This window comes from Canis lupus, chromosome 37 (assembly GCF_003254725.2).
Source record: "Canis lupus dingo isolate Sandy chromosome 37, ASM325472v2, whole genome shotgun sequence".
In the NCBI taxonomy this organism is placed as follows: Eukaryota; Metazoa; Chordata; class Mammalia; order Carnivora; family Canidae; genus Canis; species Canis lupus.
Genome location: NC_064279.1, coordinates 7,211,112 through 8,364,544, shown reverse-complemented (window position 1 = coordinate 8,364,544; position 1,153,433 = coordinate 7,211,112). Strand labels below are relative to the sequence as shown.

Here is a 1,153,433-nt window from a genome sequence, read left to right as displayed (position 1 = left end):
TTGTTTGAGTCAAGTGTGTATTTGTTGTACACTTGAAACTAATATGTTATATTTCCAATTATACCCCAGTTTAAAAAATAATAGGCTTCAAATTTAATACTTATTAAGTATTTTTTATGTTCCAGGCACTCTACTCAATACTAGTCAATTGGGGGATCAAAATATTTTAATGAGAATGGTGAATTTAAATTAAATATTGAAGGAAGAGTAAAGTTCACCAGATAGATAAAGAAGTGAATGGCATTTAGGAAAGGGTAATAGCAAACATAAAAGCTAAGGGGGAAAAATGTGCATTCAAAGACCTTCAAGTCGTCTAACAGAAGGAGAAGACAGACTGTACTGGTGGTTGGAAAAGTTAACCTGGGCTGGCTGATAGAAAACTTTATGTGCCATGCCAGTGGATGAGCCAATATTGAACCAAATGAACATAGATTTTATTTATGTTCAGAAGAGATCATTTTGACAGTTTTGAAGTATAAAAATGATGTTCATGGTTAGGTGATACGTCATGCAGGTATAGGGATAGCTCCCTCTGATAATAATCCAAATAAAATTTAATACAGAGCTATCAAAGCCAGTGGGAAAGAACAGAAGGCAGCTGATCTGAGATATATATTTAGTGCCTAATCTTTTCAAGTTTCAGGAAGAAAAGAGCCCAGGATTCCTCTCGTACTTCTGGAGCAAGTGATTGGACAATTTTAAGTCCTTCTGCATGAGGATGAAGACAAAGCTTTCAGGAGAAAGAGCCAGGTTTCAAACCTCTGGTTTGTCCAGGTAATGGCTAGTAAGATGCTGGGAACGTGTCTTCAGTGGTCTGGGCCAGGGATATTTTGGAGTTACCCTTCTCAATCTGAATTCCATGGAGGAATTAAATCATAAAAGAAAATTGTATGTGTGACCACTTTCTAAATTCTCCCAAGGATGGTACATAGCTGGCACTACTGCAAATACATAGGAGAAAAGTTAAGCATTACATAGAATGGACAATTAGGGCATTAAAGTTTCATTCTCTCTATGCACCCTTGCTGAGATGGGCTTACCCAAGGAAAAGAGTAAAGAGTCAAGAGCTGTGCCCTCCTATATTTTAGGGTCAAGGAAAGAAAATCATCCTCCCAAAAGAACCCAAGAACAGCCCTAAAAATGATTGAATATTTGAAATGTAGAGTTCACAAATGAATTTGTAGAAACCAGATAACGTTTTGAGAAAAATCAAGGTCAATGATGCCAAAATCTCAGGCTTACGGAATAAGATAGGGTTATGACAATAACAGTTATTGAGCAATCACTGAAAACCAGATGTAACATACTTAAGAATTGAAAGTTTGCTTTTTAGATTCAGGAACTGGAAAGTCATTAACAGCATCGCAAAGAACAATCAATAGAATGGCTGATTTAAAACAAATGTGAAATATTTAAAGCAGAAAGGAAAATATAGATAGATTTTGGTTCAAATATAGGAAAAAATTTTCTTCAATAGCAAATTTTTTTGGTAAGGCTTATGTCTGAAATCTCTCACCACTGAGTAATTTGATGTTTTCATTTTGGGGTGAGCTCTGACATTAAAAGTGATGTTACTTACAGAGAGACAAATCCCGCCCTCATGTAACATCTGCTCACCTCTAAGCATCACGAGGCTATGTGCTGAGACTTCCATATAGCCTTCTTATAAATATTCTGTGACTACCTCGTGTTTGCTTTGAGCCACTGTCTGTTCTAGTTGAACATCCCCAGACCCATCAACCAGTCATTTGGCCTATAACATGGTCTCCCTTACTCAGTGTTCTCCTTACACATCCATGCCCAAGCTCCATCGTTATTTAGCAAGTGTCCTTTGGGGGTTTGCACATAACAGAAGCAAAATCAAGGTGTAGAAGAAAAGGGCATAATATCACTTACTAAAAGTGAGCGATATTCTTTACCTCTTTACCTTTTTTGAGCTTATGAGAAAAAGAAAATGATGGGATAACTATAAGTCAGGAAAACAAAACTTTAATTCTTAAGAAGTATCACTAAATCAGCATTTATGGATAACTGCAATGCTTATCATGTGTCAGGTCTTCTGCTAGCCCCTTATCTGTATTACCTCATTTAACTATTAAAATAATTCCATGATGTACGTATTTTCCAAGAAATGGGGACAATGAGGCAGCAAGAAAATAAGTACCTTGCCCCAGGTTACACAATAGTAAATGACAGGCCTGGAATTTGAATCCAGGTCCACTGACTCATTCCAATGTCTTCTGTGTAATACATCTGAGGAAAATGAGGTCCTGAAGGTGACTTATTCTGGCTGGCATCCAGGCTCTCTGATTCATGGTCCAGTACTCTGTTATACCTACTGAGAGCGATTCTCATGAGGACACAAGGCAACCAGGAAATAAGAGATGATGGTTCTTTGAGTTTGCTCAACTCTTTTTTTAGGAGTGGATAGGTTTAACAGTATCTCTGAGAACAAGAAAATACTAAAATAGACGTGAATATCTGATGGAGTATTTGCAGATCTCTGAGGCAGACACACCTCTGAACAAAAGGCTGTGGTGAGGACCAGAAGTCCTACCTCATGCTGGGCTCATCTTCCCTGTAACAAAACTGTCCGCAGATATAAAGCTGAAAGAAAATGAAAGCCATGGGTCCCTGGGTGGCTCAGTGGTTGAGAGTCTCCCTTTGGCTCGGGTCATGATCCCAGGGTCCTGGGACTGAGTCCTGCATTAAGCTCCCCAGGGGGAGCCTGCTTCTCCCTCTGCCTATGTCTCTGCCTCTCTTTGTGGGTCTCATGTATATACATGAAAACGGAAGCCATGTCCCCATCCTCTCATAATCTATTGGTTTTCTTTTCTCTAAATACTTCCTACCATGGTCTGAATTATGCAAGTGTATGGATTTGTACAGTAGATTGTTACAGATTCCTGTATAAATGGATGGAAGTTATGGTCTCTCTCCCCAAAAGCACATGTGGAACCCGCCTCAAAGAAGGCCCCTGTACCCCAGGCAGTGCACAACAGAGAAAATGGGGAAGGAGCTGAATCTAAGCTAAAAGTGGAAAAAGATAAAGATCCTAAAAATTGACCAACTGTTTCAAATTGGACAGGACTACTAATCTATTTTAATGTAGATTTTTAAATGGATACTAAAAGTATTAATGTCAAGGACATTTACTGCAGTTACCTCATTGGTAAAATAAAGGTATGTTTTTACCTTAATATTTTGCTTTTCATTAAATGTGTGATAAATAACCAATGAGATGACAATAGAAATATAGCTTTGCTTCATGTTTTAGACTAAATCAAACCTACTCCATGAAATTATAAAATTTAAATTTTACCTAACTGCTGGGGTTAATCAGAAACTCCTCTAATGCATTAGATTTTAAAGATGGGCCATATGGACTTATGAATCAAATTTTCAAAACTTTATAACAAGATTTATTTGTGGATCTGTTGTAAATGGTTGAGGAATTCAAGTAGACCGAGCCTTGTGCATTTTCTAGTCAGAACACATCACACACAATCACATACATTCAACATGTTCCAGAACAAGTCTAAATGTGCTTGCTTCCTCTGAAAACGTGTATATTTTAAATGGATTATTTTACTGACACAGGAGGAATAACCTAGTCATCATGCCTAGAATTATGTCCAGCCGGGTTTCTGAATTTCATTTTGAAATAGGTCTGTGCATTGGAGGTAAACATACATAAAGAAAATAATTCAGCATGAAAAGGTAGACGAATATTATGCCTACATACCGAAGGCCTTTGAAAACAATCATGGCATTTACATATTAATAATTGTATGATAGTACCTTTTTACTTTGAATGGATGTATAGGTTAAGCTTTGTATTTACAAATCAGGGGACAAAAGGGGGGTTTTGACATAATATTATCTACCATAATAAATCTGTTTAACTCCCTTAGTTTGAAAAGGTCATCAAGCATACATAAATTTTTGGACGTGTGGTAAACAAATATTTCATGCATAGCTGATATGTACCTTTAAATATTGGGGGCTTTCTTCCATGATCTTATCAGTAGCAGCCACTGTATGAAAAAAAGTAACCAGATATACAGTGAAGTGAATGTGGTTCTTAAGTGGAGTGTGTTACTCCTTCCCACTCTACTGAATGAACTGTTAAAAGACCAAGAAGGCTGTCATAGAGATATCACAGGAAATAAAGAACTCCAAGCCAAGGGTGTGTCCAATGGGGTTGGCATGGAATGACAGACCGCCCTCCCCACATGGAAAATCTCGTCACCCATCTGAGATATCACATAACGGTGGCAGCGCTCCAGAGACAGAATGAGCTCCACCTGTTTGCAATGTGTTTAGCTATTAATATTTATGTAGTAATTCAAGGGAGTAAAAAATGACAAAATGAACCAAGTTGTATCACTGTTGGTGCTTTCAACCAAGATTGCTTAAAAAAAAAAAAAAAAAAAGTAACAGCATGAATCTGTCCTTCGCTGTGGGAAGAAATTGTGTGACATCCTCAGGATGCCAAGGATTGTTGAAGAGAAGGCAGTAGCCATGTCCTTGGCATGTCCAGAACATTTACTCTACCATTGACTTAATAAGAAAATTTTACTATTTGTAGTTGTGCTTCTGACTCATGTAAAAGCCATGTAAATCAGAAAAAGATGTTTTCAGAGCTCTGCTAATATTAGTGAGCCATATCATTAAACTTAGAAAAGGAAAGAATGGCACACAACTCTCATGTCTCATCTGAAACAAAAGAAATCAGAAAGATGGTTGTCCATGTGCATGTCCTTAAGGATATTAATGTAAGGCTGTGGCCATTCTCCACAACAGCAGCCTCCAAAGGTGTGCAATATTCCATGAAGATATTTTCTTGATGTTTATGGCCCTGTGATCTACTGGTTTAGCTAAACTTATTTGGCGTTTTGGACTCTACTGAATCTTAAGGAAATGAACTTCTTAAATATAGTGGTAAAGTGATGCATTCTTCTATTTATCCTGAAATGGCCTCTTTTGGGAATTGATACTGTGGTGCGTGGCATAGTGGCAAACCCGAAATTGGATCTAAGGACATCTAACCTCCAATTCTGATTCTGAGCAATAAGGTTGTTATGATGAAATAATCATGAGCATTGGGATCAGATTAATTTGAGTTCTAATCACAGATCCACTCTAAATTAACTATAGGATTTTACACTTGCATTGAACTTTCGAACCATGATTTATTATTTAAGTGGTGATGATAATATTATCTCACAGAATTGTGAGAATTAAGTATCACAGCACATGTAAAGCATCCAAAACATTTCTGAGTTTCTCTGCCACCATGTTCTGGGCTAGGACTGGTATGTTGCAGGACCAGAGAACACCTAAAACTTAATTTATTGATTCCCAGGGAGAACTTCCTCCATGAGATCCAGTAATGGTGAGCTGGAACCTAGGACAGAGCCTGACACAGAAGGTATTTATCTTGGTTGGTTTTTGTTTGTTGTTTTTAGTCAAAGAACCATTCCCAGCATTGAGTGTAGGGTTGTAGGGTTCAAACAAAGACCCTACTTTGGAATTTTTAACCCATCCTAGTAAAGCTGTGAAAGGAGATGCTTTAAGATAGGGCACTCCAGAGACCACAAAGAAAATTACTTTGGATCGAATCCCTTTGGGAGGCAAAGAATGGCATTGGCTTTGCTCTTGCATTTCTTACAGCTCACTTTGCTACAAATGAGCCCTAAATTACTCAAAGCATCTTTGTGATACATAATCCCAAGGACCCTTCTGATACCTATACTATGTGTTACAGCACAGAACTGCCAGGGTTCAAGAGTCATATTTACAGTAAGGATGAATGGTTACTTTCACAGTGGAGTTTAACACTTAAATCTTAGAATGGTTACATGTAAGGCTATTTTACCCTTTCCTTCAACACTGAAGATGTTAAGGACTGGGAGTAAATACTGTAGTAGGCTGAAAACTGGCTCTCCAAGGATGTCAGATTCTAGCCCCTGGAACGTTTAAACGTTACCTTACACGTCAAAGTCTTTGTTGTTATGATTAAATTAAGATACTTGAGATGGGAAGGTTATCCTGGATAATGAGGGTGGGCCCTAAAGGCTCTTACAAGTGTCCTTATAAGAGAAAGATGGACACACAGGGGAGATGGCAAAGTGAAGACAGATGGAGAGTAGAGTGATGCAACTGCAAACCAAGAAATGCCAGCAGACCTCAAAAGCTCAAAGAAGCAAGGAGCAAATTCTCCATAAGGGCTTCCAGAGGGAGGCCAATCCTGCCAATACCTCCATTTCGGGCTTATCTTGGAGGTCTGGCCTCCAGAACTGTAACAGGATAAATTTCTGTTGTTTGAAGCCACCAACAAATTTCTGTTGTTGGAAGCTGTGGTAATTTGGCACAGCAGTCACAAGTACTAGTATATCCTCTGGATTCTGCTCCATAACATTTTATTGAGCAGCTACTATCTGCCAGTCTCTGTGCTGGAACAGAGAAAGGGTTTAAGGTGACTATGGCTTTAACCAGTGCTGCAGGAATGTGTGAGGCTCAGGAACACTCTTTAGCTACCAAAAGCAAAGATTTACCATCTAAGCTTCTTCTGTCAACATGCCAAGCATTACATGGTCTTTCCTGATCCTTTCAGCCAATCCTGGTGCTCAGTTCTCCATCCCTTCTGCTCTGTCATGTTGTAAAACCCTTCAGTGGCCTTTCTTCTCAAGACCCACTACTGCTTGGACCCTACTTGTCTCTCCATCTTCACTGCTTATCATTTTATCCATTCCATTATACCCATTTGAGCCTTCCAGAATTTTCATTTCCTCCAATCTATCTCATTACTGAGCCTGCACAATTACCAGTTCTTCTTCTAGAAACGATCTTTTCTTTTCTCTCATTCCTGACTTCTAAGCTAGATTACATCTCCATACTGTGTGCTCCCATAAACACCCTGTGTATCCTCTATGATTATCTTTATTATTATAACTGCTGATCTAATACATTCTCCCCAGTGGACTCTGGACTCTGTGAAGACAGAGTGTGTGCCCATCTTGTGACTGCACACACTGTTATTATGTGTGTCTGGCTTTGCACAACAAGTGCAATAAATTTTTGTTGGTGAATGGTTGATTGAATGAGTGACTAGATGAGCAACCTGCCTCAGAGGCTGAAGCCCCAGCCTGCATGTTTATTTTCTTTTTAAAATTTGATTCAATTATTTCAAGTCGATATGGTTTTATCTTCACCTTGGGCACATAGGTCTGAGCCTAAAAAATATTTAATTGCTGCAATAAAGGCCCTGTTACCCATATTTAAATTCCATCAGCTCTATTTATTAAACTGGGTGTGAGATCTACAGCAAGTATACAGATAACCTTTGCTGACATGGCCCCGCCTACCAGTGAAGGGAGTCACTTGAGATTCTACATGAAATAAGATCTATGAAAAACACCTAAGATATATTTCCACTTGTTTCAGAGAACATTCCTGAGGTGGTGCCGTCCTTGTTCTACCTCCACTAGCTCTTTGGGGAGCTACACAGAGCTGCTGAAGTTACTTACATGACACTCCTGTGCCCTGCGTCTCAAAAGCTGGCTCATTATAGGAGTGGATGCCAATTCTGATAGTGATCAAAATTTGCTCTCATCAAATGCCAACTCTTTGGACCTTCTGGAATTAGTTAGTGACCATAGCTCATTTCTAGTGGAAAAGGCTGTATGCAACAGCCAGCTGTCTTATCAGGAAGGAAAATGATTTGTTTTTTCAAATTGGCTTTAAAAAGTGTATATGCTGCCAGACGGCCTCTGGGCATGTGTATGAAACATCGAAAGCAGACACAATACACACGAAAAAGAAATGAATTCCCAGAGCAGGCTCCCCAAGAAGTAGCCAAGTAGGCTCTACTGATGGAACGAAATGAGCCTTAGAAACATCACTCTTTTCTTCTATAAATGACTTTTCTCTGTGAAAGTGGAAATATATGGGGGTGGGTGGGTACACACTGGAATCATTCTATGAATTAAGTTAAAAAAAAATCGGTGCCACACCTAAACTGCTTTACTATCACTATCTAGACTGCTGTACTATTTTTAAGTCTGTTTGCTGTTTTCTGTTTCAGAAAAATATTATATCTCAGATACGCTATCATTTATGTAAAGATCCACAAAGATCCTGCAAGCGATCTTAAAATTTAGAGATGCTTATTAGCTTAACATTTAATTGTGGTAACTCTTTTTTAAAAGTCTTTAACTTGCTGGTTTCTTTATACAAATAAGTTCTTATTTACCTTCTTGCTCATGGGGGAATCTAGAATTCATTTAATGTTCTGATTAATGATCACAAACAATGCTTTTAAGATTTTTTTTTTTTAACCTGTGTATAATCAAGCCATCTAGTTACCAGTAACTGCAAATGTCACAGATTTCAATGGTCTCTTTGGGACTTTTAGTCTGTTTGCTTTTATAAAGAAGGTGATTTTATTTTTACATTAAGGAAGCATTAACATCATTAAATGGGCTCCCACTTTATGATAACTGCAAATGTCACATTGATCCAGAAAGATAAGAAAATGTGCTCATCTTTGGAACAAATATCCAAGGCAGGAGCATGCAACCCACACTATTTGCATTAAAAAACAAATTGTATAAATGCAGAAGATTGATGTACCATCTGTTCATGTCCTTCACTTTTCTGGCTCTTCTGTGTTGAGATATTTTTATGGAATAGTTACGTTTATTATTTTGAAAATGAGCCACAGGTTAAAGAAGTTTACGATGGGTAATATAACTCAAAGCTACTGGTTTACTGTATTCCAGGTATTAAAGCTTGCATTATGTGACATTTTATGCTATTAAAGGCGTCCCTCTACCACTTATGTAGTCTGATGTTCAGACCAAGATAAAATGTATACAAAACTATAAAGGATATTTAGGACCAAATCTAAAATATCTCACTAAAATGCCTCTTGGCAAGGAGAAGAAAAAAAATCCTTTAAAAATTAATGACTTCTAAAACCACTGGCAATAGGCATCAACTTGCTCTGTCACTCCTAAGGAAAACAAATGAGTAAAACAGAGTAAATAAATATCTCTTTGGGGGAAGTATTTGGGGGTTCCAATCTTCCAAGGCACTATTTTTTTCTTTCAATTTGTCATCTAAAAATCTCCTAGCAAATCTACCAAGAAATTTCATTTCCCTTTGCCTTTCCTTCCTTACTAACACCAATAATATTTACTTCTTTTTGAAGTTGAAAATGAATTTTCAGTCGAAGTTATCCTGTATAAAGTTTAATGTTCCACTGTGAGATTGTTACACTTTCTGTTAACTGGACAACCAGGACCAAAAAAAAAAAAAAAAAAAAGAAAAGAAAAGAAAAAAAAAAAAGCAATTGTGTACAATGAAATTTGCTATAGTAATCGCCCTCTGGTGGCAACTGCCTTAGACACCAGAGGCCACATTTTTTTTCTACAGTAGCTTTCCAAATCACACAAGCCTCCTTTTTTGCTGTGAAAATTCTACATTGTGTGATGTACATGGTTCGATACCATTTTATGCACAAAAGTGGTATTTATGCACATGAATATGAATGATTTACTAAGGTCGATGCCCCCTCAGAATCTACCTTTATGTTTTTGTCGTCCTTCATTTCTGATTAGAAAAGGAATGACAAAAAATAAATAAAAATAAAAATAAAAAGGAGATTTCTCGATTTCTGACCAGTTTTGAAGCAATAAAATAAAAAATCTCAAAGAATTTCGCAACGTGTACTCTCCTCATTATTCCAAAGGATGCTATCTGATTTCCTATACCCCCAACCAAAAGATTGCTGGAGTTGAAAAAAGATATGCTAACAATTATACAGATTCCTAGTTTATTCTTGTCCAATGAACCTTTGAAAGATCCAAATTGCAGTAACTTAACTGCACCATCAATAACAAACCTTCCTTAAGAAATTTAATTCTTAGCATGTGTAATTTTATTACGCTTTTCAAAAAATTCGCTATTTTGATTTTTTTCTTTTTGCAAGCAAAACAATGGAATATGGGAAAAAATAGAATATTATCTGCCGAGAAACTCAGTCATATCACTCAGCATGTCTGGGCTTGGGAGGACCAGGTATCCATGGAGGTCCTCTTTGATTCATCCAGAGTCTGAAGAATCAAAGAAAGCTCCTAAGTGAGGGAAGAGGATCGGATCAAAGGCAGCAACTATAGAGTCAAGAAAATTCACAGAATGGAAGAAGAGAAAAGAACGTGAACACAGAAAAAGGCACAGCAGAAGACTTTAAAATATAAAACAGCAAAAGCATAAACTTTCTTGCTAATTACCTTGGAAAAACAATTATGAGAGGTTCACAGAGTCAAATATACATTAAAGGAAGAGAAAGGAAATCAAACACCTGATTTCTTTCAATGTTAAAATTAAATCATTCTCTTAATTTTCATTTTTCTCAACTGCAGTTTTTTCTTAGAATTGTTCTCATTTCCCCCTAGACAATAATTTGGTCACCCAATGACTTCCAGACTACATGGATAAGGCTGGAGATCAGGTTGGAAATATGATACGGAAAACATTAGTAAAATAGAGTTTTCGCTTATTACAGAACATAAGTGACCTTCATATTGTATACAGAAGAATAAAATGCTGTAATATAATCTGCCATAGCATTTTATAAACATCTGAGAAAATTCCTATAAGTCCATATTTATTCATGAAAAAAAGGAGAAGCCATTCTTAGAAGAAGCAATGTTTAAAACAATTTTGTAATTGCTAATATTGGAAACATGCAGAAAATATATAGACTCCTATATACATATTTTTCCCATTTTGAAAATCTGAAAGAATATTTTTATTTGAAACCATAAACTGATCAATGAAAAAGGCTGGAAATGCCTATTTTGACTCATTTTTTCTTTTCTATTTGCAAAATTCCAAAATCAAAATTCACATTCCTTTTTCTGACTTAAATTTTGTTTATAAAATAATTCTAAATGCATTCTATCTGGATGCATCCACAGTGTCTAGTTCAGAATTCTTCATGCTCACATGAGAAGACACACAGGACTTCGGGGATCCATAACATAAAACGGATCTGGACACAGTTTTCTGAATATACAGGAGCACATAATAATCTTTTGCCTAACCATTCTCCAAATCACAGTTGTGCATTTTTATTTTATGTCAAACACACTAAAATCTCAGCTTATTGAACTTGCATTCTGTTCCTCTTTTTCTTTCAGAAAGTAGTATTTGGCTCTTTTCTCTCATGTTTTATTTAAAAATAATAGTATACAGCTGCAAAATATAGCTAGTATCCAGTATACAATTGAATATTATATCTTCCTTAGTTCACTCTTCTCTTAAATCATGTACATCTCTTTAAAAGCAAGATCACAGATCTACCTGTATGTGTTAAAAGACATAAAAGAGGATTCCTTTGGTTACTGCAATTTCCTAATAGTATATTTGACTGTATATTATTCTTTTCCACACTATTTTCAAAGAGTGGTTTACTGGGGATTTTTATGAACTATGATTTTCCTTGATTGGAAGGAACTAATCAGAGTATAATGAGTTTGCATTGTGAGTCCTAAAGTTACTTTGATCCACGTGACTATTGAAAGTTAACATAAAATGCAATTAAACTCTGGTAAAACTGTTGCCTGAGTCCCTTCTCAAAGCAAGGGAGAATGCCCTTGAATCCACTAGAAAACTCTTCCATTAAAACGATGTCATACATCTTTTTTTTCAGACAACTGTCCAGTTAAGTAGCTGGAGTTTATCAGCATAAAGTTCCAAAGAGGATGCTATACTGTGCCTTCAAAACAAACAAACAAACAAACAAACAAAAAGCTATCAACTCTTCCTGTTTTCTGTATTATTTCCTCAATGTCAGCTTCAGCTTTGTTGAGATAATGCCAGGATCTGGCCTTCGTTCGTTCCTCTTTCCTTCCTTTTTCTTTCTTTCTTTCTTTTTTAAAGGAAACTATTTTCATCAAGACACAGATCATGATAACTACTTTAAATACTAAAATCCAAAAATTTAAGTTTTTTTTCTGAGTGTAAATCTTACATATTGAAAGTATTTTTAAGCTTTTCCCTTGTTGCTTATGCCATGGAGAACGTTCACATATTTGATTTTTCAGAACAAGGAGGTGTGGGGAAGAAAATGAATGAATCGATATAATTGTAAGAATGCACTAAACATAAATAATAATAAGATGGGCAAATCTTTTATAATATATGTACCAGATTGTGGTAAGTTTGGCATTTTTCTTACCAGGAAGTTTTAATACATGTAGCTACGGGCAGTACGGTAAGTGAAAAATAAATAGCAAGCTATGTCTTTCCACACTCCATCTTGGGTTTACTCACCATCTAAGACAGGGTATTCTGATGTGAAGTGCCTTAAAAAAAAAAAAAAAAAAAAAAAAAAAAAGGATAGCTGTGCATTCTCTCAAGACAGAACACAGCACTGGGGCTTACCTAAACCTAAAGCAATTGGTTTCTCAGTAATAGGGTAAAACCCTTCTACAGGAAGGGACTGTGTATCAGGTCCTCTTTGGACTGGTCAAATTATTTTCTCCAACAACTAAGTGAAATGATTTGTTTTAATTGGCAACAAAAAACAGAGACTTGAGAAAGAAATTCACACACTGGCTACAAAATCATGTGTGTGTAGAAATGGTAGGGCACAAGTCAGCCAACTGCCTGTTCAGTTACAGGGCCATAAGCAACACCTTTGGATAAGAATTTTTTAGCTGAACTGACTGATTAGTTTAGCAGGATGTACAATAGAAGAAGTATCAATAGGGCTAAAGCATATATTTTCCTTTTCCTAGGGCAATAAGCTATGATGGAAACATATTCTAAAGTATTGTTTCCCTTTTAGTCTTTCCACGTTTTTAGCTAAAAACAAATTTACACAAAATTAAGCAAAATTAAGCCTTAAGACATGTGTGTTTTTCCGTACAGTGTGGTGGAGGAGAGAAAACAGATAGGTGGAGAAAAAAGCATGGATAGTAAAATAGGAAATTTTCAAGTACACATGCATATCACATTTATATAAATAAAGAGGCATAACTTTTCTTTGGCATGCGTATGATAAACGAGGCCATATTATTGTAAATACTAGCGATATAAAAGCTAATACTTTACAATATCTACGGTTAATTGTATTTACAGCATTCGTGAAGTAAAATAAATTCTTCGAAGGAACAAGATGAATTCTTTGGGGGGAAATAATGCTCAAGCTGGCATGAAATTGTTTCCTAAATGCTTTCCAATGAGATCTAGTTAAAATTTGTTTTCAATTTCTTACTGAACTTTTGTACTATTAGAGTAAAACCTTGCAATAACTTCCCTTGAGTTTGAGAAAAAAATAGAAATGTTGACTTTTAATGATCAAAAGAACTTTCAGAATGCAATCTTCTCATGTTGCTTGTAAGACATAGTTTGCTAAATTTGTATGTGGCTTTGCTCTCCTTGCACTGTTCCTCCACGTTGCTACTGCATACAAAGCCCTGGGCTCTGCTCCTTTTCATGCATTTCTCCTTTTGTAAGCACAGGGGGTACCTCCTCCTCCTAGTGATTAAGCACCAAAGTTATGCTCAGAATTATATAGAATATAAAATTAGATATTGTCCCTTCCCAGTGGGCTCACAGTATCTCCAAATTTGCTGTAAAATATGTCTACATATTGTATAACAGATGCACTTCAAGTGCTAAATGTCTGGAGATAAATCTATTATTGACTTCATCCTCTCAACCTTTCCAATTTCCTTTATCATTTGTCAGCTCTCTTTATGTACATGCCCAGGCAGATTGGTAATTGCAGAGCATGTCCTTTATTTTGTAAGGAGTGCCACAGTTCAACTGAACCATGACAGATTTTGGTCCTCTGCACTGGGACACTAATAATATTCTTGACCCTAATCCATGGGTGTGTGTCTCCCTACCCTTACAGCAACAGCAAATACTCAAGCATATCCTAAAAACCCTTTACATAATATCAGCATTTGTTCTATCTTGCTGAAAACTCAGGATTCTGTCCATTTTTAAATATTTTATAACTTGTCTTGAAAAATATTCCCTTTTCTTCTGGGCTGGAGAGACAGCTATTGAATTGACAGTGAAGATTCTGGAAAAGGCATGGGTGACTTTTTAGCTATGAGTTTTAACACGCACCACACCTGTGGTGGTCGACAGGTGTGTGTGTGTGTGTGTGTGTGTGTGTGTGTGTATGTGTGTGTGTGTGAATGTATCTTTACACTGGCCAGTTTATATTCTGTATTCTAATGCAGATGCCTAGCTGATGCATACAACTTATACATCTAAACACACAAAAGCATTGCTTTCTTGATACTTCTGTGCTATCATACTTTATTTGCATACTTTAATTACAGAACTACTGCTTTTGCAGACATCTAGGTGGACATCTTAATCTGTTGGAAAGCAGTTTTCTAATACTATAAATGTTAACATCCTATCATTCATTCTCCTGCTGACTTAAAATCTGTGGATCAATAGTGTCAGCTAAGGATTCCTTCAGACTTTGGAGTTGAAATGTGAGTTTTCAGCCTACCTCAATACAACTTTTACCATTTTTTAATAAAAGAACGCCTTTACTTTTCATCTTAAAAATAAAGCAAGAAAAAAAATATGAAATTAAAATATCCTCTTTCCCCCTCCCCTTTTTGTTTATTTCTGAGTCTTTTCTTCATTTCAAATGAGTTTTTAAACACATTTGGCAGTCAGTACCCCTAATCATTCAAAGAGTTGTGTGACAAGGGGGAGCTGGCCAGATACCATCAGTTCTTTTAAAATGTATTAGTCTTCAACCACCTGTCTTCTCCCTTAAAATTTAAATGGAAAAAAAGTATATATTTTGATGGGGGAAATCAGCTTAATGATTCTATAATGGCGCTTTGGGATACATACTTTAGCATATCTCATGACTTAAGACTTGTCAACATGATGGAAATGAGCTCATTTGTTCAAAGTTTGTCTTTTGGTAAAAATCATCCCTTTTACCACAATAGGCCTACATGGGGCAAATGAAATTGATCATCAAGAATGAATGCTTTCTTATTGCTGGCTTTGTCTTTTACGGCCCAATGTAAAGCCCTATTCTGGTTTCCATGTTAGCAGTCTGCCTCGGTCCCCAGCCAGGGTAAGGAGAGCAGAATCTCACCGTTGTCACACTGCTGCCAGTAATCTCTTCTGTGTTCATTGACTTTCCACCTCATAAAATACAGTTTGACCATGAAGACACCAGTACCTGGTGATCTATTTTATATATGCTCAGCCTGGCTACATTCTATCATGTAAATACATACTGCATCCATTGACCTAAGCATTTCAACTAAAAGGAGGTCAGTTGAATTCTGAGACCAGTTCTTTAAAATCCAGAGACCATCATATTCTGAAAGTCATGTGTAGCTTGCGTGGACATAGTAAATCTTGCCCAGGGTGATCAGAAGCAATATCATTTTCAGAGTACCGAGTTTCTCAAGAAACAAAAACATTTTTATATCCTGCTTTCCCAGCATTTCGTTAGGATTCCAAAATCTCAAAATTATTCTGGGGAAGAAAAACCGTTTCCTCCCCCAGAGATTTTGATACTTTCACTAGAGGTAGGAGAAAGGGTTCAGATAATAGAGTCAGGGTAGAAATAGCACTGTGCGATGTGACAGGGGAGGAAGAGCCCATATGCTGGGCCGGTCCTTTCCCAGGCTAGCATTCCAGGGAGGAGCACGAGGATGGAAATCAGAGAAGGGAGAAACACCACCACCAGCCTGAGACACAAGGTGCAATCTCTGGTTTGAGACATTTAAGGTGGATCAAAGTTGGAAAATACAGAAAAGAAAACATAATATTGATAGTCCTTAGTAAATTAATGGCTATATTTTGAAAAATCATGGCAATAACCCTGCAGCAGTCAGATTTCATTCACTTAATTAAAGTTTAAGCATCAGCAAGGTACTGGGTATTAGTGGGGAACTGGGTATTACAACCTAGGGATGAAATGGCGAATAAAAGCTGCACGTGATCTCTTACACAGCTTACAGACTTGTGAATAAGACAGGTATTAATCAGATACAGCTAGAACTGCAGGTTAAAATTCAAATACCATGCAGCAGAGATATATGGTGCTGTGAGGGCACATCATAAGCACCTGGCCCTGAATTGAGACTTGACATATAGGTAGAAGTTACATTATTATTCCATCAACATTAAAAGGGTCAAAATAAAATAATAAAGTGGACACAATAATAACAAAGCTAGCTTTAGGTTTTGCATAGCTGAGATAATTGTTAATTCATAACCTCATATGCTATTTAGATCTTACAATGTAAGGCTCGCAGGCAGTAGTTTTACTATATATCTATAAACTTCAGTTTTCAGTTGAAAATCTCAGATGTTTCCATTTGCATTTAGCTAAAAATTGGCAAGAAGATTATCATCTCTGATCCAATTTTTTTAATGGAAAACTAATTTTGATTTATGGAGTGGCAAAAATATAAACATTTTAGATAAATCTTTTGCCAATTTCTAGATAAAAAATGGTTTTAACTGTTAACTTTGGCCTTTTGAAGGATTATTTTTAACTGAACATGTCAATGTTTTTACCCTATAATGTTTTTCTATATAAAAATCACACAGTATTACCTTGTTCTGTTTCACAGTATGTAACCCTTTTATGAGACATTGGCACTTGTCTCCTCCTTAGTAATAGTCACTGTCTAATGAAGCCAGAGTCTCCATATCATTACCATCTTTTCAGGCAAATGTGTGATAGTTATTAGCACATTATGTTAAATATGGAAGCTCTTTTAAAATAAATTTAATATCTTCTGTGATTGCTTTTATAAAAAGAGAAACACTAGTGAAAACCACTCATGATGATCAGTATTAGCCTTAGTGATCCATTTGTTGTTGGTCTGGAGATAACGCAGTTAAAGAGATGAAATAAAAAGGAAGCTGATCAAGAAAAAAAAAATTCCGAGCAGTGTATTTATGGGAATATAATTATAAGCAAGTTAAGAACATCCTAGCCTTCTGAAGTTTCTGCAGGAGAACTAATTTGATTATTTCTAAATTGTGGCTTTTTAACTTTGGGATTATTTTTCCTTTTCAGAAGTTATTTTTACTAAGTAAATAGACATTAACACTGAAAATACTTCTCATTTTTAAAAAAATAAATTATCTGATACCTTTGCCTGACTCTTTCATAGCACTCTGGCCTTTCCCTTTCAAAGCATTTATCACAATTTATAATTATGGCCTTATTTATCTATGTGTTTTTTTTCTTAACTATGGGGAAATATTTTATAAGTGATATTCTATGACAGCTGACCCTTGTCATTTTTAGAATCAATCTAGTAAGCCTGTTTTAAATGATGTTAGTACTCTGCAGAAAAATGTTAGTAACTTTTGATTATTCTCAAGAATAATCCATTTCAGGTTTATTGCTCACATTAAATATGAGGGAGGATTTTTTAAGACCTCTGAAATTCTAGTTTTATATTTCACTTTTTCAAAATGTGATATACATATGTACACATACATACATATGTATGTACATATATACATACAATTATATATAATTTAAGAAATTAGAAATGTCTTAAAATATGTACATGCATTATATGTACATACACATATTTTCGTCTGTTATATATAGTTGTTTAAGATTATATATATGTCTGTATGTATATATAGCCATACAGTATATATAAATTTTAACAAATTAAAAATCTTAAATATTTTTTGATTTAAAATAGTCTTAAAATCACAAAGTTTGTCACAACTTTTTACAGCTTCATTACAATATAATTTATGTACAATAAAATCCAACAATTTTAATTGTATTTATTTCATTTTTTTATTCAAGAAATTTTTTACTATTGAAGTATGGTTGCCATACAATGTTATATTAGTTTCGGATATACAACATAGTGATTTGACAAATTAAGTGTACCTTTTTACACCTTGGACAAATAATGTGTTTGGTTTCTCATGACCACCACCACAATCAGGATATAGAACATTTCCATCACCCTCGGTTTTTGTTTTTTTGGGTTTTTTTTTTTTTTTTGCGCCCATTTGCCATCAACCCTCTCCTGCTTTCTATGACTGTAGTTTTAGCTTATATCTAGGATTTTGATTTTGTTGTCTTTTTTCTAGCAATCTATCTCCCCCCAAAGGCTGTAAACTCTCTGAGATAGAGGACTAGGTTAGTTCCACAAAAGACTGGATTTGAGAATTGAGAAGAATGCAGGCTGAGTCTTGTAGATTTCATGTAGATTACACTTTACTGCAGGGAGCTTACAAGGAACAAGGACAGGAGAGAACCTCAAGTTGGAGGAGTGTGAACCTCAGCAATCTCTTGCTCCATCATGAGACACATCCTAGTGCTTGTGATAACTAAGCTAAACGAGATGAAGGTGCTGCCCCATTGTACAAAGATCCTCATTAGCAGTTCTGTATTCCCTGCCACATCACCCTGAAATCACCCCCATATGTTTGCATCTAGCTTTCATATTTCGTGTATAACTTCATTCTGTGTTACATTATTCACAAGTCCACTAGCATCCACTAGCCTTCACGCGTGCAGAGATGCACTGCAAATGGCCCAAGACTGACTGGCTGCCCGGGCACTGATTATCTGCATCATGACTTGGCCCAGGAGGGACTGAGCAGTGCAGATCTATGATCTATCTCAGCCTGTTTGATTCATTGCCATGACTTCAGTGGCCAGCACAGATCCTATAACAGAATAGTTATTCAGTAGAGATCTGTTGAATGAGTAAATGTGAAGCTTCTGTTCGCTCAGCTATAATATAGATTTAAACACAATGTCCACCTCTTAGGTAAAAATATATGTAGAACACTTACCCTGATGCCTGGCCCATATTTGATAAACACAGATAAAATGTTTATTGCTATGATTACAAGACTAGTTCTACAAATTAGAAGTCTAGATTAATTATCCAGAGAATCCGAGAAGGATTTCTGTAACATGTGTTGTTCTAAATCTTTCTTACGCTCAGAGAACTCCGCTAATTGGCGGCAAGCATAACGCCCCTCAAGCCCAGTGTCAGGTACTGTGTCATGAAAGCCAAAGAGCCCCTAGATAATTCTCTTATGGACTTGACAATTAGAAAGAACATTAAGATTATCTAGTCCAACCCCTTAGTCACTCAGAGGAGAGATTAGTAGATTGCCCCAGGGAAGTTAACGGTAAGGTTGGATCCTTCCATTTCCATCCTCACTCTATGTTTCACTTTCTCCTATCAACTGGGGAGGCATAAAAGCCCCCTAAAATTGCAATATGATTTGTCATCTATTTTTTAATTAGGGGATTTATTTTAATTAGGTCCATTAAAGCAAGTCAATGCAGAGTACATAACATATAACTTCTGCAATGTATCAGCAGGCTCCTATTAGTTGGATCTACACTATTATCAAGTGTTAAGGGTCATCTGCTTCAAGAGAAAGAAAGGAGGAACTAAATTTTTATGCACAATTTCCTCACAAACTCAGATACAAAGGAAACAAAAAGAGAAAGGTGAAGGAGAAAGGAGATCCGGTATGAAATATTGAACTATTTTCTGGTTTCTTTCAGATAATTTTTATATGTGATGGTTTCAAATATTAAGAACAACTAGAATAAAATCACCAAACTTGTTATATAAATCAGTTGGAGTTCACACTCCTATTTCATCTTCAACATATGTCTATTGTAGTTTATTTTGGTGACTTTATTACTTTATTTTAGTGACATGGTTGCAATGGATAATGCTGATTCATAGCCAACTGAAGCAACCCTCTGTCCAGTAAGATCTATAAAGCATTCGGTTGAGATGATCCTGGTCAATTCAGTTAACCCAAAATTGCATTAATAATATACAGATAGCAAACTTTGACATATCAAAAAGAAACAGTCCCGTAGTTGAAGGAGGTCATGGGCATGGAAGATGGAAATTAAAAACATAATGTCCGTGTGAAAACAGCAACAAGGTTTAGAAATGAAATTGGCAAGTAAAAGCTCAGAAAGAGACACAATGTGAACACTGGAAGTCATATTTCTAGAACTGAACAGTGCTATGAACATGTGAGTGACAGACAGAAGGTAATTTTAACAAGGACAATAGCATTGGAAATATTACTTTCTGTTAAACTTTTTCATTGTAAAAATGAGACACGTGCCAGGTTAAAAAAATGTAAATAGATGAACTGCATATTGAAGAGTGTTTATCCACCACAATTCCTAATCCTACTTCCCAGAAACAGCCACTGGTGTTCTCTCAATCCTCTTTTATCTGCCTTCTGAATGTTCTCCAATGCCCATTGAGGGCACGTCACAGATGCTTGAGAAAATATTATAGTTTCAAAATGATGCCTGGGGAAGCAGACTGATTCCTGCAAGCCCTTTAAGGAAACCTATACATTTTTCACATTTCTAGGGCATCATTTCATAAACCTACACTAAAAATCATCCAAAATTGAACATATTGGAGGCAATCAGCCAAAAATCAAGACTACACCATGTTAAGCATTAAGAGCCAAGAAGAGTGACTGGATGTCATGTGCAGAGCTGTGAAAACCCAGCCCATCTTGACAAAAAATAGATTTACTGTATACCGTGTACTGTAAATGGCAGCATGCGGAGCGAGCAATCACATAAGCTAAAAGAAACTCTGTGACAAGCCACATCGCAAGCTCTGCAGGGCTGAGATGCAGATGAACTTTCTGGTTACTTCATCTCACAAACAGTCTTTTGGGTCTACTCTGCTGGAGCAACTAATTAAGGTGTACGGTTTTCAACTCCTGTCAGGTATTCTCAGAGCAAACGGGTCTGGACTAAGTGAAGTTGTTTAGCTAATTCATTTCAGGTTCTCTCTGAGCAGGTGGTGTGGCATATCCTGGTATGGGTCAGACACAAACGTACTTCACAATCCCAAGAAATAGCAGCATCAAAATAGAAGAAAAACGTTTTAGCATTTGATGGTGGAGACCTAGAACACCAGTACTGTTGGCACTTCCCTCTTTCATTTCCGAACGTGAAGAGAATTATTAACAGAAAGAAAACCTGGCTTTAGATCTCATACATTCTAATCCATAGCAAAAGGTAGTTGAGAAGTGATCCTGGGAGGTTTAGTGATTTTAGGCCATTTGTTCTTTGCATAAAACACCAAAAAGTTACCATCATTTAGTTATTTGCCTTTTGGATATCATAGATGTTTAGCACAAAGCCAAGAGCTCCTGACACTCCAGGATGTTAAGGACTCCCGAAATCAGTTGATGTACATTCCTTTTTCCCCATAACAAAAGATGCTTTTTAAATGGTATTTTCCACTTGAGAATTAAACAACACACGATAACTTTACATGTAATTACTACTATGGTGTGCTGTTGTCATGGGCTAGTGTCATCAATATACTTTGTAAATATTCCAAGTGTAATGTATTATATAATATTATTTAGATAGCAATTTATAATTAATCATATGAGCTATCAAATATTTTCAGTTACATTGTTATATATTTTATTCTATACTCTATATCATGCCATATGCATTAAACATGTTTTATGTTATGCCATGTATACATTTCATAATGTCGTTATAACAGTTGGTAATGTATCTATATAATTATAAGATAAAAACACTACATCTACTGCTTAAACCAATTGGATTCATGTTCACAGATTCTTCCTTAAAATTAAAGGCACTTAAGCAGTGTCAGAAAACTTGATAAGTTAATAACAATGACTTTCCAATTTAAATATTTAACTTGAAAGCTTCAAAATGTATGCGTCTACATGCGGGGGGCTCTTTTCACTAGCAGTTATGGAATATCCCGTGCAGAATTATACTTTGTATTTTAGTATGAACCAAGGCAATATTTTCAAGAAACTATAAGATTTTTTTCCAGTATATTTGTGTGATGACAAATAGAACGTCTTCAGGCACTGTTATAACTTTATTGGATGGCAGCCTTCAAGAGAAACAGTATTTATTGTGGAAGATGATTGCAGTTTCAATATCTGTTTTCTCTATTATTTAAAAAAAAACATATATTTAGCCGGGTACCATATACACTAACTTTAGTTCACTTGGAAATGCTCTTTTTTTCTTTATGATCTTTGTATTTAAAATAAATCCCAAACAAGCTCTAGTTCACTGGACATGCTGAGAATAATTATATATCTTCCTTTAACAATTAGGAAAAGTATACAATTACAAAGGTATGATCAATTATTTTTAAAAATATATAATGTACTGAAACTGTATAGGAAAAAACCACATTGGTCTTCATTTTATCTGTGAACCAAAATTGTTGGGATCCAGGGGTAGTTGGAGAGAAGAAACCTAACAAGAATTGGTTGCTGGGAAAAAATAGGTGTCCTAGTAGCTATATTATAATAAAACGTAAAGAAACTGACTAACACAGCATTTCTTAGTAACAAGGCAATGACACGGGAGATCATTCCATATTTAAAACCACAATGTAGAATGGATGGACTTTATTTCATCAAGAGATTAAAATTTGGAGGTTATACCAGCCAGCATGGTGACTATTGTTAATAAGACTGTATTGCATGTTTGAAAGTTGCTAAGAGAACAGATCTTAAAAGTCATCATTACAATAAAAGGAAATTTTTTAAACTATGTAAGGTGATAAATGATGACACTTATGTGGTGATCATTTCATAATATATTCAAATAGCAAATTACGCTGTACACCTGAAACTAATAGTGTTATATGTTAACTATACCTCACTTTTTGAAAAAGGTTAAAATTTAAACCTTTCTTTCTTAGCTCTGCCAACAGAAGCACTTAGAGGTAAGAAGCAAAGGGCTTCTCCACCTCCTACTACACAAGAGTATTTTCAAAGTTCATCAGAACTGTATCTTGAAGAACCACGGACATGGCATGTGCTTTGCAGAACACAGACGAACTATCACCATCGCTTTCCTATTTTAATCTATTTGGATGGGAACAAGAAATCTTTCTGTCCCACTGCCTCAAATGCCTTCAAAACAATTTATGTTTTTTTTTTTATGCTACCACTTTCTTTATAATTATGCTATGTAATGCGTATTGGACCAAATTAGCTATTTAGAGTTCAAATCTGTTACTATGCTAACACATTCTTTCATCCATTTCTTTCTTTCTTGAGTCAGGCCTCAGAGCAGTTTCTTTGGGGCAAAAGAATGTATCCTTCTATTTTTGTTTTTGTTTATAAAGACAGCCCTCTTTGTAAGAACTGCATCTGTCTCCCAAACTGTCATTCAGAAAACAAAGAAGCAAGAGTCTAAGCTGAATCCAATGCAGTTTGCAGTTTTAACACCTTCTTGGAAGAAGTCGAATAGTAGATAAGTTACCATTTCGTGGTTGTTCATGGTATGGACAGGAGGCAGGGGGCAGCTTTGAGAGGTCAAATCTTTCTAGTTTCCTCCGGCAAGAGCAACTCCAGATCACGTGGAGGGCCTTTACCTGCCCACCATTTTTTTTCCTCTCCTCAGAGTTTCTAGCATCCATGCTAACAAGTATTTCCTATCGCTAGTTTGGGCTCGCTCTGTCCACATTCCATCATTTTGTTTTGTTTTGTTTTGAATATGCCACCTAAGCACAACAAAATTGCAAAATTGTTTGCTTGAAAACCGGCAATGATACAAGGGCATGGATTTTTAATAGGCCCATGAACCCTCTGTGGTTCTTGAAAGCTTGGGACTATTACAATTCTCTTTGAAGTTTCTTATTATAAATCATCTTGTTTCTTTATAAATGCAGTTCAGCAATTCATATGTGGGTCCCTTCTAGTCCATGTTGTTTTCTGTACATCGTTCTCCAAATGTGACTCTTGAGTTAGCCTGATGCGGTAAATCTAAACCTACCCTTCCCAAGGAAGAGGCAAGTACAAACAGTGGTCGTATTCTCACTCTGTGCTATACACCGAGCTGGTAACTAACAGATCTTGATCTTGAATCCTTTAATATTCTCCACACCATAAGACATACAGATACCATCATCTCCATGACACATGTGTGGAGGCTAAGGTGCAGAGGTTGAATAATTTGTCCAAGGCCAGAGCTGTATGTGAAATCAAATTTGTCCTCTACCATGTTAGCTTCTGGTTTTTAATAAACAGATCAAAGTGTTCTTTTGGTTCCGCCATCTTGGTGAGAAAACTATATTGTTCACTGAAAGAAAAACAGTTGGTATTTATTTTGTATCACCGTGATATTGTGATTTGCAAGAAGAAATATATATTTGGTCTTTGTCCCCATTTCCAGAGTAGAGTTCCCAAGACCTTTGGATTTCCTCAGTCAGGTGAGCAATAAAGGAATAAAGGCGCCTTTTATTATGTTAATGAGGTGACTTTTGCACTGTCCCTAAGGATGGAGGCAGGCATGAGATTAGATGATTGGCATTTTCAATCTCACATCTCTGAAGAGACAAGGAATGGAGGATGAATCAGTCATCAATGACCAATTTAATCAATCAGGCCTGTGTAATGATGTCTCCATAAAAACCCAAAGGGACAAGGTTGGGAGAGTTGCCAAGTTGGTGACCATGTGGAGATGGGGGAGAGTGGCCCACTCAGAACATGGAAGCTCCTCACCCTTTCACCATACCTTGCCCTATAAATCTCTTCCATCTGGCTGCTCTGAGATATCTTTTTACAAAAAGTAAGAATCTAGTAAGTAAAATGTTTCTCTGAGTTCTGTGAGCTGCTTTAGCAAATTAATTGAAATCCGGGAGGGACTGTTAAAACCTCCAAACCTCCAATCTATGCCTGGTCGGTCAGAAGCACAGGTGACAGCCTAGAGTTGCGATCGGCACCTGAAGTAGAGAGAAGTCTTGTGGGATTGAGCCCTTGACCTCTGGAATCTGAGGCTCTCTCCAGGTAGAGAAGATCAGAATTGAGTGGACTGCAGGACACCCAGTTGATGTCAGACAACTGATGGCATGGGGAAAAACCTGCATGTTGGAAAGGGGTTCAGGGGCATAGTCGCTTTCCACCAAAGACTTTCAACTTGTTTAGTTTCTTTTTTCTTTTTTTTTTAAGATTTATATATTTATTCAAGAAACACATAGAAAGGCAGAGGGAAAGGCAGAGAGAGAGAAGCAGGCTCCATGCAAGAAGCTTGACCTGGGACTCGATCCTGGGTTTCCAGGATCATGCTCTGGGCTGAAGGCGGCGCTAAACCACTGAGCCACCCGGGCTGCCCTGTTTAGTTTCTTAAATTTTGTTAAATAGCAGCTATGCTCAAGTTTTTAACCATCATTCAATGGTAAATCATAGACGAGGCTACAAAGGAGCGTAACGGGAAGGAACTAATCTTGGCAGTCAAGATGACGTACACATTGCAAGGAAGTCACATTTCTATTCCTTCCCCAGCCATCTCTAATGAGGGAGATTTTAAACTTCCTCCCTACTCACTGCTGTGTTTCGAACCTCTCTTGTAGCCATTATTCCCTAGAGTTGAACCTCAGTCCTTTAAAAAGCATCCTGGCTAGTGTGGGCTAATTAAATGTGTGAAAAGTTCTTTACTCTGTTCTCAGGAGGATAATTTGCCCCTTAAAATAATTTTTGAGCGTGTGCCTTAGGATCTAAGTTTTCTAAGATACAGACAACTATGGAGTAATCTTAAACATAGTGTTTTATTATTTTAGTACAATTTAAAAAGTATGTTAATATAATTTGCTCTCATGAATTGTAATGAGAGCACTTCATTAGGTTTTAGATTTTTTTGTGTGTGTGTGGGGGGGTGGCTATGAGAATATAGAACAGACACTTCCCAAGGTTAAGTAAAAGGGATGAGGCACGCATAATGGAAAATGGGTATCCTAGTGCCTGGCATACCACAGATGTGGATAATATGTAATAAGTGGTTTTTAGAAAATGCTTTCAGAAAAATTTTAACACAATTTTCTGACGTGACTGTGTGACTGCATAGGATCTAGCATGGTTCTTGGTCCATAATAGACACTTCAGTAAGTGTTTATTGAATCAAAACAGGAAGGAAGGAAAGGAAGGAAAGGAAGGAAGGAATTTAACATTAAAAACTCAAAAAAAAAAAAAAACCTCAATGATTGCTGGGCTGGGGGGAATGGGGTAAATGTGAGAGGACATTAAGGAGGGCATGTGATGTAATGAGCACTGGGTACTATACAAGACTCATGAATCACTGAACTCTATCTGTGAAACCAATAATACATTATATGTTAATTAACTGAATTTAAATAAAGTTAAAAAACCCTCAATGGCATTGATTACTACACATTTTTAAATTAATAATCAACATTAGAAACACAATTTTCCTACTTTTCTAAGCTAAATTCACTTCTAAGGAAATTCCAGATAAGAGTTTTTGTTTCCACTGAGAGAGCTGCAGAAGAGTAATGCCGAAAAAATTTTTTTGACACTCAAAATCATCCCTCCGCTTTTTACTAAGGAGTTAAAGACCAGAGTTAAAGGAGAAAAGCAGTGAATCATTTCAATAAAATCCACAAATGTGTATTGAATGTCTAAAACTGGTGCTGCTCTGAAAGAGGCACAGATAAGTGGTACATAGTAGCTACCCACAAGGAGGTTGAAACTTGGAAGCTGAATTTAGTCAGTGACATGAAGAACAATCACAAAAAAGATGCATACAACTTTCCCAAAGAGAAGTGTAAATGTAATGTGTAGGCTGATCCAGACATAGAGTTCTGAGTGCAGGGCAGGAGAAACCCAGACTACAGGAAATGCACCGAGTGACCTCGACAAGCTGCTTTTCAGTCTCCGACTCTAGCACTGGAATATTAATATGTACCATACACTAATTTTCATGGACACATAAAGATGAATAAATGTGCATCAAAGCGGTCCGATCTCTTAAAACGTAAGCCATTACTCATCTCGAATATTAGCATAAATATGTAGCTCTTTTAAAGACGTTCCAGGCATTCGGTGAGTTTAAGTTCGGGTTGGAAAAGCTGTAGGTGTTTGTCAACAAATAACTGGAGGCGACGTATAAAAGAAATCAGACTCTTTCAAAATGTATTCCAAATGGTCCAAGTGATGTTTCTGATTATAAAATGACTTTTCTGCTGATAGACATTTCCTACTGTGTTTGTCAAATGGTAGGTTCATGGCTTAGTCAGGGACAAAGTTATTAAGGACATAAAACGCCATCTGGATGGAGCTAATAAACATAAAACATAACCTTCAGATACACTGCCGCAGTGGCCAGACTGTGCCAGGCCAGATTACCCTTTGTTTGTGTTTAAATCTGAGCCACGTTCTAAGCCTTCGACTGTGGTATCTTGAGGTGTTTCCCCTTGACTCCAGTGCGAAGGCTGCACGCGGCCAGCAGACTCCCTTCGTGCACCACAGCACGTGGGGACGCAGCGCCTCTCTGACTGAGGTGTCACCATGACTCTTCCCTATTTTCTTCAGAAATTTCCTAAGGCAGTAATTTTACTGACGTAGAAAGTTCGAACTCTAAAATTAGAGAGCAAAATAGGTCTCACACTATACCAACTTCTTTTTAGTGGAGCCCAAGGAAGGAAAACATTACAAAAAGGAAAATCTGACCATGAATGAATAAGTCCCTTGAAAAACGTCATCTCCAATCCAAAACACCACGCGAACAGTCACCTTCAGGGCCTAAGTTTGGTTGAAGTAGAAAAATCAATGCATTTCTATACACACTTGCAGGGATAGAATCATCTGATCTCTCTGGAGGCTAAGTCAAACGACTAAAATTTCCAAAGGCCTCTTTAAGTTATATAAACAGTTATTTGCAACTACATACGTGGTTTATTTCAGTGATTCGTGATCTACCGAGTTATTAGGCAACGGGGAACAGATTCTTGAATAACATTCCACAGAAAGATTTGCTCATAAAAGTCAGCAGGAGATACCCTGGTGCTCAGGTGGGGCACAATTGAGCCTCTGTCATTGGGATAAAGATGGTGATTATGGCCAACCCTGTGACATGAGGGAGTTTGGCCAACCCTGTGACATGCCGCCTGAGGCAGTTTCCCTTCAGGAAGGAAGGACTCGTTTCCCCAGCTGTTGGGAGTGTCCTCAGTAGACAGTCCTCGGCTGTCTGCATGCCCGCTCCTTGCTGGCACTTCCCACACTCAGTAGCTGGTCAGTTTGGAGGTAGAAAAGCCCAGCCCTCCTGCCACTACTTGGGTCAACTCTGAGCCACCATGACATCTTCAGAATGCCCCCTGAGAGTGGGTCTAGGTTTCCACAAAAGCCACACAGTCGTCCAACCCTCCACCGCCTCTCCCAGAGGTGTCAATCTCATGAGCGCTCCCCAGGAAGGCTCCCAAGCACTCGCCCCTACCTCAGGGCCCTCTTCCTAGGCAGACCTACCAACAACAACCATCTTCCCAGAGGATGGAAGGCCTGAACTGCGCCAGCTGGGCCGCCCTTCCCCAACTCCCTCGGCGCTCACCAAGTGAGAGATCTGTTGTCTCACCCTGCAGATGTGCCCCAGACGCTAGGCAGCACCGAAAGAGTTAAACAGATTTACTGACTAACAAGTAGGATTATTTTTAAAAGAAAAATCATAAAACACTATGAGCCATGCTATGCAAATTACCCTGAAAGCACTGGCAGTAAAGGCTGACTACTCAGCAGCAGCACTCCATACCCACAGGCCTCTGCAATTAGTCTAGCGTGGGGAAATTGCGGTGATAGACACGTTTCATTCTTCATTTCTGTGGAGCCTCAACGTTTGAAAATCTCCTCTCTTCCTAAGTAAGAGGCATTTCATTAGATCACAATGACAGCTATATAGGAAGAGTTTTAAAGCAAAAATGCAGATTACAAGTGGGAATGCTATGCAAAATGGTGATTAAATTAATTATGAGGTCTTTTTAAAATTTTCAAAGCCACATTATGTTAATATTCCCCAATAGATTAGGAATCTGAATGTTTTTCTTTCAAACTCTAACAGCATTAGGTAGGATTATGGTGGCATCTAATGCTATTTGGTTATTAATATTTTCCCTACACTCATTTATTCTAGTAATCCCGTCTTTTGTTGATTGACTGAAGTTGATTTACTCATGAAGACGTGCGTTTATGCTAATGAAAAACAAAGCTCTCTGGAAACATATTTGCCAGCCTACTGGGACCCCACCCTCTTCTGAAAGCAGTTTACCTTTTGACACCAGTCACGTGGGACTAGATACCAGGGCTGAGACTCTTGTCCTCTGTTGCGGATGTTGGTTCTTCTACTTGATTCCGCTTTGACTATAAGGACTCTGCCTTGAAAGACAGTTCTGAGCTAGAAGGTTCTTAAAGCTCTTTGGTGGGCCTTTAAAACACTTACCCAAATGGCCCTAACATGAGCAATACTGGACACAATACAATTCCTTTCTTTCCTATTTTGACGAGAGGATTTTATGTGTGGCTCAGAAACGAAGTCGTTGACTGCAAAATTTAATAACAGCATCTTTGTCTTCCTTTGACAATGAACAGCTCTCCTATTCCTGCTGAACCTTTCCCTCAGGATTTGGAAATGCTGGGCCGGTCCATCTCATGTTCTGCCAACTACCTCACATTTCCAGCTTCCCTTCCAGCTCTTCTCTTCCCTCCGTTCCCTCCCTCCACATGCCAGGCATTCTGTGGGAGGCCGCGGATTCAAAGATTAATAGCCTTTAATCTCTATCCTCAACATGAGGAGGGTCTTATCCTACAAGAACTACTCTTGCATTTCCAACCTCTTCCGTTTACATCGTAGTCCTCTAACAAAATGATTTATTCAGCATCTACGAGGTGCCACATTTTATTCCAAGGGCAAGGGTAAAATGGGGATAATGCTAGTATTTCCTTCTTAGTGTTATTAAATGATTAGATGAGTCAATATTTTAAAAGCCTCTATAACAGTGACTGGCACGATGTAGTATTAATGAAATAAAAAAAAATAGTGATAAGCACTATGAAGACAAATAAAGCCAGGGTAGGACACAGAGAGGGTGAGTGGGGAGCTGCAACATCACACACGGTCACCAGGGAAGACCCTGAAAGAACAGGGGACAAGGCTTGCAGACACCTCTAGGAGGAGTGTTCCAGAAAGAACAAGCAGGCGGTGCCAAGGCTTATCCAACAGAAGCATGCTCGGTATAGTCAGCAACAAACAAGAGCCCAGTGTGGTTTGCAAAAGCGAGAGAAGCACAGGGTCGTAGGAGGGGGCTGACCCCCTGGTGCCTCTGTTGTTACCTGACTTAAATTCCAAAACACATTTGAGTCATAATTATTTAATTTTTTAGGGACTGCTATCAGGCACATAGCCTACATTTTCTAAAGATTTCCCACAGTTCTTCCTTTGAACACACCAATATTACCGTCTTTGGATCCATCTCATTCCTGTTACTCAAGGGTTATCAGCAGTGCTTCTGTGATGAACATTTGTAAGAGTCTGGGGATATAATTTGTCTTGACGTCATGGCTTGAACTTGTTCAAAGTGAAGCGTAAGTGGGGAAGCATTCCCCCTCACCAGATGTACATCTCTCTTGGGGCCTGTCTTTCTATCTTATCTGTGGTGCTCTTTCCAGAGATTTCTCTCAGCACGAACAACTCCCTTGGGCAGTTAAGATACCCTGTCTGTCTTCCTCTTGTTCTGAAAAAAATCTCAGTTTAGGAGGGCTGAGGATCCTGCATGGCATTATTAGAACAGTTGCATGTAACTCTTCCATGTTTCTTTCTGATTTTATGCTTTTCCTTTTATCCTCATAAGAATTACTTAGATTTTGAGGTTAGTAGAAAACTTCCTGGGTAGCCTTTTTCCTTTTTTGTTTTCTTCTTTTCTTTACACTCAGATACCTTCTACTTTGCTCTCAAAGATCACAAGACATTGTATTGTCACAATATGCTTATTTAGGTTCTTCCAAACGTCCTGGCCCATTTGCCTTTGATAGGATATCAGGCATCAAGCTGGCGACTTAAATTATTAAAATGGACACACGGGGGCTTTGGTGAACTGCAGAACTTCTCATGGAAAGGGTACAGCTGCTCCTCTGTTCCAGCTGATCAGCTGACTGTTGTCACACATGGCTATTTTTCAGAGATGCTGAAAACCCAGAGTTTTTATGTGCAAGTTGTGTGAGTTTCCCAGGGCTGCATGGCTAAGTGACTTAAACCAGAACTATTTACCATCTCAAAGTTCTAGATGCTGCAAGTTTGAGATCAAGGTGTCAACAGTAATGGTTCCTTCCTAGGACCACAAGAAAGAATCTGAACGATGCCTCTCTCCTAGCTTCTAGCACTTTCCTGGCAAATGTGGCATCTCATGACTTGTAGAAAGTATTGACCCAATCTCTGCCTTCATCTTCATGTGGTATTCTCCATGTCTGCAGGCCTGTGCCCAAATTTCTGTTTTAATGACCCCAGTCCTACTGGATTAGGGGTCCACTCTATTCCAGGATGATCTCAACTTAACTACTTATATTTGCAACAATATCTGCACTTATTTCCATAATAACATCACATTCTTAGGTACGAGGATCAGGACCTCAACCTCTGCATTTTGGGAAGACACAATTCAACTACTTTTTTTTTTTTTTTTTTTTAAGATTTGATTTATTTATTCATGAGAGACACAGGCAGAGGGAGAAGCAGGCTCCATGCAGGGAGCCCGATGTGGGACTCCATCCTGGGACTCTGGGACCACAGCCTGAGCCGAAGGCAGCAGCTCAACCACCGAGCCACCCAGGCAACCCCGCAATTCAACTTCTAATGCCAAGTAACTGATTTTAAGATGTTAGCAATCATTTCATATTTTTTTGCAATTTTCGAAGATATTGGGGGGTTTTTTTAGAGCCGTTTTAGGTTCGCAGAAACATTAAGAGGAAAGTACAGAGATTTTCCATATACCTCTTGCCCTCATAGGTGCACAACCTCTCCTATTATGTACATCTCTGACCAGAGGTGATACTGTCACAAGTGCTGACCCTACATTAATACACCATAACCACCCAAGCCCACACTTTATGTTAGGGTTCACTCTTATTGTTGTACATTCTGAGTTTGGACATATGTATAATGACATGTATCCATCCTTATGGTATCATACATATGATACAGAGTCGTTTCACCATCTAACTTATTTTTAATCCTGAGGCAGTCCTTGTAAAACATACCTACAAGCCAAACCCAGTCTGTGGGTCACAGGTTTATAACCCTGCTTCAGTTCCTACCTCTGAGACCTCAGCTACGTCTGTCTTTGGTGGTGTGCAGTGCATTTCTGAAGCATAAGTTACTATTTTGACCAGATCTTGGGCTATTCACTTTTACAAATGATTGATAACATGGTTACCTGCCACCAAGTTTCTATAGCACCCGTTTCCCTTACTAGGCATGCCCTGATACTTAATATGTATTAATATTATGTATGGAGAAGCCCTCAAGGTTATTCATCACAGTGCAGGCTTTGGTGAGAGCCTTTCAGTACTGCAATCATTTAATTGTAATGGACAGTTTTTTTTGTGCTTACATTTTTTGAAAAGCGCTAGCAAATGAACCCAGATATTCCCAAATGGTGAATATTTAGTCAAACTTCATTCATATACATCTTATTCTGCATATTGCATTATAAATAATTAAGATGAAGATAAAACTATAAAATATTCAGGATGACTTTTGTTTACAAAATATCAATTTTTTTTAACTTCCCTGAATACAAAAATATGACTAGATGGTGTTTGTAAAGAGAGGAACCAGATAAAATTTCACTAGAAATTAGGGAATGTTGAACCAAATACTCTAGGACAAGAGATTAAAAAAATACTTAGATGTTGTTTTGAAAATCTGTCCTTTTAATGATTTGGGAAATGAAAGAAAGTTTTCAAAGTGGCTAATTATGTCTATTAAAAATGCATGAGGAGCTTTCTGTATTGCCTATAAAAATTCAGCTTGTAGATTTTCCCCAATTTTTATCTCTAGAGCAAATAAAACTATGAATAGGAAATTTACCTCACTCTCCCTTTCTTTTGGAAGTTTGTTCCATAGTTCTACAACAGAGTATGCTTTGCTTTTGATGAAAATTCAGATTATCTAAAATAAAACACTACATTCCTGCATTGTTTCAGGTCTTATATTTATGGAGGATGAATTGCTTGGTTGTATAGTATTTTTTTTTTAACCAGTTTTTGCTTTTACAGAACCAATAAGTCAAGCCCACTCTTTGTGAGGGTCACAATTATAACCAGCTCATAAGTTCTTTTATCAAAGTGGGTCTTCTCACACAGTTCAAGTTTATATACACAACTTCCTCACAAAGGTAAAACTAGTGTTAATTTTCACAAAGAGTTAAAGAAAGGGAAGTCTTTGGGAAAAAATCATGAGGAGAGAACTTTTTCTTTCTTTCTTTTTTGTTTGTTTTAATTTATTTATTCGTGAGAGACACACAGAAAGAGGCAGAGACACAGGCAGAGGGAGAAGCAGGCTCCCCACAGGGAGCCCGATGAGGGACTTAATCCCAGGACCCCCGGATCATGACCTGAGCCAAAGGCAGATGCCCAACCACTGAGGCACCCAGGCATCCTGAGAAACTTTTTCAATAATCTAAATGGATGGATAGGTCCTGAGGTAGCACACCTTCTTGTCAGGTATTCTGGCTATGAACACAGAGCTGATGTCCATAGTTTTATCAGCTGGCCTGCTGGAACCTGAGCCCTTTCGGTTCCTCTCTAAGCTCTGTGCTTTGTATTTGTACCGATCTGGAGGCTTATCTGCAAAGAGGAGACATTAACTCTGGCTTACTCATGAAGAAGAAAAAAGTTCACTAGCAGGATGTCAGGGAGCTTTCTGAATGAATAAGAGAGTTGGAGAACTGGGCTCAGGAAACTGGAGAGCCAAGGGAGACTGTGCAGTGAGAATCCACACCTGTGAGAGATCATTCACAATGTATACCACAGGAGCTAACAGGTTCAGATGACACAGTAGAAGTGCAGCCACAGAATGACTCACTAGTCAAGGGCCCTAGAAGTAGACCCCTCTGTCACACTACAGGTCCCTTAATCTCCCTGCCACACAGTAGCTAGTGGATTAGACAAGTTTAGGTCAAATTCATGCCCTTGCTTACAAAAAGCAAGAAAAACAATTGCTTTACTTTGGTTTCCAAAATGGAATGTGGACCTCTTCCTCCTACTGATTCTGGGAATTTTCTCAAAAAGGAAATGTATTTAATTCCTGGGTTGCCAAATTTGTTTAAATTCCACTAAGCTCCACCCCTTTGGCTCTCCAATATTCACATACATCCTCCTTAAAATCCTCCTTAAAAACATCATGCAACTTACCCCTTCTTACAATTGAAAAACATACTACCTCCTCTTCGAGGGAAGACAAATCAAAATTCCATCAGATGGTGCCTAAAGCTCAAACACAAGACTTTGGACAATGTCCATTTTTTCCCTAGTTTGGTCACAATTCTGAATGGATGTTCTGGTACCTGTGGGGTAAATTGTAGAGTTATCTATCGGTAACACTCTTGAAACTCAATAGTGAGAGATAGGAAGAGTGATGAGAAGAGAAAATGGTTAAAACATACATACAACAGAGCAAGGATGGACAGGCAGGTGAAAGCTATAGTAGTTCTTCAACAGCTTCTCATAGCAATAGCTGTAGTATTTATGACTTTCCTCCTCTATTAGCCATCCCATATTCCTCATACTTCAGCCAGTTAGTATTCTTGATGATTTTATTCGGGTTATCAAATACATCTATTGCCTTCCAGTGTTCTAAGGAGATTGACTGTTTTAACATCGCAGAGAAAAAAAATAGTCTTTTAAAGAGTTTCTGTCTGGAAGCCACCAACTTCAAAATTAAATAATTAAGAAGGGAATGAAAAAAAGGAATTCCTTTAGTACCAAAATCAAGATTGGTAGGCAACTGAGTGCCAGAATCAGTCACAGATTTCAACTAAATATGACATTAAAGCAGCTGGATTAAGGAGGGGAAAGGATCCGTATTTTGTTTTATAACATACTCAGTTTTGCTTCATCAACAGTTTACCTGGAAAAAGGGCAAGGAACCTCCTATTCCCAATGAATACCATCACCAGCATACTTTGGCTGTTATTCAGAGAGCTATGCTCTTACTAATTTTTTTTTTTAATTCCACAGATGTTTTGCTCTCAAACATGTGAAAAATTGGGCTATTAGTCCAGGATATCATTCTCACAGCTTTCCACTATTTTTTCCTATATTCTTTAAGAGACCAGAACTTCTGGTGTGATGGGAAATCAGAGTGGGGACAGCATAGAGGCAGGCCATCTGATGAGAGTTGTAGCCACAGGACATTTCTTTATATCAGGGGGAGGAGTCTTGGAGATCACACACTTTTAGAATTGTGATTTTTTTTATGTACTCTCCTGGTTCAAGGACTCAGGAGAACCAGACTGGGAGAGTAGGAGAGAGTCTCACCTCAATTATTCAGAATCATTAAAGAAATCCCTACAGAAACCCCAAAGATACACTAGGGTCAATGTACAGCAGCCTTCTCCCTAGATACAGAGCTGGTCATCTAAGTGGACAGCGAGAAGGGCAAGTTACACATTAAGGCACATCTGGCAGGGACACACCCTATTTGTAGATTCACAAAGAGAAAACAATTTGTTGTACAAAGAAGTATTGAGAATAGAACAAAGAACACATCATTCTAAAAACTCAGAGGATGAGTAGATGTTTGGAAAATAGGAAAATAGTTCATAGTGAGGCTCATTGATTCAACAAATATTTACTATGTGCCTAGTATATCCAGGCATTGGTGGTCTCTGGGAGATTCAATAAAAAATAAAAGACACACATAATACCTGCATCCATAAAGGTTTAGTTTAAGGGGAGATATGGCCCAATAAACAGGCATTTATAATATCATATAGTAAACTTTATAAAGGTGGAATTATAGGCTGCCTCAGAAACCCAGAGAACAGGAAATCCAAAAGGGGGAGATCTGATGACTTGGTCAGGGATGAGGTCCTAGGTAACATGGCCTGTAAACTGAAACCTAATGTGTTAGCAGGGGGTGATTTGGTAAATACAAAAGACTATAGATATCCCAGAGGATAATGATTGGATGGAGGAGAACAAGGAACCCCAGTAGTTCAGTCTGGCTGTACCACAGGCTACGTGGAGTGTGAGCAGACAGGGACAGAAGCTGGTCAAAGTGACCAGGCATGGCAAGGGGCGGCATGGTAGAGGGAAATAGGAACCAGAACACAAGGAGCCTCATGAGGCACATTAAGGAGGGAAGACTTTATCTTGAGGTCAATATAAAACCATTAATACTTGTTTAGGAGAGTAGCATGACACTTCATGGCTTTGAAATCATTTGCTATACAGTGTGAAGAACTATTTAGAAGCAGATAAGATGGAAACAAAGAGACCAAAGAAGAGGAAATTGTCATAATTAAAAAAAATAATAGCCTGAAATGGTGCTTAAAGAAAACACTAAAATAGAAGTGGATGGAATTTACTGACAATTAGGAGGTGCAAGCAAGAATATTTGGGGATTATATAACAAACTTGATGAGGAAGATGGATGAGTCATGGACAACCTGGGTTTTCCTGGCTTGGGTAACTTGACAGTGATGATGCGTCTACTCTGAGAGGAAACATACATAGATCTGATGAGTGGGGAGAGATGCCGAGTTGAATTTGTGATGTGCTGAATTTGAATTTTCTGTGAAATATTTGAGTGAAAATGTCCAACAGGTAGCTGGAGATATGACGCCGAAGCTCTAAAAAGATACCTGGGCAGAAGCCAGGTATCTTTGATTGCCATGATTGCCAACACACGGACAGTAAGTGAAGGCACTGTGCTGACAGGAGGCAGAAAGTGTGTAGAGCAAGAAGGGATGAAAGGAAGATGGAGATCTCCTCGGTTGCAAACATGGGAAGAAGCAAAGATGGGAGCAGATGTAAGTCAAGTTGCCCTTTGTAAGTTAGAAATTTGATTGGCTGGTATTGTCTGTGGGTATTGGGAGGCCAGGTCATCAACGGGAATGCACATCAAGGGGAATGCAGGAGAGAAATGAGCAGAGACCTGCGAGGCAGTTGTGTTTGGAACCCCAGGAATTTATAACCATTCCGGATGACAGAGCAAATGAAGTCTTCCTTTTCTCTCCCAGCCAGAATTCTCAGCAGCCCTGGTGTAGACTCCAGGGAATATAAAGGCAAGGACTGAGTGATGAAATGGGATGACAGAAATGATAATTGGTACAAGCCAATTTACAGAGGAAAGAACAAATGGAAGCAAGAATATACGTTTTAATAAATAAAAGGTATCCAGTCCTCTCCATTCTCCTTGGAAGACCCCCTCACAAGACAGACCACTTACTTAGATGGCAAGATAGATCATGACGATGTTGCATTTTGTTATTGTTATTTTTATTGTTTTAAAAACCTGAATTTAAAAAGATACAAGCATCCAGGAAGAAAACAAAAGCAAAGCAAAGCAAAACAAACAAACAAAAATGTTTATCTACAACATAAATAAAGTAAGGTTAGTTTCAGAGTCCTCTGTAACACTAAATGGAAGAAAACAGAATTTTGAGGGGGGGAAAGTGACCAAGGGAGTTATATTAAACATGTGTATTTATTTATTTAAAAAACAAAAACACTTAATTGCTCACAATATCCAGCTGAGGATATAAAAACCTTGAACAAACCATCCCCAAATAGAGCAGCTTCCTGTGCTCTCTCCATCTTGCAATTTGACAAGAATCATTCTACTTGTCTGTTCTTCTGCCCATGAATCTGGAGAGGTGATGAGATTTGCCAGGTTGCTTTTTTGGGGACACAATCTTTTCTTTATAAACATCTTTTATGTTCTGTAGGTTAGCAAAGGTCAGGATGACTTGTTCTAGTGCTGACTGATGGAATAATTTTCTAAATTGAACTGCTCTTTAGCTTCCTCCAAACTACCAAGTACCTTCCCCCAGCTATCGGCCATGCTGGGGAGGATCCCTTAATTCTCCTACTTTAATACGCTACCAGCAGTTCTTATGCAGAAGCATCTCAAATCATTTCTTAGTAGATATAAAATATTTGTGTCTGTAGTCTTCAGGAGAAGCCATTGGGAACAACATCCTCTGAATTCTTATGTGTTCATAACTCTGAATTTTATTGAAGGTGATTTGGGATATTACAGCTTTGGTTTGCCTTTTATTTTTATTTATTTATTTTTTATTTTTTTTTTTAGCAGCATAGAATGTTTTGTCACAAAATCTGAGGTCAATCTAACTTTCTTCCCCCTATATTTTTTTCTTTCCCTTGTCTTATTATCCAGATATCCACAGCCACCTCACTCCTTTGTTATTAAGATACAATAGTTATATTCGAATATTCCTTCTTGTTGATGATATTGGGTCAATTTTTTTCAAGTTGTCCTTTTAATAAGTAGGTTTGTTTTACCTCAGGAAATTTTCTTCATTGATAGTTTTTAGTATTTGTTCTATGCCATGGCTTTGCTTTTCTTCTTTGTGGATTATTTTTACAGTTGTGTTGGATTGCCCTTAGTTAGCTTGTCTCTCATTTTCTCCCTCAAATACTTGTCTCTACTTCTATTGGCTTTTTGTTTTTCTCCTTTTCAATCTCAATTTCCCTTGTACTTTATATATTGTTTATTTGTTCTCAATAGTTAAGTATTTTTGAAATGTTTAGGTTAAAAAATCCTCTCCAATACTTTCTAAAGGCAAATATTAAAAAATACATTCATAAAGAATACTATGTAATATTTTTGAATAAAGTAGCACAAATATAAATTGTACACCTAATACATTCACTAATCTGAGCACAAAGAAATAAAATGTTGGTATATCTAATCATTAAAAAATTAGAGAAGGAAAAAAAAAAAAAATTAGAGAAGGCACAATTACATAAAATTTGTCATAAGAGAGTTTACCATTGATATATATATTTGGAAATTCAGTATAGATGTGTATCTATAAAACTTAAAAATTTTTAGTAATAGAAATTTTCAAAACTGATTTAAAGAAAGCAGACATCTAAATAATAATTATAGAAATTTACCATTATCAAAAATTACTATTAAATACAATGTAACAATTCTAGGGATTTTTATAGGGAAATTATTTAAATTTTTTATACAAAGGATAATTTCTGTACTGTTTAAAAATTTCAAGAAGTTGCAAGTGTCTCAATTGACAAAGCCAGTATGATCCTGATTCTGAAACCAGGCAAGGAAAGCACACATGCAGAAAATACAGATCAATTTTATTTGTAACTAAAGAAACAAATTATTCTATATATACTATACTACAATATATAATATACATTAGAACATAATACTGGTATATTCTATACTAATTATCCTATACTAGCAAACCTTTTAAACATTTTGTCTTAATGTTTTTTTTCCAATTCCAAAAGTAATACAGAAGAACTAAAATAATTTAAAAAATGAATTTCTAGGCACTAGTATCCCAAAGCTTGTTAAGAGAATAATATACAAAAAGCAAGATTCATTCCAGTAATGTACAGGTGTTTCAATACTAGAAAATTAATTAGTTTCCAGGAGTTCTTCATTATCCCAGGATAATAGACACTGATCTTTAGAAGTCAATTCAGTTAAAACAGAAACCATACTTTCATAGTAAGTAGTTTTTAAAAATCAAAAGCTTATCAGGAATTTATCTAAAAACAAAAATAAATTTGTGAAATGTCTTTGCTTGTATCTAACAAAATATAGCTAATTGAAACTATGAGCTAATTTCTACAATAAAATAAAAATTATTCAAAAAGTAAGATTTTTTTTAGTATTTCTCCAATAAAATTATATGGTCACATTTTCATAATTATTATAATAGGTCCTCTGGCAAAAAAAAAAATTTAGAGGGCTCCATGCATTTTCCAAGGGTCTTTTCATCCACTGAGAGTCAAAGCATTCTCTCTTAAATGCACTTAATGTCATCAACCTTTTTGATGTTTCCTTCTTCACACACTGTACTGGTTTAAATCTCTGAGATTTAATGGATTGCATAATTGTATCAAAGCATTTGTGTATGATTCTAGCAATTGTTCAACATTTTTTCTTAATTTTATGAAATCATATATATGTTACAACATTTGCTATTTCACTGTACAATTGATTTGCATTGTCTGATGCTTACTGTCTAAAATCATTATAATAGATATTATAATGAGAGATGTTCATGAGAAAGGGACTAGATTTAAAAGTGTTCAGGTTGTTAGTGACTATTTTTAGATTCTGATGACATTTACATCCTTATGTAATCATATGAGCTATGGGGCTTAAGTAATAAATAGTATATCAATGAGACTACATATTTCCTCTCCCCTCCTCCCTCACACACATCATAAATCTTTATTTCACTGTGTGAAAGGGGGTAAATGGGAACAAGTATTTCTAAAGTTACAGAAATATGTATTCAGAAAACAAGCCAAACCTCATTAGAAAAAAAAAATCATGCAAACTAAAAACTGATAGATAATTCTTTAACAAGAGTTTTTAAGACCTCCAACTAACACTTAACTGGTTAATGGGCAAGTACTAGAGGCATTATAATTTTAAAAAATCAATCTAAGACAAAGTTGAGTTTTGGCACCACTTTATTTAACCTAGTTTTAGAATTTCTGATTAAATAAAAAAGTAGAAAAGAGAGTGAGGCAAATTCCTTGAAAATAGATGAAATCATTGGTATTTAAAAATGATATAACTGTACAATTAGAACAGCTAAAAGAATAAACTAAAATGTTATTGAGAAAATAAAGGAAATTTCTCTCCTGTATAGCAGCAAAACTCAGGTCCAAAAATACTGAGGAGTTACTCTATCTGGACTAGCAGGAAAATATAAAGTATTAGAGTATTTAGCTGAATAACCAACAGAGTTTATGTGAAGATAACTACATCTTTGATTGAAAGAAATAGACTTAAATAAGTACAGAAATAAAAAGTTACTGGAGAGGAAAAAATGAGATATTGTGAAGATGCTACTTTTCCTCAAATTAATTTATATAAGTAACGCAATCAATCATAATCCCTTTATGGGAAACCTCACAAAATAATTCTGATTTTCACCTGGAAAAATACACAGACAAAATTAACCAAGAAGAAGAAATGAAAAAGGCAAGTAATGAGGAGAACTTGAGTGATCAGAAATAAAAATATAACATCACCATAGTAAGAAATGCGGAGGTATTTATTTAAATCCTCAGGAAATGATGAGTCATGGGAATAGAATGGAAATTCTAGAAACAAGATGTTTACACACACTCATAGTATGAGATACCATGTAAATGAAAAACGTAACAGAAAAAAATCACTGAGGAAGTACTGAGTTAACAATAAATAACTCTGGGATGTTTGGGGTGAGCAAACTATTATTTTTAGAATCAGAGCTACCCAACGAGTAAATAAATTTGAATCCAATTCTGCTCTTTGGAGACTGAAATACCTAGAAGGACAATTTTGGAAGTCATTTATGGTTGAAATTGTAGGAAAGCAGGTGTGAAAGGAAACAAAGATAAGGAAATGGACTGGATGCACAACTTTGGGGGATTAACATATTTATGGGCAGAAAAAGAAAAAAGAGTCTGTTGAAGACACTGTATCCTCAAAGTCTACAAACCAAAAGGTATGGAGAAAGAGGCACCATAAAAACAATTTCAAAAATACCGAAGAGATGGAAGAAAACACTGGATTTGAGAATAGATAGGTCATCAGTGTTTTACAAAAGAGCAAACATCAGTTGACAGGAAGTAAAAGAGGAAATAAAGAATTGCATTCAGAGTTAGACTCTGTAAAATATCTGGCTGTGAAACAAAGAGGAGTGACAAAATATCCTTATAGGCATCTCCAATGTTTTAACCTTCATTTTGTTTTTAACCTTTCTATGCATTATTTTCAGGGGGCCGTTAAGTTTATTGATATTTAATTTACCTAGTAAAATTCACCAATTTTAGTTATACTGTTCTGAATTGGCAAATGTATACAGCCATGTGACCACCACCACAATTAAGATTACAGGACATTTTCATCACTCCAAAAAGCTCTCTCTTTTCTTTTTACAGGAAGTCTCCATCCCTACCCTGAAACTTTGGATCCACTGATCTGTTTTCTGTCCCAACAGCTTTGCTTTTTCCAGAGTATAATATAAATGAAAGCATATAATATACAGCCTTTTGAATCTGGCTTCTTTTATTTGGGATAAGACTTTTGAGATTCATCCATGTTTTACATGTACCTTTCTTATTGCTGAGTAGTATTCTGAGTATGATACAATTTCATTGCCATCAAGGCAATCCTCACAACTATTGAGGCAGATGTCAATATCTCCATTTCAGTGAAGAAGAACAGAGGATCTAAGGGGTTAATTAGCTTCCTGAAATCTAGGTCTCATGGGAGCTGGATCTGGGATCCATACCCTGGCTAATCTACCTCCAAAGCACAAGGATACCCTATACCTTAGATACCAAAAAAGAAAAAAATAAGGAGGAGGAATGATTGCAGGTCTAGGAGATGGAGTCAATAATTGTTACATTTCTATTAGCAATGTGTCTCATTGAAAATCAAGATAAAATGTTTTTGATAAAACAAACTTGTTCTTTTTAAAGTTTCACATATCCCCCACCCCACCTTTCATATATCTCAATGTTTTAAAAGATAATACAGGAATTTGGGGAACTCAGTCCACTTTGCACCCCTGGAACATTTTAAAGAGCTTGAAGCAAATTGAACTTCTGATTTGGATCTGTTCCTGGGGGACATTTGCCACAGCCACATGCTTCCATCAAATGTACAGTACATGATCAGAAGGATTCATACTATAGATAGAAAAAGGACAAACTGCATTTGAATCTGTTCATTTCTAAATTTAACGGTTCATTTTTGTGTTTATGTAGAGCAGCATCAAAGCTCTGCTTTGCCAATACTGTATTTTATTTAATTCTTAGATTTATACTAATTCATCCATTGCCTGACTTTCGAATATTTCATCTCCTTGCAGGAATGATTGTGTGTGTATTTAGAAAACAAGTTGATCAGAATTCCTGCTGCCTTTGATCCCACAGCAAGTTCCCCTCCTTTTTTTGAAGATAATAAAGACACCCTGCGAGGGCCACGGCTAGGGAATGTGTTTCACATCACAACACAGATGGCTTGTTTACACCATTTCCCCTTCTTGTAGAAATTTTTAGGGATGAATTCAAATTTTACTTCTCATTGCATTATGTGTCTTATAACTCCATTCTAGTCAAAACCTGGTATTGCCCTTGAAGTACAGTAAGAAACCATTCTGCTTTTGCTCCTTTTCACATAAGAAGATGCACAGGAATTGGAGCAGTTCCCCACCCCCAGCGCTTTGCCAGCTGTTAAACCATTCTTCAAATAATAATCCTAAAACTTCATGTTCACCTAGATGCTAATGAAGTGACAGCTAGAACATCTCTCTCGCATTTGGAGAATGTAACTCATTAATTGGTAAAGATTCAGGGTCACCCTTTTCTCTCTTTGCAAGCCAAACATTACCGATCAAGGCTAGAACAATGGTTCTCAGCCTTCATTCTAACTTAGGGTTAGCTGGAGAGCTTTTTAAAAAAAACAGTCACTCCTGGGTTCCAGCATCACAATTTCTCACTTAGTTGTTTGGCAGTGGGAGGGCTTGAGCATCAGAATTTATGTTTCCTCAGGAAATCTTAATAGCCTGGATTGAAAAACACTGGTCTAGAATTTTTAATCAAACATTCAATAGTATGCCAATAGAAGACTTTATCTGCTTCTTTTCCTCACCATCCTTATAAAATACGTACTTGCCATTTAAGGTTAGAGGAGTGCACGGATGTGGGGAGGTTTCCATAGTGATGAATATTTATGGAGAGAGTGGCAGCTCTCCTATCGCGCATCCAACAGGTTGGTGAGAGTGTTTCATAACCTTCTGTAGGAATACAATATATATCTAGCTCCTGGAGCAATTTTTATCCTGGTGTCTTATCCTGAAGGACATTCAGTAAGCTTTGTTCCCAAAAGTAATAAGAGACCGATTCTCTGATGCCAAAGGACCCACCAAGAAAATTACACATCCATTAGACACTCAAAGCCAGAGTATCTCAGTGTCAGCGTTACATACACCTCGGCTAGATGATTCCTTGTTGCGGAGGTCATTGTATGCATGTAGAATGTTTACAGCATCCCTAGCCCCTACCCACTAGATACCAGTAGTACTTTCCAGTTGTGAAAACAAAAATGTCTCCAGACATTGCTAAATACCCATGGAGGGTCAAAACTGCCCCAACTTGTAAAACACTGCCTTAAGCGTATAAATGCAACTTTAAATCAAAATGGAAATATTTTATCAGGTTTATTATCACTAGAGCATTGCTGTGTGCCCACATTGTTGTTATACTCATTTTTCTACTAGAAATGTGTTCCTAAAACTGTCCAAAATTGAGGAGCCTAGGTGGCTCAGTTGGTTGAGTGTCAGACTTTTGATTTTGGCTCAGGTCATGATCTTAGAGTCAAGAGATTGAGTCCCAGGTTGGGCTCTGTGCTCAATGGTGAGTCAGCTTGAGATTCCCTCCCTCTGCCTCTTCCCCTGTCGCTCACCGTCCCACATGCTGTCTATAATCAATCAATCGATCAGTCTTTAAAAATAAAAAAAAAACTGTGGCAAAATGTTGTCAAATTGGGCCATATAGTTTTATATCAATATTATTATCAACTTTTAAACATCTAACATGAAGGAGTCTCTGCTCTTATCATTGTTATACATAATGTAGTATCAGAGACAGGAAATGTAAGAAAAGTGTGAGGGACCTCCTTTTCAAAAGCTTTGGCCCTTGGTATCCTGGAGTTATCTACACACAAAGACTAAACTTGGCAGATTCACAGGAGATTCTATTGTTTCTATTCTCTTTCCTCTCTTTCATGTCACTTCAGTCTTTTATGATCGTGTCCTGTCATGAGGGTACAAATAACATTATAAAAAAGGTTCAAGAAATTAGTCCATTGCTATAATTTTATCTTTAACTTAGAGATCATCTATCTTGTGAACTCTTGATATTTTGCATTAGTCTACCAATAAGTAGTTAAAAACAATGGCTTAGCTGGAAAATTGGGCCGTCGTGCGTGGCATTAGTTGGGTCTTCACATCTTTTTGTCAGCACAAGTCAATCAATATGACAATTGTTGACATTTTATTAATCTTGTATCAACTAGGAAAATAGTAAGTCAAAATAATCTGCTACAGAGCAAATGGATTTAATAAAGAAAGAAGTATTTCAAAAATTTTAAGAATAGAAAACATATATGCCTTTCCAGTTTCTATCTGGCCTCCTAGAGTTAAGTAAGGAGTCCCAAATATTTCCCAATTCTAAATGAAGATCTCATTAACAAGTAAGTCTGATTGCCAAGTGAATGGTATATTCAGTAGTTTATACTAGCATTTAGTGAAGGAGACCATCATCAAGGAGCAGGGTAACTTCACAGAAGATATGGGAATTAATTCTGGTTTTTGCAGAAAAATTAAATCTAATACAAGTATAGCGAGATGAAGAGGACATGCAAATGGCAGCTGCAGGGTGGATAATGTTAAAGAGAAGAGAGGGGTGGAGGGAGGGAGGGAGGGAGGGAGGGAGGGACAGAACTTGGGCAAATCAGTGTTTTAGAGTAATCTTTGAAAAGACTAAACATATATAGATCCTATTAAAATGGGAAGGGAACAGTTACGTTAAACAAAGTTTTAAATGCAGACTAGAGACAAATACAAAATAATAGAAGAGTGATACTGAAAGCATTATAAGTACATAGGTCCAAAACAGCAACCAGTGTTCACGCATCATGGGATGAGACTAGGATTTGTGTGTGTGTGTGTGTGTGTGTGTGGTCACATAAGATACTGTTTTTATCTGAATGAGATAATTTCAGGATATGCTGTTATTCTCTTTCGCATAGTTAGCAGGAACACTGCTTGGGTTTCAGAATCCTACCAAAAATTCAACAGTGAGGAGCAATTTACACACACACACACACACACCTGAACTGGTCTCATTTTTCAATCTAAATTATAAGACATCTTTAATTGCCTAGTAGCATGCTGAATTCTCTTCAAATCCTGGATCAAAACAAGACAATGCAAAAAAATTGCACATACAAATTACATATAGCACTCATTCCCACTCATACATGAAAATAAATTACACATACACATATATATTCTGGTTTAATATACATACACACACTAAATATATTACTAGAAGGAAATGAAGCATTGTTATTTCAGAATATATGAATTATGAGTGCTGGGCATATGGTTATTTTCATTCTTTGTATATATCTGCATTTTTCAGCAACATTTATTATTTAATCAGAAAGCATATACCAAAAAAAAAAAAAACATGTAACAGTATTAATTGACATTTATTAAACACATTGTATGAGCCAGGCACTATGCTAAATACTTTACACAGCTTATCTCTTTAAATTCTCAAAACATCCCTGTGTGGTAAATCTTACATTATCCTCATAGTGCAGACGAGAAAAACGGAATAAGAAAGGTAAAAAACACCCAGGTCCTGCTGCTTTTAACTGGAAAAGCTAAAGTTGAATCTCCACCATTGTAACTCAAGAGCCTGCACTTTCAACCACAGAATGCATTGATTTCCTTAATAAAAATAAAAGGATGGAAATTTGAGAATATACAAAACCTCACAAGAATTTATAAATTCCTCTAAAAATTCTAATGTTCTCCCCATTTCTCTGTATTTATGCTTAATTTTATTTTCATTAAATCCAATGGGGATTTCATCTAGGGGTATATGGTTTCATCTTTTCTGTAAGTGGTTCTCCCCCCATTCTTGAGACAGCTAACCCCTAGGCAGAGTTTACAAAATGCTGTCCCTCTCTAACAGTCAAACCAATATGTGTTTTTAAAGAGTCTCTGTTTCTTTGATTCAAAGACAAGGTTAAGAAAGACTCTTCTATGTAGTGACTACATGCTCCTGAAGATATCAGTTATATATTAGTCTAAAACTCACTTTTATGAATTTCAGGAACAGAATTTAGCATGTAACTAACTCAAAACTAATAATAAAGCTAAAGCTATATATTTACTTGCAGACATCATATTTTAAGCAAAAGTACACTATTTTTTATTTTATAAAAATAACCTGAATGTTTTCTATTTCACTTCCAGTGTTTTCCCAAAGTGAAATCTGACTCATATTTTACATGTAGTAAGATTTCTGTGCAGTCTTTATTTAAACAATTAAAACACTATGGTGCAAGAAAGACTGTGTTCAGTGTAGTAGATACAGAAGCAACACATGTTATAGTTCCTATTCGATTTATTTATTACCAATCACAAGGGTATAACAAAAATTTTGAGGATCATGTGCCATCCACTAGACCATTTAATCAACCTCACTGAGGTTAAAATTAAATGTAATTTAAGATTATAGGACAGACTCTATATCTCTAATCCTTAACCACAAAGAATAATTTTTGAATTTCTGTACATATGATTCTGACTGCAAGATATAATTTGACATCAAGCAGATCTAAAATCAATATATACATATGCACATACACATATGTATGTAAATTTTCAGAAATAAAAAAACTAAAAACTAAAATTGTTTACAATTTTGACATTTGTATCTACTTTGAAACAAAACATCTGATAGATACTTTTTCTTATTCCTTTTTCTGACATGATACGCCTCTTGATAGATTTCACAAAAACAAATAGAATTCAGAACATGCGGGAAGTGAAAGGTTATGTAGGTTTTTAATATTCTCAGTATGATGAAAAGGTTAGCTCTGTTAATTTTCAAGTGCAGAATATATTATCTACTATGGCTTGTTTGATTTTAGCTGACAAATAGAAAACAGATTCAACTCTTGGCTTAGAGTAGATTATATTAATGGACAAGAACGTCTGTTGTCATTTTCCATATTTAGATAAATGACATTCATTGTACCATTATGACTGAAGCATATTCTTCTTGATTGCTGTTTAGCTTCTCATAAAACTACTTGAAGCTGTTTTGTCACTCAGTGAAAGTTTTTAACCCACAATCGATGTCTAAAGTCCCTTTCAACACTTCTATAGCTTTTAGTTTTGAGGGAAAAAGGCCAGGTTCATTAACTGTTTCAGTCAGTGGCATTTAGACATGTTCACTATGGCTCACAATAAGATGTTATTTCACTTTGTGACTCATCATAAACATATATTTGTGTGTATGTGAGGAAAACATATCTTGAAACAATTTTTGTAAAAACACCAATTACCCATAGAGACTGCAACTCTATTTCATCTCTACATTGTTATGTATTGTTGTGTTATGTTTCATTAAAAATAAAAAAGTTGGTTATGACCAATTTAATTGATTTTAAGGCCCATAATGGGTTGCCTCCATAATTTTAAAAATAACAAACATATTTCTTTAAAATAACCAGTTTTACAATCATCAGAGATAAGTTTTGTTAGCTATAAAACTTCTTGGAACATTTGAATCCGTATTGATCAAACACACTTTCATGATTGACTCAAACTTTACTTTTCATCTTTGTCTTGCTACCACTGATTGAGACAGCCATTGTGTATTTTTTTTTGCTACCTGATAAGAAAAATATATTATCAATGAAAATTTATAGATATATTAATGAGCATATTGATGTATTTCACACATTCATTCAGACAAAAAGGAAAAAATGGACTTTGAAAATTTAACATCATTATCTTCATTGTGAGTGACAAAGTATCCATGTTTTAAATTTTTTACATACATTAAAAAGTTGTTCTAGATATCAGATCCTGAGTTGGAGATCTGTTCCTCTAGATGACTCAGTTTCCCTATTCTCTTATCCCTGTATCTTTATTGAGACCTCCTCTGATTTAAAACAAACATCTATCCATCAAGATGCTTTCATTAGAGATTTGTTTCTGTTGATGAAATACACTTAATTCTCTCAGTTGGAAATTACTCATTCCTTACTTAGGACTACAATGCTACTATCAATTGTAATGGCATACTAGACATTAACAGCAACGTACCCCTAGGTAAGTTGCCATCTAGTAATCCCTAAACCCAAATTTAAAAAATGCATATCAAGGAGAATAATATTATTCAGTGGAAATGAGAAGGTAGGACGAGGAGGCATGAGGAAGAAAAGAGAATAAGAAAAGAGGAGAACATTGCCAGTACCTTGGATTTAATTTAAAATTGTACAGAATGGCTAGAGGACTGGTTAAAGGAATTAATTACCGACTATTGATCATCAAGGTCCAGCTCATACCGAGAAAAGGAGAGAGCTTTTGTTAAATAAGTGTAAGCCTCTCAAAATGAAATGTGTTCAAAGGTAGTTGTGCACTGATGATGCAAAGTCAAATAGATGGGTAGCTGAGAACAGCACTTGTGGCTATAGATAACCCCGTTTTAACCAGTAAGCTTAAGGTAAAAATGGAATCAGTCTCCCACCTGCCTCTGTGCTAATGTTTGCACTATGTCAAGAGTTTTAATATGTGAGAACTCCAAAAAAAAAAAAAGATAAAATATAAACCATGTCCTTAGACACTACCCCTACCTAGCATATACAGTCTATTTAGACCTTATTTATAGTTATTTTAATAAAATATATTACTAATCCACTTTAAATCCTCTCAATAAAATTTCAAATGATCTCTAACTTGTTATAAATGTCAAGAACAAAGTATCAATTTAACTTTATGCTTCTAGTTACCATAACCCACGTTCCCCACATTAATTGTTAATTTTGTGTGGATCTAATTTCTTAAAAGAGACAACAAGTCTTAAAATCAAAGATAAAATCTATTTCACTGATAGAATTTTGAAGTGAAACACATTCCCAAAGCCGAATATCTTATGTTCTAATTGTAAAATCAAAACCAAATGAACTGAACTTCACTCTCAGAACACATTCTTGGAGAACATCAGTTAGTATTTCTTTTATGCAGTCAAACCTTAGCTCTTTGTCATGTGGCCATGAAGATCTCACAACCATAAATCAAGAAATCCTTACGGCACAGGAACAAAGGCAGTCCCAAAAGCACCATGAATATTATCAGCAAGGAGTTTGGGGGGAAAACAAAGCCAGATCCAAAGCTACTGGTTTTCATTTAGAAGACAAGGCTATTCCATTGAACATCATCTTTCCAGTAAAATCCCAGCAGGATACATCCATTTGTAACTGTGACAACAGTTTCTATTTCCCACTTGAAAATTGTGAGGAAAAGGTTTATGATTAGGATGATTATTTATTCAGGTTATTTCTGCCACGAGACTGCGCTTAGGTCTCTACATGGTCTCTACAGTATGCCGTGTTCCTTGCTAAGAGAAAACCAAAATTACTTTATTAAGTGACCCTTGAAAATTTCCCCCAAATCCCCATTTGGTTTGGATTTCCCCTAATCTATTCTAGTATGATAATATAGCAGAAGAAAGCATATGGTCCTAATAGATATTCAGACCAGATGTTAGTTGTCTAATACATATCCTATTCCTGAATGGCTGAGCAGAGGAGTCTACAAGAGAAGATGGAGAAGTCGTTAAGTAGAGACTCTGTGCATTCCACTATTCTCACCAGTTTACAAAAGTTAAGAGTTCCAGATTGCAGTACCTCCGGTTCTGTCATTTTGAATTTCTGGTCAATGTTAACAGCATTAAACTTGTTGCATATACATATTGGGGGTGAGGAGGAGGAGACACACCTGAGATCAGATCCCAGGCACACATTGAAAGCAGGAGGCTGAGGACTGGGCTTACTGTTTATCCACACCCCTGTTGTCTGCAGCAAGAAACAAAAAAAAGCTCCTGAATGAGTTAAGTCTTTTCCCCATTCTGTACCCTAAAGTAGGGCATATCCCAGAGACTATTGGTCTTAACCACTGTCTTAGGAATAAAGAGCTTGGTACACATAAGAAGAACAATGTATATTAACAGAATAAATTAATAGACATAAATTCATGTTGGCATTTTTGGAGACCAGGGCTCTGAGTGCAACTGGACAGCTTAAGTTTGAGCAACGTAATTATAATTAAAATGTCTTCGTATTGGCATTCCTTTGAATAAGTAAAATCAGCCATAGACTGTTATCAAAGTGGTTGTATCTTCCTTGTTTTTTCAAGTGGTAATGCAGACTCTTACTAGAGAGAATAGAGTTTGATTTAACACACAAGATAACATTACAAGAGAAATATTTTTCCAAAGCCCATGCTAAGGCGCCTTTTAAAAACCAAGTCTCAGGAAGGTGATGTCTATATTGGTACCTATCATAGGAATGAGATAGCAAGACTTGATAACCAAGTATTAGATCTGTAGATCAGGAGTATAAATGATCTTTTCAGTTGTTGAGTACTACAAAAAAGCATGAGCATGAAATGAAACATTTTACACATGGGTAATTATGAAGAGAGACACAAATATGGTGCAAAATTGAAAGCCTTCTCTTTCCACATAGAGAAAAGACAACATTGCCCTTTATAGGCCAATTGGAAAGACTTTTTAATGAGAAGTATGGTTTGGAGGATAAATACTGTATGTTATTGTTTTAATCCTTAAAATCTGTTTTCACTAATTGATAATCGCTGGCAAGTAAGGGCTGTTAGTGATAAATATAGTTAACGATGCTTCCGTCTTCATTTGCAATGAAAATCTGCTTTAAAAAAAACAATTTTTAATCAACATGAGCTAGAGAGAGAGAATCGAGGTCATGCACTGCCTACAAATTGTGTACACAATTCTAAACCTGAAAACACTGGCATTTTCACGAGGGCTTACATGAGCCTTTCCTAAATGATGGCCTTTCCTCTAATCACAAAAAGGATTTGGGGCCTCATGTTTAACACCAATGTAAAAAAAAAAAAAAAAAAAAAAAAAGAACAAATCAAAGAAAAGTAGAACATACTAGTCCTCTGGGGTGTAATCAGCAGAAACTGACTGTGGTTTTATTGGAAGACTCTCTAGGGAGTCATAGCACTGATGGAAATAAGGAGGGCCCCGTTGAAAAAGTCAGCAAGCAAGGGGATTCTGCACGTCCAGAAAGGGAAACACCACTGTTCAGGAGCTGGAAGTAGCCAATCAGCACATGGCTGCTGGAATAAATGACCAAGGGCTCCCAGTTCTTGCATCTCTCCCATAAAAGTCCCCACAGAGAACTCAGAGCACCTGAGTTTGGGTTATCCTCTGGTTCTGATATTGTCAGAGGGTGGGAAGACAAAGGATCCGGCTCCCTTGGTAGGATGCCAGAATCTAGAATTCCTCTCTCACCAAAACTACATGGAGACAGATAACTTTCTGAGCAGCTACAGTGCCAGGAGGAAAGGCAATGGATGCCATTAAGGAAATACTAAACAGAGTCAAAACCAAATAAAGTATTTATAATCCAACATGATGTACCCTACATATGAAAGAAATGGATGTCCCTGGCAGCGCTTACACAGCCTCTACAGACCAAGAGAACCTAGAATGAGAAAGATGGGAGAGAAAAGAAAGGCCATGCACTGATTGCTTGCTCTAGAGAACACATTATGGTAGATGCAGTATACGCATTTACCCACTTGATGTTCATGGTTACCCAATTCCATGGGTTCCATGAACTTGCTCACTTTAGATACAAGGAAGCGGAAACATGGGTAAATTAAATGATTTACCCAAGGGCCACAGAGATATTGAAAGGAAAAAGTGAGGCTGAATTCAGATATCTCAGATAACTCAGATAATTCAGTACTTAACTCAACAGCCCATACTCCATACTAATACACCAAGCCTGTATGGCAGTCATGGCTCCGCCCTGTAGGAATTGCTACTTTATGCCAAGGCTGGGAGACATCAACTTTCTAAGGAGGGAAGTCTGGAGAGAAGAGTGAACAGCCGAGAGGGAACTTGTCAGGAATGGAGGGAGGGGTCAATTTTATCCTCCAGCTAGTCATGAAGGACTGCTCACTTTATGCTGAGGAGTCTGGGCTCTGTCCAATATTGGACAGGAGAGCAGGCAAGAATTTTTTACAAAGGAAATAAATGGTAAGGCTAAAAAAAAACAAAACAAAACAAAAAAACAACTCCTTGAGTCATGGCATTGTAGAGGAGGAGTTAGAGGATATTGGAAAGGTATTGCAACAATCTGAGCATTTAGGGCAACAGTGAACATGGATATGGAAAGTAGATAAAATGAGAAATTTAAATTGGTTTGTGGAGACTTGGTGACCAATTAATTTGGCTATATATGGGCAAGAAAGGGATGATTTTCCAGATTTCTGGTTTAGGTACCTGGATAAATGGTATAATCATTCCCTTGGACCAATAGTTTTCATCCTCTAGCATGCATTAGGATCATCTGGATGCCTGTCAAAACAGACTGTGAGACCCTACCCCAGGGTTTGTGGTACAGTAGGTCTATAATATGACCCTGCTGCATTTACAGCATGTTCCTTGATGCTGCTGATAGATCATTAAAAAACCTTTGAAGCAGGATCTACCTTTAACTTCCATATTATCGAAGAGAAAATAAGCACCTAAGAGATATTAAGTAATTTGCCAGACATCAAGTAAGTTTCAATCCAATGCCCGGCTGACATATAAATCCTATAGATACTGTCTCCCAATGTAAGAGAGATAAGAGATGTAAGAAAAACCAAATGGATTTTGGGTGAGAGGGAGAGGGAATAGATTAATGTGATAGGGAGAATGGAAAAGTAATGTATTTAATTTTCATTCTGTTTAATTTGAAATACTATATGAAATCTGCAGGTGTTTGGAAATATGGGCATACAGGAGGGGCAAGCTCAAAGGGAGAGAATTAAAGTTATTTCCGCATAAAGAGGAAATGGGAGTCTTTCATGTTCTGTCTCCCTTTCTGATATTTCCCACTCATTTTTTCTCCTTTCCCCTTCATTCCCGACTTGAGAGTAGTAAAGAAAATCACCTTGCCGGGACATTGTAAGAAACTGGAGTGGAAGCAAGGAAGATCTCATTTTTGAAGGGACAGTCAGACAGAGAAGTTCATGAAAGACACAGAAACAGATGTGAAGCCTGGGAAGTAGGATGTTCAGAAACCAGAGGGTCTGAAGACTGAAAGAGTTTCAAGATGACATGGTTAAGTCAACAGTGTCATATACAGTGCTGAGGATTAATGCATAACTGGACAGCCCTGCTCCTTACCTGTCCCTCCTCCGTGGGCAAGGATTGCAGCCATACCTGAATACATCAGAGAGTTTCTCTCCTCTTTACTCTCTGAACCAATCATTGTTAAGACCTCTGACACTCTCCATCTCATGATCTAAGGAGAAATACTCATGAAAGCATCTTTGGTATGAAAGATAATTAGAATTACTTTCAGGATTAGAAAAATGCATAGGGTTTTTTTTTTTAAACCTTTCAGACTGTTATGAAAAGTTTATATAAGCACTAGATTATCTACAACAATGGATCTCAAGGAATGGTTCTAGGACCGGCAGTATCAGCATCACCCAGAAATTTGCTAGAAAGGCAAATTTCTCAATTTTCAATCTGACTGAATGGTGAACTCTGAGGGTGGGCCCAGCAGTGTGTGTTTTAACAAATCCTCCAGATGATTCTGATGCTCCATAACACTTGACAACACTAATTTAGAACATTTGGAGTATTAGTTGGCAGTAAGTCAGATTGAGATGCTAAAGGCAGATCCTGAAAAGACTTCTCAAATGAATCCTTGAGAAGAAAAGTCAAAATCCCATCCCCATTCCTCTCCGACTGGGTATGAAATAATGACTTGTTATAGTGAGTAGAACTGAGAATGAATTCAAGAATATACTGTATGAAAAAAGACGAGCTTATTAATTTAGCACATTTTCATTGAAAACCTACTAACTGCCAAACACTAAGGAAACAGCTAAACAAGTGAGTCACTTTAGCTACTCAAAGACCTTATGATTGAGATAACACATCATCTTCCCCCAAGAACATCAGTGAACATCACACAATCATTCTACAGGAGAGAAAGGTCTAACTCTTTGCCATATGTCCTCTCTGGAAACCCAAGTCACGGTGTTTAGTAACTGAAAAGCGTTCTATTAAATTCAAAATTCTTCCATTTATTTACCCTCTAGATGTTACCGACTTCTTCCAAATTTACATTTTAGTTTCTCTTTTCATACACACACAGTTGCCTAAATGCATCTGCAAATAATGGTCTTTTATATCGTAATCTTGCCCATACCCATCTACTAGCTGTCCAGCCTTAAATAAAACAGTATTGTTACAAGCCAATTCCATCTTAAAGCTCAACTCTTCACACATTATTTGTTGTTTATTAGTCCATGCTTATATATACATTTCTGTGTATCCTTAAGCAATATACACTTTTGTTTTGTATGTTTTTCGATCTGAATAGTTGACATCATGATGTACTCGATAGCTTGCTTTTTCTTCCTCTTCGATATTATTTGCTGAGATTGAGGGTCATGATTCCTGAAATGCATTCATTTCTACCATCCATATTGGTAGAAATAGAGTTAGCTCCTTCATTTTTTACTGCTCTATAAGCTTTTGTATGATATTATCAAAATTCACTTACCTATTCTTTTGTTAACTGACATTTATTTCCATGATCTGCTATTAAAAACACTGCTTTGTACATGACCGTGCATTTCTTCTTTTGCATGGGGAGAGTTTCTCCAGGGTATACGCTAAGAGTGGAGTTGCTTAGTTGAGGGTGTTTCCATCTTTACAAGCTACTGCCCAATTTCTCTTCAAAGTGAATTTTTCAATTCCCACAAGCAGAATATAAGATTCTGTTGCTCCTCATCTTTATCCATATCTCGTATTGTCATGCATTTTAATATGGATGAATCTGATAAATGGGGAAGAGTTTCTTACTGTGCAATTAATTATATTTCTTTGATTCTAATGAAAGCAAGAATATTTTCATATTTTCTTTGGTTATTATTTCCTCTTGTGCAAGTTTATATCTTGTGATAATTTTTTATTGGCTTTATTTTCTTTCCTTCTTTCCTATTATTTCTAGGAGACTTCTATCTGTGATATGTAAAGTATCTTCCTTCAGTCTGTGGTTCATTTTTTCATTTTTTAATGTAATTTTTAAGTGCACAAAAGTGTTTAAATATTAATGGATTCAAATTTATTAATCTGTTAATTTATGGTTTGGGTTTTTTGAGTTTAAGAAATTGTACCCTGTGGATACAAATATATATTTTTTTCATAATTTGGTGTTTCCTTTTCACATTTTAGGTCTTTAACGCAGCTGGAATTTATATTTGCATATGGTGTGACAGAGAGGTAATTTTATTTTTTCCCATATATAACTAATTGTTCCAGAACCTTGGCAAATAGTTCATTTTTTCCCACTGACCTGCAATGCCATCTTTGCCTTACAGTGAGTTTCCAGGTATGTATGTACTTCTGGTTTCTCTAGTCTATTTGTCAATCCTTGTGCAAATATCTTACTGTCTGAATTACTATAGCTTTATAATAAATATTGCTATCCAATGTTATTACCTTCCTCTTTTTTCTAGTAATATTTTTTATATTTCTTGCTTGCTCTTCCATATACAGTTTATTTTATTATTTTTAAAAGATTTTATTTATTTATTCATGAGAGGCACAGAGAGAGAGAGAGACAGAGAGAGAGAGAGAGAGAGAGGCAGAGACACAGGCAGAAGGAGAAACAGGCTCCATGCAGGGAGCCCGACGTGGGACTCGATCCCCAGTCTCCAGGATCACACCCCAGGCTGAAGGTAGTGCTAAACCACTGAGCCACCGGGACTGTCCCCATATTCAGTTTAGAATTACAATTTAAACTGCATTGAATTTACAGATTAACTTGAGAGAGAATTAAATTTCTGCTTATGGTATAACTAAATTTTTTGCTTACTAAATTTAGTCTTTTCATTAAATTTTATATTTTTGCCTGAAAAAACTTCAGATTTCTAGGATCCTACAGTTTAAAAAATTACATATATACACACCCAGAGAAGTTTCAGATTTTTATTTAAATTCTAATTAGTTGACATACAGTGTAATATTAGCTTCAGGAGTAGAATTTAGTGATTCATCACTTATATATAACACTCAGTGCTCATCAAAAGTGCCCTCCTTAATACTCATCACCCATTAAGCCCATCCCCTGTCCACCTCCCCTCCATCAACCCTCAGCTTATTCTCTATAGCTAAGAGACTCTTTAATGGTTTTCCTCCCTTTTTTCTCCTTCTCTCCTATGTGCATCTGTTTTGTTTCTTAAATTCCATATATGAGTGAAATCATATGGTATTTGCTAGAACTGATGCACAAATTCAGTAGAGTCACAGGATACAAAATCAGCATACAGAAATCTGTTGCATTTCTATATACCAATGATGAAGCAGCAGAAAGAGAAATTGAGGAATCGTTCCCATTTATAATTGCACCAAGTCATAAGATATGTAAGAATAAAAAATTACATATTATATTAATATATAACAAAACATATACATTAAATGTTATATATTTAAATTACATTAACTTTAGCTTCTGGTGTAGAAGAATGCAATTAACTTTATACATTAAAAGCATTTGTAATAGTATTACTGAACTCTCTTGTTAATTCTAGCAATTTGTCAATAGAGCCTATTGGATTTTATCTAGCAACTTTAATTTCCAAAATCGATGCAAAACAAAATAGAACTTAAATGCCAAGCCCAGTGGAATTTTGCAAATTTCTTCTTCATCTGCCACTGTCATGTTTTTATTATTACTATTATTTTTAGAAAAGATGAGGCTTAAAATATCTAAAGTTGGCTGATCAACCAAAAATTTATCTTAATTCATTCCAGTTTTGATAAATGTTGTGTCAAATGCTTTAGTGGAATTGTAATATATATCATGTCTCTCTTCCTTTTTCGTCTGCATCATATCAAGAACAATTCTCAGACTTTAGTGACACAATTGTCTCTGTGGAACTTTCTACTATTCTTTATTTTACAGATTTAAGAATGTAATTCTTTTTCCATTTTTTATTGCAAGTAAGGCAGTGTAGTCACAATGAGGGAGGAGGGTATAGTATAAGAGGAATGAAGAGTATGTTTGGAGGTTTTTCAAATACTGTTGTGAGGTGGGAAAACAGCTGGAGAAAACATTTCAATACTGAAGTCTCTAAAAGTAGACTTAGTGGTACTTCCTTCTGCTTTTGGTGTGTCCAGAGCAAAATTTCCTCACCTCTACTACTGTATTCACCCACTACGTTACAGTTAGCTGTATGTATTCTTTGCTACCTCTAGATTGGAAGCTCTTCAACATCAAAACCATGGTTTTTAAAGCTTTGATTCCAAAATCTAATAAAACATCTCACACATACCCTGGGATCAATAAATTTTTAATGGCCACATCTGAAACCATAAAAATCCTAGAAGAGAGCACAGGCCGTAATCTCTCCGACATCAGCAGTTACAATAGTTTTCTAGATATGTCTCCTGAGGCAAGGGAAACAAAAGCAAAAATAAACAACTGGGACTATATCGAAATAAAAAAGATTCTGCACAGCAAAGGAAATGACCAACAAAACTAAAGGATAACTACTGAATGGGAGAAGATACTTGCAAATGATATATGTGATAAGGGATTAGTATCCACGATATATGAAGAACTTCTACAACTCAACACCAAAAAGCCCGCAAATAATCCAATTAAAAATGGGGAGAACACATGAACAGACATTCTTCCAAAGAAGACATACAGATGGTCAACAGACACATGAAAAAGATACTTTATGTCATCATCATCATCAGGAAAATGCAAATCAAAACCACAGTAAGATAACACCTCACATCTGTCAAAAAGGCTAAAATCAAAAACACAAGAAACAAGTCTTGGCAAGGATGAGGAGAAAAAGGAACCCTCCTGCCCTGTTGGTGGGAATGCAAGTTGGTGCAGCCACTATGGAAAATGTGGAAAATGGGATAAAGATTCCTCAAAACATTAAAAATAGAGGGATGCTTGAGTGTCTCAGTTGACTGTTTGACCCTTGGTTTCAGCTTGGGTCGTGATCTCAGGATGGTGAGATCGAGCCCCATGTTGGGCTCCACACTCAGTGGGGAGTCTGCTTGAGATTCTCTCCCCTTCCCTCTGCTCCTCTCCCCACTCATGTGCCCATGCTAAGAAAAAATAAATCTTATTAACAAAGTGAAAAATACAACTACTATATGGTCTACTAATTGCACTACTGGGTATTTACCAAAGAATACCAAAACACTAACTCAAAAGGATATATGGACCCCTATGTTTATTGCAGCATCATTTACAACAGCCAAATTGTGGAAAGAGCTCAAGGGTCCATCGATAGATGAATGGATAAAAAAGTGACATCTATATATGCATAAAATTGAATTATAGTCATAATGTAATATATAAAAGTATATTTTTATATGTATATATACATATATAATAAACGGTGGGGGGGGCATCTGGTGGCTCAGTTGGTTAAGTGTCTGCCTTTGGCTCAAGTCATGATCTCAGGGTTCTGGGATCCCCACATCACTGGGCTCCCTGCTCAGTAAGGAATATGCCTCTCCTCTCTCTCTCTCTCTCTGCCCCTTTCCCCACTCATGCTCTTGCTTTCTTGCTTATTCATTCACTCTCCCCCTCTCTCGAATAAATAAAGTCTTTTTTAAAAATGGTGTCTTCCATTCTTTCCTGGAAATGAGCATACTTTTCTCCCTGGGCTTTAGTATCTGTGTTTCTTACTGACCTATCTTCTCCTGCTTTACTCTTTCCTTCAGCTTATCTGATCTACTATTAAGAACATCTGTGGGACTTCTACTTTTAGTTACTTAATGATTTGGTCCTAGAATATCTGTTTGTTTCCTTTCTTATGGTAAAAGTTATTGGGTAAACTTCTTATCTTGATATTAGCTTTTAATATTTTAATTATGATTATTTTAATATTTATATTTAGCAACTCCAATCCAAATAGATTTCTAGTAATTGTTTTTTTTGTTTTGTTTTGGTTTTGGTTTTGTGGTTTTTTTGTTTTGTTTTGTTTTTGTTTTTTTGTCTATTCTTTCTCTTAGTCCCTGGTCATTAAATCTGGTCTTTTGGTATGCTTTAAATTTTTTTTTTTTTGGACTACAGGATATTTTGTATCAAAAATTATAGAGATTACTTAGGTGTCTAGAGATGTGATTTCCAACTTTTGCTTCTAACAGGAAGATCACTTTAATTCCAACTGGAGTTGAGCTTGGCTTTGAATTCATTTCAAAGTGAGGACTTGTCTATTTCAGGTTTTTTCTCACACCTCATGTATGGCCCTTTAGGGGTCTTAACTAAAAACCTTGGTGGGTTTTCAACTTCAGGGATTCTTTTTTCCCCCCACCACACTGAAAATGGTCAAAGTTCAGTTCAGCTTTTCAGCCTATTTGTTTTCTAATAAGCAAATACCTCAAAACTAAAAGCCAAGTTAAATGTGAATATCACCTCTCCGTCCTTTTCTTTTCCCTACCACCATCTTATCCCCTTTCAAGTTCTTAGTGGCTCATAATTTCTGCTTCAAAGAAATTTTTTCCAGTAGTCTCCACTGGGAGAGTTGTTCTGATACAATTTAGTGACTCATATCTGTCAACAAAAAACTAGGTTTTATTTTACCTTTTCATTTTTCTGGAAAGCATAAATATTATATTATACTCAAATACATTAGAGAAATCTCAAATGTTACAATATAGGAATAATATCTTCATGTATTATAATATTATCTGTTGAAAATGCACTGTATTTTCCAACCAAGAGTTTTATTTTATCAGGTTTAATAAATAGGAAATTAGTTAAAAGATGATAGCAATATTTTTCTCAATAATTAGGATCAATTTTATGCTGACAAATCCGATGATAGTACTAACCTATTACTATTACTTAAAATAAAATACTTAATATTTCCTGAGGTCTTGCTCTGTATTAGGAACTATGGAAGCTGCATGATCAATACTTAACTTAGTAAAAGCAACTATAAAATAAAGAGGTTTCTACTGAAATCATATCAGTGGTCAGTTAACCAGAACAAATTTCTCAGATCAATATGTTTCACACTCTTCAACTATTTTAGGAGTCAAATGGGTGAGAAAAGATACAACATTCCTTCCTGATTAGTACTTCCAGTCCTTTTCCCCAGTTTTTCAATCTGCACATTGTTAACATTCAGTAGCCTAACTCAGCCACTTTACATGTGGTGAAGAAGAATTGACCCTGCCTTATACATTCACTGCCTTACATGTCCTGAAACCTCAGAGTTAGAATTCCAGAGAGCATTTGTGTTTGGTGCAGCCATGTACAACCTGGCATAGTTCCCAGGGATCCTGGGCAAAAGTTCCAAGCTGAGCTAGAACAGCTTGAAATGAACTCACTCGCAGCTCATAAAGTGAATGGCTGGCTAGTCTACTTTGCCTGGGGGTCTGCTTTGTTGACAATGCAAGAGAAGGAAGATGTACAAGTGTTACGCAGATTCTGATTCAGAGACCAAGGCCTCCTGGACATTCATCCACCGGGAAGTGCATCAATTATCTGAATATCTTGACAACTCTTGGGTGAAGGTGGGAGTGGAGTGGGAATGCTTATCACTATCGCTTTTGCACCATTCTTTCCTTCTGCTTAGTCTTTTTTCTCCAAACATGTAAACACACCCACACATGCACACACATGGAAACTGGTGTCAGCTTTTGAAGCTATGATAAAATAAAGAAAACTGGCAATTAGACATTTTTCATATTCACTGGTTTATCTCCCCTTCTTTAAGACAGGAAGTTATAAACTAAACCCTTGCCCACTTTCTGGATCTTAAATAAATACAACAAAAATAAAATTATCTTCAACTCAAATCATCTCTTTCACTTGTTTCAGATAAGGTCAAGGTATTTATGGCTGTCACTCCAAAAGGAGCTCCCTTGACTTCTGGAAACCCAGCCCATCTTTCCTTTGAAAATGTTTGAGCATTAAAAAACAAGTCTAGGAAGCCTCTAACTCACCAATCTAATTTCTTTGGGAATTTCCCTAAACTCTTTGGGGTATTTTTGTGAATTATGTAATGTAATTAAAGTTTACGGGATTTCAGTAATCATTAGAACTACTTCAAATATTTCCCAATATTTTATAGAGAAACTTCTAAAAGTTCTTTTGAATGGTGAATAAAACATTCTGGATGGCAGCAAGACTAAATTACTCTGGGCAAGAACTATTAGTATATTAAAAATAAGCATTAGAGTTTGGGGAGGAAAATGCATAGGGTGTAACATTTTTCATGTGGCTACAATGAAGTAAGGGATTTGAAGGCAAAAACAAATCTGGCAAATTATAAGTTAGGGTAGTAATTCAAGGAAGTCATAAAAGAGAAGACTTTTATTGCACCATGGAGACAGTTTGGTGCTATTAGTGGATTAAAAAGCATGTGGGACTGTGAGACTGGAAAAGATGGAAGCTTGAAAGAGTTGGTGGGTTAAATATTAACAAAGAAAAGATGTTTACTGACAGATTCTGCAAACATACTCTAATAAATAAGATATTCCAAGCACTCAAAAATAGAACTGTGCAAAGCCACAAAAATCCTTGCCGTTGATCTTCCCACCAAACTTGGTCCCCTTTAGCAATGCATGGCTTCACTGCCACCAGAATTTTGTTTAAGTGTATGTCCTTTTGGAGAACATTGCCAAAATAGTCAAAAGCTAGTAAAAATAGTAAAAAAAAAAAAAAAAAAAAAAAAAAAAAAAAAGTAGACAACGATTTTGCACTTGTCTTTAAAAACTGGCTACAGTGCACTAAAAGCAGGGAAGTGTGGTGGAAATGTGTGAATGTGAGCTTCAAACAGACCTGAGCTTAAGTTCTCAAGTTGTACAATTTCGCCTCTCCGAGCCTCAGATTCCTGAGCTGTAGAATCAAGACCATCACACACACTTCACAAGGCTGCTTCTTGGGGCTTCTTAAAGTTTAATGTGCTTATCAGTCACCTTAGGAATCTGACTAAATGCAGATCTAATTCCATAAGTCCGGGGTAGGACCCTAGTTCTGAGTTTTTAGCCAGCTCCTGGGTGATGCCCCTGTGGCTGGTCCCAGGAGCACACTTTGAGTGTGAGGCTTTCAAAATCTCAAAGCAATTAGTGTACATTGAACTAAACTGTCACTTTATTAAAGTAACAACGCTTTGTTTTTTCCCCCCACATTATTTTTTTTCCAGAATATTTTACATCACTCTATTTGAGCCTACAAGAGCTCAGGGGGGGAAAAAAATGAGACTATTTCCAATCCTGGTGGAAGCCCTGACACATGATGATGAAGAGGTATATCCATGGTCTTAAGCAAGGGAGAGCCCATCGCTGGGCCTTCAATACACCTGACTAGCATTTCTTGATTTCTTCAACTTCCCAGCTGATTATGTAGGCTTCAATTTAATGAAGGAAAAGGAACCAAAAGCCTTGACCATCAATGAATTCCAAAAGAACTGAAGCCTGCTTAAAATATATAAAAGACCTTATTTTAGAAGAACCACATTTCTAGACATCAGAAAAAGCTAGGAAAAAGAATTTCAAGTCCTGCCCACCATATATAAAGAAACTCTTTAGAAGAACCCATTCAAGAAGAACGATAAAGTTAATAAACTTATGTGATGTTGAGGTTAGCAAGAAAAATCATTTGGAATCATCTTTTAAGAAAAGATAAGCTGCCCTAATAATGAGTGATCACTTTGCTGAGGTATAGTGAGTTTCCAATGGTTATAGCTCCTACTGTAAGGATTTTATCGGAAAAAAAGACTATCAGGTATTGCTTTTATAGCCATGGTCTAGCATCTTTTCATGAATTCTTTTTATCTTATTAGTTTCATTAACACATTTTAGTTCTAAGATTAAGCAGATGCTGCATCAAGTATCCTTTGTACTTTGTTTTATTTTATCTTTTTAAATTATTTTATTTTTAAATTTTTAAAAGATTCTACTTATTAATTTGAGTGAGAGAGCACATGAGCATAGGGGAGGGCAGAGGGAGAGGGAGAAGCAGACTCCCCACTGAATAGGGAGTCCTACGGGGCTTGATTCCAGGACCCTGGGACCAAGACCTGAGCCAAAGGCAGATGCTTACCCGACTGCCTGGCGCCACTCATTTTATCTTTTTTAGTGTACAGGTTTATAACTAATTAAGTACAATAAAAAGAAAGATTTGAAAATTAATTCTATTTGAATTTCGTATGGTTATTCAAATAAAATATGCTAATAGATATATTTGGTTTTCTCTGAGATGAAAATGAAATTATCAAGTATCCAGTGGTTTTCTGTAAAAGAATGAAGAGCTAAATATCCAGAACTCAGAGGTGGATGGAAAGAAGTATATGCTGGCAGAGATTGTGCTGATCCCCTAAAACCAGAAGCACTGCAATTTTTTTTTTGCAAAAATCAAACAAGATATAAACCCCAAAAGATTTTCTTTCATTGTAAGATTAAAAATAATAGCATTCTTTCCATCAAAAATTATAATCATTCTTCTAGGGGAAAACTGTGCCTTTGAAAACATCACTTTAAAAAATTAAGATTCATACCCTCTATTTTGTATTTCTTCTCAAAAGGTTGGTGAGGCAAGGGAAGATAGCAAACTATTTCTAGACACCGTCATCCTAACCATACCTGGGAAGAAAACAATGCTATAACTATAGTCATAGTATTTTGGTAAACCTGAAGAATCTGTAGGTCACATGGGCAGAAATAAGCTACCATCTGCTTCTACCAGCAGGTGGATGAGAAAACATACAGTCTTTTTCACTAATTACCTACAACAGCATCTAACTCCAAATATTTTGCATGTAGAGATTTCCGTTCTATGTTTATAAATACACATATATGACAAAGAAACACTTATTTTAAAGATCTTAATATCTTGTTTGTTAAGCAATTAGTATTTAGGAGAGGGGCTATGTTGACAGCTCTGCAAACAGAAGTTTCTGATTCATCTGCTAAAAAGGTACTCACATACCTTGGCAGGCTTCCTCACTCTGCTTTGTTTAATGGTTTACCCATATCCACATAGAGCCACCTTGTTTTTCCCAAACCACCTTGGATATCCATCCCAATAATTAATCTGTTGAACGTCAGGATTGAGAATATAATCTGTTCATCCCTCGAATCTTGGGAAATGTCAATGCAAAGCCATAAATTTTATTTTTCTCCTGGAGGCACCTGTGCTATTGAATCACATCAACAAATAATTATAAATAGGGCAAAAAATTCAATTGTTACGGTTTCCAGGAAAATAAAGATTCTCCAACATTATCCATGCAGTTGCTTCCAGATTTCTTTAGCATAACCATGCCTTACCTTAAGCAATGCTGTGTAACAGCAAATTCTACTAAAATCTAACTACTCTTCTTCCCGGGAAGAACTGGATTACATTTTACAGACTCCCTTGCAGTTAGACATGGCCACATGACTGAATTCCAACTAATAGAATATGAGCAGACATTACATTCGCTTTCAGGCCTCACCCACTAGAAACCTCCATGCATGCTCTTCCATGCTTTGCTCCTTTCCTGGCTGACCAGGATCATGGTAATCATGGTGGCTGTGAACATATATAGGCATGGAAAAAGCCAATCACTTGGCTGCTTAAAATACCAGACTTTTTACCCACTCAGAATTGAATGTTACCGAGAAATAAAATTCTACTCTTTCAGGGATATTATCCATTTGGGGACCTGATTGTCATAGCAGTTGGTGTTTTCCTATAAAATTCAGATAGAATTCCTGAAAATCGACCCATTGTATTTCTGACTAGTGTAATACTAACAATTAAACCAAGATACTGTCCATTTTCTTTTCAACATGTCACAAATCTCTATGGGATTTTCCAATAAGTTCATATTAATGATTTGTATCCATTCATTCCTTGACAAAAGAATATTATTGACACTACGAAATGGAATTTCTAGAGATGGGTTTACTGAAATGGAAGCAAAAAAGAAGAAAGTGATATATAGGTTGCAGAAATAGGGGAAACAGATTTAGCAGGTAAAAATAGAGGATTCCCAGTTAAATTTGAATTTCAGATAAATGAGGAAAAAATTTTTAATTAAGTATGTCCCACTTTACCACTTATAGCATTTTGGACAATTTATACTAAAAAAAAGTAGTCACGGTTTATCTAAAATTCAAATTTAACTGGGTGTTCTATATTTTACCTGGCAACTCTAATCAGGATGGATATAGTCAAAGCATAAATTATTGTCCGGAAAAATCAGGTTGAATCTGAAGGCACTAGAAAGGAATAAGGCGAAAGAAATTTTTAAAATAAACTTAAATGGTATGGAAGACAGAAGTAAAACTGTCAATAAATAGATAATAGAACAGTGAGAAGAAAACAATAATCAAAAGGGAGAAAATTTTGAATAAGTGATCATGGAAATATCACATAAAACCTAAAAGAGAGACTTCAGAAGACAAGGATCACAGATTAGTAAAGACATATTGTAACAAAATTGAAGATCAAAGAGAAAGGTATTCTAAGAGTTAAGACCTAATTTCGAGAGTAAATTCTAAAAGAAATTCTAAAAGGTCCTACAATGGGGAAAAAAAAAAAAGAAGAAGAAGAAGAAGAAGGATATCATACAATAATGATATCCAAATGAATGAAATGAATCAAATGAATTCAGACTTCCAAGACAATTAGACAAGACAGTTCAGCATAAGTCTTACGACTGATACAAAGCCATAGGATTCATCAGCAGAAAGACACCACCAGTTAGCGTGCCAGGCACTCAATTATTAGCAAGATATATCCTTCATGAAAGAATTCATTAATTTCTTTCACAAACATTTAGTAGAGTTTTACAAAATATCCTATTAATCTCTCTAAATGCTCAGAGTTTAGATGCAAAAGCTTTGCTTAAATCCCAGTATATTAAATGTATTACATGCCTCTAAACCAGTATTTCCTGCACACAGTTATACAGAATGCTGGTGTTCCACAGGCACTGGATAGGCTTGTTAAAGGGAAAAAAATTGAGAAATGACACATCTTCCTGGAGATTAACATTGCGTGTTGTATTTAAAGACCAAAAAGCCTAAAAAGAAATTAAACTTTGTTTAAATTAGCATTTCTTATTGAACACATGTGACCACAAAATTCACTTTTATCTGCCCTCCCCCCCCCCCCCCCCCCCGCAAATACCAAGTAGCATCTTTAAGGATCCCAATGATTCGGGGAGCCCAGTTTAAGAAAGTTATTGTTCTCATACAATTTTTTTTTTATCCCAAGTGTTTCACTTACTGAAGGGAGTATATCACGTTTGGCAGCTATGACATTTAACCAAATAAAGAAAGAAAGGGAAAGTACCACCTCTCTTCACATTGTCCATTTGTAAGCATTTCTCCTATTTTCTAGTCACTGGCTCTGCTTTTGCAGAAACAGCCACAAGGAAGAAAAGAAAAAAAAAAAACAAAAACCCACAGTGAAGCAACTAAAAGTTGGTGCTGAAATTTATGCCCACCCGTTCTTAACTGCAGAAGTATTAAAATTACTATGGTACACATGGGGACACATAGGCCCAGGATTTACTATCGCTGCAATCACCCCGGAGTCGCTGAGTACATTGCAAACACAACACCATAAAGGCGACTGCAATATGGGGACAGTGTGCCGGGAGACCGTTTCAGTAAATAAAGACTCCGTGGACTTTATGGCTTTGGGTAATACTTGTCACTTAATACAGTTTATAAAGATTTGCTTATTAAATTTTGTAGGGCAAAATAACACATCTCCCCTGCTCTCGCAGTGATGGTGACATAGGTTTCAAAGAGCCGCAGCTGCAGGCTTGCTGCCCCTCCCTCCCCAACCTGATTACAATACGTGTTGTTCCGAAATTTTCAATTCAGCCATAAACAATCTACTTTATCAACAACATGCTTTTGCACTTTTTGAAATGGTGCTCTGAGGCAGATAAATGAAAATAAGTATGGCAGCGTGCCAATAAAAATTCTGCAAACCGTGTCTTCTGTGGAGTACAGACGAAGGCGCACATTTTATTTATTTATTTACTGTTGATGCTAAATCCATTTCTATCCTTACAATAGCTGCTTTATTTTGTTGGCTGTTTGTTCTAATCTCAGCTGACACTTTTGGATAGTAATGGCTTACACGCTTTTAATTACAGCTTAAATCAAGAGTAAAAGAAGAGTGTTTTTGCTGCTGTTGTTGTTGTTTGGGGGCTGCTGCTTTTTTTTTTTTTTTTTTTTAAATCTGGCAATTTTTTGTTTTTCAATCACTATATATGTCCATAGGGTAAACGCAGGGTGGATTCTGAAGTTGAGGACATATTAAAAGTGCTACTTATTGCCCCAGACTCCAGCCCGTTTGAATGGACAGGGCCCCAGACTCTAAACTGAGATCTCTAATCTGTAAGACATTTGAATGTAAAGACAATTATTCATACATATAAATAGCTATATACATATATTCCTTTTCTCGTTTAACTTGGGTAGTTCTTTCAATAGTTTGCTTCGTAAGCTTTCCTCATGATTTTAGGATTCCTCCCAAACTTTGCTTTAAAAAGATCTGCTAAATGGAATAATAATGAAAAATACAAGGCATTATCTATGTTGTGAAAGAAAAGAGACTGTGAAATTGAATTTCTCAGCTTCATATTGGTTTGGATTATGAGAACTTCAAATTCCTGTTTAATTCTCTGTAAGTAAATTTTAAGTTTACGCACACTAATTAAAGATTTGCTATTTGCTATCAGTTTGGAAATACCCATTTACAAAGTACATTTGAACACCATGGGTTTTCAATTCTAAAAGGAAGCCCTTGGGGATCCCTTCTTAGTAATTAATAATTTTATTGAGTTTGGGGTCAAATAAAATATGTCCACAATCGGAGTCCTCCACAAACCTAACAAAATTTTATTCATTATTTTCAATTATAATTCATTTGACTTGTTTAATAAGCTAAGAAGAAAAATTGAAATTGAGACAGGTCATAAACGTTTAACGTTAAAAAATACATTTTCAATGGGCTGAATATACATGCTTGCAAACAATAACAAATAAATAGCAGCGAATTCTCTTTTATCTGTGTTTGTCGTGTATTACCTGCTATATGATGAATGTTCATCCCCCCAAAATTTATATGTTTAGCAATCTCAAATTTACTGGTCATTTATTTTTTGCTACAAATCCATCTTCAAAAATATTTATTTTGTGGCACAGCTAAATTTATTTGAAATAAAATATTGTGAAAAGCAGGCCTTTAACTTATATTCCCTGTCCCTGTCAACAAGAAATAAATATTCTTCTCACCATGGGGAATTTCTGGGAATTAAAATATTCTCGAGTATTGATTTAATGTCTGTGATAGTTTCACATTGTCTCTTTTGATATTTATTTTAAATTACAAGTTTAGAAATTATTATAAATTAAAGTATATAGATCCAGGGAATTATGTATTAATAAAGTTGATATATCAGCACATTTTACATTAGGACTCACAAATTAGGAAATAGAATCATAAAATACTCCTATGTGGAAAAGCGAATACCAGTGATGAATAATTCTAAGCAGCATATTCACGACATTTCAAAAATAAAGTAAATTTGGACACATTGCTGTGACATCTACACTCCCATCATACTTGGCTTCCAAATCAAAATTGGATTAGAGCCATTCCTCTTTGTACTTGAATACAAAGAGCAAATAAGAGAATTCTGGGAAAGTGCAAACAGAGAGCTGAATTTCTCAACCACACTGGGAGTAGAATTAAGGTTCATTTCCACCCACATACAAACACAACAAAAGGATTATTATCTAAGGGAAATACAATTTTTTTTATGGGTAACAAATGACAAAGTTATCTTTGGGCTGTTCCTCAGCCTCTCCTCATTACCTCTCACTCATTAAATTCATCTCATCCCCTGTCCTCACTACCCGTACCCACCTCTAAGGCATTCACCCAGAACTTCTGCATTTGGTTTGTGATTTTCCCTCCTTCCTGTCTTCTGCAACCACCATAGCTGATGATGTAACATACACCAGCCCAGGCAAAGGGTTCTGTAGGTTTTTTAGGATGTAGATGATAGGAATGGGCAGATAGAATGAGAATGTAAGATTGGCCACAACCCTCGGTGTACCCAAATCTAACTATGTAGCACTTCCCACCATTTCCTGAAAGTGCTCTGTTTCGTGATCCTATCTTTTTGCACACATGCTTCACTCTGGCAATCTTGAATGACCCTCCCCTAGACTCAGCTGGAGTAAAACTGTTGCTTTTTCAAGGCCCATGGGCCTGTTGCCTTCTCAGTAAAACCCTTCCATCTCCAGGAGGCAGAACAACTGCAGACCACACTGTTCTCTGATTATCTGTCTACACAGATAATTCCTCGGTCAGCTTCGAATACTTTGAGGACAGGAACCATAGTTTATTTGTCTTCCAGTGGCACGGTTTATTGAATGTTGTTGAATGAGTAAAAGAACAAAAAGTGACGATTCAGTTATAATTTGGCAACGATCTACTGAGCACACACACAAAACAAGACATTGTGCTGGGTCTGCGGGAGACAAGTTAAACAAGACATGGAATTACTCCTCTAGAGGTTCACAGGAAGGAGCTCCCTTCTGGAACACAGAGGCAGGACAGATTGTGACAAATTCTGGGACAAGTACCTAGACCCACTGTGCTTTATGTGCAGAATAATGCAAATGATTTCCTAATAGGCACTGAGAATACTACAAGCCACCTCATCATCATCACTGCGCCTTTACTGAGAACTTACACTGTGCTAAATACATTAAAATAACTTCTTTTAATCATCAGAAAAATGGTTTGAGGCAGGAAATATTACCCCAATTTTATAGACGAGGAGTCTAGAATTTATAGGAGTTAAATTGCTTGCCTACCCACTGACCATTACATACTCAAGATTTGAACACAGACTGTGAATCCCACACGCTCCTAATTTTTCTGAGGTCAAAGCACTTCATACAAAATACACTTTGCCTTAAATATACTTTGTGATGTACTTCTTAGCAGGAAACCTTTTGGCACAATTTTCAGCTGAATAACATTTAATCCCTAAGACTGACAACTCTGGGCAGAACAGGTTAATTGACAAATTCAATATGGCGACACCTCAACAGAAATGTTCATAGAACAAATGCATCCCCTCTTCTAGGGTTTGGCCACACTCTGTTTAAATAACTTAACCATGTGAACATCTGGTGTGTTTATTTAATCTCTCAGCATTTTAGCATCAGATTCTAAAATAAGGAATTATCAGTTCCTACTTCTTCAATTTTATGCTTTTCAACACTGAGAAATTAATGTGATACCCTGAAAAACGTATCCTACAAATACTCAAATGTGGCTGCTTTGCTAGAAGGAACAGCAGTGTTACTACTGTCACACACGTGCATATTTTTTCAAACTTTTAGAAAGGGGATGCCTGGGTGGCTCAGCAGTTGAGTGCCTGCCTCTGGCTCAGGGCATGATCCCGGGGTCCTGGGATCAAGTTCAGCATCGGGTTCCCCCTGCATGGAGCCTGCTTCTCCCTCTGCCTGTCTCATGAATAAATAAATAAAATCTTTAAAAAAAAAAATCTGGGAAAGCTAACACACAATTGCTTTTAAAGACAGGCACCTTTTGAGAAAGAAAACACGGCCATGTACAATTTAAGAGGGGACTGGGTTTCCTATTATATGTACGTGACAAGTATTACGTGAAGGATAAAAGACGTAGGTGAGCCAAACTCTAAGTTGAAGGGTGCATACAAGTGATGGGTGGCCTAGTGGAAAAGAGAGAAAGTTCACACAGGTGCAGTGTGACTTTGGTAGCATTGCCGAGGTCAGAGACGCTGAAGGAACTCTTCTGAGGAAGGACTAGCTCTGGGGCAAGAGTCACCTAGGGACACTTTGATCAACCCCTTGCCATGGGTTTGTTCTGCACTGGGGTTGAAGCCTCTCCCCTCTTGCTGTGCCTCCTGCGAGGCCCCATCACTCTTCCAGACACAGGAAGCCTGTTCTGGGAGGAAGGGCCGAGGAAGCCTGCACTTCGCAGCTTATAAATGAGCTTGCCGCCGAGCAGCTCTTTCATGCAAATGACACAGCGAGCGAGGCCCAGGAAGGCTGAGCGAGTGGAGCCTGGGAGGCCCGGTCCCGCCCGCACGTGGCACGCCCTCGGGCACTAGTCGGGCTTAAGCATTCATACCGAGGGGCTGCAAACCCCTGGGCAGAGACGTGCCGGATACACACTCGATATGGAAAATGTATGAGGAGAAAAAGATTAACTGACAAAAAGTTAATTAAAACTGCTCTGATTATGAGGTAGAATTTAACAATTACTTTAAAAAATGCGGCGTGACACAGTGCAGCGCTGCAGCTGAATTAATCATGAATGAGGAGAGCGAGGTTTAATTTTTGTGTTCATGAGGAAAACACTCAACAGATTTGACAATTAGAGCAGGGTAACAGCACTGCATGGCACGATGCGAGGCGGGTTTTCCCACTGGTTTTTTGGGAGGGAGCTAAGCAGATGTGCTCAAATATTTACAAATGCACAATATTCGCTTGCTCTTCAGCTGCCCGCCCTGCTGATCTCGCAAGCCTTCGCCTTCAATCTGGAGGCTTCTGTGGGAGCCCCGGGTGCTGCTTCTCCCAACTCAAGGAGCTGCTCAGCCAAGGTCCCTGCTGCCTCCAATCCTCACACTCCTTCAAGGAGCAAAGAGGCTATCGGGTGACACAAGGGACAGGGCCCTTTCAAAGACTCAGCTCCTAGGCTTCAGTTCGCCCCACAAAGTGGAGGACACATAGGCAGTCATCATGGGCGAGGCAGGGGCTGTGTTCAAATCACCCCCAACCACCCGGTCCTTTAGCCACTTCTCTCAGTGAGCATTTCCACAACCCCAAACCACCTCTTTTATGGGAACATCATACCTCGTCGCTGGGAGGTGACCTTCAAGGACTACGAAACACCTGCCAACAGGGGCCTCTGTGAATGCTTTGCTTCCTGAATTCCAGCCTTGGAGGCCTGGATATTTATGAACAAAAAGTCTCTCAGTTACTACTATTATGATTATTCCTGGCATGGCCTTTTTGTCTTTTTGCAAGTGCACTGAGAGATAATTGACATGCCATACAATTCACTCATTTAAAGTGAGTAATTCAAGAGTTCTTAGCATACCTCCAGCATTGTGCAACCATCATCCCAATCAACTTCAGAACATTTTTTATAACCTTCCCCCCAAAACCCATGCCTATCCTTTAGGCATCATCATCAATTCGCCTACCTTCTTCTCCCTCACCCCCTCCCAGGCCTGAGACATTCACTCATCTACCTTCAGCATCTATAGATTCACCTATTCTAGATATTTCACATGAATGGAATCATATAATATGTGGTCTTTTCTGTCCAGCCTCTTAGTATTATGTTACTAAGTTTCATCTGCTACCTTAGTCCATTTGGGCTGCTAAAAGAAATATAGACCGGGTAGCTTATACACTACAGAAATTTATTTCCCACAGTTCTGGAAACTAGAAGTCTGAGACTAGGGTACCAGCATGGCGGAGCAAGGGCCCTCTTCCAGGCTACCAACTTCTCTTTGTATTCTCACAGGACGGAAGGGGCTACGGAGCTCTGTGGGATCTCTTTTATAGAGCACTCTTTCCATTCATGAGGGCTCTACAGTCATGATTTGATCAGTTCACCAAAGCTGATTAAGACCCATCACCACCATTAAGACCATCACCTTTGGGGTTAGGATTTCCACATGGGAATTTGGGGGAGATCCAAACATTCATTTAGATTATAGCATCCATGTTATAGCATGGATCAGTACTTCATTCATTTTTATGGCAGAAAAATACTCCATTAAATGGGTATAATGCATTTTTATCCATTCATTCGTAATGGACATTGGGTTGTTTCCACCTTTTGACCATCATGAATAATGTTCCTATAAACATTCCGGCACAAGTTTTTGTTTGGAGGTGTTTTCATTTCACTTGGGTATATACCCAGGAATAGAACTGCTAATTCAAATGGTAATTCTTTGTAGCTTTGGAGGAATTGCCAGATCATTTGCCACAGTAGCTCTACCGCTTTCCTCTCCTACCAGCTGTGTATAAGGGGGTCTATTTCTCCACATCCTAACACTTGCTATTATATCTTTGTTTATTAAAGCCATCCTTAAAGATATGAAGTGCCATCTCACTGTGTCTTCAATTTACATTTTCCCGATGACTAATGATTTTGAGCAGCTTTTCTCCACTTTCTGGACATTTTTGTGTATCTTCTCTGGAGAAATGTCCACTCAGATGCCTTTCTAATTTTGCCATTCTTATTTGTAATTTGCTACATGCTTTTTCATTATTGACTTGTAAGAGTTCTTTAGATATTCTAGCTACAAGTTCTTTATCAGATATAGGACATGCAAATATTTTCTCCCATTCTTTTGGTTGTCTTTTTATTTCTTTGATTGTGTCTTTCAAAGCACAAAAGTTTTAATTTTGATGAAGCCCAATTTATCAATTTTTAAGTGGATTGCCTGTGCTTTTGATGCTATAGCTGAGAAACCATTGTTAAACTCAAGGTCACAAAGATTTACTCCTATGTTTTCTTCTAAGAGTTTTATAGTTTTAGTGCTTACAGCCATTTCTTTGACCATTTTTGCATTAATTTTTATATGTGGTGTGAAGTGGGGGATTCAACTTCATTCTTTTGTATGTGCCTCTCCAGTTGTCCCAGCAACATTTGTTGAAAGAGCATGGACGGGTAAAGAATTACAACTTCCTTAATTCTCATGCCTCCTCTAAATCAAGTCTTCATCACTTCATATCTGCCTTTTTGGGCTGGGGCAGGAACGACTCTCAGTGGTGTCCCAGTCATCAGTATGTGCCTATTCCTTTTTAACCTGCTTATCTCTGCCACATTCCACCAACCACATTCTTCCCACATGCCCTGTATCTCTCCAAGCTTTGGAGTCACAGAACTGACCATATTTTGAGCTGTCCCATTTATTAATTACATCAACTAGGGAAAGTTATTCTACTTTTCTAATTTTCATTTCTTTAACCGTTAAGGTAGTGATATTGAAGTGAAAACTATTCCGGATTCCCTCAAATTTCTTTCATGGATACCTGTCCTCCTCACTCCTTTGTCTTCTGCTTGAAAAAGCTTGCAACTAAAACTCTCCTTACAAGACTTCCCTTGAGCCAATGGGAACCATTCTGCCTGCCTAGTCAGAGAGCTGGAAATACCTAGGAGTCTACATCACCCCTAGATGAAAGGCAACCCCTACATTAAGTGTAGGAAAGCCTTTGCCTTGAAGGGGACGACCCCCAAGGTGTAATTTGCCTTCTAAAATGATCCTGAAGAATTGGGTTTGAGCTGGAACTTCACCTGAAGTTGCACCCAGCTTGGCTTTTCCCTTCCCTTGTCCTGCTTCCCACACTCTCTTGGTGGCTTCTCATTAAGTAAACAGTCCCTTAATGAAATGCTTGAACACAAATCCTCACCTCAAGGTCTTCTCTGGGGAACCTGGAAGAAGCCAGATACATACTGCTTGGATAGATACAACTGCTGCTTGGATAAATGAGATTTTGTATTCCGCATGCAAAAGAATAAAGCCAGGGCCCCATCTTACATTATACACAAAAATTAACTGAAAATAGATTAAAGACCTGTTAAAGTGAAAAATATTAAACTCTTAGAAGGAAATATGGCCCTATCACATATGATAATGTATAGATAATAGGAGGCTCTCAATGAATATCACTTATTGTTATGGTTGTCATTATGTTTTAAAATTTCTAAGGTTGGCTAGCAGACACATGAAGCTAATCTATGAGTATTTTGTATTTAATTTAAAAAAAGTTGTATTGCTTCATTGTGTATTTCCCTGTTTTACAAGGCTTTTTGTGAAGACTTTGAGACTGAAGTTTCATTCTGCCTCCATATTGTGCAATATTCTAAGATGAATCTAGTTTGAGATGGTGTTTTGATCACCTACTAAATAAATATGACCTGATGCTGATCCATTCATATACATTATGGCCTCATAATAAAATATATCTCAGAGGAGGATGATCTATAATCTCTCTGAATTAATGTATCTTCTCTTAGTTCAGACCAAGTGTCCCCATGGCCTGAAAGGAAAATTTTCATTGAAGGGAATACATTTGGCATTTAATTGGGGTTGTTTTATTTTCAATAAAGGAACAAAAAGATGTAATCCCATTAATTATCTTTAGGAAAACACAATTATTTGTGCATCATCAACAGCCTACGGGCTTCTCAGAATCAAAGATGAGTCTATTTCCTTGTTCAAAATCCCTTTCATAAATTCTACATAGATTATTTTTCTTTGTTTTGCATTCACTATAATGAGATTAGACTCAGTTTCTGCTCATCTTCTTTTAACAAACAAAGGTTGCGGAAGGGGAGGTGGGTGGGGGCTGGGGTAGCTGGGTGAGGGCACTTGATGGGATGAGCACTGAGTGTTATACTATATGTTGGCAAATTGAATTTAAGTTAGAAAAACTATTTCCAGCCTTATTGGGGTATAGTTAAAAAATAGAAATTGTATATATTTAGGGTGTACAACATGATTTAATGTAAGTATGTGCTACAGAGTGATTGCCACGATCATCATTAATTAACACAGCCATCATCTCACAGTTATTATTTGTGTGTATGTGGTGAGAACACTTAAAACTTACTCTGCATATTTCAAGTATCCAGTTCAAGTAATAACTACAGTAAACATGCTGTACATTAAATCCCCAGAACTTATTCATTTATACCTGAAAGTTTGTACTCCTTAAGACTTCCTGTTCATCTTTTTAAAAACAAGTATTTTTGCAAAAGAATCTATGTACTTTCATACTGTGCTATGGCAAAATATGTGTAGAATAGGTATTTGTGTTACACTGGAAATGTTTCATTAATAGCTAGTTATACTGTATGCACAGATTAGTGTTTAATAAAGATGTGCACAGAACTTATTTTGACATATCAGAAATAATGTGCAACTGTCTAATGACATGAATATTTCAGAGTTTCATGTACCGTATCATTTGATCATAGCTGTCTTTCAAGATATTTATTATTTATGCCATTTTACAGCTAAAAAGTTTAAGGCTCGGATAATTAAGTGACTGCTCTGTTGGAGATGAACAACCCACCAAATAGTTGGGCCCCACATTCCAAAGTGTGTTGTTTTTGCTAAAAAATTAAAAAATAGCTTCCCAGCTAAAGACTACATTTCCCAAGTTCCTATGCTTTCAGGTACGGATGTGCGACTAGGTCCTGCCAACAGACTGAGTAAAAGTGACAAGCGTCAGTTCCAGGCCAGGATTTTGAAGAAGTGGGTCTGCATTCTCCATTCTAGCATGGGAAAGTAGAGGACTCTACTATCCCTGCAGGAAGGAAAACCACCCACCAAGTAGGACCATCCATACTGAGTCAACTTCAGAATTCACACACATAATCATTAGATCAACCTGCTGAGGTTCTCAAACATCACTGCATATACAGGCACCAGGAGTAAGTTACAAATGCAGATTGTGATTCCAACTCAGAGAGGACAGTTCCATAGGTCACTTTGAATCGGTGCTCTGAGTGCTTCCATAATGCCATCATGTCACAGCAATGTATCTGAGGTGGACACGGCTCCTCTCGATGCCTTCCACACCCCACTCCCAGTAGACTGGAGGAATGGCTTGCCACTCTTCAGATCAAAGTCTCACACAGAGTAAGTTTTCAATATTTTAAAGGCTTTTTTTCTTTATGAATATACTCATCTATTATTTATTATATGATAAACAGAAACTGGGAGGCAAAAATATCCCCCAGGATTCACTCTTCAGGCTTCCACAGATTCAGACACCAAAAAGGGAACTTCTTATGCCTTTGATTTGGGTCATATGCCTAGGTGACTGTGGATTGCATTCTGAGGAGGAGAGGTAATTAAAGTGGAAATCTAGATACCTCTCTCAAAGGGAACATGGTCACTACCATTACCATTCTTTACTAGGAAACCAAAACTTCCCAGAAATCAATTTTGCTTCCCAATTATCATAGGTGAAATATAAGGAAAGGGGATTCATTTATTAGGGTTTAAATAAGCTTACATTGTCATTAAAAGAATAGTCCAAACATTGAAACACATTTAACACTATGATGAAATTAATATCTAATAATCTGTATTCATTATAGCAGGCTCAAAGAAACACCGAGAATACTGCTGTGATTCTGATTAGAACTTCAAAGAGATATCCAGAGTTGGCAAGTGAGTGGTTGGTGAAGCCAGAGATGTAGAGCACTGATAAAATGTTGCACAGGAATCCCAAAGTTTCAATGACTTAAAGGGAAAATCTTCAAATTGCCTCTTTCTCTGCCCAAGAACACCTAGAAATCTGGAGGAATATGCCAAGTATGTTGGTCATCATTAGTAGAGCCAGATGGATTTGTCTGTGGCTCTGATTAGGAAAGAAGTTCAACTTCAGGCTGTTGTCTCGATGTCCCATCAGTGGAACACGCCACACGTCCTCTGACACTCTGTCACCATTTCAGCACAGGGGATGCATCCTATGTTTCTTCCAAACTGTACGCACTTCCACTTTAATACTTGGGAAATTTTATTGAGAGTATGATGTTCTTCATTTACTGCATGACTACATCTATTATTTTTTATTTTATATTTTCAATTCTTAAACTCTAAATCTAGCTACATTCAAATGAATTGTTCCTCTTTTCCCAAGCATGTTCATTCTATGTTAGACATAAGATTTTTTTAAAGATTTATTTATTTATTCATGAGAGACAGAAAGAGAGAAAAAGAGAGATAGAGGCAGAGACACAGGCAGAGGGAGAAGCAGGCTCCATGCAGGGAGCCCGATGCAAGACTCAGTCCCGGATCCCGGGATCACGACGTGGACCAAAGGCAGGCGCCCAACCTCTGAGCCACCCAGGCGTCCCTAGACATAAGATTAAGTAACATATCATCACCATCAACATGCTTACACCTGCTCTTGTCACTATTTCCTGGGATTTAATTTTGATTGGTCCAAAGCACTATATGTGTGAATGCACGTGCAGATATGTGCACTTGGACTATGCTGTGTCAGGGCACAGTGTGTGTGCGCATGTGACTGCATGTGTGTTTGTGTACATGTATATGTGTGTTCTCAAGAAACTAAAGAAAATCACATATAGCAGATAAGGGTGTAAAATCAAATAGATGTTAAGACAAATATTTTAATATTGGATGCTAAATTTATGCAAAAACAATAAAGGTCCATTGATTTCATAGGCAGAAATTATTTCTTTAAAAGTAGTTTAAAGTAATTTTTGGTTTTAAGTTGATCATAAATTAACAAAGAGATTACATTAGTGATATTTTTTACCTTTATGATTGTAGTAAATATTCTCTTACATGAAAAGTTATGTCTTAAAGTTGATTGGTAGAGCCAGAGAATACATCTCTTTCCTTTGTCAGCATTTGCAGATCTTGCCCTGTTTTCATGGTCATTATCATTGCAATGAGTGTTATGTTGCAGGAAAAGATGGAAATGTTCTAAAAAACTTAGCTAGCTGTTCTCACATTTGATTTATTCTTTTTTTGTTATGATATTTAAGTTTTATAAATGCAACAGGTTGTTTTAGTAGTGTTGGGTAACAAATTTCTTGAAGATTTCCAGAAAACAAAAGTTCTATCAAAATGAGAAAAAACAACTAAGCAAAACTCCAAAACACTTTTCTTCAAGCACTAACATGAGCTGGCTTAGCAGTGTCTACAAAGTGCCAAACCAACCTGGTAGAAAGAAGAAAAAAAAAATCATTAACTTGTCTGGTTGCTTTGGCTACATATTGCTAGTTTCAGTTTTTCACTGAAATGTTTTGGCATTAGGGTGAAAAATATATAATGTAGATTGAAGAGCTTAAGAGCTTGCTTTTATTCGGTTACATGCATTTTCATAATATAATTTGAAGAATTAGATTTTTCAAAAATTTTGGTTAAAGACTACCTTAGTGGAAAAAAAGAATGGCATTTTCCTTTTAAATCAGCTATCTCCCTGACATATTGAGACATCATCTTTCTCTTGAAAACATGCTTAATAGTAAGATTTTTGTCCTTTTTCTTAAACATATGTTCTCTTTTCTAAATGAAATGTCTTGAGGACATCAAAAGAAAAGAGGAAATAGCTCAAAATTTGAATAATTATTGAGGAAAATAACTCCCAAAAAACTAATAGGCCTTTTTTAAGTTGACTTTGGGATCCTGAAAGGACCAATGGAAAAGAACATTTGAGTTACATCAGGCATTGTGCCATGATTTTACCATTTTACTAAATATGTAATAGCATTTTAAGATGAAAAAAAAAGTTTATGATAATTTATTTCAAATAGAGAAAATGGTCCATCTAAAAATATTGGAATCAGAAATTAAAATATTAGTTGTGATATTTTACAAATTCACATTTGTGAAGTATCACTCAAAATAGCACTCAATTATTATCACGTTACTTGTTATTAGGGTGCCGTATAGAAGTCCATATTGGTGGCTTCAACTAAGTAGGTGGTAATTTTTTTTTTATATTTGGTAAAAATCGTTTTGAAAAGACAATGAAATGTGGCTATTATTTTTGCTTTATGTGATAGGACAAATACATGACTACTTGTTTTTCCTTAATATGCACTAACCATTAATAATGAAATAATATCTATTCAAAAATTACAATTCAATGTTCCTTTTTGAATCCATCTTGAATGCTTCCAAAGATTCATGAATCAAGCAACATAATGTGATTATTTGCCATTTAGAATTTTAGTTCAACCCCTGGACAGATCATTTTCAATTCACCATCTTTTGTTTGTGTTGCAACATTCTGCATCTCTTGACACTTCTGCAGAATACCTGTTATAATGTTTGTCTCTTCACCTCTTTCATACCCTAGTGTTCACACCTCGAGGAATTATCATGTTACAAGTAAACAAATATGTTCTATCTACCAGTTTGCAAAAGTGGGCAAAACAAGTTTTTTTTACCACTACTCAACATACACTGTAAATACATCTCATGCATGCTTATTAAGTTTTAATTGAAACATTAAATCTGAGGCTAAATTACTATTGAATGGTATGGCCTCTGTTAATCCTTTCATATTTCGTTTGCCAAGCAAATCAACAATTGCTTTTTGTATATGAGAGGCATTAAAGGCTCAAAAATAAGTGACCTAGAGATCTTACCTGCCCAGAAAAAAAAAAAAAAAATAGTGGAAAGCAAACTGTTTTTCATCTGATTTTAAGAAGAATAGATACAAGATAATAAAAATATGTTTTCCCAAAGAGATGCCATCTTTGGAAGTGTGATATGCTTTTTTGGGGGGAAAGCTGAGAAATCTGCCCTGTAATCAGATTCCAGGTGTGGCAAAACCAGATGTGATTCTCTGCCTTTGTTAGTTTAGTATCTGATTCTGGTGAACTGATGAGATGCTCAGCTCACCAAGGCTGCCCATTGCTCACTTCCATAACTTCCACTTTAGTTTCTGAAGTCTATGCTTCCAGGAAAGACTCAATGATTCACAGGAACCTGATTCAGGCAATGATGACGATCAGATCAACTACCTGCAAAAATCTGTTTGGTGAAATAGAGCAATGAGATAAGCTGGAATATATTTACCAGTCTAAAAAAGAAATACAACTCTAAAAATATGTTCCCAGGTTTATTTAGAGAGAATATTTATTTCCATAGAGCCATAATCATGAGGTGTTGTGGTATCTGCAGCAAGCAACTTAATGTTATATTTCAACTTCTCAAGGTAGTGAGGAGGCAGTAAATTGTGTGGCTGGAAAACGTTACCATATAATGTCAGTGAATGTCATGAATTACACCCCTGCCTCCTGAGTTGGTTAACTTTCTTAATCATTATGTTAATCAAAGAAAAAGTACAAAAGTACAAAAGTACATGTGGATACCTTTTTAAAAAAAAAAAAACTAATGAACTAATGAATGAGTCATATGGCAAGTATTATGCTAGGTTGTAATTTACCATATATAAGATATAAAATTTGTATATAATAGGCTAGGCCTGCCAGATATAAATATATGTGTACATAAGAAAATACTTAAGAATAGTGTTAATTTTACAGAGGTACTGCTCATGAACATTGCAACAGATTAAAATCTGCATTTGAGGGTGTGTCTTTTCCTAAAACTAAATGGAGTTTTATCGGGGTTAAGTTTTTAAGTTACCTTAATCTTTCTCTCAGGGATAGGAAACCTTCTAAATTTTTTTTTTCAATTTTCAAGTGATGACATTGTTCTTTCTTCTGATGCTAGTATGTTTATATCCTTAGAAATTCATGGAAAATTGTGAGTGTGCACCTGTTAAAGATTTTGGTAGGATTTGAAATGTATTACGAGTATTCAGCAGATTGGATGTGGTGTAAAAAAGTTGTGTTTGGTGGTCTTATTAATCGCCACCTGTTTTCCTCAATAGCAGATTTAGAAGGACTTCAGTTTCTACTCAAGGACTGTTTTCTTAGAATAACTGGTAAGAAGATGTTGATGGGAAGGTACTAGGCAGTTAACATCTTATGTCTGTCAGCTAAAGAAAGAATTTAGAGAAAGGAGGGTTTCCTTGTCAGCCAGTGTCCTGCCAACTTAAATTATAATCCTCATCCCTGCCCCCAAAAATAACCTGAAGAATAAATAACTTCCCATAGGTGGTTACATGTCCTTGAAAAAAAATTTCATATTATTGAAAAATTATCATTAATTGATGTTATTTTAAACATGCTAATCATTCACTAGATCCTGTGGGAACAAATTTCCCATGAACACTAGCAATGAGCAGCACACAGGCTACCCACCATGGAAAATACCAATTCCCTTTAAACTCCCAGCACCCTTGCTACCACTAAAGCCACAGTAGGCTCCCAGCCAATTAAAACATGCTTCCAGTATGTGGTGAAGCATGACCAGACCCTCCCAACCACCACAGAAGGGTCCGCAAAACTGAGGGAGGTAGGAGGAAAGATAATTACCATCAATATGCTTCCCACATGGGAAAGTGTTAAACTTATCATTCCTCTCAGTGGTATGTTTGATGTAATACGTTCATTTTAGTACTTATTCTTATGTCTCAGGATGTTGTCTAGGAAAAGGTGTCTAGACAGAATGGAAAAGAGCCTTTTCAGTACACCTTGTAATGGTTGTAAAATGAGCAACGGAATCATAGATCTGGCCATTCTATGGTAGAAACTTTTAGAAGGATTTTTTTTTTTCTGTAGTAGGGTATTTTGAACTTTTCTGAAATAGTTCTCAATACAGGGAACATTCCCTGTGAAATCTGAGTCTCCCAAATCTTTTGGCAAATCCATCCTGGTTGTGCAAGACATTCTGAGAACTATACTGAAAAACAAAAACAATAACAACAAAACTGGCCCCGATTTTAAAGAAATTACAGGACTATTAGCTCTCCAAGACATAAGATTATGACCACTGGGTATGGTGAGGGTTGATTCAAATTATGACTACACTGACCAGAGCTACAATATTGTGCTTGGTATGTAACTATTCACTGTACACTTCTGGGTAGCAGGGCATGGTTGTTACAATAGTAAGAATGATAACTAACATTGATCGAAGACTTAACAGGCATTGTATTCAACGTGTCATATAGTTTATGTAATTTAATCATTCTTGCAAACCTTGTAAAGAGGTTAGCTCATGAGATAGAAGTGCAAATAAACATACAATTTGTGATCATTATAGGTCTACCAGTTACTGGGGATCTAGTAAATGTCAGGCATTAACATTTATTACTAGTGTCACATTTATATACTTGTTAGAAAGGTATCATCACCATGATTACAGTTCAGGAAATAAAGCTAAGAGATTATAAGTAATTTGCCTGAAGTCACACAGAAGATCTAGGATTCAAACTCACATTCTAATACCAAAGTCGGTGTTCTTTCCAAAGTACTATAGAAATTAAGTCTACTGTTTTCACAAGGATTCTCTGTTAGGGGTGCAACATGTCTGAAGTATTCAGGCCAAGGTGATACTCCCAGGCACTGAACTCTTCTCTCTGAATCAGCAAGCCTGGTTTTATTTCATGGCATATATTGCACAAGTTATAGTTCATAGCTTTAACTATTACCAAAAATTTTCTATGGCTTATAATAAGAACTCAGCTCAAATAAACTAAATATTGGATATTCTAGATAGCTTTCTTATGCCCCACTGGCAAATATGGATTCTTTTAAAGGAGGATTTTAAGCTAATAGGCCACAGACGGGGCCAGCTTTGACCTACAGTTGCATTGCATTCAGCTAGCAAAGTGTTTCAAAATATTGAGCCAATTTTTTAAAGCCGGGAGACTTCATATAAAAATCTGAATTTGAAACTCTTTAAAATATTCAGAAGGCTCCAACAACGTTGTGCCCCCATTATCACAGATCAGCACTTGGTGATCTCTGCTGTGTTTGCCACAATTTCCAGTATTTCCTGATGCCTCCTCTGTCCTGAAGCTGTAGGTTGCCTTTAAAAACACATAGTAGTATCCCTGCTTCCATGTCACCATCAGAAGTTATATAATAAAAAATGGAATTGGAGGACTATCTCTTCTGTGAGCCTAGAAGAGAATATACTTCTTTGTGAAAATGAAGAACATGACCACAAATTTTGCATAAAATGCTTGGTTCTCTTCCCTGGAGTCTTTTTTTTCTCTGTTCAGACAAAAGTTTGTCAATTTTGTTTATTTCCTCAAAAAACTGACTTAGTTTTTACTTTTATTGCTTTTCTATTCTCTGTTTCTGCTCTGACCCATACTATTCCCTTCATTCTGTTAACTTTGGGTTTACTTTGTTCTTCTCATACTTGGTTTCTTGAGGTATAAGCTTAGACTGTTTACTTGAGATTTTCTTCCTCTTTAATGTACGTGTTTGTAGGAAGTATAAACTTCCCTGTTAGTAGTGCTTTTGGTGTATCCTGTAAATTCTAGGAAATTGTGTTCCCACTTCTATTTCTCTTGAAAAATCTTATATATATATAATATGTAAATGTAATATATAAATGTAATTATTTTTATATATAAATGTAATTATATATATATATGTATATATATTATTGAAGTTTGATTTGCCATCAAAACTAAAAGACAGCCTACAGAATGGGAGAAGATATTTGCAAATGACCTATCAGATAAAAGGCTAGTATCCAAGATCTATAAAGAACTTATGAAACTCAAGAGCAAAGAAACAAACAATCCAATCATGAAATGGGCAAAATACATGAACAGAAATTTCACCAAAGAAGACCTACATATGGCCAACAAGCACATGAGAAAATGCTCTGCATCACTTGCCATCAGGGAAATACAAATCAAAACCACGATAAGATACCACCTCACACCAGTGAGAATGGGGAAAATCAACAAGACAGGAAAAATCTTAAAATTCCCTTTGATTTCAACCCAGTGACTCTTCAAGAGTTACTTAGTTTCTGCGAGTTTGTGAGTTTTCCCGCTTTTCTTATTCATTTCCAGTTTCATCCCATTTGGTTGGAAAAGATACTTGGTATGACTTTGATCTTCTTAAATTTGTTAGCACTTGTTTTGTGACCTAGCATGTGATCTCTCCTGGAGAATGTTCTGTATGCACTTGGGAATTTTTTTTTTTTTTTTTTTTGCTGTTTGGTGAAATATTCTCTATATATTTATTAGGTCCATATGATCTATAGTGTGTTCTAGTCCCATTTCTTTATTTTATATATGGATATTCCCTCCATTGTTGAAAGTGGGGAATTGAAGTCTCCTACTGCTTTAGTATTGCTGTCAATTTTTTCCTTTCAGATTTGTCAACATATGTCTCTTGCACTTAGCTGTTCTGCTGTTCTGATGTTGGGTGCACGTGTATTCATAATTGTTAAATCTTCCTGCTGAATGTACTGTTTTTTAAATCACATGTAATGATACTCTTTATCTCTTGTGTGTGGGGGTTGTTTTTGTTTTGTTTTTGTTTTTGTTTTTGTTTTGTTTTGTTTTACTTAAAATCTACTTTGGTATTAGATGGCCATTCCTGCTTTCTTTTGGTTTCTATATTCTGGAGTGTGTTTTTTATCCCTTCACTTCTAGTCTTTATGTGTCCTTGAAACTAGTGAATTTCTTGTAGACAACAAATAGTAAAATCTTGGTTTTTGTTATCCATTCAGCTACTCTGTCTTTACAGAGGAGTTTAGCCCATTTACATTTAAAATGCTTATTAAGAGAGAAGGATTGATTATTGCCATTTTGCTAACTCCTTTCTGTTTTTCTTGTGTTTATCTTGTTATTTTTCTTTCTTGCTGTCTTTCTTTGTATTTTGTTATTTTTGTATTGATAAGATTTGATTTCTTTTTTTCTTTTGTGTTTTTTCCTGGTTCCCAAGAGACTTCTCTTAAAGTTTTAGCAATCCATTTTAAGCCAAAACAACCAAACTTCACTTGCCTACAAGAACTCTACTTTTACCTCTCCTCCCCATCATATGCTATTAATGTCACAATTGGCATCATTTATTTTATATATCCATTAATGTAATTTAGTTATTGTTGCTTTTAATACTTTTAGGAATTGAAAGCAATTTATGTCCCCTCAACACCATTATAGTAACACAATATTGTTATTTCCCTTCCCTAACCTTTTTATTGGACTGTTCCCTACAAATGTTTAAGCTTATAACCCTTATTCAAAAACTATACTTTTCTGATCATACTTCCTGAAATCCTGAGAGGAGCTTCTGCAGCCAGGAGGATGGGCAGCTGAGAGGCAATAGCACTGAGGACTCTGCTAGCCCTCCATCCTAGCCATCCCCCCATCCTTTATCTATCCAAGAGGCGCTTCCTTTTGTCCCCCCTTCCTCATCTGTTTTGTGTGTATACTTGCAAACAACTTTTGCTTAAATACACAGTGACGTGCTGTTGGTTCGGAAAACAGCATGGAGGTTCCTCAAAAAGTAAAAATAGAGCTACCCTATGACCCAGCAATTGCACTACTAGGGATTTATCCCAAAGATACAAAAGTAGTGATCTGCAGGGGCCCCTCTACCCCAATGTTTGTAGCAGCAATGTCCACAATAGCCAAACTATGGAGTCGAGATGTCCACTGACAGATGAATGGATGAAGGTGGTACATAGATATACAATGGACTACTACTCAGCCATCAAAAAGATGAAATATTATCATTTGCAACAATATGGATGGAACTAGAGGATATTATGCTGAGTGAAATAAGTCAATCAGAGAAAGACGATTATCATATGATCTCACTCATATGTAGAATTTAAGAAACAAAACAGAGGACCATAGGAGAAGAGAGGGGAAAAACAAAACACGATGAAATCAGAGGGAAACAAACCATAAGAAGCTCTTAATCATAGGAAACAAACTGAGGGCCACTGGAGGGGAGGAGGATAGGGGGATGGAGTAACTGGGTGATACAATGTTGCTATGTCAAGTGGGTCTCAATAAAGCTGAAAAAAGAAAATATTAAAATGTTTTAAAATTTTTAAAATAAAAATAAAAAGAGGGTAACAGCAAAAAAACATACATGGTGTTGTAATTAAAATTAAGTTTGGGGGACACTCGGGTGGCTCAGCAGTTGACCTTCTGCCTTCGGCGTGATCCTGGGTCCAGGGATGGAGTCCCACACAGGGCTCCCTGCAAGGAGTCTGTTTCTCCCTCTGTCTATGTCTCTGCCTCTCTCTGTGTGTCTCTCATGAATAAATAAATTAAAACCTTCAAAAAGCATTAGGTTTGTAAACCTTTACAATAACAAATATTAAAACATCTATATGTACTCTATTCTGAAAAATATGACTAGTGTGAACCATGTCAGCACCCAAAATCCCAGAGTATTTAATCCCTTGAAGCACCATAAAGGAGGAGTTAGGATTAAGAAAACTGAAACAGAATTTGAAACAGAGCAGGAAGTACACCCAGAGAGCCCTTCTTCCACCCTCTCCATAGAGGATTACATCCATTCCGCTTCACATTATGTAAATGTCTACTAGCTGATGCCTCTCAAGTTTGGATCACAGCCTTCTTTGTCATTAGAAGCTTGAGGTGGTTAGGATGATGAGCTCTTGAGCAAGACCACACAGGTTGGACTCTCAGCTCCTCTATTTACTAGCTCTGTGCCTCTGTAAAGTTTTGTTAACCTGAGCCTCAATATCCTCATGGGATGAGGAGGATAACAGTAATCCCTACCTCATGGGGATATTTGAAAACTAATGAATTATTATATACAAAATGCTGAGAATAGTTGATAACATAGTAACTCCTCAATAAATATTAGCTATTACTATTTTTATTTTCTCTGGAATGGAATGGGGACACAGGGATTCTTCCAAAGATCGTAAATTTGTTCAAAATGGATCCCTTGGGGATCTCTGGGTGGTTCAGCGGTTTAGCCCCTGCCTTCTGCTCAGGGTGTGATCCTGGAGACCCAGGATCGAGTCCCACGTCAGGCTCCCTGCATGGAGCCTGCTTCTCCCTCTGCTTGTGTCTCTGCCTCTCTCTCTCTCTCTCTCTCTCTCTCTCATGAATAAATAAATAAAATCTTTAAAAATAAAATGGATCCCTTGACTCTACTGAAAGCCCGACCCTTCTTAGTCTCTTCTATCACAGTAAATAGTACTATTATCTAGAACCATGTTGGTCAGAATTCTGAGTACTAACCTACCACTTTCTCTAATCCTTCATATGTAAATAATCATTGTTGACGTTTTCATTAATTTCAAAATCTTTCATAAGTATAACTTTTCCTCTCCTTTATCCTTTCATCTCTCCCAGCCCTCGACACCATTATATTTCATTTGGTCTCCTGCTTAAGCCTTCTTACTACTTCCTAACTTTATCTCCTATAACTATCCCCTTCTCATTCTTGACTGCAAGAAACCTGGCCTCCCTCTAGTTTCATGAACAAAAGAAAGTCTTTCCTGCCTGTAACTTTCATATACACAATCCCCTCTGCTTCGGCTGGTTCCTTCTCATGTTCTAAGTGTTGACATAATGTCAAGTCTTCAAAGATTGATTTCATTACTACTTGATCCAAGGAGATCTCCCGCCCATAATTTCCTACTACTGTACTCTGACTGTATCCTTCATGATTTATAATTTGTAATCATACACAGCAATTACAGGATGGATGGATAGGAATAAATAAGTGAAGATATACACACACACACATAAACACACACACACACGCACATACAAAATATTCTTGATTCCTCATTTATCATTTGGTTTTCTTACTAGACTATAAGCACATGCAAAGGCTTGTTTTATTTTCACCAAAATATCTGCAGTGCCAATAGAAGACTTCAATGAATATTTGTGGAATAAATGTATGAATAAAAGGCTTCCCAGACTGGAACCATGAAAATGTTCGAAAAGGATAAAATGTTCAAAAAAAGTGAAAAATTGTAGGTGATCAGAAATAATTTCAAAACAACATTTTTATTGCCTATGGATCTACAGTGTCCTAAAGCAATGAGATTTATTGCTAAGAAAGCTTCATTGCTATTCACTGTTGACGATGTGAAGGGCACATCTGCCCCCCTACAAAATTTCTCATCATACCACCATGAGAGAATCAGTAAGCTAAAGGTCACATGGGTCAGACCAATGTAACAATTATTGAATTATCATAAGAAAACAGCTAAATTGAGCAAAATCTCAACTCTATAAGAGTATCAGTATAATTCATAAAGTAACTCTAGGATTATTCTGGCTGTTTATCCAAAATGACTAGCTAACTCAAGAGGGAATATAACTTTCACTTCAAGGTGAAGACATTACTTTGGTTTTATTTTTACTGACTGCTCAGAAGTATAATACCATCTCCTAGGGGCTAATAACCTCTAACACCAATACTAACACCTTCACCATCTACTACAATAGAGAGTCAATAAAAGATGTAAGGAGAGAGAAACGGATTATCTCTACGATGTGTTGTCATAACGTGACAACATACCATAATCTGAGAAGTAGCTATAAAAATTGCCGTCCTGGAGACTTTTTACCTCCTGATATAAGATTATTCGCTATCTAAAGGACCTGAGTGCTGTACCATTTCAAATAAGACTTCATTAGTAGGTCACTAACTCCAACCACTTGGATTGTCTCGCTGCTTTTAAAAGTCCATGCCTCCAAGCAGGGCATGAGAAGGACTATACTTGAGAGCTGCCTTGAATAAAAACAGAGCATTCCTCTCATCAATCCACCTTCTGAGTCTGAGTCGCATATAATCACTTCAATGAAAACTAAAGAACACCCTTCTGAGGAAAGCTATCACACACTTCCCCCACTCCATCCCTGGGCTTGTTCAGGCTACTTACAATTTTCTCTGGACACTTAGGCAACGCTCCTAAGTGAGTTTTAACTCGGAACACAGAATCCAAGGCTTCTCCAACTCATACTTTCTAAGAAGATACAATGTGATGTCAATGTTTTAGGGCATAATATAAAGGAAGTTTTCTCCTGAATGATTAAGGCCTGACAAGTGCCTCCTCTTAGCCCTGGCACCTTGTTCCTATATATGTTTGCTAGTTTAGCTGCACAAAGAAACACATTTTGGGGAGAAAAAAAAGATAAATAGATTTTGCCAGGTTGGCTTTGAACCTATCTTTCACACCACTGTGAAGTGCGCTGCCAGGATGTGCGATATGTAGTTAGAAGCAGCAGATGGAAAGGCATTTTTGAGGGGCTTTTTGATGGTTCTGAATCTATGCAGCATTTACACACCAAAGCATGCTTGTTCATCTGTTATATATTTAGGGATATTTAAACTGTGAACATTTGTCTTCCTTAAGGACTACAAAAGTATCTGGAGACTGACTGACTTACTAAATAGACATAGTAAATTGATCAATAACTACTTTGACATCCCTTGTTCCCCTGCCCCCTCACTCCCAACCAACTCCTGGCCCCCATTCTGTATTGCCTGGCAGTAGCCTTATGTGGGGCCGCAAGCATCCTATGTCATGGAAAAATGTCACAGCACCCAAAGAAAAATACCCTCCCCATATGCGTGTCTGTGTGTGTGTATATATGTGTGTGTATGTGTAGAGACAGAGAGACAGAGACAGAGACAGGGCACTTTTAAGAAGCCCTATTGAAAACGTGGGGCAATGGGATGATATTTAATGTTGCCTCTATTTCAGCAAAAGGTAGAAGTTTCCAGTCCAGCGCTTTCTGCTTAGAACTTTCCCTTAATATTTCTAAATATGATCATGGAGATGTGTGTCACCAAAACAAAATGTATATGAATGAGTAGCAGACTATTGATTTTTTTTTTTCTCCCCAGTTGCAGGGGCCTTACCCAGTAGAGACCAATGAAAATAAAACCAAACCCTTGAAATATGACCCTGGTGCCATGAACCGAATGTTTAGATCTCCCCAAAATTCTTATGTTGAAGCCCTAATCTCCAAGCTGATGGTAACGGGAGAGGAGGCCTTTAGGAGGTAATTAGGTTTAGGTGAAGTTAGGGAGATAGAGACTCAGGATGGAATTAGTATCCCTATAAGAGGAGGGCAGAGGGAGTTTGCTCTCCCTCCCCCACTCTGTGTGAAGACACAATGAGACAACCATCTGCATAATTGGAACCGGGCCTACACCGGACAACAAAGCTGCTGGACCTTGATCTTGTACTTCCTGGCATCCAGAACTGTGAGAAGTGAACTGGGTTAAGGTACTTGTTATAGCAGCCTGAGCTAAGACACCTGGGATAAACTGACAGCTGCACTTTACAGAGTGAGCACCCAAATGGGCCCTAAATCGCCAGTACCTAAATGGAGTGCCTGATATTCTCTAAAATAGCCTAGGATCAGCCTACAGCCTAGGTATGTAAGCCATTACATACGTTCCCACCCATTCCTAACCTTGGGTGCTTAAAACAGTCAATTTCAGAGGGAAACATCATAGCAACAGCAGGTAAGCAGCTACTTATGGTCAACAAAAGTAGTGCTGTGATAGGATATTGGGTAAGAAGATAAAGTCATTGACTGTAAATTGTTCTATGAATTTTTACACACAAAGATTAATTAAGAGCTTCCTAAAGTTTCCTTCGGCTCTTACTCAGGCCTTACTCTGTGCTCACCATTGTGTAAGTGCTATGGGGAATGTAAGAGAAAAGAAGGAAGGACAGCAGAGCTCTGAGAATAGGCACATCCAATGTCAGTGCAACACCAACAAATCAAACCAAAACCTTTTTTTTTTTTTTTTTGCAGAAAATAGTATCAATTTTTGACCTTCGAAGCAAAGTTTATTTTCTCACTACTTTGGATGTTGTTCAGGTTCCCCATAATCGATACTCAGAGAGAAAGGAATCAATAAATCTTAAAAATCAATTGTTTGGAACCCATGAGTCTTCCATATTATATACTTGGTCCATCTCAGAGAGTTGGGAACACTGACCATTGATCTCACAACCTAAACTCCCAAAACCCCTAACTTAATTTACATGGACGAAGCACTGAGTCCAGCAGAAGCGCCAGGAGAGCCGATCAATAGGTATCAATCAGTCTCAATCTCCCATACAGGACTGTTTGGAGGAGTCGTAAGCGAAACAATATTGCCTGGCACATATTAGGGGGCTCAATAAATGTTAATTTTGTCCTTTCTGCCCTTTCCCTTATAGTTAAACAAAACCAAAAACCATGACATTTTTAAAATGTGAAACTCTGATAAATTTGAAAGAACATTCTGTGGACCCAAGAATAAAAAAAATATCTTCTAACTAAAAATAATGTTTGTGAAACTGATTTGCATTTCAAATTTTGGCAGTACACCTATGAAGGGTGTCTCTGGCTCAGAATCCTGGCAAGAGGTGATGAGGACTTGAACTAAGGTGGTGGCAGGAGATTGGAGACAAACGGTTCTAAGAGGCAGAAGAGCAGAATTGTCAGGACGGGGGTGCTGCCGGCAGGCAACCTGGATTCCATCTCAGCCCAGCCCTTACTGCCTGTGCCATTCAAGCACTTGCCTTACTGTCTAATCTATGGCATCGAGGACAGACGTCTACCCCCACTTCCCCGAAGCGATACATGCAAAGCACTTCGTGTGGTTCCTGACACATTTCTGCAGAGGGTGGCTGTTATTAATACATGTCGTTCATGACTGTGAGCCATTCCCAATGACAGATCCATGTTCTGGTTAGTCCCCATTCGGTCCCTGATCACATTACAAACCCTCAATCAATGAAAAGAAATGTCCCCTCCACCTGGAGACAGGACTGTTCGTTCTGTAGAAAAAAGAATACAAATCAAAATCTTTCCTTGACCTAACAGAATGGTCACTTGGGACCTAAAAAATCTGGCATTTGGTGTTTGAGAACTGCTTCAACCAACAACATGGAATTCTAGTGTTCCAGGTATCGGCCAAAGAGCTCCGACTGAACTGAGTGCCATGCAATCCCTGCCAATGTCCAGGTACAAAAGTACATTTAAGGGCCGCCTTATATAATTATATGGAGTTAAATATATTAAATGGTCAGGGTGGTTCACTTGGTTAAGCACCTGCCTTCAGCTCAGGTCATGATCCCAGGGTCCTGAGATCGAGAGTTACATCGGGCTCCTTGCTCAGTGGGGAGTCTGCTTCTCTCTCTCTCTCCCTCCGCCAGTCCCCCTGCTTGTGCTTTCTCTGTCTCATATCAATAAATAAAATCTTAAAACAAACAAAAACCCCAAAATACATTTGAAAAACAGAGTCTAAAATAGAGTGGATCCACCTGTTCCCCTAAGAGTCCTAAGTGCAAGACTCTGATTCTTGATAAAAGCAGTGTCCTAGGCCCAGGTTAGTTAGCTTTCTATTCAAATATTTTGGGCTACATTCATTTTAAATTCAGAGTCAATAAAAGACTTATCTATGTGAAAGATATTTTGTATTGTCAGGAAAACCAGAGACATCACCCATTAAGTTCCTTACTTATCCATGTTGGAGACCTCACATAAGAATTTCTCTTAGGTATGCAAGTTAAGAAGAATCACTCCTAAAAAATAATAAATTTGGAGGTTTATTTTTTTGTTTGCAGTCAATAACTATACTATTTTGTTGTAGCTTCCATGGATATAATGATTAAATTCTGTGTTCAGTATAATGCAATCTATATTTAAAGTTGATAAAATTGGTGTGATTGTTTCCCACATTTTTCCACCATTGTTTTCCAGTCTTTATGGAAGGATGTCACTAGAGGACCCAGTAAAGAATTGGTACGTAATGGGTGGTCATCCTTTACCAATAAATTTTCATTCTCCCTCAGATATTTTTAACTGTTATACATGAGATTTTAGTAAAAGTTGTCTCAAAAAAATTTTAGGTAGAATATACATGGTTTAATCATTAAAATAACAAATCTCAACATACATAGTTCTGGTTGAAATATTAAATAAGCATCTATGGGATACCTATGGTGTGCTAAGACAAAACCATATGGTATTGACAATGACAAATAAAATATATTTAGTTCAGTACATAAATCAAAATATTGGAAACAGATTATATACTCCTTTGGCCCTCTAAAGGAAGTTTTACATTACTGAGTAATACATAATTATTTAAAGGAGAAGATTGGATTTAAAGAACCACCAGATAGCAACCAACTTAAAGAGATGGGAAAACTTTGGAAAGTGAACTACTTTAAACTAGTGATGTGAGTGTGAGTGCCTAGAAGGATAGAGAAACGTGTGCTCTCCTCTGGTCAGGAGGAAAATTTACAAGATCCTTCAGAAAGCCTAACAGGGTGCAGATCCTTTAAACTAGCACTCTTGCTTCGCAAAATTATCAGAAGAGAATAACTGAATCAGTGGCATGTATCAGTGATACAGATGATCACTTCTCAGCAGAATTAAATATAAGGAAAAACAAGACTTAGGAAAAGCTTTCCTATTCCTTTATTTTCTTCCCAGTACTTATTTTTTTTTTTAAGTTTTATTTACACAAACTTTATACCCAATGTGGGGCTGGAACTCACAACCCAGAGATCAAGAGCCACGTGCTTTGCCAACTGAGCCATCCAGGCACCTCCCCTGCCCCCCCCCATAAATTTTTAAATCTATTTTCACATTTATAAAATTAAGCCCTCTAGAGTCTGTTCTACTAAACTTTGTTTCCTCATTGTTAGTCATATATCCCAACACTACATACTGAATCTCTCTTATTCACAATGTTATCAATAAAACTTTAAACATTACATTTCTTTAAACAGCATATAGTTAGTTGAGTTTCATTCTCCATAGGTTTGCCTTCTATCCCAATGACAGTGCCAAATGGATTTTATTATTATAATTCCCTATTTTGAAATTTTTTGCTTATTCAACAAATATTTATTCCAGATTTATTTATAAGGGTCGATAATAGATATCTGAGCAAAAAGAGACAAGTGTTGTCTTTATGGGTTTACAGTTTAGTGGAGAGGATGGAGAATAATACAATCATCTCACAATTTATGAATTTATAATATATGAAGAGTACTTCATATATTATATGAAGTATATTCACTTCAAGAAGGGAAGGTTCAGAGTACCATGAAAGTATACATTAACCCTGGTATATGAGATGCTTCATTCCAATTAATATTTCCTTCCAGAATTTTCCTAACCAAATACATTCCACAAATATCAGATATATTTTCAAGTTGTTACATAAATTCCATCTGGATTTTGACCAAGGTTGAATTAAGTTTGTAGTTGACTTTAGGAAGGTTTTATACATTTATAATATTAAAAGTGTATAGCTAAGAACAAAGTGTGTTTTGATTTAACTGTATCTTTTTTGAAAAGCCCCTCAGTAAATTAAATTACAAGTTTTTGATAAAACTTGGCCACTTTTAAGCAAATTTCTTAACAGGCATTTAATTCTTTTTGCTGTAACTGCCAATGGAATCTGTTTCCATATCATTTTCTAAAGGCAATTATTGTCAAAAAAGGACTGATGTAGTTTTGTGGGTGTATTTGATGATGTACGACATTCCTGTAATATTCTGTGCTGTTAGAAGTTCTCGACGGCCACTGTTTTTTTTTTATTATTATTATTCTCTTGGTATTCCAAATAGATCATCAAATAATTTTTCATTCTGATAGTCATGCTGATTGATAGAATTTAATTTACTTTACTGGCTAGCTCTTTCTTAGCATTGTTACATAAAAATTTAGCAAGTATATTTGTCTTTTTTCTGACTTCAAATGCAATTCTTGTTACATTGATGTGCTTTATGCTGCTTGTTAACTTGCTATAAAGTTTATTGCTTTATCTTGTTAGAAAATATTTCTAGTATTTTTACTAGAAATTTTTACAGTATATTTTTTACTAATATACACATATTTTAAAATATATTAATAGCATCTGATCATGCTCGTTTTCTTTTTGTCCTAGAGATATGGTAACTTACATGAATAAATTTCCTGATATTGAGCTTGAATAAGCCAAATACTGTCTTTGATAATTTACTAAAGTGTTTGTGCCTTAAGAGAGTTTAATTCATACTTAGTTTCTTTTTTCTTATATTTTTTATTGATTTTTTTTCTGCTAATGGATTTCTGATATCAGAATGTTCTGACCTCATTATACACAAATTTCCATTTTCTTTTATTCTATTAAAGATGTTAATGGTTTAAAATTTTTCCATTTCTTATGGTTTTTGAAACAAGTTTTCCAAGAAACTCTGTAAGTGTACAAACTTTTATAAAGGGAAATTTCTTTGATAATCTTAACATCTTCTATGATTACTAATCTTTTCAGGGTACGTTTAAAATTTTAACAGTATTTACTGGTTCAATGTATTAATATTTGTCAAATTTTATTAAACGTGCACTTAAGATCACTTTTATTTAGTTTGTAATTAGTCTTCTCAGATTGAATTTGGAATATTTCTGTCTTCTTTCTTGTATTTGTTTATTATTATTTTATTACAAGAACCAACTCTTGGAATATTATCAATTTACTATTTGTTCTTATCTAATTTGTTACTATGCTTTTATTTTTTTCATAATTGCTTTTCCAGCTTTCTTTTGCTTGCTGCTTTTTTCCCAACTTCTCCAAATAGGCTCAGTTAATTTCTATTATTTTCCCCCTTGGCTTTTTACTTGATCATGTCTCCTTTTGGATTCTGCTTGACAATGAAAATCCTTTAGGTGTAGAACTTCCTTCTATGAATAATTTTGGTTACGTGTTATGATGTACTTTGACACAGAGTTCTAAATTACTTTTTATTTTTGAAATAATCTTTAACTGCAGGCAGCTCTGGTTGATTTCTGAATCCACACTTATATATAGGTATATATGTCTATATATTTGTATCTAATGTTTGTGTATAAAGGTGTATATATATATTTAATATTCAACTTGAGTGTTCTTATACATGTTATTAATTTCTAGCTTCATCTAATTGTGGCTAGACAATGTGGCCTATGTTAGAGTTTTCTGAGGTTTTCTATTTTTACAAATATTCTGTGGATGCTTGAAAATAATATTTCCAATTTATTGGTAATCCCAAATTCTTGGCCATTTATTGGCTGACCAGTTTGACAGAGTAAAAATTTTAAAAATGAATGCATTTTTCCCTCCAACAACTAACTCCTCTATATCTCTCTAAATTTATCCATTTCCAATTCTCCTTAAGGCTTCTTTTTAGACACATCGATTCTATCCTGACTTCCTTTACACCTCCTTACTTTTTCCTGCCTGGTTTTGCTTATGCTATTCCTTGATTCTGTTTTATCCAGGAAATATCTCTGCTGTTCCACAATAAACATTTTATTTAAAACATTCCTCCTTCTACCCTTTGCCTCCTAGCAGCCTTACTTAACTAACCCATTAACTCTCTTTTGCTGTACTCCCTGAGGACAAGGATAGCCAACACCATTGGTTGTCTACTCAACAGTTATTTGCCTGTAACTATTAACAGAACTCTACTTTTATTTATGATGAAAATATGCCCAGCTTCAAAGCAATTCAAAGTGAATGGGGTAACCTAAATATGGCACTTCTCTGACATACTTTTCCAGATTACCTTGCAGCTAGGAGTGCCCATGTGACTGATAAAATATTCAGATTTTTATGGGATGTTAGAAAACATTTGGAAGTCTGCCAGAGAGTATGGCTTCTGAGAAAGCTTTAGCTTGCTTAAAGAAATCTGTTATCTTTTCTAATGTCTTCCTGACTAGAAGGAGGGCATGAGGGTATGATGGTTTGTAACTATCAGTAAAATGTTGAGAAAACTACAGAAACACTGGCACTAGTCAATATTCTAACACTAGCAAGATCATAGACCAAACCTCCCTATATGAGAAATGTAAATCCCTATTTTAAAAAAATAGGCTATTTTATTATTTGCAGCCAAGTGCATCCCTAACTGATTCACTTCTGTGTTGCTTTTTAATTATCCTTCAATTTCTTGATGTTTCCTTAACTAAAAATTACTAATATGCAGGAAATTTTTTTCATAAATAAGCTATGGCCAGAAATCAGCACTTGTTGGCATTTAATTATGCAGTTAGTTGGCATAACTGATATTTATAAAGCACTTTCCAGGCACCATACAATCCTGTAGGTACTTTACATATGTTCATTATTTACTCTCCAAAACCACTTATGAGGCAGCTACTATTATTGTATTCCCATTCTCACAGATGAGGAAACTAAGACACAAGGTCACACATCTCAAAGTGGCAAAGCCAAGATACACAGTAAAGAAGTCTGGCCCCCAAACCTGTACTGTCAACAACCATACTACACTATCTCTTATTAAATGAGTGATTTCAATTTTCCAGTTTGGCAATGGCTTTTCACCTACATATATAACTGGCAAACATAGGTACATGCCCACTCCCACATACCCAGTACAACAACAACAAAAATTCTTTACTACACATGACAATCAGTTTAACAAATGGTCATTCCCCACCCCCCACCCCCCAGGAAGTCCCTGTTTTGATAGCTGTGGTCAATCATTGAGTCCCCTTTTCATTGAAAAGATTAATTTCAGCATTTCCCCTCAAAGGTTAGCTAAAACCAGAACTACCACAATTCTAACTACTAGATTGTTTCAAAATGAAGGCAGTCATTTTATATAAAATAAGATTTGACCTGAATCTTGACCCCTTATTGGACTGAAATCAAAACCTCAACTTTCCCAAAGCTTTGAAAATGAACTTTGGTTGGCTTCCTCTCTTTTGTTTTTATACACCTCTTCACTCTGGGTTTGTCCAGGCTAAAAAACTGAATGACCAAAATACCAGGGGGAAGATAGCTTCCAGGCCAGTAGAGTTAAGAATAATGGAAATCTAGAAAGAAAGTCTGGTTGTCTTTGTTTGTTTCTAGTGTCATTTCTAAATCACTCCTGTGTAGAGGATCAGATGTTTATATGTCCAATAATATATATTGTTCTTTTATTATAGAAAAACAAAATTCTAGACTATCTCACTAGCCAATTTATAGCAGATTGATTAAAGCAGAGTCCTTCCAAACATTCCATGCTTTGTGACTTTGGGCAAGGCTTTTACCCCTTCTAGCCATCCATAGTGAGATCAATAATGGTGCCTACAACTAGGGTTCACATGAATTTTCTAAGAGATGGTGCTTCCAGAGCATCATCATCATTATCATCATAGCAGAAGCTAATAGTTACATAGTTCTTATTGTGTGTCAGGCTCTATGCTACATGTTTTATGAGTATTAATTTGTCTAATCCTTATAATAATGCCTTGAGATAACTACTGTTGTCATTTTGAGAGAGGAGCAAATTGAGGCAGAGTGAGCAAATAACTTGCCCAAATTCACTAAATTCACTGTTTCTTTAAGTGAAGGAGTGGATTCAAACCAGGCAATCTGATCCCCATGCTCCGGCTTTTAACCATTATACTGTGCCATGCTTTTTTGAAAATAACGTATAAATAAGTCTTTAATTTAAATACCAGGTTAAATACAAATAATTTCTACATGAACAAGTGTTTACATAACAAAATATTTACCAAAAAATCCATAATACTGTTTTCTATTAATCTCATTATCTTGAGATAATTGTGCATTAATATACAGTTGTAAGAAAGAGAGAACCCATGTATCCTCTGCTTGGTTTAACTGAGAGGTAACATTTTACAAAACTCTGGTACAATATCAAAACTAGGATATTTATATTTAAATACTTTCTATAAAAGATTTACTTGAGAGAGAGAGTGCACATATGCAAGTGGGGGGTGAGGAGAGAACCTCAAGTGGACTTCCCATTGAGTGTGCGTCCTGACACAGGGCTTGATCCCATGACCCTGAGGTCATGACCTGAGCTGAAATCAAGAGTCAGATGTTCAACGAACTGAGCCATCCAAGTGCCCCTTTATTTATATCTAAGGTACAGAACTTTTCTATCATCACAAGGATCCTTCACACTGCCGTTTCATACCTATGCTCAATCTCCTCCCTCCCCTGCCTCCCTTAACTTCAAATCACTAATCCATTCTCCATCTCTAAATTTTGTCCTATGCAAATAACAATGTTTCCCAAAGTTGGCATAAATACTAAATAGCTCATTGTTTTTAGGATTCTGAACTTTCCTTGTGTTTGTTATGTCCTTAGAGCTGCCTACCAAATTTCCTTGATTCTAAGAGTGGGCACAAGTGTGAATGGTGAGAGAAGTGACAGTGTAAACAAGAAAACATAAGGAAAATATAAACGTCAATCTTCTTCCTACTTTTAACTACTAGTTTCAAGAATAGTTTTGTGATTTTTAAGTGTGAAATACCTTTTTAGAAAACTTCATTTTCTAAGATCTTACACTAATAAACATTCAATGTAATAATACCGTCGTATCTTCCTGCTTATACTGTCTTTCATGAAACCATGTAAAGATGGATAGGAAACCTAATTCAAAATAGAGTCAGGAAGCAATGAAGGGGGACTCTTAGTCATGTAACATCTTTTGCAGCTTACTTTACATACCCCAAGAAGAAGAATGATTTTCGTTTAGCCTGGCAACAACCCAGGCAATGAGAAACCACCACACCTCAGCCAATGAGAAGCTACAATCCCAAACCCTTGCTCTGCCTCCAATGGAATTTTGTTCAAAACAACCCCTCCCAATTTCCTCCTTTTCTCTATAAAAGATGCTCCCCTACTTTGTTCTTTGGACTTTATGATTCATCACAGTTTGCATGTCCTAAATTGAAATTCCTCTGCTATTACTGAATAAACTCATTTGCTACTTGATAACCTTTGTGGTTTAATTTTTAAGGTTGACACAAGGAAGCATAAAAGATTATCTGGAAATGTCAAAAAGAAGTTCATCTACCCATAATGAAAGGAACCTAGATTACTAAGGAATTCTGCACAAACTGATCAAGACTTCATGTAGAGTAGGAGCAACACCTGTAAAAAGGGCAGAAGTTATCTGTATTTATTTCTGGAATTTGGAGCCACGGGTGACTTATTTTTCTACACTTTCCTACCATTTGTAATACTCATATAATAAACATGCATTGCCTTTACAATAAAAAAATAGCACTTTTAAACAGAAATATGGTGAACTTCTTTTCCTTATTCTGCACCACAGGGGCTGTTTGAGAGAAGAAAATATGTAACTGGACGGTGTTTCTGCACCTAGGGATGTGTGTGTGTGTCTTTATCCTGATCTCTATGTATATTATATTCTGAAAAACTACTTTGCAAATATTTATTAGGAAAGAGTAGTGATTTTATTTACTTTCCTAAATTGGGATTACTCCTGGTTTTATCAATAGGCCAGTGAAAAAGTAATTATCCTGCATAGGAGAATGCTTGAAAGTTGTCTTATACTTTATACTTCTCAAAGACTTTAATGTGTTAAAATTTTACTAACATTGCATACACTATCTTACATATAAGGTAGAGTGTTGAAATTAGCAAAAAAATACTTGACAAGTAACTGTAATCACCCTGAATTTGTTTATATTCAATAATAAACTATCCTTACATTTTTCTAGTCTTTGTTCCTGTTTGAACAATTCAAGGTGGTATTTTATTTTTCCTTAAATCTCTTTTTTTTTTTTTTAAATTTAGATTTATGCTTTGAACTAGTTTGGTGAATGGTTAAAAAAAAAAAAGTAAATAGTAGTTTTTTTTCTTTCCTACCCTACCTTCTCCTCTATTTTCATCCTTGAAACATCTTTGCTCTTTGGAAAGATAGCTGTAATAACTCAGGTACAAAAAGCATTCCTAAAATGATCTAATCAACCAAACTCAGAGTTCCCAATTAGAGGCAAATATTGCAGGACTTAATGGAAAATAATAATAAGTAATAATAATAATAAAAGTCCTTAATAAATATCTGATTACTCTAGAGTGACTCATGCCTAAAGATCTTTGGGAACACCAAACAAACTTATTTATCAGGTAAGTACAAATGCTCCCAAAAATAGCATGCGATTCCATCATTCTGAATATCCTATTGATGGTTGATATCTCGTTGCCAGTCCTTTATGTACATGGCTCCTCCCACCTTTGGCAATAGCATTAGGAACATCTGTATAACGTTAAAATGTATAGTAAATGCTTCCTCTTCAAAGGCAGGTTTTGTTTTGTTTTGTTTTTTTTTAGGCCTAGATAACATGAAGGCAGTCATTTGACATGTATCTCACTGATTCTGTTTAAATCTGGAAGCTGGCATATGGCAAATTTGCTGAGTTATTAGCTCCCTGCTTTTTTGCCTTGATATTTTGATAATTTTTGTGGGTTCACAAAAAGAAAAAGTCACTTTTCTTTTACCTAAGATTTAGTTGCTAGCAAATAGATAATCAGTAACTCAAGTCTCACTAACTTCATAGGCACATTTGATTAAAGTTCATATAAGTAAGCCTTTCCCAATAAGCGCTCTGTGAAATGAGAGCATCCATGTGCTTGGGTTGACTTATGAGGCTCAGCAAACAGAGGTGAAATCAGGCCTCATTAAGGATTATCGAATACAATTTTAATGCTCGCTTAGAATTAGGTAATCATTCAGAACAAAAGAAACTTTCAGATTTATATAGTTCACAATCCTGGCAAATTGCACATTTGCTTAACCTTGCAACACCTCCAAAAGAATTTGGCTAAAAGTGCCGATGATCAGATTGCCAAGTGATCAAACTTGTTTGCTTCAGAGTCAAATGTTACACAAACTGCTCAAGGCGATCTAATGGCCCACATCTATCCCTCCACTAAAAACTCCTCCCGGTCCCTGGGCCTCAACTCATCATCCTGAGTCTGTGCATTCTGTAGCAAGATATCAGTGCTCCTCACCCCGCCCACAGGCAATTCAAAGTTCTGTTAAAGTTAACTCAGGAAACATGTAGAATATAAAAAAAGAGAAGCATCTGGGAGTGTGTAAGAGTGTGTTAGAGTGTGTGTGTGTGTGTGTGTGTGTGTGTGTGTGTGTGTGTGTGTTGGCATCCATTAAAATAGATCTACTCATCCAAAAGTACTCCCATTGTTAAGGGGACTGTGCGGATGAATTCCCATCTTTCTGTTTACTTGTTTAACTAACTATTAAGTGACATAATACTTGCCTGTTATGTAGCTATGTGTATTATGAGTGACATAATTATCATAATTCTCAGTTTTAAAAGCCCTCTGTCTGAGGCGTTTTTTTTTTTTTTTCCTTTGTGAAAATTAAAACAGTTACTTCGCTACATGCTCTATTGGGATGACTGACAATTGATGAAAACATACAAAGCTCCCACAAATAATTTTAATTTCCATCCAAAATAAAAATGTGTTAACTCCTCATGCCTATAACAAAAATATTTTCATTATGATACTGTTTACACAGATTTAATCAGTTGTGTCACTGGGGTACAGCAAAAACAGCAATGTGACCTGCTGAGACTTAGCACCAGATTGCGATTTACAATCAAGGCAGAAAGAGTCACTGAAGTGCATAGCTCTCGCCCCAATTACTAATTAATCAGACCCAAAGAGGTCTCCATAAAAGGTACAATATTCAGCTGTGCATCCCATAAATTTAAAGGGCTCTTCTATTTTTTTGAGGAGAAAAGGTGACCTAAGGAGGCAGATCATTACATGGTACCTGTCTTGTATACAAGCTCATTGAATCCATTCCACTGGGGCCTTACTTGTCTTTTTGCCACTCCCTTTTTAAATGTTCTGAATACAAAATTTCACACTATGGCAGCATCCCAGCATCATTAAAATGTCAGTATGCTGGTTTCTGTATAAAAACAAGTGACTGGCTTACTCTTTGAGTTTCTGTATCGGTAAAAGTTTTTTTGTTGTTGTTTTTCTTCCGTAGTTACTGTCTACAGAAAATGAAGGGGTATAATAGGTAAACATATTTTAAGAGTTTGTTGGGAATTACAAGGAAGAGCAATCAGTGTAATTCATTTCAGTTCAGCTTCTACCCAACTTCATCAAATGAAAAATATATTTGATCCCCTTTGTATGGGGCTCAGATAATAGAAGCCTTACAAAGTACTCAGCTTTGACAAAAAAAGATTCAACTGAGTGGCCTAAAAGAAAACATGCACTGCCGACTTGTTTATTCCAGTCATCTTTAAAATAATGAGTTTGATTCTCATTTTTCTTCCTTTCCTAGATACATCCTCTATAGAGAGCATTCCCTTTGAAGTAAACGGCAGCCTGGACCTAGAGGAGACCTGAAAAGAGGAAGGAACAAAATGAGAATCAGCCTCCTGATTTAAGATTCTTGATGTGCAGCCTGGCCAAATGAAAGCTAAAATGATTTGAGTCATGTTGCATTAACCACGCGTGGTTCTAAATGGACCACCCTAACACACCGCCTCAGACCTAAAGGAAGAAGTACTAGTGGCCCCGTACGTATGCAGGAACTAGCAACTGCAGAAATGGTAACCATTTTAGAAGGAAGTTTGATCATGCAGGCCATTGCTACTTTTGCTTGTAAGGGATTTTTGGAAACTGTGCCTAAACAGGGTGTCTTAAAGTAGATCAGGTTTTGCAGAGAAAAGGTGAAATGACTGGAGGTGTACATCCTTTCTTTAAAAAAAATAAATAAATAAAATAAAATAAAAAAGATTTGAAGGGGGGCAAAGGGAGAGAGAGAATCTCAAATCTCAAGCAGACTCTCTACTGACCTTAGTGTCCCACATGAAGCCCCAGCTGAAGACCCTGAGATCACGACCTGAGCCAAAACCAAGTCAGATGCTTAACCGATAGCACCACCCAGATGCCCCTGGAGTTGTACATTCTTAATCAAGGCTTTCCTTAGCACATAGAAATATGCCTATAATCCAATTACTTACAAAGTAGCCAAAGAAGTCTGAGCTGATTGATGTTTCTGTCTCATGACTTTCTCTCTTAAGTAAATGGAGGTGGGTGACGAGGACAGTGGTGATATTTCAACAATAATTATGTTCATATTAAGGATTTGCAATATGCTGAGCACTCTGTTTAGTACCTTCTGTACATTTTTACATTACCCCCCCGACAACTCCATAAAGCTTTATTACCCCAATTTTCAAGTGAGAAAGTTGAGGCAAGAGAGGCTAAACGCCTCACAGCTAGCATCTCCTCATGTCCATCCACTCCCACTCCAGAGTTAGGATAGAAAAGTGCTTAACTGCTTTTAACCTCTATGCTTTATTGTCATTGGAAAGTCATTTATAACATGATCATGTCACTATGGCTGTTTTTGAGAAGTTTGAGTCTTGCCTCAGAAACTGCTAAATAGCAGAGCCAGCTACCTAACTGGGACCTGTACAAGAGGAAAATGTGGCCCCGCCACCAGGAAGATAAACTTCCTCTCCATAGGCCTCTGTCCCAACCCACAGCAGATGGGAAACCCCCAGGGAATTCCTTTTTTGTGCTCAGCACCTAGATTAGAGTTAGGCAAGAGCCCCCCCCCCCCCCCCAATCAGGGCTTCTGCCAAACGAGCCATGGTGCTGCCAGTTCCAAGCCCAAAAGCCAAGATACTGTGGGGTACATGCCTGACCCTCCCGGTCTCTGTACTTAGGACCCCTGGGGGTGGAAGCAGAATGCAGGTTCCTCCATCCCACTCACACTTCCATGAAACCCATAGCCAACCCTAGGGAGGGTGTTGGAAGTTATGGGAGGTGATGGGAAGGAAGATCTAGCAGGGCCAAGGGCACTGGGGGCGGGCACAGGTAGCTAAGAACCACCTGGGGATAGGAGAGAGTTCGTAGAGGGGGTGGGGACTAGAGCTCCTCTGAGCCCCAGTGCATGCTCCATTGCCTTGTTAATGTCTTCTAAAATGCAAATCTCAACATTAAGTGGAGAATATCAACAAGGCAACCACAGAGCATTAAACAAGTGCTGAACTTTTGGAGCATGAGCTTTGTGCACTGGTCATAATCCCATGACCCGGCCTGGCTAAACAGTCATCCCAACTATCCATTAGGCTGCACGTGAATGAGTGAAGTTGTTCACCAAAAGAGGAAATTGACTTAATTTGCGTTCAACATACTATTTAATGACTTGTCTGGGGCAACATGACTGTGAATTATGCTTTCCATCTATCACTGCTGCTTCCTTACAAATTCCTTTCTGAGAACTTGAGTATTTTGTTCTGTGTCTTACTATTTCTTCTGTGTGGTATAGAAAAACCTGCCGAATGTTTCTTTCTGCTCCAGTGATTCATAATGATGATACTCTTGTGCATAAAGTGTGTTATAGTAAATAAAACATATTTACACATAATTCTGTGAGTGGGCTGGTATAAATGTTACTATCACTGTCTTCCAAGTGAGGATAAAAAGTTTCCAGAAGTCAGAGGACTTGCTCAAAGGTGGACAGAGTGAATGGCTAGGCTGAATGTAGACCCAGGCCTGTGAGTGCCAGGCTGCTGTCCCCCTTCACCGCGTGCCTCTCCTGGGATCAGAGGACACGTAGTGTGGAGGGGTGGGGTAGGCTTCGGCTTGAGGCGAAGCACATCCACAGGTACCTGCTGTGGGTTTGGTGCTTTTCACATGATCACACTGAGTCCTCACAGCCTCCACAATCTTTGAGCTAAATTTTAACTTCCAGTTTTTGCATAATCTCCCCTATGTCCTAAGATGGGGAAAACGAAGCTTGTCTGAAATAAGAGGGAATACAAACTAAGCCACGTAAAGTAGAATGCAGATCATGTATCTGTGACAGTGGACACACCACCTGTTTTGTGAAAAGTCCGAAAATGAAAATAACCCAACTGCCATCGTGTGAAACCACAGGTTTGGGGTTGAGATGCTCAATGGTACGTGCTTCCCCGCTATGGAACAGGAGGCTCTGTCCCTTGTTGTGTCCAGTTCTAGGAGTGAAATGGCTGCTGTTCAATAGGAAGGGAGCCCAGCTTCCATGGGGGCATGTTCAAATCGGTTTCTAAACACTGCCTTGGCATAGATGGACTAGAGGCAAAAACAGAAATGCAGCTCTCTCCACACCATCTATATTAAAACATTTTTGGCTATCAACCAGAATTTTTAATGAGTGAAAGAGAATTGTCTATCATTGTGAATGCATAAAACCACTCTGAAGCATTTTTCATAAAACAAATTACTGACATGCTTCGTTTCCTTTTGCTCTCCACAAAAGAAAGAGTTGGAAATGCTTCGAAACCTTGCTTACCACAGTAAGGCAACCTCTTTTAAATATGACTTGATAAAGTACAATCTTCAGCCAATTTTATGCACAGCTCTTTTTTTCCTATTAGATCTTTAAAGAATACTGAAATGAACTTCTAGTGGAGGAAAGCAGCTGGGTTTTGGAGGTAGGAGGGAGCAGAAGGCTCTATTCTGTACTCTTCCCAGCCCTGAGTGGTATCTCACCAACTCTCAAGGAATTGCCTGCAGCTTTAAAGGAAGCAGAGCACAGAATGGTGTCAAGCACAGTAGGTGTAAGTCATTGTCTTTCCCCTTCACACAATTTCTGTGCTCCTTGTCTTTGGTTTTACTAGAACATTATTTAAGATAACCTAAAAGATGCACTTCTCATACTCATTTTTTTATTCATGAGTTTTCCCAAGACCATTTATACTTCTCAAGATGTGGGTATGTATATATGTTCTAGTTGGATGTAGGCTACAGTTCTGAATATGGAACATAAACAAGTTTTGCTTCGCATCAGTTTGACAATTGATGTTGTTGGTCAGGTTGTTTGGTGTTGTGCCTAAGGTATAAACTGTAAGCCTAAGATTTTTAATATAAAAATAATGTATGTTATAATAGAAAACTACAGTATAGTGTTATCATTAAAAAGAACAAAAAAAAAAAGAACAGTAGTTTACTATTTTGAAAGATGAGCCATGCACTTAAGAGAGAATTTGATACTAATTCATATCTGTCAACTCTCCATGAAATCAAACACAAGGCTATTTCTAGCTCTTATTTTGTCAAATGCATGGCTATTCCCGTAATATCAGTGGGGGTAGGGTGGGGAGGGAGAGCCTTTAAACTCTTTCTACCCCTCAACAACATAACAGGGAACTGAAATGCACATCTGTAAATAAATGCATCATTAGATTCTCATCAATTTGTAAGCTTCGCTTGATGTATGGCTAAAATAATCCCTCAAGGAAAACTGAAGAAGTATTTGGTTCCAAGCACATGCCAAATAGATGAAGGGAGGGGGTTGGTGGGTGGGCACCAAATTATTTAAATGAAGAATTTTGCAGATGCTACAAATATCTTTTACAACAGTCCAGAATGAGGAACTATTTTAAGTACACTTTTACCAATATATTCATTAACAGTGGAGAGCTCTGGACATATTAAAGGAGCACAGTAAAACAACTAATGATGCACTTGAGCGGTAACAGGTTGTCATTAGACCAGCATCTGCTCTCATCAGAGTTAATTATTCAGTTGCTTTGTTTTCCAAGTAGGTGTCTGGTAAAATTTAGCAGAATCTTAATTAAAACACATTTTCAAACTCCTTGGATGCTCATCTCATCTAAAGAAATCAAGACAATTTCCACCATAAACATCAAGCTTCAGTTGAGCCATCAAATGGAAGAAGGAACTCAGCCAATGTAAGTTGCTAGGTATTAACTATTGGGATGCCCAGAGCATGAAGATAATGAAAACCTACTGTGAGAAACAATCTACTTTTTCCAAACCACTAACTAGTCATAGCACATAGTCAAGTAACAGGAATACCTGAGATACGTAATTCACCTTCACAATGCAATACAGGAATGAAGTAGATGAGCTTGAGACATCTGAAAGACACTGTAAGCTTCTGCAGTTAGCTTTGAACTCATTATTTAAGCATTAAAATATGGCATATATATCAACTTTAATATTTGTAATAAATTTTCCAAAAATTGAAATATTTTCCCAAATCACCACTGCTTATAATCAGCTACTTATATGGGAATGCCAACAAGTTAATCCAAATTAAAATTGTTGTGACTCTCAATACAAGCCCAACAAAATAAAAATTTTGAATAATGAGTCAAAAATTACCATCACCTTTAACTGATTACCCAAGTAGCTGGAAAGTACACCACTGAAGTGAGTGGAATAAAAGGCAAAGAAAACAAAAATAACCAGGAGGGTAAAGTCCAGAAATATGGCAGCAATTAGAGTGAAATCAGAGTGCTACCAGCACCTTCCCTAGATGGTGAAGATTGAGCCTTCACCCTGAATCCCCAGTATCCATAAAATGGAGCATCAATAATGGACATTCAACAAAGATTATTTGTATGAAAAAATTGATAAATATTGATTGCATTCTGCCATCCGAGTAAAGATAAAGTTACCATATCCTGTAAAATTTGAAACTAGCATTCTCAGAAAAAAAAAAAAAAAAAAAAACAAATAAACCAAATGCTGGCTATTTATTTTTACCTACTCTGGATGCCAGAATATGAACTCCCCAAATCAGATAGGGTCTGCTGGAACAGGTATCTATATATTGCAGTCCTCATGGGGGTTCCTTAAGTAATGAAGTCATGGAGTTATGAAGCTAACAATAAAGTTGTTAAAATGAATAAACTCAACCAGTAATAAAAATACATAGATTATCATCATCTAATGAACCATGAAGGACATACAGTGGTTTTGGCTTCTCCATTTCCTCCTCACCAAGGAACAGATGAGAACCCTAACCATTATGACTAAGGGACATTTTATGCTCCATTTATATCTTTGTGAAATTCTTTTTTAAAAAAAATATCTATTTATTTGAGAAAGAGAAAGCGGGGATGGGGCAGAAGGAAACAGAAAGGGAAAGAGAATCTCCAATAGACTCCCTGCTGTGCATGGAGGCCAATGCTCAACTGGATCCCAGACCCTGAGGTGGAACCAAGAGTCAGATGCTTAACTGACTGGGCTCCCCAGGCACCCCTCTTTGTGTAATTGTTATTGCTTTAATTCCATTTAATCCGATGATTCTCTCATGTTTGTTTTTTTTAATTCAGGGCCCATTTTATACTTTGATTTGGCACTTGCTCAGTCCAGTCTTTAGGAACTGAGTTATTCATGAAAGACCATCACTTTGTGCGCGAGAGTAGCAGAAGGGCAGCTACGTTCATGCCTCTCTCAAATGTTAGTATTTAGTGTATAGCTATGGTGGCTGTACTCTTCTTCTGCAGGAGATATACAGCAATAGAGTGAGATTTCAGGCTAAGCCCTCTGTAATAAATAGATCCCCAATAGTGAATTGGGGAAGACAAAATTTTCTTTCTCTTTCAAGCACCGGTCTGAAAGTATAAGGGAGGTTCCAAATAATGGCACAGCTCTGTTCCAGGAAGCCACTCAGGTCTCAGTCTGCCTTCATCTTGTTACACACACACACCCACAACCTCCTAAGGCATCGTTGTCATCAACTTGATGACTGTATTATGGTCACATCTCTATTCCAGCCCATGGTATGGAAGGACTAAAGGAAATGGGGTATACATGATTCCCTTTTTAGTAAGTAAATTAGTAGACCACATCATTTGAGTATAGACTACATCACTTGAATGTTATGTTCCATTGATAAGAACTCAGTCCCACTGACTGACCTAGCTGCAACAGAGGCCAGGAAATTTAGTCTACAGTAGGGCCGTCATATGCCCAGCTATGTTACATTTAAAAAAAAAAGGGGGGGGGGGAGGGCAGCCTGGGTGGCTCAGCAGTTTAGTGCTGCCTTTAGCCCAGGGAGTGATCCTGGAGACCCGGGATTGAGTCCCATGTCGGGCTCCCTGCATGGGGCCTGCTTCTCCCTCTGCCTGTGTCTCTGCTTCTCTCTCTCTCTCTCTGTCTCTCTTGAAAAAATAAAATTTTAAAAAAAGAAAAATTGATTTTGGTGGCCAACCAACAGATAAACATTAAAATTTGGTCACTGTAAAACTAGTTGCTACAAATCTCTAACAGCTGTCATTGTTTTAAAACAAAAATGGAAGCCTCCATACCACTCAGTTGCCCATGGGGGAGGCAAAGGTGAATGCCAAGAAAGCATGAGGCACTAAAGCCCATAAAACATGATCCTTGTCATAAAATAGTTTACAGTTTAGTGAACAATGAAGCAAATATATTTGGGTCATATAACACTCAACTTCTACTCACCAAATCAACAAAATGACACCTGGAAGAACCAAATTGAGAATAATAAAGACTTTCAGGGAAAAGAGGTGAAAAATAACACAGAAGCCCACCTAGAAGAAATGTTTTGAGCTGGGCTACAAATGAGGGAGCAGACATGGAAATATGGGGCTAGTGCGGGGAGACATCATGCGGGAAGGGAATAATGTCATCACAGTTGGACCCAACTGAGGAAACCTAAGAACCAGTGGTCAGGAATCATAGTGGGTGCAGGGGGGAGAAAAGGGTGAGATCCCACCTCAGCTTTAACCAGAGCAACTTGGAATTGATGTCCTTCATTTGAAATTTCTAAGAAATATTTCATTTGACTAAATGATTTACCTACCAAAAATATTCTATCAGGGATCCCTGGGTGGCGCAGCGGTTTAGCGCCTGCCTTTGGCCCGGGGCACAATCCTGGAGACCTGGGATCGAATCCCACGTCAGGCTCCCGGTGCATGGAGCCTGCTTCTCCCTCTGCCTGTGTCTCTGCCTCTCTCTCTCTCTCTTTGTGACTATCATAAATAAATAAAAATTTAAAAAAAAATTCTATCATTCAAGCATGAACTCAAAAGTATTTCTCTCATTCTCTCCAGACCGATATTATATTATTTCAGTCCAATGAAAGGAAGTAACACCAGGTGTGTTGAGGGGTTGGTGGGGAGGGGGTTGAATGCTAACCTGACTCTGCACCAGATGAGAACAAGATTGAACATAGAAGACTGAAGGGCAACACAATGAGACACCAGCATACTGGCCCCAGGCTGTCTTTTCATGGCTACCATTATCGCCTTTCATGTATCTCATACTCCTTACACAGCCTGTGATTTCTAGATCTCATGCCCATCTAGCGAGACAAATGGAAATTAAGGCACATATCCCAGGGAAAATATTTCACTTGTATAGTAATGCATAGCAATGTTCATATGGTCTGCTTTCACATACTTTGTCACAATCCTGCAAATCTTACCACTACAAATTAATTTGAATAAAACAGAGTCTAGAAAGTTGAATTAGACATAGCCCACAGTTCTTCCTTGAGTCAAGTTTGGGAGCCACTCGTGGCTAGTGGATACCTCATTATGGCACAGAAATTCTTAAGACAGGAAGAATCATACTTTGGGGGATGCCTGGGTGGCTCAATGGTGGAGAGTCTTCCTTTGGCTCAGGGCATGATCCCGGGATGCAGGATTGAGTCCTGCATCAGGCTCCCTGGAGGGAGCCTGCTTTTCTCTCTCTCTGCCTATGTCTCTGCTTCTCTCTGTGTGTGCCTCTCATGAATAAATTAAATAAAATCTTAAAAAAAAAAAGAATCATACTTTTTGCCTGAAGCCTTGTTCATCCCCAGTCCTATTGTGAACACGATCTTAGACCAGCTGAAGTTGTAAGTTATTCAAAAACCATTTCAATTTTAGACTCACACAAAGAATGTCAAATCTGGAGGCCAAGTTCATACTGTATCTCATGTAATTATAGTGTTGATATTTAGTTTTAAGAACATTTTCCATAATTTGTAGACTTTATTTTTTATACCATTCTTTTAGTGTGTTGGAGTTGTTATTGCACAAGAATTGATGCCTTTTAAAGAGCTCAGAGCTTTTTGCTTTCCACTGTAGATTTTTTTCCTTCCACCTGTCTTCCCTGCCCTCCTTCCCTTCCTCTCACAAATGTTGACTGAGCACTTAATATGTTCCAGATAGCCTGATACAGGCTAGGGCTGTAATGGGAATAAGACAGTCTCTGCTTGCATTATTACACTTCTAGTCTATTAGTAAAAACTGACACCCACAATTATTTCTATTTTTGTTCCGGGTGGTAGTGTATTCTCTGTATACAAGGATTTAAAAATCTTTCATCAATTTTTTTCATTTTCATTAGGGTTGGAGAAATTTCAAAGTTCTACCCAAAGAAACATTTTTTCTAAAAAAGTGCTTTTCATATCAATTCCAGCTCAGCAAAAACCCTTCTGAGATCAGGATTTGGAGGTATGCAACAGTCACCCATTTAGGCCCTGCCACAGCTTCTCTACCCCCTAAAGCACTCCAAGGCAAGGGCAATAGGAAGTTTATCTGGTAGACAATGAAATGACTGTTGGGCTCAATATTACAAATTTGAATTTTCCATTGCTCTGGGCATACAGTGTGCCTCTCTAAAAATGTCTGTGAACCTGTTATATTTTTATGAGTTAGCAAACTTGAAATCCAAGAACGGATAATAAAGCTTCACTTTAAACAAATGAAAAATAAAAGGAGAGGGGAAAGGAGAGGGGAAAGGAGAGAGGAAGAAGGAGAGAGAGGAGGGAGGAGTGCAGAACAAGGGAACTGAAAAACCCCACCACGACAGATGGCTCGTGCCATTTTGAATTTAGTCTCCCCAAGGAGCAAACCCTTGTAGAGGCTATTAAAGCTTCTGTTTGCATGAGAAAATGCTATTTCAATATTGATGGCTATATCTATGTGACCTCCATTGAAAACAATGTCATAGAGATTTACCCTTAATTCAGGAAGAATAAAACAATGAGGTTGGAAGAAGACGCTCACCCAGCGTCACATGCATCTTTGAGAACTGATTAAAGTGACAGCCGGGTAACAAAACCGCACCAGTCTATGCAAGATTTGCCTCTAGGAATAAAAATAAAATAGGCACATTACTCCTCAAAGACACATATTTTATTTAGTTGTTAAGAGTAGAGTGTTGGAATTTTTGAAGAACTGTTGCTATTTAATAGAGGTGAAAGTTTTAATGTGAATACTGCCTGTGTGAGCGTGTGTGTGCAAAGTTGGCGTGACACATTCTGCTCAAATTAGACTTCTAAATAACTAGTAACAGCTGTGGTGCTTAGAAATCGGTTTGATTTAAACGATGATGTCATGTGCTTATATAAGGAAAATAGGTGTAGTCATTGGAGGGGGGAGTACGTAACTCACTTTTATCTAAAAGAGATACTGTGCAGGTATCTTCACTTAGAGGCTATAAATATGCACACCTAAAACTATGTTTTTCAATATCCTCAAAATTGTTAGTTATCATGTACCATTCATATGTATGTCCATATAGATAGCAGGGATAAGAATAGACATATAAAAATTACTTCATGGCAGCAAGAAAAATTACCAAATGCAAAATTATGAGTCTTTAGTCACTGGTATTCCTGTATCTTGGTGAAGATCCCTAGTATATAAATGGCTTGGATCCTTTGACCATGGGAGGCAAAATAAGACCTCCAAAACCAGCCATGTTTGCACAATTTTTACTTTCTAAAGGTGCTGAAACTGTGGAAGCTGGCAAATAAAAATTATTTTAAGGAGCAATTAATTTGTTAATTATCTTTTCTATCTGTATTGTCTTTTCTATCTGTAAATACTGGCTAAAGATTCACAAAAGGGAGCATGTTGACCTAAAATTTAGAAAAATATGTAAGCAGCAGTGAATTATTTTCTAGCCAATCTCATTCTACTAATTTGAAAAAGTGATGTTATTTGGGTGGAGGAATGGGAGAAAATTTTCAAATTAAGGCTGGGATTCTTCTCTATTCCTGGAGGTCTGAAATAATAAGTCTAGATCTGATGGCTCTCTTCACACCCACAAAGATAGAAAGATGGCAGTAAGAAACACAATGTGCTTACCTTGATAAACTCTTATAAAAGACCAGGTATATTTATAAAAGCATCATTCATTTGTGTTAAAAGATTTCACTAATGTTCTTGGTTAAAGGAAAGCTCAAAGGAAATGAGTTATTTTTGTTTTGAAACTCAGAATACGGCTCTTTTCAATGTCTTCCCTTCCAAAGCCTTAAAAAAAAGGTTGGGGGGTGGGCAAGGGAGAGAATGAACAGATTCTCATTCAGAAACCTAGAAGACAAGTGTTCTTCCAAGGAAACCCACTGTGTTCATTCTTTGCACCCCTCATCTCTGAAACTGGGGGAGTGAGTCTGATGCTAACACACATTTTTTTTTTTTTTTTTTTAAGATCACCGGCACCTCTCATTTCAGCTATTAAGTATTTAAGGGCAAGTAGTTTGAGTCTCACTCTTCTGCTAATCTTGTGTGGGCTAAATTAAGACCAAATTCTCAAAATGGCTTGTCATCTTAAAGAAAGAGGGAAGAAGTGTTTTAAGAGGACACTTAGAGGAAGAAGTGTTTCCAGGAGAAGTTATGGTGATACAATATGGTAAGCAAAAAAATGTTTGCTATGTCCTACACTCGGCTGGAACATCTTCTGTATGGAGATATTTCACAAAGTGATTTCACAGGCAAATGGTTTAATGCATGGCCAGCCAATTTAGCCTTTATTTTAAATATATTCTTTATGCATATAGATATTTTGAGATTGTGCCTTCTGGAATGATTACTGAAACCACATTGAAAAGTCATTATGCAGAAACATGGGTGTACAAATAGTTCATAGCTTACGGGAACTATAAATAGAATTGACTGAATCTTGTTAAAGAGTTCATGTCCTGGTTATTTAAAAGAACTATTTTGGTGGCATTGATTAGTTATAACACTTTCATTTGCATATCACTAAAATAAATAAGAAAAACAATCACATTCAATTTTTGGAAAGGAATATGATGAAAAATACACTGAATCAGAAAATGAAATATGGTCTAATTCTGACAAAAGAACAAGTTTTTCTTCTCCATTGACCATAATTCTTTATTCTAAGGAGTATAAAGTAAGTACCTATAGTTTTTAGGCTAACATATTCTAGAGACCAAGAGTAATTGGGAAGTACAGAAATATCTAGTTGGATACCAAGAATTCCACTGTTAATTGTTTGGAATAAAGTAAATTATTATGCCATGAATCATTCTAATATTACGTGGCAATGTCAATATACATATGGTTATAGTACAAGGCTAGTCACTATCAGTGGGGTACAGAAAATACAATTTTGTTTTTTAGGGAAATTTATAAGTTTGATAATATTAAACAACATGCTAGTTTTGATAAACATCTAACATCCTCATCTTAAGAAATAGAGCTTTAAGTAGTAATATGCTCACTTTATTACCCCTCCTCCCAGGGAACCCTTAAGTGACCTAGAAAATCTCCATTTCAACATACCCACTTGGTTTTTCATATAATGTCTAATTCCTATTATTCTACAATTTAAGAGAAATGGACAACACTTTGATATATTTGGTAGACTACTAACAGACAATGAGAATAGTTTACATTGAAAACAGATACACTCATATGTAAATATGTGACATGTATGTACATATATTCTACTTCAGCATGTAAACAATCATAACATCCATCTTAAGTAAAAACTACCTTGTTTTTGAATTAATGTGAACAACCTTATCCCTGAATGAGAAGTTTAATTAGAAATTAAACTTTAATTCAGAAGCTATCAAGATGGTTTAGACTTGTATCTAGCAGCTGAGAATGGGAGTAAGATCCTTGGTCTCCAGAGAGTCCTTTCCCTGAACATACTCTCTTCTCTAGAACTCCGTCTCTCTGGCTGTGAACAAGGGTAATGGCAACCTAGTGAATTAGCCAAAAATAATCTTATTTTAAATACTTTAAACATACAAACCTTGTAAAAAGAAGGGTGATAGAGAAAATGTTTTTACAACATATTTCAATGAAACAGTCATTTGCCATGACGTATTTAAAAGAACACAAAAGATAGTATATTGGGCTTTTATCTAAAAAGGAAGGGAATTGTAAAAGCTTCAAAACTAGGGAAAAACACTCAATGCATTTCAAATTAAACTACTATGGTTTAGTTCAGATCTGCCTTATTAATCCATATTAATGGATATTAATCACTTCAATGCTTGTTTTCATAAATTAGAAGACTGGTTTTTCATAAAATGTACAATGAAGTTGGATCCAGATGAAGAAATAGAACAATTTAAAGAAAATACTAAGTGGAAATGATACTGCCTTATAGACTTGGACAAGTTTCTCACTTCTTTAACCAATAATACATCAGTTGATCAACAATTATGAATGCCTACTGTGTGTTCATAATTCTGATAAGCACAGAAGGAATACAATCCAGTTATTATTTGCTCATTTTGGTCACCTCACTTAAGAGAGAACCAGCAATCTATTTGCCTTTAGTGGGGCCAGTAATCATAACCTACTGTCGTCATTACATCGTCCCTGTGCAAACACCTGACTCAGGACAAGTGGAAAAGCAGTTCCTCTCCCATGGTCAAGTTGTGATATGGGAGGGTTGGGAGTTCGGTGGTCATGTTTCCTGCCAAATGAACTGGGAAACCAACACAGGACCCTAAGACCAAGAGAGTCCGGAAGGTATTCAGTATCCTGGCATCCATTAGTCGCAAGGGCCAATAGGATCCTTGCTATTCCCAGAGTTACATTCAATACTCCAGTGTCCTTCAAATAACTCTCTTCCCCCTAATACAGTTCAAGTTGTCTATTATTTTGTTTTCAAAACAATTATGATGAATACATCATTGAATCAGTTAACAGACATGCTTATTTGAGGCTTACCACTCCTGAAGACATTAAGAAGAATCCATAGTTTTAGGTACAGCACACAAAAGTGAAAGATGAAAATCATTCAAACTACTGTAATCCAGCACACATTAGTCAAGTAGCTAATATTTACTGTACCAGGAGATTGGGACAGAGGTGCCAAAGATCTATTCTTTGGATAAAGACTAAAAATTAGAATAAATAAATGGAGAAAAGAAAAACAAGACAATAAACCCCTGGGTCTATCAAAGGATAATAAACTGATTATAAACAGTTTCCACTATTTTTAGCTTTAACCTCCTCTTCGACACATTAGCTCCCTATATACACTGCCCCAGGGTATCACCAGTTAATAGCTGCCAACAAAAGAGTCAAGATGGTGGAAATTTTAGTTTTTCTTTTTTTCCTCCCCGCCCCTTCCAATAGCAAACACAGGACTAAAGCATGATTCTTTCAAGCTTTGATTTTTAAGATCTAGAAACCAGGAGCTTAATAAAAAGGAAAGCCTGGCCATAACCCAGGAAAGCCCAAGTGGCTTAGAGTCACCACATACCTGAAATAATAGTAGAGGGAGGTAGCCCTACACAGGATCTGAGGGTAGCCTAGAGAAGCATACTGGGGCTGGAAAAGCAGAAAACAATTCCTAAACAGCCCTAAGCACTCCCCTCTACAACCAGAAAGCATAAGGGGCAAAGTTTTGAAAAGGTTGAGAAAAGATGGCCAATAAGGTGGAAAAAAATGTGACCAGAGTGGTTTACATTGAAACCAGGATCCTGGCAGGGAATATGCACATCAAAAACAGATGACAGCACCAGGTGCCCACAGACCAGTGAGAAAGCAGGTCGGCAAGGACCCAAGGTCCACATTCAGACCAGAAGCCCTCCTACTCCCCTCCACTCACTTGCAGGATATGTAAACTCAATCCTCAACCCCCCAGACAGGAGGCCGGGGAGGGGGGGGGGAACCACTGGAAATCAAAACATTCATTGGGCTCTTGTGAAATTCTGGATTGATTACGTTTAAGTCAGATTGTGACTGAAATATCTCCTATATGCCTACTGATCTTGCCTATTCATTTTATCACGAGTAAGAGTGTAAAACTTTCTCTACTTGAAGTTCCATTAATTTTGCTTCAGATATTTTGAAGCTTCAATATAAAGTGTGTCAAAATTTAACTATTAGGTTTTAATGAGGAAACATGAAATCATTATGAAATGACGATCTTTGGTAACATTTTTTTTCTCTGAAATACCCTTTTTTTTATATTCATATAGCCTTTCCAGTTTCTTTAAATTAGTGTTAGTATGGCATACTTCTCCACCTTTATACTTTCAGTCTACTTGCATCTTATATTTAAGGTATGTTTCTTATGGTTGGCATATGGTTGGATCTTGCTTTTCTATCCAGTTTGAAAATCATTCTCTTTAAATTTGATGGTTTAAACCATCTATTTTATTGTGATTCTTGCTATAGTTTGGCTTAACAATATTGTTTTGCTATTTATTTTTTGTCTTATGTGCTATTTTGCTCTTTTTATTAGCCTTCTTTCGGGTTGACTATTTCTTTTTTTATATAAATTTATTTTTTATTGGTGTTCAATTTGCCAACATATAGAATCACACCCAGTGCTCATCCCATCAAGTGCCCCCCTCAGTGCTCCTCACCCAGTCATTCCCACCCCCCACCTATCTCCCCTTCCACCACCTCTAGTTCGTTTCCCAGAGTTAGGAGTCTTTATGTTCTGTCTCCCTTTCTGATATTTACCACTCATTTTTTTCCTCCTTTCCCCTTTATTCCCTTTCACTATTTTTTTATATATTCCCCAAATGAATGAGACCATATAATGTTTGTCCTTCTCTGATTGGTTTACTGTTTCTGATTCCATCTTATCTCCTTTGTTGGTATATTAACTTTATTTTGTTGTTTTATTGTTTTAATGGATACTTTATGGTTTATGGCATATATCTTTAACTTCTCATAGTCTACCTTTAAGTGATATTATTCGACTGCATACACTGTATAATAACTTTACAATAGGACGCTTTTATTCCTTCCCTGATATTTGTCACTGTATTTTATTCTTACAGGTTATAGAATCCACACGCATTGTCATTATTTTTAAATAGTTGTTTTAAAGATATTCAATTAAGAAAAAATTATATATTTAGCTTTTACTTTTTCCACTGCTCTTTATTCCCTTACATAGATCCATATTTCCAACTGGAATCATTCCCTCTGCCTGATGGGCTTCCTTTTTGTGAGAGTTTCCCAGCAAAAACCTTTATTTAATCTTTGTTATTGAAAGACACTTTTGCTGGGTACAAAATTCTAGCTTAATAGTTTTGTTTTTTTCACAGTAATTTAAACAGGTTGCCTCACTTTCTTCTCACTTGCAGTGTTTTTGACAAGAAGTAAGCCTCTATTCATCTTTGTCCTTCTGTATGGAATACATCTTTTTCCTCTGGCTTTTAAAAAATATTTTCTCTCTCTCACTGTTTTGAGCGATGTGGTTAACATTTGCCTTGCTATAGTTTTCATCATGTTTCTTGTTGCCTGGAGTTCATTGAGATGATTGGTTCTTCAAGGTTATAGTTTTCATCAAATTTAGAATCTTTAAGTCATTACTTTGTCAAATAACTTTTCTGTCACCTTCCCTCCAGTGCTGCAGGGACCTTACTTACATGCATATTGACATGTCTGAAATTGTTACATAGCTCATTGCTGCTACATTCATCTTTCAATAACTTTTAAATTATTGTTTTCCTATTTTTCACTTTTTAACTGTTTCTAATATTTATTCAAGTGGACTAATTTCTTCTGCTTTCTTATCCAATGTAATTTTCATCCCAGACATTGTACTTTTAATCTCTAAAAGTCTGATTTGCAACTTTTTGTCTTCCATGGCTCTATATAACTTTTTGAACTTGTGGAATATAATTATATGACTTCTAGTGTTCTTCTCTGCCAATTTTAACATCTGTATCAATTCTCGGTCTGTCTCAATGGACTGATTTTCTCCCCATTATGGGTGTTTTCCTACTTCTCTGACTTCCAGTTTTTGATTGGATGCCAGACATTATGAATTTTACCTGGTTAGGTGGTGGTTAGTTTTATATTTTTAAAAGTGCTCTTGAGCTTTGTTATGAAATACAGTTAAGGCACTCAGAAACAATTTGATCCTTTCTTGACTTTAAGATTTATTATGTAGGATCTGATACTTCCCAGTCAAGGGCTAATTATTTCCTACTACTGAGGCAAGATCCTCTATACCATATAAAATACTCCATGAATCATACAATTTTCCATTCTAGCTGATGGGAATGGGCACTATTTACTCTGTGTGAGTACCAATGTGTTGATAGTCTATTATTCTTATCCATTCTACCAGACATTCAGTGAACTCTTTATCTGGATCCCATGACCTCTAGTTCAGAAAGCTTATTCTTATTTCTTTGATACTTTTTCTTCTCCATTTTCTCATAACAGTGCCTACAATTCTAATTAGTTCCACATTAGATTTTCTGGACTAATTGTATGTATAAAATATATTTCTTACTCTGTGAATGTTGCTTTTTTATAGCATCCTATTCTTATTGAATGATGCAATGTCTACTCATTACCTCTCTGGGTATATTAAATACAAATTAAATTTTTGGTTTGGTCTATTTTCTTTAGTGTTCTGAACTCTGAATTGTTTGTTTCCTCTGTGTTACTATTCTCTATATATTTTGATCTTTGTCATTTATGTTTTATGATCTTAACTTACCACTCATATACTTGTTTTTTTTTGTTTGTCTTTTAGAGAGTGTGTGTGAGAGAGCAAGGGGGTAAGGGGAAGGAACAGAGGTAGAGGAAGAGAAAGAATCTCAAGCAGACTCCATGCCAAGCAAGCACCCAATGTGGGGCTTGATCTCATGCTCCTCACCATTCATATATTTTTTTTTATGATAGTCACAGAGAGAGAGAGGCAGAGACATAGGCAGAGGGAGAAGCAGGCTCCATGAACCGGGAGCCTAACGCGGGACTCAATCCCAGGTCTCCAGGATCGCGCCCTGGGCCAAAGGCAGGTGCCAAACCACTGCGCCACCCAGGGATCCCCACCATTCATATTTTAAAGATAAGAATCTAAATTACTGATGGAAAGCTCTAAGTACATACATAACATTTTCAGGCTTTAATGAGAGATTCCCAAATACCGATATTTGTAAACATTTTCTCTCTTACTGGTCAATTTCTCCAGCGAATATGTCAATCCCTTGTCTGGTGCTATACCTTGGCTGTCAGCATTTAGGGCTAGATTGGAAAAGGAGGCTGAATCTCAAGATTCAGGATTAATCTTCATAATTTCAATCTAGCACCTCACCTTAGCATCTATTGTGTTCAAGACTCTCAAGGTCAAAGTCCATTTCTCCATGGAACACATTCCTATCTTCTGCAGGGGCATGAGAATAAATATGAATGGTCTAAGAAGTCCTAATACAGATTGTCAATCATTTCTTGAGACTTTCTGGGGTCCTCCAATGCAAATTACCTTGTTTTTTATTGGCTTCTTTCACTAAGAATGTGATATATTGGTTTTCCCCATTCTGCATGTCTTTAAAATTTCCATCTTTCAAAATGTTGCTTACATATCTAGTCTTAAGTTGTTCTTTCTGTCTTTGGGTAATTATTACATTACTATAATATTAGTACAGTGTGGAGAGAGTAGGAATATATATATTTGAAATTAAAATTTGAATATATATATATTTGAAATTTTTCACTTCATGACTGATTATCACTTTAAAGTTAGAAACAAGGACTTTTCTTTTTTTTGCAAAAGCCCAATTACTAGAGAAAAGAGATAACATATACACATGGAATTCAGAAGAGTAAAAGAAACTAATGGATATCTGGCACACTCACATGTCCATGTGTGCACATATGATGGTGAGAGAAGAGATTAAAATTATGTTTGCGGTCCGTAGGTGGCTCAGTTGGTTAAGCATCTGACTCTTGATTTCAGCTCAGGTTATGATCTCAGGGTCCTGGAATCAAAGCCTTGTGTTGGCCTCCACACTCAACAGGGAGTCTACTTGTGAATTCTCTCCCTCTGCCCGTCCTCCAGCTCTCTATCCCGCTCAAATAAATAAATAAATCTTTAAAAAAAAAATCTGTTGGGCACCTGGGTGGTCAGTGGTTGAGCATCTACCTTTGACTCAGGTCATGATCCCGGGGTCCTAGGATAGAGTTCCATATCAGGCTCCCCACTGGGAGCCTTCTTATCTCTCTGCCTAGGTCTCTGCCTCTCTCTGTGTGTCTCTCTCATGAATAAATAAAATATTTTTAAAAATAAGTTAATGTTTTATTACAAAGGTTTATATTTGATTACACTTATACATTGTTTTCTCTGCTTTACTATATCGATTTAGGGCAATAATATTATAATGGAGCATGGTCTTCATTCATATTCCATGATTATATTGGAATTGAATTCTTCTTTGTCTTAGGAAGTAGCAAACACTCAAGCATGGCAGACAGCATCTTAAATTCCCCTAGTCACACAGATAAGTTCAGGAATGAGCATGCAATCCCAGTAGAGCCAATGAGATACCAGGCAATTTTTCCTGAGGTGTCCAGAAAGTCAATTGTCTCTTCCCAGGGGACTTGAGAGGACCCACATACTAGAGCCATCAAAGACATTGAAACACAAGAGGGTAAATATATACAAAATTGTGTCAATTTAAAAAGGAAACAAGCATCCATAGAGGGAAAGAAAAGCTAGGTCCTAAAGACTATTTGAATCCTGAAAACTATTTGAATCAGACTATTGAATCTGAGCATCACTGTCTCTGTATTATTTAGTTGTTTCCCAATAAGCCCCACTGGATTGGATTTTCTGTTACTAAAGGATCCTAATTAATACTTTTTAAGCTTCTCAAAACCAAAATGATTCCAAATGAAAAGGAAAGAAGGAAACTATTAAGAGAAGTATCACCAGGTTTCACAGTATTAAAAAAACACAGGTAAGAGAAATTTGAAACCAAATCAGAGTGCATATGGCAAGAACCATTTAAATGTTCTTAAAAGCAGGCCTCCTGATCTGGTTCAAGTAAATGGAAATACTGTAACAAGAAAACATTCGACCACTACAATAGTTCCTCAGGAATGACAGTGAGCATTGCTAATGTCTAGAAATGGGGGGAAGAGAATATTGCAGTATACAGTGTCAGTAAACTTGACATACATTTGGACAAAATTCTAGAACAAATTATTAAAAGACTGAAAATTTAGAATGGAAACTACCAATCACTTGAAGACAAAAACATCAGGAGAAACATCTTAGGTCAGATTAAACCTTAATTCTTTTACATTTTTCTTATGGACAAGATAGAGATATGAGAGCTGGAAAATAATTTTAGATAAACACTTACATGATTGAATAACATGGCCCAAGAAGAGCAGAACAAAAAATGCCAAAACAAAAATATCACTTATTAATTAGAGATGACTAGTGGCATACTTTAGGGTTCATATCCTAGTTCTTTTCATTAAAGAATTTTATTACTGCCTTAAATGAATATGTGGATGGCTTATTTTTTGAAATTCTTCAAATATAGAGAAAATATTATGGAGATGGAATTAGGGCTATAACAATGACTATTCCTGATTATTATGTTCCAAACCCTATACCAAGTGCTACCCATACATCAGCTCTGTAAATGCTCACACAAAAAATACTAAGTGCACAATATTATTGCTACTTTACAGATGAGAGGATCAAGGCTTTAACTGGATTTCATAATGTTTCAAAGCCATAAAATGTCAGAATTAGGATATAAACACAGGTATGACAACAAAAAATTTACCCCTAACCAAAAATTTGTGCTCCTCTTAAGTGGAGAGGAAGTATATAGACACAATAAAACATTTACACTTCAATCTAAAAAGATGAACACAAAAAAAATTAAAAGATGAACAATATAAATGTTAAAGGGGGGCTTGAAGTAGACAGTGATGAAAGGTAACAGTGTTTTAAAATGATTTCATGATTTTAGTTGACTTCAAGCTCAATAAAAATCAAGAGAATGACATAACTGCCAAAAAATTAATGCTACTCTGAATTGGCCAGAACACATTTACAGTATCATGTGTAATTTTTAAGTTGGTTTAAGAACCAATTTAATATTCTCAACACCTTCAAATTTATTTAACTAGAAACTCAGTCATGAGGAAAAGAGTTTTAAAGATTTATTTTAGAGAGAATGTGAGTGGGAGGAGGAGCAAAAGGAGAGAATCTTCAAGCAGACCCCCCACTGAGCATGGTGCTCTATCCCACAAACCATGAGATTACAACCTGAGCCCAAATGTAAAGTGGGATGCTCAACTGACTGAACCACTCAGGCACCCCAAGGAAAAGAGATTAAAGAAGAATTCATATGAGCTTATAGGAGAAAAATATAGGGTGGACACAGGTACATTCTCCAAATATGGGAAAGGCTATTAAGCAAAAGAGGGTTTAAAGTCATTCTACATTGCTCTAAAATTATGATTATAATATACTGATATCAGCTCAAGGAACTGCAGATGGAACTTATTTTAACCCAAATCTCTTATTTTATAGGGAGAAAATGAGGCTGCAGGAAATAAAGTGATCTGTCCACAGTGATAATAGATGCTTATTAAGTGTTGGTAAAGTCGGGATCCCTGGGTGGCGCAGCGGTTTGGCGCCTGCCTTTGGCCCAGGGCGCGATCCTGGAGACCCGGGATCGAATCCCACATCGGGCTCCCTGCATGGAGCCTGCTTCTCCCTCTGCCTATGTCTCTGCCTCTCTCTCTCTCTGTGTGACTATCATGAATAAATAAATAAAATCTTTAAAAAAAAAAAAGTGTTGGTAAAGTCTTATTAGTGATTATAGTCTCAGATTAAAGCTGAGATTAGAACTCATGCCTCAAAACCTCCAGTTGCAGAAGGGAGATTTCTGCTACGTTATACTGTTAAAGCAGTTACAACAGTATCTGTAGCTACAGCTACCACCTTTGAACTTTCTAGTTGATAGGGTCCATAGTTAAGAAAAAGTAACTTATTCGAAATCATTAATGAAAACTATGTTAATTGAAAGATTCTTATCCTTAAGTGGTAAATCACTAAATCCCATACTTATTTAATTGTTCCATTTTAAAAGGATAGAATTCCTACAGTGAATCTTAAGGGTTTCTCTGCTGATGATAGTGTACTTGGTATAAGAAAATACTACCCTTGAACCACTACATGGCAAAATCATTCTGCTTTTTGTCACCCCCCCCCCCAACCCCAGTACCTAAAGCTGTAGGACTGTCCTCCTTTTTCTGGCCACTTCTAGGAAGTCAGCCTTCTGATCTGCTCTTAGTGTGGGAGCAGGAGCAGCTGAAGGGGAAGCAGTGATGCCATGGCTCAGAACACACCCACTCAATTGCCTTCCTGCTTCTGAACATCAGCTGTTGAGCGGGGGAATGAAGCCAGAATTATCACCAGCTGTTTCTCAAGCTGTTTTGGCAGAGAGTCATAGAAGAATAGACTCCCCAGGCATATTCTTGAGTAATGTTAGTGGAATTGAAGATCTGTCTCCACAAACATACAGTACAGAGAAGAGATAAATGGGCTTGATCTCTTTATCTTCCAATCTTCATACCCAAAAGCTGTTTCAAGCCCTCCTTTCCAAGCTTACGATCTCTAATATCCGCAACAGTGACCAACACTTTCGTCATCCTACCAGCCATGCCTCCTTGAATTTTTGGTGCTATTAACCAAAACCAACTGGAATTTGGTTTCGACATGAGATACTATAAGAGAGAGCAAGAGTCAACACCATTGAAGTCAAACCGGCTGGATTTTTTTTTTCCTTTGTAGTTGTAATGTATTATACAGAAAATTGCTTTGAGTTTGACCAGAGAGAGGTTATCTCAAGCAGTAGGTGGTATGTCAAACTGCATAGTCATTTGCCAAACATGGCTGCATGTTTGTAGCTTGAAGAAAATCAGAGGACAGAACTGCAGTATAGCTGATGGCCTAGGTTTCTAATTATAGTCAACCAAAACAAGAACTTTTATTTATTATGATGTCCCAAGTATGTGCACCTCCACACACAATCATAGCCCTTCTGTGCTTCAGATTATTTTTATATAATTGGGAGTAATGTTCCCCAACATCATGATAATCTCCTAAGGAAATATATAAACATGATCATTGTTCACTGTATATAAATTCATATGAAAATATAAATCACATGGTCTTTTACAACAAAGAACACTTGGAAAGAAAAGCATGTTTAATGAAAGTTCATATAAAAAAGAAACTAGTCAAGAAAAATGCAAATGTACCAAAAGTTTATTGGGAAGTCAGAGCTAAGACAAATGTAACTCCTAAATTATTTTCCTTTGAGGGTTTTTCCAAAAGGATTCAAGATATCTCACATGTTTTAGTGCATGACTGTTTTCTTGCCAAATCTAACTTGAAATATTATATTCTAAATATACATGTCACATAATCATGAATATCCTTTCCCTTACTTGAATGAGTCCTGGCCAAACATTTTCCTGGCAGTTATTATGTCTATAAGAATGTACTAGGATATTATAGAGCTAGCCAAAAAATTAGTAGGCTAACTGCCATATAAGAATATGAAAATACTTATTTGGTCAATATTAACAGGCATTATGAAACAAATTTATAACAGACATTATTTGACATCTGCCTCTCAGAAGAACTTAAGAGGGAAAAGCTTTCATTTGGAAAAGTACCACTATCAAGTGCATTCACCTCGGTATTTTATTTAAGGAGGAAGAGGAAATTTAAACATGCAAAAATAAAGAGGAAAACTACATTCATCTACACTAGAAACAAATTAGGGTTTAATTAAACAAGAACACTTGCTTATCCCTATGCTCATTTATTTAAGAATATTGGCATTCCACATCTCCGTACTTTTATTTTAGCTGCCTTACAGGACAAGCTAGGACCTTCAGTGTCATGTTAAATAGGAGTGGTAAGAGCATGCGTCCTCACCTTGTTCCAAACAGTAGGGGGCAAAGCACTTAATCTGATTATGTATGATGTTTGTTGTAGATTTCTTTGTACATATCTTTTATCAGGTTGGGGGAAATTCTGTCCTATTCAAAGTTTACTCAGGTTTTTTTTTTTTTTCTTTTTAAATCATGAATGGATATTAACATTTTCACATGATTTTTCTGCTTCCGTTAAAATGATAGAGTTTTTCTCTTTTAGTCTATTAATATAGTGATTTATATGATTTTTGAATACTACATTCTTGTATTTTTAGGATAACCATACTTGGTTAGGGTGTGTTCTTTTCATATATTGTTAGATTTAATTATTTTGCATCTCTGTTCATGAGTGATGCTGTCCTGGAGTTTTTTGATTGGTTGTTTAGATGGTTGGTTTTAAAGATTTCATTTTCAGCGTTTTTTAAGTTTATCATATAATTGAGAGGAAGATAGAGATTTACCATATGACCTCTGCTCTCACACATGCACAGCCTTCCCCATTATCAACATCATTCATCAAGATCATCTTGTTTTGTTGTTTTAACCAAGGATGAAACTACACTGATGTATCATAATCACCCAAAGTCCAGTTTATCTAAGGATTCATTCTTGGTGTTGTACATCCAATAGGTTTGGACAAGTGAATAATGACAGAAAACCATCCCCCACTCCCTCTTGGCAACTACTGATCATTTTTATTGTCTTCATGATTTTACCTTTTCCAGAATGTTATATAGTTGGGGTCATACAGTATGTAGCATTCCCAAATTGGCTTCTTTCATTCAGTGACATGCATTTAAAGTTACTCCATGTATTTTCATGGTGGGATAGCTCATCTTTTTTAATGTGGAATAGTATTCCACGGTCTGAATGTGCCAGAATTTATTTATCCATTCACCTATTAAAGAACAAGCACAGCCTGTCCACATTTCAGAAATTATGAACAAAGCTGCTAACACATTTGTGTGCAGGCTTTTGTGTGGACCTGTTTTCAACTCTTTTGGATAAATACCAAGCAGTGTGATTGGTGGATCATATAGTAAGAGTGCTTATAAGAAATTCCCAAACTGTCTCCCAAAGTGGTCATACATACGCACTTTGCATTCCCACCAGCAAACAAAAGAGTTCCTATTGTTCCACATCCTCACCAGCATTTGGTGTTTGCAGTGCTCCAGATTTTGGCCACCCTGATAGATAATCGAGATAGTTATCTCAGTTTGCATTCCCTTGATGACATTTCACGTGGAACATCTTTAATAGGCTTCTTTGCCATTTGTATTTTTTTAAGATTATTTATTTATTTATTCATGAGAGACACACAGAGAAAGAGGCAGAGACATAGGCAGAGAGAGAAGCAGGCTCCATGCAGGGGGCCTGACGTGGGACTCCAGGACCACACCCTGGGCAGAAGGCAGGCGCCCAACTGCTGAGCCACTCAGGTGTCCCAACCATTTGTATATCTTTTCTGGTGAGATGTCTATTAAGATTTTTGACCCATATTTTCATCAGATTGTTTGTTTTCTTATTGTTGAGTTTTAAAAGCTCTTTTGGATATCTTGGATAACAGTTTTTTTATCAGATGTGTCTTTTGTAGATTTTTTTCTCTGTGGCTTCTCATTCTCTTGACATTGTCTTTCACAGAGCATAAGTTTTTAATTTGAAAGAAGTTGATTATTTCTTTCATTGACTTGTCTGGTGGTGTAACTATGAAAATATCACTATACCAAGTTCATCTAGGTTTTATCCTATTATCGTCTAGGAGTTTTATAGTGTTGCTTTTTACATATAGATCTGTGATCCATTTAAGTTGTTTTTTTTTTTTTGTGAAGTATGTAAAGTTTGTTTCTAAACTTATCTTTTTGCAGGGATATGCAGTTATTCCATAACCTTTTGCTGAAAAGACTATCTTTGCTCCATTCCATTGCTTTTGCTCATTTGTCAAAGATCAGTTGACTATATTTATGCAGGTCTATTTCTTGTTTCTCTATTCAGTTCCACTGCTTTTTCTGTCTATGCTTTTGCCAAGACCACATGGTCTTGATTATTACAGATTCATAGTAAGTGTTGGAGTCCTGTAGTATCGGCCCGCCAACACCTGTTTTTCCAACAATTGTTCTTCTTCAATATTGTTTTGACTATTCTAGGTCTTTTGCCTCTCCATATAACTTTCAGAAGTAATTTATTGTTATCCACAAAATAACTTCCTGGGATTTTGATAGGAATTGCATTGAATTGTATAGATCAAGTTGGAAAGAATGGGCATCTTGACAATATTGAGTCTTTCTACCCATTAACATGTATGTCTCCCCATTTAGTTTTTTTATTTTGTTCACCAGAGTTTTATAGTTTTCCTTATATAGATCTTGTACATACATTATTAAGTTTATATTCTAGCATTTCATTTTGGTGGGTATGCTAATGTAATGATGTTTTTAATTTCAAATTCTACTTGTTCATTGTTAGTATTTGAGAAGGTAATTGATTTTTATTAACCTTGTATCCTGCAATGTTGCTATAATTGCTTATTCTAGGGTTTTTGTTGATTCTTTCAGATTTTCTACATAAATCATATCATCTACTAACAAAGACATTTTAGTCTTCCTTCCCAATCTATAGGTCTTTTTTCTTTTCTTTTCTTTTCTTTTCTTGCCTTACTGTATTAGCAAGGACTTCCAGTATCCCTGCCTTTTACCTGCTCTTAATTGGCAAGTTTTAAGTTTCTCACCATTCAATGTAATATTAATTGTAGGTTTTTTATAGTCTTTATGAGGTGACAGTCTCTATTCCTAGTCTGCTGAGAGCTTTTATCATGAATGAATTTTCAATTTTGTCAAATGCTTCTTCTGCATCTACTAATATGATCCTGTGATTTTTCTATTTTAGAATTGATGTGACAGATTACATACATTGACTTTAGAATGTTGAACTAGGCTTGCATATTAGGATGAATTCAACTTGGTCATAGTGGGTAATTATGTCAATACTTTTCAATTCAATTTGCTAATATTCTGTTGAATATTTCTCACCTATGTTCATGAAAGACATTGGTATGTAGTTTTCTTATAATGCTTTTGTCTAATTTTAGTATTAGGCTAATGTTGACCTCATAGAATGAGATAACAAGAATCCCCTCTACTTTTAACCTCTGAATGAGACTATACAGAATTGATTTAATTTCTTCCTCAAATATTTGGTAGAATTCACCAGTGAACCCATTTGGGTTTAATCCTTTAATCATTTAGAAACTGTTTTTAGCCGAGTGCTGTACAAAGACAGACAGTAGGCTAGATTTGACCTGTGGGCTATAGTTTGCTGACCTCTGGTCTAGGCTAATTTTGCTCCACAACTCAGGCCATACTCTCTTCATGATATCCTGGGTAATAGGAGTTTTTTCCATTTTGACTGTGGCAAGCCATGTCTAACCTATCCTTTCTGGGTCTTTTCCTAGCCTCAAACAGTCCTTCACATGCATGTGGTAATCAATACTCAACTGAAGACTACACTCCAAAATCCCCCCGCCCCCCGACTGAACAGTTCTCTTCTCTCCAACACTTTGCCCAAAGTCTAGCCACCTTAGCCACTACAAATTGCATCTCTTGAACTTATAGGGATTACTGGGATCTTTGGGGTTCTTCTTCCTATCATTGTAGCACTACTCTTGCAGTGATCTGAGAAACTTGCAGCTTAACAGTTTCAGAGTTCCTCTCCTGAGTTGTCTTTTTTCCAATATCTAAATCCTTTTTATCTTATATTTTGTCTGGGGTTTTTTTAGTTGTTTAAGGCAGGAAGACAAATCACGTCCCTATTATTCCCTTCCTCAAAGATTCCTAGCAGTCTTTAAAATACTTAGCAGATTTCTCTGATAAGCAAGCCAAAATGCATAGGATCAAAAAGAAATAGAGAACATTTCCTGGTAGCTCTTTTTTATTTAAAGTTGTACTCTAGAAAAACAGATTCTTAGGGAGTATACTTAAGAATATAAATTTACAAAATAATCTCATCTAGCTACTCTTTATATATTTTTAAGTCACGCCTCAGGAACACTTCTAAATATATTTGCCCCCTAAAATAAAACTGGCAAAAAAAAAAGTCTTGAAAATCTAGCAGTCCAGAAGTATAGAACTTTTAAAAAATAAATTATTCTTAAAATTTCTAATAGCTCCTTGACACTTTGCTCAATCATTTAATTGGCCAATAAGACATTATCAACCTGATATTACACCAGTCTAAGCTTTATTCAAAGCTAAATGTGGTATCTATGAAAGTGTTGAGAAGTTATACCTAACCGTGAATGTGAAGCCAATTATCAAATAGTAATAACTATACTCATTTTCCTAAGAAAAATATTAGTTTTAATAATGATCTTTCCTGCAAATTTAAATGAGAAGTGGACATAACAAAGGTCTTTGAGTACATTAACATTTACAAGAAGCTTAAATGTCCAATTTCTAATGTTGAACAAGTTTTATAAATATAAGATACAAGAATATTTTAGTTACCAATTAAAAAGTATTTACATTATTTTAGACAATAAACTAAATTATTCTAGTTTTAATTATGTGCTTTTCCAAATATAAGCCCTTAATTGACCAAGCTATAGATGCTCTTGGTTTAAAATGCATGGTCTTTTATATGATGGATAGGCAGATAGATATGAATCTGCAATCCACCTTCAGTGGAACAGGCATTTAGAACAGTATTTATAAAAGCACTGAAAAATTGCAGACATTCTCCCATGATCTCCAAAATCTACTGCTCTCTGAATCAGGACATATGTATTTTAAGACTTCTGGTTAATGCTGCAGGTTACGGTAGTAGAAGAGAAACTGTGACACTGAAAACTGGTATTCATTTGCTCTAACACTTCAATCAGCTTAGAAAAGAAATCCAGCCCTTCCTGGTACTGGAAGAAAAACCCTATATGAAAGTGACTTAACACTTATCTATGCAGGATAAAGTTGAAAAAAAAACTCATCAAGTCATTTTTGCATTACAGAAGAGATGGTATTTGTCACATTAGGAAATATTTTTCTAAGTTGTCATCATTTCATAATAATTAAGCATTAAATACATTAACATGACAATAACTGAATTTTTTTTTAGGTTCAATCAAATTTGTTATGATATCTGGCTTCCAGGAAAAGAACTGTTTAGGCTTTTATCCTCTAATAAAAAGTCCTTTACATCTTTCATTATAATTGGGCTGTTTTAAGAGCACTGTCACTTGGCTAATTCCCTGTCACTTGCTGAGTTTAAAAGTGCCTCCAATGACACGCAGCTAATTTAACCTAAAATTCATTTTTAACCTCAAAATACCCTAGTCACGTTTCCCATCTGGAAATGATGATCAGATTTTTTTGGAGGGGAGGGGGGCATATTATAAAAGTACTCTGACTCATACTTGAGTCCATGACTTCAATGGGAAGCAAGTTGAATTTTCTAGAGAAACATATGCTCAAGCACCCCATTCACAGCATGCACCCTGGGGCCTAAATATGTTTTCTGGTTGATTGTAAGCAAAAGAAATGTTAAATATTATTGACGGTAATGGAGTAGTCAAGAATAACTTTTACCACAATGTTTTGCATTTTTTAAGATAATTCACTCTCCAATAATTATTGTAGGGTTAAAATAAAATCCCTTCTTTCACTTTTTTTTAAAACTCACCTGGTTTATGAGACCTCTGTGCATTAATTCAGATACTCTGGTGCTCTACCTTCTTATCCTACCCACCCCTGTGATGATTAGTTCTGTATCAGCTTGGACTTCTTTAACTTAGATCCAAGCTGACAGGACCTGATCAGGTGTTTCTTGCCTATCCCTAGGATTTCCCTGATGTCCTGGTGTGGAGTATCCATGGGAACCGGAAGTCCATGGAGCAACTTTTGACCAATAAAAGAGGAGAATCAAAGATTAAATTCTTCTTCTCTGAGAGAGGCACTGCATAAGCTTCCAGCTAATATATAATCAGTTCAACTATGAGATATTGCAATGTCTACATACTTGGCTTAAGGCAGGACGCAACAGAGCAGTATAGAAATTGAGTCTGAGAACATCCAATAGGTGTCGTGAATTCCACTGTTATATGGACGCTAGCATAAAAGTACTTTATCTTTACAATTCTCCTCCCCCTAGCTTTTTGTTTCCTAAGGGAATCAGTTTGATTTTTCTTTTCCTCAGGACTGTCCAAATAGATTTTTATTTTTCCAGGCTCTAATACCTTCTGACTAGAAAAATATTTGAAAAAAAGAAAAAAAAAAGAAAAAGAATTTGGAAAACATGTAATAGAAATGTCCCTGCATAACCCGGAGAACAATTCCAATTGACCAACTGTGTGAAGTTTTTCCCCATTTTCCCTAAAGGAACAATAATGCCCTCACTAGTGTTTATTTTTCAGGACCTCGGTTTCAGATATGTTAGATTTGGCAGGCTTTTGCCCAATCTGTCTTTATTCTTACAGAATAATAGTAAGGACTCAGTATAAGAAGCTATAATTGGAGGTTAGTGAGGTACAAGTGAAAACGCTCTCAGCAGGCTGCACTCAGATCCTACTAATAGGAATACATCACAGAAATCAGTCAAAATTCCCAGTTTATAAAGCAGTTTGCTACTTCTGAGCTGAAGAAAAGGTTTTAAGATATTCTCTATGCTATCTCCCAGAGTTCCTGGTATGGGCTGAATACGTCCGCCCCAAAATTCATAGGTTTAAGTCTCAAGCCCCAGTACCTCAGAATATACAAAGAATTCTTGCAACGCATTAAAAAAATCCAGCCCAATTTAAATATGAACATAGGACTTATTTAATTCTTATATTATAACAATCCTTGTGCTTCTGTAATGATATTATATGCACCTAGGGTGTGATGTCTTCATTATTCTTCTCTGTGCCCTGCAATATCTAATTGTCACTGGGCTCAGAGTAGTCACTTCATAAATGTTCATGGATAAGACAAAACTAAAACTCAAGCCTCGTGAATGAGCCATAAAACAGAATTTTACTCAGCAATAAAAAAGGAATGACCTAGCAAGCCATGCAAAGATATGGATGAATCTTAAATTTGTATTGATAATTAAAGAAGCCACGTACTCTAGTATTTTATAAATGCAAGAAATATATAGGATAAGCCTAGAGCATTTTATGGTGCCAGAAGTAAAGAAGTGTTTGAACACACACACACACACACACACACACACACACACACACTGATGAAAATATATCAAAGCAGCACAGAAGCCAGCTAAAAAAGTCCCCAAAGGGTCAAAGGTGAAACAATTTCATCACAAAAACAAATAAGTAGCATTTGAATTATAATCCAAAATATAAAATAAATATTCTTGGGCCCATACTGAAATAGTTGAATAAACCAAATAATGGGGGAAGATAGCACTATCATACAGAAGAATTCCAAAGGATTTATGGAGATATTTTACCCTCAAGGAGGTAGCCATAACTCCCCCTCCTTAAGCATTAACTACCTATAGTGACTTCCCTCCAAAGAATATAGTGTTTAGAATAAATGTACAGTAGAGAAACGTAACAAATACGACCTTCAGCCTGGTGATCAAGATTATCAACAATGAGAAGTCATATGTGTAGTATCTACTCTCAATATAACGTGAGGGGAATGGTACTTTGTTCCTGTGGTCTTCTTCTCCCAAAATCATAACCCCAGTCTAATCATGAGAAAAACATCAGACAAATCCTAGAGAGGAGCATTCTACAAAATCTCTGGCAATTTTTCTTCAAAAATGCCGTGATATTAAATCCAAGGAAAGTCTGAGAAACTGTCACAGACGAGAGAAGGCTAAGGAGACATGACTAAAGGAAATATGGTGTTCTGGATGGAATCCTGGAAACAAAAAGAAATATTAGATAAAAATTAAGGAAGCGAATAAAATATAGGTTTTAGTTAACATTAATGTATCAATATTGGTTCATTAATAGTGATAAATGTGCCATTCTAATGCAAGAGGTTAATAATAGAAGAAACTGGTTATGGCAGATATAGAAACTAACTTTGCAACTTTTTTGTAAGTATAAACCTATTCTAAAATTAAAAATCTATTTTAAAAATGAATAAACTAAAGCTTCATGCACCAATAGGGATGGATCCCACAAATATATATATTTTTAGATTGAGGGAGAGAGCACACACAGGCTCAAGCAGCGGGGGAGGGGCACAGGGAGAGAGAGAAAGAATCCCTCCATGCCCAGCTCAGAGCCCATGAGGGGCCTAATCTCACGACCTGAGTTGAAATCAAGAGTTGGTCGCTTAACCAACTGAACCACTCATGTCCCCCACCCCCCCCACAAATGTAATCTTGAATGAAAGAAATGAAAGAAATCAAAGAGAAAATAATGGATAATTTATGAAACTTTTTCTAAATTCTGAAAATGGATTTATATGTGATATATTAGGTATCAAGAAAATGATTACCTTTGAGAGGATGGAAAATAAACCTGAGGGCATGACAGCTAACTGTAAAGTACCAGTGATCCTCCGTAACCTGATCTGAATATTGGTTACACTGGCGTGTTCACTTTGTGTTAATTATTGAGCAGTACATTTGTGTATTGTTCACTTATAGGTGTACATACAACATATCAATAAAATATTTTAAAAAGTTAATTCTGTGCATGGTCTGGTATTTCCAGGATTCCCACGTATAATTATAACTTTTTAAAAGGAATGTGATTGCTGACTTTGAGAAAAAAAAGTTTTACATACCATTTAATATCTACTTAGCTCTTTCTACAACGTCCCATTTCAAAAGTGAAAGTTGTCTTTATAGTAATGGCCTCATTTTCGCAGGAAAGAACTCCAACTTGTCAGTCAGAAAAGACCAGTATAGGGTTCCTTACTTTCTTATGAGCATATGAAATTCTACATCTTCAATGTGATAAAAATTTCTGAAAATTCCACCCAGTAAATCAAACTATTGGATAAGATGCAAATCTGATTTCCAGTGACCAAATAGAAAGGCAGGTAATATTTGGCTAATGAAGAGCTATAGGAGCACTAGGTTTTCTTGTGTATTTCTAAGGTTCCCTGTAATTTACACCATTAGCTATCCTTGCTCTAGGAAAGTCACATAATGACTGGCAGGATTTTGAGATCTAGTCAAGAGGGTTATCTATAAATAAACAGAGTTAATTGTCTATATATTTAAAGTAAATTCTTTATGAACACTTGTGAGAAACATAACTAAAACCACTAATGGAAAACAGTGTGGGTTATTGGCAGAAAAAGCATACATGCTACTTGTATGTACATATTTCCCATGTTAACTAAGTGAATAAATCAGCAATGTTTCCTATTCTGGCAGGGGCGAAGAAAGGGAAGTTTTAGTGGCCAATACAAAGTTAAAAATAATCCTATCATATAGATACTTAACCTTTGCCTAGACTCTTTGATGTCAAGAAACATGTCATTTAAAAATGCCTCACTTTGCTGGCACGTCATCAATTGATGTCCAAGAAACAGATCCAATTATACTTTTTCACTGTTTATCATTTATCCTTCTTTCTGCCCAACCATTAACAAAGGAGTGGTTTACACTGTTTAGTCTCTCGTTAAGATGGGATGCAAGATCTAAAGCCCCAGGGCAAGTTCTCTCCAATGCACTCTGTTTAGCCCACTGGTGAAATTACAGTATGTGGTTTAAAAGAGTCTTTGAATGTTCATCTTTATTCAAATATATATAATCCTCAGGCAAAGGTGGTTTGGGAAAGTGCATTACAAAGAAAGTTCTCAACATTTTCACAAAGAAAAAAAAATCTTTAGAATTCGTTACTTTTAAGTTGAATTGTATTTGACTGGTTGCCTAATACTGCTAACTGTTTACTGATCAAAGAAGCAGAAAAAATGATTTAAGGTAATTTCTTATACAAGGAAAATGGATGGCAAATTAATAATTTAAGTAATTCTACTTCGACTGCAGATATATAGCCAACAAGATTGGGACTTAAAATTACACCGTAGGTCAGAAAATATTTTAATGTCATTTCCCATAATTTTGGTTACAAATAGCATATGGTTTGAAATCCTTCACCACAACCTTGCTGCTTAGATTCAAAAGAATACCAACATTTTGTTCCCTTCCCAACTAGTCATTAGAGTTCCTTCTTTAGACCTTAAAGGATCAAGTACACTAGAATTGCCCTTCACTGTAAAAATAAAACATTTATCCTTTTTATCTCCCAAAGAGAGGTGGACAATATAAAATTATTAAAAATAAGAGTCAGAATATTTCTTTGAAGTATTAACTGTTGCTTATAGACTTCACGAAAAACTTTAATTTGCTTTTAACATTAGTTGAATTAGATCATAACAGATCTCTCAATGAGTGTCCATTGAAAACAAAGCATGCCTCAAGTAATTTCTTCTTAGCAAAAGCAAAAGAATTGATATTCCGTTATAGATAGTCTTCCTTTTACAAAGCTTTGTGTACAAATTCTCACCGACACAGGCCTGCTACAGTATCTGCATGTTTGAAGGCAGGTCCATCCCTGTAGATTAAAGCAGTGTTTTCTAAATAGTGTTTTGCTGCAGATGAATCTCTTAAGGTATAAAAGTGAAATAAATTTAGGAAACACCACATATTATTTTGAGTTACTAAGGAATCAAAATGTACATTAACATAATATAGAATTTAAGACCTGGGGCAGCCCGGGTGGCACAGCGGTTTAGCACCGCCTGCAGCCCGGGGTGTGATCCTGGAGACCCTGGATCAAGTCCCACGTCGGGCTCCCTGCGTGGAGCCTGCTTCTCCCTCTGCCTCTCTCTCCCTCTCTCTGTGTGTGTGTGTCTCTCTCATAAATAAATAAAATCTTTAAAAAAAAAAAAGAATTTAAGGCCTATTTTAAAAGATCAGTCTTTTAAATTTTGTTTAAATCAGTGCTCTCCAAATTTAGAATGGAACCCATGTGAGTGTGTGGATGTGTGTTTCCATGTATGTGCATTTTTGCACATTTGGGTGAAACAATAACATTTTACGGAAATCAATGTTTCTGGAGGTGCACTAGGGAAGAGAGCAGAAAGGCATTAAACTCCAGAAAGCCACCTTTAAAATGCAGGAAGTAAACACCTGTTGAGGGCAAAAGAAACTCTGATTCAGGTTCTTGGAAAACTGGGAGCAAGCACTAAGACAATGGGCATGTGGTTTAGGCAGGAGGTTCAGTAAACTGTGAACTCTAGAAAGAGGTCAAAGAAGGGTTGCCAGAGTAAATGGTCAGCAAGTCGAGTCTTTCCCACTACTAACCTAACTACTTACACATAAGAGACACTCATACCTATCAGAAGTTAAGAATGAATATATTGCATTTTATTTTTTATTGAGGTATAATCAGTGTCCATTATGTGTACCCTGTACATTATGTGTACACTAATTGTACAGTGTACAACTAGTTCAGATGCACAAGAGGATTCAATATTTGTATGTATTACAAAATAATCACCACAATAAATCTAGCTAATATTTGATACCATGTATAAGATCTACTCACAGCAAATATCAAATACTCAGTATAGTATAAACTATGGTCATAAAAATGCAGTCACCATCCCATACATTACATCCCATGACTTCTTTTATAACTGAAAATTTGTGCCTTTTGATTCCTTTCACCCATTCCATCCACCTCTGATGACCACTAATCTGTCCTCTATATCTATGAGCTTTTTTTTTTTTTTAAAGAGTCAACAGGTGAGATCATACACTATTCACTCTTCTTTATCTGACTTATTTCCTCAAGGGCCATCCATTTTGTCATAAATGAAAAGATTTCAATCTTTTTCAAGATCTCAATCAGTTCCATTATATATATGTATACCACGTCTTCTTTACCCATTCGCCCATAGTTAGGTTGTTTCATATGTTGGTTACTGTAAACAATCCTATAATGAACACGGAGGTACATATATCTTAATGAGTTAGTGTTTTTGTTTTCTTTGAGTAAATACCCAGAAATAGCATTGCTGGATCATAGGGGAGCTCTATTTTTAACTTTTTGAGAAACCCCGAAAGTGTTTCCATAGTGGCCGCACTAATATACATTCCCAACAACAATACACAAGTGTTCCCTTTTCTCCATATCCTCACCAACATTTTATAGCTATTTTAATAGGTGTGAGGTGATACTTCATTATGGTTTTAATTTATATTTCCCTGATGATCAGTGCTGTTAAGCACCTTCTCATGTACCTATTGACCACCTGCATGTCTTTGGAAAAAGGTCTATCCAGATCGTCTGCCCATTTTTTAATCAAATTTCTTGGCTTTTTGCTATTGAGTTGTAGGAGTTCTTTATATATTTTAGACATTAACCTTTTATTAGATACAAGATTTACAAATATCTTTTCCCTTTTCATTTTGTTTATGACTTCCTTTGCTGTGCAGAAGCTTTTTAGTTTTGGAGTCTTGATTATTTTTGCTTTTGGTGTCGAATTCAAAAACTTATCACCAAGACTGATGTCGAGGAGCTTATCATCTTTGTTTTCATCTAGGAGTTTTATGGTTTTGGCTCTTATGTTCAAATCTCTAATCCATTTTGAATTAATTTTTGTATATGGTATAAGATAGTGGTTCAGTGTCATTCTTTTACATGTAGCTGTCCAGTTTTCCCAACACTATTTGGTGTAGAGACTCTCCTTTCCCCATTGTATTGGCTCCTTTGTCATAAATCAATTGACTATCTATAGGTTTATTTTGGGGCCCTCTATTAAATCTATATTTAATAGATTTATTTATGGCTATTTTTATGCCATACCACATCATTTTGATTACTGTAGCTTTATAATATAGTTTGAAATCAGGTTGTGGTGCATCCAGCTTTGTTCTTCCTCAAGATTGATTTGGATATTTAGGGTCTCTTGTGGTTCCATACAAACTCTAAGATTGTCTGTATTGTTTCGGAAAAAAAAAAAAAAAAAAAAAAAAAAGCTATTGGAATCTTGATAGGGATTGAAACTGTAGATTGATTTGGATAGTATGGACATTTTAACAAAATTAATTCTTCAAATCCATTAGCATGGAATCTCTTTCCATTTGTGTCTTCTTCAATTTCTTTCATCATTATCTTACAATTTTCAGTACAAAGGTCCTTCACCTTCTTGATTAATTTTATTCTTAGGTATTTTATTCATTTTGATGCAATTGTAAATGGGATTGTTTTGATTTCCTTTTTTAGTCATTGATGTATAGAAATGCAAGAGATTTCCATATGTTGATTTTGTATCCTATAACTTTATCAAATGCATTTATTAGTTTTATCAATTTTTTGGTGGAGTCTTTAGAGTTTTCCACATATAATATCATGTCGTCTGTAATAGTGACACTTGTACTCCTTCCTTTCCAGTTTGGATGGCTTTTATTTTTTTCTTGCCGAAGTGTTCTGAGTAGGATTCCTACTACTATGTTGAATAAAAGTGGCAAGAATGGACATTCCTTTTCCTTATCTCATAGGAATATTTTCAACTTTTTACTCATGTATGATATTAGCTGTGGGCTTATCCTATGTGGACTTTGTTGAGATATATTCCTTCTATCCACTTTGTTGATAATTTCTATAATAATGTTAAATGTTGTAAAATGTTTTTTTTTCTGCACCTATTGAAATGATCATATGATTTTTAGCTTTCATTTTTGTTTATGTGGCATAGCATATTGATTGATTTGAGGTTGTCAAACCATCCTTGTATCCCTGGTATAAATTCTGCTTAATCATGGTGCATGATTTTTTTAATGTTTTGTTGAATTACATTTACTAATATTTTAGTGAGGATTTTTGCATCTTTGTTCAATATGAATATTGGCCTGTAATTTTCTTTCCTTGTGGTTTCCAGGTCTGGTTTTAGTATCAGGGTAACACTGGTCTTTTAAAATGAGTTTAGATGCATTTCCCTCCTCTTCTATCTTGGAGGAGTTTAGGAAGGATTGGTATTCTTATTTAAATGTTTGGTAGAATTCACCAGTGGAGCCATCTGGTCCTGGACTTTTGTTTGTTGGGAGGTTTTTGATTACTGATTCAGTCTCCTTTATAGTAATCAGTCTGTTCAGATTTTCTATTTTTTCATGATTCAGTCTTAGAAGGTTGCATTTTTCTAGGAATTATCCATTTCTTCCCGGCTGTCCAATTTGGTGTATAATTGTTTGTAGTACTCTCTACGTATTTCTGTGGTATCAGTTATAATATCCCCTATTTCTGGATTTAATCTGAGTCTTTTCTTTCTTCTTTGCAAATCTAGCTTAAGGTTTGTCAATTTTATTTTTTTCAAAGAATTGTCTCTTAGTTTCAATAGTCTTTATTTCATTTATTTCTGCTCTAGTCTTTGTTATTTCTTTCTACTAATTTTGGGTCTCATTGAGGTGTAAGAAACTGTACATTTTAGATAAGGAAATCTTTCATTAAGATATTTTTAAAGATTGGAATTTGAAGTTATACCATTTGAAGCTCATAGTGCAAAGACACTACCTTGTGAAAGCTAAAGTTGATGAAAAAATTATTCAATACCAGATGTATAAGCAGCTTATAAATCTAGAAAGAGTAACCATAGTAAAGTCTATCTAGTTTTTCTGTTTCCCTTCCATTCTAGCAAACTCTAAATAGACAACATTTCCTAGTTGGGTGAAGATGTGTCTCTGAATTTTGATCAAATGAATGCAGATAGAAGTGACAGACTAATCGTAGGCTTGGCCTATAAATACCCTTCCACAGGATCATTCTCTTTACCTCTTTTATGGCTGGAGATCAAAGATTCAGCAGAAGCTTATGAGACTAAAGGATGGTAGCATAAGAAAATAAATGGAAATTGAGTCCCTGAATCAACATATGAAAAGCTGCTCCCAAAACATACATGTTGAACTGTGTGAACAGGAATAAGAAATAAACTCATAGATCTTAAACAACTGAGATTCGGCATTTGTTACAGCATTTAGATTACCCCAAAACATAGAATGCTCTCCCCAAAAAGAGATTAACCAATTGTATATAGTCCCTTCTGGTCTTTGGTAAGAACTGAGCCTTTGAAGTATTTATTACAATAAATATACAAAGCATGGTACTTTGAAAAGCACCCTCTAAATATGAAAGAAGATTTATCAATCATTAAAATGAGGTATCTCTTTAAATCTAAAATACCCAAAAATCATAAAACGACTGTTTATATAGCACCTGTCAGCAATCAGTTTAAAGTCATTGAATAATGTTAAAAGGGCCATATCATGTGGCTTGCTGTATTGCAGAGTATGAATGAGGAACACAGGAGAAACCTTTTGAAGTTCCATATTATACAGTTATAAAAATATGAACAATAGAGAGAGAAAGCTTTATGGAAGAATGGCAGCAGTAACAGGCAAATAGGAATAGCAGCTGGAGAGAACGCTAAACTTCTTGTAACGGGCACATAAGTCCTTCCGTCGCCTAGAAATAGGCCAGCATCAGGTAGATCCTGTTGCAGTGACCTGATGTCAGTGCTATTTTCCAGGAATCTAAGCCACATGGTTTCTATAACTTGTTTCCTAGGATTTAGCCTGGGTAGGACTGGGGAGAGTGTACTTGGCTGCTGTAGGCAAACTGTGGCTAAAAACAGATTTCCCACTTCTATAATAGTCAATAACTTCATATAATCAGGCAAGAGACAATTATGCCAACTTGGTTGGAATTAGTCTCTTTCTGCTCTATGCTCCAACAGAACTCAGATAACACTTCCATGCTAGTATTTATCACTTTGAGCATCCACGGTAGGTGCCACGAATAGATGGAAAGTTCCTGGTGGTCAATTAATCCCTATAACTCCTACATTAACATATTCTGACAGCATTTACAACTTCTTGCTTAAGGAAAATTGCTTTATGTGATTTCTGCAACTTGTGTGTTTCTTTAAAAATATGAATATATAAACCATCTTAAAATTTTTCTTGAAAGAATTACATCTCTTCAGTTCTCACAGAAGGTGACCTTCCAAGCAAGATTATGGCAGTTGCAAAAAACCAAACATTCAATTCTTGAAATGATACTTGGCAAGGCTGACTGTGTGCAAAGAAAAAATATATCTGGATACGTATTGTTCAAACAGCCCCTTTACAGAAAAGGTTCTTAAACTCCTGAAGGGCTCCAGGACCCCAGAGAAAACTAAAATAAGGCTGTTTGGCTCAAGAGATCAAATCCTGATGATATCCATATTATGAGCATTAGAGGAAATGGTAAAAGATGGCTTCAAATAATTTCAATAGTTGAAATGAGGACTCCTGCTCTTTCCAAGTATAGTAATATCTAACACCTCTTTTGCACTTCGTGGCTACAAAAGTTGCCAAGGGAGATTTTTTCAGTGCCATTATATCATGCTGTCTGCTTTGCAAAGAACTGGAATCATCAGTCTGATTCATCTCATGCCAGTTGCTGATGCTACAATCCCACAGAAAATGACTAAAATTTAACACATTTTTACACAAAGATTTACCACTGAGCAACATTCATCATCTCTTAAATGCATATTTTTTAGTCCTTTACAGAAAACAGTCCTCAGTATCTCACAATAAAGGCCAGGAAGAGAGTATTCTTTGCAATGTCCAAGTTTGTGGGATTTTGGCTAGGAGAGGAGAAGAAGGCTTTACACTAGGAGAGAAAATGAGGTGTAGCATTTTCATTTCATCACAAGTTAAATAGAAGAGGCTGTTTCCATTGGAAACTGTGACAAATGTTAACCTGAATTTCCTGTGTTACTTTTAAGTTGCTTGTAATTGGCTTTATATGCATACATATCTGAGGTGTAGACTATATTAGGCACAAATTATAAACTTGATCCAAATAGTATAGCTTGGGCATCTTTTTATAAAACTGAATCACTCTAAGATACAGGATCTGAAACTAAAATCAACCAATCTTTGATCTTTGATCTTTCATCAACGCAGTAACTAGAACATAGAAAATATGAAACTAAAACCAACTTTCTCTCAATGGAATTAAAAAAACTAGAAAGATGAGAACTAGGTTAGGAGGGAGGGGTATAACAGTACACAGATTCATTGTAATTTAGGTCCCATTTCACTTTACAAAATATTTTCCAACTGCTTTTACACATATGCTGCTCTCTTCCAATCAGCTGGTATTCATAATTCTTAATACTCCTTCTATACCCTGACCTCTAATAACTTTCCAGTTCTCTTACCTGTTTCATTCATCACTGCTCAATACAAAACTTAACTCTTTGAATATCCCAGTCTGGAGTGAACACATTTCTCTTTGAAATTTGAGAGACAATCTTGTCTTACTTTGGATAAAGTATTTGACTTCTTTCTAAAGAAATGAAGGGACTAAGACCAGCATTTCAGGATTGCATTAAGCAAAATCATTCAAGGAAAGGTATATGCATGCATACACCTCAGATATGTATGCATATAGAGCCATGATCTTAACAGGCATATAGCAGCTGCTCAGTAAATGCTAGATAACATAATTCTTATTTTTATCATCATTCTGATTAGTTCGGTAAGTATACTTTTGCACTTAAAAAATAAGGAAACCGGGAGATTCCCTTTACATATTTCTCTCTCTCATAGCTTTTCTTCACATGTAGATGCCCAGAAAATATCTACAAATTGAGAAATGGAATAATTCTGCCATTTTTTTCCATGGGTAGACATGGTCTATCTTTTTATCTTCATTTTCAATGTTAAATTTTAGACACTGGGTTTCTTTCAGTATTAGTTTTCTGGGGTTTTTATCTGCTCTTCAAAAAAAGACTGAAGATTGTCAGCAGCTTCAGCAGCTAACCACCGTCATTGCCAAGTGCAACAGGCACAAATGCTGCAGGCCTATAACCCAGCCTTCTATCCAGGCGGTTGCTATTTTACATATTCCAAATACAGTACCAATACATATTGGAAGCTACTGTGTTTATTCTGGCGTGTTTCCCTCATTATTCACATGCCCTTGCCACTCTTGACATCCTTAGTCACTGGAAGTCCTAAACTACAAAACTCCAAAACAATCTGTAGCTCAAGACTTTCCATTCCCTTGTAGTACATTTATGTTTTGGGTTTTTTTTTTTTTAAGATTTTATTTATTCACTTATGAGAGACAGAGAGGTACAGAGACACAGGCAGAGGGAGAAGCAGGCTCCATGCAGGGATCCTGACACAGGACTCAATTCCGGGACTCTAGAATCACACCCCAGGTCGAAGGCAGGCACTTAACTGCTGAACCACCCAGGGATCCCCCCTTGTAGTACATTTATGAAACAATAGTCCCACTATCCCATGCCATTCACTTGAGGACCTGTTACTTCTAGAGTTTCCTCACCTCTATAGAAGCAACAGTATATTTTCTAGTATTTTTCTATCATGATTTGAGCAGAGTTGTGAGTCAACATCAAACCTAGTGATTGTTCACCTTTCAATGGACATTTTCAGATATTTTACTCTTCAAATAATCACTCAAGCTTCTCTTTTTATCTATAAATTACAAAGTCTTTATAATTTTAATCAGTCTCAAATGTCAATTATTAACTCCTTTTTTATGTATAATCTTCCTCAAAAAATAACCATGTTGCTATTTACTATCTAATCACTGGATCAATATCCAATATCAAGAGATTCTTATGAAGAGCTAAAACTGGTGAGCAGGAGAGAGAGGAGGATTCTAGAGTCATGTCTTTGAGTAGGGGAGAAATTAGGGGACATACTGCACCAGTAGAGGACTGGCTTTACAAAGGAAGAGAGAAGGCAGCAGAGTAGAGCATAAGGAAAAGATGAGGATAGGAGGCTGGAGCTTGTGTAGTATTATGTAACTCTTGCACTAATCGCTGGTGTACCTATTAAATACAGAAACAACAAAGCAGTTGTGCATGACCAGATTGGCTTACATTAGCTGGCAACACTATCTAATTTATCTATTCAACTGTTAGGGTCAAAGTCATATGTATCACCACCCTACAGTCAAGGGCAATATTATATTTTTGCCAGGGCCCTTTGGGCAATCTTATCTTGTTGACTTCTCCCTGAAAATGCTCATTCACTCTTCGAGGTAGGACATCTCTCCCTTTAGAGCCCACTTTATACTCTGCTTACATAAAAATCTTGGTTTCTCCCACAAACTCTTTTTTTTTAAGGTCCTAAAAATTTTTTTTAAAAACACCTTTCTTCCTATTTTTTGATGTAAACTCCATGGATTTTACACAGAATGAGAGTTGCTAATTATTAAGTAACTCAAGTTCATGTAATTCACATAACCCTCTTTTCTACATCTGGAAACGCAAAAGGCAGTCGCTACACATTATGTTGATTATGGAATATAATATGCCAACTCCGCTTACAAATAAGGCTAACTCAGTCTCTTTATTCACACAAATAAATTTGAATCAAGTTTAGATTTCCAAATAATGAGAGATCTACAACTCAATATAGGATGAATTCAGTTTCACCTAATGAAGAGTGTGTGGTTTTAAATAAAACAAACCTGAATTTGAAGTTTAGTGCCATAATTTACTAAATTAGATGACTGAGCCTCAGGTACCTCATATATAAATAATATCCATCTCATAAGATTATTACAAAAGTCAAATGTAAGACATGCAGCATTCATCAGGGTACTTGACATGATCAATATGGCTACCATACACCAGCTCCTATAATATACTTCTCTGTTGGATTCTCATATAGTTATCTGCTTTCTCGGGGGTGGGGGGGGGAACAACTATATACCCAGCTGAAAACTGAAATAATTTCTACAACAAAGGGTGAAAAATTATTATGTAAACTTGTTCTCAGTTTTGCAATTGGGGAATCTCACTCACAGCAAGCCTAATTTACAACTTTGAGCCCCATGATGAAAGTGGTAAAATGTTCCAGGTCCATTTGGTCCACACCTGGAGGCATTCCTTATATGGCAGATACTGATAACTGAGTCTGGCTCCCTGTCTATGAAGACGGGTAATTCTGTTTTTTTGTTTGTTTGTTTGTTTGTTTTAGACTTTTTATTTTATTTATTTGAAACAGAGAGAGAGAGAGAGAGAGAGAGAGAGAGAGAGAATATAAGTGGGGGGAGAGAGGCAGGAGGAGAGGAAGAGCAAGAAGCAAATTCCCCTCTGAGCAGAGAGTCCAACATGGGGCTTAATCCCAGGAACCTGGGATCATGACCTGAGCCAAAGGCAAATGCTTAACTGAGCCACACAGGCACCCTCCCTGGGTTATTCTGAACTCTACTTCTTACCAGAGAGTTTCCTCAAAGGTGCTTATCCCCTGTCAAACCAGCACCATGAAGATGCATCAAGCTTGTTGAACAGAAGTGAAATCAGCTAAAATTCTGTGCAAATAACCTGGAAATCACCTACAACAAGTATGGTGGGAATAAAAATAATAGTACCATTTACTAAATTTTAAAGTCTTAGAAATATGCTCAAATCATTGGCATACTGCTCAACAATAAATGCAGCATGGTGCTGATGACACAATTCCTATTTCACCAAGGTTAACAGAGAAAATTTCTAAGCAAGAGAAGAACCATTAGTGATTCAATCAGAAGATTCTTGGGTTGTCTTACAATTTTCCTAACTGAAAATGAAACAAAGTTCTTTATGTGTCTTTCAATTCTGAATCTCAGTGTTCTTCTCGAACAGGAGTGGCTTGAACTTAAAGTTCTAGTTCTAGAGTTCAACGTCTTTATGAAATTCACATAATACGTCAAACTAAGTTTATAATATAACTGATGTCTTTTAACAGGCTATTATAAAATATACTGATCGTATATAGTTACATATATTCTTTACACCAAAACTTAACTTTCCCAATATCAATACATTATCAGAAGCTGGGGGCAGAAAACACTTGGACCAGCTATTCAACTCCATGGATAAAAAATATATCCCCTTAGCCCTGGCTCTAGACTAGAAAACTATTACTAAGAGAGATGTCTTTGTAAGGGTAGCAGGAAAGGAAAGAAGACAAACCCACACATAATTATAATACAATGCAATACATGTCACATCATATGCAGGTTTGAGGTCATAATCAACAGAAACAACAGGAAAGCTTTCTCCCTCAGGGGAGTTGCAATTTAAGACATGCCCTGAAACATGGACCCAAGAGGCTTCTTCATATTTTAACACAAATGTGGTGGTATACAAACAAGGCCTTGACTCTCAATTTGAATGAGTATCAAGGCTATAACATGGAGTCCATGACATACTAGGAATTTATCTACTCAAGATGTGATTTAGCCATGCTCATTGAACTTCATACAGGCCTTCAATTTTCAAAGGGGAGACATAAATAGCATTACTTATGGCATCTATTCTTAAGAAATTATAACAATGGGAGTTTTCTTGATAGACAGTTTTCTCTGCATGCTTGTTCATCTTAATGAACCCTCTGACAGATAAATGCCCTGTAAACCTTGTTGCTTTCAACTATAAATTCAGCACCAGCATTGATAATATGGATGGCAGTTGGGGGGAATTCTCAAACAGCTGTATTACGCTGGTCCTGCATGCACATGTAAGGCATGCAGCTGTTTCACTTTTTAAATTCCAGCTCTAATACAGCCCTCAAAAAAAGGCGGGCGGGAGGGAAGGAAAGAGAGTAGAAGGAAGGAAGAAAGGAAGGGAGGGCAAGAAAGAGGAAGGAATGAAGGTAGGAAAAGTAAAGAAAAACTGGATAGTTGGATGTTACTTCAAAAAAAAAAAAAAAACAAAAAAACAAACAAAAAACCAAAACAACAACAAAAAACTCCAGAGCTCAGAGGCAAAATACTTGAAGACAATGTACAATAAGGGCTATTTTTTTCCCCAAGTCTTATAAAAGCTGTTTTATGAAATTAAGCTGGAAATATTGTAAGTGGGAAATGACCACAGAATAAATAGGAACCTTTTAGAAAGAGAGCAAACATGTGTTATTTATTTTCCTAGTAAACAGAAGTGGCAGATTCAATCAGCAAGAAACATTGGATAGTTATGACCATTTTAATCATGTAAAAAATTCATAAGATTTGTTTATGGTGCATTAAACAGCATCTTCAGGTTACTATTAAGGAAAGTGAATAAATTCTATTTACCAATAGACTAGAGATAAGAAGGGGCTGGTGCTCTTATGTGGCTAGTAATGAAAAGGGACATAGAACATTTCAGCATCTCTGCTGTTACCTCCTTTTACTCTTTATAAACATATGGAAATAGTTATACCCAATTGCATAAAAAATATTTAAAACTATAAAACAGTTCCAAAGCATGTACCGTGCCATATTTCATGTGGAGAGAGACTGCCTTTAGTTCCGTTTTGAAAGGCCTAAAAAGTGCAAAGCAATAGTACTTTAAGTATTTATATCTACTTAGATTCTCTAATGTTTAAAGTCATGTTGAAAATGTTAATTTTAGATGTTAATTATAGAGCTGGAATAAAGCATTGGTTATAAAATAGCTAGCTGAGGTTAAATCCCTCCATAATGATCAGTTTTTTGGTACTCCCTGTTATTTAAAATACTACCAAAGAAATACATTACAAAAAATACACTAGCATGTGGCATATCTCTTTACTTGGAATTTTTATGAATGATATAACGGAGGAATAAAGGAAACCAAATATTAATCTGGTCCCAACTCTACTTTATTCCCTAACATATGACATGTACAACTTTACATTTTGCTTTTATAATCAAGGATGAAAAATAACATCCTAATACAAAGCAAAGATATCTAGTGTTTCTAGAAGGATTGAGCCTCAGCTTTACACAACTCTTAATTTTACTTCATTTTTTGCCTTGAAAATCATTATGGGTTCTTGAAAAGATTTGTATTTTTTTTTTTTTTACATGTCAAGAACTACAAAGATTTGGTGAAATGCTGAAGTTTTTTTTGTTTTTTTTTTGTTTTGTTTTGTTTTTTTGTTTTTTTGTTTTTTTGTTTTTTTTTTTTTTAAGAGAGATAAGTGTTCCCTCTAACCAGGAGCCAGTTTACTTCAGGAAGTCAACATACAGAATTCCACAATATGATATCTCCTTGGCAAAGCAGATTGAATACCCTGTTTAAGAATCCTGCACCCACTCTCTTCCCCAGGTATATGTGGTATGGTTGTCAAAGGAAGAGTTAGATTTCCTTTGGATATGTAGTAAAGAGATCAGTATCATAAATTCACAGGTACTTTATTCCTCGATGTGAAGAGAATGAATGATCCAGGTCATAATGAGAAGATGGTGCATTACTGATGCTTCTCTGTCTTTATGCACCAGGCCTGTTGTTTCTCTTTCAGCCTTTTCCTTCCTTTCTATCCCACGTCACCCATGGCACATGCACTTCTTAAACATCAAAAATACTCGCCTTTGTGTGGACTTTTAATCTACTTTCCCCTCATTTCCAAGCCACCAGAAAACTTTTACCCAGTTTTCAATACAACAGCTGATAACCTCATAAATGAAATTATTTTAAGGCAATCACAAACGAAAAAGATTGAATGTGACAGTCTTAAATAGATTTTTTTTTTAATTTTGTAGGCACTTAAATCTCAGTGCTTAATCTGAAAGTCACCTGCCACTCTACCTGCACAAAGCCCCACTCTGCTGATCAGAATACAGAAAATGCTATCAGTTATAAGGCATACATTTATTTTATAACCTCTGAGGAAGAAAAAAAATGCTGCTATTTAAACCATGACATGATGCCTTCAAGATAATCCTGTGCAACATGTGAATTGATAACATCAGCCTTTCATTGCTTTGAAATGATTTCATCCATTCCAAAGAATTTGGCAATCTATCCTACCTTCAGTTACAGTGCTTAGAGTGTGAGAATAATCTCTTTGCAAGTATTTCAGGAACAAAACATAACACATCTTTATCTACTTGTAGATATCTTTCTTTTTATGTCCATAAAACCCTTGGCTGTTAATTTAAAAGAAAATATAAAATTCTGATCATTTCTACAATACGTTATTAATACCAAACTTATTTTCCAACCAGCACTGTGCAGAGTTGGAAAGAAAGAGTGTTATTTATGCTTATAAGAGATTTAAAAGAAAAAAGGCATGAGTTTTCTTGAAACTACTGAAAGCTAAGATTGAAGGGCAACCAATTAACCCAAAATCTAAGAAAAGGCAGGGTGCCTGCAGGGAGTGTTAAGACATAAGCAATAGCTTACCTAGAACAGATACAATTGAACACCAGCAAAAAGGGGTCTCTTAGGTTGTTTGAAAAATTGGTGAAGGCCAAGTATAATCTGGAGAAAGTGTGAAGTCCTGGGAGATGAGAAAATTGAAGGATTTCACATTCTCTTTTATTTCTTTCCATGAACAAAGGACAATCACAAAAAAGACTGAAAGAAGTTTTAAGAAAGTGTTAATTATGGTACAGATCAACCATGCAAGAGCTGACACAGGACCCTACCTGTATCCTTCTATTGTGGATCAAAGCTTTTTTGTAAGAATCCTGTCCTCCCCACTATCCATATGGAGTAAAGTTTCCCCCTTTAAACTATGGAAGCAAGGGGAAAAAACAAAACAAAAACACCATCACCCCGATGACACACTGGTGAAAACCACTCGTATCTTGGGAAGGAGATGGCAACAAAAGAAATCCTACCCTGAGAGTGGAGGATTGCATGCAGGACCCAGAACGATAATCTGAGGAGGAGCATCAGTGAGGAGTCCACACTCCAGGAGCTAGGGACATGACACCATGGTGGTCTAGGAGTAAGGCTTAATGAGAACAAGAGAGAATGCCCACTACCACTCCCTACTGATAAGCTAACAAGCACCAAGTAACAAGTAAACTCAGAATATGGCTGAGTGAGGGATAGGGAAAAAGAAGAGCAAGGAAAGAAACATTGTGAGACACAGCACAGAGGAAGATCTAAAGTTAATATAGGAGCATTTGCTGAGGAAAAAACCCTCGGACAAACCAACCTAACACAGGGAATCATTCTAAGAATTTAAAGTTGGTGGTGCCCGAAGAGTAACCACCACAACAACAAACTTAAAACTAGGCCCAACTTCTAACTACATTAATTCAAATCCCTACATTATAGGTTTAGCAGAAGGAAAGACATGCTGATTTTCAGGCATAAGAACTACACAAGATGCCCAACTTTCAATAACAGAAATTGCAAGACATATAAAAGGGCAAAAAAAACAACACACTCCTTAGGGAGAAAAAAATAATCATTAAAACCAGACTCAGATATGACACAGATGGTGAAATTTTCAGAGAGGAAATTCAAAATAACTGTGTTGAATATGCTAAAGTCTCTAATGGAAGAGGTAGACAGCATGCAAGATCAGTGGGTAAATTCAGGGGAGAGATAGAAACCGTGAGAAAGAATCAACTACAAATGCTGAAAATTTAAAACAACAACAACAAAAAGAATGTCTTTACCATGGCTCATTAGACCTGACACAGCTAACAAAAGGATCAGTGGACATGAAGATAATTTGAAGATAGACCCATAGAAATTGCCCAAACCAAAACAAAAAAGAGTAGAAAAGTAAAAAACAGAAAACAAAACCCAAACCAAACAAAACCCATAGCATCCAAAAGCTGTAGAACATATCAATATGTCAATTTCTCTAACATACATATAATTTGAATCCCAGAAAAAGTAGAGAGGGAAAGAGAAAAAAAAAAAAACATGTCAAAAGTATTTTTTGAGTATATAATGGCCAAGAATTTTCCAATGTTAATGGCCAATAGCAAATCACAGATTGAAGAGCCTCAGAGAACACCAATAAGAGAAGTATAAACTAACTACATAAATATATTCACAATGTTGAAAATAAAAGACCAAGAGAAAATCCCAGAAGGCAATCAGAGTAAAATAAAATATTACAGTAAAAAAGTAATCTCACTAGAAATCATACAAAATAGAAGACAATTAGTGGCATTTTTAAATGTTTAAAAAAACTTTTAACCCAGAATTGAATACCAAACAAAATAGGTTTCCAAACAGAAGTAAAGATTCTCTCAGGTAGATAAGTACTGAGGAAACTCAGCACCAAAAGTAGTACTCTGTAAGAAATACAGAAAGATTTTTTCCTACAGAGAAAGAATATGGTACCTTGCGATTTATTTTATGTTTATAGCAAGTGCACAGTTAAAATGTATGACAAATAGCACAAAGAACAGGACAGAAAAAGTGAAAACACACTATATAAAGTTATTACACTCTACATGAAGTAGTGTAGTATTACATGAAGATAGACTTTGATCAATTAAATGTGTATATTGTAGACTCTAAGGCAACCACCAGTGTTTTAAAGAGATATAAATAGTAAGTCAATAGAAAAGATAAAATTAAGTCATAAAAATGCTCAATTAAACCAGAAAAGGTAAGAAAACATTGGAAAAGAAAAGGAAAGAATAAGGGAAAAAAAGAATATAGTTAGCAAGACATTTGGTTTGCTTTAATTATATCAATAATCAGATTAAATGTGAATGGTCTAAACTACAAGTTTATTTTTTTTTTTTAATTTTTTTTTTTTTATTTATTTATGATAGTCACACAGAGAGAGAGAGAGAGAGAGAGAGGCAGAGACATAGGCAGAGGGAGAAGCAGGCTCCATGCACCGGGAGCCCGACATGGGATTCGATCCCGGGTCTCCAGGATCACGCCCTGGGCCAAAGGCAGGCGCTAAACCGCTGCGCCACCCAGGGATCCCTAAACTACAAGTTTAAATACAGAGATTAAAGAAAAGTGCAAAATCCAATAATATACTGTCAAGAAACTCATTTTAACTATAAACACACAGATAGTTTAAATGTAAAAGAATACATACTTGTTATACAAATACTTATCCAATGAAAGCTGGAATAGCTATATTTGCATCAAATAAATTGAACTTCAGAACAAGAACTATTATTAGGGATACAGAAGGACAAATTACATAATGACCAAGTGGTCAATTCTCCAAGAAGACATTAAGAATCCTAAATGAGTACATAACTAACAATAGAGTTTCAAAATCTATGAAGTAAAAATTGAACTAAAAAAAGGCAGGCAAATCCACAATTAGAGTGGGACTTCAACAACCCTCTCTAACTGGTTGAACAGGAGAATCATAATTATACAGATGATTTGAACACTATAAGCCACTAAATTTGATTAACAATTATAAGACACTCCACATCAAAATACACATTCAAGGATACATGAAACAATGAGTAGGATAAACCATACCCTGAGTCATAAAACAAACTTTAACAAATGTAAAATAATAGAAATCATGCAGAGTATATTCTTGGATCAAAATGGAATTAGGAATCATTAAGAGAAAAAATGTTGGAAAATTCCCATTTATTTAGGGATTAAACTACACACTTTTAAATAATCACCCTGTTAAAAAAATGAGATGTCAAAGGCAATTCTAAAATACTTTAAACTGAATTAAAATAAAAATTTAACAAAAAAAACTCCTAGGTATACTTAAAGCATTTTAGGAGGAAAGTTGTAGGACAAAGTGCTTAGATTGGAAGAAAAGAAAGGTTACGAATCAGTATCTATTTTAAGAAACTAGAAAAAGAACAGATTAAATTCAAACCAAGAAATAAAGAAACAAAGGTAAAAGCCTAAATCAATGAAAGCAAAAACAGAAAAATAGGAGGAAAAATTCAGTAAAATCAAAAGCTGGTTCTTTGGAGGAAAAAAAAAAAAAGATGATCATTTTACCCCAGTTTCTGTACCTTGCTAAATATATACTAAGTTTTCATTTCAACATTAAATCACAGGATAATCTCCTGGAAGATATTTTAAATGGTGATTAAACACAATATACACAGTTTCAAAAGTGTACATAATCTCAATTGAAACAGAAATCAAGACAGATCCACAGATATTTCAAATCAAGTATCAGATAAGGGGGAACTTTTACATAACTATGCTCAATATATTTAAAAAATTAAAATCACATACAAAATAGATGAAAACAGGAAGAATTTTAACACTGAACCTCAAAACAATGAGATGGAAATTCTAGAACTGAATGATACAATATCTGAAATTCCGGGCTTGTTAGATGAGTTTAACATCAGACTAGGTACAACAGAAGACTGGTTGAGCAAACTTAAAGACAGGTAAATAGAAAATATCCAAAATAAGGACCCAGCGGGGTGGGACTTTTTAGAAGCATAGCATAAATAATACGTGGGACATAAACTCAACCTTTATTTATCCCATCCCATAAGGAAAAGAGAGAAAAAACAGGGAAGAAGCAATATTCATAGTAATAATGTAATATAAATTTCAGTGGTAATTACCTTTGCGGGTATTGACTGGAAAAGGACACAAGTGAGCTTCTGGGTGCAAAAAATATTCTATATCCTGACCCAATGGTGATTATGTAGGAGATACACATACACTCACACTTCATCAACCTTTAACGATTCATACGCCACTAGAGCACAAATGTTTGTATCCCCCTCCAAAAAAAAAATTATATATTAAAACCTAATTCTCAGTGCAGTGGTACCTGGAAGGGGGTAAAGTAACTGATCATGAGGGTAGATTCCTCATCAATAGGATTTGTGACCTTATAAAAGAGACCCCACTCATTTAAGCATCCTCATAGAAGACAGCCTGCACATCCCTTCTACCAGGTAAGGACCAAGCAAGCAAGCAAACGGCTGTCCACGAACCAGAAAGCAGGCTCTCGTCAGGCACTGCATCCACCAGCACCGTGATCTTAAACTTCCCAGGCTGTGAACTGCGAGAAATAAACTTGTGTTGTTCGTAAGCCACCTGCCTTAAAGTATTTTGTCATAGCAGCCCAACCTAAGACACGCTTACTAGAAATAAGTTGCATTTCAATGAGAAGCCTTTAAAATATATATAGTTAGGATCCTTATTTTGCCTCCAGTTTCTTCCAGCCAGGAGACCGAAACCACACCAGCTTTTGTGTGGAGATAATTTAATGTAAAGAATTGCTAACTAGGAATAAAATTCTTAAGTAGGTAAGTGAAAGAGTAAAAGCAGGACTCTAAAGCATCTCAAAAACAGCAATGCAGGAAACAGCTAGCAGCCCAGGGACCAGGGGATAAAAAACAAAAGGTCAGATTATTACAACAGAATCTCAGAGGAAGGGCACAGGGAGGGTGAAGGAAACCCAGACTCCCCTAAGGGGTTGCTGCTCAGCTGGGGCTGGTGACTCTACCTCGGGACACCAGGAAGCTGGTCCTCTCAGTGTTGACAACTGCAAACTGGATTTAGATGCTACTAAAGCATCTATCACAGCAGCCAGGGACTGATAGGAAGCCCACAGGAAGCTCACCAGGAACCAACAGGAAGGAGGCAGAAGTCCCTGCTCTCGCTTCGCAGGCTCCCTAATTTTCCCCTAGCACCCTCTATTGGCCAAGTCATCCAGGGGGCCTGTGACCAGGCTGAAATGTGAGGTGCAGAGGCCTGGCCCCCAGCATCATCAAGCTGAGCACAGAAGGCTGGCTGTGGAGCTGAGATAGTAACTTAGTAATAAGCACCACTTCAATCTTAATTAGAGTTGAGTGATAAGCGGTTTTTGTTTAGGGATAAGATTTTCCATTTTTTATACTCTTATGAAAAAAATGATAAAACAAGAATCGTGGTGGGGTGGGGGTCTATATTCAGTGGCTATGTGGTTATAAACACAAGAAATCTGAACTTTATTTCTTATCAGTCAACAAGACCAACCTTTTATAAAGGACAAGATAGAAGAACTTTTGGGTTTGGTTTGGTTTTTTATTTTTTTATTTTTATTTTTTTATTTATTTTTTTTTTTTTAAAGATTTTATTTATTTATTCATGATAGTCACAGAGAGAGAGAGAGGCAGAGACACAGGCAGAGGGAGAAGCAGGCTCCATGCACCGGGAGCCCGACGTGGGATTCGATCCCGGGTCTCCAGGATCGCGCCCCAGGCCAAAGGCAGGCGCCAAACCGCTGCGCCACCCAGGGATCCCTGGTTTGGTTTTTTATAGTAGAGATTTTTTTTTTTAATCTCCCTGATGTTCTTATTGATCTGACTCATGGTTTCATAGTCCTGTGTTCCCATTAAGCCTGAAGTACTTTACGGAAATGTGCTTTTGTTGGCTAGTCCTTAGCATCTACCACCGTACCTGGTAGGTCCTCAAGAAACATGACCAATACCTATTATGTTGTCTTCGTATATAACAGTAGAGTATTGCTTGAAAGGTTATCACTGCTGCTATTTCTTACCATTTAAAACTATTAGTGCATTAAGAAAATCTCTGGTTCAACGTTTTGACATGATATCAGTTTTTTCATACTGGACTATTACAGGCTTAGAGGTAAATGAATGTTCAAGGTGCACAGTTCAGAGATCATCTTGCTCAACCACACCCACATTTACTAATAAATAAGTTGAATTCCAGGAAGGCTCCATGACTTGCCTATCATCACATAATTTGAATTTGGGTTTGTCGTTTCCTATACCCCACCTACTCTCCTCTATTGTTTAACAATTTTGCAGCTGACACAGGTCTTTAAATATATCCCGAAAAGAAACAAGCAATTGACAATGGCTTAAAAAAAAAAAGTCTCCTATTTGAAATCCTAGATGGCATCTTAACACCTGCCACATAGTAATAACTTTATATTACCCTATTTTATACCTCACCTGTTATATAATAGCTGCTTATTGTGTGTCAAAAACTGTTTTAAGGACTTCGCATGTATCTCAAATAATTTTAATCATCATCAACCATCAGTAGGCATTCCAGTTTTACAGATGAAGAAAACAGAGAGAGATTAAGTCATTTGACCAAGGTCACACAGCTATTAAGCTATTGAAACCAAAATTCCAGCCCACACATTTTGCCTCTAGAGCCTGTGTTTTACTAAGACAACATATCAACTGTGACATATATCTCATTTTCTCCATTTTTTTATTCCTTCTGAAAACTAATTTAATTTCCAGTTCAACTCTTTATCTGTATGTCTCCTCTCTACTTGAAATCACTGAAACCTTTGAAATCAAAATTATGTAGTCTTTAATGAATCAGACACTTCACATAGTCTTGTAGGAAAAGCAGCCACCGAATCAATTACCTATTGCCACGATAACTATGTAACAAACAATTCTTAGAGTTAGTGGCTTCAAACCACCATTAATTATTTCTCATGAAATTATCACTCTGTAGAACAGTTCAGCTGATCAGGGTTGGGTTCAAATGATCACACCTATGCCCAGTCAACTGCTGGATGGACCGAGAGGCCTCAGCTAGGACACCTGTCATCTTTTCCACCCTCTCCCATTCCTCCAGTTGGCTAGTGCGGATGTTCCTCTGACAGTGACAAGAGTCCAAGTGAATAAGTGGAATGCACCAGCACTTTCAAATCTCTTCTTGGGCAATTTTTCTTTAAGTGGTCAAAGAAAGGTCAAGTCTCATATCAGTGTGGAGGGTCAAAGGACATGGCTGTAGGGAGATACAAAAAAATGGGGGCGGGATCCCTGGGTGGCGCAGCGGTTTAGCGCCTGCCTTTGGCCCAGGGCGCGATCCTGGAGACCCGGGATCGAATCCCACGTCAGGCTCCCGGTGCATGGAGCCTGCTTCTCCTTCTGCCTGTGTCTCTGCGCCTCTCTCTCTCTCTCTGTGTAACTATCATAAATAAATAAAAATTTAAAAAAAAAAATGGGGCAATTGAGTCAATCTACCACATATACATTTCTCATTTTGCCTGGGCTCCACCCTCAAATTTATCAAAAGAAATCCTTTATTTAGGTAACACGCAAGATGCTTCTATCTCAACGCATTCTTCTTTTCCCTTGAGGAATCTCGTAACTGAAGTGGTATATCCCTAAGGGAATTATCAAATGTCACCTCAGTAATGAAGATTAATGCCATATAAGGCTTGCTTTAATACATAAGCATCTAAAATTTTTTCTGCATATAGTAATATTTAACTGAACTTTATTTTATGATAAAGTAAATGAGCTAAGATAAATGAAAGGCAATGTCTGCAAATATTAATGTTAATTTGAATCATTGTGAATTAACACCTTCTGCAGAACAGTCTGCACATGGTGAGTTCATTTGGTTGGTGAATGGAGCTAATACAGATAGAATCATGTATTTAATTTCCATTTATTCTGCGCAATGGCCAAAGAGACACTACCTTATTCTTACTACCTTCTAATTACTAGCAGAATGGACAAACAAGTTTCAATTCATCAATTAGTGGATTATCTCACTCATGCAGGAAATATTTGATGAGCAGTTGTTATGTCCTTAGTTCTGGGCATACAAAGGAGAAGTAGTCCTGGTCTCTGTCCCTGTCCAGTCCCCCCTAAGGGAGAGAAGGAGACCCAGAGTGAATACTACAGATACCTTCTGTGGTCAGGTATATGTGAGAGTGGTGAGCTTCTGTGGTCAGGTATATGTGAGAGCAGTGAGCTCAAGCTGAGTCTCAGGTGGCAATCATTCGAGCACAGCCAATGGAGAGTCCAAGCAGTTCCTTGGATTAGATCAGGGTCAAAGGGCCTTGTTTTACATTAGCACTTTGGTTTACAGATGAAGTAGAACAATGGGAAGGCATGGAATTAGGTCAGATAGACACTTTCTTCAAATAGGTCCTGTGGCAAAGAGTTCTGTAAATGACCAAGTGCCATGGCAACGACCTGAAGCAAGTGCTAGAACACCTAGGACATGGAAGCAAAATGAACAAATACAAAACAATAGAAACAACAATAATAATGGTTGTGATGAATTGTTTCAAGTATTGTGACCCCTCTTCTCCGTGAATCTTAGGGCTTCAGTTTCCTTTTCCCTGTAAGAGCTAGCAAAAAATTCCGAAAAGCATGAGAAAGCACAGACATTAGGTATAAGGAAAAGTATTTGTAGGCTTTCTGTCCAAGGCTGCTTCCTATCCTGCAAGGCCTAGTGAGTCTTGGGTGTGTTTATTTTATTCTCATGATTGTGTCTTTTTAGAAAAGTAAATGATAAATAAATGGCTTAAGTTTTGTAGTAAAATCATTTGATACTCTAGAAGAAGAGGATGAGGAAGAGCAGTAGGAAAAGGAGAGGAAGAAAAAGTTGCCTCCATTCCTGAGGCCTAAATCTGTGTGTAGATGAGGATATAAGGTGCTAAAATATGTCACTAGAAATTTAAAGGTGGGGAAATTAGCCCCTGTCTTCAAATGCAAGAATAAGGTAAGAAAAATATCTATTAAAACAAGAATGTCGATAGAAAGGCCCTTCCAGTTTTAGGCAGATGATATATTTACTTGAGAGGATCTAAGTGGGGAAAAAGACTCTGAGAATGCATGGGTTTGAAATAGAAAAGTAGGAAGACACTCTAGAAAGTCCACCTAAGAAGAGGGGTTTAGCAACAAAGGAAATATGCTGTTTGGGGAGCCCAATCAAAAGTTTAGTAATTGGTAAGTTGTTTCCCCCAGAAGACAGCCCATGACATAGATAGATCCAAGGAGGCAGAGAGCCTCTTGTTGCTTCTCTTTGTATGCAAGCATGCTTCGGTGACAAATAGGACATCTAAAGCCATGGTGCAAGGAAGAAACTGGTCTTCCTTCTGTACTTGTCTAATACTAACAAATGTCAAATCTGTCTGGGAAAAAAAATCACTTTGAAAAAGAATTGCCCTGATGGAAAGCTCAAAAACCACATTAATCTTAGTATAAAATCATTTGGTCAGGTTATAATTTTTGAAATAGGGACTCATTATGAAAATGCTGATATCGTTTTCACCATAAAAACACTGATTATTCATAGTACCCATACTATTATCTATTTCTGTAACTATATTTGGAACTTTCATATTATGTTGAGATTAGTTATAGATTTCATCAAAGTGACACATCTGTATTTTGTTACTGTGAATTTTATGTGGCGCTGGATCACAGTAACAACTTATGTAAGAACAAGCTAAATATAAATCAGTTTATCAGAGGAAAAGAAGTCTAAAGATTTGAAATACCTCAATATCTTATCTTTTTTGAATCAGAAAACATGGGGTGACAATGGAAAGAATATCCAAAAGAAGAGGGTGATGGTTTCAATTACATGATGATTATATAATATTCCTAGATATTTTGAAACATACATTTTGGTTAATAGAACCATGTTGCATTTGTGTGTTGGGCTAATTGTAGAACTACTATTTGTGAGTGAAAAAAAAAATGTTTCCAATAAATTTTACCTGCCCATTTACCTTTGTTTCTCACGTTGCCCTTTGTATCAGATGTGTATTGCCAATTAGAAAGGAAATTTTGTTCACCTTTAAGTTATAGCTTCTTTTTGTGCCAATAAGATATGATCACAAAAAGAAACAAGTGTGGAATGTTAAATGATTCAAAGGCAGAGAGCCCAAAATTATTTAGGGCTTTTCATCTTCACCCACGAGGCCTGTGCCCATCCTGTGCTCCCTCACCTATGAACGTGCTAGCCTTGAGCTCTAGGCAATGTCCTTCCCATTCTGGAAGCAGCACTTTCACTGCTCCTGAGCCTAGAAATTACACACTGTGTTACAGGAAACTCTGAGAAGTGGTACAACCCCCCCAGTGACGAGGTAGGTCATGTATGCCCCCTTCTGCTTTGGTGTCATTCTAGGTACAAAGGATGTGGTGTCCCATTTCTTCCCCAGGCCCTGCCTGGGTAGGCAGAAATAGACTCCACCTGGTACCATATTCAACTTTTACTTTGGCTCAGTAGTCCCTGAGGTTTTAAAACTAAAGTAAAAACTTACTTCCTCTTCTCTCTCTGCATTCAGAGGCAATCAAGATTTTTTTTTTTTTTCTGGGCAGGGTTAAGAAAGAAATACCAAGAACAAAAGCACATTAGCTAGTACCTCAAAAATATCTTCTTGTGGTGGAGGTGGGGGGCACCTGGGAGTCTCAGTTGGTTAAGCATCTGACTTGTTTTCAGCTTAAATCACGGTCTGATGGGTTGTGGGATTGAGCCCCACATCTGGCTCCACATTCAGCGGGGAGTCTCCTTGAAGATTCTCTTCCTCTGCCCCTCCCCCACTCAAATCAGTCTTTAAAAATATTCTCTTGGGATCACAAATATTCAGATCGTGAATAAAAGAATATAGTCACTCTCCTTTATAGAATCACAATGCATGTTACAGGGGGCAATCATTCTGTTATTGTTTGCTCAATTCCTGCCTTGAAACTCTGCACTCAGTACCTTGATTCTACTATTGAACTTGTGCCAAAGTAAGTCCACAGTAAGCCCTAAGACACAGGGCTCACCTAAGCGTAAGGCCTCTCATGGTGTCAGTTGTTTGAGAGAACACAGTCTCAGGCCAGAGGAAGAGCCTGGGACATACAGCTTGAATCCTAAGAACAGAATATAGGATAAGGATGGGACACAGAATAAATGGAGTTCTCTGGTAGGCTTTGTTCCATTCCCAAAAATCTCAGGTGGCAGTGAATTTGAGGCAGTTAGCTGTAAAAGGCTAAGAAAACTACTTTGTAAGCAATTTATATGTTCCATATACTCTTCAAGTAGACTTTTTTGTACCTTTTAAGTATTTAAATAAAACCACCTGGGAGTCATGAGGTGCCTGTCTCCAAGGGAACAGATTTTGACTCTGTCTGGGCCATAACCTGCTTGCGAGGAGCAGCGTACCTCTTGAGACCAGTTCAGAGATGACTCTGGGTGAGAAACCCAAAGAACCCATGAGGTTCAAGTTTGCCTTTTCTCAACTAGAAATTCTCACTCCAAAGGCATATCCAAGAGCAGTACTCTTCAAAGCCAGGGCTCCTTTACCTTAATGTAAACACCATGAATGCATGCACACATACACACTGCACCTCCCAAACCACAAATTCTGTAACCTCTGTGGCCTAGCCCATACCCCACTGAAGACACAGCAGTCTATCACTAACACCAAAGTTGACTTGTTAAACTTCACCCTGATTGATATCTTTCCGATTTCCCATATATAAATTATGATTTATATAGAACATGCCTTTGAAATAACACAGGCACTATTCCCTCCATGACTGATGGAAAGTCCCTGCTACAGCGGCTTTAAGTTTTACATTAAGGGTGATTCTAATATCTAACAGATCTGTTGCAGGTCAGACATGGAGGATGTAACATTAAAGAAAACTTGGTTCCTACATTCAAGAAACTTAGAGTCTAATGGTAGAGACAGAAATATAAACAAGCCATTAGAACAAAATTTCCTAATTGATATTATGGGAATTAGCATGGATTAAGGAGCAAAGCAAGGCACCTTAAGACAAGACATTTAAGTTTGTTTGTGTGTATGTATGTGCTCAATTTAATTCTGATTATAAAATCTTTAGCATAAAATACCAAAAAAAAAATGCCACCAAGAATATCCTTGGAAATATTTTGTTCTGTTGTAGAAGCACCTATTTTTGAAAAAGAAATTTGACATATATATTTGATAATTTACTTTTCTCTTGAGACTATGCTTTTCAGAAATTTTATGTCCTCCAATATTATTATACAGGATGACTGGCAATGTAAGTAGCTTGCTTTCCATAATAACAGTAAGTAAATATATGGAGAACATACTATGTGCCTGGAAATTTTCTAAGTACTCTACATGTAATATATAAAATATTTCTAAATTAAACTAAACATAAAAACATTATGATAAAGATCATTTAATTTTTATTTTAATATTCTTATTTGACAGTAAATAAGGCAGAGAGCAATGATGTAAACTAGCCAAGGCTAGTAAATTCATAGCTAGTAATAATAGTAATACTGTGTGAGAAGTAAAAGCACAACTCAACTCAGAAGTCCATTTCCAAAGGCTATTGTTTTTAGTTATACCACATTGCTTCGCCAGCCTATTTTAAACACACACACACACACACACACCCTCTCTACACACTCACAGACTGTATGAGCACATATATGTGGCATAGAAAAAACAAAAAAACAAAACCTCATGGAAGTAGAACAGATTGATGGGTGCCAGAGGTGGGGAAATTGGTCAATGTTGTCAAAAGGTATAAACTTCCAGTTATAATATAGGTAACTCTTGGGGATGTACTATCCAGCTTGGTGACTGTAACTAATGATATTGTATTGTATATTTGAAAGCTGCTAAAAGAATAGATCTTCAAAGTTCTCATCACAAGAAAAAAATTTTTAACCATGAGACATGATAGATGTTAACTAAACATCGGGGCAACCATTTCACAATATATGCAATTACCAAACATTATGTTGTACACTTTAGATTATTTTAATGTTATATTTCAATGTTATCAGAAACAAACGGGAGTAAATTAAAAGCAGAACCAAACACACACTGCCTACAATACATATACTTTCAATATAAAAACACAGGGGTTAAAAATAAAAAGATAAGTAAAAATGTACTAAATGAACACTAATCAAAAGACTGGAGTGTCTAACATAATCAGAAATAAATATATTTCTGAGTAAAGAATATTAGCGATAAATAAGGTCAAGTTATAAAGATAAAGAATTCACTTAATCAAAGAAACATAATAATCATGCACCTAAAATCAGAGCTTCCAAATATTTGGAGAAAAAAATATAGAACTGAAAATACAATAAATAGACAAAGCCACAATTATAGTCATAGATCTTAAAACTCCTTTCTCAATAACTAAAAGAACATGTAGATAGAAAATTATTATTTGGATATGAAAGACGGAACACAATTACCAACTTGACCTAACTGATACATTTCTTATCAAGTGTATGTGAAACATTTATCAAGGTAGGCCATATTATGAGCATAAAAAAAGCCTCAGTAAATTTAAATTATTAAAGTCATACAAAGTATGTCCTCTAATCACAATGGGTATTAAAGAAAAAAAAAACAGTAACAGAAGATATCTAGAAAATCCTCAACAATTTGGAAACTAAGTAACGTATTTTTATATAACTCATAGGGCAATAAGAGATGAAAATTATAAAATATTTTAAACTAAGTGAAAATATATCAAAATTAGTGGGGAGCAGTGAAAGCAGTACTTAGGGAGAAATCTGTGACATTAAATATATCTATTCCTGCCTGGATAAAGTTGGAGGCCCCAAGGTCTTTTTATATCTCTAATAGCCAGTTGTCTTATCTTCCAAACTGCTAGCAATTTTGCTAGAACGTCTTTGTTAAAATCTTTGTGAGTTTTTTTTTTTTTATTTGATTCTTGTCAACTCCATGTATCAGAAGCTACACCCATGATTTTTCAGAGTCATATGGTCTTTGTATGGGCACTTGGGATGAATCAGACATTTGTAAGATCATTCCCTTGAACTTTCTAGGACCTCTTCTTGTCCTATGACAGATCTACTGGAAATCACCCTAATCTTTTTGAATATCTTAACAAAGGGTGTTTCAGCCACACTCTTGGTTTGGTTATGTCCTACTAGCTATGTCTTTCTGATAGTACCCTGGGTTTAGTCTTTAACCTCAGATTGTGTTACAATGCTCAATTGTGTTATATTGATCTGATAAGAAACAGTTTTATGTTTTAAACCTGAAATTTCTGGGTTATTTATATCCCCTCTGAAGTCTGCATGTAAACTGGCCAGTCCTTTCCCAAGCATTCATTCTTTCTCCTATTTTATCAAATTCAACTGGCAACAGCCAATGCCTACTTTCAGCATTCCCTCTAAAGTCTCCTCACCCGACTTTGCAGGTTTATTTCATGCATTGTTTTCATACCACAGGCAACAGTTTTATCAAATTACCACTATGAAACATGGGTTTCTATTTTTTCAAAACCTGTGTGAAAATTTCCCTACCATCCCATCATCTTGACCAAAAGCCAGTGCCATGTATTTCAAGGTTTTTATGGGAGTAGCCTATTTCTTGGTATCAGTTTCTGTATTAGCCCCCCTTTTTTTTTCTGCATGAAAGATCCAACAACTTAGTGGTATTTAGCAAGAGAATGTTCTTCTTCAGCTTGTGTCTGCTGGTGACTGAGCAGCTTGCTTGGAGAACAGACCTATGGGTTGACTTCAATGGTTCTGCTCTACATGTCTCATTCTGGCAGCCAGAATGGGAAGTCAATGTGTATTCAGAGAATGTTATTCTTATGGCTATGTCAGAAGAACAGGAAAGTAAGCCCAACTGCAAAAGCACAGGTCAGGCTTCTCATGTTGTATCCTAACATGTCAATGGTCAAAGCAAGTCACATTGCGAAGTCCAAATTCAAGGGATGAAGAACTGTATTACACCCACCAGTAGACCTAGACCAAAGTGATATATGATACTATGACAGAAGAGTAAATATTTAAGGCCAATAATTTAGTTGGTTATAATGAGAGTGGGAGAAGAGGAGTTTAAGAAAGAGGAGTAGAGAGGCAGGGGTTAGCTGGAGGAAGAAAGTGGGGACAGAAGAGGCAGGAGAGAAGAATGAAAGAGAAGAGAAGGGATGGGAAGGGAAGGGTGAGGACTGAACTTATATAGGCTTGTAGGCTGACAGGCTTTTAATAAAGGCCTCCGTTTCATGCCAGTTGTTTCTCTTGTCCCCTATATCTTGTCTGCTATATCTGACCCTTGAACCACTCTGGGGTTCTGATGAGCACCCAAGCTTCACTTCTCTACTGAAATCCTCTTCTGTATATATTTTGTATTTCATATATCAAGAGGTTTCCAAAGCCTTTCCTTATTCCACAATGTGTGTCGTAAGCTTATTCACTGTGGGTCTCCTCCTTGTCTGTACTATTCAACCAGGAAACACTAGGACACAGTTACACCTGAACCGATTCTTATAAAAGGACTAGAATTGATGGAGGAAAAGAACATTCTTGGAAGACAGACTGATAAGAGTCAGAGCATGAAATACTTTGAAAAACAACCAGTAGGAATTCAGATTTTAGTCTGCATGTAGGCAAGGCCATGGAGAGTGTCAAACAGTAAATAGGGTATTTGTACCATAAAATAATAATCCTGAAGATCTCCAATTGAACGTGGCACCCAAAACCCAGACATTTATCCTCGTTCCTTCTCCAAACCCTACCAAAAGTCATAAAACTGCTATGATTCCAGAAGATCAAAAGAATGGAAGAGGCAATGATAGAAGATGACAACTATATTATGAAAGAAGTTCAAATGGTGGCTAACTTAACAAAGCTGAAAAGGATTTAAGTGTCAAAGGAAGGGATCCCAGTGAGGGGAAAAATAGACCTGCATTATTAGAACCTGGAAAGGCCATGAAGAAGAGCAGCCAAGTACTTCTGGAAACAGAAGTTCTGCAAACAAAAACAAAAGGATTGGTTGAAACTTGGGAGATGGAGAACTTGAAACTCCGATCCCCGTTCACCATCCTAGTCAGCCTGGTGGAAAGCCCTCTTGCACCCAGGCAGAGCGGAAAATGCTGACACCCTGGGAAAAGGTAAACAGAACAACCTGTTTCTTGGGGACACAATAGAAGGCTGCAGGGAGGCAACACACTAAAATGAGTGGGATTAAATAAAATCTATTTTCTAAGCCCTAGCTTATATCTTCTAAGCATGAGTTTGAAGGGTTAGAGAACCCAAAGACTAATTAGAGAACACAAAAACTGAAAAAAGCTCAAGAAAAACATGTACTCAGCCCCAAATTTGGCAGAAGTCAAGTAAGATGACAATTTAAGAATGTCCTTGGAATGTGACAGTTAGAAAACCATTTGCACCTTAAAAATAAAAAAGGAAAAGATAAAGAAGCTGGGTTTTGGAGACAATATTTTAACCCTGAGGAATTTCTAATGCGTCATGTCTATCACTATGACTCATATGGGTTGCAAAAAAAATTTTGAGCGAGAAGGCATTCCTGGAATCCTCCCATCATATAACACAGATGACCACCCACTCTACATATGTAAAAGACAAGTCATGGCAGGAGCTCTAATGAGCCAAACTTTTTCAATTTAATCTTTAAATGATCCTGAAATTGATAGCCTAAAATTTAGGCCCTAAATCATCTAAAGATGCAGAAATTTATAGATAAAAGACCACCATGTTTGAATGGACTTAATGACCTCTGTTCTTAAAGAAAAGTGGCAGGAAATGTTCAGTCTGATTACTTAAACAGTTTTATAATAACATTATCGAGACTATGAACTTCTAAATCATGATATTAACCTAAAATGTAATGCGTAGAATGAAGTCTTCAGCCTTGCAGCCTTCTCAGTTACTGATAGAACAGAACTAAAGGCTTCAACTTTTTTTTTTTTTTTTTTTACAGAAACATCAATGCAGCTAGAGCATGTATACCATTCCTTGTCACTACGTCCCCTATATCCTCTGCTCCAACCCTGATGATCATTCTTATAACGTGCCATACATTTCTCATCTTCATGCCTCTCTCCTGAGAATGCCCTCCCCTCCTCTTTCTTTTTCACCTCCTCTACCTGGCCTACCTCTACTGCTTTTTAAATAGCAGTCCAAAGCCTCATCTGTGGAGATTTTGCTGGCCCTCTCCAGGCAGTTAGTAACTGTATTCTTTAAGTATCAAAGCACTTTATACAATACTTTCCTATGGCACTTTCAAATTGTTTTATGTGTACCTGTTGATAGACATGTCTCCCCACTACTATGAAATCAAAGGCCATATCACATACAGCTTTACAGTCTCAGGGGCCAGAAACCTTTCTGGAATACAGTGAGTTTTGGGTAAGTGTCAGATAAAAAGAGTAGAATTATTTGATTACTATTCTTACTCTCTCTGTGCTTCTTTTCCCCCACGACTCTGGTTTTTGTTTTTCATTTTTATAATTATCAATAAAAATACCTCATCAAACTTTAATTATGGAGCTTTACATTTTTTTCTGACTGTTGGCACGTCATTTACTAAATGAGGATCACTATGTCAAGCAGTTAGCCAGAAGTCTTGGATCAGAAACTTGAATACATCAAGTCAAGAAACCAAGCTCGAGTCTATGTGTAAAATTATTTTAATGACCCAGTATCCCTACATCTGCTTTTTCACTATTATTAGTTTGAGAGTTTAAAATAGACAGTACCACATCATTCTATATGGTATTATTATATATGCATGTGTAACCGAGGATTACTATTATCCAAAGAAAAATATATGGAATCTCTTTTGAGTATATGTTTTTAGAAAAGAGAAAAATTTTATCGAATATGGTATAATACAGTAGATAAAGGAAATGTAAGGAGGGGTGCTGGGTGGCTCAGTGGTTGAATGTCTGCCTTTAGCTCAGGTCATGATCCTAGGATCCTGGGATTGAGTCCTGCATTGGGCTCCCTGTAGGGAGCCTGCTTTTCCCTCTACCTGTGTCTCTGCCTCTCTATGTCTCTCATGAATATTTTTTTTTTAAAAAAAGGAAATGTAAGGGCAAAAAATTCACTTATTTCAAGATAAATTTGGTGTAGACGTCATTCATCAACTGCTATCTACCAGGAACTGCACTAAGCACTAGAAGCTCATCAGTAAGCAAGACAGACACGGTTGTCTGACCTCAAGGAACTTACAATTTAGTGGGGGAGATGATTACTTCAATACATAAATGAAAAACAGAAGTAAGCATAAGTTATAATTCCCAAAAAGGAAACAAAAAACCGGGACGATGCGTTCAAGGTTAAGAAGGGTGGATCGTTATTAAATAATGTGTCAGGGAAGATTTCTCTGGGGGGTTGACATTTAAACCAACACCTGAACAAGTCAATTCTGAGGTTTTGGGGTCAGTAATGAAAGAGTAGGAAAAGATCAGTCAGTCCATGTAGGGGGCTAAGCCTGTGATTATTCACGGGCTCTAGAAGTCAAAGTAGGTAAAATCTAGTGTCCAAGGAGAAGAGCATACTAAGATGAAACCCTGGAGGTAGGCAGATCATGTACGGTATCACTGGCCATAAGGAGTCTGGATTTTATTTCAGAGGAATAGGAAAATATTAAAGGGTTTTAAATGGTAAAGCGACAACATCTAATTGTCATTTTTAGAAGGTCACTCTGACTGACGTGTACAAAATAGAGTAGAAAAAGCAAAAGGGAAAGTTGGCTGCTTTTTGCTGTGCAGGTGTTCAGGTGAGAGGTAATCATGTTTGGGCTAGCAGGGTAGCGGCGGAGATGTAGATAGAAGCAGAGGGATTCAAGAATATAGTTTGAAAGGAAAATCAATGGCGCTTACTAATGGCTTAGAGGTGAAAGTGAAGTTAAAGCAAAAATCAAGCTCAAATGAGGAAAATGGAGGAAGACATTTTGGAGCGGGTGGCTGGGTTAAGATCAGGAGTATATATAGTTTGAGATGTCTGTGAAGTATCCACGTGGATGTGGGGAGGATATAGGAGTCTGGAGTTAAGGAGAATCTGGACTGAAAACAGAAATTTAGGAGGTGTGGGCATATGGCTGATATTTAAACTCATGAAAGGAATGAGCAGCCTAAAAGGATGTAAAGAGAGCAGACAAGCAAACCCAGTGGAGCTCCAAACATTTACTCACCAGTTGACCAAGGAAATGAAAAGAAAATATCAAGGAAATGAGACAAAGACCCACAGATTGCCGTGTTGGTGAAACGAAGAAAGGTTTCAATAGGGGAAGAGTAGTCAACTCTGTTGAATGCTGCTGAAAGGTTAAGTAAGATGAAGATACTTGACAACACGAAAGTTACTGTGACCTTGACAAGATCTGTTTTCAGTTGAGTTGGTAGAGGCATAAACCGTGTTCAACTGAAAAAGTAATGGGGCAGAGGGAGGGAGACAGCTGGTACAGAATCTCTGAGAAGCTTATGCTCAAGAAATGAGATAGTAGCTACACGGAGTGTGAGCGCCAAAGAAAATCTTTGATGGCTTCAGTGGGATTTGGGTGGGGCATCTTTCAGGAAGACAAATCCTAGAACATGTGTTTGAACACTAGTAGAAATAAATAATTCGCTATAGAGGGGGAAATGGTAGATGTGAGAGAGATACAGAAATAACTTAAGGAAATATTTCAAAAGGAAGGGGGGGGGGGGCATGTCCTCCAGGACAAGTGGAACGAAGTATCTGCCCTTGAAAGGTAGAGGTATACTTCCTCCATCTTAACAGCAAAAAAGAGAAGGTAGATGCAGCTGTAAGATTTGTAAATTTACTGTTAGGAGGATGGAATACTCTAATAAATTAGGCTTTTTTTCCCCCTTTTCATAAAGAGAATGGAGCTAGGTAAACATCTGACCATGTGGAAGTAGGGAAAGTTAAGGAAAGAGAAAAAGTATAAAAGTCCTCTTGGGATGTGGGGAAGAGACTAGGGTTGGGAAAAATGCTGAAGGTCTATGTGTTCTTGATCATGAGTTAAGAGTAAAACTTGTACCAGTAGTGTGAATTTTTTTTTTTCCCTCATCATTTTGCTGCTCAGATTCAGGCACAGAGAAATCAAAGGAGTGGGTTTGTACAAGCCTGGAGATTTTCCAGATGAATGTGGTGTGTTCAGAGATGGACCTGGAGTGATGGCAGAGCCGGGACTGGAGAGTGGTGACTGAGATCGTGAGGGATATGAGGCATGGTGAAGTCTCTCAGAGAAGAAAGAGGTCCTTGATTCTATCTCTTCGGTAAGAATCCAGAGAAATTCTAGAACATTCCTGTCCCTATGTCAGTTGTCAGAGCAGCTGCTGCTTTTGGTTACAGACAGAATAATGGCAGTTATGAGTCACATCCCTGGATGCCCTTGTATGGCAGCACATCGTTCTATATTTTATTACTCAAAATATACTGTCTTTCCATTTTGATTTACTTAGCTCAGTCTGAGGTTTTTTTTGTTTTGTTTTGTTTTTAAATAGAATCCTATCTATAATGTGTAGTGTATATTTGAATTTGCTGCGCATGGCCACGCTCCTCCTAGGCTTATGATTATAGTCAGCAGTGGGCTTGGCGACGCTTTTATACTATATGCACCATAGAGACTGTCCATTGAGGAATAGTCCTAGTGGAGAGTCTAGGTCTCTAACACATCTCCGTTTCCAGGGGCTGATCCACCGAAATGGAAGAGGATCTCAGAATTTGTCAACTTTATCCCACCTGGTGAAGTTTTCAATGGGAACAAAGATCTCTTTCTTCTATCATGGACAAACTCATGTCCCAACCATGTTCGGACCCCAATCCAAAGAATTCGAAACAGTAGCACTTGTATCCCCAAGAAGCCAAAAGGAAGCAGAAGGACCCAGCACACTGGCAGCGAGGAGCTTTCTATAACAGATCCTTGAGAAGAAAAGAGAAAAAGGCCTTTAGAGCATCATGCAGAACGACAACTATGTCAGGGCAGCCATGACATTAATATTTGGGGGTAACTAGTGGTTCTTCTACTGAACAAGAGGAACAGCTCATTCTCTCTGATGAGAATATTAGAATCAGGCTCAGAAGTAGACTCACTGACGAAAGAGAGAATTTAATGCCACCAAGCAAAACTTGTGCCACTCTCATTTTCCCAACTGTATATGCCCTCTTTGACAAATATGCCGTTCTTTTCTCAACAGCTCTCTGTTCAAATCGTATGCTAGCTCTTTATCAATGGAATAAATGAATTTCATGCTTCAAGGGGAAAAAAGGAAGCTGCAAGAAGAATTGAAATGTTTAAGAACTGCTTTTGAAAGGATTATATACATACTTACATGCACTCACTTTTAATGAGGAAATATAAAACGTGTTCTCCACTTGTTATTTCTCTGACATTAAGATCTCTCTCCTCCTGCCTTTTCCTCTCCCTCCTTCCCTCTCCCTCCCACCCTCTCCTCTCTGTCTCTCCCTCCACCACCACTCTCCGTTTTCAGCTAAAATGTCAGAATCTACATAACTAAAACATAACCACCGCATGCAATGATAAATGAGACCAAACAGCCCTGGTTTGAGGAATCTGGGGCAGGGCCATTGGTTGGCACCACCTTTGTTATACCAGAGACGGAACAAGGTATCAGCCCCATGAAGAGATGCCCTTGAGATTTCCAGGTGCACTGGAGCAGGAGAAGCTGCCACTGGGTGCGGGACGGCATGGTAGGAGAGAGGAGGGAAAGTAAACACGCCCCATGGCTTTCCCCCCTTGAGCTCTGACAGAGCTATGGGGAACCATTCTCTCCACCCAGTGCCCCAGATGCAAGGACTGGTGTGAGCCAAGGCACCCCACCCCCACCCCACCTCCCTCTGAGCTAGGTCTGGCTCCTCACCTTGCCTGCTTCCCAAGCCCTGCATACCCTGTCCCCAAGCCAGGCTCCCTCTGCCTGACAGCAGCTGGTCTGGCCCCAGGCTCTCCCAACCCAGGGGGCAGCTCCTTGGAGCAAAATGCACAAGAGCAGGCGAGCCAAAGAAAGTGATCGGTGTAATTATTGTCTGTTTGAATAGGTTTACTCCTTTTTTTGCTGAAAACCCAGACTGTGGGCTGTGTCATCAAGAGCCAAGGGATGCGGGTTGTTCATCCTGTCTTTAAGGCAGTAATGACGTGTCCCTCGCTAGGAAGCAAGGACGCAGTATGGATCAGGGGTGGGGGGAAGAAGCCGAGACTGGCAGGGATGCAAAGGAGACACACAGGCAGAGCTAGAGGAGAGGAGTGCAGAGAGAGGGAAATAAAACCACAACCAAGGAGGTGAATTCTTATCTCCAGACTCAAAAAAAAAAAAAAAAAAAAAAAAAAAAGCATTAAGACCTGAGGATATGTGTGGGCTCCCAGCCGCAGATTTTTCCGTGTTGGATTTGATTGTCACCCCTGGTGGCCTTGCCACCTCAGTGTCCCACCTGGTGGCCTGGCAGCCTGAAGATGTGCCCAGCCTGCTTCTGGGCCGGAGACAGGCCTAGATGACAGGGTTGCTTAAATGAGGCCATGGAGGAGTGATTACATGGTTCAATTCCTCTAACTTATTTTATTATTACTGTTGAAGGATAAATATAGAAAGGAGAGAAAAGCCACTGCAGACTTTGAAAAGAATGTCTAGCAATTTCTTTGTGGTATGTTTAGTCTCCTGCATTTACCCTTACTTTAAGTGCAATTAAACATCTGAAAATCTGATACAGAAAATAAAGGTAATGCTGAGATAAGACTTTTTTAAATTAAATTTTTACTCAAAATCTGCTGCCAATTTCCTCTATTTAAATCTTTCCTTTAAAATGTCCATTCACTAAAACCCACTCGAATTCATATTTATAATGTAGATATTAGTGTTCCCTCCCAAACTTGATAAATTATATATATATTCCAACATATCTTTATTTTTAATCTCTCCACACGCAATGGCCAACGTGTAGCATTAGGCGGATGTCCTTCTGACCGTCATAGTCATCTTCACAACTGGCTCCAAGATGGTGACTACAGAAATCAAGCAATAGCCTGTGTTTATTCTTGGAGGTGGTGACAATCAAATTGGCCATACAGAAATCCAGTTCAAGAACAGGGAACAAAGGTGGTCAGAGCCAGCATTCTAGGTGCTTATATACATTTCATCCGTATGCTCCACGTGCGTGCATTCTTTGTATTCATCGATTGCCTGCCCTGTGCCAGCATCCTGGTACATGCAGGTGTCCCAGGGTAGCTAAGACACCTAGCAGCAGCAGCGTCCTCTCCTCAGGGAGGACCAGCCTGGAGGTGGGTCTCGAGAGACAATGGCAATGTAGTAGCTGCAATAGGGCAGCCCAGGACGCTCTGGGAACACAGGCAGGACTCCTGACCTAGCGTGGGGCTCCACAAGTCTTGCAGAGCAAACAGCCTCTCTGATGACCCTGAGGAAGAGCAGGATTTAACCAGGGAAAGGGCGGATGGTGGGAGAAGTTCATTTTTGAGCCCAGAAACCAAAGCAGAGGAAAGAAAAAGCCCAAGTGATTGGGGCAAACAGGACCACATGATGAATGGGCACAGATGGAAGGGAGGTCAGGGAAAGGGAGTAGAAGCCAGCAATCACAAAGAGCTGAGCAAGTCATATTGAAATTTCATTTTATCCAAACACTGTCTTTATTATCACTGTATAATCAGTTTCTAAATAAAATTGGGGGGGGGGGGCACTTGATGGAAGGAGCACTGGGTGTTCTACTATATGTTGGCAAATCGAATTCCAATTAAAAAAATACAAAAAAAGTGTAATGACTGAAAAAACAATTTTAAACAAAATTGTAAAGTAGAAGTTTTTCTACTTTTTAAAGAAAAAATCAGACTCTATTAAGCTCTATTTTGCACAAAGCTTACAGCATATTTAGAATAAAAATAAAAGTTTTCAGAAATGGTGTTTATGCTTACTTATTTATGGGGTCCTTTCAATTATTAACCAAGTGAACAAAACTTGAGTTTATAAGTTCAGTTCTGAAATTCCAGCTGACTCTGAATTTTATAAAATCCTTCCCAAGCACCACTATCTCACTCCTCAACATGCAAATTATAAAATGTTTGGCATCAGATTTTTAATAAAAATCTAAAATATTTATAACAGTTGCTAATGATTAATGAAGATCTCTTCTAAAACCCATATGTGAATTATTCATATCATCCTTTATTTTTCTGATCTGTACCAGACTCTGTTCTATTTTCCTTTGATATAAAAATTAATTTCCAAATATTAAATATACGATGAAAATAATAAATTTAGGATAGCTGTTTTCTCTACTGCCACCTGTTATATATTGACAGCCATATGAATTTAAGACCTTAAAAAATGCATACTTCTGAACATTTCTGGAAATAAGTCTAATAAGACATTGTTTATGTTTGAATTAAAAAATCAAAAAACTGGGATAATGTAAGATAAAAATTAAAACTTCACAAGAGCATAACCTATATTACTTAAAAGCTAATGCCAATAAAACAACTATGCTATTTACAATTCCATATGGAATCAGATGAGGGAGCTGGTTAAGAAAACAGCTTGGTAATCAGCATAAATGACAGGACATTAGGAAGGATCTTAACAGTGCTGACATAGAATCATGCGGAATTCTACACAAAAGGTAAAAAGGAAAACGATCAGTTCCTGTAGGCCATCATAACTAAAGCATATCTATTTAGTAAAAATTTTCGAAATCAACTTGTCCTACAGCACACATGGAAGTATGTATATTGGCCTAACGCAAGTAAGGTCATCTGAGGGTTCAAAACTCCAACTTTCAGCAATAAATACAACACCAGCACCAAGAGAGATCTCAGTAGCGGTGCCTAAGAGAAATGCTCTTCTGATTCTCTTCATCAGCCTGGCTTTTTTTTTTTTATTATAATTTTCCAATTTCTTATTCTTAGAGAAATGAAAGGGGGAAAATAAGAACATATGTTCCTTCTTCTGTTACCTCATTTAATCACTTAATATTTACAACCAGCCGGGTAGTAGATGCAACCCCCTTCCCACAGATGAGAGGATGACTTGTCCATAGTCACACAGCAGGAAAAGGATTCAAAATAAGGACCATTCTTGACTGCATATAATTGCCCTCCCTCACAAGATATTGCTTACGTTCAAAAACTAGTAAATTACATTTTATTGGAAGTACTTTTTCTATAACCTTAGTCAAAATCTTGGGGTGATAACATCCTCACTCAGCTAGCTTTATCTGTCAAGAAATTAAAGCATGCCTAAAAGGATAAGTTATGTCTATAATATTTTCCTATGTTCCAAAGGTTATGGATACAAAATGTTTTAAATGGCCCTTGTACTAATGAGAACTAGATTGGGGTAAGTCCACAGAAAAGTCTAAAATCAGTGAAGTTTATATCAATAGAAGTTACTTTCTCTTTCACATAAGAAGTCTGAAAACTAGCAGCCTAATAATGCTTTATCAGGAACCCCGACTCCTATCTTTCTGCTTTCAATTATATTATCAAGATCACCTTATGGTCCAATATGGTTGCTGAAACTCCAGCCATCACATAAGTATTCAAGTCAGAATAAAAAAGAGAGATAAAAGGGTCAAAGACTGAGCACTCTCAGCTCAGACAGCTCCCTTGAATCAACCTTCCTAGAAGCCTCATAAATTACCTCCACTTATATGGTATCTTATTGGTCAGAACCTGGTCACGTGGACATCACTTAATGCAGGTGGTGGGAAACAGACTTTTTTCAGATGGCTATGTGTCCAGCTCAAAGTCAGAATCTGATGCTAAGAAGCAAAGAAAGAATTAATATTGAGGTAACCACACATCCTAGTGTCTACTATAACCTTTATGTGCAAAGATGTTATAATGGGAATTAGCACATATGCAATGTTAAGAAAAATAAGGAATAAATTAAGTATTTTCGTCTCTAGGATTAGATCTATACTTAAGCTGGCTTTCAAGATCCCTCACATCTTGATATTTTTAAACTGTACCTACACTACACGTCCCATGAATCTTGAGCTTCCTTTAGACCCAAACATCGCAAGGAAACATGTAGGCCCCTCTTCTTTCACTGACTCAGGAGTGATCACGTCATTTAATTTTGTACATCCCAATGCCTAGCACAGTGCCTCACATGTGGTGGTTACTTTGGGCTTCATGAATAATTGCACCTACCCTGGGCAAGGTCACATAGAACATGCAAGACAAAAGGTAAAAAAGACACCTCAGAAGCTTCGTCTGCCTCAAAGACGTAATAGATCTCAATCAGACATACAGGAGAGGGATAGTACCTCTACCCTGTTATGATGTCATTTGGATTCATTCTTTTAACAATTTATTAAGTATGTTTCTGGAGCAAAGCATAAGGCTGAGAGCTACAGAGACCACAGAGAAGATGAGACACTGACCTTGCTTCTGAGGGAGTTCATCATGAAGGAGGTGAGATGACATACACAGAAGTAAATACAGTTCTAGGGGCGCCTGGGGGGCTTATTAGGTTAAGTGCCTGCCTCGCCTCAGTCCATGATCTCAGGGTCTGGGATCAAGCCCTGCATTGGGCTCCCTGCTCAGTGGGGAGTCTGCTTCTCCCTCTCCCTCTGGCCCCCCACACCGCTCATGCTTAAATAAATAAAATCTTAGAAAATAAATATGCTTCTAGATATGGAATGAAAATAATGAGAGAATGTACAAAAAAAAAAAAGTGCTCTAGAACCCCAGAGCATTGGTAGCAGAATTCATACCTATGCTCACATAAATAAACACACACACACACACACACACCAGGAAAAACTAAGCTGTTCTAAATGGCTGAGTAAAAAGAGTTGGAATTCAAGCTTATTTGGCTTTTTCTTTTATGATTCATAAGCCCATATATGGAAGGTCTGAATAAGCAGCAGCAACCAAGTTAGCCATAATTGTGTTTTTATTAACTTGACCAGTTCGATGACTAATCCATCTCTAAATTGGATGGTTTTATAGGTACACATTTAGGTAATACTATGCCACATTAAAAACAGCTATTAAGTTGATTAAGACTGAACTCATTTTCAGGATCCATCGCAAACAATTTTCCATGCTTGATGTACAACTCAGAGAACCTGTGAAAGGGATTATAATGGGAGCAAAGATGGGGGTGGGGGGAGGCAGAGAAGTTAGTAGAACACCAAATGTGAGCCTGGCATATAGTGCTTCAGGCTTTAAGGCAAATACCACACTAGAATTTTACAACAGTCACAGGTCAAGGAAAAATACCCTCATAATAATATTCTTTAGCTAATCAGGTGCTCTTTAATGTAAAATGGGCTCACACGTAACAGGAGATATGGAGGCTTTGAGACAATACTTTAAAGAGCCACCAAAAACTGTTAAAAGTTTTCAAGGCTAGGTTTTATGAGGTTAGGAAAAAAAAAAAAAAAAAAGAGTGGGGGGAGGGCTCATTTTTGTCCCAAAAATAAAGATAGAACACAGCTGAAGGAGACCATCTCGAACAATTTTCAAATACATGAAAACAGGTTGACTACTTGATGAGGAATCATTCACAGGCCAAAGCGAGGCGTAAGTGCCTCCTGACGCACTGCCGTTCACCTTGCAGCCTGGCTCTGCACCACACGGAGCAAAGGCAACCCTTCATGTGTTTTCTGACTTTGTCCTCATCCCTGCAAAATCCAATGGTTTTTGCTTTTTTCAGTCCCGGTACTGCTTTGACTTTGCTGCTCTCTGGGCTTAAATTCCCTGAGTAGGTGAGCTGCAGTGGGCCCCTCACGCATTCCCCACCCTTCCATGGACACTGCTTCATCTCGGTCTTGATTGTTCCTCCCAGCCATTTCCTTTCACCTATTTTTACAGGATATTTACATCCTTTTCTTTTTTGCCATAAATCCTCTGTCTGGCTGCCCCCTTCCCGGCACCCCCAACCGATGGCTGCTTTTCTCTTTCTGTTGGGTTTCAGTGATCAGATCTAGGCTAGGACTTAAATATGCACTTATGCCCCTCAATTTTTGAATTCCCTATCTGAATTTTTAATTCTCTATGTAGGAAGGTCCATAACATTTCAGATTCGATGGGCCAGAAGCTGAATTCGTCCTTGTAGTTCCCCAACTTCCAATCCTGCTCTATTTTAAGTATGAGCTATCCCCCTACTATCACCCACGCTGGAAATATCAGACGTGCGCCTACTCTGAGGACCACACACCCTCTCAGTCTTCCTCTGCTCCGACTTAAAAAACCCAGCCCCTGATTATCCGGTTTAGGACCCCTTACCTAGTCTATCACAGCAGACTTTTATCCAGTTTTCTCATCTCCGGTTTTTCGCATAGTCTATAGACGGTCCCGTCCACCCCGCATACCCACTCCAGGTGAATACATGAAAATGCAGATTTTCTTAATTCATTTTCCAGAAGGTACTTTCTAAGGGTCTAGGGCACCTATAGGTCTAGGCTTGTTAAGGTGAGATTCTCAATGTCCTGATCTTGAATTCCCATATTTTTGCCCCACTTTATGTGTGGCAAGCAAACAAAACTTTAATTTCCAAAAGACCCTAGTATTTTTCACCTTGTCTACTTTTACCAACTATTTTGTCAGCCTGAAGTGCCATTTCCTCTTCTATCTCTCTTGAAATCATATTTAGAATAAAACTTTTCATAAACAAAACCCAAAATGCTTTATGGCCCACTTTGGCAAGAAAGAACATTTGGACAAAAATCACAATGAAAATATCCAAAATAGAAAATCTAAACTGAGACAAATCTAACATAAAAGATCAATGTTTTAAATGTAGTGAGTCGGTGGTAATAAAACATGAAAATCATCACTAATAATTTTTAGTTACTCAGGCTTAGGAGGACCTTTGAAACTGAGATGAGCAAGCCATGACATTCAGTTGTTCCAGGTGATTTCCCTGTTACTCTGTAGTATTTATGAAAGTCCTTTTCTATTGATTGATGTTACTATGGCCTTGGAAGTCATGAAAATTTAAGCAAAAAAATCCCATTTTGTCTGTGATTCAACAATGATCTCACAAGGAAATTCATCCATGGAAATACCATCCATTCGTTTATTTACTTGCCATGCACTGAAAAATAGTATTGTTTGAGACACATTTGTGAAAAAAATGCCTGGATTATTTAAAAAAAAAAAAAATAAGCTGATAAATGCTGTAAGAACTGTGTCATGGACATTTAAAAGAAAGGAAAAGATCACTTATTTAAGCTAACAGGCTCAGATTAGCACCACAGAAGAAATGACATTTGAAATAGACCCTGAAGAATGTAAAGCGTTTCGAACACATAGCAGATGACAAAGAGTAAGGCTGAAGAAATTCCCCAAATGAAATGAGAGTATTAGGATTGTTTGGACAGGGTGAGCATTCCAACTTAATGGTTGAAAGCAGCATGAAAAAGAAATGGGAAACAAATAAGATCAGTATTTTGATCAACCACGGAGGGCCTTGAATGTCAAGTTAACTAGAACTTGGACCATGGGTAGCTGGCTGGTGCACTCTTAAGTCTCTGACTCATTAGGATGCCTGGGTGGCTCAGCAGTTGAGTGTCTACCCTTGGCTCAGGTCGTGATCCTGGGATTGAGCATCGGGCTCCCTGTAGGGAGGCTGCTTCTCCCTCTGCCTATGTCTCAGCCTCTCTCTGTATCTCATGAATAAATAAATAAAATCGTTAAAAAAAAAAAAAAAAGTCTCTGACGCATGGTTTTAGCTCAAGGTCCTAAGATGAAACCTTGCCTGGGGCTCCCAGCTCAGCATGAGTCCCCCCCTTCCCTCGCTGCCCTCCCTCCTCCCCGCTCTGTCCCTGTGAGTCTTTGTGCAAGGGCCTCCTCTCTCCCTAAAATAAATATGTTTTTAAAAACAGAACTCAGACCAAGCTATTCCTCGTTCTGTCATCAAGGGTGGTGTATCAATGAGGTCTGAGCCTTAGGAGATCAGTCTGGCAGCATCAGAGAGGTTCAATTTTTGGGGTATAGGGAAGCACTAGCAGGAAAGAGTGTGTGAAGGAAAGGAAATAATGGGGGTGCCATATGAAATCTTCAGATCTTAGCATGGCTATGTTGATAAGGTAGCAAGTTAGAGACCAGAACAATTGTGAAGTCTCTAGTCTCAGCAAGAAGGGAGTGGGGCAGTAGGTAGCATCAGCAGAAATCACAAAAGGAGAGAGAGGATCAAGTAATGGAGAAAAATGCAAGGACTCTGCCTTGAGATGCTTTCCTTCTGGTGATACAAAACCGAGTTATTTGACCTACAGTGATCCTGCTAGCAGATCCCCAGATCATGTTCAAACTGGTTTCTTCCTACCACTAACTACCAGCAACTCTGTGTTCCCGCTGTCCCTCCTCTTGCCAGCTGCAGCATTTTTGTAGCATGACATCCCAGCGCTCCTAACAAACTCTCCTCCCTAACCCTCAAAACCTTGAATCGGACTAGAGGCTTCGAAAGGAAGGGGAAAATATCACTTCATTGACAGAGGGAATGGATCTTTTGGGGTCCACAAAGCGACTTTACCATTCAACCTAACCGTACCTCATCCCAAGGTTGTACATTATAGGTTCCCGAGCCAGGGAATGGGGGGGACAAGACCTAAACCTGCTAGCTGAGCCGGATCACCTAAAGCCTTGGAGCTGAAAGCAAGACATTTTCAAGCCTATTTTCAAGACCTGTGGACTCTGGGTGTGTGAGTGGCTCAGTCAGTTGAGCAGCTGCCTTGGGCTCAGGTCAGGTCAGGTCAGGTCAGGATCTCTGGGCCCGGGGATGGAGCCGCGGGAAGGCCGCCTGCCTCTCCCCCGGCTTGTGTGCTCTCACGTAAGTGAAATTAAAAAAAATAAAAAAATAAAACAAGATTAAAAAAATAAAACCTCTCAAATGTTTCTAGTTGTTTTGACTTTCTTACTGATAAACTTGGATCAACTACAAGTGTTATTTCTTAAACTAGTTTATACAGTTCCTCTTAAAAAAAAAAGATACAAAAATTCCTATTCTTACCATCAAATTTTGTCAATGACCTAATCGTGTCGAAAGACGGGTCGTAAGTCAGGGCCGGGCCCTCGGCCTCGTCCAGGGGCGCCGCCTTCCCCGGGGCCGCACACGGGCCGTGGGCTCCTTCGGGGGCGTCGGGGAGCCCCGGGGCCCTCGCGGCGCTGCAGGTGCGGCCCGGCCGAGCCCAGGGCACGAGGCCAGCGGAGGAGGTGCGGGGGGGGGGGGGGGGGGCAGGCGCGTGCGCGGCAGGGACCCGACGCCAGGGAGCCAGGGGTCCGGGTGTCGGCGCCACCAGGGGGCCCGGGCGAGGCCGGCTCTGCCCCGGGGGCGTCAGGCCCTCGAGCCCGCGTCCGCCTCGTCTCCAGCCCCCGCAGGACCCACGTCTCCAAACCCAGGCCGCCCCGAGTCCTCGGGGTCCCCGCCTCCGGGCCCTTCGGCGCCTGACACGCGGAGGAGCTGCCGCTGCCCCGCACGCGCCCCGTCCGCCGACGCGAGGCCCCGGGGCTGCACCTCCGCGTGCTCGAGCCCCGGGGGTGGGGGGTGGGGGAGGGAAGACGAGGTCTCGGCGCCCCGAGACGCAGAGGAGCTGCCGCTGCCCTGCACGCGCCCCGTCCGCCGACTCGAGGCTCCGGGGCTGCACCTCCGCGTGCTCCGGCCCCGGCCCGGGTGGTGGGAGGAGGGTAGGGGGGAGGGAAGAGGGGGTCTCGGCGCCCCAAGACGCGGAGGAGCTGCCGCTGCCCCTGCAGGCGCCCCGTCCGCCGACGCGAGGCCCCGGGGCTGCACCTCCGCGTGCTCGAGCCCCGGGGGTGGGGGGTGGGGGAGGGAAGACGAGGTCTCGGCGCCCCGAGACGCGGAGGAGCTGCCGCTGCCCCGCACGCGCCCCGTCCGCCGACGCGAGGCCCCGGGGCTGCACCTCCGTGTGCTCCGTGCTCGAGCCCCGGCCCCGGGGGGTGGAGGGGGCACTGCTCCCCGCGGTCAGCCGCCGACCCGGCCCGCTGGCCCCGCCGCGCCCCCGCTAGGCCCCCCGCTTTGGGGGCGTGGACTCGCAGGCCGTGCTGCCCGGTGACCAGTGCCCGCAGCGCCAGGCCGCCTTCGCCACGGCGAGGGGGGGGGGAAGGACCGCGCCAAGCCCCGCGCTCCTGCGGACAGTCCGCCAGTCAGGCCCACGGTGTGGGGGGCCCCACGGTGTGGGGGGCGCCAGCGACCAGGGGGCAGCACGCCCTCCATCAGCTCTCCCACCAAGGCACCCAGGGACACCCCGTGACTTCCTCATCCCAGTCCAGACCCAGCCCCCGACAAGAAGGGTCTGCACCCCAAGATCCAACTGGCCAGATTTTTGGCCCAAACCGAGGCCCTGGGGAAGGGGAAGCCGACAGAGGCGGCCCAGAAGGAGCTGCAGGCCGCGGGAAGGAGTGCGGAGGGCCTTGAGAAGCTGTTGCCACCACACAAGGCCTTTGAAGGACATCACCCAGCCAACTCTACTGGGTTCCCCAAGCTCACTGCCCTGCATTCCGGGAGCCTTGACTGCCATGTGCGAGCAGAAGATCTTCATTCCAGGGGTCACCTGGAACATCAACAGCTCTGACCAGTGGGGGGTGGAGCTGGGAAAGCAGCTGGACCAGCACACTGAGCCCGAGCTTGATGGCAGTGGCCCAGTCACCTGTCACCACTCCTCCACCAAGGGGCTAATCAACTCCATCCAGCGGGAGCGTGAGGCCAGAAGCCAGGAAACTCCTGCCCGCCGCAGTGCCTGTTGTGACTGGTCCTTCTGGAATCTCCTCACCAGCCTTTCCCAGAGCACCCCCTCTGCTTGCGGGCTTGGAGCACAAGCCCTTTGGGGGAAGCTGGTCTGGAATTGCCACCCCTGCCCATCCACATCCACGTACCCTCTGTTTTACCATTGGCTGAACTGTTTCAGTGCAGCTGATTTTTCTGACCACGTTCACTTTGTTCGTGTACCAGATAGGAAAATAAAGATGCCACAAAGGAGGGAAAAAAATAAAAAATAAATTAATTAATGCTGTTGACAACATACCTTGAAGTGATGGAAATATTTAATTTGGGATATTTCATTCCACTCAATATGTTTACTTTTAAATCTTTTTGGTTCTTGAACACCAGAAAGATGTTAAAATTCCTGGAGGTTTTGAATAGTTCATAACTAACATTAACATTTCATGAAACCAAATAAATGCAGTTTTGCAAATGATTCTAAAAACTTAATAACTTGGGAAGGCACCAGCTTATTATGCAATTAGCAGGCCAAAAACTTTCTCAACTAATAACTCTATAAGCCTGATTCAAAGATCAACTCCATTTTTCAGGAGAAACACAACTACATATGGCCTTCTGGACAAGTTTTCCTGTTTTAACTAGCCTTTCAGATTTCTGTGTTTTTTTGTGTGTTGAGTAAAAAATAGCCCAAGTACTAAAACCAAGGCAAAACTTGGCACAAAATTTAGCTGATATGATGAAGCTACTGTATCTTTAGTGCTGTCATCACCCACAATCAAGAACTCAGGTGTTGTTGCCAAAGATAAAACCAGAGTCTAGCTATTTGGTGACATTTCATAATTCAACCCTCCCAAATTGCCTATTTTTTTTCTTCCCTTCATTCACTCACTCAATGTTTGTTCACCATCTAGTGTCACAAAGCACTGAGAGGGAATACAGAAATAAACGGTCATGAACCTAAGGGCACATATTATCTTACTTTCTAGTAGTCTTGCAATACCAAATTATCAACCCAAGCAGAATAACTTTCTTTTTTTCCATAACTGAGAGCAAAGAAACCTTCAGGAAACTGAAGATAGGCCTGTACCAAAATTTTAAATAAACAAGTCTCCAGAGGCAATGGACATAAGAGCCTGAAATGTGATTAGAGAGACACTAAACACAAAATTGCAAAACTGCCAAGAAGTATTCTATTCTGGTTGACTTTCAAGAAAGCAACAAGGAAGCAAGCAGATCACCCAAGCAATAAATGCTAAGACAAAAACCACCTGTATATTGGCTACTTTATAGTTCACGAATTTCCTCTAATTTAATCTTCAGGTAATAGTACTTTGGGCAGTGCCTGTCGTTTTTTTTTTTTTTTTTTTTTTTTTAAGCAAATGATCATTTCTTTTCCTATAGTATCTTCTGTCTCCACAAACACTAAGTTAAAATGACAAGAAATGTTTTCTGATTTATTAGTAAACAACCGACCAGAAACATTAGCTTTTAGGAAAGATTAACAGCATTGCACTGTAGAAGCTGTCATGTTAATTTAAGGAAAAGCTATTAGAAATGTTCATTCTTTGTAACAGATCATTCAATAATCTTTGCCTAATGGATGGGAAGCTAGTATAAAACACCTTTAGAAATAAAGCAGAGTAATCAAGAGGTTGTGATGTTTTAGTCTAAAAACTTTAAAAACTACTTTAATATTGTAGCTAAATACTGAATGTAGGGTATTTAGTTGTGATTCTTTAATTTTATATAAAATATTTTTGTTCAAAAATCTTAAATCTGTATTGCATATGAAATCAAATATTTGATAAAACCATTTCTCACCTGATTTTTGCAGATGTACTTATTTTTTTCTGGAGACAGCTGCCTATCTGTATAAACAGATACTCTTCCTAAGTTCCAAAACAACAATCAAATAATAAGAATATGGGATTTTCTCCCGTAAATGTGAGAGTGATCATGTTTACTTTGGAAGTGGGAAAATAAGTCAATGATAAATAATTTTTTTTCAGTTACACAAGAAATTACAGACTTAAGAACTCTAAAATTTAAGTTATTGCTTTTCACCAAAAGTTACACTGCATATTCTAGAGACTAAATGTTTAATCCATCTACCCACTTCGATTTCAAGAGTTTTTCTTTCAAATCCTTGATAATATGTTCAAGCAAATTAACTTCTTCATTCTTGATAGCAATACCTAAGTTCATCCATCTCAGACATTAAATTTCTGAACTCCTGTTTAGAGATCAGGTTCATGTCCTTCTAAAAACCCAGGTCAATGCAATATTTCCATTCCAAATTTGTTCCTCTTATGATTACAAGGTTGAACAACATGTGAAATCTGAATCTATAAATGTTTCTATTACACCCACATTTGTTACATAAACAATGATGAATCAAAGTTGTACATATTTGTTTGGTTGATCTATTTTTATGAGCCTCTGAGACCAGAATCCCTATACTTTACCCAATTTGTTTTCATAGATACAAATCAAAATTCTTTCATTTGGAAAGAAATTAAAATATGCTAACTCATAACATATCAACTTTAACCTAGTTTAAAGATATTCAGGAAATTAATCAACATGAAAAAGGCAGCTTCCGGAATGTAGAAGTTGAATACAACCTATTGTAGACCGTTAATTGGAACACCACCAGCAACAACAACAACAACAACAAACAAAACGGTGTGTGTGGGTGTGGGGGGGGTGTTCTATAAATTAAATCTAGAAAACTAATCTGATATTATAAAATGGAACAGAATCCTGGGAGACTAAGTCATCTAGGACGTGTCTACCAGTGTATGAAATACACTTAGTACCAATGAGTTGGCGTGTGTGTGTGTGTGTAGCAGAACTATGTGCAAGGTAGGTCAAAGGCAGTTTTGCTGGTTTTCCCCAGCAGAAGTCTTCCAAGCTGAGCAAGACAAACCACACGGCACAAGAAAATAATTAGAACTTCTAATGTTCGTGTTTACTATTTATATAAAATGAAAAGGAAATAAAGTTTTTTAATATTCACATTTAGGTTGACACTAGTGCCCTTGTTTGGTCTCTTTTGGTGGGTAACATGTGCCACATAGTATTCACAACATTTGGAAGAATCAGAGTGGGTGGCAGAGGAACACACACTCATTTGTGAGCTCTCAGCAGACTCCAGTGGACTACAGTGCTTGAGTGCTCAATACAGTGGATTTACATATTTTATTATCAAATTTTAACTAAACTATTTCTCACAAAAAGAACAATGGCTTAAAAGATTATTACAAAGGGGGCCTATGTGGCTCAGTCAGTTAAGCATACAACTCTTGATTTCGGCTCAGGTCATGATCTCAGGGTTGTGAGATGGAGCCCAATGCTGGGTGTGGGGCCTTCTTAAGATTCTCTGTCCCTCTGCCTCTTAACACAAAGCAAGTAGAAACAAACAGCAGGAGAAAGACAGTGCTGCCATTTCTCTTCTTCCTGTGATGAGCTTGCCAGCCACATGTTGGGGAAAAGCAACTTCTGAGATGATGTACGGCCCAATTTTTGCCCTCTTCAAAAAGAGTATTTGAAATATAGATTTTTATCCACTATTGTGGATAATGAACCTCACCTTATGGGTATAGTTGGCCTTGTGATGTTGCCTCATGTAAGTAGTACCCTATTTTATACAATATTATTTTAAATTTGAATTTTTATTTTACATTTTGTTATAGTATTAAAATATTAGGTATGCTATTAAAATATGTATTAATTAAAGTAATATAACAACATATGTAGGGCGGAGGGTGGGGGTGACGGTGACGGGCACGGAGGGGAGCACTTGATGGGATGAGCACTGGGTGTTATGCTATATGTTGGCAAATTGAACTCCAATAAAAAAGTAAAAATAAAAATAAAATAATGAATTAAAAAACATATGTGATAGTAATGTAACAAAAACACATGCATTTATTGAATGCTTCTGCTCTAAATCTTTCTCCTGAAGTGGGTCCATGATCAACAGATGTCTGTGGCCCAACTATAAGATTAAATAAAACAGCTCATAGTTTACCTATTGAAATACATCATAGAAATCTCTACAAATCCGTACTTTTAAGAAAAGCAAACCAAAAGAAAGCAGAGAGAGGAGCAATGAGTACACTGCTGTTACCTGAGCTTCATTAAATTGGTCTATTGTTCTATTTAGACCAGAGTATTTATGTTCATGTTCAAGATGGTTATAATACAGTTGTGTAGTAAAGAAGGGAGGAAGGGATATGGGGAAAGAGGCAAGGAAAGGAGGGGTGGAGGAAGAAAATGCAGGCAGGAGGGAAGAAAGAATAACAGAATGAAAGACAGGATAGACGAGGAAAAAAAAAAAAAAAAAACATAACAAGCACCACCCCTGTAAGACAGGTGATTGTTCTTGCAACCACTGTCTCTCTAGGAAACTGGGAAATGCCTCTGGAGCAGTGGGATCAGAGCACTAGGGTCAGAGCACCGGGATGACTGGTGTTCTTGGGCCCTTCCTACTTATCCACCCCATCAGCCTTGCTAACCTATCACCTTCCACAGGAAAAGCTCTCTACTTCTAAGAGCTTATTTTCCCTTGTGCCACAGGAATGAGCTAATGGCCACAGTTTCCATTGCAAAGTAGATAGGAACAAAGTACAAAATGGTGAGTAATTTATAATAAGGGTAGATTAGGTCTTTAAATAGTAGAAACCTTCATGTGTAATCTTTTTCCAAACATAGAGCAAAGCTTCAGCACAAACTCTGCAAAGAAAAATGTTTTATTTGTTCATGAGAATGAATGAGAATGATTCTGTAGGCAACAATGTGATGAAGAGCAGCATCTGGGAGCGCTACAGATATCTGCCCAGTCAGAACAGGTTATAGTGAAAAATGTACAATATTTGATTTAATATAGGATGGACAATACTACCCATAATATGGGCATCAAGAAGTAATTTTTAAAATTTTCAAGACCTCACAACATGCCATAGACGATAGCTTTTTATCTCTATTTGGGTTCCCTTTGTTTCCACAAGGTTAGAACTGATGACCAATCATCTCCAGTATCATCTTTTACGTGGCCTCCCTGTCCTCGATTTCCTCGCTTCAACCTATTTTCATAACTATCACCATAATAACCTTCCTGAAGTGTTTTTATTCTAGGACTCTGTCCAAAATTCTCCAGTGGGTGCTTACTCCCTACTCAATTCTTCAGTCTGGAACTTAGCAACACATTCCCAACCTATCTTTCCAGGATTATTATACCTCGTTCCCCCATCATTTGACAAAGTGGTCCCCCATTCCCTTGGTTTAACTCAAACACTCCTCCATGCACTAAGTCCCTGCTCCTCCCAGCCATCCCCATGCTCCCTGCCTCTTGACTCATCCCAGTTCTTTGTCTTTATCAAGGTCCATGCTCTTGGCCCCATAAGGCATGAACTCCAAACAAGGGACATGATCTTGTTAAATAGCTGAATCTCCAGCCACTGGAATGCTTCCAAGCAGATCATAGGCTCAGGAAACAGCTGTGAAGGAACAAAGGAGGGAAGGAGGGAGGGAGGGAAAAAAGGAGGGAAAGGCATGCCTAGTATTATCAGTTACTTATTTCCCTCCTGACCTAATCAAAGATGAGACCAGTGCCTGCTACTCATCAGAGTTCCTACAGATCCTACATACTGATTTGTGTATGAAAATCATACTCTAAATTCTCAGTTGAATCAAATATTATAACCTTTCAATGCTTTAGAAAATTAAAGGGGCGGAAGGAAGGAATTGGCTTCAAAGAGCAGATTCCATTTTTAATAGCATATCCTTCCAAGTGATGTGCATGTAAGCGCTGGTCTGTAAGGCCCTGCTGGGAGGTGGGCACCATGGTCATTCTGACAGGGATTTTGTTCATCAGTTTATAGAGCCTCAGTTTTGACCTCACTCAGAAGGGACACAAAGTCCAGCAATGATATCATCCTACGATATCCTCAGTGAAGTGCAACTCTCTGTCCACTATGTCATCTGTCTTAGATTTGCTTAAACCAAAGACAACCCACCTGTTAGTCATTTATGAGGATAGCTCTCCCTTTTGCAAAAGGAAGGTTTTTAACCACCAATAGTCCTGATCTTATTAGAACCACTGGGTCTTTCTGCTATAATTACATATCTGAAAAGAAAGTATCATGCCATATTTTGTCACTTTAGCTCCAGTTTAAAGTGGATTATTTAACCTTTGTTAAAGAACTACTTAACTTCTATTTTGATACTTGGGAGCCCTAGTTAAAGGGAAAAATTACATTCTCAAGCCTATCTACCTACTATTAGTCTACGGTTTAATTATCATTAGGGATTAGCAATCAGTAAATAACTTTTTATTAACAGAAGCTAAAAAAACAGTAAGAAATTACTGTTTAATAATACTATAATAAATACCATGTTTCATAGCAATTTACTTTTAATTAAATTTAGTAATAAGTATTTTAGGCCAGTACAATTTTATTATCTTTATTATATTTTTTAAAAAGTATATACCCACACATAATTTGACCACAAGTGATTTCAGATATTATACTTTTTTTTAAAAAAATTATTTATTTATTCATGAGAGACACAGAGAAAGAGGCAGAGACACAGGCAGAGAGAGAAGCAGGCTCCCCTACAGGGAGCCTGACATGGGACTCGATCCGGGCACTCCAGGATCACACCTTGGGTGGAAGGCAGGTGCTCAACCGCTGAGCCACCCAGGCATCTCATGTGCTCCCTTTTTTAGATGGCTGTATTATTATCACAGAGGCTGCATATAGGATATCAGCATTATAGAGAAAGAAATGTCTCTTCAAGATTTGACTGCCTCAGTGGTCTGTATGCTTCATTTGTCCACACAACCTGATGAGGAAACAGTAAACCACAATTCCTCACAGCAGAATGAAATAGGGCTTACAGAGTGGGATTTCTCCCTACACAGACAATTCAGAATTCTGGTAAAAGCCAGTGTGAAGAGTTATGTGGCTGTCAAATAGCCCCTAAATTTTTACATTTGTAAGCAAAATCTTGCTCTTCTCAGGCTAAGCAAACACGCACCAAATTTACAGTTTTGCTTCTTAAAAACATCATCAACTCCTTTGTAGTTGGATCTTATTTTGCATACAGCATGATAAAAATAATTGTGTTTACAAGTTCCCTGAGATTCCTATTGGTAAATCATCAGAGTTACAGTAATATGAGAACTTTCCACTTTGTGTTTTTTCAGCATGTGTCTTTCTTCACAAGAAAGTTTCTTACCCCTAAGAAATAGCCTTCTGTTGCCATTCCATATTAATTTTATGAAACATAAAAAATACATTTCATGTGTCTCCTGAGAGCTTCTAGGTAAACAATGAAAATCAAAACAAAACCTTGGTAAAAATCACCAAATAAAAACTTACAACTGCTTAAAAGTCACATATATACTTCATGTGTTTTTTTATTAGAATGTCATAAATGGCTTCTAATTAGTGAATTTTATGGCAACCACCTACTAATTAACATCTGGCCCTTTGGGGAAAATAATATATATTACCTGAGCTCCTCAAACACTCCTTACCTGTGAGTTGGAGACCACATAAAGATTCAGTAATTCCGCAGTGTGTACAAATTAAAATTGTCCTGTACTAATGTTAATCTATCTTAGAGGTTTTTGTTTTTTTTTATCTTAGAGTCTTAAACATAAAGAGATTAAAGAAGCTCAAAGAGACTGAGTCAACATGAAGGCTGAAAGGCACATGGTAGAGGGCTGCAAATGTGCATTCAGAGGCCACATTTTTTGGTTTTGGAATGCTAGCTCCACAACATTTTTACCAAACTCACTTCTTAGTTTTCTTGCCCCAAAATGAGCACAATAGTAGCACTTATTGGCTACTGTGAAAGTTAAATGAATTAGCATTTATAAAGTACTTAGAATAGTACCTAGTAAATAATAAAGACTAGATAAACATTTACTTAAAATATTTTACTATGGATTCCATATGGTTCTGACTAAAAGACATTCTAGAAAAAACAAAACTATGTAGACAATAAGATCAGCAGTTGCCATCACTGGAGAGAAAGGAGAAGAATAAGAACAGAGAAGATATGAAGGGCAGTGAAAATACTGTGTAGAATATGTCTGATGGACATGTGTTATTATGCATTTGTCCAAACTCACAAAATGTATAATACAGACACTGAAAACCTAAGGTAACTACTTTAGGTGATTATAATGCTCCAACTTAGGTTCATTCTTGGTCTAAAAAAAGTTCTAGTGAGTGATGTTGATAGTGGAGGAGGTGGAGCATGTACGGAGGTGGAGAGTGTAAAAGAATCTCTGCATCTTCCTCTCAATTTTATTATGAGCCTAGAAAATACTCTTAAAATTGTCTTTTTAAAATAAAATTAAATAACTATGAATGACAAAATAAAGTGTGAACAACTGTGAGGAAAAAAAGACTAACATCTGACAAGATAACACTTCAATAAATGGTATGTGAAAGAAACATATGTAGGTAGAAGAAACAAATAAACCAATTAAAATAAGGGCAGAGGACCTGAACAGACATTTTCCCAAAGAAGACATACAGATGGCCAACAGACTCATGAAAAGATGTTCAAGATCATTCATCATCAGGGAAATGCAAATCAGAACCATAACGAGGTATCACCTCACAGCAGTCAGAATGGCTGATAGCAAAGGATAAGAAATAACAAGTGTTGGGGAGGTTGTGGAAAAAAGGAAATACCCATACCGTGTTGGTAGGAAGGTAAAATGGTGCAACCACTGTGGAAAACGGGATGAAATTTACTCAAAAAAATAAAAATAGAAATATTGTATGATCCATTAATTCCACTACTGGGTATTTGCCCAAAGAAAGCAAACACTAATTCAAAAAGATATATGCACCCTATGTTTTTTGCAGCATTATTTATAATAGCCAAGATATGGAAGCAACCCAAGCATCGATCAACAAATGAATAAAGATGTGGTGTGGTGTGTATATAGACTATTACTCAACCATAAAAAAAAAAAAAGAATGAGATCTTGCTATATTCAACATGTATGAACCTACAGGATATTATGTTAAATGAAACAAATCAGAGAAAGACAAATACCATAGGATTTCACTTATATGTGAAATCTGAAAAATGAAACAAATGAAAAAACAAGACTCTTAAACACCGAGAAGTAGTGGTTGCCAGAGGAAAGGTGTATGATTGAAACAGATAAAGGGGATAAGAGGTACAAATGTCCAGTTATAAGTCACAGAGATGAAAAGTATAGCATTGGAAATATAGTCAATAAAAATATACTTATGTAGAAGGGTAACATTTTCTCAAACTAATTCTTTTTTCTGTTACAGTTTTATTATCTTCTCAAGCCTCCACTCTGTTAGATACAGGGAAGATGAGGAAGTGGTAGTGAAGATACAAAACTTGCCCATTCATTGTGTCTCCCCATCTTTTCCAATTTAAGTTACCTGCTTCAGATGATCATTTTGGGTGAGTAAAGATTTATATGTTTTCTTTCACCTTCTGCTGCCCTCGTATCAAAAGAAAGCTGTCATGTGATCTCATGGCAATGGCCAAGGAAGAGCCAAGGCTACTGCCCACTGAGGTGTTTCCTCCCCTCCTGTGTCTATGCTAAAGGCCTTGACATCCTTGAATACTTGGTGATGTACCAGTACTCTTTGGCCTCTCAACATAAAGGCATCCACAGCTGTTAACTGCTGGTCCTGCCATTGCCTCTTCCTGACCCCTCATCACTGCCCTTGCCTAACGTCACTAGGGCATCACACAAATATATTTCAATCCCCTACAGACCACACACAGGATAAGAAGCTTGAACACCCTTAGTCCTACTCCTCCCTACGCAAGAGCTGTTCTAATTGTCTAAGTCACATTGCACATGGCACAGAGAAGAGTGCTTGAGAAACTGAACCATTAGCTCTGGTATTGTCTGATTTCCCCAGGTCTTTCTAAATGGTTCTACAGCTTTTTCCCCTTACTCAAAATTTAGTTTCAAGACAGGTGCAATGAGGATTTCATCATAGAATTTTCTTATCCTACCTGACCTTCCTCTCTTCTTCCCACATTCCCTTAAGGAGGGAAAAGATAGCATTTTTCCCCATTCCACTTTGTAGGGACTCCCTTGTGCCGTGTCCCCAAGTCTAGCTACCCCTAGTTTATAATAACCTTGAGGCTTATATTCGCCAGGCTCAGCTCTTGTTAGATAAGCAGAACACAACTAGAAACCAGAGATCACCAAGCTCAATACCTTTTTACCTATAAATTAACTTTTCTAAATGGAGATACCAAAATGCCTGGAAAAACAAACACAAATGTATTATTCTTTCATCACAAGTCTTTGCATCTACATAGTATTTCACAAGTTTTCAGACAACTTTCACATGTGGCATCTCATTTTAATGTGATAGCAGTGTAGTGATATAGGCAGAGTGGGGATTAATACTCCTTTTTTTTGTGAAACAAGAAACCAAAGATCAGGGAAGTCCAGATCAAAAGGCAAATAAATAAGAGATGGATCCAAAATTTGGGCCTTCTATATCACGCTTTAGTTCCCTTCAGTATCCCATGCTTCCAGCTGCTGCATCCAAGAGTCCCTTCCAGCTGCCCTCGACCTCAGGTTTGTGTAGGACACCAAATTGCAAATGGAGAAGAGGAAATCTTTGTCATCAGCAATTTAGAAGAGTCTATTTTTTCATTGCTAAAGTTTCTAAAATAACCATTTAAGCAACTCAAAATGAGTAGTTTCCTGCATGCCTACTTGTATACCCCTTAAATGTACAAATTAATCATTTATTTATAAAAGTGATCTAAAGAGCACCTGGGGCACACAGTGAAATCTGCTCATTTCAGAGCATACTCCAGAGAGACAGCATTCATGGGAAGACTCTTCCAGGAACAAAAGAACAGACAAATGCCATTTCCCTCCCCTGCCCCTCAGCATAAACACAGAGCCACCTGCAGGAGCCAGCATAGCACCTAAACTAGTTACCTAACTTGCTTACACTAAGCCTCACCCCACTGCACTCTGCTGGCAGTGCCCTTGCCTCAGACCCAGCACAGCAGGCCTCCTCTTCCTGATGTCCAACCCCCTGCCCACACCATCCTCTCCCAATGCAGGAATTTCACAGAGCCTTAGTTTTGGAGGTAGTGGTGATGGGTCTCATTTCACAAGCACACCAGATCACATCTAGTTAAAATGTACCACATTCAGGCCAGGGACCAAACACTACCCACAACAGGCAAAGAGAGGCTCTGCAGATGACTCGCTTAAAGAATAAAGTGGACAGGGCAAAACAGCAGAGCCCACAGAGCACACATTGGAGACACTCTTGGAAGCACCAGGCCCTGGAGAACAAGGGACACTGCATGGCAGGGCACCACAGAACCTCTTCTTCATAAGGCTATAACTCTCAATGATAAGACATATAGCTGACTTTCCTAACACAGAGCAACAGGCACAGAGACTTAGACAAAATGAGAACACAGAAATTTGTTCCAAATGAAAGAACTGGATAAAACCATGGCAAGAAATCTAAGCAAAATCGACACAAGTAACATGCCTGATGAACTATTTAAAGCAATGGTCATAAGGACACTCACTGGACTGGAGAAAAGAATAGAAAATATCAGCAAAACCATCAATACAGAGATGAAAAAAGAACCAATCAGAGATAATCAATGCAGTAAACAAGATTAGAAATACTCTCAATGCAATGAACAACAGTGTGGAAGAAGCAGAGGAACAAACTAATGACCTAGAAGACAGAATAATGGAACATAATCAAAGTGAATGACAGAGAGAAAAAAAAAGAATTATGCAAAATGAGAATTGACTTAGGGAATTCAGAGACTCCTCCAAACGTAATAATGTTCATATTATAGGAGTCCCAGAAGGAGGAGAGAAAGAGAAAAAGGAGCAGAAAATGTATTTGAAGAAATAATAGCTGCAGACTTTCCTAACCTGGGAAGAAAACAGATATATAGATCCATGGCACAAAGGACCCCCAACAAAATCAACAAAAGCAGATCCACACCAAGACATATTATAATTAAATTGGCAAAATGTAGTAATAAAGAAAAAATACTATAAGCAGCAAGACAAAAGAGGACATGTACAAGGGAAATCCCATAAAGCTAGGAAATTTGCAGCCAAGAATACTCTATCCAGCGAATCCATCATTCAGAATAGAGAGAATGTTTCTCAGACAAACGAAAACTAAAGGAGTTCAAGGCCACTAAACCAGTCCTGCAGGAAACATTAAAGGAATTAAATATTCCACTCTGAGTGGAAAAGACAGACCAAAAGTGACAGTATGAAGGTAAGAAACACAAAAGCAGTAAAATGCACATTCCTATAAAAAAATCAGTCAAGGAACTCACAAAATAAAAGGAGGTAAAAAATGACAACCCATACCTAAAACATAGGGAGGGGTGGAGTAAAGAAATAGGTTTAAACTTAAACAACTATATGAAGAAGAGATTATATATAAACCTAATGGTAACCATCAAAAGCCACTAATAAGTATGCAAAGAATAAAAAGAAATCCAAATACATCACTAAAGAAAATCAGCAAACCATGAAAAACAAGAATCAGAGAAAATCTTCAGAAATAATAAAATTACAATAAGAATATATCAATAATTACTTTGAATGTAAATGAACTAAATGCTCCATCAAAGCCATAGGGTGACAGAATGGATTAAACAGGAACACCCATCTACATACTGCCTCCAAGAGACTTATTTTAAATCTACAGGTATCTTTAGGTCTAAGTGAGGGTTTGGAAAAATAACTATCATGCAAATGGATATCAAAAGAAAGCCAGGGTAGTGATACTTATATTGGACAAAATAGACAAGAACAAAGACTGTAACAAGGGGGGGGGAGGGAGAACACTCTATCTTAATAAAGGAAACAATCCAATGGCAAGATATCACAATTTTAATATTTATGACCCCAAAATGGGAGCACCCAAATATAGGAGAGAGTTAACAACAAACATAAAAGATTTAATTGATATTAAACTAATATGGGATTTTAATACCCCCTTTACATCAATGGACAGATTATCTCAACAGAAAAGTCAACAAGAATGGCTTTGAATGACACACTGAAATAGGTGATTTAACAGATATTCAGAACATTCCATCCTATAACAGAATATACATTCCAGCGCACACTAAACACTCTCCAGAATATATCACATATTAGCCCACAAAACAAGTCTTACAAATTCAAGATCAAAGTCATTATTATGGATGTTTTCTGACCATCACACTATACAACTAGAAGTCAACCAAAAGAAAAAATCTGGGAAGACCACAAATACAGGGAGATTAAATAATAAGTTACTGAACAATGAATGGGTCAAGGAAGAAATCAAAGAGGAAATTTAAAAAATACATAGAGATAAACCAAAAATGAAAACCCAAAGGTCCAAAACCTTTGGGACTCAATAAAAGCAGTTCTAAGAGGAATGTTTATAGCAATACAGGCCTACCTCAGGAAGCAAGAAAAACCTCAAATAAATAACCTAATCTTATACTTAAAGGAGCTAGATAACAACAAAGACCCTAAAATCAGCAGAAGAAAGGAAATAAAGACTAGAGCAGAAATAAATTATACAGAAATTAAAAGAAATAGAACAGATCAATGAAACCAGGAGCTGGTCCTTTTGGTGAGGGGCGGAGTGAGGGGAGTATCAATAAAATTGATAAACTACTGGTAAAACTTAAGAAAAAAAGAGAAGGGACTCAAAGCCACAAATGAGAGATGAGAAGGAACACCACCACAGAAATACAAACAATTAAGAGAATATTATAAAAAACTACATGCCACCAAACTGGACAACCTAGAAGAAATAGGTGAATTCCTAGAAACATATAACCTACTAAAATTGAAACAGGAAGAAATAGAAAATCTAAACAGACCCATAACCAGCAAAGAAATTGAATCAACAATCAAACTCCTGACAAACAAAAGTCCGGGACTGGATGGCTTCACGGAGGATTTCTACCAAACATTAAAAAAGAGATAATACCTACTCTTTTCAAACTATTCCAAAAAATATCAAAGGAAAGAAAACTACCAAATTCATTCTATGAGGCAAGCATTACCTTGATACCATAACCAGATAAAGACACCATTAAAAAAATTACAGGACAATATCTCTGATAAACATAGACGCAAAAATTCTCAACAAAATACTTGCAAACCAAATCCAACAGGATGTTGAAAAACTCCTTTACCATGATCAAGTGGGATTCATTCGTGGGTTACAAGGGTGGTTCAATACTCCCATATCGATCAACGTGATACATCACATCAATAAAGGATAAGAACCATATGGTCATTTCAATAGGTGCAGGAAAAGCATTCGACAAAGTACATCTATTCATGGTAAAAAAAAAAAAAAAAGAAAAAAGAAAAACCTTCAACAAAGTGGCTCTAGAGGGAACATACCTTAACATAATAAATGCCATATATGAAAAACCCACAGCTAACAACCTTCAAGGGGAAAAACAGAGCTTTTCTCCAATAAGGAAGACAAGGATGCTCCCTCTCACCAGCTTTACTCAACACAGTACTGGAAGTCTAGACACAGCAGTCAGACAACACAGAGAAATACAAAACATCCAAATCAGTAAGGAAGAAGTGAAACTTTTCCTATCTGCAGATGAAAAGATACTATATATAGAAAACCCAAAAGATTCCACCATAAAACTGCTAGAACTGACACAGGAATTCAGTAAGGTTGCAGGATACAAAATCAACGTACAGAAATCTGTTGCATTTCTATACATGAGTAATGAAGTAGCAGAAAGAAAAATAAAGAAGACAATGCCATTTATAATTGCACTAAAAATAATAAGATACTTAAGGAATAAACCTAACCTAAGAGGTAGAAGACCTGCACTCTGAAAACTATAAAATAAATTAAAAAATTAAAAAGCAATTAAAGACAACACAAAGAAATTCAATGACATTTCATGCTCTTGGATTGGAAAAACAGCTATTGTTAAAATATCTATATTACCCAAAGCAATCTACACATTTAATGCAATCCCCATCAAGATACCAACAGCAATTTTTACAGAACTAGAACAAACAATTCTAAAATGTCTATGGAACCACTCAAGACCCTGAACAGCCAAAGCAATTTCGAAAAAGCAAAGCAAAGCTGGAGGCATCACAAATCTGGACTTCAAATTCTATTTATTACAAAGCTGTAGTGATCAAAACAGTATGGTACTGGCACAAAAATAAACACATAGTTCAATGAAGCAGAATAGAAAACCCAGGAACAAACCCATAATTATTGGTCAATTAATCTTTGACAAAGGAGGAAAGAATATCCAATGGGAAAAAAGAATGTTCCTTTAACAAATGGTTTTACGAAATTCTAGGTAAAACTCCTGAAGCAAGGGAAACAAAAGCAAAAATGTGGGCAGCCCCAGTGGTGCAGTGGTTTAGCACTGCCTGCAGCCCAGGGTGTGATCCTGGAGCCTCGGGATCAAGTCCCACATCGGGATCCCTGCATGGAGCCTGCTTCTCCCTCTGCCTCTGTCCCTGCCTCTCTCTCTGTGTTTCTCATGAATAAATAAATAAAATTTTAAAAAAAAATTTTAAAAAAAAGGCAAAAATGTATTGGCACTTCATCAAAATAAAAAGCTTCTGTACAGTAAAGGAAACAATCAATTAAACTAAAAGGCAACCTATGGAATGGGAGAAAATACTTGCATAGGACATATCCAACAAAAGGTTAGTATCCAAAATATGTGAAGAATGTATCAAGCTTAACAGCCAAATAACTAATAATCCAATTTAAAAATAGGCAGAAGATATGAAGAGACATTTCTCCAAAGACATACAGATGGCCAGCAGACACATGAAAAGATGTTCATCATCCCTTATCATCAGGGAAATGTAAATCAAAGCTACAATGAGACAGCATCTCACACCTGCCAGAATGGCTAATATCAACCACATAAGAAACAAGTGTTGGCGAGGATGTGGAGAAAGGAGAACCTTGCAGTGATGGTGGGAATGCAAACAGTTTGGAATTAACCACTGTGGAATACAGTATGGTTCCCCCAAGGAAGTTAAAAATAGAACTACCCTACAATTCACCAATGCACTACTATTTACAAAACAAAAAAACAAAACAAAACAAAACCAAAAACAACCAAAACACTAATTTGAAGGGATGCATGGCCATCTATGTTTATAGCAGCGTTATCAACAATAGCCAAATTATGGAAGCAGTCCAAGTGTCCATCAATAGATGAATAAGAAGTAGTGATGTATATACATTCAATGGATTATTATTCAGCCATAAGAGTGAAATCCTCCCATTTTCAACAACATGGATGGAATTAGAGAATACTAAGCAAAATAAATTAGACAAATATTATTTTAATCATATATGGAATTTAATAAAACAAGCAAAGGGAAAAAAAGAGAGGAAAACCAAGAAACAGACTCTTTAAGAGAACAAACTGATGGTTGGTTACCAGCAGGGAGGTAGTTGGGAGATGGGTGAAATAGGTGATGTGGATTAAGGAGGGCACTTGCTCTGATGAGCGCTGGGTGACGTATGAAATTGTCAAATCATTGTATCGTACCCCCGAAACTAACATAATACTGTATAGTGACTGGAATTTAAAAAAAAAAAACTAAACATAATATAAGGTTGTAGCCTCTTTAAGATTTTATTTATTCATGAGGGACACAGAGAGAGAGGCAGAGACACAGCAGAGGGAGAAAGCAGGTTCCCTAGGAGGAGCCCGATTTAAGACTTGATCCCAGGACCCCGGGATCATGACCTGAGCCAAAGGCGGAAGCTCAACCATTGAGCCACCCAGGTATCCACAGGTTGTACCCTTGTAATGAAAAGGAACACACAACCTTTTCAACTTTTGCAAAGACTCTCATAAAATCTCCTCTACAATATATAATTTTTAAAATACTCTAATTCACTTTTAACCTTTCCATACAGCCATGCATCTCCTCTTCACAATAGAAAATATCCATTTTATATTTATACTTTTTGAGTTTATACATTCCAAGTTTTCACAAAAATAATTTTAACCAGATATATTTTAAATGAAATATTTGTTCCTGGGACTACAAGCAGACCAACCCAGAAGAAACATGTGAAGGATCAAGTAGTTAAAACATACACAAGCCAATGAGATAAGAGCATTTCACAGGCAAAAGAAAAGAGAACCACACTGAGGGTACAGAGAAACAGACATTCAAGAGAAATCAGTGCCTCTCCACAAATGATGGAGGAAGAAAGGTTGCATGGTGGTGTTTGGTGTTTGCTCCAGGTAGAAAGGCCCAACTCCAGGAAATAACTGAAGCCTAGTTTAATGGAAAAGACAACTTTGAAGTTTTTGAACTTAAAGAGACCTCAGAGATTTGCAAGTTCAAGCCTTATTTTAAGTGTGACAAAATAAAATGTCCACACTTCCTGTATCAGGTTAATCCTTTCTGAGCAGACTCTGCAGCCAACAAGGGAGGAAAGTTTTATTTTCCCTTAACTCCATGCTCACACACAAGTGGGATGCGTTGCTGCCTCCAGGCCTGACTTACCTGGAGATACCACCTTTGATCTTTAAGAGCCACAACATAACCTGCCATGCTCTGCGTATGTCTCTTGCGATCCTCACTGCCTTTCCCCATGTCCTAGGTCACATGCTGGCCATTTGGCTGAGCCAAGAAGAATATTATTTTTTATTCCAGATCTCAAAATTCCTCCCTCCACCCAATAGCAGCTCAAGGATAGATGGGACACACCTATCTAGTAATTTTTATTTTCAAAAAGTGGTTCTTTTCATGGAGACCATTTTTCTGATTTCAGGAAATAAAAAGATCTTATTTGTAAAAATAGCCACCATTTTTTGCATTTTATAGTATAGGCACCCACCTTTCCTTTGAGACTACTGCCACCAACATGCGGTAGTTTTGTTTTTTTTTTTAAAGATTTGAGAGTGTGCACATGTGTGAGCACGCAAGGGGGAGGGGCAGGGGGGAGGGAACTTCCAGCAGACTCACTGCTGAGCACAGAGCCTGACTTGGAGCTGGATCTCACAACCCTGAGATCATGACCTGAGCCAAAAGCAAGAGTTGGATGCTTAACCAGATAAACGACTACATGGGGGTGCTGGGGTGGTTCAAGTATCTGTTACATAGACCCAATGTTCATTATATCACAAATGAAATAGATTTACTCCCACTAGATATAACCTCTCTGTGAGCTGTAGATGGCCTAGTACTTTCCTACTGCCCAAAAATGATAAATGATCATCTGAAGGTCACTGAGGATCTTGGATCAAAGAAGGCAGTTTAATTAAACTATTATGAAAAAGTTTACTCCTACAATATCACTGTAAAGGTCAAATAATATATCTGTTGACTGTTTTCTTATTGGCCATGCTGATTTTAAACTCCTCTCGGATGCATTCATTTGCATATATAAAATGTTTAATGATAATTGATAGTTTAGCCTGATTTAGGTGGTCTCTATTGAAACACTTCTATTAAATTTAATGTAATTTTCATGCACTGATAGATTACATTTCTTACAGTTTGCTAGTTTTTGCTCAGTATCACGTTTTGCTCTGAAAAATCTCAAGGCAACCCTTTGAGATTTTCACACTTAAAAAAACAGCACAGTGGTAGTCACTGTATATATTCTACTTAACAAGACCTGTTTATTCTGACCTCAGTTTTCTATTTCAGCTGTAAACAATATTGTTTAAGCAAAATAACCAATATATTGCAGGTGCATAAATTACAAAATTTAGTACCCTCCATAGAAGTATAATGGAACACTCATAACCACTAGAATCTATTCAGAAATATCAAACATCCTGTCCCCTTTCAGCAAGTGCTAACACACATCCCTGAGGTTGGGCAAAAGCTGCTGTGAGCCCTGTAGTTCGAAGACAAAGGTTGTAGCATAGAGCAGCTCAGCTGAACACCTGAGTGGCAGTTAGAAAATCTGGAAGCTAGGTCTTCCAAGATTCAGCCTTTTCTCCCCCCCTCCCCTCACAAATGAAACTGCATTCTCTCCCTGATAATTATTAGTTTTTTTGTAGTATACTTCATTGTATACATTTCACTTTTACAAAGAAAATTAGAACTATTTGGTATCATGTATCGTTTTCATAACCTAAAATAGCTACGAAGAGTGTTGAAAAAATAGCACAATTAATTTTGTGTGAATCACAAAAAGAAAATGGACTGCTGCAGATTGAAAGTTCATACAAAAAAATACACGTTAGATGTATCTCAGTTATTCAGGTAGCAGATCATGGGAAAATGTGCCAAGAGAAGTCCAATTTGCAAAAATGTCATGCAAAATTGAGGAAAGCCAAGTAGTGATCTTGAATAGGTCATTTATGTGAAAGTTTTGAGCTCATTTAAGGAGGAATATCATAGAAGTTACAAAAATTTACAAGAAAAAAATAAGGAAACCTCACTCGTACCCATTTATAAATTAGCCAGTACATATATTGGTTGTACCATATAGCAAATGGCAGTACTCTAAGTCACTATTTAATATCAAAATATTTGTACTAATACTATAGACATTTTATTGATAATATAATTTAGTTTCAAGAAAAAGCATTTCCAGCCTCACTTTATAGTTACTGGTTTTTGTCATAGTACGTAGAGATTCCGATGTACAGTTACTTGTATAATTTTAATCTGGTCACATACTCTGCTGGTTTGGAAAGTCTTTACATAGAGTGTGATTGTATATACTCTTGTTGCAAAAGACATTTTTCTGTTGTTATATTTCTTTCTCCTTATGCAGGTTATGGAAGTACAGAAAAAATACTTTCTAAGCTTTATTCTATTATAAACTTTCATTCTAGGAATGTCTTGGTATGTAAATGTTTCAGAGTTCAGATTTCTAATGCCAAAAAAATGATGTTACTCTAACAAAAACATTGGTATTTCAACACATAAAAGTATATACTGGAATAACCAAAAACTAATATTGACTCTATATATTTAAAAAACTAAGAAAAATTATCAAAAAATTATCAAATTCTCCCTTTTTATGGACATAAAAACTGTCCCCCTGTGTGTCCTTAAGCACAAAAGTTGCCTTAGTGAATATGCCTATGTGTGATTATACTTCTCCATCTAGGAAGATAGTATTGGTTCCTAGCATTGCTGGCGTTACAAACCACCCAACTATACCTAGAGCTGAGGTATCAAATTCACTGCTGCAACCTGACTGGTAGATGGGTTATTTCTTTCTTTTTTCTAAGTTTTATTCAGTTGCCAACATTTAAAAATTGTTAGATTTCACCTTAAAAAGTCCATCTTTTCCATGGAAATTTAAACTTCTAGTTTCTCTTAAAAACTCCATTCCTGGGATACCTGGATGCTCAGTGGTTGAGCATCTCCCTGCAGCTCAGAGTGTGATCCCGAGGTCCTGGGATCGAGTGCTGCATCAGGCTCCCTTCAAGGAGCCTGCTTCTCCCTCTGCCTGTGTCTCTGCTTCTTTCTCTCAGGAATGAATAAATAAAATCTTAAAAAAAAAAAAAAACCCTCCATTCCTACTTGGTAACAAAAAGCTGTCACCAGGACCCACTGAGAAAGAGCTTGTATTCCCCACGTGGCCATAGCTTGCACCCAACACAGTTGACTTGTTTAGATTAACTATCTGGGCCTGTAACGGCATTAGAGTTTACAAATCCTGAACTATAGATGTACTGGATACATCAATGCTGGGAGCCTAAGGGATGCAGAAGTCCAAATGTGTGGAGACTATTCAATCACTATTAATTTGCAGGATCTTGGGCACAGATCCAAAAAATTCAATGTTGAGGAGGAGGTGTTAGGATCTGTCTACATCATAACTCCTTGCTTCTTCCTGGATTTTAACCAGTGGAGAACATTAAGGCTCTCTTCCCAGCTTTGGAGCAACAACAGCAGGCATCTAGCAGCCTTCCAGTCATTCCAGATAGAAAAGAATTCTGTTCAAGGTCATCACTTTTGTGAGGTCATATTTCTATTCCACTCTTCTTTCTAAAAAATAATTTCCCCATAGGTGCTCTCAAAGTTTACAAAAATAGCACTATTTGTACAATATAAACACATAAGGAAAGATTGGAGCCCAAGTAGTTTACCAGAGAAATGACCATAGGTCTTAGTCCATTCAGTCTACTATAACAAAAATATCACACACTGGATGTCTTATAAGCAAACAACATTTATTTCTATAGTTCTTGAGACTGGAAAGTCCAAGATTATGGCATAGGCAAATGCCAGTGAAGGTCCACTTCCTGGTTCATGGACCTTATCTTTGTGCTGAGTCCTCACATTGTGCAAGGGTAAAGCTAGCTTTCTGGGGTCCCATTTACTAGGACTCTCATTCCAATTATGAGGGCTCTGGACTCATGAACTAGTTACCTCCCATGGGTCCCACCTCCTAATACCACTATATGAATTTGGGGTTACACATTCAGATCCTAGCACATTTCCTTCATTCTTACTATGCTGGTAACTAATTCCCCTTGACTTAATGTTATTTTATAAACTATATCTCTTGGAATTATTATTAAAACCTAGAAAGATAATCAGCTTCCTATATTTGACCTTACTCAAAAGAAGGAAGTCTTACCAGTAACCTACCTGACTTTCTCCACGATAACAACCATTTACCCACTATATCCTCTGGGGTAGTAGAAAATATAATCCCTAGGGTAAGGGAGTGATTCATTATAAGAATGAGTCAGAAATTATCCATTGGGGTCTGAGGTCCACAGAATGGGCAAGCACAAATAGTTAAGAGTTGGTCAGGAAATGCAATAAGAAACAATGGCCTACTTTTACCAGACCCTCTCTCTGGGACCCAGACCAACTACTCAGCATCCCTGGCTGTTGACCCTAAAGATCATGTGAGGAGAAAACAGACCTGAACTCAGTATTCCATCAACAAGGTTGTAAAGCAGAACCATTAGCCTCAAGCTAATAATGCTATTTTCTACCCCCTTAGACTTCTAGTGTGACTATCTGCTTGATAGCAACTCCACCACACTTTGGGCATCACATCAGCTTCCACATTTTGATATTTAGATGCTTTCTCAATTGATAGAAGATAGCTTTTGGTAAGAAAAAAAAGCTACTGAGGTAATTTTTACAAGATAGACAATAGATTTAAGATTTAAGGATCAACACATAGTTTACAGTCAGAACAAATTAGAAATACAACAATTATCCCAACTAAAGCATGAATGGAACCAAAACTGGGGGGGAGGGGGAAGTGTCTGAATTTTACTGAAGACAAACATTGCAGAGTTGTTTTCAAAATTTGATAAATCAAGTTTAATCCCCTCAGTGCTAGATAAAGAGACCATTTGGAATAATGATTTGTTCTAGAGTATGTGACTGACTCCAAAGCCTTTAAATATAACTGATCAATAATCTACCTCACTATAATTTATACCTGCTTCCTGTGCCCTATCAAAAAGCTGATAATTAAAATTAAAACACGGTCATAAATGAAAAGTATTGTGTTCTCTGGAGTCTATGTTCTAAAGCAGCAACTACTGGCAATAATGATTTCTGATTTTATGAGATTTAGTGAAAAAAATAAAAGAATCATACAGGCTTAAAGATACACCTATGTTCTACTTTTTATTTCGTTTAAAAGAAAAGGTCTTAAAATTAAGAAATAGAAACTCTTTTAAATACCAAGCTTACTTTCCAGAAGTTTGTACATGCTAAAGGCTTATTTAACTTTAAAAAGACAATTTGTATAACCATTAAAAAAAAAAAATCAGCTCATTTTGCTTTTACTTTTCTCAGAGGAAGCAAACAATGCAGCTCCAGACTTTTAAAATTCCTTTTAAAGTTTTACACTAAAGCCAGAAATAACACTGACGCAAAGAGAAACTCAAATAAAAGCATTCTAATATAAGAAAGCCATAGTGAATTTATAGAATTTATTTTTAACCAAATTTACTGCTAAACACATGCACAGAAAATTTTCGAATTCAAAATTTTTTTTTTGCAGGTGTGATTGTATGTCTGCAATTTCTTGGTTTTAAAAAATCTGTATTTGAAATGAATTAATCTTCTAATTAGCAAATTATACTCATGACAGGTGTCCTTCATTCCATGGATTTAACAGCTATGTAACTACCTCGCAGTAAGACCACTCTGTAATTGAAGTCCTTCCCTTGAAGTGTTAAAAATTCTCCTGAGTGACTCTAGGCATAACATGCAAAACAAAGTTCATTAGTCCATACACAGGAATCTAAACTTCTAAGAATTATGGAGTTTTATTGCTACTAATGAGGAAATGGAAGCACCCTTGTCCAAAATGGTGAACAATGTGCATCAGTCAAACAGACATGATATTATCCCAAATAAAGCATGAATGGAAGTCAAGTCAGGAGAATGCCAGAACAAGAATTCAGGTATCTGGACTCCCACCTAAAATGTTTATTGAACAATTTTCACTTCTTTTTCCGCAGAAGACTATAGGACTGGAACAGTGGACACACAGAGAGGGAGAGGCAAGTGAGCAAAGTGGTATTTTACATGATCTTATTTTAATGTGAGCTCCTGGCTGATTTAAAAACCCAGATTGACTTTGATATATTAATGCTATTATGCCAAAGTCTTTCAATCCAAAGACAATTTTAAAAGTTATACTCTAAAGAAAAAAATAAATTATAATTTTTTTTAAAAAGCAGTAATAACCCTGATGAACCTAATTAAAATTTAAAAAATAATGTTTTAAAAAGCAGTCTTAAGAACTATAAAGCTATGTATAACTAATGTGCCTTCCCCAAGTAATTCCCTGCATATGTAAACATGTACATCTAAAGCCAAAGCCCTGTGCAGCTGTAAAATAAGTCTAGGTTTATTCTTGTTTGTTTGCATGTTTTTCTGTCTCCATCTTTGTACACCATACCCCATGGACACAGCACAATCGTAGGCGGCATCAGATCAGCAGCCAGGTGAGATTGTTCTATAGCAGAAGGACTACAGATTTGGGGAAAAAAAACAGTTGCAGTTATTCCCCAGATATTATCTCTCTTTTTGAAGATAGGTCCTAAATTAGTATGTTTCTGATTAAAGCAGTTTTTTTTTTCTTTTTGGATCTCTCTTACTCTTTCAAAATATTTTCAAAGATTAGGAGCACATAACGTCTGCCACAGACAAGAACACCTTGGATTAGTACAGTTCCTTTCCGTTCCAGTAGGACTTCAACATATATTGACTGAGAAGACTATCTTGTTAAGCTATTACTTCAAAACCCTAAGGTGCAGTAGCTAGGTCTTAAAGAGTCTAAAGTTTTAAAAGATAAAATAATTGAAATCAATTTATTACAAGCAAGAACAAAAATGTCTACCAGTCAAGGTGGTAAAATAAAGGAAGCCTGAAAGACTTATGGTGTCCAACAATTGGTTCTCTCTGTACCATTTTGTATCACCCCTTTCCTCCTCCACTCTCATTTTCCCTATAACTCAGCTATTTATGACAAGTGAGTGGTTAAGTAGGAGAAAAATTCTCTGAAACATGAAAACAAACCTAATGGCAGGTTGTATTCAGTCAATAATTTGTCAACGCAGGGACACATAAACCAAAATGGCTTGAGAAAACTAACCCTATTTGTGACTAACTAGCATAGTTGATTCAACCAGAATGATCTAAGTGTTTCAGGCTCAGTATTTCACACCGTACCCCCTGGAATTTTACTTTACTGTTAAGTGTATTATGCTACAAAGATTTTTGTTTATGTTACATAAAATTCGTCATGGAAAAATACTAAAACACTTCTTCCCAGATGTATGCAGGTAATAAAATGATATTGTGCCGATTTTCCTTTAATGCCTACCATCTATCGTTCAGGTGTTACCAATCGATCATATTTCTCATTCCTACCTTTGGCGGATACTGCTGGCTACCTACCTAATGGCAATTTCCCTCATTCTTGTTAAATGGACCTTGATTTTCTTTAGGTATCAGACAGCCTTATCCTTCATAGTAGGGGGTGGGATGCCAATTAGTTTAAGCACATCAGGGTAATTCCATTCTCCTGGCCAAGGCCCATGTGGGTGTGGCTACATGACCCAACCACTGACCAATGAGTCAAATGGGAATCTCTCATTTAAAATTGCAAGGAATGATATTCCTCTCTTACATTGGGACACATGACAGAGACCCTGTCATGTATTTGGCAACATTGAGACACAAGAAGGAAATCACTGAATTTACCAGTCATGGAAGTGCCATCCACTTTACTTCCTGTTTTGTAAGATAATAAAATACCCTTTATGTGTTAGCCACATTTTAAGATGAGTTTGTTACTTGCAGCCTAGCTAACATGCTGCCCTTTAGAACAAGAGGAGAGCAAGCGGATCCCTCCTTGCTTTAGGTAGGAATTGGCAGCCTATAAATAACTTAATAAGGGGCACTGAGTACATGTGAGAATAGGTGAATGCTTTCACAAACAAAGAGCACAGCCATTTAAGAATCAAGCCACATCTTATTTAACCTAATTGAAACACTTTCAAAAGTCTGAAAATAAAGCTGTGCTTTGTCCATAGTTTTTTTTTTTTCCCCCAAATGTCCAGGCTATTTAATATGTAAATTTCAGAATCTCTTTTCTATCAAACATTGTCTGCAAAATAACAACAGTGTAAAGAGAACCTTCCTATTTTTCTAATCAGTTGATTTTGTAGGTGAGAACGTTTTCACCAATTTAAACCATACCTCAGGATTAAAATGCACAAAAGATTGAAACTCGCTTAAGGAATCTCACCACGTTCTCGTCTATTTGGAATAGAACTCACAGGTGTGCTTTGAAGTTTATAAACCATACCTCAGTACTTTTAAAATAACTTCTGGAAAATTTAAAAAGGAGAGAGTGTGAATCAGCCCATGCTCAGGAAGGTGGGCCATGTTCATCATATTTACTATTATGACATATTAGATTATTTTCTTTCAGTGCTCGAAAGGCACACGCTTTCCAAAAGAGAAATATAGTTCTTTATATTTGGTTCACATAATCCAGACCTGCAGTGTCAGTGCCTGAAACAAATTACTGTTTATATTAGAAACTTAGTTTAATAAATTAGGTCTGCTCTATGGACTGTCAAAGTCCTTATAGTCTGCAATTCATATATAACAGATGCCTTTTCCATGACTCTTAACTAGAAGTGGCCAACGTGATTGCTTCCTCCTTGCCATTACTCCATTTTGTAGGTTTAGTTATCTACTGCCCACAGAGAATTAAAAACAATTTAAAAGGGCATCTGGAATAAAGCACTCCAAGGGAAAAAAAATCTTTCCATATGCAATAACTTTCTGTTTGGGTCTGAGAATTATTCAATAATTGGCACTTGTTTAAATAGACCATTCAGGATCAGTTTGGTTTTCCAATTTCAGATTGAGTTACAGGACTCTTTTTTTTTTTTTTTTCCAAACTCACTTTTGCAAGTCCTAATTTCCAGCATATTTGTGGCACCACTGTGATTAACAGAGTAACTAATTCTTGTATAAGATACAAACACATTTTTCAAAAGTGTTGTGAATAATTCACTAATTTTTCCACAGATTGTTTATAAATTATGAATTTTAGCTTACTTGCCCTAGTTTAGAAAATATACCGGTAGAACAGAGGAGAGAAAAGCAGTAACTTTCGTTTATGAATTTATACAATTTAAATTTCATGAGAAACCTGGGTTCTTCCATCTTTTATGCTACCTTCCTCACTAGTGTCCCTTGAAGGGTTGGACCAAGAAACGTGCGCCTGCCACTTCTGGGATCCCCACCTCTTGCCTTGGTCTACGCTCAACACAGGAACAGTTGTGGCATAAAAAGTTAATAATGACGCACATGTATAAAATTAAGTAATAAGGCCATGGAAATTTACATCAACTCACATCAACACTTACAAATTCAGATCCACAAACACTTTCGCCGTCGGCTAGTTTTTCCCTTTTTTAAGCTCCACTTTGAATGCTAGAATGTGTTTCTTTGGAGTTGTTTGGTCAGCAAACTCCCAGTTCTAGAATTTCTATGCAAAGGATTAATCAAGCACATTGTATTAGCTCACATCTTGAGAACTTGATGGAGAAGGTACGCAGTGACCCCTTAACATTTATGTCACTCTGTTGACATCTCAATAAAGAAAATCATTCTTGGTATGAAATGAGATGATTTCCTTACACCACCACCACCACCAAAAATATCAAGCAAAATGTTTAAAACCTTGCAGGTTTAAAGCATTCTCAGTAGATGCTGCATTTGTGCTAAACATAAAGAAAGGTATTAGCCCGTTCGAACAATGAAATGCAGGTACACAGTCATCAATGCCTTCCTTACCAGCAACACAGTGATTTGTGAACATGTAATCTTTTTTTAAATCTCACTCTTGTTCTTCGATCTTTCAAATGATTATAGTTTTCCTGGAGTGAAAATAACTTAAACTTACTAGACTTTTTAATATCTTTACAGCCAAACTGCTACAATTCTCACTTTGCTAATCTGTAATTCTCACAGAAGAACTGGCAGCGTTACCCGGCCTTTAGCAAGGACCCTGAAGTGAAATCACTTAAAACTTCCTCTATTTTAATTTCAAATGATATACTCTGTATATAAACCACACAAATATGCTCTATCAAATACATTGACATGTACCTGCGATGTTAACATTTCTTCCTGATACCCTTGGGCTGTGGACAGTCGTACATCCTGGAAGGCTTGGCTGACTCCAGAACCAGTGCAGAGCTCAGATCTCAGGAGCCCTGTACCCTGATCTCACTCCTCTGAAGGCCCAGGCATTTTAGGTGATTTGACTGAGATACCACAGCTGAGCTGGGGCAGGGGTGGGATTTAAACCCTCATGGGTTACCTTAGCTTGTTTTTCAATCCTGGTTGCCCATCAGATCACCTGAGTTTTGCAGAAATAACATCTCAGACCTACTCTACATTCTCAGCTGATCTGGCGCGGCACCAAGGCTTGAGTATTTTTTCATCTCCTTGGTGACTCTGACACAGTCTAGATTTGGAACCACTGGACCATTGCTCTTTGTATCACAATTTTATATTTAAGAAAATCAGAATTATATTTCCAGATTTATCATCATCCTTTCACAGCCTCTTCTCTGAAAGCAGTTGACAAATGTATTTGAATATTCAGAGAATGAAGCTGAAATATGAAAAGTAAAAACTTCATTTCATAAGAACCCAACTGTACAGGACCCCTGAGGAACTAGATCATGGCTAGGCACTCGGGGTTAAATAGACACACTAATCACAAGAAAATATTAATATTTGCTTTTAGCAAGGAAAGTCAAGGGAGAGAAAATATCTAGAGGAAAAAATATCAAATTTCTCCTAGAAATCTAGATCTATAATAGAATGCAAAATATCAAATATAATAGCAAAATTAAACAACTTCTCCAAACTAATAGTGAATTCAGAAAACAGAGAAACCATTATCTTTCATACATAATAGCCTTGGTGACGTGTTGTCATTTTTTTGCCTAATAAAATTACATCTGCCTCACTTGTCACCACATTTTTTTTAATTTAGAATATCCTGTGTCAGTGAGAATTTTAGGAAACTAGACACTCTCATACTCTGCTGATGATAATGTTAAGTTGATACAACATTTTCCCTTGGAGGCTATGATGATTAATTTTATTCAACTTACTTGGGCCATGGGATGCCCAGATAAGTGACTCAACATTAATTGTGGGTGTGTGTCAGGAGGATGTTTCCAGAAGAGAGTAACATTTGAATTGGTGAACTGAGTATAGTAGATGGTCCTCCCCAGGCTGTGTGGACTTCATCCAGTCCATCGAGGGCCTGAATAGAACAAAAAGACCTGGGAAGTTTGCACTAATTTTCTATCTATCTATCTATCTATCTATCTATCTATCTATCTATCTATCATCTATCTCTATCTCTAACTTTCTCTCTGCCTGACTGTTGAACTAAAACATCAATCTTTCCTAGCTCCCAGAGCTCCTGGTTCTCAAGCCTTCAAACTAACTGAAATTAATCCTATGAGTAGCTCCCAGATTTTGTCTTGGGATTAGTGTTAGTTAATCCCAATTTACGAAGCATTTAGAACACTTGCTCCACTGCTCCCTGGGGAGAAAAGCATAAAGGCTCATGAGATCAACTAAGGGCCCACAGTAAGTTAAACTGGCTCTCAGGTCACAACAGAGGAGAAGGAGAATAAATGATATTGAGTTCCTACAATCAACTAGGCCCTGGACTAGGTATTTTTTCATCCGTCACCTTATTTACTCCCCTGTGCAGATTTATGAGATGCATATTATCCCAATTTCCCACTTTATAGGTGAAAACACTCAGGCTCAAAGCGTTTAAGCAATTTATAGCTAATGATCCAAACCGATGGCTTCAAGATTCATGCTGTTTCTCAGCTCCTCACTATCCTCCCCATTGCGACAGAAGACCTTGTGATGCCCAACTTCAACCAATAACTTGGAACTTCCTGTATCTTGAAGGCCAAATGGAGATTCAGATCAAAACATAATCAGAGCCCCTCATTGCGATGGCACCTAGGAGCCAGGAAAGACTAAAAGGAACAGCTGTGGGCAGCCCCAGACTTCTGAGAGCGCAGCGTCAGGTGTTCATCTTACCAGCCTCCTCGTGGGCAACGCAGCACATCATCAACCCCTCTGGGGTGGTTGGGATGAAGTCTTAGTGCAAATCGCTCCTTCTCACATCATTTGATCCATATCTGATACATGAAATTCTATAAACCCAAAGAACATTCAAGGAAAATCTGCCATCTCCACAATGTTTTTTTTTTTAATTTTTTTTTAATTTTTATTTATTTATGATAGTCACAGAGAGAGAGAGAGAGAGAGAGAGGCAGAGACACAGGCAGAGGGAGAAGCAGGCTCCATGCACCGGGAGCCCGATGTGGGATTCTTAATATTTTTTTTTTCAATTTTTATTTATCTATGATAGTCACAGAGAGAGAGAGAGAGAGAGAGGCAGAGACATAGGCCGAGGGAGAAGCAGGCTCCATGCACCGGGAGCCCAATGTGGGATTCGATCCCGGGTCTCCAGGATCGCGCCCTGGGCCAAAGGCAGGCGCCAAACCGCTGCGCCACCCAGGGATCCCCATCTCCACAATGTTAAATGAGGGCTCTGAAAAAGAACTGATGTTTCTGCATCATCTTGGTTCCAGATTTTCACCAAAAGCCAAATATAAGCAAACAAAAACACCAGTGCTCAGAATTTACCATCAGCCTACAAGAAAGTCCCTATTAATTAGACTGCCAATTAGCAACTCATGACATCTTTTATGTTTCTTAACATTTCCAGTATAGGTCTAAGAATTTAAATAAAAACGATTTCTCTTAAAAAATGTGATCCTTTCTCAGGGATCCTGGATGACTCAGTCAGTTAATCATTTTGGGTCAGGTTATGATCTCAAGGTCATGGGATCCAGCTCCCAGTCAGGCTCCACCCACCCCACCCCCTACCCACTCACACATATGCTCTCTCTAAACAAAGAAAAAAATGGTCCTTTCTGATTGTGTGTACTTAGTACAATCTAAATGCTGGTTTATTATATTCAAATATTAAACTGAGGTTAAAAAAGGATACACAGTGAAGCAAGAGTCCATATTATATTTTTAAATACAATTTCGGTTATATTTAATGCGTTATTCCATTTAGAATAGTCCAATAAATAACACTGGAGTATATCAATAGTGATTCAATTAAACTATTTAAAATCAATGACTACCGATAAAAAGGAAGTGTTTTATTCTTGCGTCTAATGTTCTACTTCACTGAAACAACAATTAGAAACCTCCTTAGAATTACCTTATTACCTTTTAAGAATGCAAAATATTTCATTATTCTGAAACCCAATACTGTATTATTTCTCAACAGAGCTTTGGAACAGGGAAGTCTTCCGTTGCCCAGGCTCAATTTCCAGAAAGGTAAAGAAAGGCCTTCCTCAATCTTGTCATAGGCAAAAATCTCCCCTCTAAACATCATTTCTAAAACAACCCTTCAAAGGACAAATATTGTAATTTCCCTGAAGTGCTCATATTGTGGAATAAATGGATCCCTTTCCATAATTTCTCACCTGACACTGCCTGGCTCCCTGTGAGACCATTCTGAAAGGAAAGGCATATTGTGGTACCACAATGAAACCTTAGGCTGAAGGAAGGAGGAGCTTTTCTTTGAACGGATGAGTTGAAGGTTGTAAACACACTTTCTTCATTTGACGTGGTAGCTTAGGACCAGACTCCAGATGCTTCATTTATTTTTTTCTTTTCTTTCTCTTAACGTTCCATTACTTTTTTTGTGTCACTGAGCATTAATCTTTTACACCCATATTTCTTTGTAGTGCTTTCAGCATCCTTCTTTCTTCAGTTTCTTTGGAATTCAAACTCATGTCAATAGGTTCAAGGGTATCCGGACACTCTACAATGATCCTGAGGACACTGACCTGACATAGCCTTGGAATGACACTCGTGAGAGAACTTGGGTGTGCTTTTCGTACAAATTAGGACAGAAGAGAACATGGTTTTCCTGTTGCTAAAATGTAAGGCGTCATTGGGCCATTACTTTCCACCTTCACTTATCACCAGCATTTTTCAAAATTTTCATTGTAGGTCCGCACATGTTCACAATGGTAAAAGTAAAATGTGTTCCTAACACAAACCTCAAATGGAAGCCTATAATCTTTGCAATAACTTATAGAAAATGAATCATGCTACTTTATTCATTTTTAGCTTTCTTTATGCTATAATCGCAAATACTCAAAAGACAGCTGGTAGAGATCGACTCCAAATGAGAAATTTATACTTTACATTTTAGTAAAAATAAGTTATTTTAAAACTTGGTCCCATGTTTCCTTGTACACCTAGGTGCATCCCTTGTTTGAATTTTCATTGGAACTCCTTGCTAAAAGAATACCAGCCTATGTAATGTTTTAATGAATTTAACCTTTTAACAATTTCTAAACAACATCTAACCTGGTTCCTTGGCTTGTATACCTACAGTAAAATGAAGAGCTTAATTATTTAGCTGCCATTTTCCCTTTTTACTTTAAAACACTGAAAATAAATAATTGGATATTTTTTGCTTTTCTCTTAGTTATATCTTTGAATTCCCTAAATTTTTAACTTATGCATAATCAAGCTCAACGTCATGTACTAGCCCCTTGAGGCTCTCATTCTCCAAGTGGAAGTGTGGCATAATTTTTGCTTGAAAAAAATGGATTAGGAGAAAAAAGGTCACAGAAAATATTAATATATGGTACATTGTCACCTTTGTATCTGCTGGGAGCAGGATCTCCATGGTTTATTACCATGTTCACTAATATTCAGCCATTATCATCTACCCTTAAAAAGAATTTTATATCTTTGGGGTCAACAAAAAAAAGTAAAAAAAAAATAATCATTATCGATATGTCTCTGAGGTTAAGGGAAATAAGGAATGCCCTGAGATTAAAGGAAATAGGTAATGCCACAAGACAAATAAGGAATTGAAACCAAAGATATACAGGATGAGTCACTTTCATTTACTTAGGCATGTCCCACCTCGGCCTAAAAAGCTTTATATGGCAAAAGGTCTGGATTTGCTCTGTTACACCACTATGACTACAGGAAGAAAAGGTAAGGAGGTTAGGGACAACTTGCTCTTTAATTCAAATCACTTAAAATGGTTTTTTGAGCATCTTTACAAAAGGCACTGTACTAGTAGAGTCTTAATAATTTCTCTCTCTCTGTGTCACTTTGTCTCTCACTCTCTCTCTCACACACACACACACACACACACACATACACACACATACACATATACACACAAAGATAAATGACTATTCTTGCTCCTATTTGGTCTGAAGTCCAAGAAATACATGTTAAAAAGTAATTGTATGTCAGTCCTACCCAGAAATGCCAAGACAAATCAAACAAGGTCTCAGTTTTAAGGAAATCATAGTGTAGAAGAAGGAGATGGGTGAGTGATCTCACTGTAGTTGTTCTGACATATTCTACTTGTTGGAATAAAAATAAGTATGTGAACAGCAATAACACAAGACTTCCCATGAGAGGTATAATGAGAATAATTAAGTAATGAGAAATAACCAAGTAAATCATCAGTGTGTCAGCTATGTGAAAATACTCTTCTAAGTTTCACATGGGTTATCCAATTGAACTCTGACAGCAATGCTTTCACCATTTTCAGGTAAGGAAACTAAGGCACAGAGAGGTTCAATAACCTCCCCCAAGGACTGTAAGGTGCAGAATTAGGATGTGATACAGGAATTCTATTCTCCAGAGCCTGTGTGTTTAACCATATACTCCTTCTCAAAATGCAAGGACGTTGATGAGAAGGAGAACTCATGACTGGAAGAGGTCACTGGTGATGGTTCTTGATGGAGGTGGCATATTTCACTCATTGAGCAAATATTTACTATCAGTTGATCACAAGACACTATGCTAGACACCAGGAATATGTTGGCAAATAAATAACAGAAATATATCAGATAGGCCAACTTGGTGGATGAGTAGGATTTCAATAAAAAGAGATGAAGCAGGGTAGGAATTAGGAATAAAAAGTCATTCCCCTGCGAAAATCACTGTATTTGCAAACGCACTAAAATTGAAAGAATTGAAGCCTCCACATTTAACTGCAGAAAATATATGAATTATTATTTAAATTCCATTTTATTTATTTTTTTAGTAGAGTTGACACACAATATTAGTTTCAGGCGTATAGCACAGTGGTTCAACAAGCTTATACATTGTGCTGTGCTCACCAAGGTAGCTACCATCTGTCCTAATACATTGCTATTATAATATCATTGACTGTATTCCTTATGCTGTGCCTTTTGTTCCCGTGACTTACTCATTCCAGAACTGTAAGCCAGTATTTCCCTCTCCCCTTTGCCCATTTCGCCTGCCCTCCACTCCCTCCCCTTTGGCAACCCTCAGTTTGTTCTCTGCATTTATGGGTCTGATTCTGTTTTTTGTTTATTCAATTTTTTCTTTAGATTCCATTTTAAGGGAAAGGAGGAGTGGGGAGGCAAAAGAAATGTTTGATCCTTGTGGTCAGTAACCTCTAAAATGACCCAAATAACCCCCACTTCCTGATATTTGTGACCTTGTGCAGCTCTATCCTTGAATATAGTAAGGGCTGAATGACTCATTACAGCAGAACTGAAAGGGTGTCACATGTGATATGAGGTTATAAAGACTATGGTTTCCATTTTGCATTCTCTCTCTCACGCTGTCCCGAGGCACTTGCAATGGGGGAAACCAGCTACCACATCACGACACAGAAACTGAGATAATAAATATTGGCTGTGTTAAGCTGCTATTATAGAATTATTTGTTTCTTAGCCATAAAGAACAATTAAGACACCCTTCCACAGAACTTGAGCCTCTTCCTACAATATTACACTTTGAACCACCCCCACAGAGATTTTCATCATAGAATCCTCTTTCATAAATGACCCTTACCAAGACGACAGGAAAGCACTGAGAAGAAGGAAAAGAGAGAGATAGGTAAGAAGGGAGGGAGAGACGGGGAATGAAAGTAATGGCAAAGGCAACTCTGAGCATATCCTCTGGCCCCAATAGAAGCTCCGAACTTAGACGTATGAGGTTGTGTATGCAGCCTGTCTGGATATGAGTGGCATCTAAGTTTTGTAGGTATGTACAGTGTTCTTGTTGTTTACATATCTATTATTTTCTGTTTTGTCATGCTTGCACATTGCATCGGGTGACAGCGTTGGCCCAATCAATTTGAAAGTGTGGCCATTTCCTTAGTCGACATTTATTCATTCACAACTGCTGCTTAATTGATCATTTGATTAATATTATCTGTGGCCCAGAAGTTCAATCAGAGCTACACCTTTTTTATAGACAATCAACACCGTGTAACAGCTGATGTAACCCAGCATGTATGTATGGGTAGTTAGAGTGGGCATTATTTTTTATTTGCTTTCAAACTGCAGAGTGGGCTCAACAATAGGCAATAAACAAGTCATTTTGTATGGCTTTTGTGGGACTTGAAAAGAATTTTGACTTAATGGAAACTGATGCTTTGTTGGAAGCCCTGCAAGGGAAGCAATAGAAGACCCACATGGTAAGTGGCCCAAACAGATCCTCACGAACAGTAGAGTCACATTTAACTCGAAAATTGGGTGTAAAGGTCAGCTTGTAGTGTAGAATTAATAGGTGGTGTCTCACTAAGGCTCTTCACCTCCTGCCTTGAGAAAACTTTCAAGGTTTCTACAGATAAAGAAAAGAACTCAAGGACCAGAGACACCTCAAATATGTAGATGACACTGTCATCTTTTGCTTAAGCTAAAGACCTTGAAGCAATGGTGAAAGAATGTAACAGAAGAGCAAAGAATCTGGATCATTATATAAAAGAAGCATATGCAAAATCACATCGAGTACATACATTCAAGAGGGAAAGCTGGCTGCAAAAAAATTAGGCATTGCAAAGAAGTGTTTGTTGAGGCCATATGGCACACATTGTTACAACCCAGAAAGGTTCAGAAAGCAGAATAGACCCTTGTTAGAGTCTCTGAGAAGCTGAAAATGAATAGCTTCCTACATTTAAAGAACTATCTACTAGAAAGAGAGATATGATACTAGCACACTCCTGGTTTTGGCAACTATAGCAAAAGCACACATATTTAACACTGAAAGAGAATAAAATTTGTGTAATAAAACAGGAAACACTTTGAGTATGGTACTGTGTGAAGAGACAAAAGAAAAACTGGTAGTAGCAGAACAAGGTAAATAATTATGGGGAAGAAAAAACCTGGTGTCCCTTGGAAATCTACATATTAGAGGAAAAGGATGAGCCTGTTACACACCCTGTGAACACCGTTCACCCTGTTCACCCGTGTGAACAGCCCTTCCCAGAAGGTTCAAAGAGACTAATTACATCCCTTCATGAATTCATATCTAAGTCTTTCTAAATTTATGTGGTTGAGAATCATCAAAGGACATACAACAAAGATGCAAAGTCTGATTCTCTTATCTCCTACCATGAGCCTAGACCATAGTTTTTCTTTAAACTGCTCCTGCCCTGGACCTGTATCAGTACTACCTCCTCCTTAGAATCAGAGGTATAACAAAAAAGAATATCAGATGCATTAGGTTCTTTGTCAACATGCATAGCAAAAGCTTCCCAGTGTCTTGAAAATACAGGATTTTTCTAGGATCTTTAAAAAAATACAAATTTCTCTTGAAGTCAAGTGAGTAAGCAGATATTGAGATAAATATCACCAAAATGAGGATTCCCTTCATACAACATCCATGAGTAAACACTGAGTATACTCTTTCATATGTTGAGCATTGTGCTAGGGTTCATGCTGAATGAACCAGAAAAGTCCCCTAGATAAGTGTTCAGTTCAGTGGGGAAGTGAGGGAAGATGGACAAATAAGTGATGACAAATTAAATAATTGCAATTATTCAAACAGACGTTAAGCAAGTGTGTAAGCTTCAGTGGCAGTGTATAACAAGTGTACCAAACTAATTGGAGGGTCAGGAAAGGTTTCTATTAGTGAATGCCTTCGAATAAGGCCTCAAGATTGAAGAAGAGATATTCAGGTGGCAAGAGAGAGAGAGTATGTGTTTTCATACATGCACTTACACACATGTCCATAAGGAAGCAGGGGACAGAAAGAGAACTTATTCTTGAAACCATCTGTGAAGATACAAAAAATCCTCAGTACTCAAGCAATGAGTATAGAAGATAGGAAGTGGTACAAAGTGAAACCAGAGAACGTGTGAAATCAGATCATGCAGGATCCTGTAGGTCAACATAAAGACTTTGGACTTTATTCTGACAACAATGGAAAGCCATAAAAGATGGCCAGCTGAAAATTTAGCTTCTCTTCCCTGAGAGAGATTACAGGACATAAATATTTGGTAAACCTCTAGCAATTCTCTGCATTTGACATAAAACTCTGGAGGATGGGATCCATATCAAATTCACCCCTGTATTTTACATTGTGCTTCCTGGGGGAATAAAGCAGAGCCAAAGTTAACCATAATGCAGCAAAACAAGCCATAGTTCCCTAAAAAGAAAATGGGTCGATGCTACTGGAAATCAGCTTTGGGAAAGGTCATTTGCAAAATGGAATCCATCTTAGTTTCCTTAAAGGAATGAGAATAGAAGTCTAGATACTGGCCTCCAAATCTATAAAACCTGTGAATGTTATCTTATATGGGAAAAGGGATTCTGCAAGTGTGATTAAATTAAGGCTCATGAGATAGACAGCTTATCCTAGATTGATCCTAAATGTAATCACATAGGTCATCGTAAGAGGGAGGCAAGAAGGTCAAAGGAGAAACAAGGCAAAAGTGATAGTAGAGGAAGGGGGAGGTAAAGGCACTATGATGCAATACCATGAACCATAGAACACAGGTAGCATCTGAAAGATGAAAAAAGCAAGGAAACAGATTCTCCCCCAGAGTCTCTGGAAAAAGCAAACTCTGCTGCCATCTTGAATTTAGCCCTGTAAGACTTATTTCAAATTTCTGACCTCCTGAACAGAATAAATCTGTGTTATTTTAAGCCACTGAATTTGTGGCAATGTATGATGGCAGCAATAAGGAACCAATACAATGGGTAGGATTCCAATATAATAGGTGGAAAAGGTACAATACCATGAAGGTGACTATATGCCCCAGATTTCCCAGGGAAGTGTCAGTTAACACCTACTCTCCCGGCTTATTTATTAACAGTAGCCCCTTTATCTCCTGCAAGTGCCCTGGTTTGGATTAGAAGTCTGTATAAACAAAGATACCGAGTCAGGTATTGGGAATAGCCAGCAGGACCAAAGGAACATTCACAGGGCAGGGAAGCAGCCTCTGCCTTCTATTCCAGGCCACATAAAACCCATCTTCTGAATAACCACAGCAACACCTGCGAAAGCCTCAAAATTACACACTGATTGATAACAATGTTTAAATATCTGCTCTTAAATAAGAGGACGGGGAAGAAGAGACTCCTAGGTAAAGACAAGACTAAAAGGCTCCAGACTCCCACAGTCAGAACCGTGCTACAGGGAGTTGCTCACTGGAGTCCATGGGATGGTGGGGAACAATCGTAAGATGCTCACAACCTGAAAAACGTGATACCAGTCAGATAACCAATTAGCACAGACGACCTATCCGAGGTTTTAAGACTGCTTAAAGGTGAAGATGTCGTGTTTTTTTAGAATTCTAAGAGGTAGATTTGAAATTTCTGGGGAAAAACTCCAGATTAAGTTTATGTTCCAGGGATCCTCAGCATTGCAAACCCAATCTAGTTTCATCCCATCCCTGTCTTTATGTACAAGACTTACTTTACCACAGCAGGCTGTCTGGCCTGTGCTCTTGAGCCCTGCTACTTTCACCTTAAGAAAATAACAGTGCCCAAGTTCCTTTCACTTAAAGTCAATCTTAAAGCCTACTGCTCTGTCAAAAGCTCACAGTTCTTTCTAGCAGACCTCCTCATCGTCCCCCACACAATGTCCGTATCCTTTGCATCACAGCCAATGTTCTCCTGCACGTGAAATACCTTCTGTCTTCTCTTTCACCTCATCCCACTCACCCTTCAAAGACAAGCTCATGAATCCTTTTATGACTACTCCACAGGCCTCTTGCTTCTCTGGCTGTCTGTTGCATCTATATCCAACTATTAAGCCATTTATTGTGTCAAGCACTGTGCTGGTCACTGGCACATACTGGTAAATTAAAAGATATAGTCTCTGCCTTTTGATAAATGGCCAAAAATCAAGACACAAATACGAATCACATATCATAATAAACGCTATGGGGGAAATGAATAGGAAGTCAAAGACAGAGAATACTTGGGGGTGGTGGGACATTGACTCAACCAGGGCAGTTACTGATGAGGTGACATTTAAGCTAACACCTTAGAGAAGCCGTCAGCCATGGAAAATCCATCAAGTACAGTGTTCACAGCTAGTAGAATGTCAAAGTTAGAAGGGGAAACTCTGATACAATTTAACTGCCTTAAGAGAAAACAAAGGAGAATTCCAAAACTCTGAACAACTTCCCCATGATTGCACAGCCTGAGGTTCCAGTCTGAAATCAGGCTCACACACCACCTTCTTTGTCTAATTGTCTCATGTGATTTTTGATAAGCAAAAAGGAAGAAGAAGAAGAAAGAAGAAGAAGCAGCAGCAGCAGCAGCAGCAGCCACCGCCGCCATGTTTTGCTTCTATGTTCTGGGCACTTCTGCAGCAGCACATATAATGGCGGGTTGGTGCTAAACAGTATTCTATAGAAAGTGCTGTGGCATCCACATTTCTGCACAACAGAGGAATTCTTGTTTTAGCTCAGATCCAACATAGATTCACTCTGCCCACCACTTGGAGCAGATCCTGATACCCTTTGTTCCAGAACATAAAGGCAGCTGACCAGGAAACAGAGGACACATACAGTACACAGGGGCCTGCTTTACCAGTCAATTCTGTATTTCTCCAGTAAGCTCACTCTCCATCTCTCCCCTATGACTATTTATGCTCTCCCATCAAATTTCATTTTAGGCCAAAACCAACAAGTTCCAGACTCCTCAAACTTCATGAGAAAATAGAAGCCCTCAGCTGGGAATTTCCCATCTTTCCAACCCCAAATCTTCCTGCATTTTCAATTTGCCGTCTTGTCTTCCTCCCCCTCTCTCAGTATCCCTCCAGGCCTCTTATAATTGATGATGTGACTTTCCTCTTGCTGAAGTCCAGAGCCTCAGCATTTGTTCTGGATCCCGTCCACATTCAAGTTCACACTGGTAACTAGCATTGTAACCAAGCTTTCACTTGCCTGTATTCACCTCCAGCATCCACGTGGCTTCTGTTTCTTTTTATAGCCAACCGTCTCAATCCTTATCATCATCATCTACACAATTTGTCTCAACTACTTTACTTCCTATTCTCTATTTTTTAATTTTACATTTATAAAACAACTTTTGATTCTATAAAATACAAAATTATTTTTAAAAAGCAAACAAAAGTGTAACAAGGTAAAAATCTGAAACTTCACCTCATTAGTGAGTTGGTCACCATTAACATTTTGGAAAACCCCATTTCAAGCTTCAATTCATATATCTGAGCCCAGTCATGACTATAACTTTACATACATGGCATCATATTCCATTGTGAACACCTTGTCTAAATGTAGTTTAAAGTTTTTCTTTTCTCTCCCACCCCTCCAAAATGACAGCACACCCCACCGTGGGAGTTAATACTAACCCAGTCCAAACCCTTCTTACAAGTCTTGCTGTTCATTTCATTGCTTGCAAAGATATGTGTATATATTAGACAGGTGTTTTAAATCTTTTTACCTCCACATAACAGTAGATGGTGAAGATTTCTCCAACTTAAATGACATATATCACATTCTTTTTTTTTAAAGAATTATTTATTTATTTTAGAAGGACAGAGGGGCAAAGGGAGAGTAAGAGAGAGAGACTCAAGCAGACTTCATGCTGAGCGCAGAGTCCAATATGGGGCTTGATCTCACAACCCTGAGATGAAACCAAGAGTCAGATGCTTAACTGACTGTACCACCTAGGCATCCACACACATTGATTCTTTTTAATGACTATATAATATCTTATTGTAAAAATATTGTAAAAAATATCTTATTGTAAACCTTTGTAGTGACAGGCATGGATTTTATTTCCAGTAGAGGGATAAGAGGCAGTTATTTTTTTCCTAAGGCCTCAAACACTGCTATAAACTAATTATCCTTGTACATATATCCTTACATATTGGGTCTTTACTCCTATGGAATAAATTTTCTTTTTTTTTTTTTTTTTTTGGAATAAATTTTCAAAAGTGGGAATGATTATCTGGAGGTTATGTATGTATATTTTTATTTTTAAAAGACATCGCCAAGGGCGCCTGAGTGGTTCAGTCAGTTATGCAGATGCTTTCAGCTGAAGGAATGATCCCAGGGTCCTGGGATGGAGCCCCACAGCAGGCTCCCCACTCAGGGGGAACCCTGCCTCTCCCTCCCCTTCTGCCCTTGCCCCATGCTTGTGCTCTCTCCCTCTCTCTCTAATTTGCTCTGTACTCTCTTAAATAAATAAATAAAATAGTTTATGAAAAAAGAAAATTATTTAGTAAGGCCCTTCTAAATGTCAGGCACTGCTTTATACTAAACACTAAGGATCCAGTAAGGAATAAAACCACCACCAACAAAAAATCCTCAGAGTTGGAGTACCTGGGTGGCTCAGACAGTTAAGTATCTGCCTTTGGCTTAGGTCATGATCCTGGGGTCCTGGGATTGAGCCCTACGTGGGGCATCCGGCTCAGCGAGGAGTTTGCTTCTCCCTCTGCCTCTGACCCTCCCACCTGCTCATGCTCTCACTTGCTGTCTCTCAAATGAACAAATTAAAAATCTCTTTTTAAAAAATCCCTGGTGCTTACATTCTAGTGGGAGAACACAGACCAAAAAAAAAAAAAAAAAATCAAAAGGCATAGTAGGATATGTAGTAATAACTCTGATAAAGAAAAACGACGCAAAAGAGGAAGATGGAATTTTAAGTTATGTTGTCAAAGTCAAACACCAAGAGGGTGACATTTGTGAAAAGACCTGAAGGAGATGAAGGAATATTCAAAGACATCAAAATATCTGCAGGAAGATATTTCCAGAAAGGGTGGCTTTGGGGAGCAAGGACAGAGTGATAGGAGATACATTTCAATAGGTTAAAAGGCACATAGTATATAGGGTGGCATAGCCACTGTAAAAAATTTAACTTCTTCTCTTGTTGCTATGAATACCATTGGAGGGTTTCATGTGAAGTTAAATAATCTAAATTAAATTTTAAAAGGATTATTCTTCCTGATTTCAAGCTATACTATAAAGCTACAGTCATCAAAACAGTATCACACTGGCATAAAAAAACAGACACATAAACCAATAAAATAGAATCAAGAGGCCAGAAATAAACCATATATGCATATATGGTCAACTAATATTTGACAAAGGAGCCAAGAATACTCAATGGAGAAGACAGCCTCTTCAACAAATGGTGCTGGGATAATTGGATATTATCATGTAAAGGAATGAAACCGGACCCATATCTATACCACTCACAAAAATCAACTCAAAATGGATTGAAAACTTTAAATGTAAGACCTGAAACTAAAAAAATAAAAAAATAAAAAAAAATAAATTAAAAAGACCTGAAACTATGAAACTCCTAAAAGAAAACATAAGAATAAATCTCCTTGGCATGACCCATGGTAATAATTTCTCGGATATGACACCAGGCAGAAAGCACAGGCAACACAATAAAAAATTAACAAGTGGGACTACCTCAAACTAAAAAGCTTCTGCAGAGTAAAAGAGACCATCAATAAGTGAAAAGAAAAACCTACTAGATGGGGGAAAAAATTCAAACCATATATCTTATAAAGTGTTAATATCCAAAATATACAAAGAACTCCTACAACTCAATAGCAAAATAATAATAGTAATAATAATAATAATAACTCAATTTAAAAATGGGCAAAGGACCAGAATAGATTTCCCCAAAGATATTTGTTTTTGTTTTTTTTGTTTTTTTTTTTTTGTTTTTTTTTTCCCCAAAGATATTTGTAAAGATACTCAGCACCACTAGTCATTAGGGAAATGCAAATTAAAACCACAATGACCAGAATGATATATTACCTCAGGCCTATTAGAATGGCTATTAGAAAACAACAAGAGCTAACAAATGCTGTCATGGATGTGGAAAAAGGAGAACTCTTGTGCATTTTTGGTGGTATTGTAAATTGATGCAGCTACTATGGAAAACAATATGGAAGATCCTCAAAAAATTAAAAATAGAACCAGCAAATTATCCAGCAATTCTATATCTGGGAATATATCCAAAGGAAACAAAAATACTAACTCAAAAAGATATATCTGTACACCCATGTTCATAGCAACATTATTTATAATAGCCTAGACATGAAAACAACCTAAGCATTCATCAATGGATGAATGGATAAGAAGTTGTAAGTGTACATATATAAAATGGAACATTATTCAGCCACAAAAAATTATGAAATCCTACCATTTATAACACCATGGATAAAACTTAGAGGCATTATGCTAAATGAAATAATTCAGGCAGAGAAAGGCAAATACTCTATGATCTGATCTCACTTATATCTAAAATATATATATATAAAAAGAAAAACCAAACTCATAGAAAAAGAGATCAGCCTTGTATTTACCAAAGATGGTGAAGAGGGGTGGAGGGGAAATTGGACAAAAGTGGTCAAAGGTACAAACTCTCAATGATAAGATAAATAAGTACTTTAGGAATATAATGTACAACATGATGACTATGGCTAACATTGCTGTATGATATATAGGAAAGTCGTGAAGAGAGTAAATGCAAAAAGTTCTCATGGCAAGGAGATACTTTTTCTTTTTTTTCCTTTTCTATTTCATATATATATATTTGAGAAGATATATATTTCATATATATATATATATTTGAGAAGATGAATGTTAGCTGAATCTATTGTGGTAATCATTTGACAATATATGTAAATCAAACCATCATGCTGTATAAACTTACACAGTGATGTATATTAATTATTTTTCAATAAGATGAGGGGGTCAGATTACTCTGCGTTAGAATAAGGGAAAGGACACAAAACAGGAGCCAGTTAGTTATAGAAGTAATAGGAGTGTATGGATCAATGACAAGTGCTTGGATTTTGTACAAATTGGGAAGATGGATCATCTAGGTTTACATTCAATTGCAGATGGGTTGTAATTGAAGACATCCCAGAATGACTCCAAGATTTTTGGCTTGAGCAACCAGAATGATAGTTACTAGAAATTGTGTTAGGGAAGTCTGTGGGTGGCGTAGATTGGGGAAGGGAGTGCTAAGAATCTGGTCAAAGCTGTATACATAAATTCCAGTTTTCATTAGCTACATGTTTTCCAATGTGATGAGATAAGGTGAAATCTAGACCATGAATATAGTTAGAGAACAAAAGAGAAAAAAAAAGAGAGAACAAAAGAGATCCAAAGAACTGCTAGTGAGGAGTAAGGAGAAAACAGAAGACTAGGGGTGCTCTACCTGGGAAAGTAGAGCCGCTTACATTGCTTCAATTACCATCAACATGCTAATGACAACCAACTTTCTCTCTCCAGCAAAGGTGTTTTTTTTTTTTTAATTTAAATTCAATTAGCCAACATAAAGTACATGCTTAGTTTCAGATGTAATGTTCGATGATTTATTAGTTGCATATAACCCCCAGGGCTAATCACACTGTGTGCCCTCCTTAATGCCCGTCACCTTTCTTCCAACAATCAGGATGCTCCCCTACATCTCCAACTCAACACCATGAGATATTGACAGCACTTTTATTGACCCCTTCACTCCCAGGTTTTCCTACTGTTTTGTGAGGATGATTCCCGACCATAATTAAGCTTGTAGCATTATCATATTTACCCAAGAAATGTCACCTATCCTTCACGATACATTCTTCGTGATCTACATTCTTAGGTACTCTCTAAGTTAAAGCATATATTCTGCCCAGTTCACACATTTCCTCTCATCTGTCCTCAGGGTCTCAGTTTTATTTATATGTTGTCCAACTAGAGCGTTTTTCTCAACTATTTTTCCGTGATGAGTACTCAGATCATCTTTTGTCTGAATTACTGATTTATATTTCACCCTAAAGAATCAGTGGTACCGTGCATGGTTTAGAAGGTTAGGGCTGCAGTACTAAGGTCCTCTGTATTGTTACAGCACAGATTATGCAATGAGCAAAACTAGATGCTTTGCAATACATTTACCATTCTTTATCCAAAGGATATTGAAGAGAGTCAGAACAGTAGAAATCCCAGCAGAAATATTGAAATTCTCTAAGACTGGAAGAGGTACAACTTTTGAGACCCCAAAACCCTTACCCTGGGAGCTGCAAAGCTAAGAGCAATTTTTATTTACATTCATAGACACATGCAAACACCAAAATCTGCAGCAACCCTGCACATGGCCTTGATTTCACTAATGAATAGATTGGTATCCCCTTTTCAGAGTTAGAGTTGGCAAACCAGTTAATTGTATATACCATGATCTAATCTATTATCCATCTGGCATTCATACAGTGCAGTGGTCTCCAAATCTTTATGAGCATGAGCCTGTACAAACATATGTGTGTGGGGGGGTAGCTGAAAAAAGTTTTTGCAAATAATACCTTTACTATAGAAAATGCTTTGTATATACTCTATTTCATTTCTTTCTTCAATTTACTGGTTGCTCTTCACTAAATTTACTATATTATTCCTTTATTATATTATGCACTTATGACAGCAACCCATGGTTTGAAAAATACCAATTTAGATGCCTTTTTGTATACTGGGGCAGAGTAAAATAGTAATAGATAAAATTCCTCAGAATTTATGATGCATAAGGAACTATGCTAAGTACTCTACATGGATTATCTCATCTAATCTTAAAATAACCACAAAGTTAATTATTACTAATTCCTCCAGGTTATGGAAGAGAACATGAATATCAGAATGGTCAGTTTGCCAAAGGTCATACAACATAGCCCTGTCGCTCTCAACACGATGCTGGCAACTGCTGTGCTCTATTATCTCCTACCTCACTCTCTGAAACACTGAATCAATATACTTTGAAAAATCACAATTCCAAGATGCATGACTACTAAGTGTCTCCTTTCCCATTCATGGAATGTCTCCACAGCCCTTCCAGCAATTACATCTCTCAGAAGGAGCAGCATGGTCTCCTGTGGAGCTCTAATTCAAGGTCTATGGTGCCTGTTCTAATTTTCTCCATGTACTGACTGGTGTCCTTTGTTTTCTTATATTCTCTGCTACCTCATGACTATCCTGAATTCTTATCTTTCTTCATGATCTTCGTGATTAAGTGCGTACTGCTAAATGGCTAATTCAGTATACTTGGTTTGCACTCCTGAGGGGAGAAATCTGATTAACTCTGTCCATTTTCTCATACCCAGCAATGCTTTGTGCTTATTCTTGCATCCACACATATATGTTCCTACCCCTATTTACAACTGTGACACTGTGCACATATACAATTCTCTACCTATTTTTCATTCTTCCTTGTAAGATTATAAACTCCTTGAGAGCATCAGGTGCATCTTTTTCACCATGGTACCACCTAATCTTGGTGAAATGTAGATATATAGAAGAGTGAATTGATCAAAAGGAGTGAGCTTGCCAATCAAGCAGCAGTGGGAAAGACAGAAGGGTAATGAAGTCATAGAAGAAGAAATCAGGAAGAGAGGAATCATAGAGAAGCTATATGGGTAAAGTTCAGCCCTTAATAACAGAAAAAGTAACCAGGAGGAGAGAATACAAGAAACCCTCGCCAAGGGAACCTTACACATGACCTTAACCTTCAGAAGGTTAAGAAGAAGAAATGAAAGATGGTGCCAAAGGGTTTTGCTTAAGCAATAGCATGGAAATGAAGAATGGATAACTGTATTTACCCCAATCTCAAACTGCTACAAACAAGAATAAGATGAATTCAATATGTTAAAAATATTTAGGGAGGCAGCATTGGTCAATTTGACCAGCACTTTTGTGTTAATTAAGTAATTTTCTGAGTCAAAATGTTCATACCCAAGGAGTCTGGTTTGAATCACAAAAATCTAGGAAGCTGAGGCTTGTTGGGCTCTAGGGGAGACAAAGGGTCAGAAGGTAAATCATGCCCCAGCTATTAACAAGGCAGCATTCACTCTCATGGACCAACATCAGGTCTTAAATCAACCAATTCTCAAGACATAAGAAACTTAAGGGAACAAAACAAAGTCTGGCTATTAAGTATCTTGTTTATGCATCCTTTCAAAGTCAAACAAATGTGAAGCCTCCTACCAAAAAGTTCATAATAATAAAAGGAAAACACATATTGTTGTTGCTATGAATTCTGACTAGTGTGAAAAAAATCAAATTAATTTTATGGAACAGAGTTTCAGATGATACGGAATGTAGCCTGATGTAATTCACTATATGTGTTTTTAAAATGATATTGCCAGATAGTATGATGTTCCATTGGTATAATATTAGATTAAATCTGGTATTTCCTTAGATCAATCACCTAGATATGTATAAATACCAAAAGCAAAGATTTAGGTGACATGTTAACTACTCATTTACTGCTAAAAATAAGTTGATTCCCTTTCCTTCCTTCCTACTTCCAAGTTTCTGCCTTCAAATTTTTCATGGGTTTCCTTAGAGAATAATTCAAGTACCTGAATGTTTCAGAAAGCTCTATTCAATGGGTTCCCAGTTCCTTGTTTGTTTTGCCTCTTGTCACATTTGCTTAAAAGGCAAATTCTGCCTTTTAATGGCTGTGTGTGTTTCCAAAGACAGTCTAGCCTTATGTTTGCTACATCACTGTATTTATGGCCACTTTGTGCTTCTGTTGACCAACTCCATGAATTTACATAAGCTCTCCTTATTTTTCCTCCTTCAGCTCCCTTTTATGAGCCCTTAAGCTTTAGGAAACCCACATTTCTTCTGTTGAAGCCATCAGATTTTTAGTGGTTTCCATCATATCACATGTTTAAAACAGCAAACTTTTAGCACTCGTGGTTGATCATTGGATCTTCCTTTAAATATCTTGGAGATTATATAGGAAGTGTCAGCTTGTAAATAATTTCTCTAGTAGATTATTGAATGTGATAGTATAATTATGTGAGGGCTTTTTTCTTATTTAATAAACTACCCAGACCAGGGATGCCTGGGTGGCTCAGTGGTTAAGCATCTGCCTTCAGCTCAGGTCATGATCCTGAGGTCCTCGGATAGAGTCCCACATCAGGATCCCTACAGGGATCCTGCTTATCCCTCTGCCTATGTTTCTGCCTCTTTCTCTGTGTCTCTCATGAATAAATAAATAAAAATCTAAAAAAAAAAAAAAAAACTACCCTGACCATATACTTTAACATAGATAATGCAAAAGAATGCTTACTGCTTTTAAGTAATAAATCTTAAAATGTCATGGTGTATAGATTTTATTTTCTTAAATTATTATTTTTCTTCTGGACCTTTTGATTGGCTACTACAAGTTGTATCTCATGCCACACATTCTCAGCATATGAAACTACAGGTTGAGAGGTTGACATTTTCTTCATAAATAGACCATTCTGTGCCTTCATTTTAAATTAAAATTTATCATTAAACATTTCAGATGGGAAAAAATTAGCTACTGCTTTCAGGCCATTTATCATATCACAACTATCAACAATACCAAAGGCTGCTGAAGACTCAGCAATGAAAGCTAAATTCAAGTCAGCAGTTTCAGATAAAAATTGGATAGCACTAGGCAATGTATGTTAATGAATAGAGGTGGATATTCCAAGCAGTAAGGTAAAAGCACAAAAACTACTCCAAATTAAGAGTGTGAAAAGGAAGGGTGCCTGGATGACTCAGTCAGTTAAGCGTCCTACTTTTGATTTCAGCTCAGGTCATGATCTTGTGGTCATGAGATTGGGCCCACACCTGGCTATATTTGGCTCCTTGCTCAGTGGGGAGTCTGTTGAGACTCCCTCCCTTGCCCCTCCCTCTGCTCTCCCTCTCTCAACTAAATAAATCTTTTTTTAAAAAATTAAAATAAATAAATACTATGAAAAAGGATCCATTCCCTATTATGACGAAAATAAAGATCAAGTATAAAAGAGAAATAAATGACCAGCCAGCACTTTCAAATACCCATTTGTTTGAAAGCGTCTATTAGGATATGGGAATCTGAAGGAGATCTATTCTCTATCAGCGCATACCATGTAATATCAAAAATACTTCCAGTGGACAGAAACATATTGGACATGCATTGCTTTTTTTTTTTTTTAAAGATTTTATTTATTTATTCATGAGAGACACAGAGAGAGAGAGAGAGGCAGAGACACAGGCAGAGGGAGAAGCAGGCTCCACGCAGGGAGCCTGATGTGGGACTCGATCCAGGGACTCCTGGATCACATCCTGGGCCGAAGGCAGGCACTAAACTGCTGCACCACCCAGGGATTCCCCATGGACATGCATTGCTAATTAGAGTTACATACAACTATGTAAAAAGTTCTAGGAAGTTATCAAAATGACCACAGTGGTTAAAATAGGTGGAATAAGCCTAAAACATCCCCATAGAAGAAGAGAACTTAGGAAAGAGTTTTCAATAAGTTAGTAGAAGTCAAAGAATGAGGAGGACCATGGAAATGGAACAGTTGCCATATGCAAGGATCTAGGAGGCAGGAGTTTGTGATCATGTTTGGGATGCCGCACACATTAGCTTGTTTACAACAATAAGAATTAGGAGATCTGATAGAAACTGTCTTCCCATGGAGTCATGTGGTTTGGAATCTCAGGACCAAAGGCAAGACCTGGCACAAATTGTCATGCAGTGAGGATATGTTTTATGGATAGATTCGTGAATGAGTGGATGGAAGCAAGAAAACTAACATTAGCAGACATGCCAGCCATAGTGCTAGGTACTTTCACCTACATGATCTGATTTTATCTTTAGGTATTATCCCATTTCTGAAGATGAGGAAACTGAGGCACAGAGAGGATAGTGTCAAAACCAAAGAGAATTTGGAAGATTGGGAAAACAAGGATTTGACTGTAGAGCTAATTCTTTGTTCTTTATTTTTATATGATGCTTTTAAATGTATCTTTAAATCTTAAATAAAAGAAAATTATTTCTGGTGATAAAAAAAAGGAAGGCTCCATAGGTGAAACACTGTCCCTTCTGAAGCATTTATTTTAGAGCTTAATGGGCCTCATCTCTACTTTCTTTCATCTGTAGATTGACTTATCTGTTGTCTATTGACTATGACCATCACTGACCTTCTGCTTGTTTATTTGCTTTGGAGTGGCCATTGTCCTGTGGTCACTGACCCAACTCATATGCAAATATTATAGAGAGTCTTTGAAGCATTTTCTTTGGAGGTGGTCAGCCAGCAAGGCCAACTGTATCATGTGTTATTTATCAAGGCAAAATTATATGGCTAGCAAAAAAACAGCACACAGACAAATTATAGAGAGATTCTTATATCTTTAGGCCAATACCCACAGTGCACTGTTTTCTTTCTGAAAAACAGGTATTTATTCACATCATATTATGCTGTGAAACAAGCAAAGAATCTGGAATTTATAAGCTAATTGACTGGAAATAATTACAGCCAATGAAGCAATGAAATCTATTTGTTTATTCTTTTCCATATGTAACCTGACCTACATGTTTAAAAATGTAAACTTGTTTTAGCATTTATTTGTAACTATGGCATTATTTATAGTTCTGTCAACTGACTTTTAGTGTTCTGTACCTTTATTTTTGCCAAGAGTATTGATAAATGAATTCTTACATGAAGACAAAAGACCTAGGGTACATATGTGTTGTTTCCCATTTACTCATCTCTAACATAACTAATACTTTTTAAAAAATATGATTACTCTACATTCACTGCCAGAACCTCTCATGATCAAATACACATAAACATAGATCTGTCAGCTGATGGAGATTAGGTAAAGTCAGTCATGCCCATTTTCTTATCATAATATGGCCAAGACAATGAAGACTGATAGATAGCTGTTACTTAGACAAACACTGTTACCAAGACTATAATGTTTCTTGCCTCTGAACAGGTCCAGTACAAAAAGTGGGAACAAAAATACTAAACTTTTAGGTATACTCTGACCCCTGAGAATGAGTCTGTGCAATGAAGTTATTTCTTCACTTTGTCCTGAAAAACAATCTAGCACTTCAAGAATCATTCCCAGGGGGCGACCCGGGTAGCTCTGCAGTTAAGAGCCGCCTTCAGACCAGAGCATGATCCTGGAGACCCGGGATCGAGTCCCACATTGGGCTCCCTGCATGGAGCCTGCTTCTCCCTCTGCCTGTGTCTCTCTCTGTCAATGTGTGTGTGTGTGTGTGTGTGTGTGTGTGTGTGTGTCTCATGAATAAATAAATAAAATCTTAAAAAAAAAAAAAAAAAGAATCATTCCCAGAGCCACAAAGAACTCTCCTCTACCCTGATTCCTACCCTTTGAGAGCTTGACACAATTCCTGCCCTCAAAGAGCTTATAGCTTTGTGAAGAAGAAAAACAATGGACATTTTTTTCCTACTTGGTTGTAGTAAGAACACTTAACATGAGATCTCCCTTCTTAAGAACAATTTAGGTGTACAATACAACATTATTAACTATAGGCACAATGTTGTACAGCAGATCTATAGAACTTACCATCTTGCACAACTAAAATTGTGTACCCTCTGATATTAATCATTGTTTCCCTTTCCACCAGGCCCTGGCAACCAGCATTCTACTCTGCTTCTATTGGTTTGACTGTTTTAGGTAAGTAAAATCATACAGTATTTGTCTTTCTGTGACTGACTTATCTATACTTAGCATAAGGTCCTCAGGATTCATCCATGTTGTCACGTATTGCAAGGTTCCCTTTTGTTTGTTTGTGTGTGTGTGTGTGTTTAGCTAGTATACCATTGAATGTATATACCATATTTCCTTTATCCATTCATCTTTTTATGGACATTTGGGTTGTTTTCACATCTTGGCTTTCATGAATAGTGCATAATAAACATGAAAGTGCTAGTATTTCTTCTGATTTCAATTTTTTTTTATGAATACCCAAAAGTTGGATTATTGAATCATATTGTATTTCTACTTTTAATTTTTTAAGGAGCCTTCATACTATTTACCTTAGGAGCTACACCATTTTACATTTCTTTTTTTTTTTTTTTAAGATTTATTTATTTATTTAAGGAGGTGGTGAGGGTGATAGAGAATCTCAAGCAGACTCTCTGCTGAGTGCAAAGTCTGATACGGGGCTTAATCTCACAACCCTGAGATCATGACCAGAGCTAAAATCAAGAGCTGGGTGCTCAACTGACTAAGCCACCCAGGTACCCCTCTATTTTTCATTTCAAACAGTGTACATGGGTTTTAATTCCCCCACATCCTCACCAACACTTACTTTCTTTTTAATTTTTAATAATAGCTGTCCTAAAAAGTATGAAGTGATAGCTCCTTATAGTTTTGATTTGCATTTCTTTGATGATTGGTGACATTGATAATATTTTTATATACCTCTTGACCATTTATATGTGTTCTTTGGAGAAATGTATATTTGAGTCCTTAGCCCAATTTTTTCCACTGAGTTATTTTTGCTATTGAGTTATAAGGGTTCCTTGTATATTTAGAAATTAACCCCTTATGAAATATAATTGCAAATACTTTCTCCCATTCTGTAGGCTGCCTTTTGACCTACTTGATTGTTTCCTTGCTGTGCATAAGTTACCTGCTTGACGTAGTCACATCTGTCTATTTTTGCTTTTGTTACCCATGTTTTTGGTATATCTGGAGACATCACACTTCCTGATTTCAAAACATATTACAAAGTTACAGTAATTAAAATGGTTTAGTAATGGCATAAAGATAAATGTATAGATCGCTGGGACAAAATAGAGAGCCCAGAAATAAATCCGCACATAAATTCACTCAGCTAATCTCCAACAAGGGCACCAAAAATATATAGTAGATAAAGGATAGTCTCTTCAGGAAATGGAGTTGGAGAAACTGGGTATCCACATGCAAAATGATGAAACCGGACCCTTATCTTACACCATACACACACACACACACACACACACACACACGGAAGTCAACTCAAAGAGGATTAGACTTGAACATGAGGCCTGACACTGTAAAATTCCTAGACAAAAAGGAAAGAAAAGCTTCATGACATTGGCTTTCACAATAATTTCATGGACAATAGGTAATTTTAACATAACATATTGTGCGATATGAGAGGTGCCACTTTTTCCCAAGTATCCTGTTTGGCATTCACTAATTTCCATGGTGGCTGGGGATATTCTGAGTATGTAAAACAAGTTGAACCACATTTACAGCAGGGGGTTTATACTTATCTGACAACCTGAAGGGAAGCAAAAATACTGAGCAGGGATAATACTGTCCTTGAGAAAGAATGTATCACACGGGCAAATGTCTGGAAGGGTGACTAGATCCTACCAACAAGTGTCACTGTTAGAGGGGAAGAATGACCGCAGGCCCACTATGGCTGGTACTAGAACCCATCCAGATGCAGCAAATTTGATAGGTGACCTTGGAAAGGAAACAATTCTGTCATCAAGTAAAGAACTCCATACATTTAGGAGTATATCAGGACCCAGTCAAGCCCCTTGTGGGCACCTGTCACTGAGGGTAACCCCACATGAACAAGAGTTCTCTGCTAACCATGATGGAGATTGCTTAAGCCAACCCAGATCCCTGTGGCACAGGGAAGGTAGCTTTGGTGGCAGTGGTAACTCAGCATGGTCAAGAAAAATTCTTCATACCACTTGAGATAAGCCCAGAGCAATAGACCATATCTCAAGTTTTCATTGTGAGACTATCCTAAAGAACTTCAATAACAGTAGCGGTTTAATCACATTAATGTTTTAGCACAATCATGCTGGCAGCTTTGAAAAACGACTTGAATGGGAGCACCTGGGTGGCTCAATCAGTTAAGCATCTGCCTTTGGCTCAGGTCATGATCCTGGGGTCCTGTGATGGAGCCCCTGAATTGGGCTCCCTGCTCAGGAGGGAGCCTGCTTCTTCTCCCTCTGCCCTTCTCCCTACTCATGCTCAAGCATGTTCTCTCTCTCTCTCTCTCTCTCTCAAATAGGTAAATAAAATATTTTTTTAAAGAAAAAAGAAAATGGACTGAAATGATTAAGGCATGAACACCCTAGCTTGGCCTGAACCAGGGTGTAGCACAATACTGCTCTTTGTATCTTGACCACAGATAACACAAACAGGTATGAGAGGGAGGGAAAAATGTTGGATGACCCAGCCAGGAAATGCAGAGAACAGTTAAGGGGTCTCAGTGAGCGGTCAAACCAATAAAAATTTTAAATGTTGGATTTTGGGGTGGGGTTGAGAAAGATAAAACAATGGTTCAGAAATTGGGTCATAAAGGAAAGGAGACTGCAATAACCACAGGTATTTGGAAATTCTTTCAAAAGATAAAAATTTCATGTTATATTTTAACCATCGAGCATCTCCCCTGGAAGGCAACAATTACAGTAGATGGATTATTGAAGAAATGATTTCAACACTTAGGCAATAGCTTCTGAAGAAAACATCCAGGTCAGTAACCCCTTGTTTGGCCCATAAAATAAAGATGAGCTAACCTAACACTACTCCTGGAAGGCCGAGGCCTTCACTTTGTGAACCACTCTTATCTATCTAAGTCCCATAAATTCTCCCATAAAGTAGTCCTTTCAAATGTATACGATGGGGTGGGAATCAAAGGAACATGCTTTGGGAAAGGATTTTTTGTGACTCATCTCTTTCCACAGGCCACGACTACTTTAGGCCCGCACCTATGATGATGAACTGTGCCACAGTACCAGATACTCAGAAGGTCTTAAACAGGCAAAGTTAACATGAGTTAAGGAGCTACTTCTTTAAAATTACAATGCCATACAGAGATTCGATGAGGTAGCACGGAGGACAAAAAGTTGAAAAGATAAAAAAGAGATGTATAGATTTCAGCATCATTCCAAATATGTATAAAATACAAACACCCTCCGCTTACACCTGGGAAAAACTTACTCAGTTTGCCACTACCCATTCAGGTCAAACATTCCAATACTCTGATATTTCTGCATCACATGAATCAGGGGAGGCATTCACCATATTAATTCTGGGAATATCCAAACAAAAATTACATCCTCGATCCTTCAAGAATTTCCTAGGATCTGGTTCCCTTTCCCTGCCCAATAGTCACAGAAACATTCCATGACCTGCCTTGCATCTGTTGTTTTAAAATAACTTCACAATAATGTATGATTTCTATTCTTATTTTGTTGAAACCACGGGCATTTGCCCAACCCGTAAACAAAAACAGCATTCTAGAAACCGCCAGACATCAAGTATGCAATTTTCTTCCCTAATACTTGGTCTAAAAGAAAGGCTACACTTGCACATTCACTGTAACCATTGTGCATGCTGTTCATACTCCGCCACCATCTAGTTAAATTCATTTTTAATGAGTCACATCATGGAGCACTGTATATTTTTGTTGCTAAATTTATTAACATATACTTATGGGCATACAGTTATACAGTTTTTCTTGCGGTATTTGTGTTTGGACTAATTTTTGCTAATTTCCTTTTGTTTTTCTAAAGAATATTTTTGTCTTTCTCAACCTCAAGAATTACCTTTGATGTGGTTATCAAAGAATTCAGAAGTTTAGGTATTCTAAGGCGTATATTCCTAATATGCAACACATACCCATACATACTGAAAATTTCCCTGGAAGATAATGAATCTGGCATGTAAATTTTACATTCAAAGGTTCCCCACTGGATTCCGTCCCTGGTATTAGCAATAGAGGGCAGCAATTATAATGAGTGTATTATGGCAATAAATTTCATACCTACATTCAAGATCTACAAGCTATCATAGTAAAACAAAGTGATCTATGTTGGTGATCGAGGAGAATAACACAGTAACGAAAATAACAATATGAGACAATAGAAATGAATATGGGCTTTGGAGTAAACAGACTTAGTGTGAATCCGAGTTTTACAGGAAGTGTTTTAACCTCTTAGAATCTGTTTCTTCTACTGGAAAATGGGAATAATAGTACCTACCTCTAAAAGCTGATAGGAAGCTCAGACAAAATATGCTTGAAAATTCTTAATTTTGGATACAGAGAGTCAATGAACATGAAATAAAATAGCAAGTCAAAAATTTTGTGTCAAAAAAAAAATTTTGTGTCATTCTGTAGAGCCTTGGCTATTTACATGCGAATCTAGCTGTGTATGTCAAGTTATACATATTATTTACTTATAAAGTCAGCTATACTAACACACACAAAAATCCACAATGAAGCAGAATTATGTGAAGACTTGAGTTAGATAAAGTGTAGAAAGATCTTATTTTCCTATTAAGGTCAGTTATATACATGCATCATTATTAAATAGGAAGTTGGTCATTTATTCAATGTCAAGAAAAGCCATTTAGCCACTGATGATTCACATTTTGCCTTGAGTAGTCTGGCAGGAAACTGGCATATCATTTATTGGCAAATTTGAACGGTATTAAATTGAACAGGTAAAAAATAGACTTGTGAATTAACCAAATTAAATTTGCAATACATGTTTCCGAATGGTGTGGACCAAGGAATGCTGATGTAATTTACAGAAAGTACAAGGATTCACAGCACAGGCATCTTTTACAAAATCAAACCTCTAGGGCATTCCAGAAGCCCCTCTTTCCCACCTCTTGGAAAACAGAGTGTCTATCTATCGGCTGCATGGCCTTGAGCCCCCAGTGTCCTCCCTTCATAGCCAGAAGTCATTGGCCCTTAGTCTTACAGACTAAGGCCCGTAGTCAGACAGATGAGAAGGTAAGGCAAAGTTCCATGGTCATCTATCTGGTAAATATATACTTATGTTCACTGCCCTTTTTAAACACTCCATTTGCGCTTCCAGTTCATGTACAAGGCCATTTTGATTTTGACCCACTTCTCTACTTTGGCTCTGACTATTTCCCAGGTCCAGACAATCTCTTCACCCTCTGATTCAACATTTTCGGCTTTCACTGATTTGGGTTGTAGTTTGAATTTCTAATTCTGCTTCCCCCTCCCCCACTCCCATTCCCTTTCATTCCGCTGGTGATGTAAAATCACCCATAGTGTATTCATTCCAGGTAGGCACACCTTAGGGAATCAACAGGGGCAAGGATTTATTCCAACATTATAATCACTGAACGGGAAAAGGGAATCCCTATTATGCTTTTAGGAATGAAATTATGCCATTCATCCAAGGGAATATGAGTTCTCAGAGAGGAACTGCTCGTGCTGCATGAACATTTTCAGAGGGATATTTTTTACTTTTGTGTGTTCAACATAACAACCAAAATACAATTTCATGGGAGGTAGGAAGAACCTGGAATTGCCTCTCTTAGATGTTGACTTTTTTAGTTTTTCCACAAATCCAAGTAAAATCAAAATATAACTAATTTAGAATACTAAACTAACTCCAAAGGCTTGACTGGATCCTTCAGCAAAATTAGACCTCCTGGGCACAGTCCCAAGAGACAAGCTGATGTCCTGATGTTTCAAAAACAGTAACAAAGAAAAATGAGGTTTCCAACCACCAGTCTTTTTTCCATTTTAAACAAACAAGTCTTGGAATACTGATTTTAACCATGGCAAACCCGTCCTCAGCACACAGTCTGGATATCACTGGAAGATACAGGCTCTGTCAGACTAGCACCTCTCCGTGTTTGGGATGAATGGTAGTTTTATTTCCAGAGTGCTCTGCATTTCTAAAGTTGCTTCTCCAACCTCCCAAAATGTGCATAGCTGGGAGCCTTCGAATCTCATTCATTGCAGTGTTCCTAGATGGAGACCAGATGAGATGCCCTTTCTGAAGCCAGCCACTGGCCTTAATAACCACTGCTATTCCTTTTTGGAAAAGTGCCAAAGGTCCAGGTTGGACCCATGGTATACAGCAAATGCTTACCTGTCTCCTACGGAGGACAACTTCTTTCCTCTCTTTCCTGACCCATATTACTCTGGGCATTCTTTTGTATCTGCCTCCTTCTCCCATGTAAATCCCAATGTAATGATCAAAAGAGATAAGCTATCTACTTCATGAGATTTTCTTCTCATCTCTTATGGGCCTGACATCCAACAAAACCCAGATTCATTTCACATTGGAGATCTTTCACATAATGGGGCTTCAAAGGAAGAGCAAGCAGAAAGGAGTTAACACGTTTCCTAAATGGCAGCAAAACAAAACAAAAAAACTATCATGTTGGAGTCAGAATATACCATAAGTCACATATCGCATACTTTTATAATTGTTCTCTAAAACCCAGAAAACAAAAACAGTCTGCAGCCCTTGGTAGCTAGAGTGGGGAGGAGCAGAAAATACTCTCCCTTCATAAAACAATTAATGGAACTAGAATGAAGATCAAGAAGACAGAAGCCCAGGGCTCTGGTGTGCCCCTTCGAACACGATGGATGCTCGCTACAGTGCAGGGAGCCACTTCTTGGACACTCCCCAACACTTGCCAAGCCATACATGCTCTACTGAAAAAACTGCAGTCAGGGCAAGAAGAAACAACTCTCTAAAGATAAATTCAAGCTCAACCTAAGAAATGTGGCATAATTCTACAGTGTCATGAAGGAGGAGGAGCCAAAAAGCACATCTGTCATGTAGCAGGCAAAGAATGGTATATATGGGCAAAAGGAAATGGTATAATAAGGCAGAAAGGCAGAGCCGAGAATAGTAACATAAAGGCACATAAAGTATATTTTCCTAAATGAATCTGAAAGGCACAGAATGCATGAACACTTGTTCTTAGATGGGAAAAGAGCTCTTCATTTTCTGAGTCCAGCTTTCAACAAATACTTAATACCACATGCTGGCTCTGTAAGACGTACAAAGCTCTGCCGATACAGTTGCTCGTGGCGCCAGGCAGAGGTAACTTTGATTTTAGCATCACTATTACATGCGTTTCACAGTGTGCTAATTTCACAGTTGACTTTACATGTTTCTAAATGATTCTCCACAACTAGGGAGGGCTCATGGAAAGAGAGCTACCTGTTTATGGACAAGTTTCCAACATCGTCCCTACCATATATACAACTTATAAATGCAAGGAGCAGTGGCTGCATTATCATCAGTCATAAATAAGCAGGTATTTCTAATCACTGGGTCATCGATTCCCCCCCTAAAAATCACACATATCCGTGTGTGTGTCAGTTCTCACAGCCAGTGTATGTTGTTAATACAGAGCACGAGAAATAGAAAGGGCCACATGTTTGATAGCATAATTCTCAATAAAGAAAGTGTTCAGATCTGGATAGCAACCATTTATATTTAATTATAAATAACATTGAAAAGTTTATTTCCAATAAAATGTCTTTTTGATTCTGTTAAAATCAATGATTCACAGGATGCCTATGTGCCATTCCTGATCAATTTATTGTTTCCTTTGCCATCACTGTTTAATTCTCAGATGTGTAGGATGTGATTAGATGGCTGGATGGCTGGATGGATGGATGGCTGGATGGATGGATGGGTGATTAACCATGATTAATTATACATCTTCCCCTTAACTTTTATTCCTCTGTCATCTGAAATATAGTCTCTACATCTTTTGGGAAACTTCATTTCTTAATTATTTTCTTCTCTTGCAATAATTTTCCAATGCTATATTTCTTTCACTTATCCCTAGCATATTCAGTGCATTCAGGATCCTCAGCGACTCGAGATGACACACAGAGCCCCCACTGCACCTTCCCCTATCAAAAGAAGATCCGGATTTAAAACTTCCCCACGCTACATACATTTCCTTTCTCTCAGCTCTTTTTAAATCTCATTAATAAGGATTAAAACTCTCTTTTTTTTTTCTCGGAAGTTGTCCCTGCCAAGGTCTCTGATTTTCCACTGCCAAGTTATCAAGCAATAGTGATCACTTAATCATTCAAAGAATTCTTGATGACTCTCTTTCCTAGAGAGCCAAGTCAGGAAAGCTCCTTTGTGCTGCCAGTCACTTAACGGTTGCTTCACCGTAGCTGAGCAATGTTAGTGGCAAGCCACAGTAGGCAAAAAAAAAAAAAAGAAAAGTTAAAAGCTCAGTGTCAAGAGAATGTTGTCAGAAAAGATCAGGTACCCTAATGGGCATGAGTGTGGGTCCTGAGCAACCACCAGCCAGAGTTTCTTACTCTGACTCAGTTGCCACTCAGAAGCCCTGTGACCCTAAGCAAGTTTCTTTGTGTCTCTGTGCCCTAATTTCCTCTGCAGATTTTCTTTTTTTCTCATTTTCTTTTCCTTTGTGTATGAATTATTATAGGTACCTTCAATTACTTAGTAACTTGCATATCTTCAGATGAACTCTCCAACCAAAAACTTCTTCCTGTAGTTATCCCCAAAATAGTCTCTTTCTCTTTATTTCAAAGTTATGTCTCAGATTCTGAATTCCCATCGACTTTGAAACCTTATTGCTCCAAACAACAGATGCTGAGAATTTTAATAATCTTCTCTGACACAAACATACAGTACTTTCTTCTATAAGTCCCATAGTCACCTTACGTGAAAGGGCAATCTTCCTTTCTGTGTTCACAAGGTCCATTTTCAGGAGAATCTAAAACCCTCACATTTCTTCAATGCTCCTAATCTGACCATCCTATTCTGTTCTAGTCCTCTCTCTTGTATTCTCTTGTATTCAAAGTTTCCTTTATCCTCTTTATTCAATTCACTCATATTAATCAAAATTTCACCTACACTTTCAGCTCCACACTTATTCATATCAGTGGGAGTGATATTTAACAGAATGATGGTGGATACAGAAATGACGTTCCTCAACTCACAGAGCTTGTATTTTGGCTGGGAAGGGCAGACAACAAATCAGGAAATATATAATACATAGGTGATAATACATGTTATAAGAAAATTAAGCAGGCCAGGGGACATTATATAGAGGTAACACTGTCTAGGTAACTTAGAGAGGGCCTTCCTGATAAGGTGATATTTGAGTAGATACTTGAATAAGGTAAAGGAATAAAAAATTTAAAAATCGGATCCAGTGTTGTTCTAGGTAACAGCCCAAGCAGGCATCAGCATCTTGAAAATCAGGAAAATTACTTCGATGAGCCTCAGTTTCCTTCTCTGTAAAATGATGATGATGACAATACATCATTTTCAGATTTTGTAAACATTTTTTGAAGAATGTCACACATCCCAATATTTATTGAATATTGATTACATGTTGAAACAACTGTATTTTGGATACACTATGTCTCAAGTATGTTTTACTTTACATCTTACCAAACTCATTTTATTTATGCCACTTTTTAAAGATTCTTTTAAAATTTTTAAGTAATCTCTCTATGCAGCGTGGGGCTGGAACTCACAAACCCTGAGATCAAGAGTGCCATGTTCCACCCACCCCCCAGCCAAGGGTCCCCTATTTATGCCACTTTTTCTCAACATGGTTGCTAGAGAATTTTTTTTTCTGGTGAAGAAGAATGTTTTTATTAGATTGTTGTAAACATTAAAAATAATGTTTAACAAAAGATTAGAAAAAGACCTGGTGGGATCCCTGGGTGGCGCAGCAGTTTAGCGCCTGCCTTTGGCCCAGGGCGTGATCCTGGAGACTCGGGATCGAATCCCACGTCGGGCTCCCAGTGCATGGAGCCTGCTTCTCCCTCTGCCTATGTCTCTGCCTCTCTCTCTCTCTCTCTCTCTCTCTCTCTGTGTGACTATCATAAATAAATAAAAATTAAAAAAAGAAAAAGAAAAAGAAAAAGAAAAAGACCTGGTGTGGGGACACCTGGGGAAACTCAGTTAAGGGTCAGACTCTTGATTTCGGCTCAGATCATCACCTCGGGGTCATAACATTGTCCTGCAACAGGCTCCATCTTCAGCAGGGAGGCTGCTTTCTGCTTTAGATTCTAGCCTTCTGCTCCTCCTCCACTCTTTCTTCCACATACACTTTCTTTCTCTCCCTCTCAAATAAATAATCTTAAAAAAAAAAGACCTGGTGCAATAAATGGCAGTTATTATTATCTTGCATAGCTATGTCCACTTGTTGAGTGTCAAAATTTAATACACACACGTAATACTTTCTGAAAACTGCCTAAAAAGCATTTCAGAGTTTATAGTAAATTATATCAAGCTGATAATACAGAGGGCAGCATAATACACTGAAAGGAATATAAGGTTGAGGAACAGACAAATCTCTGAATCCCAGGACCCTAATATCCTAGATCTGAGGTTTTGGGCAAGTTATCCAATCTTTCCAAGTTTCAATCTGTATAATGGGTTGTGTTAAGGATTACATAAACTGAAATATGAAAAAGGTCTAGCATAATCTCTGACCTAAATGAATGCTGATTTCCTTCTGCATAGCTCCTTCTGCACTTATGCAGGTAAAGTTGCACCATGTGGTCATATAATTTGATGCACAGAATTAAACATGTCACCTCTTGTAGGAGAAATGTGATCCCATGTGGTCACCATAATCTTGAGGTCATTGGGGTATGAAGGGCAGGCAAGGAGAACAGGAAAGGAAAGATAAGGGCTTGTAATCAATTACTTCACCAAATTCCCCAAAATTCTGTAGAAAAAAGAAGCCTTTTGCATAAATATTTCTGCTCAATAAACTTTGTCCAAATCAGGAGTGCTTTTTCATGTTACTAACAGCAGGAAAGTCCATCTTCATGGATATGACTTTCCTAAGCCCAATTACAAAGCCCCCTAAAAAAAGCCTCTTCCAAAGGACAAAAAAAAGTCCTAAAGTCTAATGCATTATTGCATCAGATATTTCTTAAAGGTAAAAATGAAAAGATGTTCAAAGTTAATTGAAGAGAATAACCAAAGATACCAACGCAAAATAAAGTGACATCACTTTGAAAAGTTCTTTTGAATCAGAAAGCAAGTTTTAAAACAGAAGAGACAGACTATAATTCAAATCCTGGTTGGATCCCAAATTTGGATGTTGATCCTTCCACAGGTGGTATATACTAAAATGGGTTCATTCATTCAGCACATTTTCCTGAGAGTCTATCACGTATCAAATATCTTTCTAGGCAGTGGGATGCCACAGAAGATATACTTTGAAAACACCTGCCCTTGAGGGCACCTGGGTGGCTCAGCGGTTGGGCGTCTGCCTTTGGCTCAGGGCATGATCCTGGGGTCCTGGGATCGAGTCCCACATTGGGCCCCCACAGGGAGCCTGCTTCTCCCTCTGTCTTTGTCTCTGCCTCTCTCTGTGTGTCTCTCATGAGTAAATAAAAAAAATCTTTAAAAAAAGAAAAGAAAGAAAAAAGAAAACACCTGCCCCTGGAAGGCACATACCGACGGGAGAAAACAATGACCAGTAAGCGAATCTCTGGTAGGCAAATGATTAAAAGAGGAGTGCTATAGAAACAAATAATAAAGGCAGAAAGTAGGAATAGAGAATGCGGTGTCCAGTAGGGTAGGGACGGTGGCCTATTTTAAATAAGGTGGGCAGGGAAGTCCTCCTCACTGTGAAAGTGATGTTAGGGGAAAGATCTTAGGGTCATAAAGGAGTGAGTCATAAAGCCCCCTGGGAGAAGAGCACTCCAGACAGAGAAAATCACAACTGAAGAGCCTCTGAAGACATAGAAGGATTAAGCAACTGCAAGGCTGTGTGTGTGGCTGACATGAAGCGAGCTCGGGAGGAGAGGAGAGGATGAGGCCAGGAGGTGTCTCAGGGGCCAGACCCAGTAACTGCTGGGCCATCCAGAGGTCTGTGGCTTTTAGTTTGAGATGGGGAGCCACCAGTTGGTTCTGAAGAAAGGACTGAAATGAGCTGACATTGAACTACAGCTATATTGATTGATGCAGGTGTGTACTGGAGAGGACAGAGGCAGGGAATGATGACAATGGCTTGGACTGTCATATAGCCTGGGGTTTTATACTGAGAAAACTCTCTTTTCTAAGACGGGAAGACTGTGATGAAGTGGGTTGGTTGGTTGGTTGGTTGGTTGGTTGGTTGTTTGGTTGGTTTGGGGTGGGGATGGGTAGAATGGAGATCAGTTTCAGAAGTCTACTAGACATCCAAGTAGCAACACGCGGGAGAGAAACCAGTTGAATATACATGTCAGAGTTCAGGGGAGTGGTCCTGACTAAAAGTAAATGTAAGATTTTTCAGAGTATAGATGACATTCCTGAGAGAAGATGCAATAAGCAGAGAGAGAGAGAGAGAGAGAGAGAGAGAATATAAATAAAGAAGAGGGGCCTGAGGACAGCCCCTCAGAGTTCAAGGAGATAACACACGACTATCAGAGGAATAGGAAAGGAGCTACTGGGGGGTTCAGAGGACAAGAGACAGTCTAGCTTCTAGAAGCTCCATGAAAGAAATATTTTAGGGAGTTGGGAGTGATCCCTGGTGGGGGGAAAATGTTGCCTCAAGGACTGATCATTGGGTGTAGCAACTCGGAGGTGACTGCAGAAGAGAGAGTCAGTGGAGCAAGTAGGGGGAAGGGACAACAGGAGGGCAGGAGCCAGGGATATCCAACAAGGACAACTCTCCGAGGGGTTCTGCTCTAAAAGAAAACTGAGAAAGGAGAGACCGCAGATTGGAAAAGTGGGGGTGAAGAGAGGGATTCTTTTCAAAGTAGGAGAAATTACAACACAGAGAAGAAGAGTCTGATGACAAGGAGGGAGAGGAGGCCACTGCTGGGATAGCAGCCAGAGCCTGGTGAAGTGAGGGGGTCTCCGTCCCAAGGGAAGGGGCCGGTCCCAGACAGCAGCCAGGAGAGTGGGGTCCTCAAGGGAGCTGCATTCCCCCTAGCAGGGAGCCAGGGAGGGCAGCAGAGGCCCAGAGGCAAGACAGAGCTTGGATGTGGACGGAAAGGAAGTCCCCAACACACCAGACTAGTAAATGCTACTGGTCCCGTGGAGAGGTGAGTATGGAAAGCCATAAAAAATAAAAATAAAAAAAAAATTAAAAAATTAAAAAAAAAACAAAGCAGCTGCACCAGCTGCTGCAGTGAACCAGGAAGGTAGAGGCACATGAGAGGCCCATGTCATTATGTACGGAAAGGGATCTTAGGATTGCCACACAAGTAGTGTGCTTGGGACGCCAGGCAAGTCAGGGAAGTGAAAGTGGAGGGAAGGCAGTGGAGAAGAGGCCACACACAATCTTCAATTCAATATTTCACTCCCATTAAAGATAAGCTGTTTATAAGCTTCAGTGTAGGGCACATAATTCTATGTAAAAACTCTGTGGTTCCTCTTCCCAAACATAAATCATGATCATTCCACACCCTGCTCCCTGGGAGTCCTTAAGGCAAAGAGACGAGACTTGAGGTATAGTCATAAAAATCTGGGTATTATAAAAATCTACCCTGAGCTCCAAGAAGAAAAGAATAACAAGAGGAGAGCTCTGAAAAGTACTTATTTACCCAGCTACGAGGCAGCCTTCTAAAATTTTATTCACATCCCCAGGAACCCAAATGCCCACCTTGATACCTCTGTGAGATTTCTTTTTTTACTCAATTATGGATATACGTGCTTTAAGGATGAGCTATGAAGTCTTTTTAGCCTAAATGCCTTGATAAAATAATGAATATTAAATATGTCTCAGAGCCACAAAAAAGGACTGAGCACAAGATCAAGTCTGCGGTAGCTGAGGAGTGCCCCCTACAGACTGACATGCGCCACGCCAGCAGATGACAAGGCAGGAGCAGAGCCGCAGAGTCTGCGGATTCTCAGGCGTCAGTGAGGGAAGGTAAGAAAGCTCGGCTGACAAAATGTGACTTTAAAGCCTAAGGAATACGCGGACACTAGGAATGCCTATTTTTACATATTTGTGAACAGCAAGGAATGAAAAACTTTTGCATGAATCCGACTGTCACTACCTATTGCCTACACCTAGAGAAAATGTAACCTCTTCGTAAAGACTGATTTATTATTCTCTGGTTCTTTTACATCAGTATTTGAATATACATGAAAATAATAGTGAAAAGAAACATTACGTTTTGCTGTGCAAAAGACAGTTGTATCTGGGATCAGAAATCATTTGATGTCAGTAGCATAAGAAGAAGATGGAACATTTGTGAAAAGGAAGTTCTGGTCTGAGGTTTATTCCTTTTCGTAAAGATGTCACAGAAAAGTGTTTATTCTCTGTACAGTCGGTCTTCGAATGTGAGTGATTTTCAAAATAAAAATCACAAGGAGACATGAAAGACATATCTCATGGTTATCAATATGTTTTAAAATGCTGTACAAATTTTAAAAACTCATGTCAAATATGTTACACTAATATTCAATTATTATACACTGTATAAAATATATTAAAATATTATTTGAGGTGCATAAAGTTTTATGGTACATCAACAAATCAAGGTTAATAAATTTCATATAGAATAATATATTCCAGTTTAAATTTCCATTTATAAGAAAAAGGAAAGACAAAATATATACCAAAAACCTCTGAAATTTTTTAATGGAAATGTTTCGAATACTAACGTAGGTGCAGTCTAAGTGTACCAGTGAATTTGATGTTTGTAACTATTAAATTAAACCCCAGAATTATACAAATGCTTAGCAAAAGACACAGCAATATTTATTGAAGTTAATGGCCATTTACATGATCTTTGAATAAATACAGATCTTTGGAAAACTGCATTTAACATCGTAAAATGTTCATTTAGACTCAGTTTCACATATATTCATGAGATATACATAAGTGTATGTAATTAAATTGATAAATTATACTTTAAGTGTTTTCATAAAGAATGTTTCTCACTCTCAGAAAGAGGCAATTAGGGTCACATGGCTTTAATACTTGTTTTTTCTTAGGAATTTAATAAAATTCAATCTAATATCCATATATCTTTGCTTCCTCTAAAATTATCAATAAAATTATATAATGATGAAATTTATAAAATATATTATTTTGTATATGTAATAAAAGCTTCCAATACCTAAAGAAAAACTGCTTGATATGTAAATCTACCTAAGTACTCTGGTGACTGACCTAACGATCACAATTGTCTCTTTCCACCCTATAATAATATATATGTGATGCATTCAGATGTTAAAACACTTGTGGAAGTGCTTGCTAAAAAATTTCAGTATGTAGCCCCACAAATGTACATTCAAATTAATCTGCTTTCGTATTTAATTATTCTTTTGAATCCATTCATCCACATATAGAATCCTTGCCAAAATGCAGTTTAAAACTAAAATGATATATTTGCAATATGAAATAATTAAAATATTTCAACACTGCAATGATTCTTCAGTTTTTAATTAAAAAAAAAAGGAGGGGTAAAAAGAAAGAAGGAAGGAAAGAAGGAATAAATCCCACTGACTGATTAAATAAATTAACATTTACAAAATAACATTTGTAAAATTAACAATTTCCAAAAGAAATTGAAATTAACAATCTCCAGAAATAGCACTGATCCAGAATGAAATTTTAATGTCCCTGGATAACAATTATAAATAAGAAACTAAAATGTACCCGAGCCTTAAATATTATATAATGTTGATTATACAGATTCAACTTGTGGAAATGTACCAAAGAGCAATTAAGACCATTTTAAATAAACTTTTATTCAGATTGAAAACATAACTGTAGGTTGTATATACACGCTTGGTATTTAGAAGATATCATAAATTCAGTCACTTCCTCATGCCCCAGAAAATTCGAACATTTTTTAGAAAGGCTATTGCTTTCATACTATTCCTACCATGAAAAATGCTACCTTTTTTGGCTAATACAAAGAAACCACAATTAACAGTGAAACCATAAATACTTTCTGTGTTAACCACAAATGGCCTTTCCCATAGAGAAATGGCTTACATGTGTTCTAAATGTGTTTGGTTTCATTTTGTATGGAAGGAGCTGTGGGTATGTTTTTATCTAAGAAAAGAACATGGCATGCACATGCACAGCTTTCTAAAATGAGAAACACTCATTGAATTTAATCGGAGTTTTGTCTGGGCCGGAAATTCAGAATTAAGCTCCATGGGTGATGATTTTGGATTCTCTGGACAGGACTTGAGGCTCTACTTGCCAAACTTTCTTGGACTTTCAGTGCAACACAAGGCAGGAGGACTTCTGCCTGTGTCATATTATCATATCTCGTGTAACTGTGGTTGATCTCACGAATGCATACTCTTCACACATTTCCACTTGATTATCAGTTCAGTTTGGGTCAGTCCCATACACCACTGTCAACTGCTCTGGTTCAGTCCTGTGCGTGTGCCTATCTGTGTGTAATTGTACCTAACTTCTTGAATATTTACTCATCATGTGAGCATTAAAAAGCCTATGGAAATCTACATGTGTTGATGTTAAAAATCATTTCTCTATTTGAATGGAACACGTGCTGGGTCATTTTTTGAAATGTCCACACTCTGAGAGTACATGGGAAAGAGGAAGGCCCTCTCACGATGCGATTTTTTTGCTCACTTCCATAACTGAATCTCCTTGGAAGGGTCTAAATGGAAATTGAATCAAATTTTGTTCTATGGATTTTCAGCACTCACAAATAAAATAAGGAAATCCAACTGAAAATTACAAATTGTTCAGAATATTCTTTACCCAATTGAATTTATACCTACAAAATAAATACATCTCAGTAAAAGAATTCTCCCCATACAGATTACCTTTGGAAAAGTTTTTGGAAAAAAAAATGATGCACCTAGTCCTCCATTGTAAGTTGATCTTAATTAATGCAATTTATTTAATTTCATACCTCATGGGACTATCGCAAAACATACAAAGGCAACCTTCCTATCATTTGTAAGCTTAAAACAATAAACTGAACATTGTGTTTTTTCATCCTGCTTACTTTCAATGTGCTAAGAGAATCACTAGTTTTCAAAGAAGGAAAGCTATAATCCTCAGGGCCCTATAAGTTCTCTCATAAAAAAAAAAAATAAGTTGAGTGTTCATTTCACCAAAACCAGCTGAAAAAGAAAAAATTCAGTTCAGAAAATTAATAAGCTCAATTGTTTACGTGTCACACAGAACTATTGATGGAGCTATCAGTTGATTGCTTTCTCTAATGTGTGAATTTGTGATTGATTTAAATATAATATCAATTACATAAAATATCAATTATTTAAAAAAAAAGGCAGATGATCTCTAATTCAAAATTAGGATTGTGTGTGGTGGACTGATTTCATTTTCAGGAGGATGAAGTTTAGGCAGGGAGCTTCTGTCAGGGTGGGGGTCTAGTGCCTAAAGGAACAGGCAATGAATTATCTACAACTGCAGGTCTTTATTTATCAGAGTCACTGTTTCCCCTCTATTTGGAACTCCATGGTATATTATAATAAAACTTGAAAACTCTTTTATTCTGCTTCCACCCATTATCTTTTTAAAAACTGGATTCAAATATATAAAGTCAAAAAAACCTATGTTAAGTCTTTGCTATCTTAAGAATTAAGCTTTTCTGTTTGTAAACAGGGCAGCTACTCCATATTTAAAATTTTATCAGCTGTATACTATTAGAAGGGCATGTGTCATGAGACGCATTATGATTTTAATTACAGTTAAAAACTTCAAGGTAATGAAAATAAAGTATTAACCTAATGAGAAAAATTGTAAACACTTTTGGTTAATCCTTAAAGTGTTTCTTAAAAAGAAATTTAAGACAATAAAAAAAGATTCCTAGAAATAATTTTAGTATATCATGGTGTTAAGAAGACAACTTTTAAAGTTGCTAATGAAAGAAATAACTAACTTGCTTTATTACATAATACTTCGTTTCACCATTTAAGTCAAAATAGCCTTTATAATGATGGCAAGGAGCAGGAAACAAAAAACAAAACCTGATTTTAAATATCTCCCTCAAAAAAAAAAAAAAATTATCTTGCGAAACAGAACAATTATTTTTCTCTTCAATATATTTCCGTCCTCAATACATTTCCATTTCTTATACCAGCAAAAGAAAACATGTAAGTGCAACACCTCTAATCAAGACTATTTTTACTATCACAAGAATGTTAAAACGATGGTATTTTATAAACAGCATCAATCTTATAATGACGTCATAAAAATATACTCCTCATCTTTTACATTCATTTATTTATGAAATGACTATGGGAAGTTCCCTTTCAAGATGATTCTCAAAATTCCCCCAAGGGTTGCCATTCCTTTTTCATATGCTGAAAATCCTCAGGAGGAACACATTGGGTTCTTTGTCCACCCGTAACTGTTGTTCCTTAAAGTGAGACTCATGAATTACGTTAGAATTAATCTCTAACACTTGGTTAAATGCAGATTGGAGTACCCGAGGTTGGGCCTGGAAATATGCATTTAACCATTCCTCCAGGGCTTCTGACACAGAAGTTGAAAATGCTCTAGAAAGGAAGCTCTGGGAGCACAGGGCCTTACTAACCCGTCCTCCCTCTTCACCTGGCCCAGCACCTACACTGAGCAGACACTGGTTTAAATGCATAAAACTGCACCACTGCCCTAATGTCTGAGAGCCACAGTAGTCCTTAGCTTCTGCCTGCAAAGGATGGGTCCCCTCTTTCTTAAATTCCTGCAGCACACACCATGAACCCAGTTCTTGGAATGCGTGCGGAGCCAGTGCTTTGCGTTATGTATTACTGAAGTGAACTGCCATCCCAACTAGATGAGAAATTCCTGAAGGAAGAGGTCTGGATTTGTTTTGTTTTGTTTTCTTCTTTTGCTCATTCAACATCCACTGTATGAATATTGAGCACTAAGTCCATGCCAAATACCATGTCTAGAACTGGACACAGAGCGAAAAATAAAACAGGTATATTCCCAGATATCTGGGAACTCCGTGATTCCTGGAGTGGATATCAGGAGGGATGACCTCAATACCGAGAGGGCAATTTAGACATTTTGATGGGTGTTTTTGTTAATGAGCATAGTGGTATCAGAACATCTACGGACTTTTACATTGACATATTATTTTATTACATGTTTTTCATTTACGGACTTTTACATTTACATATTATTTTATTACATATTTTTTATTTCATAAGTATTATAATTATGGCATTGCAGATTTTTGTAAATGATGTGTATAGGTAGGTATTATCTGTGATCTCCACTTGATGATTAAATTAACCATCACAAAATACATATTATCAAAAAAGGGCATAGGGTTAAAAATCAGTGACCTGGTGAACATTTTAACATTAACCTGAAGATTCTCTTAACATAAGCATAGTAATACTTCAAAGCATTCGCTGAATAAAAATGAATGACTTAATGAAATAAGCTTTATAATTTCATCAATGGCTTTCTGATTCTACTGTAAACTTCCCTTTAGTCAGTAAGAGTTTTCACATAATTTTCAGATACACGCATGGTTGGTCTGTAGTTAAATACTATTCTATATGACAGCAGATGACCAAAAGATTTAAAGTTACATCACTTATATTAGTTGGCTATGGTTAGCATCTACTCTATCACACTGAGGACATTCTGACCAACGAGGGGATTATCTTACTCTAAACGACTTTTTTTAAAAAATCGAACTGTCCTGGTACTGTAGCCATATCATCTAGCCTTAGCCCCATTCCAAAGGAAACAAAAACTTTGTTTAAAAAGTGAAATTTATCCTACAAATAGATACATCCTTGATCTTTTATTATACTTGAAAGACAAAGAAATAAAATTACTCCAAAGCTATTAAAAAACAGTAACAATCCAAGACTTCAGGAGCTCTCTTTCCTTCATCTGACTGCTAAGTCACAGGGACACTAAGTGAATTTTACCTTCTTCATATGGATTGTCATGACTGTGTAAAATCTTTAAACAATTATCCTATTCTAACTCAGATTGGTGATGAAGTGTACCTGATAGAGCTCTTTGTCTGCAAATTCGAGTACAGCAGGAGAAATCAACCTTTAGCATCAGGAAAAACTCTACCAGCAAATGAAGAGGAAAAAATGATGCCAAACGGTGTCAATTAAGTGATGGACTCGTAGGGTTCCAACAAGCTTTTCATCACCACGCTGTGTGAAGACCATCACTGTATAAGGAATGGCCCTGCTCACCCAAGCCACCCCCTCTAATCAAACCTGTCTCCCCACCTAATGAGCAGTAGCCACCAGGATGCTTATAATTTGGCTTGCCAGAGTAACTACAGATTTATAGGAAAGAGGTTAAAATAAACACAAATAATTTAAAATGCATTAAGTAAGAAATGACTCTTTTGACTAAACTATGTTGTAAATTTTATGAATATATTTTATAAATCTTATTTTATCCTTTCTGCAAGAAAAAGTGACATCAGTTTTGCTTAGCTCAGCAGTATGAACAGTCGTGTGAAACTAAAAACTTTTAAAAATAGTAAGTAGCTTTTAGGAAAGTTTCACTGAACGTAGAAGAAGTTGTACAAACTGTGTTTTTTTTTTTCTTAACACTATTGTTTCGAGAGTTTTTATTTCCTGGGCCACAATTAATTTAATTTATGCTTTAATATAATGATTCTTTCTATATAACCAGTACAAGCTGAAACAATAGATGTAACATATTAAGACATAGGTCTAGGACAGTCTGACATTTAGGCCATAAACATGTCCACGTGTGAAATACAGAATCATTTCCTTTAGAAGGATGATGTGGAATATAAGGCAAACTTCTATATTGTATCCAGTGGTGTCTAAGCCATGTCATACATAAAGTGTGCAAGATTCTGTAGGGTTGGATTGATTCTCACTCATTCCAATACCTTGTCCTATAGCTATTGTTTTGGTCTGATCCCCAGTATGAAACAGAGCTGCAATCCAGGAAAGGGAGAGATTACAGAGTGCTGCTGAGCAATTTAGTCTTTGTCAGAATGATGCAGAGAACTGGAAACTTTAGGAAGTCTATAAACTACAGTGAGCCCCACTTCAGCTCACTCCACCATCTGTCTGCTTCAGCCCAGGATTTCCAATCCCCTCCTCTCCTTCCTTCCCTAGGAGTTTAATGGGAAAAAGAGGGTTTACATATTTCCATGTGAGTTTCCCAAAAAGAGAAAATATAAGAACAAAGGAGAAAAAAAAAGAGGTAGGTCATTGGCCCTATTATACCACAGCTTAACTAACCTTGACCCCAGATGCAGAATCCCACTGCTTCAATTGGGGTCCAAGGACAAAAGATGGCCCGTCAAGGGTCTTTGGGTCCTTATCCATCACAGAACTGTGGTGAAAGGCAACTGTGGCCCTTGCACAGCAGCTGGGCATGGGGTGGGAGATGACCCAGGCTATGCTGCATGTGTTAAGATGAGCTATTTCACAAAGAAGTCCTCATTCCACAAAACACATGTATTCCTACAGAGGAAAAATGTAAAAAGGTGACCACCTTGTTAGGGGTCGAGCAAAAACATACCGGTTGTCACTGTCAGCTACAAAGTCGCTGAGGCTTCAAGCCCCACATCCCCTTTGCCTTTAACCTCACCCCCTGCCACTTTCTTCCTCATGGTCTCTAGTGGATACTTAGGATTCTTAACTCCAGTTTTCCTCGTTACATCAACTTAAATCATTTCTCAGGGAAGCGTCCTCCAGAAAAGGCTCCCTGGTCATAAACCTTGTGCTTCCTCTTTTATAACATTTGGTGCACCTGTATTTATTTATCATTCATCCTTCCTGATAGGCTGCAAGTTCCATGAGTGCAGAGACCACATTCATGTGGATCACCACGAGGCTTCCCGGGCCTATTCCTTGCGTGGCAAGATTTCTTTAATGAAATCTCAGTTGAAGGAATGAATAATAACAGCAATTGATGGCAAATATTTTCTGTCGTGGGGCTCTGTAATGAATCCTCCAAACAATGAATCATGGATGATATGGATGGACCATAACATTGCCCTAAAGACCAGATCTTACCAAGTTCTCTGGGTTCATCTTTCACCAGATGTCCCTTGCTCGCTACTGTCTTCCCACACTACTCTCTCAGTTCTCTGCAAGCACCATGGATTCCTTTACCACTGCAGTATTTTAGGGGGTTATTTCTTTTGTTTGAAATGTTGCCCCCACCTCCATTTTACATCTGTCCTATCTAGTCCTTCTCATGGTTGAATTTTGCATTTATTTCTATAACCTTTCAATTCTCCACGAGACTGTGTGTTCTATGAAACTTATGCTAACATATCCCAATGCCTCGCACAAAATAGGCACCTGATAAATCCTACTGCATGACTGGCTGAACAAACAAATAAATATATTTTACTGCAGGCAAAATAATCCAACTGAAACTACCATCTCCTTATCGGTATTTATTGCGATATTGTCTTTGGAACTGTAAATCCTTCTATTCCTTGTAAAGATGAAAGAAAGCTAAAAACGTGCTACCTCTTTCCTAATTGTTCTTCCCTGCCAAGCCAAGAATTTTCACAGGATATGCATCAGATTGACCGATTTCTGGATTTCTCTGAGAGTACGCCTTGCCTATGGGAAAGGTTTGTCCTTGCATCTGTGGCTTGGGCATTATAACCTTGAATTGTGGTCTGTCATGCTCAGTGGTCCTTGATATTGGTTCTTAGCAGATAGAAGCTAAATCACTGCTCCTTTTTAAAAAATGAGTCCTAAGGACTAGATCAAGACTATTTGGTTAAGAGCTGTGTCAGGCCACGGCATTCAAAATATCACAGCATGCAAAAATATCCAAACTTCTCACGTTGATGGGAGGCCCACTCTCCCTCTCTCTTATGCACGGCCTCATTGTTACCCACTGGGTGGTGGATGACTGGAATTGGTATTTTGATTTCTTGCCTCAAAATGGTAAGGCCTGACATCACCACTCATCAGAAATATCTAAAATTGATTTCTTAAAATGGAATGAAAGCGACTTTATGGATTACACAATGGAGGGCTAGACACTGAAGCAAACTCAGAACAAATAGATAAAAATTTACTTTGCTTGATCTCAGGAGCCCTCTGGGTGATCACCATTTGATGGTATGCAGCTTATTTGCTAGCATGCCTCTATTTTTGCTGCTTTAAACCACAGGTCATCTTAAAGTAGATATAATTAGTCGATCCAACAGCCTTTTTGCTGATCTGGGCCTGGTCGTGACGGACTACGTGGGAAGTTGACTTTGGTCACTAACCCATGCCATTCAAAACTGCTGATGTGCCAGATGCAGGTTTACTTATAGGCATATGTCAGAGGCACACTGCGTGCTCTGGCACCCAGACAGAAGGGTTTTAGATTTGTTGGCTCCCTAGCTTGCAATTTAAACCCTGGAACAAAAGTATTCTTCTGGGTAGTGTGGGTGCAGTGTTTGCAAGCTTTAAGTTGTTTAAGCCGAGTTGCCCCACAAGGCAATTACTGGCACCATTTCACTATCTTTCTGTCCTTTTGATGTGGTATTCATTTTGTTTGAGGCATTTGCCTAATTTAGGAGGTACCGTGATTCTGTTAGGATTACCCCCCAAACCCTCCTAGGTCTGGGGAATGGGTAGTCTCTGTGCAAACCACAGAGCCCGCTGCATAAACTGAAACACTAAGAGAGAGAGAAAATTGTACATCTAGAATAATAGAACCCGCATCTAGGAAGGAAAACTGACGTCTGCAGATTATAGAAGGGATCTTACCCCTTCCTGAGGTAGCGCACTTTGGCCTCCTTCTCTGGTGAGACTCATCAATAACTGTTTTGAACAACAACAGCAAAACAAAGCAAAAAAACACTCTGCTTTTACATTGGCAGTTGAAAAATATATCAGCAACTCTGCGCCCCTTACCATTGGAACTTCTAAAGATCTCATAACCTTGAGGAAACCTCTGCAAAGTGCGAACTCACAGGTCTTCCCCTGGAAAAGGGTATGCGGGTGGGTCTCAGGGCTGCATGAGCACAAGTAGAACGGAGGCCTGCAGAATGAGCCAACACGCCCCCGGCAACAGGTCGGTGCCTCAATTTTAAATTTTTTAAAATATTTATTTATTGATTCATGAGACACAGAGAGAGAGAGAGAGAGAGAGAGAGAGAGAATGAGAGGCAGAGACACAGGCAGAGAGAGAAGCAGGCTCCATGCAGGGAGCGGGACGTGGGACTCGATCCCAGGACTTAAGGATCACACCCTGAGCTGAAGGCAGATGCTTAACCACTGAGCCACCCAGGCATCCCTCCCTCACTTTTAAATTACATCAGGGTTGAGCCTTGGTGAAAACCTGAAGTCCTGTGGGCTTTTAAGCTAAATAACAAGGAGGCTTCAACATGAAAGTAGACATTACGGATGCTCTAAAGTAGAGTTGCATTCAAAGATCAGCAAAGGTCATTCCTTGTATGTGAATAAAGACAACCTTCTTTTGTTTTCTCTTTGCAATGAAACTTTATTTCTGGAAAGCAAAGTACGGACAGACTTTTAAAACAAGTTATAAGAAATGAACCCATTTTCCTGATCTATTTTAAAGCAATCCACTTTGCTCCATGAGATTTGTACTAGCATAAAACTTCAACTTATTAACCTAAATATTGTTAATATCCCAGTGATGAAAGTCAATATGAATATGTTAAACAATTGTACTCCCTTAAATTTGTGGCATGCATATTCATATTATTATTATTTATATCATTAATAACAATGGCCCAAAACATCCAAACTTGGCTTTTCTTTGCAAAATGATCTAATCCTTCTCACATCGTCAGTACTAATGCTATCGCTCAGAATAATCTCTTTAAAAAAAAATGGTGACTTTTTAAACAAACCTTTGCCTCAAAATATCTAGTTGCTACTAATATGAAATCAGGAAGCATGGAGTTAAAGGAGTTAGCTTTTTTTTTTTTCCTTAAATCTGAACAATTGGAATCAGCAGTTTGCATTATTTTAAAAATGAATGCTTAGAATCAGCAATTTTCTTGTTTTTTTTTTTTTTAAAGATCTTGAGGGTTTTTTTTATTTAAAGTGGAAAACTACATTAAGTGCAAGGCAGTCAACAAAGAAGCAGCCATAAAGCCTAAGTATTCCTAGAGTTATAAAATATGTCCATTGTGCCAATTCCACTGCCAACAATGAAGTTTTAAGCATTAATATGCCTTCATTGCAGTTTTAATGCCTTAATATTGACTCTATAGCTCTTTTGGGTAATTTTGCTTTCTCTGGTACTTGAAAGGTGATGATGTCAGCGTTCTTCGCACTGATTCATATGCAGGTTGATGAAGCTGAGTTATTTATTGAGTTCCATTATATTTTCTATAAACATTAGTTCTCAATAAACAGAGACATTTAGCCGAGGGTTTATTTATTAAATAGGTACTGTACAGATGGTTTTGCCACACATGATGTGCTGCAGAGGATATTACTCAGGAATAATCAGCTGTGTTATAGCTTGGCTAAATTAATAAGATGATAATGATGAAATTGATGCTTTTGAGCTAGGCTTGGTAAATGGTTTTTGCATAAACAAACTGATAAATTTGAGAAGCAATTACTTGCTTGTCAAAGATAAAAACACAACAGGGCCCATTTATAGTTAGGTCCTATTTATTTTTAAAGATTGTACCAGATTTTATGTTTAATACGCTGCAATTAAAAAATAATACTTAAATGAAGAAGAATAAAAAAAAAAACACTAACTTTCTGAGTTCTCCTTCAAATCTGAAGAAGCAGTGTTGCTTGATTAGACACCAAGCAAACTTTTTTGCTGCGTGTGAAGGGAGACTCTATCTGACCAAAAAAAAAAAAAAAAAAACAGGGTAATCTTCCACATACATTTTTTATCATATAAGCATGTTGCAGAAATAGTTGACTAACAACTCCCTCTACTCCAGTTCATCCCCTTCCCCAGACACAAAACACACGCTTAATAAAGGCCCTCAAAAAACTTTTTAATCTGGTTCCCATATAGCAAAGAAGATGTTTAACCTAGCTTACAGTGTTCTATAAATGGTACAGCGATCATCCATTCTCCTCACCCAAAGATTGTTCAAGTTGTACTTGGAGCCTGAACATGAGAAATACGTACCTATTGATGCAATTTACTAATATGATTTCATTACATAATGCTAACTTTTTGTACTGTAAAAGTCAGAAATGAAGTCCAAGGTCAAGGAAACATTAGCTTCCCTCCCTAACTTTAGCAGATTTTTTTTTAGGATTCTGATTAAATCACACCCTGAGGGGGCCACCTTTTAGACCCAAACATGAGCTGTATATCAAAAATATAGTTTACATCTGTTTGTATATGTGTGTATTTTAACCATGAAAGAAGACTACTAACCTACAGAGACCATTTCCATATATCTTGTAGTATCTTATAAAAAGCTATTTCATACTAAGAGACAGGTTTCATTTTTCTTCTTCCCATAAAGTTTATGATTATCAAAGATAAATTATAGCCTATTTTTACTATGTGGCATATTTACTGTATCTACAATGAACTAGTAGTCCTACAGGAAGAGAATCATATGCAAAAATAAATAAATATTTTAATTCTAAGTGTTGGGATCCCAAACTTTTGTAACTATAATACTTTTGTTTAAGTTAAGTGACAGGGGCAGACACCATTACTCTTCAAAAGTATAGGATGAGGTCATCAGCTGTGAGATGAAATCAGATACTTGTTTCATTAAAACAGCCACCTTCCTCATCTTTTTAAAAGAGTACTTTGGTGTCCTTCATTTTAAAAGTACCTTAGCTAAAAATAAATTAATGTGACTATTAAATGCAAACTAGTGTTAGAATGGGTATTTTGCATCTTATTGTTTGCATGAAATAAATGAGTTACAGCAAAATGCTATGTATGTGCATGGTAGAAATTCTATCGCCCTGGGCAACTCAAAATCAAGATATTTGTCTTCTCAAAAATTGCCACTAAAAACAAAAGTATAATGATCACAAACAAGAATCAGCAGGATTATTTTTAAAATACATAACAGATTCATATCACAGAATTCATCATATATTGGTCTGATATCAGAATATCTAATGATTTGTTATAAAACTTCAGTTGTGATTTCTTCCTCCTAGTTAATTAGAAGCAACTGCTCCCCAGGACTAATTACAACTTCATCAAAAAGAAAGGCGAGCACAAATATGTCTTAAGGGGATGCAAAAACTTTGAAGGTGAGGCCCCATAAACTGAATTAAGGGATGGAATTTAAAACCATTCTGTGAGCTCTGCTTTCTAGAGACTGTTGCAACGAGCATCAAGGAAACAAATCCAATGAGATTTTTACTGATGATAGCAAAGGCACGAAAGCATAACATATTGGGATACTTTAGATCATGAATCCTATTGATCAGCTGACAAATTGATTATTGTGAATAGAAATTCTATGTGGATCTGCACTACCGTATGCTTTACTGACAATATATTTTACTAAGTGCTTAGCAGAAACTTCTGCTGCTTGAAACTAATCTGAATTATCTAATGCAGCACTAATATGCACATGAACTCTGCACAAGCTATAATCTTGGTAGAATTTTGCCTTACAAGATATACCATTTGGCTTGTAATCGAAGATATTCTAAAGTACCTGTAAAATTAAAGAATGAATGAGGGCAATGGTCCATCTGTGTTTCTTGTTCTGCTATTAAAGATTGCAACATCTGAACTGATTTGCCCTGGTTTCAAATGTATATGGTCCTATGTCACAAACCTGTATATCTGGATTTCCCCTTTCCTTTGATAAATACTCTGCTCTGGTGTAGTCCTGACAACTAATACAAGACTTATCTGGTTCTGAGACTCAGAGGATTTGTAGATTTGCTATCTGTGTACTCGATAGTCTAATGTTCAAGATAAACAAGTATAATGTTGAACTAAGGAAAATAACATCGCTGCAAATGACAATATGAAAATTGTCATATTTCTGAAGTTGTTTCTAATCAACATTCAGGTGACAGACATTTTTTCTCATAAAATTCTGAAAGAAACTACCCTAGTCAAAATTTACATGCAGAGGAGAAAGCATTTTACTAGTCAAAAATCTTAACAAATAATTCTAGAATTTTAAAATTTTATTCAGTCTATGTACTTTATTACATATTTTTGTCAACATATACTAATTTATATTCACCATTTGCTACATTTAATAGTCCTATTTAAAACATCAGTAATTTATTCAAGTGAATAATCAAAATAAGAATCAAATTAAGCTCTCTTTTTTAGACATTTTGACAGTTATTTTTAGGTTTATGATTTAAAAATAGTACTTTAAACATTTTTTTGCGATGATTATATTTTGAAAAAAGCAAAACGCTTGGGAACATTTACTCAATTCTAATATATCTGAGTAAAACAGTTCTAATATATTTATTTGGGGTACCAAAATATAGTCATGATTTTTCATATTTATGAAATTCTCCCTTTTGTCGTATGCAATTTCAATGGTTAGGATAGTCAAAAATCATAGGCATTAAATTATTAATTCACATGAAATGAAGAACACTGGATTTAGCAGTGGTGAGACTATAAACTCTAACAGAGAACACAGAAATTTCCCTCTATAAACACACACTGGAGCAGGCTCTCAGTTACAAAGCTAAATTATACCGATTACAAAGCAATTGTGTAAGATGGTTTGCATGGATTGGAACACTAAGCAACCATTCAAAATGCGAGTGTGAGAATTTCAAAGGCACCAAATAGAATAGAATTACAAATTCCTACCACTCTGTCTCTTAAAATCTGTTTCTTTCATACTACTACTCACTTCACTCCTACATGTCAATATATGTCTCCAACAGGCTGAGAATGCATTCATTCATTCGCTCATTGTTTCTTTCTTGTATTTCCTTCCTGAGTACCTAATATGTGCCCCGCAGGGTACCAAGTGCAAGGATGCTAAAAGGAATCAAGCAAGGGCCCAGATCTCAAGGAGCTCAGAACAGTGGGGAAGACAGAACAGCAGAGTGTAAGAGACTTGTATTCCAATACAACGGAGTTAAGTATGTGATAGGGGAAAATACATCAACGGGTAGCCATTGAACCCATACGCCCAGCAATTTTATGCACATGAGAACGAAGTTATCGTAAATCCAGTGAGGAAACCAGGAGCACAAAGAGGTCTGCAGATGAGCTGATGAAAGAATAGAGTAGATACCCAACCAGATGTTCTTTCATCTCAGAACAGGTTCCCCGGGATACAGAAGAGAAAGGAGACCAAAAGTCCAGTTCTAAAACACAAAGGGATTTGAGAGTAGAAAGGAAGGTAAGAGAATGATGATGGACAAATAATTAACCTTTCTTTCAATATTGGAAATGTCTAGCTCTTCTGAAAATATTCTTCTTCTAGTAGCATTATTTTCTGCTTATATCTCCAAAGACTTCTTTATCTGAAGTGGGGGGATTTCTCATCATTTGTTGTTGGAAAGGAAACTCTTGAAGAGCAGAACAAACAATAATCTCTCCTCTCCCCTGACTTATTCCTCTGTTCTCTGCTGAGACTCCTAATAGGGGTGCTAATTAGTGCCAATTGTCATGATGTTTTGAGATGTAGACACCTGTCTTCTAATAACTGGACTGAGACCACTGACTCATTTCACACAGACCATCAAACAGACATCAACTAGTAATGGCCTATATTTACTACCAACCTGGGCTCAAGCCAAGGCCTTCTCCCACGTAACTGCGTTAGCATTCTTGATGACAAACAGCAAGTTCAATATGTGTTCACGCCCCTCCAATAAATAGACCAATGGCGGTCAGGCAGTAAGTGCCACTAGACAATCATGGCTCTCTCTAATTATCTATGTTACCTCCATATTTGAACTTTGTAGAGTCAGCCTCTCCTAAGCAAGTATTTTTAATACCCATTGAAGTGAAATGCAGATTAAGTTTCATGTACAATTTTTTAATATAGAAACTATATTTGCATATTCATGTCCCACCATAAGATGAGGAGGTAAAGAAGGCCTGCTCTGTGCTAAATTCCAAGAAGAAAAATAAACAGTATCAACATCAGGGATGCATGAATTCTATATAGAGTATTTTATAACCATCTGCATATTGTAGTTCTCTAAAATAATCTTTAAAGTAACTTTAAAGTACTTAAGTAGAAGTAGATTCTCCAATTCCCAAATATATATTCAGACTTTAAAGGGGGTTTATGTTTCTTCCTCAAATATAAATCAAAATTATCTAAAATACAAAAGAAAAAATGGTTTAGAGACAATGACAGAATTAAAAAAATTAATAGATAAAGTGCTAAAGAAGTATAGGTTAAGGAGAGATTATCTTTAGCTCCAGTTATAAGAAATAGGGTTGAAGAAGTAAATCAGGGTCAGTCGCTAGTCGTTAGAGGGCTAAAGGATTTGTTGGAAGGGGTGTGTTTCAGAGATACCAGTCTAACTCTGTAAAATATACATGTGGAAGAAAGCCTAAAGGCAAGAAGGGCAGTTAGAAGATAGCGACAATTGTCCAGCTAAAAGCTAGGGGGTACTTTAGAGAGATTGTTGGTTGAAAAGAAGAATTGGAAGACTGTAGATTTAGAAGTAATACAACCTGTTTTAATTGATTGTCAGAGGAAGCAAAGAGGGAACGATGATAAAGTTAACCCAAAGATGTGCGTGGGTACCTAGAAGACAATGAGTTAGTATGAAAAAAAAATTTTTTGTAAGACACGGGAGGCACAGATGAACTAAATGGAAATAATATCCATTTCAAAGGCCTGGAGGAACAAGCAAGTACACCTATATTTCCATCTACTTTGAGAGTCACCTGAGGAGGTGTAATAATGAAACACAGAAGGTGGATGAAAATTCAAGAGACTGCAGAGCTAGAAGAGAAACAGATACAGATCCTTAGAAATACAATCCGGTCCCTGCCCTCACAAGCACACTGTCTGGCCATGAAGAGAACTATGCATCTTTATAACAAAGCCAAAAGAGAGAGTTAGCATGAGGGATATGTTAGAAACACAACATTTAAATATATATGGACTTATTCTCTATAATATATATCTAACTACTTTTACAATCCTGGAATTTTGGGAATTCTGAGTCATGAAAGCTGAAGGCTCTCAAGTCACTGCAGAGCAGTGGCTCTCAAATGAAGACAGTTTTGTTCCCCAGGGGTATTTGGCAACATCAAGGGACATTTTGGTCATCACAACTGAAAGGTGCTACCGGCAGGTAGTGAGTAGAGGCCAAGGATGCTTAACAAACACCCCCCAAGGTACAGGACAGTGACCCACAACAAAGAATTATGGGTCCCAAAATATTGACAGTGGTGAGGATGAAAAACCCTGCTATCAAGTTACTCTGGCACTTTGATTAATTATATCTTAAGGTACTTGGCCAGTAATGTTCACCACTAAGATGAGCTAATATATGTGCCTGACTTTGATTACTTAAGACTGTCATTCAAGAAACAAAGAAGACACCAGAATTTCCTGGGGTTATTTCTACCATAAAGCAATATTTATGGCAACTTGGATAAGTACACGGTTTTAAGCATGTGTCTAAAATTTCAGGTATTTAAAATGTCCAACACTTCCTGGTGAATTGTGTCTTCTAAGTTTCTAATTTTCCAAAGTTATATTAACCAGTCCATTCTTCACAGTTCCAAACTATGAAAATGTTAAGATAACTGAGTAGATGACAGAAATCGACCATGGCTGACTCCATTGCTAACTTTCCTCTTTAATACCATATAACCTCTCCAGCACTTAAATTCCAGCACACACTGCCAACGTACTTTCTTATTTATGTCCATGGGGCTCTGGGAATACTTATCCTGCTTTTTTGCAGATTTTATTATGGCAATGCTGCTGTCATTGTGGAAGACAGCCTTCAACCAAGCCCTCTCACAATGAAGTCAGTCACCGAACTACTTCACATCTGTGATTTATTGCTTCCAAAGTGCTTCCATGACATCATCTCACTCTTTGTGACCGAATTGGGCTACCGTGTGGTACAAAGCTACTGAGGGCTGCAGTCAGCCTAAGAACCCCAGTTGTCTGATCCTTGGTCGACCCGGCCACATCGCCTACCTGTCAGATGACTCATTCACCTCACCAGTACCTCTTGCTCCTCTCTTCAAGCTCCATGCACACAGTCCATTGCTATGTCTCCATCCCACATTGCACCACTAGGATAGGCACACCAGAAGGTCTCTTTTTTTGAGAACGCTGTTAAGGCTGAAATAATAGACTGCTTCAATGGACAAGATTTTGATGACCATACTTCTTCTGGACAGACACTTTATTTAACCATTCAGATAAGGCTAAAAGGCCCTGTTTTAGCCCATCCACCCTTCATTCCCTGGCAGCACAAAACACAAAATTTTAAGGACAAAAGTCAGGTTGCTGGCTAAAATATTAAATGTGACTAAATTCTGTTTTCATACATGGATTTCTCTGTGGGATAGTCACGGAAGTGTTTGTGTATGAGAGAGTTATGCCGACATTGTCGATACTTGCTTCCACTGCTAATAAGGGAGCCCCTTGGCCATCATACTGCCCAGTTTCTTTCCCTCTGTACCCCCAGCAAAGCCCCCGTGACATGAGAGCAAAGTGACAGGCAGTGGAGTCGGTTGTCAACTTACAGCTCTGAAATGTAATGAGAGGTGACCAGACATTAGATGGGACCCCCTCTGAGTGACACATGGAGAAGCAGGAAATGTTATTCATAGCTGATTAGAACTCACGAAGAAAAAAATGTAAGTTAGAACCAGAGAAAGAACCTTAGAGTTCATTTGTTTTAATAAGCTCACTTCCAACTGAGATAACTGAACCCCAAAGAGAAGAATTTCAACAAATCTAAATCACATCCTTTGCAAATGTATTTTTTAAATGGTGAGAATATCTCCGGTTCATTCACCTCTAAAAAGGATTTTACTTTCTAAAGCACCAATTTCTCTGTTTTGTTTTCTGTTGTCATTTCCTCTCTCTCAGTATTCTACATTTCTTGTGACTCATCATTGAAGGGAATTATTCGTGTTCATTTAAGACTCAGTCTATCGCTTTCTTCCTACTGTTAAAGATGTGAGCCCTAGGACTACCTAAGTGTACCGCCCACTGCCATCACTTAATAAGGGAGAGATGCTGGACTAGAGACTGATGTTCCCTGGCCTCCATTTCCTCCTCTTTAACATGGTGATAAAGTTGTAGATATTTGGAGAGAATGAAATGAGACTCGGTGTGGGTATCTGTATGTGTGCACATGCACACACATACAAGACATACATGCTTAGCACTATGCTAGGCACATAGTGAATGCTCATAAATGTCAGCTATTATTCCTAAGAATAGTACTTTTCATTACCAAAATCCTGGCTATTCAATTAAATTCAATAAAGAAATATGTGTCACAAATCTAGCCACCTAATGGGTCACTGTGGCTTTGCTACAAGTAGAAGCAATACAAATATGATAGGTAGGATGGTAACTATTTATTGATTAGCCCTGGGTGCCAAGCATTGTGGTCGGAGCTTTTACTGCTTCATCCTATCTGCATCTTAAAACCATCCAACCCTGTTTTCCTTTTTTCAGTTGAGAAAACGTTACCAGGTCTGAGAGAGATGAAGTGACTTCCCCAAGATCACTTGGAGACAAGACATGAAATTGAAGGTGTCTGATGCCAAAACCCTCTGTGGCTAAACCACTTCTGTCATTTTTCTCCTCTAGAATGTGCCCAGCTTTAGAGAGTGCACAATACACAACAACAAAGTTGAAGCACCCCTCTGACCCAACTCTCCTCGCCCAATTCCCTGAGAATTGGACCTTTGGTATATACCACTGATTGGTTGCAGTATGTGTTCCACACACGCTGAATTTTAATTCCAGACTTTCATTACATGTCTACTGTTGCCATTGTATGTATCTTAATTTCTGTGCCATTTTACTAAAAATGATTCAAAACAAAAGCAGTCAAAGCTCATTAAAGGTACACTCAAGAAATGTTTTGTTTCTTTTTTAAGTTCACTAATTTTATGCTATTCAGATGAAAGAAAATTAAGAAATTTTCTCAGTGGCTCACTACTTTCAACAAAATTCTCTGTCACATTAGTAGATGCTGAATAATAATATTTATAGAAATAGCAATGCTCCAATAAATAATTTCTATTACTTTTCTTCTGGTTAGGAATATTGCGCGCGTGTGTGTGTGGGTGTGTGTGTGTGTGTGTGTGAGAGAGATATGTGTTTGCTTTTTATATAGCCTCTAAATAAAATTGGAGAGTATCCAATCCAGGAAGCTCTAATGTCAATCTTTATTTTACAAGCGCCAAAATGTATATCACAAGAAATTGTCATTCATCATGACACTTCACATGTACTGCATTGTTTTAATAGAAAAATCTAAAGTTTCATTATGTTAATGTTGAGCAATGAAAATAAAACATCATAAAAAAATAAGCACTTTTTGGTGATTGGCTATAGCAATTTTCTGTCAGCTTCAAGCACAATAAAAGCACACTGAAGGAAAATAGAGCAAATGATAGGAATCCAGCAGCACCAAAAAATGTTTTACTAGATCCCTAGAAATCTAGTGTTAGTGAGTGTCATCTCAAATAAAATACAACCTACCCAGTAAATTATGTGATAATTTAATTGTTCCAGAGAAGAATTTTTGGAGTCTTCCTATGTACCAATGCTAAAAGCAATCCATCCAAATGGCATCTCTCATTCAAAGTGATAGAGTGACTTGCTTAAAATTTAATAACTGATTTCGGTCAGGTTCAAAATACAGGAATACTACTCTAGACGAGTAAATGCAACACAGAAGCTCATCAATAACTTTGTTGATTTTTCTCTTTTGTAGGCAACACAAATATTGAATTGATATATACTAACAGGAGATCCATCTAGCACATAATCATTGTGCAGACAAAGGAAAAAAAAAATAGCCACCCATACAATACTGCTATAAATGAGCCTAAGTATTTTCTGTATCCAGATATGTATTTACTGGGCAATTAATTAAAAATGCCGATTGATAGAAGCAGGAAGTATAGAATTGGCTTGACATAAAATATGTTAATCTTAGGAAGTAAACTATTTCTTCTTAGGTGTCAAAACTTCCACATTTAGAAGACTTCATTCATATTTTTTCCTCGCTACATTTTTTTCTTAATACGCCTCTATTACAGCAATTCTCTTTGCAATGAAACAAAAATTTGTCCTGTAATGTAGTGTGCTCACCAAGACACAGTATATGTCAGATGATAAAACTATAATAAGCAATTAATAAATATTTATCAAATTGAATTACATTTAATACTTTCATATAAAAATCCCCTGGAGCCAACTGCTCTATAAATAGACTGCACACCCCTATAACGTACTAACGTGCATCTATTCATTTTCAAAACACTCAAAAGAGAGGACATACAGACTAGGGAGTGAGACAACACTTCTCATTTATCAACAGAATATTCAGTTAAGATTTATAAAACATTTTTTAGGAGATGATTAAAGATGTTTTAATTTGTCTTTCCTGGGTCAAACAAGTACATTATTCCTGAATACATCCCACTCTTTGATGAAAAATATCTTGGAATACTGGTCAATTTCACTGAATTTTGTTTATTTTGTGTCAAAGAGTTTAGATCTTGCCTGAACCCCTGACTTTGTGAAACTGTGATTTTCCTCTCCTATTCTAATTCCTTTATATCCTAGAACAGTAACCATCCGATCAAAGCAAAATCTGAAATGATTGCCCAAACTGGCTTCATAACACCTCTTTTGGTATATCTGGTTTTTGTTTTTCCTTTTGTCTATAGCTGACAAGTATTTTGCCAAAGACTCAAATAAATGTATACTTCTGGTTAGGGTTTATAGGTAATAGGGGTTCTGTAACATGTTCTGTATGTTTTATAATACACTGAATTGCAGGATAGCTGTATTTTCTCAGTCTTCTGAGACTATCTATGTTGCTACAAACTTCATTGCCTGAGTAATCCTGATTGGTTCTCTTACATTTATTTTATAGCAATGGGTACTTTCCACCTCCAAGAGGGCAAGCATTATCTATCAAATGACATGTAACCTCTTCTCAAGAGTTCAGGAAAGATAATGAGCGTCCACCTTACAAGAGTCCTAGGATTTCTTCTGGTTTTCTGGACCCCTGGATCTTTTCAGTCCCAATGCTCCTGCTCCCCTGATAGCAGAGGCAGTTCTGTGGCCACTCCTCTGGCACTGCCCACACCCTCCTCAGCTGCACCCTCTGCCTGAGTCCATGCAGGACTTTCTTTGTTCTGTTGTCTGCACCGACAACAGTCACCCGACTGTTTAGGAATAGTGCTAGACTGGAGCTGTGTGCACATAAGTGAAATACTGTTGAATAGTGCCTAAGGAGATAGAAGAACATTATTTTAAATTATCTCGATCATAAAATCCAAGTGAAGATTTGGCAATATAGCAGCAAAAAAAAAAAAAAAAAAAAATCTCAAAACCAGTTATTCCTTTTAAATAAAAACAAAAATGAGAAACAGTAACTATTAGAAATCCCACCTGGTGCTTTTCCTGTGTTAATGATGCTTCTTAAATTGCATGTGGGTAAATGGTAATTTTGTCTCACACCATTAAAAACTAATGGAACCCTTGATGATAAGAAATGCCATAGCTAGCTTGTTGGAAAACGTTTAATTAATAAAGTAATAAAATTATTGTAAACTAGTGCAGTTTCAGGGAGAATTCAATGGGATATAAAACAGATAAAACATTCTAGAGAGTTTGTATAGGAAATAAACATTACTATATAAAATACCATATAAAGTTAAAGGGGTTTGTGTGACATAGAATTAAAATTAGCTATTACACTAATAAAAAAGAATTATTCTTTCAGGGAAAAAAATGCTAGAGAACACAACTTATAAGAATCTATTTTTAATCATCCAAGAAAGTATCTCAATTACAAAAGAGGGAAGGTTATTGTATTATTCCATAAACTGGAACTCAGAATTTAGGCATTAGTATATATATACCAACCCAACCTTAAAATGATCAAACAATTGGTTATAATGAAAACAGTGTCATTCTCTTGCCTTTTTTTTTTAATGGAGGTTAATTCTTTAGATTACTGCTTAATACTTTTCCCAGTATACTTTACATTTTTGTCAGACCTTGGGATTTGCTCAAGAATCCCAAAGGAAAAAGATTCCAAAATTTCTTTTGTCATTCATTAAAGGGGAAAGCACAAAATAATGAATGTTCTTATGTCAGCCCAGCTTTAACTTGATTCTGTAATGTGGTGTTGATTCTTTTTTAATCCTCTTATCCTCCTTACTGTTATATTACTCAAAAACTAACACTATAGTTTATAAAGGACACAAATTTAATGTCCTAACAAACATTAGTAAAATCTGGGATCTTAGGTGAAGAAAAAAATGTCTCAATAAACAAATGGATTTTCAAACTTAAATTACCAGTTTCCCAGTGATAGTGGAAGTTGACGTTGTAATGATGCTTGTAGAAATAATACTGATGTTTAGGTATTTCCTAATTCAAGTTCTCATATATTCATTCATGCAAGCTTCGATGCATGCATTCTTTCATTATTTCCAAAAATATGATTAAGCAATTTCTGTGTTCCAGTTGTTGCTACTGGGAGGACACAGCAGTGAACAAGATAGATTGTCCCACCCTCATATGATCTGTATCCTAGTCTTTATTTCCATTTTATTGTAAAATTAAACAAATTTCTCCTTTTATTAGAGACCATGCCACAGTCTTTTCCAATAGCCTATGTTTTCTGTTAATAAACTCAATAATTATTTTTTAATTTTTCACTTGATCTTTTATCCCTAGTTTTTTTTGGTTTTAATAAAACTTATTCTTCTACTTATAATCTTGAGGGAAGGGGAGCCTCTCTTAGCAAATCTCCAAATCATAAGTTGTAAGAGAAAGTTTGACTTAAACATATGAAGAGCTTTTCATAGTCAATAAACAAATGGGAACATGAGAGAAAATTTAGCAAAGAACTTTAGCAAGTAATTTGTAAAAGGGAATATGTAAAAGAATGATTAACATCAGATAAGCCACACCATTAATGAGAAAAGATATCTGAGTTCAAGCAGTTGTAAGTTTTGTTTTCCTACTTCCTAAAGAAAAAAAAAAAATCAAAAGTTAATTACATCAAGGTGGGTAACAGTATGTGGAGAAAAGTACTCAATCGCCTTGAAGTGTTAACTTGAAAATATTTACCAAAATTTAAAATATAGGTAACCTTTGACACAATAGTTCTACTTCAGGAATTTATTCAAATGAAAGAATGGAAAAACTAATAAATATGTATTGGGATATTCGTAGCAACACAGTTAGATGAAAATTTAGGGAAAAAAACTAAGAAAATGAAATTATGCATCTATAAAACAATACAAAGGAGAGCTACTTACATATTTACATGGAAACATATTCTCACGATATCGGTGACTGAGAAAGGTAGATTACAAAAACTGTAATATGATAGCATCAAAAAATATGTGCATGTATTTCTGGAGGATACACCATAAACTTTGACCATTGTTTTTAGGGATGAAATTATGGTAGACCATATGGCATTTTTTATTTTTTTATTTTTTCTCTTTTGATTCTCTAATGTTTGCAGTGAACGTTTATGAAGTTTGCAAACACAAAGGTAAACATTTTCCCTTTAAAAAATGTAAAAGCCATTCTACTCTCAAAGATGCAAAGACAAATATAACTGTTTAGTTCAGTTCTCTGGATGCCAGAGTCAATAGGCTAGTGTCAAAAAAAGTAAAGTTCCTTGGCTTTCTGGTTGAGTTTGAAGTATTCACATTTCATAACTTATGAAAACTTTCAAATTTCTACGATCAAATATAATACCTGGAAAAAAGAAAGGGAATGCCTGACAGTTAATATTAACTGTACCCACTTTTCTGTAACATGAGGAGAAGTGTCCTTGAGAATCCAGAGTATTTTCATTTCAGAATTGCAGTGGCATTTGTATATGGTTAATCATGAGTCATAAAATATAAATGGAGGCCTAGGATTTTTTAATCTAGGTACTCAGCAGTACTAAAGGTGCCATAAATTTACACTTGTATGTGGGTATTTTTTATAAACTGTATTTTAAAAATTTTAGCTGGGCACTGTCTTCAGAAATTCTTGAATTCTTCCATATGTATAAATCAACTATTCAGGACACCACAAAGCACATCCTAGCCCCATCAGCTCTAGGAATTCACAATAGGAATCACTGAGAAGGCAGCATGACCATTCACAAGGCTTCTCCTTCATGTTACACCAAACTGGTGATGAAGCTCAAGTAATTCTATCTTATTGTCTCTCTCATCTTCCCTCCTATTTATCTACATTCATAATCTTAGCTCAGGACAGAATGTGTCACCTGGCTTTCTGGTCTCATGACCCCAGTCACACTTCTTCTGATTCAACGTTGGTATAACTAAAAGAGTGATTGCATTACATGACTCTTCTGCTCAGAACTCCTCTGTGAATTTCCAAAATTCTCCTAAAAATCCAACTTCCTTAGAACCAAGGCCTTCAAGAATCTGGATCATGCTTTTACCTCCCCAGCATTACCACTCACAAGCCTATCCATGTGCACCCTGAACTCCAGACATATGACAGGCTTGCTCTTCCTATAACGTGCCAGGCCTTCTATTGCTTGCTCATGCCTCTAAGTCCTTGCACATACATATTTTTCCCCTGCTTGGCAGTCTTCTTTTCCTTCTCTGTCACTCTCACTCTTCCTACTCATCCTCTAAGCTCATTCTTCTCACTCATGCCACTGTCTCCAGAAAGCATTTTTTTAACTGATACTCCACCAAAATGAATTCCAAAGCAATCCTGTAACCCAACATTCACAGTGAGACATCTTTCCCTTAGCATATGATAGTCTCATATGATGCTGATTTCTCTGTCTCTCTTATAAAACCGAGACCACCCTCCCCCTTAAAAGCAAGGATAGGTCTGGCATAGTTCTTGGAAATAGTAGACTCTGAAGAAATTTTTATAGATTGACTGAATAAGTGAATTATTGAGGTTCCTGCACCCAGAAAACCTATTCATTGCCAAATATTTTCAATGATAATGCAGAACTGAAAATCATCACATGCTTTTGCTGCCCATTTAATCAACCAGCCTTTGGAACTCTGGTTGACCAAAGTCATAAAAACAAGTCAAATGAGAAGCACATATATTCCTGGTGAGATCTGCAGGTTGAGTTTGGCACCAAAAGACCATAAGTATCCAAGTTAAACTCCAATTACATACAATGGTTTTGCTATCAATCCTGATGTATGGCTCTAAGTCCACATGTTGTTTAAGATAATGGTGTTTCTAGTGACAGTCATACAAAAATATGTCCTCAAAATAGGTTACTAGACTGGAGGGAATCTCTTTTCATTGCAAAATGTCTGGATCTGTGTACGATTTGAATAGTAACAGCAGCTTCATGGTGTGATGAAGTTAGTCAACACATGATAGAGCTGTGGATTTGAAGGAAATGATAGCAGCAGGCAGATGGACACATACGCCTGGCCAAAAAAAAAAAAAAAAAAAAAAAGCAAGAATAGAGGAGATTCTTCATGACAAAGATCAACCAAGAGGCAAAGGAAAATTCAAAGGGCATCTGCAAAATGGTGGCCAGGGCTCTGGGCTAGGAGTAGGGGGCATGTTTAGGTCTGGGCTCCAATCTATAAAGTGGACATTTCCTCTTGTAAACTGCCAGTTTCCAATGTTTATGTATAGATAAAGTCAGATAACTCTTTGAACAGCTCATTAAACATTATGAAGTACAATATATAGGAAAATGTTACCACTGAATTATAATACAATTGAAGAGATGATTGGAAGAGATTCCTGGTCACCTACAGATTTTCAATTTACACTGTCACCTGAAAACATGCTAAAGTCTTTCCCATCTCAAAAACAAACAAGGGCACCTGGATGAGTCAGTGGTTGAGCCTCTGCCTTTGGCTCAGGTTGTGATCCTGGGGTTCTGAGATTGAGCCCTACATCAGGCTCCTCTCAGGGAGCCTACTTCTTCCTCTGCCTATGCCTCTGTGTCTCTCATGAATCAATGAATAAAATATTTAAAAAGCAAATAAACAAAAAAAAAACTAATTTTTTATCCACATCTAGCTATTTTTAACTGCCTTCTTTCTCCTTTTCTTCAGAATCAAGCTCCTCAAGACAATAATACAAAGTTATTACCCATTGCATTGAGGCTTTGGATCCCTAGACTCTGGCAACAACCACTAAATGCCTTTTTGTCTTCCTGTGGTTATTTCTCTGTGGCTTTTGACTTTTGTTTACCCACTCCTCCTTGACATTCTTTCCTTTGTCTTCCATTTTCTCCAGGTTTTCCTCCCACATCTTTGACCATTCCTCCTTAATCCCCTTTACTAGCCCTCTTCTTCTGTTTAGTGCCCTATCCCAACTACACACACACACACACACACACACACACACATACACACACAGAGCCACCTATGAAAAGGGACTCCTTGTCTCATTCTCCCTACTGTTTTAGGGCAGATTATCTGAGGTGTTTGAACATAGTAAGAGGAGATTTTTACTTATGAAAATTTGGATATAGATTAATAATACAGAGAAAAATGTAAACACAGAAACTGTCCAAGAAGGTTGCAACAAGAGTATTGTTAGGGAGGGGAGGGTATAAAGGTGCCAAATTTCTATCTTCTATGCAAAGAAATTAGTAGATAATATTCAAAACTGAAAAATAAAAATTCTGTAATAGAAGTTGTGTTAAATATGGAAATAAACTCCAGGAAAAAAGAAAAGTCAGCTAGAAGAGTTGACAGTGCTCCTCTGAGGAGTGAGAACCATAGGAAGCCAGAATTTATGGGACAGAGGACTGCTGTCTCTCACAATACTCATTCTAATACCATTTGCCTTTTTAAACTTTGTACACATTCATGTAAAAGGTGACAGGGATACTATTCAAAAGCCACCAGTTTTCCCCGTATATAAAATCAGCATTTTGATGTAAACTTTACCTAAATGAAAAAAAGATAACTGGCACTATTCCAAACAGACCTCCAAGAATGAAGCAATAAAACTGGGGGAAAAGTGCTCACACGGCACTTGAAGGGGGAGACAAAGCGATAACTGCTGTCTGGAATGATAAAGAATTAACCACACACACCCTTGCCTATTAAGCACAAAGCTGTATTACGACAACCAATTCCTAGGTCTTCATCTGTTTGTGTTGAGCAACTACCGTGCTTGCCAATGGGAGTCTCCTAGGTAAAATTCTATCTGCCAATTCTTGTTTCTGATGTTAAATCCATCCTATTTGATTCTTAATTTAGATATTAGAATAAATACCACAGCCCTATCTTTTAGGTCACTTACGATATTTCTCTCAACACTTACACTGAATATCGAAAAATTCAAATACAAAATCCTTGACCGTATATCAAGGGTTTCATATTTATATGACATACATGTTTTATGTAAAATATATTAGGAAAGAAGTGAACACAGCACTCTCCACAGAGTCACATATATTCCATGTTGTAGGATATATATTGTGAAGCCCTAGTGAGGCATCTTATAGAAGCCTTTGGGGCTTTACAAGCATTATTGGATTCAGTCCCAATAATTGGTCTGATGTATCTTGTTTACAGGCATTCCTGATTAAAAAACATAGAAGAACTAGGTGGGTAGGGGAGGAGGGGTGCGGAAGGAACATTCATTAGCAATCTCAAACTAAAAGGTAGTCAGAATCCATAAACTATTGACCCAATAGACAGAAATTTCCCTCTGTTTTAAATCAATTAACATTTATACATAAGCCATTAAAAAGCCATCATGCTTATAAGCCATTACAGTGTGTACCTATTTTATTGATTAGCATGCAGTCAGTTATTAATTAATGACATCATCACTCTCAAACCTCTTAAAGGATTTAGGGCCTTAAAGAAACACACCACTAGCTAGACCCAACTACTCCACACTTAGCATGCTTTATAGCCTTGAGCGGAAAAGTATGTTTTTACAGATCTTTTGTCTATCCTTCTAATGCATCAGTCAGCCCACGATAATATCGCATAGTGCGTACTCCAAAATATCCCATCTCATTTTATAAGTCAGCCATATAAATATCCAGTGGTATAATAGTTCTAACATTATTTGTATGAGTGATAGCAGTATATTAACTTCTCAGGGCATATCCAGGATGAAGAGTACAGTAATCTACAATGTATGTACAACAACTGCCATCTAAAGCTCAACGCCTCTCTCATCGTACATATCCTCTTACTCTGTTCCTAAAGTACCTAACGAAGTGAGGCCTAAAGCTGTATGAAAACAAACTCTACAAACACTGTATCTCAAATGTGCTTCCCTTAATGCAATACAAACCAAATGATATTTTTTAAATCTCTTCTCCTCTTCATCATCATTTATAAGATGATTGTCTCTTTAGAAAATAAAGATGTCTTTAAAACTTTGAGAATGAAAATTTTAGATCAAAGTTCTGCTTAGATTCAAGAGAACTAGAATAAGACCCTAAGTCATACCGTCGAGCAGAATCACGGCTGTTAACTTAAACACCGCCGTCTGTTAAGGGACAACACACTGATGCAATGATAAAAGTCACATTAGGTGCACATTAGGGTCATAAAGTAAAAGCCACCCCCGGGAATCTAAAATCTTCTACAGAATGTTAACATCATCTTTCTATCTGAATCAGGTTAACCTCTGAAGAAGACAGACACACCACGAAATAACTGATTATTATTCACCCCATCCCCCATTACTCCTAATCATGAATAAGCTAGTTATTTGGTGTTCTCCATAAAACTGCTTAAATAATATAGAAATTTAATTAACATCTCTTCTTTTTTTCAATTGTATTTTGTGGTTTAAAGAAGCTTCCCAATAGAGTTTCATTAAATCAGCACAAGAATGAGACCAAACCACCTGAATTAAAATTCTTCATTTTCCCACTGTCTTCTCCTCTGGGGTCTTGGCAAATTATTCATCGTCCTCATTCAGAGTCATTGCAAAAAGAAGGTTGGACAAGTTTATGTTAATTAAGCCTGTTGAGGATGAAATAATGCCTGGCCACACTGAGTGTGCGGTATCATCTCCCTGTCTAACATTGTTACGGGCTCGCTGCTCAGGCTGGAAGATGGAAGGAAAGCACCCTTGTAAGATGATATTATTATTATTACCATCATCAGTATCATTATTTTGCCACAAAAGAGAGCTCTCTCATTAGGTTAGAGACCATCCTGAAATCACGATTACAACATGAGAGGGGAGGGCAGGAAACAGGTTAACTAAGGCCCTGGTGTCCGGGGCTTACAATAGAAATCAGGTGTATTTGCTTTTTATGGAAGATTTTGGTTCATGGAACAGTTTTTTTGGGTGATTTTTTTTAAACCACAACCAAGATAAGCTTATTTCTTCCATAAAGGAAGACATCTTTTTTTTTTTTTTAATAAAATTGGCAGTGAGGGTATGTGTAAGGCAAATTGTGACTGAGCCAATAATCTGTCATTCTTACCATCCAGAATGTTCACATGAAGATATAAACAGAAAAAGAAGCCACTTCATATGTAAAGAAAAAGGAAGATGCTTCCTCAAGATCTCAAAAGCTCGGATTCACACTCCTCATCCTCCCCGAGAAGAGTGAGGTGAGCAACAGAGCAGGTATGAAGGGGAAAAGAGGAAACAGTGACAGGGGTCAGTCCCCACGGGAGATTTGACAGCACAGACAGTAAAGTCTAAACAAGTACCTTTGGTGGGTTGGTAACGCTGCTGTCATTGTCTTCACGACAGAAAATCATAACATACTATGTGGTTAGGACACAGGTACAAATAGGGTTTTCTTTAGGAAGAATAACACAACCTCTAACCTCAGAGCCCTGAGATTATTAGTGGATCATTAATGGGCTCAGGGCCTCCCCTCTTTCTGTCCCTTGAATTCCCTGGGATTAAATGAGTGTCTCTCCATTTAAGGGAACATCCGTGGCAGTTGAAAGCCACCATTCAAGTGCTTTGGGTTCATCTCACTGTCTCAGATAATTATAGAAAGATTGAGTAATTTAAAAGAATACATTCACTGATCAAAAGAAAAAAAAAAGAAAAGAAAAAAGAAAACCACATATATATGTATACATGTACTAGCAATTTGGAATAGATCATTTTACTGGCACTTATCATAGATGTCACAGCCAGACAGTCCGTTTCTGTGGGTCCAGGAACCTATTCACTAAGGATCTTAGTTTACCTTGAAATAAAACAAAACAACAAGCACAGCTAGATTGGAGCTTACCTAGAAAAAATTATATCGGGTCTGTCACTATTCTGAGATCACAAGGAAAAGGGGACTTCAAAGGAGCAAAATGTGTTAAGCATCCATTGTGTGTCAAGTGAAGGGTAAATGATTTTCACATTGATCCCCCACCATAGCACCTCTGTTTGAGAGATGAGGATCCTGAGACCTAGGGAAAGCCAGTTTATAAGTGCTGAAGGCTGGAGCTGAACCCAGACCTTGCTGACGCTGAAGCAGTCTCCCTCACCACTCCACCAACCCCCCCTCTCCCCACCTCTTAACTGTATTTGGTTGAGGACACACCTGTAACAGTCATCACAGGATTCCTTACACCACCCAGAGCTTAGTACCCAGTTAAGAAATTGTGCAGCCAGGGCTCACATGTCTAGTGTTGTTGTCACTGTTAATCTTGCTTCAAAGCATGGGTCAGAATGTAGACAGATGTTGTGAACCATGACCTGCTACTCATCATCTAGCATAAGACTTCCCAGCATACAGTAAGTGTTTACTATTTATCAAGTGTTCTTGACAAATACAGAAAACAATAGCCCCCAGGAAATGGGTCACCTGTACATTGTAGTTTCTCACAACGGTAAAGAACTTTACTTTCTCACTAAGAATTTGGTAGAGTAAAAAAAAAAAAATCAGTCGATGTGAAATTGAAAGCAATTATTTATGCCTCTTCAAAAACCTCAAACCTGTAATTTAAAAAACAACAAAAATGGCAAAATTAAAATTGATAGCAGCATGAATTTTCATGTACACAAACACACCATATAGCCATGTGCGCTTTAAGGGAAATGTTCCCTGTCTTATGAAAGAGAGGCAACTTGTTATGATTTGTGCACACTTTCATGAAATACCAAAGAGGGGAAAAAACCTCCTGTCACTTGTCAGCTAGTTCAGTCCCTGCTGCTGTAGAGGTACCGTAACATATGCACGTCCCCTTCTGAAAATGTATCAGGAGGGGCTTGGGTAAACTCCTGTACAAGCATATCATATGCGCTAAAGCCAAAATGACTTAAATTCTATTCCCTGATGGATCTGCACATCAGATGCATAACTGATTAGTGACAACTGACACACAAACAGTGAAAATGTTCACTGTTAGGACGAACACACGATTCATGCAGGAGTGCCATCAGGATGGCATACTATGCTCTTTGTATGTACAGAAAGTATGTTCCTCTCCTAGGAGAAAATTCTCATCAAAGAACTTTGCCCTGTAAGTACTGCGCCCTCAAACTTACTTGGAGATACTTCTTCAAGAATGCTCATCGATGTAGTGTGTTCATCATTAAAAGGATAAACAACCTACTCTCCAGGTAAAAATAATTCATTCACAAATATTTCTTAAATGCTCACTCTGTACAGTGTATACTTCACTAAAGCATAAGTGACAAGGAAAAAATAAGCTGGTGGCACGCAGGACTTAAAATGTAAAGTGATCAGATTATGTGCACTACACAATAAACTGAACAAGTCACAAGGATTTTAAAGGCAGGACCTCCAAGGACGAGTTAAAGAGTTCAAGCATCAGAGAAAAAGATAATATTCATCCTAAATGCGAAAGACAGATCTACAAAATGCCAAATTCCTTGACTTGTTCATTTTTATCTGTCCTTCAGGAAAGTCACTGTGAGTATTTCACTAACATATGGAAAATTATGTCATAGCATTAAGAATAATAAAGAATTTAAGCCAAGCACGAAACAGACTTAGAACTAGTGTCTTCTTTCGGAAAAAGCAAAACTATGTTAGATGAGAGATTTCTCCAAGTCTCACGTTGGCAAAAACGGCGTGTACCCTTGGCCTTAACTTTCATTTGTTTTTGTTTGGTTTTTTTTTTTTTTTTTTTTTTGTTACTTTTCAGGAAGTTTTTCTCGCTCCGGACATGATTCATTTTGCGATGTCCTTTGCACACCTCTCAAGGTTTGTGGTACACAATGAGGAAAGCTGTGTGTAAGGTTTCTGAGAGTCAAAGGAAAACAATCCTAGATTACACCCACTCCCATATTTCTTATACTGAATAGTGTGTGTGTGTTGTTTAGTTTCTCTTCCCTAAAAGCCTCCCTTTTGACCCCTACCTACCCACACTAAAGATGTAGTTTCCAGCTCGTTGGAAGGAAGGCCTCCCTCCGATGTTATCTCTGCTCCTTCACATCACACTGGAAGAGGTCGATTAAAAAACACCTGAAGCCAGTCACCTAAAACCATCTTGGCCTCATCCCAAGGGCTGTGACAACAGGCCGCCTCCTGGAGACCTGAAACAGTACTGATATGGTACGAGCCCCTTGGGGCCACCTCCTCTGAGGGCAGTAGGTAGAGGGTGGCTGCGGGTGGGGAACATATGAACCTCTAAGTAGGGCACCTGCTGGCCAACTGGGCCCCTGTATCACTTTCCACACACATTCAAAAGCCCTTCTTGTTCCTTGCCCCTTATTCCCCTCTCACTTCAGGTAGCCCTGGCCCAGAGAGCTGCTGCAGAGGTGCCCCCTCTGGGCTGGCATCAGGCCTATCCCGCCTGGCGCCTCTGGCCCTGCAGAGCTGTGCAACCGGCGGCCGCGGCCCCCATGCCGAGACCACATTCCGACCTCCGTGTGGAAGTCAGCCACTCCAGAAGGCTCTGTTTCTAAAACTGTCCATCCCAGAAGAACTGCAGATAGATGAAGATGCATTTCATCAACCCAGTAAGAAACAAACACCAAAACAAAACTCTGGAGGATTCTGGATTCTCACTCGAAGAATCCCTTTCTTCGAGTGAGAACCCAAAATGCCAAAATTCTAGGCCTTTATAGTATCCATTCCTTGGGTTCTCTTTAACAAAGAGTTGCTTCTGCATTCTTCTTTTACAGAAGGAAAAATAAAGTCATGTCGATCTTATACAAATTAAAAAAAAGGACAACCTCTGAAGGCCACTTTTTGTTGCTGTAGCCATTGGCACCAACGTCCCTGGTATTTTTCTCCTAGCGCTCCTGTCCCATGTGTCCTTAGCACGTCTTCAGCCTTCTTGGTGCTATAACATATAATGAATGTTTTTAGTGTCTGCCTATGTTATTTGCCAGGGATAATTTACAGAAAACAAAGCCAACCTATAGGGAGCACAACATCCGAGGAATATTTCAAAATATGAGAGAGGAGCTGAAAGTTATTGCTATTTTTTTTAACTATATGGCCCCACATGCCAATTAATGGTTTCCCAGAACATTACCTCCTTACATGAGTTAGCTGCCTTTTGCACCAGGTCTTGGTGTTGGGGGTGGGGGGATAAAGAAACTGCGAAATATCAAGGAATAATATTATAAGCCAACCTGTTGCTATTTTGAACAAGAAAGCTCCTTATATTCTACTAAGTTAAACCCCAACTATGACATAATATTTGGGACAATAATGCACTAAGGAAGGCGCGTAAGGTTTAAATTCTGATCCACTCACTTCTGATAATTTTTATGATCCGAAGGAGTTCTCTCCCTAATATAAAGCCTATCTCCGACTACCTCCTAGTTCCGAAAGCCATTAAATTCTTGCAGATTGAAGGTAGAAAAAATAAATTGTGTGTATTTTAGAACCTGAATGATCTTCCTATAGCAATTTTAGAACAAACTATGAAGAATTCTGCAATTTTAATCTCCTCAGTAGCTTCCCATTACTAAACAAGCTGAACGCCACGGTACAAATGTAGACGTTACATGTCATCTTGATCTGCTGCTTTTTTCTTTCATTAAAGCTTTAATGCAGCAATTATGGCTACGTTGCCCTATAAAAAAAGGAAAAGGCAGTTTACTTTAAAAAGTGAAATTGCATAGCCTACTATTTAATTATACACAAATGTAAATGGCCTATTTTTCCATAACTGGTTATTACAGCACTGTTTTACTTTCTGAGTTTTGACAATCTCTAAAACCTACAAAGCTTCCTGCTATATAATTGTTTTGTTACATTATTGTTTTCATCTTATTTTTTCTTTTAATGTGAGTGCAGCGGGATAAATCTTGGTTTTAAGCCAGCCACTACTTCATCTACTTAAGCTTTTATAGATGAAGATTGCTGTAATTATCAGAATACCCGCTTATTTCTGAAGTATTATCCTGGCAACCTGCTGGCATTTACAACCAATTAACAAGCTTTGCCATTAGTTGCATAAGGGGTATCGCAGAGTAAACCCATTGTGTGCTAATTTTCTATTTTAGATAATCAGTTTGGCCATCCAGAATGGAAAGAAGAAGAAAAGGAAAGGTTTGACACTCAGTGGTAGACGTGTAAAAATTGCTGCGTGCCCCCGAGAGACAAAGGTATCCTGCAACTCAATGATGGCTTCGTTGCTGTCACTATTGGTTCTTAAGTATTTCCCTTTGTCTCTCTTGGAAAAGAAAAAAAGTGGGGATTCAGCAAAGTAATCATGTCCTGTCTCACAGGCTCTCTGTCTTTTAAAGCTGACTAGCTTCTCTTGCTGTCCTGCCCATAATTTGACCAAATTGTACAAGTGTTAAACACCTTTAAAAAAAGATAGAAAGAAATTGAGCATGAGTTCTTTGGTTTCTTTTTTTTTTTTTTTAAACAATTCCTTTCAACCTCTTTCCCCCTCTCCTCCCCGCCTTTTGCTATTAGGGTAAATTAATGCATGGGCTTCCTCCAACCGGGCTGCCTTAAAATTAGCCTGCAAGCTGGGCTTAGTTAAAGCCGTGCATTGCCGTTTTATTGCTCTGTTTAAACAGCCTCTGATATTAATATGTCCTGAAGTTAGGTCTCAAGCAAGAAAAGAAGCTGCAGTTCTATTCTGTCCTCAAAGCTCAGGCTTCACTCCAAGGGAGTGAATGGCACCACCAGCCTGAGAATGTCAGTGTGGGGCATGGGAGGCATCCTGGGCTTGTGTGCAAAAATAATCTGACCCCCTCGGTTTGGGGCGGTATTAATAATTATTTCATCTCAGTTCTCTCTGCTTCTATATGAAAAGTGCTCCTAATCAAAATGCTGCCTCCTCTCTCCTGCCTCCAGACTGATTCTTCATCAAATGCAACTCCAGTCTCTATTAAGAAAAGCACACTGACATTTTGAGAGTATTGACCAGCACCCATACCTGGCATTTGTAAAGCTCTTTGGTCACAGAGCTTCTTAAATCCCCATGTCTAACTGCATTTTAAAATCACAGCCCTTGGCACTTTCAACATGAGTTAGTAGGTTTTTCTGTTAGCCGTCAAACTGGTCTTTAGATCAGATCAGCATCCTCTTTGCTTTGCTCCTTCTCAAGGGACTTGGTTAGGACAGCAGAGCTGTAAAAAAGCCATCTTTAAGGACCTGGGGCTCCTTTACTGCCTTACACACACACAACCCCACAAATCCATGAGGAGACACTATCTCACACATCACACTGAAACTTCTAATAATTTCCTTTTGTCCAATAGTTTGGTCACAGATGCAGGTAATAAAAGTGTCTAGAGACAGAGCCATATTATCAAGGCATGACACCGCTATAATAAACTTTTCTATCTTCATAACCAAATTCGCAACTCATTATGGCATTATATTTGAACATATCTTTCCAGCAAATGAAGACATTATGCTTCTCACAAATACAGCTTATTGAAATCAGGAGGAGACACTCTTTTCAAGGTTCGTTATATTCTCATACTATTGTAAAATTCTTATGGAGAAATCCTAGCCAACTCTCTGCTTTTACAGCACAAGGACCTAAATGCTCGTGTTTTACACACAGAACTACCCACTCTCTCACGTTACTTAAAAGCTTAGAGAGGTAGAGAGGAGTCAAGAAAAAAATGCTGGCACTCCCTTTGTTGTTATGACTATTCTAGGCGACTATGTTGGTTAGCCTAATAAAATAAATTTATACAAAGTTAGCTATTATTATTGTATTTGTTTCCTAGTAAAGAAATTGCTGATTTCACAGTCTAGAGAGTTGCATTTTAACCTTGCTTGATCTGTTGGAGCTGTCATAAGGGGAGAGAAAGACAACAACCCTAAGATGCCTTTTTAGAAATGCTGACATTAGTAGGTTCTACAGGTGAATAAGATGAGCCTTTCCTAAGTCTTGCTCCTTTAACAAGAAAGAAGGCCACAGCTGTATTTTTTTTTTTTTTGCATCTTAGAGACATTTATTTATTTATTTTATGTGCCCTATTGGTAATCTTGCATCTCAGAAGTTCCAGAGCTAAAAAATAAGGTTTTCTCCCCAACAAATATTTGGGTGAGAATCATCTCTGTAGGACAAGTCTTTCTCCCATTTTTTCTAACTTTGTGATCTTGGTGAAGATACCTCTGTGAGCTCAGTTTTCTTATCTGTAAAATGTGAGAGTAACTACCTCAGGGTTGTAATAATTAAATGCAACACTGCATGTAAAATGCTTAACATAATGCAAAGCACCCAGTAATACAAATGCAACTTATTGTTATATAATTTTATCTGGCGTACTAAGGATTATGCTAATAACTACCAAGATTCATCAGAGCAGGAGTCCTTCCCACATAGAGTTTACATAACCAAGTAAAAAACACTAGGAGAAACCCAAGAGGAAGAATTTAAGAATATCTCACCACCTCCTAAAGGTAATACCTATGGCTTCGATTTTGTTTGTTATTCAGGGAAATCTTAGGCTAAAAAGATTGCAGCAGAAGAGAGCTAATCTCAGATATGACATGCCAGTAAGCACATGCAAAATGTTTTATACTCATCTGTTAATTTAAAAAAAAAAACTCCATTAAAGTGAATAAAATAAATACTATACGTGTCTATTACCAGTCAGTATTTGGCATCTTAATAATATACCATGGCTTGAAATCAGATAGAGTTTATCTTACACAAAGATTTAATTTTCAAAATGAGAGCCATTAGACTCAATAAAACGTGTTCCCCTCAAAGGAAGGAGGTTTATTTTCATTGCCCATAAACCCCAGGACAGCAAAGACAGTTCTGCTCATTGCTGCATCTCCAGGACTCAGGCAATGTTTTACAGGAGAATTATTTATTGAGAGGATGAGTGAAAGATCTTGTTTTCTGTTACAGTATTTCTATCAACCCTTGGTCTTTAAGGAAATATTAAGTCCATAACTATTAAGCACCTAGTGCTGTATTTAAACTAGAGATCTAAAAATACAAAGCAATTGAAATGGAAGGATTTTGCCTCAAAATAGTTTCTAAATAGTTTTGGAATCTCTTTCAAGTCCAAACGGTAAGGTTGCTAGGTTCAAGAACAATGTTATCCTTGCTGAAAACTACAACAGCATTTTCAGCCTGCAGTCGTATAAACAGCTAACTGAAACTTTCCATTTCACAAAGAACTCAACAAGACTGAACAAATACTTATCAAAACCCAAAAGTCTATTAAAGAATCCCAAATTGGCTTCTTTCAAGGAATTTACAATTTTGTACAATTATTAGGCCAGCCCTTGTTGATCTTAATAATCCCTCATAAAAGTCAGAGAAGAAAAAGTAGCATCTGCATCACAGTTTAAAATTATTAAACAAAGGAGAATTTGAAACTAGATATGAGTCAGTTTCCAAAATAAGTTGACAGCTTTTTAATTTTAGAATGGAACCAGAACATATCTTACAACTTGAAAACCTGTGTGACACATTTCCCTTGCTGTCAAGAGGTGGAATCGACTTCACCTCACAACAGGGTCCTCAAAGTTTTCCAAATTGCAGCCTTGAGATGTTGAGTGTTAAGTTTCAATTTATATTTCAGATGACTTTTCTCGGTGCTTTTTAATTGGCAGGAGCTCAGGAAACGTTCTTAGATCACAGAATTTCCTTTTACATTAACGAAAATGAATAAAACCTTGGAGATCATCTTCTATCAATTTGAAGTTCGTATTTTTCTATATGATGTTAAATTAAGTAATATCTTAGATCTAGCCACGGCAAACTTTTAGAATAAAATTACTGCAGTTTGGATTAAAGGTAGCAAAACTGAGTCTTATAAAATGTATCTTGCAAGATACCTGTAGCTCTTTTTTTTTTAATTTTTATTTATTTATGATAGTCAGAGAGAGAGAGAGAGAGAGAGAGAGAGAGGCAGAGACACAGGCAGAGGGAGAAGCAGGCTCCATGCACCAGGAGCCCGATGTGGGATTCGATCCCGGGTCTCCAGGATCGCGCCCTGGGCCAAAGACAGGCACTAAATCGCTGCGCCACCCAGGGATCCCAATACCTGTAGCTCTTAACAAAAAAGCAAGTGAAGATAATTACAGCATGTGTGTATTTCTAGCCCAATAACTAAGAATACAATTCGTTGTCAATTAAATACAATTCATTATCATTGTTTTTCAATGTTAACTAAGTTAAAACATATTTTAAAGGGAATGTTAGACCACAAAAGGATGTAAAGTTGTCTGCACTTCTCCTGAGTTCTTCATGTATTACTGCACAAAATCACAAGAAATTCTCGGTTCAGCTCAAATATCGCCACTACAGATTTTGTCTATGGTACAAAGAAAGCAAGTCTTTTCTGTCATTGTGACCAAATTTGTCATTGTCTTCATAACATATCCTTCTAAGTCGTGGAATGTCGTTTGTAACACATTTGAAAAAGCTCAAGAAGATATGAAAGTCTTTCTAAAATACCTATACATCCTTTTTCTCTAGAGTATAATAATTTCGAAAACACACTTAATTTCCTTTTTTGTTCTTTAAATTCATGGCTGAGAGCTTTTCACGTTGCAACCATACAGACACACACACACACCCCTCTTTATCACTTTTTAACAACTTTCCTCAAAAGCATTTTAAAACAGTCACATATGTAAGACTATGTTTTCAAGATATTGTGAAAGGAGCCTAAATCAGAACCAAAAAAATAAATAAAAGTGCAGAGTCTTGGGAATATGCTTTCCCATGTTACCACTTTTGAAAGGGAAAGGAATAAAGGTCAGGAAAAGCAGCTGCTCGGCACAACAATCTGGCAAGGAAGAGAAGTGTTGTTTATAATGACATAAAAACCATCCACACAGATGAAGAGTTCTGGGGTTGGAGAAGGGTAACTATCTGAAATGGTTGCTGAATGTGGTGTCAGAGTAGTACAGGAGAGGGCCTCTCTTCTTGATTCTCTGGTATATTAATAGCAGCCCAAGCTGTCCCATTACAGGGACTCATGCACTCCCATGCTGGGGAGGGAAGCTGGCAGGTCAAGGGTCATACTCTAATTCAGCAGCAAGGCCACCACATCTGCTCCAGTTCATCATCTTCCTGACCTTGGCCCACAGCCTCAGCCCCAGTCCTGCCTACAGACCCTCTTATTATCAATTTCACTGGAGGGCAGAAGGGGGAGAAGGAATCATAGATAGCTATGGGACAACCTAAAGCATAGGAACCTGAAGCCTACCCCTCTTTCTAGGCCAATATTCAAGTGTAAGAGAGCTCTAGGCCTTGGGTTCAAATCCTAACTTTGCCACTTTCTAGCTGTGTGACCTTAAGTAAGTTACATAAACTCTCTGTGTGCTTCTGGACTTCAGTTTCATGCTTTGTAAAATGGAGATGATGATAGCACCGACCTCGTAAACTTGTTTTGAGAATTAAATGAGTGCTAAGGCTCCCTGTGATATGCTTGGCGCAATGCCCAGTACATAATTGGTTCTCTGGAAGTATCAGCCATTATTATCATTATTGTAATATGAACAGTGTCTATCCCCTGACCACTGGCACCATCCCATCTTTCTTCCTGACGTTGACCCAAAGTACCAGAGACTGGCAAGATAAGTTTGTGACTATGAACACATAGGAACATTTAGATAGCTTTAGAGGGTGGAGTATAATTTTAGTTATTGGACCACTGCCAGTCCAAGAACTCTTTGGTTTTGCATAATGGATTAAGCAGGGATGAGAAGAGGGCCCCGGTGGCCAGGATGAGTGTGTAGGGCTGTAGACGTTCTAAGGGGAGCAGTCAGACAAATCTGACTTGGAATCCCTCCTCTACCACATAGGTACTATATAAATCTGTAACTTGGGCACCTTCAAGTGCCTTTGATTACCAAGGTTTGGTAATCTTTCAAAGCAACGGTCCCTTACCATTAAAGTGGAAATAATAATAATTATTATTATTAATAACTTGCTTGCAGGGTTGTGGGGAATTAGAAAGTTTTAGAGGTATTTTTTTGTTTTCCTTTTTTTTTTTTTTTTTTTTAGATTTTATTTATTCATAAGAAAGAGAGAGAGAGAGAGGCAGAGATACAGACAGAGGAAGAAGCAGGCCCTACTCAGGGAGCCCAACCTGGGACTCGATCCCAGGTCTCCAGGATCACACCCTGGGCGGAAGGCGGTGCTAAACTGCTGAGCCACCTGGGCTGCCTGAAAGTTTTAGAGTTTTAATCTCACACACAGAAATCACTCAATATGTAGTAGAATAATGATTAAGATTCAATAAAGAGTAGATTGTGGATGAGGGGGCCTGAGGGAGGCCTCTAATAATGATCTCCCAGAGATGTCCACGCTCTAATCCCTGGAACCTGTGAACATTACATTCCCCAGCAAAGGGGACTTTGCAGATATAGACGGTTAAAAACCTTAAAGTAGGGGAATTATCCTACCTTCCCTAAGGGAACCCAATCTAATCACATGAGCCCTTAAAAGCAGAAAAGTTTTTCCAGCTGGAAGCAGAAGAACGATGAGATAGAAGGGTAGAAATCCACGAGATTCCAAGCAGGAGAACCATTTGACTCACTGTTAGTGGCTCTGGGAAGTGGGGCCCACACTGCAGAGGAAGAGAAAGCTCCCTAGGAGCAGAAGGAAGACCCCAGGGGACAGCCAGCAAGGAAGTGAGAGCTTGAGTCTTAAAACCGCAAGGAACTGGATCAGCCAACACCTGAATGAGCTTGGAAGCAGATTCTTCCCAGAGCTTCCAATAAGAGTCAGCTAGCTGGTCAACATCTTGTTTTCAGCCTTGTGAAGCTGTGAGCAGATAGACCAGCCACACGTCAACCCAGACTGCTGCCCCAGAGAACTGCGAGATAATCAATTTGCGTACTTTTAAGAGCTAAGCACGTGGTAATCTGTTATGGCACTGAGAAGAAGATAATACAGAAATTATTAATGTAAATGGTTTTTACTACTAGGTTGTGATATTCTCAGTTGGAGTAAGAGCTGCTGGAAGATAGGGACGCTACCGACTAATAGCTAATGTTTTTGATCATTTACTCAGCGGGGCACAATGCCAAGTGCTTTACATGTGTTACCTCCTTTTATCTTCACAAAACTCATTACTTAGATGCTATTATAATTGCTATTTTATAAGTGAAGAGATAAAAAACTTAACCATGGGAAGACTTGACAATAAAGACTTGACAATAATCACAACACAGCAGAACCAGGATTCAAACTCAGGCAGTGCTTCTAGAGCACATGCTATGAATCACAATCTTACGCTTCCTTCAGCACAGCTCAGGGCTTGACATACAATCTACACTGATATTTTGTCAAGCAGTTGAACAAACTAATAAAAGAATACGAAGGAAAAGTTTCTCTCTTCTGACTGAACCAGACCTTTCATACTCTTCATAATTCTGGAACCTAAAGATTGAGCTATCCAAGGCAGTATTCAATTCTTTTACTAGAAGGCTAAGTTAGGCTATACTATGGTAACAAATAGCCCCACAATCTCAGGGGCTCAGCACTACCAAGGCGTATTACGCGTTTATGCAAAGTCTGTTCTGAGTTCAGGCAGCATGGAAGGCAGTTACTTGGGGAATCTGGGCTACTTCAATTTTGTGGCTCTGTCTTCTCATTAGGAGGTTCTAGGAATTGCTAAGGCGAAGAATTTCGCTGGAGACTTCATACCTACACTTCCAGGCCTCAGCCTGGAGGTGACATCACTTACACTCATAGCCCATTGGCCAGAACTAGTCACAGGTCACCCCTGATTGCAAGGAGCCTAGGACTTGTAGTTTTCCACATGCCAGGGAGGAGAGGAGAATCAGACGTTGATGAACACTAGGAATATTGACGAAAATCATTAAATCAGTCTCTATTGAAGAAATAGCTTGAATTATTAAAACAATAATACTGCCTGGGTGGTACAGTAAAGCGTCAGACTCAGGTTGTAATCTCAGCGTCATGAGATGGAGCCCCATGCGGCGCTCCACGCTCAGTGTGGAGTCTGCTTAAGAGTCTGTCCCTCTTCCTTTGCCCTTCCCACTACTGGTCTCTCTCTCTCTGTCTGTCTGTCTCTCTCTCCCCCCTCTCTCTCAAGCTCTCTCTCAAATAAATAAATAAATCTTTAAAAAAAATAATAATAATAGTTCCAACTTCCTATATCAATTGTCTCAAGAAACCCTGCTTCAGCCCAATCTATTCAACATCTTCCCTTTTGATCTGCACTCGATATCCTTCATGACAAAAGAAAAGTTACCTATTTTCATGTCGGAAAGGCTTTATCTCCTCCTTTGACTGCACATGGCCAAAAATGGAGTATCAATTTAGATAGTCTAGCTACCTTCCAAGGCTCTGAGGAGCTTTACCCAAGACTCTCAAATCACAGATCTGTCTTCACACTATCCCAAAACATGAGGACCTTCAAAATTCACGTGACCCAACATTAATCAGATATTTATCCATCCTCAGGAGCCAAGACAGTTCAAATATCAGAAAGAATACATTGAGATTTGGTTTCATTTTTTCTATTAAAAGCTTATCCCTGATTATGTCAAGGTTATAGAAAGTTCCTCATCCAACTCAAATAAGATTTTATAAGAATCTTCTTTAGACTTTTACACTTTTTTTCCCTAGGTTAATTAGTAAGAGTTTTGTTTGGATTAATGAAGATGTGTTTACTTTGGAGAGACTGGCCACATATCTTATTTTCATGAAAATGTGCAAAATAATATAATTTCACCTTTTTGGAAAATTTTTAACAAATAGACTTTGCCCCATGTCTTGACAATGCTCTGAACAAGACTTTGCTATTTATTTATTTAAATGTGCAGAAGGATGACTTTCAGAGCTTATTAAAAATGAAGTTTCCTAGTGACTCTCCCTCTCAAATGCCTCCTTCAATAGATGTTCTGTGCGGTACCAAAACCACATCTTCACAAGCAAGCCAAGTGATACCATATCAACCAGTACTACTCAAAGTGGTTAAAATATAAAGTGTTTGTTTTCAGTCTACAATGAAATGAGTAACTCAGGTCAGACCATAAATGGATGAACAGTTTTCTTCATCAATAAAATCTTGCTACCAAAAATTCCAAGATGTTCATTGAACTTACCAGTGTATTTGGTAAAGACAATTTACATTCTGGAGCAAGCTTCTTGTCTTAGGCAGACAACAGTTGACAGACCAGAACACTCACTCATCCACATTCCACACTCTGAGGAGTGATACTTGGAAAAAACCCAGCTCTAAGAATACTGAGATGAGGGTTAGAGTTCCAATCCCCTCCCTCTGGTAAGTCACTATAAAGTCAGACCCTTCAGAATAGAGATCCATAGGATGTTGTCCACCCTCATCCTAATTGTTGATTCCTATAATATACTAGAGTGTAGAACCACGGCTACAATTCCTCCTGGGTGTTCTGATATGGCCTCTGTACGTGTAGGCTTAAATAATTTTTTCTGGCACTCAGCTCAATTTCCAGATTTATTTATTTATCAATATTTTATGAATGACCATACTGTGCATAGTTATTTATTGGATAAAATAAGCTTCTAGTACAAAACACAAAACAGTTTCTACTTTCAATGGAATCAATTAAAATCAGAATGTTAATTAAATATAGTAAAACTTCAATTATCCCTGGTTATGGAGGTAATAGGTCAACTCTAATCCAAACCACCAGACAACATCACAGAATATGTACATTTTGACTTTGTAATCAATTTTAGCATATTTAGCATTAAATTACACCCACAGTTGAGAGAGGCCAGTCTTAAAGGCAGGATTCAAATTTATTGTGCAAGAGTATAACATCGAAGCCATGAAAAAAAAAAAGTGAATGGATCTAAATATGTTTCTTATCAACCCTTTCTTCATTGTAAAATTACAAACTTATTAAAGGTAACAGGGCAAAGGGCATGACTTAGTCATCTTCATATTTCTCACAGTAACTTAGACATAGTAGGGTTCAATGAATCAAATGAACAATGAATTTAATCAAACATAATAATTGTCTGTTATGTGTTTAAGAAAATTTTAGCTCATTTTTTCAGTTCAATCAATAACTGTTTATTGAATACCAACTATACACCAATTACTAAGATAGATGCAAAATCAACTAGGACAAAGTGCTTGCATTCCAATCTTTGAGACTGATAAACTAAACAAATAGTTACTATATCATACAGCAGTGCCAGAAAAGTAATGATAAAAGTGGCCAATATTTAAATGGTTACTTGGAACCAAGTAGAGATGAAGTATTTTTCCTATATCAACTTGCTATTTCTCAGAAGCACAAATGTACTCTTTCAATCTGGATTTTTGGATGCAAGCAACAGAAACCAAATGTAACTATTTCAGCAAAAAACAATCTACGGCAAGATGTTGTGGACCTCACAAAATGAACAAGAAACTGGAAGGTTGGCTATAGGGCAGGATCCGAGGATCCTCCAAAGGACCAAGAAAAAGCAAGCCGAAATCACAGCACCCAGCTCAGGTCTGGAATTGCTGGTCAGAATACCACCACCATTCCAGCAGCCTTGTTTGCCTCTGCTGCTGGTATGAAGGTCTCTAATCATGCCCCAGACCTTGTCATTTCCTCAAGACTTGATGTTCCCAAAGTGGGTGTCTAATTAGCCAAAATTGACAGTCATTCACCCCCTGGCAGAACTAGGAAGGAGGAAAAACAGAATTCAGTCCCTTGGATGAAAACTCAACGTCACCTCAGGACTACTTATACTATTCTCCTAGTGTAAGGAGGGGAAAGTGCTTAAAGAAATAATAAAGATTCTGGGGAGCCAAAAATTGGCAAATGTTAGAATCAATATAGATAAGACAAGCACTGTGTTTATTGTAAGGAAAGAAGGCAAAATCAAAGATGTTTTGAAATACATTAAGGTTAAGGATTTCCCAAATTTTGATCAATGTTTAAGAATTTGAATTCAGGGATCCCTGGGTGGCGCAGCGGTTTGGCGCCTGCCTTTGGCCCAGGGCGCGATCCTGGAGACCTGGGATCGAATCCCACATCAGGCTCCCGGTGCATGGAGCCTGCTTCTCCCTCTGCCTGTGTCTCTGCCTCTCTCTCTCTCTCTCTCTCTGTGACTATCATAAATAAATAAAAAAAAAAATTAAAAAAAAAAAAGAATTTGAATTCAACTGCTATATAAGGATACACCTGAATATTTCTTTCCACAGCCTGAACCACCCAAACTTTTAAAAACTGACTACTGATCTAGAAAGAATAAAGCCAGTTAAGTATCACTGAAGGAAATTTATTCATTCATTTAATGAAAATTCCTCCAGAGTTATTTTTGAGGTGGACATCTGTCTGTCACATGCAGAATGGCATATATCAGGGCAGACTTCTTTGGCCCTTCAGGCTCAAGAGTTTTTGTTTCTGTTTTTCAGGGTCAAGAGTTTAAAAGCAAATTTAATGGTAATATAACTTATGCCCTATATTCTTGGTCATAGTCATAATGCCTTGCATTTGTTTTTTTAATGCCTTGCATTTAAATAACATCTTTTATTTTAACTAAGGATATTTCACTGTCCCTAATACTCACCTACCCCTGTACCCTAAACAGAAAATTCTTTTCATTCCAGATAATTAAGTCACTTGTCTGAAGTAATACCAGCTATTCACAGTGGGAATTACCAGATCATCCATGCTTATTTTTCAAAGTCTAATTCTCATTCCAATGTTCCTCTCACTTTAATAAAGAGCTAGATGAAAATAATGGATAACCTAGGTTCCAGGATTTCCTCATTCAAATTTTATAGTATCTGAAAATACTGGATGACAAAGTGCAAAGTGACAGTGAGTCAAGCCTGGAAGTGTTTATAGAACTAATTTTCTCAGCGGTGACAGCAAGGCCTAGGTGGGGGGGAAGGAAAGACTAAACCACACCTATAAATGGCAGATGAATCAGGCTGTGGCTCCAGAGTCTTCTGTCTTGTTATCTTCACGCAGGATATAGACTACCACAACAAAAGCCATTAGCGGCCATCAACTTCCAGCTCTCCTACAGATGATTACATTGGGGTCATCTCTTTCACACAGAAAACCCTGCCTTGAGTGGAGGAAAAACATTTTTTGAGTTAAAGATCATCTTTCAAAACCAAGGGCCACCAGATTATTGGAAAGGTCAAAAAAGATAACATATGAAACTGCTTTGTAAACTGTAAGAGTATTCAGATGTGTGGTAGACTGGGGATAAGTACAGTACGATATGTGAAGGGCTAGATCACACATTTTTTAATAGGTAGCAAATAAATCCAGTGGCTCAAAAAAGATTGAAAATAGCCACTGTTGGGAAAAACGTTCAGCTTTGCTAACCGCTTTCCATGGCGAAGTGAATGCCCTCCACTTCCGTAATGCTCCTGCGGACGCTAGAATATTTTTGCAAACCATATACTGGAGACATCAGCGGGAAGAGGATTGGTATGTGGATTTGTTGAAGACATTGAGCGCTACCTTGTTCTGCGCTTATTCCTGACTTTGCCTCACTCTGACGAGTCACCCATGTTGGGTGTCTGCTGTCTTACTCTCTCATTTCCCCCATCAAAATCATAATAGGACAGAAAACACAACCCAATCACTAATTTTTCCTTCCCAGTGAAGTGTGAAATACTAAAAATGTTAAGGACTTTATCTCTCCCAAGAAAACAGATGCGCACATCAGTGAAATCACTGCAACTTCTATGTTCAAGGCATGGAGCAACAATGGCAGAACTTCAGGCATCAGACAAGTGAGGAAGAAAAAGATTGTATGACATTGAAGATCACCTGAGAAATCTGAAGTTAAACTCCCCTGGTTATCACCTGGTTGAAATAAATTGAGGCATAACGAAAGTAAATTCGAAGGACAACCTATTATTGTCAAAATCCAATTAGTGATGATCATCCGATCTGCAATAATCAGAAGCCAGCATGATACACTAGGTTCCTCAGAAAGGTAGGCTTTCTTTGCCCTCTGAGGCCACTCATCCTACAGTCAGTTGGATGTTGATTTTATCCCCTGGAGCTCACATCCCTGGCATGGGGGACTGAGAATCCAGTATCAGTTGAATCCTGGTTTCCTTTGATCTACCTCATGCTCTCTCAGAAGATACATCATTGACTGTAAAGTGATCAAAGGCAAAAGAAAGGTATGTACCAAAGCCTTGAAGGCTACCCCAACTTTCAGAATCCTTCCGACATCCTTGAGATTTGAGAACAAAAGACCATACTCACTTATACTAGTGAATTATTTGAAAAATGTTCAATGGAAAAGGCAAGTAAAATTTTATCCATTCAACAAATATGAATGAAACACCTACTATGTGTCACCAATACTGTTCTAGGTAAGTATTGTATCTAAAAGTAGACATGACCCAGGAAACAATATTAATTAATTTGAGTGGAAAATGTCCAAAGTACTTTTTAATGGAAACTGTAAGTAAAAATTGGGTAAGGTTTTGAAATAAATCAAAAGATCTGTAAATGTCCTGTTTAGCATATAGTTCCAGGTTCTCTTCCTTTCATTGTTTTTGAGCTACTTTTCATCTCTGTAAGTTGTAGAACATTAAGAATAATGCAAATTATTCTGGCCCACAGAAATAGAAATGGTAAGACCTCTAGAATGCAATTGATTATTGCCCTGTAAATGCTGACCAGTTTTGCATGTTTGTCAATTTGTATCAGTGTTCTTTATCTGCCTAACATGTGTGTGAATGCAAATCTGAATTCTCCTTTGAGCAGGTTATAGCATCTTACTGCTACTCTCATTAATTAAGGAATAAATAAAATCTTTAAACACACATGTTCATTGTGTGCTTATATGAAAATCACAATGATACATTTTTAAAAAATAGATCCCTTAATGGTTCACAATAAATACTAATTATGGGACCAATTACCTCAAAAGAGTATGTGTAGAAAAAAAAAACAGTAAATTAATTCTAAAGCTCTTCAAATGCAAAGCTTTAAATGCAGGGAAACTGTATCTTCTTGATACAATTGTGATATTTAAGGCACATTTGATAAGGCCTCCACATGCCCTCACATCACTGATCTCAGAGAAAGGAATAGAGCTGAGCTGTGGGTTAAAAAAAGAAAATGAAAAAGAAAGAAAGAAAAAGAAGAGAATATAAGATCCCCTCTGATTTTTTGCTTTAAAGAAGTAATAAACTGCATTGTTGTAACTCAGTGTAAGTGGCTTCGAGTAAGGCAATAGAGATGCGTGCCAGAAGCTACTCATATCGTTCTTTAAAATGGAAATTTACCGTCTGCTGCATCACATGGACAAAATACAGAACTATTTTTCACAGCTTGTTCACTGAACAGATTATTGTAGAAAAAAAAACTTTTACATTTTCTGCAGATTCCCAAATCTCAGTCAAAAAACTCTTGGCAATTTTTAGCAGTGAAACAGATTTCACTTTCAGATTGAGATACTCCATTTAGCAGTAGTCAGATGATCTTCCAAATAAATATAGACTCGTTTCACTCTTGATTTTATTTAAAAAAAAAAAAATGTTTTCATGAGGTGTCTTGGAGGAAACTTGCACTTATTTGGTTTTCCCAAGCTAAAGCAAAGAAAAACTCGAAGGTCTAAAAATCAGAGTTAAATAAAAAAAGGAATGTTAAACTAAAAATGTTATTACAAATAATGCATGTTCATCACACTATCAATAAATAAATAACCCCATAAAATTTTAGAATTAGTTGCTAACATGCTCCAGCCTTTTCTGCCCTAAATCTCAGCTCCCCAAAATATTACTAAACAGAAGTGCATGTGTTCGGTACAATATAACAGACAGCAATATGTTGAGATACTTCACACAAAGAGGTCTCTGGGCCACTTTTCTTTTTCTAGATTAGTTTATCACTTAGGTACAAGGCAACTGCACTTAGGATTTTATTTCCAGGACCATTTTTTCCCTTGCCTACCAGTGTTTACTGCCACAGAAAATAATGGATGTGTGAAATTTAATAAAAAGTTAAATCCATGAAGAAATACTAAAATGAGAATACCAATCTTCACATAATCCTATATCCAAAACCCAGTTCTACAGACTCTACTGCCTCCTCCCCAAAGTCCTATTCTAAATTTCCCCATGCTTTTTCTATCTATGAAAGGAAATTATATGATAAACAGGAATAAAACCAGCAATAGTGACTATGTCCTACTTTTAAATGTAGAAAAATGTACATGAATACCACAGGATGCCCATTGAATTTTGCAAAGTTTGTTGCTATTTTTAACAAGGTTTTATGGATTTGTTAAAAGTTCAGCTCAGTGACATTAAAGATCATCTCAGTCATAAGCAAAGCAACCTGAATCCAAAGCAGAAGCTTTACCAAGTAAAGAAAACAGGAACTAGCTCATGTTATTAAAACCATTTTATTATTCTTGTAATGACAAATTTACTAGTTGAAAAGGATTCACAGTATCCAATTCCAAAAGCCACATTTCTATAGTTAATTTGACATATGAGAATAGGTTAGTTTTTGAACCCACTATAAATCATTACAAAGTTTCAAAGAAAAAAAAAACTACATTTTTCACATCCAAATTATGATTATATAAGCATTTGGATAATGTAAAAGAACAAAATTATTCTTCTCATAAGGAGCCTTTAACAAAAAAAAATTAATATAAAATGTGTCAAAAACTGAATAAAGCTACTATGTCATGAGGTTAAAGTATTAAATTTTATAAAATTTCTTATGGTAAAAACTAAACTATTTGGTTCCAAGGAACCACTGTATGAGACAAGGGTTCTGTGCTTTTGGATTTAAGTGTTGGTTTAGTTTATGGGTCATTAATCGAGGAGTAGGGATGTAGAGCGAGAGAAAAAAACAAAAGCTTAATATTCAGACACTTTTCAACCTGAAAAAAATTATTTGAAATGCATCTAAAGACTCTTTTAAATTGTAATTTAAACATGTGGAAAATTACGATCTCATTTGCAAAACTTTTAGCACCCCCAAATAATATTTTTTTCTTGCCTTTCATAAAGTTAATCTAATTGCTGTGACTCCTTTTAAAATATTCAATAGAATAAAATATAGTCTGAACCTGAAACTAAAGAAAGTTTAGACAACTAAGGAGAGAGAATTAACCTGTAAAAGTGAAAAAAATTGAACACCAACCTCCCAGATGCATACAGCCAATCAGCAAACCCATTACACATGGATGGTAATGAGCCAGTGACTTGGGAACCAGGAAGGGACTAGAAGAGCTGCAGAAAAAGAGAGAGGGAAACAAAGGCACTGCTCCTAATTTTTTGTAACCATCATAAAGTTCAAGCAAATACAAAAAACGACATAAGAACTACATTTTGAAATATTTCTACATGACTCAGAAATTAACTCCAAATTCTTATCTTTTCTTATATTAAAGACAAGACAACAGGCCCAAAGTGGAGTCACTTATGCTAAGCCCCACATCACCACACAGTTTCGGCTCTCCTGGAAATGCACTCTTATCAAATCAGACAAGAATCGCCTGATTAGCATTATTTAGGTCACCTGCCTGATAAACCCCTTGCCATCCCCTCTAAAGAAAGTCACCTTGCAACTTGCAATAACCCGGAGCTTTTTTGCCTAATACAACACTCTTGTTCCAGCTTCCGGCTTCTGCCTATAAAATCTCTTGCCTTGTAAAGCTCTTCAGAGGTCCTTTCTATCTGCCAGATTGGTTGCTGCTCGATTCATGAATTGCTGAACAAAGCCAATAAGGTCTTTAAAATGTACTCAGTTGAATTTTGTTTTTAAACACTCATAACAACTATCTGTGAGTCTAATACATCAAGAAGAAACACTAACCTAAATAATAATAGTAATACTATAACAATATAGTATTTCCACCTAAAAATAAAGGATTTTTCCAGGTCCTATATTTAATTTTCAAGTTAGCATTCTAGTAGGAATGTATATTGACAATGACTACTAGCCCATGCTGTTGAAGCCCATTGCACAGTCCAGGAACCCAGACATGTGCACAGTACAAGGCCATCTTCCTTACTGGTTAGGTCCTTCCTGCCTTCCTGATTCAATTTTTGGGTATCACCCATGCATGGCATCTTTATCAGACATCTGAATCAAGAATTGATTCAATGGAGAATCTTTCAATGGTGAGTCAGCAAACACTGGACACTGAGGATTTTAGTACAAGCTCACTGCCTTGTAAGAAATCCTCCCCTGTGGAAAAGGTTTAAGCCAATTCTATCACAGCTAGATTTTAGGTAAAATAAACTACCTCAATGCTTGGTTGACAACCAAAGTTTTCTGGCAAATGAAGATAGTAACACACGCTAGTGGTAAGGTTCTATTCATGTCTAGCTGCCGGCCAGACACTGGTGGCCAATGAGGTAATACCACGGGTCTTAAGAGTCTAAAGTGCTGGGTATAGAAGTCAATTGGGATTTTCCTAAGGAGCTGGTGACTCCGAGACAGGATCACAACTATGAGATTGAAAAACCTTTCATTTAGTGGCTGTGGCTGATTTTTTTTTTTTTTAATGTTAAAAAAGACTAATGGCAAAGAGGGTTAAAGTTACTGCTAAGAGTGAAAGTGGTTCATCAAGTAATTTCTATCACACAGCCCTTTGCCCTGCTCACCTTTTACTTTCCTTACCACGTAACTTCCTTCTTACATTTTCACTTAGCCACTCCATGTATCTGCCATTTCCCTGACCTAACAAGTGGTGTGCACATTTTTTCAAACTCATTTTGAGCCATTTAAATTTTTTCATGGAAAAAAGTTATTTTCAAACTCATTGCCTCACCAATTTAATAATGTACATATATATTTTTAGTGGATACAAAATACAGTATTCAAGCGATGAAAACTCCCTTGATCCTAGATAGGATACCTGCAGTAAATCTTCCATGGAAAGATAGATAGTTCATGTTCCCCACTCTCTCACTTTTCTCTCTTTTCTTCTTGTGCTTTGGTCCTCTTTTGGTAGTAGGGAAGAGAAAAATATTTTACCTACTTTAGAACCTCTGTTGTTCAGTGAGAGAAGGCTTCTCAGCATTTATCTGCTTCTGTGGTAATACTTACACATTTCCTTCCAGCAATTCCATTGCTCCCAGCAGCCATTTTACTATTCATTTTATTCTTTACTCTCTGCATGACCTTTAATCGATTCTTTCATTTGTGCATGTCAAATACATTTTCTAACTTATTTTACAAAGCTGGGCATATAACAAAATAAGGTAGTATAGTATCAATCAACCAAAAAATATGAGCAGCATTTTTTAAATAAAAAGAACAATCAAATGGTATTTTCATTATAATTTCAAAAGTTATAAAATTATAAAGCCTGTTCAGACCCAAGAAATCACCTAACCCCAAATCTTCATTCTATATCTGAGGAAGCTAAGACATAGAGAGCTTGGTCAGACCTAGAACTAACTCATAGGACTCTGAAAATAGGTTCCATTACTCTATTAGACCCATGGCTTATTTTCACCTGTAACTTTATTATATCTCTTCTTAATAAATTACAAAGTAAATATTTACCACATTGCATCTGTGCTGACTACACTTTGTGAGGACTTCCTTATGAAATTCCTGACACCAAAAAGAAAAAGCATCTGAAATTATTATGCATTTGTTTTATGGCCCAACTGTTCATGAGGACAATACGATATATTGTCATCCACCGGTAAGAATATTTATAGTCACCCACACATCAGCCTCTTTTGGATGATAATTTACAAGAATTTGGGTGTAAATGTTTATTTATTCTGCTATTTAGATTTTCATTGTTTCTTCTTTCCAAAGACTTCTTTTTACATGAGTTTTTATCCCAGGAATGAATGTTGTGATTACCTTTCACCATTGACCCATCTAACTAAATCTCAATTCTTCTCCAGTGTGAAGCAGCCTCTTTTTTTTGAGCTATAAGCTTTGGTTAATTCACAGCCTCTGAAGAATCTGTTGAGCATTTGAGTGCCATTCCTTATTGGACCTTGCTCATAAGCAATGGTAGATTGTAAAAAAATATTTTACTAAGTAAATTAAAAAATATAACACATCCATCTGAAACTCTAGGGGAAAAAATAAAACTAAATGTCAATGGTATTGCCACATAAAGTTTACAGTAACATGAGCCTCTGAGTTCACAGGCAACCTGGGATTTTGGCAGAAATGCACTTGGAAGGGGGTCTTGGGTCATTCTACTCATATCAACTCTATCAAAATTAGCAGATCTAAAAGCACAGAATGTCTTGACAGCCCTGATTTTTTTTTATTAAAAGCTTCCCTTAACTCTCTGACTAGATGTACTATTCTCAACGGATCCTGGTGGCACCAATGGTTCAGATTCTATAACCTGGCCCTTTTAATTAACCTGTGCATTGAAACCATGTCTTGGCTGTGGAGACATAATTTGCATTGGCACCACCAGTGATGAAAAGAAAATTAATAACTAAGCTTTAGAGAAAATATTCTTTTTAACAGATTTAACTAATTTGTATGTAATTTGCTCTTAATTCCATTTAAAGAGTCAAAGGAAATCTCCATGCATACATACAAAAAAAAATTATGAACATGATAAAAGTAAGAAATTTGAACAGTGAATAATTATCCACTGACTATTAAATGTTTCTTTCTGTAATCTGTCAGACCCGGAGCCTTCACCCACAAATTCTTCCCTGGCCACAAAAGAAGCCTCAATAGTATGATAAAACATATTAAATGAAGTCTCTGTATCGAATAAACAAAAAATTCCATCTCCTTATTTGAGAAGTCTAGTTTATTAAATCATGAATATTTCTCATCTAGAGAAAAACTGAATATTTACACTCTGCACTACAATTTAACAATTTGGGTAAGAAAATATGTTTTCCATCTGTATTTGCCAGCAAATTCTGAGCTTCGATCTTATTATCTTTTCAAAAGCTAAGGCTCTGCTCTTTATTTTTCTCGCTATCCTATTCCATGACTCTTACCAAGCTAAACTTTTCCCTTTTAAAATACCTTTTCTGTTGTCTACTACCCAGGCTGCAGATGAAAAAAAAAAAATCCATGAATTTACAATGGTAAAGAATTCTATTTACCAAAGAGCAAGAAACAACTCATCTTGAATGCCTTGGGTTTTTTATAAATATACAGCACATTTTTATTTTACTTTTAGAAAAAAGAAAATAATATAGTATCTTCACATTCACATTATGCCATGCGACAAAAGTAATTCCTAACTTTCCCTTCTATTCAAACAAGTTTTCTATTAGAACTTCTTCCTGACTATTTAAACATGTTTAAACTAATGGTTTTCTGTAATTGGTCTTTTTTCTTTGGAAACATACCGTGCCATTGTCAGTTTTTAAAAAGAAGCAATTTTCTGACTTTTGAGATTGAGCAGGTCAAGGAAAAATTACTACTGTTGAAAACCTGTAATTAAATAGGAAAATGCAGCTGCATTTATGAGAAACTAAAATTAAGTTTATTCTATTAATTCCTGATTCTGAAATGCTATTTGAATTTTTGGTTAAGGTTACATTCAGAACCATGTCTTATCTAGCTACTATCCTTGCTGATTACTTTTAATAAGTAACATGTAGGAGTATAATAGTCGTATTCTTATGGAGAGATAATTCTGATCACTTTCTTTTCTTCCTTATCATTTTCAGAAGTACTCTTAAATGAACTAATATTCTCTACCAATTTGCAGTTATTTTTATTATAATTATTCTGAATAAATATGTTCCCCAAACGTTAAAACTGTATATTCAAGAGATACATGCTAAGCACTAATCTTTATAACCCTAAAAAAAGGCTAGTGTTTAGAAAATAAAATAATCTAAGCTTTCTTTTTTATTTATTTCCATTTTCATTATTTTTTTCTAAACGTGATATATACCATTTTATCACATTAAACAATACTCATAAAGAAGGGTTTACTAAGAAATCAAACTGATCGTTGAATTTATAAGATTACCAAACCCATTTCCTGATTACAGGTCCTGTATGAACAATTCGTCAAAGTAGGTTATATTTAAAGAGTTAAAATATTTTGTATAAACACAAGTCTAATAAACAAATACAACCATTTAGGACAATTTAAGAAGTCATAATATTTGTCACTGCTTAATTTTAATGGTGCGTTTTAACAAATCAAGATAAACACCCTTTAACCTCCCCTACAAAACTCTTGGATTGAAATCTGAATAACATTTACATAAAATTAGGTATAATGTGAAAGCTTTATTAAAGCAAGTGTATGATACTACAAAATTATTTATGTTCTAGAATAGTAGTAATCTCTATTTGAAAGCTAAAGCTGAATGTCAGAATAGACATGAATTTTGTTACATCCTTAATCATAAAGCTGATATTTTTATAAGGATATTTTTAAGTGGCACAGTAATATAAAAAAGAAATAGTACTTATTTAACTGCAAATATTTCTAAACCCTTAGGCTTTGAAACTTATTTCTACTTAGGGGGGAAAAAAAACTTTTTTTCTGGGAAAGAATGTTCTGGTTTTGTTTTTGCCTTTGTTTAGATTTGTTTTAAACACATCTTCAGCCAACGTGTGGATTTCTTCACTGTGGCTACAGACCTGTGTGATACTTTAAAACTGCAGTACAGTGGCGGGGAGACAGATACACACAAAATATATACTTTTCACTAACAACAGATTTATGGAAAGAAAAGTAATAGGAAGTGACAGAGGTATATGTTTTTTGTAGTATTGAAATACTACAATAAAACTTAGGGCTTTAATGAGCAAACTCCTCTTTCACATTCCCGTTCAGTCCTGTTACCTGTTTTGTTTGGTCATTTCTGTTCATTTGTTAATGTGCTAAGGCTCTTGGAATTCTATTTTCCAGATGCTTATATTCCACAGAGGAAGGGAAAACCGATCCATGAAGTTGCTATTTGCATAAAATGCAGAAGCATCTGTCACAGGCTCCTTCCTGGTTGAGTTTGGCATCTAGGGATCGTGCAGCTGCTCTGTCTCAGCATTAGGTTCCCAGGAAGGCAAAGAAAGTCCCCAGTGAGGACAGCGTCGAGGGGCAGGGTGAGAACCCGCTCGGATCACAATCGGCATATTGACAATTATATTTCTGATAGGATGATGACATAACTGGCCCTGTCACACGCATACACACACTCGTCACACAAACTAGCTCAGGTTCAGCCTGAGAACCATCGTAACTGACAACACTTCCCTGTAAATATGTTTCTTATCAAGGTCATGATGAATTAATCATAATCATGTTGCATTTCGTTAGGTAGCACAGAGGGTGGAAATTTTAAGGCAAGATTAGGGTTATTTACGGGGCTTGATTTTAACGGGGATTCTTGCTTTGGTTTGGTTTGGTTTTGTCTTGTTCTCTCTTACACCTAATTAAAATCCTGTGAGTGTGGATGTCTTTCTGCCCACTTCACATGCACACGGAAGATTGCTTCCGTTGATAAAGTAAATTGTAAAACCAGGATGGCTCAGATAAACTTTAAAGAAGTCCATTTCAGTTTCATTCTTTTGCACACTTACTCCTGCCTGACACGCAAACCAACAATTCTAAGTGTCAAGGCCGGTGACCAGAAATATCCTTAACCGGCTATAAAATGTCTGTTCCTGGGTCATTGCAGAAAACTAGATACGGTTTTCCATGCAGAGGAAGATAAACCGATTCAAAGCCAAAATTATTTGCAGTCTTTTCTACAGTACCTGGTAAATCTATCTCGGTGTCTGGGGTAGTATGCTACTTAGAAATAGTTTTTATTATTAGTTTAATTTTTCAGGGCCGAATGTTCACTATTCCCTGTTTCCTGCGGATAGAGTTAAAACAATCTGTCTGACAAGGTCTTTATGAGTCAATGGCACAGAGAAACAGGCATAGTAACCAGTTAACAAATTCAGACTTTGTAATAATAACAGTTCTTTATAACAAACTGGTATAATTGGACTAAAAGTTTCTCTGATGCAAGTTCATCAGTAAGCAGTAATCAGATAGGAGGCTTCTCTGAAACTTTTCTGATTCATAAATAATATAGTAGTTTACAAAGAGGAAGTTTGTGGGAAGCAGCAGTAAACAGTCTCGCAATCCATCTGTTATTATGGAATCCAGAAGAGCTGAATCAGGATCCACGTTGTTTATGATATAAAAGATGCTTGGGAAATGTTGCTGAAATAATTATTAACCAAAATGTCATGTTTTTATTTTGTAGAAGTCGGAGTCATATGGATTGCAATGAAATGTACCCACCTGTGTGAATAAATGTATGAAGTTTACCTGGATTGATTATTTAGTAGGATACCAAATGCAGTTTATAAAAAAAAAAAAAAAAAAAAAAAAAGGCCATTCCATGGCAGGATCTATCCTCATTCTTTAATTATTGGTTAATTTTTAAAGTTACTTTCCAATACGTTCTTTTTCAAGTGTTACGTGACTTCTAAGAGTGTGGCTTCAAAGTGCCATATAGAATGTGCTTAAATTCAGTCTTTGGCATGTGAAATTCAAATAGCCAAAGCCAGAACATCTTTCTACTCCCTAGTCTCCTGACCTTAACCTCACCCCATTTTTCCTCCTCACTATGTTCCCAACACACGCGCACACACACACACACACACTTAAGTGAAAGGAAAGGCTGAGTGTGAGAGTTCCACTCTCTTTGCCCTCCGAGGCACTGCAATTACTCCTCAATTCTAACTCGCTTGATACTTACGTAATTTTTCTCAATTTTGGAAAGAACAAAACCAAGAAACGTGTTAATGCGAGGGAAATTCAACAGTGAGGCAGGCTTCGTTTCAGATTTACTCTAAATGAGATCAAAGTGTCTGTTCTCGCACAGCTTTTTTGTTCCCAGCACGATGATGATCTACCCCACCGGAGTCAGGGAAGCCACCGCAGATGGAAGACGTGGTCATATACAACCAGAGCGGAGGGGTGTTTACATCCTACAACAAAGGCAACGCAAGCATTTCTATACTTGATACCTAAAAATGTAATACAATTCATCTGTCATCTTAATCAGCTAGAAATAGATTTTGCCCTTTTTGGAGAAAATGAACTAAAACCTAACCAAGAGAGAATAAGGGCAGTGGTGCGCATATTGATCTCCAACATCTACCCTGTTGCACCTTCCTCGTTTCAAATTACGTTGGAATATTTTGTTGTCCTTTACAGAAAAGCCGGAGAACAAAAACCTACACATAATCTTCCCCGAAGTACATGCTGCCGGCAGAACCATACAGAAACCAGCCTGACACATTTTGTTCCTGATCCGTTCCCCAGACCTAGGTGGCTCTTTTCCCTGCAAACGTTGACAATAGTGCCATCTCCTGGCCCCGCGAATACAGTGATTCCTGTGCTCTACTTGGGGCAAACTGTTGAAAGTTGGTTATTCGGATAATGGATCATCTTCAGCTAGGTTTTCCTACGCAGCCAAACGCTGCTCGAAGTGGGTTGTTGTATTCATTTAATGAATTATTTCCTCTTATCATTTGCTCACTTGAGAAATGTTTATTGACCTCCTAAGAGATCATAGTAAATGGAGGAGATTACTTTTAGTTATATGTATTGCAGATTTTTGTTTCTCTTATTACCTATTTTTAGTGATTATGTATGTACGTGTTTTACACACGATTTTACATCGGTAAGTGTACTGCTGTGCCTCCGTAACAAGTACTGGGACGACTTAAGACCTGTCTTTCCTTTTGATTGTGTAATAAATACACCTGGGCCAGTAGAAAACACTTTGATTGTCTCTAGCAGCCGAATTATTTTCATTCCCTTTTCCCACTTTCCCCTTATCTTTGATTTCTGATATTTTACCTTCACCTAGGCCTAACTCCTCACTTTATCCTCAGAACTGCTTCTCTGTACATAGCTCTCTCTGTGTCTTTGCCAATCGGTTTTATTTGATCTCCCCGGGACTGTAGGTGACATTTATGTGAAATTCATTTCGTGTTTTAATTCTCACTCTCCTTTTCTAGTGTTGCTTTATTCCTCACAATCTTTTCACGGCTCCTCATTTCAACCGCTGTTGTACTTTTCCCAACGCCGTCCGAATTAGTAAAATTTAACAATCGGTAAAACGTACGTGAACAGCTCTAATTGCTTTAAAAATCTCCATAGCCACAAAATGCTAGCTGCTGTTGATGAACGTTGGAAGCAAAGCTACATCTTTGCATGTACATTCGGCAATAGATAAATAGCCAAAATAGCAATGTCTCTTTCAACCTTTCAATATGTTCAGTAGAGCTAAACACCAAATGGAGTAATGGTAACAGGCAAGGAAAATTCTGTATCCTCATAATGATTTTAAAAACTACCCCGGAGAGAGGAATGGAAGGGCTTCGGACTCAGGGCTCAGCAGACAGACACTGGCTGACAAATCAGTGGGTGCCCGGCTGGGCAGAGGAGCCCAGGAAATGGCACAAGTGAATGCAAGGCTGTTTCAGGGACAGGAGGCCAGAGCACATGCAAATTTCCCAACCAAATGAGTTACACAAAAGACACTTGAGCTTTTCTTACACAGAAAAAAAAAAAAAATGTTTTTTTTTTTTTGGTTTTTTTTTTTTTTTTAAGTACTGAGCTTGTCAAATTTTAATCAGGGAGATAGATGAGCGACAGATGAGAAGTAGTAAATGATGAGAAAATCTAAGTGGGCAAAAAGAAGCAAGTGGGAGTGGAGAACAGGAGCTCACCCGGGGAAGCGGGGTGGGTGCCTGGGAGGAGGGAGCACAGGGAGGGGAGGGAAGGCACCCCCCCCTTGGAAACCCAGGCTGAGGCTCTATGCAACCCTGTGCTGGGAGAAAAGGCCCCCGGGCACCACGTGTTCAGGAGGCTCTGGGAATCCAGACCAAGATGCAGGGACAAATGTGACTTCAATGGCCAAGGAGTAATGCAAGATCCCGTGGGTGCCAGCGCTCAGCCGGGACACGTCCTGGAGGGCCTCCTGCTCCACAGCCAACGTGGGCCAGCTCTGCTCCCCAAACAATCCAGGACTTGGGTTGCGCATTATGGTCACCTGGGGAGCCACCTGAGGGGTCACCTGGGGAGCCACCTGGGGAGCCACTGGGGGTCACCTGGGGAGTCACCTGGGGAGCCACTGGGGGTCACCTGGGGAGTCACCTGGGAAGTCACCTGGGAGTCACCTGGGGGGTCACCAGGGGGTCACCTGGGGGGGACGTCCGGCTGCGTGCTGGCTAGCCACTTGCACAACCCACTGGGGTCCCACAGGCATTAGTGCGTGTCCCTGATCCGCAGGTGCTTCCCGTGTGTCCCAGGCCGTGGGAGCCCCTGAAGTGGGTCCCGCACCCCCGGGGGCCCGCTGCGGCCCTCCCCGCACCCTCGGGTGCCAACACAGCTCTGTCCAGTGAAAGTAACAAACACTGGCCCCGTGGTTTCCACCGACCCTCCCTCCAAGCGCTTCCCTCGCCGGCTCCGAGGGCAACACTGGCACTTCCCAATCCTCGCCGAGGAGGAGAGCTCGAGCAAACCCCTCGGCTCAGCGCCTGCCAAACAGCGCTCCAAAAATGTCAGCCTCTATTATTATCCATTTATTCATGAGTTAATTCCCTGCCAGCATAAAGGATTCTTTTAAAGGCTTTTGTAAAAGAAAAGTATCGAGAGCTTCATCCCAGTAGCCTGGAAAGGGGAAGTTCAAGAGACGAGTGCAAGAAGCAATCTCGTCTTAAAGGTTAGTGCAACGCGAAAGGGCCTTGGAAGGATGAGGTGTTGGTTGCAAACCCAAAGGCAGCTACACACCTTCTGGTTCGAGCCCACAGCCTCTGCTCAAAGAACGTGAGATTTAGGAAAATTGACAGACAATCCATCACCTGTTTGGAGAAACAGAAATGAGCTGCGAGGAAGGGAATGTTATTGCAAGTGGTGACCCTTGTGCCCCAGGCGGCCCCATCAGCCTGCACGAACCCAACCTGCCTGCTGCACGGGGATCCTAGAGAAAAGGCCCCCATCTGGAGAGTCCCCAGAAGTTGCCCTGGGAGGCCAGCCTCCCAAGCCACACTGGTTCACCCAGGAGCCCTCCTTCTGTCTGGGTCCCTGGGGCTAGAAATTCGAATTTGAATCAGAATAGCAAAGCACCTCCTGGAAAGACAGTCCCTGATTTCTGCCCCTGCCTGAGTTTTGGGCAGCCCGTGCAAGTTGCCCAGTTGCAAAGAACTGAGTTATTGCACCTGAAGGTAGGGGTGGGCACAGCAGCAGGAATGTCGGGGGGCACTGCCGGGGCAGAAGCAACTGCACCGTGCACCAGACGCCTGGGTATAATTGAGTTAAGTGTATTATCTTTAAGCCCGCAAAGTCTGAAAGGCAAATTAACCTAAGAGGCCCTCCGTGAGCATTATGGAAGGGTAAAAAGCAGATCGCGCTGGGTAGGAAGGGTTTCATCAAAGGCCAGGAAAGCTAGATGATTGGCCATTATGTGTAAATTGGAATCTGTTTTCACAATAATCAGCTTGTTAATTTTCCATGAAATTATTTCAAAGAAATTTTAGCATTTCCTGAACTCTCTTTATTTGCCTCCATCCTTTTCTTTCACCAGATGGACATAATGTCAATGTTTAAAAGGAAGTATTTATGCCTTTCTTTCAGCAGTTAATTGCTACCTGTCAGGCAGTTGAAGATTTCAGACAAGCCTGAGCAGAGTAAAATGTGTAGCCTTTCAAGGCAGAAATTCACTCATTCAACAAATGTGTATTAGGCATCTCGTGTGTGTGTAGGGCTCCACGGTAGTCTCTCCTAAAGCCGGTCAGTGGACACCCCAACAGAAGAAGACCATTACCCTCTTCTCCATATTAAACTAACACAAATAAGAAACCAAGTCGTTATGGGCTGAACTGTGTCCTCCCCAAATGTATAGGTTGAAGCCCTCGCCCCCAGGACATCAGGATGTGACTGTCTTGGGAGACAGGGTCTTTAAAGAGGTGGTGAGGTTAAAACGAGGCCGTTAGGTGGCCTTGGAGCCAGTCAGACTGACATCCTCCTTAGAAGAGGAAATGTGGACACACAAGGGGACCCCAGGGTTGTGTGCACACAAGGAAAGGCCATGTGGGGACACAGAGAGAAGGGCACACCTGCGAGCCAAGGCCGGAGGCCCCAGGGGAAACCCACCGTGCCCACAGCTTGACCTAGGACTTCTGGCCTCCAAAACGATGAGATAATACATTTTTGTTGTTTAGACTGCCCAGTCTGTGGCATTTTGGTGTGGCAGCCCCTGGCTAGATTATAACACAAGCCAAACATCTCCCTGGCAAAAATGCTTTCGTTCTCTTCCACGCCCATAACAAACTCCAGTTCTTTCAGGTTCCATTCCGTGTCCTCTTCCTTCCAGAAATCTCAGCCCTAAATTAGCCCCCGAATCCCTCAGACCAAGATGAACACTACTCTTTGCCTCTAACAAAGGAAACTGAATGTGTGTGTGTGTGTGTGTGTGTGTGTGTGTGTGTAGTAAATAGCCCATGGCCAAAAACTATTTCTTAATGAGTTACAGAGAAAGAAAAAAATGTTTGAAAAAAGTATGTGACAACTTGTTACATTCTCTTAATTTGCTCTAGAGTGAGTACAATAAAGTAAAACTTCATTATAACACAGAATATGATTTGTACAAAATACTACTACTACTTGCGCGTTGAAAGATTAGTTTGCCTGGATCCGGCACATGTGTCATATTTCTGGAAAGTCATTTGACACGAATCAGTCTAAAAAATAAAACAAGCAGGTGCATAATATATTACCCAGAATAAAATAAACATGGCTTCATTTTTAAGTGCCAGAGTTTATTTCGTCCATTAAATCTCCATCAGCTGCTGCCTGGCGTAGAGGCCTGGCGCCCTCTCGTGTTCACTTGGGACAGGTTTGCTCCTGGAACCTGAGCAAGCCCCCCACCACCACCCCCAGCATCTCTCCCAATCACCAAAAATTGCCAGAGAACAGCCAACAGAAATCAAGCTCCCCTTTGCCACATGAGTTGTTATCAGTCATGAAAATACTGAGCGGCTACAACAGACGGTTATGAAATTTCAAGTTTTAGATAAACCTTTCTGTAGCCGTGTGACTCCCTGCGTATCCGAGCTGTCTCCACTGTAGGTTATTAGAGACCAAGGGTTTTTGGCCTGCTTTTGTAGTCAGCAGGCATGCATACCGCTTCGTTGATCCTTCAAAATGTGACCTCTAACTCCGATTTTGTTTCTCCAAGAACCCTCTAAAAATGATTACTTTTACTCAGCTTTCCCTGAGAAATATTACACAAAATATTTTCGCGATTTAAGCCATAAGGCATGTTATCTGTAATGACTATATCTGTACAGTTTTGTTTAAGATGCCAATTGTTAATGTCGCGGTTACCATCCCCATCAAAAAGATGAATAAATACAAGCAAATTGCCAAAACATGACCTCATGCAGGCTGGTTTAATCTGTTGGTGATTACGGTACAAAAGGTCACGTTGCACATTAAAGTTAATTTCCCCAATTCAAATCTAATGGGCATCCACCTTGGTTAGTTCCTTGTTTTGTGTAGATACCATAAAATATGAATTGGCACCTATATTACATACCATATGAGCCTATCCTTATTTCTCATTACTAAAATCAAACAGCACACATCAAAATCTAACCACCCAATTTATATTGACACTGTACTCAGACATGGAACCATGTTCATCTAGGGCATGAGCTTCGTCCTCCTATAGGCATCATTAAATTCCCCAAGTGAAACTTAACTCCAAAGGCAAGAGGACGGGCAAACTAACAAGGGCTATTTCAGAAGCTTCTGGAAGATGCAAATACCCTGTAAGTCCTAAAAGACACCGGCAACCGTTGAGAACAAAGAGAAGCAATTTGAAGCTGATACCAGCAACAGCAGCTATGAGGCTGCGTGAGACCATCTGATATACAAACAGAAACAAGAGTTTTGATCAAACTGCCACACGAGCCGGGGACCTTGGTCAGATCTGGTCGTTTCTCTGAACCTCAGTATCCTTGCCAGCGAAATGGGGAGAACAAATTAAGAGTTGCTAACGATACAGCAAATAAGAAAGGGTACAAGTAAGAAGACACGATGGATTAATCCGTGCAGTTGAGATATTTAATACAGGCCTGGAAGCAACTGCGCTAATGTCCTCATTCTCGGGAACACGGCTATAGTTTTGCAGGCCTTGAGAGGAAGTCTGAGGTCAGAGGCGAGCGCAAAATTATCGAGACAGACGTAGGAAGTTCTGGTCCCGATTCTGGAGAACAACTCACCAGCACAAACAGCCCTAGGTCACTTCTTCACCCTCGTGAGGCACGCACACACACAGGCACACAGCCATGCACACGCATCCAAGCACACCCAGGCACACACATCCATGCACACACAGGCACACAGATCCCTGCACACCGAGGCACACAGGCCATGCACACACAGGCACACGTAGCCATGCGCACACACACATACAGGCACACACGCACATACATCCATGCACACACAGGCACACGTAGCCATGTGCACACACACATACAGGCACACACAGGCACATACACACATCCATGCACACACACAGGCACACACACAAAAGGCTCCCTACTCCTTGTAAGTCAAATACTGTAATATAGATCGTATCTTCACAGTATGCCTCCATTATTTTTTAAAATTGTCTTTTCAATGATTAAAAGAAACGTGTAAAGATTTCATTGAATAACTGTTTCCCTCCATCTTCCCTCCCTTTCTTTCCTCCATCCCTTCCGCCCAGATAGGAGTTTTGGCTGAGTATTTTAATCATTAGATTTTTCACCATCTGGATAAACAAGTAATAATGCAAATGAGCAATGCAGAGAATTGGAGGTGCCCTAAGGAGCCCTGAAACCCAAAAGAGTTGAATTCTTCAACTCTGCATCACTCAGAGAGCCTTCCCCATTGATGGAAAGAATTTCTCCATCTTTGGAGTCTCAGAAAACTTTGTTCTTGCCCTTATTAAAATTAGAGTCGGATTATATTTGCGCACATGTATGTTTGAGCAGGACCACAAGTTCCCTGAGGCCAGGAACTGTGTCTTAGGGTCTAGATAAATCATCGGGGTGGGGTGGAGGTGGTGGTGTCGAGAGGGTCCTAGCAGGAGAACCCAAAGTCCTGGCTAAGTGTGCTGTGTCCCTAACCCCTAAGGCAAGTTGAAACATGGCTCTGAACCCCGGATTCCTCCCCTGTAAAGTGGGCTAAATCTCTGTCCCTCAAGATGGTAGAGAAGATCAAACAATATGCATGAAAGCAAATTTTGAACTGTGCGGCACTAAAAAAATACCTTCATTTGACAAGTTTTAGGACAATAATAGGAGCCAAACACAGATATGTAAAATCTTGCAATTATATGAAGCACTAGAACTCCCCCTTTTATGGGGAACACAGAAAAAAGTGCAGCAGGTAGTCTATAACGGTGACTTTCATGTGTCAAGTTGGCTAGGCTCTGGTGTCCAGGTCTTTGGTCAAAGACCAGACTAGATGTTGCTGTGAAGATATTCTTTAGACGTGATTTACATTTAAATCACTAGACTTTGAGTCAAGCAGATTAGCTTCCAAAATGTGTATGGGCCACATCTAATCAGTTGAAGGCCTGAAAAGAACGGAAAGACAGGCCTCCTCCAGCAAATGAATTATGTGAATTCTGCAGCAAACAATCTTCAGCCTCGAACTGTAACACTGGCTCTCTTGGAACTCCAGCCTGCCAGCCCACCTTGCAGGTTTTGGACTTGTTGGGCTCCATAATCACATAAGCCAATTCATTAAAACAAATCTCTTTTACACATATTTACACATCCTATTGATTCTGTTTCCCTGGAAAACCCTAACTAATATGCACAGGCATATGTATTTTACACATACACTTGCATGGAGGTATGCAGTGTTTTCATATATACACATATATGTGTTATATATAGTATATGCTCTATATATGTGCATATGTTCTTATGCACGTAATTCTGAGAGAACCAGCCCTAAAATGCCCTTGGCAAGGCGACAAGACCTACTGTCCCAAGGAGGTAGGAGTTAGACAAGAAATAAGGGGTAGTATCCATCTCCGGGCCTGGATAAAACTGTGGCCTGGGATCATCTGATTCAGTGGCACTTGCACTCCCGCTCCTCACTGCAAGCTACAAAGTTAATGTGGCTCCTTCACCTGTCATTACACGCAAACTTGCCCGTCCTCTCTCTCTTCACTCTTCCTCTTTAGTCTCCAAGCCCCTTGCCTGACGTTCCGTCTCCCTGGCAGCCTGGTTCCCGTCCCCCTCTCTCTGCAGCCTCCCTGCCAATCCAAACACCCCCTCTGCAGAGGAACAGCATCAGTCACATCGCTGCTGCTTCCGACCCGCAGGTGGCCGTCATGGGCCTCCCCTTTGCCCTTCGCCACCGGCATTCTTTGGGCACAGGACCACTTGTATTTCCTCAACCACATCCTGTTGTCGTCCACTCCACACGTTCATGTACGGGGCTCCTTCTTGGGGTGGTCTTCTCCCCTTGTCTGCTCCGCATCTCTTGTCCACCAGTGCAACGTGCTCCCTCGGGGAGGCCCTCACTCCAAACCCTTTGCAGTGGCATTCATGACGGCCCCTTACTATAGCAATCAGCCCCATTTTTACTCACCTGCCTCCAAAGCACCTGGCCTCCCTGCCTGGCTCACGGTGTGCCCTCCCTGAGCAACCACCACTTAGAAGTGGACTTAATGCCTGGGATGCGAGCCCAAGCTGCTGCCCTGACTTACTGACCTAGGGCGAGACGTTTTGGGGATGAGGAAGGTTTCTGTACTCCTCTGGCTGGAGCCAAAGGAAAGATTTTTGAATCTGCCTTTGCGGGGAAGTCAGGAAGCCTGGAGCTAGTGATCTGGTGACTGGCTGGCTGGGACAAGGGCCCCATGGAGTGCGTCGGGCTGAAAAGAGATGAGGAATGCAGAAATGTGAACAAGGTACAAGAGGGCAGGGCAGTATGAATGAAGTGAGAAGGTTGATGAGAAGAGGATGATGAGCATGAGGTTAATAACGACAGCAGCAGAATAATAATGAGCAAGACTGAGGCAGAATGAACGCCGGCAGCTCAAGACTAGCAGGCAAAGACAGAAGAAGCAAATAGACCTGGAGAAATTTGTGCTGATAGGAAATGAAGTGACAACAAGTGGAGAAAAGGAGTGTGCTTTTTCCTAACCAGTAACTCGTTTTAAAATGGTAAAAGAATTTGCTATTGATTTTTATATTCATCTTAGAAAAACTACTTTGGGGGGGTGCCTGGACAGCTCAGTGGGCTAAGCATCTGCCTTGGGCTCAGGTCATGATCTGGTGTCCTGCTCTGGGCTCCCTGCTGAGCTTCTCCCTCTCCCTCTGCCCCTCCCCTGGCTCCCGCTCTCCTGCCCTGTCTATCCTGTGCTCTCTCTCTCTCTCAAATAAATAAATAAAATCTTAAAAAAGAAAGAAAGAAAGAAAGAAAGAGAGAGAGAGAGAGAGAGAGAGAAAGAAAGAAAGAAAGAAAGAAAGAAAGAAAGAAAGAAAGAAAGAAAGAAAGGGAGAAAGACTCCTTTGGAAATGATGATGAACCCTAAGATGATATAATATGATGTTTTCTTTGAAGTTTCCATGTTTTTTTTTTTTTTATGGTTGTCAACATAAATTACATTGTTTATTATAATTTTTCTTTTAAGACACACTCCTAGAACATGTTTCGGAATCCGGTTTTGAAAAAAATTAAATTATCTTAAATTAATATAAAGGAAGAAAGTAAGAATATTCAAGAAAATACCAAAAAGGAAATTAAATTCAACATTTTTCTACGTAACTTTAATGAACTCTAATAAAGGGATGATTTGTAAAATCAATAATCTCTCTCTTGCCTGTGGAATCAAATTGGTTCAAAAAAGAAACCAAACTTTTTACATTAAGAACAACTGGCATACTAAAATAATGACTTATAAGTACTAACATGTTCGCCTGAAACTTTAGACACCAGTGCGGAACTCTCAGGCCTGGAAACTCCACTCGGCCCCGGGAGGGAGCCACTGAAACACTGTGGGTTTGGCATCTCACATCAAGCCAATCCCTTTGCTATTTGAGTTCATTTATTTTTGGCAAAATGGAACTTCCTGTCTCTAAGAAGAAAGATTTTTAAAGTCTCATAAAAATTATTCCAAAGTTTTCTTGGACTTCAAAAGGGTCTTATGAAACATTTTTATTAGTTAAATTTATGGAATATGGTACATAAGGATTATATTTTCCTATATCTTAAATAAGTAACAATTAGGACTAAACCAATGGGATACAGAGTTTGGAGATGGTTGGCAAGGAAATCCCCAGGGACCACTTTACTGTGAGTTAAAGAAAAACACGTACTTTCCGAGGAGGGAATGTGTTCTCTCTCTAGGAACTCCAGAACTGGGATGTGGCCCCGAATTCTTCAAATTATCAAAGTCTAAAGTGTACTACCAGGGGAGGCATCCTTACACTAAGAGCCACCAGAACTTCTGAAGGTGAAAGCAAAAAATTCCTGTCTACTGGCCTTTTTGTTAACTAATGTGACCTGTAGCCAACACCTATTCTCATGGGAACTTGCCTTTTGGAGGCAAATAACTAAGATTCTCTGTGTAATGACTGTCATCAATTCTGTCCCAATACCAGGATGCAAAAAGAATCCCATAGCCCCTATTGCTGTCATTTTACTCAGTGGGCCACATCTTCAAGACATGGAGAGGTAGAAAGTTAGCTTCTCAATAAAGAGTGAGCACAAACAGGAAGAGCCAAGGTCTGGACAGAGAAGCCAAAGAAGTTTGTGGGCCACCCAAGCTCACAATGTGGGCAATCTCCAGGGTTGGAGAGAGACCACAGGATGCAGCTCAACACTTCCAGATGGCTAAGCAGGTTGATTATTAATTTTATATTTTGAATAGTAGGTGAGGTTGGACATCTTGGAAGGTAGTCTACCAAATTTATTTAACATAATAGATCTTTGTTAACCAAGCATTAATTATGTGATTTCCTGAAGTTGCCATATTGCTTAGAAAAGCAAAAGTCATCAAAACATTAAATATTCATTAATAATCTGACCACAAATAAGAATGTCCTCATTCTGTGACACCTGGGTGGCTCAGTGGGTGAGCGTCTTCAGCTAAGGGCATGATCCCAGGATCTGGGATCAAGTCCCACATCAGGCTCCCTGTGAGGAGCCTGCTTCTCCCTCTGCCTATGTCTCTGTCTCTCTCTTTCTGTGTCTCTCATGAATAAATAAATAAATCTTAAAAAAAAAAAAAAGTCCTCATTCCAACAGCCCTCCTGGCTGTGTCTATCCAGCATATAAGGTCAAGTCTTTATCCATGAGTTTTTCCCTACATAGTCTGCTTTTATAAATGGTAAACAATACAGTGCTAAAATACTGCAAATTGATTGCAAAGGGAAATGCAAGTTATGCAAAAGATGCAAGTCTTCATGGAGTCGGTGGAAGCCCACCATGGAGATCCACATGAATTGCATGAATTGCAGACAAAGCTATTCACTTTCTGCTGTGGAGGGTGCTGGACGGACAGCCAGCAAAGTGGGAGTGTCTAAGGTGACAGGGGTAATGGGGGGGGGGGGAGCCAATGTATGACCACAGTAGGTGGCTGAGACGGATAAAGGAAGGAAGGGAGAAAAAAAAAAGAAGGAAGGAAAAAAAGTCAGTTGATAGACTAAAGGGAAACACAAAGAATGTGTCAGGATCGTCCTGTGGGTATCAGAAAACAAGGATAATGCCATAAATAATAGGGACAGGGATCAAAGATAAAAAGATCCCACTTAAGAGGTACTCAGTGGAAACTTGTAGTAATTCAAATATGAAATAATTATAATACTAAATTAGAATTAAACAATAAAAATTGCTCTAGGTATTATGATTATACTGATTTGATCTATAAAAATTGCTAATGATATTATGATTATCATGATTTGATCTACAAAATTCAAAATCATCACAAGAAACATCCAAACAAGAAATATTTTATCAAATTCTCAAATAAGAACTATTTGATCAAATAGATCAAATAATAAGGTCTTATTTGATCAAATGATCAGATAAGAAAAATCTTTAAGTGCAAAAAGGAAGTTGTAATACAAAAGGATAAAAACAGGATTTATTAATTTCATGAAGTGTGCAATGTGTATGTGCATATATTCCTCCATGTATATCATTGTACACAGGTGTATACACTTGTATATATACAAGCATGCTGTTTGCTCTTCCATTAGTTTATAAATATATGTGTGCTCATGTGTGTGTTTGTGTGTGCGTAACATAGAATGTATGTTCTGGATGAGTAGGAAAGAAGAATGGAAAAAATAACTAGGAATGAGCTAAAACAGAAATAAAAGACACTCGACTCAGAACAGGAAGTGCTGATCAGCGTACTGGAGACCCACTCTTAACCACCTCTGACAGTCACACAATTTACCAACAGAAGCACCGCCCCAAGGTGATAAAAGAGAACAATGGTCCAAAGAGGAGGGCTCAGGAAGCAGAATGACCTCCTCAGCTCCTTTAGATAATCCACAGATTATCATAAAATACTAATAAAGAGCCACTTCTAATGAATCTAGGTCAGGGAACCATGTCAGGACAATGGTTGGTTCAATCATGTGAATGGTTAGTGCTTAACCTCCTTTGGATCTGGTCTATTTTTAATGGTTATCAATCTTTTAAAAATAATCTGATCTGTTAAAGTTGTGATTTTAATTATCTGTTTAGATTAAGCATACCATTATTAATCAATTGTTGAGGACATTTTATTTTTAAAATGTATTTTCTAAGTAGTAGGTGAACATTTTATATAATTGTTTACTTTTTATGATGCTAGTAGTTTGATGTTTGCGTAGGTAAAATTTTTAAATTACTACACAAAGTGACTTTGTATACCCTTCCACACTACAAGAGCCCTCTGATGGGCTTTCTGATGGAGAAGAATCTATCCATTTTTTGTTCATTCGAAAACAAAGATAGAGTTGCAATTTCTTCTTGCATGATATTAATTATAGCTTATTTTGATAAATTTAATTCCTTTCTTCAAGGTAAAGTCTTATGTAAATTAGCGTGACCTTCTTGTACATCAGAGTTTATGAGCAAATTAGCCTGGGATTCACATTCCCATTGATTCTATTTCCAAAACTTCCTAAATCAAGACTTTTTAGCATGATAAATAGATGACATAGGAAAGTTGGTTTCCTGTGTGTATGTTCCCTCCACACAGCTGTGGCCTTGGTTGTCTGTCCCAGAGTCCCTCCCACTTAGGCCAATGCTTTGGAAACGTGGGTCCTTGCCCTGGAATTTTTAAGGAGTTACTTACCTTTGCCTCTGTTTACAGAAAATAAATTGGCAACATTATCTCCTTGTTATTATTAGGATAAGATAAAAGAAGAAGGAAATTCCTTTTTAAATGTATAAAATGCTGGAAAGCATAAGGTATTTTAGAAGCCATAGTGATGGAGTTGGGGTAAGTAAGGGGGGAAAAGGATAAATAAAACTCCAAAGATAAAATAAGCATTTGGAAGGCCCTAAAGTGATGTGCTAAGTGACATTGGTGGGATAAACATCCTACACAGTGACTTATAACAACAGTAAAACAACAAAGCTTCAGATGAGAAGAGGAATCATGGAAGGAAGGTTCTTTTGTAAAAGAAGAGACTCCTGCTGCAAGGTCACACGGCTGGTGCTTCCTACCCCCCAGGCACGGTTGCAGGGTTGGTGCTCCATAAAAGTGCCAATGAGTGATTACAACAAGGTCAGGGGGTGGTTCCTGGCCCTACCTCCCTGCCCTAGTATCTGCCCTGTCCACCAGCTCCATGCATGGGATGTCCGATATGGGAAGTCCAGAAGCAGGCCTTATAAGATGTCATCATGCAACAGAGTGAGATAGTCTTTTCTCCTGGAATGCTCCCAAAGTTCCCTAAGGTAAGAAGAGCTGCATACACCACCCCAGATTCTTTCTGACAGGGTTACCACCCCGTCCTACCTTCTTCACCAAGGTTCCTTGCCTTTGGGGAGAGTCCAGTGGGTAAACTGGGAAATTCCCCCCCGATTTTTCCTGACTAGGTTTACATGAGTGCCCGTGGCCGGTCAGGACTGCCCTGTGCCTGCCCTCGCCTGGCCTTACACTGTTGCTTCCTCTCAGATTCACATACATCTCTGACCCTTATGTTCTAATCTGAACCTTAACCTTAAACCAAATTGTGCAGGAAATTCTTGACATTCAAGGAAGTTACCTCAATCTCTTCAATCATCCCAAGCACTCTACACCACCTTTTAGCAGTCTCGAAATCCATTAGGTGAAACCTTGTGGGAAGGATATTCAGTCACAGAGTATCACCACATGGAATCCTCATCCATTCCCATGAGGGAAAGGCATCTGTACAGGGTAAACACCTTGTGGTGGTTAGCTTTATGTTAACTTGACTGGGCTACAGGGTGCCCGGATACTTGGTCAAACATTATTTTGGGTGTGTCTACAAAAGTGTTTTTGGATGAGATTAATATCTGAATTGGTAGACTAACCAAAGCAAATTGTCCTCTTCCAACGAAGGCCTGCCCAGAACAGAAAAGGCTGACGACCTTCCCTCAAGTAGGGAGGAGCTCTGTCAACCTGACTGTTGAGCTGGGACACTGGGCTATTCCCGCAATTCAGATCAGAACTGAAAAATGGTCTCATCTTGGGTCTCATTCCTGCTGGTTTTTGGATTGTAACCTTTATCGTCAACTCTCCTGGCTCGGGCCTTCGAACTTGCACTGGAACTATACCACTGGCAGTCCTGGGTCTCCTGCTTGAGCCTATTACAACTGCTTGAGCCTATTCCTTTTTGTGTGTTTATTTATATAAACACATAAAATTATATATGAACTTATAAATGTGAAATATTCATACATATTTGTATGATATATATTATACATATATATGTATATGCCTGCCATTGGTTCTGTTTCTCTAGACAACGCTGGCTAACAAACCTAATCAGGAGGTTAACATTGGCCTCATTAGTAATAGCGCAGACACTTTGTGCCTTCAGATCTGAGGCAACGGGAAGGATGCAACGTCACCCATGTGATTGTTCTTGCAAAACCTGAGTTTCATCAAATGGAATTCTATAAGATGATAGAACCTTATCGGCCTGGGCACCTCAAAAATGGCAACGCTCTGAAAACAAAAGGCAAGGGACTTGGTGAAGGAGACTGAGGACACAAGAGAGCTAAATGCAAACATGAGCCTTGACTGGATGCTAAATTAGAAAAAAAGCTACAAAAAATACCATGGAAATAATTGGAGAAACTGTAAAGTAGACTATATACAGGATAATATTGCTGCATCACTGTTAGATTTGTTGGAGATGATGAAGTCACTCAGGGAAGAAGAGAGAAGAGATAAAGCAAATAAGGCAACAATTTAACAGCTGATGTCACCACGTATGAAACCAGATGAAAAGTGTCTGGGTTGTATTATTCTTTCAGAATTCTGTTTGAAATATTTCTTTAAGTACAATTTTGGGAAAATGCCTGTGCACACCATCACTGAAATACCCAGACATTCTGAGCCTCCTGATGTCTGCTGCGTGATGGACACAGCCCACCTATGGTATTCTTGCAAAAATGGAGGGAAAGGGGAAAAAACAGAACCTGAATATAATCAATCCTCTAGAGCTAACACGCATTCACAGGAATTATGATGCAGAATGGAAGGAGCCGTATGGTGCCACAAGGGGCCAAACAGAAATGCGGAGTGGAGAACATTCTTCAGGACACCTGACTTGGTTTTCATAGCTCATGGCAGGGGGTAGGGGAGAGGACTGTCCATACTAAAAAAGACTTAAAACACATAACAATGGTGGGATGCCTGGGTGGCTCAGTCAGTTAAGTCTCTGATTTCAGCTCAGGTCACGATCAGGGTCCTAGGATAGAGCCCTGTGGCAGGCTCCCCACTCCGTAAGGAGTCTGCTTGTCCCTCTGCCCCTCCCCCGCTCATTCTCGCTCTTTCTCAAATAAATCTTCTTTTAGAAAGACACATAACAATCGATTGTAATGATTGGGCCTTGTTTGAATCAAGACTTGAACAAAGCAACAGAAAACATACTTCTGAGTCCTTTGAGGAAATTCAACTATGGACTGAATTTTGGATGCTACTCAGGAATTATTGTTAATTGTCTTAGGTGTTGCAATGGCACTGTGGTACGAAAAAGTTCATATTTTTGAGGAATTCCTAATAACGTATTAAGAGTGGAATGTCTGAGATCTGTTTAAATCCCTCAAAAATAAAATTGGAAGAAGGAAGAGGAAGTAAACACAGCAGGATCTTGCTAAGTGAGTGATGCTAACGTTGGTAAACTGGCTGATAGATATTTGGGGTTCACTACAGGCTCTATATTTGTGCATGTTTGAAAATCTTCATGATAAAAATTGAATATGTTACATATTAAATGTGTATGCAACTAAATCCTTAATCAGCCTTTTTTTTTTCTTTTGCTTTATCAGAGTTTATCATTTTATCTTAAACAAGAACCACTAAAAAAGAAGTGCTGTTGGGGAACACTTAATGCCCTACATCCAGAAAAATGAAGTCATTTTCAAGAGATTAGGAGGAGGAGGGACTAGTGGTAATTCCCTGAAGCCAAGGTCTGTTTGAGGCTTGAAATGGGGAGCAGCTCAGTTACCAAAAAAAAAAAAAAAAAAAAAGGGCAGGGTGGGGGAGTTGGGGGGGAAATGACACAGCCATTGGCTCAAGGACAGGGGGTAAGTTATCGCTTCTCTTTTTCAAAGGTTGGTTAAATAAATCGCAAACACGAATCATAAATTTTAGATCATCTTAACTTTGGGGTACCCTTGGGGTATGTTTCTTAGCAGAACCGACTGATTTAAGTCAAGCTGAAGTTAACTACTGGCAGAAATGCAGCTGACTCCCTCCCCTCACCCATTTTTGAAATATGCTCCAATGAGTCCTCCCACAAAGACCTTAGAGGAAGAGCTTTATGATGTCTGTCTCGGCAGTGTAGGGACAAGTTTTCTCTAAGGTGCACGGGAACCAGCATCCCACGGGAAGTGCACCCAAATGAATTCTAGGTCCAACTCTCCTGCCAACCAGTCAGGTTACTTTCGGCAAATGGCTCACTCTCTACAACTCTCCCCAGACTTCTCTGTTGTTTGCGTTTGTTTTTAATAAAATGGGACAGTAGACGAATCCTCTCCTACTCAGACTCCAGAAGAGCTCTCTCCGGGGACCAGTCCTCTGCTCTGCTGCTCCATCATCCACACCCAGCACCCTGCACCCTTCTTAAACTTAGGAGTTCAATTTTTAATTTAACAAAAGGGGGAAAAAAAACAGACGCCACACAATAGGTTGAACTTAAATACAACTCCAGAGGCTTGTTGATCCGGAGAGGTTTTGACATTTGTCAATGATCTTTGATATTCGTCTATCTTTTTGCCCTTTCCAGGTTGAACGATGATCCACACCCAAGAGATGCTCAGCGCAGGGCGGCGTCTATCACATGCGGCCACGAGATGGCAGCACGACCCTGCCCCAGAGTCCACCGGAGCGCATCCCGGGCTCAGCCCAGCTGCTCTGTAAGGCCTGCACCTCCCGCAGTTGCAGCTGCCCTGGCAGGCTCTCCCCACCCCTCTTCCTGGGTCTCTAATTATCAGGAACCAGAGGAGCTTCATTATGGAGGGGAACAGAGCTGTTCTTTTGTTGCAACCGTTGGACATTGATTTTTTTTCCCCTTTGTTTGAATTCTTAAGGTTTTACTCATCGTGGATTCGGGGGCATCAATTTTGATTTTTTTTTTTTTTAAGATTACCACATTAAAGATATTATTTGTCTTGGTTACTGAGTGTTTTGGTGCCCAGGGTAAGTGCCTCCCTCTCCTCGCCTTAGGCCTGAAGAAAGAAGGCTTGTTTGAAGCAGCCTACAGAAAATTATCCTGCAGAGACCCCAGGAATACTTGGGGGGGGGAGGCACTGCAAGCATCAGTGCCCATCAGAGACCTCAACACACAGAGCAGGAGCTCAGTCATTTAAACGGGGCCTGAATGGACAAGGAAAAGGTACTCAAAACCCGAATGCTGAGGAGGAGATGAGCCAGTCCTTTGTTTACCTCTCTACTTGCTCTCTGCTCCCTGCTTCCCGGTCTGTCGCCTCCCCTTCCCCTGGAGCTCCATCCGCTCCACTGGGTACAACATTGCCAAGGGCCTCACATGCCCCCCTACCCCCCCCCCCCCCCCCGTTTTCCCATCTCCCTTCCATTCTCTCCCTGCTGCCTCTCACACAGAGCAGTTCCCCTTCCTTCTGAGTCCATCTGACTTTTGCTTACTGCCCCAGGAAGTCAGAAGATGGAGGGGGGAGGAAAGAGGGAAAGGGGAGAGATGCCAAGAGATGAAAGCTCAGAGCCCTGAGCCTGCAGGCTGAGTCTCCCACTTGGAGACCACCTGCCCCCCCCCCTCCACACACACACACACACGGGGCACAGGCTGTGACTGCACTTGGCGCAGCCCCTCGCATGGAGCAGTTGCACAGAAGCATCAGGTGGGAGGAATGATTACCTGTGCTAAGCAGCCACACGTGTTCTTACAAATAAAATGAAGTGATGTGGCCAATACCTTACAAGCGACTGTTTCAAAGGCTGAACCAAGAGAGCACGTCCTCTGATGCCTGATGCGTGGTCCTCTGATGCGGTAGCTAACCCCCTGGGTTCCTCTCCCCACCTCCCTGGGGCTTCAAAGGGCTCAACTCTTGAAAAGCATGAAGATCAAAGGGTAAAACAGATCCCAGACTCCCCTCGGGACTTTCCCTGAGGCCCAGTCAGTGTCAGGCCATGGGCACTGCGACCTTCTTCCTTCTTCCAAGGTCAGAGATCTTGGTCTGCGTTGTTGGCCAGTGCAACCTGTGCCTGGCACCTGTGTCTCCCCCTCCAGACTGACTCTGTGCACTTCCCAGGCTGCTCCCTGGCCTGGGGAAACTCCATCACCGTGACTCCCAAGCCCTCCACAGTCTAGCTGGGGGGTAGCCAGTGGACCTCTGTCATCAGCAGGAGGAGAGGTCCCTCTGCTCCCTTCCTGCACGGTTATCTGCATTGGCCTGTGTCTCCAGAAAGGTCATTTCTGCTCAAGGGCAGCACAGTCTACAGAGCCTCCTCCTCCCTCCACACCCAGAGTTGGTGCAGCTCTGCCGTTACTGGTGGACTCAGGCACCGGAGGCCCTGATGCACTGAGGTCCCACTTGTAGAATGTGCTTACACTCAGACCCTGGAATCCCCCACCCCCAGAAAGCCGAGTCAGCTTCCTGGGTCTGTGCGGGTCGTAGCCTCACCTGTGTCTCGGGGTGGGTGGGGGGGCTCTGAGTCTGTGCAACTGTGAACAGAGCCCCTGTGCATGGGCTGGGGGGGTGGGGCGGGGGTGTACGTGAGCTGGCAAAGGTGTTTGCTGCGGGCACAGAGCTGGAGGAAGGCCAAAGGGGGGGAGGAGGCCCTGGCTGGCTGTCCCTCACCGCATGTTCTGGCACTATGGTCGGTGACTCAGAAGAGGACAAGAACTCTACAGGCAGACTCCGCCTTCTGAGGCATTACCTGAGTACCCTATTCATTGAGGTAGGAAGACAGAGCAGATTTTACCCAACCGCATGTTCTCTTGAGTTATAACTGAAATATTGTGATCTGTGACACGCGGGCCTTTATCGGCACTTTTGCCTAAGGCACCTCAGTTGACAGGGGAGAACAGACCACCAGCTCCAGCTGTTGGGCTTGCGAAGCTCCCCGCGTACGGAAATTCTGTAAACCCCCCCTGGTATCTAAACTCTCTTTGAAGGATCTCAGTTGGAGGATCCCCGTTTTCTACCCATGCCCTGACTGATACATATCACAAAGACTTAACTCTATCTGACATATAAGCCCTCCCTTTTAAAGAAAAAGTTGACTTTGATTAAAGTGGATGGAAAAGGAAAGAAACAAACCTTCATACAAAACTCACCAAGGGGCAACTCAAAACAACTAAAACAGGGTGGGTAAGATCAAGGTAATACTCTTAGGAATACACGTTCCAGGAAGATATACAGGCATGCCCAGGACATGGGGGAGAGATGTCCAGCCCCAATAGGCCACTGCACTTGAGGGGTCATGGGGTCATGGACCACAGGGGCTAGATCTTTGCTCTTCTTTTCTAAAGACCATTAAAATCCGGTTTTGAAATGTTTGTGTAATAACATCCCAGAGATCCCATGAAAGTTCCAAAGGAACCATCCTCTTCCAAGTGTGATGATCCAGGAAGGATCCTTCTGAAGTATCCTGGGCTTTTCTGGTGATTTCTGCATACATGCCCTGGTTTATGACTATGCTTCCCTCAAGAACAGTCTAGGTAGTGCTTTCTCCTGGCTTTGTTCATGTATTCATTTAAAAATATTTATTGAAAGTTAATATGTGCCATTGCCTCTTTTTGGAGCTGGGGAAACAGCGTTGAGACAGATGGCAGTGTCCTCGCCCTTGTGCAGATTACGTGCTGGTGGGAGAGACAGAGAACATTTAGATAAACATTCATTTGTTCAACTACTATTTATTGAGTATCTTCAATGAGCCAGACACTGCCCAACATTCTAAGAATACAACCCGACAAGAACATACATGCACACACACTCTGCTCGAAGCAGCTTATACGCTAGCAAGGGAGATAAACAAGAAATAGGGTTAAAAAGTAAAGTATAAAGTACGTGACTTATACTGGGTCCCATCCAACTCGGAACAGAACCCGAAGCAAAAGCTTATGACTGACACTGTCCCTGAGAGTGAGACACACCTCAGGGGGAAGGAGAGAAGATGAGGCAGGCAGAGAAGGAGATGAGATTCAAGGGGATGCTTCACCAGCTGGCTGTAGCTTCACAAAAAGCACCGCCCATTCATTGGTCTCATGCAAAGCCTTATGATTTACTGCCTCGGAACGATTCATCAAAGAAAAAACTATGGCAGACCAAAAATAGCCACAACTTCTCTGACATTCCTCCACTGTGAGCTGGAATCTACATCCCTTCTCATGAATCCGGATGGGTCTGGGACTCTTTGACCAAGAGAACGTAGCAGAAGTTACAAGAACAAGTTTCTAGGCCCAGCGCTTAAGTGATGGGCAACTTCCACCTCCTGGCTCTTGGAATGCTTGCTCCTGGACGCCTGGCTGGGCTGCGGAACCTCAGGCCATCCCGTGGAGAGTCCCACGTGGAGAGGAACTGGGCCTCCCAGCCGAGAGCCGGCACCACCTGGCCAGCCATGTGAGCAACCAATCCTAACAGCGGATCCTCAAGGCCCAGGGGAGCAGAGACAGGTCGTTCCCAACAATCTCTGGCCAAATTACGAATTCAAGGGAAAAATAAATGACTGTTATTATTTTGAACCATTAAGATTGCATATTACTCAGCAATAGATAACCAGGACAGGAAGGGAGAAAAATTTAACCACGGGATCTTGTGACATATTACATGGAGTTTGGCTCATGAACCATCGAACCTCTTACAGGTTGTGCATTCCAGCCCCTCCAGGTGGCCACTAGAAAAGAAAGACCCAAGACAGAAGCCGGGGGTGGGGGGGTGAGGGGGGGGCGGGGGGGCTCTGCAGCATGTGAGCATTCCCCACCTGCCCCCCTGCAGCTCGCAGCCTCCGGGCCAGCCAAGGAAGCCAAGGAAGCTGGTACCTGCAGGAGTGCTGCACAATGTCCCACAAACTCTCAGTCCTCAGCAGCGGCTCAAATGCCAGAGGCACACTGGTGTGAGATGTGACACAAGGCTCCCTCAGGGCATGTCTAAGCAGGGCATGAGGGACCGGGAGCAGCTCCCTTCGGAAGCTCACCTGCCCCACTCAGTGACAGTACCTTGCTGTCCTGCCGAGATGGTAGCAGAGCACCATGAGTCTGTTCTCAGGCAAGACTGAGCCCCCTCCCCCCTCTGTGCGCCAGAATGTGGTGGTGCCAGGGGGTCTTCCTAGCGGGTCATCAGTACCACTGAGCAGAAAACCAGGGCCTGGTGGATACTGGAAGGTGCGCCAACGGGGTCTTAAAGACTATCTCCAAAGGGCTAAGTGTCAGAATTACCTAGGAATTATGAATATGTTAGAATAAGCTGCAAGGGGCCTGGGAATGTGAGGGCCAAGGAGATTTGCAGTCAGGCAAGATCCTCCAAGGGTCTGAACACTTGAACGAGTGCTCGAAAACAACAGGGAGCAGATCTGGGGCAAAGCATTGTAGACAGAACAGCACCAAGGTCTGGGGGCAAGAGCAGGGAGGTCAGCGGGAAGAAGGAGCCAAAGCCCAAGAATGGAGGAGGCTGGGAGGGAAGCCTGCTGGGCAGGACCCAAGGGCCATGGGAGGATGGACTGATCGTAGATGGAAGGAGAGGCATGAGGCCATGGCAGGAGTCCAGGCAACAGGCCGGGAGGACACGTGGGACTAGGGATTGCAGAAGTGGGCAGAGCTCAGACAGGCCTTGAAGGCAGGGCCGGTGGGATTTGCTGGGGGCACAGGTGTGGAGCGTGGGAGCAGGAGAGAAGACAGGACGCTCCAAAGATCTGGCCGAAACAGCCGAAAGGATGCAGAGGCCGTCATTGTAGTGGGAGAGTGTGCAAGACGAGCAGGGCAGACGTGGGGACAGTCAGGTGGTCGCTTAAATACGATCTGTTCAGGGGAGAAGTCACTAGAGCTATAATTTTTGGACTTGTCAGGACATAAATGGTCATTAAAGCCACAGAGCAGTAAGATGATTGCAGATAGTAAGTTCTATGAGGACCGGTCAACAGGGTCCTAGAACAGAAGGTACGTCGGAAGAGGGGCTGCCTAGGTAGGGCAGTCAGAGCTGAGATAGACAGAGGAGAGAGAGAGAGAGAGAGAGAGAGAGAGAGAGAGAGAGAGAAGCTGGGTCTTAAACAGGAACAATACACGCGCACAATCCCCTATGCAAAACTATTGGGGAAAGAAATGTTCCAAGAATAGAGTTTTTAGGCTTTCGGAATAGAATCCAGCGCAAACACCATATTGTGTTTGAATTCTCAGCGGGGTGTGGGCAGCACCTCATCATTTTATCAGTATTTCCACCGAAAACACTTATTTATCACACTAAGCAGGACAGATAAACACCAATGGTCTCCCGTCCATTCAGATCACATTTGCTGCTAAGTGAGTTTGTAAGAGACCTACATTTTTTTTCACCTGTCAATGCAAGGTACTTTTTTTAAGTGCTCACATACATTGATTTATTTACCCTTCACCTCAGCTCTAGGAGGCCGGTGTGAGGGAACAGGTACATATAGAGAGGTTGCCCGGGAACCTATAGCTCACCCAAGCTCCTAGGTCCACGCCACTAGCAAGTGCAAAGGTCCTGCAGCAGGACTAAGTACGGGGTGTGTGGGGAAGTGACTGGCCAGAGGTGGCCGATAAGCAGGAGGGGGTGTGGGATGTGGCAGGGGGCCCTGACTGAGATCCACCCCGTAGTGTCCCCACAGAGTCCTCTGCAGGGCTGAGAATCCCAAGTCCAGTACTGCTTCTTTTGACCATTCCTGCTTGGTTGCTTTCGAATGAATTAATCAGATTTATGTCCATAAATTCGTGCTGGCTGCCCCACAGGGGAGAGATGGGGGGATGTATAGTAGAAGCAGATGGACTGGTCACTCCTCCACTCCACTACGAGCCCCGTGTTCTAATCTCTGCAGCCCCAGGAAACCCAAAAGGCATCTTGAATGCTTTAAATTTAAGAGAGGCTAAGAAGGGAAAGGCAGATGTCTTCTCAGCCCCAGATTAGCCACATTTAATTAAAGAGCAAAATCAACCCAAAACTTCACTTGCCATCTACAGCTTGGTTCCATGTACACCTTCCCTGAGATAGTCCCTCACAGAGATGCTTTGGTATTTTTTTTCTTAACTTTATCCCATCACTGCCTTTATGCTGTTTTATGCCTTTTAGGTTTCTTGAGCCAATTTTTGCTACTACATTGCATGTCCCTCCCAAGCCTTGAGATCCGTCTCACTCCGTCATGCTAACTAGAACGGACAGTATGTATTCTCCACGTTGCCAAGCCACGCGGGGAGTCCTGCTGCCCCGTGCTACTCACGGCCTTTAGCACAATTTAGGAAGGCTCAGCCTGGCAAATTCATTCAAGGGCTCTCAGAAAGGAAATTCTGTTTGATATTTCATTGCCATGCAGAGCTGAGGTCATTAAAGATCTTCTGTGCAGTGCAGATCAAGGCACTCATAAGCCTGCATTTCACAACATTTATTTTCGCAGCGTCAGAAATACATCTCCCCAAACTACCGTCAACCACATGCTGCCTCATGTGGTATTGACCGCTCTCTCATTGCCTCAGATCTGCGCTGTCCCGTGCGGTGGCCAGGAACCCACATGGCCCCTGAGCACTTGAAACATGGCCAAGCTTCAAGTGAGATGTCCTATGAGTGCAAAATATACACCAATTTCAAAACACAGTACCAAAAAAAGCCCAAAAAACCCACACAACCAGAAACTAATGAATACAAAATAGCTCATTAATAATTTTTATATTGATCACATCCTACAATATAATATTTGCAGTAGATCACATTAACTGATATTTTTATTGAAATTAATATTTCTTTTTACTTTTAAATGTGGCTGCAAACCGTTAGAGGAGACAGAAAGGAGAGGAAGAAAAAAAAAAGAATGAAGAAGAAGAGAACAGGGAGGAGGGGACATAGAAGGAAAAACGAATTTCTGTCTTAACGCCATTATCTCTTTGGTCTGGTCTTGATTCTAGGTTTCCAGAGTTCAGTGGTATTTCTAACAGTGCAGTGAGATAGCATCTTCATAATCTCAGTCTATGGAGTCATTTTATCTTTGAAAAAAAGAAAGACGCTGTATGTGTCCTTTGATGAATCCTCTCAATTCAGTGCAGTAACCCCTCACCCCCACCCTGCCACGTCTCATTCAGACAGAGCCTGTCTCCTCATCCTAAATGTTTCTGGGATGGATGGGAGACCTCCTTGGCTACTCTTGGGATTTTTAAAACTTTATCCTAATCGGGGCAGGTAAAATGTCTCACCCACAGCCTCCACTTAGCTGCAGCATGGTTTATTTAAAAATAATAAGAGAAGAGGAGAGGGTTAATCATTCTCTTCTTGCAATGACTTGTGAATTTATAGAAAATGAAGAATGCACAAGATTTTTCTCCTCAGAATAAGTCTGTTTCTGAATATCATTAAAGGCAAGTTTATTTTCATTACTTGCTAAGTTTTATAATATGCCAAAATATTATTTTATATCTTTATACAACTGTGATATCAAGTTGGCCTCTGGTTAAACCGTTTAAATGGTAATACGTCATCTTTAATGGCACCCTTAGAAAGGAAAGGAGTTAAGTGAAGGATATTTTATAAAATATATAAAATTCTAATGGGTTGAAACTACCATTTGTAAATCAAGTGACTTATAAAGTTACCTTATGCCACACATTCAAATGAAATCTGCCCCTTCCGTTAAAATTCAGAATTGGCTTTATTAACAGAAGACAGCCTTGCAGGTCTGAAAGTAGATCTGGACAAAAGTGTCTCCCTGTCTCGACATTAGCTCTAAAGGGAGGCTTCATTGGGTTAGCATTCTTGAGTAATGTGGCTTCCAACTCTGCAACATCAAAAAGTAAATATTTACCTGATAATGTGCTTTAATTACTTCCTTCTCAGCTATGCAAAATGTCCTAGAGTTTATTACTTTTGCTTTCCAACTCTGGAGAGCCCTTGAAAAGTCATGATTTAGGACTTTAAATAATCATCAAATGCTAATAACGTTAAGCCACCAAGATAATGGTCTCTACTCTCCTGTTTCATCCACTCATTATACAGAATACAGTGGCTCAGCATTAGTCTTCTGCAATATATAGTAAGTGCTGTGCATTTTCTGGTTAGAATTCCCTTGCTAAGGCCTTAGAGCATGGACAGTACATATCCCATCAATCTTTTACTAAGTTCCAGGACTTGGTTAAGCCTCATGTCATAAATACTGATGCCTGGCATCTAAGTAGATAAGTAGATAAGTAGAGAATACTTCCGGAATATGAGAAGACATGTCTTTCATTCTCCTGCAGCCCAGGGCAGCAGAGCTCAGCATGACAATATGCCTCCCTGCCAGGGACTCCTGTATCTCAGGGCCTGCCTTCTTACTCAGAGCAGGGAAATAAAGCCACTGCCCACTGATGCCTATTAATGCAGTGTGTGTCCATGGAGAGAAAGGAATAAGAAGATGGAAAGGTTGGGATAGAGAACAGAGAAAACTCCAAGTAGCCAAAACTACCCTAGCTAGTGGCCACATGTGCTCTCTGGGGCCTGGCCCACTATAGAAACACACCACTAGAAAATGAATGCCTGTGTCCCCTAAAATTCGTATGTTGAAATCTAATCCCCAGGGTTATAGGATTTGGAAATGGGGCCTTTGGAAAGTGCTTGGATCTTGAGGGTGGAGCTCTCATGAGTGAAGATTAGGCACCCCAGAGAGATTCCTTCCTCCTCCCATCAAGTGAGGTCACAGTGAAAAGATAGTTGTCTATAGAAGAGGTGGGCTCTCACCAGAACCCCACCATTCTGACACCTTGATCTTTGGCTTCCCAGCCTCCAGAACTGTGAGAAATTAAATTCTGTTGCTTATAAGCAACCCAGTCTATAATATTCTGTTATAGCAGCCTAAGTGGATTAAGACATACACTAAATCTTGAAGAGGCTTGGTCTCACAAATATAAGTTCATCTATTGTTTGGACCTATTTCAGGCAAAGAATTGAATGATGAGAAGCCCTGCCATTTTCCATCCTTGGCAAAGACTGCTGATTGTCTCCTTGCTCCCCTTCCTGCCTTCTTCCTCAATCACAGAGCCCTGGACCAAGTACCCACAAATAGTGTCCCATCATCCCCTCTGTGATAGTTAGATACAACCATCTACTGTAGAACCAAACACAAAAGCTCAATCCATGAGTCTAAGTGCAGGCTGAGAGACTCTGAGACATCCTTGCAGATTAAATTTTCCTATTTCCAAAACTCTGATAAAAAGACCATGCATTAGTTGGGGCTTTCTAGAGAAACAGAACCTATAGGAGGTTTACAGAACCAATAGGATGGATGGATGGATAGATGGATAAGTAGCTAGGTTGGTAGACAGGTAAGTAGACAGACATTTTAAGGAATTGGCTCATGTGATCGTGGAAGCTAGCAAGTCCAAAATTGTGGGGTAGGCTGGCAAGCTGGAGACTCAGGGAAGAGTTGATACTGGAGCTCAAATCCTAAGACAGTCTATTAGTAGAACTCCCTCATTCCTGAGGAAGATCTTTTTTTGTCCTACAGTCTTCAGCTGATTCCACATTATGGAACTGCTTTATTCAAAGTAAAATCTGAATGAAGCAATTTGCTTTACTCAAAGTCTACGAACATAAATGTTCATCTCACCTAAAGAGTATATTCACAGAAACGTCTAGAATAATGTTTGACCAAACATTTGGGTACTGTGGCCCAGCCAAGCGGACACATAAAATTAACAACACAAACCAACAAACAAAAGTACTTGTGAAAAAGAAAATATGAAAAAAACTTAAAGCCCATTCCTGGATGCACACTGTCCATCAGTATCAGGAGCCATGTGAGGCCAATCAGGGGTTCGCTGCCCCCCCAGTGCCATCCAGCAAGGAACACCTCTCTTCTGTGATTGTCGACTGCTGTCCAGTCTTGTGTGTTTGTGTTGACTCTGCCCAGGCCCAGTGTGTGTGTGGGGAAAAAATGAGCCTCTGTTCTCACGTCACACAAATGTTAAAGCAATTAATTCAAAATGCATCATTCACCTAAGAGAAAAGCTAACAATACACAACTTTAAGAAAATATTATTCTTTTAACTATTAGTTAAAAACAAGAGAACTAAACAACATAATGTTTTGTACACATATACATTTGCACTAGAACTCTAAAGCAATGTATGGGAATAAATTTCAGACAGGGGTCAGCCCTCTAGAACATGGCAGGAAATACCATGGGGAGAGGTTCCCAAGGAACCTGAAGAACTTGCAAACCCTACCAGCAAGCATTTCTCCTCCTCAGATCTCTACATTTCAGCTCTGTGGGGTTCCTCCTTGAAGCTTCTAGGTTTTAACAATTCCAACTTCTCTCAGTTCTCCCAGCTACAGGAAGAAGAGAGTTATTTTCCTACTTTGCCTTCCTTATACTTCCTCCTAATTCAGTGAGAAATGCCCTCTGGAAATAATAAGCATATGTCACTACCGGAGTTGTCAGCAAGTGATATCTGCCTGCCTCATAGCCAGGCAGTGTACAGGGAAGTCTGCTGATCAGAACATGGCACCTACTTTCACAGAGACAAGTACCATCCTTCCCATTCAAGGGAGAAGTCTAGAAGGAAAACAGATCTTTGCAACCCCAGAGGAAACCTGTGCCAACTGCCTATACAAACCAACATGGATTTATACATATGCACACGTGCATTGATTTAAATAATGCGTGTGCATACCTAATATATTTCATGCCATATTATGAATGACATATATACACAAATACCTTTGCTTCAATACATTATATGAGATAAATATATATATATATATTTATCTCATAAATCTCATATATATATATATATATATATATATATATATATATATATAAGACTAGATCTTTGAAGAAAACCAATATCATAAAAGAGAAGGACAATGGTAAATTGTATTCTTGCTTGACATTATTTACTATCCCTTCTTGCAACAGGATCATATAACTCTCTTCATTTGACCCGTGAGTTGTAGTACCTTGTCTTAGTTCAGGCTGCTGTAACGAAGTACCACACATGGAATGGCTTTTTTTTTTTAATTTTTTTTTTTTTTAATTTATGATAGTCACACAGAGAGAGAGAGAGAGGCAGAGACATAGGCAGAGGGAGAAGCAGGCTCCATGCACCGGGAGCCCAACGTGGGATTCGATCCCGGGTCTCCAGGATCGCGCCCTGGGCCAAAGGCAGGCGCTGAACCGCTGCGCCACCCAGGGATCCCTGGAATGGCTTTTAAACAACAGAAATTTATTTCCCACAGTTCTGGAGGCTGGAAGTCTGAGATCGAGGGACCAGCATGGTCAAGTTCTGATGATGGTCCTCTTCTAGTCTACAGACTGCCCTCTCCTCCTTGTGACCTCACATGGCAGAGCGAGAAATCTGGTCCTTTCATTGCCTTATAATCCCATTAACAAGGGCTCCATCCTCATGACCTATTACTCCAAAGGCCCCACTCTCATGGTATCACAATGAGATTAGAATTCAACATGTGAATTTGGTAAGGGGACAGAACATTCAGTCTGTAACATGCCTCCTTTGGGACAAGCATACTTTCCATTCTAATGACAACCTATTTATCCTTACAACTGCTTTGGCGATAGCATGAGAGCAGATGGAATGCAGCCCACATTCAAGCAAAACTTCTAAGAGCCCATGTAGGTTTCCAACAGCCCTCTTGCTCCTTTCCTTCTCCACTCAAAAAAAAAAAAAAAAAAAAAAAAGGCATGGCCCATATTAAGTCCCCTCCTTCTGCCTCCTGGGATAAAGACGTGTAGGAGCAGGAGTTGAAACAGCAACATACAATATAAACAATTAAGATTGTTTTATAAACCATTAAGATTCATAGGCTCACTTGATACCACAGGAGAGCTGACAAATAAAAGCAGCATGATTAACAAACAAAAAGAAAACCTGGGAGGAACACGTTAGTAGCCTCAGAATATTTTGAGATGATACTGCATCTGTAAACAAGATTAGACTATCATAAAAATGAATAATTGAGGATTTAAAAAGAGTGTATAAAATTAAAATTTCATCTGAAATAAATTTAAAGGGTGGGCTGCATAATTGGCATCATGATCACCTGGGGATTTTGTTGAAAAGCAGACTCTGATTTGGCAGGCAGAAGATGGGGAGTGAGAAATTGCATTTCTAACAAATTCCGAAGGGATTCTGATGCTCCTGGGCCAACATTCATAAGTTGAGAACCACTATTCCAGATCCTTGCTATTCGAAGTGTGGGCCAAAGACGAGTAGCTTTATCACCCAGCAGCGTCAGAAGTGCCATGCTGATCCTCATATGGAATAGCAAGGATATATAAGACATCTCTCAAATTGTGGTCCCCATACCAGTAGCATCAGAGTTACCTGGGAATTTGTTAGAAATGCCATTTCGGCCCCCACACCAAAACTATTGAATCTAAACTCTAGGGATGGAATTTATTGATTTATTTTTTAATAAGTGTCCCAGGTGTTTCTGATGCACACAAATTTGAGGACCACTGATTTAGAAATGATAGTAATATCTCCCAGAACATATAACAGAAAAAAAAAACAAAAACAAACAAACAAACAAACAAAAAAACAGGAGGGAAAAAAAGGAGATAAGAAATTCTGAGGAAAAAAAAAAGGGGTAAAACAACAGATGTTAGATTGTCAAAAGAAGTCATAAAAGCTGAGAACAGATTCAGTGAAGGTGAGAAGGGAGAACTTTTTAGATCAAAAGACCCATTAAATGCCAAGCAGAATGAATAAAGGAAACCCACATCCAGATACTAGACTGTAAATGTGTAAAGAGAGAGTTCTAAAATCGTCCATATAGAAGACATTTTTGTTCGATAAATCCCAGACAATTCATTTCCTTTTTTCATTTACAAACTCTATAATTGATATTGGTGCTTTTAATGTCCTGCTCAAAATGAGCAATGTGGAATTAAAATGAGTAGAGATTAAATTCTCAATTTCCCTCCCATGTACCCTTCAAATTACTTCTAAAATCTATTTGGCAAATTATTTGGTATGTTCATATTTACTGGAGAGAACTGGAACAAAACATGCAGATTTCAGATAAAAGTTACAGATACTTATTTTTTGTTGTTCATGAGGCAAAAGTGCTTAAATTAAGTGGTATTTGAGTTTTGTTACCTTTTAAATGTATCAACTTGATTTTTTTTTAAAATAAAAGTGATTTTAATTACTGGCTATTAGAAAGCAGTCAATCTGGCTATAATCTGTTTAGCAGCTTTGAGTCCAGTAATATAAATATTAAACTATGTAATTAAGTTAATATTAAACACATGTATAATAAAAATTTTAAAAGATTTTAGATAATAAATTTACCTCTGAAAGATTTTATTTTGACAAATCAGGGAAACTGAACATATGTTTCATCAGTAGAGGGGAAAAGTTACAAATATATGAGGAACTTCCATGACCTTGCTGTGATTTAATTATCAACTCCCTGTTGAGCATTTCACAGGAGCCTACCAGGCTCTGAGGAAGCAACCGTAAAACTAGCCACTGCTTATACCCTGTGGAGCTTATATCCCACTGCTAAAAGCAGGCAGGAAACACGCAAAGGGGTGAAATCATTACAGTGCTGACGTGTGCTACAAAGGAAAAGAGCAAGGTGCTGGGGTTCTCCTTACAAAGGGTGCTAGGGACCCTTGCAGATACAGGACCCAAAGAATAATATAAACAGCCATCCATGCAAGGCAAGGGAGTAGGGAAGTCATGGTAGAGGGAAGAACAAACAGAAAAGTCCTCACAGATGGAAGGCTTTACAGTGTCCTAGAAGGCAAGGAGGAGCCACAGAATGAGGTTAGAAAAAATAAGCAGGGGCCAGATGTATTCAGGCCTGATGGCTGTGATAAAGACTCATGAAAAACCATGGAGCTTAAAGCAGGAAGTGATGTTATTTATTTTTTATTTTAAAAATATCACTTGCATACCTATTAGGATTATCATTCTTTTAAAAAAAATAACAAAATAACACATGTTGGCAAGGACGTGGAGAAATTGGAACCCTTGTGCAGTGCTAGAGCAGCTGCTGTGGAAAACAGTGCTTCCTCAAAACCTAAAAACAGAATTATCATATGACCCAGCAATTCTACTTCTGGGTATACAGTCAAAATAATTGAAAACAGGGACTCAAATAGCTCTTTGTGCACCAATGTTCACAGCAGCACTATTCACAAGAGCTAAAAAGTGGAAACAACCCATATGTCCATCAACCGATGAATGGCTAACCTGTGGTATACACATACAATGGAATAGTATTCAGCCTTAAAAAGGATGGTAATTCCATGTGCTACAACACAGATGACACCTGAAGACTTATGCTAAATGAAATAAACCAGACACAAAAGTCTGCTTCTAAGAGGGATCGAGAGTGGCCAAATTCAGAGACAGTGAATAGAATAGTGATTACCAAGGACTGGAAGGCAGGAGGAAAAGGAAATTGGTGTTTAATGGGTACAGAGCTTCAGTTTATGACCATGAAAAACTCTGGAGTTAGATGGTGGTGATGATTGCACGACAATGTGAATGTACTCAATGCCACTGAATTAATATACTTGAAAAGGGTTAAAATGAGTTTGGTGAGTTTTTGGTCATGTGTATTTTATAATTTTTAAAAATGCTAGAAATCTTAAAAAATACATATCACTGTTGCTGAAAAATGAACTCAAGTGGGACCATAATGGAACTGGAAAGGCCAACTGAAGACCGTAGCGGCAGCTGAGGTGAAAGACAGTGGCAGCTTGGGCTAGAGAGGGCAAGTCAGCCTTCCCACTGGTGACGCCATCTTAGTAACTGATTTTGTAACAATAGTATGAAACGAGTGTTTCCTACAGCCACAAGTATATTGAGTGAGGATACTTGCATTTCTAGTCCAAGCAGTTCCACTTTGAGTCAATTTAACTTTTTTTGAGCTACTGCTCCTCAGTGCTGTGGATGTGGATGCATGCCTGCACACTCTATGCAGAGAAGGAACACAGCACCACACTCGAAAAAGTGGGGAAAAATCTTCATCTCAGTCCACCTGTACTGTTAGCTCAGATTTCCAGCTGTTTTGATGTAAATGATACTTTAAAATCACAAAGTCATTGGATTAAAATACAGGCCACATCAATACTTTTTTATCATTTTTTCCTAGATTTAATAAATTTCATTGGTTTTTGGCTAATCATTGCTTCTGGGATTTCATTTCTTGGATTTTTTCCTCTTGCTATAACACATTGGTTAGCATTATTTTCAAAAGGGAATTTTTTTTTTTCAGTGTTTAACATTCCAAGAAATCACATGTCTGCAGGATGTGATTTTATTCTTACATTTAGCTGGGTATAGAATTCTGAGTTTTAAATTATTTTCCCCTGAATTTTGAAGATAATTAGTTAATTTTCTTCTTGCTTCTAGCATTATGTTGTTTGCAAGTACCCTGATATTTAGTCTGGAAATATATATTTTTTTAATTTAAATTCAAGTTAGTTAACATATAGTGTAGTATTAGTTTGGGGAGTAGAATTTAGTGATTCATCACTTACCTATAAACACCTAGTGCTCATCCTAATAAGTGCCTTCCTTAATACCCATCACCCATTTAGGCTCCTCCTCCCATCCACCTCCCCTCCAGCAACCCTTAGTTTGTCCTCTATATTTAAAAGTCTCTTATGGTTTTCCTCCCTCTCCATTTTCATATTATTTTATTTGTCCTTACCTTCCCCTATGTTCATCTGTTTTGTTTTTTAAGTTCCACATATGAGTGAAATGATATGTTTCTCTTTTTCTGACATTATGCTTAGCATAATACACTCTAGTTCTGTCCATGTCGTTGCAAATGACAAGATTTCAGTCTTTTTTTGATCACTGAGTAACATTCCATCACAGATATATGCCACTTCTTTATTCATTCATCAGTGAATGGACATCAGGGATCTTTCTGTAATTTGGCTATTGTTGATAATGCTGCTGTAAACACTGGGGTCCATGTGCTGCTCTGAATCAGTGTTTTTGTATCCTTTGGATAAATGCCTAGTAGTGCAATTGTTGGGTTGTAAGGTAGCTCTACTTTTAACTTTTTGAAGAACCTCCATACTGTTTTCCAGAGTGGCTACACCAGCTTACATTCCCACCAAAAGTAAGACAGTTCCCCTTTCTCTGCATCCTCACCAACATCTCTTATGTCCTGAGTAAATCTTAGCCATTTTGACAAGGGTGAGGTGGTATCTCATCCTGGTTTTGATTTGTATTTCCCTGATAATGACTGATGTTGAGCATCTTTTCATGTGTCTGTTAATCATCTGGATGTCTTCTATGGAAAAATGTCTATTCATATCTTCAGCCCGCTTCTTAACTGAATTATGAGGTTTTGGATGTTGAATTTCATAAGATCTTTATAGATTTAGGATACTAACTCTTTATCCAATATGTCATTTGTAATTGTCTTATCCCATTCCATTGGCTGCTCTTCAGTTTTGTTGATTGTTTCCTTCACTGTGCAGAAGCTTTTTTATCTTGATGAGGCCCCAATGGTTCATTTTTGCTTTTGTTTCCCTTGCCTCCAGAGACATGTCTAGTAAGAAGTTGCTACAGCTGATGTCAAAGAGGTTGCTACCTGCTTTCTCCTTTAGGATTTTCATGGATTCCTATCTTACATTTAGGTCTTTCATCCATTTTGAATTTATTTTTGTGTATGGTGTAAGAAAGCGGTCCAGTTTCAATCTTCTGCATGTCACTGTTCAGTTTTCCAAAACCATTTGTTGAAGAGACTGTCTTTTCTTCCCATTGGCTATTCTTTCCTGCTTTGTGGAAGATTAGTTGGCCATACAGTTGTGGGTCCATTTCTGGGTTCTCTATTCTGTTCCATTGATCTACATGTCTGTGTTTGTGCCAGTACCATACTGTCTTGATGATTATAGCTTTGTAATGCAGCTTAAAGTCCAGAATTGTGATGCCTCCCACTTTGCTTTTCTTCTTCAACATCACCTTGGCTATCTGGGGTGTTTTGTGGTTCCATACAAAATTTAGGACTGTTATTTCTAGCTCTGTGAAAAATGTTGGTGGTAGTTTAATCAGGATTGCATTGAATGTGCAGACTGCTTTAGGTAGTATAGACATTTTCACAATATTTGTTCTTCCAAATCCAAGAGCATGGAATGTTTTTCCATGCCTTTGTGTCTTCTTCAATTTCTTTCATGATTCTACAGTTTTCAGTGTACAGATCTTTTACCTCTTTGGTTAGGTTTATTGCTAGATATCTTATGATTTTTGGTGCTATTGTAAGTGGAATCAATTCCTTGAATTCTCCTTCTGTTGATTAATTATTAATGTACAGAAATGGGGCAGCCTGGGTGATTCAGCGGTTTGGCGCTGCCTTCCGCCCAGGGCGTGATCCTGGAGACCCGGGATCGAGTCCCACGTTGGGCTCCCTGCATGAAGCCTGCTTCTCCCTTTGCCTGTGTCTCTGCCCCCCACCCCTCTGTGTGTGTGTGTGTGTCTCTCATGAATAAATAAAATCTTAAAAAAAAAAAGAAATGCAAGAGATTTCTATACTTTCTATCTCTTGCATTTCTATACTTTGATTTTACATCCTGTGACTTTGCTGAATTCATGTACCAATTTAAGCATTTTTTTTTTTTTTTGGTGGAATCTTTCAGGTTTTCGACAGAGTATCATGTTGTCTGTGAAGAGCAAAAGTTTGACTTCTTCCTTGCTGATTTAGATGTCTTTTATTTCTTTTCATTGTCTGATTGCTAAGGCTAGAAATTCCAGTACTATGTTGAACAACAGTGGTGAGAAAGGACATCCTTGTTGTGTTCCTGCAGGCCCTATCAATTATAAGCTTTTACATAATGGATATTGGAAATAATCATGAAGACTGAGTTCTTTTTATTTCAGTAAATACTAATATTAACTGGTCTCTGAATTTTATCCAATAAATGTCTTACAACATAAGTGGATAGACTTATTCAACCTACGTAACATACATATATGGGAGAAAAGAGATTATGATCACTTAAAATATTATTTGTACAAAAGGTCTTTTCTCTATACAGAACATCTGGAAATATTCTAATCTATTTCCAGATATATTTCTTTTTACTCTTTTTTTTTTTTTTTTTTAAGAGAGAAGAAAAGGGAGGGGTAGAATGAGAGAAAGAAAGAATCTTAAGCAGGTTCTAGACCCAGCACAGATCCTAACACAGGGCTCAATCTCACAACCCTAAGATCATGATCAAAATCAAGAGTCAAAACCAAGAGTCAGATGCTTAAATGACTGATCCATTCAGGCACCCCAGATACATTTCTTTTTAAATTTTACGTTAAGTTCCGTTCATTTCTGCAACAGGAACAGTTATGGACATCTTGGAAGATATGAAAGCAGCTACCACACCTACACTCAGGTTTGCATTTCAAAGTGATATGTGACATATCAAAACAAAAATCTATAGAAGGATTTTTTTTCAAGAGCATGTTTGGCCATTATATGGTTTCATTCATTTGGGGAATATAAAAAATAGTGAAAGGGATTCAAGGGGAAAGGAGAGAAACTGGGAAATATCAGAGAGGGAGACAGAACAGGAGAGTATCCTAACTCTGGGAAACGAACAAGGGGTAGCGGAAGGGGTGGGCAGGGGTGACGGGGTGACTGGGTGATGGGCACTGAAGGAGACACTTGACAAGATGAGCACTGGGTATTATATTATACATTGGCAAATCAAACTCCAATAAAAAAATATACAAAAAAAAAAAAAAAAAGAATGTTTGACAGACTGAGGCCAAAGTGCAAAAATGCTAATTTTTGATACCTACAAGCAGTATCTGAATATCCTTTTCCTATCCTCATGACCTTTTTAAGGAGTGATGTCTTTGTTCTAAATGAAGCCTTGACTTAAGAACACTTTTTATCTTTCCTTTGCCTTTTCTCTCCTCCCTTTACAACTTGTGAAAACTTGGAACTGTATTACTTGGTGAAAATTTTCAGAATGTATTATTTAATTCTGTCTTCTCTAGAAGGAACATTAGAAAACAATTCCCACCAGCACATGAACAAATAGCTTCCATTTGTGAAACAATGCCCTTCTGGTTTTTAACTCTCTGACTTCCTGAAAGTTATTTCCAAGGAAACAAACTGTAAATGTGGCATGCTATTTGTTCGGATTGAATTGCTACTTCCTAATGAATCAATGTTCAGAAATTTTTACATCTTGCTCAGCAGCCAAAGTTCTGCAAACTGTCCACATAACAGCAGCAGAAAACAAGAAGACAAAGACAAAAAAGGTCCCACAAATCCTCTGTGGACCACTGCGTAACCTTGGACGATGCATGGGGAAAATCTTGCTTCTAATTGGAAGCATACACACACTTAATGCTTTTGCCAGCTGGGAAATTGAAGCTTTTCAAATCTGCACAGAAAAATGTACTACATGACTTTTCAGTAGAGGGGGTTTCAGAAACAGATTTTCACACGGCTACTCCTACATAGCAAATAGTGTGCTTGTTAAATTAATAGCTTTCAAGAGGTCTAAAATGAGAAACTAGAAGTAATGTTGTAAAGGTAACATTTTTTTTTCAAGGAAAAACGGTTTACTTCATTATAAACTTTGTAACATGAGAACCAGGAGTGGAATTTTTTTTTTCTTTTATTTACTTGGGTTTCCAAATTAAACCATATCATAGCTTTCAATTCTACTGACCTGACCCAATAAGTACACTACATACTAGTAGTTCATCTTCAAAGAGTTCCTACTTAAGGAACTGTGTTCTCAATGAATCAAAAGCAAAAGGTAGTTTAGTTTTAAATATATATACATATTTGAAAATTGCTTTATAAACTGTCTAATTTAGAAGACAAGGTAAGAGATAATTTTATATTAGTTTTAAAGCCAGTAAATTGTTATTTTACATTTTACTCTACAGTTCACTTTAGCATAGGCAAAGGCCAGCTGATGGAGACATCACAGTTTAAGAAAGCACTTTGCATTTTGGCATTGATGTCACCTTTAATAAGTGAGGCTAGCCATGTCAAAGCACAAATTAAATAGCCCTATAAATGTTCATAATTGTCTTTTATAGGTTTTCCAATGAAGAAAAAATAAGAATTACTATTTTGCTTTCATGAAAGCCATATACATGTTATACTCCAATGTTCCTCAAGCTTTTGTGTGTACGTGAATGCCACAGGGATCAAAACACAGATATGAATGCATTTGGGTCCACATAGAGCTTGAGAATCTGCATTTTTAACAATCTTTCAGGGCATCCTGCCCACCACGGTTTATTAACTGCTCTGCTTTGCTGTCTACACCATGTCCTTATTTTGACACAGAAGATACTCACCATCCACTGTTAAGTGAAGAAAGAAGATTTCTAACCAATATATATTGCATGGTTCCCTATTTGGGGGGGGAAAAAAGCTTTGCCTGCCAAGAAGATTAAAAAAAACCTGCTATTTAAAATCATAACTGGTCAGAGCTGTTTTTGCCCACCAGATGTGTGGCATGGTTCCTCTCCAGCTTAAAATTCCTGTTGTTTAGGAAAGATATCTTAGTAGGTCAGTTTGGAAACTGAGACTCTCCAGAAAAGGATCTGGAAAGAACCATTAAAACAGACAGAAAATTAATCTGCTCGCTCTAGGAAATTCACAGGACTGTCACAGGTGGAGGACTGGGTGAAGAGAGGCATTAGTTGAAAGACAGAGACTCCCCCAGCCCAGCAAACCAGCAGATGGCTTATACTCTCAGATAGAAGACATCTTCAGGATGAAGTAAAGGCTTTCCAAAAATGGAAATGTGTTAAGCATGTGCTTTTCTGTAGCATTTTCTAGCCTGTCCCTGCCCTGCCCTGGAAAGAAGAAGCATAGAATCAAGGATAAGGGGCTGTGTCCCATATCTGAGTCTACAGAATAAACTAGACACTAAGGAGATAGAGACAGCAGTGGAAGCAGGAAATTGAAGATGTGACCAAAAGAACTGTTTGCCCAACCCAAGAATCCCTAGAGAAACTGACAAAGATAAAAAGTTTTCCAATATAAAGGAGCAGGCCTGGTGTGAATTACATGTTAAATGTATAGGATAGAATGGTTCCCCCCAATTATAGGACTTGGGGCCATGTAAACAACCAGTATCTATACTATGCAGATAGAGAAAAGGTCTAGAAAAATACATACCAAAATGTTAACTATGTTTATTTTTGAGTGATTATGATTTTTTTTTTGCTTACCTGTATTTTCTAATTTAAAAACATTACTTCAGAATTGAAAAAAAAAATCATTTTCAAAATCACACACACACGTACACAATGACACCTCATTCCAGTATAAGTGATACTTAAGCTGAGACCTAAGGAGTGAATAAGCATGAGGCAGGTTAGGAGTAGAAGTGAGAGGGAAGGCTTTCCATATATTAAGGCCTGGGGATGGTGTGGCCAGAGTGGATGAGGAGAATGACCCAGGCTGAGACTCGACCTGCAGTTATAAGACAGAGCATGCCAGGCTTTGGAAGCCAGAGAAAGCAGTGTGCTTTTCTTCTGACTGCAATGACAAGTCATTGAAAGGTTTGAAGCAGGCAGTGACATGATCCGATTTATGTTTTAAAAATATCAGGGTAGGTAAGAGAATGGATGACAGTAAGAGAGCTGGACAAGTATGGAAGCTAGATGCCTTTTAAGATCTCTTTGTAGCCCCCCTAGGCAACATAGGACAGCAGTTTTGACTATAAGAATGGAGTTAAAGTTGATAAGTCTTAGAGACAGATGGTTTGAGGAATAGGGAATTATAAAATAAAACAAAAATAATAAAGTCTCTAGGTTTAGAGTTTGAGCAATTAAGTGGGTGGAGATGCCATTTTCTGAGTTGAACACTAGGGAAAAATGAGCTTTGGAAGAAAAAAAAAAAACAGCTTTAGATATTTTTTTTAAAGATTTATTTATTTATTTATTTATTTTAGAGAAAGAATGCAAGAGCCAAAGGTGAGGAGCATAGGGAGAGGGAGAAAGAGAATCCCAAGCAGACTCCCTGCTGAGTGGGGAGCCCAACACAGGACCCTGAGACCATGACCTGAGCTGAAATCAAGAGTCAGCTACTTAACGGACTAAGCCACCCAGTCACCCCTAGACATGTTACGTTTGAAGTGCCTGTACAATATCCAAAGAAAGATGATTAGTAGAAGGTTTGATAAATAAGACGTCATGGATGAACTGGGAGCTGTAGGTATCTAGGTAGGGAGAAATATATAACTCATCATCCAAACTAAGACACTTTCGAGACTAAAAGGGGATAAATTAAAAATTCTGCTGAGGATGCTAGAGAGGAGGGGGTTGGAGAGACGAGCAACATGGGTAAGGGGAGTGGGAGGTATAGGCTTCCATCCATATGGAATGAATAAGTCAGGGGAATAAAAGGCACAGCACAGGGAATATAGTCAATGATATTGTAATAGGTTGTATAGTGACAGATGGTAGCTACACTTGTGCTGAGCAGAGCATAACATATAAACTTGTCAAATCAGTATGGTATACATTTGAAACTAATGTAACACTGTGTATCAACTATACTTCAATTTAAACAATTTAAAAAAAAAAGAATTTTGCAGCAACAGTAGACATAAATGGGGCCACCCGTGGGAAATAATAGAGTGAGAAGAGAAAGAAACCTGAAACTGATCCTAATATATATCTTTAAGTAGTAAATGGAGGAAAAAGAACCAAAATACAGACAGAAAGAAGAAATCCAAGAGACTGGGGTGACATGGAAGCCAAAAGGAGAAAGAATTTTAATAAGGAGGGAATGCTCAACTGGGTCATATATATATAGCTAATCATAGCTCTAATGAGACTGCAGGGAAATGTCCACTGGATCTGGTAACATGAAAATCATTGATGACCTCAGCAAAAGTAGTTTGGGTGCAGAAGTCAAAAGAGATGGAGTTGAAGAGTAAGTACACATTGAAGAAGTAGACAGTGTATACACAACCCTTAAAAGCGTCTTGGCTGGAAAGGAGAACACAGATTTGCCAGCAGTTGCAAGAGAATGTGAGGTAAGGGTAGGAATCGGTGATTTTAGCGTAAGAAGCACTAGAGCTTGTTTGAGTAACAATGAGCATAAACCAGGAGAAATTCTTCCTTCTGATAGAATAGATCTACTAGAGTGTTCATAGTAGTATTGTTCATAGTAGGAATAATCTGGAAATAACCCAAATATCCATCCACAGGAGAAAAGATGAATATAGTATGATACAATCACAAATGGACTATCCCACAGCAGTAAAAATGAACGAAGTACCTCAACACAGAACAATATGTGTCGTCTTGACAATAAAAGTGCAAAGTAAGTCCCAAAAGTTACATCTATTATGATACTCTTATAAAATTAAAAATGTATTTTTGAGGATTCTAAACCGATGAAATAAAATTGTGCAAAATAGGGGGAAAAGGAAAAATGATGAACATGGTATATTGGATGATGGTCATCCTGGGTCAAGGAGGCAGAGTGATGGAAAGATGGAGTGAAACCTGGGGTGAAGACGAGGATTGTCACAGCCTCCCAGCTCGTATTTCAAGTGGTGGGTTTATAAATGTTTACTACTTTGTGAAAAAGAATAACTAGATACTTTAAAAAGCTATGAATAGATCTATGTTGGGCTTATGTCATGACTCATATTCATGTTTAATCTAGGTCTGTGTACCTGAGGTCCAGTGGCCAAGGTGGGCATATGGAGGAGGCTGATCTACGGATCCCACAGCCGCCTCCAATATAATGGTTGAAGCAGAAGAAGGGAAACTGTGGCAAAGACCACAGCAGAAGCTAAAGAGAAGTATTCTGTCTTTACAAACAAGGCAGTTCAAGGCATTTTCTATAGACAGCAGAGAGGCCGTGTCCTCTTCAATTCTGATATTGCCTCCATCCTCTCTTTCTGGGCATCAGAGAAAACTCAGTCCACCAGTATGAGCTTTGTGGGGAGTATTTTCCAAGTCTACTATTACTGTTTCAATTACAGCAGCCACTCAATGGTCTCAGGTATGGTAAAATGTTCTTGCTAGAGTAATTTTATCCACGATACTTCTATTGATATAAAGTAATATATTTACTGTCATTGTAACTTACTCCCATGATTCCTGATCAGTCCTTAATAGTGGATCTTCAAGAGCCTACTTGGCGATATTATAGAAACTACATTTTGCCCAATTGAATGCTGTATTTTCACTTCTCCCTGGATGGGCTACTTTATTAATTATTTTTAATGATTTCAGGCCATGTCTTTCATTTATCAAGATTGAATTGCATTTTAAGAACATCTCCTGAACAATGCGTAATTCCTTCCCAATTTTTTTATCATCTGCAGACTCATTCCATTACTTTCCCATTTCACTTCTGAATGCTTCAGAAACACGTAAGAGAAACTAAAACAGACACTCAACAGTAAGCAAGTCAGAACTCTGTTAAAGACAAAAGCAAATAGGGTAGGATGGCCTCAAATGACTCGTTTCTCACTGCTTGGTTAGCAGCTGCAACACAGGCTCGTAAGAAAATTCACAGTAGCTTGGGTTTTGTTCTTTCTTCACAACCACTCTGAAACACTCTTCAGGCTGTGGAGGGGAGGATTGCTGATTTCCTAGGGGTTATATTAGCCAAATGTTTGCCCTGGAAACAGATTTGGCCCCTTTCTCTCCCCTGGGAATTGTGCTTCTAAACAGAACTCAAGGCCATGTAATGCAAAGCTTTACTCAGCGTCAGCAGTGCTGTCACTGTTCAGACTACCTCATCGGACGACACAGCACTCTCAGAGTAACACAGGACAGCTGTCAGCCAGATTTTCAACCCTTCTTCTGGATTTTGACTGATTCAATGATTTGTTGATGTATTCATCTCTTCATTTATTTGATTATAGAGTCTAGTATGCATTTAGTCTATTATGAGATAAAGTCTAGAAAATCCAAGTTAGCTGGCTAAACCGTGCAGATCTCATGGTGGTGGCTCCCCGCCTCCCATATTTCATTGTTGCCTTCCTTCCTTGGAACAGAGAAGCAATGATCTTGCCAGCCAAGACTTGTGATTTGAAAGATCCAGTGTTTTGAAACTTAAAGTCTGAGCCTTAGAGGAAATGAAGCTCAGAGTTCCTGCCATAACAAAAGTTTGGAAGGAGACTAGAGAAAAGCCAGACCACCCTGCCTCCACAGAGAAAGTCTGTTCACACTCTGAGCAGGACTTTTAGATAGGGGGACAGTTTAGATGCTGTGGTCTGCCCCACCCTGGCTGAGTCCCCAACCGCAAACTACCTACATTATTCGGGGTAAACCTTTTTACCTGTCTCTACCTCAGTATCCTCAGTGGTGATCAGATGTGGTTACTAGCTAGTTGTAAAGTTCTGAAACAACATCAATTACAAAACCAGCACATGATGACACCCTTCAACTTTCTCTTTAGAAGCAAATTAATAATCACTTACTCAAGCAGTATTTATTGAGTGGCTACTTTGTGCTAGAGCTATGTATACATACTGTACTAAGTACTAGAAATAAAAAAAATAAAAAAAAAAATAAAAAATGCACAAATCTGCTACTTTCCTGACCTGAGATCACCCCACAACCAGGAGACAACATGCCTAAAGATGAAAAGTGTGTCCAGCTGGAGCTGGCAGGAAGAAAGAACAGAAGAAGCCCAGGCCATGTTGATTCCACTGAGTGGATGAAACAGTTCCTCTGAGCTTCCTGCCTCCAGCCTTCTGGTTATGTGAGACACTTTAAATGCTCTTTTTTTAAAGCCATGTTTGGTGGGTTTTTCTATTTTGGTAGTAGAAGGGATCCTAAATGATACATTCACCCGTTCCACCATTGGCTGCCCCAAGATCTGTTCTCGCGCTTAGCTTATCAGATACAAACCATACTCTGATGGTTTTCATAGATAGTATTATTGTTCCCCTAACATTTCTTACGACTCCAGGAGTACCAACCCCTTTCCACCTGCCTCTGCCCCAAATCTGTCCTCAGTGGGTTTTGGCAATCAGTTTGGAATCCTCAGTGCTAGTGCAACATCCGTCCTTTTGCCACCCCCAAGCCATTCTTGACTGATGAAAGAGCCTACTTTCAATAATTCTTTATCTAATTTCCTCAATATATTGAAACTATTTTCTTCACATTTTAAACCACAAAATAGAAGATGACATCGTCAATGTAACAAGGTTCACTTCACACAAAATTATTTTGTTAGTAAGTCTTTAAAGTTATAGCCTAGGGCAGGCCCAAATACAAACGTTATCAGAATATAGAACACAGAGCTGAAAATATTTGACAAGTGCATAATCTGTCTCAATGCTGAATGTATAATAAAACTAGAAAACATCAATAGACTTTGGCCAGAATGGGATTACTGCTTGGGATGGATTCCCTTATCTCACCTTGCTCTTCTCCAATCCACATTACAGACAAAATTCTCTTTTTTAAAATGCATATCTGGCCACCGCCCATATGAATGTGTAACTATAAATTCAAATAGACAGGAAATATCATGTTTCTTTAAATCAGCTTACATTTCATTCTGAGCCCACAGTCAGACATACTGTGAAGAAATTCAGTCTCAGTCATGAATGTGCCCCCCCCACCCCCCTTCTTTGGATCATGAGAAGACCTTGCAGGACTGAAGCTTCTTTGGTCTTCAGCTAACAAGGCTCACTGCTGAAATGCCCAGTGTCTGAGACTTCTTGTCCCTCAGAGTCTGTGGAAGTACAGTTCCTGTGCCCTGGGACCAGGCTGGGCGCCCCTATGCATAGCTAGCCTCTCCTGGAATATCTCCCATCTACTCATCATCAATACAGGTCCACAGTATCAACTCCCAGCAGAATCAGAAATACAGGTAAGGTCCTGCTACTTTCAGAACCCTCTAACTACAGGTCCTTCCAAGACTGGGATCTACTACTCCTACCTTGATACCCTTAGGCTCCCACACTCCACTCCCTACTCAACGACAAGTATTGTTTCTTCTGTGAGCTTCACTCTACAAACTAGAAATATGTCTCATAATTAAGTGGCTTCTCCTCTGCCCACCTTCCATCCCCACCCAAACTCTTGAGGCAAGAGGACACAAAGGGACGGGATACTAAAATTGAATGAAGTAAGGAGAAGTAAAGGAAGAGGGAAACAGTTTTAAAGCCAATTTTATCACTTAGCTGTATCACTCCTTTGTTTAAAACCCTGCAGTGATTTTTCATTGCTCTTAAGACAAAGCCCCACCTTCCCTGTCACCTCCCTCAACTGAACTGAGGCCCAAAGGGGGCTGACCTCATCTTGCCTCTCTAACCTTATGGTCATGGATAGTGTCAAATGCCCAGTGAGATTGTTCTCCCCAATTTTCATGAAATTGTAAGATTCCAAAGAACTAATTACCTCACATTCCGAGAGATTAGAGACTCAAAGGACTGCCCATTATTCTTTCAGCTTCCCTCTAGGCTGCCAGAAATTGCCATTACTGCCCATTAACACCACAATTAGCACAACCAAGTAATAAAACTGAGAAAAGGGAAAGGTTGTATTTTGGAGGAATTTAATGTGGGAAGACTACCCCTTTCTTACATTAACTCTGAGGGAAGTAAAGGAAATTATCTCCAAAGCTAAGAGAGGCCCAAGAAAATAACTCTCAAAGAATGGGGGTGCCTTCACACCCAAGCACTAATGACAGTCTCTTCTTTTGTCTGAAGGCTGTCTAGTCACTGAAGCTTGGAACCACTAATGCTGTTGAAACTGCCAATGGGGCACATTTTGTGGGAAACAAGAATCCACTAGTTTTCTGGAGGTAAGTGGTCCAGAAGAAACAGTCTCGCTAGTACTCAACTAAGCTGTCTCACTGCTGGTTCAGTAACACCCAATGGCAAGGAGTCATGGAGTATATAAAACAGGGTAGGGTTTAGAGAGTAGGGAAGAAGAGGCCAGAGAGACCCCAACCAAGATTTCCCATGGGTCATGCCCAAGAACCACAGGTTTAGACACACCTGTAGATGCTACTTACCCACAGATACATTCAATGGGCAGTCAGTATCAGAGGAGAGGCCAACTAGTCATCAAGCAAACACATCTGTCTCTGCCCATCTTTTTCCCTCTCCCAACCAGACAAAAAGCATGGGGATGATGAGGAGAGGGAGGGATGTGAGAGCCAACCATGCCTGCCCTCCAGTCCTTATGACTCAAGTCACTGCCTGGTTTGTATCTCTAGTCACATCTCCCCCTGACTCTGGACTTTCTTGTTTCTTCTACTTTCAAGGACCCTTGTGATTTTATTGGACCCATCTCGATAATCCAAATTAAGCTCCTCCCATTCTGACACCAATTCCAATGCATGTGTGTGTGTTTCTGCACTACCAAGAAATTCTCTTGACACCAGTGGTTGTCCTACAATTCATCTCAGTGCTGATACTATCTACCTGGAGATAACAGCAGATCCCACAAGTTAAGGGCTCAGTCACACACAAGACTGCCTTTCCCTACCCCTGACCTTCAGATGCCAATCTCAAGTTCAATTTGTCACTGTGCTTCTGACCAACTGGCTATAAATCAGAGCCTCAAATTGATGTGGGAAACAAAGGCAAAAGAAAAATTAAACGTCCCTTCTACTTAAAGCCTATTGACAAGTCCTCGAAACAGGCAGAGTGACATTCCTCTAAGAATTCAGCTGCCTCATGTTAACACTTTGCTAAGGACATTTGACAAAATTATCCTTACCCCCAGGAGCCTATAAGTCTTCTTTAACATATAGAAATTCCTTTCTAAGGAAACTTTCCTTATCTCTACCCCGCAAGATACATGTTAGCAATCATCCTCTCAGCATACGGCCCACTGATACACCTCTGAAGGGTCTCATGACTGAGTTTTTACTATACAGTAATAAATGACCTTTTCCAATAGCTAACCCCATCAGGATCCTGGAAACCTTGTTTCCAAAATACCTTGGAGGCTTGTGCTCTTCCTAACCCTTTCCAACTTGAAAGAATATAATCAGTCACTTGTCACAACCCCAGTGCAGCTCTTTCTGCCTGTGGATCCTGTCCATGGCTTTAATAAAACCACCTTTTTGCACCAAAGATGTCTCAAGAACTCTTTCCTGGCCATCAGCTCTGAACCCCAACATTTTTCTACATCATGATGACCCCTTCCTCGGGTTCCATTAATTTGCTAGAGTGACTCGCAATACTCAGAGAAACATTATACTTACTAGATGACCACTTATTCTAAAAAGATTTAACTTGGAAACTGCCAGAGAGTGGAGATGCATGGTGCAAAGTATGTGGGAAGCGATGTGGAGCATCCATGGCCTCTCTCAGTGCACCACTCTTCCAGTTTCTCTATATATATGTTCACCAACCTGGAAGTTCCCCAAAACACTGCCCTTTTTCCGGTTTCATTACTCAGGGATGATTGATGAAATCATTGGCCAAGGGCAAGTGATTCAACCTTTAGTCCCTCTCCCATCCCTGGGGGTCAGTGGGCAGGACTGAAAGTCCCAGATCTCTGATCACGGGTTTTTTCCCCTAGCAACCAGCCTCCACCCTCAGGTGCATTCCAAAAGTCACTCATTAACATAAACTTAGGTGTGGCTGAAAGGGGTTTGTGATGAATATCAAGACACTTTTTATCATTCTTATCACATAGGAAATTCCAAGAGTTTTAAGCTTTGTGCCAGAAACTGGGACAAAGACCAAATATATAGTTCTGATCACAGTTTCACTACTTTCTATCTGAAGGTCAGCTAACCAACAAATGGAATTCTATCTGCAACCTTAATTCTCCTTTGCCATGTAATGTAATGTGTTCTGGAGATAGGTATGTGGTCATTTTGGGGGGTCATCATCTTGCCAACCAAAGTATTTGTATGAGGGTTCTCCAGAGAAACAGGACCAATAAGATGTTTATATATACATAAAAATGTAGAAACGTTTCGGTAATCTTTATCAGCCCCTTATGTCTAGCTATTCCCATTTAACTTGAGATGGGATAGCCACAAAGCAGGCACTCTGGAACAGCCAGTGTTTTATCCATATTGTTTCTAACTGTAACAACTTACCTTTTAAAGCTTTCTTAAGAAGTCCTTTTCCTATGCAGTTTCATAATAATACCTAATATTTATTGACTGTATATTATGTGGTGGGTATTGTTCTGTTTTACGTATATTAACTCAACTGCAAGGCCACTAAATCTATTATTTTTCTCATGCTGAAGAGGAGAAAACAGATACATAGAGATGGGTGACTTGCCCAAAGTCATCTAATTGAGCAAGTGACCACAGCTGGACAGATGGCAAAGTAGGGATCCAAACACAGTGGCCTCCATTGCCCTGCTCTTAAGGACTAGTTTAAAGCATCCAAGCAGGGAAGGTACCTGTGACTACCCTAACTACTGTATTTCACCACAGTCAGTGTAGAGCTATAAAACAGACTGCTAAAATCAACCCATATAGTAGGGGTATCTACTAAATACCTTCTGATGAGCCGCAGCCTCAATTCAGCCACACAGTCCTCATCACTCCTTCATCCTTTTACTTCTCTCCTATTCAGGCATCTATGTTCCCTGACCTGTGACAGCAATGGGATTTGCAAGCTCAGCATCAACTTTTATAAAGGCCATAACTGCCTTTATCTTGTGCATAGCCATCTCTCAGTACTTAAGACAGCAATTGGCACATAGTTAATACCTGGCCATCAACACAGAATCTGGTAAGGAGCAATCTGAGGCTCAAAGAAATTATAGTCGCTCAGAGTCACAAAGTCCAGAAGGGGGCAGACTTAGTCTCTCTGGTCCTCACACCAGAAAGCCAGTGCTTTGCTCACTACAACATAATGTATATAGATGGTGCTTCGTTGCACATGTCTATAGAGTCCATCAGTTCTTTCAAATAAAGCCTTAATGCATAAATAATGATTTTTTTAAAAGTTTGGCTCAAGAGAATAACTCATATTTTAACATAATAAATCAAACTTCACAAAATATATCACTGCAATATGTGGCACTTGGGGGCAGGACAACTCTGTATAGTTCTTTTCCCTAGAAATTTGTTCTCATAGAAGCCTTCTTGGATAATTTAAAATCCTGAGCAATCTCAATCATAAATGGAGTTTTGCAGAATAAAGCTAAGGAGACCTCTACCTATGAGCTTTCAAAGATTGGAAGTCTACAGACACTCCCCTCAACCCCCCTCCATGTATACACTTTCCTGAGAGAATTGACCTGTGACATAAAGGGATGCAAAATAAATCAAGCTGCAAACCAGACCACTAGCAGTTTGCTGACCTCAATTATGATTTCCTAGACAAGAAAGTATGACAGTGCTACTCAGCTATTAAACAACCTCTGACTTATAAATGTTATTGTTCCGGTCTAATAGGCCATCCATGGAGACAGGATGAGAAAGGAACAATAGTGAAGTTAATGGGAACTCAACACATTCATCAGTAAATCACACAAGAGCTTATAGCAAAATAAGGGACCATGAAGTCATCAAAATGGATGTAATACACATATAAAACTATATACACTAACAAGGGCCAGTAGTGTTTCCCAAAAGCATTTAAAATAATACACACAACAGATTTACACTCTTCTAATCATTATTGAATCCATTAAGGCCTCTGCGTTAACGTTTAAGATTCGGGCAGGCAAGTGCAAAGATCTATTCATCTTGCAGTGGCCCAAGACAAGCCCCATATATAAGTTCCCTTGCTCATTAGAACTGCCACCTACCAACCTGGAACGGTCCGCCTCTTCCTGAGTCTCTCCTCACCTTCCATGTACGGAGGCCAGTTGTGAATTTCATCCAGGATCTCCCAAGGTTTCAAGCCAATGTGAGACATAAAGAAGGAGACCAGGATGTTGTTGATCAGGAGCTGCTATACCAGCCCTGAGTTTCCTAACTCCAGACCTCTTATTTCTGAGAGAAAGACCTTACTTTGTTTAAACTACTATTATTCCTCAATCACTATAGCTGAAACATATCCTAATTAATAAACTCCATTGGACCATGCGTTTTTAGTATCAAGATCATATGTGAAGTTTGAATATTTAACTTTGTTATTTTTAAGCAGTTCACTTTATTTTACTGGCTGAAATTTCACCAGAAATATTAGGCTAATAAATTGATGAGACTCATCTGATCAAAGAACAGAATAACCAATGCATGCAGGACAGGCATCAAGTTTCTTCCTTGTCCCAACACTGACTTCTGACCTGAAGCCAGAAATCCAACAGCCAGTTTGTGAGCAGACCCTCTGTCAGCAGATGAATCTGCCTACAAGTTGAGACTCTGCAATTTACTAATTTCCACTTATAAAACTTGGAATTTACCATGATGTAGCACTGTTAACAATTTCTTAAATACACACCTTTTGGAGTGTAGTCAGCTTTCCTAAAGTCAATTTACTCAAAATGTTCATCACTGGGAAAAGTCTATTTAAAACTTGAAACTGGGTCAGTTAACATAGAAAAGATCCCACACTCTGATTTTGGCTAATGGCCTTCACCAGATGTTGCTTAGTGGGTTTATCCTCTGTATCTTCTATGAGTTGAAAGTTTAGATTCCTAATTCAATAACCTAACATTAGGTAGTGTCAGGTTTGAATTTTTGACATGTATACCCCACAACTGGTGCCATGTATTTTCCCCTACATCATATCAGGAGCAAATTATTACCTGGTGTTTTCACTTTTAGGGATGCTAGATTGATCAGAGCATTCAATATTTCCCATCAACATTTTATCTAATAGCTTCTTGCAACTGTTGATGACTGTTACCTGCATCAGTTATTTCATTAGAGATTGCAAAATGGTAGTTTTTTTTCCAATTCTATTATTCTTTCTGCATTTATTAGCTGAAATTCTAATTCTTGAATTAGATGAATTCAAACTAAATGCAAATTATGTGATGCCTGATGCCCCCAATTTACCTTTCCCTCATCCACCAATACCATTTGATTACCCTAAAAATAGTTTATACCAGAAAGCCAACATGAATACTTAATTCTTTTCCTTTAATTATCAATTTTCAGAGTAATGAGCTGTACCCTGGCTCCACTTGGTCTTAGTCAACCTACAAGACTCCAAGTATGCCATATTCATCATTGTACTGACCATGAATATTAATAAGCATGCAGCCACTGAACTCACTGCTCTCTAAAAAACCTGTTTCCTGATTCTATTAAGCTTCTCTTTATGTTGGAGGAGCATGCTAGAGGAAAACAAAGTAAAATAACTAAGTCATAACCAGTCTTAGTTAATGTTGTGAAACAGATGCCTCCCTGCTTCTCTGCTCAGCACACCACTTGATCATCCTCCTGAATTTTAAGCTCCTTTAAAACACCACTTGATGGACAGCACCAAGAGCAAACCCTAATGTAAATTATGAACTTGGGGGTGATAATGGTTTGTGAATGTTAGTTCATCAATTATAGCAAATGCACCACTCTGGAAGCCATGTATCATAGAAGAGGCAGGGAGTATATGGGAAATCTTAGTATGTTCTGCTCAATATTTCTGTGAACATAAAACTGATAAAAAAAAATAAATAAATTCTATCCAAATAAATCAAAAGCACCACTTGGCTGCCAGAGCTGTCTGTACCATCACCCCTTTTAAACCTGCTTCATTATGTGATGCCTGATGCCCCCAATTTACTCCTCTTCACAAATGGGTACAAATTCTCATAATATCCACTTCCTTCTTTCAATTGTCAACCTCATATAAGTTAACGCACAATGGGGTTTTAGAATGGAGTACTGAAGAAACACGATGCTATCACCTTAAAAGTATTCTAAATAGGGAACATGGTTGGTGCTGACCAGGATGAAATATTTCCAAAGTCCTTTGTTATTACACTTTCACCTCACATTGTAATTATAACTTGTCTTTGTTTTGCCCTCAACTAGATTATGAGCTTCTCAAGGGTAGGATTTATCTTATTCATCTTTGTATCTTCTAGCACCTAGCTGGTTCCTGATCCATAGTGGGTGCTCAGTAAATATTCTGAATGAGAAGAATAAATGAAATATTTCCACATAATGAAAGCAAATGCTGTGTATTATATACATACATACACCAGAGTTCGGGATGGGAAATAAGAAAGGAGCATCTACCTTTGATACCTCAGTCACAGCAAGTGTAGGCGTTGAAGAAGAAAAGAGCAGAAATGGAATGGTACCTCCAAGTGTCTGCACCTGTTTACTAACTGAGCAGATGAATTATATCTATCAAAAGAAGATGGTATTTAGTACCATATGTGCATTTATTTAAAGAAAAATGTCTTCACATCAGCTAGCATGCTAATCATTGAACACATTTGTAAAAATCCAAAGTAATGATATACCATTTCCTTACCTTTATTATTTCTCCCAATCCTATAAGACAGCAACCAAAAGAGGTGTGAGAAAATTAATCATACTAAGTCTTAGCATTTGATTTCCTTTTTTCCTGTACTACCTTTACCAAAACATTTTGAACCTAATCCATTTTCATATTTCCCCTGAACAGGAAGATATTTTTTGGAGATTTTTAATTTAAGAGATACCTAATATTTTTTGCCAAATCTCCTTTCATCAAAGTAGAGGTACACTGTGTAATGTTCACTTTCAATGACAGAGAAATATAGCCAATAGTGCCTAAATGAAGTTTATTGCAATTTCTAGATGTTTGAATTAGTATTGTGCTCAATACTTCATTTTTAATTGAGGTTGAATTCAAACTAAATGCAAACTTTTGTTGAATATACTAATCCATACAAACCTACGCATTCAATTTAGCACCCAAGAAAGTATGACAGGTATAAGATCATACTAAAGAGATTGTTACTGTTACGCTTAACTGTGCAGGAATGCTGCTTCGCCTTGTGTGTGTGTACACTTAGATCTGTAAAAAATAATCTTTAATGTCACTTTGAGTTGAAAACAAGTATTTTTATCTGACCATGCCCTAATAATACAAATATACAATATTCCAAATATTATTTAATCTCCTACAGCTCAGTTTTATACAACAAATATTTGTGGATCTTAACTTTCAGATCTGAGTAACTTATTTCTTCCCACTATACTTCCAATTCACTAGTGAATCACCCTACAGCAGCCTTCACTGCAAGCTATAGAAACAAAATACAGTCTGTTCCCCTCAGCAGTTTTTCCCTTCTGTCTGTGGTACCAGGGGGTACCAGAGCTCTGTCTTAGCATCTACCAGACTAAGATTTGCCTCCTTTCTCCAGACCAGACCTTTTCTGTATATTTTTTTCTTTATTTCATCAGAGTAAAGCAAAAATTGCAAGTAATCATGAAAAAGATCAAAAGATTACACTTTCCCTTTAATCCGTATCTAATCCAATGCCAAGTAATGTTTTTTTTTTTTTTTTTTAATGTTATTAGAAAATTTAAAATTGGGCAGCTCAGGTGGCTCAGTGGTTTAGCACCGCCTTCAGCCTAGGGTTTGATCCCGGGGACCCCGGATCGAGTCCCATGTCAGGTTCCCTGCATGGAGCCTGCTTCCCCCTTTGCCTGTGTCTCTGCCTCTCTCTGTGTGTCTCTCTCATGAATAAATAAATAAAATCTTTAAAAAAAAAAAAGAAAATTTAAAATTACTGTGGCTGACATTATATGTCTGTTGATTATCTCTGGCTGACTGCATTATATCTCTGTTGGACAGTATTGATGTAGACTGACTCTACCCAGAATCTTGAACTTTAGCACTTATCAATTAATTTGGGGGAACATAGGGCAAAAGAACTGCCTACAACTCGTAGCTGAGCCTACATGAATACAAACCTTCCTGGGCAATATTCCATGTAAGGAGATGGGAGTTGTTCTCACCTCTTTTTATTACTTTTCATGAAAAAGAAACTATGACCCCATTATGACAGCCTATCATTCAGTTACATCAGCTTGGGCATAGAGAGGTGGAACAGGCTTCTTTAGAAGCAAAAAAAAAGCAAATGAGTATCCTCAACAAGGAGGAAGGTTCTGTAGGAATTCTGCCAAAGTCACATCTGTTCCTCCTTGACACAGGTCTAATCTGTGGCCAGAGAAGGATAGACCAGCTCTCTAGTCAGTCAATGGCACCCATTTCTATTAGAAGCAAAAATGGTTACATAATGATGCTAAAAAAAAAAACCCAAAAAACAACAACAACAACAACAACAACAACAACAACAAAAAACCACACAGGCCTCCATCAAAAGGGATTTTTTCTAAGTGTCTTCCATAAAAGACTCCTTGACTTCTCAGACCAAAGAAGCTAACACTATATCATCTATGCACTGGGCTCTAAATATTTTGGTGAAGAGAACACAGTGCATCCTTTTTCAGAGGTTTCCAAAAATAGCTAATTATCAAGATTACCTGGGAGAGCTTTACAAAAATCACAAATCCCCTCAGTAAAGATCTCTAGGAATGAATTAATATGAACCAATGGCCAGAACCTGAATGGTAGTCACCTTTCATTCTGGGCAAAGAAAAATTCTTAAGAGAATAAAATGAGAAGCCAGTTCTGTCTCGTGATTCTCTGGTAAGTTCTTTGTTTATATGCTGTGGAGGGAAAGAAGGGTGGGATGAAACATTGTGCTAAGAACTAAAATTAGGACATATGTTGCGGAAGATATACACTACAGAATGATTCATGGATTGTACTCAGCAAGCCTGTAGTATATAATATATCCAAACAGTATTAATTGCCAGATATACTTAGACATAAAGTCCATGTGTTGTTCTCACAGTGTTTTAAAAACACACTAGTGCACATTATAAGTCTTAAAATCAATGCTTGGGGATATAATATATCTGGGAGACATCAGAAATTTGTCAAACAAAGGGCAGAAAACTGGAATACATGGTAGACTATGTCTTTACCCACTAGCTGTCTTCTTCTCACTGTGAAAATGTCCCTCTCTGATCCATGTGATATGGAAAGAAGTATCAATTACAGAGCCTTTTCTGACAGTTAGCCACAAGAGTAAGTGACACAAGTCCTGCCAATCTTGATCTTCCAAACTGTAGTTGGCTCAAGGACAAGATCAAATCTGCAGTAGAGTCAACTGTTGACTTGTTTCTCTTCTCTCTGGCACTGTGACCTGAGAAAATCTTGAAGCCTAGAGCTCTTCCACAAATGTTTACTCTTTCCCAGTTAAACACCAGCCATAGATTGGTATGATTGGCCTGAGCCCTAGCTTCAGAGATGGACCCAAAGGGGCATAAGTGTAACCTGATCATTCTGGCCACAATGACTGATCCCAGCAGAACGTGCAGGACTTCTCTTCGACAGCTGAGGGCTCCTCTTATCCTGAAGAGTAGGATCTACCTATGTGATACTTAAAGCTGCTGTGACCATTTCACTACTAGCAAGAGAATGTAGTGGAGGTGAAGGAGGATAGAGCCAAACAAAATAGAGACATGGTGATAGAGCCATGATCAAGTCTGACTCAAGCTCTATCAACCTCCAAAATGTAACACTTGGTTTTGTAAACCATGTAAGTACTTTGTTATTTAAGTCAGTTTAATTATATTTTCTATTACTTGCTACTCAAAACTGACAAAGAGTTTGGTATTAAAAATGAAATACGGGATCCCTGGGTGGCGCAGCGGTTTGGCGCCTGCCTTTGGCCCAGGGCGCGGTCCTGGAGACCCGGGATCAAATCCCACGTCGGGCTCCCGGTGCATGGAGCCTGCTTCTCCCTCTGCCTATGTCTCTGCCTCTCTCTCTCTCTCTCTCTGTGACTATCATAAATAAATAAAAAAAAAAAAATTAAAAAAAAAATGAAATACATAAAAAGTAGATTTGACTAAGGAAGAGGGCCAGCAGAGGGCAGCGTGGAGCCCAATGTTCCAGCATGGAGGTCCGTGATCCTTAACTAAAGGCAAAGTGTCAACTGCCTTTTATGGCCTTAATTGCACAGTGGTTTTCCTCACAGTAGAGAACCTTTCCCCTGTACCCACATCTCTATCAAAAGTAGAAAAATAGGGGCGCCTGGGTGGCTCAGTGGCTGAGCATCTGCTTTTGGCTCAGGGAGTGATGCCGGAGTCCTGGGATCCAGTTCCCCATCCGGATCCCTGTAGGGAGCCTGCTTCTCCCTCTGCCTACGTCTCTGCCTCTCTATGTCTTGCATGAATAAATAAATAAAATCTTTGTTTTTAAAGCAGCAAAATAGAAGATAGAAGACAGTACTGCTGGTTTTAAGAAAGAGAGAGGGGGATCTCTGGGCTTGGTTTATTCATACACATTATGGTCTGATCTCTATAGGCATTTGAGTTTACAAAGCCTGGAGCAGCTCTACATGGGACCGCAGGTGGGGTGTTTGTGTGTGGAGGAGGACAGAGGTCAAGGAGGGGTAGAGAGTTGAACTACATTGTCCCTGATGTCCTAGAATTCTATAACTTAAAAATACACTATACTTCATAGCTCTCATTGTTTCCTTAGACTACATTTATTCCTTTTAGTCAATGAAGGCATGTCTAAAATTAGGAGGCTAGTATAACCAAGAGGCTATCATCATATCACATGAGTTTTAAAATTATTGTTAATAATATTTAACTGTTTCAAATATTCTCATTCTTGAACTTATATGGGTGCTACCAAAATAACTCATGCCACTTAGGATTCCAAATGATTTTCATTTATTACAATAACCCTGAACATTACTGTGTCAAAGTCACAAGAGTCATCAGGATTTTTATTAAAATGTTTTCAAATATAAGACCAACAAAGAAAACTGCATAAAATCTAGCTGACATCTGTTACTATAGAGTTTTTGCAAGATGGGAGAAAGCAAAGAGCAAGGAAATGTAGTTACTTGTATGTTTAACATCATAAACTTGAGGAACAGAGTACTAAGAAAAAGTCACTTAATTGTGTACTTCCTCCAAAAAAATAATTTTTAAAAAGTGATGTAATCAACTATAAAACAATACACCAGAGGTAAAACAATTAGGGTTCTGTGTTGGAGTTGTGGGACTCTACAACCCTGTGACTCAGCTCTCTAACAGACTGCATTTCCAATACTTCTTACCTCCTGAGTCAGGACCAGCCTGAACCAATATTTTCTTAAGTGATCACCATCAAAATCATACCAGGCAAAACTCCGTGTGATTTTATGTGAAAGACAGTCTAAGATGGAACTGATATAAATTGATGCCTTCTCTTTGGTTGAAAAGAGTAAAGAGTGAGTAACGGTATGACCATAAAGAGGAGAGAGGGTCTTTTCCAAAGCTGAGCACAGCTCTGCATGATGAGTAGGAAGTGGGGAGCACAGCGGCAAGGAGTGGGACTCCCTAGCCTGAATCCATCTCCACCACTCACTACCTAGGAAACCCTGTACAAGTTACTTACCCTTGCTGACTCTCCTTTTTTCCCCATGTAAAATAGAGCTGGTAACAGCATCCCATGAAGTTGTAGAGATTACATGGGCTAATCAAGTTAGAACAGCATCTAGCACGTAATAGTTCTGCGTATATATTACTATGTCCCTAACATCTAAATGTTGACATTTTTCAAGACGCCTGGTGATATCAAGTTATATTATGGGTTTCTATAATTTGTTATATGTGGGTAATGCTGATCACTTTCTTAGAATTGGTTAACTTCTCCTGCTGACCTGGATTTTTGTTAGAAGATGGATAGAAGTGATTCCCTCGGCTATTTCTCTGCACCATTTCTTAAATGTCAGTTTCTGAAAATGTCTGAACAATGCCTGAATTTTACAGTTCCATGTATTAATTATTTTTGTTAAATGCCTTTCTTATTAAACACATCAGCATAAGACACAATATAGTGCCTAATGGCCACATTGCCCTTTTGATTTATGACAAAACTCTCCTCAAGATGGTATAAGGCGATACTTCTTCAGGCATAGGGATTTTCCTGTGCAAACAGGATGTATGTCAAGGCTAAAAATTGGGTTACTGTGCAAATAGGGGAAAAGCAATGAGCACATTACTTATAAGCCTATTTTTAGTTCCACTGCCTTCCACACTGCTGCCAGAGTGATATCAGAAACACAGATGGGATTGTGTTATTCTACTGCTTAATAGTCTTCAAATGGCTCCTCACTGCCTAGAAAATATCCAAATTCCTTAAAAGCCCAAGGCTCTAAACAGTCTGGTCCCAATCTTCCCCTATAACCTCATCTCTACTCATTCCCTCCTCTACAGCCATGTTCTGACTTCTGAATACACCATGTACTTGCTTTTTTCTATCCTTTTACTTATGTGGCTCCCACAATTGCAATGCCTTCCTTATCTGGCATATCATAATCTGCCAAGCTAAACTAATATGCTATCTATGTTATGCTTCATAGTTATTTCATCTCTTGCTGGCTCCAGGCAGAATTAATCATTTCCCTCTCCGACTTTGTAAAGGACTCATTTCAAGTACTAGGTTGGAGATACAATGTGAGGTCAAAACAGACATCCTCCCTGCCCCTCTTGGAACATGCAGTCTTATGGAAAGTATTAATAATATTTCACAAATATAAGTTAAACTATGATAAGAGGAAATGGTCCTATAAGATCATTTAGGCAACTTAAAAAAAAAGAGAGGCTTTCCTGAAAAATCTGAATAGCAGTACACTACATGAAGAGAGGCAGAAAGGGTAATAAAATCATATGAAAGTCTCCATAAGCAGGAAAGATCATCAAAGTGCAAGAGCTGGAAGGTCAGGGTGGTAGAAATGGAAAGATCATTAAGAAGCCTACAGTTGATTGACCCTAGAGAATAACATAATAGTTTTTCTTTTCAACCCTTAACATACATTTATTCTAATTAATCCTTTTGTCTCTAGAAAAAGATAATATGAGATGGCAAGAAAATTCAATACAGAATTTGTCAGATTTTCAATATCCTCTTACCACTAATTCTTAGTAAGATGGTGAAACATTCTCTGAAGACTACTTACTGCATTCACAAATAATTTCTTTATTCTTGGGGCATCTGGATGGCTCAGTCGGTTAAGCATCTGACTCTTGATTTCGGCTCAGGTCATGATCTCAGGGTCATGAGATCGAGTCCCACATTGGGCTCTGCGCTCAGTGGGAGAGTCTGCTTAAGATTCTCTCTTTCCCTTTCCCTCTGCACCTCCCCCCACCTCTCTCTCTAAAATAAAAAATAAATAAATCTTTAAAAAAAATTTCTCTGTTCTTTGTAATTCCTTATATACTGCCCCTGACTGTTCATGACTTAACAAAAGCTGTGCTCAGCACCAGAGGCTCTCATTGCTCAGAAAATAAAGTAACAGCTTGTTTTCACTGGCAGGAGTAATTCAACACCCTTTTGCCAACAGCCACCACAAGTATTACCCCTGACACGTGTATCCTATATATCTGTAGAGGACAAATAAGCTAGAGAAAATTAACTGCCCCAAGTTTACTCCACGTTGCATTCTTCACAAGATTTCTAGTACTGTTGGTCATAGAAAATCAAGTATATTGCTCTGAAAGTAAATTCTTAAAAAAAAAAAAAAATCCTGGAGAGATTGATTTGCCAGAGACTTCTCACAAGAACAATAAGGAGGATAGCCAACTCTCGGGGTTCATTACAAAAACAAGGGTTTTTCTGAATCATAGTTTGAGGGTACTTTGTGATTATTTCTTTTAGGAAAGACATATCTGAATCCTATGTGCATTACAAATACAGTTAGAAAAGGCAGGGATTTGATATTTATTCCACTTACTCATTCAACAGATTTTTATCAAGTATTTACCCTGGCTTCATCTCTATGACAATTACAGTCAGAAATGTTATGTATTTGTGATCTATGTATTTTATTTCCTTAACTCAGACAACTGAAGAACCACAGAAGACAAAGATTATTTTCTATAAGACCTGCTTATCAGTTTTATTTACTTGATCTTCAAATGCATACATATCAAATATTAATTTCCATTTTGTGATTGAGAACACTAGCATTCTATAATTAATTTTAGTGATGATCCCAGAAATAATAGCTGGATCAATAGAAATTGTAAAGATGAGTCCAGAATCAAAGCCCTTCATCACTTTTGATAGAATCAGAACAAAATTTTCCATTCTGTTTACATGAAGTAGGTTATAGAGTAAAGCAAAATGTAAGTGGTCCCTCTCAATTCTAAAATTAGGTTTTTTTGTGTCTTTACTTAATGCTTTTGTTGGAGCTAGAGCTTCTCTCTAACCATTCAGGACAAGAAGTCTCAAAGCTTAAATCTTGAGGGCAGGGGGGAGATGGAGTCATGCCAGACAGTGCCGTGTCCAATATTTGCTGGCAACTCTGCTTATTACTACAAAAGGAGCCATCACCTGTTTGCTCACAAGCAGACAGGCCTCAACTAGACACAAATGCATTGTTACAACGTCTCCTACTAAGGTCAACACCATGTTCTCTCTGTTCTTTTTAAAGGGAACCTTATAGGACTGTTGCCTGGATACCAAGACTCCAACTTGTATTGCAATAGTTCATACTTCTGTCTCCATCTGTCAGGTATTTAAGTCTTTACAATATCAAACACTCAACCTAGAATTTATAATCATAGGGAAACTAAATTCCCTCCAAATAGAAGCAAGAGAGATGGTGGTTTCTTTTTTTCCCCCCACTAAATCACAGTTTTACAAATAGTTGTCTTTGTGATTTGAGGCAACACAAATTCCTCAGTATTTTATTTTCAACCAAGGGTTACCCTGCTTCTTGTGTTTGTGTGTGTTTAGATTAACTTTTCGAAAATAGCGCATTTGCAAAAAGAAAAAAATTTCTTTTAAAAACCAGATCCTTAAGAACTTTAAAATTCTTATGGATAGAAGATGTAAAGAAACTGAAAACTGACATTTAAAATCTACAAAAATATTTCATCTTACAAGATATAGTAACTTATTCTCTTCTGAGACGTGCTAATTTCTTTGTTCTTACAACTGAATGACCACACTTACCCATACAAATAAAGAACAAAATGAATCCACTCTCTTTGGGGGACAAGTCTGAAGCCCCATAAACCCTTATGCTGGCATTAATGAACGAGCAACTAGCAGTTGGATTTCTGCTATAAGCTGGATGGGGTCTCTGCAGATACTGTTGTTTTGTTGGGCAGCCAAAGGAGCTGAGAAAAATGTTTTCCTTTGAAATTTAGTGTGCAGTCTGCCTAAAAATTGCCCTTGGTTTATGTGAGGAAGTTGTATTCTTGTTTGGGCAGAAACTCTTAGACAAGATGAGGAGGTAAAACCAAGAAACCTGGGAAGAGGCTTCTTCAAGTCAACTTGGAAAAAGGATGCAAAAGAAACTGGACAGAACCTGATGACTCTCAAGCAGGAACAGGCTATTAATGTTATCCTTGTGCTATTTCATATGAGACAACCCAGACTTTGAGTGATACACCAATTTCAGAGCATTATGTTCTGAGATAATTAACTTATTGAGGCCAGAGTATGAGGCCACAATCATATTCCTGCAAGTATGGTTGGGCATTTCCTTGAAGGCAGTGGATTTCCCACTATCAATCACTTGAGAAAAAGTAGTTCCAGAAGCAAGAGAGGAAACTCTTGGACTTTGGTGGGGGCAAAAATTTCTTACCCATTCCTTGCCTCTTGGCTATTTGTAATAAACCTATAAGTAAAAGATAAATTCTGTTGTTTTCCTGGTAATAGGAATCAAGCCATTACCAACTACGTGGAAACAGGCTGGGGAAAAACCATATTTATACTAAAGCTAAGCTTGTGAGTCCTGGTAAGACTTCCTAGTAGAAGAAGTCTGGATCTATGTAATCTGAAAGTCATCCCACCCAGTTAGCATTTGTACATGTTTTTGTCTGTCTAAACTGCCTTTTGATTATATCCAAACATAGTAAAACCTAGTTAAAGGTTACAGCCTGATGGATGACTTCCAGAATGGTAGAGTAAGAACCTCCTGAAAATCTGCTATTCTCTAAACACAATGAGAACACTGGCAAAAATTATCAAAACTTATTCAGAACTCTGGAAATTAACTAAAGACTTGCAACGATCCAAGGAGTTTTATTCAAGAAAAATGGCTGAATCTCAGAATGAACTGTGGGTTTTGTGGCACTTTGACTTGCATTAATCCTGTCTGCCTCTTGCCAGCTCTATGATATCCTTGAAAAACCATAGCCTAGGCTGTTGGTTGTTGGTATTTACAACAGCTGTAAGCACCAACAGCCTAGCAGCCACTGGCAGGAGGAGACCGTACTTGAACCTCCTCAATAGCCTCATTCTCCAGAAAACTGTCAGGATTTGACTTATCTGGAAGCACGGAAAAGCTTCATCTTCAAGGCTGGTCTTGTTTGGCCTATGAGAGAGGCTCTATCCCTAAGGTACTTGATAAAACATCACAGCTTCCCAGGCAGCATGTCCAGTTTGGAAGAACAAGAAGATGACCACAAGACTTGAAAGGAAAAATTAGGGAATGAAATATCCACAGCAAGCTCTGAAAAACTATATATTTCTGGGATTCTAGAAGGTCATATCCGCACTCAGGAGCTATGTGCATGCCCAGGAAAGGCTTGAGAAGACCCTAATCTTTCAATCTGACATACTTTGAGGCTATTCACAAGCAGGAAGTAAAGGTTAGGACAGAGTTGTAAACTGCCTACTGAAGTACTGACTTTATGCCCCAATGCACATTCAGAGTTCCTCAGCAAAGGCTGACTTTCTGTCTCAAGGAACTTAAATCTCTGTCTCCTCCTTAGCTGACCACTAAGAAAATCAACCAGAGATTTCAGTGGCTGCAAATGATCAAGAATACAGACCACAGAATTAACCTAAGAAAGTAACTAAACAAGCAAACAGTAATAACAAAAGGAAAGGGTGACAATCTGATTTTTAGGGTCACGTTATATTAAGTGCTCCATTTTCCACAAAAAAAAAAAATTTATAAAACAGGCATTAACACACATAAACTCACACACACACACACACACACACACACACACACTTCAGGAAATTATAGCCCACATACAGGAAAACCAAGTCAATAAAAGCTGTCCCTGATAAGATTCAGGCATTGGGCTTACTAGACAAACACTTTAAATCTCCTATTATAAATATTTTTTTAAAAACTAAAGGAAACCGTGTTTAAAATACGAAAGGAAAGTATGAGAACAATAGAGAATAAAGAATAAGGAAAAATCAAGTAAAAATTCTGGGGTTGAAAGGGTGATAGCTAAAATGAAAAATTCGGTAGAGAGCCTCAACAGCACATTTGAAGTGACAGAAGAAGGAATCTGAAAATTTTAAGTCAGGTTAAATAAGATTATTCAACCTGATGGACAGAAATGAAAAAGGATAAAGAAAAATAGAGCTTCAGAGATCTATGGGTCATTATCAAATATATCAATGTCTGCATAATGAGAGCCCAGAAAGAGAAAAGGAGAATACTTGGAGAAATAATAGTCCAAAAGTGCCCAAATTTGATGAACACTATCAATATCCACATCTAAGATGCTTAACAAACCCAAGTAGAATTAAATTAAAAGATATCCAAAAAAATAAAAAAGTAAAAAAATAAAAATTTAAAAAAAGGTGGGGGGGGATCCCTGGGTGGCTCAGAGGTTTAGTGCCTGCCTTCAGCCCAGTGCATGATTCTGGAGTCCTGGGATCGAGTCCCACGTCGGGCTCCCTGCATGGAGCCTGCTTCTCCCTCTGCCTATGTCTCTGCCTCTCCCTCCCTCTCTCTCTCTCTCTCATGAATAAATAAAATCTTAAAAAAAAAAGATATCCTATGCACATTATACTCAAACTCCCCAAAAAACAAAGAGAATCCTGAAAGTAGCAAGAGAAAAGTGATTCCTTCCTTATATACAAAGATGCTCAACGAGATTAAGAGCTGACTTCTGGTCAAAAGCCATTGAGGCCAGAAAGAAATGAGGTGACATTCAAAGTGCTGAAAGAAAAAGACCTGTCCACCTTCACAACTATTCTTCAAAAGGAAGGAGAAATTTTAAGACATTCTCAGATAAACAAAAAATGAGAGAATAATTGCCAGCCAACTCATGGCCAATAACAACCCACCTTAGATTATTTATACATCATGGCCTAATGGTTGCCTTTATGTTTCCATCATTGCTCTTTTTATTTTAGACTTGAAACACGTGTATCTGTCTTTTATTCCAGACTAAAAATTGTGCTATAGCCCTGAACTTGTTTAGAATATATTTATACATCAATGGGAATTGATATATACTTATTAAACTTTAATGTAAGCAAGTATCAGATTTAAAAGTACGCTTTCTCCTATTTTGAATTAAAATGTGAATGTAACTCTGAGTCTAGAAGCATGCCAATAACATAATTTATCCTTTCCCTAAATTTTGTATCTAGGAGGTAAGAATCAAGAGGTGGAAAAGGGGACTAACTATAACCGCTTTCTAAAATTCACAACAAATTTTAGTTAACTCCTAACAGTCGGTTAGGCTAATGCACTTCAAAAAAAAAATGTTCATTATTTGAGAACTTTGAGTACAGACTCTGCTCATCTTTAACAAAGATGCTTTAAAAAAAAAAAAAAACCCAAGCACCATGTTCACCTGTGCATCTGAATGTGCCCAGCCTCAGTCCCATCATCTTTGACCATTGTTTTCAGATCAACTCATCTCCTACTCCTTGACTCCATGCCAGAAAATTCGTTGGACATGCTGTGGTCTTTTTAACTCAGTGGCTCCACTAACATAATCAGATTCGTCATCTTTTAAGACCAAAATATCCCTTCCTATATAAATTCTTTTCTGATATCCTGGGTAAATTGGTCACTTCCTCCTCCGCAGTTCCACTTCCACTTTTATTTTGTGTAAGAACTTACCACATTAGACAATAATTATCTGCTGCATGGATGCTACCATTAGACTCTGATCTCCTCCAGAAACAACACCTCTCATGGATCTCTGTATCCTTGACCCTCAACACAGTAACCAGGAGGGGCTCAGTGAGGATTGGCTCAATGAATTATTTGAATAGGTAACTAATGAATTATAGGTATAAAAGCCTATAATGGAATAATTGGGGGTCCTTACCCTAACAGTTTCTAATACCAGCTACTTGCTAATAATGTGCTTTTTGATAATCCATCAATGTAAAAATCCCCTGCTCATTCATGACTACTATTCGTACAGAGGGGATGTGAGTAGTCAGTGCTCACATCTAGGACACTTTACCTATGTTTTGCTTATTTGAATAAACATATGAAGCAGTACCCTTGAGAGACAATCAATGCTAACCTCAGCAACTTGACCGCTCATGTCAATCAATGCCCGATCAGTACCCTCACAAGTATTACAAATGGGCCCAGGTATGTCCGACTTTGAGGATGAATGCAGGTCTCCCAGGGAATGAGGTACACATGCTCAAGTACCTCTAAGCACCTGAATTAATCATCTAATGATTCTAAACACATATACTCTATTACATTGCACAACACTTGGCATATGGTAGACGTTTGACGTGTGCTATGTTAATTAAATACAGTGGTCTTGACTTAAACAATATAATTATCTCCTGCACCCTTCTCTACATTTTCCATTTCTATCCCTAATCAAAGGCGGGTTCTCTCTTTCAGCACATCTTTTCAGCAAGGAAATAAATTATTTTTCAGAATTATTTTCTATAGTTATTCCTCTTGAGATTAGTTCAGTTTGCATTGCCAGTACTCGATGCCTCAAATAGAAATCCTCTTAGTTTCCCATTTAGGAATTTGCACTGAAATAGGAACGAGTTTAATCTGATCCCACAGAAATAGTATCTTTTCATTGGGCTCACAGCCATTGTGAGCTCTCTTGAATTCACTCTCAAGATTTTGCTAAATGAGTTTTCTGCAAGACAATCATAAAACTGATTGTCTCCCAATTTTTCTCCAACTTTTTTCTTTTCTAAAATCATTAGTATTTATTTTTCCACAGTCAACTATCATTTACATTTCTCTCCCTGAGATGGACTCCTTGGCCTAAGGATCTGTCACAGATCCACACATATTATCTTCTCTTGGCCCACATTTAAATACTATGGAGTCACCTTTTTGTCTATGGCCAAGTAGAATTCAGCATAATCAAGAAATTGGAAAAAGAAGTGCTTCTTTACATTCCTGTTAATGATAGGTCATTTGGAAATAATTACACCTGATAGATGAGAAAAAATTCTAAACATATTTCTCTATGCGAAATCTTATATGAAGTCATGTGTGTAGAGTATCAGGTTTTCCATGTGTGGGGGTTTTAAGAATATTTTATTTATTTATTTGACAGAGAGCACAAACAGGATGAGTCACAGGCAGAGGGAGAGGGAGAAGCAGGCTCCCACCAAGCAGGGAGCCAGATGCAAGACTCAATCCCAGGATCCTGGGATCAGGATCCGAGCCAAAGGCAGACACATAACTGACTGAGCCAGAATATCAGTTTTTAAAGTATTAGTTTGGACTGCTATAACAAAATACTACAAATTGAGTGCCTTAAAAAACACATTTCTTAGAGTTCTGGAGGCTGGGAAGTCCAAGATCAAGGCACCAGCAGATTCAGTTACAGAGGAGAGCCCTGTTCCTGACTGTCTGCTCACTGTGTTCTCACATGACATAGAGGGAGGGAGAGCAAGCCCTCTGGTTTCTCTTCTTATAAGAACACTAAACTGGGGCACCTTGGTAGCTTAGTCAGTTAAGCATCTGCCTTCAGCTCAGGTCGTGGTCCCAGGGTCCTAGGATCAAATCCTGAGTCAGCTGCCTGACCCACAGGGAGTCTGCTTCTCCCTCTGCCCATGCTCTCTTCTCCATCACATAAGCACTCTCTCTTAAATAAATAAAACCTTTATAAAGAAAACAAACCCAGGGAACTAATCATATCATAAAGGCTCTGCCCTCATGATCTATCTAAGCCTAAATATCTTCAAAAGGTTCTAGCTTCAAATACTGTTACATGGAGATTAGAGCTTCAAGACATGAACCTTGAGGGTATAAGGTATATAACTCCACCCATAGATTAACATAATCTTACAAAAAAAGAGTAAGTTAAAAAAAAAATAAAATAAAATAAAAAAGAGTAAGTTACAGTTCAAACTCAGCCAACTCATTCTTCCTTTATAGTGAATATCTTTATAAATCTCATTAAAATTTTGATCAAAATTTCTGAAATTGTAATTTTTTTAAAAAATTGCTAATATGACTAGTGACATTTGAGGAATGCATTTTATTGTAACTAATTCCCTTAGGCATTTTATAATTCATGGGGCTTTTCAGATATCACTGTTGAAAAATTTATAAGAATGGTTGAAATTAAAAGACTAACAATACAAAATAAAACGAAGACACAGAATAACTGGAATTCTTGTATATTGCTGGTGATATACTGAAATTGGTACTCATTTATATCATTTATAAGCGTAAACTGGGAAATGCTAGAAAGTCCATCAACAGTAGAATAGATTAAAAAATTGTGGTGTAATCATACAATAGAATACTGCATAGCAAGAAAGAGATATTAGAACTGATATCTAATAAATGAATCTTACAGACATAACCAATGAGCAAAAGTAGCTAGACAAAGGAGTATCAATTTTACTTATATGAATTTCAAAAACCGATGAAAACAATCACTGCTGATAAACATGAGAATAGTAGTCATCTTTGAGTGGGAAGAAGCATTGAGGGACTCTTCTGGGGCTAGATGTGCTCCATATCTTGATCTAGGTTTTGGTTACAGAAATATGTTATTAAAATTCCTCAGGTATATACTTAAGATACATGTACTTTATGGTATACATATCATTCTTTAATAAATATTTAAAATAATTTTAAAAGAGGATCTAAAAGTATAATTAACCTGACACACATTATACTCATTAAATGCCTAAATAATGGTGAGCCATGTGTTCCTCAAAAGTTATTCACTACTTTGTCATCAACTTCTCCAAAAGATCCCCTTATGAAATTCCATACACACTGAAGCCCAATTATGACCTCAAGGCTCTCTGGGAGCCTTCATCTAACTATGGCAACAAGGTATTTTTCTTATAAAATTAGATTTTCACTTTGCCACTCAGCTTCAAAAATAAGTAACCCACTGAATAGCAATCTATACATAAAGTCTGTGTCCATATACAACTTAGATCATCCAAAATAGGGTGTTTGAGAGTAAAAAGAAATATCGTTAATAATTACTCAGGGACAACATTCTCAAACTAAGATTGTCTCGGATAAACTAGATGTATGGTCACATTTTGTACAAGTGGTAAAACTATAAAGAAAAGCAAGGAAAACATTAACCCAAATTTCAGGACTGTGATTAACTTGGACAAAAGTAAGGTTGCCATGAGGAAGAAACACAGGGATCTTGGAAGTTTCTCTCTCAATATACATATACAATAAACAGATATGTATAGAGATAGAGATATACACACACACATATATGTACATGTGTGTTGATCTACTCCTTTTAAAACTACATACATGCATTTATATACTCTCTATGCATAAAAATTCATAATACATTTTTTAAGTTATGATTAAAAGTAATCATAAAACCCAGAATTAAGGTAACAAGCATAGGTATAGTATTGGCTTATGCTTATCATTATGGTAAAAAGTTCAAGTCACTGATTGGTCTTTGGTTATACCTATTTTTTTTTTTATAAGAAATAGGATTTATCAGTAGGCATGAATAAGCAGGGGGTAGTGTTAAGGTTCTCATGAGTCCAGCAACTGCCATTTGTCTAGGAGGCCATGATTAGGGATGTATTTGGGATGAGTCACTTTTCAGCTACCCTGTCTTCAAATTCATCAACATTATACTTAGTAAAGGCTTACTTCTCAGTGATGTCATTTTCTAGTGACCAGGGAACTTGAACTTGGTCCTGTATAGGGCCTCAACTACATATTCCTTGTTCTGCAGCTTAATATGGATGGACATAATGACTTGGTCAATATGGATGCTGGCCACTGTACCATAGGGCTTTCTGAAGGCACCCCACATACCTCTTTGTAGCCCATCAGTTCCAGCACAACATCTTGATATGGATGACGTAGAAGGGGTGGAGCCGAACTTGGATGTGAAAGCCATATTTACCATAACTTTTCACCGTGTACTTGTTGACACAGACAAAGGAAGCCTCCAGGGCTTCAAAAGAGAGCTGCTGATATTCACCTGACACCACATGGCCATGGTGTGGGCAATCATTCACTTCTGCCTTCTTCCATCCCAGGTTAAAGATGTAGCTCTTGGCATCAGGGACAGCTCTGCAGAAGGGGGACTTTGGATATGATTTGTTCTTACAATATTGGTAACACTAGACATGGTAACACATCTGTGGGGGCCCAAAGGGAGAGAAGAGGTTATATCCACATTTTTTGTAATGTCTTTGTTTGGGAAGGAATTCTTTTACACAAAACCACCAGTTATTTGGGCTATAATTTTATTTAAAAAAAAAAAACAAGTTTTAAATATTAAAGCAGGAGTAGTTCTTTGGGTATAAATATAAAGAAGCTTCAGTTTACAAACTACAGATACGTCATAGCACAGAGAGTCAGCTAACATTGGAAAATAGGATGTTGATTTTTCTCTTTCTCTTCGTTCTCTTTTCCTTGAAGATATCGGCATGGCCAGAGGCCAAAGATGTGACAGGATCAAGGAGGTAGCAATGTAGTTGGGATATTGATTTTATATAAGTAGTTGAGCAAGTAAATACATATATTGATCATAATAGGAGTCAGGCTCTCAATGAAATACAAGGCAATGTTAGCTGCTAGGGTAGAAAGAGCTCCTATTTTGGAGAATAGGAAAGCAAGCACACTGGGAGGTACAAATGTGACACAGTGTTCAGGGGCCATTTGAGGTTTATATTGGTTTCTTATTGCTGCTTTAACAAATTACCAATTACTTGGTAGCTTAGGACAACACAAATTTATTATCTTAAATGCTAGAAGTCAGAACTCTGAAATGGAGTTCACTGGGCTAAAATCAAGGTATCACCAAGGCCACACTCCTTCTGGAAGCTATAGGAGAAAATCTATTTCCTTGCATTTTTCGGCTTCTAGAGGTTGCCTACATTCTTTGATCATGATTCCCTTCCCCCACCTTCAAAGCCAGTAGTGTAGCATCAAATCTCTCTCTCTCTCTCTGACCTCTGTTTCCATTGTCACACCTCCTACTCGGCTTCTGCCTTGGTCATCACATCACCTTCTGTGAATCTGCTTTGAGACATGAGCATCTTAGGTGAGGAGGATTATTCAATCACACGCTAGGACTCTGACGTGAGAGCAATCGAAAAAAATTGTACTTTTCTACAGCTGCTAGGGGGGAAGCTGTAGGACTTGGTTTCACCAGGACTATACGCTATCAACCCTGGAGGGAGAAAGGGAAAGAAGGTAATTGTAGTGATGGATCTTAGAATCTTAAGTTGGATGGGAAAGGAAGAGAAGACCCGGGAGAGGGAAGATTGTTAATGAGATAAGGTCAATGGGCTAAAGGCCTCATGAGGTCAAAGAACTGCTGAAAGGGATGCCTACAATTGACTAGTGAATGCAAGGAGTAAAGGGATCCCTGGGTGGCGCAGCGGTTTGGCGCCTGCCTTTGGCCCAGGGCGCGATCCTGGAGACCCGGGATCGAATCCCACATCGGGCTCCCGGTGCATGGAGCCTGCTTCTCCCTCTGCCTGTGTCTCTGCGCCTCTCTCTCTGTGACTATCATAAATAAAAAAAAAAAAAAAAAGATTTCAGCAGTGTTCTTTCATGATGTGGATGAAGTCACACCATGAATGTGGTGTTAAGGTGTAACCACAGGAAAGGACAGCTGAGGTGAGACAAAAGAACATTTACTGGATGCAAGGGCATCACTTCCAATTATTCTAGGAAAGCTGTAAAAAGGAAACTCATTGAACCAAAGGGGTAAAGGTGACATCTGTCAACAAATGCAGCCCCATGGGACCAGGGTAAAAAAAATTTTTTTTTCCTAACAAGCTTATTTTTCTAATCTTGCAGATTTGGCTTATTAGCAAAGCTAAAAAAAAAAAAAATCAGGTATTAGAAAATTAAAATTTTTCTGTGCTAAACCTTTTCATGAATTTCTATTAATCTGAGTTGGTGTAATGAGCTAAATTGTGTCCCCCAAAATTTATTTGTTGGAGCCCTAACCTCCACTACCTCTAAATGTGACTATATTTGGAGATTGTGCCTTTACAGAAGTGATTAAGTTAATGTAAGGCAGATAGACTGGGTTTTAATTCCATCTAACTGGTGTCCTTATAAGAGGAGGAAATTTGAACACCCCAAAAGAGAAGACCACGGAAGCACTATGCACAGAGAAAAGACCATGTAAGGACACAGTGAGTAGGCAAGCATTCATCTGCAAGTTGAGGAGAGAGGCTGCAGGAAACTCCAAACCTGACACCTCAGTTGTGGACCTCACAGGTTCCACAACTGTGAGGAAAATTCCTGTTGCTAAGCCATTTAGTCTGTGGTATTTTGTTATGGCAGCCCTAGCAAACTAATGTACCTAGTTTGTTTTAGAGATTATGATTTAGAAACTGCTCCTAATTTTAACACTACTTTAGGAAGTTTTTTTCTATCTGGAAGTTTTTTCCTTTTTAGGGTCTCAGGATTCATTCTATCTTCATCTTGAATTCTCTGAATCTTAATGAAGAGAGCACAGAGAAGTATTCATGTGACGGGAGGAGAGGTAGGTGGTGGCCTATTAACCATTGGCCACCAGACTTTGCTTCAATCTGCATGGATGCAGGCGTGGTACGCGGAGACTATGTTGTGAAATGCTCATCGGCAAGAACACACACCAAGTCTTTTCCATAGTCTGTGTCTGGAAAAGTTTGAGTGCAAGCTGGCAGTAATTTAAGAGCAATCTAGGAGTCCAAGTTCTTTCCTGCTTTCCTCTACCACATGTCTTCCTTGTGGCAACTGATTTTCCATTGGCAGGCAGACAGAAGTTTTGTCATATCTGAGTTAAGGTGTTCCTGCTAAAATATCCAAGAAAACAGCCAGGATAGAAGAGGAGGTTGTACAGGCCTAAGCAGCAAAAAGTGAAACATATAAATTAAATGTTCTATAAAAGATGACTTGACAAGATGACCCACATTGTACTACAAAGACATTAAGAGGCAATTTAATCTATTTGGAAATATTACAACAGGAACATAATGTCGTGTCATTATGTAGTTCAACTTTTGCTTCTCAGCTACCATGACATTAATTTGTGGATACCTTTCTACTCTCTCTGACCTTGAAGTATTTATAGAAACCACCAAACTTTTGGCCACCGAGAAACTTGTGAAGTTCCCATAGGGGGGAGAAAAGAGTAGAAATTGGTCAGTAAACACAAGGTGAGAGTCTCTGTGTTATTTCCCATGCCACCAATCTGACTCATCATTGGCAGCAGAAATCTTTTGTAAGGATCTTCCCCTGGTGCAGTTAAAGCAGGCCACCTGCAGGGTTCACTGTGACAACCTTGAGCACAACATCTGAAGCACCTGTCAGATAGCACACTCCATCTTTATAGAACCCCATGAGGCCTTCCCACTGTTCCCTCAGCTGATGCACCAGGTGCAGGGAAGATCTTATTTTCCAGAACATGTCTGGATGTTCCATTTGATGCCCAATAGGCTGGGTATAAATAGTAGCCCGCCACAAATGCTTTCCATTGCCAAAAATACATGGCAAGAGAAATGCCTCTGTTTGAATGCTTACAGCACAAAGGGATACAGGTATTTAAAAAAAAAAAAAAGATTTATTTCTTCATGAGCAAGAGGAAGAGAGTGAGCAAACAGAGGGGAGAGAGAGAATCATGAAGCAGATTCTGTACTAAGTATGGAGCCCGACACAGGGGCTCAATCCAAGGACCCTAAGATCATGACCTGAGCTGAAATCAAGAGTCAGCCTCTTACCTGACTGTGCCACCCAGGTGCCCTGTGTGCATGTATTTTTAAACAAACAACAGAGTTTTTTTTAAATTTTTATTTATTTATGATAGTCACACAGAGAGAGAGAGAGAGGCGGAGACATAGGCAGAGAGAGAAGCAGACTCCATGCACCAGGAGCCCGATGTGGGATTCGATCCCGGGTCTCCAGGATCGCGCCCTGGGCCAAAGGCAGGCGCTAAACCGCTGCGCCACCCAGGGATCCCAACAAACAACAGAGTTAAAGGCATAATTATCACTCTTGCCTCCTTCACATTAGAGTCTCCTGCACTACAAGAGAACAACCAATCTTAACATATTGCATAAAATCATAGAACCCAAGCCCTTCATTTTACAAATGAAGTCCAAAGACAGTTCAATGTCTCATGGAAGGTCACAATAATTTCTTAGTATTTGATCAAACATACTTGCTAGAAGTTTACAGGCCCCATGTCCCACAAGTTCTGATTCAGTGAGCCTGTGTAAATTTACATTTTATGTGTAAAATCTACATTTTAACAAGCATCGCTGGTAATTCTATGCAGATGAGACATGCTGGGATTACTAAAGCCAAGTCTCAGTCATTGGCCTCTCCAGTGGCAGCAAACTACCTGTGGCTTCAATAGCCCAAAGATCTCTGATTACGTATAGCTTCACAATAACATTCTTGTTTAAATCCTAAATCTTTGCAAGTCTTGTTGGGCCATGCTGTAGCATGGCTCACAGCCAACTAAAAATTTGTAATTATTTATTCAGAAAGCAGTAAAGAGATATGAATAAGAAATATTTTATTTATAAAAGTATGAAATCAGAGATAAAATAGTAAAATCAGTAGCACTTGGAACACTGGACTAGCTATTAAAGCAAATGCCTTTTAAACAGACTAACTTGGAGTTGAAAAATGTTTCCCCTTCTTTCTCCAAATTCCCATATTTGACCAGTGTCAGCTGATCAGCATAAGAAGGGACAACATGTCAGGGAGAGGCAGAGGCTGCTGGTATGGGACAATGGAAGTACACCAACCAGGAGACAGGAGATGTGGCTATTGACTTCAGCTGTCCTACTAGGTAAATCAGGGTTTGATTTATTCTTTTGTTGACCGTCCAGACCAAGATTTGGCAAATATTTTCTGTAAAAGGTCAGATAGTAGGTATTTTAGGCTTTGCAGCCCATGATCTCTGTCACAACTATTCAACACAACTGTGGTAGTGAGAAAGCAGCCACACACAATAAGTAAATCAGTGACACAGCTATGTTTCTATAAAACTTTTTACAAAAACAGGAAGAGTGAAATGGAGCCCAAAGGCTGTGGTTTGCTAACCTGAGATCTGGACTTAACATGATAGATGAAATGTTAACATATATCAAATTTAAAGGCATATAATACACTGTAGCCATCACATTGTAAAGAACACACACACACACACACACACACACACACACACACACACACAAATTGAGGAAATATCCTTGCAGTATTCTACAACTATAACCCAAGTCAGCAAAAAGTCTCTTATCTCTTTGATGAACCAATGAAGCTCTAAAATACATCAAAGCTATTTCACTTCCATCTTATTTGTCAACATAAATAAAAATATCAACAAACATCTATGCTGGAACCACTCTTCTTAAAAATAGATATATCTATTCTGAATCAGTGTGTCTCTAGGTTTTTTTGTGTGTGTCAGAAAACTGTTGAAAATTGGCAGACATAGTCACTTAGGTTTTTCTTGTTTTCTTTCTCTTATTTTTAAACATTAGAATTCATAACACTTACTCTAGTACTTATTTTGCTAATTTACTCTACAAATTAGGATGCTTTGAGCAAGAAATAACAGAAAACTTCATTCAACCTGTCTTTATAAGTAAGACAGTCTTGACTTGCGTGAGTAGAAGTGTCGAAGATGAGATTTCAGAGTTGACATTGTGACTCTGACTCCCTGTTATTCTCTGCTGTGTGTGGCTTTCTCTGTAGCTTGCATCTCAACTGAGAAGTCATTTGAAGCCTTTAGTGAAGAGTTGCTCAAAAAGTTTCCAACTTGAATAATTGAAAATAGTTTCAGATATTTAACTGTTAAGGTGTTAATCACAGCAAGCAAAAAATGTGGAAACAAACTCAATGTTTAACAATGTTGCAGAAATTATGGCATTGAAACATTACAAATACATTTGACAAGTCATAAAATATTGAGCAGAGGAAAAAGTATCTTGTAATAGAGTATTTTAGTGTCAAACAATAAAACAAAGATTACAGAGCTTAAAAAGAAAAAAATAAAAAACCAAGTTATGTCTATAATCTTAACCATGTGAGGGATCCTAAAGTAGTAAAGAAATCACTGAGCAGTGTGCTGATTGAGGAGAGTGAGGTGTTTTAAATGCTAAAAAAAAAATAATAAGTTTTCACAATACATATACTAATTTAGCATTGAAAATTAGTTCTCTGGATAGGATGGAACAACTCTGCTGCCTGTAAAGAGTTGGCAACAATAAGCACCACAGCTCACTGATCAGTGTCTTCAATTAGTTCCAGTAAGGGTCAAAAGTCATAGGCTTTAATCAACTTCAAACAGAACCAGTTGTGATGAAATACAGCATTCAATTCTGATACCTCCTAGATGAATGTAAATTTTCTTTTTATATTACTATCAGCCTGCATCCATCAGCATCCAGCCAGGTGCACAAGAACCACACTAGCGTGTAAAATGGTGGGGATTTAAATCAGAGAACTGGATATGCAGGAGATGAAAGAGCTGAGAAATCACAGGACGATGAGATGACAGATTAGCAAGAGCAGGAAGCCACTATCCAGACCCTATACTAGAAGGACAAAGGGAAAAGTGGTGATAGTACAGCCCAAAGGCCAATGTCAGTTGATAGAAACTAGGACATTAACAGCCCTGTCACACGGAAACTGGAGGAGCTGTTGCTTCAAGGCACAGAGAGGGAGATAAAAACCCCAGCTTCCCCTTTCTTCCTGCCTCCAAACTCATGAAGGGCTTCTCATTTGCTAAACCCCAATGATAGCCAGATGATGTGGTAATGGGGGAAAACAGGGAGTACTGTCTACAGTGGTCATCCCATCCTTTATATAAAGAAAGAAATTAGTTGAGGCCTGGTACAAAGAACTTGTCAATAATTACGTGTGCAAATGTTCCTTTATAAAGATGCTTCTAGCAGGCCATTTTTTTCTAGATTATAATTGTTTCATTTTTTCCTACTTAATTGTATTTTCTGATTTTCTTTCAATAAATATGTACCATGGAAGTTATTCTGAGACTAAAAGTTATTTTTAAGAATTATGTGTTAAAAATGGAAATAATTATTTCAAATATTTAGCCAACAAATCACTATTGCTTTCATAAAAACCTTCAATATTGTTACTTATGCCCATGTTGTCTGGAAGGCATGTATGTGTAATCCATCATACGAAATAAAGTCAGATTCTTCAGAGTAGAATATTTATAAGGATAAACAAGTCTTTTTGCTATTATTAGCTCCCTCTCATAAATAATTTATAGTTTAAATAGTTTAATTCTCATAAAACATAAATATATTGTGTTAACAACTGACTTCTTACTCTTAGCAGGCTCCCATGTCCTCCAGGGGTAAGAAAGAGAAAGTAAAAGAGTCGTTAAAGGGAAGAAAATCTCATTCTACCACAGTTCTAATGGTTAAAATACTTTATCTGTGAGAGTAGACTTGCAGGATTATTATGAGGTTGGCAGTAAGCAAGTGACAGAAAGATGCTGGTAGACAAAGGTTCCTTTAATGTACTAAAAGAAGACACCATATTGCACAGCAGAACAGAGATGAGGGGTTACACAGCATGTCCAAGCTTCCAAATGCCCATGAGGACCCCCATGATACTAGAGGCAGAAGGGAAGACAGGAAAGATACTGGTAGACTCTTTATGGGAGCTTTTGCCACTCCCAGCATTTTTATAATTGCATAGCCCTGCCTACCACCTGCAGATGCCAGCCACCTGTTTGCCTGTCCAGGAGACATAAAAAACTACTAAAACCCAAAACACACTCCCAAATGCCTCTTGAGAGGCTAAGAAACTAAATGAACTTAAAGTAAATTTTCCTGGAATCCAACTCCCTGGTACCATGTACATCAATCTTTGCTGCCATTAAAATTACCGGATGAGTGTGTTTAATAACCGATACGAGAGCCTCATGCCTGGAAATTGTGTGTGAATCGGTCTCACGTAGACCTGGAGCATCCACAGTCCTACCTACTTGTTAACTGAGGCCAGAGTTGAATATCACAATCCAGAGAGAACCAGGAATTATTTCTGAAAGTGCTTCTTAATATTTATATATATGGAAGGCTTCTGGAAGAAATGGCACAGCAGGAGGGTCCTAAGCTTACCTTGCGCCACAGATACTAGATAACACCCACATCAGTGTAAAGAACCCAGAAAACAACCCCAAGACTGGCAGACCAGACTCTCCACAGCTAGACTTAGAAAAGGGGCCACAGTAAAGAGGGCAGGAAGGGCAGAAATATACTGGGGAACCAAATGGACCTGTAGGACTATCTATAGGAAGGAAGGATGCCATGAGCATGGAGAGGGGAAAGAGATACCCCAGGCATCCCAGACATGGAGAGCCTGCAGGGGGAAGATAAATCTCCATAACATTTAGCTTTGAAAACCAGTGGAGGTGAATTTCACAAGTTCTTATAATCAATGGAGTTTAATACCTGGAACTCAAAATCAGCAGGCTCAGGTCTGGGAGAGCAGAGAGGGTGAGAGGAAACTGAGTCTCTGCTCTTAAAAAGACAGCACAAAAAACAACCCCATGGAGATACAGCAAAGGAGCAGTACTTTGAAAAAATGCCCGGGGTATACAAGAGGAGAATGTGTTCACTAATCTCAGAGCATGTGCTAGAGGGTCAAGGATCTTTGAGAGCCTTCTCCAGGAAAAAAATTTGCTGGAAATTGCCATTTCTCTCCACCCCCACCATCAGCCTAGACACATAGACACTGTGGGAACTCATCAAATAACAACACTCCACCTAAATTGCCAACACCACTCACCCTGCCCTGTGTACTTCTGCAGGTCTGCCCCCTCCAAACTGGCATGTCTTGGTCCCATCTGGAGCTGATCCAAAGTGGTGCCATCAGTCTGGCAGAGTGCAAGCAGCTTTGAAAGGGGCCAGCACTACCCTAAAGTAACTCCTACAGTGGGGAGAGGGGAAGATAATCACACACACACCAGTCCGACTAAGGCCCTACCAGTGGGTTGGGGGTAGACTCATGGTCTGACTGCAGGCTGCACCCACCAACAAAAGTTTCTTAGGGCACAACACAGGAAAAATTCCCTCCAGTTTAATGCTACTACATCTCAGGCAAATGCCTAGTCTAACTCAACTCGAACCCAAGACTAGCCCACCAACAACACAGAGACCCAATGCTCCCCACAACAGGTAAAAAGAAAGCCATTGCAGACAACAGGACTGAAGGCAAAAGCAGCTCAGCCACAACAGTAGGGTGCATGCAACACACACAAGAGACATTCCGGAAGCACCAGATTCTAGGGAACAGGGGACACTTCCACTGCTGTGGAAGACATAGCAAACATTCCTAACATATAGAAACAGACAGTTAGACAAAATGAAGAAACAGAGGAACATGTCCCAAATAAAGGAATAGGACAAAATCATAGCAAGAGAACTAAACAAAATGGAGATAAGTAATATGCCTGATAGAGAATTTATTTATTTATTTATTTATTTATTTATTTTTTCTGATAGAGAATTTAAAGTAAAGGTTATAAAGATACTCACTGGACTTGAGAAAAGAGTGTAGAACCTCAGTGAGACCCTCAACAAAGGGAAGACATAAAAGAATCAATCAGAGATGAATAACTTAATAACTAAAATAAAACATACACTAGATGGATGGGAGGAGGTAGAAAGGTGGAAAGTAGAAAGACCATATGTTCATCTCATCCCACAGATACAACTAGTAACCCTCACATCAGCATAGGTGATGTGAAAAGACTGCCAGAACAGGTGACCCAGAAAAGACTGCCAGAACAGATCCCACAACTAAAGATAGAGAAGAGAGTGCACCAAAGAAGTAAGGGGGAAGATACAGTTTGGAAGTGAAACAGACCATGGGCATTCACAGTGGAGAGAGAGCCAACGGTGCAGAGAAGGAAGAAAAATGGACTATGACACTGGGGGGACTATATAGAAAAGATGAATCCCCATAATATCTGGATTTGAAAACAAGAGGGGCCAAATCTCATGAGTTCTTACAACCAGTGGGAATTAAAGAATTGAATTTTTTTTAAATTGGTGGGTTCTGCTCTGGGAGAGCTGAGATGGTGTTAAGAAGTGGAGTTCTCACTCTTAAAGAGACCTCATGTCAAAAAGCCAGCAGAGATACAGCATGGAAGCAACAGTTTGAAAAATGTCTAGGGCAGATGGAAGGGAGAGTTACTTACTCATCTCAGAGCATGACCCAAAGAAACAGGGATCATGAGGAGACCCCTCCAGGAACAAAGGAGCTGGTGGGCACCATTTTCCTTCCCCATCCCCCAGCATAAACACACAGCCACCTGCGGGAACCAGCACAGTGCAAACATTCACTACTTAACTTGCTTAAGTTAAGCAAGTGCTGGCCCAGCACTTCAGCAGATCCACCCTTCCCAATCACACTTACCTCAGTTCTGGCGCCACAAGTCCCTCCCCCAGAAGACCAGCACAAGCCCCACCAACACTTCATCTCATGTTGTTTTATAGGATCCCCATTCTGGCAACACAATCTTTATTTCCCAAGCAGACCATTTGAAGGATTTCAAAATGTGCTTCACCTGGCTGGGGACCAAACACTGCCCACAACAGGCAAAGAGAACCACTGAAGACAACTGGATTGGAAAAAAGAGAAAGTGTCCAGGACTCAATAGCAGGGCACAGGCAACACAAATAGGAGACACTCCCTGAAGCCCTGAAGCACCAGGTCCTGGGAGATAAGGGACACTGAACTGCAGGGCACTACAGGACCTCTTCTTCATAAAGCCATTACATTCAAGAGCAGTCAACATAGCTGACTTTCCTAACACAAAGAAACAGAGAGATAAACAAAGTGGAGAGAGAGAGGAATATTTCCCAAATAAAGGAAGAGAACAAAACCACAGCAAAAGACCTAAGTGAAACAGACATAAGTAACATGCCAAATAGAGAATTTTAAAGTAATGATCGTAAGATACTCAGTGGACTTGGGAAAAGAGTGGAGGACATCAGTGAGACCATTACAAAGAGATAAAAAATAACTTGTGGGCAGCTGGGGTGGCTCAGCAGTTTAGCGCTGCCTTCAGCCCAAGGTGTGATCCTGGAGACCCGGGATTGAGTCCCACATCAGGCTCCCTGAATGGAGCCTGCTTCTCCCTCTGCCTGTGTCTCTGCCTCTCTCTCTGTCTCTCATGAATAAATAAAATCTAAAAAAAAAAAAAAAAAAAACCTAGTGATGAAGAATAAAATTGATGAAATTAAAAATACACTTGATGGAATGGCAGAGGAAGCAGAGGAACTAATTAATGACCTAGAAAACAGAATAATGGAAAGTAATGAAGTTGAGCAAATGAGAGAAAAAGGAATTATACAAAATGAGAAGAGACTTAGAGAACTCAGTGACCCCATCAAGCATAATAACATTGGTATTATAGGGATCTCAGAAGAAGAGAGAGAAAAGGGGACCAAAAATTTATTGAAGGAGTAATTCCTGAAAAATTCCTCAATCTGGGGAAGGAAACACAAATCTAGGTTCAGGAGGCACAGGTCTCCTCCAACAAAATCAACCCAAGGAGGACCATGACAAGACATACAATAGTTAAAATGGCAAAAAATAGTGATAAAACAAATTTGTTTTAAAGAAGCAGAAGACTGTTATATACAAGGAAAACCCTGTAAGGCTATCAGTGGATTTTTCAGGAGAAGTTTTGCAAGTCAGAAGAAAATGGCATGATATATTCAAAGTGCTAAGTGGGAAAAATCTGCAGCCAACAATATTCTATCCAATAAGACTATCATTCAGAATAGAAGGGCAGATACAGAATTTCTCAGACAAAAACTAAAGGACTTCATGATCACTAAACCAGCCCTACAAAAATTATTAAAAGGAACTCTTTAAGTGGAGAGACTATAAGTAAGTATAAAAAGTTAGAAGCACAAAAGTAGTAAAAATAAATATATCTGTGAAAATCTATCAAGTGATTCACAAATAAAAAGATGTGAAATATGATACCATATCCTAAAATGGGGAGGGGAAAGAATAAAGAAAGGGTTCCCATTAAAGCAATCATCAACTTAATATTGACTGCTATATACAAAAGGTGTTATATAAAAACCAAATGGTAAGCACAGATCAAAAACCAGTAATAGAAATGCAAGGAATAAAGAGAAAGGAATATATCACTAAAGAAAGCCAACAAACCATGAAAGAGAACATGAGAAAAAAGATCAGAGAAAAACCAGAAAAACAACTACAAAACAAGTAACAAAATGGCAATAAATACATATCTATCAATAGATGAGGGATATCTGGGTGGCTCAGTGGTTGAGCATCTGCCTTTGGCTCAGGTCATGATCCCTGGGTCCTGGGATCAAGTTCCACAACAGACTCCTCACAGGGAGCCTGCTTCTTCCTCTGCCTGTGTCTCTGCCTCTCTCTCTGTGTGTCTCTCATAAATAAATAAAATATTTTAAAAAATAGATTAACATAGATACAAAAATATTTGTATACTCAGCAAAATTTAGCAAGCTGAATCCAGCAAGACCTTAAAAATAATCATTCTCAATAATCAAGTATGATTTATTTCTGGGATGCAAAGATGGTTCAATATTTCAAATCAATCAACATGATACATCAATGAGAGAAAGGATAAAACCATACGATCATTTCAATGAATGTAGAAAAAGCATTTGACAAAGTACAACATCCACTCATGATAAAAAAAAAAAACCCTCATTATAGTAGGTTTAGAGAAAACATAACTGAACATAATTAAGGCCGTATGTGAAAAACCCATAGGTAACATCATACTCAAAGGTGAAAAATGGAGCTTTTCCCCTAAGATCAGGAACAAAACAAGGATCTCCACTTTTACTCAATATAGTACAAGACGTCCTAGCCACAGCAATTAGACAAGAAAAAGAAATAAAAGGCATCCAAATTGGTAAGGAAGAAGGAAAACTTCCACTATTTGCAAATGATATGATACTATATACAGAAAACCCTAAAGACTCCGTCAAAAAAAAACTACTAGGACTGATAGAATTCGGTAATGTTATAGGATACAAAGTCAATACATGGAAATCTGTTGCATTTCTATAAACTAATAATGAAGTACCAGAAAGAGAAATTGGGGTGCCTGGGTGGCTCAGTCAGTTAAGTGTCCAACTCTTGGTTTTTGCTCAGGTCATGATCTCAGGGTCCTGGGATCGACCCCTTACACAGAGCTTTGTGCCCAATGGGGAGTCTGCTTATATCTCACTCTCTCTCTGCCCCTCCCCACCAACACACACACAGTCTCTTTCTAAAATAAATAAATAAACCTTTAAGAAAAGAATAAAGAGAAATTAAGAAAACAATCCTATTTACAATTGTACCAAAAGAATTAAATACCTAAGAATTAACTTCACCAAGGAGCTGAAAGACCTCTACTCTGAAAACTGTAAAACACTGATGAAGGAATAAGTGAAGATGACCCAAATAGATATTCCATGCTCATGAATTATAAGAACAAATATTGATAAAACGTCCATACTTCCCAAAGCAATCTTCAGATTTAATTCAATCCCTGTCAAAATACAGAACTAAAACACATAATCCTAAAATTTGTATGGAACCACAAAAGACCCAGAATAGCCAAACCAATCTTGAAAAAGGGCAAAACTATAGATATCATAATCCTAGACTTCAAGTTGTAGTATAAAACTATAGTTACTAAAAAAGAATGGCACAAAAAAAGATACAGATCAATAGAACAGAGAGCCTAGAAATAAACCCATAAGTATATATGCAATTAATCTTCAACAAAGGAGTCAATTTACAATGAGAAAAAGTCTCTTCACCAAATGGTGTAAGAAAAACTGGACAATGACATGCAAAACAATGAAACTGGCTCACTTTCTTTCACCATACACAAATATAGACTCAAAATGGATTAAAGACCTAAATGTAAGATCTAAAATCATAAAAATCCTGGAAGAGAGAACATGCAATAATTTCTCTGACATTGGCTATAACAACATTTTTCTAGATAGGTCTCCTGAGGCAAGAGAAACAAGCAAAAATAAACCAGTGGGACTACATCAAAATAAGACGCTTCTGCACAGCAAAGGAAACAATAAACCAAATTACAGGGCAACCTACTAAATGGGAGAACATATTTGCAAATGACATATCTGATGAAGATTACTATTCATAAAATATATGAAGAACTTATACAACTCAACCCCCAAAACCCCCAAATCAGCCAGTTAAAAAATAGGCAGAAGACACAAACAGACATTTCTTCAAAGACAACACATATATTGCCAACAGACGCAGGAAAAGATGCTCAACATAATTCATCATCAGGGAAGTGCAAATCAAAACTACAGTGAGATACTACCTCACATTTATCAGAATAGTTAGAATCAAAACACAAGAATCAACAAGTGTTGGCAAAGATATGGAGGAAAAGGATCAATCACACACTGTTGGTAGGAATGCAAAGTATTAGCCACTGTGGAAAACGGTATGAAGTTTCCTCAAAAAATTAAAAATAGAATTATCATATGCTCCAGTAGTTCCACTACTGGGTATTTACCCAAAGAAAATGAAAACACTTTGAAAAGATGTATGCACACTTATATTTACAATATAGGCCGGATTATTTACGATAGCCAAGACACGGAAGCAACCCAAGTGTCTGTGGATAAATGATTGGATAAAAAGAAGTGGTGTGTATATATATTTATAATGGAATATTACTCCGCCACAATTTTAAAGAATGAAATCTTGTCATTTACAACAACATTGATGCATCTAAAGAGTATAATGCTAAATTAAGGAAGTCAGAGAAAGACAAATAGCAAATATGAGATTTCACTCATGTGTAATTTAAGAAAGAAAACAAATAAAGAAAAAAAGACACAAAAAAACCCACAGATTTTTAAGTACAAAGAACTAATGGCTACCAGAGGGGAGTTGGGTAGGGGGATGAGTGTAATAGGTGTAAAGGATTAAGAGTATCAAGATGAGCACTGAGTAATGTATAGAATTGATAAATTACTATATTGTACACCTGAAACTAATATAACACTGTGGGTTAACTATGCTGAAATTATAATTTAATTTACACACACACAAACCAAGTGTGAAGTGAATATCCTGGGTTCTCTGCCTCTCTTCAAAACAAAGACTAATAGGAATTTTCTAGTTGTTAACTTTAGACACCTTAAAATGGCTGTTTTGTTTAACAATAATTCCTACTCAAAAGGTGGACTAAAGGAAGCCAGGTGTACTTGGCCTGCTGGGGGGCAGCAGTGTAAGACTTTTTCTTCCACACAGGAAGAGAGTGGGGTTCAAGAAGAGTAAACCGTTTACCCACTTCTCCACAGGGGTTTTGCCCTTATTTTAGTTTTGTTAATTTTTAGTTACATGTCCATATTACAATTTAGGCACACACACATACACACTACACAGATAAATCTTGGTCTTAGCCCAAGTCCCGCTGTACACAATGGCCCTTCACTACATTACTTTCTTCATTTTCATGATGGACAAACTGAGAAGGGTGGTCACTTTGGTGTTCAGCTTAGAGCTCTCTTCTCTCAAAAGAGTCCCAGTTCCCTCATAAGTCATTTAAAGCCCTCGATTTCCTCTTTCAAATACATTTCACACTGTTACAATACCCGGGTGTTACCCATTAGATGCAAGTCTTCTGAGAGCAGATGCTACACTCTCTTGTTGACCTCAGTGCCAGGTACCAGACTGCATTTTAGAGGGGTAATGGCCTTGCTTTCATTTGGCTCATGTGGCTGCCATTTTTTGCATGAATGGAGTCAGATATCCTAGTTTCTCTGTTACAGAAACACCTCCCACCTTAAGAAACACGATAGGAACATGCGCTCCTTCAAATCCATGATGCTGCTGTGTCATTCATGATAACACCTTCACAGGTGACTTGGAAGTTTGGGTTGGGTCTAATAATTTTTTAGAAAAACCCTAAAGATAACTAAGACTTACGAATGTAGCCCAAATTATTGAATTATTGTGTCAGAAAGAATACCAAGATTTTTATTCTAAAAAAAAAAAAAAAGTGAAGGGAAGTGTGTTGAGAAGTGAGCAGAGGCATCAGAGGCAAATTGAAGGGGAGCCCGCTGGCTGGGACAAAGGAGAATTTTTAGATGATTACAGGCAGTTTTGGCTGGAATTTATGCACTTACTGGTTTGAAAGTCCTTGGAAGAAAATCAGTAGTCTGTTATTACTAAAAAAATAAAACTACAAGATGTGAGCCAACAGCACAAAGTACTAATTGTGAATACCTAGCAATGTCTAATTTTTCAGTTGAGAATTATGTGGAAGAAGATGTCTAGTGGAATGTGTATTTTCAGAATTTCATACTTTTTTTTAATGTCCTCACTTTTCCTCAAGTACATTTAAGCCATTGTTTTAAAGGAAAGGATTTTCTTGTTAAAATATGTTTCTCCCCAGCTTCCATATCAACATTACATACCCTTGAATACATGAATATTTGGCTCTTATTTTCTTCCTCTCTCTTTTTTTTTAATTCTAGAAAGAAAACTATATTGGTTTTCTTTAGACACAGTGTCTCTGCTAGGTGAACTGTCATTAAAAAACATTTTCTCTTTCACATGAAAATATAGACCAAAAAGATCCTATAAAATCTCTAACAACTGTAGAGTTTTCTTTTTCTCTTTGCCTTCTTCCTCTTTTGAACCCGGATGTTATTACCAATACCTCCATCTGCCTTGCAAAAATGAAGATCTGGTACATTCACTCCTCTCCTAGGTATTTGGCAAATCTCAGACGGCTGCCCTTTTCCACACAAGACATCTTGTGTGCTCTCTGCATCCCCCACAGGCAAGATGAGCATGTACTTGGGTTTTCCCACTCCCCTACTCCCTATATCACAAACTGATCTTCCTCTTTGACTTTCCTGGTAGTGGAAGAGGCAAAGAAGGCTCCTTTCTACAAGCTCATTTCTTTCTTCAGAAAGAAAGGCAATGTCCACAGAGCAGTGTCTCCTTGGTGACAGGAGAGACAGGCAATGCAGAGGTGCTGTTGAAAATAAGTGCTAGAGAACAAAAAATAAATTCGAGCACCCGGGCAACCAGGAGGCAGGTCAGTGGACTGTGGGCCAAGCTGAATTAGGAACTTGAGAATTAGAGGAGATAGTACTCTATCTCCTTGAACATACTGCTGGGCTTGGTCTCAACAGTCAACATCTGCACAGCAAATGGAGTCTGTGCCAGTTTATTATCAGCTCTGACCCCTGTTTAAAGAAAAAGACTGAGGTTTCCTGCCTGGTCTGGGAATTATGTACCCATGAACCCCAGATCACGTCTCAGCTGCCTGACACCCATTATAGTGGAATGACATTTTTAGGAATTAACTGAGGTTTGTCCTCCCTTGTTTAAAAAATCACACAAAAGCCTTTAAGCAAATGAGTCATGAGAATATATAAAAATTTTACTCAGTCTTGTTTCTAGAGGAAAGTCCTAGAACAGACTAACTCAAAGATTCACTAAGGAATTTATTGGAAAAGAAAATGGCTAGATCAATGTTTCTCAAGCTTTAACACTACAGACATTTTGGGCTGGCGATTCTTCATTTGGGGGGCTGTCCTGTGCATTACAGGATATTTGGCAGTATCCTGGGCTCTACACGCTAGATGCTAGTAGCAACCCCCACTCACCTCACCTGGTTGTGACAACGAAAAATGTTCTCAGACATTGCCAACTGTTCCCTAGGAGGCAAAATTGCCTCTGGCTGAAAAGCAGAGGGTTACATTATCATTGGTTGGCTCAAATCAGAAAGAAAATAATGGTTGGTAAAGCTTATTAAATTCTTAACAGCTATCAGCTGGGTATGTAGGTGACTGGGTTCCCAGAATAAGTTTCAATCCCATTAAAATTCCTCAGGAAATGGCTTAACCATTTTATCAGGAATGTTATTTTTTTCTTTCTGTGAACTACATCACACAGAAGCTCTGTCCCAGATCAGATGTGGGACAACCTCCATGACACACTTTTTTATATTCATTATCCTCTCCCCAAGCACTTAGGCAAACACAATGACAGTTTTTCATATGTGCTGCTCTTGAGGGGAGAGAGATGCAGCATGGGGAAAAAATTCAGGTAGTCTAATTTTAAATATTATCAAATGCCTAGCAGGAGCAATCTTGCTAGGAGGGGTAAGTTAAAATAGAAAAACCAGATCTGTTGTAAGAAGCAGATCTTTTAAAAGACCAAAAAGGTGTTGAGCACAAATTTTGAGAAGCTGGAGCCGAGTAGAAAAAAAAAATGCAAAATACAGTTTTTACACACAGGAAAAAAAGATTTCAGAATACAGAGAAAGAATCAGATACAGGCAGTTCTATTCCTGATCCTAACCAGAGTTAAAACACAGATACTGGAGAGAGGGCAATGCATCAAGAGAAGCACCTGGATTTCCCAGAGCAATGAGGACAGGTATAAACAGGTAGAGGAACTAAGAAAGTTACCCATGCCACTCAAAACCCAACTGGTCTCCATCTGCCCCTTCACCCCAGGACCATGGGATTGGCAAGCACTGAGAAGAGAACTGAGTGTCAGCAGCCAATTTATGGAGAGGAAGATAGCACTGAACAAGAGACCTAGAAGAGAACTAGAGGACTGACTGCTCAAATCAAGGTTTAAATGAGAGTCGCATTTGAATCTTAGGAGAACCTATAACCCCACCAAGAGCGTGGATTGGCTCTGTCCACGGGCCATCCAGAACAATGAGTGGGTTATAACAGCAGCGGGACACCAATAGTAGATATAGCAAGAGCAGAGGTGCCAGAGGGAAGAAAGGGGGGAAGGCAACAGTTCTCAGGAAGTACAAGGTTGTCGTATTTTAAATGTTTCATGATAAAAACAAAAGAGAGCCCTGAACTCTCTAGGCAAACTATACTGACTTCTTGTCCTTCCTTCCTGAGAAACTCAAGAAACTATATCTCATTTAAATGCTAGCAAAAAAAAAAAAAGGCAATTCAATTTCTTATAAAGTTACTATATGCAGAAAGTGATGTAAGAGCAGAATAATACTGTAACAAACAATAAAGGCATTCAGAAATACACAAATATAAATATATTTATGACATTCTAAAGCATTAAAAGAATTTAAGACAATTATAGAAGCTATAAAAGAACAGCATCATAATCATAATCAGTTTTTCAAATCTTAAAAATGATATGCTTGGGCAAAAGAGAAGTGATAAAAGAAAAATGAGAACTACTAGTAATGAAACGTGTCAGAAATTAAGACATACACAAGCGCAAATAATAATGGCATATAAAACATAGAGTAGAAGAAGAAAATTTTAAGAACCACAAAGAAAGGCTGCCTGGGTGGCTCAGTCGGTTAAGAGGCCAACTCTTAACTTCAGGTCCGGTCGTAATCTCAGGGTCCTGGGATCAAGCCCCGCAGTAGAGCTCCTCATTCAGCAGGGAGTCTGCTTGTGTATTCTTTCCCTGACTCTGCCCCTTCCCCAGCTTGTGCTCGTGCATGCATGTTTTCTCTCTCAAATAAATAAATAAATCCTTAAAAAAAAGAAAAAGGGAAAAGGAGAAAAAAAAAATTTTTAAATATTTGACAGAAAGGGGCATAGAAGAAAGGCAAGGAAACTTCAGCATATACACAACAAGAGTCACCAAGAGATCTGCAATTAAATGAAAGTTTCCTGAAATAGAAGAAAAATTGAATCTACATAATTAGAGGGCATTTTGCATACCTGAAAAAGATTAAACCAGGCAGTTGATATCAAAACATTGTCTAGTAAAACTAGTGAACATCTGAAAAAGAAAAGGGAGGGTGTTTAGACAAACAGACCAAGTCACTTAGAAGGGAAGAGAAAATCAGTTTGACATTATAGTTTACAATAGCAATAGTTTATGCCAGGAGAAAACTGAGTAAAATATCAAAATTGCTCAAGAAAATGTGAGCCATTAGGTCATGATCTCAGAGTCATAGAGTCAAGCCCTCTGCGCTCAGCAGGGAGTCTGCTTGAGTTGTTTTCTCTCTCCCTCTCCTCCTCCCCCCACTCACATACACACAGTCTTTCTCTCTAAAATAAATAAATCTTTAAAAAAGAGAAAAAGTGAGCCATGTAATTTATATCCAAACTGACCTTGAAGTATAAAGCCCACAGAAAATCTTTTGTGAGCATGTAATAACAGAATGAATATTATTCCCATCAGCACTTCCTGAAAACTCTTCTGGAAAATGAGGTCTTCTAGAATCCAGAGTGGCACTAGCAAAATGTTGTTGAACATTAATATATATTCTCCTGTAGAACTGATTTTAGTTTAATTTTTATATGATAATATCATAAATTGCTACTTCATTAAGTTCTTTCACTTATAGTAGCTTTCCCATTTATTCTTTTGGGCTATCCAGATATGCAATCATGTCATCTGCAAATAGAGATAATTTTATTTCTTATACCTCTAATTACTTTGTCATGTCCAAATTCATTGTCTACCACCTTCAACATAGCGTGGATAGGTTTGCCTTGCTTGTCATTTTAGCAGTAAATCCTTTCATGCTTGCCCATCGAGTAAAACTAGCTTTAGGTGGGGGTGTCTTACCTCGTTTGAAAGGTATCTACCATTTTCTCTTTTATTGAACTATGGTTGAATTTTGTCAAATTTTCCTTTGGAATGGATATGATTTTTCTTCTTATTTCTAGTAAAATGATGATGAAATAAGTTGATTTTCTAATGCGGAGCTTTTACATTGCAGGAAAACAACTTCATTTGGTCATACCGTTTTATTAATGGACTAATAAATTAATAGTTTATTTAGAATATTTTAATTTGATCATCATAATAAGACTGACCATTTTTATTTTTGGTGCAAATTCTGTCTATTGATATACAATGTTACATTAATTTCAAGTATACAAAAGTTTGTTGGGTTTTGGGACCAATCTACTTTATAGAAAGAATTTGGAAGATTTGTTTTTAAACCATGCTCTGGAATCGTTTAAATACTATCAGGATAAACTGATCTTTAAAGTTTTAGTAAATTCCCATGTTAAGCCGTCTGGGCTTTTTCATGGAGTGCTCTTTGATTTTTCTATTTCATCTCTGTTAGCTGTTCTATTTACGTATTCCACATCTACTGGAAAATTGTATTACACCAGAAAATTATGCATTTTATTTATTTGCAGAAAATTGTTCAAAGCAGTCCTTTATAATTTTTAAAGCTTTCTTTTTCTGAACCTCTATCCTGTGACTTCCAATTCTACGTATTCAAGTTTCCTCTATAATTTCTTTGTTAGTCTGGCCAAAGGTTTATCAATTTCGCTGATTTTTTTCTCAAAGAACCACTTTTGGACTTCTTTTTATTTTATATTCTAATTCACTAGTTTCTGTTTCTATCCTTAATAATTTCTTCCTTCTGCTTTTTTCTTTGTAATTCTTTCTCTAGATTTCTGTGTAAGAGTATAATCTACTTTCATTTAATGACTTCTCTTATCCTGTTCTGATATACTAATGCTATGGAACCACATTCGGTAGATCTAACCTGATATAGCAACTAAAGAATATTACACTCATGAGGGAGGGGTTGAATTGAGTACTATACTATTATGCAGCCAAGGAAATAAATGAGTTAAATTTATATGTGTTGCCTGGTAGAAATTTCTATAAAGATTTGTTTAGTGAGGAAAGCAAGGTATATAAAAGACTATGCAGTTTTTTCTAAAACAATTACTAGCCTTTAAATAATTACTCAAATGTGATTACATGTCAATGAAAAAGGACTAGAGGAATAAGACATTAATTATTTGGAGGGTGGAAGGAGAGCATTTGAAGATAAGAATGCATACAGAAAAAATGCTTTTAAAAATGCAAAGAAAAATAACATGATTGCATTTAAGATAAATCGTAAACATGTGAAAATATAAAGAAAAGCACAGAAAGATGGTCACTACTGTGTTAAGTCCTGATACCTCAAAATGGTGTGATTTTAGGTGTTTTCAATTTTCTTTGTGTTCATTCTATTTTAAGAAAATAATAGCAAAATATCTTTGTGATATGAGGGAAGCCTCTCACACACTCACCCTGGTTGATCCTCATTTACACTAATACATATTTCTCTATTTTTTATAATCTGTCTTATTTTCCTATAGATTAAAAATCTCTCAAAGAGAAGCTGATTTTCCACTTGACCTGATGAGGGCTAATAGCTTTGCAGCAAGTGGTGAAAGTGATGTTTTTCCTTTCTGTCAGGAAAACCACAAAGATTTAGGAAGTGATTCAACAATGATATTTATTTTTTAAAGTGAATATTGTATAGGAATGAATAATCCTTCCATTAATCTCAAAAATGCTTAGAAAAGTATTAGAGTTCCCTGAAAACCGGAATTCCACAATTTTAGAACAGTATGGTAAGCTGCAAAAGATTCGGAGGTGCATCAGAAAGATCACTGAGAGATGTGAAAAATAAAATTTATGGGGCAAAATTAGAAGACAGCATTGTTCAGCAAAGTAGCTTAAGAGAAACTGCATAATCACTTTTGCATCTATAAAAGCCCCTTACACAGAACAAGGAGGCCAGCTGGTTCCAATCTCCATTAATGATGTAACCAAAGTTGGGGAGGGGGCGGTTATTGCAGCAGATGAGACTCAAGCTAACTACAAAGACCCCAGTGGCAAGATTTGTCAAACAGGGGATGAGTTACTAAGAGGGGTTGTGGGATTGCTTTTCCCTTCTCCTAAGGGGCATTTCCCTCATCTGTCTGGAATGGTTTAAATGCAATCCAGCCTCGAGAGAGGTGAACGCCTTCATGACTTACAGGCTGCTCTTGTGCTGGATGTCAAAGACAAATTCGAACAAGGGTAAATTTAGAGCTAAAACAATTACATTCCCTTCCATCACTCTCCACCCCAGTGTCCAATAATGGAATATTTACTGTAAAAGTTTATGAGGCAGCATGGCAAAGATTGGCTCCAGCAGGCAATTTAACAGAGAATGGACCATGGAACAGCATAAACCTGGCTCCACTACACAGGATTTCAAAAAAGAAATTTCACTGTGTCCTATAAACCTAACTAAAATGTTTTTGCTGGTTTCCTAAACAATTTGTTTTACTTTGGACCATTCTATTGATATAGGATCTTAAAAGCAGCTGTAGAGCAGAGTCTTTTTGCAAGATGATGGTCTTATTTTGCAATCATATTTCATAAGTAGTTGCTTGCTTTTATCATCTGTGTTCTGATTATTCTTTAAGTAACAATGAAGAGATCAAAGATCATCCCATTGCAATATGGGATAAGGATCAAGGATTCTCCACAAAGTAATGTGGAAAAACGTCAAAATCACGCTAAGAAATTTGTGAAGAGACCTAAAATATCTTCGAAATAGCCAGTTTAAAAAAAAAAAAAAAAAAAAAAAAAAGAAATAGCCAGTTTTTAATGGATCTGAATTTCTTAATCATCCTCAAATATTTTTTAAAAAATTTTAATTGTGGTAAAAACCACATAAAATTTACCATCTGAATCATCACTTTTAAGTGTACAGTCCAGTAGTATTAAGTTTACTCACATTGTTGTGCAACGGAGCTCTAGAGCTTTGTCATGTCTGCAAAGCAAACTCTATTTCCGTTAAACAAATGTTCCCAATTTCTCCCTTCCCCCCCAATCCCTGGCAATCGCCATTCTTTGTTTCTGTGTGTTTGACTCCTTTAGATACTTCACATACGTGGAATCATATAGTGTTTGCCCTTCTGTGACTGGCTCATTTCACTCAGCATAATGTCCCCAAGAGTCACCCATGTAGTAGCTCCTGGCAGGAGCTCTATCTTCTTTTCCCACCGAGCAATACTCCACTGAAGGTGCAAGCCACACTTTGTAAACCATTTATCTGTATATGGGCATATGGACATGGATCCTAGTGTTTTTAAATGTAACACAAAGTGTTTTAAGGAATATGTCCGGTATTATGCTGTTGCCATTCAGCTCCAAACCCACCCTTTTACCCTGTTTCAGGCAAATGGGACTGTGACTGTAAATCCACTTTCTGCTTTGCCCATGAACTCCATTAGGCTCTGTCAATGGGGCGGGGGGGGCCCACTAGATGGAGCGTGATGGACTGGAGAAGGGGGTAAGAACTTGCTCGGTCCTGACCCTTAGGACTTTGGTACACTTGCAGTCCCAGGGTCACCCCAGCAACACTGTTCGCCTGGCCAAGCAGTTCCTTCCAGCGTGGACCCAGCAGCCCCAGACAGCTGGTGGTGCTTCCAACCCCCACAGGGCCAGCCTCATCACCCCTCCTCAGGGACACCAGCACCAGCGATGGCTGAGCACCAATCTTCCAGCCACCTGAGTCACACCTCTGCTCGCCCCTTCAGTCATTGCAACCTGGGGACCCCAGCTCGGGCTTCGGAAGCCTGGTGGCTGCTTCCTGCAGTGGCTCCCTCGGAGATGCGTCAGCATTCTCTTCGTGCCTGGTCACCTACACAGTTTGCACCTTCATACCTACTTAACAAGTCCCTAGACTAGAGACTCTGCACTCTGTTCAAGTAGTCGGTCAGGTCTCTACCTGCTGACTGTACCTGAACTGATATAGAAATCATGCAACAAATAAATGCCAGCTGAAATTCAAGCATGGGCACGGCCAAGTGATTGAGCAAATCTATTTAGTCGTTCCTAAAATCAGAACATAGATTACAGTACGATGTGGTAAGCTATGTTGAAAGGAAATGCAGTTTGGTGTGGGTGGGTAAAGGCAGGCCCACTTAACCCCGAGAGGAAGCTATCCAGTGGCGCTCCTGCACCCTGCTCCCTTCTCTGGGTGCTTCTCCATGGCCATCCACAAAGCTAAAAAAACTAAAATGCATGTGTGCTCTATCTCCTTTACATTCTGAGGCTCTCAAAGGAGCAAAAGGGGGATCAAAGCCACCGACTGGGCAGCCCAGTTGGGTAAGCATCCGACTCTTGTTTTGGGCTCAGGTCATGACCTCAGAGATATGAGATCAAGACCATGTGGGGCTCCATGCTCAGTGGGGAATCTGCTTGAGGATCCTCTCCTCTCCATTTGCCCCTCCGCCCACTCATCCCCTTTCTCTAAAATAAATCTTTAAACAAATGAAAAAAGGAGCAACAAGGGAAATCTTTCACTCTGTAACTCCTCCAGCACTGCCTAGGGCCTAGACTGAGGGAACTTAGTTATTGGTAGTCTCCGATCTAGGCCTCTGTTTGCCACAAAATTCATTCACGTGGGCGATATATATGAGCTGCCATAGGGATGAATCCATAGGTGTTCTTCAGAATAATAATTAACATTTCCTGCACGAGGACTATGTGCCAGGCATTGTCCTGATTGCTTCTTATCCATTAACTCCAATTCTTCAACAATGTTCTTATTATTGTGGCCACCATTTGGGGGATGATCAAAGACAGGAGGCTCATAGAGAGTGAAGGAGTTTGCCCAGCGTCCTACACGTAGGATCTAAGTTTTGTCTAATCCAGGGCCTGTGGTGCTCTACTGCCCCACGCTACAGCCCATTTTTATGAAAGCAAATAGAATTTCACCACCAAAGTGTTCCTACCAATTTATCTTCTATTATGCTATTTCAGACATACTTAAATAAAGATCTCGTTTGCCCTTATATATGAGGTTCTTCCTTGAAAGTAAAAACTATTCATATTTGATAGCATGTATAATGTAGTTATTTATACATTAAACTTTTGCTAGACGAAACTATTCTGGCAGTAATACTCTGGCAGCACTCTGTTTAAAGACAGTGTGCACACATACTAGAACCATGTGATCCCACCTCTAGGGATAGATCCCAGAGAAGATATCACATCTCATAATCCAAAATAAGTTTCATTGCAGTTAACATAGTTGAAGAAAGCAAGCAATCTCAGTGCCCATACTAAGGGAGCAGATAGGTAACATGTAGTGGATGTATATCCTTTTTATGCTAGAAATCAAGAAAGAAAGAAAAACGAAGAAAGGAATCAAGAAAGAAAAGAAATCACATTCCCAGGCCCCCTTGCAGCTAGTACTCTGGATCTAGTACTTTCATGACATTTGCATGGCAGCAGGGAGCCAGAGCTTGGGACTCTGCTGCTTCCCCTGGTCCTGCCCACAGTGTCCTAAAGATGCCTGTTTCTGCGGCCAGACCTTCCTGACCCCACCGGCCTCCTGGTCGTGGTGGGGAACCTTGATTTTTGGCACCAGCAGCTCTATAGCTCTGTAGTTTCTTGTTGGCCTTTGCACCATTAAAACAATTCTTTGAGGCTCAGTTTTTAACCTTCTTAGCAATTCTACCAACTGTTTATTAACCTGTAATAAATCCACTTACACTTAAACTAAATAGAAAAATTTCTATTCCTTGTCATCATCAAAAACGCCACATCATTGTCCACCTTGAGAAGAATGCCTTGGATATAGCTTGTCAGGAGCTACAAAGAGCGATCTACATTTCCATCGTGGAATAAACAGTTTGGGGCAAGGTTTTTTTGGCTTCCCCCCCCCCTTCTTTTGCTTAAAATACAACTTTAGCGTCTAACACATTTCACGGTCAGTAAAGTGGTGTTAAAAATAAAGCTTCTTAAAAAATAAACACACACTATCTCCTTTGAGCTATATATACAAAATGTTTAGAAATATAACCTATCTACAGCACGAGGCACAAATATGACTTTATTTACACCAATAGACTTTGTGCAAGACTTGCAGGCACCTCAAGGAAAACCTTGAATCATGTCTGTTTATTCTGTTTTATTTTACACAGTCCAAGCTAAAATTGAATACATTTTGTTTGTCTAGTTTTACTTTAGCTTATGTAAAACTAACAGTGGAATTTCAGGAATCTTCAAGAAGCTTCTCAGATTCCTCTCCAGCAAAACCAACAGCCATACGGCTCTATGGGATCTATGCTGTGTTCCTATTCCTACAGGCATTTTCGGCAGTCCCTTTCCAGACAAACAGCAATATTCGACATCTATGCAAGGAGGGAGCAGCATTTAAAGCTAGCTTTACAAAGAGAGCACATTATTTTATAGCAACAACACATTCCATTCACCAGGACTAGAGAAGCAGGGACTAGTGAAGAGAACCAAGAAGCTGGAGGTGGGAAGGCCCCCCAGGATGGCTGCAGTGAGCCCCTGAGCAACGCACCTGCTGCCCAGGGGCCCCAACACCTGTAGCAGGCCTAGACTTTGGGCTAGGCTTCTCTCACCTCTATTAATGTGGTGGGTTTGGAGAGCACTTGGGGGAAAATATTCTGTCCTTATTTGCCAAACTGAAAAGGGAAAACTCAATTCTAGAAAGAAAAAAAAAATGATAACATAGAATCCTAACAGCATTGCTTCTATAATTTGTTTTAAATCTTAAATGCTGAATTTGAGAATAAAAACCTGTAGTGCCCACAACACTACTCAGTAGTGCTGAGACCTTGGTCAAGTCACTGGTTTATATTATTTTACTAAGGAGATCATTGCTTTCTGTCCTAATCCCAGGACTGGGGCTAGGGTGACATAAAATATTATACGTGAAATCTCCTTAAGAACTGGAGAAGAGGGCAGCCCTGGTGTCTCAGCAGTTTGGTGCCGCCTTCGGCCCGGGATGTGATCCTGGAGGCCCAGGATCGAGTCCCACATCAGGCTCCCTGCATGGAGCCTGCTTCTCCCTCTGCCTGTGTCTCTGCCTCTGTGTGTGTGTGTGTCTCTCATGAATAAATAAATAAATAATTAAAAAAAAAAAAAGAACTGGAGAAGAATCACAATTGTCAGGTGTTAACATAGCAATGTTATGTTCTTGTCATCCATGTGATGACTGCCACGTTCCGAAAACAGCATCTGCTCCAAAAACTGTTGCTAACAGACACTGATCATACTTTCTTTAGTAAATATTTATAAGTCATAAGTATTTGTTGAGTGACCATATGTATGAAGTACGGCATGCTCCACAGGAGGGGGGCTGATTGAAGTCACAAGGCAAATGCACGGCACGGTACTGCACGGAGCCAGAAGGAAAAAGAACAGATGCTTCTTTGCTTCATCATCTGCATTTCTCACTCAAAATATAGCAACCAAACTGTAATCACTTTTGAAATCCCTTGCAGGTGTTTTACTTGGCTCCTCTGCTCTAGCTCCAATGACTTTCCATACTCTGGAATCTGTGGTAATGGCTGATGATAATATGTGGTGACAGTAATTAAATTATGAAAGAGGGGAAAATGTGTGTCATAGCTGTTCTCAATGACCACTAAACATAAATCTTGTATCTACTGTGATATTAGAGACATCTAGTAATGGATGCTGTGGTAATACCCAATGTCCTAACGGACTAATTGATGTTTTTCCAAAGTCATTACACTGACTTGATGCATCTGGGTTAGTATGTACACAGTCCTCTAATGCATATAAATAGCAATTGCTGAGCCTGTGAACAGCTTTAAAACATGAAAGAATGGAGAAACAATTTCATAAGATAGATCAAGCATTTTCTGTCTTTTTTAAATATTTTATTTATTTATTCATGAGAGACACAAAGAAAGAGGCAGAGATGTAGGCAGAGGGAGAAGCAGGCTCCCGGTGGGGATCCCAATGCAGGACTCGATCTCAGGACCCCAGGATCACGCCCTGAGCTGGAGGCAGATGCTCAACCACTGAGCCACCCAGGTGCCCTATATTTTCTCTTTTCCTTCCTGTTTTTCTAGGATACTGACAGAAGATTCTCAAATGACACTGAAATATGAACTTGGTTGTTTATTTTATGCTCATTAGAAATCACTCCTCAAATGCAGTTAATTAGAATGCTATTTACATGTGTAATACACAGGGTCGTATTTGGTTTTTCTTCTAAATCTGAAACAAACTCTAAGGATTCTTGAAATCATTTCTGGGTTAATACTTTATAAAATATTTCTTAAGACTTCACTATCCCAAAGCAAATAATATTAGAAAGGAGAAATCCTGCCAAATTTAGAATCTTTTTATTTTGATGTAGACAGTCCGACTGTCTACGAAGTGTCCTCCTAAGGGTTATATGAAACACATGCTGTTTCACTAGTCCAAAAACCTTTTCCTAATATATTTACCAACCTTAGGAAAAAATAGGAAACTATTTTTTTAAAAAAACTTCTCTCCAATCATAGTGTATTCCTGAGCCCCAATCCAGACCTGCTAAAATCAGCAAGGGGAAAGGGGGTGCAGAGACAGGCAACAAGCTGGGTTTTAACAAATCTGTCAGCGATTCTGATGCAGTGTGATTCTCAAACTCTCACCAGCCAGGAATTTGCACTTTTCAAAAGAATTATTTGAAAGAGTGTGCGTGTGTGTGTGTGCGTGCATGCGAGCAAGTAGGAGGAGAAGCGGAGGCACAGAATCTCCAGACTGTCCTGGACGGGGACCAGACGCGGGGCTCCACCGGGGGTGCCCAACCAGGGGGCTCCACATGGGGGCTGGTCCCACCACCCTGAGACCAGGACCTGAGCCAAAATCAAGGGTCTGAGGCTTAACCAACCGAGCCATGCAGGTGCCCCAGGAATTTGCACGTTTAAGTTCCCAAGTGATGCTGACACTTTTGGGCTGGGTTTTGTTGTTGTTGTTGTTTTGTTTTTTGTTCTTTTTTTTGTGTGTGGTTTTTTGTTTGTTTTTTTGCTCTACAGTATTTTTAAAATCCTATTATCACTCTTAGAGTCTGACAAGCTAAACAGACTTTCCCACATAATATGACTAAATTGATCAGTCACCACATAATCTCTTATGGATTTTCTCTCTTTCACCCAGGTAGTATGTAGCCAATAGCTAGGAGTATATTAGCGCTTCATCTACCACAGGAAAGCTCCCAATTAGCATTTCGGTAGTGTTTTTCCCAGATAGCTGGCCCTTGAAACCTCTCATAGATGTTCTGCTGCCTTTGGTGTTGCTTTATGCACATTCCCCCTATCAAGCTACCTCAGGCTCCATTTGGCTTCACCACTTTCTGTGGGTTGTAGACATGGAGAGAGATAAAACTTGGTTCCACGATGGCTCCAGCCTTGTAGCACAAAACTTATTAAATGCCAAGCAAGTAATTTTATAGAATAATTCCATAAGCAAAGTTGAGAGCAAGGTTGCCACTTTGCAGATTTCCAGGAGAGAACTACTCACATTACAGCAGAAGGGTGGTGCCTGAAGGTGTGCCCTGTGTACTGCTTACATGCCCTTAACAATAACCCTGGTTGAGAATTAGACGATGATATTATCACCACTTCCACACATACATTCGTACTTTATTTTATTCCTGACTTTTAGTTGCAGGGCCTAAAATTAACCATCTTCCCCTCTGTTCAAAGAAGAGAACTCTTATGGCATGTAATGACTTCATGTAATATAGAATAATAATTCCTATAATTGAGTAGCTAATACCTTTTGGGATGCCTTTCCAGCTATGGTCTTCTCTCTAAACTGCCTTCTTACCCAAGGGACTGGACTACTACTGCCATATATCCATAGTATAAGATATAAAAGCTCTTGGCACAATTAGATCATAGGTGACACTTGACAAGAAAGAGACTGGACTGGCTGGCTCATGGCCAATAAGAATCTTTGCCTGAATTTGAACTAAAAGGATATGGAGACTAAGGTTATTAGGAACTGAATAATATCAACATAAAACATGAGCAATAAAGTTCAATGAAGCTCTAAATTTCCTGAAATTGGCTGGGTTCCCACTCTTCATGAATTATAGCAGCTTTCATTGATTCTATAAAGTACTCTATTGTCCTTTGGTACTAGACTTACTCCACTTTCCTCACATCTTCCCTGCCTTCTCTTACCTGACCCTGGCTCCAGGAACTTACCAAGACACAGTGCGTCACTCTGGTTGTCTTGGTGTCTGGCATCCACTGGAGTTGGCCAGCGGAGGCACTTGCAGATCATCAAAGGGTAGAGAGAAGAGAAGCCAGAGTATTTCTTCCCTACTCTCTATGATTTGGTGCCTTCTGCTGCTAGCCACATGCCTCCCCAACTATAATTCCTACTAGGCAATCCCTCCCTTAAGATTTCAACTCTAAAAAAAAAAAAAAAGAAGAAGATTTCAACTCTCAGCAGGTTCTAGTAACACTATTTTCTCCCTTCTGCCTTTAGCCCTAGAGATGATACTAGTTTCCCACTGTTACTTGTATCTGGTTATCTCACCATCCCTTGCTTATTTCTTTAACTCTTCCCATACCTCTCTAAGCATTCCTTTCATTTGAGCCATCTGGATGAATTCTATTTCCTGCTAGAATCCTGAAACTTTCTAATAAATCTTCCTATTACTAGCAATAGTAGTATTTGCTTAAATAAGTTATGATTGGACCATGGTGCTTGCAGACAAACATGACCAAAATATGCTACCCTTTGCAGAGGGATTCAAAATTCCAAGAGATGATACCATTTCAAGTAAACATGGTAGATTTATCTCTTTTCTTTCCAAAATTCCATCGAATAGCAGAATAAAACATTCAAAGTGGACCAATCCACAAAATAAGGGAGAAAGTAACAATGAACTAGAGATGACAGTGGGGTTTAAAAGATAGTAAACAAATGGAGGGATGACCAAATTAACACAACATATCCAACCAGTTTAGTAGAGGGGAATACTAAGAGGCAAACTGATCCCCCAGTCCACACCCCTGAAAAGCTAAGGACTTCGAGTACCAGGAAAGGGGTGGGAGAAGAGACTTGACCCTAACCAGAGGGACTAGTTGAAAGTCAGTATATATGGAGTTACTGAAACTCCAGATCTCATTCCTCACTCACCAGGAGATTTTGCTCTTAAGTCATGTAACCAAAAACCATGAAAGATGGATATACAAAGTGTGGAAATCGAGAGGATTTTGAGGGGAATCTGAGTAAGAGACCCACTCCTTTATACACGTTAGGTCTTTCAGTTATTCTACTTGGAGAGTTCTAGCGGGCAGGAGGGATTGGAGAATTCTCCTCTGAGAAAATGACCTACACAGAAAGAAGATTCTAAATATTTCCCCAAGGAAAGAGCAAGTCTATTCAAACTTTTAATTACCAACTCTAGAAGCTAGAAGACAAGGAAACAATGCCAAAAGCCTGAGGGGAAATTATTTTAAACTTAAGATTCTATACTTAGCCAAATTATCAATAACAAAATAAAAATATCCTCAGACATGCAAAAACTTCTGTAAATTAGTTTCAATGCACTTCTTACAGAGGAACTCCCAGGAAGCTGTGCAGCAAATCAAATGAATATGGAAGAGGAAAAATATGACATCCAGTATATAAAAGAATTAAACACAGTTAATCAGAAGAGATCATTCTAAATGATGATGAAGGAAATCCCAAGATAACTATGCAACAAGCCCTAAGAGCATCCACTATAGAATGGAAGAGAAGAGAGGAGGGCTCTGGAGGGAGAAAGCAGGTGGCAGGAGAGTGGGAGAGAGAGAGAAATGAAAGCTTTTATTTTAATTGACCATTTGGAAATTTGTGTTGACAGGAGCTAACAGATCTACTTAAATTGGGGGGCTAACTAGTAATAGGTATGTTTTGAAAACTAAGCAAATGAAAAAAGTTGAAGCAGTTAAGTCCAGGAAAAGCAAAGAGTTATGAAAAACATAACAGTTCAGTATCTGACTAGCAGGGACTAATATTAAATAGCCAAAATAATTCAAATAAATACTGGCTAATGAATAATTAATTGTGCTGTAACTACATTGTGATGATACATAAAAAAACTAGAAGTTACACTTACATAAAAGCTAAATTCTTGTCTACTAGAATTCCACAAATGGTATCTAGAATTAACCACCAAAAGAAGTGGCAATTTAAGCATTTCATTTAAAAATGAAGAAGTAATAGCTAAGAACAGCAATAACTAAGAACATTCAGAGTGGTTTCTTCATCAGGGAGTAGGACCAGGAGTGTGCGTGCCTAAATAAGACCCAGAATGGCTTCTGGGGAAGGTAGTAATAATAAGTAATTTTCTCATTGATTTCAAACTTATTTTTAGTTCTAATCTATTCCTCTTTATTTCAAACCTATCTTTAAAAATCTATGGATTTTAAAAACATGTTTATCTGATTCAGACAAAGGGAAGAGAAGGGAAGATAGGAAGGGAAGCAAACTAAAAAATCTCAGAGCCTTAATCAGTATTTTTCAAACTATATCTTATGGAGCTCCAGGTGTAGATAGAGGTGTTTTAGGCCTTCTAATTCTCTCAGGCACCAAAGTACCTCTCTTCTCATTTGTTTTACACACTAGAGTCCTATGCAGGTTCATCTCAAGACACTTCATCTGTTAAAATATAAACAAAAATAAATAAATAAACAAACAACAGAATGGATAAAATGGAAACCAAAAGTAATGATTTAACCTAACAAAATACAATAGTGAAATGAAATAAAAATATAAAATACATTTGGAAAGTACAACCTTAAAATAATAACAGTAATAAATTCCTAATCATAGAATATCACATATCCAAAATAGGCTAGTACAGTGGTAATTTGAAGGTGAAAGGTGATTTTTGTTGTTGTTCCTTTAAATCAACCTACACTGGCAATACACAAAGCAAGCTCTCTAACAGACAAGTTGTAATTCTTTTCAGAAAGGAAAACATTCCCTTCCACCTTTGTCCTTGATTTATATCCACCAAATCTTATTGAGGCATTTATAAATGAAGATCTTTTGATTCCAAGTGGCATAAGTTCGATTCAAATTAGTTTAAGGGGGAATAAAATAGAAAGTATTGACCTATATAACTGAACAACTCAAGAGTAGATTTGTTGGATGGATCCAGGACCTCAAATACCAGGTTTCAGTTAACAAGTCTTATATTCTCTCTGTCTCTCAGCTCTGCTTCTTCTGTATTAACCTTGTGCCAAGGCAAGTCTTCCACTCATGACATGGAGTTCCAAGCTTATATCCGACAGCCTCTGTTATCCTCTTAAAAAAAAAAAAAGAGCCACTCTTTTCCAGGAATTCCACAAAATTTACAGATTTGGTTCTGAATGAGCCAGCTTAAATTGTGTACCTTTCTATAAATCAAAGCTCTCTAGATACATATAAAACACCGTAAATGGAGAATAAAAATAGAGGACTGAATAAATTCTGTTAGATCTATTACTATTTAATACCATTATAACTGGTATTAGGATGCTGGCCACCATGACAACATTCAGGTTTTGCCCCCACACCAAGCAGTTCTCAATTCAATTCTGATACTATCTACCTATTGATATCATTAGATCCCACAGGTTAAGGGCTCAATCCCATAAAACTGCCTCTCAATACTTCAGATGCCAATCACAAGTCCAGGCTGTCACCCGTGCTTCTGACCAACTTGCTGTAGATTGGAAGTCAATGATCCCCCTCCTTGGGCTCAATTAATTCACAGAAACAGCTCATAGAACTGAGAGAAGGATGGGAGTAGGGTGAAATTTCCAACCCTTCAATCACTGTGGTAGGTTCTCCTGGCAACCAGCACCCATCCTAGGTATAGTTCAAAAGTCGCCTCATTAACCTAACAAAAGACACCTTCATTTGTCACATCACATGGGAAATTCCAATTCCCAATTCCTAAAATCCAAATTTAGGAGTTCTATGCCAGGAACAAAGACAAAAAATAAATATGTATTTTTTTTATCGTAAGTCACCATCTCACAGTTTTTTGAAAGTATTTTCTATGTGTTCACTGCTTTTATCTCTAGAAAGAGCTCACTAATCTGTCTTCACTGCTTCTGCCTTATAATCTCCCAACCATTCTGCTACCTACTGAAATATAGTTTCCACTCCTAACACCTCTTGCCAAGGGGTTGATTATGCTCCTTAATCCATACCTTATACTTTAGAAAATCCTTTGACACTGATGACCATTTCCTCCTAGAAATTTATATATGTATTTTTTACAGGTGCGAAATAGAAGGGTTTTTTTGTTTTGTTTTTTTAGAAATGCTCTTTTACACTTAGATTTCATAATACTACACTCCAACCTCTCTAGCTTTCCTTTTCAGTTTCTCATATGCGTTCTCTTTGTTTTCTAGGTTAATATTTTTCAACATTTTATCCCTCTGCCCATTCCACATATTTTACATTGGCAATCTCTTCTGCATCCATTATTTTAAATGCTAAATTTTAGCTAAATGACTGTGTATCTTCCACCCCATCTTTCTGAAATTCAGAAACCTTGCTAGAGACTACAGATGTTCAACAATATCTATATTCTCCTGTTCTTTATGAACAGTGAGCTAGGATGTAATTTTTAACCACATTTACAGTTCAAACCGATTATGTGGTAGGTTCTAGGCAGCAAGAATGAGAGGAAGTGATATTTTCCACTTGTAGGGCTAGCCTATAAGCTCCCCCGCCCCCCACACCCGCCCACATGCAATACTCATTCTGTCAGGTGAATGAAAGAATGTCAGGCATCTGGAAGAAAGTCCTAGATGAAAAGTCTAAATTATTTTACAGAGCAGATTTCGTTCCACCACTGCAATTCACATTGTACTTTTAAGTGAGAGAGAAATAAACTTTCTTTTGCTTAAACTACTAAGGGGTTGCCTGTGTCAACAGCTAATATTATTTACCTTAATACAGACACACGCACCTAACTGGTTCTGTAGCTTTGTCAAACCCAATCAGATACAAAGCAAGCTAATCATCTTCTTTCCCTCCCCCTCGCCTCCTAAACTTCTCCTCCAGCTCTGATCTCTCTGTGACTATCTCATCCACTTAATTAAAAGGGATTAAAAATTCAGTTCAAAGGGAACTCTGCCAATGTTGAGTCCATTCTATCCTGTATTGAGCAGAGCCAATCATCAAGTGATCTCTGGAATCAAACCAATTTTTCTCTATGCCAGCTGCTACCACTCCAGGCTAGATTACTACCACAGTCTCTTAATTGCTTTTCTTACTTGTATTCTTGCTTTTCTTCATTCTCCACAATACAACCAGACTGATCTTTGAAAAATGCAAATATAGCCATTACTCTTTCAATATTCTGAGGATAAAACCCAAATTCCTTAACATGGCTTAAGAGGCCATATATTATCTGTTTCTTGCATCTCTCTCTAAGCCCATCCTGTGTCATACTCCATCCTCTACCATACCAAGCATCTTTCTGTTCCTTGAACAAATTATAGACTCTGCACTTCCATTACTGTCTTCTACTAGTGAGCTCAGTGATGGCACTGCCACCATCTAATTTTTATGCTGCTGTATTTCCAGACCATTTGGTGTACGTTAGCACTCAATATTTGTTGAATGTCTGACAGACTAAGTTTGACCATAGACAATATCTACGTGAATATCCTAAATAAAGACTGACATCCAAGTTCTCAGTCACATTAATATGCATAAATAAGAACCCCCAAAACAACAGTACTTTTGAAATAGTAATCAAGTAGTTAGGATAAAAGGTAGGTAGATATAAGAAGGAGACTTGTAAAGAGAATGGCTTAAGGAACAAAAACATTTATTTCCCTCTTATAACAGTCCTGATGTGGGTTGTCCAGATTGTTAGGGCGGTTCTCCATGTGGACCTCAAGATCCCAAATCCTTCTGCTCATACTTATCTTCTCTACTCTTGGGGATAGTGTCACTATCACATGGTCAAAATTGGATCACCATGGGTTCAAGCCAGTGGGAAAAGAAGAGAACATGAAAGAGAAGGAAACATATGGGAGAAAAGAATATACAGGATGTATCAGTCAGGATTCCAACAGAAAAAAATAGAACCAAGTGAATAAATACATATTAAGAGATTTATTGCAAGGGATTGGCTTATGTGATTATGGCTTGGCAAGTTCAAAATCCATAGAGCAGGCTCTCTGGAAGGGCAGGCTGGATATTCTCAGGCAGAAATTGAAGCTTCAGTTCCCAGATAGAATTTCTTCTTCCTCAGGACAATATCAATTCTGCTCTTAAAGCCTTTCAACTGATTGGATCCCATCTTGACGATAGTCTCTTTAAAGTCAACTCAGATATTAATCACATCTACAAAATACCTTTACAGCAACACCTAGATTTGTGTTGTATTGAATAAGTATGGATGATAGTTTAGCCCAGTTGACCCACAGAACTGACCATCACAGAGAAGAGGGGAACATAGAGAAGGGACAAAGAACACCTAGAGGAGTATTGCCCACTGCCTTGAGTTCTAGGTGAAGTGACCATTTACTCCCAGTCACATTCCATTATTACACCTTAGTCACATGGGTACACCTAACTGTAAGAAAGTCTGAGAAATGTGGTCCAACCATGTGCTCAAGTCAAAAAGACAGTTTGGTGGCCAGTAGGCTCCACCTCAGCAATGAAAATTTTGAGAAAATAGATCTCAATTATTTGGCTCTACATGTTTGTTCTTTGTGCTACAGAACTGAGAGTACATTTTGCTCTTTCCAAAAGAATTCTTACTAATACCTAAACACCTGAAGACACTGTTAGTCCAGACCCGCTTATGTATACAACAGACAACACAAGGTTATCTCCTTGGCATTGGTTGCCCAGCCACAATTTTTACAGTAATGATAGGAGCTTTGTGATCCAACTTTGGTAATTACTTCTGCAAATTTCCTTCATCTATAGCCCTGCTAAATTCACTGCATCAGTATAATATCATTGACATTCTACACCTACTTAGAGTGAATTATTAAGAACCTGTGATTCTAGCAGTGAATTAAGAGGGAATAATACACTGAAATATTTTGGCTATCTACACCAGGGAGATCTGGTCATGGAAGGGCAAGTTTCCTTCCTTTGCTATGTGTCCTAGGGTGTGACGACTCTGGGACTGGAGATGGGACAAATACCTCAGCTCTCTTGGCAGCTTTATTTCATTTTACTCATTCCCTCCTTTTCATATCTGTAGAAATGCTTCTATAACAACCTGTCTCCTAGCACCTTTCCGTTTGTTTCCTCCTTATTCTCTCTCTCCCTAAAATCTAACTAGTAAACAAGTAAGGAAGAAATAGAGACAGACTCGAGCAGCATTGCTTTGCCCTCCTTCCAGTTTTGATTTCCCCACATGCAGCATTCCCGCCAATGAAAAGGCTAAAGTGATACTATATTCATGAGATACCCTATCAGTACATTCCTACTGCCACAGGGACCTAAAACATTATGTGTGGCCAGGCACTGTAGTTACTATTCTATGTCCCGCTGCAAAAATGAGGTGAAGGTAATGAGGAATTCAAATAAGATATGATGCCTGTTCTTCAAAAATAGCAGTTAAGTAACATCATAGGTGAGAGAACAACACAATTAGGGCCCATCCTTTACTGAAAGACCCTTTGGGCTTTTATGAACATGCTTTCCTCCTCCCCTCTAGGCCTGTGTAAAAGTTTCTGACATTATTATTAAAGCAAGTTGGGAAGAAGGAAGGTTGGAATGAGGCTAGATTAGAAAGAGTTAATAAAACTAAGTCATCTATTCTATAAGAAGAATAAAGAGCTATCACCACCATTCTGAGGCATAATGTTAAGTTCTACATAGTCCCTGAGAGTTTAAGCCTTCATGAATTGCTTGCCTTCTGAGTCAGGTACCTGTGCTAAGCACTTCATGTTTCTGAGTAGATTTACTTTTCTAATAAACAAATTCTGTGAGGTTAAGTGTGCATAGCTCAAATTTTCAAATAAGGAAATCAATGTTCAGAGACGTCAACATATCAGACTACAAATAAGAGGCAGAGACATTACTCTCTGTGCTTTTTCTATCACATACACAAAAGATATTGAGTTATCTTTTTATGGAAGTTATTCTTCTTATGGAACAATCCAGAGTAGGTTTAAAAATTATGTGTACTTGGTAAGGATGTGAGAAATAAAAATGAATTATTAAAGATTTTAATTAAGAGACTACAGAATATATTTTCTAAAGATGACAAAACTACTTGGATAAAATAAGTTGAGGGCTAGACTGGGGAATAAGAATGGGTACAAGGACAAAGAAAAGGAGGGAAGAACAAGAACCAGAAGTTCCAGTTCATCCTTGGCTGCTAAAAAGTTTGTCTGAAGTTAGTCATAAGTAGAGTCAAAAATAAATTCCAAAAAAATTCCAATACCTCAGAATTAGTGGGACTTAAGTTATAATAATATTAGATTTCTTTAGAGACCCAAGATATTAAAAATGAAATTTTATTTGCCTATGGTATTTTTGCTCCCTCATGATAAGTATGCCCTTTAAATAGTTATTACAAAATAATGTAGTTATCACTTTCTAAATGATTTCAGTCTATATTCTAGTTGTGCTTCAAGACTTAGCTCATGCAGTAGTTCATCCACAGACAATTCCCGAAGCACCAAACTTCGTTTCTACCTCTATCAACATACCTTTTACACTATAATAGAATTCCTTTTATATATATGTGGGTAGTATCTAACATGGTGGCTGATCATAATAGATACTAAATAATAGTCTGTGCTAAAAAGAAAGGGGGGAAAGGAGAGGAGGGAGAGGAGAATAAAGTAAAAGAGAGAAATAAAGAATACTGATGAGTTTCCTTGAAGATAGAGGCATAGCTAAACACCAGAAAATTTTTTTTTTGCTCACAATGTACTCACAGTCATGGAGAATAACACCATCATCATCAATGATAGCATTAATTGAGTGCCTACTATGTACCATACCCTTCTGTCTATATAGCTACTATTACTCTTCTCATTTTAATAGATTTTTTAAAAAAGATTTTTATTTATTTATTCATGAGAAACACAGAGAGAGAAAGAGGCACAGACGAGGCAGAGGGACAAGCAGGCTCCATGCGGGGAGCCCAACGTGAGACTTGATCCCGGGTCCCCAGGATCACGCCCTGGGCCGAAGGTGGTGCTAAACCACTGAGCCACCCAGGATGCCCCTCATTTTAATAGATTAACACACTTAGAAACTAAGCAACAAGACTGAAGTCACAGTAAATCTTGAATCCATCATTTAAACCTTAGCAATGCAAGTTTAGATTCCATACTCATAACCAGAACTCTCTGCTGCCTTCCCAATAAACAGGTAACTGCATGTTTCGTGTCAAAAGAGAACTCTGCTCCAAATGCCAAAGGATGAGAGAGGAAAGAGTATTAGAAGAAGATGTATTCTGGGCTGGTGGGAGAAGTGAGGGTGCTTATCTGGGGGCTGTGGAGCAGGCTGAGGAAGGTGTTTAGAGATGAGGTTATGTTTGGACTTCATCTTGAATGATGGGAAGGGATTCCAAATCTGTTTGATTGGAGATGCTGAAGAAGACAAGCCCGGGATAAAAGAAAAATCTGCCCCATGCTGTAGATATCCAAAAGGGCATGGCATATTCTCCATGCAGAAGATAGCAAGTATGGGGAGGGAGGTGGAGGGATGTTGATAGAGAGCAGGGCTAGAGAATTTTGATGTGTCAAATGGATTGTGAAAAATATTTTTATCTTATTTTCACTCTACATTTAACAATCAACAACTATTTATTGAACACCTGCTACAAGCCGACACGTAGCAGTAAATAGAGACAGAAACATTTAATGAAGTTCACATCCTAGTGGAAGCTGACGATAAACTTATATAAGGTGGCATATAATGACAAGAAGGAAAATAAGCCAGGATAAGGGACACAAAGTGAGGGATAGGTGCTATCTGAGCTAGGGTAGTAAGGAAAAGCCTTGGTGATAGGGCATTTGAATAGAGATTTACATGGGGGAAGCCTTTATCTTACAAACGGAGAAAGTTGATGAGGAATTTCAAGCAGGGGTATGATTTGATCAGATTTCCCTTTCTGAAAGCCAAATTAGGCTGATGGCTTGGTGCAGAGAAAATTAAGGCTAATGAGAGGAAGGCCACATAAAAAGCTACTACAATAATCCAAATAAGAAAGTATGATACACTCAACTATAGCAGCAGCATCGGGCGTGTGATTTTAAAATAAGAATAAGTTCTGAGGGGAACCTAGAATGCTGAGGAATTCTCTTTCTAGTAACTTGGACCAGAGGCAACTGTAGATGTGCTAAAAGGCAGAGGATATTGGGAAAGCTGACAGAGAGAAAAGCCAAGAGTTATTTATTGCTCAGACTGTAGCATCAATGGAAACAGACATGAATGACTGAAGGAGAATCTCAATCATTCCCTCACTTCTGAAAGCAGGCACTACAAGAAAGGCAGAAGAAAACCTGGAAGTAGTCTTGGCTTGCAACACTGTAGTGCAATGTCCCAACTGTCATGGAAAGAAATGAAAGATAAAGGATTCTTTATCTTGAAGGCAGAAGCTTTGCCTCCTAATATCTTCCCACTCACACACACATTAATCTTCCCATGCTCAATCCCCCAAGAGTGTGTACCCACCACTAGGGTCACTGGTCCTGCAAAGTAGCAAAGATAGCCAAGGACTGAAACCCTGCAGTGGGGAAGAGGGTAGAGGTGAAGGTGAGAGGCAGACAGGAGAAAGAGACAGGAGCTGGTTTCATCAGCCCTACCATGAGACTAAAAAAACTAAAGGTAAACAATCCGTAAAGACAGCAAACACCAAAGCCCACCATTGAGATGGGTCACAGGGTGCTTTAAGACAATTAGGACAATACTCAGCCTGGAGGCTGAGGATGGCATGAATTCTCAATGTTTCTCCTTCCCTAAAATTTACAGGGTCGTAGGTGGGATTTTTGAAGAAAATGTGAGGATGAAACCAGGTAAATAGGTAATGGACGTGCCACAAGGTATTCATGATTGCACGTTTTTTAGAATGAGGACAAATTTAAATGATTTTTAAAACATTCTAACATTTTTATAACATTATATTTTAGGGTCTATTTCATAAACAGATGTAAAATTTACAAAAACAATACCACCAGGGATAGAGGATAAATGGAATTTCACTATTGTGCTAACATTTTACTTGGAATCATACAATGCTAAATCTAAGCAAACTTAATAAGTTAATGTGCCCATGATCATCCCCAGGAAAACTACTAAAAAGTAATATAAGGAGATGCAACTAAAAAGTCTATGAAGACAGAATAATAAAACATAATTGACTCCAAAGAAGTTAGGGAAAGGAGAAAGAGAAAACCAAAACCACATAGTACCACTAAGAACACATTGCAAATAGGTGAATCAAACCCAACTCTATAAATAGTGACATTAAAAGTAAGGGGACTAAACATTCTGTGTAAAAGGCAGAGATTGTCAGATGGATAAACAGGTACGACCCAACCACTTGGAGGTCTCAAGAGTCTGCCTGTTATACAAAGACAGAGCTACGTGGAATGTAAAAGGAGCTGCATAATAAGCAAACACTAAGCATAAGAAACATGATGTTACCTAAATATCAAAGTTGACTTAAAGAGTATAGCACAAATAGGAAATCTATCAGAATCATAAAATGGTTAATTTATATATATATATATAAAATTCATATATACATGTATATGTGTATATATAGATATATATATAGATATATATCCTAAATGGCTATGAATCTAATTATAGAAATATAAGATAATTTTTTTAAAATATTTTATTTATTCATGAGAGACACACAGAGAGAGAGGGGCAGCGACACAGGCAGAGTGAAAAGCAGGCTCCATGCAGGGAGCCCGACGTGGGACTTGATCCCGGGTCTCCAGGATCACACCCTGGGCTGCAGGCAGCGCTAAACCGCTGCGCCGCTGGGGCTGCCCAAGATACATTTTAAAAAACATGGCAGATTCAATGCACACTTATAAATGGAAATATTAATACTCTGTTCAGTAATGAATAGAGAACCTAGAAAAAATATCAATGGTGATATATAGATATAAAAGATATAGTGATATATAGTGATACAGAATGGAACATCCAATCATATAACAATATATTTATACAACATTAAGCCTAATAATTATAAAATTCATGTTCAAGTGTACATTGTATGGACTCTACAGTGGACCATAACATGAGTCAAAACATAGTTCAAAGGTATCCTGTCTGCCTAGATAGGTCCATGAACTCACATTAGTCAACCAAACTGAGCCAAAATGGCAAGTGTCCCAGATGTCAGTAAAACATGCACAATCCTCAGAATAAAAGATGAACTCAGTGAAGATTTAAGAGCTTACCAAACTAGCACACGTTTCTAGGGGCCCAGGGGTACGGCACACACTAGAACAACTCCTTCACAGTAAAGAGCACCTTTCGTTGGCCCACAGAGTAGGAGCTAAGTTCACAAGTAAGCCCAATGAGCTTACCAAATCAGTGTTTCTAGGGCCTGTGTATTGCATCCATCCCAACTGTTTTGACTACTTCTCTCAGGTACCCTTGTGGCAGCACTGAGGTGCCCAATGGCATGGGCTCCGAGGCTGCATCAGTTAAGTGGCCAGTTGCCATCAACAGAACCTTACACTAAGTCCCCAGTATGACACCATCCTTTAAGGGATGGTCGCTTGATTGCTTTGGAAGGGACAGTGATTGATCTTGATTGGAATCTACAACAAAGCTACAACAAATTGGATAACCTAGATGAAATGGATAAATTCATGGAAACACACTATTTTCCAAGACCAAATCATGAAGAAATAGCAAATACGAATAGATCAATTTCTAGTAAGGAGATTGAATCTGTAACCCAAACCACCCAACAAACAAAAGTCCAAGAGCAGATGGTTTCACGGGTAAATTCCACCAAACATTGAAATAAGATATAATCTTTGTCCTTCTAAAACTATTCCAAAAAATTGAAGAGGAGGGAACACTTCCAAACCCATTTTCTGAGACTAACATTACCCTAATAAATGATTACATGATGGATTTAAAATCTATTCCAGAATCCTACGGATGACCTTCCCGTGTCAAATTCTGCCTCCACTAGTAACTAATGGCTGTGTTACTCTGGATAAGGCTCTTGCCTTCTCAGTGCCTTGGTTTTCCCATAAATAAAATGGGTATAATAGTACCTACCCCATAGGATCTGTATGGGGTTAAACTAAATAGTAAGCACTATAGGTACTTATCTAGGCTGCTGACCAACCAGGGCCCATGACACCGCAAGGTCGTCAGGAAAGGGAGGATTTGACCTAACCTCCTGCCACTCCACCTGGGCACCTGGATGCTAGGGTGACGGTGCAGCCTTGCCACCCTCCAATTGCTCCGGCACATGGTGATGCAGGGGGTAGCACGTGAGTCAATGAGGCTGGACACCAGGGACTTGGGGGCGCCTGCAGCGATGCACCAAGTCAGGCTATGAGTAGAGAACTGCGGGGGATGGGGTCCCAGCATGCAAGGCCCCAGGACAGACAATGCAGAGCATGACTGCGGTGGGCCTGCATGGGCCAGGGTCCCCACAATCCCTGCCACTTAGAGAGCAGAGCGCACCCCACTCCACCCGCACTGGGACTGTCCCACGCCTCCCCTGGGTGGCTCTGGGGAGCTGTGTGCAGCCTGGCCCCGACCTGTGGTGGGAGCAGCACATGCTGACCCCAGCAGCCGCAGGCAAGAGATGGAGGGGGGCAGGCAGGCCCAACGGGGTGGCGGCTCCTCGTGCAGCTGCCACCACTCCTCATGCCACCACTGCCACTCTTCATGCCACCACTTACTCCTCGTGTGGCCCCAACTTTATATAACATTCGAAACTGTGCTTTCCAAATATTTTTGTCATGATCCTTCTGCATCTGAAGGATGCAGACTTCTTCCTTCTGAAGTCTCCTTACCTCAAGAATTCGTAGTTTGCTGATAGCTTTATATGAAAGCAATCTACCGGGAGCTACCACACAGCACACTACAAGCACATGAGGCAGACATAACTTTTTATGTGTGTCATAAGGTGCAAAGAATGAGGACAGGGGTTAAACTCTTGGTTTCTGGTTGAGACGTGGTTTGTAACTCAGTCCTGTTTTCCAGTGTCCCTGCCACAAAGAGTTCAGTAAGTGCTTGTCAACTAGGAAGCAGTGTTTGGGTCTCTAGTGGCCACTTGGCAGCTGGCCCATTTGGGGACTAGAGTTACCTTCAGTCTGCCACTCACCGTTGACTCTGAAAAGGAATCAGAGCAGGGCAGAAAGGAAGGGAAGCTGGCTGCTTGCCAGACTCAAGATGTGGGGACATGAGGAGTCTTCCAAGTTTCTCCTCCAGCTATTCAGCCCAGGTTCTCCAAAAGGGAAAGACGGTCCCTGCCACCAGTAGGTGACTAATCGTCTACATGCTCAATATCCACTTATTTCTGCTCCACAAGGGGCAAGTATGATGTTAGAGGGAATGAGAGCAAGAGAACAAGAATGAGAAATAGCTACGTAGCTTTCCACCTACTGACCTTCCCCAAGTGGGACTGTGAATCCATTGTTCCCTTGGCCACTTGGTGCCCACGTGCCTCCCATGATATGAACATCTTGCTGAGCTATTCTATTCAAACATGCAGAGTTTGTTTTGTTTTTATTTTTTGGTACAGTAAGTCGTCTAAACACAGACACTTGACCTGGTTCTCAGTTATGGAACCACGTCGTTGAGCCTGTAAGAGATGGTATGTTGATCCCCACCATGGTATTTTCCCAAGGGATTTTCAAAGGTTATTTGACATTTCATGATTTTCACCTCATATACTGGGCTTAGTATCTAATTCTAGATCTCTAATAACAAGAAGCTGTTCCTGATGAACTGAGAGAAAGCAACTCTTTCCAGCCAGGAGTAGTTGTTGCCATTTTGAATAACAAGTAGATTTCCCAACTCAGTAATATGATCAAAGGCACAGGTATGAAGACAAGGTTCGCAGACAAGTGTTTTGCTCTGAACAAGCCATACGTAGCCAAGACTTCTAAACTGTGAATAAATAGGTTTATGTCTTTCTCCAATGATTAAGTTTTATAAAATTTCTTCTATTTCATAAACTATTTCCTTCTTACAGTCTTCTGGGTATCCCTTATTCTAGTTCCTAGACTAATTTCCTCTTACCCTACACTCATGGTCTGGAATTTTTGTCTATGCTGTTCCCTCAGAATGGAGAGTCCTTCCTCCTATCTTTTACAATCATAGAAATCACATTCTTCCTTCAATAATAGTCTCTCCCATAAATGTCTTTCTTAATCTAGCCACCATGTACACTTGTATGGTTGTCTAGTTAAAACTCGGGATGTAGTCAATGTATTAGTGCATGAGATAACAGGGAAAGGCCTTTGAACTACATGTAAAGTGCTCTAAAATTGTTACATAACTTTTTCTACTTTGCATTTTAATTACTTGTCTTCTTTCTTATATTAGTTTCCTATTGCTTAGCCATCAAGCTTCAGATGACTCCAGCCAAAGTGGTCATCTCGCTGTAACCACATGAAAGATCTTAAACAAGAACCACTCGGCTGAATCCCATCAACCGGAACCTTGAGAGATAATAAATTTTAAAACACTAACTTTTCCAGGGCTTTTTGTTAAGCAGCAACAGAAAAATAGAACACAGCCAAAAGCATTCCAAATGATACAAAGATCTAGAAGCTATGAATAAATTTCTTTGTACACAGGTGTCTTCTGGGGGGAATAAAAGGAGGATGCTGCCAAAGTTTGAGACACAAACAGGAAGCAGAGGATGGCAAGAAATTGGAACCAGGGATGATTTGGCATCATTTAAGAATCTGGGAGAGCGGCACCTGTGTGGCCCAACATCTGAAGGTCTGCCTTTGGCTCAGGTCATGATCCTGGGGTCCTGGGATCGAGTCCAACATTAGGCTCCCTGCAGGAGCCTGCTTCTCCCTCTGCTTCTCTCTGTGTGTTTCTCATGAATAAATAACATTTTTAAAAAGAATCTGGGAGATTTAATAGTCCCCAGAAAAAGTCATTGAACCATTTATTACACACACCACAAATAATAAGAAACTAAGCAGAGGACAATAAATAAGTGAATGAATAGGACATAACAGAACTGGGACTTGGTAGTTTATGGTGGTTGTCATCATTGCTGTCGTTCCCTCTGTTACCCAACACTGCTGTGTTGTGCCTGGCCTATTGTTATCCCTCAAGTCCTGCAATCTGAGCACACGGAGGCACTGCCTCCCACAGCTCTCTCTTCAACAGCAGGCTTGGCCACAGTGACCCTCACTGCTGCCCTCAACGTGTAGCATCCAGGGCCACAGCCATTGTCCAGCCATCCCTTACGAGACCCCTGCATGCAAGTTGGGCATAGTGCTACCACTTGGAATCCTCAGGCCACATTTTCTCCCTATTCTCTGAGAGTGACTTTCTGTATCTTGGGTCTCTCCACGCTAACCATCAAACTCATCTTTCTCTAGAGAAATCCAGGCTAATCCATCTCAATGATACAGAAACCCTTAAACTAGCTTGTTTTGGTTTTAAAATATTTTATTTTTAAGAAATCTCTATACCCTATGTGGGGCTCAAACTTACAACCTCAATATCAATAGTTGTATGCCCTACTGACTGAACTAGCCAGGCGCCCCAACCCTTAGACTATTTATTCCAACCAGCAAATGAAGTCAAGGTGGGGACAAGCACCAGAGGGGCTCAGGCTCTAGGAGCCCCCTCAAGGTTGGTCTCTCCTTCCTGGGATGGGTGATGAGAAGTGAAAAGAGTCCACAGGAAGGAGAAAAACAGCTTTTCTTTTTCTAATAGTTCTCATGTTATTTGAGAGATATTGCACATGTTGTCTGAGAAAGCAGAATTTGGTATTCTAGTCCATGGGGAAAAAATCATTCTGAATTCTTGCAGTACATATAAATTGTTTCCTAACGAAAATGATGAAAGGATATATAAGAGGAAAGAAATGAAGGTAAAAAGTTCACAGAGAAGATTTTCCTAATTTATAGCCTAGCCTTCTCTTGAAATGAACAGTATTTCAGTTCATATCAAGATAATTAATAGACCTGAAAAAGCAGTATTCCTAAAAAAGGTGATACTTAAAGGGCCTGTTGCATTAAAAAGCAAAATATACTACACAGCATAAAATTGTCCTGTGTGTCCATGTCATAAATTCAGTCTTTCCAAAAGGGTAAAACCATCTTAAGGTTCAGCACTTCAGGTATTAAACACAATCAGCTAAACATGAAAGTCGGTTTTGATATTGATAGATTAACATGCCAATTTGAAGTAGTAACATTTAACAAAACCTGGAAGCAGTTTTAAAAGGGCCATTTCCAGAGGTATCATCATTCAACCACAGTTTCTTGCAATAGAGAGCAAAGTAACATGAAGTTCTAACTCCTTGGTCTCTCTCAAAGGCAACAGCCCCATGGGAAGCCATTGCAGCTGGCACCAGAAGAGTGGATGCCTGGTCGGGCACTGCAAGACACTGACCCAGACACTCCTTTCCTCATCCCTACTTAGGGGATAAAATCACTCATACTGCCTGCCTCTCAGGGGCTCAAATGGGAAGTATGTGAGAAACGTGTGCAATCCCTTTTCAAAACCCTATACAATTGCTAATTACCATTTTTATTATGTTGTCTAGGAGAGCCTTATAGTAGTTGAGATATTGTCCTGGAAGAGGATAGAAGGGACTGTGCTCCAAGAATTCAGGATGCTCAAGGTTACAACGTGTGTGTGTGTGTGTGTGTGTGTGTGTGTGTGCACGTGGGTGTGCACGTATGTGTCAACCGTGTCACAAAAGGACAATAAGTAGGAAAGCAATGTTTTCATGAATACACAAAGAAATACTTGTTTGGGCACAATTCTTCCCCAGGTAAGCTCAAGTCCCTTTAACTTTCTTAGTATTTTAATTCTTCACTATGAAAATTTTCAAACGTAATGCAAAAGTAGAAATATGTAATGAACTTCCGTGTACCCATCAGATGGAATCCCAAAGATCAACACTCTTGTTTACTAAGGACTGAACTGCATCTCCCCCAAATTCACATGTTGAAGCCCTAACCTCCTATACCTCAGTGTATGTTTGAGACTCGGCCTTCAAAGAGGCAGTTAAGTTAAATTAAGGTCGTTAAGGTGAGCCCTAACCCAATCTAAAGGTGTCCTTATAGGAAGAAGAGATCAGGACACAGCAGAGACCAGGGCTACCCTCACGTAGACAAAAGCCACGTAAGGACATACAGAACGGATGGCCACCTGCAAACCAAGGAGAGAGGCCTCGGGAGAAACCAAACCTCCCAGCATTTTGGTATTGGATTCCTAGCCTCTACAGCCATGAGAAAATATATTTCTATTGTTTAATCCACTGTATTTAGTCTGATACTTTGTTATGACAGCCATAGCAGAGCACCCTGCTGTTCTTGTTTCCTCCATCCCTCCACCTTTTTCCTAGAGTTCTTGTGTAAATTTGTCACAATTACAACATTGCTCTTTAGCTAATGGGTACCCTGTGCAATCCTGAAAGAGCAGTTAAAGACATGTTCCAGGACACTTACGGTCATCCTGGGCCACAAAACAGCCAGTGTCTATTACCGAAGGACCTGAGGTTGGTACCCAGAGAAGGAGGGAAACGTGGTCACTTGTGTTCATTTAAGGGGACAAGGCCCAGGGTACCTCCCTCATAGACCAGAGAGAGTACCACCATATTTTCTACTTTAAATTATGCCTCTTTATGGTGTAAACCAGTTTTTTGCAAGATTTATTGCTGCATTTTTGGAGACATATTGTTATAGAGTCAGAGCATCCATGATCTACTCTATGTGGAAATTATGAAAATATTAACCCAAAGTAGAAGGTAGAGCCTTACATCCTAATAAAAATGAAATCTACTCAAAGTAAGAATCTACTCACCTTACAGGGCTGTCAGCAACAGCATGTACCTATGTCACCCCTGAATAGAAATATAGCCCGGCAGCCATGCCACAGAGATAAAAGTCAACATCACAGCTACGGCAAAAGGCCAAGTGGGAAAGTTATAAACTGCAGGAGGGCTGGCACTTGCCAAACTCAACTAGACATGTGTTCCCATAGAATGTGGGCCAGAGGCTATTTCCACAAGTCCTTTCAATTCCACATCTAAGGGTATGGAAGGATTCAAGACTTGCTAGTTGAGCAAAGTTGCAGGCTCTATTCATCTATTTCCTCATCTCCAACTTGAACTTCTGGCCAGTATGAAATAACAGATTAAATTTATTTTCATGCATGAAACAACTATAAAAAATAAACAAAATACATGAAACAAATCCTCCCATTACATTACACATCAGGCAACAAAGAATAATGACCTCTGGGACACAGGAAATAAAAGACATGGGCCATATAAATATCTAACTTTACTCCTTGGAAAAATTTCCAGACTATGATGGGAGGAAAAGTCCAAGCAAAACACAGTGATCTCCTTGAGTTAAGGATATAGAATTAATCTATGAGGACCCCATATTGCTTATGTTTATAGGACAGAGTACTAGACAGGTGATAGCCACACAGAGAGAGAACCCCAGAATTTGCAGAGGAATCCCACAACTGTTCAGTTGATGACTAACGAGCACATGCATTTGAGGGAACTACCTAAATCTGGCAAGGGTCAGATGAGGGGCGTGGGGAGTGGCAGATATGCAAATGATTGGTGGGAACAGTGTCCAGAGATCACACAGAATCAAGAACAGTGTCTGCTCCCAACAGACAAAGTAGAAAACCTCATAATTCATGGAGCATTTCTTAGAGAACTAAGTTTCTTGCCTAAAGTAGCAGGGAAAATATAATCCCTGACTAAATGCTCTAACAAAGCTTAAAAGCAAGGCACAAAACATCAAAGGGTTTTTAAGCAACTGCATTGAAAAATATTGCAGAATAAATATTGCATAATATTTAAAGGAATACAAAGTGTCTGGCACCCACTAAGATAATACGCAGTATCTGGCATCCAATAAAAAATTGCCAAGCATATAAAGCACCAAAAAACTACAACCATAGGAAGAAAAACCAAAACGAGCTCATACATTATATGGATGATAAATAGCAGATAAGGACAGTAAAACAATAGCATTGTATTATTTTATTATTGTTACTGTACCATAACTATTATTAGAATTGTATTCTATATATCCAGTAAATTAGAAGAAAGGTTAAACATGTTAAGACATGGAAGATGTAAAGATGACTGAATCTGAATATTTAAGAGGTGTCTGAGATGAAAAACACACTGATGGCATTAACATCAGGTTAGTCACCATAAGGCAAAAATTACTGAACAGGGAGATATAGCAATATAAACTACCCAAAATGAAATACTGAGAGAAAAAAAAAGACCCCAGGGATCCCTGGGTGGCACAGCGGTTTAGCGCCTGCCTTTGGCCCAGGGCGTGATCCTGGAGACCCGGGGTCGGATCCCACGTTGGGCTCCCGGTGCATGGAGCCTGCTTCTCCCTCTGCCTGTGTCTCTGCCTCTCTCTCTCTCTCTCTCTCTCTCTCTGTGTGACTATCATAAATAAAAAAATAAAATCAATAAAAAAAAGACCCCCCAAAAATGAGCAGAGCATCCATGAACTGTGGGGCAACTTCAAGGAGCTAGATATATGGATAATTAGTATTCTAAAAGGGCAGAAAGACACAGAAAATATTTTAAAACATAATGATCAAATTTTTTCCACATTTCATGAAAACTATAACTCGACAGATCAAGAAGCTCAACAAATTTCAAGCAAAAGAAAGATGAAAAGGGGTGTTTGGGTGGTTAGCCTTTAGGTAAAGCATCCAATTCTTGATTTCGGCTCAGCTCATGACCTCTGGGTTGTGAAAAAAAAAAAAAAAAAAGAAAAGAAAAGAAAAAGAAAAAAAGAAAAGGAAAGGAAAAGAGGAAAAGAAACATGAAGAAAATTTAACAAGGCACATCATAATCAAATTCTCAGAACCAGTGGTAAATAAAAATATTAAAAGCACACATAATTTAAAAGATATGTAAGGAGAAACAAAGAGAGTCATAGTATATTTCTTGTGGGAAACAATATAAGTTAGAAAACAGTAAAGCAATGTTTCCAAAGTACTAATAGAATAAAGGGTGTGGAGAAGGACCTGGAATTCTTTACCCAGTGAAAATATCTTTCAAAAATGAAGGTGAATAACACCAATGCTATGCAATTTCTTCAAGAAAATAATTCATATTCTGAGGCAGCATTGCCAAACTAGATGAAGATAGTACAAAAAAAAGACAACTATAAGTCATTCTGCCTCATGAACATAGATGCCAAAATCCTCAATAAAATACTAGCTAATTAAATCCAGCAATATGTAGAAAGAATAATACGTCACAACTGAGGGGTGTATCTCAGAAATGCATGGTTGGTTCAACATCACAAAAATTAATGTAAGCCATTGTACTAACTGAATAAAAAGAAAAATCACATGATGATACAAATTGAGGGGTGCCTGGGTGGCTCAGTCAGTTAGATATCTGCCTTTGGCTCAGGTCATGATCCCAGTGTCCTGGGATGGAGCCCCATATCAGGCTCTCTGCTTAGCGGGAGCCTCCTTCTCCCTCTCCCTTTGCACCTCCTCCTGCTTGTGTGCTTGGTTACACACACACACTCTCTTTCTGTCATAAATAAGATCTTAAAAAAAAAAAATACCAGTTGATTCAGAAAATGCATTTGAAAAATCCAACATGCATTCATGATTAAAACAACAAAAAATTCCACAAACTAGGAATAAAAAGGAACTTCCTTAATCTAACAAAAGTCATCTACCAAAGAAACCTACAGCCAACATAACTCTTAATGCTCAAACCCTCAGTGCTTTCTAAGAAGAGGAACAAGGCACACATGTCTGTTAGCTACTCCTTTCCAGCATCATACTGGGCAACCTAGGCAATGCAATAAGGCATGAAAAAGAAATCCCTATTTGTGGTTAACATAATTGTTATGGCACAGACAATCCCTAGGAAGGTACAACAAAGCTCCTAGAACAAGCGCATCAAGGTCACAGGATACAAAATCAATATACAAAAAAAAAAAAAAAAATCATACTTCTATACATTAGCAATGAAATGGAAAATTCAAAAAAATGTTTTACTTACATTAGCTCCAAAAAAATGAAACACTTAAGTATAAATCTAACAAATTATGTGTAGCATATGTGGGAAACTATTAAAATGCCACTGAAATAAATCAACGATAACCTAAATAAATATGAAACACATCTTCATAGATTGTGAGAGTCAACATAGTTAAGATGTCAAATCTTCCCAAGCTGATTGATGTATTAAATGTAATTCCAACCAAAATCCCCGAAGTTTTTTTTCAGATGCAGGCAAACCAATTCTAAAATGCATGTTGGAAGACAAAGCCATTGTCACAGCCAAAGTCATCTTGATAAGCAACAAAGTTGGAGGACTCACACTACCCAATTTTAAACACTGAAGATTAGGAACAACCAGAACTCTTGTATATTCCTAGTGAGATTGCAAAAATAAATGAGCCTTTCTTGAAAAGAGTTTGGCAGATTTTTAAAAGTTAAACATACACTTTCCATATGATCCATCAGTCTCACTTTTACGTATTTAGCCTAGAGCAAGAGTTCTGTGTTTTTGTAAATAAAGCTTTATTGGAATGCAGCCATTCATTCATGTAAATAATGGCTTTTCTCATACTTCAATGGCAGAAATGAGGAATTGCAACAGAGATTAAACGTCCAGAAAGGCCTAAATTATCTGTCCTCTTATAGATAAAGTTTGCTGATCTCTTCCTGGAGAAACCAACACAAATGCAACACAAAAACCTGCACGCAAATGTTCATAGCAGCTTTATTTATACTTGAAAAAACAAACAAACAAAAACCTGGAAACTCAAATGTCTGTCAGTGTGAATGGATAAACAAACTATGGTAAATCCACACAATAAAATTTTACTCTGCAGTACAAAGGAATGCATGACTGGCACAGGCAACGACATCAATGGATTTCAAAATAATTATGCTGAAACAATTATTTCATGGGTGGGTATCTATCTGGTCAAACACTTTAAATGTGTAGTTTGTTGTATGCCAATTATATCTCCATAAAGCTATAAAGAGCCCAGACCCACCTTAGTACAACACCCATACTTAACCACTGCTCTAGCTCCCCTGTGGAGACCAGGAGGTACAGCATGCAAAGCCCCAACAACTGATCTCAGGCTATAAACAGCCTGCAGTCCTTTCATCTCCAAGGCTCTAACCTGGAGGGTAGGTCTCCCGAGGAAGACAAAAGCTGCCTCTTCACAGCACTCCTCTAGCAGAAGTCGGAGCCAGAGCCACAGGCCTCCCTGTGAACGGGCCTACAGTGTTTGCCCTCATCTGGGGTCAGCTGCCCCATCCACCCTGGCTGCCCCAACCTGGCCTGGGTAGAGCTTCTCAGAAGTCAAAGAGACACCTGGGCACCTCTCCTTCTGAAACTTCGAGGAACCAGAAGAGCGTAGACTTATTTAAAATAGTGTCCATCATGGGTTGGAGTCTTGGGAAGCAGGTGCTGAGATAACACCTGTGAAAGGTAAGGGGGAAGAGGCAAGACTGGGTATGTTGGGGGGGTGCGGGGGGGGGATCAAATGTGACAGAGGCAGACTTGGAGGAGTGCTCTGGAGTGTCCTTTCCCCAGAGACGTCTCGAGTCAAGTCCAGATGGTTGGCGATTTGTGCTTCTGCCGGGCTCACTCATTAGCTGCTGTGTGATCAGGAAAGGGTGTGACAGCGGCTGACACTCTACAACTGCAGCTAACCCTGCATGAGCTGATGGCTGCATGCTGCCGTCCTGTCCACAGCTGATCCTCTTAGAGTGGGTATGGCTTAATATAGTTATATATCTAATTTTTAAAATTATTTTTAAAATCAGGATGCAAAATATAAATGTAGTCTCTTCTGCCCTTTGGCTAGGCAGGAAACTCCAGACTTGGGAAAAGAAATTGGGTCCTAGAATTACAGACAGATCAATGTCACTAAGTTCTCTTGTTTTTCCACACACTGGCCAAGGTTTCCAAGCTTTGTCACCTTGTACAAGAGGATGGTGGGTGGCAGGTTTAAGAGCTAGCTAAAAATTAAAAAGTAAAACCACATACCTATTAGGAGGAAACTGCATATTGTATTCAGACTGAGAAAGCAGCGAACTACACATTAATTATGTGTATGCTCGACCAGTTGTAGGTGCAACGCAGTAAAAAAAAAAAAAACTGGAAGAAGATAATGAGGCAGCCAGCAGGGGCTGAGAATCCTATTTATGGTGCTGTGAGCTTAAAATGAGTGTCTGCAGGAGCAGCAGGAGTGTGATTAACAATAGGAGAATTTCAGGGAACAGTTGTGGCGGTAGCAAGAGTCTGCCAAATATCAATAGCAAAATGTTAGTATGCTACTGAATCAAGAAAAGAAACAAGTAATTATGAGTTGGTATTTCTCAAAAGTGAACTGTCAGGAGTAGGCTTTTATTAATCAAGTGATAATGTTTTGCTGCTGAGTGATCCTGTTTATCGAGTGGAGAAATAATGAATCAGAATTCACAGAATGTTTGAAATTCTGGTCTATGACAATAAAATGCATTGCTTTTAATGATGAAGGAACACTTCTAGAATTTCCATGGAAATTAAGTCAGGGACAAGTCTAAATAGGACTCGCACTAGAATAAATGGTAAAATAAGCAAAACTAGGCCTCTGGTACCGCTTCTCTCAGTTGTTCATGTCTTTCACAGCCTCACACAGGGCCTTGGGGCCCCAGCAGCTAACGCCCCTCTTCCTCTGTTGGGCCCACTCTTCACCTAGTCTACCTCTGGTCGGCTCCCACACACCAACTGTTTTCCAACACACCGGCTGTGTGGTTTTTATCCTTGACCACCTTGGAGAGTGCATGGCAGAGAGCCACAGCGTCCCTTTCCTAATCTCTGTGAAGCAAATTAACCCTACTGTAAATTATCCTTCCAGAAGCATATGGATTTGAAAAAGGATTCCAGGACAGTCCCCAGGATGTTTGTGGGGGAAACATTTTTAAGACCGTTTAGGAATCTGCCAGGGATTCTTAAGTCACATGGTGCAGGAGTGCCCCCTCCACCGAGGAATCAGGCCAGCCTCACGATTTATAAGGTTCATACACACATTAAGACCCTACTATCTACTGTCGTCCTGAGGACAGTATTTTTTTTCCCCATGACTTGTTTCCTTTATCCCTTTATTGTCCAATTCTCTCTAAACACATAGACGAGGCAACTGTGATATAATGGAAAGAACAAGAAATGCTGGATCTCAGTTCTGACTTGGACAAGTTACTTAACCCTGTTTGAATCTGTAACAGTGAGAAGATCTACTTCATAGGGCAGCTGTGGAGAACTGTTTGATGTTCGGTACATGGTAGGCTCTCAAAGTTAGGGGTTTTCTGTCGTTAACCTATAGTGTAATATTATCTTCAGGTGTACAATATAGTGATTCAACACTTCTATACAACACCAGGTGCTCATCACAACAGGTGCACTCCATTACCCCCATCACCTATTTCACCCATGCCCCCCCCCACACACACACACACACACCTCCCCTCTGGTAAACATCAGTCCATTCTCTATAATGAAGAGTGTTTCTTGGTTTGTCTTTTTCTTTTTTTCTCCTTTGCTCATCTGTTTCTTAAATTCATATATGAGTGAAATTATATGGCATTTGTCTTTCTCTGGCTGACTTATTTCACTTGGCATTATACCCTCTAGTTCCATCCTTGTTGTAAATGGCAAGATTCTATTTTTTATGGCTGAATAATACTCCACTGTATATATATTACACTACATATTCATTTATCAATCAATGGACACTTGGGCTTCTTCTATATCTTGGCTATTGTAAATAATACCTAGGGGTGCATGTATCCCTTTGAATTGTTTTTGCATTTTGGGGGGGGCTAGTAGTGTAAATCATTGGATTGTAGGTAGTTCTATTTTTAACTTTCTGAGGAACCTCCACACTGCTTTTCCCAGTGGCTGTACCAGTTTTCATTCCCACCAACAGTGTAGGAGAGGGTTTTTTTCTCCCACATCACCAACCCTTTATGTTTCCTGTGGTTTTTCTTTATTTTAGTCATTCTGACTGGTAGAAGGTAGTACTGCATTGTAATTTTGATTCGCATTTCCCTGATGATGAGTGATGTTGAGCATCTGCTCATATGTCTCAGTTTCTTTCCTTCGTCAGAGAGCCCTGAACGGAGACCAAGATTGCCATGTGTCCTCCTTTGTGTGCCAGCCTATCAATAGCAACCAAATCTTGCTATCCCCATAGAAAGAATGCCCAAATATTGAGTACAAAGGAAAAAGGACGCTTGTTCCCACCCACTAAAGGCCACCTAAGGAAAAGTGTCAGATTTGGAACCAGAAGATCTGGATACAAAATCTGATTTCACCTCATGCAAGCTTCATGATGTTGGATGTTCAAGTGCATTCCTGCACATCTGGGTCTTCATATACAAAAGGAGGCTAATACCATGGTTCTCTCTATTCCAGGGGGACCTAATAAAGATCAAATATAAATAAAAGGACTTTGAAACAAGAAATTTTACAATGTGACATCACAGTTCCAGAAATCCCTTTAGTAGCATAACAGAAAGTTATTAACTGAACTTCAAGAGGATAACTAAGAAATACTGTCACAAAAATCAACAGCTGGATTTTTAGCTCCTTTCCTCCAGATATAAAATTCAACCTGGCTTCAGATACCACCATCTAAAGGTTGAGTTTATTCTCTTTGTTTTAAATTAAAGAAGGCAAATAAGTTTTTCTTTTAATTGCATTTCAGATATGAAAATATCATATATTGAATGAATTACTGGGTTTAGGGAATTCATACAGACATGTAGCACCTTACAGCATAGAACACGTCTTAAACCAGCCAAAATACTTTTGGATGAAGAAATCTGAACTTCTATAGCCATACCACTCAAACTAAGTTTTGCTCCAGAAGGAAATCCATACCAAATTAATAGAACCACTGTATGCACTATTGTGACAGTACTATCATTCCAATAACTGGGTCACATGGTACTCCCCAAGAACAAATTCTTGAAGAACAGTCAGAATGGGAGACTATATGAAAATAGGGTGTGTGAACATGTAATGAAGCTCCCTGAGGCTCCCAGAAATAACTGAGTGAGGTTTCCAAAGTGGGACTACAGATCCTATGTCAACCGATAGGACAGGAGGCAGAAAGATATGGGCTGTTTTACTTATAGTGGTCTCCATTTGTATCCACAAGCTGAGGAGCCTGGAGAAACATTCTGACCTCTACAGACATTGCAACAGACTAGAGTACAAAGAAAGTACCCCCACCAGTTATAGTCAACCTTCAAAGTGCCCCCACCTTGCATATCCAACAGTTAGAAAGTGTTTTGAGGTTATTCAACAGAAAATTTCCAAAATAAATTGGGCCAGATCCTTTCACTATACTTTCCTGAGCTTATTTTAATTAGGAAGAAAATATAATCACTACCAACTCTGAAACCTGATATGGTAATTAAATAACATTAATGGAAAAGCCTGTACAATGTGACCTAACGCCATTATCTTAAGCTATTTCATTTGGTTTAGTCTCCTCTCTAACAAGGAGGCCATTATAGGCAAATAGGAATACATGTACAGGTGAATAGGCTCAGCAAAGGCTGTAAGGCGTCGTCCAAGCACAAAGATATAAAGCGATAGGAAGGTGGAGAGAAATACCTGGAACCATGGTACATATAGATAGATTAGGGTATTTTCTTAACTGTGAGTGACTTGAAATTAATGAGAAAGTCACAGGTACATAAAAGCAATCTATATTTGCTTAATTTCTAGATAACCATATAAAAGAATAACTTCTCTAAAAGAAGTTGCATTGAGCTATTTTTTTTTCCTTTCTGAAACTTTAAAAGCAAATTTTTAGAGCATTAGACCCAGACACAATTGATCTATATCTGAGGTTTACCAGACCATCAATGGAAAGCCCCCTGAAACATTGCTTCAGTTAGTTATCTAACCTTAGTTGCCAATTGTGAAGTTATGCCTTGTTGAGTTTGTCTCTATACTATCAACCCTGTGGATGACTCTGTGCTTCCAAACAACCCCGGCAATTTCACCTTCTCCGCCTCCATTACCTTCCAGCAAAAACTCGTCCCCAGGAACAGCTCTTCTTCCTGGGGACAGTAACTGATTTCTTCCCACCTACCAACACCTGTGAGTTGTTCTTATATTCTGGGGGAACAAGGGCTATCATGTCTCCATGTGGTCCGTCCTTTGGAGAAGGAAACTCCTGCAACTGTTAAGCTCAAACCCTTGGGGTGGTTCTCTTTGCCTAGTCAAAACCTTTGCCCATTTCCTTTGTTTATTATTTCTTTTCTGCTTAAAACCCTTGTCATTAACTGACAACTGGTATCCCCATAAGCCTTTGTAGCTCCTCTGGCAGGAGACAAACTTACTTCACACTCCAGGTGGTCAACTCCTACAACCAGTAAGCCCACAGCTTTTTATCAATGCACCCAAAGCGTGTAGACATTATGCCTACAAAAAAACAAATATCCAGTGAACTCCTACTGAACCAACTTGAACAAACAGAAAGACAAGCCTTCCTATACTATTACACATAAATGACTAATTGTCTTGAGAGACAAAAAGGATTTCCATAACTCCTGTTTCTTACTTAGAATCCCCCAGAAGTTCTCCTAGAAACCTTCCTCAGGACCTGCCTGTGTTTTGTCAGGGCTCCCAGAAAACCTGCCTCTTGGACACCTGTTCCCACCTGCTCCTACCGTTCTGTGCCAATCTTCTCCCAACACATATGGGCACCGTTTTTCTCACTAAGAAGGACTAGTGCCTCCAGGTGTCAGTTGCTGAGTATAACGATTGAATAACGTCTCCCAGTATTCATGGCTACCCATAACCTCAGAATGTGAGCTTATTTGGCAATAGGGTCTTCACAGATATAATTTGTTAAGAATTGTGAGGCGAAATCATCCCAGATTTATGGTGGGCCCTAAACCCAGTGACTGGTGCCACATAAGTATAGAGGTAAAGTGATGCAGCTACAAGCCAAGAATGCCAGAGATTGTTAGAAGCCTTGATTTCAAAGTTCCAGCCTCCAGAACTACAAGAGAATAAATTTCTGTTGTCTTAAGCCACCCAATTTGTAGTATTTTGTTACAGCCTCCTTGGGACACTAATATATGAAAGACAGTCAACCTAAACAGGCCCAAACCTGCCCTTCACATTATGCCACTGTTCTGAAATGAAACAATTCTTTATCAAATAAAATGCTAATGACCTCTAAGGTGATTAGCTTAGTCAGTCTTGGTCACACATTGAAATCATGTAGAAATCTTTTTACAGGTGAGTTTTATGCTAAACTAGCCTCTGGGGGTGGGAGAGGCATCGATTTTTTTTTTTTTTTTGCATCGATTATTTTTTAAGGCTCTCTTCTGTGCACCTTTCATATTTGTTTCCATTTCACAAGCTAAGGAATAGAATCTTTTAATGGATTATATCTAGTGATGTCTCCACTAATTTGCTTCCCTCATGTCACATCATAGAAAATGTGATAAAATAATGGGGATCCACAGAAGAAGTCATGCCCCAGTGACCCTTGCCATTATCCCTTATAGCACAGGCACTCAGTGAAAAAGACACCACCGATGATGGTTTTCATCTCCAACACGAATTTTACAGTCAAGATGGCTGAAAATAAACCCTTCCATTTCGAAGCTTACATATGCAGAGTAGTTCTTTATTATACTACGATGTCCATGTTGTTGTTGATGTGTGTGTGAGCATATGTGTGTAGGTTTGTGTATTCCATTTACAGTTATTCCATTCCATTTACAGTTTAACTTATTTTCTTTCTCCCTTCCTTTTGTGTCTCTTCTGCCTCGCTATACAAAAACCTCCAATCACAAATACTTCCTTAGTGAAGAGGCATTGTTTGCCTTCCCATCTCAAGTATATGCAACAAAGTCATCTCAGTAGTCATACTGCAGCACAATGCATCCAAAAATAAATATTAATAAAGAAGATGGCTTTCAATCTCAAATATAGAGCAAACCTTCTTAAAGAAAAAAGCTAGTAGTGTCCTTGGTGATAGAGTTGCCTGTTGCCATGGAAATGAGTACAGAAATTCTATGACGTTTCCCAGGGCCACAGGAGCTAAGTGGAAAGCAAGCCTTTTAGACACCAACCTCATTTTCATAGATTTACCTGGTAAAACTCTGGGTAAGGGAAAACTCAAGATGTAAAGAATACAGCAGTACTCCATTATGTGGCTCAGAAGTTAGTGTTAGTTTTAGCTGGTACACAAACTGCAGAAAAGCAAAATGAGAGAAAACAACAGATCACCTAAATTTTAATACCATTAAATTCTGAAGTATAAGGCAGCAGGTAACAAGAACTCTCAAGATGCCAGGAGACCCATTCATTTGGGGAATATAAAAAATAGTAAAGGGAATAAAGGGGAAAGGAGAAAAAATGTGTGGGAAATATCAGAAAAGGAGACAGATCATGAGAGACTCCTAACTCTGGGAAACGAACTAGGGGTGGTGGAAGGGGAGGTGGGCGGGGGGTGGGGGTGACTGGGTGACGGGCACTGAGGTGGGCATTAGACGGGATGAGCACTGGGTGTTATTCTATATGTTGGCAAATTGAACACCAATAAAAATAAATTTATAAAAAAAAAGATGCCAGGAGACCTCTCATTTGCATGTCACTATGCCACAGAGAAGTAGCATTAAACTTTGTGGTTCACATGATCATAGTACCTATAATTCCCAGAGTAGTGACATCATTGCCGACCTGCATGGGCATTTTGTCCTAATTTGGACTTCAAATAAGCTCCCAAGGACTTAGCTGACTGGTCCTGCTGCAATAGAAACCAAAGCCATTGTGACTCATCTTGTCTCTATTCTTTACCATGAAACCATGTTCCTAGGTCAAGAGGAAAGCCTGCTCCATAGCCCATGGTGGCTGTGCAAGAGATCATCAAAGGATAGCCTTGTTTGTAAGACCGGGCTATCGCTGGCCAACTCCCCCTACCCCGTCACCAGCCTGCACTTCTTAGGAAAGCTCATCCTTTCCAGATATCATGTAGAAACAGCCCAAACTCCCAATCTTCAACCATTTTTGACCTGTAAAGATGACAAAAGCTCTTATGGTCAACCTGATATATTATTATTCTATAAGCCTCTACTTAGAACGCAGATATTAAATACTTTGCTATAAAGAATATGACATGGTTTCGGATTTATTTAAGTAAGTATGGCTGGAGGGGTGCCCGAGTGGCTTAGTCAGTTAAGCATCTGACTTTGGCTCAGGTCATGATCTCTGGGCCCTGGGATGGAGTTTACATTCATCTCCAGGCTCACCAGGGAGTCTGTTGTCCCTCGGCTCCTCCCTCCTATTCATGCTTTCCGTCTCTCCCTCTCTCCCTCTCAAATAAATAAAAAAGATCTTTCAAAAATTAGATAAATAAATATGTATAGATAGAACTATACCTCCTAGCTGTGCTGGATCTAATGTGTGTAAACTATGGTCTCCCGGAGAACTCACTTCCCCCCTTGAGCTACAGAGAGGCCTTCCTTTACTTACTGGGCTAGAGGAACAAGGCCAGGCAAGGGCGGCTCTGAGAAGGGTGGCAAGTGTCTTCTTTCAAGGCATCGTCCTCGGGTCAGGTCTTTGAACAGATCCTGGAAAGGGAGGGCAGCTTTCTTCCACCCTATACCAAGAGGAAGAAGCTACGGCTGCTGGCCCAGAGTTCAGAAGGATCTGGAGTTTCAAGTTTCTTTGAACCCATCCACCCATCTGTTCCCATGCCAAGTGGTCCTTATCAGGGCCCTCATGTTTGTATAGGAAACCTGGCCCACCTGCTCATTCAGTCTCCGCCCTCCTGTGGAGGCGTGATTTTCAACTCAGTCTTCTCTGTGGTCTCATGAGCAGAAAATCTCTTTAAGTGCTGCTGTGAAGGACCTTTGACTGTTATGGTTCACTCTGAGTAGACAATGGCTAAACTGAGCCTGTTGTTTTTGTTCTTGAAGATTTCCCCAGCCAGTGCCATAATCCATTTGCTAATACCCCATACCATTCAGGTGCTAACTATTTTACTAACAACTACTTCACTTCCCATCTGTATCCCATCCTAATCTACAGCAAATGACTCTTTTTTACTATGATCCTTCAGCATGCCGCAGGTTATCGTGAGGAATCCTCCACTTACCACCAGCAATAGATACTTGTTGCTATTTGGCTAGTAGTGATTGTTCTAGAATAACATCGTGAAGGTCCACTCTGTAGACCTAATCCCTGATACCAACTAGCTTATTCTGGGTTCCCTGCAAATCAGTGACTGAGACAGGACTTGTGTGTAGGTAGTTTCTTTAGAAGCAGATTCCAGGGAAGAGAAGTGAACCACCAGGAAGAAAAAGTTCTTTGCATATATTTTTATTGTTGCTTTATCAAACTATTTATTACCTTATTTATCTCTGTTTTCCCTTTTTGACTATAAACTCTCCGAGAATAGCTTTACCCATAATTTTTACCATTTTTTATTCAGAATGTGCCTTTTAATTGATGTTATACAATTGTCAAATTGACAGGATTTTGTTTATTTCTAAGCAGTACATAGAATAGTGGTGCGTCTTACAATTTATGGTGCCTGAGATCAGTGAAATGCGGTGCCCAGTAGGACAATATAGGTGTTCAATAATGCACTCAATAAATGTACCTACTACATAATAGATATTCAAAATAGTATTGAATCAGATTTTTGTTTGGTTCAGAGCCATGAATTTTTTTCTACTAATGAATTACCTTTCTCTGCTTTACATGAAAGCTTTCGTATTCACTCTGTCACACTTTTTGCCCAAGTTATCTGGAAGCCCAGAGCTAACTCTTACAGCCAATTAAAGTAAATTAGCTTCCTAACATTCACTAATGTTCACATTATTCCAATGTACCAAGTCCAAAAACAAGAGAAAGGAGATTATATTATTTTGATTAAATAAACATGAAAAACACCATCTACTCTTATTATAGAAGGAACAGCCTACTGTATTGAACTCGGGTCATAAAAGATCAGTCTTCTCTTCACAGAGATAGGCTATACAGAAACAGAAGAGGGTTTGAGAAGTTTAGTTTTAAAATGCAGAATTATTGGGCCTTAAAGAAGATCTCGGGGAAGATAAAAGAATTCCAGTATGAATCCTTTAGAAGCATTCAAAGATTTTCCTGAAGCAAAGTATACATGATCTTTCCTATGCAATTTCTGTTAATTAATTTATTATGTCGTACCAGTTGCCTTATAACCTTCATGAAACAGATATTTATAAGCTCTTTTCTATGTGCCAGACATTGTGCTAGAAGCCAGGCATATAGCGGTAAGACAGGTAAGGTCCATGTCCTACAGTGTTTATGTTTTCCTTAGAGAAGGCTGATAATAACAAAGAAATCAGCAAATAAACACAATGCTCAAAAAGTATAAATAGTGGGACACATGGGTGGCTCAGTGGGATAAGTGTCCGACTCCTGATTTCTGCTCAGGTCACAATCTGAGAGTCATGAGATGGAGCCCTGCATCAGAGCATCAGTGCCACACTGAGTATGGAGCCTGCTTAAGATTCTCTCCCTCCCTCTCACTCTGCCCCTCCCCCTCACTTGCATGCACTCTCTTCTCTCTCAAATAAAAAAAATATATATTCATATGCATGTATATAAACAGTGATGAGCCAGAGAATATTTGGGGACACTACTTCAGATTGTGTGGTCAGAGAAGGTGACATTTGAGTCCAAAATAACATGAAAAACACCAACCAGCCACTGGAAGAAAAATCCAGTGCAATAAGCTTTGTGGATTGGACGTAGAAATATACTGGCAGAGGAGTGGGCAGGAGATAAGGCAGGGTCTTAGCTCAGGCTACTAGAACAAATGCCATATAATGGGTGGCTTAGACCATGGGCAATTACTTGTCCCAGGTCTGGAGGCTGGGAAGTCCACAATCAAGGTTCCAGCCAGTTTGGTTCCTAGTGAGGACCCTCTTCCTAGTCTGCAGGTGTCTTCCTGCTGTGTTTTCACATGGTGGAGAAGAGTGAGCTCTAGTCTCTTTCTCTTCTAAAAAAAACAGTCCTAAAAAGAATAAAATAAAATATAAACAAATAAATAAAAACACAGTCCTGTCATGGGGGCTCTACCCTCATGATCTCATCTGAGCCTACTTAGCTCCCAAGGACTCACCTCCTCGTACTATCGCACTGGGCATCAGGGCTTCAACACATGACTTTGGAGGGGGCACAAACAGGGACACAGTCCATCAGAGCCAGTGGGGAGGCAGGGTCAGACCTTACAGATCATGAGGGTCACGCCTGTGAGTTTGGATTCAAAGCACAATCAGAATCTGTTTGAGGGTTTTAAACAGACATGAAGCACAATTAAATCAATTATATATATAATAATCTGTATATCATATATGTATGTCATATATATGTAGACACAAATGCATGTATACACATGCACACATGCAGGCATACACATACGTGTATTTTTTTTTTCATGAATTCTGACTACTGCAGAGAAAAAGAGACTAAAGTGTCTAGTTGGGAGCTATTTCAATAATCCTGGCAAGGCAATGGTGGATGGTAGGTGATAGAGGTAAAAGGAAGCAGGAAGATTCAGATTTTTGGATGGAGCTGGTGAGAGGAGTTGGTGATAGACTGGATAGAAGGGTGTGGGGGAAAGCATGGAATGGCGATGGCTCTCTGGGATTTGGGGCAACACGCTGGGGAGGCAGCGATGCCGTCCAGAATGAGCCAAAAGAATGAAGAAAGAACAGGTGATAAGAGGGGGTGGGAGTTGAGAAATCAAAACTTTCTTATGTGATAATTTGACTCTAAACCTCTCCTAGTCATCAAGGCAGAAAATAACTGCAGGCTTGTTTATACCTATAGAAGGAAATGAAGCATTATTCTGTACATTACAGCAGAGATGCATTGCCATTTTATAATTCCTTGCACATACCTTGAGGAAAGAACCTAATCTATTTGTCACTGACTGAAAAATGAGCTCATAATCCATAAAGTGTTATTCTATCTCTGTAATATATATTTTCACGATTATTTAGAAACTGTTCAAGAAAGAATTAATGAACAAGATTTTCTTTACTCAGAAATTTATTTGAAATCGCACAGGTGTCAAAATGTTCTCTACTTAAAAATTAGGGTAAAATCTACACCGTTAACAAATGAACAAACATAGAAACTGATTTAAAAGGCATATTCTTTTACAATTTGATTTTTTAAAGAGTAGACTTATAATTCCTTAAATTGTCACGTCGAATTCCTCCTCGTGACTAAATTGAATTGCTAGGAAAGAGAAATTAGTTGATAGTAAAGAAATCCATTGTGACATTTCAACTAAAAATAAAAAAAGGAAAAGCAAATCCTCCTAACCTGGCAACTGCTAAAATGCACAGTTTCAATGTGTGAAAGCCCTTTGTTTCACAATGAAGGGTGGTCTGCTGTCTGGCCCATGGAGCGGGCTCCAAGACACGGCTTCTCTGCAAAATAGAAGAATTAACCAGTTAGAAATATGAATGGTGAAAGAGCCAAATCAAATGAAAATAGTACAAGGGGAAAAGTGGATTTGACTTGGTGGAGGAGCAAGCCCAGAGTATTAGATGATTTATTTTTGTGTGATGCCCGTGAGTGAGATTTTTAAAAATTTTCCAAAAAGCTTAGTATTTCTCTTACATGAGAGGCTAATTGAAAATCTGAGCTCAGGAGGGCATTGATGAACAGATCATGGAAACACAGGAAAACATCCATTCCAGGGGGTGGTGGGAAAGCAGCGGGAAGACTGTGCAGAGAGAGAGACCTTTTCCCCTGTGTCCCCCCGTTGCTCCACCGGAAGGAATAAAGGTCCTCACAGGTACTGTGCCCTGCAACTTGCCCCACATATGATGACAAGGAGGCTAGAATATTGCAAACCCAATGTATTATTCAGGCTTTCTCACCAAAGTGGTAGGATTTCTACACTCTTCTGGCAGTACTGGGTTTTATAAAGATAAACCAGAACCCATGGGGTCTTGGATATGGGTACACTGATGAAGAACACTGTACAGAAAACCTAAAATCTGGCCTTTCCAATTATTTATACCATATGTGCTGACTAGCAGCCACTACATCTAAGTGAAACAGATAAAGGGAACTTTAAGAATATAGGACATTAATATTAGCTACTGAGCGAAATTTCTAGCCACTGAACAGTTACAGTGCCCTTGAGATTTTATTTGAACAGCATTCTTTTCCATCCAGCTGTGTCACATTGCTTTCCTTAGAGATAAGAAGTGCTGTACAATATTCTTATAAAAGCTACTGTTATTCTTTCCTATGTCAATGGTTTGTTTTACCCAACAAGTAATTATGAATTCCTTGTTAAGAAATGCTGAAGTCCGTGGCTGCATAAGTAACAGACAGATAAAAAGGACTATTAAGCATTGTGCCAGGAGTTGTTAGTATGTTTTCGTGACCCTAACATCGAAGCATTTATACATTATATTTTGTAAAGAGACTATGGAAGAGATGACAATATTTGTATGGCATATCTGTAAATAGACAACTGCAAACACCAAATGTCAACATGCCAGCATCAAATCTGCCAATCTCCAAACAAAATACATATATTAATATATATTCATATATATTCCAACATATCCAAATATACACTCAGATTATGGCCTGGGGAAATTAAAGGAGTTTAGAAAGGATTTAGAGCCTGAAAGTCCACTTATGCCTCATGCCACCAGGATGCCAATAACCTGTTCACCGTAGTGAAAATATGCAAAAAAAAAAAAAAAAAAAAAAGAAAAGTAATCCCCTCCATTGCATCCTTGGAGCTTCCTTGGCTTTAAGCTGAAATTGACTATGAACTACACATATTTTGGATGAGTTTCTATTCCAGTTACTTTATCTTATTGACAAGGTACTGCTAAATAGCTGTAGAGGAATGAAAAGTCACCAAATCAAGAGCCAGTAAGTAGAACTCCTAGGGTCCCATAGACGAAGAAATATGTCTGGGTTTCCCCAAACGCCAAATGAGGATTATAAAGCCTCTCACAAAAACATAATACTGTTGCAAAACAAAGCACTGTACCACTTAGGAGTGAAATCCATAAACCATGTCAAACCATTCATTTTTATTACCATAAGTTGTGTTCTCATTAGGAGCACTTGAGATTTGACTTAGTCTCAAGTCCTTTACTCTAAGATAACCAGATCACTAAATAAGTAACATTAGGTCCTTCAGGTTAAGACAATAAATTTAGTTCTTCACTTGAATTTTAAGTAAGCACTTTAGTAACACCCAACCTAAACGCGAAGAATAAGGTCATGTCATTTCTTTTAAAAAAAAGAAAAGTTTGACTAAAATATGGCAAGAGTAATCAGAAAAGTAAATCAATATGACTGTATATGTGGTAGAAATGGTGCTGCGTGACTTACAAAGCTAGGTCATAAAAGGTGATATGGCTTTGTCCTGGCTGGCTCTCTCAAGGGACACCCACCCTGTGAGAAAGCCCAGGCCACGTGCAGAGGCTCTTTGTAAGTCTTCCAGCTGAGGTCTCAGCCAGCACCAACTCCTGGCCCTGGGTGAGAATGGGTCTTCAAATGATTCCAGCCCCTGGCCTTCAAATCATCCCAATTGACACCGAGTAGGACAGAGATGGGTACCCCCCATTTAAGCCCTACCTAAATTGCAGATAGGGGAACAAAATGAATGGGCTCCATTCTCTAAATGGGGAGGTTTGGGGGCAGTTGGTTATGCAGCAATGGATAACTGAACAGTCTCTCAGCCCTGGTTTCCCTTCTACTGGAAATAATATCGATCCCTAAGACAGTTTTGAGAACTAAATGAGCTGACGCATGTCAGCTCTTAGTATGTGGCACATAGAACATAGGGCAAGTGCTAACTATTAAAGATGGGATCAGGGACGCCTGGGTGGCTCAGTGGTTGAGCATCTGCCTTTGACTCAAGGTGTGATCCCGGGGTCCTGAGATCCAGTCCCACGTCAGGCTCCCTGCATGGAGCCTGCTTCTCCCTCTGCCTATGTCTCTACCTCCCTCTCTCTCTCATGAATAAATAAATCAAATCTTAAAAAAAAAAGATGGGATCAGAAGATAGATCATAAGGGGGAAAGCTGTCTGAAAGCCAAGCAGGAATTTAAATAAAGAGCTGGATAAGATAAAAAAGAAATGCTTTGAAATGAAAAATGTGATCAAATATTAAGCAGCAGTATCGACAATATACAATATGGAATTTTTTTTTTTTTGTAAAGGAAAGTCACAAAAAGCCCTCCCAGGATTCGCAGAAAAGTATCATGATTAGAGAAAAGAAGAAGAAAAGATCTGATGATGATAAGGCCAAATGCTGTTCCTAAAGAGACTAAAGCAGTGACAAAAGCAAATATGTTCCTAAACACACATATGCACACACAACACATGCTGGAAAATGCAAAAATAAAGCATTTATAAGCTAAAAAGTCACCTAATTCTACGAACTCACTATTTCCCAAATAAAAATAAAATTGATTGTTATCTGAAAATATACAAAGTCCTGAACATCAAGGAAAAAAAAAAAAAAAGCAAACATACAGGCAGTGGTAAAATTAACTTGTAAATGAAAATAAGTAGGGATCCCTGGGTGGCGCAGCGGTTTAGCGCCTGCCTTTGGCCCGGGGCGTGATCCTGGAGACCCGGGATCGAATCCCACGTCGGGCTCCCGGTGCATGGAGCCTGCTTCTCCCTCTGCCTGTGTCTCTACCTCTCTCTCTCTCTCTCTCTCTGTGTGTGTGACTATCACAAATAAATAAAAATTTAAAAAAAAAAAAAAAAAAAAAGAAAATAAGTATAGCTGCCTCAAAATTATTATTAATTTAGAGATATTTGCTTTATTGAGGTATAATGTCATACAAGCTCTATTATTTAAAGCATACAATTTAATTACATTTTGTTTTATGTATAACCTGTGAAACCATCACCACAGCCAAGATAATGAACATATACACCCTCCCTGAAAGTGTCCTTGTGCCACTTTGAGCCCCCACACCCCCACTGTCCCCAGGTGACCACTGATCAGTCACGATTCATTAGTTTGCACTTCCAAACATTTATATTATTGGATATGCAGTACGTACTTTTTGTCTAACCTCTTTTACTTGTTCTAATTATTTTGAGATTTGGCAGTTTGTGTCTTCCAAGGAAGTTGTAGAATTCACAGGCCTAAACTTTTCATATTCCCTTCTTTTCTAGTGCAGATATTAACTGCTATAAATCTCCCAAGAATGGCTCTAGTGTTGTTCCATGAAGTTTGATGATTTGTCACTTATGTTCAAAATACCTTCTGAGTTCCTTTTTTATTTCTTTTTTGACTAATGAATTATTTAAAAGTGCTTCATTTAGTTTTCAAATATTGGGAGATTTTCCAAAGGTCTTTCCATTATTGATTGCTAATGTTACTCCTTTGTAGTCAGGGAACACACTTTGTATAATGCTAATCCTTTTAAATTTATTGAGACTTGTTTTATGACCCAGAAAATGGTCCCCTTGGTAGACATTCCTGTACACTTGAAATAAGCATGTATGCTGCCATTGTTGATTGCAGTGTCGTATGTCAATTATGTCAAGGTAGTTGATGATATTATTTAAATCTTCTAATTCCATATTTATTTTCTATTTGATCTATCAATTATTAAGGAAAGTATATTGAAAAATCTGCCTAAAATCATATGATTGTGCATTTCTTCTGGCAATTCTATCACTTTTCTCTCACATATTTTGAAGGACTGATTTTGGGTACATAAACATTTAGAATTGTTGCATCTTCTTGATGAAGTGACTCCTTAATCACTATGAAATGGCTCTCTGTTTCCCTGGTATCATTCTTTGCTCTGAAATCTACTTCATCTGATATTAATATAGCCATTCCAGTTTTCTTTTGATTCATGTTTAGCATGATATATCTTTCCCATCTATTTACTTTTAATCTGCTTGTGTCCTTCTATTTGAGGTGTGTTTCTTATAGACAGCATACAGCTTAGTCTTATTTTATCCAATCTGACAATTTTATTTATATAATTACATTTAATGTGATTACTGACATGGTTAGCCTTTAAGAGAATCATGTCGCTAGTTGTTGTTTATTTCTCCATCTCTTCTTTCTTCTTTTTTTTTCTCCATCTCTTCTTTCTTTCTTTTTTTTTTTTCCTTTTCTATTTCTGCCTGCTTTGGGATTAATTCCCAGATTAATCCCATATTCTTAATTAATTAATTCCCAAATTAATTCCAAATTCCCATATTCTTCTGGGATCCCTGGGTGGCTCAGTGGTTTAACGCCCGCCTTTGGCCCAGGGCGATCCTGGAGTCCCGGGATTGAGTCCCACATCAGGCTCCTGGCATGGAGCCTGCTTCTCCCTCCTCCTGTGTCTCTGCCTCTCTTTCTATGTCTATCACGAATAAATAAATAAATAAATCTTTTAAAAAATATTCTTCTGATTCAATTTTAGCTCCTCGGTTGGCTTACTAGTTATTGCTCTTTGCTATCTTGTCTGAGTAGTTGATTTACAGTTTAGAGTACACTATCACAATCTGCCTTCAAGTGGTATCATACTATTTCACAGTATTGGAGCCTTTCTCTCTATCAATGTGCTGTTAATCTCATCATACATTTTCCTTTTATATCTTTTACAAATTTCATATTACCTTGCTATTTTTCATTTAGATAGTCATTTTTCTTTTTGAGATTTAAGTAATACACTTTTTGATCTATTTACCTCTGTAGTTCCTATTGCCAGGGTTCTTTATTCCTTTGTGTAGATCCATATTTTCATCTGGTGTCATTTCCTCCAGTCTGGAGAAATTCTATTGAAAGTTTAGTCAAACCACGCCATAATAGTGCTGCTTCAGCATACACTTTGTGTGGCCAGGAGGCCTGTGGGGGCCTTGAACTGTCACTAGCCCCTTCCTTGAATGCATGCTCCAGAGAGCAGCCCACAGAGTTCTAAGTAAATACATGTTCCTGATATAATTCCCCCAAACCACCCTCATGATAAACAGTCTCTTCACCTTCCAGAGCCTTCTTTTGTGTGCCCTGTAGATAAAACCCCCCACAAAGCTTACCAAAACCCCTCTTTTGAATTGGCCAATCCAGCCTTAGCCCAAGAACCACAAAGCTCGCTACCTGATACCGAAAATAAAGACATGGACACTGGGTCTCCCTCTTTCCTCCCGCCTGCACCCTGCCTTGACCTCCTCATGGTCCCTTATTAAGGGGATGCCACATACATTTTCCAACACTTGTAAGTAATAGACTTCTCTACTTAGATTCCCTTGTGGCCTTCTGTGGAGGGATGCAACACCTTGGGAGTCTACTTAATAAATGATCACTTAACAAAGTTGTAACTTCCTTTAACATTTCTTGTACTGCAAGTGTGCTGGTGATGAATTCTTTCATCTTTTGAGATTCTTTATATCACATTTATTTTTTAATGGCAATTTCCCTAGGCATAGAATTCTGGAATTAAGTTTTTGCTTCTCTTTTAGTATATAAAGTTGCTCCATTGTCATGTCACTTACATGGTTTATGCTAAACAATGCTGCTCTTTCTAATTTTCTATGTACTATACATACATGCCTTATTTCACTGTCTACTTTTAAGATTTTCTTAGTATCACTACTTTTGAATAATTTTATTATAGTATGTCTTGGTTGTTTACTTCATGTTTCTGGTCCTTGGGATTTTTTTAAGGTTCTTAGATCTGTGGCTTATAATTTTCACTAGAAGTAAGAATTTTCTCAGACATTATTTCTTCAAATATTTTTTCTGCCCACCCCCCACCCCCGTGCTCCAATTTCATATGTGTTAGATTTCTTGGAGTTATTTCACTGTTCACTGGTGCTCAGCTCATTATGTAAACTCTCTTTTCTAGGCTTCTTTTTTTTAAGTAACTCTTTCACTGATACTTTACACAGCATAAAGTTCACCGTTTTTAACTACACAGTATTTTTTAGTACATTCACAAAGCTGTGCAACCATCATCAGTATCTACCTCCAGAACATTTCATCACCCCAAAAAGAAACCACATACCCATCAGCAGTCATTCCCCATCCTACCTCCTCCCAGCCTCTGACAACAACTAGTATTTTTCATCTTCACAAATTTTCCTATTATGGGCATTTCATACAAATGAAATTATACCATATGTAGCCTCTGTGCCTGGCTTCCTTAACTTAGCATAATGTTTTCAAGATGCATTCATGTTGTAACATATCAGTACTACATTCCTTTTTATTGTTGAATAACCCATTTTGTGGATACACTATCTTTTTATCCTTTCATCAGTTGATGGACACTTGAATTGTTTCCACTTTTTGGCTATTCTGAATAATGCTGCTATGACCAATTGTGGACATATATTTTCATTTTTCTTGGGTATATGCCTAGAAGTAGAACTGCTGGTCACATAGTAACTCTATGTTTAATCTTTTGATGAAGTGCCAGGCTCTTTTCCAAAGCAGCTGAACCATTTAACATTTCTACTAATAGGGTATGATGGTTCTATTTTCTCTACATCCTCACTAGCACTTGTTACTATCTGTCATCTTTTTATTATAGCTATCCTGGTGGATGAGAAGTGGTATCTCATTGTGATGATCAATGATGTTGAGCATCTTTCCATGTGCTTATTGCCCATCTGTATAGCTTTTCTGAAGAAATGTCTATTCAGATCTTTTGTCTATTTTTAAAACTGGGTTGTCTTTTTATGATGTTGTAGTGATTCTTTATGTATCCTGGATGGCAGTCCTTTATTAGACATACAAGTTGTAAACTCATTCTATTAATTGTCTTTTCACATTCTTGATGGTGTCATTTGAAGTACAAAAGTTTTTAATTTTGATGAAGCTCAATCTTATTTCTTCCTTTGTTACTCATGTTTTTGGTGTCATATCTAAAATTCATAGTCTTAACCCAGGATCACAAAATTTTCTCCTATATTTTCTTCCAAAGGTTTTATAGTTTTATCTACATATAAATGGCAAAAATTATATTTAAAAAATTTTAAATTCCCCAATGGAATCTACCAAAATCTAGAGTAAACATCATAAATAATGATGAAATACTGCAAAACTCCTCTGAGATTGGGAATGAGAAAGGATGTTTACTAACATCACTTCTATTGAATATTATACTGGAGATTTTAACCAGTTCTACAAATCAAGAAAAACAGATAAAACACATAAGTAAAATGCATAAGGATCAGGAGAAAAAGGCAAAACTGTCAAGGAGAAAAAGGCAAAACTGTCATTATTTGCAGATGACATGATTATGTACCTATAAAATCCAAAATAATAAATAGATAATTAAAATCAATAAGTAGTTTAGCAAGTTCACTTGATACATGATCATTAGAAACCAATCTAATATAGTTTCTACATACCACAATTTGGACATTTAAATTTTAAACTGATACTATTTCTAATAGCGTGGAAAATATCACATATCTAGGAATAAATCTACTGAAGGATGTGCAAGACCTTTATAAAGAAACCTATAAGACTATATTAAGACAAATTAAATAAGTCCTGAGTAAATGGAGTAATATATCTCACAGATGGATTGGAATATTCAATAATGTGAATATGTTCAAACCACCCAGAATAATATACCCATTCAATGTACTACCAATAAAAATTCCAGAAGATATCCAACAGGAATTGATATATGGAAATGCAAAGAACCAAAAATAATGGAGGAAATGCTGAAGAAGAAGAAAAGTAAGGAGGCCTATTCTCTCTGACACCAAAACATTACAAAGCTATCATAATTAAACAGTGCAGTAATGTTGCCAGGACAGACACAGACCAATGGAACCAAACAAAGATTCCAGAAATAGGATGCAAACATACAAGAGTGCTTCATTTTTTAGAACGGTAGCATTACAGAATTGTGGACAGAGGACAGTCTATAGTAAATAAGCTGGGCCAACTGATTATCCATGCTGAGAACAAATGACCTTTACCTTACACTATACACAAAAATCAAGTCTAGGAGGATTGTAGATTTAAATGTAAAATGTAAACCAAGAAAGCTACTAACAGGTAATATAGGAGAATATTTTCATGAGCATAGGAAGACAAAGATGTCTTAACACTAATCATAAAGAAAAAAAATCATAACGGAGTAAATTAGGGATCTATATATCAAAAGACATTAGTAACAAATATGAAAAACACAGAGTTAAGATTCCTACTAAGTAAATACCTCTTGAAAATAATAATAAAAGGATTAAAAGTTGCCACCCCACTCAAAAATGATCAGAAAACTCATAACTATCTATATGACATTATCCATAGTCAATGAACATACTAATATGTTCACTCTCCCTAGACAGTAGATACAAGGAAAAAAGTTTTTAATCTTGCAGATTGGCAAAGATCTAAGTAACAATAATTAAATTTAGTATCAGCCAAGATTTGAGTATTCTCATAAACTCCTGGTGGAAATTTAAATTGCATACATTTTTTTTGGAGACTATTGGCAATATACCTCAAAATCTCTAAAAAGTCTATGTATCCTTTGACCTAACCATTCTACTTATAGAAATTTATCCTAAAGAAAAAAATTGAGCCACTTTGGAAAATTGGATTTTCATCACTGCAATGCCTATATGACAAGAAATTAGGAGAGAAAATAGAGGATTGGTTAAATATGTTATGATAATCCGCATAATAAGACACTAACAAAAATCTGGATCAAGAATCAACACCTAAGACATTTACAGAGGCAGAGTGTAACACAAATGACTGAAGAAGCTCTTTGGCAACCTGGCCAACACATGACCCTCTTGGAGAAGGCGGCTCCAATTAATTAATGACAAGTAAGAAGTGGGGTGGTGTGGAAGTGTGTCTAGTATCATCAGAATATTTACTCCTTTAGAAGAAGGAGAAAATTAGATCTTTATCTCAAATTTCCTGATTTTTAAAAGCTGTCTACTATTTAAATTTTTTTTTAAAGATTTAGTGGCCAAATAAAATACATTATTACTAGACTAGATTCAATTAAAAGGCTAAGAACTCCAATGTACATATTTACTTACTGACAGAGATTCATGATGTATTGTCTTTATTGTGTAAAATGATTATTACAGAAACACTTTATATAATGTCACCTCAATTTTCTTAAAAATCAAAGCATATTGGAATGCCTGGGTGGCTCGGTAGTTGAGCATCTGCCTTCAGTTCAGGGCGTGATCCCGGGTTCCCGGAAGGAGTCCTACAGCAGGTTCCCTGAAGGGAGCCTACTTCTCCCTCTGCCTGTGTCTCTGCTTCTCTCTCTCTCTCTCTGTGTCTCTCACGAATAAATAAATAAAATCTTAAAAAAAAATCAAAGCATATTTAGATATGTGCATAAACTCTGAAGTGTCTGAAGAGGTATAAATCTAAATGTTAATAGTGGGTGATTTTTTTTACATCTCTGTTTTTTACATGTTTATATTGATCATTAGTATTTTATTATCAAATAATACAATAAAGTTCTTTTCATTTGTGGTTAGTTTAAAATTTTGAAAATTTTTTTTTAACATTTTTTAATTTATTTATGATAGTCATACAGAGAGAGAGAGAGAGAGGCAGAGACACAACAGGCAGAGGGAGAAGCAGGCTCCATGCACCGGGAGCCTGATGTGGGATTCGATCCCGGGTCTCCAGGATCGCGCTCTGGGCCAAAGGCAGGCGCCAAACCGCTGTGCCACCCAGGGATCCCCCACTATTCCTTTTACTGTGTAGGTTAAGTCTAATGGAGGGTAAAGAAGTTTTTTTAGGTGATCATAGCACCATTGGAAACCTGTCTTACAATGAGCTCATGTGTCTCCCCAAATTCCCCGTTTGAAACCCAAGGAGATATTTCATCATATTTGGTCCATGGAAATACCATACCCTTTGAGACATTTTTAATATGATATCATTATATTTCATTATTTTCATTATTTTTTTGTCTTTTCAATGAAGTGACAATAAAAGAAAACAATAAAAGTGTTGTTTCATATCTTTACTTTCAGTAATGTGCAACATGAACATAATAGTGTTAAGAAGTCAGAAATAACACGGTAGCTATAGAAGATGCTTATATTTGCAAAATGTCAACAATTACTTCCCTAGGTTCCCCCAAAACTAGCGTATTTGTTAATCAAATTAATTAAGAAGCTTTTCAAAATAAAAGCAATGTTTTAAATAAATATATTTTCATAACCATAGAACATTTAGTTCTTCTGGAGGTAACAAACATATTACACTCAAGTACTTTATGAAGATATTAGGGTAAAAATTATCTAGATGCAATTATAAATGTACCCTAATTAAGTTTGCTTCTTTTGTGTGTATGTTTTTGTTCATGTATTAAAACCATATCTTATTTGTAATCAGTTAGTTCTTAAATCATCACAAACATGTCATCTGATCCACAGAATTTGTATCAGCTCAGCCTGATAATGTGGCATTGTTTGAATGATGTCTTTAAATTCAAATTTAGTACAATAAATTATATTTAATCAAAGACAAGCCTCCTAACTGCTCATGTGCATTTAAAAAATGAATGCTAGGCTCCCAGTTTGGAAGAATGACTGAAAGTAATGTCACATCAAAATCCTAATTACAACAGAGCTCTCACTGTGTTTCAAAGTTCCACATGGGTGGGTATAAACTCATTTATGATCAGCTTTTCCATTGAAATCATATATGTTTATTAAACAACTAGAAAACAACTTTCTAAAAAGTTATTTTATTTAATAAATAGTTTAAAGAGTTTTCAACTGAAGAAATGATTTTGCTGATCTCAGAAATTCTGATCACTTGTTTACCTTTTAGTCACTTTTATTTCTACTGTGATTCTTAGGAATTTTTCTAATCTACATTTAATCTATCAAAACATCTATGCATTGGTAAATTTGGCTTCCTTTGATAATAACCTATGTTAAGCTCTCTAAATTAAATGACAAAGGTAGAGAAGTAAAATTAAACACAGCAACCGGTTATAGTAAGTGCTCCTTAGAATTTCAGATTAACAAATTTGCCCCAAAATGATAAAGTAATAACTTACTAAATGAATAATGCAACATAGAATAGATTTTCATAGGATCACAATCTTTCTCAATGTTTCTCTCTCTCACTGTCACTCTTGCTTTCTTTCTTTTTTCTTTCTTTGTTTCTTTCCTTCTTCTTTCTTTGTCTTCTCACACACACACATACACACACACTCCCACCCACAACCATACATGGGTATGTACATACATCTCAGAATTTTAAACACTGCTACTAAAGGTTTTAACTTAGATAAATTAACTACATTAAAATACTGACATTGTGAAAATATCTCTCTATGTCCAACACCTTATAGAGGGCATCTTTTTGTGAACTTCTAAAAAGCTTAAAGAAAGAAAACCAGAAAGAAAAACCAGAGTCCTCAAAGGGAAGGATGGGTGAGCATCTCAGTACTGCTCAGGGTCACAGCTTCCCGTTCTCCTCGCCACTCTCCTTCTCCTCTATGGCTTCCAGGCTGCGTTTGCTCTTGGCTTCTGCACCACTGCTGGGTGCTTTACTAAGTCCACAAGACAAGCATGCCAGCTGGATCTGCTTCATGTTTTCTACAGCTTCATTCTTGGCGTTCTTCAACAGATCTCCTTGGCCCTACAAACAGTAGAAATATACACCAAAGAAGAAAGTTATGGACCAGGCATATCCTGAGTGACATCACTCTATATATTAAGTGCTGCTGCTCAGTAAGAAAATGGACCCAGACCTTCAGAGCTCACTTTTTCAAGGATTATCCCCAAGTTCTTTAGTAGCACTGTCCAGGGTCTTTGCTCTTTAAGCCAAGGACCTCAACCTGAGCCTTCCCCATCAGCTCTGTGGCTGCCGGTAGCCTCTTGAGATTCCTGTAGTAAGAAACAACCTCAGGGGGCCCTTCTCTGCATTCCCCAGGACGGTGCACTCTTCCCTCACCTTGGTCTGAGACTTTGCACACTGCTGCGACTCCTGTTCCACCCAGGCCCAGCATTCCCAGGCTTGGGAGAAAACGAGGAAAGAAGAGAAGAAGAAGGAAGAAGGAGAAGTCCTTCAAAGAACTGAAAATTAAATCAGCCACTCAGTGTACAGGAACTTAAAAAGTAAAACATCTTCTGTAAAGTAAATCACACACTGTTATGCTTGGTAAGCTGGGGTTTTATATACTGGGTTACCCCTGCAATCTGCCTTTTAATAAACTATTATTACCCACATTCCTTCTGTCTTTTCCATCACCCTAAAGACAATGTTCCCATCTGGCTGATGGAGAAAAAGAGGCTCTAGAGGCTCAATCAAAACAAAAAGCATATGAGGATCACAGGAAATCATCAGCTGTCAGTAACATCAGTGCTTGAGGAAGATTTTTTTCTCCTTATTTTTATTCCTTATTTTAGTTCTTCATTAATAATGATCAAGTATGTAGTGCCTGGGTGGTTCAGTTGGTTAAGCATCTGCCTTTGGCTCAGGTCATGATCCCAGGGTCCTGGGATGGAGCCCTGGGTCAGGCTCCCTACTCAGCAGGAAGTCTATTTCTCTCTCTTTTTCTCCCTCTGCCCCTCCTCCATTCTCATTCTCTCTGTCTCTCTCTCTCTCCAATAAGTAAATAAAATATTTTTTTTAAAAAAAATGGTGAAGTATATAAGCTGATACCAGCCCTGGGGCCCAAAGGACCAAGTGTGGGGCAACCAGAACCTGTTCCTCCCTAGCACAGACAGAAGAGGAGAGAGTCCTTCTTCTCTCCCTTCTCCATTCTCACTGCAGTGGTAAAGGAACCCCAAACTGCAGAGGACAATGTGCAGGATGTGGGGTTTACACTGATTGCTGGAGAGTTCCTCCACAAAGCAGAGACTCAGCAAAAGGATAAGTCACCTATTTTATCCAATGTGCTCCATGATACACTATTTAATTTGATAAATGGTTTTGCCTCTGAGGAAATTTGTGTTAAAAAATGCCTTAGGAAAAAAAAATGCCTTAGAATATTTCATTCCTCAAAACCTACTCATGTACTTGCCAATCCTACCTACGTAATAACAGCTAAATCCTCTGATAATAGGCTTTAACTAAGCGGGATGCATCAGGATGGGTTTGCCTAACATTTCGTTAAAGTATACTTACCCCCATCACCTCAATCACAGAAAAGGGATTTTATAAGTAGATTTGGAAGTTTTATCGTCTAGCCTTCTCTCGAGGAGAAAAGAGGCAGAGCCTGATGACGTTTAGCGACTGACCCAAGGTCACAGCTGGTAAATGACTCAGCTGGGACTAAAGTCCCAATGCTCTACTTCGATTCACTGCTCTACTTCCTACACCATGTTTATAATTTAGACTAAGACTAAAGACTAAGAAATGAACACTCTGTCAGATAGAGATGGATCTTTCAAGGGAAAAATATTCACTATGCCAGCAGAATTTGGGGAGTCAGTTCTGAACAGTGCAGACGTAATGAGTCCCCTCTGGACACTGAAAAACAAAGTCACATTCACTCTGTAAAAATGCAATGCTTTAATAATGATAGTACACATAAAGTGCTTACTCTGCCCAGGGAGTCTTTTTTTTTTTGTGCTTTACGTATATTCATTCATTCAACTGTCACAGCAACCCAATGAAGATACAGGCACTTTTCCTATTCTCGATTTACTGATTAAAATTAAAAAAAAAAGAGCTAAGGTCCAGGGCGGTCACCTTTCCCAGAGTCATGCAGCTGCAGAGTGGTAGAGCTGGGGTTTAAGAAAAGTCCAACAGTTGGCTCCAGAGTCTGTAGTCTTAAATACCACATGATATGGCATCTCTTCCAGGAAAATCGTGCGCTCTCTACAAAGCACATTAAAGCCTCCCATTCATGGTTACCCATGAAAACAACACAGATATAAAGATAATCATTGCTCACGTGGCACAGTTTGAGAGAACTCAGAGGTGGTATCTAGAGTTAGGAAGACCAGGTACACCAAGGACACGCTGGCAGGGACCCAAGTCAGACTATCTTAGTTTTGTTCTTTGCTCCAGCAATTTCTCCCTGGGCCATTTGCTATTCTGTAAACATGAAAATAACTTTCTGCCTTCCTCACAGTTTTAAAGATTAAAGAAAATATGTTGAAGAGTTGTGTGTAATTTAAATAATCACAAATAAACTCTGCTATAAGATGATGCAAAAAGCAGGTATCACAGTCTATTACAATGAGTATCTTGGCACTGTACATAGGTTAACATATAAACTGTACTAATCTGTTTTAAATGCAGCTGCAAGAGTCTGTTTGACAGAGATAGGTATATTGCTACTGTACAAATTGAAAGATTCCTTTAAAAACCAAACTGCATTAATAAAAAGATCATATCTACACTCATTTTCAGTGTTACTTTTAAGAGATTGCTTTCCTTTTAGTTTTGAAGGTTTCCTTAAGCATTTTAAAATTGCAACAGAAGCAAAGTTGGCATCTTCCCTAACTGCAAGAGCGAAACATGCAAAAATATCAAGCTTGATGCCACTAATATGTAATGCTCTCATATCCCTTTCCCTGCAGCGGGTTATGAAACATATCTAATTAATCAGCCAAAATGTCATCTCGTCAGTTCTGAGAGGTGGCATCCAGGCCCAAATGCCAGACTGCGCCAGTTCTGGTACACAGAAGTCAGTCTCTCCAGAAAACAATGGCCAATTGGAGAAAACAGTTTGTGCCAGAGCACAAAAACACAACTACATCATCTCCTGATAGCCAGGAGACAACACGTCCTGGCTGAATGGTACAGGCAGAAAAGAAATTGAAAGAGAAACTCAATTGTTAGCTAATAGAAGAAAACAGATGAAAGACTAATTTTACCTTTGAGTTTTTACATTTTATATCGAAGCACTTATGTGAAAATTTTGTTTTCTGTTTTTTAAAGAGGCAAGAATAAAAGGTCATCTTTCTGTTCTGTGGCTCAAGGAACCCACTCCTTGAGTCCTCCCTATTAGGATATAAGAACCAGGAAAGACTCACAGTAGGCAAAAGAGTGAAGTTTATTGTTAATGACCCCCATGCTGGTACTCCTTTCTAGTGCTTTCTCCCATTTTATGTGCAGCAACTTCCCCTGGCCAACGAGCACCCCTCTCTCTTCTCTGCTATATTCCTTCTCAAACTCCTAACAAGCCAGCTTATATGGTATCTCCTCTGTCAAACATCTTTGTCCTATATATCATTTCCTACAAGACGTATCAGGTATTCAGATTAGCTAATCATTTTAAAGGGATTAGTGTATAGTGTGTATTTAAGGAGAATTCTAACAGGCATTTCTAAAGAATATGCTCAAAAATTCTCCTCAAATAGAGGTCTTGGAAGAGAAGAAGAGAAGAGAATTTTAGTTGGTATTATATAAATTGAAACACTTCTTGGATATTAAAATATCTGTGGGATTGTTATGGCCTAGAATGTAAAATTAATGTACGATGTGATCATTGACACTTGACTTGTAAGAAATGTCAAGCTGCTGCCAACGTTTCGATATTCTAGCAATCTCATGGCAATTTGTAATTTCTCTCCACTGATGTTAGGGATGCTTCAGAAAAAAAAAAAAATGAGGACTGCTTTAACCCAAAGAAAAGCAAATGTAATAGAGGGCATTTCAGGCAGACTGACGCTGATGGGACAACAGGACTATCAAAAGTCTCAAGGCCAATGGCCACCAACTCAGTCACCACAATTTGGCTTCCAAAATTAAGAATCCATGGAAATCCCAGCACATTTAAAGAGTAACTCTTGACATCACAGAAAACCAGAGAAGTCACTATAGATATTTTGAATCTAAAAATCAGTGATGATTAATGAATTTTTTAAAAAGAGAGATTAAGTAGTCATAATCAAATCCTTGCAACTGCATTAGATTGCAACTAAAATACATTATCTAGAAATCAAGAAATATCTGATGCAATTTAGACTGTAAATGGGGTTGCTGTACAATATCACAAGTTTTATTACTAACTTTATTGCTGACAATAAAATACTATCACAACCTATACAGAAGCTAACATTTATTGAAAACTTATTGAACAATCTATCAAAAGACATTCAAGATTTTTATAATTCCTCTACTAAGAAAAGCAGCTCCCTCCCTGTCTAGCATTGTTCAAAGGTAATTTTGACTACAATCTGGCAGAGTCACTTACAAAAGACATCCACGACTCCCTCACACCCATTTTTCCCATGAACTGCACTATCCCTTGTATTATTAGTGCATAAAAGAGCAGGACTAGTGTCATGACTGGTGTCCTTGTCACGTGTGAAGGAAATGCGTGGGTTGTTCAGGGCACACCACAAATATTTAAAGAAGCTAACTGAGACTCTGGGAATGGATATACCCTCACATATACAGACCTATACACATAAACAAATGTAGCTCTGTCTCCAGGCAGACTCGAATGTATTTTTCAGCACATATTCAATGGCAGATTGATTCTCCTGATATACTTTCATGTAAGAGTCCACACCTACAGCTAATGTCAATAGCTATGAACAATACTGCAGTAAAAGTCAGCCACAGACAGCGTGGTGGAATTAGCAGCTCTTTATTTGTTCCAGATACCATTTGTTGGACAAAACCATGTCGTGGTGGGTCATGCTCTACTACCATCTTACTAGTTCAAAAACCATGCTTTTTGGGAATATCAGTATTATCTGAAGAGGTTAAATGTTCTGCTCTAAAGAAGTGGAAATAACTACTACAATGTTCTTTATTTGAGAAATTAAAATAGCAGATCAAAAACTTGGTGGTGAAGTCATGGCAGATATTATTTCTCTTGATGTGACATTTCTAGAATAATTGGGTAAAGCTCTGCAAAGATGGCCTAGAATTCTTGCTCTCCAGAACAAAAGCCTAGCTATGTAGGGAATGTAAACAAGATGGGAACAAGAGTTATAGGGCACAAAAGTGTCTCTATTAGATTATAGACAAAATACCTTAATTGCATCAAAATAGAAGTTTCCATTCCATTTAATTATCAACAGATTTATTATTTTTCAATACCTTGGCAACCAAATATTCAAACCGCATTCTACTCACCAGTTAAAAAGTTGGATTTAACTCTGAGTTCTCAAGAAATATGGATGAATAATTGTAGACAGTTCTGATCTAAGAACATTGGCTTAATTGTGCTTTTATGTTACTCTTTGCCTAAAACTCTGAACTCAAAACAAGTTGACACTGTTTTCAAATCTTTATTACATAATGCAATCAAATTATTTCATTCTTAAAGGAACAGAAAGGGGACTACATTGGACATGTTCACCTGACCCATTACAGTTTATAATCTTATATAAAGTTCAGGTTTTTAAATTAGTTTTGTGACTGATTAATTTTAGTATTGGTTATAGACTCCAATTAATCAAATGTTTCTAAAGACTATGGAAACAGAACAGGAATAAGTCTTTTTTTTTTTTTTTTGGAATAAGTCTTTTTAATACCCGAGAATCTAATTCTGAAGTGAGACTAGTTCATGAAATGTAGAAGATATTTCCAAGAAATTTTGAGAATAATTTAATACCAAAGAGAAGATAACATTGCAAAATAAAACAGAATTACATGTTTAATAAGCGCAACTATACAAAAGGCTACAAAAAATTTGAAGGTATAATCTGTTGAAATTCAACATACTGAAAATTACATTTGAAAGTTAAATTTGAGAACTTATGTTTTAAGACCTTTCAAATAAAATCTTTTTCTACATTCCTTTTTCAAATAACATCCTGCATTGTTGCAATAGCTTTCTCATCAGGAAATCCTGACTAACGTGAATGTTGAAGGAATACAGAACCTTATTTCACTTCAAAATGGTAACTAACTGTGTCTTAAGCAGAAAGCCTTTGCATTGACCATGTTTTTTAAAAAATAGTTTTTAATATGGAAGAAACCATCTTTGTGTTGTTTAGTATATATACAAGTGAAGTAGTTTAACATTATTTAAATACTACTCACTAATAATTATAATTACATCATAGTAATAGAATGAAGATAAAAATCATGATCATCTCAGTAGATGCATAAAGTCATTTGACAAAATTCAACATCCTTTCATGATAAAAACTCAACAAACTGAGTATAGAAGGAACATACCTCAACATAATTCAGGCCACATATGACAAGACCACAAGTAACATCACAGTCAATGGTGAAAGGTTGAAAGCTTTTCTTATAAGATGAGGAACAAGATAGGATGCCCATTCCCACTATTTTTATTCACCATAGTACTGTAAATCCTAGCCAGAGCAGTTAAGAAGGAAAGAAGGAAGGAAGGAAGGAAGGAAGGAAGGAAGGAAGGAAGGAAGGAAGGAAGATAAATAAAGAGAGAGAAAGAAAGAGTATCTAAATCAGAAAGAGAATAGTAAAACTGTCTCTAATTACAGATGACCTAATCTTATATATGGAAAGCCCTAAAGACTACACCAAATAACTGTTAGAACTAATAAATGGATTGGGTAAAGTTGCAGGATACAAAATCAACATACAAAAATCAGTTGTGTTTATCAGTTACAATAAATGATCAGAAAAAGAAATAAAGAAAACAATCCAATTTACAATAACATCAAAAACAATAAAATACTTAAATTTAACCAAGAAGGTGAAAGATCTACATACTGAAAGCTACAAGATACTGATAAAAGAAATTGAAGAAGACACAAATGAATGGAAAGATATCTCATGTTTATGGATCAGAAGAATTAATATTATAATATGCATGCTACCCAACGTCATCTATAGATTCAATGCAATCGCTATCAAAATTCTACTCGCGTTTTTCACAGAAAGTAAAATACAATTCTCAAATTCGTATGTAACCACAAAAGACTGAAAATAGCCAAAGTAATCATGAAAAAGAAGAACAAAGCTGGAGGCATCACACTTCCTGATTTTAAAATATACTACAAAACTACAGTAATTGAGATAGTATAGCATCAAAAGCATAAACTAGAGCCAAAATAAATAAATGGGACTATATCAAACTAAAAAGCTTCTTCACAGCAAGAGAAACCATCAACAAGATGAAAGGCAATCTACTGAATGAGAGAAAATATTTGCAAGCCATCTAATAAGAGGTTGATATCCAAAATACATAAGCGACTTAATATATATACATGTATATATAACAACTCAAAATATTTAACAGCTCAATGACAAAAAATAACAAATACAATTAAAAATGGGCAAAAGGCCTAAATAAATATTTTTCCAAACAAGGCATACAAATGGCCAATGGGTACATGAAAAAGTGCTCAACATCCTTAATCATCAGGGAAATGCAAATCAAAACCACCTTACAGCTGTCAGAATGACTATTATTAAAAAGACAAGCGATAACCAGCACTGGCAAAGATGTAGAGAAAAGGGCACCTTTGTTATTGCTGGAAATGTAAATTGGTGCAGCCATTGGGTAAAACAGTATGGAGATTCCTCAAAAATATTAAAAATAGAACTACTATACAATCCAACAATTCCACTCCCAGGTATATATCCAAAGGCAATGAAATCAGGATCTTTTTTTTTCCTTTTTTTAAAATTTTTTTTAAATTTATTTATGATAGTCACACATACACACAGAGAGAGAGAGAGAGAGAGAGAGAGGCAGAGACACAGGCAGAGGGAGAAGCAGGCTCCATGCACTGGGAGCCCGACGTGGGACTCGATCCCGGGTCTCCAGGATCGCGCCCTGGGCCAAAGGCAGGCGCTAAACCGCTGCACCACCCAGGGATCCCCTGAAATCAGGATCTTGAAGATATATTCACGTCACCATGTACATTACAGCATTATTTATAATAGCCAGGACAGGGAAACAATTTAAGTGTCCATCAAACAAATGAATAGATAAATATATATGTATACATATATCTAGCCATCTTCTTTAATATATATACATACATCTTTAACATATACCTATATAATATGTGTAGCATCCAATAACATTTTAAAAGATGCATTATATATATATAATATTCTCATGAATATTATATATTATATATATAATGCAATATTATTCAGCCTTGAGAAAGAAGGTAATCTTGCCATTTTCAACAACATGGATGCATTTAAAGGGCATTATACTAAATGAAATAAGTCAGAGAAAGACAAATACTAGATGATCTATTTTACGTGTAATCCAAAAAGACAGAATTCATAGAAACAACCATAGTTTAATGGTTGCCAGGGGCAAGGGAAAGGGAAAATGGGTGAAGCTGGTCAAAAGGTACAAACTTTCAATTACAAGATGAGTAAGTTCTGGAAATTTAATGTACAGCATGGTGACTATAGTTAATAATACTGTATTGTACACTTGGAAGGTGCTAAGAAAGTAGATCTTAAACATTCTCACTGCAAAAAAGAAGGCAATCTTATGAAGTGATGAATGTGTTAACTAACTTTCTATGGTAAAGAAATATATATATATATATATATATATATATATATACACACACACATATATATACCTTTATATATATATATATTCCTTAAACTTACACAATGTTATATATTAATTATATCTCAATAAAGCTGAAAAATAATAATAATATTAATAACAATCCAGTAACAACAGTGCTGACAACAGATACCATTAGTGATGGGTAAGATCGCATTAATTAATAAAACCTAATAACAATCCAGTAACAACAGTGCTGACAACAGATACCATTAGTGATGGGTAAGATCGCATTAATTAATAAAACCTATTACAGCGAGATACACTTCTTGACCAGAGCTTAAAAAGAAGTATTGGGGCACCTGACTGGCTCAGTCCATGGAGCATGCAACTCTTAATCTCAGGGTTGTAAGTTTGAGCCCCACGTTGGGTATAGAGATTACTTAAAAATAAAATCTTTTTTAAAAATGTATAGAATTTGGGACATCTGGGTGGCTCAGTGGTTGAGCGTCTGCCTTTGCCTCAGGTCATGATCCCAGGACCCTGGGAGTCCCACATGGGGATCCCCACAGGCAGCCTGCCTCTCCCTCTGCCTATGTCTCTGCCTCTCTCTCTCTCTGTATCTCTCATGAATAAATAAATAAAATCTTTAAAAATAAATAAATAAATAAGTATAGAATTTAATATTTCCAAATCCCATTTGTTGTCCCTGTTATATATTGTTCTGAGGTATATATGTATGAACCAAGACATACCTACATCCTTCTTTGGTTTAGGAACAGTGGTGGTTTCCTTTAGTTATCATGAGAATTTAGGTCTTCATTTTTGCTTTACTCATCTATCTATTCATCAAGCAAATATTTACTCAACGGATTCCATATACCAGACTTTGTCTTGACCTGTGGTTCTCAACCCTATCAAAACTGAGGCCCTTTAAAAAAATATTTTGTAAGGCTCCCTTTAGGATCCGTAAATAAAAGTCAAAAATAATATAAGCTGATTATATATATTAAAAATTAAGTAAATACAGTATCCTAACTATACTGTTAAAGAGAAATAAAGGAATGGTAATCTAAAACAAAATAACATGTATTTTGCAACATGTGAATGCCCAGGCAGTCACACAAGAAACCACAATGAAGTAGGCAGTGGCCTGTACTTAATATGAATTCGCTTAAATTCAAAAGAGAAATAAAGAGATCAGATGCCATTCCACACACACAAAGAAGACAGAAAAATGACAATGCAGTTGTACCAGATAGACACTAATATGAAAACAAATAATGGCAACAGGCCACACTTATTTGCATATAATAAAAGAAGAAAGGAAATAACCTTAATTAAGATAGGGATAACATGCCAAGACAAGTACAGATTCTCACCACGGAGAAAAAGTGTGATAGATAATCCCACAAGTGAGGAAATGAATATCCATACACCCCACCGAAGCTGCCAAGTCTTCAAAGGTATCTCAAAAGATTTTTTTGTGTGATTTATAATATCAGCTTCTACTCCTCAGGCCACTGTGGGATGCCATGACTTGTCAAAAATAATAAAAAAAATCCAGCATTCCTGGCTGTTTCCACTAACTGTCCCTAGAGAATTCTTCCATCACCTCCACAATCTTCCAAAGTGCCCTCTAGAGGGCAGTACTGCCCTCGTTAAGAACTACAGGGCTGGACTCCAGGTAAGATGGTGAGCACAGATGCCCACATTGAACCCACATAGAACCGAGGTCTAGTTAGGGATACAAGCATAAATTTTAAAGAACCACAAAAATAAAACTATGCCTAACCACAAGTTGTGCCATGTGCTTAAAGGAATGTGATGTGGTGAGAACATGTAGTCTAGGGGGTCGGGCAAGGCTCTCCTGTCCAAGTGACAAATGAGCAACAATTTGGAAGACAGAAAAGCATCTTCATCTTTTTTTGGCATCTTATAATCAGTGAAATATGATATAAGGATCTTGTGATGCTTGCCTTGAGTCCTCAGTCCTCCTACAGTCTTACTGATACAGATAGAGGTACTATGGGAGAACGCGCTGGAAGGTTACTGCCTTTGTGGCACAGCACCAAAGGGCCAAATGCAGCCCATTTGTCCTTATATTTTACCTACTTAGAATGTATTTTGTTTCCTTTAAATTTATACTGAAGAAAAAATGATAGTGGAAAATATGCATAAAGTATTATTTAGTGACAGTGTCTTTTTCTGCTAAGCAAGAGTTCTTAGCAATTATCTCATATTTTTGAGTTATTTGAGAATCAGGCATGATTTTTATCGACTTTACAGGTGAAGAAATGGACTAAGGAAAGCTAAGTGACTATAGTGCCCAGGCTCACACAGGAAAGAAGCATGAAGGAAATAACTAATACGGCCTGCTCCCCAGAGCAACAGTTGCTTTTTCTTCAGTGTGTTATTTTTCTTTGCATTTAGTTGCATTACACAATATGCTGCACATGTCACCTAATAGATCGTAGAAATGGAGAGAAGAAAAAATAGCATAAGTTCTATTTGGCTTAAAGAAGAAAAAATCCTTTGAGGGATGCCTGGGTGGCTCAGTGGTTGAGCAACTGCCTTCCGCTCACGTCGTGACCCCAGAGTCCTGGGATTGAGTCCCGCATGGGGCTCCCCATGGGGAGCCTGCTTCTCCCTCTCCCTATGTCTCTGCCTCTCTCTCTGTGTCTCTCATGAATAAATAAACTCCTTTTTATATCCTTTGATAAAACCCCCTGAATATCCCATACATAAATACCTCCTTTGTGTGATACTTTAATTTACAATTTTTGCCTTAAATGTGGGTTCAGAGTTTAAAAGAATTTAATGATTTTGATCTGAGTTCAATTTTCAGAAAAGTGAAATACAAAAGCAATGGTAGAAGATTGATGAGGGGGAGAAGCGTGGAGAAGATGATTGGTTTTCCTTTTAAAGATATCATAAGCCCCAATAGATCAGATCCAAAATGATGATTACAGAATTGAATTGAATTCATTACAGGCACCAGCTGAACATTTTAAAGGATGTCATTAATGTGAGGACTTGTAGTTCACAGAACCCTGGGATTCTGATTCTCCTTGCAGTATCCACAAGCTCCTAAAAACCTCCCATATTGGCCGACCAAGATGGCAGCACACACAAACTGGGGAGCAGAGCCAGAATTCTAGAAGTCATAAAAAAATACAAAGGACTCTAAGGATTTCATATTTTGTTCATATAATAACAATTTGGCCCAGAGGCTTTGAATTGTAACCATATTGCTCTTCTGTAGGTCAGTGTACAATGTGACTACGTGTATAATGTGACTACAACACTCCAGGTAGTGCTGTCAGACTACCTAGATTCAAATCCTGGGCTCCACCACTTATCAGCTTTTGACCTTGACCAGGGTCACATGGTGCCTCAGTTTCTTCATCCATAAAATGGCTTCAAAAATCGTACTCATCTCTGGACTTATTGCAAGATTAAGAGAGATAATACGTGTGAATTCTTTAGAATAATATGTGGCAAATCCTACTGATGGTTAGCTACTAAAATTATTCTATAAACAGAAAATTCTAAAGTTTCAGTAAATGCTATTAATAATGACAATGTTATAGATGTCTACTGTACTCCACGTTACAAAATGAGAGGGAACAAAAATCTTTGAAACTTAAAAAAAGACAAGTTGATAAAATGGAGGGAATAAACAGTTACCGAGAATAAAATTTAGGATTGATAACCTGTGAAAAAGCCCACAATGATTAAAATTAAAAGAGTAATAATTCCATTGATGGGGCAATTTTCCTTGGGAGACCCAAGGATGTGTCATCCTCTCCCCTGCAAATTCTGGTTTTCTTGTTCATAATTTAGAGTTTACAATATTGCTCAGTGTAAAACACCAAAGCATTCATTGCTCACTATTGGAATAAGAAATGTTAAACAGCCATTTTATTTAAGGCAGATGAGAAAGTAAAAATGAACTGAAATCATCTGTCACCAAAAGAAATTAATGACAAACATTATCTTTTGTGACAGACCCATTATATTTCTGAAGATACCATAAGATAGGTTCCTGCAAGGGTGCTCTGGTTAAGAAGCCATCTGTCTGCTTTGGGCAAATGACTGTGAGCCTAATCCACTTACAGAAAATGTCAACAAAATTGCTTCAACACCAGTGAGCTGAATAATAGAAGCCCCTGAGCTAAACTTTAAAAATATGACTCAAGTGCAGAAGACTTCATGAATTTAGGTTTGTGTGATGATACTGGTATCCTGAGAATTCTGTTGCAGTCATTTTGACAAAAGAACCATTCAATAAAACAGTAAGAATCCAGTGCCTGTTGGTTGCCCTGCTCTCTGCTCTTTCCTTCCCATTATTGTGATCATTTGCTTCTACGTCAACAAATCTAATAAGAGAGGACAGATTAGTATCAACCTTTAGCAAGGTGACAAAGTAATTAATTGCATTTCAAATGAAATTTCAGTAATGGATGGTCATCAGCACAAAAAAAAAAAAATACTATTTAAAAGTTCCAATATCTCAAATTAACTTTCATGGGATAATAAATGACCCTGAAAGCCGAATTCACATGTCTTGAGTGCTGTGGGCCAAACACAGAAGGAGCTTCTACAGAAAACCTCCACTCCACTTGGCAAGCTCATACTCTTTCCATTGCAAAAAGATCATTTATGGCAATTTGAAAGATGTAGGATGCTTCAGACCCCAAAGCAGACAAAGACTATAGGCACAGTTCCTAGTACTAAAAGAATACTTTTAAAATGCATTCTATTTGCTTGGCATAGTTTCACTGTAAGAAATTACGGATTATGTTGCTTAAACTGTTGACTACTTCATCTATCCAAAAAAAAAAAAAAATCTGCAAAAATGTGAGAATAAGAGTGTAGATGTAATAACAACAGGCCACCAAATGACCTGATCACAAAGTGGCTTTAGCTGCTTAATCACCCCCCCCCGCCCCCGCCCGGTGTGGAGAATTTCATCAAGCAAGTGATATTTTGTGACATCTGGTCTTGGGCTGCACAATTCTAGGGGCACCGTTACACAGCCTTCTATGTGCATGGCATTCCCTGCAGCCCACTGATGGCCATACTGCATCTGGTTTAGATGTGTCTTTTACCAAGGACATCTTTATTCTCTGCAAAGTCATAACACTTTTAAATAGTCTGAAATTGTCCCCTTTAGGAATGTTCCGTGGTGTGTGCAGGGTAACCCATCCTGCAGCCCTGTAGGCACCCAGTTACACTGGCATGAGTCCTAACTTGTGTCCGTGGCAGTGGCCAAATAGCTATTAACTAGAAATTCTTAAAGGGACAACTGCCCTGCATGTTCCGCCCAACAGGTCATTTTTTAATTAATGAAGGTAAGGCAGCTATCAGATGAAATGGCTTTTTCTTATTAGTAGTTAAATCAAGGAGTGGCCAGCTTGGCTCCCTCCACAATGACTGGTTGGAGATTTGGTCAGTAATGAGGTGTTCATTGTTGTTGCCTCATATCCAGCTGCGCGTTTGGTTAAACACCAGACTACCAATACACCAAGGAAATGTCAAGACTTGTTTTCCCTGATCGGAGACTCCCTCAAGTTTCAGATCTCAAACTCAAGCCATCTACAACACGAAACTACTAGCAACATATTTTGCTCCAACATGTCGTTTATTTTTAAAATTACACCACACAAAAGTTGAAATAGTAGTATCTATATTTACCAACTGTTCATACTATGTCATTTTGGCTGAATTGATTATATATATATATATATCTCACCCTAAATATCTTAGTAGGCATATCATGAAAATAAGGACATAATCACCCACTATTATTACCCGAACGAAATTAGCACTCATTCAGCAATTTCATCTGATATGAAGTGCATGTCAAAGTTTCCCAAATGTCCCAAAATATCTTTAATAGCTTTTTAAAATCCAGAATCCAATCAAGGTTCACACATTATTAGCGCCTCTGAAAATAATGATCCAGCCATGTGACGTTAGAGTAAAAGCCTGAGCGGCAGAGCACACGGAGAGACTCAACAGCAAGTTCACAGCAGTGAATCCCACTTCCCTGAAAGACACACATTTCCACAGCATCACCCTGTCCACCTTCTGGAAAATGCGCCATTAAATCATCACATACACCTGTCAAAACACTTCTTCAGAATGCCAGACACCATCACTCTTACATTCTTATTTTTAAATCAACTTTATAAATATATACGCCTGGAAAAATTCATCATACGTTCACCAGCCCATTCAGTTTTATGAGTGCCAGGCTGACACCTCCCTAAATACTCATCCTATCCAGGCCTCATATTTCTCCCTAGATAACTGTGAAAATCAAACGTCAAAAGCTAGTGGGAGAGAGCATTCATATTCAATTCTGATATTTCAGTAGCAATATTTTTTAGGCCTTCGATATGCAGACCAAAAAACCGCACACATTTTTGGATGAACTTTAAATTATACCACGTAGGACATACAGGACAAGCCTTGTGTGATCCTGTCCATGCGCACAGACCCTTGCTAAAGAAAGTAGCCCCAGGGTGACCTTGGGGTGGGATGGCCCTACTCTCTACTATCAGAGCCTGCCTCTGGCCACAGCTGGCTGGACGGAGCATTCACACATAGCTCAAGAGTGCTGGCCAGTTAATAGCTGGCCAGTGACCTGTGAGCTAGCCTGACTCCAGGCAGCAATGATGGCAATTAGTGAAAGCAATCAGATTAACGCTCTCAGAAGGTGACCTGGGACATTCAAAGAGCCTTCGTCAGAAAGAGGTGCTAGAAAATACACAGAGGAAAACAAGAAAGGGAGAGAGCTGAGCATTTCCAGGGCCACCACGCTAGAAAAAAGAATCTACAATTCTTGCTCCTAAGAGAGGAAAAAATCCCGGTCCCCTAAAGCTTGGATTGCAATGGTCTTGCAGCCCAAGTTTCTGTGAGGCTGCCCGTTCTGTGGCTTCTCTCCTCAGGAGACATGTTTCCTGCCTTGTCACATATATGCTTCTCACCTGAGAAAGCCTCAATGAGTCCCTGTTCCCTGTAACTCAGGTAAAAAAGAAGAAAAAAAAAAAAATCACCATCACCACCACCAACAAAAACACATTTAAATGAGAAGTGCCAGGCCTGTTACAGTTTTAACACCATTTGAATGGTTGATAATCAAGGGAAAATAGTGTTTAAATCATGCTTTTGTCCCAGCTACAGCTTTCTAAGCTTCTCACAGAGAAAGCCAGAATCAGTCACAAGGATAAAAAGGACAGGGATGTGGCTGATGTCTGCAGTGGAAAGAATGATGAACAAATTAGGAACTGGCTGTGTGACCTTGGAAATATCACTGCTAACTCCTGTGGGTGACAGTTTCCTTTTTTATTAAAGAAGGGGATTGGAGGAAATGTTCTTTGAGCTCACCTTATATACTGAAAGTCTGTCATTTATTAATTAGGGATCAGATTAAAATTGCTGTGTTAAAATTCATCATTTAATTATTTTAAATAAGAGACCATCTAGCAGGAAGGAGATAAGGAAGCAATGAAAGTGTTATGATAGAGGAACAACAGAGCACTGTGGAAAGCACATGGCAGATGCCTAACCCTGCTGGAGATGGAGGGGCTAGAGAAAAGGTGTCCTGACAACTGGGTACCTGAGCTCACACCTGAAGCACAGGTACAGTGTCCCCCCTACCCCCTCCCACTCCAAAGACACTCCTTTGAAACAGAGGGGACAGTTCCTGTAACTGCCCAGCATGAGAGTCCAGCTGGTGCCACTGAGGAACTGAAAAATTTTCCCCATGGCTGAAGGAGCCCACGGAAGAGGAAGGCAATGAGAGATGAAGCTAGAGAGGAAAGAGATCACAAAGAGCTCCACAGGGGTAGTAGTTAGGAAATTTGCAGTAGGCACCATGGGAAACCTCAGAGGGGCTTTGAGCATACAGAGTGGCCATGGCCAGACTTCTGTTTAGAAAGGTCACCTCAGCTGCTGCACTGCAGAGGGGGGCAGAGTATATGGGAGAGGAAAGACTTTTCACTAACTCAGGTGATAAATGAAGAGAACTAAGCTATGGGAATGGAGATCACTCAGAGAGATATTTCAGAGGTTGACCCAACAATATTTGGTAATAGCTTAGAGGTGGAGGTTTAGGAAAAAGATCAAGAATAACTCCCAGGATGCTCGCATGGATAACTCCAAATTGTCATTCATTCTTTCATCCATCCATTCATTCACTCAAGTAGAGATACCAGTGGTGTCTCTGAGGCAAGTGGCAGATGTGCATGGAGATGAACACAACTTGAGAAGAGACCTCGCCAGTGTGATGCCTGGAGGGTAACAGAAAGGGAGGGGTGGCAAATGGAGGTTATCTAGAGATAAAGAGAGACCCATGGACCAATGATACACATTTGGGATTTGACAACAGAGTAAGGGTAATGAAGACCATTTGCATGGACACTGTGAGTCAAGGAGAAAGGATGGAGTGAGAAGAGAGCCTAGGCTAGAACCCTAAGAAACACCAGTATTTAGCAGCTGAACAGAGGAAAGGAAACTTGTGGAAACCTCTGGGAAGAAAGCATCAGAGATGTAATAGGAAGACCAGGAGAAGCAGATGCAAGAAGGAGGGGTGGCCAGCCATCCAGAATGTTCCCAAGTGGTCAAGGAAAATAAGCTAAAAACTGTCCACAAGATTTCGTGACAAGAAGGTGACTGGTGACCTTGGTGAGAATGTTTTAATGGAGTGTCAGAGGAAAGATAGATTAAAGTTGGCTAAGGACTGTGTGGGAGGTAAGGAAGTGGATTCAGCAAGTGTAAACAACCTAGTTAAGAAGTTTGGCTGTGTAGGCGAAGAGAGAGATAGGAAGTAGGGTAGCTGGAGGGGAGCTGAAAGTCTTTCATAAAAGCCATTTTATATGTATAAACACATGCTGAGCGATGAATTGTGAAAGGAAAAAGACAAAATATGAAATGGAATTCCTAAAAGCCTCTACTTCTTGGATTGATCTTCTAAGTCGATTTTGCTAGGATCCTAATACTCTTTCTCCTTACTTTAGAGCCCTTCTATTGGTATGAGGTGGGAAAGTTACTCATCCATTAAAAATGTAAAGCATGGTAATTTAAACATATAAGTAAATCTATGTAAATTTAAAAATTAAAAAGCACAGATTTCATAGTGCATGAATTTATGGCTACATCTAGAAAATGAAGAATTCTCACATTGCCCACCAGGTGGCTCCCCTGTTTCGGGCTTAGGGAGGGAGTTCCTGACTGTCCACAAAAAGCTTGTGCTCCAATTGTTAGAAGAGACCTTCCAAAATAGTCTGGTCAATTCTTCTGCCTCCATGTAAATTTGCACCTCGGTCACGCTAAGTATGTAAAAGTGTCCTCAAAGACATTCTGAAAACTTACGAAATCATCAAAAACCATCAGTGTATCACCGACCTGTATAAGTTAAGCATTTAAATTAGAAGTGAACACTATGTCCACATAGTAGAGAATGGTTTTCACAGAAGGAAAATATCTTAGTGAAATCTGAACTAATCATGCCTCCTGAAAGGCCAAAAAAAAAAAAAATCTAGCCATTTGCTTTTACAATTTGGTGAAAGGAGGAAAAAATGATAACTCTAAAGTTATTTTCTATAATAAAAAATAAATAGGTTAACCTATCAATGCCTCTTACATGTATAAGGCGGTATCTTTATACTTGTTATTTGGAAAGTAGAAATATATACAATTCTATGTAATATGGCCTAAAGTTCTAGGGTTCAAGTAATCTGTTGGTAGTTAAAAGACATAAAGATCTTTCCTCTATACGTGATAGGGGTTGTTAGCATGATTCAGCACGGGATAAATGTTACCACTGTCCATTTATGAATATTCACAGTAAGGAAGATATATGGATTGAAGGGTCACTGAATCGGTACACCCCATAGATACTTCCTTTAGCCCTTCTCCCATCCTGCTTTGCCTGAAACATCTACCAAAAATAAAAGAGGAAAGGGTGAAAGTCAGTTTTACAACTATGAGTGCACAAAGGGACTAAGAATACACACACACACATACACACACAGGCATTCACCTTAACAGCAGTAAAAACCAGCTTCCTTCATTTGCCAACCTTCTTAGGAAACAGTTCTATCATTTTTTAATTTGCTAACAGTGCAGAATGAATGTTAACCCCTCAAGTTTGAGACTCAGTTGGAAATGAGAGAAGGGCGGAGGAAGGGATGGCTCCCTTCATGCAGCTCCTTGGGGAATCCTCATGGCTGGGGGAGCAGATCATTTTACCACCACTTTTTTCCATATGTCCTTGTTTTCTGAGAAACTTGGAGGGAAAAAAATCCAAACAATTAGCCACTGAGCAAAATCACCTCAGACAGCAGCAAAGACCACCAGATATGGATATTGAGAAAACTGCAGAGGGTTGCCATGGCTGGAGCAGAGGGGTGAGTGAAAACTAACAGAAGAAGAATGAAAGCACCTGGTTAAGGGAACTGACCTACTTACCAAGATAGCAACCTCACTAGAGGCAAATTAAAGGAATTGTATACACCTAGGCAGGATTTTATAACTGTCACCCTAAAGACTTGAGAGGCTCTATCTCTCTAAGGAATATATCTGTTTGTCACTATTTGTTTGTTTCATGTGGCCATATTTGTTATGCTGCTTAAGTAAACATTCACATAATGTCTATTTGGAACAAACACTGAAGCATTCTAACCATCCACTAGCAGGATCCCATGGGCCACAATTCCCTACTCTGTAACTTTCCATATCTATGCGTTGGAGCAGCCAGGCTGACACCTGCCAGGAGACGTTTCAGTACTAGAGAGGAATCAATGGATCCTGGCAGCAGGCTCAGCTGCCTTCAAAGGGTGACCTTTAGGTGTGGCAGCAAAAGCACATCCCCCACCATGATATATTATTTGTTCTAATCCTCAGCTTCAGGTCGCATATTTTAATAAAGTCTTCCACTAACATCCACTTCAAGGGTATTAAACCAGCACAGCTGATTTTCTTCCTCTCTGCCCACATAGGATTCTTTCCTCTTTTCTCTTGTACTTGGAGAAACGGAGACTAACTGTACTGACGCTGAGATGAACTCCCCCAGCTGTGGAGAGTCCAAGTGTTGCTGTCCTATTTTAAAGTAACAGTCTCCAGAGCTCTTCATATCTCTCTGCCACAGGATGTTTATTTTCTATAGTCAGGGGTGTTTTTTTTAATAAAAATAAAAATATAAAAACCCCTTAGCTCCTATGGATAAATTGCTCATAAATACAAAAATGAATACTCAAAGAATGCAAAACCTCAATGTTCATAATACGAAAGGGAAAAGAAATCTGCCCATCGTTTAAAATGAAGTCCCATTCCTCATTTTGAAGGCCAGACTAAGATGAGATTTGTACTGTGGCCTGCAGCCAAAAGTACAAAAGGACTATTTTGGTAGATGTATATATCTTCCAGTCTCTAAGGAATTAACAGTTAAGAATTCTCTTTTTTACTTCATAATTCTGGTATACCTCTATAGCCCAGACAGTGTTTGCCAAAGAAAATTTCTGCAATGATGAAACTACTCTATATCTCTGCTGCCCAATATGGAAATCACCAGCCACACGTGGCTATGAGCACTTGAAATGTGACTAGGGCCCCTGGAGGACTGAATATATAATTTTATTTAATTTTAGTTATTTTTATTTTAATAGACATCCATAGCTAGTTTTTCCATGTTGGACAGCACAGGCTACAAATGATGCCAAACTTCAGCGATGTAATGAATTAAGTAAAATTATCTTTTACTCTTTCCAGCCTCTTTCCTGACATAGCACTTGCCACAATTACAATTTAATAACTAATTATAGCTTGCACTTTTTAACATCTGCACCTCGCATAAGAACACTCACTCCTTGAGTGCAATGGCTGCGTCCATCACGTACCCAGCTATATTCCCAGCAGCTTAGCACAAGGTCTTGCCTGAAGCAGGGATCCAAAGCATTTGTTGAATGAAAGAATAAATTAGGTGCCACTGAATATGCATTTGCCTCAGCCTAGAATTTCTCAGGACCACTGACATCCACTCCCGGCAAAATCTTGTCCAACTTTTTAACTCTATCAAGGAACACCAATTCACCCAAAAACTAAACCATCCTTTTATAACCAATCTATTGCCACTACCTTTTACTCAGGCCCTTTTATAAAGACAAGAATTTTCTGGAGAAAATAACCAAAGGACTGGTCATGATGCTAACAGCAATTCCAAGGTCAAGTGGAGTGGCAACAGGTATTTCTAGAGGAGACAGGAGCCAGTGGTGTATAATGGATATATCTGGTAAGAGATGCAGGCTGATAGAATTCTTCTAACCACATCACTAAGGAGACCATCCTAACTGCCCACATAAGAACAAGTCATGTGACCGTGTATGCCCCACTTCACATAAAAATGTATTCAAATTAAATTATATTTTTCAGCCAACAATCAATAGAAAACTGGATTTCTTTCTTCCCCTTGGCAGATTTTATATTAGGAAACTCCTCAAACTTTAGCTTTCAATCCTTTTCATCCTGGGTCACTGCTATAGACTGAATGTTTGTGTCCCTCCAAAATTGATATGTTGAGGCTTCAATCCCCAGTGTGATGGTATTTGGAAGTGAAGACTTTGGGAGGTAGTTAGGTATAAATGAGGTCACAGGGGTTGAGATTGGTGCTATTTTAAGGGAATAAAGAACTCAAGCTCACTCTCTCTCCATCATGTGAGGAAATCAGGAAGATGGTTGTCACCAAAACCTGACCTTCTGACACCCTCAGGCTTCCCAGCCCCTAGTACTGCGAGATATAAACGTGCATTGATTAGGCCATTCATTTTATGGTATTCTTGTTATGGTAGCACAAACTAAGACAGTCACTGTGCAAGTTTGCTAGGGCTGCTATAACAAAGTATCACAGGAATAATCAAGCAGATTAAATAGCAGAAGTTTATCTTCTCACAATTCCGGAGGCTAGAAGTCTGTTATCAAGGTGTGGGCAAGGTTGGTTTCTTCTGGGCCTCTCTTCCTGGCTTATGGATAGCCTTCTTCTCCCTGTGTCTTCACATCATCTTTCTTGTGTGTGTGTGTCTGTTTAATCTCCCTCTTATAAAGACCCTAGTCATGTTGGATTAGGGCCCATACTAAGTACCCATTGTGATTTAACTACCTTTTTAAGGACACTATCTGTATCCAAATACAGTCACATTCTGAAGTACTGGGCGTTATGACTTTAACACAAGAGTTTTAGGTGAACACAGTCCAGCCCATAACAGTCACCTCTCTCCCAAAGTTCCGATCTGTGTCTCAAATTAACCTACTATCTACATCCAGCCACACTAGAAACCTCTGTTTAAAATTTTGGGATGGTTTGCCTATTGTACAAAGAGTGACAAACACTTCTATGCCCATCTGTAGACCCCCTCTGCATTTATATATTTGTAGGCTTCAGACTTTAATTACCATTATAAAGTATGGCTTTACCATCATCAATAAGCTTTTTTATACAATATACATGAAATAGCCATGTAACAGGTAGGATAGTCTCATCATTCTATGGATGAGGACTCCAGGTCCACACTGCCCGGATTTCAATTCTGGCTCTACCACTCATTACCTAGTTGACCTTCTTAATGTTTAGCTAATACCTAACTTTTATGTCCATCAGTTTTCTGATATACAAATCAGAAATATTAATAGTACCTATATCCTATGGCTGTTATTACAATTAAATGGTTTAATAAGTGTGAAGCACTTAAACACTGTCCAGCAAAGAATAAACATTTTATATCTGTTAGCTATGGCTATCCGTTGCTGTTGCTAAAGTGCACTCTGTATTTAAAATATTTGAAAGAGAATCAAATTTATCAATTCTAATCAGCCAAACACTTGAATATTCTCATTTTCCCTAAAATGCCCATCTCTTTTTGGTGTATACAAGTTGTTTTTCAATAATTTTCTAAATTATTGAATATAAATAATGATGATCTCAAGATGAGAGGATTTTTCCAGAAGTGTAACTAAGACCAAAGGGAGAAGGCTTGCCTGTTTGGCAAGTGAATTCTAGGGAGGAGAGGGAACTCTCAAGGCATTTTCATATATTTATAGCGCTAAGTATATGATGAGCTCCTGATAAATATGTAAAAAGTGACAGTGATGAAGATGGTGATGATTCACAAAGGGAGGAAGGAAGTCAAGGATGAAAGTTACCCAGATCTTAAAAAAAAGATCATATAAATGTTCTAAAGTTCAGTGACTTGGAATGTTAATGATATCTGAACCATGCTGGAGAAAGACAAGAAACCTGAAGAGAATCACAGTATCTTTTTCAGTCCTCTTACAAGAAACTAAAAGCAATAATGACAAAAGTGTTAGTTACTGCACCAGGGCAATTTTTAATATTCTTTTCTAGGCTTATATTCAAAATATTCAATTAAACAACACATCTTGAGCACATACCAAGTGCTGTTTCTACTGTAACAATAAAAAATAGATTGGTAAAATGTACATAAGGCCACCAAATATTATATACAAGAAATATTCAGAATATTTGTGTACTTATGCACATACTGCACACACACTGTGTATACTGAGGAAAGTAGTTAGAAAGAGCAGAGGCAGGGGTCTGGAAAACTGTGCAACTCTATAAACATCCCTGAGAATAGGTACTAATTGCCTGGAAGACAAAAGATGGATACCAGTAGGATGAAAAAAATAAAGTTGGGCATCGAGCCTACTTAGAGGAAAAGCTAAAACCGATGTACCAGTTTAGTGCACATAGGTGCCTGCTTATATTCTGTTTAGACAGAAAACCCTGGTAGGAAAAGATGAGCCTGGGTAAGTTTAGACCAGGGAGAATGAAACTCCCCAGAGGCAGAGGAGGAAGGAAGAAGGAAGGAAGGCACCCAGGCGCCCCTCCACTTCTAACTAATGAGTTATGCTATACTGAACAAATTGCTTAGTTTCTGTAATCCTGTTGATTTTTTTTTTCAAGACTTTATTTATTTACTCATGAGAGACAGAGAGAGAGGCAGAGACACAGGCAGAGGGAGACGCAGACTCCTCGCAGGCACCTCAATGTGGATCCCAGGACGGAGGAACACACCCTGAGCTGAAGGCAGACGCTCAGCCGCTGAGCTACGCAGGCGTCCCTGTAATCCTGTTTTCTTAGTTTAAGCTCAGCACTGTGCTAAGGTACAGTCCCCACAATCTCATAAGAAGGAGTACAAGCTCATAAGAAGAAAAGAGACACGGAAAAAAATCATTATGACATAGTGAGGGTTGGGAACACAGGATGAAAATGTACAGATATACTGGGGCATCCTGGTGGCTCAGGTGGTTGGGTTTCTACCTTCAGTTCAGGTCATGATCTCAGGTTCTGGAATTGAGCCCCACATCGAGCTCCTTGCTCAGCAGTGGGTCTGCTTCGCTCTCTCCCTCTGCCCACCCCCCCCCCCCCCGCCCCCCGCTCATGTTCTTTCTCTTGGAATCTGTCTCAAATTAATAAATAAAATATTTTTTTAAAAAGCTACAGATATAGCACCAAAAAGGAGATTATCTGGTTTTGATGAGAATTGGGGTTGGAGCACATGGAAAGAAAAGAGCAGGAAAAGCTTCCCTACAAAGGTAATAGATGACAAATGTTGGATTTGAGCAATGAGAGGGGCTACTTAGGTGACTGAGGAGGGGAAGAACATTACAATCAGCAGGAACAGGATCTGTGAAAGCATGGAATCCCAAAACTGCCCAATGTGTTCCAGGAACCACAGAACTGTGGGAGGGTGAGTTGTGAAGGTACAGAGCTAAGCAAAGGGTGCATCACAGGATCCTCTTATCCAGGCCAAGAGCTTGGAATTATATTATAGCTGACAGAAAAACAATAAAACATTTATCTCACTCTACTTGGGCTACTAAAAAGATTTTATTCATTTATTTTTCAATCCTCTTAAATTTTTTTCCAAAGCCTTTTTTTTCTTTTTCTGAAGACTAAAAAATCTTAATTAAATTTTCTTTCCCAAGAAGCTTGTATTAGACTTGAAAAGCAGATTGGAGTGTTATTTTCCCAATGTCTTCTGTTCCTGTCATCTGGAGTTATAAACTGAATCAACTAAGTTTGACTGTTAAAACCAAAGTTAAGATCTAACTAAAATCTAGCTAAGCTACAGATGAACTTTTCCTTCTCTCATGTCTACAACACTTTGGATTGTTAAGCGTCTCTATCATGCTCCACTATATCAATAAATGACAGACTCACAAGAAGACACACCACTGCACATGGATCCTTTTGAAATTACTAAAGACTTAAGAATAAACCTTAGCAGAGAAAAATCACTGTGGTAGACAATAATTATAATTAATATAAGTAATAAATACCTAACGACACTCCCAAAAGACTTCATGGAAAATACAAGGCTAGAGATAGAATAATACTTAAACTGACAATTTCATGGAGCTTATATGACAAATCCAGGGGGCACCATTCACACAGGTGCAAAGGAAACCCCCTCACAACCCCACCCAGAGCTGTGTAGTGCACAACTCACATGGTGGTATGTGGCAACTCTGGCCAATTAAGGGATCAGATTGTTAAACTTTGTATTGCAAAAAAGAAATGGCATTAGTGTAGAAATGTCTAATCATGAGCTCCAGTAAGATAATTTTGGTGTATTGATGTTTAACTTCAATGAAATCCATAAAGTCTTAAATGATAAATTATCAAGGTCAGCTGTAGTTCAAGGTCTCCTATAAAAACTCTTTCTGGGTATCCTTGACAAAGGAGCCAAAGGAAATGACCTTCCCAGGAGCAGTTATTTAAAGAATAAGGACAGTGGTAATCACTCCACTATTTGCTCCCTCTCCTTCTGACCAGAGAGGAAGTTCTAGGACAAAATTATACTTTCTGAGACAAAACCAACAATCTGTAAGTTGGTGGTTATTAAGCGAAGGATAATGACAGAAATGATACAGCCTGAGTGATTTAACTGCAATTTTGAGGCTGAGACAGTACTTTCCAGAATTCAGAAATGGAATTTCTACCCTGGCAGTGCTTATAACTATTATATTGTTGTACATTTCTATGATTTTCACAAGAACAACTGAAAATAGTTTGTAATAGCAAAATATTCAGAGGAAGACATCACTTCTTCGATGTTATTATTATTATATCTTCATGCATTATTTGCAGAACTTAGAATGAGAAGGGTTAATAAGTGAATTGTTTAATATAAGAACCAGGGCTATGCTATAACACAGCACACAACCACACACTATATATACATATAATTGTTCCTTTCAATGACATTCTTCCTCTCCAGGCAAAAATGTATTATAGATAAAAGGGAACAGGAAGGAAGTTGCTGGCTTTTTTCCCTCTCTGGTTTCAGATTACATGAAAAGACTCCATGAGCTGACTCAGAGGATACACAATATACATTGTTAAGAATCTTTAGTCTCATTTATTCAGATTTAATATTAGGACATAGTTACTATTAAAACACACTTTTCATACACAAGCATTTACATGCCAACTTCATTTTTTTTTGCAGCCTTAGACATTAGCTTCTTGGTTGATACCAAATCCACAATAAACAAAGGAACCACTTCCTGCAGTGTGTATAATAAATGTAAAGAACCATCTGGAAGGTAAGGGAATGGAGGAAGTGGTGTGCAACCAGCCATGATTTCACCAGCAAATAAACTGTCTATAGCTCTCAAGTGTCAACATGACTATTCTATCAGATGTTCAAAATGTACTCATCCATTCAATGTGAAGGAATAAACTACTGATGTAATAATGTACCAACAGAGAATACAAGTAACTCTCTAAAACATTCAACCTTTCCTCTCTCTATATTTTTGCCTAACAAAAAAAAGGGGGGGGGGAAGCTCAACTAAATCTAGAGAAACAAAATTACAGTGAGACAGACCCACATTTCCGACCCAAGGCAATTAAGTGCTGAAACCCAGCCCAGAATTTTAGGATATCTAGTACATTTTAAATGTTTATGAAAAATACATCCTTTAATGCATGTTTAGGAAAAAAAAAAAAGCTCAACTTTCTGAAACTAGAGTTGTTAGTAATTGATCAGGAACTTCTTTTTGGCCCAAGAGATTAATATGTCTCAGGCAACAGGGTCCACAAACCAGTTTTATTCTCACCGTTCCATAATGCCAGTTGCTTAGTAACAGCTGGGAAATCTAAAATATTCTAGATGATTAAGGGATACCTCTGACATATCTGGACTGCAATCTTTTTTATTCTGGAATACATTGTAACAATTTAAGAACTTTCCATCCCTAAGCCCATTGACTCAAAAGTCCATTGAGAATAGTATCTTTTAAACAAATACTCAGAGTTTGGCTATTTTTAGAACACATTTAGAGCTTTGTTCTGGCAGATTTACAAACCAAATCATGAGGGGGTGTATCTTGCTACATACCCAAGGATTCTCTTCAGTGAGAAAGAAACCTATAGTCTTGGTTGTCCCTGAAAGCAAGCAGCTTCTACTTAATGATTTTATAACTTTCCATAAAATCATCTGATAACGCAAAAGTTTAAGACTCAATTCTAAGTCATAGTTTTGTGATAGTCTTTTCCTTCCAGAAGTTACTTTCTTTCAAAGTACTAATATAATTATACTGATACTGATAATGATGAAAGCTTCTTGCCTGATTCAGTTTTCTGAACAGTTTTGCGTAATTTTTTTATGAATCTAAACTTACTTTTAAAAATCCAAAGGGGTTTCTTTTTCAAAAAAAATCTATAACTAATCTTTTCATAAAGTCATGAATTTTTCCTTAAAAGGAAAATTCTGTTCCTAATTATTCTGCTTTGATGAATAGGTGCTTTCATCTATTACAATGGTTAAAGTATCATAAATAAATGGGGAGTGATTAACAATACAAAATTGTTTTACAAGAAATGGGAAATGAGGGAAAAAAGGCTCCCCTCATCACCCACTCCCTCCCTGCTCATCTGTTATTTTCAGTATGTAATCTCATACATGGTGTATATTTGAACATACTGAATCTCCTTGAAATAAAAGAAGCCTAATTAAATTGGAAGATAACCACCTCTGGACTGAAAGAAATATTCTTACTACCCGTCGTGACCTTTTCAATGTGGCTTTAAAAGAGTAATACCTAATTTCATTATTCTTAACCGAAATTGTTCTTTACATGTTTACATTTACAGGTATGTATATATGTGTGTATATATACATAAACACGTATATTATTTTTATATGCATACTTATATACATAGGTATGTATACTGATAATGTTAAACTTAACCTGAGCCCTGTGCTCCTGGAAAACAGACATTAAGAAATCCCCCACCATTTTGTGTTCCAGGAAGTAGTTTACTGCAAATAACCACTATTGCCCATTATGAGTTAGATAAGATTCATAGGTACCCCCCTTGTTTACCTATCCCAAGGCCAGACACAGACCTTCCCAATTCCCTTTCAGAAATGATTAGCTGAGCTATTTAAACCCCCTCACCAATCTGAACAAAATACCTGCCTCCCTGATTCACCCAAACTTTAGTTAGGCTTCTCTACTTCTTCCAGGCCCTTGAACTTAACCCCACCCCCAGCCTGAGCTGGCAAATAGCCCCTTAAAAAATCTCTTAGGATCCCATACCCAGTCACTCACTCCCCATACTCGGTTCTTTCTAGCCTTGTTTGCTTCTTCAGGGCACAAAAAAAAAAAAAAAAAAAAAATCCTCTTTGCCTGACCTTTGAGAAGCTTACAGATTTTATGAAAGAAACACTCGCCCTATGTATTTTCAGTGGTGCCCTTCCTCATACTGCAATAATCCTTTCAAATAAGATCTCTCTTTACCTAAATCTGGATTTGTTTTTACATGACAATTTACACACCACACTTGCGTATACATTCAGAGAAGTGAGCTCATCTTGCTCTGATGTGAAATAAGACTAAGGAAATTAGATAGATATATCCCGTCTTCTCCCTAGAGTGACATGAAAAGAAGAAGAGCTTGAGTCTGAAAAACCAGAAGGGTTGTAAGAAACTAGAATGAAATACTTCGGTTATCAATTTCTTTTCCATTTATATCAAACTCACCTTAGCTAAAACTCACCATAGACAAAGACTGTGAAAGAAACAAATTTTCTCTAAAGAAAGTTTTCCTCTGGGAAAAATAAGATGTTCCAAAGCCTCACAAGTTGGAACCAAGTCCTCTGGTCTATGATGCATCTATTCATTAGGATCCTGACACTTTTGAATTATTCAAAATCATTATAAAATGCAGCTTTCATCTGGAAAAAAAAAATGTACCTCTGAGAGACACTAAATTTAGTTCCACTGGAGATAAAGTAAAGTGGTCTGTGCTTCCATAATCATGTCAACAGCCTAGCTTTTATCTCTACTAAACTCCTGGGCAGCACAGCTGGGATGCAGCCACCCAAGGCAGAAATCTGGACACCATGAACCAGCCTGCTTATTGCTGAGAAGCATTAACATTCCATCTGAACTGTCCTATACTTTGGAACAAGAGTTGTTTGAAATAATGCTTTACATTTATGACTTTTTTTTATTATTATAGACACATTAATTAAACTCCGTTTTAAAAAAATTTACTATTTTTTTCTAACACCAATGCAGCTAATATTATACATTATATAATTCTCCTTCTGTATCTTTTCAGCTTTATATTATAGATAACTCTCAAAAACCAACTTTTCAACATCCTCAGCAACTACAATTTGTCAAATAAATTTCATGGACGCACGTAAACATAGAATGTTGCTGCAGATTATTATTTTAGAAGATGGGTGATTAAATTCACTTATAATTGACAATATGACTCATGACCAGATTTGATATAATAACAAATTAGCTATGATGCTAATGAGTGTAATTAAATGAGTGAGGCAGACATTTTAGGACTCTCAAGACCAAGCTGAGGAGATGCAGCATGTCTTCATTTTGATGTATTTTATTTTCATTGTTATTTTCAGATTGTTTTGGCAATCATACTCAAGTATCAAGATACACGGCAGAGTTTTGGCATCGATGAAAAGCTAAAGACACTTTCTGCTCAAATGATAACTTCCTCATGGAAGACCTCCCTAACCTCTAATGTTAGGTCAAATCCCATCACACATTCTCATAATGCCATGCAACTTCTCCACGGCACTTATCACAGTGAAAAATTTAATATTTAGGGTGTGATCATTTATTATTGCCTCTCTCACTAGTCTGTCAGCTCCATGAGACCAGGGACCATGTTTTTTTTTTCACTAGTATATTCCCAGGTATGAACCCTAGTACCCAGTAAGAGCTTATAGTTATTTATTGAATGGATGAATGTGGTTTTACTGAAACAAAACAGACAATTACAGTTTGCTAATTTATGGATTAGAAGACTTGTTTATGCTTTGTACCTCCTTATCTATAAATGTTAAAGTCAAAATAAATTAAATCAGCATCTTGAGATGGAATAAGAAGGTCTTTATTCTAATAAGCCAAAAAATAACAAGGCTCTAGAATGTGTCTGAAACATCTTTTCAAGTATCTAATCTGGGTATAAATATATCAAACTTAGCCTATAAAATCCCAGGAATAGATGCTAAGCTTCTAAACGTATACTCTTCACTTCACAGGACCTAATAATATTTTCTTTTATGTATAAAAATGGTATTGACATATGATTACCGTTGTTTTTCTAGTACTAATCCATTCATTCTATCTCACCTGTCACCTTCTTCCCGATGATAAATGGTGTGCATTATAAGGCATCTGGTTGAGATTAAGGTGAGTCTGTGTTTTGCTAGGTTCAGTGAGACTGAACCAGTTACCACTAGAATCAGAAAACCAATGTTAGCATCATCACGATTTTGTCCTTTCCAAGTGCAGTCACCAAATATTTTCAGGATGACAAATATCATAACTACTTGCCAATATTCAAACATTATTTTTGAGCCATTTAACTGGCAAAAAAAATTTTTAATAAATTAAAAAATAAAACAAAAATTTGAAAAATTAATATAGCCTAAAGAAGATATAGACTAGGTCAATATACAACATTCCTTTCATTAGGCACACTTGACTAATAATACAAGAAATTATTTAGGTTGTTAGGTATGTTTTTTGACCAGATGGATACATAGCTAGCTGGCTAGACAGATGAACAGACAGGTATAACTTGAAGTGGCAATTAGTTACGCGGTGCTTGCTATACAATTTTCTTTTTACTAGAGAGAACTTAACCTATAGAGTTTAATAGATATATCACACATTTCCAGAGTAGGAGAACTCTGAATTATAAACTGAATTCAATTATCAGACCCTCTATAATATTTTTTTAGTATTTTCACTATAGGGCAGCCTTGCAAAATGCCAAGAAAGGATAAGAGATCATTCTGCTTGCAAAAATTTCTAACAGGAAGACAATGTTATTAAGATGGCAATACTACCAAAACCAATCTACATATTCAAAGCAATCCCTATCAAAATCCCAATGATGATTTTCTAGAAATAGAAAAACCCATCCTAAAATTCATGTGGAATCTCAAGAGACTGAATAGCCAAAACAATCTTGAAAAGGATAACAAAGCTAGAAAATTCATACTTCCTGATTTTATTTTTTTAAGGTTTTTATTTATTTATTTAAGTAATTTTTACACCCAATGTGGAGCTCGAACTCACAAACCCAAAACAAATATCACACACTCTTTCAACTGAGATAGGCAGGCACTCCTCATTCCTAATTTTAATACTTCCTACAAATTTACCATAATCAAAATAGTGTGGTATTGGCATAAACTCAGACATATAGACCAATAGAATAGAATAGAATAGATGGCCCAGAAAGAAACCCTCACATATATGATCCAATGATTTTTGACAAGGTTATCAAGACCATTCAATGGGAAAAGGATAGTTTTTGCTGCAAATGCTGTTAGAAAAACTGGATATCCACATGCAAAAGAATTAAGTTGGACATTTACCTAGCAACATATAAAAAAATTAACTCAAAATAGAAAATACCTGAATGTAAGACCTAAACTGTAAAAGTTTTAGGAAAAAACATAGGGCAAAGTTTCACACATTACATGTGGTAATGATTTCTTGTATATGACACCAAAGACATAGACAACAAAAGAAAAAATAAACAAATTATATTTCATGAAAATTTTTCAACTTTGTGCATCAAAATATAATATCTTCAAAGTAAAAAGCAACCCATAGAATGAAATAAATATTTGCAAATCATATATGTGATAAAGGATTAATGTCCTGAATATGTAGAGAATGTCTAAAATTCAAAATGAAAAAAAAAAAACAAGCAACAATTCAATTCAAAAATGGGCAAAGGACTTGAATATATATTTTTCCAAAGATACATAGATAACCAATAAGCACATGAAAAAATATTCAGCATCACTAATCATTAGAAAAATGCAAACCAAAAACACTACAATGAGATACCACCTCACACCTATTGGGAGGGGAGGCTACTATAAGAAAGGAAGAAAGGGAGAAAGGGAGAAAGGGAGAAAGGGAGAAAGGGAGAAAGAAAAGAAAAGAAAAGAAGAAAAGAAAAGAAAAGAAAAGAAAAAAGAAAGAAAGAAAGAAAGAAAGAAAGAAAGAAAGAAAGAAAGAAAGAAAGGAAAGGAAAGGAAAGGAAAGAAAGAGGAAGGAAGGAAGGAAGGAAGGAAGGAAGGAAGGAAGGAAGGAAGGAAGGAAGGAAGGAAGGAAGGAAGGAAGAAAGAAGAAATTTGAACTCTTGTGCATTTTTGGTGGGAATGTAAAATAGTACAGTCAATGTGAAAAACAGTATGATGGTTCCTCAAAAAAATTAAACACAGACTTACCATATTATCAATAATTCCCCCATTTCTAGGTCCCAAGGAATTGAAAAAATTGAAATCAGGGTCTCAAAGAGATATTTGTACATCCATGTTTATAGCAGCATTACTCACAAAAAGCTAAAACATGAAAGAGTCCAAGTGTCCATCAACAGATAAATGGATGAGGAAAATGTGGTATTTATAGGACTTCCAGGGAAAATGGCAGAGTAAGAAGAACCTAAACTCACATGTTCCCATGGATACAACTAGATGTTATTCATATCAGTGTAAATAACCGAAAAAAAGACCTAAAGACTTTCAGGACCTGGCAGGACAAACTCTCCACAGCTAAATATAGAGAAAAGCCTGCACAGAAGAGGGCAGGAAGGACAGAGATGTCATCAGGAGCTACATGGAGCCCTAGGTCTATCGACGGGGGAGGGCGGGGGAAGCCATGGGCATGGGTAGGGGAGAGAAACAGACCCACAGTGGGGAACCCACACAGGAAGACACCTATAACATTTCCCTTTCAAAGTCAGAGAGGCCAAATTTCATGAGTTCTAAGAATCAGTGGGACTTAAAACCTAGAACTTTAAAAATTAGCAGGATCATAGGGAGTTGGGAGGACAATAGAAAACTGAGTCCCTGACCTTAAAGAGACAGTACAATAAACAGCCTCACAGAGTTATAGCATAGAAGCATCACTTTGAACAATGCCTGGGGTATATGGGAGGGAGATTTGTTTACTAATCTCAGAACATGTAGTGGAAGGGGCAGGGATGTTAGGAGATCTCTCTAGGAACAAAGGAGTTAGCCCTTTCCCTCCCTCACTACACAAACTACACACACAGTCCTGTAATGGGAACCAGCATGGAGCCAACACTCCTTATCGAACTTGCTAATAGTACACCTCATCCCTGCATTCCCCTGCAGACACACCTCCTCCATTCAGGCTTCTGCTACAGGTCTCCTCCCACAAAACAGCAGCACAAACCTTACTAACACTGCCACCTTGCCCCTGTGTGTTTCTGCAGCTTTACTCCCTCAAATTTGCTTTTGGCTTGAACTCAACCAAGGCGGTGCCACAGCCTGGCATTGTGCAAACAGCCCCAACAGGGGCCAGTACCACTCCATGTGATGCCTGCCTCAGGGAGACAGAAGGATAACCACATACATCAGTGAGATTGCAGCTCCAGTACTGGGCTAGTGGCAGATATCCAGTCTTACTGCAGGCTCCACCTACCAACAAAAGATTCTAAGGCCACAACACAGGGAAAGCACTAATGCTTGGCCTGACGCAGCTTAAGCCCAAAGCAGCCCCAGACTGGCCCATTGACAACACAAGGACAAAGCTCTGTCCACAGTGGGCAAAGAGGACAATTGCAGATGACTAGACTGAAGAAAAAAGTGGCTCAGTCACAATAGCAGGATGCACACAACACACATAAAAGACAACCCTGAGGTGCCAGGTTCTGGTGAATAGGGGACACTGCAGAGTACTAAGTAAGGACTTCATAAGGCTACTACTTGCAAGAACAGGAGACATAACTGGCTTTCCTAACACAAACATACAGACAGAGAGAATTAGACAAAATGAGAAGACACAGGAATATGTCCCAAATGAAAGAACAGGACAAAATCATAGCAAGAGACTTAAGCAAAATGGAGATAAGTAATATGCCTGATAGAGAATTTAAAGTAATGTCATAAAGATACTCACTGGACTCGAAAAAAAAGTGGAGGATCTCAGTGAGACCCTCAACAAAGAGACAGAACATAAAAAAGAACCATTCAGAGATGAAGAACTCAATAACTAAAATTTAAAATGCACTAGATGGAATAAATGGACAAGAGGAGGCAGAAGAACAGATTAGTGGCCTAGAGGACAGAGAAATGGAAAGCAATCTAGATGGAAAGATGAGAGACAAAAAAATAACACAAAATGAAAATAGACTCAGGGAACTCAGCAATACCATCAAGCATAATAACATTCACATTACAGGGATCCCAGAAGGAGAAGAGAGAGAAAAGTTTGCAAAAACTTATTTAAAGAAATGATAGCTGGAAAACTCTCCAAATCTGGGAAAGGAAACAGAAATCCAGATCCAGAGCACAGTAGCCCCCAATAAAATCAACCCAAGGAGGCCCACACCAAGACATATAGTAATTAAAATGTCAAAAAGTGGTGATAAAGAGAGAATTTACAAAATAGCAAGAGAAAAGAAAACAATTACATAGATGGGAAACCCCGTAAGACTATAAGCTGATTTTTCAGCAGAAATTTTGCAAGCCAAGGACACCTGGGTGGCTCAGCAGTTGAGCGTCTGTCTTCAGCTCAGGGCATGATCCTGGGATCTGGGATCGAGTCCCACATCAGGCTCCCTGAGAGGATCCTGCTTCTCTCTCTGCCTATGTCTCTGCTTCTCTCTGTGTCTTTCATGAATAAATAAATAAATCTTAAAAAAAAAAAAGAAATTTTGCAAGCCAGAAGTAAGTGATATGATATATTCAAGTGCTAAAGGAAAAAAAAAAAAAAAAAACTGCAGCCCATAATATTCTATCCAGTAAGGCTATCATTCAGAATAGAAGCAGAGATAGTTTCCTAGACAAACAAAAGTTATAAGAATTCATGAAACTAAAGCAGACCTACAAGACATATTCAAAGTGCTAAAGGTAAAAAACCTGCAGTCCATAATACTCTATCCAGTAAGACTATCATTCAGAATATAGCAGAGATAGTTTCCTAGACAAACAAAGTAATTCATGAAAACTAAACCAGACCTACAAGAACTGTTCAAGGAGACTCTTTGAGAGGAAAGGAAAAACCATAAATAGGAGTAAGTAAGAAGCACAAAAGCAAAAAAATTAAGTAAATCTATAAAAATCAGTCAAGGGACTCATAAAATAAAAGGATGTAAAATATGACAGCATATTATAAAAACTGATGGAGAGAAGAATAAAGAATGGGTTCAAACTTAAGCAACATCAACTTAATATAGACTGCTATATGCAAAAGATGTTATACACAAACCAAATGGTAACCACAAATAAAAAACATATAGATATTTAAAAAATCAAGAAAAGAATCCATGGATATCATTAAAGAAAGCAACTAGTTGTGAGAGAGGAGACCAAGATAAGAAAGGAACAGAGAAGAACTACTAAAACAAGTAACAAAATGGCAATAAATACTAACAATAATTACTCTGAATGTAAATGGACTAAATATTCCAATCAAATGAGATATAGTGATGGAATGAGTAAAAAGCCAAAACCCATCTATAGTTGCCTACACAAGACCCATTTGAGACCCCTTTACACACATGTAGATTGAAAGTGGGGATGGAAAAACATTTATCATGCAAATGGAATGAAAGAAATCTGGGGTAGCAATACTTATATTGAACAAAATAGACTTTAAAACAAAAACTGTAACAAAAGACAAAGATGAACACTATATAATCATAAAGGGAATAATCCAACAACAAGATATAATAATTATAAATATTTCTGCACCCAACATTGGAGCACCGAAATACATAAAGCAGTTAACAACAAACATAAAGGAACTAACCAATAGTAATACAGTAACAGTAGGGCATTTTAACTGCTCACTTATATCAATTGATAGGTCATCCAAACAGAAAATCAACAAGGAAATAAGGGCTTTGAATGACCCATTGGACCAAATAGATCTAGTAGATATTTAAGAATATTCCATCCTAAAACAGCAGAATATACATTCTTTTCAAGTGCACATGGAACATTCTACAGAATAGATCACATACAGGATCATAAAACAGTTCTCAACAAATTCAAAAAGATTGAAGTCATACCATGCATCTTTTCTGATCACACACAATGATACTAGAAATCATCCACAATGATAAACTCTGTAAGAGCATAAATATACATAGGTTAAATAACATTTAGTAAAACAATAAATGGGTCAATCAAGATCAAATAGGAAATGAAAAAAATACATGGATATGAATGAAAATGAAAACACTATGGTCCAAAATCTTTGGGATGCAGCAAAGTGGTTCTAAGAGAGAAGCTTATGGCAATACAGGCCTACCTAAGAAGCAAGAAATATCTCAAATAAACAACTTAATCCTACACCTTAAAGATCTAGAAAAAGAAGAACAAATCAAACCCAAAACCAGTAAAAGGAAGGAAAAAAAATAAAGATTAGAGCAGAAATAAATGAAATAGAAGTAAAAACAACAATAGAATAGATTGATGAAACTAGGAACTGGCTCTTTAAAGAAATCAACAGAATTGATAAACATTTAGCCAAACTCAACAAAAAAGGAAAGAAAGAAAGAGAGAAAGGACTCAAATAAACAAAATCAGAAAGAAACAGGAGAAATAACAATTGATACCACAGAAATACAAAGCATTATAAGAGAATATTATGAAAATTATATGCCAACAAATTGGACAACATAGAAAAAAAATGAAAAAAATTCCTAAAAACAGATAGTGCCCCAAAACTGAATCAGGAAGAAATAGACAATTTGAACAGACCAGCAATGAAATTGAAGCAGTAATCAAAAAACTCCTAACGAAAGTCCAGGACCAGATGGCTTCACAGGTGAATTCTATGAAACATTTAAAGTCAATCAAAATCTATTCTTCTCAAACTATTCCAAAAAATAGAAGAGGAAGGATAGCTTCCAAATTCATTTTATGAGGCCAGCATTACCCTGATATCAAAACCAGGTAAAGACACTACAAAAAAAAAAAAAAAAAAAAAGACAAGAAAGAAAGAAAAGTATGGGCCAACATTTCCCATGAACATAGATACAAAAATCCTCAGAAAAATATTAGCAAGCTAAATCCAGCAATACCTTAGAAATAATCATTCACCACTATCAAGTGGGATTTATTTCTGAGATGCAAGGGTGATTCAATATTTGTAAATCAATCTCCAAAGAAGACACAAATGGCCAACAGACACATTAAAAGATACTCAACATCACTCATCATAAGGGAAATACAAATCAAAACCACAATGAGATGCTACCTCACACTTGTCAGAATGGCTGAAATCAAAAACACAGGAAACAACAAATCTTGACAGATGTAGAGGAAAAGGAACCCTTATGCACTGTTGATGGGAATGAAACAGATGCAGTCACTGTGGAAAACAGTATGGAGTTTTCTCAAAAATTAAAAATAAAAGTACCCTATTATCCAGTAATTCTGCTCCTGGGCATTTATCCAAAGAAAATGAAAATACTAATTTGAAAAATATATATATGCATCCCTATGTTTATGGCAGCATTATTTACAATAGCCAAATTATGGAAGCAGCCCAACTGTTCATTAGATAAATAGAGAAGATATTACACACACACACAAACACACACACACACTGTAATATTATTTAGCCATAAATAAGAATGAAATCTTTTTATTAACAATGGTATGAAATGGATCTAGAGAGAATAATGCTAAGCAAAATGAGTCAGAGAAAGATAAATGCCATATGATTTCACTCATACGTGGAAGAAACAAAACAAAGAAAAAGAGACAATTCAAAAAGCAGACTCTTACCTATAGAGAACAGACGGAGGGTTAGGGGGAGGTTGGTGGAGGAATGGGTGAAATAGGTAAAGGAGATTAAAGAGTACACTTTCTTGATGAGACTGAGTATAGAATAGAATAGTTGAATTACTATATTGTACACCTGAAACTAATATAATACTGTACGTTAACTATACTGGAATTAAAATAAGAAATAAAATAAAGAAAAATATAAGTAAATGTAAAACACCCAAAATGTATTTATATACAATGGAATATTATTCAGCTGTATCAAAGAAGGAATTTCTGACATGTATTACAACCCATCTGAAACTTGAGGACATTGTACTAAGTGAAATAAGCCAGTCACAAAAAAAAGACAAATACTGCATAATTCCACTTATATGAGGTACTTAGAGTAATGAAAAAAATCATAGAACCAGAAAGTAGAATGGTGGTTTTTAGGGGCCACGTTACTTTTTAATAGATCCCAAGTTTCAGTTTTACAAAATGAGAAGCGTTATGGGCATGGACGGTGGTGATGGTTGCACAACACTATGAATGTATTTAATACTATTGCACTGTATGCTTAAAAATGGTTAAGATGGTAGATTTTATGTTCTATGCATTTCAGCACAATTTTAAAAACTTCAGAAAACAAAAATTCTCGAAAGTTGGTAAGTATAGATCACCTTACTTGGAAAGAGCAATCAGGAATGGAAAATATGTCAGTAGGGAAGATTACAATGAGAGTGTATAAAGTGAGAAGAGAAACTTGGTGTAATTGGGGCTTTGTGCTGCCATAGGTTAAAAACAAAACAAAGGAAGTGGAATAAGACATAAAACAGAAGGTATATAAGTAGAAAGATTACACTATTGACAGGTTTAGTGACAAAAGGATCAGTGTAGTTTAAGCAACGTAATGTAGTTAAGCACAGAAAAAGATTGAAAATAACATAATGATGAAAATGTGAAGACCTAGAAGGACTCTAGCTATCATAAAATCTGATCTCATCTTTAGGTGAAAAACATAATCTAATTTTTAAAAAATTATACTAGTTGCAGATTTTTAGACTCATATCCAACTTCCTATAGGTCTAAACTCTTAGATAGTTAATTCTATAATAAAATAGATAGGAGCTCACAGCCCAAAATTTTGTTACTTTATACATATCACTAGAAAATACTTTCTTTAGACTTACCAGAATTAAAAACTGTGTGTGTGTGTCTGTGTGTGTATAGTCTCTTCATTCAGAATTAAGTTTTGTTTAAAACCCTTTGAAAGTTCACTTCTCAGGATTGGTGACTTAAAGGCTCTTCATTTTTGCCTGTCAGTTTCCTTTCTTCTCAGTAAAAGCCTGAGGAATTTGCCTATAGGGACTTAACCTCTCATTTCTAAATCATCTCAGGTTGTTACTATTCAAAGAAAGAAGATTCCAAGACTTCGCTCTAACCGCTTAAGTGATCAAGGGTAGACTGAGCATCTAAGAGGTAGAATTGAGGGTGTGGAGGAGTGGGCTGAGGAAGGAATATGAAAAGGAGTATGGCCTTTACAAAGCTCTTGCTGCAGGCACAGCTCTGAAACTTCCTCTACCTCATCAAGTTGTGGAGGCTGGCAACATCTAGACTGAAAGCCAGTGAACAGTGCAGCTGTCCAAGAGAAACAGGAGGAGGTTGGCTGGGTTCTCAGGGTGGGTCCAGGGTTGAGCCCTCTGCTTTGGTATTTTTGTTATTTTGTTTTGCTTTCCTAATCTCAATGGTATCTGTCCAAGGGCTCAATTACATCCAATGGCTCGAGAGTGATCGGGCCCTGGGGAGCTGATTCACACTGTTCAAGCTCACAGAAGACGCATTGGTAAAAAAGGAAGTTAACTGACTCATTTACAAAGAGAAATGTGACTTCCCAGCAGATAGGACTAGTTATGTCACTCTGTCGATCCATTCTATCTCCACCAGAAATCATACTTGGGGAGCTAAGTTGAGAAGAGTTGCTTGGTGAATGTACCAGAACAAGAATAGTTGGTCCAAAGCTGCATTCTTTCAATGTACCTTTCTGCGCTGTAGGAATACACTGCCAAGGTGTTGGAATTCTTATGTTATCTGAACACTTACTCCTATAAGATAATAAATACAAACACTTAGTATAATGCTTGATACAGAGAAAGCCCTCAGTTAATATATTATACTGCTATCAATATTCTGACAGTATGGCATAGTTGGCTGACAGCATGGGCTCTGGATTTAGATCCTTGCCCTATCGCTCAATACCCATCTGCCAATGCGAATGTTATTTAACGTCTCAGTCTCAGTTCTCTTATCTATAAAATGGGTGTAGTAACAGCAGCTTTACAGGGTTACCCTGAAAATTACTTAAGATGTATGAAAATCACTTAGCTGTTTATTGTAAGCGGTGAATGCTAATTATTAATCATTAAAATCACAATTATATAGCACTTTTTATATGCTGGACATCACTTTATAAATACTTAATTAATCCTCACATAACCCTATGAGATGGGTGTAATTTAGGAACCTCACTGTAGTCACCGAAATCTGTTCCCTTTCCTTAAGGAAGTATACACCTGCCCCACTCCATTGAAGTCAGCTTTGACCATGTGACTTGCCCTGGCCACTCAAATGTAAATAGAAGGAACCCATGACACTACTTGGCAGAAATATCTAAAACCAATTTGTGTTTCCCTACCTCTAGGGCTGTAGTATCATTAGACAGAGCTTCTATTAGCCTGAACTTCTAAGCGATACTCACTGTGTATGTCTTGTGATGGACATACAGTGCAGGCAAGAAATAAGCTATTGTTTCAAGCCACTGATGTTGTCATTGCTTTTTATCTCCACAGCACAATCTATCACAATTGACTCAGAAGCATAGAGGCAAAAGGAGATTTTTCCAAGGTCACACTGCTAGAAACTCTGGCTTCAGAGTCTATAGTCTTAATCTCTTTGCTTTATGTTTCTTAACAATTCATAGTAATATCAATACGAAGAATAATTTATGATTAATACATTCTTGTCATTGGGGGTCTGTTTCTTCAGACTTCATAAATTGCCATTCTTTTCTGAAAGAGTTGCCTCAGGAAAAAAACTAGCCTTTCTTCAGCTTCTACTACAAGAGCCAGCAGCTGCTAGAAACACCATTAGAGAAGTTTTCAATAGACAACATAGAGGACACTGAATGTGTTTCTTCTTTATACAACCTCAGAGCAGCCTCCAAGGGCACAGTTACTATGGCTGCCAGAAGATCCTGGGTTTTTTTTTTTTTAAGATTTTATTTATTTATTCATGAAAGACAGACAGAGAGAGGCAGAGACACAGGCAGAGGGAGAAGCAGGCTCCATGCAGGGAGCCTAACGTGGGACTTGATCCCGGGTTTCCAGGATCTCGCCTTGGGCCGAAGGCAGTGCTAAACCGCTGAGCCACCTGGGCTGCCCTGGAAGATCTTGATTTGATACACACACACACACACACACACACAGAATCACAAAGAATGATTTAAAATACCCATGGTCATTCAGGTGAAGATGACCCCATTCTTGCTGTCATTCAATCTCTCAGAGATGGATGCCTCTCCTCATACTTCTTTTCTAATAAAACATCATCTTGTTTCCCTTCTGTCTCTCAACAATGAGCAAAGACTTCAAGAGGGTTTGCAGGCTCTGGTAGAAAGCTTATTACCACACTGACATCCATTTAATTTCCCTTATGCAGCAAGATTCCCCAGGGATGTGAGAGCCTGAAATTTAGGGACTAAATAAGAGAATCTGCCTGCATTAGAAACTTAAGTACTCAAGAAGTGAAAAGCTTCAGCCTCTGCTCTTCCCAAGGAAAATGAAAATGTTGCCAAGATAAAAGCAGAGGAAGCAAAGGCTTAAACAGTAATAAAAAGCCAAAAATTTAGGCAGAAAAATATTAGTCATATCTACAAACAAACCTGTTTTTTTATGGCATTACCTGGAATGCATTAAATTATAAGCTAGAAATCTATCTAGGGAAAGTATAAATACATATCAATTAATAGAAGTGCTCATTGAGAAAGTAATTATTCATTCATAACTTATTTAATACATGTCATTCAACTAGTAATCAATGAAATTTATGAATAAATAAGAAGCTAACCACGTCCTAATTTTTTATTCCTTTTTAAGCTCTAGTGACCACCTACCTTCATAACTTTTCCTTTACAATAAAATGTTTACTAGTTATACTTTTTTCAATATTAGTTTTTATATATCTCTACTTGACGCATCTCCAGCCTACTAAAATTGATTTTTTTGTCAAACTTTAAAAAATGTAAAAATAATGGAATTTCATTCTTTAAAATAGCCAACAGGCCAAGTTAGAAAAATATATATTGGGAAAACTCACTAAAAATGCTACTCGTGGGTTCTTTCTAATTTCAGTTTTGTAGATGTAACCGCCTTACAATGAGGTTCTTTTTATACTTGAGAAGTCAAGTCACCCTGGATGGAATCCATGGCTGTAAATGAATTCCACTTCATAACACATTATGTTTTATCAGTGATAATGGTATAAATTCATATCTCCCCTCCAAAAGATCTTCAAAACTCTGAGTGAAACACCTCCAAAATTAATAACAATTTACTACAATAGGTTAACTAAGCAAGTGAAGTTGTAGCATCTCTTTCTAGAAGACTTAAAGAACAGGCAAATTTCCCATTGTAAGATTTTAATATTATGTTAGTAACCAAATAAAACTCATTTCTGAAAGACAGCATGAAGAAAAGACAGATGGAAGGAACCCTTAATGTGTGAGGGTAGGATGAGAAGGAGCTATCTTGGTCCAATGATTATCTGGAAAATATACTGAAAACTGAGTCATTGAGACTTGTATCATCATACCACCTCAAATAAACACAATGGCTATTTAAGGAGTTTGATTTTGTTCTCAGCAATGAAAGAGAAAGGAAGGTTTAGGAGGAGCATGTTATAGTTGGCTATTGGCATATTATAGTGTGGGGAAATGCAAAAGATCTGCTAAGCAAGTTCCTCCTATGGACCCATGTACGGTGCTAAAATATGAATGGAAGGAAAAAAAAAAAGAAAACCATGGATGAGAGCTTCCAGGATCATCTTGATTTCAGCCTTCTTGCTGGATCCAAGGTCCTCATTTCTGGCTTGGAAAATTTGGACACTAAGTTTAATTCATATTCATTATATTATAGAGCTATTCATCTTGGTCTCTGCAATTTTTTCTATAGTTTCCCTGTCATTTATTACCAGATCGATGTAATACTGAATTGCAGGAAACAAACTAAAGAATTTATATTTTAGTCTCAGTTCAATTTGCTTTAAAGCTAGTGCCCCTTCCCACCACTCCTTGCTCCCCATCTACTTCCTTAGGAGCACATTTGTCATTATTTTCTAGCTTCTCCCTCACTTGTTGGAAAGTACATTGGAATGAAATATGTTTAGTTACATGAACCCACACACTCAACCAATATTAATCAATCCCCACTCCTTCCCTAGATAGTGGAGAATACTTACATAAATTGTATGTAAGGAAACCTTTTCAGTTGGCAATGTACAATATTATAGTGAGCCCTGCCATATTTTACTAATGCAGTGATTATGTATTACAAGTTTGCTTATACTCATTCAACCAGTTGTAAGCAATGTCAATTGAATCTAGGAAACTTAAGAAAATGAGCATTTACTGAAAGATGTTAGGAGCTTGGAAAATGAACAGGAAGGCTGGAGAATAAAGCGAGAACTAAGAGCTTCGCATTCAAGATACAAGATATAAAGGGAGGTCTCAGAGAGGCACCATGAGACTACACAGTCTCCAAAGGAGCCCAGCCTCTGTCCCTCGGCTAAAAATTAAAATTCCAGGGGCATCATGGTGGCTTAGTCAGTTAAGTGTCTGACTCTTGATTCTGGATCAGGTCATTCATGATCTGAGGCAGGCTCTGAACTGGGCATGAAGCCTGCTTGGGATTCTCTCTCCCTCCCCCTCTGTCCCTGTATTCTCTCTCTCTAAAAAAAAAAAAAGAGAGAAAAAGAAAAAAAAAGCAAGAAAGAAAAGAAAAAAAAATCCAAGACGTTCATTTGTTCAGCAATTGTGGAAAGAGCACCTCATTAACAAGCCCACAAAATGTAATAAGGGAAAGGAAATATTAAAATTTTTGGAAAAATTCACTATTCTTGTTTAAGCTCCTAGCACTCAAGCTAAAATACCAGCAGCTAGTACATGAGCTATAATAGTAGAATACTGGTCATGTTTCAAAAAGTCTGTCTTAGAATGATGTGTACAGCATTTGCTCAGCCCCATCTACCAATCTGCCTCTGTCACTAAATCAAACAAACGTAGAAACAAACCTCAGAAAACACTGAATGGGCTTAAGTCACAGGTTAATAAAGAAACAAGAAATTATATCTCAATATAAAAATTAATTAAGTTCAAATTTTTTTAAAATAAAATAAGAAACAACAACAACAACAAACTTGTTCCTCCAATGGTCATCCTCACCTGGCAAAAGTAATAGCGTATACGTGTGTCTATATATAGTGTCTAGTTCTATGCACTCTGACTTAGATATTTTGTATGTATTACCTCATTTGATTCTCACCAAACCCAGGGAATTAATATCATTGTCACACTAATGTTATTGTCAACCCTCAGAGGGATTATATAACTTGGCTAAAGCCTCAGAGCTCTCTGGCAATCTGCACAAAGAATCTGCTGCACCCCTGATCAAGGCTGCCTAGACTCAGTCACATGGATTGAGTTTTATAGGAGGCAAGAGGACAGTATAGTGTAGAAACATGGGCATGAGTTAAAAATCTCAGCTTTGCCATTTACTAGCTGATGGCAAGAAACTTAAACCTGGCTAAGCCTCAATTTCCTCATCTGTGAGATGGAGAGAGTCATACCAGGGTCAGCAGGAGTCACTGCAAGGTCAGTCGGTTATCACAAAGAGGAAAGGGAAAATGTATATAAACTACGCAGCCATGTGTGCTTGTCACATATTAAGTACTGAATAACTGATGGCTATTATTAGTTATAGATCTGTCTCCCTTTGCAGACTAGTCCTAGAGGCCCAAGTATTCCTCTTTTATTATTTGTAACCATAGCACCTTTCTCAGTGATTGGCATATTCCAAACTCACATGAGTATCCGCTGACCAGAAAGTGTTTGGTATCAGCATTCACGCTGCCATGTTTACTCCGACATTATAAAATAAGCTCACCTTACATTAATGCTATAGGTCTTCCCTGCTCATTAAGCAAATGATGCCTATTTCCCACTACCCCATTCCTTGCCCCCAGACTGTTAATTCATGAGGTCAGGGACTATACTTCTTTTGTTCTCCGTGAATCCTCAATGCAGAGCACAGAGCCCAGTACATAGGGGAGGTTAACAAATATTTCTGAACTGAATTTTTAATAAACATTTATATCTTTCAGTTCACCTAGCACTTTCACATAAACGTATTTTTCAACAGAGTAAGTTAAATACATGTCTTTGGCGCCAGGCTGCCTGGGTTCAAACCCCACCTCCATCATTTACTAGTAGTGCGGTCTTGAGTAATATACCTACAATTTTTGTTTTTGTTTTTGTTTTTAAGATTTTATTTATTTATTCATGAGAGACACACAGGGAGAGAAAGAGAGAGAGAGAGAAAGAGAGAGGCAGAGACACAGACAGAGGGAGAAACAGACTCCATGCAGGGAGCCCGACATGGTACTCGATCCTGGGTCTCCAGGATCACGCCCTGGGCTAAAGGTGGTGCTAAACCGCTGCGCCACCTGGGCTGCCCTATACCTACATTTTTAATGCCTCAGTTTTTTCACATATAAAATGAGAATAATAATAGTATTGGGGGGGGGGGCACCTGGGTGGCTCAGTTCATTAAGTGTCTACCTTCGGCTCAGGTCATCATCCCAGGGTCTTGGGATCAAGCCCTGTATTGGGTTACCCTGCTCAGCAGGGAGTCTGCTTCTCCTTCTCCCTCTGTCCTTCCCCTCACTCATGTGCAGGAGCATGTGCTCAAATAAATAAAATCCTTAAAATATAATAATAACAGTATTGAATTGTTATCTGTCTTATAATGTTAATTTATACAAAGATTGTAAAACAGTATGTGGCACATAGTAGGTGCTCTTTAAACATTAGCAATGATTAATTTTGTTTATGGCTGTTTTCTTCCCAACACACTGTCAGGAATAAATTACTCCAACTGCCTAAATCATCGTTCCTTTCACATAAGAAAATATGAAAAGTGGCATCTTTACTTCAAAATCCTAAAATTAAATTTCAGCAGAGCAAATCATAATCTCAAGAAACTGACTTCCAAAGCTACTTGCAAAAATAAATGTATTTTTAGAGACTGCTCTTAAAATAAAATAATCCGAAATGGCTCCAGATATTCTGTAGTCTAAAGCTCTTCCAAATCACTTGTGCTGGATTCTTTTCCCACAACATTTGGCATTATTCTTTTCACAAACAAGAACAGCTATATTGACTTGAGCAGAAGCATTCATGTGAGTAAAAACACCGGGTGGTAGAATTAGGTCGCCCTGTCCTCTGCCTCTACCACAAACCTCATTTGCCCTATTATGGTGAAAAGTATGTCAATCTCCCCATCACTTAGAGCATGAACCTGGTGATTAGGCCACATATTACTTCAAAATTCCAATCACTGCATTTAACCACTGATGCCTCTCTGCACATTGGAGAGATGAGCAGGAGAAAAATAAAGGTAAAGAGGGTACCTGGGAATTTCATTTACCTTCAGTACTGTAATGTTCCAAGCAAAGCTCTCAGTTGCCTTGTTGAGTTTTCTTCCTTTCAAGCCTTCTTTTGCCCCTAGATTATGAAGTTCCTCATGGAATTCCATCCCTTTTAAAAAAGAACATACCAGAATTCTTTGTATAAGTTTCATAAAAATAGGCATTTTATTATGAAAAATTCCCCATTCCTGTCCTTCTCTCATAATTTTGAAATCCCTGACTCAAATGCTCCCTTACATCTTATTCATCCCCACCAATGGTTATCCTTAGGGGCAAACTAACAATAATCAATTCATTAGATCAAATTACATTTTAAACAGCCAGGAGCTATAGATAAAGACATAAACCTCCTTTTTAGGAGGTTAAGAACCAAATTCTTCTGATAGCTTACATGTGTCTTGTTTGTCTTCTACCTGGGTTGTTTTTTTTTTTAAGATTTTATTTATTTATTCATGAGAGACACAGAGAGCGGCAGAGACAAAGGCAGAGGGAGAAGCAGGCTCCCTATGGGGAGCCCGATGTGGGACTCAATCCCAAACTCCAGGATCACACCCTGAGCCAAAGGCAGACGCTCAACCACTGAGCCACCCAGGTGTCCCTCTACCAGGTGTTTTGGTTTTTTTTGTTTTGTTTTTGTTTTTTTTTTATTTATGATAGTCACAGAGAGAGAGAGAGGCAGAGACAGAAGCAGGCTCCATGCACCGGGAGCCCGATGTGGGATTTGATCCCGGGTCTCCAGGATCGCGCCCTGGGCCAAAGGCAGGCGCTAAACCGCTGCGCCACCCAGGGATCCCTCTACCAGGTTTTTATGTGAAATGGTGTAATGTGTGACAATGTGTGACAGGTAACTATATGTGATAGATGCACTTATTTTACTTTTACACATAAACCATCAATATGACTTGACAGTAGACCCTGGAGTCCATATGGATAACAATGTTAATCAATAAATGTTGGGTAAAAATAAAAAGATGTTTTATAAATGTGTTCCTGGAAACACCTAAGTACTTCAGATTTGGTAATGGCCTTAAAGTTATTTTTAGCTGAACCATTTCTAAATCTTGAATACTATAAAAAAATGTCATCATCCTCAGATAGGAATCACACTTTCTTCTGGATAGTTTATGACATCTTTGGAAAGCTATGAGTGATATCAAGCCAAAGTCTCTCTCCCTGGAACCTTTACCCCTTCATGCTAGCTAGACCCAGACCAGCTAGTCTAATCCTCTTTCCACTGTACAGCCCTTTAGCATTTGAAGAAAGATATTAGATAAATTCCACCAGAGTCTTTTCTCCAGATTAAAGATTCTAGCATGTTTCAGCTTTACTAACAATGTCTCTCCTTTAAAGATGACATCCAGGCAAAGCCTCTACATTGCATAGTTTACTGGAGTTGAGCTTGTCGGGATCTGCATCCAGGAACACCATACTCACATTAGGCTTGAAGCAGCCCACACAGGGTGGGGATTTACCACCACCCTCCTTGTCTAGTTACTTTACTTTTATTAATGCAGCTAAAAGCCACATTAACCTTTCTGGTGGTGTTAGTATAACAAATATAGCACATGGTAAGAGCATGATTTTGGGGTTGGGCTTACACTCTGGCTCCACTACTTACTAGCTACATAAGCATGAGCAAGACCTTGAAACTCTGCAATCCAGTTTCCTTACTAGTGAAATGGTGATAAAAAGAGTGTGTCCCCTCAAAGGACTGTGGTAAAGATTAAATGAGTCAACACATATAAAGCTTTTAAAGTAGTGTCTGGCATAGAAGAGCATTATATAAGTATGTGGTATTATTTTTGTGCTTTCTGTCAACAGAAACATTTAAGCCTGTGGACCAGTCAGTGAAGAGCACCATTTTTAAAGTCTAGTTTGGGATCAAAGGTCAGCTCTACCCTGTGTTGATATGGGATCTCAAGTGATTCACTCAATCTCTCAGAATTTCAGATGGCTCATCTGTAAATTGGATACAATGGTGATTACCTTGCAGCGTTAAGAGGACTAAGTAACAGTATGTGTGCACAGAATATTATGTGCAAATATATAAAGCAATTGTCACTATTGTCATCTTCCTCATCATAATCATTGTGCATAGGAATCCAGGAGAATATAAATCCAAGAAATATTAAAGTACAGAGCATGGATGAAGGTAATATAAATAAATATAAAGATGGGTCATAGCTATGTGACCCATCCCATCCTTAAAGAAAGAACAAATCTAAAATAATGACTAATAAATGAGGCAAAAGCCTAGGACATTAATAGGATTATGGCTCGAATTATAAAAATGAGGGGTCCTAAAGGGACAATGTATAGTAAAAGGTTTTGACAGACTTGCAAACTACAAAAGTAGATTCAGAACCCTTCACCTCTCTAAACATTGTTAGACACTACCCCCTATATACATACAACCCACCTATTGTCACCTCAATTTCTTCTGTACTAAACAAAGACTTACATTCACTTCAAAAGTATTAACTATGGCATAAAATATTTGAATTTTAAGAGTAACAACAGAAACTTTAAAAACTACCAAAAATTATCATTAAGTTTCTAAAGAAAAGGGGGCAAAGCATGGGGATTACCTGATTTCTGACACTGCACAATCTTTTCCTGGACTGTATCTGCCATTTCTATGAGAAATCGGCTCTCTTGAATCATCTGTCACAAAATAAACAAAACATAAAAAAAGGTGGTTGTTAGAAGTCCTTAAACTGGCCCATTGGAAGGACAGCATACAGAGATACACCTAATGCTACCAATAATGGGGAGCCATGGTCTTAACCACAAGAGATAGGAGATGGAAAGATAACTGGGGTCTGTCCCAACCTCCATCCATTCTAGCTAGACTAACGTTAGAGTCACCTACCTTATAATTACTTCAGTCATGTGACACACTTGGCACACCATGAATGCCAAATAACTGTTAAATAAATGTATACACATTCATTAAGTCCCGGATCACATTTATGAACACCTCTTTTCTACTCTCTCACTCCAAAAGTTACTGCAATACCAAGGCAAATGGTACTGGAATAATAGCAACAAGAATCAGAATAGGGAATCACCTAGTGATGACCTAAAGGACAACTGAACACATCAGTGAAGTTAGAAGCTTGCATTTGGGTGGCCATTAATTTGGCCATTAATCCTCCCTTTAAAAAGCTGGTGGAGGTCTGGTTCTCCCTCTAAAAGGGCTCCTGCTCCATTGGCAAGAATGAGGAATGGGTCAGATTTCAGAGCCACCAATTTAACAGAAATTGTAGGCAATAACACTGAAATGGTGATCTCTGCTCTTTACCTTTGGGTAGAAAACAAAGGTGTCCAAGAAATAATTAATAGACTAAATGAAATAGGGGAAATAAGACAACTGCTGGCAAGCTGGAGAAAAGAAAAATCTGTATGTGAAGAAGAGGGAAGATGATAATTGGTAAAGAAGTTGTAATCAGGATGACAAGGGATTGTGGCTCTCTTGAAGTGCCTGAAGAAGAGCAACCATTAGACAAACTAATACTTCTTGAATTCCCAGCCACTCTTCTATTCCCAATAAGTGTTGCCCCATTCCATCTGGCTGTTCTGTTCTGTCTGTCTGAATATTCTGAAAGGAGTTCAAGGCAGAATCCAAAGTGGATATAAAGGTCTTGGGTAAGACATTTTTCGTAATTAAATGCTATCAAACAGATTGTAGTCTTGTACAATCACTGAAAAATATTGAGTGGTTTATGGTTACAAATTTTTAAATGGAAAAGAGTATTGAATCACAAATTTTTTAATGCCTAACAACTCCATAGAAGTAAAATCATATTATTCATTCATTTAATAAATATTTACTAAGAAGGTACTATGTGTAAGCACTGTGGTAAGTACAAGGAGTGTGATGCATTAAGGAGCAAAAACAGACACATTTCTATCTCCGTGGAGTTCAGAGTCTAGCAGGGAAGTCTAATCAAATGGATGAATGAAATATGATAATTAATTCAACCAAACAAAATTGAATTACTCATATTTTCTGCCTAAAGAGGTAGTTTAAAGTAAGTTATTTGGAGGGTCAAATTGACCACCAAAACCATAAAAGCAGATATCCAAGAAGGTCTAGACTGGGTCACACATTTTAACTGCATTAACACTTTCAACTCCCAAGATGAAGTGGAAAGTTAGTGAATAACACCTTACGAAATGCCTAACAGTAGCCTGACTTACTACAGCTTCCAAGTGAATAAAACTTACAAGCAGAGAAAGATTTAATATGAGGACCATCTAGTCTTTTCTAAGCTTAGTTAGCATCCATGGATGTAACATCAACTGAGTTTTATTATACTTTCAAAAGTTATCAGATATTGCAATAGTTAAGTAGTAGACAAAATGTTTTTATGAAATTCAAGCAAGGGAAATACTCATAAATAATGGACACATTTTGTGACTTTAACATAAGCAAAATAGGTAATACACATTTTTTAGAATAATTTAATTATAAGACCAAAAGAAACTTAGGTATCATGACCACTCCCTTAATTTTGTAAAAAAAAGAAAAAAAAAAAGAAAAAGAAAAAGAAAGAAAGAAAGGAAAAGTAAGAAAAAAAGAAAAGAAATGAAGACCTACAAGAGTTAAGATTGTCTTAAAAATAGAACTAATTGTTGAGCTGGAATTAAAACCCCACTTACTTTCATGAAAAAATAGCACTCCTCTAACTTTGTCTGGCCTGGCCATGCTCCCTGAGAGAATGCATGCCTTCACAGACCTGCAGTCTTTTGAGCCTGAACTATAGCATTTTCAAAGTCACCTGGCCCAGCCTTTCAGAAAAAAAAAAATGAGGGAATGCCCATAATCAATCTATTTCAAACAGATTCAGATTTATCCTTTTTTAAGAAAAACTAAATATAATAATAGGATTGATAATTTCCTTTGATAATTTCTTTTGATTTCCTTTGATAATATCTTGACTGACATCTTAACACTCATTTCTCTTGGTTTTGCTGTCAGTAGAGAATATATTCTTTAATTTAAAAAAACTCTCTACCTATTGATTTGTAGACTATTTTCTTTGCAGTATTTTACTAGGTGTCTCCCCACTTTTGAGCAAAAAAGGAATATACTTCCTTCATCTCAAAACACCATACCCTCTTTATAATAATCTGAGAAGAAAGTGTTGTCTTTGCTGTGCTCTTCTACCTAGACATTCACTTCTGCTTCCACTGCTTCCCTCACAAATCCATTACTAATGACCCCTTCTTTTTTTTATCCAAAATCTCTACCTCTCTCCTGTTTTGTTTTGTTTTTTTTTCCCTTCTCCATACACCTCTTACTTTAAAGTAAGCAAACAATAACAACTTATTCTACTGGCCATTAATCCTCCCTTTAAAAATTAGCCCATACTCATTGCTTTGACTCAAGCAAGTTTCCATCAAGACCTTCAAAGTTTAACTTTGGCCTCATCATCAACTACATCCTGGTCCATCCTCTGTCCTCATTCATTCCCAACTCAGCAGTTGACACCTGTGGTCAGCCTTCCTTTTTGATTTCTGGGACCCTGTTTCATTTTCAGCTTTACTCTTTCTCTGACTCCTGTACTACCTGTTTCACCTTTTTTATATCCATACATGTAGGACCTGTTTGAGCTGCTAGGCCTCATCTCTCCAGTTTTTTCCTTTCACCATTATGACTCCTCTTAATAATTTCATCCATTCCTAGAGCAATGAAATATTGTACTCATGAAGATCATTTCAAGGCCAGTGTCCCCAACCCTGGCTTCTCTCCTAAATTCCAGATTTATACTTCCAACAGTCTATAATAGGGGTTTCCAAAGTAGGGAGGTACATGCACTCTGGGGCAAGGAGCACAAAATAATCCTTGGAGGTGTGAGGAGAAATAATGAGGACTTCTATTCAGGTTTATTTATCCGTAAAATTAGAATGGAAATTAAGCTTTACAGATTGACCCTGCCCCCCGCCCCTTGCCAAGTCAAGATCATGTGTCCCTAATGTGGTAAGTGAGATAAGACAAGGAAGAAGGGAATTCTGCATGGAAGAAAGGATAACAGCATTACTCATTTATTAGTTTCTTCCAGAATATTCCAAATTACATATGCCTGTAATTTATATTATCTGCTCCTAAATAAACTAAACTTCCCCAATATGGATTCCTGAGAAGAAAATGAAGATTATCCAAGCACAAGCAAAAATGTGAAGATGGCAGAGCAGCTCCTCGATTCTACTCACATCATGATTTCTTCCTCAGCAACACAGACAAGGGAAAACCATGACAATGGATTAGATCAATGTATTCGATTACATTGGAAGAGCAAAAAGATTTATTTTTATTATCTGTAAGTAAAACTTAAAATCCAATGCTAATTTCTATTCTTGATTTGTTTTATAGTGTATAAATTGGTATGTTAGTAAGTTTATATCATTTATGAATGAATACACTCTCAAATTTTTACTGAGGAGTTGCCTGTGTTGGATCCTCTCTATTCACCCCTCCAGATGTACTCTCTGCCATGTTCCATGCTGGGGAGGTTGGTCTCTGTGGGCAACATCAAGCAGGCTCTCTCACCTCTGACTTCTGTTGGGACTGGCCAAGAGGACTCATCAGCAAGGGATCATGGGCAGGAGGCAGGAGGAGAGAAGGTTTAGGGTAGTTATTCCCTTGACCATTCGCTCCCTGCTGGACTGTGGCTCCACAGCTTCCTCTTTACAAGGCCACAGCTCCTGTCAAGTGAGCTGTATCTCTACCAGGTACAGATATTACTGAGCACCAGGAATAGCTCCCTCACCTTCCTCTTTGGGCCTGGGAGTGATGACAGATTTCCGCTGTTACTATTCCTGGGGTGATCACCATCCAGTGTTGCTTGTCTAATGCTTACCCATACTTTTATCACTAAACCCCTCATTTACTCCTTTAATCACCCCTTTGCTATTTGTGGAGAACAAATAAGGTGGAGATGCTTAGACTACCAGATACCTGTACTGTAATTTCCAGCATTCTCTGTCTCATCCAGAATTCCAGGTTCCAATCTCCAACATTCTCTTTGCCTCATGCATCCTGAAGGTGAGCTCCCCCTATTTTGTCAGTCACCCTTTGTTTCCTTCTTTTGTCACAACATTCCTGGTTTATAAGCCTTTCTTCACACTCTCTGAACCATCTTTCAACTTATATTGTAGCTCAATCATCACCTTCAAAAATATGTTCTCTTCCATTTAATTCTCCCATTCTAACGCCTCCTCCTGCCAAAAAATGAAATATCTCCTATTTTCTCCAAGTGCTCACAAAGCATCCTTGGAGGCACTCAGAGGTGGCTTTGAATCCCTGCTCGGCTACTGGCAGGTTCTGGTTCTTCCCACCTTACTCCTTCTAAATACCATTTCCAGAATCATCTTCCAAAAGCATAGCACTAGTTACTTCCTGGCTTTCTCATTTTCTCCTTTGCCTATTATGTGAAGTAAAATTTTTCTAACCCAGAATTCACATCCTCCCATTTCCCCCAGGAGCTTCCCCCTCTCTGGCTTCCCAATTCTCCTAGGACCTTGTGTGAATCATGCTTCTCCAAGCACCTTGTTCCTCCTTCTACACACTTCTTTCTATTAGAGAAGTCTTCTTAAGCCTGGTCAAAATCCTACCAGCCTCAAAACTCATATCAGTGCCTCTCTTCCACTGGTGTCCTGATTTCCCTTTACCTTTCCCTCTCACCTCCAAATTTCAAGAATATTCTATGTTTTTAATCCACTTACAAAATTTCTTATTTTCTATTTCAAATTACAATTAATTATCTACTTATGTTATCTCTCACCCTTCATTTCCCCAGTAAATTGTAATTCCAGTAGATCAGGAACTTAGTTACCTATATTCATAGATTCATCATTTATTTATATAATCACCTTTTCTCTATTTTACTGTGTGACATTTATTTCTTCTACATATTGATTACTCACACATATACACACAATATGGTATTTTATTTATTATTGATTACTTTTCAAACCTAGAATTATCTTTTGGAACTCTTCTTTTTTTTAAGATTTTATTTATTTATTCATGAGAAACACAGAAAGAAGGGCAGAGACACAGGCAGAGGGAGGAGAAGCAGACACCCCGCAAGGAGCCCGATGCAGGACTTGATCCGGGAATCTGGGATCAGGCCCTGAGCCAAAGACAGATGCTCAACCACTGAGGCACCTGGGCATCCCTGTCTTTTGGAATTCTTATTTTTATTTTTATCTCTAGTCTTTTGTCTAGACTTCTCCATTTTTCTATAATCTTAATGTTCTGAGTTCCCTTTCAAATAAACACAAAGCTTTTAAGAGAATTATACCTATAGAAAATACATTACTCAAATATCAGAAAGTTAATGAATTTTTAAACTTTATTACGGGGGCACCTGTGTGTCTCAGTCAGTTGAGCCTCTGACTCTTGGTTTTGGTTCAGGTCATGGTGTCAGGGTTGTGGCATCAAGTCTGCATCCAGCTCTGTACTCAGTGAGTAGTCTGCTTGACTTTCTCTCCCTCTTCTGCTCTCATCCTCCCTGCTCACACTCACTCAGTCTCTCTCTCTTTCTCTCTCAAATAAATAAATAAATCTTTTTAAAAAATAAAAACTTCACTACTTATTTAAGGTAAACTAAATTCAGGACCAAAACATTCAACAATGTTCAAGTTCTCTTCAAAATCTCCCAAGTAATTATTTGTTAACCCCATAGGTTAACAAATAAGAAGTTGTTTTCCCCTTGTCTAATAGATCATTTTGTAAAGAGATAGTCAAGTGTGATTTAACCTTCAGCATAGAAGAGCATCCCTATGAGATTCCTTAGACGATAACCTGAAATCCTTTAGTAAAAAAATTCATAACTATTACTCTGAAATACTCATCATTAATATTCCCAGAACTTAAAGTCACTGTTCATTTGGACTTTTCTCATGAGGGCTTTTGATCATCTTCTCTATGGTAACAGCTTCCACTGTACTTAGAAAAATAATTTTATTCTATTTTCTGCAGTCAACTTTCAATTATTAGCAGTTGTAGAGAAAACAAATAAGATGGATGGCCAAAATACACCAATAATTCCAAACCACGTTTAAATCAACAATTTCAGCCTCTCCCCCAGGCTTATCTAAGATGTAAGGAAGGAAAAATGGTTGATTTGTGTTTAATCTCCTTCCTAGTTCTCTACAGATCCTGACAGGAATGAAATATAAAGCGCAAAAGCCAAGGAGAGAAGGTGAGAAGCATATCCTCGTATAATCCTCCAGCTGGGTAGTCAGTGTACTAAACCAGCCAAAGCGAAGTTGACTGGATTGATAGAATCTGGGAGTGTCCTGGATTTACATATCTGATGTCTCAGTCTCAGCTCCCAGTTGTCTTGCTTGTTGTAGTAATACAAAGAGCTTTTCTTTAACTCTGTCACATGAGTATCTCCTAATGGATCTTATTTCCATACCATGACTTTGAATCTAAAAGAATAGAGGACTTACTCAGATAAAGATTAGCATGACTTTAAGCATTCGGTGTGTCCTGAACAGGGGTATGTAAAGTTGTCAGTTAAGATCAAAATCATTTATTTAAAATAAAAATTTTACTGAAGCGTTACTGCTTTTACTCAGAGATGGATTAAAGTGTCCAATCTGTGTGAATAAAGTATCCTTACAGCTCTTCTCAATAGAGAATTTAGTTGCCTAGGATCATTGCTGAGTCAATGTAACTATTGAATGGTACTGAAGAGATGAACTTTTGTTCATAACATGACTCATAAACCTTCCACAGATTCCAATTTTCTCCTGATTATATCCAAATTCCTAGAACCACAGAACTTTATATTTAGAAATCACCATAAGGATCACCTATCACAGAAAACCCCATTTCGTAAAAGAAAAAACTGAGGCCCAAATGAGCTTTCCTAAAACCAAAGAGCTGGTTAGTGAAATAGTTTAGACTAGAATCCAGGCTCTTGAGGAACAGATCTATGCTACGAGTTGCATTGTGATACTAATATTATATTAAAGTATAGAATTTCTATTGGAAGTATAAATCAGTGATAAACATTAATAAAGTAAGATTTGCCAAGTATCATAAAAATACATTTCGTCCTGACTGCTTCTCCTTCTGTCTAATTTGCAAAAGGCATCAACCACATAGATATTCTTCCTATCAAACCTAGAAAGAAATGTATTCAGTGGCATCCACTGTTCTTTCAGGAAGGTGTTATCTAATTTGGAAAGTTTATCACTTAAGAATATGTCAATCTGCTCTAGATCTATTTTATTCTCTCCTTTTAAGAAGACTAAAATAATCAAACTCGTACCTTCCTTCCAAGCGAAACACTGGGTTTTAGTTTTTGGTTCTCTAGATAATTCAAAATAAGACCTAAATTTTACCAAACTCAATACCTTTTAAAATCTGATTGCTGTTACATGCATATTTGCCAGCTAGAATGAACATAATATCCTTTAATTTTTAATATCCTTAAAAACTTTAAATCAGATGGACTACTAATAAATCTGCATCTTTTGCTTTTAAGCAAAATTAATCCTATTGAGACTGTTAGTTTTCGGTGAAACGGTACACACATAAGGTCAGAACATTTGCAAGCTCACTGGAAGTCCATGGCATCTGATGTATGATGATGTATTGATGTATGCAACAAAGTATTTTCTGTCCCAGGAAAATCTCTGAGTCATATTTCCATGCTTGATTTATGATGGCACAGGACAAGAGAATTCACACAGAACAGGCAAAAGGACATTTGTCTCCACATCTATGATACTGGTAAGATCTACTTCAGTGAGCTGCTTTCTGCGTAAAGGGATCATTTCACCTTTTCTTTTCTATAGTTGCTCTATTTCCAAGATAGAGTTCTCAACTATATCTTGAATAATCATTAGAAATATTCATTTTTACCCCACTATGATTAACCTTTAGTTAATACATAAAATTATCAGGTTATTAACCATGGTGAACCATCTCCAGAATTTTTGTCTGAGTATTCAGAAATGCAAAGTGAACTTTGAAGATGCATGGACCATATTTCACAGAGAAGAAGCCTGTGATGCAGCCAGCTTGTTGATACACTTCTGATGTCCAGTGTTCTTAGGACTCTGGTACCAAGTGGAAATGTTGCCAACCTTCAAGATGCTGACAATTACCACAACATACAAAAAAATGTACCAGAAGACATTGCCACACCCACGAGTAGAAGAAATTTCAATGCACTAAGCGTACGATATCTCGTTTATAAATAACCAGCTCTATTTTGGCACCTGTCAGCAGGCTGGTTTTGTGTGTGTGTGTGTGTGTTCCACTACTATACAAGCCAACATACTTTTTGAAATGAAAACTAGTATAAAGTTCAACACAAACTACACAATGAGAGAGTGATAGAGAGTTTCTATTACTTACTAATTTCAACTTAAATTGATTTCAATAAGCCAAACTACATGGGGAGACTGTAAACACACCACAACTTTTTCCTATCCTGAGCTTCAATATATCTGTAATAACACTGACAGAATCTGTTTAGTCCAACCCAATATGGTTGGTTTAATTGATACCTGCCAGTGTACTGATTCCATTACAAGAGTGATTAAAGATAGGAATTAGTTCTTTTCACTAGTATCCTGGTCATGCTAACATAATCAACTGCTCTCCAAAGCATACCCCCCAACTGACTTAGTAAAAGATTAAATAACCCTTAATCCATGTTCTCTAGATTGTTTTGATTTCTCTTTTATCTCCAGAAAATCTGTTGCTCTTACCATAGTAAAGATTTAACTTTCATGTTAATGTTAAATAATTCAGCACAGAAGTCACCTTCAGAGAACACTTTGTGTTTATTTTTTACAGTTGCAATCTCCTGTAACTATTCCACCCCTGAATGTTGTATTCAAAACACTAATTATAGAAAAGTTTTCACATAATTTAAAACGCTTTCAAAACACTAATTATAGAAAAGTTTTCACATTAATTTAAAACACTAAAAAAGCCCAAATATGTTAAGCAAAAATATTGATGATGCATGAAAGAGTAGACAGATGAGATCATTTGAAAAGTAAAAATTCAGCTATCTAAAGAAAAAAGTTATATAAGATTAGACAGTATTTTCCTTTTAAAATTATTGCAAATAGGGACTTATCACGTGCATCTGCTACTGCTTATGAAGGTTCTATCATAACCTGAGAATGTGCAAATGAGCTGCCCAAAAGTAACAAGACCGTGGATCATTGAATCACCTGCCTTGTGCGCTGGAGCAGACACTAGACAGAAATGCCAGAAGGTTCTGAACCACCTTTGTGAGGCCTCATTAGAGAAGGAGGAGGTGAGTGAAAATTAAAAAAATTCTAGAGAGACAGAATTAAAAAAAAAAAATTCTTGCAAATAAAATTCTGCTGAGCATGAAGTGGGAATGGGTGTGTAATATACTGTGGACAGTCCATATAGCACTCAAGGTTCTTAGACTCTGCTCAGCTGAGGACATAAAACATTCTCTGCTCCACTATCTGCACATTGTATGTCTTTGTTCCTGCTCTTTTTAGGTGTAAGTCCTGCCTTCCTATCAGGACTTCTTGTTCCTCAAAGACAGAAACTTTTATTCAGACCATTTCTTCCCCCTAGCACCTTGTACAGTAACAAGTGTCCAAAACATATCTGTTGAGTTGACTAATTGAAAGCCTAATGACATATATACAAAGTGATATATTAAAAGAGAAAGTGTTGTTTGACAAGCAAAAATATACATGTTCCCATCTCATTTTACTTATGTTTGTCTTGAGTAAAAGAGCTGTCATGCTTTACATGTGGCTATGTGTGCTGATACCTGCCTCTGTTCATTCATCTCTGTACTTCACAAAATCTACTAAAGCTCTTTATATATGATATGTATTGACTGTTATAAGCTCAATAAATGAATCTTAATGTCAATTTTGTGAGAAATTAGGACAAAAGTCTGGACTTGGATTGATGGAGAGGGAAAATTAAGGCTAGGAAGGCATGCTGGGTGCTATAGAATGGAAACAAAGGATGGAAAAAGAAAAGGAAGTAGCAAAGACATTAGAAAGAAGGAGAAAAGAAAGAAAGAAAGAAAAGAAGAAAGAAAAGAAAGAAAGAAAGAAGAAAGAAAGAAAGAAAGAAGAAAAGAAAGAAAGAAAGAAAGAAAAAGAAAGAAGAAAGAAAGAAAGAAAGAAAGAAAGAAAGAAAGAGAAAGAAGAAAGAAAGAAGAAAGAAAGAAAGAAAGAAAGAAAGAAAGAAAGAAAGAAAGAAAGAAAGAAGAAAGAAAGAATAAAGAAAGAAAAAGAAAGAAAGGAAGGAAGGAAGGAAGAAGAAAAAGAAAATGGATACATATGAGAAAAAATATGAGGAAATAAACAATGGATCTCACTAATATTGAATTGCAAATGTAGACTGCATTAGCAACCCTCAAAGACTGGGCAATGACTCTATGACTACATTGCCTATTTCACTGGATACTTCCTTAGAAAAAGTGAAAATTCAGAATGGGGAAGTGAAGCTTGCGCTTTCAAAGACCTGGTGGGAAAAAAATCAGTGCAATAAAGGGACAGGTCATTTAGAATTGGTGTTCTGGTTTTAAATGAAATTCTTGGTATAATTTCTGAAAAACCATCTTAAGGACCATATAGAGCCACCAAAATGGTATTACAGCAAGCCTAATGCCAACAGGCCTCCGCTGTGTGTCTTTAGTCCAGGAAGAAGGCATCAATTTCATCTTCAGCTTTTAGGACTTATTCTACTTGCCTGAGTTACTGATTAATGTTCCCAGTGTGCTTTAGTGCTTTTCAGAAGGTGTCACATCCCACTTCTGGCCGGGACATGCAGCTGATATCAGGAAAGTCACCTTTGCTTCTGCTGCCCTGAATGTCAGGCAGGCATTTACATAGCTGCATCCCTATTCAAAGTATGAAGGGAGATTGCAGACAGTATGTTCTCAGGAAAAATTGTAATTCTTTGAGCAACCTCCCCCTCACCGAACCCAGACTTGGGGAACACTCTGTCATTGAGATCTCTTCCTTTTCCCTCTTCCTGGTAAAAATCCCAGGTAGGACAGGATCCGTTAAATTCATTCAAAGCTATAAATTACTGATAATCTAATGTGCTATTATTCATGGAGATTTTTTTTTTGCATTTAAAAAAAATTAAGTCTTTACCCAAAGGAATTGATGGTAATTTTGAAATCCCAAGTACCATCGAGCAGATAGAAAACATGTGTTTTAAATGGAATATGGAATAGGGGGAAGGTTATCCTGAAATCTCTGAAAGAAGTCCACACTACTATGGTATATTTGATGTTTGGTTTCTCGATATCAACAGATTTTATAATAGAATTGTGATTGCAACATTAATACTAGAATGACTTTTAAGACTAAATTTTTAAGACCCTCAAGAGGAAATATTTCCAAATATTAAATTAGTCAGTGTTTGGTGAGGAAGAAAACTATCTCAGGTCATTAGGGAAAAGCTAAATTTAGCAAAAAAAATCTGTGCAGATGAACTCAGGGTCAATGTTTTCTAAAATATTTTCACTTTATTTCCTGTTGACAAGTAGTATAGTTTGATACACTCAGGTTGGCTTTCAATAAATGGAGGTTACTAGTTGCCTGATTCATTTCATTTGATACTGAAATAAGCCAAATGTTATCATCAGGTTCATAAACGACTTCAGGTCTTTTCTTATTCTAAATATATTCTGTATTTTTTTTTTTAGTGGTTACAATGTGTCCTGTAGGATAGCATCTATACAGTTCATTACCATTTTGGGGAAATCTAAATATTTAAGTGATTTGAGTTGAACATACAAGTTGCTCATCTTGTGATACCTGCCCCCTTCACTACCACCACCACCATCACCATGACCACCACCACCTTGGATTTGTTTTCTGCCTTAGTCATGCGAGTATTTTTTTATTATCATTATTAATAGTCCATAAGGAAATTTTTTTAGACTTTATTTTTATGAGAATTTGGGGTTTACATAAAAACTGAACTGAAAGTATGAAAAATTCTCATAAACCCTCTAAGCCCAGTTTTCCTATTAACATCCTTCTTCAACATGATACATTTGCTACAATTGATGAGCCAATATTGATATAGTGTTACTAGCAAAAGCCCGTAGTTTACATTAGGGCTAACTCTTTGTATTATACATTTTATGGGCTTTGACAAATGCATGACATGTATTCACTATACAATATCATATAGAATAGTTTCAGTGTGCTAAAATCCTCTGTGCGCCACCTATTCATCCTTCCCTCCCTCACCCCACCCTGCCCCCTCCCATCTCTGGCCCCTTCATCTTACTGTCTCCATAGGTCTGCCTCAATCTATATGGCTTTTTTTTTTTTTTTTTTTACTGTATGTTTAAGGCAGGGAACAGTTTGGTAAGTGTGGTTTCATAGAAATAAAACAAAGGAGATTTTAAGATTTACCGTAACACCTCAATTATGGCATTGGAACAACACTATTTTCACCAACAATAAATGCTTCTATTTGCTTTTTATTCAGCTAACATTAATTGGTAACATAGTACATGCCAGCACTGTTGTAAATCTGAGAGATGACAGTAGTAAGCGAGACAGACAGGGTCTATGCCCTCATGGAGTAGACATTTAAATTGAAGGGGAAAGGAGGACAGAGATTAAACAAAAAGTCAAGCAAAATATCTTTCAACACTGCTAAGTAGAATGATGGAAATAAAACAAGGTTATGTGATTGAGTGACAGGTGGGGACAGTGGTTAGGGAAGACTTCTCTGAGGACCCGACATTTGAGCTAAGAATTAAGAAAGAGGAAGCAACTATTCATGCAACAGAACATTCCAGGAAGAGGGAAGCACAAATAAAATACTCCAGAGATGGGAACAAACTTGATCTAACTGAAGAAAGGAAGAAAGTCCATGTGGCTGGTGGGCAGGGGAGTAAAGAGAAGAGAGAGTCAGGGGGGGTGAGGCTGGGAGAGGCAGGAGAGGTTGGAAAAGGTCAGTGAGACAGGTGTCCAAGGCCAGATCATAAATGACCCCATTGACCACAGTAAGGAGTTCCAATTTTATTTTTTAGGAAGCTACTGCAGGATTTTGAGCAGGAAAGTAACATGATCCAATTTTTGTTTTTAATACCATTACTCAATCTGTAGAATATCTTAGAAGTCTTCTTTAAAATAAATATTGAACACTGATATATCAAAAACATTGCAGATGCCAACCAACGCAATGCAAATCCTCGAAAGTAAAAATGATGTTTTTACATTCAAGGCCAATATCATCATTACTTGTTTAAGTTCCTACCCACTTCCCTGCCTAAAAGAAATAACCCAACAGCGCCGTCAAAAGAGTTTTCAATCCCTTGCAAGGTCTGCAGAGTTTGCCATTTGGTACAGGGGTATTTACACTCAGTTCCCTACCAAAATGAAAAATCATTTCCATAGAGAACTACAAACGAAGATACCTTTGAAAGTATATCTGCTTCCTTTTTAAAAAAAAAAATTATTTATTTATTCATGGGAGATACAGAGAGAGAGAGGCAGAGACACGGGCAGAGGGAGAAGCAGGCTCCATGCAGGGAGCCCGATGTGGGACTCAATCCCAGGTCTCCAGGATCACGCCCTGGGCCGAAGGTAGCTCTAAACTTCTGAGCCACCCAGGGATCCCCGTATTTCTGCTTTCTACTGTAGCCTCTTACTTAAGCTTTGGAAAACCATGCTATGCCTGTAATTACAAACTGCATTTTAAAAATACAAATGAGGAAAGGCTGATGACCAAATTTAGCTCCAGCAGATAAAACTGAAAAAACCAAACAGCATTAGACCTTTGGGGATGTGAAATGGAAATTGGCCAAATACAATCCAGGTGCTTTTCTGCTTATTCCAAATCTAGCTCCAGGGGACCAGCCTCCCCTGCCAATGAATAATTTTTCTTTCTTAGCTTCACAGAGAATTGGAGGAATAAGTGATTTCAACTGTCGGTCTCTATGGCAACTAGTACCCTAATTTCACCTCTTAGGTGGCAATTATATCTATTCACTAAATAGCTTTCAGTCCCTACTTTTATGATGAAAAAATTGATTTCATGAAAAACGAGATACAGGTAATAGGTGAACTTTTCCCCCAGCAACCATGGAGTACAGTTTATACGAGGTATAATCATTTAGAAGCAGAATGCATCCTATGTTTTTTTCTTTTCTTTTTCAATTGTAGGATGTTTATACCTTATGTCTTTCCTCTAGTTTTTTTTTTTAAATAATAAAATATTATTTTTTCTTGCTTAACATTTATTTCTGTATTCAACTATGAAAATTAGTTGGATTCATTGTAAAGAGTGTTGCAAATAGAGAATAAAAATTAGAAAAGCATACACAAGAAAATTAAGTTCATTCCCCTTATTTAAAAACAATCACTGTTAATATTCTAACATTTTAGGTATGTATATACATATAAATATGATTTAAATCCTATAGCAAAAAAAAAAAATAAATTAAAAAAAAAAATCCTATAGCAAATGTTTTTTGTAACTGGACTTTTTCAAAAAATATGTTATGAGAAGTTTTCCATACCATTAAATATTCTTCTGATACATGATTTTAATGGCTTTCAAAGAGTCCATAATATTGGTTTACTATATTTTATTTAACTACTAGTTCTATGCTGACATTATTAAACATAAATGTTTATGTATATCACTATTGCCTTATAATAAACCCCAGAAAAGGAATACATAAACCAAATGGGATAAACATTTTAAATTTTATTGCCAAATTTCTCTCCCCTAAAATCATAGTAATTTATTTTCATAGTAGAAGTAGATGGATGAGAGTACACATTACCTTAAATTCTCTATTAGAGGTACTATTATTTTTAGTGCCAATGAGAGAGGGAATATTTCACTACATGTCTGTAGTATCTCTAATTAAAGACTTATTTTAAGGTTAAATATGTTTTTAGATTTTCATTGTTTATTTTTAGGAGAGAAAAGATACATGAATTGCCTGTTCACATCTGAAGGAAAGAATATTTGTTATCCTCTTAATAACTCTCCTCTCTCTATTTCTTAGTAACAGAAGAGATCATTTTTAGTTGGGCACACACACCCTTGAAATAAAGATATTTTCCATTCTCTTTTGCAGCTAAGTGTGGCTGTATATTAACTCTAGGCTGATGAAATATAAGCAAAAATGATCTTTGCTATTTCAGAGAAATGTCCTTAAAGGCAGATGATATGCCCTCTTTTCCTCTTCATCATTCTTGATGGTTGGAATGCAGGTGTTATGGTGGGAACTTCAGTAGCCATTTGGACCATGAGGATAAGGATTGCACTATAGGGATGGTAGAGCAGAAAGCTAGAGGGAATCTAGGTTCCTAAGAACTTTACAGAAGTTTTATACTGGAAAGCTGGTCTCCAGATTTTTATTTGGAAGAGTAAAACTGTATTTTTAAGCCATGATTGTGTTACATCATTTGTTTTATGAAGCTATACTTAAACCTAATTGATATAAGATTTTTGCCCCATATTATTTTTCTTAATGATTTTTTTTCTTCAAAGATTTATTTATTTGAGAGAGAAGAGAGAACGAGCTGGGGGGGGGGGGGGGGGAAGGGGGAGAGGTGTGCACCAGAGAGACAGAGGAAGAATTCTGAAGCAGACTCTACTCTGAGTATGGAGCCTGACCCCAGGACCCTGAGATCATGACCCGAGCTGAAATCAGGAGTTGGCTGCTTGACCAAATGAGCCACCAAGACACCCCTTCTTACTGATTTTTAGGTGCACTTTCTATTTTAAGGATAGTTATACTTTATCTGGTATTTATGTTACAAATTTTTCCAGATTTTCATTTGCTCCTTAATTTTTTATGGAATTAGGAGATGCAAAAATATAATTATTCTTAAATTTAATTAATACATAAGTTACATTATATATTCAGAAAATCATTTAATAGTATTAGCTTAGAAATATAAATTCCAGAGGATCCCTGGGTGGCTCAGTGGTTGAGCATCTGCCTTTGGCACAGGGCGCGATCCTGGAGTCCCGGGATCAAGTCCCACATGGGCTCCCAGCATGGAGCCTGCTTCTCCCTCCTCTTGTGTCTCTGCCTCTCTCTCTATCATTAATTAATTAATTAATTTAAAAAAATATAAATTTCAGGGGCATCTGGGTGGCTCAGTCCATTAAGCATCTGCCTTCGGCTCAGGTCATGACCCCAGTGTACTGGGATCAAGCCTCACATTGGGCTCTCTGCTGGGTGAGGAGTCTGCTTCTCCTTCTCCCTCTGCTTGCTGCTTGTATGCTCTCTCTCTCTCTCTCTCCTTTTCATATAAATAAATAAAATCTTAAAAAAAGAAATATAAATTCTAGAGAAATATTTTGTCTCAAACATCATAAGGCAGCACTGAGAAGCCTATGTTCATTTGCTATAGGTATACAATAGGTTATGTTGCAGGCCACAGTCATTTAGATGATGAATAATTGTGTATATTTTTAAAGACTTGATAATTCATTCCTTGCTAATGCAGAGAATTTCTGTTTATAATCTGTGGGGCTCTGGATTCAAAGCATTGCCTCAGCCGTCTTCACTGGGGCTTAAGGGAAGCTGGGTGGGCTGGCTCTGCCTGCCACTCCCAATCTTATTTTTTCTTTAGAGTTCCACAGAAAAGCCCCCGCCAGATGATTTCCCCACACACACAGATAAGAAATATAGGGTCACAATTTCCTACCAGGTCATAAGCAGCCAACATTTTTTTCTGCACATCTGGAATTGCCCCCAGAGGCTCCAGATAAGGAAAGTTGTCTTTCATCACAAGAGAGACCGTAGGGGTATTGTCACTGGTGATGAGCCGAGACGACAGGGTCAACAGGCACTGCTTCAGACTGGCAATTGGAGGAAGTCCACACAGTTCCTTAATAGACACTATGGCATTCTGTGGGGAAGAAAACATGGAATTAAACTTCTGACCACATGACACATCACCCCCAACACTTCTAGATTTACACGAAAGTATATTCATTAAAGGTACACCCTCCAATAATATGTAATTTGAAGGAAACTGGATTATAATCAACCAGAAGTGTAATGTGCACCACGATAACACACAGAACCAATTCACTATTATACTTTGTCAGTTTTTAGCAACTGCCACAAATATGCCATAAAGCAAAGCTGATTGTGAACCACGGCTACATGGTGCTTTTCAAAACACAGTGCTGGAGTAGTCATATGAATTAGCATTGGCTGGTTGTGAATAGCTTATTCAATTTGTATCATGATGATTATAAAAACATGTCAGTGATTATACACTGGAGTGAGTACATCTCCTTTCGGCTTTTCCCTTCAAGGTAGCAGGCTGCTATTACTCACCACCCTGCATCTGACTAACCAGCAATGGTATTTCTCTGTCATCCCATCAGAAATGTACCTGACAGATGCACGTACTAAAGCAAATTTCATGTAGAGATACATTTGTCCATGTTATAGCCTTTTAAAATTCATTTGAAATAGAAATTATAACTATTTTATGTCTTATTAACAGTGAGCCATACCTATTAGATGTCGAATGAATTTAGCAACAATGATGGTATTTCTTTTCTCTACTGATTAGGGTTCAAATAATCCTTAACCCAAGAAACTTTAGGTTGAGATGATATAAATTTTCAGCATTACCTGGAAAAACTTTATCGTAACCAACTCTTTTTACTGTGTATTTTAAACACATAATATGTGTGAAGGATATATTTCAAGAATTACAGAGAAATAAAATCTACTTGTAATATATAAAGTAAGATGCAGAAATGATGTATAAGTAATCTAACACAGGGGTTTATAATAGTTTTGAATATGTCAGAAAAAGTTAGATAGAAGATGCTAATATTTGGAGCCTATTTTTAAAATAGTGGCCAAAGCAACCACTTCAAAAAAAATTGCTTACAATCTAAGTATTAATGTATGATTTATGTACCATACTGTTTCCTACCACTTTAGCTATTTAAAATTGATTTTAGGTCCATTCTGGAATTTCTCTGTGAAAAAATGTAAAAATATAGTCTTCACCAAATGATGGGTTTGAGGTTCAGTACCACATGACTAAAAACCATGAATGATCATGAGTTTTGGTAGCAGGCACTTCTGGATTTAAAGCCCAATATTCCTACTTACTAACTGCAATATTTGGGAAATCGCTTAACTTCTTTAAGCTTGTTTTCTATCTTGAAAGCGTGGTCCTTTGGTGAAAATTACTATTAAAATATTAGCTAAAGGAGCAAATAAATTGCATTGAAAAATATTCCTCTCTTGTTCTGTTCTCTTACCTAGACTGCTACTTCTTCTGCCAACCAACACCTCTTTTGCACGTTGCAGGAACTTAGTATTTGTTGTTTGATTGTTTCTCAGTAACATAAGCCTAGAATAACTATATTCTATAATATCGAAGAAAGATATTGTCTGAATATAAGCATTAACAAAGGGAAGGAAATTAATGTTGAATCTCCACATGCCAGGAGTGGGCAATTTACATATATTGTCATTTAATTCTGATAACAATTCTGTGATGTATTAGTATTTTTCTTACCACATGTGGAGAAAACTGATGATCAGATATCTGAAATAATTTGCTCAAGATCACAAGGGGATAGAGTTTAAGCTGGAACCCATGTTCCTCCAATTAAACCACGTTTCTTAGAGAAGATGACATAGTTTTCAACAAGTTCAAATGCTGAATATTGGTTGGTTAGTTGTGTTTCCTCTGGCGGGGAGCAATTTATTATTGTTGTCATTCACTTAAACAACTAAAATAACCTAATAGGCATTATAGTTGTTTATATGACTTCAAATTCCCTTTCATGTTCATATCCACAGATTTTACGTATATACTTGTAATTAGTATTGTCTGTTTGTATATATGATATTTTATATATTGCACATATGTATTGTTTTACATTCTATTTTTTTCACATTGTTTCATATACATAACCCCATATTGGTTATATGGCAGGGATATTTAACGGATATATAAAGCATTTATATTAACTGGTTTGGTTCAGGCTAAATTTAACCCAATGTTCATTCACAATTTGATACATAAAATGTATCTGCTTTATCACAGGCAACACTTAATTCAACGGTAGATGGGTTTATACAACTTTTCTGATAATTTTTTGAGGAGTCAGATCACTAGTAAAACACAACATTCATTGGTGAGGGAGGGGTTGTAAGAAGTAAAAGTAGGAAAGAAGAGCTTGGGATTTTTCCTACCTGCATATTTTCTCTCATATCTATGGCTTCTCGTAAGGGATGAACTGCTATTTTAAAGATGTCATCTATGGTCTTAAGGCCGATATTCCTGAGCATGGTATATTCTCGAACTTTCTTCCCCATTCTCACTGACAGGCTGCGCTTCTGTGCCTTTCCTCCTCCACTTCGATTAGTTATTGCTATATGGACAAAAAGGGTTACATGTTCCATGATGTCACCCACAAAAGAGCGCAGGGGCACATGCCGATATCCAGGCTGCAAACATTCAAATGGTATTGTATATTGTCCTATAAACTCATCCCCTATGTAGTCATCATCCAGAACAACAAAACGAATCATGGCCAGCTCAGGTAGGTTTACTTGAAACTCAAAAGTTTCATCAAAAATAGGGTTATCACTGTTCTGCTGGACAGTTTTAGTTCTTTGTTCTGAACAATCTGCTGGAATTCCATGTATCTCTATACAAACATAGGGATCTATGACATCTCCTTTGGCACAAGCTCCCTTGGGCTTTGGAAAATTCTGACCACTGATGATCTTGATATGAAGAGCTAGAGGAGACACCCCAGGTACAATGCCCTTTGTGTTTGCACTGAAGTAAGAAACTTCATCTCGCATGATGGATGGCCGTAGAACATAACCACATCCTCCATTTTGAAGAAACCAGCCTGTGTGAAGATCCATCATTGGACCTGGAGTCTGAAAATTCATTGCCACAATCTGACAGCCACAATTCCAAAAGTCCTGTGGATTCAAGTTACTGGAATCGATCCTCATGGCACTTGGATAGACCCTTGATAAGAACCTCTTATTATAATTTACAAAATCCTCTGGGTATTCATTTGCAATTCGGCTGGCCTCTGTTTCACTAAATGAACACATTTCCCAATAGTTTTGGCTCTTCATAGACAGTTCAAAATCCCTGTACTGAACAGACTTGCAGATAGATACCAAATCAGAGAGCTCCTTACACAGCAAGATTTGTTTCTGCTCACCATTGTAATCTACCGACAGCCTTCGAGACATTTCCGCTTCTTCATCTTCATCTGTTACTTCTCCTTCTAAAACATCCGGGTCAGAAGGCAATTTCTTTCCTTTCACAATAATCATTCTTTTCAATTTTTCTGGTGATGGGAGGTAGGTTTCTGATGGCAAAGGCGCCTCTACATAGAGCTTATCGCCAAAGACCTTTTTCATCTGTTGAACCATTATCTTCTGCTGTGGTAGGGAGCAGTGATTTCCCAAACAAAGAATGAGTGGGTACTCAGAAGCAACAAAGGCAAATTTATTTATCACCTCTATGACACTTCGAAAGGAAAGGTGTGTTGTCACATTATTTCGATTACAAAGGATCGGTTCATTGTCTGAACCATCACTGACATCAAGTTCAATGCTACGACAGCCCATTTTCAAAGCTCTAACATATCCATTAATATCAGCCGGGCCCCTGAACTGGTCTTCTATGAGATAGGTGTTGTGGGATGCATTGATGTAGTAGTGAGATAATGGCTGGGTCATATCTTGAGCAACCTTTTTCTGCTCGGGATCAAAAATGTCACATTCTGGTGACAACAGATACTGGGTAAAGCCATCAATTGCAAGAAACCCTTTTTGACGTCCCTCTTCGGAAAGTTCGTATCTCCGAATAATGTCTAAGCACATATCCTCAGTAATATGGGCGACTCCTTGCTCAGCTTCTAAAAAGAGCATGAGATCGTTGGCATCCAAATATTCTTTGTTTTTAGATATCTGTACCAGTAAGAAATATACTTCTGGCCTGGTGCAGAGTTCACAAAAAGCTTCACAAAATTCCTCTTCCGTCACTCGTGTGGTTAGTTTTTCTTTGCTCTTCTGGATTTCTTTAAACTTTAACCTGATCTTGGATTCCTTCAGGGTAGGGTTGAGCTGTTTTATTAACTCTACAGAGGTGTCTTCCAACATAATCCCATTCCCATCGATATCTGCTGCTTCAAACACCGTTTTCAACCACATGAATCTTGGTGTGTTCTGATTGCCCTCCATAAAGTCTAGGGGTTGCTTACTTCGAGAAACCAGGTACCGTAAACCTGACACCCAGATGTTTGCTACGTCTGCTGAATTGGCAACTAGGTCCAGAGACTCATAGTTTTCCCCATGGAGTATGGAAAAGGCACAGTCCTCACAAATCTGGTCAGCGAGGCCATTGTTTCTAAATGTTTCTGTGTTCTTCCCCAGTCTGATCTCTTTTATAGCGGAAATGTCAAGCTTAGCTTTCTCAAGGTCTTTCTTGGAAGGTTCCCAGCGAAGAGCTTGGAGGTCTGTGTCCAGAGTGAAAAAACGGTTATAAATACGAGAATTTGGCCGGACCTTCTTCAGTTCACAGCCAGCTTGCATGAAGCTGATGCAGTCACTCGCACTGCTAATTTTCTTTTCCGAGGGCATGCTGCTGAAAGACACTGTTTTCTTTCTTCCACCGCATTTTTGGTTTGAAGGATCCTGTAAAATAATTTGAAAATAGTTATTCAATATTCCTTAGAAAAATAGACAAATTCAGTAACACTTTATGAAATCCTCAGACTCCATTGAGATATTATGGTGATTTGGACCTGAAGGCTAGCCTAAAATTCATACTTTCATTATCCCAGAAAAGAAAACTTGCTGAGAAAATCGGTATTATTAGTTTCAGAAAATAAACTTATTTTTCAAATGCCTAGCGTTCTTTGAAATAAAATCTACTATTAAGTTAACTACAGATCACTCATTTGTTCATTAAAGCAGATTTCCTAAGAACTTCTATGTGTTGGTACTTTGACAACCTAACTCAAATCCCTACAGATATGTGAAAGAATAAATGGTAGATTTCTTTAAAGTTTTCCTCATTTATACTTAGCAACAGTTTAAGTTTTATACTTAAAACCAATTCAAGGGGAACTTGGGTGGCTCAGTCAGTTAAGCATCTGCCTTCCACTCAGGTCATGATCCCATGGTCCTGGGATGGAGACCACATTGGGCTCCCTGCTCCATGCGGCGGGGGGCAGGGGGTGGCCTGCTTCTCCTTCTCCCTCTGCCTGCTGCTTCCCCTGCTTGAGCACTATTCTCTCTCTGTGTCAAATATATAAATAAAATATTTTTAAAAATAAATAAATAAAATAAAACTAGTTCAAATAAAAGATTTTTACCTTCATAAGCTTTACATCAAAAAGGACAACATACTTAACTAAAAGTCACTTTTTTTTTTCCCCAAAGTATTTTGAAGAATGTATCTTGAAAGTCAGACTGGAAACTAACAGCAGACAAATGACTCTAACTAGAGCAAATTTTCAGACTAACGTAAACAGTTTGGATGAACCTTATGAGAATTGAAACCTGCATTTTGGTATAATGCTATTAGCAGCCACAGCATAGAACCAAAGAGAAATTTGAATGTTCCACTAACTTTTGAGTTTTTCCAATGTAAAATAAATTTCCAAGTCTTTTGCCATAGAATTTCACAGAGAACACCTCCACCTTACCTTTTATCCCTCTCTTGAAGTGTCGTTGGATCCTAGTCTCACAGACTCCCTGTGTCCTCCCATTTTGCCCTTCATCAAACTACAGTTCTGACAGGGCATTAAACTTTCTCTGTTCAGATTAGTGTGACTTAAGCAGGTTAATTATTTCTTGTGGCTGTTTCCTTCTTGGGTGTATCTAGGCCTTCTCACATACTGTGTTTCCCAAATTACAAGTCTCGTCTTTATATTCATAGGTTAGTAGATGTCATCTTAGTCCCAGACTACCCTCTCTACTTACCACTCCCAATTCATTTACACTGAACATCTGACCAATGCCACTTAAAACTGGATATTTTTTATACTTTCCTCTGAAAGTATAGATTAAAGTTAATCATGTTCCCAGCCAGATCATCAATTCAGATAATTCTCCCAGGAACAAATTTTGCAAAAACACCTTAATGCATGTGTACAGTGCTTGATTTTATAAGCATTTTGAAGAGGCAGCAAAGTGTGGAATGCAAAAATCATTGTCCTTATGCAAAAATAACTAGTCTCAAACTGTGATTATTCCACTCAGTAGATATATGACCTCGGGTAAGTCATTTAGCCTCTCTGAATCTTAATTTCTGCTTTTAAACAGGAATCAATAATCCTTGTATATAATAGTGCTGCTGAGAGACTCAAAAGAAAGTGTACATGAATATTCTTTGTATACTGTAAGTGCTTATAAGGTTAATCTTTTTGAAAGAAGAGGAACATTTCTTAATACACCTAGTCACTGTAGGACCTGACCAGAATTTGGGGGGTTATCAAGAAGTTGATTCATTCTTGACCTCTGAGCATTTAAGACAAATCTTCAGTGATAAACTGAAAATATTTTAAAACAGACACATGATATTACTATTTTAAGCACCGAAAAGTTTGACCAAAGTAGTCTGGTTGTCTCCTTCACTGACATTCTTTTAAAACAGGGTGCTGAATTTCTCCTCCAAGGCCTTATTTAATTGTGATCTTGACTAGAAGAGCCTCCCTATTCTGTGATTCAAGAAAAGGCAAGATGATTTATTATTCAATTGACTAAAACCTTGCCCATGAAAAGAAAACAAAATTAGCTTTAGTTATAGGATGTCGGTGGGATGATTCATTAACTGAAAAATATATCTGATCTTCAAGTGACAAAGATATAAATTACTCAATTTATATAGAATAAAAAAAAATCTGTACAGATTACAGAATATTGTTTCTTGATGGCCTGGCATTTAACAATTTATCTCTTGCTTTACCAGAGAGTTGTTATTTTTAATTATCCCATAGTAGTCAAATTCCTCATCCTTAAGTTAAAAAACAAGTATAAATCTGCAGCTGTTTATATGCAGTTGCACTATTAGGACACATTTAAATTCATCACAACCCACATGCTCAAAAATTTCAGACGTATGTGTGTATTTTCCCACACTATAAAGGCAGGCACCTAATAGCACTGCTGAGATGGGATTAATCTACCAAGTAAAATAAAGAGGGAAACTGCGAATTGTGATAGTAAATTAGACTGTGACTCAGCTTTTAAAGCTACCATTTGACTAGGCAAATTTTAAGCTAATGAGACCTTTCACAAAACATTATTTTTATATAAAGCAGATCATGTTCCAAGTAGGATTACTGTCAATAGAATCATAAAACCTCTAATAGTTTCTAACAAACCTTAAGTGGGAAATTAGTGTTGCTGTAAATGCATGTATATAGTTCTTGTCTCTATATATGGTACCATACCAACCTTCACAGTCTTAACACTTCACTCTTGGCTTGAGCCACTGTTCACAAGAACAAAAGTACTGCTATCAGAAAAGCTTTTTCTTACAAACCTCTCTTCTCTATGGTACTATCTCCTTAAATCAAGACAATCTCTCTTAGTAAGATAAGCCTTCAAGAGATAAATGTTTTCTATCTAGCCTAGGAAAGAATTGACCTGCTCCAAAATGCTTATTTCCTGCTTTGACCCCCAATTTCCACATGATTACAAAACTTATCCCAAAATGCCTTAAAACTTGTAACAGGCAGAAAAGATATAATCTTAGGTTGTCATCTCACGAAGGACAAACTCCAAAGTTACTATAAGCCTCCAAATGAGCAAAAAATTGGACAAAGCACCTATGAAAAATAATTCATTTGTCTGCTGTTGACTAGAGCCAGGATTATTTCTATTCAAAATATGCTTGAAAAGTTTCAGGACTCTGATATTTCTCCAAGTCTGGTTTTTTGTTTGTTTGTTTGTTTTCCCCCAGTGGTCATGCTATACATTAGCTCTGAGAAGTTGAGAGGGGAGGGGGCTGGGAATTGTACTCAGTGGACAGGGAAGATGGGCAACTCCAAATCTCCTTCTGAGCTTCATCACAACCATGGCCTCTTTGTCGAACCCTACACCTCCACATTTCTGCTCCACTCGAGATCTTGGCAGGTTAGTGTGGAAAGGGGGGGACTGTTCAGGCAAACAGACAAGAGATATTCCCAAATGAAAAAATTTGAAGTGTTGGTGATAGATCTTCTTGCTGATAAATACAAAAAAATATGTGATGATGGAATGAGAAAAAATCCACTGCAGTTATCTATATACTGGAAAGACAGGTGCTTTTGGCACTTTCCAAGAAAACCAAAGTTTGTTGTTAGTTCTAGTGGGCTCTTGTCATCTTCTGGCTCATTAGATAATTGAATTGACTCCTCTGGTCATAAGGTGATTATTATAAGGAGATTATTATAAAATATGAGGACTTTTCATTTATTTTAAAGCTAAATTTCTTTACTCTGGGATGAAAGGAAGAGGCTAAAGTGCTTATTACCCTCAAAATTTCTCTGAAAGCAGCTTACAAAATTTGTTTGTTGGATAGCACATTATGACTCTTCTGTCCCCTAAATTAAAGTTTAGCCTCCTCTTCCAGCAGGGTGCAAGAATTAGTCAGGCATTGAACTCAATCCTTTCTATTGCCTAGCATTCTATGTTCAAGTTTCCAAATTATCATTTCACAGGAAGGGAACACATTTAAACAACTTAAATAATGAAATGAATAAACCAAATTATGTTTATATGGTCTCTGAACATTTAAGGTAAGATAAAACTTTACATTTGGGATCTACTGTCTTCTTAAACGACTTAATTGTCAGAATCAAGAAGAGTCCCACAGAAAATAAGGGAAGGGAGAAGAAATGTGTGGGAAATATCAGAAAGGGAGACAGAACGTAAAGACTGCTAACTCTGGGAAACGAACTAGGGGTGGTAGAAGGGGAGGAGGGCGGGGGGTGGGAGTGAATGGGTGACGGGCACTGGGTGTTATTCTGTATGTTAGTAAATTGAACACCAATAAAAAAAAAATCTCTTAACTATTAAAAAAAAAAAAAAAAAAAAAAAAAAAAAAAAAAAAAGAAGAGTCCCACAAACTAGCAAAGTAAGTAATAGGCAAATGTTTATTCTTTTATTAAGGCAATACAAAACATTGATATGCTTATGAGCATTGTTTCTAATATATTCATATCATAATTTCTATCTAATTTCATGATGTAAGATTGATTTTTAGTCTTAGAAATAATATCAAAATACTAGGAGAAAATGGCCAAATGTTGTTTTTATTTTTTAAAATTTTTCATTAATTTCTAACAACATCGCTGTTTATCCAGTATTAGAACTAGGATACCAATCATGATTAAATGAGATTCTTACACAGCAGTAAAAGCTTTATAGACCCCTAAATATGTTTTATTAAACTAAAATTAGAAAAAAAGGTTCAAATAAGCCAAACTAATAAACTTGTTTCCATAAGTTCCCATTGGCATTTGTCCTCTGACCCCAATAAGGCTGGATATACTGCAAGTTCCTTAACAAACACTCAACAAATTAAATCATTTTTCTTCAGTAACACATTGATGAGCTGCAGAGGCAACTTAGCTTATTCAGTGCAACCATTTTTGGGTCTTAATAATGGAACTATTGAATTATTTCAATATAATAATTTTAGAAAAAAGTGTACTAAAGCAATACAATAATGTGAGTGTACCTAAAGTCACAGGGCTGTACATTTTAAAATGGTTAAAGTAGAAAATTTTATGTTATATAAATTTTACCACACAAAATAGAGTAAACTAAAGCATTATAATACAAATTTAAGAGTAAAGGAAACATATCTACATTTTGCTACCTCTCACCTGATGAGCATGTTTAAATATCAAATTATATCATCATATATTCTTTTCCCTTTTTTGGCAGGTTGTTTTTAAATGAACAGCTCAAAATGGTTCTTTGTTAAAACAGAACAAATTTACAAACCTTAAAGATTAGCAATCAAACATCAGTTGTCAAATTAATTAGAAGGAAGCTTTTTTTCCTAATGCAGAACTCCAGCTCTATAGATACAGATACACTAAAGTGGCATTCATTTTTCTCTTTTTGTATGAGGGTAAAACACTTATTTTTGAAGAGCTCTCTTAATAAAGTCTTTATATAAAATTTAATAGATTATAATTAAAAGGTAAGCAAAAATATAGGCACATATATCTTATTTTCACCACAGGGTTTCTATCTTGTTCTTATAGACAACCTATGAGCTCTTAACACTATACTGTTCATTTTAGTTTTATGAACCTCCAAGCAAAATTCAGAAAAAAGATCTGGTAGATACATGAAACCTTCCAAGGATTGTGGACAATATAATCTAGAATCCAAATGAGCCCCAACCTTGGATATTGAGAGGCCCCAGGTTTCCAGTCTTCATTCATTCATTTAACAAACAGTAAAGCGTATGCTTACTACATTCTAGGGACTAGCATATTGTAGAGTTTTGAAGAAACTGATAAAGTTTAATTTTTATCTTAAAGAGATCACTCTGGATGTGCACTAGATGATGGCACTGAGGATGGTGTTATAGGTGACTGCTGACTCATTAAAGAAAGAGACCGTGATTGCTTGAAGTAGATTACTAGTAAAAGGAATGGAGAGAGGTGAGAAATATCAAAAAAAATAGGAGGTAAAATAAAAAACCCTTGACTGGGTCTAGGATGACTCCTAGGTTTTTGGTTTGAGTGAGAGGTGAGTAGAAATATTACTGAGATATGGACTACCAGGAGAGGTGAAATGGGAGCAACACAGAGTTTACTTTGGGCCAAGGTGGAATTTTATTTTAAGACTTTATTTATTTATTCATGAGAGACACAGAGAGAGAGAGAGAGAGAGAGAGAGAGGGAGAGAGGCAGAGACACAGGCAGAGGGAGAAGCAGGCTCCATGCAAGGAGCCCGACGTGGGACTCTATCCCGGGTCTCCAGGATCAGGCCCTGGGCTGAAGGCAGCTCTAAACCCCTGAGCCACCTGGGCTGCCCTGGAATTTTAGATGACTATGGAACATCTAGATGAAAAGACTGGGCAGAGAAGAAGACTTAAAATATAAAGGTTGAGGGATAAGAGAACCAGGAGCATGACCTCTCAAAGAAGCCAAAGAACAGACTTAATTAAAGGAGTGAGTGCTGGAAAATAAGATGTTAAGATGGCTTACTGGATTTAGCTATTCAAATCTCTGCTGGTAACTGATGAGAGAATGTCCTATGTTGCCTTTAAGATGGTGAGGACAGTGACAAGGGTGAGAGCAAGGGTTTTCAGGGAAGGAGAGGAGCAGGTATAAATGTTCTTTGATAAGAAAGAAGGCCAGGATGATTCTAGCAAAAGTTGGGGGTAGAGTGGCTCCAAATGAGACTAGAACAGCATGCAGAGGCCAAGAGTGATCATCCAGAAGAAGGCTATTCTCAAAAATGCTGGCTTTATTAACTTGTATTGGTGATAGTTCAAGAAATGGAAATCAGGTCTAATATATACATGTTATCTAATATATATATAAAATATATCCCGTCCAATGGGCCAATGCCCAAATCTACATCCACGTTTGGCAATTAGGCAGTCTAGAGAAAACACACTCTCCACATACAAGGCCTAACTCTTTACACAAAACTCTAAGAAGTTGGGGAGGTGGTATCCTCATTCTACCTGTTACCTTCAAGTTTCAGGTAAGGGAAGGTTGCAACTGTAGAATCATACCATTCAATCCACATTAAAGTTTCCGAAGCTATTTTCGCACAGTAAACTCAAATTGTGTAATGTAAAGTCACCAACAGGTGACATGACTTACTTATGATTAATATCATGTGACCCACCTTAAGTCACTATGTGTGTGGTACAGTGGGGATAAAGGTCCTGATATCACTGCTGAGAAGTGGCTGAGGCCTAACCCAAGCTCTCTGTACCATTGGCTCTCCCTGGTGGCTCCCTATGCCTCGCTGGTAAGTGGAATAGCTGTTTTATTATCCATAAGGAAAACATTAATTCTCTACAACACCTTATAATTCAACACAATCTATTAAAGGCAATGCTAACTTATGCAGGCACATATCTCTTGCCAAATTAAGTTTTATGTCTGTATTTAACATGTATTTCATTTATAAAAGGTGATTCATTTAACAAAATACACTAAACTAAAGCTATCTTCTTTAGGAAACCCACTCTGATACGTATACACTGTGGCAGGGATAAAAACTAGCTGAATTATAGGAAGCCAGTGACAATCTAAATATTCTGAAAAGTGATATTTTCTATTTTTAAAAAAATGACATCTTTTCTTATATGACTCTTCTCACCTGAAAGTAAAAATAAGTGATATTCTGTAGGCAAACGTGGGCACAGAGTGTAGAGAGTCCATTTCAGGGTAGGTTCTCAGTACCACTGATTTGTTTTGAGACCAGAGGAAGGTTCCATTGTTCTAAATATCACTGCAGTCATTCATTCAAACTCATTAAGAAATGACTCAATAAAAATTATCTCAAGCTCTTTGGCTGCATGGTTTCTATCCAGGCTTTTCTGCAAGTATGACTCTTATTATCCGTGTCCCGTGTATTACTTCAAAATAGGGCATTAGCTTATAGAAATTTCATGTACTACTATGTGCTAGGCATTGTCCTAGTGGCTGGTTCTTAGAAAAATCATTAATCCCAAAACTAATGTTGCCTGGAATAAATGCCTTCTTTCGATCACTTTTTTAATGTACAAGTTTTTATAAATGATAAAGTTAGCAGAACACTGACAAAAATTATCAAATTTGGTAATTAGAGAAAAGCATACAACAACACTTCTTAATAAACAAAAACAGGGGTGCCTGGCTGGCTTAGTCAGTAGAGCATGCAACTCTGATCTCACAGTTGTGGTTTTGAGCCCCACGTTGGGTATGGAGATTACTAAATAAATAGGTAAAATCCTCAAACAATAAATAAATAAATAAATAAATAAATAAATAAATAAATAGCAGCTTTAAATACCATCAAGAATGCTTGATAACCAAGACCAGGGAGGGGAAAAAGAGTCAACAAGGGCAATATTAAACAAAAGTACTATAGTAATTATATATAGTTAAATTATATCTTTAACCCTAGAGCCTTTACTGAGATAATTAAAAGGAGACAAGAGGCAAACTAAGCTTTGAAATGTTCAAAATCGGGGATCCCTGGGTGGCGCAGCGGTTTAGCGCCTGCCTTTGGCCCAGGGCGTGATCCTGGAGACCCGGGATCGAATCCCGTGTCAGGCTCCCTGCATGGAGCCTGCTTCTCCCTCTGCCTGTGTCTCTGCCTCTCTCTCTCTCTCTCTCTGTGTGACTATCATAAATAAATAAATAAATAAAATTAAAAAATAAAAATAAAAAATGAAATGTTCAAAATCTATAAAGCTGATCTTAGGTAAAATAATACTAAAAGCATTGCCATTTAACAAGAAAACGAATACAACTTCCACATGGAACCTCAATATAATTTTAAATTACACAGCTCTTCCTAGATGGAAGAGCATCCATTATTCCTAGATGTGCTAGAAAGATCTAAGTGTGGCTTGTAAAAGTTTGCTGCAGGAACCCAGAAGATGGCATCAGTGGGCTTAGTGACACCAAGATCCTGTTGCCATGCTCCCTAGTAGGGTGTCCCCCTACCCCCCCACCCCACCCCACCCCCGCCTTATCTGCAGTTTCACTTTCCACAGTTTCAGTTAACCACAATATAGAAGTAAATGATCCTCCTTCTGACCTTTTGTCAGAAGGTCAATAGTAGCCAAACACCACCTCACAGTGCCTCCATCATTCAGCTCACTTCATCTCATCATATAGACATTTTATTACCGCACATCATCACGGAAAGAAGAGGGGTGAGTACTACAATAAGATATTTTAAGAGACCACATTTACATAGCTTTCATAACAGTATGTTGTCACAATTGTTTTATTATTAGTTGTGATTGCTCATCTCTTACTGTGCCTAATTTATGAACCAAACTTTATCATAGGTATGTATGTATAGGAAAAATGCAGTTATCCATAGGGTTCAGTACTATCTGTGGTTTCCGGCATCCACTGGAGGATAAGGGGGCACTACTGTAATTGCTAATAGTCACACTGTAAAGCAAATTATTAATGACAATAGTACCAGATTTTCAGTAGATTAATAATTTTATAATGTCTGCTAAAATAACTGGAATTGCAAAATTAGCTTAATGCTAATTTTGAGTCACATTCTATCATTCTCATTTTTGAGACAAAGGTTTCTTTGTCCTCCTCTAGACAATAATGTTTGTCTCAAAATAACAAGGCTTTGGTTTGAAATCTTTAACAAAAGCTGGGAAGAAATTGATTCAAAAAATGATAAGATTTTTGATAATGATAAATAACACCATAATATCCTCTTTGCATCACAATATAAAGAATACCATATCCTGATTTACATATTTAAAATGTTATTTATTTGGGCAGCCCGGGGGGCTCAGCGGTTTAGCACCACCTTCGGCCCAGGGTGAGATTCTGGAGACCCGGGATCGAGTCCCACGTCAGGCTCCCTGCATGGAGCCTGCTTCTCCCTCTGCCTGTGTCTCTGCCTCTCTCTCTCTGTGTCTCTCATGAATAAATAAATAAAATCTTTAAAAAAATAAAATGTTATTTTATTTTATAAATAAACCTACTGATATGATGTGTATTCAACAACAGTAAAGGTGAAGAATTACTTTTGCTTGACCTTCTTCTATATGCTTCATCTCTGTGATTCACTCAAGAAGCAAAACCATTAAAACCCAATAAAAATTGACTGTTCATTACAGATCAACAGTGACAGATAAAAATCAAAGACTATTTCACCTGTTAGAATTTTTTTCACCTGTATGGAAATTAAGTCCATGTAGATGAGGAGACCTGGCCACAGGGAAACCGGACAGGTAACAGCTGGTTATCTGGACATGGACAGAATGTCCATGTCTCCAACATTCAATTCGTCCTATAGTTTCACTGATTGCTGCCATTTCTGTTTTCCCTAACAGCATTAGGGCACAAACCCTGAGGTTGGTTGTTGTGAAACCTCACTGACTGACAGACTTTCTATTCTCAACTCTTATTTCCCCTCAAGTCCACAAGCATAGATGTTCCTTTATAGTGTCAACTGTTGCCATGGAAAAGGCCTTGTTTCTCACTTAAATCTTACTGATCTCTGCTTGTAACCTTCACGATCCACTACTTTGTACACAGTTACAAGGAACATTAACACTCCCATTTTTCTAGTCAAAAACATGACCTTTTTCAACGAACCCCAATTGCCACACGCAATACATGATTTTGTTTATTATAAATCCCAAGATAATATATTACTGTGCCTCAGAAGTGCCAATATGAACAAAGTGAAGTAGACACCAATAAAGGTTACTTAACAATTATTCAGTGGCCTCCCAGGAATGACATGCTGCTTTTAGTCCTGTCCCCTGAAGACAGATGTCCACCTCACACTCAAAAAAAAATACATTTACAATTCATCGGTGCCAAGAACCAAGTGGGCCTGAAGACTGAGATAGGATTCTGTGCTTTCTCGCGAGACTCCCCACACAGCAGGGCCTAAGAATCTGGCTGAACTTATGCCAGGGGAGACTTTGTTGTTTCTGGTGACAGGATTCATGGGAGGTGCTCTTTATGGACAACAGTATGGCATGGTCCCTAAATTAAGCCCTTGTAACGAAGAATAAGTAAATGTATTCTTTTAATACCTGTATGTAATGCATCACTTTCAGTGTATTATTATAGACATTAAATGTAATTATTATTTCATAGGTATAAGCACAAAACTTGATGCTTTATTAAGGTAACCATCAGAAATTGATAAATAATAAGGTAGGCCTTCAAATCTATACATATAAATATATATATATATATATATATAAAAACAAAAAAAAAACCCAAATCTACACATAATTTTGAATGCATAATTGTGCATGCATGATTTTTTCATTCTAATATTGCATATTTACTTATACTACTTTACCTGAAAAATCAAAATATCAACAGGAATGGAACATTCTTAAATAGATCCCATTTCAAAAATGTTCCTGACAAAATTTTCTATTTTTCTTTTGGTGCTAAATAACCAGTTCACAGAATAGTTTGTCCTTCATTGTGACTTTTCACTTTTCAGTGTTTAATGCTTATATTTACCATCAAATATTAGACATCAATGTATTATTTACATTGATTTTTAGTCACTTTGGCATTTCCTTTAATCATCTAAATTTGAATAAAACATAATTAAAAGTGAAAAGCATATTTCAATACTATTGAGTTCTACCACTTTATCATAGTGTTACTATAGTTTCAGAAACAGGTTTATAAAAATTAAAAAATCATTCAGAATTTGAAAGTTGCTAGAAGAATAGATCTTAAAAGTTCTCATCACAAGAAAAAATTGTAACTATGTGGTGATGGATGTTAAGTAAACTTATTCTAGTAATCATTTCATAAATACACACATTTCAAATCATTATGTTGTACACCTAAAACTAATACAATGTTATATGCCAATTATTTCTTAATTCTAAAAAAAAAGAAAATCAGAGTTATCTTAGTTTCTTTTTTTTGAGTTATCTTCAGTTTAAATGGAAATAAGAGATATAATCAGCCTTGCTTCAGAGCTTAAAGTTTTATTAACAAAAATAGAATTCTAAAAACGACCAACTTCCAGGAATTCATAGTTTTTTGTGCAATATTTGGTGAGGACAAGATTTCAGAGTATATATATCATCTATAAATTCTAATTAGGGTATGTGTAAAACATAACTATTAAAAATATTTCTTAGAAATGGAATCAGTGCCACTGTACTATATAGTAATAGATACATGTACGTTTCTCAGTAAGAAAAAAATCTTACAGGAAATTTAAAAACACTGAATTTATTTTTTAAAACATTTTATAAATTTGTGTGACTTGGGACATGGAGATTAAATGTCAATTTAATAAAACTACAATTCTATTCAAACTTAAGAAACAATTCATTTATAAACTAAATCAAATTTTCCTGGACTGGAGAAGTCTAGTCTGCCATTTAATAAATATATGTATATATTAACAAATGGACCATTTCTTGCACTTGTATTGTCTTTATAGATTCTAAAACTTACATTTAAATTACTTTAAACCTCCCAATTGAATATTTTTTCTGTAATAAATACCTAAAAGAAATCCGTAAACTTTTTACAAGGTAGATCAATGAACCACAAATAAAATAGAAATTCTCTTGACCCAATGCAATGTAAAAACATATCCTTAATGCCTTTTCTCTCTTGTAGTGCTAATAGAATATGTCCTTCAGGATTAATGACCTTAGAGATATAAAAGCTTTGGCTCAAACAGCCAACTTGACCTGAACATCAAGATGAATCTGATTAAAGGTTTCAAGTTTTATCCATAACTTCCGCAATAGGATAGAACCATCTAACACTTTAATCCTTATTGTATGACTCTGATTAACTGAATGTCAACATCTGTCCATGTGCAACAAACAGATGACAGATCTCAGAGAATGCATATTCTCAACACAGAGACTCTTAGGATGAATGCTACCCCCACCATCCTACAACCGCCCACCACACTGATACTTAGTGAGGGCAACCTTGGTCGAAATGAGACAAATGATTATCTTAATTTAGAAAAATGTAAAAGAAAACTGTGTAAGGATAGTTTTTATTTATGACAATAAAACTCAGAGTCCATATTTTATTGATAGAAATTACTGAAATAATTAAATTTCTTCTCCCCAAAGCATTGGGTTGGGGACTAATGGATTTTACTCTCACCATCCCCACCTATTTACGTGACACTGTACAAAAGTTCTATGTCTATTGTTTTTATTTGTCAAAAGAATATAATTCCTAGCCTAAATCATAGAGCTATCTCAAGGATCAAAGGAAATAAAGCATGCTAAATCGCTTTGAAAAGCATAATATTGCAAAACAGAGAATTTTAGTTACATCTCAGTTAAGAATATAAGTAAAGGCAATATATTAAAAGAGCTATAAATCCTTCAAAAAGTCAGGTTTATTCCAGGATTGTAAGAATGGATCAACATTAGATACTCCACCAATGTACTTCAATAAATAAATAGGTTAAAAGAGAAAAACCAATAGGATTTACCTATAGGATTTACCTATAAGTTCTCCAAAAGGCAATTGATAAAATACAACATTAATTCCCAGCAAAATTCTTTATAAAATGAAAAGAGAAGAAAATTTCTTTAAGACGACCAAAATCTTATTCCAGAATCCTGGAGGAAATATCATACCAACTGGTAAAAATTTAGAAGCATTCTCATTAAAACAAAAAAGAAACAAAATAAAAAACCTACCATTTGTTCTATATGTGAACATAATTTTGGATACTTAAGTCAAAGCAATAAGACAAGGATAAGAAATTAAGTGTAAAATATTGTAAAGGAGGTGAAAGTACATTATTATTTGCAGAGATTATAATTATTTACCTAGAAAATCCAAAATTATCAACTGAAAAATTATCATAACTAATAAAAGTGATGATATCAAAATAAAATGTAAATATTAAAAAATTAGGGGCACTTGGGTGCTGTAGTTGGTTAAGCCACCAACACTTGGTTTCAGGTCAGGTCAAGATCTTGGGGTGGCAAGATTGAGCCCCAAGTCAGGCTCCACACTCAGCACAGAGTCTGCTTGAGATTCTCTCTCTCCCTTTGCCCATCCCATTCATCCTCTCTCTCTCTAAATAAATGAATAAATCTTAATAGCTGTCTCATACATCAGCCTGCTTCTAAATGTAATAGCATGGGTGGGTAGAGGTGAGGGGACTCCTACTCGAATTAATAACAGATATTACAATACAGCCAAGAACAAATTTAACAAAATATGTGCAAAGATATGTATAATTTTATTTCATTTAAAGTCAAAAAAGAAGGATCAAATAAATGAAAACATAAAAAATACTTACTTGAAAGATAAGATTGGTAAATTCCACTAATTAGCAGATAAATACCAAAAAAATTGTTATAAAAAGCAGTGGGATTGTTTCAAGAGGTAGAGGTAGAAGTGGCATTTCAAATAACAAAGGCAACAGTATTATTTAAGTATTAATGTTGAAAAAATTCACTACCCATTTGAACAACAACAAAAAAAACCCCTAGATTCTCCTTTTATGACAGACTAAAAAATAATTTTATAAGGATTAAAGATGAAATAAAACATGTAAGTACTAGAAAAAAAATGTAACCATATATTTGTATAATTTTGGAGTGGAGAAAAATCTCTACTTAAAAAATATTCAAGGCCAGATACCACATAGGAAAGCACTGATAAAAACTGATCACATAAAAACTTAAAACCAAATAAAAAAAAAAATCCACAAAATGCAAAATATTTGCTAAATCTTTCTTAACTTACATAAAGTGTTCACAAACTAATTTTGGAAAAGATAAATTCACAAAATATGACTGCTTCAAAATTATATGAAAAAAGGTTCAAACACATTTTACAAAAAATGCTATGAAATAACAAAATTATTATTTTTTCCTGTAAAAATATCAAAGCTTAAAAAATGTAAGGTAATGGGAAAATGGGAATTTTCAATGTTAAATTGAATATAAATTGGTACAATTTTTCTGCAAGGCAATGTGGCAATATGTTTTAAAATGTTAAGAATGGGGTAGCCCAGGTGGCTCAGCGGTTTAGCGCTGCCTTCAGCCCAGGGCGTGATCCTGGAGCCAGGATCAAGTCCCAGGTCAGGCTCCCTGCATGGGCCTGCTTCTGTCTATGCCTCTCTCTCTCTCTCTCTCTCTCTCTCTCTATGTCTCTCATGAATAAATAAATAAAATCTTAAAAAAAGTAAAAATAAAATAAAATGTTAAGGATGCATCTACTTTGATCTAGCAATATTATTTTTAAAAATTTATCTTAAGAAAATATTTGAACAAATGATATAAGTACAAAAACAAAGATATAAGTACAAGGCTGTTCAATGCCACTCTGTTGCTAATATTAAAAAATTACAAGTAAACTAATAAATTCCTATCCTCAGTAAGGACTGGCAAAATAAATTATGGTACATTAATGCCACAGGATTATATGCAGTACTATTAATGGATGACATAGATCTAGAAATCTTAAAATGATAAATCTGTGTGTGTGTGTGTGTGTTGTGTACTTAAAAAGTAGGTATTATAAAAAGTACATGTAGTATGAGATCTCATTAATTATAAATGGCAAATCTGAAAGAATATATTCCAAAGGTAGTAGTTATCTCTAGGGGGAAATGAGCAAAATTATGGAATTAGTGTTCTCTGTATTGCTCAAATTATTTGAAATTAACATATATTAGCATATATTATGAGGAAACATGTTAAAGATATTTCCATAGAAACAGTCTTATAATTACCTCATTAATTATCAGAAAGTTATACTTTGTAGAGATAATTACTGATAACTATCTTCAGACTTATTTGAGGTATAACTAAAATGGTTACAATTTCAAAGTGCATGTGTTTTTATTTTTATTAAAGTATTTTTATTAAAATATTATACCAATGTCATTTTAGTTAAATATAACATTTTAAATGTTTACTATTCTTGGGATTGGTCAATGTATCCCTATTACAGTATAATAAAATATCCTTTAAGTATCCTGATAAACCTTTGATTTGGAAATTACTTTAGAATCTTACATTTAGAACTATTGACTTTAACTAGCCTTGGTGGAAAGAATCTCCAAAACAATAAAATTTTATAATATATCTATGAAATTAATCTCATAACTACTTAAACAATCAATTTAAATGAGAACGTATAGTATGTCTCCTCTTAAACTTTTGCTACCTCTAAGCTTTGAGAATGGATATAAGTAGATGAATGTTCCCAGAGAAAGAAAAGAAATTAAACTGAGATCTCCTGACTAGTTGTTTAAATCAATTTGATTTCAATTAAATGCACTCCACCAATAATGAGATTCAAATCTGCTGTATTAAATTAGGACTTAAATACATTTCAAAGAAATACATTCAGCAGGAATTCCATATAGGTTACAAGAACTTTAATCCTTCAAAGCACACATACTAATTATAAAAATTTCAACCATTTTCATGAAGTACAAAGTGTAGCCTTCAAAATTCTCCATAACTAGCCTTAGCCTAACCCTCTATTTTCTTTTCTAGATATGTGACTCCAAATTTACCTTTATATTCTGTCCTCTTTAACACACTCTCCTATCTTCAGAAAACATATCCCAGTGCACAAAATCTTTCATTTGTAACCTAACTCACAGCTATAAAATCTCTTCTTTAATAGAGATTTCTTATCCCAATGCGTAGAGTAATGTCTGTCCATCCTTACCACTTAGAACAATCTTCTACCAACTATACTTAACTCCCTACATTACCTTGTGAACTTAGGAAATTCAACTAATGAACTCAATATTCTATCTTAAATGTCACTTAAAACAGTATCTTTCTTTTTTTTTTTTAATTTTTATTTATTTATGATAGTCACACAGAAAGAGAGAGAGAGAGGCAGAGACACAGGCAGAGGGAGAAGCAGGCTCCATGCACCGGGAGCCCGATGTGGGATTCGATCCTGGGTCTCCCGGATCGCGCCCTGGGCCAAAGGCAGGCGCTAAACCGGTGCGCCACCCAGGGATCCCAAAACAGTATCTTTCTGAGTCATTTTTGCACTTTCAGGAAATATAATGGTTGTCAATATATTAAAGTACACTAAATCTGCTCAATTACCACTAGAAATTACTTCATGAGAATATAATTTGCAGCATGAGAATATAATCATAAGAAAATAAGAAATGGTAACTAGAATAAAAATGCTGTCATATCCCATGTAAATCTGAGCCAAATTCAGTTGACATTCTAACAGTGAATTCTGGTGCATATTCTTAAGTATTGGCTCACTGTTTTAAAAAGCTGCCAGGTGGCTTGTTTTCTTGGCACTGAGAGTTTACACAACCCTGTAAAATTTGAAATAGTTAGACTTGCTCATCTCAGCAGTTTTAAAAACAAGATGAACATCACACCATTTGCAGGACTCTGTATTAACACATACTGATCTCTAGGCCATCAATTTGTTTAAACACAAAGATATTTAAAAGACAGTTTGAATTGTGTGGGAGTTTTGTTGTCATTATTGTATATTAGGCCATTAGTCTTACTAAAGGACTTCAAATTCCCATTCATTGATGAAACTGGTACAACTCCTGAGAGGATAAATTTCTAATATGTCTACTAATGTTCTCTGAAAAGGATTTATCCCAGGGAGTGTGAATCCCATGGTGAAGAAATAAAAGTATTCACATTACAGATTTTTCTTTAGTATTTAATCATAAAAGGATCACAGGCAGCAAAAATTCCAAACCGTGCTGAGTCAATTAAATTAAACTTGTTTCAAAATAATGTTTCATCTCTTAGTTCTCATTTAAATTATCAGTGGAAAAGGACATTAAATCATTTATTATTATAAAACTGGTAGAATGACAGGGAAATAATGTACTTAATAAAATCATTTATAATCTATAATCATTTTCCTAAAACAGCATTTTTTTCTAAACATTTTACAATGAAAAAAGCATGGTAAGTTACAAATAGCTTTGAGACTAATCTGTAATTAATCTCTTAGAAAAAGAAACTTGACACCCCAACATATTTAAATTTAATTAGCACTGCTATCAGGAAAGAATTACAAAGGAAATCCATAATGAATTCACTACACTCACTCACTTTCATGTTATCATCCCTAGGTGGTGTTTTCACAATAACTTTTATAAATTGAGAGAAAGGAACAGCTAGTCCCATCAATGACAGTGACTAAGTTTCATTATTGTTTTAACAACCTCCAAGTAAAGTTACTTTATGTTCATAAATGAAAATCAAAATAAGGAGAGTAAGAGCATCTCACATTTCTAAGAAGCTTTATACTTTTCAAAGGGTGTCCACATTCTTTTTTTCATGAGATCTCCACAAGATTTTAGAGATGAGAAAATCCAGGACACAAAGAGACTGAATAACTTTCCAAAAAGATATAAATCAGTGGCAGAGCTGGATGCAAAACCCAGATATTCCTATTCCTGGTTGAATTTACTTCTATAAGTTCACACTACCTCTGCCTTTTACTACTATATTTTTCTCATTCCCAGAGTATCTTCTCACCCTACACCATGGTCAGGAATGCAAATTTTACAACTCTAGCTATTTTTTCCTCACTGAATGTTGAATAAAGGGGAATGCCACTTATTCTAGTTATTTCTTCCCAAAAGTGCTATGTTACTTGGCAGAAAGGCCTCTAAAAAAAAGAGAATATGGTGTGGAAAATTCTTCATAATTTTGGAATATTTTAAATGCTTTTCAATATACATTTATAAAGCCACAATTTTGTGCCAGGCACTCATCTAGGTAAGCAGGCAGCCACTCACCTAGGTAGGTATACTGCGATGTCACTCGTAGTAGAAAGATATATCAAAGGACAATCATACAAACATGAAATTAAAGACTGTAAGAAATGCACTGAAAGAAAATATTTTAGGTGGGATCCCTGGGTGGCGCAGCGGTTTAGCGCCTGCCTTTGGCCCAGGGCGCGATCCTGGAGACCCGGGATCGAATCCCACGTCAGGCTCCCGGTGCATGGAGCCTGCTTCTCCCTCTGCCTCTCTCTCTCTCTCTCTCTCTCTGTGACTATCATAAATAAATAAAAATTAAAAAAAAAAATTAAAAAAAAAAAAAAAAAAAGAAAATATTTTAGGTAAGGGGGCGCTAATTTAGTTCGGACCGGGGTCCCTTAGGTCTCCTGAGGAACTAACATTTAAACTAGGCAAATTGCCAGGCAAATAGTGTGGGAAGAACATTCTGTACAGAAGAAAAACAAAGGAAGATCCTAAAGTAACTGTACTAACGGCAGGCCTCTGAAGCAAACCCAATGACAGAAGGACAAGAATGAAATCAAGCTAGAGGGTCAGGCAGGAGGCAGATCAGGTGAGGCTATGAAAGCCATTTCTAAAAATATCTGGAATGTATTCTATAGAGATTTTATGTCAGAGAGGTGAAAGTTCTTACTTAAAAAAGTATCTCTAGCTGGATTTGGAATACAGAACTATTACGGTGCATCTCTCTCAGATGGTGAAACACAAGAAACCAGAGTATACTGACCTAAGGTGGGAATAAGAGAAATGGTTTTATTTGAAGACTTACTGGAAGTGGACTTGGAAGAACTGGGGACAGGGAGATGGGGCCACTAAGAATGACTCCCCAGATCTCTGGTTTGAGCAGTTGAGAGGCTGGAGGAGCCATTTGTAGAAGTAGACCAGACTAGAGAAGGAGCAGATCTGTGAGTGGCTCTGGAAGTGTTGAGAATGCAGTTGCAAAATGGGACGACATCTCGGGATAGACATCTGGCTTCAAGATATAAATCTGGGCACTGGGAACGGTTGGGTTATCTGTGGTATCTGAAGCCATAGGACTAGATGAGATAACTTATAAAGGCAAAATAAAAAGAGAAACGTATCTAACGCTGACCTTTGTGACAGTACATTTTGAGATCGGTTAGAAGAAGAAAAGCTTACGAAGAAGATAGATAATGAAAGCCAAAGCAGCAGGAGGAAACCAGAAGAGTATGTTGTCACGACAGCCATGAGAACAGAACATTGCAAGAAGGAAGGGGTAGGCAGCTGAAGAGAATGCTAGTAAGAAGCCTCACACGATGAAGATGTCCATCCAATGGATATGATACTACGAATGCTATTGGTGATCTTAGTGCAGTATTCGTGGAGTGGTGGATATAGAAAGTGGAAAGCAGTAGCTTGAAGAATGAATGTGTGGAGAATATAAGAGTCTGATTGAGGAGGGCAATGAAGAGACAGAACAATGGCTGGAGAGAGAGAGAGGAATCAAAGGGGTTTTTGTTTGTTTTTGCTATTGTACTAAGGGGAAAGAAAGAGAGAACAATTGAAGAGAAGGACAATGGGAGAGTGGGAGAAGGATAACCGAGAAGAGATGGAAGGCAATCAAAATGTCCTTCAGCAGACGAATGGATGAGTAAAACCATGATACATCCAGACAATGGAATATTATTCATCACTAAAAAGAAATGATCAAGCCATGAAAAAACATGGAGGAACCTTAAAAATGTATATTACTAAGTGAAAGAAGTCAATCTGTGGGGGCTACATGCTATACGATCTCAACTATAATGATGTTTTAGGAAAGGCAAAACTATGGAGACAGTAAAAAGATCAGTGGTTGCCAGTGGTTGGAGGTGGAGGAAAGCATGAAAACACAGAACACAGATTTTTCAGGGAAGTGAAAATACTCTGTATGATACTATAATGATATATGTCATTATACACATGTCTAAACCCATAGAATGTACAATACTAAGAGTGAACCCTTATGTAAACTCTGGACTTTGAGTGATGATGTGTCAATGTAGGTTCACAGATTGTAACAAACATACCAGTGTGTTGGGAGGCTATGCATTTGTGGGAGAAACCTCTGTACCTTATTCTTAGTTTTTCTATGTAACTGTCTTCCCCTTGTCTAAAGTTTGAATTAGGGACACCTGGGTGGCTCAGTGGTTGAGCATCTGCCTTTGGCTCAGGGCGTGATCCCAGTTCGGGGACTGAGTCCCACATTGGCTCCCTGTGAGGAGCCTGCTTTGCTCTCTATCTGTGTCTCTGCCTCTCTCTCTCTGTGTCTCTCATGAATAAATAAATAAAATCTTTTAAAAAATAATAAAGTCTGAATTAAAGACATTCAACTTAAATGCAAAAATGATATACGATCACTCAGTATCTTATCAACATCTAAAAAGACAAAAGACAAATTAAGAGGATGGCTTTCTTTCAAATGTATCCAAGATGAGACAGAGACTGATACTTGCTTACAGTTTAGCCAACAGAAAACAGGCTCTATAAATTCTATTAAATTATTTAACAGACACAAACAGATGCAGTAATTCATTGTCAGTGAAAACATTAATGCCAATAAAGCAAACATTTGCAGGTGCTCAATCAACATCCTTGCATAAAGCCAAGCAATAAAACCTTTTTTGAATGACAAAGGAAACATATTACTAGGGTGACAAAATAATGAGTCATTGACAAGCCACATATTTGAGAAAGATTTTTAAAAAACTACTCTGAAAAAATGGTATTTTTTTACCGAGATTCTAAATGTAAAAGTCATTTCGTTGAATTGACATTTATCAAACAATTATTAGAGAGAATTCCATGAGAATTACATTATCAAGATTGAAATAGCTCTTTCTGACTTTCTTATTCATTTGGACTAGAAAAGTGACTAGTCTTACCAACCCTGGATTGAGAGTACCGTTGGACTCTTTCTAAAACTGAAATTAGACACTTTCTAAAGAAGTTTCCTATATGCAAGTGTGATGAGCAGAAGGCAAGCTGAGGACTAAGCACAAGAGCTGACATCCTGCAACTCCCCCGCCCCCCACTCTGGGGTGGGACAAGTGTGACATTCCTCCAGGAAGCTCCCAACTGTCTTAAAGTTAATGCCTTGATAGAGGGGGAAACAACCTTAACTTGACAAAGGCAAAGACTCCCGTATCTTGTAGATCCTCTTTGAGGACCATATGAAAGTTCTTTTGAAAACCCTCCTTCTCCCTACCTCCCCCAACTGCCAGGTATATATATAATCAGCCACTTCTCACAACCCCTCTTTTTAGCCATGAGTCCCGTCCCCGTACTTCAATAAAACCACCATTTTGCACCAAAGATGTCTCAAGAATTATTTCTTGGTTGTTGGCTCTGGACCTCACCCACCAAACCTCGTTCTGTATTACGAAACTCTAACACGTGTGCGTGCATATATACATCATTTAAGAAGAAATCTTTGCTGCCTCTCAGACTTCTATTTGCATTTCAAAAATGATATAATTTTCCTCATGGATCTTATTTTCTGAAGTTTTAATTATCTGTGCAGATTCCTTCTGAACAGGTATTTTACTTACCTGGACAAATCATTAGTGGTCAGACCAGTGCTAAAGACAGTGAAGAGGCCTCAAGGTTCCCTACATGTGGTACTTCTTTTATGATACTGGTTTTGCATCTAACTTACATGCTGAGTTGGCCCAAGTATCACTGCAACCCTAAATTGTTCTCTATCAAATTTTTTTCATATCTACATTAAATTTTAATGTTTTTAGTATTGTATTTTCTTGTTATCACTATGCAGCTTTTGCCCTCTGATTTTAGGGCTTCCACGGGGCTCTGTTAGTTTTCAATATTCATGTCCACAAGTAAATCTATCTACTTAAAGTATGTTAGTGATCATGCTAAAAATCCACCGGGTGAATACACTTCAGAGCAGTGTCTTCTATGTGTCACAGAAAAACTAGTATTGGTCCCTGGGCCAGAAAGAAATCTTCCCAGACCATTAATGATTCTGCCTCCATAATCTTCCCTGTACCAGTCTCCTGCAATGATTTGATCCAACAACTCATGCCTGAGGGCAAATAGGTGCTCTCTTGTCTACAAAACATAAAGACTTTTATTCAATTTTTTCTTTAAATTAGCTACAATCTTATATGACGTAGGAAAGATGTTAGGGTTTGAAGCCAAGGGCCAAGAAAGCATTCTTGAGTCGTCTTTGGTGCAGAAAGGTGGTTTTATTAAAGCACAGGGACAGGACCTACAGGCAGAAAGAGCTGCACTTGGGTCACAAGGAGTGGCCCATTCTATACTTTTCAAGTTGAGAGAGGGCTGGGAGAATGTAATCCTCCCAGGTATTTTGGAAACAAGGTTTCCTGAATCCTAGGGGGCTAGCTATTGTTAGGAAAAGGTCATTTATTACTGTTTACTAAAAACTCAGTCATGAGATCCTTCAGATATATATCGATGGGTCATACGCTTGGGGGATGACTGCCAACATGTATCTTGGAGGGTAGAGAAAAAAGAGGTTTCCAAAGGAATTTTTATATAAGGTAGACTTGCAGAGTCCTGGGGGTCCAGCTAAGATTGCCTCTTGCCCTTAGCAACCTATCAACATGAGATAGCTGAGTCCCTAGAGGAATGTCACTCTGCCAGTTTTAAGAACTTGTCAATTGGCTGTAGAGAGTAAGGAAATTTAATATTTTTTTCTTCTGCTTTTGTCTCCCACATCACTATAGAAGGAAGTACAATCATTCATGAGTCACAGTTAACAATGGATACAATTTTGGCATATTTCAGCAAGACTAATATAGCACTCCTTTTGGCCCCAGGAAACAAATTTCACTTAAATTTTCAAACATAACACTAGAAAAATGATGAGGTTAGTAGGAATCAAAAGCTTCCTAGATTTTGTAATCAATCTATCCTCGATAAACTGAAAGTTACTAAATTATAAATAAAATCCCTAATAAAATGAAGATAAGTCTTAGAATTCTAGTTGTAATATTTTAATTGTAGCTGCCTTAAATTACAGCCACATCAAACAGACAGTAAAACAAATGAAGTTCACTGTTACTTGCTCTGGTGATATGGACAAAAACTATTAATGCCTAGCAGAGGACAGAAATGAACAGTTTTTCTTAAGCTGCAAATAACCTCTATTAAATCATAAGGAATTCAGTCTGATGGTTAAGCAGGAAATTCTAATCAGGAAATCTATGCCTGTACTGAGCCCAAAAATGTGAACAAACTTAAACATAAGGTAATGTAATAGAAATTTGCAAAGAAAGGAACTTTATATTTGTTTTGCTCATTGCTCCATCCTTAGACTCTAAGATTATTATAGCAACTTTCTTATTTACAAGATCATTGCCTGTCTCCCAAAGCTCCCTGAGAGTAGATGTCCTCAGTCCCTGGGACAAGGCCTGGCACTGTGGAAGCACTTGATAAATATTTGTGGGATAAAAACTTATAGAAATTCCATAGCTGCATCTATGATTATTGATTAGCTAACTTATTGAGCATTTACAAGGGCAAAGCACCGTGCTGGGGCCCTGCCTAAGAGGAAGAGGCAAAATTTGAACCCAAGCATCTGACTCCTGGCTCCTCTTTTCTTTACACCTTCTCCAGGAGTTCAATTCCATGAAAACACTATCTTCATATATAGCTTCTGTATGAACTTTGGGCTCTAACACTCAAATTGACTTTTATTTCTCATAGCATAAGAAAAAAATATACTTCTTAAATGTTTAAGCTCCATGAAAATCTATGGAACAAAATATCCTTATTTTTTTTAAATATCCTTATTTTAAAAATGGTGTTTGCACTCTGAATGTGATGACTATACTGTTTTCTTAGAACACAGCTAAATTTACAAATGTCATTAGTTCTCTGTACAAGGGGAGCAGGTTGCAATGATTTTTTCCTCCACTGACATGGGAAACAGCTCTCAGATGATTGGTTTCTCCATTTCAACATTATTTTCTTCTCTTCAGTAACTGATCTTACAGAATCTCTGCACTAATGATTCAGACAAAGCATTCAAATTAATCAATGCTATCAAACCCATATAGCCAAGTGACCTTTGTCATCTCATAAAGCTAAGTTAGCTTGACTTTTAGTAGATGCACTTTGTAGTCTTGAGTTCGATTCAGATTATGTTGTTTTACTAGGATCTGGTTATTCCGGCACACAGCAATTACTCACCCTCCTTCTTACCCACTTACAGCCTCCTCTTACTCTCCTTTCTGCTTTCATCTCTATTTTTATGTGCACTCCATATTTAACCAGAGTACCTTATAGCACACTTCCAGCATTATATGTATGTATTTATATATACACTTGTGTATATATAAATTTATTTAAGTATATGCAAAAAATTGAAAATAGAGAAAGAAGAATAAAAAGCTAAAAGTTATTAACTTAGCTATACTAACGCTTCCTAGCTAACAAATATGAGTGGAACCTAGGTGTATCTGGTCTTAAATCTACATTCTTTCCACTGCATCGGTGGTTCTCAAAGCATGGTGCCTGAACCAGCAGTAACAGCATCACCAGGGAATTTACCAAAAATGCAGATTTTTCAGGCTTCAACCCAGACCCACTGAATCAGGGGTGGAGTCCAGAAATCTGGATTTTAATAAGACAGAGGTGATTCTGATGCACCCTAAAGTTTTACTACATAATACCATTGGTCCTAATCTTACCTGACCACAAGAATCTCCTAAGATCATTCATTTGAATAATATATTCCAAGGTCCTCCCCATCTGATTCAGTAGGACTGAGGTAGGTCCCAGGAATATATATTTTTAACAAATGATATCCAACCACCACCTCAAGTGATTCTTCCAGTCAGGGAAATCTGAAAACACTGCACCAAATCAGGTTACTGACCTTCTGTACACTTATTTTTAAAAAGTCAGTATTACAGATAATTATGTGATAATTCCATGTTAAGAATATATGTATATTGAAACCATGTTTTTTTCCAGCATTTTAAATTCTACTATTCAGGAAGAAGAAGAAATTAAGAAAGGTGATAGTGAGTCACCATTTGAAAAATGTTAGGAAATACTACTTTAGATTAGCAGTTCTAGAGAATTAATACAATTTCAGAGTTCCAGAGATTAATAGCTACATATAATTGCAGGCAACTTTGAGAAAAGCCCAATATCCATTCAAATGCAGAGAAGTTAATAAAGGGTTTTTATTTGTGTTATAAAGGATTTCTTGCTCTAAGAAAGAATCCATGGCAACAGTCTTACATAAATCTGGAGTTCTTCTAGTGTAGCTAAAACTTGTTTGTTTTTTTTCCTAATGCAGACAACTTACCGGAAAGGATAACCTTTGCCATTTCACATACACAAAAGTATAGTTTTCTGTAAATGAGGCAAACTTTATTATAAATAAACAACGTGAAGGGCTGTGCAGGGCTTATTTTAAATCTCCACTTTTATTTCCTGAGCAATAGGCTCCAGGGTCTCACCATGTTTCGGATAATTCAGATTTTTGGTTAATGGGGTTTTGCTCTTAAATGTACTCATATAAAGAAAAGAGCTGTCATTTATTAAATTCTACCCACTACCATGGCAGACAGAGTAAAATACCTTCTCTCTGTATCACGATTATGTATGGGGTGGGAAAAGTAATCACATATCTATTAACCTAATAATGCATTTGAAAGAAAGGAAAGATTTGATAGTTCCCAAACCAGTATTTCCCACTCTCCCTGAGGCCAGTGAAGCCAGTTTCACCAATTTCCCCTAGGTCCCTTTTCACTCATCCCCTCTTCATTGGGACTTGCTCCCCCCACACCATCCTTCACTGTGGGGGGAGGAGGTATTACAGAGAATGTGAATGAGTAATATCCCCTTAATACGTGTAAGTAGTATAAATTCTACTAGGACACATTATTCACAGCCCACCATTTTCCAGTATTCAAGGAATAACAGAAATTCACTAATAGGATATAAACACATTGAGAGTCACTAATTAACAAAATGTACCTCATCAATTCCAGGTGAAATTTTCACATTCCTTATACCGTACCCCCACCACCACCATTATCAGTGGGTTTCAGCAGTCATTCCTTTCACACCTAATCCACTGCTACATACTGAATTCCTAATTATAATTAACCATAATCTTTTTTTTTTTTTTTCCACACTCAGATGGAACTAGAGATCCACAATGGGACATTTCCAGTGCTACTCATTACACTTACTGGGTTGAATCTGCAGTCCTTACTTCCAATTGTGACTCATTTAAATCCAAAGTAGCTTACTAAGAAAGTTAAATGGAAAATTCCATAAAGCTAATGATATATTTTCAAAAATGCATCTGAGTCTTCTATACCCAGTAGTGTTGCTAAATGCTTTCTGCTAATAACCTCAATGTTTGCTACATCAATATTGGTGCATTAATCCTGAAACAATCTTATTAACATTCTTTATGTTCATTTTACCTAATGGTACTTTAAAGGAAGGTGACATGAGAAAGACTATTTTACATTTTTATTTTACAACAATAAATTCAACTTAAAAAAAGGCAATGTAAAGGTAGAAAGCTCTAATCAATTCAACCTATTTATTTTCAAAACATAATCTGAAACGGAGTAATCAAAAAGTTCTACAGGAAAGTCTGGGGGTGAAGAGGAAGAAAAGAATGGATTTCATCAAGATTTCAAGAGCAAGTATATATGTTCATCCATCTTCCTGGACAAACTGACAGCATGATGGTGAACTCTAGGACTGAGGTGGTCCGACTCATCCACAGCTGCTGTTGTAGCTCAACAGGAAAATACATCTGAGACCGACTCAACAAGTAGCTCATTTGAGTGGGAGTGTTGAACATTATAATCTGCAGCCTCCAGACTCAGGAGTTTCTATGTCTATGCTAAATTTAACATCTGTAGTGATTTACACAGAAACAAGTTCAACTCACTCATCCATGCATTGTTATCAAAATTAGATAATGAATTTTCTGCTGAATATTGGACTTGAATCCATTACACTTAGCTAGTTGCTTAAAGTTAACACACTTTCTGTTGTAAAGATGGCAGGAAATAAACTGACAGACCACTTCTGTGCATTTTAAGTGGAATGGTAATCTCTGATTTCTCCATTTTTTTTTAAAGATTTTATGTATTTATCTGAGAGAGAGCACATGCACGAAAAAGGAAGAGAAAGAGAGGGAGAGAGAGAGAGAGAGTCCATAAGAGGGGGGTCAGACAGACAGATGAGCAGGGAGCCCGATTGAGGGCTTGATTCCAGGACCCTGGATTGTAACCCGAACTGAAGGCCTAACCAACTGAGCCATCCAGGCACTCTTGATCTTTTTCATTTTTAAGGAAACAGAGGTAAAAAAAAAAAAAAAAAAAAGTTAATTAGTGCTCTTTTAAAAAATAATAGGATATCAGAGATTTGTGAGCTGTTAGTGGCACATCACTCCTGCGTATATACATCAGGAGGGTACAGCCCCTGACTGTAACATCACGAGCAGACACCTTTTCCCAGCTCTGCAAAACTGACACCCTCAGAAATAGGGCTTAGCACAGCCTGAATTCATTTCTACAGCCCCTGACAGCCCAAAGCTCTCCTGACAGCTCCTACAACATAAATTCTGCTATGCTGCTGTTTGCCTGGGTTACCTCTATTCTAGAAAGTTTCTGCAACACAGAGAATTCAGAACCTTTCCCAAATTCCTCTGAAATCCACATATAAATAAACTTCATGATTTTACTTAAGATTCTAAGTATGTGTCCCGGGCAGAGGAAGTAGAGGCATTAACTGACAGCTGTTTCATTGGCTCCTACCCCACTTTCCCCAGCCTCTCTCAAATTTCTCCTCCCTCAAAGTTAAAGCTACTTTTTTCCAACTACATACATAGACTCTTTGGGGTTTCTTCTTTCTCTGGTAAGCAAAATACTCATTTCTCCCCAAACAAAATGCCTTGTTTAGGCAAAAGAGATGATGCCTGTCATACAGTCATATCTAAGAACATTTTCCTGCCTTGTGATATGTAAAAAATACAATATAAAAATCAACTTTACTGGTACCACACAGAAACTAAACAGCTAGATTTTTAAAGAGAAAAAAAAAGACAAGAAATTATAAGTGTTGCAAGAATGTGGAGTAAAGGGAACCCTTATGTACTATTGATGGGAATGTAAATTGATACAGCCATTGTAGAAAACAGTATTGAGGTTCCTCAAAGAACTAAGAAATAGAATTACCATATGATACAGTAATTCCATGACTATTTACTTGAAGGAAAACTAATTCAAAAAGATACATGCATCCTTGTTTATTGCAGCATTATTTACAATAGCCAAGATATGGAAGCAACTCAAGTGTCCATCAATAAATGAATGGATAAAGAAGATGTGCTGTGTATGTGTGTATATAATGGAATACTATAAATTATATAATATATAATAATGGAATATTACTCAGCCATAAAAAGGAATGAAATCTTGCCATTCGTGGCAACATGGATGGACCTAAAGGGTATTACACTAAGTGAAATAAGCCAGGCAGAGAAAAACAAATACCAAATGATTTCACTTGTATGTGGAATATAAAAAACAAAACAAATAAACAAACAAACAAACAAACAAAACAGACTCTCAAATACAGAAGACAAACTGGTGATTGCCAGAAAGGAGGTAGGTGGAGGAATGAATGAGTGAAATAGATAAAAGGTATAAACTTCCAGTTTAAAACAAATAAATCAGGGAGATGAAAAGTACAGCATAGGGAATATAATCACTAATGTTGTAATAATATTGTATGATGACAGATGGTGACCACACTTATCGTGGTGAGCACTGAGTAATGCATAGATTGTCAAATCACTATGTTGTACACCTGAAGCTAATATAAAATTGTATGTCAATTCTACTTCAATAATAATTTTTCTTAAGAATACCAAAAGAAAGCCAATTTTACTGGTACTATACAGAAACCAAACTGTTAGATTTTCCAGAAAAAAAAATTCTTAATTCTTCATAGATACGTTTTAGTAACTAAGATTTGTTAAATACAAACCTTTGGTTTTTTTCTTTTTTTTTTACACATTCTAAGTCTTTTCACACATATCAATTTGCAAACAGAATTTTTTAAGGTCATGTTGCACTTTCATAGTTATATGTGTTCAAAAGAGAGAGCTTGCTGTAGCCCAAAAGGCTTGAGTTGGTTTCTGATCAATAAATTCAGATAAGTGTGAGAGATTCCAGATTGAGGGCCCTACTTAACCAAAAGGAGAGAATGTTGTCAAGACTGCTAATCGTTCAGAGGGTAGTAATTATCTGAACTGGGCCAGATCTCAGTTTGTGTTGGGGTTTATAGGTAATGATCTTCCATATATTTAAGGACAGTCATAGGGACATGTACTTAGGGTTCTCTTGTGCTAGTTTCTTGAAACTTTTTAAGAAAAAGACAAAAACGAAAGTCCTATCTTACTCTATTATTTTTTTTTGCATGAATATGTAATCTTTATGATTTCAATTTTGTCTTTAGATGGCCTAATTGAAGGAAGAAAGTCACTAGAATGAAATAAAATGGGATAAAACAAAACAAAGCAATCCTGTTTTGACCATTGCACTAAAATCTAAAGAGAATGGAGAATTTTTAAAACTGAGCCATAGAAGACATATATTTAGTAGGTAAAACAACTATTTTTCATAATTTCTGGTAGACGGAGGTAAAACATCCTGTTTATATAAAATATAATTAAAATAGTTTATTATTTTTTATATTTTTAAAAGCTTAAACAATCCAAGCAGTCTGGTAATTGCATGTGTTTGATCTTACAAAATGGCTCTTTTTACTCCTAGAAATGCTCTTCTCTGGTTTGATTATAAGGCAATATAATATTGTTTTAATGTGTCAGAACTCATATAGTAAACTGAGTGTTTCCTCCTTCACAGTAGACAACTTGAGAAGGGATATGCTTAATTCAGATGCAGTCTTTGCTTAAAGTATTATTTTATTAAAAATTAAAACAAATTTTCTGTTTATAGAATTGTAGAAAAACAATATAGAAAGATATAAAAAGGAAAGTAAAATTTGACAAATAATACAAAATGCAGAGATACTACTATTGGTATTTTAGCAAACAACTTTCCAGACACTTATTTATATATATATATATATATATATATATATACACACACACACACACACACGAACAAAAAAGTTACAAAAAGGCCATCCTAATATATATGAATGTTTCATAACTATTTTTCACTCCAACACACACCATAAGCATCATTCAAAATAAGCGGTTTTTAAGACCACATAGTATTTATTTATTGAATTCCTGTTTGATGGAAATTTCACGGACTTTTTTCCCCCTCATTTCTCACTATTATGAACGACTCTACAACAAGCTCGGTGCATTTTCAAGAGCATCATTCAACATTCTAAGTCTAACATATATGCAGCCTCAGTTTTAGGAAACTGCCCTCCTCCGAGTGTATCTTTCCTTGGAAATATCCAAATCTTTCAAGGCCAGTTCTAGTTAATAAGGCCAGCACTATTTCTGGCTACAACCAGCTGTAACTGATGGAGGAAATTCCTTGGGGTTCCATCCATCATATGCTTCTTTGGAAACAGCACAATAGAGAGAAAAGAGCAGAGAATTTGAGCCAGGCAAACCTATTTGTTTCAATAAGTAACTTTTTATTGAAACATATGTGGCATATATGCAAAAAAGTACACAAATTACAAATATACACCTTCATAGGTTTTCACAGAATATGCTGTGTAACCAAAACTGGTATTTTCCTTTTTAATACTGCTTTTCATTATGTGATCCTGGACAAATCATCTTTCTGAGCTTATGAAATGGGCATGATAATACCTGCCTCAAAGAGCACTGGGAAGACTACAAGAAAAAATATAGGCAAAGCTCTAGTACACAGTAAAAAAGGGACAGTTTCCTCTCTACCTGAACCCACACTAGGGACCACATCCTAGCCCACATCCCAACCAGCTCATCCCTTCCTTCAACTCAATGCCACCAAAAGCCTGGAATGCCTTGTTCCCCTGACTGCTCCTGTTACAAGCCTTTCCATTGTAAGATGAGTTCTTAATAATATTTGAGAGGAATACAATCACATCCAGGATCCTAACTTAGAACCACAAAGTATTAACTACTACAAGATAAAGAGGCTCATCTCCATTAAGAAAAGTAGTTGTTAAGATGATTCACAAGTTTAATTCTGCTGCTTGCTAAGTTTTATTAAAAATATAATGAAAGGCAAAGCCCCCCAGGATTTTCACCACAGCACCCACACAAGCCAGGTGCAGTCTCACTCAGCAGCTCTAAGGGTGTTATATCCTCAAGCATAAAATCCTATTTTTATTCAAAAAGCCCAAATCAAGGATTGTGAGTAGCATTGATTGAAATGGAATTTATTTTTTGCCATTGCTGCTAAAGCTAGAGAGGTGCCCAATGTGATACCCAAGGGTCCAAATGAAAGTCAGCAACCCCCAACACTTCCACAATTCTATCCAATCTGTCAGATCTCAACCATCACGCAGGGATGGCTCTACAAAGGCAAACTTTAGTAACACAATAAGCAGACTGTCAAATGCTAATAGTCACAAAAGCAAATAGTATTAATTTTTAAAAACAAACAAAAACAACTACTATGGTTTGAATCTTACTATGTGCAAGGCTCCCTATTATGGAAGCTCTTCACTTGCATTTCCTTATTTTTCCCTCGAGATAGGTCTTCACAGTAGTTTCATTATCCCTGTTTTGCAGATGGAGAAACTGAGGCTTAGCAAGATGAAGCAACCTGCCCAAGATCACATGGCAAAGATGACTTGACATTCAAGCGTAGATCAAAGAAGAGATCATTGAACAGTTCAGCTTGAGTCTGTTGGACTGCAGAGTGTTTGTTTCTAAAGACCAGATGGCCAGAAAAGTTGCCTTTGTCCTCACTGATGTTTCAAACAAGGCATTATGCTTTTCCCCTGATGTCTACAGCAATTTAAAACAACTCACCAGTCCCCTTTGGGTGGGGAAACAGCTTGATATCGTAAGAGTAGGAATAAATTGTTTAGCCAATAAACTTACCTGATGAAAAACTTTGTTACTAGATTTTTTCTAGTTATTTTGTTTTTTAATTAGTAGGTCATTAATAATGGGGTAAACAGCATGAAGACAAGGAAGCGTTATTGAAGTAGTTGTTGTTGCCCGTAATAATTTTCTCCATTTCTTTGATTGCTTTTAATTTCAAAATTGAAACCGAAGCATCCTAGTATAACTCCCATTCCATCGGAAACCCAGAGGTGGTAGAAATTTCATACAGAAATTTTAATAATCCTTTTATCTCCAAAGCCAATTATTTTTCTTTCTTACTTGGAACCAGCCTACCCCATTTGACTTCCAGCCATGAGCTTGGAGGTTGGTTGGAAAGCTGTAACAAGCAGAGGCTGCCAGCATGTCAGGTTCCATTGTTTGTGTGACTGCTGATCAGAGTGATGAAACAGGGATTAGCTTCATCCTTATCACTATAAATAAATGTGATTTGAGGACAACACCGCAGCTTTCATCATTTATTAAAAAGGAAAGGAAGAAATGTAAAGGTGGCTCTACAATCCTTATCAGAAAAAAAATCTTCTTACTCCCTGAGGTCAGCAGTTGATTTTAATTTTATGTTAAGTTGTTGTGAATAAAAGGCTTTATTAATGTGAACATCAATCCAAGGAGAGCCATGCTTCACCTCATCATATTCTAAAGGACATAACATAAATGGTTCTCTTCAGCCAAACCAGAATTCACTCAGAATTTAAAAAAAGACCATAGACAATAAAAGGTTAGTTTGGGAAAATATAAAATACTGATGCATTTAATATTTAATTAAATCAATTATTCAATTAATTGAAGATTACCTGAAATTTAGATATAATGTGATAGTCCAAGGACATCTGGAATCCCTATCCCCCTCTCTGTCTCTCTTTCCCTCTCTCTATCTCTCTCTCTCACACACACACACACACACACAAGTTTCAACCAGTAGTTCTTGAGGTTTGTGCCTATTGTGAGTTTGAGTTTAAATCAATTGGTTTATGCATTTTTCAGCCCCAAGTTCCTACAAAACAGGAAACGTTATATTTGCAAAAGGCAGGTCAGAGTACTAGCTGTTTCTTCCCAGAACCTTCGACCTGGGCAACGTGACTGAAAAGTATCTGGGAAGAGAGTTTGGGAAAGGCTTCCTGTTTGTCTTCATTTATTAGACCCTTTTCTTCCCCATGCACATATAAAACACATCATGAATGCCACGTAATGTGCTCTTTCTGATTTGCCAGAATGATTTTATGTTTGTTTTTTTTATCTGAGGTCATTTCTTAATATATCTAGACATTGTTCGTGAAGATGCGAACTCAGTTCTCTTCCTCAGAGATCCTTTTCCATAATGCCTAGCACAGTGAGGAAGTGGATTCCAGCCTGCTGCAGCAATGCTGACTGTCCCCACTATGAACTATCTTAACCCACAGGGAAATCACAACTCAAGTATCTGTTGTTTAGATTGTTGCGTTTGGACCTAAAAGCTGGTCCCAAAAATGTCTCCTGATTTCCGCAGGCCATTTGGAAGTCAATTTTTATCTCCTCCCACAGTACTCCTCTTGCAAATGCTGCACTGGCAAGAGGAAAAGCCTGCTCATCTCAGGTCCCTTTGGGGAAGAGCTGCTGCCCCACTAGCAGAAAATGGGTTCTGAGCACCCAACCTCCTGCTCTACTCCCTGAAAAGCTTACAGGGGTGGGCCTGGAGTCCTGATGGTGGAGAGCTACAGTCTAGGCTCAGCAAGGTGCCAGAGGGCATTCCCTTTTGGGCCACAAACAGTTCTCTCTTCCCTCTCAACTTCTCCCTTTACTCTTTCCCAAAAGAGAAAGACAAGTCCATATAATCCTCCTGCAGCTGCAGCCCCGTTACGGGCGACAGGCAGAGTGCAGAGACGGTGACACAATGAAGTTTCTTCTCTAATGTGCTCTATACCAAACCCATAGCTTCGATCCACAAGGAGCTCCCTCTCCAATGGCCTAGCTCCATCAGTGGCAGTCACCATTACCTGAACTGCCTGATTTCTCCTGAACTTCACCTCTCTTAGCCAGTCGGTCACTGCTTTGTCCTTCCCCCTTTGGCACATCTCTCCTTGCCTTCTATTGCTATCACGACCAGCCCAAGCTCCCCTCAGCTCAGAGATTGCTGCAACTGGCTGTATCAGTAAGGGTCCATCTAATGAGGTAAATAGAAAGCATTAAATGTTTCCGAAGAGGGAATTTAATACAAAGAACTGGATACACAAATGCCAGAACTGAGAAGCCAAGAGTGAACAAGGAGGCAACCCAGGGAGAAATTAGCAAACTCCTGGCTGGAAAGACAAAAGCAGGAAGTCGTGCTCCCAGCATCAAGGGCCAAAGTCATGGAAGAAGCTAGAAACACAATGCGCCTGTCCTGCAGAAGCTGGAGCTATGAGGCAAACACAGATGCAACACCCTCATCTCTCACCAGTGCCTCCCCCTGGCTGGAATCTGAGCTGAGAAATCAGCCTGCAGGGAACGAAGTTTCTGCTATGAAGAGTAGAGGAATGGAAAATAAGGAATAACTCTGATAACAAAGAGGCCAAGACCACCAGCTCATGAGCGGATGACATACTCTTCATTTTCCATAGTGTGGAAATGAATGAAGATAAGTGCCACCACACCTGGGGTCCAAAGGTATGGCCAAGTTTTGAGCCTTGATCTCTCCAACACTAAACTCCTTTTTCTTCCCCATCCTTTTTTTGCTGCCTTCTCTTCCTGGCTGTTCTCCAGCTATAACATGCATACCATAAAATGGGATACACTATTTGATTACTTCTAAATAATAAATAGACACTACAACTGTCATCTCAAGGTACCCATCTTCCCCATGCTAGGAATGAAGAGTGAGGTACTGCATCTTACTGAGAGGCCCCCAACACCATAAGTCATTTTGTGCACTGGCCAATCCCTTCTCCCCTGCAGGCCAAGGCCCAGAGGGATTGATTAGTAGTGCTTGGTTTTCCTGGAATAAGTGAGCGCTTCCAGGGTGGGATTTCAGGAGACACATGAAAGGCCTCATACTGCAAAATAATACTCCAACTTTTCATCTGTTTGTTTGTCTAAAAATGTTTATCAAATGCAGAAATATACACATTCAAGGATATCCAGTAAGAGAGGGTTAATCAGACTCCGAGTATGTGTATATCTTCTTCAAATGTTCATCAAAAGGAAAGATGAATTATAAGAGCCTGGGGAACCTGTACTGGTTGGTGCTAAATTTCCCTTCCAAAGTTTAGATCAGTTAGTATAAGGCAGTAGCTTTTTCAATTTTTCTTTTCAACCCAATAGAGTTAATTCAAGGCAGAGTGAATTACCTCTAGGGTCTATACACTCTTAGAAGCTACCAGAGTCCCACTTGAAGACAAATTTTACTTTAAAAACTGCATGAATTATGCAGTCTACTATACTCTACCATAATTTCATGTGCATTTTAAAATTTTTTTAAAGATTTTATTTATTTATTCATGAGAGACACAGAGAGGCAGAGACACAGGCAGAGGGAAAAGCGGACTCCCTGTGGGGAGCCTGATGTGGGACTCGATCCGGGGTACTCTGGGATCATCCCCTGAGCCAAAAGCAAACACTCAACCACTGAGCCACCCAGGCATCCCTCATGTGCATTTTAATATAAAAATGAAATTTTCCCCAAAAAAATGTTCCAGTAGAAGCAACTTTCAAGTACTTGATGTCATGGCAACATACAGAAATTTGGGAAGCTTGGGCATAAAACTTGGCATTCCTGCTAAGATGTAAATAACCCTGAGGAAGGATAGTCTCTTTAAGCTGTTACCACATTTTATTGTGTTTTGTTTTATTTTGTTAATTTGTCTTGATATGAATGCAGTTGGGAGTCCTTCCTAAGCGCAGATTTTGACAATGGAGAAAGAAGAGATGTTGAGCCTGTTTTTTTTTTTTTTTAACTTTTTTTCTTAAAGATTTTATTTATTCATGAGAGAGAGAGAGAGAGAGGCAGAGACACAGGCAGAGGGAGAAACAGGCTCCATGCAGGGAGCCCGATGTGGGATTTGATCCCGGGACCCCAGGATCATGCCCTGGGCGGAAGGTAGGCGCTAAACCGCTGAGCCTTCGAAGGATCCAGAGAGCCTCTGTTAAACTATGGAACTGAGGAAGAGCTCTACCATTAACAAAAGGAAGAGGTATAAAACAGAGGGATGAGGGGCCTAAAACAAAGCTCACCCACTTCACTCTTGTGGAAAGCCTGGGGCAGATTTGTCATGGAGTGAAAAAGATAATTCTCCCTCCCAAAGTCTCACAGACCACCCCCGTGAGCCTCAGGAGCCCCAGAAGCTATTATTCAGTCTTAAAGCATAAACAAAAATATGAAGTTTTGAGTAGAAAATTCAGTATTTCTAATTTTTTCCTAATAATATAAGAAAATAATGACATCAATAAACCATAGACTCATGTCTATCATAACCATTAAAAATACAAATGTTAAGATGTTAACATCAGGGAAGGCTGGGTAAAGGGTATACAACTATCTATACTATCTTTGCAAGTTTTCTATTCATCTACAATTATTGCAAAAAAAAACACAAAATAAAATAAAAAATAAAATTATTGCAAAACTTAAAATATTTTAAAAATCTGCTGTATGTATAAGATTTCCATATTATACATGGAATGCCTTTCCTTTCCATCAATGTGAAGACCACTCTGTTCCTCTTGTTATCCATATTTCAGTGCCCTTCCCAATGACTTTGTTCTCCTCGTAGTTTTCTTGTCATCCCTGATCCTTCAATTTTATTTCATTTTGTGTTCAAGCCAGAAAAATCTAGCAATTTGAACTTGAAAGATATAGCACTCATTCAGCTTAATTTCCACTGTGCATTGTGGTTGTACCATGTTAAAACTTCCCCCTTCAAATAATTATATTGTGTAGTGCTTTCATATAGAACTATTTGAAGAAAACCAATTTCAGAAAATCAAAAATAGCTCACAAAGGTGTTGACTGGGTAACAAACTGCATAATCTAGGATCATAGGAACCTCTTAAGAGAGAGTTTCCAGATGTTGTTAGCATATGACAGAAAATAAAGGAAGAATTAGGGAAGAAGAGGTGAATGAGAGCAAAATGGTTTAAGAAGACAGGCTCTTTAGGGGAAAAAGATAAAGAGAAGAACTTTTAGTTCCAGATCATTTCATAGCAGTCAAACTGGGCAGGTGAATAATATTTGGTATATGTAAGTCTTTTTTTTTTAAGAATTTTATTTATTTATTCATGAGAGACACACAGAGAGAGGCAAAGACACAGGCAGAGGGAGAAGCAGGCTCCATGCAGGGAGCCCGATGTGGGACTCGATCCCAGGACTCCAGGATCATGCCCTGGGCCAAAGGCAGACACTCAACCGCTGAGCTACCCAGGCATCCCAGGCATATATAAGTCTTAAATACCATCACTGAAATCAAAGGAATGCTTTGAGACTTACATTTCTTCTCATGGCACACATCAGACAAAACAATCTTTTAAAATTCAGTTTTAATGCAATAGTTTAAGTGGCCCTTTTCTTCTTGCTTGTAAACTAGCCCATAGGCATAATAGGAATAAGGCATATCCAATAAAGGTGGCAAATAAATAGATAACTATCTAAATAAATAAATATAAATTCAGCTTTAAACAGAAAGAGTTCTATTAAGTGTTTTATTCTCTTCTTTTTATCACTCCAAAGGTTCCCAAAATGATACCTTTATTAGATCTTAATTTTATACAGTCACATAGAAAACACATTTCCTTTCCTTTTCTTGTTCTTCTTTGCCATTTACTCCCCACAACCCACCACCTCCCAGGGATGCAGGAGGGAGAAAGGGTCTTTAGTATTAGTCATGCTATTGGACCTCAAAAGAGTTACCTTTTCTTTCTTTCTTTTCTTTCTTTCTTTCTTTCTTTCTTTCTTTCTTTCTTTCTTTCTTTCTTTCTTTCTTTCTTCTTTCTTTCTTTCTTTCTTTCTTTCTTTCTTTCTTTCTTCTTTCTTTCTTTTTTTTTTTTTTATAAGGTCTCTTTCCCTAAGTCTCAAATCTCATCTACCATTGTCTACATACAATAACAACCATGAAGAAAAAGGAAGGAAAACAAACAAGCATTGGCAGACAGAGGCCCGGGATATTAAGCGGGAGTTATTTCCACAGCTCAACCAGGCCATTGGGAGCCAGAACCTTTTCCACATCAGACTTAACACGACGGGAGGCCAACTTACAAGTCACAAACCTCAATCCTTGCCCTCCCTAACCAGCCCTTGAAACCCAGGCTTTCATACACGTTCTTCCAGGATACAGTGACACTGTGGGTGATAGATGAGCCCATCAACTCTTTCTATTTACCGGTCTTTACTTACAAAAAGACAGCTTCCTTGGCGTCCTCTTTCTCTCCTCTCTGCAGAATCTTTCAGGCTCCCAATCCATCATTACTGACACGGGCATGCCCAATTTCATTGTTCAGTGGAAAGTGCCATCTATTAATATTTTTGCAGTCAGGGACGGTGTGACCACCACAGAGTAGTAAACTGGAGGTGCCAAGTTTCACTCAAAAGGCGTGAAAGATGCTGTGATTTACAGCAGGCCTAATGAGCGGGGCATTTCTGGACCAGTAAGCACCTGCTGCTTCTGTAGCCTCAGCCAACTCCACCGCCATGCCCTGGGATGCTGGACAGCACCCCTCCCCGTTAGGAGAATTTATGGTTAAACTACTTTGAAAAGCTTGCTCCTCATTAAAAAGGCAACACTCATCAGCAAAGTCCACTTGAGAAAATGAGGGAAAGGGTCCTATCTTTGTTTTGTTTTCTTTTCCTCTATGATTGCTCTCAAAAGGAGAGATTCCCAACGACATCTACAGTGAAATAAAAGCAGGAAGCAATTTTATTTATTTATTATTTACATTCTATATTCTTCTGGAAAAAGTTTAGAGCAGAGGACCAGGAGCTACAGGAGCTACCTGAGAGTTTATGCTGTCGTAGTTTAGTCACTGATGTTCCTCCTCTGTAGGAATGTGATTTGCCATCAGTTACAACCCGGGGCCAACAAAACAATCCCAGTGATCCCCAAACCAGATAGACCTGCTCACACCACTTGACCTTCTTGCTAGACTTCAAGTGATGCTTCTGAGCATTAAACACTCAACCCCATATTACAGTGGAATCACAGAAACCGGGCTGAGCAAAATGGCACCTTAGTTCCTGTATGATCTACCACCCACCCCACCTCTTCCCAGCCTTCTTGCTACTCCACTAGTCTAACTCAAGGCATAAACCATTCACCCCATCCAAGCTCTTCTTCCACACAAGCCATGCTCATTCAAATCCCAGAGTTATCGTCCTATTTCTCTCTCAAACCAAATTCATACTTTTCTCCAAAACAGATCAACCCAATATTTTCCATCACATTTTTCCTAGCTTGATCTCTCCTTTCTTTTTTATTTTTATGGCATTTTATATTTGGCATAGTGTGACAAAATGGTTCTACCACAGAAAGTTCTCAATCTGCTAACATTCCCATGGAGGAGTTATACAAGGTGAGTGGGTATCTTTCTCTCTGACTTTAACCTCCTGTAATAGCCATTTCAGTATTGAACAGAAATGCTTCACTGTTTAAAACTGGGACCTACTTTATTACAGTGCAAGAGAGTCAAAGTACAAAACTAAAAATAAATGAAACAAATTATAAATATATCATCTTGTGTTGCTCATGCGACTATGTAAGTTCACACCAATTTATAATCACTTCTGGTGCCCCAACTTAGGTTTATTTGTGTGTCAGGTTATTTCTCTCAGCTCCATTTAAACCTTGAAGATGCAAACCTGCTGTATTTTGATCCTGAGCCTTTGTACCTATGTCTTTTAAAAAAAAAAGATTTTATTTATTTATTCATGAGAGACACACAGAGAAAGAGAGGCAGAGACACAGGCAAAGGGAGAAGCAGGCTCCCTGCGGGGAACTCTTATGGGGACTCCATCCCAGGACCCCAGGATCATGACCCAAGCTGAAGGCAGACGCTCAACCACTGAGCCACCCAGGTGACCCTCTACCTAGATCCTTGTAAACATTATGTTCTGCCCCTCGTGAGAGCATCTCTCAACACTGATCACAGAACTATCCTGGAGTAAATACCTCTGTCCTAGCCTATACTGAAGATTCGTACGTCATCCTTCCAGACCCTGCAATTTCTAGAAAAGCTGCAGACTCTTTTAGAACTCTGATTAACCTACATCCAACCATATAACTGTGTGGCAAAAAGTTAGTGCTCCCATTTCTAAGTCATGAAGTCAAAAAATGCCCTCATATATTAGCGTGCTCACATAATTTTGAGAACTCTGGCTCTGATCGATCCAGATTGAAATGACTTTCAATGCACATATATTTAGGCTGTAGAATGTAGGAGGGGGTTTTTTGCTACTGTTACACAATTTAGCCCTTGATTATAAAGTGTCATATTTTTCTCTGGTTATTTCTTATGTGTCTTGTCTGAAAAGTTCTCCAAGGCAGGCAATAGGCTTTTTGCTTCTTTTCTGATTTTCCTTAGCATCTTGGTAATTTAGTCCATATTGACTTGTAAACAATAGTATGATATCAGGTATGAAGAATACCAGAACAGAAAAGTTTGACTTAAACTAGGAGTTGGTGGGCAGCCCCAGTGGCTCAGTGGTTTAGCGCCGCCTTCAGCCCAGGGCGTGATCCTGAGCCCTGGGATGGAGTCTCATGTCGGGCTCCCTGCATGGGGCCTGCTTCTCCCTCTGCCTGTGTCTCGGCCTCTCTCTCCGTGTGTCTCTCATGAATAAATAAATAAAATCTTAAAAAAAAAAAAAAAAAAAACTAGGAGCTGGCAAACATTTTCAGTAAAATACTAGATAGTCAATATTTCCAGCTTTGTGGTCCTTATAGATTTTGTTGAAACTACTTAACTCTGCCATTGCAGTATGAATAATACATAAACAAATGAGTGTGGCTGTGTTCCAATTAAACTTTATTTACAAAAACAAAAGGCAGGCTGGACTAGGCCTGCAGGCCATAGTTTGCTGATCTCAAACTTAAACTATGACAGCACCAAAAGAGACAAATGATATACTAACACTCCACCAGTCACTCCTGTAATTCAAAGTCAACCCAACAAGAAATTTTGGACTGGTCACTAAATTGAAATTGAAAATGATAAGATATATACACCTTGATGAAGATCTCTGGGAAATTAAGTGATACATTTGTCCCCTAGTAGGGCTCACGTCCAAGATTTTTGTGCTCCCTTGTATCCCACCTTATTCCTGGGTTTTTTATTACAGAAATAATAATAGCTAAACTCAAATAGGTGATTATGTACTATAATTAACATCTTTCAATTGTGTTTATGTTTCATCTGAGTCCAAAGAAATCAATTCCTATATAAATGTCTTTTTTTTAATGTCTATTTATTAAAGATTAACATTTGAATCTTTGGTTGACCAAAGATTTCTGGTAATTATAATTTCATTACTCCAGAATGCATTTCCATCTCCCTTCTCTCCTACTTTTGGTTACTTCTCAAGTGCTTATATTAAATATAAATTAATGCAAACTATTCCTTTTCAATGTCCACTTCAAAATGAAAATTCTATAAAGCAAGATGAACTGACACACCAAATATTTCCACAGTTAAAGTAACAGTAAAAATATCCTATGTAGTAAAATTAGGATAGTATATCCAAATTACAGTTTAACTTTCTGTCTAAAGGAATGCAGTATGTTTCATATTCTCTATATTCCTATGATTTATAACCCTCATAAAACTATAATATTAAATAAAACCAAATAAACACTGGAAGATTAAAGCAAACCTGACTTGAATAGTTAGTTGATTCACTCTAATGAACATTTGATTTCCATTAGAAAACATAATACAAAAGCTACATATAATATTAAAAGGAAAATAACCTGACAACAAAGAAGGACTTATCACCAGAATTAATTCATCCATTTTGAGCTGTAAGTAAATAATTATAATTGAAGTAGAAAACTAAGATTTTTTTTCTATACTTAGAGTTAATTCTGAAAAGAATACAGTGTGAATCATAATAGGGTTAAATCATTATCTTCTAAAGATTAGGGGCAATGAAGACTTTACACACTGCAACCACATTTTTCTGAGTAGAAAATTAGTGGAGGTCACAAATTAGTCAGCCTCTCTATCTCCCACAGAAATTATGCCTTCTGCTAACTCTTCTGTTGCATGCTACTTCCTTCTAACACCTTTTCTCGCTGACCTGAGAGTTTTCAGAAAATGAAACTAAAATAGAAGTGAATTGGCCTCCTGGAGTAGGAAACAAAATTATGTTTCATACAATCCCAGTTTCAGAGCTGGGGGGTGGGGGGGGGAATGGTGCAACCTCCCACCCCTGAAAAATAAGCTAATAGTGGTTACCTCCCAGAAGTTGGAGCAATTTTTACTTCCTTTTGCCTTTTCTCTATTTTAAAATTTTTCTACCATGATAATGCTGCACTTTTAAAAATCAGAAGAAAATAAGAATATAAAGACCTACAATAGCCCTCACAGTTTGTATCTATCACTTTGATCTCTTATGATTTATGTGCAGTTTCTGTATAATAAAACTAATGCTATAAAACACATATATGAAAATCAATCCCAACATACAGAAGTGATCCTTTTATAAGTTAACAAAAACTCAAGTTTCACAGGATTCCTCCTGAGTTGAGAGCAAAGTTCTTTATATAGTTCAATTACAGTGTAGAAGTAACACCGGTTAGGAAATCATGCAACACACCATCTGCCATTTTATTAAAGTAGAATACTTCTTTTTTTTAAGACATTTCAAAATAGTGCTTCACAGAGATTAGTAGAAGCTGCTGTGAATGGATGGCAGGTTTCTCAACAAACACTGTTGGAAATCCAAGGCTGAGTCCAGCAGGAGTACCATTGAGTATGTGGATGGGTAAAATATTGCCAGAATTAGAACATAGATAACTTTTTTTTCATATTTGGGAAGTCTCACCAAAGTGACATAAAGCCCATAGATTTGTGCCTAACTTACACTCAGCACAAACTGTATTTCTAAGTCAGTAGTACACTGGTATATTTTTTAATAAATGCCATATAATTTTGCTTAAGCGTTTTCTCAAAAAAAAAATTAGAGGAAGAATTAAATCTCTACTTGTAAAAAATCACAGGCGTTACCAGTGTAACGAGTGTCCAACTACTAAAAGGCAATGCCTGGGTCTCACCATTTCAAGGTCCTGCTCCCAGTCTGAGATCTGCATTTACTCTTCTCAGGCCACCCCCTTACTCGGCCACTTCCCCCTCAGATCTGTTCTCTGTCCTCTGGAGATCCTCTTCCTGACACACTAGAGTTCTCACTGTCCTCCTTCCCCAGAAACACCGTTCTGGATTCCCTCGATTCCCTCCTCTTCACTACTCCCTCACCGGATGCTGGACCTCTTCCTGGGCTCCCAGTTCTCTGCTATGGTCTTGCTTGAGGCAGACAGAGACCCAAAATGATGCAGCCTTGCCCTTGCCAGACTGTTGCCATCTCACTTAGGTTAGGCCTATCGATCTTTGCACGAATGCCTCTTTAACACAGGTCCTCATAATAGGTGCTCCAGACTTGGCCTCTCCCAGGACCTCCCACCACTTTGTTCCTGCACCAGCCCAGCTCCTAAGACCTGACTTCATCAACCCTGTGGAGACAGATACACCCAAGTGTATTTGTTTCCATTTACTAGTTTCCACAGATCCCTTGTTGTCCTTGCCTCCAACTTCAGAAGAGAGTGTGAACCTCCCTGAAACTAAAATCTCTCTCCAGTACCAACTATGGCCCTTACCTTTGCTGTGTGTTTGGACCTTTCCACTAACTTCTTCCCTCTTGGTTTTCACTCCTTTTAAAATCATCTTTTGCTAAGGCTTCTACCCCTGCAAGTACCAGCCCTTCTCAATTCCCAAATCCTTCATAGATGATCTTTTTCTACCACCTTCAGCTTCTAGTCTCTTCCTTCCCCATATTCTTTGCAGAACTATACAGTTGATATATGGTTCTCAAGTCTTTAGAAACTCTTTAGGAAATCTTCGAAATCGTTGTCTTACTTTCACTAGATTCACTTCTCTCCTCAGACCTCATCTTCCTTGACTTCTCTAGGGCATTGGATACTGATGGCAACTTCATTCATCTCTGCAATATGCATTCATTGGTGCCCACTAAGTACCCTTTACTATGATGACACTGCACCCTGTTCAATCTTCTAACCCTGTGTTATCTCCTCTCTCTGTCTCCATTTTTATACAGCTAACTTTTCTTCCTCTCAACTCACAATTGGAGGCATCATTTAATTCTTTTGTCTCTGTCCATGCCCAAGGTCACAGGCACTCTACAGACTCACCTGAATTCAAATGCTCTATTTCTAAATAGTTATAGAACACTTCTACTTGGATGTTCCATCATTATCTAAAACTCAACATGCCTTAAAAGAGAATTTATCTTTATCATCATTTGCCTATCCCTAAAGCTATATGGCCATCCCACTTATCTTCCTGTTTAGAAACTTCAAAGTTATGTGGCTTCTTATCTCCTTCATTGAATCTGTGCTGAATCTTTTTGCTTCTTCTCTGAGATGTCTGCCTCTTTCCTACTCCCCTTTCCATGAGTCTTATCCAAAACCTCTCTACCTAAGACCCATAGTGCTATGATAACAACCTCAGTTCTTACCCCCTTCCAATTCACCTTACACACTATTACAGATTAACCTTCTTAAAGTAATAGTAAAACACTGCAAATAATTTTAAAAACCCATGATTTAGAGGGTTTTGTATAAACAGACATTGGTTTTCCTCACATAACAGGAAGTCCAGAAGTAGAGAACTGTTAGTAAGGCTATAGCAGTTCAGCAGTGTCAGAGGCAATATCTTAGCCCCTTCCTCACAGTACCCAGAGTTGCTGCATGACTCTAGGCTCTGCATCTTCATTCAGGTATAGGAAGAGGGGAAAAGAGAGTTCCAACATTTTACCAAGAGAGCAAAAACATTTCCAGAAATACCATCAGCATTCTTCAGCTTGGCCAGAATAAGGTCACAGAGCTTTCCTATCTGCAAAGGAGGATGGGAAAGTAAGGAATAGAGTTGTCTTGAGTGGATTAGAGCAATCATGTTTCATTGCTTGGGGGTAGACATAAAATTCAGGTTCATCAAGAAATAAGGGGAGACACTATTTTTTTATTCCTCCTACATACAATCTTGTCCTCTAGTCATCCTGAGACTGAGCCAGTCTCATTGCCCCAAACATATACCATGCCATGCTCACCTCCATCTTCTGACTTTTGCTCTCGTTACCTGGAACATCTTTTCCTCCACTTCTCCCTACCTGTCAAATCCTATTCATCAGTTGCGGTTCTGCTCATATCCCATCTACTCTATGACACATTGAGTCCACATTGCGTCAAGGAAGAAGTGATTTCTTCCTTGAATGAACACTTTTTCAATTCATTCATTTGTTCATCTATATTCATTTTTTATTTCACGTGGTTCCTATAGAGAGTACTACACAGTTAAACATTTAATGTTGTTTCCTCTGGCTTTGTTTCATTTCTCTACAAATAGTATAACCTACCTGACGATATGAATTGTGCCTCAGATTTCTTTTGTATGCCCCAGTTCCTTGCATAGTGCTGAAAATGTATGTACTTAGTAAATTACTGAGTGGCTTAAAAAAATTATAATTGCCTAGAAAGAACAATACATGAATTACTTAATGTTAAAAAAACCACTATGGTTGGCACTTTGAAAACAGTACATTATCTACTTATTTCAGTCAAAATATACTCCACAAGACAAAAAAATAACAATGATTATATTTGCACTTCAGTAGCAAAATATAATTCATTTCCTCTGAGAAAACTAAAAAAGACCAGCTCAGCTAAGTAAAATTCAAAATTGTCAAGTAGAGAGAGAAGCAGTCCACAGACATTTCAAATCTGAGAGTTAGTCTTCTAAGGCATCCCCTGCAAAGTTAGGCAGAAAAAAGTCAAGTGATTTATTTTAGAGAGATGCTGATCTGTGTGGGGATTAAAAGATCTCCACCTAACACTGCGGCCAGCCACAGAGCCGCTTTGGTTGTGTAGTAAGATTTCAAATCAGGCACAACTTATGCAAGAGACACAAATCCCCCACCTCCCTACCGACTAGGTTTTTAAATAGTCCTTCTAATTTGCTTGTTGTCCTCTCCTTATCCTGTTTACTGAGCAGATAACCTAAAATGTTCCCTCCAACTAGAAAACCAGCAGCTTTACCACATTTCACTCATCGTGGAGCCTGCAGAATAGAAAGATGTGTGACATTTGCATCATTTCTCTTGGCCTGAATGAAGATATTCTTTCAGAAGTTGGGAAAAGAAAGCAATTCATAGGAAGGCTCACAAATCTCCTTGGGTCCTTGCCAGAAAGTGAAATTCCACCTCCCACTCCCCTACCCCCCACCACCAGGCAGGAATAGTCTGGACGCACTGCATCATTGCTGGGCACTAGGTTCTTCTCTGTTTCCCCTCTGTCTCTACTAGGCCAAGGAAGACCCAGTGATAGACTCTGGAGCAAAGGTGAAAAGAGCCTTCCTTTCCCTACCTTCATTGCTCTCAACATCATGTGAGAGTATTACAGTTGCATTCTCAAGAGAGCAAAAGCTGCAAATACTACTTCCTGTGAAATAATCACTGAAAAGGACTACTATGCTGATTGTCCAAAACATGAAGCCCAAAAGCCAGGTTTTCAAACAAGTAAATGCTCACCCGATAAAAATTCTATCCTGTTTTGCTTATATTTTCCCCAATACTCCTAATTAGCTCTCTATGCTGAGAACATAAGCATGTTTTGCGACTTCTATTACAAAAATGATTTTTTTAAAGTACACCTAAAAGAAATATTACTGAAAATATTACTCTTAGAGCACTCTTTAGGATACAATGTCCAATCTCTTTCCTTAACTCCATTCTCAACATCACGCCTATGTTTTTCATGTAGATCAAAAAGGTATGTTTGCCCATCCTAGCAAACAACCTCCAATCTCTATTTCCATTTTATTTTTATATAGTACTCACTATACATCTTCTAGGAAGTAACAATTGAAAAAGGCGTTTTGAGAAAATAAACATTCAGAAAATGTTTTCATTTATCTTAGTATCTCTAGTTCTTAGCAGTTGTTTGTCTCATAAATGTTTACTGAACAAGTGATATGATTTAACATTTAAAATGTCTACCTTCCTAACATAATAATAGCCCCCCAAGTTTCTGAAAGTATTATTGTGATCCTATTGTGACCCCAAAGAAGCAAAAAAATAATCAGGTAACCATGACAAAAAGGATCAGAAACATGAAAACCCCCCAAGAAGGAGGTTCAAGAATTCAATTACAATAGCACAAAAATATAAGTCATCTCTCCCTACAAAATAAAACAGTAGATGGAGGTAGATGAGAAATAAAAGATTCCATTGTTACAATAATACACAAATGCTGAGTAGTCATTATGTATCAATCCCACAAAAGGTTTAATAGAAAATTATATCACTAACTACAAGATTTCAACAAAACATCAACAAGGCTTCTAAAATGTCTATAGGCATTGATAGCAAATAATTCATGCTGCTCAGCATAAAATATGAGCATGTAGATCACTAAAGTTTAGAACAATTTTTCCATGTTGAATCTAAAACAATTACATTCATGCCAACTACAACTCTTCTTCAGGGTGAAAATCTATGGCTTTACACCTCAATTTGATCCCTCTACATCCTGACATGGTTACCACCTTAAAAATGTACAAGAAATGTATCATAATGAAGTACACAGAGTTTTTTTTTTTTTTTAAGCACTCATTCAATTACCACCCTAATATATAAGGGCTTTTAATGTTTCAAAAAAGTAATATTATACTGGGTAGAAATATTCCTTTCATATTCAAATACCAGCTTAATAGGTAGTTTGACAAATTACTATTTTATGGCTCTGTGTCTGGTGTTTTGTGGGGAAAAAAAAGATTAAAAAATTGAGTGAATTCCAAATTCATCTGAATCCCCCTCCCTTTTTGTACTTTAGAAGAGTCAGGCAACATTCTCTTTATTTTTCCCCATTTCATTTTAGCTTCATTGCTTTTATAAACTACAGATTTTTATATAAACACAGTCCTAATTAAACCTGAAAAATGATTGTTTTATTATGCATTTCAAAAGAAAAAATTGGTCCACAATAGAATAATTGTTTTGTTTACATAGCATATATGAGTACAGATTCTAAAAGTTCTTAGATAGCAACACAACCCTAACTTTAAATTATAGGCTGCCATGGGACCAAGCCTAAGAGAACCCAGATAGAAAGCAAATGTAATTTACTGCACATTCTTTCAAGAACTTTTACTATAAAATCATACTGAAAAATATTCTAGGAATAAATAAAATTTTTTCCCAGGCACAAAACCAAAAGCAGAGGACAGAATTCAAAATGATGCACATGTGTATACGTATGGCTAACTCCCAGAGAGAAATTAAAATTTTAACCCTCATTTATAAACAGTGTTATGGATACTAAGCAATCCCATAGACTTATAATAAAGCCAAAACAAAAGCAAAAACAAAAAACAAAGACAGCAGATAAAGAGTGGCATAAGTTCCAAAGACAGCTGAGCCTGGCTTGAGAAACATGAACAAAATCTGTGTCAAACATTTATTTATTTATTTATTTAAATTTTTTTTTTATTATTTATTTATGATAGTCACAGAGAAAGAGAGAAAGAGAGAGAGAGAAGCAGAGACATAGGCAGAGGGAGAAGCAGGCTCCATGTACCGAAGCCCGACGTGGAATTCGATCCCGGGTCTCCAAGATCGCGCCCTGGGCCAAAGGCAGGCGCCAAACCGCTGCACCACCCAGGGATCCCTGTGTCAAACATTTAAAAACATACTACAGAGTATATACACACTTTCTTTGTGAAGTCTCCTCTTCAGTTCTCTCTCTCTGGGACACAGCCCTTTTATCTGACATCTACAGGACCTATAATTAGTCACTTAAACAATTCATTAAAAACAGGAAACAATAAAAATCAGTACATATGTACCTTAGATATTTTATTTAAGTGTTAGGCTTTGAGTATGGTTCCACTAACTCGGGTTCTCCACTTAATATTTCTTGAATAATGATACATTTCAGTGTCTTTAAAACACATCAGTAATTCAATAGATACTTGCAAAGCAATCTTAAAAAATCCTTTTTTATTATTTTTCCCAAATTTGCTAGTTGCCCTCCTACCATGTAATTTAACAACTTTCAGCAATTCCCCTTTACTGTGTCTTTCTGAAGTATTCGATTTATTTTTTGAAGAAACAATAACTCTTTATATTTACACTCACAAGTCACAGGATTATGTAATATTTAATTAAGTTATGTAATTGTGATTACAAGTACAAATGGAATAAACAGGTTTTGGGGAAAAAAAATGAATTGAGTCTTTGTAAGCATACAACTCCAGTGATGGGAGAGCATGTTAGAGAGGAAACTGCTAATCTCAAATTTTAGAACAAGCATGTCAGTTGAGTGGATGTTGGTTAAGAAAGTTTCTTCTATAATCTCTAGAGCAGTGTTTTCTAAAGTATGTCCTATGGAAAACTAATTTCAGGGGAGCAGGGAACAAAAGGACTCTGTGGTCAACTAAGTTTGGGAAATGCGGAATCAAACAGAACTAAGCAGGTTCCTTTATTGCAGGACATTGACCTCTGAACAGCTAATGTGCACTTCCAAGATGATGCTACAGAATGTAGGTTTCTCCCAAAACATTTGATCAATTTGACTAAGGACTTTGTTTTCATCAGAAACCTCTTGGGACTAGGATTCCTAGGTACACTGTGGTGCTTAGACCATCTCCTCCTTCTCCAGTTCTATTACAACTTGGGTAATTTATTTTTAAAATTTCAGCGTGAGCAGTGTGATATTGGGTGCATGCTACTTAGTTCAAGTTTTTACTCTGCAGTAGTAGGTTGCTCTAAGCAAGATTCCACATTCAGCCCATATCTTTTTTTTTTTTTTTTTAATTTTTTTTTTTTTAATTTTTATTTATTTATGATAGTCACAGAGAGAGAGAGAGAGAGAGAGGCAGAGACACAGGCAGAGGGAGAAGCAGGCTCCATGCACCGGGAGCCTGACGTGGGATTCGATCCGGGGTCTCCAGAATCGTGCCCTGGGCCAAAGGCAGGCGCCAAACCACTGCGCCACCCAGGGATCCCATTCAGCCCATATCTAATCAGAAAGGCAACACTCCCAGAAGCAATTATTATCAGAACTTTTATTATCTATATTTTTATTACAGTATAATTACTCCTATTGTCTATATTAACACCTAAGACTTTGATCATCAGTGTAATGAATGTTAGCAATATATTTTACTTGGTGAAACTAATGGCTTATTAATTTTTAGAATCTAGAAACAGACTCTCATAAACAAAATCAAATAGTTAAGAATAGTGGAGTAGCAAAAGTATTTTAGAGACACTCTCTACTTTAGTGTGAACAGAATATAAGGACCCAGAGAAATTCTCTCCCATGAGGATGGACCTGAGGCTTGATCTCTAAGTGGCCCCATATCCATGTGTTGGTTTAAAAAGATTTGAGGTCGCCCAATAGTTGTGATAAGGGTAACAGAATTCAGCTTCTGAATCTTGCCCTATCTTCATGAAGTGAGCTTTATGCAAAGTAGTGGAACTATGACTAACAAGTCCTAAAACAAGCCATATAGACTGCTTTTTGCTTGCTTGCTGGTAAATGTTTCTCTGCAGCAGTATTTAGTCTGAGACTTACTTTTATTATATATGATAGCCAAATTTGCAGGAATAGATAATAATAATCTCAAATCTCTTCTGAATTAATGAACCAAGGGGAAAAAAGGAAAAAGAAAAACAAAACAAAATTTTTAAAAACCTTAGGCTGTGAATGACCATCAACTTAGGTCAATTCTCAACACCTTTCTCCAAGGCCAAAGAAATTGCCTACCAATCTATCCTATGATATAGGATTAGACCCAAAAAGTTTTATTTGCCCGCAACAGATTCCCTTTTAGCTGCTTTCCAGACAGGTAGCCCTCTCCTACCTATCTGGATTTTACCAATAGCGTGTTTAAAATGCGCCTGCATTAGTTTTCAGGGGAAGATGTTTCAGGGAATTTCTCTAGCTCTCATCCTGATATGGACTGATATAATAAGAGCTAAATGTTTTCTTGGAAAGCCTAAAGAATGGGATAAGTTATTAATCAATAGTGGGAAAGCAGGGTATTTTTGGTCTTAGATATTCGGGCCCATGGCAGGATAGGCAGAGGGAAGGCCAGCTTAAGAACAGGTTTGATATAATTGTATGCTGAATACGAGGGCTAAATGGGTGGGGAGGAGTCAGGAAGAGCATACCTAACATTATTAAAAGTGGGAAGAATCCATTGATGATTCTTATCTCAATGAATTACTATGGTAGCTGACAAATGGTGATTTTTCACACAATCATTCCTTCTACATTTACTTGTTGGAATTCTATTATAAGGAATAACTTTCCTTTCTCATTTATTTGTTTGCTTAGGTATGGACTCATAAATTCTTTTTTTTTTTTTTTTTTTATTCTCTCTGTTTACTATCATTTATTTTTACATTCAGTGGGAGTTAGCCCTTCAAGCTGACTCTTTGGCCTTTTGACATGCCTTCATCATTCTTTGCTCACTTCCTTACTTTCTGGTAAAACAAGCTGTGCTAGGCTTATCTTGTTCTTTTTTTGGTCCATTTTTATTGAAGAATGGTATTTGGAAAACAAAATATAGTACTAGTTGTGCCCATTGTTACTGAGCTACTATTGCCTCCCTATCTCTCAGAGGATAGATCTAGGAGGATGAATGGATGAATGGATGGATAGACAGACATATCTATATAGATATAAAACCAAGAGTTCATACCATTACCTCTAATCCAATCCAACATCACATGGGTTCATTCTAGACTTCTACCTTTCCATATTTGTAATTCCCTTTTCCAACAACAAGAAACCTGACCCTCATTATCCATAATACATATTTATTCTCATAGTTTCAAAGTATCTCCCCATAACTTAGTTATTAATTTTAAAAGGAAAAGAATAATGCTATAGCACAGATATATGACAGACACCACATTAACTAAGTGACCACAAACAATGTCACAAGTAGATATCATGTGCCCCTGAGAGAAGACATTAAAAAGAGCACATCATTTCTGTGATATTCCTGCCAAAAATATATAATCTAAATCTAATCATTAGGAAACATCAGACAAACCCAAAATAACTGGCCTGTGCACTTCAAAAATGTCAAGGTCATGAAAAACAAAGAAATACTGAATAACTGCTCCAAATTAAAAGAGAAAAAATACAAAAAAAATGAGAGCACAACAACTTGTGATCCTGGACTGAATTCCTAGACCACAAGATTTGTTGCGGGGTTTTTTTTTTTTTCCTTTTGGTATGAAGGCCATTAGTGGGACAACTGACAAAATTTGAATGAAGTCTATAGGTTAGTTAGTAGTTTTATTAATGTTAATTTCTGATTCTGATCATTGTTATGTAAAATAATGTCTCTGGTTTTAGAAATATACACTGAGGTATAAAGGGCCATTAAGTCTGTAACTTGCAAACATTTCACAGAAGTATGCAACACACACACACACACACACACAAGTGTTATTGGGGGGTCAGGGCAGTAGGGGGACTCCTAGGTGATGCTAATGCATAGACAGATTCTAGAGAAGAGGGCTGGAACAGAATCATAGGAAATAGCTAGCATGAGGCAGTTAGGACTAGGACACAGAAAGAAGTAGCAATACACCATGTAAAAGGAGAATCAGCAAAAAAAGGAAAGTATCACAGAGGAAAGGAGTGATTTCCAGTGTTGCACAAAAATAAGCAAGATGACATTGGATAGAGAGTTCTAGGTTCTAGCAGTGTGGGGATAACAGTACTCATTCATGCAACCGCATGTAGGTTGTGAATATGAGAAATGTGGGAACGCATGATGGGAATACAGCAACTCAGATGCCATCCTCAAAGGGTTTACATTGTGGTGGCTCCTATGAGAAAAGAGTATCCGTACAATGTGTCTCACTTAAGAACACCTGCTGTCTCTGAATCTCCATCTTCATGGTGCTCTCACGCAGAGCAAGCTTGAAGCCAGACCCCACTGACTAGGTTCCCTCTGGTGAAGGGGCAATTCTTTGGAAAGTGTGGCTCTCCCTGTAGCAGGGGATATGAGCCTTTATGGGGAGAACTGGCAGCCACCAAAGTCATTTCAGGTTTAATTAAGATAAGGCCTCAAAAGATGCTAATGCTGCTCCTGGTATTTTTATGTGCTATGTGCACCCAATAGTCTTCAGTGCCTCTCTGATTACATTTTATCTCTGAGGTTCAGATTATAGGTTTGTCTTCAACGCTTTTTTTTTTTTTTAAGATTTCATTTATTTATTTGAGAGAGAGAGAGAGAGAGAGATGGAGACAAAGCACGAGGAATGGGGAAGAGACAGAGGGAGAGGGAGAAGCAGGCTCCCCATTGAGCACAGAGCCTGACTCTAGGTTTCTATCCCAAGACCCTGAGATCATGACCTGAGCTGAAGGCAAATGGTTAATCAGCTGAGCCACCCAGGTGCTCTGCTCATTGCTAAAATTATTCTTCTCTTCTCCACTAACAAGAGTTAAATTTTACCTAGTCTATAATAAAACACATTTTCAACTTAGCCCAAAAGCTGAGAGGAATGATGTCACTCACCCTGTATTTATTTGATTTTGTAAAATTTGGGGCTAAGACTCTTTAGCAGCAAACCTCAAGTCCCAGTTCTTAGCTTTTAAACTGACTCCCCAAAGAAAATTCCCTATTTCCTAGTAGAGCAACTGTGGGTTAGAAGGAGGGGTTAAAATAAACAGGCATTTTACTTTGTTGTACAGATATAATAATTAAGATAATAACAAGTAATAGTTTACATTTTACAAAGTTCTTTCAAGTATGTTCGTATTTGATCTCACAACCTTGTACTAAGGTGAATAAATAAAATTTCAAATCAAAAGCCAAAAGAAAAGTGATTTCTGTTTCCAGATTCCTTTATCTCCATAAAACAGCCTGTGTTAGAGGAGTCTAGCACACACTAGCTTAAACCCCCAAACCAAGAAATCCACCCATAAGTTAGATTAGGAAATGTAATAATCTAAAGAAAAGGGTGTTAATCTATTAATAATGTGGTTCACCTCATGCTTAGCAACTTATTTCTTTAATGTAATGGCAAATTTATCTGGCTATTTGGTTTCTTTCACACTCCTCTTGCCATCAAGAAGGCCAAAGGCAGGCACAGTCTTACTTTATCTTTCTGGGGCAATCTCCTGTCACTGATGACACACAGAAGCTTTAATTAAAATGACAATTCACATAGGGGTCGAGTTTGGCTTTTTTTTTTTTTTTTAAATCTCATTTATTTTGAGCCTGCTTTAGAAATGTTAATGCCAGTGTGTTTGCCTAGTACTGCCGTATCTCAGAGAAAAATATCCAAATATTTAAAGGCTGACTTCTTCTGGCTTTTGGTTTAAAAAAAGAAAAGGAAAGAAAAGCAAGTGATAGTTTTTCACAGTCTGTTAGCACACAGATTTGTTCTTAGAAAATAATTAGGTTTTTTGGAGACATGTGTGATAAATCTGTCATAGAGATCACAAAGAAATTTTAGTCATTAACTTTTCTCTTTTTTTCCATGGACGAGAATCAATATTTTGTCTCTCTAAATACACATGCAGAAATAAGCTTCACCTCCAACTGAATTTTATGGACTCATGTACATGCCCAAAGAATAAGAGATAACTGAAATCTATAGGTTCCATCCTTATAAAACAATGCCATAGGATTTGTGCTCTCAAATTATTTGATATAATAATTATCATCAGTTTCTGATTGTCACTCAACATATTAAGAGAACCAAGTTTAATAGTAACAAGTAAATATTCAGTCATTTGTGATACAAATATTATTGAGGGCCCATGAAATGGGATACAAAGAGCTTCTAGTTCGGGGCGGGGGGAAATAAGACATAGATATGAATAACAATAATATAAGCCCAAAGTGATGTGTAAGAAGAGCTAAAGAAAAATGCTGCTGGATGGTTAACCCTTAAAGTTGATAAATATAAAACTTCCCCTTCCTTTAACATTGCTGATATTTCTAAACAGACATCATAATTTAAAAACAACCAATGAAAATACTAAAAAAGTTTGTTTTAAACTAATTACTCATTTACGCAAAAGATTCTGATAACTGCACCCCAGGAAATGAGCCAATCCCAAAATACTATATTGATTTATTTTGTTAAAAAAATATTTTTAAAAAAATTCAACAATGATGCAATCACAAAAAGTGGAAAATATATATTTAACACTACATTACTAAAGCAACTAAGGTATTATATACAGTCTTTTGTTCAAATATATTTTAGGGCACCTTATTAAGGAAATGATATTCTGCTTAAGTTTGCTAATTTGAATCTTTGAGCAAAATGTAAAATGCAGCAAACGAGGAAATCTTTGGCAGACCCATGTGCCCTATGAACACGGGAAGTCTACGTTCTCCATAACAATACTCACTAGTTCGTGTACAGGTACCCGTCATGCCTCCTGGGTCAAAGCAGAGAAAATGGAGAAGAAAATGCTTTTCTTTTCTTTTCAAAAAATACCTTTGCAGCACACCAACTATAAATGTGGCTAAATTGCTACACTAAACTCTCTAAGCTGCAATAAGAATAACAGCGCGCTGATCTCATAGAGCACTCAAGAAGTCAACTACAATAATGAATTAAGACAGTTACTATGTGTGTCAGACACATAGTAAGCATCCAAAAAGTGATAACTACTACTATTACCATCATATTATTGCTAGTACATTGCATTTGTACACACATTCAATAACCACATGGATTCCACACAAAAAGGGGAAAGCTACTAAAAACTGTTACTATCTTCTCTGCTCCCTTCTGAACTTCTTTTATCTTTCTTCCCCCAGTTTGAGGAAAGCCTTTTAGTTATTAATAATTCTGGGATCCAAAGCTTTGGAGGACAGAGTGAGAGAACAGCACCATCACCAGGCAGTGTTTGCCATTCTCTAGCTCAACAAAAGCGTGAGGCAAAGGGACAAAGCTGGAAGCCACGCCAGCATGGGCTGCAGAGGGCTTCCACTAGCCTGTACCAGACCAAGGGGTCCATCTGGTGACGTCAAGCCTCCATTTGGTAATGTCAAGTGTAGCTACTGGCCCACATGCTATATCCCTATATCATTTGTCCCAAATATTGTTTGTCCCGGTGCTCTGGTTGTTCCTCGAAGGTACAATAATAACAACACACAAAAATGCCTGCCACCGAAGCAATTTACGTCCCAAAGAGAATGCAATTCTCATCCTCACTACAGGAAAAACATAATTTCTAGTGATGCCATCTAGTAGAACAATTGTTATGTGTTTGTGAAAATCTTGAAATTATACTCTAGAACAATTACAATTTCTGAACTTGAAAAGACAGACAAAAATCAATCTGACTTTTTTAGTGTTGGACCTTTACGATGACATGAAGTAAGCAATGGAACATGCCAGAAATAATTCAGTTGTGAGAACCATCAGAAAATCAGACAGGAAGAATCACCTTCTGACCAAGAGAAAGTCTTCAGGAAGATGACTTAGCCTTAGTCTCAGCAATTAAGAGAGTTCAACACCAGCTAAATTTCATGACCATGGTGTGAATAACAAAGTACAGCTAGTTACTCCTCCATTGCTATGCTGTAAATATACCAAGTTAAAAACTGTCATTCAGGGGAGGCCCAGTCGGTTGTCTGCCTTCGGTTCAGGTCATCATCTCAGGGTCCTGGGTTGGAGCCCCATATAAGGCTCCCTGCTCAGCGGAGTGTCTGCTTCTCCCTCTCCCTCTGCTCCTCCTCCTGCTCATGCTTTCTCTCTCTCTCAGATAAATAAAATCTTTTTAAAAATTGTCATTCATTTGTTTTTTCATTTATTTATTCAATTCATCTAAATCTAATGGTATCCAATTTTGGAATGTTTGAAAATCATTGTATATTTGCTTGCAATCTCTTCTCTTAGAATACACTTAAAATGTATATTCTGTAAAAAGCAAAAGGAAATTCCAAGATAAAACAGTTTGTATGAACAGGCCAAGTAGAAGCCACATTAGAAGCCCATTACTTCAATCAAAGAAAATAATCCCATGAAATTTCAAATTTGCTTTTATAACAATTCTGCACATCAAACACTAAGGAAATTGGTGAAAAACAGGCAATTAAGATCCTTCTCCCTAAACAGAAAAAGGTCAACAGAGATATGAGGTAGAGAACATTTATGTGTAAGAAAATGACTATGACTCTTCTCTCTTCTAGTGTCACATGAGGGATAACTAGTTTTACTCTGGTCAGAGGGAAAACAAATAAGGAATTGAAAATACTCAGAGTGACAAAAAGAAACTGTTTAAAGGATAAAAATAATTTCTTCTTTCTACTAAATTGAAAACAGGGTAAGTCTTCCTATCAGGGTTTTAATTACAAGGCATCTGAAGCACAGGAACTACCATCTGATGTGTGTACATTCATCTAAAATCCCATGTAGAAAAAGGAAGGCCAGTGGCAATCTCAATCCCATTCCCACTGAAATCATACATGGCCTGGAAAATTTTTCACTCTTTTTTCTTTTTTAAAGATTTTATTTATTTGTTCATGAGAGACCCACAGAGAGGGTCAGAGACACCGGCAGAGGGAGAAGCAGGCTCCATGCAGGAAGTCCGATGTGGGACTCGATCCCAGGTCTCCAGGATCACGCCCTGGGCTGCAGGCGGCGCTAAACCACTGAGCCAAAGGTTTAAAAGTCTTAAAATAAAAAGTCCTAGTGAGAGTAGAAAAACTTTACATTAGACACAGCAACTGACATCTTTAAGAAAATCACTAAACTCTTTCCAGATATTTTATTTCTTCAAATCTTTACATATGGTGATGAACCAACATGCAATCCAAAGAAGTGTCTTCCATCTGTGACAGGCACATTGCTAACACTTGAGCCTCTGTTTCATCCCCTGTAACACAGGAATGATAACTACCCTGTTCAATTGATTGTCTCTCCCTCCATCTCACTCTCTAAATCATTCATAACTATAAAAAGCTTAAGTATTATATTCAACTTTTCTGAAATGCGATCCATGAAAAAAAAATTCTCCATAAAGAAAAAAGTTTGTAAAAGCAGCATTTTATATCCATCTTGAGAAGTCACATATATATATATGTTATTAATATAGAGAAACCTTGCTATAAAGAACTCTGTTCCCAGATATACATTTGTTCCCAAGAGGACACTGTGGCAAACACTGCATGAGTCCATGAAACCAACACACATGCCACCACCCACATGGTCACCTCCACTAAGATCTCAGAACTGCCCAGGGAAAGTTTTTAAAAAGACTTTAGGGTGCCTAGGTGATTCAGTCAATTAAGCAACTGACCCCTGGTTTCAGTTTAGGTCATGACCTCAGGGGCATGAGATCTAGCCGCCCTCCCCCCATCTACCCTGTCTTGGCTCTGTGCTGGGTGGAGAGCCTGCTTAAGTTTCTCTCTCTATCCCTGCCTCTGTCCCTCCCTGCCCCCTTCTCCTCTCTTTCCCTCTAAAAAAATAATAATAAAAATAAAAAATAATAATAATTCTAATGCTAGCCTTATAAACAAAACCAAACAGCAAATGACCTCATCATACATTTGATAAACTTTATTTTCAATGTGAATAAAACTTTTGGTCAATTACTCCAGAACAAGTCACCTAAACAGTTTATTATACACTATTTTAAAAATTCATAATCTAACATTTTTCAGATTTTCAGAAAAGAGAAGTCCTAAGTGAGAATCACAAACCCCAGACACTTTCTTCTGGGTTCTTAATTTATACAGAATTTTCCCAAACTTTCCAGAGTAAGTCCTCTGTAGGGCATTGTGTCTTGGTAGCTAGTTGCACTGGGTGCAAAAGTCTAGGGGAGACTCCAGTGTTTTCCTCAGGGTTATGCCAAAACTGAAAAAAATGATATTCCAACTCACATAAAAACTGACTTACATTAAGTATTTGTATGCAATGAGAAATACATCTACAAGATAGACAATCTGATCTGCTGATGAGCCTATTTCCTTTCCTGCTTGGGAAATATTATTTAAAGTCTGATATGACAAGCCATATGTCTGTCAATAGGCAACCTAATGAATAAAATATTAGGTAACCACATAATGTGGTACTGTGCAACTGTAAAAAGAAATGGAGTGATGTTAAGATTTTATTGTTAGGTGAAAAAAGCAAAGACCAAAAGACTGTGTCTAATATTCTATGCTTGTGTAACAATGGAAAGGGATTTATGAATATATATATTTATATATTTACCTTTTATTTTTATATGTATGTGTATACATTTGCTTTTATTTACAAAAGGAAACAAACTAAACAAACAAAATAAAATAAAAATTAATTTTAAAAATAAGTTTTTTAAGTAAGTGTAGAGAGTGGATAGGAATGATTTCTCTAAATGTACCTGGTATTATAATTTTGATTACAGAACAATGTACAGGTTTTAGATCAGTAAAAAACTAGGTTAAGTCAAAAGCAAAAAAATAAGGGAATTCTTAGAAATAAAAAACACACTGAAATAAATGAATCTAATTGTGTATCAATTGGAATTTAAAATACCGACAAATTTGACTATACACCCTAGTGGAAAATATCCTAAGGATTAAAAGAACCACAAAACCTGTATTTAGGGCAGCCCGGGTGGCTCAGCAGTTTAGTGCTGCCTTCAGCCCGGGGCCTGATCCTGGAGACCCGGGATGGAGTCCCACGTCGGGCTCCCTGCATGGAGCCTGCTTCTCCCTCTGCCTATGTCTCTGCCTCTTTCTGTGGGTCTCTCATGAATAAATAAACAAAATCTTAAAAAAAAAAAAAAAGATTAGGGAGGTTTTGAGTGGGAAATATCAGAAAGGGAGACAGAACATGAGAGACTCCTAACTCTGGGAAACAAACAAGGGGTGGTAGAAAGGGAGGTGGGCGGGGGGTGGGGGTGACTGGGTGACGGGCACTGTGGGGGGCACTTGATGGGATGAGCGCTGGGTGTTATTCTATATGTTGGCAAATTGAACACGAATAAAAAATAAATTTTAAAAAAACCTGTATTTAGTGGTCCTGTTGTTTATGGTCCTATCATTGGAAATTATGATAAAGCCTCTAGGAATAATGGAATTAAGTGAATTAGAGAAGTCCATCTAATCAGAATTTGTCATGATGTCCCATGAGATATCATTATAAAGGAGATATCAGTATAAACATATTTATCACTCATTGTAGTGGTTATTCTTTTAAAGATTTTATTTATTTATTTATTTATTTATTTATTTGACACAGAGGGAGAGAGAGAGAGCACAAGCAGGCAGGGGGCAGAGGGAGAGGGAGAAGCAGGCTCCCATGCAGAGCAGGGAGCCTGACGTGGGGCCTTATTCCAGGACACCAAGGTCATTACCTGAGCCAAAGGCAGCCACTAACCTGACTGAGCCACCCAGGTGTCCTTCATTGTGGTAATTCTTAACCATCAATTGCTTCAAGGTATGAAGTTATAATGTATATATAATAATTGTAATGTCTTATTTTATTTTATTTATTCATGAGAGACAGACAGAGAGACAGAGGCAGAGACAGAGGCAGAGGGAGAAGCAGGCTCCATGCAGGGAGCCCGACGTGGGACTCGATCCTGGATCCCCAGGATCATGCCCTGGACTGAAGGCAACGCTAAACCTGCTGAGCCACCCAGGCTGCCCAATTGTAATGTCTTAAGTGGCAAAAATATAACCTCATTAATCCTTAAAACTCCCACACAATCTAGAGCAGCATATGTGTACACTTAAATAAATGTTTACTGTTGAATGAATGAATGTCTGACCAGGGAATATATATCAACTTTAAAATCTGTTTTGGGTTATAACTTTGCAAAATAAAGTTTAGCATTTTGGACAACTATGTTATTCCCTAAAGCATTAAAGAGAAGAATACTATTATCTATCCCTATTGCCAGACACAAAAATTTCCTTAGAGCCAATATCACTACATATTACAGGGGTCTGTCCATATCTTTACGTTGTGCTAGAATAAGGCCAAGCAACCCTTAGGGCTACAAAGAGATATACAAAGAGAACATCTCCCCCCCTCCCTATCATTATTTAAAAAAGGTATCTAGGGTCTACCATATAGAAGCTTTTCTTAGATTCCTTTATTATGGTAAATAACTACAGTGCTGCCTAGAGAGCCTGGAAAAACTCCATCTTAGGACACAATATGGTCTCTGCTGATTTAGTGGAACAAGGGCATTGCCGCCCTATATGTTCAGCCAACCTGGGTTTCCTTGGACAGAACTAAAACCAAGCCCTTTGTTCCCAAGCCCAGTTCTAACTATCACAAGATAGTTCCAGACTGTCTCAGGAGGAAGCAGATGTTTAACATTGGTCAGAATCCAAGGTCTTGGCCCCATAACTATTGTTCTTGATGAAGGTGAATTCCCATTGTGTTTTGGAGCATGCTAAATAGATATTACACACTTCATTGTGGTTTTAATCATAATAAAATACGTTATGCAATTCTGGCTATACATAGAGATTCTCCAACAATCTGGCACATTTTCTTTTCCTACTCCCCATCATAATTTTAAGAGTTGATGTCAGGTGGTGCCATTGGCTTTACCCTATCACCAACCCCCACTGAAATCTGTAAGCACAGTGGGAAGAGTAGCATGTCCATGCCCTCCAAGGCTTTAAAGATTTTATTTATTTATTCATGAGAGACACAGAGAGACCTAGGCAGAGGGAGGCAGAGACATAGGCAGAGGGAGAAGCAGGCTCCCTGTGGGGAGCCCGATCCAGGACTCGATCCTGGGACCCCTGGTTCACACCCTAAGCCCAAGGCAGACACTCAACCACTGAGTCACCCAGGCATCCTTAGGGTCCTTAATTTTAAGCAACTTTTCAAAAGACAGCCCAGAAGTGGCAATATAAACATCAATCAAGTGTTGACTTGATGCTGAGGACTCTGCAAGATGCAATGGAAGGTAGAAAGGAAGCATGAAATAGGTTTCCTGCCCTCAAGATTCTCAGCACATTATGGGAAAATAAAACCTACAGATGAAACAACACGAAATAACCTCACACGAAGCTGTGTAACCTCAAGTGCTTTCGGAGTTAAGCCTCGAGAGTGAAATAGCACCAACTAAGTGCCAGACAGGGTACCTTATCTATGGCCACCTCGTTATTCCTCACGCAATCCTAGAAGGGAGGTTTTCTTCTCCCCTATTTTAGAGTCCAGGAAGCTGTTGACGGAGGAGGTTAAATAACTTGTTCAAGTGACACAGCCAAAAAGAATCGTAACTGGAATTTAAATTCAGAATGACCTAGGACCCCAAAACATCTCTACTAGGCCATTGCCTCTGGTGTTCACGGTGGCACAGAGCATTGCAGTTTATAAAAGGCTTTCTTAGAAAGGAGATAGCCATGTGAGACTTGAAGGGAGGAGTATTCAAGAAAGCTCCAAGGGGAGCAAATTTTTAGTGCTTTCAAGTCCGAGGAGAACAATTTTCTCACACAAAACCGGTTTGCTTTTCGAGGAACATTAGCATGCAGATCTTTTATTCTTTTCCCAGCCTGCTCTCCTATTAATTGGCTGTTACCACCTTGACCCTAGAAGTGAAAGACTCCATTGATCAACCAGAACTTCAAATGTGCTGCTACCAACTGGAACTATTCATCTGTTCCTCCCCAGCAGCATCTGCTTCCCCACTGAGCAAGGCATTTGTGTCACTATTTTACTTGATATTATACAGGATAGTAGCAATTTCAAAAGTTAAAAAAAGAATTTAATCCACATGTCAGACTCATTTGTACATTTCACATAAATGTTTTCCAACACAAAAATCCATTATAATCTTGAAAGATCATGTCAGGTAAAGTTGTAAGATAAGTCTCCCTTCAAAGAGAGAATTACATATATATTTATTTATTTGTTAACTTAGAACGATCTGTTTCCCCCATTGAACTACACACTGTTCTATTTGCCATTTGTATTACCTGTGTTTAAAAGAGTATCTAGGGGCACCTGGGTGGCTCAGTCCATTGAGCATCTGCCTCTGACACAGGTCATGATCCCAGGGTCCTGGGATCCGGCCCCATGTCAGGCTCCCTGCTGAGTAGGGGAGCTTGCTTCCCCCCTCTCTGCCTCTCTCCTATGCTCATGTACTCTCTCTCTCTCTCTCAAATAAATAAAATCTTCTTTTTAAAAACAATAGCTTTAAAAGAGTACCTAGCCCACTCAATAAATATTCATTGAATAAGTAAATTATTTCCACACCAAGAAACACAATCTGTGTATCTCTTACTTAGTTATTTCTTAACAGCTGTTAACTGATTGTTCACCATAACCAAAAAGATTTACTATAAAGTAACTAGATTTAAGCTACATAAATTTTGCTTTCTGATTTTTCTTTTATTTTTTAAAAATATTTTATTTATTTATTGGAGGGGAAGGAGCAGAGGGAGAGGGAAAGAGGGAATCTTAACCAGGCTCCATGCCCAGCATAGAGCCTGACTCAGGGCTTGATCTTGGACCTGAGGTGAAATTAAGAGTTGAAAGCTTTACCAACTGAGCCACAGAGGCATCCCTGCTTTATGATTTTTCAAGGGATTATTTAAATTGCCAAGAATTTGTGAAAAATTAAGTTACGTGATATGTTTTCTTTTACTAAGTAGTAACCATTTCCCTCTCTTATAAATATATCTTCCAAAAACACTTTTTACTCTGCTTTTGTCCTATTTAACTCCTCTGTGTGCACCTAAAACAAATGACACAGATAAGATAAGAAGATAGAGAGAGAGAGAGAGAGAGAGAGAGAGAGGCACACAAGATCAGTAAGATTCCAACATGAGCTATAATCTCTCCAAGGTTTCAGATTTGATGAAATAAAAGGAAAACAAGATGGACATCTTGTCACTCTGGGGGGCAGGGGGGCTTCCCTGCTTCTAGTGGGGTGGAAATCAGAGAGTTCCTTCATTTTGTTTTCTTCTGAATCTCTGAACATGCAAGAGCCAAGGCTAAAGCAGATAAATTCTGAAACCCTGAAACAAAATGACTCAGTGACTATCCCAGAAAAAGCAGTAAGGATAACTTTATGGGTTACAGCTATACAAAATTGCATGAGGTTCAGAAATCTTTGGGGGAAAGAAATTCCTGTAATCAACTTATATTTTCAGAATTGATAAAATAAAAAGAAAAGCAATTTGCACAGGTAGCCCCTCACTCTATATACTTTCCAGATATCAAGATTAAGACAACTGACACATCTAGGAGCTGGTATTAAGTGAATTATATGCAAAGATTAATCTGCTTGTACATTTGAACTAACTCATGACTCTTTCATTTAAATAAATTAAGCACTTGGAAAACCGCAAGAATTGCTTACATACTCACTACAGATGCTGTCACACCTTCTCTAAAAAAATCCAGTATCACTTACTAATCAGCACAAAATTTTCCACATGATAATAATGAAGATAGATCAACAACAAAAATAACAAAAAGAGCTAATACCTTTGAGAGTTTCTCATATGCCAGACACTGTGCTCATCATTGTTTCACACAGAGTAGCACATATTCTAATCAGAACCCGTATATTGTGGTCCAATCACTGTTCCCATTTTATAGATGAGTACACTGATAATTAGAGAACTAATTTGGCCATGGTCACACAGATGGTAAATTGAGCAACTCGAATTTGAACTCAAGCAATCTCACACTTAAGCCAGAGCTGAGCTCTTAACTAATAAACTATATGTAAACCCTAAGAACTCCCATTACTTTGAAACAAATAGCACTTTTCTTTCAAACCCAAGCTTTTCTAAGATAGCCAAGGAATCATGAAGCCAGAGCATGTCCTCATAGGTAGCATACCAGTTCATTATAGTAAACTGTGTGCTTCCTATAAAATTAAAGAGCTTACTTTGTTAACCAATTGTTGATGTGAAATATACTCTGAGATGCTGTTCGAGACGTGATGATCCATCAACATTCTTTCACCTAGTTCAGCCTGGGAGCTGATACACAGGTTGAAACAAGCCAGAGGAATTAGAGGTGAAAGCTACGGCCACAAAAGAAAGAGTTCACTGCTTCACAGTCTCATATGCTCAACTGGCCACAAATAACATTAAGATCTCAATAGAGGTGTGAACCATTCATCTGAAAATTAGTAATTCTATTAAGCCAAATCCTCATGATATTCAGCCTTAAAAGAGAAAATTTAATGCTTCCACAAAGCATTGTTTTAATTTGGCTCAGTTATGTAAAATGATACATGAAGCCCTACATAGACTAGTTTACTGGTATTCAATCATGATTTATTTCCTTCACATTCTCACAGCTTCCTTACTCATTTATTTATAATTTGTCTAATCAGTGCCCATATTTGCCTGCAGTTCAGACTACCTATGGAATGCTTTCTCAGATTTTCTTAGTGAAAGTCAACAGATTTGCGGTTAAGCTATGGTTGAATAAAACAGCAAATGACTCCCCAGTGTAATACTTATAAATATGGTAGTAAATATGAGTAGAGTCTCCAGGTGCTTGAAAGATGACTTGAGTCAATTAATGGGATTCAACTGGAAACAAAGAAAGACCTTAAGGGAAAAGCACCAATCCTAATAAAATGTTCACAGTTAAAGGATGATGATAACAGTGTCATTTAGGCATAGCACTTACTATCACATATTGGTTTTTTTTTTAATATAACTACATAAAATCTCAAACCAGTACATAAAAATGGGAAGAGTTCATTGTGATTATGAATCAAAACATAACTTTGTCTCTGGAGATAATAACTAATACTGGAGGTGATCATTAACATTTCTATAACAGTCTCAGCTTCAGATGGGGAGAAGCAGTAAAAGTAAACACAAATAACAAGTATTAAGCTATATTATTGGAGATCCTTTTTGTCTTGGCTGCCAGGAAGCTTAGAAATAAGCATTAGCACTCGTTCTTAATGAATGTATTAGCCTGGGTTGGGGAGGCATATTTATTTCCCTTTTCCTCTACAACTGTTTGAAATTTTATTTCCAATTTTATGGAAAAATTTATCAATTTTTCATGATAAGCCACTCTATATGGTTCTTGGAGGCAGGGTGTAAATTATAAAAAAATTAGAAAATATCAACGGTTGTGAAGGATGAGGAATGCAATCTGAACTTTAAACAACTACCTGATGAAAACAGTTACACAAATCTTGAGTACATCCAGGTGCTAAACGTATTTTTTAAGGTTTTTGATGAAATTGGTATAACTGACTCATAAAAGAGAAGACTAACATTCCACTAATACGATGGTTTCTTTTACTTTGAGAAATAATGATATTTAATTAACATCTTTTCTTTGCACCATTTCAGTGAAATTCATTATCAATGAGCTCCTTTTTGTCTGTAATATTGCAAGTTTAGTATTTTTTTTTAAACTGTCACATAACCCTTTCTTTTTTTTTTTAGTTTTTTTTAGTTTTTTTATTTATGATAGTCACAGAGAGAGAGAGGCAGAGACACAGGCAGAGGGAGAAGCAGGCTCCATGCACCGGGAGCCTGATGTGGGCTTCGATCCTGGGTCTCCAGGATCGCGCCCTGGGCCAAAGGCAGGCGCCAAACCGCTGCGCCAACCAGGGATCCCCAAGTTTAGTATTTTTAATGCAGGTATTGAATTACATCCATGCATATTAGTTGTCACTGTTGCAACTGGTAATTCCAGCTATTCTTTATGGGTTTTGACCTCCAAAATCACTTTGTAACATACTTAAACAGTAAGTTATCAGAAGGGAATACAGATGAATGAGAGGGATTTAGGACATTTTTTGGTTCAATTTCTAGTTTCCAAGGACTTTTATTTACTTACTGTGCATAGTGGACTGACTGAATGGTGACCCCCAAAAGATATCAGTCCTCTGGAACCTGTGAATATTACCTTGTATGGTAGTTTTTGCAGATATGAAAAGATTAAGGTTATTGAGATCAGGAGATCATCCTAGATTATTTTTGTTGGGCCCCAAATGCTATCACAAATATCCTTATAAGAGAGAAGCTGAAGGGGATAAAACACACACAGAGAAGGCAATGTGAAGACAGTCAGAGCTTGAAGTGATGACGCCACAAGTCAAGAAAGGCCAACAGCCACCGGAAGCTGGGAGAGGTAAGCAATGGATTCTCCTCCCTAACACCTGGAGGGACTATAGCCCCACTGACACCTTGACTTCAGACATCTGGCTTCTAGAGCTTTGGGAAAATAAATTTTTATTTTTTTAAGTCACCAAGTCTAGGATAATCCATTACAACAGTCACAGGAGACCAATATACCATGTAATCTCTTTGGACTATAATCTGTGCTATATGTAGAATATGCTAAATAACTGGTTCCTTGTATGACAGTTTCAACAACACAGATTTGAGGCCCATAGTGGAAACTTCAAAACTGATATAGCCAAGTGAAGGAGGAAGAGAACTAGAGAGCTTAATCTGGAAATCTGGATTCTATACCAGGTTCTTATCAGCAAGGTGACCTTAAAACAAATCATTTCCCTTCTCTGAGCCTTACCAAAATAAAAAGAGCCCAGCTGATCTTTAATACTACTTGTTGGCTTTGATGGTTTAGCATTTTCAATCAAAATGTCCTAACATTTAAAGCAAAAAAAAAATTTCTGATTTTAGGGCACTTATTAATTCTAATAATGTGTTGCCTTTAAATTGTAGGGGTATAAATATATCATGGCTGATAAAACATTTTTATAGAGACAGTGTTTCATCTGACACATCAGTCCTCATAGCAACATCCCAGCTTTTAAATTTTTACTCTCCTCTTTAGAAAAACAGATTGTTATGCACTGTATAGCTGTTTCTACGTGTCTTAATCTGATTCTATTTTTTTCATTTATCAACGTCATCATTATCATCATCAATATTTAGGAACATTTTAAAACCTTGCCATCCAAAGCAACAACTGTTTTCATTTGTGTAGGTTATCTTCTAATCTTTATCTTCATTGATCTATTTCTCTTTCATGGTATCTACACACATGAACTGTCTGCTTGCTATTGCAAAGCAATAGGGGTTTCCACTGCTCACCGAAGATCTTCCTGAGAAGCAACAGATGTCTTTCAAAGCTCATAAGAGTCTTTGGGGTCACAATTCAGTTTCTAAAAGGCAAATTAATGATCATTCTGTGGGGCCTTTGCAGCAAAGGCAGCCCTCAGTTTCAATGCTTCAAAGAGCACCACACTCAGCAAAATGTTGCATACTCATTCTTGAAGAAACAGAAGCCTAGAACAAGGAAGCAGAATCTGGACTATAGGTCAGCAGGCTTCCTAGGAAAGGGATTTTCCATCATATTATTACACCCTCACCAAAGTTTCCAGACTATTGGGAAAATTAAGATTCTAAAAATATATGTGGTAGGAATGAACTTAGAATAAACATAAATATAAAAAAACAAAACATAAATATAAATATTGTATATGCAATGGTTTAAAACATGGAGAAATGAACCACTTATCCTCATAGTTCTTAGAAGAAAAGACCCATCTTGTAGGGTGACTGGGATATATATATATTATTCTTTGCTCACTTGAAATCCAAATTTATAGGTATTTTATAATTCATGTACTAACCAGCCACCCTACCCTCTTTTACCAAAATTTAATTTGACCTCAAGTATGCACTTGCACACGTTCAGACCCACACACCCCTTGATATTTAAAGGGAGGAAAGAACTGCTCATCTTCATAAAATCTATGTCATTATCACTGTTAACAATAATGCTGATAACTTACTTCTGAATCATAACACCACTAACTTTATTTTCTCATGTTTTCTGTCATGAGACATTTCACTCCCACTATTAGCAACCCCAGTCCTTTTATGTTACTTCTTTTGAAAGAGAGAAACTGTTAAACTGCCTCTCTCTTCTTTTTTGTTTAAAAGATTCTTTTCTAGACAGCCAGGAATCATCTCTGAATGTGTCGAGCATCCTTCAACTATTGGCCTAAGTGCCTTAATCGGCTCCCCTATTTTAATAAGTATTTATTAAGCAGCTTTTATATACACACATGGGCTGTGTTATAAAAATGTGGATATTCACATCTTAATAGAAAAGGAACAGTCTGAGTTACAGAAATCTGTAATGTCTGCCCAGCTGAAAACAGGCCCTCAGTCCTCCACATCTTCTGGCATAGCTGTGTGTGACAGTCCACTTTCCAGCCACCAGCCTGGATTTCCCCTCCGTAGGGCATGCACCTGAGGCCTTTTTCTCTGCCTCTTTTGCCCAGTTAACCAGTCTTGGACTTCCCTGACCACCTGCCACACCTGCTACACACTCTCACGACACCACACACTTTCCAACACATTGTGTATGCTGATATCTGTATGAATCTTTAATTAATGTCTGCCTTTGCCTCCACTTCAACATTTTAATTTTTCAGATAGGACCCCAGGACCTAGCTTAGAGTCTAACATAAGTTAGGCAGTCAATAAATATTCTGTAATAAAGAAAAAAAAGGATGAAGAAAATACAGAGCTTTCTTGAATATTCACCTAGAGGGACTCCCAGGGTATAAACAAAGACTCCTCTTCACTCTCTCAAGACTTCCCCAACAGAGTGGGTACTTTCTGCTGCAGGTCACATTAAACCCTTGCACAAGAAGTACAGTTTCACCTTTGAAATCTGGTGGTGGGTTTGCTGTAAGTTCTCATCTTTTTCATTCACTGCATATGCAGGGAAAGTGTGCCCTTCACATCACTTAGCAGTAGGAAGATCATGAATGTGAAGGGAGGAGAAGGGAAAATAAAGAGGTGAAAGTGAGGGTGGCAAGGAAGGAAAGTTTAAAAAGAAAATAATTTTAAAACTCTCCTCCCTACCCTATCTTATCTGAATATTTTATTTTCACTGAGCTATCTTAGGAAATGAAGACTAGAAAAGGACTATTTCTAGACGTGTTAATGGCCTCATGATTTCGTTTCATGTTCTGCAGCTAATTGAGCAGTAAGTACTTTTATGTGCACTGGCTAAACTGGACCTTTCTATGAATCTGAAGTTGGAAAGAGAATTTAGATTTCAAATAATCATTCTGACATGGCAAATCTGCTCTCACTCAAGAAAAGTCCCGTACAAAAAGATGCAGGAGATGCTTATGCTGGTAAATAATGCTGTAAGTTTAGTTGTTGGTATACGAAACTGAGACTTATATATGTTTAAATACTTGGGTTTTAACTATTAGGGGTTTTTTTTTTTTCAAACAATCTATTCTCTCCAATATCTAACTTTTGATGTCAGGAAAAGTTGCAAAATTAATCATCTTATTCTTAAATTTATCATTTAAACATGACCACCCTAGATTTTAAAAACACTACTGACTATTAAATTTCTGCAATTTTTTCAAGAACCATAAAGGTTCTTTAACCAAATATATAATGCACTTGACTTAGACATATTCTCTGGATAAGTCAGCCAGAGCCTCTTATGGAGAAATATTGGAAACAAGCCTAAATAATATCAGTAGGATACATTCAATATAATACAGACATTATTCAAAGAGTACTCTCAAATGACAAATTCATTCAGAACATTTTAATCACTTAAATGTTCTCTGGCATTGGTACATGTGAATGATCCATCAAGAAATTGAATGACTAATCCACTAAACTTCCCTGTAAACTTTCTCAATCTTTCTTGAAAGCAAAATGAAGAGTAATTTAAATGAACCAAATGTTTAAAATCTACTGTTTCCACAAAAGGCTACTGAGCAGAACATTTATAGAAATAGGCCTAGCTTCCAGACTTGCTTTTTAAAAGAATGCTAAATATATTACATTGCCTTAAATAATGCTTACAGTTTAATTTAATTTATAGGAATACAGCAGTTAAACGACATTTTAGTTCTAATTTTTAATTACCCGGTCAGTTTAATAACTTATTAGACAAGATTTTCTGGTCCTTTGTATGCACTGACTAATATTAATCACTTCACTTTCAGGAAAGTATCACACATATAAATTAAGCCACAGACTAGGTCAAGTTCCTGTTAATGGATTCTCCAATGAAGATCTTCAGTTGTGTGCCTGTGGTGGAAAGAGGTCTTAACAACTTGAACTCATCAGAAGCCCAACCTTTTCCAACCACACACTTCTGTAATGGCTTCACCTGCAGTTCAAAACCGTTATGGAAATACTTGCAAAGATACGTATAAAGAGTGTAAAGTAAGAAGTTATTTGCATAGGCCATATATTTTTCTGTAAACCACTTAGACAGAGTGGGCATTAGCTAAAAAAATATTAAGCATAGTTGGGCCAAGAAAATGCCCAGGGGAAATTACCTGTAATATTTGAAGGTGGATGAGATGAAATAGATGGGTCTTCACGAGTAGAGAGTCTAAAAGCTAGAAGCAAGAGTATAAGTTTTTGTTTATCATGTCCCACATTTTAACTAAACCCACTGAATCAATAAAGGATTCCAGAAAGTAACTCCAAAAGGTGGTAGTTTCAAGAATGGTTCTCATGCCTGGGTCCCCTAAGGAACATCACTGTTATTCATTCATTTGCCCATTAGGAGCAAGCTCAAAGAACAAAACATTCAAGATCCCACAGCCTGGCCATTGAGCATTCCTATAACCTTTCTAGAGCTACAGAGTTCAGATTCCTCTAAGTCCAGGTGCATATGGAGCTTTCCAGTAACAACTCTGTCCCCACAAGCTAATTTAATAGAATGAGGATCTGTTGCACATAATCTGAGAACATAAAATGTCAACAGAAGAAAAAACCATATATCCATGTTCCACATGAGTCAAACTGTATTTTTGTAAAATCTTACTATGAATTTAACAGAATTTTACTGATATTAAAAATACTCTATTTGTGGAAGTGTCAATTGGTACAATCACTTGGGAAAATTATTTGTCAGTATCCCTTAAAACCAAACATCTGTAACCCCATTCACCCAGCAATTTCACTCCAAGATATATATGCAACAAAAATTCACATATATGTTCTCAAAAAACATGTATAAAAATGACCAAGGCAGCACTATCCATAAAAGCCCCAGATTAGAAACAACTCTCATGTCCATCGACTGAAGAATGTATACATAAATTGTGGTTGGTATAATTCATAAAACAGAATACTCTAAAGCCATGAACTACAACTACATGGAAAAAAATTAATTAACCTCTCGAACACAATGGGAACAAAAGAAGCCTGAAATGAAAGAGAATATTCTATATGATTCCATTTATTTAAAAAAATTCCAAAAATAGGAAAAACTAATCTATGGCATTAGAAGTCAGGATAATTATTTTCGTGTTGAGGTAACGAAGGTGCCAGAGGGGCTTCTAGGATGTCCTATTTTATCATCTGGGTTCTGATTACATGGGTATGTTTACTTTGTAAAAATTCATTGAACTGCACTCTAAGGATGTGTATATTTTTCTGTACATATGTTAAATTTTAAAGAAAATTTATATTAAAATAACTATATATACTTCAAAAACTACTCCTTAATAGCAGTGTAACATTGATGTTTCATTGTTTGCAGTATCCTTTCCCATCCTCTGTCTGCATGGCAATCACAGGAATAAACATCACATACTTTAAATGTAGGCTACATCATTTTTATCTTTTAAACAACCCTGTTAGGAGGGACATTCAGGAGGCTCAATCAGTTAAGTGCCTGCCTTCTTCAGGTCATGATCCCAGAGCCCTGGGATCAAGCCCCACATCAGGTGGGGAGTCAGCTTCTCACCCTCCCTTTGTCCCTCTTCCTGCTCATGCATGCTCTCTCTCTCTCTAATAAATAAATAAAATAAAATTTTAGAAAGCATAAGGAAACTATTATTCCTCTGTGAGATGGTTACACAGCTGATAAACAGAAAAACCAGAACTCAAACCACATCCTTCTACCTTCAAAACTCAAGTTTTACTAATAAAGTTTACTAGGTCTATAGGAAACTTAAGGCTCTGAAAAGTTAATTAGCTTAACTAAGTTAATAATTGGCTTAAGTAGCTCAATTATTACTACCCCAGTCTTCTGTCAGTTCATGGTCTTTGCAGAGCAAAAGTGACTCAGCCTCCTGTACCACCCATCATGCCTGTGCAGTCTGATCTCACTGACCCCGTGTGGTTAGTGTTAGAGGAGTCTCTATTTTAGAGTTCTCTTAGAGTTAATAAGAGGATGTATATAGCACTCAGCTCCTGCTTTTACATTTGGGTAACTTAGTGCCTGGTATATAGTAAGCTATCAGTAAATAATTTACTAAGGTGATTTATATTCTAACAAGGTAAATATCCGTAAGTCAACTGTAGCCACCATGCAGAAACCATGTATATTTTTTAGCACTATATATAGATTCTGTACCTAGCTCAGTGCCCAGCACATAATAGAAGATTAATAAATATTATCAAATGAATAACCAAATTAGAACATTAAGATCTCATAAATATGGGCTTAAAAGAAAATTTGAATGGTCCTTTTTTTAAATAAAATCTCCAAAATAAAAACTGAAAGTAAAAAAAGGTGATAGCTGGTTGTTCTCTAGGTCACCAGTACTGTGACCTTGAAAATGTCACTTAGTACCTGTGGGCATCAGTTTCCTCATTCAAAAAGTGAGGGTTTAAATCATATGACTTCTTTGATCCCTTCAAAATGCAGTATGTTAGGTCTCCATGACCACACAGGACCCCACAAATGGATATTAAATGTCAAAGTACTTCTGATAAGTACATACTGCTATTATAGCATTACTTTTTCAACTTGGGGTTCACTAAGCTGGCCTGGGGGAGAAGGGAATATTCTTAATGCTACACTGAATCTCAGTTTTTTCTTCTAAAACTCCAAACCAAGCAGACATCTCTGCACTCACAAGAATCTGTGGAGTGCAAAGCATTGCAATGATAATGTACTGAACTGGCACAAAATCAAAGCTCACTCCTTAACTACTCTGGTACCACCTTTCTTATAAGTGATTTAAGAAACACTATAGATGCACAAAAAGCTTCTACTGCAGCATAAAATTGTCATCAATTTAGTGACAGGTCAAAAGTTATTGGAAATTATACTTTCAGTATTTGAGGTATAAATTGAGAAAGGAACAGACTGGGTATTTCTTTGTTATGGATCCCTTTAAGGCAGCAATGCCCTATGCTTTAATCTATAGAATTCTGTACAGTTGGAATTATAATTCTGTACATTTCCATGGGTCCAAATTAAAGAGGCATGTAGCTATATAAATTCACACCTACAGGTATGACTGTGACTAAACAGTCTCACGTAAGTATATTCCATAACAAAGCTGCCAGTTCCTATCCCAATTTTGCCACCATACCCTTGACATATCACCTCCCTCTCTCTTTCTCTCTCTCTCTCTCTCTCTCTCACACCACACACACACACACACACACACACAATTTCCCATACAACATGCACAAACCCTGCTCAATTCCTCTCGAGAAAACTCCCAGGGAAAAACTAAACCCACAGTGTTTCTCCTCTGGCCTCAGTTTTCATTTCTTGTGTCCCTCAGTGTCACTCTCCACCTCTCCCACCCAAGTCAGGCCACCAAACCCTCACACTTTCTCCTCCATTTGCCTTATCAATATCTGAGCTCTTTAGCAGTTCATTCATTATAAAGACTATGACTGATAAGAGTAACACGCATGAAATATTTATATTTTAACACAAGAACCATCCTTGATCTAGTGTTACTCAATGCATTATTAATTATAAAAATTAAAGGAACCAGCCTTCAGTGTACTTTGGGGAGAGCAAAGGGACCCTTCTTGCAGCTCCTGAAATTTGATCGCATGGGGCACGACCTCATCAGACTAATGCAAGGCTTTCTTTGTTCTGTTTTTGTTTTTGTTTTTTCTCTCTGATGTCTCCACTCTGAAGGTTCATGAAATGGGAAATGAAGATCAGGAATGGCATGCTTTCTCAAACCTATAATGTACCAGATTCAATCCAACTTGACTAAATTAAAGAAACCAGGTAGCCCCTTCACACATAGAACTGAAGAGATTCAAGTCGCTAGCCTACTGGAATAGTCTATCCGAAACAGTCAGCATGTGCAGAGTCAAGGAAAGGCCTCTTGTGTGTGAACCAAGAAGATCATCCAGTGCTGAGAACAAGCTCCATTAACAAATGACCATTTCTATCACACATTGTTTCAGAACTGGAAGCGTGTGACATATCAAAGGACACAGCTCAGCTGCAGGCTAAGAAGGGAAACTCATCACCTATCTCTTCAAATTATTAGAAGCTGACCTCGGCAGACCACAAGAAACTACTCAGCTGCCATATCCAGACCAAAAAAGAGAGGAAGTGGGAATGGCCTGGCACAGAGCGGGTATTTGGTATTCACTGAGCATAAATAGCCACACTAAGAGTATTTTACAATTGAGTCTCCTGCAGGTAATAGAATAAGCAATAAGACAGCCTCTCTCTCTATCACTCCCTCTGTCTGTCTGTCTGTCTCTCTCTCTCCCTCCTTCTCTCAGTGCTAGAATCTGGTGTATGTATTGAAGACTTTCTTCCAGTGTTCTAATGAGACCCTAATAGCATTAATGCAGCCTTAAAAGCAAGCAACATCCTCCCTCCATTCAATTTGGGTTGCTTTACTAGTAAATCGGAGGAGTTAGAAAAACAGGATGTACTTCAGCCTGCATTCTGATAACTACTGATTTGTTCAACTGATTATTTCTCTTTGAGAGGAGTGTCTTTTTTTTTCTTTTAACTGTATTATATAAGCCTGAAAAGAGTATGCTCACCAAAGAGATTCTGCAAAAGTGCTACACACATAACTGATCTTCACAGGCAAATTTTTTTTGATTAACAGACTTTTCTGGGAACAGTTTTAGATTTACTGAAAAATATACAGCAAGTAGAGTTCCCATATACTCCCTTACCCACACATAGCTCCACCTATTATTAGCATGAGTGTAGTACACTTACCAAGGTGTGGTACACAAACCCATATTTATACATTATTATTAACTAAAGTCCGTAGTTCACATTAGGGTTCACTCTTTGTGCTGTATAGTTCTGCAGATTTTGGCAAATACATAATATCATATATCCACCATTACAGTATCATAAAGAATAGTTTCACTGCCCTAAAAATGCCCTATGCTCCACCTATCCATCTATGTCCCCTCCCCCTCGCACTCCCTGGAACCACTGGGTCTGTTCTTAGAAGACTCACAAGAGAGAACAGGAACCTAAAACGACAGCACATGAAACAGTGACTAAGAAGGCTGCAGTTATGAGTGCAAACAGAGCACAGTGACAACACATTTGCACCAGAAAAACAAAACTCAGTATTTGTAATTTATTAAAGTCATAAATAGAGGTCACAAGTTAAGTCTTCAGAGTTCTACTGAACTCATTTAAAATCTGAAAATTATGGGACAAGTATTAAGAGGATGTTTTGAGAAATGGCAGCATAATATCTTGTTTCTGAATGCAGATGATAAATACTCTTCTCCAGTAGCTTTCTGCCTGGATGAGGAAACCAGTTCCCGGCATATATCTGCTTTGAGTGAATATATACAGGAAAAAGAAAATGGCTTAAAGCTCAGTCTAAAACAAATTCAAAAATTTGGCCTTCACAATTAGAACAAATTAAAAATATAAACAAATCAGATGAAAAATTATTTATTCCAAGAAAGATTCCTTTTTTAAAAGATTTTATTTATTTATTCATGAGAAACACAGAGAAAGAGAGAGAGGCAGAGACACAGGCAGAGGGAGAAGCAGGCTTCATCCAGGGACCCCAATGTGGGACTCGATCCTGGGGCTCCAGGATCATGCCCTGGGCTGAAGGCGGCACTAAACCGCTGAGCCACCCAGGGATCCTCTCCAAGAAAGATTCTTTATCGAACTTACTAGGAACTGAAGACTATTTGTAGTATGAACTTTATCTTTAATTTAGGTACTTTATCTTTAATTTAATTTAGTTTACCTTATTAAATTTGAAATCTTTTTTGATATACTTAATTTAGGTTTTAGCTATTCGAAGCCAAATAACACTTGGGTAAATTCATGGAAATTATGAGCTATCCTAATTGATCTGTGTGTTTCCACCAGAAAAGCTTCCAAAGAAAGCATATCCTATATCCCCAAGTATAAAGTGAGCCCAAATTTAAAGCAGTCTTCCTCATTGCCCACTGAAAGGACTTGAGGAAAATGCATTTACACTTACCCAAATATACAAACTTTTTAAAAAGATATTTATTTTTAGAGAAAAAGAGAGAGAGTGTTATGTGCAAGCACAGGGTGTAGGGGCAGAGGGAGAAGGAGAGAATCTCAAGCAGACTCCTCACTGAGTGTGGAACCCAACTTGGGGCTCAATCTCACTACCGCAAGATCATGACCCAAGCTGAAACCAAAAGTCAAACACTTTAACTGACTGCACCACCCAGGTGCCTCCCAAATATACAAACTTTTAGGAATACATATTGCATACAATGTTTGTAATGGATGTTAAAATAGAACTAAGTAGGGGGCACTTGGGTGGCTCAGTTGGTTAAGCCCCTGACCCTTCATTCTGGCTCAGGTCATGATCTTGTGTGATGAGATCAAGCCCAGCACCAGGCTCTGTGCTCAGGGGGAGTCTGCTTGAGATTCTCTCTCTCCCTCTCTCTCTCTCTCTCTCCCTCTGTTCCTCCCCTGCTGCTTGCACTATCTCTCTTTCTCTCTAAGGAAAAAGAAGAAAGAGAGAAAGAAAGAAAGAGAAAGAAAGAAAGAAAGAAAGAAAGAAAGAAAGAAAGAAAGAAAGAAAGAAGAAAGAAAGAAAGAAAGAAAGAAAGAGAAAGAAAGAAAGGAAGGAAGGAAGGAAGAGAAAGAAAAGAAAAGAAAAGAAAGAAAAGAAAAGAAAAGAAAAGAAAAGAAAAGAAAAGAAAAGAAAAGAAAAGAAAAGAAACTAATTCAGTTCCAGAATCTGAAGCTAATATATTCCAGAATGAGGTATGAGATCACTGTGCAAGACCTGCAGTTTCATGGCTTTTACCTCTTTTCCACACCCACATGGAGGGAATAAAAGGCAAGTGATTAGAAAGTAAAGGAGAGTATCTGAAGAAAACTGTTGGTGTGCTGAGAGCCACTTCCTCCTCACAAGAGGGAGGGGCCAGGGAAGGACTTGCCCCTTACCTCAAGTTTAGGATGAACAGCTTCGATAGAATTACTTACAGCAACATATGTTTCCTGGATGTGGTGGGATAGCAACCGACTCACACACCTGAGAATTAGGAGGGCAAGAGGTTGGCTGAAGCAGCCGGAGGCAGCAAAGGAGGGGTTGTAGTCTGAGAAGTCATCGCATTCCAAAGATAGGGAGAAGGTCCTGAGGACCAAAAGGGAACTCCACACTCATGCCGGATATTTTGTTTACCAATTCAGATCCAGCCTCCACCTTTAACCATCCTGCTCTGTGCCCTGAGGGTTGACCTCTGTGGACTGCATCAACCAGGCTTCAAGAAGATAGGGTTGGTCAATAAAAGGTACCAGCAAGAAATCAGAGCAAGGGAAGAGGGAGAAGATGGGCTATTTATTTCCCCATTTACCTGCCTACTGGCTGAAAGTTAACTGCAGTCTTAAGTGAAGCCCATAACTCCTGCTGGGAGTCCTCTCCTGTGGATACAGCTCTCTCCAGGCTGTCATTGCTCCTCCCCTTTGTCCCCCAGGCCCAGGGGCAATAATGGCTCTACATCATTAACAAGGGGTGTTTCACATCCTTTATTGGTGTGCCATAAACCCGCCCACACCCCACCAAATATTCCTGGGTCCCTCCATTGGAGTGTGCCGTCTAGGTCCTTCTCAGATCTTGATGATACAGCACCCAGGGGCTAGCATGAGGTCACCTTCATTCCTATCTAAGGATGCTTATGCTCAACAACAAAAACACAAACAGCCCAAGTCAAAATTGGGCAAAGGACACAAAGGACATTTTTTCAAGGAGGATATACAAATGGCCATTAAAAGATGTTGACATCACTAGTCACTATGGAACTGCAAATCAAAAAACAAAACCACCGTGTGATACCACTTCACATCCATTAGGACGGCTATTATCAAACAACAAAAACAGTAAAAACAGAAAAAAACAAGTGTTGGGAACCCCTTGTGCATTACTGGTGCACAATGTAAAATGTGGAAGACAGGATGGCAGTTCCTCAAAAACTTAAACTCAGAATTACCACATTTTCCAGCAATTCTACATATGAACATATACTCAGAAAAGTGAAAGCCTGGGGCTCCTGGGTGGCTCAGTCGATTAACCATCTGCCTTTGGCTCAGGTCATGACTCCAGGGTCCTGGGATAGAGCCCCACGTCAGGCTCCCTGCTCAGTGGGGAGTCTACTCCCTCTGCTGTGCTCAGTCTCTCTTCTCTCTCTCTCTAAAATAAATTTAAAAATCTTTTTTTAAAAAAGTGAAAGCAGAGAGTTGAACAGGTATTTCTATACCCATATTCATGGCAGGATTATTCATAACAGACAAAAGGAGGAAACAACCAAAGTGTCCATCAACAGATGAATGGATAAACAAAATGTGGTATATACATACAATATAGCATATTATTCAGCCTTAAAAAGGAAGAAAATTCTATCATATTCTACACCATAAATAAACCTTGAGGACGTTATGCTAACTGAAATAAGCCAGTTGCAAAAAGCCAAATATATTATGGTTCTTCTTGTATGAGGTATCTACAATCATCAAATTCACAGAGACAGAAAGTACAATTGTGGCGAGATGGAGTTAGTGTTTAACAGGTACACAGTTTCAACTTGGAAAGATGAAAAAGTTCTGGAAAGATGGTGGTAATTACTGGCACCACAGTGAATGTATTCAAAGCCACAGACCCGTATACTTCAAAATGATCGAACTTGTAAGCAGATGAGGGGCCTCAACAAAAGGAACTAACTAGAGGGGTATAGCCAGAAGTTCAGATGACCAAAACAGCTTGCACGGCCAGCCTGAAGAAATGCTTTTACCATGTGAGAAAATTACAGATGAGTGATCTCCAGTGATGGAGAGATTTCCAGAACCCACAGAAGATAATGAGTACTTTCCTGCTCCAACCTTTTCTCTCTGATTACATACCCCACTGTGCTTCAAGGTTAGCAAGTAGGAGAAGAGAAGAAATAGAAGCATGGAGTGGGAAAGAGAGAAGCTTCTCAGCAAATCTCCCACTACCGTGAACAGTCTGCAGTAGCCCTGCAGGGCGTCGGGGGCGGGTGGAGGGGGGGGCTTTAACTTCAATAAAATGTGAGGTCTGGGATTGGATTGGACATACTAGTTACTAAACAGAGATTGTGTTTCATGAACTTCCAGGGGAAGTCAAAATGACTGGAAGAGTCACAAGGCTACCTCTAAACTTCAAACAAGAACAGGAGTAGGAGCACAAAATAAATTGAAAAGAACAGTAAGTGACAAAATTCGTTTGCTTTATGATGACCCTCCATGATTAATACTTGTTCAAGCCTAATGGTTACATGATTAGTTTAATTGTTCATATTTTAAAACATACATCCTATAAAATTAAATGTTAATTTTGGAATGTTACAAAGTTCATGAAACAATTTTATCCAGACTCTCCATTTCTACCCACACTTTAAGACATCAAAGTTTTCCAAAGCACATCTTCACATCTGTCTCAATGCTAGAGAAATAACATTTTCTGAATCTACTCCTGCTGGAAATTTTATTACAAGCCATGAGTTCACAGTCATATTAAGTTAGGGAGCTGTTTTCCTTTTGTCCTGAGGGTGTATATTTGTGGTGTCCACAACATAAATACCTACTATATGGCTTTAAAAGGCACATTTAAAATCACATCCAGCACCTGCCATTGCAAACTCTTGCCTCCAGGAATAATAACAGAAAGTGTATTAAATTTCCTTGCCTCCTCTTTTACCCATCACGTCAGCATACCTCTATGAGCAAATAAAAATAGCACTGATTGAGGTCATTGCAGTGTAATGTATCTTCCCCAAATAGTACTTTGCTGTTCCAAATAAGATAATTGAGTGAGTGCCCTGTAACATGAGAGGCTTTATAAGGACTCCAATATAAGGTGACTCCCATAGGCATATACAGAAACTAAAAATAAAATAACATTCCAAATTCAGTATTGTCTTTAGCAAAATAGGATTCTCCAACTATAATCTGCTCCCGACAGGCATTCCCCTGTACACTTGCCCCTGGTGTAGTACACTGGTCTCTGCAGATCCTATGTTATGCCTTGGAGAGTCTCCAAGTGAACTCCAAATGAGAGTCTGGGGAGTTATTTCTCCTTGGGAAGGTTTGGATTCTCTCCCGAGCAAATTGTCTTGTAAACTGCAACTATTAACAAAGGCATTTTACAAAACTCTACCTAGAGCTATTCCTTTCCAAACACTGTTTAATGTATTCCATGATCTTGGCACTGAGCTCCCTTGATCAACTATGGAAACCATATCTTCAAAAGGCAAGTTTCTAGCCTGGGAGTCAAGACCTGTCCCTCTCTCTTCCACTCTGTCAGGAAGTTCACCTACTTCTGTCACATTTGTCTCCCTCTAGTGCTCTGCCACCAGGCCTCTGTTCTGCCACTATCCCTCTCTAAAGAAGCTTCTACCAAGGTGCCTGGGTGGCACAGTCGGTTAAGCATCCCACTCTTGGTTTCAGCTCAGGTTGTGATCTTGGAGTCTTGAGATGGAGCCCCACATCAGGCTTCATGCTCTGCACTCAGTGTGGAGTCTACTTAGGATTCTCTTCTCCTTCTGCCCCATTGCCCCTCCCTACATCTTTCTCTCACTCTTCAAATAAATAAATCCTAAAAAAAAAAAAAAAAAAAAAGCAGCTTCTACCATTTCTTTGGTATCTCAAATCCTTCTCATCCTTCAAGATCTAGTTCAAATCCCTAGTCCTCATCCCTTAGAAAGTTTCCAGGTCAAGCCAGGAGAAGTGGTGTCTCTTTCCCTAAATGGCCAAAACGTGGACTCTTGTGGGCTTGTCTTATATAAAATTTTTCCTGACTAGATTGAGAGCAACCCAAAGGCAAGGACTAATGATTCCATCTTTGAATATTCCCCACTACTTAGTATGGTTCCCTACACATCTCAAGTTGTCATAAACAATTATTGAGTGAATGAATAACAACAAGAACAGCAATCATAGCTATCTGGAAAGTGTATTCATCTAACATTTGTTTTATGGATTTTAAAGGTTCATTCAAAAGAAAAATGTCAACTATTCTTTGTTTATTTTGGTTATTTTTGGCAAGTCCCCCAGTTAGTAGCTTTGTTCAATAAAATATAATTTATCCTTTTTGATTTAAACTATATAATCCATCCTAGAAATTACACTTCAGAAAAAACAAATGATAAACATTGTGCTTCACTCAACCTATTTGTATACCTGACATCCTTTCTTATCACTGCATAGCTCTCACTTCAATTCCTTTAAACCGCATACACTCAGCTTCTGCAGATTCCTCCTGTGATAGTGTGTCAGGCTGCCCCAGCCTATACTTCCCTTTCTAGTCTCTCGGCATATACCCACAATTATGATTACCTACAGTTGCCTCTCTTCCCTGTTTCTCTTTAACATACACTATTGCCTAGCATGAGGCCTTCCACAAAGGAGGCATTTATCACATGCCTGATGATGCTTCCATCACACACAAGGAAAAAACATACTTCTTCTAAAACTGAATCTCAGTCTCTACCAAATCCATTCTAAATGCATCCTCCACAGATGGTAGCTAGACTTATTGTGGTGATTATTTCACAATGTGTACAAATATCACACCAATTTGTTATATACCTGAAACTAATATAACACTATATGTCAATTATACTTCAATTTAAAAAAAATGCACCCTCTAACGAACTTCTCCAATTTAAGAAAATAAACTTCATTCATTCAATTTGCATGACCATGTTTTTTGACCTGAAAGCTACAAACCACATAAAATATTTGAAATCTGGCTCATACAGCATAAATCTAAAATATATAGTAGACCCTCTACTAAACACTATCAATTTACTAAAAAGCATGATGCCAGAGAGCCCAAGGGCTCTATCTGAAAAAAACAAGGTCTAATCTTGGTGTAAATTACCTTACTACTTCAAATTTAATGTCCTTATTCACTTAAATACTCTAGTCTAGACCAGTGGTCACACATTCAAATGTCTACTTGAGCCACATAAGTACTATAAATGATTGAAGCAGGGTATGGCTGGAAAGACAAGAGGGAGTAAGAGACAGATGGAAACTAGAAAGCAGATGCCCACTCCAAAAAGGGCAAGTGTTTCAGCATTTAAATCCAGCCTACTGCTACATAGGACTGTGGACCCAGTATGGCCACATTGTGCAACTTGTCTAAAGAAGCTGGAAATTGGGACTGATTTATATTATTAGTCAATAGCTAATTCCATATATTTTTTATAATAAAACCATGTATAGGAGAATATGATAGAGGCTAAGCCAAGTCCATCTGCAGGCCAAGTGGGACCTATGGGCCAACTGTTCACAACATTCAGTTCGATGATCTTTTTTTCTTCCTAATATGAAATTCTCTCTGTTCTCTTTTCTAGATGTCTCTTTTGTAAACTAATGAGATCTTATACTTTACCTGTTTTTCAATAGGTAAATAAATACTTGGCTGAGAAGGAACATGAGACAAAAGTGACATGCTAGAGCCAACACAGAATATGAAGTGAGAAGACACATCCAAGGCCCTCCTACACCCTTCAGTGCTGTATGGCTTTGGGCAAGTGGCTTAACTCCCTGGGACTTGAAGTTTTCATCATCTGCAAAAGAGGGATCATTCCAGTCCTTCTAACATGAATGGTGATGGTATTATTTTAGTACGATTGTGAAAATGGAAGCACTTTATAAACTCTAAGGCAGCTTTCAGGAGTGATTATTGTATTGTCTGACTTTTCAAAGTTCAATTTAGGAGAAAAAAAAACAGATTTTGAGAGTAGCTGAGTATAACTTATTGTGAAAAATGAAACATACTTATCAGAATTTCCAGTAGAGGCCAACAATTGTTCTGATGTTAAATCTATTAGAATTATTAAGTGGAATGTGGTTTCAAACCTTTCAGTAATAAGTAGCAGAAACAGATTTACCTACTTTGGCTCGCGCTAGCACTTGGAGGATCTACTCCGATAACCAGGCAAAATCTACTCAATTCAGGGTCTCAGATACCTGGCAGCAATCTTGAAATTTATGTCTTAGAATGATACACAAGGATCTGTTGAGAATGACTGAATCCAAACTGTGTAACCAGAGCTCTGAACGATTTTCATAGAAATGTTCTGATAAAGGACACAATACAGTGAGATCTGATATCAGTCTCTAGTTCTCCCCACTCTGAAACTGAATCATGAGAAAAGTTTCAGTTCCACCCAAATCCCCTTTGGTCGGGTTTGGATTTGTTATCTCCAACTGTTCCAGGAGATCTCACCACTAATCACAGATAATCCTTAGACTTCTCTGGTTAACCCTGGGAATAGCCAAGTAATACTATCGTCTACTCCCCATGGCACCTCACTTAAAGTAGATCCTCCCACTTGCCCAAACCATGACACTTCATAATATCAATTAAGTAATCCCCTGACAACAGCTTAGATCCGGGGCTGGCAAACTTTCTGTAAAAGATCAGAAAGTAAAGATTGCAGGCTTTATGGGCCACAGGGTCTCTGCTGCGACTACATTGCTTTGCTAGTGAAAAAGCAGCCATGGACGAATGGATGAACGAATGGATGTGGTTATGCTGCAATGAAACTATAGTTACCAAAATGGCATAAAACAATGGTTGGCCAACCACTGGCTTAGAATATTTTCTTCATTCTTTGAGTTATAGCCAATATCGGATAATATTAAACTTTTTTTATTTGGGAGACAGAGTATGAGTGGGGTGGGGAGGAACAGAGAGAGAGGGAGAAGCAGACTCTCCACTAAACAGGGAGCCTGATGCAGGGCTCGATCCCAGGACCCTGGCATCATGATGTGAGCTGAAGGCAGATGCTTAACTGACTGAGGCACCCAGGTGCCCCCATAACAAACTTTGGAAGAACTATTTTTATGAAAAACAATGCCAAGTAAAACTAACAAAACACTGCAAGATAGTGGATTTCACTTTCTTCTCAAAGCAACCTTAAAAGGCAGTTATTTTGCTCTCCATTTTATAAGTGAAGAAACTGAGTTGTAGCAAGTTTAATCAACTGGTTCAAAGTTACGTTGCCAGTAGGTGATAGAGCCAGGATGTCATCCTAGGTTTCTCTGACCCTATCTTACCCTTCCACCAAAGCACTCAGCTGCCCATGTGAATGCCTCTAAAAATTCCTGAGCTAATCTGAGATATGGATACTCATTAAACTTTCATTAAAGAATGTTCATAATGAAGATGGGTATTTTTAAAAATTTAGCTGAAATGAGCCATGCTTTAATAAAACAGGAATACTAAAACTGGCTTCCATTCACTATTTTATTTTCAATTAGCCCTATAAAATTTTATTTACAAACTCTTTTGTGGAAGAAGCCAATGAAGTAATAAGAGGACCACTTCTAATTTTTCTAGATAAATCACTTTTCTGGTATTTTCACTGGGCCTTCTTCTTATAAACAGTGTCACTAGAAACATGTTTTGCCTTTTTTTGCACTTAAGTTTGAAATACAAATCAATTTTGTAAATCTAACAAAGTCAGTATTATGGACCACCCAGGAGACAACCATTAAAAGGGAAGAACCCCATTATTAAAAAATCCAAATATTTAGCAAGAAGAAAGCGTGAACATGATACACTTTCTATTGAGGAACTGGTAAAATTTATTTAAATAGATTTTTTAAATATGTTTTCTTAATATTGAAAATGTTTTCAATCGATTTTAGTTCATCATTTGTAAACTCCAACCTATTGGCTTTGATTTCTAAGGAAGTAATGTACCCTAACTTCCTTGGAAATCAGAGCCAGTTTTTGTTGAAAGTTTCCTAACACATCTGAACATAACCATTTTAGGTGCTAAGAAAAATTAGTTTCAAATCTTTTTTAAAAAAACGAATTTTTCTAACTATAAATTACCATAAGTGATAAATATAAAATTAATAAAGTAATTTGAAAGAGTTTCTTTGTCTTCTAATCAGCAATACGCCTTAAGCTACTGAAACATAGAAAGTAAAACATGTTGAAACAAACCATTAAAACATGTTTAGACTTTCAAGAAATTGGAAAGTACCCATTTTCCACAGATCTGCTTAATCACTACACTAATAAAAACAAATCTAAAAAGTCCTTCAGCAAAGCAAGATTTGTGCTTTGATAACCAACTAGATGAAGCTTAACATAAATACCACTGGTAGTTGTCTTTTAGTTATGTTCCCCTTGAAGGGACAGTGAAGATGCAACCGATAACAAAATCAAAACCCTGAGAAACATAGTCGAACTTTTTAACTAGAGAATGCTGGTGTTTAATGCTATGTCATGGTGAAAATATTACATTTTATTCATCCTCTGTAATCCTTTGTGAATTTCACAGATCTGTGTATTATTTAAAAGTGGATCCAGAAGGCTCTGGATCCAACCTACAAAACAGCCAAAATCTATTTTCAGAGAACAATGGTAACTCCATCTCCATCCCTACAGGCCCATCCCATTGAAATGGTGGCCTTTTATCTTCTATCTTCAGTGCCTAACACAGAGTCTGGCAATAATAAGAGTAAAAACGACAACTAACATTAATTCTGTTCTTTCATATGCCAGATTCTGTGCCAATAAGCCTTTCACAGAAAATGCTTATTTCCACCTCAAACAACCTGATATTGCTAAGTAAATTTCAAATAAATGAAAACATATATTAACCTATATATTTGGGTGTTTTTCTTCTTCTTTTTTTTTTAAGATTTATTTATTTATTTATTTATTTATTTATTTATTTATTTATTTATGATAGACATAGAGAGAGAGAGAGAGAGGCAGAGACACAGGAGGAGGGAGAAGCAGGCTCCATGCCGGGAGCCCGACGTGGAACTCGATTCCGGGACTCCAGGATCACACCCTGGGCCAAAGACAGGTGCCAAACCACTGAGCCACCCAGGGATCCTTTAACCTATATATATAATCATACTTTAAATGAAATAATTTCACTCTTGCAAAAAACTCCTCAGCAAGCCAATTTACAAACCCAAGACATGATTAACATTACAAATAATCACGCCCCTCCTTACCTCATTTGAACAGCAGTGTAATGAGGAAGGAAAATATTTTAAATGATGAACTAAAATTCATTCTATCAAAAATGGTTAATTTTTGAGGCACCTAGGTTGCCCCACATTTGGTTGAATCTTGATTTCATCTCAGGTCATAATCTCAGGATTGTGAGATTGAGCCTGGCATTGGGCTCTGAGCTCAGCATGAAATCTGCTTGGGATTCTTTCACTCCCTCTCCCTCTGCCCTTCCCCTACCCTCCCTCTTGTGAGCTCCTGCTTTCTCTCTCTCTCTCAATAAAATTTTTTTAAACAATGGCAAATTTGTAAACCAATTATTTATATTTCCTCCTTAAAATTAAGCAGCCACTTATCTAAAAGAAAGATCATACCTTAAAGTTTAGACAAATAAAACAACCAATGAAGAAATACTGATATTTAAAAGGATTGGATCAACAAGTTTTTGAGACATTATTTGTTAATTAACTGAATTCAAATAAAATTTTTTAAAAATTGTTGAGGCTCTTCTTAAGAGAAACAGTTGACTTGTAGGTAAGGATGGAAGCAAGGTCATGCATGCAAGGCTCCTATCCTCACTTGTAGTATCCTGTATATATACTGTAGTATCCAGTCATCTGGATCACAGGTACTTTCTCAACAGCTCAGGCTACCTCACATTTATATCACAAAAGGAAACACAACAATGGTAAGGTTCACTTAATATATAAAGTGGTATATGAAAGTTTATACATGTAAGAGTCCCATAATGATCAGTAGTTTTCAAACTTTAAAGATCTATAAGCTATAAATTATATATGGTAGACTATAAACTATAGATTGTGTCTATATTTATAAACCTATACAATTCAAGAAATAAAATGTGGACTAAACTGCAGGAGAATTCCAAGAGTTGGCCAAGCACCCAATGAAACAGACAAAAGAAAGAAATTAAAAATTAGAAAAAGTTGAATTTCTAAAAAGCACAGGGAAGAGATTTTTATTATTATTGTGGTAAGAACAGTTAACATGGGATCTATCTTCCTAAAAAAAATTTAAGTGCATGATATAATATTATTAACTACAGGCATAATGTACAACAGATCTCTAGAACTTACTTACTTTGTATAACTGAAACTTTATACACATTGAAGAGCAATTCCCCATTACACCTCCCCCCCCCAACCCTTGGCAACCACTATTGTACTCTCTTCTTCTACAAATCTATTTTAGAAACCTTATATAAATGGAATCATGTAATATTTGTGATTCCATATAACTACAAATCATGTGGTATTTGTCCTTTGTGACTAGTTTATTTCATTTAGTGTAATGTCTTCTAGATTCATCCATATTGTCACATATGGCATGATTTCCTTTTCTTTAAAGGCTGAACAATATTCCATCATATGTATATACTACATTTTCTTCATTCATTCATCCCTTGAATTTAGGTTGTTTTCATCGGGGAGGTTTAAAGACAGTTAAAAGTATCACTGTCCCTATTGTCCTTCAGCAAATTCCTAACTATTCTCTGACATTATGCACTTAAATTTGCAAAATGGCCATCAATAGAAGTGGAAATAATGTGAAAATAGGAAGCCACAAAGGCAGTAGAAATATACAGAGTGTCTTAATGTTCATCGCCTTTTTACTTTGCATAGAAGTTTTAGACTTCTATATATGCTATGGACTGAAAGTTTGTGCCCTTCCACCCAAATTACTATGTTGAGGCCTTAACTCCACTGTAACTACATTTGGAGATAGAGCTTTTAAGGAAGTAATTAAGATTAAATGAGACCATAAGGGTGGGGTCCCATCCCAGATGATCAGTGTCCTTATAAGAAAAGACATCAGAAAGCTCACTTGCTTACTTTCTCCACATGCACACACCAAACACCATGTGAACGCACAGAGGGAAGGCAACCATCTGCAACCCAAAGAGAGAGCTCTGACAAGACACCAACCCTGCTAGAACATTAACCTTAGATTTCCAGCCTCCAGAACAGTAAGAAAACAAATTTGTTGTTTAAGTCATCCAGACTATGTCATTTGGTTATGGCAGCCCAAACTGACTAATATATGTGCAAATTCTACCGATCAAAGCACATCACTTTTAATAAAAATTCAGACAAAAATCAATTGTTTTATCAATTTGGTAAGCCAAATAGAATAGCATGCAGTTTTACTTACCCACAGTGAATACAAACTGCCCATATAAATTAAACAATTGTTCCTTAACACAAAATAATATAATTAAATATAAAATTTATAATTGTATTACAAGGCCTCTTATTTAAAATTATCAAAATCTCTAAATAAGATTATAAATACAAAATTCTAGGTAAACTTGAAAGCCTACCAAGACATGCTATCCAGAATCCCATTACTTCAAGGCTGTGACTTTGGAATATTGGAAAGAGTTGATCTTTCCCCATAAACTGAGGCAACTGGATTAGAGTATCTCTTCTCAGTTTTTTTCACATTTTCACATTTTCATCATGTCTCTCATTTGTGAGGTCTTAACACATAGATTTATTTTACTGATTATTATAGATAAATTCATTTTGGAAAGTGGAATTTGCTTTCTGGAACAGACACATTTCAGGCCCTTGATGAACTTCCTGTCTGCCTTTAGTCATCATGGTCTTATCAAAAACTCTATCTGAGGGGGGCCTGGTTGGCTCAGTCAGTTAATTATCCGATCCTGGTTTCAGCTCAGGTCATGGTCTCAGGTTCCTGAGATGAAGCTGTAAGTTGGACTCTGCACTCAGCAGGGAGTCTGCTTGCACCTCCCCCTTCCCGTCTCCCTCCCCATCTGCCTCCTCCCACCTCAAAAATAAAAAAATAAAATATTTTAAAAATATTTTTTACTGGAGTTCGATTTGCCAACATATAGCATAACACCCAGTGTTCATCCCATCAAGTGCTCCCCTCAGTGCCCGTCACCCAGTCACCCCATCCCCCCTGCCCACCTCCCCTTCCACTACCCCTTGTTCGTTTCCCAGAGTTAGGAGTCTCTCATGGTTTGTCTCCCTCTCTGATATTTCCCAGTCATTTTTCTCTCCTTTCCCCTTTAATCCCTTTCACTATTTTTTAATATTCTCCACATGAATGAAACCATATAATGTTTGTCCTTCTCTGATTAACTTACTTCACTCAGCATAATACCCTCCACTTCTATCCACGTTGAAGCAAATGGTGGGTATTCATTGTTTCTAATGGCTGAGGAATATTCCTTTGTATACATAGACCACATCTTCTTTATCCATGAACAGAAATTTCACCAAAGAAGACAAACACATGGCCAACAAGCACATGAGAAAACGCTCTGGATCACTTGCCATCAGGGAAATACAAATCAAAGCCACAATGAGATACCACCTCACACCAGTGAGAATGGGGAAAATTAACAAGACAGGAAACAACAAATGTTGGAGAGGATGTGGAGAAAGAGGAACCCTCTTACACCGTTGGTGGGAATGGGAACTGGTGCAGCCACTCTGGAAAACTGCGTGGAGGTTCCTCAAAGAGTTAAAAATAGACCTGCCCTACGACCCAGCAATTGCACTGTTGGGGATTTACCCCAAAGATACAGATGCAGTGAAAGACTGAGACACCTGCACCCCAGTGTTAATGGCAGCAAAGTCCACAATAGCCAAACTGTGGAAGGAGCCTTGGTGTCCATCGAAAAAATAAAATCTTTTAAAAAATCTATCTGATAGCAGGAAGGGTAATAAAAGATATTTCCAACAACTAGTCTTCAGAGTTGCCCTAAATGGTTGACAAGAAGTTAAAGTTATGTGTCAACATGATTTCTTTGCAAAAAATACCTAGATAGCTGAGGGAAAAGATAAATTTAAGAAGGGATGGCTTATCAGTATGTTCTTGATAACTTTCTCATTAAGAATGTATCTGAGCAAGTAAAGCAGACATACCTCGATGATTTTTGTTTTTGTAACAAGTGTTTCCAAACTTAGTCTACTTTAAAATCAGAATCATTTCTCTACATTTGTTTTCCTATAATTTTCCTGATCATATTTGTGATACATTAGTGTTTAGAAAGGTAAGACATAATTCCACAATTCCCACCCACAGGAGTTGAGCAGGTGATTTAATGTACCTTGGAAGATCATTTACCCAAACCTTACATTGTACAGAAAGAATTACTCCTGGTTTGATTGATTGTAGGTGGATGGAGATGTGGTGTATTTGAAGGTTAGTGAATGTAACTTCAATGCTTAAGAAAAGTTTTTGTTCTTTTAACACTAAAAAATAATAAGGTTTTTAATTTACTTGCACTGTGCATAGAATATCCTCCCTCCAGATCTTCTGATGGCTGGCTCCTTCACAGTTCAGCTCAAATGTAACCTCACAGAGCCTTCTCTGACCATTCTAACCACCCCTGAGTTACTTGCTTCTGTACTATTCTATTTAATTCCCCTCATAGAATTTATTAACAACTGCCTTATAGGATTTTGTGAGGATTAACATTTTAAATTCATGATAAATGCTGAGAACAGGGCCTGACACATAATAAAAACTCTGTGGTATTAGCTATTACCAACTATTGGCTTGTTTATTTACTTTCTTATTGTCCCCCCACTGTCATTTTCACTGCTGTATTTCCAGTGTCTAGGACACTGCCCAGTACATAGAAGGTGCTCAGTAAATTATTTACTAAATAACTTGATTACATTTTTCTCTCACTCATGATTAAGGCACAAATGAATGAACTCATATATTCATTCTCTCATGTTAAATGAAATTTTTATGTTCAAAAGAATGTGATAGGATATCAGATAGATTAATAAGTCTGTGTCTTTATGAAGGAACCAAATCATACCAAAAGATAATTATATTCTAATATTATATTCTAATACGGTATGGAAACAAAAGACAGGTATAAAGCAAGTACCTGGTAAGTTCAGAAATGACCCTGCCCAGCCATCACCTGTCCTCTGTTTGTTGGAACTCCCCAAACCAAAAATTTATTTCACCTGAGCTCTTAATCCACATCTTTTATTGTGTGCTGAACATGTCCACTCAGAAACCTTAAAGGTACATCAAAACTAAACCCACACTACCCACCTGGCCTGCTCTTTCCTTTTATTTCCTATCTCTATGGATGTTCATATACCCACTTCGTCACTCAAGACAGAAATCTAAGGATTATTCTATCTTCTTCCACTTTCTGCATTTCACCACATCTAATCAGGCACTAAGTATTTCTTTCTAATACATTGGGGGGGGTTTCAAATTTGATCCCCTCCATTCCTTCGATGCTGTCATTTTCTTGCACTTTTCTCTGTACAGCCTCATATAGACCATATTTAAAGACTGGGTGTTATACATAAGTGAGGAATCACTAAATTCGATGGGAACTAATATTATACTACATGTTAGTTACTAGAATTTAAAAAAAAACTTGAAATATTGTTTTTTAAAAAATACAATAAAATAAAGACATGTGTTATATACCAGCATTTTTCACCACCTGGATTTCAACAGATGAATGAAATGAATAAATGGTACAGAAAAGGAACGAGTCTCTGAGGATGGCAGGAAAAGTCTCACGGACAAGATGATATTCGAGCTGGCCTTAAGTGATCGATGGGAATTGGCAAGGGTAAGAAATGAGGAGGGTATTTCAGACCTCAGAAGATCATAAGGAAGGCAATTGGGAATCTAAAGGGAATTTAAAGTCTCACAAGTGAATTTGGACTAACTTCTAGAAGCAACAGAGAATCAGAAAATGTGTATAGGCAGAGAAGCAGCATCACCAGATTTGTTTGGGCTGGAGACAACTCTTCTGTAGACAGCAGTGTAAGAAGCTAGTGGCAGAGAGAGGTGGTGAGCATCAGAAATGAGGCACCAGCAGTGAGAATGGAGAGAAGGAAATTGATTTCACAGACATTTTAAAGGCAAGATCAATACAGTTAAGTGATGTTTTTAAAAAACTGGGCCCCTCAATGTTAACTTGATAATACTTGTTTTAATCTTGTTTAAATCTTTTTTGATATATATATATTAGTTAAAACACTGTATTATATTAAAACTGTAAAAACAGGGGCACCTCGGTGCTTAGTCAGTTGAGCATCTGATTCTTGCTTTCTCAGGGTCATGATCTTAGACTCGTGGGATGCAGCCCTGTGTTGGGCTGCACTCTCAACATGAAGTCTGTTTGTCCCTCTCCCTCTGCTCCTTTCTCTCTCTCTCTCTCTCAAATAAATAAATAAAATCATCAATAAATACTGAAAAGACACAAACAACCTCATATCAATAGAATTAAATACCCAGGGGAACAATTTTCATTATAGTGTTTTGGGCTTTTTCCAGGCAAAATTATGTACAGTCCCAGAGGGCCCCAAAGCCGGATGTCCTTTAAGCACATAACAGAAACTAGGATCAGAGGCCAGAAAAAAAGTCTAAACAACAACTAAAACAAGCAAACACCAAACACTTGAAGAATTGTTCAAATAATATTAGTGAGAAATATTGAAAACTGGGGCTACGGGGCAATTAATATGGAAGTATGTAAAAATAATCATACAAAATAATGACCAAAAATAATCAACTTCAAAATTCAGAAAAGACTACAATTTCTTGCTGGGAATGAGAGAAATCAGAAAAGCTTTTACAGTAAGGACACTGGAGTTAGTGTGTGTAGTAGTGTGTGTAGTAATTTCATTTAAGTGTGTGGTAATTTCATTTGCAGAGTCGAGAGGATATTCTTCAGAAAAAGGGAACAAAAATAGAGGTGGAAAAAACTGGGAGCATTGAAGGAATAATCAGGAATTTTCAGTCTGATTGGCTCATTGGGTACATGAACAGGAGTAATGGAAGTTAAGATTGAAAATGTAGTATAGGGTCAGGTTGTAATGGACTTTGAATGTCACACAAAGGAATCTGAATTTGAGGGATTCATTGCGAGTGGGTTGAAAAAGGTAACATACTCAGCACCATGCTTCAGGAAGAGTCACTTATCAGGGGTAGGTAAAATGAAGTGATATGGAAAGGGCCAAATGGTACTGGCAATAGAACAGATAAGGGAGAAAATTTTGAGGCAAAAAAAAAGAAAATGGGTGGGGCTTGATTGGATTGGGATTGGAAAAAACTCAGAACATATGTGGGAACTAATCAGCAGTGAGATTGCAATGGAGCCATAGGTCTAATAGTAGGTTGATAATTGTGGCAAGATCAATCAGACCAATTTTTCTGCTAAGTGCTATTTCTCTCTGGCCCTCAAAATTGCAGCAGCTGTGCTGTAATCATAAAGATAACCAGTTACACTGAAGCTAACCTAATAGGAGCAACAGGTTTGGGGAGAATGGAAAGATCCCACGTCTTCGATGTTGTTATGAATCACTGATTTAACCAACCGTGAGACTCTTGACTATGTGCTAAAATGTTATAATGAATTTTTCTTACTGAAAAAAAAAATAAGGGTTTGAATTTTTTTTTTTTTTTTTAGCTCAGTTATATGAGAGCAGGAGTATCGAAATCAGATGGTGGAGTCTACTCAGAATTATAGATTTGCAGAGCCAGTAAAATAAGACATGGGAACCAGAAACTGAAGGCCATAAAGCTAGCAAGCCCTGAGTTTAAATGGTGGGCCAAAAGGTCCATTTGGATAGGAAGGCAGGTGAGGCCAATGTGACATGTCCAGGCAACAGAGAGGGCAAGGAGCTGTTACAATGAGAATACAGCCAATATTCAATAGGAGAGAAGATTGAAAAGAGGTAAAACCATAACCAATATCATCTGAGAAGATCATTTCAGATGACAAGTGCAGCAGTGTCTATAAGGAGCAAGAGTGTCATAAAGTTGCTTAAAGTCTAGAGGCCAAAGATCTGTGGAGACAGGGACTAGAACAGCAGATAAATTATCAGGTTCTTCAGATGCTAGAAGAATGAGAGAAGTCAGCAAAAACAGGTTCTCAATGGGGTGACAAGCATGCAGGAGGTGTGAGTTGAATACAAGATAGGAAAACTGTGGTATACAATGATAGAGTACAGTTCAAAACACAAGTTCTTGAGAAACAATGAGCAAACAATAGTCTGGGTATGATGGGAAGCAGGAAATTTGCTGACCCCTGCTCCTCCATCTGAGAACCAGAGAAAGTGGAAGAAGTGACCACTAGTGACGAATTTGGCTAAGGAACTTATAACTTAAAATAAGGCCAAGATTCAATTTTGGCAAGAGTATAGGGAAATGTTGAAGGGAAAGGTTAAAGAATGTGAAGTTTGCTTAACTCATAGAATTCCAGAGTGTAGAAAAAGGGCATAGTTGAGGAGAAAGCAGGTACGGCAGGCGCTGAAATCTATAGATAGAAAGCAGAAGTATCAGAGGGTGGGCATGTGCATCTCCAGTGACCATTTTTAAAAAGAGAAATGTGGGTGGTAGCTAACTGGGTAGTTGGCTAGAAAGATATAAAAGAGTTGGTAGGGAAAAACAGCGCTAGGAGAATAAGGGGAATTTTGGTAGCTGAAAAACTTGGTAGAATAAAAATTGTAAATTGTTTGGAACCAGACCTAGTGGTGAATCTCGACTCTGCCACTTACTAGCCATGTGACCTTAAGCTTTTGTTTACTCACCACTAAAATAGAAAAAAAAAAAAAAAAAGCCAACATTTCAGGGCGTCTAATAAAATTTCAAGCTAGCCTACACAAAACACCCGGCGTCATGACAGACATTTAGTGGACACTCAATACAGTGAGGCATCTCTATTATCACAGCTAGCTTGCAAGCCTCTAGGCCTGCAGGTACAAAGAGCTTTCAAGGGTAGAGTTCAGATGGGGGGGGGGGGGGGGCGGGCAGGGTGGTAAGAATTACCCCAAAAGCATTTCTCCTGAAGTACACAATGTTATTAAACAATAAAGCCATTGGCTTACCAATGAAAATTCTGAATTCTCAAGAATTCAGCAACTCTGAGCCTATAAAGACATGAAGAGGAACTTGACTCACATGATTACAGAGACCAACTGTGCTCTGTATTTTGTTTATTCAGTGAGTCAGCCTATTATCAGTACTTGCAAATTAACTCTAATTATCAGATAAAAGTGATGTGGTTATTCTAATTGTCTGATAATCAACTATTATAAAAAGCCTAAGCAATAAGTAATAATTATCATATCATTCTATAAAAGATTTTTTTTTTCCTAACTGAAAGTAGCACACACTCAAGATAAATTACAGGGCTGGTTTATAATTTTATCTAGCTTTTCACAATTCATACTAAGTCAATGCCAATGATTCCCAAATTTAAATCTCCAGTCTGGGCTTTTCCATGGGAGTCCAAGCGACCTCTCTGACATCACCCTTTCAATATTTAATGGGCAGCTCAAGTTTAACAGCAAAAACAGAACACTTTATATGCTTCCAAACCACTCCCTCTCCAGATCTTCTCATCCTCAGTAAACGGAACCACCAACCACCCAGTTATTCAAGCCTAAAACACAGGAATCATCCTTGATTTGTGCTTTGTCTTATTCTCCTATAAGCATCCATTAACAAGCCCCATGAACTCTCCCCTAGAATATGTCCCAAAGCCATGACATTTCTCTCCTTTTCAATTGTCTGAGTCACCATCATCTCTTAAATGGATCACTGGATTACAAACTCCCTAATCCTCCTCCATACTATTTCAATCACCCATTCTTCACCAAACAGCCAGAAGAAGCAAGAAAAGTAAAAATCAAATGATATCCTTCTCTTGCTTAAACCCTTGCAATGCTCTTACAAGGAAATCCAAACTTTTCCCTACAAGGCTTACCTGACCTCATACCGGCCCACCTCTGTGACCTTAATCCTATCATTCTCTCCAGCACGCTGCACTCTGGCCATACTGGCCTTCTTTCTGTTCTTTGAATATATGAAGCTCATCCCCACCTTTCCAGAGGCTACTCCTTCTGCCTGAAATATGCTAACAGCAGACCTTTCTATGGCTGGCTCCTTCTTTTCACCAAGGAAAAAATGCTATCTCCTCAATGAAGCTGTCTTAATCTTAATTAGTCCCTTATTTAGTATCTCCTAGCCTTTCTCTATTGAATTATCCTGTTTTGTTTTTTCATTTTGGTGTCACCAAGATGGCATTTGGTAGACACTCAATAATGTAGAATTAATGAATAAACCATACAAAACTTTTCCTCAATTGGAGTATGGTAAACACATCAGACAGGCTTAAGATACCCTACTGCAGACAGTCAAGTCTCAAGGTCACCTGGAATTTATCTTCAATTCAAAAGTTCAAAAATCTGCTGGATTGACTCCTACCAGCTCTAAAACTGATGATGAGGAATGGAAAGAAATGGTTCTAGAGCAAAACGCACTTATTGCCTTCTATGGCTTCATAGAAGCCATACACAACTACATGTACTATTCTGGTTAGGAACCTCTCAGAGCAGCTGGAACTTGCCTGATAAAAAGGCCCAGACTGTGTTTCTTCAAGAACCTGAGCAAATTTCCCACCCAAGACAGGCAAAGTCACCATCAATAGGGTGGGTCCAAGAAGACTTGAGGGCAAGGGATACTTATCCTGAGATGGAGTGAATATTTCTGAGTCTCCAAGTCTGTATAGCCATCTTGTATTGGTTGGATTTTTCCTGTCAATGACCATGACCCTGTGGCAACCAAGCAAAGGCTTTCAAAGTTTGTGGAAAACTCAAAGAGACTTTGGGGGAAGTCATAGTTCTAGGCAATGCTATAAACTCACCCACAATGCTTTTCACATCTTAGAAGAACCAGATCTTAATGTAAAAAAAAAAAAAAAAAAAAAAAAAAAAAAATTACTGATATATATCAAATAGTATATAAATATGTCAAAAATCATAAAAATAGTTTCAATATATTTTAAAAAATAAAACCTAGGAGAAAACATAGTAGGTTTTACAATCCAAATCCTCCATATAAGACAAATGAGAAAAAGGGGACCCAGAAAATTTCAATGACTTGCTCAAGATCACCTAGAGATTCAGAATGCTATTGAAATACATAACACCTCATCTTTTGTACACTTTTAAAGATGAAGAAAAGTGAACTGATAGGCTTTTTTTTTTTTTTTTTTTTACTTTGTCCTTGCTCACGAGTTTCAGCAAAATTAACCTTATGAAGATGTTTCCTATGAGGTTGTCAGATGCATAATTGAATTCAACAAGGTCACAATCTCTTTGGGGGAAGAAAAACCTCCTTTTCTCATCTAACATCTTGTTGCACTTTGTTTTTACTTTCCTCTTGTTATATGTAATTTTTTGAAGTAGAATGGCTTCACACCAAATTTATCTTGGAAAGATTTTCCAAGAAATTAGAGTTCCAAAATTTCCAGATATTGCGAAACAAACCCCATATTTGCCTTTCTTTGACAAAACTTGGCACCCTGCCTCAAGAACTGACATTACTCAGCATGTGCCCTCATGGCATAATTCCCAAGTCCTTTATAATCTGACAAAAGCATTTTCTTTCTTTCCGAAGATTTGTTCACTTTCAGATAAGATAATCTGAACCAACTATTTCACTTTGTCAGTTAGGAAGGAAATTGAAGCCTAACTCATGGAAGAGGCTACCACACTTATTAATAGGTGCATTTAAAAGAGTCCCTGGTAATCAAAATGAATACATTCACTTAATACATTTCTAATCACTTCTTTTTTTAATTTATAATCACTAGCCAGTCATTTCAATAGAATACAAATAATAGAGACAACTTCTGATTGGATCCTTAAACTTTGTGCTAACCTTAAAACTTTGTCATATATGTGAAAATGTTAAATCAGATTATTTACTGATTATACAAAATGCCCATTTGGGAAAAAAGTCAAATGTACAACAAAGAAAGTAAAATTATCTGAAATTCAACCACCACCTGGAAAGAGAATTATCACTAATATTTTGGTAACCACTATATCATATGTCTTTTTATGCATGCACACATAACATAGGATTTTGTGCAAATTATTTATAAGTTGGTTTGTGGACAAGTCCTTGCTTATTCTACAGTCTTTTGATGGAGGCATCTATCTCTCCTTCCCCTGTGCCTCCTTAGCCAATGGAACAGCCTAGTATATGTCCTTCCATAATTCCCTCTAGGATCATACAATCTTATGCCAAGATCTATAATTTATTAAGTGCTTATTTTTCCAGCATATTTGTTACTTTGTGCTTCCTCCACTCACTTTTTTTCCCCTAAAAGTCTCAGCTTATTTTTTGATTGTTTGTTTGTTTGTTGAAGTATAGTTGACACACAATGTTACATTAGTTTCAGGTATACAACATAGTGATTTGATACATCTATGTTTAAGCCTAAATCTAAATTATGCTATGCTCACGGCAAGTGTAGTTACCATCTGTCACCATACAATGCTATTACAATATCACTGAGTATATTCCCTATGCTCCCCTCTTTTTTTGAAGTCATGTTACTTTTTTTCTATAAAGATTTTTATTTACTTATTTATTTGAGAGAGAGAGAGCGAGAGTGAGAGAGAATAAGCAGGGAGGAAGGGCAGAGAGGGAGAAGGAGAAGCAGAGTCTCCGCTGAGCAGGGAGCCCCGATACAAGGCTCAATCCCAGGACACTGAAATCATGGCCTGAGCTAAAGACAGACTATTGCCTATTGAGCCACTCAGACACCCCAAGACATGTTATTTTGAGGGCTCCTTTCACTACCTATTTTGCTTTCTGTCTCATTCATCTAGAACCTAAAAGCCTTGCTTCCTCATATGAGAAGTCATTCACATTTGATATTGCAGAAGGTCCTAAGGGTCTCTGTTTCTCCCTATTTCCTTTTGATTTGTAGCATAAGGCCTCATACAAAGGGCAAAACCATTATATAAATAACAGAAATGGATGACATTGGCAAATAAATAAAGGTCACAATATGACTACACAAACAGGACTACTTGGTTATTTTTACAATGATAAAAAAAAATGCTGGTCATTAGGATTAACCATGCTCAAATTTTTATTAGGCCATAATCCCAGGATTTTTGCAGTGTGAAACATTTTAAAACATTAACATTAACACAAACATAACACAAAAGCATAGCATTCAATTTTCTGATGGTTTAAAAATATTGAGCATTTTTATTCTTTAGCTAAAGGAACTAAAAGAGGAAATTATTAGACAGAAAAATACAAATAAGCTTCATGATGAAGATAGCATTATTTTTTAATGTTAAACTAAATATAAATGGAGTGAACTATACATAGTTCACTCATTAACCTTATATTTATTTAACATATCCCATATCCCAGATACTGTGCAATGTCGTAGGAGAGCAAGGGTGAAAGATAGAGCTCCTGTCTTCAATAAGTTTATGGTTCAGTGCAGCACTGTCCAACAAAAAGATAATGCAATCACATGTATAACCTCTTAAAAAGGCAACAAGTGGAATAAATGTAAATAATATACTTTATTTAACCCACTATACCCAAAATATCATTTCAACATGTAAACCACATTTTAAAATTACTAATAGAATATTTTACATACTTTTTTTTCATACTAAGTCTCTTCAAAATTCAGTATGTGTCTCATACACATGGTACATCTAACTGGACAAGCTCTATTTCAAGGGTTTGATAGCTGGTGTCTATCATATTAGAAGTACATGTTTGGTGCATTTGTCAAAACAAGCTAGGTTATGATGTGTATAAACAACCCCAACATCTCAGCTATTTAAAGCATTAAAAATATATTTATTACTCAAACTACATGTTTTTTGCAGGTCCTCAGGGGCCTCTGGTCTTGGAAGTCATTTGGCAACTCAGATTTCATCCTATCACACAATCACAGTTAAGAGGAAGGAAAAGTAGAGTTGAACACTGGCTATTAAAAGTTTTCCCCTAAAAAAAAAAAAAAAAAAAAATCTTTCCCCTGAAAGTGATATGCATTACTTCTATGCCAAAGCGAGTCACGTAGCCAAAGGTGGTGGGAAGTGTAATCCTATCAACTGCCCAGAAAGCTAAGAGCTGGAATATTTGCTGTCCAACACCACTGATTACCACATCTATTAAGTGAACATCATGAGTCAAACTATGTGAAAAGGAAGCAAGGAGATAAGGTAGATAGCTAGAGCTAAGCTACAACAGGGGGTGGAAGGTGATGAGAGCAGCAAGAGACAGATAAATGCAGAGGGAACTCAGGGGAAAACAAAGTTACTTCTGGCACCAATGGGGAAGCAACTATAAATAGTTACTATTTGCCTGGAACTATCTGACACATCTGGAAGACAGTCCCATCTAATTAACTCAGAGGCTAGCCTTGAGAAACCAGATACCTCATCTCTATTATAGGGTACAAATTGCCACTGCACACATCCTGTAAAAATGCAGAGTACAACATATACTAAACTCACACATGCACTTTGAGGGTAATTCTGTGTAAATTGTCTTTTTAAACCACTCAATCTGAAATAATAAAACAACCGTCTCTGAATCAACCATCAGATCACCCAAGTCATTCTAATATCTTCGAGAAGGAGTAAGGAAAGAAGTAATCTGCAGTTACTAACACTGCACTATGTTCTAGAAACCTCCAGCAGAACAAGAAATGCAATGAAAAGCCATAGTATCAAAAAGACAACTTCAATTTCCTAAGCAAAAAAATCTTGTGACATTATTGAGAGACTGTTTGGTTGAGAGACCTTCTCTTTTGCTCTTCTAGGCTCCCCTGGCCATTTGGAAAGGAGCTAGCTATATCTAGGAGTATTTCATATATTATGGAGTTGTGAGATTCCTGGATTTTAAAGTATCAAGGAACGTACAACTTGTGGATGTCACCTTCCCAAGACTATCTCATGGAAAACCTGTCCTCTGGACGCCTGGGTGGCTCAGCAGTTGAGTGTTTGCCTTCAGCTCAGGGCATGATCCTGGAGTCCCGGGATCGAGTCGCACATTGGGCTCCTTCCACGGAGCCTGCTTCACCCTCTGCCTGTGTCTCTGCCTCTCTCTTTGTGTCTCTCATGAATAAATAAATAAAAAATCTTTGAAAGAAAAGAAAACCTGTCCTCATGTTTCTGTAGAGGTGGGTGGTTCAGTATTATAAGTCTCAGAAAAAGACAAGTACACCTTGTAAAATATACTGATTTGCCATATGTGCATGACACATCCCATTCTATCAATCACTAAAGGGAGCATATTAGATATGCAAAACAACCGACAGAATTTCTCATGAAATACCACCTTATTCTCCAAACCACATCCTCATAGAGGAACCAAATGGCAGACATTTCTTTATTAAATCTGGAAATGGAAGGGTCACCAATGTATAATTCAGGAAAAAAAAAAAACAATACTGGGGAGCTTGGGTGGCTCAGCTGGTTAATCGTCTGCCTTTGGCTCAGGTCATGGTCCCAGGGTCCTGGGATCGAGCCCCACATCTGGTTCCCTGCTTTACAGAGAGCCTGCTTCTCCATCTCCTCCCGTTCTTGTTCTCTCTCACTATGTCTGTCCCTACCTCTGCATCTCTCAAATAAATGAGTAAAATCTTTATTTAAAAAAAAAAAGAAAAAAACAAAATAATACCAATGGGCAGAATATTATTCACCAGTCTACAGTGTTACAAAAACTGTGTCTCATTCTGTCAATCATTTAAGGTAAAAGTATATTAGATATTCATAATAACACATAGAATTTGTCATGAAAAAGAAACCTTATTCCCAAATTCCTTTCACACCAAAAGCAAATATTGGACAATTATTTACCAAACCCTGAAAGCTTTATATAAATGCCAATATTGTTTGTTCTTAAAATGCAGTAGATGCTAGAATTTATAATGTACTTAACATAATTGTCAGTAAGGTCATAAGAATCTACAGAATATCAACATGAATTAGCTATAACATCTCTGATAATCTCCTGCAACTCAAACATAATCACATATGAAACAACTAAGAATGTCAAAACTATAGGACCAAAGCCCATCACTCTTCCAGTCTTCCACTGACTTTGACAATGGCATTAAGGGACACTGATCAGTTGATACTTTGTAGGTCACAGAGGGTATAAGATATAGTTTTTTGCTCTAGTTATGCAGAGAGAAAAGGTACATACCCATGAAAAGATAACAATTTAAAGGAGAAAAATCAATTTAAATTAAGGTGGTCAAAGGACTCATAGGAAGCAAAAGGAAGCTGACTCAAAGGATTTCAACAGCCAAGAAGAAGAAAGAAGAGACTATGGGAATAAATAGAAGTTCAAAAATGCAAGACTGTGCTGAAAAACTGGATATCCATATGCAAAAGAATGACATTAGACCCCTAACTCACTCTATACACAAAAATTAGTGGGGTGCCTAAGTGACTCCATTGGTTAAGCATCCAACTCTTGATTTTGGTTTAGGTCATAATCTCAGGGTTGTGAGATGGATCCCTGTGTCAAGCTCTGTGCTGGGTGTGGAGCCTGCCTAGGATTCTCTCTCCTCTCTGACCCTTTCTGCCTTCCTCCCCATCCCTTACACAAACACACACACATACACACACACACGCAAATAGTTCAAAATGGATAAAAGACATAACTGTAAGAGACAAAACTATAACATTCTTAGAAGAAAATAGAGGGGTAAATCTTCATGACCCCGGATTAGACAATGGCTTTTTAATTATGATAATAGAGGCACATGAAAAAAAGAAAAAACAGACATAATGGATTTCATTAAAAATTAAAAACCTTTGTGTTTCATCATTAAGAAACTGAAATGACAACCCACAAGGAGAGAAAATATTGAAACTTATATAAGTGATTAGGGACTTTTATTTAGAATACATAAAGAACTCATAACTCAATAATATAAACACAAATATAAACACAAATCCATTTTGAAGAATGGTAAAGGATATGAATATATATTTCTCCAAAGAAGATATACAAATGATCAATAAGCATATGGAAAGATGCTTAACATCATTAGACACCAGGGAAATACAAGTCAAAACCACCATGTGATACCATTTCATACCCATTAGCATGGATATAATAAAAAAAAACAGATAATAATAATGGCAAGAGCATGGAGAAATTATAACCCTCATGAACTGCTGGTGAGAATGTAAAGTGGTGTAGCTACTGTGGAAAACAGTCTCATACTTCCTCAAAAGGTTAACCACAGAGTTACCATATATGACCCAGGATTTATACTTGTAAGTATATACCCAAGAAAAATGAAAACATGTATTCACAGAAACCTGAACATAAATATTCATAGTAGCACATTCATAATACCTAAAAAGTAGAAACAAACTATGTGTTCATCAACTGATGAATGGAAATGGATTAAAAATACTGTATATTCATACAATAAAATATTATTTAGCAATAAAAAGAAATGAATTATAGCACATGCTACAACATGGATTAACTTTGAAAACATCATGTTAAGTGAAAGAAGTCAATCACAAAAGACCACATATGGTATGGTTGCATTTACTCAAAACGACCGGACTGGGAATCCCTGGATGGCTCGGCGGTTTGGCGCCTGCCTTTGGCCCAGGGCGCAGTCCTGGAGTCCCAGGATCAGGTCCTGAGGCGGACTCTCTGCATGGAGCCTGCTCCTCCCTCTGCCTGTGTCTCTGCCTCTGTGTGTGTGTGTGTGTGTGTGTGTCTATCATGAATAAATAAATAAATAAATCTTTAAAAAAAAACAAAAATGACAGGACTAAGCAAAGCTATAGAGACTGACAGTAGACCAGTAGCTTATGGAAGGGTAGGTAGAGGAGGGAAAGGGAATGACTGCTTAATGAGTATGGGGTTTTTTGGGAGGAGGTAACAAGAATATTCTAAAATTGTGCTGATGGTTACATAACTCTATAAATATACTAAAAAAAATTGAGTCATACACTTTTTTTAAGATTTTATTTATTTATTTATTTATTTATTTATTTATTTATTTATTTAAGAGAAAGAGGAGTAGAGGAGAGGGAGAGGGAGAAGCAGACTCCCTGGTAAGTAAGGGAGCCCAATGCAGGGTTCAAGCCCAGGAATCTGGGATTATGACTGGAGCCAAAGGCAGACACTTAACCAACTGAGCCACCCTGGAGCCCCAAGTTGTACATAGGTGGATTGCTTGGTTATATGAATTGATGTGAATAAAACTTTTTTCCAAAAAAATGCATGGTATGTTTGTAGGAAACCATAAATAGACTATTCTGACCAGATAAGATAATTGATAGCAGAGGAATGGAAACTAAAACTAGAAAGCTAAGTTGTTGCTATGATATGCTGAAAGCTCTTCTATGCAAAGAAAAGGAATTTGAATTGTATCCTACCTTCCCAATTGATTACCTTAGGATAATATATATAAAGAGTCCAAAACCTAATAAGTACCCCCCAAACGACAGCTGTTCTCATTATTATCATTATTAGGAGGTCTCTGATAATTCTATGCTACGCTTTCACCTTGCTGGAACTTCAAAATTAGCCTCCTGAGGCCTCCATAGTCTGAATTTTATGTGACCACTTAGGTTTAGCTCTCCCAAGACAGAGGTCCATCCAACTTAATTCAATTTACTTGTGAAATTTTTAAAAATAACAGAAAACAACTTGATTTTGGGACTCTTAAAAAAGTAGAAAATAATTTCAGAGCCTTGAAATTCTAGAGCACAATGTAATGCTCTAAAGCAATATCTACATAGGCAAAGTAGACTTGTAAATTATCTTAATGTAATAGAATGACACTAGAATAATAAGTGAAAGACAATTAAGCTCAACAATGGCTACATTACTAGAAGTTACTTAGCCAGACACACATTGCCAGCGGGAAGCTGTTAGAGAATATTAGTGTATGGAAGAGAGTCAGCCTTACAAGAATAGGGAGGAACCGAAAGTCACCCAAGATGACTAATTTTTACAGCTCTGATGGATCAGGCCTTTGAGCTACAGGAGGAAGCATATAATTTTTTTCCACTGCTTCTCTCTATTGAACAAGATAATTCAGAGTACATATGCATTACAAAGTTCAGCATTTAAAGAGCACTGACATTGTATTAATATTAAAAATAAGCCAAGCGAGAAGACATAATTTTTCCTGTGGCTTTCTTACCTTTTCATTAGGATCATGAGGGAGACATAGCTTTTCTGACCAACTTTGAACTGTCAAGTAGTTAATGAATATGTATGCAAATCATCAGAGAATCACTAAAGAAACCCCCCAAGTTAATTAACAAACGAAATGGAAAACCGTATTCTACCTTTGAGCAGACTATTTCAGTTCTAACTACTCAGCTTAGAATGCATTCCAGTAGTCAGTATGTATCTAATGATACCCAAGTTACTTCTAAACTTAGGACCGTTATCAATGAGTGAACAGAAAATGAACAAAACCTCTAACATAAAGGGAGAGTCACCCACATGGTAGAAAAGCAGGTTTTCCCAAGGCTGCAAGGACCAATCCTCCCTGAGATTCGACAGCTCTCTGCCCCTCTAGTTGCCACGCTAGACCAGCAACCTCCTCTTCCACGTTTGGTTCTGCCCCAGTCTGACACTACTAGAAAGCCTAGCCTGGTATAAGAAATCAGATGGCATTAGTCAGCACACAATGACCTGCGGTTCAGAAGAACTCTGAGTTGAAGAAAAAAAACTAACGAGAGATTTGAAAACCACCATGGATAACCCAACCTGTGATTGATCAAGTGGTTAACACAGAAAAACCGTATGTATATTACTTCTCTTTAAATGCCTCAAACTGCGTGCGGTAGATCCTGAGCTCCAGCAGTCTGCTCGTGGGGCCAGTAGGTGGTCTTTCCACTGACACCCTACCTATCAATACACATACCATTTTTTATTTTATGTTTATATATCTTTAAGAGGAGAAGGAGGACGAGAAGGAAAATAAAGATATTATAAGCAAAATCTGCAAGCTATTCTGAGAGCATGGAGTCTTTTACAGTTTATTTTTCCCTCATTTAAAAAGAAACACTTAAGGCTGGGTGGCTCAGTGGTTGAGCATCTGCCTTTGGCTCAGGATGTGATCCCGGAGTTCTGGGATCGAGTCCCACACTGGGCCCCTGCATGGAGCCTGCTTCTCCCTCTGCCTATGTCTCTGCCCTTCCCTCAATCTGTCTCTCATTAATAAATAAATAAAATCTTTAAAAAAAAAAAGAATAAAGAGAAACTTTACCAGATACTATGCCATATAAATTCCAAGGACAGTTTAATCACTTCTGTTATTCAAATACAACTTATTCATGTTTCCAATTATAATAAAATGGCTACTTTCGACAAATACAGTTTTCCTCCAAGTCCATCTATTTATTTGTCCAAAATACAATATATTTTTCCTACTTTCCAACATTTACCTGAATTGAAAAGGGAGGAAGTATCCAAGCCTTTGAGCCAAGAGAAAGTACCATTTTCACCTATCCTTGTAGATCAGAAATAAACCCCTGAAGTCTGAAGTTTCATTTACAAACCACCTCTCATATAGAGACTATTATCTGGTTGGAGGGAAAGAATTGCCATAGCCCTAAGCTTATTTTGTCTCTGAGCCAAACAAGACTACAGTTCCTAACAGAATGGCATAATAAGCAATCTTCTAAGAGCTACAGTCAGTAATTTACTAAAATTACTCCAAAAGACAGCATAGGAAGCATAAAACTTTTGCTAAGTATAATATTTCTCTTCCTATAACTTAAGGAAAAAGGAGTTAGAAATAAACTACTAGGTGGATTTAAAAATAAGAAAACTACAAATCTATTCAAGAGGAAAATAAGCAACTGGCTAGAGTAAATGATGACCTTAATATGTTCAAAATTAATAGAAAGGAAAAGTAATAGGAAATTCTAAGAATGGAAAATCTAGAGACAAGCATATGCCTCCCAAGTGGAAAATCTAACATTAGACACTAAAACCCAGGCATTCTCTCTCTGAATGATCTTACAAATTATCCACAGCAATCCAAGTATCAGAGGAAAAAAAAAAAAAAAACCCTGGCACACAAAAGTCAATATTCGAATATATACTCTGGGAAACGGAACAGCAAAACACTCTTGCTGAATGGAATATAGCAGTGATTTACAGCTAACACATTTAAGACTATTATAAACTATTATTGATTGGATTAATACAGATAACCAAATGCTATGTTCCAAAATAAAATTTGGAAACATTCCAGAATACTTCCAAAATGGTGCATCCTATGGAAGAGCATGAATATATAATCGAACACTGTTTGCCAAGAAACTGACAAAGATTCTAACATTCCTGAATTACTTTTATGAAGGATGACTTCTAGAGAAACTATAATAATGCTATATATCTGAAACACATTTTTTTAAACGCAGAAAAGGAGAGCATGTTTGCAAACCATATGCCTGATGGAATTAATTTTCAAGGTCCTGAAGGCAATTTATACATATTTTGTCAAAAAAAGTGACCATAGGCATGTTTACTTGGGAAAAAAAAATATGTGGCTGGGCTAGCCATACTAAGTAGTCAGTAAAGTAAATTCTTTACTCTTTTTTCCTCAACTATTTTCAGACCTACACGGCCCCTGGGCTTCACCTCTTCCCTAGTCCCCCATCAAAATGTATTTGCAATATGGATCTAATATCACCGCTCTGTTCCTTAGGCCCTGTGTTACTACTCTTCTCAAAGGTCTCTGCTTTCTTTCCCATTGTGAAATAAAAGGCTTTGTCCTGGTTGAATTTCAGCATTCAGAGAGCAACTGGGGAAGCTATAAGGCTATTTTACCTTTGAAATCTTACTATTAAACAACTGCTCATTCGATTTTCCTATAAAGTCAGTCTTGCTATAGGAAAGATAACCCTCACATTTGAAACTGCTTCTTGAACTATTTCAACTCCATACAAAAGTAGCAGGTTCTCTTTTTACATCAATGTTCCTCCATCTTTTTAATCTGGTTGACCCCATTCCATGACTGAAGAACCCACTTCACAATTTCAATCATCTCCTACCAAGAAGATGTACTAGAATGTAAAAGCGTTCCTGTTGTTATTTCAAAAGAGGTAAGTGATCTGAGGAGCCCAGAGAAGGTAACCCTAGGAGAGCTGATAAACCATACTGCACACATTGACGAAATAGTGACTTCCTGGCATAAGCTTTCATAGGTTTCAGAAATCCTACTTCTCCCTTTGTCATTTTTAATCAGGGAGGTGGAGCTGCCACAAATGTTTAGTAGCTAGGAAGGCAGTGGTCAAAAACTCAAATGCCTTTAGGGGCTCAGCAGCTCACAGAAAGAAAAGTCATGGACTCAGTGAGACACAGGGAGTGAGATACACAGAGGTAGCAAACCCCCCTACAAGTGACATGTGCCACTCAGCTACACTGTAGCTATGCAATGTAGCCAAATCATTGATTAAAAAAAGAAGAAGAAGAAGAAGAAGAAGAAGAAGAAGAAGAAGAAGAAGAAGAAGAAGAAGAAAACACAGTAAATTAACCAGTAATTCAAATTTTTGTTTAAGATTTTATTTATTTACTCATGAGAGACACAGAGAGAGAGAGAGAGAGAGGCAGAGACAGAAGCAGGCTCCATGCAGGGAGCCCAACATGGGACTCAATCCCAGGTCTCCAGGATCATACCCTGGGCTGAAGGTGGCATTAAACCGCTGAGCCACCCAGGCTGCCCGGTAATTCAAATTTTAAAAAGTACTGGCTAAGACAACTCTGGGTGAATCAAACTAAAGCCATCAGCTGTCAGGGTGTGTCCCATTTGTCACCTATTTGGAGCCTCTTTTATATAGTTATGATCACCTGTCTCAATTCCCTGATGATTTTACCAAAGAGATTTTACCTATGGAACCCAGAGAAATTGAGTAATATGATGGTTAATTTTATGTGTCAACTTGGAGGGCATTTTAGGGTGAGATTAACATTTAAATCTGTGAATTTGAGGTAAAGCAGGTTAAGCCCTCCATAATGTGAATGGGACTTCTGCAATTTAAGGGCCTGAAAAAAACAAAGACTGGTCTCTCTGAGCCAGAAGACTTCAGAAGAGTTCTGGAAGATTCTCCAGAAGATTACTTTTGGACTTTATCTGTACTATCAGCTCTTCTGGGTCCCAAGCCTGCTAGTCCACACTACAGATTTTAGAATCACCAGCCTCCATAATAATTCTGACTAACACGAATGATTTAGCCAAAGTCACATAACTAGTTTGGTGGCAGATGGTGGGAAGAAATGTTCTAACTCCATCTAGAATATGTTCCAGTATACTGTACACTAGAGCAATAATCCTGGTGGAGTGTAAGACATTACAGATATGTTTATTGTGTTAATATACATTATAAAAACCTGAGATAGAATCATGTAGATGCTTGCTTGTATACAGATTCCTGGGCCTAGATCCAGATCTATAGAATCCAGGTCTCTTGCATTGGGGCCCAAGAATCTGCATTTTGGAAGTTCCCTAAAATTATTCCTATGCACACCAAAATTTGAAAACACCGTAGTAATTAAGAGGCTATACAGATTAGTGGTTAAAAACGGATTCTGGAGGCGTATTTCCTGGGTTTGAAGCCCAACCCCACCACTTATTAGCTATGTGAGTGACCTTGGGCCAGTTATAGAGATGATGTGAGGATTGAACAAAGAAAGGTTGTGAACACTTACACGTAATTAGCATTTAAAAAATGGCAGCTATTACTACTAAACTCTCTCATTACAGGTGTTTTGGCACAATTTCAGTATCATGTCAATTAATATTTATGGTGATGATCACAGTGGCACTTCAAGATCTTGAAGTACTTTCTAAAGCAAAGATCAAAGTGGTTAGATGCCAAGTATTTTGTTTTACATGAATTCTTTGTAACTTGGTGATTTGTGTATAATATTTACAGTAACTTTCTGGAGATTAAAACATTTGAACAGCCTGAATACCACATTTGACTATACAAGATAACAGAGAGTCTGCTGTAAATGTGCACCATGTAGTGTGAAGACAGAAATATTCTTAGGTAGTATGGTCTTTCTGCAATCCACTGATATTTTCTCTATTTCTGTAAGGGTTGATGTTTATTTTATTTATGTTTTAGCTCACCAGCCTGTAGCTCAACAGCTTCCCTTATATTTTTTCAAAATAACTTATTTCTTGAATTAAATTTTAACACTAACATAACAGCTTTGATCCAACATTCTTACACTAACAAATTCTCATGATAATATCTAAAGAAAAATATACATACAGTAGTTTAAAAAGCAAGCTAGAAATAATACGGACTCAATAGTTAAGTGATTCCCCATGCCCCTCCCCCCCAAAAAGTTCAATTCACCTGAATTTTAGTCTTTTATCCCATCAAACTCTTAATCAGAGAGCAGTTATCAGCTAATAAACTGAACCTACCCAAATACAGAAGCTAGTATATAAGTAAAGGGAAGCCATATGAGAGAAAAAGTTCAATTCACCTGAATTTTAGTCTTTTATCCCATCAAACTCTTAATCAGAGAGCAGTTATCAGCTAATAAACTGAACCTACCCAAATACAGAAGCTAGTATATAAGTAAAGGGAAGCCATATGAGAGAAAATTGAGAAAGGCCAGACATGGGAGTCTTTTTGATCATTTAGAACTGAAAAAAATTGAGTCTCTTTATGTTTGAGAAGGTCAAAAATGGAATATTATTCCATTTGGTTATTATTCCAAATCAGGAGGAAGGGCTCTCCAGGAGGGAGTCTCCTGGTTGAGCAGAGGCAGATAGGCCAAGAGTAAAGTGGCTATTCTCTGTAGAGGCAATGATCTGAAAATAGGAGAACATCAGCAATCTGAGGAGTAGATTCAGGACGAGAATAACAGTAGTTACAATTTATCGGCCTAAGGGCAGACTAACACACCTACAGGTACCCAGTATCACACAAAACTCACCAACTCCACATTAGTGAGAGATTTCTAAATCAAAGAAAGAAGCAGCAAGAGAAGGGATTTTACCAGGACTCTTCATCCATTAGCCCATTCAACTAGCAGTTACCAAGGCCAACCAATCCTGTGCAAGGTACTATTTAAGGAAAAAACAAAATGAAACCAAAACAAAACATTAGATGGTCTCTGTCCCCAAAAGTTAGAATCCAGTCAAAGGGCATAACATAAAGAATATGCATATAACAACACTAACACAAAGGAATAATAATAATGTTGAAGTTTCAGTATTCTAGCTGAGTTAAAGGAAAGAAAAATTACTTTAATGGATGTGGAATTAGAAAGAATGAGTGGATTTAAGGGTTTCTGAGACAGTTGAAGCTTAACTTAATTATAAGATGGAAGGACGCCAATATATAAAGAAGAGGCACAAGCAAATGCCTGTGGACCAAAAAACAGAACAACCAAGTGAAGCAAGTAGTCTAATCCACTAGGACACAGAGAGTACTGGCTGGGGGGTTATAGGGGACAAGGCTGGAATCCCACCTGACTATCATGGATCTTAGCTGCTAAGCTACAGTGTTTGGGTTTTATTTTGCTAGACAGTAGGAAGCCTCTTAAGGCTTTAATCTGATTGTAGCTGGTTTGCTCTATCCAGTACAAAGTAGTATTTAGAAAAGGGTGAGAACCAGAAGAAAAGCAAGGTGACTCCTACAATAATCCAGAAAAGTGATGATAAATGTTTAAATTAAGGTAATGGATGTAGGCTTGAGAAGGAAAAGAGAAAATTTCTTTCAATACTTTTATAGCCTCTAAATTAAACTAAATCACCATTATCACCTGTCAGAAGTTCTCCCATAATTGCCATATAGAAAGACCAAGCACAGTGCTCACTGCAGAACACCAAAAACAGTCCCTGCCATAAATGAACTTAAACATAAAATTCATAGAAGTCTGGAGCTATTATCACTTATAAAGCTTCTCCTTTCCAAATGTAATCATACTTTAGCCAAAAAAATTTCTCTAAAACCTTGATTCCCAAGATGCACATATATTGCATGATGCTACAGAATAATTGTAAATTACCACATAGTTCTTAACACTCACTATGTTGATTGCTCATTAAAGAAACCACACATGTAAAAATACAATAAAGATTAAAATCTTTCCCCATCATTTTGAAGGAAACGTGGGGCAAGCCATCTGAGAAACTAAGTTGAGACTCTCTGCAGGCCTTCCTGTCTTCAATTTCTATCTCAACACAGTGAATAACATAATTTGTGGTGTTTTATTCTACTTCCAAAAGGCTTTGTGATCAGACACCAGAAAACAAATCTCTAATTCTCCAGCATTAGAAAATTCCAGCTTTTCAGCTGGAATGAAATCTGCTGATCATTTCTCTCAGTCATCTCATTCTAAGGTTAAGAAAAATGAGGATCAAGGTCCTACAGCTGGTACAGCAAAGCTTTCTTATAGGCCTTTAGTTCTAACTACTCATGTACCCAAATGATGGGGTACCAGCTCCAGGGCATGTACTGGGACACAAGGCAGAAAAATAAAAGACCAGGCACACACACAGTAAAATAGCTTCAGTTTTGTACCCTCGTGGAGTTGTGTACTATTTCCAGGTTGTGGAACAATCAAGATTCACTCAGGTTTATCCTACTATGGCATTGGTGTCTACTTAGGATGTTAGCAAAAATAGGACAGCATTTTAAAAATAAAAGTAAAACTCTGGAATATACACAGTGTTATTAAAAACACTTAGAAAATATAATAAACACATAGAAAAGATTTTGATCCTCATAGATCTAATTGAATTTAGTAGAATATCAGTAATTTAACCCAGATGCTTCTAAAATGAAGTATGCTGATTATTGACATCTTAACATATTAAGCTAGAGTATAATTCTAGTCCATTTCTAACTTTCAGATATGAACTATCTCTGACATACCTGTAGGAATCAGAATCATAAGAAGTTATTAAGAGACCCATAAGTTCTCAGTCAGTAATTCAATCACCCTAAGGTACCACCTAATAATTCCCAATAACCCCAAGGAATTAGCCTCTGATCCAAATAGAAGATGATCAATCTGCACTCTGTGTGTAGGAGTTAGTGATTCTTACTTCATATCAAGACTCTTCCACAGCTGGGTTAGATCATGATCCATGCAAGTTGTCAGAGGACTTCTTCTTCCTTGGGATTACCATGGCAACCACCACCCACTCCCCACCTAAAAAGGCAGGTAAGGCGGTAACTCATCAGGCAAGGAGTCCAATACGAAAAACACATTGATGAGTGTCCTGTGAGTTATGCCCTCTCATTAGATGTATGACCTTAGCCAAGCTCCTTAACTTCTCTGTGCTTAGTTTTCCTCTCCTATAAAATAACACTGTTCTGAGGATTGAAATCAATGAGATAAAGTGTCTAAAAGCACCAGCAGTATCTAGCACATGGTGGTTCTCTACAAATGGTACATATGACTATACCATGTAGAAATACAATTAATTCACATAAAAGCAATAATGTAGGATCCTATCAGAATACATATATGATATAAAATACTATTTACCAAGAGTGGTTATGCTCTATGAGAGGCTCACCACTAGGCAAATATTCAGCAATGATCAGTTTAATGCTTTCTCCGACCGTTAATTGGGTGCTGCTTACACACACACACACACACAAAAGTCTTCTCCCCTCCTCTTACTATCATACGTTAAATTCACTGAAGTAAAAGCTTAGCACTAACTGGAAAGGGAAATAAAATAAGCCATTACCAATAAATTTCACTTCAGTAGAGAGTAGTTTATCAAATTCTTTGGCTGATCAGCAAGAGAGTATGGACTTAGAGCTGGGAAGGTTTAAGACAGGACATAAACCTTCACTACTTGACTATATTGCCAATAAACAGCCCCAAGTGTATACTCCAAGCCTGTCTGGACTCAAGCTTCAGAAAGGACCCCTTGCTCAGGCAGGGGACACAGTGAGAGTGTCCTATCAGTCCCAGTAACTTGATCATGAACACTCATCACAAAATGAGTTTGGACAACTGTCCTAACCAACCAAAAGAGACTACTTAGTCTTTATGTCTCTTGACTGGCCTTGTGGACCATTAAATATTTATCAGAAAACAATCACTTAATCAAAGGGACTTCTACCAACCTAAGTCCATGTTCTTCAGTCATGCCCAACAAGCAACCAATTCAGAGGATTATAAACCTCAGAGTTACTTTGATGCCAGCCTTCCAGCTTTTAATAAAACATCTTTCCTGTGTACAGTGCCTGTGTGTTCACCAGAATTCTTTTTGCTAAGTGACAGAGACCAAGCCTAGATCAGCTTAAGCAGAGTGAAAATATACAGGAATCAAACTAAAGTTCCTACCTATGTTATTAAAGGGACTAAACACTCAAACTGCAAGAAGTAGGCTTCTCTCCACAGTCTGACCCTTTTACTGTAGATTAGTTTCCTTCTATGGGAAGCAACCTGGCTATCAGAAGCTCTCGGGTTTCATACTTTTTAAATTCCTCAGCCCAAAGGAACTCTTTCCTAATTCATTTGAAAATTTCAGGAAAAGGACCAGCTTGAGTCAGAAGCTCACCACTGACCAGTCCACCGTGTGAACTGTGGTGATAATAGAGAAATGATGGAGTTGGTGAGAGTCATATAAAGAAAGAGGCAGTGCCCACTGGAAGCTTGAGCCATTACCAAAGGCAAGGAGACACCGCTCCCAAAGAAGGACGGAGACTACTGCTGGATAGCAACAAAGACGATCTACTGCAGGTATTTATGTGCAATTTTTATTTTAACAATCAGCCGGTATGAAAATATATATGTTTGTTCATTTTGTTACTAAACCTTTACTAAATTTATTTTTTTAAGATGTATTTATTTATTTATGATAGACACACAGAGAGAGAGAGAGGCAGAGACACAGGCAGAGGGAGAAGCAGGCTCCATGCCGGGAGCTGGACGCGGGACTCGATCCCAGGACTCCAAGATCGCGCCCTGGGCCAAAGGCAGGCGCTAAACCGCTGAGCCACCCAGGGATCCCCTAAACCTTTACTAAATTTAATAATGGGCCATAAATTATACAGCCATCAAGTCAGATACCCTATTGTATCCCTGATCTCAGCTCACTATTTCTACCATTCCCACCTCTAGACTCTGAGCTGAAACACAATGAACCTCCTAAAGTAGCAAATTCTACAGGAAGAAATGCATTTACAATGATTTCACAATCGTGCTTCTCTTGTCTAAAGCAGCCCTTAAGGCAAGAATTATTTTCTTGTTATTCTAGGTGTCTAATTTTGGCCTCAGATAACCTAAGAAGTTTTTGCAATGCAATTTTATTACTGGAAACAATTTCATTATAGGAGAATATTAAGCAACTGGTAGAGTAAAGTCAAAAGGTCAGTATCCACATATAAACCACTTTCCTAGCTTACAATGCTGCCTGCTTCTATTTAGCAAATGCTGAAGTAGCAAAATAGACTCAGTAGAAATATTAATATTTTTAAATTATCTCATATTAGCATTTTTAATTATTTCCTCCAAAAACATACATGCTGATTTTGATGTCTGCAGTACACAAAATATTTTCAAGGAACTGGTTCTGGTGTTTACACGATGGCTAATAATGAATCTTTTGTTGTCTTCTTCCTCTTTTAAGTGAAATGATTTTTAATATCACTTGATAAGCCATAAATCCTTACCTGTTTAAATCCATGTGATGATGGTATATACATGATCTTTGGAAAACAAATGTCTACACGTGTACAATTTCCAGAATATTAATCATGTCTGACCTCCCTTCCTGGGTGATCTTCCAGGTTTAGGTGCTGGACAGGGTACAATAGTTCCCTCCCCAGGCACAGAACTGAAGAATTGATCTCCCACAAGACCACAAGAGCAAGAAAAGGAGAACCAGATCCAAAAACAAAGGGAGATCAGATAAGGGAGACTATACCAGTTGGAGAAGTAGATAGTGAAAAAAACCCAAGAGTCAGGAGCATGGGTTTAATGAACCATCTAGTCAAGCTGAAGAAGAGGCACTGGGGCTTGAATCACTTTAAAAGAGCATGAACCCTAGATTTTCCAAGAGAAATCATCTTTGCTATCCAAAATTTTACAACTCAAGAGTCACCTGGGGTTTGAGTCTCCCACCAAAGCCCTGCCCAAAATTTCTGAAGATTCCTTAGGTGTGTAGAGGGTAAGGGTGGGCCTGAACTTGCATTCTCAAGGTCAGTTCAACTCCTGTTTCCCCAGCCTTGTCTGTCCTCCACCATTAGACCCAATGCCAAACTCATGCTTTCTTGAGATTCCCCATCCATTACCCCACTCACATAAAACTTCCATGTATATGAGAGACTTTGTCAATTATTTATTTATTTTTTTTATTTATGATAGTCACAGAGAGAGAGAGAGAGAGAGAGAGAGAGAGAGGCAGAGACACAGGCAGAGGGAGAAGCAGGCTCCATGCACCGGGAGCCCGACATGGGATTCAATCCCGGGTCTCCAGGATCACGCCCTGGGCCAAAGGCAGGCGCCAAACCGCTGCTCCACCCAGGGATCCCGACTTTGTCAATTATTTAAAGAGAGATATAAAAAGAGTTTATACAAGGGCAAAGCAAACCATTTCAAATTGAACACTGAGCATTTCTTCTTATCTTTTGGCCATCCTACCACTAGACTATTTCCACAGGTCCCTTCACCTAGCTTTGTGGCACTTGCAAGCTTCTCTCTCCTCTACTTTCTCCATTTACCTCCTTGGAAAGAGCACAACCAACTCCCTTCCTTATGGCAGGATGTTAACCTACCCTTTCTCCCCTGCAACCTTGGGTCTAGCCTCCAAATGTTCCCCCATTTCACTTTGTGCCTCTAAGTGAATTATCAAGCTATTTTTACAAACAGTTTTTCCCACCCTTCAGAAGAACTTGGATGATAGTTATTAAGATATGGATTTAACTTCTAACTCACATTTTACAAGACTGAAGTAGAATCATTTGTCCCTGAATGGAGCTAATAAGGAAAAATGAGTTTAGGCAGCTCTCCATCCCATGATTTAGGGACAGGGCAGCCTAAACTAGGGAGTGACTGGCTCCACATGCTCATTCACAAGTTTGGGCATCTGAATACAGTGTGGCAACCATTCTCAGCTTCTTCTCTGATCTCTCTAGTTCTGGGAACTGACTCTTCTTTTCAGAAATAAATTCTGACTTTTGATTCATCAGAAAAGGCAAATGTTGATCATCTTTGAAATATTAGGTAAGTCCTGTATGATCCCACATTGCACACTGCATCAAGCTGGCTTATAGGAATTCTTGCCCCTGAAACCTGTCCTCAGTCTGGCATACAGAGAAGCAGGAGATCCTTCTGTGAAATTAGGTTCCATATCTGGTCTGATTCTGCTAAAACCACAGTTGACACCGGCTCATGAGAAAAAGCAAAAAGACAAGGAGACATGGAACTAGAATTCCAGACAGGTCTTAGGAGATCCAACGTACTATCCCTTTGCCTTGGGTATCACAAGGAATTCAACACAGTTTACACCAAAAACCTTCTGCCCTTTTGGATTTATTTGACCAGTTAAACATTGTATGATAATCTAATTAGGACATAATTTTTAACCGCTGGATATTTGATATTCCCTACATAATGTAATCTGAAGACACATCACCCACCAAAATGATAAACAGGCTTGATATATAAAAGTCCCCAGTTCACTCACTCATTCATTAATTAATTCAAAAAATATTTTGAATTAGTTGAGTGCCTACCATGGGCCCACCAGCTCAAGCACACAAGTTTTCTAAAAAGCTCTTGCCATGATTGTGATTACCCATTTAAAAAGCCACACATTTCATGAGAGGTTACCATTTCCGATAAGCATGTGAGATCTACATGAACAATAATCCTATCCTAGCCAGCTATCACAACAGGCCTGTCAAAGGGGCAATGCATCATTCCCACTTTCTTTCCCTAAAAAACATCTGGGTCTTCATTGTTCTTAAAGACCATCTTTGAGTTAACAAAACCAAAATAAAAGCTTTTTTATTTCTCCCCAAAGCTGTTTCTATCCCAATGTTCACAGTTAATGGTGGTGTCATCTTTTACCAAGTTGAAAGGTGACCTTAGAATGATAGTTGATACTCCCACTCTCCTCCTTTCATATCCAATCCACCAGCAAGTCCCTTCTGTTCTACCCGAAATCCCATTTTTCACCATACCCACCGTGACTGCCTAAACAAAGCTTACATCACTTTTAACCTGGACAATTATAACATTTTCTGACTGGTCTCCTCATTCATTCTTAACCCCTTATGAAATCCATTCTAGCATCTAGAAACTAAACCCAGGTGTGTCCTCTACTTCTCAATGGCTTCCCATCACACTTGAAATAAAATCTTAACTTTACACAGTTATAAAAGGCCTATATCCATCATCCTCAGTTTTGGCTGCTCATCAGAAACACATAAAGAGCTTTTAAAAATACCTAAGTGTCACCCAGATTAATCAAATCAGTCTCTGGAGGTGGATTCCACATTGGTTTGTTGTTATTTTTAAGAGTGCTTTCAGAGTAGAGGACCTCTGCTCTCCATGGGTCTTCCCTGTGTCTTCCTCTCTGATTTCATCTCTTGTCCTTGTCCTCTCCATTCATTAGTAGCCTCACTGGCTTCTCTGCTTTCTTCAAACCACAGTTTCTCTCCTTTATCTGGAAAGCTGTTCATTCCCATCCTCCACTCCCCAAGCACTGACTATTTTCATCTCACTGGTTCCTTCTCATCATTTAAGTCTCTACCCAAATATATGAATTACCTCTTTGGTGGCTTTCTGAGACCACCTAATAACCTACCCCATTGGTTTTCAAGGTGTGGTCTCTACAACAACAGCACCTGAAAACTTTTAAAAATGTAAATTCCCAGGCCCTATATCAGGGCCCTATTAAATCAGAAACTCTGAGGGAGAGAGCACAGCAATCTCAATATTTTAATAAGTCTTACACATGATTCTGATGCGCACTAAAGTTTGAGAAGCACTATTGTGTGTGTATGTAATGTATATACATATGTATATATTTATCTGACCACCTCCACTGTTCTACTCTTTATTACTTGACTTTACCTTCTTCACAGCAGTCTTCTGAAATTTCTATATAATTTTTTAAACTGCCTGTCCCTCCCCCCACCCAGAATAAGCTTCATGGAAACTTAAATTCACTCTTATATGCCCAATGATTAGAATAGCATCTGACACATAGGAAGTACTCAATAAATATTTATTGAATAATTGAACCTACAAACAAACCAGTTTAGTCCCTTTCTCCCCCAGAAGCCCTAAGGGTTTTATTTGTTTTCTTCTAGAATCAGGGCCCCTGAGGAAGATGTATACAGGGATCTACAGCAGCAGGTCTCAGAAAACAATATCAAAATCAAACCAAATGGCCACATGCCAGCTAACTCTAGCTCTTCAGAAGGGGAGTTTTTGAAATGTTGAACATGCTTGGCTCATATGAATGTGAAGTAATTGCTATGTATGACTAATGCACAGCTGGAAGGCCTCATTAAGTCTCAGGTAACCTGCCAAGACATTTTTCCAAGGAAACAAAACGGCAAGGAAAGAGCATTCAAGAAGGTGTATTGAAAGCAGAGACAAGGAGGGGGCTGAACCAAAACAATCCCACCTCCAAAGGATAATCTCCCTTGCCTCAGGACCTGGAAATGGTGGCTTTCTCTTCCTACGTGTGTCTCCTCCCACCCTAACCACACCACCATTTCCAATAAATGAAAAATATCTTTTGTTTGATTTAAGTTTCTTTAAATTATGGGCAGCCCAGGTGGCTCGGCGGGTTAGCGCTGCCTTCAGCCCTGGAGGCAATCCTGGAGACCTGGGATTGAGTCCCATATTGGGCTCTCTGCATGGAGCCTGCTTCTCCCTCTGCCTGTGTCTCTGCTTCTCACTGTGTCTCTCATGAATAAATAAATAAAATCTTTTAAAAAATAAAAATAAATTTCTTTAAATTTTAGTGAAGAACTTTGAAGATCTTTACATTTGTAACATCTTTTTCTGTGAATGGCCTGTTCTTATAGTTGTCTTTTAGGCTGTTTGCCATTTTCCAGTTAATTGGTAATTAAATTTACTCTTGAGTATTATATGTGCTGTCATTATTTTTCCCAGTTTGCATTTCACTCTTGACTTTGTTTTGATGATTCCTCCCTCGGTCACAACTTAAATTTTATTTAGTAAAATGTACCCATTTTTGCGTTAATGTTTCTGATTTTATGTCAATAAATCCAAAAGTTTCATCTATGCCAAACATGGTGAAATATTCACCCATACCATACTTCTGTGGCTCTATTTTTTTTTTTTTTTTCGGTTTAACTCTTTGATCCATCTCAAGTTTATTTTGGTGTGAAGAATGAGGAAAGGTTCTGGGGCAACTGGGTGGCTCAGTTGATTTAAGCATCTGCCTTTCGCTCAGGTCATGATCTCTGGGTCCTGGGATACAGCCCCACGTTGGGTTTCCTGCTCAGTGGGGAGCCTGCTTCTCCCTCTCCCTTTTCTCCTCCTCACTGCTCATGCTCTCACTTGCTGTCTCTGTCTCTCAAATAAATAAATAATTTTTTAATTAGAATTTTTTTTAAAGAATGAGGAAAGTTTCTAATATTTTTTATCCAAAGAATAAGTTTATTTGGGAAACTATAACCTCAGCATTGAGCAGAGTAAAATTATACATAGTAGGTGCTGAATTTCTACTAAATTATTGGAAGGGTGATGAAGCTACAAAGAAATATGGATAACATAATAACACATTCCAGTAAGAGGTGTGTGCATTACGAGAAGCCTGAGTGGCTCAGTGGTTGAGTGTGTGCCTGAGTTGTGATCCCGAGGTCCTGGGATCAAGTTTCCCATAAGGCTCCTTGCAGGGAGCCTGCTTCTCCCTCTGCCTATGTCTCTGCCTCTCTCTGTGTCTCTCATGAATAAATAAATAATTTTTTTAATGTGTGTGCATTATGACTTTAATGTGACATTAATGTATATTTAATAGGTAATTAATAGGTAATTAATTAACAATTAATTTAATAGGTAATTAATAATTAATTTTTTTACTCTTTACTAGTTTATTGAATTAAAAAAATTGAAGATCCGCATTTTTAAAAGGCCTTTTTATACATAAAGTAGAATTTCTAATTGACAGATTTGGAAATCAATCTGAACTGGACAAACTATGGATTCAACACACAGATGAGATTTCCTCCTACCATTACCTTGACATGGATTCGATACTCACCCTCAAAAGAATCCTATAAAAAATTGCTTCAAAGCCCCTTTGAAATTGCAATAGTGCAGCAAAACCACAAGTAAACAACTGCCTGTTGACCTGTTATTTCAAATATAGACTGAAAAGCCAACAGGCATATTTTTGTGCAATTTTTTAAAACATCATAAGTTGAAATATCAAATCTGCACAGCGCTGTCCCTTCACAGAAGGCAAGAAACTGCCGGCACTTCATGTTGGAGGCCGTCCTCGGTGCTGTAGGCTATGAAAGTGGGCCTCCTTCAGGGTCTGGTTGATGTGGAAGTAAGGGCCTTGGCACAGTGCAGACTGCTCGGGAACAGGCTGAGGGGTGTGAGGGCCGGACTCAGCAGCCGTGTGGTTCAAGCTGCTCTCCGGCCCGCCTGCCTGTCCGGGCTGCTGATGCTGCTGCTGCTGCTGCTCCCACCACTATCACTGCTTGAAGACTCTGTGTCCCAAGAATCATGAAAGACAGGGTTTCCTATTAAATAGGTATTAGCCAATGCCAATTTGGTTATCACTAGTACCAATTACAATAGTAACAATAACTACTATTTATTGAACACATACCATGCTTTACACACTTTGCCTTAAATATGTTAATTTACTTGATCCTCCAAACAAGCCCATGAGGAGTTTCTATTCCTATCTTAATTTTACAGATGAAAAAGATGAGGCACCAAGAGATGAAGAAATCTGCTCAAAGTCCCATGACAAGCATCTGACAGAGGCGTATTCTGAGACAGAAGCACTGAGAATTCTATGCCTTAACCACTATGTTATCCTGTCTTGCAGATCATTATTGATCACAAAATAGAAAAAAACAACAGGATGTTTTTGGTATTAACAACCCAAAGATGTACACAGTTTATATTAGAACATTCTATGTTTCTAATTCTGTATTTCCAATCTAAAAATTGAATAGACATGCCCCGTCCCCACCATCACCCAACCTCCCCCCAAAATTACCTTCCTCAGAATTCAATATTGCCTTTGGCTACAATATCTGATAAAGGACCTATGAGGGTCCAACACAAGGTTACTCAACACTTGATCTATATCTCCACTAACCCACATTCCTTCACATCGTTTAAGTTCAAATCCCCACCACAAATTGTTGTAATTTCCAAGCATGCCTTGATCTGAAATGTACATCCTACAGAGTTGCACTGAATAATGTGGTCTATGTAGCAAAGTCAAAAATTACTTCTTAGCATCTTTTACTATATGTTAGATTCTTAAAGATTTAGACAAAATCATTCACAATATTAACAACAACAGGTGTCATTTTGTAACTCTAGTTTTTATTTAGAAAAATGAGTAGAATTTTTGGTTTCATGATGGCAAAGTAAGGCATTTTTGCTCCCTTCTGCTCTCAAAATTCTGAAACCACAAAGACAGGGAACAAAAACACAAACTCCAGCTTTAGTGAAATGAAGAAGTGACTATAATCCAACATTTGAAGATGGAAAGCAGATGGAGGAAACATTTTAGCAAAGAGGAGAAAAGTCAAGCCAATGACTACAAAAAGCAAGCCAATTTGCCCCTAGAAATGCTTACGAAATGGAGATGCTGGGTACTTTGGAAGATGAAAGTAGTTGCTAAAATGAAGGGATTTTTAGACTCTCAATCACCGGTGGCCTGCAGCTGGTTTGTACCAGCTTGCAAGAGTGAACTCTGCAGTGACCTCATGTTGGTAGTTTGAAATCAACTATAGTGTGAATATTTGGAGAAGCTGGCAAATGCTACAAATCAGAGTTTTGTTTTGTTTTTTTTAAAGAGCTAGTTGTTAAACATTTACCAGCACACAACAGCTCCCAAGTCCTGACCTTCATCACCCACTAGAAATCTGATGTTGATTTTCCAGTAAACGGGAACAATGGCACAGCAGTCACGAAAGCGGGCAAGTGAAAGGTACAATGCTGAAAGTAAAGTGTAACATGTGAAAATCTGTAAATGACCACAGAATTCCTTTAACTCCAAACATCACCCTCCTGATGCATTCCCCTTGTCAAGAGATTGAGGATCCTTCTCTGGTGAAACTAAACTGCTCAAGAGAAAAGATTTATGTATAATGATACTTTGTGGGTGAGTAGGCCCCTCAACAAAGGATCTAGCTAACTCGTCTGATCATCTTACAGTGAACTAGTTCACTTAGACATGCAAAGTCTAAAAATTAATTTCCCAAACACACTTTTTCAAGAAGCCACTACAAGTTATGCCTTACCCAAACCAAAAAATAAACCAAAAAAGGAAGAGGACATGGATTTAGGAAACATGAAGAGAGGCAGTGGGCATTCCCAGAGTGACAGCTGTGCCTCAAGCCCTGTGAACGCAGTGCACACTGGAGCAGGAGGCAGAGGGCTCCAAGAAGCAGGAGAAAAAGGAAATTCGCAAATTATCTGGCTGCTTGACCATACAGAATACTTTACTGAGGGATATTTTGCAGAACTGTTAGAGGGTATTGGAAGACATAGCATCCAAGAACATTAAAGGGGGGAAAATAAGGCAATTATTAACCCCAGCTAAAAATAACAACAAAAAAAGAGAAAAGAAATACAGTCATACAGATCATTCAACTGTGGAAAACATTTACATAGTCATAAGAAGATACTGGGGAAAGATATAACTACACATTTAGACATAATAAATTATATACGGAGGAAGTAAAGTTTTTTTACTTCACTACATAAACCAAATTATATAGTGCAGCTTTGTAGTGTTTACTACATGTGTTTACATTTCAGAGCAGGGCACACTTGGAAATAACTGCAATTTAGGTAGGATTTTGAACCTAAAGAGGAAGTAGGTATAAATAAGTAAAGATCCTCATACAGCCTAATAAAAATGATTAATCGAGAGTCATATTATTTTCAAATAAGGAAGTAAATGCCAGAACAAATAGCTAAAAACATAGAAGCAGTCTTCTAGTAAGTGAAACAAGGTGGTAAGAGAAGAGAAACAAGAATATTTTTTTTGATATATGCTCTATAAGAATATTTGACTTAAACATTTTCATATAATACTTTCACCATAACACTTAATTTAAATAATTAAAAAATAAAGAAAAATAAAATAGTTTATAAATTATGGGCAACTCCAGAGACTGTGGTAATTATTGATATTCTAGTAAGAATGAGATTCCTGCACTGTAACAAGACAAAAAAATTTCCAAATCAGGAGAGATCTATTTAAAACATCCTGTAGTAAACTATCTGAGTATTCATCATCAGGTACTATAGTCAAAGCCTTAATTATGGATCATTAGACAAGAGTACTTGTGATAACTATGTCAAGGATAAATTAAGACAGATTTAGGGGCATCTGGGTGGCTCAGTGGTTGAGCATCTTGCCTTTGGCTAGGCTCTTGATCTAGGAGTCCTGGGGTGGAGTCCTGCATCAGGCTCCCTGAAGGAGGCCAGCTTCTCCCTCTGCCTATGTCCCTGCCTCTCTCTGTGTGTCTCTCATGAGTAAATAAATAAAATCTTTAAAAAAAATTTTTTTTTAATTAAAAAAGAAGACTGATTTATCTCCCAAACTTATCTTTTGGGGGAGGTCAGAATCTTCATTGGGATAACCATATTTACTCATCAATGTCATAATAGATAAAATTTATGTATCCTTTTTGTATTTCCAATTTCATTTTCTAAAGAAGATGGGAAAAAAATTCTCTTTATAGTTTTCTTCATACTTTTTATTTCCTGCTTTGAAATGTCAATCTAACTTCTAGAAAAGAAAATTTATTTCATAATTAGAGGAAATTACTGAGGGGGGCGGCAGGTTTACAGTGGTAAAAACAAGAGCCCAAAAGCTTAGTGGTAAGGAAGAAACACATCATTCTTTCTGGAATTTTGGTGGGGGAAAAGACCGAGAAACTCAGTGGTATCAGGGGACATGGGGGGAAGAATTTTTCAGATAGGGGAAATCTATGTTGTTCAAAGGCAAAGAGAAATGATGCAATTAAGAGAGAGAAAGCGAGGAAAAAGAGAAAGAAGAGAAGAGAAGGGAAGGGAAGGGAAGGGAAGGGAAGGGAAGGGAAGGGAAGGGAAGGAAGAGAAGAGAAGAGAAGAGAAGAGAAGAGAAGAGAAGAGAAGAGAAGAGAAGAGAAGAGAAGAGAAGAGAAGAGAAGAGAAGAGAAGAGAAGAGAAGAGAGAGAAGAGAAGAGAAAAAAGTTAGATGGTGGTGTGAAGGGAAATTAAAGATGAAAATGGATAGGGGCACCTGGGTGGCTCAGTCTGTTAATGTCTGGCTTTAGCTCAGATCATGACCTCAGGGTCCTGGGATTGAATCCCAAATTGGTCTCCCTGCTGAGGGAAATGAAATGTACATCTCCCTTTCTCTCCCCTCTTCCTTCCCCTGCTCAAGCTCTCTCTCAAATAAATAAAATCTTAAAAAAAAAAAAAGATGAAAATGTATAAACTGAAAAGCAAGAGTTTACTTTTTGACTCTTGCTGAAAAGCAAGAGTTTACTTTTTTACTTTTTGACCAGAGAGCCCTTTCCTGTGAAATTCAAAGCAAGACAATAACTAGAGACATGTTTCTGAGGTAAACAAAAGGGAACATGAGGGATATTTTCAGAATGGCCTTACTTTTGAGTGAAAGGAAGAACCCAGTCATCTTCTGAGAAGGAAATTAGGACTGAAAACTTAGAAGAGTGGAAGGAATTGAGATCATTCTCCAAGAACAGACCAGTAGAAGCCCCCAGAGACCATTCCTGGATCAGTGAAAACCTGGCCACACCAGCAATCACCCAGGAGGAGAGCCAAACAAAGATTCTGCATCCTCATCCTCAGAAACTCTGATTCAATAGATCTAGGCTGAAATTGAGGATCAATTTTTAAAGGCTTCCTATGACATCTTTATGAGTAGTTAAATCTGGAAGCCACTGGATGGTGATCCACAAGATACAGATTAAACAAGATTAAAGGCACAAGTGAAGCCAAAGTGCAAATGTTTGCCAGGTGCCATATCTATGAGGTTTTGTTATTTCCTCCATCAGCAAAAGGCAGAGAGAGAGAAAACAGAACTGTGAGTGCTAATAATCCACACAACAACTGAGAATTACAGCAGCATTAGGCTGCTGACCAAATCTCATCTCCCAGTTCCATGGTAAAAATGATTAAAACTGAAACACAACAACAACAACAGAAAACAAAAGACAAAACAAAACAACTGAAACACAAAACCTCATTTCTCTTTTTTTTTTTTATTCAATCAGTTTTTAACCAAAAGTAGCTCCCTTCATTAACAAAAGAACTACCGCACTCTGCATGGACACCTGTGTCCCAGGTCAGGCCTCAGTTTGAGTAAGAGAAAAATATACTATTTGGTTCCCCCATTTGGGGGCTTTGCTAGTGAATTTCTAGGACTGCACTCTTAAGTGTTCTTAAATGAGGTATCTATGCTTATTGATATACTTGGGTCTAGTTTAATCTCAGCCCCTGGAATTCTTGTTGTTTCAGCAAGACGTGGGTACTCCACAATTTTAGAAAGTCATTAAGTGCTGCACATTTGTAATAATTGTAGGGGTTTTTCTTGCTTGTTTTGTTTTAGTTAAAAGCTCATTTCCTCAGATCTGTCAAAAATCAACAGAGAGAAAGGAAAAATAAAAATTAACCACTCTCCTGGAACAGTATATTTATATAATTCAACCGATGTTTTTATGATCTTAAATACTGCTTCTAATTCAGTAATTCAGTCAAAATAGAAATTATAGTATATAAAAACAAGTTTCAAAATAAACTGAAACCAAAAATATCATTAAGGCACAATAGGAAAGACAGTGTAACAGAGCATGATAGAAATGGTCTTTTATCAATGAAACATTAATACTGTTTCCTATCTAAGTGCAGCCTTCTTTTTTAAGCCCAGAGAGTGAAGAAATGTACACATAATCAATTATAGCAAGTTACAAAGGCAGCTGATCCATGATTTCATAAAATAATCTCTGCCACAGTACTGCATTCTGGGAAGCAGCCAGTTGTTGTCAAGATGTAATGAAAAATACTACATAAGTGGCTTCATTTCAAAATACAGAAATTGGCCTGATTAAATCAATGAATTTCTACCAGATTTGGATATTATCTGGAGAGGAAAATCCAGCCTCCTTCTGAAAACTGAAAAACATCGTTTCTTTAATCAAGAAATTTCCTCACTTGAAATAGGTAAAAGTGATTAAGAGGTACAAACTTCCAGTTAATAAAATAAATAAGTCATGGAGATGAAAATACAGCATTGGCAATATGATAAATAATATTTTAATAACGTATGGTGACAGTTGTTGACTACACTTATTGTGGTAAGCATTGAGCAATATATAGAATTGTCAAATCACTAAGTTGTACACCTGAAACTAATATAACATTATATGTCAACTATACTTCAATAATAAAAAAAATTTTTAATAGACTTTCCATTTGCTGAAAGGGAAATTCTGTGACCTAAAAAAGTTACATTAAAAAAAATTCCTCACTAAAAGTTTTGACATCTTAGTCAACTTAATCATTAAGTAAGTTACCTAACTTCATTGGCTTTCTGCGTGATATGAAATAAATCAAGTTGCTTTGATTTATTTTCACTAAGCAGAAAAACACAATAAGTCTAATGCAAAATTATATTGCAAAACCCATGCTTGACATTTGAAGCTATACCACCTTAGAAGTGCTTAGCTCTTTTTTTAGACCTGAATACTATTTTGTTGAATACACATCTTTCATTTAAAAAAAAAAAAAAAGGAGTTTGTGGGACCGCCTAGATGGCTCAGCAGTTGTGTGTCTGCCTTTGGCTCGGCTCTTGATCTAAGAGTCCCGGGATCAAGTCCCGCATGGGGCTCCCTGCAGGGAGCTTGCTTCTCCCTCTGCCTGTCTCTGTCTCTGTCTCTGTCTCTGTCTCTGTCTCTCTCTCTGTGTCTCTCATGAATACATAAATTAAATCTTAAAAAAAGAAAAAAGGAGTTGTGTTTCTTATGAGTTTTCAAAGAAAAAATTTAGAGGAAGGTAAGAAATATGCTTTCATTTACACAGGTAAGAAATACAACCATTAGGACAGTGGTGTTCAAACCCAGCCTCATATTTACGTTACCAGGGAGCTTTTAGAAACTAACAATACTGCATCCCACACAGATCAAATCAAACCTCTAAGAGTCATGCCTAAGTGTGGGTATTTTTTACTTTCTTAAAGCTACCCAGGTGATTCTAATGGAGCTAGGTTTGAGAATCCTACACAGGCTACTGTCAAATTTGGCTGTACCTTGGAACCACCTGGGGATAGGGGTTAAAAACAATGGTTCTTTGGTCCTGTTTTGAGCTGAATTGTATCCCTTCAAAATTCATATGTTGAAGTCCTATACCTAGTACCTCAGAATGTGACTATACTTAGAGATGAGTTCTTTAAAGAGGTAAAATGAAGTCATGGAGGTAGGCCAAAATCCCTATAAAAATAGAGAAGAAAGTGAAGAAGAGGATATTAGGATACAGACAGGTACAGAGGGAAGACCATGTGATGGAACAGGAAGGAAAGGACTACCATCTACAAGCCAAGAAGAGAGGCCTCAGAAGAAACCAACCTTCAGACACGTTGATCTCTGACTTCTAGCCTCCAGAATCATGACAGAATAAATCATAAAAAATAAACAAATAATTGTGAACCACTTCGACTGTGATGCTTTGTGATGACAGTCCTAGTGAACTAATATAGAGTCCACCCCCAGAATTCTGATTTCATAGGCATGGATATAGCCAGGGATCAGCATCTAGGGTTGAGGCCATTGCTTTAGGTATCATGAAGTCTGACTTCACCTGTTCTCTACTTGATGTTAACTTGAGAGACCAGCTACTTACACTTTGTAACACCTTGCTGCTAAAGATATTCAGTGAAAATAGCCGAGAAATTGAATTGAAAATTAAGTTCTTAATTTTATTGAGGACTTTGCTCTACACAGTTAAGAGCACCCACAAGAGAGACCCTTTCTCACCTGTTTCCAACATCATTAGCAGAAGGGGAATATTTTTTCCTTATTGTGGTGATATACTTATTTCCTATCATCCACAGATACAGTTTTCAAGTATTCTTATTTCTCTTTATCTCTTCACTCTTAATAGTGCCATACTCTAAATAATTCAAAACTTTACATAATTATTTCAAAATACGAATTTTAACAGGTTTAATGTTAATTTGGAGTATAACAGCTATACGTTTTCTTTCCCCCTAAGAGTGGTCTCACAGCTTCTGAGTTACACAAATCTCGGATCCAATCAGCTCTGTCATCAAATAGCTCTGTGACCTTCAGGAAGTTACATAAATGCTCCAAGCTCCTAGGCAGTCTGCCTAAAAGAACAAGGTTTGTATTCTGCTAGCCCTCTCCCTCCTACCTGCTGGTAAGATATAACTGGAATCTGGGGCTCAAAATAGAAACCATGTCTTGAAAATATTAGAACAGACCATTCTCTGAAAACTCTCACCTAGATTTATTATTACTTGAGAGAGAATTAAATGTTTACCTTGGTTGACACACTCCATTTTGGAAATACCACAATACAGTAATGTGGCTCATCTAGTTCTAACCATTGTGTGGAGAAGAGTTTGAAGAAAGAAAAACATGGAAGTTAGCTTTCTTTTTGCCTGACATCTTAGCAAGGCTACAGGTGTGGCCACTGCTCTCTGAGCTTCACAATGTCACCCAACAACAAGGACAACAAGAAAAAGAAAGATGCAGAAAGTCTGGCAAAAAAGACAAAGACCCAGTGAACAAATAGGGTGGTAAGAACCAAAAGAAGAAGTGATCCAAAGGCAATGTTCAGGATAAGCTCAATAACCTGGTTCCTTTAACAAAGCAACATATGACAAACCCTATAAGGAAATTCCCAACTCTAAGCTTATAACCCTAGCTGATCTGAGAGACTAAAGATTCAAGGTCCCCAGGCCAGGACAGCCTGACAGGAGCTCCTTAGTGAAAGACTTATTTTTTTTTTAATATTTTATTTATTTGTTGGCAAACTGAACTCCAATAAAAAAAATCTAAAAATATATATTATTTATTTATTTATTTATTTATTTATTTATTTATTTGACAGAGAGAGAGGAAGCACAAGCAGGAGGAGCAGGAGAGGGAGAAGCAGGCTCCCACTGAGTAGGGAGCCCAATGTGGGGCTCGATCCCATGACCTGAACTCCAATAAAAAAAATCTAAAAATATATATTATTTATTTATTTATTTATTTATTTATTTATTTATTTGACAGAGAGAGAGGAAGCACAAGCAGGAGGAGCAGGAGAGGGAGAAGCAGGCTCCCACTGAGTAGGGAGCCCAATGTGGGGCTCGATCCCATGACCTGAGCCGAAGACAGATGCTTACCTGATTGAGCCACCCAGGGGCCCTGTAAACTGGTTTTAAAGCACAGAGCTCAAGTAATTTACACCAGAAACACCAAGATGAAGATGGCCCATCTGCTGGTAAAGATACATACATGAACAGATCCCACCAACTATACATTTTGAAAAATAAAAATTAAATTAAAAAAAAAAAAACAGTAAAACATGGAAATTATAAAATCAGTTAAGAGGTAACTACAGAAGTCCAGGCTTAGGAGTTGTTGGCTTGGAGGTGGGATTGGGAAGTTGGTGGAATAAAGGTACACTTTGGAGTGTTGGGTTAAATAGTTGATGAAGATTAAGGAGTGCACTTGTGATAAGCACCGAATGTTATATAGGAATGTTGAATCACTATATGTACACTTGAAACCAATATTATACTGTATGTTAATTAACTGGAATTTAAATAAAAACTTCTTTTTTAAAGGTACACTTTGGAAGTGCAATCAAGGTGAACTGATGATGCACACTAAATGTGGAGGGAGTCATCAAAGATGGCTCCCAAGGTTTTAAGATGATAGAGGCATTATTTACTCATGATGATGAGAAGAGATGCATATTTCTAGGAGAAAAATCAAGAAATTCAAACGTAAAATTTGAGATATCTGTGAGACATAAACATGGAGCTGTCACATCAGAGTTGAAGGGATAAGTCTGAAATTCTAACAAGTTTATTCCAGAGGTAATTTGAAAGTAACCTCTCTATTCATCATTGCCTTGGAATCATTGTCCAACCCATTCCAAGTACAATGTGCAAAACAAGTACAGCCATCCAAATTCCATCTTAAATTCTTAAGGAACACTATGGAGTGCCAAGTCAACCATTCCTCCACAAGGAAAAATCATAATTCTTTTGATCTTTCTATTGATTTTATTTTACAGCCTTTTCTCTTTGGAGTTAATTGACTTAATAAATTCTTTAATCCTTGTATCAAACATTGATTTCTATTTAATCTCTCATTGTAATTGTGTATATTTTATGTGCATTTTCAAAATTCTATGTCTAAAGCTTATTTCTAAAATATCTTTATCCAAACAATCTTTGTAATATTTAGATGCCAGAATGGCAGAGAACATCATAGGGTGCTTAGTGACCACAATCAATACAAGGAGCTAGTTAATCATGCTTTTGAATATAAGAAAGAGAAAAACTTCTGACTTGACTGCTGTGGTTATGGGAAAGGTGTTGTGGATGTGGATATGCTGCCTTCACAAAGTCAAAGGTAATCTTCTTGGCTCTAAAGAAAACTCCCCAGCTGCACATTTATAAACTTCCATGAACTCATTGAAAGTGGGTTCAGAGATCCATTAAGCATTTTATCTTATTATCCCTGGCTAACACTACTTTTAAAAGAGCTAAGGAAAGGAATCCCTTGAAAGACCACTTCCGGTCCATTGTCCATTTATATCCTAGCAGGGATTCTAGCAAGCCAAACCACTTATCTTGAGATAAGAGAAGGAACCATAAACAGTTCATTTTAAAGTATTCATCATTTAACTACAGGCCACTAACATTAAATGACAGCTGCCATAAACGCTAATTGGCTAAGGTGCAGTAAATCCAAAAATACTCTGATACTTGCCTTATAGATTTCTGGAAGCATCTCACAGCATGTATCCTTGCAGCTATAACCATTTTAACCCAGCTTACTCTTCCAGGAAGTTTATTTTAGACTGAAATTTAAATACCGCACTCAAGGGATCCCTGGGTGGCGCAGCGGTTTGGCGCCTGCCTTTGGCTCAGGGCGTGATCCTAGAGACCCGGGATCGAATCCCACATCGGGCTCCTGGTGCATGGAGCCTGCTTCTCCCTCTGCCTGTGTCTCTGCCTCTCTCTCTCTCTCTGTGACTATCATAAATAAAAAAATAAAAAAAATAAAAAAAATAAATTAAAAAAAAATAAATACCGCACTCAAAAAACAAAACCATAAAGACTTTACAAAATCATTATATAATGCAGGCTAGTGGGACAATATATAAAATAAGGGAAAACTATGAACGTCAAGAACCTTCCTCCTACACCTTGATTTTAAGGCATTCAGCAGGCCCAGTTCCATCAGTTTCCATCAATCATTATCCATGATGATGATGAAGCAGAATAGTCAATTCACCAATTACCCTCATTTTGCCCAAACATCAGAGCTTTTTCCTAACAAATCTACCTAAAGGTTTGGAATTAATCTTTTTATTCTCCTTCCTACCAGCAATGGAGGAATTAATATATAAAAGGGACATGAAGATCAGATGAGAGGCAAAAATAAAAGGAGGAAAAAAAGAGGGCAACTTTGATAATTTTCTAACTAGATAATGAGCTCCTGAATAATTAAGAATCAGCTAAGAAATGGTGCCCACCCCATTCACTGAATTTTTTAAAAGCTCTCTTTTAAGTCAAGGGCAAACCCTTTAAAGAGCCAGTAACTCTCCACTCATACTTGCTTTGTTCCTAGGAGCAGGTACTTTAAAATACTCCCTTTATTAATTTTTTACTTTTTACAGATTGATCCCAAGTCTCACCAAAGAAGGAGAAAGCAAAAACAAAACAAAACCAACAGACCAGAGCAAATCATGAACCATCCTAGTAGATGGGGATCTTCCTTTCTTTTAATACAAAAAAATGCTTAAAATACTGTCTTCTATTTCTTCATCCCAAACCCCATCTCCTCACCCCACTGTAATATTAACTCAAGGCCACAGTCTCTATTTCTCACTCTGAATCCCGGCAGTGCCTGGAATAGTGTCTTCCTCATAGTAGGTGACTAAGGAATAGCTCTTGAATTATCAGCTATATTAAAAACACATTTCTGCACACACACACACACACACACACACACACACACACACACAACAGTGAGTTATCAAGAAAGCCAAAAGTATCTAGAAATGGAGAATAACTGTGTCTGGTATGGCAGAGAGATGTCTCAGAATAGCAATTCCTAAACCATCACAAGCTAAAAAAAAATACTAAAGTTCTCAGCACAATCCCCTTCCACAGGACCGCAGCACTGAAACTAGTCACATATCATCAGATTGTGACTTTGTGTAATGAGTGACTATTGAAGGGCCCTGTATGAGTAGCAAGGGTCAAACAGAGGAAGTATGAGGAAGCTCCCAGAAGGCTTAAACGAAGAACTTGGAAATATTTTGGATCCTTTGGTCATGCATGTCTTACTCATTCAACATTCAAGAGAATTTATTCTAAAATAACCCAGTTTTGATCTGTGAAGGATATTTAATAGTCTTGCCATAAATAAAATTGGGAATATACACATAAAGTGACCACAGCTCTGTAGCTTCAGTAATTTCCCTGAACATCTTTAACATCTCCGTTTCCCCTGCCTTATTCAACTGACCTTATACTAATAGAAACATTCAAGAAAGAATTTTACCATAGTTGTTTATACTTCACAGTGGCTTTAAACCTGGGATTAAAGGGCTCTGTCCCATGGTAAAAAGATTGGTTGGTGAGTTGATTTGTAGTTCGTTGGTAGGTAGGTTAGTTGGAGGAGGGCAAGAAGTCCATTCTAATACCCCTAAAATCACACTCAATAACGCCATCTCTAAACAGGAAGACAAACTCCACCAGGACCATTTGTGTCAAGGTATTGATAGCTTCTGCCCTGAAAGGGACAAGAATGGGTGAAATTTGGGTGGAGAAATTGATGACGTCATTAAGGACCAGCCTTATAAGGTGCTGCCCACAGCAACAGCTAAGTCTCCTGTAATTCTAGACCAAGTGTATGACTTTATCTTCTATTTATTTTTTTTTTAATTTTTTATTTATTTATGATAGTCACACAGAGAGAGAGAGGGAGGCAGAGACACAGGCAGAGGGAGAAGCAGGCTCCATGCACCGGGAGCCTGATGTGGGATTCGATCCCGGGTCTCCAGGATCGCGCCCTGGGCCAAAGGCAGGCGCCAAACCGCTGTGCCACCCAGGGATCCCGACTTTATCTTCTTTAAAAAAAAAAAAAAATCCTCTGAGTAGTATGAATTACAGCAACTACTCCAGACTGCTGCTCTGCAGGGAGTGGGGCAACAGGGAAGACTATAATGAAAATTACTTCCACAGGCCTGTTCTCAACACTTTTAGAGGGACAAAGAGAGCCCAGGCGTGGCTGCTGGCAATAGACACTGCCTTCCGAGACATCACCCACTTTCATTTACCTGTCAAGGTCGCACTTATTTTCATTCCAGTCAGAATTTATCCATGTGAAATCTAAAAGAGCAAGCACAGAATGTGACTTAGCCCTAACCCCTCATTACCTTCCTGCCACCCCAGACAACCTGTCCCTCATAACCCTGATGTCCACAGCATCTGCTCTCTCAGAGCTTTGATACAGAATAAAGCATGAATATCATAAAGAGTAACTTTCTACACAATTCAGCAGGCTACCTTTATAGAAAAGGAGATAACAGAAGGTACAATAAACTGAATAAGCCCTTTCCAGGGCTTTGGAGAACTCTGAAGAACTTTACTCATCCTTCTCCGTATGTAAGAATTTCTGTGAGTTACAAATGCAATTAATAAAACAGCAAATGCCCCTCAAGACATGTTCTGATAGTGAAAAATGGTTTTCTAAAAATTATGGAGGCAAATGACCTACTGGATTACAGAATTCAGAAATTTCAATGTCCTTACTTTACAGCTCAGCAGGCCTGTCCACTGATACAAGCAGATGTTTGATACAAATTAATAAACATACATCACCTTTCTTAAGCTTGCAGGGAGATGAAAAGTATCAAAGGAGAAAACATAGTAGGAAAAGAGAGTCTCTTTACACAATAAACTATTAGGAAGGAAAATAAAAGCCTCAGTTATTTCATTTTAATTTTAACCCCATTATTTTTCATACAAAGTCATTAAATAAAAAAGAATCCAAAAATCTTTCTGTCAATATACCACACCAAATAGCTCAACTGCAAAACATCTGAGGTTTAGTTCAGCCACATAGTTTGCATGTATTCTACTTTGTGAAGAAAAGTTGGAGTAGTGTTTCTACTCTATTGGACTAGTGTTTCTAACAACCAAAATTGTATGACTTCTTGAAGCAATGTAGTAATTGAAGATTCTCTTTGATATTTTCAAAAGCATCTCTTTTAAAATGTTGCTTTGGGATATGTGGTAAGTCTTATACTCTAAAAGGCCACTGTCTTCTCTTTATAAAAGCATGATCTGGTTAAAGGAAACCAAGTGGCACATATTCCATTGCAAGTTACTTTCAGTTACTTTTACTGCTTTTACCTAAAGCAGTAGTAATGAATTTTTCTTTATTCCCAAAGTTCTATGACTAGTAGTCCTTTGCCAAACTAGTGTACACTCTTCCATGTAGATTCCCCCCCACCCCGGGAATGACTTCCTCTTCTTTCTTACTCAACGAGACACGTTTATTACAGGGAAAAACAAAAACAAAAAACAAAAAACTTTAGGTAATAAGTTTGATTCAGTAAATGGACTGGCATTAGGTATATTGTTTTCTCTTTTTTCCATTATTCTGTAGCCTCATATGATAGACTAGAGAAAGGATGAGAGATGATACAAGTCGAAGAATGAGAAACAAAGATAGAAAAAGCACATGGAAAAAGTATTGTGTATCATTTATTCTGCTAGCTACCTACCACTGTTTTTACCTTTTCCATGGTTATTCATGAGAATTTGCATCTGCCCAGAATCCAAATGCATAGTTTTCCTGTCCTCTACTACAGAATCAAAATGTATAAAATGCTCAGCCTTTGACTATTCCTATAAAATATCCTTCAATCACTCACATTCCTTCTACTTAAACTTCTGAAGCTCCTGAAAGCTGACAAGAGTAAGAAAATAATTTTTGCTGAGGATCCCAGTGAGCTATTGGAGTCACAGAAATGGCCCAGGCCACTCCTGCTAGTCTGTTCATAACAGAGATGCATCATTTCCAAGTGAAAAATGGGAGCCTTCATAGCCACAGAACCAAGAATGAAAGAGAGGAAGCATCTCCATTTATCAGTAGAGGAACATACTGCTTCATCACCTGGAAGGTGGAGCTGTTTCCCCCTGGAGTATTCATAATACCACTAATGTAAATGTATAAAACTAAAAGGAGAGAAGTATGTATAATAATTGTCACTACGGCACAAATGAAGCCAGAAAATGACTGACCTGGAAACATTTTCTTTAATTGTTTATTCATGAACCTAATTGTAAAACTTATATTAAAGCTGAATAATAGGGATCCCTGGGTGGCGCAGTGGTTTGGCGCCTGCCTTTGGCCCGGGGCGTGATCCTGGAGACCCGGGATCAAATCCCACGTCGGGCTCCCAGTACATGGAGCCTGCTTCTCCCTCTGCCTGTGTCTCTGCCTCTCTCTCTCTCTCTCTCTGTGTGACTATCATAAATAAATAAATAATAAATAAATAAATAAATAATAAATAAATAAATAAATCTGAATAATAAACATTAGTGATTATAGTATCTCATTTAGTTATTTGACACATGCCCATGCAAAAATGTTCTCATTCCAGAAAAGTTAAAATTAAAAAAAGCATAAAGAAAAAACATCTCCAAAGGGAAAAGATAACATCTAAATATATTAAGACAATGACTATGGACATTCTGGTATACTTTCTCCAGCTATTTTTCTAGATATATTTTTTAATGTTATTGCACCCGGATGTGCACATAATTGTGGATCCTTTATTTCATTTACTGTTTTAACACTGAAGCTATTAACAACTCTTTATAAATATCATGTTTATGAATGAATTTAATCTTGAAGTTAAGCAAAAGTAGAGACAGTGACTCATCAGTGCTTTAACATGCATGCAAAAAAGAAAGTTCAAAGAAACATTTCCATAATTTACACTTTGTCATATTGTGCCCATAAATACTTTTTAAACTGTGGGATCTAGTATAATTTAAGAGAGAAAAGAGAGTTCCTTATCAGTGCTTAACAACTTTCAAAAAATAATCCATCAGATATCTTCAGAGCTAAAAACTATAACAGTGACAATAATGTTAGCCTGGATTTCACTCAGAACATCTCAAATATTTATCTAAAACATATCTCAAGCACCAGCTAGTATCTATCTTGCTTCTTTAAATATCTAATGGGGTCAAGAGAAGTTCTGTATCAGAAACTGCCTGGAAGCTCCTAACACCTCAATACAGTTAAGGCTTAATACCAAATAAACAACATTTACTTGCTTAATGTCATTGAGTTCAGAGCCAAGGAGATTTAACCTTGACAGTTAGGCCATTTGTGCTGAATGATAATGTATATTAGAAAAAATTGCTTGTTCAAAATGAATTAATATATCATTCAATGTCTTTATTGAGCAATGCTAAAGGAAAAACTGACACATGAGAGGAAAGTTCTGAATCTGTGTATTTTTAGCTGAAATATATGCAAATAACATAGATGTATATATAGAGCAATATACCAATTCAAAAAAAAATCTCATACCATCAATCTCATATTCAATCGGTATGAATGACTTTGATTCCAAATTTAAGCTTAACAGCTTCTGTATTTCTCAAAAAACAGGTCCTTTTATGTACTTTTCCTAAAAGAGAAAAAACTACACTTTATTTGTTTATCAATTTTCACAAGAGCTTGCCATAACTTCACTAATGCTGATTATAAGTGTTTGTTTGGGTTATTATTTCCGACAAACTGCACAACCTTAAAAATTTCCATAATACACAGATGTTGGTACTCAAACCATTTTATCTTAGAAACAAAACCATACCACCTATCCCCTGGGGAAAAATATTAATATTTCACACATACACATTTGAGTCAGAAGTCTGACCCACAAAGAAAGTTGTCTACTGAGAATCCTCCTCTCAAACAGTCCTTCCAATGAGCCAGAAAAGTTTCTACATCTAGAAATTATTGTAGCTGTTTCTCCAGAATTTTTGTAAAGACACTCTCCAAGTTGACTTACATAATATCTGGATGTCTGCCTTGAAAAAGCTAATTTTGTTCATTATAATGCTCCTTTTGGCCTTCTACCTTTCTTCTTTATATTACTAGCATTAGCAAAAGGCAGAAGGTTACTCTCAGAATGAGAAATGCAAAGAGAAGAGACACAGAGAGGAAAGTGGGGAGGGCTCACTGCCATTGGCACATCAAGATGAGTTTAGGTGATAAATGGAGTCAGAATTAAATAACATTGAATTACACAGGAAGAAAGCCATTCCCCTTTTGGTTCACTTTCAATTCTGATTACATCATGGGGAACATCTCAGTTTGGTGCCAGTTTAAAACAACTCTAACAGTAGCTGTGGTAGATTAAAGATAATTTGCCATTCTTCTTGAATCTAGACTGGCCTTAGTGGCTTCTTAACCAAGATAAAGTGACTAAGGTATTAGAGGACTTCAAAGGCTAGGTCATAAGAAGCCCCAGAATGTCCACCTAGACCTCTCTGGACACTTACTCTTGGAACTCAGCTGTCATGTGTGAGAAGGACACACCACATAAAGAAGCAATGGGTATCTGCTGCAGTAAATCCCAGAAGTCGTCTCAGGAAACAGGCAACATCTATTGCCCTCTGAATGAGAGAACCATCAAGACATCCATCCCAGTCAAACCTTCAGATGACTCTTCCCCCAGCTGCTGAGGGAAACCACATGAAAGACCACCAAGTGAGAACAATTAGATGACCCGAGTCAACCCACAAAACCATGAAAGGTAGTAATAAAATGTTACTTTAAGCCACCAAATTTGGGGTGGTTTGTTTTGCAGCAAGTGATAGCCAGAACACTTCCTGCTCTCCCTTTTCAATAAAAAGAGAATAAGCTAAGGTTTAGCAATTACACAGGCCAATAGTAGTATATATAAAAAGAACATTTTCTTTCCATCTTGTTTATGTTTATGGCAATTGATAATGAGTTTTTTTTATTTGTGATCATGATTAGAAAGAGAAATTTCATACAGATATATTTAGTTCAGAAAAAATTTTAAGATATCAAGCTAATTAAAATTTGAGTCTGGAAGCTTATAACAAAATATGTGATTATGAATGGCTGACATATGGGAAACATTGCACAAAGAGATGAAGAATGTAACATGGGAAGGTCCTAAAAGAAGAAAATATGATCAGAATACAGAAATCCATTATTTCATTTAAGAAAGGTAAAATGGCAGTGCAAGATCCAGAAGTGGGCTCAGCCTATGCTTGATATGTTCTGATGCTCTCTTCAGATGCCACCACTTATTCCTAAGTTTTCATTGCAGGATCTGAGGGCAACTCTGACCTCTCCCACAGGGGTTGTTTGGGGGCTCTGTAGCACTGATGTCCTGATACTGTTTACTCCATATACTCCTGAGGGGTTAAAAAAAAAATCACTAAATGCCCATGTAAGTTTGACAAGTTATTTGCTGACATGCTGTGAACAGGAAGTTCACACATATTGTAAAGCAGCAAATAAGGATCCATAAAGATGAAAGAGAAAACAGGATTCATGAAAATGAGAAAGAAAGCAAAGACAAACCAAAAGCCATAACAGGCAGACAATACAATTAGAATACAATGAAAGATGACTTTCAAAATAAGATTGACTTTGATTCAGAACATGTTTGGAAGATGGATGTGCTAGGAAAGAAACAACTTTAAATATTATACTTAAGAGCATTTGAGACTGAGCAGGAAAATCAGATAATTGATTAGAAGAGGTATCAAAATGAGAAGAGAATAACAGCAAAGGTGTAGGAAAGGTTTGGCAGGAGGTTTTGCAAGTACAGAAGAGGTCTCTGTGAGCAGATAAGTGAGAGAATGAATGATGGAGTGAGTGAATGGAAAAAAATGTAACTTAAGTAGAATTAGTAGACCATTACCATTAGTGATGGATATACTTGGGCTTCTGTAGTTACCAAAAGATCATATGATTTCCTCTATAAAAAACACACTTGAGTGGCACCTAGGTGGTTCACTCAGTTAAGGGTCTGCCTTCAACTTAGGTCTTGATCCCAGAGTCTTGAGATCAAGCCCCACATCGGGCTCCCTGCTCAGAGGGGAGCCTGCCTCTCCCTCTCCCTCTGCACCCTCTCCCCATTTGTGCTCATTCTCTCTCTCTCTGTCTCTGTCTCTGTGTCTCTCTTTCAAATAAATAAATAAAATCCTTTAAAAAAATACACACTTGAAAAATGTGGGTACAGACTCTCCTTGGCTATGAGAGGCTCAAACACACCAGCCTTGCATTCTCAATGTCATATTTACAATTTGACAGTTATAAATCAATGCATTGCAGAATTTAAGATCCATTCCAAAATACTGGAAACTGAAAATTTAAATCTGGGAAAGCCAAGAGTCTACTGTACTCACTTGGGAAGAAGTTTCTTCCCAGAAGTTAAACACTGATGATTAATTAAGCAATCCACCGGCTAGAACTTAGCTACCCCACCCAAAATTCAAGCTAACTGATTTTTTAATCCCACTGATTTTTTAAAAAGATTTTATTTATTTATTCATGAGAGACACACAGAAAGAGGCAGAGACACAGGCAGAGGGAGAAGCAGGCTCCATGCAGGAGCCCAATGTGGGACTCGATCCTGGAACTCCAAGATCATGCCCTGAGCCAAAGGCAGACACTCAACCATTGAGCCACGCAGGCATCCCAAATCCCACTGATTTTTAAAACTTCCCCAACATACTTTTATAGCATATAAACAAATGCTTCAAACGCTGAAAATTTTATTATACTTTTTACTTTATCATTTAAATTTATACTTTTTACTTTATCATTTAAATATTTGCAGGCTTTTTCCTAAATATTTAAATGTTTTCAGTGAGGGAAACTGCATGCGTTGTTCATAATTTCCTAGCCAGTACATTCATAATTTCATTTTTTATGAGTTATTAAGATTATTAAAAATTATATCACTATTCACAAAAGTCTATCAGAAAAAAATCAAGACACATTCTTAATCTTTTTATTTATAAGCTACTTTTTCCATCTTAAAAACAGTTGTTTTATGCTACATGTCAGGATGGCCTACTGCTGTAATTTATTCAACAAATTGGTAGGAAAACCAGAGCTAGAAACTTGTATTCCCTTCACTTTATACTGTTTTCAATTCCAGATCACCCCCAATTATTGTGGAAACCCTAAATGTTTAATCTGTAAGTGCTCAGAATTTTCAGTCAACCATTTAGATCCTTACTATATGAATAATATTTTTCTACTTTTGCCCCACATGTTTGTTTAACTGAGCCACCTGTCCCATGGTGAGAGTCAGGTCAGCATAGTGCTTGGCAGTGTGGCTTTGAAATTGCATCATTCATGGGGTTGCTGTGAGAACTAAATGGAGTAATGTGTGTAACATACTTCACATAACATACTTCACATATGTAGTAAGCACTACATACATTTTAGCTGCTACTCTTGTTATTAGAATTTACCACGACCAAAATTAACTCAAATCTAGAAGGTTAATATATCAGAGATAAATATATCAGAGCTCCCTTCACTGTCAATACCAATGAAGATTCACCTGAAAAGATCTTTGTAATATAACTGTTTTCGATTCCCAGCAATTAAGAATTTATCCATCTCCCTGCACTTGATATCTCTATCAGTGTCCAGAATTCTGTATTGAGTGCTTTCCTTAAATAACAAAGCCCAAATGCAAAGGGGAAAAAATACAGAAACATAAAATATAGCTATAATAATGCAAGACTGCATAACTGTTAAGCTATAAAATACCAACTACAACATTTGTACAAATTCTGAGATCAGTGTGGGCCAGAGAAGTCAGCTGATATTTTGGAACAGATACACAATTTCTATTAGACCTTAAGCTCCAAGAAGTGCATTTCATGTGGAGAGATAGTATGATCAAAAGTACACAAGTGAGAACAAGAGTGTAGCATGCATAAAAATTAAGTGACAAAAATGGAGATTATGGTTGGTAAGTACCGGTGTGCTTCTCCAAGCATAAGCTAAAGGAATATTTGTTTGTTTATTTATTAAAATTTTACAGATGCCTGGGTGGCTCAGTGGTTAAGTGTCTGCTTTTGGGCATGGTCCCAGGGTCCTGGGATCTAGGCCCACCACAGGCTCCCTGCAAGTAGCCTGCTTCTCCCTCTGCCTATGTCTCTGCCTATCTCTGTGTGTCTCTCATGAGTAAATAATAAAATCTTTTAAAAATTTCTTACTTATATTTTTATTTTCAACTTTTACCTATTTAATTAAATTGCCTTTATTAGAACCTTACATCTGTAAGAATTAAATATGACTACATTTTCTGCATGCCAATATTGATGATCAAGGCATTCTTACCACATCTAATAGCTTTTTGTCCCCCCAAACTTTGAAATTACTAAATCCTATTACTAAATGTGCCTCTTACATTTATATTTCGTAGGTTCTATGCCATTATAACACTCGAAAGATAGATACCTAACATAATCTGAGTGCCCCTCTAAAATTCATATGTTGAAACCTAACACCCAATGTGATAATATTTGTAGGAGTGCCTTTCAGACGTAATTAAGTCTTGAGGGCAAAGTCCTCATCATTCAGATACTGCCCTTATGAAAGAGGCTTCAAAGAGCTCCCTGACCCCTTTGCCTTGTGAGGTTACAGCAAGAAGACAGCTTTCTATGAAGCAGGAAGCTGCCTTTTACCGACATCAAATCTGCTGACACCTTGAATCTTGGACCTCCTAGCTTCCAGAACTGTTGTTGGTAAGCCACCTCGTTTATGGGATTCTCGTCTAGCCATCCAAATGGACTAAGACACTTGCTATCATTCAATATAAACCAACTTTTCAGAAGAAATATAATCACTAGATACTAAAGGCATAAATACACCCTCAATTTCATTTCTATATTCTTTTTCATTAAGCTGGAAAATTAAACTGTCCATAAATCAAAATACGAAGGGCTTACAAGCTTTGGTCTGCAATGAACATTAAATTGGCTTGCAAATAATGCTGGATATTCCTCCACTTTTGGAAAACGGATGCAAGAAATTTATAGAAAATATGCCAACTCATTTTACTCTTAGATATATACATATATCCTTCTAGAGGGCACAAGACCATAGCAGCTGTATCTTTTTATACTATACACTATCCATAATAACTACAATAGTTTGAATATGCATGACCTATGTGAACAACATTAGATACTTTATCATATTTTATTGTATACTTGTTCTATTTTATAACCATTTCATTAAATTCAATTACTCCACTTAGCAGAAATGTTACAAGTAAAGCAGTCATTTGGTTAATAACAGTTTTTTGAAAGATAAGGATACTATTTCAGGAGCTAGAAAAAGAATAAAAATTTCCAATTCCAAGAAAGAAATTTCCATCTTCCTCAGGTGCTTTGTCCTCTGCCTGTCACCGATGCAGCATCTCATACTAGCCTGTGGTATCCACTTTCTTCATGTTCCATAAACTACTCAACATAAAAAGCACTAGCAGGAAAGATGATACAAGTGAGCCTCCCAGGGAGCATTCTGAGACAGTCAGTGGAACATCTGTTTCTACAACACTACCCTGTATGATTAGCTATACTATTCTCAACAACATTGTACTTACTGTATTACATTTAAAAATATAATTTGCAAGACCAATAACAAATTTTGAGTTACAGAACCAAAAAGACCAAAGGGTAAACAAGAACCCAGTTGTTATTAACTTTGTGTCGAAGGATGGCATATATTAATTCATCATCACAATGATATCACAATATTACATCATAGACATTATTATCCTCATTTTATACATGAGGATATTTAAACATAGAGAGGTTAAGGGGCTTCCCTAAGATCATTTTTTTTAAAGATTTATTTATCTATTTATTCATGATAGACATAGAGAGAAAGAGAGAGGCAGAGACACAGGCAGAGGGAGAAGCAGGCTCCATGCAGGGAGCCCAAAGCAGGACTCGGTCCCGGGACTCCAGGATCATGCCCTGGGCCAAAGGCAGGCGCCAAACCGCTGAGCCACCCAGGGATCTCCTTCCCTAAGATCATTAAGCTAGTAAATAGGTGCAGCCAAGATTCAAACCTAAGCAATCTAACTTAAGAACTTGTCATCTTCTAGTGACTTAACAAAGAAATTTTATGTCTTATTCATGCTATAATAAAGTTATATAACCACAAGCAGCACAGATCTATACCTACAAGGTTCCTCAGCTACAGCAACGAAAACTGCTCTATTGTTTGATACCAATTTAGCCATTTCTCCATTGTCCTCTGAAAAATCTTATGCTAATTCTAAAAATTACAGCATCTAAGATACCTCAGAAATCTGTCACTGGCAAAAGAACGACTCCTGTATACCTCCCAGCCTCCCCAACATCAAGTCCCTCTAGCCATCTGAGGTGGAGCTTTGAGTTGAAGGGGAAATCACCCCCTTATCAGACACAAGGAGGGTGTCAGCACCTCATGGAAGTGAATGCTGTTGAGCTGGAAATCAATTTTAGGCTGTCTGAAATCCTCACTGAGGATTAGCCAGCCACTATTATAAGGAGCACATACTGTTAAGAAGAAAGATGCTTGGGGATCCCTGGGTGGCTCAGCGGTTTGGCGCCTGCCTTTGGCCCAGGGCCCGATCCTGGAGCCCCGGGATCAAGTCCCACGTCAGGCTCCTGGCATGAAGCCTGCTTTTCCCTCTGCCTGTGTTTCTGCCTCTCTCTCTCTATCATGAATAAATAAATAAATTAAAAAAAAAAAAAAAGATGCTCTACCTACTTCTACTTCACTCTTCAGCACCACTCACCTGGGCATTTCATATCCTACCATCACAGGAACTTTTTTTTCCTTTTTAATCTCCCTCTATAGAAAGTAAAATTTTGAGTTTGGGTAAAAACTTCCCTCTATTCACAGAGTTCCTGGAAAGAGTATCTTCTGACTATTTCTCCTCTTTATTTCACACTTGACACTTAAAAATCCCTCCTGAACACATTTTCCATTTAAGTACCATCAGGAAGTAAGATTCAGACTTCTTGGCTTTCTGTAAAATGGACTTGTGTACATACAAATCCTACTACTTTATATTGTATTGTTGAAGCTGCCATGACATTTTTTTACTGGATGATCCTTAAGATTAGCTTTAATCACGTGAATCATTATTGTTCCCAAAGATTTTTTTAAAAAACCAAATTAGTTGGAGATTAAACCCCTTCTGTGCTCCAAGTTTATTAATCAGTTCAATCTCATTAAGAAGATGGGATTGTTCTTACCTGAACTGTAAGCTAAGGAGTATAGACAAAACAAGAATTCAGGATCTCTGGAACTCTAAATGGTATTTTGGCTCCTTGGGATGAGATCCATGTCCTGACAATGTTTTAAACAAATGCTCCTTTATCCAACTCTTACTTTCAACAAGATGAGTCATGTTCCAGGTTACTTCAGAAAGAAACAACAAGCTCTGCTCAGCCACCGTATTGCTCCTCCCAGATACTACATCAATGCCCATTGTTCATTTATAACAAGTGGTGTCTCCTTGGGGTGCCTGGATCACTCAGTCAGTTAAGTGTCTGACTTCAGCTCAGGTCATGATCTCAGGGTCCTGGGAACAAACCCCTGGAATCAAGCCCCATCAGGCAAGTAGCCCCTAACTATTAGCTCAGCAGGTAGTCTGCTTGTCCCTTTCTCTCTGCCCCTACCCCCCCCCCAAGCTCTCCCTGTCTCTCTCTCTCTCAAATAAATAAAATCTTTGAAAATAAATAAATAAATACCAAGTGGTACCTTCTGGAATTGTGCAGCAATTGCCTTACATCCTGACCCTATCTGTACCAGTAAAAATGGGCTGAGAGCAAGAACTGCCCCTTTCATCTCTATCTCCTGCACAGAGTAGGTACTCAATAAATATTTATTGAATTAAGTGACTTAATACAGCCCTGAGACATACAGGGCTCTTATTTAATAAATCTGTTTCACAATATCAATCTCTTTCATGTGCTAAGAACATGTGTCTACATAAAAATATTATATAACAGCAAATAGGACTATACATTTGGACAAAAATATAAATCAGATATTTACTTTTATTCACTTTTCCCTTTTTCTTTATACCCCATTTCACAAGGGTTGTAATTTACTCTTGAATGCTTTAACATTATGAATGTGCAAATTAACTTAAGCTAAAGTGTCTCAGTTACCTTAATCAGGGACTCACACTCCTGGAAAGGTTAGCTAACACTTAATCTTCCAATCTCTTTACATCTGGTCATAACTAGAGGCTTTACTAATAAGCATAATAAATGTTAGAAATGAGGATTCATACATTTTAAAAATGGCCTATTATTTAATGTAATGAGTGTTTAAAATGTCATTGGTAAAATTCAATACATTCAAGACATATGAATGGGTGGGTTAAAAAGTATAGGAGACACTCTGCAACCTTGCATGGAAAGGGCATAGGAACCTAGAAGACTCTTCATCTTCACCCTCCAAGGTGGCACTGAAGGCTGATCCGTAAACAATCCTGTGTCCAGGCATAAGTTTGGAAGATTCTAGGAAGGAGTTAACTGAATCCTGTCCCTAGAATATTGTCTTTTTTACCTTGAGTAAAGCTGTCATGCGATGTGTGGACAAAGCATTTCTTCCCTGATTACTCACAACTCCATCAACAAGTTTGAACAAGTTGTGTAATAAATGTTTACCTAAAACTTGTCTCTGTGTGTGATGGGATTTAGTTAAGTCTTACTTTCATTGTAACCTGGTAAGGGAATATAGTGGAGAAGCTAACTTGTGCTTATCCTAACTATTAGCTGCTATCTATCAAAAAGACCCTAGTAGTCCTCCGTAACAATTGTTTTAGGTCAGTTTGCAACAGCCTTGTAAACCAGTTGCTGTTTGTTCCCGCTTTTATTTCACTTGCATTTATGCTAAAAGAGCTCCATGAAGCAGCCTTTTCTACAGCTGAATATCACTGATAGAGAACATAATTAGGAATCACATTAGGGTATGGGACTCCAACTTGGCAAAGTGGCAATGAGAGCACCAAATATGATTAACATATACACAAAAGCCTTCCCAGTTACTAGGCATTTTTTGCCTAGTAACCAACAGCTACCTTTGACTCCAGAAGGAAAGATTGAGGAAGACCCATGAAGTCACACCCTAGGGAAAGCTGTTCACTTTCTATCCTTTATGCCAAAGCACACAGTTTTAGCTTTGATCCCAACATTTCACTTCAGCATATTTAAGCTTACATTGTTAAAGTCAAAGGACCTTTCCCAAACTGAAATCTGAAGGCTCAGGGAAAGAGAGAAAGATTTTAATATTCCTTGTCTAGTCAGAAAACCAAGTTGATAGTTCACAGACAGAACCTTCTTCTTCAATATCACTTCATGTGATACCAAGGGAATGAATATAGCTTCAACATTCCCTGTAGCAGTGTCCAATGGTGTAATTCACATTAATTTTCAGTGAGGCCCCTGAAGGCTCTGGTAGTAGGAAATAACCCTAGAACAGTTAGGATGTATGAAGTTGTAACACCTCCCTCCATTTTCTTCAAAAGCATAACTTTCCAGAGATTGCTATGCATTCAAGGAATGCATTCTAGGGGGGTCTGGAATGCTTCTCTGTGTGTTCTGGCAGGGACTCAGAGGCAGCAGATACTGGAGCCTGGGACAAAGGCACAGGCTGTGTTACAGGTCATTGAGCAAATGCCCAACATCTTACTGAAAACTATTATTGTTCCAATCAATAATAGATTCTAAAAATGTTCAGATACCAGACTTAGAATATTTTGCATTCCACACAAATTAAGCAGAATGTAAGAGAAAGAAGAGGAGGAAGAGGAGCATGATAAACAGTATCAGGAACTCCCAAATTTCACCTACCTAATACTCATGATATCTGCAAGCACTGAATGATCTACAAAAGGCAAATAAAATATATTGTGCCATGCAGTTCTAAACTGTATTTAAGCTTGAGGGTGTTTAAGAAAACTTACCCTAAGAAAATCTGATTTGTTTTTCATTCTTGACAAAAATTTGATTTTTTTTATATTCTCTCAGATGTTTCTCTTTTCCAAATTGCTAAACTATTATTAATAAAACCAGTGAATCAGTATCACAAATATGTGTTCTTGGAGCTTTCAGATAAGGTGCATTGTACCCAAGACACCAACATTCTGGATTAGGATTCATTTTACAATGTGTGCAAGCTTAGTTTGTTTTAAATGAACACCATGTCCATTAATTTTACATTAAAATGCAAAGCTTTTATTTCTTGATAGTCTTTATTCTAACTTCTCTCTTACAATTTTGCAGACCAACAATGAAGACACAAAGTTACTGGACTTACAAGTAAATACCAAATGTAAAACATATTACATTGAACACAAAGCTATTTACTTCCCTAGTGATTTATTGCAGGATATTTGACTTGATAGAAAAGATTTAGAAATTAACTCTGAAAAAAAATAAATAAATAAAAAATAAAAAAAATTAACTCTGGCTTAAGCTGGAATTCAAGTTTAAGAGAATTTAAGGGGATTTTTTCCAGGTTGCTGGGAAGAAAGAAATGTGGTTTAATATCTAAGGCCTACTGAAACAAAGAGATGAAGATTCCTTTTCCAAGTAATTGGCATCAACTAGAGAAGAGGCAGACTTGCAGTAAGAAACAGAATAAAAGAAATTATGAAGCAAGATCATTGAAAAACAAAAAAACTGAAAGGGCAAGACAAGAAATAGGGGGAAAGAGGGAAGAGTTGGGAAAGGCCTTTGGAGAAGGGAGTAAGAGATGGAGCTGACATTTGTTCAGAGTCCTTTAAGTGCTGCCCAAGTAAGAAGGACAAGATGGTACACTTAAATCTTGAAATAGCTCTCTGAGTATGATACAGTTTTACATACATGAAGGTGGGGATTATAGGATGTAAGTGCTTGGGTGTCTTTAGTTAGAGATCAAGCAGCCAGGGAAGAGCAGAACAGAATAGAACCCAAATGTGAATGGTTCCAAAGTTCATACTCTGTTGACTAAAAACACTTGCTTTCCTAAGAAGATTTACTAACCACCTCATATACATTAACCCACCTAATCTCCTGTAATCCTCACCTAAAACCCTGTGTAATAGACTCTGTTAAGCCCTTTTTACAGAGAGGAAAACAAGTCCAAAGAAGCAAAGTAACTTTGACCAAAGCTCTATACTTTGCGTAAGGACCAAGCTTACCTACAAAGGACCTACCACGGTAGGTGGTTATGGAAGAAAAGGTATAAAGAGAGCTCCCTTCTCATTTCCCCATACTGATGCCTGGAGGTCACAGTATGCGCAAAGCCAGGACTGAAGATCTACTGGATTTTTCATTTTCCCAAAGAATATTTACTACATCATATGACCCTTATCAAAGGGCAGACAGTATAAACTTTATAAGCTGACTACTACCAGCACAACTTTTCCCTAGAGAACTCCACTCTCCAAAATTCCAGGCCACTATCCAAAATTCCAAATATCCTCTCAGAGAAGCAACTCTGAGGTAAACAGATCCCATCCTCAGAGAGTAAGTGAGGAGCCTCTGGCCATGACTCAGGAGATTAGGCACTGCCTTGATTCATCTCTGTAAAGCCTTCTCATGGGGCTTCCCCGCAGCTATGAGTAGGAAGTGGGCCAGGAAAGAATCAACAACTGCCACCCACAGATGCACACATAAGTGCTTTGAAGAGAGTGACCGAGGACACCTAGGGAAGGTTCTCAGAACACACAGCCAGGCCTCTGTGTTGGAGCAAATCTTAACTCTTCCAGGCACAAAATTTTCAGTGTCCACTGCTATTCCTTGGCAAAAAAGAACTCAGGAATGAACTTTTAATAACATTCTCTCAAGCCAGAATGGGCGACAAAGGTTTTTTTCAGCTATATATGGAAACATGTCCTGGCTCTGCCAAGTACCTAAAGGAGACTCTCTAATTCTTCCCTGACGTATGAATCATGATCTAAACAGCAAATTCCAAGCTCAAAACAGTTTCCAAGGGAAGAAAAGGGAGATCACTTATCCAAATGTGTGCATGCATACCTTCTGGAATAGAAGCAGTGGGAAACTGAATGCCACATTAATCCTTGAAGATTAAATCTTCCACAAGAGGAAGAGCAAAAACTCATGTTTGGCCTTCTTTTAAGTGACTATGCTTTTCTATAACTTTACAGACTTTTAAATGACCACTATCTTCACTCCTGAAACAAAGAGGTCAAATATTTTTCCACACTGAGATAAATTCTTAAGATAGTTAAAAGTGATCTTTTATTCAACAAAGTATAACATATTTTACATAAATTTTCTATCTTTAAATCCAATTATTTTTCTAAATGTAATGGAATATAGAAAGAGAGAAAAACATGTATTTCAGAGAAGTATATCACCTCTTCTATGCTGCAAGAATATATTGAGGTTTTTTTTTTAAAGAGTTATGATAATGCCACTAGGTGAAGACTGATCGAGAAATGTTTATTTCCTTTACTAATCAAGTTTAAGGTATTTAACTAACATTCATGTTTTAGCTGACTTGGTAAGAAGGTTTACTAGAGAGTATGGCTATTTCAAGCATATTAAGTGAGGAACTGGTAACCTTGAGCACAAGGAAAAGAACATTTGAGAATAAATTTCTTCTGAGGCATGGAAGAGAAAGTGGACTTTCTCTTTATGAATAGCTCCAAAGGAAAGACAGGATTACTGGATAGAGGTTAGTAGCAAGGCAGATTTGGGTCCAGTATAAGGAAGGATTTCTGAATTATTTTAGCTATTCAAAGACAGAATTGGCAATTCATTCTCTATTGCTAGAAATATTTGAGCAAATGTTGATATACATCTGGCAGGGAATATTTAATAAATTTAGCAATAAAGAATAAGCCCCTATTCCAATATTGGTCAGGTCATACATTTTAGATATTCTTTCTTATCTCCAAATGGATGTCTCATGGGTTGCTCAAATTCTCAATCCAAAACTGAATCATCATTTTCTCTCCTAAGAACCATGCCTATTTTTGCTATATCAGTAAATGTTAGCATCATTCATCCATTGAACTAGCTTAAAACCTAAGCAATGTCCTATGCACATCCCTCTTCCTAATCCTAAACATGTTATCACTCCCCAAGTTCTATCCATTTCCCCACCCAAACATCTCTTACATCAAATGATAGGTTAAAACAGATAACCCTCTTGTACTAGAGCAATGACTCTCATCCTTAGCTGCTCATTAGACTCATCTAGAGACCTTTTAAAAATGTAATATGATTTTATTTTTTTAATGTAATATGATTTTAGTTTGCCCAGACCATACCCCAGACCAATTAAATCAAAATCACTGAAGGATGGATGAGGCATTACTATTTTTTTAAACCTCAGGTGATTCCAATATGCAGCCAGAACTGAGAACCATTGATAAAGAAGTGAGCATGCCAGACAGGAAGGTATTAGAGTAATTGAAATATGAAATGATAGTCTAGGGAAGTAGCAACTGGGGTGGCAATCTGAAAAAGATATTTTAAGATAACTGAGAGAGATATTAGAGAATGGTACCAACCTCTCACAGCAAAATCCCAGCTCTTTTCATCCCATACCATGGTCAGAGTCATATAACCCACCAACCAGTCATCTCACAGAGGGACCAGACAAAGATATGTGGATGAATTGGCTCAAATTTTTCACTATCCTTTGGAATAACCTATAGAGCACCAGATAAATTATCTACAGATGTATAAGAGAAGAAAGAAAGAAAGGAAAGACAAGAAAGAAGAAAGAAAGAAAGAAAGAAAGAAGAAAGAAAGAAAGAAAGAAAGAAAGAAAGAGCATTTGTATAAGTAGATGACAAAATGCTTTCATACAAAGTCATCAAAAGTATGTCCTGAAAAAATTAAATTCTGGAAAAGTTTTGGGTTCTTAGAAAGCAAGGAAATGTATCCATCTAAGTCATATTCTAATAGCTAATGTTCACATATCTAATACGTATAAATAGCACTAGATTATGTTTTTGATTGTTGATCAAATATTATTCTTGAGATTGACCTTTTTCATTATGTGCCACAAAAAACTTTTCATAAAAAAATTTCTCCGTGTCCTATAACTTAGAAAAGTTATGGTACTATCATATACATTTAGTTCAAAGATAAAATCACTGTCAGACTAAATAGACCCTGCCATTCCTAGAAACAGCCCTGATTTACCACAGCAATTTCCTCAGGAAGGAGGGTGGGAGTAGACAGCCACTAAACTCCTACACTTGTCTGTCAGCCCGTGACGTTCTCCATTGTGGCAGAAGAAATCCAAAATTTGGCCATGAAATGAATTAAAATCAAATAATGTAGGTACTCTACTCTGGCTTCCTGGACCTTCTCAGCATATTACCAAGAATAAACCCAAAGAGAAATGTGCAGCTATTCACTAAGCAAGATTTGGCTATCTTCTGAACACAAGAGAAATGGAATAAAACCATCTAAGAATGACTTTTAAACACCACAAAAAGGATATAAATATATGGATAAAACCATGAAGAAAAACAAATGAATAAAAAAACACCAAATTCAGGCAAGTGAATACCTCCGGGGTAGAGAGAAAAAAGGGAGGGAAGGAGAGGCACACACAGAGCTTCAAAGGAAGTGGTAATGTCCTCCTTTTTAAAATGACTTTGTGATAGTAACACAGATGTTCATTTTGTCATTATTCTTCATACCTTCTATATATCCAGTGAATATTCTTTTGTAATTACTTAAAAATTAAAACCAATTTTCAATTTTTTAATGGAGTAGAAAAAAAGATGTCTAAATTTCTGCCCCAATTCTGCCATTGTGTAACCTTTACAGATACTTCTGGGACTTAGTAAAATAGTCTTTGGACTAGAGCAACAGTCACCAAACTATGGCCACCATCTGCTTTGAAAAATAAAGATTTATTAGAACATAACTAAGTCCAGGGACACTTGGGTGGTTCAGTGGTTAAGCGCCTGCCTTCGGTCCAGGGCATGATCCTGGAGTCCCAGGATGGAGTCCCATGTCGGGCTCCCTGCATGGAGACTGCTTCTGTCTCTCCCTGTCTCTGCCTCTCCCTCTTTCTGTGTGTCTCTCATGAATAAATAAATAAAATCTTTAAAAAAAAAAAGAACATAACTAGTTTCATTTGTTTGCATATTGCCTGTGGTTGCTTTTGTATTAAGACTAGCTAGCATTAAGTAGTTGGAATAGACACCATATGGCCTATAAATCATAAAATATTTGTGACCTGGTCCTTTAAGAAAAGACTCCAAAGCATGAGTTAGAGAATTATTATGACTTCTCCTAACTAATAAAAACTAATATTAAGGGGGGAAAATGGTATCAAAACAAGCTAACATCAATTGGCCCATTAATCAACCAAAATTTCCTTTGGGTACTTTCCATAAATGGTTTGTTTAGATCAACTGCCCCACATCCTGTAAAATCTCAAGAACTATATCAATAGATTTTAGACATGAATTCTGTGCAAAATATAGTTTCCTCTAGATTAGTAGTAACACAATGCCAAAATCAGAACTCTCCTGCCCTTGATGCTAAGGTCTGTCTCTGAAACTAAATCTCATAACTGAAATCCTACTTGGGAAATCTCAAAACCTAAAACAACCTCTTGCAGTCTCTGCTCACTTAGAATCAGAATGGTTCATTCCCCGGACTTAATCCAATTTTTTCCCCATTTGCTGGCCCAAAGAATATCTGAAGGAGATTTTCCGTCTCTTAGCACACACATGCTTGCACATGGAAACCTGACATTTGCCATTTTTAAATGATAAGAATGGTAAATCCATTCTGCTCTTCATCCCAGCAAGTTCATTTTTATATCTGTGCAAATAATCCTTAGATTATAAAGCCATTGGAGAGCTGTTCTCTGCTAGAGATAAAGAAGAGGGACTATATTGTCTACTGAAACTTGTTCCTCTATACCCTTAAATCCTTTTTCTCTTCTAAGGCCTCCTGTGTTGCCAGTGATGCAATGCTGCATTCACACTTGAAATGACAGCTTCAGGGCACCTGGGTAGCTCAATTGGTTAGGCCTCTGACTCTTAATTTCAGCTCAGGTCATGATCTCAGGGTTGTGAGATTAAGCCCCATGTCGTTGGGCTCTATACTCAGCACAGAGTACGCTTGAGATTCTCTTTCCCTCTCCTTCTGCCCTCCCTACCCCATGGATGCATGCACACCCTCTCTCTCAAATGAGTAAATAAATAAAACCCTTTTTAAAAATTGGAAGGAAGGAAGGAAGGAAGGAAGGAAGGAAGGAAGGAAGGAAGGAAGAAAGAAAGAAAGAAAGAAAGAAAGAAAGAAAGAAAGAAAGAAAGAAAGAAAGAAAGAAAGAAAGAAAAGAAAAGACAGACATCTGTCAACCCCAAACTTGCCACACTGCCTAAAGCCCAAGAACTACTGATGTTATCACCTCATCATTGGATTATGAAGTGGCATCAATGATCCCAAACCATTTTGCCTCTGTAATTTCCAACTATGCAAAACCCTCAAAAGTAATCAAAATGAAGACATTGTTTAAAACTATCCATTTCAGGGTCCACAGATGCACAAGAGTAATAGAGTTTTCTTTCTTAGTTGTGCCAGGATAATTAGATACCAGGCCTACAAAAACAATGTGATAATAAAGAAAATGGGGCTACTTAGTGGACCCCAGTAGTCTCCTGAGCCATAGCCAGAGGCTGTCCTTATTTAGCACACAGTGCTTCTGTTGTGGTCTTTCAGTTGAAAGCAATAAATCTCCTTTGTTTTCCTCTAAAAAGAGATATTTATAAGGGTTCATCTGATTTCTTTTATAGCCGGAATTATCACGTTCTCAGATCAAAATTACTTATTTGATGAGAAATGCTTAACTTAGAAAATTATTTTCAGTATATAGGTCTTTGGGGGATTTTGACCTTTGCCAAGAAAGAATACTTGGAGTGGAAATCATAAAACCTGGTCTCTAGTTTCCTATATAAATGGTCTCCTTGGACAAGACCATAACCTCTCAAAACATGTCTCTGAAGAAAAGTTCTTGGAATAAATGGATCTGAAGAAAACATCCATCCTCTCCTTCTCAACAGATGACCTTACCCCCTATTCTAATGAGGTCTAACTTCTCTACCTCAAATGACTCTTAAGATTGACCCAGTAGGTCTTTGTTTCTCTCTCTAAATTGGAAGTATATTTCTTTCTTTTATTTTTTAAAGATTTTATTTATTTATTTATTTATTTATTTGAGAGGGGGAGAGAGAAAGGGAGGGCATGAGCCCAGTGGGGAGGGGCACAAGATGAAGGAGCCCCATGTGGGGCTTAATTCCAGGACTCTGGGATCATGACCTAAGCAAAAGCAGAGCTTAACCAACTGAGCCACCCAGGAACCCTGGAAGTATCCTTCTTTCTTATCACAGGCAAATATTCCACCCTGGCTCTCAACTGCATCCCCTTCTGCCTCTTCTGGATCATTGCTGTTGCCTAACATGGCTCATAATTTCCCACTTCCGTGCCTCTGCTCATATGGTTTGCCAATCAATTCATCAGAAAATCTTATTCAAGATCCAGTACAACATCACTTCCTCCCTCTTGCCTTTTTTATTTATTTTTCTAAAAGATTTTTATTTATTTGTTCATGAGACACACAGAGAGAGAGAGAAAGGCTGGAGACACAGGCAGAGGGAGAAGCAGGCTCCACGCAGGGAGCCCGACTTCAGACTTGATCCTGGGTCTCCAGGATCACACCCTGGGCTGAAGGCAGCACTAAACTGCTGAGCCACCCAGGATCCCTCTCTTGCCTTTTTTAAATCCTGACTAGTAGGAACCCCTTTGTCTTGTGTGCCTCATCAACTTCTAGTTTATTCATTTATTTTGGTATGAATAAATTGTATATTTGTTTTATCCATTCTGCTAGATTATAAACTTATTTCTTACTCAACTGTATATACCTTATAATGTCTCATGCACAATGAGCTTTCAACTGGTATTGACTAATAATGATAATATAGATTGCCAAGTCTCATGTACCATTTCGAGATTCTGATTAGTAAAAACTTAATTACTATTGTCTACAGTCCCTACCATGAAAGGTATACACTTTAGAAATACATATCTTTATTGGGTAAATTACCTGTCAATCACAGATTCAATGCCCAAAGACATCACATCTGAATGTGTATACACCTAATCAATTTTTCTGTTTCTCTAGAGAATTTTTCTCAATCCCAGCTGACAAAGTGGAGTAAAAGAGAGGTTGGCAATAAAGGGCTAAAAAAAATGTTTATAATCTTCAGAGAAAAATCACTATGGATGTGGAAACTTTGAATGTGAGGACTGGATATCCGCACTTCAATCAACTTTCGCTTGCACTTCAAACAAGCATTTGCCTGCCCTTAGGTTCTACTGGTTGTTGAAAATTAAGCATTTTCTGGTTTTGAAAAAAGTCATCTATGGCAACCCTTTCACTTTGTGAGCAACTAATAAATATTAGTTGAGTGAGAAATAAAAACTTACCAATTAAGAGCACAGGAGACTAAGAGGTAGTATTAAAAACTGAAATGAGACACCAATTGCTCAATTTATCTTGCTCAGATTCTTCAGAGATTTCGTATCAGAGCTAAGTTAGACAATGATCCCAAGATCCAAGGACTGTTTGTTCTTTCACGTACTCATGAGAGCCATAGCATCTTCAGCACTAAAATATTTCTGAATATTTATACTCTTGGACAATGTATTCAAATGAATAACACTAAATTGCCTGCCCCATTCCTTTTTCTCATTATTTTCTAAACTTCCCCAAATAAGATTTACTTCATGTCCTCCAAGAGTCCATTCTATTTCATGGTAATCCATATTTGCTTTACTCCTCTTACAAAAGCAATCATGATCTTTAGCTCCATTTCACTTAAACTTAATACATTCTAAAATGTATTAAGAATTAATGTCCTAGGGGATCCCTGGGTGGCTCAGCAGTTTAGCGCCTGCCTTTGGCCCAGGGCGCGATCCTGGAATCCCGGGATCGAGTCCCACGTCGGGCTCCCGGCATGGAGCCTGCTTCTCCCTCCTCCTGTGTCTCTGCCTCTCTCACTCTCTCTCTCTCTCTCTCTCTCTCTCTCTGTCTATCATAAATAAATAAATAAATCTTTAAAAAAAAAAAAGAATTAATGTCCTACTTAATACATTCTAAAACATTTCCTCTGCAAAGTCAGTAAACTCTTTTGCACTGATTTATTCACACAGTGCATATTTATCAGCTACTTACTATATGCCGTTCACTACCCTAGGTGCTAGGAATATAGCGAAGATCAAAACACAGTTCTTACTCTCAGTGAGCTTACATTTTAGTGGGGGAGACAGATAACAGACATATGTATATCAGAAGGTGTTTGGGGCTATAAAGAAAAATGAAGCAGGGTAAGAAACTAGAAAGTGCTATTTTCAGTAGCATGATGGAGAGTAAAGTGGGGAAGCATGCCTCACAAAAACCCAGAAGAATATTCCTGGGAGAAATATATATAATACACATGAAAAATAAAATATATAATGAGTTCAATTTTGAACAGATTGAGTCTGTGATGCTTACAGAACATCAGGTGTAAGGAAAAATATGTTAGTCTCATAACATGTAAATAGTACTAGGAGCTACTGGGGAGAAAATGAGATGTTCTTTCTTCAAAAGCAAATGAATTTAAATTTTTCAAAGCTCAAATTGTTATATGAAATCTCTCAATTTTTGAAAGTTAACAACTCATCTTAAAAGTTCGTTTTGAAATTCTGTTCAGGCCAAAAAAGCACGAAAGCATACTGGATTTATAAACAGGACACCAGTTTATAATCTCTGAGAAAAGAAAGGGAGAAGAAAATAAATCAGGAACAGAAACCTAGGGAATAATTTTAAAAAGGTGAAGAAATTAGATCCAAAGTCAAAGAGAAGAGTCAGAAAGTTAAGAAGGGGATCAAAAGAAAATAGGATATTAAAGCATTCAAAGGAAGAGAATTTAAAGAAGGGAATAATTAACAGTTTAATATATTAGAACACATCAAATAAAAGCAGGATCAAAGAATCCTGCAGATTGGGGGGGGGCGGGGTGAAGCTTGCTGGAGTTGTTAGTTGATGCAATTTTACCAAAGTAGTGGAAGCAAAAGCTTGACTTTAGTGGAGACTCTGTTTTGCTCAACATTATTCTCAGTGCCTAGAAAACAGTCCCGGAGCTGTCCATTAAACACTCAATAAATATTGAAGAGCAAATAGGAATAAAACCAAAAGGAGATAGAAATGTGGTGCATTATTTTGGTCAAAAAAAGGCTATGTTGGTGTGATGATGACTGTAACAAGATTTGTAATATTTTTGTGAGTCCATAAAGGATGGCAGGCACTGTGCTGAACACTTTGCAGTGCCATGTGTGCTATATACAATTTCATGAAGTAGGTACTATTATTATACTTATGTTATGGTTGAGGAAACAGAAGCTGAGAGAGGTAAATGTGACCAATTTTAAGTGCCAGAGCTCAGATTTAAGCCCAGGATGGTTGAATCAAAGAACAAGGAAACACACACACACACACACACACAGAAACAAATCTTATTTTAATAAATTATGGATATATGGGAAATGTTCTATCAGGAACATGAAACAGGAACAGAGCACAGTGTTGGGGGTGAACAGGTACTTCTCAGATGGAAGAAAGGCAAAACATGAGGGTTCTCGGAGTGATGCCAAGACCAGCCTCGCTGTACATTTTATAAATGGACTAGAAGAGACTGAGTAATCTGATGTTTCAAATTTTGCAAATGACACAGTAAGCATCTCTGGGGTGTGAAATGCCAACCTGACAAAAATAAAACAAAGTATACTTAGAGAATGACGAGCTATAAGTTCACAGGACCCAAGAATGGGATCTGGCAACTCCATGAAGCAGGTAGGTATCTCTCCACTATCTGTTTCAGTACCGCTTCCCTGTTTCCACATGTTGTACAGTTCTCTGATCTATTGAAGCCCTTGGGCCTGGTATCCTAGCCCATGGTAAAACATAGCCCATGGCGAAGACTAAAGGTCTCAAGGACCCACAAGCTGGCCAAGAACTGAAATTCTACTTAATCAAAGGCTGGGGGTTCTGAGTAGGATAGCAAGCCCTATTCCCAAGGGAGCAAATACCAGAACACTGCAGCTAAGCTGTACCTCCTCAAAGTGGACAGAAACCTTTTCAGCTGAAGTTCCTGGCTGTTCTGCAGACAGATGGTCAACCTGTTGAACTCATTACAAGAACACATGGCACAAACCGAAAATATAAACATGTTTAAGAGCTTCTTAAATGAATTTAAATGATATTTAAGGCAAACCAGGGCCACTTCTAAGATGACAAAGAAGAGCTTCAACTCCCATGACATGTTTCTGAAAGCAACATTGTATATGCAGTATATCAGAGCAAAAGAAATCACAGATCTGAAGTATACAGAACTTCTCACATAATATATTCAGTAGCTAGCAGACTTCAGAATAACAAATTTGCCTCTTACTACCTTTTTTTAAGCTTTTATTTAAGAATGCCTGGGTGGCTCAGTCAGTTAAGCCACTGCCTTCAGCTTAGGTCATGATCTCAGTGTCCTGGTATTGAGCCCCATGTTGGGCTGTCTGCTCACTGGGGAGCCTGCTTCTCCCTCTCCCTCTGTGCTTGCTCTCTCTCTCTCATATAAATATAATCTTTTTTTAAATATACTCTATCTTCCTTATCCATCGTTTTAAAAAAAGATTTTATTTATTTAGAAAGAGAGAGAGTGAGTGGCGGGAGTGGCAGGGGGTGGATGGGGAAGGACAGAGGGAGAGAGAGAAGAAAATCCCAAGCTGAATAGGGAACCTGCTATGGGGCTCAATCCCAGGACCCTGAGATCATGACCCAAGCCAAAATCAAGAGTCAGATGCTCAACCGACTAAGCTACCCAGACATCCCTGCTTCTTACTACTTTTAAACCTATAATGCACCTTCACCTGACATCTAGAGAAACCAATAATCCTTATGTTTTAACATCTTTATGTTTTAGATCTTTCAACAAGTAATTATAGCATTAACAAATAAATATTTTTATTTAATTTAAGCCAAAATTAACGATATTTTTAGTTTGTTTTTATCTCATTCAACCCATATGCGAAAAATATAGGAGGTATTTTTATTATCTCAATATTACAGATTAGGAAACTGAGGTTTTGAGAAGTCATATGACTGAGGCAAGTCCATATGGCTGTTACTTGGTGAAGCAGATATTCAAACTCTGGGCAGTTTGATGCCAGAAACCACAACCTGAAACACAAACACACAAGAGTGCCTCCACTCTTCTCTACAAAAATAAAACTTCATGATAATGTAGGTCCTCACATGATAATCTGCAAATCTATCCATGTCAAATCAAATCCTCTAATCCAACACAACTATATATTGCACATAACAGAATTAACCAAGAAAAAGAGGGTCATAATCCTGTCTCTAAAAGTGTCATTATGAAAATGTTCAACTTTTATTTGTAGTTTTATCGGAAAATACTGAAAGCAATATACAGTTTTCCAAGTTAAAATAGCATGTCTTTTTAAAATCCCAAATCTTAAATTTAGGGGTTTTTATCTCCTTTCCATCTGCTCTCAAATACAGGAGGTGGTTTCAAGACAGAAGAACACTGTTGGAGAGTAATCAGAGGTCATGTGGAACCATTCTCAGAGATAATATTTCCATATAAAACAAGATCAACTATTCAGCAGAGACAAAAATTTCCATCTGGAAAAAAAGTCTCCAATGAAAGGAAAAAAGTGAAAGTTGTTTTAACATTTTCAATAAATTATATCTACACAAAGACCACCAAACATTAAGCAGCAAAAGTGGTAGTTTGCAGAAAATAAGCTGGGACACAGATGCGTGAAAACCACGTGGATGTGAAATTTAATAGGTTTGATGTTAAGTGTCATTCTCATGTTTTACACGTCTACCATATGAAAAACCCATTTTAAACTGTTTAACATTGAGAATAGTCTTTATCTGTAGTATAAATTAGCATATCATTTCACCCATATACTTAAATATATATTATATTTATACTGAAATATACTGAATTTATATATTATATTGAAATATAATATATATAATATATTTCAGTAAATATACTGAAATATTTATGGATGAAATGATATGATTTGCTTCAAAATAATCTGGATTGGGAAAAGCGGGGAATGGAAGGAGTAGATGAAACAAGGTAGGTCATGAGTTGGCTATAAATTGTTGAAGCTGGGGGATGAATGCATGAGTGTTCACTACATGGTTCTCTTTATGTTTTATTTATACTATTCTACTCATTTATGCATATATCTAACATGCCCCATAATAAAGGGTTTTTTAATCAGATTAAGAGTTTTAAAGTATATACCACACTGGGTTAATTTTAGTATGTATTTGAACACCAGATAAAATAACAACTGCCAACAATTTCAAATTCAGAATGTGAGCAGAATGCAAATGCCTCCAACAGTGTATAATTTATAAGCTGCCTCACTTCATTCAGTGAAGCCTAGACAACTAGATCAAACTCATAGGTTCCATTTTTTTAGATCTATTTTGATTTATTCTGTTCCTCAAATTTAACATTCTAATCTCAGCTAGCCATTTCAAAAATGCATTCTGGCCTGTAAAAAACAAAGGGTGATATATAATTCTTGAAAAAGAACAGCAATTATTGAAAAAAAAAATACCTTGTTGTTTCTGGCAGTATCACCAAAAGATGACCAAATGAATAGGAATTGCAGGCTATGGTTCCAACAAGCTTTAAGCTACCACACCTTACAGCTCACTGACATATTTCATTTTTCTTTATGCCTTCTCACTCACTGTCCATATTTCACATGTTGTTCTCACGAACATTCTATGACACTAAACTACAAAGTCTTACACTTTGATTCTACTAAATACAAATGACTTTTGTATGGTATGATCCAACTTATTACTGAAGTGTTTATTGGTTGCTTACCAAAGTTGTGTAAAAAAAAATGTTTTCAAAGTACACTGTTCAAAAATAACGAAATTTTCCAAAATGCTCACTGAAACCAGCAAACCAAAGTGATGGCACCATTTAATTACGTTCTATAACTTGCTTTATAAATATCGCAAAACCACTGCCTCAGAAAGTAGCCCTCATTGACTTCAAGAATTAGATGAATCTCTAAATATGAAAATTTGGTTACATATATATGAATAATATGCAACAAAAATAAAAATTAAAATGATCTTTGATTTACCTCTATTCCTCCTTCAGATTCACACATTCAAATTAGTGGTTTCCTTTCTAAAGGATATTAGAATGGCATTTTTTACTTTCTCTGACTCAAGTTAGCTTATGTGGTACAATGAAGGGGATAAAGGGTAGCAGCACGCCTTGGTGGCTCAGTCAGTTAAGTGTCTGCCTTCAGCTCAGGCCATGATCTCAGGGTCCTGGGATAGAGCCCCATGTCAGGCTCCCTGCCCATCAGGGAGTCTACTTGTCTCCCTCCCTCTCTTTCTGGCCCTCCCCCCACCCCTCACACATGTGTGTGTGCTCTCGCTCTCTCTCTCTCATTCTCTCTCTAATAAATAAAATCTAAAAAAAAAGAAAGAAAGGAAGAAAGGAAGAAAGAAAAGAAAGAAAAAGAAAGAAAGAAAGAAGAAAGAAAGAAAGAAAGAAAGAAAGAAAGAAAGAAAGAAAGAAAGAAAAAGAAAGAAAGTAAGAAAGAAAGAAAAAGAAAAAAGGGTAGGGAAAGACTGCATGGATTCCATTTTGAGGGCACACTTTTATCCTGGCTAGAGAGTATCCTTTATCCAACATGATAACTCTATGATAACTTAATTGGGTACTTGCCTTTCTTTCATTAGACAGGATTGCTGCATATTGAATCAGAAGGGAAGTCCACTGGGCCAAAATTTCTAAATTACTTCCCCTTTCTGTAAGAAACAAACACTAACCCTTTTTATCAAGGGAAATAGATAAACTGCTTCCAAGTTTTTTATTTATTTATTTTTTTTTTTTTTTTTAGAAAGGGAGAGAGTTGCAGGGGGAGAAGGGCAGAGGGAGAGAGAGAGAATCTTAAGCAGGCTCTACACCCATTGTAGAACCTAACTCTGAGCTCCATCTCACAACGCTGAGATCATAACCTGAGCCGAAATTGAGATTCAGATGCTTAACCAACTGAGCCACCCAGGCGCCTCTAATTGCTTCCAAGTTTAACAAGCCAGGATATTTTAGTGAACACAAGGAACTAGAAAGAGAAAGGGGACAACAAACACCTGTTCTAACTCAGTATTGTGGTGCTGCCAGTCACATGTGTCACTCCACGAATCCTCATAGCTTCGAGTGAACAGTGTTACCTCACTTGAAAAGTGACAACGGTGTGGTTCCAGAGGTGACTGGAATTATAACACTAGTCCAAACCTTCTCCTTCTACTCCACAAACATAGGAAAAGTAAACTGCTATCACTTTGCTACAATTTAAGGTAGCTTCATCAACAGGCCGGTGCTTCCTCATAAAGTGGTTCTAGGCAAACAACACAATCCAAGATCTGCTGATCCTACATAACCATTCCTAGGAATGGCAAACACATTTTAATTCCAATTCTTGATTAATTTACAAGCATGCAGAAAACAAAAGTTTACAAAGGATGATAAAGTAGATGTGTAACTATCTCACATAATCTCATGAAATACATATGCAAGCAAAGAACCACCAGGCAGAGATAAACAACCCAACCTCCCACACATACCCCCACTCAATGTAATTACAACAACAACAACAAAAATGAAGTGGATGTTATTTAAATTTGACTTTTTCTGGAGGTGATCAGGAAAAAGCTGCCTACCACCCAGAAGCACATATCACAAAATTCATGCAGTGGCAAGAATGTATAGGGATGTTCACTCAATGTTCTCCGCTCCAAAAGGAATTACAATAAGCTTGGGACAGACACTGTAGGCTAACTCACTCAACACCATTGCCAAGTAACTTTCTCCTTTGTCTCTACTCTATTTTTTTTTAAGATTTTATTTATTTATTCATGAGAGACACAGAGAAAGAGAGAGAGAGAGAGAGAGGCAGAGGGAAAAGAAGGCTCCATGCAGGAAGCCTGACCTGGGACTCGATCCCAGGTCTCCAGGATCACACCCTGGGCTGCAGGTGGCACTAAACCACTGCGCCCACCGCCACTGGGGCTGTCCTATCTGTCTCTACTCTTAAGGTGGACAAAGCTAAACATTGACTTTTAGGGAACTCAAGGTCTCTATCCCCTGATAAGACTCAAGGTCATGGGCCAGCTCTCTGGTCAACTTAAATAGAAGTCAACTGGTAGAATTTCTGGGCAACTCTGTGCTTTCCTGAAAAGAAATGGATGAAGTTAGCATCCACTCTCCCACACCCACTGCACACACTCCAACCCCTTTCCGCCCAAAGCTAGAACAACCATCTTGCAACTATGAGACAAGCATGAGAACAAAAGTCCATGAGTACAAGAACAGCAGAGCAAAAAGAAAGAGTCTGGATCACTCAAAAGCAGAACTAGCACCAATAACTGCCTATCTCCAGGCTTCTTATTATATGAAAACATTGAACCTCTATTTATTTAAGCCACCATAACTCAAGCTTTCTATTGCTGTAAGTTGAACATTTCTCTAATAGATAAAGTGTCAGTGGTAAGTAACCACCTAAAGCCCAGCTAACCTAGAGCGTTTAAGCATCTAACCTACTTTGAGTTTGTGTTTTGCATATTGAGATGGATAATACACTGAACTCTAAACCAGGCATTGACCATGGCTTGCTTTTGACCTTAGGCAGATCACTTCACCTCTCCATCTTCTCACATTTGTAAAATGGGCATAATAATGCCTACCCTGCCAATCGCACATGATTGTTACAGGGATCAAATGAAGGGCTTGACTCTGAATAAATCCTAAAGTGCTATGTGAATGTAAAAGTTGTATGATCCTTGTATATATGCAGTTGCCATCTCCTCTACCCTCAAATTCTATAGCAAATATACTATGGCACTGAGTTTACTGAGCACTAAACAAGATACTACTTAATAGGTTTTTAAATTTCTCTTCCCTAGAAGATATTTATGGTACCTCTCTAGCCAACACAGAGTCTGTATACCAGAAAGGGTTCAAACCCAATGACAGAGGGAATAAGTATAGTCAAGCAAATAAAAGAGGCATTCTAAAGGTACAGATCTTTTAAATCCTACTCTTCAGTTCATCTGTTGGTTGAATTTGATGAAGGAACAACTATATCGAGAGATAAGCAACAAAGGCTTTGTGACTCAGTACAAGTAACCAACTTCAAACCACTGGATCTGTGAAAGCTCAATAGTATTTTCCTGTTATTTGAAAAGCTTAATATTTATCTCAAAAATTTATTGGGTTAAATACACATATTGGTTGGTTCTACACGGAAGCTTTCATGTAGTACATCTTGAGTAAACAGGAAGTTACTTGCATTGATAAAGGGGTTCAATTGAAATATAACTGTTGGGGCTGTTACCATGACAGACTGCAAAGTGAACTTATTGAAGTCCTAAAATCATAGGGCACACTCACATGTAAAGACTAAAATGGAAATCCTCACTGCACTAAAAACCCTCCCTGAACACATCTTCTACACTAACATATAGCCCAGAGATCATGGCTTGTTAGATTACCTGGGAGCTTGTTAGAAAAGCATAATCTCTGTGCACTTCCCCATCTAACGTACCGATTAGGAATCTACATTTTAACAAGATTCCAAGTGAATCTTAGACACATTAAAGTTTGAGAAACACTGATCCCTGCCCAGCCAGCATTTAGCTCTGATTTATTATTGATAAAAATAACCAGGAAACCAAGAATAATTCATTACCTCTACACAAGAAGCTGGGAAAACACTTTCATAATATTCTATCAGATTAGTTTACCTAAAACACAGTTTTAATAATGACACTCAAAACCTTCAGCGACTTCACATCACCTAACAAATAGCCTAAAGCCCTTAGTTCTATAGCCAAAGTCCTCTGTTATCTGACAGCAAACCCCTTTCCAACGCCGTGTTCCATGTTAACCCCTTCACGTGTTCTATGCTTATTTCACAACGTGTCAAGAGACCACCTGCAACAGAACCACCTGGGGCTGCACCCTTGACCTTCCAAATCACATCCTCTAGGGAATAGGGAAAGGAGCAATCTTCACCAGTTCTCCAAGGTGATTCTTGGGAAACATTTGCCCCTCCTGTCATCCTACATTGCTCCTCCTGATACATCCAAGAAGAGGGAATCACTCCATCCTCAGTACCAGCACTGGTCCCATACACACCTGTGTTATTGCCCACCTTACAAAGTATTGCAATTACATGTTTCCCCTTTGAGTTCCTGAATGTAGGAAACATGTACCATGTATCCTCATATCCCCAACTTCCAGCTGTCTGACAGAGTAAGCATTCAATATTTGCTGATTTACTGCAGCATTATTTATACTAGGAAAAAAGAAAAACTGAAACAACCTTAGACTCCATCATTTGGAAAATACCTAAATTAATTATAGTACAATCATGCAGTGGAATGCTATGTATTCATTAAAAATGATGACACTGATTACTAATTGATTGGAAGCATACCCAGGATATATATAGCAAAAAAAGGCAAATTATGAAAATCAGTATTTTTTTTAATTTTTATTTATTTATGATAGTCACACAGAGAGAGAGAGAGAGAGAGGCAGAGACATAGGCAGAGGGAGAAGCAGGCTCCATGCACCGGGAGTCCGACGTGGGATTCGATCCCGGGTCTCCAGGATCGCGCCCTGGGCCAAAGACAGGCGCTAAACCGCTGCGCCACCCAGGGATCCCTGAAAATCAGTATTAAATGATGGGAAAAATCTACACCAAAATGCTAACAGTGGTTATCTCTGAGTGGTGGGATTATGAATGACATTGTTTTCTTCTTTATATCTATGATTTGGACTTCTTACAATTAGCATGTATAACTTTTTTACATTTCTTAAAGCTATTCCCATTTTAAGTGCTTGTGGAATGAATGTTATTATAGTAAATGATAGCTTCACTTATTCACCTTCCAAGGACAGGGATTTCCAAAGTTTGGCAATGATTCGACGGTTGGCAATGCTGTTGCTAAGAAGGAGAAAGTAGGAAATGGGTAGTCCTTAGCAACTGGCTCTCACCAATGTTCCTCCTATTATCTGGGATTTAGAAAAATATTTAATATTACATAACGCTTTCCTAATAAAAACTGTGCCTTCCAGGGGAAACAATTTTGACAATATCAATTAGTCTCAACATAAACTGTTGTCAATTTTTTCAGTTGTGAAAACCAGCTTCCAACCCCATCTCACTTCCCTGTTGGCTCTTTCTCACTTTTCAGAATGTTCACTGTCCAAGAAGAATTTGTTAAATACTATGTTTTATTCTATTTAGCATGATACCAAAACTGGATGTGCTAGCTGATGTCAATGACTTTCAGCTACTATCACCAAATTGCTTCTGCTATAAGAAGGGTGGGTGTGCAGGGTAGAGGGATGCCTCCAACCTTTTCTCCTCTACTATAAGGAAAACCTATAAATAAAATTCATTTCAATTAATATCTTACATGAAATAAACATGGTTTAAAGAAAAATAACTAAAATAAATTAAAGTCACACCTCCAACAATAGGAAGAACATGTCAATCTGGTATTTTTTTTCATTAATTTCAATATTTAACCTAAAACAAAAGCAAAGTGAAGATTTGCAAAGAAAAAAAATAATTTTGTTAGTCATTACTAGGATTTTATTACAGTTTCCATTAATTTCAAATGCTTTAAATATACATCTGTTTGCATAATATCAACAGAAAAATATGTATTGTTATAGCTTAATTACTTGAACCCATTTCTTATTTGGGTTCTCCTAAAATGTCCTGATTACCTGAAAACATAAAATAAATAGGAAAAAAACCCTTCAGGGGCTTGCTAGAATATTAAAATTCAGTATAAATTGAAATATAAGAATTTTTTAAAGTCAGCTTGGTTTTTAACCTAGTTCAAAATGATCTCACCAAAAAAGGCAAAATATGACTATACCTCACTACCCCTGAGGTTCAAGAAACATGGCTGCTCTTTTAACAAGTTTAGAAGTACAGCTATTGTTATAAACCCCAAACACGCAGACATGTAACCTATAAGTCCAAAATACTATAAGATAGTGAAAGGGCCTCCAAGTAAAGAGAAAGGAGACAATGAGTTCTTCCCTTTTGCTCCGCAGTGACCACATGACTCAGCTAGTTCGTTCGCTTCTCAGAATTCCTGACTTCCTCATCTATAAAAACAGGCATTGGCCTAGATGATGTCTAAGTTCTTTCTCGACCAAAACTTTTTAAGCTCTAATTCTATATATTCTCTCTACACATATCTAACCTGCAAATACTGTATTTTTATATGAAAGCTACAAATAAAAGAACTGCATTTTAGCAGATTTTTTCCACTAAAATTTTAAAAAAGGAAAGAAGATACAATTCTACCACTCTATTTCACCTTTCAATATTAGTATCATCCTTTATTACTCATTAGCATTATTAAACCATATTTTTTCCTACTCCCATAACTAGAGGAAAGAAACAGCCTCCCTCACTATTAAATCAGCAGGAATCATGAGATGAGCTAACGGCAGAAAAATATCTGAAATACAATGATAATTAGTTTTGTTCTCCAAAAAAAAAAAAACTGAAGGCAGAAATTCCATTTACCCAAATATTATATTCCAATGTACAAAACAGCTTGGTTATCAAATCAGTAATAAAAGCTAACATTCGTTTAGTATATTTACGGAGCGCTTCCATATGCATGACCAAATCTTCATGACTCTATGATTAAGTATTATAATCATCCCCACTCCATAGTTGAAAAAACTGAGACTCCCTGACATTAATTGTCCAAGGTCATAAGTCTAGGAAGCACCAGATTCATGACTCAACCTCCTGACCATTCCTTCTGAATCTCTTGCTCTCTTTGTGACATTCTGCAAGTTCATAAATCTGTAATGTTTCAAATGAAGCACATTTTCACCTAATTTAAAGTAGATGGTTGCTCATAAGCACCACAGTTAAAACCTATATGACAGAAAAGCATTAATTTCCTATCTATAATATACATTGTGGCCTATAAAATTAAAAAAAAAAAACAACTCATTAGAAAATTAGGATAGTAGGAAAGAAAGATAACCAGAGAGTTTGCCAAAAAAATTCAAAGCAAATAACTTTGAAATATTTTAAGTAAAAAGGCTCAATCTCAGTCAATTAAATAAATGCAAGCAAACTAAACTTTTTTCTCACTTTCTCAATAATAAAACTTTAAAAATTAGTCATGTGCTAAAATGATCATGGTGTAGGGAAAAAGTTGTTCCCCTATACCATCGGTGGGGAATGCACTGATTAAAACCTCTCTGAAGGGCCATTTTACAGTAGTTAGCAAAACTAAAAACATACGATCTGTGACACAATAATTCTACTCCTAGGAATTTATTTATTATTTATTTTATTTATGTGGGCAAAGGAAAAAAATATTCATCACATAAAAGATGTTCCTGAGAAATTGGCTCTTGCAGCAAAATACTGAAGACAATCCAAATATCAGAAGTAATTAAATTATCAAAAGTAATTAAACATTTTGTGTACCTCATATAGTAGAACACTACACTCCAATGTAAAACACTACTCCTTAAAATAAAAAAGGCAGAACACTATTGTATACTTCTCCTTTGTATATGAAAAAAGAATGAGAAGAAATCATACCCTAAGACATGGGTGTGAATGCTTAAAATATTTCTAGAAAGATTCCTAAGACATTCCCTATAGAGAAGGAAAATGAGCATTCAGGAGTCTGATTTGGGAGCAAGATTTACATTTCAGTTATTTTAAAATGTAATACTATTTGAAGTGTCTAATCCTTTACGTGCCTGGTGGTTATTTGTGGACTACAGGCAGCTTCCATGCTTATACTCAACTTGGTTGAGGTAAAAATCCAATTAGATAAAATAATGTATGTTAAAGCATTTTGCCAACTGAAGGGAAAATATAAATGTACAGTTCAGGAACACTTTTTATTGCCCAGCACCTACTGCTAGACTCAGTAAGCACAATTCCTCAATACACACTTCACGATGCATTAAAGAATAATCTATTAAAATACAAATATCCACCCAAGAGGTAACCTTAAAGCAGTGTTTCTTGAACCTCTCCACCAAATTGCCGCTAATGTCAAAGATCCTGAGCTCAGTCCTCCAAAGACCTGGAAGGCCCTCAAACTATTAATATGTCTGTACTATCTTTTAATAAAAAATATTGTTTTCTCATAATCCTTCAAATAAAATTGATATTCCAGGCTCAGTGGTTGAGTGTCTGTCTTTGGCACAGGGCGTGATCCCGGAGTTCTGGGATCATGTCCCACGTCGGGCTCCCTGCATGGAGCCTGCTTTTCCATCTGCCTATGTCTCTGCCTCTCTCTGTGTGTCTCTCATGAATAAATAAATAAAATATTTAATTAATTAATTAATTAATTAACTAAAATGATATTCCAGGGAGATATATTAGGTTAGGCCTGAGGCTTTGTTCCAAAAACCAGGATACACCAGTTTAAGGAATTTGACTTTAAGGGATATATGTTAGCCTCTTAGCAGAGGAGAACCCAAATAGAGGATGAAGAAGAAAGGAGAATAAAAACTGGAATCAGATGTTTTGTGATTTAATCCTCAGAACTGATTTGCTCTCATGAAGCTATAGTTTTTAGTTCTAATAGATACTGTAAAACTTCAAACAGGTTTTAACCAAAGTACTCTCCACTGATGGTGTGTGAGAGTGCTTCTTTCCCCACACCATGGTCAATTCAGCACATGACCACATATTTTGTCTAGTTAGCTGACCGGGGTGGAGGTACACATCAAGCACTGAATTAAATATAATTAGGTAGTGTTACAGAGGATGATCAACACGGACTAGAAAAAGCTACTTAAAATAGTGAAGACCTATTTGAGGGAGGGATATTTGAGCTGAGACTCAAACTGTAGGAAGGAACTGGCCATGCAAAAATGGGGAAGAATGTCTTGGGGCAAAAGTCTGAGATAGCACATACTTGGTACATTTCAAAGGACAGAGAGGTGGCCTTGATGATTGGAGCATGAGAACCTAGGGACGAGAGGTAGACAATGAGTGTAGAGAGGCAGAGGCCAAACTGTAAGGCCTTGTAGGACAAGATAAGATGGTGACATTTTTATTGGGATGGAAAGCTACTAGAGGGCTTTATGCAGGAGGATATGATCTCATTTATTTTTGAGAAAAATAATTCTGTTTATTGGGCAGACAATATTCCGTAGAGAATCAAGACAAGAAACTAAAAGACCAGGCAGAAAATAACTGAAAGAACCTAGATGAGAGATAATGGTGACTTAAATTGTGGGTTTTATAGTGGAGATAGAGAGAAATTCATATTTCAGGATATATTTCAATGCTGTAGGAACTGGTGATAATTGGGGTATGGGGAATAAGTTGAATTAATCCCAGATTCTCAGACTGAGCTATCTGGTAGATGGTGGTACCATTTACAAAGATAGGGAGAGCAGGGGAGAGGTGTTCCATTTGAACACTGTGGCTGAGACCCCTAATTACCACCCAAAATGCACTTTTTACTTCTTCCTAAGCAATCAAACCCCAATATCATTTCATTCAAAAATCCACATTTCCCATCCTCTTTCTACTGCTAAGTAAAATTATGTAGCTAAATTCTGGCCAATAAGAAATAAGTAGAAGTATTTATAGGACTTCTAGGACAACTGCAAGATAGCTCAGCTGAAAATTATACCTTTTTTTGCCCTATGCTCCACATCCGTTCTTGCTGCCTATAATGAGGAAGATGGCTAGAGATCCAGTAGCTATCTAAGTCATAAGGTAACCCTCAGAATGGAACTCACACATGGAGAAATGCAGATTAAAGAATTTAAATGGAGCTTAACTTTCTGGTGACTTCAGGGAGTGGACATACCAGTGCTAGACTACCCATCTCCGGGCTTCTTGTAGGTGCAATTAAATTATTGCGTGCTTACAATTATTTTGAGTTTTAGGACACCTGGGTGGCTCAGCAGTTGAGTGTCTGCCTTCAGCTCAGGGCATGATCCCAGAGTTCTGGAATGGAGTCCCGCATCAGGCTGCCCATGGGGAGCTTGCTTCTCCCTCTGCCTATGTCTCTGCCTCTCTCTCTCTATGTCTCTCATGAATAAATAAATAAAATCTTTTTAAAAAATTATTTTGAGTTTTCTGATCATGCAGCCAAACAAAATCCTAAATGATATAAAGATAGATATCATATGCCTATTAAAATCCCTGTTAGGTAGAGTCCCCATTTTAAGGATGAGAAAAATAAATGTCAAAGAAGTTATTTACCCAAAGTCAAACAACTTGAGATAGAACTGATTTAAATCAAAGGCAGTCTCACTTCAAAGTTCATATTTTAACACTATATCATCCTCTACTGAAGAAAGGAGAGAGAAAGCACCAGAGTAAAATGTTTCAATAGCACAATCATGTCTAGGATCAGTTGTGCACATGGTAACCCAATATAGCCCTATTCAGTCTGATATATAAACATATAAAAAGTGTCACTATTTACATGATGTCAGTATTGTATCATGCTAGCTTTACTCTTTTATTAAAGGCAATGTATTTCTAACGATATTCACCTGATCCACTTAGCTCTAGATTTATTTCTATTGTATTAAAAATGCTACTTTTACTGGGTGGCGGGCACTGAGGTGGGCACTTGATGGGATGAGCACTGGGTGTTATTCTGTATGTTGACAAATTGAACACCAATAAAAAATAAATTTATTTTAAAAATAAACAAATAAAAATAAAATACTTTTATTTATGCTATCTGAATGGTACATATATTTAAGCTCTGTCTTGCAGTTAAATATATGCTGAACTTCATTCTGAATTTTTCTCACCATACTGAGGTAATTCTGGATTCTAATCCATACTCCAATACTGAGCCAGGACCTTCTCTTACACGACTCATTAATAATGCCCCTTGTAAGATAATACTAATAGGGTCTCCAGAGGTCCCAACACCAACAGATCTGACTAGCAGTTCATCTTGACAACAGTTTCACAGTTTATTGATGATTATCTCATGAAGCAGAGAAACAAATGTTTTTGTACAGTAAAAACATTATGCATCTATCACTTCTTCCTCAGTCTCAATCTACCAATTTTGTTCTATAAAAGAGAGAAATCAATTAGTGAGGCAAATCTTGTTTCTTATAAGGTCAGGTAGATGACTGGCTTAGACTTTAGGTGTTCCTGAAGTAGTCAAAAGAAAAGGTTTTTTCTTTTACTTTTACACTGAAGTACAATATACATACTATGAAGTATACAGATCTTCAATGGACAGCTTGATGAAATTTTACAAAGTGAGCATATTTGTGTGACCACCACCCAGGCCAGGTGACGGGACATTTCCAGTACTCAGAATCTTCCCCATGACCTTCCAGTCATCATCTATCCTCCTATAAAGTTAACTACTATCCTCACTTCTGATTCCACAGATTCACTTTGCCTGATTAGAAATGGAACAACACAATATATAATCTTTCCCTTAACTTTCTATCTGTAAAAACCATCCACATTGTTCCAGATAGCCATAGCTTATTCTTTTTCATTACTGCATAATATTCCATTTATCCATTCTGTTAATGGATATTTGAATTATTTGCAGTTTTAAGTATTATAAATGCTACTATGAACATTCTTGTCAAGTCCTTCAGTGTATACTAAAGAGAGATTTTTTCATTTTGACTTTTTTATTCTTTTGTTTTATTCATGGTGTTATATAAACTATATTGCCTACACATTTGAGAGTAATACATCCAAAGCAAGCACACATACTTTGGCTAAAATGTATTGTGCCTAATCCAATGCTCTGAAACTCCCACGGGGACTTGAGCATTGTTAGGAAAATAATGAAAAGAAAGGGGGTAAAGAGGCTGCTATAAAGTAGATATAGAAAGCTTGGGAAATAGGTAATAGAAAATGTAAAATACAGAGAAGTAGCTGGGTCAAGTCCTTCCTATGAATTTTCAAGTCCCTGATGAATTAGACCATCACAGTCTGGCCTTTAGGCTGTATCATCTACTACTGCTAAGACAGTTCCTCAGGATGCACCTGTAAAGTTGGATGGCGTTTGCTGGTCTTTAGCATGTATCTTGACTTCTTAGAGCATGGAGGGGAGGGGTAATTACCTGAAATAGGTAAAAAAAAAAAAAAAAACCTTTAATATCCTAGCCACATAAGGATTTCCAAACTGGAAGCCTTGGCTTCTCCTCCTCTACTCTGAGAAACTGAAAGCTAACAGATTTGATTAAATGTTTAAAATATGTAGAATTTTGGGTGTAAGTTGGGAAGCCTAAATTCTTCCCCTTTCCCAGGCCCCTCTCATTCGTTTATTCAAATTTTATCATTGTTGTCTAATGTGTATAAGGTTCTGTGTTAGATGCCTGAAAGACAAAACGCACAAAAATGAAATATTTACAGATTAAATAACATATATCTAAGACTTGCTCCTAAATACAGGAGAGTAAGAGAATGGGGCATGATGGGACAGGAATGGCCATAAAATTATGGATAAATTATTGGAGCTGGGTGATGAATCCTAGGGGGTTCCTTAAGCTGATCTGCCTGCTTCCGTGTGTATTAAAAATTCTCTATAATTAAAAAAAATTTAAATACACATACACACAAAAAAAAATGTGTAAGACAGCCTCTGGCCTCCAGGAGCATGCAGACTAATAGAAACATGAATTCATGCATTTGAGCAGGCAACTGGAATTTAAAGGGGCCATAGCAGTTATGAATCTGAAGCCTGACATTTTAAAATCAAGACAACACCCCAGAGAGGTTTGACTCTGAAGCCTAAAGGTTAAGTGATTTGCCAAGATCACACGGTTGGTAACAGAGTGATATGGAAAACTAGGTTTTGTACACACACACACGCACACACAAGAGGCACTGCTCTTTCTTCTAGTCAGACTGCTGCAATGCAGTGGTATACAGCAAAAAGCCATGAAACTAGTCCAAACTAGATGCCTAAAAAAAAAAAAAAAAAAAAAAAGAGAGACACCACCTAGGGCTGAAAATCGTGGGCTATTTCACAAATTGTGCTCTGCTTGCAAAACCAAGAGGGCTGCCCCCCCTTATAAAAGAGAACAAATCTGATTAGTAAGGCAATAATTTTATGTTTATTTGCATGATTGTTGAGTTAACCTCTGTCTCTCCTAAAGTCACAGTTTCCCACAGGGTGCTAAGACCTACACATTGGAGCAACAGAATCTCTAGCAGCTGATTGCCCAGTCACTTGTCATGCAGAAAAGATACAGCAAGCATTTTCTATATGCCAAGAAATGTGTTAGGAGTTGGAGGTTCTGCAGAGATAAGCACAGTCCTTGCCCTTGGGGAGCTCACAGACTGGCAGAGAATCATTAATCCAATAATTCTGAAGGAGAACCACAGGGTGCTCTAGCAACCTAAAATTTCCTATTATAGCTCCAGATTCAGAATGACTTACCTCTGAAAGGTATACTTCTGTACTTTTAGACATTTTCAGATGTGCATAATTTAAAGAAATAAACCAGCATAAATAAATAAACCAGATATGGTTCTACTCCAACCAGTAAATCATCAGGCACTAATAAGGCACCTATAGGAATACAAAAACTGTCAGGCACTGGTACATGTTTGACTTTGACCATGATTCCCAGCCTTTGAATATATTCCCAGGTGATGTTCCCAGAAGGGAGCAATATGGGTGACTTTCAAGGATATTTAAGCTCTCTGAGGATAAAGTCTATGCCTTTAGTCCTTGCAGGATAAACTAGAACAAGATTATAAATGTTCTGTTTTCTTTCTGTATACAAATGTTTTTCATGCTAAACCCCAGAAGTGCTAGATAAAACCTTAACCAGACACAGTCTCATCTCTAGTTCTTTTGGAGTAGATTGCTTTCCCCTAATAGATTAGGAAAGGAATTCAATGTTTTCCTTCTGTTTTTGACTGTATATTAGATCATCTGAAGACAAGTAAAACAATAATAAAGTTTAAAGAGTGAAAAAGCAGTAAAAATAATTCAACTCTCTTAAGGTATCTTGTTTTTACTTTGCGTATAAAAATAGATGTATCCTCGGGGATGCTTGGGTGGCTCAGCGGCTTAGCCCTTGCCTTTGGCCTACAGCGTGATCCTTGAGTCCCGGGATCAAGTCCCCCGTCGGGCTCCCTGCATGGAGCCTGCTTCTCCCTCTGCCTGTGTCTCTGCCTCTCTCTCTGTGTCTCTCATGAATAAATAAATAAAATCTTAAAAAAAAATAGATGTGTCCTCTGGTCAGTCTAAAAAATCACAGAAATAATATAAGTTGTACTCAGAACATTCTACCATATATCCAAAAATTTCACTATTGAGGGAAATTTAGCAAGTTAAAGTGGCTTGCTCAAAGTCCTTTGGCTGACCATATGAGAAACAAAAGAAAAAAAAAAAAGGAAAAAACTCAAGACACTTATTTTCATAATCATTAAATCACTTCTGTTCACATATAAGTATTGTCAAAGTGATTTATAGATCTAAAAAAATGTTATTGATTTGGACATTCATAATTCTGTGAACCTTTTATTCCTAAAGTTGAATAATAGTTCTTTCTTTCATTAGAAGACATTTACCCAACCTTACATTCAAATCCTGGGTATTTATGCTATTATGCTTCTACAGCATTGTTAGTCTAGCAGTGTATAAAAACCAAACTGTTTTGAAGGAGTTGAGTTACTACACTTATAAAGTTTTTTATTTTTCTTTTAAAAATTAAATACTCATTACCTTTACATTCATTATCTTACTAAACACTTCATGTTTCAACCCCTTTATCTTAACTAAACTTCAGAATTTACTGGGATTTTTAAATTTTGTAAATGGTTTGCATAGACCTTAGATAACAAGCTAAAGGCTAGTCTTCCAACAAGCTAAATATGAGTTCTAGCAAGATTTCTCTGTCTTCACCACAAAGGGTTATTTGGAAGAATTGGAAAGAAAGGGTGCCTGATTTGCCTACCCCTTCATTTTGACCGAAATAATTGAAAGTTTAGAAATTAGAAATTTGCAGCCTCATCAATTAACAACCAAAAAAAATCTATTAAATTTTCCTCAAGATTCCGTTCATTGTACTTTAAAGCATAAAGAAATTATAATGTCCTAGGAAATCTACATGCTTCAATGCCTTTCAAATGATTCAACTGTTTTTCATAATGCCAAAAAGAAAAAAAATTCACGATGAAATTCCAAAACCAACAAGCACAATTTAGTTACAGCACCACTAAAATTACAGCATCCAACCGGTTTTGGTAGACAACAAGAACAGAAATTGGATGTTTGTTAGGGAAGATAATCATTTTAGGCATTTATGTTCTCTTTGTCTGTACTAACTGCCCATCCTATACCCAAATTAGGAAAAATGCTCTGAACCTGAAAATTATTAGATTTGATGGCCAGATGTCAAGGTTACACAATAAATAATAAGGCTCTCAAGGATTAAGAAGATAGTTGCTACCTAAAACGTGGTTATTATCAGAAAACTAAGGTGATCTCAAAGGCAGCCTAAGACCAGTCTCAAATTCAGATGCTTTCAGCAGTACAGCAGGCAAATAACTGTACAAGTACATTGTCAGATGGAATAGGGGGCTCTTGAAAGACCTACAGAAGGAGACTGTGGCCCAGGCGGTGGAGGGCTGGCTGCCCTTCAGCTCTAGCCAATTGTTCTCTTATCTTCTGATTTCTCAAAACAAGCCAGAAATGCAGATTAGTATGTGAAACCTTCCTATTAAAATGTTGGCAAAAAATTTTTAAAAGCACTGCATGGGCCAAATAAAACAAGTCTGTGGGCAGATTCAGCCAGCTGGCTGCCAGTTTAAAATCTCAGGGAAACTATGGAGAAGAAAAGAAGTAAAATATTTCCTTGATTCTCCCTCCGCCAACTTGGTAATGCACAGTCTTGGAGATCACTGTGGGAGTCTAGTCAGGGGAGGATTAAAGATGCTTTGGAGATTTTAATTTGATCCTAAAGGAGACACTACTTTTCTACCATAATTTTTTCAACAAATTTTATACACATAAATACACATTTTTTTTCATAGATCCAGGATTACAAATCATTTCTGAAGTACTTCCATCATTAAATTAAAAGATATCGTGTTTGTATGTACCCAAGAAAATGGAAATCCATTAAAACACATTTATATCCCAAAAGATAGACTGACCTTAATTACAGTTGTCTTTGCTCTTAACAAAAAGCAAAATGTACTTAATAGCTGCAAATTGTTCTCAGAGGTATGAAGCAACCGGTTACATTCAAAATCTAATAAGCTCATTCTTACTAACAAATAAAATGCTTGCTGCTAAAAGGTCACTCTTGGTTTATTCATCATTCAGTCCGTGATGCGGTACAAGCAAAGTGTGGTAACAGGAGAAGAATAAACCAAAAAAAAAAAAAAAAAAAAGCTCAAACTTCAACTTACATATAGCTCTGATAATGAACAATGTTATTTCTCACTGTTTACAGAACAAGACAACATGGCACAGAGGAAAATAAAATTTCGCATCTCAATCAAGAGTAATCTATGCAAACATTTTAATAACATAGGCATCATTTTATTGCATTCCCAGAAATATAAGCACCTTTCATCTTTGTTGCCATATATATGGATGTATTTTACAGGCTTGTTATATTTTCCAATTATTTACCCACTATTTCTAATAAACACACAGTGCTCACTTTGGTTTAACCAATGGTTCTTAACTAAAGAACCTGATAAAACCAGAGGACTCACCCTGTCCCTTAAAAAAAATGCTTTGATTTTCCACATTTTGCACAAAATTTTAAAATATTCAAGGATCCCTTGACGAAATCCACCCAAAGGCCCTCATTTAAGAACTCCACCGTAAAATCACTATAATTTCATTTCTGTTTAACTTACATTTGCCTCCCAAGAACATTTGCTTCAAGATATGCTCTAAGAAATTAAGGCAGCGTATTTGCATGCATTTTTCTCTTGTTTATATATATTTCATGTATGAGAATTACATTTTTAAACCAGTCAGGCCTAAGCAGATAAATTAGGCTATTGTATTAGCTAAGAATAGGTTACCATTCACTTGCTAAATGTATACTTTTTTTATTTGCAGACTCAGGAATTAAAGAGACAACCTGGAATCTATTAAATAATAAGTGCTTTTCCTTTTCCATTAGTAGATTGTTACAAATATATAAGTGATGTGGAAAGGTACAAAGTGTAAGAATATCACTGTCAAAAGATATTTCCCTCATCTACCATGTAAGATGGGGCAATATTTTCCATTCTTTTTTAAATGGTATAATCAACTTTCAAAATCCATGAATAAACACAGTCCTCAAAAGTCCTCTTCTGCTTTATCACAAATACCCTCCTGCTTCCCACCTGAACTTTTAAGGCACTTCTACTAAAAAAGAAACAGGATTTAAGGAATTACCTGTTTATTATCTCACTAGCAACAATTACAAAATATTTTAGAAAGACACCTTAGTTAATAACATTAGCAATATATTAATATGTCTATTGGGAAATGCAAAATAATACTTCTGAATAAAAGTTTTGATGCTATTATATTTTCCTTCTGTAACTGAATCTCATTGCTGAGATTTGGTTAGGTCTGACCTTAGTTTACAAACAAGAGATCAAATACTGAATCTAATAAAAACAACAAGAAGATATAGACATCAGATTTGAAAAACAAAAATGTCAAACTTGCCTGTTTTGGCAATATGTTATATACACAAATTTCCCTCCCCTCACCTGGGAACTTTAAGCTCATTTAAATGCCTATAAATGAAATCCATGGCATAGCTTATTTTTAAAAATTATTACCATAAAGGCACTATGCAGTTCAACTGAATTTATTTGCAATTAAATTTTAATATGTATGATTTGATGGTATTAGAATTTGGCTGAAATAAAACATCTGAATAACATTGAACCTAACAGCTCAGCACTTTAGATTTGCTGACAAATAAAGCAAATATCGTATAAAACTAAAGAAATTACTCCTACCAAAAATAGCCCCTCTCACAGGACACAGGATTTTTAGGGCAGTGAAAACACATGATACTATAATGATGGATACATGTCATTACAGATTTGTACAAACCCATAGAACATACAACACCAAGAGTGAACCCTAATGTTAACTATGAACTTTGGATGATTATGATGTGTCAATATAGACTCTTCAATTTTAACAAATATATTACTCTGGTGGGGGATTTTGATCACAGGGGAGGCTGTGCAAGTCTTGGGGAAGGGGATAAATGGGAACTCTGTATCTTCCTCTCACTTGTGCTATGAACCTAAAACTGCTTTAAAAAATTAAGTCTAAAAAACCAGCTTCACAACAGTCTTAATGTTGCCGGATCCTATGAGATAAAGTGTTAACAAGGAGCTTACCTTCCAGCTGCCATTTTTGAAAATTCAATCTGGTGTTTCAAATTCAGAAATATGTATGTACTCTGAGAATCTAAAGTTTCCTAAAATTGAGAACTGGAAATATCACAAGGCAGAAATGTAGGAAATCTAATTGATCTAGCTAGTTTTAAATATAACTTCATATATTTAAGATTAGATTCAAGCATCCTCTCCTTCAAAAAACTCCCCAGATACTCTTCATATGAAGCTGGTTACTGGCCCTTCCTCCTAGGTCCCCAAAGTCCTGTGCATTTCACTTATCACATTGTATTATGGTCATACCCCTGGGTCTGTTCCTCTCAAAGGTGGGCACAATCCCCGTGTGCTCAGAAATGTTTGCTGAATCAGTCAGTACCTTCCCCACACCTGCAGTGTGCTTAGGCATTATCCTTCAACACAAATGTAAATTTAATCTGCAAAATTATTTTTAGAGTTAGTGCTTGTACATGCTCATGGAAATCTTTTTTTCCTGAGAGTCCAAGGTTTTTTGAAATTCTGAGATATCTATGACTGTAGCAGAGCTCTATAATCAGACAGCACAGAGAAATGTCAAAAGAACTGCATTCCAACTCCAGGCTTTGGCCAAACATTCATCCTCCCTGTGTCTAGTTTCCTTATCTGAACAATGGAGACAGCAATACCAGCCTATCTCACACATCTGCTGTGCAAAGGAATTAATAAAATTTATCAACTATCTGAAAATATTTAAATAAGTTGGAAATTTTATCACAATAGAGAAAAAACAAATAGCAGCTCTGCTTTTTTTTTTTTTTTTTAACTCCAAGCATTCTTGGAAACCACAAATGAATAACAATAAAGTAGATCAGTTTCCCTGAGGAAATGATATGAAGATTAAATGTTATATAGCTAGCAAAGAGAAGACACAAAATAAATATGACTTCTTTAATAATTATTTACATTTTTATATTGAAGTATATCATACATAAGCAAAGTACACAAAATGTAAATGAAATTTAATGAATTATTTTTAAAAGTAAATATACTTAGGTGAGCATCACCTAGGTCAACAAATTAATCATTTTGATGTTCCCCTCTGCCTTTCCAAATCACTAAACCCCTTCTGCCTCCCCCAAAATAGCAAATATACTGATTTCCTAACTATACTTGACTTCCTAACTATCCTGATTATCCCAACTGTAGTTTAGTTATACCTTTTTTTGAACTTTACATATATATAATCACACAGTACATTTGGCTTCTTTCAGACATTATATTTGTGAGATTTATCCATGTTGTTCTGCAAGGCAACAGTTTACTTATTCTCATTGCTGCATAACATTCCATATAATAATACAAGCCATTATTTATTTATTCTACTGTTAAAGACTACCATTTTGACTGTTATAAATTTCAATAAATAAAATTATATTCCAAATCTTAGAAAGTAGGCACAAATACACCATGTACTATAAATGTATAGGAAACTTCAGCATATCATATGCAAATTATCCCAACACAAAATTATGCTACATAACATAAAAATATAATTATTGAATCATTAACTTAATCTAAGTCTAACACAGTCTGTAAGAAACATTTAATATTTAATTTGCTTTGCTTTTGTTTTTTAAAATTTCAGATAAGGGGCAGCCCAAGTGGCTCAACGGTTTAGCGCCGCCTTCAGTCCAGGGCCTGATCCTGGAGACCCCGGATGGAGTCCCATGTCAGGCTCCCTGCATGGAGCCTGCTTCTCCCTCTGCCTGTGTCTCTGTGTCTCTCATGAATAAATAAATAAATAAAATCTTTTTTAAAATAAAAATAAAATAAAATAAAATTTCAGATAAGATTTTTCTTAAATGTTTTAGTGATTTGTAGGACTCAGACCTCTTTTGAAAATTTTATCATGGTTAACCTAAACAGATAATCTCATTTTCTGTTAATACATTTTCTTGTAATAAATAGTAATTTTAAAAAATCATTTCATTTTAAAAACCAAGGTTAACAATGGTTTTCTCTGGGTAAAGAGTATTATTTTATTTTCTTCTTTTATTAACTATATATCCTAAAAATTCTAAACTTTAACTATTATGTTACTTTTTTCTTTGATGTATTTTCATAAGTTATTTTTTCAGTCTTCAAATTGCAATATTCAGAAACCTAGTTTCCTTTCCCCACTGAATGAAGTATGATTGGATAAATCAACAAATACATGGTTTATCCATTTATTTTCATCTTTGAGGAGGTCAAAAAAAATTTTAAGTGAAATTTCAAAAGCCTGCTTTGAAATTATGCTTATGTTTTGATTACAGAACCTCATTCTAGATACCATTAACTGTAACGTGTTACTCACGTCAATGCTAGAAAATACAAATATTGTTTCCTATAAGAAGAAAGTGTTATCAGTTAACAATTGAGTATGAAAATGAACTAGGGTGGGAGAGCAACGAGAAATAAATAAGTAAACAGCTAGAAATGCTAAGCCATTGAACTTCAAAGATACATTTTTATTTTTTTCAATCTAGGGAAGTCTTGTCCAGAATGTTTTGCATCACAACTTAAGCCTTGATTGTGATGTGCCAAGAATCTAGCAAAGATTGAAACACCAATTTCAGGCCTTTAATTTGTTTTACTTTTTTCAGATTTTCCCTTTCAAGGAAGGTGGTCTGATACAGTGGTAAGGTGCAGACGTAATGAAGAGAAACTGCCTGAATCTGAATGCTCTACTCCCCCATCCCCACCCCTGGCTGTGTGACATCGTAGACCATATGGAAGCATGAGTTGTGACTCATAAGTCCCAGGGATAGCCACAAATAAGGGTTCCATTATTTGCATATGCGTAAACCTCACAGGCAGATGGGTGGGGGGGTAGCAGAGCCCACATGCTTGCTACTTTGCAGAGGCCAATTATAGCCTGGTTGTGAGCAGCAACAGCCCAAAAGAGCCTCTCCAAGCAAGGGAGTTCTCCACCACAATTTAGGAACTTGACCACCAAAGCTTGACGACACAGTTTTACTACAGGGTCCATACTGCCCACTGACCACAGGCACATGGAGTCCATGGTGGTTATGTGCCCTCAACAGCCACCAGAGAGAAAAGATCACTCTGTGCCTGTAGGTTCCTACCTAGAGGTTAAGATATCAAAGCTTATTACCCATACTCCCAAAGGACATGTGTTTGTGATGTGTGTCATGTGTGTATTAACAGAAAAGTTTTTTGAATAATTTTGTTGTGAATAATTTTTATTGAATAAACATAGCTCCACACTGAACAATTCTATAACAAAAATGACTGATTTGGAAGTGCCCCCTCTATTATTCTGTTGAACCAATGGAGTTACAGTAACATGGTACATTGTAGAAGTTTTAAACAAGTTATATGATCTCTCTGTGCTTGTTTCCTCATTAGGAAAAAGGAGTAATAATAACATTTCTTACCATACTATGATAATTAAATGAGTTTACACATGTGAGGTCCACTAGAATTGTGCTGCCACCTATTAAGAGCCTGTTCATTATTTCCAAATAACTGTACCCAGTCTATCATCCTACAGTCATTGACTTCTTTCCTATTATGAGAAATATTTTTTCAAGTTCATTTTATATATGTTTTAACCAGAATAGAGAAAGCAGAGTTTGGACCACAAGCAACAACAAAATAACAATTATTATAATACTTGTCATTACAAAAGTATCTAACACTTGAGAGCTTATTATGTGCCAAGAACTCTATAAGGATTACCTCATCTAATCTTCTCAATCATCCTGTGAGGTAGGTATTAACACTATCACCATCATTATCATTGTCCCTATTTCTCAGATGGGAAACCTAAAGCTTAAAGAGGTTCAATCACCTGCCCAAGGTCACAAGCTAGTAAATGGTAAAGCTAGAATACAAACCTGGATTTGTGCCATGGCCCTTAACCAGTAGGCTGCAATACCTCCTCTAACAAGGGACGCCAATCATATGTTTGATATAAACATATGGTTGACATTGATGCCTAGAACAGTTTGAAGAGGTAAAACAGAGAAAGACTGAGATGGAGAATATAAATGGGGAAGGTAGGAGGAAATAGTCAGGCAAAGAGATTTGAGATCCCAAATGCCTTCCAGACTCAGCATAAAGGAATTAATTAGATAGGTGATTGGCATTATGCTGATTTTGCTCTATTTAACTCAAAGAACTTCCTCTATTTGCACGGAGCAGGAAATCTGCTACCTAAACTAAACTAAGGTCACCAAAGAACCAGATGAACTAAGCAGAAAGTTCTTGGATTGGGCCAGGTGGAAAAACCTAACAAATTATTTCAAGTCAACTGACTTTTTTTTTTTAATTTTATGTCTTCTTGCATTGTAAATATTAGTCAAAGAGTTGTTCACAAAATCTTTTTAACCCAGACTGGAATTTAGTACTGACAGCAATAAATCTGCAACCACAGCTGAGCAAACAAGAAGTCAGAGAAGCTAAGTATCAGTCCCAGCCTGTCACCTATCGAAGGCAAGTACTTAGAAAGGTCACTGGGTTGATTGGCTAAAGAGCTTCTCAGGCCTTTGTGGGGTGGTGGGTGATGTTGTACAGAGGGGAGAGCACAGATTTCATCATCACACACATCTGCATTGCAGTCCCAGTTGTCTTATCAGCTGAGTGGTTACAACCAGACTGATCAGAGTCTTCTGCAGAGCACTGGAGGAGGGAGCCACTAAGGAGATCACCTAACTTAATTTAGGTTGTAGATTTTGTTGTTTCTGTTTTATGCTGTTTGGGATCAGAGGGTGTGAAGAGTCCAAAGGTTTCCTGGGGGGATTATCCCTAAAATGAATAGTGTTTAGAAATTGCATAGCAAAGTAGTTCAGTGTTCTAGCTTAGCTATCAGAAAAAAAAAAAAAAACTGGGTTCAAATCCTCACACTGTCACTTACTATTGTAAATGGCTGCCAGTTCCTTAACCATTTGAAATGAGACCATAATATCTCTCTCAGGGTATTATGAATATTAAACAAAATCATGTACATTGAAGTAATTAACAGTACTCAATGATCAGCAGCTACTGTGGCACATGGGTGGCTCAGATGAGCAACTGACTCTTGGTTTCAGCTCAGGTCATGATCTCAGGGTCCTGAGATCTAGCCCCATGTCAGGCTCTGAGATCAGCTGGGAATCTGCTTGAGATTCTCTTTCTCTCTCTCCCTTTGCCCCTCCCCCAGCTCATAATCTCTAAAATAAATAAATACATAAATACATAAATAAAATCTTTTAATAATAATAACTGGCAGCTACTATCATAGAAAATTATAAAAACGATTTGCTCTTTCAAGGGTTTATGGTGCAAAAGAATCCATTGTGGGCAACCCCAGAGACTGGCATGCCCACCCCATTGTTTCTCAAAATGTACTCTTCAAACCATCTGTGTCAGAATCACTAAGAAATTTGTGTAGGGATGCCTGGGTGGCTCAGTGGTTGAGTCTGCCTTCGGTTCAGGTCATGATCCCGGGGTCCCAGGATCAGGTCCCACATTGGGTTCCCCACAGGGAATCTGCTTCTCCCTCTGCCTCTGTCTCTGATTCTTCTTCTCTGTGTCTCTCATGAATAAATAAATCTTAAAAAAAATAAGAGATTTGTTTAAATGCAGGTTCCTAGACATTACCTATAGTGGGTTGAATAATAATGTCTACCAAAAGATATGTCTACCCAGAAGATATGATGTGACCTTAATTGGGAAAAGGGTTTTTGCAGAAAGAATTATTTAAGGATCTCAAAATGAGACTATCCTGGGTTGAGGTAAGTGGGGGGATGTAAATTCAAGGACTATGGTCCTTCGAAGAAAAGCACAGAAGACACACAACAGAGAAGGAATGTGAAGTTAGAGGCAGAGATTGGAGTGATGCATCTACAAGCCAAAGAACATGAAGGATTGCCAGGTGCCACCAGAAGCTAAGAGAAAGGCACAGGACAGATTCTCTCAGAGCCTTCAGAAGGAACCAACCCTGCTAACATCTTGATTTCAGCCTCCAAAACTGTGAAAGAATAAACTTCTGTTTTAAGCCACCAAGTTTGCAGTTAATATGTTATGGCAGCCCTGGGAAAATAACACACTACCTTCAGGAGATAAAAGTTGGTGTCTGGGAATCCATTTTACCAAGCTGCCCAGGTAATTCTCGTACCCATAAGCATAGGAGAACCTCTGCCCTATCCTATTCCCTCTGGCCTCAGGAGGCTACATTGCCCCCTCTTTTTATTACCATCTTTCTGAGAATGAGTCCAAGAGACATCTGAAGCCAGGGCTATGGCGAAGGCCAGGAATTTTTTTTCGCAGCTTGAACATGAGATCTGCTTGGGGTTAAGCCAGTGAGTTTGTAGCACCAAAGTCCATTTACATCCCTCAAACTAAGTCTCCAGAATAAGTCTAAATTAGAATCCAGAAGTTTGAATGCATCTCCTCAGTCCTACTTGAGGATAAGTACCAAACCTCTTTGTTTTATGGTAGATCCAGGAAAGTACTCCCAACTCCAGCACAAGCCCAAACACGGAATTTTTTTTTTTTTTTAAGATTTATTTGAGGAAGAGAGAGAATGCCCCAGAGAGGGGAGACAGAGGAGAAGAATCTCAAGCAGATTCCCACCTGAGCATGGAGCTCCACTTGGGGCTTGATCCCAGAACCCTGAGATCATGACCTGAGCCAAAATCAAGAGTCAGATGCTTAATCAACTGAGCCACCCTGGTGCTCCCAAACATGGAATTTTATGCAAATACAACATGTTCACTCTTGGTCACACACTCCAATCTCTAGAAAAACAGCTCTACTATGGACTGAATGTGCTCCCCACAAATTCATATGTTAAAAGCCTCCCCACCAACATGATGGAGTTAGGAGATGGGACCTTTGAGATGTAATTAAGATTATATGAGTCATAAAGGTGAATCCTTCAGGAATGGGATTAGTGACCTTATAAAAAGGACCCCAGAGAGCTCTCTTGCTTTCTATCTGCCATGTGAGGTACAGAGAGAAGATGGCTATCTGAAAATCAGGAAAAGGGCTCTCAACAGACCCAAAATCTGCTAACAACTCAATCTTGGGCTTCTGAGCCTCCAAAACTGTGAGAAATAAATTTCTGTTGTTTATAAGCCACCTAGTGCATGGTACTTTGTTATAGCAGCTCAAATAGACTAAGGTCTTAACCAAGGGGAAGCATTTGAATCAGTTACTGGATATAATGAATCAGAATGATCAGAATGAGAAAGGGGGAAGGGCATAGGGGCAGCTGGTCTTTTTCTTTTTTTAATAGTGTTTAGGAATCTCTGTTCTAGGAAGTATCACTCCCATCCACCCCATCTCAATCCCATACCTGAAGAGAAAGAACTCTATCAGCACAAGGAAAATATGAATCTTAACAACACACAATTAGGCCAAGGTAGCTGGGCTTAAATATTTGGAAATATTCTATTTGGAAATAAAATAGAGAAGTTCAAAGTGCTCCATGTTTCAGGTTGACACTTTTCTCTCATTCCTCCCTCCCAACAATAGAGTAACATTCTCTGAAGCTTAAAAGTGTGCATATTTGGGAGGTGCTCTCATACTTAGGAGGCCTATGCAGCAGTTCTCAAACATCCATGAGACTCACCTGGGGATTATATTTAATATGGACATTTCTAGGCACTAAACCAAGAGATTCTGATTCAACAGGTCAAAGGTGGGGCTGTAACTCCAGAAAAAGGAAAAACAAGATAAATAACTGAAATAGAACTCTAGCCTACACTTTTATGCTAAAATCAAAACACAAGGTCAATCTGGCTCATGATAGAGGTTTGGAGCCTGTGTGTGCTTGGCTGCTTCTTGCATGGAATCCCTCTGGAATCAAATGGATTGATGGTAGTAAGTGACCACATCAGAATTCACAGCAGATCAAAGATTCCAGAAACAGGAAGACATCCTCTTAGGTTTACTTCAATTTCTTCATTTTCTTCATGCTTTACTGATTCTAATTCTGGCAAAAACCAACTCTAATTAGCTTTAAAAAAAAAAAAACTCATTTGTAGCTGAAGTTCACTAGAAGTATTAAAACCAGTTAACTCCAGAGAGAAACGAAACAAAAGCTCTATAGCACTTAGCCTCCCAGCCACACAGTAATTGTTATTACCTTTCATGTTTGACAAAGTTTGGTTTCTACCACTTATGATTTCTGATAAATAACACCATGAAAAAGATGTACGTTCCCAATCTTTATACTAAATCAGATAAGAGCTAGAAAATAATGTGGTTTTCTTTCATGTGATCTCTGAATTATGTAAGCCGCACCATGAAACTTACTGTTGCAGCATACCTTGTACTATAGGTTGTCACCACTGTTTTCACATGACAGATAAAAATCAGTAGTATTAAGAGCTGGGGAGGGATTAAAACCAAACGTTAGGGTAACATCAAAACTTCTATCAGTCACACCTGTCTCCGTTACTTTGCTCTCTGCGTCAGTGACAGTGATGGCTCAGCAAAGAAATTACATTTACATCACTATCGGTTATCTTTAATCACCATACAACCAGCCCCCATGGCCCAATTATCTTGAAAAGGGTTCTGATGCTTTTCTGGATGCTCCTTCCTTCACAGGATCCCCCACAACAAACATTGAAAGAGCAAGTATATGCCTCCATGAGTCAAAAAAGCATCAGGTCTCAGGCCAGAAACAGTATTATTAAAGTCGCTAATTAAATCTGCACACACTAGGAAAGTTGTTTATACCAATATAAACCAAAATAATCAAGATTTCTACATATCCGTTCAGGGGCAGAAAAGACAAGATGTAAATTCAGGAGGCTCACAGGAGGTTACTATTAAGTCCCTCTAAGGAGTATATTTCTCTTAAAACAATAATTCCATTAAGTACAGCAGGGAAATGTTCCATATGGAAGCAACCTGGTATGACAGAAGCAATTGAGGATTTTAAATCAGACAGTTCTAGGTTTAATTCTGGCTTAGTCACTTACTCCTTGGCTTTGAGCAAATCATATCACTCCTAAGAGCCTCAGTTTTCTTCTTTTTTTAAATGGTAATAATGTCTATCTCAAAGACAAAGACAAAAGATTAGTAAAGAGTGCATGGCGGGGGCAGCCCCAGTGGGGCAGCGGTTTAGCGCCGCCTGCGGCCTGGGGTTGATTTGTTGCATTCCCCCACCAAAAAAAAAAAAAAAAGAGTGCATGGCATTGCTTGGCACATTAACAGGCATGCAATAAATGGTCAGTTAAAAGCTTTCTAACACAATTGTTACCAGTTTTACAATTACATTCAACTAAAATGCCTTCTTCCACTAAATTTAACAAGCTAGTTTAAATATTAACAAAGTATAATTTCTTAGTGTTTTTCTCTGGTAGTCTCTTCACCCTCTTCTCATTTGCTACTAACCTGAAAATGTTTTAATTAAGCCACACCTGTTAAAATAATATATAAAATAAAAAATAAGACTTTTGTACAGCATACACAAAAATAAACTCGAAATGGATCAAGGATCTAAATGTGAGACCTGAAACCATAAATATCCTAGAAGACAGCACATGCAGCAATTTCTCTAACATTGGCCATAACAACGTTTTTCTAGATATACCTCCTGAGGTAAGTGAAACAAAAGCAAAAATAAACTATTAGTACATCAAAATAAAAAACTTCTGCACAGCAAAGGAAACAATCAACAAAACTAAAAGCCAGCCAACTGAATGGGAGAAATCTGCAAATGATGTATCTGATAAACGGTTAGTATCCAAAATATATAAAGAACCTATACAACTCAACACCCAAAAAACAAATAATCCAATTTTTAAATGGGCAGAAGACATAAACAGACATTTCTCCAAAGAAGACATACTGAAGACCAACAGACACATGAAAGGATGATCAATATCACTCATCATCAGGGAAATGCAAATCAAAACCACAATGAGCTATTACCTCACACCTGTCAGAATACCTAAAATCAAAAACCTAAGAAACAACAAATGTTGGTGAGCTTGTAGAGAAAAAGGAACCATTATGTACTGTTGGTGGGAATGTAAACTGATGCAGCCACTGTGGAAAACAGTAGGGAGGTTCCACAAAAAGTTAAAAATGGAACTAACCCATGATCCAGTAATTCCACTACTGGGCAGTTGCCCAAAGAAAATGAAAACACTAATTTGAAAAGATACATGCACCCCTATGTTTATTGCAGCATTATTTACAACAGCCAAATTATGGAAGCAATCCAAATGTCCATCGATAGATCAATGGATAAGGAATATGTGGTGTAAGCATACAATAGAATATTACTTAGCCATTAAAAAAACGAAAGCTTGCCATTTGCCATAACACAGGTGGATCTAGAGGGTATTATGCTAAGTGAAATAAGTCAGTCAGAGAAAGACAAGCACCATATGATTTCATTCATAGGTAGAATTTAAGAAACAAAATAAATGAACAAAGAAAAAAAGAGACAAACCAACTATAGAGAACAAACTCATGGTTACTAGAATGGAGATAGGTGAGGGGCTTGGGTGAATAAGGGAAGGAAATAAGAGTACAAATCTTAATGAGTACTGAGTAATCTACAGAATTGTCAAATCACTATATTGTATACCTAAAACTAATATAATTCTGTATGTTTACTAGACTTAAAATTTTAAAATTAAAAACACAAAAAATACAAAAGAACAGACTTTGCATGGAGGTCTTCAAAGGGCTTTTTAGCAAATAAAGTATACAAGAATAGGCATTGCATAGACCTAAGAGTCCATAGACCTAAGATACCTCTTAGGTAATCTCACAAGACAAATTCAGCTTCCTACCTGTTCCTTGGCTACATTCCATCTAGTTGAGGTTGCTGGATAAGCAACAGCTGATAAGACAGATGCTGCCATAATCAGCTTACTTGCCAGTAAATGCCTAACAACGTATTTAAGTGGAAATATATATATATGAACATTGTTTAGCTTGAAGCAATATCCATAAGCATATGAGAGTATAGAGTTTTGACTGGACACAAAAGGTTCACAGAACTTCCAGAAGGAGTTATAATAACTAAGACTATACTCATTTCTAATGAATAATGCAGTGGTAATGAGGTGGAGAGGCTTCTCAATTATAAAATTCCTTGCCCCTTTTTCAACTGTCATTTGGTATTTTACTTATAGGATCAATCATTGTCATGTTTAAAGTATACAGTACACTCATCCAGTTGTCACTAAGACGATTAAGAGCAGTTAAAGAGGTATGACTCCAAACTGAGAAAAGCAATTTACGGCATATAGTAATTCTCAAATACTCAGTGAATATTTCTGTGAGATCAGTCTGACAGTGACATCTCTAAAGAATTGGTGATAAGGATGTCTGGTTGGGGATGGTGAGCCATGCCGGAAATCCCGAAGCAGAGCAGAGGAGAGTATGATAGTTTTCACCTAACTACTGCCCCAGGCATTCCAGCAAACCAGGGTCAGAACAGCAAGGTGCAGACTGGGGTGTGTCGGGACCAGCTGGCCAGGCTGCTGCCATGGAAAGCTGGAAGATTCCCTTAGCATATATAGGTTCCCACTCAAAAGACTTTGCATAGAACTAATGAGAGTTGAAACAAAATGTCAGAAGTAGTACTTATTTCACTACTATTTCATCTCTAGTTTTCAAAAATAATTAGAAGCTAATCTTGCCAGGACTCTTTGAAGAAAAAATGGAATATCTGACAATGTTCTATAATGTAATAGCAACAAAGACCAGCAGCTTTATCATCCAAAAGAGAACCACAGATGCTAAGAGTAACTGACATAACAGAATTTGATATAGTTCCTGAAGGCACAGTGTTCAGCATGTAGCAGCCCGTTGATCAACAAGTATCCACTATGTATGTATTTAGCACTAAGAAGAATTTAGGAATAAATAATAAGATGAGATTTTGCCAACATCAGTCAGGCAAGGAGGGAAATAACAAGAGTGAAAGAAGTCATTGCAAAAATCCTCCTTCCTGGACTACTAGCTCCACGACAAATCCAAAGCAATGTTGACAGTGTAAGGAAGGTTCATCACTCTAACTGGACTTACTCTCCAGGGTCAGGGCAGAGGCTTCTTCCAAATATCAGATTTCCTGTGTTTGCTAATGCATCTTGGGTCACACTAGATAACTCCTCCAATCCATTAGTGTGAACTATTGATCCTTCAAGGCCTTCTTTTGCTTTAAGAACAATGGCTTTTATGTAAAACACTTGAGAACTCACGAACCATGCACTCCACAGGGTTAATCTAGAAGGTGCTTGGAAGTGTGATCACAGTGATGTATAATGTTGTGATTTAGTTTAGTTTCTCCAGAAGCAGACCACAAGACAAGGGTTCGAGTGCAAATTATTTATTTGGAGGTGTAGGGAACAATGACAGGGAAGTGGGAAGAGAGAAAAGGAAGAAAAGGCACTCAATAAAGGGTGAGCTTTCAAATCAGCTATGATGGTGGGTGCCTGGAGGTGAATTCCCTGGGGAAATGGTGCAAAACACAGTCTCAGGCTTATCTCATTTGAGGGCAAGAGAGCTGGGGTATTTTATATGCTAGCCCTGGAGAGTTACAGGATGAGGCCTGCTGAGGAAGAGGGAGTATTAATTCCTCAGAACCAACCTGCTGACCATGGACAAACTGTCCTTCCGGATGGGGGGGAGGGCAACTCTCAGACCCAGAGAAGCAGATCCTGACAGCTGGTAGCCCACCACAGCAGAGCGAAAGAGCCCAGAGATAAGTGTAGAGGCCAGCAGCATCTGTCACAACAACACTCCTGTAAATTAGCTATGTTTATTTGTCCACTAGAATGAGTGACAAATTAATTCAATGTGAAAGGACTGGGAAATAGAACTAATCCTTTTTTTAAAAAAGTAATGAAAACTGAAGCTTTTTTCAGAACATTTTCAGCCAACGCAAATGTACAAGATATTTTTAGTGTTGAATCTAAGAAAAGCTATCCTAAATTTCTGCCTAGCTATTCAATTTTGCTCATGTTAATCTACAATAAATATTTTAAATATTAAAATATATCATTTGAAGCATGAAGTTTGGTTCCATTGATATGATTCATTTATTTTAATGTGCTCATTAGAGCTTTCCATCTATATTTGGAGGGGTTTTTTGTCAAAATTGTTTTTGAAGATTTAAGTAGGGTAAATTCAAGAAGTGTTCACTGATCCTGTTTCTATTTAGAATATCAGTGATGTGTCCAATGGATTCCCAATATTTCATCAAACATTTACAGAGGAACACAAAAGAAGGATTAGATGACTCTCTCTACCCTAAGAGAGATCACAATTTAGCAGGTGGGGGTGAGGGTGAGGGAGGAAGGGGAAAACCACATAAAAAACTATGAATACAGGGCAGCCCCAGTGGCTCAGTGGTTTAGCGCCGCCTTCAGCCCAGGGTGTGATACTGGGGACGGGACTCAGGATCAAGTCCCACGTCGGGCTCCCTGCATGGAGCCTGCTTCTCCCTCTGCCTGTGTCCCTGCCTCTCTCTGTGTGTCTCTCATGAATAAATAAATAAAATCTTAAAAAAAAAAAAAAAAAAACTATGAATACAGCCAAAAGAGCAAGAGGAACTCAGAGAAAAGAGGCCAGCTGGGCTATGTTCATTCAAAATGAGAGAAGATGAGACCTAAGCCAGGCTTTTAAGAATGGATAGAATTTGGAAACAAAATAGAAAACATTTCAGTAAAAGGGAAAGCAGCATGAGCAAAGGCCTCTAGGGGGCATGACAGGGTAGAGGTCTGCCAGGAGATTCTCTGAAAGGGGACTGGGATACAGATCGGGAAGTTACATGATCTGGCCCCTCTGTTTCTGTGAGTCCCATCTCTATGTTGTTTGTTTGCTTGCTTTTTCCTATCACTGCCTCTGTTCCAGTCCCTCTGGACTGATTTTTGTTCCTGCCTCAGTCCTTTGTGCCTCCTGTTTGTCTGCCTGGACTACTCTTTCCTGAACTTGGCAAGTCTCCCTCTTCCCTTCATTCAGATCTTAGCTCAGATGTCAACCACCCCTAGCATAAAACGCTGTTTTGTCTCTCTGTGGTATTCAGCCCAATTGGAAATATTCTTAATTAAGCTAAATCAACTACACTACTAAAAGCTAAGTTCCACAAAAGTAGAGGTCTCATTTGCCTTCTTTTGTCACTTATGGTGCCTGGCACATGCCTGCCACATGGCAAGATAATGTGCTAAATAAACGATGGAGAGTCATAGGCATAGAGGAGGGCCAGACTGATGGATCCTTGTAAGCCAAACAGAAGACAAAAAGGAATCTCCTGGAGGTGTCTGAGCAGTATCTTAGGAAAAGTAGTATAAGAATAATACCTACATACTAAGCATTTAACAAAATCGTCCTTGATTTTCAAGTATCCTGCAAGGTAGACAGATAACTATTATTCCCATTTTACAGATGGGGAACCTCCCTCACTCATCAGAGGGAATAACTGGGGTTCAACCTTTGATCACCCTAAAACCCTCACTCTCCCCACCAACCATACCACAAAAGAAAAGACCTCCTTTTCAAAACTGGGATAATAGTCAATTTTTAGATAGTAGAAAAGGTGGGAAAATCAATGGAACCCTAGCAACAAGTAGTAGTACATTTACTACACATAAAAAATTAACATACAATAGCTCTTGCTTTTTCAAATCAGTACAGAAGGATGGATCCTTCCTTATAGTATGTGGCTAACATTTAACTATTTGGAGGAAGGTTAATTTATATAACTAATTCATATTACACTACAAAGTAAATTCCATATGGATTCATGAGATAAATGTAAAATGTGTGTGTGTGTGTGTGTGTGTGTGTGTGTGTGTGTTTAAAGCTAGAAAAGATATGGGTAGGTATATATCTTGTCAAACGTTTCACAAGAAGTTAGGTTTGCTTTTTAATTTTTTAAAGCTAGTCTTGGTGATGGGGTTTGTTTGGGGTTTTTTTTTTTTTTTTTTTGATAGTTTAAAAAGGAAAATCAGAATCTAGTTGGAATTTCTCTTGTGCTAAGAAATGCCGCTTAAAATAATCTACCTGTAACTCACCTTTATAAATGTTTGACCTATCTCCCATGCTAGTTTCTCCAGTTTCCCTGAAGACAACAGGCCTAGAAGAGGTCTCCCAGCAGAGCATTGCGATGGGTAACAGCAACCTTGGATTTTATTATGAATCCTACCCTTCAATAAACCTCTTATCTTGCTCTACCTTAGATTCTCAATTAAAAAAAAAAAAGCATACTGCTTATTACCTTGAATCTAGCACTGATTGAGCACTAAAGTGCAAGTCATTATACAGAATTAAAGGGTCTCTGTGCAGTGGGCTCAAGATCCAACTAACTTTAAATAAAATGGCTTAATGTAAAGCGGCCCAGATCAAGGTGCAATTAGTGTTAAGAGCACACAACTGACTTAGAAGATAAGTACTATGGGCGCTGTACTTTCACAAGGAAGATCCCAACTATTTCTGTAATTGCTAGGTTTTAACATGCTTTTATGGCTTTTAAAAATGTTATTGACATAAGAATTCACACTACTAAATATTACTCAATTAATATAGTAGAACAGATCATATATAACAAAGACACTCCATTCTTTAAAAAAAAAAACCACAGAAACAACAGAAATAGAGCAACAAAAAAAGGAAAAAGTTAATATGAGATTTGTTGTCTTCATTCTTTGGCCATTACCAAGATACTCAAAAATCAAATGCCACCCAGAGAGACAAGATTGTAGGAAAGACAATTTCTGTGTAACATTGATATTGGCAGGGCCAAGGGGACAGCAGTAGCAGACCTCTCAGTGTTCTACCAACCTCCACTGCCTTACTGAGGTATCATCAATTAGGTTATCAAGAGGTGTTTATCAGGCATTACTCTCATCGTTTACCTAGTGCAATTCAAGTTAATGTAGTAAGTGACCAGGGACATAGTTGGAGAACTAAATCTGTCACTCAAAAAACAAATTCTTCATCTTACTAAGTATTCCACCAGAAAATGCAGAAAGAAGCAGTGGGACTTCCAACATTATCACAATCTGTAAGTGTAAAATATCAATATTTCTTAAAGGAAAAACAGTCCATGCCAAAATGTCACATGACTAACAGCTCACTTATTGGAGTGCTTTGTGGAATAAAAAAGTACTCTGACACTGTCTCTCATATGGATATTTTGAGTGCACTATTTTTAAACTATTAAGATGTAATTTACAGATCATAAAATTGATCCATTTAATTAGTTCTCTGTATATTATGGATACAAATCCTTTATAAAAAATGTGATTTGCCAATATTTTCTCTAAGCCAATGACTTCTCTTTTCATTTTCCTAATGGTATCTTTTGATGCACAAATTTATCCATTTTGATGAAGTCCAATTTATCAGTTTTTATTTTTTTATTTTTTTAAATATGTTTTAATTTAAATTCAATTTGCCAACATGTAGTATAAAACCCAGTGCTCATTGCATCAAGTGCCCTTCTTCCTTTTTTAAAAAAAGTTTTAAAAACTAAAAAAAAAAAAAAATTAACCCATTTCTCCCACCCACCAACACCTGTCAACTCTGACAGTCATGTGTGTATATATATATATAAATCAATTCATCTTTCTCTGTATGACTTATTTTACTTAGCATAATGCCCTCAAGGTCCATCCATGTTATCACAAATGGCAAGATTTGATGTCTTTATCCACTCATCTATCAATGGACCCTTAGATTATTTCCATAACTTAGTTTTAGAAATAATGCTGCAGTGAACATGGCAGATAAAATGAACAATGAGCATATATCTTCTTGAAGTAGTGTTTTCATTTTCTTCAGATAAATACTAGAAGTGGAATTTCTGGATCATACTGCAGTTCAAATTTATTTTTTAAGGAACCTACATACTATTTCCCATAAGAAGATGCACCAATTTTACATTCCCACCTGCATGGGTTTAATTTTCTCCACATCCTTGCCAAACTTTGTTATTTCTTGTCTAACCATTCTAACAGGTATGAGGTGATATTTCATTGTGGTTTTGATTTAATTTTTCCTGGTGATTAATGATTCAAAATACCTTATCACGTACCTGTTGGCCAACTGCATATTTTCTTTGGGAAAAAGTCTATTCTCTGCTAATTTTTTAATCAGATTGTTTGGTATGAGTTCTTTATATATTTTGGTTATTAGCCCCTTATTAGATATACAATTTCCAAATATTTTCTCCCAACCAATAGGTTGCCTTCTCATTCCATTGATTCTTTCTTTGGCTGTGCTAAAGCTTTTTAGTTTGATATAACCCTGCTTGTTTATTTTTGCATTCCTTTTTATATCAGATTCAAAAAGCCCACCAAGACTTATGTCAAGGAGCATACCACCTATGTTTTCTTTTAGGAGTTTCATGGTTTCAGGTCTTACATTCAAGTCTTTAATCCATTTTGAGTTCATTTTTGTGTATGGTGTGAGATAGTGATTTAGTTTCATTCTTTTGCATGTTTCTCAGCTTTACTTATTGAAGAGACCATCCTTTTATGCCAATACCACACTATTTTAATTACCATAGCTTTGTAATATAGTTTGAAATCACTGAGCATGATGTTCTTTTTCAAGATTCCTTTCACTATTCAAGAACTTTTATGGTTCCAAAAAAATTCTAGGACTATTTGTTCTATTTCTGTGAAAAATACTATTGGAATTTGATTGCTCAGGGTAGTATGGGAATTTTGATAATATTTATTCCTCTAATCCATAAACACAGAACGTTTCATTTTTTTATGTCTTCTTCAATTTTTTTTCTTTTTTAAAGATTTTATTTATTTATTTGAGAGAGAGAGAGGAGAGGGTATGAGCAGTGGGGAGGGGCAGAGGGAGAGGGTGAAGTGGACTCCCTGCTCAGCAGAGGCTTAATCCCAAAACCCTAAGATCAATACCTGAGCTGAAGGTAGATGCTTAACCAACTGAGCCATCCAAGTGCCCCTTCCATTTCTTTCATTGGTGTCTTGTAGTTTTCAATATACAGGTCTTTCGCCTCCTTGGTTAAATGTATTCCTAGGTATTTTACTCTTTTTGATGTGATTATTTTCTTAATTTCTCTGACAGTTCATTATTATTTAATAAAAATGCTACCAACTTTGGAGGTATTAATTTTGTACCTTCAACTTTACTGAATTTATTAGTTCTGATGGCTTTCTGATGGAGTTTTTAGGGTTTTCCACATACAATATCATATCATCTGCAAGTAGTGGCACGTTTACTTTTTCCTTTTCAATTTGAATGCTTTTATTTCTTTTGCTTGCCTAATTGCTCTAGCTAGGACTTCCAAAACTATGTTGGATAAAGTGGGAAGAGTGGGCATCTTTGTCTTATTCCTGATCATATAGGAAAAGCTTTCGCCTTTTCATCAGTGAGTATGATGCTAGCAGTAGTCTTGTTATATATAACCTTTATATTACACTGAAGTACATCCCCTATATACACAGTTTGTTGAAAATTTTATGAAAATTTTTTATCATTAATAGGTGTTGATCTTAACAAAAGCTTTTTTGTGTCTATCAAAATGATCATATGATTATTAGCCTTCATTTTGTTAATGGGATGTATCATATTGACTAATTTGCAAATGCTGAACCATCCTTGCGTCCCTGGAATAAATCCCACTTGATAATTGTATATGATCCTTTTAATGTATAAGCAAATTCAGTTTGCTAATATTCTGTTGAGGGTTTTTTGCATCTATGTTCATCAGGGATATTGGCTTATAATATTATTTTCTTGTATCATCGTTGTCTGGTTCTGATATTGGGGTAATACTGGCCTCAAAAACTGAGTTTGGAAGAGTTCTCTGTTTTTCTAATATTTATGAGAGTTTGAGAAGAATTGGTATTAACTCTTTGAATGTTTGGTAGAATTCACCAGCAAAATAATCTAGTCCTGGACTTCTATTTATTGAAAAGTTTTTGATTACTGGTTCACTCTCCTCATTAAGTAATTGGTCTGCTTATTTAATAATTTATTTAGTAATTGGTCTGTTCAGATTTGATATTTCATCATGATCTGGTCTTCATAGGTTGTATGTTCCTAGGAATTTATCCATTTCTTCTAAGTTGTCCAATTTGTTAGCATACAATTGTTCATGGTAATCTCATGATCCTTTGTATCAGTTGTAACATCTCTTGTATTTGACTTTTTTTATCTGAGTCTTCTTTTTTTTTCTTGATGAGTGTCTACTTAAAGGTTTATTTATACATAATTTTTAAACAAAAAATAATTGTTTATCTTTTTAAAGCTTTTACTTTCATTTTCTTTTCTATTGTCTTTTTAGTCTCTATTTCATTTATCTCTGCTCTAATCTTTATTTCCTTCCTTCTACTAACTTTGAGCATTTTTAGTCTTTTTCTAGTGCCTTGTAAAGTTAGCTTGTTAATTTGAGACTTTTCTTGTTTCTTGAGGTAAGCATAGATGCTATGAATTTGCCTCTCAGAACTGCTTTTCCTTCACCCCATAAATTTTAGTACACTACATTCCCATTTTCATTTTCTCAAGATACGTTTTTATTTCCCTTTTGATTTCTTCTTTGATCTTTTGGTTGTTTCATGGCACATTGTTTAATCTTCACATATTTGTGAATTTTCCAGTTTTCTTCATGTCATTAATTTCTATTTTATACCAGTGTAGTCAGAAAAGATATTTGATATGATTTCAATCCTTTTAAATTTTATTAAAGTTTGTTTTATGGCCTACCATATGATCTATCTTGGAAAAATGTTCTATATGCTGCACTTGAGAAGAATATTCATTTGGCTGCTTTGGAGGTAATATTCTGTAAATATCTGCTAAGGCCATCAGGTCTAATGTATCATTTAAGGCTGATGTTTCCTTATTGATCTTCTGTCTGGATGATCTATCCATTGATGGAAGTGGGATATTAAAGTCCCCTAGTAGTATATTGCTATTTCTCCCTTCAGATCTGTTAACTTTTGTTTTATATATGATGTGTGCAAATATTTACGAATGCTATATCTTCTTATTGGAATGACCACTTTATCATTATGTAATGATCTTTGTCTATTATTGTCTTTGTCTGAAAATCTATCTTGTCTGGTATAAGTATAGCTACTCCAATTTTCTTTTTGTTGACATTTGCATGGAGTATCTTTTTCCATCCCTTCACTTTCATTCTGTGTTTGTACTTACATTCTAAAGTGAGTCTCTTGAGATGCTGGGTGGCTCAGCAGTTGAGCACCTGCCTTTAGCTCAGGGCATGATCCATGATCCCAGGATCAAGTCCCACATTGGGCTCACCATGGAGAGCCTGCTTCTCCCTCTGCCTATGTCTCTGCCTCTCTCTCTCTCTCTCTCTCTGTCTCTCATGAATAAATAAATAAAACCTTTAAAAAAATAAAATAAAAATAAAGTGAGTCTCTTGTAGGCAGCATATTGATAGGTCTTGTTTTTTATACATTCAGCTACTATGCCTTTTGATTGGAGAATTTAGTCCATTTGCATTTAAAGTAATTATTGATGGGTATGTATTTTTGTTATTTTGTTAAAATTTTTTGGTTGTTTTTGTAGTTCCTCTGTGTTCCTTTTGTCTTCTCTTGCTTTCTGCCTTTGCAGTTTAATAACTTTCTTTATGCTTATCTTCCTTTCTCTTTAGCTTTTGTGTATTTATTATGGGTTTTTGCTTTGTGGTTACTATGAGGCTTACATATAACAGCTTATATCTATAACAGTTTAAGTTGATAACAACTTAAGTTTGATCCCACTGTAAAAGTCAACATTATTATCACCCCCTCTATGTTTTATATTTTTAATGTCACGTATCAAATCTTTTTATCCTGTGCACCCCTTAACTAATTACTGTAATTATAGTTATTTTTATTACTTTTGTCTTTCAACCCTTTACAGTGAGATTTATTCTTTCATATGTATTCTTGTTACTAATTACCACCCTTTCTTTTCAACTTAAAAAAGTCCCTTTAACATTTTTTGTAAGGCCGGTTTAGTGGTGATAAACTTTCTTAATTTTTGCTTGTCGAGAATACTCTTTCTCCCTCTTTTTTTTTTTAAGATTTTACTTATTTATTCATGAGAGGGAGAGAGGCAGAGACAGAGGCAGAGAGAGAAACAGGCTCCAGGCAGGGAGCCTGACATGGGACTTGATCCCGGATCTCCAAGATCAGGCCCTGGACTGAAGACGGAGCTAAATTGCTGAGCCACCCCGGGCTGCCCCTCTTTCTCCCTCTTTCATTTCTGAATGATAACCTTGCCAAGTAGAGTGTTCTTGGTTGGCTGTTTTTTTCTTTCAGCGCTTTGAATATATCATGCCACTTCTTTCTGCCATACAAAGTTTCTGCTGAATACTTCGGGATCCCTGGGTGGCTCAGCAGTTAAGCGCCTGCCTTCTGCCCAGGACATGATCCTAGAGACCCAGGTTGGAATCCCACATCCGGCTCCTGGCATGGAGCCTGCTTCTCCCTCTGCCTGTTTCTCTGCCTCTCTCTCTCTTTCTGTGTGTGTCTATCATAAATAAATAAAATCTTTTGTAAAAAAAGTTTCTGCTGAAAAATCTGCTGATAGTTTTATGGGGGTTCCTTTGTACATAACAAGTTCTTTTCCTCTTGCTGTGCCCTGAATATAGAATTTAATATTCAGTTTATAGTTAATAAAAATCATATTGGTTATACATAAGATAACTATATGCCCTGGTTTGTCTAGATTTTACTTGGCCTCCCTGTGAAATTTTCTCCTTTCATTCACAACAATCTCCTGGCTTAGGTGATAAGCATATGATCACCTATTTACACACTAATCTGTGACAATATAAGAGGCAAAATCATGATACCTTATGATATAAAGTTCTAAACATTTTAAATAAGCCAAGCTGGCAGAAGCTAATTCATGTCTGACTTGAATTTTACCAATAGCTAAAATAAATTATAATAACTATTCTAATAAATTGTGTCCAAAACTTCTATAAATTGTATCATATGACAAGCTTCCCAAAGGCATTCGATAACATATCCCATATATCTATCTGGTATCAGACTAAACTGTCACAATCCTTAAAAATTTATTTGTGCCAATAATATAAACATAGTTATCTATTTTGAGTATTTTCTAAACAGTTTATAAAATTTCCTGATGGAGAAAACATTTTCGTCTCAATTTGTCCAATACTGCATTTTAGAAATTGTATCAAGCCTCTTTATCATGCACAGTGTCTTCTATCCATCAAATAGGAACACTATTATTGCTAAATAATCAGGTGGAAGGAACATAGTCATAATAAATGCTTGGTGAAAAAAGTGCAAATTTTTATCTGTATCTACTTAGCAGAGGTATGAAAGCAAAATAACTACACAAAAAAAGTACCTAAAATATCCTTTGCTTACAGCTATCTCTAATTCAAAACATATTATGGAGCTTCTACTATTTGCCGGGAATATGTGCATAGCATTTATAATAGATTTTAGCTATGGTTGGCTTGCCATCATAGTTTCATCTTAGTTCTAGCAACAGCCCCCAGTTGTTGTTTAGGATCTACTCTTTCTCAGCCTCAGTCTGTGCTGTTGGAATGAGTCCCAAAAGCAAAGCATGTGAAGCATGAGAGGCCTGAAATAATTAATATATTCCATCCTCCCAGCCATACAAGTTTGTCTGGGGATGGACAGATGTGTGACTCATGCCAAACCCAGCGCAACTCATCAGAGCTCATCTCAGGGACTTTTCTTAAACAACCCACTCTTTTCCACTGTACTTAAACCTAAAAGGATACAGGGATTTAAACTACTATAGCCAAATTGTTCCCACATCAAGCCTGCGATGACACCAACACAGATGAAGGAGACACAAATCATGGAGAAAAACTGGGTCCTGATTTCCTATGAGGTCCCCTGCACCCAGCTCCACCTAAACATCTTCTTGACTCACCTGAATAAGCCATTTCCCTTTTTCATTTTCTGTCCTTTGCAATTTAAGAAACTAAAGACAACTAATAGATTATACCTCCTTTTCCTTTCATTTCTGTATCTCTTTTCACTCATTACTATCTCTTCATTAGTCATAAAGTCAAGTTAGTATTCATAAGAGAAACATTTATTATTTTCAACTATATAAAGAACAAGTGCTTCAAACTCATTCTCCAAATTATTGTTTTTAGTTGTGATGATAATTATTATGATCATACATCATCAGGAGGCCCTGGTTGACTCTCATAACCATTTAACAGGCTTTTAAAAGTTGTAGATGCTGCTTAATCATTTAACACAGCATGTAACTCATCTATCATTAGACCAATTGGTTTAATTACTCGATAAGCAGATAATTATCCTTTACAGAGGAAAATCCCAGAATTTAGCTTTACCGGATTGCTCTTTTTTTAAGATTGACTGTTGGTTGATTTATTTTACATGGAGAGAGAGCAGGGTGGAGAGGTAGAGGAAAAAGGAGAGAGAGACTCTCAAACAGACTTCCTGCTGAGCATGGAGCCCGACTTGGGACTTGATCCCAGGACCATAAGATCACAACCTGAGCCAAAATCAAAATTCAGCCACTTAACTGACTTGAGCCACCCAGGTGCCATGCTTTATTGGATTATTTTAATGCCAGGTATACAATTCCACCAAATTAGAAGAGTGTCATAAGCTTTTATTAATAAACTGATGAATACATCTCTTTTTCTGTATTTTCAATTATTAATACACTTTCATTACAAAACTAAGCTTTCTTTAGAAAATTCTTTTATATACACTGAAAAAAGGCAAGACATTTAATGTCCTATATAAATGTTATTAAAATACCATAAAAATTCTAAGCATTTGGGATCCCTGGGTGGCGCAGTGGTTTGGCGCCTGCCTTTGGCCCAGGGCGTGATCCTGGAGACCCGGGATCGAATCCCACGTCGGGCTCCCGGTGCATGGAGCCTGCTTCTCCCTCTGCCTATGTCTCTGCCTCTCTCTCTCTCTCTGTGACTATCATAAATAAATAAATAAAAATTAAAAAAAAAAATTCTAAGCATTTTATTTTTTAAAAGGCATGAATAGATTAAAATTCTATTTAATTTAAATAGCATATTACAAATTTACAGGGAGGGGGAATTGAATGAAGATGGTCAAAAGCACAAACTTCCAGTTATATGAAAAATAAGTACTAGGGATCTAATGTGCAACATGATGACTATAGTTAACACTGCTATGTGATACATAGGAAAGTTATTAAGAAAATAAATTCTAGGGGTATGTGGTTGGCTCATTTGGTTAAGCATCCAGCTGTTGGTTTTGGCCAACATGATCTTAGGGTCATGAAGTTAAATGCGGCATCAGGCTCTGCGCTCCGTGCTCAGTGCTAAGTCTGCTTGGGATTCTTTCCTTCTTCCTCTCCCTCCTCCTCTGCCCTTCCCCCCCATTCACACACACACTCTCTCTCTCTTTGAAAAAAATAAATAAAATCTTAAAAGAAAAGAAACTCTAAGAGTTCTTATCACAAGGGGAAAAATATATATTTTTTAATATACACACATATATATCTCATATGAGATGATGGATATTAACTAAACTTATTGGTATTCATTTCATGATGATATATGTAAGTCGAACCATTATGCTGTTTACTCTAAACTTAACTGTGCTGCATATCAATTATATCTCAATAAAACTGGGGGGAAAAGAATACATAAAATTAAATCTCAGACACATTGGTGGAAGCTTTATTTTTTTAATTTATTTTTTATTGGTGTTCAATTTACCAACATATAGAATAACACCCAGTGCTCATCCCATCAAGTGCCCCCCTCAGTGTCCATCACCCAGTCACCCCCACCCCCCGCCCTCCTCCCCTTCCACCATCCCTAGTTCGTTTCCCAGAGTTAGGAGTCTCTCATGTTCTGTCTCCCTTTCTGATATTTCCCACTCATTTTTTCTCCTTTTGGTGGGAGCTTTATTTATTTTTCTCTTCTTCCCTGGAAGCCTCTCTCGAATTCATGTTTATTTACTTTAGCAGAAATAAGAAGTGATGTTGGAAGAGAAGAAAAAAAGAAAGCTAAATAAATCAACACCTTCTATTTGAGGCACAAAGTTTGTGGTAGATTAAAAATGGCCACATATTCTTTGCACTCCTTCTATCAAAAAGTAGAGTCTATTTCTCCACCCCTTAAATCTGGATGACCTTGTGACTTGCTTTCACAAGCCAAATGCAGCACAAGGAGCTCTGCAATAGCTGTAGACCTTGCAGCATTGACTCTTTCTCCCTTGGAATGCTATGCCAGTGAACACCTCTGAGCTAGCAGGGCCCCAGGGGAGAAACAAGATAATTCAACTGTCAGCCAGACAACCACCAGACATTTGAGTGAAGCCATCTTAGGTCATCCAGTCGCTACCAAGCTACCAATGACTGCTACCACAGCATTGAGCCCAGGAAAGACCAGCAGAAGAACCACCAAACTGAAGCCCAAGTCAAAGTGCTGAGCAACAGAATTGTGGCAAACTGTTGTTGTTATAAGCCACTAAATTTGGGAGGTGGGTTGTTTTTAACAAGAAATAACTGATACGGTGCTTTACATGCTTATTTCATTTAATCTTAGTATGAATCCTATGATGTGAACCAGAGCAGACCCACGTTTTGTGAGGCATAAAGTCTATCCAATTTGGAATGTTCTCCTTAAGAAAAATAGTACACACGATACAAAAATAAGAAAATAATACAAAATTATAAATACAAAGGATATAAACATGTAGCACTAAATCCAAAAATGTCCATGGCATTTCAAGTGTCATGGCATCCACAAGAGGAAGTGTGATAGGGAAGAAATCAGAATGGAAAGGGGCTTAATAAAAACATATGGCAAGGGAACACATGGCTAGTGCTCTTTCCGGGTGACTTCATAAACTAAGCTTCAGTAATTTCATAGGAAATTCACTTCAATAGTTAAGGTTACTAATCCATTTTACAAAAGAAGAGCTACGACTCTGAGTGGCTGTCACTTGTCTTAGGGCCCACAGATGGTGAGCTAAAGAACCAGGATCTGAGCTCAGATTCCTGTTTCCAAAACATGAGCTCTTTGTACTATATGTTTTCATTTTTACCTTGTGGTCTACTCCACACCAAGTTCTATATCAATTGAAAACACTTCTACTTCAGTATCCCCAAGTGTATCCCCATGGAAATGGAAGTTCTCTGAAAGAGCTCATCTAAGTATTTCTCATCCCATGAAGTATGCTCAACAGCCCTATGAAGCAGGGGCAGGAGGACCTGGCTTCTACCTACTTCTCTGATTAGATGAATCAACTGCAGAATGAATGCCCTAAATCAGGGACACTTTTAACTCCCTTTCTTTCAGGATCTCTTTTACTATATGCCAACTTCCTCATAGGCAAGATTATATAATGCCAAAAACATTAAGTACAGCTATCTCGCTCTCCTATCAGGTATAAACCCTTGCCACTGTACTTTTTTTATTCATTTCCTAGCATGGTCTCATCATGCCTAGTCTATTTATATCAGGTTCCTACAAGAATATATCTAAACTTGCCTATGTAGTATAAGCCCTAAGTGAAGCCAGCTTTTAATAACTTCTAATCTTTCTTTGTCCAGCTATAGCCATCACTGCTCCCCTTCCTTTCAAATGACCTCCACTAGGAAACTGGTGAATCATTACTACAACCTGGAAACCAGATCTCTTCTCCTCTAACATTTACATAGGCTGTTTGTGCAGAATTCCTAGCTTTTAACCTCACTAAGCTAATCCAATCAGCTGATCATTTGTTTTGCACCTTGGTGTCAAGGTCAGAAGTCCTGATTGCCAGTTATGCAGTAGTTTATTCAATGTACCTATTCGTATCAGAGAACATACTCTCTGTGTAAGGTTTAACCTTGGGAGAAAAATGAAGCTTCTGAGGAAAATAGCTGAAGTTATCCACAGAGGTTGTACTGGTGGTAAGTGAAGAGTGAGAGTGCCAGGCAGCCTGGTGTAGCACAAAGAATGCAAGGTGGAATCAGAGACTTCAACTAGCCACAAGCCATCTCTGAGTCTCCACCTGAAACAGTTGGTCCAGGTGACCTTTCTGGTCCCCTCAGCTGTAAAATTCTATGAATCTACTCTGACTTTCTCCTTTATCCTTATCAGTGTGATCTTTTTTAAAAAGTGTTCAATCCTTAATAAATATTTTTAAAGTATGAGGATTCTAAATATACAATCTTCTCCAAGTTGAACCACTTTGAAAAAAACTTCAAACAGCCTTAACAAAATGTATTTCAATAAGTAGTTTAAAGAACAGAATAATGTAGATAATAAATGCTAAGTCACAAATACTGCAAATAAAGGTGAAATAAGAGCTCATTTTACCTTTATCTATAGGTTGGTTATAGAAACTTGGTAACAAATCAGTGAAATGTCCTTTAAAGAGGTTTTCGTATCTAATGCATTATATAAACCACTGGGCTAGCCGTAATTCTTCAACTTCCAATTAAAATATTTCAGATCTAAATTTTAATAAAATTCCAAATGATTTAAATAAAATATGGTCTTTGGTTCCTAGCCAAAATTCATTTTTATATAATTTGTAACTGCATACATACAATAAATGAAAAATGTTTTGACAATAACATTCTGTTCACAATAAATGCTTTCCTTATTTTTTCACATTCCTTCCATGCATATGTAGCTTTTGAGAGATTGTTTTGAGAGATTGTTACTTAAAAAGTAACATTCATAAAACTATCACTGTAGTAAAACAAGCCAAACGGCATAAATCCAAGAACCCATAATGCTACAGAAATGTTAGCATCATTCTCCTCTAAGTTATTTCAACTTTATCTCATTTTTTTTTCACCCAAGAGAGGCCTTTAATCAGGAAAATCCATTTTCATCTCATTTATAGATTGCCTTTACATGGTTTATACGACCACCATGAGAGTAAGGGAAAGTTACATCACAGCATTACTGTGTCCTATGGGGCAGCACCTATTAACCTCTAAGGGGTCCGTGAACTCCTAATATATACAAAATGCTATGCATATGTATATTTTCTCTAGGATCGATATGATCTGCTAAACAAACAAATCAAAATTTCCTGCTGTGCTTTTAAAGGTGAGTTCAGAATCACATTAGAAGGTAAGGCTTATGCAATGGGAGATAATTATTGGTGACCCTTGCTCAGATGTGGCTGAATTCTATTTTAGGTCAAAAAGAGGTAGGCAGGCTAAAACAGATACCCTTGATGAACATTCTAAAATGACATTATTTTATTGGGCTCAAATGGCACATTTGAACAACTGGCTGAGACACAGAGGTTAACCAGGACATTTACAGTCCAGTAATCAAAAGCACAGATGTTGATAATTTCACCACTGAATGGTTCTCCAAATCAGGACTCAGCACAAGCAGAATGGGCCATATTAAGGAAGGCTAGGACACAAAGACTAAGTAGACTCACCCAGGTAGGAAGATATTTTGTCCTTGGATGAAGGACATCAAGTGGCCAAGCCTATGTAGGCAACCAGTAGAGTTAAATAAGGTCTGAGTAACGAAAGCTCTTGGCATTAGCAAGATGTGTTAGCAGGTAAATTAAAACCAGCCAACTAGGCAGTTCCAGAGAAAACAAGTAGGAATCCAGGCCCAGCATAACTAGGCTACCAGATAAGGTGGAGGGAAAGCAATAACAGAGAATTTTTTTATCACAAAGAATAAGAAAAATGTCTATTATCAGAATCAGATAAAATCATAGCAAAGCCAATGGAAGGTTGATTTCTTGTAAACAAGCAAACTAAATCCCTGATTAAGAACAGGACCGTTACTAAAACCTAAAATATGGCAGAACTGACATGTATAGATTAAGTGGCTTCAGCTCTGAAAAAAAAAAAAAAAAAAAGCCACGTTGGGAAAGAAGGCAAAGCTAATGTGAAGAGTAGATTTAGTTAGAGAAGAAAGGGTAAGCATTTCAGATGAGAGGAAACTAATGCCAGGCGCCAATCAGAAGCACTGATGCAAGGAAAGAGCTTATTCTCTTAGTCCAATGCTCAGTTTATCAAAATTCTTTCCGTATTTTCCTTAAACTAAATGAGGAAATCAGTTTACTGACCTGAATAGTTATGAGTCTTTATTAAGTTATTTGCTCCCAGGATATTAGCTGAAAGAGGGCCTTGGCTACCATAGGGATATTTATCCTAGTGCCTGACCAATTCTGTTATTCAAAAGAATATTTCACAATGACCAGAAGACTGGCTGCAAAAATTCTGTCTTTATCTCAAACACAAGTAATTTTCGGGATGGTATTTAACTTAAGCTCTAAACCAAGAAACCAAAGAAGGAGGAAAGCATAGCATTTTATTAATACCAAAAGAAGTGTCAAGCCATCCAATTGAGCCACTCCATAATTTACTCAAGTAGATCTTGACTGCTAGTAATTTCAGGTCCTTAAATAATTCATATCTACCCACCTTTTCTCCTTCACACTTATGTTCAAAAATAAATCTATCTCTTCTACACTTCAGCAAAAAAAGTATAGTCTACAAGTCCTAGTATACAAGTGTCATCCCAGTATACAAGTTTTTATATTCTGTGCATATAAACTACTTCTGCATATATAAATGTTAACATAAATTATGACATTCAGAGAACTTAATTTCAAACTCTTGCACAATACACCCTTTCAAGCACTGTAACCCTTAATAAAAGCTAATTTGAAAAGATTTTTTTTCCTGGGAGCTAAAGAAACATTAGCATTTAAAAAACTGGCATGAAACTGAGGTAATTTAAGGTAAACATGACCCATCTCCTTCCTTGAGGAAGTCTCCTAGAGACTAAGCTGAGGCAGAGAGAAGCCCCACTCAGCAAGAAATCAATAACTGTTTAGAACTCCTGGACTGACTTGATACTTCATTGCTGGGAAAAAAGTAGAGTTCACCCCCACCCCATACTGCGGTTAGCCATGCCTATTGCAGGACACATAAGGAGCCCATGTTGCTACAACTTCATTTCAGTTCAGAATACCCTACTTCTGCAACAAATATTTTTTGTGCTCAGAGATAACGATGAGCTAACGATGCCTACACTAATGCAATCTCCCAGCTTACAGGCCAATGTTCACAGAAGCCATCCAAGACAAATGTTAACATTTCAGATACCAGGGCCCAGAGTAGGTCACCCAAATTTCCAAGTGATTCTGATGCAGGTAGTCTTTTAGACCACACCTTGAGAAACCAGATGGAGCTCCCTGCAGAAAGATTCTATATGTGTTCATCACTTCTAGATCCCTACCACTGAGCACATAGTAAATATTTCCATATGCATTAAATGAACCTACAAACAGGAGATGGAAGAAGGAAGAGACAATCCTTACACAAAAAAGTAAGTAGAGTTTTACATTATTATAGAGTATAAAAGCATGAAAGGGGGCGTACAATATAGCTCCAGGAGAAGCAGGGCAACTTTCTGGACAAGGCAGTCCCTGAGCTAGTCTTATGGGTAAGTGGGAGGGAGTCATCAAGAGAGGGTATCCATAGAGGGGCAGCAAGAACAAAGACAGGTGAGAAACAGCAAAGTTTGGGCAGAAGATACATGTTTTGTTGCTCTAGTCTCCTGAGGCAAGAAATGGTGCTTAAATTTCATCTACATTGTCTCTAATCTTCTTATTCTACTTCAGAGAAGGGATTATTATTATTCCTATTTTACAAATGAGAAAGTGAGGCTTGGAGAAATTAAAATTGGTCTTAGGAAATAGTAAGACTGTGTCATGAACTGAATGCTTGTGTTTCTCCAAAGTCCATATGTTGAAATCCTCACCCCTAATGGTATTTGGAGGTGAGCCTTTGGGAAGTAATTACGTAATGAAGTAGAGACCTTATGGATGAGGACAAGGCCCTTTATAAAAGAGAACCAGAGAACTCTCTCTCTCTCCCCTTCCACCATGTGAGAATACAGTAAGAAGATGGGTGTCTGCAACTAGGAAGAGGGCTCTCATGAGAGTCCAACCATGATCTCAAACTAGCTAGCACCATTATCTCAGACTCCCAGCTGCTAGAATGGTGAGAAATGAACTTCTATTGTTTGTAAGCTACCCAGCCTATAACATTCTGTATAGCAGCCCAAGCAAAGACAGGCAGTGCCTCAGAAAATTAGATATGAAAAAAAAAAAGAAAATTAGATATGGAATTTCCATATGATCCAGCAATTTCACTTCTGAGTATAGATATGCAAAATAATTGAAAGCAAAGACCTGAAAAGATACTGATAAATCCATGTCCACAACAGCATTGTTCACAATAGCCGAAAGATGGAAAACAACAACCCATGCCCATCAGCAGATGAATGGATAAACAAAATGTGATACCTACCTAGAATGGAATTCATTCATCCTTAAGAAAGAAGGAAATTCTGATATATGCTATAACATGGATGAACCCTGAAGACATTTTGCTAAGTGAAATGAGCCAGTCACAAAAGGACAAATATTTTATGATTTTACTTATATGAAGTATGTAGAGTAGTTAAATTCATTAAGAATGAAAACAGAATGGTGGTTGCCAGTGACTGGAGGAGATGGGGAGCTACTGTTTAATGGGCACAGAAGTTTAGGTAGGGAAGATGAAAAAGTTTTAGAGATGGATGGTGTTAATGGTTATGCCACAATATGAATACACTCAATGTTATAGAATTATACATTAGAAATAGTAAAAAAAAAATCGCAAATTTTGTTACACATATTTACAACTTTTTTATTTTTTATATAAATTTATTTTTTATTGGTGTTCAATTTGCCAGCATATAGAATAACACCCAGTGCTCATCCCGTCAAGTGCCCACCTCAGTGCCCGTCACCCAGTCACCCCCACCCCCCGCCCTCCTCCCCTTCCACCACCCCTAATTCGTTTCCCAGAGTTAGGAGTCTTTCATGTTCTGTTTCCCTTTCTGATATTTCCCACTTATTTTTTCTCCTTTCACCTTTATTCCCTTTCACTATTTTTTATATTCCCCAAATGAATGAGACCATATAATGTTTGTCCTTCTCCGATTGACTTATTTCACTCAGCATAATACCCTCCAGTTCCATCCACGTCGAAGCAAATGGTAGGTATTTGTCATTTCTAATGGCTGAGTAATATTCCATTACCACAACTTTTTTAAAGGATTTTTTAAAAGCATTTCTCCTAGTGGTTGCACTGGAACTCAAGCATAGCTCTGTTTCCTAGAGAGGCTAACTAGTTTCATCCTCAAGGCCAAAATAAAAGACTTTTAAAGAGTTTGGGCCAAAGCTACCAACAATCCCACTACCTTAGAATCATAACACTATCAGTGACTTACACTTACAACATCTCTGCATGTATCTGAATATTGAAGAAAAATCAGTCAATGCAAAGATAAAATTTATAAATGAAAAGAAGCAATGGGACGCATTAATCCTGAAAGCAAACTGTTTTAAAAGGATAGTTACAGGGACACCTGGGTGGCTCAGTGGGTTAAGTGTCTGTTTGGCTCAAGTCAGGGTCTTGAGATCTGAGCAGGGAGCCTGCTTCTCCCTCTTCCTCTGCCCCCCACTCGGGCTTGCTCTCTATCTCTCTCTCTAGTGCTCTTTCTCTCAAATAAATAATTAAAAATCTTTTTTAAAAAAGCATATTACAGACTTTCATCTCTTTTAATCTACCATCAATGCAGATGAATGAGCATATTAAGGGCCACATATCTTTTAATCCCTACATGTATGAAGATTTATTCAAAAGGTATAATAAACAGACAATAGTTAGAAAGGTGGTAAAACAATATATAATCCCATGACAATCTAGAGCCAGAACTATGTAGTCTCCAACTGATGTGTCAGTTCGTTGAGCAAGGTAGGCTTGTGTACTCTGTGGTGCCATCTCCCTGTCATCCTCTCTGCTCCCTTACCTTCCCACATTGCAGCTATGCAGCAGAGGTTGCCAGGAATTGAGAGGTACACTCCCTTGAATGACACTGTTGCCCTCATTCTGCATGCAGTTATGTCTCTCTTACCTCCAACTTTCACCACCCAGTACATCAAAAACATGGCCAAAGCCATCACTGAATTCATTCACTGCATTTGCTACAGATTCGAATACACAGCAAAATCAAATGCCAACTATCCTTATTTACACATGAGAGAAGAGTCATTTGGAAGTTGTTCTACATTCACCTTTCACTATTAATGGCAAATCCAACTGCCAGCCCATGAGCGATTTTTCACATGGCCTCAAATTAGAGCAGAAATTCTCTTAATATGTAATCATCAGAACTTGGGGAAAGGGAGTCAGGTGAAAGAGCCAAGTGCCAGTTCTCCTTTTTCACCTTGTGTAGATTTAAAGGTCCCTTGAACTTCATCCAAAGGTGTACCTTCCTACTTCTCTGGCTTCCCCTGAGAGGCCTTTTTCTGTATCAGGCGAAAGGCCTGATACGAGGTGAGGGGTGAAAGACATAAAGTGGCTCCCCCTGAAGCCACCGTGTTTTCTCCCCCACTGTCTCTGCTGCTTTGCACCACTTTCCTCCATTCTTGTCTCCTCTTCCTCCTCTCAGTTGTACCCATGTATTAGATATCATTGGAAAAGGCTTTCTTATTATTACTTGGATCATGGAAAACATTTCCCAGAGCAACGACATTAAACATGGTGGTTCAGGCACCACATTTTCTCATAAACACCAATTGTTTCATATATGTCTTCAAATAAAGACCCCTGCAGCCAAGCATAACATTATTTTCCTTTGCAACTCGTTAAACAATACTTCCATTAGTGTCCAGTAGAAAAAACTCTTCAGGTTGTAGGCTGGTTATTCTATGATATTCATAAGCCACTTCATTACCAAAAATGTATGTACTGAATTTTTTGTTTTATTTCTATGTTAAGAACTGCCCCGCCCCAAAGTCTGAAGTTCCCAGAAACCCTATCTCCATATAACAAAAGTTATAGTCATATGGAACAGAAGACAAAGAACTTGAGTGGCTAGGTATGGCTGTTGTATAGACAGTATGATTTATCTTCTTCAGGATCAGATGGGAGAGAAAAGTATAAGCAATAAAGTAGCTCTTCTGAAGTACGTACGGCTTTCTGGTTTATTCTCTTTATAAGACCCATATTCGCATCAAGTACTACACAATCTTAATCTTTCTCATTCCAAATATCACTAAAAATTGTAAGCTGGCTCATCAGTTCACATCTTCTGTATGCATTCTCTCTGTCACACAAACATACACATATGCATTAAGACAACTTGACAGTTGCCTGTTCTAGATTCCAGGCCAGATTTACACTTTCTCAAATCATTCCTGCACTCCTTAAGTTCATATGTTCAGAAAAGCACTTGACTCACCATGTGAACTGAGAATAGTTTAATTACATTAAAGGCAAGGGAAATGATGGGGTGAAACAGAGAGAGAATGAGATCAATACCTTAGAACAAAAGGCTTAGAGCTGAATGGGACCTTGGAGAAAATCTGATTCTATGCTGTCACACTGCTAAGCCTCAGAAAAGTTAAATTACCTGCCCAAGGGAATGCCACTACCTGATAAGTGGTCCAGGTTTCCTGGTGGCCAATATGCTCATGCACATTTGTGTTTAATGGAAGCAATGAAAATTTGGATGAGAAGGTAATGTCGGATCTGTGCTTATTAAACAGTCAGTGGCACTTCGGGAGCAGTGAGCAAACTTGAACCAGCTTCTCAAATGATTATCTAACTCTCATTTTAATGACCTCCCCAGAGAGATCTTTCTTTGGTAGATATTTCAACATTTGGTGGACCTAACTTAAGGCCAGTTCTACACATCCTAAAATGTGTCTGATCTCCTTTATTACTCTTTGAACCCTCTTGAACCCCTCAATGTGAAGCATCTTCCCCTCAACCCATTCCCCGCCCCCACTATGGAATATTTTAAGAAAAGAATATTTTACTTTAAAATGCCACTTGTGACTATCAAGTTTCTCTAAATCTCATGCATTAAGCATTAATCATTCTTATAACTGGGGGAGGAGGGAAGCATACTGACATATTTTTAAAATTCCATTACTCTGTATCAACTAGGCATCCCATAATTATCTTGATCGAGATCAGTAAATGTCCCTTTAAAATTCAAGGCAAAGTTTAAGAAAGACCCTCCCCCTCAGAAGAGCTATTTTATTTTCTATTATTGTTTCCTTGTAGATTTTAAACGATGCTAATGCCAGAATGCCAACAGTACTGCAAACCTACTGTTCCCTGCATTTGCTACTCACTTGCCTGCTACTATCATCCAGGGATTAAAGGCAGCAGGGAGGAGAGCTATACTCTGTGGACTGTGGCCTTGGGAACAGAGCCTGGCCTACCCTTCAATTCCCTCAATACCAAATCTTTAGCATCAACTTAGTCAAGCACCTATGACATAAAGGATACTTAGTGAAGTCTATCAGAGACGTACAGATCTGCAAGTATTTAGGTTGGCTGCAAGGACCATTCCCTCTAGTTAAAGAAGGGAATGTTTCTTCTCTTGATTTCCTGCTCTATCTCCAGGGCAAGCAGTATTTCTACTATCTTCATGGCCTTATATTTCTCCAGGTAAAGGGTCTGGCTTTCCAAACACCATCACAAGAATCAGTCCTAAAGCAATTTCCACACAGCAACACAACACCTGCTAGCTGGCTTGACAGTGCCACTTGCCTTGACAAGTCTTGACCTTGTCTGTTTCCATAGCCATGTGTTCTGGTTTATTTTCTCCATCTGCCCTTCTCCAGGATCTGCCTTGGATAACTTTCCACAAAGTTTTTGTTTATTTTCCTTCTCTGTTTCTTTTGTGAACACTGTTCTCCAAAAGCAGTTTATTACAGTTTGTAACAAATGCTTGTCCCTCTTTACATCACACATACCTCAGCCTCCTTCTTGCCAACATAAGAAAACCCTCAGAACAGGAAAGTTTCAACAAGCTCTCTTTTACCTCTTTCCCAGGAATCCATATCTAAGTTTCAAATTCTATATTGTTCACATTTTACCAGGTAAGTTGGATTTCTACATTTTCTTCTACTCTTCAGAAATCTTAGTCTCTCTCTGCAACTCTTCATCATAAACAGCATGTTCGTGTAGAATTTTGTGGTTAATGAATGAATGCCAAGCCCTCACCTGGGCCAAGAGGTCTGCACCTCCCAAACCCAGTGTTTTCTTTTCAATGAAACAGTTCAGAAATTCATCTGTGTACACTGAGCCCACCTACATTGATCTGACTTAAATTCCCTGGTATACTTTAATATATGTGTGTGCTTTAGTAGAACTCATCCATTTCATTCTATCATGTGGGTTCCAAATATTTGGCTAACCTCAACACTTTAGAAGTCTGATTATAGTTTCATTTCATTTAGCTCTCTTTAGAGGCTGGAATAAGAAAAATCATCCTAAATTGCACAGCTGCACTCTCTGATTCAAGCTACCTAGCAACTGTCAAAATACAACCCTAACCACAAAGGTGTTTGAAGCTGCATGTGAAAGCTTATTCTAAGACAGACACTGCCAACCTTTCTACTGTCTTAAACGCAGCTTGTCATTTCAGCACAAGTACAATGGAGAGAGAGGCTTGTGAGTAGGGAGATGTGGTCTAAAATTTTTATTTTAAAATGAAAAAATATAATTAGAACCAAACCATTAAATGCCCATGTTTTGATGGGAGGAGAAAAATGACTATTAGGTTTAGTTCTTCCAAATGTCAGTATCAGTGGAGATGTGTCTTCACAAAACTTCAAGTATCTCTTGCTTTGATCAGAGTGCTTAATCCTGCTCCTCAAAACTCAGGTTTCAAAGTTGCCTTGGAAAGAAAAGTTAAAGATCATTTACTGACTGCATTGCTGGGGAACTATAGTTACCTTCATGCTGTCCCAAGGTAAGAGAAAAACCATTCTCACTCTGAAAATAAAACATCCGTTATGTGAAAGACCATTAGAAGCTGGTAACAGTGATTGCCTCCAGGATGTTGGGGATCTGGGGGCTCACTATTCCTTATATACTCTATTATATTATGTAACTTTTTTTTCATGTTCACTTGTTGCTTTTACAATATTAAAACAAGCATTAGGAAATAAACTGACTTGAATGTTGCACAGGCTTAGTAATGAGATTATCCCCCTGGGCTCAGGAATGGAAACATATTTATGCTGGTGCCTGCAGACAATCACAGGTTCCTACAGTAAACATTCCTCCCCAAGTGCTTTCTGGCCATATTTAAGAAATACAGCTTTTCTCATTGGGACTACTGAGAAAATAAACTGGAGTTCTATTTTGAGAATTCAAAGTACATACCATTCATGCAAACCAAAGAACACACATTTGCTCAATGACCCAACCCTCTACTTCATAGTTATAAAATGTGGAAAAGAAGCCACAAGTCTTATACCAGCAGTACAACTGCACAATTCCCCAAATCCTTCCCTAAAGAACAGGGTTCATTTTTCATCATCAATATATTAAACTCATAAAACATCTTTGAGGGTCTATCATCTATATATGGGTCTGCCTTCTAACATTTATCATCCAACCACTACATTTGTACAATTTTTCTTTTTTACCCTAAACATTTACACTACTTCTTTCTTACCAATGTCAAATTAAATTCAGAGACAATTATGTTCTAAATTGTGAGGCACTCATGCATCACAAAATCTTATCTTTTATCCCAATTATCCTGACTTCTTTACTGGATTTGTCAGCTTCTTGAGGCCTAGGGGATACCATCTTATTCATATTTGTCATTCTCCTGACAAAATTATATACTCAAAGGAAGGAATTTAGAGCTCCTATGTTATTTTTTCCTATATCTTGATTTTTTTTATCTTATGAAATTTCTGCAAATATTAAATGGTTCAAATCTGAAAGCAAACCCATAAAATTGACTAGCTTTTTAATCTCTTATAACCTATATATGCAGCACCTAAACACTCATCTGTCTTGAGCTGAACAGTTATGTATCTATATGTATATCTACATCTATACATCTATATATCTCTAGCTCTATATCCATCCATATAGATCCAAAGATCTATACATTTTGTAGTTAGCTAGCTACCAACCTACCTATCTATAAATGGTCTTTGGACTCAGATATATACATGTGGCCTATCCTATCCTTCCTTACTTTGCATACATTTTAGGAAAGTTTCTTCATCCTGCTAGAAGATGGCTAAGAGTGGGACTCTCCATTTCATCAAGACAAGTTTGAGAAGCTTGAGCCATGCCTATCTCTTACTTACCCACTCTAAGTCTTCCCATAACACACAAAGCAAAGTAGCTTAAAAGAGTGGGCTTCAGTTGGCAAACAGAAGTTCATGAACAAGACTATATAAAAATTGAGATTAGAAAACATTTTATCTCACCTATGCTGTATATGGACAGATCTTCAAAGCTGACAAAATTGAAAATATTTTCTCACCAAAATGTTGCTATCTGCATTTTAATCAAGCAGTGAGGTTTTGTAAAATCTCTGAAGGTGAAGTACCTTACTGATGTGATATGTGGATAGTAAATTGCAGAACAGTTTCCAAAGACAGTGAACCAAACGGTCTTTAAAACATCCCAAAATTTCAAGCTCTGTTCTTCAAATGCTGCCAAGTTTCAGAGTGAAATAAGGAAATTTCCCTTCCTTTCTTAGCTAACTACTTCATTTACCCTTCATAAGATACATTCTTTCCTGGGGCACCTTGGTGGCTCAGTCAGTTAAGGGTCAGACTCTTGATTTCTGTTCAGGTCATGATCTCAGAGTAGTGAGATTGGGCCCTATGTTGGGCTCCACACTGGGCCTGGAACCTACTTAAGATTCCCTCTTTCTCCCTCTACCCCTTCTTTCCCTCTCAAAAAAAAAAAAAAAAAAAAACTAGCGTCTTTTGTATTTAGAGATAACCATGCATTTTTACTATAATGCTTTATATAGACAACAGTCTTCTGCTGCCAGGCTTTAAACAGTTCTTATAAAGAACAAAAATAAATTCAGGCTGTATTTCTGTTTACATTTATTTTCCTAGGATTCATCTCTAATAGGTATTTCTAGCTGTACTTTACAAAAGTTAAAACAAAAAAAGGAAAATAAATGCAGCTTTGGAACATACTAATGCAATTTTTTTTAAAATAATAGATGGGTAATTTTTCTGAATAGTCTAACTGGCTTAAAGGATTCCCTAAAGATATGAAATACAAAACCTGTTTCTTTAAACAACATTTTACTCCATAATGCACTATATTCTTGCATGTAATATTAATGTAGCTTGTTAAAATTATTATTTAGAGTGTAAATTTGTTTGACATGAACTCTGAGTCTGGACTATTTCTCATGGTTGTTTTCAAAGTTTTTAATAAAATTACCCTGTACACTACTGACAGGTAGATAATAAATAAAAAATCTGTGTTAGAAATGTTTTTTATTTTTAAGTATTTAGGTGTAGTGTTGAAAAAGACTGTCTTCAAAAATAGATATAAGAAGAAATAATGTGGTATTCAACATATCTTTTATAAAAATTGACAACATTAAGGATTCAAATTGAATAGAGTCGATATATAAGGCAATACTTTTAACACTGAATAGTTTTCTACTTAAATGTATATGAACTAAAACAGTGAATTGTTCCTTTTTACAATTTTATTAGTTGTCATATTTCTGAGATAAAGTAGGTTCCTAAGACAATTAATTCTCAAAGTGGCCTTTTTAGATGAATCAGAGAAAAAAACTATTCTTGGGTCAATTACAACTGAACCATTGTTTTTACTGTGGACTAGGATGTGACCCATTCTGGCTCATGTTACTGACATATCCATGTAGAACCAAGTCAGTTCTTAGGCTACCAACTCCAACCTACCCTATAAAATGGAAAGGGTATCTAATAGAAACTCCACTGCTTCTCATCCATTAAAGTCAAATTTCAATCATTCTGTGATGTCCATGTTTATATTTCCATGAACAGTGTCCCCAGATGTAGGTTCTAATGGTATAGAAGTATTTGGTATAAACAGAAGGCTTCTTAAGAGTTTTTCAATTCATGAATTTTTTTCTTAAAGAAACTGAGAACATGTTCATGTTCTTTGTGATCCAATACTTCTCAAGTTACAAAGTCATTCAATTCCTGAAAATTTCAACTTCCTCCTTTCCCAAGACTAAAACTGAGAATATAACTATCTAGATTTTCCTGCCTCTAGGAAGTAAAATTTAAATATTAACAATGAAAACATTAGGACTCCTATGATTCATTAGTTGCTTAAGTGCTTTTCTTCTGAGAAGCTAAAAGCTCTTCAAATATCCAATCACACAGGCCCTCCCATCTAAGTGAGGAAAGCGAAAGGCAGTTTATCAAACTGTCTCTTGAGATAGCCACAGGAAACTAAAATCCTGAAACATGGCTGGCCAGCATTGCAAGTAACAATAGAACTTAAAAATTCACAGACCCTGGGGTGGGCTTCTTCAGAAATAAGCTGCCTCCTCTAACACTAGTTTCCATATTAGGTGTTTTCATCTTTAACTTAACCTGCCAGTTTAAGCCACTGAGGAAAGAAACCTTATGCATCATATACAAATTTAAGAATACAAGAATTGCTAATTCCATGGCTATTCAATTTACTAATGACATTTTGTTCTTTGAAAAAGTCACAGATTATAACAATCTTTGAAAAATGTAATTGGATAAAGAAGCCCTCAATTTCAAACAGAAATATTGCTACTCTTTCCCTTCCCTGGTGATGCTAAATTGCATAATATTCTAATTAGGATGAGGGTGCCTGGCTGGCTCCATCTGTAGAGCATGCATGCAACTCAATTTCAGGGTCATGAGTTCAAACCCCAAATTAGGTACAGAGTCTACCTAAAAAAAAAAAGAAAAAAAAATTAAATAATACATACACACATACATAGGATGCCTGTTTTCTTCCATTTTCAATATGGACTAAATGATACAAACTTTTGAAATAAAATCCCTAAAATTTTCCAGCCGTCTAATTTTAACTGACTATGCCACCCTCTAACTTTGTGTATTGAAATTCTCCACTCACTTAGTTGATTCAATGGTTCATCCCCTGGACACTACTGAAAGCCTTTCCATCCACCTGAGTCAATTCTGTCTCTCCATTTCCCATACTTATATTCCCCCCTTAATGCAGCCAAATTGGATTTTTGGCATCCATCTGTCCAGAGGAAGTGATGAAGATATGTGGCCTGAAGTGGGCTGAGTTTGGGGTGCAATCTTAATATATTCCTGATGCCTTTCAAACAAAGATTCTTCTACCTTTAAGAAGCCAGTGATTTAAAAAAAAAAAAAAAAAAGCAAGTGGAGACCACAGAGAGAAGTAAAGCTTAAACTGGATCAATTTGTTGAAGATTTAAAATACACTTATTATTTAGGGAGTGAGATTTGCAAATTGTGTCAATGTTGCATTTCTTTCATTAATGTGTATAAACCCTTTAGGTAGCTACCTCTCCCATCTTCTGTCATGAGGCCCAGGGCCTCATTTAAATTAGGATATTCTATCTTCAATGCAGATGCAACGTGAGTACACCCTAAATTGTCATCTTTCTCTCAAAACTCATGTTCCTGAACTTATTATTGAACTACAACCTTAAACTTTAATGCACGGGCAGCCTCCCCTTCCAAGGAGATTGTAAACTCTTTGATGGAAGAGATCATAATTTAAACTTTTTTTAAGTCTTTCATAGAAACCACTCCCTAAAATTGCACAGCCATATGCAGAAGAATGAAACTGGACCTTTCTCTTAAACCGTACACAAAGATAAACTCAAATGCATGAAAAATCTAAATGTGAGACAGGAATCCATCAAAATCCTAGAGAACACGAGCAGCAACCTTTTTGACCTCAGCCAGAGCAACTTCTTACAAGACACGTCTCTAAAGGCAAGGGAAGCAAAAGTGAATTATTAGGACTTCATCAAGATAAAAAGCTTTCACACAGCAAAGGAAATAGTCAACAAAACTAAAAGGCAACCTACAGAATGAGAAAAGATATTTGTAAATGACATATCTGATAAAGAGCTAGCATCCAAGATCTATAAAGAATTTATCAAAGTCAACACCCAAAAAACAAATAATTCAGTCAATAAATGGGCAGAAGACATGAACAAATATTTCTCCAAAGAAGACCTACACATGACCAACAAGCATATGAAAAAATGGTCCACATCACTTGTCATCAAGAAATATAAATCAAAACCACAATGATACCACTTTACACCAGTGAAAATAGCTAAAATTAACAAGACAAGAAACAACAAATGTTGGCAAAGATGTGGAGAAAGGGGAATCCTCTTGCACTGTTGGTGGGAATGCAAGCTGGTGCAGCCACTCTGGAAAACAGTATGGAGGTTCCTCAAGAAGTTAAAAATTGAGCTAACCTATGACCCAGGGGTTATACTACTAGATATTTACCCCAAAGATACAGATGTAGTGAAATGGTGGGACACCTGCACTCCAATGTTCATAGCAGCAATGTCCACATATGAGGAATACAAGAAACAGTGAAAGGAAACATAAAGGAAGGGCGGGGGAGAAACTGAGTGGGGAAAAAATTAGTGAGAAAGACAAACCATTAGAGACTACTGACTCTGGGAAACAAAGGGTTGCAGAAGAGGAAGTGGGTGGAGGATGAGGTAACTGGGTTATCAGCACTAAGGAGGGAATGTGGTATGATGAGCACTGGTTGTTATACTATATGTTAGCAAATTGAATTTATATTTTTTTTAAAAAATCAATTTTTTTAAAAGAAACCACTCCCTAACTCTTTCACAAAAAGATGCTAAGTAGGGGCGCCTGGGTAATTCAGTGGTGATTCAGATAAAAATCAGTGGTGGGCATTGACTCTTGGTTTTGGTTTGCATCATGGTCTCAAGGTGGTGGGATCAAGCCCCATGTAGGGTTCCTCCCTAGGAGGGAGATTTTCTCTCTCCCCCTCCCTTTGCCCCTCCTCACCCCTCTAAAATAAATAAATAGTTTTTTTTTTTAAAGGTGTTAAGTAAATACTTGTCAATGGTCAAATCAAAAATGGTTAAATATGTAACTTAACAATATAAAAATTTGCCTAGTATATATAACTTGATTATTTGGGGAGTTTAACATATTCTTTGATTCCTGCAATACAAAGGAACTATTTTATAAATCTTTACCAGAGCTAACAAAATTTGGCAAACTGAAGTTAAACCTCTTATTTCCTCTGTATGCTCTAAGAAATGACAAGTAGTAAACAGGACAAAAGAACATAGACTGTTTTCTTTCTGTTTTCAAACAGAATAATTTGAATAGGAAAAATAGAGAATGATTTAAAAAAAAAAAAAAAACCACTGGTGAAAATTTCTAAGTTAAATCACTATGCAAACCAAGAGTCAATACCCACCACTGATTTTTATCTGAATCACTTCTCTACTAGCAATAAATAAAAAATTTTATTTCTATAGATAAATCAAAACACTGTTTAAAACTTAAATTCGTGGGAACCTGGGTAGCTCAGGGGTTTAGCGCAGACTTCAGCCCAGGGCCTAATCCTAGAGACCCGGGATCAAGTCCCACCGGGCTCCCTGCATGGAGCCTGCTTCTCCCTCTGCCTGTGTCTCTGCGCTTCTCTCTCTGTGTGTCTCTCATGAATAAATAAATAAAATCTTGGGGATCCCTGGATGGCTCAGCGGTTTAGCTCCTGCTTTTGGCCCAGGGCGCGATACTGGAGTCCTGGGATCGAGTCTGGTGTCGGGCTCCCGGCATGGAGCCTGCTTCTCCCTCCTCCTGTGTCTCTGCCTCTCTCTCTCTCTCTCTCTATGTCTATCATAAATAAATAAATCTTTAAAAAAATTTTAGATAAATAAATAAATAAATAAAATCTTTAAAAATAAAAAATAAGACCTAAATTTGTGAAATGCAATCATCTGCAATTTCTACTTTCCAAGGTAAAAAAAAAAAAAAAAAAAAAGTCATTTCTAACATATAAAAACCAGATGGATTTGAATTCATCATACCCTAACATTAAACTATTTTTTACTAGCTCTTGCAGAAAGCTAGTAAATGAAATGAATTTAATATTTTAAGAGCATGCTATATATGTGATAATACTATTTATTAAATGCCTATTATGAGCCAAATGCTTTACATACATTACCTCATCTTTGCCCCCTCAACAGCATAATAAATTACTAGTTCTTTTTCTTTTTTTTTTTTTTTTAGATTTCTATTTAAGAGAGAGAGCACAAGTGGGAGGAGGAGCAGAGGGAGAGGAGACAGTGTGGAGTGGACTCCACACTGAGCATGAAGGCCAATGCAGACTTTAATCCCAGAACCCCAAGATCATGACCTGAGCCAAAATCAAGAGTCAGAAGCTCAACTGACTGAGCCACCCAGGTGCCCCACTAGTTCCATTTTAGAGGTGAGGAAGCTGATCCTCAGAGAAGTCAGATAATTTGATCCAGATGACAAACTGGAAAAATGGCAGAAAGGGTTTGACTCCAGTCCCAGATTTTTCCCATCTTCTTATGCACCTCCTCTTAATAGTGGGTATCGATTTTTAACACTATTAAGAATGACCTTCACAAAATCATAGAGACAGAAGGTAGAAGAGTTGTTGGCAAATTGAATTTAAATAAAATATAAAAGAAAAAAAGAAGAAGAAGAAAGAAAGCAGAAGGGTGGTGGTCAGGGGCTGGAGGCAGAAGGGAATGGGGAGTTATCAATTAATGGGTGAAGAGTTTCCATCTGGAATGATGAGAAAATTCAGAAGATGGACAGTGGTGATGGTTGCACAATAATGTGAATGCACTTAATGCTATTGAACTGTGAATTTCAAAATGGCTAAAATGGTGAATTAACGTTATGTATATCTTATCACCATAAAAAATGTAGCATTCAACATCATATACATTTTGTTGATTTCCTAGAATTTTATAATTTTAAATCAGAGTCCAAAAAAACTTTAAAATCACAGATGTTTCCATTATATGATTGTTATAATGGTATATTTAAAAATAATTTGAAGCTGCAGATCAAAATAATGATAAACATTTTTAAATGCAAATATTGTTATCACTGTCACTGAGGCTTTTTATACCACTGGTTGAAATCTGTTAAGTTCTCAGACACTGAGGGGGGCACTTGATGTAATGAGCAGTGGGTGTTATACTATATGTTGGCAAATTGAACTCCAAAATATATATATACAAATTAATTAATTAATTAATTAATTAATTAATTAAAATAAAATTTGTTAAGTTCTTTCATAAGGTTTGTTTTTAAAATATAAAATGTAGACTAAGAAGGAAAACTTGGAAAAAGAGTCCATTTATTGCTGTAGTCTAGTATCAGTGTGTTAACTTAATTAGTAAGAAAGCCCACTATTATCTTTCTAAACAGTTCCTAGTTTGTTTTTCTATTAACTAATCAAAGTGTCTCCTTCTCTACATTTAAATATCCTAAATCAGCATTCCTGTTGAATGTCCTTATGAGGAAAGATTCTCTGGCAGTCAAAAAGAAAAAAGTTAAAAAATGAAAATTAGAACTAAATCATTTCGATCATTCTCAAGAGCTTATTTTTTGAAGATTTATTTATTTATTTTAGAAAGAGAGAGCAGGTGGTAGTGGGGGCAGAGGGAGAGAGAGAGTCTTAGGTAGACTTCATACTGAGCACGGAACCTAACCTGAGGCTTGATATCAAGACCCTGAGATCATGATCCAAGCCAAAAGCAAGAATCGGTTGCTTAACTGACTGTGCCACCCAGGCACTCCTCAAGAACTTATTTTTAACTAACACAGCTTGCAATGTTTTCATCTCTGTATTTAAGAATTTCAAGTTTCAAAATTTTATGACTGTTAGATTTTATGCATTTATATTTATAAATGAATGAATGTAGATCATGAATTATTCTGAGATCTCATATGTGGTACCTACCTAATTATTAATGAGCACTAAGTCATAAAAGGCAACCACTGTCACTCACAGGAAAAAAACAAACATGTCCTATAGCATGGAAGGAGAACTGGATGATTGATGGCTACAGCAGAAGAGGCAGAGGCCAGCCAAGCTAAAGAAACAAGCAAAACAGTGTGCAGCTCCAAATCATGGCTGCTTCCCAGTTGCTTGGTGCAAATATAGTAATTCAGTCTTAACACAATAATTCAGTCTTAACACGAAAATTAAAAGCAAAGCACTATTAATCATACAGCAAACAAAAACATTTGGTTAAACTAATGAACACCACTTAGAATAGCAACAATCTACATGTTTCTTGGAAATTCTCAAGTCAAAAATACTTAACTTTAGAAAAGAAAATAATTCAATTTATTAACTAAATTAATTTCTCAATATAAAATAAAATATGTATTTTAATGGCCTTAATGATGCTAAACTTCAAAATAATAAAGGATAAAATGAAGTGGAATATCAGAATTATTTTTAATTTCACTAATATAAACAGTACTATATGAAAGGCAGCAATAGAGCATGGCTCTTGCTAAGTCCCTGGGTTCAAATCCAAGCTCTAAATTGACTTACCAGTTGGGTGATCAAATTGTCTTTATTTGATTTGGGAGGAACTTTAAGGAAAAATTCTGTTCCATTAGAAAAGCTGTTCTTTTACCATTACCTATATTTTACCTAATCACCTACAGCTAGAGTTGCCAGTTTTAACAAATAAAAATGCAGGACATCCAACTAAATTTGAATTTTCGATAAATAATGAGTAATTTTTGCAAAGAACAAGCTTATCCTGAAAAATTATTTGTTATTTATCTGAAACTCAAATTTAACTGACCCTCCTAAATTTTATCTCACAACCCTACCTATAGTATTTCTACTAATACTATGCTTTCTATTTTTTATTCTACTATTTAGTAAGTACACTAAAAAAATAGTCTCATAAATCATGCTTTGTGCTATATGGCATGTAATTATACAATCAGCTGGCAGACTGTAAAGAACTGAAATGAATTCAATAGGATTCCTAACTTTTGAAAGAAAGTGGTAATCATTTATAGAATTGTTTTAGGACAGTTAAAGACACTCTATTTCCATCTACTCTTGATACACTTCTTAAAACAGCATAATAGCTTTTACCCAAATAGCAAAGACTGGAATATTCAATTATGGATTTATGTACATAATTATAAAATTGATCTTGGCAATCAATTTTCTGTCCATACAAGTGTATTTCACATCACTATATAGATAATTTTACAAAGGGCCCTGACATTGTAAAGTTATGAGAAGTTTTAAAAGATTTTTTATAAACTTCCAAATTACCATTACTAAATGTTTTACAAAAATCCATACTCAAAAAAAGAAAAAGATCCATACTCAATTGTTAAATGACAGTCATCTAATCATAAGAATTTTTAAATCTCTTGCTAGATAAACAATTCTACTTAGTCAAAGATATTGAATTAGCAAAAAATTAAAACTTTGAATCTAATTTAAAAATTCAAAGATATTAAATAAAATGGGTTGTTTTACTGAAAATTGTCTTAAGTTTTGAACTCAAAGGTAATTTTGATCATTAAGACACATTCTATCCAAAGTATAGCAGTACTACAGAATAACAGTAGTGAAAAACTTGTCTCTATCTCTAAATCATGATTCAACCTCATGTTAGTAATATTTGTCATGCTAGACACAGAATGTTAACCAAATTACACTTTATTTCCTCCCTTACACACAAACACATTTGGTAATCTGTGAGACTAATAGAAACATAGACTTTTGACCACATAAAGATAAAGATCAGTAAACTAAGAAAACAGTTACATTCCCTGTGAGTCATCATATTCCATTGACTAAAAATCACAATTTAAGGAAATTCTGTAGCCAACTAAACACTTAACAAACAGAACTGTAACCATTTGGGGACACTGGAAAACAATGTAAATCTTGAAGAGTGAATACCTGGCAACTTTGCTAAACTAGATTATAATCTCAGGAAACAATAAATTGTAAGATCCAACAAAGTCCTTTTTATATGCTATACTAAATTATTTTTCAAAATCAACCCCAAAAATGCTTTTCAAAAGTTTAATGGATTTAATAATTTCTTAATCTCTATCACAGTATCCATTATCCATTTAGTGGCCAGCACCTAGCCTATTTGATTAAACCCTCTTCTCAATTCTGAGCTTCTGTCCCTCCCAATCTCCCTGGTTTAATGCTCCTAAAATCATTTTTTTCCCAGTTGTGCCACTTTCAGAGAAGGCAAAGAATATCTAATGTATATTGAGCCGCTATGAGCTGGGCACTGTGGTCTCTAATATATCGTCATCTCATAGAGTAGAATGTGAAAGGTAGGACATAGTAGGAGATAGAGTGGAAAGATTAACAGGATCCACATTGTACCTGGCCTCCTGAACCGTATAAAGAAATTTGTACTCTATTCTGAGGGCAGTGGGAAGTTAACAAAAAGTTTCAGCAGGAATATGATACAACGAGATCTGCCTTTTAGAAATGAGACTCTACCACTATTATGATGAATGGATCAGGGAAAAGAAGGTGGGTGGGGCAAAAAAGCTAGCTAAAAAGATGCTGTAGTGAAGCCAAGTGTGGAAGCAGCTGAAACTGGAGTAGCAGTGAGAACCATTCAGGAGGTAGAACCAAAGAAACATGATAACAAATTGGACGTTAGAGGAGAGAGAAGAAGGAAACAAAGATCATGTCCAGATTGCTAGAAGGGCACCTGGGTATATGCGGAACACAGAAAAGGGGAAATCTGGAGATTGTGGAAATATCCAGCAAACTGATATATGGGGCTAATACATTCATTTGTTCAATAAGCATTTTTAAGTACATAGCTTGGAGTTCAGATCTAAACCCCTTTCAAAGCACTTATTTCCTATATGAGATCTAGTTTTAATAAATTGGGTACAAAGCATGTCTCCCATCATCACCTCTGAATTTCCATTACAAAGTATATTCTTATCACAAATAGCAGAAGTATCAATGAACAGTTGAATGAATCAATCATTAAAAGTAACTTTGCCAAATGTATCATAGCATGAAAAAAAATGATGGGCATTGCCAAAAAGGCTGTTAGAAGAGTCAAATTTCGGTGGCCTTGGCACCATAGCAGAGATATTAATTATATATTTAAAGATACAATAACATAAAACATTGAATAATGAGACACTAGACCCACATCCCCCACCCTGGCATATGTAGTATTATATATCAAATTAATTTTCAATATTTGAACAAAAAAGACAAAATTTGTCACAACCAAGAAATCTCTTTATATATAATTACCAAAAGAATTGCTTTCGTTTTTATTTTAGTTGTAACTCACAGAATGAGGTGTAGGTGTCAGAGCTCAGATGTCAGACATGGCCCATATTCGCACACATTAATTTAAATGATTGTGGGGAAAGCATCTAATGATAACAGAAGGATAATTTGACTGAATAAATGTCATACATGGTTTGATCAAGAGATGGTGGCAGACCATCGGATTGCATAGGGTTGCTTCTTAGAACACTAGCACACTGCTATTGTGAGTGAAAACACACTCAGAAGAAATACTGACCACAGCTGCCAGGAAAGCATATAAAATGTGCTGTAAAGTTTATAGAATTATAGACTTTTCGGGTGCCTGGGTGGCTCAGTGGTTGAGCATCTGCCTTTGGCTCAGGTTATGATCCCAGGGTCCTGGAATCAAGTCCCACAATGGGCTCTCTGCAGGGAGCCTGCTTCTCCCTCTGCTTATGTCTCTGCTTCTCTCTGTATCTCTCATGAATAAACAAATAAAATCTTAAAAAAAAAAAGAATTATAGACTTTTCATTACTACCCAATGGTCATATTTTTCTTAAAGAAGCTGCTAGTTAAATGTCTTGTCAAGTCCTCCTTTTTTTAAGTACAGCCTAAAATATATCTTAAATATATCTATATAGACTGTGCATCCCTCATCTATAGGCCTTATAGCAAACTTGAAAAACAGGCGTCATAACTCCCATTTTTTTCTTTTCTTTAAATTTTGTTTAAATTCAATTAATTAACATATAATATATTATTGGTTTCAGAGGTAGTAGAGGTCAGTCGTTCATCAGTCTTATATAACAGCCAGTGCTCATTACATCACGTGCCCTCCTTAATGTTCATCATTCAGTTACCCCATATCCCCATCTCTCTCCCTTCCAGCAACCCTGTTTGTTTCCTACGATTAAGAATTTCTTATGGTTTGTCTCCCTCTCTGATTTCATCTTGTTTTATTTTTTCCTCACTTCCCCTCTGATACTGTTTTGTTTCTTAAACTCTACATATGAATGAGATCATATCATAACTGTCTTACTCTGATTGACTTATTTCACTTCATAACTCCCATTTTAACAAAGAAGAAACTGAGGCTTAGAAAAAGTTTTATTTTTATTTTTTATTTTTTTAGAAAAAGTTTTAAAACTTGCTCATGAACACACAATTTTTAAGTAGCAAAGCTGAGATTCCAGGATCCCAGATCAAATTCTCAAGTCTCTGTCCCCTTCCCCACCCAAGCTGACTCCCAAAGATTTAAGTTCCTATTAAATAAAGTGAATCCAGCAATAGTAGACTGTGTAACTCAGGTAAAGAATTCTTTCGGGAATATAGAATAGAGTAAGTGATCTTGATTCAGTCTGGGAGAGAAATAAACCAAGACTGTGCCTAATGCTTAGTAGGAGCTATAGAGGACACAAGAAAAAAAAATCTAACGTGATCGCTCTTGTCAAAGTTGGCAAGATGAGACTAATAATAAGAATAAACTAAGGATGCTATAATTTCCCAGTGTTTATAATAAGGTTCTAATTGATTTCCTTCTGCCAAAATCAAGGTAATAGCTGATAAACTTAAATAATAGTGCTTATATGTTCTACTAAAAGAGTTTACAGCCTTTAAATTTCCAGAAACACTGGCTCCTCAATTAAGTTTACTGATAGGTCTACTTTGAGCCCAAGGTCATTCAGCAGCAATATATTATCTTTAGTTCTTACTATAAGCTTCCAGATTGAATTCATTGGTTTGTACATGGATTCTAGCCAAAATTCCAAATACCCAGGATGCCTTAATAAAGGATGCAGTGGATCCAGCATTCATTTCTGGGTATTTATCTAAAAGAAATGAAAACACTAACTCAAAGAGATACATGCACCTCCGTGTTTTTTGAAGCATTATTTACAGCAGGTAAGACATGGAAACAACCTAAGTGCCCATCAATGGATGAATGGATAAAAAAAAGTGATATATAGATATATATAGATATAAATAAAATATAAATATATCTCATTCAGCCATTGTTAAAAAAGGAAGCCATGTCATTTTAATAACATGGATGGAGACCCTGAGGGCATTATGTAAAGTAAATCAAGTCAGATAGAGAAAGAAAAATCTCTCACTTATATATGGAATCTTAAAAAATATCAAAGTCAGAGATACAGAAAACAGATTGTTGGTTGCCAGAGGTACAGTGTTGAGGGTAGGTTAAATAAATGGGTAAAGGTGGTCAAAAGATACAAACTTCCAGTTATAAAATAAGTAAGTGCTGGGGATATACTTTCCAGCATAGTGACTATAGTTAATAACATTGTATTGTATATTGGAAAGTTGCTAAGAAAGTAGAACTTAAAAGTTCTCATCAGAAGAAAAAAAATTGTAACTGGATGTTAGTCAAACTTTATTGTGGTGATCATTTCACACTATACCCAAATATCAAATCATTATGTTGTATACCTGAAACTAATATATCACATGTCAGTTGTATCTCAATAAAAATAAAAAACATGATACCAAAAAGACAATAATTATAAAATAAGCTATGGTTTAAATCTAATAAGTATAAGGAGAGAGACAGGAAATGTTATATATCCTCTTCTAATCTAACTTGCACCTCACCTATAAGAACCTGGCAGGTGGCAACACCTAAGACAGAAGATGAGGGGAAAGTCCTGTGGATTCTGAGCAGCCTTGCTTGAAAAGGCTTCAGAAACAAAAACAAACAGCACTGCCCCTAACCATACTATTACTCATAATAAATTGAGCAATAGCTGCCAACGTTATAGTTCACTCCTTTCCTTAATTTTAAGGATTTATTTAAAGATTGGTCATTATTTATTTAAAGTCTCCATCTTTACAAAGCATTATACTCTCTCCCTTTGTGGTCCCTTCTAAGGACCACAAACCAAACAGTTTGGAAGAGTTCTTGCTTTTAAGGAATTCACAGTCAAACATGAAAAACAGAACAGAAAACCTGAGTCTGAGTCAGACATGATTTTCTTAATACGTAGTCAAGTTTTCATTCACATTCTGTATGTATTCACAAACTTTCCCAAAATGTGCCTCATTCCGAGAGAATAAAAAGACTCGAAGTAATTATCCATGAGAGGTCTTTTGTTCAATATAAAGCAGATTTAGTTGAATCATAAGGTAAAACCAGTTCAGCTAAATTAATAGGAAGCTATTTCTAATGCATACCTTTACTAAGTTTTAGGTGTCCCTTAAGGCTGAGTTAGTGCCAAGGTGGGGGTTATGGGGGCTTTTTCTAAATTTTAAATCAACTTGAAGCAAGAAAAAAAAGCTCTATTATATACGGTTCTTAAGATGAGATTTTAGCTAAGAGAATGATCAAAACTGAGCACACAGCAGTGTGTCAAATGCAGCAGGCACTTAAAAAATCATTTGCTGAAATAAACAGAGCTACGCTAAACTCACAAATGCTCATTCTTTCACTCTAGAATTTGTGGAAGTTGAAACCCATCTTTGCACAAACCTGACCCTCTAGCAAAAACTGCACAATTGTTTATCAGAAGGAGCAAAGAAAATAACAATTACAAATACTGCTGGTTGGTTTACAGAATTTTTTTGGTAGGGATGGGAAACTTTATTTTCTTTAACAACTACATAAACCAAAATCAAAGTTTCTGTGCACTCTCTTTGTAATGCTGCAAGAAATCAGAGAAAAATCAATGACAACCAATCTCTACAACATCAAAGACCATGAGCAGAGACACTGGAGTCCCCAACACTTTAGAAAGGAGATCATCCCAAATTAGATTAGATTATATACAACAGCTAAAGACAAGTTTTGCTCCATAACTCAAAAATACCACTCTCAGGGCAGCTGGGTGGCTCAGTCAGTTGAGCATCTGCATTTGGTTCAGGTCGTGATCCCAGGGTCCTGAGATCGAGCCTCATGTCGGGCTCCCAACGCAGTGAGGAGCCTCATTTCCGTCTCCCTCTGCCACTCCCCCTGCCTTGCTCTCTCTGTCCCTCAAATAAATAAAATCTTAAAAAAAAAAAAAAGAAATATATAGTTAAAAAAAAAAAACACTCTATTCAAAGACTTCCATGATCAGAATCTTAGGAATTATTTTTACTTACTGATTCCTTTATATCTCTGAAAATTCATGACAATTCCTACTTCAATACTAGTCTCAGATTTTCTTTTCCATTTCTAAATGATAACTAACATTTGTTGACTATCTACCATGTGCCAACTACTTAGCTAAGCACTCTATATAAATTCTCTCACTTCATCTGCCCAACCACCCTACAAGGTAGGTTCTATTACAGTTGTAAAGCTGAGGGTCAAAGAGATTAGGTAACCTGCCTGACATCACATAGTTCATAAACAAAGAATCAGGATTCCAATTCTAGTAGTCTAATTCTAGAATCTACCCCTTTAAAGGTAGTGCTACATTACCTCCTGGACTTAGCACCTAATTCTGGAAACTTTTAGCCACTCTCTTAATCCATAATTCATCTCCATTGTTTCACATAGCTATTAAGGAAATCTTCCTTAACTACTTTTTTTTAACCAATTACTCTTCCCCCCACTTAAGAAAATTACAATGGCTTTCCACAGCATATTAAATTTAATGGAGCTGCCATATCCAGCCTGTGTTTAGTCAACCCATCAGATCCTCTCAAATTCAGGAGCAAAGCCTCTAGAATACAAAGACAACTTGCTGAACTTATATCAATGAAATATGGGTGGGTTTTTTTCCTCAGAAGGAAAATTATCCTGATGGCTGCATTCATAGAAATACAGCATCCAGGGCAGCCCCGGTGGCGCAGCGGTTTAGCGCCGCCTGCAGCCCAGGGCGTGATCCTGGAGACCCTGGATTGAATCCCACGTCAGGCTCTCTGTATGATGCCTGCTTCCTGCTTCTTGCTCTGCCTGTGTCTCTGCCTCTCTCTCTCTCTGTCCCTATGAATAAATAAATAAAATCTTAAAAAAAAAAAAAAAAAAGAAATACAGCATCCAGAAGAAGGGAGGTTAAACAGTCTAATACAGTTGACCACAGTGCAACTGGCATAGCAACCAGCGTTGGGGTCTACAAACAAAGTTTTAAAATACTGATAAAGAAGAGTACATCACTTACTTGCTGTGTTAATCTGGGCAAGTTATTTAACTTTTCTATACCTCAAATTCCTCATCAATGAAATGGAGTAGACAGTCCCTAATTCATAACCCCAGTGAGACTTAAGTCAGTTAATACATGTAAAATGCTTAGAACACTAAGACCTGTCAAGAACTCGATAAATGTCAGGGATTATATTATGGTGGGAGTATGGGATACTCCTTTCAAATATGTCAAAAGTTGTCACACAAGTAATTAAACTTAATCTAGCTATTGAGATAGATTAAACTTAATCTAGCTACTGAGATTAGTTAAATTAATTAAATTAAAATTAATTAATTAAAATTAATCTAGCTACTGAGATAGAAATCATACTGACAAGGAAATGCATCAGAGAGGAATTTTATTTGGGCTCAACATATGAATATTTTCAAACGACAGTCACCTGAAAATGAAATTGGCTCCCCTGCGAGTGAGGGAGCTCCCTACTGCCTGGAGGCCAATATCTACCCATCTACAGAGGTTCCAGCTCTACTATGGTTAACTGCACATGACAACCTCCAAAGGCTCACTGAAGATACTCCATTAGATTCTTTCCCACAGTGTGGAGCACATAGTAGTTTTTCAAGACATACTGTACTGCTCTTGTTTGGAGTTTCTCTATGATTCACATATGGTATACATTTGTGAGTCAATAAAAAGTGCAGTCCACCTCTGTGAGACACAATTTTGAAGTTAACTGGTTCATACAGGTATGGAAATGGGGTGTTATGCACATGAGTTATGTTCTCAGCAGTTGCCCTAACCAAATCAAACAATGTGAATCCAAAAACATATTACAGAAATGTTGAACTCCCTCATATTACAAAACACTATGATTCCTTCTCCAAGTTAAAAATATATTCCATGACTGGGATGCCTAGGTGGCTCAGTGGTTGAGCATCTGCCTTCAGCTCAGGGCGTGATTCCAGGGTCCTGGTATCGAGTCCCACATCGGGTTCCCCACAGGGAGCCTGCTTCTCCCTCTGCCTGTCTCTGCCTCTGTGTGTGTGTGTGTGTGTGTGTGTGTGTGTGTGAGAGATGAACAATTAAATAAAACCTTTAAGGAAAAAAAAAGAAAGCATTAAAATATACATATATATTCCACGACTGGAATAAATAAATATATATATATTTATTTTATATATACATATATATAATATATATATATATATATATATATATAACTAATTCTTTTAACCTTAACAAAACTTCTTTATTTTACTAATAAAAATCTGCTAAACTTTAAGCGGAGACACATAGCCACCTAGGTAGAGACTACATTTCCCAGTCTTTTGTAGCTGGTTATGGTCATATCAATAATGGGCCAATGGGATATGAGTAGAAGTGACATGTGCAGCTTACAGATCACTTCCTTTAGAAAAGCTACTTGCCCTCCATCTTTGTTTTCCTCCTTCCTATGGGCTAGAAGGGGGATATGGTGGTGGTGAGACAGTTTAATCAAAGGTACAAGAAAACAAACATGCCAAGGGGATGGCCCAAAAAGAAGACAAAAGAATCTGGATTCCTAAATTCCTTTATGGAGCACAGCTGCTTACCTGATTTATAGTCTGCCTACCGGTGGAATGTTACCTATTAGAGAAATAAACTACCATCTTGTTTAAGCCACTATATGTTTGGATCTCTTTGTTAGAGCAACTGAGCTTCCTAAACGAAAATAAATGAAATGAAATGAAAAACTATTTATAAATATGGAGAGTGAACTCCTTAATTTCAAAGGCTCAGAGATCTGTGTACAATATTCTCAATACAATATTCTCAGCTAAATTCTACCTTTAATAAAGCTTTTTAGAGTGAAATTTTAAATTCTGGTGTATATCAAGCCAACCATCTAAAGTAAGCAGTACTTTCAAGGGCTGGGTACCACCACCAATGGTACACTTTTTGAAAGCTGGAAACAGAATAGTTTAGGAAGGAAAAGACCCAAGTGATAGAAGAAAAAAACACTTGAAAAAAAATTACAATGACAGTCCCTTGAAGGTCATAGCACCGAGATCCCTATAAGAATAAAACAAATAATCTACCTTAGTCATCTACTTGATCTTTACAATATTCAAACCATTTCCAACTGTTTTCCAAAAATTAAAAATAAAAATCAAAACCATGAATTAGAGTTCAGAAAGATCTAAGACATAATCAGATAAACACAAAGTTAAGCTTTTATGTCCATAAGAAGCCTCAGAGCAATGTTTTGTACTTTGTTAAAAAAATGTTTTAAAGATAGTAAGATATTAGTCATAATTATTAAAGGACTTAAGCCACAGTTTGGTTTCCTCCAGACTTTTCTTGAAGGAGTTCAGAACAACAAAAATATCCTGTGCAGTGTTTTTGTTTTATGTAAGTAAATATCTAATATCTACATCCAGGAACTTCTTAAATTATAATTCCAACTTTTTTAATCTTGTTTAATGCCACCATATCCACTACATAAACACTTTATGTCCTCAATTGATCCCAAAGTCAAAGGAGAGTACCCTTCTCTCTTCTGGCTTTTAACAGGCTTTATACAATAGAAAACATTCCATCAGTTGATCTTATTATCCATAAAACCAGATAGCAAATGGTTCTCTATGTTGTAAGCTTACATGGAAATTACACTTTAATATATGCAGCACTAAAGAGACTGTAAACTTTACTCTTATTTTAACACTTTACGTTACCACATGGGCAGTACTTACACTGACAATCTACAGAAAATAATGACCCAAGGGTCAGGTAAGTATGTGTTTTGTATAGGTCTTACAAGTAACTTCTACAATGTGATTCTTTTTTTTTTTTTTTAGGATTATTTATTTATTTATTCATGAGAGACACAGAAAAGAGAGAGGCACAGAGACACAGGCAGAGGGAGAAGCAGGCTCCACGCAGGGAGCCCGACATGGGACATGATCCCGGGTCTCTCCAGGATCAGGCCCTGGGCTGAAGACGGCGCTAAACCGCTGAGCCACCCGGGCTGCCCACAGTGTAATTCTTCTAGTGGAACTCACTAAAGTTGAAAAAGGTAAAATAAATAGTTGATTTTACAAACTAGCCACCAGGACTCATCAACATCCTCTTAAAGGAAAATTAAATAGTCTCATTCCCTAACAAAACTACCCCCATCTTCACCAAAGAAAATCTTCCTCTGCCTGCAACATCATCCCTTTTTCACCAATTATGATTTGGGAAGTTTTATACTTTTAACAGTGAGGGTAGAGGTGAACATTTGCCCAAATATAGAGATCAGTGGTATCTATTTTCCTCAGAGAGTTTCAGAGCTACATTCTACTCAGAATCAAATCAAACATGCAAGAATGTTGTGAGAACCTGGAAATTGTCCTTCAATTGTTATGAAGGATATAAATATATTTTTTTAAAGATTTTATTTATTTATTTGGGAGAGAGAGTAAGCCCAAGTGGGAGGAGGGGCAGAGGGACAAGTAGACTTCCCACTGAGCAGGAAGCTGAACACAGAGCTCAGTCTCAGGACCCTGAGATCATAACCTGAGCTGAAGTCAGATGCTTAATAGACTGAGCCACCCAGGTGCCCCTGTTGTGAAGGATATATTCAGAATAAACTCAGAAATGTGAATCCTCTTTTTTTAAAAATCTTGTAAGATCATAAAAAGCAGTTCTCTATCAATTTATTTTATGATTCGAGGAAGTATGTAACCTAAGTCTCAGTTTCCAAATCTGCGAAGAGGTAGATTCAACTAAGTAAACTCTAAGGATTCTTTCAGTTTGATTTTCTATTAAAGTTCTATATTAAGGCATAAAAACATAGATCATGTAAAACTACAGATGCATTTAGAAATGAAATGTTCCTAAAATCCGTAAACTAGTTGTTTTTCTTTAAAACTGATATCAAGGGGCACCTGGGTGACTCAGTTGGTTAAGCATCTGCCTTTGGCTCAGGTCATAATCCCTGGGGGTTTATGGGTCCTGGGATTGAGCCCTGAGCATCTGGTTCCCTGCTGAATGGGGAGTCTGCTTCTCCTTCTCCTCACCCTGCCCCTCCCCACTGCTCGTGTGCCTGACCACACGTGTGAGATCTATCTCTCTCAAATAAATAAAATATTTTTAAAATAAAATAAACTATCAAAATCCGGACTCAACACAATGGACAATTCATATTTGTTAACAAATTGTCATTTTGTTTAAGGAATCATAGAATTCATCTGAAATTGGAGAAAATCGTCACTATAGCCATTACCTAGTTATGAAACTAGAATGTGATAGAATCCTGGCCCCCAAAGATTTCCATGTTCTATTCTCCAGAACCTGTGAATACATTTGTTTCTATGGCAAAGGGGAATTAACACTACAGATGGAATTAAGGTTGCTCATCAACCAACTTTAAAAGAGGAAGATTACCATGGATTATCTGGGTTAGCCAGCCTAATATAATCCCAAGGATCCTCTAATGTGGAAAAGGGAGGCACAAGAATTAGATGGGGACAGGTAGAAAATCAAAATTAAGGTAGATGCTGTGAGAAAGCCTCCACCAGCCAGCACTAGTTTTGAAGATAAAAGAGTCCATGATCCCAAAAAAAGGAGGCAGATTCTAGACACCTACAAAGATCAAGAAAACAGATTTTCCCAAGAATTTCCAAAAAGGAACATAGCCCTGACGATACCTCAATATTAACCAAGTGAGGCACATTTCAGAATTCAGACCTCTAGAACTACACGATAATAAATTGGTGTTGTTTGAAGCCGCTAAGCTTGTGGTAATTTCTTACAGCAGCTATATATTTAAGGTTTCTAAAATGTACATTTGGATCAGTAAGAACCCCAAACTCTCAATCTAGGACGTGTGCCAAAACAATCACCTTTGATTTATTACTGTTTTTTAGATCCCTCTGAATTCCAACTTAAATGAAATGATGTATGTGCACCTAGCTCAATAAATGGTGGTTGCTTTTATTGCAGATCAATGCAAGGTTGAACCGCCTTAACTTTGTTTTCTGCCTGGCCCCATTCCAACCAGATCAATATGTTCTTAAATCACTGGTGTTTTTTGTTTTGTTTTGTTTTGTTTTTTGTTTTTGTTTTTGTTTTTGTTTTTTTTTTTTTGAAATTTGGAGTATTGGAGTTGCAGGTTTGTTGAATAAAAGAAAATAGGGACAAAAAAAAATCTGTCCTCCCACCCACCTTAATAGCTTGAGACCTAAAACAAGTTTTCACACCTCTCAGAGCCTCAGCTTCCTCATCTCTAAGGTTAAAATTATAATGATAGCTGTGTCTTATCAGGCTATCAGAAGAATTAAAGGTTATGTAAGATCTTGACAATATTAGTACCTGTTATCGTTCTATACCATGAAATCTTTAAAGAATCCTCCATTCCGTATACATGGCATCACAAACTGTTCTCTATAATGGTGCCCTGGATAAATGGGGGAGTTGGTGGACAGCCATGCTTAGTAAATGAAGGGGTAAATTTAGAGAATGATCTCTAAGGTCTCCAACTCTATAATGATGTCATTGATAATTAAGCAGTCTCAAATTCTTAGACTTTAAATGTGAGTTCTTTTTCCCACAACTGGTTTCTCCCAACTATACCATCTTGGGTCTTCTTTTCCTCTGGATACTCTGATTATTACCAATAGCTCACTCAGACTCCATATTATTTCAGTCTCTCTCAATTATTAGAAGGGTTCTTTCAAGTTCTTAAAAACTCAGTCCTATTCATTTTAAAACGTCAATTTCATGTTCAATTCAAAGTCTCTTCCTTACCCTATTACCCACAAGGCAAGCTAGAATGGTGGTTATAGTGACTGGACCTGGGGGTTGGTCTACTCTACCCACTTCTCCATTTCTCTTCCTCTCTGCACTTCCCTCCTAGAGCTCAGCGGAAGAGGGATAGGAGAGGTCCAGGTCTTCCCAGAAATAGTCCCAGAAGGATGTTGCAGGCCTCACTGGGTTGGTTTTCTCTGCTCCTCAGGTTAATATTAAACTGACCTTTGGCTCTCTCTGTGAGGCAGGCATCCAAATGCAGACTCTCCACAGAGTTCCTTGTTCTCCACAGTCTCCTTCTTTCCTGCATATTCATTATCCTGGCATTAGAGGTCTGGCTTGGATACTGACCTCTTCCTCTTACCCCTCACCCAGCCCCTGTCCCAGCATTTTGTTAAAAGTCCCTCTACCCAAATGGCTTCTTTGGGTGGGGCACCAGCAAGAGGCCTGGCCATCTTCTATAGTGTCCCCTTTCTTCACACCCAGAACAGCATTAGGGGCTCTGATAGTCCCTTCCAAAGAGGGACTCAGTACCTTCTAGAGAGGAGATGAGCACCAGTCCCAACTTATTTGTAGACTTGGTAGAGAGGGAGACTGTTGGATGCTACCACCATTACACATTCTCTCCAGTCCTTTCTCAGCCTCAGCAAAGGTCATGAGCTCTTACCCCTAACAATGAGGAAGGTGAAAGGAAGAGGCTCTTCAGGAACCATAACTCAGCTCTAAGATTACTTCCTCCCTCTCAGTTGTCCCCCCATTTATCCTGGGGCAAGGGCAGTAGTGAAAGCCACTTCTCTATAAGAACAGGGCTGATGGCTGAACACAACAGTTTGTGGTCCCCTGAAGCTGTAAAACATCAAACCTTTTGTCTTAAGCTATAATAGTTCATTCCAGCACTCCCCGCTACTTCTATCTGGTTACACTAACTTCTATATTAGGCCTTTTCATCAGAAGCCATTTCTCTGTAGTGGTGAAACTGTCATGCTGAGGGTGCAACAATGAAGAATTTCCTCGGACTTTCCTGGGGCTGAGGCTAGAAAATCAGCAAAGTAGACAAAACTTATCCTTAATGCCAAGTATTTTGATCAAAAACCCAGATCAATCCTTCCTAGATCCTTCCCAGGAATCTCTCAGCTCAAAGTGCTTTGTGCCCACCAATTACTGTTAGGTGTGTTGAGGTATGAGGTGTTAATTAGTTAAAAGGCTCTCCAGAAAGCATCAAAATCCAAAAAAAACCTGAATTCCCAAATGTACAACTTCTGGCAGAGTGATCCAGGTAAAGAGACATTTTTTTTAAGCCATTTACCCTGTCCATTTATAAATATGGTCCATCTGACTCTATTCCCCTCTAACACACCCTGATCCTTAGTTTTCTCTTTTCTGGCAAACTCCAGAAATCTCAACGTCTGGTCAAGCTTAACTGCTAACACTTCTGAGTATGACTTCTCATAGCCCTTGCAGCTACTTTTGTGACACACATCTCTGGATCACTCCAGACGTAGGACAGACAGCTATAGGATCAAAAGGTCATCTGCTATTGAAGCTTCGGACTTTCACTGTATCTAACACAAGTGTGTACACACATATACACATCATGTGCACTCCACTGCATTTATCACACAACTAGCTTGATCCTATACTTACTGAACAAGAGAAAGTATAGGAAAAATATTTCTTTTAAGTTTCAGGTGTTTGGGGAAAGCCTAATTTTTTTCTTTCAAAAAAAATATCCACTTTAAGAGAGCATGACAAATTATCTTACAGTGCAAATGCTGCAACTGAAAAAGAAAGAGAAAGAAAGAGAAAGAAAAAGCCAAAGGCCAATGTCTTTTCAATAAAAGACACCAGGGCACCTGGGTGGCTCAGTCTGTTAAGCAGCCAAATCTTGATTTCAGCTCAGGTCATGATTTTAGGGTCTTGGGATTGAGCCCTACATTGGGCTCCACATTCAGTGTGGAGTCTGCTTGTCCTTCTCCCTCTGCTCCTTCCTCCCACTTTGTGCTCTTTCTCTCTCTCTCTCAAATAAATAAATAAATAAATAAATAAATAAATAAAACCTTTAAGAATAATAATTTAACTGTGGATAAATAATAAACGCTAACATATGAGTGCTTCAACAAAAGAGCTGACTATGCTTTTAATATCTAGCCAGTTTCCAAGTGATGGGGACAAACCTCTGGGTACCATCTGGTCATTGTACTAGATCTCTAAACAGCAAAATAGACTCATTACCTTTAACACAATAAGCAGCCATAAGCACAGTAATTTCTTGACATAATCATGTATTTGAATTTCCCACATATTGACTTTGGAATTTCTAAACGCTCCCCCAAATTACATGATTACACAGACTTTCAGTTTAATGGAATTCCACAAATATTTGCCAAGCTTCTCCTATGTGTGAGGAACTATACTTACTTCAAATGTAATTGGAAGGAAATCTCAATCATACAACATCATATACACTACCACTTAACAAAATTGTAACTTCTTTGAGTTAGAAACTCAAATATTCCTTATTGATTTATTGATGCTAGAAGACAAAACTATCAAACTATAAAATAAATGATATCAAGTTGCAGTGATTAAGTAACAATCCATCCTTAGCCTGTGTAATTCATAACAAAGTTGGATCATAAACTCTGTCTCGTGATAAAGATGCTAATTCTGGTCAAAGAGTAAAATGCTAATAGGAATTCCACTCCTCTCAAGGTAAGGTGGAGCACAATACTAATGTAAAGTCAAGTAAAGGTATTTCACATGAAAGGTTACGGAAGTTTAAAAAGGTACTCAAAAAAATGATTCAAATAATCCTTAAGAGCCTCCCAAAACTATCTTCAGAATCACTTCTTTAGATTTGCCAGCTAAACTTAGTTTTCAAGGTAAGCATAAAATGTCTCCCATTCCATCCCCAGTGGCTGAGGATTAAATCAGTATTATTTAAGAGGATGAATAACATAAAGATTAAAGCAACCTTTAGAGCTAGACTATTTGAGTCTATTTCTTAGCTTGGCCATTTGCTAACTATGTGACCTTGGGCATGTCACTTATCTCTCCATCTATAAAAATGGAGATAATAATAAAAAACACCCCTCTCATCGTTATTGTGAGGTTTGACTAAGTTTAACACACATTAAGTGCTTAGAATGTCAGACTATAATAGAAGTTATAAAAGCTTTTGCTAATATTATAAAGAAAATATCTCTATAGGAAAATCTCTTCAAGATGTTTTATCTATTAGATTAAATGTAAAAGCAAATATATTTAATTATTAATAAAATTTCTAAATACGTAATAGTTAATTATAGCATAGAGTCGATCATTCCAAAATATTTCAAGGGCAGCCCAAGTGGCTCAGCGGTTTAGCGCCACCTTCAGCCCAGGGCCTGATCCTGGAGACCCAGGATCGAGTCCCACGTCGGGCTCCCTGCATGGAGCCTGGTTCTCCCTCTCTCTCTCTCTGCCTGTAGCTCTGCCTCTCTCTGTGTGTGTGTTCCTCATGAATAAATAAATAAAATCTTTAAAAAATAAAATATTTCAAAACAGCTCACCAAATGCTGAAGAGGTCTTTGCATCTTACCCGTCAACCCCTACGGGGAGCACGAACTCCTATGCCCTCCTCCCTTACCTCTTCCTCCAAAAATTAGTCGTGATAATTAAGAAAACTGCAAGTCCCAGGACTATGACAGACTATGTTTTATGGAAGTGAAGCTTTCAAAGGAGAGAAAGGTCAGAGTGTACATACCGTGGTGTCCTGTCTCTGCCCTGAATCCAACAACAAGGACTGACACGAAGGGGATCAGAACAGTGCAGTTTGCACTTGTTCTTCCAACACTGATGCCCTATTTCTGAGCGCAACCCTAACCCAGCCTGACTCAAGTGAGGCTTCAGAGGGAACACATTCTCCCACTGCTGACTCTGGCCCTAAGAGTTGTGCTCCTGAGCAGCCCAGCCTCATCATTGACTGTCAGATCTGGGATGTGGGGTGTGGATTTTCAGCACACAGGCTATCTGAAATCACTTGTATCTTAGGGGCAAGCCCCGACAAGATGATCCGGTTCAATGTCTTAGAGTTCTGCCTTGAAATCTTGGTATTGTCTCTTTTGCCTTCTTTGTGCATTTATCTCCCTCAACACCTCACAGAGAAGGTGTTCTGTGTACAATCTCACAATCATTTCTAACCATCGCATTGTACCACACAATAATACAAGTTCGCCAACTTATGCATATTGCCCATGCTTAGTTTAATACAGACAGCATCCTTTAAAGGGCTCTTGAACAGGTCTGTATGAAAGAAATTAACAAAGCAGATATCATCTTTCAAGGATGTTTTAATACTTCGAATACAAAGTTGTATTGTTAAGGAAAAACACAACATCCTTGCCTGTAATCGCTATACACTCTTGTAAATTTACAAATATGAATTAAGAGATCTTTGGAAACTAAGCATACTTTCTAAAATACTTTGATTTTTAGGTTGTTTTGTTTTGCTTTAGAGGGACTGTACTGTCTTCAAATTTAAACTGCCTTTCTTCTTCCTGTAGTGTTAATGATAATATAATGATTCCTTTCTATTCACCATGTATAATCTCACTTTTCTCAAAGTAATGCTAGATTAATTATTAATGAAGTGAGTTAAAATGGTATGGTTGAAAATAAACTAGATTATATCTCTCTTAAACCCACCCACATAAGATGTTACAAATAAAATGACAAATCAAATTTGATTTTAAATCCAAGAAACTATTCCAATATTTTGCCATACTATGATTTTATTGTCATCAAGTGTTAGCTGAAATACACAGTACGGTTGGTGACAACTAAAAATAAGACAAAAAATTATTGTTATAGAAGTTGACTAGTGCTAATTTTCATTATCACTTTAGCATACTCAATAATCACAATAAATTTTGTCTATTATACTCTATTATAGGAACTGGGATACAGAGATAAATAAGATTCAATAAAACTACAAATAAACCATTTTGACATTATTAAAAACACTTATCAAAATATAAGATTTTATAGAACTTATGGGTTTCACTATAATAAGGTTTACTGATTTCCTATTTTCAATTTAGATAGAAAGTTCAAATTTTTCTCCTTTCCCATCTAATTACCAATGGTTCATTTACTGGTGCTGAGACCCCATCGACAAACACAAAGTTTCTCCTGCCTCTTACTGCTGTTTAGTCATCTTATTTATTTATTTTTAAAGATTTTATTTATTTATTCATTCATGATAGACACAGAGAGAGAGGGAGAGAGAGAGAGAGAGAGGGGCAGAGACACAGGCAGAGGGAGAAGCAGACTCCATGCCGATCCCCACGTGGCACTCGATCCCGGGAATCCAGGATCACGCCCTGGGCCAAAGGCAGGCACTAAACCACTGAGCCACTCAAGGATCCCCTGTTTAGTCATTTTAAGTTGGCATGTTTTAATGTACAATCATATATATATATATATATATATATATATATATATATATATATATAATACTTGAAACTGATATATATCAGTTTGGACATTGCTCCTGAAAATGAATTATGTTTAATGTTCACAGTTATTCAAGCTGAACAAAAGTGATGGAGGAGCAGAGCAGACTGAGCTACTCCCTGTTCCACTGCCTGACCACTTGCTCCAGCACCACCTAGAAGCAATAATGGATTATTTGTTCATTCGCACTAAAGGTAAGGTTGGGTTTTCTGAATGTTTTTTCATAACACCCTGCTGTGCCTGAAGTGTTATCTGGCAATTGTGTTCAATTGACATTTTACAGTACAAAATTTAATTACTAATTTCTTTACTATAAAATGAAAAAGGCTGAGAAAAAAACTATTTAGTCTAAATTGCAATGTATACGTCACTTCTCAATGCCTATGTCATTAGCTTACACTTTTTGAAACTTAAAACATTTTCCAAGAAAGAAAACAAATAGTGTAAATTCTGATAGCAATAGCAAACACTAACTGGCAGGTGCTTCTAAAATCTTTCATCAAAATAGGACAAAGCTCTTTATCTAAAATTTATTCCTAATGCTCTTAAGAGGTATTATAAGAAATCAGATCAGAAAGGCACCACAATGAAAGGCAACCACTTCTAAAGTGAAATGTGTCCATGTTTCTATGGCAATTTCAGAGAAAGTAAACACTGTGACTGAAGTTGCTGGGATAATAAACCAGATCAAACTAAGAAGTTCAACGCTATTTATATAGCTGAATCATACCTTAGGAACACCCCCAACTGAAGGCACCAGGGCATATTCATTGTAAAGGCTGGCCAGCTCCACTGTGCAATCAGGATGTTTTTCCAAAATTTATCCATAATTTGGTTATTTGAGAACTTTTAACACACATTTCCATAATTTGGCTACTTGGAGCTTTTAACACATATTTCTACAGGCAAAAAAAAAAAAAAAAAGAAAAAAAAAAGTCTATCAATGTTGATTAATTCCCAAGCCAATTTACAGAAGCCTATTTAACTTAAAGTGTGTCTAAAATTTTTATTTTTCAATCATACTTAGTTACCCTTCACAACTGTCATACAAAATACTTTCAGAGCTCCAACTCCCCATTTCATCACTCTCCTAGAATACTACAGATTCCTATGCCCCAGGTATTTTTTCCCTTTCTCTATCAGTCTAAAAGAGAATACACTCCCTCACAAACCTGACTATATATAGGGGCATGGGAGAAGTGGTCTGGCGTAAAACAACAGATGTGGCCTCCATTTATTGATGACAAATAGGACATCTGCCAAATTGCTCTGCCTTTTAAAATACAGTGCTGGCCTCACAAAATGACCAAAGACAGAAAGGTTTGCCATCCATTCCTGGAGCCATCTTTTTTGAGGTGTTCTGGGTTGGGAAGTATGGTAGCAAAGAAAGGATAATTTCTCCCCCAAGCCATAGGGCCCAAGAATCAGACTCTTCCATCACTCTCTTAAATGTTCATACTGTATTCATAGATTGTGAATTGAAAGTATTCACGGATTGTGGACTTCCTTCCTCTGAGAGCATAAGAGCACAAGTTCTGGCGTTAAGCAACGTGGGTATGAATCCTATAGAGGGTTTACTGTGAGGATTAAGTGACATAATGTATAAAAACTCCTAGTTTAGCGCCTGACTCATAGTAAATGGTACTTGATAAATATGAATACAATTCATCTTGCCTGCTGAAGACAATCATAATGTTGACATGTGTCAACAGGTACTCAAGACATATCTTCGAAGTTTTGGCTCAGAAACACACTCCACCAGCCCCATAACAAACATGACAAAGTGTTGTTTTGAGAATTGCCCATGACATAAAATAATGACAGAAAAAAACACCCCAAAACGATTACTTTAGCTGCTTCAGTGCAGGTATTGGCACCTCGTTCCCAGCTCCCATCTTTATCCCACACACTTATGTCCATGAGACCCAAATGATGATTTCTTCTAGAGAATTCATACTTAAGTAGAATTGAAAGCAAAAAGTAGAACCCTTCAATATGTTGCATATAATGGAGGAAAAATCAACTGCTATTCTGAAAACATGTTTGTACCCCAGTTCCCATTATCTAGTATATGGAATGAGCTACACTGCTTCCAATTTCCAAAACATTACAGAGTTAAAAAGCCATAAACTACAATCTAAAGTGTTAAATATTTTAAACCTATAAGGTTGACACCAAATATTAGGTAGAAAAATGGTCTAATCTCTTAAACAGAAATATATTCATATGCAGAATAGTACATAATTGTTAGATGTTATCAGTCTTGCATGTAAGTAACTTGTCATTTTAAACCACAAGTCATCAAGAAGCAATTAAGATGCAGTCTATTGCAATATTGTGGTATACAACAATGCACTTACCAAAAATATGCAGCATTTATCAGTGTCAACGCTATCAAAAATAATCACATGGAAAAACACAGGGAAAAAAAATGATGGATTAAAGAAATCCTAGTTTATTTTTTTTGAAGATTTATTTATTTATTTATGATAGACATAGAGAGAGAGACAGAGGCAGAGACACAGGAGGGAGAAGCAGGCTCCACGCTGAGAGCCCGATGTGGGACTCGATCCCGGGACTCCAGCATCGCGCCCTGGGCCAAAGGCAGGCGCCAAACCGCTAAGCCACCCAGGGATCCCCAGAAAAGCTAGTTTAAGTCTCCTATTAAATTTTTTAAAACCTAGGACCTGGCATATAAGGGAAGAAACACAACTATAGTAGAAAGAAGACCTTACAAAGATGTGTAAAGATAAACATTGTTATTGTTTTCATTAGCTCAGAAGAAAATTGTTTTCTCAACTAAAATCATGTTTTCACAAATTAGAGGGCAAATTTACTGAAAACATCCTTTTTATTAATATATAAGACATTTCTTTTATTAATATACAAGATATGTTTCCTGGCATGATAGAGGAATGGACTATTCTGATTTGTCTAATATTCAAGTTAATAGAGAATTAGCAGTAAAATAATTAGAATAGAAGTAATACCTTAAATTGAGCTGAAAATAATATTTGATGATTTCACAATCTTTCAGTGGCTCACAGTTATGATCATGAATATGAATTATCACTATACTAAGGCTATTTGGAACAGCATTTAATAGTTTGATTAACATAAAATGTACTAAAGCCTTTCTTTTCTGTGTATGTTTTAATGCAAATAAAAAGAATCTTTGGCCAAACTCGGAAGAAGGCATTTTTCTTTCAATATAGAACAGGTGCTACATATTTCTTATATGATCTACACCTTTTTAGAGACTCTCCTTTTTATTTTGCTAGAGTAGACTAACCATGGGGCAGCAGATTGAAGATGTCCACAGAAAGGTCCTTGATGTCAGAGGTGGTGTGGAACAGAACCCCATCTCCTGCTTCTTTCCTCACTGGAAGGGAATGAAGGCCTCTAAAAACAGACCCTAAGGACCCATGCCCATCAATGACCTTCCAGGTTATTCCTAAAGATTAGCTGACATATCACAATGATTTGAACAACCCACTAGGAATCAAAAAACATTTGGAACAAATTTGAAAATATGAGGCCTGTAAACTTAAGTTAAAATTTTATTATATAAATCAAGAACAAAAATAAATAAATAAATAAATCAAGAACATCAATAGCTCACCATAGATATATATACAGATATATATGCTTTCATATGCATGGAATATTTCTGGAGGGATACTTAAGAAAGTGTTAACAGCTATGGGGGTGGACTATGTAAGTGGGAGTGTGGAGTAGCTGGGAGTCTTCCTTTCATGCTCCCTTGCGACAGTTTTTTTATCATTTGCTTATATTACTTTTTCAATAAAATCTAATTTAAAATAATAACAATTTGGTCATTTTCTAGTACCTTTCATTATAAAGGCCATTTATTACATGCTTATTTTACTATCAGATGGGGAGAGATCAAGCTGATAATCTGTTGCCTCCTTTTTTGCCACAAAAATAAACTTTAAAACAATAGAGGCACAATTACTCAGCAAGGGCCCTTTCGAGAATATAAACCAGCACATAATGCAATTTAAAAATTGCAAATTTAGGACAGCCCCCCGTGGCTCAGCCGGTTAGCGCTGCCCTGGAGACCTGGGATCAAATCCTGCATCGGGCTCCCTGCATGGAGCCTGCTTCACCCTCTGCCTGTGTCTCTGCCTCTGTGTGTGTGTGTGTGTGTGTGTGTGTGTTTCTCATGAATGAAAAAATAATAAAATCTTTAAAAAATAATAAATAAATAAAAATTGCAAATTTAGTTGCAAGAATTTGTATATTCCTTACACTCTGTTACTTTTATTTTTTACAACAGTATAGAGCCCACTGCTTTTTATGATGGTATATTTTAAATTATCTTGCTGTGTTTGTTTTCACGCACACAGGACCTCAGGTAGTATCAATATCTTAGAGTCCAAAATATAATTGTTTCTTAATTGTGCTGTTTTTTTAAGTTTCAAAATAATATGCTTTCTGACCTGTGGGTTAAAAGAAGAAAAAGTGATCATTTCCTTTTTATCCAAATTCACACCCAGAATAGCACACTCCTTTTCACATCATCTAAAGGCACAAAATAACAAAAACTACTACAAGTCATTTGCAACTACCACCCACTCTTCTTTTTATATAGAAATCTTCCTGTTGGTTTTAAACTTCCATGTGTCAGTGTTGGGGAAAAGCCTAGACAGTACTTGGAGCTGGGTGGATGTACTGTGGGCACAGTCTTCCCACACTGCCAAGGGGAGTTTGAGCTTGAGAAAGAGACATGCATTATGAGGCTTGTTACACAGCTTCACCTTGAGCAAGGGTCTTGAATGTAAGGCACACCAAGTAAATTGAAAGTAGTAAGTAGTTTCAAGCCCATCTTTCAGTATCATCTTTGGCTGTCTAGATACACACACGCATACATACACACACACCCATATATACAGTTTCATGCTGACTACCCAAGTCAACTTTAATCTCATATGCACATGATTACTCACATTCGTTTATGTTAAGAGGCCCTTTTCCAACGCCTGTGGGCGAGTTCTGACTTCCAGGATACCTTACCACATGTCATGCACCCCAAAGATGAGATCTCAAACAGGAAGCAAGCCCCAAGTGGAAGGAAGGCAGAAAGAGATAAGGGAAAGAAAAGGCTTACAAGTTTCTCGCCAAGCAGACGAGGAGAAATCTTGTCCGGTGGTTGAGGGGTGGGGAAGCATTCTCCCCGCATGCATGGCAACCACAAAGACCTGGGATGCTGCTTGGGGCACCGACTGCTTTCCGCCGGCGCCTTCTGCGCTGCAGAAACTATCCTCCACCGTCGCTCTTCACCGGGCCGGAGGGTCCCCTGAAAACTGTCTGCCGGGAAAGTTCACACTTCTCCGGATTTCGGGACCTTCTGCGTCTAGAGGGTTATTCTGGCTTGGGGAGGGGGCTGTTCGGGTGGGTCGGTCTGCGGGTAAACCGTGCATTTCCTTGACTGCGCTGGGGGGAGGGGCCCGGCGGTGGGGGGCAGCTACCCTTCCTCTGGGGAGCGGGGCACAATCACCCCGTGGTCAGCATTTACACTGAATCCTTCCTTCCTCCTTCCGCCAACGGCTTAGTGAAGCTTTCAGAGAAAATGAGGGAAAGCATCCATCAAAACGCGAAGACGCAGAGCGGAACTTTTCCTCTGCTGTCAGGGGCGGGGGAGAAAAAGTGACTTCTGCTTCTCCCGGCCCAGAGCTGGGTCTGGGAACCTCCGGGCGGGGAAGGAAGGAAGGTTTGGCGAGAGCGGGGGGCGGGGGGGGGGGGGGACACTGCGGAGCCGGCGATGGATGCCCCCGGGCCCCGCGCATCCCGCGCCGGTCCCCGCGCCGTGGGCCCCCGCAGCCCGGCTCCCGCGGCTCGGCCTCACTCACCTTGATGATGCTGCTGCGCCGGGGGGTCGCGCGCGCCGCCTCCAGGAGGCCCGCCTCGCTGTCAGCCGCGGCCCCCGCAGCGCCGGGCAGGGCGACCCCGCTGCGGCGGTCCCTCCAGCGGCCCCCGGCGGCCGCAGCCACGCCTTCCCCGCAGGCGGCGTCCGGGCCCCCTCGGGGGTCGTCTTCGCCCCCGGCCGCGTCGGGCGGCGCGGGACCCTCCCTGCCCGCCGCGCCCTGGGCCATGGCCGGCGGCCGCGCTCTCCGGGGCGGGCGGCACACGCCCCGCCGCGGAGTCCAGCCCCGGGCGCCCCGCGCTCCTCGCCCGCAGGCGGCCCTGCCGGACTCCGCTCAGCGCCCCGCGGCGGCGGCGGCGGCGGCGGCGGCAACTTTGCGCAGAGGCGGCATCGCTCGGGGCCGGGAGGCCGGCGGTCCGCGGGGGCGCGGGGGCGCGGGGGCGCGGGGGCGCGGGGGCGCGGGGGCGCGGCGGCGGGAACCGGGAAGGAGACGCGAGCGCCGGCGGGCGGCAGCGGAAAGGAGAGGGAGGGGCGGGCGCGCGGGGCGAGCGCCCGCTCTGCGCCAGACAAAAGGCACCGGCGCCCGGCCCCGCGGCCTCGGAGGCCGGCCCCCCGCGCCCCGCGCCCCGCGCCCCGCGCCCCGCGCCCCGCCACCTGCCCGCGGACGGGAGCCGCGGCCCCAGGAAGTGCGGCGGCCTCCGCTCCGCTCTGTTGTGACGGGGGGGGGGGGGGGAGACTTGTTTTGACAGCCCGTGGGGATTGGCAGGCGTCTGAGCCTCTTAGGAGCCCGGCGCCGCCGAGGAGGGGTCGGCCCGACCAATCCCCACCGCCAAGGGGTGTGCCCGGGCGCGGGGCCGGGAAGGATGTGCTCCGCGGGCGGGAGCCGGCCCAGCGCGGCTCGTGGACCGAGCGGAGGGGCGAGCGCGCGCGGCGCTCCGTGCGCACTCGGGGAAGTCCGGCTGTTCGGGAGGAGCCCGAGGGGGCACCCAAATCCGGGGGCGGGGGCGGGAAACCGTGGGCCAGGCAAAGCAATTTGGAGGGACGGGGTGTCGAGCCCCAACTGTCAACGTGTCTGAGGCCACAGGGCGCAGCTTCGCACCATCGGGGGTTTGCAGGCTCTCGCGCCTACCCTTTGAGGTCAAGTCCATGTAGAGATAATCCAGGGCTTCCTGGGGCCATGGAGTCGAATCATTTCGAGTCGGGTTTCATAAAATGACCATCTTCGGTTCACTCTGCAGTGTGAATGAACGGAACAAGGAAAGGGAATCAGATAAAAGAGGCGAGGGTAACAGACAACTAAACCAACTTAAAATAAATCCCTCTGGAGAGTGACTCCTAGCAGAGCAAACATATGATGGAAGTTGGTTAAGTACAGGATGAGGCGGAGAAGTTAGTTTCTATCCTAAAACATCCCTATGTGATAATGGTTCAACCCCCTTTCTCTAGATAATCCTATGTAAACGTATTTTGCTCCATTCCAGCAAGTTACTAAACCAAGAAGAGGGAGATCTTTGGATAATGCAGTATCACAGCGTACTCAGGTAGATATTAAAAAAAAGGATGGCTCTGGGGTTCTCTAGGAGGACAGAGGATGATGACTGAGTTTAAAGGCTTTTTAATACCCGAATCTATATTAAACCTTACTTATAAGATTAAATTATATTTTAATTAGTAATAATTTGATAATTTGAGATGATACCTGCTCCTTTGGGCCAAGAACATCAGAAATCTTCAGCCTTTTAAACTCAGAATTTGTTTTAATTTCAGAGACGCAAAAAGATTTAGGGATCATCTAGGGCATCTAGGGCATCATTTACAAATGAGAGAAAGGCCTGGGAAGCTTTGGTTTCTTGTCTACTACTTAGTGCAGGAGCTCAAATTAGAACCCGCCACTAACTCCTCCTGTAATCTCAGCTACTTTATCTCTCTCCTCTGAGGTGGCAAGCATGGAAGAAAGGATAAGGCCCTTGGGGGGGTTTCGGCCTTGATGTTACCTGTAGGTAAAACTCAGAAAGCTCAAGTTTACCTTTTGTTATTGAATGCAGCCCTGTAATGAATGTACTGTAGATTAGCAACCTCTGGTTTTAGAACCAACACCACCCTCTAGTGAGATTCTAAGAACTGCATCTGTAATAATAAATGCTCTCTTCTCTCATAGGTAAAAGACAGGAAGGGAAACTCAAAGTTTCCTTTTCAAGTGATCTGCCTTTATGACTCGCAGAAGAAAGTAAAAGGGCCCCCAGACTTAAAACAACCATACATGTCCTTCATTTCCATTAGTTCAGGGAATCTTTACCTCTTGTACAGGAAATATCTTTACTTGCTATCCTCACAAATATAACCTATTGTAGGCTATCATTTTTTCTTTAATATTCAACTATTTCTATATTTTACTTTTGTCTTTATATGTTTACTTTCAGAGCTTCATTTTTCTTTGTTACCCTCATAAAAATTCCATCCTTGGGTTGTCCTCCAAGAAATGTAAATGGCAGTTATCTTACTCATTATCGTGTTCTAGAATATTGTTAATATCATCTACAAAGACATCCCATCTTACAGGTTTGTATATACAATTCTGATAATTTTTTAAAGTATTAAAATTAGTGTCACCTTACTAACATTTAAGGTAAGTGATCTTCAAAAAAGAAGAAGCAAAAAGAAGAGGAAGAAGCTGCCAAAAAAATATAGCATGTAAGTGCACAAAATTTTTTGTTTCAACTAGATGCTATCCAGTTGAACTTTTATCTCTTCTGTCCCTTGGCAGGCTTTTCTCTCCCCCTCGTGTGAAGGCAAACACACACACACACACACAGTCTTAGCTTCTCTCTCTCTCTCTCTCTCTCTCTCTCTCTCACACACACACACACACACACACACACACACCTCGTACTAAATCCTTTGTTGTGAGCATCTGTTCATAAAGGCTATTATATAATTCATTCTGCTTTGAGAAAATAGTTGGGTCCTAATCTAACAAGTCTTTCATACTATTGTCTTCTAGCATAAGCTCAGTAGGCTTTTCCTGATATTCATATTTGCAGTTAAAAAGAAAAAAGAGCCACCCATTGAATCTGCTCCTAACTGGGGACAGATTCTACTCTGGCCCCACGCCCAGGACATAAAGGTTTAACCAGATTTGGTTAAGTCAGCAGCCATAGGCACATTCCTACCCCTCCATTAATAATCCCCCCTTTCTAAATTAATATCACCCCAATTCTTGCCTCTCAACCTCTCACCAAATAAGGCAGCAATACTTGACTGACAAATTGGAAGCTGCAGTAGGAAGAAGGGGAAGGGACGTGAATAAGAGTAATGAATTACTAGTTCAAATGTCACTACCACAAATCTCAAGTTGCTCCTTCAACCATACCATGTTATTCATGTTATTGTTTTGCTTTCTCATAGGATTTTATCCCCATGAATAAACTATCCTCCCCATGGAATTGTTTAACTTATATATTCTATCATACTGACCTCCTATCTCTGCTTCACTAAAATGGAGAATGTAATCTCCATGTGCAAAAACCTGTTCATTGCTTTATCTCCAGCTTCCAGAGGCATGCCTGGCACAAAGTAGGTGCTCGATAAATACTTAGGAACAGAGTATTCACCTTTGTAATCCCCTGACTAAATTTTTTTTAAACTGATTTTTTTTTTATGATAGTCACACAGAGAGAGATGAGAGAGAGGCAGAGACACAGGAGGAGGGAGAAGCAGGCTCCATGCACCGGGAGTCCGACGTGGGACTCAATCCCGGGTCTCCAGGATCGCGCCCTGGGCCAAAGGCAGGCGCTAAACCGCTGCGCCACCCAGGGATCCCCTAAAACTGATTTTTTTTTAAGTGACTCTGTCACTGCCTACACTATAGGACTTCTCATCTTCTGGGATTCTAGAATTCTTTCCTAGGGCAGAAATCAGAGCAGACCCAAAGCAAGCAACTGCAAAAGTAGAAGGACGCCTATATATTGGAGTAACTTGAAATTGAGAATTACACTGAAAGACAACTGATGGGAACCTAACCAGGTCCAGCAAACCTGAAAATACCTAGCCCAGAATCAATGGCCAGATATGTCAATGTAGTTCTTCCAGCCCATGGAAGTCACCCTAGAACCCTGGGCCTAAGAAGAATCTGTGAAAATATTAAGACTTTCCATTCACTACCAGAAAATCAGAGTTAGGGTAGAGAACTGATAACTGCTTTCTATATACCAGATAATCCTCTATGAAGTATTCTGTTCTCCACTTTACAGATAAGGAAACTAAGGACCAAAAGGGTCAATTAGCTTGCTTAGAGTTAGAGTCAAAAGGAAGTGATGGCACCAGGACTGAATATCCCAGTCAGTGACTTCAAAGTTTGTGCTCTTCCTGCCACATGAGGCTCTCCTATGGTGGAAGTCCAATGAAGTCCTGGAGACTTCACCTATTCTGAAGAGCCACTCCTGCAGATCTAGGACCACATTCTGCATAAACACCTCTCCTTTTAACATCCGCATTACCTCTATGTCATCTTGATGGAGTGTAGAGCTGATGGATTTATCCCTGTGTTCACATATGTGTAAGAAAGAATATTTTGATGTTAAAAGCCTGTTCTCCTGATAAGTTCAAAGATGCATTGAACATGAGTATGGCAGTTTTCAACTGAGTCATATATATCCTTACATTCAGTCATAACACTCTCAATACACATTGTAATCATTTCAATTGCTAGTTCAGGAAAACAATTTGTAGGATAATTTGTGGTATAAATATTAGAGTAGAATAAATATGTAAGAATTCAGGAGGGGTCCCTGTGTGGCTTAGTGGTTTAGCACCTGCCTTTGGCCCAGGGTGTGATCCTGGAGTCCCGAGATCGAGTCCCACATCGGGCTCCCTGCATGGAGCCTGCTTCTCCCTCTGCCTGTGTTTCTGCCTCTCTCTCTCTCTCTCTCTCTCTCTCTCTCTCTGTGTGTGTGTGTGTGTCTTTCATGAATGAATAAATAAAACCTTTAAAAAAATGACTTCAATAAAAAATAAGCAAAATTAAATATGCCCTCTTAAAATTCAAGTTTTTTTTCTTCAAAGGTATTCTTTTGTCCCTTATGTTAGCAATTAAGTAGGAAGTTTCAGTAAAACACAAAAGTCAACTAATTTTATTTAAAAGTACAAGTAATCCATACCATGATAGTGGTCCTATAAAATGAGAAGTTACAAATTGTTTAGAACAGATCTAGAACTCCAGGTCAAAAAAATCTTCAAAGTACTGAAAGAGAATACATTTAAGAAATCTTTAATTACAGCCAATGTTCTTCAGTGTCTGAAGACTTCTGCTTCTTTCCCATGTTGTAAATCCTCTACTACCTGCAGGAGAGCAGGATACCTGGGTGTCTGTCCATTAACACTATCCCCTTGGGACTCTAAGTCTAAGATACAGGATTGGGAGTCCCAGGCTAATCATTCAAGAACAGTCTGTATGTGCAAGGCAAATGTCTTTTTTAAATAGGCAGGTTTTTTCTAAGATTTTGTTTTTATTAATTTAAGAGAGAGCAAGAGATATCACAGAGGGAGAAGAAGCAGCAGACTCCCTGCTAAGCAGAGAGCCTGATGCGGGGCCTGATCCCAGGACCTGAGATCATGACCTGGGCTAAAGGCAGACACTCAACCAACTGAGCCACCCAGGTACCCCTAAAATAAGCAGTGTTAAAAATAATAATAATAATAAAATAAAACAGGCAGTCAGTGTTGATTTATTTTCTATGTATTAAGGGACTTTGACATAGATTGGGAAGATGGAGTTCATGGCATCATTATGGTCCACACTAATGCAGAAAACCACAGAGGCATTTATGAAACCTACCACTGGAATGGCACCAGTGAGACCCACATGAAAACTTGTTTCTCTTCTTTCTCTATTTTATTTGGCAACTTGGATCTCTTCCAGGTATGAAGTTATAGTAGCAACCTCATCAAATGAAACATATTCCCAATGCCTGACATTTACAATGCAGAAGTAAATATAATCTAATTCATCTGCATGTGGTAGGAATTTTCCTCCAATTTATACCAAGACATAGGCTTATTAATGCTTTTTTAACCTCTTAGGACCCATGGAAGAAAATGAGTCATATTTCTTTCCCTACTGCATTCCCTTTGGTTGTGATGTATCTGCCTTATATCTAGTTTGTTAACCTTACTGATAGGCTTGTGTTGCATTCTACCTCAAATCTTTTGGGAGGAAGAAGCAGAGTGTAATATTTAAATAAACACAATATTGTAATGCATAATCTAAATTAAAGTACAACATGAGAATAAAGTATGGTCTCTTCTGCAAGGTGTTTTTAGTTCCCAGTAAGTTTTCAGGGACATAGCTCCTTCATTAAGCACAATGCAAGTTTGTCAGCTTTACAAAATGAAAAGCCATAAAAGTGAATCCTTTAAAAAAAATCCATTTGAGGCCAAATGTCTTGTGAAAACTGGATCTCTAGCATTTCCTTGGTCATTAACCCCTGTGAGAATCCCCCCATTCCCACCCTCACTGACTCATATAGGTCACCATGGATATGACTGCTTCTTCCCTTACCCATAGTAGAGGAACAACAGCTGCTGAACTGTACTTGGGATGTTTGCCATTCTCTGCTCTATATAAAATGTACTGGTGAAACTGTTCAGATGATGTCACAATTGTTTTTGAAAGATTAGAGAGGAGAAAGGCATGTTTCAGGAATCACCTAAAATATTAAGCAGCAGCAAAGAACTGAAATTTAACTGAAACTGTGAAGTAGGAAAATAAGCAACAAATATTATACAATACTACATTTAGTGTAATGAGAGGTTACAGAGCTTTCTTTAAATTTTTTTCCTAACCAAATGAAATTTTAGTAACTAAACTGATAACTGCATATAGAGTTTATTTGGAAGATATATATGAGCTATACTTAAACTCTAGGGAAAAAAACTATGAGCTATACTTAAACTCTAGGGAAAAAAACTAAACATCATTATTTTTGAACTACCTAAAGGAAAGGCTGTTTTTCTGATTTTTGATAGATGTTATATTTCTCATAAACATACAGCTATAATTTTAAACATCAGAAAAATAAAATATGTGAATATAATAGAATCTTATCTTTTCCATATAATTTTTCCTATCTTCAAAATATGGATTAAACAGGTTTTTGTTGGGATGCCTGGGTGGCTCAGCGGTTGGGCGTCTGCCTTTGGCCCAGGGGGTGATCCTGGAGACCTAGGATTGAGTCCCACATCAGGATCCTTGCATGGAGCCTGCTTCTCCCTCTGCCTGTGTTCCTCCCTTCTCTCTCTCTTTCTCGCTCATAAATAAATAAATAAATAAATAATAAATAAATAAATAAATAAATCTTTAAAAATAAAGAGGTTTTTGTTGTTCACTGAAAATGTAAAGAATGATGTGTGATCTGTAATTGAAACTAAAATCAAAAGGAGTACTTCTTATCTGTACACTCAGTAGATGAGAAAAAATAGCATTAGAAAAAGTATTTTCTCTTACTTCTCATCTTAAAATTTCTTTCTTTTCTTTTCTTTCTTTCTTGCATCATTTCTACACCAAAGGTAGAGCTTGAATTTACAACCCTGAAATCAAGAGTGGCATGCTCTTCCAACTGAGCCAACCAAGCACTCTTCTTACTTCTCATCTTTTTTTTAAAGATTTATTTGAGAGAGAGAGAGAGCATGGGGTGGGGGGGGCAGGCAGAGATAGAGGGAGAAGCAGACTCCCTGCTGAGCAAGGAGCCCCATTTGGGACGTGATCCCAGGACCCTAGGATCATGACCTGAGCTGAAGGCAGACACTTAACTGAGCCACCCAGGTGACTCCCTCCCTTTTAAAGATTTATCCATTTTAGAAAGAGAGAGGGTGAGCATGTGGGCAAGTCGGGGAAGGGGCAGAGGGAAAGGGAGAATCCTCCAGCAGATTCCCCACTGAGAGCAGAGCCCAACTCAGGGCTCAATCCCAGGATGCTGAGACCATGACCTCAGCCAAAATGAAGAGCCACTCAACTGACTGAGCCACCCAGGCACTCCTCTTATTTATTAATTCTCCTTACTCACCAGTCATTAATGATATCCATTAGGTATGACTCACATGGAAATATTTCATTAACACTCTTTGTTTTAAAGACAACCTTCATACTCAAAGGGATGCTTACTAATCCTCCCTGCGGAAGGGTTTATGCCTCAATCGGTTGACAGCAGCGTCAGTCATGTGATTTGCTTTATCCAATGAAAGATGAACAGAAGCTTCAAGAGCCAGTGTATGCTTAGCCATGATCTCATTTTCCTCTGCCACAGGATTAATTGGTCATCAGATAGAAGCTAGATCCTAAGTGAAAATGGCATAGGCAGAGCTCAAGTCAATCTACAATGGATGTGTAACATGAGCAAAAAAGCAACCTCTGTGGTAAACCCCTCAGATTGGGGATCATCTGTTACTATAGTATAACCGAGCCTCTCCTAACAGATACAGATACATAAGTTTACTGAAAGCTCTATGCTTTCTACAAGCATGTTGTTGGTCCATATGGCCAGATACTACTTGATTTATATAGCAAATAAACATTCCTGGCATCTACTAAACTAGTAAAAGCTAAAAATGTTTTTGGATATTCAAAAACTATGTATAGTTATTTCTATTTCTGTGATATATGTTTCTCATTTATTTCTTTCCTATAAGCTTATGTAAGGCTCTGATTCTGCCTTTCTTGCTAGGTTTAGAAATGACACCATAAATGTGATCAATGCATGCTTCTTTTGGTATAATTTTTTCTTTTACTTGTCTTGAACACTTCTTTCCTCCTCCACCCACATTAACCCTCCCACTCCTTTCAAGGTAACTCAAATTAACAACCTAAGTTGCCAGGTTAAAGCAGTTCTTCAGCTTCAGTGTACAATCATGTGTGTGTTCATGCACATGTGTAGAGAAAGTGTGTGTGTCTTTGTTTGATTTACTAAAAAAGAAGAGGTGGGGAGACATATTTTACACCTGCTGTTTTTGTCAAGTCTGTATCTGAACTCCTCCTGCCCAATCCTGCTTCTCCCTTTTCCCTCCATTAGTGTTACTTCCAATAAATCTTTCACCTCTAATTCCACATGCTTCTCAAGAGAACCCAACCAGTACATTATAGATGTTATCCTTATTATATCATCAGCCTTAATATTTTTTCCAAACTATTGTTTATGGACATTATGGTATCTATTCTACTTTCCAAGGGGCGCCTAGGTAGCTCAGTTGGTTGGGCGTCTGCCTTTGGCTCAGGTGGCGATCCCAGAATCTTGGGATGGAGCCCATATCAGCCTGCTGCTCCCTGTCTCTTTGCCTGCCACTCTGCTGCTTGTGTACTCACGCTCTCTCTCTCCCTCTCTCTGTCAGATAAATAGATAAAATCCTTAAAAAAAAAAAAAAAAAAAAAGAAAAGGAATACTTTCCGACCTCTAGGTTTTACATGTAATCTCCTACCTTTTCTTGCAAGACTTTTTTTTAACATTAAAGTATTTGGCCTTTCTATACTTTATTTTTGAATTTAGTTTATATGTGTATACATTTATATAAATTTTTTAAAAAATAAGATGGTGGGCCGCTTTTATTTTCTTCATTAATCTTTTCTTACCGAACTGAATTATCCCTCTTGTCATATGTTAAATTCTCACATGTATTTCAGTCTACTTCTGGGTTATCTCTTCTGATCTGATACCATATTATGTTCTAATATTCATACTCCCTTCACATCATAGCTAGAAGGATTTACCTAAAATACAAGTCTGACTCCCCACTATGAAGCTTTATTGGCTTCCCAGTACCAGCTGAATAGGGTCTAGGCTTTTTGGCACATGTGGCCATGGCTCTTGTTTACATCCCTGGCTTCCTTTCTGGCTATTCCACTTCTCTTCCTACTCCAGATGTTTAAATAATAACTTTGAATTTTGGTTGCTTCTCAAATTTTTCAGTGCTTCAAGGAGATCCAACCTTAAACAGACCACCCCCAGAATTTCTTTCTCTGTTCTTTTCAAATGTAAATAAGTCTTTAGGGCTAAGTAGGTCTCTTTGCCAGTCTCACAACTTAGGAATGTCTCTTCAAAAACTAGCTTTTTCCTTATCAAACCCAACACCCAAAAAATCAAATAATCCAGTTAAGAAATGGGCAGAAGATATCAACAGACATTTTTCTAAATAAGACATCCAGATGGCTCAACATCAGTCATCATCAGGGAAATACAAATCAAAACCACAATGACATACCACCTCACACCTGTCAAAATGGCTAAAATTAACAAGGAGACAAGAGGTGTTCACAAGGATATGGTGAAAGGGAAATGCTCTTACACTGTTGGTGGGAATGCAAACCAGTGAAGCCACTCGGGAAAACAGTATGGAGGTTCCTCAAAAAGTTAAAAATAGAACTTAGCTACAATCCAGCAATTGTACTACTAGGTATTTACCCAAAGGATACAAATATACAGATTTGAAGGGGTACATGCACTCTGATGTTTATAGCAACATTATCAACAACAGCCAAACCAGGAACAGCTAGGTGGTTCAGTAGGCTAAGTGCCTAAGAATTGATTTCAGCTCAGGGTTGTGAGATCATGACCTAGGTTAGGCTCCATGCTGTGCTTGGAGTTGGCTTGAGATTCTCCCCCTCCCTGTAGCCCACTCCTTGCTCCTATGTTCTCATGTGCTTGTGCACACACTCTCTCTCTCAAATAAATTTAAAAAAAATTTTTTTAAGTCTAACTCTTGATCTCAGCTCAGGTCTCAATCTCAAGGTCATGAGTTCAAGCTCCATATTGGGCTCCACACTGGGTATGGAACCTACTTTAAAAACAAACAGGGACGCCTGGGTGGCTCAGTGGTTGAGCATCTGCCTTGGGCTCAGGGCGTGACCCCAGGGTCCCAGGATCGAGTCCCATGTCGGGCTCCCCGCAGGGAGCCTTCATCTTCCTCTGCCTGTGTCTCTCCCTCTCTCTCTCTCTCTGTCTCTCATGAATAAATAAAATCTTTAAAATAAATAAATAAAAACAAACAAAACAATAGACAAACTATGGAAAGAGCCCAAGTGCCCAATATTACTTGGAATGGAATGGAATATTACTTGACCATCATAAAGAATGAAACTGGGGTGCCTGAGTGGCTCAGCCAGTTAAGCTTCTGTCTCCCACTCAGGTCATGATCCCAGGGTCCTGGGATGGAGCCTCAAGTTGGGTTCGCTGCTTAGTGGGGAGTCTGCTTCTCCCTCTCTCTCTGTCCCTCCCCCCTGCTCTGCTCTCTCTGTCAAATAAATAAAACCTTAAAAAAATGAATGAAATCTTGCCATTTGCAACCACATGGATGGAGCTAGACTGTATTATGCTAAGCAAAATAAGTCAGTCAGAGAAAGACAAATACCGTATGATTTCACTCCTATGTGGAATTTAGGAAACAAAACAGATGAACATATGGGAAGGGAAAAAAAGAGAGGGGGGGGGGAAGCAAACCATAAGAGACTCTTAATGATAGTGAACAAATAGGATTGATGGAGGGAGGTGGGCAGGGGATGGGCTAAATGGGTGATGGGTGTTAAGGAGGGCACTTGTTATGATGAGCACTTGGTGTTATATGTAAGTGATGAACCACTAAATTCTACTCCTGAATATTATACTATATGTTAACTAACAATTTAAATAAAATTTTGGGGAAAAAATCATTTTTTGAAATGAAAGCGTCAAGGGAGATAGTTCCCCTATTTCCTGGTTTCAGTAAGAAGAGCCTAACTTTGATGTTTGCCTTACTCCAGTTTGAAAAACGACCTCCTTTTATAAAGATATGAGATTTATTTTTCCTCTCTATAAAGCCAATAAGATGGTGACTCCACAATCACCAGGTGAGATTAGAATGAACTAATCTATGTGTGATGTAACAGGTTGTGTCTACTTGGCAATATAAGTGGGTGAGACTCCTTTCTTTGTTTTGTCTTTGCAATATTTTAGTGGAATGCCTGTGACGTGCACCACAGAGTCCATGCTTATTCAATGATGAAACTGGTTTCTGTCTTTATTACCCTCATGGAGAGGTTTCCTGAGTTGGGAAAAGATTTTGCATTTTAATTATATTTCCTCCATAATGACCAATATGCATATTTTCTTGAGCATAGCACCAAAAGAGGGCAAACTCATAGAAATTTGTTTTCTGGGCAGCCCAGGTGGCTCAGTGGTTCAGCACCGCCTTCAGCCCAGGGCCTGATCCTGGAGACCTGGGATCAACTCCCCCATCGGGCTCCCTGCATGGAGCCTGCTTCTCCCTCTGCCTATGTCTCTGCCTCTCTGTGTGTGTGTGTGTGTGTCTCATGAATAAATAAATAAAATCTTTAAAAAAGAAAAAAAGAAAGTTGTTCTCTAGCCTGCAATCATTAAACACAACATGCAACCTAAACTTTTAGTGTCACAATCTTAGTTACCAGATCTGTGCTCCTGAGATCACCCTTCCTGCAATCTGAGATGCCTTCTTTAAGAAAAAAAAACAAGTTTGAATTTTTCCTGGAGTTGTTCTGTTTTTGTCATGTTTTCCTTCAATCAAAAGCAAACTAAATTCAATTAATTTGAATTCAATAATTAATCCTATTGTAGAGAAAAAGTCATTTGATGGTTATGAACTCACTTTTGTAGATGCTGTGGTTGGCCCAATTCCCCTTTCAAGACCAAGCCATTGTTTCACCAGATGCTGGGAGTGTGGGCTGTTCTCAGCTAAGTTCCTCTCCAGAAATTGGCCTCAACCAAAGAGAGTCATCTTGTCCGAAGTCCAGACTCCTGTCTGGGAGCAGCCTGCACCCAAAGTCTATAGATAGGTGGATGAGGATAGAAAGTATGGGGGAAGGAGCAGGTATGGCTGGAGGAAGGGACCCTGGTCTCTAGGGACAACTCTGAAGGTCATCCTAGACTTTGAGACTCTGTTGCAAAAATCACAATTCAATTTCTTCTGCCCAGTCTTGCTTCCCTCACTCTTCTCAGGTACTCTTCCCAAGCTCAGATTCCCCAAAATTTCTGCATGCAAATCTCAGAGTCTGTTTCCCAAGGTACCCACTTCCAAAATTCACCAAGGTGAATATTTTTCCAAATGTCAAGCAGTTACTGATATCTGAGAATATGATAGTAAAACATGATGAATATAAACCAGGGTTTCTTGACACCATCTTACAGTACAGGAGCTATGTTTAGGCAGGGCTGCTACTGGCCCATTCGGCATCTTTCTATGAATTAGAAAAAAAGCACTCCCTTTGAATGGAGGGGCCTGTGGCTACATGGTTCTATGAGTGGAGCAGCAAGGGCTGGATTTCATCCCAGCTAGCTCCTTTGGCCCTACACCCTTATGTATTGAGTAATCCATGTAACACTACATGCAGCCTTTCTTAGATTCAAAAGATCAGAGTGTACCAAGGCAATAATTGCCCACTACTCAAAAACAACATAGTTGCTGGAGGAGTGGACAAGTGACAATTAAAAGAATATTTACACAAAGATGTTTAAAACATCATAGATAGGAGGGCACTAAGAACATGAAGCATTGCCAAGATGCCTATGGGTGGGAGAAAAATGAATTAAGAGGTGTCATGATAGTACCCAAAAATACCTCATGCATCTGAAGGAAACCAGGATATGTCACCCCAAAATATGCCTCTTTGACATACTAATGATTTTCAGTTGAAGGCAATTAAGAAGCAGTGAATACAGAAAAAGTTCCCCCTTTTGTGCCTAAAGGCAGGAAATAAATTCTTTTACTGGATACAGACTCTTACCAGCCCCAAGACAGGGCACCAAAGGAATCTGCAAACTTACCTTTTGTTAAATTAACCCTTATCTTCCTAGTTACTTCTTTACCATTTACTATCTCTAGCTTAAAGTCCTTCATCTTAGCAATTACTCATAAATGTATTGTTTCTTTGTCTAAAAGGTATAAAAGCTTCCTGCTCTGGTCAGTTCTTAGGTCTTCATTTCCTTAGGAAGGTCCTCATGTACATGTAAAAATACAGTAAAATTTGTATGCTTTTCTCTCTTTGCCAGTTTATTTTTTTTTTTATTTTTTTATTTTTTAATTCATGATAGGCACACAGTGAGAGAGAGAGAGAGAGGTAGAGACATAGGCAGAGGGAGAAGCAGGCTCCATGCACCGGGAGCCCGACGTGGGATTCGATCCCGGGTCTCCAGGATTGCGCCCTGGGCCAAAGGCAGGCGCCAAACCGCTGCGCCACCCAGGGATCCCTCTCTTTGCCAGTTTAATTTTCAGACCCAGCCAGGAACTCTAAGAAGGTCAAAGAAAACGTTTTCCTCCCAGAAAGATAACATCTAAAAATGAGTAAGAATGGAAAGAAGCTAAAAAAAAAAAAAAAAACAGCAGTACATCAATTAAAACATCTTTAAAAAGTCGGGGGTGAGTACCTGGGTGGCTTAGCTGGTTAAGTGTCTGCCTTCAGCTCAAGTCATGATCCCTTGGTCCTGAGATGGAGCCCTGTGTTGGGCTCCCTGCTCAGCAGGGAGCCTGCTTCTCTGTTTGCTCCTCCCCTTGCTCATGCTCCCCCTCTCTCCCTCTCAAATAAATCTTAAAAAACAAAAAAACAAAAACAGCCGTTGGTAGTTTGAAGGTAACAGCAGGTAAGGGTAAAATAAAGGGGCAAGCCAAGGCAAACACTGCAGGACCGAGTCCACAAGTGGACAATATATTCTGAGCAATCACTCTTGAAGTCTTGCTGCACATCTTATTTTTGTATATATATGGTGCTACTGTTTGCTCTTAAGGCAATATCTGAGAATGTTCAAAGGACTTTGCAGGTGGGATGTTCCAAACAAAAGGTCTTCCCCTGAAAAGCAACTGAAAACATGTATAATTATTAAACCATATTTGTGTGAGTGAATCAAGAAAAAGATTCTCTGATGATGACTGTTTTTCATTCTTATTCCAGAAGTAAGAGCAAAATGGTAAGGGATGGGGATAAAATGAAGGGTGGGGTGAGAGTTGCCTGTTCATTTAGTCTCTATTCTATAAACATTTACTGAGGTCCTACTTTATGCTGCATAGTTGGTTCTATATTGCATACTCCTGCATCTAAGTAGTTGCTCAGAATAAACAGCATAACCAAGTAAAACAATTTTATAATGAATTTTCTAATAAATCAGTTATGGTTCCAGTCTAGACCATCTCTGTAACATCCTCTCTAAATGTATTACATTCTGTAAAGGAAACGGAGATCTAAACTGGACTCTGCTTCCTTAAGACAGATTTTTAAAAGTCTAATCCCTCACCTCTTCTATTTCAAATATCCAACCATCATAGAGAAAAAGAAAGCATCTGATCATCCTCCAAAATACAATACGTTAATAGACATAGACACAAGAGAAATAAAATGGGAACAGAGGCATCTTTTAAACATGTCTTTTCTTGTTGCTTTATCTACCAAGTCACTCCCTGATCCGAGCTGTCTCTGCACCTGGCAACTCTTCTACTGCTACACTTAGCACATTGAGCGTATAAACTTTCTATTTACTTAGCTCCTTCTTGCACTAGACCACAGGTTACTGGAGAGCAAGAACCAGGTCTTAATCACTGCCATATCCCCTCCCTTAAAGTAAAGCCTGGTTCACAGGAGGCCCACAAATGGTTATCTAGAGAACACATCCAAAGGATTATTGAGAAAAGGACTGCCTAAAATAGATATCAGGAGTTAGAATCTGTGGCTGGAAAACTCAAGGGGCAGCAATGGAAGAACTGCCAGTAAGGGAACGCAAGCAAGAAGGAGGGCAGGGTTCCGTAAATCCCTGAAACAAGAACTATGCTCTTAACAGACTTGTGAAGGAAAAAGATGAGAGACGTTGGGATACCAGCACAAAATATAAACAAACGGGATATTAGGTTTGCAATTTGTTATGTGTTGCACTTTTATATTTATCTTTGTCAATGACATCTCCAGGATTTGAAACTTGAGACTTCTAAAACCATCCTCGCCAATCCCTCCCCGTCATCACTATGTCCAAGAGTCTCAGTTCTCTGGTTTCTCCTTAACCCTTTCCCAGTATTTTATTCTTACAGCTGCCACTTCTGTTTAGGTCCTCTGTTATTTTTCACTAGAGCAGTATGCTCCTAATTCAGTTTTCTGTTTCCTGTCTTTTAAAAACTGTTCTCTGGTCTGAGGACATCTTCCTAAAATTTGGCTCTGATTATTTAACTTTGTGACTCAATAGCCATCAGTGGTCATCTATTTGCAAAGGTCTCTAGAATAAAACTTTTTTTTTTGCAAATGGTTTTTCTTTAAAAAAAATATTGTATTTATTTATTCATGAGAGACGGGGGGGGGGGGGGGGCAGAGACACAGGCAGAGGAAGAAGCAGGCTCCATGCAGGGAGCCCAACGTGGGACTTGATCTCAGGTTTCCAGGATCACGCCCTGGGCAGAGGGCGGCGCTAACCTGCTGAGCCACCTGGGCTGCCCTAGAATAAAACTCGTAAGTCATTATTACCACAGTATAAATAACATGGCAGAAGGCACATGCCAGGGCAATGGAGCCCAATAGAATAAGGTTTTGAAAACTGCATCTCCCAGTTACTAGCAATGGAACTACACGAGTCCCTCTTACCTCTCTAAGGCTCAGACTTTCGGAGAGAAAGAATGGTAACTAAGGAGACTAAAAAAGACTGTGCCTAGTCTAGCGCCTGGGTAGATGAGAAGGGCTCAATATCTTTCCTCTCACCTTCCCATCCAGATCAGAATTTCAGCCTGGTGGTGCCCTTACCCAGCCCTGGACGTTGTACTCCACGATGCTGTCCTCTGTGCTCCTACAGATCTTTGATCACAGTTCATATATCATTAAACCTATTCTGCTTGTGTCTTACGAATTATAGCTAGCTGTAATTATTTTGAGCCATTAGTCCTTTCTTCCCTTCTAGGTTGGAAAAAAAAAAAAAACTCAAGATGAGGATTTGATCTTGTTCATCTTCTTTACCTCCCATAACATACAGCATTAGGTACTACACATAATAGGAACACTACAAATGTCTAGAAGTTGACTCGTATACTTTCATGTGTTTTAAACCAAGTTTTAAAACCAAAAATGCTTTTTGCTTTAAGAATTAAAAGAGTTGGGGATCCCTGGGTGGCGCAGCGGTTTGGCGCCTGCCTTTGGCCCAGGGCGCGATCCTGGAGACCCGGGATCGAATCCCACGTCAGGCTCCCGGTGCATGGAGCCTGCTTCTCCCTCTGCCTGTGTCTCTGCCTCTCTCTGCCTCTCTCTCTCTCTGATTATCATAAATAAATAAATAAAAAAAAAAAAAAGAATTAAAAGAGTTGGGCAGCCCGGGTGGCTCAGTGGTTTAGCGCCTCCCTTTAGTCTAGGGCCTGATCCTGGAGACTTGGAATCAAGTCCCCCTTCGGGCTCCCTGCATGGAGCCTGCTTCTCCCTCTGCCTGTGTCTCTGACTCTCTGTCTCTCATGAATAAGTAAAATCTTAAAAAAAAAAAAAAAAAAAAGGAATTAAAAGAGTTAAAAGCTGAACAGAGAATTACCATTATGGGTCTTGAAATATAGTCAATGTTCCCTAAATCGGGTTGATCAATTTGTGTGTCACAGGCTGAACACCTACGATGGTGAAGACAGTCTTTAAAAATAAAGGTTTGCAGTCAAAAAAGACTTGAACAAAAGAGAAGATAGTAATAGCTATTCAAATCCACCCTTACTCGTACCAAAAAAAAAAAAAAAACCACAACAAAACACAAACCACTCTAAGTTCAGTTCTAATGTTACCGAACGGTGAAATCATTCCGCTCTGGAATGTATTGATCTGATTAGGTCTGTATTGTTTTCACAGAAACCAAAGCCGGAAGTGAGCTTAAAGTGCACGTACAAATGTATAAGGACTTTTAGGGGGCTTTAGCTGAACCGTGCCCTCCCCCCCCTCCAAAAAAGAAAGAAAAATAAAAATTACATTTCCTATTTTTACTTTTGGTAAATGATATAAAGATCTCATCTCTGAGAAGATTAAAAGACACTGCATCGTCTTAAGTCCTCATCTCTGAAGTAAAATCAGCCGCCGTCCAAGTGCTCTGAGAGGACAGAAGTCCCGACAGTTGCTGCTGCTTTTTAAGGAGAACGTGTCCGAACGGCTAAGCCCCGGAACTGCGGCCAGGGCGACCCCGTGAGGCGTCGGGGCCTGCGCTGCCCACGCGGCGGCGGCCGAGCAGCGGGCTCGGGCGCGGACCAGCCCCCGCCAGGACGCGCGGTCCGCCAGGTCAGTGCGTCTCCGCGGCCGTCCAGGTCCTCCCCGGGGCGCTCTCCCCGTCACCGCTCACCGCCCGGGGCCCCGCCAGGCCGCCCGCCGCCCCGCCCGCCCGCGATGACTGACGGCGACAGCAGGTGCAGCGCGGAGTCCCCGCGGGCGGCGCGCCGGGCCGAGGGGTCGGGGCCGGGCTGTGGAAGCCGCCCTCGTCTCCGGGCGCCCGCCCCCCGCCGGCCTCCTGCTCCTCAGCAAAGCCCGAGGGCACGTCCGCCTCTCGCAGGCGCCCGGCCACAGCCCGCTCTGCCCCGCCGCGGAGAGCACGGCCAGGCGGGCGGCGCATGGTGCCCTGCGCGGCCGCCCGAAGGCAGGGCCAAGCCCTCGTCCGCACCCCACACGCCCGCCCCCCCGACGGCCCCGCTCGGCGACCCCGGGCCGCGGCCGAAGCCGCCCGCCCGCGCCGCTCCCCGGCCTGCGGCGCCCGCCCGCCCCGCCGCCCCGCCGCCCCGCCGCCCCGCCGCCCGCGGCGACGTCGCCTGCCCCTCCCCACCCCCCCGGGTGGCGGGTTCAGGCCCCGGGTCCGAGCCTGCGCCCCTGCAGCTGCCGCGGCCGCCGTCGCCGCCAGGGGGAGCGTCCGTCGGGAAGCGCGGGGCTGCTTCCTCGGTGTGAAGACGCTTTCAAACTTCGGGTCCCCGGGCCTCTGCCGCGGCTTTGAAGCGCGCGGAGGAAGATGGAGACCGAGCGCGGAGCGGTGAGTACGGCGGCCCGCGCCCCCGCCCGCGCTCCCGCCCCCGGGCCGCAGGGGCAGCGGCGGCGTGGACGCCCTTCCCGAGGGGCCGGGCGGCGCGGCCGAGCGCCCGCGGGCGTGTCGACGAGGAACGCGGCCGGGACGCCCCGTCGGCCACCCGGAGCGCACGCCGCCTGCAGGCCCGGCCGGCCGTGCGCGGCGTCGGGGAGGCGGGACCGCGCGGCCCGGGGGCCTCGGGAGGCGGCGGGGGGCGCGGCCGGTGCGCCAGGCCGGGCTGCGCCGGAGAAACAGCTTTCCCGCCGAAACCGGGCTCCGCGGCGTCCTCGACGCTCGCTCCGCCGGACTCCGCCCCGCCGCCGACCGCGAGGGGTCGTCAGGGCGGCCGACGCCGCGCCTCCCCGACGGGCCGGTGGGGACCGGAAGGCCTGAGAGGCCCGGGGGAAGGGGGGCACCGTGGCCCGCGACGGCTCGGGGACCTTCAGGCCCCGGCGGGGTAGGAGCGGGCGCCGGCGGAGGCCTGAGGAGCCGAGGCGCTGGGGCGGAGGGGCGGGGGGGGGTTGGCGCGCGCAGGCGCCGCGGAGCCCCGCCCCGCACCCCGCTGGCAGCCAATCAGCGCGCGCCACGTGCGGGCCGGGGGCGCTGCCGGCGCTCGAGGCCGACGTCGGGTCGGTGCCGTTGAGGGTTCCCGCCACCGCTGCTGGCGGGATTGCGGGGCAAAATTTCTCGCTGGCTGGCCTTCTTTTCCCTCCCGCACTTTGGTGGGGAGGGGGGGGACCCTCGCGTCGGTGCCCAAGCCCACGATGACCCCAGAGAGCCCGAGGAAGTTGTCGCCGCGGCCGTATGCCCCAGCGCCTCAGCCTGCTGGCCTCGGAGGGGAAGGAGCGCCGAGGCCGTGACCGCGACGGTTAGCCTGCCCTCTTCCTGTCGTCCTCGTCGGCACAGTGGACGACGGGCTGCGAGGTTCACCCTCAGGGGAAGAAGTCCGTGAGGGCACATCGCCTCACAGGAATAATAATTATTATTATTATTATTACTAATTATTATTATTCATGAGAGACACAGGCCGAGGGAGAAGCAGGCTCCCTGCGGAAAGCCCGATGGGGGACTCGATCCCGGGGCCCCAGGGTGTCACGACCTGAGCCAAAGGCAGACGCTCAACCCCTGAGCCACCCGGGCGCCCCGAGAGGAAATTGTTAATAAACTGGTGCTGGGAGTTTCGCTAGACTTCCTACCCATTCCTGACCAAATAACAGCACCTACCTAAGCGCTTTTCTTTCTTTATTTTTTTTTAATTTGTTTTTTATTGGAGCTCAATTTGCCAACATACAGAATAACACCCAGGGCTCATCCCGTCAAGTGCCCCCCTCAGTGCCCGTCACCCAGTCACCCCCACTCCACGCCCACCTCCCCTTCCATCACCCCTTGTTTGTTTCCCAGAGTTAGGAGTCTCTCATGGTCTGTCTCACTTTCTGATATTTCCCACTCATTTTTTTCTCCTTTCCCCTTTATTCCCTTTCACTATTTTTTATATTCCCCAAATGAATGAGACCATATAATGTTTGTCCTTCTCCGATTGACTTATTTCACTATGCGCTTTTCATCGCTCAGCTTCTCTAAGGAATTAAGATGTTGCTTCTGCTTGAGCCTTGTCACTGCTAACCTTGAAACACGTCCTAGGCTGTTTTCATATCGTTTTCTTAAGCCTAATGGTTGTGATATGAGCAGGAGTAAATGATTCATCCATTTATCCACGTGTTCAACGAATATTTCTTGAACACCTGCTAAGAAGGCTCTACTTCAGATGCGCAGGGAACACCGCAGGCAAAAAATCCCTTCCCGTGTAAAACGTTGGACTGTAGTGGAAGGGGATAGACAGTATAAACACAAGTAAATAATATAGCATATTGGAAAGTGATAGGTGGTAAGGAGAAAAATAAGGCAGTTGGAACCCACAGTACAGCAGGAGCCTTAGAAACTGGAAAATGAAGTGAATGGGTTGAAAAACAAAAGTTGATGTTTTTCCTTTCTCGGTATCATTGAACTAGTTTCTCAAGATTGGAAATAAAGCACTCTGTTCATTTCTGTTCATGTCATCTATCATAATGGAATTAACTTTTATTTAAACAAATTGGAGGACAAACAAGTTCATCTGTTGAACTTGTTTTGTTTTTAAGAGGAAAATTTCATAGAGGCTGATTTTTTTAATTTTGCAAATACATAATTTCTACACTCTCTAAACGGACAAGTACAACTACTAGAGCTGTACTATTACATCTAGCAATGCAAATCCCACTTGAAAAATAAACGTAAGCATCAAATTATCCATTCTCTGCACCACAGAGTCACTATTTGTGACTGAAGTTACAAATAACCTCCAAATGCCTAGAGAGGATGCTGTTAAGATTGGATTCCCAGTTTCTTTAGTTGGAAACTGCAGCATAGCAATTATTAAATGTAATAACTTTTCTGTGGCTTAATAGGTGTTTTTATGAACTCCCTTATTAGGGAATATGTGTTGTTTGTCCCCCCTTAATACTAGATGCAAGATAGAGCCCAGTAAAGTTCAGCGTACAGCCCCGTAGTCACTACTGGCTCAGTCGTTTCTCTGTATATCTTACAGAGGCTAATTTGGGGATTAGGGTTTTTTTTTATTGGCCAATGAAGTGAGAGAGGAGAGCAAATATGAAAAAGAAGTCCATTATCTAAGTTAGAGATTCATTTTCATGTATTTGTTTCTCAGAGAATTGAAATTATGGACTTCAAGCTTTTTGAAGCACTCATTTAGTATATTAGACTGTCTCAGAAGTCTTTTTTAAGTGTGCCCAGAAGGAAAGTAATTAGCAAGCGCTTTAATTGGTTTCTCTTCAAAATTCTATTCTCAAGTCTTGTTTTTTTCAGATATATGTTATGAGTCTACCATCTTGCCATTGTACAAAGGCTTATATGTTAATATATATTTATTAAAATCTAAATTAGGCCCCCAACTTAGAATTGTGAACATATATGTACTGAGCTCAGTTCTTTGGTATACAGATTTATACCTATGAGTTACAGGTATATACATTTCTTTTTTTACGAAGTCAGTTCAAATTGACAAGTGCATTTAAAACTTTGACTTTAGAGCTAGATAATGGTGAACTTGAATGTCAGAATGTATTAATTTGTCAGTGCCCTTGACCAAAGACTACCAGGAGCATACCTGTAGTTAAGTAAAGTTGAGTCTATTGAATTGTTGCCACAAGGAAGAGCTATATACCCTGGAGCCTCTCCATAAGAGGGTGTTAGAAAAGAACTCACTATGGGATTTAGGCTTGTATTAAGCTCTTCTTAGCATTTAGGGAAGAAGGGCTTTACTCTGAAATTCATATCGTCAGAAAGTGGGAGTAATTCTAGGTTTGGGTCTGTTAATTCTTATTTAGAAGGTAAGAAAAATAGATTGAGGCCAAACCTGTGATTGATAAAGAAGGAGTAGTAACATATATCAGCCAGGATAGAGGGGTGTTTAGTCATGCTTGTGGTTTGGACAATGCAGGGTTCAGCCATGACCATGGAGTGATCTTGTTTTTATTGTGATCCATCACAATCACAGAGTAACTTTGCCTCGAGTCTGTTAACAAGAGAACACCACAATCTTACTGTGAGTTCCAGGCCAACTCCTAACAACACCAGAACCAAGCCAGTTCCCAGCTGTCTGAGTCTGCTTTTCTCTTTCTCAAACTTCTTTTTTGAGTTTAATGTCCTTAGTATTTATACTATTTAAATAATATATTTAATAAACAATTAACATAAGTATATTTAAATAATATATTTAAGATTTTCTCTGTAGTGGAATAGATTCTATATTTCCCATATTTTTGTTGCTCCAAAGGGTTATTAGTTCTAACTATAATTTTCATATTAGAATAAAATTAAAGTCTAAAATATCACATTTTGCCTAAGTGACTCATCTTTTTGAGAGATACATGTTTTCAGCCTGCATCAAAACTTATACCCAATGCTAAAAATTTAAAAGAATTTTATTTTACAGCAAACATCAAATCAGACGCAAACAGATTCATTATCTCCATCCCCTAATCCTGTGTCACCTGTGCCTTTGAATAACCCAACAAGTGCCCCAAGATATGGAACAGTGATCCCTAATCGCATCTTTGTAGGAGGAATTGACTTTAAGGTACCTATTTATGCATGCAACGTAGTGTATTTTTTGCAATAGAAGTTATTTTATTTCTCAGAAATACTTTGTACAACTACAAAAATATTTACTAATTGCATAATTATTAGTACGTTTCACATTGTCTTACTATAAAAAATCTTTTCAATAACAATGTAGGTTAAATAGAACATATGTAATTGTCCAGTTTCACATACAAGGAAATTGAGGCTCATTGACATATCTGTAGGCTCCTAGCTTATTAGTGACAGTGAAGACTAGAACTTCAGTATTCTGACTCATAGTTTCATATTCTTCACCATACCACATTAATTATACTTTATTACATAGTATTCCAATAGATCAAATAATCATGTTTATAATTTTCAAAAAAGACTCAATATTAAAAAAAACACAAAACTTAGTCCTATGAAATCCTGTTTGTTTATCCCAGCTCTACTCAGTGAGGTACTGAGCTCTACTCTACTCTACTCAGGTTCCTACTGAGTGATCTCCTTAACTTCCATCTTTCACAGATCGCTTTCTGCCACCTAATTTAGAATTTGGTCACCAAAAAAAGGCCTGTAACCTTATCAGAATAAAGCATCTTAACATTAATGTATTTTAATTATGTAATCAGCCATTTCATTCTTTCAGAGAGGCTTAGTTTGTTGTTGTTAGATGTTTTGCAGCACCATTTCAGAGGTGGAAGTAAACACTTAGAGGAAAGGCCTGCATGGCTATTTTAAGTAGAATATCCTTACTTCCAAGTGGATCTATAGGATTTCCAAGCTTCCATTTTATGTACTGGAAATTACAGGGATAGTTATCTTTTTTAATTTAAAAATATCCTTTTGCCATTAGGGTACAAAATTTATTACTATTTCCCTGTCTGTAATCAGTCTTCCAAGATTAGGGTGAAATTACTTTTTTTCTGTTCAAGAGAAATGTTACACTCACTGTATTTGTCAGAATAATGGTTCTTAAGTGTGTGATTGGTTCACTAAAAATAAAAATGATTTCTAATGAAATGTTTATTTTAAAAAAGATTTTGTTTCTATGGAAAATATTCTAGTATTCTTGTTCAGAATTTATATTACAAACAGTATATTTTTAAAATAAATCCTCATTAAATCAAAACATTTGTATGGCTAGGTTATTCTAGGTTACTGAATTCTATCAGCTACATTATGAACTTTGGAGGCCATTGTTAAAAATGCAGTGACAGATTTCAGGTATTTGCTAGGGTTCCCTCCCTAATACTTAGATGTTTTCCAAAACCATAAACAAATGACAACAAGGAAATAGTTTACTGTAGTAACAAGCTGTGTCAAACTTTTTAAAACTTTAAAACTTTTTAGAAGCTTACTGTACATCCTTCTTATAATACTTAATCATCTTGCCTTTCTGTCTCCTTACTTTTCAACTAAGAAGTAGAGCTACAAAACTGAACTAGTGATTCTTCTATCAGAGAATAGTTTGAATTAATTTGTTTTTATTTTATTTTTTAAGATTTTATTTATTCATGAGAGGCACAGAGAGAGAGAGAGGCAGAAACATAGGCAGAGAGAAAAACAGGCTCCATGCAGGGAACCTGATGCAGGACTTGATCCTGGGACTCCAGGATCACGCCCTGAGCCGAAGGCAGGCGCTCAACCGCTGAGCCACTCAGGTGTCCCGAATTAATTTGTTTTTAAATATTTAATAGAAATTCTTATTCTGGCATTGATTCCATTTTAAGTTTATTGAAATAAGAGGTATTTAGTTATTCTGAGATTAACTTAGTATTTGTCAACAGTCAGTTTAGCAGCTTTACATTACCAACTAATAGCTGATGATGTATGTAAGTAGTAAGGGAACAGTGGAACTCAGGAGATTAACTTAGTATTTGTCATCAGTCAGTTTAGCAGCTTTACATTACCAACTAATAGCCGATGATGTAAGTAGTAAGGGAACAGTGGAACTCAGGAGGCATAGCCTCCTGCCATTGGGCATGTCTTTTTCTGAGTATATAAAGAAATTTTTTTTCTAAAGACATTTAAAGTCCCCCATGAAGTAATTATACATGTGCTAGAAAATGAAATAGCAATGAATTTAGTGTGAATACTCTAGGAAAAGATGATATGAGTCTATTGAGAGACTATTTCAATTAAAGCCATCTTTGTAGATATCTTGTACATTATAGTTTAATAATGACTCAGATTTTTATTTTGAATATCATAACGTCATTATTTAGCTGAAATGTATATTGAGTACATAAACTATCTTAAAACCTTTAAATCGTGTAACCACTTTATTGGTATCACAAACTTAGTTCAAGTACTTTTGGAAATATATTCCTTTCCTTAGACCTTACTCTTTCTGGAGACTGCTGATTAAAATAGAGGGACTGATATATGCCTCAACTAGGATATATGGAACATCCTAGTTCCACTGCCACAATCATGGGCTCTCTGAGCCTTAAGAACCAATAGCAATATGCCCTTACTATAGTTACAGCCATGCCCAATTCAAATTATTTTTTAAAAACTAACCAACAAGAATTTCTTTAAATATTAGTGGACTTTCTTTGTGGCTCTAAAGTAATTCAACTGAAAAGTTTTTTATTTATTGTAATAGTTTAACAACATAGTTACTGCATAAAGCAATATATTTACATTGATTTTAATAATTTAGTGGTTTATGTACTGTTTTTATGCTGAGGCATTCTTATATTCACATTACTATTGCTTATAATCTTTTCTGTCTCCAAAACAAGCATAAGACTTGTTTCATTTTTTAGCAATTAAAAATATTTTTTGTGTTTTCCTTTTATGCCATTAGACAAATGAAAATGATTTAAGAAAATTTTTTTCCCAGTATGGGTCTGTAAAAGAAGTGAAGATTGTAAATGACAGAGCTGGAGTGTCCAAAGGGTTAGTATCACTATAGAAAGTACATAGAATTAACAATTGTATTTTTATTGGATTACTAGGTTTTGCACGATAACTTACTTTGATTCCATTTTTTCAAAAGAGAATTTCATGCCCTCTTCTTTTCCTCCTACGTTTGATCTCCCATTTCGTATGTGTGTGTGTGTGTATTTTGAAGGAGGAGGGGAACACTATAATAATCCTTAATTTGTTAGGAAGTTTTTCTTGCATGGGCTGAGGGACCATTCAGTGTTAGGTAGCAAGCTATTAATGTTGAGTAATATTGGGTAGCTAAGGAATCAGAAGCTAAAGAAATCAAATACTTTTGGATTTGTATGCTTGCTTTAGCCTAGAGAGAGCTTTATTTGAAAAAAAAAATGGACACAAAAAATGTCTGTAGGTTTTGGTTCAGATACCTAGTTAGGTTTCAAATGAAAATTGAGAATAAATTGGTAGTATTTGTCTACAAGTCACTAAAGACCTTAGAGCTGTTTCAGTGGATTGGTACATACAAAAGCCAAATTTCAGAGAATACATAGTCTACTCACTTAAGAAGTTTGACAGCAAAGTTAAAGAAAATGGGTAAGATAGTAGAGATCAGTGAAGGATTGTGTTTGATTTCTTGAGAGAGAGGCAGGACATACATATTTATAGACATAAGAGAAAGGATCAGTGAGGTGGATAGAAAATTATACTAGTGGGAAACAACATTTAAGTATGTCAGATAAGCACTTTGGAAGAGATGAGATCCTGCAGAAAGTTTATTTTTAAACAATTGAGATACTTCCTCAGACTGACAAATAGGATGAAGTGAGATTGTACCTTTTGTATTAGGTTAATAGAATTTGCAATATTTTGGTAATCTCCATTTTTTAACCATTGAAAAACACATTGACATGTAAACTGTATTTTATGCCTTTTCCACTGGGTGGTGTATGTGTTCTACCAAAAAAATTACGTAAAAATATTTCCTTATCCCTTGTTTAATGTTTGGGCAAATAGAAAAAATAAGAAATTCCTTTGTTAAAAAAGTAAACTTTTTATATAATAATTAAAAATCAAAATAGCAGTCAAGATATTTAACACTACTATAGTTTCCTTAAATCGTCTAAGTAGAAATTATGCTGTGGGGGGTGGGGGATATTCTTTTTATTTCTTTCATATCTTTTTGTCTATGTTGGCTTTTTGGATGTTGCATACACAGTGTATTTGTATCTTGAACATCATATGAATTGTACTCTGAAGGTAATAATTATACACGAGAAGTAGATATGAAATCTGGTATGTACATATTTTTAATTGATTTATATTTGAGAAATATTAGTAATTGCATTATCAGTTTATATGTGCTAATAATAAATAATATATCTGTCATTCATTTACCAATATAAAAAATTGCATTGTGTTGAAATTTTTAAGTTTTTTTCTTACTCTCATTCCTATTTAAGCTAAATTTCTATTATTTTAAAAGGTGATTATTGCTCTGTACTAAAATTTATTGCATCCTAATTTGTAGGTAGAACATGAATCCTTCATGTTTTCCTGCCTTTATAGCTCAGATCTGAAACTGTTTCAAGATATCTTGAGTTGTTTTTTTTTTTTTTTTTTAATTTTAGTGTCTCTGAGAGGAGGTGACAGTGTTAAGCCCTGAATGATTCTCTTAAATTTTGCATGCTAGTACACCAGAGAAAACTGCTTATTCCTACAGTGGCCCATCCTTAAAAGAAAAAGAAATTTAATCTTAATATAACTCTAATGTAATGTTCTAAGAAAATAATTAATATATTTATTTAGGTATGGTTTTGTCACTTTTGAAACACAAGAAGATGCACAAAAAATTTTACAAGAGGTAAGATCTCTTAATGTATTTAACTCCATTCTTTGGAACTTCTTTGAAACTAATCCTTTAGGATTTTTTTTTTTTATTGTTAGTGTTCTAGTACAATGATCGATTACCAAAAAAAAAGATTAAGATTTTATTTATTTATTTATTCATGAGAGACACAGAGAGAAAGGCAGAGACACACAGGCAGAGGGAGAAGCAGAGTCCCTGCAGGGAGCCCAATGCAGGACTCAATCCCCAGATCCTGGGATCACACCCTGAGCCAAAGGCAGACCCTCAACCATAAGCTACCCAGGTGTCCTTAGGAAAAAAATTTTAACTTATTTGCATCTCAAGATTGACATTGGTCTCCAAAAAAATTGAATTAAAAAAGGATTAAACAGGGGCTCCTGGCTAGCTCAGTTGGTAGAGTGTGTGACTCTTGATCTTGAGGTTTGAGCTCCACACTGGGTATAGAGATTACTTAAAAAATTTTAAAAAGGGGGATCCCTGGGTGGCTCAGCGGTTTAGCACTTGCCTTAGGCCCAGGGCCTGATCCTGGAGACCCGGGACTGAGTTCCATGTCAGGCTCCCAGCATGGAGCCTGCTTCTTGCTCTGCCTGTGTCTCTGCCTATCTCTCTCTCTCTCTCTCTCTCTCTCTCTATCTGTGTGTCTATCATGAACAAATAAATAAATCTTTAAAAAAAAAGATTTAAAAAAAAAAGGTTAAATTTTATCTACAAAAAAAAATTCCAAATCATTACATAATTATATTTGTAAAGTTGTAATATGTTTTTTTCCTTTATTTGTTTAAACTAAGAAGTTGGGAATATCTTTTCTGAAGTGTTAACAGTACTTGGAATTCCTAAAAACACTACAAATATGGATTCCTAGAGTGAAATTATCTGAGATTATTTTCCTCCTCTGAAAAACTTTATATAAACTAACAACATTCATAGAAAAAGTCTATAGCCTGCAGTTCTGTGTAATAACTTTATATTTGACAAATGTTACATTTAATTTTTTTAGGAAAATATAGAGTTTGAATTGTACACTATTAAATCACATGCAGCTGATCCTCATTATTCCTAGTAGTTATGTTCTATAAAGTCACCATGAACACTTAATTGCAAATATTGGACTATTGCTCCTAGAAAAGTACAAGACTAGGTTCCCACAAGTTTCTGGTTACATTATTTTTATCAACCAATCAGTACATGACTTTTCTTATGTGTTTTTCTGTTTAAGGACATTGTTAAATTTATATTGTTGATTTATTAACTTTGAACTCCTGGCCAACACCGCTATAACTCGAGCTTGAATGAAGCCCATCTAAAACACATCTTCTCCATAAGGCAAATGACAATCTTCTTGTGCTTATAAACACTAGACAGCACTTCAACACTACACTTGAGGGCCATTTTAAATAGCCCAGTTTTTAAAAAAGTAACAAAATCAACATAAAACACAAAAATAACACACCAATATAAAACGCAAAAAAAACACGTACTAAACAGAACATGAAACAAACTCTTGTTTAAGAGCTGAAACACGAAGACATAGCATAGCATTGCCTTATTTGACCTCAGCCTGGGACTATGTATGTCAGGCAATTCAACCTCTCACCTCTCTGCTCATGTCCACCAATAACCACTAAATTGCTACAAGTGTTGGTTTTGGGATTACAAATATTTTAGTGAATAGATGAATTCCCAAATATGGGATCTATGAATAGAGGATTGACTGTATTCCAATTAAAGAACTAGGGTCAGAGCTTTGGAACCAAGATTCAAATCCAGATCTTTTAATAGCCAAAGACTTTGCCCTTTCCAATATTCCTAGATGCTTTCAAAAACTATTATAATCTGAATTTTAAAAATCATTTCTCACTAGTTTTTCATTATTGATTTTATAAAACAGTAATACTGAGATAATAATTTTTTTTCTTATTTTAGGCTGAAAAACTTAATTATAAGGATAAGAAATTGAACATTGGTCCAGCAATAAGAAAGCAACAAGTAGGAATCCCTCGTATGTATTGATAACTAATGTATTTTTCAATGTTTTCGCATGGTTCTTTTTTGAAATATTAGACTTTTTCTAGATCTTCATTAAAATATCAGGCTTCTTTCATTTAACAAAGTTATTTTAGCAAAATTGGTGATCAAATGAATATTTCTTACCACAAATAAATATATGTTAGATTTTTGGGGGGCAGAGAAAATCTTACATAAATAATGGTGTTTATATATATATCATATAGTTACATCTTTAAAGGAAAACTCTTCTACAATAAAAATAAATTTAAAATTGCAAAGATGATTAAATGTAAAATACTGAAAGTAAAAATATAGAACCGAAATCAGAAACCCTAGTTGCATGGTAGGTACTGTAGCCCAAATAGTTGTGTCATAATTATCAGAGGGAACAATTCCTAAAGCTTTAAGAATTGTCAGAGTTATGTGTCTTCTTCAAACTTCTGTAATGCTTTCAACTCTACTTTTTTTTCTCACTCTTCCTATTTATTATATTAGGCATCTTTAGAGTTAGCTTATTACCTAAATATTTACCAAATTCTATAATAGTCTTTGGCAGAAGGAGATACATTAAATTAGTAACTAAATTTTCTTATTTCTAACTGTCCTAGTGTCTACTGGGATGCTTAAAACATAAGGTGGTTATTGTATATTAACAAATTGATAGTTATATTCATTTAGACTGTTCTATTTTTGACTTAGAGGTTAACAGTCAAGTTTAATTCTGACTTAGTTATTTGTTAATTTAGAAGATAGCTGAAGTATCCTCAGCAGGTTAAGACTTCTTTTTAGTTCCAAGGGTTAAGTGTAACATGTAATAACAGTTCTGTTTTACCAGCAGTAGATATAAGTAGTAATGTTCATACTACAACCTACAAGTTGCTTTGGGTAAAAGCAAACAAAGAATAAATTTGAGAAGTATAGGGTTAAATAACTTAACCAAATGGTAACGTTAGCCTTCAAATCCAGGATACGTTGATTACAAAGCTCTTTATACTTTTCTGCAAATAAATATTAGGTATAAAAGTAGATTTACAAAATATGGGGAATGGGATCCCTGGGTGGCTCAGCGGTTTGGCACCTGCCTTTGGCCCAGGATGCGATCCTGGAGTCCCGGGATCGAGTTCCGTGTTGGGCTCCCAGCATGGAGCCTGCTCCTCCCTCCTCCTCTCTCTCTCTCTCTCTCTCTCTCTCTCTCTCTGTCATGAATAAATAAATATTTTTTTAAAAAAAAGAAACAAAATATGGGGAATTTTTATCTCAATTTTTTCTCAAATCTATTACTTTTTCCATCTCCATTACCAACATTCTAATCCTAGCTACCCATTTTGCTTGCCTTGATTACTTGGAAGAGCCTCCTAACTGGTCTTTCTGAATCCGTTCTTGGTAACCCCTCACCCATCAAGGCAGCCGGAGTGATCTTTCAGAAGTGTACATTTTATATTATTCTCTGCTAATTTTGAGCTGTTCTTTCCTTTTCTTTTTTTTTTTTAAGATTTTATTTTTTTCATGAGAGACACAGAGAGAGGCAGAGACACAGGCAGAGGGAGAAGCAGGCTCCATGCAAGGTGCCTGACGTGGGACTCGATCCCGGGTCTCCAGAATCACGCCCTGGACTGAAGGTGGCACTAAACCTCTGGGCCACCAGAGCTGCCCTTTTTCTTTTTTCTTTTTTTAAGATTTTATTTATTTATCTGACAGAGCACAAGCAGGGGGAGCAGCAGGCAGAGGAACAAAGAGAAGGATGCCCATGGAGCAGGGAGCCCGATAAGTGTTTGATCCCAGGACCCAGAGATCATGACCTGAGCCTAAGGCAGATAGTTAACCGACTGAGCCACTCAAGCACCCCTGCTCTTTCCTTTTCTTCACATACTTTAGCCTTCTCTCAGTTCACAGTATGCCATACTCTTGATATGTATTATTTTTCTTTACCTAGAACGCTCTTTGCCATCACATTTCCATCCCAATCGTTTTTATTTTCAATAAGCCTAACACCCTCCGTGGAGCCCAATGTGAGGTTGAACTCACAACCCTGAGATCAGGAGTTGAGCTGAGATCAAGAGTCAGACACTTAACTGACTCAGCCCCTCAATCATTTTTTAAAGCTCAGTCCAAACATCATTTCTTCACAAATTAAACACAGTGGGAATGTACATACTACCCAGTGTAATAATCTGCTCTCTTAATGTATTTATCAAAATTGTATGTAATTAGCTAATAACTATTCTCTCCACCAGAACCTATCTTCCACATGGCATGTTCAGTTTTTTTCTTTTTTTCTTTTTGGCTGTATCACCAGCCAAGTTCAATGCTTTGTAATAGTACTGACTCAAAATCTATTTATTTAAATAAACCTTTGGTTCCTTGATTATCTTTGGAAGAAAATCTATGAACCTCCTGAATTGTGTGCAGAATTTTGTTTGAATGTATATATCTCTGAGAAAAGGCTCCATGGCTTTCATCACGTTCTCAAAAGGATGGAATTAAGAATCACAAACATAAGCAGTAACAATACTAGATGAAATATAGTGAAAATATAAAAGCTCAGATGCAGTAGTGCTGCTTAAAGTGGTAGGCCAGTGCTACTCAGAGTGTGGTTTGCAGACAGTAAGAGTTCACTTAGAATCTGTCAAAATGCAGATCCTCGGGTCCTATTCCAGACTTCCTGAATGTGGCCTTGGAATTTGTATCCTAATAAACTATCTAGATGATTCTAGTGTATGTTAAAATTTGAGAATTATTGGTATAGTGGAAAGAGGATTGCCAGTTCCAGTGGTTTATATAAACTTGCTGGTCAAGTACTTAATTTGATTTGGCTTATATAAAATTTTCAAGTGTTCCACTAACAAAAAAATATTTTTTTTAATTTGGGGGGAAGAAAGGATATATATATATAACTTGATCTGAGAGAAGAGTTGAGGACCCAGAACTAGCCACAAGATTTGTGGTCATGTTTGCAATAGCGGCAGTTGTAGCAAAGGGAGGCTACAGAATAAAAGAGTCATAGCATCAATGAATGCTTGTGATAGTAGGATCCAAAGAATTTGTAGGATGGAACCAAAATGTATTCAGGAAAGTGTGTAATCTTTTCCAACTTCACTGCCTTCATCATCTTTGGCCTTTTACAAATAAAAAGTCTTACTAGGATCTTAGGAACTTCATTACATTGTGTATAGTCTTCAGTTAGCCTTATATATAGTTTATATTTGTAAAAATAATGATCTTGGTGATAATTTAAATTGTTAAGCCTGGTGTTTGATTACATTGCTATTAAAATCTAAATTGGTGAATTTTTAGTATTCTTTATTGAACTTTTTTAAATTCATTTTAAGCTAATAAAAGCTCTAAGTGAGTTTAAAAAGATACTTTGTAAATACTTTAACATAGAATTTTTTAATTTGCAACATTCAATTTTTACTGTAACTGTAGAGGTGTGCTAAGATAAACATTTTTAACGGTTCAGAAATTACCTTTTTAAAAGTTAAATTGAGGGATCCCTGGGTGGCGCAGCGGTTTGGCACCTGCCTTTGGCCCAGGGTGTGATCCTGGAGACCCAGGATCGAATCCCACGTCGGGCTCCCGGTGCATGGAGCCTGCTTCTCCCTCTGCCTGTGTCTCTGCCTCTCTCTCTCTCTCTCTCTCTCTGTGACTATCATAAATAAATAAAAATTTTAAAAAAATAAAATAAAAGTTAAATTGAGCATTTTAATTATTATTAATCTTTGCTTTAGGTTCCAGTATAATGCCAGCAGCTGGAACAATGTATCTAACAACTTCAACTGGATATCCTTACACTTATCATAATGGTGTTGCTTATTTTCATACTCCAGAGGTAACTTCTGTCCCACCACCTTGGCCTGTAAGTAATTTTCATCTTAACAGGGTCTCCATCTATTCTGTCGGTTTTTAAAAAATATTTATTTCTGAAATATTTCAATCACAGACCAGCACAAATAATAATATAATAGTCGTGTAGCTGCCACTTAAATTTAATAAATGTTAACATTTTACCATGTTTACTTAAGTGAAATGTGAGAAATTCAGGTAAAGTCTCCTTGCCCCCATTTTCTTACCCTCTTTTTCTCCTCAGAAATAGCCAGAATATCTTTCCTATCATTTTATGTTTTTACTACAAATGCGTTACTTTTGGTGATTTTTAAACACAATGTAAATCTAGTTTTTCTATTCAACATTATGTTTTTGAGATTAAACCACATTGATCCTAGTATATCTAACTCACTTATTTTAATATTTTACAATATTCTTCTGTATGAGTGTATATTCCTCTATTGATGGACATTTTAAGTTTTTTCTGTAATCAAGACTACAGTGAATCCAGATCTTGTATGTATTATGTGAGAATTTATCTAGGAAGGTAGTCTTCAAAGTTTTTTACTTGTATATCCTCTAAAAACTTTCTGAAAAATTATAAATACTCATTTTTAAGTTGATATCTGAAATTTATCATAATTTTAAATAACTTAGGAATATTATATACTCTGCATGTTTACCTAAAATTAATATAATGTTATATGTCAGTTATACCTCAAATAAAAGGATGGAAAATGTCTGCTCTAGAACTCTATTAACAAAAGTAAGTCAGCCAAATAAAATTAATCAAAGTTTTCATTTCTATTAGAATCTATTAGAAAATTTTGACTTTTAATTTTAATTAATTACATTTAAGTTCAGTTAAATGAGTTATGTATTCCTGTAACCATCATGTTAGTGAAATAAGGGACCATCTCCCCTTTGATATTTCTTTTTTTAAGATTTTATTTATTTATTCATGAGAGAGTCACAGAGAGAGAAGCAGAAACACAGGCAGAGGGAGAAGCAGGCTCCTAACAGGGAGCCTGATGCGGGACTCAATCCCAGGACCAGGATCATGCCCTGAGCCAAAGGCAGACACTCAACCACTGAGCCACCCAGGCACCCCTCCCCTTTAGTATTTCTTATACAAGCTCTTTTTGCATTGCTTCTCTCACATCTCAAGGGCATTGTCTTCTTGAATTGTCTATTTGTTTGATGCTCTATTGGCATTTATATTCCCAAATAAAGTATTATAACAGATCCAAAATGAGTGATAAATGTGCCTTTCATCATGAAGGAGAAGGGCAATTGTGAAAGGGGAGTAATAAAAGCACAGACACATGATACACAGATACATTCACAGACAGATCAAATCAAGTAGGAGTACATGTTGAAATTTAGGATCTAAAAATTCATACTTCTAAACCTATTCATGCCCATGTACCACTGGAAAATTTTTCTATTCCCCTATCTTGATCTAGGGCTTCAATATATGCATTGAAGTAGAATTTCACATATAAAATATATACATCTTTGATTAAATTTTCCAAATGGCTTTCCAAAGTATACCAGTTTATACTTTAGCTAACAGTTTATGAGAGCTCCAATTTCCCCATAATCTGCCAACCCTTTAATTTTAAATTTTTACCAATATTATTATGAAATAGTATTTTTTAATTTTTTAGTCATTGGTTAAGATTGAACATATTTCATGTATTTATTGACCATTCCACTTTCTTCTGTGAGGGGCCTTTTCATATCCTTTATCTTTTTTTATTGGAATTGTCTTTCTCTTGAAGTAATTATATGAATTTTGTGAGTTCTTCTGGTATGTGGCTTGTCTGTTACTTTACAGGATTTTTTTGTCATATACTTTTTCTTTGTTCTAATGTTAACAAATGTATTAATGTTTTCCCTTTATGGTTTCATCTTTTGGTCTCTTGTTTTGTTTTTGGTTTTTTTTAGATTTTATTTATTCATGAGAGACACAGAGAGAGAGGCAGAGACATAGGCAGAGGGAGAAGCCGGCTTCCTTCAGGGAGCTGGATGCGTGACTTGATCCCAGGCTCAATCCCCAGACTCCAGGATCATGCTCTGAGCTGAAGGCAGACGGTCAACCACTGAGCCACTCAGGCGTCCCTTGGTCTCTTGTTTTTAAAACAAAACACTTCCAAAAAAAGATTTAAAAATTAAATTTAAAAAAACCACTCCCTTATTATAGATATCCTATATTTTGTTAAAGATTTATTTATTTATTCCTGAGAGACAGAGAGAGAGAGAGAGAGAGAGAGAGAGAGAGGCAGAGACACAGGCAGAAGGATATCCTATATTTTGTTAAAGATTTATTTATTTATTCCTGAGAGAGAGAGAGAGGCAGAGACACAGGCAGGGAGCCTGATGCAGAACTTGATCCCAGATCCCGGGATCATGACCTGAGCCAAAGGCAGGCGCCCAGCCACTGAGCCACCAGGCATCCCATATATTTTATCTTTAAAATACTGTAGTGTTTCAGTTTTTCACATCTAGAGTTTAAATCTGAAGCTTATGTATTGACTAATCCGTCCTCTTTCACTGTTTTGATGAATCCTCTGTGTAATTCCACACTGGGGGGAGGGTGTCTTATGGGCTCTTTATTCTGTCTGTTGGTGTATTTGTTTGCCCTGCCAGTTCTGTTTTAATTCCTGTTGCTTTAGAACGAATGCTAAAATCTGATAGGGCAGCCCTGTCACTTTTTTCTTCAGGAGTCTTTCATCTATCCTTAAGTCTTTACTTTTATAAATATAAATTTTATAATCCAGCTTGTTCAGTTCTGTGAAAATCTTTTGTTGGGTTTTTATTAGAATTGCATTAAGTATGTAGATTAATTTGGGTATGATACTGAATTTTACCATCCACAAACATTTATTTAGGTCTTTTATTTCAATCTGTCAATAAAATTTTCTTTCTCCATAAAATAGCTTAGCATGTCTTTTATTGGATTTATTCTTAGGTACTCTGTGGTTTTTGTTGCTTTTATGAATGGTGTTTTTTTTAATCATACTTCCTAATAGATTGTGACCGGTATGTAATAATGCTTTTTTAAGTGTTAACATTCTATCAGTAACCTTCATCTAGATAATCTTTTATGATTCAGTATAGTTCTGTTTTTTTCTGCTCTTTTCTCATTTTTCCCCATTGAGTTATTACACTAGCATTGTCTCTGCTGTAGTATTTATACAATAACATGATCTTGTTCTTGAAAAAGGAAACAAGTTCACTGATTCACATAAGCTTTATGTATATATACACATATATACCTATACATACATACACTTTAGGTTTTGGAAGGTAATCTTAGACTTAACCAGGGTTTCTCAACCTCAGTACTACTGGCATTTTGAGCCAGATGATACTGTTTTTTTGGAGGCAGCCCTGTACATACATGGTAGGATGTTAGCATGTCCTAGCCTCCCTATATCTATAAAAACCTAAACTATTGCCAGATATTCCCTAGGGGGGCAAAGTCACACCTGATTGAGAATTACTGCCCCTAATCAATTAAGGAAGTTATTTCATATTCTGTTTGCTAACAGTAAGACTATTGAATTTATCATGAAAAGGTATTGAATTTTAATAAATATTTTCCTATATCTTTTTTTAATTTTATTTATTTCTTCATGAGAGAGAGAGGCAGAGACACAGGCAGAGGGAGAAGCAGGCTCCATGCAGGGAGCCCAATGCGGGACTCAATCCCGGGACTCCAGGATCAGGCCCTGAACCAAAGGCAGACGCTCAACCGCTGAGCCATCTAGCATCCCAATCTTTTTCTGCTGAGATTTTTTTCCTCCTTTAATCTATCAATAGAAATCAAATAATTAATATAGTAAATTACATTATTCTTTTCCAATATTAATCTGTGGTATAAATTTATTAGCATTTGATAATCTGAAAATTGTACAGAAAACTATGATACTTCATTTTTCGAGGGGGTGGAGAGGGAGTGAACATTAAAACAAAATAATGTAAAGTAGATTCCATGTTAGAAATTGAATTTTAGGGGAGCCTCTGTGGCTCAGTCAGTTAAGCATCTGCCTTCTGCTCGGGTCATGATCCCAGAGTCCTGGGATCAAGCCCCACAAGGTCCTGGGATGGTCCTGCTGAGCAGGCAGTCTGCTTCTCCCTCCCCTTTTGCCCCTCCCTCTTCTCATGCTCTCTCTCACTTACTCTCTCTCTCAGATAAATAAAATCTTTTTAAAAATTAGAAATTGAATTTTAATAGCTATCATTAAAGTTCATTTTACTTATCCTATAATACAATTTGCTTGCTTTATTAATGGTTTGGTTTTAAATAATCTATTTTGGGGTTTACTCTAGTACTCTGAATAATAAAGTGTCATATGTACTTCAAACATAGAGAAATCACTTGGAGTTTATTGGGTGTTTAACTCATTTAAATGTCAAATTAATAAAATGGAATTTGATAAATGTTTCAATAAGTAATGTATTTGCCTTAATTAAATTATAACAAGGAGTAGGATTTAATTTTTTGTAAGCAGTGAGAAATCAGTGGCAAAATCAGATATGATTATTTAGTTCTGTGTTATGTAAACATTTTCTACTACTGGTCTCATGATGGAAATAGGTAGTGTCAGCTTAAGTCCACCTGCCTTATCTTTTAAATATTCTCTTAGAACTATGTTTTCATAATCTTTGGACTATAAGCAACTTTTCTGGTATTGTTTTAGCATTACCATGGATATGAAACCAAAAAAAAGTACAATACTGTGATGATTTTAGTACATGTAAGTGGAATTGGTAATAATATCAATTAAGAGATAGAAAAATGATATTTCCAATTAGAGACCATGACTCGACTGAGTTTAGGTAACAATTTGAGATAAATTTCATAATAAACTATTTTAAATAATTTTCCTAGGCCTAAAATAATTTTTCAATTTTTTTTTCCTCTTCTAGTCACGTTCTATATCTAGTTCTCCTGTGATGGTAGCTCAGCCAGTTTATCAGCAACCTGCATATCACTACCAGGTAAACATGAAATTATAATGAAAAAAAAATTATAATGAAAATTCTCTTTAATACCATCAGTCTTTTCAAGTAAATTTCATTGTATTCTTTCTCATGCAAATGCTCTGGTAATTAAAAAGAGATAGATAAGACCTGATAGTGGTGGGTTTTTTTTTTTTTTCCTTTTATTATGGGGAACTAAACAATACCATACAAGAAGATGGAATGTTTGATTCTGTTTAATCAAATGTAATGTCAGTTTTGTTCCCCTGGCTAAGGTTTAATCTAAAAGTTTTTAGAAATAATTCCCAAAGCAACATACAGATAACACATAAAAAATCACAGGCTGATTTTTTAATGTTATTGTTAACATTATGTCACTTTCTTGCTATTATATTTAACATAATCTATATTAAAATAAGTAATATATTAGGGGTTTATATTATGACAGCCTGTTTAGATAACCAGCATTCTTCATTAATTCTTGTGGGTGACTAGGGATAAATGAGCCATAATGCCAGGCCACTTTGGTGTTTTGTAAATAAAGAACATCTGTCTACATACTGTCTACGCTGCTTTTATACTACAATGGTTCAGTAGTTGAAACAAAGATATTATGATCTCCAAAGCTTAAAATATTTACACTGGCCCTTTATAGAAGAAGTTTGCCAACCTCTGATCTATAGCATTCACATTCTTTCCTACCCCTGAATAGTGGAAGATAATTTATTTGTTTCCTTTTTTTCTTTTTGAACTTTTAAAATAGACCCACATGGAATATGAAGTTTACTGGACTTCTTTTGAGTATTAGACTGGGTTTTGGGGGTATGGTGGTATTTAAACTCTAAACAGAATTTAAGTTTATTATATGATTATATATTAATGTATATTCTATATTATTATTATTATATTATTTGTAAATAAATTTGTAAATCTTATTACCAGGCTAAATATAAAGCTATCTAAAGTTTTTCCTTCACTTATTAAAGATGAAAATAACTTAATGATATATATTTAAAATATATATGTGGTATCACTTTCCCTAAGCTGCCTCCAAATTCAGCAGAAGCTCCAAAGATGGAATGTTAGATACCAGACCTTTTTAATAAGATGAGCCAAATATTGTGAAACCAGTTGGGGGACCCTTAGCTTATTGCCTACCTTGGGCACACATGAGGGGAGGATGAGATTGCAAGAGAGTAGAATGTTATGGTATGTGCCCTTCTTCTCAGCCAGGTAAAGAATACATCAGAGAATGACTAAGAAAGCTTAATGTTTGTCCCCTGAAATTTGTGAGATGGTACTCTTAGACCTGACCTCTCCTAAAAAAGTCCAAAGAGACAGGTGGAGGGTTGGCAGGGGGAACAAATTAATTATTTTAAAATTCCAAAGAAGAAACTGGACTAGTCTCTGGAGGCAGACTAGCGAGAAGACTACAGTCAGAATGTGCTGAATTTCTACTCAAAACAAGCGAAGGTTTATGTGTCCCAAGAGCAAGATGTGAACTTCACAGAAGAGACCCTTTTCAAAAAACTTTAGGGTGATCCCAATAAAGAAAGAACCTGAGTAAAGTAAACTTCTAGAATCAAGGACTAGAACTGCAGCTAAAAGTTCTCAGCAGGGAGATCACCAAAGAATCCAGTAAACTACCTATCTAGAGAGTCATCATTGGGAAACTGCCACACCCCAAAAAGTGATCTGTCCTACTTTTTATCCCAGGACAAGGAAGAACAGCTCAACACAGTGCTTTTAAAGTATCAAGGGGTGAGAAAGAATATAGAGTTGCTTTCTGCCCTTGCCCCATTGAGTCCAACTCCTCCTTCATCAATCATTAATTGATTACATACAGCTATAGCTCACTTGACATACCAAATACATTCTTAAAAGTTTTTAATACAGTTTAATTTTATACTTTGACTCTGGTGTTCTGCTTAACACAAATTTTTAAATTGGAAGTATGTTACCTAGATATTACTCAGGAAAGATTTTGGTACCAATTTATAATATAATAATATTTTGTAATATAAAAAATCATTTCATTTCACATATTTCTTTTCAGGTATATATTCATCATTCTGCCTCTTGGATAAGAATCTTCCCTTGCTCTTTCTTTTTACAAATTCTAAGGTTGTATAGCTTTATCAGTTTTTATTAGTCAAATCAGGTAATGGCATGGTCTAATTAGTATTTATCTCCATATTTCTCACTTACTAAGGAGAGATCTCATTTATCTAAAAACTATATTTAAATCATTTTATTTTATAATATTTATTATAATATTAAGAGATTGATTATTATCTTGCCTTTTTGAAGGTTAGACTTCACATTATCTTGGTCATAAAATACAGTGATGTTATCCATTAACAACTTAAATAGTAAGCAGTAAATTAACAGGGATTTGGTTTAGATGATAAGTCCATGGCATCTTCTTACTTTTTTCTGTTTGACTTTATAATGAAAAAAGACTATTAAAAATGGAAAATAACTAAAGAATAAAGCATTTGTTATTTAAAATAATACAACTAGTTTAAGAAACAAAAGTTTGAGGGACACCTGGGTGACTCAGTAGTTGAGCATCTGCCTTTGGCTCAGGACTTGATCCTGGAGTCCTGGGAGGTTGAGTCCCACATTGGGCTCCCCACAGGGAACCTGCTTCTCCCTCTGCCTGTGTCTCTGTCTCTCTTTCTATATCTCTCATAAATAAATAAATAAATAAATAAATAAATAAATAAATAAATAAATCCTTTAAAAAAAAGTTTGATATATTGTCATCTTACAATAAGTTTTTAAAAATTTGACCTTTTATTTAAATAATAGCTTTTTATACATGATTTATGTAGCATTCAATTCAGCTTTTTAAAATGTGCAATAGTGTTTTTTACTAAATTCAAAGTTTTACAACCATATTACATTAATATTAGAACTTTTTTTTAAAGATTTTATTTATTCATGAGAGACACAGAAAGAGAGAGAGGCAGAGGGAGAAGCAGGCTTTACACAGGGAGCCTGACATGGGACTCGATCCCAGGTCTCCAGGATCACACACTGGGCTGAAGGTGGCGCTAAACTGCTGAGCCACTGGGGCTGACCAATATTAGAATATTTTAATTAACCCCTCCTCCCACCAAAAACTCACCCATTAGTAGTCACTCCTCTTTTAGAAAGTAGTAGTCTACTTTCTGTCTTTGCAGGTTTGCTTATTCTGAACATTTCATATAAATGTAATCTACCATAAGTGGTTGTGACTGGATTCTTTCACTTAGCATAATGCTTTCATGATTTATCCATGGTGGCATATATCATATTTCATTCCTTTGTATAGCTGAATAACATTCCATTGTATGGATATAACACATTTTATATTTTCATCAGATGACAGACATTTGGGATGTTTCCACTTTTTGTCTGTTATAAATAATACTGCTGTGATCATTCCTGTACAAATTTTTATGTGGACATAAGTTTTCATTTATTTTAGGCCTTATTACCTGGGAGTAGAATCACTGAGTCATATGGTATCTATAATATTTAAAGTTTTCAAGAAGTGTCATACTGTTTTCTGAAAAGGCTGCACCATTATATACTCACTCCAGCAGTATATGAGGATTCTAATTTCTCCACAACCTTATCAACACTTATCATCTACCTTTTTGACTAGCTGTCCTAGTGGATACAGTGGATAAAAGTGGTATCACACTGATTTCCATAAGCTGAGGCTAATGATGTTGATCATCTTTATGTATGCTTATTAGCCTCTTTTATATATCTTGAGAAATATCTATTCATATCCTTTACCCATTTTTAAATTTGGATTACTTGTCTTTTTATTATTGAGTTATAACAGTTCTTTACATATTGTAGATAAAAGTTACTTATCAGATAAATAATTTATAAATGTTTTCTCCCATTCTTTGAGTTTATTTTCACTTCTTTGATGGTATTTGTAGCACAAAAGCTTTTCATTTTGATCAAGTTCAATTAATCTCTTTTCTTTTGTTGCTTTGTTGTTTGTGCTTTTCATGTCATAATTTTTTTAATTGCCTAATTCAAACCCACAAAGATTTACACATACTTTCTTATAAGAGTTTTATAGTTTTAGCTCTTTAGGTCTTTAACCCAATTTGAGTTACTTTTTGTATATAATTTGAGGTTTAAGGATCTAGCTTCACTCTTTTGCATATAGATATCCACTTTTTACCCTTGTTTATAATTTGGGTGGGGTTTTTGTTTTTGTTTTCCATTTTAGGCCCCTGCACAGTATCTACCAGGACAGTGGCAGTGGGGTGTTCCTCAGGTAAATATTAACTTTTTTTCATTGTATTTTTGTGAAGACTGTATGAATATTAAAGTCAGGAGAACTAGATTTGAGATATTCCTTTTCTATTTAGTAACTGTGATACCTTTAGCAGTTCATTTAATCACTCTATTTCTTAGCTTCCTCATTTGTAAAATGGAAGTGATAATACCATACCTTTGTAAATTTCTTTACCTGATCTTGGTGAAGATCACATGAGATCATGTAAGTGAAAGCATTTTATTAAAAAGTGAGTACTTACATAAACATGAAAAATTACTTTTTACTATTATGGGAAAATGTAGCATTTTTCCAGTTGTACTTCAGATTTTGCTTCAGATTGACTTGTGCTCCTCAGTGAATATCCCATCTCTCAACTTTTGATACAAAGAGTATACCACCAAAAAGACTATTTAATGACATTTCCAACTTCCATGTGAAGTCACAAAGCTGAGAATAGATGTTTATGACAACTCAAATACTGTAAGTTACATTATTATAACCTGTAATAATGATCTTTTTTTTTTTTTTTTTTTTTTTGTAATAATGATCTTAATGTAACTATTTTCTGAATTTATAAAAAATTCTGAAGCACTAAGAACTTTTTAATATTTACCAGTGACAAAGTTCTTTAATTACATCTACACAATTGGGATTTATAACAACCAAGAGTTCCTTGTTTGTTGCTAAGACACTTCTATGCTATTCCTGGAAAAGAACTTCCAGCAAAATATGAAACAAATATTTTTTGTCATCTGTTGGGTAAGTCACATTTGGTTTAATTGAAATAACTAATCATATTTTAATTAGAAATATGGTTCTGTGTTCTAGTCTCCTGCCTCTACTGCTCCATTCTTATACCTGCAACCTTCTGAGGTTATCTATCAACCAGTGGAAATTGCACAAGATGGTGGATGTGTCCCTCCTCCACTGTCTCTGATGGAAGCTTCAGTTCCAGAGGTATGTATTAGTCTCAGGGTAATTTATCTGTAACTATCTCATCTTAACATTTCTTTCTTTCTTTTTTTAAAAAGATTTTATTTAAAAAAAAATAAAGATTTTATTTAGTCATGAGTGAGAGAGAGAGAATGGCAGAGACATAGAAGGAGAAGCAGGCTCCTCACAGGGAGCCCAATTGGGACTCAATCCCCAGACCACGCCCTGAGCTGAAGGCAGATGCCCAACTGCTGAGCCACCCAGTCATCCCTTCTTTTTCTTTTTCTAAGAATATTTAAGATCCTCATGGAAGCTGCACGCTTTTTCTTTGATTTTTTTTCACACTTCTTCCCATTTTTATAGTATCTAAGAATGCTTCATCTTGGACTTCTTTATTAAGTAGTTCTGAACATTTTTTTAAAAGATTTTATTTATTTATTTATTCATGAGAGACACACAGAGAGAGGCAGAGACACAGGCAGAGGGAGAAGCAGGCCCCGTGCGAAAGCCTGATACAAGACTTGATCCCAGGACCCCAGGATCATGCCCTGAGCCAGAGGCAGATGCTCAACTACTGAGCCCACCCAGGTGCCCTAGTTCTGAACATTTCTAAAACCAACTGTTCACTATACTAGGCTAATCTCTGACTTGATTTCCTTGAAAGAATAAGATACCAAAAGATACCAAATAACTTCTCTTTCTTCTCCTTTGCCTATCAATCTCTATTATTACTAACATTCTGTCAAAAGCATATAAAAATTCAAAAAAATACTAAAAACTTCTCCCTTCAAATATGTAAATCAAAAATACTTTATGGAGTGCCTGCGTGGCTCAGTTGGTTAAGCATCCAACTCTTGATTTCAGCTAGGTCATGATCTCAAGGTCATGGGATCAGGCCGCTGTCATGCTTGGCACACAGTTGGGAGTCTTTTGGAGTTTCTTTCTGCCCTTCCCTCCTTCAAATAAATAATTCTTTTTAAAAAATACTTCATAACTACAAATTACAAATGTCATCTTTAGTGTCTTTAAATTACGCTCCCAAACCCTTACTTACCTTAGCATCTATATGCCAGAATCTGTACAGGTATGTTTTTAATCAGTATTGTAAAAATTTAGAAAATTAGCATCCACCTCCCAATTAAAGTATATTATTTTTTTACATTGCTAGGTTTATAACATTATGATGTTGTCCTTGAATATTAATTTCCACAGTTGGAAAGCCAAGATTTCTCTGTTTCATCGCACCCTCCATTCATTACTTGCTTAACTGAATCTGCAAAGTACTCTCTGTTAAAGAAAGCTTGCAGGTGCTATATTCTCTGAGTTCTTACATGCCTGTTTGTTCAACATTGTTGTCTATACATCTGAAAGACAGTTACACTAGCTATAAAATAGCAGCATCATACTGCCAGAACAAAGTACCACTAACTGTATACAGGTAAACAACAAACATTTATGTCTCCCAGTTGTAGAGACCAGAGTTGAAGATCAAGGTGCTGGCAGGATTGGTTCTGGACCAATGAGGGAAGCATCTGTTTCAGGCTTCTTTTCTTAGCTTGCAGGTGGCCATCTTCTCCCTCTGTCATCACATTATCTTTTCTATCTCTGTGGCTGTCCAAATTTCTCAATTTTGTAAGAATAGCAATCATACTGGATTGGCATAATGGGCAGCCCAGGTGGCTCAGCGGTTTAGCGCTGCTTTCAGCCCAGGTTGTGATCCTGGAAACCCGGGGTTGAGTCCCACGTCGGGCTCCCTTCATGGAGCCTGCTTCTCCCTCTGCCTGTGTCTCTGCCTCTCTCTCTGTGTCTCTCATGAATAAATAAAGTTCTACCATAATGACCATACTTTAACTTGATTACCTCTGTAAATATCATGTCTACAAATCAGGTCACACTCTGATATACCAGAGGTTAGACTTTAACATATATTTTGAGGGAACCAAATTCAACTCTTAACTATTTTCTTATAGAACTTCTAGTCTACTCTTTTCTGGTGTTAAGTGTAAGCCATAATGAATTCTGAAGCCAACCTGATTTTCCCCCTTGAACATAATCCTGCATGCCTTGTGATATGAGATGTGTGTTTTTTTTTTTCCAAAGATTGTACTTACTTACTTGAGAGTGAGAGAGAGAGAAAGAGAGAGAATGAGTTTGGGAGGAGGAGCAGAGGGAGAGGGACAAGCAAACTCCGCACTGAGCTCAAAGCCCAACTTGGGGCTTGATCTCACAATCTTGAGATCATGACCTGAACTGAAATCAAGAGTCAGGTGCCTGGGGATCCCTGGGTGGCTCAGTGGTTTGTCGCCTGCCTTTGGCCCAGGGCGCGATCCTGGAGTCCCGGGATCGAGTCCCGCGTCGGGCTCCCAGCATGGAGCCTGCTTCTCCCTCCTCCTGTGTCTCTGCCTCTCTTTCTCTCTATGTCTATCATAAATAAATAAATCTTTAAAAAAAAAAAAAAGAGTCAGGTGCCTACCCCACTGAGCCTCCCAGGGGCCCTGTGAGGTGTGTTCTTGTTGTCTTTGCACATACTATTTCCACCTTCTTTTCCTAATTCTTCAAATCTTTTCTTCTATATATGTTTCAGAAGACTAATGGTAATTTTGACCACTCAACTGTCCCTTATAAGTCTGTAAATTAATTAAAGATAGGGAACATGTTTTTCATTTGTGTTCCTCCATTGTGTAGCAGAATGCCTAGTACATTGCAAAGCTGAATAAATATTTTGAACTAATAAATGAAAGTTTTTTCCCTTTTTTTCTAACAGCCTTATTCTGATCATGGAGTTCAAGCAACATATCACCAAGTTTATGCTCCAAGTGCCATCGCTATGCCTGCACCTGTGATGCAGCCTGAACCAATTAAAGTAAGAAGTTTGTTTTGATTTTTCATTATTTTTTCAGTCATATTTCAAGCTTTTCAAATTTCTTTTCTGAAGAGAAATAATTTTCAATATATCACATTTGTGATCAGAAGAACAGAATTAGTGAACTCTTTCATGTGAAGAATGTACAATTCTAAATTAACTATAATTTCTACAATTAGTTTTGAATAAGTTATAAACCACACATTGTCAAAAATGTTTTATTTAGTATAAAATATATGTAATTTATAATTTGCCAGTTTTAATTGTATACCCAATTAATTACATCCACAATGCTGTGAAACCATTACCACTATATTTCCACACTTTTTCATTGCCCCAAATAGAAAATCTGTACCATTAAGCAATAACTTCCCATTCTTTTCTCCCACCAGTCCCTGGTACCCTCTACTCAACTTTTGTTCTCATTGAATTTGCCTAGATATTTCATATACTTAGATTTTGGTTGTGTTAATGGCATATAGCATTTATGGGGAGATGAAAAGAGTTAACATTCTATTCTTCCAGTTTGGGAATTGTGTTTGTGCATCTTAAATCAGATGCAGCCAGAGTGGGAATCTAATTAGATCCATGTATATATTCAATATATTTCAGCTCTCTACTCTGTAGCAGGGAATTCTGCTTATTCCCTTATGACCTAGTTTCATAGTGAAGCTCTTCATCATTACTTGGGGGAAATGGGACTATATCTGTAAAAACCACAGATTGATTAACTATTGCAATGGTAATATGAATCTTGCTTCTGCGTACTTTGGTAAGGAAAGTAGGCATACTCTATAATAAAATGAGGGAGATGAGCCATTTCACACTCATATTTATTCTGACCCGTCCCATGTATTGGAACTCAATAACTCAATACTAAGACAGTCTACTTTAAGGAGCCTCCCCACTCTCTCATATGTCCTCATCCCATCACTATTCACTGAATTCCTTCACTGCTATTACCACTGTACTGCACACATGAAATAAAACCATAATTTGACCTAGTATCACAGCCTAGAGTGTTCCTAATGTTATGTATAGAGAATTATTATAGTATCAAAATCTTCTAAAACAAACTTTCTCTGATGTTAACATTTTCTCCAAATATACTTCTCTAGGAATAGTTGAAAGAGCTTTGCCATATTAAATAAGTACTAATTATATAGATCAAATATATAAATATAAATGATTGCAGTTGTAGTACTTGAATGATTCCAATAGAGGATGGAGTGGTACTAGGATAGGACAAATTTTCAAAAAATGTTAATGTTGCATGTTCCTTTTTTTCTACGATTTTATTTATCAGAGAGAGAGCACAAGCGGGAGGGAGGAGCAGGCTCCCCATTGAGCAGGGAGCCCAGTGCAGGGCTTGATCCCTAGATCACTTAACTGACTGCCGCCACTGCACCCAAATGCTACACATTCTTAATGTAAAGTTTAATTCCTGTAGTTAAGAACAAACACTTCCTACATTTTCTTAAATCTATGAGTAGGAAATGACAGAAATTATACAATGAAATTGCTATCTTACTCTTTAATTTAGTCATATAGAAAATACACATTACGTTGAATACCAATCATAACAGAGGTATAAATAGATATCTTTCTTTGTGCATATAAGCTTACAACTGGAACCATTAACCTCTGTCTTCAAATCTAGAGAAATGCCCCTTCTGTCCTAACACAAATCTTTGCTCTACCATGCTGCAAACCAAAAGGGAACAAAATTACTGACTTATTTCAATTTGGAACTTAATCTGTCTCATTAAGGGAAGGGTTATAATAATCCTGGTTATCCTATGGGATACATCATAGGGAATATTTTAGTCCTAGCTGAGTTAAGATTTAAAGAATAGGGAAGAGTTGAAGATTTAAATAATAGGGAAGATTTAAAGAATAGGGAAGAGTTGAAGAGCTATGAACTGTGCTAAACTAGCCCATCACGTCTCTCACAACCATAATATCAGATTTCATTGAATCTGCAACATCATGGATTATAAGACACACCATTATTTATCACTATAAAAGAAAAATATTGCCATCAATTGTAAACGTATCCCTATTCAGAGGTTTTCAAATATGAAAAAATATATGTCTCAGTATCAGTGGAATTTAACATTTTATTTATTTTAAAGATTTTATTTATTTATTCATGAGAGACACAGAGAGAGAGAGGCAGAGACATAGACAGAGGGAGAAGCAGGCTCCATGCAGGAAGCCCGATGTGGGACTTGATCCCAGGACTGCAGGATCACGCCCTGAGCCAAAGGCAAGACACTCAACCACTGAGTCACCCAGGCATCCCTAGCGTTTTATTTTTAATGTAGAGATGTCATGTTGAGAGGAGCAGGGGAAAAAAACAAGTCCTCTTTTGTTAGAGATGAGAAAAAAATTCAGTAAACTTTCAAAGTCAAAACTGGAACACGGGGCTATTGCATAAAGTTTTAGATTTCCTGTTTTTATATTTTAAGATCTAATGCCCTATGTATTTTATACTCAGTAATTTTTTTAGATGATTTGATGGCTCTCAACAGAAAATGCTACCCCACTCAGGGACAGAAACTCCAAAACCACTTCTATAGTTTACTAAAACTATATAACCCTATAGAAATGCTTTAATATACCAAGTTTTATTGTGTGGAAAATTATCTACTTTTGTTTATAGTACATGTGTATTATAGAAGTCTTAATATATAACTGTTACATCTTCAGGAGATGATCTTTTCCTTAAAACATATTGAAGTAGACTAATATTAAAATATTGACATTCGAAATATTAGCCTTTGTTTTTCCTATGCAGATTTTCCATGGTATACCAAATACCTTGGTGAGTTAAAATTGAAAGGTGGAAATAATCCTTAAAATAATTTGAACATATTGTTTTTATAAGTATATGTCATTTTTAAACTCTAATGATTATAATTTTAAGGGTGTTAATTGGATATATTCCAAAGTAGCAATTTCAGATGTCCAAATTATCTTGAGCATCAAATCTAATCAATAAAATAGAGACCTTATTCAGAGCTCAGAGCACAAGTCTAACTGCTGTAAAAGACTGTCACAAACTATTTATCAGCTGTAAGGCATACTACTATACTGTTAAATCAGCTACATCTATTGTAAAGTTGACCAATATAGAAACTACTGGATGAAAAAAAAAAAAAAAGAAACTACTGGATGAAATATGGTATTAGTTAGAGTATCATTTTTTTTTAATTCAGTAGAGTCACATCTTATATAGAATTAAGTTTAAAAGTCAATAAAGCAAATCACAGAATATCGAAGTAAAGCCCATTGAGTTAGACTACAGGAAGGAACAAAAGGAAAATCTTTGTAGATCTGGACATTTGAACTATCACGCTTTTAAGATCAGTATCAAATCCCTAGGTAAGAATGGTATAAGTGGGGATGCCTGGGTGGCTCAGTTGTTGAGCATCTGCCTTTAGCTCAGGGCATGATCCCAGAGTCCCAGCATCGAGTCCCACATTGGGCTTCCTGCGTGGAACCTGCTTCTATCTCTGCCTTTCTCTGGGTCTCTCATGAATAAATAAATAAAATCTTTAAAAGAAATGGTATAAGTGGAAAATTATAGTATTTCTGTTTTATAGTGTTTTTCCATTTTTCTATTAATGTATCTACTAAATTTGTTCTTAGGATTAATTGAGATACTGGAAACTGGGGAAATTATAATTTGAAGTTAACCTTTAAGTTAAATGTTTATTTAACTCCAATGTATAATAGCCTATTCATGAAAATATTTGATATTAAGGATAATATTTAACTTCTTGCCAGGAATTTCTTCTATTTTTTTTTTTTTTTAGGAATTTCTTCTAATTAAAGCACCAATTTGACTTGAATGAAAAACACAGCTATTTACCTATTATATCTTACCCTTTAGAAAAACACTGTGATTCAAAAGTAAATTAAAAAGGATTTGACCTATACACTTAAACTAAAAATTGGCACTATCTTTACAAAAACATTCTACTACTGTCTTCTTCCTAACCATCTCATTTCACTATCATTAACACTTCTTATAAAGCAATTTAGAAACTAAAATTCCCACATATTCTGCAACTCTTCAGAGTAAAGGACAACAATTGTAAAGCACTGTATTCTAGAGGGCAGAAACAGGAAGTCTGTACTTTGCAGCTCTAGGCATACAGGAGGATATAAATTTTCATGCACTGTACATAGTCAAACTATAGGTAGTCTCAGATTTTGCAGAATAAATTATTTTACTCAATAAGGAACTTGGCAGCAGGAGCAAAAAAACTCACCAAGTGAGGCACTAGAAATTGCATAGGTTCTGTGTGTATCAAGCCCCTTTCTTGCTATAAACCTAACAGGGATGGAGGACAGGAAGAGGAATCAAGAACTCATGAAATGAATCTTTCAGAATGGTCATGGACAGATCTCCATTCAAGGACAAGCTAAACAGAAAAGTGTTACACTGTATAGGTCCCATGAAAATATTTTTGCATATGGCACTACATCAAAGACAAGGATAAATAGCATACATATGGATATTTGTATTAAGAACATGTATTTAAGACGAAACTTAAACCTGTGAAAACACATCCTGTATTTCCAGTAATTACAGACTGAAAAACAGGAAAGATGAAATGGTTGGTGGCCAGTGTAAGAAAACACTGTGAAACTGTTGATATGATGAAAAAAATTAAATTTGTTTTTGCTATAAAGGACCAGTAGTTACTACATAAAAACAAATCCTTGATGTAGAAACAATTTTTTTCCTTTTTTTTATTTTTTTTTAATTTTTTATTGGTGTTCAATTTACTAACATACAGAATAACCCCCAGTGCCCGTCACCCATTCACTCCCACCCCCCGCCCTCCTCCCCTTCTACCACCCCTAGTTCGTTTCCCAGAGTTAGCAGTTTTTACGTTCTGTCTCCCTTTCTGATATTTCCCACACATTTCTTCTCCCTTCCCTTATATTCCCTTTCACTATTATTTATATTCCCCAAATGAATGAGAACATATAATGTTTGTCCTTCTCCGACTGACTTACTTCACTCAGCTAGAAACAATTTTTAAAAATTCTTCCAGAATACAGAAGAAAACATGAAAGATGAAGTGCTAAGAGATAAAATGCTACACTAGAGAGGAGACAAGTCCAACCAAAAATAGAGTAATTCTCAAAAAGAATACAGAAAAAAACTGAAAAAGAATGAGCAGAAATTTTATTTTTTTTAAGTTTATTTTTTTATTTATTAATGAGAGACACACAGAGAGAGAGAGGCAGAGACACAGGCAGAGGGAGAAGCAGGCTCCCTGGAGGGAGCCCGATGTGGGACCCGATCCCAGGTCCCCAGGATCACACCCCAGGCTGAAGGCGGCGCCAAACCGCTAAGCCACCAGGGCTGCCCAGAAATTTTAATAGTAAAACAAAAACACCCTTGATTTGTTTTGAATTTACAAGTCAAAAAGGATTCACCATCCTTCAAGCAAAATTAATGAGAGGCAATCCATGTATAAATATTCTGGTAAATATCCATTACCCTTCTTCATATATCCTGGTCTTTTTTGTTTTAAACTTTTTTCCCAATAATTTGTTTTCAAATAATTTTAGACTTAAAAGTTGCAAAAAATAATACATAATTTATGTATCCCTTCACCCACCTTCTCCTCATTTTAACAACTTATATAATTATAGAGCAAACAAAAGTTAGCATTGATAATATTAACTAAACTACAAATCTATTCAATTTCATGAGTTTTTCTACAACAGTTCTTTTTCTGTTATATTAGTTTGTGATCTCTCCTTACTCTCCTCCAATCCATGAAATTTACAGTCTTTCTTTGTCTTTCATGACTCTGAAACTTTTAAAAAGTGCTGGTCAATTATTTTTTGTTGACTATCCATCAATATGAGTTTGGTATTTTCTCTTGATTAAATAGAAGTTATGCAGGGGTACCTAGCTGGTTCAGTCAGTAGAGCACGCGACTCTTGATGTCAGAGTTGTAAGTTTAAGCCCCAAATTTGGTGTAGAGATTACTTTAAAAAGAATAAAATCTTTTTTAAAAAAAATAGAAGTTAATGCATTTGGGGCAAGAATGTCACATAAGTGATGCACCCTTCTCAGTGTATCATTTCAAGGGATACAAGATGCCAGTATATCTGATTGCTGGGAATATTAACCTTGATCACTTTAAGCATAAAAAGTAAATTGATAAGTGGCAGATCCAGGATTCTAACCTAAGCACACTTTCTACCAAAAGAAAAACCTAGCTGGTCTTCTGAAATCCCTAACAGTAAAGTTCATTGACAAACCTATCCATGCACAAAGAACTTCCCATTAGGATTTTAGAGCTTCCCTCTTAAATATGGACATGGAATCACATTAGAAGAAAGCTTCCGTAATAAGAAACTATAACAAACAGAAAGAAACATCTAATGCAGGAACAGAAGAAAATATCAAAGATACTATAATTAATATCCTCTTAGAGATAAGAGAAAATTAATGTGAAGTGTTCCATGCATAGACATCCTGGCAAACACTTCATTTTTTCTCATATTGGTCCCTTTAACTTTCTTTAACTTTTGTATTTTAAAGTAATTTCAGGTTTACAGAAAATTTGTAAAAAAATAATAGAGTTTCTGTGTATCTTTCACCCTACTTACTGTTCTTTGACTGGAGGACACTGGTACAGGAAATGAGCATTAATATGATCCTCTTAATTCAACTGTATACATTAGTCAAATTCTACTAGTTTTTCCACTAATGTGATAGCTGAAATAAATGTGAAAGGGTTAAACATAATAGGCAGAAGTTTTTGAGAAAATAGAACAAAAAAAGACAGAGGTAAATAATAGAGAAAAAGATAAAATTAGAAGATTAATCAAAAAATTTTTTAATTAGATTAATTCAAGAAGTTAAATATTAATTCCAGAAAAAGAAAATGGTTTGGAGGAAATTAGCAAAAGGTTAACACAAGAAAATCCCCTAGAAAGTTAAGGATAAGAGCCTACCAATTACTTGGCACATTTGCCACAAAAGACTCACAGTCAGACATTATTGTGAAATTTCAGAATAGCAAAGATTAAAAAAAAACCTAAAACAAGAAAATAGGTCACATACAAAGAATCAGCAACACTGGAAGCTAGAAAACACTGAGGCAAAGCTTTAAAAATATTTAATGAAAATTCTAATCTTGGGATGCCTGGCTTAGAGCATGATCCTGCAGTCCCTGGATTGAATCCTACATTGGGCTCCCTGCATGGAGCCTGCTTCTCCCTCTGCCTTGTCTCTGCCTCTCTCTCTCTCTCTCTCTCTCTCTCTCTCTCTCTCTCTCTCTCTCTTTCTCTGTGTCTCTCATGAGTAAATAAATATTTTTTAAAAAAAGGAAAAAAAAGCAAATTTTAATCTAGGATACTATAATAGACAAGTATAAATAAAAAAATATAGTCTCATACAGTAGAGTCTCAAAAAATTTACTTCCCATGCATCCTTTTTCAGGATGCTGCTAAACATGTATTTCACCAAAACAAGAGAATAAACTAGGAAAAAAAAAAACAGAAAACAAAAAGACAGGCATCTAATACAGTGCAAAGGCTATAGGAATTCTGGGGCACCTGTGTGGCTCAGTGGTTGAGCATCTGCCTTTGGCTCAGGTTATGATCCTGGGGTCCTGGGATGGGGTCCAGTGAGCCCCACATTGGGCTTCCTGCATGGCGCCTGCTTCTCCCTCTGCCTATGTCTCTGCCTCTCTCTGTGTCTCTCATGAATAAATAAATCTTTGGGCAGCCCGGGTAGTTCAGCAGTTTAGTGACTGCCGTCAGCCCAGGGCCTGATCCTGGAGACCCGGGATCGAGTCCCACGTCGGGCTGCCTGCATGGAGCCTACTTCTCCCTCTGCTGGTGTCTCTGCCTCTCTCTCTCCCTGTCTGTGTGTCATGAATAAGTAAATAAAATCTTTAAAAAAATAAAATAAAATCTTTAAAAAAAAGTCTATAGGAATTCTGAGGATAACAACAGAAAGAAGTTTCGGCATGAAGAAAACAATCAGTCTAGAATTAGAGTAAGATTCAGGATTATTCCTTGTAGAAGTAGTAATTTTTATTTGTGTAGTAAGTTGTATTAAGTATCTTATAGAACTACTGAAAGATATGGGGAGACAAACATAAATTTGAAGAAAATTGAATGAATAGGGGACATGAAGCAATTAGTAAAAAACAAAACAGTGTTTAAAAAAAGAAAACATAATTATAATATACCACTTGGCTCATTAGTGAACAGTATTTACATAAGCATAATAATTAAAATAATTAACATAAATTTAAGCAAAGCTTATGATATAAAGAGGATAGGCAAGGAAATAAAAGAAATATAAGAGGTCAAGTCCTTATCTATCATAAAGAAGTCATTAGATAATGAAATTTTGAGTTAATAACGATAGAAATACAGAAATAAATGCTAGAAGAAACAACTCATACAAATGAATGTGACCATTTCTGAAAAAGTAAAGTGAAATAGGAGTGGAGTGGCAGGGGAGGAGGACTGTGTTGAAGCCCTCTTTTCCTTACCCTTTAACCACAATTCGATTTTTTAAACTAGGTATATAAATACTATAATAAAAATAAAAATTAACTTCAAAAATGCAATGAACACCAGACTGTTTCCAGCCAAGATATACCAGGCAAATGTGACCAGCATAGGGAAAAAAAACCAGGATGATATTAATAAGAAAATAAATTTCAAAGTAAAAAGCATTAAACAAGACAGAGAAGTCCAGTTGATTGTGAAAAAAGGTTAAATATAATATGAATAAGTAAGTCTAATAATGTGACATCAGAAATATAAAGTAGGATGGGACACCTGGGTGGCTCAGCAGTTGAGGCTCGGGGCGTGATCCCATAGTCCTGGGATCGAGTGCCGCATCAGGCTTCCTGTGTGGAGCCTGCTTCTCCCTCTGCCTGTGTCTCTTCCTCTCTTTTTGTGTGTCTCTCATGAATAATTAAGTAAAATCTTTTTTGTGTGTGTGTATATATGTATACATACATGTGTATACATACACACACACACACACACATAAAGTAGGGGCGCCTGGCTGGCTCAGTTGGAGGAGCTGCCACTCTTGATCTCGGAGTTGTGAGTATGATCCCTCCAGGCGGTATAGAGATTACTTAAATAAAACTTTAAAAAATAAAATAGGAGCACCTGGATGGCTCAGTCAGTTGAATGACTCTTGATTTCAGCTCAGGTCAGGATCTCAGGTTTGTGAGATTGAGCCCTGTGTCAGGCTATCCACTCAGTGGGGAGTCTGCTCAAGATTCTCTTTCACTCTCCCTCTGCCCAATCTCCCAGCTCTCACTCACTCTAAATCTCTTTAAAAATCATTTCATTAGTTACATGAGTAAGTCAGTGTAATAAAGTAACATCAAAAGTATAAAGTAGGGGCACTTGGCTGGCTCATTTGAAAGAGTGTGCAACTCTTGATCTCAGGGTCATGAATTTGAGCCCCATCTTGGGGTGTAGAGATTACTTAATAAAAATAAAAAACTTAAAAATATATATATAAACACTGCTGAAAATTAACCAAGAGAAAGAAACACAGCTGTGATGAGATTTTAATATCATAATCATAACTCAGATCTGCATAAGACCTAAAAACACTATAAATGAATAACACATAGGAATTTCATGCCTTACAAAGAGAAAGCTACATGTTTTCTAACACTTACAAAAGTTGATAATAATTAAGACACAAATTTCTATAAATTCAATAAAATATACTGGCCATTTTCACTGACTATGATGAGTTACGTGTATGAAAGGAGAGCATTGTGCAAGGCAGAAGTATTGAGAGATTGACCCCGTTCAGCAAGGTTGCCTACTGAAACGGCAACAAAGAGTTGTTACAGCCTAGATGATGATGCCTTAAGGGATCTATATCCTGGGCATAGCAGTCCCCACCCCTTCTCAAACCACAGCATGAGTGAGCTACAACCACTCTCCATTCCTCTGTTTTTTTTTTCCATCCATCTAAATATTACCAACCATCTTCAGCTGATGATACCCTTGGGAGAAAATCTTCTCAAGGCAAAAACCACAAAACATCAGAGAACAACAACACGATAAGTAATATGTGAGAGGAATAGCAATGAGATATAATCAACATATAACATATTAGTTTCAGTTGTAAAACATATGTATGTATTATGAAATATCATCACAGTAAGTCTAGTTAACATCCAAAACCTCACATACTTAAAATTTTCTTTCTTATAATGAGAACTTTTAAGATCAACTCTCTTAGCAACTTTCAAATATGTAGTACGGTATTATTAATTATAGTCACCATGCTGTACATTAGTGGTCCACTTAGAAATGTCTTCTATATCTTTGTATATTAAAGCAGTTATTTTTGCTTACTTTTCCATTAGTCAGACTTAAGATTCTATCAATTTGAGTTACACAACTAAATCAGATAAAATATATTGAAATTTTTTAGCCATTCTTTCTTGAGTACTTCAGACTTTAGTTACACCTCTCATGAAACAGTGATGTTTCATACAACACCCAACAGAGTGTGTATCTGTTGCTTATCTTTAAAACTTAGAATGAACACATTAGTGACATTTAAAGTATTTGTAAATTGCAAAATTCCCTATCTTCCTTCATTCTTTCTGCAGCAAAATGTTCTTAACCTAAACTCTATAGCTCTTCATTGCAATGTGGAAAAGGCCTCCTATTTAATCTTGTAAACCTTTAAGGAAGAGACTTTTATGTCATTCAGGAAATTTTAACCAAGGTTTATTTAAATCCCTTCTCTCTCGACTTTAAAAATTGGCCAAAATGATTTTTACCTGAAAAATATTTATAGGTTATATTTTCTATTTTATACTATCAATTTTGACTTTTTCATAAATACCATTTTACATTATTTCATAATGCTTATCCTACCTGGAGATTACCTCAACTCCTTTATTTTCACTTTCTGTCTTGACTTTTGATATATTTTTTAATCTTTCTTGAATGCTCTTTAAGAAAGTTTCTTTAATAAGCAGGGAGTCAAAATCAAATCAGTTTGTTTATCCTTCTAATCTGACAAATTAGAAGATTAAATTGAAATATACCTAAAATAAAAAACTTTAAATTATAATGGATTAAAATTATTCATTACTGTTCTGACTCATACTACTATGTACTGTCAAATCTGACAGAATTAAAACAAATTATGGGCCGGCCATAAGTTAATTAATAAATCAAATAAGTTGCTCCTTGCATAGACATGTCATGTGGACTCTACCATATGACAAGCCTTAAGTAACACTTCATTCTCAGTAGTTCAATTTATCAGCATTTATTAAACATTACATTTGAAAATATTTGAAGTGCTATGAATATATTTCACCCTCAAGGTTACATTCAGCTCTGCTCATGCCCTGAGCCCCTAATTTTTTCCTAATTTTAACTGTTACTTGTAATGTTATATTTAAAAAAATTGGGGATGCCTGGGTGGCTCAGCCAAGAATCTGACTTCGGCTCAGATCCCCATGAGGATCTCCCTGTGAGGAGCCTGCTTCTCCTTCTGCCCATGTCTCTGCCACTCTCTCCATGTCTCTCGTGAAAAATAAATCTTTTAAAAACTTTTCATGTGTGAACATTTAGTGGACTCAAAGGTACCACTTCTACATTTTCATTTTTTTATACATTTTTAAATGTAGTAAAATTATTAATGGGGAACAAGGCAAGGCATCTCTCCATTTCAACATTGTACTAGAAGTTGTAGCTAATGCGGAAAGACAAGAAAAGGAAACAAAAGTACAACAGATTGGGAAGGAAAAAATAAAACTGCCTTTGTTTGCAGATGACATGATCATCTACGTAGAAAATCCAAAAGAACTGACAAAAAAACTCCTGGAAGTAAAAGCAACTTATAACAAGACTGCAGGATATAAGGTTAATATGCAAAAGTCAACTGCTTTTCTGCTTACCAGCAATTAATAAAAAAAATGAAATATTTAGGTATAAATCTAACAAAATATGTACAAGGTCTAGATGACAAAAATTATAAAACTCTGATGAAATCAAAAAAGAACTAAATAAATGGAGAAATATTCCATGTACATGGATAGGAAGACACCATATTGTCAAGATGTCCATTCTTCCCAACTTTATCTACAGGTTCAAAACAATCCCAGTCAAAATTTCAGCATGTTATTTTGTGGATATTGAAAAACAGATTTTAAAGTTTATATGGAAAGGCAAAAGATCCAGAATAGCTAACACAGTATTAAAGGAAAAGAAAAAAGTCCAAGAACTGATACTACTCAACTTCAAGACACTATAAAGCTATAGTAAGACAATGTTATATTAGTAAAAGAACAGACAAATAAATCAATGTAATAGAATAGAGAGCCCAGAAATAGACCCATAGGTAGTCAACTAATATTTGACAGAAAATCAAATGCAGTACAATGGAGAAAAGATAATATTTTCAACAAATTATGCTGGAACAACCAGACTTCCACATATAAAAAAGTAAATCTAGACACAGGTGTTACACTTCTCACAAAAATTAGTTCAAAGGTGATCACAGATCTAAATGTAAAACATAGAACTGTAAAACCCCAGAAAATAACATAGGGAAAAACCTAAATGACCATGAGTTTGACAATGACTTTTTAAAGATTTTATTTATTCATTTGAGAGAGAGAGAGAAAGAGTGAGTGTATGTGCATGCATGAGCAGCGGGGAGGGGCAGAAGTAGAGGGAGAAGCAGACTCCCCACTGAGCAAGGTACCCCATGCAGGGCTTGATCCCAAGACTCTGGGATCATGACCTGACCTGAAGGCAGACGCTTAACCTACTGAGCCACCCAGGCAGCCCACCAATGGCTTTTTCATATACAACACCAAAGGCATGATTTATGAGAGAAATAATTGATAAGTCGGGCTTCATTACAATTAAAAACTTCCAACTCTGTGAAAGACAGTGTCAAGAAAATGAAAAGACAAGCCATAGATTGAGAGAAAACAAAAATATATCTGATAAATGTTAAACAAAATATACAGAAAATTCTTAAAACTGAATAATGAACTGATTTAAAAATGGGGCTAAGGCCTTAATAGACACCTCATCAAAGAAGATACACGAATGGCAAATAAGCATATGAAAAGATACTTAACATTGTATGTCATTAGGGAATTGCAAATTTTTTTTATAAAGATTTTATTTATTCATGAGAGACAGAGGCAGAGACACAGGCAGAGGGAGAGGCAGGCTCTCCACAGAAAACCTGATGCAGGACTCGATCCTGGAACTCCAGGATCACAACCTGAGCCAAAGGCAGACATTCAACCACTGAGCCACAGAGGCATCCTGGGAATTGCAAATTAAAACAAGATACCACTACACACGTATTACAATGTCAAAAATCCAGAACATTGACAGTACCAAATGCTGACAGGGATGTAGAGCAATGGGAATTCTCATTCATTGCTGGTAGAATTCAAAATGGTACAACCAGTATGGAAGTTCATTATGAAACTAACCATATACTTACCATGGAATCTAACCACACTTTCATACATTCACCCAATGAGATGAAAACAAGTGTGCATGCAAAAACCTGCAAACATGTTTATAGCAGCTTAATTCATAATTGTCAAAACTTGGAAGCAACCAAGATGTCCTTTGGTAAATGAATGGGATAAATAGATTGTGGTACATCCAAACAATGGAATAATATGTAGCAATAAAAAGAAATATGCTATAAAGCCATGAAAGACATGGAGGAACCTTAAATACATATTATTAGGTGAAAGAAGCCAGTCTGAAAACACTATGTACTATATGATTTCAACTATATAACATTTAGAAAAAGGTAAAACTATGGATACAGTGAAAAAGTGAGTGGTTGCTAGGGGGTGAGGAAGAGAGGGGTGAATAGAGTGTAGAGAATTTTTAGGTAGTATAAAGATGGATACACATCATTATACATTTGTCAAAACCCATAGAACAGAATGTATAACACCATGAGAAAATCCTAATGTAAACTATGGACCTTGGGTAATTATGATGTATCAGTGTAGGTTCATCAGTTGTAACAAATGCACCATTCTGACTGCCAGATATTAATGGAGGAGATTACCCATGTATGGGGGAGGGTTAGGGAGTGTATGGTAACTCTGTACTTTTCTGACCTATTTTTGCTATGAACTTAAAGCTGTTCTAAAAAATAAAGCCTGGGTTTTTAAAATTATTAAGGTACTCAGGTTCTAACCTATTCTTTAATTATTGATTTGCTATGTTCAGTAGTATAATCAGTTGTGGATGTGCCCCATATAAAAATAAACATCGAAATACTGTCAATAATTATTTCCTATTAGTCCATAATTATACTGTAATAATTGTGACATTCTTTTTTTTGTACTTACACCTTCTTTAAAAAATAATGTGTATTATACATAATACACATATTACATATTATATTTACTCATTACAATGTATAATTGGTGAAGTTTTGTGTTTTCTATACAAATGGCAGTTCATATTGCATTAAGACAGCCAAACTGAATATTAATGTCACTTTTTATACTTGAAATGTTAATGGTGATTATGTACAAGATACGGGGTCTATATGTTGTCATGAACTTTTGTAGCAAAAAAGTTACATACTGATTTCATAATGGTATTATAGAATAATCACCTCCAACCATTCACATTGTATATTTGAGTTCAAGGAAAAGAGTTACTAAGATTCTGCATTGAGTTTTAAAGTTAATCTGGTCCAAAGATACCCCCCTAAAAAGGCTGTGGAAAAAATGTATTAAAGTATAACTTGTTTCCTTTATAATACAATATATTTTACATTTAAAAACATGGTTCTGAAATGGGGTTCCATATACCTCTGTATACTGCCAAAGGAGTCCATGGCACACATACACAAAAACAATAACTTCTTGCAACTATTTATGAAAATCTATCTTGTACCTATAATGTTAGAGAGAGAAGAAACAAAAATTAAAAAACAAAAAGTTTGCCTCTGTGTTAGAGTCACTTTATTTCATTTTTAACATAAATTTTTGCAAGGAGGAATGTCTTTAGCCACATGTCCCTAATTTTAAGAGCTTTTAAGTCTTCTATACTGGTTGAGGCTATTCTAACTAGATAAGCATACAGGAAGAAGGTTGACAAGGAATACCAACCAGACATTGTAAATACAGTTTACCACATTAAATAAACACAATTTTCTACAAGTATCCTAACGAATGTAGTTTTCTATTTAAAAATCACTAATAGGGATCCCTGGGTGGCGCAGTGGTTTAGCGCCTGCCTTTGGCCCAGGGCGCGATCCTGGAGACCCGGGATCGAATCCGACGTCAGGCTCCCGGTGCATGGAGCCTGCTTCTCCCTCTGCCTGTGTCTCTGCCTCTCTCTCTCTCTCTCTCTGTGACTATCACAAATAAATAAAAATTTAAAATAAATAAATAAATAAATAAATAAATAAATAAATAAATAAATAAATAATAAAAATCACTAATAGTCTCTGTTAACAAGTCAAGGCCTTGAAAATACTAGAAACAAACTTCAATATTACAGGATAGTTTTTGGTGCTTTCGTAGAGACAGAAAACTCAATTTCTGATGGTAAAACATAGAGTAAGTTAAAGATTTAACTTAAACATTTTGGTAACTAGAACTAGTGCCCAGATACTCCCTAATCTTATATATCTAAACATGTGCCTAGTTAATCCTGTTCTTTGTAGTCTCAAAAACATTAGCTTGGTTTCTCTCAAGGTTTCTATTAAGCTTGTAATGTCTGATTTTGACTTCCATTTAATCAAAGTGAATCCAATATATTTGAGGTTGGTGATCATTTATTTCCATAAAATGGAGTATATACATTCTTTAAATTTAAGGCATCTTATTAAGGTTTTCTTTCATAGATTATCAGAAGTTCTTGGCCTGAAAATTTATTTGCAGCCTGAACAGGTTAAATCAGGGTCAGGTCAACAAACTTTATATAAGGGCCCAATAGTAAATATTTTTAGCTTTGAGGGTACACAGTCTCTATCTCAACTATTTGATACTTGTAGCATAAAAACCACCACAGATAAAATATAAACCATGAGTTGACTGTGTGCCAGTAAAACTTTATTTACAGAAACAAAAGATGGGCCAGACTTGGCCTGAAGCCATAATTTCACAACTTTTGGGTTAGCCCATTGCTGAGCCCACGCATTCTTGTAAAGTATAATGTAAAATATAGTACAAATGCTTTGCTGTTTCCATTTTTAATTATTTCTTTTTAATCTATTTTTAACCTAACATGAGTTTTTGACCCTGGGTCTCTGGACTGCTTTAATATTTAAATTTGTCTTGCATAAGTTCTTACCATCCAAAACAGTTAATCGTTGAGGGGATAAGTATGGATAAAGATAATTTGAGATATTTATTAATGAATGTGCAAAGACAGATATTAGATGATACAGTATTCTAAGCCAATGTATGCTGCTTTTATGAGGGGAAAGCTATCTCATTGTGTGGCACATTGTATGTGCATATCTAGTTAATGCATTTCCATTCGGAGTTTGAGTACTTAATTCCCTTGCATTCTGAGTCTATAATTTCCTCTAATTGGACATTTTTTCTCATTTTACTCAATCTTCTTTCTTTCCCCTAAGCACACAGATTACTTGGATGAGCATCTTCTTTTTCACAACATAAGAACTCATCAAATCTTAATCCCTTACACAATTGTTTCCTAAACTTTTTTTGGATAACATCATCCCCTACTTTAAGGATATATGATAACAAGCTCATTATGTTACATACTTCACTAATGATATTTTAAATGTATCTGTTTTGGAAAGGCAAGAAGGAAGAATATAGGGGTGTCTTTTTCATTCCATATGAAATTATTGTTCCTTCACCTTCAGTATTGAGATCTATTCAGACTACTCATGTAAGATTTATTGCCAAGATTTGATGACTTGGCCAAATTCCAAGGGTCTTGTCCTAGTTCTTGTCCTCTTAGATTCTCTTTAATTTAATACTGTCAACAGCCTATGCTCAAATTTTATTAATTCTCACGTCATTCTCTTTCCTTACATTCAGTTTGAGTTTTCAGTATCTCTTTTTAAAGTATAATAATTTTTCTTTTACCAACTACTAATCCTGGCATGATTCCCTTTGCCCTGTAAACTATTTTATAAGGGAGTTTTCCTGTTTTCTGCTGCACTTTAATAGTGTTTAATAGGAAATCTGACCTTAGTGCTCTGATTCTCTTCCTAATTTAACAACAACAAAAACCAACAACAAAAACCTGAATGAGTGGTCACTCCCTCCTCTAACTCAAAATCAGGAATACACAGTTTTTTACATTTTATTTTCAAAATCCAAACCTCTTCATGTTCCTAAAATCAAAACAATACCAATGATTTTTCTGATGCTACATGGTCTACTTATTTTTTTTTTTAATTTTTATTTATGTACTTATGATAGTCACAGAGAGAGAGAGAGAGAGAGGCAGAGACACAGGCAGAGGGAGAAGCAGGCTCCATGCATCGGGAGCCTGATATGGGATTCGATCCCGGGTCTCCAGGATCACGCCCTGGGCCAAAGGCAGGCGCCAAACTGCTGCGCCACCCAGGGATCCCCGGTCTACTTATTTTATGTCCCTTTTTCAGCTCACTAACTTCATAAAAATAGTATATCATTTGTCTTTCCATTACCAAATCCTTTTTAAGCTGTATTATATCCTAACCAGATTACTATGGATTTCTTCAAGAGTTCTCTATCTCAGTTTCCATCCTTCAGTCATGAATACAATCTGAATTTAGTCTTTTTTAATCTGAAGTAACTTTTTCCTTCTTAATCACTCTCATCAACTGTTATCCACATCCTTTCCAAATTCCTTACCATTAAATATTATATCCTTCCTTCAGTATTCCCATATTTATCAACCTTAATTATTTATATACAACTATTTCTAGTTCTTTTCTTTGAGCTATAATGAAGCAAGACTGCTCCTGTTCTCTCTAGACATATGAAGTCTTCAAGCAATTCCACTTACATAGAACAGTTTGGCTTCACTTCTCTATTTTTCCTGAGAGTACGAGAGCATATTGCCAATAAGCTGTGAGTAGCTAACCAGGCTTGAATAGCTGTATATTACCAAAAATTTGATTCGTTTACCAGATATTTATTGAGTACCTCCATGTGCTAGCCAGTATTCTGGATATTGAGAATAAAGCAATGAACAATACTGAGTGGTATTGGACAGTATTGAACAAGCCAGAGAAAACCAGCCCAGTCTTTAGAGTTTAACAAACGAGATGATCTTGAACCCTTAGAGTCACGCTGTGCCCAATATAGTAACCACTTGCCACATAAGGCCAATTTCAATTTTAAATTTATTCAAATTAAATGAAATTTAAAACTCTGTTCCTCAAGTGCAACTAGCCACATTTTAAGTGCTAAATAGCCCCATGTGGCTAGTGGCTACCATATTTGACAGTGTCGATATAGAACTTTTGCATCAACAAGTTCTATCAGACAATACTGCTCTCTAGAGATACTGGAACAAATATGGAAAATTTTGAACCTATCTAAAATTTAAAAATATGTCATGGGACAGCTTGGTTACCTAAATTAGTAGCTGGCCCACACTCAAAGTGCCAAAAAGATAGTAGCAACCAGGTGTTTCTTTGACCCAAACTAAATCTTAACACACACACAAAGAAATCTCAGGATGACACAGATACATGGAATTACTCTATTATATGGCTTCCCTACCATTGCCAGGTTGAAGGTACCCTTTGGATTTTGAACGACTTTCTAAATAGCCTTCTGCCAAACCCACTCCCTTTTAAAAGCATGTTTTTAAAACTCACCTAATAATGTTTTCAAAAATAGAAGAAATGTTTTAACTCACTTGTTTCTGTGTTAACCTGTTCCTTATTTTTATATACTAAGCATTGTACTGTGACACTAGATTAGAGGTTGTCTAAAATAGATTGTAAGCTCTCAGAGAGCAGGAAGCACATCTTTCCTGAGTTCTGGAGCCCTCCTTAATCTCTAGTGTCTCACTTCTTAACACTCTAATTAGTGTACATGTTCTGCAAATATTGAGTAAATGTTCATTAATGTCCTATATTTATCTACCCTAACTTGTTCTTTTTCTTACCTGTTCAGTCTTCCTGATCTGTATTTTCTTTCTCTTTGCTTAACAGACAGTGTGGAGCATTCATTATTAAGACAATTGGGCAGCTCTAGTCCAACTCAACTGATTTCTTGTCCAATGATCCTTGTGTGGCCGAGATCCAGCTTCCAACGAACCGGCTAGAAGCTGCCCGTTGTGACACTTAGGGTTAGTTAATACCTCGCCATACTTATTTATTCCATTATAAGCTGTCTAAATTTGATGAAATTTGCTTTTTCAGCTGTTCTACAAAACTGTTTAGGTAGTTGTGGCATGTTGGTTTGTTTATGTGTTAATCTAACTGTAGTGACATTTTCTACATGTTTTATCCATTCCATAAATAATAACCACATTGGTAATAGTGAGGTGTCTCATATTCTCTGCTTTGTGTTATTTCTTTTCCTTTCAGTCCTTTAGAAGTAATGTTTAATAGTATTTGCTATTTATTTTAATATTTGGGATGAGAGGCCTTTTTTTTTTATAAGAGGCCTTTCTAATAGAATTTTAATACTTTCATGCGTTTTAGGATAAGTACATTTGATCTTAATGATTCAATTCCACTACTTATTATTCTTGTCATTTAATATGCTTTTGTCTAAGTTTTTATTTATTTGTTACTGATACTCCTTATTTAATTCTGCTTCTGCCATGGATTTCAAACTTTGAGTAATGTTTATACTTCTTTTTTTATAACATTTTCCAAATATTAGAAACAATTCAACATGATCAGTGTTCTTACTTTTTCATGTGATTAATTTGACTACATTAAACTTTTTCTCTCATATTTGTGATAACACTGCAGCCTTCCTATAAGCCATTTGATATCAAAATTTATATAAGATGGATCACCTACTAGAATTATTTTGATAAAAGAAGAGCTCACCTCTGACATGATTCCATAACACTGACTGATACTCCATTGTATTTTGGTGTTCTCTGAATGCTTTAATCTTTTGAACTTTTCTTCTTATAGTTACCAATATATTCAATTATAGATGTTATTAATATTTAAAAAGATAATTATTTTCATAAAAAGCAAAATTATTTCTCACAACAAAAGAAAACTTTAAATTCTGATTCTAAAGCTAATTCTTATTAGAAAATTGGAAAACAGGTGGGAAGGAAAAGCCACTGTTCAAAAGTTACAGAACAGAGGTTAAGTGTTTTTAATCACTAAAGTTACTGTAATAATATTTTAAAATCCATTGTACATTCATTTGCAGTTCTTTTACTGACTTCCTAATTTTAGGAAAGAAGAGGAAAATCCATAAATATTGGCATTACCCTAATAAATCTATCTTTCCTTTCCCCTTTTCCATCCCCAAATGTATTACATGTTGAACAGCAAAGCAGAAATAAGAGGACTTAGATCCCAAAGATTCTCCTGGTGAGTCAAAGAGAGTGGTTTTTTTGAAACCATAATGAATATGTTTGCCATCCAAGTGGTTTCATGAATAGAGCAGGACTATATGATTATATACTAGCATACAAGTATCCCATGTACATTAATTATTCTCAGTTTTTAGAAACATAAATAAATAAGTCCCACAAAGAAATTTCAAGTTTTTGTTCTGTAAGTAAACATTATTAACCACTGATGTTAGAGATCTTTCAATAGCACTGTCCTTGAGAACAAAAAAAGTTACTGTTTTGATTTTCAAAATGTTAAACATGATGCTAAACAAATCCTGGACTGTTAATAAAAGTTAATGATGTATTATTAGATAAGGAATTTTGATAATAATTGATACCCAAGTGTGTTTCTTCCACAGAGCTGTATAGATTATATGCATACACACATATACTATACATATTTACATATGCAATGTATAAATTATATACATATTCACATTATATATACACATACATATATATAATTCATACATATACATTTTCTTAGAATTTAGCTTTTTTTTGAGAAGCTAATTAAAACTGAAGAATTTATTGTCAACCTATATATATGGAGAACGTCATCAACTTTCTTTATGGCCTAGCCTGACAGACCAGACATGTTACATGTTACTTCTAAAAACATAATGAAAGGGTAAAAATTCTTACAAAAAGTAAGTAAAGCCGATTTTATTTTTTCTTTTTTGTAGTATATCGTCTATAAATAAATTTGAAAAGTTTTTATTTACCTAGTTCCCATTTTGAAAGGCCAATCTGAAGATATCTGAAATTCACTGTGTTAGTGAAATGGATAATATAATAGTACATGTACCAATCAGAAAGTAGTAACTTTGCAATCTGTTTTCCCAAAATCTCTAATACAATCAAGATAGAAAGATGGTAGCATGTCAAAAGATAAAGGATCTTGGAAAACTAAGACCTTAACTTCCTTTCCTGTCAGCTGATTTCAGAAGGTAGCTTAGGAAAAAGAGGTATGATTTCGTTTCTAAAACTGCTTTTACATTTCTGCCAATAATGGCAGTACAATATTTTCAAACAAATTTATACATAACTCCTAGGTGTAGGGAGTGTTTTATGGATTTATGCTATATTTAACTAAAATAATGAATTGAATTTAACTAAAATAATGAATGAATAAAAAATTTTTATATCTTTCCAGAAGTAGTGCTTAGATAGTATTAAAATATAGAATCAAAAGACTAGAAAAGACTTTACAGGGACATCCAATCCAACTTGATATCATGCTTCAACATGCCCTATTGTTAAAATAATAAATTGCTGGCCCCTAGATCTATACTTTGACTAAAATGTATTCTGAAATCTCTAAAGACTCTGGGGAAAGGAGCAAAATTTTCCAAATGATGGGCATAATCGTCAGAATTGGTGCTGTTTCTTTCAACTCTCTTCAGTGTTTTCATTCCTGTGCATAAATTCCCAAAAATATACTATCAGCTCTGTCCTTCCAGGTTGAGTACCACTCTGGTTAGCCAGCTACAGTTATTGCTATTTGTTGGACCTGCTATATGTGTTTTTGTCTCTTTGCTTTATGTATTTCATAAAGTTTTTAATATTTCCTGCATTCTCATGATTAGTCTCAGAAATCAAGTGTCATTCAAAACACATTGTCATTTTTGGCCTTTCCACTTGATAGAATCCTTCTTCAGTTTTCTATATACGGTTATCTTGATACCTACTTTCTGACCTGTCAGGATCTGCAAAATAAAATAGCAGACGTCAATTTTAAATTAGATTAGGGTTTTCTAGTCTTACCATTCTTTTTAGGTATGCTGCTTAAAATAGTATCAACTAAGATAGTACCAAGCCAGACTGAACATGAAGTCATTAAAAATTTTATTTAAGCTAGTAATACCATGTTGACATCTGACGTATTTTTAAGACATGTAATTAAAAATTTTTCCATCTACTGATTTGTCAGTTTTCCACATTTGATATGTATTTCTTAGTTAAAAGAAGCCAATACTTTTTACTAATATTTTGGTACATAATTTTCTTAATGAAGTTAGTATTTGTTAACCTCAGTTTTGCACTTCTGTCAAGCTATGTACCCCATGAGTAAATGTCATTTAGTATTTCTCTAAAGATGAGTCATAAAAGTCTTGATGTACTTCTTTCCTTTGGAAAACAAGGATTTGAGGAGCTGCCTCTCTATCTACTAGGAACTAAATCACTCCCCTTCCTTCCCTACTAAGAGTTTTTTCCCTCACTTCAACCCTCTTATTTATTGGTGTTTATTCCACATCAGAGAAAATTTGGGAGTTCTAGATCTTCACGGTACTTTGAGATATACCTACAAGATTCCGGTATACCTCCAGACCTAAAGAGAGAATTTCTAAAAAGAATGTCCTTTGATTAGACTTATATTTTCCTCATTTCTTCCTTCAAGGAGTAGAAAGGATAAAATATACCTAAGAGAATTTTTATTTCTTGGGGAAAGTAACACTTTTGAGAAGATGGTAATTTTTTTTTCTCTTGCTATTTTGTTTTATAAGGAGAGTCAAGTTTCTGCTCTAAAATCTAAGCTTCAAAATAAATGTCTCAAAAGTTCTTAAGATTTATTTTCTTCCCCTTACCATTAGCAAGTTATGTGGCATTTTCTCTAAATCTTTGTCAATAATAGGTTTCAGTACTATAAAAAGTTCTTTTTGGAAAATTCCAGGCTAAAAATCAAAACTGTTACTCTTCATGTCCCATGAATTCCCTTAAGCCTACTAGTTGTCCTCTTTCAATCTGGAAAGAATCCCGTCTATTCATCTCAATATCTGCTTTCTAACTTGTTTTCTGACTACCATTTCCTTCATGTTTGAATCAATTAAAAAACAACAACAATAACAAAAGTGTGCTAACAATGAGAAAGACCTCCATCTGATTTTTCCCCATTCTGGCTATTAGCATTCTGAGGTACTTCTACTTTCTATTTTGAATAGAATTTCTCCAAATTTTTAGAGACCCTGATTCTTTTCTTATCTACCCAATTCAATTAACTTTCTTGGACTTAAAATGATAGGGTTTAAAGGTATTTACTGTGTAGTTATCATGCAGTCATCTCTGGTTTCATTTTCAAATGTGGCTCTAAACTAAAAGAAAAGAAATACAATCAAGTATACTTAATTTTGGAGAGTTTGCCCCATTCCAACCATATTTAATGATGTTGAAATTCACAGGATAGTCCTACAAAAGATCTACACTGGGCTAAATACAAAATCTAATAATACTAACTTGAGTTCCAGATTTTGGAAATAAAAGCAAGAGAGAAAAAAAGGATCTTTCCTTGCTTCAACTTGCCTAAGAACAGGATAAAAGAATTCCCATTAAACCAAACAATCCAATTTGGTAGAATTTCTAACAGTATAATCTAACCTGAAAGAAAAAATCAGGCAATGTGGGGAAAGAGGTTTTGACTTAAGGAATCCAGCTTAAAAGCAGCTAGTTCACGCTTAAGAGAGTGTCATCCTTGGTTTTCACAGCTTTTTCCTTCTTTCATTTCTGAGCTTATTGGTAGTCTTAAAGCTCCATTTTTCTCACAGTGATTTCCAATAACAGAGTGAGCATTTTGGAAGTATGAAAAAAGAGAAAATCAAGATAGCTTTTGCTTAACATGAAATGTTATATCCTTTTAATCTTCAGTTTCTTTTGCTTTATATATTATAATTATTATAAAAGGAAATTTTAAAAGATGATAATCAGCCAGAGAGTTACTTCTGTGTCTAATTGCTAAAGATAAGATACAACTAGAGAGAATATTTTAGCTAGGACACGTCTTTTTTGTACATCTGTGTCTTATTCTTGATTTCAAAAAGGCTATCCTGTTTCCTCAAAGGATTTCATAGGTACAACCCTAGATTATTACGAAATACATTCTGTATTGCACTTAACAGATTGGTATTTTTGAAGTTAAAAACTTACTTTAAAGATTCTCTGATTTAGGATATAAACCTAACACTATACAACTCATTTATTTAATCACTTGCTTCTTGAAAACTACTGTCTAAATCACTGTCACCTTTGCTTAAATGTTGTATACCCAGTACAAAAATTCAGCTTTCCTATTTTCTTCTAAATGATAAATTATTTGGGAAAATATCTAAAATTCATTCTAAAGATCATTTCTTCAAATAAATCATCTACTTGGTCTTTATTAAACATCTTTCAAATTAAATATATTCATACTCTGTAGGTAAAAGTAACCAACAATATAGTTTTCACTGACATGCTTTAATCTCAGGTCATGCAGTTTCAAAAGAATCTTGTCTCTATAGTTAATAAAGTACAGCTCATTCTATTATAGTAAAACAAACTTATAATTAGGGTCTGTCTGAATAGGGTCATGTGTAAGAATGTAACTACATTTTTTCTCGGAAATAAATACATACTCAGACATTTGCCAACTCCCAATATGAATATTAGCCTAACCTTTTCTGAAATGCGATTATTTGGAATCAGAATAAGGAGTCTTGTTCTCCAGCACTTATTTCCTCTTGAATCTCACTCCTAACTTCACTGATGGTCAGCAGACAGACTTGATTTGATTACCTTTATAGAAATCAAGGCTGTTTACCTATGCGCAAGGTCCTCTGACATCTTAGCAATCATACGAAGTTCTGCTTTCACTTCTGCTCTTTGTAGAAGTCAGAAAGTTCTCGATCTTCTAATCTTTGCTCCAGGTTTTTACTATATGCAGGAATGATATATTCATCATTAAATCAGGATACCTGAGAGTGAAAGGGGGCACTAAAAATAATTAAAATAATATTTGAAATATGCACTTATTAACTAATAAAGAAGTTCATCATATAAATAGACCTATAAAATCATTCTATTCAGACTGTTTTTCAAAAATAAAATTCTAATAAAGGCATAAACCTACACTGTCCATGGGAAATTGAAATGTTGGTAACACTATTAATATTTTACAAAATGAATGTAACATTAAATTGGGATCAAAAAGTATAGTCTGAAAGGGTTTAAACTTTAAGGGATTAAACTTTAAGGGATAGGCCTGAATTCCTCTATTACTTTATTCCTTGAAGCTTTATTTCTGGTTTAGCCACTGAAACTTTGATATACATATAAATTGAATTGTGTTTAGGTCTAAGCCTATTTCCCTACGCTATAAACATGAAATCACAGAATCATATTAACTTGAAAACTAAAAAGTGTACAACTGTGGAATACTATATTAAAGTATTAGTCTTAAAACATTGGTAATTTAACCTTGTAACTAAATTTGCTATATAATAACTAAGTAGTTCTCAAGAAAAGCTTGGATTTGATCATTGTCTTCAATGATTAAAGTCCATAATATTCCTTATAAAAATTGTATTAACTGTCGATAATTTGCTATAAAGTCTTGCTTCAATTATCACATTTTTGCTTACTGTATTATTTCAAAGCAAGAAATAACACCTCATTTTTAAAGCACGTTAAAATTTACAAGCTCTTCACACATATTATCTCATTTTGCCCACTTAATATATATGAGAAATAATCAGGCAACTTTTTATAAGAGAAGTGAGGCTTAGAAAGAATAATTGCCCAAAATGACATTCCTATTAAGTGGCAGAACCCAGACTTTTGATTACTAATAAATTCCACCAGTAGGGAGGCAAGTGATTTCTAGAGAGTAGAGGAGCTGAGAGAAGATCCTTAAAGAACACAAAACTTTTCGGAGATCATTTTTGTCCAAGAGTTATGGACCACTTTTTGTTGAATCACTAAAATCATATACAAATTACATCTTAGACACAAAATGTCTATTCTAATCCCTTAAGCATCTGGGACTCAGGATCAGAAAATATTTCAATTCTAAAGTAAATTATGATAAACATGAAACTGTTTAATCATGCTTTTAGCTAGTAACTGAAGTATGAACAATTTCCTTAACCAAAACAGTGGGAACAGAATTTAATTTCTTAATCAGAAATGTTCTTTAAAAGTGCTGTGTACTTCAGTATTCTTAGAAATCCAAGATGAGAAGGGCCTTTCAAGTTATCTCTGAAAACTTAAAACCCTCTGATATCAACAGATACCTAGAGGTGGTGTCATCAATTCTATATTTTGAGAACATCACACATTTCTGTGTATTATTGGAAGCATAAAGCCCACCAACAAAAATAAACCTTTTGCTGCTTTTCTTCTTCTTTCCATTCTTCTTGCTAGTAACTGCAGTGTAGGCATTTATCAGTCTTTGTACAGACCCTCCATGTATTGTTTGCTATTTAGAGAAAGGGCTATTCTAGTTTTCTTTTTTTACATCCTAATACAGAGGCCAAACTCATGCCACTATTTATACTGATAAAATGTGTGAGTCTAAGATAAATGCATAATTATCATAACTGCCTACTAAAGTCTCCTTAGCTTAAAAGTTTTAACAGTGCCTAAGGTTACATACAGCCTAATGTCACTGGAGTGAATTTTCTCAAACACTGTTTTTGTTAACTATTTTTAACTTATATCTTATGTTTCTTTTCTGGTTAGACTATTTTGTACCCTCCGAAATTATCCTGAAGTGATGTGAATAAACTCTCTGTGTAACCCCACAATTTAAAAACACTTTTAACCTTAGAAGCATTTAGGTTTGATATGCCATAAAATTACCTATTGTTTTTATGACTTAATCCTGATAATTAACCTATTCTATAGCATTGGCAAGTTGTTACATTGTTAGGAGACATGCTCCGAGTCTTGCTAGGTCAGTGGAGTGACATCTGTGCCCATGTCACAGAAAGCACAATATATAATCAACCATGCCTCTTTAGAGAAATTTTACCTTTTATCTTAGAATTTTCAGTTCATCTCCCCTAACTATGTAAGTTGCTTTTTAAGTTTTTAGAAGTATTTGAACACTGGCATTAAATTTCTGTAGTCAGATTCAGGCTGGGCAACTGATTTAGCCTTCATACTACTTCTAAAGTTTTAATCAGCTTTATTAGATAAACTCAAGCTTGATTAATGCATTCTCAAATCACAACATTCAGACACAGACAATTTAAAGCAGATAGAACAAAAGAGATTTTTAGGCGAAAGAATTTGGCTAAACTCTGAGGCTCTGAAGTAGGCATTTACTCATTATAAAAACATCTTAGCTGAAAGTTTCCTATTCTTAACTACCTTGAGCAAAGCAGTATCTTCTATCATTATGCTCAGCAGTGGATCAAATAAAAATCATCTGTTGGAACACAGAGTCTATTCATTGGATGTTTTAAGTACATAAATCTCTTTGAAACATATCTTTACCAAAGTTCAGGGATGACAAAGTATAACCTAATAATTTAGAAATACCATTAGATATGGCCATTCTCAGACCCTTTGTAGTTAGTCTTTGTTATAGCCCAAGGATACAACAGGTTTTAAGGTAGCCCACTATTTATAGTGGGAATTTCCTAAAGCACACCTCTCCTCAGAATAGAGGCCCAGTTAATATTTTCTAAAACTTTCCCTTAATTATAAAATAAGAGCCATTTAAAATGCATTAAAACCCTAATTTTCTTTAAATCTCTTAATAGGAACCAAGGTTATATTCTGTGAGAAGAAGCTTTTCTCAGCCTTCATCTGTAGGTTTGAAACCTCGATATTCTCGAAGCCCACTTTCATCCTAGAAAAGATTTCAGAGCAGAGGATTCAATTCTTACTCCATCTTCCTCTACTGAATCTGTTAAGTAGAGTCTTAGATAACTATTTTATCCAATAATAGAAAACAACTGACCCCACGTGCGGTCTGGTAACAAATATGAGGGGTTTGGATGTGCCTAATGTAAGATGATTTAGCTTTCTTAAGGGCATTAAAGAAATCTTAGTAGCCAGAACATTGGAGGTGCAGGATAAAAATCATGGTTTCCTTTATTAATTTCACACACATTTAAATAACAGACTTATAACTTGTAACAAAGAGAACAAAGGTCATAACTCTATAAAGCAACAAATACAAAAAAATAAAATAAAATAAAATAAAAATAAAGCAACAAATACCTTGAGAAAGTTTGAAAAATTTTGTCATTATCTGGCTATCTTATGAACATGATAATGTAAATAAGCACTTAAAAACATTTTTGGTGTTTGGATTTTTCAGATTTATTCCAGATGTTTCATTATTTGTAGACATAACCATGGCATATACAGAATATACATAGCAACAGGCCGTTGTTGTAATATAGCAAATTTTAAAAAACACTATCTTGCTGGGGAGATAATGGGATTCTAGCTTCCACATCATTTTGGCTTTGCTGTATTTAAGTTTGTATATATTTTACTTACATAAAATACTTTTTTATAAAACAAACTCTAGATTTACATTAGAAATTTTGACAGATATTAATACATGTGAAGATCATTTATATATATAATATCTGGAATTGTCATATTATGACCGTTTATTTTATACCAGTTACTATGACCAGAGTAGACACTGTTCTTAAACGTGCTTAAATAGATCTCTATATCTATTCTGACCCTCTTTTGTCATTCACACCAAAAGTGTAAGGGTTCTTATAGCATCTCAGCAAGGGGTATAAGCATTCACTGCATATATCATGTCAGATTCAATACATATTTTTTTCCTTTAACACTGTGACAATATCGTTTTTCCTTTTTATCTTTTCATTCAGGTCTTAGTTTGTGAGCTTTCTAGGCTTTCAAAACGTTAACTTTCAATGAACTTAACCCATAACATTGTATTTCACCTTTTAAATACAAAGACACTATGGCTGCTCTTACATAAGTTTTTTATGATTAAGAAATGCAACACTTGGTTAAAATTTAAAAATGGCCATGCCAACTTTTCTTTAAATGCTGCCTGCTTAATGTATGTCCCAACTTTCTTCTGTAAAACATTATATTCCTTATATACAAGCCTGGATTAATAATAAAACAATTAAAAGTAAGATAAATAAGCAACATTTAAACTGACTACATGTAATTTTATCTAGTATTTCTTGAAATTTGATTGCACAATACTAGAAAAGAGTCTTATTTTTCTCACTATTTTGATTTCGTGTCTATTACAAAACCTAAAGCTAGTTTGCACTTCTGTTGAAAAGAGTAAGAATTATATATTAAAACCTTCTATAACGTTAGGAAGGTAACCCAATTATAACAATTTTTTTATCTTGCCTCATAAAGAATAATGAATTATCCATTGATGTATCTTCTTTTTGGGTATATTGCCAAAATGTTTCTGGGCTAAAATATCTATGTAAAGAAATAAAATGTAATAACATAGTTATATAAATTATTCTGGCACATCCTAAGACCACTCCAGCTATTGAGAATATTTTATTTTGCTACCTTTATTATGAAAGTAACATGCTATGTGTTAACGTCTAGTATTCTATAATTAGAGCTGTAGGCAAAAGTATCATGAAACATTCTATTTAATACTCCACTTGTCTGGCATTTTCATTTTAATCCCATATTTGATATTCAGGCTTATTTGGTATATACCAAGGCATTATTTTTTCTAAAACTTTTGTAAGTTTCAAGAATCCAAGAGTAACTGCATTTTCCTTCAGAGAAAGATTTCTATTTGAAGTGTTTTTCTTAGCTAATTTATTTTAGGCAATTTTACACTTAACCAAAAGGTCATGATGCACTTTCACAGTACATTAATTCAACTCTATAAAGATGAGACTATTTTATTTTTCTCTCCAGATATAAATTACAGAAAAATGGAGATAATATGAAAGTCATTAATATACAACAGCAACAAACCCCCAAAACCCTGTTATGCTTAAATTGTGATATTTGGCTCTTATTTTATAGGGAACTTAAGATACCAATAATAGCAAAAACAGCTGTAATAGCTTTTAAGAGGTAAATGTTCTAGCTTTTAACTACCAAGGTCCTTTTTTTGCTGCAAGTTAGGATATCAAAATGGACAGAGATATGGAGACTAAACCCTCATCTTTAGCCTCATAGATTCTGAAATGACCAATGATAATATATAAAGGAAATGCTTAATCAACACAAAAAGTATTACCAAAAAAGCATTTTTTTCCTTTGATGTTTTGGAGAAAACATCTAAAGGATAATAATTTTAAAGTATACATCAATAATTTGAGATGGTTTTAATAATTTCAATGTGTTTCTTGCTAATCATATTTAAGATCTTTGTTTTAACATGTCTAACTTTGGTATCAAAGCAAAGCAAATTATATAATATATCCACTTAAATATTTTTAGCAACACATAAAATAAACTTTCTAAAATCTTTATTAGTATCTGATTATGCAAATTATTTTTAAAAGATACTAATATAAAGTAAATTGTTCCTGTACTATCCAAATGCTGGCCATTAAGGTTAACCTTAGGATTATTTTATTTAGGCTATATACAACTGTTTGTGAGAACAGTTTTCAATTAAAATAACACATACATCCTAATGTCTGTGACAAAGGAAAAATGAAAATAAATTCAACAATCCTATGTTTACCAGTTAGATTTTCATGCCTGTGCCCTGTGTGTCTATCTTTAGAGAATTATTTAAAACTCTTGAACTCAAACTTAACCTACCTTCACATATGAATATTTAAAACAGCTACCTCTACAGACTTACCAACGATGGGTTTTGATAACTTGGTTGACCTTGGTAGTCTCCTTCTCACCACTCTTGATGTTAGGCAGTAAGTTTTCGCTACTTTTCCTTTGCTTTTCTGAGATCAGGTTGATTTCCTAATTTTTACACTTAGCTATACACAGTTAGTTATACATTTATATTGGGTTTTGTGCCCCAGAATGGATAGCTCTACTTTTAGATGGTCTCCATAGATTATGGAAAAGGGAAGAAGTCCCATATTTCTCCTTAGGATAGAAAACTAATTTTATGACATCAGTTACATCCAAAAATATTTTACTTAAAATGTTATGAATTAACTACCTTCTAGAGGCTGATTTTTATGTGGGCAACATTTAAATAAAAATCTTTCTAGTTTGAGGATTATTAACTAATAATTATTTTTTAAAGCTAGGTCAGACAATGTCATAACGAACATAAACATTTTTTCCTTTATATTTAGCAAAAATACTCCTTCCATATTTTAAATGGTGTGAAAATCTAACCATCAGTTTTCGTGCAATGAACCATACATACTATCAATAATTCATTTCTGTGCTTAAAGTCTTCTCTATAAATACCAAAATGGGCTTCTTATACATTGTTACTTGATTTTTATTTAGTTACATTCCAGGGATGAGTTATAAAATGAAACTGAACTGAGGAATAAAAGGTTTACTTTTTAAAAATGTAGGGAGTTTCCAGCAAATAAGTTTTATAGAAATTTAAATATAAAAAGTTAATGCAGTAAATTCAGGATTGAAGATTCTTTGCTTAATGTGAAAGCCTTTGTAAACTGCTTTAGTAAGTAATTTTTTAAAGACAACCTAAAAAATGCTATATATTTTTTATAACACACCAGTGTGATTATATTAACAAGTCATATTCTACATGCAAAAAATACCAAAAAGGCACCCATCGTGCCTTGCTAACTTGGGACTTTGTAAAACTTGGATTTAAACCTAATTCTGAAGAAATTATTTAAAAAAAAAAAAAAGATGGAGGTGTTCTTGGCTCCCAAGTTAGCAAGGACTTTAATACTTTTTTATACATTTTTAAAAATACAATTTAAATGATAGCTTAGAGACCTATATAAACATAGGTTTTATCACATTTCTTCAAGGTGTAGCCCATGTCCAACCTAATACCTACATTTCATTAAAAATGTAAAATATGACATTTTGTGCGGTTCCTAATAAAATCTCTAATTAGGGGGAATTAGAACATGCCTTGACTTGTGTATGAGATAACTAACCAGGAATTATTCAGTAGGTGGCCCATTAGCTAATGGGGTGATACTTGCTTTGGTAATAACTAGAGTCAAAGGGCATTTAATCTGGTTTCTGCAGGCTTATTAGGAAAGACATTGTAAGAATACAGTAATAAATGTTCAGTAAATTCATAGAACTTAAAATTGTTAAATAGATGAGTCTTTTCGTAAGTTCATCTGTATTAAAACTAAAACTGTATGTATGAAATGAAAAAGTTTCAGTGTTTGTGAGCTCTAATAAAATTCTCTGGCTTTGTTACTATAATAGTCCATTGAAATAAAACTTTTGAATATTGATATGTTTTCATGTTTAGAGATTAATGTGTACTTACATTATTAGTAAAATAGTATTTTCAAAATACTTAGATTCAGAAATTTACGATAGTATACTTCCCTTTAGAGGAGAATTGTTGGATTCAAGAATTTGGAACAGTGTTCTGAAATAAGAAAGTAATCTTAAGGAAAAAGAAAGAGAGACTATAGAGTTATTAAAATTTTAACAATTTATACCAGCACACATAAGTAGGCTTAGGATATAAAGGAAACTACTGAAAGCAACTGAGAAATATAACATATTTCATGATAAAGGTGTATTTTTTCTAAATTTCTGTTTTGGCACTCATCTATTTCATAATCTAGCGATCAAGAATAATTCCTCATTTTGAAACACTCATTGCTCTATTTCAATTAAGGGTTCTTACTTACACTTTAGGTCTTCAGATCTTTGGTTCTGATTATATTGCTTCCTCTAACCCCATAATACAGTGCCCTTAGTATACTCAGTGAGATTGATTGTGGTGTTAGTGCTGCAGCTCTGGCATCAAGACAAGTCTGAGTCTAGGCTCTTCTATTTTACAAGCTATAACCTTAGCCAAATTACTTAATCTCTCTGTGCCCCAACTTCTCATCAGCTAAGGAGAAAAAGAAAAATACTTCAGAGTTGATGGGAAAAGATGAGAGAACACAATCAAGGAACATAGAACCACTGGTTTTCTCCCTTCACCTTTATTACTGAACAATGAAAAAATCTGGCAGAATGATCATGGGATTCTCCCCTTTTAATAATCCAAAGAGAGAAGATTTACTGAATAGGTATATTTGCTGGCATTTCTATTTAAAAAGCACGTTATTTTCACAGAGGCATATTTGGAAAAAGTCAAAGTTTTAGAGTCATAAAACCATACCTGCGATAAGATTTTTATTTTTTTCTACACTTAACAGTAATCAATGATACACTTGGTAGTGAACAGTAAAGACTGAAGTACTAACATCTAGTGTAAGTTTTTACTTTCTCATTGCCTGGTTTCTCTGAACTCATGAATGGCGATTTCATTTTTTTGCAGACTTGAACATTTCTTGTTATTTTCAATTTTACCCTTTTACCTTTTGAGAATATGTTGTTAGATCATACAAGTTCCTAAGTGTTATAACCTGTTGGTGCATTACTACTTTTATATTAAGTCTCGCTTTATCTTTAGTAATGGTTTTCCCTCAATATAGACTGTCTACTAATATTACAATACCAGCTTTCTTTTCATTTATTTATATGCCTGTTGTTTCTTCATGTCTCATTTTCTAAGTATATACCTTCTAAGTACATATAACTATTTAAGCATTAAAAAACTAAGCATAAACATTGCTGTCTTTTGACAGAAGGTTCATTCTATGTTTATTACAATTCTGAAATATTTGTAATTATACTTATTTCTATGTCTTATTATAGGTTTTCTTTTACCATATTTTTCATTTTTCTTTGCCCTTTTTTCTCCTTCCTGTCTTATGTTGGATTGAGTTTTAACATTTCTTTTTATCTGGCTTAAAAGAAACACATTCTATTTGTACTGTTTTAGTGATTTAACCCAAAGTGTATAACATTCTTATTAACTTTATATTTTTAGTATTTATAATTTTTAACCAAAAGATTCTTCTAGGCTAGTTCAAAGGAAGCCAAATTACTGAAATTATATTAATGTTTTCTAAACTAAAAGTTATTACACTTTTTAAAATATTTTAATCACGAAAAAATGTGTAATTGGTCATATTTTTATGGACTCTACTAAGAACAAATTCTAATCTTTAACAGTCAATCATAAACTAATTTTTGAAGGCTCATCTTCATCTTAAATCCCACAAACCAGTGAATGTCAACTAATGAAGAGTACATGCACAAGGCATGGCCTTAGGAATGGTATATAAGGAGAACAGTACCATTTTCCCCATACTGTACACTAAGAAAGGTGGCATCATCCACTTCAGTTATTCCTAGAGCTGTCCCTCCGGCTTACCCAGTGAATCTTCCAGGTCCTCTGCAGATGTTTCATCCAAAAATCCTTCATGACTTGAAGACAGGGCTCACCTTTCCTTGGAGCTATAATTTTCTTCTTGTAGATGGTGCACTTGGTTTCCTGAAACATCCTGACATCTCACACCTTCCTGTTAAGTGAGGAGCTGTAGACTTTAAATAATCTATGGTGAGTAATCCGTGCTATCAACCAAATGGTGAAATTCAATTAATAGCCAAGGACAGAACTTCTGTACTTCTGTCTCACCTTACTTTGACAGTCTAAGTATGGCTAAAATTCTCAATAGCTATTCTTTTTTTTTTTTTTAATATTTATTCATTAAAGAGACGGGGGGAGAGAGAGAGGTAGAGACAGAGGGAGAAGCAGGCTCCCCATGGAGCAGGGAACCCCATGCAGGACTCGATCCCAGGACCCTGGGATCACAACCTGAGCCAAAGGCAGACGCTTAACCTTTCTGTCAAAGGATCCACAAGATGTCCTCTCTGAGAAGTACGTGTACTCCAGTTTTAAGTTTCATCTATCCTCCACTTGCCATTCCTAAACTGCTGGATCAAATTGAACATATCAACTAAGTAGCCAAAGGTTATTTGCTTTACCTATCCTGCCTCCAACAGAGAATCCAACTGGTTCACCTTCTACTGAGTAACTCAGATCCACACTTCCTCACTCAAAGTATCTGGTCTTTTATGTTAATTATGCCCTGTCCTCTTTGATATGTCTATTTTCTTGTGCCCTTGGGTAACATAAATATTCTGGTAGCCAGGTAAATGTCTGTACAAATGACAGTCTGCACAAAGGAACTCCATTACACCCAGCAAGCCAAGGTCCAGTGTATTGACCAGCACTAGACCATAGGAAAGAACATTCAAGTGGAAGAGTGTCTCTCCTTTCATGATAAGTTCAGTAAGACTGCTATAAGAGCACTTCAAAGGCAGAGGTTATTATCATTCCACTGGTTTTCCAAGTCTGTTTTTGTTCATTTGCATAAACACATCTGATCTCTTTCACCACTCTGCTCTATCCAGCCCTAGCAGATACTATTCTCCCTTCTAGACCTGAGTAATCAGCCCTACTAATCCCAGCAGATAAGTAGAATATGTCATGTGGAAAGCCCAGGATTCCATTATGAAGAATAAGGAAGGTCTGGAGGAACATTTGTTGAAATGGTCCTTCCCCTTTAGAATGCTTTCAAGGATTCTTTCCTAAGCAATGTTCCCAAGCAGTGTTTCCAAGCAACAATGTGGTTGTGCTCTCACCACATTGATTAATGAACAGAAACCGGAGCTGAATAGTAGCACCTAGAATAAATCTGGGGGAACTACCAGCACAATAGTTTACCTCATAATAAGCCCTCTCTGCTTGCTACCATGCTTAAAGTGGATATTTCAAGGCAAGTTCTCCTTTTAAACTCCGGCCTACCTATCCAATTACCTATGACATATAATGCTGGCTTACTGTGTTGTAGTCATTGTATAAATTGATACCTTAACATCTCTCTGTGATGTTCTCTTATGGAGCCTTGGAGAGATCCCTAAATCCAGTTTGAGATTCCTGGAGCATTGATCATTTCCTCCCTTCACCATCACCTTCAACAAATTCAACAGATCTAAATAAGGTACTCAAAAACTTTTAAACTTTAATAACTTAAGAAAGCAAAAAAAAAAAGTAAAAAGTACTTGAAAGTAAATGTATTAACATTTATAACTATTCACACAATGTCTGTCTTGTATCATAGATTCTGATTGACCAAAAGAAATTATAAAAAGTAAATTCTGTATGTGGTGACATAATTATAACTAAGAAATAAAAAAAATATAACCACTCTGAACTATTTACAGATTTCTTAAATCGTATGTGTAAACTTAATGTTATTAAAGTTTAAAATTTTTAACATGCCAACTACCTCGAGAGCTTTATAATTTATCACAGATGGTCCAAACAAATTTGGTAAGTTTACTTATTAGACTACTAAATATTAATAAAGGAAATGTCCTTTTTCAGTAGTGAAAAAAACAGGATTCTGATCTTTTTATTGCTTTGTGTGAAACTGCAGTGGCTACAGTTATCCCTTATTTTAAGAAAAACAATAAAAAATTTTTCTCTAAATTTAAATTCTGCATAATTAGAAAGCAGAAAACTGAATTTCTTCTAAATATTCTGAAATGTCATTGTCAAGTAATTATTTGAGACTTTAGAGCCATCTACTGGTTGACATATAATGTTACAAAGCACAACTATTAGACTATTAACAAAGTACAGAGTTACAGTTTTAAGAACTGAAAATACGAACATGGGCAAAAACCATCTAGTTGAGGACAATGGCTTTTAAAGGTTTAATTAAAAAAAATCTTTTTAATAGGAAACCCAATATACATAACAAAATTGGTCTATTCTGTAAAAGCTGAGGTAGGGGAGCCTCCAACCCCCACTCTCCACTAACTTGCCCAGCAGAGGCCAGGCCAATGAAAAGCCATAAGAGGTAGTCTGGGCAAATAACATTAATTGTGGCTTGGAAGGAGGCACAAGGAGAAGGAATAGTATCAGCAAAGTTGTCTCTTCCCCATCTTTACCTTGGAGACATCTTAGAGACATTGGTGTGCAAAGGATAGTGGTTAATGGGTACAGAAAACTGAAGAGTAGGGGGGTAGGCACCTGAAAGGTGACAAACCTCTTTTCACAGGGACATGGTTTATGTGCTCATATGATGCAACACTTTAGAAAACATTAGTATAACTTTCCTGAAAATGCAAAATAAGAAACACATTTGCTTTTTTATCAGAAGCCAATTAAGAACTAAGTTTCTAGGTCCGATGGGCTTTTACTAGCCAGGCCCTGGACTGGTCTAGTCTTGGAAACAAGAGCCCAGTTTCAGGTCCCAGCCTCCTCCCTTCAAAAGGACATGGATATCCATAGAATCGAGGCAAGAAAAAGAGCTCTCCAAGGCCCCTCTCTGTGGCAGAGACTCCCAACCTGGATAGCAGCTTATCAGCTAGGCTTGGGGTGACAGGCTGGAGCAAAGTTCCAAAGACTCGTAAACATTCCAAGGCCACATGAAGCACGGTACCCAGCCAGGGGGCATCCACTGGGCTCTCCCAGCTCAACTTCCATGGTGCGTGCCTTTGGACAAAGCCGTTAGTTTGCCGGACACAGCTGGACACGGCCTCCAGAGCCTTATAGATCTGGAAGTTATCGTAATGCTCGGCTACCTGCCTGGGCAAGGTGGCCACTGCGTTCACCAAGGCGTAGTCCTCAGCCTGAGCGCGAGCCGATGGCCCCGCCACCCCTGGCGCAGGGGGAAAGCAGTTGGCGCAGAAAACCGGGTATGTCCCGGAAGGATTTATTCTGTTGGCAGTGCACCGGTTCAGGAGGCCTCCCAGAGCATCTGCCAGCTCTGAATCTAGCAACTTAACCACCTTTTCATCATAGTAATCACAGTCCCAGTTGGGGACGCCCTGCCGAAGAAGAAAGTATCGGAAGCCATCCACAGTATAGCGATCGAGGCAAGTCTTGGGGTCCACCACGTTACCCAAGCTTTTGGACATCTTTTGGCCACAGACCGTCCAGTGGGAGTGGACGTAGATGCGATGAGGTGGGCTCATGCCGGCCCCTAGGAGGAGCGCAGGCCAATAGATAGCATGGAACTTGAGAATGTCCTTACCTATGATATGAGAGGTGGCTGGCCACCAAGCTCTGAACTCCGCGTTCGGGTAGCCAATTACGGTAAGGTAGTTGACCAGGGCATCCAGCCACACGTAGATGGTCTGCGAATCGTCCCCGGGCACGGGAATGCCCCAGTGCAGGTGGCTGCTCCTTCGAGAGACCGACAGGTCCGGCAGCTCCTCCTCCAGCCACTGGAGAACTGCGAGACGAAACGGCTCGGGAGTGACTGCCTGCGGGTCGTCCCGCAGCCACCGCCGAAGCGGCTCTCGGAACTGGGAAAGCCTGAAAATGTAGTTTTCTTCCTTGGTCCAGGATACGGGATGCCCACTCTCCAGAGACACAGGACACGCATCCCCCGACGGGCCCGGCTGCCGGGTGACCTTGGCCTCGGGCAGGAAGCACTCTTCGGAGGCGCAATACCAGCCCTCATAGAGCCCCTTGTAAAGCAGACCCCGGGCCTCCAGCAAGCCCCAGAAGTGCTGCACGGCGACCCGGTGCCGGGCCTCGGTGGTGCGGACGAAGTCGGTGGAGGAGACGCCAGCCTCCCGGAAAAGCTGCTGGAACTGGGCAGACACTCGGTCGCAAAGCTCGGCGGGGGCCAGGCCCGCGGCGGCCGCTGCCTGTTGAATCTTCAAGCCGTGCTCGTCGGTGCCAGTGGAGAATCGCGTGGCGGCCGCGCTGGGGACTCGCAGGCGACGGTGGCGGCACAGGGCGTCCGCCAGCAGCGCCGAGTACAGGTGTCCGATGTGTGGCGCCGCGTTCACGTAGAAAATGGGTGTCGTGAAGAAGGCGCGGGCGCCGGGGGCATCGTCGCGCACACCGAGAGGGCCCGAGCTGCAGTGGCGCGGGCCGCAGGAGCCCGGGACCGACACCCCGCTCGCCCGCCGGCGGCCGAGCAGCCGCAGGGCACGAACGCGCAGCATGATGCCGGCGGGGCCGCGGCGGCGGAGGCGGCGTGGGGGCGCACGTGTGAGGGGCGCATGCGCAGCCGGGGCGCGCGGCCGCTTCCGGTCGGCGGGCCAGCCAATGAGGCGGGGCGTTCGGCGTGTGAGCGCGGGCGGGGGCGGGGCGGGGGGCGGGCGCGTCCCGGAGGGCTCCGGGAGGGGGCGCCGCAGGAGCCGGGGGGGGGTCGGGAGCGCCGCCGAGGCTTCCGCAGCGCCCTTTGCGCCCTGCTTTGCGGTGGGCACTTGTGTCTGTGTTTTCTCCCGTCGGCCGACTGGCGTGAGGGGTGAGGCAGGGATACGCTGTGCAGGCGCCCGGTCGGCGTGGGGGTCGGAGCCGTGGATCCGGGGGCGGGGGAGCGAGGAAAAGTGATCACCTACGGCGCTCCAGGGCAGACCCAGAACCGGCCCAGTAAGGGAGGTGTTGTTCTCTCCGAATACAGTTCTTGGTGACTCGGGGAAGGAGGCGCATGTGTTCCGTGTCGAGTCAGATCCCGAGAGGGGAAGCGCAGCGTGCTGCCACGGACGAGGGGGAACCCACCTTCGACCCCACCGCCCCAAGGACTCCAAGGTGGTCTCGCAGTTCTCCTGCAGGTTTCTCACGTTTGCTTTTAGTGATGGAACCCGGGCTCTGCCGGGGCGGATGCATCCGGAGCCCAGAATTGGATTACTATTAATCTGAGGTTCGGGAAACACTCTCCTGTTTGGTCTATGATCGCCCATCCTTTTTTTTTTTTTTTCATTGAAATACTGTGTTCGCTTAATAATGAAAATGCAGTGCGATACCTGTGAACCTGCAACCCGACCTAACAACTAGAAGTGGTTCCCTAACTGTGATTCCACGAGAGCAGCATTAGCAGCACCTGGGACCTTGTTAGAGATGCACATTCTTAGGCCTCAGGCCCCCACCTACGCTGAGGGTGGGGCTCGGCGATCCAGGTCTTAGTGAGCTCTGCAGGTGATGGCGAGAAGTGTGAGAACCAATGAACTAGATGACCAGTGACTTCCCTCTATGTGCTCCTTTTCTTTTTTAAAGATTTTATTTATTTATTCACGAGACACAGAGAGGGGGGCAGGCTCCGGGGTCACGCCCTGGGCTGAAGGGGGCGCTAAACTGCTGAGCCACCCGGGCTGCCCTGGGCTCCTTTTCTCCTTGCAGACCTTCTAGAGGTCATCATTGTCCTAAATTCTGTACTTTTTGTATTTGTGTTATCACATATATGTCTAAGCAACATATTGTTTAAAAAAAGGATATCCTGCTACATGTGATCTTCCACCAACCATTTTCACTCAACATTTTGTTACTAAGATTCATCCATGTTTCCTTCTGTAAGTCTAGTTACTTCATTCTGACTACTGAATAATAATCATCTATGAATGGAAGTATTTGGTAAGTTGGATCTGATTTCTCTGGTGATATGGAAAGTAGAGCAATCAAATTCTCTATATAAGTCACAATAGGTATAGCAAATAGTCTTTGAGTGTTTAATTGATATGCTCTATTTGACCCAGCAGTTTAAGAAGGGAAAGTGAAGAATAGGTAAAGCTGAAAACTGGAGGGTATGTACAGCACCCTCCAGATAGACAAATCCAGGCTAAAAGTCTAAGAAGTTTTCTGGTAACTCTCCAAACACCCCCACCTCCTTTCCATGGAGTCCATTCTTTAGCATACAAATATGCTAGCTTTTATCCTGTACCCACTGCTGCTCCATTATTTTTCTTTTCTTTATAGCAGATTCCTTGAAAGAAATGGCTATCGATGGACATCTGAGTGGTTCAAGTTGTTTGCTCTTATAAGCCAGTTCTACTGGGGATCCCTGGGTGGCTCAGAGGTTTGGCGCCTGCCTTTGGCCCAGGGCGCGGTCCTGGAGACCCGGGATCCAGTCCCGCGTCGGGCTCCCTTCATGAAGCCTGCATCTCTCTCTGCCTGTGTCTCTGCCTCTCTCTCTCTATCATGAATAAATAAATAAAATCTTTTAAAAAATATATAAATTAAAAAAACAGTACTACTATTAACTTTCTTATATAAATCTCCTGGTACTTACATGCTAAAGTTTCTCTAGGTATATATCTAGAAATGATATTGCTGGATCATAGAGGATATGAAAGTTCAATTTCACAAGATAATGCTAAGTTGTTTTCCAACATGGTTAAACAAATTTACATCCCCATCAGGAACATACCATTGAAGAGGTCTTTCCAATACTTGATATTAGCTACTTCTTAATTTTTGGCCAGTTAAATAAGTATAAAATATTATCTCACTAATGTTCATAGAAACATTATGCACAATAGCTAAAAAATGGAAATACCCCAAACATCAATTATCTGAGGAATGAATAAACAAATACGGTATATCTGTATAATAGAATGTTATTCAGCCATAAAAAGGAATGAATTACTGATAAATGCTATCATACAGGTAAATATTAAAATGTTAAAAAAAAAGGGGGGGGGTGGGGGCAGCTGGATGGCTCAGCGGTTGAGAGTCTGCTTCCAGCTCAGGGTGTGATCGTGGAATCAAGTCCCACATCAGGCTCCCTGCACGGAGCCTGCTTCTCCCTCTGCCTGTGTCTCTGCCTCTCCCTTTCCGTGTCTTTCATGAAAATAAATAAATAAATAAATAAATAAATAATAAAATCTTTTAAAAAATAAAATAAAATGTTAAAAAAAAACTTTAAAGTGTTATGCTGAATAAAAGAGACCAGGCACAAAAGACTGTATATTGCAGATTCCATTTATATGAAATATCCAGAATAGACAAATGCATAGAGATAGAAAGGAGATTAGTAGATACCAGGAGCTGGGGGAAAGTTGGAATGGAGATTGAATGCTTAAAGGTTATGGGGTTTGGGGGGTGATGAAAGAGATCTGGAACTAGATAGTGATGACCATTATACAATATTGTGAAAGTACTTAATGCCATTGAATTGTACACTTTAAAATGGCTAGAATGGGGCGGCCCAGGAGGCTCAGGGGTTTAGCGCCACCTTCAGCCCAAGGCCTGATCCTGGAGACCCGGGATCAAGTCCCATGTCAGGCTCCCTGCATGGGGCCTGCTTCTCCCTTGACTGTGTCTGCCTCTCTCTCTCTGTGTCTCTCATGAATAAATAAATAAAATATTTTTTTAAAAAACAGCTAAAATGATAAATTTTATGTGTATCTTACTACAATACAGTGTTATCTCACTGTGGTCTTAATTTGCAGTTATCTACTTAGAAGTGAGGTTAAGCATCTCTGTGTGTGTTTATTATATAAATTTCTTTGTGAAGCACCTATTTGTATTTTGTGTATGTTTTTCTATTGACGTGGCTTTTTCTTTATTTTCAGAAGGTTTTTATATATTCTTGATGCTCTTCCTTTATTGGTTGATATTTTACAAGTATCATGTACCAAACTGTATCTTGTCTCTTCACATTAAACTTCTTAATGAGCAGAAGTTGTTGATTTTAATAGAGTAGAATTTATCAAAATTTATCTTAGGGACGCCTGGGTGGTTGAGCATCTGCCTTTGGTTCAGGGTGTAGTCCCAGGGTCCTGGGATCGAGTCCCACATCGGGCTCCCTGCATGGAGCCTGCTTCTCTCTCTGCCTATGTCTCTGCCTCTCTCTGTGTGTCTCTCTTGAATGAATAGATGGAATCTTTAAAAAAAATTGTCTTGTTATTGTCATTTTATGATTAATCATTATGACTATTTTTCTGATTATCTCTTTGCTTTAGAAATACCTTTTAGTACTCTGATGTCAAAATAAATATCCATATTTTCATATGAAAACGTAAAGTTTTTGGTTTTGATGTTTAAATACTTCATGTAAAATTGAAATTTTTATGTATGATACAAGGTGGGGATCCAATTTCATCCCCATATAGATGATCAACGGTCCCAGCTCCATTTCTCCATTGATTTGCCATGCCACTTCCATCATATATTAAATTTCCACATATGCAGGCTTTTGTTTCTAGGATCTTCATTCTGTTATATTGGTTAATTTGTCTATGCCTTGCTAAAACAGATTTAATTACTACAGCTCTATAATAAATATTAATATAAAGTCTTAATATCTCCTCCTTATTTTTCTTCAGAAGTAGCTTAGGGATGGCTGGGTGGCTCAGTCATAAAGCATCTGACTCTAGATTTCAACTCAGGTCATGATCTCAGGGTCTTGAGATTGAGCCCTGCATCCAGCTCCATGCTGAGATTCTCTCTCTCTCCCTCTCCCTATGCTCCTTCCCCTGCTCATGCTCTATACAGAAAGGGAAGAAGAGAGAGAAAGAGAGAAAGAAAGAAAGAAAAAGAAAGAAAGAAAGAAAGAAAGAAAGAAAGAAAGAAAGAAAGAAAGAAAGAAGAAAGAAAGAAGAAAGAAAGAAAGAAAGAAAGAAAGAAGAAAGAAGAAAGAAAAGAAAGAAAGAAGGAAGGAAGAAAAAAGAAAGAAAAGAGAAGAGAAAGAAAGAAAGAAAGAAAGAAAGAAAGAAAGAAAGAAAGAAAGAAAGAAAGAAAGAAAAAGAAAGAGAAAAGGAAGGAAGAAAGAAGAAAGAAAGAAAGAAAGAAAGAAAAAAGAAAGAAAGAAAGAAAGAAAGAAAGAAAGAAAGAAAGAAAGAAAGAAAGAAGAAAGAAAAGGAAAGGAAGAGGGAAAGGAAGAAAAAGAAAGTCTTAGACATTCTTGGTCTTTTTATCTTCCACATAAATATTAAAATCAACTTGAGAGATTCCATACAAAAAAACTTGTTTGGGCTTAGGTCACCAATGCATTAAATCTATAGTCAACAACAGGTGTCAAGGGCTAACTAGAGAGATAATTACAATATTAAGTATTCCTAAAAAGGACTATGTATCATGTATCTCTCTCCATTTACCTGCCTCCTTTAATGCTGTTCAATAGTTTTATAATTTTATACATACAAGTCTGGCTTATTTATATTCAATAGACTTATGTCTGGAAACTACATAGTTTATTGATAATGCAAATGGCATCCTTTTCTGAAAATTATGGGGGTTTAATTGTTTCTTATGGGTATATGAAATTGATGAAACTGATGAAGGCTAAACTACTCTGTTTGAAAAAGAGTGGTATATGGTAGACCCAGAACCCTGCCTGCTTGGTCTCCCCTCATGATCAAAGCCCCCTCTCTTCACCAAAACTGGCACTTCTTTGAAATCAGAGGGCTCTGCCTTACATTGAAAACTGATCTAGAAGAATAGTTAAGAATATTCAATAAGGAACACTTAGGTGACTCAGTTAAGCATCTGACTTTGATTCAGATCATGATCCCAGGGTCCTAGATGGAGCCCCCCCCATCAGGCTGGTTGGGCCTCCCAGCTCAGTGGGGAGTCTCCTTCTCTTTCTTTCCATCCCTCTCCCTGCTCCTACTCTCTCTCACAAATAAATAAAATCCTTTTTTAAAATATTCAGTAAATTTTTAAAAGAATAATATTATGAACTGTGGGACATTGTAAGATTATACAGCCATTAAAAAATTTTAAATATGTAATGTTGAGAAGACAGACTATAGAACAAAATAAAAAGTCAAAATAAAATCTTAATATATGTGACTATATGTATTAGTGTGACGTTTCTAATCATTAAAGAAAGCCTTTTTTAAATAGTGATTTCAGTATGTCATTAGTTACTTAGGAAATTTGACTGCATTAAGAAACTAACAGTGCATTAGTTAAAACTCAGCGTCGGCCTGCTAGCTTGTGAATTCTGGAGAAGATAAACTGGCTTTTCATCTTTGTGTCCACGTGTGCCCTACATATGTAGTCACTGCTCCATAAAAAGTACTTGAATTATTGTTGAATTTACCTCTTTGGATCAGGGTCACATAAAATAGATTGAATTTAAAAGTTACTATTATGCAAAAACTTTGTAGGGAATTGGATGATACATAATTGGAATTGGATGAGTCATAATTTTGGATGATTCATAATTATTGGATGATTGGATGATACAATTGGATGATACATAATTATTTCTTAGAAGCTTTCAGACTTTAGTGAACTTAGTTGATCCAAATTTGAGTAGTAATTATGAGAATATCTTGCTACCAGTTATGGAGAATGTTTTCATAAAGTTTATTCATTCATTCAAAGACTAAGTGAGCCCTTACTAGGACACAGACAAGAATTGATAATATATCTTCATCAAATACAGCCAATAAGAGCCTGCACTTGGGGAAACCCTATTTGCAATACAGAACTGAAAGCTGCCCCTGAAATCTAGAATTGTCAGCAAACATGTCATTCCATATGGAAAAGATGATCAATGATAGAAAACATTTATTCCAAAAATTTATCCTATTTACTACAAGTGCTCAATATATGACAAGCCAGGGGAAACATGATGGTAAAAAATGATCCATGGAGACAAATGTGGTTGTGAAATTTGGATATCAGGGTAGGAGAAACTGACTTCGATCTATATTTTAACCTTTATATTACAATTGCCAGATGCATCAGAGTTAAACAAGAAGTTAGAGTGGGATGGATAGCAGGAGCCCAGATTTTTAGGATAGTGAAACTATTCTGTATGGTAGTGCAATGGTGGATACATGTCATATATTTGTCAAAACCCATAGAATGGACAACACCAAGAGTGAGCCATGTTGTAAACAATGGACTCTGGGTGATAATGATGTGTCAAATAAAATTTTATTTTGTTGGATTTTGGAAGGAAAAATGAAAGTGATAGTTCAATTATGAAGGAACTATAGTTCCTTTTTTTATAGTTCCTTTTACTAAAGATTAAGAAGTATATTTAAGGGCATAATGATGTACCATATTCATTCTTTTCTTAAGTCATCAGCAAGCACTCAACTGGACTACTGCAATACTCTGCTGAGCGGGCCTCCCTCCATTCTTGCTCCCATTAAAACCATTTTCCTCAAAGCAGCAATAGTGATTCATCAAACATACAAAGTGTTGTTACTTGCCTACTTCAAACTACTCCTCTGATTTTTCCATTTGATAATTTACTTCTCCTTTGTGCCTACAAATAAATTCCAAATGCCTTTTGTGTGGTATATAAGACCCATTGCAACTTAGCTCTTGCCTCTCTTACCGCCTAGTAAAAGAAAATATCAAATTTTATGTTCTAGCAATTTACAACTACTTCATGCTCTTTCAAGTTCATGCCATAGTGTTCATGATACTGTGACCTTGCTCAAGCTTTTCTCTTTCCCTAGCACATGCTCCCCACCTGTATCTATTTTATGGATAGTCATCCTTCAAGACAGCTCAGATTTCATCCTCCAAGCTGAGTTGAAGCCCCTTCTTGGGTTTCTGTAGCATCCTATGCATACTTCTATCTCCTCAGCTGTGGAATCATATTGAAATTGTCTGTTTATAAGTGTGTCTTCTCCATTAAACCATGAGGTGTTTTTAGGACAGAAGCCATGTTTAGTCATCTTGTGTCCCCAACCAGTGTCTAGTTCAGTGCCTGAAATAAAGCAGGCACTTAGTAAATACAATGAGGACATAATAAGTCATCTTCCAGGTACTGCAACAGGGACTAGTGAATTTCATATATGCCATTTCCACTACCCAGGAGCTCACAGCCCACCATACAAGAGGACATGAAAAATGACAGACACGAAAGCACTGAAATGAGTCACACTGGTGAGAATCTGCTGTCTTTTTAGCCAAATTGAAATTGCTTACCATCAACCATGCTCATCCATGAGAATGAAGGACTGTGGAATTTTCTTCTGTTAAAATAACTCCCAGGCAGCCAGGGTGGCTCAGCAGTTTAGCGCTACCTTCAGCCCAGGGTGTGATCCTGGAGACCTGAGGTTGAGTCCCACGACGGGCTCCCTGCATGGAGCCTGCTTCTCCCTCCACCTGTGTCTCTGCCTCTCTCTCTCTCTCTCTCTCTCTGTGTGTGTCTCTCATGAATAAATAAATAAATCTTTAATAAATAAATAAATAAAATCACTCCCAAGAAGTATACTATTTAAAGATAAGTATGCAGAAGAAGAGACAAGGGGTCATAGAGATCTACAAACTAACCCATCCCCCCTTTTGAGAGTTTTCATATGCACTCTTCAATATGATTGAAAAATCTTTATAGGCTTATGTTCCCTAGAATCTGAAATGTGATCAGGTTTATTTTGTAAATAATGGGAGTGGTAGCAGAACCACTTCCTCCCTATTACTATTCTCAACCCTGTTTTATAATGGAAGCACATTAACAAATTTATTTTGTGCTATTAGCCAAGCATAGTGTTAAGATAAGAGAGAAGATTATCTCATTCAGCTTCATAACAAACCCATGAAGTAAGTACTATTATTAACTCCATTTTGTTGGGGAGGAAACTGAAACTTGAAGAGGTCAAGTAACTTGCCCAGGATCACGTCTGTGGTAGGCACTAGAAGCAGGATTTGAAGCCAGGCAGTCTGATTCCAGGACTCAGTTTTGATGAGTGCACCATACTACCTGAGCTCTGTGTGGTAAAATGCAGTAAACACACATTATAACTGGTCCATTATAAATTGTTCTTGACTTCAGGTAAATGGCAATTTACTGAATGAATCAAATTGTCAGTTTTGTTGCTTTTTTTTTTTTAATTAAGGATACGTTGGGACCTGTGAAAGTGTTAATAGTTAACTCTCATAAGCCTTCTAATTGTGGAGTACTTTGAACTTTAAGGATGTTGGGGAAACTAATTATTCATATAACTGTCTTCCTTTGCAATAAATAAAATCTTTTTATTAAAATATTTTAGTATGAATTTTTTATTATTTGGTGGTTTTATTAGTCTATGATATTTCCAGCAAAGAGAATCTTCCTGTGAAAAGAAATCCTCAAAAGTAGTACCTAAAGACTAAAGTGTTTGTTTAAAACACACACACACACACACACACACACACACACACACACACTTTACTTTTCTCCTTTTAGACTCCAGGAGCAATTTCCTCCTAAAGCTGACTTCCTTTCTGGAAATGATTCTTGTTTCCAACCGTGTTGAGAATCCATTTTTTTTCATTCCTTCTCTCTCTCTCATTCTTTCTCTTTCTCCCTCCCTTCCTCCCTCCTTTTGCTTTTCTGGTAATAGCAGAGAGGAAGGAGGGGGTGGGCACAGGAAAGAGGGAAAAGAGAAAACAGAAAAAGAATTGCATGCCACTATGCCTGAATATATCCTCTATTTGTGGATAATTCCATCCGAGTTGCACTTTTGCCTTTTATTTCCGTTTTTGGACACCTCTTTTATCATCCAGCCAACAGGGACAGACAAAGCACTGTTGGTGCCCGGAGCGACAGAACTCTGGTAGGGGGCTGGCTGTAAATTGACGTGGCATGGAAATTCTCCGCTAAGTTGTAGCAGCTTGCATGTTTCTCCTAAGATCAAGCCCAGCCTCCTAGAGCTGTAGCTTAATCATCATGGGTTCAACGACTTTACAGAAAAATGGATAGAAAAAGTCTTCAGCTCCTTTCTTTGGACTCAAATGTTTTCTTTTTGACTACCTATGGTTTAGCTGAAAAAATCAAAGCAGTTAAGTCTGTAACTTTCTTTTTTCAGCTTAAACAACAGAATTTGCTGCTCTCCCTCCCCTATCCTGCAATTTAATTCCTTACAGATTTTGCCATGGGGTGCGGACTTAGAAAGCTAGAAGACCCTGATGATAGCAGCCCTGGAAAAATATTTTCTACCCTGAAGAGACCGCAAGTGGAAACAAAGACAGAATTTGCTTACGAATATGTATTGCTGGATTTTACTTTACAAGGTAATTTTTGCTTCTATTTTATTTGCTAAATGAAATCTTTCAAAGAGAATGCATTAGTTTTTTTTAAGTGTTGCTTGTGAATTTTTAAACTATTCTTCACAATCAGATTGTGTAAATCTAACAATAATGCTTTGTTTCTTAATTATATTTTGAAAGATTTTCGGTTTGTTTGCTTGATTTTTTGTAATATGGCTCATGTATTTTATAAAATTAGAAAAACTGCTTGGAATTATTTCTTTCATTTTTATTTTTAAAAGGATAGACAAATATGTTTGATTTCCCAGCCAAATAGCTATAGCCTTAATGACAGTTTGGGTCTTGAAAAAGATCTGAAAGTCACAAGAAGGTAGCATGTAGGGTATATGATTTGCATCATGGGGAAGAGTATTTGCTAAGATAATTCTGAGGTTTCCAACTATGTAAAATTTTGTGATTGTGCTAGTCATTTGATATTTTTGACCAAGTTAAACTTGAAGTTTGAAAATAGAGAAAAAAGAAAAGAAAAAAAAAGATACTCTTCTGTAAGACACTTCCTTTGCTTGGTGCCCCGTGCCTAACAGAGAAACTCCCTGTTCCAGAAAGTTGGAAACACAAATAAACAAGCCCAGATGGCAATCCTGTGGAAGGAACAGAGGCAGCTCAAACTCACAAATACTTTGCCTCACTTCTTTTGGAAACTTTAGAGTATACAACTACATGGATAAAACCTAGTTTTTAAAAAGCAGAACAATGTCTTTAATTATGGGGTACTGAAATAAAATTCAGAATGTCTTACTTGCTGTTAGAACTTCCAGATATTAGTATTCTAAGTTCTTATTACAAAGTTACACTTTTTATTCTAATAAGGTACACATTTTATCAGTTAATAGAAAGTTTATACTAAATAAATTATCACGTTGGATATTATTTTCTTTTCAACTTAAACACAAATTCTCCATTTTTTGGTTTGTTCTGTGAACAGTGCATCTTTGTGCTAGAAGCAAGAGCAGCCCATTTTTCTTTGTCAAAAATTGAGCTAGCCAGCAAGCAAACTCCCTTCCAGAGACATGCATAAAATCTGTACATATAGTTTTAACATATTCACATTTCTATTTTTATCTAAGGCTAAGGCTACCAAAGGGGAAAAAATGTCAATATTCTTAATTTTCTTTTTAATTCTGAAAGTTAAAAGTGGATTAAGATAATAGTGATAATCAGAGAACTAACCAATCATGTGAATTTTTTCTATCATTTTTCAAAAACCATCACTTGAGAAATACTTGTGATGTGGTGCTATGTTTTCTTCATTGATTGTTCTTATCAATTATTTTTAGGACAAGTTTCTGTAATCCATAGGACACAAACACACACTTTCCTTAAACTTGAAACCTTGTCTACTCATAAACTTTAGGCCAGAGCCATTTTGATCTGCACTTTAAGAATTTCTGCACAACCCACCATAGGATCATAGGGCTTAAAATAACTTGACATTTTTTTCTCATTAATTTCTTTCTAACCATGTTAACAATCTCAAATGAATATGTATACATGCAGTCATGCTTGAATCAGAAACATCTACAGCTTTCTTCAGAAGTCATTTTGATTTTGTTAGCAAGAAGAAGCACTTCTCTCTGTGAAAGGAGTATAATCGATACCTCCACTCTAGGTGTTTGGAGGAGGTCATAGAGTGTCACGCTATGAAGTGTAAGTATGGGCATAGATTGCAAATGTTAGCATAGAAAGCAGGCACATGTTTTAAAGTTGCATCTGGTTCCTATTTGGTAGAAGCGCCTAGTCTCCTGGTGCCCCTTTCTGTCCAATTATTCCACATTTTTGTTGTTATGTTTTGGTTTTGTCTTTGCCTTTGCCTCAGAAGCCAAGATTCTCTATCACTCCAATTGCCCAGACCACCTTTCTTTATTCTGTTGTCTCTGACCTCCACCTGCCACTCCAGTGTATAGAGGAATGATTTAGAGGGTGTGGGGGAGTAGGGTAAAACATGCCAGCCTTCTGTTGAGCACTGGCAATTCCGTCCTGGGATTGCTGTAAGTACAGAATAGTGGCACCTCCTGCTTCTCAGAGGCCACTGTGAGCAACCTTTCAGGAAACAAAATGGTCTGGTGACAGCTGTGTGTGCTCATGATGAGCCTGTCTCTTACCTTGTTTTCCTCCGTTTTTTTCCAAACAGAGGACATGAGACAGAGAGTAAAGTCTCAGTGGGGCAAGAGGAGGAGACTCTGAAATTTCCAGTGCCCTATGTTAGGATGGCTGATTATCCTGGACAATTTATTTCCCATTCAGTTCCATTCTCTGTTTCTCCCCTTCTCTCTCCCTCACTCTCTCTCACTCGCTTTTCTTTCTCTCTCTTTCCCTCTCTCTCCGTATCTCTTCCTCTCTCTCTCTCCCTCTCTGCTTCCCCACACTTTTTTTGGAGGGGTGGGCAGGAGGATTTTGAACCATTATTTACATCTCCATGGGAGAAATAATAGCATAGTCGTTAAGCACAAAAGACTCTGGTATCAAAGTTCCTGGATTCTGAATCTAGGCTCTTTCTAAGTCTGGCAGGTTTATAAACGTTACTATACCTCAGTTTCCCCATCTGAAAAAGAAGGGTTCTGATGGTGCTTACATAATGGAGTTGTTTTGAGGATTAAAGAGGATAATACAAGATAATCCACTTAATAAAAGTTAACTATTATTATCCCTCCTGGCTTTACGCCAGGTCTACCAAGTGAGACTAGTGAGATTTTGGTACAATCTTTGTGACAAGTTTTCTGGATTATTGTATATGAATGTGTATTTATGAGAGTGTGTGAGTGTATAAGGAGCATGTTACAGAATTTCTTAACGAATAGTTAAACTCTGTAAATGATCCAAATGTGTTAGTTTCATCCTTAAATCCCAGAAAACAATCTGAATAATAATTGCCTTAAGGATTTTTAAAGCACAAACAGCTTTAAGATTAAAAGAGTTTTTTACCATACAAAAAAACCAACAGAAGGACAGATGGTAGCTTTGAATTTCTAGTAAAATTATGTAAAATATATTAAGTAAATTTTGCTGGCCTCTGACTTGCTTCCTTATTATTAAAATAAACTCTTACTGTTTTTTTTTTTAATCACCACTGTTAACAGCAATCAATACATATGACATATGAGGATAGGCTGATAAGTACTGGAAATATAAAAAGAAATAAGACGGTTTCTGCCCTCAAGTATTTTATATTCTAAATGGTCAAACTAGACAAACTAGACAAACTAGACAAGACCATGAGCTCCTCAAGGTCAGAAACTATATCATATCTACCTTTTAGCACAGTGCTTGGCACATGAACAATGGACAATAAGTTTTGTTGAATTAATGGATGAAAAATTACAGTACAAGATAAAGTGGTATCAGAAAAAGGAAAAATCAATTTTGAATAGGATCAGTTGAAACTCAAACTAGGACTTTAACTGACCCTGAAGAACAAATAGGGCTTAGACAGTCAGAAAAAAGGTTAAGAGGTTGAGGCATATTCAAGGACTAATGACTAGAGCAGTGAGCTAAGGGGGGGTTTTATTAGAGAAAGGGAAAAATAAGGTTGGAAATAAATGGAGTATGAAATGCTAGGGATCCCTGGGTGGCGCAGCGGTTTGGCGCTTGCCTTTGGCCCAGGGCGCGATCCTGGAGACCCGGGATCGAATCCCACGTCGAGCTCCTGGTGCATGGAGCCTGCTTCTCCCTCGGCCTATGTCTCTGCCTCTCTCTCTCTCTCCGTGAGACTATCATAAATAAATAAAAATTTAAAGAAAAAAAAAAAAAAAGAAATGCTGTGACCTGGCTAAGGAAAGATTCCTTGGTTCTATGGGAATTAAGTAGCCATAAAGGCTTTGGAATGAATAGTCAATAGATCCAGAGAAGTATTTTTAGAAGATTAATGTGAGACTGAGTGGAAAGAGATAGAAGTGAGGACATTTATTTAGAAGGCCTCTTGTAGTGGTCAAGGCTACAAGTCGACAATGAGGACATGCATGTGGGGGCAGCAGTAGGATGGGATGCAAGGGGCAAATATAAGACATTATGAAGAAATAATTTACCAGATTGTGACTGGCTGGATATGAAGGGACAGAAAGAATGAGGAATCCAGGATGACTTCCTGCTTCTGAGTAAGTGTGTAACTGAGTCTGAGTAACAGTGGAAATAATGATGCCTCTTACAGTAGGAGAGGCATCCTGAACAGAGTCCGTGTGTCGGGAAAAAGCAGTTCCAACACAGGCATGTTGCATTTGAGATGGACAGCTTGGTAGAGACTCTTATAGATACCTGGCTGGAGATGATGATTTCCAGGAGGAATCGAAATAAGTAACGTCTTAAAAAGAGGAAATGTAGGAAGAGCATAAGCATATCGAGCTCGGTTCTCAGGCATATTTAGCCATATTGAGGACAATTCAACAAAAATTACAGAGAATGAAGACATTCAGGACTATATAGCATCAAAGAACCCAAGGAAAGGGAGGGTTTCAAAAAGGAAGAAGTGATCAGTAATTTTAAATGACAGAGAAGTTTTAAGAAGAATGAAGATGCAGCACTGAAGAGAATGCATGAAAGAATCAACAAGAAGTGAATAAAGGCTCAGAAATGAGGGAAGGATAGAAGAGGGGAGAAGAAATGAAGGAAGGAAGGAAAGGAAGGAGGGAGGGAGAAAAGAAGGGTGGGTCCAATTCAATTTTCTGTATGCGAGTCTAATAAGTTCATGAGCATTTCCTCAAACAGTCTAAAGTGACTAAATTTATTCAGGTCATAGCGCCTTGCCAAAATTCCAACCAGGTGGTAAAACCTACATGAGGAGTTTCATTATGTTTGAAATGGTGAGATATTTGGTTTAGAACAATAAGACCTCACAAATCCAGACTATTGTGGAAGAAAAAGATCCCAGTCTGAATTGGGAGAGAAGAGAACCTCTGCTAAGGCATACAGTTGATCCACTTGAACACTGATGTTGAGAGAAAACACACATGCATTTATATTGACAATGTAACTTATATTTTCTACTCCACCTAATACTTCTTATATCTAGGTGGACATTTACTCATCCATTGAACTAATATTTATTAAGTACCTACTGAGCTAAGAGCTAGGATACAAAGGTAAATAAAGCTTAGTCCCTGCTCTTTATGAACCTGCACCCTAGTGAGCATCCTACTGAGGGACACTGATAAACACTCAATTAGAGTGTGTACATTATACACTATGATGCAGGCGATGCTAGAAGTACGAGGGTTATAGAGGCAGAAAAAAAGAACACTTCTACCTGATTGGTGGGATCCAGAAAGATTCCTTAAAAGAAAGGTCATCTCATCTGAGATGTAAAGGGTGAGTGGGACTTAGACAAAGGTTTGTAACCAGAATAGAGAAAATACAACTGCAACTTTCCTTTTGTAAGGAAAAACCAAACAACCCAATTTTTTTTTTTTTTTTTTTTTTTTTGCCTCACCGACTGCCTTTATTGGGCATCAGCCCACGGGCTCCACAGGCCCAGGAAGGGGATAGTGGGTGTCACTCGAAGCAGGGACTCTCCAGCGGGAGGAATGGCCAATGATGCCACGTAGCCCCCAGGACACCTGCCTCAGCCCCGGACCTCTTACTGTAACCCATGTAGCTGACCCAGCGGGAGGGCGTGTAAGGTCACAACCCTGACTGCCTGTGGGGCGGCTCCCCCAGTTCTGGGCTCAAATGCACGAGGAATTTGGACAGGCACTTCACAAAATAGTTAATCCAAATGGCCAATGGGTATATGAAACTGTTACTAACCTTATTAGTAACCAGAAAAATGCATGTTAAAACCACAGTGAGATATCACTACAAATCATCCAAAACGGCTAAAATTTTAAAAGACTACTAATACCACATGTTAGTAAACTGGCACAACCATTTTGGGTTTTGTTTTTAAAGATTTTATGTATTTAATTTTTTAAAGATTTTACTTTTTTTTTTCATGAGAGACACAGAGAGAGAGGCAGAGACACAGGCAGAAGGAGAAGCAGGCTCCATGCAGGGAGCCCGATATGGGACTCGATCCCGGGACTCCAGGATCACACCCTGAGCTGAAGGCAGACACCCAACTGCTGAATGCCACGCAGGCGTTCCAAGATTTTATTTATTTATCCAAGAGACAAAGAAATAGAGAAATCATGAGCAGGGAGAGGAGTAGAGGGAGAGGGAAAAGCAGTCTCTCCTGCTGCCCAGGGAGCCTGATGCAGGGCTCAGTCCTATGACCCTAGGATCATGACTTGAGCCAAAGGCAGACGCTTAACTGACTGAGCCAACCAAGTGCCCATGGTACAACCATTTTGGGGGGAAAAATGCTTTGGTATTATCTGGTTAGCTGAAGATATACCCAATGTAAATGTGTACACATGTGTACCATGAGGCATATACAAGAATGTTCAGAAAGTGCTATTTATAATAACCCAAAAGCAGGAACAACACAGAAATCCAAGAACAAGAGATCAGAAAAATAAATTGTTGTATATTTACACAATGGAACACTATACTGCAAAAGTCAGCAAACTTTCTGTAAGGGGCCAGATAGTAAATATTTCAGGCTTTGCAAGACGCATGATCTTCATCACAATTACTCAGCTCTGCCATTGTAGTACTAACATACCATACGTTACAAAATAAGCCATAGGCAGTCCTTTGCCAACCTCGATTATAACTGCAATGAAAATGAAGAAACAACTATACAAGCTACACAAGGCAAATATCACAGGCATAATGTTGAGTAAAAGAAGACAGACACAGGGGGTGCCTGGCTAGCTCAGTCCATAGAGCATGTGACTCTTGATCTCAAGGTTGAGTTTAAGCCCCACGCTGGGTATAGAGATCACTTGAAAAAAATAAAAATAAAAAAATCTTTAACACAATGAGATGAACGCTGGGTGTTATACTGTATGTTATTTAAATTGAATTTTTATTTCAATTAAAAAATAAAAATCTTTAAAAAAAAGACAGACACAGAAGTTATGCCATATAATTCCATTTATATAAAACAAAAAATAGGCAAAATTGAACTATAATGTTCAAGGCTGCATTCTTGGGCTGCATTCTTTTTAGTAAACTAAAAAGAAGAGAAAGGAAATGATGGCCATAAAATTCAAGATAGTACAGAGGGGAGAGGGAATTGTGATTGGAAAAAAGCAAAATGGGAAGCTTCTGGAGTGCCCACCATGTTCTAATTTTTGAATGGATGGTGGTTACCGAAGTGTTGGCAGTGTTAGGTATATTTTGTTTATATTTTTTGTATGTTACATTTCAACCCCTACTCAAAAAATTTTAAAAGATTAAGTGGGAAGTGTAGGTAAGACAAACAAGGCTGAAAGATGGGGAAATGAGAGAAAATTCCATGGTCTGTCCAGGGACCACAAATAAAACAATGGATTGAGAATAGCATGTGAAGGAGACAGCAGTGAAACATGAGGCTGCAGGACTCTGAAGTGGTCATAATTCGATCTTTTATATATCTGCCTATAATAATAAACCATGTAGTTCAATAGAGTATTAGCATATTTAAATTTAGTTATATTACTTCAATTAAATAACATTAATGAGTGACTACAAAAATGGCAGCTCTCATTGGAAACATAAAAGATTACATAATTTGGATATTGCTCATGTGGCAGTTCATATTGCTAAATAATTTCAAGTATTTTGATAAGTAGAGTAGACCAAATGTTCCTTTTAATATCCATACATTAAATTGCTTAACAATTTATTATAGTCCAAAGCTTTATCCTAGCCCATGACTGAATTTTCACAAATTCTTAACATGACCCACATCAAAGAAGTTTTACTTTCTTGTAGGCACTAAAATGTATGGCTGTGGGATCTGGTTTAATCACATCCTCACCACTTCCTAGCAACTTGGGCAAGTTACCAAATCTCTCTCTCCCTGAGTTCCCTCATCTGAGAATAATGATAATATCTACCTTATGGAGTGTTTTAAGTATTAATTAAGATTAGGTGTGTAAAGCATTTCGCATAGTGCCTGGCATAAACTAGGTACTTGGTATATGTTACTTACTATTTTTTACTGTAATTGCTAAAAAAAATATGGAGATTGACAGTATTCCCTTTTGAAAATATGGTAAATGTACTTGCCAGTGTTTATGCATTGTATGTTTATCTGAGGAAACAATGTTTCATAAATATTTCAAAAACACGTACCAATCTTCAGAAGTAAATTGGTGGAAAGAACATATATATGTCTTGGACAATTTTCATAGAGTTACATCATCAGAGCAGAGCTTTTGGCATTGAGCAAGTTCTTAGCTTTATACTGGACGATGAATTTTTCTATTTCTAAAATTTGATCTTTGAGAAGCTTTTAAGCAAATGAGCATTAAAACGTCTATTGACATTTTATTTTAGAAACTGTGAGGATAAAAGATAGGATGTTTCTTGACCTTCAGCGTATTTCAGTTTTAACCATAAATATCCACTTTGCATGTGTACAGTTTTCAAAGCAATTACGAAACACTTTCTTTCATCACTAAATTACAACAATCTGGTAAGATATAATAAAGCATTTACAAACAATGTAGCATCAATTTAACAGTACCAACCACACCCAATAATGCTGTGAGCAGCACCATTTGTTTCTTCTCCCAAAAAGCTGAGCTGAGAAAGGACTCATGGTGGCTAGGGAGCTAAGAGGAGGAAGATAGATTGCTTGCAGCTGCTGCTAACCGCCTGTGCTATTTATTTAGATTCTAGCCAAAACCACTACCACCTCCCCCTGAATTTCTGGTTTAAAAAGTAATAGAGCCACTGGGTACCTGGCTGGCTCAGTCAGTAGAGCATGTGACTCTTGATCTTAGGGCTGTGAGTTCAAGCCTGAATGCTGAGTGTAGAGATTACTTAAACATAAAACCCTAAAAAAAAAAAAAAGTAATTGAGCCTCTGATAATTACTGCCCCAGTATAAGGACATCAAATCAAAGGCTTGGCCTCAAACACCAACCCTGTTGTGGAGAGCTAATTACTCACTCTGGTCAGTACTGATGAAAAGTCCTCATTCTGTGTGCACAGCTCTCCCCTTCCTTACATCTCTCAGCTGAATCAAGCTTCTAGTCTCCTTTCAGCAAAGTTTAAAACATTAGTAAGAATTGAGGGAATTACATGAAGGGAAGTTCTCAAAAAAATTCCTGGATTTATTTTTCCTCTTTTTGCTCCTGGGTTTACTTTTTTAAACATGTCATGTTTAAAGCAAGTCCCAATGTCGGAGAAAAAGGACAATTTGTTAAAAGTGTGCACCGCAGACCTTCTATCACCATCCTCTCCTTTTCCCACTAATGAGGTAGAATTGGATCACTTTTTCTGTGTCCTAGGATGCTGAACACTTACATGACCTAGGTGGCCTGAACCTGACAGGCTCTGGTCAGCAGAGCCCCTGGCATGACCTAAGCAGAAGTTGTAAACCAAGGAGATAATGGACCATATTCAGCCTTCAGATAGATCTCACTTGGTGTGTACAGTGTTAAAATACTTGAATTAAAAAATAAATAATAAATAAATAAATAAAAAATACGTGAATTACCTGTCACTTTTTTAAATTGGCAAATATTACATAAGAATCTGGACTTCGAGGTCTTCTTAAAAATTAGGAGATCCAATAACATGCTTATATCACAGCCCTAACCAAGACCTGCTCTCTTTCGGATAAGGTTCTGAGTCTTTGCCAGGTCTCACAGCCTCCTTCAAAACAGGTCCTCTCTTCATTTTCTCAGCCTGGTGTCTTTGGGCATTTGAGTCTGAGACTCAACTTTTCTAGATTTCTCAGTTTGTAATTCTTCCCAAAACTGCTGTGTGTGTGTGAGAGTGTGTAGTGCATTTAACATTTCTTTTGCTTTGAGACTCAAGACAATAACTTTAGTGAAAGTGCAAGAGGATGTGGAGTTGACCTGAAAAGCTGGATTTATTCTATTGACATCTACAGATAACAAGGTGTTCCTTAGAAATACATTCTCCACCTAAACAGGAACCCCCTTAAGCACCAGTGTTATTCTGTTATAGTTACCTTCTTGGTGATTGGTTTTAACAGGTTACATAACTCTGCCTTCAAAACCCACATTCTGAAACAAGAGAATGGGGGGAATGAGTTCATTATCATTATCAACTTGGGACAATGAAGTGTAGAGAGCCCATTAAGTGACCCCAGACTGTAACGTTTTTATAGTTATTTTTATCTAGTTTTATAATTCATTTTATTTCCTCTAATATCATCTATCTCCCTTGCTACTCTCATTGTGTCCTTGCTCCTTGCCATATATCTCTACTAACACATATTTAAAGAACTGAACATGTCAGAGTCCTATTATTCTTCCCTGCCACCTGTGGCTTGGGTGATACTCCTTTATGTACCTGTTTCCTTCACTATTCAGTGTCACACTTGCCACTTCTTTTGTGTGACAGCCCTTCACATATATCGGGATGGTATCCCGTTCTTCCTTTATTTAGTGCATGGTTGCAGAACACCTGTTAAGGACCTTCAGACCACTCACTATCCTGAATGCTTTTTTTTTTTAAATATATGCCAGCTTGGGCCCTTAAATTGAACACAATCCACTTATTAATTCAACAAATATTAACTGAGAATCAATGTGGCAGGCACTGTTATAGGTATAAAGGAATAGCAGTGAAGAAAATATGAATATCTCCCTGCATTCATAGAGCTTTCATTTTGGTCACAGAGGCAGATATTAAATAAGAAAACAAGATGAGGGACGCCTGGGTGATTCAGTCAGTTGGGCCTCCAACTCTTGATTTTGGCCCAGGTCATGATCTCATGGGTCAAGGAATCAAGTCCCAGTTTGGCGTCCAGGCTCAGGGGGGAGTCTGCTTGAGGATTCTCTCCCTCTTCCCCTCCCCCCACCACCTACTCAGGGCATATGCCCACAGGCATGAGCTCACTCTCTCTCTCTCTCAAATAAATAAATAAAATTTTTAAAAAATATGTTATTTATTTATTTATTCATGAAAGAAAGAGAGAGAGAGGCAGAGACACAGGCAGAGTGAGAAGCAGGCTCCCTGCAGGGAACCCGATGTGGGACGCCAGGATCACACCCTGAGCCGAAGGCAGATGCTCAACCATTGGGCCACCCAGGCGTCCCTAAATAAATAAATCTTTAAAAAAAGTACAACTGGGTGACTATATAATATATTCTGGTTATTATTTAGATGGTGATAAATGTGTAAGGGAAGGAAAATAAACAGGAAGTATACCAATGTTGGTCTGTTCAGCACAATTCAGTGAGCTGCCTTTCTATGGAGGCTTTTGTCTTTCAGATGACAATGATCACATTAGATTAACTGCTGACTTATAATTAATCTGTGGTCAGCTAAAGTCTCTAGACTTTCCTCCTTTCCCCACCAAATGAATGTATATTAAATCAGATTTCTCTCATTCTGTATCTTGAACTGTGAAAAGAACTAAGAATTTATCCCTGTTCAATTTCTTTTTCGATCATTACACCACCAAACCAAGAGTTCTTCAAATCCTCATTCTCTTAGCCAATGTATTTGCAACTACTTCTTTGCTATATAATTATCATTTTTCACTGACTCCAAAACATTGTTTACTATAAAACACACCATTACTTATGTACCACTAAGAGAGAGAAAAAAATGTATGAATTAAACTATAACTTACTACTTTCTCACTTAGTAATTCAATTTTTACCAATGGTAAAAGCCTTTTAGACATTTTTTTAAAGATTTTTATTTATTTATTTATGAGAGACACAGAGAGAGAGACAGGCAGAGACACAGACGGAGGGAGAAGCAGGCTCCATGCAGGGAGCCCGATGTGGAACTCGATTCCAGGACTCTGGGATCACGCCCTGAGCCAAAGGCCGGCGCTTAACCTCTGAGCCACCCAGGTGTCCTTAGACATTTTTAAACATCAATTATTCCTACTATCTCTCTCCTACATACTTTAAGAAAGGAAAACTAAGTGCAATAAACAAATCCCTAAAACATCTTTGCACTCAGGCCCCAATTTTTCAAAATCATTTTCAGACTCAGAGTCTGTGTGTCCCCTTTTTTCCATATATTTTTTTCCTCTGGGTGGTCAGGAGTATTGGAAATGCCACATTACTTAAAAGAGTGCTGGGCTTTTCTCTAAAGTACCTTACTCCCATTCTGCAAGTACAAGACTGGGGCTTCTTTGATATTGCCAAAGATTATCAATGGCAAGTTTTCAGGCAACAACAAGGGAACCAGGACTTGTAGTTTGAGTGATTCTTGAATGATCTGTTGACTGAAACTTCAAGCACTGTCTAGTCATGCCATATGGAAAAACAACCAACTTCACACCTGTCTTAATATCCACTATAATTATCATCTGGCCAACAGTAGTAGTTAAAATGCCAGGAGAGATTTCCAAGCCAAGGCACATGCCTTATTCTTGTATTGAATTTTATAACTTATAAAGACATGCTTTCATAAAAATGAAATGCTTATTTCCACACATGTATTTTTTAAATTATCAGCTATAATCTACATACTTGTGTTTCACTTTTGTCAGTTTCATAAACTTTAAATTTCTTACACTTTTATGAATTTTTAAGTTTCGTTTTACAATATATTTTGCTAAGACAATCATCTTAGAATGGTATCCTAGAAAAATCAAATTTTTAAATTTTTCTGGGATTGTTTTGAGGAAGAAGGCATAGCATACCTTCTTAAACGAATAAAACTAGGGATGCCTGGGTGGCTCTGCCTGTGTCTCTGCCTCTCTCTTTCTGTGTGTTTCTCATGAATAAAATATTTTAAAAAATAATAAACTAGTGCCATTGTACTTTAAAAAAAAATCTTTAACCTAAATGAGACGTAAAGCTATAAAACTAGAAGAAAACATGGGGAGAACCTTCATGACGTTGGATTTGGCAAAGATTTTTTAGCAATGATATGAAAAGCATAGGCAACAAAAGCAAAAATAAGTAATGGGACTACATCAAACTTAAAAACTTCTGTACATTAGAGATGCCTGGATGGCTCAGTGGTTGAGCATCTGGCTTCGGCTCAGGGTGCGATCTCAAGAGTACCAGGATTGAGTCCCACATCAGGCTCCCTTCATGGAGTCTGCTTCTCCCTTTGCCTATGTCTCTGCGTCTCTCTCTCTCTCTCCCTCTCTCTCTGTCTCTCATAAATAAATAAATAAAATATTTTTTTAAAAAATTTTGTACAGCAAAGAGTGGAAAGTCAGTCTATGAACTGAGAGTGAATATATATCCAGAATATATAAAGAACTCCTACAACTTAACAATAAAAATAACCGAATTTAAAAATGGGCAAAGGACTTGAATAGGCATTTCTCCAAAAATGATACACAAATGGCCAATGAGCATATGATGTTCAACATCATTAATCATTAGGGAAATGCAAATCAAAACCACAATGAAATATCACCTCATACCCACTTAGGATGGCTACTTTTTAAAAAAAGCTACAAAAAACAAGAGTTGTCAAGGATGTAGAGAAATTGGAACACTTGTACACTGTTGATGGGAATGTAAAATGATGAAAACACTACAGAAAACAGTATGGCCATTCTTCAAATAATTAAAAATAGAATTACCATATAATTCAGCAATTGCACTTGTGCGTGTATATCCAAATATATATAAAAGCAGGATCTTTTTTTTTAAAGCAGGATCTTATATAGATATTATTAGCACATCCACATTCATAGCAGCAGTATTCACAATAGCCAAGAAGTAGAATCAACTCAGATATCCACTGATGGATGAATGGATAAACAAAATGTGGTATATGCATACAATGGAATCTTTTTTCTCTCTCTTTTTTCTTCTTTTTTTTCTTCTTCTTTTTTCATTTTTTTTCTCCATACAATGGAATCTTATTCAGTCTTAAAAAGAAAGGAAATCTGGCATCCCTGGTGGCTTAGTGGTTTAGCACTGCCTTGGGCCCGGGGTGTGATCCTGGAGATCTGGGGTCAAGTCCCACGTTGGGCTCCCTGCATGGAGCCTGCTTCTCCCTCTGTCTGTGTCTCTCTGCCTCTCTCTCTGTCTCTGTCTCTGTCTCTGTCTGTCTCTCTCTCTCTCTGTGTCTCCATGAATAAATGAATAAAATCTTTTTTTTAAAAAAAAGGGGGAAATCCTGTTACATGCTACAAGATGGATGAATCATGAGGACATTAAATGAAATAAGCGAGTCACAAAAAGACAAGTTGACCCAAGAACAACACAGGTTTGAACTGCACAGGTCTACTTATATGCAGATTTTTTTTTTTTACAAATATAGTATAGTACTGTACATGTATTTCTCTTCCCTCTGATTTTTTCAAAATATTTTCTGTAGCTCATTTTATTGTAAGAATACAGTATACAATACACATAACAGTCAAAATATGTGTTAATCAACTATGTAATTGGTATGGCTTCCAGTTGATGGTAGGCTATTAGTAGTTAAGTTTTTTTAGGGAGGGATCCCTGGGTGGCGTAGCGGTTTGGCGCCTGCCTTTGGCCCAGGGCGCAATCCTGGAGACCTGGGATCGAATCCCACGTTGGGCTCCTGGTGCATGGAGCCTGCTTCTCCCTCTGCCTGTGTCTCTGCCTCTCTCTCTGTGTGACTATCATAAATAAATAAAAATTTAAAAAAAAAAGTTTTTTTAGGGAGTCAAAAGTTATATGCAGGTTTTTGTCTGCATGACTCCCAAATTGTTCCAGGGTCAACTGCAATATATGATGCTACTTGTATGAAGTATCTAACATAGTCAAATTCAGAAGCAGAAAGTAAATTTTAATATGTACATATATATTATCTTTGACATAGAACCTTTTTTATTTTGACATAGAACCTTTTTTATTTTTTTTATTGTGGTAAAATAAACATGAAATGTACCATCTTCACCATTTTTAGGGGTACAGTTAGTGGCATATACTACATACACGTTGTTGTGCAACCATCACCACCTTATATACAGATGATTATAAGCATATAACATAGTGGTAGTATGGAACTAAAATAATCAAATAATATTAATCACTAATATTGCTCACTGCTGAGCATCTGGCGAAACTACAGAATAATTGAAATATTTTCAAATATTCTATATTTACTAACAACTTAAGTGCCTTTTGAATTCATTGAGTACCTTTTAGATGTTGGCTGCTGCACCACTCCACTCTGGGATGGTGGCAAGATCATCGACAACAAGGAGAACACTGGCTGCCTAAATTGCTCTGCACTCTAACCCAGCGCTCCAGCTCCAGGAGAAAGGGCTTTCCCCAATCCTCAGTTCTTGGTTTCTGGAGTTTCCTTCCAAGCAGGGATGCCAGAGTAGACTAGGTGAGACAACATGGGACCAAACAGTGACTCCAAGCACGTCAGTAAGGGGAAGCAAGACCAGCAGGATGGAGAAGGTCTCCAAGCCTGCAGTCTCATTCTTTATATGTGAAATTATCCTCTCCCAAATTTCTCCAGATTTCACTCAAGATGGAGCTAATTACACTCAACGTAACTCCACTTCTCATTCCTTTTCACCTCATTTTCTATGTGGTTTTCTCATTGCAGTGTTAATAACATAAGGAATATAGAATGGGGCCTGAAGCTAGAGCCTTCTCAAGTGAATATGACTTTTAACTCTACCAGGTTGGATTCTTACTAGGTTCTTGACCACCTTCACTTTTATAATCAAAAGAGTAACAATTCCACAACACTGCTTGTGTGTTCTTTGCCTGTTGTGTCTCTCTCTAGTAAGTCCTAGATAACCTATCCATTTGTTCCCGAATTTACTAGCTAACTTTTGTGGTTTCCTTTAGCTCACCTTGATGGCTTGCCCTCCTTTATGCAATAATTTCACCTCATAGTTCCCTTTATGAACAGTATTTCCAGCTTAACATAATAACCCAGGAAAATGCAGGGCATAGAAAGAGAAATAAGGTAGGTTCCTTATTCCTGATTCCTGTTAGACTAGAATTCTCTAACAGCAAAGACAAACATAGAAGCACGTAACTATAATAAAGTCTGAAAGGGAACTAGGAGAATCCACAGCACAGAGGAAGAAGTGATTAACCAGGCACAGGGAGCAGGAAAAGAAATCAAGTTCTGGCAGCATGAAACAGCATGCGAAGTTCAGGAAGTGCAGTACCGCAGGCCCGCCAAAGCAAGAAAGAGGCCAGACTATGAAGATTCTTTGGTATCACATTAAAGAATTTCCCCTTTCTACAATAAGCAACAAGGTCCACTAAAAGACTGCATTTTTTAAAAAATTTGTGGAATTAGTATATAATTCTAAAAATAAGGTTATGTTTCATTCCTTAGTCTCAACAGTTTATTCTGTTTTATAGTCTTTCCTTTTCTTTGTTTGGAAATCAGAGTAGGTAGTTAAAATACTTAAAAAGTAAAACCAAATGAATCACGAAGTGATTGCCACACAACCACGCAGAACGCGGCTGTTTTGCAATGAATCCAGCTGTTTCTCCAAAGTCCAGGATGATTCTCTTTGGTTTTGTTCCTATACAAAATGATGAAGAGAAAAAAAAATGATGAAGAAAATATATTGTAAGTAGATTAGTATAAATACAAAAGATGATCAGAATTTGAGGAAATGGGCAGCCCCGGTGGCGCAGCAGTTTAGCGCCTGCCTTTGGCCCAGGGCGTGATCCTGGAAACCCTGGATCGAGTCCCACGTCGGGCTCCCTGCGAGGAGCCTGCTTCTCCCTCTGCCTGTGTCTCTGCCTCTCTCTCTCTCTCTCTCTGTCTCTCGTGAATAAATAAATAAAATCTTAAAAAAAAAAAAGAATTTGAGGAAATGGATTTGTCTTGGTTTATATGACTATTCTATTGAGTGTTTTATTTTCTTTTGAGAAGTTGGCGTGAATACCCAGTGTTGGTGGATTTCTGTTTCATCACGTGGATATTAATGTAAGAGGAGGTGGGGATTTCCTCTGACCCTTCTTCTTTGTCTGCTTCTTAACCTCCTTCCTGTGTTCAGGCAATTAGCAGCAGTTCTTTGCTAGACACCACTGACCAAACTGACAGAAAGCCAACAGGCAGCATTGCCCATAATTTCATATGTTTAGTTACTTGAGATAATCAAATTGCTGGTCTGTTTCTAGATATTAATTCTTGACTGCTTTCCAGAAAATGAGAAATATTGTTACAGAAAATAAAGTTGTTTTTTAAATTAATTCTGCTTGAACATTAAGAACATTTTCCCAGGGGCACCTGGGTGGCTCAGTGGTTGAGAATCTGCCTTTGGCTCAGGTCATGATCCTGAGGTCGTGGGATCAAGTCCCACATCAGGCTCCCTATAGGGAACCTGCTTCTCCCTCTCCCTATGTCTCTGCCTCTCTCTCTCTCTCTCTCTGTCATGAATAAATAAATAAAATCTTAAACAAAAAAGAACATTTTCCCAAATAACACACCCTTTTCCTTTTACTAAAAATTGTACACATTGTACTGCTCTATAGTTTCTACAGGTTTGCCCTGCTTCAAAGGGATAATTCCACTGCTTATCAATTTTGCATTTAAAGTTCCTCTACATTTAGGAATTTTACTTACTAAAAAAGAACTTCTGGGGCACCTGCGTGGCCCAGTGAGTTAAGCATTCAACTCTTGATTTCAACTCAGGTCATAATCTCAGGGTTGTGTGATTGAGCCCCTTGTCGGGCTTCATGCCCAGCTTGAGATTCTCTCTCTCTTCTGCCGCTCTCCCCACTCTTTCTCTTTCTCCCTCTCTCCAAAAAAAAAAAAAAAAAAAAAAAGACTTTCTGGATACTTTTATTTTTTCTATTCCTTTCATCAATCATTTATGTAAGTATTGAAATCAGTATTATGTTAAGCAAAATAAGTCAAAGACAAATACCATATGATTTCACTTATGTGGAATTTAAGAAACAAAACAAATGAACATAGGGGAAGGAAAGGAAAAATAAAATAAGATAAAAACAGAGAAGAAGGCAAACCATAAGAAACTTTATAGTTAAGAGAACAAACTGAGGTTTGCTGGAGGGGAGGAAGGTGAGAGGATACACTAAATGGGTGATGGACATTAAGGAAAGCATTTGTTGGGATGAGCACTGTGTGTTATATGTAAGTGATAGAAACAAGCACTGGACAATTCCTGCATAACATATCATTACACCCACTTTTAATTTTTATATTTGTATGAATTTTATATTAAAAATTATTCATTTTATCCTGTTCAGAATTGTAAAAACAATTGGCTCTTCAACTTAATATTGTTTCTCTTATGTATGTCTTCAGTATCTAGTAATAGAATACAGTCACTCAAATGAAATCCTAAATATAGAGCTGCCTTAATTGAAAAAATTACGTAAAGCATTTCTACTTTAAGACATATCAGTAATATTACATATCTATAAGCTTATGAGGTTACTTCTGCTTTTTTCTGGAATTAATTTAGAAAATATGTAATTCACATTAATGTAACCTTGAGATTAAATCATACGAATATGCTTCCTGTTTATTAGCATAATCACATAGAAAAAAATAACATTTTATAAAATAACATTTCATAAATGTGCAAATTTCTCATTGTGTTTGATATTTCAGCTTCGCCAAACCCAGAAGTCATCAAGATAAATTCAATTCCAGATATAGTAACAAAAGTGGAAGACTACTATCTTAAAGGATATATTGTTGGAGCTATTCATCCTGTTATACAACCTGTGGGGCAGCGAAAACACCTACCTGCAAGTTACCTGTACAGAGTAGTGCTATTGCGCTTGAAATTAAGGTAAGCCTGGTACTCAAGGAAACAGGCTAGGAAGCTGTTGAGATAGTTTTCTTGGGAAAAGAGAAAAAGAAGTTTGAATGTAGTGATGGGGAATAAAGGATAATTAGGAGGTTTGGTTTAGAGCACATTTTCTGGTAGTTGAATCTGGATTGAGAAAGGAAACTTAAACCTCCCTCCTTTTAAAACTCCTTATTGACTTTAGCCCCTGCAGACAAATGGGTTCGAGGTGAGGATGTCAGTAAACAAAGGAAAAGGAAAATAGATTCAAGAAGTACCTAGAAACTTCACCAGATGAGAAAGTAGCCATCAGCTACAGGTGCTGTTGCTGAGCTAAAAAAAAAACAAAAAACAAAAAACAAAAAACTGACTGGACCAATGAAGTCCACTTTCACTGAATGCCTTTTTTTTCCCTATATTATTAATAGTGGCAACAGAAACTCTCTCCCTTTTAGAACTTTTACAGCAGAAAGACCTACCTGCCAAGTTTTCACAAATCAGATAGACTTCTTATCAGCTTTTTCCAAAATAAATAGGATGTAAAAACCATCCATTTTAGGTTTTTTTTCATTTTTGTTAGTAGCTGCTTTCCCAAACAATACTGCCACCACTTTTGCCAACCTACCTTGTAAGTTTAATAGTTTTCAAAATACCATTGCCCTTTCCAATTCTTCTTTCCAATGAAGAATTAAAAAACCAAACCAATGTCTTTAACACATGCTTTTTTATACATCTCTTAAACTATATCAAGCCACCTCAAAGACCAGGGTAAAAACTGTTTTCTCTTTTTAGTGATGGACTAATAATCGATCACTTTAACTAGGAAAGGGCTAAGCAGGGAAAGAAAAATGGAATAAGAAGAGAGAAAACAAGAAAATTGAAAAAAAAAAAACAATTAAAGAAGGACTTAAAAAAATCCCAATTGTGCTTTTAAGGAACACTGCCTTGCTACTGAACGATTGCCAACTTACACATTGTCTGAGAGGGTTTGTACGGGCCCCAGATTTCACCATGAGATGGAACCTCATCCAGTATTTCAAGCATTACTAAGTAAACATGCCATTTAATGGCACAACACTGATGTCCTAATTACCAATCTTCTAAACCATGTATAAATTATTTTTCCTCTTTTAGCATTACTTCCAGTGGACTTAGCAGTGCTCTGACAAGGCTAAGAATAAGCAAGGGGTAAAGATCAGAAAAGAAAAAAAGGAAAAAGGACAATATTTATTTGCATTTAAATGGGACCTTTACTTGTGCTTTTGTACAAAAACGAGATGTAACAGTAACCTAAAATCATTTCTCACAATTTTTATTAAAACAACTGATGAATTTGTTTTCTTCCATATTAAATTAAAAATTAAATTAATAGAGGTTTAAACTAAGAAAATTTAAATTAATAGAAGTTACTGTGTTTTTCTGGTATTTTTACCTAAGAAGTCAACCATTAGGCTTGGAAAAATAAAGGATTCTCTTGATCTTATTTTTGAGTTGCCCTCTCATTTTTACATGAGCATATTAGCTGAAAATGATCAACTGACTTCCAACCATGAATATATTCTCTGTTACAGCCCAAAGCATTCGGCAGTACCCAGTGGACAGAGACGCCCAAGGCTTGTGATTGAGGAATGTCCTCTAACTTATGAGACACAAACAAATGACATAGCAAAAGAACTGATAGAAAAGGTACTAAATGTATACATTTTTTCATGTGATATCAAGAAAGATTTAGTATTTCTTCTTTATCAACTTCCTTTCTTACTTTTAAAAGAACAGGGAAATGGTGAGTGACTTCTACTAGAGGTTAAAACATATTGAAGCACACATACCAAATTGTACAGTTAGAAACAGAAATATAAGCCAGTGAAACAGAATGGAAATGCCAGAAATAAATTTACACACATATAAGAAGTTTGATAACAAACCTGATGAAATAAAATGGGGGAACAACCATCATTTAGTGAGTACTGCTGGGAAAATGGACAGTTGTTCTGTAGAAAATAGATTCCACACATTTCAAAAGCGATAAAGGGGTAATTTCTTTACCTATAAAAAATCCAGAAAAAGATGAAAGGATAAACTGAGGATGAACTCAATTATGAATAGGCTGAGAAATTGGAGTATATAAATATAACACATATCCTAGGAAAATTAAGCCTTAAAATAAGAATGGGGGAGGAATCCCCAACAAATGTGTCCTATGGGAGTTTCTTTTAGAATATATAGTAAATGAATACAAATGCATGAAAGCACTGTCCAGTCTTGAATGGATAGACAGATTCTATGCACAGCAAAATACAAAAGGAAATACCAACAACAGACACTGGAAAAAGATTCAAGCTAACTAATAATTTTTTAAATAAAATAACTCACCAATATTAACTGAGAAATTAAATCAAAGGTATTAGAAGAGCTTCAAGAAAATATTCATATAGGATCCCTGGATGACTCAGTGGTTGAGGGCCTGCCTTCAGCCCAGGGCATGATCCTGGAGTCCCAGGATTGAGTCCCACATCGGGCTCCCTGCATGGAGCCTGCTTCTCGCTCTGCCTATGCCTCTGCCTCTCTCTCTCTCTATGTCTCTCATGAATAAATAAATAAAACTCTTAAAAAAAAAAAGAAAAGAAAACATTCATATATTGCAATTGGCATTGTAATGAACTAGTATGGTGTTTCTGAATATCAGTCTGGTCATAAAAATCATAAATCCCATTTTATTTTTTCTATTAGCATCTATTCCAAGAAATTAACTGAAAACAGAAAAAGTTGGGGCACCTGGGTGGCTCAGTCAGCTAAGCATCCAACTCTTGATTTCAGTTCAGGTCATGATATCAGGGTCTTGGGATAGAGCCCCAAGTAGGGCTCCATGCTCAGTGGGGAGTCTGCTTCTCTTCTTCTCCCTCTCCTTCTGCCTCTCCTGCTGACATGCAAGCTTTCTCTCACTGCCTTAAATTAAATAAATAAATAAACCTATCTATCTTTAAAAAAAAAAAAAAGGAAGAGTGCCTGGGTGGCTTAGTGGGTTGAGTGTCTGCCTTTGGCTTAGGTCCTGGGATCAAGCCCTGTATTGGGCTCATGCCTCAATGGGATGTCTTCTTCCTCTCCCTCTGCCCCTCCACTCATGCTTTCTCTCTCAGAAATAAATTAATTAAGTCTTTAAAAAAAGAAAAAGGAAGACGTCAAGATAGTTTAATGAACTATTTTTAAATCTTTTTAAAAAATCAAGAAAAATTTTACATTCATAAGTATTCTAAATTTATAGGATTTTAGGTGAAAGTTTGTTGTTATCTTTAAGATTTTATTTATTTGTCTGAGAGAAAGAAAAAGAGAGCACAAGCAGGGGGAGAGGCAGGCAGAGGGAGAAGCAGGTTTCCCACTGAGCAAGGAGCCTGATGTGGGACTCAATCATGACTCAAAGATCATGACCTGAGCTGAAGGCAGACGCTTAACCAACTGAGCCACCCAGGCATCCCTGAAAGTTTATTCTTAATTACATTGATATATTTGTAAGGTTTTAGGTTTTATTTAAATGAATAGAGCCAAAAACCTAAGGCGTTTCAAATAAGAAACTGTCAAATTTATTCATTATTTCTATTGTTGCCAGGCTTTAAAAGGCCATTTGTGTCAGATTATCTGTAGTTTGTGTATAACAAGTTATAACTGCTAGTGATATTTCCCTTTTAGGTATAAAGTCACCATTCACTAAGGTTTTCAGGAATAGTCTTTGACACTAGATTTTTATAAACAAGCTACACATACTGTTTACTACTACTATTCTAGGAAATTTCAATTTGTTTTTCTGGGAATAAATTCACTCCAAAAAATTTCTTCTAAAATAAAAATGTAACTACTAATTTAGTCTTAATAGATCACCATCAGAGCCCTTGTTTTGCATTTGACTTCCTGGACACAGTTAAAGATCTATTTAAACAGGAAAGTTCTGTTATTTCAGCAATTAGAATAATGGGGCTATTTCATGAAGAGAAAAACTTTAGGAAACATTGCACATGAACTATTTGAACATTGCCCCATGTATGAACAAGAGTAATAGATGAATGCCAAATGTTATTTTGGAACAGCTGTCTCACATAAAAAGCTTATTGTTAAATAGCTAGATTTTAAGTCATTTTAACATATCAATATTTGCTCTATTTTTAAAATTAGGTTTATAAGTGTTTTCCCTAGGATTTTTAAATAAAAATAACATTTACAAAACATCAATCTTCCAATTTAAAAAATGGAAAAAACATTAATACTCTGTTACCACACTTTTCCAGATAAAACTTTCTAGTAATGAAAAAAGCCTTCTACACTTTTTTCACCCAAATCAACTAATTAGGCCTAGGAAAGAACTGACAATAAATTTACCCATTCCCACATGCAGCGTACCATGCTTCCTTACCACCTCCCTCACCTCTCCCAGGACTGCTGATATAAAAGACAATTTGTGGTTACTTTTAAGGTTTTGTGCATTGTTACAACCTCCATATGTTCATTTATAGGAGTAAATGATACAGTGTCAGTGTCATCATCTATTCTAGGTCCACACACCCACACCTCTTTCCTGCTCAGAATTCTCCTCATTGCCTGGAGCTGAGTGACCATTGTCCCTTTGAGTGGGCATTGCTCTCTGGTTGTACCCCAGTTGTTCCTGGCCCTTTTCATTTATTTCATTTCTCATCATGAGTGTTTGCACTTGCAATCTCCACCATAAGTCTTTTTTCCTCTCCCAGGTAACATTTAAAACATTTAATTTAGGGGATCCCTGGGTGGCTCAGCAGTTTAGCGCCTGCCTTCAGGCCACCGCGTGATCCTGGAGACCCGGGATCGAGTCCCACATCGGGCTTCCTGCTTGGAGCCTGCTTCTCCCTCTGCCTGTGTCTCTGCCTCTCTCTCTCTCTCTCTCTCTCTCTCTCTCTGTCTCTCATGAATAAATAAATAAAATCTTTAAAAAAAAAAACATTTAATTTAGGGGCACCTGGGTGGCTCAATCAGCTAAGCATCTGCCTTTAGCTCAGGTCATGATCTCAGCAGAGCCTGCTTCTGCCTCTCCCTCTGCTGCTCCCAGTGCTTGTGTGCTCACGCTCTCTCTCTCTCTCTCTGTCAAATAAGTAAAATATTTTTTTGAAGATTTTATTTATTTACTCATGAGGGAGAGACAGACAGAGGGAGAAGCAGGCTCCATGCAGGGAGCCCAATGCAGGACTCGATCCCGGGTCTCCAGAATCAGGCCCTGGGCTGAAGGTGGCGTTAAACTGCTGAGCCACCGGGGCTGCCCAAATAAATAAAATCTTAAAACAATTAATGTATCTTCTTTATTAATTAAGATGTATTTGGTAATGTCATTTTGAGGATTTCTTGGAATAGTTTTTAATTTTGCTTCAGTGGGAGAGACCATTGTTAACAAATATGCAAAAATCATGTTACAGAATTATTAATTCTTCCCAAATAGTTGCTTACCTTTTGAAGAAACACATGATTCGTGTTTTCATAATTTCTGAAGTGTATCAGTTTTGTTCAAAGAAGTCACAATAATAGTTTGACAAGAGTCTTAGGAGTAGTGCTTTATTAGAGGTTATTAATTCGTGTATGAATGAGCCTTCAGTTAGTGGTTAATTTACTTCTTATGGATTTCCTTAACAAGCCTACAGGTTAATTGTTAATCAATGTAAATGAATTTTACATTTTGTTCTACAATCTCTTTTCAGATTAATATAGCTGCTAAGAAAAGAATGAAATTTGTTGGATTCATATCACAGCCTCATCCACCACTTAAATTCTGCAATGGAACCAACCATGATGGAGATACAGAATCAACACTACCTTCAGAGGAAAACTGTAAAAGTTGGAATGAAGGAACATTAAGTGGGCAATCATCTGAGAGTGGAATTGAGGAAGAACCTCATCACGAAAGTGGACAGTGTCAAATGGACCAAGATGGCGGCCCCAGTTACTCTAAATCCAGAAAGGGAGAAGGTAATAGACAAGATGAGTAGAAATAGTACTTTAGTTTAAATTTAGCAAAAATAAGTTTTTGATATTTTTTAGAAATGTGAGGCAAAGTAAGTTTCTAAAGATTATAGATTAAATAAACTAATATAAACTTGTCTTGATTTTTTTTTAATTATTACAGCCAGAAATAAGGTAGGGCAGTTTTTCAAACAATTGTCCCTGGCATGGCCATACAATGCCATCCACATAAGGAAATTTTGTTTTGAAAATTGGTTTCCATTTAGTCATTCACCAGTTCCCCTGTTAAATGGAGGCTGTGCGTGTATACAGAAAATGATTATATAAATATAGAAAGCTGTTCTGACTTATGTTTGTTTTTACAAACAGTGTGTGAGAATTTTTGTTTTGGCCTTTCCCATTTCATGGATGGTTTTAGCCTTTGAAGTTAATTGGCTTTCTTTGATCATCAATTAGAATATGAAAATGTACATCATGATGAAACAATTAATATAACAATAGTGCCTGCATCGTAAAATAGCTTTAAATTATAGTTTTATTCTACTTTGCCAACTAGCAAGTCTTCCCAAGAAATTGAGACTACTTTTTCACGTATTTTGGCCTGCTCAGTTTTCTGCTACCTTTGCAGGCATGCTCTAAAAAGCACTACTGGAGGAAAAAAGGAAAAAAAAAACACTACTAGAGAAAGTCAAAAACGATGCATATCTTAGAATTGAGAGCTCTAGAGTCAGACTGCCTCAATTTCTTCATAGAAAGGGGGTTGTGAGATGTAGCTAAAAGATAAGACACTTAGTCCTGTGCCTGCCACGAAATAAATTCTGTATTAAGTTAGCTGCTATGGACTGATCCTGTGATCCATGTCAGAGCTGAAGCTGCACACACATACGTCAGCTTTCCAGGTTGTAGTGAGATGTGCTCAACATTCTGAGGATGGCAGAGACTCACTCGACTATGATCAACACAATCTTTTTAACAACGAACCAGGAGCATTTTCTAATTCACCATCTCACCCCTCCTCACCACCACCAGCACCCTCCCACTTTCTCACCAGCTCCCTAGCTAACAACCACCCACTGTTACCCTGCAGTATAAACATTTTAGGAACAAGAGTTGTTGGAACATGGTCAGAGACCTATTTGCTATCTTCCACCCAATGATACCTTTAAATTCCAGCTGGTTCCCATCCTAACTTTGATTAGACCTGGTGTTTATTCCCAGTTCTTTTAAGTTCCAAATCCAATATGCTATCTACTTAATTATCAATCTTTAGATTCCATTTTTTTTTAAAGTTTTTTTTTTTTTAGAGGAGGGATAGAAGAGCAGAGAGAATCTTAAGCAAGCTCCAGTCCCAGTGCAGAGCCCAACCCAGGGCTTGATCTCACAACCCTAAGATCATGACCTGAGCCGAAATCAAGTCAAATGCATAATCAACTGAGCCACCCAGGTGCCTGTAGACTTCACTTTCTAAATAGCTTAAATCATGTACTTCTTAATAATTTGTGTATGGCAATAGTTCTTAACTTTGTGTGCAGGGGTGAAGTTGGAGGAGACACACACAAAAGACTTCTTGGAGAATCTGGTGAAATCCATGGAGACTCAATCCAGAAAAATGCACATATGAGCACCTGAGTGGGTCAGTTCCTTGAGCATTCAACTCTTGGTTTCAGCTCAGGTCATGATCTCAGGGTGATGAGACTGAGCCCTGCATCTGGCTCCACACTCAGCATGAAGTCTACCAGAGATTATCTCTCCTCTCCCTCTGCCCCTCCCCGCCTTAGCTGTCTCTAAATAAGTAAATAAATAAAATCTTTTTTTAAAATGCACATAACATACATACTCCCAAATACTTTTGCAATACAAGTGGTATTAGACTTCCTAAACACAACTATGGAGGTGGATCCACCAGACTACTCCCCAACTTAAGAATTTGTCAACTTGGGGGATCCTCAGGTGGCTCAGTGGTTGGGTGCCTGCCTTTGGCCCGGGGGCGTGGTCCTGGGGTCCCAGGATCGGGTCCCACGTCCGGCTCCCTGCATGGGACCTGCTTCTCCCTCTGCCTGTGTCTCTGCCTCTCTATTTCTCTATGAATAAATGAATATTAAAAAAAAAAGAATTTGTCAACTTGGGATGCCTGGATGACTCAGTGGTTGAGCTCTGCTTTCAGCTCAGGGCCTGATCCTGGAGTTTGGGTATCAAGTCCCACATTAGGCTCCCTGAGGGCCACCTGCTTCTCCCTCTGCCTATGTCTCTGTCTCTTTCTGTGTCTCTCATGAATAAATAAATAAAATCTTAAAAAAAAAAAAAAAAAGAATTTGCCAACTTATGGAAAACTAGAAGGTAGGACCCAGCAGTTCCATGTTTAAATATATATTCTAGAGTCATTCCTACAGGTGTATCTAAAGAGACATGAATAATGCTTATAATAACAAAATTTTGGAAACAATGTTTCAACAGGAGCATAATTAAACTGGAATATTATGTAGCAGTTTAACTAAATGAATAAAGTCTAATTGTATTAATCCCACTTAAAGCATAAAAAGATCAATTTATAAGAGCACCTGGGTGGCTCAGTTGATTAACCATCTCCCTCCAGTTCAGGTTATGATCTCAGGCTCCTGAGATTGAGCCCCACGCCAGGATCCCTGCTCAACAGGGAATCTGCTCCTCCCTCTCCCATTGCTCTTATCCCCCTATACTTGTGCTCTATGTCTCAAATAAATAAATAAATCTTTTTTATTTTTTTAAATCTTTTTTAAAAATCAATTTATAGATGTATATATATAATATCATACTGCTTTTTAAACTGCAAAACATAACATATATTAATGGGTATATAAGTGTGTATTAAAAGAGTAAAAGCTTGAATAAGAATAATAAAAACCAAATCATTATAGTAGCAATTTCTGGAGAACTGGATTAGGGAAAACTATAAAGTGAGCTTCAACTACATCCATTTCTCATTTCCTGGAAGAAAGTCTGAAGGAAACATGGCACAAGGTTAACATTTAATAAAGCTGAGTGATGGGTAATTTTATTATTCTCTATGTTTGTCTGTTTACTTGACATACATGAATAATAACAAAAAATGAGGAATCCTTTCAATAAATGAATAAATAATTTTTCTTCTTTCTGAACACCTATCCCCAGATAACAAGCTATATACAGTATTCAATGTTTTTGATGATGAGTCAACCTGCTGGACCTACCAGGAAGGCATCCTGTCGATGAAAGTAACAAGAAAAGGATCTATCATTAGTACACTTGATGCCGATTGGCTGGAGTTAACGACATTTTATTATAAACAAGGCTTGTCTTTAATTGATTCTTTTGTATGCTGGGAAACATCTAAAGGTAAGTTTTATATTATGATATATTGATATCTAAAGAATTCGAGCTCTATCAGAGTTGGTGGAAATGTTTTTGCCTCTCAAGGTCTGTGGCTAAAAGGACAGTAGATTCACCAGGAATTAGATTCCAATTATTACACAGCTATATAGCTTTAATTTAAAGTTTTAAAGCAGAAATAGAGTATCAGTTTTTGAACCAAAGATTATCTTTCTTTTATGTAGGTGTGTGTATATATGTGTGCGTGTATAATTTTTTAAAGATTTTATTTATTCATAGAGACAGAGAGAGAGAGAGAGAGAGAGAGAGGTAGAGACACATCTATCATGCTTTCCTGCTACCACTGCTTTTGGCAACCTTGAAAGGAAAGAAAAACAGATGACAGAATTTCCACTAGACCCAACTAGCACTAAAGAAGACCTCCCTCTGAGCAACATGCCCTGATGACCCAGATTTTGGACAGTAGGGCACATCTGGTCTGGGCCAGTGACTAAGAAGCCCAGTTACATTTCAGTTTGTACAGCATGGGTTGGCATGACCATAGGTGAGAACAGCAAGGTATAAGCAGTAAGACCTTTCCATATCCATGTGAAACAAAGGCCTTCAAGCTTAGCCTCGTTTAAGGGATGACCTATGATCTGTCTCCCAGCCAAACACAAGTTTGTGAGGGGAGCTCTGAGAACACTAACTAACTGGAGGACCCAATGCCCTCTGGTCCTTTGTGCCCTTCCTCTGGCCTTTTTTGCAGAATGTAACTTGACAATAAGCTGAAGGGAACATCTTCCAGCCCTGTCTTTCTGTCACTAGAGCTGCATGCTCCTCCCTATGGCTCAGACTTCACTCCTGAAGGATCTGATGCTCCCAGAAGCTGGGCATAGATTATCACTGTGAATCATAATAAAGATATTATGATGCTAAATGAAATAAATAAATAAAAGCTTAACTGTCGTGTGTGGTAAAAATATAATATAATGTTTGCTATTTGGGCTGTAACTCTCAAGAATAGACAAAACACTGTGATTGACTAGGATTTTCCAAATAAGATGCATTATAACAGCCTGGTTAGGAGGATTATAATGGCATTTGATTGTTACTATTCAAATGTATACACTATCCCAATTTCAGGCACTACCTACCATGTTCTCTAGTCTACAGCTGACTCTAAAAATTTGTATAGAAAAATAATCTTTGTGGGGCACCTGGGTGGCTCAGTTGGTTAAGCATCTGCCTTCGGCTCAGGCCAAGAAGATCCCAGAAGATCCTGAGATAGAGCCCCACATCACCTGGCTGCCTGCTCAGTGGGGAGCCTGCTTCTTACTCTCCCATTCAGCTCCTCCTGCTTGTGCTCTCTCTCTCTCTCTCTCTCTGTCAAATATGTAAATAAAAATTTATTTTTTATTTTTTTTTTTAAAGATTTTATTTATTTATTCATGATAGTCACACAGAGGGAGACAGAGAGGCAGAGACACAGGCAGAGGGAGAAGCAGGCTCCATGCACTGGGAGCCCGACGTGGGATTCGATCCCGGGTCTCCAGGATCATGCCCCGGGCCAAAGGCAGGCGCCAAACCGCTGCGCCACCCAGGGATCCCTAAATAAAAATTTAAACATAGGGCAGCCCGGGTGGCTCAGTGGTTTAGCGCCACCTTCAGTCCAGGGTGTGATCCCAGAGACCCAGGATGAGTCCTGTGTCCGGCTCCCTGCTTGGAACCTGCTTCTCCCTCTGCCTGTGTCTCTACCTCTCTCTCTCTCTCTCTCTCTCTCTCTCTCTCTCTCTGAATAAATAAAATCTTTAAAAAATTATATATACACATACACACACACACATGTATACAGACACATAAAAGAAAGATAATCTTTGGTTCAAAAACTGATACTGACTCTATTTATTTCTGCTTCCCCTTTATCTTTCTTTCTTTTTTTTTTTTTTTAAGATTTTATTTATTCATGAGAGACAGAGACCCAGGCAGAGGGAGAAGCAGGCTCCATGCAGGGAGCCTGACCTGGGACTCAATCCCGGGACTGCAGGATCAGGCCCTGGGTAGAATGTGGCGCTAAACCGCTGAGCCACCCGGGCTGCCCCCCCTTTATCTTTCAACTTCCCTTAGCCTTCCTCTTTTAATTACAATAGGATATGTAATCATTCATGTCTATCACAAAAACAAAACTTCCAAAAAATTACTTTCTAGGGAAAATGTTTTTAAAAAGAGATTAGTGCTAAAAGAAAAGAAAAATTCATAGTTAGGAGACTTGAAAAGTAAATTAGGAAGGATGAAGGCAATGAAAACCAGGATAATTAACTAACTCAATGAGGTTAGAGGAAAGAATAAGAAAGCTAATAAAATGAAACCTCAATATACCTTATTATCATTAAATCAGACTATCATTTAGTATGGAGGTTCCTCAAAAAGTTAAAAGTAGAACTACTCTATGATCCAACAATTATACTACTAGATATTTACCAAAAGATACAAAAATACTGTTTGAAGGGACACATGGACCCCTGTGTTTATAGCAGCATTATCAACAATAGCCAAACTATGGGAAGAGCCCAAATGTCCATCAACTGATGATGGATAAAAATGTGATATATATATACATAATATTCTGTTGGGTATATATGTGCATAATATTCTGTTACTCAGCCATCAGAAAGAATGAAATCTTGCCTTTTGCAACAATGTGGTTGGAGCCAGAGTATATCATGCTAAGCAAAATGAGTCAGAGAAAGACAAATGCCATATGATTTCACTCATATTTGGAATTTAAGAAACAAAACAGATGAACATAAGGGAAGGAGGAACAAAGAGGGGGAGGCAAATCATAAGAGACTTTTTTTTTAAAGATTTTATCTATTTATTAGAGAGAGAGAGCATGGGGTGGGGCAGGCCAGGCAGAGAGAGAGGAAAAAGCAGGAGCCTGATGCGGGGCTCAGTCTCAGGATCCTGAGATCCTGACCTGAGCAGATGCTTAACTGACTGAGCCACCCAGGTGCTCCATGAGACTCTCAACTACAGAGAATAAATTAAGGGTTGCTGGAGGCAAGGTGGGCAGGGAATAGGCTAAATAGGTGATCAGTATTAAGGAGGGCACATGTTACGATGAGCACTGGGTGCTATATATTATGTGATGAAGCACTAAAATTCTATTTCTGAAACCAATACTACACTATATGCTTAACTAACTAGAATCTATTTATTTATTTATTTATTTATTTATTTATTTATTTATTTTTAACTAACTAGAATTTAAATTAAAACTTTTTAAAAATTGAAAAAAGAAAATCAGCTTATCATTAAGTCAGAGACACCTTAACTAATAGAACTAAAGACTTTGGATAATTATCTAAAATTACCAAGAATCATGGTCCAATAGGTTCTTTTAACTAGAAACCAAGAATAAAGATCTAGCCCATTGGAACACCCAGAAATATGGCCTATAACACACAACCCATAGCAAGTGCTCAATAGATATTCCTTAGTATTTTTGGTTATTAGAAACTTCTTCCAAGTTGGTCTTTTATGGAAAAAGCAAAATCCAATAAGAAGAACATGGACTTTAGGATCAGATAAACCAGGTCTTAAATCCTTTGTCCTCTACTTATTAACTGGGTGATCTAGAGAAGTTAGGGAACTTATTGAGCCACATTTTCCTAAAAGGCGAATAAAACTATTCCCTACTTTACTGCTGTGAACATTTAGTAAGATACAGAGACACCTTAACTAATAGAACTAAAGACTTTGGATAATTATCTAAAATTACCAAGAATCATGGTCCAATAGGTTCTTTTAACTAGAAACCAAGAATAAAGATCTAGCCCATTGGAAGACCCAGAAATATGGCCTATAACACACAACCCATAGCAAGTGCTCAATAGATATTCCTTAGTATTTTTGGTTATTAGAAACTTCTTCCAAGTTGGTCTTTTATGGAAAAAGCAAAATCCAATAAGAAGAACATGGACTTTAGGATCAGATAAACCAGGTCTTAAATCCTTTGTCCTCTACTTATTAACTGGGTGATCTAGAGAAGTTAGGGAACTTATTGAGCCACATTTTCCTAAAAGGCGAATAAAACTATTCCCTACTTTACTGCTGTGAACATTTAGTAAGATACAGTACGTACAAAATGACTCCACAGTGCCTCGCCCACTGCCAGAGTTTAGTTTCTGCTGTTAGTTTTCTTCCCTGTGGCTTGCTGTGTACAGTCACAGTACTTTCCATATGGATCACCTACTTAGGGGTCAGTTTATGTTTCATGTCTTTCTCTCTCTCTTTCTCCTTCTCTTCCTTCCAAAAAGTCTAAGTTGGAGCCATTTCAAATTTTGGTTTGTGACTAACTGCTGAAGGAAAAACGAAAAATACTCTTTTCAAAATCTCTTTCAGACATCCCCTGCCTTGGGCCTTGCCTGGTGAAAATAAAATTAGCCCCAGCAGTTGCCAGCCAGAGGCTCTGTAGGGCTTTTGTTCGCAAAGCCTCAGAAGCTATTTAGAGAGCCCAGGGGAGAATCTCTCCCTCTTAGCAGCTCTGGAATGTCTCATTAGACATTTTACATTGAGGGCCATGCCAAGCCCCTAATGAGCCACCACGGTCTGTGGGGTCTGGCAACTGGGTGTGTCACTCAGGACTTCCCTACGAGTACACAGGGAAGCTGCAGAGGGGAAATTGTGACCCATGCCTGTGTCACTGTGAGAAGCAAGTCAGAGGAAGCAGGGCTGAATTGGTTGCTTTGTTCTGGGTTATTTGATGCCTGACAGCTAAAGCACATGGAGGACAATGCGTATTTTGTTTTGTCTTGCTTCCATCCTCTTCCAAAATATTGTCAGAAGTCAGCCTATCACAAGGAAAAGAAGTACAAAACCAGACATTGCACAGACATTTAAATACATTACCCCACAAATCTCATTTTATAAAGTATCTTCCTCTAGAAACAGGGAGAGGGAAAACAAAACGTTTTAAAAAGTTTTCTCCTTAGCTGGGGTCACAATGGAGAGGTTGTAAGGTCTGTGAAATTCTTCCTCAGTGCCCTTTCCCACGCACTCTCAAAGCCTGTTCCGCTTCAAAAAAGCCCCACAGGAGAGGCACCCAGCAGTCCTCTTGCTGTTCTTGCAGCCTGAGGGTTCCCACTGCAGTGGCCTCCTGTATCTGACCTCCTCCAGCATCCCTGGGCCCTCAGCAAACTGGTCCTCTGCTGGAATCACTGCATATGCACAAGGGGATTGCACTGTAGGGTAAAAACCTCCAAATGGTCCCAGGAGAGTCTACAACAGGTTTCCCCAGTTGAGCCAACAAAGACAAAACACTTTATTTTACCAGAATGTGTAGAGGTCCAGTAGGCCGAGATGAGCAGCTTTGCCAGCTGGTATAACACACACACACCACCATGAGTTCCCAATACTTTATTAGCCTATAAATGCCCCTATCATTGCCAGAGAATAGTCTCTTCCCACCTTTAGTGCACCCACATCTTTAGGCTACATTTTGATTTTTTATGAATTATCAGACTTAAATTCATTTTGATCTCTTCACCCCTATAAAAATGCTTGTGTGCAGCTAGCAGGCAAACTATCAGAATGAGGACTGTATTAATTCACTTCACATATATGTATATGCCAGGCCCTGTGCCAGGCATTGGGCTTACAGTGATAAGCAAAATGGACGTCTTCCCTACTCTCAAAACGTTGGCCATGTGGCATAAGGCAGTCAGGCAGCAATGGGTATGGAAACATATGTCTAATTTCAAAATTAAGAGAAGTGTTGTGACATTACCCAACATGATATCATAAGGAGGGGCAGGAGGTCCCACCTGATGAGGCACCAATCACACTGAGACTGGGAAGCCAGCATTCAGGAGCCAGTGGTAGACCATTCTAGGCAAAGGAAACACCCCCAGATGTTCAAAAACCCTAGGGCCAGAAAGAGGAAAAGGGAAAAGGCCTGTGTCACTGGAGCAGGGTAGGAAGAGAGAATGACTCCAGACAAGGTGGAAGAGGTAAGCAGCAGCTGGACTTAAAATAATGCAACAAGAGCTAGCTAGGGGCACCTGGGTGGCTCACTCCGTTGGGTGTCAGCCTTCGGCTCAGGTCATGATCCTGGGGCCCCAGGATCAGGTCCCACATCGGGCTCCCTGCTCAGTGGGGAGCCTGTTTCTCCCTCTCCCTGCTACTCCCCCTGCTTGTGCTCACTGTCTATATCTGTCAAATAAATAAAATATTTTTTTAAAAAGGACCTAACTAATATGTATTTGTACTTACTATATACCAGCACTGTTCTCAGCACTTTACATTTATGACTCATTTACTCCCACAGCAACCCTATGAGTTGGTATGATTATGATCTTCCTTTTACAGATGAGGAAGCTGAAGTACAGAAATATTTTAAAATGTACCCATGCTCATGCAACTAGAAAATTTTGGGGCAGGAGGGCACCTAGGTGGTGTGTGTGGTCTTAACCAATTTGCCATCCTGCCAGGATTGATTTTTTTTTTTTTTCTTTTCTTTCTTTCTTTTTTTTTTTTTTTTTTTTTTTTGCCATCCCACCAGGTCTTGTTTTGTTTTGTTTTAGATTTTATTTATTTATTCATGAGAGACATAAAAAGAGCAGAGACACAGGCAGAGGGAGAAGCAGGCTCCCTGTGGGGAGCCAGATGTGGGACTTGATCCCAGGACCCCAGGATCACGCCCTGAGCTGAAGACAGATGCTCAACCACTGAGCCATCCAGGTGCCCCATCCTACCAGGATTTTTATTCCAAATCAGTCATTGAAGATTTAAGAGGGAGTTATGACCTGATTTGCATTTTTCAAAAAACCTCTTTGGCTTCATTTTGGAAAGTGGATGAGAGAGGGCAAGAATGGAAAGGCAGGTGCTATTAAGAGGCCATTGCATTGGTCCATAGAGAGAGGATTGTAGAGATAGAGAAAAATAAACAGGCTGAGATTTGTTTTGAAGAAAGAATGTTTATGAATGATCTTCAACTGAGAGTTGCTGTATGTGCTCTCCAGTTCTCAGACATGGTCCAAGGCCCATCTCTAGGCAGTTTAATGCCAAAAAAAAAAAATTACAAATGGACAAAATATACTAAAACGGAATGTTACCTTTCCTTACATTTACAGAAATGTCAATGTCATATGTAGCTGAAATGAATGTGTCAGAGCACATGTCCAGACAAGTAAACCATTCTCTGAGAATCCTTTAAGCTTGTGCTTCTCAAACCAGGGTCCAAGTACCTGGAGGTATTTAGCCTTGTTCTAGGCAGTACAAAGGTTCACAAGATAAACCTCTTCCTAGAATCTCACTTGCTATTACTTAAGATGGGGAGATGGAGAACTGTACTTTTTTACGTAATAAAAATCTATTTGAAAAGAACGCAAAGTTTGCATGGATTTTAAAGTATAACATTAGGCCTCCTTTTTTTTTAAGATTTTATTTATTCAGAGAGAGAGGCAGAGACATAGGCAGAGGGAGAAGCAGGCTCCCTATGAGGAACCTGATGGGGGACTCAATCCCAGAGACCCCGGGATCACAACCTGAGCCAAAGGTTCAACCACTGAGCCACCCAGGTGCCCTAACATTAGACTTTAAAGAAACCCTATTCTTGCCACAAATCACTTCAAACTGTAGTTGGAGACCATCCTTCAAAGATACAGAAATAGGTATACTTTCATTTGCTATTGGTATTTGGCTAAAAAAAATTAAGAAACAGTGTGTCAGGCCAATGCCTTATAACTTTTGCATATTATGTGCACATAGAAAATGGTAATATTATAAGGCATACAGGTATAAGAGGATAAAGCTTCTCTGAGCTGCAGGGGGCACCCTATATCTTGGCACTTCTGTGACAGGCTCTCAGCATACCTGTGGGGCAAGACATACTGGCTGAGAAGTTCTGGAATTTGTACTGTTAAGAAGTGACTCAGTTCGGGAACAGTTAAGTAATTGTTTAGATTATCACCTCACTCAATTACCTGAAAGGTTTATCACACCAGGCACCCAAACAGTCACCCTCCATGAGACCTTCCCTTCCACCCTGCCTTGCCACCAGTTCTTTCTCCTGTGTAAGTATCCTTCATCAGTGGCTCTGGGGATTGGCATGGGCCCATGGACCAACAATGGACCATTTTACTGATGGTAATTGTTGAAATTTTCCTGAATATTTGTCTATAATAATCATTAGCCAGAAATCTACTGTCTAATCTTAATCTTGCTAATGCTAACCTTGTGCAGATTTAGTAACAAAATTATTATTATTAGTTTTAATACCAAACATATACTAAATCTTCAAAAAATATGTTTTGATTATCTTCTTTGGATATTACCTATAACATGACCTGTGAGTATAAATTCCTAAATGTTATTTTTAAATAAGCCTCAATTTGAAAATAAAAATTTTAGGGGGATCCCTGGGTGGCTCAGTGGTTTAGCACCTGTCTTCAGCCCAGGGCCTGATCCTGGGTACCCGGGATAGAGTCCTGCATTGGGCTCCCGGCATGGAGGCTACTTCTCTCTCTGCCTCTCTCTGTCTCTCTCTGTCTCTACGTCTATCACAAATAAATAAATAAATCTTAAAAAAAAAAGAAAAGAAAAATTTTATATGCACAAAAAATATATAAAAATAAATAAAAAATAAAAATAAATAAAAAGAGCCAGGTCGGCCTGGGCTCTGGGAGCTCTAAAGTGAGAAGGAGGAACCTAAATTTATGTCCAGGTAGTAAAGTGCATTAATCTTTTGTGTACAGCTGAATAGAACACAAATGTTCAAGATATAGATTCTCTTCATATGTTAGTTATGTCTCAGTAAAGCTGGGAGGAAGGAATGTAGAGGGGGAAAAATGATACAAAACATTTGCAACATCCCAGAAAATCACCTCATGACCCTTCCTGGTCGATAGCCTCCCACCCAGAGTAAGCATTATTCTGACACCCATCACCATAGATTGATTTTGCCTGTTTTTGAACTTCACATAGGTTGAAGTATACAGTATATATATACTTTTGTGTCTGGCTTCTTTTGCTCAACATAGTATCTGAAATTCACCCACGTTGCTACACAGCTTTTTTATTCTTGTGTAGTATTGCATTGTATGAGCCTACCACACTTTCATTCTTTTAAGCCAAAAGAAATTTAAAGGGGTGCCTGTGTGGCTCAGTCGGTTAAGCCTCTGCCTTCAGCTCAGGTCATGATCCCAGGGTCCTAGGATCAAGTACCACATTGGGCTCCCCACTCAGCAGAGTCTGCTCCTCCCTCTCCATCTACCCCTCCCCCCTGCTCACGGTCTCTCTGTCTCACGCTTTCTCTCAAATAAATAAATAAAATCTTTTTTAAGAAAAGAAATTTATTTTTTTTAATTTTTATTTATTTATGATAGTCACACAGAGAGAGAGAGGTAGAGACACAGGCAGAGGGAGAAGCAGGCTCCATGCAGGGAGCCCGATGTGGGATTCGATCCCGGGTCTCCAGGATCGCACCCTGGGCCAAAGGTAGGCACTAAACCGCTGTGCCACCCAGGGATCCCCAGAAAAGAAATTTAGAAGTATTAGGGCCCAATAGCGGGAATAAGAAAACACAGAGCCACAAAACTGATGGTTCTCACATTACATAAGGCCAAAGTAAATAAGAGGCAGATTTTAACTAACTACATAATTATTACAGTATATAGTTATTTCTAAAATTCATATCCCCATTCTAAAAAAAGGGCTTGGGGCATGCGTAGTTTTAAAGATAGTCTTGTGATGCTCTGAACTTACAATCAGAAAGATTTACTTCCCCTGGTCACTTTGGGGTGACAATGGATAAGTACATTTAAAGCGAGTAGAATATGTACATATACTGTAATTAGAAAACTAATTCCAACTAGTTAATTAAACTTTACTGGGTTTTTGGGAGCCAGTCTGAACAATGTAAGTGCTTCTTATAGTAAGTTCCCTAACTGTAAATGACGGAAATAATATTAAGGATTTTCTTTTAAAGTTTATAGCCTGTTAATAAAAATAAAAACTGAGAATTACACTGAAATTATGTTTGTCTTTTTTATCTTTAAACCTAAGAGGTCACTTGAAAACTTCATAAGTTATAATTTAGATAACCGTCCAGCCCGGAGACTTTGATACGACACCATGCAGTATAACAAACCAAAATGTTTAACCAGCACATGACCGACCATGGGAAAATTGTCTCCTATTGCAAAATAAGAGACAAAAGAATGTCCATAAAATCAGTTTAGTTTTCGCCAGCTGGTTATTGTCAACTATTCAAGAAAATGTCAGAGAGGCCCTCCCTTAAAACTTCCTTCCCAGCAGGAATTCTTTTGACAATGACTTCTGTTTAGTATTTTCCTGTTACCATTCTTTTATTATTTTTTTAAAGCATCATGGAAGTAAAGAATTGTTTTGTGTTTGTATTTTTTGAAGTAATCTTACCTCACATTCGTTTTAATATCACAACTGTAATTTCAAGGATTAACATTTTTTATGTTTTCTCTCTTAATGGTGTGATTAATATGCATAAACATACAGATTAGAAACCAAAATTTGATTTCAAGGTCAAGATCATTTCCCGATGCTTTTTTGGCTTAGGAAATCCACTTGCTTCTCATTGTACAATTTTATTTTATCTTGTTTTTGTTATTGTAGTTTTCATATTTCCAGTGTGATTTTAATTCAGTGAAGCGCAAAACTATCTTGAACTCCCCCCCCCCCAAAAAAAATAATAACCTTCAAAGAGAAGGAGGATGTTATTGATTCAGGCAATACAAGTGCTTTTCTTTCAGCTTCCTAAAACAGTTATCTAGGGATTTAAATGATCTTAAGAGATACTCAGTATTTGCATCTTTTCTTAATTGTATCCTTTTCCTCACAGGGGACCATTTGCCTAAATCTTTGGAAGGATTCTTTATCTATGAAGAAGAAGGTTCTGGAGTTCCTGGTTCCAGTAGGAAAGGAAATGATGCCATCGTCGTAGAACAATGGACCGTTATTGAGGTAAACTGCAGTTTTCTGACAATTTAGCTTTAATTTTATATTTAGTTTTACATGATAAAGATCTTCATTGCCTAATACATGCAACATCCTTCAAACATGTGTTTGTGCAAGATTCAGAATTTCATCACAAGTTCAAAAACAGACTTTGTTCAGATTTGTGAAAGGGTGATTTCCTTTACTCAATGTTCAACTTTGTTATAAGATAGCAAAAGAATTACCTTTATCTAAATAGCAGTAGATTCCCAAAGACTTGACTTTCTAATCTAATCCTAAGCAAAGTTCCCTGGCACTGAGATTCTCTTTACACATGCCATGACAACTGGCTGAAACTGAAAATAAACTCAGTCAATAACTACCATTTTATCTCCAAGCAACCAGTGTGACTTTTTTTTACCTTGTGAATTGACTTTCAAAGGCAAAAATATCCAAAAGGTGTTCTCTCTCTCGCCAGGCCAAATATGTACACACAGCATTGTCCTTCCTAATCAGAGATGACATTGCTGCTGATGTTGTGCACTCTGAATTCAGATGTCCCCGAATGGACTGCCCTTGAGGTGTACAGACTGAATTCAGGTATATTGTGTTGTGTGTATGAGGCCCTCACTGACAGGCTCTTCCATGAACACGATTGCCTTTCTGGCCTTATAAGGGCATAGAGAGAGGTTTCAAAGAAATCAGAAATCCCACTGAGGGGAAGGAAAGGATTTGGGGAAAGAGGTAAAGCTCCAAATAAAAATCAATTCCAAATGAGCAAATGAGTAAAAAGCAGGGAAATGACTCTGCATCTAAGCCCCATTCACCTTTCACTCCCCCGTCTTCACTTCCTACTCTTGTCCTCACTTCCCAAACCTTTGACCTGTGTTTCTATTACTCTGGTCTGTAAACTACCTGGATCCAAATCACAAGGGAGCTTTTTAAAAATGCCGATTTCCAAGCCCCATACCTTAAAGACTGATGCCTATACAAGACCAAGGGAACAAGACAGAAGGAAGGCCCAAACTCTGGAGAACCATATGGTAACCTCTCTCTACTCTGATCCCCAGTGTTTCTGCCTTGGTTCAATGGTTAGAAAGCAGCAAGTAGCAGAAAATGAAGCCCAGGAAGTGCAGCTGGTGAAATTGTATTTCATGGAGCATGAACTCCCTTTACCGTCACACCCATCACCCTTTATTGTAATCACCTGTGTAGCTGGTTGTCCTTGCCATTAAGGCTATGAGCTCCTATGCTTATTTACTCAGGGGTGTGAAATCAAAACGGATTACGGCCCTCTGCTGCACACTCTGGCTGAGTTTGGATGGCTCCTGACAAGCGTGTTGCCTACACCTATACTGAGACATGACAGGTAATGCCAAAAGATCCTTACAAACCCTCATTTAATCCTAAAATATAGCTCTTTTGTTAGATAACTCAGTTCAACAATTGCTTATGTAATGTCTACAGAAAGCATTTCATTGAAATTCTAATCTGATTTCATGGACCTTGGAGATCAGCTGCCCTAATCCCCTCAAGTTATAGATGTACAAGCTATAACCTCTCCTTCCTGGGGGCATGCTCAAGTTCCCACGGCCCAGCCATGCAGGGGCACAGGAGACTGACTCCCAGCGTAGGGCCACTCACAACACTGACCGTGAAGTGAAGGTTGAGTCTATATCAATCTGCAAACAGAACAGTTCTGCCCCCTCTGTAGACCTTTCATCCTCCTCTTCGGCACTGTGTGTGCAAACGCACCCTCCCCATGGTGCACAGCCCTGGTCAGTGGGGGCCAGGGAGGCCTGGATGCAGACTCACAGGCACTGCTGCCTCCATTCCTCCCCTCCGGTGAGGGGGCTGAGTCCCTCTCACCCCCACCCAGAGCACAGACTTGTTAGCTATTTCCACTCAGATGAAGTGCCCACATAGAACCAAAATGGCATCACTTCACCAACCTTTCCTTTTCTCCTTTTGCTAACTTTCCCCATTTCCTTTCCTGGGAAGGAAAAATTGAATCGTACCTTTTTTTATGAGAGAGAAAGAAATCAAGTAAGTCTTCTGTATAAAGTGCTTTGCTATCCCCTGGACTCAGAGATGTTCCCTCTACCTTCTTTGGCTTCCAGAAAATGCTTGAGTGCCAAGGCAGTCCTGCATACGCCAAGGCTGCCAGCAGAGAACAGCACAGTCCCCCTGGCCGTCCCCTTCAGCAGCCTCAATGACCCTCAGGTTAACATTGTTAATTGTCAGGTGTAGCTAAAGGCGGCAACGCCTCCTTTCTCCGTCTCACCCACCCTCCAGCCTTCTCTGCTTTTCTCAGTTTAGCAATTCACTCCTGCCCAGTATCCCAACTTCCCCACAAACTTTATAATAAAACCACATCTTCTTCAGGCAGGAAGAGGGACGAAGGTTGATACAGAGTAAAGGTACTCAGGCTTTAAAAGGAGGGGTTAGAAGTAAGCAATTAATCTACTTTTCTTCTCAGAGATCTATTGGTAACTATTCTCAAATTATGAGTGACAACTCCCTGAAGCATTATTTCCCAACTTTAAAAAATCTATGACATACCTGTCAGGTCACAGTACAGCAGATCTTAAGATTTGGTCTTCAGACCAAGCAGCATAAACCAGCTGGGGAGCCTATGCTCATACAAATGCTGGAGGCCCACCCCAATGGAACAGTCAGAAGCTTTGAGGGTGAGACCCATGAATCTGCATTTTCACAAGCCCCTGAAGCTCCTTAACTTTAGAGGAATTTTGCAGGAGGTAGTGAGAAAGGAACTCCTCTTCCCTGCCTTTCTACCCCTCACAGTCATGCCCAAGCATTGATCTATCTCACTCTTCACCCTCCCTCAGAATAATTTGTGTTTTTGGGCTTCTCATCTCTTTTTGATGGTTCTCATAGGTGTATAACTTAGGGGGTCATCTAGCCCATTACAGTTAGCTCTTCCTAAAAGTACTATGAATTCTGAACCTTTCCTGTTCCTTTTTCCCCAATGAAAAATACAGTTATCACTTCCCTCCCATTTTAGGGATTCTGCTGTCATGAGTCTAAATTTTTCTTGAAGCACCTGGCTGGCTCAGTCAGTAGAGCATGTGACTCCTGACCTCAGGGTCCTGAGTTCAAGCCCCACGTTGGGGGTGGAGCCAACTTAAAATAAAAATGTCAAAATTTTTTCTTAAAGTGGTACGAATGACTGATTGGGCACTGATTAGGTAGCTAGCCTACAGGGCTGGGTGCTGAGCCAGAAAACATGGGCTGGAGCCCCTTCAACATCTCCTGCTTCTGGTTGGTTTTGGGACTGAGCCCAAAGGTGGGAAAGAAGAGGTCTCAAGTCTAAAGTGAAGCAGGAGGGTGGTGGAACCTGAAGCCACACCTCACTTAACCACCTTGTCCTGAGTGTCAAACTGCATAAGGTCATAGGCTGCCCCCAGTGAACAGGAGCCTTGCAGGAATGAGGAGTAGCTGTACACTGTTGCTTTTTTTTTTTTTAAGATTTTATTTATTTATTAGAGACACAGAGAGAGACACAGACACACAGGCAGAGGGAGAAGCAGGCTCCATGCAGGGAGCCCAACGTGGGACTCGATCCTGGGTCTCCAGGATCACGACCTGGGCCGAAGATCAGCGCTAAACCACTGAGCCACCCAGGCTGCCTGTACATTGTTTTTGAAACAGAGGTAGCACCACTATCTCACCACCATCCCAGCTTCCTCTACCCCTAGTACCCCTTGAGGTACTGTGGAGTCAGAGCAGCACTTTCAGACCCTCATCGTGAGGGCTCATCTTTAGGAATACTTAAAACTAACAAAAGGACTAGTTGCAGGACTGCTCATTAAATAACAGTTTGTAATAGCAAAAAATTGGACACAATATAAATGTCTATCAAAAGGAGTGGTGTAGGTGATCCCTGGGTGGCTCAGCAGTTTGGCGCCTACCATCAGCCCAGGGTGTGATCCTGTAGACCTGGGATCGAGTCCTGCATCGGGCTCCTTCATGGAGCCTGCTTCTCCCTCTGCCTGTGTGTCTGTGTCTCTCTCTGTGTGTCTCTCTCTCTGTGTCTCTCATGAATAAATAAATAAAATCTTTTAAAAAAATGGAATGGTGTATATGAAGACTAAAAAGCTACACAGCAAATTCTAGTGAATGGTCAGCTCTTGGGATTGTGGGCGGGGAACAGGGAAAGTGGGGATTTCTACTTTGTCTTTATACATTTTCTGTGATTTGACTTCTTACAAGGAATACATATTTATTCTGTGATTTAAAAAAACAATTTTGAAAAGTAAAAAAATCAACCAGTTAATAGAAAGATGTGTAAGCTATATATAGTGTCTGTCCTGAAGGGGCCTAGGCTGGTTAAGCTAAATTTAGTACATAACCAGGCTTACATTCGGGTTGAGGCAGGTCAAACCTATGTACCTAAGCAAGTATAGGCTGTACAGGAGCAGTAAAATGAAGAATATAGACTGTCAAAGTTAGATGGAACCTTCACATAATAATGAGATCTAAAAAGCGTCACCATTTAGAATCTGCAATTTACCCTGGATAGAAGATAGTAGAAAAATGCTTTTTAACAATAATCACACTTACGCAACATGACATACTAGAACAAACAATGTCTACTGCTCTTTCATATGCCAGGAACATTGTGTAATGTTGATGTTTATTTTGTTCCTTTACGTTTTATAACTTGGGTCCTTTCAGGTGCCTATAAAGTAGATGCCATAAGGTGAACGTAAAATTTCATGGTTATTATCTGGTAACAAAAAATATTGATGAAACCTGTTAATTCTCTGCCTTCTTATTCTTGTCCAAATATGCTCTCTGTGACAGTCACATACTTTTCTTAGCTGCTTAAGTAAACACAAAGGTAGTATTCACTGTCAGCTATGTCATCTTTAAATATAAAGAAAAATACTACAGACAGTTCATCTTGGTCTAGATAGAGGATGGAGCCAGAAAGTTTTTAGTCTAAAACTAGAACAGTCTAGGCTGCAAGCTAAACAGATCTCATTTTAATTATAGCTTTACCATGAACTAGCCCTGTGAACTTGAGAGGTCACCTAACCTCCTTAAGTCTCATTTTCCTCATTTGGAAAATGGTACAATAATATCAACTTTACTGGACTATCATGATGATTAAGCGAGACCATACCTGCAAAGTACCCATGCAGGGGCTATGGAAAGTAGGCTAATAAATTAGAGCTGTTCTGTGGGAACTAATCCTTCAGCAGAACCAAAATCCCCAAGAAGTTGAAACCCATTATGCAACGGTGATCCTGTCCTAAATCAGGATATTTTAGAAGATGTAAATACTGTAGTTTACTATACACTAAATCAGCACTGAGGATTATGAGCCAATAAAAGGAACAAATATAAATAACAACACTCTAAAGATAAAAGCTTATAAGTATACTCATATCCAGAAAAACTAATATGAGTCATGAACTTTCTTTTGGGACCCCCATGTCAGAAAACATGTAGAACTATTGCCAGTTAAATATTTTTGTCTCTTACACAATAGTGTCTTAAGCAATTTCAACTTTTGCCCACTCTCCTGTTACCTAAACCATAACTTGAATGGTCTATACATAAGGCATTTTGCCCTCATTTCTTTCATTACTCAAATATATCCTGCTACTGGTTTGCATAAAAATATTTTCGTAGTGTGTCCTTACACTAAGGTTGTTGCTTCATTATCCTAGGCAATATCACACCACGAATGTTTAAAGCGACATTGCCATGGAAACATCATAATGTGGTAATCAGATAGCGCTACATTATTCCAGGGTTATTGTTGTCCGCTGTGAAAACTTGCCAGCATCCCTTCTTAATCATTATCACTATGTAATTATACAAATAGACCCAATCCTTTTCTTTTCAAGAAATCAAGGTGAAAATTGACATTAAACTCTTCAGGGCAAATCTGGTAGAGGATCAAATTAGCTGAACCAGCAGATAATATTGCTAACCCTAAAATAATGACCAGAGTAAAATGCAAGAGGAGCCAAAGTTCCCTCTGTGTGGCTACCTCAAACAGCAGGGTCATTCCCCTCTCCTTGAAGAATAATCAGGAAAAGGATGAGGGGAGGGAGCATTTTAACAAGAACCCAAGGTGATTCTGATGTACTATCAGAAAGACTGGATTATAGCCTTACGGAGAGAGAAAGCATTTAGAACACAATATAGAAAAAACTGTACACCCTCATTTATGTCTCAGAAGACAGAATTTAAAAGCAGGGGCTTTTGGGTACTATGGATCAAGTTATAATGTTCTGAGAATATCAAAAAAGTCTAGTCCTTGGGCAGCCCCAGTGGCCCAGCGGTTGGGCACTTGCCTTCGGCCCAGGGCATGGTCCTGGAGCCTCGGGATCAAGTCCTGCATCCAGCTCCCTGCATGGAGCCTGCTTCTCCCTCTGCCTGTGTCTCTGCTTCTCTCTCTCTCTCTCTCTCTCTCTCTGTCTCTCATGAATGAATAAATAAAATCTTAAAAAAAAAAAAAATCTAGTCCTTAAGAACAGGATCTGAATAACAAAAGGAGAAAAGTTTTCTTGCTGTGATATCAGGGGCCCTGCTCCCTCCCTCTGCATCCCCTGCTCCACCCCCTCTACTCCACAGCCTTGTGGTCACCATAGCCCAGAAACACTAGAATTCTATGTAGTCATATGAGACACTAAGTGCCCCAATGATTTCCTCTCTGCCCTTGTGTGGCAACCAAAGCAGGAGCCTCATATTTATACACAGTGGAGGGAAAGGCTAGGGCTTCATATCTAGTCCATGCTAATGCAGTTCTCTTCCCTTTCTAATTTTTTAAAGATTTTATTTATTTATTTATTCATGAGAGACACAGAGAGAGATGCAGAGACACCGGGAAAGGGAGAAGCAGGCTTTCCTGCAAGGAGCCCCATGTGGGACATGATCCCCAACCCCCGGGATCACGCCTTGAGCCCAAGGCAGACCTCAACTGCTGAGCCACCTAGGCGTCCCTCTTCCCTTTCTAATTTAAATTCTATAGAAACAATATGGTGTAATTCAAAGTTAAGCTCATGATAATCTTACAGTGACCAGCATTTTGATAATGCCATGTTTTAAAAAATAGTCAATTTGTCTATTGTGAATACTTGCAGTTATCCCTTCCTCATCTGAACTTAAATTTTTAATATTTTATCAGGTGGAGAGGTTGGGAGGAGCTAAATTGTGGGAGTGCTCTTTTTAGTTTTTAACACACTTATACTAATGTATGACCCTGAGAAACAAACCAGAGTCATAAGGCCAAGGAACTTTATGACAAAGTACATAGCTATAAAGGTGCATGCTAAAATTTAAAAGTGGGAATGGGGGCACATCTCACCTGGTGGCTCATTCAGTGAAGTGTCTGACTTTGGATCAGGTCACGTTCTCAGGGTCCTAGGAAAGAACCCTTGCATCTGGCTCTGTGCTCAGTGAGGAGTCTGCTTCTCCCTGTCCCTCTGCCCCTCCACTTGCTCCTTCTCTCTCTCTCTCTCTCTCTCTCTCAAATTAATAAATACATAAAATCTTTTTATAAAAATTTAATGGGGGATGTGGGGAATTAGGAGAGAAATATCTAAAAAGTCTTCTTGAAGAAGCAATAATGAAGAGTTGAGCATAAGGCAGGTGAATATGCTTGATGACTTCATTGAGGGAAGAGGTCAGGTCTGTGAAAACTGTGGTGTCTGAGGGGGACCTTTAGGAAAGAATAGATCTTCCAAAATCAGTTTTAGAGAGGGAAATACTCCAGCGGCAGATAGAGGTAACTATTTACTATTCCATTTCGTCTCACATAGCAGCAGTGATCTGTTGGTAGTGGCTGCCTGGAACACTATAAAACCAAGGATTCTGAGACTAGAACCAGGGTTAGCAAAAAAGAATGCAGTGATCAATTAGTGCTGTCTGCCACAGGCTTAGAAGGTGAAAAGTTGAAGTATGCATACGATAAATTATTTCCTCTTTCTGGCAATCTTAAGCAAAACAAAACAAAACAAAATAACAGGAAAGTGCAGGATATATTCAAAGAAAAGTGAATACAGGTGAATGAATTCCTAAAGACCTCTTCTAATTCAAAACCCAAAGAATTCAAGACTGATTTTTACCAAATAATAAATGTGAAAGGGGAGGGAGCATTTTTATCATGTGTAAATCTACAGTCTCCCACATGTCACCATTGCACATAGTCTTAAAACAATTTGTCGTCAACACATACGTCGGAAGTACACAAAACACAAATGGGTGGAATTGTAATCACTTGCGTACTTTCCACTGGACAAGAAATAGTCCGTCTGTTGCTGGCATCTGAGAAGTACCCCGTGTATTTCCTACTCCCTTTACTCAGAGGTAACATCCCAGTTTTTAGGATAATCACTTCCTTGCTTTGCCTAAGTGTTTGTTCACTCATGCATGCATACCTAAACAATACAATTTAGTTTTGTCTGTTTTTGAATTGGATACACATGGAATTTTATATATATATGTAAGTAAATATTAATATACATTATGTATATTATATATACATAATATATATGTATATATGTATATAATATACACTATGTATATTATATATAATGTATATTAATATACACTATGTATATTAATATATATGTATATTAATATACACGTGTTGTATCTTTTACTACGTGTTGTTTCTTTTACTTAGCGTTGTTTGTAAGATTTACCCTTGCTGTTGCATGTAGCAATTTATTTATCCATCCTGCTTACTGGTGGCTTGGTTGCCTCCAGTGGTTGACTGTGGTGAGCAGTACTGTCCTGAACATGAGCAAGGATCCTAGTGCACATGGGCATGAGTTTCTCAAGAGTATAGATCTAGAAGTGGAATTGTGGGGTCATAGAGCATTTCTTCAGCTTTATTAGATAAATGCCAAACTCTTTCCAAGTGGAATGTTGCAGTTTACACTCCTAACTGCAGAATATGAAGTTCCCATTGCTCCAAGAAAAATCTTGTCAGATTTTTAAATTTTGCCACCCTAGTGTGCATACAGTATGATCTCAGTGTGGTTTTAATTTTTTTACCTAGTGACTACTGAGATTGAGCACATTTTCATATGTTTATTGGCCATTTGGATTTTTATTTTGTAAAGCATCTATTTAAATCTTTTGCCCACAATTAAAGTTCTATTTATAAGAAAATTTTTATTTATACTGGATATCAGACCTTTATTTGTTAGATATGTTGCAATTATCCTTCCTAATTCTTTGTGGCTTGTCTTTTTACTCTTTTTATGATGTCTTTTGATTAACAGAAGTTTTTAATTTTAAAATAGGCAAATGTATCTATCATTACCCTTCTTAGTATATTGTTTAAGAAAATCTTCCTCTTTCCTGAAGCAGCTGGGGAAGGGGAGAAGTGAATTATTTTTAAATTTGGGTGTAACATGAGACATTTTAATATCTCCAATTAACATAAAATTGTCTAAGCTACAGTTATTATAAGCTGGTGTGCCTAAAGGGTAAGTTTTCTGAGGAGAAGAAGGAATAGTTAAATCTTAAAAGAGTCATACTAAATGTCATGAACATCACCTAAGAAGCCTTTTATTTTCGCCTCCAAGACTTTGCTCACTTGTTACGATTTTTTTTTGTGCATGTTCTGGACATCAATACATTATCACAGAAACCAAATTACCACTTTTTTATAAAGTCTTTGAGTCTTCAAATATTTACTGAGCACCATTTAGAAAGGGGACTTTCTGCTAATTAACATGGAAGATGCAGAGATGGGGAGACAAGATCCTCAGGGAGCTTAGACCTTGTAGGAGGGAAACGTGTACCAGCAACAACAGGACGTGGTGGAGGGACTGAGCTCCTAATGAGGGTTCCATGGAAGGCCCAAAAAGGAGGTGTTATTCTTCAGTTAAGGGATCATTGAAGACTTTTTGAAAGAGGTCACCCTTGAAATGGATTTCAAAAGATGAGCGCCTGGAAAGAGGCAGAAGTGGTGGCTTGGGCATTTGGGTGGGAGAATGACACAAGTAGGAATTCTGAGACTAACCATGAGCAACTGCACAGACATGACAATTCATACAGGACCATTAACCATGATCTTGGTTTTTATATTCTAAAGAATATAGGAGGACTTCCTCCTACCCACCCATAAATTCTAAGTGCTCCAGCTCTGTTTCAAAGACGCTTGAAATCATAAGCAAATATTGGACCAAGCACAAGTTCATGTTGTCCTCATAACTTCCTGCAAAAATCTAAAAGTTTAAATATCACTAAAGGTGACACCTGGGTGGCTCAGTGGTTTAGCACCACCTTCAGCCCAGGGCTTGATCCTGGAGACCCGAGATCGAGTCCCACGTCGGGCTCCCTGCATGGAGCCTGCTCCTCCCTCTGCCTGTGTGTCTGCCTCTCTCTCTCTCTCTCTCTCTCTCAAGAATAAATAAAATCTTTAAAAACAAATAAATATATATATAGATATCACTAAAGATATTATCAAACCATGATAGAACTGCTTAATTTTGTTTTTGTGCTTATTCATTTTAAGTAATGTTGTTCACTCTTAACTGAATTCCTGGGGCATATCTTTTAAGGCAAAGTTTCAATGATCCATCTTGTAAATGTGACACTTAAATGCTGTGGGTCAAGAAGTTGCTCCTGTCTCTTCTTCCATTTGCGAAACACCAGGACCTCTGTGGTCTGTTTAAATAGTCTAATTTGGCCCAGGGGGAAAAATGAACACTTGTCTTTATTTCCTTCATTATTCTCCACTACAACTCCTAAATATTAAAAGCTGAAATGATGCATTTGAGAGATGCTTACATAAGTATCTGAACTTCTGCAAAATAGTCTGTGCTTATCCTTTCATTACAAAGTTTTCCAGTCAGAATAGAATTAAATTAGGCCACTCTTCTCTGTAATTAGGGCTTTACTGAGTTCATTTTACACTTGCTGAAGAGATAGTACATTATGGGAAATAGAGGAGGCCCAAGACAAAACTCTGAAAAATTCCGGGTCTCAATTTCCTTATCCCTAAAATGTGGAAAATAATATCTTCTCTGCCTACCTTAAAGAGCTTTCCTAAGAGGGTTGCCTTGCTGGCTCAGTGGAGCGTGCAACTCTTGATCTTGAAGTTGTAGTTTCGAGCCTCATGTTGGGTGTAGATATTTCTTAAAAATATCTTAAATTCAAAAAAAAAATCTTAAATTCCTCTCAATGAAATACTAATTTACTCAGTTAACTTTTTGAATGAAAATTGCTGTAGGAAAGAGAAGACATAGGCCCTGTCCTTTGAGCATCCAGGGCATTTGAAACACTATTTGGTCTTGTAATGACATCATCCGTCAAATCCTTTTAGAATCTGTGCTACAAGGCAAATATTCTTTTTTTTTTTTTTAAGATTTTATTTATTTATTTGAGAGAGAGAAAGTAAGAGAGAGGGGTGGGGTTGGGGGGTAGAGGGACAGGGAGAAGCAGACTTCCTGCTGAGCAGGGAGCCCAGTACAATGCAGGACTTGGTCCCAGGACCCTGGGATCATGTCCCTACCTGAATGCAGACACTTAACCAACTGAGCCACCCAGGCACCCTGGCAAATATTCTATCCCAGCTCAGTAAATAGAATTACCTTAGGAGCACTGGAGACTATGAGGCACTCACCCTGCCAAATAGCTGCCCCCTCTGTAAGACTTCAGACCTCTTTCTTTTAATTGTACTATGGTTAGATTCTCTAGAGCAAAAAGAGTTCCACATTGGGATGCCTGAGTGGCTCAGCGGTTGAGCATCTGCCTTTGGCTCAGGGCATGATCCTGGAGTCTCTGGATCGAGTCCCACGTCGGGCTCCTTGCATGGAATCTGTTTCTCCCTCTGCCTATGTCTCTGCCTATCTCTCTCTCTGTGTCTCTCATGAATAAATAAATAAAGTCTTTAAAAAATATTTCCATATCTCACAGATGTTCTGAAAATAGCAGGACACCTTTTTTTTTTTTTTTTTGCAGGACACATTTTAAGTCAGAATGGCCCTAGCTCAGTTGGAAAAGCATAAAACTCTTTTTTTTTGTTTGTTTGTTTGTTTTTAATTTATTTTTTATTGGTGTTCAATTTACTAACATACAGAATAATCCCCAGTGCCCGTCACCCATTCACTCCCACCCCCCGCCCTTCTCCCCTTCCACCACCCCTAGTTCGTTTCCCAGAGTTAGCAGTCTTTACGTTCTGTCTCCCTTTCTGATATTTCCCACACATTTCTTCTCCCTTCCCTTATATTCCCTTTCACTATTATTTATATTCCCCAAATGAATGAGAACATATAATGTTTGTCCTTCTCCGACTGACTTACTTCACTCAGCATAATACCCTCCAGTTCCATCCACGTTGAAGAAAATGGTGGGTATTTGTCATTTCTAATAGCTGAGGAATATTCCCTTGTATACATAAACCACATCTTCTTTATCCATTCATCTTTCGTTGGACACCGAGGCTCCTTCCACAGTTTGGCTATCGTGGCCATTGCTGCTAGAAACATCGGGGTGCAGGTGTCCCGGCGTTTCACTGTATCTGTATCTTTGGGGTAAATCCCCAACAGTGCAATTGCTGGGTCGTAGGGCAGGTATATTTTTAACTGTTTGAGGAACCTCCACACAGTTTTCCAGAGTGGCTGCACCAGTTCACATTCCCACCAACAGTGCAAGAGGGTTCCCTTTTCTCCGCATCCTCTCCAACATTTGTTGTTTCCTGCCTTGTTAATGTTCCCCATTCTCACTGGTGTGAGGTGGGATCTCATTGTGGTTTTGATTTGTATTTCCCTGATGGCAAGTGATGCAGAGCATTTTCTCATGTGCGTGTTGGCCATGTGTATATCTTCCTCTGTGAGATTTCTCTTCATGTCTTTTGCCCATTTCATGATTGGATTGTTTGTTTCTTTGCTGTTGAGTTTAAGAAGTTCTCTATAGATCTTGGAAACTAGCCCTTTATCTGATATGTCATTTGCAAATATCTTCTCCCATTCTGTAGGTTGTCTTTGAGTTTTGTTGACTGTATCCTTTGCTGTGCAAAAGCTTCTTATCTTGATGAAGTCCCGATAGTTCATTTTTGCTTTTGTTTCTTTTGCCTTCGTGGATGTATCTTGCAAGAAGTTACTGTGGCCCATACAACTCTTGATCTCAGGGTTGTGAGTTCAAGCCCCACATTGGGTATAGAGATCACTTAAATATATTAATAAACTAAAAAAAAATAGAAAATATAAAAAAAAATAAAACTTAATATTGTAAAAAAAAAAAAAAATCAGAATGGCCTTAAGAAAACCAGGGACACCGTGGTCTCAGACATATTTCAAATTGAGGAGCTTATTCTAAGGACGTCCCCAAGAGATGGGAAGATGCTGAACTTCCAGTCTTACCTGGGCTTCTAGAGACTGTCCTAAGATAGTCAGCCTTTGAGAAGCCATCGCTTCATTTGCTGTTTTACCCTATTAGGAAAGGTCAAGAAGCCTGCTCTAGGTCAAACATCACATTCTAGGGCATTCAGACTTGCTCCATCCTATAATGGGTTGGAAAGAATTCACTCCAGGTTACTCACCATCCTATCCTGATATCCTCCTGCTTTGTATTCAAGAAGAATAATTCTGCCCTGATCCCTCCTCATCTTTGCATACTTCTAGGTCTGGTTCCCTCATGGGATTTTCTACCTGAACCACACACTTTGAACATTACCCAGAAACCTCCTCTGTATTCTTAGGTACCCTCTCCCTTGACTTTTCTCTCTAGAAGATAGTCTAGGGTCTGAGACATTTCCATCCCACTTAACTCCACCCTACCTTTCATTAAATGAATAGAAGAGGTGGAAGGAAATCACACTTGTTGTACTCCTTCTAGTGGCAGGCACAGAGGAGGTCTTCATACACATCAACATGTTTATCCGTCACAAAGTCCCTGACAGGAAATGAAAGTCAGAGAATTTAAAAATTTGTTAAAGTCACCAGCTATGAGGTGGTATCATCAGCTATTACAGTAGAGGTGGGATTTAAACCCAGGAATTCTTTGGCTCCAAAGCCACTGCCTTTCCTAGCATATTCTGTACTTCCCAAAGAACAGCCTATTCTGTATGCTGCTAGTCTCTTCTCTGTGTGCCTAAGTCATAACCCATGTCTCCTAATGATTGTTCCCAAAAGTTACAATATACAGTTGACTGTCGAACAACATGGGTTTGAACTGCACAGGTCCACTTATAAGCAGATTTATTTTGATAAATATAGTACAAAACTGTAAATGTATTATCTCTCCCTTATAATATTTTTCATGACATTTTCTCTTTAGCTTACTTTATTGTAAGAAGACAGTATATAATACATATAACATAGAAAATATGTGTTAGTTAAGTGTTTATATATTTGGCAAGGCTTCCAGTTAACAGCAGGTTATTAGTAGTTAAGTTTTTGAAGAGTCAAAAGCACATGCAGATTTTTTTTAAATATTTTATTTTTAAGTCATCTCTACCCCCAACCTGAGGTTCAAACTTACAACCCCAGGATCAAGAGTCACATCCTTTACCTACTAAGCCAGCCAGGCGCCCCCTATATGTGGATTTTTTACTGCAGTGGGGAGAGAGGTTGATGCCCCTAACCCCCACGTTGTTCAAGGATCAAATATACTTCATCCAAGTCTTTTCTTCTAAGCAAAGATAAGGTCAAACTAGAATGAGATTAGACTGGAAGCATTCTTTTAAAAAGAAAAAGAAAAAAGAAACAGTCTCTTATTACCACTTTGGGGGAAATTTTGCTGTTTCTCAAAATTCAACAGTATCAGTAAGTTTGGGATTTTCAAACGGTGTGGAGTTGACATATATTGCTAGGGCCAGAGTTTCAATGTTGCATTTGTTTTCCAGAAAAAGAGCTCAGCATAAAATGCAGCTAATAGTGAGGTTTTGTTTGGGTTTTTTGCATAATAAAAGTCGTAACTGAGCAACATTAGCTACAGACACTCCTCCCCATAAATCCATGGAGACTGTGAAAAGCATTTCAGAGAAATACAAACCCCAAGTAGTCTTTGGCAAGGGGTAATTTGCCATGATGATAGTTAAATAAGGAGAATACTGAGTAGCTGACTACAAAGAAGCATCTGAAAATAAAACTAGCTGTGGCTCAAGTCTCTCAATTGAAAATGTATATAAAATCTCTCACATGTGGCAGCCTAAATTGGTCTCTTCTTTTTATAAGGCAAATTTGACAATGCATACCAAGAAGCTTAAATCATACCCTTTTGACCCAATAATCCTATTCCTGAGAATTTATATCAAAGAAATAAGTCATAAGAATAAGGAAGACTAAAAAAATTTTTAAAAAAAGAATAAGGAAGACTATACATATTTTACAGCAACATTTTAAAAAATTTAGTGGAAAACTGGAAACAACCTAATTTCCAATAATATAGGAAAGGCTTAATACGTTTTAGTATCTTAATTCTTTGAGAGATGGCAGCTATTAAGAATACAATCAGTGTAAAAACAAGGAAAGGGTATTTAGTGAAAGGCATAGAACACAGAAATGCAAATATGTAGTAGTTACAGAACTGCAGAAATTCACATGTATAAAGACTAGGAGGAGGCAAAAAGATAAAAATACTTACATTAGCACATTGAGATTACAAGTTTTAAAAAATTTTTCTTTTGTAATGACTATATTCAGTTTTTAGGGATTTTTTCTTGTTTTTCCAGCCACAATATTTATATGGAATAATATTTCATAATTATTTTTGGATCAGAAGATTATATTACAAAAGATACATGTGGAATATTCTAGCCAAGTGTGAAATTGAGAATTAATAATTTGAAAATACTAAAGCTGTTGTTTTAATTTGCAGTGAAGGGAATTTGGCTACAAAGCAAGTCGTGTTCCTTCAGAGACCAGTTATGTGGAATTCAGCTGCTCAAACACCAGAAGTGAGTAAAATTGATGCTTATTAACTAAATATTTTTTAAAAGATTATTTCTTTATTTGTTTATTTGAGAGAGAGAGAGAGAGAGAGAGCGGCAGAGGAAGAATTGAGCAGGGAGCCCAATGTGGGACTTGATGTGGGGCTCCATCCCAGGACCCTGAGATCATGACCTGGGCCAAAGCAGAGGTTTATGGTGCCCCTTAATTAAATGTTCTACTGAAGCATTTAATCCTTAAACTCTCCTTCTAATTCTAAATGGTGAATACAGATAAGGAAACGTGGACTTGATATGGAAATAGTCTCTAAACCACTTATAACAACAAAGGAAATGAATGTGTCAGTAACCAGGTGACAGGAGACAGTTCTGAATGGGATCAAAATATTTTACTCCAAAATTTGCCATGTTGGCAAAGGATTCTTTTGAACTGAAGGCAATTAAGGAACACAGACATAAGAGTAACTTTCTATCTTTTCCCTTTCTGGTAAAAAGCAGGACATAAATTTCCCTTTTTAAAGGTAACACAGGGGTGCCTGGCTGGCTCAATCCTTAGAGTCTTGATCTTGAACTCACCCTGACTCTTGATCTCGGGGTTGTGAGTTCAAAACTCCATATTCTGTATATAGATTTACTTAAAATATAAAATCTTTTAAACAAAAAGTAAATAAATTTCCATTTGTAAAGTTGTTCTCTCCTGTACTAGGGAGGGAAGACTCCTAATCACCAGAGATGACTTATTGCTGGAAATAGCATTGACTTGAGTCTACATATACAAACCTTACTAAAAATAACCCTTATTTTCCATTAGGTTCCCCACATATGTACCTTTCCACTATCTGCTGCCTGTAGCAGCCCAAAGTGACTAGCCCTTTGTCTAGTCACTTTGCTAAAATCATGTATGAACTCCCCGGTCTCACTGTCTCTTTGGGTTTTCACTTTTTCTCTGTGAAGCCCCCAAGGACATCCAAAATAAACCTTTCCTCCTGTTAATCTGCCTTTTGGTAGTTTAATCTGTAGGCCTCATGTACTGAGATAAGAGTAGAGGAAAAATTTTCTGTGAGTGTGTGTAATATTGCAACAGACATACAGATGGCCAACACATGCATGAAAAGATGCTCAACCTCACTCATCATCAGAGAAATGCAAATCAAAGCCACAGTGAGAGATCACCTCACACCAGTCACAATGGCTAATATAAAAAAGATAAAAAATAACAAGTATTGGCAAGGATGTGGGGAAAAGAGAATCCTTGTGCACTGTTGGTGGGAATGGGAATTGGTGCAACCACTGTGGAAAACTATGGAGTCTCCTCAAAAAATTAAAAATAGAAATAGCATATGATCCAGTAATTCCTCTTCTGGGCATTTACCCAAAGAATATGAAGATACTAATTTGAAAAGAGATATGCAGCCTATGTATATTGCAGCACTATTTACAATAGCCAAGATATGGAAACAGCCCAAGTGTCCATTGATAGATGAATGGGTAAAGAACGTGTGGTGTATACAGACACAGACACAGACACACACACACACACACACACACACACACACATATACACACACTGGAATATTACTCAGCCATAAAAAAGAATGAAGTCTTGCCATTAGCAACAACATGGATGGAGCGTTTGATTTCACTCATATGTGGAATTTAAGAAACAAAACAAATGAACAAAACAAAAAAGAGACAAAAGAACTCAGACTCCTAAATATAGAGAACAAACTGGTGGTTCTGGTGGTTACCAGAGGAGAGGTGGGGGGGATGGGTAAAATAGGTGAAGAGGATAAGAGCACACTTATCATGATGAACACTGAGTAATGTATACACTTGTTTAATCACTGTTTGTACACCTAAAACTAACATAGCACTGTACATTAATTATCCTGCAATTTTAAAATAATAATAAAAAATAAAAAGATTACAGATATTCCATTTATATGAAATTCTCGAACAAATAAAACTGTAGTGTAAAGAACAGATCTGTGGTTGCTAGGAATTAGGGTTTTGGAGAAGGGAAGTGATAGAGGGATCACATAGCAGGTTTTAGGGGGGATAATGTAATTGTTCTGTGTCCTATTGTGGTTACACAAAACTGTAAATAGGTGTGGAAATTCAACGAACTATATACTTTTAGTATATAATAATCTAGAAATTAAAAGATTGTTCTATAAATCACAAAGATTACATTTTTAAATGTCTTTGTTCTCCATTAAAAACTGTCCTTGGGTAATGAAATTCTCATGAAGTAAGGCTATGAAGGCTATGCAGGATAATAAAGCAGAGTCCTTTCTATCTTGTTCCTTTTATCTATTTTTATTTTTCTTTCTTTTGGAGGGAGGCCTCTAAATGAATTCAAGGATGTGACATTCAGTAGGATAAGAGACTCCATCCAGGATTTTACCTCCATCTATTAAATGTTCTCAATTTTTTCTTCCAAGATCTTTTTCTGTTACTTTTGAAGACACAAAACTAATCGAATTTTTTTTATTACCTATAAGGCTCTATTTCAGTTAAATTCTTCAGCCCCCATTTTCCTTTGATAATTATTTAAAAGAAACAAAGGCCATTTAAGAGTACTTAGTTTCCACAAACTCAGAGTAGTTTCCATTTAGTGGTGTTCTTAGGAGTAGAAAACATAATGAAAAATATTCCAAAAAAAAAAAAAAAAGATCCCTGGGAATGGGGTATGTGTGCACGCAGGTATGTGCTTGGGTGTGCACACATGTACAAGCACACATCATGTCTGACACACTCTCCAAGCCTCCGTGTCCCTATCTACGAAATATGGACAATGCGAGTACTTACCACAGGGTTGTGAGGAGGATTCAGTTAGAACACATGTACAGGGCTTAATACAGTGCCTGGTCATATGAAATGTTGCTTTTGTTTTCAATAGAAATGTTTTCCTTTCGATAGTAGATGATTAAACACTACTAGCTCTATGGAGAAATTGAAGAAGAATCTAGAAACTCCTAATGACCCTCCATTGTCTCCAGATAAAAATTACCTTCAGCTAGTATGGAAGAATGGAATGTAGTGTATGGATGTTTTTGATGTTCCAAAAAAACATATATATAAGAAATATGGCAAAACATTAACAAGTTTAGAATTAGGTAATGAGTATATGGTGTTTGTTGTACTATACTTTAAACCTTCTGTCTACTTGAAATTTTTCTTAATTAGAAAGTTGGGAGAAATTAAGCTAAAAAAGTATTAGTCATCAACAACTTTTTCACCAGTTATTAATTAGTAACTAATTAATTACTAAGATGCTACACCAAAAAGGCCCATAAGGAATGATTTAAATACAACAGAAGGGTCTCTCTTGTAATAGTCTAAAAATGGGCAGGCCCTCTAGGGTGGGTCAAGGCTTCACTTCATGACTGGTCAGCTCTGCTACCCTCAACATGCCACAGTTGTTGCCATGTCCAGCCAGCAAGAAGCAGGAAAGAGGAATTCCAGACATGCTTTTAAAGCACTGACCCCTAAGTCACACATTTCTTCTCACATCCCATTGATCTGAATTTATTAATGCCGCCACAGGTGTCTGCAAGGGAGGCTGGGATATGTCATCTGGTCAACCATTTGCTGGTGCCACAGTGAAATAGCTTATGGCCAGCCAAAAATTGCAAGGCATTGGCAGGGAGGAGTTCTCTTATTGAAAGAAAGATGGAGAGAATAGACCCTGGGGAGATATAGGAGTGTAATGTTAATGGTTCTGATTTTAATTTATTTTTCTTCTTTAGAGCAATCTTACATCCAAATAATATTCTTTTTTTTAAAGATTATTTATTTATTGGGATCCCTGGGTGGCGCAGCGGTTTGGCGCCTGCCTTTGGCCCAGGGTGCGATCCTGAAGACCAGGGATCGAATCTCACGTCGGGCTCCCTGCATGGAGCCTGCTTCTCCCTCTGCCTGTGTCGCTACCTGCCTCCCCCCCCCCCTCTCTCTCTGTGATTATCATGAATAAATAAATAAATAAAATCTTAAAAAAAAAAGATTATTTATTTATTCATGAGAGACACATACACAGAGAGATAGAGAGAGAGAGGCAGAGACACAGGCTCCATGTAAGGAGCCTGATGTGGGACTCGATCCTGGGACTCCAGGATCATGCCCTGAGCCAAAGGCAGGTGCTCAACCATTGAGCCATTCAGGCGTCCCCAAATAATATTCTTATCTTTAAAATATATCTCAAAAAAAAAATAAATTAAAATAAAATAAAATATATCTCAAAATGAATGATTTTATGTGGTAAAGACTTCTTGAGCACATCTGTTGAAACATTTCTCTAACACAAACCAAGAAGAAGCAGGAGCCAGAAAAATGTTCTAAATTAGATCTTTTCCTAGGTAGCTATAATAAAATCATATGAATACTACGAAATATTTAATGTACACAATAGGGGCAGCCCGGGTGGCTCAGTGGTTTAGCACTGCCTTCAGCCCAGGGCATGATCCTGGAGACCTGGGATCGAATCCCACGTCGGGCTCCCAGTGCATGGAGCCTGCTTCTCCCTTTGCCTGTACCTGTCCCCCCCCACCCCTCTCTGTGTGTCTCTCATGATTAAATAAATTAAATCTTTAAAAAATAATAATAATAATGTACACATTAATTTCTTTACCTTACAATGAGACAATTACTAAACTTTTTCGTACTTTTTCAATCATTTGAAGTTGATTTGAAATTATTTGAAAATCATAAGGGTCATACTTTATTCATTAACTCATAGTATCTTTGATTGAAGTCCTTGTGAAAATAAATCAGGTGCTAGTGTAAACAGAGAATGTTGAGTATCTCAAAGAGCATTAAGTAAAAATCAAGATAAAAGCATTTTGCTTTTATATTTAATGAGGTTCTTCATCTAGGGAATGCTTTACACTCAAAGCAAATGGCCTTTTTCCTAATGTGAGCAGAAGAGGAAGAGTGGTCCCTGTTGCCTCAGAGCCAAGGTCCAGGCTGAAGAACAGCTCTGTTCTGGGTTACCCATGCTATTACCTATGGGGGTATTGCACTCCTGGGGGGTGTAAGAAACAGAAACTCTGCTCAGGTTAGCCTATGTGTGTAAGGACATTTATTGACTTCTAGATAGGAAGGATATTGGCATAGCTTATAACATCACAAAAGAGCTACAAGAACCCTCAGGTACTGACACCAGAGATTCAGCTTTGCCAGGATGTTCTCTTTTATCTGTTTCAGCTTCAATGTGCATATGTGCAAAGGGCTTCTAATGAGGTGAGTGTGGCCATCTCATCAAAACGGAAGAGCTTTTTAGAGTGCCTGGGTGCCTCAGTCAGTTAAGCGTCCAACTCTTGATTTGGGCTCAGGTCATGATTTCAAGATTCTGAGATTGAGCCCTGCATCAGGCTCCATGCTGGGTGTGGAGCCTGCTGAAGATTCTTCTCTTTTGGGGCACCTGGGTGGCTCAGTCAGTTAAGTGTCTGCCTTAGGCACAGATCATGATCTCTGGGTCCTGGGATCAAGTCCCACGTAGGGCTCCCTTCTCACCAGAGAGTCTGCTTGTCCCTCTGCCTCTCCACCCTGCTCATGCTCTTTCTCTCAAATAAATAAATATAAAATCTTAAAAAAAAAATGATCTCCCTCCCTCTGCCCTTTCCTTGCCCCCCCCCCCAAAAAAAGAAAGAAAGAGCTTCTTTATTCTACAGTCCATATAAAAATCCCAAGGAAGGACACTGATTGGATCTGATTGGGTCACATGCCCACCCAGCAGCAGAGAAGGTGGATAGGAAAGCTGGCTGGAAAGGTGGTTGCCCTCTACACTCTTTTCCTTCTGCTTGAATGATTTTGACAACCCCAAGCTGGGATGACCCAGGAACAAGTTCTGTGAGCAAGTAGAGATGGTGTCTTTCCACAGATTTTTCAAAACCTCTAACACCTCCAAGTGGTACTGGAGCTACACCTGAGCTTGCAGTGACTTCCTGATCCTTCCCCAGGTCAGAGCCACACAAGGAAGAGAAATCCTCAATGTCCACTCCATGTTTTTATTGCTTTATAAGCCATATTTTTTAGCTCTTCTTTTACTCTTTCCATCATAATAGTTTCCAAGACAACACCATGTCTTAGGATTGCTGGTGTAATTCTGGTTTCATTCTTTCCTCTTTATTTTTAAGACACTGACAGTGAAAAAATGGAAGCCAGAGTGGTAGAATATCTTAAATTCAACTGACTTGTCACTGAGTCTCAGGGATTTGAAATGGGTCACCCATTTTTAGCAAATGAGAATGATTCTCAAAAATTAATAGATTTTATCAAGAATGGCATTAGATCTGCATCCAAATCTTGGCATAATTTTCTCCAATCTTATAGTAAAAATATCAGAAAAAACTGAGGAGTTATAGGAACAAACCTGGCCACATATCCTGGAAATTTTCTTCTTATTGACATAGAGAAATATTTAAAATAGAGTGCTCAGGGCAGCCCCGGTGGCACAACAGTTTAGCGCCGCCTGCAGCCTAGGGCATGATCCTGGAGACCCGGCATCGAGTCCCAAGTCAGGCTCCCTGCATGGAGTCTGCTTCTCCCTCTGCCTGTCTCTGCTTTTCTCTCTGTCTCTCTATGAATGAATGAATGAATGAATGAATAAATAAATAAATAAATAAATAAATAAATAAATAATCTTTTAAAAATAAAATAAAATAGAGTGCTAAGTAGAAAAGTGAGTTGTACACATCTATGTGTACATATGCAAATACACACATATTTAAAGAAGGAAACACAATAAAATATACCAAATTTTAACAATGGTATCTCTGCGAGATAGGATTGTGGGTGCATTTTACTGTTTTGTTTTTACCAGATTTTCTACACTGAACGTGTATTATTTTTGTAACTGAAGGAAAATTGTATTTGGGAAACACACAAATCTTTGACCTTAAGTCTACTCATATTTTTGCAGCTGTGGGTAATATAGTGTGCAAAGAATGAGACAAGATCCTTGGGATCCAGTTTGAGACCAGCCGCTCCCTGACCTTGAACAAATCCTGTCTTTCTTCTGGGCCTGGGTCCTACCTCTGTAGAATGAGGGGTTGTGGTAGGTGATCTCTCAGGACAGGTTTGGCTTCAGACATTGCAGTTTGACCTGTTGGAAAAGCTATTAGTTCAGGTGGAGAGCAGAGGGAGGGAGGCAATAGTGTTGCTGAAGATGTATTTATTAAATCCTATGGTAAAAAAAGAAAAGTGTTTGTTCTGAAATCTTTTTTACAGATTACAGTCTGTAATCGTTTTTACTAGTTATTGTGTCACCTTCTAATATTTGAAATTTACATTTGGTGGCTGTTCACTCATCAATATTTATCTAAAAGTAAATAACTACAAATATCTCTTATTACTACAATAAGGAATTTATTGCAAAATTTACATTTGGCCCTGTTGCTGGTGAGTAAGGAAAGTTCCAGGCAGTCAAGTGCTCCCAGGCATCTCTGCCTTCCTATTTTTCTCTCAGTCAACATTGAAGGGTCATTCAAGAGTGAACGCACTCTTTATGCCTGTGGGAGAGGGAGCCAGTAGTCAGGCTTGAGAAAGGAGCCCGGTCCGATGGTACCTGTCAGCCCTTCCTACAGCCACAAGGCCATATCCTCACGGACCAGAATCCCAGTGCCAGAGAGAATGTTCCATTCTCAAATCCAATACCTGAAGAGAAAACCTGTCAGGTTCCACGGCTTGTATTAAATTCAATACTTCTGGACAATGAGAATAAAAAAGAAAAGGATTTGAGATCTGACATCTGCATTTGGTGACTCCAAGGGGCCAATGGAAATGTCACCACCCCAGCCTCGTTGAAGCAGGAACTACTTGTCTCCTTACACTTGCCCAAGAACTCCAGTAACTCAGCCAAGAAAAAGACCGGCCAACACAGGCCTTTCTAAGCAACATGCTGAGGGCTGCTCTTCCTATACAAACAATATCATAAATGGTGATTACATTCCATGGTAGCATACTCAGTCTAATTTAATTAAGGCTTTTGTTTGCTTTGTGTATTTGCCATGAGAACCAGTAGAAAATACTTTTGTATTTTGTATTTTGTATTTCAACAAACCTGAGTTAACAAGCTTTTATAAGACTGGCTTGGGCATCTGGCTTCTACAGTTTTTCCCCTAAGTTTTTATAATTGTAGCTCTTGCATTTAAGAAAATGTGATCCTAGTTCCTAACTAACATATAAATGAACTTCCAAGAAATAAACACTCTGTGAGTTGGGAAATGATTGTGCTTTTTTTTTTTTTAAGATTTTATTTATTTATTCATGAGAGACACAGAGAGAGAGAGGCAGAGACACAGGCAGAGGGAGAAGCAGGCTCCCTGCAGGGAGCCCGACATGGGACTGGATCCCAGGACCCTGGGATCAGGACCTGAGCCAAAGGCAGACACTCAACCACTGAGCCACCCAGGTGCCCCTCTCTTTATCTTTTTTTGTTTATCCTTGCTCAGATTTTTGTACCTAAAAGTATGTGATCATATTCTAATATCTCACGTTACCAGTATTAAAAACACGCTTATAAGGAAATCTCATCAGGAGTCCGAACATCCACCTGTTCAGTTGCTACAGTTTTCTCCCCGAGGATTCCTTTTATTGACTTATAGACCTTATTTTGACTTGTTACCTTGGCAAAGACCATGTCATCTTTACTCTAAACTGCACCAAGGACATTTTGAGCCCTCCGTAAATATTTCTCAGTGAAAACATCCACCGTTTATCAGACAGTCTGCAGAGTGAGCTGGTCCAGTTGCTGAGCATTCCTACTGCGTCAGGCAGAGGCGGTCGTGGCAGGACAAGGAGGGTGGCCTGCTTGATCCAGGGGGACACTCCAGCCATTCTTTTTTTTTTTAATTTTTTAATAAGTTTTTTTTATTTATTTATAATAGTCACACAGAGAGAGAGAGAGAGAGAGAGGCAGAGACACAGGCAGAGGGAGAAGCAGGCTCCATGCACCGGGAGCCCGACGTGGGATTCGATCCCGGGTCTCCAGGATCGCGCTCTGGGCCAAAGGCAGGCGCCAAACCACTGCGCCACCCAGGGATCCCCATTCTTTCAATATAAATATGGTCAGAATTATTTGTGACTCCTCTGTATAGCCGGCCCCTATGTGAAATGGGTGTAAGGTGGCCGCTGAAGCACTTTTTCTGCTGTCTGGATCCCAACTAACACCAGATAGGAAATGGAACCTCTAATGTATTTCTGCCCCCCTTTGTTCCCCAAAGTAAGATCCCAACAGGTTTCTCTCCCCAGAGACATCCTCCAGGGCCCAGAGAGGTACACAACCACCTGTCAGTGAAGATAAGGTTGTGCCAGGAAGCTCTGCGGGCTGTGCAACAGAGGGAGCTGCTCCTGGGGCACAGGCAGGGCCCATCTTCGTAACCCCTGGTCACAAAGGCCAACCTCGTGTGTTTCAGAGGAAAGCCAGCCGGCTCGTCAGAGGGGAGGACAGGAGCAAAGTCTCCAGCAGGAGCATTGGATTGGACACGGCCACATCACAGCCCGCAGAGAGCAGCAGCCTGCCCGAGGAGCGCCTCCCGGCCCGCTCCAGAGAGTGCTGGACCAAGGAGAGGAGGCCGGGCCCCTACAGCGGCTTCTCGGGGTTCAGCAGCGGGGACAGCGTCCTGCGGGAATTCGACGACGGACAGTTTGACCAGGAGGACGGAGTAACTCAGGTCACTTGTATGTGAGCAATGAAGTGAAGCCAACCCAAGACCCTGTAAATAGTTATTAAAATAATCGCCAACTGACTTCGTTGTATTGCTTTCCCTGCATTTCTGTAATACTCTGAATTTTTCCAGACTCAGGCTTTCCTCTTATCTGCATAAACTTTGGCTCAACCTCCCAGACAAAGAAGAATAACCAGCAGAACTGTAAATTTAGAATCGTGTTTACGCTTCTCCCAACTAAACATCTGTTTAAGCAGGTGTTCTCTTAGGTTATTAACCAATAATCTACTTCAGTTTCTCATGAATATACAAGATCTACTTTTCTTTCAGTTCCTGGTGAGAAGACTAAATATATCAACCGCTATTTCACCTAAGTAGAAAGTCCTCAGGAAGTCAGAATCTTACTGAAGGTAAAAAGCAATCTCTCTCTCTCTCTCTAAATCCCTCTCTCTCTTTCACATACATGTAAAGGGCTAATTAATGAAATACCTGTTTCCTGAATATAACAGTCCAAATTTTGTCTTTAATGATGACATGTATATACAAAGCAAGCTCCCATTTGTTAAAATATTCTTCAAAAACTTCCTTTTTGTATGTCTCTGCTTTTAAGGGAAGGGTCACCATGTTACCAGCCCCATACTGATTCTTTGAACTTAAACGTTATTGCTTCTAATAGCCTAGAAATAGAGCAAAGCAGCATCCCGTAAAACTCAATATGAAAAGAACCCAGAATCTCAACATTTAAAGACCTTAGTAGAGAAAAAGAATTTTCTTCATCTTAAACTGCAAGACAGAAAAGTATTCATAGCTCCAAGTGTATGGAGACACACCGGTTCCATCTCTGCTTTTCTTGCTTTGCTAGTAGGGATGCCTTTGCCTTGCCCAGCCTTTAATAGGTAAAGATTAAAACTCTACATAATAGAGGATTTTCATCTATCTACAAAAGGCTTACTTCGAAATGTGGGTATCTTCAAGTGAAATACAACTGACTTTGCCATTGATGAATTCAGCCTCTATTTTTATTAGCATTGGTGTTGATATTATATCATTTGAATAATAAAATGTCATTTGTTATTGGGCTATCGTTTTTTTTGACACAAATGATCATAATATGTTTTGTACACGTGATAGATAATGTATTACATGTGATCAAATATATAGTGTAACTAAGCCGGGACAATCTCCATGAATTGTTGGTAAGAGCAACATGGAATTATTCCACTTCTACAAGGCAGAAGCATCACCTTTGTAAGTATAAAGGAACTGAAGAATATTTTGCTTAGTGTTATTCCACGGAAATAGCTATCAACAATATTTGCAGAATTGTTTTTATGTTTTGATTTTCAGATGAACCTGACTTCCATATCCAAGGGTTGGTGAATTTTGGGTAGAAACGAGCATTACTTCTGGAGGCCACAAAATGCCACAAGTTATGAAACACAGGGAATGTTCCCAGGTCAGTTATTCTGATGCCAGGGTCTATGAGGGGTAGAGACCCCTGTGTCATTCTGTCAGTATGCAGAGGGGATTTGAAGTACTAAAAACAGACATAGGAATTTATATTTCTAATTTAAAGGAAAACTCAGGAATATGTCAATCACCTAATTTTTAATATTTGTGCTAAGCATCCCTTCTTTTACAATTTGCTTTTAAGTGTTATTTCTTCTTGTTGAAAAAAAAACTTCTTACAAAAACTTAGTCATATCCTCAAAACCTATTTTATAAGCATTTACTCCAACAACTGCCCTTAAGTTATGTGGCAAATCTGTATTACAATGAATAAATAATAACCAAGTGGTTCTAGAGCATTTTAAATGTATATAAGTAGCTCTGAGTCTATTCTTTGAAAAAAAAAGTAATAATACTTGGAGTCAATGTGCCTAAGGAGTTAAATGTGACTAACCATTTTCTGCCAACTATATATTTAGTTCTTTTCATACCACTATATAATCTAGGGGCCCTGGCATATGAATTACTAATACCAATAAATTATAATAAAAAAAGGTATTATGATCATAGATGTGAGTGTAGAGCTTTGCCATTTTCCTTGGTGCAGTAGCTCCAGGACTCTGTCTCAGGTCTCAATGACCACCCATTAGTTCCTTCCCATTTGGATTGAATGTCACCCTGTTATCTTTCATGGGCAACATTTAATTCCTACTCCCCAGAAAAATCACCTCTGAGCTGATGAGCAGCTCTATCAATGGCACAATTCCCTTTGATATAAAATAAATGAAAAAGATAAATGAGCCTTCAGGAATCTTCAGACACCTTAAAGCAGGAGACAGAGCTATAGTCAGTCCAAATCACAACTATCTCCAAATCATTTATCAGGAGCAAGTGTTTATATATTTGCTTTATATTTGTACCAGATGCATTTTCATTCTGGAAGAGCTGAGGTGCTGTCTCATTTTCTAGCCTTTCCTTACTACCTTGATTCCTCACCACTCTCCTTTCTGGGCTAAAAAAGATTTCCTTCTCGCAATGACTCAGGGCCCCAAAACATCCTTGTATGGAGAGACTAATCAAGTAAGAACCCAAATGGAATAGGTGCTAACAATGGAGAGTGTCTGTCACTGAACATGTTAAATCAATTGACTGGTGGGTTTGTGAAAGCTAGCTAAATGCAAACCATCAGAATTTAGAGCACATCCATTTAAATAATATTTGTTGTGATTTATCATACCTTGAGAATGAAATTTATCTGTGCAATTACCTAAAGTTTATAGAGCCAGTTCTGACAGATGATTTAGTTCTAAGATGGTGTTTGAGGTGGAAAATTAGGTAAAACTCTAACGTAATGAGCCTGGTTTCTGCTATGGTCATAAACTTTTTGTGGAGATGATTCCAAAAATGTTTTGAGCATTAATATCATTGTATGTATAAGTATCAAGATGATTCTTTGTAGGCTTATATCAACCAGCATTCTTGGTTGCAAGCAACAGCAGTTAACCTTGGCACATTTAGCATTAAAGGAGTTTATTTCAAGAGATACATAGAATCGGACTTCTTCAAAATTTAAAACTTCTGTTCAAACAATAGAAATTTATTTCTCGGGGATCCCTGGGTGGCTCAGTGGTTTGGTGCCTGCCTTTGGCCCAGAGCGTTATCCTGGAGACCCGAGATCAAGTCCCACGTCGGGCTCCCTGCATGGAGCCTGCTTCTCCCTCTGCCTGTGTCTCTGCCTCTCTCTCTGTATCTTTCATGAATAAATAAAATCTTTAAAAAAAAATTTACTTTTCACAGTTCTGGTGGCTCAAAGTCCAAGATCAAGATGCCTGCTCCCTTGTTGATGGATGATTGTCTTCTTTTTTTAAAAAAAAAAAAGTATTTAAATTCAATTTTATTAACATATAGTGTATTTTTAGTTTCAGAGGTAGAATTTAGTGATTCATTGATTATGTATAACACCCAGTGCTCTTTACAACAGTGCTCTCGTTTATGCTCGTCACCCAATTACTTCATTCCCCCTCTTCCCCTCCAGCAACCCTCAGTTTGTTTCCCATAGTTAAGATTCTCTTATGGTTTGTCTCCTCTCTGGTTTCATCTTATTTATTTTTTCCTTCCCTTCCCCTATGTTCATCTTTTATTTTTAAATTCCGCATGAATGAAATCATCTGATTTCTCTGGCAGACTTATTTTGCTTAGCATAATACCCTCTAGTGCCATCCATGTTGTTGCAAATTGCAAGATTTCATTCTTTTTTGATGGCTGAATAATATTTCAGTGTGTGTGTGTGTGTGTGTGTGTGTGAGAGAGAGAGAGAGAGAGAGAGAGAGGGATCTTTTTTATTCATTCCTCTGTCGATGGACATCTGGGCTTTTTCCATATTTTGGTTATTGTGGACAATGCTGCTATAAACATCAGGGCGTATGTGCCCCTTCGAATCACTATCTTTGTATCCTTCGTATAAATACCTGGTAGTTGTATTTTTAAATTTTTGAGAAAGCTCCATACTGTTTTCCAGAGTGGCCACACCAGTTTGGTTTGCATTCCCACCAACAGTGTGAGAGGGTTCCCCTTTATCCACATCCTCACCAACGTCTGTTGTTTCTTGGGGTATTTAGTCATCCTGATTGGTGCGAGGTGGTATCTCATCGTGGTTTTGATTTGTATTTTCCTGATACTGAGTGATGTTGAGCACTTTTTCATGTATCTGTTGTTCATGTCCCATTTGTACATTTTCTGCCCATTTCTTGACTGGATTTTTTTTTTATTTTTATTTATTTATGATAGTCACACACAGAGAGAGAGAGAGAGGCAGAGACACAGGCAGAGGGAGAAGCAGGCTCCGTGCACCGGGAGCCTGACGTGGGACTCGATCCCAGTTCTCCAGGATCACGCCCTGGGCCAAAGGCAGGCGCTAAACCACTGCGCCACCCAGGGATCCCTTGACTGGATTTTTTAATTGTGGGTGTTGAGTTTGATAATTTCTTTATAGATCTTGTATACTATCCAAGACATTTGCAAATATCTTTTCCCATTCCGTAGGTTGCCTTTTAGTTTTTTTGACCATTTCCTTTGCTGTGCAAAAGTTTTTTATCTTGATGAAGTCTCAATAGTTCATTTTTCCTTTTGTTTCCTTTGCTTTTGGAGACATGTCTAGCAAGAAGTTGCTGCAGCCAAGGTGAAAGAGGTTGTTGCTTGTCTTCTCCTGTAGGATTTTGATGAATTCCTGTCTCACATTTAAGTCTTCATCCATTTTGAATTTATTGTTGTGTATGATGTAAGAAAGTGGTCCAGTTTCATTCTTCTGCATGTAGCTGTCCAATTTTCCCAGCACCATTTGTTAAAGAGACTGTCTTTTTTCCATTGGATAGTCTTTCCTACTCTGTCAAAGATTAGTTGACCATAGAGTTGAGGGTCCATTTCTGGGTTCTCTATTCTTTCCATTGATCTGTGTGTCTGTTTTTGTGCCAGTACCATGCTGTCTTGATGATCACAGCTTTGTAATACAGCCTGAAGTCTGGAATTGTAATGCCTCCAGCTTTGTTTTTCTTTTTCAACATTTCTTTGGCTATTCAAGGTCTTTTCTGGTTCCATACAGATTTTAGGATTGTTTGTCCTAGTTCTGTGAACAATGTTGATGATTTTTTTTAATGGAGATTGCACTGAATGTATAGGTTGCTCTAGTTAGCACAGACATTTTCACAATATTTATTTTTCCAATCCATGAGCATGGAATGTTTTTCTATTTCTTTGTGTCTTCCTCAGTTTCTTTCATGAGTGTTCTATAGTTTTCAGAGTACAGACTCTACCTCTCATAGGTATCTTTGGCTTTTGGTGCAATTTACACCATTTGGTGCAGTTTACACCAATTGTAATTGATTTCTCTTTCTTCTATCTCATTATTAGTATGTAGAAAATGCAACTGACTTCTGTGCATTGATTTTATATCCTGCCACTTTGCTGAATTCTGTATGAGTTCTAGCAATTTGGGGGTAGAGTCTTTTCAGTTTTCAACATAGAGTATTATGTCACCTAGGAAGAGTGAGAGTTTGACTTCTTCTTTGCTTATTTGGATGCCTTTTATTTCTTTTTGTTGTCTGATTGCTGAGGCTTGGACTTCCAGTACTATATTGAACAACAGCAGATGGCCGTCTTCTTGCCATAACTTCACATGGTAGAAAGGCAAGGGAGATCTCAGGGCTCTCTTTTGTATGGGCATAAAGCCCATTCATAAGGACTCTACCCTCATAACTTAATCACTTACCAAAGGCCCACCTCTCAACACCTTCACACTGGTGATAAGGATTTCAGCATTTGAACTTTGAGGGGACACAGACATTCAATATATAGGAACTATAAAGACACACAGGGGAACTTTCTGGGGTGACAGAAATGTTCTATATCTTTATTTGTTTGTAAGTAACACAGTGTACACAATTGTCAAAACTCCTTGAACTATATACTTAAGATAGGTACATTTACTACGTGTAAATTATGTCTTAGTGAAGAAATACTGAGGGGCTCAGTTAAACATCTGCCTTCGGCTCAGGTCATGATCCCTGGGTCCTGGGATCAAGCCCTGTGTTGGTTTCCCTGCTCAGCAGGTAGTCAGTCTGCTTCTCTCTCTCTCTCTCTCTCTCTCTCTCTCTCTCTCTCTGCTCCTCCTCCCTGCTCACTCTGTGTGTCTCTCAAATAAAAAAATAAAATCTTAAAAAAAAAAAAATACTGATTGGAGAATTTACAGAGTTGTCAGGACTAGAGAACCAAGCTCAATGCTAAACTTCCAGGACAAAGTGCAAACCTGCACAAGAGGACAAGCCTGTTGCACCAAGTGCCGCTGCCAGGAATCCAGCTGTCCAGTTCACAGCTGCAACTTTTTTTTAGGCTCTTGCTGCCCCCAAACCCAAATGTTTCAGCAAAAATGCCCTTTGTTCAACCTTCTTCCTCCCCTGACTCAGAACATGAATACTGTAGGTGGCGCTCATCAGGTTCAAGATACCCCAAACACAGCACACGTGTTTATTTGTGGTGCCAAGTCAAACTTTGATTGGACCTTAAACAAATGATCAAAGGTTAACACCACCAATAATGGAACAAACCAACATCCTGTTATTCCTAATATATGCTGAGGACACAATATCATTTCTGTGGTACTCTTGGCAAAAAGTCCACAACCTGCATGAAATCATTAGGAAGTGCTAGATGAACCCAAACATTCTATAAAAGCAACTGGTCTACATAGTTTTAAAAATGTCCAGGTCATGAAAGACAATAGGAACTGTTGACAAACAAACAAACAAACAAAAAGGAACTGTTGACAAGTAATTGCAATATATGACCCTGGACTGCATCCTAGATGGAGAGGAGTGGTGGCTGGTGTGTCAATAGGAAGTTATATAACATAACTTAGCTTATTAGATTATAATATTGTATCAATGTTAAATTTCTTTTTTTTTAAGATTTTATTTATTTACTCATGAGAGACACACACACACACACACAGAGGCAGAGACACAGGCAGAAGGAGAAGCAGGCTCCATGCAGGGAGCCTGATGTGGAACTTGATCCCAGGTCTCCAGGATCAGGCCCTGGGCTGAAGGCGGCGCTAAATCGTGGGCCACCTGGGCTGCCCTCTTTTTTTTTTTTTTTTTTAAGTAAATTCTATATTCTTCATGGGGCTCAAACTCACAACCCCAAAATCAAGAGTCTCAGGCTCCACTGACTGAGCCAGCCAGGTACCCCATGACAGCTTTCCTTGCCACTACTAAACTATCTACAAATCAGTGTTAACAGAGACCCAAACTCAGAAAGTTCCCTTCATGTCTAACCCTTCCAGTGCCCTCACAAACCATGGTGAGTCGGCCAAGATGGCAAGACACTTAGTGGAAAATTCACTCAATACTTTTGACTGATTAGGAGGAAACTCAAGAAGAACATTGGTGATTGGTCATTCCCTAGCAGTAAAAGAAAAAGGAATGAAAAGAAACCTACTATATGAAAGGGGAGAAAAACATAGGAACAAATTAAAAAGGAGGTCACCACCCAGGAACATAGTTGAGAAGTGATGTAGACAAGATACTATTTATCTGCCAACTGTATTTGGACAAGTTGTTTAATGTCTCTAAGATTTTATCTATAAAACGAGGATGTAGTATTGATTTCATTGGGCAGTACTGAGGAGAGCCAAACACAGCAGCTGCCACACTGCGTTGTTATATCCAGAAAGCAGCTCCAAAAGAAAATCAGCTCTAGTAATACAGAGAACAAGTCTGGGTGGTTTATTTTATTTTTTTTTCACTTCCATCACCTACTGAGTCCTTTCCCTGCAAAACAGTGTCTCAGTTGCTGAAAAAATTCCAAGGCATGTGCTAAGGCATAAAAGATCAATGAAGCAAACCAATAAGAAGTGTAAATCAAGTTATTCTTATTTTCTCATCAAAAGTGGGATTACTAAATGAAAGAGCAAGGGAACTTAGAAGACTTGCCTCCATGGAAAGAATTTTTGAACGGATCAACGAGTTTCCATTTAGCGTTCACTGTGCCCTTCTAGTTAATCATTGCTGTCCCGGAGCCAGTAGACTTGGCTCCCTGGCTTGGGCTGGCCGAAACCACCCAAATAGACATGTGGAAATCTGAAGTCCAGGCTTTCTAATGTAAGAATTTTTTTTGTTGGTTACACAAAAGACTATAAATACATGTAATTTAACGGGCATGCTAATCTTTAGGGATGAATTGTTTTCAACATGTTAAATTTTCTAAAAGAGAGAAAACAATTCACATCACTGTAATACAAGTAGTACAGTCTTCAAGTATGTCTTTTAATTTCAGTAATTAATATAAAACTGAAACACACGTTTGGGTATTTTATTTACATTTCCTTTTTCTTTCCCAGACTAGAGGCATAGTTGGGTTTGTTGGTTTTTTTTTTTTTAGAATTTTATTTACTTATTCATGAGAGACACACAGAGAGGCAGAGACACAGAGGGAGAAGCAGGCTCCATGCAGGGAGCCGGATGGGAGACTCGATCCCAGGACCCCAGGATTGCGACTTGAGCTGAAGGCAGACGCCCAACCATGAGCCACCCAGCCATCCCTAGAAGCAATAGTTTAATGTTTATACTACACAGTCGAAAAAAATGGGTTTAACATTTCAGTTTCAGTGTTTTTTCTGAAAACATTAGTTCCTTAACCACATACCATTCTTTTGAATTTGTTCTTCTGGGAAACTGTGTTTCTTGAAATTTTTATTTTTTAATCCACTCCAAAAGTATTAGTTGAGTCCGTTTTTTAAAATGTCCAGCTTTAGGGATCCCTGGGTGGCTGAGCGGCTTAGCACCTGCCTTTGGCCCAGAGTGTGATTCTGGAGTCCCAGGATCGAGTCCCATGTTGGGCTCCTTGCATGGAGCCTGCCTCTCCCTCTGTGTCTCTCATGAATAAATAAAATCTTTAAAATAAAATGTCCAGCTTTATGATAAAACTGCCGTCTATGTATGTCTCTTCGTTTCTTCCCACATATTTATGTAAAGAGCTACTACCACAGACCCAAGTTAAAAACATAAAAAACAAAACTATAAACAAGTTAAACGTAAAAAAAAAACCAACTATAAGAATACCAAAATAATATATGACCAAATATCTATTTTTTTTAAGATTTATTTATTCATAAGAGATGCAGAGAAAGAGAGAGAGAGAGGCAGAGACACAGGCAGGGGGAGAAGCAGGCTCCATGAGGGGAGCCCCATGCGGGACTCGATCCCGGGACCCCGGGGCCACACCCTGAGCCAAAGGCAGGTGCCCAACCACTGAGCCACCCAGGCATCCCTCAAATTTATATTTTTAAATATAGAAGTTACATTTCATGTGAAATGGGGTTAAAGTTTAATATATTTGGTCTCGTGTAGGGCAAAATGTCTTACTTACAAAACTCTTAAAATTGTGGGACTTTAAGGTCTTAGGCAGCACAGGATCTCAGACCATGCGAAGCAGCAAATGGCTGTGTCAGGACTGGGATGAGGGGGTACAGATGGGTCCTTTTTTAAAAAAAATTATTTATTTATTTGAGCGAGAGAAAGCAGCGATGGGAGGGAGGAGCAGCAGGGTGTCTGCTGAGCAGGGAGCCTGGCACGGGGCTCGACCCCAGGACCGGGAAATCATAACCTGAGCCAAGGAGATGCTTCACCTTCTGATCACCCAGGCGCCCCAGGCTGAGTCCTTAGCAATAGAAGCAGGACGTCACAAGCCCTAGGAGAGAGGAGACACTCGGGATTTGCAGGATGGAACTTCTCCGTAGTTTGAAAGGACGTGGAGTCCAGAGGACTAGACCTGTCACCCTCCACCCGCCTCCCACCGCCGTCACCACTTCGTTCCCAGGCCAGTCTGCGGCTGCTTTTCCTACTCCGTTCTGATGCGAGCTAAGTGAGGCCTTTTATTCCGAGTAAGTGTACAATGAGCTCTGGGCACTGGTAAGGCCTTGGCCGGCGCCAGCGAGGAGTGTGGGGGGCCAGGCCATGGCGCCCTGGGGTGTGGGGAGGCCCGTGACCGCCAGAAGGACCCCTTGGAGGTGCTCTCCTGCTGGGTTCTTCTCATGGCGACAGCTCTACATCTGGAACTGGTATTGCATTATAAAAACAAAAACTTGATCTCTACCCCTGCCCTAAAAATTGACATTTTATTCAAAAATAGCAAACCTCATTCATTCCAGCCAAATCGCTCTCACCACCACCACCGAGCTCATTTTGCCACACACCCAACTATTTCCCTTGCCCCGAGCAATGCTTGAACGCTCCCTCTTCTTGGGACAGATGCCTGGGTGGCTCAGGGGGGCTGCCTTCAGCTCAGGCCGTGGTCCTGGGGTCCCCTTGAGGCGCCTGCTTCTCCCTCTGCCTGTGTCTCTGCCCCTCTCTCTGTCTCTCATGAATGAAGAAATACAAATCTTTAAAAAACAAAACACAGGGATCCCTGGGTGGCGCAGCGGTTTAGCGCCTGCCTTTGGCCCAGGGCGCGATCCTGGAGACCCGGGATCGAATCCCACGTCGGGCTCCCGGTGCATGGAGCCTGCTTCTCCCTCTGCCTGTGTCTCTGCCTCTCTCTCTCACTGTGTGCCTATCATAAATAAATAAAAAATTAAAAAAAAAAAAAAAATTAAAAAAAAAAAAAAAAAAAAAAAAAAAAAAAAAAAACAAAACACAAAAAACTCCCTCCTCCTAATTCCCCTAAATCATCACTGTTTTAGATCCTGTTGTATTAACACATTTAACTATGATCAGATGTTCAAAATAAGCACACAGAGACACACTACCAAAGAAAACGGATTGGTAAATGGACAGAGTATAAGTAAAGCTTAGAAAAAACTTCCTATTAATGAGAGTGAGCAAACAGGATATCGTAACAAGGTTGTTGCCAAGGCCTCACCCCTTTAACTAGAGGTGATAGGACAGTAATATAAGCTGTGAGAGGAGGCCTCCGCATCTGCAGGGGGACGTCCCATCTCTATCTGTAGAAATCCTGGACCAGCTTTTCATTCTGTGGCCTTGGTGTTTTGTTTTTGGTTTTTTAAAAGATTTTACTCATGAGACACACACACACACACAGAGGCAGAGACACAGGCAGAGGGAGAAGCAGGCTCCACGCAGGGAACCCAACACAGGACTCGATCCCAGGACCCCGGGACCCCAGGTCACGCCCTGAGCCAAAGGCGGCACTAAACCGCTGGGCCACTCAGGCATCGCAGCCTTAGTGTGTTGTAGGGGTTTTTGTTGTTTTTAAATCTGTGACACGAGAAGACAAGGGGGACTTAACTCACTAATTCCTAAGGGTCTTTTCTGGCTCTAAATATATTTTATCTTTTTCCTGGGGATTTGCTAATACCAGCACAATGAGTCCCTCAGTTGTGCTAAGAGCTCTTACTTTTTTTTTTTTCCTCCATGCCGGGAGCCCGATGAGGGACTTGATCCCGGGATTCTGGGATCACGCCCTGGGCCGAAGACAGGTGCTGAATCACTGAGCCACCCAGGGATCCCTGTAGAAGGCATTTAAGAAAATAAACATTTTCGGGCAGCCCCAGTGGCTCTGCGGTGTAGCGGCGCCTTCATCCCAGGGTGTGAGATCCTGGAGACCCAGGATCGAGTCCCATGTCAGGTTCCCAGCATGGAGCCTGCTTCTCCCTCTGCCTGTGTCTCTCATGAATAAAATCTTTTAAAAATTAATGAATAAAAACAAAACTGTAACATGGTCCTTGCTAACAATGTAATCATGGATTTCTAATTTGATATTAAAAAGCGTTAACTCATTAACTGAGAAATGCAACTTTAGAAAATGTAGATACACAAAAGAACAAAGATATCAACAAAAACAAAATATTAAAAGTTAGCTACTTTTCCAGAAATGATAGGTCAAACAGTGAGTTGACTACAGGATCAAAATAATTTATGGAAATAAAGTTTTAACTTTTGGATCTGTCAGATAATCAAAAGTGCAGCCTAACTTCCTTATTGCACAAAACTGAGTTTTCTATACTCCTCTTAGAAGATTATCTAAATCAATCCTTTGCTAGGCTAATTTTTTAAAATAACACTTAGGTACATACATGTGTATCTTCTAAATTCTGTACACAGTATTAAGGAATAACTGTTTCATTTAGGCCTTTCCTCAGACAGTGAACCAATTTCATAGTATAATGACTATGAATGAGATGTCAGTATGAACACAAAAGCAAGCCTACAAACTGATTTTTTCTTTTTGGTTTTTTGTTTGTTTTATGATCAGTTCCAAACACAGTACAGGGAAAATGGAAAGAGTAAGAAAAAACATATTTTATTTCCCCGTTAACACCAGTCATATTATTCAGAATGTGTTTCAAAATACTTAGCCAGATCACCAATCCCAGCCACTGCCTTAGTTCAAATGTTCACTAAGAAAATAATCAAGCAACAGAAATCCATTGTGAGACACCATCTACAGAGAACAGCTACATTGCTATATATAATTTATTAACTTAGTAGTTTAGTCTCTCAATATTTAGCAAGTTTGTGTAAAAATTACTATTCCCATTGGTTTATAGTGACATTAATATAAATGCATAATTTCAAAGTCAACATTCCTTTCACTATGAACATAAAACTTAAAAAGATAGTTGTGGGTTACAGTAATGACTGACCGCTGGGATAGCACTATTCAAGGCCAGATACACTGGCAGGCTTGGAAAGGCAAAAATATATACACATACTCTGCTACCATATCCCACATTTCTGCTATACATCCTTGTGGTATAAGATGGTATAAACTATTTCTTCAAATGTGGAAAAAAAAATCAAGATGAATACATTTTCATCTTCATTTCAAAATAACCGTTTTAAATGAAAGAGAACTGTTAACTCTGTTCGAGATGGATTTAAATATTTTCTTCACTACATGTATAATTCTTTTTACCCTATCTTAGTGCCTCATTACAACCAGTTTAGCAATAAGACCTCCAGTGCTTTGTTGAAAATTGCATTCAGTAGATTATAAGGTTGTAAAATCTGCAGTTGAATCTTTAAGACGCTGAATAATAACAAAGTCCAAAAAATGTATCATTCAACACACTTGGAACCTGTGAATTATTGCAAAAAAAACCCTCACTTGTGCATATAATTCAAACATAAACTTTGTGGGGAAGGGATGTAAAATAAATACTACAATATTTTTCAACTCTACTTAAATGTTGCTCAGATGCTTAGATGAAAAGATTACTACTACCAACAGGAAGAATCAAACTAAAGAGTGCTTTCCAAGTAATTAGAACAATTTTGCAAAAAAAAGATATAAGCAAGAGCCTATGCCAATACGTATTTCCTGTAGTGTAATGTAATTGCTAATATGAGGTATAATCTGTAAGCAATTAATGCAAATATAAATAGGTATAAGCCACACTAAATCATAGTCTGGTGAAAAGCTTCTCAGCTACTGTAGTCTGGGTAGGGAGATAAATGAGAAGAGGAGGACAGGGTAGGTTTCCAGTAGGAACATCATTTACATGCCTTATTATCATCTTGCATGTAACAGTCCACTGTTGCAGAAAGGTAAGTCCTTTCGAAGTATGCTGGTCTAGAATACACTTTATGGAGCACAGTACGATTATTTTAGTACTTACTAATACCTCATTTGCATTTATATTTGGATTATACACATAATCGTGTATCAAAAACTATGAATGGAATTTTAAAACATTTTCATCTCATTTTTGAAAAGTTAACAGTAAGACTGAATTATGTACTACAGAATTTTCTAGAATATCTAAACAAGGGGTAAAACCAAAGGAAAACATTACTATTTCTTTAGTAAATGGCTTGTGTGAAACCTCAAGCTCACTCATCTTTTTATAGATGGGTTTATTTGATGAGGATTGTGATCCAATGATTGTTTAGCAGCAATTTTACCAAACTGCAAATTCTTTTATTAACAGGCATTATAAACAGATAATACTAATCTTATTTAAAAACCATGAGTGCCACACTGGTGCATATACAGCTCATGAATAACTTAAAAAGTATTTCCCATTTTAAAAGGTAACACTCAGCATACAAAAACCTATACTAAACAAAGAAGCTATAATATGAATACATGATTGATGTGTCTAAAATGATATATATACAGTACATAATCATTGTTAATTATGTGATCAGTACATTTTTTCTAGATGATTCCCTTCATGCTTCACTTTCTCCAGAAACTGAATTCTGAACTTCCTCTTCTAAAATTGGTACAATCAGGTTATCCTTGGACATCAAATTGTATTTCATCACAAATTTAGTAAACCGGTGACACAAAAATGTTTCATTCTATAGAGAGGAAGAAAAAAAAATTATTTTAATTTACTACTCAAAACCAAAAAAACTAGACATAACATCAACATGTATTATTGTCATTCTGATAAGAATACATCAGATTAGTGAAATATACTTACTTCATATTCATCAAATATTTGCCGATGATGAAAATAAGCATGTGAAAATATTCTGTAAATCCTACGGCATACTGAGCCTAGTTTTGCTACAGATGATTCCTTTATGCTAACCCTAGAAATAGGAAAGAAATCAGATTCATAGAGCTGGACAGATCTTAGGAACAATATAGTCTAATCTTCAATTCACAAAGGTAGAAACTTACAGCTAGAGAAAAAAAAGTGACCACTGCAAGGTCACAGTGCTAGCAGGTGGCAAGAACGGGGCTAGGACCCCTGTTCTCTACTCTTGGGCCAGCGCTCTTTCTATCTAATCACAGTGCCTAAGAAATTCAGCATTACAAGTTTTGAAACTTTGTTAAAGTTCAATGCAATTAAAAAATCAAAATTTACTAAAACTAATATTGACAACACTATGTCCACTACAGATAATTAAAACTACTAAAGGGAATTTACTGTTTTATCCTATACAACTTGATTTTTTAAAAATAAATGCCTAAATATATTCAACAATAAAAAAAAATGGGGGTGACTGGCTCAGTTGGTGGAGCATGTGACTGTTGATCTCGGGTTTGTGAGTTCAAGCCCGTGTCAGATATAGAGATCACTAAAAAAATAATATATTTTTAAAAGAAGGTATGGAGGACACTGAAGCAAAAAAATAATATTTTTAAACATATTTTATCTCTCTTTGGAGCTAATGTGAGGGGGGAAATCTCCAAATCTATCCACCAGATAATACGATAAAAGGCCAGTCAACAAATCTTGCCAATTATATATAGAAACTTCTTCCCAAATCTTAAAAACCTGTAGGCAAAGATAAAGAATCCTCCCAAAAGAAGCAGTCCAACTTAGGAAATTCTGCTCTTCAGCCATGCTGTGTAAAAGGAGATTAGCTTTATCACAGAGATCCAAGTAAGTGTGGACTCTAACGCATGAGAGCCCTGGAGAATGACACACAGCAGCAGGGCCTACCTTTGACTAAACTGGCTTGTGAGCTTTGGGAGCCAAGTCCTGCTGCTTTTAGTTTAACTACAAACCCTAATTTTGAAATTTGAGTAATTTTAAACTAGCTAAATATACAACAGCTTAAAAAAAAAAGTTCAAAGAATATAATGGATTAACGGCAATCCAGTTTGTTTCAATACAAATATCAATCTTTAATTAAATCCAAAAAGTTTAACACTTAAGTTTTATTTACCTGCTGGGAAAATATTTATTGCTATTCAGAAGACATGCAGCACCGTCAAGTGTATGTCTAGTATAGTCTATTGCAGGACACTATAAAAGAAAGGATATAAAACATGTGTCATACCTCTTACGTGAGGTCTGTTTATTATATACTTGTCTTATTCCAAAAACCTGAGCATGTTTGAAAAAAGTTCTCTTACAATATCAGAATGAATGTAAAATTCAGTTACAACATATTAAAAAAGTAAAAAACAGGTGAAATTAATTTTAACGATATATTTTAATTCTATATAGCCAAAATTATGTCAACATATAATGTATATAAAAATTGTCAATGAGCTTCTCTGTAGTATCTAAAACGTAAGATGTAATTCACATACCATAACACGTCCCTTAAAATGTACAACTCAGTATATTTACAAATTTATGCAAAAATCACCAACTACATTCCTGAACATTTTAATCACCCCCAAAAGAAACCCAGTAGCTGGGCAGCCCCAATGGCTCAGCCGGTTTAGTACTGCCTTGAGCCCAGGGCGTGACCCTGGAGAGACCACGGATCAAGTCCCACGTCAGGCTCCCTGCATGGAGCCTGCTTCTCTGTCTCTCTCATGAATAATATAATCTTAAAAAAGAAAAAAATTAGCAGTCACTTCTCATTCTCTCCTCCCCCTAACTTGAAGCAAGAATCTTTCTGTCTGCCATAGATTGCCTATTCTAGGTATTTCCTAAAAATGGAATACGGGGATGCCTGGGTGGTTCAGTCAGTGAAGTGTCAGGCTCCTGATTTTGGCTCAGGTCATGATCTGTTGTGAGGTTGAGCTTGCATTGGGCTCTCTGCTGGATGTGAATTTTGCTTTAAGATTCTCACTCCCTCTCTTTCTGCCCTCCCCCTTCCCCACCCTTGCACACCCACACTCATGCACTCTCTCAAAAAAAAAAAGTATGTGTATGTGGCCTTTGGTGTCACTTAGAATGTTCAGTCCATACTGAAGCATGAATGAGTACTTCATTACTTTTTCTTTTATTCAAAATTGCTTTAGACTTTAATGTTTTTAATATACACAAAAATGCTGTAATCCCTTATAGACTTCATTCCTTTTATAGCTGAATAATATTCCACTGTGTGCATATACTACATTTTGTTTACTCACCATCAGTTACTGAACTTAGTTGTTTCTATGTCTGGGTATCATGAACAGTATCTACTCTCTTGACATCCTGGCCAACATTTTTAATTATCTTATGTATTTTAATCATTCTAGTGGATGAAGTGTATGTCATTATGGGTGTATCTCCCCACAGGAAGCCCAATGAGGGACTCAATCCTGTATCCCAGAGTCACACCCTGAGCCATTCAGGCGTCCCTATAAAAATATTTTTTCCCATTCTGTAGATTGTTTTCTCACTTTCTTGACAGTGTCTTTGGAGTCAAAAAAAATTTTTTTTAAGGTTTTACTTATTTATTCCTGATAGAGAGAGAGAGAGAGAGAGAGAGAGAGAGAGAGAGGCAGAGACACAGGCAGAGGGAGAGGCAGGCTCCATGCCAGGAGCCTGATGCAGGACTCGATCCCGGGACTCCAGGATCGCACCCTGGGCCAAAGGCAGGCGCCAAACCGCTGAGCCACCCAGGGATCCTGAGTCAAAAATATTTTTAATTTTGATAAAACCTGATCTATATTTTCTTCTATTCTTTGTGCTTTTGGCATCCTATCTAATAAATCAGTGCCTAGTCCAAGGTCACGAATATTTACACGTTTTTTTCTAAGAGTTAAATTTTAAGTCTAGTTGTTATTATTTGGGTCTTTGATCCATTTTGAGCTAATTTTTGTATAAGATGGGAGGTAAACGTCTAACTTCAATTTTTTGTATGCAGATATCCAGTTATCTCCTAATGAGATATTTGACATGATCTTTTTATACGAATTATTTTTTTTTAACAACTCAGAAAGTCTTATTACCTGACAATAAATGTAGTCTGATAGCAGAATCAAGAGACACTATGATGGTTTAAAGGCAAACTAACTGGGAGGGTGGGAAATGGAATCATTCTGTTTTTGGAAATAGTAAGTTTCCGATTTGAATAAAGTCTAAATATACAAATTAGGGCTCTAACCATACAAAGGATAATTGTCAAAGAAAGGTCAGTTCAGAACCTATTGTTTTTTGGTGGGAAACCCATAGTAATTTGTGTGTGTGTGATAACTGGATTTAACAGTATTGCATGTCCAATGAACAAGTTCTATCAGGGATCTCTATATTTTGGAATCCCAGTATTAATCTACTACAAGTAAATATTAGCCCACCCCTATCTCTAATGACACAGATGTTTCTTTCTAATGAATTGACCATTACATTTCCAAAGTTCTGAAATGGCCAACAGACCATAGAAAGACATTTCTTTAGGCTCCTGCTTGAAACCAACAGCTTCGGCAAACTGTTGGCCTTGATTCAGGGCCAAATTTGTACTAAGTCTTCAAAATTAGTACTTTATTTTACACTTAGAGCACATCTCAGTTTGGACTACCAGCATTAAATGCTACGTAGCCACATGTGGTTCATGGCTATTGTTGCACCAACATAACTTTATTATTTTTTTTAAAGATTTTATTTATTTATTCATGAGAGACACAGAGAGAGAGGCAGACACACAAGCAGAGGGAGAAGCAGTCTCCATGCAGGGAGCCCAATGTGGGACTTGATCCCGGAACTCTGGGATCACGTCCTGAGTTAAAGGCAGACGTTCAACCGCTGAGCCACTCAGATGTCCCATATCAGCATAACTTTAAATCAATTGGTTTCTGAAAAAAAATTTTTTGGAGCGGGGGTAAAAGTTTTACCTTGTTTTAGCTGCTTCCCTCCACTTCTCCCCAATTAATTCTCAGTTAACTCTCCTACTTTGTATCATTTTTAACAGCAAAAAGTTGGCAAAATACAGGTTACAAAATGGTAATGTGTTCATAAGCTTTTATAAATTGTTTTGCCAAGTATATATGTATAATGCTACTGCAGTATGCATATGACTGAAAGGGCTACCAGATGATAACAAGTGACAACCTCTGTCACTTACAATAAGTGTCACTTATCACTGTGTACAATTAACACTCTTTGCTGCAATGAGTCTCTTTAGTTTTTTTTTTTTTTTAATTTTTTATTTATTTATGATAGACAGAGAGAGAGAGAGAGGCAGAGACATAGGCAGAGGGAGAAGCAGGCTCCATGCACCGGGAGCCCGATATGGGATTCGATCCCGGGTCTCCAGGATCGCGCCCTGGGCCAAAGGCAGGCGCTAAACCGCTGCGCCACCCAGGGATCCCAATGAGTCTCTTTAGTTCTTAAGAACACTGAGTGGCCAGTGTCGAGAACAGAGGCTGAACTCGGGATCTGACAAGATGGCTGGGCTGCCCCGCAGGACTATCAAGGAAACCCAGTGTTTGCTGGCAGAACCAGTTCCTGGCATTAAAGCAGAACCAGATGAGAGCAACACCCGTTATTTTCATGTGGTCATTGCTGGCTCTGCAATGGATTCCCCCCCCCCCCTTTGAGGGAGGAACTTTTAAACTTGAACTATTCCTTTCAAAAGAATACCCGATGGTAGCCCCTAAAGTACGTTTCATGACCGAAATTTATCATCCTAATGTAGACAAGTTGGGAAGATTATGTTTAGATATTTTGAAAGATAAGTGGTCCCCAGCACTGCAGATCTGCACAGTTCTGCTATCGATCCAGGCTTTGTTAAGTGCTCCCAATCCAGATGATCTGTTAGCAAATGATGTAGCGGAGCAGCAGCAGACCAACGAAGCCCAAGCCATAGAAACAGCTAGAGCATGGACTAGGCTATATGCCATGAATAATATTTAAAATCAATCTGATCATCAAGTGTGATCACTTCTCCTGTTCTGCCAGGACTTCTTCTTTTGTTTGCATTTAACGGACACAGACTTAAGAAACATTACAGAATAAAAGCCCAGACATCTTCAGTCCTTTAGTGATTAAATGCACATCAGCAAATCTATGTCGTGTCCTGATTCACTGTTGTAAAGCATGAACAGAGGCTAGAAGTACCATCTGGATTGTTGTGAAACGTTTAAAAGCAGTGGCCCCTCTCTGCTTTTATTCATTTCCCCCATCATGGTTTAAGTATAAAGCACTGTGAATGAAGATAGTTGTCAGCGTTAGCTGCAGAGGTGTGGGTGTTTTTCTTTATTATTATTTTTGATGGGGAGAAGTAGTTTTATTTTAATTTTATGGGCTCCTTTCCCCCTTTGTATGGTGATCTAATTGCATTGGTTAAAAGCAGCTAACCAGTTCTTTAGAATATGCTCTCTAGCCAAGTCTAGACACTGTAGATAGACAAGCTTGATTGTTTGAACCAAAATGGAAACATTAAACAAACATCAGAGCCCTCACTAATAACATTGTGACTTTGCTGTCAAGTGTAGAATCCTTCCTTCAAGAAAAAGCTTGTGATCTTTTTGTATGGCTTGTCTGGAAACTTCTGTAAATCTTATGTTTTACTAAAATATTTTTTGTTATTCTAAAAAAAAAAAAAAAAAAAGAACATTGAGTAAAAATCATTACTGGTGTGGAGGACCCTGACTCTTCCACTTCAGAATCTTCCCCATTCTTTTAATCATAAGAGCAATTTTCTTAGCTACTAATCTATAGTTGCTATTACTTCCTGCCTGCACAATTATTCCAAGTCTTCAGAAAATGTCCTTTCATGATTTTTTGTTTGTATTTTTACAAAAATCTCTTTCCAGACAACTATCACTTGAGAATTTTACCATCATCCTTCCTTGACACATGGACAATCCAGTGGAGTTGGTCTTCAGCAGACAATGTTGCAATTTTGAGACTCATTCACAAGACCTAATTCTGATGATCATCCTATCTTACATTTAATATTAAGCAAGAAAAAAGCAGATGTGACAATAAGAGTATATATAAATTTCACAACACATCACAAATTGGGTATCTTTTCTACTCTGCATATGAGAATAAGGTATACTATTTGTCAAAATGAAACTAGACTTCTTGATTCAGTTTCTTAATTGCAATTATCACATAATTCATGATACTATGCAGCCAAATTTCAGTAAATTATCAATAAACTGCTATATGGATTTTCCCAGATGTAAAATGATACACAATCTTAACACTGCTTCCATTAACTAACACAAAAAAAGTAACACCCTGAATGAAATCATTCTTCCAAATAAGTACTATTTGCTTAGACAGGTACCAGACACTCTATTTTGGAGAATTTACATTCTCAAATAAAAGAACATCAGATGTTCATTTTTCAACTGGAAAGTCACCTGTCTTCAAGCCTTAGACTTTTAGCAATAAAATGATCATCTAAAGGTCTATAATTCTATCAAACTGTCCTAACCTAAATATATTTTTAGTAAGTTTAAGTGTCAAGTAAAAAGTACTACAGATTAAAAGGGAATGCAGATCAAGAGAAATGCAATGCATAATTTAAACAAACAAGCTGTAATTGTTTAGATAACTAAGGAAAACTGAATTATGTACTGCCTATTAGATAATAAGAAGGAATTATTTGTAACTAAAAATGTTCCATGAACAATTGCTACTTCCTATACTCTCACCTCGACAAAAACTAAAGGAGGAAAAAACATGAATAACTTTTCAATGTAGGACCAATTATGGAGAAGAAAATCATTATGGTGGGTTTCAAATAGCAAGAACTATTAATAAAATGTAGAGTAAAAAGTTTTGACCTATAAAGTTAAAAAGCTCAAAAGCAACATTTCATTAACAGATTAAGCATCAACTAGTAATCACCAACAGTTACTCCTATCAAAAGAAATTATGACTAAAAAAAAAAAATGATGACTGAACCAAAAAACTGAACATGTGTATCTCATCCATTATACATTAGGTATCAGCATGATACGATAGATGCTATTCTGTGATAACCAGTGAATCATTAAGTGAGTTCTAACCCAATACTGCCCAGTTACAAAAATGATACTCATCATAAAAAAAACTAAAATAGCACTATGGCAATAAACTTGCAACAAAGATCTCTAAACCAAATGGCAAAATAAACAGTGAACTTAAATACTAAAAAAACTTATCTACCACTCTCTTGGAAAGATTTAGGTTGATGATGATTTTATTAGTCATTCTATTTCATAATTTTGTACCTCTTTTGGAGTTTTATGAGCTGCACAAAGAAAAATCCATTGTTCAGTTGCTGTCATCTGAGTGCATGTATCTGGATGGCATTCACTCTGTTAGAAAAGAGTTATATTTCTTAATATGGAAAACAATGAAGAAGTTTATCCTTTGGGTTACTACATTACCATGTAAAATTCTAAAATAATAAGAAATATTGGATAAGTCTTTGTAAACACCTTAAGTTACAAAAACAGAAAAAAATCACAACTTCCAATTATAGCTTTAACTTAAAGAAAATATTACCTGAAGTTTGACAGCAAGTCCATTTAGTTCAAGACAGAATTGCCTAAAAATGCAAATATATAAATGAAAAGTCTTATCCATGTTCCATATTATTTTTAGAATATTAATTATAAAAACAGAATCCCATTAGTATCATCCTTCCTCTCTCATCACAATTCTCAATATCATCTAAATTTACATGGCACATTTCTTACAAAGACATAGAGATTAGTAAGCAAAACCCAAAACTAACAACCCTAATAATGTTCAGTATCATTATTCAGTTCAGTGAATTGATCATACTTGTACACTGGAAATTCACACAATTTTTCTGAGAAGTAACTGGAAATATTTACTAAGACCCTTAGGGAATGTATATTTTTTTACTAAGTCATTCTTCTAAGAATCTATTCTGATAAAATAATCAGAGTTCCATGCAGATATATGTACAAAGACATTCACAGAAAATACACATAAAAATTTTTTTGAGGGACGCCTGGGTGGCTCAGCGGTTGAGCATCTGCCTTGGCCCCGGGCATGATCCCAGAGACCTGGGATCGAGTCCTGCATCGGGCTTCCTGCATGAAGCCTGCGTCTCCCTCTGCCTGTGTCTCTGTCTCTCTCTCTCATGAATAAATAAATAAAATCTTTAAAAAAAAAAAATTTTTTTTGAGACATGCCAAATAATCAGCAATTGCAGGTAGTAAAATGTTTGGTAAAAACATAAATAAAGGATATGTGTCTATATTCACAATAAGAGTCCAGTTATTGGAGCAGCCCAGGTGGCTCAGCGGTTTAGTGCCACCTTCAGCCCAGAGCGTGATCCTGGAGACCCGGGATCAAGTCCCACGTCGGGCTCCCTGCATGGAGCCTGCTTCTCCCTCTGCCTATGTCTCTGCCTCTCTCTGTCTCTATTTGTGTCTCTCATGAATAAATTTTAAAAATCTTAAAAAAAAAATATTCCAGTTATTCGGGCAGCCTGGGTGGCTCAGTGGTTTAGTGCCACCTTCAGCCCAGGGCGTGATCCTGGAGACCTGGGATCGAGTCCCATGTCGGGCTTCCCTGCATGGAGCCTGCTTCTCCCCCTGCCTGTGTCTCTGCCTCTCTCTCTCTCTGTCTCTATCTCTCTCATGAATAAATAAATGAAATCTTTGAAAAAAAAAAAAAAAGATTCGTTATATAAAAAATTATGTGTGTATATACATATATACACACAAACATACATATACACATGTATATATAGAGAGAGGAAAAAAGACTAGGGGCACCTTTATTTCTGAATTACCACATTACCCTCTATTGCCACATATCTGTAGGCTGCATGTTATAAGTTTTGAGTTTTTTTTCCCACTAAGTGGTAATAAAGACATGTGGTGAAAAATAAGTGACTTACCTAGTTTAACTCACTTATAGCCCATAGCAAAATTAAGCTAACTGATTTGGCAGTGTTACGAGTACAGTTTGTGACAAATAGTGCAAATATAACAGCTTCAAGTTAATCTCAGTATAAGGCTAACAGATATAGTTGTGCAGCTAGAGAGGCTGGAGCTGCAATCCAGCCTACACCATCATCTCTAAATCATGCATCCTGGCATAGGACTGCACTCGCTCCAAAGAAGGCGGATCTTTTCCTAATTACAAAGATTCTATATGGGCTAGTGGGAGACTTGAAATAAGGCCCATTAACATCTTAATATTATCAACTATATTAAACAATGAGAGCAAGTATTAAGCCTCAAACCACTTATACCAAGTACATGTAAAAAAACAAAAAGCTACTTTTGAAACTCTTTTTGGTGAACTATAAAGATGTATACACTATGATAGAGACACAAAAGAATATATAGAAAAATGTGATGCATAAAACAAATACAAAACCAAAATAAAAGTGGCTATTATTCAGGGAAAAAAAAGTAAACAGCATGAGGACAGAGGAATAGGAAAAAAATTTTTTTAAGTTTTGTATATTGCATATTTTATAGTATAAGTTAAATAGGGAGGAAAAGAGTTTTTTTAGATCTGATATTAAGATCCTATGTAACAGGGACGCTTGGGTGGCTCAGCAGTTGAGCATCTGCCTTCAGTCTGGGGCCTGATCCTGGAGACCCAGGATCAAGACCCACGTTGGGCTTCCTGCATGGAGCCTGCTTCTCCCTCTGCTTGTGTCTCTGCCTCTCTCTCTGTCTCTCTCATGAATAAATAAAAATCTTAAAAAAAAAAAAAAGATCCTATATAACTAAAATCAGCCCTTGGGGGTAACTATCTGGCTCAGTCTGTAAAGCATGTGACTCTCAATATCAGGGTCATGAGTTCAATTTCAATCCCCACATTGGGCATAGAGTTTTACAAAGAAAAAGAAAAAAATTTTGTGAACTCTCAAGTCAGCCCTTACTTGTTTGGAATTATGCTTTTAGTTGGAAAAAAAATCCTCATTTATTATTTATTTATTTATTTTTTTAAGATTTTATTTATTTATTCATGAGAGGCACAGAGAGAGAGAGGCAGAGACACAGGCAGAGGGAGAAGCAGGCGCCATGCACGGAGCCCAATGCGGGACTCGATCCTGGGACTCCAGGATCATGCCCTGGGCCAAAGGCAGGCAGCTAAACCGCTGAGCCACCCAGGGATCCCCTCCTCATTTATTTTTATCATTAATCCCAACAGGTAAGTAAGAAGTCATTTTCAAAGCTGATGAGAGTAAGGCAGAGAATAAACACTAAAGTGCTATCTCTATTTTTAAAAATGAGAAAATATCTACATATTCATACTTTCAATTATCATGCATTGAGAAGTGGTTTTATTTTTTTTTGAGAAGTGGTTTTAAAAAACTAAATCAGGGGCACCTGGGTGGCTCAGTGGTTGAGCATCTGCCTTTGGCTCAGGTCGTGATCCCGGGGTCCTCGGATGAAGTAATGCATCGGGCTCCCCACAGGGAGTCTGCTTCCCCTCTGCCTATGTCTCTGCCTCTCTCTCTATGTCTCTCAAAATAAATAATTTTTTTTTAAATAAATCAGGGGTGACTGGCTGGCTCAATTGTTAATATGGGAGTTGTGTATTTGAGCCCCAGGTTGGGTTACAGAGATTACTTAAAAATAAAATCTTAAAAAAACAAAAAACCAAAACAAAAACCCTAGATCAAGTTGTCAAGTGATTTGTCCAAGAAACTGGCAGAGTACAAAGAAGTCTCAGCATCCTGATATTGCTGAACTGTTATGACATTATGTCTTAGCAATGTCTAGCAGGAAATGTGGTCTAATTTATTTAGGGAAAGTCCTATTTCTACCCCACTTACTACTTAAAAATCAACTCAAAAATAACACACTGTGATAAATATGTATCTCATGCTACATTCTTTATATTTACCTATTAACTTATCTCCGCTCCCATTTATAGTAGGAAGTTTGTAAATTCAAAAAACAACTTAGTAACGTCAGGATTTAAGCTGTTTTTTTTTTTTTTTTTTTTTTTTACATATTTTATTTATTTTGATAGTAAGTGAGAGAGAGAGAGCATGCCAGTGAGTGGATGAACAAGAGGGAGGGGCAGAGAGAGAAGCCAGCTTCCTGCTAGCAGGGAGTCTGATGTGGGACTCAATCCCAGGACCCCCGGATCATCACCCCAGCCAAAGGCAGTCACTTAAACCACTGAGCCACCTGGGTACCCCAGGATCTAGCTGCTTTTAAAGTTAACTCTAGTCATTTACCAATCAATTCCCTCATTCAAAGAGCATCATGAAAAGTGCCCAAACTCCTTACTTGAGAATTACAATCTTTAAAGATTTAAGATTTGAGAGTGCTAGCGTGCACACATACACTTACAAACCAGGGGGAGGGGCAGGACAGAGAGAACCTTCAGGGGACTACCCACTGAGCACAGAGCCTGGGGGAAGGGGTGCTTAATTTTATGACCCCAAGATCCTGACTTCAGCAAAAATCAAGAGTCAGATGCTTAACCTACTGAGCCCCCCAGGCCCCCCAGAATTATAATTAATATTTACCACAGGGATGCCTAGAGATTCACAGAGGCGTCATCAAATATGAAGCCTAGACTAGGACCTTCTTGTGATCCTCTACAGAGGAATAAAGTTTATTGAGGGGACAAACAAATAATTCATTTGTGGTTAAGAAAAACTACATACAGGTGCCTGGCTGGCTCAGTACATAGAGCGTATAAATCTTTTTTTTTTTTTTTTAAGATTTTATTTATTTATTCATGAGAGACAGAGAGAGAGAGAGAGAGAGAGAGAGAGAGAGAGGCAGAGACACAGGCAGAGGGAGAAGCAAGCTCCATGTAGGTAGCCCGACATGGTACTCGATCCCGGGTCTCCAGGATCACGCCCTGGGCTGAAGGAAGCACTAAACCGCTGAGCCACCTGGGCTACCCGAGTGTACAAATCTTGATCCTGGGTTTTAAGTTCAAGGCCCACATTAGGTGTAGAGATGGGCTTCTCAGTCTGCCCTCCCTCCTACGCTCATCCATCCACTCACTCGAATGCTCTATCAAACTATCCTGTCATAACAGTTCAGCAATATCAGGATGCTAAGGCATCTTTGTACTCTGCCAGTTTCTTGGACAAATCACTTGACAACTTGATCTAGGGGTTTTGATTTTGTTTTTTTAAGATTATATTTTTAAGAGAGAGAAAGGAAAGGAGGGAGGGAAGGAGAAAGTGGGAGGTGGAGGGGAGAAAAGGGAAAGGGAGAGAAAAAAACGAATGAATGAAAAGCTGTATAAATAGGTAATAATGCCTATATCCATAAATGAAGAAAATAATCAGTAAATAACAAAGTTAAGGGACGCCTGAGTGGCTCAGTGGTTGAGCATCTGTCTTGTCTTTGGCTTGGGGCATAATCCCAGGGTCCTGGGATTCAGTCTCACATCCAGCTCCCTGCAAGGAGCCTGCTTCTCCCTCGTGCCTGTGTCTCTGCCTCTCTCTGTGTGTCTCCCATGAATAAAGACAATCTTTAAAAAATATATAAATAAAACTTTATAACACTGAAAACACAAAAGCTTTAAAATGTGATTTTTCAGTCTATGAATCATTACGTAATCACAATCATAAATATTAAAGGTTATTTTTACAAATGGAACTACTATAATTATTTTGATGTATCATGAAGATTTACCTTAAATGTTCGTATTTCCATACACCTTCATCTTGGCCTTCAGGTGGTTCAAGAATTTTGTCAATATTGGAACAATCTGCTCTTATATTTTGCTGAATATACTATATAAAAAAAAAGTTCTCATAGTTAATTACACTTGAATACATGACTGCTGTTATGTTTCAACTTTTTTGGGTTATACACAAAATAGGAAACCAAGTACAAAATCATTGTCACTAATACAGAAGAAAGGAGGCAACCCTTACCTATGCTTTCTCCAATTCAACTTCTTTGGGATAAGATCTACCACATAAACGCAAATGTGGTACTTACCAGGCCTGGATGTGGGATCAAAACAGTAAACTGTAATTTTCATAAGAACATAAAATCTAGACAATATAAATACAACCATGGTATATATAATATAGGATTCCATTAATATGAATTATCTAAAACAGGCAAATCTATAGAGACAAAAAAAATAGTAGTTGTTTAGGACTAGAGAAAGAAGAGGAGATAAAGGAGAAGAGAGGTAGCTAATTAATGTGAATGAGATATCCTTCGGGTGGGGAATAAAAAGATGTTTTAAAATTAGATTGTGGTCATGGTGTATAACCCTGTGAATATATTAAAAACCACATATGTATATTTTAAATGGTTGATTTATACAATATGTGGTGGCCAATAAAGTTTTTAAAAAATGACTAGCAGGAAAAACTAAGTTAAGAGAAAAAAGGCATGAACATTCACTTTTAATTTATGTAAAATAAAGTACGGGCGCCTGGGTGGCTCAGTCAGTAGGACGGTTGGGCATCTGCCTTCCACTTAGATCATGATCCCAGGGTTCTGGGATCAAGTCCTGCATTGGGCTCTCTGCTCAGGGGAGCCTGCTTCTCCCTATACACACTCTCTCTGTCAAATAAATAAAATCTTTAAAAAATAAAAACAAAATAAAACTTTAAATTTCAGATCTAATGTTTTATTCAATCTCTGATTTAAATACTCTGAAATTTGAATTGGCTAAATTACACTTAAATGCCTGATTACAGAAACCAAATAACTACAGGGCCTTGTTACACCTACCTATTATGTCCATTTTTCAGTCAACATTTCTTGACTATTACTCTCATGTCAAAAGCTTGCTCAAGGATCCCTGGGTGGCGCAGCGGTTTGGCGCCTGCCTTTGGCCCAGGGTGCAATCCTGGAGACCCGGGATCGAGTCCCACGTCGGGCTCCCGGTGCATGGAGCCTGCTTCTCCCTCTGCCTGTGTCTCTGCCTCTCTCTCTCTCTCTCTCTGTGTGACTATCATAAATAAATAAAATTAAAAAAAAAAAAAGCTTGCTCAAAAGATTTCAATGACTCCCTATAGCCTATTTAAAAATCACTCTTCCTGATTTTCTAACCCCATCCTAAGTTCCAAAGTTCTGCATGAAACTGATTCTCTATCTCCTCAAGCAGATAGAACCAAATTCTTTACCTTTCCACTGGCCACCTCAAATTCCATACAATCCTTTCCAAGTTCCCTCTCCTCCAGCACACTCAAAATCTTTCCTTATTATTCTAGTACTCACAGAACTCCCTCTGATTTCCTACATTTATCTCTATATAGTCTCAATTAGCAATTTGTCTATGCACTCTTACTTTTCCTGCTCCCATTATACCTCCTATAGAACTCTTACAAGATTTTATTTATTTCTTCATGAGAGACACACACAGAGAGAGAGAGAAAGAGAGAGGCAGAAACAGGCAGAAGGAGAAGCAGGCTCCACGCAAGGAGCCCGATGTGGGACTCGACCCTGGGATTCTGGGATCAAGAAGACAGAATGCCGAAGACATACTCAACCGCTGAGCCACCCAGGCTTCCCCCCATCCCCCCCCAAAAAAAGAACCCTTACAAGCACTTATTTAATAAATACCACTTACTTATTTTCAAGTGTCTCCCTCAGATAAAAATGCGGAGACTTAGCTTTATTTTAAATTTTATTAGCATCTGGTACATGAGGTTTTAAACAAATTTTTACTGTCTTTTCCTAAACTATATTACTTGAAGTCAAGGATAAAAATATGTAATTACCTGAAGCCATGGATTAGGAATGAAAAAATTGGGATCCCTGGGTGGAGCAGCGGTTTGGCGCCTGCCTTTGGACCAGGGCGCGATCCTGGAGACCCAGAATCGAATCCCACGTCAGGCTCCCGGCATGGAGCCTGCTTCTCCCTCTACCTATGTCTCTGCCTCTCTCTCTCTCTCTCTGTGTGACTATCATAAATAAATAAAAAATTAAAAAAAAAAAAAAAAAAAGGAATGAAAAAATTTACCAAAAATGGAGTATAGACCCTGATTCTTTAGTATTCTTTGGTGACCCCAAAAAGTTTATTAGTTAGGCACACAAAAATATATTCTCTGCAATATGATTTGTCCATAATCAATATTAATTTTTTAATCACATATTTAATAATTGGATTTACTTATAATTATATTTTAAGTAGATTTAAAAGCTGTCATCTTTAGGGAATCTGGAATTCTTTTATTAATGATGATTTACATAAAACATTTAAAAGAACAGAAAAAATCCTTAACTTTGAAAGAAAGCAAAAATGTCATTGTTTTCTCAAGTGAATCCTCCATACTTTTATGCAAATAGAGACAGCTATCCTTTAAAATGACCTAAGAGGAATCCCTGGGTGGCGCAGCGGTTTGGCGCCTGCCTTTGGCCCAGGGCGCGATCCTGGAGACCCGGGATCGAATCCCACATCGGGCTCCAGGTGCATGGAGCCTGCTTCTCCCTCTGCCTATGTCTCTGCCTCTCTCTCTCTCTGTGACTATCATAAATAAATAAAAATTAAAAATAAATAAATATTAAAATGACCTAAGAAAATTAACTGTCTTAACGTTCACAGAATTTAACTTTTACCTTAGGAAACTCTTTACGTTGTTTCTGAGTTAGTAATATCAGAAATTTCTGTTTATTCTGGAAAATTATTTTTATCACCCTCTAAAACATCTGAAAACGAAGGATTTACAAACTGTAACATGTTTCTCTATCCTGTCACATATCATAATGTGATGTAAATCTAAACTAGGATTAATTTTTTCATGTGCATCACAAGATAGACAAACAAAATAGGAAAAAAAGAATTAACTCTATCATGAAAAGCTGGAATATTTTTTAGTACCTTTTCAACATTATGTTGTTTAATAATTCAGCTAAACGGAAGAGCATTTACCATTACTACTTAAAACTTCTTCTGAATTTTAATGCTAATAGTTTTTGAAACTGAGTAAACTCTACAGCTATTATTTTAAAAACTAACTTTGTGATTGTTAAGCAAATCTACAAAAAAATATGTTCTTTATGCCTATAAGAACTTTAAAATCCTTACTACAATTTCTTGAAAAGAATCTTTCTCAGTTAACTTCCAAAGGCTTAACCACTTCTATGTGATACTGTCCCCTTGATCAAGCTCACTAGCATTTCAGATGCTCTCAGTATATACTCACTTCCCAAGCCTTTCAAGTCTCTTCAGTACAGGAATATACTATACCAGATTTTAAACAAAGTCAAAAAGGGATGCCTGGCTGGCACAGCAGTTGAGCGTCTGCCTTCAGCTCAGGGCGTGATCCTGGGGTCCTGGGATCAAGTACCACATCGGGCTCCCTGTGTGGAACCTGCTTCTCTCTCTGCCTGATGTGAGTAGACTGTAGGAGTCCTTCACCACTGTATAACCAGCAACTGGCACACAGCAGGCACTCAAAACAGATAGAGTGTAGTGTCTCTGCCCCTCTGTCTGTCTCTCTTTCTTTGTGTCTCTGCCTCTTTTTGTGTCTCTCATGAATAAAATCTTTAAGTCAAAAAGAAAACGTGAAATTCTTCTTCCATTTGTTATGAAAAAGACAAATATATTTTTCTAGTGATTTTTTCCTGTGGGCTATTATTATTAATAATTACAATGATCTGTTATTGTATTTTACATAAAACTTTTTTCCCCCAAAGCAGTTTTTAGAAATCATTTGGGAAGAGTAAATTACCATGGAAAAGCATTTTATTGCTTCCATTTCTGTGTAAGATGGAGTAAACACATATCAACTTTCCTCTCCCACTGAACAATACCACAAAATCTGGACAGAACTCACAGTGCAGCAATTTGAGGCCTCTGAAAAGCAAGTACCAGAAAGAGGAGCGGAAAAAAACACCAGAATTCAAAGTATCACTGAACCGGCAGGGAGTTTGTTGTGTTTCTTCTCCCCTCTGGTATCCTCTAGCCTAAACTCAATGCAGGATAAAACCCAAAAATGAGCACTGCTGGTGCTGACAGATACAGGAAAAATTACATAGTTCTGTCTCAAGGAGTGGAAAACAGCACTCCTAAAACTGAAAAAGAGTGGAAGAAAGCTCCCGGGATTTGCCCTCTGCTTTTTCTCCATTTTCATAGTCTATATCTGAGACCATTTCAGTGGCAGTAAAAGCAGCTGGCAACAGAAAAATGCAAGAGACAAAATTATCAGGAAGAGAACTTTTCCATTCTATAGTGGTGGGATCAAACCTTATTTCTTTTTCTCTCTTCACCTTCCCACAACTGTAGCACAATTCTACTAGGTGGTTTCTGGCTGGAGGACCAGAAAGGTGAGCCCCAGGGAATCAAAACGTATCAGATATTAGACAGAGTAAAGCTCAGAAAAGTGACCCCATAAAGGTGCTTATGAACTCCTGGGCTCAACCCTAATCTCTGCATGCCTACATGCATCAATCTGATCATAAATAGCATATGACAGACTGAGAACTGAGCTAATGATATACCTCCATCCAGGCTGACCATGAGTTGGTACACACAGAACATATTCAAGGAGTAGCACAAAAGCTTTGAAAACTGAGCCAACACTGGAACCTCAATCGGTTTGGAACTTGCAGCCTATATCTAACTAGGTCAAATGCCTGCTAAAACAAAAATATTGGGGCACTTGGGTGGCTGGCTCAGTGGCTCAGGGCATGATCCTGGGGTGCTGGGATCAAGTCCCATATTGGGCTCCCCACGGGGAGCCTGCTTCTCCTTCTCCCTCTGTTGCTCTTCTCCTGCCCCCACTTGTGCACTCTCTCTTAAATAAAATCTTAAAAAAAAAAAAAGACTATATTTGCAGATGACATAATCCTATATATATAAATATCAAAGAATCCACAGGAAAGCTAATGAAGCTAATAAAGAAACTTAGTAAAGTAGTAGGATACAAGATCAATATTAAAAAATCAGTTGTGGGATGCCTGGGTGGCTCAGCAGTTGAGCATCTGCCTTTGGCCAAGGGTGTGATCCTGGTATCTGGGATGGAGTCCCACATCAGGCTCCTTGCAGGGAGTCTGCTTCTCCTTCGGCCTTTATCTCTGCCTCTCTTTCTCTCTCTGTCTCTCATGAATAAATAAATCAAGTATTTTTAAAAGTTAAATGAATAAAAAATTTAAAATCAGTTGTGTTTCTATACACCCTCAATGAATAAGCCAAAAAGGAAATTAAGAAAGCAATTCTAGGGATACCTGGGTGGCTCAGCGGTTAAGCATCTGCCTTTGACTCAGGGCATGATCCCAGAGTCCTAGGATCAACTCCCACATCAGGCTCCCTGCATGAAGCCTCCTTCTCCCTCTGCCTGTGTCTCTGCCTCTGCCTCTGCGTGTGTGTGTGTCTCTCATGAATAAATAAAATCTTAAAAGAAAAAAAAGAAAAGCAATTCTAGGAATGCCTGGGTGGCTCAGTCAGTTAAGCATCTGACTTTGGCTCAAGTGATGATCTCAGGGTCCTGGGAGCAAGCCCTACGACTAACTCCCCACTCAGAAGGGACTGCCTCTCCTTCTGCTCATGTTCTTTCTCTCAAAAAGAGAAAAAAAAAAAAAAAAAAAAGGATAAAATCTTAAAAAAAAAAAAAAAGATTTCCATCTACAACAGTATTTGAAAAAATAGAATACCTAGGAATAAATTTAAGGAGGTTAAATACTGAAAACTACAAAATTCAAAGTGTTGGTAAAAGTAATTAGAAAAGACAAAAAAAACATCTTGTGTCACAGGCAGGAAGACAATATTAAGATGTCAATACCACTCAAAACCATCTATAGATTCTAGCACTCTCTATCAAAATTCCAACAGTCTTTTTGCATAAATGGAAAAGCCTATTCTCAAATTTATATGGAATTGTGGAGGTACCAAGTAGCCAAACTAATCTTGAAAATCATAAAATTCAAAGTTGAAGGACTCCTACTTCTCAATTTCAAAATTCACTACAAATCTCCAGTAATCAAAACAGTGCAGTATCAGTATAAGGACAGACATATAGACCAATGGGATTGAATGAGCACCTAGAGATAAACATATAGTCAAATAATTTTTTATCAGGGTGCCAAAATCATTCAATGGGATAGTCATTTTAACCATTTTTAAGTGTACAGTTTAGTGCCATTAATTACATTCATAATGTGCAACCAAAGAAAAGTCCTGGACCCAATGGCTTCACTGGTGAATTTTACCAAACATCTGAAGGACACCAATCCTCAAACTCTTGCAAAAACTCAAAGAAGAGGGCATACTTCCTAACTCATTCTATGATGCCAGCATTGCCTGATACCAAAGCCAAAGAAAGACACTTGAGGAAAACTAGAAACCAATACTCCTTACAAACATGGATACAAAAATCCTAGCAAGTTGAATTCATCAGCAAATTAAAAACATTATACACTACAATCAAGTGGGATTTTTTCCTTGAATGCAAAGATGGTTCAACATGGGAAAATTATCAATACATCACATTAACAAAATGAAAGGGGGAACCCACATGTTCATCTCAACTGGTGCATTTGACAAAATTCATCAGCTTTTTAAGATAAAAATAGTCAACAAACTAGAAATAGAAGGAAACCAGTAACATAATAACTCAACAAAGGTCATATATGAAAAATCCCCAATGCATCTCATATTCAGTGTGAAAGACTGAAAGCTTTCCTCTCAGATCAAGAACAAGTTAAGATGCCTCTTCTTGCTACTTCTGTTCAAAGTAATACTGGAAGTTCTAGCCAAAGAATTAGGTAAGAAATAGAATAAAAGGCATTCAGATTAGAAATGAAAGAGTAAAATTACCTGTTTGTAGAGGACATGCTCTCAATAATGTAGAAAACTCTCAAGAGTCCACAAAAAAACTGTTTGAACTAATAAATTCAACAAAGTACCAGCACACAACCTCTACTTTTTTTTTTTTTAAGATTTTATTTATTTATTCATGAGAGACACACACACAGAGAGAAGCAGAGACACAGGCAGAGGGAGACGCAGGCTCCATGCAGGGAGGCCGATGTGGGACTCCATCCAGGGACTCTGGGTCCGCGCCCTGAGCCAAAGTCAGCTGCTCAACCACTGAACCACCAGGCGTCCCCAACCTCTACGTTTAAAAGGAGTATCTGTACATTTTTCCCAATTTGCAGGCATAAAGCTCTAGGTTTATATTTTTGTATCCTCAATAAGGCCTATCTCATTGCCCAATAAATATCTCCTGATTGAACAATACATTCTTGAAAGGCAAAGAACAAACAGCCATTCATACATGAATGCTCTTCCATTTCCTGTGCTAAGTATCTAAATATTATACTGAGTCCATTCTAAAGGTATTTGTTAATATCATGAATTGTTTTTTATTGTCAAAGAATTCAACTGTATTTCTATTTCATTTCCCAGGGTCTCCAAACAACACAATAAATCCAAATAGCTCTCTACATCTATTATCTTAGCCATCAAGATAAAGCCAAAAAGCCACTCTTTCTTGCATATTTTTTCTTTAAATATGGTAATCAATGCCTAGTCCAACATACTAGTCTACCCTAATTTTAAGTCATCCTTCTAATCCCTCAAAACAACCTTTTTTATAAAGATTTTATTTTATTTTTAATTTTATTTATTCATGAGAGATACAGAGACACAGGCAGAGGGAGAAGCAGGCTCCAGGCAGGATGCCTGATGTGGGACTCAATCCCAGGATTCCAGGATCATGCCCTGGACCAAAGGCAGGCACTAAACCACTGAACCACCAAGGATCCCAAGATTTTATTTATTATTTTTGACAGAGAGAGAGAGAAAGAGAGAGAGAGAGGAGCGTGCACACACAAGCAGGTGGAGTAGGAGAGGGAGAAGCAGGCTCCCCACTGAGTAGGGAGCCTGTTCAGTCCCAGGGCCCTGGGATCATGACCTGAGCCCAAGGCAGACATTTAATGGACTATCACCCATATGCCTCTTAAGGTAACTTTTTATAATTAGCTATAGAAACTATTTTTCCTCAGATTATAAATTTTATTCCTTTTGGAAGAATTGCTACATTTTTTAAAAAATCTAATTGAGGGATCCCTGGGTGGCGCAGCGGTTTGGCGCCTGCCTTTGGCCCAGGGCGTGATCCTGGAGACCCGGGATCGAATCCCACGTCGGGCTCCCGGTGCATGGAGCCTGCTTCTCCCTCTGCCTGTGTCTCTGCCTCTCTCTCTCTCTCTGACTATCATAAATAAATAAAAATTAAAAAAAAAAAAAAAAAAAAATCTAATTGAGTGGGGCTCCTGGGTGACTCAGCAAGTTAAGCATCCGCCTTCAGCTCCGGTCATGATCTGAGGGTCCTGGGACAGAGCCCCATGGGGGGGGGGGTTCCTGCTCAACAGGGAGTCTGCTTCTCCTTTTCCCTCTGCCCCTCCACCCTGCTTGTGCTTGCTTGCCCTCCCTCTCTCTCTCAAATAGATAAAACCTTTTGAAAAAAATACCAAAACCCAATGAGTATATAATGTTTGATTCTCAAATAAGAATGCTCAAGAATCTCTTCAGGGGCTTTTCAAACCAAATGTGCTATTAGAAGCCCACCCCCTTGATAAACCATTGCCTTAGGAGCTACTTGACAGTGGCAACAACCTAAAGGGAGACATCTTAGCCCTCAAATATATTAGAGAGGCACAAATATTAAGAACTAATGGTAACTTTTAGTAAATTTAGATACATGTTCTCAAGTGTTCAGTCACCAACTAAGTACACTTTTTTCCTAATTATGTTATTCTAATTTAGCATTCAATTAACTTTGAATTAAATTCATTCTAAAATCAAATTTGGTACCCTATTTTGGTAAAGATATTAAAATGTACTTAAACTTCATTATAGTTTACTATACTATCTTAAAATGGAGGTTGATAAAAGCTTTAAACAGGCATTCTGTTATTTCCATGGATTCCGACTTGAGTTAAAGATACAGGAATATCTATGCCAGGCAGGTTAAATTCTTAGGTTATTGAGTTCAAAAGAAACTACTGGGGATCCCTGGGTGGCGCAGCGGTTTGGAGCCTGCCTTTGGCCCAGGGCGCGATCCTGGAGACCCGGGATCGAATCCCACGTCGGGCTCCCGGTGCATGGAGCCTGCTTCTCCCTCTGCCTGTGTCTATGCCTCTCTCTCTCTCTGTGTGACTATCATAAATAAAAAAAAAAAAAAAGAAAGAAACTACTGTTATTACCTGCTGAACAGCCAGTGTACTGTCCATTTCATCAAAAGATTCATCAGGCCAATTATAGAAATCCTATAAAAAAAAATTCATTGTTAAAGCACAAAGTCACAAAGAAGCAACATTATTGTGATTAACAACAATTCTTAATAAAGATCCAAAGTTACAGTAGAGAAGAAAGCTCTTCATACTGTAAAGAACACAATTATCAGTGAATAAGGGAAACTTACTCAATGTTTTTAAATAAACACCAAGATTTTACTTAGGTGAACTACAAGTCACATTTTTTTCAACCCACAAATCCCTCAAACAGGGCTCCTATAAACTTTTCATGTATTACCTGAGGAGATAAATCTATCATTTTGTTGTGTTCATGGTTGTTAAATATCTCAAAAAGTTAAGCTAAAACAGAATCTCCAAGCACTGATTCAGTTTACCAAAAGAGAATAGTTTGTGGTGGTGGCGGTGGTGGAAAGGGGTAGTCATTGTTCCATAAGTACTATTTTAGACAGACATTATAAATTATTATTCCAAATTCCAAAAGATTTTTTAAATTTCTAAATCAAAATATGAGCTCCATCAAAAAGTAGTCATCCGGGGGCAGCCCTGGTGGTGCAGTAGTTTAGCGCCGCCTTCAGCCAGGGGCGTGATCCTGGAGACCCTGGATGAGTCCCACGTCAGGCTCTCTGCATGGTGCCTGCTTCTCCCTCTGCCTGTGTCTCTGCCTCTCTCTCTCTCTCTATGAATGGATAAATAAATAAATAAATAAATAAATAAATAATTTTTTTGAAGAAGTAGTCATCCAGCCTCGTTTTGAGGGCAATGGATACTTTTCTGGATCACCTTGCACTGCTTCTGAATTCCTCTATAGATAGTCCAGTTCACAGACATTCCCCTAAGTGATTACAAACCTTCCTCTTTTTTTTTCAGGGAAGTCTACCTATGTATCCTTAGCAGGCAGCACAATGCCTGACACAAAGTAGATGTTTGATAAATGTCTCTGAGGTGAAACTGGGGGAAACAGTACTAGTGAAACAATGATCTATAACCTTGTACATTGCAATCAACATGGGGTAGTCTCCAAAACACCTTAAGCAAAAACTGGAGAAGACTGAAGAAGTCAGTGTATGATACCACATGAATAAAAGTTTAAGAAATCTAAGGCATACTTATAGATATAATGTATAGATAGTAAACGCATGAAGAAAAGTAATGATAATCACCATTATTGGTTGGGAGGAGTGAGAAGACAGAAGAATGTGATAAATCTATCTATATTAGTAATGTCTTAGTTACAAACGTAGGTGATGGGTGTACCTTCTTAAGTGTCTTAAACTTTTCATATTTTTTTTTTATAGTTTCCCTGTATCAATGAAAATGAACTTTAATATTGTCAAGAAATAAAAACAACTTTCTGGAAATTGTTCCAGGATGTCTTTCCCTAGATATCATCCAAATATTATTGAAGACTAGTTTTTTAAATTCTTCCTATGTAATTTATACTGAAACTTGTTTCTATCAATATGCTTTGATTATTCTTCCCTTTAAAGAAATTAGTTTGTAAAATATTTCTATTTAAAAATATTAGAAAACACATATAGGAATATCCACAAAACTGGTAACTGGTAATCAAATGTTTTGTCTCATCATAATTGTCATATACTTAAAACACAAAACCACAAATCTGCTTAATGAACATTCTCATCTACCTCAGGTAATAAACACTCATTGAAAACCAACTATGTGCCTATATCCCAATCTATTAGAAAAAATAAGTAGGAAAATAAAGTAGGAAGATACTCCACTTTCTATTATAGTTCTAAATAAAGCATTTAGAATAGACCTGTTTCACTGAAGGAAAGTAGCGTGACAGACAAGGAATAATAAAGAATGCTGCTTAAGCAGGTTTTTTTTTTTTTTTAAATACTGACCTTTCCTGTGACATTTTATTTAACAACCTTGATCTAGGACAATGTGGAAAAACGCAACGGTTTCTTAGATGGGACTTATAACATAGGAAACAGATGTGTTACAATAGTGACTTAAAATATTTTTTTCAAAATTAAGACCTGAATAAATAAAAATGGATGGTAATTCTCAGAATGTCAGGTACAAGTTAACCTCTGAATATAAAAACATAAAAGCGGATCACTTAAAAGAAAAAAATGTTTCCACGAAATAAGAAGTTATCTAAGAAAAAGAGCTTCTACAAAGAAAGTCTGGAAAAGGTAAAAAGAAACCATAAATATATAAATTCCCAGCAACATGTTCACAAAATAGCCATAAGTAACTGATAAATGTGCCTCTATAATACATTTAAGCTAAGTTGTCTAAAATCCAGTACTAAAAAAACTTGTTAAATAGAAAAGGTGGGGGACACCTGGGTGGCTCAGCGGTTTAGCGCCTGCCTTGGGCCTAGGGCGTGACCCCGGGGTCACCGGATCGAGTCCCGGGTGGGGCGCCCTGCGTGGAGCCTGCTCCTCCCTCTGCCTGTGTCTCTGCCTCTCTCTGTGCGTCTCGTATGAATAAATAAATAAAATCTTTATTAAAAGAGAGAGAGAGAGAGAGAGAAAGCGAACTCAGAACCCAGAGACTATGTAACCTGAAGCAAATGCCGTCGATTCTCCGGGCTTCGGTCTCCGGCCCCGTAACACGGATCTAGGGAGGTGTCTGGACCCGAAGGACACTCTGAAAGAACTCCCTTCCCAAAATTCCATGCAGGATATTAAAATCTATTCTCCGGGATATGGTCAGAGCTCCATGGCTTTTTCCTGTCCCCCCCCACCCCCCCACACACACACATCACTTTTTCTTTAAAATTACACTTCAGCCCATCTCTTCCGATTTTAGAGCATATATTCAACCGCAATCCACTTCAGCGGGTGCATTAACCGCATCAAACCCGAACGCCTGTTTCTTTTTTCTTTTTTTTTTTAGAATGTGAGGCATCCCGTCTTTTGAAAACCCCCAGCATCAATCCCTAGGCGAACACCGACTCACCCCAGATACCGCCCTACTGAGAGTCGATAAAATCCTGGTCAGTTAATTCCGGGGCTGTGCCTCCCAGAACCACAAGGAACGACGTCTGACGAGAGCAACCGGGCGACGAAAACCCGCAGGGCAGGGAACGGCCGCCGCGAGGGGAGCGGAGGGGACGCTGCCGCCCCGGCCCCCGCCGCCCCGCAGGCGCGCCCCACACGCCGCAGGAGCCGGAAGCCGGAGGCGGTTGGCGGGCTCTGCGCCCCTCCCGCCGCGGCCGCCTCGACCCTCACGAGAGCCGCGGCTGTCGCCCGGCCGGCCGCGCCCCTCCGGCCACCGTCCGCCGCGGCGCCCACACGCCGTCGCTCTGACAGGCCCCCGCAGGCCCCCGCAGGCCCCTCAGCCCGGGCTCCGCAGGCCTCGGGGCCGCCGCCGCCGCCGCCGCCGCCGCCGCCCCCTCAGCCCGACGCAGCGGCGGCGGCTCCGGAAGAGCAGGCCGGGCACCGGTGCCCCTGCCGCCGGCTTCCCGAGCCGGCTCCCCCTTCTCCCAGCCGCGGCCAGCTTCGCCGCCGAGCGGCCCCCCGCAGGCAACGCGCAGACACGGTACCTGCGCCTTGGTGCCCGGCCTGTTCCGCCTCAGCACTGCCGTCCCCTCCGCCATGACCATAGTGCCAGAGTCTGGGCGGCTCGAGTCGGTACCCGGATGTAGGGGAAGGCGGCCTGCGCAGGGCCGCGGGGGGAGGAGCGGCGCCCGCTGACGGATCAGCCGGAGCCCGCGCGGGGCAGGGCGGGAGCACCCGGAGGAGGCCCGGAAGGACGCGTCGGCGGAGGGAGGGGCGCGCGAGGAGGAACAGCGGCGACTGGCGGCCGCGACGTGCGCGGGAGGGGGCCTCGCGGGGCGCGTGTCCTCGGGCTGAAGGGAGGGGCGCGGAGAGGACCGAGCCTGCGCGACGGTGACCCGGTCGGTAACCCGCTGGCGGGCAGGTGCCCGGAGGAGCGTCACCCTGTGTCCAAATCCGCAGAGACGGGCGACGTGGGAAACAGGCCGGCCGCCTGGGAACGCTCCACAGACCCCGCGTGAAACTGACCCAATCTCGGAAGAGACGGGGGCAGCCCGGGGGCGCTCAGCGGGTTAGCGCCGCCTCCCGCCCGGGGCGTGACCCCGGAGACCCGGGATCGAGGCCCACGTCCGGCTCCCTGCGTGGAGCCTGCTTCTCCCTCTGTCTCTGCCTCTCTTTCTCTCTCTCCGTCTCTCTCTAATAAATGAATAAATCTTTATAAAAGAAGACACACACACAAAAAATTTTTTTAATAAAAAAATAAAAAAGACACTGGGGCTTAGATTGCCCGATGCTTCCGCCAGCCACTGACTTCAAAGCCAAGGACGTTTTCAAGGACAAGCTTGTGTAGATAAAAAACCCCGAGGCGAACGCGGAGGGAGCACGGACAGGGCCCCTGTGCGCTGGGCAGACCAAACTAGCTGGTCTCTTTTGCAAGTCAAGAAGCAGGAGGAGATAACGAATGCCCCCGTAACGGAGGGTGGGAGTTGTACATCTTTACAGGATTCTAAATCTCCTTTGTTGCAAGTTTTAAGTGTTCTCGACATTATGAGATCATTTGGGTTTGGGCAGACTTCTTGCTTCCTGTTGAGAAACGTTAAATCTTTGATCTGGGGTGGGGGAGGCCATGGTGGGATGTCAGCTCAAAGGGAAAAAAAAATGTACACACACACACACACACACACAAACCCTGCATATCCTAGCGTGATTTCCATAGGAAAACACCAGATATCCCATCAAAGCCACCTGAAGGTGTATTGAGAATGCTGAGAATCCTATCACAGACGGTCTCCAAAAATGAAGGGAGGAATCAAAGAAAGGCTGGTTGAATTGGGTGAGTGCAAAACTGAGTAATTGTCAGTGACTGAGAACTCTGCTCGAAGGGGTTAGACAAGTTGGTCTGCCTTTAAGTAAGATTCCTTCTTTCTCGAAGACGTAGAGAGTGGTAACTTTTCCAAAGCAAGGAATTTAATTCCATCACTACCTCCTACTATATTAAAAGATTTATTCATTCAACAGATATTTAATTTACTAAGCCCCCACTATGTGTTCCGCACTGAGATACAAGTATGAAAAGGCCCAATCTTTATCTATAAATTGCTTAGAGTCTAGCTGTGGAGACAGATGGATAATCACCAATTTTCTTGCTAAATATTGTAAGAACCTAGAACAACTGGCACCCCAATGTTGCCTCCCTGGGAGATGTGCAGTGGGTCTGGGAAGAGCAGAGTCCTAGGTAGGCCTCTAAGTCTGTGAACAACTCTACCTCACTCCAAGGATTAAGTTAAAATTTCCCAGATTATGTGGTAATGTCCCTGATTTGCAAATATCAGTTACCTCTAATTGAAGGGGCTCATCTTAATGTTCTCTTAAATCCAGATTTGTTACATGATTTCACCTCATTTGAAAAGAACAAAAGAAAAAGTTAATAAGTAGATATTAAATTCAGGAACAGAGGGATGCCTGGGTGGCTCAGCAGTTGAGCATCTGTCTGCCTTGGGCTCAGGGTATGATCCCAGGTCTGGGGATCAAGTCCCCCATCGAGCTCCCTTCCAGGAGCCAGCTTCTCCCTCTGCCTATATCTCTGCCTTTCTCATGAATAAATAAATAAAATCTTTTAAAAATTATAAATTCAAGAACAGAATAGGCATATTTATCTCTGAAGTCTGATAAAGTTGTATTGTGATGTCAACTCTGGCCTTGTTCACAGGAACAACCTTGTTCTTTAGGGTTGAAATGTTCTAGTTTGTAACCTTCACATTTTAATTCCTCTGTCCTTCTGCAGATTATGACCTCCAAACAAAAACAGTTTTCTAACCAGCGTTAATTTGGGAGGTGAGAGAGGAGAGGGAAGAAGAAAGAGAGCATGAGCAGTAGTAACAATTATATATAAAATGGGTTACTTGGATATTTTGGTTAAAGAAGGGATAGTCTTTTTAAAGGTAATACGGACAAATGGAAAAGACTGGGTTGGGATTCAGAAAATCTAGATTCTTTTGCCTGTTGACTGTAAGACTTTAAATGGACTACCAAATAAAAGTCTCTTTATTTGTAATGAAAATAGTGCACTTCTTTTTCTCTACCTCATAGAGGGTGATAGCAAGTATAAAAGTAAATATTCCTGGGATGAGTTAAAACCCCAAATTGGGTATACAGATTACTTAAAAATAAAATCTTTTTTTTAAACTAAATATTACTTGTCTTCTATTAAAGTTTTAGAAGAAAATGTTTTATAAATCTAAAATATAAGTAATTAAAAAAAATAAATAAAATAAAATAAAATATAAGTAATTTCCAAAATATCTATCCCATATGAAATTCTCTTTGGGGAATGTCAAAATCCAAGTACAATAGTGAATGCCCATTGTGTGTAGGACAACAAGTAAATGCTGAGAAATATGAATAAGACATATAAGCTGCTTTTCTCAAAGAACTTACAAATGAATGGGAAGGGTGATATTTAGCTTATTATACTACAAAGCAAAATGTTGGGGCACTCTGGGTGGCTCAGTCAGCTGAGCGTCTGACTCTTGATCTCAGCTCAGGCCTTAATTTCAGGGTCATGAGTTTAAGTCCTATATTGGAATCCATGCTGGGTGTGGAGCCTAGTTAAAAAAAAAAAAAAAGCAAAATGTCTTCAATCTCTTACTTGCTGTCTGTTCCCCTTCACAGATCTTCTTTGATCTTGCTCAGTATCCACCTCTCCTTATATGACCACAGAGGCATAAACCCATCTCTAGCTGAGGTTTAAGTCCTAAGCCAAGGTTTAGGTAAAGGGTAAGCATCCAACTCCATTTTAGGATAAAGAAATATATAAAAGGATATCTGTGGGATTCCTGGGTGGCTCAGTGGTTTAGCACCTGCCTTCTGCCCAGGGCGTGATCCTGGAGACCCTGGGTCAAGTCCCACATCGGGCTCCTTGCCTGGAGCCTGCTTCTCCCTCTACTTGTGTCTCTGCCTCTCTCTGCATGTGTCTCTCATAATAAATAAAATCTTAAAAAATAAAATTTCTTTTTAAAAAAAATAGAGTTCAAACTTAGACAACTTTGACTATAGATGAGTAAGATACCAAACCCCATGGCACTTCACTTTTCTCTCTATAATGATAGAATATTTGACCAAATTGGTGATTGTAGTAGCCAGCTGCCAAGATGGCCCCCAAAGATTATCCTGGTATGTGCATTTTTTAAAAATTATTTTTGTAGTTACGTCTACATCAAATGTGGGGTTCAAACTCATGACCCTGAGGTATAAAATTGCATGCTTTTCTGATGATGCAGTCAGCCAGGTGCCTCTCTGTTATGTACATATCTGTGTGGTTCTCTTTCATACTAAATTAGGCTGACCTGTATAATAGAATATTATAAAAATTCTGTTGTGACTTCTGGTGTTAGGTCATAAAAGACATTGGTTGGTTAAGCATGTGTCTTCAGCTCAGTTCATGATCCTGGGGTCCTGAGATTGAGCACCACTGAGCACCCCATCCAGCTCCCTGCTCAGTGGGGAGTGGGGAGCCTGCTTCTCCCTCTCCTTCTGTCCCTCCAACCCACTTGTGCACTCTTTTGCTCACTCTTGCTCAAATAAAATCTTAAAAAAAAAAAAAAAGACATTGTGGCTTTTGCCTTGTTTTCTTAGCTCACCTGCCCTGGGTGAGAAAGCTACCATGTGTGACGATACTCAAGTAGCCTTATGAAGGTTCCTGGTGAGGAACTGAGGCTCCCACCAAAATCAAGCAGCAACTTGCCAGCATGTGCCTGAACCATCTTGGAAGTATAACCTCCAGCCCCAGATAAGTCTTTGGATGATGGCAGAGACCTCACTACCACCACCCAGAGCCACCCCAATAAGATGCTCCTAAATTTCTGACCTACAGATACAATGTGAGATGTTCATTGTTAAGGCACTACATTTGGGGTGATTTGTTATGTAACAATAGATAATTAATACAGTAGTTCCTGAACCTTCAGGAAGAGAAAATGTGATCAGAAGAGACCAGTCACAACAGACTACTATCATTTCCTGTTTTCAGTAGAGCACCTATTGTCTTTCATAAAGTTAGCAGCACTTTCTAGATTTTCTCGATGACCCTAATCTCTACCTAAAATTGTGCTGGGGAACCTAACTGGCTCATTTGGTAGAGCATGTGGCTCTGGATCTTGGAGTTTTGAGTTTGAGCCCCATGTTGAAGATTAGAGTTTACTTAAAAAATAAATAAAAATAAATAAAATAAAATCGTGCTTTTGATTTAGTTGTTTATTTCTCCCTCCTCAACTTTATTCATTCTGGTATCTCCAAGCAGTGCCTGGCACATGTTCAAAATAAAAATGAATGACTTCAAAGGCCTTTTTGAACCGACACTCAAATAACTACCCAATGATGCTTTTTCCAAGTCAAGTCTCAAGGCTAAATGCTACTGAAAGACCATTTTGCAAGACTTGGGCTAAAATTTAACATGTGTTAAAGAACTAGACTTAATCTCTTAGAGGGAAAGGGGATGGATCCATTCTGTATGTCTTATAACAGGAAAATCTCCAGGTAAAGCCAAGACTGAAATAAAAAACCAACAACAACTATAAAAACACCTATAGAAACCATGGAAGAACTTTTAAGTATCGGAGAAGACTTTTCAGTTTGATATAATACCCACAAGCCATAAATGGAAAATATTAATTCAGCTATACCAAAATGACTTCCTGCAAGTTCTAAGTATAAACAGAATCAAAGCCAAAATGATAAACTGGAGGCAAAAACTAATCACAAAGAACCAATTTCTCTAATAAAGATATCCGGCAGCCCGGTGGCTCAGCGGTTTAGCACCACCTTCGGCCAGGGGCATGATCCGTAATCCTGGAGACCGGGGATCAAGTCCCATGTCAGGCTCCCTGCATGGAGCCTGCTTCTCCCTCTGCCTGTGTCTCTGCCTCTCTCTGTGTGTCTCTCATGAATAAGTAAATTAAATCTTTAAAAATAAATAAATAAAGATAACACACAAATCATAAAAGGCCATTTGTCCAGTAGAAAGAAAGAGGCAAAGATTATTCACAGTCAATAGGAATAGTCAGTTAACAGTAAAGGAAGCAGAAGTGACTGTCAACACGAGATGCTAATTCTCATAGTAAGAGTAAAATTATAAAATTAAAAACCTTTATAACATTCTCTATTATTGAGGCTGGGAAGAAATTAGTCTCATACATTGCTGTTAGGACTGTTAATTGATAGAACTTCTATAAAGGGTAACATGGAGATGTGTGTGTGTGTATATATACACATATATTTTTTCTTATAAATGTATTTTTTATTGGTGTTCAATTTGCCAACATATAGAGTAATACCCAGTGCTCATCCTGTCAAGCGCACACCTCAGTGCCTGTCATCCAGTCACTCCCACCCCCTGCTCACCTCCCCTTTCACCACTCCTAGTTCTTTTCCCAGTCCCTGACTCCCAGACTTCCTAGGAGTCTTTCATGTTCTGTCTCCCTTTCTGATATTCCCCACACATTTTTTCTCCTTTCCCCTTTATTCCCTTTCACTATTTTTTATATTCCCCAAATGAATGAGACCATATAATGTTTGTCCTTCTCCGATTGAGTTATTTCACTCAGCATAATACCCTCCAGTTATACATACACATATGACTAAAATCCACATACCCTTTGTCAAAGCAATGACGTGTCTATGAATTTCTTACAGATATACTTGTTCACCTGAGAAAAATAATTTATGCAAAAATTCTATTCACTGAAGAAGTGTTGCTAATAGCATAAGACTATAAATATTCGGGCAGCCGGGTGGCTCAGTGGTTTAGTGCCTGCCTTTGGCTCAGGGCCTGATCCTGGAGACCTGGGATAGAGTCCCACGTCAAGCTCCCTGCATGGAGCCCGCTTCTCCCTCTGCCTGTGTGCCTCTGCGTCTCTCTCTGTCTCTCATAAATAAATATTAAAAAAGACTATAAATATTCATCAGTGGAAAATGCTTAAATTATGGTTCACTCATCTAATAGAACATTACACAGCTATAATGAAAATTTAAAAAGCTCTTTATATTCTTCATAGATTCATTCCAAAGGCAATTTATTTATTTATTTATTTTTTGAAGATTTTATTTATTTATTCATGATAGTCACAGAGAGAGAGAGAGAGAGAGAGGCAGAGACACAGGCAGAGGGAGAAGCAGGCTCCATGCCCGGGAGCCCGAAGTGGGATTCGATCCCGGGTCTCCAGGATCGCGCCCTGGGCCAAAGGCAGGCACCAAACCGCTGCGCCACCCAGGGATCCCCCAAAGGCAATTTAATACAAAAAGAAAAAAGGGTGCCAAATGGCATGTCTGGAATGTTATTTTTTTAAAAAAGAAAAAAATGAATATATATGTATTTCACAATATAAGATCCATATATATATACATGCCCTTGAGCGCACGCACAGACACACACAAAGTGTATACTAAGATACCCCTAAAAATATAAAATGTAACACTAGTTGCTTCTAAGTATAAAACAGTGGCTGGGGGATAGGGAATGGAAGGATATTTTTCAATGTGTTTTATAGTATATATCCTTTTCAATTTTTAACTAAGTGAATCTTACCCATTTTTAAAGAAAATCAAAGTTTAAGGAAAAAAATAACAGGCTTGACTCAAAATGTTAAGGGACATCTAGTGTCCTCCTTTTAGTTAATTCTTAAACTGAGAGGAGTTAGTTTGTCCATGTCACGTAACTAGTATGTAAGCAACACAGGATCAGAGCTTAGATTTGATTGGGCTTTCTATACAAGGTTACTTAAGGGTAAAGAAAACCACGTAAGGAACGCCTGGGTGGCTCAGCGATTGGGCGGCTGCCTTTGGCTCAGGGCGTGATCCTGGAGTTGTGGAATCAAGTCCCACATCAGGCCCCCTGCATGGAGCCTGCTTTCCCCTCTGCCTGTGTCTCTGCCTCTCTCTGTGTGTCTCCCATGAATAAATAAAATCTTAAAAAAGAAAAGAAAATAAAAGAAAACCATGTAAATACTCTTCACATAAATAAACCAAAAGTTCAAAACTCCATTTTGGTGTGGTTGCGGTAAAAACAACAAATAACTTGCTGGAAGAGACACGTTAAGACTTGGTATCATTCAGGAGAACAATCTGGCAGCCTTTATCAAGGTTAAAAGTGTTTATGACCAGGCAAGTGCATGGGAAGACTTGCCTTGTCAGATCTCAAACTTAAATATAAAAGTTTATATTTAGGGGATACCTGGGTGGCTCAGTGGTTTAGCACCTGCCTTCGGCCCGGGTCGTGATCCTGGAGTCTCGCCATCGAGTCCCACATCGGGCTCCCTGCATGGAGCCTGCTTTTCCCTCTGTGTCTCTCATGAATAAGTACGTAAAATACTTAACAATTTTTTTAAAATAAATAAAAGTTTATATTTAGGGACACCTGGGTGGTTCAGTGTTGAGTGTCTGTCTTTGGCTCAGGGCGTGATTCCGAGGTCCGATGATCGAGTCCCACATTGAGCTCCCTGCTTTGTCTCTCTCATGAATAAATAAAATCTTAAAAAAAAAAGTTTATATTTATATTGAATACAATGTGGTAGAATAATTAGTGGGAACAAGGCTATAAAATCCACGAGTAGAAGGGTAGATGCCAGGGACTAAGGAAAGGGGAAAATGGGGAGCTGCTAATCAAGACCTAATGTTCCAGATAAGCAAGATGAAAATGTTCTAGAGATGTGATGTACAACAATGTGCCTATAATAACAAAACTGTATTGTACACTTAACAATCTGTTAAGAGGTTTTATTTTATTTTTTAAGATTTTATTTATAGAGTGAGACAGAGAGAGAGAGAGAAGCAGGCTCCATGCAGGGAGCCCGACATGGGACTCGATCCCGGGGTCTCCAGGATCACACCGTGAGCTGCAGGCAGCGCTAAACCGCTGCGCCACCAGGGCTGCCCTGTTAAGAGATTTTAAATCACATGTTGTGTTATTGTTTTTTTTTTTTTTACATGTAGTGTTATTGTAAAGTAAAAATGAAATCTTATAATTCCTAACTTTTAAAGTTTTTGTAAAGCCAACATTTTCTGGAATAGGAGGAAAAATATTAAAGGTAATACTCATATAACACAATAGCTTTCTGATAATTTTATTCTCAATTTCCCAGATTTTTTGTGTACAAGTTTAAGGCACTTTTTTTTTTTTTTAAGATTAAAGATTTTATTTACTCAAGAGACACACAGAGAAAGGCACAGGCAGGAGCAGCAGGCTCCATCCATGCAGGAACCCCATCTCAGAAAGGAATCATGCCCTGAGCCTCGGGCAGACCCTCAACTGCCAAGCCACCCAGGCGTCCCAAGGCACTTTAAGATTTATTCATTGAGGGATCCCATTGGGCCTGCCTTTGGCCCAGGGCGCGATCCTGGAGACACGGGATCGAATCCCACATCGGGCTCCCGGTGCATGGAGCCTGCTTCTCCCTCTGCCTATGTCTCTGCCTCTCTCTCTCTCTCTCTATCATAAAAGAAAAAAAAAAAAAAAAGATTTATTCATTGAGATATATGGATGTCATGGTAAGGGGGGCAGAGGGAGATAATCTGACCAGGTATGGAACCCTCACAACCCTGGGATCATGACCAGAATCCCAATCAGGAGTTGGATGCTTAACCAACTGAGCCACCCAAAAGCCCCTTAAGCACACTTTGAAGTCAGACTAACCTGAGCTCAATCCCAAACTATGACTTAAAAGTGATGTTACCTTAAGCAAGTTATTCTTTCAGCTAGAAAGCAAGGAGTAACTGCCTCACCAAGTTCCTGTGATTTCGTTATTTTGGTCTGTTAAATGCCTAGAACAATGTGGCAAATGCTCAAAAATGGTAGTATAATCATTAAAGTTCCAGTTGGAATTTTACCTTATTTGTTGGCCAAAAGGCAAACAGTATCCTGTTGTAAAAAAATGTGGTTCAACACCCTCGGCACCCTTATTTTGGGCTTAAATTTCTCATGCCAAAATTATTTTCTCTATTATTTTCTAGTATGACCTCATAATCTAAAATTATTTCTTTAGCAATTCTGCTAGACAAGCATTATGGACTACTAATATGACAAAAAAAATTCTCCCATCCTTTTATTTATTTATTTATTTTTTAAAGATTTATTTATTTATGATAGACATAGAGAGAGAGAGAGAGGCAGAGACACAGGAGGAAGGAGAAGCAGGCTCCATGCAGGGAGCCCGACACGGGACTCGATCCCGGGACTCCAGGATCACGCCCTGGGCCAAAGTCAGGTGCTAAACCGCTGAGCCACCCAGGGATCCCCTCCCATCCTTTTAATTTAGGAGATTATAAAATGGAGTTCTGAAGTTTTATTTTTTTATTTTTTTTTAAATATTTTTTTTCTTTATTTATTTATGATAGTCACAGAGAGAGAGAGAGAGAGCGGCAGAGACACAGGCAGAGGGAGAAGCAGGCTCCATGCACTGGGAGCCCGACGTGGGATTCAATCCCGGGTCTCCAGGATCGCGCCCTGGGCCAAAGGCAGGCACCAAACCACTGCGCCACCCAGGGATCCCCAGTTCTGAAGTTTTAAAAACACCAGGTAATTCTAAGGATGAACCAAGGTTTATAAACTATTGCTTTTAATCTCAAAATTCATTTGCTTGGGTGTTCGAAAAACAGAATTGGGGAACATATGCCTAATTCTACAATCTACCAGCCACAGAACCTTGAAGTTTCCTATCTCTTCTGAGTCAGTTTTCTCATTGGTAAAACAGGGAAATCCTGCTTAACAAGGTTATAAAGAGCAAAAGCTCTTTATAGCAAGACTATCTAGCTGTGCCTCAGGAACAATAGGAAACTGATGACTCATTAGGGTTCTATAAATTGAGCTTTTAATCATAATTCTTGTACTGAGGATGACAAAAATTAAGCCTTAGTTATACCATAAGGCACTAACACGTGATTTACATAAATATGTACATACTTTAAGGACAACACCAAAAGTTGAGGCTGTTAAAGTCTATGCTGCTTACAATTTCAATTAGGTTTCAATTCCACAAGACAAATATAGGGCATAATTCTTCAAGTCTGGTATGGGACTGTTTGGGTTCAAATCTTCTCTCCCTAGCTACTATAGCTAAATCAAGCTCCAACTCCATTCCCTATTTGTTAAGTTCAACAAATTATGAACTAGATGTAGATGTCCATAATCAACCAGGAAATGTGCATGGAGTCCTTAGAATTATGACCTAGTAGCCACAGACGAAGCACCTGGAGGTGGAATGCCTCATGTCCAAATCCTGGCTTTGCCACCTCCTACTGAGTGTGTGCTTGGTTATTACTCAACCTGTGCATGTGTGTCTCTTACCTTCCTCCTTGGCAAGATGAGAATAACTACCCTAGAGGGTTGTTGAAAGATCAAGACGAGTGATGTACACCAAGTACCTACAACAGTAGCCAGGCAGTAGAAAATGCTCCTGAAGTATTAGCTGCAGTCACTATCATGCAACACCTGGCACATGAAAGGCATTCAAGGCTAGTAAACGTTCCATGGACTTTTTGCAAAGTAAGTTATGTAGTAGTACCAAGTACTAAAAATGGGAAAACTTACATTAAGTTCTTATAAATACAATACTTATGAAGAAACATTTAACCCTGGATTCCTTAAGTGAGAAACCATACTTCAACATAAGCTGGTTATACATGAAGTTAAAATGTTTTTTATTTTACTTTGTTTTTTTAAAGATTTTATTTATTCATTCACGAGAGACACAGAGAGAAAGGCAGAGACACAGGCAGAGGGAGAGGCAGGCTCCATGCAGGGAGCCTGATGCGGGACTCGATCCTGAGATTCCAGGATCACGCCCTGGGCCGAAGAAGGCAGGCGCTAAACCGCTGAGCCACCCAGGGATCCCCTAAAATATCTGTTTTTAAAGATTTCAGTTATTTATTCATGAGACACACACAGAGAGAGGCAGAGACACAGGCAGAGGGAGAAGCAGGCTCCATGTGGGAGCCCGACGTGGGACTTGATTCCGGGACTCCAGGATCACGCCCTGAACCAAAGGCAGACGCCCAACCACTGAGCCACCCAGGCATCCCTAAAATATTTCTACTTTTAAAAATAAGAGAAGTCCGTGACTTTGTATCAGCATCAATAATTTACTAAATAAAGCTAAATACAATGTGAAAATTGGAAAGCCCGTTGCCCAGAATTCTCTGCAGGTTACTTAAAACACTGGAAAACCCTAAACCATCTTAAATCACCAAATAAAGATTAACCACTCATTTATGTATTTTTATTTGCTCATTTCTGTATCAATACACTAAAACTAAATTTTAGAGACACTGGATATCATTAGTTTGGATACCATTAGTTTATTATAAAAGAGAGACATGAAAATTATTTACATGATGCAAGATTTCACAACTTCACTGGAATGGGCAGCTTCGCTTCATGCCGTTTTAAGAAAGAATGATTTCAGTCCACATACTTTCCGAGAATGTCACCATCTCTAAATAAGAAATAATCCTGCAGACAGAGAAAACCATTACTTAAGAAAACTAGTAACAAATACTTAACTTTTAAGAAGAAATAAATATGAAATTTACACACCTTGTCATCTAGGACTACTTTGGTGCCTCCATATTCTGGGAGAAGAACTTTATCTCCAACTTTCACACTAACTGGTTGAATCTCTCCACCCTTAAAAAAATAAGGATGTTTATTAGTAGAACTTAGTTCACCAAATATTCACACCTTTTATTAATTAAACATGCTCACTCAAATCAACTGCTAAAAAAAGGATTTGGTGGCCAAGGGACACGCTTTATCCTTTTACTGTAGTTCTTTGCTCAAGAACAGCACTGTTATAATTACACTTCGAAACAAGGCATACAGGGATGCTTAAACTAAAACCTAACTTCAGAGTACAGTTTAAAGAGTTCTATTGGAAAAGCTAAGGTAAGCTAACTTTTTGGTTAAATATTAACATAACCTCCAGACTACACAAGATCTGTTTTTGAAACTGCATATGTGGTGGTCATGTTTAACTTCTTCCAATACACAAAAATTCAAGAAGTATTGCCAGAATTTGGAACATATACTTATTTTATGATTCAATTTCCTTTCCATCAAAGTACAGATTTGGGCAGCCCAGGTAGCTCAGCGGGTTTAGCGCCGCCTTCAGCCCAGGGCATGATCCTGGGGTCCCAGGATCGAGGCCCATGTCGGGCTCCCAGCATGGAGCCTGCTTCTCCCTCTGCCTTTCTCTCTGTCTCACGAATAAATGGAAAAAAAAAAAAAAAAAGTATAGATTTAAGAGACTGCAGCATAGCGCCCCTGCCCCAAAACCTTCCTGGTCCTGACTCCAGGATACACCTCCTTGCTAGAACTTTCTTTCTTACAGACAACTAGAACAATACAATTAATCTATCTGACCCCAAGGCATTTGTGTATCGTGTCCGACTTGGGAGGTCTGAGGTCTAAGCAATCAACTGGAGAATGCCTGTAAAGCTAGGTCCAACCTGTTCCTTTCATAAGCACACCCACTAAGGCCAAAAAGAGTTAAAAGATTAAGGCAATTACGATGTTAGAGGTCAAACCTAGAGTTTAAATTTTCCCCAACTTGTAAAAGCACCCACGGATCATCTTAAATACGGTTTTTTGGTTTATCAAAGACTTAGAATTTGAAGAAAAGGCCGATCATACTCGGCCACCAAATGGTTAACTACTTTTAATAATCGAGATTTCCTTTTTTTCCCCCTCCACTCCACATAAAAACGGTTCAACGTTAGCCCCACTTACCTTTCCTTTGGAACCCGATCCAACAGCCACTACTGTTGCTTGCAACACTTTCCCTTGAGATTTTTCTGGTAGCATGATACCTCCTTTGGTTACAGTTTCAGCTGCACTCCTTTCGACTAAAACCCGGTCAAAGAGGGGAAGAAACTTCCTAAACGCCTGCCCTGCCTGTAAGAGAGGAAATGTGACATCAAATTTGAAACAGCAGTAGTTATTCGATTACATTCTCAGCGTTACTCGTCAAAAAAGCACGTGCGTGGCTTTCAAAGTTAACGCCAAGGCTCAGATTCGCTTAAAGGAAAAAAAAAAAACAACACGCCACTTGAGTGTTTTGCTCTCATGAGTCTAATTTCCCGTTCTACAGCCGTTAGGGGTGGTTGCTGCTGCTGTGCTCAGCCCTCGAACGAGCTTTAAGGGCAACCTTGGTTGACTTCAAGGTCAAAGATTTTCCTTCCTTGGGTTTCTCCGGGACATTTCTGCAAAAGCCATCAAGACGCGCGCCTGCAGCCGGGCTTCCGCAGCTGCTGCGCGGGCAGAGGCCCCGCGGGAGGCGCGCGTCCGTCCCCGGCCCGGGCTGCAGGCGAGCCGGGCTCCCGCGTGCGGGGCTCCCGCGTGCAGGGCCCAGGCGCCGGCGAGGGGCGGTGGGCCCGGCCTCCGCGCGGCCCCTGCAGCTGAGCCCCTTGGGGCCCCCTCCCCTCCCCGCACGGCTGCCCCCGCGCTTCGGGGAGGGCCGGCCGCCAGCCCCCGCGGGCCTCACCATGCCTCCGGCCGCCGCAGTCCCACTCGCTCTGGAGCCGCCGCCGCCGCCGCCGCCAGGAGACCCGCAGTCCGACCCCCAGGCCACGTGAACGTGGGAAAAGGCCGCCCGGCGCGCATGCGCGCTCGCTCCCGCGCCCCGCCCCTCCCCGCAGGAGAGGGTGGCCGCGCCAGCGCGCGCTGCGATTGGCCCCCGGCCCCGCGCGCCGGCCGCTGACGCGGGGACGCCCAGGCGGAAGGAAAGGGGACTTCTTTCTAGGCCTTTCCAGGCCGCCCGCGGAGGTGTAAGTACTACCTCCTCGCCCCTCTCCCGGAAATGACGCGCCGTGAACCTTGACCCCCCCCAGAGAGCGCCGCGCTTCCCGGAACGTTCTGGAACCCAGCGCAGCCCGGGAACTAGCCTAAGCCGGCCGGAGGGGCTGAGCCCGCCGGCCCGGCCCTGCCGCGGGTAGCGAGGGGCGGGGCTGGCGCGGGGCGCGTGCCGATTGCCGGGCCCGGGCGGGCGGGCAGGGCTGGGAGGCGCCGGCGCGCGCGGGGCCGCGGGGCGGGGGGAGGGCGGCGGAGGGAGGGGACACTGGCTCTTTGCCGTGCGCGCCGCGCGCTCTGCCCCTCAGTCGCCGCCGCCGGCCTGCCTCGCCGCCCGCACGCTCCGCCGCCGACCCGCAGGTACCCGCGCCCGCGCCCCGGAGCGCCCCCCCCCCTCCCGCGGTCTGAGAGGGCGGCGGGCGGGCGGGCGAGGGCCGGGGCTCCCGGGGCGCGCAGCCCCCGCCGCCGGGCCAGGCCTCACGGGGTCCGGCGCTGCCGTCACGTGCGGCCCGCACTGCTCCCGGGCAGGGCGCCGCGGGCGGGCTGGCCCCGGGGTGGGGGTCGGGAGCGTGCTCGGCGGGCCCGCCCCTGCCGCCCCCGCCGCCCCCGCCGTCCCCGCCGCCCCCGCCGTCCCCCGGGCCGCCCGCAGGGCGCCGCGCTGCTGGGTGGTCGCCGCCGCCGCCAACGCCGCCGCCGCCGCCACCGCGGGCCCCGCGCACACCGTGACCTTGCGGAGGGCGTCCTGAGGGGAAGACACGTGGGCCGGGCCCCCAGCGTGGCGGCCCCGGGCTGCTCCGGCCGCAGAGGCCCGGAGCCGTCGCCCGGAGCCGCATCTTACTGAGCACATTTTTGTACCTTCAGGAACGGGTTTTTTTTTTTTTCCCTCCTCCCTCGAGCGCCCATGCCTTTGCTGCAGACTTGGGTTTTCGGGAGCGCGTTCTCTCTACGCTGTTGAAGCGGTAAAAGGTTCACTCGGTTCTCGCGGCCGCGGGGAAGGCGATGGGCGTGCTCTGCGCGTCGGCGGGGTGGCGCGCGCTCGGCCTCACGTGGCGCCGGCGCAGGTGCCCGCTGTTCCCCGGGGGCAGGCCGTGCGGCGACCCGGGGTGCCGCTGCTGTGGGAGTACTGCTGACCTGGTGCTTTCCGTCCCTCCGCAGAAATGCTTCGATTACCCGCAGTGCTCCGCCACGTCAGGCCAGTGTCCAGAGCCCTGGCTCCTCATCTCACTCGGGCCTATGCCAAGGATGTAAAATTCGGTGCCGATGCCCGAGCCTTAATGCTTCAAGGTGTAGATCTCCTAGCCGATGCCGTAGCCGTTACTATGGGGCCAAAGGTATCAGTGTTTTTTGTTTTGTTGGAATTGACAGTATCGTGAGTTCAGGAGTAGAAATTTAATTATGTCAGAGAGTCCCACCGAGCTGTTGAGCAGTAAGTACTTGCGTGTCCGTTGTTCACTCATTTATAATCGGTAGGACTTATCTAGATACTGGGACAGCTCTCTGATTCGGGTCTGTAACATGTAATAAATTCAGGAGCCTAGATTTAGGTTAAGCTACTAGTATTTTCTTGATGAAAATTGCCTTACCTGTATTTGTTTTAATGACTTACGGATCCTGGGCTCCTCGTGCAGTCTGAGGAAGGTATTGCAATCAGAACCGCGTACTGACGATAAAAGCCTCTGGAAGCAATAAAGTTGTCCTTAACATTAAAAAAAAAAACTCCAATAAATACGTAAGAGTTCCCAATTACTGCTTACTCTTTTCTTTTACGTAGATAACAATGGTCTTAAAACCGTTTCTTTAAAATTTGCGAAACTCTTTCCTACAACGTCTGATGTAATGGACTGGTAACTCACAGCTCAAAGTGGATTTGAAAATGGGAGGTAGAATTAATCTTGCCTGCCTACTTAAGGTTTGGGTTTTTCCCTGGCGGTTCATACCATTGGTGGAAGTACTGTAATGAAGATTTGTCTCATTTAATATGAAGAGGGTATTGAGTGAAAGGGTAACCCGTTTTGAGGAGACCTTTGAAGGTGATGCACAAATGGAGTGATGCTTGATTGCAGGTTGACAGATCCAATATCAGAGTATTGATACATATTGTATAAAATGTGGCATTTGTATGCCTCCCAAGTAGCAGCTTTGGTTCAGATCCAGAAGCTGCCAATACTGTTTGCACCATGATTTGAGATTTAACATTGAATCAGCCCCTGAAAGAGTGAACTGTACTTGCCTTGCTTTTGGTATTTTATTTAGTAGCTAAATTTTGAAGCCTCTTTTCTTATTATTTTCATAGATAGCAGGCACTGGACAAAACTTAATTATGAATCATGTGAAGGATATTCTGAAATTTCATTATGAGCTACCAGGTTGTTTGGTTTTCTGTGTGTGTGTATGTTTTAATGAGATGACAATTTTAGTCTCTGGGATTTTTATCTTCCATAAAACCCTCAATGCATGGTTATGCATTTGGCAACAGAAAAAGTCATTTTGTTAGTAAGCTAGGAACACTGATGGATTTGCCTTTGAGATTCTTGCACATTTAATAAAAGCGACAACTTGTGTTGAGGCTTTCAAGTAATTAAAAACTGTTCATTGTGTTTCAAGCTAAATGCACTCAGGTATGTGATTCTGTCACTTTTTTTCCTCTAATTATAGGGAAGAACAGTGATTATTGAGCAGAGTTGGGGAAGTCCCAAAGTAACAAAGGATGGTGTGACCGTGGCAAAGTCAATTGACTTAAAAGACAAATATAAAAATATTGGCGCTAAACTTGTTCAAGATGTTGCCAATAACACAAACGAAGAGGCTGGGGATGGCACCACTACTGCTACTGTCTTGGCACGCTCTATTGCCAAGGAAGGCTTCGAGAAGATTAGCAAAGGTGCTAATCCTGTGGAAATCAGGAGAGGTAGGAAAGTCTCTTCATTGTTGCCAGTGTTTTGAAGTGTCTTAAAGTTAAGTCTTGTTTCTCCTCTCTCAAAAAAAAAGTCTTAAATTGAGTTTTCCTTTGGCAAATAGCAATTAGATGCCTGCCTTATGCGATGGGTACTATGCTAGTTTTTTGGTTTTTTTTTTTAAGATTTATTTATTCATGAGGGACAGAGACATAGGCGGAGGGAGAAGCAGTCTCCCTGCAAGGGAGCCTGATGTGGGACTCGATCCTGGGACTCCAGGATCACACCCTGGGCTGAAGGCAGATGCTCAACCATTGAGCCACCCAGGCGTCCCTGGATTTTTTCTTTAAGTTATATTTCTCAAAATAAAGGGAAGAGCCAGAACTAATCCTACTCGTTGAACAAAATTGGGTTCTCATAAATCCATGTTGTGATCCTATTGACTGTTAAAGCAAATTTTTTGATTATATATTAAATGAGAAAATTTTGGATAATTAAAAGCTGTAGGGGCATAACCCTGTCATAGAGTTGAGGGAAGTGTTAGGTGACCCTGTTGGAAACCTGCAACATGATGGATTGTCAATAGCTTACATAGAATGAGTTGAATGGTGAAATTCTTGAAATTATGCTCTTGGTATTTTTCCTTTAGTCCAGTTTTCAAAATAATTTTGGCTTGTGAGTCTTCACTTACTAACGTTCCTGTTTTGGTGCGTGCCATTCAACTCCATGCAATTAGGAAAAGTGCTGGCATAGATGCATTATATAGGCCATTAACATTAAAACATTTAACACGGATTGAAATTTAAAAAAAAATTTTTTTTTTAAACATTTTTATTTATTTATGACAGTCACAGAGAGAGAGAGAGAGGCAGGGACATAGGCAGAGGGAGAAGCAGGCTCCATGCACCGAGAGCCCGACATGGGATTCGATCCCGGGTCTCCAGGATCGCGCCCTGGACCAAAGGCAGGCGCCAAACCGCTGCGCCACCCAGGGATCCCTGGATTGAAATTTTTACTTGGTGTGGAGCCCTGAGAGAATAAGCTTTGTAATGGCATTTATTCTTGAATAAGGTGTGATGTTAGCTGTTGATGCTGTAATTGCTGAACTTAAGAAGCAGTCTAAACCCGTGACAACCCCTGAAGAAATTGCACAGGTAAGGATTTTTCATATTTTATGATAAATGTGATTTTATTCCATAATCCTATACCAGTGTCAGAATAATGATATCACCCAGTCACTTGACATGGAAAGCATTTCTTCTTCCTGCTTAAAAAACATCTGAAAATAATGCAGTGACCATAACTAGAGTCTTAGTGGTCACTTTAATTTTACATGGCTGTGAGTAAAACTCATTTGTTTGTATGGAAGATGTTCTTCAGCCATTTGTCAAAAGGTGCATAATTTTTGTCATGTTAGAATATTGCCACTTTTTCCAAGAAGGGGGGATATTCTCCCTTTTTTTAAAAAAAAAGAATGATATGTTTATTTTATTTCTTTTAAAAATAATGTAGCCAAATGGTAAGTTTAAAAATAATTGTTAGATCTCTTAGAACACATCTGCTTGTCCATAGGTTCCCCCTGCCCCAATATATCAGTTTTGAAGTTACTAGGAAAAGGGAGGGGAGCTGACTGAGGATGCTGGCCTTATCTTTGTAACTTGGAAGAGTAACTTGATTGTTTTAGGTTGCTACGATTTCTGCGAATGGAGACAAAGAAATTGGCAACATCATTTCTGATGCAATGAAAAAGGTTGGAAGAAAGGGTGTCATCACAGTAAAGGTAAGTGTTTTTAATGATAGCTTGAGATGAGTTGTCTGATCAAAACAGTTTTCAAATAGAAAAATTGATGTGTTTCATGCTTGATTCCTTTATGCATGTTTTAGCATTCACATAGACTAGAGTATTTCCTGAATTGTGTGTGAATTTTTTATTTTATTTTATTTTATTTTATTTTATTTTATTTTATTTTATTTTTTATAAACTTTATCACTTTATTTTATTTTTTTTAAATTTTTATTTATTTATGATAGTCACACAGAGAGAGAGAGAGGCAGAGGCACAGGCAGAGGGAGAAGCAGGCTCCATGCACCGGGAGCCCGATGTGGGATTCGATCCCGGGTCTCCAGAATAGTGCCCTGGGCCAAAGGCAGGCGCTAAACCGCTGCGCCACCCAGGGATCCCTGTGTGAATTTTTTAACCTTCCCTGTGAGGGAGGAATCCGTTGTAACTTAAGTAATACTATTCTTCTAGATGTAAAAATTTAAAAATGCATTTTTGAAATTTTTGCAAAATTGCAGTTTGATCCCCTAGGGTATTTGCATACTTACACGCCTGGATCCCTTGTGATCAGTGCGGTCTCCTAATCTGGTCTATAATTACAACTTTTTGTGTTTCTGTAATGAAATTCATACAGCTAATTGATTTTTATAGGATGGAAAAACACTGAATGATGAATTGGAAATTATTGAAGGCATGAAGTTTGATCGAGGCTATATTTCTCCATACTTTATTAATACGTCGAAAGGTAAGAACAAGTCAGTAAATGAAATTTAAAAAAATATACAGGTTGCCATGGGTCACACTGTAAGCATTAATCAGGTCATACTTCTAAAAGATAAACTTAGGTATCCCAAAAGTTATTGTAAATGAGAAATGAAGGGGAAAACATGAACTCAGTCACTTGAGATGTACTAAAACTTTGGTTTCTAGTTTTTTCACTTAACTAAATTGCAGTTATTTTCAGGATATTGTTATAATGTCTTAAATTGGTTTGAAATGTTTATTTTTGCAGGTCAGAAATGTGAATTCCAAGATGCCTATGTTCTATTGAGTGAAAAGAAGATTTCTAGTGTCCAGTCCATTGTACCTGCTCTTGAAATTGCCAATGCTCACCGTAAGCCCTTGGTCATAATTGCTGAAGATGTTGATGGAGAAGCTCTGAGTACACTTGTTTTAAATAGGTAATAGGCTTTCGTATTTGGTTTACATTTCCAGATGAAAGGAAGTTTTTTTATATTGGTGTTTGAAATCCTCTTTTTGTACCCCCACATTGCACCACTTGTGTTAGCATATATACAGGTATGCTTTGTGAGCTCTGTTAAAATGGTTTGTTCTTTTTGAATGAGTTCTGTTTGAAAGTCCTTAATATTTTGTGCAAGTTTTTCATAAGACAGCCTAATTTTGAATGTGATACCTATTTTTTAATTATAACTATTGGTTTTTTTCAATTTTAGGTCAAAACGTATTTAGTTACATAATCTGTTAAAATTTTAAGGGTGGCTCAATGGTTGACTGTCTTTGGCTCAGACTGTGATCCCGAGGTCCTGAGATCAAATCCTGCATCAGGCTCCCCACAGGGAGCCTGCTTCTCCCTCTGCTGAGAGGGAGAGGGTCTCTGCCTCTGTGTGTCTCATGAATAAAGCAAATCTCAAAACTTTTTTTTTAAGTTTTTTTTTTTTTTTTAATTTACGATAGTCAGAGAGAGAGAGAGAGAGAGAGGCAGAGACATAGGCAGAGGGAGAAGCAGGCTCTGTGCACTGGGAGCTCGACATGGGATTCGATCCCGGGTCTCCAGGATTGTGCCCTGAGCCAAAGGCAGGCGCTGAACCGCTGCGCCACCCAGGGATCCCAAAACTTTTTTTTTTTTTTTTAAGAGTTTATTTATTTATTCATGAGGCACAGAGAGAGGGAGAAGTAGGCTCCATGCAGGGAGCCCGATGTGGGACTCGATCCTGGGACCACAGGATCAGCCCTGGGCTGAAGGTAGGCGCTCAGCTGCTGAGCCACCCAGACATCCCATCAAAGGACATTTTAATTAATGGTCTGAAATAGAGAATTTGACATTCAATCTAAGATAAAGTCTCTTCGCTTAATTTTTTAAACTATAATATATGATTTTTTACTTTACGACTAGTAGCTCCTGCTATAAAAGTGTTAGGGCCTTACTGTGGTGCATGGCTGTCTCCGTCAGAAGAGCATGTGACTCTTGATCTTGATTTGATTGTGAGTTCGAGTCCCACATGGGTGTGGAGATTAAATTTTAAGAAAGAATATTAGAACGTTTTTAAAATACATATTCTTCCTATTCCTAGAATTGAGGTATATTAGAAGTAATAATTTTTTTTGAAGATTATATTTATTCAGGAGAGACACAGGCAGAGGGAGAAGCAGGCTCCATGCAGGGAGCCCGATGTGGGACTTGATCTCGGGACTCCAGGATCACGCCCTGGGCTGAAGGCAGCACTAAACCGCTGAGCCCCCTGGGCTGCTCTAGAAGTAATAATTTTCCAATTGTAATGGAAATGGACAAATGAAATAGTTATATGGGAGAGTGCATACCTTGACACAAAAGCTCCGAATGAGTTGACTTATCCTTGAATGTTTGTTAGCTTGGATTTGCTTTTTGGGTTATGAAAAGCTTTATGAGATTGTGGGATTTTAAGTCAAAATAAATTAAAAAAAAAATAGACCTCCAGAGTTTCATTGAGCCATCTACTGGTGTCTGTAGCTTTGGATGGCTGATTGATTTGGCATACTATGTTTATCTGTCCCTCTGATTTTTATTTGGCCCTTTAATAAAATAGACCAACTCTGTCTTTAACAGTTTAAATACTCCTTTTTCACACAGTGTGGTCTCAAGTGGACATTCCTTTGATTATATATTCCAGATATTCATTACATGATAAAATCGCAGGTGAACTTAATGCTATTTATCAGCAACACTTATATATGTAAAGGAACTGAATTAAGAACACTGCTCAAACTTCAGTAGTAACTTGATCCATTACTAAATAGAACAAATAGGGTATAGTTATCACTGTAGTTAACTTAAAAGTTTTTTGTTTATGTTAGCATTTATTTCCTGGGTTCAGTTTAACCGTAAGGTCAACAATTTTTGACAAAGGTAATGGCAAATATGGATGAATGGAAAGTTGCTCTTTCATGTCTTAATTTGACTAAAAGTTGGTAGGAAGCAAAAAATTGTAAAGTGTGGTTTCCAGGGGTGCCTGGGTGGCTTAGTCAGTTATATGTCTGCTTTCAGCTCAGATCATGGTCCTCGGGGGTCCTGGGATTGAGCCCCATGTTGGGTGCCTCACCCCCCCACCCCCATTCATGTGCTCGCTTTCTTTTTTTAAAGAGATTTGATTTATTTATTCATGAGAGAGAGAGGCAGAGACATAGGCAGAGAGGGGAAGCAGGCTCCTTGCAAGGAGCCTGATGTGGGACTCAATCCCAGGACCCCGGGATCACACCATGAGCCACCGAGCCACCCAGGCGTCCCATCACTCTTTCAAATAAATAAAACCTTTTTTAAAAAAAGTGTGGTTTCCTAAGTAATCTTAGTACTAAGAACTTTAATTAACTTTAAATCTCATTCTTATTGTTCTTAACAGGCTAAAAGTCGGTCTTCAGGTTGTGGCAGTCAAAGCTCCAGGTTTTGGTGACAATAGAAAGAACCAGCTTAAAGATATGGCTATTGCTACTGGTGGTGCAGTAAGTAAAATATATGTGATGTTGGTTTACTGAATGTTATATACTTCCAGGCCTAAAATTTATAGGTAGATTTTAGGTTTTTCACAATCATTTATTATTAACTATTCATTTTTGTTTCTGTTGGATGTTTTCGAGGTAAAGGTTTGATTAAATGTGCCCAGGTCCCTTCTCTAACTTGCTATGAGTCTAGCCCAAGAATAGGATTATTTGACTAATCTGTGTTCAATACAATAGAAAAGACATAGGACTTAATTGTTTAGGTCTAAGGTCTAGTCCTGGTTCCACCAAAAGTGTGACCTCAGGGGAATTGAGTTTATACTTTTCTGAAATAAAGCTAATTAATTCTGATTGAGGATTAAGTGAGAAGTGGGAAATGCAGTGAAAAACCTGATCAAGTCTTCTCTGGACTAGACGTTGTCTTGAAATTTCACATTTCAAAGAAATACAGTATTCTAAGATGTTTATCTCCTCAAAAAACCCACCTGATGTATTACTGATAAACTTGGTATAATGAAAAACCAAGCTGCAACGGGTTCATTTTTAAATATTTTTGTAGGTGTTTGGGGAAGAAGGGTTGACTCTAAATCTCGAAGATGTTCAGCCTCATGACTTAGGAAAAGTTGGAGAGGTCATTGTGACCAAAGATGATGCCATGCTTTTAAAAGGAAAAGGTGACAAGGCTCAAATTGAAAAACGTATTCAAGAAATCATTGAGCAGTTAGATATCACAACTAGTGAATACGAAAAGGAAAAGCTGAATGAGCGTCTGGCAAAACTCTCAGATGGAGTAGCTGTGTTGAAGGTAAGATTCATTGTTGTAAATGAGTTTCTTGGGTTCTGAACCCAAGAATGATTTTGTTTCTGTGGTACTCTCCAATAGTGCCGTGTAACCAAAAGGTTTTGGGAAATAACTTTGTCATGGAGATATATATTATATAAAATTTTTTTGGAATACTCCCCTTAAAGCCAGAAGTGAACTTGGTATTGCTAAGGAAAAAGGTGTTTTGTTAATGATAGTGTGTTGGACTGATGTGAGACACTGCACTGACCCTATTAGCTCTTTAATCATGCAGTCACTTTTAACAAATAGGCGACCTTTTTTTTACATGTTTTTAAGTGAACTCCGTGCTTTTCAGTGACTCTTGCCAGTCAGCATCTTGAATGGGCAAAACCCATACTAACTGGAATTCTTTTAATCATTAGGTTGGTGGGACAAGTGATGTTGAAGTGAATGAAAAGAAAGACCGAGTTACAGATGCCCTCAATGCCACAAGAGCTGCTGTTGAAGAAGGCATTGTTCTGGGAGGAGGTTGTGCCCTGCTTCGGTGCATTCCAGCCTTGGATTCAATAACTCCAGCTAATGAAGATCAAAGAATTGGTAAAATTGCCTTTCATGAGTTGATTTGCAACCTGATTTTAGTCTTTCAGAATGCAGTTGCCCATTAAATAGAACAATAAACCACAAAGATTCCAGAATAACATTAGAAGAGCACTGATAATTAGAAAATAAATGAAAGATGCAGTCATGTCCAGGGGGAATGATTTGACCTGTGGACAAATAGAATTTTAATTTTTACAAAAGAATGAAACTGGGGATGCCTGGGGAGGCTCAGCGGTTGGGCATCTGCCTTTGGGTCAGGGTGTGATCCAGGTCGACTGGGGATCCAGTTGCGCATGGGACTCCCTGCAGGAGGCCTGCATCTCCCTCTGCCTGTGTTTCTGCCTTTGTCTCTCATGAATAAGTAAAATCTTAAAAAAAAGAAAAAAAGAAACTATAATTTGCTAAACTTTATCTTTAGGTATCGAAATTATTAAGAGAACACTCAAAATTCCTGCAATGACCATTGCTAAGAATGCAGGTGTTGAAGGATCATTGATAGTTGAGAAAATTATGCAGAGTTCCTCAGAAGTTGGTTATGATGCTATGCTTGGAGATTTTGTGAATATGGTGGAAAAAGGAATCATTGATCCAACTAAGGTAAATAGTTGATCATTTTCTAAAAGTCTTGTTCATTTTTCACTAAGGAAAAAGGTAATATATTTATCAAACTTCTTTCTTAGGTGGTAAGAACTGCTTTATTGGATGCTGCTGGAGTGGCCTCTCTGTTAACCACGGCAGAAGTTGTAGTCACCGAAATTCCTAAAGAAGAGAAGGACCCAGGAATGGGTGGAATGGGTGGAATGGGAGGTGGTATGGGAGGCGGCATGTTCTGATTCCTAGAATAGTGCTTTACCATTCTTAATGAACTGTGAGAGGAAGCTCAAGGCTGTGTTCCTCAACCATAACTTCAGAGAAGTCAGTTCAAGGAAATGACTGAAGAAAAGGCTGGCTGATGTTTAAGAAAATCGCTATAACCATCAGTTACTGGTTTCAGTTGACAACATATAATGGTTTACTGCTGTCATTGTCCATGCCTACAGATAATTTATTTTGTATTTTTGAATAAAAAGACATTTGTACATTCCTGATAACTGAGTGCAAGAGCCATGTACCAATGTACTGCTTTCAACTTAAATCACTGAGGCATTTTTACTACTATTCTGTTAAAATCAGGATTTTAGTGTTTGCCATCACCAGATGAAAAGTTAAGCAGCCTTTCTGTGGAGAGTAAGAATAATTGTGTACAAAGTAGAAAAATATCCAATTATGTGACAACCTTTGTGTAATAAAAATTTGTTTAAAGTTAATTGTGTTAGCCTTTCCATGATCTAGAAGATAAATGAAAGCCAGTGGATGGAGGGGTAGAGTTTGGCACAAGTGTGTAAAACATTATTCTACCTGGAGTAGTCTCCTGTTTCTCTTTGCTAAAGACGATTATATTACAACATAGGTAATGGGAAGTTCCTGTGGGGACAGTATTTTGTGTGTTGAGGTCTTTGTCCCTTCTTATGGAGGTTATAATTCCTGCTTCAAAGCCTCCACATAATAAGAAATGGGTTCCTGGAACACCTGTCTGGCTCAGTTGGAAGAGCATGGGACTTGATCTTGGGTTTGTGAGTTTGAACCCCACACTGCATGTAGAGATTATAAGAAAAAAAATGGGTTCCTGTTAGGTGAGAAGGGAAGAGTTTGTAGTAGGAGTGTACTAAGTGGAAAGGAGAGAGGTGTGCCTTTCAAGCATCATTAGTAGTGGGGAAGGGCATCCTTACTTGATAGGCCTGGCCTGATCCAGTATCTTTACCTTTATTAAGAATTTAAGGCAGGGGCAGCCCGGGTGGCTCAGCGGTTTAGCGCCGCCTTCAGCCCAGCGCTTGATCCTGGAGACCCCGGATCGATGGAAATGTGGCTTTTTTAAATTTTTGTGTGTGTGTGGCTTATTTTTAAAACTGGCTGAATGCATGTTTGGGGCAAAATGAGTTTTAAAACATAACTTTGTTTTCTAGATTTACTACATTATAAATTGAAAGCACAAGATCATGTTTAACATCTACATTCTTGCTTTCACCTGTGCCAAAGGACCTAGTCTGCTGCTCAGTTTGGCCTTGGGGCTGCCGTTTTAGAGACTGGGATAAGCTACGGTTTAAGGCAAATGCCCTTGGTATGCAAAGCTCAGACAAAAGGAAAAATAATCACAGATCAAAAGCCAGTCACTTGAAATTTGCACCTAGAACTACCTGTGCTTTGCCCAGGTTAGAAACAGAATGACAACAGATTAAAGGGGACTAAATAAAAGGCATTTTAAGTAAGCAAGACATGCCTAGAATATAGTTTTGCCTGTAGAAGTAGCAAAAGGCAAAGCAATATCAAACGTTAGAGAAAGGGTTTATATAGTTAATTACCTTAAAGGCCAAGCTAAGTGATTATAAGAAAAGGTAAGAGATGAAAAACACCTGGACTTTAAAAGATTAGAGCACGGCCAGCCTAAAGACACGAGCAGAGGAAAAAATTAGTGTTCTGTGCTAGACACTGAACTAAATACTTGGTTTAAGTCCGGAACCTTGGATTAGGGACTCCTTACTAAACCTATGCCACACGAAGTAAATAGGCTGAAAGGTTAAGTAGCTTATACAAAGTCTCCGAGCTATTAGGTGGTAAACCTCCGATGGGAGCTGGGTATGAAGAGCTTACGTTCTTAGACCGAAGAGCCAGGCTGGAATGAACCCCTAAGCCAGGATCTAGGCAGTCGTAAACCCCCTTGAAAGCGGTAGCCAGAGACGTCCATACATTAGGAACCCAACTCTATCTTCTATCCATCACTTACCTTCCAGAATGCCGGTAGCTAGCCAGCATTTCTACTCCCGTATTTCTCTAGGACTAGAGAGAATCATGTAGTAAAACAAAGACTTCTGATTCTGAGAGTCCCTCCGATGAAAAGGGTGGCTCCCCCGATCGCTGTACAGTGAAATTCCGCAGCCAATACACTCGTCCCTTGCTTTCAAATATTCATGGACAAACCACCATTAAACAAGCCTCAACATGAAGAATAGCAAAACCAAAAGGGATCTAGGAGAAACTTCTTTTTTTAGAGATTTTATTCATGAGAGACACCGAGCGAAAGGTAGGGACACAGGGAGAGGGAGAAGCAGGCTCCCTGCAGGGAGCCCGATGCGGGACTCAATCCCAGGACTCTGGGATCTCATGCCCTGGGCCAAAGGCAGACACTCAACCACTAAGCCACCCAGGCATCCCTAAATCATAGTATCTTAAAGATGAGATCCTGCTGCCATAAACCAAGGAAGCTAACAAAAAGGAACAATTAGAAAACATTATTGGAAATTAACTAAAACTATGACAAAGGACCTGGAAAATAGAACTGAAATCTAACAGGTGGAACAGGCCTTTCACGAAGATGGCGCCGAAGGCGAAGAAGGAAGCCCCTGCCCCTCCCAAAGCTGAAGCCAAAGCAAAGGCTTTGAAAGCTAAGAAAGCGGTGCTGAAAGGCGTGCACAGTCACAAAAAAAAAGAGGATCCGCACGTCACCTACATTCCGACGACCAAAGACCCTGCGTCTCGGAAGGCGGCCCAAATATCCTCGAAAGAGCGCCCCCAGGAGAAACCAGCTTGATCACTCTGCCATCATCAAGTTCCCCTTAACTACTGAGTCAGCCATGAAGAAAATAGAAGACAACAGCACACTTGCGTTCATCGTGGATGTCAAGGCCAATAAGCACCAGATCAAACAGGCTGTGAAGAAGCTCTATGACATTGATGTGGCCAAGGTCAACACCTTGATCAGGCCTGATGGAGAGAAGAAAGCATATGTTCGACTGGCTCCTGACTATGATGCTTTGGATGTTGCCAACAAAATTGGGATCATCTAAACGGAGTCCAGCCAGCTATAAATCTAAATATAAATTTTTTCACCATGAAAAAAAAAAGGTGGAACAAAAACATGGAAAATAGGAAAAACTAGATTTAATATGAGGGAGGTCGAATGTCTAGTTAGGAATACCTGAATGATGGACCCAGAGAATACGGAGAGGAGATTCCTCAGGGTTCAAGTAACTGAGTCTAAATGAAAGGCCCATAATTAGGACCAGGCAAGGGGCATAGGAGCATGCAATTTCAGACTACCCAGGATAGGTAAAGAGTCGATTTTAAAAGCTTCCAGAGGGATGCCTGGGTGGCTCAGCAGTTGAGCGGCTGCCTTCAGCTCAGGGCGTGATCCCAGGCCCTGGGATCGAGTCCTATATCGGGCTTCCTGCATGGAGCCTGCTTCTCCCTCTGCCTGTGTCTCTGCCTTTCTGTGTCCCTCATGAATAAATAAAATCTTAAAAAAAAATAAAAGCTTCCAGAGACCAAAAAAATGGACGCTACACAAAGCCCTGGGATTAACAACGGTGTAAGGTTTTTCAAGAATAGCATGTGACGCCAGGATACAATGAAATCAGAGCTTCAAACTGGGATAAGAGGAGGGAGGATATTAACTAATGTAGAGTTCTAAGGTCAAGTACTGTTTTTTTTTTTGTTTTTAAAGATTTTATTTATTCATGAGAGACACAGAGAGAGAGAGGCAGAGACAAAGGCAGAGGGAGAAGCAGGCTCCATGCAGGGAGCCGGATGTGGGACTTGATCCCAGGACTCCAGATCACGCCCTGGGCCAAAGGCAGACAATGAACCACCCAGGCGTCCCTGTACTCAAGTATTGTATATAAAACAGTGATATAGGGGATCCCTGGGTGGCGCAGCGGTTTGGCGCCTGCCTTTGGCCCAGGGCGCGATCCTGGAGACCCGGGATCGAATCCCACATCGGGCTCCCGGTGCATGGAGCCTGCTTCTCCCTCTGCCTGTGTCTCTGCCTCTCTCTCTCTCTCTGTGACTATCATGAATAAATAAATAAAATCTTTAAAAAAAAAAAAAAAAAAAACAGTGATATATTCAGACACTCAGGGATTCTAAAAATTTAGCTACCACTTGACTTCTCTCAAGAAATCACTAAAGGATTTCCCCTGCATTTTTAAAGTAAATTAAAAATAGGAGGCCAGGGCACCTGGTGGCTCAGTGGTCCACAGGCTCAGGGCCTACAGAGTGTTGCACTAGATAAAGCAAAGAGGATAGATACTGGAGCCAGAATGCCTGGGTATATTGTATCCTGCCTGTTCTGACCACAGTTAGGGAACATCAAGAGTTAGATGGATGGCTAGGATCAAGGCAATATTTGTATTTTTCTGGGCTCCCTCACCAAAATACCATCTACATACTTTCATAATAGTGAGTTAGATCCCAACCACTAAGTTAGATTCTGAACCTGAAAGTTTATCTATAGCATTTATAAGAGTAGTAGTAAAATACAGGTTCTTATATCCATCAAAAGAAAAGTAATATATACGGGGATAAAAAATTATCTGGGTCCTAGGTCTGCCATTAAAAAAATCTTTTGTGGGGATCCCTGGGTGGCGCAGTGGTTTAGCGCCTGCCTTTGGCCCAGGGCGTGATCCTGGAGACCCAGGATCGAATCCCACGTCGGGCTCTCGGTGCATGGAGCCTGCTTCTCCCTCTGCCTTTGTCTCTGCCTCTCTCTCATTCTCTCTCTCTCTGTGTGTGACTATCATAAATAAAAAAATAAATAAATAAAAAAAATCTTTTGTGGGATGCCTGGGTGGCTCAGTGGTTGAGCGTCTGCCTTTGGCTCAGGTCATGATCCAGGGGTCCTAGGATCATCCCACGTCAGGTTCCCTGTGGGGACCCTGCTTCTCCCTTTGCCTGATGTGAGCAGACTGTAGGAGTCCTTCACCACTGTATAACCAGCAACTGGCACACAGCATGCACTCAAAACAGATTGATTGGAAAAACTGATGCAAACGTGCTTTTATGTAGAGAGCGAATTATTGAGGTTTCTTGTTGATGTGAAGAAACAAACAGCACTCTGACCGGAAAGGTAATGCAAGAGGGTTGTTGGGTATGGATTGAAAAGAGGGAAAATCACTATTAATTAAAGGAAGACTGAATTTTGCCCAGATTTGTTTCATGAAGTGCTACAGTGAAACTTTACTGTCTATATAAAATACACATTGAAACAATACAGGAGGATTTCAATAACCAAAATAACTGTACAAAAAATAAACAAATTTACTTTATTAAGTTACCACTTCAGTCCTTTAGACATTGATTTGTTTACAAAAATATCAGTTTGAAATACATTACTGAAAGTGAGTACACACAATAAATAGAAAATTGGGATGTATGGTGCTAGAGACCTATCGACCAACTTATCTTCATCCGTCGCCCACTGCTGTAGTCAAAATTTGACATACAATTAGCATTACCGAAAGAGTAGTCAGAGTATCTGGAAGAGGGCTGCAAACTACAAGAGAAGTAAGTAGCTTAAAGCTCTGGACCACTCACCAAAAAAAATATTCACTGTTTATCTAGGAGTTAATGTCACTACACATGGTACTGAATTACCTATTACCCATTAAGAACAATTTAAAAATAAGAAAGTGCCAGGGAACCTTCATTAACAGTATTTTTAAGTCAAAGTTTACTTTAAATATCTGATGATTACTCAAATATCCTAAACCAAGAGGCAAGTCCTATGACAATAAGTTATAAATAGTCTGAATTTAATAACTTAAAGGTGATACGGTTAATATAATACATACTATGTGAACATCTCAACTAAACTCTTTCAAATAAGGTGATAATTAAAGGGTTTAAATTTAGTTTCAATTTCTGCTAAGAGTGATGTCCATATTCTAGCAATAGGAATGACATCCCATTATTGTAAATATGCTAATATATACATTACTTTGAATTACACTTGATTAAATTCTATATACATGTGGTTCCATATTCCAAGTGCAAATTCTCAACGGTGCAGGTTTATAATCAAAGCTGTGTTTAACAAATGCTCTCTGACTTCTGAAAGCAAATGAAAGCACTTCCTAAAAGTGAATACACTAAAGTTACAAGTAGGTGACCAGTTCTTTTTCCTTTTACGTGTGATGAACTTCATGAAGCATTAATTCCCGAGGTATATTTGTTTCTGGACCATACAGCTTACATGCTCTTCTTTCAAAGGCAGCTACCATCTGCTTTACAACTTCATCGAAAAACAGTGTGGCAAGCTGAGAGTGTAGAAGGGAGCGAAATTCGAAAGAAATCTGTAGGAAAATGTTGATTATTTTAGGAAGATCTTTTACTCAATCTCTACTTAGGGTGGTGGTACATTGTGAAATGGCCTGCTTGGCCAGTATCTACCACACAGCTGTAATACAGGTGTAGCTAGCTGAGATTTTTTAACATTCCTCAGAAGATGGAGATTTACTTTCCACAATGAGCAAAACTACTACTGGCAATAAGCTTAAGTAAACAAGGCCAATGAGTTTCATTTCAAGACATAATCTGCTTTTATTAAGTTAAAGAAAACTGCAAAAAAGCTGAATAAATACCATATGACTCTGGCTTCTTTTTAATGTGCCCCTTTTAGATCTATCCTACTTCGCCTATAAAAGAGGGAACTAATCCTTCTGACAGTTATTCCTATGAGAAGTAGCAGCAGGAAGAGGAGATTGATCCACTAAACAGATGGGGTAAGTGATACAACCTTAAAGTCGACAATGATTTAGAACTTCATTTGTATCTCCTCAAGACATAAGTCAAGGCAGGTGGTTTGAGAAACAGTATTTTTGGGCCAAATATCCACTAAATTTTAAAACTGCTTTAATTTTTCATTTTGGGGGGTAATTTTTCATTGAAGTAATTTCAAATTTATAAAAAAGTTGCAAAAATAGTACAAAGATGTCTCTCATACTCATCACCCAGATTTCCCCTTTTTAATGTCTTATATAACCACAGTGCACTTATTTTTTTTTTTAAAGATTTTGTTTATTTATTCAGAGAGAGAGAGAGAGAGAGAGTGTGTGTCACAGGCAGAGGGAGAAGCAGGCTCCACGCAGGGAGCCTGATGTGGGACTCGATCCCGGGTCTCCAGGATCACACCCCGGGCTGCAGGTGGCTCTAAACCACTGTGCCACCGGGACTGCCCACACAGTGCAATTATTAAAGCCAGGAAGTTAAGAGAGAGTTAATGCTACTAGATAATAACACTAATATATAATCTACACAGGCCTTGGGCAGCCTGGGTGGCTCAGTGGTTTAGCACAGCCTTTAGTCCAGGGTGTGATCCTGGAGACCCGGGATTGAGTCCCCTGTCGGGCTCCCTGCGTGGAGCCTGCTTCTCCCTCTGCCTGTGTCTCTGCCCCCCTCTCTCTCTCTCTCTCTCATGAATAAATAAATAAAATCTTAAAAAAAAAAAAAAAACCTACACAGACCTTAAACAAATTTCCCCAACTGTCCCATTAATGTCCACTAATTTTTTAATGTTTTAATGAAGACAACTCAGGAAAACAAAAACAAAACTCCAGAGCTGACAACAGTAGCACATAGTAATTTAATCAAAATTATGACTATTTCTTGAAATGCAATGCCTGAGTTGCAAATACAGCTACCAACTCATGTCTTATCTGTTCAAAAAAAGCCTTAAGTGCCTTTAGGTTTTCTAGAGCTAAGGTGATGTGAACAAGAAAACCCTATATTTTAAAAACATATTTTCCAGACCCTAGATTTGAAAAATGTATTTTCGGGATCCCTGGGTGGCGCAGCGGTTTGGCGCCTGCCTTTGGCCCAGGGCGTGATCCTGGAGACCCGGGATCAAATCCCACGTCGGGCTCCCTGCATGGAGCCGGCTTCTCCCTCTGCCTATGTCTCTGCCTCTCTCTCTCTCTGTGTGTGTGACTATCATAAATAAATAAGAATTTTAAAAAATGTATTTTCCCCCTTTGCACTTTATTTCTGCATCATAAATCAATATGTAGATTTCATTTGGGGTTAATAAACAGTTATTAAGCTCTTACTGAAATCATAATATGTGTCATATAATCTATGGACCTGTAAAAATTAGAAAATAGAGAAGGAATAGCTATTCAAGGTTTTCAAGAAAAAAAAAAAGAAGATTCATTAGTATTCTTTCTTATAAAGTTGGTGTAAAAAAAGGCATTCAGTATTCAGAAAACTGGGATTTTCGGAAAGCATCTTTTAGTAATCACTATGCACATAATATTAATTACAGCAGCTGGGTTCTAATCAATGGATTATACCTTCTTTACCAGCTTCACCTGATACTTGGAACAAACCAAGGGCTGTATGAGACTTACTGAAAAATCCAAGGTACAAGTTCTTGGGTAGCCAGGAAGACCAGGACTAAAACGCCAAACAGTCTCCAAATGATTGAAAAGCTTCCCATCCGTACAGGATGCCTAGAACAAAATGAAAAAATATAACTGCAGTAAAATACACTTAGACTGTCCAGAATCTACAACTGAGGATGATTTTTTTTTTTTAAATTTTTAAAGATTTAATTTTTTTAGAGAGTGAGAGAGAGCGCTTAGGGTGGGGGGCAGTGAGGAGCAAAGGGAGAGGGAGAGTCTCTTAAGCAGATTCTGTGCTGAGTGTAGCTACACAGGGCTTGACCTCATGACCCTGAGATCATGACCTGAGCTGAAAATGAGAGTTAGCTGATTAATCAACTGCACTACCCAGATGCTCCAGGGAGGATTGCTTTTTAAAAATATGTTTGTAGGTCAAATCACAGGTGTTAAATATGATCTTATTTTCAGCTTGGTACTAGGAAGTGACCTGCAAATATAGGTCATTTTCTTTTGTCCTGGGATCCCCAATATTTTCAGTTCCCCCCTTCACTGCTGTGCTTAGAAATTTCTCCTCCAGCAGCAAAACAGGCAGTGATTTTTCTGGAAGTTTATTTCCAGTCTTGCCACTTATAAGTAATCCTGAACAAGTTAATTCTCTGTATCATATTATCTTTTATCTATAAAAGAAATATAATACCTATTTTATACCAATCATTATGATATAGCTAAAATATTTATAAGATATCTGGCACAGATCCCAAGCATGATTCTAGAATTCTCCTTTCCTACCCAAAGATTTTTCTCTCCTCAGTCACATTTAGTCTTTCCTTTAGTCATTATTCTCTATTTCTAAGGGGATTCACGGTTCCAGTTTTCCTGAAAGTCTGGCCCTGACCCATGTCCCTAATCCATTGATTTCTAAGCTGTAATCTCTTCAATGCTCATGTTTATTTTCTATGTGTATGTACACACTGAAACATGATACTCAGTGATGTTATATGGCAGTGCATCTTGATATTTCTTTTTCGGTATTATTAAAAAGAGGCTGGTTGGGACCCACCAAGAGTTGCCTCCTGCAGCGTGAAAAATGGTGGCCAGATTCACAGTCACTGGCAGATTGTTAGGACTGGTTATGACTTTGAATGAAGTTTAGCTTCTCTACTTACCATTCTAAGACGCTATCTGGGCCTTAATACTAGTAGACAACTGACCTCAAGAGTATCTATCACCTTCCTCAGCAGCAAACCATCTTTTAGAACCTTGTTTCAAAGTCAACACCGCCATCCCCAATTAAGCTTTAAGTTTTCAGCTCTTTTGGCATATTCCAGGGCCAATAAATCATCAAGCCTCTCTACCCATTCTTCTTTTTCTTGAGAAAGAGAGTGAGAGAGGGAGTGCACTCGCGAGCAAGGGGTGGGGGGAGGGAGGGCAGAGAGAGAAGCCAGGTGCCCCTACCCTTTTTCTTTGATAACTTCTTTCCCTCAACAGTTTCTGCTGTCCCTCCCCTGAGCCTATGCACTACAGATTAGCAAAAAGGACTTGCATCTATCAGTAAACTCTTTCCCCCCAGAGTGTACTTATTCTTCCCTAGCTATCGCCTCCCTAAACACAAAATGCAGGATTAATTCTGACTGTATCTGGATCTCTCCAGATAGTTTAAACTGGAAGCCAAAGAGCTTAAAATATATTTACAGTTTATTCCTCACTTCTCCTGCAACTAAACTCTTTTGAGTCAATTATCAGATGAAAACAAGGTAGAATCATTATAAAGAAAATTAACTGCATTCATACTAAAAAGCATTTACACAGACATGCTCTAAAAACAAAAACAAAAAAACACAAAGACATGCTCTATTTTTACACTCATAAAAAAATATTTTAATTGTTAAAATAGAAATCAATGAATGTTTTAAAATTTATTTAGACATGATAAAATAAGTCATCAAAATGCTAATGGGGCGCCTGGGTGGCTCAGTTGATTAAGCATCTGCCTTCAGCTCAGGTCATGATCCCAGGTCTGAGGACTGAGTCCCACATTGGGCTCCCTGCTCAGCAGGGAGTCTGCTCTTCTCTCTCTGTTGCTCCCCCTGCTTGTGCTCTATCAAATAAAAAAAATAAAATCTTTTTTTTTTCAAATGCTAATAGCTAACTTTACTCACATTATGCTAAGTTACTGGAGAAAAGTGAAAATTTTTTTCAGAGGGTTCAGTTTTATATGTAGTTCAATAATGACCGTCTAATTTGTTTTTAAAGATTTTATTTATTTATTTATTTATGAGAGACACAGAGAGAGAGAGAGAGAGAGAGAGGCAGAGACACAGGCAGAGGGAGAAGCAGGCTCCATGCAGGGAGCCCGACATGGTACTTGATCCTGGGTCACCAGGATCACGCCCTGGGCTGAAGGTGGCGCTAAACCGCTGAGCTCCTGGGGCTGCCCTGACCATCTAATTTGTAAAAGCTTCAAAAATCTATTACAAAATCTTATTTCAGTTACCCAACTTTAAGGCAATATATTCCTCCCTTCTTCACAATCACGTAAGAAGCTTATAGGAGGTGTGCCTGGGTGACTCAGTCAGCTAAGCATCTGACTTTTTTTCTTTTTAATTTATTCATGAGAGATACAGAAAGAGACACATACACACACACACACACACACACACACACACACACACACACAGGCAGAGGGAGAAGCAGGCTCCATGCAGGGAGCCCAACGTGGGACTCAATCCCGGGTCTCCAGGATCACACCCTGGGCCAAAGACAGCGCTAAACTGCTGAGCCACCTCGGCTGCCCAGCATCTGACTCTTGATTTTAGCTCAGTCATGATCTCAGGGTCATGAGATCAAGCCCCATGTCAGGCTCTGCACTGAGCATAGAGCCTGCTTGGGATTCTCTCTTAAAAAAAAAAAAAAAAAAAAGCAGCTTATAGGAAATTTTTTATTTTTATTTTTGCTTATAGGAAATTTAACAATGAAGGAGAAATAGCTATTGGGAATGCTCACTGCAATATACTCACTTCTTCTAACTACTTTTTCACAAAATGCGACAGTGCTGTATTCATATCAATAATCTAGCCCAAGGGGCAGCCCTGGTGGCTCAGCGGTTTAGCGCCGCCTACAGCCTGGGTGTGATCCTGGAGACCCAGGATCGAGTCCCTAGTCGGGCTCCCTGCATGGAGCCTGCTTCTCCCTCTGCCTGTGTCTCTGCCTCTCTCTCTCTCTCTGTATGAATAAATAAAACCTTAAAAAAAGGGAGAAGTGGGCTCCTCACAGGGAGCTCGATGCAGGACTCAATCATCAGACCCGGGATCATGCCCTAAGCCAAAGGCAGATGCTCAACCATTGAGCCACGCAGGTGTCCTGGACCCACAGATTTTTAGTGTGTTTTTTTTTTTTTTTTTTTTTTAGATATTGCTAAAGGTTTCATTACTAACAGCAAAGATACTAACCACAATAGGAGGTGTTATGAGGATGACCAATGACTGGTTGTTCTGACTGAACTGACCCAGACCATAAAAACTATGACAGGTAAAATGTTTATACTGTGACCCAGGCAGTAATATTCACTGAACCATTGCCTTTATTAAATCTGCTGAAAACCTTCAAGAGTTTCTGGTCATTACAGATTTATGTGCACTAGAATTACTAACATATCACAAGCATTTTTGGGGCAACTTATAATTTGCAGAAAAAGTCACATGGTTTCTGCTGCTCCCATGGTTATAATGATATGTATTCTATGCCACATGCATGTATTAGGTATTAAAATCTAAAACGTGAACCCAGGGACAACTGAAGGATGAACACATGTAGGTGTGTGGTTACTCTCAAACATATCTTCAAGGGCAGCCCTGGTGGCTCAGTGGTTTAGCGCCGCCTTCAGCCCAGGGCGTGATCCTGGAGACCTGGGATCGAGTCCCACGTCAGGGTCCCAGCATGGAGCCTGTTTCTCCCTCTGCCTGTGTCTCTGCCTCTCTCATCTCTGATGAATAAATACATAAAATTAAAAAAAAAAAAGAAACATATCTTCAATAAATTAGCACATTTAGCGAGGTAGCTTATTTTAATGGAAAAATAGCTTCGGAATCTGACATGTATAATGTAAATTTGCATAAGGTTCTTAATTTCTCTAAGCCTCATAAAATTGAGATACCAATGATCATTTAATAGATGTTACTATGAGGATTTTTTAAAAATATTTATTCATTTGGGGGAGAGAGTGTGCACACAGAGGGACAGAGGGAAAGAGAGAGAAATTCCAAGCCGACTCCATGCTGAACGCACAGCCTCAAGTAAGACTCAATCCCACGACCCCGAGGATCACAACCTGAGCCAAAAGCAAGAGTCGGATGCTCAACCGACTGCACCACCCAAGTGCCCCAGAAGATTTTTTTTTCCTGATAGTTTCTCCTTTCTCGTTGGCAGTGCTGAAAGTTGCCAAGATTATGAGGAACATCGCCGGATCTGCAATAACCCAAGAACAAAGCAGTGAGACGCTCATAAGCATAGACTCTCATGACTCCCATCATTGTAGTACTGGTGCTGAGGATACACAAAGATGTAAATGAGGCGCTCCCGTTCACTCAAGTAGCTCAACTTTGTCAAGCAGAAATCCAGATGAAGAAGTAAATTTTCTTATAAAATGGTAAGAGAAAGCATGTACAAAGCCCAGAGGAATCGCCAGAGCAGGACTGATTATATAAGGAAAGGGGGGAAAGAAATACCAGGCAAATTTGAAGGATTACTAGGCAGAGACATAAGGTCACTACAGGGAGGAGTGAGGAATATGCAGACACAAGGCTGTGCAGTAAGTGCTGTATAGTGCATTCATGGAAACTGAAGACAGAAAGTACTGCCTAAACATTAAGTGTAGTTTTTTTTGTATGTGTTGGGGAAGGGGTGGGAGTGATAATAAAGCAGAAGACAATCTTGTATGTGTTAAGAAGCAAGGGAAGGTGTGTCTACTTAAAAAAAAAAAAAAAAAAAGGGCCAGCAAAGGGAAGAAAAAAAATCAGGAGGAGAAAATTGAAGTTTTCTTTCCCCCCCACAAGAGTTCTTTTACTTAGATGCAGCATAACATATGAAGATTTAAGTTATAAGAGATTGAAGTCAGGAAATAGAAAAACATTTTATGAGATATTCACTGGTGTCAGAAAGACAGCCAGTCTTGGCTCTGTAGCTTTGGGCAAGTTGTTTAATTCTTCTAAGCCTTAATTTGCTCAACTGTTAAGATGGAGAACAGTAACATTTGAATCTGGAAGGGCTGTTATGAAGATTAAGTGAATTAATTCAAGCAAGCACTACAAAGAATTTGATAAATGTTAGCTATTGGATGAGAGGCAGTGCAGAAGAACTCCAAAACTATGAGAAAAACAGGTGGAAACATTCAGCAAGGTAGAGTCCCAGTGGAGCACAGCCTTTTAAGTGGAGTTCAAGTTTGAGAGTAAGACAAGCGTAGACTTTAAGCTTCACTGGATAATAGACTCTCTCTGGTATAAGAGTTGCCACCTCCTTCAACGCCTAACAAGGAGCTGACAAAGGCACTTAGCTCTGGCCAATTACTAAGAAATGATATTCTGTGGGCATAAAAGACAACTAAGCTTTAAGTCTTTGGCCACCAAACTCTAGGAATTCAAAAGAACTCTATGGAATTCTGTCTTTTTGTGTGTTTAAACCTGGGTACCATTTCAATTCAATGGCTCCTCTTCTGACAAGGGTCAAGATGATCAATATAATACATGTAACAACACCTGGCATTTGATAGAATCAACATTTGGGAAATACTTAAATACAACAAAACCAAAACTATTACCTTTACCAAATGTGGTTTCACCAAGGTTACTACTGATGTATAGCGCTCCAAAACAGGTGGAAACCCAATTTCTAATCGTGTTTTGCAGTATCCGGTTCTCTTTGATATTACATCTGATTTTTTGCACCAAGGAACAAAATGTTTGTAATCCTCCATTCCTGATACCACATCATACATTTCCTGCATAGAATATCTTTTAAAAAAAAAATAGAGAGAGAGAAGTGTTAGCTGCACCTAGTTATATGACATATGTATACTTTAAATTGTATACGAACAAAACTTCGGGTGTATGCATGAGCAATAAATCATTTGGCATACATGCTAAGCCACACACCGAAACGAAGGACTTCAAAGCAATACGAAAAAATAAAAGGTAGCTAAATATTTGTATTAAGCAGAGGTCATAATCTGGCATACCACAGGTTGACTCTGGCTTACAGATGTGGCTTTTGAAATTTTAATTAGTGGCATTTAAAAATTGAGGGTTTAAACAAAACAACAACTAGAAGCAACTTAAATATTTATCCGTTGATAGACATTAATAAACGCTTAATAATAAATGATTAATAAATTATGGTATATCCATACTGTGGAACTCTGTACCAGTTATTTGAAAGAATTAGGATCCAATATATACTTTATATATATATTTTTCAATATATACTTTAAAGTTCATTTCAACTTATTTATTTACTTTTAGTAATCTCAACACCCAACATAGGGCTCAAACTCATGACCCTGTGATCAAGAGTTGCATGCTCTTCTGACTTAGCCAGGCACCCTCTCTTTGTTTTTAAAGTTTACTTATTTATTTATTAAAGATTTTACTTATTTATTCATGAGAAACAGAGAGAGAGAGGCAGAGACACAGGAAGAGAGAGAAGTAGGCTTCCCACGGAGAGGGGAGCCCAATGAGGGACTCAATCCCAGGATCCCGGGATCACAACCTGAGCCAAAGGCAGATGCTCAACCATTGAGCCACTCAGGTGCCCCTAAAGTTTATTTTATTTATTTTATTTTTTAAAGGGTTTTATTTATTTATTCGTGAAAGACACACAGTGAGAGAGGCAGAGACACAAGCAGAGGGAGAGGCAGGCTCCATGTAGGAAACCTGACATGGGACTTGATCCCAGGACTCCAGGATCACGTCCTGGGCTAAAGGCGGTGCTAAACCGCTGATCCACCCGGGCTGCCCTAAAGTTTATTTTTTTAAAGATCAAATATACACGTTAGAACTAAGGGATTTATCATCTATTGTTATGTGAAATAAAAACATATTACAAAGCAGACAGGATATGGATGGTTCTAGTACCCATTTAAGAAAAATTATAATACTGTATTTCCCACTTTTAATCATTTGATGTTTATTTTTCCTGAAACATGTTAACAGAATATCTATAATGAAAAACTATTTTTAAAGCCCTAGAAGGGGGATCCCTGGGTGGCGCAGCGGTTTGGCGCCTGCCTTTGGCCCAGGGCGCGATCCTGGAGACCCGGGATCGAATCCCACATCGGGCTCCCGGTGCATGGAGCCTGCTTCTCCCTCTGCCTGTGTCTCTGCCTCTCTCTCTCTCTGTGAGACTATCATAAATTAAAAAAAAAAAAAAATTAAAGCCCTAGAAGGACCGAGATTAAACAATTAACAGTTTTTAATTCAAGAAAAAAGAAGTAGGAGTAAAGATAGTATATTGTTAGGTTTTTATACAAGCATGTAATATTTCTGTAATTAAAAAAGAAAGATACTATTCTAGAACACAAAAAAAGGAAACCTTTGGTTCTCTTTTTTTTTAGTTTTTTTTTTTAATAAATTTATTTTTTATTGGTGTTCAATTTACCAACATACAGAATAACACCCAGTGCTCATCCCGTCAAGTGCCCCCCTCAGTGCCCGTCACCCATTCACCCGCCCCCTTTGGTTCTTTTTATAAGCCAGCATAACACCCTACAAACCTGAACAAAGAACAGAAAAAATAAAATCTATAGATCAACATCACCTGTGATTACTGAGGCAACAATTCTAAATATCAGCAAATAAAATCCAGAAATACATATAAAAAAAAGCCATTAACAATCAAATGTAACTCTTTTAAAGATGCATGGATGGCTTAATACTAAGAATTATATTATTACAACCATACTAGCCAAAAGAAGAAAAAAGAAAAACTGTGTAATTCCCTCCATAAATGGTCACATACCAAAATCATTCATTCACATTAGAGTTAGAAATAAGACAAAGATGCTAGTTGTCATTGTTACGTAACATTGTTCTGAAAATATCAGTCGATGTAATTAAATCAGAGCATGAGGGATCCCTGGGTGGCGCAGCGGTTTGGTGCCTGCCTTTGGCCCAGGGCGCGATCCTGGAGACCCGGGATCGAATCCCATGTCAGGCTCCCTGCCTGGAGCCTGCTTCTCCCTCTGCCTGTGTCTCTGCTTCTCTCTCTCTGTGTGTGACTATCATGAATAAATAAATAAAATCTTTAAAAATAAATAAATAAATCAGAGCATGAAATATGAGGCATACATGTGGAAAAGAATTAGGTGAAATTTTCAATTGGCAGGTCAATCAGTTGAGAAGAGAATTCAGAATTCAGTAAAATAATCTGTCACAGAACTTTAAAAATTAATGTCTTTCTTATACTAATAAGAACCAGATAGAAGACAGTAGCATAGAAATGTAAAATCACTACAAATAAATTCAACAAAAAAACTTCAGAGCCTAAATGGAAAACAAACAGAAACAACAGTCTACGGCTACATGTTAAAGAAGAGTGAATAATGATAGCATATTAGATAATACGTATTAAAGACACATATTATTCTTTTTTTTTAATTTTTTGATACGTATTATTCTTATAAAGACTCAACACTGTTAAAACAGAATTCATCTCAAAATGATGATATGGTATTTTAGACCACCACTATGGACAGACCAACATGGCAGGTCTATAATTCTGTCTCCCCTGCTCTTTTTTAAAGACTTATTTATTCATTCATGAGAGATACAGAGAGGCATAGAGAGAGGGAGAAGCAGGCTCCCTGCAGGACTCGATCCTAGATCCCAGGATCACACCTCTGGTTCAGGTAGTCGTTCAACCGCTGAGCCACCCAGTTATACCTCTGTCCCCCCTTTAACAAGTACATGGTCAGCATCAACCAGGCCATGCCCTACAACTACCCCGTACACCTTCCAAATGACAGGAACATGGTCAAGGTACCCAACCGCCCCCAGAATCCCCCTGGGCCCAAGCTTGGAGTGGCTGAAGAAACTGTGAGCACCTCTAGTGGCAGGGAAGACACCTCCTCCCAGTCGCCAATAAAATGTGAAAAGGGAAAAATATGTATATACAGTAATTTAAACAATCACAATCTAAATTACAAAAGGGAAGCTTTGGAGTAAGAGAAAATGAGTCTTTACGTATATTTAAATTAATCTTTATGATCATGAAATGAGGCCCGCAGCAGAGGAAAGGGAAAAAACCCTACCTCCTAAGTTTTTAGTGACTTTGAAAATAAATACTAAAATAAGTCCCATGAAGAAGTATGAAACCTTGCAGCCTGAAAGCTGGTTGTTCTAGAAGTAGTCTACAGCAACTAAGAAAGCGGTACAGAAAAAAAAAAAAAAAAAAAAAAAAAGAAAGAAAGCAAGCAAGCAAGCAAGCAAGCAAGCAGTACAGCATAGGGGTCAAGGGGATAGACTTTGTAGTCAGAAAGGACTGTGCTCAAATACCAACCCTAAAACATAAAAAGCCACATGACCCTGTGTAGGTTAACAGCTCAGTTTTATTTTCTTCATCCGTAACTGAAAAGTATTTCCACAGGGTTCTTTTGAGGGTTAAGTGAAATAGTTTTAGCATAGTGCACAGTGATTAATAAGCATTTAATAAAGGGGTGCCTGCGTGGCTCAGTTGGTTAAACATAGGACTTCAACTCAGGTCATGATCTCAAGGTCCTGGGATGGAGCCCTGCACTGGGCTCCCCACTCAGCGGAGAGTCTGCTTGTCCCTCTGCTTCTCCCCTGCTCATGCAGGCATGCACCCCCCCTCAAATAAACAAAATCTTTAAGTAAAGTACTTAATAAAGAGTAGCTAATATTATGTGTTTATGTCAAATACAGGGAAAAAAGATGATGACTGGATAAGATCAATTTGTAATAAAAAAAAAAGAACTTCAGCATAAGAAAGACTAAGGAAGTAACAATAAATAAATATGGTGGGGAAAATAATCTTAGGAATCCTGACACTTAATGTGCATTATCTCCATAAGCTTCAGTTTCCTATCTCTAAAATGGAATAACATTTGGTTATCAGTTGGTGGCTCAGTTGGTTAACTGTCTGTCTTTGGCTCCGGGCATGATCCCAGGATCCTGGGATCAAGCCCGGGCATGGGGCTCTCTGCTCGGCGGGAATCTGCTTCTCCCTCCCTCTGCTCCTCTCCCTGGGTCATGCTCTCTCTCATATAAATAAATATCTTAAAAATAAAATAAAACAGGATAACAACATCTAGTTTACATGGCTATTGTGAGAATTATTTATTAAAGATTTATTTATTTATTTATTTATTTATTTATTTATTTATTATAGACAGAGAGAGAGAGAGAGAGAGAGAGAGAGAGAGAGGCAGAGACACAGGAGGAGGGAGAAGCAGGCTCCATGCCGGGAGCCTGACGTGGGACTCGATCCCGGGACTCCAGGATGGCGCCCTGGGCCAAAGGCAGGCGCTAAACCGCTGAGCCACCCAAGGATCCCCTACTGTGAGAATTAATAAAACAGTAAATATAAAACACACAGCAATACCTGTCAAATGAAAGATACATAGTAAAAAGAAGATACTAATAGTGATTCAAAAGTAAAGCAGACCAATTCACTATCTTTTTGTTGCCATTTCTTCTTTTCACAGATACCAGCTCTGGCAAAGACATCTATCTATCCAATAATGCAGGCTCACTTTACATGGTATTGTTACTGGAGGCTACTATTCCCAGTCCCTTTCTTACATTTAGTTGGGATTACATGACTATTCTTGCCAATAATCTCTTCCAGACCAATAAGGTTTAGAATCAGGTATATCTTTTTAAGCGACTCTGAGGATTAAGGAATTACAAAAGGCACAAATTAGATGGAGCCTAGGTTCCTAAACTGCTGCCCATGGATGGGGAATACCCACTTGAACTTTCTTATGCAAAGAAAGAAAGAAATTTTGGGGTTTTACCTGTACAACTGCTAGTATCAGCTGAACCAATACAGTGACTTAGCCAGTAATAAAGGTAGTTTTAGTGACAAAAGCTGAGTCTGCTCAAAGTTCTTTACTACAGAAAAGTCAGAAGGAAAAACCAACTGAAAAAAAATGAAATGCACTTTTACAAGAATTCATGTAATATTTAATGGCTTGTTGAGAATTAAGACCCCCTTGTAGAAATTCTCATATGAATAGATGCTGTATTTCTGGTTTATCAGAACTGCTGTCTCCCCATTCTCTTTTGTATATACTCTTAGATCAGGGGCCAAACCTGGCCCATTGCCTGGTTTTGCAAATAAAGTTTTATTAGCACAAACCCACACCCATCCATTTATTACATATTATCTACAGCAATATGTCTTTTGGGCTACAACTACAATGACAGAGTAGTTGCTACAGAGACAGTATGGTCCACAAAACCTAACAGATTTATTCTCTGGTCCTTTATTTATTTATTTTAAAAACACTGTATGTATTTATTTGAGAGAGAGAGGAGAGAGGAGAGAGACAGAGAGAGAGAGAGAGAGAGAGAGAGAGAGAGGAGAGAGAGAGAGTGCGAGAGCATGCACAAGCAGGGGGAGCAGCAGGCAGAGGAACATTCAGCTCCCTCCTGAGCAAGGAGCCTGGCACAGGGCTGGATCCCAGTACCCTGGAATCATGGCCTGAGCCAAAGGCAGACACTCAACTGACTGAGTCTGAGCCACCCAGGTATTCCCATATTTACTATCTGGTCCTTTGCCAACCTATTTTCTAGGTGGTAGGAGCCTCTTAGGACATTAGCATGTTATTTATCTATGTATGTCTATACATGAGGCAGCTATATAAACATTGAGCCCAACATACCACTAATGTTGCCTCTATAGAAACAGACTGTACAAAAATGCAAGTCATAATACACAGTTCAATTATTTCCTTTACATGTCAAGGCTTAAATCTATCCTATAAAGTTACCATGTAACTATGCTCATTCAACAAATATTTATAAAACAGCAAAAGCTACAGCAAGGCCAATCTAGAAAAACCAAAGCTTATTCTATAAGAAGAAAATCCAGAAAAAAAAAAGTCATGATGTTCTACAGAAAATTGTGAACATACGTTTAGCAGAAATCATATACAAACCCTATAATTCTCCTTTCTGAATATTCTTTTCTTTTGTTTATTAATGGTGCAGCGATTTTGAAGAAAGTTCTTGCATATATCTCCTTAGGCAAAATTGAGGTATGTAGTGGAAGAGTTCTGGTCATCAATATACCACAGGAAGCTAAATATCTAAAAAGACAAAAATTACCTCATTTAAAGCAGCACTGAAAATTAAGAGGAAACACAAATTACAGATGTAAAATACTATCACACTTTTTTTTTTTTTAAAGTAATTTCTACATTCAACATGGGGCTTGAACTCATGATCCCAAGATAAAGAGTCACATGCTCCACCAACTGAGGCAGGCTGGCATCTCAGTAACTATCACACTTTCAGAGGGCTTCACAACATTAGAATATTCCTGAAAAAAATACACACACACACACACACACACAGTTGTGCACACATGCATGCATAAGCACACAGAAAAAAATAATTTTCTTGAGTACCACAAAGAAAACTAAAAATAGTATCTCAGTGTTAGAAGTTTCTGGCACAAATGGTATCTTTCCCAGAAAGTTGGCTTTCAGTCTACAGTCACATATTTCAACATATTCTCCCCGTACATTTGCTAGAATATTGATCACCTATTTTTTTTTTTAAGTAAACTCTATACCCAATGTGGGGCTTGAACTCATAACCCTGAGACCAAGAGTCACATGCTCTACTAAGCCAGCCAGGAGCCCCTCATCATCCATCTTCTAACTCATCTCTCCAGGCTGTCTTCCCAGCTAGATCCACAGAGATTTCTTAATTCTTTTTTTTTTTTTTTTAAGATTTTGTTTATTTATTCATGAGAGACAGAGAGAGGCAGAGACACAGGCAGAGGGAGAAGCAGGCTCCATGCAGGGAGGCCGACGTGGGACTCGATTCTGGGACTCCAGGATCACGTCCTGGGACAAAGGCAGGCACTAAACCGCTGCCTCCCAGGGATCCCAGGTTTCTTAATTCTTGATCTACTCTAAGATTTGAGATTGGAGATCTCATGGTCCTGTTGGAACTGTTGCTCTGTTCTCCTTTACCTTCCAAACTCCATTTCAATTGCATATATGTAAAAACACATGTCAAGGAAATTAGAATGTTCCCTGTCTTGGGTACTTCTAAATATAGATGCTGGATACATATTTTTTTTTCAAATGAATATCTTTTATTTTCCCTAATGAGATTATTGCATAACTATTTTATACTACTATTCATGTATTAGTTTACATAGTTATTGAGCTCTTGTTCTGTGCTAGGCACTAGAGATACAATAGCAAAAATAAAAATTAACTTTGAGGATTACTATGCAGTTGAGGATTAAAAAAAAAGTGCTAAGAAAGAAATGGTGGGAACATGTCATTGAGAGCTCCTTTAGATAGGACAGTCTAGGAAGTCCTCTGAGGTTATATTTCATCTGAAACATAATGGAAGAAGTTAACCATGTAAAGAGAGAAACAGGTATGTATGTACATAAAGTGTGTGTGTACACATAGGAGAAGTAGGGGGCATTCCAAGTAGTAGGGGAAAAGCCTGGCAGTAGCCAAAGACTGAAAAAGACTAAGTGTAGCAGCAGTAAAGCAAGCCAGGGGAGTACCATGAAATAATGATAGATGGGTTGGAGCTGGATCATGCTGGGAATTATCAGCTGGAATAAAGTAATTTGGAATTTATCCTTGGGATGCCTAGGTGGCTCAGTGGTTGAGCATCTGCCTTTGGCTCAGGGCATGATCCCAGGTCCAAGGATCAATAAAATACAATTTTTTATTATTTTATTTTTTAAAGATTCCACTTTTTTATTCATGAGAGATACAGAGAGAGAGAGAGAGAGAGGCAGAAGGAGAAGCAGGCTGCATACAGGGAGCCCGATGTGGGACTCAAACCCGGGACTCCATGATCACGCCCTGAGCCAAAGGCAGGCGATCAACCACTGAGCCACCCGGTGTCCCAATAAATATATATATATTTTTTTTAAAAAGCAATTTATCCTCAATGCGAAGCTGTTGAAGAATTCTAAGAGTGTTATTTCATTAAATGAAATCTTCAAATTATTATTTCAAACAGTATTTTTAAGAGATTTATTTTAAAGAGAGAGTGTGTGTGCTGGAGTGGCAGAAGGAGAGGGAGTGAGAGAATCCTTTTTTTTTTTTTTTTGAGCGAGAGATTCCTGAAGCAGACTCCATGCTCAGTGTAGAGCTCAAGGTGGTGCTTGATCCCAGGATCCTGAGAGCAGAACCTGAGCCAAAATTAAGAGTTGGCCACTCAATCAACTGAGCCACCCAGGTGCCTCCAATTTTTTTTTAAGTATTTATTATTATTTTTTAAATGGAGTGGAGGTTGGGAAAGAACCGAGGCACCCAAACCCCCTTTCCATGAGCCTCTCCCAGGACACTGCCAACGTCCGGGTATGGACCTGACATTCTAGCTCCATTCGCTTTCAGGGCTAGTTGATTTGGCAGGTAAATTGTTACACACTCCTTAGTGGACCCAAATTATTTTTAAAACAGGGAATAGATGGTCTGGTGAAAGCTCCTATGTCATCATATATATCATTTGCCTTTTAAAGTAGGACTTACTTATAAGTAAAGGTTCTTTAAGGACATAAACTCCCTACAATTCCCCTGAGGAGGAAGTGTCAATCAAATTAAACAAAGAATGGTTGAAGAAATTGGGAATATTCAGCCAGAAGATAGAGAGGATACCTGAGGATATGGACCAAAATGTAAAACAAAAGTCCAATTGGATGGAAAGAAATTTGGGGTCCATAACAACAAGAGCGAGCTTTTGAACAATTAACACTCTTTATAAAAATTAGATGGGCTTATTCCAGAGGCAATGAAATAGAAGTCAATGAAAATGGTTAAGCTAAATGCTGCACAACTATTAATTAAAATATAATGGAAACGAATAAAACATATTAACTATATGGATGAACTTATTGGTGCCTTTTAAGACTAGGATTCTTATATATCCAGCTGTAAATAAAATTGCAAAAAAATGAATTGAGAAAATACAGTAAAACAGGACAGTTTTGTGAATTCTAGGTTTCCTAGGACATCACAAGTAGTATTTGATTTTATAATGATGGTAACAGCATATATATTTTTAAAGATTTATTTATTCATGAGAGACACAAAGAGAGAGGCAGAGACACAAGCAGAGGGAGAAGCAGGCTCCATGCAGGGAGCCCGACATGGGACTTGATCCCAGGTCTCCAGGGTTAGACCCTGGGTTAAAGGCGGCGAGCCACCTGGGCTGTCCTATGTTCCCATTTTAGATAGATTCATCTCCTAGAGAGATTAAAAGTGTTAGTGTTCCCAAAAATCTTTAAAAATATGATTTATGGGACGCCTGGGTGGCTCAGTGGTTGAGTGTCTGCCTTCAGCTCAGGGCATGATCCCAGGGTCCTGGGATCGAGTTCTGAGGTTGTATTGATTACAAAAACCAAATCTGGTATACAAAATACCTAATCACATTTCCCTTTTAAGACATTCTTTAGATGACTTTGTTGTAACATTTTTACCTATTGCCCCCACTTTTTGCATAGATACCTTGTTACCTGTTATTGGAAGCAACTATGTGACAGCGATTAAGCACACTTAATTTTCTGATAAATCAGCATCAGAAAAGGCAGCATCTCTGAAATAAACCTTTATTTTAAAAAGATAAGGCTGTTGCCTCTGAAGAGGTGAACTGGTGGTCTAGGAAGCCTACTTTTCACTGTACACAGTTTTGAATTTTGTACCAAGTTTATATAGTACCATCGCTCCAAGGACTCCCCTTCTCCCTGCCCCAAAAAACCCACAAAAAACCTTACACAATCTGATTACAATCATAAAGGAAACACCTGTGTTTAGAGCAAGCTAATAGTTTTCCCAATGAATTTCCATACTATGGTTATAAGCCCCGGATAGTACATCCATTTTCACACATTATCAAGAGTAATTTCTTCAATTGCAGTGAGGAGCCATACAGTCATGTGTATCATTAAACCATTAAATTAAAACTGAATCAGATGAAGGACAGCTTTTTGTCACTAACCTTCCAATACTACATCCCAAACACTCCACTAGAATAAAGGCCAGAACCTATGTTAACCTATGTTAATACATTTCCGCCTAAAAATGAGCTCATAAACTCCCTCTCTCTTCATCATTACAAACAGTAAATGTGTGTCTTGGAATTTAAGCCTTAATTTGATCTTTTTAAATTTTTTCTTAACTTGATCATTAAAACAATCACATTTTTTTCCCCTAAAAGTAACAGTTTTATTTGCCAGCCAGCATTTTACAAGAGTAACACAAGCAGATCCAAAGCCTGATAGGCTATATGCTGCTTAGAATTACTTTCTCAGGTTTCTTTTCTTTCTCTTTCTTTTTTCTTTCTCTTTCTTTCTTCTCTCCTTCCTTCCTTCTCTTTTTTAAATCTCAGGCTGTTTCCTTAAGCAGGACTAAACGATATGAGACACTATTTTATTTCAATCTCAACCAACATTTGTCTAAAAGCACCTAGAGTTGGCTGGGGTTTGGTGTTTGAGAAATTCCTCACTAAATCTAAATTCCTGGAGTTCCAACGTTGGTGCTTTCTTCCCTTCCTCTCGTACTGTTTACAACCGAGGACATTTTAAACACTATATAATTTTCGGGCATAATTCATTACAAAGTCATTAGTAAGAAGAAAAAAAAAAAAACTAAGCGGGGGAAAAAAAAAAAAAAAAAGTATGGAATCATTCCTATCTCCGCCTCCGCCCAGCAGAAGGGAACCAACCGGGAAAACCGAGGGCTGGTTCAAGGTTACAGCGGCTCTAAGTTACATTCGGGGGACGGGGGTGGGGGTGGGGGCGGGGGCGGGGGTGGGGGGAGGGGCGGGGGGCCACGTTAGTCTCGCGCGAGCTCGGGGCGCGGTCCCAGGCCCCCGCCGGAAGCAGGTCGGGCCGCCGGGCGCGGAGGAAGCTCGGGGGGCTGCGCGCCGCCCACAGACGACCCCGCCCGGCAGCGGGCCGTAGGGGAGCCCGGAAGAGCCCCGACTCCCCGTCGCCGAGCTGCTCTATCAGCCGCTGCTGCGGCGGCTGAGGTGGCTCGGCCCAGGACGGCCTACCTGTCGCCGCGGCCCCCCCACGCCCATCGCCGGGGACCTTCTCCCTTCAGAGACGCGGAAAGGCATCCGGCCGGGCCGGGCCGCTCCGCCCCTAAGTCCGCGGTCCCACCCGTCGCCGCACCCCCCGTTATTACCTGACGTGCCGCGCAGGCCCCTGCGCCGGAGCCGGGGTTCCGGCCGCTGCCGCTGCCGTCGGGCGGCATCCCGAAACTAGCTTTCTTAGCGCCCTCTGACCGGACCGAGCTGCCATGATCGTTTCGCCGAAGCCGGCGGCCGCCTCCGGGACCAGGCGGACGGCGCCGCCCTCCCCGCCGACCGGCTCCGGCGCCTTCCAGCCAATCGGCGGGTCTCTTGGGCCGCCAGACACGCCCCCTCCTCCCACCCCGAAAGCGCGGAGCTGACGTCAGCCCCCACTGACGTCAGGCCCTCCGTACACGCTCGCGTCACCCCGCCGGCCAATCAGAGGGCGCGGGGCCGCCCGGACCCACCCCTCTCCGCCGGCCGCCGCGCGCCCCGGGGCGCCGACTTGGGACTCGCGGTGACGGCCTGCCCCGCCCCCGCCCCCGCGCCTGGGGCTCCTCCCCTGAGTCGCCGCGGCCGCGGTCCTCCTGGCTGCGGGCGGTCGCGAGGCTCGGCGCGTGAGCCCAGCCCCGGGGTGGGAGGAAGCCCGAGCTTCTGGGTGTGACTTGCGTAACTGTCCAGACCGGTGAGTGCCGTCGCTCCTGGCCGCGAGGTCTGGCGTCGGAGTCTGGCTGCTTAATGATTGTCTGACACGGTGCCGGCCGTGCTGACGCCAGGTGGTTGCGAGGACAACAAGGCCGTGTCCTTGGGGACCCGACTCACTTCTGTTCGCCCTGCTCTCGGGTGGCCAGCGTTCTAATGGGTGTTCGTGCATAGTGTGGGGTTCCCGTAGTCCGGACAAGCCAGACAACTTTGCTTTAATTTACCCCGTTTCAGGAATCAGGGCATCAGATCCTGACATTGTTTTCTCCTCCGTTTGTTCCCAGGTCCTCGCTTAACTTTGTGCCTTTCCTGTAAGCTGGATAGCAGTACTACTTACTGAATGCGGCTTTAAGGGAATGAATGAGATGGTTCACTAAATGTAGCCGACAAATATTGGGCACTTGTCATAGAAAAAAAAAAAGATAAATCAGGTGGAGAGGGGTAAGGTAGGGTGCTATTCTATACAGGATGGTCGTTTGGTCTCGCGGGCCTCTGAGGAGGGTACTGAAGGAAGTGAGGAACCATGTGAGTATTTGGGAGGAAAGCAACTTCAGGTGGAATACCAAGGGCAAAGGCCCCAAACAGAAAGCATCTTACCCTGTTTTATGAAGAGCGAGGTCCTTAAATCACAGTGAGTGAGGAGGAGAATGCTGGGAAATGAGGTTAGAGGTAGTGGGAGGCCAGGGTACCAACTTTGGATTTTATTCTAAGTATGAAGGGAACTCCTGCAAGTTCAGAGGTCAGAATAGTGACTTGATCTAATTTATGTTCACACATATTGCAGCTGCTGTGTGTATGTATGATTATTTGGGGGGGGTGGTGACATAAATAATGACATAGGGCCTTAATATTTTTTTATTATTTTCTACTCTTTGTTCATTGCAGTCATGCTTTATGGAGTTGAAATCACCGGCTACAAACTTTGTCCTTATCAGTACAATACAGAATATGTTCATTGAGGTGGTTCTGTAGCTGCACCATTAATTCTATTAAATGGAATTTAATTAAATTCCATTAATTAAATTACCTTCAGCTATAGACTCCGTGCACTTCCTGACTTAAATTATTTCCAGTAATGTCTTCCTTAAAACACATTTTTATAATATCACTCTCTGCTCAAAAACCAGTTGTTACCTGATGTCTCGAAAATATAAGCATTACACCGCCACCTCCTACTAAGTTCTATTCCGAACTATTGGTATTGTTAACTAGGCCTGTTCAACATAATTTTTCAGTACAATAATATATGATGTGCTTATATACTTAACATAAGGCCTTCATTTATTAAATATGCCAAATATTTTCGCATTCAACTCTTCCCAGACATATGAAAATACTTACTGAATTAGGTCATCTAATTGAATATAATTTCCCAATAAAAAAGTTTAAGGCAGATAAAAAAATCTTTTTTTTATTTTTTAATTTTTATTTTTTAATTTATGATAGTCACACACACACACACAGAGGGAGGCAGAGACACAGGCAGAGGGAGAAGCAGGCTCCATGCACCGGGAGCCCAACATGGGACTCGATCCCGGGTCTCCAGGATCATGCCCTGGGCCAAAGGCAGGCGCTAAACCGCTGAGCCACCCAGGGATCCCCCCAAAAAATCTTTGTAATAGATGACAGTACATGGTACTCATTTGACTTCTCAGCAAAGGAAATAAAAGTTATAAGGTTAAAGGTGATAATAAACTCTGGTTCAGTTTCAGTAGGTGACAGTGCTTCCATAAATTGGGGGTTAAAGGTCTATCAACATAAAAATATTGGTAGTAAATAAAAAAATCATAAGGTATCTGTGAGAAGCAGTCTCTTGGAGGCCAAACCAACTGTGCTGTTAAAAATACATTTGACATAATACCACATATTAAACATTCTTGCAAAATAATTGATTCTGAATCTGCTCAAGCTTTTAGATAAGCCAGTTTATACAGGGGATAGAAGAACAAGTTAAATGACACCAAGGAGATGCAATCTGCCAAATTATATGGGAAATTGTATAGGACAAATCACCCAATTTCTTCAACAAATGTCTAAAACAGAAGGAGGAAAAAAAAAATAAAAAAATAAAAAAATAAAATAAAAAAATAAAACAGAAGGAGGAAGGATGGGGTGCCTGGAAGGCCCAGTCAGTTGGGTGTCTACTTCTTGATTTTGGCTTGGATCATGGTCATGGGATCAAGCTCTGCATTGGGCTACAGGCTGAGCATGGAGCCTGCTTGGGATTCTCTCTCCAGAGAGAATTTGCTCTGCCTCACCCCCTCCTCCTTGCTGATGCTCTCTCTCTCCCTTTCAAAAAAAAAAAAAGAAAGAAAAGAAAAGAAAAAAAAAAGGGGAAGAAAAAGAAGGCAGGGGACTGTGGTAGATTTTTTTTTTTTTAAGAGGGAGGAGGGGTAGAGGGAAAGAGAATCTTAAGAAGACTCCCTGCCCAGTGCAGAGCCCCATGCAGGCTCACAACCCTGAGATCATGACCTGAGCAGAAATCAAGAGTCTCAGAGGCTTATCAGACCAAGCCACCCAAGGGCCCCTATTTTCTTTTTCCTTTCAGTATTATTGATACACAATGTTATGTTAGTTTCAGCTGTACAGCACAGTGATTGGATAAATTTATACATTATGCTATGTTCATAGTAAGTGTAGCTACCATCCATACTGATTAGATTTAAGAGATTTAAGAGATTTTTGGGATTTTGTTTTGAACAAACTAAATATAAAAAGACATATACAAGACTACAAAATTCAAGTGAAATCTCTACTTCAGTAAAGATTCACACTGAAGCTGTTACAACTGAATAATGACGTTTGTGATATGCTTTAAAATAATCCAGTTGAGGGGATCCCTGGGTGGCTCAGCGGTTTGGCGCCTGCCTTTGGACCAGGGCATGATCCTGGAGTCCGGGGATCGAGTCCCACGTTGGGCTCCCTGCATGGAGCCTGCTTCTCCCTCCTCCTGTGTCTCTGCCTTTCTCTCTATAGATCTATCATGAATAAATAAATAAATCTTTAAAAAAAAATCCAATCGAGAGTGAAGAAATAGAGTGGATAAAACAAAGTTGGTCATTTGTTGATAAGTATTGATCGGGATGATAGGTAAATGAGTTTATAATATTTAATGTTCACGAATATCTGAAATTTTCCATAATAAAATTATATATGTGTGCATATATATGCACATCCAGACATATTTAATTTATACTTTTCATGTAATCTTTCCAAATGAAATCCTCCTTATTGACTTCCACTTAGAATCTCACTTTGACCTTTTGCTTATTTCAGACTATAGACTGAACAGAACTAGAAAGGCTTCAGGTAAATAGAGATGGCTATGACATTGTGCTACTATTCATCATCAATCCTCCAGTCAAAATGATTATTGGATGAATTTTAACCACAGAGAAAAACCTTTACCTAAACATTACTTATATTTTTTTACTGAAATAAAGCAGATTTTAAAAATTAATCTCATTACTGGTACTTTTTTAAAAAGATTTATTTATTTATTTATTTATTCATTCATTCATTCATTCATTCATTCATTCATTCAGGAGAGACACAGAGAGGGAGGCAGAGACATAGGCAAAGGGAGAAGCAGGGTCCCCACAGGGACCCCGATGTGGGACTTGATCTCGGATCCCAGGATCACGCCCTGAACCAAAGGCAGACACTCAACTGCTCAGCCACCCAGGCATCCCTTACTGGTACCTTTTTGATCAGTAAAATAATATTTCTAGTGTGCTAAATAATTTCATACAGGGATTATCTTCATGAATTGTTCGGTTGAAAGAACACCTTCCTTGACTGAATGAGGAACTGAGTTATAAGAGATTAGTGCTCTAATTTCTTATGGTGTTATAAAAGATTAGTTGCTGATGAAGCTGGACTACAGAAGATTAACTAGACAATCTGCCCTTACTGACTGGCTATATCAGTCAGGGACTAGTCAGGAAAATTACACCAGTTATTTTAAACAGCAAATTTATTTTTTTATTTTTTATTATTTTTTAAAGATTTTATTTATTCATGAGAGACACAGAAACAGAGAGGCAGAGAACACAGGCAGAGGGAGAAGAAGGCTCCACGGAGGGAGCCTGATGTGGGAATCGATCCCAGGTCTCCAGGATCACTCCCTGGTCTGAAGGTGGCACTAAACCACTGAGCCACCTGGGCTGCCTTAAACAGCAAATTTAATATAAGGACATTGTTAAACAAGGATTGCAGAACCATGGTGATAAAAAGTGCATACTGGTAACTCCAAGAAGTAGGTACCACCTCTTGTCCCCAGGACCACTGGAGGTTTGATGGTCTGCTGAGAAGACTCATGGACTCAACATATAGTTGTACTCAAGCTATAATTTATTACAGCAAAGGATATAAAGCAAAATGAGTAAAGGGAAAAGGAGCATGTGGGAACTGGGTGAAACTTCCAAGGGTCCTTTAACCTGTGAAGTAGAATCATACATGACATGCTTAATTCTTCTGACAATTCTGACCACATGTGTGAAATGCTGCCAACTAGCTAAGCCCATTAGAGACTCAGTGTTCAGGGTCTTTATTGAGGGCTGATCACATAAGCCTTCTCTACCTGTCATGTATCCAAATTCCAGACTCCACAAGGAAAGCTGATGTTCAGCGTAAACCATATTGCTTGCACAGTTCAGGAACAGCAAGTATCAGTTCTGGGAATGGTGAAAACTTACCTGACATACAGGTTTTCAAATGCCAAAGACCAACCTTGTAAACAAGTCTTTAAAGAATAGCAGGCAGGCCTGACTTTTCTGCACGCTGCCCTTCTGGAAGGGAACAAGGAAGAACTTGGGGTTATCAGAATTTAGAAACTTAGTGGAGGGATCCCAAAATGATGGGACTCAGATTTCTGAGCGGAGTCCACTGTTTAGCTGATACTAGTGCCTGAAAAGCATAAAGGTAACACATCCCCTACTCCCAAACCTCACAGAGCTGGGATTGAGCTGAGGAGGAAGCATTGGTTGATATTGGTGCATCTGAGGGGGTGCAACAAAGACCATTTGATCCAGTCCTTCATTCCCTAAGAACATAGAAAACAGGTTTAAAAATAAGTAACTTGCACAAACTAGAAAGCAACACAGTCAGCAACTGGAACAGTTGCCTTGTGACCTTGTGTTAGAATGCTGCTTTGTATTCTATGACTCCTTGAAAGATGAAACAGCAACTTTGTAATACTAAAATATTAGAACTGTTTTTAAAAACAGCTCAATTAGAGGGAGTCAAAACTCAATACTTGAGCTAGTGATTCAAACCAGAAATGTGACCAAGAGAAAAGAGGATAATTGACTACCCAGGAAGGGTCACAAAGCATAACAATATAGTTTAGGGGCTCTTCTCAGCTTTCCAGATTCAGAAATTTTTAGGGCATTTGGAATTTATAAGCAGCTTCTCATCCAATCCTAGAATTCCCCTTTTGCTACTCTCTGCCACACACTGTGGCATCTACTCACAGAATTGCTTCTAGATTCTACAGACGCTATCATGTTTGTTGCCTAAACTGTCCTCTTTTCCTAGAGGGTTCTCCTTCATATCCTATTTCCCTTACCCCCTTTCACCTGGCTAATTCCTCCTTCAGCCTATGAAACTAACTGATCCAGTGTCACCCCATCCAGAAATACCTCACCCTAGGAATTATATATAGCTATAGATAGCATGGTTTGATATTTCTGTAGAGTCCCCAAATCCCACAAATACATCTAACTATTCCAACCACTTTGTATTATAATTATTTCTATGTATCTTTCTCCCAGCATTGGACTATAAAGCAGCTGAAACACTATAAAGCAGCTGAAATACTAGGGTTTCTGTGGTATTTCTATAATATATGAAAACAGCAGGCAACATATTTTATATTAGGATTACCATTCAAAAAATCTGAGACATAGTTTCTATTCTCCTGTCTTTTTGGTATGAAATGTTCTTTCTTTCTTTTTTTTTTTTTTTTTTAAGATTTTTAAAATTTATTATTCATGAGAGACGTAGAGAGAGAGAGAGGGAGAGAGGCAGAGACACACACACACAGAGGGAGAAGCAGGCTCCCTGCAGGGAGCCCGACATGGGACTTCATCCCGGGTCTCCAGGATCCCACCCTGGGCCAAAGGCAGCGCCAAACCGCTGGGCCACCGGGGCTGCCTGAAATGTTACTTCTTTAGTCGGTTTAGCATATAGTATAGCATATAGGTTTCAGATCTTTAAACTCTTGGGTTCTCCACAAGTAGTACATTTTGTTGAGATTACTTTTTATTATTATTTTTTAAAGATTTATTTATGAGAAACAGAGACAAGCAGAGGGAGAAGTAGGCTCCATGGAGGGAGCCCGATGCAGGACTCCAGGATCCAGGACTCCAAGATCACGCCCTGGGCCATCCAGAGATTCCCTTGAGATTGCTTTTAAAGGTGCTTTGGTTACATTAGCAAGTTCTGTTTGCACTGGGATGTGGCCAACCATGGCCAACCGGATGCAGTTGGTTTAGGCCAGAACAACTGCTGTCACTTAGAGCTATCAGTTACTCTCTTACTGATACCTCACTTCATTTCAATTAAGCCTATTTCCCTTTTATATTTTTTCCTTTTACTTTTGAGATTATTTTTCTTCACAGAAAAGAAACAAATGAGTTGGAGAGTGTACTTTGTCTTCAGTTACACTGAGCTGTCTACCTCAGGTAACAGAACTTTTATTATTGTTGCTTCAGACAGAAAGCCTTTGTATTTTCCTTAGCATTTCATCATAAGCGTCAGCTCACTGAGAGTTTAGCCTCTCTCATACTATTTTTCTAGATTTTTGCCATTTTAAAATTCTTCTACCTTTTTCCTACTCAAAATCTTTTTATAAGTTATTAAGTTTACAATGTGCTAAACATTTTACTCAAATGTGGGAAAATGGCCTGTCCAAATCACAATAAAATAATTATATGAAAAGAAAAAACAAAAATAATCAGTCAAAACAAAATTATTGTAGCTGGCAGTACTTAAAATTGGTAACTCGTATTTTTTTTAAAGTTGCATACTTCAAAAAAGTTATATAGCTACAAAATGATTCGTTTCTGATTAACTGTTTAGCAGTTTTAAGCAGAAATAATTAACAAATTGCAATTATTAGATAATCTTAGATTTAATTATAATTATAATAATAAATACTAAATAATAATATAATAATAAATAATTAACATAACTTGATTGACTCTTTGGGCTGCATTCTGATATTGTTATGTCTTTATTTTTTTATAAAGATTTTTGTGTATGTATTCATGAGAGACAGAGAAAGAGAGGCAGAGACACAGGCAGAGGGAGAAGCAGGCTCCATGAAGGGAGCCCGATGTGGGGACTCGATCCCGGGACTCCAGGATCACACCCTGGGCCAAAGGCAGGCGCTAAACTGCTGAGCCACCCAGGGATCCCCCATGTCTTTACTTTAAAAAATTAACATTTTAACTTTCTTATGTAGAAGTCTATTTTCCACTCATAGAGGAAAAAATAAAAACTTGAGATTATGATCTACATTCAGAGAATGTTTTACTGCTTAATTACTTAGTTTCACATTTAGGACTTTAATGTATAAGAAGTAAATTATTTGGGGGCGCCTGGATGGCTCAGATGGTTAAGCATCTGCCTTCAGCTCATGTCTTGATCCCAGGGTCCTGGGAGCCCCAAGACAAGACTCCTTGTTCAGCGGGAAGCCTGCTTCTCCCTGTCCCTCTGCCCTCCCCCTCTCAGGTTCTCTCCCATGGTATCTTCTCTGTCTCAAATGAATAAATAAAAAATCTTAAAAAAAAAAAAAAAGTAAAGAATTGTGGTGGTTTTCAATTTAAGAAGAGATGACTGCAGAAACATCATGTTGGGGAAAATAGATTCCAAACTAAAAAATGAGTCAAAACACAACTAGTTGCATAGCTTTAGGGAACTTAATAATAAATGAACGTTTAAGTCAGTTAATGTTGGCATCTGAATACAAAATGTTTATCAGTATTACCTATGTAGATGACTATCAAGGGATGTACAGATTTTTCTAAATCCTCAAATGTTTTTAAAATGCATGTTACTGAGTTCTGTATGATTGTCCATCTCTATATTACTGAATCTTAGAGAAATCAGATTTCTGGCTGAGTATGTCTTCATTTTTACTTTTGTTTCTCGAGTACAGATCTTCATATCCTCTTACTTTTTCAGGCATCTTCAAAAAACAAGAAAACCTATAAAAGAGGAATCTGATGCTTAATCTAAAGGGTGCTCAGGGCAAGATCTGTTTATCTTAAACCATCAGTGCAGCCTTTATGATATATAAATAAACTATATATATATATAGATAAGGCTGTCATGCTGTAATATTGCCCTGCTGCAGTTCTTCAAGGCATATTGCAAATTCCTCAGCATCTTTACTCAGTACATCCTTAGATTACCAGTACATTATAAAAGGTTATCTTAGGAACATCCAGATGCAAGAAATGCATAGGGCAAGTTGTGTGGGAAGGGGAATCAGAGCTTCCACTCTCTGAGTGTGCCACTTTTCCTAGTGGCCATATGTTTACTAACCCAGAGGTTCTCCTGATTTATTTATTTATTTATTCTATGTAGGCCTCCTTTCATATTTTGTCCTTTTTGCTAAAGCCTAATTTTACCAGGAAGCTTATTTATTCATATTAGCATCTTTATGCTTGAATATTTGTAATTATTATAGTGTGTAATTTTTGCCAACACCCACCTTCTTAAATAGTCTTCCCTTTAAGAATCTCTGGTGTAATAGAAAATATGTATACTGAATATGTTTATATATATATGTATTAATAAATACATAAAACACTCAACCCTTGAGGAATAAGACAAGTGAGGAAAGATTTTTACTTTTCACTTAATATCTTTGGAGGGATACTTTTTAAAAAAGATTTATTTGAGAGAGACAGTGAGCAAGAGAGAGCACATGAGCAGGGGCAGAGGGATAGGGAGAAACAGGCTCCTTGCTGGGTGGGGAGCCTGATGTGGGACTCAATCCCAGGACCCTGGGATCACGACCTGAGCCGAAGGCAGACACTTAACTGACTGAGCTACCCAGGTGCCCCTGGGTGGGGTGATACTTCTGAATAATTGGTAACATACTTTTTTGGAAGCAAAACTAAATTACCCATGACATTGGACTTGTCAATGATTTGTTGAATAGGATATCAAGTGCACAAACAACAAAAGAAAAAATTTTACTTCGTTAAAATTAAACATTTTGTGCATGAAAGGATACTGTCAATCAAGTGAGAAGTCAATCCCTAGTGAGTTAGAGAAACTCTTGTGTGTGTCTCCTTTACTACCCACACAAAACACTTCACTGCTGTTTGCCAAATGTGTGGAAGTTTTTCCTAAACCAAGTAATTCTGTGCAATACCAGCTGGGTGTTATTACCATTTAAGTCAATTCCAACACTACCTGTACCTGGAGATAGTGTCAGATCCCACAGGTCAAGGGCTTAGTCCCTCAAGACTGTTCCCATCTGACTTCAGATGCCAGTTACCCACAACTCTGTCTCATTTGGCTAGAAATCAGAGGTTCTACAACCCTCTTGAGTTTGAGGTTTACCAGTTTCTTAAAGGATATGATAAAGGATACAGATGAACAGCCAGATAAAGAGATACATAGAGCAAGTCTGGGAGTGTCCCAAGTACAGGAGCTTCTCTCCTGTGGAGTTGGGGTGTGTTATCTTCTCAGTGTGGATGTTTCAGGGAGGGAAACTCCCTGAACTCTGTACTATTGGGATTTGATGGAGTTTACAGACACAGGCATGATCAATTATTAACTCCATTTCTGTCTCTCTCCCTCTTTGGACAGGTTGGGGGAGTGGGGCTGAAAATTCCAAGCTTCTAATTATGGCTTGATCTTTCTGGTGACCAGCCTCTCTGTCTAGGAGCCCATCAGAGTCTCCTCAATGAACAAAAGAGGCTCATATTGTTCTCATCACTTAGGAGTTCTCAAGGGTTTTAGGAGCCATGTGTCCAGGATGGGGTCAAAGAACAAATATTAGAACAAGAGATATTCCTACTGCTCTTATCACTTAGGAATTTACAAGAATTTCAGGAGATCTGTGTTAGGAACTGGAGACACAGACCAATGTACAATTGTTCTATTATCTCACATAGAGAGTGAAAGAAGATATTTGCAAATCATATATCTGAGAAGGAATTAAGTTTCAGGATATATAAGATATCCTAGAATTTAACAAGAACAAACAAAACCCACCTCAATTTAAAAATGGGTAAAAAGGGGCATATAGCTGGCTCAATTGATAGAGCATGTGACTCTTGATCTCCAGGTTGAGTTCGAGCCCCACACTGGCTGCAGAGATTTAGGCAAAGTCTTAAAAAAAAAAAAAAAAAAAGAAGAAGAAAGAAAATAGGCAAACACTTAGACATTTCTCTAAAAGATGTACGAATGGCTAATATAGGTATATGAAAAGATGCTTAACATCCTTAGCCAGTAGGGAAATGCAAATCGAAATTACAATGAAACACCACTTCATACCTACTAGGATGGTTATGAAAAATGTAGGCACAGAAAATAAGTGTTGGTGAGGATATGGAGGGATTGGATTCCTCATGCATTGCTAATGGGAATGTAAAATGGGGTAGCTGCTGTGGAAAACAGTTTGGCAATTCCTCAAAAAGCTAAACATAGAATTATCATATTACTCAGCAATCCAACTCCTAGGTATAGATATACCCAAAATAATTATTTAAAGCAAAGACTCAAACAGGTTTTTTTTTTTTTTTTTTAAGATTTTATTTATTCATGAGAGATATAGAGAGAGGTGCAGAGACACAGGCAAGGTGAGCCTGATGTGGGACTCCATCCTTGAACCGGGATCATGCCCTGAGCCAAAGGGGGCTGGAAGAGGGGGACGCCACTGAAAGGTTAAGAGTGACTAATCACTTATTAAAGGTTAAGTGTAAAAGCTGGAGGGCATTCTTGGCAGTAAAGAGTCTCACTGGTTGGAATTAGCAAAAAAAGGCACTGGGTGGCTTAGTCGGTTAGGTGTCTGCCTCTAGGTTGGGTCATGATCTCAAGGTCCTGGGATCAAGCCCTGCATTAGGCTCTCTGCTTGGCAGAGTCTCCTTCTCCCTTTCTCTCTGCCCCTTTTCCCCACTTGTGTTCTCTCGGTCTCGAATAAATGAATAAAAGCTTTAAAAAAAAAGCTGATAGTCAACGGTTTAGGGTTTAATATTAAGAGTAGCAGATCTCCAAAACTTGATAGAATTTTCAGCTTTAGCATATCTCTTAGATAAAGTAAGGGCCCTGATTGGGAAAGACTGCAATCCTAAGAAATAGGGCAAGGACATCTGGGTCAGTGCACTCAAGAATCTTGAAATCCTAGATTTCTCTGAATCCTCTAGGCCTACAGAAGTGGCCTAATTGTCCTTGTTAAAAAGCTTGAAGGACATACAAGACTTTTGACTTATAAGACAACAGGTGTCCCACTCAGGAACTTTCTATATGTTCCCTGCTGGACACTAGACCAATAACTGGGGTTAAATCATACTTCGCCTAGCCAAGAAAATGCTGGATCTGCTAAGGGAGGAAAGGAACATCTCAAAGGAGCTGAAGGACCCGGGCACTATTAGGAATTGAAAAGTGGCATAAGGAACTAAAATCTGAGAGTCCTAGATCAGGGGAGAGGGGTAGGTAGCAGAAAACATTGGTTAGGAAGGACTTATCACTATGAAAGCACTATTCCACGATATGAAGTACCCTGACAAGGATCTGGGAAGGCAGTACTAACGCTGCTAGGGTGGCTCTTAGAAACTCAGAGAAAGTAAAGGCCCATATTGAGTGGCAGGAATGGCAGGACTACGGTGGAAGATGGTAGAAGAGGGGATGACTAAAAGAGTCAAAAAAGTGGCTATGCTAGAGTAGAAATTCAATGTGAAAGCCAAAAAACTTAGCAGATAATTATGTCCCATGGGAAGGCTTAGAGGTTACTGTTTCCTAAAGCAATAAGGAATGTGAGAGAGGCACCAACATCACCGAACAGGACTGAAACTAGGGTGAAGTGAATGAGGTACTTGCCTTAGGTGCAAAATTTAAGAGGGTACCAAAAAGCTTAGTAACCAATATGATCTTTGATATATTTTAAAAAATCAAAATTAATGCATAAAATCCATATGAACAAGATACCAAAATCTTAAATACAGGATCAATATAACTGATTTTTCCTTTGTCTCCGACTCCAATATGGCCAGGGAAAGCACTGTTAATTATGGTGGCTGTCTCTAAAAGGCCTCAGGTAATAGTAACAGAAAGTTACTGAGCTGAGCTCTATGGTAACAATGGGAATGATGGGATCCCAAAACAGAGGCCAAGTAGTAATGCTGAACCATCAGAAGCAAGGTGAGCACAATTATAATTAGCACAGAGCTGGAATGGCTACCTGGGGAGTCCTAATCTGAGTGATATATAGATGGTTAATACAGTAGGATTTCCTTAGAAATTGATGAGCTGGGGATCCCTGGGTGGCTCAGCGGTTCGGCGCCTGCCTTTGGCCCAGGGTGCGATCCTGGAGTCCCGGGATCGAGTCCCGCATCGGGCTCCCAGCATGGAGCCTGCTTCTCCCTCTGCCTGTGTCTCTGCCTCTCTCTCTCTGTGTCTATCATAAATAAATAAATCTTAAAAAAAAAAAAAAAAAGAAATTGATGAGCTAAAAAAAAAAAAAAAGAAAGAAATTGATGAGCTATACAATGGTGTTGTTCAGTCTATTAGAACCAGGAGAAATCAAGGATTGATGTTCAGGAGGCTGAAGGCAGCTATTGGGGGAAAAAAAAGTGGTTCTTTAGTTTTCAAACCTGAGCTAGTATTCAACTTAGAATGATTTGATTTCAGACCATTTGAAAGGGAAACTAGGTCCCCAGGAAGGATATAACACAAAACTATGTGTTAATGAATCTCCTAGTACTTCTCCAAAGGCACCTATCATTTGCTCGGGTAACTATACATTGGGAAGAGTGGAATAATCTAATATTTTGAGGGCCATGAACACATGTCCAAGTGGACATTGATACCCAAAGTATCACAGTGGCTTATTAGAGTGGTGGTGGATGGGGTCATAAATGGAGTCCTGGCCCACATCTGGCTCATAGTACCAAGTGTCATTTCCCAAATTCTTAAATGTATAATTGTAACGAACATACTTAGAAGTTGGCCAAACTCCCATATAGGTTCCATAGCCTATAGAATAAAAACATAGTGGGGAAGGCTACTGAATAGCTCCCCCATAGCCTTCCAAGATTGTAAATAAAAAATATTATTATATTCTAGGTAATATAGCAGAGATTAGTGCCTTAAAGACCTACAGCATGCAATGATGGTGATCCATATTGTAGTCCTTACAAAGGCTACACAGATCCTAGAGGACAATGGTGAGTTATCACATTCAACCAAGTAGTAGCTTCAGTTGCAGTTGCTGTGCCAAACATGGTATCTAGAGCAGATTAACCAATTAACATGACCTCAAGTACATAGTATACCAGTAACGCTCAACCAGCTGAGCCACTCAGGTGCCCCTCAAATAAATACATATTTTAAAAAAAGATTGTTTTCCATCCCTAACAATGAGGAGGATTTAAAAGTGTGATTCTCCTGTACTGGACAGAGGTACACATTTTAAGTTTTACCCCTGAATTATGTTAACTCCCCTACAATATAATCTATCATAATAACTACCATAATATATATATTTTTTTATTTTTAAAATATTTTATTTATTTATTCATGAGAGACACACACACAGAGAGAGGCAGAGACACAGGGAGAGGGAGAAGCAGGCTTCATGCAGGAAGCCCGATGGGGGACTGGATCCTGGGACCTCAGGATCACGCGCTGGGCTGAAGGCGGCGTTAAACTGCTGAGCCACCCAGGCTGCCCCTACCATAATCTTTAAAAAAAAAAAAATTGAGAGAGAGAGAGAGAGCAAGCAAGGGCATGCAAAAGTAAGGTGGAGGAGCAGAGGGAGAGAGAGAAGCAGACTCCCCACTGAGCAGGGAACCTGATGTGGGGCTCGATCTCAGGACCCTGAAATTATGACCAGAGCCAAAGGCAGACATTTAACCAACTGAGCCACCCATGTGCCCCTAGTCTTTTTTTTTTTTTTTTTTTTTTTTTTAAATAGAGTGAGCATGAGCAGGGAGGAGGGGCAGAGGTAGGGGAAAACGGACAAGCAGACTCTCCACTGAGCAGGAAGCCCAATGTAGGGCTCTATCCCAGGACCCTGAGATCATGACCTGAGCTGAAGTCAGATGCTTAACTGACTGAGCCACCTAGGTGCCCCAATTCTATCATATAATCTTAAGCAATATGGACATCTGGACGTACAGCAAAACATTATTGATGCACTGTGTTAATCCTGTTAATAAGACTAGATGACCAGGAAATGGTAATTACTTGGGAAACCTCGGAAAGACATTTCCTCCAGAGTGTGGAAAGTAAACCCAAAGAAAATAGAAGGTCTGCTCCATCAGTGGTATTTTTAGGGCAGGATTTCTCAACTGTGGCGCTATTGACATCCTGTGCCAGAAAATTTCTAGTTTGGGGGAGTTTCCTGTACAACATAGGATGCTGAGTAGTGTCCCTGACCCCTAGATGCCAGCAATTTCTCCCTTTAAGTTGCTCTATGTATTTACAGTCCAGTTTAGGGAGACAGACACATAGAAACAATGATAATACAAAGTAATTACTTAGAAGTCTGTGGCATTTTAGGAGCATGGCACAGAAATATCAAAGCATGTAATCCAGATCTCACTCCTAGGGTTAGGTTCCTGGGTAGGGTGACACTGGGCCATTCTGACAGGATGAGAAGTTAGCCAAGTGAAAGACGGAAGAGAAAATGGGGGTGGAAATAGGGAGGAGGACCTCTAGGCAGAGGATAGAGTTGTGACAACCAAAAATGTCTCTAGACTTTCAGGGAATCCCTAGAAGACCAAATCATTTCTAGCTGAGAACCACTGTTTTAGGAGCATAGTGGCCTGGGGGATGCCTGGATATCCCCTCCAGGATAGGAGGACAAAGCAAAGGACAAATTATTGCATCCTCTATCTCCTATCATTAAGAAGGAAGCACTACGCTTAGTCTCTTTGGGTTCTGGTGCCAACAAAAATTGCTGGCTTTGTACTGTAGCTGTTACTATTATTGCCAACTTGTTGACTCTGGTACCTGCTGACAACAGAGCACCTGTCACTGACCTAAGAATCCTAGTCTTGACCCAACATTCTCAGCTCTCCTTCACAAATTATATTGTTTCTCTGGTCCTCATATACCCCGTTCCTCTACTTCCTACCAATTTCTTAGTTCAGCTAGTGACAGCAGGTAGCCTAAGGTGAATCAATAATGACAATGTTTCCTGCTTTTATGTACATCTACCATGGAGAATCCAACAGCAAAAATTATGTGGCTGATACCCTTGTATTAGCTAACAGAGGCAATACAGAGCAAGAAAGTTTGGAAGATAGCTTCATTTAACATTCATTCATTCATTCATTCATTCACTCAACATTGTAGTAGTACTGCCAGTACCTGTGGTACTATCCTGCCTCATGCTGTTTTCCCTCACCCCTTACTTTACTCTGGACACATATATAGACCTCAAGCTCATTCCCACTGTGGCACATATGCACTTACTATGTCTGAAATACTCTTTTCCCCCAGTCCTCATTCCCTTACTTCATTTAAAAAAAATATTTATTTACTTAAGATTTTATTTATCCATTCATGAGAGAGAGAGAGAGAGAGAGAGAGAGAGAGAGGGAGGGAGGGAGAGGCAGAGACACAGGCAGAGGGACAAGCAGGCTCCATGCAGGGAGACCAACGTGGGATTTGATCCTGGGTCTCCAGGATCAGGTCCTGGGCCAAAGACAGGCGCTAAACCGCTGAGCCACCCAGGCTGCCCCCGTATTTCATTTTAGTATCTGTTGAAATGTCATTCCCTTGGAGATCTCACCTTTCCTGTTCCACCTATCCTTCCATCCTGCCCGCTCTCCGTTTTTTATATTTTTTCTTCATAGTATTTGACAGTATCTGAAACTATATACACACATAGTTCTTAATCTCTCTCCCTCAAAGAATCTAAGCTCCATGAGGACAGTGTCTTGTTCACCATTGTATTCCCAGAATCTAAAATAATGTCTGCTAATTCTACTACTGGGTATTTACCCAAAGAGTATGAAAACACTAATTCTAAAAAAATATATATGCAGCCCTATGTTCACTGCAGCATTATTTACAATAGCCAAAATATGGAAGCAATCCAAGTGTCTATCAATAGATGAATGGATAAAGAAGATCTGGTGTATATATACCATGGAATATTACTGAGCCATAAAAAGGATTAAACATTGCCATCTGCAGCAACATGGATCTAGAGGGTATAATGCTAAGTGAAACAAGTCAGTCAGAAAAAGACAAATGCCATGATTTCACTCACATGTGGAATTTAAGAAACAAATGACCGAAGAAAAAATGAACAAAAAAATCAGGCTCTTAAATAGAGAACTGGTGGTTATCAAAGGGAAGGTGAGTGGGTGACTGGTGAAATGGGTAAAGGGATTAAGAGTACACTTACCCTGAAGAGCACTGAGTAATGCATAGATTGTTGAATCAGTGTATTGTGGACCTGAAACTAATATGACCCTGTACGTTAATTATACTTGAAAAAAAAAAAAAAGTGATAGCTATACACAAGTTATAGAGGACTATAACTAGGATGATTCTATTTACATAAAAGTTTAAAAAACAAGCAAAATAAAACTACATACTTGATGATTACATACATAGGCAGTAAAAGTATAAAAAACTATGAGGGAATAATTAACACAAAATTCAAAACAGTGGCTATTTCCAGTATGACTGGTAGAGCTCTAATTGAGGCAAGGCACATTGGAATCAGCACACAAAAGGCTAATTAATAAGGTTCTTGGGTAGCAGCTGCATGGTAAATTGTAACGCACATATACAATGTATACATAGTGTGTATACAATGTGCTCCCTAACTTAAAAACTGGTGTACAATAGGTATTCATTAAATATGTATTAATAGGTTCTCAATATTTTTTGAATGAATGGTGAGATTTTCCTTTGTCATTTATTTTTTAAAATATTTTTTATTCATTTGAGAGAAACAGAGAGAGAGCAAGTGAGGGCAGAAGCAGAGGGAGAGGGAGAAGCAGACTCCCCACTGTGTAGGGTGCCTGACATGGGGCTCTGTCCCAAAACCCTGGTATCATGACCTGAGCCAAAGGCAGACACTTAGCTGACTGATAGAGGCATCCTTACCTTTGGTGTTTATGTCAATCAGGTTTTAACTGGAGAAACAGATTGGTAGGAGATACATATTAAGAGATTTCTAACAGGGAATTGGTTTATGCATTGTGGACATTGGCTAAGAAAGTCCAAAATCTGAAGGACAGACCATCAGTAAGGGCAGGCTGGAATTCTCCAGCATAAGATGAAGTTGCTGTCCACAAGTAGAATTTCTTCTGCATCAGGGAAGCCTAAGTTCTGCTGTAAAAGCTTTTCAACTGATTGGATTAGATCCACCCAGCTTATCTAGAACAATTTCCTTTACTTAAAGTCAATTATTATGGACTTACAGCGCATCTATTAAAGCCTTCATAGCAACACCTAGGTTGGTATTTGAATAACCAGGGGCGGGATCCCTGGGTGGCACAGCGGTTTAGCGCCTGCCTTTGGCCCAGGGCGCGATCCTGGAGACCCGGGATCGAATCCCACGTCGGGCTCCCGGTGCATGGAGCCTGCTTCTCCCTCTGCCTGTGTCTCTGCCTCTCTCTCTCTCTCTCTGTGACTATCATAAATAAATAAAAATTTAAAAAAAAAAAAAAAAAAAAAAAAAAAAAAAAATAAAAATTTAAAAAAAATTGAATAACCAGGGGCTGTAGCTTAGCCAAGTTGACACATTAAAAGACATCACAGTGTTCAAGGCACCTAATGCTTCTTTCTGTGTCACAATCCCTTAGTTGTCTGGGATACCTATTCAGACTTGATTTATATGTGTTCTGAATCTAGATATTTCACCATTATGAATCAGGGAGAGCTCTCAGTTGACTTTCAACTAGAAAAAGAGGCTAGTTAACGAATTCATGCTGAGATGTTAATATACTGCTGTTCTAGTTAGGCCTGGCATAGCTGGAAGGAAGAGAAATCTATCCAAGTTAGTTCAAGAAAAGCAGTACTATTTAAAGAATGGGCCATTAGTTTGGGGCTGGAGATGGTTCTGGATTTAGGGTAGCCGTGGGGATTTGAGCAGCAGGAATTTGTGATTCCTGTCTTATGTCATTAAAGTGACATTCTCCTTTGATTCTTTCTGTTTCAATAGCAACCAGCAAGTTCCTTTCATACTTCCAGTTCAAATTTCCAAGAGAAGGAATTTTGGCTTAGCCAATAACTTCTATTTTTAAGGGTAGAATGTCCTGTATTCCAAACCAGGTTCTATGTGGCTGGCCAGGTGCCTCTTTCTTCCAGGAGAACAACCCAGTTCTGTTTCCCTGAGCAGAGACTTTGGTGAGGTAAGTTGAAGCTAAAAGGAAAAGTCAGGCATGACAGGCACACTGACTTATTTAGAATATCGTCTCAAGGTTATCTTTTATTTAATTGAGTAATGCATTAAATTTTCAAAAATAAGACTACTTTTCAAACTTCAGGCATAACTGAAAGGGAAACAGAAAGTTTTGGATTTAGGCCTTGGGTAGGTAGAGTCTGATATTCTTTTGATACCGGAGACTGCTAGGAAACATTACACATCAAGATTGTGGGCCATTTATCCATAACAGTCCTCCTTTTACCTCAGAAAAGATGTCTTGATAAACTGTCAGTGGCTTTCCCATAGCACAGAACTTTAAGGCCTTTATAGTTTCATTTCCCAAAGGTAAATTGAACAAGTTATATGTTTAACATTCTGCAAAATTATTATATCTTGTTTTGCCCAGAAAAATTATGTATGCTTGCTACTTTGTAATATTTTTTTGAGACTCAAAAAAGCCAGCCTCCAAGTACCCCTGATAAGTAAAAGAATGGTGGTGCCTGGTTGGCTTAGTCAGTAGGGCATGCAACTCTTGATCTCAAGGTCATGAGTTCAAGTCCCATATTGGATGTAGAGCTTACTTCAAAAGGAATGGATTTTCCTTAGAAATTGGATGACAGGGCAGCTCTGGTGGCTCAGTGGTTTAGCGCCGCCTTCAGCCCAGGGTATGATCCTGGAGACCTGGGATGGAGTTCCACGTTGGGCTCCCTGCATGGCGCCTGCCTCTCTCTCTGTCTTCCGTGAGTAAATTAAAAAAAAAAAAAAAAAAAAAAAAAGACATTGGATGACATCACTGTTAATTGTCTAGATTACAAAAGACCAGATCACCTTTTCTAATTTTTGAAACAAAAAGTTTCACCAGAAAAGGGCAGGAAATGTATTTTAAATGATATCTGAGTATTATTTATTAATATTGAAAGTGGAAAGTAAAAGGTACTTGTTGAAAAACTTACTTCCTGTCTGAATGTCCAAGTCATTGTTTTATTAAAGATAAATTAGTCTTTAGAAGACTAAAAGAAGGGAATCTCCTTTGGCAAATTTTCTCTTTCCTCACTATTCCATAGGGCCTTTGCCTTACAAAAGTTAACTTAAGGGCACCCCCGGTGGCACAGCGGTTTAGCGCCGCCTTCAGCCCGGGGTCTGATCCTGGAGACCCGGAATCGAGTCCCGTGTCGGGCTCCCTGCATGGAGCCTGCTTCTCCCTCTGCCTGTGTCTCTGCCTCTTGGTCTCTCTCTCTCTCTCTCTCTGAATAAATAAATTAAAAAAAAAAAACTTACAAAAGTTAACTTAATACCTAGTAACCTAGAGAAATATGCATGTAATAATACAAAGTGGCCAGCAGATGCAGCTTCTATCTTAGAATGAAAAGGACATGTGACACCTTTGCACATGCTTTTCATTTTTTTTTTTTAAATATAGTTTATTTCTAGAAATCTGTACACCCAATGTGGGGCTCAAATTTACCACTGTGAGATTAAGAGTCGCATGTTCTTTCAACTGAGCTGGCCAGGCATTCCATCTTTTAATATATTCCTTTTGTGTATTATAAAAATGTGCTTATAGCAAAGTATCTGGAAAATACTAAAAATTATTTTTAAAGTTCATAATTTCACCAGTCATAGGCATCCACTATTAACACTTTGGTGAATTTCCTTTGCATATATTTTGACAGGACAGTGATTGTCTTGTATATACAAATTTACCTTTCTTCTTTTTTCTTTTTTTTCTTCCTATTTTTAAATAAGAGCCAAGAAATGCCATGTCCTTGTGATTCTTTTTGTCAACATGGATTTTTTTAGATTGTTGATTATTGATGGATCATAACACCCTTCTGTAATTCTTTATTTCCCATTCATCCTTTTTTCATTATTTTAAAACATGCTATTTTATATATATAAAAGAATATGTGCAATCTATGTGTAGGTTATAAACTATGTAAGGAATATCTGTGGGCACTCTGCCAATTCAACAACTAGAGTTTACCAATAATTCATAAAATTACATGTTCTTGGGACGCCTGCATGGCTCAGGGGTTGAGTGTCTGCCTTCAGCTCAGGTCGTGACCCCTGTGGTCCCTGGGATCCAGTCCCATGTCAGACTCCCTGCAGGGGGCCTACTTCTCCCTCTGCCTGTGTCTATCTCTCATGAATAAAATCTTTTTTTAAAAAAACAATCTACATGTTCTCTTAACCCTTTCCTCCCTCAACTATTGTTTAACCTAAATTAAAACAATTGAAAATTGAAAATTTTCTCTCATCAAATTGATTTTTTTCATTGATACTAAGTCCCATTTTTGTTACTAAAGTTTCTACTAAATACTCATGTTGTGATCCTGTTACACAGCCAGGCAAACGTTTTTGGTGATAGCTCTAACCTTAATCCTTACCTGTTTCCTTAGGCTGCTTCCTGTACCAACTTCCCCTCAAAGTTATGTTCTTTTTTAATCCTAAAGTCCAAGGCCAGTGTGGCAGTTCAAAATTATGCTTTTGTAATTGAGGAGTAGGCAAAAAAAAAAAAAGAAAAGCCATATTTGGAGCTTTTAAAAATTCCTGATTCAAGAGTGACATTTAGGATTAAGAGAGGCATTCCAGGGATCCCTCGGTGGCGCAGCGGTTTGGCGCCTGCCTTTGGCCCAGGGCGCGATCCTGGAGACCCGGGATCGAATCCCACGTCGGGCTCCCTGCATGGAGCCTGCTTCTCCCTCTGCCTGTGTCTCTGCCTCTCTCTCTTTCTCACTGTGTGTCTATCATAAATAAATAAATAAAAATTAAAAAAAAAAGAAAGGCATTCCATCAGTGTTAATGCTGACAGCCAGTGGTTTTCTAAGAACCTATGAAATTAAAAGGCTTTAAAAAAGGACGGCACAGTTCCTCCCGGGTAATTCAGTAAGGGTGTGACCTTGCATATTTTATTTACACCCCCGCCCTAGTTTTCCTCTCCTTTCTTAAATGGGATTAGCAACAACTCGCCCACTTTCCTGGGTTGTTTGTGAGGTACAACAGTGTCTGGAAATAATAATGTTGTGCACGAAACTCCTACCCAAATGGCAAGTAATTCTTTAAGAAGAAAGAAAAATGACCTTGAATTTCAGCGCGAAGGACGTGACTGGTGTGTGTCTCCACAACTACCCACTGCAGCCGCTGAGAGACGCCACAGGAGCTCTCGCCTGGCACCGACACACCTCCGCTCGACGTGGAGGACGAGAACTGACGGCCTGAGGCTTCGGACGGGCCTGAAATCCAGCGTCTCTCGCAGTGACTATCAGCGGGTCCTCGCACAACCCACTTCCCTCCAGAGCAGTCGCCGTCGCCCCCGCCCCCGCCCCCGCGTCAGGACTCGCTTAGCCCTCCTCCTCCCGCCACCGCGAAAACCGCCTCCGCGCCGGGCCCTGGCTCCTCCCCCTCCCCCACAATGCATCGCTCTGTTCCCTCTAGGCGGCTGCTCCGTCACGTGTCGCGCGGCGGCGCGCGCCCCCGCTTGGCGCACGCGCAGAGAGCATTCCCCAGCTATTTTTCTCCGTGGCAGCGGCGGCGAGCGGAAGTGCTGGGGAGCGCCAGTTCCGTCTGTGTGTTCGAGTGGACAAAATGGCGAAGATCGCCAAGACCCACGAAGGTAAGGCGTCTTCCCGTGCTCCCGCGTCTTCTCTGCTGCCAGCCTGCCAAGACTCGATTTTACTCGGTTTTTGCCTCGGCCTGTGGTTTCGTTGGTGGGGTGCCGCGCCCGCGCGTGGGGGCCCTGGTCGGCTCCTCGGCGCTAGCGGCGCAGGCCACTGCCCCACGTAATGGCGTCCTACTCCTCCACCGCGGGCAGGCGCTTTGTTCCGCGTTTGGGTCCTGTTCCTTCAGAGTTGCTTCTCTTTTCCGAGCGGAAGGCCTCGTTCAGACGGCTCGCCGGGGGGGAGGCCAGGGCCGCGAATCGGGGAAACGGGCGTGAAAGCCGGGAGTCGCCCTCGCCTCACGGAACTGTGGCGGGCGCAGTTCGTGCCCGGGGGAGTCGGGGGAGCCCGGGAACACGGCAGCCGCTTTTCGGCAGCGCCAACTCGAGCGTAGCCTGCTTGAGGCCCGTTCCTCTTCGTCTCGGCTAATCAGGCATCTAAAATACTTTTTTTTTTTTTGTATGAAGTGATTTGGACATAAAATCTGGTAGTTTTTTCTTCCCGTGATCACTTGTATATTGGTGTTTGTTCCCCACCCCCCCCCTTGGAGACTGATGATTGGTGGAAGAGGGAAAGGCACGTTATTATTCCCAGCGGTCAAAGCTTTCGAGGTACCTGATCGTTTTGTGGAATTCGGAGAACACGGAATTTAGGAAAATGCTGAGAATAAGCCGGAGTTCTTGAGGGAGTATCCAGTTTCCAGAAATGACAGGAAATAGGGTCACTTCAGAGAAGATGAGGCATGGGCATTGGGAGGCGCGTTCCTTAGGATTTTTTTTTTTTTTTTCTGACCTGGAATCTGAAGCGTTCGTCGAACGGGAGGCTTCCAGGAGTCATTTGTATTTTCACGGGTCGTTTCCAGGTGCTGGCTCCGTGTGAGTCCGAAGTAACAAAGAGTAAGGCCGTGCAAAGTTTTACAGGCTCCTGGGGAGACAGGTGTGTGTGTGTGTATACGTTTTCATTCTTTCATGAGGCAAATTAACGCTTAAATAGAAATACAGGCCGCATGTTCTGGGATTCTGGGTAACGGAGTGATTAATTCCTGCCTAGGTAGGACTCTTCCATAGAGGAGGTGACGTGTCCCTGGCCTAAACGGATCAATCCGTTTTAAATTAGGGGAGGACATTTGAGCCTGAGAGGACATCTTGTAACGAGGCAAGGAGTCCTGAAAAGTGTGTTTGAGTAGTGGACTGTGGCGCTGCAGGGAGGGAAAGTGTAGGCGAATCTGGAAAGGTTGGTTGGGACCAGGATGTGAATGCCCTGGAATAATTGTGTTCCCCGCCAGAACTGAAGTCCAGCTCTCTGCGACATGCTAATTAATGGGCAGTGACTTTAATACTCTTCTCGTTGTGGGGGTAGGTATTTAGGATTTATTTATTTATTTTATTATTATTTTTTATATTTTTTTATTTATTCATGAGATATTTTTTATTTTATATGAGATATATATTTTATTTTATTTATTTATTCATGAGAGACACAGAGAAAGAGAGGCAGAGACACAGGCAGAGGGAGAGGCAGGCTCCCCCACAGGGAGCCTGATGCGGGACTCGATCCCGGAACCCCAGGATCACGCCCAGGGCCAAAGGCAGGCACCAAGCCGCCGAGCCACCCGGGCTGCCCGGTATTTAGGATTTAAACACTGTTTTAGCCCTGAAGGTTGTTTAGGCACTTACTCTTCTGTCTTTAGACTAATCCGGATGTAACCTTTTGCAAAATAATTAGAAACTGAAGATGTTGCTCTTGTTTATTCAGGAGTAGGCTGTTCATTGGGGGCAGTTTGTGGCTTTGATCACTTGTTTGTTGATATTTTTAATCATAAAGATACTTTTGGACAGGGAAATCAAGGTTTGGATCAGGTTTCCTGCTTTTTTGAGACTCAATTAAAAGCTTTGGTCTATAGAAGATTGAAGTTGATTGGCCAAGTTTGCTTTTTTATTTGGAATCTTGCTACAGTATGAATTAACTGATGCTATAAAGAAAGTATAGCAGTATTCAGTTAACAACAGCACTGTGTATAAGACAGTCTGTCACTGTGAGTTTTTGGTAAAGGATGATCAATGTTTAGTGGAAATATGCATAATATTTACATAGAGATACTTTCCTAAAGATCTGGAATGGTTCATGGTGCATCTCTTCTCTTTTCCCTTAATAAGTCATCTCTGATAGCCTGGAGCAGATTTCTTGGTGGGTTTATTTATTTATTTATTTATTTATTTACTTACCTAGGTGCTACTGTAGCTCTTTATTATACTAGAATATTCTATTGTGTTAAGGTTTTTTAAAAAATATTTATTCATGAGAGAGAGAGAGAGAGGCAGAGACACAGGCAGAGGGAGAAGCAGGCTCCATGCAGGGAGCCTGACGTGGGACTCCATCCCGGGTCTCCAGGATCACGCACTGGGTGGAAGGCGGCGCCAAACTGCTGAGCCACCCGGGCTGCCCAAGGTTTTCTTATCCACGTTGAGACTGATGTGTACAGGAACTATTTCTTGGTATCCCCAGTACCTAATGCCTAATGAGTACTGAGTATTAACATTTATTGAGAGATTATATTGGAAATATTAAAAGTTTCACAGAAAGGGGCCGCTTAAACTCACTTTTGAATGATTGGGTAGGTTTGGATACATTGTTTGGCTGAGGTAGGTGGGAAGTAGGACTTGTTAATGTATTGGGAACCTTCTGCGCTGAGAGGAAGAAAGGTTTGCATCAAATTAAAGAAAGCTTTGAACTCTAAGTTAGGCTTGACTTGGCTTTCCAGTGACTACAGAATAAAGTACCTACTTCTCCCAGGTGACAAGTTATTTCTGCATTTTGGGAAAGTCTTTAGTTGCAGTGTTGAAGAGTGGCAGTAAGAGCAGCAATTCTTAAGCTAGGCTTGAGTTTGAACCTCACTGTAGTAACTTTAAAAATGTATATTCTTTGATTTTTGTTTTAGAGTTGTCCATCATCATGTGGTGTGTGTGTGGTTTTTTTAAGCTATGATCTTTTTTTTTTTTTTTAAGATTTTATTTGAGAAAGGGAATAAGAGACAGAGGGAGCACAAACTGCACAAACGGGGAGAAGCAGAGGATAAGGGAGAAGCAGACTCCCCACTGAACAGGAAGCTGTAATGTGGGCTCAACCCCAAAATTATGACCTGAGCTGAAGGCTGACGCTCAACTGACTGAGCCACCCAGGCACCCCATCTTGTTGCTTTTTTAAGAAGATTATATAATCTTTTTATCCTAAGTAATATTGCTAGTAAGGAGTTTTCTTTGTTGTATTTTTTTCTTTGTTGTATTTTTAAAAAAGATTTTATTTGTTTATTCGTGAGAGACAGAGAAGGCAGAGACGCAGGCAGAGAGAGAAGCAGGCTCCCTGAAGGGAGCCTGATGTGGGACTTGATCCCGTAACTCCAGGATCATGCCCTGAGCCAAAGGCAGATGCTCTACCGCTGAGCCCCCCAGGGATCCCTGTAATTTAGTTTTAGAGTAATTGCTGCATCAGTAATTTTTACTTGAATTTTGTAAATTAATATTGTATTCAAAGTGATCTAGGTAATTGTACCTTCCTATATGTTGTTTTCACAGGTTATTAGTTAAGTATCATTGAGCCAAACTGATAACTTGTTTTTGTTTTTATGCTGTCATAGTCCTTTTTCATATTTCTGTTACGATCAGCCCTTAATATCCTTTTTTAAGCAACCTGATTGTTTTTTACCCTGGTGGGTCACATTTTCCAGTATTGAAAGATAAAAAGGGGATCCCTGGGTGGCGCAGCGGTTTGGCACCTGCCTTTGGTCCAGGGCGTGATCCTGGAGACCCGGGATCGAATCCCACGTCGGGCTCCCGGTGCTTGGAGCCTGCTTCTCCCTCTTCCTATGTCTCTGCCTCTCTCTCTCTCTCTCTCTCTCTCTCTGTGACTATCATAAATAAAAAATAAAAAATAAAATAAAATAAAAAGAACTGGACGGGTTCACATCAATAAAATCTTTTGAACCTTTTGGCATGTTTAGTTGTGTCAAAATATACAGTTACTACTGTGCATAATCTTGCTGTTCAGCAGTTCACATGTTGTTGACTTTGACAGACAAGGAGCACACTTTTTTTCTCTTGCGAAGGGGAAGGGAAAAATGAATTATCCTTAAATTTAATGGCTTGTTCTGCCAGTGCCTTTTTTTTTTTTTTTTAAGATTTTATTTATTTATTCATCAGAGAGAGAGGCAGAGACACAGGCAGAGGGAGAAACAGGCTCCATGCTCGGAGCCTGACGTGGGACTTGATCACAACCTGGGCCGAAGGCAGCGCTAAACCGCTGAGCCACTGGGGCTGCCCTGCCAGTGCCTCTTGAATGGATTTTTGGAGAGCATCACAAAGCTGAAAAGTTTATTTCCCTTAATTTTGCTTTGTCTGGGAATAGTCATGGTATTCATTTTCTGAGATTTTTATTTTTCTGTGTTCAGAATACTTACTGTTTGGTTTTGTAGACTTCCAGTGTGCATGTTGTTAGTAAAAATAAAAAGGAAAGCAATTGTTTAAAGATTTATTTTTTAAAGATTTTATTTATTCATGAGAGAGAGAGAAGCAGAGGCACAGGCAGAAGGAGAAGCAGGTTCCATCAGGGAGCCTGACGTGGGCCTCAGTCCCAGGTCTCCAGGATCACGCCCTGGGCTGAAGGCGGCGCTAAACCGCTGAGCCGCCCAGGCTGCCCCGCTTAAAGATTTTTTAAAAGGTTTTTCTTTTCTGATTATTTAATACTAGATTTAAGTAATGCTAATTAGGGATTAATCACTTAGGAATTGATACCTTTAGTGTTCAGTAAAATAATTTACCACTATAGTTAATTTTCTGGTTGGAGTTCTGTTTAAGGAAAAGGATGAAAGTTGGGATACAGAACCCCACTTGGTATTTTCTGGATGACTTTTAGAGGTGTTATATGTGGGAAATCCTTGCTCACTACTTGCAGAAATGGACCAGACTAAGGTGTCAATGAGTAACATGAGAAGGCTGTGCCTCTGTAACATGTAATGAACAGTGATTAGAACATTGAAAACAATCTAAATAAAAAATGAGGAATAAAAAGACACATTGAGGAGAATATGCTGCAAGTTGGATTTAGCAATATCTGGGACATAGAAAACAGAAGGCACAAAATGGGAAACCAGTAGAGACAGAATTGGGGAGCAGTTAAACAGTTGCATCAGATGTGACCAGTGATGGTTTATCTCAGTTTGATATTTAGGTCTTAGTTTAAATTATAAACAGTAGGTTAGATGTTGCCCATCTTTTTTTTTTTTTTAAAGATTTTATTTATTTATTCATAGACACAGAGAGAGAGGGAGGCAGAGACACAGGGAGAGGGGGAAGCAGGCTCCATGCAGGGAGCCCGATGTGGGACTTGATCCTGGGTCTCCAGGATCACACCCTGGGCTGCAGGCGGCACCAAACCGCTGCGCCACCAGGGCTGCCCATGTTGCCCATCTTTTAAAAGACCTCAGTTCTGTAGTATTTGAAGTCACATTCAACTTCCTACTAAAACATTTGATGTATTTGTCAAAAGTTTGTAATTTTAACAATTACCATTTTTCTGATTATAAAAGTAATGTAATTTTTAAGAAAATGAGAAATGGAAATCATTTTTGAATGAATTAAGATACCAAGTGGACTAGCTCCCAGATTTCACTAATTCACACTGTTAGTTAATATCTGTCTTTTAGGAAAGGATTTGTTCTCTGATAGTTTAAAGCATTCCTAGGATCAGAAATCCCCTCCAAAAAGAAGAAAGCGTCAATCGAATAATGGCATTTATTTTCTGTAGGTCATAGGAGCAAATTTAGTTTTGAAATTTATGTTTATATCTTAACATTTATTAAGATTTTATGTTACCATCAACTAGCAAAATAAAACCAGTGAAGGAAAAGAAATGAGAGATTGAGAAGAATGGAGACTTTTAAGATTGAAGATCTTACATAAAAGAGCTAAAAAAATTCTGTTTATATCCAGCAGAGGACTCCATTTCAAAGAAGAGAGAGCTTTTATTTTTCTGTTGCATGGGGTAATAGGCCTTGGTTTCTTCTTCTTCTTCTTCTTTTTTTTTTTTTTTTTTTAAATATTTTGTTTACTTATTCATGAGAGACACAGAAAGAGGCAGAGACACAGGCAGAGGGAGACGCAGGCTCCATGCAAGGAGCCCAATGTGGGACTCGATCTGGGGACTCCAGGATCCCACCCTGAGCTGAAGGCAGACAGATGCTCAACAGCTGAGCCACTGAGGTGTCCTAGGCCTTGATTTCAAGGGGCTAGGAGAACCAAGAAGGAGAAAAAAGGGCAAAATTTAAGAGAACCATGCTTAAATTTTCTTTAACTTTCTATTGTAAACTGCAAACATAAGAACATAGACTAGTGAATTGAACCCATGCTGCACCCATCACCTAGCACAAACATGGGCTCACTTTTGTTTAATCTGTACTCTGGTCCCTTCCACCCTTCCCATCAATTTTTTTGGTTGCTTTATAAAAATTTTATTCAAAAATTTTTTCCAGTTCATTTGAATCAGGTTCCAAAAAAAATCCATACATCAGTTAGTCTTAAATTTTTAGATTCTCACCACTACTGCTACAATTAAGATGTCTGGATTCCCACGGCAAGGGAAGTGCCAAGAAAATTGCTGGCTTTTGGAATGAACATAGTTCTGAAATCATACTTTAGGGTTAAGTTGGACCATCCATGGCAAGGAAATCTAACAAGGGATTTGCACCATCAGCTGCCCCTCCCACTATGATTTTAATGGCAATGAAGGTACTCACAGTTTTTCTTACAGTTATTTCTATCTGAAATAGTTGTGGTTTTTTTTTAAGATTTTTATTTACTTATTCATGAGAGACGCAGAGACATAGGCAGAGGGAGAAATAGGCTCCCCGCGGGAGCTCCACGTGAGACTCCATCCTAAGGTCCCAGGATCACGACCTAAACCAAAGGCAGACGTTCAACCACTGAACCACTCAGGGGTCCCTATCTGAAATAGTTTTGCTTGAGTAACCCTGTGCTGTTCATACCTCAAAATAGGAATACCAATTTAAGAAAAACCTCATTCTCAACAGTTTGCCTTTAAGGCTTCTCCTTTAGTGAGGCTCTTGCAGACTCTGGTCTGCTACTTTTTTTTTTAAATTTTTTTATGATAGTCACACAACAGAGCGGGGGGGGGGGGGGGGCAGAGACACAGGCAGAGGGAGAAGCAGGCTCCATGCACCGGGAGCCCGACGTGGGATTCGATCCCGGGTCTCCAGGATCACGCCCTGGGCCAAAGGCAGGCGCCAAACCTCTGCGCCACCCAGGGATTCCCCCCCCCTTTTTTTTTTTAATTCGTGAGAGACACAGAGGCAGAGACACAGGCAGAGGGAGAAGCAGGCTCCATGCAGGGAGCCAGACGTGGGACTCGATCCTTGTTCTCCAGGATCACACCCTGGGCCGAAGGCAGCGCTAAACCTCTGAGCCACCCGGGCTGCCGGACATGTTTTTTTTTTTTTTTTTTAAGCACACACACACTGACATGCACTAGTGCTGCAAGGGGGAGTGCGGGGGAGCAGAGGGAGAGAGAGTCTTAAGCAGACTATGCTGAATGTGCCCTACATGGGACTCAATGCCATGATCTTGATCTTGAGCCCACTGGAAACCAAGAGTTGGAGGGTTAACCGACAGGCGCCCCTAAGTACAGGCCTAATACTTAACTAGTACTTTGATGTCTAAGACATCTTTTTTTTAAATCACTACTAGATTGCCAACTCAGGATTTGAAGGACAACCCATAACTTCAATTTTAAGATTCCAAATTTGCTTTCAAGATAGGGAATTCCTCAAAGTAGGAATTCCCTACTTTGTTTTTAAGTTTTACGCATCAGTAACCAAGAGTCCTACTGTATATGCTCCGCCTCCTTCCTCCCACTCCATAGATTTTGCTGAAAATGAGGGAGGGTTGGGTGGGGAACAAAAGTGAAGCTTTCATCTGGGAAATCAGATTATTTAATTGGTAAAAGGTTTTACTTATTTATTTGAAAGAGGGCATGCATGGGGAGGGGTAAAGGGAGAAGCAGGCTCCCCACTGAGCAGGGAACCAGACATGGGGCTCCATCCCAGGACCCTGGGATCATGACCTGAGCCAAAGGCAGACGCTTACCCGACTGAGCCACCCAGGTACCCCAAGAAAAATAAGGTAATTTAGAAATCCACATTAGATATATCTGTCTCCTGATGCCCCTCCCCATTCTTAACACCATTAAGCTTGAATTTTACTAATCTCACTTATCCCAGCTCCCAGCTTTTCATTTTACTTAACTTCTTCCATTTCATCTCTCAAAATGATTCTTCCTCTTTTATACAGAATAATGCAACTTCTGTTCTCAAACTTGCATAAACACACCAAAAGGACTTTGTAAGCTTTTTATAAAATTAAACATATACTACTTTAAAATCCATATAAGATATTTACCTATATAAGACTAGGTATTTACCCAACTGCTATTAAATCCAATATTTACATAAAAACCTATGTGAATGTTCTATAGCAGCCTTATTTGTAGTTTTTACAAACTGCAGGCAACCTGGATGCTGTAGTACCCTGGAATACTACTTGATTATGAGAAATATTGACATGTGTCAGGAAGACTGGAAAATTTATGGGTTCACATGGATTAGAGTGCTAGCTCTTGGTAGTCCTGCGTGGCCAGGAAGTTTCTCGTCTAGTCACTAGCAGACAGTATCCATTTTTCTTTATCTTCACATCAGAATGTTTCAACTGCAGGGAGTCTGAACTGGAAAGGGATTAGGCTGGAACAGAGGATTTATTCATGTTGGTTATAATTAAAGTAGGAAGAGATTAGCATAAACATTTCCTCCTTTCTCCTCTCAAGTCTTTAATATTTGGGCCTTTGATTTCTTTTTTTTTTTTTTTTTTTTTTTTTTTGGTATGTTCCCTCATTTTTTTTTCTATTGTTGCTAGCAAATCTTACGCATTTGTTGTCAGAAATTGTCTATTTGCTTGTCTTTAGTTAATATTTAAGAAAGTACAGGAATACCTGCGTAACAGTAGCTATAATTTTGTGTGAGATACTGGGATCCCTGGGTGGCGCAGCGGTTTGGCGCCCGCCTTTGGCCCAGGGCGCAATCCTGGAGACCCGGGATCGAATCCCACGTCGGGCTCCCGGTGCATGGAGCCTGCTTCTCCTTCTGCCTGTGTCTCTGCCTCTCTCTCTCTCTCTCTCTCTCTCTCTCTCTCTCTCTCTGTGACTATCATAAATAAATAAAAAATTAAAAAAAAATTTTGTGTGAGATACCTTTGAAAATAAGAAATTAAATAGAGGGACGCCTGGGTGGCTCAGTGGTTGAGCATCTGCCTTTGGCTCAGGTCGTGATCCTGGAATCTCCGTGATGAGTCCCGTGTCAGGCTCCCTTGCAGGGAGCCTGCTTCTCCCTCTGTATATGTTTCTGTCTCTCTCTCTCTGTGTCTCATAAATAGATAGATAGATAGATAGATAGATAGATAGATAGATAGATAATCTTTTTTAAAAAAAGGAAAATAAGAAGTTAGAGACAACTTTATCTTTCCCAGAGATGCAAAATGTTTATAGAATTGGAAAAATTGCTTTTAATGACTTCTACAGATTGAAAGTTACCTTTTAATTATGAAATAGTGTAATCATTCAGAAACATACAGGAAAAAATATAATGAACCCAATGTAATCCATTGCTCAGGTTTACTAGTTCTTAATATTTTGCCATATTTGTGCCACAAATTTTATTTATTTTGTAAACAAGATATCACAGTTACCTTGTTTATAAATGTAACAATACATTTGTTTGCATAAATATTTGAGTTTTTTTTTTAATATTTGAGTTTATTATGTTTTGTTTTGGCACATAGTTTATTAGATAATTGCTGAGTTTTCTACTTTTTAATTGTCCTTTGCGTAACTGCTGAGTGTTGTGGAGGCTGTTATCTCAGTTTTGTGGGTAGTTTGATGTTTGTGTAAATATGCTGCAGTTTACAGTGCATAAACAAAACCCACAAGCTTTTAGACTTTTATCCATAGTTTTTTTTTTTTTTAAGATGTTATTTATTCATTAGAGACACAGACAGAAGCAGAGACACAAGCAGCGAGAAAAGCAAAGAGAGAAGCAGGCTCCATGCAGAGAGCCCGAAGTGGGACTCAGTCCTGGGACTCCAGGATGATGCCCTGGGCTGAAGGCAGGTGCTAAACCGCTGAGCCACCCAGGGGTCCCTTATCCATAGTTTCAATCGGGTACACACGTAGTACTGGTTTGCACATAAACATTGAACTATACAACTCGTAGAAATTTAGTAATGAACTCCCTTTAGAATTAACAACAAAGAGCTGCATAGTCCCTAGGTAATTTTTTTGCTGAATTTTATTTAATAGGAATCCAGTCAGATATGCATAAACTTTATACAAACCTAAATTTGAGATTTTGAGTACTTTTGTAATTAGAAAACTCTGTTGCTAATGCTTACGCAAAATCATCAGGTAAGATTCAATAGATGAAAGTAGTTCCTGAGTAAATGTATTATCCAAATAAAGGACTAGCTGCTTGGACTGGAAAAATCCTTTCAAAGGAAAATAAAACTGTGATGTATTAGTGTGTGGAGAGGGAGAACAAGCTGCACAATGTGTATAGTTAAGATGCAGGGTTTTTTTGGTTTGTTTTTTTCTTTAAATCAACACTCCTTTCCCATTTGTTGTTGCATATGAGCTAGAAAAAAGTGTAACATGTCCTAAATTGGAAATTTTGGTAAGAGTCGGCCAGGGCTAGAAGTGGAGAGGGCCACGTATGAGTTTCCTGGAGTGTTTGTTACTGATGTAGAAACCTGGGCTCTTCGGTTGGAGGTTCCAACTTAACGTATATGAGGCCTGGAACAAGGGCCCTGGTGATTCAGTGTAGGTTGTTAGTAGGCTACACTGATTCTGTAGAGGGGAGATTGCAGATTATTTAACTGGCCTGATTTACCCTTTGTGTGTCTTGTCTCGATCCTGATGGCAGTAGCATTGGTGGTCTGGTAGAGGAACCTGTTTACTTAAAAGTGATCCATGCATCTGGTGGGTTTTGTTTTGTTTTGCTTTGGCCTCACACATTTTAGGAATGCAAATGTTCAGAAAGAAAAAAATAGCTTAATCTTAACTCCTCCCTTAACCAGTCTTGCTAACCACTGAGGTTTCTTCTGTATTTCAGGACAAATAATTCTGGGGGTGAGGGAGGGGAGCAAATGTGTATTTAAAACTTTTAAAAAAACATAGTTTGAACAGAAACAAAAATAGAATAAAATAAACCACAAGCTCACATGAGGATATTTCTGTTTGTGATTGATCCTGGTGGGGACCCCTGACTGGCTGGCCTACTGTGACAGCTTGGAGGGGAGAGATGCTGGAAAACATAACTGTGGAGATAGTGGTACCTTGGATACAGGATAAGAATTTTGAGTTCCACATTGGAGCTGCTCAAGTTCACTTAAACTTGTTCTGTTATTTTGAGCTTCTGAGACTTGCTCCCACTCTTATTGGGGAAATCTGGTCCAGCTGGGATACATAATACATTTTCTGCTTTAAACTGCACCCATATTGAACTGTAGAGCTTTCTCCCTTTGCTGAGGGTGTGGTTTGGGCATTTGCGTTGTGTCATTTGAATCTTTTTCCTTTTGGTCCTTGCAAACTAGTAAATGAGCTTTTCATCAAAGGTTTTTAATTCAGTTGAAGATAAGGAGCTGGCAAGAACTGAAACATCTATTTGTTGGGCCACAGAAATCAGGAGCTATAGAAACTCTTTTGTTTCTTATACATCTGTATATTCAGGTTATAGCAATGAAACATTAGTTTGTAATTTAAAGTACCTGTATCAGGAAGGTTGGAAGACTAATCTATTTATTTATTTGTTTTATTTTTAAGGTTTTATTTATTTATTCATGAGAGACACGAGGGGTGGCGTTGGAGACACAGCCAGAGAGAGGGAGAAGCAGGCTCCATGCAGGGAACCTAATGTGGGACTCGATTTTGGGATCATGGGATCATGCCCTGAGCCAAAGGCAGATGCTCAGCCTCTGAGCCACCCAGGTGTCCCTGCACATTCTAATTTGAGAACCACTCCCCCCCCCCTTTTTTTTTTAAGATTTTATTTATTTATTCATAGAGACAGAGAGGGAGAGAGAGAGGCAGAGACACAGGCAGAGGGAGAAGCAGGCTCCATGCAGGGGGCCTGACGTCGATCCCTGGTCTCCAGGATCACACTCTGGGGGGCAGGCGGCGCTGCCCGAGAACCACTCTCCATAGTACTGTTTTTCTGTTTCTGGTATTGGTTTAACTGATTTTGAGTTTTGTTCTTGGTCCTTAATCAACATTGACAGTATTTTTTTCATTTGGGGAAAGGTTTGGAATTCAACAATAATTTAAACTTTGGTAACCCATTCTTAAGAGTAATTTGTAGTTGATGAAATGCTAAGCATCTCTTCTGTATACAAGCCTTATCTGTTGAGGTAGAGATGTATTAAGTGTATTTTTAAAAAATATTTATTCATAAGAGACGGAGAGAGAAGCAGAGACACAAGCAGAGGGAGAAGTAGGCTCCCCAAGGGACCCCAATACAGGACTTGATCACAGGACCCCGGGATCACACATGAGCCAAAGGCAAACACTCAACCACTGAACCCACCGAGGCACTCCTTTATTAAGTATATTAAAAATCAGTACTAGATATAGTTCTAAACCCTTTTGTATTACATTTTAAAGTTCACGTATTTAGAAGTGTAGTTTGATAATTCCTACCAGAGAAGTGCATTGTGTTGGGTCTCTTTGGAAAATTAAAGTCTATATTAACTTTCTTACAGATATTGAAGCACAGATTCGAGAAATTCAAGGCAAGAAGGCAGCTCTTGATGAAGCTCAAGGAGTGGGCCTTGATTCTACAGGTTATTATGACCAGGAAATTTATGGTGGAAGTGACAGCAGATTTGCTGGATACGTGACATCAATTGCTGCAACTGAACTTGAAGATGTGAGTTACTGTATACAAGAGTCAGACATTTTTTTGATGAACAAAAGTATAAAGGAATTTTCCATTTTAGTTATCCTCTTTAATTTGAGAAGATTTGGGTGGTTGGGAGATCTTTCTTTTGGAGGATAAAGCTGTTGAAGGTGTTGTTCTTCCTCTCTAAGGTCCAGAAACTTCAGGAAGTGATGAATTCTGAATCTTTAAGTTAAAACTAGTTTATCCAGGAAAGAACCTGGAAATCATTAACTATTGTAAAATAAAGCCCTATTGTTACCTATTGAGCTCTATCTGGAGTAGCCATGTGAGGTCTGACTTTATTGTAAATCTGTCCTTGCCACTTTTGATTTTTTTTCTTTTTTTTTTTTTTTTAAGATTTTATTTATTCATGAGAGACACAGGCAGAGGGAGGCTCAGAGGCTCTCTGCAGGGAGTCTGACATGGGACTCGATCCCTGGTCTCCAGGATCATGCCCTGGGCCAAAGGCAGCGCTAAACCGCTGAGCAACCCAGGCTGCCCACCGCTTTTGATTTCTGACTTGTGTTTGATACTGTGTGTGTTTTTCCCTTGGCATTTTAATATGAATGGACTGTTTCTTTCTTTCTTTTTTTTTTTTTTTTTTAAGATTTTTAAAATTTATTTATTCATGAGAAACACAGAGGCAGAGGGAGAAGCAGCCTCCATGCAGGGAGCCAGACGTGGGACTCCAGGATCACGACCTAGGCTGAAGGCTGGCGCCAAACCGCTGAGCCACCCAGGGATCCTGAATGGAATGTTTCTTGTTACTGTTGCCAATGGCCTTTTTCAGTGACTCTGGAGGATGACCACCTCTCTTTTGAAGGGCATCCCTCAAAGTGTTTTTATATACTCCACATAGCTTATTTTGTCAGACCGTTCCAAACATCCAAATTTGGTGAAGTTGCTGTTCATTTTTGCGTGATTCAATAACAAATATTTTATGTATATAGATTTTATCAAACTTAGGCTTGTATGAAATTCAAGCCACACTTTATTTTATAGTTGGCACTTTATTTTTAAGAAAAATTTTAAAGTTCCAGAGGTACAATTTCCAGAAGCTAAGGGGGAAATTGTGGTTTTGTTTTTGGATAAAAGTGATGTTAAGATCTTGGTAGTTAACCTATTGTTGTACTACTTAAAGTAGTAAAGTAACAATATAACACTGGTCTGTTTAAATATACTACTAGGGAAACAAATGTATTAAAATTAATTATTTTATTGGTGTCATTACATCATGTTTAAAAAACCATGAGTTAGAAAACAAGGAGGGTTGTCTGGCTGCCGGAGACTCCAGGCATTGTGAGTTCATGCCCCATATTAGGTATAGAGGTTACTTAAAAATAAGATCTTTCAGGCAAGGAAACTGGAGAGTTCTAAATAAGCTTGTTTGCAGTTTCCAGATTTGAAAAACAAACGTCACTATGCTTTGTGTGAGAAAACAAAATCCTCAGGCTTTTCTAGTCTATATATATATTTTTTAAGATTTTATTTATTTACTCATGAGAGAGACAGGCAGAGGGAGAAGCAGGGTCCCCACAGGGAACCTGATGCGGGACTCCATCCCGGAACTTGGAACACGCCCTGAGCCAAAGGCAGACGCTCAACTGCTGAGCCACCCAGGCGTGCCTCTAGTCTATACTTTATTTTAATTAACTTCTATAGAAAGCATTCCTTGTTTAATGCTTTTAAAGGAAAAGAGAGCTAAATTTAATTTTTTAAAGATTTTATTTTTGACTTAAATTTTTTTTTTTTTTTAAGATTTTGTTTATGAGAGAGAGATGAGCAGAGGGAGAGGCAGGGTCCCTGTGGGGAGCCTAATGTGGGACTCGATCCCAGGACCCCGGGATCACAACCTGAGCTGGAGGCAGTCAACTGCTAAGCCACCCAGGTGCCCCCTAAATTTAATTTTTTTTTTTTAAAGTTTGAGTCGAAGAAAACCTGTTTACAAATTTTATGAACAAAAGTTTGGACGCCACTTTTGTCAGTAAGTCTTTGATACCATGTTGAATCTATTTGTTCTTTCTAATTTTTAAGTTCTGACATTTTATTTGTGGTGCATTTCATTGCAGGATGACGATGACTACTCATCATCTACAAGTTTGCTTGGTCAGAAGAAGCCAGGATATCATGCCCCTGTGGCATTGCTTAATGATATACCACAATCAACAGAACAGGTGACTCTTTTTCTTCTCTCCTTCCACCCCTTTTTAAAAATTAAAACCAAAGTTTATTCGGCTAGGAAAACTGAATATCTCAATTCCTATGGAAGCCCACATATTTTGGAAATCACTTTATCAGAATGTCTTGAGAGTTGATTTGGGAGGTACAGAAATAATTATTTTGTCAAGGTAATGGTTTCATGAAGAATTGAACTATGGAAATGTGGACATGTTTATTGTCTCATTTCTTTCTTATTTTTTTCATGTTAACATTCATCCATAAAATGATACAAGATTTTTTTTTTATGAGTAAGCATTTATTAAACAGTTTTACATGTTTAATAATGTTCTGGGTTTTTGTTTTTTTTTTTTAAGATTTTGTTTATTTATTCATAAGAGACACACAGACAGAGGCAGAGACCTAGGCAGAGGGAGAAGCAGGCTCCATGCAGGGAGGCCGATATGGGACTCCATCCCAGGTCCCAGGATCATCAGGCCCTGGGCTGAAGGTGGCGCTAAACCACTGAGCTACCTGGGCTGCCGAGGGTTCTGGGTTTTATATATAATATTCTATTTGGTTATTTAATAAGGTGGGTATTAAATGAGACATACCTCTTTTCAGTATGATCCATTCGCTGAGCACCGACCTCCAAAGATTGCTGACCGGGAGGATGAATACAAAAAGCACAGGCGGACCATGATAATATCCCCAGAGCGTCTTGATCCTTTTGCAGATGGTAATTCTTTCCCACTTTTCTATAAGTTTTCAGGAATTTATTTGTCTTAAGTTGTCTTTAGCCCTTTGATTTTTTTTGGCATGCTTATGAATTTGCTTTTCTTTTTTAAAATCCCCCTTATTATAGATTTGTATAGATTTGGTTGAAGTCACAGATGCCATATTCTTCATCTTTATAATGCAAGTTTTCTTTCCAGGTAGAAGGACAAGAAAATAATGAGCCAATGCCATAGAAACGCAAAGGGTTAAAGGTTTTTCTTTTACTTTTGTTTTGGGTACGCTTTCTATACTTTGAACAAATGTGTTTTTCTGTTCAAAATACTTTCAAACTATTGAAAGTTTTCATTCCAAATCCTAGACTTTTGGGCTTGTTACTTTTGAGAAACTGTTTCTCACATTAGAGCTCCCCCCATATTGCTCTAAATATAGTTTAGTAAATGCACCTACTTTGCTCTAAGCATACTTAAAGTTAAAACAAAAGTATGTATACAAAGACTTTGATATTTTTAATAGTTGGAGTCTGTTTTGCTAATTTTAGTGTGCAGGTCAGCACAAGGGGCATAGTGAGCCTGATGGAAGCTTTCCTCAGGTGAGTTTCAAAATCAAAATTAGGTGCCTGTTTCTTAGAATTAGATTCTGCTGCAGGTTTACAAATTAGACTTTCAGCCTGCATGAATTAGTAGGGATATTCTTTTTTACTTGCATAATTGTAATTGATTTAAACATGTATGTCAGAATTCACAGGCCCATACTAACTGTCCTTAATTTCTTTCCTACAGCAGTACTGCTATATGCCAGTCCTGTCTGCATTCTTAAGGGTGCAGTTCAACACATCCTCTCTAGATTATGGTGAAAAAGTATTCCAAAGGAAGTCTTATCAGAGCTAGTGTCAGAAAGAATGACACTATCAATTGGGCATGATCTTCAGCATAGGAAATGTCTTAGAATTTTATTATTTTTTCCTAAATTGTGATGCTATACTACTTGTATAGCTAATTATCACATTTCTAAAACGTAGTGTGCCTCTGTGAATCTTGTTATGTACTGTTTGGGCTTCTTTAAGATATTTTGAAGTTTGAAAGCAAATACTGAAACTTCAACCAAGAGAACTAACACATCTCTTTGTACACCACTTTTCTTCTGTGTGCAACATAAGAACTGGTAGAAGTAATATATTTCAAGTAATATGTTTCCAGTTGTAATTTATACTTTCTAAGAAAATAAAAATGTTTTTGGGTCAACAAAACTTAAAAAGAATGAAGCCCTTTTTAGTAACATGACATCAGAGTAAGATTGTAGGTGTATTTTTAAAAAGTCAGCTTTTCTAAACTATAACTGTTTTTAGAACATTGTATGGAGAACTTATCTAGTTATAGTTACTTGTAGTCAGGATTTTAACAGCTTGCAACAGGTAATGTTTTGAATATAAATATCTTTCCAAAGTGTTACTAATGGTAAAGAGATAATTTTCTAGGCTTCTATTCTGCTGCTTGAAGTCAGAACTGCTGATGGAGACAAAGGCACGAAAGTGTACGTATTCCGGATTAGCAACCCAGGAACCCATCACTTCTGAAGACTAAACTGTGCTGTCATTTTGTTTTTATATGCATTAAAATATTTGTTTTAAACTGCTGTAGATATGTTTGTGTTCAAACAGGTTAAATTGATCAGCAAACTCAATAAAAAGTAAGATGTATAATTATTAAAGTTTTTCATCAAAAAATAAATTAAATGATTATGGAATAACGTAATATTAGAGCAGGGCAGTTAAATCAGTTTAACCTAATTATCTTTTATTTATTGTACTCTTGTCCTGTTGCTGTTCTTTTCTGCAGGAGGGAAGACCCCTGATCCTAAAATGAATGCTAGGACTTACATGGATGTAATGCGAGAACAGCATTTAACTAAAGAAGAGGTATGTGAACCTGGTTTTTATTTCGGTGGTTGTGAAAGAATGTAAAGAGAGTTCAAATTGAGAGACTTTTATCTGCTGCACACACAAGTAGTATTTTTATAGTATTAATAAAAATTAAGTTGAGAAGGAAACCTTATCCAAAGTTCTGCCTCCTCCCAAATTAAACTTTTCATATTTCTGTATCTTCTAGCCCTTGGCCCTTTGGTTATCTGGGTGTGTATGCATGCGCGCGTGTGTGTTTGTACACACATACACACACAGACCTATATCTTATGGTGGATATACCTGTGGGGAGCATTGTTGGTGTTCGTCTGAAACAAATGGCTAAGGGAAAAGTCAAATAGTTAAATCATTCCTTGAAAAACCTATAAATCTCCCCCATAAGATTCAGTTTGGATATGGGTGGAGAATTCTGAAAGACTCCTACCAGCCTTTACTGATTGCTAGTTTCAACAGTAAGCCTCCATAACTTTATTATGAATGCATAATTTGTTATATGGAATAAGTGAGGTAATAGAACTTTACTTTAAAATCATAGGGTAAATTAAATGTGCATTCGTTATGACTACATTATATATAGTACTTGCATAGTTAAAAATTTTTGTTTCTACTTTTTGCCATTTTTCTCTTATTACATAGTCTGAATTGCTATTTTTGTGAGTTTTTGAATGAAAGCATTTTGGTTTTCCAGTGTTAAAGATTTTACTTCATTGACTTTTTAAATAGCGTACTCTGTGTCACGAATTCTGTACTTGCTCATCTCTTGTGCAGAAAGACATTGTATAAAAACTAGAAATACAGAAAAGGAAATAAAAATGAGACTCCCAGTAGCATAGAAAGTAGAATGAGTGAAGAAGACAATGACATTAAATTGAAATGACTGTGCTGATGATATGAAAATACGTTGAAAAGGTTTTAGAGGTACTCAGTGCTTATTGAAATATTTTTAGAGAGAAATTAGGCAACAGCTAGCAGAAAAAGCTAAAGCTGGAGAACTAAAAGTTGTCAATGGAGCAGCAGCATCCCAACCTCCCTCAAAACGAAAACGGCGTTGGGATCAAACGGCCGATCAGACTCCTGGTGCCACTCCCAAAAAGCTGTCAAGTTGGGATCAAGCAGAGGTAATTTATTTTTATTTATTTTTATATTTATTTTTATTTTTAATGATGATGATGATGATTTTTAGATTTTCTCTCTAACATGGAGTGTATTAGCCTACTCTTATTGACCTAAGTTAACACAGAGCGGGGTGGCTCAACCAATAGACATTTTTCTCACAGTTTTGAAGGCTTGAAGTCCGGTATCAAGTTGCTGTCTGGTGAAAGTTCTCATTGTGGCTTGCAGAAGGTTGCCTTCTTGCTGTGTTCTCACATGGCCTTTTCTCTGTGTGTGCCTAGAGAGGGCAAGTGAGCTCTGGTGTCTCTTCTGGGGACACCAGTACTATCAGTTTATGGATGGCCCTAACCTTTCGACTTCATTTAACCTAATTACCTCACTAAAGGCCTGATCTAAATACCGGTACATTGGTAGTTAGGGTTTCAACAGAAGTTTTTTTTTGGGAAGACACAGTTCAGTCCATAACCTGGAATAAAGGAATATCCTTTTTGGAATATTAAAATAGATACTTCAGTATTGTCATATTGTGGAGATTAAGTACAATATAGTGATCTTCATTTTCTAGATGGATAATTTAAGTATCTGACCACTGGTGTCACATGGGCAGTGCTACCACATTTCCTTGGTCAGTTTATTTTCCTAGAGAACATACTTGGGGGTTTTTATTGTTTCATTTGTTTGATTAAAATTTTAAAATATTGTGATATTAGTAATAAAATTTGCCCCATAACCATTTTAAGTGTACGATTTAGTGACATTAATTTTACAATGTTGTACAGCTATCTCTACTAATTTCAAAACTTTTTCATTACCTTGAGCAGACTATAAGCAGTTAATTCTCTGTCCCCCTCCAGAGAAAATTTTAAATGAATACCCCCTAAAAAAAACAGAAAAAAACAAAACAAAACAAAAACAAAGGAATATCTCCTTAACAGCTTTTTAGTTGGTGACTTTGTTTCCTGTTTTTCCTTTCCAAAGTAGAAACAATAAAAATAATAATCTGTATTCCTACTATGAAATCTACCAGTATGCCTGTTTATTCTCCTTTACTTGTTTCTTTCTGACTTGTCCATACAGGTGAACAACTTCTGCTAATATACTATTTTTCATCCCTTGTTTCTCCTCAGAGACTTGTGTAATGTCAACTTTTTCTCTGTATCAAGGTTATTATTAGCAAACACAATGTACCCATTTTCCTCTTTAAAAAACAAAAAACTGCAGGAAGCCATCCCTTGATCCTCACAGCCCCTTCTAGCTACCATTCCACTTCTTTCTCTTCACTGCAAAATGCTTTGAATGAATTGTAGAATTCATGAATTATAATTCATGAATTGTAGAGACCTGCAGTCTCTACTTATCTAATCTTTTGCTTCTGTCACTCCACGAAACCATCTCTTAATAAGGTCACTTGACCTCCTTTTGGTAAATCCAAAGGTCAAGTCTCAATCCTCATATCCTGTATCATCCTATCATACATCCTATTTTTTATATATATGTATCAGTGGCATTTGCCCTTACTTGATTTCCTTTTTAGGTTCTGGACTTCAGTCTCTCCTGATCTCCTAAAACTCTCCTCACTGACTCTTGTTCCTCAGTCTTATTTGCTGGATCTTCCTCAGCTTCCTTTAACTTTGGGGTTTTCTAGTGTTCAATCCCTGGACTTCTTTTCCATCTAAATGCACTCCTTAGGATCTCATTCTTGTCTTCATATACCATCTCTATAAGACTGCTCCCAGATATAGAAGTCTGTCCCCTACATCTCTTCTGTTCTCAGGCCTGACAATTTTACTTGGATTTTTTTTTTTTTAATATTTTATTTATTTATTCATGAGAGACACACAGAGAGAGGCAGAGACACAGGCAGAGGGAGAAGCAGGCTCCATGGAGGGAGCCCGATGTGGGACTCGATCCCGGGTCTCCAGGATCACGCTCTGGGGTGAAGGCAGGTGCCAAACCACTGAGCCACCCCGGGATCCCCTTACTTGGATGTTTAATAGGCATTTCAAAACAGATTTTTCTAAAATAAAATTAACTGATTTTCTCTATCCACTCACCCCTTCCAGTCTTTTCCCATGTCTGTCGGCTCAAGCCAGATTCTTAAAGAGTCCTAGCAGTGTCATCCATTCTCTTATCCCATCTTAGTCTCTTATCCCAAATCTTATCCATAAATTTTCTTGGCCCCACCTTTAAATATATTCAGGATCTAACCACTTTTCATGGCCTCAGTCTCTACCACTCTAGTCTAAATCACTATTTTTTTAAGTGTATTTATTTATTTTAGTAATCTCTACACTGGGCTCAAACTCATGACCTCAGGATCAAGAGTTGCATGCTCTTTTGACTGAGCCAGCCAGGTACCTCCTAAGTCAGTATTCTAGCATAGACTACTGTAGTTTTATTTACAGACCATGGCAGTATTTTCCCAAACCCTGAAGTGGGTTATAGTAAACCTAATAATTTCCGAAGACTTCAGTTTAAGATAGAGCCTGAGGAGTTCCCATATGCTTGCTGATCTATGAGAGGATTTGGTTCTATAGAATATAAATTATTACTAAATTTGGGACACCTGGGTGACTCAGCGATTGAGCATCTGCCTTTCGTTCAGGGTGTGATCTCAGGGTCCTTGTAGGAAGGCTGCTTCTCCCTCTGCCAATGTCTCTGTCTCTCTTGTGTTTCTTGTGAATAAATAAATAAAATATTTTTAAAAATCATTAAATTTAATTCTGTAGTTAATAATGCTAATTTTAAAAACCAGGAAAGAGAAACCTCTCTGTTTAATTGCGTGCTCATGAAAACAATTTTTTATTTTTTATTTATTTTTATTTTTTTTTTATTTATTTATGATAGTCACAGAGAGAGAGAGAGAGAGGCAGAGACACAGGCAGAGGGAGAAGCAGGCTCCATGCACCGGGAGTCTGATGTGGGATTCGATCCCGGGTCTCCAGGATCGCGCCCTGGGCCAAAGGCAGGCGCCAAACCGCTGCGCCACCCAGGGATCCCTGAAAACTAGACACAAGAATTGATTGTGTGTCTTATAAAAACTGTATAGAATCAGATGATGTTTTCTTTCATTCTGGTCACTTAACACAGTTCCATCCTAATCAGTACTATGGGAATTACAGTGGATAGTAGAAAGAGTTTATTTTCTACCTAATCAGCAGGAGGAGCAGTTGCCAAAAATGAAGTTTTGAGTGATTTATGTGCTTTACTCACCTAATGGACAATTTCTCAACCCTGAGTGACACATAGAATTTTTTTAAAGGAGAAAAGTACTTTTAGCCTTAATTTGTTATGGTATTTATGCAAATCTACAAGTGTAAATTCTTAGGTTGGATAGAGCATCCAACTTTAAATATATAAAAGTATATTACAAAACATATGGAATACTTACACATCTTAAATACAAATTTTGTTTTGGCTTATGCTAAAGCACCTATTACTTTGATAGTATAGTGTCTTGCACTATGCAGGTTCTTCTATCATGGGCTATCTAATGCCTTGAATCACCTACTCCTTGAGGTGATTTTCCTGGTCTCTGAACTAAAATGGAAGCTGTGATTACTCTACCTCTAATCTTTTCTTCATTAATCTTGTCAGCATCAGTTAGAATAGTATTTCAAATGTGATTGCAAATTTCGGGGATTGAAATCATGTGGCAGTATCTAGCTATAATTTCCCAGGTGATCCAAAATATACTTACATTAGTTAAATATGCACACAAAATTGAATAAAACCACAAAAATAGTGTTTCTTAGAACTCATAGATAGATGTCTCTAAGCCCAGTTTGGGAAGTATTGATATAATTAAAGCTGAAAAAAAAAATAAAGCTGAAATTTTTTGATTGTAGATCTAGACAGAGAAGGCTTAGTGATTTTTCTCAAAAATAGTGGTGTATCCAAGACTCGCATTAAAAATACATTGTGTGTATTTTTTTTTTTAAGCTAGGGCTTTTTAAAACTTTACATTGTTTTTAGCCAAACATACTTGCTATAAAGCAGGTATCTCTTAAGCAGAGTAATTTACTCTCATTTGTATAGAGTAAGACTAAAACATTTGTTTACAATTTTTTTGTTAGAAATTTTCTAGTTTTTTTATGTGGGTATGTGAAATAAAGTTCTTTTTGCTTTGTTAAGACCCCTGGACATACCCCTTCCTTAAGATGGGATGAGACACCAGGTCGTGCAAAGGGAAGTGAGACTCCTGGAGCAACCCCAGGCTCAAAAATATGGGATCCTACACCTAGTCACACACCAGCGGGAGCTGCTACTCCTGGACGTGGGGATACACCAGGCCATGCAACACCAGGCCACGGAGGCGCAACTTCCAGTGCTCGTAAAAACAGATGGGATGAGACCCCCAAAACAGAAAGAGGTACATCTAGGGGAATCTTCGTGTGTGTTGGGGTAAAATATTGATTTGATGAGTGGTATGTTTATAGAGGAAATCTGTTCACAGCTCTAGTCCTGGGTAGAAGGGTAAATTATCAGCCACTTTGGGGATAAAGAACTAAGGAGACCATATACCTAATTCTTTTGCCTTCTTGAAAACATAAAATTTACTATTTTAACCATCTTAACTGTACAGTTCAGTGGTGTTAAATACATTCACAGTGTTAAGTACATTCACCATTACCACTAATCATTTCTAGAACTTTTCATCATCCTGAACAGAAACTGTATCCATTAAACAACTCCCCATTTCCTCTTCCTCCTAGCCCCTCGTAATCTCTGTTTTTTGGTATAAATTTGCCTGAATCTCTTTATTTTTTTGTGTAAACTATTTAAAGCTACTTTTTGTTAATTCTTTATGAGATTAGTTGTGACAAGTTAAGACTTCATAGTACATGTGTTATATTAAAATTTTAAAAAGAATTTTTAATGATATGAGAGAGTGCTTAACATGTGGATGAAAGAAGCAGTTTAGAGTTGTACATGCAGAATAATCTTGACTATACCGAGAAATCAGAAGTAGCTCAAGACACATGAAGTGGCTCTCTCTGGGTTGTGAGATTATGCCTGGTTAAAAAATACTGTTTTCCTATTCCTTAGTGGTTACTACGTTTTTGTAGTCAGCGGGAAAAAAAGAAAAAACCAGGATAAATATGAAATGAAGGTTAACTCTTTAAATGGGTCTCCATTTTAAGAATATCCTGTTCTTGAACTTGACCAGTTTTAACACGTTAGCTCTTTGAGAATAAGCAGTAATTTTTTTGACCGTGGTTAAAGTTTTATATTTCTTTACTTTTTTTTTTTTTTTTTTTTTTTTTAAGATACTCCTGGGCATGGAAGTGGATGGGCTGAGACTCCTCGAACAGACCGAGGTGGAGACTCAATTGGTGAAACACCAACTCCGGGAGCCAGTAAAAGAAAGTCACGTTGGGATGAAACACCAGCTAGTCAGATGGGTGGAAGCACACCTGTTCTGACCCCTGGAAAGACACCAATTGGCACACCAGCCATGAACATGGCTACCCCTACTCCAGGTAGGAAATCTCCCATTAGAAAGAATTCTTTTCCTAGAAATATTTTGGTTTCTTTTTTCTCTCTGGTATTCTGTGTGCTATTAACAACAATTTTTAGCAAGAATGATGGATTATAAAAAGCTTTGATTTGCATTTATAATACAAAGCCATTATAATTGATATTAACTATTTTATATCCCAAGGACCTATGTAATGATAAAGATTTGCACTATGGATTTTTACAGAAATTTCCTCTTTTGGTAGGTCACATAATGAGTATGACTCCTGAACAGCTTCAGGCGTGGCGGTGGGAAAGAGAAATTGATGAGAGAAACCGCCCCCTTTCTGATGAAGAATTAGATGCTATGTTCCCAGAAGGATATAAGGTAATAATGAATATCAGGGTGGTGATATTTAGGATGTGAATTTTATTTAAATGTTTTTTGAAAAAGTTATTTGGTCAAGTTCATATTGGCCTTGCCCAAATTTACTACAGCTATTCCATTCTTTTAGCTGTTTCCAAGTATATTTCAGTTCCAAAAAGTAAGAGATGAAAAAAAATGAATGATATGAAGCTTTTATCACTTTTGGAAAGTGAGAAATTTCAAGGACTTCTGGGACCATACTTTAAGAACTGCTGCCTTGGTGGTATGGAATAGCTCGCTGCTTTAGTTTATCAACAGTCCCAGGATTAAGCTCACATTAGATCATCATTTACTTTGTGCCTCACAAGATTTTGTATACTTAAGTTCATGGGTTGCAAATGAACACAGAAAATACTCTCAATGATAGCAAGTTGAAGTTGGTTTTCAATTTTCTACCTGGGACTCAGGAACCATTTGCTGATCTAAAGGTAGCCTGTGGTCATAGGGCTGGAACCTATGACGTCTAGATGGCCTTTACAGAGCCTTATGTTGCCTGCCAGTGTCTGCTGCTTTTTTGAGTTTGTATATATATGATTTTCTCCTTATTAGGTTTATATCAGAATGTTTTAAGTATGCATGAATTTCTGCTATAAACTTATAGCCTCCATAAAATGTGGGTATAGACACTCTACAACTTACTGTTGACTGAGTGTCTTCTCAGTTGCAGTCATTGATTTCCTTAATATCAATAGGAGAGAAAAGTCCAAGTGAATCTTAGGTGAAGTTTTTGGTTTAATCAAATGTCATATTTTATAGGGCTTTGGTAAATATTTTACTTTTGGTTTTTATGCATTTAGTTTTATGCATTTAACTCATTTTTGTCAAGCAACTTAAATATTACGATTTTTTGCTTTTTATAAAAGTGCAGAGATTAATGTGAATGGTTTTTCATTTTATTAAAATTAACCCTTTATTTGCATTTTGTGAGTTTACTTCGTTTATGATATACTGGCTCACCAACATGTTTATATGGGTTAATGTTTGAAAGTGATTAGAATTTTATAAGCCTGCCTCAGGTATCCTCATTTTCCCACATTCCTAATATATTTAATTAGCAGATGAGAAATATGAATGGTGTCATACAGATTTTAAATACAAGGTAGAAAGATGGGATCAATATTAATTCTTGTTTCCAAGCAAAAAGCTTCTAGCTAATAAACTGTAAGATGTTTTAAGTGCAAGTACTATTCATTATGTTACTACTTTATAAAGTCAAGACAATCCTAAACTATCTTTTACCTGTATTAGGTACTTCCTCCTCCAGCTGGTTATGTTCCTATTAGAACTCCAGCTCGAAAGCTGACAGCAACTCCAACACCTTTGGGTGGCATGACCGGTTTCCACATGCAAACTGAAGATAGAACTATGAAAAGTGTTAATGACCAACCATCCGGAAATCTCCCATTTTTAAAACCTGATGATATTCAGTACTTTGATAAGCTTTTGGTAAGTGTAATAGAATTAAAATACTACTTTTTATTTAGGACTTACAAATCGCAAGATCTTAATCTACCTTCGCATTTTCTTTCTTTTCACTATTAGGTTGATGTTGATGAATCAACACTTAGTCCAGAAGAGCAAAAAGAGAGAAAAATAATGAAGCTGCTTTTAAAAATTAAGAATGGAACACCTCCAATGAGAAAGGTAAGTACCAGTTCACTAAATCATTAGGTTCACTATAATTTTATGTTTAGAAATTTAAAATTAACCTCTTCATCTTTATCAAGGTCATAGTATAAGAGAAAGAAAGGCATGTGGTATGAGAGATTTAGCTTTTTGATCAATTATATGCTAATAAGGATGTTGAAAAATGAGATTCTCCTTTTTGTTCTCAGGACCTTTAAAACATGCTGAAGACACTAAGGTAATTAGTGGAATTATGTGAGGAATTACATTAATACATGTAATTTGAAGATGGGCAGTTCTTTAGCAGACGTTAAGGAGTTTTTTATTGTAACCTGTGGCTCTATTCTTTACCAAATTATCCTTTTTATGAATTAACTGAAAACATCGAACTTCAGTCACAGGAGTTCAAACTTCAGAGTAATTTGATGGGAATGTACTCATGCTACTATGTGTATGATGTCTGTGAAACTTACACTAAAAAATTAAGTCATAGAAAATCATGGAGTAATTTGCTTGTTCAGAATGCTTTTAATTCTAAAGGAACACCTCTTACTCTTTTTATCCCCCAGGCTGCATTGCGTCAGATTACTGATAAAGCTCGTGAATTTGGAGCTGGTCCTTTGTTTAATCAGATTCTTCCACTCCTGATGTCTCCTACACTGGAGGATCAAGAGCGTCATTTACTTGTGAAAGTTATTGATCGAATATTATACAAACTTGATGACTTAGTTCGACCATATGTGCACAAGGTTGGTTGTTTTCCTCAAATAGTGTTATTACTGGTTGAATATTTTATAACATAAAAGGAATTCATGGATTTTTAAAACCAGCTTATTTGTGAAATTTTTAAAATTCTGCAAAAGTAATAGCTGATGTATGCATTCACAGTAAAAAGGGAAATTTCACCGTCCTGCAAGACACTGAGTTAACCAAAACTAAATTTACATGTCGTCTTAGACCCTTTTCTTTGCACAAACATACATCATACATATACAAATGTACATGTAGAAGGAACTTTATGTCATCTTTACCTTAATGGGATCATATTAATCATTTTTTCTTTCATTTCTTTTTATTGGTATTACACTAGGATGAGAAAAGATGTGTATCTGAAGCATACCATTTATTGTTAAGGACCCATCTTTTTGCTGGTGGTAATAATGGTTTAGAATTGTAAAATGAAGGTTGATGTATACAGTTACTATCTTTTAAAATGTTGACTGTTAGCCTATATGATTAATAGTTCTCCCCAGTTTTTATATATCTTGAGATTGCATCATTAAAATTTTTAATTTGTCCCTTGATTAACAAAGTACCCTGGTAATTATAAATTTCCTGGTAAAAATATGTTTTGTATGCTTGTGTGTTAAGTAACATAAATGCCCTGTAATTTTTTTCTATATTTAATTTTGTTACGAGTATGCCATTAGTAATTGATGTGAAAATGTAGCTCTTTTTCTTTTTCAGATCCTTGTGGTCATTGAACCATTGTTGATTGATGAAGATTACTATGCTAGAGTGGAAGGTCGAGAGATTATTTCTAATTTGGCAAAGGTATTTACATTACATTATATTTCTAGAGAAGAAACTTTTATATCCAACAATGGGATTGTTTGGGTATAGAAAGAATTCAGAGTTAATGTTATCAACTGATGACTGTTCTTTTTTTTTGACTTTTTAGGCTGCTGGTCTGGCTACTATGATTTCTACCATGAGACCTGATATAGATAACATGGATGAGTATGTCCGTAACACGACAGCTAGAGCTTTTGCTGTTGTAGCCTCTGCCCTGGGCATTCCTTCATTGTTGCCCTTCTTAAAAGCCGTGTGTAAAAGCAAGAAGTCCTGGCAAGCGAGACACACTGGTATTAAGATTGTACAGCAGATAGCTATTCTTATGGGCTGTGCCATCTTGCCACATCTCAGAAGTTTAGTTGAAATCATCGAACATGGTGAGTTGTAATACAACTTTGTCTATCTTTTTATAAGACAGGTATCCAGAAATTTGGGCTACTGATTTGTAGAGATAAATGGAAGGGCTTCAACTACATCAACACATAGTTTATGATGGGATTTGTAACATCTAAATTAGAGGCTGTGATTCACACTGGCTTTTGCCTCATTTTGACTAATGTGAACAGATTTCTGCAGTTTGATTAAATGATGAGGTTGTGGAAATTACGAAATGTTATCACTTAATAGTTACAACCCTTGTTTGGTTTTCTAGGTCTTGTGGATGAGCAACAGAAAGTTCGGACCATTAGCGCTTTGGCCATTGCTGCCTTGGCTGAAGCAGCAACTCCATATGGTATCGAATCTTTTGATTCTGTGTTAAAGCCTCTGTGGAAGGGTATCCGCCAACACAGAGGAAAGGTTGGTTAACTAAATAGATTTTATTTTTCTTTTGATTTTTCTTCACTGAAGTTAAGGCAACTTAAATCTAATTTATTAATTATATGTATTTTTTATTTTAAAATAGGGTTTGGCTGCTTTCTTAAAGGCTATTGGGTATCTTATTCCTCTTATGGATGCAGAATATGCCAACTACTATACTAGAGAAGTGATGTTAATCCTTATTCGAGAATTTCAATCTCCTGATGAAGAAATGAAGAAAATTGTGCTGAAGGTAATTGTTTCAAATTTTTGTCCCGTATTTGTTTCTGTAAATTGGGTGTGTTTCATGGTTCAAAGAGAATGTTAATGTTAAAACAACTATTGTGTGTTACAAGGCCAATTTTACTATTATTTTTTAACCTTTTAGGTGGTGAAGCAGTGTTGTGGAACAGATGGTGTAGAAGCAAACTACATTAAAACAGAGATTCTTCCTCCTTTTTTTAAACACTTCTGGCAACACAGAATGGCTTTGGACAGAAGAAATTACCGACAGGTAAACTTTTATTGTAAAAAATATTTTCAAGGGGTGCCTGGCTGGTTCAGTGAGTAGAGCATGTGACTCTTGATCTCAGAGTTGTGAGTTCAAGTCCCACATTGGTCATGGACCCCACTTTTTAAAAAGGGTATGTATGTATGTATGTATGTATTTATTTATTTATTTATTTAAAGATTTCTTTATTCATGAGAGACACACACACACAGGCAGAGGGAGAAGCAGACTCTATGCAGGGTGCCTGATGCAGGACTGGATCCCGGACCCCAGGATCCCAGGATCACGTCCCGAGCCAAAGGCAGATGCTCAACCGCTGAGCCACCCAGGCGTCCCTAAAAAATATTTTTTTTTTTTTTTTTTAAAGATTTTATTTATTTATTCATGATAGTCACACGGAGAGAGACAGAGAGGCAGAGACACAGGCAGAGGGAGAAGCAGGCTCCATGCACCGGGAGCCCGACGTGGGATTCGATCCCGGGTCTCCAGGATCGCGCCCTGGGCCAAAGGCAGGCGCCAAACCTCTGCACCACCCAGAGATCCCCCCTAAAAAATATTTTTAAAAAATGCTTTCAACTAATTCTTCAGTCAGAGTGAATAAATGTTAACGTATTATTTTTTTCCTGGTTACCTCATAGTATGTGCCTGATTGTGAAAGGAAATTGATTTTAGTCAACCATTTAACTTCGTTTTGATTTTGCATCCTAGGATAAATACCCAACTATGAATTAATGTCTTTGTCAGTTAAATGAAATGCTTAATCTGGCTAGGAATACATGATTACAGTCTAACCTTAAATCACTTTGACTTCTACTCACATTTATGTTTTTTGGTCACCTTTCTCTTAAGGGTTTTAAAACCGGAGTTAACTCTTCTCAGCATTTTTGCAGACCTGAATATATCTAAAAGGTTTTTTTCCTTCTCTTTTTAGTTAGTTGATACTACTGTGGAGTTGGCAAACAAAGTAGGTGCGGCAGAAATTATATCCAGAATTGTGGATGATCTGAAAGATGAAGCTGAACAGTACAGAAAAATGGTGATGGAGACAATTGAGAAAATTATGGGCAACTTGGGAGCAGCAGATATTGATCATAAACTTGAAGAACAGCTGATTGATGGTATTCTTTATGCTTTCCAAGAACAGACTACAGAGGTAAGGATACTAATTATTTTGGCAAATTGCTGCTGACTTTCATATTTGTAAAACACATTACTTTTCAAGCAAGTAATTATCACTAAAATGTAATTGGATTTAAAATGTTTTAAATGTTCATGTTCTCATTCCAGTTGTCTGAGGAAATACGCTTACTTAAGTTTTTAGATTACATTTTGTTATATTAGTATTTTTAAACTATTCAATCACAAACGGAATTATCTAGTTCTCAGTGAATATAGTTTAAAAATATAACTCAGCTTTTTTTTTTTTTAGGACTCAGTAATGTTGAATGGCTTCGGCACAGTGGTCAATGCTCTTGGCAAACGAGTCAAACCTTACTTGCCTCAGATCTGTGGTACAGTTTTGTGGCGTTTAAATAACAAATCAGCAAAAGTCAGGCAACAGGCAGCTGACTTGATCTCTCGAACTGCTGTTGTCATGAAGACTTGTCAAGAGGTAAACTTTTGTATGAGGTTCTTATTTCCTCACCATATAGTTTCATGTAAATGGTAACATTTTAACATGTTTTTTTTTTTTTTTATTATTACAGGAAAAGTTGATGGGGCACTTGGGTGTTGTTTTGTATGAATATTTGGGTGAAGAGTACCCTGAAGTATTGGGCAGCATTCTGGGAGCACTGAAGGCCATTGTAAATGTAATAGGTATGGAAATTGCTGGTCATGTAAGAATTTTTTTGTTTTGTTTTTTAAACTTTTTTGTTGAAAGTAAAATATAGAATTATATTTAGGAGTTGAGTGATTTCTGAGATTTTGTTTTTTAAGCACTTTAAAATTAGAGTAAAGTCAGGATGTCACAATAGTCTTGTTTCCTAAAACTCATTTATGTACTTTAAAACGAGAAAAGAGGGCAAGTTTAGGACTGTAAGAGAAGTGGGAATAGTTACAACTCAAAAAACTTTGAAGTCCAATGGAATAGAGAATCCTAATAAAAATAGTTTCTCACCTGAAATGTATTTGGGGGGTAGGGTGGGAGGAGACAATGCTGAAGTTTTAGTTTAGTTTTAGGACAAAATATATATTTAACCTTGAATTAGTAAATGATTATGGCAGGTTTTTCTGTTGGCTATTATGTTCCAGTAACATAACCAGGGAGAAAGTGAATTTTTCAAGTTGTGGTCTCATTTTTATATCTAATTCTTTATCCATTCAGTTTTCAAACTCAAAGTAAAGATAGGAGTATATTACAAATGCTCTTGGGTATGGAGAGCGAAGATTTTATTATTTAAGGACATCATGATGAAGCAAACAAATGGTCTCTTGTGTTTAATCTTTCATTGCAATTGAACATGACTGTTGGGAAAGTAACTTCTCTTTGGTTCAGAGGAGCCAAAATAACCTAGCAGGAGGTCAGAATAGCTGGCTGTGAGAGCCACTTTTTCTCATTTTATTTAGTAAGGGGTTTTTATGCAATGTAGGAGATCTTTGAACCATTGCATTTACATATAACCCCCAATCTAGCCCTGTCTTCTATACTTGATTTGCCAAAAATCAGTTACTTGGCCACTTGTGGGGCTCTGGTTTTCAGGGAGTTGTAAACCATATTGTTGATCAGGGAAACATGGGAAAAGCAATGGAGAGAGAATCAGAACAAGCAATTCTAGTTAGAGCAAGAGCCCCTGCCAGCTGCCTCCTTTTTTCTCTCTTCATAGGTGTAAATACCATCCAAGTATGCCCTGCATTGCAGGGAGACTGGAGATCTGTTTGTTTTGCAGTTAAAGGGTAAGGGGGCCCTTCCTGGAAAATTTTGCTTTAATTTACATGTCTACCTCTGGCTTATATTGTTGTGTATGGCCGGAACATAAACTGTCCCCATATTTAAATGTGAGTGTACAAATACATTTCAGAACCAGATAAAACTTTTTTTTGTTGTTGAGTATCCCATCATTCTTTAAATCACTTCACTAATTTCTTTCATTTCTATGCATAATCAGAAGTTTTAATAAAAAGTTAAAAACAATACTGAGTCTGGTCAGAATCTGGGGCTTTTTCTTTCCATAGGCAGCTGTAAGTTTATATATATGCCTAGTCATGTGTATTACATTGCTAAGTAAAAGGTAAAATGAACAAAGGGTATTGTTCAAGAGTTTATTGATAGTGTGTTGACTTCTATTAAATAGGTATGCATAAGATGACCCCACCAATTAAAGATCTCCTGCCTAGACTCACCCCCATCTTAAAGAACAGGCATGAAAAAGTACAAGAAAATTGTATTGATCTTGTTGGACGTATTGCTGACAGGTAAGTAGATTACTTAAACATTTTTATGAGCTGTTTGGTTGGTTGTGAGCTTTTGGTTTTAACAGTTAGCCACTTTTTATTCACTGCACATTTCTTTAATGTTGTTAATAGAAGTATATATGATAAGACTACCCAGTGAAATTTTCAGTGAAATTTCAATTTAGATGGTAATGAAGAGGTGGCAATATAGTTTTAAGACTAAACCATCCTTTCTGAAGAGTAACATTTTTTTATTTAATGCTTAAACTGAGTAGGTAATCATGTTTTGAGAATTGAATTTTTGTAAGATTACCTTCTAAAATTTCTTGTTATGGAACAAATTAACTTTTTTCTTTTTAAATAGGGGAGCTGAGTATGTGTCTGCAAGAGAATGGATGAGGATTTGCTTTGAACTTCTGGAGCTCTTAAAAGCTCACAAAAAAGCTATTCGTAGAGCCACAGTCAACACATTTGGCTACATTGCAAAGGCCATTGGGTGAGTATTACTTACTTTTATACATATGTTTTTAACTTTGTAATAAACCCATTGTGTTGAAAAACTTGTTTCTTAAGTAATCTCTAAAGGGCATGGTATGAGTAATGCAATTGAGAAAAAGCACATTTAACCGATGACCTTCAATATTTGAGATGTTTTCTTAAATTTCAAATTGAATTAAAATAGGAGAGCTTTAGGTTTTTAAAAAAAGTATATATATATATATTTATTTATTTATTTTTAGAGAGTAAGCACGGTGGGGAGTGGCAGAGGGGGAGAGAGAGAGTCCTAAGCAAATTTGGGGCTCAATCTCATGACCCTGAGATCATGACCTGAGCTGAGATCAAGAGTCAGACGCTTAATTGACTGAGCCACCCAGGCACCCCTAGATGGAGAGTCTTATATTTTAATTTAATCACACCGCAGATATTTTCAGAAAGGAAAATGGTACCATCTTTAGAATCATTCCAAATTTTTGTTGGTCTTTTTCAGGATATTTTTTAAAAATGTTATGGCCAGTTCTTAATAAAATAGCATAATTTAAGTTTCATGTTCATGCTTTGTGTGTGTTTGTTTTATTTTGTTTTCAGATTTTATCTGAGAGAGTGCAAGCATGAGGTTGGGGGAAGGGCGGGGGTGGGTGGGGGAGCAGGGAGCAGATTCCCCAGTGAGCAATGAGCCCAATGCAGGGCTTGATTCTGGGATCCTGAGAGCATGACCAGGGCCAAAGGCAGACACTTAACAGACCGAGCCACCCAGACACCCCAATACTTTGTGTTTTAAAAATATTTATCTAAGATGAATCCACCAACAACTGAAATTGTAACTGTTAGATAATCTATGGTTATTTACTTCCACTTCCTCAGAACCAAACTAGAAAAAAATAGTCATTTTAGAAAATGAGATACCATGTATACATGGGGCTTAATGACAAAATATTTTCTTTTTCTTTCTTTTTTTTTGACAATATTTTCAAGCGGTAAAACATAATAAAAGTCAGCTTAATTAGAGTCCTCACCCCTTCACCCTCTTTTTGGTAGCAGTAATTATTTCAGCAGTGATATATTCAAGACATTTGCAGTGAGTAGCTTTTATGTTTTTTTTTTAGCTCCCGTGTCTTTCCAAGTTTGTGGTAAAATAAATTCTGGAAGAAGTATACGTATGTAATAAGGTATATGGGAGAGAAGATAAGGAAAGTAGATCTTGTGTGTTGGGGCATGAGAGACCACAGTTTGGATATTGCCTAGCTCTACTGGCCATGTTTTGACCATTCTAGAATTGTTCAGTCTAAACATTTAATTAAGCTTCTTTATATTAGGAAGTTCATTAAAGACTGAATCCACGGGCGCCTGGGTGGCTTAGTCGGTTAAGCATCTGCTTTGGCTCAGGTCATGATCTCAGGGTCTTGGAATTGACCCGCACATCAGGCTCTTGGCTCAGCTGGGAGCTCAGCGGGAACCTGCTTCTCCTTGTTTCCCCCTCTCCCCCCAATCTGTGCGTGCGCTCTCTTTCTCTCTCTCTCTCTCTCTCTCTCTCTCTCTCTCTCTCTCAAAATCTTAAGTAAAACACATTTAAAAAATATGAACCCATTAAATTTTTTTCTTCAAAAGATTTTTTAATTTAAATGAAATTATTGGGATGCCTGGGTGGCTTAGTGGTTGAGCGTCTGCCTTTGGCTCAGGGCCTGATCCTGGATTCCTGAGATCGAGTCCCTCATCAGGCTCCTTGCATGGAGCCTGCTTCTCCTCCCTCTGCCTGTCTCTGCCTCTCTCTCTCTCTGTCTCTCATGAATAAATAAATAAAATCTTAAAAAAAATAAATGACGTTCTTCAGTAGAAACAAATGCCAGTGCCAAATTACTTTAGAGTATTATATTTTATCATAAAATTACAAAGTTCCCAGTAATTGTTTAATGTACAGTTTTTCCTTTGCGTTTTTTTTTTTTTCTTTCCAAAAAAAGATTTGATACTTAATCTGACAGTTTGCTGACATACTGCTTTTTTTCAGCCCTCATGATGTATTGGCTACACTTTTAAACAACCTCAAAGTTCAGGAAAGGCAGAACAGAGTTTGTACCACTGTAGCAATAGCTATTGTCGCCGAAACATGTTCACCCTTCACGGTACTACCTGCCTTAATGAATGAATACAGAGTTCCTGAGCTGAATGTTCAAAATGGAGTGTTAAAATCACTTTCCTTCTTGTTTGAATATATTGGTGAAATGGGAAAGGACTACATATATGCTGTAACACCATTACTTGAAGATGCTTTAATGGATAGGTAAGTGACCCAAATTCAATGCAAGAAAGTAGTTTTCATTCTTCCTTTATGTTAGCACTTATTGGAATAATTATTATATGACCTACTTATTATGGTGCAGTTAAGGGGAATACTAGCCTGGATTTTTATGAAAACTGAGTATGATTATTTTTTAAATAATCTAAATGTTATTGCGGTTCCCCACATTTTCTCATCCAAGTGCCCCCTCCCCTTTTTAACCCTTATTCTTTCATATCTTTAGACCAAATACATTTTGAAAAGCAGTAATCGATAAACTTTTGTTTTAAAAATTAAAGTCAGATATAAATAAAATTAGAGGAAGTGATGAGCATGAGCTTATTGGTGTGGCAAAGAGACCTGATCTTTTTAGCTTTGTGTTATTTATTGGATGCGAAGCAAAGATTTCCAGTAGTCCTTTGAACTACTGAACATAGCCACGCTGTTTCCAGTTTAGGCCCCCAGTTGTGGAGACCGTGGTTACTGACGCAGTACTACTGCTTGAATTGTTTGTCAGATTCCTGGTGCCTCTAACCGTCTAGACTGACATACAGCTTTAAACACAAAAGTAATTAAGAATGTACGAAAGGTCAAGGTCCAAGTAGTAATGGAAATGACTGTTTGGGTTCTTTATTTTTCAGGAAAGATAAACTATTCAAATTAGAGCCAGTTCATTTACTTTTGTGTACAGATTAAAGTTACTCATTCATGACCTTCCAAAAGGGAGACTTAATAGGACTCAGCAAGTTACCACAAGGTATAAGTCCAAGGCACAGAACAAGAATCATTCTCTGTAAAAATTGGCCACATGGGGCCCAGTATATCAGGAAATTGTTCTGATTCCTTAGTGAGGTGTGCCCAAACATCATAGTGTAGCCTTTGAAGTATGTGACCTGAAGTTAAAAATTATATTCTGTGTACTACTAAGTTGATGTCGACTCATCGAAAATTACTAAATGAAAAGAATATTTGGGAAATTTATTAATGAGGAATACTGCTTTGCAATGAGGTCTAATAGATGAAGCATTATTATAGTGAAAATGAGAAGAAATAAAGATACTAGTAAGTTCAGTGTTTTTTTTCTTAAACCTTTAAGGTATTGTTACTACCTTTGAAGTCAAAGAGTGTGAACTTGTTCTTATACCCACCATAAACTTGTTATCTGATGCTTGTACTCAGTTAAGTAATTGTAGAATAAATAACTCCATGATCTGTCATAAGTTCGGTCAATGTGGTAGATGATAAAATTCTTATTATGTATGTTTGAAAAAATTTTTGGTCCTTCTCTCCAAATTGCATTTTTGGATGAAACTTAAAATTTTTAAGGGAAAGGATTTAATTTTAGTTACCTCTTATATACCAGTATTGAATTACTTTCAAATCTATTAAATTATAGAATTTAAAATGAGATATGACTGTTATTCATGTTGAAGAGTCATGTATTTTCTCTTTAGTAGCATACTAAAATGTATGCTGCACATGGCTCTCTTGCTCAAATTTCTTTCAAAGGTTAATTAGGAAATACGGTTTATCTTGGAACCACAGTGAGGTTTGAGTCATTAACGTTCTCGTTAGAATCCTGTCATTCTAAAGGCATTCTATATCGGATACATGAAGTATGAAGTGACTGCGCTGAATTTGTAATTTAGTTTCTAATTAGGGCAGGCAAATATTTGTAAAACTAAGACTATATCTTAACATAGAGCTTTTTTTCCCCACCCCATTATAGGGATCTTGTACACAGGCAGACGGCTAGTGCGGTGGTGCAACACATGTCACTTGGGGTTTATGGATTTGGTTGTGAAGATTCACTGAATCACTTGTTGAACTATGTATGGCCCAATGTGTTTGAGACATCTCCCCATGTAATTCAGGCAGTTATGGGAGCCCTGGAGGGCCTGAGAGTTGCTATTGGACCCTGTAGAATGTTGCAGTATTGTTTACAGGTAAGGTTAAGATTTTTAAAGGGTTACTCAGTGGGGGAAAAAAAAAATTCAGTTGAATTAAGTCACTGTTCCTAATTATCAGTAGAGTATTTTGTACCATATAGGAAAACAGTTATAGGGGGAGGAGAGATTACATTTGTCTTTGCTTGTGGCAGTTTTGTACATTTTTTAGGGTTTTGTTTTTTTTTTTTTTTTCTCTTAAGGGAAAATGTTTGGAATCATACCTTTGTGGGCTTTTTGTGGGTTGTGCTAAGGTTCTGTATGTTATTGAAAATTGAAATAATATATAGTTTTTAATTATTTTAGGGTTTGTTTCACCCGGCCCGGAAAGTCAGAGACGTGTATTGGAAAATTTACAACTCCATCTACATTGGTTCACAGGATGCGCTCATAGCACATTACCCAAGAATCTACAATGATGATAAGAACACCTATATTCGTTACGAACTTGACTATATCTTATAACTTTATTGTTTATTTTGTGTTTAATGCACAGCTGTTTCACCTTAAACTTGCTTCGATTTGGTGATGTAAACTTTTAAACATTGCAGATCAGTGTAGAACTGGTCATAGAAGAAGAGCTAGAAATCAGTAGCATGATTTTTAAATAACCTGTCTTTGTTTTTGATGTTAAACAGTAAACGCCAGTAGTGACCAAGAACACAGTGATTACACACACTATACTGGAGGGATTTCATTTTTAATTCATCTTTATGAAAATTTAGAATTCATTCCTTGTGTTTAAAGGGAATGTTTAATTGAGAAATAAACATTTGTGTACAAAATGCTAACTTGTGTGTGTTTTTTGAACATGACTTGTAAAATGCGGAACTTTGATAAAGTATTGGTTTGTGTAGAATAAGTGGCTTAATTTTATTTTCTGTTACCTGGTTTATAGAAAGTAGTTAGCAGAATATAAACTATATAAAGTGATGGCATCTTTGTCAAATTCCATTGTTTGTTGATAATGACATTAAGAAGAGTAGCTTTGGGGTATTCACCTCAAACTAGCACAACCGTTCCATCACCATAGAAAATATAGCACCTTTGCTAATCTGTCTTGCATAATATACTATTTTGTACTTACATAGCGCCTTTCATCTCTTGATTTCTCAAAATGCTTTATGAACATGTTTAAGAGAAGTGATTCAAATTCTAACTCTTGAATCTGTGTTTAAAAACTGGGGAAGGTTTCTACTTTAAAACTGCTTTCTACCTAAGTATTGCTAATAGAATAAGACAATCTTTGGGCTCTTTCCCATGTCATAAGCCACTACTCAACAATGTATTCAGTAAATACTTGTTGAACACCTACTGTATACCAGCCACTGTGCTTAGTGTAGGGGATGCAAAGGTGCTTTTGACCTGCCCCTTGCCCTTAAGAAATGCAGTATAATGGAAAAGAGGAGATGCATCCAGTTAAATATTACTTATGTACTATGTTATTACACAATGGCAGCAGCTAAAATGTCTGGGTTTGCTTAAATCTATAGGTGTCAAGCATACATTGAAACTTTAATTCTAGAGGAACCAAGCATTAAGGCAGTACTTAACTATGTTTTGGCAATGACCTTAAATATATTTTCAGTTTTTCCTAATTTTCTGACCAAAAATGTCTTCGTTTTAGTCCTTTTACTACTCATAGCAGTTTTGTCTCCTTCAGTAAGTACTTTGGTGAACTCTAATGGGAAATGAGATTCTGCAGCAGGGTCAGCATGGGATGACTCTGCCAACGTAAGTAAAATTGTTCCACTGGGACGAGGAGGTTTGTTCCTCCAACTGTTAACACTTAAGGCTTCCTGTTTTGGAGGCTTACGTGACAACCTTTGTAATTGGCTTTTACAAAATTAATACTGAGCTAATATTAGCTAACTTTAGGCAGAATTTGTAACTCTTTATTGTTCCTTGTGTAACAAAACTTTGTGACAACATGTCAATGTATACTAAAATTTCCCAAATCATCTTTTTATTCTTGAAGTTTTTGTAATAATCCCCATGTAACTACATCTTGCTGTTCCCTGTAATGTCAAATGACCTTCAGTAATTTCTAATCATGAAAATTGAAAACAGGTTTCAGAGCCAAAATTTAGTTTTAAACCAGTCTTGGAAAAACTAGTTGTATTTTTCCTTCAAGTACTTGGGTAACTTCAGTTTGCTTGGGCCCTGGCTATTTATGGAAAATATATCTGCTTTGTAGTGGCAATGTGGAGCAAAGGAGACTGCCTTACATGACTTTTACTGAACAAATAATTTGAAGACAGGTTAGGGAAATAAGGCTATGACCTTAAAGGATGGGACCAAATAGAGGTTCATAGACATATGAATAATCTTATATGCTTATTATTGAATCAGGAAAGCATTTTGTGACATACCCGTGTGAAAGACGCTATGTGAAGTTTTAACTATCTTTCAAAAGACTTTTTCTTTCGCACTTTCTTTTGGTGTTTCTTAAAGCCAAACTTAAGCAGGAAGAAAATGTTCTTAAGGGGTGACAATGGGTGGGTTTTCTGTGGGCTTTTGTTGGTTTTTCTGTGGGCCCTCTAATGGAATTGATCTCTTTGGCTGTTCAATTTTTTCATATTGTATTTTTAAAATTTGTTGTACGGTGCCCTGTGAGCATCAAGTACCACCAGATGAATAAAACTTATTATATCTAAAGTCTTAGACCAGTTTTTAATATTAGTTGACTGTATTGTTATTGTACTACATTGTTGTAGTTGTGCTATTTAAATAATGAGCTCTTTGGGTGGTTTTCCAGACAAATTTAATACTGAAAAACCAAAGAACTTTAAATCAACTAGAAAAGGCAGCTGGCAGCCATATAGGTTTAATTGTTTAATTTTTTGGTTTCTTAGTGCCCCTTAAATCCTATAGGGTAAAAGAAGTAGAAACTATAGCTATTACAGGGTCTTCAACCTTGGCATTATTGATATTTAGGGTTAGATAACCTTTTTGTTGTGCGACAATGTCGTGAGCATTGTAGGGTGCTGAGCAGCATCCCTGACTTCAACCCACTAGATGCCAGCAGCACACACCCCAGTTGTGACCAAAATGTCTAGATTGTGCCTCATATCCTTTGGAGGGCAAAATTTCCCTAGGTTGATAACCATTGAGACTTGTTTAGGCAGGACTTCTGTCTGATAAAATAAAAAGCATTTCATTTTAGGCAGCATTTGCCTAGGAAGTAACTAGAAATACTATTTCACAAATACTTAAACACCTACCTTGAGAAAGTGCCACATCAGTCTTGGGGAAAGCAAGCTGAAAGCATAGAAGATGCTGACTGATTTCTCTGGTCCTCAGAATCTTGTGGGCCAGCTGGAGTCCCGTGTGTAGTACGGGGAGAGTGCCAGTGGCTCATTGTTCCACTTGGAATGCAGTTGTTTCAACCCTTGGTTGTTATCTGTAGGAGGTGAGGTATGTGATCTGGCAGGAATAAGAGGGCAGCCAGGGCATGCAGATTCCCCCCTTTAAAAAAAAAAAAAAAGGATAGGAAGCCATAGAATTTAAGGTGATCTGATAGGAGAATTTAGGTTTGCAAGGCAGTCAAGGTTTATAGGCAGGAGGGAGTAAGTAAACTAGAGAGTGTAGGTCAGGGACATTTCTAGGGTTCATGCTAGAAAAAGTTTCAGAATTCTTAATTTATTATTTTATAATCTAAAAAGACTATGAAAGGACATGCTTGTATATCATATTGGACACAGACTTTTTAAAAATGGCCTAATACATTTTTTTGGAAGGAGGTTTGTAACAAGTTAGTGAATAAGAAGCTCTGGAGGAGTTGTAATCTGAAGTCATATACTGGAATATGTCCGGGGAAGAAACAAATAGGAAAAATTGTTAATTGTTCCTATGTTTACACTCTAAACTTTAAAATTTTTTCAAATATTGAGAAAAGTTGGAAGAATCGTACAATGAACTGTGTATCCTCTACCTAAATTCAGCAATTAAAATTCTGCTAAATTGTCCTCCATACTTTTTAAAACTTTTTGTGAAAGTTTTCTATCAGTATTACTGCAGAAGAAATTTGAGACTATATAAAACGATGCTGGCGAGCAAGAGAAAGCAGGTAAATGAGTTTCTTGTGAGGTGTAGAGAAGTGGAAGTCAGGACACATGGATTTTCTTTACAGGAAGAGAAACCTCTTTCCCTGAATCCTTAGGAAGCCAGTGTGGTAAGGTGTAGGTATGTAAAGTTGCCCATGACCTATCCGAGAGTAAATACAGAAACGGTTTTACTGCTACTTCAGGAACAGGTATACATAAATGGGGAAAATCAAACGTACAAAAAATTCAAAAAAGTTTAAAACCTGATGAAGTTTAACAACTGGTATCCATTGTGTGTAATATGTACAATATGTAATATGCACCTGTGTACTCTGCATAGTTTTGATAACGAGAGCAGAATGTCATTTACACGGGGAAGAAAATCACTTAGCGCTAACAGAATCACCAAGGAAGAACTGTTGATGTGCCAGGTATCTAGGCTATTGCTACTCAAAATTGTGGGCTGGAGATCAGCAGCATGGGTGTCACTTGGAGTTTCTTAGAAATGCAGATGCTGGATTTCGCCCCAGACCTACTGCCTGAGGATCTACGTTTTAGTAAGATCTTCAGGTGATTTATGTATGTATTCAAGTTTGAGAAATGACCGTCTAGGGCACCACTCCATTCCCAATGCGGTAAGGGAACTCACATGGCTCATAAGAGGGATGGAAGTACTTACTGAGGTATAGAAGTAAGAGGGCCAATGACACAGGCAAGAAGTAATTACCCCTAGGATGGTACTTTATTTACTGAAACCTGGGGGAAATCAAGAGGAAGGGAAAAAAGGAAGGAAGCTTTTCTTTTGCTTTTGTATAAAACCAATGGCCTTTTTCCAGTAAGGCTGTGCTAGGGACTAAATGCTTGTATCCCCCAAAACTTATGTTGAAACTAATTCCTAACATATGATGGTATTGGGAGACAGAGCCTTTGGGAAGTGATTAGGTCCGAGGATGGAGCCCCTGTAAATGGGATTAGTACCCTTATAAGAAGATACATGAGAGCTGACCCTTTCTACTCTCTGCCTTGTCAGGAAAAGATGGTCGCCTGTAAACCAGGAAGCAGGTAGGCCCACCTTCACCAGACACTGGGTTTTACTGGCACTTTGATCTTAGACTTCTCAACCTCCAAAGCTGTACGGAGTAAATGTTTGAGTCACCCAGCCTATGGTGTCATATTCTGCTATGGCAACCTGAACTAAGGCTGGTTAGGTCAATGCAATTAATAAAGCTCAGAGATGTATACCCACGTCGCCTCTCCTACAGACTAGTTGACCCTGGTTGTAGAACTGTGGACTGAACAGAGCCACACAGCCTATTAAAAATCCTCTCCCTGCCTTTACCATGTCCCAAGGGAAGAGGAGAACAGGGAGTCAACATAGTATAGGTTTACCAGTTGGCTTTAGAGTTTGTCCTATCCAGGTTATAAATCCAAGTCCTGAATTCATAACCTCAGTATTACACTTGATGATTTTGTGACCTTCATCAAGTAGTTTGATCTCTGTCTGCTTTGGTTTCCTCATTGGTAGAATGGGGATAATAGTGCCTACTTCAGTAAGTGGTGCTCCTGGTGAAGATTAACTGAGAGCATTCCTCCAAGGTAAAGTGCCTAAGTATAGTGTTAAGCAAATGCTGTTGATATAGTTTATTATTTTTATCATCATGAGGGTGGAGAGCTCTGTTGTCCTGGCTGAAATCGGAGGGGATGGAGATTAGTAGGTGGCTTGAGAAGAAGTTTGGAAACAACTTTTGAGGGAATAAGAGAAGGAACTCCTCAGGGCCATTTAAGATGGCCTGATAGTCCCATAGGATTGTAGAATAGTCTCTCATAGTTCCACAGACCCTGTAGATGGAGAAGGTGTTCAGTTGGATTGATCTGCAGGTACACAACCGAAGAAGCGAGAGGATTAGGGGATTGAGTGCAGTTGAAGTCTTGAAAGTACAGATTTGCTGTTCAAATCTTCAGATCACTTTAGAAAGAACTGGTGTCACTTGGGTTAGAAGCACACTCTAAATTTTATTTCTCTGAAGACAGTGCATGATTCTGCCTCAAAAACTTTAATGAGATATGCAGTCCAACACATTTTTATTTTCTTATGGGCATTTTTACATTTTCATTGCATTGAATAATCTTGAACAAATGACCCATTTGGCTTTTGCATTGATGAAATCATACTTTTAAGGGGATTTGAGAAATGTAGTCTCAACTGTGCAGAGTATCTACAACTTAAGTCACAAGGACTTCATTAGTTCATCTGTTTATTTGACATTTATTTCAATAACGATTACTAGGCTAGCTGCTGTAAGTACAGTTGAAAAGGTCCTTCCCTGAAAGATAGAGGAGAAAATATTGAGGTAACAGTAATAGAGGAGATAATGCCAAAACAAAGCTGCAAGTCAAGTTCTTGGTGAGTTCAGAGGACAGAGCTTCCTTCACGTCAAAGAAGGAGGAGAGAGTGTGGTTAGGAGCGAGCTTGAGGAAGAAGGCAAACTTATACTTGAACTTAATTTTTGAGGAAGAGTTAGAATTGCCCATATGGTGCTACAAAGGAAAGTTAAAGAACTTTGGCAAGGTAGCAGAAACTTGGGTTGTGTCTAAGAAAGTGTGGGTGGGTGGGTAGGCCCAGTGGTAATGAATAGTGGAAGATCAGATGTAGCCCCAAGAAGTTATGTCCAAGTATGTCAGATATCTATTCATATCTGAATCTCCTCCATCAAGAAAACTTCCTTCCTTCCTAGATCCCCAATCCATCTTTACTAAACGAATGAATGAGATATATCTCATTGGCTTCAGTTTATGGAAATCTTCCAAGGCCATTCTTTAAACTTTATAGGCAATGAGTAACTACTAACAATTCAGCATTCATTTATTCAACAGGTATTTATTGAAGAAGTCTTTAAAGGGAGATTAATATCCTTAGGTTCATTTCTTTGGTCCAAAGCATTGATTTATATAAAGAATTTATCCAGCAAGTGTTCTCAGAGCAGAATTAGTTCAGAGAAGATACTCCAATTGATTAAATCATAGCCCCCACCCAACACACTTCTCTCAACTCCTTCAACTGTGACACTGTGGTCCCTTTGTTGGTCATTGCTGCCACACTAGCCCACCACTCCAGGATATGGGACAATTATGGGAGGAATTGATATGAAGCTGGTTTTGTGTTCTTTAAATTACTTACTTGTTTGCTTCTTTCCCTAAAAAGTCTTAACATTTTTTTTTTTAATATCACAAAAGGATCTAGAATATTCTGTAATTTTCAGGAGGAAATGGTTTAGCAAAACTTCCAAAGAGCATGGCTAATTTGACTTGCAGTCTGAGGAGCTTCCTGGACATTTTCCACATGAAGATTTGGGATGGATGAGCTGTCAGTGTTGTTTTTAGAGTGTGGCACTATAGCTCTCTGGCCAGTCACCCCAAAAGATCAAGTATGCATTTCATAATAAGGTAAGGAAACAGAAGCTGTTAATGCTCTGCAAATTTTAATGATATTTCTGTCTCCACTCAATTATATATGGATCCAACTTTTAATATTTCTCTTACAGGAAAAAAAATCCTCATTTTGCTCTAATAAGGAAGTTGGTAATTAGATGCTAATGTTGTCATTTATCTCTGTTCAAAAAAGGCTATTATTGGGATCCCTGGGTGGTGCAGCGGTTTAGCGCCTGCCTTTGGACCAGGGCGCGATCCTGGAGACCCGGTATCGAATCCCACGTCAGGCTCCCGGTGCATGGAGCCTGCTTCTCCCTCTGCCTGTGTCTCTGCCTCTCTCTCTCTCTGTGTGACTACCATAAAAAAAAAAAAAAAAAAGGCTATTATTAAAGAGGGTCAAGCTGTCTAGTCCCTTTGATGCAGTTACTGAATTCAGTCCTTGGAGGTTTACCATAGCATACCTGGGATCAATCCCTCCCTTCAAGGTTTCAAATGATTTGGAATTTCTAGGGGGGAAAATGTGGGCTGAAAAGGGATGGATGCTAGCTGATTATGACTTGATATTATCTTGGGTAAAAAGTAAAAGAGCATGAAGGAAAACCCTGTTTGAATGCAATGCTGTTTTATTGTGTGCTGAAATTAATGTCTTGCTAGTTTTAACAATAATCACTTAATTAACAGGAGTATAGCAGAGAGAAGAGAATCATCCCTGATTTTGGCAAGATCCTAAAACTGTGAGGTATGGGCAAATAAAGAGTGTTGTCATGATTAGAACCTTGGTGTTCAAAAGGAAAAATTATGAAATCTACATTCATTCAATGAACAATTTAACAACATGCCTTACATTTGATTAGTGCTTTATAATTTCTGAAACACGTTAGCATCTACTTGCTTGTTTGTTCCTCACAACAAACTTATGAGGTAGACATTTATTATGCTGTTGTACAGAGGAGAAAATTAAGGCTCGGTGAGGTTAGGTGGCAATGCCATCATTTGAACCATGGCTGATCTGACTCCAAGCTGATGCTCTTTCCATTGATGCATCTATTCAGTGTTATTTTTTAAACTATTTTTAACTATTTGGGGCACCTGGGTGACTCAGTAGTTGAGCATCTACATTTGGCTCAGGTCGTGATCCCAGGGGAGGGGATCAAGTCCCATATCCAGCTCTCCACAGGGAGCCTGCTTCTCCCTCTGCCTCTGTCCCTGCCTCTCTCTGTATCTCTCATGCATAAATAAATAAAATCTAAAAAACACCCAATAAACTATGTTAACCATTGAAATTAGTTTCAACCCTGTTGTTCTGGACTAATGAGAAATATGTCTTTTTTTTTTTTTTTTTTTGATAGGTGTTATGTTCTTACCAAAATCCTTTAGGCCTGATAAAGTAAAAAAGTCAACAGGAGACCAGGAGAATGGAAAACCTTAGCATATAGAAATAAATATGTATTTTTAATGTTTGATAGAGAGTGAACTAAAAGGACAGAAAAAAAGAATGGAAAACTCTCGCCAAAAGGCTGTTCGCAGGGAAAACATATGACTTATTGACAGATGAAGCACTCTATGGAAATGAGATAATAATGGAAACCTGTAAATGATTAATGCCTTGGTGCATGTGTATTCTGACAAAGACAAAACTGCTTTCATGAGGTGAAGCAATACGCCCAGCACTGAGGGGAAGTAATGAGCACTAAATTTTAAGAATCTCCCATAGGTTGTTTTCATATACCATGGGTGATCCCCTTGGAATTTCTTTCTGTGGTCTTGTGAGCAGTAGATTTGATGATGTGCAAATCTTTATTGACTATTTAATGACTCCCTTTCCCCATTCAGATCTTACGATAGTGTCCTAGGTTAGTTAGCAAAATATTTTACTTTTTGTGGATATAAGTGGAATGCTTCTTGCTCCCCGCTTGCTCTCTTCTGGGCCTCCCTGCCCTGGCACAGTCAGGTGCTGTTATCTGGTGAAGCCCTTTATTTCCTCCTTCCCTTGGCTGGCTCCTGCTTTGTCTTTGGGAATGTGTTCTTTTTAGTTCTTTTGGAAGCCAATGGTTAGGCGCTGCATTGATGATGCTCTCCCAGCACCTGGCACGCACTCGCCTCTTCCCCATTTGTGTTGAAGTTGCCCATTCACTCATGTGTCTTCCTGAGTGGCCTTGGAAAGGCGTGAGCCCATGGATGGGGCCCAAGACCTGTGTGTTGCTTGGTGCATGTGTGCCGAGGGGCTCAGTGAGTGACAGCCCTCCTGAATTGTCTCAGACAGTCGTGCAAGCACTTCTAAGCAGTAAAGCAAGCAGGCGCATATATTTTTCTTCTTCTTTTTTTCCTCCCTTTATTTCTTTAGTCTAAATTTCTTTTTAGTTTAAATTCAATTTGCCAACATATAGTATGACACCCAGTGCTCATCACATCATGAGGCAGGCACATTTCTAAGCAAATAATTCTTTGGTATTAGTTGACAAGCTGTGAAAGTATCCAATGTCATCATGAAATTGAGGAATTCATAGAAATCTCTGTTCTGTGAAAAAGCTTTGTTCAAGAAATTCTATTTCCTACAATCTTCTAGGCTTCTGACAGGGGGCAGCAGAGCCCATGAAAACTAAAGTTGGCTGCTTTTAACTGGTGGTTTGCAGTTGGAATGAGGCCTTTAATTTTCAGCAGAAACCAGCTCTTGATATCTGACAAACCTCACTGTGGAATAAAGACTTTAAGGTAAAGGCTAGCTTTTATTAATTCAATATTCTTTGAAGGCACTACAAATAATTTACTGTTTTTTTTAAAAATTAATTTATTTATTCATGAGAGACACAGAGAGAGAGGCAGAGACATAGGCAGAGGGAAAAGCAGACTTCCCACAGGGAGCCCGACCGTGGTACTCAATTCTGGATCTTGTGAGCCGAAGGCAGATGCTCAACCGCGGGGCCACCCAGGAGTCCCTACTGTTTTGTTTTGTTTTAAGGAATAATGGTTTATTATTGTTTTATTTTTAAAAATATTTTATTTATTTATTCATGAGATACAGAAAGAGAGAGAGAGAGAGAGAGGCAGAGACACAGGCAGAGGGAGAAGCAGGCTCCATGCAGGGAGCCCGACGTGGGACTCGATCCTGGGTCTCCAGGATCAGGCCTGGGCTGAAGGTGGCGCTAAACTGCTAAGCCACCCGGGCTGCCTGGTTTATTATTGTCTTAATGCAAATAACCATCTCCCTCTCTTTTTGCTGGGTAGGAAAAACTCACTCTTTTTCCTTGGATCCCATAGATTCAGGATTCAGTCCCACAAGACCCCCCCGCCACACACACACACGCACTTCACATGCCAGATTTAAGTCCCCGATTGTTACTGTATTCTGACCTACTGACTGGAAATTGGGGTTCCCACAAACCCCTCTTTGGGATCAGTAATTTGCTAGAATGGCATGCAGAACTCAGGGAAATGCTTACTTACATTTACTGGATGCTTTATTATTATTATTATTATTATTATTATTATTTTAAAGATTTTATTTATTTATTCATAGAGATGCTGAGAGAGAGAGGCAGAGACACAGGCAGAGGGAGAAGCAGGCTCCATGCAGAGAACCTGACGTGGGACTCGATCCAGGGTCTCCAGGATCACGCCCTGGGCTGCAGGCAGTGCTAAACTGCTGTGACACCGGGGCTGCCTACTGGTTTATTATAAAAGGATGTGATAAAGGATACAGATGAACATCCAGGTGGAAGAGATGCATGGGACAAGGAATGTGGGAAGGGGCCCAGAGCTTCTATACCCTCTCCCAGAGCACTACTCTCCCAGAACCTCTACATGTTCACCAACCTAGAAGCTCCCCAAGGCCTGTATCTTTGGGATTTTTATGGAGGCTTCATCATGTATCGTGATCCATCGTTAACTCCTTTTCCAACCCCTCTCCCCTTCCTGAAGATAGGGCATGGGGCTGAAAGTTCTAAGCATCTAGTCATGACTTGGTCTTTCTGATGACCAACCGTCATCTAGGAGCCCAACAAACATTGCCTCCTTAGAACAAAAGGTGCTCCCATCACCCACTAAATGCTAAGGGATATAGGAACTCTGTTAAGAACTGGGGTCAAAGACCAAATATTACAGCAAAAGACATTCCTAGTGCTCTTTTCACTTAGGATATTACTAGAGTTTTAGGAGCTCTATGCCAGGAACAAGGGGCAGTGGCCTATGTACTTCTTTTCCCCCACAATTATAAAGTCTTAAAAAAGGTGCCTATTTTTTTTGCCAGTGACTTATAAAATGATGCTAAGACATGAGATATTTCCAATTGGTATTAGGGAGACTATCAAGATGTGTAAAGTATTAACACATGCTGGGGCTAATCCTCCTCTCACCCCACCCTGGGGATGATAAAAAAAAAAAAAGACATAAATAAGAAAACACAACATAATGAAAGCAATTGAGATAACTACAGTAAATAGCCAGAGCCTAAATTGTTCCTCCTCTGCCCATTATGTGACTCTTTTGGTGTTGGTCCCATGCCTCTCACACCTTTCTGTATAGTAACCAATGCATGGCCTGGCATGTGGCAGGCAGGTGCTCAGCAAATTTGTGAAGTTGAACAAACACTCTGGCCTGATCATAAATATGCAACTTCTCCAGGGGAGTTCTTGAGTTGTATATCACATTTAGTTGTCCCATAAATACATACGGTTGAGGAATTTGCACTCAGAAACATGATCTCTGTAGGCATATACTATCCCAGGTCTAACTTTAGGGACTCTGTTAATGTGCATTCCTTCCTTCCTTCCTTCCTTCCTTCCTTCCTTCCTTCCTTCCTTCCTTCCTTCCTTCCAGTAATCTCTATGCCCAACATGGGGCTCAAACTCACAACCCTGAGGTCAAGAATCACATGCTCTATTGAGTGAGCCAGCCAGGTGCCCCAATATGTCATTATTTTAAATGATGTGAAGATGAGCAGGGGATAGAAAAGGGGCAAGATTCCATGTGGTTGCCTGTTGGGTTTGCACAGATAAGAGATGTGCAGGTGAGCTGGTTTCTAGTTGGCAGAAATTTGTCCCACAGCCACGCAGTCAGCCTGAAATCAGGAGTACAAATGAAATTAGCGAGGTATCCTAAAGTCCTCTGGTGTCCTTCTCCTTCTCAGTCTAGAAATCAGTTCTAGTTTTCTTCTCTCCCTCTTTCCAGCATTGGTGCAGTATCTTTGTTACACAGGGCTTTCCATCTTTTTATTATGTTAATGGTTAGACCTTTGTCCCCCATCCCTGTCTGTTAGGTTCTCTCCATAATTTTCAGAGGAAGATTTCAAAACTAGGTTTTTGTCAATTAATAAGAGCCTGACCAATTTCTTCTAATAATCACTCAGAGCCTCTTACACTGACTTCACCTTTGTTTTGTTTTTCATTTGCTTAGCAGCTTCATATGATTCATCCTCTTTGTAGAGACAGTGATTCTCTTAAGGAACAGGACAGGTATTAAAAAGTCTCTCCTAGCAGATGAGTTAGATGAGACTCAGAGAGGGGATGATCTGGGCCTGTTGTTCACCTAGATCGTTAATGGTAGAACTGGGATGAGAAAACCCTTATCCAGACTCCTCTGCAGCAGCTCATGCTGCTCACTCATCAGCGGGGCCTGGTTTAGCAGGAGTGTGGGAGAGATGCTGAAATATGGGGTCAAGGGAAGGTGTGCATGTTTGAGCTTAGCACAGTGCCTGGCTTAGTGCTGCCTTCAATATTGGCAGGATACCATGGGGGGCTCAGCCATGGGATTAGTGGAGAGCACAGAGGACATTCACAGAAAGGGATGTGGGTAGAGACATGTTCAAGAAGGTAGAGATCAGGGGAACAGCCTTCCAGAGGCACAGAACATTTGGGGGTGTTATTTACTGGGCCAGGATTATGTGTTTTATGTTCTCCAGTTGCCACCACAGCCTTGGCAGTAGGTATCATGACTTCCATTCCTCAGATGGGACCACTGAATCACAGGGCAATCAAGCAACCCCTAGGCTAGCTGCTCCAAAGACCTCCTAGGACACCACTCACGTGAAGTCCCTGGAGTGTTGCAATGTCACGTGGCTCTTATGAGGCAGAGTCCAGATTCACACCTAGGCTGCTTGGCCTGCAGTCTAGGTTCTTAGCACCCCTTCTACTGCATTTCCCAAGACAACTTTCCTGGACACTAACATTGCCCAGTCAGGCCCTGTTCATCTATGTCTCCAATGCAACAAGGAAGAACATTGCACAGTTTATGGTGGCAGGGGAGAAAAATGAGGGCTGGACTCAGAGTCAGAGGCTGAGGTTTGAGTCCTAGGTCTGCTCCTGACTTGTGCAGTCTTGGCCAGTCATCACACCTCTCCACGTAGCCATTTGCATCTATAACGTGAGGAGATGGGTGTACCCCTCTCTGAGGTTTAGGGTGAGGACTCTGTGAGATTAATGAATGTAAAAGTGCTTTGTAGGCTCTAAAGGTCTGAACAAATGTAAAGGTTAGTACAAATCAAGGGAACAAATGGAGCCAGCAGGCAGCTATTTATTATTTGGGCTGATATGTATGCAGAATATTGACTTTTTATGCCTCATTTGCTTCCGTGAAAAATGTACAAGTGACGGTATCTTGAATCTGCAAATAGAGGATGAGGCCTTTGTGTGTGCTGCGGGTACTGCGGCGGCTGAGAGAGGAGGCCAGGAAATGAAAACCATGTGGCTATGAGTTGGGCCTTGAAGCTTTAAACTTCCCCCACAAGGAAGAAGAAAATATGCTAGATGTTCTTGGGTGATGATGATGAGAAATACGAACCAAGCCTACATTCCCTGACTTCTTGTATTTCTCTTGAGCAATGTTTCTGTTCTTTAGGGAGCTTAACAGCAAAATCACATTTCGTTTGTTGAAATGTGACAAAATTGGGCAGAATCAGAGGCTCAGGATGCTGTAGTAAAAAAGAGTTATAAAATTTAAATAAGTCTTAAGTGAATTGGACTCAGGCATTTTCTGGATTAAAAAGAAGAACTGCAGGGCAGCCCTGGTGGCACAGCGGTTTGGTGCCGCCTGCAGCCCAGGGCGTGATCCTGGAGACCCTGGATCGAGTCCCACGTCGGGCTCTCTGCATGGAGCCTGCTTCTCCCTCTGCCTGTGTCTCTGCCTCTCTCTCTCTCTCTCTCTCTCTCTGCATCTCTATGAATAAATAAATAAAATCTTAAAAAAAAAAAAAAGAAAAACTGCAGAAACTAGGATCTTGTTTTTTGTTGTTGTTGTTGTTGTGTTGTTTCTTTTTTTTACTATCTTCTGCTATGGTGGCCATGACCGTATGCAAAAGTGCGCATACTTATAATTGTAATTTTTAAAGATCAAGAGCAAAGAAAGTTCCTTTTTAACCTTTCATTTCCTCACGAACCCACCATTGCAGGAAGGATCCAGCTAGGATATCTAGAAAGGCACACTCAAGAGGTCCCATCCATATGGATCTGTTGTCCGAGGACTGTAAGGTAATGGCATTTATCAGAGTGTGAATGAAGAAAACAGGAGGATACTTATGAGTCAGGTGTAGCTGCGAGGCAGGAAGGAAGTCAAAAGACTCTTGACCTCAGCTTGGAAAGTGGAGTTGGCTAGAAGTACCATACAAATATGTGGGTGTATGTGGGGAGTGTGGGGTAGAATTTAATAACATACAGGTGCTTTGGGCAAATATAAACAATACATAGCTCTCACACCAAAAGGATTGAAGCAGATCAGAGATGTAGTGGTATTTGTCATGTGAAGCTCTCTAAACAGATTTAAACCATGTATCTGAATTAAAGAAGCAGCTTCTCAAACATCTACTTTAACAGAGAGCTTTTACCCAAGTGACTGAGATTAGCCACAAATCCCTCATAAAACCAAATTAATGAGATGATCCCTGGTTATTGAGAAAAGGAACTGGGGGAAAAGAGGGAAAGTGATTTTTCTCATAAAAAATGGTCAGTAGTTTTACAATTGAATTTGGAGACAATTCATTGACTCCTAGGAGCTGGAATAACTTCAAAGATTTTTTCATCCAATGCCCCCCTCCCCCCATGAGTAAACTGAGACCCAGAGAGATTCAAAGTCTTGCCCAAGGCCCTCCATGAGCCAGCTTTGAGCTCTAGTGTCCTCTGTCTGCACCCTGGATAAAAAGATCAATGAGGTTTCCTCCTGAGCCTGGGACTTAGGATGAAGGGCAGTTGCTCTGGGATAAAAAGAAGGCTTTTTAAATATTCTCTCATTTAAAAAGTTTGCATTTAACATCTGCTACAGGGGGAGGAAAATAAATTCCAACTGGCCTCCTTTTTCATTTTATTTCATTTCTCATTTAAGAGTGGGGGTGGGAAGAGGGACTGGAAGTTGAAAGACAGTAACATGAGCCATGAAACACACTGTGTGATCCACAATTAGAAAGTGAAATGCTTTACAGATGCCACCAAAAAAAAGAAGGAAGGAAGGAAGGAAGGAAGGAAGGAAGGAAGGAAGGAAGGAAGGAAGGAAGGAAGGAAGAAAAGAAAAAAGAAAAGAAAGAGAAAAAAGAAAACAGAGGAAAAGGCAGTCTTGGAATCAGGGTATACCTTTCTACCTTCCATATCAACCAGGTAAAAAAATCAAATGCTAATAAACAATATGTCCACTAGAATCCTTCTCGAATGTTTATTCATTTGGCACAAGTGATAGTAGAGTATACGTGACATATGCTTTGTATTCAAAAGACTACTGCACCTCTTCCTTGTAGTTCTGAGCTAATCAAAGTGGATGTTTTTGTAGGTTCTTTCTTCATAAATCTAGAATCAGACTCAGAATCCCAAGCACAGAGAGGGGCTGGTGTGTGATTAGTTGCTGTCAAAGGAGTAGGACTTGAACTTGTCAAGCTAGTCAGAGCAGATGAAAGTCCATTCTTGGGATTGGCCATCTCTTTACACAGTACCCACTACCTATTCAGCTTGGCAGCAAACTCCCCCTATAGTTAGCTGCCTTTCCCACTAGGGATCTTGTCAAAAGAAGATTTATTTATATATTTGGAAATTGAGGGGCAGAAGGAGAGGGAGAGAGAATCTTAAGCAGACTTCATGCTGAACATGGAACCTGATCTGGGGCTCGAATTTACGTCCTTGAGATCATGGTCTGAGCCAAAAACCAAGAGTCAGATGCTCAACAGACTGAGCCACCCAGGCACCCCTTTGGTTTTTTAAAAAAATATTTACTGATTTATTTTTAGAGAGCCCACTAGGCATTTTTAAAAAATTAAGCCAGAACAAATCTAAGAGAAGCCTGGAAGATCAGGATAGATATTCTCTCTTTTTTTAATCTTTTAAAGATTTTATTTATTTATTAGAGAGAGAGAGAGAGCACAAGCAGGAGGAGTGGCAAGCAGAGGGGGAGGGAGAAGCAGACTCCCCACTGAGCAGGGAGCCCAATGTGGGGCTCTATCCAGGAGCTCAAGATCATGACCTGAGCCTAAAGCAGATGCTTAACCGACTGAGCCACCCAGGAGCCCCCAGGACAGATATTCTTTGATGATATTCTGAAGAGATTTAGTTAGTACGAGAGATTTTTCAGTTATTAGTGAACATGGACAGATATATTTTATTCATTTTGGATTCTAAGCGATAAGGGTGGATGTTTTATTTCCCCCAGAATATTGGTGATTTCACGTGTCTCAATTAAAAACCTGTTTGGTCTGGGCACCTCGGTGGTTCAGTCTGTTAAGCATCTGCCTTCAGCTCAGGTCATGATTCCAGGGTCCTGGGGTCAAGGCCTATGTCAGGCTCTCTCCTCAATGGGGAGTCTGCTTCTCCCTCTTCCTCTGTGCTTGTTCTCTCTCTCTCTTTCTCAAATAAATAAAACCTTAAAAAAAATCTTTAAAAAATCTGTTTGGTCACACATAACAGAAAACTGCATTTACAGAAGCTTAAATACATGTGTTTCAATTTCTTACTTATCTAGAAGTCTGAAGTAGGAGTTTGATGATGGTGGTTTAGTAGCTAGAGGTAGTAGCCAGCATCTGGTAAATCTCTAGGCCTTGCCCTTATAGTTGCACTACATCAAACAGTAACCAACATACCTAAATAGAAGACAGGAGGAAGGGGGATAAGAGGAGGCCAGCTGAGACCAACTCTTTCTTTTAAAAAAAATATTTTCTTTATTTATTCATGAGAGATGCAGTCTCTCTTTGCTTTGTATCACACAATGGAGTTCCAATTTCACACATTTACAAGTGTGATTGTTACAGTTAGCATTATATATTTAAATACAGAGATTTTTACATTATTTCCCCTTGCTTCTTTACCTCTGTCTTGAGAGCCTTATAGTTTCTGTACAGTTTTCTTTGAAATGGCCGCTGGCACCTACTTTCTTAAAAGAAGTGTTGTTAATGGAGCCCTGGCTGACTCAGTCAGTAGAGCACGTGACTCCTGATCTCAGGGATGTGAGTTCAAACCCCACACTGGGCATAGACCTTACTTAAAAAAAAGAAAGCATTGTTAAGACCAACCCCAGATGTTTGCCTCCAGGGTTCTGACATGTGCTTGTCAGAACCACATTAGTTTCCTGGTACATGATATATCTTCATGAACAGCTGGAAGTAATTTTCAATCTAAGCATTTCACATTTCATGGATGGGTGAACTTCACAATCACTTTTGAAGCACAACTATTCTAAAAGCTCATACATCTTTGATTGGACTCTTGGCTAATCCCATCCATTTCATTGATGCTTAAAATATTTAAAAATTCCAAAAGGGTCCTTTCCAGAGTTGTAAAAGAGATATAAGAAAGGTACAAAGAAAACAAAAATCATGTCTTCTCTTGTCCCTCTCAGTATAATCAGTGTAGCTTCTATACAACGGCTAAAGCGATTCTTCAAAACAAAAAGGAGACTAGGTCATGCTTATGTTCTCCGTCCTTGGGGGCTTCTAGTCATCCTCCTTTCAATGGCTTTCTGGGCCCTATGTGACCCGGACCCTGCCTGTCTCTTACATTTTTCTATATCCCTCCTCACTCTGCTGTGGCCACACTGACCCTCTCTTATGTCCCTTAAATAAGCCGACCATGTTTTCATCTCAGGCCTTTGCCCTTGCCTTTCTTTTGGCCTGGGATTCTTTGTTCTCAGCTATTTTTGTGTCTTGCTCCTACCATTATTCAGGTCTTTGCTCACATGTCACCTTCTCAGTGAGTTTTTCCAGGTGGCATAGGTGGCACTCTACTTTCCTTGTTTTCCTTAGGTTCCTCTCTTGCTACCTCTCTGCTGGCTGTGTAAAGTATCATTCTCTGTCCTCTCTAACCTGCTTTATTATTTTTTTACAAGGCTTTTGTTTGAAGCTGACATTATATTCTATATTTATTGGTTGACTTGTTTATTATGTGTTCCCTGCTAGAATATGAACTCAGCAAGGGCAGGAACTTCTTTTTTTTTTTTTCCAGGAACTTCTTTATCCTTGGTGCCTAGAATGTTGTCTGGGTGTCTGGCTTCAGTAGCTATACAATAAATATTAATAAATATTTGTTGGATGAAGGAATAGGAGTTTTTTTTTTTAATTTTTATTTATTTACTTATGATAGTCACAGAGAGAGAGAGAGGCAGAGACACAGGCAGAGGGAGAAGCAGGCTCCATGCACCGGGAGCCTGATATGGGATTCGATCCCGGGTCTCCAGGATCGCACCCCTGGGCCAAAGGCAGGCGCCAAACCGCTGCGCCACCCAGGGATCCCGGAATAGGAGTTTTAAAGAACTGGTTCAACCTATCAACTATTCAGAAGACTAGTAAGTGGATCAGAGCTAGCTGGGCAGTTGTTTGCTTATTTATTTTTATCACCTGAGTACACTGGTACTTTATTTAATTTATAAGAATAAAACAATAAAAATTCTCAAGTCAAACAATATTTCATTGAAATATGGTCTTTCTTAAACCATTTATTTAACAAATATTTATGAAGTGCCTCTGCCTTAAGGAGGTGCCAATGATTTTTCATATTTAATGTGTGATAGCTAGATTTCCCCATAGACTTTAACTCTACATTAACTATTAATAAAAGGGACCAGGAGAAAGGTCTCTAAACATTCCTTAGGACTCAATTTTTGGCCCCGTTTCATAAACATGTTTTATTGATGACATGAATGAAGCTATAGGAAGCTCTTTGACCAATTTAGTAGATAGGGAACCACTTAACTCAGTACTATTACAGACTCAGGATCCTAAAATGCCTTGACCAGCCTGAAGTAATGAGATATCCCACCAAAGAGAAAAAAAGTCATTTGGTAAGAAGACATGCTCCAAGAGGGGAACTGAGGTTGATTGGTAACATATTGGGAAAGATTTAGAATTACAATCACTGTGACTCAATAGTATGTTTATTACTAAGATGAAAGTGGACTTAGGCTAATCTAATAATAATACTACTATATTATTAATAGCTAATATATTTTCATGACATGGTCAAATAAAAAAACAAATCCAGACTTAGTAAGGGGACACTTTATTGGAAAGGATCATTGTAAGGAGGGGAAAAGAGACAATTGCAGTAAGGGGAGGGAGACCATTGCTGCAATAGGGAGAATGCTCTGACTGTAAGACTGGCACTGGCAACCACTTCCAGAGTCCAATGAAAAGAGTTTTGTTTTACACACAGGAGTAAACAAAGAGCCAGGTGTGGGGGAAGTGAGATAGAAGAGTGATATGGTGGGAAGTGGAGCAGAAAATGTTCTCCCCTGAGGCCAGTCCATTCTCAGGAGGGGTGGTATGCTGACTCAGGTGGAGATGGGTAGAAGTTCAGGGGCCTGGAGGAAGGAGAGAACCAAAGTGTGGTTGGGAAGAGCAGTTTAGTTAATCATTTAGGAGGCAAAGGGAATTTTGAGAGTCTGTGTTTGGTCTTGTAAACAAGGGAGCATCCATGAGTCTTATCAAAATCCTATGGGGAAAAATGGTTCTTTGTATTAAATTATTCTCCAGAACACAAAGAAGGAGGTTTCCTGACCTTCATTGTTTTCCAGAATCACAGGGCTTGGGTACAATTCAACATTTATATAATGTATAAATTATAGAATGCATAGTGTACCAATTTTAATTATAATATATAGCTGTTACATATAAGATATGTATATAACATATACATACATATTATATGCACACACACGTAACAGCTAGTGTAGTGTAATGTCAGTGGCCTCTTTCGTCTTGAGGAGCTTTATCTTAGATGACTGCTGGCTCAGAAGAGCAACACTGGCTCACAGGCCTCCATGTTATTTGGCCAACACATAGGTTTAAAATTTTGTATAATGAAAGCCTGAAGTCAGAGCTTAAGTCTAGCTTCTACTACTCCCATCTTTACACTGCACCATTGCCACCTGTTTACCTTTAGTTGGGATCTGACCTCTGGAAGTGTCTAAAATTGCAACGCCTATTCATGCATATTGTGAGTCCACCCTTTGAGGAATGTGGGCAAGTTGGATCATACTCAGGAAAAAAAACAACAAAGATGGCAAAAGAAGAGAAACAGTGCCATCATATGAGGAATTTGGAGATTTAGACTAGAGAAGATGGGGCAGAGGAAGGATGAGGGAGCCCACCTTGATCCCAAATACTAGAAGTGCTGCCATGCAGAAGAATTAGACTTGTCACAAAAGAGTAGGACCAGGACAGGTGAGAGGACGTTGCAGGGAAATAGATTTTGTACCAGCGTAAGGAAGCCCTTTCTAACTGAGCTGCCTTGGGACAGTGGGGTCTCCCCGTCACTAGATGTTTTGCTGCAAAGCTTCCTGATGGAGCTGCAGGAGGGGATCTAACTATCGAGTGGGTGTGTTGGATTAAGGAGTTCTCTTCCTGGCATAAGACTCTGATATTGTGAAATAAAATATAAACCCATTATTTTGGCCTTCATTGACTTAGAGTTTAAATCCTGTTTAAACCCTGGTGGAGTGGAATAATTTTTCCTTAATAACATTTTATAATGTTATTATTTTATAACATTTTATAAACTGCTTTCTAAAACATTTTGGGACTATTTTAGGTTTTAACTACATAGAACCAATCCAGATAATTTATTATTGATTATGTATAGCACTGTTCTCGAACTTTCATGGAGCAGTAACAGAATGTAGATGCATTAAAAAGAATAAAATACCTAAGAATAAATTTAACCAAGGAAGTGAAATATCTGTACACTGAAAACTGTAAGAAATTAATAAAATAAATAAAAAAAGACACAAATAAATGGAAAGATATTTCACGATCATAAATTGGAAGAACAGAATGTAGAAGGAAAACACATTCTCCCAGGAGTAATCAAAGGTCATATGGGAAAAGCTGATAAATCCATGAGGCAATAAGTGAACTAGAAGTTATGTTTATTTGTATCTTGTATGTTTACAAAGTAGAGTGAAATTAGAAAACAATGTGCTAATGGTCAGGAAAACTCAGTAAAAAGGTGGGCTAAGGGAGTACAGCAAAAGCATGGTTTACATACAAAGTATCAGAACATAAAACAAAAATTACTAACCAAGTAATTGAAACCAGACTGTATCAGAAAAAGAAAGTCTGTATGATCTTTAAGCAAATTTTAAAGAATCATGGAAAACCTGAAGTAGGAGGAAGATCTTGAGTTTGCCCTTGAATGTTGGCTATGAGAACAAACCAGGCTGGAGAGCAGCTGAGGTGGGAATGAGGTGTGTGGGGATCGGGGATGATAAGCAGACTGTCCAGTTGAGGGAGGATGCATGCTGGGAGTGGAGGGGAAGATGATTATTGGATGGACCCATTGACATAGAAAACCAGGTAGGGGTGTTTGCACTCAGTGCAGTAAGTAGCTAAAGAATGAAATGATGTGAGAAATTTAAAAGAGCAGTTTCCATTTCATTCACTAAACATTTACTGAGTTCTTTATTCCACATGAGGCATGCCCAAGATGCTGAGAACCCCTGTACCCAGAAGTATTTACAATTAAATAGGTGAGAAAGACAAGGAAACATTATAATTCCGTGGGTGAGAGAAAGCACAGGCTGCATAGGGTGCAGAACAGGGTTGGGTGTGGGTGGCTCCCCTGCAGGTGGGGGGTTCGTGTGATGCCACAGAAGGCCTCAGGCGAAGAAATATGTGAACTGAGTTTTGAAAGACAGGCTTGTGAGGTTTGGGGGGATAGGCTTGCCTGCAAAGTGGTCAACATGTACAAAGTGATCTAGAGAATAAGTGGGGGTGTTGGGAAGGTCACAGGAGCTGGAGTGCAGGACTTGGGAGGGTAGGTGAGGGGACAGGTGTGCGTGAGAGGTGGGCCAGCCAGGTGAAGAAAGCACTTACGTAATACCAATATTAGCAAATGGGTATTCGCTGTTACTTCTCGGGTAATTTTTTTAAAAAGATTTTTAAAAATTTATTTTAGAGAGAGAGCAGGGAGGCTAGCAAGGGAGGGGCAGAGGGGGAGCAAGAGAATTTCAGGCAGACTCTGTGCTGAGCATGGAGCCCAACACAGGGCTGGATCTCGTGACCTGAGCTGAAACCAAGAGTCAGATGCTTAACTGAGTCACCCAGGTGCCCCCTTTTAGGGTAATTTTTTAAGGGTAAACCAAGCTGCAGGAATGAATGAGATTGTGGAGGGACTGAGAGAAGGCAAAACAAAACTGGGGGCGGGGGGGATTCATGATTTTCTTCTATGCACAGATAGTCATCTTCTACATACTGATCATTTGCTATAAAAGCAAAGTTCCTGTGGCCTCTGCGAGGAAACACTGCTGGACCTAGTTTAAGTCTTTATATCAAGGCAACAAAATACTCATTTTCTTGAAAAGAATTTTTTCATGATTTATAGTTTATTATTTAGAATCGGTAATATTTCTATTGTTTGTTAAAAATGCTTTCCCACGATTGGTGAAATAAATTGTGGCATATTCCTACAGTAAAATACCATAGCCATTAAAAATGATGCCACGGAGGAGTATATGATGACCTGGGGAACAGCTTATGTTGTATAAGTGGGGAAATAAAAAGGTACTATAAAACAATACCTACCATCTTATTTTTTAAAAAAGAAAAAGAAAAGAGTGATTCTTTTTTGTCTGGGTTTCATCTTCCTCTTCAGGAAAATAAAAGTGTTAGATAATGGGTTTATTTCCCCCCCAAAAAACATTGATAAAACTGGATAAAATACATGAAACAGCTGTTTTCGGTCATTGGGTTACACTTCAGAGCATGCAGGACTGTGATCTCTAAGAGAAACACAGAAGCTGAGTCCCCAGTCACCCCAGCTTTCTGCCTGAGAGCATGTTCTGGACGGTGTGGCCCAGGCAGCCTGAGCAGCCTAGCTGTCTCGCTGAGTGGCATGCTGGCGAGTTGTGAAGGCAGAGATCAGTGTCCACTTTGTGCAGCAGAAAACTGAAGAAGAGGGAGCTGGACACAGAAGAGGGCCCTGGGGTCTGCAGGAGCATCCTCCTAGGACCCTTCAGCTAGCATGGGCTGTCCCCCTGGCCGGGCTCCACAGGCTCCACAGCACCTGGTGGAGGGAGAGAGAGGATTCTGGGGGGGAAGGGGGAGAAAGCAGAACTGACTGGACGTAGGCAGTGCAGGACCTGGAGATGCTGAAGCTTTAGCTAAGCCAGGGAGTGGAGAGACTTCGAAAACCTCAGGGATTCAGTGAGGACCCCAGAAATGCCACGCATAGGAATAAGACTCACAGTCGATTCAGGACAAAAACACCAAAACAATCTAACCCTAACACCACCTAAAAAATTTAAATCTGACCTGACCAAGAAGAATCGGCAGTAATGTAACCACTTGCCAGAAAAAAATCGATACCTTTAGAGGAAGCCAACATAATCCAGATTCCATACAAATAAATAAAGGTATGAATGATACCAAAGACTTCATTCACCTTAAAAATAAAACTGCCAGCCTGGGTGGCTCAGGTGATTAAGCAGCCAACTTCTGGTTTTGGTTTATGTCATGATCTCAAGGTCGTGGGATTGGGCTCTATGCTCTGCAGGAAGTCTGCTTTAAGATTTTCTCTCGCCCTCTGCCCCTCCCCCTGCTCACTTGCTCTCTCTCTCTCTCTCTCTCTCTCTGAAATAAATAATCTTAAAAAAATAAAAATAAAACTGCCAGTTATTTTACCAGCAAAATGGATTTATTCAGGGTAGCAGAGGTTTGCAACCCCAAACAAGCAAACTGCAGCAACACCACAGCAAGTCTACAGAGCAAAACAGGGAAACACTCTTTTATACAGGAAAGGAGGAGGTGGGGTGCTGGCCCTTGTAAACAAGAAATCTATTGGAATATACTGGGAGTTGGAGTATGGTGGCTCTGATTGGCTGAGTTGTCACAATCTCTCATTGGCTGGGCTGTTGCTGGGGGAGGAGAAAATCTGTCCTTCCTGCTAGGAGAGTAAGGTTGTATCCCTGTGCAAGATCTTTGTCTTCCTGTTGGATTTGCAAATGATGAGTGGTGGGGTATGAGAGCTCCCCCTTCTAGCCTCTCGACTCCATTCTGAATGAGGTATCCTCATTAATTTTATTTTTTTTTATTTTTAAGTAATCTCTATATCCAATATGGGGCTCAACAACCCTGAGATCAAGAGTCTCCGGAGCCACCCAGGTGCTCCTCCTTTTATTCATTTTTATAACTCCTTCTAATTATAACATTTTGTGACCTAGAAAGAATACCTTGTTTTCTCTTTGGCTTCCTTTGTGGTCTCTCTTCTTTCTTCCTATTTTGTAGACCTGGAAACCAAATGATAGTTCAGCAGTAAAATATTTAATTTACAAGGTCTTATTTAATGTTTAAAAATTCTTTTATGTAAGAAGGCTGTGTGGTATGTAGATATGAATATTTGAGTATTTATTGTGTACCCTGTCATATATCTCCTCCTAGCCTTACCTGCTCATTCTCACTCAAGATAAAAAGCAGGTGGTGGACGAGTGCCACTATGTACCCCCAGTAAAAGTACTGAAGGATCTCATGCCATTCTGGGTATTATGCTATATGTTGGCAAATTGAACTCCAATAAAAAAAGAAAAAGATGTATTTTTCACCTGAAAAAAGAAAAAAAAGGATCTCATGCCATGGAATAATAGTCACTAATTTTATCTTCTCATCAATTATAAGGAGAGAAATATCAGCAAGGTCTGTTGACCAGTACAAAATTACCTTGCATTTACACACACACACACACATATTTATATATATATAAACAATAAATATATATTCTTTGCTATAAACAAAATATTTGAAATTAAAATGTAAGAATGACTCTAATTTCTATCAAGCAAGATTATAATAGCTGAAACCTTAAAATTCTCTATATGATTATATGAGTTCTTCATTTTTTAAATCTATATAAATAATATTTATCTATATTTATTATATTTATATTTTTACATGTTTAGAATGGGATGCCCCGGTAGCTCAGAGGTTGAGCGTCTGCCTTCGGCCCGGGACGTGATCCTGGAGACCCGGAATCGAGTCCCACGTCGGGCTCCCTGCATGGAGCCTGCTTCTCCCTCTGCCTGTGTCTCTGCCTCTCTCCCTCCATGTCTCTCATGAATAAATAGAATCTTTTAAAAAATGTTTATAACAATAAAAATGTCAGTGTCTATTGAAAAATAAGCAAAGGACTCAGAGTAGGTAATCCATGTGGTTAATAAGCAGGCACAAAGATGCTTAACTAATGAGAGTAACTGAAGAAATACAAATTGAAGCAGTAAGGTGATATTTTCACCTACCAGCTTGGTAAAGATTTAAGTTTTTGTTGTTGTTTTTTTTAAGATTTTAAAAACTTATTTGACAGAGAGAGAGATCACAACCAGGTGAAGCAGAAGGCAGAGGGAGAGGGAGAAGCAGGCTCCCACTGAGCAGAAAGCCCGATGTGAGGCTGGGTCCCAGGACCCTGGGATCATGACCTGAGCCAAAGGCAGATGCTTACCTGACTGAGCCACACGGGTACCCCAAGATTTAAATGTTGATGAAAGCACGAGGAAAGATTCTCTCCTATATTATTGCTAAAAGTGTAGATTGGTAAAAACTTTGTGGAAGGCAGTATATGCTCAATTAAAAAAATCTGTATACCATTCATCCTAGGCGTCCTATTTCTAAGAATGTCTAAGGAAATAATTAGACTAAGGCACAAAGACATAACCTTAAGCATGCTCACTGTCATAGCATGTGTAATAGTAAAAAATAGTACTGAGCATTAATATAGGATGAGTAGGGATATTTTAGAGACACAGACAGTGCCCAGCTCACCCATTAGCTATAAATTGTGATGATATTTTCCATAAAAGCTCTGCTGAGCATTAGATAATTGGGGCCAGAAAGGTCAGTGAGAAACGTCTCAACTGCTTTAGCATGGTGAGTTGACTGCGTAATATGCACTTAATGGGAAGGCAGCTTGCCAACGTGATAGCTCTCTCCCATACTGTCCTGGGGCCTATTTGTTTTTAAATAAAGAACATATTTTAGCCCACTTAGAAATGGTAAATTTAGTACAAAGCTTTCGATTGTTTTGGAGGGGGAATAAAGAAACCCTAAACTGATTCACAGGACACGGGGACTAGAATTTCAATGGAAACCAGATGTTCTCATCGTGATTGTGTTTAATGGCTATCAGCAGTCCAGCCCGAAAGCCCACGTCTTCAATGAGGCCCCGCGAAGGTGAGTCCCCCACCAACGCCCGGGCAAGGTGCCTGGTTCCTGGAGCATGAGGAACAGATAACTATGCCAGTAGCTTCAGGTTGTGGAGAACTTTCCATGTGTTGGGCACCATGCTTAAGCATTATATCCACCTTATCTTATTTAACTCTCAGAACCCCATGGAATCAAGTGCTTTCTCCATTACATAAACGAGAAGTTAATGGTTTGCTCAAGCTCATCCAGCAGGGGTTCGGGCCCCCGCAGAGCCCACGGCCTGGCTCGCTCTTTCCACGCTGTGGAGCAGTCTCTCTGCGGTGTACAGGGAAGGAGAGAACGTGGAAGAAGGGGTCTTAGCAGGGGTGTATTCGATTAGTGAACACAGTGTGGCCACAGTGATTTTCTAAATGTTAAAATATTTCCACACTAATTGGTAAATATTGTTGCCCTTAGTCTCTCCCTTTCTCCCCGGTGCTATTCTCTGGGGCCCAGGACCCTGCCTTGAGCAAGGGGTGTGAGAGGGGCCATACCTGGCCTAGCAGGGCACCCCAGCAGCCCTTCTTCCAGGGCCTTCTTTTGGGCAGTGTGAGGATTATCAACCCTCTGCTTATCATCCCTGAGGACAAGAAACACCTGTGAGCGTGCATAGGGCCGCTGCAGGGCTGCTCGGTCTGGGATTTACAGCTTTATTCTATTTCTTTTCTTTCTTTCTTTCTTTTTTTTAAAGATTTATTTATTGGTTCACAACCTTAGCCGCCCCGGCCCCGCTGTTGTCTTCCATCTCCAGCTACTCTAGGTTATGCCTGGAGGTCTCCTTCCACATCAGTCTTAAGCCAGCTCCAGTGTCGGCTCTCTGCTGTCACCAGGGCCAGTGGCATGGGGCCAGGCCTTTCCGAACCGCCTCTCTTTCCTGGTGGCATCACCTCCTCCCAGGCTGCTCCACACTGGCAGCTCCCGGCACGGCCACGTGTGCCTGTGGCATTTGGAATTTGGGAGAATTTTATTAAATCTTAGACATCATGAGGCTCACCATTGCTTTAGGGACCAGGAAGAAGGAAAGACCCGTGACAGGTGATAGTGCTGCGCCATCAGGGGTCGGTCCCACCAGTATCTCTTTCCTTTGAAGTTTCTTTCAACTATTCAGGAGGATTTGGCAATTTCCCCTGCTTTTGGGTGCCGTGATGGGCAGTCCTTCTGCAAAATGTAACACAAAGTCATCTGCTTGTATGGATCTTTCTTTACTGGGTTCTGGAAAGGCTGTGCTTGGTTTACTGCTTTGCTAAAAATATGTAACTGTCGTCATTCCTCCTAAGAGTTTGCATCTTTAATAACAAATTCACATTCTACTGCTGTTTCCATTTTCTGCTATGCTGTTTCTATTGAGTTAATATCTCTGAAAATCCAAATGTGAGGTGCTGGTTACATTTCTTCCTAATACATTTTAAAGGTAAATTTATAACTACTAAAATGGGGAAAATTCTGTCTACAGGCATCTCATTGACCCCCAATAAGGTGTATGCCATGCTTTGGGAAACAAAAATCTGTTGCAGGTTGGCTTGCCAGTAGCTCCTGGCAGTTCTCAACTACTGTATAAGGTGTAAGGTATTGTCCTAAAAGGGGTGGATGGCATTGTCACACTTTGACTAATGTGTGCTGGTAATTCTTCCTGGGATTCAGTATACATATATTTATATATATTGACATTGACATCTGTCAACTGGAGGGGACTGAGGGGGTTGTGTGACACAACGTATAATGGCATAGAGCTTGCCATGGGTGAGACAGGTGTAAAGAAAAACACAAGTGAGTGCCAGAGAAAGCTCTTCTGTTGCTTGGATGTGTGACATAAGGTCATTGCCTTAAAAATATGTAACAGAGCCTGGTTAGGCAGTAAAAGGGTTTGTTCAAATAGTAACACAGGGCTGAAGGGTGACATTTAAAACTGTGGCTGCTTTGATGGTCACATGACGTTGTTACGCTAGAGTAGTAGTAGTACAATACAACTGTATTGTAGTTATTACCAATTTGTCTGGTATTGTCTGAGACTCTTTTTTCAAGTGTGCCACTGGTATTCAGAAATGTCCTGCAGACCAAAAAGTTTCAGAATGCCACCGAAATGCTTTAGGCCACTGACAATGCACACTCCCGCTTAAAATAGAGGACCTCAAAGGTAATGTTATTAGTGGAAATTTCTGGAAATTTGCAAGCCAACAAGATATTAATGTGAGAAAAAAGTCTGCCTCAGTCATTGATAATCCTAGTTACTAAGTCTTCTCTCTATACACTACGGATAGGCATGGGGGAGAAGATCCATGTTCCTACTTAAAGGAATTCTTGAATGCCTTTTCTGTCATTTGTGCTACACTGGCACTGTATTATTTGAGGTCAAGTCTACTTTCTCTGCTCAATTCCAGTTATATATTCTCTACCTAACTTAATTTTTTATCGAATTAATTTTGAAGAATTATATTTTTTCCTAGTCAGTTATCCACTTAATCTGTTTTCAGGTTTATTGCCAGAAAGATGTTCTTACTGTTATCTTTAAAAATCCTTATATTTAGGGGTGCCTGGATGACTCAGCTGGGTGAGTGTCTGCCTTGGGCTTAGGTCATGATCCCAGAGTCCTGGGATCAAGCCCCACATCAGGCTCCCTGCTCACTGGGGAGTCTGCCTCTCCCTCTCCCTCTCCCTCTGCTCCTCCCCTTTTCATGCTCATTCTCTCTCTCTCTCACTCAGTCTCTCTCTAAATAAATAAAAATGTTAAAAAAAATCCTTATATTTATGGTAATGTTCCCTTCTTATTCCTAATATTGCCAATTTATGCTTTCTTTCTTTACCAATTTTCCATAGTTTTGTCTATTTTTAAAACGTCTTCTTGAAGAGACAAATTTTGGCTTTGTTGATCCTCTACTTTAGCTTTTTTATGATCCATCTTTATACCATATCCCTTGGCATGAATTGCAATATTTATACGTGAAAACTCCCCTCTTGACTCAAACCAGTTGCTCTGAATGAATGAAAAGTCCCCTTAACTGGAAAAACTTTTAAAAAATTTCCTGTGTGGGTGTATTTCCTGCTTTTGTAAACCTATTTAATATTGTTTGAATTCTCTTCCTTTGGACAATACTTTCCCCAATTACATTACCTCTCAGTTTTACTGATGTTCAAAACCGGAAACGCAGGGATAAAGTCCTGCTTCAGGACTTTCAAGTGATTAGTTTGATTTATTCTGGAAAGCTCAGGCTCAAGTTGAGCTCCGAAAGATGATTAGGATTTGGAGCAGTGGTTTTCTGGGTAAGGCTTTGAAGGCAGTATGTATGGACAACAGTGAGATGACTCATCCCTATTAAAAACCTGGATATTCAAAGTAATATCCCTCAAAGAGCCTCATCTAGACTCTATTCTCTTTGGCTCTCTGTTCCAGTGGCTCAGATCACCTTTCAACGTCTCAAATCTGTCCTGCTCACTCTTACCCCAGGGCCTTTGAACATGTTCTTCCCTTCCCTGGATGCTCTTCCTCTTCCTTGCCACTTTTCTTTCTTTCTTTCTTTCTTTCTTTCTTTCTTTCTTTCTTTCTTTCTTTCTTTCTTTCTCTTTCTTTCTTTCTTTCCTTCCTTCTCTTTCATCTCTTTTCTTTCTTTCTTTCTTTCTTTCTTTCTTTCTTTCTTTCTTTCTTTCTTTCTTTCTTTCTGTTTCCACTGCATTTATTACTAATATAAAAAATGTTAAAAAGAAAAAAAATTCATTCTTAGTTCTCCAACGGCTCTCATCCTTCCCTCTTGCCCACACAACTCCTGACCCATTTCCTCAGGGCCAGTGCAAAACCGAACCTGTTCACTGCCGTTTTCACAGAAAACAACCAGTGCCAGGGATGTAGGGAAGAAGGTTAGACGAGGGCAACAGTTCCGTCCAGGTTCCACCCAAGGGTAGGCCAGGTGGAGATTCACAGAATTCAGACGAAAGGGCTGGTGGCCTCACAATGACGTACTCTAACTAAAGTGGGCTGGAGAGGAGATAGGATAGCCCGTAAGAGGCTTTAGAGGACATCTCATGGGCTTGTGTCAAACCCCAAAAAACCGACACCAGGAGAATGGGGAGACCAGGGAGGCAGTCTTGCAGAAAGTTTCACAATTCTCCCATGTTGGGAGGTGTGGAAAATCTAGAGGGCATCAAGAGCCTCACTCATTTTGGCAGAAAAACTTACTCTAGTGTTGGGAAGTCACAATGATGCCACGGACACTGAGAAAGGCTACGTACGAGGGGATGCACAATTTCACAAAGCACAGTGATCACAGATGAGTGGTGGGTATCATGCTACTGACGCAGGATCTACAAAATCCAAAAGCAGGGAGAGTGGCCTTGCAGGGAATAACTCTGCACCAGTCATCCGTACTTGACCCCAGGTCAACCTGGTGAGTTTCACAGAGCAACTGGCAACTTTGGGGGTAGGGTTTGTCACATAAAAAGGACTTAAAACAAGCAGCTAGAAGAAGGGAATGGCAGGAAACTGCTCCAGGGCTCTTAGGAATCGAGGGCAGTGCCGAGGGCTGGGTGGACACATAGATGCACAAGAAACAGCACCAAAGAGCTTTCCTGTTCAGCAGTCAATCGGCGAAGGGGAAGAGGATCCAGGAGGCAGTTGAAGAGAGCAAAGGTGGGGTCCTGAAGGCGAGTCTCTGGAGGCTGAATCGGAAGAAAGCCCACACGCTGGGCACCAGTGATGAAACAAAACTCTGGACCCCAAATGGGGGAGGTGAGAGATGGGGGTGGGTGGAACAGCCTCACAGTAGCCGTCACAGGGCCACAGGGAAATGTATGGCCCCTAGGTCAGAGGGCTCCTTCCAGCCTGGATGGGAAGGCACAGTCTCACAGAGGAGGTCCATTGACCCCTGGGTGGTAGAAGGCACAGAGGTCCTCATATCAACAGCGGCCCTTTTTGGCAAAGTGTCGGCAGACGGGGTGGTTGGGTTTGTCTTCCATAACTTGGGGGCCATCGTTGGGCGGGCAGGTATTTTTGATAAGGGACCAACTTTTGAGCCTTCGGGGATTTCTCTGCTCTTTGTGAAAGCCTCCTCTGGAAGGACCCCCATGGCCTGGTCCAGGAAAAGGAGGTTCAGTATTGGCCCCCCACCAGCCACGACCATATGGGCCGCACCTGGGGCCCAGGCCTCCCCGGATTGGGCCTCTGCCCCTGGGAGGAGGTGGGAGGCTCAGCAGTGGTGGAATCATTGGTCCCCTTGATCCTGGAGGACCTCTGTGAAGAGAGTCTGCATTCTTTTCTGTCTGGCTCCTTTGGCTCAACACCGTGTTTGTGAGATTCATCCAGGTTGCCTGTAGCAGGAGTTCGTTCATTTTCATTGCAGTGTAGTATCCCGTTGCATGCACACACAACAACTTGTTTATCCCATTCTACCGATGGTGGACATGTGGCTGGATTCCAGTTTGGGGCTGACTTGGGATCACCAGGCTTTCCATTGGCCATGGGGGGAGGGCCCAGAGGCTGGGTGGTCCGATGGGACTCCCATCCTCCTCGTCTCCAGTCTGTTGCGGTGGTGGCGGCTGCTGCTGATTCTGCTTCTTTCGTTTGGGCATCGTGGTTGCGGCAATGGGTGCAGCGGGATTTGGAGGGCAGTGAGGAAGGGCTTCCTACTTTATTTCTATTCTCCTCTCAGGTATCTGTCCTTTGCTTTATGAATAATTTTCTGATTCCCACCAAAGATCAAATTCCCCTATGATAACTTACCATGAATGTAATTTTACATTATTATGTGATTCCATGATTAGTGTCTATCTCTCTTTCTGGAATGTAAACTTTTTGAGGACAGGAACTAACTATGTCCTTTACTTTTACATTTTGGCCCACCGTCTCACAAAGAGTACGCACTCAGGTAATAATTGTTTAATTTCTCTCATTTGCTAATTAGTTAACATATAGCTGAACAGTGTAGAGATCTACAAAGTCCATCTTTATTTTTTTAAAGATTTTATTTATTTATTCATGAGAGACCCACAGAGAGAGGCAGAGACATAGGCAGAGGGAGAAGCAGGCTCCCTGCAGGGAGCCTGCTGAGGGACTCGTTCCCAGGACCCCAGGATCACGCCCTGAACTGGAGGCAGGGTCTCAACCACTGAGCCACCCAAGCGCCTCAAAGTCCATCTTGAAAGACATAATGTCCAGACCCAAAACTGCTTGGAATTTGAGAGGCCTAAGTTACTCCCACTCATTAAAAGAAACAAAGATATGCAAAACAGACTTAGAAACATTATGCTCTTTTAAATGTTTACATTGAGACAATTAACACTTTAACACATAATACAATATAATTTTCTACTCACAAGATAATTATAGGATTTATTAAATTATTCCTTCATGGTGTACTCAAGCAGTGTGGAATGGTATTGGTGTTCAAGCTTAAAGGCATATAATAATGGACGTCTTTCTTCAGCCCCAGTATTTCTTGGCTGTCTGAATAGCCTCCTCCAGTTGAGGCCCTTTGGGAAAGCAATGTCTGAGCCACATCCCCTCCCGGCTACACCCATCCCTTGATAGGACAGGCCTGACTAACGGTATTCATCTATCCAAAGAAAGAGCCAAGTAGAAAGAGATTTACAAGCCTTGGAAAAGAAGAATTAGGGAGGTAGACCCTGGCAAGTTCTGCCCTGCACAGCATACACCTTGACCTTGGACACTCATCTCACTTGTATGGAAGGTCAAGCCCTTAGAGATGAGCTGGAAGTGTCCAGTGATCATGGCTCCATGATGCTCACATGGCCCTGCGTTTGAGTTCTCCAGATAGCACGTGATTATAATCTGACTTCTAGTGTTGGCAGCGCAGTGAGCCAGGTCATCTTCTATTAATCACCCCACCTCCTATTTAGCATTATGGGAATATGGGAATATTGCAGCATAAGATAGTCCCTACTTCCAGCAATTCTGGGACTATCTGAATTACCAGACAATTTTTTTTTCAGGCACAGAGATATATTGAGTGATTTAATGAACATAAAAAATATTTAGTGCATAACCCAAAAGTCTAGGTAGGTAGATTGCACACGGACCATGCTAATTCCTGGTTTACCTTCAATCTTTAAAGACCATTTGCTTCACTCATCCTTACTCTTTTCCTTGTAGAGGAACGAGGAACCTTGAGATGCACTTACCTCTGTATTTAGCTAAGGTATAGGGTGACTAGGAATAAATGTACCAAAGTCGGGTGTCCACAGCCTCTTTCGGGCCCGAGAAAGTATAGCAGTGAGAGATGATTTTGTTTTGTATCAAAAATATACTTTCGTATCCTTGTTGCTTTTTGAAAGACATGATAGTAATGATTTTACTTACATCAGTATGGTTGCTAAACTGTTTCTCTGAGTGGCAGACTGCTCTGAGATTGGGCTTGTTGGAACCCCAGTTCTGAGTTTGGGTCTGATATTGGACCAAGGTAGTTGTCTCCCCATAGTCTTTCTTCTTGCCTCAGGCTTTGTAGCTTCCATCCTGATTACGATCTTCCAGGAAGTTGTTGGCTGGAGGTAGCCTACTGTGTTAGCCTGGATCCTCCCAAAGTGGATCCTGAGGCAAAGATTTGAGTTTTGGTAGATTATTTGGGATTGTGCTTCCAGAAGAAGTGAAGCAGGGAAGAACTGGGCAGAATGTGGCCACTGAGGCTGGTGCTGATATGTGTGACTGCTCTTTAATCCTTTGGAAGCTTCTGAGGAGCTTCATGAAATGTTTCTCAAAATTGTCCTCTTAGAGGGACGCCTGGTGGCTCAGTGGTTGAGTCTGCTTTGGGCTCCAGTTGTGATCCCGGGGTCCAGGGATCCAGTCCCACATTAGGTTCCCTGCAGGGCATCTGCTTCTTCTACCTGTGTCTCTGCCTCTCTCTGTGGGTCTTTCATGAATAAATAAATACAATCTTTTTTTTAAAAAAAATTGTCCTCTTAGGGAACAAAAAAGGGGAAAGCATTTATTCATTGGCTCCAGTCTTCTAATGGTCAAGGGTGGCCTCAGAGGCTTTCATTGTTCTGGGCTTTTTGGCTTGTGTACGTCTGACAGTTGAGCAGCGTTAAAAGATAAACTGAGGCACATTAACGCTTTTAAGAGTTTATTTGAGCAAAAATTGGTTCCAGTTAGGCAGCCCCAAACCAGAAGCTATTAGGGGTGTTCTGTTGCCAGGCACCATGGGAAAGATGTTTATAGAAGATGTGGATGCAAAGCAAGGAAATATTTGTTTGACTAAAGCTTAAAGCCTAGTTGGCTATTTGTGATTGGTTGTCCTTCGGTTTCCATTTCTTAACCTTGAGCATTTACATACAGTTTAGATTTTGGTTTGCATACCAAGCTGCCGGGGCATTAGAGCCATTCAGCCTAATGGCCTCCTTGTCTAATTAAGGGCAGGGTCTCAGGGATGTGCTACCTTGTGAGGTTAGAGCAGCCGCAAGGCATAAAGCAAAAGGCTTCTAGTGTGGCACAGAAACCAGATGGCCTTAGACAGTACTTGCTGAGAGCCGGTTGCCCCAACACTGGCATGTAAAACAGAGCATGTTGAAGAGCAGAGATTTCTGGGAAATGGCAGTGTGTCTGTCTGGATGGTGTATGTCAAGGAGAGCAGAGGGAGAAAAGGATGTGGAAGGCGATTGTGCAGTCTTATGGACCTTATTCTGAAAGCAAGAGGGAGCCAGTGAAATGTTAATGCAAAAGAGTGAACTCAATCGGTTTTAGGGGGAAAAAAAGCAAACATCAGTCACAGTGTACAGGATGGATTAATGGGGTGTGTGTAGCATGTGAGGGGAAGGGTGCTGGTTGTTATGGAAATCGGAAGACCTTTTAGGAGATAATACAGTCTAGGTGAGAGAATAAGAAGATCTAAAATAAGACTGTGACAGGTGGGGGTTACTGAAAGAGAGCTGGAACAAGGAAACTTGGCCATGAACGGGTGCAGTGATGGGCTTGTGACCCAGGCTGAGAGAGCAGAGTCTCATTCTCTTGGAACCACAAGCTGTAAAGCTGTGATCCTGAAGTTAGTGCTTACCTTGTCCTCCACCACGTGGAGGGACTGTACATGCGCTCCTTTTAAACACTTTGATTATTGCTGGGAAAGAGCATTTTTCAATACCTAACTGTTAATGTACACCATTGCCATTGTTCTCATTTTGTTTTTCTCTCAGAGCTTGGAGAACAAGGGGTATGGGGTGTGTGTGTGTGTGTGTGTTTGCGTGTGTGTGACAGAGAGAGAGAGAGAAACTGAGAGAGAGAGACTAAGAGAGAGAAACTAGGAGAGAGAGAAACTGAGAGAGAGAAGCTGAGAAAGAGAGAGAGAGAGAGTAACTTAATGCTGTCGAGTTCCTGTATCCAGTCTACTCTGAGGCCTGTTTTAAACCCTACTTTACATGGCTTGATGGTTTGTTTATATGAACATGTAATTTCCCCTTTTGGCTTAAACTACACTTGAGTTTTTCTCACAAGAGTCTTAACTAAAATAACATCTTTGTGCTTTTTTTCTACTCTAAATTATTTTTTCAATACATATTCTTTTAAGGGAAAGAATAGGTCCAAAATTATTACCAATTTATACCATCCCCAGAAATGTATAAAGATAACTCATCATACTCTTACAAATACTAATACAATTTTTTAAAACCCTTATTTGTTTCTTAGATTAAAAAAAATCTTGTTTAAAATTGCTTATTTTTAATTACCTGTAAGGTGGAAAATATTCCAATTCTATTTGTTTTATATCTTATTTTTTTTTTTTAAGTAGGTTCCGTACCCAGCGTGGACTCCAATGCAGGGCCTGAACTCACAACCCTGAGATTAAGACCTGAGCTGAGATGAAGAATCAGACACTCAACCAACCAAGCCACCCAGGTACTCCTGTTTTATATCTTCTTTTTTTGTTAATTTTCTAGTTATGTCTTTTTACCTATTATCCTTATTGGGATCTAATCAACTTAAAAAATAAGTTTGTGTGAATTTTTTCCAACAAAAGACTGTTAATTTGCCTGTCCTATTTATTTCAAATATTTTCCCCAGCTTGGTTGCTTGTTCTTAACTCTATTTATTGTTTCTTTTGGAGATACAGAAAGCATTAGGCATTTGAGTTTGTGTTTTCTTTCATAGCTCTTAAATTCAACAGGAAATAAAGCAGCTCTGCTTTTTTGCCTTTATGAGTTGTCTACAAATTTTTTTTTTTTTTTAAGAAATAGCTTTTGAAAATAGGAATCTTACATCATTAGTGTAGCAGCCATGGAGACTCTGCTTGAGAAGGAACTTTGCTTTGAGAAGGAACTCACCTTTCAGCAGTGAGGGACTCCATGAGCTGGCTTTCTAGCAGCAACGCCCTCAGGACCTGCCACAGCCTCTGAGTGGAGACCACTCTGCAGCAACCAGCCAATGACCGAGCATGGCAGGCGTCTTGGCCAGGCCATCTGTGCCCAACACAGGATCCCTCTACATTTGGGGCTTTATTAGCTTCAGGTGCACAGTATAGTGATCCAACGATTCTATACATTACGTAGTGCTCATCTTGACAAGTGCACTCCTTAACCCCGTTCACCTATTTCACCCATCACCCCACCCACCTCCTCTCCGGTAACCATCAGTTTGTTCTCCATGGTTAAGAGTCTGTTTCTTGGTTTACCTCTCTCTTCCCCCCTACTCCCCCCCGCTACGTTCATTTGTTTTCTTAAATTCCACATACGAGTAAAATCATATGGTATGTATTTTTCTCTGACTGGCTTACTTTGCTTAGCCTTATATTCTCTATAGATTCATCCATGTTGTTGCAAATGGCAACATTTCATTAATTTTTATGGCTGAATAATATTCAATTACACATTATATATAATAAATATATAATAAATTATATATTATAATATAATAAATTATATATATAATAAATAATGCTGCAATAAACTTAGGGGTATATATATTCCTTCAAATTAGTGTTTGGTATTCCTTGAGTAAATACCTAGTAATGAGATTACTGGATAACAGGGTAGCTCTATTTTTAATTAAAAAAACTTTTTAAAAAAGATTTATTTATTTTAGGGGGCGAGGGAGAGAGAGAGGGAGAGGGAGAGTGCCAAGCAGATTCCATGTTTAGTGCAGAGCCCAGTGCAGGGCTTGATCCCATGACCCTGAGATCACCCCCTGAGCTGAAACCAGGAGTCAGACACTCAACCAATTGTGCTACCCAGGAGCCCTGTCTATTTTTAATTTTTTGAGGAACCTCCATACTGTTTTCCACAGTGGCTGCAGCAGTTTACATTTCCACCAACAGTGCACAGGAGTTCCTTTTTCTTCACATCCTTGCCAACACTTGTTGTTTCCTTAGTTTTTGATTTTAGCCATTCTGACAGGACTGAGATGATACCTTGTTGTGGTTTTGATTTGCATTTCCGTGATGGTGAGTGATGTCAAGCACCTTTTTTTTATGTGTCTGGCAGCCATATGTATGGATTCTTTGGAGAATTGTCTGTTCATGTCCTCTGTCCATTTTTAAATTGGATTATTTGAGGATTTTTTTGTTGTTGAGTTCTATAATTTCTTTATATATTTTGGATTATAGTCCTTCTTTTTTTAAAAAAGATATTTATTTATTTATTTATTTATTTATTCATTCATGAGAGACACAGAGAGAGGTGGAGATATAGACAGAGGGAGAAGCAGGCTCCTCACAGGGAGCCCAAAGCGGGACTCGATCCCCATATCCAGGATCATGCCCTGAGCCAAAGGCAGACTCTACTCAACTACTGAGCCACCCAGGCTTCCCTGGATTCTAATCCTTTGTCATTTGTAAATATCTTCCCCGTTTCAGGAGGTTGTCTTTTAGTTTTGTTGGTTGTTTCCTTTGCTGTGAGGAAGTTTTTATTTTGATGGAGTCCCAATAGTTTATTTTTGCTATTGTTTCCCTTGCCTCGGGAGACATCTAGAGTATTCATTTTTAAGTCTAAAAACATAACATGTTTCTGCAATTATGCAAATATATGTAGCTCTTCAACTTGGATTTGCATTAAAAATTATACCGTGCAAATTTTTTTTAAATTTTATTTATTTATGATAGTCACAGAGAGAGAGAGAGAGAGAGGCAGAGACACAGGCAGAGGGAGAAGCAGGCTCCATGCAGGGAGCCCGACGTGGGACTCGATCCCAGGTCTTCAGGATCATACCCTGGGCCAAAGGCAGGTGCTAAACCGCTGCGCCACCCAGGGATCCCCACCGTGCAAATTTTTAATAAAAATATTCCTATTCCTAGGTATTTCAGTGTGTGAAAAAATATATATCACTTATAAGCAATTACGTGATAATTTAGGACAACAGAGCCAGTTGCTCTCACGAATGACCCTGGGTGTGAGGACCACAGAAGATGGAGGGAGGTAAAGAACAGTGGTGGCAACACCTCTTGGTTAGATGGAGTCCTGCCTCCTATACTGCGCAGCGTCCCAGCTGATCCATGGGCTCTGACCCTCATTTTTGTTTAGTTGATCAGCAACTTGTTGGCATAGCCTTCTACCCACCAAAAGGGCTAAATATCATTTGACTTTACAGTCTCCCTTGCAATTTAGAATCTGGACATAGATTCAAACTTGCCCTTAAAATACAGAAGGAAACCTGCTGCGTATCTAGAAAAGATTTGTGTGTGTGTGTGTGTGTGTGTGTGTGTTGGATAAAAGAGAGACAAGCAGGAAGACAGCCCATGCCTTCACTTTCTTCCTGTCCTTGAACACTGATTGTGAGGATGCAGTGTTTGGAGCTGTGGCAGTCATCTTGCAACCTTGAGGGGAAAGGGAGGAGGGAAAAAAAAAAAAAAAAGGGAAGGAGAATCCCACAAAAGCCATCCCAGAGACCCAACATTATGTCATTGCACCACCCAACTCTGGAATTGCCTAATGGAATAATAGAATGTTATCATTCATGCTTCCTGTCACATGAAACCAAAGCACATTAACTGATATATTTTTTGAATCTGCCTTTGCCTCCTTCAGCTTGGTATCATACAACCCATATCTGGTTGACAATCTTTCCACTTAGAATGTCTGGGCAGCCTAGTTACTATCTCCAGATCTCAACTTTTCTAGTTCTCTGATCTCCTGTACATTCTTCCTTCTTTTTTTTTTTTAAGATTTTATTTATTTATTTGACAGAGAGAGAGAGAGAGAGAGAGAGAGGGTGCACAAGCAGGGGGAGCGGCAGGCAAAGGGAGAGGGAGAAGCAGACTCCTTGCTGACCAGAGAGCCCAATGTGGGACTTGATCCTAGGACCCTGGGATTGTGACCTGGCCCAAGGCAGCTGCTTAACCAGCTGAGACACCCAAGTGCCCCTACATTTCTCCTTCTACCTTTAAACCCTCCCTATTGCACTAGGAACCATGGTTACACTGGGCCCATCTCCCCCTGGGGAGACACTGTCTTCCACTCTCACTCTGTATCCTACCTGACACTTGTTAAGAGCTTAAAAACAACACAAATTTTACACATCATCGCTATTGTGCACCTGTGCTGTTTTGTCTACTCATCACTTATTCTCACCTCTTCCTGGCAGATGTGTCTTGATTTCCTAGGAGGAGCTGCCTCTACTTTACTTTCAGTTCCTTTGTGTTCATGGCTTGGCTGCTCTTCCATTCTTCTAACCATCATTGATTGGTTCGTGCATGAGCAGGGACACAATTTGAGTCAATGAGCTCTAATTCTGGGACCTTTATTTTACCTGAGTGGAAAGAAATTTATGCTTTTTTGCTGAGATTGCCAGAGTCAGGTTGATGTGAGCCTGGACCTTCTGGGGCCTGTAGAAAGTTGAGCTAAGGAGAAATCAAAACAGGAAAATATCAACCAAGCAATGGAGAAAGAAAAAAAAATCAGGCCTGATGACATTGTTTGAGCTCCTGGACTTTTCTATCAAGTGACCAATGATTTCCCTTTTTTTGTTTTTCTTACACCAGTTTGAGTTTAGTTCCTTTTTTTTTAAAACTTTATTCAAATTTTTATTTAAATTCTAGTTAGTTAACATATAGCATAATACTAGTTTCAGGAGTAGAATTTAGTGATTCATCACTTACATGTAACATCCGGTGCTCATCACAACAAGTACCCTCCTTAATACACTTCATCCATTTAGCTTCATCCTCTGCCCACCTCACTCCACCAAATCCTGAGTTGTTCTCTATTGCTGAGTCTCTTATGATTTGTTACCCTCTCTCTTCCCCCCTTTCCGTGTGTTCATCTGTTTTGTTTCTTAAATTCTACATATGAGTGAAATCATATGGCATTTGTCTTTCTCTGACTGACTTATTTTGCTTAGCATGATAGCTCTATCATGTCATCTAGCTCCATCCATGTCATTGCAAATGGCAAGATTTCATTATTTTTGATGGCTGTTTGATATTCTGTTAAATAAACAAACAAACCACATCTTCTTTATCCATTCATCAGTTGATGGACCTTTGGGCTCTTTCCACAGTTTGGCTATTGTTGATGCTGCTGCTATAAACCTCATGGTGCATATACCCCTTTAAATTTGTATTTTTGTATCCTTTTGGTAAATACCTAGTAGTGCAATTGCTGGTGAATCATAGGGTAGTTCTGTTTTTAACTTTTTGAGGAACCTCCACACTGTTTTCCCGAGTGGCTGCACCAGTTTGCATTCCCACCAACAGTGCAGGATGGTTCCCCTTTCTCCACATCCTCGCCAACATCTGTTGTTTTCCGTGTTGTTAATTTTAGCCATTCTGACTGGTGTGAGGTGATATCTCATCCTAGTTTTGATTTGGACTTCCCTGATAGTGAGTGATGTTGAGCATCTTTTCACATGTCAGTTGGCCATCTTGGAAAAATGTCTATTCATGTCTTCTGCCTCTTAATTTCCCTCCCTCCCTCCCTCCCTCCCTCCCTCCCTCCCTCCCTCCCTCCCTCCCTCCCTTCCTTCCTTCCTTTTTTATAATTTTATAATTTTTTAAAAGATTTTATTTTATTTATACATGAGAGACACAGAGAGAGGCAGAGACACAGGCAGGGAGCCTGATGTGGGACTTGATCCAGGACCCTGGGATCACGACCTGAGCCAAAGGCAGATGCTCAACCACTGAGCCACCCAGGTGTCCCCTGCCCATTTTTTTTTTTTCTCTGCCCATTTCTTAACTGGTTTATTTGTTTTTGGGTGTTTGAGTTTGATAAGTTTTTTTTTTAATATTTTACTTATTTATTCATGACAGACATAGAGAGAGAGGCAGAGACATAGGCAGAGGGAGAAGCAGGCTCCCCGTGGGGAGCCTGGTGTGGGACTCCATCCCAGGACCCCAGGACCATGACCTGAGCTGAAGGCAAATGCTCAACTACTGAGCCACCCAGGTGCCCCTGATAAGTTCTTTATACATTTCCTATGAGTTTGGTTCTTGTCACTTGGACTTGCAACTGAGGAAGTCCTGATCATTAGAGGACCTGTAAATTCAAGGTCCAGGCCTCAATGATTTTTGGGTACTGATAGCTTATTACACCCATCTCCTCATCATAGGACCTTGGGTCCATTTAGGTTCGCACCTCAGGGCCTCTCAGTTATTTCTCTCAGTGTCTCATGTGTGTATGTATGGTCCTGACAAGGTCGCTCACATTCTTCAGGTCCAGTCTCTAGGTGATGTTTTCTGCTTATAAGTCTGAGCTGCCAGGGCTCTGCACAAAGACTGACTACTCTATTGTATCATCTCAGTTTAGATACCATTACAAATGCAAAGCAGCTGCCATGGATAAGAAGGTAAAATGGGTTCAATATGTAAAAGCATCGAAAACTCTCAGAGCCACAAGAAGAAAAATTTTACAATTTATTACCAAACCAATGCATTACACAGAAATTCAATTTTAAACTAAACAAGAATTTTAAAGATACTGACTTCTTATATAGAAAACCAGAATTCAGATTAAGTGAGGCACTCCATGGTAGTTGTGTGGTAAGAATTTCTAAGTACTCTTGGAAACTTGCTAAAATGAACATATGTTTAAGCATTTTTTTTTAAAAAGCTACAAAATACTAAAAGTAAAATTCCGTTATTGCCTTAAAAGCCAAGACTATCATGTATGTGCTAAGAACTACTATGTGGGGCTGGATTGCTATCCACAGTTTTAGTAAATAATTCAAAGTGATTCTGAGTTTATTGTTAGGTTAATGGTTTTTACTGAGCCCAACTGTCTACATTAAAGACAAATCAACTTGTGGTTGCTTTATTTAGGAAACATAAATCCTCAGGAAGTCTGTCAGTATAAAAGGGATACTTCAAAAGCCAATCTGTTCTGTTCTTTAAAGATGGGATAATGATTGGTTCTTAATTTGTCAGAAGAAATAACTGTAGTGGTAAAAGTTATCCTACAGCACTTTTGGATTGTTCATGATAGTCTAACAATATTAAAGCTTTTGATTTAGTGCAAAATGGTGCTGTGTGTAATCACAGTCTAAGTAAGTCTGAGTTCTCATTTCAGTTCAAGAATGAACTTGGCCACCCCATTGAAGCATCTTCCACCAAAATGGCTCTCCAGGGAGTATGGAGGTGACCTCTTTATTGTCCTGACCTATTTCAATTGGACTTTAAAATAGCAAGAAAAGAAAATATGAGGAGGTGGAGGTTGGAGTACTTGCAGTTTTGAAGACGTTATCACCTAAAAGCATAAGCTTTAATCAAACAAACTGTAAAATAAATGTATGACCCTTATGAAATGGTTGGAAATTATAACAACTACCGAATATTTGATGACATTAAAAATGACTTGATTTTTTTAAGTTATGATAATGGTATTGTGATTATGTTTAGAAAGAGTCATTATCTTTTAGGGAACCACACTGAAATGTTTGTGGATGGAATGATAGGATGTCTGGGGTTCCTTCAGAATAAAGGTGACATAATGGATGGGGGTATGGGAGAAATCAAAGTATCCATGAATTGATAATTGTTGAAACCAGGTGATGGGTAAGTGGGAATTTATGTTGCCATTCCCTCTATTTTAGTATTTGTTTAAAATTCACATATAACAAAAAGTTAAGGCAGCTCTTTCTGCCCATGAGTCCTGTCCCTGTGCTTTAATAAACCACCTTTTTGCACCAAAAAAAAAAAAAAAAAAGTCAAAGCATATAAAAAGTTTATGTCCTTTGGCAGCATTTAGGATGTTTTACCTTGGTATTCTTTTTCAAGAAGTTGATATATTGACAGCCTCCTTTTTCCAGCTTGTTTCTCATTCTTACTGTGAGTTGTCCTCAGGGCCTCCTTTCTTGTCATTCTTTTTCTGTTCCCTTTATTTTCTCATTTGCTCCCATGGCTTTCCTTATCAACCATGTGCTGATAAATCTCAAATCTGAATCTCCTCCCACCTATCCAACTCTATCTATGTATTTCCTGGCTCAGATGTCCCACAGGCACTCAGTTTGAGCTCATCATCTCCATTCCCAAAACCTACCTCTTTTTCCAAATTGCTCTCCTAGTGACCAGTGAGAATCAGGCGCATTTCTCTATTCAGTTCATGCCTATTATTCTAGTTCCTGCAATTAGGAATTGACTGTGTCTTATCTTATAGTCATTCATTTCATGAATGAATTCAATGTTTATTGAGTGCCTGTCATTGGGCATTCTATTATCTTGGAATTATATGTCTCATTGCCTAGCACAGTGCTGGGCATAGAATTAACTTGTCAAAGATCTCTTGTGGACTAATTCTTTTTTAATTAATGAAATATTTCAAACATGCAAGCAAAAAAAAAAAAAAAAGAGACTAAGGAATAAATAGTGATCTGTGTACCAAAGACCCAGCTCAGTAAATAAAATTTTGGAGATAAAATTCAAGCCTCTGTATACTCTTCATGACGCCATCTCTCTCCCTTCCTTTCCTTTCCCAAAAGCAGTCATTGTCCTCAATTTTATATTTACCATTCTGTTTTTTATTTTTGTTTGTTTTTTAGAGAGGGAGCGAGAGGGGAGGGCAGGGGGCAGAGGGAGAGGGGAGAGAGAATCTTAAGCAAGCTCCACACCCAGCATGGAGTCTGACTGGATCTCATGGCCCTGAGATCATAACCTGAATGGAAATCAAGAGTCAGACACTTAACCCACTGAGCCACCCAGGTCCCCCTGATATTTATCATTTTATTTTATTTTATTTTATTTTATTTTATTTTATTTTATTTTATTGATATTTATCATTTTAATGAATACATTTATATTTCTACTACTACGGAGTATTCTGAATTTTTCAAACTTCAATGAAATATACTATCGTATACTTTGACAGGTTTGTTGGCATAATGTGTGTTTTGGGGACTTATCCATGTTGATGCATGAGACTAGTTCATTCACTATCACTGTTGTACAGTATTTAATTGTTGTTTATCCATTCTCTTGTTGGTGAACATATAGATTGTATTCATTTTTTTTCACTATTATAAACATACTGCAATGAGCATTTCTCCTTGCTTACATGGGGAAGTAGAATTGCTGGTGACTTTACTAAATGTTACCAAATTATAAATGTTTATAATCTCAGGTGCAGATAGGACAATTCTTGTTGCTTTACATTCTTACCAACATTTGAATTATCAGACTTTATTTATTTGTTTGTTTATATTTGAGTATAATTGACACACAATGTTACCTTACTTTCAGGTGTACAACTTAGTGATTTGACAAGTTTATACATTATGCTAAGTTCACCCACCACACATCTGTGTGAACATCTGTGTCAATACATGACTGATACAATATTGTTGACTCTAGTCCCTATGCTATGCCTTTTATACTTATGACTTATTTGTTCCAGGACTGGAAGCCTGAGTCTCCCTCTCTCTTTCACCCATTTTACCAATCCCTTAACCTCCATTCCCTCTGGCAAACATCAGTTTGTTTTCTGTATTTATAGGCCTGATTCTACTTTTTGTTTCTTTATTAATTCTACATGAGAGGAATTACATGGCATTTGTCTTTCTCATTCTGACTTATTTCACTTAGCATAATATCCTCTAGGTCCATCTATGTTGTCTCAAATGGTGTGATCTCATCTGTTTTTTGGCTGCATAATATTCCATAGTGTGTGTGTGTGTGTGTGTGTGTGTGTGTGCATGCCACATCTTCCTTATACATTTGTCTACTTTTGGAGGCATTGTCAGACTTTTAAATTATTTGTTCATCTGATGACTGACTCATTGAGATTTCTCTATTGACTAGTGAGATCAAGCATCTTTTTTGTTTATTGGCCATTCAAGATTTCCTCTTTTGTGAATTACCTATTTGTATATGTATTTTTAATTGTTGTAAAACATACATAACAAAACCATTGTTACCATTTAAACCACTTTTACATACTATTTAGTAGTTTTAAGCACATTCACACTGTTGTACGACCTATATATATTATTAATTTTCTATTTTAGTGTGCTTAAAACTGTCACCTACTTTACGAACTTTATTTTAAATTGTGATCCACTATGTTCACACGCATATATATACATATACAGATATTAACTGAAACAAAAATTTTTAAAAAAGATTTTATTTATTTATTCATGAGAGACACAGTGAGAGGCAGAGACATAGGGAGAGGGAGAAGCAGGCTCCCTGTGGAGAGCCCAATGTGGGATCCTGGGATCCCAGGATCCTGGGATCACGTCCTGAGTTGAAGGTAGACGCTCAACCACTGAGCCACCCAAGCGTTCCTCTATTTTATATTATTGAATACTAGTCTACAACTCACAAAATGGAATTCAAGACACTGATGGGTCCAATACACACTATTTTATTGGATTATTTTTCTATTTTATTTTGGATACTAAGCCTTTTTTAGTTATATGCTTTGTAAATTCCTGTACTAGTATAGCTTGTCTTTTAATATTATTCATATTTTGATGTACTTATATTTTCTATTTCAATGTAGTTAAATATTTTATTTTTTTTCCTTTATGTTTTGGACTTTTTGTGTCTTGTTTTAGAATTTTTTCCTTTTCTCCCAGTATTAAAGATATTCTTCTATATTGCTCTCTAATTTGTCTTAAAGCTTTGACTTTCTACTTAGATATTTAATCATCCTGGAATTGATTCTTGTGTATGACGGTGGTAAGGATATAACTTTGGTTTTTACCATACAATAAATTATTATTCCAGCACCATTAATTGGATACTCAATCTCTACCCCACTGATCCGCAATGGTACTTCTGTCAAATATCATGTTCTACATATGAGTGTGTCTGTTTCTGGGGTCCTTATTTTATTCTTTTTTTAAAAAAGATTTTATTTATTTATTCATGAGAGGCACAGAGAGAGAGAGAGGCAGAGACATAGGCAGAGGGAGAAGCAGGCTCCCTGTGGGGAGCCCGATGTGGGACTCCATCCCAGGACCCCAGGATCATGACCTGAGCCAAAGGCAGATGCTCAACTACTGAGCCACCCAGGCATCTCAAGATTTTATTTTTTTAAAGTAGTCTCTACACTCAACAGGAGGCTCAAACTTACAACCCCAAGATCAAGAGTCATGCTCTACTGACTGAGCCAGCCAGGCACCCCTGGTATTTTTTCTTTTTCAATAATGTTTTCTAGCCTCATCAGTGGTGCCTGACATGAGTTGTAAGCTATGGCCTGTGGGTCAAATTTGGCTTATAACCTTGTTTTGTAAAGAAGAACATAGCTGTGTCCATTTGTGGACCTGTCTGTGGCTGCTTTTGCACTACAATGGCAGATTTGATTAGTTAGAATAGATACCACATAACCTTTAAAATCTAAAATGTTTACTATTGGCTTTTTATAGAAAAAAAATTGCTCACTCCTAATTTATAGGAATAGTTTTGATTTTTTTGGTGTATTTTATATCCAGCATCATAGCTGAACTCTCCTATTAGTTCTAATGATTTTTATGTTAATTCTCTTAGATGGTTTCTGTAAACTGCCATATCATCGATTATTAATGACGATTTTATTTTTTTCCTTTTGGTTCTCTTGAAAAATATTGAATAGAAACAGTGATAGCTGGCCTCTTGGCTTTGTTCTTGGCTTTAAATAAGATACTTCTAATCTTTTACCATTAAATAAACAAGTTTGCTTTCAATTTTTTGGTGACCGTAAGGAAATTTTCTTCTACTTTTCCACTTTTAGCTTTAAGAGTTGTTTTGTAATCATCATTGGGCACTGATTTACCAAATGTGTTTTCTATATCTATTGAATACTTATTTTTTTTTAAAGATTTTATTTATTTATTCATGATAGTCACACAGAGAGAGACAGAGAGGCAGAGACACAGGCAGAGGGAGAAGCAGGCTCCATGCAGGGAGCCCGACGTGGGATTCGATCCCGGGTCTCCAGGATCGCGCCCCGGGCCAAAGGCAGGTGCCAAACCGCTGCACCACCCAGGGATCCCTATTGAATACTTATTGATCATGTGCTTTTCTTTTGATTATTTGACCATTGTGTATTATAGTCTAAGGAATCATTACAATGATACAATACAATTTATTTGTATTTTTCTTCATGTTTTCTAATTTCCTTTTCTTTATAGTCTTCAACAATGAGACTCAATTCTGTCCAACCACACAAAGTTATCAAATTAAAGTGAACCTCTTGGCAACAACTGTAATGGATGCTTCCAGCTGTATCTGAGCTGAGATTGGTTAAGTGGTGTCAATTCACATTCCACCACAGGAAATTCTGTAATGGTTTCCTAGAACCAAATATGAAGGTGGGGGTAGAAGGAGTGAAAGTCCAGCGCACTGCTTCTTCTCCACTCCCTCTTCCCCCCACACCTATGCAGTAGATGTGAACTTTCTGGAAAGAGCCATGCTATCTGCATTTCTGCATAGAAAAGAGAATGGTGTTGGCAGATTGTGGCCTGAGGAGGAAGCAATGGCACTTGCCACATTGGAGGTTAATGGGAAGAGAGTGTAAACCTGAGCAAGATATTTTCTCTCTGATCTTCAGCAGAACATTAGCAAAGTCATAGGGCTGGCAGAAAATTGTAGAACCTCAGCAGATTTAGTGGGGACCCAGCAAAGCCCTGAGAGAGAACAGCAACACCTAGTGTGAGTTGATATACTCCTGAACACTTGTGAGACACCCTTGGGACTTCCCAGAGTCACTTAGGGTCTGAAGCAGAAGTAGGGGATAAAAGTTTTTGTATATTAATAAGCTGTTGTAGTCTTTCACCAGGTCTCCCAAAGACTTGCCAGTGAGGGGTGCTTGGGTGACTCAGTCAGTAGAACATGGGGCTCATGGTCTCAGGGTTGTGAGTTCAAGCCTCTATTGGGTATAGAGCTTACTTAAAAAATAGGTAAATAAAGAAAAAAAAGACTTGCCAGTGAGCTCTTCGATGGATATTTGCCAGCCTATTTTTTCACCATAGGCCATGCATTAGCAATTACACAGCAGAGAAATAGTAAATGTAAACATGTAAGCATATTTTTAGATTCTTTTGCTTTTGCTTTTGTTCTTGATTTTCTTTTAATGATGCATCCAACCACCATAGTTCCAGACACCAAATCTTAGTTCTTTCCTGTTTCTACAAAAACTGAGGGTACTTTCCTATGGGTTCTATTGTTGTTGGTTGATAGCTATGTATTCTTCAGACTGGATGGGAAAACCCAACTGTATCTCTGTGTCTCTGAATGTCATTAACTAATTTTTAAGTATTCAATGAAACCACAGATAGACTTGGCCAACCACTTTTTCCCCCAAGTGTTTGAAAATATGCACATCTTAAGAAATGTATTGCATATGTTCTCTATTCATTTACCACTAAATGTTCCAAAGCTTGAATTGCAGGAGTTAGATGTTGTCCACAGAGCTAACTGAACCATTTTTGAAACTGCTTTTCTACAGTAACAGGAAGTCACAATATAATAAATGTCAAGTAATTTTAACTTGAGAGAAGTTGGATTAAGTTTAAAACTTTGAATTCATAAATTTGACTAGTTCTAAATCAGGGCATTGATGAATTCCCTTGTATCTAATTATTTTTCCTCTTCTGTGCCTGTGTGTGTGTGTGTGTGTGTGTGTGTGTGTGTGTGTTTATACAGTGCCTACCTTGTATGCGTTTTAAAGTGAAGTGATGAGAAGAATTTTCTATATTTTGATTACATTGAATTTGGGGAGGGAAGAGAAACAACCCTGAGGCTGTAGACTTGGAAATTCAGAATGCATATTTAATCTATGAGCAGTGTGACTCTGGTTCTGTTTTTTTGTCACTTGTTGAAGTTGCTGAAATGGGGACATTTACACTTAATGATTCATTTTAAAGATATAGTTCATAGAATATTTAATATATTATTGAAAAGAGAGCTTTGCAAAGATAATCAACAAGTGTATATGATACATGTTATACGGACTGATCCTATCTTTCTGGCAGGTGCATGGGTTGGGGGTCAGGAGGGAGACTTGGAAATATTCCAGGATCTGAACAGATAACAAAAAGCTGACATAATTGCTATGCTGTATATTTCTTTAGTGGATGATGAAACTGTGCATGATGATTTAGAGAAAGAATTTTTGGAGTATGAAGGAATTAGCTTCTTAACAGTTTCCTAATCATTAGAAGAGATCATTTTAGTTGAGTTAATAAAGATTTAATGGAGGTGGATAATGTGACCAGGCACCAAGAACGCTTGGGACACAAAGATGAATTTGAAATGGGCCCTGCCCTCAAGGAGCTTATAGTAGAGTGACAGACAAACAAATCCTCAATATTTAAAGTGTCATGTCCCATAGTAAGAGCCTGTACAAGGTACAGATATCATACAAAGGAGGGCGGGATTAATTGTGCCTGGTGTGGTGAGGGAATGTTTAGCACCTGCAGCTGTGCCTGGCACATAGTAGAGGCTCAGTAAATGTTAGCTCCCTTCTCCCTCTCCTCTGCCCTTATATCTGATCTGCTGACCTTTGTAGGCAAAGATTATGATGCCACTGGACAAATATCAAGGGGATATGGATTTAGATATTTTTCCTTGTGGAGTGATAAGTTAGCATTGATTCCTCTGCATTAAATTTTTTTTTACATTAAAATATTTTTAATTCTTTTGGGGACTAGTGGCCAGTTTTACAAAATTGTTTCCCAATGCAGTAGGCAAGCTAGAAACAAAGAACAGACCTACAAATCAATACTCAGCTATAAACTTGGCCCCTGATGTTAGTGTACACCAGCCACATTTGCTGAAGTTTCTTCTGTCTTCATCTCACTTCAGCAGCATGGAAACCTATCAAACTTCTAAAAGCAGTACTTATTAAACTTTTCCTAGGCACCCCAAGAGCATAGGTGGGTATAAACTCATTCTTAGGGCTTGGGAGTATGAAGGTTTGATGGGCGTCGTAGAAGGGGATAGTGTGGAGCAATCCACTGCAAGCACAAAATGAAGTCTCAGATTTATTTACAAAATGTATGCAAATGCTACAGCCCAAACTATCATATATCTGTTTGTTGATGTAGTTGTGAAAATACCGCTTCAAGTTACTTACCAAGTTAAATGATTTAACTCCCTCAATCACTAAGTGAAATCGATGCTCGAGGAAGAAAAGCTGTGTTTATCCTGTGAATTCCTGAGCCCTTGGTACACCATTGTTGTACCAAGGGCTCAGAGAAAGAAATAATATACGTATATCTTAGAGCACAGATTGTGTGGCCAGTTAATGCATTGAAACCATGGTTCATTGCTACATTTCTCATTTCTAACTTGTTCTATCTTTCAAAACATTCTACTTACTCACTCACAGATGTGACACAGAATCTGTGCTCGATAGTGCAAGCATGAAGGTCTTATACATGATAGAGTAGAAAGATATCTCTCATGACTTTCTTTAAAATCATCCCATTCCTTGTCACTTTTTCTTTATGATAATGCCATACCAATTGTTCTTTTTCTTATCTATTTATTTTTTTCCACTTCTCAATGCAATTTTATATACGTTTTGTCATATCATTCTATAAGTTATTGAGGACAGACCACATATCTTTAGCTCTATTTGACTAGTGATAATGAAAATGTAGCTAGGTTAAATTATTTACTCAAAGTTGCATTCATTCAAAAGTACTTACTTTGCATGTACCATGTGCCAGACACTATACTATGAACTGGAGACACAAAGGTGATTATAACAACAGTCTAAAGGAGGAGTTAGGAAAGTAAACAGGCAATTATAGGATCAAAGGGTAAGTACAATAATAGAGGTTAAGTAGAGGGCACCAAACATGAACTTGAGAGAAGCTCTTCATCTAAACCTACGAGGTGGAGTAAGGGAGGGCTTCATGGGATAAGTGATATCTAAACTGAGATCTCAAGGGTGGGTAGAAGTAGCTAGATGAAGATACCACTGGGGTGGATGAAATTATAGGCAGGAAACCAAAGTATACAAAGGCTCAGAGTGAGAAGAAATATGATGCATCAGAAAAGCCGCCATTAGCAGTGTATGAAGTATGATAAAGAGGCAAGGCTGCCATGTTTAGTCTCACAGGTTGTATACTTCACTACCCCAGCAGTCACCAGTCACGTAGACCAAGATGTGAATGGCGCCTTCCCAAGTTAAGCCAAGTGGCTTCCCTGGGAGAAGAATGATGGGTGGGGAGAAAGGAGATCTTGAAAACCAAACATGTTAAAATGTTTGTGAATAGCCTGCAGGCAGTGGAAAGCCACTGAAGGGCAGTGACTTGATCAGCCTGGCATTTTAGAAGGACTGTACTGCCACTGCGGTGGAGAATGGATCCAGGGAAACCAGCTAGGAGGCTGTTCCAATAAGGCAGGTTAAGACATTGAGAATGGTCTGAAACAAGGTCCTGGAAATTGGGATCAGAAAAAGCCATAGATTTAAGAGCGATGATGAAAACAGAATTGATCAGACTTGGATAAGCCTCAGTTTTTGTTCTTAGACCAAACTAGGTCCATGGTGGTATCATGTACTGATATGGGGAATACTGGAGGAGGACTGAGTTCAGGGGAAGATTATTACTTCCTGTCTGGACATGCTGAGTGTGAGGTGATTTTGAAGCATCTAAATGAGAAGTAGGCGGTTGGGTGGGTCTGGAGATCAGGATAAACATGGTTGGCTTAAGACACGAAATGCATTTTAGGCCCAAACCAGAATGTTGTCAGCTTGTAATGGAGTGGAGTTGCTCAGAGTGGCTGTGTTTTCAGGGGAGTTGGAGATGATAAGAAAAAAAAAGAGACAACTTTTTTTTGATGACAAGTTTGGCTGTGAAGAGAGAGGAGCAGTTGAAGGGCCACCATTACAACATTAAAATGCTCCATCTGGGGGTTTTCCTCTCTTAGTGGAGCATGAAGCTCCCATTGACCACCTCTTCGGATTTTCTAAGCAGCTTCTCATCCCTATCCCTCATTCCTTCATCTTCTCATATGAAGCTCACCTTCTCACTCTCTAATGTTTTTTTTAATATTTTTAAAAAATTTATTTATGATAGTCACACAGAGAGAGAGAGAGAGAGAGAGAGAGAGAGAGAGAGGCAGAGACATAGGCAGAGGGAGAAGCAGGCTCCATGCACCGGGAGCCCGACGTGGGATTCGATCCCGGGTCTCCAGGATCGCGCCCTGGGCCAAAGGCAGGCGCTAAACCGCTGCGCCACCCAGGGATCCCTCCACAGCAAATTCAATATTCATTTTAGCAATCCCTCACAGGAAAAATTTAGATTCTTTATTGCCAAATTATTGTAATAACTTAGCTCTTTTGACTTGTTCTACTTCTGGAAAATTCTTTACACCTTGGGTAGGAAAGTGGGATTTCGGGTAAGTATTTAAAAAAAAATATTATCATATATTGAGTAGAATTACTTTGTTCCCAACTAATACTCCCTCCACTTGCATGCTTTTAAGATCAGATAGTTTGCAATTATTTATTGAATTTATACTTAGTAGCTAGCACTACAGGGGGCACCAGCGAAGGATAAGGCATGCCTAGTATCCACCAGAAGTTTCTAATATGAGGGAAACAACACATATGCAAAATAAAATATAATAAAATTTAGAAGACTGATGCTTATAAGACTGTATGTTGTAGGGTTTTTCCTTCAGTGCTTGTGGTTCTTGGTTATGGCTTCCAAGAATGAAGAGGTAGAGCAGATGAAGGGTGGTGGGTAGCGAAGCTTGTTGAGCAATAACACAAAGCTCCCAAAGAGGGATGGGACAGGAGAGGGTTGCCACCAGAGTTTCTAAGTCTAGGGGGTTTTGTGGACTTGTCGGCAGGTTGTTTGAATCTGATTAACCCTCCATGCGCCTGTCACCCAATCAGGTTTTTGTCCCCGTGCTCATCTACCTATCAGGTAGTTGTTTCCGTGGGACAAGGTGGAGGGCTCCTTCCAGGCTGGTGTTTCCAAGCCTTGGGGACCAATGGGGCAGCAGCCACCACTGCCTTAAAGCATGGTGGCCAGCCTCAGGCCACTAGATCAAGCTCCTTGTTTAAATATTCCACTGGCTGTTGAGCTGGCCACATCCCTCCCCGCCCAATCTGGGGTAGGATGCCCCAGGCCATTCCCTTCCTTTCTGTCACAAACAAGTTGTCAGTCCTAGTAGGAAGACTTACTTAAAGCTGGGGCACTGAGTAAAACCTAAAATAACAGGATGGGGTTCTCCTTCTTTTTAAGGGTAGTTTTCCTCTTAGGACGGCAGGGCAGGGAGGGGGGCGCTTGTCCCTGCCTTTCTTTAGACTATCCTTCATTAAATTATGAAGGATTAAATTATGATGCCTGGGTGGCTCAGTGGTTGAGCGTCTGTCTTCGGCTCAGGTGGTGATCCCGGGGTCCTGGGATAGAGTCCCCCACTGTGCTCCCTGCAGGGAGCCTGCTTCTCCCTCTGCCTCTGTCTCTGCCTCTCTCTCTGTGTCTCATGAATAAATAAGTAAAATCTTAAAAAAAAAAAAAGTAAATTATATGTATAATAAATGAATAAAGGCAAATAAAAGTATTACTTAACTGAATGCTATTGGTTATATATGTGTTAGATGGTCAAGGATAGTAAAGACAAGAGCCAAAGAAGGCATTTCCTGTTTTACAGTGCATAAATTTGTCACTAAATTCTACCCCTGAAACTAATAATACACTATATGTTAACTAAATTGAATTTAAATAAAAAATCAAAAAAATAAAGTACATAACTTTAAATCAACACCAAAAATAACTTTATAATACATATATCTTTAAAAACTTACCTTATTTCTTCATTTCTAGGATGGCATCTTTCCATATTTTAATACAATAGATATAATAGTTAACACTCATCTTTGTACCAAGTATTGTTATAAAGTGCTTTAAATGTGTTGACATGTTGAATATGGATCATTTAATAGGGTGGAAATATTTCATCTTCTCCCCATTAGGTTCTCTTAAACAATTGGTGCAAACTGAAATTCCATGGCTTTTTAGGGCCCAGGAAGTATGGTATGTGTGGAGATAAATAGTGTGCATATATATTAAAAAAACATAAAAATTGTATTGATGAAATGTTCTCTCAGCCTAGAGGATGTGACAGTTGAGGATCACTTGCTAGCCCCAAGACACCCTTGGATCCCCTGTAGCTTAACCATTCAGTCAAAGACCACAGGAGTTTCAAAACAGGAGTCTCCACGTTGAGATAGCGAGGTAACCTTATCCAAAATTTCACCTCATTCAGCAAGCATTTACATACCCCTGCCTGAGGTTTTCAGCTGGGCCAGGAAGGTGGTTTTGATTTATTTACAAACAGGGGATGAACTATGTAAAATATCAGTGTAAAGTCAAAATACATGATTATATTGGGTGGGGTTCCTCAGGAACTGGTTTCTGAGATGGAGATTTGCATGCTTTTAGGAACACCCCAAACGCCTTTGTATTCTTGCACTCATTGCATATGTATGATCTCCAGGGAGGGGTTGTAACCTTGGTCAAGGTGGTTATTTTTGGCTGAGGGAAATTCCTAGGGGAAGACTCAACCTCAAGCTGTCAGCAGGCAATGCTCCCAGCTGTGGAGGAATAAGGGCTTTTTGGTCTTGAGGGTGGGAACCAGGTGGGACATCACAGCACCATGTTTGCACGTTAACATACACAGAGACACGTATGTATACACATAGGTATATGCATATATACACACACTTATGAATATATAGACATACATATACATTTCATGTGTATTTATACTTACGGAAATTTAAAAAGCATAAATCAAGTAAATAAAACCACAGTGAAATGTGATATAGTAAATTGGGCAGATTTACTGAAATCATAGGCTATTATCACTAGAGTACAGTGGCTCTCAGGATTGACCCTCGATGTCTTTAATATAGTGATCAAATTCTCTGCAGACCAGATGATGGCAGAGAGCAGGAGAGTTTACATCCCATAAAGACTATGAAGGTGAACTGTTGGCCTTGCCATAGAGAAGAGAACAGCTTTTGGCGCAAATTGGAAGATAGAAAGCACTTGCCCTATCAGTAGATGTATACCGGGTACTTAGGATTGTGTTGATTTGCTGCAGTGAAGATGGCACATATAGAACTGCGGTTGCAACTGGCTTTACCATCTGATTAAGTTTACAACAATTCATAATAATTCTCTCAGATTCATAGGCCAAACAGGCGAGTTGAATGGGAGAAGCGACAGTATCATCCACATCTTTAATGCTGGTACTAATTTTTACATCTCTCCAGGGATTTGGTATTGCTTTTGGTTTTCTATCCTTAAGGGGATCAGCCTCCCTTTCAACCAAAGGGTCTCTGAACTGACTGAGGTCTGAAAATTGGTTGAGAAGGATGACTTTTAATTTTGATGGCTCAAGTCAAGTTTCAGGCAGTGAACCTGTTATAGAGATCAAGGAATATTTCAGAACTCTGTCCATCTATAGCATTCCTTGGGCCACCCAGAGCATTACTAAACATCCCCATAGGTGAAGACCTTTGAGTCCTATGTTGCCCCTGCTGCCTGGTGCAGTAAATGTGTCTGTCCACTCTGTCCCTGAAAGTTAAGCGCTGTCACTTTGCCATTGCGATCCCGTGATTCCACTCTCATGGAAATGAGGGAGCAATTTCAATGAAGGCCTATTCTGCGATCAAATTCAGCTACTACAGAGCTTTTCTGGTGTTCCTCTCACTAAAGTCTTTTTCAGTGCCTTAGTGTAGACACGGTCATCTGGGCCGCTAGCGGTATATAGTTTAGGGTTGGGTATATACATTATACATAAAATCACTCCAGCATTGCCAGCTCCATGAACCTTTGGATTTCTTCCTCTACATTATATCAGGGACATTTTAGCATCTCAGTCTCATTGAATATAGACCACCAATGGGTCTGAGTTTTAGCTAACCAATTCAACAAACCACCAGAGTCACTTTCAGTGTATGAACTAACACATTAAATCCAGGCTTTATGGTAAATGCACCCATGTCAATAATTCTAGCCCACCCCCTTGCTCTTTATTTTGTTTGGAACTTGACCAAAAACTGTTCAGCCTTTCACAAAATCATGCCACGTCTGACAACGCCCATGTTGATATTTGGGTTGCGAATATAACACACTTATATTGGTCTACACTTATAGTTCTCTCATTTGCAATGGTTCTACATACAGGTATAAGCATCTTACTATTTACTTTGCCTTCTAATATGAAATTAATTACAAGTTATTTTCCTTTATTATATAATTAGGACATTATACTGATGTCTTGGGCAATTTGCATAGGTAATTAATATTGTCTATGAATTTCATTTCAAGACAGTAAGGGGAGTGTTAAAAATACTAGTTTCAAAAAGGGGTTGATGGGTCTGATAGGGTTGAGATAGCTGCGAGAACAGCTCCCTCCTCCTTTCAAATTGGGCCCAAAGAAATTATGTACAGGCATGGCCATGATGAACCAAAGTAGATCTTGAGTGCATTTGCCAGATTAAATTATTTGTTATCATTCTTCTGAAAGATGGCTGTTTTTCCGTAGAGAATTCTGTGTCCTATTCAGTTTAGTTACAAAGCCATGCAGGGTGAATTAGTAAATACAAATACCTACAACAGTGGTGAAGAACTGCCTCCCAGATACAACAAATGCAATCTATTTTGTGTTTGAAGGAGGACATGCGGAGAAAAACGTTGTGTCTCTGAGCATTACTGAAGATCGAGGAGTGGAAGCCAGGAGTGCGCTTTCTTAGCTCCCTTGTCTGTATGATCTGAGTCACAATTCCATGGTTGGGTAATAAAGAGGAGGATGCTAAGCAAATGCTACCACTCCATTCTCCCTTTCCCACGTGGAATCTTTGAAGAGGCTCTGAAAGTAGGGAGCAAGAGTCCACATTTGGTTTGTGAATGAATGAAAGGCAGTATCTGGTGTCAACCCAGACCTCTAGCTCTGATTTGCTATTCAAGGCAGCTTTGCCTTGTGGCCTGCCAGGGGCATATGGGGCTACCTGGGAGCAGTACCTCGCCCACTTGCCTACTTAAAGTTAACTCTTCCTCCTCCAGAATCTCAACTCTTGTTACTTTCCCAGGGATGTCTGCCATCACCAACCTGTTTGGGCCTGATTCCTTTGCCATGGATTCCTTCAGAAGCACCCCCCCCCCCATTACTTATCAGTCTGTGATTACATTCTTTAGTTGTGACCCTGTGGTTTATGCAGGACACCCACTGAGGCTAGGAATCGTCCCTGTTTATGCTCCCGGCCTTTCATACTGTGCCTAGCTGGTGTCTGGTACAAAGCAGGCGCTCAGTTCTTAAATAAGCGTTCGCTTCAAATTCCAGAAGTATCAACACTTACTCGGATTTGTGCATATTACCCCTGTATCTGTAGCCCGTGCTGTTT

General features: G+C 38.1%; 8 protein-coding genes, 9 long non-coding RNA genes, 1 other non-coding gene and 4 pseudogenes across 51 annotated transcripts; 13 read left to right on the top strand and 9 right to left on the bottom strand.

Moving 5' to 3' along the window:
• Positions 1 to 155,954: 155,954 nt before the first annotated feature.
• LOC112656705 (uncharacterized) lies at positions 155,955 to 175,760 on the top strand. Its single transcript, XR_003134604.3, has 3 exons — positions 155,955 to 156,034; positions 172,204 to 172,396; positions 172,809 to 175,760. It is a non-coding gene; the product is annotated as an uncharacterized LOC112656705 (long non-coding RNA).
• Positions 175,761 to 247,991: 72,231 nt separating this feature from the next.
• Positions 247,992 to 310,329, top strand: LOC112656662 (uncharacterized). Of its 8 annotated transcripts, none has more exons than XR_004812383.2 (7): positions 247,992 to 248,264; positions 250,009 to 250,152; positions 280,765 to 280,887; positions 282,724 to 282,853; positions 283,631 to 283,811; positions 283,988 to 284,218; positions 307,453 to 310,329. It is a non-coding gene; the product is annotated as an uncharacterized LOC112656662 (long non-coding RNA). The 8 variants fall into 8 exon arrangements; XR_003134563.3 differs by lacking the exon at positions 307,453 to 310,329 and adding an exon at positions 285,719 to 285,819; XR_003134566.3 differs by lacking the exon at positions 307,453 to 310,329 and adding an exon at positions 283,402 to 283,460 and having other exon boundaries at positions 283,988 to 284,425.
• A 67,691-nt stretch (positions 310,330 to 378,020) lies between these two features.
• LOC112656806 (60S ribosomal protein L10-like) lies at positions 378,021 to 379,540 on the bottom strand (annotated as a pseudogene).
• Positions 379,541 to 439,365: 59,825 nt separating this feature from the next.
• LOC112656764 (uncharacterized) lies at positions 439,366 to 440,467 on the top strand. Of its 2 annotated transcripts, none has more exons than XR_003134672.1 (2): positions 439,366 to 439,461; positions 440,174 to 440,467. It is a non-coding gene; the product is annotated as an uncharacterized LOC112656764 (long non-coding RNA). The 2 variants fall into 2 exon arrangements; XR_003134673.1 differs by having other exon boundaries at positions 439,391 to 439,626.
• A 14,845-nt stretch (positions 440,468 to 455,312) lies between these two features.
• On the bottom strand, positions 455,313 to 783,279 carry PLCL1 (phospholipase C like 1 (inactive)). 2 transcript variants are annotated; one of them, XM_025442016.3, is made up of 6 exons: positions 783,037 to 783,279; positions 526,057 to 528,531; positions 523,526 to 523,729; positions 506,416 to 506,491; positions 503,827 to 503,936; positions 455,313 to 456,961 (listed from the first exon to the last, which is right to left on the bottom strand). In XM_025442016.3, exons 1-6 carry the CDS (start codon positions 783,277 to 783,279, stop codon positions 456,779 to 456,781), a joined length of 3,291 nt encoding a protein of 1,096 aa, XP_025297801.1. In that variant the 3' UTR covers positions 455,313 to 456,778. The 2 variants fall into 2 exon arrangements, with proteins under 2 accessions (XP_025297801.1, XP_025297802.1); XM_025442017.3 differs by lacking the exon at positions 783,037 to 783,279 and adding an exon at positions 529,548 to 529,655.
• On the top strand, positions 512,985 to 561,363 carry LOC112656633 (uncharacterized). The gene is made up of 4 exons (XR_003134530.3): positions 512,985 to 513,042; positions 514,528 to 514,586; positions 558,811 to 558,956; positions 561,065 to 561,363. It is a non-coding gene; the product is annotated as an uncharacterized LOC112656633 (long non-coding RNA).
• LOC118353467 (uncharacterized) lies at positions 636,224 to 655,803 on the top strand. The gene is made up of 3 exons (XR_004812466.2): positions 636,224 to 636,373; positions 645,104 to 645,315; positions 652,492 to 655,803. It is a non-coding gene; the product is annotated as an uncharacterized LOC118353467 (long non-coding RNA).
• LOC112656632 (uncharacterized) lies at positions 748,174 to 783,004 on the bottom strand. Its single transcript, XR_003134529.3, has 4 exons — positions 781,436 to 783,004; positions 780,456 to 780,545; positions 777,894 to 778,062; positions 748,174 to 748,379 (listed from the first exon to the last, which is right to left on the bottom strand). It is a non-coding gene; the product is annotated as an uncharacterized LOC112656632 (long non-coding RNA).
• An 18,608-nt stretch (positions 783,280 to 801,887) lies between the features above and the next one.
• BOLL (boule homolog, RNA binding protein) lies at positions 801,888 to 865,097 on the top strand. Of its 7 annotated transcripts, none has more exons than XR_003134497.3 (13): positions 801,888 to 802,036; positions 806,061 to 806,204; positions 809,007 to 809,098; positions 810,890 to 810,944; positions 812,874 to 812,949; positions 816,686 to 816,813; positions 821,721 to 821,792; positions 826,018 to 826,065; positions 826,897 to 827,025; positions 829,766 to 829,864; positions 847,882 to 847,977; positions 849,072 to 849,208; positions 850,386 to 850,596. XR_003134497.3 is itself a non-coding variant. In XM_025442003.3 (12 exons), the coding sequence occupies exons 1-11, from the start codon at positions 802,016 to 802,018 to the stop codon at positions 847,972 to 847,974; spliced, it is 957 nt and encodes a 318-aa protein (XP_025297788.1). In that variant the 5' UTR covers positions 801,888 to 802,015; the 3' UTR covers positions 847,975 to 847,977; positions 849,072 to 849,403. The 7 variants fall into 7 exon arrangements, 3 of the variants coding, with proteins under 3 accessions (XP_025297788.1, XP_025297789.1, XP_025297790.1); XR_004812463.2 differs by lacking the exon at positions 847,882 to 847,977 and adding an exon at positions 857,974 to 862,039 and having other exon boundaries at positions 801,889 to 802,036; positions 850,386 to 850,427; XM_025442003.3 differs by lacking the exon at positions 850,386 to 850,596 and having other exon boundaries at positions 849,072 to 849,403.
• MARS2 (methionyl-tRNA synthetase 2, mitochondrial) lies at positions 858,514 to 869,219 on the bottom strand. The gene is made up of 2 exons (XM_049106559.1): positions 862,990 to 869,219; positions 858,514 to 862,721 (listed from the first exon to the last, which is right to left on the bottom strand). Exon 1 carries the CDS (start codon positions 869,168 to 869,170, stop codon positions 867,389 to 867,391), a length of 1,782 nt encoding a protein of 593 aa, XP_048962516.1. The 5' UTR covers positions 869,171 to 869,219; the 3' UTR covers positions 858,514 to 862,721; positions 862,990 to 867,388.
• Positions 869,220 to 878,773: 9,554 nt separating this feature from the next.
• RFTN2 (raftlin family member 2) lies at positions 878,774 to 946,886 on the top strand. 4 transcript variants are annotated; one of them, XM_049106562.1, is made up of 9 exons: positions 878,774 to 878,912; positions 897,476 to 897,659; positions 899,228 to 899,342; positions 903,365 to 903,632; positions 906,774 to 906,977; positions 917,827 to 917,948; positions 919,187 to 919,290; positions 933,738 to 933,816; positions 944,823 to 946,886. In XM_049106562.1, the coding sequence occupies exons 1-9, from the start codon at positions 878,774 to 878,776 to the stop codon at positions 944,853 to 944,855; spliced, it is 1,248 nt and encodes a 415-aa protein (XP_048962519.1). In that variant the 3' UTR covers positions 944,856 to 946,886. The 4 variants fall into 4 exon arrangements, with proteins under 4 accessions (XP_048962519.1, XP_048962517.1, XP_048962520.1 ...); XM_049106560.1 differs by lacking the exon at positions 944,823 to 946,886 and adding an exon at positions 943,224 to 944,549; XM_049106563.1 differs by lacking the exon at positions 944,823 to 946,886 and adding an exon at positions 940,730 to 942,033.
• An 8,834-nt stretch (positions 946,887 to 955,720) lies between these two features.
• LOC112656727 (10 kDa heat shock protein, mitochondrial) lies at positions 955,721 to 998,940 on the bottom strand. 7 transcript variants are annotated; one of them, XM_025442146.3, is made up of 9 exons: positions 998,808 to 998,940; positions 996,894 to 997,058; positions 980,094 to 980,156; positions 970,614 to 970,714; positions 965,509 to 965,551; positions 965,232 to 965,318; positions 959,066 to 959,145; positions 957,868 to 957,979; positions 955,721 to 957,742 (listed from the first exon to the last, which is right to left on the bottom strand). In XM_025442146.3, exons 1-9 carry the CDS (start codon positions 998,853 to 998,855, stop codon positions 957,611 to 957,613), a joined length of 831 nt encoding a protein of 276 aa, XP_025297931.1. In that variant the 5' UTR covers positions 998,856 to 998,940; the 3' UTR covers positions 955,721 to 957,610. The 7 variants fall into 7 exon arrangements, with proteins under 7 accessions (XP_025297931.1, XP_035566695.1, XP_025297927.1 ...); XM_035710802.2 differs by lacking the exons at positions 996,894 to 997,058; positions 998,808 to 998,940 and adding an exon at positions 984,149 to 984,271; XM_025442142.3 differs by lacking the exons at positions 996,894 to 997,058; positions 998,808 to 998,940 and adding an exon at positions 983,668 to 983,844.
• Positions 961,380 to 961,516, bottom strand: LOC112656831 (small nucleolar RNA SNORA2/SNORA34 family). The gene has a single exon (XR_003134694.1). It is a non-coding gene; the product is annotated as a small nucleolar RNA SNORA2/SNORA34 family (small nucleolar RNA).
• On the top strand, positions 962,320 to 965,399 carry LOC118353465 (ubiquitin-conjugating enzyme E2 N-like; annotated as a pseudogene).
• On the top strand, positions 984,311 to 995,237 carry LOC125754483 (uncharacterized). The gene is made up of 3 exons (XR_007408826.1): positions 984,311 to 984,953; positions 993,506 to 993,686; positions 995,023 to 995,237. It is a non-coding gene; the product is annotated as an uncharacterized LOC125754483 (long non-coding RNA).
• Positions 997,847 to 1,009,028, top strand: HSPD1 (heat shock protein family D (Hsp60) member 1). Of its 5 annotated transcripts, none has more exons than XM_035710799.2 (12): positions 997,847 to 997,930; positions 999,108 to 999,283; positions 1,000,608 to 1,000,860; positions 1,001,918 to 1,002,000; positions 1,002,531 to 1,002,626; positions 1,003,278 to 1,003,371; positions 1,003,639 to 1,003,807; positions 1,006,241 to 1,006,340; positions 1,006,897 to 1,007,142; positions 1,007,544 to 1,007,718; positions 1,008,140 to 1,008,318; positions 1,008,402 to 1,009,028. In XM_035710799.2, the coding sequence occupies exons 2-12, from the start codon at positions 999,110 to 999,112 to the stop codon at positions 1,008,552 to 1,008,554; spliced, it is 1,722 nt and encodes a 573-aa protein (XP_035566692.1). In that variant the 5' UTR covers positions 997,847 to 997,930; positions 999,108 to 999,109; the 3' UTR covers positions 1,008,555 to 1,009,028. The 5 variants fall into 5 exon arrangements, with proteins under 5 accessions (XP_035566692.1, XP_025297926.1, XP_025297925.1 ...); XM_025442141.3 differs by lacking the exon at positions 997,847 to 997,930 and adding an exon at positions 997,949 to 998,094; XM_025442140.3 differs by lacking the exon at positions 997,847 to 997,930 and adding an exon at positions 998,189 to 998,312.
• Positions 1,009,029 to 1,011,087: 2,059 nt separating this feature from the next.
• LOC118353464 (60S ribosomal protein L23a-like) lies at positions 1,011,088 to 1,011,630 on the top strand (annotated as a pseudogene).
• Positions 1,011,631 to 1,013,841: 2,211 nt separating this feature from the next.
• COQ10B (coenzyme Q10B) lies at positions 1,013,842 to 1,034,564 on the bottom strand. 3 transcript variants are annotated; one of them, XM_025441871.3, is made up of 5 exons: positions 1,034,332 to 1,034,555; positions 1,029,100 to 1,029,249; positions 1,022,743 to 1,022,935; positions 1,016,937 to 1,017,038; positions 1,013,842 to 1,014,884 (listed from the first exon to the last, which is right to left on the bottom strand). In XM_025441871.3, the coding sequence occupies exons 1-5, from the start codon at positions 1,034,445 to 1,034,447 to the stop codon at positions 1,014,717 to 1,014,719; spliced, it is 729 nt and encodes a 242-aa protein (XP_025297656.1). In that variant the 5' UTR covers positions 1,034,448 to 1,034,555; the 3' UTR covers positions 1,013,842 to 1,014,716. The 3 variants fall into 3 exon arrangements, with proteins under 3 accessions (XP_025297656.1, XP_025297657.1, XP_035566689.1); XM_025441872.3 differs by lacking the exon at positions 1,034,332 to 1,034,555 and adding an exon at positions 1,034,198 to 1,034,307; XM_035710796.2 differs by lacking the exon at positions 1,029,100 to 1,029,249 and having other exon boundaries at positions 1,034,332 to 1,034,564.
• Positions 1,034,565 to 1,034,729: 165 nt separating this feature from the next.
• SF3B1 (splicing factor 3b subunit 1) lies at positions 1,034,730 to 1,097,291 on the top strand. 4 transcript variants are annotated; one of them, XM_025441866.3, is made up of 26 exons: positions 1,034,730 to 1,034,903; positions 1,056,933 to 1,057,110; positions 1,070,020 to 1,070,186; positions 1,072,268 to 1,072,372; positions 1,072,980 to 1,073,094; positions 1,074,929 to 1,075,008; positions 1,075,959 to 1,076,129; positions 1,080,259 to 1,080,496; positions 1,081,395 to 1,081,607; positions 1,081,851 to 1,081,972; positions 1,083,260 to 1,083,457; positions 1,083,554 to 1,083,655; positions 1,084,207 to 1,084,386; positions 1,085,105 to 1,085,191; positions 1,085,319 to 1,085,589; positions 1,085,865 to 1,086,010; positions 1,086,117 to 1,086,263; positions 1,086,399 to 1,086,524; positions 1,087,453 to 1,087,674; positions 1,087,951 to 1,088,133; positions 1,088,228 to 1,088,339; positions 1,089,815 to 1,089,935; positions 1,090,279 to 1,090,410; positions 1,092,418 to 1,092,690; positions 1,094,417 to 1,094,633; positions 1,094,940 to 1,097,291. In XM_025441866.3, the coding sequence occupies exons 2-26, from the start codon at positions 1,057,083 to 1,057,085 to the stop codon at positions 1,095,096 to 1,095,098; spliced, it is 3,915 nt and encodes a 1,304-aa protein (XP_025297651.1). In that variant the 5' UTR covers positions 1,034,730 to 1,034,903; positions 1,056,933 to 1,057,082; the 3' UTR covers positions 1,095,099 to 1,097,291. The 4 variants fall into 4 exon arrangements, 2 of the variants coding, with proteins under 2 accessions (XP_025297651.1, XP_035566688.1); XR_007408877.1 differs by lacking the exons at positions 1,092,418 to 1,092,690; positions 1,094,417 to 1,094,633; positions 1,094,940 to 1,097,291 and adding an exon at positions 1,089,347 to 1,089,416 and having other exon boundaries at positions 1,090,279 to 1,090,335; XM_035710795.2 differs by lacking the exons at positions 1,092,418 to 1,092,690; positions 1,094,417 to 1,094,633; positions 1,094,940 to 1,097,291 and adding an exon at positions 1,091,519 to 1,091,960.
• LOC125754499 (uncharacterized) lies at positions 1,053,531 to 1,056,935 on the bottom strand. The gene is made up of 3 exons (XR_007408880.1): positions 1,056,578 to 1,056,935; positions 1,055,885 to 1,056,241; positions 1,053,531 to 1,054,232 (listed from the first exon to the last, which is right to left on the bottom strand). It is a non-coding gene; the product is annotated as an uncharacterized LOC125754499 (long non-coding RNA).
• A 28,517-nt stretch (positions 1,097,292 to 1,125,808) lies between the features above and the next one.
• On the bottom strand, positions 1,125,809 to 1,127,327 carry LOC118354434 (proline-rich protein 3-like; annotated as a pseudogene).
• LOC125754500 (uncharacterized) lies at positions 1,126,044 to 1,138,620 on the top strand. The gene is made up of 3 exons (XR_007408882.1): positions 1,126,044 to 1,126,443; positions 1,131,446 to 1,131,552; positions 1,138,149 to 1,138,620. It is a non-coding gene; the product is annotated as an uncharacterized LOC125754500 (long non-coding RNA).
• Positions 1,138,621 to 1,153,433: the final 14,813 nt, after the last annotated feature.

Coding starts and splice junctions, on each gene's coding strand:
- MARS2 (XM_049106559.1), bottom strand. CDS start 869,170: ATGCTGCGCGTTCGTGCCCTGCGGCTGCTCGGCCGCCGGCGGGCGAGC.
- LOC112656727 (XM_025442146.3), bottom strand. CDS start 998,855: ATGGGCGCTCGAGGGAGGAGGGAAAAAAAAAAAAACCCGTTCCTGAAG. Junction 970,715..980,093: donor GTACACTGGCTGTTCAGCAG/GTAATAACAGTA, acceptor TTTTTTATATAG/TATATTCAGCAAAATATAAG. Junction 965,319..965,508: donor GACTTGCTGTCAAACTTCAG/GTAATATTTTCT, acceptor CTTTTCTAACAG/AGTGAATGCCATCCAGATAC.
- PLCL1 (XM_025442016.3), bottom strand. CDS start 783,279: ATGGCCCAGGGCGCGGCGGGCAGGGAGGGTCCCGCGCCGCCCGACGCG. Junction 503,937..506,415: donor TGTGCAGTGTCAGAAATCAG/GTAATCCCCATG, acceptor CTTTTTTAAAAG/GGATGGAATTCCATGAGGAA. Junction 456,962..503,826: donor GGAACATTACAGTACTGAAG/GTAAATGAAATT, acceptor TACTGTTTGTAG/GGCCAAGGAGATCTGTTGAA.
- SF3B1 (XM_025441866.3), top strand. CDS start 1,057,083: ATGGCGAAGATCGCCAAGACCCACGAAG. Junction 1,081,608..1,081,850: donor CATGGCTACCCCTACTCCAG/GTAGGAAATCTC, acceptor CTCTTTTGGTAG/GTCACATAATGAGTATGACT. Junction 1,085,192..1,085,318: donor TTATTTCTAATTTGGCAAAG/GTATTTACATTA, acceptor TTGACTTTTTAG/GCTGCTGGTCTGGCTACTAT.
- RFTN2 (XM_049106560.1), top strand. CDS start 878,774: ATGGGGTGCGGACTTAGAAAGCTAGAAGACCCTGATGATAGCAGCCCT. Junction 899,343..903,364: donor CAAAAGAACTGATAGAAAAG/GTACTAAATGTA, acceptor ATCTCTTTTCAG/ATTAATATAGCTGCTAAGAA. Junction 919,291..933,737: donor CCTATACTGAGACATGACAG/GTAATGCCAAAA, acceptor TTTAATTTGCAG/TGAAGGGAATTTGGCTACAA.
- COQ10B (XM_025441871.3), bottom strand. CDS start 1,034,447: ATGGCAGCTCGGTCCGGTCAGAGGGCGCTAAGAAAGCTAGTTTCGGGA. Junction 1,017,039..1,022,742: donor TGAAACCACATTTGGTAAAG/GTAATAGTTTTG, acceptor ATTTTGTTCTAG/GCATCCTGTACGGATGGGAA. Junction 1,014,885..1,016,936: donor CTTGTACCTTGGATTTTTCA/GTAAGTCTCATA, acceptor ATTTTCCTACAG/ATTTCTTTCGAATTTCGCTC.
- HSPD1 (XM_035710799.2), top strand. CDS start 999,110: ATGCTTCGATTACCCGCAGTGCTCCGCCACGTCAGGCCAGTGTCCAGA. Junction 1,006,341..1,006,896: donor CTATTGCTACTGGTGGTGCA/GTAAGTAAAATA, acceptor ATATTTTTGTAG/GTGTTTGGGGAAGAAGGGTT. Junction 1,007,143..1,007,543: donor ATGGAGTAGCTGTGTTGAAG/GTAAGATTCATT, acceptor TTTAATCATTAG/GTTGGTGGGACAAGTGATGT.
- BOLL (XM_025442003.3), top strand. CDS start 802,016: ATGGAGACCGAGCGCGGAGCG. Junction 809,099..810,889: donor AGAGCTGGAGTGTCCAAAGG/GTTAGTATCACT, acceptor ATATTTATTTAG/GTATGGTTTTGTCACTTTTG. Junction 810,945..812,873: donor CACAAAAAATTTTACAAGAG/GTAAGATCTCTT, acceptor TTCTTATTTTAG/GCTGAAAAACTTAATTATAA.